At 49.5% G+C, this 1,000,296-nt stretch overlaps 18 protein-coding genes, 6 long non-coding RNA genes and 1 other non-coding gene across 106 annotated transcripts; 12 read left to right on the top strand and 13 right to left on the bottom strand.

The window, feature by feature from the left end:
* Positions 1 to 5,880: 5,880 nt before the first annotated feature.
* On the bottom strand, positions 5,881 to 7,217 carry LOC140849683 (uncharacterized). The gene is made up of 2 exons (XR_012131886.1): positions 7,020 to 7,217; positions 5,881 to 6,375 (listed from the first exon to the last, which is right to left on the bottom strand). It is a non-coding gene; the product is annotated as an uncharacterized lncRNA (long non-coding RNA).
* A 23-nt stretch (positions 7,218 to 7,240) lies between these two features.
* Positions 7,241 to 27,756, top strand: TNIP2 (TNFAIP3 interacting protein 2). Of its 2 annotated transcripts, none has more exons than XM_037027258.2 (6): positions 7,241 to 7,657; positions 22,048 to 22,335; positions 24,227 to 24,316; positions 24,752 to 25,015; positions 25,175 to 25,294; positions 26,958 to 27,756. In XM_037027258.2, exons 1-6 carry the CDS (start codon positions 7,379 to 7,381, stop codon positions 27,219 to 27,221), a joined length of 1,305 nt encoding a protein of 434 aa, XP_036883153.2. In that variant the 5' UTR covers positions 7,241 to 7,378; the 3' UTR covers positions 27,222 to 27,756. The 2 variants fall into 2 exon arrangements, with proteins under 2 accessions (XP_036883153.2, XP_073094065.1); XM_073237964.1 differs by lacking the exon at positions 7,241 to 7,657 and adding an exon at positions 10,459 to 10,478.
* Positions 18,079 to 21,854, bottom strand: LOC140849684 (uncharacterized). The gene is made up of 3 exons (XR_012131887.1): positions 21,744 to 21,854; positions 19,446 to 19,591; positions 18,079 to 18,525 (listed from the first exon to the last, which is right to left on the bottom strand). It is a non-coding gene; the product is annotated as an uncharacterized lncRNA (long non-coding RNA).
* Positions 27,757 to 33,015: 5,259 nt separating the features above from the next.
* FAM193A (family with sequence similarity 193 member A) lies at positions 33,016 to 224,963 on the bottom strand. 13 transcript variants are annotated; one of them, XR_005054171.2, is made up of 23 exons: positions 224,456 to 224,962; positions 139,512 to 139,757; positions 115,796 to 115,959; positions 115,144 to 115,311; positions 112,957 to 113,191; positions 107,368 to 107,492; positions 102,616 to 102,763; positions 92,975 to 93,052; positions 91,362 to 91,474; positions 91,007 to 91,249; positions 88,134 to 88,287; positions 87,837 to 88,016; positions 77,059 to 77,310; positions 67,726 to 67,924; positions 66,573 to 66,845; positions 64,847 to 65,165; positions 64,022 to 64,205; positions 62,831 to 63,061; positions 59,650 to 60,499; positions 52,466 to 52,547; positions 38,668 to 38,793; positions 37,785 to 37,845; positions 33,025 to 36,972 (listed from the first exon to the last, which is right to left on the bottom strand). XR_005054171.2 is itself a non-coding variant. In XM_036992149.2 (22 exons), the coding sequence occupies exons 1-21, from the start codon at positions 224,681 to 224,683 to the stop codon at positions 38,700 to 38,702; spliced, it is 4,566 nt and encodes a 1,521-aa protein (XP_036848044.2). In that variant the 5' UTR covers positions 224,684 to 224,962; the 3' UTR covers positions 33,016 to 37,845; positions 38,668 to 38,699. The 13 variants fall into 13 exon arrangements, 10 of the variants coding, with proteins under 10 accessions (XP_036848044.2, XP_073094062.1, XP_036848035.2 ...); XR_005054172.2 differs by having other exon boundaries at positions 37,785 to 37,841; XM_036992149.2 differs by having other exon boundaries at positions 33,016 to 37,845.
* LOC140849682 (uncharacterized) lies at positions 190,342 to 277,677 on the top strand. The gene is made up of 2 exons (XR_012131884.1): positions 190,342 to 204,935; positions 276,501 to 277,677. It is a non-coding gene; the product is annotated as an uncharacterized lncRNA (long non-coding RNA).
* Positions 244,297 to 285,739, bottom strand: RNF4 (ring finger protein 4). Of its 6 annotated transcripts, XM_036992137.2 has the most exons (9): positions 285,582 to 285,733; positions 261,926 to 261,999; positions 261,308 to 261,472; positions 258,365 to 258,479; positions 256,179 to 256,258; positions 248,369 to 248,378; positions 247,797 to 247,956; positions 247,061 to 247,109; positions 244,297 to 246,465 (listed from the first exon to the last, which is right to left on the bottom strand). In XM_036992137.2, the coding sequence occupies exons 3-9, from the start codon at positions 261,314 to 261,316 to the stop codon at positions 246,316 to 246,318; spliced, it is 573 nt and encodes a 190-aa protein (XP_036848032.2). In that variant the 5' UTR covers positions 261,317 to 261,472; positions 261,926 to 261,999; positions 285,582 to 285,733; the 3' UTR covers positions 244,297 to 246,315. The 6 variants fall into 6 exon arrangements, 2 of the variants coding, with proteins under 2 accessions (XP_036848032.2, XP_017507957.2); XM_017652468.3 differs by lacking the exon at positions 261,926 to 261,999 and having other exon boundaries at positions 285,582 to 285,739; XR_012131883.1 differs by lacking the exons at positions 247,061 to 247,109; positions 261,926 to 261,999 and having other exon boundaries at positions 246,328 to 246,465; positions 248,369 to 249,598; positions 285,582 to 285,739.
* Positions 285,740 to 288,999: 3,260 nt separating this feature from the next.
* CFAP99 (cilia and flagella associated protein 99) lies at positions 289,000 to 337,081 on the bottom strand. 9 transcript variants are annotated; one of them, XR_012131878.1, is made up of 17 exons: positions 336,906 to 337,081; positions 328,602 to 328,726; positions 312,362 to 312,506; positions 311,063 to 311,157; positions 308,001 to 308,113; positions 306,174 to 306,351; positions 303,500 to 303,580; positions 303,290 to 303,364; positions 302,385 to 302,486; positions 302,062 to 302,150; positions 301,327 to 301,531; positions 293,768 to 293,909; positions 293,393 to 293,544; positions 292,360 to 292,565; positions 290,629 to 290,800; positions 290,009 to 290,317; positions 289,000 to 289,910 (listed from the first exon to the last, which is right to left on the bottom strand). XR_012131878.1 is itself a non-coding variant. In XM_073237953.1 (16 exons), the coding sequence occupies exons 2-16, from the start codon at positions 328,707 to 328,709 to the stop codon at positions 290,201 to 290,203; spliced, it is 1,950 nt and encodes a 649-aa protein (XP_073094054.1). In that variant the 5' UTR covers positions 328,710 to 328,726; positions 336,906 to 337,081; the 3' UTR covers positions 289,000 to 290,200. The 9 variants fall into 9 exon arrangements, 8 of the variants coding, with proteins under 8 accessions (XP_073094054.1, XP_073094055.1, XP_073094057.1 ...); XM_073237953.1 differs by having other exon boundaries at positions 289,000 to 290,317; positions 302,385 to 302,456; XM_073237954.1 differs by lacking the exon at positions 336,906 to 337,081 and adding an exon at positions 326,664 to 326,792 and having other exon boundaries at positions 289,000 to 290,317; positions 328,602 to 328,725.
* Positions 337,082 to 337,226: 145 nt separating this feature from the next.
* Positions 337,227 to 440,059, top strand: ZFYVE28 (zinc finger FYVE-type containing 28). Of its 12 annotated transcripts, none has more exons than XM_036992028.2 (14): positions 337,253 to 337,580; positions 375,973 to 376,113; positions 385,409 to 385,546; positions 387,450 to 387,652; positions 388,815 to 388,904; positions 389,757 to 389,846; positions 392,601 to 392,741; positions 397,977 to 398,078; positions 410,483 to 411,697; positions 433,978 to 434,111; positions 435,655 to 435,771; positions 436,250 to 436,354; positions 438,322 to 438,425; positions 438,857 to 440,059. In XM_036992028.2, exons 1-14 carry the CDS (start codon positions 337,542 to 337,544, stop codon positions 438,986 to 438,988), a joined length of 2,751 nt encoding a protein of 916 aa, XP_036847923.1. In that variant the 5' UTR covers positions 337,253 to 337,541; the 3' UTR covers positions 438,989 to 440,059. The 12 variants fall into 12 exon arrangements, 6 of the variants coding, with proteins under 6 accessions (XP_036847956.1, XP_073094052.1, XP_036847923.1 ...); XM_036992025.2 differs by having other exon boundaries at positions 392,598 to 392,741; XM_073237951.1 differs by lacking the exon at positions 375,973 to 376,113 and having other exon boundaries at positions 337,249 to 337,580; positions 392,598 to 392,741.
* Positions 424,094 to 453,815, bottom strand: LOC108384634 (uncharacterized). 2 transcript variants are annotated; one of them, XR_001850097.3, is made up of 4 exons: positions 453,157 to 453,815; positions 452,107 to 452,660; positions 449,742 to 451,202; positions 424,094 to 428,756 (listed from the first exon to the last, which is right to left on the bottom strand). It is a non-coding gene; the product is annotated as an uncharacterized lncRNA (long non-coding RNA). The 2 variants fall into 2 exon arrangements; XR_001850098.3 differs by having other exon boundaries at positions 452,505 to 452,660.
* A 179-nt stretch (positions 453,816 to 453,994) lies between these two features.
* On the top strand, positions 453,995 to 468,198 carry MXD4 (MAX dimerization protein 4). Of its 2 annotated transcripts, XM_036992113.2 has the most exons (6): positions 453,995 to 454,208; positions 454,305 to 454,404; positions 457,852 to 457,881; positions 463,352 to 463,466; positions 464,351 to 464,513; positions 464,904 to 468,198. In XM_036992113.2, the coding sequence occupies exons 1-6, from the start codon at positions 454,145 to 454,147 to the stop codon at positions 465,059 to 465,061; spliced, it is 630 nt and encodes a 209-aa protein (XP_036848008.1). In that variant the 5' UTR covers positions 453,995 to 454,144; the 3' UTR covers positions 465,062 to 468,198. The 2 variants fall into 2 exon arrangements, with proteins under 2 accessions (XP_036848008.1, XP_036848014.1); XM_036992119.2 differs by lacking the exon at positions 457,852 to 457,881.
* Positions 468,199 to 472,069: 3,871 nt separating this feature from the next.
* Positions 472,070 to 499,026, top strand: HAUS3 (HAUS augmin like complex subunit 3). 2 transcript variants are annotated; one of them, XM_017641730.3, is made up of 6 exons: positions 472,070 to 472,180; positions 473,234 to 474,273; positions 475,222 to 475,661; positions 477,183 to 477,411; positions 493,669 to 495,867; positions 498,858 to 499,026. In XM_017641730.3, the coding sequence occupies exons 2-5, from the start codon at positions 473,368 to 473,370 to the stop codon at positions 493,900 to 493,902; spliced, it is 1,809 nt and encodes a 602-aa protein (XP_017497219.3). In that variant the 5' UTR covers positions 472,070 to 472,180; positions 473,234 to 473,367; the 3' UTR covers positions 493,903 to 495,867; positions 498,858 to 499,026. The 2 variants fall into 2 exon arrangements, with proteins under 2 accessions (XP_017497219.3, XP_017497209.3); XM_017641720.3 differs by lacking the exon at positions 472,070 to 472,180 and adding an exon at positions 472,661 to 472,798.
* POLN (DNA polymerase nu) lies at positions 495,729 to 649,118 on the top strand. The gene is made up of 24 exons (XM_073237950.1): positions 495,729 to 495,867; positions 506,819 to 506,898; positions 514,601 to 515,098; positions 517,303 to 517,499; positions 524,858 to 524,970; positions 532,280 to 532,437; positions 534,626 to 534,694; positions 535,949 to 536,009; positions 536,673 to 536,737; positions 542,315 to 542,398; positions 542,704 to 542,799; positions 549,762 to 549,818; positions 550,703 to 550,756; positions 551,447 to 551,512; positions 592,183 to 592,240; positions 593,255 to 593,332; positions 594,224 to 594,335; positions 619,341 to 619,423; positions 626,158 to 626,289; positions 637,222 to 637,332; positions 639,930 to 640,008; positions 645,582 to 645,649; positions 647,491 to 647,552; positions 648,762 to 649,118. Exons 1-24 carry the CDS (start codon positions 495,729 to 495,731, stop codon positions 648,870 to 648,872), a joined length of 2,631 nt encoding a protein of 876 aa, XP_073094051.1. The 3' UTR covers positions 648,873 to 649,118.
* A 1,318-nt stretch (positions 649,119 to 650,436) lies between these two features.
* Positions 650,437 to 660,770, bottom strand: NAT8L (N-acetyltransferase 8 like). Its single transcript, XM_036992016.2, has 3 exons — positions 659,503 to 660,770; positions 658,008 to 658,172; positions 650,437 to 655,606 (listed from the first exon to the last, which is right to left on the bottom strand). Exons 1-3 carry the CDS (start codon positions 659,876 to 659,878, stop codon positions 655,239 to 655,241), a joined length of 909 nt encoding a protein of 302 aa, XP_036847911.1. The 5' UTR covers positions 659,879 to 660,770; the 3' UTR covers positions 650,437 to 655,238.
* Positions 660,771 to 666,017: 5,247 nt separating this feature from the next.
* NICOL1 (NELL2 interacting cell ontogeny regulator 1) lies at positions 666,018 to 667,979 on the bottom strand. Of its 2 annotated transcripts, none has more exons than XM_017640627.3 (4): positions 667,778 to 667,979; positions 667,359 to 667,520; positions 667,085 to 667,173; positions 666,018 to 666,129 (listed from the first exon to the last, which is right to left on the bottom strand). In XM_017640627.3, the coding sequence occupies exons 2-4, from the start codon at positions 667,492 to 667,494 to the stop codon at positions 666,064 to 666,066; spliced, it is 291 nt and encodes a 96-aa protein (XP_017496116.1). In that variant the 5' UTR covers positions 667,495 to 667,520; positions 667,778 to 667,979; the 3' UTR covers positions 666,018 to 666,063. The 2 variants fall into 2 exon arrangements, with proteins under 2 accessions (XP_017496116.1, XP_017496115.1); XM_017640626.3 differs by lacking the exon at positions 667,778 to 667,979 and adding an exon at positions 667,692 to 667,747.
* LOC108383894 (uncharacterized) lies at positions 666,309 to 674,400 on the top strand. Of its 6 annotated transcripts, none has more exons than XR_012131869.1 (5): positions 667,872 to 668,178; positions 669,465 to 670,593; positions 670,859 to 670,956; positions 671,069 to 672,953; positions 673,102 to 674,400. XR_012131869.1 is itself a non-coding variant. In XM_073237949.1 (4 exons), the coding sequence occupies exons 1-4, from the start codon at positions 666,974 to 666,976 to the stop codon at positions 671,428 to 671,430; spliced, it is 684 nt and encodes a 227-aa protein (XP_073094050.1). In that variant the 5' UTR covers positions 666,309 to 666,973; the 3' UTR covers positions 671,431 to 671,567. The 6 variants fall into 6 exon arrangements, 2 of the variants coding, with proteins under 2 accessions (XP_073094050.1, XP_036847839.2); XR_012131868.1 differs by having other exon boundaries at positions 671,069 to 672,670; positions 672,796 to 673,764; XM_073237949.1 differs by lacking the exons at positions 667,872 to 668,178; positions 673,102 to 674,400 and adding an exon at positions 666,309 to 667,004 and having other exon boundaries at positions 669,465 to 669,639; positions 671,051 to 671,567.
* Positions 673,772 to 686,446, bottom strand: LOC140849679 (uncharacterized). The gene is made up of 2 exons (XR_012131871.1): positions 686,184 to 686,446; positions 673,772 to 677,431 (listed from the first exon to the last, which is right to left on the bottom strand). It is a non-coding gene; the product is annotated as an uncharacterized lncRNA (long non-coding RNA).
* A 198-nt stretch (positions 686,447 to 686,644) lies between these two features.
* NELFA (negative elongation factor complex member A) lies at positions 686,645 to 710,074 on the top strand. 5 transcript variants are annotated; one of them, XM_073237946.1, is made up of 12 exons: positions 686,645 to 687,280; positions 701,285 to 701,456; positions 702,595 to 702,756; positions 703,622 to 703,711; positions 703,954 to 704,097; positions 705,116 to 705,246; positions 705,336 to 705,405; positions 705,731 to 705,819; positions 706,587 to 706,698; positions 707,465 to 707,730; positions 707,870 to 707,969; positions 709,626 to 710,074. In XM_073237946.1, exons 1-12 carry the CDS (start codon positions 687,071 to 687,073, stop codon positions 709,826 to 709,828), a joined length of 1,749 nt encoding a protein of 582 aa, XP_073094047.1. In that variant the 5' UTR covers positions 686,645 to 687,070; the 3' UTR covers positions 709,829 to 710,074. The 5 variants fall into 5 exon arrangements, with proteins under 5 accessions (XP_073094047.1, XP_036847801.1, XP_073094048.1 ...); XM_036991906.2 differs by lacking the exon at positions 709,626 to 710,074 and adding an exon at positions 708,068 to 708,502 and having other exon boundaries at positions 686,649 to 687,280; XM_073237948.1 differs by lacking the exon at positions 686,645 to 687,280 and adding an exon at positions 687,419 to 687,703.
* NSD2 (nuclear receptor binding SET domain protein 2) lies at positions 709,206 to 809,237 on the bottom strand. 10 transcript variants are annotated; one of them, XM_073237936.1, is made up of 24 exons: positions 809,106 to 809,237; positions 808,841 to 809,014; positions 799,418 to 799,550; positions 756,195 to 756,828; positions 754,376 to 754,538; positions 750,784 to 750,950; positions 749,805 to 750,275; positions 744,329 to 744,473; positions 741,778 to 741,893; positions 740,129 to 740,210; positions 738,876 to 739,000; positions 729,396 to 729,527; positions 729,159 to 729,282; positions 727,985 to 728,185; positions 727,110 to 727,289; positions 726,641 to 726,797; positions 726,296 to 726,501; positions 725,067 to 725,170; positions 723,631 to 723,900; positions 722,637 to 722,753; positions 715,040 to 715,181; positions 714,710 to 714,816; positions 713,462 to 713,663; positions 709,206 to 712,627 (listed from the first exon to the last, which is right to left on the bottom strand). In XM_073237936.1, exons 4-24 carry the CDS (start codon positions 756,789 to 756,791, stop codon positions 712,359 to 712,361), a joined length of 4,077 nt encoding a protein of 1,358 aa, XP_073094037.1. In that variant the 5' UTR covers positions 756,792 to 756,828; positions 799,418 to 799,550; positions 808,841 to 809,014; positions 809,106 to 809,237; the 3' UTR covers positions 709,206 to 712,358. The 10 variants fall into 10 exon arrangements, with proteins under 10 accessions (XP_073094037.1, XP_073094038.1, XP_073094042.1 ...); XM_073237937.1 differs by lacking the exons at positions 799,418 to 799,550; positions 808,841 to 809,014; positions 809,106 to 809,237 and adding exons at positions 763,554 to 763,675; positions 794,632 to 794,748; XM_073237941.1 differs by lacking the exons at positions 799,418 to 799,550; positions 808,841 to 809,014; positions 809,106 to 809,237 and adding an exon at positions 799,340 to 799,357.
* Positions 715,289 to 715,416, bottom strand: LOC118967426 (small Cajal body-specific RNA 23). Its single transcript, XR_005054446.1, has one exon.
* Positions 809,136 to 854,318, top strand: LETM1 (leucine zipper and EF-hand containing transmembrane protein 1). 7 transcript variants are annotated; one of them, XR_005054023.2, is made up of 14 exons: positions 809,136 to 809,434; positions 820,505 to 820,955; positions 834,880 to 835,023; positions 835,656 to 835,793; positions 836,462 to 836,665; positions 842,280 to 842,399; positions 843,716 to 843,847; positions 844,163 to 844,306; positions 844,915 to 845,037; positions 846,818 to 846,952; positions 849,286 to 849,476; positions 850,349 to 850,487; positions 851,536 to 851,797; positions 851,889 to 854,318. XR_005054023.2 is itself a non-coding variant. In XM_036991885.2 (14 exons), the coding sequence occupies exons 1-14, from the start codon at positions 809,356 to 809,358 to the stop codon at positions 851,698 to 851,700; spliced, it is 2,223 nt and encodes a 740-aa protein (XP_036847780.2). In that variant the 5' UTR covers positions 809,214 to 809,355; the 3' UTR covers positions 851,701 to 854,318. The 7 variants fall into 7 exon arrangements, 6 of the variants coding, with proteins under 6 accessions (XP_036847775.2, XP_036847763.2, XP_036847780.2 ...); XM_036991885.2 differs by adding an exon at positions 811,890 to 811,947 and having other exon boundaries at positions 809,214 to 809,434; positions 851,536 to 854,318; XM_036991893.2 differs by adding an exon at positions 811,890 to 811,947 and having other exon boundaries at positions 809,270 to 809,434; positions 820,505 to 820,951; positions 851,536 to 854,318.
* Positions 854,319 to 857,825: 3,507 nt separating this feature from the next.
* Positions 857,826 to 873,365, bottom strand: FGFR3 (fibroblast growth factor receptor 3). Of its 10 annotated transcripts, none has more exons than XM_036991800.2 (18): positions 873,165 to 873,365; positions 872,583 to 872,792; positions 867,421 to 867,690; positions 867,131 to 867,184; positions 865,168 to 865,340; positions 864,959 to 865,082; positions 864,696 to 864,886; positions 863,548 to 863,698; positions 862,149 to 862,339; positions 861,582 to 861,730; positions 861,094 to 861,215; positions 860,902 to 861,012; positions 860,621 to 860,811; positions 860,374 to 860,496; positions 860,228 to 860,298; positions 859,890 to 860,027; positions 859,605 to 859,710; positions 857,826 to 859,514 (listed from the first exon to the last, which is right to left on the bottom strand). In XM_036991800.2, the coding sequence occupies exons 2-18, from the start codon at positions 872,689 to 872,691 to the stop codon at positions 859,368 to 859,370; spliced, it is 2,421 nt and encodes an 806-aa protein (XP_036847695.2). In that variant the 5' UTR covers positions 872,692 to 872,792; positions 873,165 to 873,365; the 3' UTR covers positions 857,826 to 859,367. The 10 variants fall into 10 exon arrangements, with proteins under 10 accessions (XP_036847695.2, XP_036847715.2, XP_036847720.2 ...); XM_036991820.2 differs by having other exon boundaries at positions 862,149 to 862,336; XM_036991825.2 differs by lacking the exon at positions 863,548 to 863,698 and adding an exon at positions 862,788 to 862,932.
* A 24,822-nt stretch (positions 873,366 to 898,187) lies between these two features.
* On the top strand, positions 898,188 to 923,560 carry LOC140849678 (uncharacterized). Of its 2 annotated transcripts, none has more exons than XR_012131864.1 (4): positions 898,188 to 898,246; positions 899,748 to 900,071; positions 906,466 to 906,679; positions 923,215 to 923,560. It is a non-coding gene; the product is annotated as an uncharacterized lncRNA (long non-coding RNA). The 2 variants fall into 2 exon arrangements; XR_012131863.1 differs by having other exon boundaries at positions 898,211 to 898,246; positions 899,748 to 899,834.
* On the bottom strand, positions 913,966 to 925,728 carry TACC3 (transforming acidic coiled-coil containing protein 3). 4 transcript variants are annotated; one of them, XM_017640673.3, is made up of 16 exons: positions 925,454 to 925,728; positions 923,828 to 924,014; positions 923,554 to 923,696; positions 921,298 to 922,236; positions 920,607 to 920,682; positions 920,312 to 920,468; positions 918,726 to 918,778; positions 918,267 to 918,370; positions 917,739 to 917,823; positions 917,500 to 917,598; positions 916,802 to 916,878; positions 916,685 to 916,728; positions 916,016 to 916,176; positions 914,538 to 914,644; positions 914,319 to 914,439; positions 913,966 to 914,186 (listed from the first exon to the last, which is right to left on the bottom strand). In XM_017640673.3, the coding sequence occupies exons 2-16, from the start codon at positions 924,011 to 924,013 to the stop codon at positions 914,121 to 914,123; spliced, it is 2,418 nt and encodes an 805-aa protein (XP_017496162.3). In that variant the 5' UTR covers position 924,014; positions 925,454 to 925,728; the 3' UTR covers positions 913,966 to 914,120. The 4 variants fall into 4 exon arrangements, with proteins under 4 accessions (XP_017496162.3, XP_017496165.3, XP_073094032.1 ...); XM_017640676.3 differs by having other exon boundaries at positions 923,852 to 924,014; XM_073237931.1 differs by lacking the exon at positions 925,454 to 925,728 and adding an exon at positions 924,711 to 924,858.
* Positions 925,729 to 925,807: 79 nt separating this feature from the next.
* On the top strand, positions 925,808 to 930,964 carry TMEM129 (transmembrane protein 129, E3 ubiquitin ligase). 4 transcript variants are annotated; one of them, XM_073237932.1, is made up of 5 exons: positions 926,136 to 926,254; positions 928,067 to 928,118; positions 928,308 to 928,782; positions 929,155 to 929,362; positions 929,466 to 930,964. In XM_073237932.1, exons 3-5 carry the CDS (start codon positions 928,322 to 928,324, stop codon positions 929,712 to 929,714), a joined length of 918 nt encoding a protein of 305 aa, XP_073094033.1. In that variant the 5' UTR covers positions 926,136 to 926,254; positions 928,067 to 928,118; positions 928,308 to 928,321; the 3' UTR covers positions 929,715 to 930,964. The 4 variants fall into 4 exon arrangements, with proteins under 4 accessions (XP_017496166.1, XP_036847674.1, XP_073094033.1 ...); XM_017640677.3 differs by lacking the exon at positions 928,067 to 928,118 and having other exon boundaries at positions 925,808 to 926,254; positions 929,203 to 929,362; XM_036991779.2 differs by lacking the exon at positions 928,067 to 928,118 and having other exon boundaries at positions 925,808 to 926,254.
* Positions 930,965 to 931,117: 153 nt separating this feature from the next.
* Positions 931,118 to 943,295, top strand: SLBP (stem-loop histone mRNA binding protein). Its single transcript, XM_036991792.2, has 7 exons — positions 931,118 to 932,148; positions 932,239 to 932,352; positions 934,571 to 934,675; positions 936,864 to 936,923; positions 937,196 to 937,483; positions 939,347 to 939,428; positions 942,390 to 943,295. The coding sequence occupies exons 1-7, from the start codon at positions 931,796 to 931,798 to the stop codon at positions 942,504 to 942,506; spliced, it is 1,119 nt and encodes a 372-aa protein (XP_036847687.2). The 5' UTR covers positions 931,118 to 931,795; the 3' UTR covers positions 942,507 to 943,295.
* Positions 943,296 to 1,000,296: the final 57,001 nt, after the last annotated feature.

Below are 1,000,296 nucleotides of genomic sequence, written 5' to 3'. Positions count from 1 at the left end.
TCTTAGGGAGAAAAGCTGGGAGGGGAGGCCGTGTGCAAGCACGTGACTCCTAGCAAAGCCTGAACACCTCCTCAGGGCCAGAGAATCTTCTAGATGGTGCCACAGGGCTGAAGGGCTGTTCTCTGCTGCCAGCTCGCATGGCCCATCGGGGAGAGCAGGTCAGGGCGCCCCTGCCTGTGAGATGGACTCGGAGATGGAGATTTTGAGGGCGGTGAGCCGGGGTGTGGGCCGGCAGGGCAGGCTGTGTGCCGGGAACTGCGGGAACAGTCGGGAGGCCGTGCGGGCCTGGGCGTGGCTGTGTTCTTGATGCCGGGGTTCTTGTTCACGGAGCCGAAGAATGAGCTTCACAAACAGTCCAGGTAGGAGAGCAAGGCACAGGCTTTGATTTAGAGAGAAAGCGAGTGGACAGGGCTCCCGGCTCCTGCCAGGAGGGGACAGAAGAGGCCGTAGTGGTGCGTTGTCGAGGGGGTTTTATAGGCAGCTGAGGATTTTCAGGACTGAGGGTAAAGGTTAGGGGTGCAGACTTGTTGAGTGGTCCCAGAATGCTCATTCTTGGTGAGTAACAGAGGAGATTTTCAGCTCTGATTCTTTCTCAGGATAGCAGTTTCCCTCTGGGAGCAAGTCAGTTAAGACGGCCTGCCCTGCCCCCAAGGTGGGCTGAGTTGTTGCCTGTTTGCTGAAGTAAGTTAAGAATCTTCTTAACTTCTTGAGCTGTTTATAGTTGGCTTGCTTACTAAATTAGTCTTTTTCCTAGGTTGCAATTACTTGGTTAGGATCAGAGAAGGAAATATAGCACATAGGTATAGTTAAAATAAGTGGTCCTTTTAGCAGGCTAAGCAGTGAAGTCACGGGTTATGCTGAGACACTTCTCTTTATCTGCAGCACACTCCAACATTCCAGGCTAAGTTGCTGCCGGCCTTTTGAGTTTTAACCGATCTCACTGAAGATGTCTATATTCCTAGTCTGGGATCTTTACCCTAGAGAATTACTGTGACTCTGACTTTGCAATGCTTATCACAGAGTTTCAATAGGGACTTCTTTGCACATTGCTACATTGTTCTGACTGTAATCGTCTTGCTCTGCTTTTTCCCCGGAGGCCCTCACCCTACTCTGCCTAATCCCATGGCCCCTGTCTCATTCTCAGGCCCTGGGGGAGCGCGACCAGGTGAAGAAGAGGCACCTGTATTTGTCTCCTTTACTGCCTCAGCCTCTGGGCCAAAAGGGAAAAAAAGGGAAAGGGTCCTGCTCAGCCTGCAGCTCTGCACACAGGCTGGTTGAGCATTCAGAGGAATTTTGCGTTTGGTTTGAGGCTTCTGCAAATAGCCCCTTACCGGAAGCTTGCACCCTGTCTGGGTGATGGGGACGACGGCCCTGGCAAAGAGTTTTAGGAACACCGGTCGGCGAGAGTCCACTAACCCGGGACGCCGAGTTTCTCAGCTCCCCTCCGACCCCTGCTCGCGCCCGGATGCGTGCCACCAACAGTCACCCCGGTGTGCTCCCCATCCAGCTCCCCCTTCCCCAGCAGCCGGTGAACAACCCTGCGTGAGGTGGGGCTTCAGGACAGGAACCTGCCATCTTCCCTTGCCCCGACACCTTGCCCTTCGACCCGGCCGGTGGCAGGAGCTCGGACACGGCAGCAGGAGGGCTTCGTGCCACTGTGGTGCCCGCCGGGCCTGTACGCGCGGGGCCGCATCGCCCCCTCGTGGCCACTCGCGGGGAGGGCTGAGCGCGTAGCCCCAGGCACCTGGGGGGTCCGGAGCCCCACCTCAAGGAGGTCACCCAGAGAGGTGCAGCCGGCCAGCCCCCCGGCACCCCGCAAGTCTCCTCCCCTCTGCTGGGCCCCTTCCTGGCGGTCTGCATCACTGAGCTCTCTGCTAAGTAGCCAAGCTGCTCTGAGGTACCGAGACCACCAAGAACTGACTATGAATCCCACAGAATTTGCATTTTGATCGCTCACTTGAGAAATGATTGTAGGGGCTGGGTCAGGGGTCGTTCCCCCGGGGGGCCCCTGGGCCCTGTGGCGAGGCAGCCAGAGGTCTGAGGGCAGGAGGGCCCCCCCGGGGCCTGCAGCCTCCCAGAGGGCTCTGGGCCGGCTGCTTCCCTGCTCTCGGGGTTCTTGGGGCTAATTCCTTGGTTTGCAGCCACAGCACTGTCTCCCATGGCCTTCTTCAGTCTTACTTTCGAAGGGCACTTGCCCTGGATTTAGGACCCACCCAGATAACCCAGATGATGTCCATTCTGAGATCCTTGAATTATATCTGCAAAGCCTTCTTTTCCAGATGAGGTCATGTTTGTACGGTCTGGGCATTAGGAGGTGGCCTTGTCTGTGGGGGGCACCCTTGAACCCCGTCGTGTCAGAGAGAGACCCATGCTCCCCAGGAAGTCCAGGCAAAGGGAGAGCCGCCACTCATGGGAGAAACACTTCAAGCTGCAAGAAGCCAGGGGGGCAAGGGCAGGGGTGGCGAGAAGTGTGATTGGTCACCAAGCAAACACACAGGGTCCAGGCCAGCCTGGCACAGGCCAGGACTAGCTGCCTGGGCTACCCCTAGACTGTCAGTCATGCCACCCAGCTGCCCAAGCCTGGTCCTCTCACCCTGCTATCTGGGGCAACCACACACACAACATAGCTGCTAGTTGTGCAGAAAGTGGCTGGACACAAACACTCCAGGCAGGGCCCGCAGGGGCAGAGCCCTGAGGCGGGGAGGACCTCGGTGGGTCTCAGGGACAAGGGGGAGCTGTCTGAGCCAGGCAGGGCACTGTCCTTGGCACCCTCAGGCTGTGGGCTGCGTGGAGGCCTGCCTGTGTCACTCTGGGATCAGAGGCTACCCTGGGCTGTGCAGATACCAGAAGGCGGTCCAGTGGTCTGCTCTGTGATGGCCTTGGACCCGTCAGTGATCCTACTTCTGGTGGTGCCATCCCTCCCTGCCTTGCCAAACCCTGCTGAAAATGGCAGCTCGGGGGCACCTGGTGCCCAGTGCCAGCTAGGGCGGGGTTGGGGTGGGTGCTGTCCTTCAGCCCACAGCTCCCCTTGTGCCCCTGGATGCTGGGGGCCCTGGGCCCACCTCACAGGTTGTGATCCTGAAAGAGGAGCTGGCTTCCACGAGGCCCGGGGGGCCCCTCAGCCATCAGAGTAAAGACCTGTGATCAGGGTCCTCAAGGCACCCTCGGATTTGGGGACTCACTGGACTCAGAACTCAGGCGAGTTGTTACACTTATGGGTACAGTCTATTACAGAAAAGGTTACAGATTAAAATCAGCAGAGGTAAAAGGCGTGTACAACAGGGGCCAGAGACACTGGGCACCAGCTTCGGCTCCGGTGCCTGTGGAGTTTGTGGACAGCACTTGCTCCTCCCAGCAGTACTGCTGGTGAACAGAGGGGGTGCTGTGACCCGGGAGCTTACGAACCACGATGTGGGCATGGAGTGCGGCCGTGACTGGCCTTGCTGATAGGCCCATGGCTCCATCACAAATCCCACTGTTAGCACAGGCCATCTGGGGTGGCCCGAGGCCTCTGGGTAAGCAAAGACACTCTTATCGGGCAGGATATTCCAGGGCTTAGGGGCTATACCCCAGGAGCTGGCCAAGGGCCAGTTGTTCCTTTGGAGTGTGCAGGGTTTGAACACCCCAGACCTGTGGAGTTGACCCTCTACTGCACAAATCGAGACACAGCGGAATTGTGCCATGTAGTCATCCCATGCTCCCTGCATCAGCTCTGGCCCAACCTTGTGCTGGGCCCTGTTGTGGAGCCAGCAGTTCTGTGTCTTTGTTAAAGGTCATCAGAGTAAGGACAGTGCATTCAGGACTTGGCATAGGAGTTCTCCTGGCCAGTGGATGAGGAGGGGGAGTGTCAGAGAAAGTGACTTGGGTAGGTGGCCAACCCCACAAAGAAGGAAAGAGGGTAGCTGGGGCTGACCGCACCCTAGAGCTGAGGGCTGTTTCCTCCACCTGACAACCTAACGCTTGTTCTACTGCCCCAGTGCACCAGAAGCTAGAACTTCATAGGAAAATAAATGGTAAACACAACCTCCAGGGGAACAACGTGGCACCTGCGCTGTGCCAGCCGGGAATGTGCAGATACACCTGGAGGCAGAGGGCTGGCGTGTTCCTCTGTTGGCCACTGTGGGCACGGCAGGACAAGACAGCGCCCCAGGGCGGGGACAGGCCATGGCGTGCCCTGAGGACCACCCCTAGCGCCCTGCTCCTGCTCTGGGTCCCACCTGACCCCTCTTCCAAGGGCCGAAGGAACATACCTGATGTGTCAGGTACCTTAAAAAAGAATTAAAAACATCTTTGTGCTACTCAGCAGCATCCCTGCTGTTAGGGGCTGAATTCTGTCCCCACCCCAGTTCACACGTGGAAGCCCTAAGCCCCATATGACTATATTTGGAGATGGGGTCTGTAAGGAATTAGTTAGAATGATGTGAGGTCACAGGGTGGGACTCAAATCCAATAGGATTTGGTATCTTTCTAAGAAGGGAGACACCAGGGATGTGCACGCAGCAAAGGCCACGTGAGGACACAGAGAACAGGAAGCCTTTGGCAAGCCATGGAGAGGAGCCCAGGAAACCAGACCTGCTGGCACCTCGAACTGCCAGCCTCCAGAACTGGAAGAAAATAGATGCCTGCTGTTGAGCCCCAGTCTGAAATTTTGTTATGGAAGCCTGAGCTGACCAGTACACTCACTCTCCTACAGCTGGCGACTCTGCACTGTGAGGACCTGTAGGATTGCAGAGGGGCCGGCCGCGGGGAGTGTGATAGCACGTGTGTGCATGTGTGGGGCTGGTTGCTGGCACAGCTGTGGCAGTGGCTGACCTCACTGGCCCCCAGGGAGATGCCCGTCCACACCAGCTGCCTCCAGAGGCTGATCACAGCAAAGGCCAGAGTCCCAGCATCCAGCCAGAAGGGGAAGGAGGCAACGAAGAGGCCACAGGCCCCAAAGGGACCTGAGGTAAGAGACCACAGGAGGCAACCAGGGGAGGAACTCAGATTTGCTAGTTTCCACTAGGGAATGAACCAGAGATGAGGAAACAGCCCATGCCCAATCTCCTCCCCCTGGGTCTGCCACCCCTCTTCCTCCAGCCATGTCCCCACAACCCATTCTCCAGGAGCACACCCGGTCACCTCCACTGGACACCCCATGGCCCCGCACTGCTCTTAGAATGAGGAGACCCAACTTCTACACAGGGCCTGAAGCTTTCTTGATCTGCACCCCCCGCCCCCTCCCACAGCCGCATTCCAGGGTGGTAGCCCCGGAACTCTCCCCAGCCCTGGACGAACATTTTCCCTCTGCTTGGGACCCACTTGCTCAATTCTGGGCCGGTTCCTTCTCAAGCTTTAGGCTGCAGCTGGAAGTCCCCTCCTTTCTGCCTGCCCTCCTGTTCCTCTTGCTTGGCCCGTTCATCTCCTTGCACAATCCCCCACCTGCCCTTCCTACACACATTTCCTTACTTTGCAATCATTCTGTTTTTGAAAGAGGTCTATCTCTACTATTGGAATGTTTGCTCTTGGATCCCAAGTGCCTGACTCAGCACCTGGATTTCAGTGGGAGGCGCAGGCATGTTGGTACTTCTGACGCTAAGTTGTTGAATCCTCATGACACCCTGGACAGCAGATGTCAGAGGTCTGCCTTCCCTCATCTATAACTCTGAAATCCAAAAAGCTTGGAAATCCAAACTATTTAAAGTCGGTGCAAAATCTGTAAACAACTGTAAGGCCTTTATGGTCTTTACTCGGCTCACTTAATTTGAACAGATAATCTGTCTTTGCAGAAATTTCAATGTATTTGGCTTTGGAGTGTTGTCCTTGCCCGGCGGGTTGCACTAAGTGATGCACTATTTGTTTTGTACGGCTGTGTGACAAACTCCCGCAGAAGTCAGCAGCTTAAACGATAAACATCTATTATCTCATGTTACAGATTGTGGGTGCGGGATTCAGAAGCAGCTTAGTCGGGTGGTTCTGGCTCGGGGGTCCCATGAGGTCACATTAAGACGTTGGCTGGGGCACTGTGTCATCTGAAAACTTGACCAGGGTCAGCGGGTGTGGTTCCCAGGTAGCTCGTCCACTGTGCCGGGCAAGGCGCTGCTGGCTATTGGCCTGAAGCTTCGGTTCCTCCACACGGACTTCTCCAGAGGGCTACCTGAGGACGCTCTGCAGACGGCGGGCGGCCTCACCCAGAGCCAGTGCCTCAAGGAGAGGACAAGGCAGTTACCGCGATGTCTTTCTAGCTGCAGAAATCACGTTCCCTCATTTCTGCAGTATGTTGCTGGTCACACCGGTCAGCCCTATTCAGTGTGTCAGGGGGTCCAATCACAAGGGTATGGATGCAGGACGTGGGGTCCTCTCTGGAGGCCGGCTACTCCAATTCCATGCACTGATCTAAAACGCAAAGATTCTGATTTCCAAAATACGTGTGCCCCTCGGGGCTGGTGCCAGACTGGGATGCCCATGCTGGAGATTACTGAGCCAGCCGCCCCTGGGCGCACACACAGCACTGACAACGAAGCCGCACCGCACCTCTGGCAGCTGTGGGGCCAGGGCCATTTCATTTTGTCCGCCACTGCCTTTGCCAGCCAGAATGTGACAGGCGTAGCCACAGCCACGTGGACTGTGGGCTTGCCTGGGCGGGCGCCCTGCACCCCATACTCCAGCCTCCCCAACACCCTGCCGGTAGGGACAGCGCCGCGGGCTGCCCTCTGCAGAGCAGGACGTGTGAGCGGGCTTCGCCTAGACACTTGTCTGAGTGGTGGACCTCCGAGTGTTTCCTCCGGCTCAGCCCAAGCTTGGCTGTGGATGACCCAAAGGGGCGAACCACCACGCCGCTCCCAGGGGAGCACGGGCGGGCGAGGGTCCGCGCGGCAGCAGGGTCTGAGGGGGCGCTGGACGCCGGCTGGCGGGCTCGCGCTTCCCTGTCGCTCCGTGCGGCCCACCCGCCTGCAGCCACGCTCAGGCTCGCCACGTGCGGTCCTCGACCCCTTCCTTCCCTTCCATCAGTAGCTGCACCGGGGCCGCTCAGCCCTCACCTGCTCCGGCCAGACTCCCTGACAACCCGCGGGAAGCGGGCGCGGCGCAGCCGGGAAGGGGTAGGAGCGGGGCGGGGCACCAGGCGGGGCGGGGCCGGGTGCCCGACAGAGGACGCGCGGGACTTCCTGCGGGAGGCGGGGCCGGGGAGACCCAGGGGGCGGGTCCTGGCGAGGACGGGGCGGGGCCTGGCGAGGACGCGCCGGGCTCTCCGAGGTGGCCGGCCTGCGTCTCTGGGGCGGGCTGAGCTTTCGGCGGCGGGCGGGGCACGCCGGGAAAGGTTCCGGGAAGGCGGGCCGCCCCCCGAGACCCGGCGCGGAAGTCGCCGGCGCCCGTGTGTCCTCCGCCCGGACCTGCCGCCATGTCGTCGGGGGACGCGGGGCCCGGCGGGCGGGAGGGGGCCCCGCGCGCGGCGGCCGCGCTCTGCGGCTTCTTCCACGAGGCCGGGCATCGGCTGAGGCGCCTGCAGGACCAGCTGGCCGCGCGGGACGCCCTTATAGAGCGCCTCCGCGCCCGCCTGGCCGCGCTCGACGGGGACACGGCGCCGTCGCTCGTGGACGCGCTGCTGGCGCAGGTGGCGCGCCTCCGGGAGCAGCTCCGGCAGCAGGAGGGCGGCGCCGCCGAGGCCGCGCTGCGCCAGGTGCCGGCGGCGGGCGGGGCGGGCGGGCGCTGCCTGCCGGGGGCGGGGCGCCGCGCAGGGCTGCGTGCCCGCGGGGCGTGAGCGGAGCGTGTCCCCGTGGGGCCCGGGGACTGGGTGCGCGCCCCGCGGCGAGGGCTATGGGCCTGCGTGCCTCCGAGGGTGGTGCGGCCCTTTGGGCGTAAAGGCCGCAGGTCCGTGTTGGTTCTGCCGCACGTAGGCCCACGTCGGGTCCGAGGAGCGTGTGTCCGGGTTGGACCCGAGGCGTATGTGCGTGTGCCGGGTTCTGCGGACGGCCCCGTGTTGGGTCAGAGGGCGTGTGCGCATCTTGGGTCTGAGGGTCGTGGGTCCGTGTTTGTTTTCCAGGCGTGTGCGCTCCCTGGCTGGGTCTGCGGATCGCGCGCTGGTGCTGCCCCGAGGGCTGTGAGTGTTGTATGCCCGGGTTGGGCCTGCCCGTGTGCTTGTCTGCGTTTCTGAAGGGTGTGTGCACCGTTTGGGTTCCGAGGGGCATGTACCAACGGGCTGTGAGGTGTGCGCGCGCGTGTCGGGTCTGAGAAGTACGTGTGCCCATGGGATCCGAGGGGGTGTGTGCTTGGGGTTGGTGAGTGTGTGCCTGTGTTGGGTCTGAGGGGCATGAGTTCTCATTGTTTCCAGGAGTGTGTGCGGGTCTGAGGGGTGTAGTGCCCGTGCCGGTTTCTGAAGGGTTTGTGCCTCCGTGCTGGGTTTGGAGCTGCGTGTGTCTCTGTTGGGTCTGGGGATGGCATGTGCCCGCGTAGGGTTTTGAGAGGTGTGTGTGTTGTTCTGAGGGGTTTGGGTGCCTGCACTGGGTCTTGGGGGTGCGTACCTGCGGTCAGGTCTAAGGCGTGTTTGTGAGTGTTGGGTCTGAGGGTTGTGTGTCCCTGTGGGTTGTGGGGTGTGTGTTCATTTGTGTTGGGTTCTGAGTTGTGTATTTGGACCTGAGAGTTTTGTGTCCATGTGGTTCTGTGGGGTGTGTTTGCCTGACTGGGGTTTTGGGTTTGTGCCTGTTTGGGGTTCTAAGGGATGTGAATGTGTGTTTGGTTCAGAGGGCTGTGTCCCTTTTGTGCCTGAGAAGTGTGTGCCCATGTTGGATCTGAGGGATGCATGTGTGCGTGTTGTTTGTATTTGGGGTGTGTGTGCACAGTACAGAAGTAAAAGGCTCCTGGTGTGTATGTGTGTTTGTGTATGTTGGGTTCTGGGCCATGTGAACCCCTCCTGTGTCCTGGGGTCCCTTCCAGCCCCAGCCATGGACTCCTCTGCTCTGCTGGGAGTGGTGACAGTGCGGCGTCTGAGAGACTGTCCGGTAACAGACTTAAATCCTTACTTTCCCTCTCCTTGCTGTTACGTCTGTCCGTACAAAACACCATCAACACCCGCACCAGGAGCAGGAGGACCAGTATCTTCCTGTAACATCTCTTTGGGCGCACCTCAAACACTTGGGTGAACGCCGGTGTCTGCTGCCCACTTGGCCCATAGCTATTTGGGTTTTCGCAGGAAAGAAACCTGACCCACAGCGGATAGTAGCCTGAAAACATGATCTTCCAGGCTTGGCCCTGAAGCCAGATTTTACAGTGAAAAAGAGACATGTCTTTTCTCCTGATTATAAAAGTAATTTTGCATATCTGAAATACAGAGGAAAGAGTAAATAATACAGTAACAGCGACTATAATTCCACAACATGGGGATGACCAGTGTTAAAGTCTTGACTGCCTCCTTCCTGTTTTTCCTTCATATGCAGGACACATGTCCATGTGGTGTGGTTAAATTCATGATGTCTGTACAGCTTTATGTAATATCATGTCAGTATTTCCTCATCTGCATAATTTTAAATGCCTCTAAAAGCCAGATGTCTCCCTCATTCTAGCTCTCTCCTCCTCCCTGGGGAAGGTGGATCGTAACGCATCAGGGCAGAAGGAAAATGTCGAAGCCACTTGGCCTGCACTGCTCATTACAGTGTCGTGGATGTCAGGAGCCATTGATGAGGGCAGAGTGGGGGACTCTGTTTGCAGTCTGTTGGCCATGGTGTTCAGCCCACGTGGGTCCCCGACATCCCGTGGTCCCACAGCCTCTAACCAGGTCCCAGACAGCCACGTCATGGTAGTAGTATCACTGGGCCTTTCACCACTGACATGGAGGTTTTGTTTTAGGATTTTTAATTATTTAAGGAGCATTTTAATGATCTGGCATCATGGGCAATTATGTATTTGTTGCTCACTCCTACATCTGTCTGGAAACAGGACTTGCAGAAGAACAGAGCAGCTTATTGGCTCCCAGAACCCCTGGGTTCGCTGAGGCAGCTGTGCAGCCTGGAGACAATGAAAGGAACTGGCTGGTTGGTCTCATCAGGGGACGTGACGGCCAGCCTCTTAGGATCAGAGACCCTGGCCTGGTAAAGACCGGGGGCTTCCACAGAGGATCTGAGACTCACAAGTGTAGACGGACTGCCAGGAGCCCAGTGCATCTGCGTCCAAGCTGTAGCCAGTGTGTGATGGGCCCAGATTACCTTAAGAATTTTGGTCCTTTTTACCACCATGGTGGGACTCAAGACCTTACCCTCATTTGTCACATGAGGCTGGATAACTTTGCAAAACTCCTCCAGTTAAGACTTTCCAGAATAATGGCCCTGATTCACCATGCAGCCTGTAACTGCTCACCCCTGTCTCATCACCACCCTGGGTCCTAGCCTCTCGGGTCCTGCCCGGTCCTGGTGGGTCAGCTTCCTCTCACTTCTGGCTTTTCTTTCCCTCTTCTGCCGTGCTCTACTGAGTGGAACAGTCTGCACCCTTCACAGGAAGCTGTGTTAGAGGTGTGTGCGTGTGTGTATGTATATGTTTTGTTTGTTTTTGTTTTAACCATCTGTCTCCATACCTCTTTAGATCTTGCAAAACTGAAACTCTATACCCCCTAAACAATAACTCCCATCTTCCATCCCAGCCCTCAGCCTGGCAACCACTGTTCTACTTTCTCTTTCTATGGTTTGACTAGAGACCTCATACAAGTGGAATCACACAGTATTTGTCCTTTGGGGACAGGTGTATTTCACTTAAAGTCCTAAGCTTCATCCATGGTGTAGCACGTGTCAGATTTTCCTTCCTTTTTAAGGCTGAATAATATTCCATTGTATGGCTTGGCTGGACTATATTCCCACCAAAAGTGCACAAAGGTTCCAGTTTCTCCACAACCTTTTCAACACTTGTTATTCTCTTTTTTTGGTGGTAACCATCCGAATGGGTACGCAGCAATTCAAGACAAAGTCATTGTCATTTTGATTTGCAGTTCCCTCATGATAATGATGTTAAGCATCATTTCGTGTGCTTATTGGCCATTTGTGTATCTCTGAAGAAATGTCACGTCCTTTGCTCATTTTTGATCTGGGTTATTTTGTTGTTAGTTTTAGGAGTACTCTTTATATTCTGGATGTTAATTCCTTATCAGATATATGATTTGCAAATATTCCATTCTGCAGGTTGCCTTTTTGCTCTGTGGTTACTATCTTTCGGTGTGCAAAATTTTGTAATTTTCGTTAAGTTCAATTTGTCTTATTTTTTCTTTTGTTTCCTGTAAACTGGGGTCACTGCCAAATCCAGTATTGTAAAGCTTTTGCCCTATGTTACTTCTTACAGTTTTATAGTTCTAGGTTTTCCATTTAAGTCTTTAATCCATTTTGATTTAATTATATGGTGTTAGATAAGGGTCCAACTTTATTCTTTGTGGGCATCCAGTTTTTCCAGCACCATATGTTGAACAGATTGTCCTTTTCCCACCAAATGGTCTTAGCACCCTTGTCAAAAGCCCAGGGTTCACTTTGTGTTCTCTATTCTGTTCCATTGGTCTCCATGTCTGTCTGTACGCCAGTTCCATGCCATTTGGATTACTGTAGTTTTTTAGTAAACTCTGAAGTCAGGGACTGTGAGTCCTCCAATTTTATTTATTTATTTTTCCTTCTAAGATTCTTTTGGCTATTTGGGGTCCCTGCAACAAAAATTAAACAATTTTGATAGGGATTGCATTGAATCTGTAGATCACTTTGGGTAGTGCTGACATCTAAACAATATTAAGTCTAACAATCCGTGAACATAGGATACCTTTCCATTTATTCATGTCATCTTTCTTTCAGTAATGTTTTGTAGTTTTCATTGTACAAATCTTCCATCTCCTCAAGTAAATCAATTTGTAAGTATTTTATTCTTTTTGATGGTACTGTAAATGGATTTTTTTTTTTTGGAAATTTCCTTTACAGATTCTTCATTGTTAATGCATAGAAATACACCTGTTTTTCATGTATTGACTTTAATTTCCTGCTACTTGCTGAATTCATTTACTATAACAGTTTGTGTGTGTGTGTAATCTTTAGTTTTCTACATAAAAGATCATATCATCTGCAAACAGATATCATTTTACTTTACTTCCTTTCCTATTAGGATGCCTCATTTCTTTTTCTTGCCTAATTGTTCTGGCTAGAACTGCTAGTACTGTGTTGAACAGAAGTGATGACAGTGGTCTTCCCAGTCTTGTTCTTGATTTTAGAGAAAAAGTTTTCAGTCTTTCATCATATGATGTTTGCTGTGAGTTTTTAATATATGGCTTTTATTATGTGGAGACAATTTTCCTCTATCCCTAGTAGTTGAGTGCTTTTATTGAGGGTATTGATTTTTGTTAAATGCTTTTTCTGTAACAGTTGATGTGACCAAGTGGCTTCCCCCCATTCTGTTAATGTGGTCTATAACATGGGCCAATTTTTTCCTTCCCTCCCTTCTTTTCTCCCTTCCTCCCTCCTTTCCTTACTTCCCTTTTCTCTTCCCCTCTCGTTTCTTCTCTTCCTTCCTTGTCGAAAGCTGTAGTGTCCATTTATTTTGAGAGTATTCCAACCAATTTTTACAAGGACTATTCCTTGTCTTGTGTGATCATTGAAGTGTCGGTTCCTTAGCTCATGCTCAGCTAACGTTTTGGCAGAGTTCCCTTGGATATCATCAGGAGCTTTCCCAGTCTTTACAGCCTGGTTCTGTGCTCCAGTCTTTAGCATTTCCTTCCTTCTGCTAGGTTTGTGTCTGTTTTGTTCTTTTTCTAGTTCCATAAGGTGTAAAGGTAGGTTGTTGACTGGAGAGCTTTCTTCTTTTTAAGTGTGTTTATAGCTATAGATTTTCTCCTTAACCACTGCTTTCATTGGATCATAAGTTTTGGTATGTTGTATTTTCATTTTCATTGTCCGTAAATATTTTCTGATTTCCTTGTGATTTCTTCCATCCATTGGTTTAAAGTGTGTTGCATAATTTCCACAATATTGTGAATTTCCCAGTTTTACTTCTGTTGTTGATTTCTAACTTCATCCTGTTGTGGATGGAGAAGATACTTTGGATGATTTCTCTTTCAGAACCTATTGAGACTTAATATGTGCCCTAACATATGGTCTATCCTGGAAAGTGTTTCATGTGCACTTGAGAAGAATGCATATTCTGTAGTTGTTGAGTAGAGTGTTCTGGACATGTCTGTTAGGTGTGGTTAGTTCACCAGGTTGTTTAAGTCCTCTGTTTCCTTATCTTCAATCTGGTTGTTCTATACATTACTGAGAGTGGGGTACTGAAGTCTCCATCTATTATTGTAGAACTATCCATTTCTCCCTTTACTTCTGGCAGTTTTTGCTTCATATATTTTGCTGGTCTGTTATTAGGCACATAAATGTTTACAATTGTTTTATCTTCTTACTGTATTAAACCTTTTGTTGATGTATGATATCGTCTCTTGTAACATTTCTTGAATTAAATCTATTTTGTCTGATATTAGTATATCTACTTGTTAAGTCCGGGGAAAGGAAATCCTGGGGCAAAATACTTTTAAAAACCGAAATCAGTCATAGGGAGAAATAAAGTTTAAAATCCATTTACTGCTTACAAACTGCAGTCCGGGGCCTTCTCTCTTTCCAGCTACAGCAGAAGCAAAACCGACCCTCCCCTCACGTCCCAGGTACAGATAAGCCCCCCTCCGTTGATACGGAGATGAACTTCTCCACACTTGAGGAAAGATGCAAATGCACTAAAGCCATACTTCTTTCCACTTCTGAATGCTGTGATATGGAGACGTACCAAAGCCAGGCAAGATATTCTGGAAATGTTACAATTTTACCCACAGGCAGCCCCTCCAGAAATCTCACCTTACAATTTATCTGTCCCCCCTCTTCCGACCAATCTAGTAACATACAATAGCAACAGCAATAAAATCTTGATAATCCTCAAGCCAGAGGATTCAGCTTATGCAAATTAAGCAAATGTACTTTACAGCACAATCTCTCACTAAGCACAAAATATGTTTCTACGCTTGTTTACTCATTCCTAACAACCATACTAGATTGCTCACAAAACTTTTACCAAACATTAGACAAAGTCAGGCCTCTCTTTAAGCATTTTTTTCTTGATAACAGCAACACAATCATGATAATTCTCAAGCCAGAGGATTCAGCTAGGTTCAAAGTCCCATGTAGATTAAGTCCAAAGCTCATCCATTCCAGCCATCACAGGGCAGCTGCAGCAGGGGGCACATCCAGGACACAAGGACGGTAGAAGCAAATAACCATGGTTGTGGGGGGTCATTTTGCTGTTATTCCAGGAATACACAGGAGGCCAGCTTCCCGGCCTTTTCCCTAAGGTGCCAGAGGAGCCAGCCATCACCGGTCCATGTGTAGAAATGTCCAGGGCCACGTCCCTTTTATTCTTAATTGCTTTACCCATCCTTGCAGTGCATGTCCAATAAAGTGGGTGCCTTGATTGCTCTCAATCACTGGCAACTGACCATAGGCTGCAAAGAGATGCTCTAGGCCCCTCTTGGTGGTTTGCTGATCTGCACAACATGTAGGGCACTCCTTCCAGGATCGGCTGACTTCTTCAAAGGTCAATGGCAAGCCCCACCGACGGGCCCACATTATGTTTTGCCCCACATGCAACAAACACTGCTGTAGCCATTCGGCCACATCAGAGGCAGGCTTTCCTTCCAGCCAGCACACCTGGGCCAATTGTCTGCTTTACCATTCCCTGGGGATGCCAAAGGCAAATGGCCAGTCACGATAGACGGCAGGTGTCTGTGCCACACCACTCCGTGGCCTTTGGGTCCAGACTCACACCCACCCTGCGATGGGAGGTGGTTATTACCTTGGTTGGAGCTGTTCCGGCGATGGGCACCATAGCCAGCAAGGCCTGGTACACCGCAGCCAGTTGCTTTTCTATGAAGGTGACGTGGACCTCTGCTCCTTTGCATAGTCGTGACTAGGCTTTGGCCAGCAGCGGCAGCAGCAGTGGCAGCAGTGGCAGAAGCAGTAGCCTTAGGCTTGGACCACAGGCTGGGGTTGGCATGGCCAGCAGCAGTGGTGGTGCCTCCATGACCACACGAGTGTAGACACATGACCCTTGGCACAGGTGCCACTTCTCCCCATCATTTTTTGGGGCGGCCCTCCTAAAGGCTGCACCCATTGTAACAGATTTCGGGTTCAGAGGAACTCTGCCAACTGTGCTAGGTGTTAGTCTGGGGAAAGGAAATCCTGGGGCAAAATACCTCTAAAATCCGAACTCAGTCAAAGGGAGGAATAAAGTTTAAAATCCGTTTATTGCTCACAAACAGCAGTCTGGGGCCGTCTCTCCTTCCTGCTGCAGCAGAAGCAAAACCGGCCCTCCCCTCCCCTCTCAGGTACAGACAAGCCCTCCTTGCCCAGGTAATTCCCCACTGATAGGGAGATGAGCTTCTCCACCCCTGAGGAAAGATGCAAATGCACTAAAGCCGTACTTCTCTCCACCTCTGAACGCCTGTTGATATGCAGATGTACCAAAGCCAGGCAAGATATTCTGGAAATGTTACAGTTTTACCCACAGCCAATCTCTTTTAGTTGAAGATTTTAATCCATTTACATTTAAACTAATTACTGATAAAAATGAACTGCTGTTATTTTGTTATTTGTTTTCTAAACGCCTTACAGCTTTGTTCCTCATTTCTTGCATTACTATCTTTTGTGTTTACTGGACTTTTGTAGTGAAATATTTAAAATCCTTTCTCATTTCCTTTTATGTATATTCTCTATTTTTTTGTGGTTATCATGGGAATTATGTTTAACATCCTAAAGTTACAAGATTCTAATTTTAGTTTATACCAGCTTAACTTCAATAACATACACAAACTCTCCTACTTTACAGCTCTGTCCCCACTCCTTTTAGTTACAGATGTCACAAAATTACATCCTTATATATTGTGTGTCCCAAACTAATCTTTCAAATGCATTAGTCTCTTAAATGATGTAGGAAATGTGGAGTTATAAACCAAAGTTACAATGATCCTAACTTTTAGACTAAGTTTTTTTTTATTAAGGTATTACTGATATACACTCTTACAAGTGTTTCACATGAAAAACAATGTGGTTACTATATTCACCCATATTATCAAGTCCCCACTCATACCACATTGCAGTCACTGTCCATCAGTGTAGTAAGATGTCAGAGTCACTACTTGTCTTCTCTGCTACACCGTCTTCCCCGTGACCCCCCACACCATGTGTACTAAACATAATACCCCTCAATACCCTTCTCCCTCCCTCACCACCCGCCCTCTCACACCCCTTCCCTTTGGTAACAGCTAGTCCCTCTTGGAGTCTGTAATTCTGCTGCTGTTTTGTTCTTTCCGTTTTGCTTCGTTGTTATACTCCACAAATGAGGGAAATCATTTGGCAATTGTCTTTCTCTGCCTGGCTTATTTCACTGAGCATAATATCCTCCAGCTCCATCCATGTTGTTGCAAATGGTAGGATTTGTTTCTTTCTTATGGCTGAATAGTATTCCATTGTTCTATATGTACATCTTTTTTATCCATTCATCTACTGATGGACACTTAAGTTGCTTCCATATCTTGGCTATTGTAAATAGTGCTGCGATAAACATAGAGGGGCATATGTCTTCTTGAGTCTGAGAACTTGTATTCTTTGGGTAAATTCCTAAGAGTGGGATTCCCAGGTCAAATAGTATTTCTATTTTGAGCTTTTTGAGGAACCTCCATACTGCTTTCCACAATGGTTGAATTAGCTAACATTCCCACTAGCAGTGTAGGAGGGTTCCCCTTTCTCTGCATCCTTGCCAACATTTGTTGTTCTTAGTCTTTTTGATGCTGCCCATCCTTACTGGTGTGAGGTGGTATCTCACTGTGGTTTTTTAAAGTCTATTAGTCTCTTAAATCATGTAGAAAACTAAAAAATGGAGTTACAAACTGTTGTTACAATACTAGTTTTTATAATTGTTCATATATTTGCCTTTCTGGAGGTCTTTGTCCATTCAGTTTCAAGTTACTGTTTACTGTCCTCTCATCTCATCTGCAGAGCTCCCTGGAGCATTTCTTTCCGGGGCAAATCTAGTGGTAACAAACTCCCTCAGCTTTTGTTTATCTGGGAATGTCCTAATTTCTCTTTCACTTTTGGAGGACAGCTTTGCTGTATGTAGGATTCTCAGTTGACAGGTTTTTTGTTTTTTTTAAATCACTTTGAATATATCAGCCCACTGCCTTCTGGCCTCCCATGTTTCTGATGAGAACTCTGCTGATCCTCCTCCTCAGGCGCCATCGTGTGTGACATGTTGCTTTGCTCTTGTTGCTTTTCAGATTGTCTCCATCTTTTGAAAGTTTGATCACAGTGTGTCTTGGTGTGGGTCTCTTTCAGTTAATCTTACTTGGAGTTCATCAAACGTACTGTATTTTTATATTCACGTCTTTCATCAAGTTTGGGAAGTTTGCAAACATTTTTTCTTCAGAGTTTTTCTGCCTTTTTCTCTTCTTCTGGAACTCCTGTGGTGTGTCTCTTGGCCCACCTGGTGATGTCCCACAGGTCCCCTAGGCTGTGTTCACTTTTAGAGAATATTTTTTCTTTCTGTTCCTCAGCTTTTACAACATCCATTGTTCCCCCTTCAAGTGTGCTGACTCTTTTGTGTGTTCATAGCTACTTTTGAATCTCTTGAGTCAATTTTTCATTTCAGTTCTTGTAGTCAAAAGCTCCATAATTTTTTAGTTTTGTTAGTGAAAAAATAAAACTGTCAGCTATTTTTTTACCAGCAAAATGGGTTTATTTCATAACAGCAGCAATACAGGGCAAACAAGCTATGGCAAAACTAGAAACCTGTCTGGAGGACAAGGGGGAGGAGGCTCTTTTATAAGGGAAAGGGGGAGGTTATTCTAAGCAGGAAGTCCATTGGAGGAAATTGGGAGGCCCATGTGTCGTGGCTGCTCATTGGCCGAGTTGGCTCTCATGGCTGTAACAGTCTCTCATGGCTGTGCTGCTGTGGTGGGCGGTGGGAGGCAGGAACTCTTCACTCCTTTTGGGTGGTAAAGTAGTCAAAATGGTGTGAGTTGTAAGGTTTTTCTCCTTTCCTTCAAGTGGTATCTGCAGCTGACCAGGAGTGGTGGGTGGGACAGCTCCCCCTTCAGGCCTCCCAGTGCCTGTCAGTGAGGCTGTCCTTTATCAGTTTCCTCACTTTTTAGATTTTCTCTTTATTCATGGTTCTATTTTGTTCTTACATAACTTTCTTGACTTTCTCCACATCTTCTTGTAGTTCTTTGAGTCCCTTTAAGATCATTTGTTTAAAGTCTTTGTCTAGAAGATCTGCCGTCAGGTCTTTATTGGGGACACTTTCTGTTTATTTACTTCTTCTCTTGGAATGGGTCATATTTTGCTGGGTCTTTGTTTGCCTTGTGATTTTTTTGTCAAAACCTGGACATTTGGATCTGACCATGTGGGAACTCTGGCAATCAGGTGCTCCCTCTTCCCAGGCTTCGCTGTTCTTGTGTGTTACTGGTCTTGTTTCCTGTGCATGTTGGAGGCTGTCTCTGTGCTGAGGATCGGCCTGCGGTGGAATGTAAGGTCTTCTCAGGTTCGCAGTTAGAGCCTGTCCCTGGGCGTGTGTGATCACTCTGAATTTCCCCTTGGATGTAGTTGCATTTGAATGTCCTAGACTTTAATATGTAGTGCCCAAAATGGGAAGAAGAGAAAAATAAAAGGGGGAAAGGGCACCAGCCGTAGAAGTCACTTCAGCTGTAGGGGGCGGGCGGGGCTTGCGCAATGGCCGCTGCCTCTGTGATCAGGAGCAGCGATCAGCTGTCAGAGCGCAGATCCCTAGTATTTGGAGGATGGGCTCTTTTCTGACCGACCTGCTTCCTGCAAACTGTGTGCAAGCTGCTCCAGAAACAGGTGTATGGCTGGCTGGGGATGGATATATTTGAAATTGATGGAAATTAACCTTAGTGTGTTAAATCCTCCTTTGGAAGCTGGAAGCATCCAACAGACTCCAGAGTTCCAAGAGAGACACATGCTGCCAGTGCAGCTCTGTTCTGGGTGGGGACTGTTTTCTGGTGCCACCTCCTGCTCCCCCATCTTCCCAGAATTCTCCAGGCTGTTAGTTTTTGTCTCTCTCTGTCTGCCTTGCTCCCTGAACTCTTCCACAAGGGAGGAAGGATGTTCTCTCCTTTCACTACTTCCCTAGGGTACATCTGAAGTGTCTGGTGCTTACATTAAAGGCTCAGTGACCTGGTCTTTCTTAAAATCCCTGATTGCTCCTGTTCTTCACAGTCCTGTCAGTTGCTGGTTAGATGGGCAGCCATGGACTGGGCTACAACCTGCACATTGGTGCCCAATAAGCTCTGTCCAGGAGGGGACAGAAAGGGGACTGGACAATGTCCCCCCAGATTTATTTCCACCTAGAACTGTGAATGTGACCTTACTTGTTGTAGGTCATGGTAAATGTAATAAATTAAAATGAGTTCATACCCTAATGCAGTGATGGGTGTCCTTACAAGGTGCCCAGGTGTAGATGGAGGCAGAGATTTGGAGTGATGTCTTCACAAGCCCAGGATTACTGGTGGCCACCAGAAGCTGGAGGAGACAAGGAAGGATTCTTCCCCAGAACATATCTCCTTGGGCAAGGGAAACAAAAGCAAAAATCGGTCTATATCAAACTCAAAACTTCTGTACAGCAAAGGATACACACCATCAGTAGAACAAAAAGGCATCCTACAGTATGGGAGAATATATTCATAAATGACAGATCCGACAAGGGGTTAACATCCAAAATATATAAAGAACTTACACACCTCAACACCCAAAAAGCAAATAACCCGATTAAAAAATGGGCAGAGGATCCGAACAGACACTTCACCAAATAAGAAATTCAGATGGCCAACAGGCACATGAAAAGATGCTCCACATGGCTAATCATCACAGAAATGCAAATTAAAACCACAATGAGGTATCACCTCACACCAGTTAGGATGGCCAACATATAAAAAAGACAAAAAAAAAACAAATGCTGGCGAGGCTGTGGAGAAAGGGGAACCCCTCCTACACTGCTGGTGGGAGTGTAAGTTAGTTCAACCATTGTGGAAATCAAAATGGAGGTTCCTCAAAAAACTAAAAATAGAAATACCATTTGACCCAGGGATTCCACTCCTAGGAATTTACCCTAAGAATGCAGGATCCCAGATTCAAAAAGAGGTATGTACCCCTATATTTATTGCAGCACTATTTACAATAACCAAGAAATAGAAGCAACCTAAGTGTCCATCAGTAGATGAATGGATAAAGAAGATGTGGTGCATATACACAATGGAATATTACTCAGCCATAAGAAAACAAATCCTACCATTTGCAACAACATGGATGGAGCTAGAGGGTATTATGCTCAGTGAAATAAGCCAGGTGGAGAAAGACAAGTACCAAATGATTTCACTCATATGTGGAGTATAAGAACAAAGAAAAAACTGAAGGAACAAAATAGCAGCAGACTCACAGAACCCAAGAATGGAGTAACAGTTACCAAAGGGAAAGGGACTGGGGAGGATGGGTGGGAAGGGAGGGATAAGGGGATTAAAGGGCATGATTTGCACACACAATGTGGGGGTGGAGGGCACGGGGAAGGCAGTATAACACAGAGAAGACAAGTAGTGACTCTATAGCATCTTAGTATGCTGATGGACAGTGACTGCAATGGGGTATGTGGGGGGGACTTGATAACGGGGAATCTAGTAACCACAATGTTGCTCATGTGAAGTCTGAGCATGAGATTGTATATCAGTGATATCTTAAAAAACAAACAAAGAAACAGGTCTCCTGCCCTGTGGAATGAGGTGAATTACTATGTTGTGGGATCCACTGTGCTCATGAACATTCTGGAAAGGCATGTGCCCAAAGAGTGTTCACAGTTGCCTCTGGAGAGAGAAGTTGCAATGGAGGGCTGGTGGGGAAGAAAGGAATTCGAATTTTCATTTCATCTCTTGTATGGATGAGCTTTTATGACCATGTATATATTTTTATCTTAGCTTCTAAGCAGCTAGGAGAACAATGATTCAGGATTCCCTTAGTAATGTGGCCCACCAGTACTTTGTTCCCCTGTGGGGGCGGCTGTGGGTTCCTGGAGTCTGCCCCTCCTCCGCACACATGTGGGGGGCCATGAGCCAGACCCCGCAGAGGCCAGGTCCTTGTCTTGCCTCTGCCCATGGGGACGGGGGCACAGCCTTGTCCCTGACTTTCTGAAGCTGTTTTTTCATTTGTGGGATGGACTGGTTCATCCTGCTTTACCCCCTTCACACAGCTGATGCTTGAGATTTCTTTGAAAATGGCAAAGCACGAGATTAAGGCCGGGTATAAAGCAAACTTTCATGTTAAGGACCTGTTTTAAAGAAACGATTGGGCTGTGTGTATTCATTTCCTGGAGCTGTTGTAATAAAGTGCCACACATGGGGCGGCTTGAAACAGTAGAACTGTGGTTTTCACAGGTTCTAGAGGCCCGAAGCCCCAAATCAAGGGGTGGAGAGGACCGGGTCCCTCTAGGCTCTGCGGGTGGGTCCTCCCTGCCCCTCTGAGCTGGTGGCTGCCTGCAGTGCGTGGTGCTCCTCGGCTTACAGGCGTGTCACCTGTTTTCACATGGTCTTCTCTGTGGCTGTGTCCTAACTTCCCTCTTCTATAAGGACACTGGTCATTGGACTAGGGTCCATTTTAGTCCAATGTGACTTCGTTTTTACTGATTACATTTGCAAAGGCCATTTCCAGAGACCAGGAATTAGGACATACCTTTGGGGCTGCTGACGACAGCAGAGTTTCTACCCTTGCTTTCAAGAAGTGTTTGGAATTGCCACACTTAGTGATTTGATGACGTAAAATCTAAAATTATGAAGTTGCTCATGAAAACAGGATTTTAGATGAAGTTTCAGATAGAACATTATAGGCTGAAAACTCCAAAGTTAATTATTAGTCCGGAAGCTGGCCTCCAAATGAGTGTGTTCCAGTGACGGGCATCTCTGCAGGGCTTTCTTTTGCTTTATGAAAGCCTGCTTCTTTCAATCAAATAAACTGTGCTTTTAAATCCTCCACTTAGGAAATCGAGAGACTTTCTGAGCAACTGGAAGAGAAAGAAAGGGAGATGCAGCAGCTGCTGGGCCAGCCAGAGCACGAGCGGGAGAAGGAAGTCGCCCTGCTGCGGAGAAGCGTCGCAGAGAAGGAGCGGGCCCAGGCTGCCAGCCACGTTCTGTGCCGCTCCCTGGCGGAGGAGACCCGGCAGCTGCGGAGGGCCCTGGCGGCCACTGCTCACATGTGCCAGCATCTGGCCAAGCGTCTGGATGAACGCCAGCATGCACAGTGTGACCCTGGGGAGAAAGGCCCTCAGGTGGGTCCTGCATGGTGTGAGCGCACCGTGGTGAGGGCTCTGTGGGGGCAGAGGGCACTGCCTGCGGATGTCACAACCCCTCGGCAGTCACGAGACTGGGGCGCCTAGAGTCCCCCTCCGTGCTCACTGACAAGTCACCTGCTGCAGCAGAGCCCGGCCTCCCAGGAGTGTCGTCCGCAATGCCGGAGTACTCGCAATGCGACGGAGAGCAGGCCAACTGCTCCTGCAGGTGGCTGCTTGTGCAGGTGGGGAGGCGGCATTCTGGGCTCATCAGCCTTGACTAAGAACAGGAAGGCAGAGCAGGGGCTGCTCTGAGCCAATGCAGTCCTGGCGTGTTGGGTGGAGGAGGGAACCACCTGCTGCGAGGCAGGGGCACCCCTGCAGGGGCCAGGCCCCAACCGCGCACAGCACCAGGAGCACCGGCAGCACTAGCCCGCTGCAGGCTGTATGCGTCCCAGTGCCGCAGGGCTGGCCTGGCCACAGGCTCCTGCAGAGCTGGAGCTGCTGTCCCCGAAGCTGGTCGTGGTTGTCTGCACCACCCCACAGCTGCCAGTTAGGATGCCTGCATGTCGTTGGGGCCCCTGCCCTTATGTGTGCTGGACACTGACCTCTAGCCGGGTGCCGGCAGGGAGAGAGCAGTGCGGAGGCTAGGTGGAAGGCGGGCCTCCAGGACAGGTCACTTCTGGGCTGTAGCTGTGTACAGGGTCTGATTGGGGGCAGGGAACGTGGGGTTCAGCAGTGGGAATCCATGACGTAAAGTCCACGGGTTGTGTACCCAGGAAATGACTTGGGGCAGCAGCGATGGGCTGAGGCTGTCCCCACCGGCCTGTGGGCGTGGTGTAGCAGTCTGCCTGCTGTGCACCTTGCCGGGGCCCACCTCACCTGTGCTGCCCCATGCGGGCCTCTCGCTTGGGTCCTTTCCAGGAGGTTCTCTGAGGTTGCGTGTCCTGTGACGCCCAGGGGTGGTCATATAGCTCCTTAGCAATGGCTTTGCCAGAGAGTCCGTCACTCACTGGGCCCGCTGGAAAACCTTGACATGAGAACCACCTGTCTCCACAGGGTAGATCCCCTGAAAAGAAAACCTCAGAAAGAACATTAGCGTCTTGCAGAAACCAGAGGTGCTGGGAGGAGGCGAGTGTGCCTCTCCCGTTTTGAGTCACTGTATCATTTCCCCCCGGGGGTTTGAAAGCAGTCACACAGGATGACTGCGTGCGGCAGGCCTGGGCCCAGTGGCAGGAGCTGGTGGCAGTAATCAGCATTACTTCTTAGCTGAGGAGTTGGTGAGTCATCGGCGCTTCCCAGTGCCTGCTGGGTGAGGACACACTTCATCATCCCAGGGGAATTCTCAAAAAGAATGTGACTGACATACAGCCCACTGCGCTAAGTGCATGGATTTCTAGGGATCAGATGGACTTGAGGTTCTCACTCAGGGCTGCCCACCATTGCCAGGACTGGTCTGTGGTGTGGCTTCCAGGTGTGAATCCCTGACCCTGGCCAAGTTCGCACTGCTGTGCACATGATCGCCAAGGTCGCCCGGCTGTCTGCAGATGTGGCGGTGGTGTGGGCTCGAAGGGAGGTGACACCTGCCCCTGGCAGGCATGGCCCCGTGTGCTCTGGAGAAGCAAAGGATTAAGCTTCCTGCCCTCCTGACTTCTGTGGTGATGGAGAATTGCAGGGTGCAGATCGGGTGTGTGGCAGGGGGAGCTGGCCAGGATGGGGGGACCCCTCCCTCACCTTCGGGGAGCCACGAGTTCTTTCCTCTCCACACCTGCCATGGTGTGGGCTTCAGTGGCCATGTGCCACCTCAGTCTCCAGGCCTGGCGTAGTGCCCTCTTGCCGCACACAACAGTCATGTTTGGTGACATGGTCCTTCGGTCCCTTTCTTATGCAGCCAGAATGTACAGCCAGGGCTGCCTCTGTCCAGGCTGCCATGGAGAAGTTACAGGAGGAAAACCAGCTGCTGACGCAGAGGGTGACTCACGTGAGTGTCTGATCCCTCGGGACCTGTCGGGGGTCCCTTCCCTGACAGAGCTTGGGGGTGTCCCACCAGGCCATTCTGGCTGAGACACATGCTCCCCAGAGACCTGGCCTGTGTGCCTAGAGATGGACAGAGTGCATGTCTTGCTCTGTCCCTCAAGTCAATTCCTGTGTCAGTGAAGGAGGTGCGAGAATTACTCTCAAGTGCTGCTGGTGAGGCAGGAAAGACGCTCCACATTCGTGTGCGGACGGTTCCTTGGGGACGTTGCCACCAGGCCTAAGGTCTGTGTGCTGGTCCCTGGGTCCCCTTGTACAAAGTGCAAAGGGGAGAACTCACTAATTATTGCAAATAACTTCCTAGTTTGGCATTGCTTTGAGAGGAAAGGTCGCAGCTGCCTTCCCTGTGGGTATGTGTGAGCTTCTCTGGTCCTCTCATCAGGTCGAAGACCTCAACGCCAGGTGGCAACGCTACGACGCCAGCAGGGAGGAGCATGTGAGGGGCCTCCATGCGCAGCTGAGGGGACTGCAGGGCCCCCGTGAGCCCACTGGACCCTCCCCTCCTGAGCTGATGAAGGAGATTTCCCGGCTCAATAGGCAGCTGGAGGACAAGATGCACGACTGTGCGTCCATGAGGCAGGAGCTGGCGGCCACGCTGAGGGCCCGGGACGGTGCACTGGAGCGCGTGCAGATGCTGGAGCAGCAGGTGGCCACCCCTTTGGTGCTGGGCAGCTGTGAGGCAGCATCTGCCTGCAGGCTGAGTGGCGGGCGCAGTGGCCCTGGGCGGAAGGCGCTGTACGGGGCTTTGTCCTTCCTCAAGCAGAAACTGTGCGGCACTCTGACGCCTGGCCTCTTGTCTTTGCAGATCCTCGCTTACAAGGATGACTTCACCTCAGAAAGGGCCGATCGGGAGAGGGCTCAGGGCAGGATTCAAGAGCTGGAGGAAAAGGTGGCCGCCTTGCAGCACCAGGCGCCCTGTGGACAGGTGCCATATGAGTGCTTTTTCCTCCTCTAGGCTTAGTGTTTTGCTCGTGTTTCATGGATTTCAAGACCTTCTGCGTCTGCCCAGACCTTCGTTTCTCTGCTGCAGGTAGAGCTGCCATGGCTGGCGCCTGGGGCTCTGACTACAGGGCCTGTTTGTGGAGGTCGGTGTGGCGCTGTGTGGTGGCAGAGGGGGTGTCAGCAGGCCTGCCCCGCCTTCTGTGCTTGCTCTCCTGGGCCGGGGCTCCCTGCTGGGTGCTCTCTCCACACATCCCCTCCCTGCTCTGAGGGGGTCCCTACCATGCAGGGTGCCCCCAGGGAGGCCTGGTGTGAATGGGAATAGGTGTGGCCTCTCACTGCAGGACTCTTGGTGCATACATGCTGCTTCCCCAGCCCTGGGCTTGCTTGGTGCGCTGCACAAGTCCCAGGGGACTTTGTTTCTTCACCCCCTTGGCCAGTACCTGGAAGAAACGCTTGGCCCCCCTCAAAGAACATCCATCCTGACACAGACTGGCTGGAGTGATGCGCCTGGGGACTGATACACCCTGATGGAGCAGGGGTGCCGAGCTCACCTAGAGCTGCTCCTCAGCAGGCCTGGGAACAGTGGGAGCCCCCTGTACCACCCCGTCCTGTGAGGTTGTGGGGCCTTGTTTATGGCTTCTGCTTACCCACTGAGAGGTGCAGGGGTGCCGCGGGGGACACCCCTTCCTCCCTTTTTGCACTAAGTCCACAGTGGTGGCCTGGACACAGACAGCTACTGCTCACGGTGGGGCAGGTGGGCCCCATGTGGGGCCCATGTCCCCCAGGTCTGCAGGCTAATGGGGAGGTGTCCGAGGGCCTTGCCAGCCCCAGCAGCCTTCCTGCCATCCATCTTGGGTTCCTAGTTTCCTAAGGCCTCCGGACTCGGTTTTGCTGGGGATCCTGCAGTACGTCCCCCATGGGGTGGGGGCGGTGTGTGTGTGTTGGGGGGAACATTCTTTGGCGCAGTGTGTGTGGGTTTCCTGGGATTTGTTTTTTCCTGTGGGTTTTGTGGCTGCAATGACTTGAGAGGATGGTCCCAGGCGGCCTCATTAGTTGTGGCTGGAGGAGTGAGCAGAACCAGCTCTGGGCCTGGTGGGGACTGGGGTGCTGGCTCTCAGTGGCCTTGTGTCCCTTCCAGCTGGGCACTGGGGGCATTTACTGCTGCTCGGTCTCTGGGTTGAGGACACTGGTGCTCTTACAGGTGTGGGCAATAAGCCATAGTCCCACAGGGGAAATCCACACTCATGCTGATGGGAACGGAGTTCTCAGGCAGGTAGCGATGGGCACTAAATGGACACTAACAGCCACAGTGCCTCCTGGCCGTCTGGAGCCCTGTGCCAGCTGTGCCAGGGCCCCTGCTGCCACTGGAGATCCTGCAGAGATGCAGAGCCGGGCTGGGGCAGTGTGCCTGGCTCCCCACCTGTCCACACCAGCGCGGGGGACATGTCTCCTAGAGCTGCCTCTGGCCCTGGGTGGGGGTGGACCCCACACAGGAGTGTCTGGTGGTCTCTCCAGCCCCCCACTGAGCTGCTCCTTGTTTGGGCTCTGGGTCACAGCAGGGGGCAGGGTGAGGGGTGGGAGTGAACCCAGGGTGCTGCCTGTGGCCTCCAGTGCGGTCCGTGTAGAGCCCCTTGCCTGTTTTCCAGGACTCCCGAGAACCAGGCTCCTGTTGGATTCATGCTGGGAGTGAGGCCCCCAGGTACCTGGAAACAGGCGCTCTGGAGTGGGCAGCAGCCAGTGGCCGGAGGCCTGAGACTGGGTCCCAGTGGCTGGAGGGTCCTGCAGAGCGCGAGCACTCCAGAGGAACACGAGAAGGCCAGGGGGACCTCCAGTGCCCCCACTGCCTGCAGTGCTTCAGCGACGAGCAGGGCGAGGACCTCTTCAGGCATGTGGCTGAGTGCTGCCAGTGAGCCCCGAGGTGGGTCCGCCCGCCCTGTGGAGCTGAGGGGGCCTGTCCTGAGGGTCAGGGTGGGTGTGTTCAGCATGACACTGAAGCTCCCAAGACTCCCCCCTAAGTTGGGGTTGCTTCTGGTCCTGCATCCTGGTCCCCTCAGGCCTTGGAGGGGACCAGGTCAGAACTTCCAGCAGTGCTAAGGCAGAGATGGGCCGGGAGTGTCTGTCCTGGGAGGCCCGGCTTTGCTGCTGGCCTGGAGTCTGGGCCTTCAAGCTGTTGGGCGAAGCTGGAGGCAGTCTGGTGCAGGACCTCCTGGGCTGCACTACAGCCCTGCCTGCACCTGGGGACGCTGCAGTGTTCTGGGAAGAGATGGCTGCCTGTGGGCCCTGGCTTGTGGGCGTGTGTGGCACCAAGCACCAGGGCTGCACAGTGTGGCCGTGTGTCTGTACTGAAATGCACTGAACTGCAAGAGTGTTTGTCACATATCTAGAAGTTAGAGCACATTTATTTCATGTTTACTTATTTTTTTAATAAATGCACTTGTTATGTGACTGCTGAGAATGTTCATTGGGGGCTGGGATGCAAAGACCTGGTGGCAGTGAAGAGGGATGGAGGCCCAGCTGGGCCTGCCCGTGGGGCGCCGGAGTGGGCACCAGCCCAGTGCTCTGTTTTTGGCCTGTTTCAGCCCCAGCTTGGGACGTGAAGTAATGGGCTGGCAATGAGGTGGTTGCTGAGAGCAGATGAGCCAGGCAGAGCGAGGCCTACTGGCTGGCATGGGGCTGGTCAGGGCATCCAGGTGGGAGACAGGAGCCGCCAGGGAGGGGGCAGTGGACACACTGCGCTGTTTGCCTGTGTTCACACTCCTGTCAGCTCTTGGCAGGACAGCATTACTGTCATCCCAAACGCAGACAGGAAGGCAGGGCACAGGGGTTAAGTCACTTTTCCAAGGTCACACAGTGGCTACATGCCAGAGCTGGGGTTTGAACCCAGGCCAGCTGGCTCCCAGACTCACGTCCTTTACTGCCCAGTGTGTATGTCCTCTGCGGGTAGCAGCTGCCATCACCAACACGAAGAGCCAGCACTGGGTGCTCATGGGCCCCTCGCCTGGGCACCTTTCCCTCTCCCTTTGGGGTCATGAGGTGTAGTTCAGCTGTCATGCCCTCTGTGGGTTCCCCAAGCACCCTCTTGCGGGAATCCGACTGGAAGTGGGCCAGTCTGTGTGGCATGGGGTAGGTGGGAAGGTAGCAGAGCCAGTGTCACTGACCAGACACCTGAGCACTGGAAACAGGAGGGGGGTGTCCCAGAGAGCAGGGAGCCATCAAACCCTTGGCTGACCCCCCAGCCCGCACACACTTAGAACGACACTCTGAGTAGAGAATGGCTGGGACACAAGAAGTGAGTGGGGCTTTAGTGGCCACCTGCTGTAGGTGACAGTTCTGGGTTTGAGTCTCTCAAGGCCACAGGGGCTTGGTAAACACTCAGGTTTTCCTTTGAAAGCCTGGATGGGTTCCAAATCCTAACAGTCCTGCTCTAAAGACATACAGGCTCCAGGCAGCTGGTAACCTGCTGCCTGGGGGAGCCGAACCCACCTCTCATCAGACAGCAGAATCCAGGAGTCTCGGTGACATTAACCACATGCACTGTGGACATAAGAAACACTGGATATAAGAAAAATGAAGGCAAAATGAAGATATTTTCATACAAATACAGGTAACAATTTGTACTGCAGTAATTAGTCTAACTGGATAAAAACAGAGGAATGAAAGTACAGGAAGGGTGAATATGAATATCACTGCTCAACACAATCGTGTTTTGATTTAAAACATGCAGATGTGGCCACAGGAGCCTGCTAGGTGAGGGGCTGGAGGTGTTTTTCCACTGATCTAAGGTGGACTGTAGGGAAGTAAGGAAGCATAATTTCATCTCTAGAGTAACCACTAAAGTAGATAATGAAAAGATGCTCCACATCTCTAGTCATCAGAGAAATGCAAATTAAAACAACATACTCATGGAGGTACGGAAGGATATTCAAGAACTCAGTAATGAATTCCGGTCAGAGATCCAATTGTTGAAGAGCACAATGGAGGGTATTAAAAGCAGATTAGATACGGTGGAGGAGATGATAAGTTGAAATAGAAACTAGAGAAGACAAATACAAAGCTGAGCCACAGAGAGAAAAAAGGATCTCTAAGAATGAAAGACTATTGAGGGAACTGTGTGACCAATCTAAACGGAACAATATTTGCATTATAAGGGTACCAGAAGAAGAAGGGAGAGAAAAAGGGATACAAAGTGTCACTGAGGAGGTAATTGCTGAAAAATTCCCCAATTTGGGGAAGGAGATAGTCTCTCAGGCCGTGGAGGTGCACATATCTCTGAATATAAGGGACCCAAGGAAGACAACACCAAGACATACAGTAATTAAAATGGCAAAGATCAAGGTTAAGGACAGACTATTAAAAGCAGCCATAGAGAGAAATAAGATCACATACAAAGGAAAGCAGATCAGGCTGTCATCAGACTTCTCAGCAGAAACCTTACAGGCCAGAAGGGAGTGGCATGATGTATTTAATGCAATGAAGCAGAAGGGCCTGGAACCAATAATACTTTATCCAACAAGATTATCACTTAAATTTGAAGGACTGATTAAAAAATTTCCAGATAAGCAAAAGCTGAGAGAATTTACCTCCAACAAACTATGTCCACACTATATTTCGGAGGGACTGCTACAGATGGAAGTGTTTGTAAGGTGTATTAGCTATTACCAGAGGTAATAAAACCACAGTATAGAAAAAAAGTAGAAGTTAATTACTAAGCAAATGCAAAATTAAATCAACTATCCCCAAAGTCAATCAAGGGATAGAAAAAGAGCACAGAATATGATACCTAATATATAAAGAATGGAGGAGGAAGAAACAGAAGGAGAAAAAAGAACCTTTAGACTATGTTTGTAAAAGCATATTAAGTGATTAAGGTTAGACTCTGAGATAGTAAGGAAGTTAACCCTGAACCTTTGGTAACCAAGGATCGAAAGCCTGCAATGGCAATAAGTACATACCTATCAATAATCACCCTAAATGTAAGTGAACTGAATGCACCAATCAAAAGACAGAGAGTCACTGAATGGATAAAAAAACAAGACCCATCTATATGCTGCCTACAAGGGACTCACTTTAAACTCAAAGACATTCACAGACTAAAAGTGAAGGGATGGTAAAAGATATTTCATGCAACTAATAGGGAGAAAAAAGCAGGACTTGCAGTACCTGTATCAGACAAAATAGACTTCAAAACAAAGAAAGTCACAAGAGACAAAGAAGCACATTACATAATGATAAAGGGGTCGGTCCAACAAGAGGATATAAACATAAATATCTATGTTCCCAACACAGGAGCACCTACATATGAGAAACAAGTATTAACAATTAAAAGGGGAAATAGAATGCAATGCATTCATTCGAGGAGACTTCAACACTCCACACGCTCTGAACGACAAACCGACCAGACAGAAAATGACACAGAGGCACTGAACAACACAATAGAACACATGGACCTAACAGACATCTGCAGAACTCTACAAGCAAAAGCAACAGGAAACACATTCTTCTCAAGTGCACATGGAACATTTTCAAGAATAGATCATATACTTGGCCACAAAAAGAGCCTTGGTAAATATAAAAAGACTGAAATTGTACCAACTAGTATCAGACAACAAAGGTATGAAACTAGAAATAAATTATGCAAAGAAACTGAAAAATCCCACAAAAACATGGAGGCTTCACAGTATGCTCCTAAATAACCAATGGATAAATGATCAAATAAAAACAGAGATCAAGCAATATATGGAGAAAAATGACAACAATAGCTCAACCCCACAAAATCTGTGGGATGCAGCGAAGGCTGTGCTAAGAGTAAAGTATATCACAATATAGACCCTACCTCAGGAAAGAAGAACAATCCCAAATGAACAGTCTAAACACACAATTAATGAAAGTAGAAAAAGAAGAACAAATGAGGCCCAAAGTCAGTTGAAGGAGGGACAAAATAAAGATTAGGGCATAAATAAAATCGAGAATAAAACAATAGAAAAAATCAATGAAAATGAGTTGGTTCTCTGAGAAAATACACAAAATAGATAAACCCCTAACCAGAATTATTAAGAGAAAAAGAGAATCTACATACATAAACAGAATCAGAAATGAGAGGAAAAATCAGGACAGACACCACAGAAATACAAAAAATTATTAGAAAATACTATGAAAAATTATATGCCAACAAACTGGATAACCTAGAAGAAATATACAACTTTCTAGAAAAATATGACCTTCCAAGGCTGAACCAGGAAGAAACAGAAAATCTGAACAGAACAGTTAACAGCAATGAAATTGAATTGGTAAAAGAAAAAAACTACCTTAGAACAAAACCCCTGACCAGATGGCTTCACTGCTGAATTTTATCAAACATTTAGTGAAGACCTAATACCCATCCTCCTTAAAGTTTTCCAAAGAGTAGAAGAGGAGGGAATACTCCCAAACTCATGCTATAAAGCCAGCATCACTCTAGTACCAAAACCAGGCAAAGACCCCACCAAAAAAGAAAACTACAGACCAATATCCTGATGAACATAGATGCAAAAATACTCAACAAAATATTAGCAAACTGAATTCAAAAATACATCAAAAGGATCATACACCATGACCAAGTGGGATTCATCCCAGGGATGCAAGGATGGTACAACACTCAAAAATCCATCAACATCATCCACCACATCAACAAAAATGACAAAAACCACATGATCATCTCCATAGATGCTGAAAAAGCATTCGACAAAATTCAACATCCATTCATGATAAAAACTCTCAACAAAATGGGTATAGAGGGAAAGTACCTCAACATAATAAAGGCCATATATGATAAACCCACAGCCAACATCATACTGAACAGCAAGAGGCTGAAAGCTTTTCTTCTGAGATCGGGAACAAGACAGGGATGCCCACTCTCCCCACTGTTATTCAACATAGTACTGGAGGTCCTAGCCACGGCAATCAGACAAAACAAAGAAATACAAGGAATCCAGATTGGTAAAGAAGAATTTAAACTGTCACTATTTGCAGATGACATGATATTGTACATAAAAAACCCTAAAGACTCCACTCCAAAACTACTAGAACTGATATCGGAATACAGCAAAGTTGCAGGATACAAAATTAACACACAGAATCTGTGGCTTTCCTATACACTAACAATGAACTAACAGAAAGAGAAATCAGGAAAACAATTCCATTCATAATAGCATCAAAAAGAATAAAATACCTAGGAATAAACCTAACCAAGGAAGTGAAAGACCTATACCCTGAAAACTATAAGACACTCTCAAGAGAAATTAAAGAGACCACTAACAAATGGAAACTCATCCCATGCTCTTGGCTAGGAAGAATTAATATCATCAAAATGGCCATCCTGCCCAAAGCAGTATAGATTCGATGCAATCCCTATCAAATTACCAACAGCATTCTTCAATGAACTGGAACAAATAGTTCAGAAATTCATATGGAACCACCAAAGGCCCCGAATAGCCAAAGCAATCCTGAGAAGGAAGAATAAAGTGGGGGGGATCTCACTCCCCAACTTCAAGCTCTACTACAAAGCCACAGTAATCCAGACAATTTGCTACTGGCACAAGAACAGAGCCACAGACCAGTGGAACAGAATAGAGAGTCCAGACATTAACCCAAACATATATGGCCAATTAATATTTGATAAAGGAGCCATGGACATACAATGGGGAAATGACAGTCTCTTCAACAGATGGTGCTGGCAAAACTGGACAGCTACATGTAGGAGAATGAAACTGGATCACTGTCTAACCCCATACACAAAAGTAAATTGGAAATGGATCAATGACCTGAATGTAAGTCCTGAAACCATAAAACTCCTAGAAAAAAACATAGGCAAAAATCTCTTGGACATAAACATGAGCAACTTCTTGATGAACATACCTCCACAGGCAGTGGAAACAAAAGCAAAAATGAACAAGTGGGACTATATCAAACTAAAAAGTTTCTGTACAGCAAAGGACACCATCAGCACAACAAAAACGCATCCTACAGTATGGGAGAATATATTCATAAATGACATATTGTATAAGGGGTTGACATCTGAAATATACAGAGAGCTCATGCACCTGAACAAACAAGAAGCAAATAATCCAATTAAAAAACGGGGAGAAGAGCTGAACAGACAGTTCTCCAAAGAAGAAATTCAGATGGCCAACAGACACATGAAAAGATGCTCCCCATCTGTAGTCATCAGAGAAATGCAAATTAAAACAACAGTGAGATATCACCTCACTCCAGTTAGGATGGCCACCATCCAAAAGACATACAACAACAAATGTTGCTGAGGATGTGGAGAAAAGGGGAACTGTCCTATACACTGCTGGTGGGAATGTAAATTAGTTCAACCATTGTGGAAAGCAGTATGGAGATAATTCAAAAAACTCAAAATAGAAATACCATTTGACCCAGGAATTCCAGTTCTAGGAATTTACCCTAAGAATGCAGCAGCCCAGTTTGAAAAAGACATAGGCACTCCTATGTTTATTGCAGTACTATTTATAATAGCCAAGAAATGGAAGCAACCTAAGTGTCCATCAGTAGATGTACCAATATAGATGTGGTACATGTACACAATGGAATATTATTCAGCCGTAAGAAGAAACAAATCCTACCATTTGAAACAACATGGAGGGAGGTAGAGGGTATTATGCTCAGTGAAATAGCCAGGCAGAGAGAGACAAGTACCAAATGATTTCACTCATCTGTGGAGCATAAGAACAAAGGAAAACTGAAGGAACAAAACAGCAGCAGACTCACAGAACCCAAGAATGGACTAACAGTTACCAATGGGAAAGGGATTGGGGAGAGTGCGTGGGAAGGGAGGGAACAAGGGAAAAGGGGCATTACGATCAGCACACATTATATGGGGGGAGGACACAGGTAGGGCAGTGTAGCACAGAGAAGACAAGTAGTGACTACAGCATCTTACTACTCTGATGGACAGTGACTGTAATGGGGTACATGGGGGGGACTTGATGGGGGGCATCTAGTAACCAGTGTTGCTCATGTAATTGTAGATTAATGATACCAAAATTAAAAAAAAGAGAATAACTTCTAAGAAAATGCTATAAAATGTGAGAAAGATACATAACTAAAAGGGGATACCATGTTCACAGACTGGGAACCCAGGCGTGTTTCGGTACTGGTTCTTCCCACGTGGATCTGTAGACCCAATACTGGCTCCATCATCTTCTCAGTAGGCTTATGACAAGCTGATGCTGAAATTTCTATTTCTTGTTGCTCTTTTATAGAAGTCCAGTTACATGTCTGTTAGATGCCCGATACTGTCTCACAGCTCATTTTATCCTGTCTTTCTTCTCCAATTTCATCATTTTGGGTAGTTTCTAGTCATATGCCATCAAGTAGTTAGATATTTTCTTCTGGAGAAGTTTGTAATCTGCTAATTCTCTCTATGGTTATTTTTTATTTTAGATTCCTTTAGTTATAAGTTTCACATGGGCATTTTTTATCTTTCATTTCTTCTTTCATCTTGTTTCATTTATATCCTTGAAGATATAAATTAGTAAGATTTACAACGGCTATTTTAAGGTTCTTGTGTGCAAATTCACCGTGTCATTTCTGAGTGTTACTATTGTTTTTCTGGTATTTCTCCTGATTATAGCTTACATTTCCCCTCTTCTCGGCATGGCCTGGTAATTTTGCCTGATTCCAACGAATTTTGCTTTGTTTAGTGTGGGATATTTCTGTATTCCTCTAGATAATGTTGGCCGTGTGTATCACAGGGTCTTTCTACCCTGGCTGGTGGAGACAAAACCCCAACCCTCCTGCTTTCTGATCCCTTGGATGGAGGAATTTTATGCCACACCTGCAGAGGTCAGTAGGTTTGAAGGGACTTGAGGCGACTCCCCACAGGTCTTTGGGGTTCTCCAGGTGCAGCCCCTGGATCCCTGCCCCATAACCCACCGCTTCAGCCTCCCCAAAGGACAATCTGTTTCCTCTGCTCAGTGATCCTGCTGGGCTGTGGAAGCTGCCTCCAGGCAGGATGCCAGGACACTCAGAGGCTCACCTTGTCATGCCCTTCATTCAGGAGCCACTGCCTCCTGCTGCCTCTGTTCCAACACCCCAAAACACTGCAAAATGCCCTTGGCTTTACAATTCCATGTGGCACGGTGACAGCTCCCAGAGCGTTCACCTCCCACGGGCGCCACTGCTGTCTAGGAATGCCTGCGCACGCTTTGGGTCAGCACAGGACCCATGCCTGTCCCTCGGCCTGGGACACTGCTGACCAGGACTCCAGAGGGCTGCCAGGACACAGGTGGGCTCGTGACACGCAGCTAGACACATCCTGAGTTCTCACTGCTGAGAGATGTCGGGGATGTCGCTGCACGCAGCCCCCACCCCTGCTGCGCTCTCATCCTTACGACTCAATAGTGGATCCAAGCAGTGACTGCAAAGACGGAACAACAAGAACCCATGTCCTTTCAGGTCTGCCACTTGGTCCAGTGACTTGGGAGGTTTAATGTTTAAAACCATGAAATTGAACTGAGGTGAAAGTTTTTCTTCTTTTAAAAGACTTATTAATGAAATCAAGTGTTAGTCCTTTCTGGTGCTATAATACCATTTTGATTTTTAATGCCTTTGTGAGCACAGCTCAGTGAAGAACATTCCATGTTTCTTACTTAGTTGCTGTCTCACCTCAGGACTACCACCACGTACAGGGGGTGATACTCAAAGTGACAGTCTGCGTGCGGCTCCCCGGGCGCTCTCCCAGGCCTGTTTCCTCAGCTGTACATGTGATGGTGGGTGTGAGAACACTGGGGGACTAAGTCACCAGGCCATGTTGTGCCCAAGGCCCGGACCTGCCTCCACAGGCCAGACCTCAGGAGGCCCCATCCCCCTCTATGCCCATCCTCTGCTACCCTCTGACTTGGTCCTAAGCTTCATAGACCCACATCCATCCTCTTCTTTGTTCCCTAGAACAGAATGGCAAAGTGACACCCCTTCAGGACTGTTTCAAGGAACAGTGTGTGTGGAGTGTCTTGCAGGATCGGGGTTGGCCTCAAGAATGGGGGAAGTGCATTCCTGGCAAGGAGAAGGCTGGGAGGTCTGAGGGGTGCAAACTGCAGACATGGAGTTAAGTACAGGCAGCAGGCCCACTTGGAAGTGCCAAGGGGCCACCTCAGAAGCTGGGGTGTGTAGGGTGGCTGTTCAGTGCTGGGCACCTATGGGTCCTCACCAGTCGTGGCCTGGACAGCTCACACCACAGATGGAACCCCAGGGCTCCTCTCGGCAGTCAGCATGGTCCCGAGGGACAGATGAAGTGAGGCTCAGAGGTGGGACTGGCTCCAACACAGTCTCAGGACTGTCCACAGGGAGAACAGGGCTGGGCAGAGGCAGGTCTTGGGCTCTAGTGGGGAGCCTTTACCTGGCGAGGCCTGGCCTCCATGAGAGCAGGCTCACTGTCCACTCTGCTGGTCCAGGCTGCCCAGTGCCCAGCCAGCCCTGGTCCTGCCTGGCCCCTGCCTCAGCCAGAGTGGACAAGGCCCCGCCCCGGGCTTGGAGCGCTGGGAGACAGCAGTGGGCTTTCCGCCCCTCGGGACGCTGTTGCCGCCATGGCCACCGCCCAGCCTGTTTCTCCTTTTGCTGGTTTGTCCCAAAACCAAAGGGACGTGGTGCTCTTGCTCCCACCTAGAAAACACAAGACGAGCAGGCCAGCCCCGTGGCCCCACACCCCCTGCTGCCGCCCCAGCTCCTGCTCCCAGGACATGCTTCCAGCCTTGTCCTCCCACAAGCTGCTTCTGTCAGGCTCCAGTGCAGAGCACCTCAGTGCTGGAGCCCAGTGGCCAGTCCCGGGCCTCCTCCTGACCACAGCGGCCTGCTCCCGCCCTCTCCCCCCTTCCTCTGTGCTCAGGTCTGAGGCTCAGACCTGCCCCATCTGCCCTCACTCCTGGGCAGCTGCACAGGCTCCTGAGTATGAGGCCTTCTGGGACCAGTTTCCTAACGCCACAGGTTGTGCCTGGGCCCCTGCCCCGGGGCAGGCAGCAGCCTGAGTCCTCCCTGCCTCCCTCTCGCTCCCCACCTGGTCTCGCCCATCTGCAGTCCTGTGGCCCCTTCTCCCCGCCCCTTCCTCTGCCAGCAGGCATGCAGGGTGGGGAGCTGGGAGCCGTCAGCTGGGGCTCCTGCGTGTCAGTGGTGAGCCTGTAGCCGGAGGCAGCTCCAGGTACTCTGCACACGCCCAGGGGACTAAGTCAGGACGCCTCTCTTACTCTCAGATAACATTCTTGTTGTTAATTTATGCCCAATTTGATATTTGTCACTTTTCATTGTTCGACTGGAGGCCACAAGTCCCCCGAGGCCATATGTGGTCATGCCCAGACCCGGCCCCTCTGCGCTGCCTCCTTCAGCACACAGGTGTGAAGCGATGTCCCCTTTGCCACCCTGTAGGGAACTTCTTGACACCCCCCACTGCCAGCCACCCTGTGTTTCTTCTTGACACTTACCGACACTTCTCACACCAAAGCCTGGATGGGTCTGGTTGGGCTGTCCTGGGCCTGGGCCTGCCTGGCACATGGAAGGCCCTGGATGAACCGCTGCACGGATGGCTACCAGGAACCCGAAGCTGCCATCTGTGGCGACCCAGGGGGTGCTCCAGGGCTGGTGACCCAGGTTCCCCTTGGGGAGCACTGTCACCCAGTGGCCCTGCCCCTGCCAAGCCCCCCATTGCCCCAGCAGAAAGCAACCAGACGAGGTCTTCTGCTGTACTAATGTATTCCATCTTTCAAAAAGAAAGACATGATTTTAATATTACTTAACAATATGTTAAAAAAGTAGCCAGGCAGGCCTCCGTGTTAATACAGTCGTACACTCTCTACAGACTTGATGGTGTGAGTACTGGGTGGGTTTTGTTTTTGAACTTTCTCATTCGGCAAGGGATCTTACGCAAGCTGGCTACAGGTCAGGGGGTCAGACACAAACAGCGCAACGTGTACACTCTTAACAGTAGATTGTGCAGAACGGAAGCGCGCCTGCCCCACCCAGCCCGCCTGGGGTGGGGGTGGGGGATGCAGGGGCACACGAGAGCTGAGTGACGGCGACACCCCGGCGGGGGCAGGTGACAGGACAGGGCCATGTGGGTGATGCAATCTCGTCTCTGGCCACGGCCCAGGCCTCCGAGGCCGAGGTGGTGAAGGACTGGCGGGAGCTACTGTTCCAAGCCGACAGCACAGAGCTACAGTCAAAGAGGTCTCACTCACAGACTACACGCACACGAGCTAACAACGCGGGTCGGGCAGCAAGTTCTCAGTCTGGGGGGTGGGGGGGTCTCAGGTGCAGCCCACCCGGCACAGCCCTGGGCAAGCACGGCAGCTCCGGGGCCTGGCCCACCTCCCGCGCGTCCCTCTCCAGGCAGTCCTCATTCAGTGGGCAGCAAAGGTGGCTTTTTTCAGGCTGAAATTGGACCAGTTGATGGACAGCCTTTGTCGGGTTTGTCTAGCGGAGTCCAAACAAAATCTGCAAGATAGAAAGTGAGAGTCACGGAAGGAAGCAGCCCCTGCCCGGCAGGCATTCACAGAGCCTGGGGCCTCCTGGGGCCCAGTCCCAAAGGTCTTCCCACCATGCCGCCTGGGTGAATTCTGAGAGGTGCAAGGCCCTGAGGAGGAGGCGCCCCGTCTTCAGATGCTGGCCAGTGCCCTGAAGGCCTTGACGCTTTGGGTCACTCTTTTCTGACTTGTTCTTCAGGGAAGGTGTGCAAGGAAGTCTCATAAGCCCCCAGGAACCCGAACCATGGCCTCTGGCCAGCCTCACCCTCGCAGCCATGTCAAGGGCATAGACACGCCCTCTGGGGCAGCCTCCAGCCTGTAGGCCGGCCCAGCTCTGGAACACAAACGAGGTGCTAACCAGGGCTTGAAAAGGGGCACACTTTGCTACCTGCTTCCCATACAGTAGGGGCTGATTTTTGTATTAAATGAAAGGAGGAACCTTTTCTTTCATGAACCTTTGCACAATTTTCTGGCTCTAAATGGGCCACAGAACTTGAATAACCCTGACCGTGACTACTGCTGTTATTCACCAGTGGCTGAAGCAAGGTGTGCTTGCTGCCGCCTGCTGACAGCCCCACCCAGGTGGGGGCTGTCCCCTATGCCAGCCCCTCAAGGGAAGGATGTGCCATCTGCCAGACTGCAAGTCCTTCCCTAGCTGGTCAAACCCGGGGTCCCTGTGATGCTGCCTTTTACGCCTTCTGGAAGCTTCCACGTAACTCTGGCAACAGACTCCCAACTGTCTCCGTAAGTTCCATGTAACTCCCTTTTCTCCAGAACAACGTAAGATCCTGTGCCAAAGCTGATCGGCGAAGAACTCCACCCAAACTGGGCAAGACTCCAAGGGGCTCTCACAGCACAGGGTGCAAAATTCGCGCCCAGCATGACCTGGCTGTGCCTCCTCCCAACACCACCTCCTCCTCTGCTTATGCCCCTACCACCACTGCCCACCGGGCTTGTAGGTGGCCGACTGCGGACTGTGTCACACACATCTGCACACAGAGAATATGTACACAGGCAATCAAAGCCTAGGCAAACACCCCCTCACTGCAAAGTCAAGAAACCCCATACTGCCAGCCCTGGGGCACCTTGCTATGGTGTCCTAGCAGGTGCCTGCAGTAATTAGTCCCCATGGCTCCCTGCGGCACCTCGGCTGCTATCCTCTTCAACAGCAGTTTGGCTGTGCTCATTTCTGCACTGATGGGGGCAGCATCCCGCTGTTTCCTTACTGCTTCCCTCGTCGCCATCATGTTTGTGTGCTTCCTCTGGGGCTAGCACTTTCACGGCCATAAGAACACATCACACCGAATGGACAGCAAGTGGGAGAAGCCACTCACAGCTCTGCCCTGGCCAGGTGTGTGGGCACCAGCATGGGGCTGCAGCCTGAGGCATGTGAGCACGGGAGCGTGGCGGGAACTCCCACTCCGCCCACCAGTCACACGAAGACCTCTGTGTAGCCTGCTGGTCACATTTTCTGTGACGTCTGATCCTGTTTGACCATTTCTCAGCAGGTTTGTCGTCATCTTACTCTTCTGCAATGTTCCTTTATAGTCTTGATACTTTGCAATGTGCTGTATCATCTCACTTTAAAGCAAATTGATTTGAATGTAGTTCATAAATCTTTTATGATTGGTTTTCTAAAGAAGTCTTTCCCTGCTCTTAAGATCAAAAAGATTTTCACACCCCCAAGTACAGTGTGAGGTAGGGATCCAGTTTCAGTCTCTCTTACATGTGCAGTAAACGTGCCCAGCTCCATTCATGACCACGCCTTCCTTTCCACGCCAGCTGCTGATCCGCCTTTTGTCACAGGTCAAAGCTGTGTTTGTGCAGGTCTGTGCCTGGGCTCCACACTCTGATCCGATAGCACAGTGTCTTGGTAACCACGGCTCCCTAAGCCGGTATCATGGGCATGGAAAGGGGCGGGGCCCTCCTTGTTCTCCCCGTTCCTCCCGAAGGATCTTAGCAACCCTTCACCACTTTTTTTTCCTTTTTTGACATATAGAAGGGCAAGTAAAACAAATGTATAATATAAAGAAAAACTATAAAGCAAATACTGTGTATCACCACAGTCTAGAGGGACACTGTCAGCCCCTGGCTGGTGCCTGCCTTTTATCTGAAGCTTCCTTCATCTCCTCAAAAGTAATTACCATCCTGGCCTTTCATGTTGATAATTTCCTTGCTTTTCTTTTAGTCTTAATACTGTATGTATTCCTGAGCAACATATGTGATTCCTTAATTACTCTGTATTGAGGTATAATTATGTACAGTAAACTGCACTTCAATGTAGAGCTTGCAGTTCTGGCACACACACAGGTTCACATCATCTCGTATCAGGAGGGTTCCCGTGAAACTCCAGCATCTGCTTGCCACCCTGGCCCTAGTGTTGCCTTCACTCTCAGTGGCTTTGCTTTCTGCTGCTCCGTGGAGATGGAGCCCTACAGCATGCATTCTGAATATGGCCTCTTGCCATAAGTTTGCTGCCTGGGGGTCCAGTAGAACGCTTCTGGCTGCCGAGCGGTGTCCACTGGATGGAGAGCAGTTTGTTCATCCGCTGTGGACATTTGAGTTGTTCCCAATTTTTGGCCATCACAAATAACATTTCTAGGACCATCCATGTACAAGTCTCTGACACCCTCCTTTCTCTTGGGCAGACACCAAGAGCGCCACTGCTGGGCTGGTGTGATAGTGTGATCAACACCATATTCTGTGTTGTCTAATCTGAACTTTATAGAAATAGGATACTGAGTGCATTCTTGTGTTCTGCTTCTGTTTAACAATGAGTTTTTAAAATGCATCCATGGCCCAGATGGCTCCAGTGTTTTTGTTACCATACAGCAGTCCATTGTATGACTGTATCACAATGTATCCATCCCGTATGTTTTACAAACACTATGTTCACTTCCACAAAAGCCTTCTTGGATTTTAACTCTTCAGATAATTTTTGGGAAACTTGGTAGTTTTATATTAACTCTTGCTAGAAATGAACACAGGATTGCTGTGACTTAGTCTTTACTGTTCTTCAGTTGTTTCACAGCCTTCTGCGTACAAGTCTTGTGCAACTTTTGTTAGATTTACCCACAGATATTTCATAGATTTTGGTGCTATCACAAACACTACCTTTATTAAACTACATTTTAAATTATTTACTTCTGCACATTAATTTTTCACAAATAACTTCTAGACACCGATCCTACAACTAGTCCCTTCCTAAATTCTTTTGTAATTTTTTGTGTAGACAATTAGATCTGCAAAATGGCATTTTATCTCCTCCTTTCCACTTCTTAAAAGCTCTCAATTTCTTTTTTTATCATGCTGCCTAGAAACTACAGCCTGAGGTTGAACAAAAGTGGTGAGAGACAGCATCTGGGTCTAGCATGTGCTTCCACATCCATCCTATTTTGGCAAGTGTTTCATGTATAATATAAAGAAAAACTATATATGGGGATAGCATCTTTTAATTTCAAAAATCTCTAGTAATTTTAAATTGTAAAATTACTAGTTCACAATTTCTCTTTCATTAATTATAAATGGGTGCTAAGATTTTATCATTTTCTGAATCTAAGGAAATATATGGCTTTTCTGTTATATGTTAATGGAGCAAATAATGTTTGTGGATTTTCTAATATTAACTATAAGATACTCTCTGTATTCATTATGGGAATAAACCAGTTTGGTCATACACTGCTTTTTAAAATACTGTTGGACTCAAAGATGGCGGCATGATAGGAGAGACAGAGGCTTCCTCCAAAAACTGGGTACAGTTAGAAAACAGAGTTGGCGCAACTAATCCTCAGAGAGCAACAGGAAAGAGGACGGCACCAGACTGCACACACCTGGAGAAAAGAGCAGACCTAACGAAACAGGGTAACGTACGAGAGCTGTGGCTCCGTGGGACCCGAGCCCCTCCCCCACCCCAGCTCATCAGTGGGAGGAAGAGAAACAGAGCAGGGAGGGAGTGGAAGGCCCGGGACTGCTGAACACCTAGCTCTGGAGAGCTGTGCTGGGAGCACAATACTACATTTCATGGTGCTTTCATGATACTCGCATGATTCTGGGTTGGAAAGCTAATACAGGCAGAATTCCTGGAGAGACTGATATGCCAGCTGCTTGTGGAAAGCAGGGATCCATATCCGGCTGCTTTGGGACAAAAGCTTATACTTGTGTGCTCGGCCCACTGATTAGGGCAGTGGAGACAGACACAGTAGCCAGGAAGCAGGGAACAGCTTTTTCCTCTACCCAGGCACCAATACCGCTCCCGTGCGACCCCCGACATTGCTTCAGGGGCTGAGCAGCTCCAGAGTAGAGCTTCTGGACACTAGAGGGCGCCATATACAAATATGAAATGCCAAAGGAACCTGGTCCAGGGTAAAATTAATACAACTCCAGAGAAAGACTTAAATAAGGTGGACCTAACGACTCTCCCTGAAAGGGAGTTCAAAGTAAAAATCATCAACATGCTAATGGAGGTACCAAAAGATATCCAAGAACTCAGGAATGAATTCAGGTCGGAGATCTAATTGCTGAAGAGCACGATGGAGGGTATTAAAAGCAGGTTGGATACAGTGGAGGAGACAATAAATGAAATAGAAACTAGAGAAGAGAAATACAAAGAAGCTGAGGCACAGAGAGAAAAAAGGATCTCTAAGAATGAAAGAATATTGAGAGAACTGTGTGACCAATCCGAAAGGAACAATATTCACATTATAGGGATACCAGAAGAAGAAGAGAGAGAGAAAGGGATAGAAAGTGTCTTTGAGAAGGTAGCTGCTGAAAACTTTCCCAGTCTGGGGAAGGAGACAGTCTCTCAGGCCATGGAGATCCACAGATCTCCCAACACAAGGGACCCAAGGAAAACAACACCAAGAAATATAGCAATAAAATTGGCAAAGATCAAGGATAAGGACAGACTATTAAAAGTAGCCAGAGAAAGAAATATGATCACACACAAAGGAAAGCCCATCAGGCTAACATCAGACTTCTCAGCAGAAACCTTACAGGCCAGAAGAGAGTCGCATGATGTATTTAATACAATGAAGCAGAAGGGCCTGGAACCAAGATTACTTTAGCCGGAAAGATTATCATTTAAATTTGATGGAGAGATTAAACAATTTCCAGATAAGCAAAAGCTGAGAGAATTTACCTCCCACAAACCATCTCGACAGTCTGTTTTGGAGGGACTGCTCTAGATGGAAGTGTTTCTAAGGTTTAACAGCTGTCACCAGAGGAAATTAAAACTACAGTAAAGAAAGTAGAACAGCTAATTACTAAGCAAATGCAAAATTAAATTAACTATCCCAAAAGTCAATCAAGGAATAGACAAAGAATACAGAATATCATACCTAATATATAAAGAATGGAGGAGGAAGAAAAAGGAGGGGAAAAAAAAAGAACCTTTAGATTGTGTTTGTAACAGCATCGTAAGTGAGTTAAGTTAGACTCTTAGATAGTAAGGAAATTAACCTTGAAACTTTGGTAACCACGGATCGAAAGCCTGCAACGGCAATAAGTACATACCTATCGATAATCACCCTAAATGTAAATGAACTGAATGCACCAATCAAAAGACATAGAGTCACAGAATGGATAAAAAAACAAGACCCATCTATATGCTGCCTGCAAGAGACTCACTTTAAACCCAAAGACATGCACAGACTAAAAGTGAAGGGATGGAAAAAGATATTTCATGCAACTAACAGAGAGAAAAAAACAGGAGTTGCAATACTTGTATCAGACAAAATAGACTTCAAAAAACAGAAAGTAACAAGAGACAAAGAAGGACATTACATAATGATAAAGGGGTCAATCCAACAAGACGATATAACCATTGTAAATATCTATGCACCCAACACAGGAGCACCCACATATGTGAAACAAATACTAACAGAATTAAAAGGGGAAATAGAATGCAATGCATTCATTCTAGGAGACTTCAACACACCACTCACTCCAAAGGACAGATCAACCAGACAGAAAATAAATAAGGAGACAGAGGCATGGAACAACACAATAGGACAGACGTACCTAACAGATATCTACATAACTCTACACTCAAAAGCAACAGAATACATATTCTTCTCAAGTGAACATGGAAATTTTCAAGAATAGATCATATACTAGGCCACAAAAAGAGCCTCAGTATATTCAAAACTATTGAAATTGTACCAACCAGTTTCTCAGATCACAAAGCTATGAAAGTAGAAATAAATTACGCAGAGAAAATGAAAAATCCCACAAACACATGGAAGCTTCACAACATGCTCCTAAATAACCAATGGACCAATGACCAAATAAAAACAGAGATCAAGCAATATATGGAGACAAATGACAACAATAATTCAACACCACAAAATCTGTGGGACACAGCCAAAGCTGTGCTAAGAGGAAAGTATATTGCAACACAGGCCTACCTCAGGAAAGAAGAACAATCCCATATAAGCAGTCTAAACTCACAATTAATGAAACTAGAAAAAGAACAACAAATGAGGCCCAAAGTCAGTATAAGGAGGGACATAATAAAGATTAGAGCAGAAATAAATAAAATTGAGAAGAATAAAACAATAGAATCAATGAAAGTAAGAGCTGGTACTTCAAGAAAATAAACAAAATAGATAAACCCCTAGCCAGACTTATCAAGAAAAAAGGAGAATCTATACACATAAACAGAATCAGAAATGAGAAAGGAAAAATCACTACGGATACCACAGAAATGCAAAGAATTATTAGAGAATACTATGAGAAATTATATGCTAACAAACTGGATAACCTAGAAGAAATGGACAACTTTCTAGAAAAATACAACCTTCCAAGTCTGACCAAGGAAGAAACAGAAAATCTGAACAGATGAATTACCAGCAACGAAACTGAACTGGTAATCAAAAACCTACCTAAGAACAAAGCCTCTGGCCCACATGGCTTCACCGCTGAATTTTATCAAATATTTAGTGAAGACCTAAAACCCATTCTACTTGAAGTTTTCCAAAAAATAGAAGAGGAGGGAATACTTCCAAACTCATTCTATGAGGCCAGCATCACTTTAATACCAAAACCAGGCAAAGGCACGACAAAAAAGAAAATTACAGACCAATATCCCCGATGAACATAGATGCAAAAATACTCAACAAAATATTAGCAAGCCGAATTCAAAAATACATCAAAAAGATCATCCATCATGATCAAGTAGGATTTATGCCAGGGATGCAAGGATGGTACAACATTTGAAAATCCATCAAAATCATCCACCACATCAACAAAAACAAGGACAGAAACCACATAATCATCTCCATAGATGCTGAAAAAGCATTTGACAAAATTCAACATCCATTCATGATAAAAACTCTCAACAAAATGGGTATAGAGGGCAAGTACCTCAACATAATAAAGGCCATATATGACAAACCCACAGCCAATATTATACTTAACGGCGAGAAGCTGAAAGGTTTTCCTTTAATATTGGGAACAAGACAAGGATGCCCACTCTCACCAGTTCTATTCAACGTAGTACTGGAGGTCCTAGCCATGGCAATCAGACAACACAAAGAAATAAAAGGCATCCAGATTGGCAAGAAAGAAGTTAAACTGTCCCTGTTTGCAGATGACATGATATTGTACATAAAAAATCTGAAGGAATCCACTCCAAAACTACTAGATCTACTATCTGAATTCAGCAAAGTTGCAGGATACAAAATTAATACACAGAAATCTGTGGCATTCCTATACACTAACAATGAACTAGCAGAGAGAGAAATCAGGAAAACAATTCCATTCACAATTGCATCAAAAAGAATAAAATACCTAGGAATAAACCTAATCAAGGAAGTGAAAGATCTATACTCTGAAAACTACAAGACACTCATGAGAGAAATTAAAGAAGATACCAATAAATGGAAACACATCCTGTGCTCTTGGCTAGGAAGAATTAATATTGTCAAAATGGCCATCCTGCCTAAAGCAATCTATAGATTCAATGCAAATTCCTATCAAAATACCAACAGCATTCTTCAAGGAACTAGAGAAAATCATCCTAAAATTCATGTGGAACCACCAAAGACCTCGAATAGCCATAGCAATCCTGAGAAGGAAGAATAAAGCAGGGATAATCACGCTCCCCAACTTCAAGCTCTACTACAAAGCCACAGTAATCAAGATAATTTGGTACTGGCACAAGAACAGACCCATAGACCAATGGAACAGACTAGAGAGCCCTGGTATAAACCCAACCATATATGATAAATTAATATATGATAAAGGAGCCACTGACATACAATAAGGAAATGACAGCCTCTTCAACAGCTGGTGTTGGCAAAGCTGGACAGCTACATGCAAGAGAATGAAACTGGATTATTGTTTAACCCCATGCACAAAAGTAAACTTGAAATGGAATAAAGACTTAAATGTAAGTCATGAAACCATAAAACTCTTAGAAAAAAACATAGGCAAGAATCTCTTGAATATAAACATGAGCAACTTCTTCCTGAACACATCTCCTTGAGAAAGGGAAGCAAAAATGAACTCATGGGACTACATCAAACTAAAAAGTTTCTGTACGGCAAAGGATATCATCAACAAAACAAAAAGGTATCCTATAGTATGGGAGAATATATTTGTAAATGACATATCTGACAAGGGGTTAATATCCAAAATATATAAAGAACTTACACACCTCTGCACTCAAAAAGCAAATAACCCGATTCACAAATGGGCAGAGGAGCTGAATAGACAGTTCTCCAAAGAAGAAACTCAGATGGCCAACAGACACATGAAAAGATGCTCCACATCACTTGTCATCAGAGAAATGCAAATTAAAACCACAATGAGATATCACCTCACACCAGTAAGGATGGCCAGCATGAAAAAGACTAAGAACAACAAATGTTGGCGAGGTTGTGGAGAAAGGGGAACCCTCCTACACTGCTGGTGGTAATGTAAATTAGTTCAACCATTGTGGAAAGCAATATGGAGGTTCTTCAAAACACTAAAAATAGAAATACCATTTGACCTGGGAATCCCACTCCTTGGAGTTTACCCAAAGAATACAACTTCTCAGATTCGAAAAGACATATGCACCCCTATGTTCATCACAGCACTTTTCACAATAGCCAAAATATGGAAGCAATCTAAGTGTCCATCTGTAGATGAATGGATAAAAAAGATGTGGTACATATATACAATGGAATACTATTCAGCCATAAGAAAGAAACAAATCCTACCATTTGCAACAACATGGATGGAGCTGGAGGACATTATGCTCAGTAATAAGCCAGGTGGAGAAAGACAAGTACCGAATGATTTCACTCATCTGTGGAGTATAACAATGAGGAAAAACTGATGGAACAAAGTGGCAGCCAACTCACAGACTCCAAGAATGAACTAGCGGTTACCAAAGGGGAGGGGGGTGTGGGAGGGATGGAGAAGGGGATTGAGGGGTATTATGTTTAGTACACATGGTGTGGGGGGGTCACAGGGAAAAAAGTGTAGCACAGAGAAGACACATAGTGACTCTGTGGCATCTTACTACACTGATGGACAGTGACTGCAGTGGGATATGGGTGGGGAATTAATAATATGGGTAAATGTAATAACCACATAATTTTTTCACGTGAAACCTTCGTAAGGTGTTTATTAAGGTGTTTCATACCTTAATAAAAAAAAAATACTGTTGGACTTGGAGTGTGAATATACTCTTGATGATTTTTACATCTAATTTTCATGAGAGAAACCAATCTAATTTTTCATTTTTTCTGGTATTGCTTTGGCAGATTTTGGTATCAAAATTTTACTTTTCTCTCTCTTGTTTCAATTACCTGGGAGAATCTGTGTAAGACTGGATAATCAGGTCTTGAAATTTGGGGAGAATAACCTGTAAAACTGCCAGAATGTAGTTTTCTCATTGGGAAAACTTACTACTGGTACTCTGATTTCTTTAACAGTTACTGTATCATTCAGATTACTTTTTTTGTCGGGGGGGGGGGCGGTGTTGATTTTGTGTTTTAAGTCTAAAAATTAACAGGAGTTAAGTTGTTCACAGTGTTCTCTGGTGACAGTTTCATCTCTGCAGGATCTGTAGTTGCATCCTCCTTGTTGCTTATATATTAAAAAAATTAAACCCTTTTTTATTATGGAAAACTTCAAAATAAACACAAAAGTAGCAGATGGTAAAATGAACACAGCCCTCATTCAATTTTGATGGTTATCAATATCCCATTTCTTCTTCCATCTAATTATGGTACCTTTTTTCTATTCTTGACCAGTGTCTCAAAGGCTTATTTATTTAGTTAATGTTTTCAAAGAATCAAGTTTTGGTTTTGTTCATCTTCTCTTTGTTTTCTGTTTCATTATTTCTTATATATCATCCTGTTTTAATTTCTTTGGGGTTTACCCTGTTCTACTACTTTCTCAAATGAAATCCTTACCTCATTAATTTTCAGGTTTTAAAAGACTAACTCCAACATTTAAGACTTTATTGAAAGATCTCTCAAGACCAAATCCCTCTCCCCTACAGGTATTCATATGCAATGTTTCTATTATCTTTGAGTTTTACATTATCTTAAAATGTCTCCTGTGGCATCTTACTTGACCCATGAGTTATTTAAATGCCTTTAGATCTCCAAATCTAAAATATTTAGGGAACTGCAAGTATTTTAGATTCTCAAATATTCAGGAATTAAAAAATTTACTAATACTGGAATCTCAAGTATGTTGTGGTCAGAGAATACAAATTATACACACTAGTTCTTTGAACGTTTGGAGCTTGCTCTCTGTGCCTCTACATACTGTTTCTGGGACTGACCCGTGTGCAAACTTGCTCTTTCTGGGATGCGAGCTGCACCTGTACTCGTGAGCCTGCACTCGGGGGCGAGCTATTTCTATGCCCCATCTCTGCGGAGGCTGGGCTGCTGCAGCCATCTGGCATGCATGCAGAGGACGTCGGCAGCTACCGGGAAGGAGGGTTTGTGTGATTCACTGTGCAGCCCAAATACTTCTGCTTTCTGTATTTTGAGGTTATTTCATTAAGTACTTACATTTAAAATTACTATTTCTTTCTAACAAATTGAACCTTTTAGCATTAGGTAGCAACCTCCATCTGCTACAATGTATTTTTGTCAAGACAATAACAGAACTAGGACAGCTTCCCTTTTCCTACTTCCACCTTTCCATCCATTATGCTTTAGGTATGTTCTTGTAAACAGTATATATACGTATATATTTAAATTTTTTAACACAATCTGACACACTATTTACTTTTATTTTTGTCTACCATCGACATTTTGATATAACTGGACTTGTGTCTCCTACCTCTTTAAATTTGTTTATTGTAATTTCTTTACATTTTCTTCTTTGAATTTTGATTTTTTCTTTCTGCTTAGCAGCTCATATACCCTATTTCTATTCTTTTAATGTTTGCTCTTGAAATGTCATGCCCATTTACCTTAAAGTCTGAACGTGAAATACCTGGACCAAAGGACTTGAGGCTACACAGCTGTTTCACACCTAACTTACACATTACCTCTGATCAACAGTGTGGTTCTTTTAGACAAAATGCCAGTTTAACATGTGTTTGTACCGACACTTATAGACTATCTTTCTGAGATCAATTTCCTTTTTTCCTGAAGTATATAATCTTAGATGTTTCCTTTCATAAAGGTCTCTCTGTAGCAAGCTCCTGAAGATTTCCTTTATTGTGGGGAAGATGAGTTTTGAGACAGTTTTGTGGACACACAATTATAGTCCAACAATTTTCTCTCAATACTGGAAATATCACTTCTGGTTTCATATGCTATGCCCAGGGATGGATTTTTTTGTTTGCTTATCCTATTAGTAAATGTTGTGCTTTTGAACTTGAAGATTCACATTTCTCAATAGTTCTGCAAAATCCTCAGGCAACATTTCTCTTTAAATATTGCTTTTCTGTAGTCTCTTCATTTACTCTTAGGGGGCTCCAGTTCAATAGATGTTGGACTTAGAAAATATGAAAGGGGAAGGAGAGACTATTTTCCTTTTATCTTGGCACATTCCAGGTACATTTTTCAGATAGACATTCCAGTTCACTTATTCCCTCTTTTCTTATTCCCAGTGACTAATCTATTTATCATCTGCTACTGAGGTCTTGATATTAATAATGACGTTTTTCATTTCTGGATGTCTTACTGTTTTCCCCAAGTCTTGGGTGTTTGATATGATAATCTTCATGAGGTCACGCATGATCCTAAAGTGTGTGAGTCCTGCAAGTCTGCCTTGGGAACACATCCCTCCAGAGTCCTGCCTATATCCAGGAAATGCCCCTAATTTTATCCCCTGCTCCCCAGAATCTACCTTCAGGTTAAACTTCTTATAATTCAAGTAATTTTCCTACAGATTCTTCTTCACTTTGTACAAATACACTCATATCTTCTGAGAATGACAATTCTATTTCTTCCTTCTAATTCTTATCCTCTTTGTTTCTTTTTATGCCTTTATAATAGAAGCTGTAATAACAGACATCCTTATTTTATTTTTTAATCTCAAGGGACAGCTTTTAATGTCTCAACATTCAGTGTGGCATATACTGTATTTTATGGAGACCTTTTTTACTATGGTGAGGTGTGCCCTTCAAGTCCTGTTAAGAGTTTTTATTATGAATGGATGCTTAACTTTAGCAAATGCTTTACTTAACCTAAGATAAAATATACACACTCATATCCTATATAATAAATATAATTTCCCAAAACATTTAGAATTTTACAGTATTTCAGACAGGAGCTGATGACTTTTTGTAAACTAACTGCTTCTTGTGTGTGCACGTACACTATTTGAAAGAAAGAGGTGAAAGAACTTCCAAAGAAAGAATGAGGAGCTTTAGAATGAAACTGTCCTAATTCACATAGTAGATGAAATATTACTGTATACAGACTCACAGACTCCAAGAAGGGACTAGCGGTTACCAAAGGGGAGGGGTGGGGGAGGGCGGGTGGGCAGGGAGGGAGAGGGGATTGAGGGGTATTATGATTAGTACACATGGTGTGTGTGGGGTCACAGGGAAGACAGTGTAGCACAGAGAAGACAAGTGGTGACTCTGTGGTGTCCTACTACACTGATGGACAGTGACTGCAATGGGTATGAGGGGGTACTTGATCATATGGGTGAATGTAGTGACCACATTGTTTTTCATGTGAAACCTTCATTAGAGTGTATATAAATGATACCTTAATAAAAAAAAATATATTATTGCATATACTATTAGAAAAGTCTGCTGGTGAAGAAAACCAAGCAAATACCTAAAATGTAACTTTTCTCCTTAAAGCATTCCATATCAATGTATTCCAATGTCAGCACACATCAGGATTGCCTGGGGGGCCTGTTAGAACAAATACAGATGTTGGCGCCCCTCACCCCTGGGTCTGATTCAGTAGAACTGGGAGAGGGGAAGAGGAGATGCTGCTGCCCAGGGACTACGGAGAGCACTGCCCTAAATCTGTCTTTGCACGTCTGGGGAGGTGAGAAATCATGAATACGAGGGTGACTGAGGTTGGTACGCGTGTGCTCGGGGCGGAGGTGGGGGTGGGGGGCACGCTATCACATGCTCAAACGTTGTGAAGCAGTCAGGCTGTGTGGGTCACGTAGGGGGACTACGAGACCATCACCACTGTGTCATACACAGTTCTAACACTTACCTTTTGAAGTATTCCACCTCCCTCTCTGTCTCATCCATGTCCACACTGTCTAGGTCAATATCTTTAGGCAGAAAGACATCATCTGTAAAATTAAAGAAAATTACAAGTTCAAGTTACAATAACAGCCACCTTATCAGTACAGAACAAATCATTTGGTTTTACTTACTTTGAACAACTTTACAAAATAAAAACTTTTTCTCAGATGGTAGTTTATAGTCAAAGGAGGCATTCAGTTAATACATGCAACATCCCAGAGACTTCATCAAAAACCTTTCAGGCTGTTTCAATCAAAGAGCAAGGCTGTGTTTCACTCTGAATTAAATAATCTCTTTGAAAACAGGCAGCCCAGCAGGGAGACCCCTGACTCTGGATCATTCCAGCTCCTAGAATCTTGGCAAGTTTGAGGGTTCTGACTTTTCTCTTCTGCTCATCCCTGTGCCCTTCCCTGCCTGGTACCTGGGGGACACCTCTGAGAGCTGGTAGACCTCCAAATAAAGGGGAGCTTCCAATTCTCTGCAGACCTTAGCATGGGATAATTTTTAGGACCTCTAACAAAAAGCTCCCTCTTTCTATCACTAGGGCATTTCCACAGCAGCATAACTAAGGCACGTTTTACCTGCATAGCAGCAGCTAGTATCTCTGACGCCTCACAGCACCGGGCGGAGTGCCTTCACATCTCTTAGCTCACAGGAATGTGCCATCACCGAGGTGTTTCCCTCTAAGGACTCCATGGCCACGCTGCTCCCTCACGGACAGCTCTCCCACACACACTCTACCAGCACCCAGAGCTCCCTCCCTGCCCTCAGTTGTCCTCCTGGCACTCCACCTCCCTTCCTCCACTGCATCCCTGTGGTTCAACCATACCTGGGTACCAACATCAAACCTCCACTCCTGCCCCGGACCACCCTCCTGAGCTCCATATCCATGAAGTCACTGTCTTGTATGTCCACCCTTCAGGCATCTGACCCCCAACACAGGCAAAACTGCTCAGCTCCACCTGCTGCCAGCTGCTGCATTTCTGACAGTGACCAAGAAATGGCCCCTGCCCTCACTTCTGTGCCATACCGTTATTCCCCACTTCCATGAAGTTCTTCCTGAACTCGGGACTCCCTGTCTCCATCCCACAGCTACTGCTTCAGTGCCAGCCTGCACTGCGCCCCGGCCAGGCTCCTCGGCCCGGCTTCTGCCCTGCTGGTCCAGCCTGCATGGAGGCATCTTCCACACAGCCACCCTGCCTCCACAGCCCAACCGTTTCCTCCCCAGCTACCGCGACTGCTCCAACTGGGCCTCTGCTGCACATCTACTCACAGACCTTGCTTGGTGCCAACTTGAAGCCCTGATGAGGGGCGAGGAGGGATGAGATGGGGCAGGAGAGTTTACAGATGTGAAGAGAGTGAAGTCTAAGGAAGCACGCTCAATAGCCCTGCCCCCAGAAGTTCCAGGAGAGCAGTGTCAGCCACAAAGCAGAGGGCACAGGCCCGCCTACTAGAAATGCTGCCCTAATAACGTGATTTCAAATACTCTTTTTTTCTGATTAGAACTAATCTGTATTGAAATCCTGGTATAAGAAAACAGTAAGACAGAACTATAACCAGATCCAATCTCAGGAAAGCATTTGTCCCAACAGAACTGTATTAACCAGAGTGGAGAGAAAGTGTGGCCTGTAATTTCGACACAGCCAGGCTGTGTGTTCATCATTGCATGAAACGGTTTGCTTCACTAGAGCTCACAGAATCCTGTGCCTGACCCCTCCCTGAGGACAGCTGGGAACACCCTAGCAGGAAGGACAGACACTGTGCGTAATTACAGACCTAAGGGTACCGTATGTTCTCACAAAGCAGAAATAATGCAGCTGAAAATGGGAGGATTCTCAAAATGGTCAGTGAGGAAAGTGGAGAGAAGGAGATGAGCCCACTATTTCACAGGCAGCGGGCGGGCATCAGAGGAGCCGCCTGAGCAGGAAGGTCAGGCGGGGGGCGGGCACGGTGCACTAGGAAGAGACCGCACACCGTCCGGAACACCCAAGATTCTGGGCCAAAAAAGAGCAAAGAAAACACATCCCAGAGATAAAGCTACAGCCAGTATAAAATGCACATAGTATGAAATAATGCTAGGGCTGAGATGGAGCATAGAGCAATAGTAAACGGGAGTGGGCTCAACCCACCTAAAAGGGGCACTCTCAGGTCCACGCTGTGTACAAGGAACAACTAAAACCAAGGCAGAAAGGCTAGAAATGAAAAGATGAGGACAAAGGTGCCCCACTGGGTAAACAGAAACAGAGGGGATGGCCATCACCATCGCAGACCAAGTGGAATTCAAACCAAAAGCACAAAACACGACAAAGAGGACTTTTTTTAGTACTAAAAGCCATAATTTACCCAGAAGATATTTCAATTAGGAGTGCCTACCAAGTAACACAGAAACCGCCTTATAAAGCAAAACTATAGGAGAAGCAAGAAAACATGGGTGGAAGCTCATTAATAATAAATAGAAGAGAGGTCAAGAGGGTGAACAAGGAAGGAAACAGAAGGCCGAAGCCCAAGCTACCAGGGTACCGTGGAGACACGTCCATTAAATTTTGTATCACGGCACTAGAGGAAAGTACATTTTTATCTCAAGTGCACATGGAGCAATCACAAAAGCAGGTCACAAAGAAAATATCAGTAAGTTACATGAAGCAGAAATACTACAAACAATTCTCTCTGATCATAACATAAAAAAATTAAAGAAAGGCTCTCCCCCCCGAAAAGTAAAAGCCACCTATTAAACTAACGGGTGAAAGGGAAAATGGAAATGATTGATTTTCTAAAAAAGGAAAGAGAAAGGGGCACACGGTCAGACACCTGAGGATGTACATAAAGGAGGGTCACAGGAAAACCCAAAGTGCCAAACGCTGGCCGGTACAAGCAGGGGGTGAGAAGCGAGTGACCTCCTGAGTCCGTGGCCACAGAGCAAATAGCAAAGGAAAAGAATGCGAAGGACAGGAAGAAAGTGAGGAGGGGAGAGGAGGGGAAAAGAAAGAAAAAGGAGCCTAATTAGAAGGCACAGTCCTGGCTTTTTGAAAATATCAAAATATCAAACTAATAACTAACTGAATCAACAGAACAGAAAGGAGCATGAACATACAAAATAAGAAATGACAGAAGAAGAGTTAAGGAATGAAAGGAAATTTTAAAAAAATTACATACTTTGCAGACATGTATGGAAGTAAGATGGAAAATAGTTGAAGGGATAATTTACTGTGGGAATACAGATCACCAACATTTGCCTCTTTAGAGACTTAAGTTACTAAATAGACCCATTTCCATAGAGGAAAGAATATTATCAAGGGAGTAGTAACCCACCACAAAGCACCAGTCCTGGGGGGCTGCACAGGAAATTTCCATAGAACCTTTAAGACCCAGATGGCCCCCAACACAGGAAGAACTGCTCTGGAACACTGAAAATGAAAAACAAACTTCCTAATTCTTTATTCTTCATAAAACATAACATTCACACTCCAAGCTAATCTAGACAGCAAGAAAAAAAAAATTACCGACTGCTATCTCCTATGAATACTGATGTGAAAATATGAAATAAAATAACGGCAAACCAAACCCGAATCAAAGAACATAATACATAAGCAAGTGGGCTTTATTCCAGGAATCCAAGGTTGGTCAAATATTAGGAAATCCAGTAATACAGTAGGTCTAAGAAAAATCATGTTTATCGCCACAGATGCTAGAAAACCTTTGACAAAAAACCCTTTCCTGATAAAAATACTGAAGAAAAGCAGAAACTGTTGGAAATTTTCTTAATATGACAAAATATACAAACCTCATCCTAAAGGCAGAATCTTACTTAATGGGAAACACCAGACATTTCTGTTAAGATCAAAAGCACTGCAATTAAACAACAGAAAAGCAATTAGAAGTCTAAGAATTGGCAGAAGTAAAACTTTCTCTATGTACAGACATGACAGAATAATCTAGGAAACCCTAGAGAATCAGTAATAAGACTCAAACAATAAATGAGTCAGTAAGGTGGACTATATAGTTAATACGCAAAAACAGTAGCCTTCATATACACAAGCAGTGAGAGTAGCGCTACCAATCAGAAATGAGATGAATCACATGCATCATTTAAGATTTTCTAGTAGGCACACTAAAAAAGTTCAAAAGGAACCGTGAAATTAATTTTAGTAATATGTATTTTATTTAATTAAACATACCCAAAAGATTATCATTCAACATGTAATCAGTATAAGAACTATACTGAGACCTTTTACATTCTTCTTTTTCATATAAGGTTTTCAAAATCCAGTGCGTATTTCACACTAACACCACCCCTCAATTTGGACTAGCCACATTTCAAGCACTCAACAGTGCCGGGTGCCCAGCGGTGACTGCGTTGGACAGACGGCGCATTGGAAGATAAAATGGTAGCGAATAACCCACTAAATTTAAAAACAAGGAAGATCACTAAATACTTCGAATACGCTCAGTAAGAAATGTGGAAAACCTATGAGAACATTTAAAACATTCCCCAAAGCCCCAAGAGTACACTTGAACGAGTGAAATAAAGCTCTTGTTCTCGGGAAGGATGATCAGCATCATAAACTCCCCTTAGTTGCATTTATGAAGTCAGTGCAAACCCAGCAGGACACCAACGGGGCTCTTTCTATGGAGCGAGGCCCATGTGCAAACAGCACACGAGAGAATAGCCAGGAAAACACTGAAGAAAAGCACGAGGAGAGAATGGCTCTCTGTCACTAAAACACAGAGAGCTTCTGAAACAACTGACTCAGTGCGTGATGGCCCCTGAAAACACAAAGAGGAAAGGGACAGCAACGCCACAGTGGACCCCAGTTCACACGGAAAGGCAGTGGAGCACCATGGTCCGCCCGGGGCACTGGGGCAAGATGAACATCTTAAAGCTGGTGCTGAGAAAACTGGTAATCAATCATGTGGAGAAAGATAAAGTTGGGCCATGCCTCACATGGTGGACAAGAGCAAACTCCCAATGTATCAAAGACCAGATGAAAAAGTGATCCCACATAAACACAGATAGGAACGTGGGTATGTTTCCTCCTGACCTCCTTGTGTGGGTAAAGCTTTCTAATGATTAAAGTCCAGAGGCAATACAAGATCAATGTACTAACTACATTAAAATGGAAAATAAAACTTCCACATGGCCAAAAAAGCATCATAAACACAATCAAAAGACAATCTTTGAACTGGGGGAATGTAAAAATGAGGAAAATATACAACTAGGAAATTCACAGAAAAGATATAGAAGCAACCCTAAAAATAGGACCTCATTGTAATCAGAGAAAAGCGGAAATGAAAACGACACTGAGGAGGGATTTCACATGATGGTGGCCCCATTACAAGGCTGGACAGAGAGGCCAAGGGAGATGCGCTGCAGGGCTTGGAGAACGTGGGACAGCAACACATGGAAACACACACGCACAAGAGCGTTTTTTACCGCAGCATCGTTTGTAACTATCTACGCGGGACACACTCTAAAGGCTTGTGCACAGAAGGGCGAATGGATGATGGACATTTTAGAGGGAGCGTGATGTGGCTGCAAACAGGAAGGAGGAGCTCCCTGAACTGCCACGTGGTGCTTTCTGGAACATGCTGAGGGGGCCCTTGTATGTTCCCTTCTGCATAAGGCAAAAGAGCAAGTGAGAAAGCACGTGGTTTTACCTACGGGAGCAGAAGGGATGAGGACAGGGAGGGGAACTGGATGCCACAGCACAAACAGCAACAGGACCTCGTGGCAGGGCCCTGCCCTCTGCCAGCCACCCCACATCCCCAGGTGGCGGGCGAGAACTGCCAGCAGACGCTGAGCAGGCTCATGAATCATGAAGTCTTTCACAGCGATCTGAGACGACCTCACCTGCCCTGGAGGGCGCACGGGTCAGCAAGTACATGGAACAGATGGGAGCCCAGGGTCTTCAACATGGGAGCTAGAGGCAGAGACTGGTCGTGCCCTGGAACCAGGGGCCCAGATGCCCTGACACTCCAATATGCCCGTCAGGGTTTCTAGGGCCCCCTGGAGACATGGCGGGTGCAGGGCCAGGATTGGGAGGGTACAAGAGTAGCCCAGCCTGCTAAGGACCAGAATCCAGAGATGGGTGCTCCCATCTGCAATGGTTGGAGTGTCAGCATCAACGGTGTAGGCAAAGGTCAGAGCCAGCAGCACAAGGAGTCCGTTGAGCGGGAGCAGCTAGCAGGTGAAACACACAGGGGAGAGGAAAGCACCCCGTAGTAGGACGCCAAGTGAGAAAGGGGCACAGGATGGTGTGAGGAAAGACTATCACTTGGTGAATGACACAGTAAAAACCATTTCAGGCACGAATCGTCAACGATGCTAAAACTAGTGGGTGAATGCCTGATAAAGAACAGGAGATTCATCTCCCCACCAGACACGTACTCGTTCGCAAGGGGCAGGCATCCCCTCGACAGTGGAGAGACAGGGCAGGCGCACCTCAGTCCCAGGACGGAGCCCTCTGGTGGCAGCCCTGATGGGCCCAGCACCTCCATGCTCTGCTGCCCCAAATCCACAATCTGAATCTGACTGAAGAAATGGCACACAAACCAAACTGAATTATTCTAAATAACAAATTATTCTAAAAAATAAATGGGCCATACTCTAGAAATGTCAAGGTCTTGAAAAACTGAGATGATCCATTAAAGGAAACTCAAGAGAGATGACATGTGACCCTGGATTGGATCCTGTGGCAGGACATCGTTTCTCTGTAAGAACATTAAAGGGACAACTGGGGAAATATGAGTAAGGTCTAGAGTGAGACAACGGTATTATGTCACTTAGTTTCTTGATTTTAACAATTGCAGTGTGATTTTATAAAGAAATACCCCTTTTTTGAGGAAATACACACTGACATATGTAGGGATAAAGGGGGTTATGTCTGAAACTATTCTCATTTGGGTCAAAGAACAGAGGCAGAGTGATACCGTGCTGATTTGGGGGCTTCGGAATTGTCTGTATTCTTTGCCCTTTCTCGGGAAGCCTAGGATTACTGAGAGTAACAGAGTGCGAGAGCGATGGCCGCCTGCCCCTCGTGGTGGGTGTGACCGAAAGCAAAGCCGGGCCACGCAAGGCGGCAGCCGGTGCACGGCACTGGGCACAGGCCTCATGGCGCTCTGAGAGCCAAAGCCGCCCTGCTCTGTATTTACCAATTGCAGAGCCGGCTCCGTCTCCTTTCTTCTTCTTACTTTTCTTGTTCCTGCTCTTGGGCTGAGGGGAGTCTGCCGGGGCCAGCTTGCTGCCCTGGGCCTGCCCGCTGGGGGAGGCGGGCTCAGGGCTGGCCAGCTGCGGCTTCTCTTCCTTGATGTGGTTCGGCTGCTTCTTGCTGCTGCTGACCCTCCTCTCCTCCCTTTTCTGCTCTGCCAGGGGCACGAGGTCCAGCACCTCCGCCTTTGGCTCAGCCTGGGACCGAGCTCGGGGGGGCTCCGAGGGCTTCCTCGCTGGCTCAGTGCTGGCCTTTCCAGTGGGCCTCAGCTTCTGTTTGCCACTCCCCTCTTTGTGCTGATGCATCATGTCGAGGAGAAAAGACAGCGGCCCCTGCTGCTTTCCGCCGGCCTCCTTCAGGAGCAGCCTGGAGTCTCTGGCATCTGTGGGGTCAGCAGCGACGCCGTCAGCCCCCCGGCCCGGCCCTGGCTCCATGTGTTGGGATGGGGCACAAGGTGAGGCTTCTGGCTCCTCGGCGAGCTCCAGGGAGCCATTGTGGATGCCTTCGGAGCCGGGTGAATACCCCACTGCTGCCCGCAAGTTCCCGGTGAGCATGTCCAGCTTGGAGCAGTCTTTACTCAGCCTCTCCTTCTTCTTCTTCTTCACGGCTCTGAGCTTCTGAAGCTCCTGCAGCCGCTGAAACTCCTCCTTGAGTCGCTCCTCCTCCTCCTCCTCCCGCCGCCGCTGCTCCTCACGGAGGTGCAGATGCTCCCGGGCCCTGGCCTCTGCTTCAAGACGAGCTTTCTCCTCTAGCTGCCGACAGGAAAAGAGAAGGTGACTTGAGATGGAAGTGTTCTAAAAATTAAGATGCACCAACAAGTTAATACGAAAAAAGAATCACAGAAGAACATAAACTCTGAAAAGGCTGCAAAAGGCCCCAAGTTTCAAACATACCTGCCTCAATTATTCCACTCTACAGGACCACTAGGTCTAACGCACCAACCAAGCACACGCTTACGTATTAGCGGGAGGGGGCTATTAACGAGAAATCCCTCACAGCCTTTGTGGTCTAGGCACATAAAGCAAGTTCCAAGCAGCCGCTAGCCCCTGGCCTGCACCAGCTCCCCAGCATGCGCGCATGGTGGTGACAACTGACAGCACAGTGGCCTGTGCAGTAGCCACATGGCTGCACACGGGCTGCCAGAACCCTCAGCAAGCACCTTTCCAGGTGAGGCTGATGCTGACGTGTTTACATGTATGAGCAGGGCATGCAGGAAACCTGTACTAAAAGAACTGAAACTCCTTTTCTCCTCCCTTGCAGATAAACAAAATTCCCAATATATTTCTAGTTGTGTGATAGAGCAAAGGACTTACTAAAATATTCAACATTACACAGCAAATAGAAAACATTTATTTCTGCTATCCAATTAATTTTCATCCAAGGGAAGACTGTATTTTATTTGTGATACATATTCCAGGAGCATAAGTGGAAACTATTCTTTCTGTTTGGAGAACAAAGGAAAGCCGTGGAGAGTAGGAAGCATGGTTCCTCTTACTGCTTAACTCTTAACACCACCAGTGATTATGAAAAACTGGCAAAAACATTTTGCATGGAAAGATGTAAAAGTCCTCCCAAGTTTTAATTATTTTTCACATTTTGGTAGTCTATATATGTATATATGTATTTTCTGGTAATATTTTTAAGAGAAAATTTACCCCTGTCTTTTGAAAAATCTAAATGATGTTAAAAATTTAATGACATATTTAAGTTTTTTTTTATTTGACAATTGAAGGAAAAAGTATTTAAAATCCTTGCTCCATCTGTTAAAAAAGAAGACTTCTTCAAGAGCAGAACCTGATAGGCAGGTCTGGAACGGCCCCGACGGCTGTCGCTTTGGGCAAATGCCCAGTGTCGAGGGAGCAGAGCGCCGCCCACAGTGCAGGTCTGCAGGTGAGCCTGTCACAGGATGGACTCTGCAGCGAATCAAAGCCTCCCACCCTCACTCCAACAACCAGCCAGAACTGAGATGCCAAGGTCTGAGTGGGGGCTGAGGATGGCCTCCAGCGGGCCCGAAGGGGCTGCGGCATCAGGCCTGGGTTCAGAGTGTCTGCAGGGACAGGGGACAGGAGCCTGGGAAGCACTTGGATGAGTGCAGATGCTTCCAGTGAATACTAGTGGGGCATGTCTGGGCCTCCCGATGCTGTGACGCTCCAGTGGGCCCAGCGAATCCAGACTTTCTGAGGCGCAGAGCAGGCTTCGCCCTCAAAGCCCCTAATTGGGCCTGACAGTCAGTGCAGACCCGTTTGGGACTGTGAGGTGCCCAGGGAGGGAACAATCACAACCATTTCAGTATCACAAGCAGCTCAGCTGGAGTCACCGCTGCAGGAGTGTCCCAACCTCTGTGGCAATGCCCTCCCCTCCTCCCATCTGGCCCAGCACTGCAGCGGCCTCAGCTCGTCTGAGGCAAACCGCCTACCGTCAGACCCTTCAGCCTTGAAGATCAGCCTGCAGAGGCCCGGCTTTTGGCAGCTGGCATCTTTAGGAGCTGAACCGCTCCAGCTCAGGAGCCCTGGGGAAAGTATCCCTAGAGACTAGGGTGGGGATGGGGGTCAGAGCAGATGCTGTGCTCATGTCACAGGAAGTTAAGAGCACAATTCTCCCTTACAGGTGGTCTCTGAGAGGCATGTTCACTAGCTAGGTCATAGGCTAGTGTTGGTGGGTATTTGCCTTTGGGACATTCCATGCCCTATGGTGAGGCGAGCACTGCCTGGGGACTGCCCACCATGGCCAGCCATCTTACCACCCCATCTCGGCATGAAAGACACATGCCCTCTTCTGGAATGGGGCTGCCTGACTCTCCTCTGCCAGGGGGTAAGATGAGGAGTGGGAGCTCAGACCTGGCCCAGCGGGTACTGCTGTGCCCAGGTCCTGTCTCAGCCTTGATCTAAGTGGCTTCTTCACCCAGGCTCCAAAAGCCCACAGTGCCCCCAATCCCTTGTTTCCTGGGGAAGAGGGCTCTTCCCAGAGAAGAAGCTGGGGGGGTCCTCTGCCGCCCCCAGGCAAGCCAGCCCCAGAAGCTGAAGGCTTGTTCTATCTCCCTTACCAAATCCACAACACACAGGGGGAGCCGTGTCCCGAGGGTACAATGTGGGGCTTTTAACGGGTCTCCAGTTCGGGCCGCTCACCTTCCTCTGCTTGTGGCGCGCCCGCTTGGCCGCCCGAGTGCTGCTCACTGGTTTGGTCTCTGAGCTGTTGATGAACTGCAGCAGATCCTCCACCCGCCGGTGGTCCACCATACTCTCCCTTTCTGAGAGCTGATCTGACTTTTTAGGCTGCTCTTCTTTCCTCTTGGTCAGTCGTAAACGAAGCTTTTCTCTCATTTCTGCATAATTTCTACTTGTTGGTGCAGCTGGAGGCTGACAATGAAATGAGAACGTAACTGCACTAAGCTCTAAGCATTTTGCATGTAACAAATTTCAGACCATATCTCTAAAAACACATCTTGCTCAAGTAATACATGTCCATAAGCAGATGGCAGGAAAAGAATCACCTGTTGCTGTCACCCAAAATGGTATATTGGCGGCAACTCATCAAGCTGTATATTCGTCAAAAAGCTGGGAAAGTGCATGTGACCATGTAACAACAGACACTTTAAATCAAAAAAGAATTACACATACTGACTAGCTTACTTCTTACGTAATAGAGTATGATTATCTCTTTATGCCAGTACACGTGTCTTTACGTCCGTCTGTAGCTTCCCCCTTCGGCACCCATAAGAAAAACCATCACCCTCAACCCCATCATCAAGGATCTGATCACAAAGAACATGTGCTTGTGTCTAGGAAGCACAGTGAGAACCAAACAGACAAAGCCGACTCCCAGCCCCCCACCTCCCTATTGCACACCCCTAGGCACTATGACTGACGTCTGCTTGTGCAGACCAAATGACTGCTCTGGAAAGATGGGCCAGCGTGTACATATATCGACACTGACATCCTTTGTGTGCACAGCCTGGAGGAGTCATGGTGTGCCTTGTGTGCACTTGACTCCCCATGGCCAGATGCTCAGGGGGTCCCCGACTTCATAACTATTTTAGAAATCATAAACAAGTGCAAAAATGAAGTGATGACTCCTTATAGCTAAACGTTTTGGCAAACAATTTTCACTATTTCTTTAGGAAAGTACAACCTTGAAGTGGAATTGCTGTTTTTAGACCACAGCTTGATTCAAAAAATAAAACTTTACAAACGACACAACTTTCTTAAAAAGGAGCTCGTCAATCCTGCAATTCTAATTTGAACTTGCAATTTACAACCACCCAGCCTACGCTATGTGTGCCCTGGCCACCCCCGCCGCCAGGCGCTGCGGGCACTTACCCCGCCGTGCCCGAAGAACTCACAGTAGCAGCAGTCACAGTACTTGCCCTCCTTCTGGTTGGTGGAGGTCGAGGTGCTGGAGCTGTGCTCGGAGCAGCTGTCCTCATCGGCGCTCTCGTCCCCATCGTCCTGCTGTGGGTCGTAGACGCCGTTTTCACAGCGGTGCCCTTCGCAGTCAGGGTCACTGCAACACCGCACACAGGCCTGTTAGTGAGCAGCCCACCCTGCAAGGGCATGAGCATGCCAGGTGGCAGATGAGGCTTGGGGCCCACCTCATAGCAGATGGGAGCATGGGGCAGGGGTATACAGCCCACACACACTCACAGGAGTCCTGGGCTGGGCAAGGCAGTGCAGCTACAGGGCACGGGACGCAGACGGTCACACCTAGAGGGGCTTATCAGGCACACACAAAGTCCCCTCACTGACCCTCATCTCACCACTTTGCCCTGGGGTGTGGGGTAGGGACGGCCTCAAACAGGCAAGCTCAAGGGTAATGAAAATTGTCTTAAAAAAAAACCAAACTGTTGAGTATCTGCTGTATTGTTCTTTGCTTGAGGTATAACAAATACAACTTAACACCCCCAAGGCCCAGCCCAATGCTGCCAGTGGTTAGGTGGTGGTTTGCACACTGACCCATGATGTCCCCTGGCTCTACAGAACTAGAGGCCAAGACCAGAGCCCTTACCTTGGCCCCTGGCCTCTGCCACCTCACCCCTTGCTGCTGCATCTCAAACGCTGGATTGTTCTGCTGCACAGGACCAGCGACCAGGGCTTCTGGAACCCAGTTCTACGGCACTCTCAGTCTTCCCCGCCTGCTGAACTCACCTGCAGACGCTGGGAGGTGCACTGGTGGAGCTGTCCGTGGTGGGGGGCGGGGGGGCCACAGGAGCAGGACAGAAGGTCTTGCGTGCGTCCACAAAGCCAGGTGATGTGGTCACAGCCTTGGGAAAGGATGGGGCTGCAAGGCTGGCAAGGTGTGGTGTGGAGGCTGGTGAGAGGGTGGCAGGAGTAAGAGTGGGCAGTGGTGCCAAGCCTGTGGGGCTGTTCCTTGGGACGGCTGGTGCCGTGTGTCTGTGATCCTCTTTGCTGACGCCATGAAAGACCTCACCTGCATTCACAGATGCAGGAGAGTCACTGCCAGCGGCTGGAGAAAGACAGGCATTCCTATTCTCTTAATTAGAACCTACCAACTCTGCCTGAAAATGTTCAAATCTACAAACACTACAAAGAATACACTCTTCACCTGGATTCATCGCTATTTAGTATTTTGTCATATTTTACTTCTGAAACACACACACTTTGTTGGCCCAGCACCTGGAAGTAACCTGTATGCACCCTTGAACACTTCAGTGTGAGCCCAAGAACACACATGCCTCCGTATCAGCACAATTCCACCGGCACACCTGGGTCGCTGACATCAACACAATACTCTCATCCCATGCACACCTCCATTTGGTTTCCAGTTTCCCACACAGGTCCTTTATAGCTTTTTCCCCCAACTCAGTCTCTTTTAAACTTTTTCCCCTTTCACAAAACAGATCTTTTTTGAGTTGAAGCCAGCACTCCACCCATAGGGATTTACAGTCCCATGTTAGATTTAGCTGAAGTGTTGTGGGCATGAATCCTACAAAGGTTATGTGGGACCCTTCCTATCTGATACCACAGGAAGCACCCAATGGCCGTCTGTTCAACGACAGAGAAGCCAGGCCCAGGCCGGCTGGCCAGACTCCTCCAATGAAAGGCCCCCGACCTCCCCTCTGCTCTGCTGGTCATCTTGGGTGCTGCTCCCAGCCAGCAGGTGTGCTGCATGCCCCACGGTGACATCCACATCCTTAATGTCTACCTATGACCCTTGGCTCGACGGGTGCCCTGCCAGCTGCAGAGTAGCCTTCTTTCTACTCCCCTCGTTCTGGCACGTGTCACAGCAGCAAGCTTTTGTCAAGAGGAGCTTCCCCACCTGCTGCCTTTTATGAGCACCCCACAGCCCCCAACTTGATGGGCCATAACCCACCCCTTACTTCATGGTGCTCACGCGTCATCCTGACCTCAGCTAGAGGGGCCCCTCTGAGCCACCCCACGTCCCTCTGACACCTGCCACTGGTCTGTGGCAGCTTCCTTGTTCTCAGGTGTCTTTCTCCCTGTGCTCAGAGTGTGACAGTGGCACCACCTGCACACCAGGGACCTGAGCGGTGGGCAGGGGCCACCCTGTAGGCTGGGGGCAACCCCATCGGCTCACTGTCCGCAAGGTCACTGCTCTCAGACAACTGAAACTTCCTCCATGCGCTCAGAAAGCAATCTCTTCCTATCGCGAGCAATAGGAGCAAGAGGGCAGGGCGAGACGCGGTGCGGCAAAGCCCCGAGAAAGCTGGTGGGACAGCAAATTCTGACCAGACCCCGAGAACGAGCTGTTTGTGACTGAGCATTCCCAGGCGTCGACACATCTACGCCACTGGCCAGGCTGGGTCAGAGACAAAGATGACAAGGGAGCATCCATACCTGCGTCAACCCCGAGGAGCCAACCCTGCAGACGCTGTGAGCATACAGGCCTTACCTCTGGAAGGGGGCCTCTGGGACGACACTTTGAACTGGCTGTTGCTTGACTGTACTGTGGTGGCCGTGCAGGACACAGAGGAAGTGGCTGACGAGGTGGCCATCACAACTTTGTTTGCTTCCATAAAAGCATCTTGGAAATTGTACAAACATTTCTTTCTTACAGCATTTTTTTTTTCTTTACTGTCCAGAACTGCAGGTGTTTCGCTGCTAGATGGAGGTGGAAGGGCTTCAGGTCTTGTTTCTGACAGTGTCGGCCCCAAAATGTCACTCCCTTCAGAGAAGAATGGGAAAATGAAGGCATCTAAAAGAAACCAGATTGAGCTAAACCCAAAGGACAGTGCTGACTAGACCCTCAGTACCTAGGCTGCTACGGAAGCAAGGGTTCCACTGGGAGGATGCTGGCCAACCAGTTTTTCCCTAAGAAAAAAATTGTATTGAGCACCTACCATGTGCCAATTCCTGTGCTAGGTGCTTCCCAAAAGTTATTTTGTTTGATGTCTTAAAACTGTTTTCTGAGCTTGGTACTATTACTCCCATCCTGCATATGAAGAAACTGACACTCAGAGAGGCTAAGCAAGTTGCCCAAGGTCACACAGCTAGAAACCCTTTCCAGGCACAGACCAGACCTGCTGTTCTGAGCATGTGCAGGGGCTCTAACACATGAAGACAGAGACAGGCGTGCGTACTGCCCCCTCCGGTACGCCCTGCCCTGCTACTGAAGTAACAGCTGTGCCTCAGCCACTGGGAAGAAAGAGCCTGTCAGAGGGGACAGAGCCCCCTCGAATGCGAGGCACAGAACTGAACTGACCATGGCACTGCCACACCGCCCCCGGGCACTGGGCTCAGGTCTGGTTGTCACCACTGCTGGAGAACCAAAAGCCCAGCCCCGAGCCCTGGAGACAAGGTGCTCAGCACAGCTCGCTGTGGGGCGGGCAGCCCCGGAGCTCGGGAGCCTGGCTCTACTCCGCTGTGCAGTGGCGCTCGACTGGTGGGAGACCCGGACACGCAGGGTGGCTGAGGGGAGGCCGCAGTTGGGCGTGGCCGCATGCCCGCCGCTCAAGGGCCCCTCCTGGGAGACTACAGGGGCGGACAGGGCACCCATGCAGCTCGGGGCATTTTAAACTTTAAGAAAGTCGTAACAAGTTCCTTACCAGAAATTGTATCTGGCAAGAAAGTGCCAGGATTCCAGTTCTTATCATTCATCACTTCTGATCCCCAAAGACTTATAAATTTAGAACTATTCCACTCTGGAGTATTCCCAAAACAGCTCGGATAAATATGGTCTTGAAGAGATGCATTGAATACCTGATGCTTATTTGTGTGATTCTGAACAGGTGCTGGCGGTAAAGCCTACAAAAAAAAATGTTCTAATCACATATCAAAATTCATATTCTGTTGACCTACGTAGTTAAACTACAGACACACAAGTCATTTCCGAAAACCGTGTGGGATCGCTTGTGAGCAGGCATCCCTGGTTGAACGCATCTCACAGAGGATTTACTTGACTCTTTATAAGGCTATAGTGGTGGGTCAGATTTGAATGAGATGAACATTTTAAAAGCAACTGATGCCTCAAAGACTATATCAAACAACCTTGAGGCAACGCACAAGCTTCTAACACCCATCCGTATTCACGTGTTAAATGTGGTCATCTGCCTAAGATCTGCTCCTGTGTTTCTCTTCTGACATTTTAATGATCACTGCTGAAAAGTCAACTTTGGGCTTCGCTGATAAAAAAAAATGGTAAAACTCTTAAACTGTTCCCTCGCACCTGGGCAAAGCACAGTGTGAGTCTGCAGAGCCGTGGACGTCACGCTCAGCTCTGAAGCGCCCTCTGGGCCCCGTGGGGGGCAGATCCCTGTGCAAGCCCCAGGAGGGATGGCTGCGTCCACAAGCTCATCAGGCGAGTAGCCGCGCTGGCTGCTTCCTACACACACCTGGGTATTCTCTGGCCCTCTGACCCCTCAGCCCCCACCTCCACCACCTGCAACCCCCACATTTGCCCGGACTCTTGCCAGCCCTCTTTCTCTCGGCAGCTACTCACAAATGCAAGGGATCTAGCAAACATGTCACTGCCCAGCTAAGATGCACTGAAGGCTTCCCAAGGCTCTTAAAGATAAAACCCCGGCCTTCAAGGGGCCTTTCCTGCCCCTGTCCTCCCTGCTCACCAAGGCCTTCCCCTGACCCTCAGACCCGAGCTCCTTGTGGACCCCCACCTTGACTCCTGCTGGGTCCCTGTTCTAGAACACCCTACCTCAGCCTGCGACCTCACCGGCTCACACTCACCTTTCAGGTCTCAGCCGCAACGCCACTTCCCCCCTCGGAGGAGCCGTGCCTGCCTCCCGTCAGACATACCCGGACCCGCGGCTTTCCCTCTCACCACAGCTACAAATCAGGACTTACTTGTGACCTCCACTGATTTAATATCTGCCTTCCTTCAAACCATGTAAGCTTCCCAAGGAATAGGCCATCGGGATCCTGGCCTGCTGCCCCAGGAACCTGCTGATGCTGGGCATAGCTCTCCAGCAGGCGTACATGCTGTTGGAATGGACGTGCGCCCAGGCCCAGGCCCTGCCTCAAGCAGCCACAGGTCTGGCACTGGGAACAAGCCGGGAGTCCCCTCCTCTGGGAACACAGAAATGAGTGCTGAATGCTGTCAACTCAAGTAGGAGAGTTGTGAAAGAAGCAGGTGGTATTTTGGAAGGACCCCAAGGGCCTGGCTGGGGCAGGGGGAGGGGAACAGAGTGCAGGAACAGACTACATCTAAGGACAACTGCGTCGTGGCCTGACAGGCTACAGGGGCCACAGCAGAGATGACTGTATGACTTCTGTCCTGAAGGGGCTGGGGAGCCACAGAGGGTTCTGAGTAGGAGGTGAGATGATCTGGTCAGTTAATCAGAAAGATGCACCTGTGACAATATGGTGAACAAACCAGTGGGGAAGGATGGCACTGGAAGAGGTGAAGGGAGGGGACATGGTGGGGTGGTGGCAGTGAAGACAGGAGTAAAGGAGGGATCTGGGGCTGGACATGGAGGCAGGAATTACTGTCCCGGGCTCCTGTCCAGGGACGACCGGATGTGAGCTCCAGGCCCTCAGCTGCACAGCCCAATGGTCTCAGGTGCCAGCCCTCCCTTTACTAGGTGTGTGACCTCAGGCAAATTGCTCAATCTTCCTGTGCTTTAGTTTCCTCATCTGTAACTTGGAAATACCTACCTCCAGGGGCTGTGCTAAGAATTAGACAATGTATGTCAAGTGTTCAGCACACTGCCTGGCCCAAAGTGAACATTTAGTGAGTGCGAGCTGCTTCACGACTGTACGACTGTGGCCCCTAGACACAAACCAACTCCCCACCCCATTACCCCTGTCCCGGCTCCAGGCTACACCACCTCTCTACAGCACAGACGGGGGGGGGGTTAGGGGTCAGTGCACTGGGGCAGCAGGGATAGCTGTGCATCTGTGGATCCTGGACAGGCTTAGGGAGGTGAAGGTGGAGGGTGAGGCTGGAGCAGACATTGAGGATTTCAAAGTGGGGGGGGTAAGGCTCATACTGAACACCCAGGGTCAAAGCAGGAGCCTGAACTAGTTGCTCCGGTAGGGGAGCCCTAGGTAGAAAAGAGTAAGGAAAACACAACTGTATTTCAACAGACACCACTTTCCACAAAGCAGTGATAAACCAGAAGCTGCTTTGCTGAGAGGGAAGTGATAAAACATGACTGTTAAGTGGGAGGTTTCTAGTCTTGAAGACCTGCTAATGGGCAGAAGCACCGGAGGGGTGGAAACCGGGCGCTGCCACGTTGCACCACATCAGCGCTGAGGGGCAGCCATGCCTTGCTAACCCAGATGGCAAATTCTGAACAGCAGAAGCACGTTCTGCTGAGGCTATGACACAGCCAGGCTGTTTGGTTTCACCTCAAGAAAGCCGGACTGAGAGCCCGGTTTCGCCCCCCACCCTCTCTGGTGTGTGTCCGGAAAGTTTCCGCTTGTCCTTCGAAACGCCACTTCAGCACTGCGCCCTCTGCAGCAACAGGCTCAAACACTTGCCCCTCTCAGTGCTTTTTCTCTGCTTTGCATCTATGATATCTAGCAACGTGTGTCATATTATCTTGATTTTTTTAATTTGATTGTGTTTTCTTCTTCTTTTTAGACTGGGAGACCCCTGACAACAGGGGCCAGGATTAAATGGTTTTTATTCTCCTAGCATGTAGCACAGGGCCTGGCACATACTGGATGTTCAATAAATATGGAACAGAGTTTAACTTAGAGGAATAAGGGAGTATAACCTGAAAACTGTAATGCTGGAAACATTAGCGGCTTTATACATTCAATTCACCCACTTTTGAAGCAGTAGGTCCAGCTGCTGAGACCAAAGGGAACCGAGACGGTCTGTACATGATGGCTTTTGCCCAAGACGCCTACTAACCTTGACAGCCATGGATTCCCTTCAGAAAAGACTGGCATCTGTCAGCCAGACCACTGGGGGGCCATGCCTCCACGGGAACACCGACGATTTAGGCACAAAATAAGCCTCCCACTATATGGTCAATGTTGAATCGGAATGCTGATTTCACTCTTTATACAAAGCCACACAGCTTCAACTAACGGAAGTTTTGAATTGTTCTCCACGTTGAGACAAAAGTGATTCACGGTATTAAAAAATTTTTTGCTTTAAATGAGAGCTCTGACACTCACACTCACAGAGGCCTTCACTGAGCACACCTTTTGAGTCTGTGCAGAAACTGGAAGACCTGGCCTGTTGTATACACCACATCTGCCCCAGACACCACGAGCACGGTGCAGAAGATGCCCACCAAGAGAGCAAAAGCACAAGTCCCTGTGTGCTCCTCTGAGAGAGGCCGCAGCACTGGCACTCGGACCAAGGGGGGTCCGGTCATATCCCTGTGAGCGAGGGGGTGGGGCTGTGTGGCTCTGGGCTGCGCTGCTTCTCACTAAGGCTCTCCAGTGCTCCTGCCAGAGAGAAAAGGGCAGCAGCTCTGTTTTGGTCTTGCTATTCTCAGGCAAGGACTGAAAACTGCCTCTGGAACAGAATACAGATTAAAGGTCACAATATGACCCCAGATTACAAGCTATGCATGTGCCTATTTTCCATTTAGCTTTTTTTCTCCCTCAGCTTCCAACCTGAACTTCTACTTGCACCATGTTTGACTTTAATCAGACATTTCTGCAGTGTTATACCTCAGTAACCTGGTGTGGGCAGTGACAGGCGTGCACGGCCCAGAGCCATGGGAGGGCCATGTCAGCAGGCTCCACTCAGTTCAGAGCTCACTGAGGGCTGGTACACGGTGACCCAGTGGAGAATTCAGGCATCTTTCTACCTTTATTACTGGGCCCTTTCCTAGCATGGTGATTGTTTCACAATGTATTTTCCATATGGAAAAGACACAGGATGTAAAATTGGAGACCCCAGGCACCAGTCAAAGCCAGACGCTGAGTCACGACGTACTGCTCCTGGGCCACATGAGACAGTGGATGAGTGCCTGCTCTGATAAGGAACAGTGAGGTGCAGCCCCATGCCCACATTTGCTCTTGTCTTTAAGGCCCTGCATTCCTCTACTTGGGCTTTGTCCAGGAGGGGGACACTTCATTCTAGATCCCAGATAACAGCCTAAAAACCTCTGTAACAAAGTGCTGAGGAACACAGATGTGAGGGAAGTCTTTCACAAACAAGTGTAAGATGGCGAGGGAGTGGCCAGGTGGAAGTGCAGGGGAGGGACATGGCTGTCCCAAGGGCACATGCTCCAGTCAGTGTGGTCCTGCAGGAGGTGGGAGGCTGCAGACTGTCAAGAGAAGCTGGTGGTCAGTGCCCCAGTGGAATCCCACATTAAGCAAATGGAAACCCTGACTTGAGGAAGCATCCCTTATACAGGGCTTTGGGGCTCTCACAGAGTAAGGTGAACAAAACATGACCTCTTAATAAAAAGTTAACTATACATATAAGGAAACAATACATCAGCAGAAACTACAACAACAGAAAGAGATTCAGATCCTCAGTGTTTCATTCAAACAGAGAACAGGTTATATGTCAAATGATTAAAGAAAGAAAAGGTGATCAAGGAACAAGGGAATATAAAAAGTTGCTATTATGTTTGAAAAATAAATTAATTAAAGCTTTGAAAGAAGAATTATGGTTGGGGTTAAAAACTCAATCTCAAGGGGCAGGTCCGGTCCCATCAGGGAATCACTTAACTGCAAGACTGACAGACAGAGGGTGAGAAATAAGAGACTGCTGCGTACAGGGAACAGAACAATCACGTCTAACGTAGATCTAACCAGAGGATCAAAGAGAGACGACAGAATGCTCAAGAGGGAAAATCAAAATAAAATGGCTGAAAATGATCACACAGGAAATTTAAAATGATTAATATTCTAAGGACTCCAACAGACAATATGCAAGAACAGATAGGTAATGGGAACAGAGACATGGAAACTCTGAGAGAATCAGAAATAAATAAAAGCCCTGTGAGAGAATGAAGGATGCCTCTGATAAGCCTCTCGGGAAGGGACGCAGCCAGAGAGACACGCCAACAGCAACTCCTGAAACGGAAATGCAAAGGGAGACAAAAATTCAAAAAACGACCACCACTGACAAAAAGAAACAGAACAAAACATCCAACAACTGTGGGACAATCACATGAGGCATAACGTAAGGGAAATGGGATGCCAGGAAGAGAAGAGAGAACAGGTAGAAATATCTGAAGTGAAATGGCTAAGAACTTCCCAAAATCAATGACAGACACCAAGCCAAGATCCAGGGAGCTCAGAGAACTCCGAATAGAAAGAATGCCCCCAAATATACACTTAGACAGAATATATTCAAACAGCAGAAAACCTACAGAAAAATCTTGAAAGAAGCCGGGGAAGGGGGGAGGGAGTAATCTCTATATCTTCAGAACAAGGCTAAGAATTGCAGAGGACATCTCATCAGAAACCATGCACACAAGAAGAGTGGACTTAAATATGTTTAAAGTGTTGAAAGAAAAAACCCCACCAACCTAGAATTCTGCATTCAGTGAAATTATCCTTCAAAAGAAGGAGAAATAAAGACTTCCTCAGACAAACAACAACTGACGGAACTCATCGCCAGCAGACTTGCCCTGCAAGAAACGTTAAAACATTTTCTTCAGGCAGAAGGAAAATAATGAAAGGCCAGAAATTTCCCTTATGTTACATCTCTTGTAATTGTCCCACATTAAAGGGAGGGAGGGCAATGGAGAAGGAATAAGTAAAAGTAAAATGAACTCTCATTGCTTATTATTAATTGATTTAAAAGATGACTTTGTCTAAAGAAATAATTGTAACAAGGTAGCGGGTGATAATATAGAGACAAATGAAAAAAACAACAGCAATGTCATAGGGAAAGAGGAAGGAACTGGGAATAATCTGTTAAAAGGGCACCTGCACTACACAACACATCAGGGCTAGCTTGAGGGGGACTTAGATTAGTTAAAATGTATACTCTAACACAACTGCTAAAACTTAAATAAGTGTAATTGATATGCTAAGAGAGATGAAATGGAATCAGAAATGCTCAATTAAAAGTGGAGAAGCTAGGAAAAGAAGCCTCAACAGTTACACACATGGCTGCTGGTCAATCTAAAACACATCAAAAATCACTTTAAATGAATGGTCAAAATACACCAATGAAAAGACAGAAATTATCAAGTACATTAAAAAAAACAGACCCAACCTTCTGTGTCTGTAAGAAATCTACTGCAGGTGTGAAGACCCCTTTAAGTTAAAAGCAAAAGGATGGAGAAAGATACGCCGTGCTAACGCTACGCGACAGCTTGAGTGCCTGTCTTAATTTCAGGCCCATCAGAATTCCGGGCAAGTAAAATGATCAGGAATGATGAAGGGCACTACATAATGTTAAAAAGGGGCAATTCTCCAGTAACACCTAACAGTCTTAAACACGTAAGCATCTAACAACAGAGCATCAAACTACCTGAGGCAAAGTGCTGTGAGGAGAAGAGAAGCCGCCACTATCATGGCTGGGAACTTCCACAGCCCTCTACCCAAAGAAGGCAGACCCAGCAGGCAGCCAGTCGGTGAGGACAGAGCTGGGCTCAACAGCACCAGCGGCTGACTGCGCATCAGGGGCACCTGCGCACAGTGTCACCCAACAGCAGAACACTTCTCCTCGGGGTGACGTGCAGCCCAGACAGACCACATTCTGGGCCACGAAGCACCCTTCAACAAACTCAAAGGCATAGAAATAATACAGTGTCTGCTCTCAAGCAATGGAATTAAAATAGAAATCAGTAACAGAAAGATAGCTAAGAAATCCCCAAATATTTGGAAATTAAACTCCATCACTTACAGTTTTAACTTTTTCTCCAGTTTTCATTACTGTATTTTCCTCATACAACTACTTTTAACTTTCAAATAACTTATATCTCAAACATATAAATGTATCATTGGTATGAAGACATTTGAAAAAAGAAAGTCTTCAAGTTTTTCTAATTTCAAGAAAACATAACTTTCATAGTATTCATCCCAAGCATTTTAGGTATTAAATATTCACCCACAATGGCCAAAGTATGAATTAAAAGAATCACAACTACAATGTCATGAAGTCTTAAAGGTAACAGCCGCCATTGCACCAGAGCAGAAACTCCTGAAGGCTCTGACAACACAGAAACCAAGCAGGTCAGTAAAGCCCCAGTGCTCAGGGCTGCCCTTCACGTTTAGCACCTGCCTTCTGTCTCCAGCTACATCTGAACAATCACACTGAACAATCTTGGGTTAAGAAACCTGCTCTGAAAAAAAAAACCAGAAAGAAAGAAACCTGCTCTGATGCAACAAACCTGGCCTAAGAAAACTGAAGGAGTCTGTGCCAGCTCATTCGTTCTCTAGAAAGTGCTTCTACCAACTCCCCTGGGTTGTGAACACAAGCGTCCAGATGCAGATGTGCCCACAGTATTCAACTCGTCTGACTGACTCAAGTAATGCAGACTAATCTTTTGCAAGACCCAGTAAGTGACAATGCAAGCTTGTTCAGACTGACAGCATTCTTCCACAAGACGCAAATGAAGTACTCTGCGACAGGCACCTCCTCACTTCTCCAAATAAAAACGGCATCCAGCTAATGAATTTACATCAGTGAACAGTCTTGATACTAGTAGCAAAGTGGCTGGAGTGAAGCTTCACTGCATGTCCTCTGTATCTGTCTTTCTACCCATGAGTCGTATCTATCTACTGGGTTAAAGTTTAACAGGAATCAAATAATTGGGTTGTAGATACAGGTGATGCTCTCCCCCAAATGTTTTTCTCCTCCTTTCTCTTCCATACACTACCTATAAAGTTCTGAGAAAAGGCTCAAAGCCAGAGGAAAAGATCAGTTTACTAGACTGTCCCAATAGCCTTCAGGAATATCAATTTCATTACTTTATTTGAAGATTTTTAAAACTAATGTTTGAATAGTTTCTATGAGCAAGAAAGCATAGCAGAGCATTCTAGGAACCCCAGGGTGGCTCCTAGGGGCTAGAAAATAGCTCTGTTCTGGTACAAACGGAGTGGACAGCTTCCCTACCCCACACCCTCACCCAGAGGGAGAGCGGCCACAGGATGGGCAGACCATGAACGCAGCCTGGTTTTGGTTATTCACCTGAACATGCTACTTAAGATCATTCTATTAATAAAGGTGCCATTTAAAGGTTCAAATTGAGCAATATTCAATCTAGCAAAATTGAAGCATAGTTTTGGGAAGTCAGCTGGTACTCAGAATAGAATATGACTAAATGACTATATTCCACTCTAAATCAGTGGTTATTAATCTTCTACCTGTGCTCCCCTTGAAGCAAACAAACCCCACTCTCGGGGAAGACAGGCAACCAATCACTCTTCTTCCAGGTCCTCACTTCTTCCCCAGCAGGCTGCCAGGCCAGCAGGTTCCTGGCAGGCCCGCTCGTGTCTGCCCTGCAGCTGCCTCTCAATAACCTGCATGGCACTGTGATTTTCTCTGCATCACATTTAGGGTTTCATCTTTAAGCTGGTACATTTCTATAGGTCCTTAGTTTACGTACTTAAAAGGCACACTCATTTTAGATCCTGTAGAGCCCAGCAAGTGTTTAAGGACGGTGCCATATTGAAATTATTTTACCCATCACATTAAGAAAAGGGCCAGGCCCCAGAAGGCCAGTGGAAAAGAGAATTGGAGCAGGGTGGGCAGAAGCCACATGAGGGGGGCATTCCTGAGTGTGACCTGCTACACCAACATCATCTGAAACTCTCTGCATTCTAGTCGGTTCTGAAAGAACCATGACTTTCATGATTTTCTTGCAACTGTAAAGGTTCAGAATTCCAACAGTTTCCAATGGTAAAAGGAAACACTTGCAGATCTTCCTATCAAGAGTGGATGCTGTCCTATACAAGGTGCCAGTTCATCGATTTTGTTGGTTTGAGTATGTACTCCTGTAGGATCTTAGTGACAGGTGAGCTTCCAGGCCCTCTTTGCCCCAACTTACCTTACTGTGTGTGAAGGGGGGTGCTGTATACAAGGTGGGGTGGATAAGAGGACGAGGCAGGTGTGGGACTGCGTGCAAAGGCACATGTCCATGGATGTGGGGGTAAAGATGCAGAGCGGGGTGTGTGGGCTTCTCAGGGCTCATGAACTGATGGCCAGGAGGGAGGGCTCCAACTGTCATTGCTGATGGTGTCAGTCCAGAAACTTCTTGTTTACAAACATGACATTCACAAGTGTTTGGAGCTTGTTCAGCCTAAGAGGAAAGAAAAAGAAAAGTAGCTGCTTATTTAGTGAAATAAAGAATAGTATGAATTAAAGTCAATCACATTCTGCCAAACAGCTACACAGAAATAAAGGAACAGGGCTTGTCCTGATACCCTGAGTTGTCCAGGGCTCCCCTTGCAAGGTAAAGAGGGGTCCTGGGAGACTGGAGCTGCAGAAACCTGGGAAAAGCTGATACGCGCACCTTGAGCCCTAGTCAGGCATCTGCCGAAGGAGCAGCCACACTGGTCTGCATCCTATGCCTGTCTGAGCAGGACAGAGAACTGATAGAGACAAAGGGTGGAGAGAGGGGGCTGGGTACAAGGACAACAAAACCCCAGCGCTCCACTAGACAGGTCTACACTGCTCGAGGAATGGTCAGACGGAGGCTCCAAAGGGCACCTGAGATGAAGCCATCGGTAACTCCTCTCCCTCGGAACAACTGTAAAACTTAACACAATTGTCAAAGGCAACCGTGTGAGGCTTTTGAAACCAACCGAAGGAAAAACAGAAATTGAGATGGCGTTTGTTCATGTCAATCTGGCAGAACTTCAGGAGTTCTCAGTGAAGAAAAGCAACCTTCTTGCTTTTCTTCCCATTCCTACCTCCTAACACCCCTTAAAAAAGCGAAATTAAGAAAGAAACAAACAAAACCAAAAGAAACACAATTAAAGAATCAATAGCAGAATTATAATGGTACACTAAAACATTTTTAATACAAAAAAAGGAAGTAAAGGAGAAATAGGAACAAAGATAATGAGACACAGAAATAAATAGCAAAATGGCAGATGTAAACATCACCAATCATTACATTAAATGTAGGAAGTATTCCAAACACAAGGCAGAGAATGAAGGACAGGATAAAATGCAAGACACAACTAAAAGATTCCAAGGCCAGTTGGAGATTCAAAGACACAGAGAGGCTGAAATTAAAAGGGAGAGAAAACATGTAACATGCAATAGTAACAAGGCCAGTTGGAGATTCAAAAACACAGAGCGACAGCACTAAACTATGTTTTCTACCTTTATCTTGCATCTACCTACCACTTCAGCATTTTATTAAAAAAAAATAATAATAATAATAAGGGAGAAATGTTGGATTCACATATAAATCAAGTATAAAAATCAAATGAATAATCATATTTGACCTGATTGTTTATAGTTCATGATGCGTGATCAAAACCGTAAGTTTCTGTGATATGACTGCCCTTGTACTGTTCCCCATGTAAGAACTTATTCACTATGTAAGAATTTGTTCACCATGTAAGAACTTGTTCTTTATGCTTCAGAAGATTGGAGACTGTTGAGAATTAAGCTTGGGGTTGATTAATGATTGTGCATTGAGTCCCCTATACAGAATTTTATTGTTGTTAACAACCATATGATCAATAAATATGAGAGATGCCCTCTCAAAAAAAAAAAAAAAGATAGAGACACTTAGGAAGACAGTTTTTGGCAGCTTCCTTCAAAGATAAACATAATCTCACCACACAACCCATCAACAGTGTTCACAGGTATTCACCCAACTGGTTTGAAAACTTATGTCCACATAAAAACCATCACAAAAATATTTAAATCAGCTCTATTTACAATGGCTCATATCTGGCCATACACAAGATGCTTTTTCATAAGTGAATGGGTAGCCAAACTTTTGTGTTTCCATGCAATGCTGTACTATTCAGAGATGAAAATAACTGAACTCTGCAGCAACACAAAGACGTAGATGATGTATATTTAAAAGTGAAAGAAGTCAGCCTGAAAAGAATACATACTGTAGGATTCCATTCATATGACATTTTAGAAAAGGGGAAACTAGAGACAAGGTAAACATATCAAGCATTTCTGGAGCAGTGAGGATTAACAGGTGAAGTATTTCATAGGATTACTTGATGGCAGATACCTGCCTTTGTGCATGTGTCAAAACCCATAAAATTTTACACCATAAACAGTAGACCATAAAGTATGCAAATAAAAACTAATTTAGGAGGTTGACGTATATAATGGAACATTTTATAGTCATGATAAAGTATGTTTATGAAGAATGTATCATAACATGAAAAATGCTTTTATGTAAGATAATTTGAGCAAGTAGGAATTATATTTTTTCACGAATAGTAATTCTAAATTGATTCAAGATTTTAAAAAATACATATGACCTCTTTATGCCCATAAATATATATTAAATTCTCAGAAATTGTTGTGCATAAATATTTAGATGGCATAACATCCTCTTAAAAAGCATAAGCATCATATCATCGTTTATTTTTGTATTCTCCCAGCTCAATAAAATCTTACCTCGTGAAGCTAAATATTTTTCTATGTTTAGTTCAACTATTGTTCCCAAGCAGTTATGCTGAAAAGATCTGTAGATATATAATGGGTCTGTGATACATACTGAATTATTACAGGAACTGCAGGTGTACATTGAGCAAATGTGGGTGAATGGCCTTGACCCTAAAGGCTGTAAGGGACTTTGTCCAGAACGCAATAGAGTGGCAACACTGCGATTGTTCTTGGAGCTCATGGTACTTGAATTTTAGTCCTGATACAGATGAGGCTTCTTAGCAGAACATTTTGTTCATTAATCTGAAGTGTGTAAAATGAATTCATGGTGGAAATCTCATTAAAGGTCAGTATAGAAAGAAAAACAAACAAACAAACAAACAAACAAAAAACACAGAGAGGCTAAAATTAAAAGGGAGAGAAAACATGTAACATGCAATAGTAACCCAAAGACAGCTGGAGTGACTGTATTATGGTCAGTCAAATATCCTTAAGATGAGAAACACTTTATAATGACAAACGGGTCAATGTATCAGACACAGATAACAGTAATACACATATACACATTCAGTAACACTGTCCCAAAACGCAGAATCTAAAGCTAGCAGATTTGAAAGTGGAACGGACAATCCAAGAGTTACTCTTGAAGGCTTCAATATGTCTCAGTAATTTTTAGAACCAAACAGAAAAATCAGTAAGGATATAGAAGACCTGAATAAAGCAATCAAGCACTTTGACCAAACATTTATTTACAGAACATCCCACCTAACAAGAGCAGAACCCAAACTATGGTCAATTGCACATGGAATGTTATCTAGGAGAGAACATCTGTTAGGCCATAAAACAAGTCTCAGTAAATTTGGAAGCTCCAAAATCAGGAAACAAAGCTTTAGAGTCAACAAGCCAGAAAAAGAAGCAAAACCAAACCCAAAGAATACAGAAAGAAATAATGAAGATCAGAACAGAAATCAATGAACTAGGGAACATAAAAACAGAAAATAAATAAAATAAAAAACTGATTATTTGCAAAAATTGATAGACCTTTAGCCAGACTGAAGGGGTTTAAAAAGGAGTAAACGAAACTACAAAAATCAGGAATTAACATCACTAAACAACCCTACAGAATTAAAAGAATTATAAAACAACACAGTAACATTATATGCTATATAATTAGACAACTTAGCGATGGATAAATTCCCTGCGCCCCCACCCCCATTGTAAAACTGTTCAATTAGTGACCTTCTACATCTGACATTTTAGAATAAGCAGACAGACACAGAGTAACGGAATGAATAAAAAAGCAAGACCCATCTATATGCTGCTTAGAAGAGACTCACTTCAAACCCAAAGGCATACACAGACTATGGAAAAAGATAGTTCATGCAAACAATAGGGAGAGAAAAGCAGGTGTTGCAGTACCTGTATCAGACAAAATAGACTTCAAAACAAAGAAAGTAACAAGAGATAAATAAGGACATTATGTAATGATAAAGGGGTCAGTCCAACAAAAGGATATAACCATTATAAATATGTATGCACCCAACACAGGAGCACTGAAATATGTGAAACAAACACTAACAGAATTAAAGGAGGAAACAGAATGCAATGCACTCATTTTAGGAGGCTTCAACACACCACTCACTCCAAAGGACAGATCCACCAGACAGAAAATAACTAAGGACACAGAGGTACTGAAAAACACACTGGAACAGATGGACCTAACAGACATCTACAGAACTCTACACTCAAAAGCAGCAGGACACACATTTTTCTCAAGTGCACATGGAACATTTTCCAGAATAGACCACATACTAGGCCACAAAAAGAGACTCAGTAAATTCAAAAAGACTGAAATTCTACCAACCAACATCTCAAATCATGAAGGTATAAAACTAGAAATAAATTGTATATAGAAAACAAAAAGGCTCACAAACACATAGAGGCTTAACATCATGCTCCTAAATAATCAATGGATCAGTGACCAAATTAAAACAGAGATCAAGCAATATATGGATACAAATGAAAACAACAGCACAGCACCTCAACTTCTGTGAAGGCAGTTTTAAGAGGAAAGTATATAGCAATCCAGGCATATTTAAAGAAGGAAGAACAATCTGGAATGAATAGTCTAAAGTCACAATTATTGAAACTGGAAAAAGAAGAACAAATGAGGCCCAAAGTCAGCAGAAGGGATATAATAAAGATCAGAGAAGAAATAAACAAAATTGAGAAGAATAAAACAATAGGAAAAAAATCAATGAAACCAAGAGCTGGTTCTTTGAGAAAATAAACAGAACAGATAAAACACCTAACCAGACTTATTAAGAGAAAAAGAGAATCTACACACATAAACAGAATCAGACACAAGAAAGGAAAAATCACAACGGACACCACAGAAATACAAAGAATTATTAGAGAATACTATGAAAGTCTATATGCTAACAAGCTGGAAAACCTAGAAGAAATGGACAATGTTCTAGAAAAATACAACCTTCCAAGACTGATCCAGGAAGAAACAGGAACTAAACAGACCAATTACAAGCAACGAAATTGAATCAGTAATCAAAACACTACTCAAGAATAAAACTTCCGGGCCTGACGGATTCACTGCTGAATTTTATCAGACATTTAGAGAAGACATAATACCCATTATCCTTAAAGTTTTTATTTTCAAAAAACAGAAGAGGACGGAATACTTCCAAACTCATTCTATGAAGCCAGCATCACTCTAATACCAAAACCAGGCAAAGATACCACAAAAAAGAAAATTAAGGACAAATATCCTTGAGCAACATAGATGCAAAAATACTCAACAAAATATCAGCAAACCAAATTCAAAAATACATCAAAAAGATCATCCATCATGATCATGTAGGATTTATGCCAGGGATGCAACGATGGTACAGCATTCGAAAATCCATCAACATCATTCACCACATCAACAAAAAGGACAAAAACCACACGATCATCTCCATAGACACTGAAAAAGCATTTGACAAAATTCAACATCCATTCATGATAAAACCTCTCAGCAAAATGAGTATAGAGGGCAAGTATCTTAACATAATAAAGGCCATATATGAAAAACCCACAGCCAACATCATACTTAACAGCGAGAAGCTGAAAGCCTTTCACCTAAGATCGGGAACAAGACAGGGATGCCCACTCTCCCCACTGTTATTCAACAGAGTACTGGAGTCCTAGCCACGGCAATCAGACAACATAAAGGAATAAAAGGCATCCAGATTTGTAAGGAAGAAGTTAAACTGTTACTGTTTGCAGATGACATGATATTGTACATAAAAAACCCTAAGGAATACACTCCTAAACTATTAGAACTAATACCTGAAATCAGCAAAGTTGCAGGATATAAAATTAATACATAGAAATGTTGCATTCCTATACACTAACCATGAATTAGCAGAAAGAGAAATCAGGAAAACAATTCCATCAAAAGGAATAAAATACCTAGGAATAAACCTAACCAAGGAAGTGAAAAACCTATACCCTGAAAACTACAAGACACTCTTAAGAGAAATTAAAGAAGAAACCAATAAATGGAAATTCATCCCATGCTCTTAGCTAGGAAGAATTAATATCATCAAAATGGTCATCCTACCTAAAGTAATATACAGATTCAATGCAATCCCTATCAAAATACCAAAAGTATTCTTCAACAAACTGGAACAAATAGTTCTAAAATTCATATGGAACCACAAAAGACCCGAAAAGCCAAAGCAACCCTGAGAAGGAAGAATAAAGCGGGGGGTATCTCACTTCACAACTTTAAGCTCTACTACAAAGCCACAGTAATCAACACAATTTGGTACTGGCACAAGAACAGACCCACAGACCAGTGGAACAGAATAGAGAGTCCAGATATTAACCCTAACATATATAGTCAATTATTATACGATTAAGGGTCCATGGATATACAATGGGGAAATGACAGCCTCTTCAACAGTTAGTATTGACAAAACTGGACAACTACATGTAACAGAGTGAAATTTGGTCATTGTCTAACTCCATACACCAAAATAAATTCGAAAATGATCAAAGACCTGAATGTAAGTCATGAAACCATAAAATTCTTAGGAAAAAACATAGGCAAAAATCTCTTGGACATAAACATGAGCAACTTCTTCATGAACGTTATCTCCTCAAGCAAGGGAAACAAAAGCAAAAATGATCAAGTCGGACTATATCAAGCTGAAAAGCTTCTGTACAGCAAAGGACAACATCAATAGAACAAAAAGGCATCTGACAGTACGGGAGAATATATTCATAAATGACATATCCAATAAACGGTTGACATCCAAAATATACAAAGACCTCACACACCTTAACAAACAAAAAGCAAATAGCGCAATTAAAAAATGAGCAGAGGAGTTGAAGAGACACTTCTCCAAAGAAGAAATTCAGATGGCCAACAGACACATGAAAAGATGCTCCACATCACTAATCATCAGAGAAATGCAAATTAAAACCATAATGAGGTATCACCTCACACCACTTAGGATGGCCACCATCCAAAAGACAAACAACAAATGTTGGTGAGGATGTGGAGAAAGGGGAACCCTCCTACACTGCTGGTGGGAATGTAAATTAGTTCAACCATTGTGGAAAGCAGTATGGAGGTTCCTCAAAGAACTAAAAATAGAAATACCATTTGACCCTGGAATCCCACTCCTAGGAATTTACCCTAAGAATGCAGCAGCCCAGTTTGAAAAAGACATATGCACCCCTATGTTTATCGCAGCACTATTTAAAATAGCCAAGAAATGGAAGCAACCTAAGTGTCCATCAGTAGATGAATGGGTAAAGAAGATGTGGTACATATACACAATGGAATATTATTCAGCCATAAGAAGAAAACAAATCCTACCACTTGCAACAAAATGGATGGAGCTAGTGGGTAGTATGCTCAGTGAAATAAGCCAGGCAAAGAAAGACAAGTATCAAATGATTTCACTCATCTGTGGAATATAACAACAAAGCAAAAACTGAAGGAACAAAACAGCAGCAGATTCACAGAACCCAAGAATGGACTAATAGTTACCAAAGGGAAAGGGACTGAGGAGGGTGGGTGGGAAGGGAGGGAACAAGGGAAAAGGGGCATTACGATTAGCACACATAACTTAGTGGGGTGGGGGGCACCGGGAAGGCAGTGTAGCACAGAGAAGACAAGTAGTGACTCTAGAGCATCTTTCTATGCTGATGGACAATGACTGTAATGGGGTATGTGGCAGGGACTTGATGATGGGGGGAGTCTAGTGACCATAATGTTGCTCATGTAATTGTACATTAATGATACCAAAAAAAAAGAAAAAAAACTATAATAAGGAAACATACAATCCACTCGACATAGATAATGGCTTTTTCAATGTTTGCTCCCAAATTAGACTGTCAGGGACTGTGGGTGTATTTACTACCCTGCCCTCTGTCCTAGAGAAGTGGTTCCTCTATCCCAGACTACAAGAGTGCAGCACCGGGCACGCTCTTTCACTGGCACTGATAAGCTGCTCCGGGATGCAAATCCAGTGCTGAGCCCTGGGAACTAGCACCCTGAGTAGACCCTCTTCTGCATTACATAGATGGATTTCAAGTGATGGCACACCAACGTGGGGAGTGCCCATACAGATAGAAACCTGGAGTGCTGTTGGGGCTGAGAGAAGGAGATATCCCAAAGCTGACACTAAGTAGGGGAGAAATTAAAAAACAAAATGAAACAAAAAAAATACCCTAATACATGTTTGTGATAAAACTCTCAATAAACTAAGAATAGAACAGAATTTCCTCAACTGGAAAAAAGGCAGCTCTGAAAAACCTAGAGCTAACATATTCACTCTCAAAGACTGAATGCTTCCCTCCTAAGACAGGGAACAAGGCAAAGATGTACCACTTCCATTCAGTGTCATATTGGAGATTACAGGTAGCTTGGTAAAGCAGGAGTTAAGAAATTAGAAGCATCCAGAGTGGATAGAGAGAGAGAAAACTGTCTTTATTCACAGACAAGATAATCTTGCATGTAAGAATCCAAAGTCATCTACCAAGAAAACTCAACCCCTCTAGAATAAACAAGTTTCACAAAGCTGCAGAATACAGGATTAATATATAAAAAATCAATTGTGTTTCTATATATTACCAACAATCAACTGAAAATCAAAATTAGGAAACAACATTTAAAATAGAGCTGAAAAATATCTAATACTTAAGAATAAATTTAAGGAAGATATTCAAGATCCATAAACTAGAAATCTTAAAAATTGCTGAATGAAATTAACGGTGATTTAAATAAATGGAAAGATATAGCATGTTCATAGATTGACAGATTCAATTTTGTTAAGATTTTATCCTCTCCAAATTGATCTATATGATCCCACAAATAAAATAGTAAGCCCAGCAAAAGCTGGTATACAATCCAAGGAGGTTTTATACGGAAACTTAGATGGAAATGCAAAGGACTTTGAACAATCTACACAATTTTGAAGAAGGCCCACCATGCTGAGGGCAGCTTTTAACCAATTTCCAAACTTATAAAGCAAGTGTCAGGTATACCACAGGCGTAAGGACACAGATCAAATGAGCAGAACAAGAGCGCAGACGTCGGCTCTTACGTTTATAGTCTACTGAATCTCGACAAATGGCCAATGCAGTTCAAGAGTGTAAAGACAGTTTTTTTAACAAATGGTGCCAGGACAACTGTACATCCACATTGCAAAAAGGATGACTTTAGACCCTAACCTCACTTCATAAGCAGAAACTGAGTGAAATGAACCACAGACTTAAGTAAAAGCTAAAACTATACATCTTTTGAAAGAAAACAGGGTTTGTATTAGGCAAAGTTTTCTTAGAATTGACATCAAAAGCATTACCCATAAAAGAAAAAGTTGATAAACCAGAATGCATCAAAATGGAAAATTCTTGCTTTTCAGAAAACACCATAAAAAAGCTAATAGCCATGTCACAGACCATGAGAAAATATTTGTAAATCACATACTAGTTGAAGGGTATAAATACATAAAGACTGCTTATAACTCAATATTAAGATAGAAAAGGAAAGGAATGGCCCTTAAAAAGATGAGGGGATGGTCAATTTTGCCCAGAAAAAAATGAAGTGAAAACTAGAACCTCAAGGGGTTGCCATTTCTTGTCTATCAGACTGGCAGAAATCCGTAAGTGACATCAACCTCTTCTGGGGACCAGGGAGCCTGCCCAGGAAAGCCACTGCTGGTGAAGAATCCGAGGGATCTGTCTGCTTATTCTAAAATGTCAGATGTAGAAGGTCACTAATTGAACAGTTTTATGATGGGGGTGGGGGCGCAGGGAAGCCAATGCGAGTGCCCATCCACAGGGGACTAGACAAATGACGAAATGGTGCTGCGTCTACAGGCGGGAATACCGAGGCCCACAGACAAGAATGAGGACATGTGCTCTGGACAGAAAAGAGGATGTCCATCAGGAGAAAGTGCCAAGAGAAAAAGCAAGGAGCATAAGCCTTTTTCATAAGAAAGGGAAGAATGAACACGTATATTTGCATAAACACACACTGAAAAGACACACAATGAAGAAGGCAACCGGCACCCCTGTGACCCGCAGGGGCTACACGGGGCAGATGGGAGGAGGTGGGGGTGAGCCGGCTCCAAGTAATGACTTTGTCATCACCCTTCCTGTCTGAACCACAGACTTACACCACCATTAAAACGACTCACTTAGTCAACACCTCGACCACCACTGGTTCTTCCTTTCATGTAAAAGCTACTTGAGCACCTACTACAAAACTCTTAAGGAAAAAAGAATAGTGTGATAACGTACCCTCACCTTTCCCCCCAGGGGAAAAAGCTCCCCTACAAAACCAACCTTTTCTGAAATTTTAACATTACACTCTTTTATTTATATATATGTGTGTACACACACATATATATAAAACACCCTCCCCTCCTTGCTTCTATACAGAAAAATCAAAACACATCCCACCTGAATACCTGGAGCTACACTGGCATACTGCAGAGTCAAGACTGTTTATTACAGATTCAGGCAATAGAAACAAGGTTAAAATGTGGTTATGAGTCATGTTGATTTATTTTGTAAGCCTGCCTTTATTCTCTCCAGTTCTAATCTTCAGAAGTTATTCAAAATAACATAATTTTGTATTCAGTAATGCTCATGTTTAGAGAAACCTTACACAGAGAAAGATAACCTTTAGCAAAACAGTTTGAAAAGATAAACCCATACCTGCTGAGCTGGGTAAGATGGGGGCGGGCTGTCCACTCTGCTTTCCTCTCTCCTGGGGCTCCCATCTCCTACAGCTCCGCCTCCCTCTGGGGCTCCTGGTGGCTCCCCACTGCTCTCTCCATCCGCCTCTTCCTCCTCAGCTTCTGAGGAACTACCACTGGCACTGCTTACCTGAGGGGACTTCAAAAACAGCCTTGTATAACTGACACTGTTCAAAACAGAAGAGCATAAAGAACTAAAACACTAGCCCACCAACTCATGCCATTTATGGTCACAATGAAAAAGTCATGCCCATACCTCATCTTTTAGAGCCATGTTTTCCCCACCACCATTCAATTCGCTGTGGATCCCATTCATGTTGGCCACCACTTCGGTATCATCGTAGTTACTCAACGGATAAATATCAGCAAATTTAGCTGACAATGGTGCAACATCTTCATCATCACTACAACTGAGACAAGCAGAGACGGTCACTGTGAGGATGCTCACCCGGGAGGGTGGGGCGAGCCCCCCTCGGAGCAGACGTTCCCTTTACAGACGCTGTTCTCACATACAGAGCGGGACACTTAGGACCACTTGCACTTAACACCTCTGAGTAACCTGAGCATGAGAGGAAAATGCCTGGAAGATTACATTTGTGCTACATGGAAGAATGGAAAACAAAACTTCAAAAGTAGAAAAAAAAACACAAAAAATTTAACCTAATTGAATGGTATTTCCACTAGACTTGAAGTGCCTTGGGGTACAACTGTTTCCTCTGCCATTTCCAAAAAGAAAGACACAATTTTTATTAAAATTAAAAGGGTGCAGAGAACAACCTTAGGATTTAGTGTTTGTTTTTATAACCACCAAAATTTCAGACACAGTTGAACAAAACTTTAAAGGCATTCATGTGACAAAATACTTAAAATTTTAAATACAAGGTCAGCTCTGGCCTAGTCAGTCATGATCTTAATTAAGTATCAGTTTTAGCAAGACATCTAATGGGCAAATGAAATATTTACTAAAAAAATGAAGCAGATTTCAAGGCTGCTGCCTGTGGAGGCGACTTAAAATGTATGCTTTTCTGTTGCACAGAAAGAGCTGGCACAGAGCTTCCATCTCAGTGCAAGTGGTTCAAGGCATGACCACGTGGACACCTCACGGTTGTATTAACATACCTTTGAGCCCATCTTTAGCCTCAGTATACAATGAGCTCAAGAAAGAAAAACCCAAAGAACTGGGGATCTTTTGGCTTTAGAAAAGAGTGGTCAGAACTGCCAAATGCAGGTCTTTTCCATTTTTAGGAAAACAAGTCAACAAACTAAAGTGTACTATAATCTGGAGCTCACCAAATAGCCCACCAGGTGAACCCGGTCAGTTGGTATGAGGCCACAACACATGAGGCCTCAATCAACTCTGATTCCCCCTCCTGAGGCATGATCATCATGACTCACAGGTGAGGAAAATTGAGGTCCCAGAGTGAAGTGAACCATTTGCTCAATGTGGTCATGGGGGGGCCTCAGTGACCCCAGGACCCAGCAAGCCCAGAGGGCACTGTAGTACAGTGACTAAAACTGCGTGATTCTAGCAAAAACACTGAGTGATGCCACCAAGAGAGAACAGACCTAGGGCAACACAAGGTTTCCAATCACAGCAGTTTATGTGTCAAAGATGCTGAGCACAAGCTGCTCAAGGCCAGATGCCCAGAGTGGCCGTGGGCAGTTCCGGCCCGAGGAACAAGACTCCGGCAGCCCCGCTATGGCACTCAGCATAGCCCAGGACCCATCCCAACCAGCAGCCATGTCCCAGGAGCAGGGTGGGTGTGGATAAAGTGAAGGTTCCTGTGCCCAGGATTCTCACCTGGCCCTGGTTGGCTAGCTCACTACACAGGTGTGGGCAATACGTTGTTACTGACTCTATATAAAGAGCTCTGCCCAGTGCTCTGGGCAAGACGGTGGCATGGCTGCAGGGCTGCAGGAGAGCAGAGCAGATGCTGGAGTGGTGGTAGCACCAAGGACAGAGACTGAAATGGTTGTGCGGATAGAGAGGCCCAGAGGCAGAGACTGGCTTGCTGCCTGCAGACTTGCTCTGAGTGGATGGGATTCTAGCGATTGGCCTGCCACTGTGGAAATAAAGTTGGGTATAACTGTTTCACCCCAAGAACGTTCTACTGTCATTTCTTTGGTCACAGGAATCCACAGTGAACTTGCCCAGGGTATAAACCCACTGGCCAGACAGTGGGCTTCCCAACATGAGCTGGTATCAGGCTCTGCACATATACCAGCAGTATGTTTCCGGAAGCTAGCTCAGGGCTGGCCAGAGAACCCTGCCCAATCCTCTGGGCCCCAGAGAGCACAGGGTTTCTAAGGCTCTGAAGCAGTTCACTGAGAAGAGCCCTTTAGAATTATTTTGTGTGATATTAAGAATTGAAAGCCCTCTCTGATGGGAAGCCTCAGTCAGCATGAAAACTTCGGACAGAGGTGGTGAGAGATCTGAGAATGGCTCAGCAGCCCAGGATGGGGCCACAACATCCTGGCAGCAACTGCCCAGTGTCAATCACCTCCCCAGGCGCTGACGCTTGCACACTCTGTGATGTACAGATGGCAAACCTAGGTTTATTCAAACACAATAAAGTAAAACACAGGCAAGCTGTCCAGAAGTCAGAGTGGGAAGCCTGGACAATGACAGGGTTGTAATTCCCAATAAGTGTGGGGCCCCTCATGTGACTACGGTGACCTGGTGAAGCCAGCACACCTTCTTGCTCCTACGGAACCTACGTCCAGATGCCACAGGGACATGCAACACAGAACCTGTCAGTCACTTGCTGAAGTGGTCATCTGAGCTCTTACCAAGACAGGGAACAAGCATGGACGCTGGACTGACCATGAAGTGGGATGGACGTCTGGCAGGCCACCCCCAACACAGACAGAATCAAGGAGACGCTTCCCTGCACTCCAACGTGGTTTTTCTTTACTGCCATTATTAATTCACCATTTTTTTTTTTTAGGTAATAAAATAGTGTCAAACTTTGCACTTACTGATTTCATGTTTTAAAAGTTGCTTAAAAAAAGGGTCTTTTCTCTTGAAAAGCACTATAATAGTATCTATACTTCTGTAGACATTACAGTCTATATTTCTCATTAATGGATTACTTAGTTTCTGAAACCTTATTACAAAGTCAAACTTACAAAGTTGGTGCAGAGCCATTGTCTGTGAGGAGGAGTCTGGGATGCTGCTGGACTGGGATGGGAGAGCTGGAGCCCGACCCTGAGCTTGCTGATGATGCACTAGGAGGGCGCATCTCAGAGAGATAGTCAGGAGCGGAGTCCACCTGGAGTGGCAGCTGGTGAATGTGGATGTCGCCAGCGGCGGGGGGGTCCATGATACCACAGGTGAGGATGTGAGAGAGGCTGCAGTCATCACAAGCGCATCTGATTGGGAATCAAGGACAGTCACCTAGAGAGCCGCCAGAGGAGGTCAGACCGTGTCTTCCCAGGGCAGTGCCGGACCTGCCCTCGGGTCAGGGAGGCCCCTTGTGCTCACCTTCTCCTATAGTTGCAGTTGGGGCAGTCGGGCATGCTCAGACGAGATGACAGCATGTGCCTCATGGCATCTGTGAAGTTGTTCTCACCAGCGGCTGCTTTCTTATTAGTTAACTAGTGGAAATCATAAAACAACAGGTAAAATTTGGAAGACACATCCCCCATCATGTTGTTCATATTATTCAATAATTATGGTAATATGTGTCACTTTCATTCAGAGAACAATGGTCACAGCTTCCTCAAGTGGGACAGGGCCAGGAAAAGGGGACAGCAGACCTGGAGTGCATACCAGCCATGGCTGAGCCACACAAAGGCCAAAGACCAGGAACCCCTAATAGCCTGCCTCACTTGCAAATGCACCCTAACACGCTTGCAGCAGACACCTAGACTTTACCCCAAATGTGCTGTGTGCTCAGTACTTGCTAAGTACCAGGAGCACAGAGCTGAATCATGTCCCCCGAGGAGTTTGGATGCTGGAAGAGGAGATACAGGCAAGAACCAAAGGGACAGGGAAGACCAGCATGTGGGAGGCACTGGCAGAGGTCTGCCCAGGGTGCTCCAGATGCAGAAAAGAGCTGGGCAGGGTGCCAGGCCTGAGGAAGACCCGTGGGGAGGCAGTGCTGCTAACTTGATCAGAGGCAAGGGAGGGAATCCAGGCAGGGGGAACAGTGTTGAGCTAGGCACCCACACAATGGCCTCCAGAAGGCCTGCTGGCCCTGCACAGAGCAGGAGGGGGCCTGAACTCAGTCTGAGGTAGGGGGCTGGGTCCCAGCTCCGCATCATGTCTGGGGGGCAGCAGGTCTGTGCCCACACGAGGGCCGCCAAGAGAAATGGAGGGCGCCTGCCCAGGCAGTTCCCAGGCAGCAGTGGCATGTGGGAGGAGCACAGCAAGGTCGGTCTAGGAGCTACCTGGAAGCACAGCTCAACTTTGAATCGACCAGGCGAGCCCCTGGGTTCCGGAGTAAAAGCGTGGAGACCAGCTCTGGCAAGAGCAACGGTGGTGGCTAGAAAGGCCATCTGCCAGAATAGGGCCCACAGCAAGGACTGGGAGGACAGTTGCCTCTTGTCTGCCTGCAGTGCCCAGAGGAGGCCACGAGGGTAAGGACACAAACACAGGTATGGGGGCCAAGGCCAGGGACCACGGGCATCTAAGGAAGCCTGAGGGGGCGATGCTGGCAACACAAAGGAAGGGCAGAAGCCAGCCCATAGCCAGGAACAGGGAGAGGCAAGTTCTCAAACACTCAAGAGCCCTGGGCACACCATGGCCAGGCACTGGCAAGCTCTGCCAGGGTGGGGGCAGCTGTCAGGGGTCTGAGCTCAGTCTGAGGTAGGGGGCTGGGTCCCAGCTCTGTGACCTCACTGTGCGTCACCCCCTGGAGCGTAAACCAGAGATGGCTCCACCCACCTAGGGGGACACTGTGGGAACCCAGCGGGGGCTGTGGCCTACAGCAGTCACTCAATAAACATGGGTTTTCCTGGAGGAATACAGAAGGTCAGGAAACAGATCCGTTCATCCAAAGGTGAAAAACGCTCTTCTGAGAGCGCTGTGCAGTGTGGCCTCGTCTCAAAACCGCTTGCTCCGCAGCCCACAGCGTTCCTCCGCCGCAGCCTCACCTGCTCTTCCGTGACTCGCCTTTGTTTGAGAAGCTCCCAGTCTTCTGTCAGCAGGCGCTGCTTGGTTCTCGCTGTCATCTAACAAGCACAGAAAAAACAAGAGGCCTTAGCACCACCAAGAGCCATCAGCACGGACATTTCAAGGGGAAATTTTTAGAAACTTCATCTACAAGAAACATCACCTGCCCACAAGGTGCAACCCTACAGATCCATTACCTGATTTCTATCTGAGCATCTTATTCAAGTTACTCCCAATCACCAAAGTACTTTTCTTACATGAAAACAGAGAAGAGTTCACATTAAAAAGAAACTAAGATTATAGCTGAATCTGTCACTACAGCAAATGAATAATCATCATTTGCTGAGTGCCCCATTATGCCCCCTGCATGTGCTAGAAAAGAAGCATGGCCCCACATGTGAACAGCTCAGGTCAGAGGAAAACCGCCTGAGGCAAGGAGAGGACAGGATACGAGTGAGAGATCAGATACAAAAGGGCAAATCCTGTGCAATCCCACCCACATGAGGCCCCAGAGGAAGGAAGCAGAGAGGCAGGTGCAGGGGCAGGGAAGGGGACCGGGGAGCTGGTGTTTTAATTGGGACAGAGTTCTAGTTTGGGAAGATGGAAAAGTCCAGACGATGCTGGTGGGGACGTCAACAACAGTGTGAATGTGCTGAATGCCCTTGACCTGTGCACTTAGAAATGTCTGCTACAGCCAATTTTTTTAAAAATTAAATTATTATTAATATAAAATCTTATGAAGGTTTCACATGAACACTGTGGTTTCAACATTCACCCATATTTAATCAAGTCCTCACCCCCCCCACCACAGTCACTGTCCATCAGTGCAGTAAGATGCCACAGAGTCATTACTCATCTTCTCTGTGCTGCACAGCCTGCCCCATGACCTACCTATATTGTGATGCAATGGCGAATTTTATGTACTATATATTTCACCACAGCTAAAAACAAAACAAAACAAAACAAAACAAAACAGGGGAACAGGGAACTAAGAATGGGTTCAGGCACTGTCTTACTTGGGAAGGAGAGGCAATGCGATGCTTAAATCTGGAATCTTGGTGTCTGTATAAATGTATTCTTGTAATTGTTAAAAACTTAAAAGAGAAAACCCCCAAAAAAAGAGTACTCCCCAAAACAATGGAAATGGGAGCTGTCTTTCAAATTATTAGAAGAAAAAAAGGGAGGAGGGTACAGTCAATCCTACAGGAAGACTATACTACCAATAAACCCTCCGAATGAATAATTTCATAAAATAAAATTCATGCATTTGACAAAAACAAACTATCAAGAAGAAATCAAAGTTGAAAGTAGTCTGTTTAGAAATAATTGGCAATGGAAGCTCCACAAATCATATTTTGTAAGATGTGCCAACATATAGAAGGAAACAGAGTTCAAGTGCATTTATGAGGGAGCGATCCAGGGCGACACAGAAGACCGAGGGGCACGTGCTCAACTGAGAAGCCAAGGGGCAGAACAAGAAACCAGCCTTAACAGGAAGGGTTTAGTTAAAGGGAAAAGCAGAAGCTGGGGAAACAAAGCATACTGATCAACAAACCCAAAAGCTAGTTCTCCAAACCAGCTGGACAAGGGGAGAAAAGGTGCAGCAGAAACAGTGGGAATGAGAGAGCACAGACCTTTCAAACCACAAGAGGAAACACCTCCGCACTTCATGCTTTTCGCATCTCAAGTGCTCCATCCAAGCAAGAGGCTTGTGGGCTGTCTTCCTATGCCTCACAGTGCTTTAGAAAAGCTGGGTCCACACTCAAAAGCTTTTGAGATTCCAGCTAACCACCAGGCTCTCTTCGCATCTCAGCAGCATGCTACGTAACAGCTGGGACGAAAAGCACACTGCCCTTGGCCGCCTAGCAGGACGGGCTGTTTCTGTTCAGTGGGCAGGGTGCTGAAGTGGGCGGGGAGACGCAGGCCCAGAGAAGGACCAGAATTCTACAGCCCCCGCTTTACCCATCTGCCCTGGGAGCACAAACTTCTAACCCTTTGTTTAAATGATGTGGATAATTTCCTAGGCAAATATCAATTTGAAAAGCTCATTCAAGAAGTAGAAAACCCAAAATAGACAAATAAATGTAAAGTCAACTGAAAAGGTGATAAAAGCTCCACAGTCCTTGTCCCCTGACCCTGCAAAAATGAAGCAGGCCCCACAACTTTACGGTGGGTGCTATCAAATCTCTTATGGTACAGAAAACTCAAACTACTCCTGAAAACTGATAAACACAGAACATTTCTCAGTTCATTCTATGAGACCTGCGTAACCTTCATACAAAACAAACCAGACCTCAAAGATGAAAATTCAATAATATTTTAGAATACAGACATAAAAATCCTAAATAAAAGATCAGCTAATTATATCATAATCTTCTAGAGGTAGGGTTTTAACCCCAGGAACGCAAGGATGTCTCAAAACTAAGAAACCTCATCTCTTAATTGTTATAGAAATACATTAACAAAAGACATACAATCAAATTCAATACCTATTCCTGTTTTTTACAAAAATTAACAACCTTAATAAACTGGAAAAATAAAGACACTTCTTTAATTTGCAAAAAAGTTTCACAAGTCTGGACAGCAAGTATCAGACTTAATGTGAAACATCCAAAAACATCCCACTGAAGTCAGAACTGAACAAGGATAAGAATGCTGCTGGCAAGACTTCCTCATCATGTTCTGCAGCTTCCAGCAGAACCCTAAAGTCACCAAGTTCCAATGAGGAAAGGGTAAAACTATTATTATTTGTTGATGATATCATGGTTTCCTAGAAAATTCAAGACAATCAACTCAAAAACTATGAGAGTTAGTAAGGTGAGATGACTGGACACAATAACTCAGCGTTCCCACGCACACCAGCAAAGCCTGCTTAGACAGCGTGCTCGCCACTGGAGATGCCATTCACAGCAGACCCTGAACGCTGCAGCACACCAAGGCACAAACTCGGTAAGAAATGTACAAACTATAAAACCGTAATACAGGATACCAAAACAACAGCCTAAAAAAACAGGTATGTACTATATTCTTAGAAGGTAAGTTTCAATATTGGTGCCAATTCTCCCTTTATATTATGTATGTCTGTACTTTGCAAAAAACATTTTTCTTTCACATGTACGGTTACTACTGCAAGTTTAAAAAAGATTTTAAATGAGGTATATATCAGGGAAGGTAGTCATTATCTCAGTACAGAGTGCAGGACAGTTGTCTGACAAGCACATTAACAGAAATTCTCCTTTGACCCTTTCCTCACATCCTCCGGGATCAATTTTTTGGAACATTTTTGGGTACCTGCAGGTTTATTATGTATGTGTCAAATAACAAAGGAAAAATTTTAAAAGCAAACAAAAACATAATTTCAAAGCTGTCATCTGTTTCCCACGTCCGTACTTACTTGTGACTACTCAATTATTTTACAGGTGCTCAACATTTTGAAACATTTCAATTATTATATAATTTCTACAATACTTATGAGAAGTGACTGATCCAGTCCAAGGATTCTAGCATAATGGCACTCTCCAGATATTACTAAACTTGCTCAACTTTCCTAATCTGTATTAATGGCATTATGGTTTCTTAATAATAGAGTGAAAATAAGAATGTATCTTTTGGTTGTTTTAGTGAGCAGGATGGTTTTCCTTTGTGAAAAAAAGACAGAAAATCCCTTTCCTTCTCCCTTTTCTTATTGTGGTAAAATACCTAACACCATTTTAGAGTTTACCAATTTAACCACTTTTAAGTGGCCAAGTTCAGTAGTATCAAATATACTCACACTGTTGCACAGCCATCACCACCATCCATCCCCAGAACTCCTTTCATCTTGTCACACTGCACCTCTATACCTGCTGAATGATAAATCCCCATTCTCCCAGCCCCTGGCAATGACCATTCTACTTTCTATGATTATGCTTACTCTAGTGGCTCATATTAGTGGGATTCTACAGTATTTGTCTTTTTGTGTTTGGCTTACTTCACTTCAAGGTTCTACCATGTTTTTAGGTCTTCCATTTATTTACATTCTTGACCCATATGGAGTTAATTTTTATATATGGGTTAGGTCGGGATCCAACATCATTCTTTAGCATATGAACATCCAGTTGTTCCAGCACCATTTGTTGAAATGACTGTCCTTTCCCCATTGAACGATCTTGGCTTCTTTGTCAAAAATCATCCGGCCCTATACGTGAAGATTTACTTCTGGGCTCTCTATCTCATTGGTCTTTGTAGTAAGTTTTGAGATCAGAAGTGTGGGTCCTCCAGCTTCTTCTTTTTCAAGATTGTTCTGGCTATCTGGGATCCCTTGAGATTTCCATATAATTTTTAGGATCATTTTCCCTGCATCTTTGGGATTTTGATGGTGCACTGAAAAATCTTTAGACACTTTGGGTAATTACTGACATCTTAATAATATTTTCTTCCAATCCATGAACATGGGGTACATTTTCATTTATTTATGTCTTCAATTTCTTTTAACAATGTTTTTATAGTTTTTATTGTACAAATCTTCCACCTCCTTAAGTAAAGTAATTCCTAATTTTAGATGCTATTGTACAAAGATTTGCATTTGTAATTTTCTTTTCAGATTGTTTATTTTATGTAGAAAAGCAACTGTTTTTGTATGCTGACTTTGCATCCTGCTACTTTGCTGAATTCATTAGTTCTGACAGCTTTTTTTTTTTTGCAGAGTCTTTAAGATATTCTACATAAAAGATCGTATCAACTGGAAACAGAGATAATTTACTTCTTCCTTTACAATTTGGGTGCCTTTTATTTCTTTTTCTTGGCTAAGAGCTCTGGCTAGAATATCTAGTACTATGGAATAGAAATGGTCAAAGTGGGCATCCTCACCTTGTTCCTGATCTCAGAGGAAAAACATTCAGTCTTTTACCACTGGGTATAATGTAAGCTGTGGGTTTGTCATATATGGGTTTTATTATGTGGAGACAGTTTCCTTCTCCTAGTTTGCTGTGTGTTTGTATCACAAAAGGTGTTGAATTTTGTCAATATCTGCATCAATGAAATGATCATGTGGGTTTTTTTCTTTCTTTGTTAATGTGGCAAGTAACATTCATCAATTTCCATTATGTTGAGCCATCATGTACTCCAGAAATAAATCCTACTTGGTCATAGTGTATAAGCCTTTTAATGTGCAGTCTGTGTGCTGGCATCTCGTTGAGGATTTCTGATGTTCATAAAGGGTACTGGCCTGCAGTTTTCTTGTGGTGTCCTTGTCTGGCTCTAGTATTCGGGCAATGCTGGCTTCACAGAATGAGTTAGAAGTGTTTCCTCCTCTTCAGTGTTTTGGAAAAGTTTGAGAAGAACTACTATTAGTTCTTTAAATGTTTGGTAGGATTCACCAGTGAAGCCACCAGCGCTAGGGCTTTTCTTTGTTGGGAGATTGATTACTGATTCAATCTCTTTACTACTTATAGGACTATTCAGATTTTCTATTTCTTCATGATTCACTGCTGATGGGTTTTGTGTTTCTAGGAATTTATTTCACCTAGGTTATCTAATTTGTTGGTCTATAGTCATTCATATCACTTTCTTATAATCCTCTTTATTTCTGTAGAATTGGTAGTAATGACCCCACTTCATTTCTGATTTGGGGAATGTTTCTCCTCTCTTCTCAGATAGCTAAAGTTTGTCAATTTTGTTGACCTTGAAGAACTGTCTTTTGGTTCCATTGATTTTCTCGTTTGTTTTTCTGTTCTTTATTTTGTTTATCTATGCTCTAATCTTTACTGTTTTCTCCCTTCTGCCAGCTTTGGGTTTAGTTTGTCTTTTTTCCTAGTTCTGTAAATTGCAAAGGAGACTGTTGACTTGAGATATTTCTTTTTAGTGTAAGCATTCATAGCTGTAAGAACATGTACTTAAAATAAATAAATTCGGTTTCAGCTTTACTTTTTAAGTGAGACTACATTTTCTTCCTAGAGAAAACATGTGTATTGTTATTTTTTATCAGAATAGCAGTGATAATGCTATGTATTATATTCCTAAATGAATAGCTGATTTCAGGCAACAGATATATTGAGAAGTTACTATTTCCAGAGGACTTCTCAGTCACAACAAAATCTCAGGAGCTGTCCTAGGGTGTTTATGTGTCCAGTCACAGTTCAACTAGAGAAGTGAAGACAGAATTTCTCTAGCTACAATTCTATCTACAGCCATTACACTTATAATGTGAAATAAGAAAGACCCCACAGGGTCCCCAGGAGGGCAGGGCATAGGCCAGTGATCCAAATCCCAGTGGGCCTCCATGGCTGAGGGGCCATGGGTGTAGCTGCTGTTAATGCAGTTATTTCACAGGATCACTATGAGCAGCAATGAGGCTGTAGGCACAGATTTCTTAGCACACCTGGCAGTGTTCAGTGCATGCTGGTTTCTTCACCTCACTCATCACTTCAGTTACACCATCTCTCTGAAATCACCTACAAGTTTGCAATTATGTCGACAAAACATGCTGGAAAAGTCAGGGACAAATCAGGATTCCCAATTCCAGTTAAGTTTCAATCCCTACAGAAGGAAATGCCAAAAGCAGGCAGAGGGCTCTGCTCAGATAAGGGACAGGCAACAGTCAGGGACAGCTAGCCTTAGCCTCCTGCTCAACATGAGGACTCACACTGCTCACATACCCACGGGCCTTCCTTTGCACCTACACTCACAGATGGTGTCTCCCCACAACGCTGCTCTGCAAACCCCTCAACTAGTACGTAGCATCAAACACAAAGTCCCAACTATCAGAGGCAGATTCACCCCTTACATGAAACTTCCAAGATGCAGGGACTCATAGGTCACTTGGTCCAACTGAATCTAAAATTCTTCTGTCAGTTCCACTCTGCACATGTCCTTTAGCAAGGAATTCGACTCCCGTATTACATGGCTCCTTCTCCTTCCAACAGCTTCAGGAATCCTTTCAAATGGCACAGAGCAATGCAGTCCCACTCGTAGTCGGGGTGCGGACTCCACTCACTGGGGCTGGTTGGGACAAGATGAATGTCTCTTTCAGCAGATTTCTGCATGGTGCAGGGGACACTGGCTGCCCCAAGTTCCTTAGGCTCCACTGCCACTTCTAGGGTGAGGGTGGCTCAACTTCAGTGCACTGGCAGGGGGGCTTCCTTTTCAGTCCATTGGAGGAGCTCATCTTCAGTCCACAGCTGCGGAGCAGGGGAAGGGGCTCATCTTCAGTCCCGTCAGGGGAGGGGCTCACCTTCAGCCACTCTGGATGGGGGCAGGGGTTCTGTGACCTGATGCAATACAACTTCCCTATAAGCTCCAGCTGGCAGGACGGGGACTGTGCAGGGGTCACCACCTCTTGTGCTCAGGACTGCTCACACACCTCCCAACAGGCAGCCTCGGGACGCCTCTGCAGGGGCTCTTCCTCTAGGCCCCTCCCAGCCACAAGGCCAGGCCAGGCCAGGCCTGCTTCTCACACCTCTCCCCCTGAGAGAGGAACACATTCCCTGTTCCTCAGAGCAAGAGCACCGGGGCAGCGTTCTTTCACCGGCTGGAGCCAAACGGCAAGAGTCAGCCAGGCAAAGAAGTTGGCAACTGGTCTTTCAGTTGCTTCCTGAGGCCTCTTCTGTACAGAGAACTGAAGATCCCAAACCCTGGGCAATCAGAGCCCTCCCCACTCCTCCCTTTACCTTTGTGCCCTAATAACCCCACCTGACACTGCCACAGGACCTTCTCTATAGGTGACCCATTAGCCACCTCACCACAGTCCAATTCAGAACACAAACAACTATTTACCGTAGTTCTTTTTAGTAATGACACACAAAGAATTTATGTAAAATTATAAAACATAAAAGGCCCAAATGAAACCAAAACATCATCTAATCTGATTTTGTCATTTCACAGGTATAAGACTAAAGCCCAGAGAGGGGAGAGGCTTGAACAAGGCTCACAATGAATTTGGGGCACAGCCCAAGGTGGACTGCCGCTCAGGTCCTCCCATGGAGTGAGCAACAGCCCCAAAGGAATGGCCAACTCCACACACCACTCAGCACTGGAGGTTTCCTGGAGAAGGTACTGCAGCTGGTCCCCACTGCCCCTGGCCCCCTGCTTCCCTCCTGGCTCCTGGTTCCTCCGCCTCCTGAACAGCAAACTCCTGAAAACTGGGTGGTGTGCATGCAGGCAGCAGAGAGGAGGACGGCTCAGGTGACTTGGGTGCTGGCTGCCGGATGTGCAAGGCCTCCTGTTGGTTGGAGGTCCAGCTCAAGGCTGCAGAGGCGTGAATGTAGCTGGGGGTGGTGGCCTGCCCTGGCCCATCAGCCTGCTACTCTTCAGGCAGGAAAAGCCACGGGAGAGGTCACAGCTTCTGACCCTGCTCCAGCATTTTCCAAACTGAAACCTGTCAAGCAACTCAGGAACAGCCCTGCTCCTACAGTGGCTGAAGCTGAGGAGTCAATGGTTGGTGACAAGCTACAGTTGGAGAATAAGTCTCTCACTTCATTGACAGATGCATGAATTAGGGACACACTCCCTCTGAAGAAAACCAGAAACAACAACTCCTCTCCACGCCCCAGCCAGCGCCATAGGACAGTAGGGAGCGTATTACAGGCACAGAGTGGCTCCTGAGGCCCAGCTCATCCTGCCATGCTGTGTGCACAGGGACTGTGAAAGAGACTGACAGCAGGTGCCAGCACAACTGCAGGGGATAAGGGACCGCACCGCCGAAGCTGGGCAGTGCTGACCTGGAAGATTTACGAAGCTGGAACTTACTCCACTGCAGCTGACCAAGGTTAGAGGTGATGCCGGCAATAAGAATAAGGCAAGAGACACCCCCAAGTTCTGAACAAGAGACCACCTATAGTTGCCATGCTGTGGCTGCAGAGTGCGGCCATGCAAAACGTCATGAGACTTCAACGACCGTGACACAGTGTCATGGGGAGCCCCAAGTTCAAGCTCACACCAGTCCCTTCTTCCCAATCTTTCACTGAGCTCAGCCAGTATTGCTGAGACTGGGCATCTCAGCCTGTGGTCAGGTGGCAGGAAGGACCCCAGCAGACACTGGGCTGGAGCATGGTTCTTGGGGCACAACACAGGGCCCTGCTGTTGCTCCCTTGCTACTCCGCCACCTCAACAGGGCCACTCCAGGGGCTTCAGGAAGGTGAGCGGGCTGGGACGGCCAGGCCAGGGTGTGAGCTGGAAGCTGTGCTCCACATCCCGCAGGGGCTCTGGCTGGCCAGCTGCGCCTGCTCTTTCGGCCCCATCCCCAACAGGAGTCCTGCCTTTTCTGTCCTCCAATCCTGTACACCACCTGCCAAACACAGCCATCTGTGCTCCCTTTCCACCAGTCAGGGGTGGACAGAGGATGGGCTCTGCAGGGCACATTCATGTGTGTGCACCCAGGCTCTGAATGAGTTTTTAGTAAATGGTTCCTGTGATCACAAGGTTCAGCAGCTCCCAGGCCCCAGAGGCTCCTGAAGGGGACACTGAGCCTCAGAGCCTGGGTGGCAGCCGGTGCAAACTACGGTGGAAGCAACCTAGCCAAGGCTGACCTGACAAACTGACCACCACCCAGTAAGCATGGCTGGGTGAGGGCCAGCCATGGTGCCCCTGGCTCTCAGGCACCTGACCCCTTTCCCCTCAGCGCATGACTCCCACGCTGTACACCCACCTGCTCATCCACGTAGGCATCAATCCTCTTCTGGCACTCCAGCCACTCCTCAGCGACCCTGCGTAGCTCCTCCTCAGAGCTCTGGTATCGCTGCAGCAAGACACTGTATGCATCCTCGTGACAGGTGTCATGTGTCGTGGTCCCCAGCCTAGGGAGAGAGGCCTTTCAATAGGGGACAGCTGCCCAAGGGCTCTGCGCCAGAGACCCCAGATGTGCTTCTGCTTATCACCTCCCCTCCCAATGCTCCCAGTGGGACACCACCACACACCATACAAGGGTGCTGTGAAAGGTTAGTCAGTACATACACAAGGTGCCCAGAACAGAATATGGCATAAAGGAGAAGCTTGAAGAATTAACAGCTCCTAAGAAATAAGATTAGCCAGCACCACTGTTCTAAAAAGACTAAGTCCTCATGTCTCAGTTGACTAAATGTAGGGCTGTGAACTATTTTTCCCTACTGAAAGACACTGACCCAGAGAAAACAAAATATTTAATGAGAAATAAAATATTTGGATCTTGTTTTCAGATTAAAAGAAATTTGGTTCAATCCAAGAAATATTAGTTATATTTATTCTATAATATTTCTTTTTAAGATGGTGAGATGGCAAGTGAGAAAATAAACAGAAAACAAAAGACACACATGTAGGTAAACACTAAGAAAAAAACACCTGAATTTCTGCAGAAGAGGCCATGTGGCAAGAGGGGGGCCAGGGAGAGCAGAGAAAGTGTGTGTGTGGCTTCTTAGCACCTGCACGGATCATGGTTTGAATCCAAAATAACTATAATAAAGATACTCTGACGAGGAATCTCAAAACCAATGGTGACATTTACCATCACAGGGGGTGATGTGCAGGCCACAGCCACCATCAATGCTGTGGCCCCTGGGTCAGCAGACACACCTGGCACCCAGGGCAGGCACTCGGGCCGGCCGGCCATTCTTACAAGCTTTATGGTCACACCTACGCATTCATGTACACATGCATATGTATGTTTTGAAATGCAACATGTTAATAAGTAAACACATGACTAAGGCAACATGTTTAAAAATGTGTCTGTGTGGGGATGACATAGGGAAAGTCTAGCGGAAGGGCCAAATTGTTTGGAAGACCTACCCGTCTTCATGATTTTCTCTATTTTCAGAATTTTATTGCAAAGATAATCTAGTGACTTACAAATAAACAATAAAGCGATTTTGCAACTAGAACCTGTCACTGGGGAGATGGCTGCTGTTCTCTTAGCTGTCTCCACCCCCGGGGGAATCCCGCCCGGACTACGGTGTGAAGGCGGAGACACTGCAAGCGAGTGCACTACTGCTGACGCTATCCGTCTACGTGTCCTATGAGGCTCACTCTGCAGAGGGAGCAGGCAGAACAGGTGTGACCAAAACTCTGAGGAAAGCCACAAAAAGCGGAGAAGCTGACACAGACACCCACACGCAGCGACTGAGGCTCTGTTAAACATTAAGGCTGTTTCTGCGCCTCAGGAAACAAAACGACGCAGAATCCAGTGACTGCTTGAGGGTCCTCTGGGCACTGCCTGACGCCTGGCGGGCCCAGGCCTGAGGACATAGTCCTCCCTCTGGCCGCACAGCAGCCCACAGAGCAGAAGTTCTCTTTCTACTCCCGCTTCTGCAACCTTGGTTGTCACAGACTGATGTCCGCTCTTCACGCACGAACCACCTTCTGTGTGACACCACCCTGCCCCTTTTGTATTCCCAGAACAGTGGGATGCCAAGGCAGCCCGACACCGGCACCCCCTTCTCTCCCCTCTCCTACTGGAAGCGAGAACTGCTCTCCTCCTCTACTGTGGCAGAGTGGCAGCTCTAATTTTGAGCCAAGTGAGAGCACAGCAGTCAGGGGTCCAGGGACGCCTTTGGTGGGGAAATTGGAGCCCAATCTGTAGGCACAGGGCTTACGTTCAAGCGAAGCTGAGCTGGACTCCAAGAGGAAAGAGAAACTATGAGATCTGAGGGAATGTCCTCAGAACCCAATGACATCCACGGTTCAGCAAACAGGTTACTATCTAAATGTTCAGTCTGCACACGGCAGCACCATGGAAAGATGCTCCTGGTGCCGCCTACCACAAATGACATGTGAGACAGTAAGTGACAAGAATGAAATGAGATCAGTACGTAATTTACAGGCCTAATTAAAACTGTCCTTAAATATTAATATTATATACAGACCAAATTGGGCTATAGCCACTAAAATCCACAACAAGCAGCAGACATAAGGAGGCTCACGTTGCACAGGGATGGAAGCTGAATCCGATGCAGCTCGGGACCCGCTACAGGCTCTCAGGCAGGACAGACACGAAGCCTACTGGGTGCCCTGCGAAACGTGCGCGCCACAGAGCCAGACAGGAGCAACAGCACAGGTTCTCCAAAGCCAAACCATAAGGGAAAATGAGGTGGGGCGGGGCTCCTGCAGGCTGCAGAACCTCAAGATAGTTGTCCGACACTGTGAATGTAATTAACGCTATGGAACTGTGCACTTAAAGACTGTGAGATTGGTGAGGTTTATGTTAAATATATATTACCCCAAGTTCCAAAACTAATAATGTAATATACTAATAGCCGTTGAATCGTCCACTTTAAATGAGCAGATCATACTGTATGTGAGCTCTCAGTTTAGTGGTTAAGAAAGAGAGAAATAACTTTCTTGAACTTAGTTCCTTCAAATGGGTCAACTTTCGGGTAGATGACTGTGTTAAAATTAACAAGAGATACATCCAGAAACAAACCAAGCAAGACTCTGGAAATGCCCACTAGGGAAATGAGAGAATGAAGAGATGGGTGAGGGTGTGACTCCCGGGCCGGCTCCGGGGCGGCATCTGTGCCTGGACGGGGCACACAGAGGGCCTCGCTCCAGGGGGCTGCCCTGGGTGGCAGCTATGGGATGTTCACCTGCTATTAATTAAGCTATACATTTCCTTATGTAGTTTTCTGTGTCTATGTTTTGCTTTATAATGAAGTTAAATACAGGCCCAGCGATATAGTGTCAACATTAAAATACAACTATGGTTTTATGTCTTACTGATGCAGTCACTACTTTAGGGCACAATATTTGTATGTAACTTTCAGCAAAAAATACGAGTGGTAAAATGGTCATCCATACCTGAGAAGCTCAAATCACAATTACTTACTGAGGCTGACAAGGGGATGTGCTAGGGAACCAAGGACCCACCCCTTCTGGGGGCACGAGCTCCCCAGGGCATGTTCTGTTTGCCTTCTCCTTGGCTTCCACCGTCTCTATGTGCCCCTCTCAGCTGCTCTTGAGAACAACACTGCAGCTTGCCCCCAGACGTAACAGTCAAGCCTGCAACACTGCCCACCTTTGCGGTCTGTCATCTTCAGTGAGTGACGAACAATCCAGGACACAGAAAAACAGCTTTATGACACACTTTGGGTTTCTACCACCCAGCCACAGTGGGTGACAGGCCCACTAAACGCACTGGCTCACCAAACCAGAAAACACAAGGCTTAAATACCCTGGAAACTTGCTGTTAAGAACCCCTCCCCTCAAGACGCATGCCTTCTTAAAGAAGTCTCTGGTAGATCTGAACATTTAACTAGGGACAAGAACATGTCACGCATTTCAAACTGATGAGTGTGAAATACCCTCCTGACTGGTTTTCTTCTGGGATGGTTGAAGTTGGGACACACAGATCTCCATGCACCCACCATGGACACTCTGAGGGTGGACACGGAAGGGGAGGGTCAGGGAGAAGGCAGGTTATGGTGACGAGGTCTCCGGCAGAGTCAGGAACCCACCGGAGCACAGGCCACACCCGCACAGACCCTGGTTCTGGTCTCTTTGTCCCTGACCCCCTTTACCTAACTGCTTTTAAGGTTATTCTTTCTCTGCAGGTGAGGGTATGAAATGGGAACAGTTAGGTCCCCTCAAGCAGGACTTACGAATATAGGAAGCAAAACTGAGTCAATATGTGGGTTTTAAGAGGAAAAAAAGTGAATGGTTGAGAATTCACATAAAATAGTAATTTATTTCATTAAAAATGATTCCCCTTCTTTGTGAATCTGGCCCAAACATGTTTCAGTAAGGGCTGTAACACACGGATGCCTACAGTCAGCTGTTGCAATGCCTCCACAGTAGGGGCACCTGTTTGCGTGCACCAGGTGGACAGGAACGGAATCACCACCCGCGGAAGGGTGTGCTGGGCCAGCGCAGCAGTGCAGCATGACAGCAAGCGCCAGGGAGTGGTCCTCTCTCTGACCGTGTCCCCAAGTGCTGTACTTGGTGCCCCCGGCTTGCTCACACAAGGGTGCCCACAGGAAGTGTACACCAGTAAGAGCCCAAGTCGTGAACAAAGATGGGGAGGGAACGTCTGTGGGGCAAGGTATGTGTGACCCCCACCCCAGAGCCTCGGAACCCCTTGGCAGCACCAGACCCATGCTCAAGCCCTGCTCCCTCCACCCACCCCGTCTTCCTGTCTCCCCTGCTCACCAGAGCGCCGTAACACAGCCACCTGGCCAGGCCTGAGTCTTAGTGAGTTAAACACTATGCTTCCCAGAGCTTCTCCGTATTTATGAGGAGCTTGTGCTAGTGAGTCTTTGCAGCATCAGTACTGGGTCTGTTAAAGTTTAATCATGTTACTCTTTGGGTTCTGAGCTTTCTGCCCAGTTGTATTTTTCCCTGGGCCTGTGGTTTTGGGCAAGAGCTTCCCTAGCAAAGCAGAGTCCAGCCACTCACGTGCCACACCACAGGAAGGGGGCCACACAGCCACACCAAATACCTGATCTGTGACACCAGTGCTGGCAAGTTGCTCTGGAGAAGAGGCTCCGAAAAGACCAGGTTTTCAAATAGGTGTTTATTATGCAGCTCCCATGTCACCTGGAACTTTGTCAAGTGTTCGTTTTCCTAGTTACAAAACAAACAGAAGACATGCTGAATTGAAGACAACCAAACGATTCCCAGAAGGAACCCCCACCCCACATCCCTCTACACGGCCCAAAGCATTCTGCTGCCAGGCGTTCTCCCAGTCCATGCGTCCATGCGCACTGCGGCCCCTGACCACGCCAATGGGACCTCACCTTGCCCCCCTTCTAGGTAACTCACACAAAACAAACACACAGATGAAGAAAGGACAGAGAAAGAAGAGAAAAAATTGCACATATGCCATGGTGATTTCTTTGCAATTATGCTTTTAAAATATATCTATCAAAAGCCTCCAGTTCAAACAACTTAAATGAATACACATTCTCTGATGCCACAAGACAGCTATTTTCTTGCCCATCTTGAGAAATCTCCCTCTAACAGATGGGACACTACTGACACTCCATGGAAGCCAGGTCTTCTGTTTCCCTAACAAACACAGGCAAACTCCTCCATCGCTGCAATCATTTGGGAGTGTCCTGGCCATCACAAGACATCCACTTGTCCTCAACACAAGGTGCCTGGGACAGGCGGTGTCATCACCTTTTCTGAATGCAGTGTTCACGCTGAACAGGTCATGATACTACCATACATGCATGAATCCATGCTTCCATCTGTAGTGTAAGGTGCACGCACACTACTTACATTAGAATCATCTTGGGTCCCTGGGTAAATGCCCCTTGTCTAAACGACTGACCACTCTGGAAACTGAGTGTCATTATGCACCAAAACTGTGGGCCCCCTCTGAATTGGATTACCACCGTGACTGCACTTAGGGGTCTGTTCCTATTTACGATTTGGCCAAAATGAGTTGAAATGATCACACCTTGAGGTGTTAAGTCAACAGCCAACACATGAAGATTCCATTGCTATCACCTGATGACTGACTGACACCGGGGCTGAGAGAACCAGTTAAAATGACTGATTCCCATTCCTGAGCACAAACCTGTGTGGGACGGAGTGACACTGCTATGCCATGTGCATGTGCCAGCTCTGCTCATTACAGTCCCCCTTCCATATCCCAGAAACATGGAGTCAGAGATGTGGCCAGGAAGGTGCAACATCTGCAGACAGCCTCAAACGTTCAGTCCTGTCAATGGCTCATGGCTTGCTCTCACGGTTTTACGAGAACACCAGCACCTCCCAGGTCTGAACTTCCTCCCTCCCATTTCACACCCAGCTTCCATCTCAGGGCTGTTACTCAATACTGGAAAACTGGGAAGGCAGATGACCAGGGTCAGGGAACCAATAAACTCAGTCTGAGCACTGGAATGAGAAGCCATTATCCCAGAATGCTTGCAATAAGGAAGATGACCACAGATAGTATCCAAAGGACACGTAGCAGACTTCAGAGACTACTCTGCACAGGCATTGTGCCAGGTGCAGGGACACAAAGACAGACACAGTCGCTCCCTGCATCCCAGGAGACAGAGTAGGCAATGGTCCAATTTATGATTTGTTCCTGTAAGAAAAAACATGCAAGAGCCAACACAGCTGCTGGAGTAGGCCCTTGGCTGGCTGAAAGATGGTCCACGGAAGTGTCCAGGGAGCCGAGGTCTGGCCTGGCCTCCCCCATAAGCCTTCAGGATAGGGTCAGTGCTCCCCACCTACCACCCCTTATGCAGCCCCAGGCACCATGCTACAGTACACGCAGGAGGTCACAGCTCCGGTTTTGTGGGTTCATATTAACTAAAGTCAACTGGGCTAAGATGGGTTCATGGCGATGATCGGCATTTTTTGTGAAATTGGAAATTATCCTTTGAGGCGAAGCATGCAAGAAGATCAGCAGACCCCAGACTAATTTTAGAACCTGAAGTCAGCCTGGGTGACAACGTGCGCTCATCATGGAGTGCTTCCTGCATGAGCTCAGTAGCACCTGCGATAACCCCAAGGGCCAGAAACAGCCTCAGAGGCCGAGCTCCTTGCCCAGGGCCTCTGGGAACCAGCTGTCTCCGCTGTGTGAGGGCAGCAGAGACTCAGCGCTGCCTGGACCAGAGGCACCCAGAAAAACTCGCAAGGACTCAAGCTCAGGCTTTTCTACCAAAATTAGTCAACTGCAAAAAGGTTTTTTTGGGGGGTTCTGGGAGAAGGAAGAGGAGGGGCTTAGAATCAAGTCTTACAGCAGACCTTGGGAAACAGCAGGATAGCCAAGATTATCTTCTGTCCTTGCGGATGGGGATCCAGATTTCATGGTTATTACAGCCTGGTAAGACATTTCCTAGATGATTGGAGGCATAACTTCGGTCCTGACTTAAAATTATTTTAATATTTAAAATACATAGAAAAAAATGTAACCCTATTGTCCTGTTTGATTCCCCAGGCAGTGTGGAATCAACTCCTGAAGTGCATTTCCCAGGCAAGTCACATTTTTTTTGAAGATACGTTTCCACCCCCAGATGTATTCCATGGGTTCTGCAGATCAGGGGAGCCAGGCATGTGCTTCCAGGAAGCCAGCGGAGTCCGCAGGGAATTGGCTGGCAGCACTCGCACAGCGGCAGGCTTGCTGCTTCAAGGGAACAACTGACCCTATTTGTAGCCAATCATAAATCTGAGGTTTTGTGCAAACATTAGGAAAATGTGCATTTGCCACTGTGGCCCTCAGGCCTCTCCACATTTAAAGCCTTGCTGACGAAGATCAGCGGGGACGTAGCACAGGCCCTCGCGTGCTGTGGCCCATGGAGTGCCCTCAGGAAGAGCTGCATAGCTCCCTCAGGGACCAGCATTTCCCAACGACCAAGCACGCACCAGTGGACCCCTCCGAGCTCGCGCTGCATCCACGGGCCGACAGTCAGTGAGATGTTTCAGATCCTTCACTGCAGCTGACTGCTAAGCAGCCCACTGGCTCTGGTGTGCTCACAGGTAGCACCCACGATATCTGAAGAGGCTGTTACATATTCCTCCCTTTTCCAGATACATGTTTGAGGCCAAAATTTTCTTCATTAACTTTAACCAAGACAACCTACAATTACTGTCTGAGCACAGAAGCTGTATGAGAACCCAGGTATCCTCTATTAAGCCAGACACGAAAGAGATGGGTATAAATGTAAACGATGCCCTTCTTCATACTACATGTTTTGTTTAGGAAAATAGTTATTTTTTATTTAAAAATATGCTTATTCTATTTTAATGGCCTCAATATTTGTAAAGTGACCTAACATTTTTAGATTTCTCCGTTTTAATTTCAATATGGTAAATACTGATAGATAAAATCCATATAAGCAAAAGCTCTACGGGGTCTTCAGTTTTTAAATTCAAAGGGCCCCAGGTCCAAACACGTTGATAACCACTAACTTCTGCCCTGAGACACTGACTTCCAGTTTACCTGCACCTGGCTTGGTCAAATCTTTCCACTGCACAGATCACCCAGCAGGCTGAAAAGGATGTCAGTATAAATCTGAGAACCTTATGGGGTCTGATTCCAACCATAAAGAGATTTCTGAGATAACTGAGACATTTTTATATGGACTGGGTGTTAGCAGATGGTAAGACATCACCGTTACTTTCTGTGGGTGTGACGATACTATGGTCACGTGAGAAGGTATCAAGCTCTCCAGAGGTGGTCTGAGTGTTGCCTGACTTTACTGGCGACCAGGGCTCCCTGTAAAGCAACTTCCAGGCCTGAGCCCATCATACCGCAGCAACAGCATCTGTCTGGACCACAAATCTACACGGCCATTTAGTCACAAAGCCTCTGGGAGGCTGCACTTCCTGTCCCCACCAACCTGGATCAGAGGGCATGTGTCCTTGCTGTCCCTCCAGTGCGGGGCTCCCTCCTGTATCTGTCCACTAAGGTGGCAACCACCTGTGGTCCCAGCCGTGGGCTGGACATAGGCTGTACCTCCTATCTCCCAGGATTAGAAGAAATCCTTGGAGTGAATGTTGGTTCTTGAGCACATGAATTTCTCAGGATTCCAGCTTTCAATTTGCTTTTCATACCTAAAACTTCTTGTCTTTCATGTCATCTCAGCAATGTATTTTGAAAGATTTTATCTTCTTGTAATTCATGTTACCTAGAAATTCAGTTGCTCCCCCTGAGGAAGGGCGAGCTCTGGGTGCCAATCTGCTATACTACAAGCCGAAGTGCAGACCGCTATGTGCACGGGAAGTAAACAGACCACACAGCTGTAGTTTGTGCTTAGAGTTTATGAGGTTTTTTTCAAACCACAAGAAAATATTTCAATGTAAATTGTTAGAAATTTGTTCCAATAAATGTGGTTCAAATTAATTTTTGTTAGTGTTAAAACCTAGTGTCCCACTCTACCTCCCTGCTGAGGGCCTGGGCGTGGCCAGTACCTTCTGGGCTCAGCAGTGCTCTCTCCAGCTGTGCACAGGTGCAGGGCGCTGGGGGACACACACTCTAGACCTTGGCCACCTCCCCTCTCCAAGTGCCATCACAGAGGAGGGGCCTTTGCTTTGGACTTCTGAGGAGCGGCAGACTTCCAGTGAGCAGAGGCTGCGGGGACGGCTGCCCAAGACGCAGGGTGAAGGGGTGGGAGCAACGGCAGGCCTGGCCCTGCTCGGTGGCAGATTCGTTAGACACAGGTCATGAAGCAGGGGTGGCTGCCCCCTCCTGCTCACCAGCTCTTTGCTCCCAGTGCACGCTCTCCTCATGCTGTGCGGAGCCGCGTGCAGGAATGGCAACATCTATTGCAGGGATGCTCAAGAAGTCCGTGAAGCCCCTGAAATTACTTGCAAATTGTGTATATATCAATGTTCATAGCGAGAAGATCTATCAGCTTTAGAGTCACACATAGACCATTATACTTTGAACCCTAAGAACCCCTGGCTGGGTACTGTATTTGTTTCAAATGTAGTTTTACTCATAAGAAAGCACCCCAAATTAGCCAATAAAGTACCACTTAATAATAAAGTGGCAGTGATGCTGAAAACTCCAGACTCTTAGTAAATGGGTGCTTCCACAGCAGGTAGGAGAGCACACGCTGGCTGTGTGGCAGGGGAGTGAGGCCCCCTCTGCCCAACAGGCACACTGACGCTGCAGAGACTGCCCACAGCTTACCTGCTTCCTTGTGACTGATTTTCCACTACATGTTTCCCTCCACATTTGTGGCACTTTACTTTCTGAGATGGTCAGAGACCCAGTGAGAACATGCTGTCTTGTCTCCTTTATTAAGATAGTGTCCATCAAATACAAGTCTCTGCCTACGCAGCCACACAGCTAGCAGCTCGACACACAACCCTCCCCGGCTTTCCCACTGACATGCCCTGGCCCTCCCCTCACATGGCTCCCAGATAGCATTTCCATGATGCCACCCAGGTGCCAACCCACCCAATGCCTTTTCCCACCAGCCAAGTCTGAAGGAAAGACAAGGAGGAACTGGGTCCCTCCACTGCCCCAACACCCCGAGGACAGGCGGGTCTGTGCCAGGTCCCACCTGCACCCACCATGTGGGGCTCCACAAAGCCCAAGGAAGGCTGCCCGCTGTCTCACCAGAGTGCCCAGGAAGGTGCTGATGGTGCGGGCTGCCTGGCACAGGGCACCGTACTCCTCAAGGAGGAGCGAGATGAACTGGTGTGCCTGCGGAGGGCCCTGCAGAGCGGCCGGCGTTCGCACTTTGGACGCAGCCGACAACTGCCGCAGGAGGCGAACCTTCATCTCCAGCACATACTCTCTGGCTTGCTGCTCCAACCGCTGGTACAGCTGGTAGGGGTCCCGCTCGCACAGCCTGTACAGGAAAGACAGCATCACAACTTGCCCTGCCTGCCCGGGTGCCCTCACAGGGCCCTTTTATATGGTAAGTATCCTCCCAGATGCACCCACTAGCAGGAACCACCCCCACATCTCCCAACAACCCGGGAGAGGGACCATCCCCCACTTGACAAGGGGACACCCAGGTGCAGTGTGTCCAGAACTCATCCAGAACTTCTCCAAAGTCATCAGTGAACTGGCAGAAAACCTGACGTTTACTGGGAGCTCACACTGCACCAGCCCCACTGTCCATACGCACTATCAGCCCAGCCATTCTGCACAGGCCGCTCCTCATGCCCCGACACGGGCAATCCTGAGCTAATTCTGTGAGCAAATGCTGCCGTGCCCAGGCAGGCTAAGCAGCTGGGACCTGCACAGCCAGCAGGCGGCAGAGCGGACACGCCTGCTTCTCAGCAGCTTGCTTGAGAGACATGTTCTCAAGTGCCAGACTATTAAAAAGTTAGGAAGACTGCTCTTTTCTAGATCTTTCTAGGAATTCAGTACACAATCCAAATGGGCTTGTGTTATTCTTACCATCAGAGGAAACACTAAAAACAGTATATACCTCATTTAAAATTATCCCAGAAAAAAAAAAAAAAACCCCAATAAAACTGTATAGAATTTGTAAGCTGAAGAGTTGGGAAAAATACTTCATGCCACCCCACCAGGCCACAACAGCAATGAACATTTTCATGGATTTCTTTCCCAACCTGGGGTAACCTACTTTTACAAACCTGTTGTACAGTGTGTGGCATTACTATGGTTAAAGTGGCCACCTCTTTCCACGGTGCACTTCCAGGGAGCCTCCAGATGGAAGCCTAGGGCCACTGAAACAGCTACCATATCCATCCACAACCCATCGCCAGAAAGAATGAACCCCTTTGAGTTCAACACTTCATTAGACTAGGAAAAACACAGTACCACAGTATACACACAGCTCAGATAGGGACGGGGGGTTTTACACAGTCAACAACCACTCCAGTGTTAGAGTAGTGCTGCTTCCCAGACCTCAGCGAGCCACCTCATCACCACGGTCCTCATCTCCTGCCATGACATGTCATCTGTAACTGTGACTTGCTGAACTTTTCTTTCAATTGTCTTTTATTGTACTTGAGCTTCTTCCTCAACATTCCTAAGCTGTGAAGCCATGGGTTTGATATTTTTTCCTATGCTCACTAGGAAACATAACCTCAGCCATCCCCTGTAACACCAGAGTTCCCAGGTCAGACTCTGAACAGATGAGCTGGATTCATCAGCTAGTTAATACAACCCATGCTGACTGCCACTCCTGTCTCCAGGATAAACGACTGGACAGCAGACAAGAGCTTATAAAACCCCCAAAGCTGCTGCATTTGAAAAGTGAGAAAAGGAAACCAAAATGAGAACAGATCCATGAAACATCTAGCTCAAATTTACTGCTTTTATTTAGGGCATTTCAAAAAAGAGAAAAAAGATGCTACAAACTTTAAGAGTAAAACATGCCCACTTCCTGTGCCGTCACTGGGCACAGCTGTCTGTTGTGTCAGCAGCTGCTCCGTGAGAAACGCCCACACAGACCGGCCTGGCTACTTGCCCTTCTTTTGCCGCCTGGCCTGTGTCCTCCCTTCGTAACGGAATCCCTGCCTTCCCTCTGGGTCGAGAGATGCACAGGTGCTCCAGGAAATGCTTAGCGCCATCCCTGGCCAAGTCTCCAAAAGGCAGTGCTACAGCCAGCCAGTCTCAACACTAGTAAATGAGAAGCACGTCGATGCATTTTTTATTATGTAGGCAGTACACATCTTATCACAATGAGAACCTGAAACTCCACCCCAAGGCCTGCTCCTGCCAGACTGTCTGCTGAAGATGACTGCAACGCTGACAAGCACAGCCACGCTCTGCCGGACCCTGGAAGCAGGTAAGGGAAGGACATGGACCCAGGGACAGTATTACCTATCCACGAGCTCCTTCACCCCCTCCTTGTCGGGCACGAGACTCTGGTCCTGGTCGTCTGCCAGTGGGGTCCCTGCCTGGCGGTAAATGCAACGGACCATGTAGCGCACTTCTGACCAACAGTTCTGCAGCTGCTGAGGCTCCCGGTCGGGCTCTGCTGCAATCTCTCTATGAGGCGGGCGGCACGGAAGCAAGGAAGTCAGGGTTAGTCAACAGCCTGCGTTGTCCCTCACCCCCAACAGTGGCCTGAGGGGACAGAGGGCGCCAGCTTGCCCCTCCCCTGGCACCCTCCTGCTCAGCCTCCAGAGGGTGCTCCCGCCTGCTGCTGGGGGATAGGCGGACTGCTGCTAGCGCGGCCCGGGTGTCTGGGTGCCCAGCTCCTGCACCGTGGTCTCCAGGAGGCCTCAGCCCCTCCTCACTTGACAGAAATGACCCCACGCCTGGGTGTGGCAGGCAGCTCTCCCTGCTTGGGCTTCTACCCCAGCCCCAGCCCCAGCCCCAGCCCCAGCCCCAGCAGATGCCCCTGGCAGGGGAGAGGGCCACACCTTATGCAGCTGACTCCTCCTCACAGGATCAGGGCCCCCGTCCCACTCTCAGGATGGGCTCACGCTTAGGGAAATACCCGCTCCCCCCACAGCTCCAGACCCGGTACCTGCGCTCGCTGCAGCTCTCACAGGCGCACGCTGCGTCCGAGGGGGCAGCGCCACCCAGCCCGGCTTGTGGCAGGGTCTGAGCGCCAAGAGCCAGCCTCCCGCTGCTGCCTGCCTCTGGCTGGGACCCACCAAGAGAGGAGTGAAGAAGAAAGTCTTGGCTCTGCTTCAAAGAGAACACAACAGACTAGTTATGTTCAAATGTGCATGGCACAAATTGGTCATTACTTTTCAGAAAAATGCGTTTTAGAAACAGTTTAAAATGCAGACACTTATTAAGAAAATATCTTAATCAGCATTTTGTAGGAAACATTCTGACACCCCAGAATTTTGTTTGGAACCAATTATTTTTGGACCTTCGGATGGTTACATGTACATAAGCACATGAGGGGAGCCAATAAATTTCTTTCATTCTTTAAAAAAGAGCAATTCTACGCTCAGCACCCTGGGCACCAGCTCCAAGTGACACACCCACAGTCACTGAGATGGCCCTCAGTGGAGACCGAGTAGTCATTCGGAGCTGAGCTGGAGGCCAGGACCGAGGCCTCTGTCCCGTGGGGCCCCACCAGATGTATGTCCTGCTCTGACTGTGGGAACAGGAGCCTGGAGACAGAACACTCTGGGTAAGGCTGGCAGGGCAAAGCAGCCTCAGACCCTCATATATCTAGCACCTGCCAAACCTAAGAGATTCCTCTGATGGCCACACGGACAGCATACACACCACGGCAGGCCTGGCCACACAAACCCTTTTCCCCTCGCCGTACTCCTGTCTCAGAACATGATCCCCCTACCCCACGCCAGCACCCTGTCCCCCAGTGGCAGGACCTGATAAGGATGCTGTCACCTGGGAGCATGGGCTCCAGCCTTAGAGATGCAGGCTCTCATATGGTGAAGGAACGGGCTAGCACCCCCACCCCGGGCTCACTAAGGGAGCCACCAGCTCCTTGATGATCCCCCCAGTAGCCTGAAGACAAGGGCAGGGTCACAGGACAGGCTCTTGCAGGGAATTCCCTGTGGAAAGAAAACGGCCTGGTCCCTCCTCCTGTTAGCCTAGGTCAGGGAGAAAGCGTGTACAGCCATCCTGTGTGCCCCGATGGGGCCTGGGCCTCACTTCCTGGCTGGGCATGGGCTCAGGTTTGTTCAGACACTGGTAGGACCACCTGGTTTGCTCCTGGACAAAGCGTGAGAAAACTCTTCCAAGGGCCTGTTGTGTGCCCTTGGGGTCTGGGTACAGGGACACCAATGTCTGACTCTGGAAAGTCGGATGGCAGAAGACTGGTTTTGTGGATGATCTGGGATGGGCTGGCCACCACATGTGGGCGTCCAGGTACTAGCAAGCTCTGTGGATGAGGCGTATGTCGTCAGGAAGGAACCCTATCCAAAAGGTTCTGTGGGGTGAGCAGACCCCGGAATTATACCAGGAGGCAGAACAGGGTTGGGGGTATCACAGAGAGTCTCCTGCAGACGGTCCAGTGCACAGTCTCAGCTGAGGTCTAGGGAAACCTAAAGAGGGGCCTCCTATAAGCAAGAGCCACCCTTGTGGGCCATCTTTTAGGACCTCGGGCCCTGGTCGCCAAAGAGAACGACAGACAGTCCGGCAAAGGATGGAGGCCCCCAAGTCCTCCTGCCCAGGACCCCCTGTGCCCCAGGAAGAGCTGGGAAGACACAAGGAGACAGGGCAGGTACCATGGCAATTTCTGATGTCACCCACTAAAGCTGAGGGAAGAAGCTCGAATGAGATGACACAGTTGGGTTTTCCTGTAACTGGATTTGAACACCTGAAGATAAGAAAACTAAGACCAAAAGGGCCCAGGAAGGCGATGGGTGGGGAAAGGCGGTCAGGCAGGTGGGTTTGAAGGCAGTGGGCAGCCAAGGTGGGTCCCTGCTGCAGCGGGTCAGCACCCTTTGTGGAAGAGAGCCCCCTGTCCTCCTCCATCCCTCTGGGCCCCATGCCAGCTGTAAGTGGTCAAAGCCACCATGACTCCTTGTCTGGGCCACAGGGTGGCGCCCTGCCGGTCCCCCTATTTCCACCTCACCCACTCGTGATTGCTCTCCAAGCAGCAGTCAGAGAGTGTGTTTAAAGCACGTGAGACACGCCACTCCCTGCACAAAGCCAGAATTCTGCACCCCTGAAGAATGAACTCTGGATCTGTTTCCAGTTTCCCCGGGTTCCAGGACAAACTTCTCACTCCACTGCACTTGTTTTCTTTGCTGGGAGTGCCCACTCAAGCTTTACAGGCTTCGGACAGACACAGGATCCTCTATCAGTCACACCTCAGCCAAAGGGTCACCTATCGGGGGTTGGGGGATGGGGGGTGGCGGTGGCTGGTGGAGGAGTTTTCACTTTTTTGTCTCATGGCTCCAAAACCACCCTTCCTGGCCCTGCTGTGCTGAGGGAGCCCACTAACGACACCCAGCCCTTCACCACTGGCAGGGTGCTTGACCCTGCCAGCAGAGGGTGCTGGAGGGTCACAGAAGAAGAAGGGGTCTCCCGCTGGGTCCACTGACAGACAGGCAGATGGGGGCTGAGTGCTGCACTCTGTCCAGTGAGCCAGCAGCCTGGCCTGCTGCTGTTCAGCAGCCTGCTATGCAGAGGATCCCAAGCACACCCTCTCCAAGGAGGGGTCTCAAGTGTGTCCTTCCTGGAGTCCTCCCTGGAAGCTGCTCCCTGGACCTACACGCCTGTATTCTTCAGTGCCCTTAACCAACCTGAGGGGTTTGATCTCCAGTTACTAATTATCCTTTGTGTTAAATTGTCCCCGTTCAAATCAGTGGTGCAGATATCCACCTCTAGACCTTCACTACCCCCGGTTAAGCTCTTATATCACAAACCACTATTTGAAATCTGGGTGTTCTCATTTCTTTGTTTTTTCACCTGTCTTCATCAGTAGAAGGTCAGTTCCACAAGAGCAGGACCCCCTCCAACCTGCTCACAGCAGCACACTGGCACCGATGCTGCTGCTTGACACACAGGACACAGCCAAGCACCTGGGAGCTAAGGGTTCCTGTAACAAGGCCTTTTAAACTAGAGTCCATGCTGACTGTGAAGTACACCCTTAAACATGTGCCCTTACGGTACTCATTTTACACAGACTCAACTTCAGTTACGTTCCGTCCACGTCAAACAGTTTTAAAGAATACAACAAAAAAATCGAGGACTTGAGTATGCAACATGTCCCACATCCACAATCCAGGGACAGAACCGAGACACGAAAATTAAACTCATCAACAGAAAGAGACCCCAAAGGAACAAATGAGGCAACCCACAGACAAGAATCTGAAGCTGGCAATCACAGGTAAGTGCCATATGTTCAAAAAAGTATAAGAAAACAAACACTAGGAGAGGGACTGAAGAAGTAAAAAATAAGCAAATGGAACTTCTAGGAATTAAAAATAAAATATCTTAAAAGGAAAAACACTGGAGAGACTTAAAAGTAGATGAGTCACAGCAGAGTATCCATAAACCTAAAGCAATAAAAATAACCCCATACACAGCCCAGCAAGCAGGATGAGCAGCATGAGCAGGGTCATTTGTGAGAAAAAACCAAGACGTCTTACAGGTAATCGTCTAGATGACGAAATAGCAGAAAATCTTCCAAATTTGATGAAACTGTAAAACGAAGTATCTTAAAAGCCCATTTAATCCCAAGCACAAATACACACGGAACAAGCGATCCATGCCAAGGCCCATCAGAGTGAAACTGCAACAGAGATGTGGGCCAAAGACTCTATTCTCACTTTTCAGGTTTTCAAAAAGATAATGAACTGTTTAAAGCAAAAATAAGAAAAATGTATTGTAAAGTTTATAAGATACATGAGAAAAATATGTGACCGCGCTAGCGCAAAAATGGTGAAGCAGAGTGTAATGTTGCGAAGTTCTTAAACTACATGTTAAAGAGATGATATTCTTTGAAAGCAGAGGCTGAGAACGTGAAGATATATACTTACGTTCCGTCCACGTCCAACAGCTTTAAAGAATACGATGTGGGGCATGTTGCAAACTCTAGAACCACAAAAATTATGGAACAAAGTGATATAGGTAATAAGCCAAGTGGAGGTAAAATAGAATCATAAAAACACCCTTCAGTCCTAAAGAAAAGCAGCAGCAAAGAGTACCTGACAGCAGACAAGAAAACAGGGAGAAAAAAAAGCAAGATGGAATTTAAACCCAAACACATCAATAGTTACATTAAATGGAAACAGTTAAATGTGCCAATTATTAGAAGAGCCTGGTCAGACTGCATTAAAAATCAAGAACCCCCATGCTTTCTACAAGAGATTATAAAGACACTGGTATGTTAAAAACAAAGGCTGGAAGCATCCTTCAATATGGGAGAATATATTTGTAAATATATCTGACAAGGGGTTAACATTCAAAATATACAAAGAACTCACATGCTTCAAAACCCAAAAGCAAATATGCCTATTAAAAAATGGACAGAGGATATGAACAGACAGTTCTCCAAAGAAGAAATTCAGATGGCCAGCAGGCATATGAAAAGATGCTCCACATCACTAATTATCAAGGAAATGTAAATTAAAACCACAATGAGCTATCAGCTCACACAGGTTAGGATGGCCAGCATTAAAAAGATTAAGAACAACAAATGCTGGTGAGGATGTGGAGAAAGGGGAACCCTCCTACACTGCTGGTGGGAATGTAAAATAGTCCAACCACTGTGGAAAGCAGTATGGAGGTTCCTCAAAGAACTAAAAATAGAAATACCATTTGACCCAGGAATTCCACTCCTAGGAATTTACCTTAAGAATGCAGCAGCCCAGTTTGAAAAAGACAGATGCACCCCTATGTTTATCACAGCACTATTTACAATAGCCAAGATATGGAAGCAACCTAAGTGTCCATCAGTAGATGAATGGATAAAGAAGACGTGGCCTCTCAGTGTCCCAGTGAAAGGAGGAGCCACACGTCTCTCACGTTAAATCAAAAGCCAGAAATGATCAATTTCTGACTGAATAAAATGGAATATTATTCAGTCATAAGAAGAAAACAAATCCTACCATTTGTAACAACATGGAAGGAGCTAGAGGGTATTATGCTCAGTGAAATAAGCCAGGCGGAGATAGACAAGTACCAAATGATTTCACTCATCTGTGGAGTATAAGAACAAAGCAAAAACTGAAGGAATTGAAGGACTGGGGAGGGAAGAACTTCCAAGGACTAGGGAGGGTGGGTGGGAAGGGAGGGATAAGGGGATTAAAGGGCATTAGAATTAGCACACATAATGAGGGGGCGGGCACAGGGAAGGCAGTTCAGCACAGGAAGACAAATGATTCTATAGCATCTTACTACGCTGATGGACAGTGACTGTAATGGGGTATGTGGTAGGGACTTGGTAATGGGGGGAGTCTAGTAACCACAATGTTGCTCATGTAATTGTACATTAATGGTACCAAAATAAAAATAATACAATAAAATAAAATAAAAAGAAGAAAGAGTAGGAAAAAATAAAGATAAAAAACAAAGGCTGGGAGACACATTCCATGCAAACACTAACCAAAAACGGCTGAGTGGCTCTCTTAATAGCAGAGAAAGTCGGCTGCAGAACAAGGTGTCTCAGCAGCAAATGAAGGACATGATGATGAAAACATATGGGACTGATTCAATTAGAAGCAGTTAACGATGTAAAATGTTACAGTAAGCACTCCAGTAAGGGAACTCAAAATACATGAAGCAGGAATTAAAAGGAGACATATACAAATCTACAATTACTTTTGTAAATTTCAAAACTCCTCTCTCTAACTGAACTAGATAAAAACATCAGAAAGGATACAGAAAATGTGAACATCACAACCAACCAATGTGACCTATGAACCACACTAAACTCTTCCCAATGCAGAATCAGATGCTTTCAAATGAACATGGGATATTAACCAAGACTGGCCATAAAACAAATGTCAACAAATTTTTAAAAATTAAATCATATAAAGTATGTTTTTTCTGATTACAACAGAATTAAGCTAATAACCAATAAAATGGGAATCAAAAGATACTAACTCCCAGTTATCAAGTAAGTCAATCATGGGGAGGTAATATACAGCATGGTGACCACAGGTAATAATACTGTATTACGTATGTGAAAGTTGTAAATAGAGTACATCTCAAAAGTTCTTATATAAGAAAGACCGCTTTTCTGTAACTATGTATGGAGAAGGATGGTAACTAGACACATTGTGGCGATCACTTTGCAACACACGCACTCCCTGTCTCACTAAGCTTCGCTTCCCTGAGCTCCATTTGCAGATACTGTGTCTTTCACAAAGATAAGGTTTGTGGCAACCCCACATCCAGCAAGCGTATTGGCACCATTTTTCCAAAAGCATTTGTTCATTCTGCGTCTCTGTGTCACATCACATTTGCTCTGGTACTGTGACCAGCGACTGTTGATGTCACCGGATCCACACGCACCTAAGACGGAGAACTTAATCGATAAATGCGTGTGTTCTGACTGCTCCACCCACCAGCCATTCCCATCTCTGTCCCTCTCCTCAGGCCTCCCTCCTCCCTACACAGCAACACTGAAACTGGGCCAGTCAATAACCCCGCAGAGGCCTCTCAGTGTCTCCAGTGAAAGGAGGAGTCACACGTCTCTCACGTTAAATCAAAAGCCAGAAATGATCAAGCTGAGTGAGGAGGCATCTCAGAAGCCAAGACGGGCTGGAAGCTGGGCCTCCGGCACCGAACAGTTCACCAGGTTGTGCATGCAAAGGAAAAGTCCTCGAGGGATGCCAAGAGTGCTCCTCGGCGACCACACGAATGATAGGAGAGCAGCCTTATCGCTGATCTGCAGGACATGAGCGTGGTCTGTGTAGATCAAGCTGGCCACACATTCCCTGAAGCCAAAGCCTCACACAGGGCAAGGCCCTAACTCCCTCCAATAGCGTGAAGGCTCAGAGAAGTGAGGAAACCACAGAAGAAAACCAGACGCTGGCAGAGGCTGGTTCATGAGGCTTGAGGAACAAAACCGTCTCCATGACAGAAAAGTGCAGGTGAGGCAGCAAGTGCTGATGCAGAGGCTGCAGCAGGTCACGCAGGAGTCCAGCTGAGATCATTAATGCAGGTGGGTGGCTACACTGAACAACAAGCACATGCTCACATGGATCCAACAGCCTACAGCTGGAGGAAGAATCCGCCCAGGACTTTCACAGCCAGAGAGGGGAAGTCAGTCCCTGTCTTCAGAGCTCCCAAGGACAGGCTGACTCTCCCGTTAGGGGCTAATGCGGCTGGCGGCTTTAGGTTGAAGCCATTGCAAAAACTCTGGGGCCCTTAACAATCATGCTCAATGTACTCGGTCCATGCTCTTCAAACAGAACAACGAACCTGGGGGACAGCACGTCTGTTCACATGACTTACTGAATATTTTAAGCCCACTGTTGAGACCCACTGCTCAGAAAAAAAATTCCTTTCAAACTACGACTGCTCATCAACAGTGCACCTGGTCACCCTAGAGCTCTGACGGAGATGTACACGAGATCAATGTTGTTTCCATGCCTGCTGACAGAATCCATTCCGCAGCCCGTGGACTGAGGAGTCACTTCAGCTTTAAAGTCTTATTATTTTAAGAAATGCATATCGTCAGGCTACAGTTGCCTTGGACGGTGACTCCTCTGATGATCTGGGCAAAGTAAACTAAACCTTCTGGAAAGGATTCACTGTTCTAGACGTTGCTAAGAACATTTGTGATCCATGGGAAGAGGTCAGAATCTCAACGTGAACAGGAGTTTGGAAGAGGTTGATTCAACCCTCATGGTGACTTTGAGGGATTCAAGACGTCAGTGGAGGAAGCCACTGCAGGTGTGGTGGAAACAGCAAGAGAACTGGAATTAGAAGTGGGTCCTGAAGATGGGACTGCACTGCTGCCTCTCATGGTAAAACCTAAACACCCGCGGAGCCACTTTTATGGGTGAGTACAGACAGTGGGCTCTTGAGAAGGAATCTACTCCTGGTGAAATGCTGTGAGGACTGTTGAAATGATAACAAAGGATGTAGAGTATTCCAGGAACTCGGCTAATAAACCAGTGGCAGGGTTTGAGAGGACTGACTCCAATTTTGAAAGTTCTACTGTGGGCAAAATGCTACTGAACAGCATCATCCTACGAAGAGATATGGTGAAAGGAAGAGTCAACCAATGCAGCAAATCTCATAGTTGTCATATATTAAGAAACAGCCACAGCCACCCCCACCTCAGCAACTAGCACCTTAATCATCAGCAGCCATCAACACTGAGGCAGGACCCGCCACCGGCAGAAATATGGTAATTCAATGAAAGCTCAGATGATGGCTAGCATTTTTTTAGCAATGAAGTGGTTTTCTACTTAAGGTATGTACAATTGTTCTTTTAGACATAATGATTACTATACACTTAATAGACTACAATATAGGTAGACCTAACTTTTATATGATAGGCACTGGGAAACAAAAAACACTCATTTGACTCACTTTATTGCAATATTTATTTTATTATTGTGTCTGGATCCAACCTCACACTATCTCCAAGATATGTCCGTACAAAGGACATCTGAGACTATAACTTGAAATTACAACTATTGAAAAAAATTTTGGGAATCCACTTGACACAAGTAAGGTCAAAGACCTGTTTGACTCATAATCAAATAGGGGTCTTGCAACATCCAATTAACAGCTTAGAAAGAGAAGTCAATTAGAGCTATACCAGTAAATTTAGAGAAGGAAAAATGTAAAAAATATCACCTAAAATAGCATAAATAAAAGTGAAATACCTATGAGCAAATCTTTTTTTAAAAAACAAATGCAAAGTGTATCAGAAAAAATATGAAACACTTATAAATGGAGAAGAATTCCATACTTATGGGATTAAAAGACTCAGTATTAGAAAAAAGTTAATTCTCCTCCTGCTGATTATATAGCGTCAATGCAATCCCAGTCAATTCTCAGTAAGATTTTTTTAATTGACAAGATAATTTTCAATATACAGACATGCAATAACTAAGATAATTTTGAAGAGTTCAAGGTAAGAGGACTTTCTGAATATGAGGTTTATGACAAAATTACAGTAATTAAGAGAGCATGCTGTTGGCACAAAGACAAATCAACCAGTGGAGTAGAAGAGACAGCCCAAAATACATGGGTCACATATGTGGACACCTGATTTATAACAAAGGTGGTTCTGAAGAGTAGGGGACACAAGGGAGTGGGGGGCAGAACAGTTATGTCAATGATTGTTTTAAGCAAACTGTATTTCCATATGTAAGTAAATTAAACTTGACCTTTACCTCACAACCTAAAAAACTTAATATCAGTTCCAAGAGGGTTGTACATCGAAATATGAAAGGCAAAACAACACAGAGGACCATGCTTCAGGATGGTAGCCCCTAGTCACATGTAGCTACTAGGCATTTGATATGTGAGTAGTCGTAAGTGATATGGGCTGAAAGTGTAAAGTATACACAGGACATTTAGGATGAAACAACAGATAACATCAGTATTTCTTACATTGAGTACAGGCTGAAATTATAGTTTGAATATATTGAAATAAAAAAAATATGATCCCGTTTCTTTTGGGTTTTTGATATGTCACAACTAAACAACTGAAAATTACCTGTGTGGCTTGCGTTTTTTTGTTCACATATTTCTTTGGACAGTGCTGACAGAAGAAAGCACACACTGAAAAATACTTTTAGGATCTCATGACGAGAAGAATCATTAATAAACAGAACTAAAGAGAGCAGAATCTACAAAGGAAAAATTTGAGAGATTTGACTAGATTAGAAATGAATTTGTGATCAAGAGACACTAAAACAGTTAAAAGGGAAGCAAAAAGAGACAGGTGGTATGTGCAATGCATGTAACTGACAACAGGCTCACATTCAGCATATTTCCAGAAGTCCCACATGTCAGTAAGATGTGACATGGGAGTCCCCCTTATTGAAGACCCCCAGAGGATGCCTGACACCATAGATGATACTGAACTGTTATTTCCTAATATACATTACCCAAGATAAAATTTAGTTCATACATTTTCACACTAATACCAAGATGCTATTTGCCTTCTTCAATGTTGACATCTGTGCTGCTGGTGCAGAGGCATCGGGGTAGGAGTGGCAGATCCTTCTTGAGAACAAAGGCTGGCACAGAGAGCAGGCCCACGGCTGCGGCGTTCCTCACTGCCACATGCTTGGCTTCTAGAACAAGGCCAGTTCCACTTAATGTCCTTGATACGATGAGATCATTAACTGTGTTAAATCTCAACCTGTAAGCACACGACTTTTGAGTACTGTGTCTGTGATGAAGAAGGGAGTGTGCATAAAGCATTTCTGCAAGGGTCCTGAGAAAAGCACTTGCGCAGTGAACTGAACGGACCACTTCGTCCACTCAACATCAGTTTACTAGAAAGAATGCCTAACAGACCAAACTACGGTTATTCAGACCTGGATATTTGTCAGACATTTTCTCAAAAAAGGAGGAAATGAGCCTATTACTTCAAGGAGAAGAGCTGACACTATTGGTAGCCTATCATAAAATATCAGCTTTCAGGCAAAAAATTACAAGTTTGGAAAAGTTGTACCCATCACTGTCCACTTGAAAAAGTTTCCACATTTAAAGACTTTACTGATGAGATCCTGTGGTGATAGGAACAACTGTGAATTTTCTATATGGAATAATGGATGGTTTTGGTATCAGGAAGATCTGCCTGACTTAGCAAACCATTACCTAACCAGTGACCATCAGTGATGCTACAAATAAATCTCAAACATAATGTTAGAATAAATCTGAAGACCTGACAAACAAACAACAAAAATCATGGATGGGTAACAGATTCACTCAGAGTATAAGGGAGGCAATGGATTTTAAGTTAATAGAGTAGGAAAAATTCAGGTTCGACACTGCAACTAACCATCAAGAACTGTTACTTGCCAAGAAAAATATCCACAATTACCTGAAAAAGCTAATAAAATATATTCTTCATATACTTCAGTCAGAATGACCTATCACAACAGATGGGAGGCAGAAGCAGATGAGAATCTAGCTGTTCTATTATCCAAAGTTAAGATTTGCAAAATAATGTATTCTACTCACTAAATTATTTTTGTTTTGGAAAACAGTTTTCTTAAAAGACACGCAGTTGTGAAGGAACAAAGCTGCATTAGACTCACAGACACTGAGAAGCGACAAGTGGTCACCAAGGGGAGGAGAGGAGGAGGAGGGCTGCTGAACCACTGTGATTTTACACTTGTAATTAAAAAATAATAAAATAAAATACATGCTGTTGATCTTAACTTGAAACCAGTTAATTACATAAATTCTGTGCCATTCAGCAATTCCTTCCCTACATGTATATACAACAGAATGTATAAATGTGTGGTCCAAGAGCAACATTTGTAACAACAAAATTCGGAAACATGTAGCATATTTAGAAAGGTGAATAGCAGGCAGCAATGAAAATGAAGAAATTACAACATTTATGAATCTCAAACATAATGTTAAAATAAATCAGACACAAAGTAATGCATACTGTACAATGTCTATAAAGTTCAAAACGCCAGGAAAACTGGACAACAGGGTCTAAGGAGAGGGGCATGGTGGCATAACCATGCAGCCCCGGACATCAGGAGTGCAGGCTCTGTGGGGGAAGGGAGGGACTGGAAGGGCCCCCGAGGGGAGTGTGGGCTAAGGGCAATGCTCCTCTCATGAGACCTACGTGGTAGCATGAAGAAGTCCAAACAGATAAGTAATCACAGTTCAGCGACAAGGAGTGATTTCACCATTAAGAAGCAGACTCACCATTAAGAAGCAAGACCAAATTGATCCTTCTCTATGCTGACTGCACAAGGCCACCTAAAACATGCTAACACCAAGAGACCAGCAGTAAGAGGAGATGAAAAGGGAAGGAAAGTAGGGCAGGAGGGCTCCCACGACTATGCAAACAGTGAGCAAGCAAAATACCCTTTAGGAAGAAGGGGCGACTGCAGATGGTTTCAGTGCAATAAAAGGAACCACACTCCATGGTGAGTGAGTGCCACATGTCTGTGACCATCAAGTCACTATGTTGTACACCTGAAACCAATATAATATTGTATTTCAACTATACTTCAATAAATAATAAAAAGGAGCAATGCACCAAGATATAATAATTTTAAACTGCATCCACCCAGCACAGCCTTAAGGCATGTAAAGCAAGACTGGAAATAATTATAAGGAAAAAAGAACAGATAATACATGCACAGCAGGAGATTTTAACTGATTTTACTCTGAAATCGATAGGCTAAGAATACAGAAGGATTTAAGAACACAATTAACAATGGGTTGATCTCACGGGTATAACAGGGTCCTCTAAACCCTGAGAAAACATCCCCAAGCACACATGAAATATTTAAGTAAAACTTACACCTTGTAGTAGTATAATTAATTGGTAAGGAATCATAATATAGACAATGGTCTCCAAATATAAGAGCATAAAATTAAAAGTCAGTATGATTAAGGGTAATTCAAGAGAGGTATGTTTAGATATTTACTAATACATCTAAAACAATTCACAGGTGAAAACAATGACAACTGGATAATACTTAAAATTGAGCCAATACAGTAACATTTCAAAATCAGAGCTGTGATCAGAGTGTTTCAGGATCTAACTGAGCAGAATAATAAGAACTGATGGAAAAGAACTCAGAAGGGAAAAGAGTAAGCACAGAGAAAGCAGAAAAACCTTGATCTGTGGTCTCCATCAGCAGGAAGTGAAGGCCCAGTGGCTCCTTGCTGCCATGTGGCAGTCAGTAAGGGGAGTGGGGCTGTTTCCCCTCCTTTCACCAAGCAGGTGGGGGAGCAAGGCTCAGGTTCCCACAAGGTGTCCAGGTGAGATCAGCACAGGAATACAGCTCACTGAAGCAGCTGGCACCCACTGAGGCTCCTGACACACTCATAAGCAGCCCTCAGATGATGCTCAAAGAATGCAAGGCACCCTACGCAGACAAGCACCCCACCTCACCATGGCACAGGGACTACTCTCCCAAAGACAAGAAACTAGGAGAACTACATGTCTCAACTTACTGGCAGGTGTCTGTAATTCAGGACACTGTGGTGTTTGCCATGCCACCTTTCAATACACAAAACAGAAAACAGAACACCTGTGGAGGCAGACAAGAATCACCAATAGTGGAAGCCTTAGGAAGATTAAGGGGATGGTGCAGAGACAGAGATTAAGAGGTTACAGGGAGACTGGCCCACACTGTTCTTGTCTGGGCACTGAAACTTCTATCACATGTACCACAGCATCTGCTAATCAAATGCACACCACATGCACACATACATATAAATCTGCGGTAGTTAATGATATAGAGATATTTTCAAGGAGAGATATTTTAAAAATTAAGAAGCTCCTCTCCGAAAATACAAAATTGACTTCTAGCAAGATTGGTTAGAAAAAGAAGAGAGAGATCAATTCAAGATGGCAGCATGAGAGGTGAGACAGAGAACTCATCCCAAAACCACATAGAGTATGAAAACAGTTAATACAGCAACAGGAAAGGCTGAACCAGACTGCATACACCTGGAGAATGGAGCCAACCTCACAAAACAGGGTAACATACCAAAACCTTGATCCGGCAGGACCCAAGCCCTTCCCCTACCCCAGCCCACTGGTGGGAGGAAGAGAAATGGAATGGGGAGGGAGCGGAGGCTTAGAACTACCCGACATCCAGCCCTAAAGGTCTGCTTTGGGGCACAAAGCTACATTGTGTGGTGCTCTGGAGGTTGGTGGGGTTGGGGAGTTGAGACAGGCGGAGTGTTTGAGAGACTGACATTCTGGCCATTTGTGGAGGATGGGAACCACATTCAGCCGCTCTGGCACAAAGGAAAGGCGGGCGGTCTGAGAGCCTTCCTAGAAGCGAGACGGCTGGTGAAGGGGTGGGGTTTGCACAGAGCTTGCTGAGCGGGAGAAGGGACAGGGGAACAAGGTTGTCTGGGTGCACTCTGGCCCGCAGGTTGGGAACTTTGAGGAGCTTCAGGAGCTCCATCCCGCTGGCTGGCTGGCTGCCCAGCTCCGAGACCCCCACTATGACACGCAGTCTTCAACGCCTTCTTCCTGCCTACCGGCACCTGCTCAAAAAACAGGCAGTCACTGCGCTGGTGTCAGGCCAGCCAGAGGGGGGCCCTGTCTAAAAGAGCTAGAGACACAAAGCACAGAGGCTCACACCTCTGTGCTCAGCCCACTGTCTCTGACACTGGAGATAGGCACGGCAGCTGGGAATCAGAAAACAGATATATCCTACCCCCAGAAACCAGGGTCACTCCCCTATGACCCCCAACCTCACTCCAGGGGCTGAGAAGCTCCAGGGACTGGAGCTACGGGGCACTAGAGGGCACAACACAGAAATATGAAACGTCAAAGAAACCTGGTTCAGACCAAAATCTCACAAACCCCAGAAAAAGGGCCAAATGAAACTGAACTCACCAACTTCCTGAAACAGAGTTCAAAATAAAAATCAAAAACATGCTCATGAAGGTACAGAAAAATATTCAAGAACTCAGGAACGAATTTAGGACGGAGATTCAATCACTAAGAAATGCCATATGTGAAATGAAACACACAATGGAAGGATTTAAAAGCAGGTTAGATGTAGTAGAAGAGACAGTAAATGGAAAAGAAAAAAGAAAAGAGGAATACAAAGAGGCTGAGGCACAGAGAGAAAAAAGGATCTCTAAGAATGAAAGAATATTGAGAGAACTGTGTGACCAATCCAAATGGAACAATACGGGTACCAGAAGAAGAAGAGAGAGAAAAAGGGATAGAAAGTGTCTTTGAGGAGGTAACTGCTGAAAACTTCCCCAATCTGGGGACAGAGACAGTCTCTCAGGCCTTGGAGGTACATAGATCTCCCAACACAAGGGATCCAAGGAAGACATCAAGACATATAATAATTAAAATGGCAAAGATCAAAGATAAAGACAGACTTCTAAAAGCAGCTAGAGAGAGAAAAAAGATCACATACAAAGGAAAATCCATCAAGCTATCATCAGGTTTCTCAACAGAAACCTTACAAGCCAGAAGGGAGTGGCATGATATATTTAATGCAATGAAGCAGAAGGGCATTGAACCAAGAATACTCTATCCGGCAAGGTTATCATTTAAATTTGACGGAAGGATTAAACAATATTCAGATAAGCAAAAGCTGAGAGAATTTACCTCCCACAAACCACCTCTACAGTGCATTTTGGAGGGGATCCTATAGATGGAAGTATTCCAAAGGCTAAACAGATGTCACCCAAGGGATATAGACAAAGGGTACAGAATATGATTCAAACATACAAAGAATCGAGGAGGAAGAAAAAGGAGGAAAAACAAAAAAGAATCTTAAGGTTGTGTTTGTAATAGCACACAAAGTGAGTTAAATTAGATTGTTAGATAGTAGGGGAATTACCCTTGAACCCTTGGTAACCACTAATCTAAACCCTGCAATGGCAATAAGTACATATCTATTGAAAATCACCCTAAATGTAAATGAACTGAATGCACCAATCAAAAGATGTAGAGTCACTGAACGGAAAACAAAACAAGACCCATTTATACGCTACCTACAAGAGACTCATGTCAAACCCAAAGACATGCACAGACTGAAAGTAAAGGGGTGGAAAAAGATATTTCACTTAACTAACAGGGAGAGAAAAGCAGGAGTTGCAGTACTTGTACAGAAAATATTGACGTCAAAACAAAGAAAGTAACAAGAGACAAAGAAGGACATTACATAATGATAAAGGGCTCAGTCCAACAAGAGGATATAAATATTATAAATATCTATGCACCAAACACAGGAGCACCAACATAAGTGAAACAAATACTAACAGAATTAAAGGAGGAAATAGAATGCAACACATTCATTTTACGAGACTTCAACACACCACTCGCTCGAAAGGACAGATCAACCAGAAAGAAAATAAGTAAGAAGACAGAGGCACTGAACAATACACTAGAACACATGGACATAACAGACATCTACAGAACTCTACACCCAAAGGCAGCACAATACACATTCTTCTCAAGTGCACAGGGATCATTTTCAAGAATAGATCATATACTAGGCCACAAAAAAGAACCTCAATAAATGAAGAAAGACTGAAATTGCACCAACCAGATTCTCAGAAGAAAAACATATGAAACTAGAAATAAATTACACAAAGAAAATGAAAAAGTCCACAAACACATGGAGGCTTGATTAACATGGTCATAAATAAACAATGGATCAATGACCAAATAAAAACAGAGATCAAGCAATAAATGGAGACAAATGACAACAACAATTCAACATGGCAAAATCTGTGGGACACAGTGAAGGCCATGCTAAGAGGGAAACATATTCCAATAGAGGCCTACCTTTGTAAAGAAGAAGAATCCCAAATGAACAGCCTAAGCACACAATTAATGAAACTAGAAAAGGAAGAACAAATGAGGCCCAAAGTCAGTAGAAGGAAGGACATATTAAAGATTAAAGCAGAAATAAATAAAATTGAGAAGAATAAAACAATAGAAAGAATCAATGAAAGCAGAGGCTGGTTCTTCGAGAAAATAAACAAAATCGATAAACCCCTAGCCAGACTTATCAAGGAAAAAAGAGAGTCTACACACATAAACAGAATCAGAAATGAGAAAGGAAAAATCACGACGGACACCACATAAATACAAAGAATTATTAGAGAATGCTATGAAAATTTATATGCTAACAAACTGGATAACCTGGAAGAAATGGACAACTTTCTAGAAAAATATGACCTTCCAAGGCTGACCCAGGAAGAAACAGAAAACCTGAACAAATCAATTACCAGCAATGAAATTGAATTGGCAATCAAAAGACTACCTAAGAACAAAAGCCCTGGACCAGATGGTTTCATTGCTGAATTTTATCAAACATTCAGTGAAGACCTAATACCCATCCTCCTTAAAGTTTTCCAAAAAGTAGAAGAGGAGGGAATACTCCCAAACTCATTCTACAAGGCAAAAATCACTCTAATACCAAAACCAGGCAAAGACACCACAAAAAAAAGAGAAAATTACAAACCAATATCCCTGATTAACATAGATGCAAAAATACACAACAAAATATTAGCAAACCGAATTCAAAAATACATCAAAAAGATCATCCATCATGATGAAGTGGGATTCATATCAGGGATGTAACAACATTCAAAATCCATCAACATTATCCACCACATCAAAAAAAAGGACAAAAAGCACACGATCATCTCCATAGATGCTGAAAAAGCATTTGACACAATTCAACATCCATTCATGATAAAAACACTCAACAAAGTGGGTATAGAGGGCAAGTACCTCAATATAATAAAGGCCATAGATGACAAACCCACAGCCAACATCATACTTAACAGCTCAAAGCTCAAAGCTTTTCCTTTAAGATCAGGAACAAAACAAGGATGCCCACTCTCCCCACTTTTATTCAACATAGTTCTGGAGGTCCTAGCCACAGCAACTAGACAACACAAAGAAATAAAAGGCATCCAGATTGGCAAGAAAGAAGTCAAACTGTCCCTGTTTGTAGATGACATGATATTGTACATAAAAAACCCTAAAAAGTCACCTCTAAAACTTGTAGATCTAATACCTGAATTCAGCAAAGATGCAGGATACAAAATTAATACACAGAAATCTACTGCGGTCCTATACACTAACGATGAATTAGCAGAAAGAGAAATCAGGAAAACAATTCCATTCACAATTGCATCAAAAAGAATAAAACACTTAGGAATAAACCTAACCAAGGAAGTGAAAGACTTATACTCTGACAATGACAAGACACTCATGAGAGAAATTAAAGAAGAAACCACATCCTGTGCTCATGGATAGGAAGAATTAATATTGTCAAAATGACCACCCTGCCTAAAGCAATCTACAAATTCAGTGCAATCCTTATCAAAATACTAACAGCATTCTTCAATGAACTAGAGCAAATAGTTCTAAAATTCATATGGAACCTCAAAAGACCCCGAATAGCCAAAGCAATCCTGAGAAGGAAGAATAAAGCAGAGGGAATTAAGCTCCCTGACTTCAAGTTCTACTACAAAGCTACAGTAATCAAGACAATTTGGTATTGGCAAAAGAACAGACCCATAGACCAATGGAACAGATTAGAGAGCCCAGATATAAACCCAAGTATATATGGTCAATTAATATACAATAAAGGAGTCATGGACATACAATGGGGAAATAACAGCCTCTTCAACAGCTGGTGTTGGCAAAACTGAACAGCTACATGTAAGAGAATGAAACTGGATCACTGTCTAACCCCAAACACAAAAATAAACTCAAAATGGATCAATGACCAGAATGTAAACCCTGAAACCATAAAACTCTTAGAAAAAGACATGGGCAAAAATCTCTTGGACATAAACATGAGCAACTTCTTTATGAACATATCTCCCCGGCAAGGGAAACAAAAGCAAAAATGAACAAGTGGGACTATATCAAACTAAAAAGTTTCTGTACAGCTAAGGACACCATCAGTAGAATAAAAAGACATCCTATAACATGGGAGAATATATTCATAAATGACATATCTGATAAGGGGTTGACATCCAAATTATATAAAGAGCTCATGCACCTCAACAAACAAAAAGCAAATAAGCTAATTAAAAAATGGGCACAGGAGTTGAACAGACAGTTCTCCAAAGAAGAAATTCACATGGCCAACAGGTACATGAAAAGATGCTCCACATTCTAATCATCAGAGAAATGCAAATTAAAACCACAATGAGATACCACTCACCTCACACCACTTAGGATGGCCACCATCCAAAAGACAAACAACAAATTTTGCCAACAGTGCAGAGAAAGGGGAACCCTCCTATACACTGCTGGTGGGAATGTAAATTAGTTCAACCATTGTGGAAAGCAGCATGGAGGTTCCTCAAAAAACTCAAAATAGAAATACCATTTGACCCAGGAATTCTACTCCCAGGAATTTACCCTAAGAGTGCAGCAGCCCAGTTTGTAAAAGACATATGCACCCCTATGTTTATCGCAGCACTATTTACAACAGTAAAAAATGGAAGCAATCTAAGTGTCCATCAGCAGATGAATGGATAAAGAAGATGTGGTACATATACACAATGGAATATTATTCAGCCATACCAAGATAACAAATTCTACCATTTACAACAACATGGATGGACCTAGAGGGTAGTATGCTCAGTGAAACAGGTGGAGAAAGGCAAGTATCAAATGATTTCACTCATTTGTAGAGAAAGGAACAAAACAGCAGCAGACTCACAGAACCCAAGAATGGACTAACAGTTACCAAAGGGAAAGGGACTGGGGAGGATGGGTGGGAAGGGAGGGATAAGCGGGGAAAGGGGCATTATGATTAGCACATATAATGTGCGGAGGGGGGGAAACAGGGAAGGCGGTATAACACAGAGAAGACAAGTCGTGATTGTATAGCATCTTACTATGCTGATGGACAGTGACTGTGAAGGGGTATGTGGTGGGGACTTGATAATAGGGGGAGTCTAGTAACCATAATGTTGCTCATGTAATTGTATATTAATGATACCAAAATGAAAGAAGAGAAAGAAAAAGAAAGGGAAAGAAAGAGAGAGAGAGAGAGAGAGTGAGAGAGAGAGAGAGAGAGAGAGAGAGAGAAAGAAAGAAAGAAAGAGAGAGAGAAAGAGAGAGAGAGAAAGAAAGAAAATGCACATGTGAGGAATAAAGCATTGTATCTACAGATGTGATGGGAATTGAAGAGGCCACCTACACACAATTTCATACCAATAACTCACAATTTCCAAGAATATAACTTACCAAGACTAACTTGAAAGGAAATAGAATAGCTGTCATTCATTAAAGAAACTGAACCACAAGTTTACAATTTACCAGAGACACAACTTCTGTGAAGACAGGAGGAAGGGTGACAAGGTCAAAGGCAGGTTACTCTGGGCCTGAGTCAGGACAGAAGAGATTTGTGATGTGGAAGAGAAAAATAATCAGCAAAGCAACACATCCGTGGAGTAGGTGGAAAGGAGAGGTGGGCACCTCCTCGGCTGTGCAGGTTTGGGAAGGGAGGAGAAAGGGAAAGTCCATGCCACCTGGCCGTGTGGTAATGAGGCCAGAGCAACCCGTTAGACGCCCTCCATGGACTGGAACACGACGTCGAGGGGAAGCAGGAAGCAGAGGCTCGTATATTTCTCCAGGAATGTTCTACCAGGTGGCGGCAGGGAGAGGCATTGAGCCAGGTCTCAGGCAACAAGAAGTTAGGGGGCTTTGCAAGACAGCAGTGACAGCATGAGTCACTCATACTATTCTGAGAACAGAAATATCAGAGGAACCCACCATGGAAATGAGATGGAGAAAGTCAGGAAGATGGTAACCGAGGACGCTCAGGCAAACAAGCTCAAGATGGGCCGCGGTTGCACCAAGTGTTTGAAATAAAAGACTTCTTAGCTACCTGCCTGGGCATGATGAGGCCTAGGAGTGGAAGGAGAGACCTGTGGAGAAACCTAAAACGTGGAGGCAGGGTGTCAGAGGACATTTCCCCAATATGCTACCACAATTTCTGATAACAGAGCTTTTACCTAGAAAGGCGCAGTTAACTTCCGCTTCAAGTGACAGTGACTCAGAGCTCTTCCCCTGACTGTGAGAAGTTGTGGGACAACCTACAACTGCATCGTCACACAGGCCACCAGAAAGTGGAAAGGACCAGAGGAACTGGACAAGTGCAGTGGGCCCCTCCAAGGACAAAGGGATACACGTACCATTTCCCCTTTGGCAGAGGAAGGAAAGCAGGTCAGAAGAAAAGAGCTGAACTTGTAACGAGTTCCTAATGGTTGAGCGTGGCCAGAGGGACCCTTTGGGGGAAGCAGAAGCCTTCCCTGCTGAGATGGCAGGCGTCCTCCGCCCTGGGAGAAAGGCTCAGGGCCTGGTCAGACACAGGCATGGGTCAGCCACCCTCAGGAGGGAGAAGCAGGGGGGTCTGTCCCACCCAAGACCCCCACAGATACAGGCAGCACCTGGCTGCCATGGGGAGGGGGCATGATCACTGGGAAAGTTGCCCCAGAGAGCCCGGGCATAGGGCTGCCCAAGGGATCCCAGACAGTGCCACGGTGGGAGGCTTGTGCTGGGCAGGAAGCGATGGGAGCCCACTGCCAAAGGGGGCCGAAGGGTAAGGGGACCCCTCCCCAGCCCACAAAAGCAGCAGGCACTGTGCGTGCGTGAGAGGAGTCTGCAAGGGGGCTGAAGCAAAACCTGGCTGACCCCAGTGCGGAACAGACTGGTCCGGTCGCACAAGCACTCATCAGGAGGCCCATTCATGAGTGGACGCTTCCTCCTCAGCCCCTTGGTCCCCTACATGCAGCACCTGGCACTCCTCCAAACAGTACGAGGCACAGAAAGCAAGACTTAGGGAAGAAGTAACCCCAACTCTACACAAACTTTTCCCGAAAAGACAAGCAGCAGGAATATATCCCTCATTTTATGAAGCCCCAAAAGACATTAAAGGTCAGGCGGGAGGCAGACATCTTTCAGGAGCACACATGCAAGTCCTTAACTGAATACCAGAAAATCACTCCAACACCAGATGAAGGGGTGTCTGCAGAAAGACCTGTGCACTTTATACAGCTCTATGCAAGAGTGCACATGTCCACCAACCAACAGCCGAGGCCTAGCCCTACAGCCTGTGTCAACGATATGGAGGAGGAGAACACTGATGCATACGATCAAGAGCATCATGCCAAGTTAAACAAAGCTGTGACACTCAGGAAAGCAAAACCATGGGGACAAACATCAGGTGAGTGGTCACAAGGGGCTGGGGAAGGGATGGAAAAAAGAAAAGCCCTAGAGCTGAACTGTAGTAGCAGTGGTTATGCAACTATATATGCTTGTCAAAACTCACTGACTACATACACTTTACACGGGTGAATTTTACTACATTCAAATTGAATCCCATTTTGTTTTAAAGACCAGTAATTTTAGCCAGCTTGAACACAAAGGACAATTTCATAAAAGTAACAGAAGGTCTAAGTCTGTAAGTACAGGGCCAGCAGTAGACCTCTGTGGTCCCTGGGGTCACTTCCCGGTGAGCAGAGCCTCATTTGACAATCCATTACCTAGGACAAACTGGGAGTTGGGAAATAAGATTCTCCCTGGCAAGACTAATTAACAGCAAATCAAAGGTATTTCCACAGGCCTCTGAAACCAGGATGAACAATAACAACCTCTTCCCAAAGGCACGGTCAAGCTAAAACAGAAGAGCAGGACTGGAGGAGGAAGAAAAGAATGAAGTTTGGAAAGCAGAGAGAATGCTTTGGCAAGGGGAAGACCCCAGAGTGTGCCTGGAAGTGAGCAGGAAGCACTTAACTTCAGGAACACCAAACAGCCTTCCATTAACAATGGCAAGAAGACCAAACAGGTTAAGTGGACACAGAAAGCAAAGTAAAATAAAAATGATAAAATAAAAGCAAGAAGGTCTTAGGGTAAAAAAAACTTGACTATGTCATCTTTGAAGTCCAATAGGGGGGGTCCCATGGTCTATCATTTCTTTGTTTATTCATTTATTTACTCATTAATTCAAATATTTGGGGTACCTAAAATAAGCCAGGCTAGCCAGTGTTCTTGGTAAGAAAATATATAAACATAGCTGCCCTCATGGAGTCCACATTCCAGTGAAGAGGACGGACTGGGTAAGTCAGAGACCCAATGAAGAGAGAAGTGCTGAGGGGAGCGCACGGCAGGGAGGCAGGGCGCACGAGGAGGCTGGGGACGAAAGCAACTTCCGCTCTGATACACAATGAGATTTCAAGGGTTGGCTATTCAAGCGCTGCCACAGAAACCGGTCCATGAGCTGGGAGTGCTGCTTGCAAGAACACCCTAGAACAGAAGTCACTGGCTCAGTAGCAGGCAGCGAGGAAACAGATGAGACCTAGCAAGGCAAAGAAGATCCATGCCACGGAGCAGAAGGATGTTCACCAAATGGTCCTGGGGACTGACCTCGACAGCAGTGCCAGGCCAGAAGGCGGAACGTGGTCATGGAGGCTGGTGTTGGAGGCCACATGCAAACAGGTACTAGAAGAAAGGTAACAGCTCTGAAAACAATCAGCTGCTTGCAAGCAGAATCAGAAGAACAGAAAAGCCCCAGAACATGGGCGGTCAAATGGTCACAAAAGCCAACTCCTTCTAGAACCCAAGGAGCAAATTTGAAAGCCCTTTCAGAACCAGGCCCACTAAGATGGAGCCTGGGCCGAAGATAAGATTAAGGGCACGGCCTGCCCACACAAGCCTCACCGCCTCAAGATCGCCTCCGCTCAGCTGAGGCAGGAAATCAAGGGGAAAAAAAGGGTGGGGGGAGTGGCACTCGACAACTTGAGAATTGCATGTGAGAGAATTTCAGGTGTAATCATCTAGAACCAAACACATGAAAAACCTCCTAGCTTTTTAGCAAACTGCTTCGCCAAAGAAATCTTGAGACCAGACTAAAAAATCACAAACACTCTCTTTGGGCCCCCAAACTCGCTGACCTAGTTGTCTGACTAAGGAGGGCAGGTCCCCTACTACCTATGGCAGATGTGAACAGGAAGACCAGGAGGAAGGCCCCAGCGGGTAGAGCAAGGGCCCAGAAGATGGTGCAGGAGGGAGTTCCTTCCAGGAAGCAGACACAAATTCACTCCTTCGCCGTAAGCCGTGAGTTATGACCAGTGCAGAGCCCGCGCTGGCTGTGCTGGGCACTCACCGCCGGCCGGTCAAGGCTGCTGTGCCTCTCCTCCTTCTCCACGGTCCGCCGGCAGTCGGGACACACCCACAGTGGCAGGCGCAGCACACTGTTGCCCTTGGGAGCCATGGAAAGGGCCAATTTGCTTGCGGTCTTAATTCCACTCTCTAAGAATGAAGAGTCTTTCCTCTCGCTTCTGCACAGAAGACAATGATCCCCAGGGGGGTAGGATGGTGTTCTATGATTCATGCCAAAATTAAAAGGAGTCTGGAATAGAAAAGATTTTCTATTTCAAAACATGATCCACAAAGCCAAGATCATTAAAAAATAATACATAGTTCTAAAATTACTATGTACATGTATGTTTATGCAAAAACACATCAAATAGGGAATTTTAAAAATAAAACTGTACCTAGTGTTCTAGAAACTCATACTTCAAATGTAACACCATAAAGAACATCTTAGTAGGAGTCAGAAAACTGTCCAATTAACCCCTTCACCCAGACTTCTATACTTCATCTCCGACATGCTAGAAAGTGTCAGTCGCAATTTTCAGACTGGGAAAGCACCAGGATTTGTTATCATCAACCAAGTTTAAAGCTACCATTCTAGAGATGTCTGCATATGAGGGTCAGGCCTAAGGTGGCAATTCTGGCTTAAGTGTGTCTGCAGATCCTCACCACCTCTGAGGTGGAGTCCACATACCAGAAAGATAAAAATCTGGGAGACTGATGGCAGCCACATGTCCAAGAATATAATATAATGAATCATAAGAAATACATATTTGGTAATATGTATTTCTCAGGTATATCTGGTCTTCATCAACAGTTCCTGAAAACATTACAGAGTCTTAAAGGTGAAATGGGTATTTTGTCACATTAATGAGAGACTTTTGGACCCCCACCCAAGGGCAGGGGCTGGAAGCTGGATCAGACAATGGCAATACTTTAGTCAATCATGACTCTGCAATGACGCCCTCACGAAAACCCATGGGAAGAGCTTTCTGCTCACTCCCTGCTCTGCCTGCTCTGCTCGGCTGGATCCTGCTTCTTGGTCGGAGAGGGCTTCTACGCCTGGGGAACCAGAGCGCCCCCACGTGCCACCCGGGCCCCAGGCTCCATGAGGACAGAGGCTCCTTCATCTGGGACCTTGCCCTCTGTCTCTCTTCATCTGGTTACTAGCTTGTATCCTTTATGGAATCCTTTATTAAACTAGTAAAGGTAAGTGTTTTCCCGAGTTCGGTTTTCCTGAGTTCTGTGAGCCACTCTAGCAAATTAATTGAACCTAAGGGGGAGGTCGGGGGAACCTCCAATCTGAAGCCTGTAGGTCAGAAGCACAGGTCACTGCCCGGGACTTGTGACCAGGTCTGTAGTTGGGGGTGGAGGGCAGTCTTGTAGGATGGAGCCCTTAGCCTGGGAATCTGGGGCTGTCTCCAGGCAGATAGCATCGGAATTGAGTTGAGTTCTCGGACACCCTGTGGGTGTTTGAGAATTGCTTGGTGTAAGTTATGTGTGGGGAGACCCCTCCCCACATATTTTCACATATTGGAATTGGGTCCAGGTACCCAAATGAAGTTATATTACTATTACTGCTATGTATAATGTTGTTACTGTTTTACGTAGGGAAAAAATACTCCATCGCATTTTGTGTCAGAGATGTTACACCCAGCCTCCTTCCAACTCAGCAGCAATTATGCTGAATTTGTCTCCAGCTACTCAATTTCAATGTCTACTTTTTTCAAATAGGCCCTACACTGTGGGGTGAGGCTGGGGTCCTCTAAGATAGGAGGAAAAGTCAAGATACTACCCTAGGTCTTCTCCAAAAGATTGTGCAGCTTTAAAAATACCCCAATAGGCTCCAAGTTACAAGATCAGCAAACAGAGACCAAGGCTTTAACCCACATCAGTGGTAGCCCAAGATGGGAACCACCCTGCAAATCCTGAAGAGAGGTTCGACGGAGGCACACCTGGGCAACACATGAGTGGGGGAGCATGGCATGGCCTTCCAGAAGCAGGGCAGCTCCGCCCAGGTTCCAAGCCAGAGCACATGTAGGAGCAAGGCAGCAGAAAGCCCCCTGGCCTCTCGCCCATCTGGAGTGCTCCTGCCATGATACGTATCAGATGGGAAGGTGGCCCAGGCCCCACGCCAAGGCTATTCGGGCTGGCACTCTGGGCATTCCACAAAGTCTCCAGTTCCACCCAAGACTCCTCCAAGGTCAACCGGCAGCCTAGAATTCCCTCAGCCCATGGCTCTCCCTGTCCTCCTGTGCCAAGGCTCACATACACTTGACAGTGCTTAACTGGACTACAAGTGTGCATCTCACAATTGGCTCCAGGGCCAACTGAGCGCTCTCCATCAGGCCCCAGGCCCCATTTCCATAACACGGAATGGCCAGCAGGTGTCAGGTGCTCACACAGGGAACTAAATGAATAAATGAAGGAGTGAGTGAGTGAATGACAGCACCACTAAGATGCAAAAGACTCGCAAGTATATTCTTACCTGCTTTTATAAGTCAGTGATGAAAACTGTTGACACCTGTCAGAGCCACAGGGTTCCACAGCCTGGGCCAAACCCAGCTCAGCAGCCATCACAACGTTTGGGGTGGGAGGGGAGAGAACCAAGTACACTCTCCCAGTGGTGGTGTAGAAAAGCTCCAGGCTGCTCAAACCACAGACTACCATGGGAGCAGACATCTTTCTCTCCCCCCAAGATCCAAGAAGTCTCACTTATGACATTTTCAAAAATCACTCATTTAACCCTATGTAAAGCCACCTCTTGCCCCAGTCCTAGAAAGCAGCCACCATCACCAACAGAACCACACAGCCTTCGGAGCTTTCTACCACCTTTCTACCCAGCAGAGATGCTGGGCTCCAAAGTCAAAGGTCCCCAAGCCAGAAATCATAATGTGAGAGCCAGAGCTGACTTGAGCCCACCCAGTTCAGCTCCCACTGATGGGTCCATCTGTCTGTCTGCCTCTCCATCCATTATTTCCTGGGAGCCTGCCAGGTGCTAGTGTAGGCACTGCGGACACAAGTGTGAATAAAATAAAATCCTTGCCCTCGGGGAGCTAATACCCTTACCAATGACAAACAGAGGGAGCAAAACGTAAGCTGGGCAGGCAGAAGCCACATATGTACCTGGGAGAGGGCCATTCCCGAGAGCAAGCACAAGCCCTGGGGCAGGAAGCCAGAGCAGGTGAGGAGGAGGCAGGGAGCCCGAAGTGGCCTGGTCTCCCCCCGCCCTGTTCTAAAAGGGTAAGGTAACGAGGCTGTGTGCAGAAGAGATGAGAGGGATTAAGAAAGGAAGGGAACAGGGGCCGGAGAAGCTCTGTGCTTTCTAGGAGTGGGGGCAGTGAGGTCGCTGCTAAAGGCTGCTAAGCAGAGGGCTCAGGAGCTTGGAGTGGGGTGAGAGGAGGAGCTGATGGCTCCCTGGGACTGGGAGGCAGGAGCAGCTCTGGGATGAGGAGGTCTCTTCCACAAATACTCGAAATACACCGTATGCCAGGCATCCTTGGAGGTCAGACAACAGGGATGCGACAGCAAGTAACATGATAGTCTTGCAGGTTCCAGAAAGTCATGAGGCAAGTGAGCACAGAGAACCTGCAGACAGCCAAGGACAGTGAGCACTCCTGCAAGAGGCGCGGCCACCAAGAATGCAGAGCAGGGGCACAGGGAGGATGTCTTCACAAGGAGAGCAGAACTAAGCTGAGACCCAACTGCTACGGAGAATAGGAAACCGAAACACAGCCACAGGAAGATGGGGAGCAGAGCCCTGGGAGAACAGCGAGTGCAAACATGGGCTTGTCCAGGGGAGAGTGGCGGCAGGGCCTGGGCTTCCAGGGCAAGCAGGTGGGACTGCCACCCAAGCTCTGGGCCCCGAGAAGAGAACGAAGGCTTCTCAGAGGGGATGCATGACCCAGTTTTCATCTTAAAAGTAAACTGTGTGAGAGAAATGGATCCTGGGGAGGTAACCATGTAAGTAAGGCTGTGCCAGGCAGTTCCAAGTGCAGTGGCCAGACTGGAGTGTTAAAAGCAGAGCCACAGGACCTGCCAATGGACCCAAGGATACAACAAGGACCCAACTGCCCAAACAGCAGGCATGGCAACGGCAGAGATGCTGGGCCAAGGAAGACAGGCTGGACAGCGACAAGAACCAAGAGCTGGCTTTGGATGTTGTATGTATGCAGTGCATGTTAAACATCCAAAGGATGTTTTTTTGTACAAGTAAGACATTTGGGGAATAAGACACAAATGGTTATATAATTTGAGTCTGCTGATATATGCGGTACGTAAAGCCATGGAGCTGAATGAGAGAATCCACGGAGACAGGGTAGACAATGTCCTGAAGGAAAGCCACATATGTTCAAGCATGGAGTCGGTCCTCTCAAAGAGAAGAAGCTCTACTAGCCACACACCTTTTTCAGACAAAGCAAGTAACAGGTCACTACAAAACACATGCATGTGCACACAACACACCTGACTAAAGTTCAGATTGACAGAGTACTGGCCAAATGACCCAGGCATTCTATTCCTTGGTATTTATGACCGAGAAGAAAAGCTTATGTACATGCCAACACCTGTACACGAACATTCATATTATTGGTAACAGCCAAACACTGGAAACAACCCACATGTCTCCAAATGGAAGAGCGGCCCCACCCTGTAGTTACTCTCCTGTCTGTGATAATGTGAGGTACATACATTAAAAATAAAGCATTTTGCAGGTGTATTAAAGTATAACTGAGGTATACAATAAACTGAAAATATTTGAAGTGTGCAATCTGAATAGTTCTGGCCTATTACACAACTGTGAAAACATCATGATAATCAAGATCACGCATGTCACTATCACCTGCCAAGCTTCCTTCTACCCCTCTGCCCCTCCCTTCCCTTACCACCTTCTTCTCCACAACCGCACCACACCCACGCGTGACGACTGACTTCTCTCTGTGCGTTATACTCTGCAATTTCAAGAACCGTACGTATATAAATGATTATCACACAATGCATACTTTTTTTTATTTGGAGATGACTCCCCTGTATGTATCAGGAGTCGCTTCCTCTCCATTACTGAGCAGTATTCCATTGGGTGGGTAAGACATAACTTGTTTATCCACTCTCCCAACTCCTGCCACCATCACCACTGCTTACCTGGCCACAGGGAGGCACTGGCCCAAGGACAACCAAACTGGAGGCTACTCAGTGACCTAAAAGAAGGACTACCACAGGTGGTGCTTGCTCTCTGCTGGCTCCCCTACTTCCCCTGACATGGAGCTGGTAATGCTGAGTCAACCTCCAGGGTTACTCCTAAAATGTTTACAGTCCAAGAAATTCACAAGGCAGGGTGAGAGGCCCAGGACTCTCATCAAAGTGCTAAAAGAGTAAGGGAACAGGGCAGGGCACAGAGGAAGGACAACAGAGATGCAGAGGCTAAGCAGGGAACGGCAGAGCTGAGACTGCAGGTGAGCCACAGGGGACCCTGGCCAGGTGAGAAGTCACCTGCCAAAACACAGCACCTGTCTCCATGGGCCTCACAACAACCAGAAGAGCAGAGGCCCCTTGCTAAAATTTTGTGGAAATTTAAATACCACCACAATGCTCAGTGCTGCAGAGAATGAGGGGAGATGGGCATACTCACTCACTGCCAGTGGTGGCATGAAGAGCTGGCAAACCTTTCTGGAAAACCACTTGGCAGCATGTTTCCACAGACTCCCAGCCATCTACCTGCCCCTGTGCCCACAGACATGCTTACCTATCACATGCCTCCCACCCTAGATGAAGTCTCTGCTTATGCCCCAGACCCTGCCATCAGCTAGGGGACTTTGTTCCATTCACTGTCCCCTTTTTCACATGATCCATTTTTCCTTTATCATTTCCATTAGGACATAAAAACCCTGCTACTCCTATGCTGATGAAACAAGACACCCTCCTCCTCCACCTCCAGCTACTGCCTATCTTTTCCGTCCTTTTCAGCAAAATCTTTTCAGATTGTCCACCCCAGCTCTAAGAGAAATATACGCAAGCCACAAATGTGAGCCATGTAATAAGTTAAGAAAAAAAAAAAACTAACAACAAAGGTAAAGATAGTAAGGAGCTACCACTCCACACCTATCAGAATGGCCAGAATCCAGAACACTGACACCACCAAATGATAGCAAGGATGTGGAGCACCAGGAGATCTGCTGGTGGGGATGCAGAAAGGAAGACAGGTTGGGGGTTTCTTACAGAACTAAACATTCTCTTCCCATTCCATTTAGCAATGCTGCTCCTTGCTATTTACCTGAATGAACCGAAAACTTACATTCACACAAAAACCTGCACACAGATGTTTACAGCAGCTTTTATTCACAGTTGCCACACTGTGAAGCAACCAAGGTATCCATGAGAAAGTAGATGGGTGAACAAACTGTGGGGCCAACCAGACAATGGAATATTATTCAGCCCTGAAAAGCAACAGGCTTTCAAGCTATGAGAAGACATGAAGGAACCTTAAACACATTATTATTAAGGGAAAGAAGCCAACCTGAAAAGGCTATAGACTATATAATTCCAACTATCTGACATGCTGGCAAGGGCAGGCTTATGAAGACAATGGAAGAATGAGGGGCTGCCAGGGGTCAGGGGTAGGGAGGGTGACAGGCGGAGCCCAGAGGATCTCCAGGCAAAGAAGCTTGTCTGTGTGATGCTGTAGTGGCAGATACATGTCACTGTGCATCTGTCCAAAGGAGAGCAGCCCTGATGGAGATGGTGGGCTCCGGTGGTGGTGATGCGGCAGTGGAGGTCCATCAACGGTAACAGTGCCCCCTTTGAAGGGAATGCTGATAGAGGGGAGGCTGGGGGCAGAGGGGGAATTTATGGGAAATCTCTACCTTCCTCTCCATTTTGTTGTGAACCTAAAAACGCTCAAAAAAATAAAGTCTATGAAACACCCACCCACCCCAAAAAACCCAGGTGAATTCTAATAACATTTTATTTAACTCAATATATCCACAACATTCTCATATCAGTATAAACTTGCAGTAAGGTATTTTATATTCTTTTTCACACTAAGTCTCCAACATGTAGGGTGCATTCCACCCTTGGAGCAAGCACATCTGGGGGCGCGATGCCCCTGTGTGGCCAGGTCCTTCAGTGCTGACAGGTGCAGGGCCGCCTCACCCTCCAACCCTCTCCTTCTGGCAGACTGTATCCCCGGCTCAACATCACACCTGCCTCCCTAAGACGCAGGGCTTGCTCCCTCCTGCTCATACCCTTTTTCCTACTGCCCCCCCCAGGCATCACGCTCCCTTGGGTTTCCTGAGAACCCACTCCGACCCCAGATGCTGGGGCTGCACGCACAGAGGGCCTCATGCGCCTCCCCAGACAAGGCCTCCTCATTCCCACTAGCTCCCACCCTCTTTCCGCGCTCTCTCTTTAGTCTGTGCCCCAGGGTCTGGCAGGGTCTTTGTTTCAGAGGAGTTATTTTCTTTCCCTCTCTGGTAGCTTTCAAGGGAGAGAAGAAAATAAAACAACTGTTCCCCTGGGCAGCCCCATAAAGAGTGCCGTGGATGCAGAAGTGGGGAGGCCAGGCCCCAGTGCCAGACAGAGGGAGTGCAGGGAGGGTGGGCCCACAGACTACTGCTTCAAGTCAGTTACCAGCGACGTTTCCACGGACAAGTATTTTATTACCATGAAAAGCAGAACTGTCCTAAAAAGGCGACTTCTGCCAGTCAGCAGCGGGAAGGAGGCCTCGAGGTGGGTGCCCCCCCGGCAGAGGGCAGTCAGACCTGGGTGGCCACTTCATGTCCTCACTCTTCCCAGTCAGAGGCCGTCCCCTCTGCCGGCTGCGAGGCCTGCCGGGCCACCAGCTACACCACAGGCACTGCGTGCTGCTGACCGGCGGGGCCGGCAGAGGGGACGGGTCCCCAGCTGTGGCGTTACCCCTCATCTGACAGACCCTGACCTGCGGCCAAGACCCAGGCCCTCTGCCTGCCAGCAGTTCCCTAGCCCATGTGGACTCCGAGCCTCTGATAACAAACTCCATCAGTTTTACCAAGAAACGATGACTAGTTACAGCCATCAGGTAAATGGGAAACAGACTACCCAGAGGCAAGAAGCTTTACTGTATCCTTATTTGATGGCAGAGGCATAGAAAATTATAATTTATAGTGAAACGTATTTAATTATTCTGTCAGAATTTCTAGATATGTACTTAATTTTATTTTCAGTGTTTTCATAACTATACTCTTATTTTGATTCAAAAACAAAGACAGTGCTTTTTTTAAAACATATGCTTAAGCGTTTTTTCTGACTTTAAATAGGGGGTATATATATGGTTACGTATAAAATCATACCTGTGAGATACGATGCTCTCTATTATATATAAAACAACAAAAAGTTTAACAAAAATCTACTCCAAAAAGCTTTTGAATTCTGTATTTTTTAACCCTGACAATCACACTTCAATTCCTAATAATAGCTTAATTCAGAAAGAGCAAAGTCATCACCTCACACTTATCAGAATGGCTAAAATCATAAAGATGGAATAACAAGCATTGGTGAGGATATGTGTGGAGAAAAGGGAGGCCCTGTGCACTGTTGGTGCAGCCACTATGTAAAACAGTATGAAAGATCTTCAAAAAATAAAAAATAAAACTACCATACAATCTAGCAGTTCTACTTCTGGGTATTTATCTAAAGAAAATGAAAAAACATCTGCACCCCGTTGTTCATTGCAACATTGTTTACAATAGCCAACACAGAGAAACAGCCCTAAGTGCCCATCAGTAAATGAATGGATAAAGGTGTGGTACATAAACAAAATGGAATATTACTCAGTCATAAAAAAGAACAAAACCTTGCCATTGTGACCAGATGGATGGACACAGAAGGTATTATGCTAAGTAAAATTAAATCAGAGAAAGACAAATACCATATGACCTCACTTACACATAGAACCTAAAACAAACAAATGAACAAATGAACAACAAAAAACCCACAAAAATCGAGCTCACAGATAGACAAAACAGACTGGTGGTTGCCAAAGGTGGGGGTTGAGGGGTGGCAGAAATGGGTGAAAGGGGTCAAAATGTACAAACTTCCAGTTATAAAATAAGTCATGAAAATGTAATTTAAGAGCATGGTAAGTATAGTTAATAATATTGCATTGCATATTTTAAAGTTGCTAAGACAGTAGATCTTAAAAATTCTCATCACAAGAAAAAAAATCCGTAACTATGTATGGTGACACATGTTAACTAGACTTACTGTGTTGATCATTTTGTGGTATATACAAATATCAAATCACTATATTATACATTGAAACTAATAATAATGTTGTATGTCGCTATACCTCAATTTAAGAAAAAAAGGCAAAGTCAAAGGAAATCTTGGATAGTTTAAGCCAATCCCCCAACAAACACAAGACTACAGTGGCACATCCAATTTGGTAGCCAGAGCCACATATGGTTACTGAGCACTTGAAACATGGTAGTCCAAACTCCAATATACCAAAGTATAAAAATACATACCAGATTTCAAAGGCAGTAGGAAAAAAGGAATGTAAACATCTCAGCAGCAGTTTTTACATTGATTCTACGTTAAAATAATATTGTGGCTACTTGAGATTTAAGTAAAACACATGGCTTCTTTTTACTTTTATAATATGGTTACTGACAATTTTACAATTATAAATGTGACTTACATTCCATCTCTCCTGGGCAATATTGGGTCTGGAGTATCACTGGTTCTCCCTTTTCCTATCTTCGATAAGTGCTAATAAAGAACAGAATATGTAATACTGGCAAAAGAAGGAAGAGAGCCAAAAGGAATAATTAATTTAACAAATAAAAAGAACAGCTAGAAAATCAGAAGTTGACTGCAGCTCACAGTAGCTTAATACACTGTGTTTGTTTTAAACCCAGTTTTTTAATCCATAAATTTAAAACTTCTGTAAAGCATAAATTAAAAAAAAAAGATACCGACCTTAGTCTGCAACACAATCTTACTACACTGATGGACAGTGACTACAATGGGGTATGCGGGGGACTCGATAATGTGGGTGAACGTAGTAACCACATGGTTTTACATGGGAAACCTTCATAAGACTGTATATCAATAACACCTTAATAAAAATATAAATAAATGAAAAAAGAAAAAAATATTTGCAATACAGAGGCAATAGGCTAATCTCCTAAATGCACAGAGCAGTTCCTAATCATCCAGCAGCCCTCTATGGCTAGTGAAATTATCATCCTCACTTCACTGAAGAGCAAACTAAGGCACAGAGCTCAAGAAACTTGTCCAAGCTGTATCAGACTAAGGATTCAAACCCAGTCAAGCTGGCTCCAGACCACTAGAGGACATGCTGGGGGAAACTATCAGGGCAAGGCCACTTCTTGGATGAGGGCAACCTTCTCAGAAAGAATGAAGCTGTGAGCTCTAAGGCTCACATCAGCCGGGGCATGGATACTCCAGCCAGGAAAGAGACGCTGGGCCTACATAGGGGACCAAAGTCAAAATACACACCCATTAGTGAAGATCAACAAAGCCAAAACTTGCTTCTTTGAAAAGAACAATAAAATGGGCATATACTACTGAGACTCACTGAGGAAGAAAAGGAGAAAGTACAAAAAAGCCACTGTCAAAAATAAAAATGACACTGTTACAGATTAGGCAATCACATAAAATAACGAGGACATTATCAACATCTTCAGGTCAAACTTCAGGTGAAAGTTTGATGAAGTGCTCAAAGAATTCCTACAAAATACAACGTACCAAAAATAGCACAACAGAAATGGGAGCGACACTATACTCATTAAGGAAACTCAAACAAATGTAACTTCAAGCCTAGATGACTTCTATCAAAAAATATTTTTTTTGTATAATTAATCTATAATTACATAAGGAACATATTGTTTACTAGACTCCACCCTTCAGCAAGTACCCCCTACAAACCTCATTAGTCACTGTCCATCAGCATAGTAAGATGCCATAAAATCACTACTTGTCTTCTCTGTGTTGAACAGCCCTCTCCATGACCACCCCACATTATACATGCTCATCATAAGGCCCGCTTTCTTCTTCCTCCCCCTTCTCCCTCCCTTCCCACCCATCCTCCCCAGTCCCTTTCCCTTTGGTAACTGTTAGTCCATTCTTGGGTTCTGTGATTCTGCTGCTGTGTTGTTCCTTCAGTTTTTTTCTTTGTTCTTATACTCCACATATGAGTGAAGTCATCTGGTACTTGTCTTTCTCCGCCTGGCTATTTCACTGAGCATAATACCCTCTAGCTCCATCTATGTTGTTGCAAATGGTAGGATTTGTTTTCTTCATATGGCCGAATACTATTCCATTATGTATATGTACCACATCTTCTCCATCCATTCACTTACTGATGGACACTTACGTTGCTTCCATTTCTTGGCTATTGTAAATAGTGCGGCGATAAACAGGGGTGCATATGTCATTTTCAAACTGGGCTGCTGTATTCTTAAGGTAAATTCCTAGAAGTGGGATTCCTGGGTCAAATGTTATTTCTATTTTGAGCTTTTTGAGGAACCTCCATACTGCTTTCCACAATGGTTAAACTAATTCAAATTCTCACCAGCAGTGTAGGAGGGTTTCCCCTTTCTCCATGACCTCAACATCTTTTTTTGTTGTTTGTCATTTGGATGGTGGCGATCCTTACTGGTGTGAGGTGATATCTCACTGTGGTTTAAATTTGCATTTCTCTGATGACAAGCGATGTGGAGCATCTTTTCATGTGTCTCTTGGCCATCTGAATTTCTTCTCTGGAGAACTGTCTGTTCAGCTCCTCTGCCCATTTTTAATTGGATTTTTTTATTTTTGCTTGTTGAGGTGTGTGAGCTCTTTATATATTTTGGATGTCAACCCTTTATTGGATCTGTCATTTATGAATATATTCTCCCATACTGTAGGATACCTTTTTGTTCTATTCGTGGTGTCCTTTGCTGTACAGAAGCTTTTCATCTTGATATAGTCATACTTGTTCATTTTTGCTTTCGTTTCCCTTGCCAGGGAGATATGTTCATAAAGAATTGCTCATGTTTATGTCCGAGAGATTTTTGTATGTTTTTTTCTAAGAGTTTTATGGTTTCATGGCCTACATTCAGGTCTTTTATCCAATTCGAATTTACTTTGGTGTATGGGGTTAGACAACGATCCAGTTTCAATCTCTTTTATGTAGCTGTCCAATTTTGCCAACATCAGCTGTTGAAAAGGCTGTCATTTCCCCATTGTATGTCCATGGCTTCTTTATCGTATATTTATTGACCAGATATGTGTGGGTTAATGTCTGGGGACTCTATTCTGTTCCACTGGTCTGTGGCTCTGTTCTTCTGCCAGTACCAAACTGTCTGGATTACTGTGGCTTTGTAGTAGAGCTTGAAGTTGGAGAGCGAGATCCCCCCCACTTTATTCTTCCTTCCCAGGATTGCTTTGGCTGTTCGGGGTCTTTGGTGGTTCCATATGAATTTTAGAACTATTGGTTCCAGTTCGTTCAAGAATGCTGGTAATTTGATAGGGATTGCATTGAATCTATAGATTGCTTTGGGCAGGATGGCCATTTGACAATATTAATTCTTCCTAGCCAAGAGCAGGGGATGAGTTCCCATTTAGTGTCCTCTTTAATTTCTCTTAAGAGTGTCTTGTAGTTTTCAGGGTACAGGTCTTTCACTTCCTTGGTTAGGTTTATTCCCAGCTATTTTATTCATTTTGATGCAATTGTGAATGGAATTGTTTTCCTGATTTCTCTTTCTATTAGTTCATTGTTAGTGTAGAGGAAAGCTACAGATTTCTGTGTATTAATTTTGTATCCTGCAACTTTGCTGTATTCCGATATTAGTTCTAGTAGTTTTGGAGTGGATTCTTTGGGGTTTTTTATGTACAATATCATGTCATCTGTGATCAGTGACAGTTTGACTTCTTTACCAATCTGGATTCCTTGTATTTCTTTGTTTTGTCTAATTGCTGTGGCTAGGACCTCCAGTACTCTGTTGAATAACAGTGGGGAGAGTGGGTATTCCTGTCTTGTTTCAGATCTTAGATGAGAAGCTTCCAGCTTCTCACTGTTCAGTATGATGTTGGCTGTGGGTTTATCATATATGGCCTTTATTATGTTGAGGTACTTGCCCTCTATACCCATTCTGTTGCGAGGTTTTATCATGAATGGATGTTGAATTTTGTCAAATGCTTTTTCAGCGTCTATGGAGATGATCATCTGATTTTTGTCCTTCTTTTTATTGATGTGGTGGATGATGTTGATGGATTTTCGAATGTTGTACCATCCTTGCATCCCTAAGATGAATCCCACTTGGTCATGGTGTATGATCCTCGTGACGTATTTTGAACTCGGTTTGCTAATATTTTGTTGAGTATTTCTGCATCTATGTTCATCAGAGATATTAGTCTGTATTTTCTTTTTTGGTGGGGTCTTTGCCTGGTTTTGGTATTAGGGTGATGTTGGCTTCATAGAATGAGATTGGGAGTATTCCCTCCTCTTCTATTTTTTGGAAAACTTCAAGGAGAATGGGTATTATGTCTTCCCTGTATGTCTGATAAAATTCCGAGGTAAATCCATCTGGCCCAGGAGTTTTGCTCTTGGGTAGTTTTTTGATTACCGCCTCAATTTTGTTGCAGGTAATTGGTATGTTTAGATTTTCTGTTTCTTCTTTGGTCTGTCTTGGAAGGTTGTATTTTTCTAGGAAGTTGTCCATTTCTTCTAGGTCTTCCAGCTTGTTAGCATATAGTTTTTTGTAGTATTTTCTCATAATTCTTTGTATTTCTGTGGGTTCTGTCATGATTTTTCCTTTCTCATTTCTGATTCTGTTGAGGTGTGCAGATTATCTTTTTCTCCTAGTAAGTCTGGCTAGGGGCTTATCGATTTGGTTTATTTTCTCAAAGAACCAGCTCTTGGTTTCATTGATTTTTTCTACTGTTTTATTCTTCTCAACTTTATTTATTTCTTCTCTGATCTTTATTGTGTCCCTCCCTCTGCTGACGTTAGGCCTCATTTGTTCTTGTTTTTCCAATTTTGATAATTGTGTCTTTAGACTACTCATTTGGGATTGTTCTTCCTTCTTTAAATATGCCTGGATTGCTATATACTTTCCTCTTAAAACTACTTTTGCTGCGTCCCACAGAAGTTGCGGCTTTGTGTGGTTGTGGTAATTTGTTTCCGTATATTGCTTCATCTCTATTTGGATTTGGTCATTGATCCACTGATTATTTAGGAGAATGTTGTTAAGCTTCCATGTGTTTGTGAGCCTTTTTGCTTTTCTTGTACAATTTATTTCTGGTTTTATACCTTTGTGGTCTGAGAAGTTGGTTGGTAGAATTTCAATCTTTTGGAATTTACTGAGGCTCTTTTTGTGGCGTAGTATGTGGTCTATTCTGGAGAATGTTCCATGTGCACTTGAGAAGAATGTGTATCCTGTTGCTTTTGGGTGTAGAGTTCTATAGATGTCTATTAGGTCCATCTGTTCTAGTGTGTTGTTCAGTGCCTCTGTGTCCTTACTTATTTTCTGTCCAGTGCATCTGTCCTTTGGAGTGAGTGGTGTGTTGAAGTCTCCTAAAATAAATGCACTACATTCTATTTCCTCCTTTAATTGTTTTAGTATTTGTTTCACATATGTTGGTGTATTCCTGTACATATGTTCCTGTATTGGGTGCATATATATTTATAATGGTTATATCCTCTTGTTGGATTGATCCCTTAATCATTATGTAATGTCCTTCTTTACATCTTGTGACTTTCTTTGTTTTGAAGTCTGTTTTGTCTGACACTAGTACTTCAACACCTGCTTTTTTTCTCCCTGTTGTTTGCATGAAATATCTTTTTCCATCCCTTGACTTTTAGTCTGTGTATGTGTTTGGGTTTGAGGTGCGTCTCTTGTAGGCAGCATACAGATGAGTCTTGCTTTTTTATCCATTCTATTACTCTGTGTCTTTTGTTTGGTGCATTCAGTCCATTTACATTTAGGGTGATTATTGAAAGATATGTACTTATTGCCATTGCAGGCTTTAGATTTGTGGTTACCAAAGGTTCAAAGGTTAGCTTCTTTACTATCTTACTGTCTAACTTAACTCGCTTGCTGAGCTATTATAAACACAGTCTAATGATTCCTTATTTCTCTCCCTTCTTATTTCTCCTCCTCCATTCTTTATATGTTAGGTGTTTTATTTTGTGCTCATTTGTTTTTCCTTTGACTGCTTTTGTGGGTAGTTGATTTTATTTTTTGCCTTTAGTTAGTATTTGGTTGGTCTGCTTTCTTTGCTGCGATTTTATATTCTCTGGTGACATCTATTTAGTCTTAGGAGTGCTTCCACCTAGAGCAGTCCCTCTACAATACCCTGTATAGGTGGTTTGTGGGAGGCAAATTCCCTCAACTTTTGCTTGTCTGGGAACTGTTTAATCCATCCTTCATATTTAAATGATAATCGTGCTGGATACAGTATTCTTGGTTCAAGGCCTTTCTGTTTCATTGCATTAAATATATGATGCCATTTTCTTCTGGCCTGTAAGGTTTCTGTTGAGAAAGAAGTCTGATGATAGCCTGATGGGTTTTCCATTGTAGGTGACCTTTTTTCTCTCTCTGGCTGCCTTTAATACTCTGTCCTTGTCCTTGATTTTTGCCATCTTAATTATTATATGTCTTGGTGTTGTCCTCCTTGGGTCCCTTGTGATGGGAGTTCTGTGTGCTTCCATGGTCTGAGCGACTATTTCCTCCCCCAGTTTGGCGAAGTTTTCAGCAGTTATTTCTTCAAATACACTTTGTATCCCTTTTTTTTCTCTCTTCTTCTGGTACCCCTATAATGCGGATATTGTTCCGTTTGGATTGGTCACACAGTTCTCTTAATATTCTTTCATTCCTGGAGATCCTTTTATCTCTCTCTGCGTCAGTTTCTCTGCGTTCCTGTTCTCTGATTTCTATTCCATCAATGGCCTCTTGCATCTTATCCATTCTGCTTTTAAGTCCTTCCAGAGATTGTTTTATTTCTGAATTCTCCCTCCTTAGTTCTTACATATTTATCTGCCTGTCCATCAGAATGGTTATGACCTTTATTTTGAATACTTTTTCAGGAAGATTGGTTAAGTTTATCTCCCCAGGTTCCCTCTCAGGGTAGGAAGTCTGTGTGATTCTGGTCTGGATCAAATTCTTCTGCCTTTTCATGGCAATAGAGGTAGTCGTGTGCATGTGGCGTGTGTGTCAGCTGGGAGAACAAAGCCTCTTCCCGCTTGCTCGTCGCCTTCCTCTCCTGGGAGAACGGTGACCACTAGCGGCTTGTGCTAGGAAGCTGCGTGCAGACGGGGTCTCTGATTCTTGCCCCGGGCTGCTGTGGAGGAAGCTCTGTGCGCCTGCTGTGAGCGTGGCCAGTCTCAGGCTTCTGCTCTGCTATGGCAGGGCCATGCTGGAGGGGGAATGGTGGGAAGCTGTTTATTGCCAGGAGGGGCCTCAGAGCTGCACTGCCACCCAGGGGTTTAGCACGCCCAGAGTTCCCCAGGATTCCCAGCTGCTGGGCTGAGTGTGCCGGGATGCTTCCATCCAGCTATGAGGCTCCTTTCCCTTTAAAACTCTAAAAAAGCACTTGTTTTTCTTTTGTCCCAGGACACTGGCTGTGGGAACATGCTCACAGATTTTACTGTTCCGTTTCCCTAGTAGCCAGCACACCACGCACTGTGGGTCTGCTGCGCTCCTGGTGCGGATGACCAGGGCTGGGTGTTTAGCAGTCCTGGGTTCCCCCACCATCCCTGCTCCGACTCCTCTCCTCCTGCCGGGAGCTGGGGTAGGGGGCGCGCTCAGGTCCCGCTGGGCCACGGCTTGTATTTTACCCACTTCGTGAGGCACTGGGTTCTCGCAGGTGTAGATGTAGACTGGCTGTTGTCCTGGACCTTCTGGTCTCTCTTTTAGGAATAATTGTATTTGTTGTATTTTCAAAAATATATATGGTTTTGGGAAGGGATTTCCACTGCCCTACTCACACCGCCATCTTGGCTCCACCCCTCACTTCCACCAAAATTTTATAACAAATCATATTTTAGACAAGCTCTCCAAGATAATAAAAGAGTAAACAGCAAAAATTAACCAAAATCTGTATACAGAAATTCAACAAAGAGAAAGGAAAATTCCAAGTTATTCTAAGTCATGAAAAGAGATGCAAAAAATCCAAAATAAATTTATGAATAAACCAAATCCAGAAACATACAGAAAAGTATATCACTATGACCAAGAGGGTTTCTTTAAGATGCAAGGTTAATTTAACACTGAACTGACTTTGCAATTACTCTATCCCATCACAGAAGAAAAGACGTGTAATTAAGTAGATGCAGAAATGGCTTTGATAAAATTGAACACCCACTCGTTAATAAAAGCATCCTTGTAAACAAGGAATATAAAGTAACTTTATTAAACTGACAAAGGTCATCTTAAAAACACAAAACCTGAGGGGAGGGGCTCAAGATGGTGGCGTGAGTAGGGTGGCGGAATTTTCCTCCGAAAACCATACATATTTTTGAAAACGTAACAAATACGACTACTCCTAAAAGATAGACGAGAGGATATCGTACAACAGCCACACTACATCTGTGAGAACTCAGCATCTCACGAAGGGTGTAAGATACAAAGGCTGTGACCCGGCAGGTCCCAAGCGCCCCACCAAACCCAGCTCACCGGCAGGAGGAAAACAGTCAGAGTGGGGAGGGAGTGGAAGCACAGGACCGCTAAACACCCAGCCCTAGTAATCTGCACCGGGAGCACAGACACACACTGCATGGTGCTCTGGATACTAGAGAAACGGAAGGTAGGGTCTGAGACAGACTGCGAGCTGGTCCCCACAGCCGGCTCCCCTGGGACAAAAGAAGAGAGGGCCCTTTTTGAAAGTCTGAAAGGGACAAGGGCTCAACAACGGAATAAAACCGTCCAAGCACACTCAGCCCAGCAGGCTGGGAATCTTGAGGAACTTTGGGCCCCCGAAGTTCTACAGAACTCTACACCCAAAAGCAGCAGGTTACACATTCTTCTCAAGTGCATATCGAATATTTTCCAGAATAGACCACATACTAGGCCACAAAAAGAGCCTCAGCAAATTCAAAAAGACTGAAATTTTACCAACCAAATTCTCAGACCACAAAGGCATAAAACTATAAATAAACTGTATAAATAAAACAAAAAAGGCTCACAAACACACGGAGGCTTAACAACATGCTCCTAAACAATCAATTGATCAATGACCAAATTAAAACAGAGATCAAGCAATACATAGAGACAAATGAAAACAACAGCACAACACCCCAACTTCGGTGGGACGCAGCGAAGGCAGGTGTAAGAGGAAAGTATATAGCAATCCAGGCCTGTTTAAAGAAGGAAGAACAATCCCAAATGAATAGTCTAAAGTTACAATTATTACAAGTGAAAAGAAGAACAAATGAGACTCAAAGTCTACAGAAGGAGGGACATAATAAGTATCAGAGAAGAAATAAATAAAATTGAGAAGAGTAAAACAATAGAAAAAAAATCAATGAAACCAAGAGCTGGTTCTTTGAGAAAATAAACAAAACAGATAAACCCCTAACCAGACTTATTAAGAGAAAAAGAGAACCTACACACATAAACAGAATCAGAAATGAGAAAGGAAAAATCACGACAGTCCCACAGAAATACAAAAATTATTAGAGAATACTATGAAAATCTATATAATAACAACGTGGACAACCTAGAAAAATGGACTTCTTAGAAAAACACAACCTTCCAAGACTGACCAAGGAAGAAACAGAAAATCTAAACAGACCAATTACCAGCAACGAAATGGAATCAGTAATCAAAAAACTACCCACAAACAAAACTCCTGGGCCAGATGAATTCACTGCTGAATTTTACCAGACATTTAGAGAAGATGTAATACACATTCTCCTTACAGTTTTCCAAAAAATAGAAGAGGAGGGAATACTTTCAAACTCATTCTATGAAGCCAGCATCACTTTAATACCAAAACCAGGCAAAGACATCAGAAAAAAAGAAAATTACACACCAATATCCTTGATGAACATACATGTAAAAATACTCAACAAAATATTAGCAAACAAATTCAAAAATACATCAAGATGATCATACACCGTGATCAAGTGGGATTCATCTCAGGGATGCAAGGATGGTACAACATTCTAAAATTCATCAACATCATCCACCTCATCAACAAAAAAAAGTATAAAAAAGTCACATGAATCATCTCCAAAGACACTGAAAAAACATTCAACAAAATTCAACATCCATTCATGATAAAAACTCTCAGCAAAATGGGTATAGAGGGCAAGTTCCTCAACATAATAAAGGCCCTATGTGACAAACCCACAGCCAACATCATACCTAACAGTGAGAATTTGAAAGCTTTTCATCTAAGATCAGGATCAAGACAGGGATGCCCACTCTCCCCACTGTTATTCAACACATAGTACTGGAGGTCCTAGCCATGGCAATTAGACAAAACAAAGAAATACAAGGAATCCAGATTGGTAAAGCAGAAGTCAAACTGTCACTATTTGCAGATGACATGATATTGTACATACAAAACCCTAAGGAATCCACTCCCAAACTACTAGAACTAATATCTGGATTCAGCAAAGTTGCAGAATATAAAATTAATACACAGAAATATGTTGCTTTCCTATAACTAACGATGAGCTAGCAGAAAGACAAATCAGGAAAACAATTCCATTCACAATTACATCAAAAAGAATAAAATACCTAGGAATAAACCTAACCAAGGAAGTGAAAGACCTATACCCTGAAAACTGCAAGACACTCCTAAGAGATATTAAAGAAGATACCAATAAATGGAAATTCATCACATGCTCTTGGGTAGGAAGAATTAATATTGTCAAAATGGCCATCCTGCCCAAAGCAATCTACAGATTCAATGCAATTCCTATCAAAACATCAACAGCATTCTTCAACGAACTGAAACAAATAGTTGTAAAATTCATATGGAAGCACAAAAGACCCCAAAGAGCCAAAGCAATCCTGAGAAGGAAAAATAAAGCAGGGGTGATCTCACTTCACAATTTCAAGTTCTACTACAAAGCCACAGTAATCAAGAAAATTTGATACTGGCACAAGAACAGACCATAGACCAGGCGGGTTAGAATAGAGTGCCCAGATATTAACTCAAACATATATGGTCAACTAATATATGATAAAGGAGCCATGGACATACAATGGGGAAATGACAGCCTCTTCAACAGCTGGTGTTGGCAAAACTGGACAGCTAGATGTAAGAGAATGAAACTGGATCACTGTCTAACCCCACACACAAAAGCAAATTCGAAATGGATCAAAGACCTGAATGTAAGTCATGAAACCATAAAACTCTTAGAAAAAAACATAGGCAAAAATCTCTTGGACATATACATGACCAACTTCTTTATGAACATACTCCCCGGGCAAGGTAAATGAAAGCAAAGATGAACAAGTGGGACTATATCAAGCTGAAAAGCTTCTGTACAGCAAAGGACATCAGCAATAGAACAAAAAGACATCCTTCAGTAAGGGAAAATATATTCATAAATGACACATCTGATAAGGGATTGACATCCAAAATATATAAAGAGCTCATGCACCTCAATAAACAAAAAGCAAACAAATCCAATTAAAAAATGGGCAGAGGATCTGAATAGAAACTTCTCCAAGGAAGAAATTCAGATGGCCAAGAGACACATGAAAAGATGCTCCACATCACTAATCATCAGAGAAATGCAAATTAAAACCACAATGAGATATCACTTCACAACAGTAAGGATGGCCACCATCCAAAAGACAACAACAACAAATGTTGCTGATGTGGAGAAAGAGGAACCCTCCTACACTGTTGGTGGGAATGTAAATTAGTTCAACCATTGTGAAAAGCAGTATGGAGGTATCTCAAAAAACTAAAAATAGAAATACTATTTGACCCAGCAGTTACACTCCTAGGAATTTATCTTAAGAATACAGCAGCCCAGTTTGAAAAAGACAGATGTACCCCTATGCTTATCGCAGCACTATTTACAATAGACAAGAAATGGAAGCCACCTAAGTGTCCATCAGTAGATGAATGGGTAAAGAAGATGTGGTACATATACGCAATGGAATATTATTCAGCCTTAAGAAGAAAACAAATCCTACCATTTGCAACAACATGGATGGAGCTAGAGGGTATTATGCTCAGTGAAATAAGCCAGGCAGAGAAAGACAAGTATCAAATGATTTCACTCATCTGTGGAGTACAACAACAAAGAAAAAACTGAAGGAACAAAACAGCAGCAGACTTAGAATGGACTAACAGTTACTAAAGGGAAAGGGACTGTGGAGGATGCGTAGAAAGGGAGGGATAAGGGGGGAAAAGGGGCATTACAATTAGCATACATAATATAGGGAAGGGGGAGGGGGAGGGTTGTACAACACAGAGAAGACAAGTAGTGATTCTACAGCACCTTACTACGCTGATGGACAGTGACTGTAATGGGGAGGACTTGATGATGGGGGGAGTCTAGTAACCATAATGTCGCTCATGTAATTGTAGATTAATGATAACAAACAAACAAACAAAAAACTATGTATGGACCCAGTATAAAGCCTCAAAATAACAAGAGTCCTGTTATCGGGGAAAAATACAAAGAAAAAGAAAAAGCCCATTAACAAGAAACACTTAAACATGGCACAGTGAAAGTCCTTCCTTTGAGATCAGAAATGAGATGAAGGTGCCTGCAACCATCATTTCTATTCTACATTATACTAGAGATCCCAGATAGTACAGTAAGACAGGAAAAAGAAATGTAAGAACTAATGATTAGGAAGTGGAAAAAGAAGAGTCACTGTTTGTAAATGACATGATCGTACATGTAGAAAATCCAAAAGGATATCAAGATAAATGAGTGGAAATTTTACAAAGGTTGATAAGTACAAAAAATTTTAATCTATTCAAGAACAGACACATAGATAATGGAACAGAACAGAGAGCCCAATTATAAACCTGAGCATATATAGTCAATTAATGTACGATAACGGAGCCATGGGCATACAATGGGGAAATGACAGCCTCTTCAGCAACTGGTGTTGGCTATTGGACCGTTACATGCAAGAGAATGAAAGTGGATTGTCTAACCCCACACACAAAAGTAAACTCGAAATGGATCAAAGACCTGAATGTAATCATGAAACCATAAATCTCTTGGAAGAAAATATAGGCAAAAATCTCTAAAAAATAAACATGAGCAACTTTTTCCAGAATCCATCTCCTCGGGCAAGGGAAACAAAAGCAAAACTGAACAAATGGGACTACATCAAACTAAAAAGTTTCTGTACAGCAAAGGACACCATCAGTAGAACAAAAAGGCATCCTACAGTATGGGAGAATATATTTGTAAATGGCATATCCGACAAGGGGTTAACATCCAAAATATATAAAGAACTCATATGCCTCAACACCCAAAAAGCAAATAACCTGATTAAAAAATGGGTGGAGGATCTCAACAGACACTTCTCCAAAGAAGAAATTCAGATGGCCAACAGGCACATGAAAAGATGCTCCACATCGCTAGTCATCAGGGAAATGCAAATTAAAACCACAATGAGGTATCACCTCACACCAGTTAGAATGGCCACCATCCAAAAGACAAACAACAACAAATGTTGGCAAGGTTGTGGAGAAAGGGGAACCCTCCTACACTGCTGGTGGGAATGTAAATTAGTTCAACCACTGTGGAAAGCAATATGGAGGTTCCTCAAATAACTAAAAATAGAAATATTATTTGACCCAGGAATTCCACTCCTAGGAATTTATCCAAAGAAAACAACTTCTCAAATTCAAAAAGATATATGTACCCCTATGTTTATCACAGCACTATTTACAATAGCCAAGATATGGAAGTAACCTAAGTGTCCATCAGTAGATGAAAGGATAAAGATGTGGTACATATACACAATGGAATATTATTCAGCAATAAGAAGAAAAGAGATTGTACCATTTGCAACAACATGGATGGAGCTGGAGGACATTATGCTCAGTGAAATAAGCCAGGCGGAAAAAGACAAGTAGCAAATGATTTCCCTCATTTGTGAAGGATAACAGTGAAGCAAAACTGAAGGAACAAAACAGCAGCAGACCCACAGACTACAAAGGGACTAGCGGTTACCCAAGGGGAGGGGTGGGAAAGGGTGGGTGGGGAGGAAGGGAGAAGGGAATTAAAGGGCATTATGATTAGCACACATAATGTAGGGGTTCATGGGAAAGTCAGTGTAGCGCAGAAAAGACAAGCAGTGATTCTAGAGCATCTTACTATGCTGATTGATGGACAGTGACTGCAATGGGGTGGTGGGGGTGTGTTGATAACATGGGTGAATGTTATAACCGCAATGTTGCTCATGTGAAACCTTCATAAGACTGTATATCTGTGATACCTTTATTAAAATTAAATAAATAAATCAAGTGTAAAAAAATATATGTTTCATGAAAGAAGACATTAAGCAAAGAGTATATGTAATATTCCTCCAATTACATAAAGTTCAGTTAGAGGCAAAAGGACAGTTTCGTGGTTACCTATAAGGACTAGCAAAGGGACTGGAATCAGGATGTAGTCTTTGGTGGGTTTTTGGAGTCCCCAAAATGTTCTATTCCTTTATCGAAATGGTGCTTACACACCAGGGGTCAAATTGAAATAATCTGCAAGGCTGTACATTCATTCAATACACTTTTGTGGGTATTTAACAATAAAAAAAGTTTTCAAAAAAAGGAATAAATGTTTGCAAAGGAACAAGGCAGTTCAGTGAGGGAAAGAAGCAGCTTCTTGTGAGATCCAATTAGACATCTGCATGGACAGTGGGGACACCTCAACCTTAGTCCTCCATATGTAAAATCAAACTTGAAGAAAACAGAGCAACCTTAGACCAGAATTAAAGTAGACAGATTTCAACCTTGGAAGAGACAGTTTTCTTGAGATTCCAAAGCACTAACCATAAAAGAAAAATCTGATAAACTGGACTTCATCAAACTTAAAAACCTCTGTTCATCCTCAACACTTAGTTGCTTCTGGCTTCTGCCCCAGCAGGGAGAGAGCTGTGGGAGCATCACTCCCACACTTAGGATGAAAACCAACTAGGCTAACTTCAAATCCGTAACTTCTTTATTCTATCGGGGAACTAAAGTTGAAGAGCAAACTGGACCAAAATCTAAGTGCTGGCAAGGCAGGTGAACACACACTCTCCTGAGGTAAATGCAACTGGACATTGGAAAGAAGAGTTCGTTGAAAAGAGATGATTACACATTGGTGAAAGCTGAGTGCAAGCTGGCAGGACAACTTCTGGGGTCACGGACACTGGGGAAACCTGCATCCCTTTGCAACCTCTTTCTGAAATCCTCTGGGTGGTCACTGAAAAGATGTGAAAGAGCCCTAGGAAGCAGCAATGGTGGTGGCAGCACACAGGAAAGGGAGCAGCCCTTGGGTGCCAGACGCAAAAAATTCCACGCAGATCCTTTTCCCTCAATTTCCACTAAGGAACAAATATTGAATCTACCCAAAGAAAGGCTTTGGCGAACACTCATTGCAACCTGGGGAAAGGAATGAGAGAGAGGGTATTGCTCCACGACAAGGGGGAGGAGAAATGAAGGGCTGTATCCCAAGATTCAGAGTTGCCATACATGCCTTGAGACTGAACCTTACCCAAAATAATGGAGAGACCACCACCCCACCACCACACATGTGCCAGTCAAAAAGCTTCAAATAACAGCCAACAGCCATTACTGCTAGGAGTGGGACAGGAGAGGAACAAGGGGGTGCAGAGACATTCCATGGGGCATGGCAAAGGGGGAAGACTTAAAACTCATAATTACAGGCACTGCTCTAGTAAACCTCCCTTATACTAGACACAGGCCATCACTATAGAAATTTGAAGACTGGGGTGCACTGACAATAACCCTATCAACAACAAAGCCTAAGCCTAGGCCACTTTTAACAAGAGTAATGGAAATTACAGCACTAATAGCCCAGAAGAAAGAAAGCTATCCATTTCCACCATAAACATAATTTACTTCAGTTTCTACTGTCCTATATAACATGTCTAAATTTAAAAAATAGTTACACAGCATACAAAAGGCATGGAAACACACACACACGCTCAAACGAGACAGAGCAGTCATCAAAACAAGACTCAGATACAAAGCAGGTACTGGAATTATCCAACAGGGAACTTAAAATAACTATGATCAATATGTTAAAGACTGTAACAGAAAGGATGGACAACATGAGATCAGATGGGTAATTTTGGCAGAGAAACAGAAAGTACAGATCAATGAACCTGAAGATAGGTCAACAGAAATCACCCAAACTGAAACACAGAGAAAAAGTGGGGTTGGGGGTGGTGAGGGTGGTGGACAGAACATCCAGAAAGTTTGAGACAACGTAAAGCATTCTCACACAGGAAACATTCTCACATATATCTAACTGGAATCTCAGGAGGAGGTGAACACAATGGTGGCATTTTTCCAAAATTAATGACAGACACCAAACCACAGATCCAAGAAGCACAGACAACATCAAGCAGGATAAATAAACAACACAAAAACCTGGTCATATCACAACCTGCTCAAAACAAAAAAGAAAATCTTCAAGGCAGCTAGGGAGAAAAGAAACACTAAACCTGGAAGGACAAAGAAATACAGCAGGCTTCTTGTGGGGGGAAAAAAAAACAGAAGGCAGTGGAATTATTTTTTAAAGTCCAGTAAAAAGCAAAAAACAAAACCTATTATCTCAAAATCATATACTCAGCAAAGGTATCTTTCAAAAATAATAGAGAAATGAAGACTTTCTCAGAAATAAATACTAAAGAAATTCATTGCCAGAAGATCTACTCTATAAGAAATGTTTAAGAAAATATTTTAGGCAGAAAGAATACTGTGTAAGACTGAAACCTGGATCTCTACAAAGAAATGAAGGGCCTGAAGATGGAATACAATGAAAGTAATATAAAATTTGTTTCTTCCCTTAAAAAAAAAACTGCACTGGAACTAGATAACTTGACTTTCAAAAGCACAACCAGAACACACTCTGTTCGCAGCATGTGTAAAAGTGAAATGAAGAGCATCGGCAGCACAAAGAGCTGGGAATACACTACGTAAGTCCTTTTACCACACTGTGAAGCAGTGCACTGCCACTTAGAGGTAAGCTCCGCATCAAGTCAAAGCGTGCACTGCTGACTGAAAGGCAACAACTGTCAAAGTATTTTGAGTATAAATAATAAGCCAGTAGAAGAGATAAAATGGAATCATAAAACATGCTACATTAAACCCAGAAGAGGCATAAAAAGAGGAAAAAGAGAACAGAATAAATTTGACAAACAGAAAACAGCTAGTAAGATGGCAGATTTAATCAAGTCCTATCCATAACCATCAATGGCTGCCTGGAGTCAGTGGAAAGAGGATGGACTGGCAAGCAGGCTTAAGGGAACTCTGTGGGACAATGTTCATTTTCTAAGTCTTAATTGGGGTTGTAGATATTTGTAAATATTCACAAAATTGTATGCTTTAACGGGCTGCATCTTACTGTGCTCAAATTACACCTCAATGAAGTTCATTTTTTCAAAGCAAAGCATGAAAAGTTGGAGAAAAACTTTGCTAATAATAGCAAAGCATGATTATGAATGCACACTGGGCCAGACCACTCAGATTCACTTACTAGTATGTGAACATGGCTGTTACCTAACCTCTCTTTGCCTCAGCTTCCTCATCTCAAAATACCTGTCTCACGTCACAGGCCTGTCATGAGTGCTTGGAGCCCCTCCCTGGCACAGAGTTAGAGATGGAGTGTTAGCTGGCATTATGACTCACGAAGAATAGCCCATGTTTCACACAGGATCACAGGTTCTGCCCCTGAAGGGACAGGCCAGTGTCTCTGCCCTAGCTGAATGAATGCCATCTGACTGTAGACTACAAGACTGAATTTTTAAAAATCACTGTGTATCAAGTAGCTCAAAGACCATCCCACCAATGCACTGTACTCTAAGTGTCTCAAGGTACCTATTTTTTTAAATTACTCACTTTGTTTTGGGCGTACATTTAAGACACATTTTACTTTTTAAAATACTCACATTATGTTTTTAGAACTGTTAACTAAAATGAGGAGCAAAGAGACTGATGAGCTGAAAGCCCTCAGAAAATGCACCTAGCTAAAGAGGCTGTGGGGCTCCCAGAACCACACACTACCTACTCAGACTCATGATTCTGGGTCTGACCCAGCTCTGGACCAGGTCCTGCTCAAGAGCAATCACAGCGGTGCAAAACAAGCTGCCAAGTAATCATCTGGTTAAAAGTGTCTGTTCTCAGCTGATGGTCTATGCAGACAGAACACATTACCAGAAACACACTGACAGAATATAATCTATTTCTCATACTTTCCTACTCCTATGTAGTTCAGTTAGTATCTACTGAAGGCCTAAAAAAGGTGCTGGAGATGGATCCAATCCCCACATGCACTCTCTGGCACTAGGGGAAATGGCATGGGAGTAGACTGTTTCAACAGAAAGAGTACTATATAAAAATATGTGCATGTTCTATAGACTCCCCGAGGAGAGATGACTCACATCAAGCTACAAAACTAAGAGCCAAGCATTGTGCTAAATGTTGTACATGTATCTGCTCCTTTAACTCTTACCCTGACTCCAAAAGTAGGCACTATCACCTTATCTTAAAATGGTGAAAACTAAGGAACAGAACCATTCAGTTGGCACCCCTAGCATCACCCAGCTAGGATCCAGATCCAGGCCCTCCATTCACACCACTTAATTAACTGCCTCTCTGCCAGTGCACCTGCCTGGAAGGGTCAGGGAGAGCTTCCTCTTCTCATTATCCACGTGGAAAATGCCCCTCATCTTTCAATACAGTTCATGTTCTTCTTCCCTTTAAGACCTGACTCATTCTACTCCCAGTCTTAGCAATTAGTAATATCCTTTTCCTGCCCCCACAGCATCCCACAGAGCTGTCTTACTATGTGAACTGATACAAGTCCTTAAGACCAGAGACTTTGTCCCCATCACGTTCCTTCTAGTAACACCTTCCATAACACCACTCACAGGGCAGGCACTGTCCACTGAATGAACAAGCAGGAGACTCTCCCGTCTCCCTGGGCTTACCATCCATCCCACTCACTGGTTTTCAAAGTGATGGCAGCAAATAGGAAAAGCCTGACTGCCTGACACAGGAACTATCTGAGCTGTCCACCAGGACAGCCTGTGCACGCAGATCTTGAAATTACATGTATACTGCACAATTAAGTTGCACTGCCACTCCTTTGAAAACTACACCTATGGGTAGTTCCCTATAACTAATAACAAAGGAAGAAGAATCTGAGTCTGTTTACAAATGGTTCTAAGTGATGTGCTGGTCCTAGCCAGCAGCAGATGGCTGCAGCATGACACTGCACTCAGAGATGGTCCTGAGGCCCCAGGGGCATGGGTAATCCAACCAGTGAGCAACAGTCTGAGAAGTGCAGCTTTACTCCTTGCCAGGAGGGAGAAGTGGCCAGAGATGCACACCTGCACTGATTCACTGACAGCAGCTGTGTATATTCTGCACAGACGACCAATAGATGGGGCTGCTTCTCCTGTGTCCAGAAAAGAAGGGTCCAAATAAGAGCGGCATTTCTCACTTATACCTAATGACCAATCCAGGAAATGTTTCCTTCCCATTCCCACAACTCTAGATTCTGACAGGTTAGAAATCTTAGTACCAAAGGAGCTAAATTCTTGCACGAGGTGATAGTAGTTTCATTAAACCAGAAGCTAGTCTGACCATCTGGGCTCCTCATGCCACTGAACAAACAGGCTTAAAAAAAAAAAGTGACCATACACAGTGATGGTCAAAAGTAAATATAACATGAACAGGTAGGGGAATCCCAAAAAAGATGTCTTTAAAAAAATACGTATTTCTAAACTCAGCTTCCTTCCAAAATGTTGTCACATCTTCCAAGAATAGCAACACTGATGTTAATAAATTTTTTCCAGCCATCTGAATTTATGTCATGAAACAAAAAAAAATGAATAAAACATTACCCCAGGACCATACATCCCTCCCCACAAAAAATTTAATCAGCTGACTGTTTTTTTATACATACACATAATTCTAAATAAAATGTGCCTAAAAAATGTATCAAACATTATTGGAATAAATTAATAGGGGCAGAATAACAGAACACTGTCATGTCTCTACCATCACCATTCACTGTCAAGGGCAGACTAAAACAAACAGATGGAACAATAGTAGCTAAAAGGAGAACTGCAGTATCTGGTATGAAGAGACTGGGACTTGGAGCCAAAATGCCTGGACTTGAGTCCCAACTCCACCTCCTAATAAGCTGCATAATCTTAAGAAGTCGCTCAACCTTTGTAGAACTCATTTTTTCTTCAGAGAAACAGAAATACCTCATAAGGTGTTTAAAAACACCAAGTTTGTCTTTTTTAAAGCAACACTGAACCTTATGGCTGTTTAGAATATATACACTTAAAACACAACAGTGGTTGAAAACTACTCACTGTTTACCCATAAGCAAGTCATTAACCTCTCTAGGCCTCAGTTTCCTTATTTGTAAGTGGAGGATCTTAAAAAAACCCACCAAGAGGGCTGGCACAGAATCAAATGAGATATTACAAGGATAGTGCTTACGAGAAAGTCTAGCACACAGTAATCATAAAGTCAAAATGGTAGCTATTATCATTAAAATGACAAAATTTTAAAGATGGGCAAAATAAAGCAGGCAAATGCAAATAAAATAGTGCATGTGTAGCAATATTAAAATCAGAAAAATATGATCAGTAACAAAGCTTACTCTGGTAACAGGAAGTACATAATTTTAATGAAGACAGGAAACTTGTGACTCAATATAAAAAACATGTTAAAAAACATAATGCAAAAACAATTAAGTCTCCAGGTAAAAATTAATGGAATTTACCAGTATCCAAACAGGGCTCCTATCAAACTTTAACAAACCAAACAGACAAAAACATAAATGGCAAATTCAAACAAGGCTTAATGTTTGGGTTTAGTCAAGATTTAAACTCCACAGAACTTGTTTTGTTAAGCTCCATGAAACCCAAAACCAGTCGAACAATATACTACCGAAAGACAAACAAAGACCTGTATGTCAAAAGGCAAAAGTTATACATGCCATATTCACTTACATACAAAAAAGTAAATGTAAGATTCATGAAAGTTGAAACCACAAATTCCAAAATCCAGTTGACTTCAATATTCAAAACCCTCTCACAAATACTGTAACAAAGAAGTACTAAATCTGTAATTACAGTACCCCCAATATTTAATACTAGAGGACAGGAATAGTCATAAAATTCCCAATATCTACCACAGTAACTAGCACACAGTATGTACTAAATGAATGTTTGCTAAGTGAAAAGATTCAGAAAAACAATAAAACTAAGAACATTATATATCAAAACTTTAGTAGGTGTCTGGCCAAAACTGTACTTAAAGTTAAGTTCATAGCTTTAACCACTAGTATTATTATGAAGGAAGGAAAAAAAAAACATTTGGCTCAAGATTAGAAATGAACTGAGAAAGCACTAAATAGGAAACAAGTTATTAATAATAAGAAAAGTCTGATGACTTAGAACTAAGAGACTGTTAAACAATAAAACTTGACAAATCTCACTGAACTGCATGCTTAAAAATGGTTAAAATGGTAAATTTTATGTTTCTTATTTATTTATCCACAATTTTTAAACAGTTTTTTAAAGGTGGGGGGAGGGGAGGCAAGGATATTGATAATAATGAGAGATTAAAAAAGAGCACAAAAACTACCTAAAGCACCAAGTCCAGCAGGAGTCCCAGCACATCAAGTCAGCATCTTTAAAATAAAAATGAAGTGAATAAAGATTTTTAAAAATTTTATTCCAGTGAATGATTAAAACTGATTCAGGCAGAAACATTAATCCTAGACCAGTGACCATGGAAAAACTGAAAAAATTAGCAGAGAATTACCTCCTTTAAAAGTCTTAGGCCTAGAAGTTTAAAGAACATTTTTCTAAAGTTCTAAAGAACAGCATATTCCAGAGCACTAACAATGTGCAGACTTCATGGGGTTAAAGATTAAATTAAGGTCTAAGACCATAAAGATCTTAGAATCATGAAAGGCACAAGGTTAACAACCAACATTTACTAAGCCCTCCTGAGATTATCACTCTCCTCACCTAACCCAAACTACCTACACATTCCCCAACTCCATGGCTTTAAGTTCATTTCTACCACTGCTTTACTATGTGATATTCTGAAGTCAGTTAATTTTGTGTAACAGACTCCTGACATTCTCAGTGGATGCATTAGGACTTCGAGAACACCTGCTACAGGTAAAACATTTAAGGAGTATGTAAAATAAAAGCAAATTCTGCCTCTATGCCCTGCACTTTCTAATATTACTGTATTAACCTTAGGAGATGGTCTCTGTTTACGGCTGCAGAAATGAGTTGGAGATGGGCAGCCATCAGCTCAGTGACTTCTGGATAAACCTAGCAACTTCACAATTTTCTTCATTCAAACTCATGCCTTTGTAAAATTGATATTAGAATGGTAATGATTTAACCAATTATATTTGAATAAAAAATAATGAAATCTGGAATAAGTAATTACATGGACTCCATAATAGTCTCAAAACTGTGAGGTTTTAGTCCTCATGCTACCTACCAACTTTAGGTGATGTTACTTTGACATCAACACCTGCATGAAAAAATCTAATAAAACTCAAGCAACCACATTAAATCCTCAAAAACACTGCGTGAACATGTATGGGAATTTCCCTCTCTACCACAAAGAGGGTCAGAGAATCAGTATGTCAACATCCTAGGCAGCTTGATACCTGTCATGATGCCCCCACCCCCTTAAACCAAAAGCACAGGTGCTGCCTGGCATCTCACTCCTCCTGAGCACCTGGCCTTTAACAAGCCTTTCTGTGCCTGCTTCCTTAACATAAGCTGGGCACAGCAGCACCTCCACTTCAGGTTACTGCAATGACAGGAAACCCCGAGGGATGGTGACAGCACCGCCTGACACACAAGTGCAACAGAAACACCTGCCAATGTTAACACATACTAATAAGTGGATTTGTGGCTGAGCTACTCAGCAATGGCTGCTTACAATGTAAATTAATGCTGAAAGAACTATACAAACTAAGTTCAGATCTCCTAGCATAGTCCCGGACAGCTGCAGGGTAACTTTCATTACTGTCCAACTCCCCTTAAACAAAGCCTGCCAAGAGCCAAAACCACTCTGTGGGACACTTCTTGCAACCATGCAAGGAAGACCCTGTCAAGCAACACACAAGATGAATGGATGTTCTGACAATGTTATAATCCCAGTATCTAGCATGTACCCCACACATTTAAAAACCTCAATAAACTTTTGATCAACCCATCTGCATTCCTTAAACTATTTCAACTTGCCTAAGCTCCTGACACCCTTTTGAGTCTCCCCCGGTCACTACACTTTCACACCCTGCCACTGACTAGATTCCACTTGCTCACTGACAACAACCCTGACTCACCTCTGAAACGTCCCAGGGCACCCTCCCCGAGGATTGTTCAGAAGAGACACTATCTTGCTCACTCCCCCTTCTGTCGGTGGAGAGCCAGTGCAGTCACTGCCCCAGGGTCCAGCCGAAGGCTGCTCCTTGGGGCTCCTTGAGGGTGGGGTGGGGCAGGGGCCACTAGAGCAGGATGGGCCAGCAGGCAGAGAGGGGAGGAACACCAGGCCTCCCTTCCCACAGGTGGATCACAGACCCAAAAGGTTGGGAAGCTTTTATTCTCCATGGGTTTTCTTGATTTCACTCAGTTTTTCAATGCTTCAATTAGGGCAGAAGGCCTACTACCTACCCAAATAACTCTGATATCCAGAACTAATTGATGAATTAGTGTTACTTCTGATTTTAGTGTTTTTTCATTAATGCAGAATGATTAACATGTATAATTTTTAAAATGCTTGCATGTACTATTTATTTAAAACTCCTCTTTCCCAAATTTAGCTAAGGCAGCTTAGAGGTAAGCATTACTACTATAAAAAAAGCCACAGCTTCTGTCAGAGGGCCCCTAGGCCCCGACCTTGGCCTCTTCTCACTCTGTGCTCTCCCCTCCACAGACCACGCCTACTACCAACAGTACACAAACAACGCCCAGGAGTTGGTTTTGGGGCTCAAAGATCTGTGGTGCAACTTCCTATTCCACAACCCCCGTCAGACATCTCCAAGCACTTCAAGCTCCATGTCCAAAACCAAACTGAGGCACCACAGCCTTGTGTGGCAGTAGCGATCAGAGCACCCGGGCACGGTCCACTGCAGAGTAACAGTGTGTGCAGACAGATGCCTCATGCAAGGAAGATCGTGTCCTGATATGACACCCATGTCCCATCCCACACATACCATACCCAGAAATCAAGGGGGCAAACCTTTGTTACTGTTAAATGCCCACCCCATGCCTGACACTAGGCCTCTTACCAGTCTTCCTGTGCCAGCCTTTGCACCTTACATCCACAAAGCATCGAAAGTAATTCTTTTAGAACTTAAGACACAGGGTATCATTCTTCTGCTCAAAATCCTCTCATGTTCCCATCTTAACATAGTAAAAAAAAAAACACTGTGAGAGTGGCCAGACAAAGGCCCTCCATACCTTTCCAGAATGGAGCCTGACATGTAGGCACTCCGCAGATGCTCATGGGATGGCAGGCACAGAAACAGGCAGGCCTCCACAAGGTGCTCCAAGAAGAGGATGAGGGCCCATGCCCACAACTTTTGGTCATAAACACACAGATACAGGCAAGGGTTTCTCTGAAAACAGGTTCGGACCTATGCACAATACACAAGCCCATAAGAGCAGGACAAATTCGGGAGGAGGGGAAGGGGAAAGAGCAAGAAGGAAGTTGGGGATAAAGGGAAGAAGGACAAGCGTGATGCTGGGCATGCCGCTGACCAAGGAGGATGAGGGCCGGCCAAGTTCTGAGACCTTGCAGGGGCCTAGCCTGTTTCTAGCCCTTCCTTTCCCAGAGGAAAGCGTTTCTAAAGTCAGACTTCTAGGAACGGTTTGACTCTCCGATATCCAACCTCCCCCGAACCATCCTCCCATGCACCTTACACACATGCCCATCTCTACCTCCATGGCCGCCATCACCTCTCACCCAGATTATAAGGAGAATTCTTTTTCCCTGTACCCACCGTACCCTCCAAACCATGACCCTCACTCCAGCCAGAGAGGTCAGCTTCTCTGCTTCTCAAAGTCTTTCAATGGTCTCCCAACTCCTCTTAAACAAAAGACCAAACGTTTTCAGTCCCACATGGGCACCCTGTCAGCGTTCTTTCTCGAGGGCCCCTTACTCCAGGCCCAAATATCAGAGCTGGGTGTGGCACCTGGCTTCCTCTTTCCAGGCCTACTCACAGACCCAACCCACTGGCAGCTGTCAGACCCACTGGCAGCCTTTAAACCTCACCTAAATGTCAGAGGAGGGCAGGAGAATCTCTCCAGGTGACACAGTGAACTCCTGGCAAGAATGGAGTAACACCCAAGTCCCCATCCAGCCAGGGCTGTGAAGCCACATCCTCAGACAATCAGGTTTCCGTTACAGGCTGGGAAGACCTTATTTAGGGAAAAAGGGTACAAAAAAACTTGAAATATTACTTTGGGCTAAACTTTCAGCTGAAACTCAGTATTGACGTACTGACTAAGACTTATAAAGATGTCAGTAAAAATGTTGGCACTACAGTTTCACACTACACATATCCCTCAAAACTCTTGAGACATTTTTTTATGGTATTATTGATATACACTCTTATGAAGGTTTCACATGAAAAACCAATCTGGTTATTACATTCAACTACATAATCGAGTCACGCCCATACCCCATTGCAGTCACTGTCTAACACTGTAATAAGATGCCACAGAGTCACTATTTGCCTTCTCTGCGCTACACTGTATTCTTTGAGACCTCCCCACACCCTGTGTACTAAACATAACAGCCCTCAATCCCCTTCTAACGTCCTCCCCCCCACCCTCCCACACACACACCCCCACACACACCACCCCCTTTGGTAACCACTAGTACCTTCTTGCAGTCTGTGAGTCTCCTGCTGTTTTGTTCCTTCAGTTTTGCTTCATTGCTATACTCCACAAATGAGGGAAATCATTTGGCATGTCTTTTTCTGCCTGGCTTATTTCACTGACAATAATATCCTCCAGCTCCATCCATGTTGTTACAAAAGGTAAGATTTTATTCTTTCTTATGGCTGAATAATATTCCATTGTGTATATGTACCATCACTTCTTTATCTATTCATCTACTGATGGAAACATAGGTTGGTTCCATATCTTGGCTATTGTAAATAGTGCTGAGATAAACATAGGAGTGCATGAGACTTTCTGAATGAGAACTTGCATTCTTTGGGTAAATTCCTAGGAGTGGAACTCCTGAGTCAAATGGTATTTCTATTTTTAGTTTTCTGAGGAACCTCCATATTGCTTTCCATAATGGTTTCACTAACTTAACATTACCACCAGCACTACAGGAGGGTTCCCCTTTCTCCACATCCTTGCCAGCATTTGTTGTTCTCACTCTTTTGGATGCTGCCATCCTAACCCTAACTGGTGAGAGGAGATATCTCATTGTGGTTTTCATTTGCATTTCCCTGATAATTAGTGATGTATAGCATCTTTTCATATGCCTGTTGGCCATCTGAATTTCTTCTTTGGAGAATTCTCTCTTCATAACCTCTGCCCATTTTTTAAAAGGGTTATTTGCTTTTCAGGTGTTGAGGCGTGCGAGTTTTTCATATATTTTGGATGTTAACGTCTTGTCGGATGTGTTGTTTACAAATATATTCTCCCATACTATAGGATGCCTTTTTGTTCTGTTGATGGTGCCCTTTGTAGTACAGAATCTTTTTAGTTTGATGTAGTCCCATGTGTTCATTTTTGCTTGTTTACCTTGCCTGAGGAGATGTGTTCAGGAAAAAGTTGCTCATGCTTATATTCCGGAAATTTTTACCTATGTTGTCTTCTGAGGGTTTTATGGTCTCATGACTTACATTAAGGTCTTTGATCCATTTTGAGTTTACCTTTGTGTATGGGGTTAGACAATAATCCAGTTTCATTATCTTGCCTGTAGCTGTCCAGTTTTGCCAACACCAGTTGTTGAAGAGGCCGTCATTTCCTCATTGTATATACAAAGCTCATTTATCATATATTAATTGACCATATATGGTTCAGTTTATATCTGGGCCCTCTAGTCTGTTCCATTGGTCTCTGGGTCTGTTCTTGTGCCAGTACAAAATTGTCTTCATTAATGTGCCTCTGTAGTAAAGCTTGAAGTTGGGGAACATAATCCCTCCAACTTTATTCTTCTTCCTCAGGACTGCTTTGGCTATTTAGGGTCTTTTATCACTCTATATGAATTTTAGAAAAATTTGCTCTAGTTCATTGAAGAATGCTGTTGGTATTTTGATAGGAATTGCACTGAATCTGTAGATTGCTTTAGGCAGGACGGCCATTTTGACAATATTAATTCTTCCTATCCATAAGCATGGGATTTGTTTCCATTTATTGGTATCTTCTTTAATTTCTCTCATGAGTGTCTTGTCATTGTCAGAGTATAGGTCTTTCACTTCCTTGGTTAGGTTTATTCCTGGGTATTTTATTCTTTTTGATGCAATTGTGAATGGAATTGTCTTCCTGATAGCTCTTTCTGTTAGTTTATGGTTAGTGTATAGGAATGCAAAAGACTTCTGTGTTTTAATTTTGTATCCCGCAACTTAGCTGAATTCAGGTATTAGATCTACAAGTTTTGGAGTGGATTCTTTAGATTTATGTACAGTATCATGTCATCTGCAAACAGTGACAATTTAAATTCTTCTTTACCTATCTGGAAGCCGTTTATTTCTTTGTGTTGTCTGATTGCCATGGCCAGGACCTTCAGTACTATGCCAGGACCTTCAGTACTATGTTGAATAAAATTGGGGAGAGTGGGCATCCTTGCCTTGTTCCTGATCTTAAAGGAAAATCTTTTATTTATTATCTATCTATCTATCTATCTATTTATTTATTTATTTATTTTAAAGGAAAACCTTTGAGCTTCTCACTGTGAAGTATGATGTTAACTGTGGGTTTGTCATATATGGCCTTTATTATGTTGAGGGACTTGCCCTCTATACCCATTGTGTTGAGAGAGTTTTTATCCTGAATGCATGTTGAATTTTGTCAAATGCTTTTTCGGCATCTATGTAGATGATCATGTGGTTTTCATTCTTCTTTTCGTTGATGTGGTGAATGATGTTGATGAATTTTCGAATGTTGTATTGTTCTTGCATCCCTGAAGTAAATCCTACTTGATCATGATGGATGATCTTTTTGATGTATTTTTGAATTCAGTTTACTAATATTTTGTTGAGTATTTTTGCATCTGTGTTCATCAGGGATATTGGTCTGTAATTTTCTTTTTTCGTGGTATCTTTGCCTGGTTTTGGTATTAGAGTGACGGTGGCCTCATAGAATGAATTTTGGAAGTATTCTCTCTTCTACTTTTTGGAAAACTTTAAGGAGGATGGGTATTAGGTCTTCTCTAAAATGTTTGATAAAATTCAGTGGTGAATGAACAGACACGTCATCAAAGAAGAAATTCAGATGGTCAACATACACATGAAAAGATGCTCCACATTACTAATCATCAGGGAAATGCAAATTAAAACCACAATGAGATATCACCTCACACCAGTTACAAAGGCCAACATCCAAAAGACAAACAACAACAAATGACGGCAAAGATGTGGAGAAAGGGGAAGCCTCCTACACTGCTGGTGGGAATGTAAACTAGATCAACCATTGTGGAAAGCAGTATGGAGGTTCCTCAAAAAACTCAAAACAGAAATACCATTTGACCCAGGAATTCCACTTCTAGGAATTTACCCTAAGAATGAAGCAGCCCACTTTGAAAAAGACAGATGCACCCCTATGTTTATCACAGCACTATTTACAATAGCCAAGAAATGGAAGCAACCTAAGTGTCCATCAGTAGATGAATGGATAAAGAAGATGTGGTACATATACACAATGGAATATTACTCAGCTATAAGAAGAAAACAATCCTACCATTTGCAACAACATGGATGGAGCTACAGGGTACTATGCTCAGTGAAATAAGCCAGGAGGAGAAAGACAAGTATGAAGTGATTTCACTCATCTGTGGAGTACAACAACAAAGAAAAAACTAAAGGAACAAAACAGCAGCAGACTCACAGAACCCAAGAATGGACTAATATTTACCAAACGGAAAGGGACTGGGGAGTATGGGTGGGAAGGGAGGGATAAGGGGGAAAATGGGGCATTACAATTGGCACACATAATGTAGGGGGTTGGGGACATGGGGAACACAGTATATACAGAAAAGACAAGTAGTGATTCTATAGCATCTTACTACGCTAATGAACAGTGACTGTAATGGGGTATGTGGGGGGGACTTGATAATAGGGGGAGTATGGTAACCATAATGTTGTTCAAGTAATTATACATTAATGATAGCAAAATAAAAAATAAAAAATAAAAGGCAAAAAAAAAACAATTAAAAAAAAATTCAATGTTGAAGCCATCTGGTCCAGGGATTATATTCTTGGGTAGTTTTTGATTACCAATTCAATTTCATTGCTGGTAATTGGTCTGTTCAGATTTTTTGTTTCTTTCTGGGTTAGCCTTAGAAGGTTGTATTTTTCTAGAAAGTTTTCCGTTTTTTCTAGGTTATCCAGTTTGTTAGCATATAAATTTTCATAGTATTCTCTAATAATTATTTGTATTTCTGTGGTGTCCACAGTGATTTTTCCTTTCTCATTTCTGATTCTGTTTGTGTGTGTAGACTCTGTTTTTCTCTTGGTAAGTCTGGCTAGGGGTTTATCTATTTTGTTTATTTTCTCAAAGAACCAGCTCCTCCTTTCATTCATTCTTTCTATTGTTTTTTTCTTCTTGATTTTAGTTATTTATGCTCTAATCTTTATTATGTCCCTCCTTCAACTGACTTTGGGCCACGATTGTTCTTCTTTTTCTAGTTTCATTAATTGTGAGTTTAGACTGTTCATATGGGAATGTTCTTTCCTGCGGTAGGCCTGTATGACAATATAGTTCCCCTTAACACAGCCTTCACTGCGTCCCACAGATTTTGCGGTGTTGAATTACCGCTGTCATTTCTCTCCATATATTGCTTGATCTGTTTTTATTTGGTCATTGATCCATTGGTTATTTAGGAGCATGTTGTGAAGCCTCCATGTGTTTGTGGGATTTTTCATTTTCTTTGTATAATTTATTTCTAGTTTCATACCTTTGTGATCTGAGAAGCTGGTTGATACAATTTCAATCTTTTTGAATTTCTGAGGCTCTTTCTGTGCCTAGAATATGATCTATTACTGAAAATGTTCCATGTGCACTTGAGAAGAATGTGTATTCTGTTGCTTTTGGGTGTAGAGTTCTGTAGATGTCTGTTAGGTCCATCTGTTCTAATGTGTTGTTCAGTGCCTCTGTATCCTTACTAAGTTTCTGTGTGGTTAATCTGTCCTTCAGAGTGAGTGGAGTATTGAAGTCTCCTAGAATGAATGCATTGCATTCTATTTCCCGTTTTAATTTTGTTAGTATTTGTTTCACATATGTAGGTGATCCTGTGTTGGGTGCAGAAATATTTATAATGGGTATATCTTCTTCTTGGATTGACTCCTTTATCATTATGTAATGTCCTTCTTTATCTCTTATGACTTTCTTTGTTTTGAAGTCTATTTTTTCTGATACAAGTACTGCAACTCCTGCTTTTTTCTCCCTATTAGTTGCATGATATATCTTTTTCCTTCCCTTCACCTTAAGTCTTTGTATTTCTTTGCGTTTGAAGTGAGTCTCTTGTAGGCAGCATATAAATGGGTCTTCTTTTTTTTATTCATTCAGTGACTATGTCTTTTGACTGGTGCATTCAGACCATTTACATTTAGGGTGATTATCGATAGGTATGTACTTATTGCCATTGCAGGCTTTAGATCCGTGGTTACCAAAGGTTCAAGGTTAACTCCCTTACTATCTCAGAGTCTAACTTGACTCAGTATGCTATTACAAACACAATCTAAGGGTTCTTTTACTTATTTTTTCTCCTTTATCTTCCTCCTTCATTCTTTATATATTAGGTATCATATTCTGTACTCTTTGTCTATCCCTTGACTGACTTTGGGGGTAGTTGATTTAATTTTGCATTTGCTTAGTAATGAATTATTCTACTTTCTTCACTGTGGTTTTATTACCCCTGGTGACAGCTGTTTAGCCTTAGGAACATTTCCTTCTACAGCAGTCCCTCCAAAATACACTGTAGAGACAGTTTGCGGGAGGTAAATTCTCTTAAATTTTACTTATCTGGAAATTGTTTAATCCCTCCTTCAAGTTTAAATGATAATCTTGCCAGACAGAGTATTCTGGTTCGAGGCTCTTCTACCTCATTGTATTAAATGTATCATGCCACACCCTTCTAGCCTGTTAAGTTTCTGCTGAGAAGTCTGATGATGATAGCCTGATGGGTTTTCCTTTGTATGTGATATTTTTTCTCTCTCTGGCTGCTTTTAATAGTCTATCCTTTTCCTTCATCTTTGCCACTTTAACTAGTATATGTCTTGGTGTTGTCTTCCTTTAGTTCCTTGTGTTGGGAGACCTGTGCACCTCCATGGCCTGAGAAACTAATCTCCTTGCCCAGATTGGGGAGGTTTTCAGAAGTTACCTCCTCAAAGACATTTTCAATCCCTTTTTCTCTCTCTTCTTTTTCTGGTACCCCTATAATATGAATATTGTTCCATTTGGATTGGTCACACAGTTCTCTCAATATTCTTTCATTTTTAGAGATGTTTTTTCTGTCTGTGCCTCAGCTTCTTTGTATTCCTTTTCTCTAATTTCTATTTCACTTGTCATCTCCTCCACCATACCTAATCTGCTTTTAAAACCCTCCACTGTATTCCTTGATGATTGGATCTCCAACTGGAATTCATTCCTGAATTCTTGCATATTTTATGTACCTCCGTGAGCATGTTTGTGAGTTTTCTTTTGAAATCTCTTTCAGGAAGATTGATGAGATCAGTTTCATTTGACTTTTTTTCTGGTGTTTGCACAATTTTGGTTTGAACCAAGTTCCTTTGAGGTTTCATATTTGTATGTGGTGCCCTCAAGTGCCCAGAAGCTCTACTCTCTGGAGCTGCTCAGCCCCTGGAGTGTTGTCCGGGATTGCAGGGGAGCGATATTGGTGCCCTGCTCCGTGAGGTCTGTTCTTTTCTCCAGGTGCATGCAGTAGGCGCACCCTTCTTTCCTGTTGCTCTTTCAGGATTGATTGTACTGATTATATTTTCGTATTATATGTGGTTTTAGGAGGAGATCTCTGTCTCAAGTCTCACACTGCCATCTTTAATCCTCTCCCTCAGGACATTTTTAAATAAAATTAGGTATTCTACCTCTGTAGCCACTCACTTAACTTGCATTACATAATGAATTTTTTACACATGGCCAAACAAAAGTGTGCTGTTCTAACAAGCATGCATCTCCAAGCTTGCCTGCAAGGTGGCCCTCACCAGGGAAAGTGCCCTCAAAGAACCCTTGCCTTGAACCCAGGCTCTGTACTTTCCATACCTCAGAATGGATGATTAACCCATGGGGAACAGGCAGCCCACCACAGCACAGCTAGAGACCCACAGTGATGCCTAGCATAGAACACAATCTTGTCCATGCTGGAGAAAGGTGAACCAATACACAAAGTGAAACCAAGCAATAGTCATTAGAGGCTGGCTGCCAGGAGGGAGACTTGGGGCTGTGGCGGGCAGAGTCACCAAGCAGTAAACCCTAGGGGCAGGCAGGCCAGCTGGAAGTGAGGCTCAGGGAGGCAGCCACACACACAGGTGGAGCCACAGGGAGGCAGGTGCAGAGCTACCTGTACTCAGCAGTGCTGAGCTAAGCAGAGCAGGCTTCTGCTTCTGGCAATCTGAAGAAGCCTGAATAGAACAAAGAGCAGGAGGGGGCTGACAGTGGCAGGAAGGAGAGGAAGAGGCACTGGTGGGCTGCACTTTGAGCTCAACTTTCATGGAGGGAACACGACCAAGACCAACTGCAATCTGCCTGAGAGCCTGAGAGGGAGGCTCTCAGCGAAGCCCTGCACTCAGAGGGTGGTCCACTCAGCCTCCTCTCAGCTGCACACAGCCTGACATCTAGATGTGGAAGGTGTACCTCCTGTGCCACCACAGGACTTCAACAATGAAGTGGAGAAAGAAGTTCAATGATCCCAGCAAAAGCGAGGGCTGGAGGGCCCTCTACTGCTGTATCACTCACCAGAGGGTAATGGTGCTATGACACCTGCAGAGAGGAGTAGTGGATGAGGTGACAGTTCATGGAATACACAGGAAAAGCTTAAAATACATGGAGAAAAATAAATGGAGACCTGATTTATTCTGATTATCTTCTGAGCAAGTCATCAGTGCTCTTTTAAGAGATGTCCAGAGCTGCTGCTTCAGCTCAGAATGGCTCTCTGAAAACTGCAAGAAACCCGAGTGACTAATCCGCCAGGGCTCACAGAATGCACCACATTCTAACAAACAGAAGATCTGAACATACTGAATTAAACCTTGCAGGGAAAAACCAAACTGACGGAATTTGCCCGAGGAAGCACAGATTCTAATTGGCCCTCACACTGAGCAGACAGCAAGCAGAGACTCCAATGACTCACTACTGCCTTACTGTCAGAACCACTAATCTTCAGGACTGCTGGCTCTGTAGTGAGGGACAGTCACAATTTCAGAAGATACTCAAAAGCCAAGATTAGAAGTCATGGCTTTAACAGAGAAGACAAGTAGTGACTCTGTGGCATCTTACTATGCTGATGGATAGTGACTGCAATGAGGTGTGGGGGGACTTGATAATATGGGTGACTGTAGTAACCACAATGTTTTTCACGTGAAACCTTTATAAGATTGTATATCGATGATACCTTAATAAATGAATAAATGAATGAATAATAAAAAAGAAGTCATGGCTTTAAGTTTCTACTATTTAAATATCAGGTGTGAAAACATGTAGGTGTCCAAATTATCCAGGATCGGACCCTAAGAGTATGGTTCCATTATCAAGAGCATCTGCATGAGATGAAATCAATTATGCTCACGATGACAGTATGTCAATCCTAAAATTTTAATGAATTTATTAACCCCAGGACTATCCAGAAATTTCTTTGTAACCAGTGTCTACGTAATATTTAGGTCCAAAAGATTATGAAACCATGTTTTATTTAGATGGAATTAGCTAAAAGAAAAACTGGGAGTTACAAGAGCTTGGCACCTGCTGCTCCCACTGTCTAGAACACTCTGTCTCCATACCTTTGCTCCCTCACTGCCTTGGGGTCTCCGCTAGTGTTAGCTTCCCAGAATAGCCTTCTCTGAGTTCCTTACCTAACACTGAAGGCATACTCTACTACATTAATGCCTCTTCTCACAGTTAAAAAAAAAAGGGTGGAGGATTTTCTCAATATGGTAGCATGAGTAGGATGACAGAAATCTCCTCCCAAAACCATATATATTTTGACAATACAGGGAATACAGTAACTATCCCTAAAAGGGTGACTGGAAGATACAGTACACAAGCCAAGCTACATCTGCAAGAGCCCAACATCTCACGGAAAAGGGTGGGATACAAAGCCGTGACCCGGCGGGACTCGACCACTCCCCCCACCCCAGCTCACCGGCAGGAGGAAGAGAGTCAGTGTGGGGAGGGGGTGGAAGCACAGGACTGCTCAATGACCAGCCCTGGTGGTTTGCCCTGGGAGCACAGACACACACTGCATGGTGCACTGGATACTGGAGGAGTGGAAAAGCGAGGTCTGAGATGGAGGGTGTGAACAGGTTCACACATCCAGCTGCCCTGGAACATAAGAAAATGGACGCTTAAAGCATGTTACAGGGACAAGAGTTTAATAGGGAACAAAATCGTCCTGGCACACTCAGCCCAGCAGGCTGGGAACTTTATGGAACTTCAGGCACCCTAAACCCTGGGTGGCAACGTAGCTCTGAACCCCCTCGCGGTGATAAGCAGCCTGCCATTCCTTCCCCCCCCTTCCCAATTACACTGTAAGCAAACTGGCTGACCCGCCATTGCTGTGGAACAGCCAGAGAGCAGACCCACCTACAGCAACCACACAGCTTAGCAGAGAGGCTTCCCCATGCATGCAGCTAACAGGCCCAGACCCAGAAGCTGCTCCCTGCATGTGTTTCACCGGCACAGACAGCAAAGACAGGCTCAGAGTCTGGAAAGCACGAAGGGGCTCTGTTCTCATAGCAGAACACGCACTGCTGGCCTGCGACCCCTGCCAGTGCCCCAGGCCACCCCAAGGGCCACCACACCCACAGCAGATCAGGGGATTAACCCTGAGGCTGCTCTCTGCATGCAGTCCACTGGCACAGACACCAAAGACAGGCACAGAGACCAGAAGGGGTTTTACTCTTGTGGCAGAAAACGGACTGCTGGCCTGAGACCCAGTCATTGCCCTAAGCCATCTAGAAGGCCACCCCACCCACAACAGCTTAGGGGATTCATCCAAAGGCTGCTCCCTGTGTGCTGTTAAACGGCACAGACAGCAGAGACAGGAAAGGCAACCGGCAAGCAGGAAGGGGCTTTGTTCTCCCAGCTGACACATGCACCACTTGCCGGTGACCACTCCCATCGCCATGAAAAGGCACAGAACTTGGTTCACTCCAAAATCTCTCAAACACCAGAGAGAGGGCTTGGTGACACTGAAATCACCGATCTTCCTGAAAAAGAATTAAAAGTAAAAGTCATAAGAATGTTGATGGACCTACAGAGAAATATTCAAGAGCTAAGGGATGAATTCAGGAGGGAGATAACAGAAATGAAACAAACAATGGAAGGATTTAAGAGCACAATGGATGAGGTGGAAGAGACTGTTAATGAAATAGAAATTAGGGAACAGGAATACAGAGAAGCTGAGGCAGAGAGAGATCAAAGAATCTCCACAAATGAAAGAATATTAAGATAACTGTGTGACCATTCCAAACAGAACAATATTCACATTATAGGGGTACCAGAAGAAGAAGAGATAAAAAGGGACAGAAAATGTCTGTGAAGTGATAATTGCTGAAAGTTTCCTGAATCTGGGGAAGGAAATAGTCTCTCAGACCATGGAAGTCTACAGATCTCCCAACACAAGGGACCCAAGGAGGACAACACCAAAACATATAATAATTAAAATGGCAAAGATCAATGACGGACAGAGAATTAAAAGCAGCCAAAAAGAGAAAAAAGATCACCTACAAAGGAAAACCATCAGACTTTCACCAGACTTCTCAACAGAAACCTTACAGGACAGAAGGAAATGGCATGATATATTCAATGCAATGACACAGCAGGGCCTCGAACCAAGAATATTGTATCTAGCACAACTATCATTAAAATTTGAAGGAGGGATTAAACAATTCCCAGATAAGCAAAAGTTGAGGGAATTTACCTTCCACAAGCATCTCTACAATGTATCTTAAAGGGACTGCTCTAGATGGAAGTATGCCTAAGGCTAAATAGCTGTCACCACAGAAAATAAAACCAAAGCAAAGAAAGAACACCAACCAAATACTAACTAAAGGCAAAATTGAATCAGCTATCCATAAAATCAATCAAGGGAAACAAAAAGAGTACACAATAGAACACCTAAAATATAAAGAATGGAGGAGGAAGAAACTCAAGGGAGAGAAATAAGGAATCATCAGATGTGTTTATAATAGCATAATAAGTAAGTTAAGTTAGATGGTTAGATAGTAAAGAAGTTACCGTTGAACCACGGTATCCACGAATCCAAAGCCTGCAATAGCAATAAGTACATATCTATCGTTAATCACCCTAAATATAAATGGACTGAATGCACCATTCAAAAGATACATAGTAACAGAGTGGATAAAAAAGCAAGACCCATCTATATGAGACTCACCTCAAACCAAAGACATATGCAGACTAAAAGTGAAGGGATAGAAAAAGATATTTCATGCAAACAATAGGGAGAAAAAAGCAGGAGTTGCAGTACTTGTATCACACAAAACAGACTTCAGAACAAAGAAATTCACAAGAGACAAAGAAGGCCAATACATAGTGATAAAGGGGTCAGTCGAACAAAAGGATATAACTGTTATAAATATCTATATGCCCAACACAGATTCACCTATATATGTGAAACAAAAAAAGAATTAAAGGGGGAAATAGAATGCAATGCATTCATTTTAGGAGACTTCAACATACCATTCACTCCAAAGGACAGATCAACCAGACAGAAAACAAGTAAGGACACAGAGGCACTGAACAATACATTACAACAGATGGATCTAACAAACTCTACAGAACTCTACACCCAAAAGCAACAGGATACAGATTCTTCTCAAGTGCACATTGAACATTTTCCAGAATAGACCACATACTAGGCCAAAAAAAGAGCCTCAGTAAATTCAGAGACTGAAATTGTACCAACCAACTTCTCAGATCACAAAGATATAAAACTAGAAATAAATTGTACAAAGAAAACAAAAAGTCTCACAAATACATGGAGGCTTAACAACATGCTCCAAAATAACCAATGAATCAATGACCAAATTAAAACAGAGATCATGCAATACATAGAGACAAATGAAAACAACAGCACAAAGCCCAAACTTCTGTGGGACGCACGGAAGGCAGTGATAAGAGGAAAGTATATAGCAATCCAGCCATATTTAAAGAAGGAAGATCCCAAATGAATAGTCTATATTCAGGACTACTGAAACTGGAAAAAGAAGAACAAATGAGGCCCCAAGTCAGCAGAACGAGGGACGTAATAAAGATCAGAGAAGAAGTAAATAAAATTGTAAACAAAACAATAGAAAAAAATCAATAAAACCAAGGTGGTTCTTTGAGAAACTGAAAGAAATAAGATAAACCTCTAGCCAGACTTGCTGAGAAAAGGATATAATCTACACACATAAACAGAATCAGAAAAGAGAAAGGAAAAAACACGAGGGACACCACAGAAACAGAAAATCTAAACAGACCAATTACCAGCAATGAAATTGAATCAGTAATAAAAAAACTATGCAAGAACAAAATCCCCAAACCAGATGGATTCACCACTGAATTTTATCAGACATTTAAAGAAAACAATACCCATTCTCCTTCAAGTTTTCCAACAAGTAGAAGAAGAGGGAATACTTCCAAACTCATTCTATGAAGCCAGCATCACTCTATTAACAAAACCAGGCAAAGACACCACAAAAAAAGAAAACTACAGACCAATATTCCTGATAAACATAGATGCAAAACTACTCAACAAAATATTAGCAAACTACATCAAGAGGATCATAAGCCATGATCAAGTGGGATTCATCCCAGGGATGCAAGGATGATACAACATTCGAAAATCCATCAAAATCATCCACCACATCAACAGAAAGAAGGAAACAATCACATGATCATCTCCATAGATGCTGAAAAAGCATTCGACAAAATTCAACATGCATTCATGATAAAAACTCACAATAAAATGGGTACAGAGGGCAAGTACTTCAACACAATAAAGGCCATATATGACAAACCCACAGCCAACATTATACTTCACAGCGAGAAGCTCAGATTTTCCTTTAAGACCGGGAACAAAACAAGGATACCCACTCGCCCCACTTTTATTCAACACAGTATTGGAAGTCCTAGCCACAGTAATCACACAACACAAAGAAATAAAAGGCATCCAGATTGGTAAGGAAAAAGTCAAATTGTCACTGTTTGCAGAGGACATGATATCGTACATTAAAAACCCTAAAGAATCCATTGCAAAACTACTAGAACTAATATCTGAATTCAGCAAAGTTGCAGGATACAAAATTAATACACAGAAATCTTTTGCATTCCTATATACTAACAATGAACTAACAGGAAGAGTTATCAGGAAAACAATTCCATTCATATAATTGCATGAAAAAGAATAAAATACCTAGAATAAACCTAACCAAGGAAGTGAAAGACCTATACCCTGAAAACCACAAGACACTTCCTAAGAGAATTTAAAGAGGACATTAATAAAATGGAAATTCATCCCATGTTCTTGGGTAGGAAGAATTAATATTGTCAGAATGGCCATCCTGCCTAAAGCAATCTACAGATTCAATGTAATCCTTAACGAGACCAACAGCATTCTTCAACAAACTGGAACAAATAGTTCTAAAATTCATATGGAACCACAAAAGACCCCAAATAGCCAAAGCAATCCTGAGAAGGAAGAATAAAACAGGGGGGATCTCACTTTCCAACTTCAAGCTCTACTACAAAGCCACAGAAATCAACACAATTTAATGGTACTGGCACAAGAACAGAGCCACAGACCAGTGGAACATATTAGAGACTCCAGACATTAACCCAAACATATATGGTAAATTAATATTCGATAAAGGAGCCATGGACATACAATGGGGAAATGACAGCCTCTTCAACAGCTGGTGTTGGCAAAACTGGACAGCTACATGTAAGAGAATGAAACTGGATTATTGTCTAACTCCATACACAAAAGTAAACTCGAAATGGATCAAAGACCTCAATGTAAGTCATGAAACTATAAACTCTTAGAAGAAAACATAGGCAAACCTCTCTTGAATATAAACATGAACAGCTTCTTCATGAACATATCTCCACGGGCAAGGGAAACAAAAGCAAAAATGAACAAGTGCAACTATATCAAGCTGAAAAGCTTCTGTACAGCAAAGGACACCATCAATAGAACAAAAAGGCATCCTACAGTACGGGAGAATATATTCATAAATGACATATTGAATAAGGGGAGGACATCCAAAATATACAAAGACCTCTGTACCTCAACAAACAAAAAGCAAATGATCCAATTAAAAAATGGGCAGAGGAGCTGCAAAGACAGTTCGCCAAAGAAGAAATTCAGATGGCCAAGAGACACATGAAAAGATGCTCCACATTGCTAGTCATCAGAGAAATGCAAATTAAAACCACAATGATATATCACCTCACACCAGTAAGGATCACCACCATCCAAAAGAGAAACAACAAATGTTGGCAAGGTTGTGGAGAAAGGGGAACCTGACAACACTGCTAGTGGGAATGTAAATTAGTTCAACCATTGTGGAAAGCAGTATGGACGTTCCTCAAAAAACTCAAAACAGAAATACCATTTGATTCAGGAATTCCACTTCCAAGAATTTACCCTAAGAATACAGCAGCCCAGTTTGAAAAGACATATACACCCCTATGTTTATCGCAGCACTATTTACAATAGCCAAGAAATGGAAGCAACGTAAGTGTCCATCAGTAGATGAATGGATAAAGAAGATGTGGTACATATACACAATGGAGTATTATTCAGCAATAGGAAGAAAACAAATCCTACCATTTGCAACAACGTGGATAGACCTAGAGGGTATTATGCTCAGTGAAATAAGCCAGGCAGAGAAAGACAAGTACCAAATGATTTCACTCATATGTAGAGTATAAGAACAAAGAAAAAACTGAAGGAACAAAACAGCAGCAGAATCACAGAACCCAAGAATGGACTAACTGTTACCAAAAGGAAAGGGACTGTGAAGGATGGGTGGGAAAGGAGGGATAAGGGGGGGAAAGAAAAGGGGCATTACGATTAGCATGTATAATGTGCGGGGAGGCACGGGGAGGGCTGTGCAACACAGAGAAGGCAAGTAGTGATTCTACGACATTTTGCTATGCTGATGGACAGTGACTGTAATGGGGTTTGTGGGGGGAATTGGTATAGGGGAGAGCCTAGTAAACATAATTTTCTTCATGTAATTGTAGATTAATGATAAGAAAAAAAGAAAGAAAAGGGGGATTACTCCCTGATAGCATAAAACTAACTGCAAATCAATGAGTAATGCATGCTTTACATATCCTTAATTTTGATATTTTAAAGGGTATCAGATGATCAGCTATGGAAGTACATTTTTGTGATAATATTCCTTTCTCTTAAAAATAAAAGAAAGCAGTTCCTGTGTGGTGATCTCCAATAGGTTCTTCACAATGGTATAAAGGTCATATCAAAGTGTGGGCAAAGGGTTTGTTTGTGTTTATACAGAGGATCAAAGCCTAATTTGGCTACACAGAAAACAAATTAAGATACGATATGAAGGAGAACTTCCAACATCAACATCCTCTGTAAGAATCATTCCAGAAGATGATCATCAAAAAACTTCAACAAAGATCCTGGGGCAGCTGCAGTTGTAGCTGCATTCATCCCACTGGTTCCTGGACTTGCCATTGGAATGAAGAAGGAGATATCTAAGCTGGCCTGTGCATACAGTAAAACAACAAATTTGACTGTATCTATACTGTTGGAACTCAACCAAGAATTAGGAGAAGTGCAAGTTGCAGTGCTCCAAAATCGTGGACCATAGACTCTCTACTGTTAAAAGAACATATGGGATGTGAACAGTTCCCAGGAATGTGTTGTTTTAATTTGTCTGATTTTTCTCAAACTATTCAAATTCAGTTAGACAATATCCATCATATCATTGATAAGTTTTCACAAATGCCTAGGGTACCTAACTGGTTTTCTTAGTTTCACTGGATATGGCTGGTAATTGTAGGTCTGCTTTTGTTATGTAGCTGTATTCCTATTATGTTAATGTGTGTGCACAATTTAATTAGTAGTTTAAAACCTATATGTGCTTATGTTACTCTACAAGAAGATATGTCAAAGAAATAATCAATCTTCCCATGTTTTTTTCCATCTGCTACTTCTATAGCTTTTCTTCTTCCTTCCTAATTACAACCCTTTAGTAGAATTCGTGCCTCATATTGAAAATTACTGAGTATCATAATTCTTCCAAGTGGTAAAGATATCTCAAGACAAATGCTGGGCATAGAAGCCACAGGGCATAAATCTGCAAAGAAGTAAAAAGCTAACCTTTTCAAACAATATTGCTTCTCTCTCACTTACCAACTTTACATTTCCCTGTATGGCCCCGGAAGATGACTGGTTAGCCAGAGACGGCTAAGATTCCTCAAGGGAGGAACAACCTAAGACAGGCACAGTCGCAGGGGGGCCATCAGGAGAGAAATTGGGGATCAACAGAAGTGAGGCTCAGAACCTCACTCCCTCTGTTTTGAGAGAAATCTTCTGAATCCATGGATGTTTTGTTGCCCTTGTCTAGCTTGGATTAATACTTAGCCTATAGGCACAGACCTGATCATCTACATTTGGCCTCTTACAGCACTAAATTATGTTTTCTACCTTTATCTTGCACCTACCTACCACTTCAGCATTTTATTAAAAAATAATAATAATAATAAGGGAGAAATGTGGGATTCACATATAAATCAAGTATAAAAATCAAACAAATAATCATATCTGACTTGATTGTTTATAGTTCATGATGCGTGATCAAAACCGAAAGTTTCTGTGATGACTGCCCTTGCACTGTTCACCATGTAAGAACTTATTCACTATGTAAGAACTTGTTCACCATGTAAGAACTTGTTCATTATGCTTCAGAAGATTGGAGACTGTTGAGAAATAGGCTTGGGGTTGATGAATGACTGTTCATTGAATCCCCTGTACAGAATTTTATTGTTGTTAACAACCATTTGACCAATAAATACAAGAGATACCCTCTAAAAAAAAAAACATACAAATGAAGAAAAGTCAAATATTTATTTTTTAATACTAAATAATTTGGTAAGGGTCATCAGTAGAATAGAAGTTTATGGGGAGAGCTTTTGAGATTCTTTGAGAAACAGTCTAGATGTAGTCATGCAAACCAAGTTTATCATGCTCTATAAGTGACAGTTTCTTCTGTCTCCTAAATGATTTCCGCACCATGAAAAACAATTCTAAACTTGGCATGATTTATTATCAATCAAATGTAGTTAAGGACAGTATTACACAAATTTTGAACTATGAGTCTCTGTTCCTCTATCAAAATATAAAATTTCTGGCTACTCAAAAAAAAAAAAAAGAAATACCATTTGACCCAGGACTTCCACTCCTAGGAATCCCTAAGAATGCAGCAGCCCTGTTTGAAAAAGGCATATGCACCCCTACGTTTATTGCAGCACTATTTATAGTAGCCATTAAATGGAAGCAACCTAAGTGTCCATCAGTAGGTGAATGGATAAAGACGTGGTACATATACACAGAGGAATATTATTCATCCATAAGAAGAAAACAAATCCTACCATTTGCAACAACATGGATGGAGCTAGAGGGTATTATGCTCAGTGAAATAAGTCAGGCAGAGAAAAACAAGTATCAAATCATTTCACTCATCTGTGGAGTATAACAACAAAGAAAAAACTGAAGGAACAAAACAGCAGCAGTTTCACAGAACCCAAGAATGGACTAATAGTAACCAACAGGAAAGGGACTGGAGAGGGTGGGTGGGAAGGGAGGGAACAAGGGAAAAGGGGACATTACAATTAACACACATAATGTAGTGCGGGACATGGGGAAGGCAGTATAGCACAGAAAAGACTAGTGATTCAATAGCATGTCACTATGCTGATGGACAGTGACTATAATGGGATATAGGGTTGGGGACTTGATAATCGGGGGAATCTACTAACCACAATGTTGCTCATGTAATTTTATAGTAATGAAACCAAAATGAATAAATAAATAAATAGAAGATTTTTTTTTAAGAGTGTAGGGGGAAGATAGTCATCTTTGTTACAGATGACATCTTCGATGCTAAGAAGAATTCCTAATACATAACAGATGCTCTAAATATTCGATGAACAAACCGGGGATTTAATAAAGCCAGATCTCAGGTATTCCCTCCCTCAATCTTCAGACAACTCTCAAAGTGTATTTCAGGATGTTAAACAGCAGAATTCTCACTGTTAAAACTGACTAATAACGCTAAACTCACATTCTACAGAATTATGCTTAAATATAATGGAATAAACTACCTTTGGACTGTGTGGATAAAACGAGAGTTCCTGTGGCCAGGATTCTCACCTGCCCCTGCTTGACTAGCTCCCTGCACACCTGTGGGCATTACATGGCTGTTGACTCTATATAAAGAGCTCCGCCCAGTGCTCTGGGCGCAACAAGGTGGCAGGGCTGCAAGGCTGCAGGAGAGCACAGCAGAGGCTGGAGTAGTGGCAGCGCAGAGGACAGAGGCCCGGAGGACGGCTGTGCAGGGCAACTGTGCAGGACGGCTATGAGGGCAGAGAGGCCCAGAGGCAGAGCCCAGCTTGCTGCCTACAGACTCGCTCTGAGTGAACGGGATTTTAGTGACTGACCTGCCACCTGGAAATAAAGTTGGGTATAGCCCTTTCACCCCAAGAACGTTTTGCTGTCATTTTCTTTGTTCACACTGAATCCATAGTAAACTTGCCTGGGGCTGAAACCCATTGGCAAGACAGACTGCTTTTGTATTGCTGCTAAATACTACCCAGTTTTTTGGAAGTTATATTCTATCACTGTTAGCAAAAGAATTTCCATTACAATTTCTCAACCCCACACATTGGTTTCTGAGGTTTCTCATCAGCTGTCCCTTTACAAGAATCTGGACAAGTAAACCCATGAGTATTCAATAAATAAATAGTGAGACAAATTGTGTGCAACTTCCAGAACAATCTAAAGACTTAATCTACTCAGTCATGAATTTCCACGCCACGGGGAAGGGAAGAAAATAGGATCCTTCTGCACTCCAGAATCAGAATTTACTAAATCTGAATCAGCTCTGCATCACAAGAAAACATTTAAGGAATTATCACCTAAGATCTAAGTTCTAATTCTCTCCCACTCCTCCTTTTTCACAGTAATGCCTCCTTTTTGCCTCTAAGATTATAGTCGCTGTGGGTAAAATTGTAGTAGTTCCAGAATACCTGGCCTGGCTTTAGTGTATTTACATATCCTCAGGGGTGGAGAGAAGTTCACCTCCATGTCAGTAGGTAGTTACCTGGGCAACCGAGGGCTTATTTGAACCTGAGTTTAGGAAGGAGGTCCTTGCTTGCTTGTTTGCTTCAGCTAGAGCAGGAGAGAGAGACGGCCCCAAACTGCAATTCATGAGCAATAAATGAGTTTTAAACTTTTATTTCTCCCTTTGACTGATTTCGGTATTTAGAGGTATTTTGCCCCAGGATTTCCTTTCCCCAGACTTACAGTCACTCTGCCTGGTAATAATACACCTCGCCATGTGAAACACTGGCCTACAATCTTGGCTATACCTTTAGTTAAGTGTGTTTGAACATGTGGACCTTATTAACTAGACTGTGTAAACTTATATAGTAGAAAATTTCTATACTGCAAATGTGATACAGAAATTTTTAGACAACTTAAAAAAAATTCCCAATTCTACATCTCACTTGATTAATTCAACAGACACTGGCTATGAACAAGGTACTATGCCTTTAAATTTTCTGCATCAATAAACTTCCAATCTAGTAAAAGACAGCAAATATTCAGGTAAATACAAACACGCTCAGTGTCATTAGAGGTAAGTACTGTAGTTAGAGGGTCAGGGTGAGCTGAATGGAGAGGCAGCATCGAGTCCAGGCGGCAGAACTAGAAGGAAGGGATGGGGAATGGAAGAAAAGAGGAAGTAAGAGAAAAAGCATTCCTGGAGAGAGCGCCAAGATCCAGAGTGGAGATGGGTGAAAGCGCAGGATACACGGACTCAGAGACAGGTCCTGCCTGGTCGCCAGCACGTGGTCCTTCTCTGTAAGGACTCCTGGTCAGGAAGACCTGAACGCACATGCCCCACACTGACAAGGCAGAATACATCTGGGGGCACGGCGGGAGAGCATGGCTTTGAGGTCGTCCTGCACTCCTTACCAGAAACACGGAAGGTGCTCAGAGGCAGCTGGTGGATGTAATTTACATATAATAAGCACACAAAACACACAGTAAGATAAAATGAAATCATATTTTTGCACATGTTTTCTAACAATACTGAACACTTCTACATAAAATTATGAGAAAAAAGTTTAAGATCTTAACAATAAAGATTGAATATACTTTACTGTATTTTTTAATCTTGGCATACTACTTTGTGTTAAAACTAGGCCTTTGGAGCACTGTAGATTCAATCATTTAGAAAGCTGGTTGTGCTGGCAGTCTTTACTGAAAAAGGTCCCTCTCCTTTAAAGATACACAGAGCTACGTGGAAGAAATATGTCATTGGCTGCACTTATTATATCATGCTCGGCAACTTTCAATCCCATCAATCAATTACGCAAGGATTTTTGTTGAAATTCAGCTAGTCAATTTTCATCTTCCTCATCAGAGTTCATTGTCCATAGACAGTAATCTGAAGAAATCACATTTTTTTCTATTTTTAATAAGTTCAAAGGGTTACAAGACACTTTTAAACAGGCTAAAAATTAATTTCCAAGTTTCAATGTAAAGATAACTATTTATATTATTTTTACCAAAAAATAATAATAATGATGGAAACAAGTGTAAACATCCACTTTCAAAAGTTCTCTTCTCTCTACATCAAGAGTTTTTTTCAAAAAGCAATTTTCTACTTACTGTTAAAATGTCACCTTTACCTTGAGGGGACAGATTTAATGTTTATTTTTCTTAAAAATATTGTATTTGCTAGTGTCTTGCCAATGGGTTTCTGCCCCAAGCAAGTTCACTACGGATTGAATGGGACCAAAGAAATGACAGTAAAACATTCTTGGGGTGAAGGAGTTGTACCCAACTTTATATTTTATTAAGGTATCATTGAAATACACTCTTATGAAGGTTTCACAAGAAAAACAATGTGATTATTCCATTCACCCTTATTATGGATCCCCCCCACACCCCATTGCAGTCACTGTCCATCAATGTAGTAAGATGCCATGGAGGGGTTGTACCCAACTTTATTTCCACGGTGGCAGGCCAATCGCTAGAATCCCGTTCAGTCAGAGCGAGTCTGCGTGCAGCAAGCCGGTCTCTGCCTCTGGGCCTCTCTACCAGGGCAGCTGTCTCAGTCCCTGTCCTCTGCTCTACTCTGCTGCAGCTTTGCAGCCATGCCACCATTGTTGCCCAAAGCACTGGGCGGAGTTCTTTACGTAGGGAGTCAATAACAACGTATTGCTCACACGTGTGTGGTAAGCAAGCTGACCAGGGCCAGGTGGGAACCATGGCCTCAGGAACCTTCACTTTATCCACAGCTAGGTAGCTTTCTACTGACAGCCAATTATTATTACAGAAAGGTCAGCAACTTTAGACCACTTGTTTATGTAAAAGAAAAACACTGAATTCACCTTCAGAATAGGCAATGCTTTTAATTTTGCCGCAAGACACTAGCAAACCAATGTGCATGCCAAGTATTTTCACAGTTAGTCCCCATCTCATTACAAAACACTATAAAGATTTACTGCTTTGTAAAGGTCTCAGGCGGATCCCTTATGTGCTTCTGGCTCTATTTTGTTGCAATAAGAACTTCTTTATGCATCAAAGTGTGAATAAATTTCACATGTGTTCTTCTTTCTGCAATTCTACCTTATTCAATCGCCTTTTTTTTTAAATCACAGTGGCTTCTCCACTGGTTATATCTAGTTTTTCCACAAAACCTTGTTTACTAAGAAATGACTTCAGAATGTAAATGCTCTAGGATATTCAGTGGCTCCCTCACACACACACCAAATACTCAATCTGAATCTAGCAAAAAGCCTAAGCTGAAACCTGTTTGGAAACACCTGTTTCCATCACTTTAGAGTAACCCCCCATCATGATTTATTCTAATATTTTCTCAAAAAATCTGCAACATACTCTACGGATACTCCAAAAGCACCTGCTGACAAAGTAATGTATTTACTCTGTTGTCATGAATTATATCAGCCTTTCTGCCTATTCCCTCACCACCCCTGGAGGTAATGATCTGTGACTATACTGTCTTTCAGTTGTCTGTAAGTGCAGCAGGGCTGCTTACTGGCTTAACCAGCTCCACGGCTCTGCACTGTACTAGTGGTCCAGAAGTCCTTCTTGGAAGCCCAACCTAGAAAGTCTGTCCCACCTGCCCTTTCCAAAATTCTATCTGCTCCTAATTCTCCATATTGAATGTCTGTCTGTGCCAATCAGCTGAAGTTGCTTCTGCAACTGAACCTTACAGAAATGTAAAACCTCAGGAGGAGTTCATCCTGAAGTTTAACACAATTTTACAAAGTACTAGATTGAGTGATGCATGACTTAAAACACTGCTACAAAATGTATAGGTGCTGTTTCTCTTCTGGATGCTTAGCTTATAAATATTCTGCTGACTGTGAAGGCTTTCCTTCCCTATCATTTTAAGACAAGATAACCACTTCGTAAATGTTCATTCTTAATAAAAGAAATGTAACTCCACATTTCAAATAATCTTTGAGAGCTGGTTCTCAATCCTGCTTAATACATCATTTTCCTAGCTTCATTACATAGCTAGTAAAGAGCTCATACAGGAAGCAGTAGTGGTGGCTATGCATCAATTTCCTGATCCTTTAGCTTTCATTACTGGCACTGTCTTCAGACCAGGGTTTCTTTGAAGACTACATGACTACTTTGTGAGAACCAGTTCAGTTAGACAGCAGAATTCACAACTGTACTTAAGAAGCGCTCACGAATAGCCATAGGCTTCAACCTGCTGTCAGTGAACAGATGTCCTCTCTGCTCTCAGGGTATCTCAGGAATCATGCAAGACCCATGACTCAAAAACAGATTGAGTAAGGGTACCAGTCCCAATCCATGAAATAAGCATTTGTAAAGTGTAGTGTCTTATTTTTATTTTTTATTATTATTACTTTTTGCTATCATTCATCTACAATTACATGAAGAACACTATGTTCACCAGGTTCCCCTCCTCAACAAGTCCCCCCATACACACACCACTACAGTCACTGTCCATCAGCATAGCAAGATGCTGTATAATAACCACCTGTCTTCTCTGTGTTGTACAGCCCTCCCCATACTCCCCCAACACTATACATGCTTATCGTAATGCCACCTTGCTTTTCCCCGCCCTTATCCCTTCCTTCCCACCCATCCACTCCAGTCCCTTTCCCTTTGGTAACTATTAGTCCATTCTTGAGTTCTGTGATTCAGCTGCTGTTCTGTTCCTTCAGTTTTTCTTTGTTCTTATACTCCACATATGAGTGAAATCATTTGGTACTTGTCTTCCTCCGCCTGGCTTATTTCACTGAGCATAATACCGTCTAGCTCCATCCATGTTGTTGCAAATGGTAGGATCTGTTCTTTTCTTATGGCTGAGTAATATTCATTGTGTATATGTACCACCTCTTATTTATCCATTCATCTACTGATGGACACTTAGGTTGCTTCCATTTCTTGGCTATTGTAAATAGTGCTGCGATAAACATAGGGGTGCATTTGTCTTTTTCAAAGTGGGCTGCTGCATTCTTAGGGTAAATTACTAGAAGTGGAATGCCTGGGTCAAATGGTATTTCTATTTTGAGCATTTGAGAAGCCTCCATACTGCTTTCCATAATGGTTGAACTAATTTACATTCCCACCAGCAGTGTAGGAAGGTTCCCCTTTTTCCACAACCTCGCCAACACTTGTTGTTTGTCTTTTGGATGGTGGCAATCCTTACTGGTGTGAGGTGATATCGCATTGTGGTTTTAATTCGCATTTCCTTGATGACAAGCGATGTGGAGCATCTTCTCATGTGTCTGTTGGCCATTTGAATTTCTACTCTAGAGATCTGTCTATTCAGCTCCTCTGCCCATTTTTTAATTGGATTATTTGCTTTTTGTTTGTTGAGGTGCGTGAGCTCTCTGTATATTTGGGATGTCGACCCTTTATCCCATCTGCCATTTATGAATATATTCTCCCATACTATAGGATACGTTTTTGTTCTATTGATGGTGTCCTTTGCTGTACAGAAGATTTTCAGGTTGATATAGTCCCACTTGTTCATTTTTGCTTTTATTTCCCTTGCCCGGGAAGATATATTCAAGAGGTCGCTCATGTTTATGTCAAAGAGACTTCTGCCTATGTTTTTTCCTAAGAGTTTTATGGTTTCATGACTTAGGTCCAAGTCTTTGATCCATTTTGAATTTACTTTTGTGTACAGGGCTAGACAGTGATCCAGTTTCATTCTCTCTTACATGTAGCTGTCCAGTTTTGCCAGCACCATCTGTTGAAGAGGCTGCCATTTCCCCATTGCACGTCCATGGCTCTTTTATCGTATATTAATTGACCATATGTGTTGGGGTTAATGTTTGGAGTCTCTACTTTGTTCCAATGGTATGTGGCTCTGTTCTTGTGCCAGTACTAAATTGTCTTGATTACTGTGGCTCTGTAGTAGAGCTTGAAGTTGGGGAGTGAGATGCCCCCCACTTTATTCTTCCTTCTCAGGATTTGGCTATTTGGGGTCTTTGGTGTTTCCATATGAATTTTTGAACTACTTCTTCCAGTTCATTAAAGAATGCTGTTGGTAATTTGATAGGGATTGCATCAAATCTGTATATTGTTTTGAGCAGGATGGCCATTTTGACAATATTAATTCTTCCTAGCCAGGAGCATGGGATGAGTTTCCATTTGTTAGTGGTCTCTTTAATTTCTCTTAAGAGTGTCTTACAGTTTTCAGGGTATAGGTCTTTCACTTCCTTGGTTAGGTTTATTCCTAGGTATTTTATTCTTTTTGATGTAATTGTGAATGGAATTGTTTTCCTGATTTCTCTATTAGTTCATTGTTAGTGTATAGGAAAGCCACAGATTTCTGTGTGTTAATTTTGTATCCTGCAACTTTGCTGAATTCCGATATTAGTTCTAGTAGTTTTGCAGTGGAGTCTTTAGGGTTTTTTATGTACAGTATCATGTCATTTACAAATAGTGACAGTTTGACTTCTGCTTTACCAATCTGGATTCCTCGTATTTCTTTGTTTTGTGTAATTGCTGTGGCTAGGATCTCCAGTACTATGTTGAATAACAGTGGGGAGAGTGGGCATCCCTGTCTTGTTTCCGATCTCAGATGAAGAGCTTTCAGCTTCTCGCTGTTCAGTATGATGTTGTCTGTGGGTTTATCATATATGGCCTTTATTATGTTGAGGTACTTGCCCTCTATGCCCATTTTGTTGAGAGTTTTTATCATGAATAGATGTTGAATTTTGTGGAATGCTTTTTCAGCATCTATGGAGAAGATTATGTGGTTTTTGTCCTCCTTTTTGTTGATGTGGTGGATGATGTTGATGGATTTTCGAATGTTGTACCATCCTTGCAGCCCTGGGATGAATCCTACTTGGTCATGGTGTATGATCCTTTTGATGTATTTTTGAATTCGGTTTGCTAATATTTTGTTGAGTATTTTTGCATCTACGTTCATCAGGGATATTGGTCTGTAGTTTTCTTTTTTGGTGGGGTCTTTGCCTGGTTTGGTATTAGGGTGATGTTGGCTTCATAGAATGAGTTTGGGAGTATTCCCTCCTCTTCTATTTTTTGGAGAACTTTAAGGAGAACGGGTATTATGTCTTCTCTGTATATCTGATAAAATTCCACAGTAAATCCATCTGGCCCGGAGGTTTTGTTCTTGGGTAGTTTTTTGATTAATGCTTCAATTTCGTTCCTGGTAATTGGTCTGTTTAGATTTTCTGTTTCTTTCTGGGTCAGTCTTGGAAGGTTGTATTTTTCTAGGAAGTTGTCCATTTCTCCTAGGTTTTGCAGCTTGTTAGCATACAGGTTTTCATAGTATTCTCTAGTAATTCTTTGTATTTCTGTGTGGTCCATCATGATTTTTCCTTTCTCGTTTCTGATTCTCTTGATGTGTGCTGATTCTCCTTTTCTCTTAGTAAGTCTGGCTAGAGGCTTATTTGTTTTGTTTATTTTCTCAAAGAACCAGCTCTTCATTTCATTAATTTTTTTTATTGTTTTATTCTTCTCAATTTTATTTATTTCTTCTCTGATCTTTATTATGTCCCTCCTTTTGCTAACCTTAGGCCTCATTTGTTCTTCTTTTTCCAATTTCAATAGTTGTGACACTAGACTATTCATTTGGGATTGTTCTTCCTTCTTTAAATATGCCTGGATTGCTATATACTTTACTCTTAAGACTGCTTTTGCTGCATCCCACAGAAGATGGGGCTTTGTGTCACTGTTGTCATTTGTTTCCATATATTGCTGGATCTCCATTTTAATTTGGTTGTTGATCCATTGATTACTTAGGAGCATGTTGTTAAGCCTCCATGTGTTTGTGAGCCATTTTGCTTTCCTTGTACAATTTATTTCTAGTTTTATACCTTTGTGGTCTGAAAAGTTGGTTGGTGGAATTTCAATCTTTTGGAATTTACTGAGGCTCTTTTTGTGGCCTAGTATGTGGTCTATTGTGGAGAATGTTCCATGTGCACTTGAGAAGAACGTGTATCCTGTTGCTTTTGGATGTAGAGTTCTATAGATGTCTATCAGGTCCATCTGTTCTAGTGTGTTGTTCAGTGCCTCTGTGTCCTTACTTATTTTCTGTCTGGTGGATCTGTCCTTTGGAGTGAGTGGTGTGTTGAAGTCTCCCAAAATGAATGCATTGCAGTCTATTTCCTCCTTTAATTCTGTTAGTATTTGTTTCACATATGTTGTTACTCCTGTATTGGGTGCATGGATGTTTATAATGGTTATATCCTCTTGTTGGACTGACCCCTTTATCATTATGTAATGTCCTTCTTTATCTCTGTTACTTTCTTTGTTTTGAAGTCTATTTTGTCTGATACTAGTACTGCAACACCTGCTTTTTTCTCCCTGTTGTTTGCATGAAATATCTTTTTCTATTCCTTGACTTTTAATCTGTGCATGTCTTTGGGTTTGAGGTGCGTCTTTTGTAAGCAGCATATAGTTGGGTCTTGCTTTTTTATCCATTCTATTACTCTGTGTCTTTTGATTGGTGCATTAATTCCATTTACATGTAGGGTGATTATTGAAAGATATGTACTTATTGCCATTGCAGGCTTTAAGTCTGTGGTTACCAAAGGTTCAAGGTTAACTTCTTTACTATCTTACTGTCTAACTTAACTCACTTATTGAGCTATTATAAACACTGTCTGATGATTCTTTATTTCTCTCCCTTCTTATTCCTCCTCCTCCATTCTTCATATGTTGGGTGTTTTGTTCTGTGCTCTTTTTAGGAGTGCTCCCATCTAGAGCAGTCCCTCTAAGATACCCTGTAGAGGTGGTTTGTGGAGGCAAATTCCCTCAACTTTTGCTTGTCTGGGAATTGTTTAATACCTCCTTCATATTTAAATGATAATCGTGCTGGATACAGTATTCTTGGTTCAAGGCCCTTCTGTTTCATTGCATTAAATATATCCTGCCATTCTCTTCTGGCCTGTAAGGTTTCTGTTGAGAAGTCTGATGATAGCCTGATGGGTTTCTTTTGTAGGTGACTTTTTTTTTCTCTCTGGCTGCCTTTAATACTCTGTCCTTGTCTTTGATCTTTGCCATTTTAATTATAATGTGTCTTGGTGTTGCCCTCCTTGGTTCCCTTGTCATGGAAGTTTGTGTGGTTCTGTGGTCTGAGAGGCCATTTCCTCCCCCAGTTTCGGGAAGTTTTCAGCAATTATTTCTTCAAAGACATTTTCTATCCCTTTTTCTCTCTTCTTCTTCTTCTAGTACTCCTATAATGCAAATATTGTTCCATTTCAATTGGTCACAGTTCTCTTAATATTGTTTCATTCCTGGAGATCCTTTTATCTCTCTCTGTGTCAGCCTCTCTGCATTCCTGTTCTCTGATTTCTAGTCCATTAATAGTCTCTCGCATCTTATCCACTGTGCTTTGCAGTCCTTCCAGATATTGTTTCATTTCTGTATTCTCCCTCCTTAGCTCTTGCATGTTTCTCTGCAAGTCCATCAGCATGGTTATGACTTTTATTTTGAATTTCTTTTCACAAAGATTGGTTAAATCTATCTTCCCAGATTCCTTCTCAGGGGAGGATGTGGAGGATGTCTGGGTTACTCTGGTCTGGATCAAATTTTTCTACCTTTTCATGTCGATACATGCAGTGGTATGATATTGACTCGTCTGTCAGCTGGGAGAGTCAAGACTCTTTCTACTTGCTCCTGGCCTTTCTTTACTGGGACAACGGTGACCCCTAGCGGCTTGTGTTGGGCAGTTGTGTGTAGACTGGGTCTCTGTTTCTTGCCTGGCCGCTATGGAGGAAGCTCCCTTGCTGTGGGCATGGCCAGCCTCAGGCTGCTGCTCTGCTATGGCAGGGCCCCGGAGGGGGAATGGGCAGGGGGCTGTTTATTGCTGTGAGGGGCCTCCGAGCTGCACTGCCGCCCAGGGGGTTAGGGCGCCCGGAGTTCCCTGGGATTCCCAGCTGCTAGGCTAAGGGTCCCAGGACACTTCCGTCCAGTGGTGGGGTCCCTGTCCCTTTAAGACTTTCAAAAGCACCCGCTTTTCTTTGTTCCCAGGGTGCCGGCTGCAGGGACCCGCTCACAGGTCTTACTGTCCCGTTTCCCTAGTATCCAGTACACCACACACTGTGTCTGCACTCTGGTGCGGATGGCTGGGGCTGGGTGTTCAGCAGTCCTGGGCTCCCTCTCCCTCCCCGTTCCGACTCCTCCTCCTGCCTGGAGCTGGGGGTAGGGGTGCTCGGGTCCTGCCGGGCCGGGGCTTGTATCTTACCCCCTTCCTGAGGTGCTGGGTTTTCGCAGGTGTGGATGTAGTCTGGCTGTTGTCCTGGACCTTCTGGTCTCTCTTTTAAGGATAGTTGTATTTGTTGTATTTTCAAAAATATGTATGTTTTGGGGAGGAGATTCCCACAGTCCTACTCACGCCGCCATCTTGGCTCCACCCATAGTGTCTTATTTGAATATACAAAAACTAACATGTTCTTCCTGCAGCACCAGGGAGAGGTCTTATCTACTTCCAGTGTGCCTTTTAAAGTCCACCACTTTAGAGACCCCTACAGGAAGTCAAAATGTGTGACCAAAGAAGTGACAATCATTGAAACACAGTTGGAAAAGGCCTTCAAGATTATCCAGCCTGATTTTCATACCTGACAGAAGAGGAAACTGTGTCCAATACACAACCATATACAGCTGGCCCAAGATCTTTAGACAAAAGCCTCTTTCAATAATGAGCTAGTAGACAAGCCAGTATTACCTAAGTACTGTATTTATGATATAGAAAGAAGAGTTTAGTCTTAATATGGCAAGTTGAGTTCACTGCCAGAACACAAGGGGTAAAAAGACCTCAATCTTTGTTCTAATAAAGACAGTACCAACAACACAGTCTAAGAGGCTTCCTGATCACCATTTGGGTTTCTAACTATCAACAGAAGTCTCTACCAACATATGCTAAAAATACCAAGCCTGAACCTGAGAGGAAGAACTGAACAAACAATCACCTGCATCAAGGTGAGTGCTGGTAAGTGTAGGAGTAAGTGAGCTTGCCAAAGCCAGGGGGTAAGCAAAAAAGCATCAGAGGACAGTACCATAAACCTATAAAGACAGGCAAACAGTTCCAGAAACACATGTATCACCACGGTCAAATGCAGCAAGCTCAAAGGATATCAGTAGTGAAGAACATCACCAGGATTTGGTAAGGACAGGACCAGTTCATGACCTCTGTAAAGGCTGATTAAAGTGGCAGATGCAAAGGGCTGGATGAGGAGCAGCACAGGAACTGAGGGTGAGAGAAGGAGCAGCATTAGCCAGTACTCTTAACCAGTGTTCAAGTCACCTGGTGGCAACGGGTAGGACCAAGTCAGGTAGAAAAGTGTTTTAAGTAGTTAAGCAAGGTCAGGAGAAGGACTGAGAGGAAGGGAAGCTTGGAAACTCACAATGATAATGGCTAATGAAAATAACTTGACAGAGGAGGAAAGGTTCAAGACACTGGAGAGAAAAGGCAGAGAGGTTCTAAAGGGCCCTGAGATGATGTACTCACACATAAATTTTGCAATGAGTTTCCATGGGCTAACAGACTCACTAAATCCATCAGTTAAGAATCCCTGGAATATAGAATTAACTTTGGAAAAAAGGACAAAAGCTTTCCTCCAAATCAGAACATGATCAGGCATCAAAGGAACACATAAGCAAGGCAACAACTCAGTCTAGGATGGTGAAGGCACGCTTCCCATGGGGACCGTGCATGACCTTCTCTTAAAGAGGCACAGCAGTTAACTGGGCAAAGATGGGAGAGGAGCACTGTGCAGAATAAGCACCAACAAAAGCACAGCGGGCAGGACATGTTCCGTTCGTGCTGGGCAGGCCGCACCACACAAGCAGAACATTGTGACTGCTACCCGGTCAGAGTAGGTGGTGACAGCAGCAGAACAACAGAGTGAAAGGAAGCTAAAGGTGACAAGGATGAGAACCTCTCCATTCAGCCAGTCAGTCTGGCAGGCAAGGCACAGTAGAAGAGCAAGTGAAGGTGCCACCCAGGAAAAGTGAAGACTTCTGGGAGCTCGGGCACATGGGCAGATATGTATCTGAAGAAAGGGTGGACAAAGGAGTTGCTGGGCGTGCTCACAAAGACAGACTAGAGAAAGAGAAAACATGCAGACTGGGTGAGAGTAGGGCAGACGAGAATCAGAGGAGGGCTTTACATCTCAGGTGATTACTGTAAAGTGATAAATGCCACCAAGAGCTGGAAGGGGCAAGAGGGGACACTAACTATGACAGTTAAGGGAATTTTTCCAACTCAACTATGGGTCTCAGTTTCCTCAGCTAGCAAATACTATTTCAGCAATAAATATCTGTTCTGTTGTTATCCCATCCGTTCAAAAGTTCTACAAGTCTAAGATTTACCAATCCCAGCATTCCACTGGTGTGGGCACCTGTAAACATGCAAAGAACCCCCAGCTTGTAGAGAGACATTTAATTGTAATGACTGGCTGACAGATCCAACCTATTATTTTTTTTAAGTGAGATATAATTGACCTGTTATTTTTTTAAAGGAAGGAAAAATACTGACTGTAGGTAGTGACTCTACAGCACCTTACTACACTGATAGACAGTGACAGCAATGGGTGCATGAGGGCTTGATAATATGGGTGAATGTTGAAACCACAATGTTGTTCACGTAAAACCTTCATAAGATTGTACATCGATGACACTTTAATAAAAAAAAACAGAAAAAATATATTGACTGTAGCTGCAATTTAAGCCAATTGATAACTAATGCTGTTTTCCATGCTTTTAAAAACAGAAAACAACATTATAAACATGGCCAAGACTTCATTTACAGGATTTCTTTATCCAAGGCAACCAAACAGCTTTGGCAAGGGGCTGGTAACTCTCTCTGGTAAGCTGTCCTGACCATCAACTAGGGATGCACCTGCACTGACAAGTCACCCCCTTCAATGGCCTCTAAAGAGGGAGGTAAACTCTCAGCAGGAACTTGCAGAGAAGGTTTCCCCTGCTGAGTTGCTTTTACCATGGTGGAATAACTGCTAAACATTTTTAGAGAAAAGAATTAGTTGTATTAGACTACTGAATAGTTGAAAATTTCACTGCACTTAAGAATAAATATAAAATTATTGCCATATTTAAACAAATATTAGATTTTGTAGGATTCCCTTGAGGCAAGGAAAACTCATGTTCCCATTTCAGAGATTAGGCAGCTAAAAAGAATAAATATTAAATTTGGCACCATGAAATGTAATGTGGAGTCCTAGATTAGATCCTGGAATAGAAATACAGTATGAGTAGAAAAATTAGCGAAATCCAAATAGTCTTGTAATACATAGTAACCACACTAGTGGGGTGTGGATTTAACAAGGTGGTTAACTGTTGAACCACTGTGTTGTATACTTGAAACCAATACAAGATTGTGTATCAACTATATTTCAATTAAAAAATAATAATCAAATAAAGTCTTTAGTTAATATTGTACCAATTTTAATTTCTTAGTTTTGATAAATATACATGTAAGATGATGACATCAGGAAAAGTTGGCTCAAGGAATATGGGACAGCTCTATACTAACCTGGCAACTTTTCTGTAAGTCTACAATTACTTCAAAATAAAAAGGTAATCTTAAAAAATCCTGGGCCATGGCAGGTTAAATTTTATTCAGTTACAAGATGTATACAATACTATATTCAAAATATTCAAGAGAAGAAATGTTCTCTGCTTTCTATAAATGTGTATGAAAAAAGGCTGATTTCCAGAGAAACTGTGGTAAATCAAGGCCACAAACATTCCTAAGGTAGATTAGAAACTAAAACTGATTTCTCAGTAAAATAAATAAATGTCTTGCAGGTCCTTGAGATACACGTTACTCAGTTTCAACTCATTACTGGTTAAACACTCTCTAAAATAAAGACAGCTGTGTCTCCCTGTCAGTGTATTCAAGCAAATGAGCACAGAAAGCCTAAAGGGTCAAAAAAGGCCAATAAAGACTACTATGTAATGTCCATACTAGTACCAAATAGATATTGAACTAGTAATTAAAACAGAAATAAATGCATTAAGTTAATAGGTATATTTCACATGTATACTTTACCCTTGAACAACACAGGTCTGAACTGTGCAGGTCCACTTATATGTAGATTATTTTCAATAAACATATTGGAAAAATATTTGGAAATCTGCAATTTCAAAAAAATTTTCTCTGCGTTACTTTTTTATAACAACATAGTACCTAACACATACAACATAAAAAATTAATGTTAACTGACTTTGTAATATTGGTAAGGCTTCCAGCCAACAGAAAGCTATTATTAGTTAAGTTTGCAGGGGTCAAAACTTATACATGGATTTTCAACAACAGGAAAATGTGGGTGGTTGGCGCCCCTGACCCCCACGTTGTTTAAAAGTGAACTGCACATTACAATTAAAGGTGAAAAGATTAAAATAAATGATTAAGGGAAATTAAGTAGCTGTAAGAAATGCACTTCAAATAAATTACATAGGTAGATTAAAAGAAAAAGTATGGAAGGATTAAAGATGGTGGCATGAGAGGAGAGACAAAGGTTTCCTCCTAAAACTGGGTACAATTAGAAAATTTAGTTGGCGCAACTAATCCTCAGAGGGCAACAGGAAAAAGGACGGTGCCAGACTGCATACACCTGGAGAAAAGAGCAGACCTCATGGAACAGGGTAATGTACCAGAGCTGTGGCTCAGCGGGACCCAAGCCCTTTCCCCACCACAGCTCACCAGAGAGAGGAAGAGAAACGGAGCAGGGAGGGAGTGGAAGGCTGGGGACTGCTGAATACCTAGCTCCGGAGATCTGCTCTGGGAGCACAAACCTGCATTTCATGGTGCTTTCATGAGACTCTTCTGATTACGGGGTTGGAAAGCTGGGACACGCGGAGTTCCTGGGGAGACTGGGATTCCGGCTGCTTCTGGAAAGCAGGGATCCATATCCAGCTGCTCTGGGACAAAAGCTTATAACTGTGCGCTCGGCCCACTGGTTTAGGCAGTGGAGACAGGCACAGCAGCCGGGAAGCGGGGAACAGCTCTTTCCTCACCACAGGCACCAATAATGCTCCCCTGCAACCCCCGACATTGCTTCAGCCTTCAATGGCTGAGCAGCTCCAGAATAGAGCTTCTGGACACTAGAGGGCGCCATGTAAAAATATGAAACGCCAAAGAAACCTAGCCCAGATTAAGATTATTGATACAACTCCCAAGAAAGATATCAATGATATGGACCTCGTGACTCTTCCTGAAAGGGAGTTCAAAATAAAAATAATCAACATCCTAATGGAGGTAAGGAAAGACATCCAAGAACTCAGGAATGAATTCAGGTCAGAGATCCAATCGTTAAAGAACACGATGGAGGGTATTAAAAGCAGGTTGGATACAGTGGAGGAGACAATAAATGAAATAGAAACTAAAGAAGAGAAATACAAAGAAGCTGAGGCACAGAGAGAAAAAAGGATCTCTAAAAATGAAAGAATATTGAGAGAACTGTGTGACCAATCCAAGCGGAACAATATTCACATTATAGGGACACCAGAAGAAGAAGAGAGAGAAAAAGGGATAGAAAGTGTCTTTGAGGAGGTAGTTGCTGAAAACTTCCCCAATCTGGGGAAGGAGATAGTCTCTCAGGTCATGGAGATCCACAGATCTCCGAACACAAGGGACCTAAGGAAGACAACACCAAGACACATAGTAATTAAAATGGAAAAGATCAAGGATAAGGACAGACTGTTAAAAGCAGCCAGAAGCAGAAATAAGATCACATACAAAGGAAAGCCCATCAGACTAACAACAGACTTCTCAGCAGAAACCTTACAGGCCAGAAGGGAGTGGCATGATGTGTTTAATGCCATGAAGCAGAAGGGCCTGGAACCAAGACTACTTTATCTGGAAAGATTAACATTTAAATCTGAAGGAGGAATTAAACAATTTCCAGATAAGCAAAGAGGGTTTACATCCCACAAACCATCTCTATAGTCTATTTTGGAGGGACTTCTATAGATGGAAGTGTTCCTAGGTCTGAAGAGCTGTCACCAGAGGTGATAAAACCACAGTAAAGAAAGTAGAACAGCTAATTACTAAGCAAATCCAAAATTAATTCAACTATTCGCAAAATCGATCAAGAATAGACAAAAAGTACAGAATATTATACCTAATATATGAAGAATGGAGGAGGAAGAAAAAGGAGGAAAACACAAAAGAACCTTTAGATTCTGTTTGTAACAGCACACTAAGTGAGTTAAGTTAGACTCTTAGACAGTAAGGAAATTAACCTTGAATCTTTGGTAACCATGAATCAAAAGCCTTCAATGGCAATAAGTACATACCTATCGATAATCACCCTAAATGTAAATGAACTGAATGCAGCAATCAAAAGACATGGAGTCACACAATGGATAAAAAAACAAGACCTACCTATATGCTTGCCTCCAAGAGACACACCTCAAACCCACAGACATGCACAGACTAAAAGTCAAGGGATGGAAAAAGATATTTCATGCAAACAGGGAGAAAAAAGCAGGAGTTGCAGTACTACTATCAGACAAAATAGACTTCAAAACAAAGAAAGTCACAAGAGATAAAGAAGGACATTACATAATGAAAAAGGGGTCAGTCCAACAAGAGGATATAACCATTATAAACATCCATGCACCCAACACAGGAGCACCAGCATATGTGAAACAAATACTAACAGAATTAAAGGAGGAAATAGAATGCAATGCATTCATTTTGGGAGACTTCAACACACCACTCCAAAGGACTGATCCACCAGATAGAAAATAAGTAAGGACACAGAGGCACTGAACAACACACTAGAACAGATGGGCTTAATCTATAGAACTCTACACCCCAAAGCAACAGGATACACATTCTTCTCAAGTGCACATGGAACATTCTCCACAATAGACCACATACTAGGCTACAAAAAGAGCCTCAGTAAATTCAAAAACACTGAAATTCTACCAACCAACTTTACAGACCACAAAGGTATAAAACTAGAAATAAATTGTACAAAGAAAGCAAAATGGCTCACAAACACATGGAGGCTTAACAACATGCTCCTAAATAATCAATGGATCAACGACCAAATTAAAATGGAGATCCAGAAATATATGGAAACAAATGACAACAACAACACAAAGCCCAAACTTCTGTGGGACGCAGCAAAAGGAGTCTAAAGAGGAAAGTACATAGCAATCCAGGTATGCTTAAAGAAGGAAGAACAATCGCAAATGAATAGTTTAACATCACAATTATCAAAATTGGAAAAAGAAGAACAAATGAGGCCAAAAGTCAGCAGGAGGGACATAATAAAGATCAGAGAAGAAATAAACAAAATTGAGAAGAATAAAACAATAGCAAAAAACAAAGAAACCAAGAGCTGGTTCTTTGAGAAAATAAACAAAATAGATAAGCCTCTAGCCAAACTTATTAAAAGAAAAAGAGAATCAACACAAATCAAAATGATCAAAGAAAGTGAAACGGTAATCAAAAAACTACCCAACAACAAAACCCCCGGTCCAGATGGACTTACCTCGGAATTTTATCAGACATACAGAGAAGACATAATACCTGTTCTCCTTAAAGTTTTCCAAAAAATAGAAGAGGAGGGAATACTCCCAAACTCATTCTATGAAGCCAACATCACCCTAATACAAAACCAGGCAAAGACCCCACCAAAAAAGAAAACTACAGACCAATATCCCTGATGAACGTAGATGCAAAAATACTCAACAAAATATAAGCAAACTGAATTCAAAAATAAATCAAGAGGATCATACACCACGACCAACTGGGATTCATCCCAGGGCTGCAAGGATGGTACAACATTTGAAAATCCATCAACATCATCCACATCAACAAAAAGAAGGACAAAAACCACATGATCATCTCCATAGATGCTGAAAAAGCATTCCACAAATTCAACATTCATTCATGATAAAAACTCAGCAAAATGGGTATAGAGGGCAAGTACCTCAACATAAAAAGGCCATATATGATAAACCCACAGCCAACATCATACTGAATAGCAAGAAGCAGACAGCTTTTCCTCTGAGATCGGGAACAGGACAGGGATACCCACTCTCCCCACTGTTATTCAACATACTACTGGAGGTCCAAGTCATGGCAATTAGACAAAACAAAGAAATACAAGGAATCCAGATTGGTAAAGAAGAAGTTAAACTGTCACTATTTGCTGATGACATGATATTGTACATAAAAAACCCAAAAGACTCCACTCCAAAATTACTAGAACTGATCTCCGAATACAGCAAAGTTGCAGGATACAAAATTAACACACAGAAATCTGTGGCTTTCCTATACACTAATAATGAACCAATAGAAAGAGAAATCACGAAAACAGTTCCATTCAGAATTGCATCAAAAAGAATAAAATTCCTAGGAATAAACTTAACCAACGAAGTGATAGACCTATACCCTGAAAACTATAAGACACTCTTAAGAGAAATTAAAGAGGACACTAACAAATGAAATCTCATCCCATGCTCTTGGCTAGGAAGAATTAATATCGTCAAAATGGCCATCCTGCCCAAAGCAATATACAGATTTGATGCAATCCCTATCAAATTACCAACAGCATTCTTCAATGAACTGGAACAAATAGTTCAAAAATTCAAATGGAAACACCAAAGACCCCAAATAGCCAAAGCAATTGTGAGAAGGAAGAATAAAGTGGAGGGGGGGGATCTCGCTTCCCAACCTCAAGCTCTAGCTACTACAAAGCCACAGTAATGAAGACAGTTTGATACTGGCACAAGAACAGACCCAGAGACCAATGGAACACACTACAGAGTTCAGATATGGTCAATTAATATATGACAATGGAGCCATGGACATACAATGGGGAAATGACAACCTCTTCAACAACTGGTGTTGTCAAAACTGGACAGATACATGCTAGAGAATGAAACTGGATTGTCTATCCCAATACAAAGTAAACTTGAAATGGATCAAAGACCTGAATGTAAGTCATGGAACCATAAAACTCTTAGAAGATAACATAGGCAAAAACCTCCTGAATATAAATATGAGCGACTTTTTTCTGAATGCATCTCCTCAAGCAAGGGAAACAACAGCAAAAGTGAACAAATGGGACTGCGTCAAACTTGAAAGCTTAATCCCTGATTCAAAAAGACATATGCACCCCTATGTTTGTTGCAGCACTATTTACAACAGCCAGGATGTGTTGTGGAACCAACAAAAGTGTCGAACAGTAGATGAATGGATAAAGAATATGTGGGACATATAACAATGGAATATTATTCATCCATAAGAAGAAAACAAATCCTACCATTTGCAACAACAAAGATGGAGCTAGAGGGTATTATGCTCAGTGAAATAGGCCAGGTGGAGAAAGACAAGTATCAAATGATTTCACTCATTTATGGAGTACAACAACAAAGCAAAACTGAAGGAACAAAACAGCAGGAAACTTACAGAATTCAAGAGACTAGTGGTTACCAAAGGGAGTGGGGATGGGGAGTGTGGGGAAAGAAAGAGAAGGGAAAAGAGGGGCACTATGATTAGCACACATAATGTAGAGGGGTCACTAGGAAGGCAAGATAGCACAGAAAAGACAAATAGTGACTCTACAGCACCTTATTACGCTGATGGACAGTGACTGCAATGGGGTGTGGAGGGAACTATCATTGATAGTATGGGTGAAGGTTGGAACCACATGTTGCTCATGTGAAACCCTCATAAGATTGCATATCAATGACACCTTGATAAAAAAATACAAAAAAGAAATAAAAGGCATCCAATTTGGTAAGGAAGAAGTTAAACCATCACTATTTGCAGATGACATGGTATTATACATAGAAACCTGTAAAGACTCCACCAAAAAAGTATTAGAACTAATAACTGAAGTCAGCAAAATTGCAGAATACAAAATTGACACGCAGAAATCTGTTCTATTCTTACATACTAACAACAAATTAGCAGAAAGGGAAATCAGGAGAACAACTCCATTTGCAACTGCAGCCAAAAGACTAAAATACCTAGGAATAAACCTAAGGAGGTGAAAGACCTATACTCTGAAAACTATAAGACACATGAGAGAAATTAAAGACACCAAATGGAAATCTATTCTGTGTTCACAGGTAGGAAGAATTAATATTGTCAAAACGGACATTCTGCCAAAGCAATTTACAGATTCAATGCAATCCCTATCAAAATACCAACAGCATTCTTCAACGAACAAGAACAAATCGTTATTAAATTCATATAGAACCAGAAGAGCCTGAATGGCCAAAGCAATCCTGAGGAAGAAAAATAAATCTGGGGGGATTATGCTACCTGACTTCAAGCTGTACCACAAAGCTACACCAATCAAAACAGTTTGATACTGGCACAAGAACAGACTCATAGTCTAATGGAACAGAACAGAGAGCCCAGATATTAACCCATGCATTATGGTCAATTAATATACAGTAAAGGAGTCATGGATATACAATGAGGAAATGACAGCCTTTTCATCAACTGGTGTTGGCAAAACTGGACAGTTACATGTAAGAGAATGAAACTGGATCATTGTCTAACCCCATACACAAAAGTAAATTCAAAATGGATCAAAGACCTGAATGAAAGTCATGACACTATAAAATCCTTAGAAGAAAATATAGGCAAAAATCTCTTGAACATAAACACAGCAACTTTTTCCTGGACACATCTCCTCAGGCAAGGGACACAAAATAAAAAATGAACAAATGGGAAAAAGATGGCAGTGTGAGAGGTGCCACAGAAGCCTCCTCCCAAAGCCACATATAATACAAAAATATAGTTAATACAACTAATCCTGAAAGGGTAACAAGAAAGAAGGCTGCACCAGACTGCATAAACCTGGAGAAAAGAACAGACCTCAGGGAACAGGGTAAAGTATCAAAGTTGTGATCCGGCAGGACCCAAACCCTTCCCCTACCCCAGCTCACTGGTGGGAGGAAGAGAAACGGAGCGCAGACAGGGTTGAGGCCTAGGACTGCTGAACACCCAGCCCCGGAGATTTGCTCTGGGAGCACGAACCAACACTGCATGGTGCTCTGGAGATTAGTGGGGTTGGAAAGAATAATTGGAGAGGCTGAGATTCCAGCTGCTTGTGGAAAACAGGGATCTACATCCAGCTGATCTGGGACAAAAGAAAGGTGAGTAGTCTGACAGACTTCCTAACAGTGAGAGGGCTGCTAAAGGGTAAAGGAATACACAGAGCTTGCTGCTCAGGAGAAAGCACAGGTGGACAAAACTGTCCAGGCTCACTCTGCCCAGCAGGTGAGGAACTTTCAGGAGCTTCAGGCGCTCCATTCCCCTGGATGGATATGCAGCTCCAACGGCCCCCACCGTGATAATCACCCTGCTGCACCTTGCTCCTAGTCTGCCGCACAGGCTAGCAAACAAGCAGGCACTGCCCTGACATCAGGCCAGCCAGAGGGAGGCCCCACCTATGGCAGCTCCAAACACAAAGCATACAGGCTGACACCTGTGCACTCAGCACACTGGTTCCGGCAGTGGAGACAGGCACAGCAGCTGGGAAGCAGGAAAAGAACTCTTTCCTCCTCCTAGGCACGAGTGCCGCTCCCTTGAAACTTCCTCCATCACTCCAGGAACTGAGCACCTTCACAGAGTGGAGCTCTGGGCACCAGAGGGCGCAATACGAATATGAAATGTCAAAGAAACCTGGTTCAAGCCAAAATCCCACAACACCAGAAAAAGGGCCAAGTGAAACTGACTTGAACTCATCAATCTTCCTGAAAGAGATTTCAAAATAAAAATCATAAACATGCTCTTGGAGCTACAGAAAAACATTCAAGAGCTCAGGACAAATTCAGGACTGAGATTCAATCATTAAGGAACACAATACCTGAAATTAACCATACAATGGAGGGATATAAAAGCAGATTGGATGTAGTAGAGGAGACAGTAAATGGAATAGAAATTAGAGAAGAGGAATACAAAGAAGCTGAGGCACAGAGAGAAAAAAAGGATCTCTAGGAATGAAAGAATATTGAGAGAACTGTGTGACCAATCCAAACAGAACAATATTCGCATTATAGGGGTACCAGAAGAAGAGAGAGAAAAAGGGATAGGAAGTGTCTTTGAGGAGGTAAGTGCTGAAAACTTCCCCAATCTTAATTAAAATGGCAAAGGTCAACAATAAGGACAAACTTCAGTCAGAGATAGAAAAAACATCACATACAATGGAAAACCATCAGGCTATCATCAGACTTCTCAGCAGAAACCTCACAGGCCAGAAGGAAGTGGCATGATATATTTAATGCAATGAAGCAGATGGACCTCAAACTAAGAATGCTGCACCTGACAAGATTTTCATTTAATTTGAAGGATGGATTGAACAATTTCCAGATAGGCAAAAGTTGAGAGAATTTACCTCCCACAAACCATCTCTACAGTGTATGCTGGAGGGACTGCTATAGATGGAAGTGTTCCTAAGACTTATAGCTGTTGCCAGAGGTAATAAAACCACAGTAAAGAAAGTAGAACAATTAATTACTAAGGTGATACAAAATCAAATCAACGACCCCCAAAGTCAGTCAAGAGACAAAGAGTACAGAATGATATCTAATATATAAAGAATGAAGAAGGAAGAAAAACAAAGAGAGAAAAAAATTTAAAGAACCTACATTATGTTTGTAATAGCATACTGAGTTAAGTTAGACTCTGAAATAGTAAGGAAGTTAACCTCGAACCTTTGGTAACCACGAATCTACAGCCTGCAATGCAATAAGTACATATCGATAATCACCCTAAATATAAATGGTGTGAATGCATCAATCAAAACACATAAAGAGTCACTGAATGGATAAAAACAAGACCCATCTATATGCTGCCTACAAGTGACTCACTTCAAAATGAAAGACATACACAGACTAAAAGTGAAGGGATGGAAAAAGATGTTTCATGCAACTAACAGGGAGAAAAAAGCAGGAGTTGCAGTACTTGTATCATACAAAATAGACTTCAAAACAAAGAAAGTCACAAGAGATAAAGAAGGACATTACATAGTGATAAAGCAGTCAGTTGAACAAGAGGATATAACCATTATAAATAGCTGCGCACAAAAAATAGTCACACCTAAGTATGTAAAACAAATACTAACAGAATTAGAAGGGGGAAATACAATGCAATGCATTCATTTTAGGAGACTTCAACACACCACTCACTCCAAAGGACAGATCAACCAGACAGAAAATAAGTAAGGACACAGAGGCACTGAACAGCACACTAGAACAGATGGACCTAACAGACATCTACAGAACTCTACACCGAAAAGCAGCAGAATACACATTCTTCTCAAGTGCACATGGAACATTTTCCAGAATAGACCACGTACTAGGCCACAAAAAGAGCCTCAGTAAATTAAAAAGATGGAAATTATACCAACCAGCTTCTCAGACCACAAAGGTATGAAACTAGAAATAAATTACGCAAACAAAATGAAAAATCCCACAAACACATAGAGGTGCAGCAACATGCTCCTAAATAATCGATGGATCAATGACCAAATAAAAAGAGGTCAAGCAATAAATGGAGACAAATGACAACAACAATTCAACACCGCAAAATCCATGGGACCCAAAAGGCCGTGCTAAGAGGGAAATATAATGCAGTACAGGCCTACCTCAGGAAAGAAGAACCATCCTATATGAACACTCTAAACTCACAAAGAATGAAACTAGAAAAAGAACAAATGAGGCCCAAAGTTAGTAGAAGGAGGGACATAATAAAGAATAGAGCAGAAATAAATAAAATCAAGAAGAATAAAACAATAGAAAGAATAAATGAAAGCAGGAGCTGGTTCTTTCAGAAAATAAACAAAACAGATAAACTCCTAGACAGACTTAGCAAGGAAAAAAGAGAGTCTGCACACATAAACAGATTCAGAAATGAGAATGGAAAAATCACAATGGACACCACAGAATACAAAGAATTATTAGAGAATACTACAAAAAACTATATGCTAACAAACTGGATAATGTAGAAGAAATGGACAGCTTTCTAGAAAAATAAACCTTCCAAGGCTGACCAAAGAAGAAACAGAAAATCTGAACAGACCAATTACCAGCAATGAAATTGAACTGGTAATCAAAAAACTACTGAAGAACAAAATCTGTGGACCAGATGGCTTCACTGATGAATTTTATCAAACACTTAGTGAAGACCTAACACCGATAATCTGCCTCAAAGTTTTCCAAAAAGTAAAAGAGGGAATACTTCCAAACTCATTCCATGAGGCCAGCATCACTCTAATAACAAAACCAAGCAAAGAAACCACAAAAAAAGAAAATTACAGATCAATACCCCTGATGAACATAGATGCAAAAATACTCTACAAAATATTAGCAAACCGAATTCAAAAATACATCAAGAGGATCATCCAATCATGATCAAGTAGGATTTATTCCAGGGATGTAAAGATGGTACAACATTCAAAAATCCATCAACATCATCCACCACATCAACAAAAAGGACAAAAACCACATGATCATCTCTATACATGCAGAAAAAGCATTTGACAAAATTCAACATCCATTCATGATAAAAATTCTCAACAAAATGGGTATAGAGGGCAAGTCCCTCAACATAATAAAGGCCATATATGACAAACCCATAGCCAACATCATACTGAACAGCGAGAAGCTCAAAGATTTTCCTTTACGATCGGTAACAAGACAAGGATGCCCACTCTCCCTACTTTTATTCAACATAGTTCTGGAGGTTCTAGCCATGGCAATCAGACAACACAAAGAAATAAAAGGCTTCCAGATTGGTAAGGAAGAAGTCAAACTGTCACTGTTTGCAGATGACATGATATTGTATATAAAAAACCCTAAAGAGCTCCACTCCAAAACTACTAGAACTAATATCTGAATTCAGCAAAGTTGCAGGATACATAATTAATACACAGATCTGTTGTATTCCTATACACTAATGATGAACTACAAGAGAAATCAGGAAAACAGTTCCATTCACAATTGCATGAAAAAGAATAAAATACCTAGGAATAAACCTAACCATGGAAGTGAAATACCTATAGCATGAAAACTACAAGACACTCATGAAAGAAATTAAAGAAGATACCAATAAATGGAAACACATCCCATCCTCATGGATAGAAAGAATTAATATTGTCAAAATTCTACAGATTCAATGCAATCCCTATCAAAATATCAACAGCATTCTTCAACAAACTAGAGCAAACAGTTCTAAAATTCATATGGAACCACAAAAGACTTGAATAGCCAAAGCAATCCTGAGCAGAAAGAATAAAGCTGGGGGGATTATGCTCCTCGACTTCAAGCTCTACTAAAAAGCCACAGTAATCAAGACAATTTGGTACTGGCACAAGAACAGATGCATAGACCAGTGGAACAGACAAGAGAGCCCAGATATAAACCCAAGCATACATGGTTAATTAATACACAATAAAGGAGCCATGGACATACAATGGAGAAATAACAGCCTCTTGGTGTTGTGAAAACTGGACAGCTACATGCAAGAGAATGAAAGTGGATTACTGTCTAATCCCATACACAAAAAAGTAAATTCAAAATGGATCAAAGACCTGAATGTAAGTCATAAAACCATAAAACTCTTATAAGAAAACATAGGCAAAAATCTCTTGAATATAAACATGAGTAACTTCTTCCTGAATGCATCTCCTTGGGCAAGGGAAACAAAAGGAAAAATGATCACATGGAACTATATCAAGGTAAAAGCCTCTGTACAGCAAAGGACACCATCAGTAGAACAAAAAGGCACATCCCACAGTATGGGATAATATATTCATAAGTGACATACGGTTAACATCCAAAATATATAAAGAACTCACACGCCTCAACAACCAAAAAGCGAATAACCTGATAAAAAAATGGGCGGAGGATATAAACAGTTCTCCAAAGAAATTCACATGGCCAACAGGCACATGAAAAGATGCTTCACATCACTATCAGCAGAGAAATGCAAATTAAAACCACAATGAGCTCTCACCTCACACCAGTTAGGATCACCACCATCCAAAAGTCAAACAACAAATGCTGCCGAGGCTGTGGAGAAAGGGGAACCCTCCTACACTGCTGGTGGGAATGTAAATTAGTTCAACCATTGTGGAAAACAGTATGGAGGTGCCTCAAAAAACTAAAAATAAAAATACCATTTGACCCAGGAATTCCACTCCTAGGAATTTACACTAAGAATGCAGCAGCCCAGTTTGAAAAAGACAGATGCACCCCTATGTTTATCGCAGCACTATATACAATAGCCAAGATATGGAAGCAACCTAAGTGTCCATCAGTAGATGAATAGATGAAGAAAAGGTGGTGCATATACACAATGGAATACTACTCAGCCATAAGAAAAAAACAGATCCTACCATTTGCAACAACATGGATGGAGCTGGAGGGTATTATGCTCAGTGAAATAAGCCAGGCGGAGAAAGACAAGAACCAAATGATTTCACTCATCTGTGGAGCATAAGAACAAAGCAAAACCAAAGGAACAAAACAGCAGCAGAATCACAGAACCCAAGAAGGGTCTAGAGGTTATCAAAGGGGAGAGGGGGCGGTGGACAGGGAGGGAGGGAGAAGGGGATTAAGGGATGTTATGATTGGCACACATGTTGTGGGGGGATCATGGGGAAGACTGTGTAGCACAGAGAAGACAAAAAGTGACTGTGGCATCTTACTACACTGATGGACAGTGACTGCAATGGGGTATAGGGGGTCTCCATAATATGGGTGAATGTAGTAACCACGCTGTTTTCATGTGAAACCTTCAAAAGAGTGTATATCAATGATACCCTAATAAAAATAAATAAATAAATACAATAAATACTATAAAAATGAACAAATGGCACTGCATCAAACTAAAAAGCTTTTGTATGGCAAAGGACACCATCAGAACAAAAAGGCATCCACAAGATGGAAGAATATATTTGTAAAGGACTCATCTGATAAGGGGTTAACTTCCAAAATATATAAAGAACTCATATGCCACAAGGGCCAAGAAACAAATAACCTCCTCTGAAAATGGGTCGAGGACCTTAACAGACCCTTCTCCAAAGAAGAAATTCAGATGGCCAACAGGCACATGAAAAGATGCTCCACATCACTAATCATCAGGGAAATGCAAATTAAAACCATGATGAGAAATCACCTCACACCAGTTAGGATGGCCAACATCCAAAAGACAAAACAACAAATGCTGGCGAGGTTGTGGAGAAAGGGGAACCCTCCTACACTGCTGGTGGGAATGTAAATTGGTGCAACCACTGTGGAAAACAGTATAGTGGTTCCTCAAAAAACTAAAAATAAAAATACTATCTGACCCAGTAATTTCACTCCTAGGAATTTACCCAAAGAAAACTAAATCCCTGATTCGAAAAGATATATGTACCTGTATGTATATCCCTACACTGTTTGCAAAAGTCAAGATACAAAAGCAACCTAAGTGTCTATCAGCAGATGAATGGATAAAGAAGATGTGGTACATATACACAATGGAATATTATTCAGCCATAGAAAGAGAGAAATTCTGCCATTTGCAGCAACATAGATTGATCTTCAGGGCATTATGCTCAGTGAAATAAGCCAGGCAAAGACAAATATCACATGATCTCACTTATTTGTGGAGTATAAAAACAAAGCAAAAACAGAAGGAACAGAGCATTAGTGTCACTGACACTGAAAAGTGAGTATTGGTTACCAAGAGGGGGGAGGGGATAAAAGGGTACAATAATTCACAATCACAACATAAATTGACCACCAGGACTGCTGCACCACTGTTATGTATGTCTGAAACAAATGTAAGATTCCATATATTAATTTAAAAAGTTAAATTTTAAAAAGTGCACAACGACAATGAAGGAGAACAAGGGGGCTTTTTAGGGTACTGGAAATAGTCTGTATATTCTACATCATTACATGGTTGTATATGTAAAATATTGAATTACACAGGTGCTCTTAACAGCTGCACCAAATTGTTAATCTTAGTTAATCTAAAGCACGTAAGATTCTAGATCTTTATTCTACCTACTCCCTCAGGTCACTCAGGCAAACGTGAATGAGAGAGAGTTACAACTGACCTTATCATCATGGCAGCAATTTCTGCAACCCAGGAGAGGCCTCTAAGCCCACCCCAATGTATCCCAAGATCCACAACCACACCACCTAAGCAGCGAATACGCTGTATAATGGCCTTTAAACATTACTAACATTCTCTCTTTCTTGCCAACCTTTTCAGCAATGCAGAAGGATTCAGGTTATTACAGTCAGATTTTTCTGACTTTAAAACTTCAGTATTGCTGTTTGAAGATGTACTTTGATCCCTATCCCCAAATGGTTTCCTTTTATAAATCTTCAGCAGCATTACAAAAATAGCCATAAATGCCCACTTGAGCCCTACATTAGTATAAATTATATGTAATTTTGATATTCTAACAGTGACAATGGGTCAATTTCCATAATAGAGGAATTTGGTTTTTGTAAATATATACATGACTTAATTTTGCACCTATTCAGAAATTAAAACTCTGATGGTGTAAATGTTTTTATTTTTTATATAATACCTAAACATGTAACTGTGAAAAGATGGAAAAAGTCAAAATTAGTTTTATTTGTAAAAGAAAAAAATGTTGGTAATAGTAAGTTTTATCATTCACCTTTTTAACTCTGTAAGTTCACTGTAGAAAAGTCTTAAAACTTGAGGCATGTGCAAAAAGGACAAAGGCATCAGAATTCCCACAAAATATTCTGATGTATATCCTATCAGACCTTCCTATGCAAATATATACATACACACAGGTATTTTACAAAAATGGGTCCATACTAAAACAGTTTCCTATTCTATAAGCTTCTTTCTTAAGACATCATGAACACTATGAAATAACATTTTAAAATAGAAATGCAAAGCAGTAAGATACATTCATGATAGCCTTCACTTACCAACTTTTCATTTTGGGGTCAACCCTTTCTAGCCACATTAGGGCAGACCACCACACAAGGCTGTCAGAGCAAGCTCTGTCCATGACCCACGTTCATATTTTAACCAGTCTCCCCATTCCACAAGTGGAAAAAGCCTGATCAACAGCATCCTAAGGCAGATGCCCTAATAAAGCCCAGCCCAGCCTCTTGGAAAATAATGATGGTGTGCAGACGCACAGAGTGTGCCATGAGGCACTCCTGAAGCACGTTCCCATGTTTAACCCTGACAGCGACGAGGAGCTGGACGAAGTTATCACCTGCAAAACTGAGCCCGTGCAAGGTTGGTATGTTGCCTAACAATGAGGAGTCTATCAAGTTTGTGTCCCCCAAACGTTGTGTGACAGAATTTTGTTGTGGACCAAAACTCTGTAAGCTAAGTTTTGTTTCTCTGCAGAAGCCCCCTTCACGCAGAAAGCCCTCTCTACCCCAGCGGACTCCTTGATGAAGATGGTTCTGGGTCTAACACTCAGTACTGTGCCCAGCACACAGGGCAGTGAAGCTGAGAACCCTCCTGAGAATCAAGACACCTCCCACTGTTTTCTCTCTGACACCCTGGTGACTGTGTAGGGAATGAAGAGGATGCAGCCCAGGAATCAATCAGAAGTCGCTCTGGGAAACACAGGGCCAGTCACTACCCAGGCTGTTAACTGTTAACAAACACTGTTTGGGGTGTCTGTGCTCCAGCAGACAAGGTTCCCCAAAGAGCTCACCATCTGTGAGGAAACAATTCAGAAGCTTCAGAATTACAATAAGAATTTCTGTGATCAGTGTTACGAACCTGTTACCGTAAGAGTATCTATTATTAACTGTTATTAACTATTATACACTATTATTAAAACACTTGTGAAGAAATTTTGAAACCAAAGACTTTAAAACTTTAATAAAAAAATGTTTTTCAAGGTGCAGGTCACAGCTCAACAGTACATGCATGGTAAAGTAACTGTGTACTACAACAAGCATTTTATTAATAATCAAGAAGTAATTATCAGAGTGTCATTTTGTAAACTTCTGTGTGTGTGGGAGCAGGCACTATGAGGCCTAATAAATTTTATTTGTTACAGTGGGTTATAGTCAAAAGCCTTGATTCATAAATCTAACAGTAACACAGCCAGGTCAAAAATAATACCAGGCATTTGGTTATGTGAGTTTGAATGGTGTGATCAGAATAATTACAATATTTTACCTAAGCAAAGTAAATGAGAATTATTAAAACCCAAAATAATGCTATAAAAAAGGCCACTGAAAGGATTTTTATCATACCACCAACCTGCCTTTATTGAATCAATAGAAATGAGTGTATTTTACATCCAATTACAGCAAAATAACCAACATTTTTGTAAAAGACTTCCGTAGGCAGACCTCCCACTCTCCCCTCACTAGCACGAACAAACACTGTCCTTAATTAACAGCCCCCAAAAATCCAACGCACAAGTCTCATCCTTGATCTGAAGAACTACACCTGTTACACTCTCCAAGGTTTTGGAAAACGGCAACCTCCGGAGACTGAAGTCCAGGGCTATGACCCAGGATGCAAAACAAATGTAGTAACAAACTAAGGAAATCTACAACGGCACTTAACTACACTGCAGAGAACTCCGGCAATACTTTAGGCTGAAGCTAACATACACACAAATATTACTGTATGTTCATGAAACAGAAGCATCAGAAAGCCATGCCATATGCAACGACTTCTTATCTGCTCTCACTGAGTTCCAGCACAATATTTGGAATCTTGCACGAAACAGTTTGTCTCATAATTTGGCAACAAATATTCCTGATGAGGCTTTTTCTTTTTTATTGCAAATGTATTTAAAATAACTTAACGTTCTAACGAGGCAACTTGTGAAAAAATCCATTATCTTTCAGAAGCTGAATGAGTGGAAATGACTATGTCAACCGCATACCCACGGACTAGCACTGTGTCTTAAGGGCTGGGACCCGAGCAGAACAGAGCACAGCAATCCACAGGTACATGCAGGGTATGCTAGGTGCTTTCATAAACAAAACAATTAGTTTTCAAATTCCTTAAGTTCAAACACTAAACACATGCCTGAGTAACCAGACCACCAATTACCCCTGAGAACTTTTTAAGGAGCAGGGGATGAAGGGCCAGGGCTGCCACCTCCGGAAGACTGGCAGGTGGCTTCCAAATGACCACACTGGAGAAGAAAAAGACAACTTCCAGGAGGCACTTGTCAATGACCATTTGCAAGGACACGGAGAAGGTGGGGGCAGTGAGACATTTCAAGGCACTCGGAAATGCGACGGGAACCCCACTCGTCACCTGACTCGTAATTGTTCTGGAATCGCACCCGAGTAATTTCAAGGACGGGCTCCGCGCGGGGCGAGTCGGCACCACCCCGGGGCCCATGACAGCGCCGCGCAGGTGGCAGGGCGCGCCGCACGCCTCACCGGGGACGCCGGCACCGGGGCGGCCTCCGTCGCAGGCTCGCCGCTCCCGCGGGAAGCCTGTCACGGCGCGAGCGCGGCCCCCACGGCCGGCCGCCCGTTACCCGCACGGAGCCCTCTCCCCGCAGGCGACGGGCCCGCCCCCGCCCCCGCCCGGCCGCCGCTTACCTCGAAGTAGCCTCCCGGGGCGGTGCCGCCCGCGCCCGGGCCGAGGGGCCCATTGGCCGCCGCCTCGCCGCCCGGGGCCGCCAGGCCCGCGGCCTGGGAGCCGCGCAGCGCAGCCGCCGGGCCGGCCTTGCCGCCGCTCGCGCTGCCGTTGCCGCCGCCCGAGCCGCCGCCACTGCCACGCTTGTTCTTCCGGCGCTTGGCCCCGCGCTTGGCGTCGGCCGGGCTCATGGCGGGCGGGCTGGCGGGCGGGGAGAGGGCGCGGAACGGGCGCGGGGCCGCAGGCGGCGGCGGAGGGCGGGGAAGGCGGGGAGGCTGAGGCGGCGGCGGGGCGCTCCGGCCGGCCGAGGGCGGGGGGCGCTGGCTGCGCGGGGAGCCTCCGGGCGGGGAGGGCCGAGCGGGCGGGAGCTGCGAGCAGGTCGCTGGGCCAGAGGAACGGCGAGTCCAGCGGGCCCGGCGCCGCCGCTGACCAGAGTTAGCGTCCAATATGGCGGACACAAGGGGAAAGGGATCCCAGTTTACGTCGGGGGAGGGGGCAGGAGCGGCGGGCAGGGGGAGGGGTGTAGGAGCCCCCCCCCCCGCCTTACTCCGCCCTCCCTGGCGCCGCTCTCCGCCCTCGCCTGCACCCCGCCGTTAACGGGCGTCGGCGCGCAGGGCACGCCGGGAGTTGAAGTCCGTAGACCCGCGCCGCCGCCAGGGGTGCCCGGGATGGGGACCACGATTCCCGTCGGGCCGCTCGCGGCCGAGCGTTCTGGCGCCTCACGGTGGGGCGGGAACATGGGGGCGCCGTGACGTCACCCCGTCCCGCCCCACCGCCCGGACCTCTGGGACTTGTAGTGGGGCGTAGGCGGCGGGCCGGGGCGGTGCGGGGGTTCCGGCTGCGGGCGAACTACCAGCCGGCGGCGCGCAGTTCCGCCTCTGACAGGCTCCAGTACCCCACGCCCGCGCCGCGGCCAGTGCTTTAGGCCGCAGCCCGGCTCTACCTTCCTATAGCGCCCGATGACCTTGGGCGGCCCCTCGCCTGAGTCCCGGTGACCCAGCAGGGACGGAAGCCGGGTATCCGACGTGGGCTCGGGCGGGGTCTGTCCGTTAGCAGGGGCCCCGCCCTGGACCGGTACCCCCAGCCCCGACCTCGCGCCCGCGCGCCCCGCTAGAGCCCTTCTCCCCGAGGCGCCTGCGCCGCAGCTGCCCAGTACCAATTGTCCTCAGCTCGGACCGGGGACCCGCTCGGCCCAGACACCAAGACAGAGGCTCGTCCTCCCCTGTTGGTGGCGGCCGTTACCGGAGCGGGGCTGCCCGTCTGCCTGCCCCGACCCCCGCCCAGCTGCGGCCGCGGCATTCCGACCCTCTGACCCTTCGTGCCACAGCCAGATGAGTTAACGTGATCGGATGAGCCCTCTGCAGAAAGGCCCTGCGAGATTGCAAGTCGGTGGAATAAAGGCGCTCCCCTCTCTGCCCCAGCCGCCGAGGGTGGAGTTTGAGGCCTCTGGCGGACACCGTCCCCACACGGGCTGGGTCAGCACTCCCTCCTCCGCGGCCCGCCAGCTTTTGTCTATCAGAGCACATCAGCTGGGATTGGGGTTCTTGGTGCTCACCAGTATCCCCAGAGAAGTCTTAAAGGACAGGGGAGGGCACGGGAGTGCATGCCTCTTGCACCTCTGAATCCCAGCCCCTGACCAACAAGGGCTGGGCACACAGTCCAGTATTTGCTGAATGAATGAATGGATGGATGAGTGAATGACATAATAATGACTTGTCAAGCAGCCATGCACAAGCCACTCTGCCTGCTGCTGTTATCTGCAGAACCACTAGCCCTATGTTACAGATGAGAAACAAGTTCATAGATCTGAAGGGGTTTGCCCAAAGTCACCCAGATTGTCAAGAGGCAGGGCCCAGATCTGGCTCAGGTGTGACTGTGTTCCAACAGAGTACAAGCTGTTGCAATCAAGGGTTCCTCTGGGGCTGAGGACAGGAGAAGCCTCTGGGAGGAGGTGAGCTGAGCCAGAGCTAGTCACCCTCAAAGCAAAGGACTTTCAGCAATGAAAGACTCTGCGGCAGAGGAAAGGTCAGCATGTCTCAGGAACCTACAAAAGCTACTGGGGCTGGAGCAAGTGAAAATAGAAACTGCAGGCCTCCATAAGGAGGGTAGGTTTTACTCCAAATGCAACTGGGAGCCATGGAGGGTTTTCAGCAGGGAGGGTAATGGAAAAATGTTTATTTTTGAGAGAACTCTGGCTGTGTTGTCGAGGGTTGATGTCAGGGGAGCAAGATTGGAGCCAGACACTCATGACAGCCTCCTAGCGGGTGGAGAGGGTGCTCTTGGCAGACAGAAGTGATGAGGCAAAGACATAAAGCAATGGTTCTCAATCTTTTTCATATCTCCCCTAAGGAAAATTAACAAGAAATCAGGGAGAAAAATTAATACTAAGGAATTAGATTTTGTCTGTTAGGGCTGAGCTTTGGAGGGCCATGAACCATTGTAGTATCTAAAATTTGTTTCTCCTCCCAAGTATCAATTTTTACCACAGAAGGATGTGTTAGTGTTCCCAGAGAAACAAAACCAATAGGAAATAGATAATAGGGAGAGAGAGGGTGAGTGGGTGCAACTGATTGATTGTAAAGAATTGGCTCACAGATAGAGGCTGACGAGTGCCAAGATCTGCAGTCAGCAAGCTGAAGACCTAAGAAAGCCAATGCTACTTCCCAGTCCAAGTCCGAAGGACAGAAAATCAGGAGAGCCAATGGTGTAGTGCCAGTCCAAAGCCAGCAGGCTCGAGACCCAGGAATAGCTGATGTTTCTTTTGAGTCCAAAGGCAGGGGGAAAAAAACAATGATCCAGCTCAGAGGTAGGCTGGCAGCAGGAGTTCCCTCTTTTTGTTCTATTTAGACCCTTTTGTTCTGTTCAGGCCTTCAACTGATTGAATGAGGCCCACCCACATTGGGGAGGACAATCTGCTTTACTTGGTCCACAAACCAAATGTTAACCTCTTACTGAAACACTCTCACAGACACACAGCCACATCCAGAATAATGTTTGACCAAATGTCTGGGTCCCCAATGGCCGAGGTTGACACATAAAATTAACCATCACAAGGGAGATGGAAGGACATAAGGACCAGAAGGGTATTGTATACTGTGTATAAAATGAAGGTTCCTGTGGCCAGGATTCTCACCTGGCCCTGGTTGGCTAGCTCACTATACATGTGGGCAATACGCTGTTATTGACTCTATAGAAAAGAGCTCTGCCGTGTGCTCTGGGTGACATGGTGACATGGCTACAAGGCTGCAGGAGAGCAGAGCCTGGAGTGGTGGCAGCGCCAAGGACAGGGGCCCAGAGGACAGCTGTGCAGGCAGAGACCTGCTTGCTGCGTGCAGTCATGCTCTGAGGGAACATGATTCTAGTGATCAATCTGCCGCCATGGGAATAAAGTTGGGTATAACCCTTTCACCCCAAGAACATTCCACTGTCATTTCCTTGGTCACATTGAATCCACAGTGAATTTGCTTGGGGCAAAACCCGTTGACAAGACATATTCTTATAGAAGTAAGAGCAGCTTGGTCTGGCAGGAGCCCAAGTGGGGTGTGGGCAGTGACCTTGAAGAAGATTTAGGCATAGAAATGGCCACTCAGAGCACTGGAAGTTTCTTAGAACTGACTTGCAGGAAAAGGATGCACATGTTGGACATTTTTGTGAAAGTGAAGTTATTACTTTCATGTGTAGTAAATTAAAATGTACTATTGAATATGTACATAACAAGACAGTTTTATGAGAAAAAGTATCTCACTATTCATAACCACTGAACATTATATAATAATGAATCATTACCAGAAATCATTACTTTCCCAAATTTCTGGTTTATTAGGTCTGCAGAAAGAACATCTGGATGCCCCTGCTGAGGCCATTTCTTTGCCCCAAGCAGAACCATGACAGGGGGCTTCTACCCCACACAGAGCACAGGGAATTCTCTGCAGGAACTATGCAGTGCAAGGACGGACATGGACATACTATTTGGGAATCCCAAAGAATTAAGCAGTTCTTGACGGTCACCCAAAACTAAAGCCTGCAGGCCAATGAGCTTTGCTACGTTGAGCTTCTAATCAGCTCTTCAAAATGTCATCTGTAAACGTGAGCCCATCAAGGATCACCAGTCATTTAAGAAACAGCTCAAGCACAGGTACAAAAAATGTGTGTGTGCAGTGGGGCAGGCCAAGAAACCGTTAATGAAAGGGATCAAAAACTTTTTAAGAAAACTAATAGTGTCAAAGATCTGTGAAAGGAATCTGGGAGAGTAAAAATACAGCCAATATTGTAAAAGAAATTCAATAGATGGGATGCAGGTTAAGGGAAGTATTCAGAAAAGTAGAACAAAAGACAAATGGAGGAAACAGGAGAGGAGTGAGACTTAAAAGTTCAGTCAGTCTGGAAGATCCAGCAACTTTCTAATAAGAAATCTAGGGAAAAAATTGAGGGAAATAACTTTTGAAATAAATCATACAATTTACCAGAAGTAAGAACTTGAGTGCCCAGACTGAAAGAGTCCCCCAAAGATAATGATTAATCGTAGAAAACCACAAATAAACAAAACAGCTGACAACACTAAGAAAAACATTTTAAAAAAGCAGAAAAATGATCTAAATGTCTTAACAGTAACATTCAATGTTAAATGGTGGAGCAGGGCCTTCAAATTTCTGAAAGAAAATAACATATAATGTAGAATTGTATAGTCAGCCAAACCATTAATCGTGTGGAGACAGAAAACAATTCCAGACATTCAAGCTATGTTTTTCAGGTAAACAGATTGTACTATACTAACAAACAAACCCTCAGGTACTAGTAGATGTATTTCTCATACGTAGTCTGAGGCTACCAAGTATGTCCCCTCGTTCTTATAACTGAGATGTGACTTCAAAGGTCACTCAATCTTGAAAGTGAGGGAGAAGGGCCTGGAAATTAAAAATAAAGCCAAAATTGTCAAAGAAATTCAGTAGGTTTGCAAGATAAAGTTAAGGAGATTATCCAGAAAGTGTAAGAAAAAGACAGAAAATAGGAGAGAAAAGAGACAAATCCTAATCAGACAACTTTCTAATAGAAGTTTGAGCAAAAAAAAAAAGTTGAAAAATAATGAACCACAAGATGAACCAGCCCAAACTGAATCAAGAGGATGGGAGAATGTGAAGCAGAAATTTGATGCATCAAGTTACCTGATACCTGGAATTAAGATAGAAGGACACATACAGAGCAGATACGGTAAACGTATCAGATTAGATTTAAGAACAACATACAGTCATAATGATGTAGAGCTGATTATTGATTTAACTAGAACAGCAATATATATCTCTATAAAATATGCAAAAAAATATGTTAAGAGAGCAACTGAAGACATAGAACCAGGGATCCAGTATTTACTCTTTTCCAGTTCTTAGGGTGCCAAGAAGTAAGGCTTTGTCTGGCAGGGGGAGATACTGGGAGGTCTTTTGGTGCTGGAGAGAGAGAACTGGACTGGACACGTGAGGCTACAGTTTCAGTGAGATGAGACGAGTAAATCACCGAGCCTGACACAGTGTTGACCTCAAGACATTGCCAAATTCTCACACTCTGTAGGCAGGAAACTAAAACAAATCAGAAAGACCCTGAAAAGCATAGTAGTAGAGATTCTGGCAATGATCCCTATCTCCTCAGGCTGAGAAGACAAGGATCACAGACCAGACTACCCAGGGAGGTGGGCTGGAAGCCGGTGTCCTAAACGTGGGGAGTGAACTAACGACAGACAGAACCTTACCAAACTGCAATGTAAGTTTAATGTGTTTAAGTTTAATGCAGTTTAATGTGCAATCAGCAATCAGATGAAAGCAATCAACATCTGTTCTATTTCCCTAGCAGAGGAAGATATCACCTGTAGCCTCTACAATTTTTTATGCACAAGTTCAGCTTTCAAAAAAAAAAATTCAGCTTTCAGTTAAAAATTTCTACGTATGTCAAGGCACTGGGACATCTGACTGAAAATATGACAAGACTACAGAAACAAGCCCATATGTGAGTCACTCCATATTGGAGTAGGCAAATACTGTGTAATAGTTACAATTAACATGTTCAAGAAAATAGAGAAAAGTGTAAAAAACAAATGAAAAGATGGAGAGTTTCACGTTGGGAACTGAAGCCTAAAAGAAAATTAACTACAACTGAAAAACAAACTAATTGAAATTAAGAATTCAATAGATTAACAACAGATTAGACGTAGCATGAGAGGATTAATGAATTGGAAGATAATTCAGTATAAAAAATCCTAACTAGCCAACAGACACACAAAAAGATGCTCCACATCACTAATCATCAGGGAAATGCAAATTAAAACCACAATGAAATATCATCTCACACCAGTTGGGATGGCCACCATCCAAAAGACAAACAAATGTTGGCGAGGCTGTGGAGAAAGGGGAACCCTCCTACACTGCTGGTGGGAATGTAAATACCATTTGACCCAGGAATTCCACTTCTAGGAATCTACCCTAAGAATGCAGCAGCCCAGTTTGAAAAAGACAGATGCACCCCTATTTTTATCGCAGCACTATTCACAATAGCCAAGAAATGGAAACAACCTAAGTGTCCATCAGTAGATGAATGGATAAAGAGGATGTGGTACATATACAGAATGGAATATTATTCACCCATAAGAAGAAAACAAATCTTACTGTTTGCAACAACATGGATGGAGTTAGAGGGTATTATGGTCAGTGAAATAAGCCAGACAGAAAGAGACAAGTATCGGGAATGATTCCACTCATCTGTGGAGTATAAGAACAAAGGAAAACTGAAGGACCAAAACAGCAGCAGAATCACAGAACCCAAGAAGGGACTAACAGTTACCAAAGGGAAAGGGACTGGGGAGGATGGGTGGGAAGGGAGGGAGAAGGGGGGAAAAAGGGACACTATGATTAGCTGACATAATATGGGGGGGCGCATGGGGAGGGTTGTACAACACAGACAAGTAGAGATTCTACAGCATCTTGCTACACTGATGGACAGTGACTGTAATGGGGGTTGTGGGGGGCGGACTTGATGATGGGGGGCATCTAGTAACCATAATGTTGCTCACAATTGCAGATTAATAATACCAAAAGAAAAAAAATTCTAACTAGCACAGACAGAAAAAAAACAATTGATAAATCAGAAAAAAAGACTAAGAACTATTTGAGACATGGCTGCAGGTCTAACATATGTGTAATTGTGGTACCAAAAGGTGAAAAGAGATTGCTACTGAAGCAGAATTCTCCAGAACTGATTAAAGAAATCTACCCATAGTTTCCAGAATCTCTGTGAACACCAAACAGGATAAATAGAACCAAAACCACACCTAAGCACATCATTATTAAACTGCTGAAACAAAGACAAAGAAACAGTTAGCCAGAGAAAATATTCACATATCTTCAAAGGCATGTGACAGCTGACTGCAACAGAAATGAAGCTGAAAACAATGGAATGACACACTAATTGAAAAAAAAAAAAACCTGTCAACTTACAATTTTTAAAAATCTTTTATTAAACACAAAATATTCAAAATACCATGATTTAAACATGTAGTCAATGTAGAAATTATTAAGGTATCCTATCCTTTTTTTTTAAATACTAAATCTTCAGAATCCTGTGTCTTACATTTCCATACTCAATCCATTTAGATTTGCCATGTTTCAAATGCTCAAAAGCCACATGTGACTGATGGCAACCATACTAGACGTAATTTTTTACTCAAACGCACACACACAAAAAAAAATTATGCAAAAATGAAGATAAAATAAGAGCATTTTCAGATGAACAAACAGAATTTATTGCCAGCAGCAATTCACTAAAATAATTACTAAAGGAAGTTCTTTTGTCAGAAAAATAATTCTAGATGGAAATGAAGGAATAAAGACCAAACATATATAAATTTACATGTGAATTTACAGATCTATCCAGATATAGATATATGAATGATAACATTACTTACACTATTGTTTCCTTTTTATTTAAAAAATTGTTATACATATGCAAAATTTACCATTTAAATCCTTTTCAAGTGTCCAGGTCACTGGCATTAGCTACAGTCACAATGTTGTTTCACCACCACCACCATCCATTTCCAGAGCATTTCATCATCCCAAACAGAAACTATATATCTATTAAGCAATACCTCCTCTTTCCTCTCAAACCCCAGCCCCTATTATCTTGTTCTACTTTGTATTAATTTGCCTATTCTAGGTACGTGACATATGTGGAATCATATGCTATCTGCACTTTTATGTCTACCTTATTGCACCTCAGCATAATGTTGCTAAGGTTTGTCCACACTGTAAATATGTACCAAATCTTCATTCCTTTGTTAGGCTGAATATTATTCCATTGCATGGATATGCCACATGTTGTTTATCCATTCACCTGTGGATGGACATTTGGGTTGTTTCCACCTTTTGACTATTGTGAATAATGCTATGAATATTGGTGTACTGTTTGAGTTTGTTTTCAATTCTTTTGGGTGTCTACCTAAGAGTGAAATTGTTGGATCATGTAGTAATTCTATATTTAATCTTTCTGAGAAACCACCAGTCTGTTTTCCCAGAGCAGCTTTACCATTTTATATTTTTATAAGCAATGCACAAGGGTTCTGATTTCTGCACATCCTTTCCTACACTTATTTTCTGTGCTTTTTAATTGAAATATGCTCAATGTACAATATTATATTGGTTTCAGGTGTATAGCATAGTAATTTGACAATTATAGACATTACTAAATGCTCACCATAGTAAATGTATTGCCATATGTCAACAAAGATTTACAATATTATTGGCTGTATTTCCTATGCTGTACTTTCATGTCTGACTAGTTGACTTTGTAATTGGATGTTTGTGCCTCTTTATCCCCTTTACCTATATCACCCATGCCCCACCCTCTCCCCTATGGTAACCACCAGTCTGCTCTCCGGAATTATGAGTCGTTTCTGTTTCAGTTGGTTGTTTTTTAGATTCCATGTGTAAGTGAAATTATTGCCTTGTGTTTTTGATATAGACATTCTAATGGGAATGAAGTGGTATCTCTTTGGTCTTGATTTACATTTCACTGACTAATGATGCTGAGTCCCTTTTCAGGTGCTTTATTGGCCACTTGTATATCTTCTTTGTGAAAATATCTATTTCAGTCCTTTGCCAATTTTTTAATTGAGTTGTCTGATTTTTTTGTTCCTGTTGCATTGTAGGAGCACTTCATCTATTATGGTTATTAGGCCCTTATCAGACAGATGACTTTCAAGTACTTTTGGCCATTCTGTGGGTTTTTTCACTCTTGATCATGTACTTTGATGCACAAATTTTTTTAATTTTAATGAAGTATTTATTTTTCATTTTGTTGCTTGTGTTTTTGGTGTCATTTAAGAAACCGTTGTCAAATCCACGGTCATGAATATTTTTGCCTGTTTTCTTCTGAGAATTCTATAAATTATAGGTCTTAAATCTAGGTCTTTGATTCTGAGTTAAATTTTGTATATGGTTTAAAGATCCGACTTCATTCTTATGTATTTGAATATCCAATATCCAAGCACTTACTAGAGAGACCTTTCTCCTCCATTGAATGGTCTTGAAACCCTGGTCATTTGACCAGAGGATTTATTTCTGGGCTCTCAATCTCATTCCATTGGTCTTTATGTCTATCCTTATGTCAGCACCACACTTTTTTGATTCCTGTACCTTTATAATAAGCTTTCAAATTGGGAAGTGAGTCTTTTTTTTCAATATTGTTTTTAGCTATCCTGGATCCCTGAAATTCCTACAAATTTTAGGATGGGTTTTTGCATTTCTGTAAGAAGTGCTTTTGGGTTTGTTAGGAATTGCATCGATTCATTATATTGCATTGGACAGTACTGCTATCTTAACAATATTGTCTTCCAGCCTATGGGGTGGTCTATTTATTTAGGTTTATTTCTTTCAGTAATGTTTTGTAGTGATGTTTCCTTCAGTGATACTTCAGTGTACAAATATTGCACCTCCTTGGTTAAATTTATTCCTATTTTTTTCTTTGTGATGCTATTGAAAATGGGTTTTTTATTGTGTATAGAATACAACTGATTCATGAATTCTGCGACTGATTTATATACTGCAACTTTGCTGAGTTCACTTAATAGCTCTAAGTTGTGTGTGTGTGTGTGTGTGTGTGTGTGTGCTTGGTTTTCTACATGTAAGATCATGTCATCTGTAAATGGGTGTTTTTTCTGTTTTTAGTTTGGATGTGTTATTTTTTTCTTCTCTAATCGTTCTGGCTGGAACTTGCAGTACTATGTCGACCAGAAGCGATGAAAGCGAGCATCCTTGCCTTGTTCCTGATCTTCGGGGGAAGCTTTGTCTTTCGCCATTGAAAGTGTCAGCTGTGAGGTCGTACACGGGCCTTTATAATGAGGAGGTACTTTCTATTCACGATTTGTTACCATCAAAGGCTGCTGATTTTGTTAAAAGCTTTTTATCCATCAGTCAAGATGGATCATGTTTTTGCATAATCATTTTTGTGCCTTATAGTATCACATAGATTGAGCCATTCTTGCATTCCTGGGGGAAAAAATCTGTCTTGCTGTATAATACCTTCAATATGCTGCTAAATTCAGTGTGCTAGCACTTTCTTGAAGCTCTCTCCACATACATCCACGAAATAGTGCCCTGCAGTTCTCTTTTCCTGCAGAGCTTTGTGCAGCTTCAGTTTGATGTGCTGACCTCATAGAATGAGTTAGGAAGTGTTTCCTCTTTAATTTCTTGGAAAAATTGGAAAGATTAGTGTTCTTTTTTTTACAAGTTTTGTAGAATTTACCAATGAAGCCAGCCAGTCTAGGGATTTCCTTTCTTGGGGTTCTGAATACTGTTTCAATCACCTCTTATAGAACTACTCATATTTTCTATCCGTTCTGGAGTCAGTTTTGGTAGTTTGTAGAAATTTGCACATTTCATCTAGGTCAATTTGTTGGCATTCGGGTGTTCTTTTATAATCCTTATTTTTGTAAAGAGTTCATTAACGTCCTCTCTTTCATTATTGATCTTAATAATGTATTTTGTTTGTGGTCAATGTAGATAAACATGTCAACTTTGTAATTAATTATCCCAAATAAACTTTAGGTGTTCTTAACTTTCTCTTTCCTAATCTCAATTTCATTTATGTTTTAATCATTGTTTTCTGTTAGCTTTGGGCTTAGTTTTTCTTCTCCTAGTTCCTTAAGACAGACAATCATTGATTTGAGCTTCTTTTCAATGTACTATTTACACCTATAAATATCCCCAGGTGCTGGAGGATCACGGGAAGATGGCGGCGTGAGTAGTTCAGAGGAAATCTCCTCCCCAAAACATATATATTTAGGAAAATACAATAAATACAACTATTCCTAAAAGAGACACCAGTGGATGCAGTACAACAGCCAGGATACATCTACATCTGTGAGAACTCATCATCACACGAAGTGGGTAAGATACAAGCTGCGGCCAGGCAGGACCCAAATGCTCCGCCACCCCAAAACCCAGTGGGAGGAAAGGAGTCAGAACGGGGAGGGAGTGAAAGCCCAGGACTGCTAAACAACCAGCTCTAGAAATCCGCACCCGGAACGCAGACACAAGGTGCACAGAGTGCTGGATATTAGAGAAACAGAAAAGCAAAACTTGCGGGCAGGTCCCCACAACTGGCGCCACTGAGACAAAAGAAAAGCAAGTTCTTTCTGCAAGTGTTAAAGAGACAGGGACCCCACAGCTGGACGAAGTTGTCCTGGCAGCTGGGAATACCGGGGGAACTTAGACACCCTAAAAGGAGGCAGTGCAGCTCTGAAGCCCCTCACAGGACTAGGCAGCCTGCCAGTCATTTCTCCAACTGGCGCGGACCCCGGCACACAGGCCCAGTAGCAGGAGAGTGGGAGCACGTGCCAGGGGTGGAAGCGCTAGAAGGAACCGAGAGCAGATCCGTGCACCACAGGGCTAGCCCGCAGCGGCGCGACCGAACAGCCCGGGCGCAGCTCGCGTGCACTGGTAGCAGTGAAGCCAGAGCCCAGTAAAAGCCTGTGCAGAAAAGCCCCACGCGTACCAGCAGTGGAGCCAGAAGGAGCAGGCGTGCTCCCAGGAGCCGACCAGATTCCCAGCCCAATGCACAGCTGCCCGGGCCAGACCCAGAGGGTGCTGCTGTCACACAGCTGCCCAGCAAGGTCGCCGCTAGCACGGAGGAGTGCACCTGGCATGCCTGCACTCCCCACAGGGCTCCATGCTGCTCTGACGGACACCCCGCCCACAGCACGTTAGGAGATTAACCCGGTGGCTGCTCCAGGAGTGCAGGTAACCGACACAGGCAGCGGAGAAGGGCAAGGTGACCAGCAAGCAGGAAAGTCTCCAAGCTGACACACCCGCAACCTGCCTACAGCCACCACTATCACCATGAAAAGGCAAAAAAATCTGGTCCAGTCCAAGATAGTTACACCTGAGAAAGGATCTGCAGAGGCAGAACTAAACAGTCTCCCTGAAAAAGAATTCAAAATAAAAATCATAAACATGCTGACAGAGCTGCAGAGAAATATACAAGAGCTAAGGGATGAAGTCCGGAGGGAGACTACAGATGTCCGGAGGGAGATCACAGAAATGAAACAATATCTGGAAGGATTTATAAGCAGAATGGATAAGATGCAAGAGGCCATTGATGAAATAGAAACCAGAGAACAGGAACCCATAGAAGCTGATGCAGAGAGAGATAAAAGGATCTCCAGGAATGAAACAATATTAAGAGAACTGTGTGACCAATCCAAAAGGAACAATATCTGCATTATAGGGGTACCAGAGGAAGAAGAGAGAGAAAAAGGGATATAAAGTGTCTTTGAAGAAATAATTGCTGAGAACTTCCCGAAACTGGGGGAGGAAATAGTTGCTCAGACTACAGAAGCACACAGAACTCCCGAGAGACAGGACTCAAAGAGGTCAACACCAAGACACATAATAATTAAAATGGCAAAGATCAAGAACAGGGACAGAGTATTAAAGGCAGCCAGAGAGAGTAAAAAGGTCACCTACAAAGGAAAACCCATCAGGCTATCATCAGACTTCTCAACAGAAACCTTACAGGCCAGAAGAGAATGGCATGATATATTTAATGCAATGAAACAGAAGGGCCTTGAACCAAGGATACTGTATCCAGCACGATTATCATTTAAATATGAAGGAGGGATTAAACAATTTCCAGACAAGCAAAAGTTGAGGGAATTTGCCTCCACAAACCACCTCCACAGGGTATCTTAGAGGGACTGCTCTAGATGGGAGCACCCCTAAAAAGAGCACAGAACAAAACACCCAACATATGAAGAATGGAGGAGGAGGAATAAGAAGGGAGAGAAATAAAGAACCATCAGACAGTGTTTATAATAGCTCAATAAGCGAGTGAGGTCAGACAGTAAGGTAGTAAACAAGCTAACCTTGAACCTTTGGTAACCACAAATCTAAAGCCTGCTATGGCGATAAGTACATAGCTTTCAATAATCACCCTAAATGTATATGGACTGAATGCACCAATGAAAAGACACAGAGTAACAGAGTGGATAAAAAAGAAAGACCCATCTACATGCTGCTTACAAAAGACTCACCTCAAACCCAAAGACATGCACAGATTAAAAGTCAAGGGTTGGAGAAAGATATTTCATGCAAACAACAGAGAGAAAAAAGCAGGTGTTGCAATACTCGTATCAGACAAAATAGACCTCAAAATAAATAAAGTAACAAGAGATAAAGGACATTACATAATGATAAAGGGCTCAGTCCAACAAGAGGATATAACCATCATAAACATATATGCACCCAATACAGGAGCACCAATATATGTGAAACAAATACTAACAGAATTAAAGGAGGAAATAGACTGCAATGCATTCATTTTAGGAGACTTCAACACACCACTCACTCCAAAGGACAGATCCACCAGACAGAAAATAAGTAAGGACACGGAGGCACTGAACAACACACTAGAACAGATGGACCTAACAGACATCTACAGAACTCTACACCCAAAAGCAGCAGAATAAACATTCTTTTCAAGTGCACATGGAACATTCTCCACAACAGACCACATACTAGGCCACAAAAAGAACCTCAGTAAATTCCAAAAGACTGAAATCCTACCAACCAACTTTTCAGACCACAAAGGTATAAAACTAGAAATAAATTGTACAAAGAAAGCAAAAAGGCACACAAACACATGGAAGCTTAACAACATACTCCTAAATAATCAATGGATCAATGACCAAATTAAAATGGAGATCCAGCAATATATGGAAACAAATGACAACAATAACACAAAGCCCCAACTTCGGTGGGACGCATCAAAAGCAGTCTTAAGAGGAAAGTATATAGCAATCCAGGCATATTTAAAGAAGAAAGAACAATCCCAAATGAATAGTCTAATGTCACAATTATTGAAATTGGAAAAAGAAGAACAAATGAGGCCTAAGGTCAGCAGACGGAGGGACATAATAAGGATCAGAGAAGAATAAATAAAATTGAGAAGAATAAAACAATAGAAAAAATCAATGAAACCAAGAGCTGGTTCTTCAAGAAAATAAACAAAATAGATAAGCCTCTAGCCAGACTTAAGAGAAAAAGAGAGTCAACACACATCAACAGAATTAGAAACGAGAAAGGAAAAATCACAACGGATCCCACAGAAATACAAAGAATTATTAGAGAATACTATGAAAACCTATATGCTAACAAACTGGAAAAACTAGGAGAAATGGACAACTTCCTAGAAAAATACAACCTTCCAAGACTGCCCAAGGAAGAAACACAAAATATAAACAGACCAATCACCAGAAAAGAAATTGAAGCAGAAATCAAAAAACTACCCAAGAACAAAACCTCCAGGTCAGATGGATTTACCTCGGAATTGTATCAGACATACAGAGAAGACATAACACCCATTCTCCTTAAAATTTTCCAAAAAATAGAAGAGGAGGGAATACTCCCAAACTCATTCTATAAAGCCAACATCACCCTAATACCAAAACCAGGTAAAGACCCCACCAAAAAAGAAAACTACAGACAAATATCCCTGATGAACGTAGATGCAAAAATACTCAATAAAATATTAGCAAACCGAATTCAAAAATAAATCAGGAGGATCATATCATACACCATGACCAAGTGGGATTCACCCCAGAGTTGCAAGGATGGTACAACATTCGAATCTCCATCAACATCACCCACCACATCAACAAAAAGGACAAAAACCACATGATCATCTCCATAGATGCTGAAAAAGCATTCAACAAAATTCAACATCCATTCATGATAAAAACTCTCAACAAAATGGGCATAGAGGGCAAGTACCTCAACATAATAAAGGCCATATATGATAAACCCACAGCCAACAACATACTGAACAGCGAGAGGCTGAAAGCTTTTCCTCTGAGATCGGGAACAAGACAGGGATGCCCACTCTCCCCACTGTTAGTCAAGGTGGTACTGGAGGTCCCGGCCACGGCAATCAGACAACACAAAGGAATACAAGGAATCCAGACTGGTTAAGAAGTTGTCAAACTGTCACTATTTGTAGATGACATGATATTGTACATAAAAAAACCTAAAGACTCCACTGCAAAACTACGAACTAGTATCAGAATTCAGCAAAGTTGCAGGATACAAAATTAACACACAGAAATCTGAGGCTTTCCTATACACTAACAATGAACTAATAGAAAGAGAAATCAGGAAAACAATTCCATTCACAATTGCATCAAAATGAATAAAATACCTGGGAATAAACCTAACCAAGGAAGTGAAAGACCTATACCCTGAAAACTACAAGTCACTCTTAAGAGAAATTAAAGAGGTCACTAACAAATGGAAACTCATCCCATGCTCCTGGCTAGGAAGAATTAATATCGTCAAAATGGCCATCCTGCCCAAAGCAATATACAGATTCAGTGCAATCCCTATCAAATTACCAACAGCATTCTTCAATGAACTGGAACAAATAGTTCAAAAATTCATATGGAACCATCAAAGACCCCAAATAGCCAATGCAATCCTGAGAAGGAAGAATAAAGTGGGGCAGGGGGATCTTGCTCCCCAACTTCAAGCTCTACTACAAAGCCATAGTAATCAAGACAATTTGGTACTGGCACAAGAACAGAGCCACAGACCAGTGGAACAGATTAGAGACTCCAGACATTAACCCAAACATATATGGCCAATTAATATTTGATAAAGGAGCCATGGACATACAATGGGGAAATGACAGTCTCTTCAACAGATGGTGCTGGCAAAACTGGACAGCCACATGTAAGAGAATGAAACTGGATCACTGTCTAACCCCACACACAAAAGTAAACTCCAAATGGATCAAAGACCTGAATGTAAGTCATGAAACCATAAAACTCTTAGAAAAAAACATAGGCAAAAATCTCATGGACATAAACATGAGTGACTTCTTCATGAACATCTCCCCAGGCAAGGGAAACAAAGGCAAAAATGAACAAGTGGGACTATATCAAGCTGAAAAGCTTCTGTACAGCAAAGGACACCATCAATAGGACAAAAAGATATCCTACAGTATGGGAGAACATATTCATAAATGACAGATCTGATAAAGGATTGACATCCAAAATATATAAAGAGCTCACACGCCTCAACAAACAAAAAGCAAATAATCCAATTAAAAAATGGGCAGAGGAGCTGAATAGACAGTTCTCCAAAGAAGAAATTCAGATGGCGAACAGGCACATGAAAAGATGCTCCATATCGCTAGTCATCAGAGAAATGCAAATTAAAACCACAATGAGATATCACCTCACACCAGTAAGGATCGCCATCATCGAAAAGACAACAACAAATGTTGGCGAGGTTGTGGAGAAAGGGAAACCCTCCTACACTGCTGGAGGGAATGTAAATTAGTTCAACCATTGTGGAAAGCAGTATGGAGGTTCCTCAGAATGCTCAAAATAGAAATACCATTTGACCCAGCAATTCCACTTCTAGGAATTTACCCTGAGGATGCAGCACTCCAGTTTGAAAAAGACAGATGCACCCCTTTATCGCTGCACTGTTTACAACAGCCAAGATATGGGAGCAACCTAAATGTCCATCATTATATGAATGGATAAAGAAGAGGTGGTACATACACACAATGGAATATTACGCAGCCGTAAGAAAAAAACAGATCCTACCATTTGCAACAACATGGAGCTAGAGGGTATTATGCTCAGTGAAATAAGCCAAGCAGAGAAGGACAAGTACCAAATGATTTCACTCATATGTGGAGTATAAGAACAAAGGAAAAGTGAAGGAACAAAACAGCAGCAGAATCACAGAACCCAAGAATGGACTAATAGTTTACCAAAGGGAAAGGGACTGGGGACGATGGGTAGGAAGGGAGGGGCAAGGGCGGGAAAAAGAAAGGGGGCATTACGATTAGCATGTATAGTGCATGGGGGACACGGGAAGGGCTGCGCAACACAGAGGAGACAAGTGGTGATTTTACAGCATCTTACTACGCAGATGCACAGTGACTGTGAAGGGGTATGTGGGAGGGACTTGGTGAAGGGGGGAACCTAGTAAACATAATGTTCTTTCTGTAATTGTAGATTAAGGATACCAAAAATATATATATCCCTAGGTGCTGCTTTCACTGCATCCCATGAGTGTTGGTGTGTGTTCTTTCATTCTTCTCAAGGTATTTTCTAATTTCCTTTCTGATTTCTTCTTTGACCCAGTGGTTGAGTGTGTTCAATTCCGTGAGTTTTTCTGAATGTTCAAACCCTAAAACCTAGTAATTTCACACTTACTTATATGCCCATTATATGAGCAAAACTGCAGAGACATGCAGAGTATTTGCTTAAATGACCCAAAGAATGGATAAATGAGGCATATTCACCTAATGAAACTATGTAGCAAGAAAAATGAATAAACTACACATGAATGAATCTCACAAATATTGAGCAGTAGGACCCCCACAAACCCCAGTACATATTGAATGATTCCATTTTTTTAACGTTCAACGAACGAACAGGCAAAACTATATGATTAGTGATTAGGGTTGTGCATTTTGGTAACCAAACTGTAATTATTGTCAAAGGACTTCTCCATAGAAGTCAGAATAGTGATTATTTGGAGAAGACAGAGTGCACTGCCTGGAAGACAAGGACCTTTGAAGGTGTTGGTAGTCATTTGTTTTATGGGCACTTGTCTTATGGTGACTCACTGAGCTGTAGTCTTGAGGGAATTCAGTGAGGTGTGCTATTTTGCGTGCTGTTTATTTCACAGTGTGAAGGAGAAACACAGTGGCCTTGAGATGGTAACAACCTTAAACGTATCACAAAAGCAAAGGTAAATACTTTCTGGAGGAACCCACCTTCAATTCAGATCTCAAAGAATTCTCAGTGTACCAAGTCACACAGGCTTGGGACGAGAGAGAAGTTCACAGCACACCCAAAGGAAGTCATCATTAGAGAGAGCCAGCAGGGAGAATCTTCAGAATCAGACCTACAGACTGTGGACACTGGAGTTAACACACACAGAATAGGAAGCCCACAAATACCTGACAAAACTGATTAAAAATTAAAGGCATAAATATTAATGATAAAAAGATGCTTGTAAGAGAATATTACAAACTTTGGTGTGCCAAAAACTTGCAGAGATGAAATGTATAAATTCCCAGAAACCTTGAGTTTAATAAAATTGGCTTTAAAATGTGAGTATTTTCATTAAAAAAAGAATCAAACCAGTATTTTACAATCCTTCCTTAATGAAAACAAAAGCTCAGAGATTTTAATGCTGAATTCTACTTACCAGTCAGGGAACAAACAATTCGAATCTAAGGTATGAAGAGAATACTCTGATCCCATTGTAGGGAACCACCCCTACTTTGGTAGGTCAGTAGAACTCCTGCACATGGACTCAAAAAACCCCTAAAACCAAATATTGGCAAAACAAGTGACAAAGCATCTTGAACAAGGCAATTGTAAGTTAAGGCTGGTGTACAATGTGAAAAATCAATGTGATATATATACTATGTTACCTCTCCTCTTGACAAGAGGTTTCGAACCTTGAGGAGTGCAGCTCAACATCTCCTCCCGCTCTCTTGGGGCTCCTGCACCTCACTTTTGCCGGCTTAGGTTTTCCACTGAACTGGGGGAACTGTCTTCCTCAAAGAATGTATACCCCAGGGCAGCCAATACCCATGAGAGCCAAGTATGGGAGCATGGCAGTTAACATAGCAGGCATTTGAAAAACCACCTTTTCTCTCTGATGGTCTCTACCAGAAGGCAGACCTACCTCTTTGGTTTAGCAGCGGAGTCTGCGGCTGAGCCCCAGGCACCCAGCCCACAAGCCTTTCTCTCCCTCTGGGAACTACGTGGTAGGAACAGGGAAGGGCAGAGATGCGCACGGCAAACCGCAGCCACCTGCTCTCTGGGAACCCCAAGCACACTCCCCTTTCCAGCCTCCCCACGGCTCCCTGGGGCCCCCACACTCCCTTCGGGAGGGCAATCCTGTGTCTGGGCAGCCAGGGCTGGGCCTGGGAGGGGGGGTGTGCGTCACTGCCAGATTCCCCGCCACTCAGAAGTCTCCTCCCGGGCTGGTACTGGCCAAACTGAACAGTCACACAGCTGACCTCACTCCTTAGGGCTTAGGGATTCCCAGGCCTGGCTGTGGTTCTGCTCCAAGAATGGCCTCTCAGCTGCTGGCTCCTGGGTCGGCAGCCAGACAACTGTCTTGCACACACACACAGACAAAAAATCATGAAACATGAGGCGCACAGGAATCACATGCTTTGAGAAGGGGAAGGAAATCTACCCCAAAGAGCATAAGAGTGGATGAAAAATATATTTGATTCAAATTAATGGTTTTATTTCCATTTGTAACACTAGCAGAGGAGCCCAAAACAGACTGACATACATGGATATAGTTTAAATGTAACAAAGCAAAATTTGAACTATGTACACTGAGGAAGGGAAAGGGATTTCTTCATATCAACCTTTTCCTGTTTTGTAGTTTCTGAATAGCAAAAACTAAACATTTTTTCCCAATTTAATTTAGTATATGAAAGAATACAACTTTTATGATCAACCATTTGCTCTTAAGCATAAAACTTAAGAGATTTTGGCTGCACGGTTGTCTTGGCTCCTGAAGTCTGGCTGCTGTGCTGTTAGAACATGGAAGTGTGTGTGAGAAGGCCAGGAGGAACTCAGCCCAACTGGAGGGCCTTCGCCCTGCGCACCACGAGAACTGACGGTCTGCCCTCTTTGACTCAAACAGAAAATGAATACTTTCACTCACACTAACTGGAAGTGAGCCAAACAGTTAAAAGTCAGAACGAAGAATAAAACAATTTTCTTTCACACAGAGGGACACTCCTTCAGCCCCGCCTACAGTGAATCCGTGCAAGTCCCTGCTCCTTCAGAAGGGTGGCCTGAAGGTCGGTTATTGCTAGCAAAGCCAGAAGAGGCCCCTTCTCCACCGTGAAGATGTCACATACCAACAGGCTGCTGGTTGGGCTTGAAGCCCTCTGAGGAAGGAGTGCGTGGAGCTGAAGGCAGGCCAGCACTGGAAGGCCTCTTCCCTGCTGGCCACCCCAAGCCCTGAGCTGTCAGGGGCAGCTTGGGCCGCCCTCTGCCTCCTCAAGGACCCGTGGGGTTGGGTGGAGGAGGGTACCATCTGGGCCTCCAGGGAAGGAGAGCCACCGTACTCTTGCCAACCAAAATCTATGCGGCAGTCACAAGCCCAGACAGCCAGAAAAGCAGTTCCTGGAATCAATGTCAGCAGGTGGGGTGGGTGAGAAGGCCGAGGCAGCGCCCCGCTATGTCAGGGGGGCCCTACTCTGAAACATGGGGTGCTGTGACCTGGGCAACAGTGTGGACATGGGCAGCTGATAAGGCCACGATTACTGCCACCTCCCCGTATCTATGCCTGAGTGGGCATCAGGCAGTGGGAACTGAGGACCGAGGGCATGTGGCAGACACACAATGGATCTGATCAGAAGAGAGGACACCTGGACACATGCCTACCCTGCTTACCCGGCGCAGCTCTGGGGCACAGGGAAGGCTCCTGAGGACAGGTTGTGAACAGGATGGGATGGGACGGGCACCGCTGCACAGGTAACAGGTGGCCTCTGAGGGACCCAACAGCACTAAACCTCCTGGGCCACCCAGCAGTGAGCAGAGAACGCCTTCCTGCATGTTGCATCCCTAGGCACCTGGGCACTGCCCCGCAGAGGCTCTGCTGATGTGCCGAAATCCCTGCATGCCACCACCGAGGTGCAGGCAGAGTCACGGGGACCTCTGACTCGGGAGCAAGAGCCGGGTGCAGCGGCTCTCTCCCGGGCTGTGCTCGCACTGGGATTCTCGGGCCAGCGGGCCGTGTCTGTCTTGGTCACTGTGGTGGGGGTGGAAGCCTGGGACAAGGTAGCGTGCCTGGGAGAACTGGGCACGCCTGCTCACTCCGGCCAGGGCCAGCCCCTCCACACCACCACCAGCAGGGAGCTGGGGCACTTTCCAAACAGGAGAAACTGTGTGACAAATGTTCAGGTTTGGCAAAGAGGCTGGAGCTACATTTTTCAATTCCAATGTGTCTGCCTCCCTCTCCTACCCTGAAACTAAAGGAGCAGAGATGCAGACCTGGCCTGGGGGCGCCCAGCTCCAGCTCCACAGCACAAAACTGGAGGTGACAAAGGGATCTAAGAGGGGGGTTGGAAACAAGAGAGCAGTTTACGTAGCAGACGTTGGTTTTGAAAGTCTTTTTGAGCTCAGGAAACTGGAGGCAGATAACTCATGTACGGCTGCGTGGAGACCCCAGCCAGGCTGTCTGTCTGTCTGCTGTCTCCCGAGCAGCTCAGAACTCCCAACACTTCATATGTAGATGGGGTGGTATCGCTTGTGGCTGATCTTCTTCCTGCAAGCTGGGCAAGTGTTAGCATTCTTAAGGGAATCGCGGAGGCACTGGCTACAGAAGACATGGCCACATTCTGTAGAGACAATGAGACGTCCGTTCTGCACAATCTAGAAAACAGAAAGAACAGCCTTCCCGTCTGCCCTTGAGCCAGAACAGCAGCCGTCCCCAGTGTCCCACCCTGCCCATCCCTGAGGACGAGTGAGAGGGCAGGCAGGCCGGGGCCACTCAGGAAAGGCAGGGTGGGGGCCGCATTCTGTCTTCTGGGTCAGGCAGTGCATGGGATGTGTCTGAGGCTGGGCAGGGCAGGAGCCAGGGTCCTGGCAGTGCAGCCCGAGGGGGCTCAAGGGTTCCAGGCACCCAGACCCTAGGCCTGATGAGGCCCTGGGCTGCTGTGAGGGCATGGCAGGGCAATGCCAGGGTTCAAGGGCCACAGTAAACACTACTAGTGCCTGCTTAGACCAGGACGGGAAACATACAGGGAAGTGCTGGGAACGCAGGGTCCACAGCTGAAGGCTGCAGAGCCCAAGGAGAGCTGGCACATTCCCCCGACACACAGACGTGTGACAAGCTGTGCACCAGCCCAGGCGTGACTGCACAATGGATGTGCCAAATCCCACCTAACGAGAAGATCCTCTCATGGAATTCTCCCACTGAAGCAGTCTGGAAACCAGAAGTGGAGAAGACACAGCTTGGTTTGCTTACCTCTGAGTACCCATCCATGCAGATCGGACAACTGACAGTACCCGAGGGCCTAAAATCACAGTGCTTCACGTCAGTCCCGCGGCAGACTCCAGTGGTCCACCACTCACTCTAAGCGGCCTCTTACGAGTGGCCCACATCCCTACAGTGCCCTCCTGTGACCCCGCCTCGGCCCAGGCACAGGGAGACTTAGGGGCAAGCCAGCTGCCCCAAGGAGGTGCAGCAGTGAGATCCTGAGAAGGGCCAACAGACAGATGGGACCACGAGAAGGTGCAGAGAGCCCAGGTCACCCTGCCTCCCCAGCTCCCAGCCTGTGCTCCCTCAGAGGCCCCCGGAGGGCAGCGGTCATACCCAGAAAGCCCAGGCTTTCCTAGTGCAGGAGGCTGGGGCAACTGGGCCTGCTCTCCCCGTCAGGGGGTAGGGTGTGCTGCCAGCCGGGGTCATTCACACCCAGCCCACCAGCGCCCAGCACACCCAGGTCACGATGGGAACAGCTGAGCCCAGCTCTGAATCCAGTCCCACCTGCACCCAGCTGGCGGGCAGCTGCCCTCGCAGGCCTTTCCCCAGCCAGGGGCTCACAGCGCTCGCTGAAGGCCCACTGTCTCTAACACCTGCCCCCTTTCCGAGAAGTGGCGAGGGAGGAAGCGGACCCCACTCCAAGGGGGCAGATGGGGCAACTGGTGGCCAGAGGCTTCCTGGTGACAGCACGGGGGCGGGAGAGCGGCAGGCATGCTGGTACCTGAGTCCTGCAGTCGCCTCCTCCCTGCCGTTTCTGGCAGCGTGGGCGGTCACAAACACGTCCCTGTCCCTGGGCAGCTCCTCCTCGTCACTGCTCACCACACAGCTGTCGGCGTGGTCCTGGGGTGGCCGTCTTGGGTTTCTCCTCGGCCGCCTCCTTTCTACAGTGTGAGTCCAGAGTTAGGGCAGGGGCCTCCCGATCCCGCCACCCCTGCTTCTGCTGAGAAGGGCCAGCCCTGGATCCCAGAGAAGAATGGCTTCCACACCCACCATGCCCAGAAGGTCCTGCCCAGCCTCGTGGAGGCCCCCCTCCTGTCTCCCCAGGGAAGCCTCCATCTGCGCCTCAAGCAGATGCCTGAGCTGTGGGGTGCCCTATGGTGGCTGGCTTCTCCAAAATCCAAGGAGGCTGTAGCTCAGCGCTCGGGGCGAGGCTTCCTCGGGCCTGGAGGACCGGCTGCAGGGGCCTTTTCCTGGCGTGCTCACGCCTAGCGGCCTAGCCAGGGCTGCCGCACCGACTCTCACCCCTGTCAGTTCCTATCCAAACCCAGCAGAGGAAGAGAGGAAACCACTCACCGTCAACAATCTTTTAAAAAGGAGAAAAACAAAAGAGAAAGACACAATCAGTTTGACATAAAATATTCCGTGCTGTTTTCAACTCTTAAATGATAAAACTGAAATATTTCTTGTTTTAAATGCCAAGTCCTCAGGCACCAGCAAAGCTCCCCCAATCCGGGGCAGGCACAGACAGAGGGCTCTGCCTCCCAGCCCACTCTCAGGGAGCTGGCTGCTGGCCGCACGGCCTGGGGAAGCTACTTACCCTCCGAAAGCCTCCAACTTCCTCCTGTGAAAGCCAGGCCCCGGCGCCCACATCTACTCCGTGCGCCCTCCTGTCCCACAGGCCAACGGCAAGATCTTACTCCATGTAGGCTATGGCCAAAGATGGAGCCTTTACCAGGAGGAGGGCATGCAGAGCTTAATACATTGTTAAAAATAATTAACTAATTAAACAAAGTGGGCCATGTAGGGACCAATGAGAGTGGCACACACCAAGGGCTGCACCAATTCAACCCGTGCTCTTGAGGTCAACAAAGTCAACAGGAACTTGGTAAGACCATCACTTGACTACTTGGAACTTAGACTGAGAGCCATTTTAGCTATGAGTTCAAACCGTGTCCCCTGGGCCCTCTCACTGGGTCAGGGTGTCAACCACACCAGAAGCACAGCCTTTCCCTCTCACTTGTTGCACACCATCAGCTTCCTCAGGGAAATGCTCGAGATGGTATGGAAGGCCCTGCTGTCCACCACTCGCTGGCCGGCACCTGTGGTGGGGGCGTGGGGCTGTCCCCATCTGGCACTTTGTCCTGCCTGCAGAATCAGGAAGCTCTAACTCTAATCTAACTCCCTCGCAGCGGGGACTCTGGACATGAATGAAGTTGCCTCGATGAGACCCACTCATGCTGCTGGGAGGCAGGAAGGCAGAGGCAACCTGAGCTGCGGGCATCGAGAGGCAGTCCTGGCAGAGGCCGCCAAGTCCTAATCTCAGGCCCTGACCTGGCAAGGGGCCGCACAGCAGTGTTTCCTTGAACCAAAGAGATGAGTGCTGGTGGTGGCTCCCACCTCCTGCCTTTCTGCTGGGGGCAGAGAGAGCAGCTCCCACGGTGGGTTGAGGCTGAGATGGTTGGAGTTATTCCTACAGACCTGCTCCTTCAGCCTTCTCAACACCATGAAGCAACTCCTCCCATGTAGTAAAATCCGTTCCTGCTTCTGAATAGGTAGGGTGGACTCGGTTTTCCAACCTGAATCCTGATGGAGATACAAGTGGCCATCCCAGAGAGGAAGATCTGAGTTCAAAGGTCCTCATGTGGCAGTGGAGAATACAAATATGACCCACACATGGAGCTACAGATGGTGCTCCCCCCACCCCCAGAAGAAGGGTGGCTATGAACCTTCATCATTGGGACTGTTTGCAGGAAGAAAAGCTTAAGGTAGCACAAGGTGTGGTCCATATGGCATCCAGAAAAGGGGGGCCTAGAATTTAGCTGGGACCAGGAGGGAATTCTGCTGGGTCAGGGGTGACCCCAGATTTCCTGGGCCCCAACACCACCTTCATCTCCCTTTGCGAGATGGACACACCTGGAAGCAACAGGATGCCTCTGGCTCCCCGGTACTGTGTGTGTGGGAACTGGCCCTCCACGGGCTCCCACGAGGCAGACACAGCTCATCCCTGGGCAGCACCAAGCTCAGGCCAGACCTGACCTGAATCCCCAGGACGGTGCCTATACTCCCTAGTCCCAAGGCCTAGGGTGTTGCTGGCACAAGCAGCTGAACCACATCAAATTCCAGAATCCCTGCAAGGTGTCTGCAAGCACTCTGGAATATCCCTTCTTTGTGGCTGCAGCCCCACAGGAAGCAGTGCTTGGCTGATACGAGACAGAGGAAAGGCAAGGGCTTCACAGCTTTAGAAACACTGACCACAGGAGTAAGCAGACGGGAACAGGTACAGATCTCTGGGTCCTCTCAACTGGCAGAGGCCTTCAAAAGAAACAAAATTCACCAGCCACCTGGTCTGAACAGCTGAGTTAGTACTGTGGCCAGCTGCCCCAGACTAGACCTGCACATTCCACCTCACTTTCATGCCTGGCCTCTCTTTCAGACTTTGGGCTAGCCAGAGCATTCAGAGACAAGTGGAGACACCTGGAGAGTGACCAGCCTGCAGCAGGCACTTGGTGCAGCTGGCTGTCACAACTGAGCACACCAACTCCTGTCAGTCACCTGGCTCCTCTGAGCTTCTGAAGCACAAGTGAGCCTTAGACCATCTGCAAGTGCTGACACCCACGTCACAGGCTCCTGGTCACTCTGCAAGGCCAAGCCATTCTACTAGTGGACAAAAGACCCAGCATTCTAGGCACCTCTCAGAGCTGCATCCGTTTGTAGGCATGAAAGACTGGGGCCCTCTATAAGCACGCTGACCACTGCCATTTCTAGAATGTTCACCTAGCTGAGAGCTCAGAGAGCCACTTGCTTTGGACTACCTTCCCACTCAGCATCGCATGTTATTCCACTGGGAAAAACAGCCATCTCCACCCACTGGGCCCACAAAAGGCTGCTCTTGAGAGCCAACAGTTGCACACACATCGTGCAATTACAGACAGCTGTTACAGCAGCACTGCCAGAGTACCAGGAAGGCTGGTGCTGACATTACCCGTCTAGTCAAGTAAGCAATCCAGGTAAGTCCATGTACAACCATCTCCTTGATTCCTGGGTGTGATGTCTGAGCTCTTTCTTTACGTATAGTTACTCACTCTCTCTGGCAGCTGCTGTGTGCCCTTGCGCTCTTTGCTACACCCAGTCAGAGATGGACAGGCTCTGTCCCTGCCTGCAAGGGACCCTTCCAATAATCTCATAAATGAAAAACCCAGAGGAGTACAGAGCATAAGACAAATACCATGATTCTTTAGTACTATGGAAACAGACCAAAAAGATCCCAGGAAAACCATGACTTTAAAAGGAATCTTTTGAAATTCAACATGGGTAAACAGTCAATGTAACACAATTTTCAAGAACCCCCTTCTCTTAAAAGTCTCAGTTTCTTAAAGCAAGTCTCTTTCCTCACTGCATCACTTCTAGCCAGCTCAGACAGGCATCCTGCAAATGCTCTGAGAAACGGTCTGAAACTTCTATTCGCCTGTTAAAGCAGAGAGGAAAGCAGCAGGATGGAAAACACACGCAGATTTCCAATAAATGACAGGCTAGTATTCCCATCAATTTTCCCACTGAAGACAACCAAAAACAAGAGAACACACATACTTTAAAATAAAGAGGTATCCAAAAAGAGTTATTTGGCCAAAGGTGAAGGGAGTACAATAATCCCGAGGAAAAAGACACAGAAGATTCTTGCAAACTTGAAGCCTACTTCTGAAAGTCACAGAGAAACCAAGGCCTAGGGAAGAGCTTTGGAAGCAGATATCCAATGAAGGCCAGCCACCCTGTGCAGGCCAGGCTCAAAGTAAATCCCAGCAGACATCAAAAAACCAGCACACAGAAGCTGTTTTCTGAACAATAATGCAAAGAACCAGTAATTTAAAAAAATAATAATAACCCCAAAAACAACCCTGTATATTTGAAGTTAAAAAATACAAATCTGATAATTACATGTTGAATCTAAAATACCAGTAAATTTGTAGGATACAGCGAAAGAAAATATATCTTAAATGCATTTACTGGAAAAGAAATAATGAAAATAAGTTAGAAAAACAGCAAAATAAACTCAAGAGAAAAGAAAATCAAGGAATAAAACAAACTTACAAGAGAAAGGATCCACAAAGCTAAAAGTTGGTTCTCTGAAAGATCTAATAAACCTTTGGTGATACTAATCTAAAAAGTCAGAAAACACAAATAACCAGTATCAGAAATGAAAAAGGAGACATCATTACAGATTCCAAGAACACAAAGACATTATAAACAAATTCATGCTAATAAAAGTGAAAATTTTAGATGAAGTCAACAAATTCCTAAAAACCATAATTACCACACCTCATCAGAACTCTACGTTAGGTACCCACACTGCAGAATTCTACCAAGTATTAAAGGAAGAACTAATTCCATTACTACAAAACCATCTGCAGAACAAGAAAAAAGGGTACCCAACCCACTTTATGAGAATACCAATACTCTGATACCAAAACCCTATGAAGAACGTGTACAAAAGAAATATTACATACAGTAGGGTGTCAAATCTTATAGAAAGATGCAGAAATTACATAAAAAATATTATCAAACTGAATCTAGCAATATATAAAAACATAGTGTCATGACCACAATGTTCAGGTGGTTCAACACTAGAGGCCAATGTAATTCTCCACTTTCAACATATGAAAAGGGAGAAATTATCATTGGATGAATCCAACACTGATGCACGATGAAGCTTTTAGCTGGACAGGCAACAGAGGAATTTCTCTGATGCGATTAAGGATACAAACAAAACCAGCAGCAGAAGCCTCACTTAATGGTAAAACTTTGGAAAGAATTCTTTCAGATTTGAGACAATGCCTGTGACTGTCACCATTTTTATTCAGCCAGGGCTAAATTTTTTTTAGCCATGGGTTAAGCCAAGGAAAAAAGGAAATAGAAAAGAACCAAAACTTGTTCTGTGTGCAAATACAGAAGATTGTCAGATTAAGAACTGCTAGACTAAAAAAACAAAACAGGTAAAATCCAATTGCATTTCTTTACATGAGCAATTAAATAAAAACAAAAAAGAAAATGAAACTTTAAAATACCATTTTTTGTAGCTGAAGTAGTATCTGAAAATATATGTCCCTAGAATAAATCTTCCAACAAGAGGCTTGCAAAGCCACTACAGGGAACATTATAAAACTTTACTGAGAGCCATTAAAGACTCTCATTTCTAACCATGCACAAGTCAACTCAATTCAAGTGGATTAGCGACCTACATGTGGACAGCAAAACTGTGAAACTTTGAGGATATAGGAACCTATTTTTATGATTTTCTTCAACAAACTGATAAATGTAACTGTATTAAGAACCTCTCTGTACATAAACCAAGAAGAGCAGAAGATACAAAACATACATAACATAACTAATGGCAGATTCATACTTAGAACTTACAAAGAATTCCCCCCAAAAAGGACAAGGAAGACAATCAAATGGAAAAATGAGTAGGAAAAAAATAAAAAAAAGAAGATTCTCTGTTTAAAAAGAAAAGTCAAAGGAGCTGCTTCAAAGTCAATTTCTTTATCTATTTATAAGGCTGTGCATACAATAGATGTTTAAAAAAAACGATTCAAAAAGACGCTTTACAAAAGAGGAAAATGAACCATGAAAAACCATGAAAAGGTGTTCAATCCCAACAGTAAACAGGAATACAAATAAAACCCCAACGGGATTCTACAAGGCAACCATCAGACCCGTGATGTGTGGGGAGGGTGCGGAACAAGAGCCCTGACATTGGTGCTGGTGTGAACTGGCACCACCACTTCGGAAACCAGTTGGCATTAACCTAGTACCCCAGGACCCTGTAGTAACAGCCTTCTCTGAGTATGCAATGCCAAAAGTGAAGGTTAATTTTGAGGTTAATCAAAGCAGAGATGTACAAAGTCCTACTGTATCTCATAGTTTTTTTTTTTCCCTCCAAATTTATTGGGGGTTTTGGATTCCTGAGAAGCTAGTTGAAAAAACACAAGTCTGCATAAAGTTTCTCATTAGGTCTTAGGTCTTAAGAGAGCTCACAAGTTCTGAAGCTGTCTGGATCCTGGTACGCAGAGACTCCTGTAATATAGACACAGAGCCACTCCTGGGCAGGGCTCTCGGAAGCCGCAGACTTAGCCTGTCCCCAGATTCTCGTGGAACTGGGAAGATCACCCCAACTTGGAGTGGATACATTTATCCATTTCACACACTCCTTAAGTCTGGGACTGAGGTCACCCTGAACTTGTAATTCATCTAACAGGACGACCTTTGTCCTGAGTTAAAACTACCCTGTTTTCCAAGTAGATTTGTTTAAGAGTCTGGGAATTTCAGCCTCAAATCACTTCTCACTGTAAAACTTAAAACCTGCATTTGAGTTTATTAAAATAAACAACAGAAGGCAGAGAATGATTACAAGGAGTGCTATTTAAGTCGAAGCAATTAGCTCATGGCTGGACACACTGAGGCCACAGCAAGGTTAAGTCCATCTGGAACCAGAACCCAGGACTCTTGCCTCTCAAGCCAGTCTTCCTATAACTGTCTGCCTCCTCTGGCCACCTGCCCACTTCCAGGGCAGTTCCCCCAACAGTCCTGTCCCGTGTCTCCCAATGACCTTATGATGAGGGAAACAGAAAGAGGGTGGAAAAACTCAGGGCAGACTACCCTGTGGTGAGGAGTGTCATCAAAACAAAACCAAGGGGGGGAAGGGGACATCATGAGGTCACTTTGTCACCCAACAGAAGCCAACCATCGCCTCCTTGAGGGCAGGAAGTGAGGTCATATGGGCAGAATCCTGGCTATCTATCTCCCCAGGGCCTGGAACACTGCAGGTGGACACAGTGTGGTGGAGAAAATAGGGACTTGGCACCATTTGTTAATGTTAATCAGCAACAGGGCTTCGGGCTTCAGCCAGCGAACGAAGCTAGTATCTTTCCAGAACCCCAGAGAGCCCACAGAGACTAGCAGCAAACCTGTATGTATGTAAGTACCCCAGAAAACACACTAACAGGCCCAGGAAGGGACAGTTTAAACTGCTAGGGGCAGTTTAAAAGTTGGCAAGAGCAGCTACTTATCCTTTGGGATGAGGATTGCACAGACGTCTGATACAACAGGACACCCCAGTTGTTTCAAACTGAGACCAGAGTCTTCACGTCTAAGTCTGTCAAGACACTCCTCTATCCTCACCCTGTTCTTCTTTTAAAGACTTGAATGAAGCTTCTCAGTACAACTTCATTCTCAAGCTCTAAGCACAGTCAGGATAACCGAGGCCAGAGGGCCCCAAGGCCAAGGGGAAGACTCCACTACAGCACAGGCCCTGGCGTCAACACTCAGTCCCCAACAGCGCCCGCCCAACCATGCCAACTGTGCTCCACACTCTGTACACTGTCTCAGAAGTGGCTGAGGTGGCACCCTTGAGAAAGGCAAACACGGCCTTAGGCTGCAAGCCGAGCCGACTCCAAGGCCCATGCCATGAGCTCCCTGCCCCATGGAGCAGGTCTGCCAGAGCTCCTTCCCAATGTCTTCAGACCAGGCCGCGTCTCCTTCCTTGAAGGCTACCCATGGGGCATTCGCACTCTATGTCAGAGGCCTTAACTGGTGCCAGGGGAAGGGAGCACAGGCAGCCTCCTCGGCTCCATCCCCTCTGAAGTCAAGAAACAACCACAGCGTGGGGAGGCAGCCGCTCCTGGAACTTAAATGAGTTTTTCCACTGGCTCCCACCCACCGCGAGGGTGTAAACTCACATTTAATGGGCATCACCCTCGGTGCTAAGCACTCAAATACAGGATCCCTCACTCCTCACAACATCCTATTGACATGGATGGCATATCCCCATTTCACAGACCAAGTGAAACAAGGCTAAGTACTGTGTCCAAGGTCACACAGATGGTATAGTGTGGAACCAGGGACTAGAGAGAGATGATGGGGGCCCCCGAGTTGTCCTCAACAGCTTCTGTGCCAGCTGCAGAAAGGTCAGGGTCACCTGGTGGACTACCCACAGGCAACAAGGCCACAACAAATGATTTTCATGAAATACTTTCAATTTTGGGCTCCAGGCACTGAATGCCTGAGTTTCCTCAGCACGAGCCACAACCTATTAGCAAGGCCTTCGGATGTCAGTGCTGGCCAGGGGCTCCCAGCCGAGGAGGAGTCGACTCTCAGATTCACTAACACTTACCACGACAGAGTCATTGTGCGTCAGGTCGACGACCACGGGCTCTAAGGATTCACAGGTGAGGTCCACTATTTCATCTCCAGCTTCAAAATAAAGCACGTTAGCCAGCATTAGGAAGAAAGTAAAGGCGTGGTGCTCAGAACTTCATCAATATGCTCACACACCGGGGTATAGGCCGAGACAAAACTCAAGGCTCTCACAGTGCAGAATCGCGGGGCATCAGGACTGATCCCTCTTTCAGGGGGCAGCTGATGCACGCCCTTCCATGGTTTCCTGTGAACGGCGGTGTATGGTTTACAAGCATAGCTCGGGATGGGGATGGGGCGTGTCTGCACACGCACACTTCCTGCTCCCCGCCGCCTCGCCTCACGCGGATACACCGCTAGGTCTCCCTGCTCCATCCTGCTCCCCCATCAGGGAGAACCAACAGCTTACCTGGGGGCCAGGCGCCTACAACAAAGAAGCAGGCAGCTGGGCTCAGGCTCTTTCTCTTTGAGGTGGGGCTGCCTGGACCTCTGCCTGCCCCCTGCGCCCTTCCCTCAGGGGTGGCTGGTAGCTGCTGCCGCCCACGGGCCTCAGTCCTGCTCGGCTGGGCACCTGCTTCAGTTACGCTTTCATCCCCTCTCAGCTCTCCAGGGCTTCCCAATGTGATTGGACAACAAGGGTGACGTATACTGGTATTTCTCTTCCCCACAGAACCCCAACACATCAAAGAAGGTCGGGCTTGTCCTGCAGCTGACCATGAGCTCTGAGGCACACGCAGTGTCTGCAAGAGCCCAGGACAAAGTGGGCCAGGACATGAGCCAAACGGCCACCTGCACTTCTGCCCGGCAGGAAGGAACGGAGAACACTTGCAAGGGTACAACTTCCACTACATAAACAGAAAAGACTTACAACTACTTGTGCGTCTACTAAGTATGAAGTAGAGTAATGAGTGTTCGAGGAAACAGACTTGTAGTATATTTAGCACATTCAAACCTATTTTCTTGTATTAAACAGTTGCACAGGAATAAAAACCACAATATATCAGAGAAATTCAATGTACTTTGTACAAAATGACCTCATTCTTTTTGAAGAATAGTCCATAGGTCGATAGCCCATGATTCACAGACCCGTTCTCCCTGGTGGGCACCACTGTGGCTCTCACAATGGCAAGCAGTCCTCCGAAAGGCAGCCTGTACCCGTGGCCTTGCACAATGGAAAGTGCTGCACTGGGAGGCACTGGGACATTCCAAGCACCCTAGGAGGCCACGGGTGTGTTCAGTACCCCGAGGGAGGTGGCTCTGGGACATCCTCTCCTGAAGGAAGGCAGGGGTCAGATGCCAGGGCACCAGCTTGGGGGTGGAGGAGGGGCAGGCCAGGGCCCCAGCCTCCGGGCTTTCAGGACTCCTGGTTAGAAGGGGAACCGAGACCATACGACTATCCTGCAAACATTGCCATGAGGGGCTCGTGAAATACATCTCAGCTGAGTTGCTTCTCTTGAAAAAATGTCAGTTTTCAGGCATGACAGTCATGAAAACTACCGTAACATACGCAAGAGCAAAAGGAAGCCTACCACTTCCCCCGGCGGGCAGCAGGGGAAGTCCAGCCTTGCCCCTGCCTACACCAAACCCTGCCGACACAGGCGGCTCTGCCTTCCTGGGCTGTTTTTTGTCTTAATAAAAAGAGAGGAGTGAAGCTGAGTACTCAGAAGGCCAAGCAAATTAGAGACACAATTTCAGAAAGGAAAGGGGGACCACCCAGGGGTCTCACCTCCCTTGCTGCACATTCCCATAACGCTGAAAGGCTGGCCCAGCTGAGTGACTGTCTCAAAGCCCCTGGAGATTTTAGGGTATACCAAAGGGGGCAGCTTTGCCCAATTAAGCTTCCAGCTGTTAGTTAACAGGCGAGGCTGAGATGGTGTAGGTCTTACAAAGACGCTGATGTGACAGAGTAAGTGTTACCTACCAAGCCCGGTTCTAAGTGTCCTACATTATTGATTCATTTCAGCTTCCGACAACTCTAGGAACCACAGTACCATCCTGTTTCCGATGAGGTACTTCTCTGCTCAGACAGGCTGTGTCACTTGCACAAGGCCCACTCGCTGGTAGGCATGCTGGGTGCCTGATGGCCCCAGTGTTTGTGCAGTACCCATGCCCGTGCATGCTACACCACCACTTCCCACAGTCCTGGGGTCCTCGCCATCTTACCACTTTCCACGAGTTCAATGGGTTCTGTTTCCAAGGCCATCTCAGGGGTGGAGGCTGCTTCCCGGGTTCGCTTCTGGGTCTGTCTAGAATTTACTGTTCCACCACGACGCTTTCTCTGAGAGTATCCCCAGGAAAAGAAACAGTCATGTGAGCCCAGCTGATGGGATTTCAGCAAGAAAACTAAAAGGTCAACACAAGAATGGTTCAACTCATTGAAGAGGACGTGGCCAGGGAGCTGACGTGAGGCTGGGATCCTTTAAAACTTGAGATTTTAGAGCACTGAATGGTTAGAAAGCAACCATCTGAAACATATGGGAATACAAATTCCATGAATCAGAACTTGTCATAGTATCAAACTAGTGGTGTGAAGAAAGGACACGACAGTCTCTACAGAAATCTCTCCTCCAGGATGGGATTTGGCTGGAAACCCCTTCTTTTAACCAAAGACCACAGGCCTACCTTCCTTGGACGTGCATTTGGCCTCAGGGAGCCATTTCTGTTCTTCAGCCCAAAGACACTCATTTCCCAAATTTCTATCCACTCGGGATAGAAAAAAAGAGGGTCTTTCTTTGGGAGATCTGGCCGCTAACCTTCAGGATACCACCACATTTGGTTTATACCTTAACAAAACTCCCCGTAGCTCAAAGAACAGAAGGCTCAGGCTCTCCATCCGCTGGCTGCAGCCCAGACCCCCTGAACCAGCCTTTCTTCCCTGTCCCTGAGCTGGTTTGCCAAGTGCTCCAGCATTTCCGATTCGGGGCCCTCTCGGGCAGGCTGAGAACACGTCCCGTGCAGCCTTCCTCAGAGGACACAGAACCTCCCAGCGGAACCTGTCGCCTCCCACCCTGTAGGGCCCTGCCACCCCGGCTCCCTGGCTTCCAGGGCTCCTCTTCCTCTTGCCCTGTTCTGTTTCCCGTGGGTGCGGGGCCTGCTGGGCTTCACCCTTGGGGACCTGGAGGAGCTACTGAACTACTGAGTCTAAACTCCCTCCCCAGCACCAGCCTCACCAAGCTGTCTGCAGGGTTTGATGACATAAAGCACGCCCAGTACTAAGCAAAGACGAAGGTGTCACTACCATTCTAACTCCTCATACGCCTCAGGGGGTGTTCTGTCCCTGGAAACCCCAGAAGGACTAAACGCTGATGAGCTGTGCACAAGAATCCAAGAGCACCCACACCCAGCTCAACCCTCACTAGGCAACAGAGGCCAGATTCTTTCTATGCTGTGCTGCTGTGCGTCAAGTGGCAGCCTGAGGGGTGCGGGAAGGCAACTGGGTTCAGTAACTCCCAGCGGCTCTAAGATGCAGAGAGCCGCGCTCGGGAGGGGCACTTCAGAACTCTCCAGTGGGGCGCTGCTCTACCCTCTGGGGCACAGATACTTAGCCTCAGCTGAGTCTGCTGCCGGGGTTTCTGGGCTTCCCTAGCAGCCCCCAGATTATTTAGGGCTGCTTAACTTTTGCCCCATTCTCCTTGAAGCTGTCCTCGTAGCTTCCTTCCTCTGGAAAGGACCACCCTTTCTTAGCAGACGCTGCTAACGCTCCATGCCCCGCCGCAGCTCCGTGTGGCTTCTGGTCCCACTGAGCAAGGCAAGCAGAAACCAGGGGCCTGGCCAGAGTCCAGGTATGGACCCTGAGCACCCATTCGTGAGCACTGTAATATGCCCCTCATTCTCCCAGGCTGACCTCAAACCCCCAGCCTCGGTGAGGCCCACTGTACTGCCACTCCAGCTGCTCCTGCTCCTGCATCTGTACTGCCCAGGGCAGGCGGGAGGGGCTGTCGGGCAGCCTGTCTCCCTGCAGGCTCTCTGCTCTCCGCCCTGTTACTCTGCTCAGGGCTCGCCCCATCTTACTAGCAGAACCCTCAGAGGCCCACAGCTTCCAGGCAAAGCTGACCATGCAATCACTGCCATCCAAGTCAGTTATACCCTCTCAAGAAATTTCAACCAACTTCTTCACACACTCATAAAAGGCTATACTGCCGCCTGTCATCTGGATGCTGCCTGAGCAGAGAGTGAGCTTCAGAGGTGTGGTGACTACTCAGGACATCAGTTTCCCTACTGGAGAGCTGCAGTGGCAGCTAAGGGACCAAGGTGGGAGGTCACCCGTCTTTTGAAAGGGTAGGTCCGAAGAAGCAAAGGACCTCTGCGTGAATTTCAACAGTGGGGCCTGGCAGTGGTCAGGAAGAGGGGAGAGGACTACGGGGAGGGGAAGGACCGGCAAACAGAATGTACAGGCTCTCCATTACTTCACCCCGGGAGCCGTCTGTTCCGCCTCACCCTGCCCCTCTGGAACCCAGAAAACATGAGGCTGTTTCACATCTGGCCCACTTGATGTAAATGCACTGTCTCAGAAAACAGCTGTTTTGAGTTTACAGATCATATGAGCAGCCTTGTCCAAAGGGCGCAAACTGGGGAAGGGGACTTTCAGGCCACCTGCTCTGGGGCTCTGGGGGCCCCGGGTGACAGCTAGGTCATGCCAAACCAGAGCTGCCACCGCACTCTGATAAAATCTGAACAGCAGTTACAGTGGCTTACCAACGCTGCTCACTGCACGTAAGCAAACTCACCAAGTGGTATTACCACTGTGCTCATGTAGGACCAAGAACTACACAGGGAAGAAACAGAAGGGAAATGGGTAATTGCATCGTAAACAATTAAATCAACCAGCGGCCACTATTTCGAGGACACTGGTAGCTGCTCTGGAAGCATAAAATGTCAAGACTCTCATTCCTCCCCAGCCTTCTGTCCTCAGGGTACCACCCAAGACACTGGACTCCAACCCAAGACAATCAAGTCAGCTTAACTCCCAGAAGGTCCCATACATACTCCTTTAAGAACGAGGGTTCCTTAGAAGCATCTTCATGGCACTCTCATTAGTGTGCCATAGGAATAAGGTAGTTACTTAGCCCTGAAATAAAATAAAAACCACAAGCCGATAAAACTCACAGTACTCATTGTGCTTTTTGTCTCCAACCTATAGGGAAGGAAGTGATCTGTATGCACCAGGTCTGTAGGGAGGCCAGATGTTTTCAAATTCTCATGCCCACCGGTAACTCATCCTATGGCTAGCACAGGAATCTGGAGCCCACAGATTTCCAGTGTCTTCAAGTCCTGAAAAACAAAGGTATCAGCTGATAAATGCTGCAACTTGCATCATCAACAAACTGAGCTTGATCACTTATTGGTCCTTTCTGTCAGATGGGTGCTTTGCTGAATACTTTATGCAATTTATGTCCTTAATCCCAATTCTCCTTAGGAAGCAAGCTTCCTTGTAGAACAGAGGACTACCTGATCCCAAAGCCTGCAACCAGAACCACCCGCCACCTCCTGCCCCTGCCTCTGACTGCTGCAACCCGTATGCCAGCAGCTGAGAAAAAGCAAGAGAACTGCAGCTGCTGCATGTGACCTCACTGACCCTGTGGAACTGTGCAGGGACAGGTGCCCAGGCCAAAGCAGACCCCAGGGCCTCTGGCTTTTCCCATGACTTCACTGCCACCCTCTGGAAGAGCTGATGATTTAGCTGAGGAGCTGAGGCACCCACCCAGATTCATCCTATGTGCCTACCTGAGACTTGTCACTGGCAACAGGTGTGTGGAGATGAACCAAGAAACTATGGATGAGAAGTAGGGCAGGAAGTTCTGGGAAGGGCAGAGAAAGCAAAAGGAGCAGTAATGGAGAACAAGGGCCCTCAGATTTCATTCAGGGCCCAGAGAGGTGACAGCTGACCCCCATCAGTTCAGTGTCAGGGATGCAGTGCACAAGGGAGCAAATGAGAAGCAACGACGTGGAGCCAGGAGCCAGGAGCCAGGAGTGCGGGCACCATCAGCGTAGGGGCCAAGACTCCAGTGTGGAGGCCCTGAGCCCGCGCAAGGCTGCGGGAGAGGCAGAAGCCCAAGAAGGGGCAGGCTCCGCAGTCCCCCAGGTCTGCGTGGCGGTGGTTTGGATGAGGACTCAAACTGGAGCCTGCACCAGGCTGACTTGCAGGGCTTGTTAAACCAGGGTTTCTAATGCAGCAGGTCTGGGATGAAGCTTAAAATTCTACATTTTTAACAAGTTCCTAGGCGTGATATAATGAATCATAAGAAATACATATTTTTGGTCATTCATATGACCAAATGTAGGTTATTTCCCAGGTATAGGTGGTCTTCATTCACAGTTCCTGAAAACACTGCAATCTTTTTTTAAATTTTTTATTAAGGTATTACTGATATACACTCTTATGAAGGTTTCACATGAAAAAACAATGTGGTTACTACCTTCACCCATATTATCATGTCTCCCCCCATACCCCATTACGGTCACTGCCCATCAGTACAGTAAGATGCCATAGTCACTGTTTGCCTTCTCTGTGCTACACTGTCTTCCCCGTGATCCCCCCACACCACGTGTGCCAATCATAATGCCCCTCAATCCCCTTCTCCCTCCCTCCCACCCCTCCCCTTTGGTAACCCTTCTTGGAGTCTGTGAGTCTGTTGCTGTTTCGTTCCTTCAGTTTTGCTTCATTGTTATACTCAACAAACGAGGGAAATCATTTGGTACTTGTCTTTCTCCGCCTGGCGTATTTCACGGAGCATAATGTTCTCCAGCTCCATCCATGTTGTTAACACTGCAGTCTTAAGGGTGAAATGGGTGCTTTGTCACGCTAATGAGACTTTTGGACCTCCAGCAGGGGCTGGAGGTTGGATCAGCCAATGACCAATAATTTAGTCAATCATAACTATGCAATGAAGCCCTTACAAAAACCCATGAGAAGGGATCTCTGTGCTCTTTGCACTCTGCTCTGGTGGATCCTGCCAGAACGCGCCCCCAACGTGCCACGGAGCCAGGCCCCAGGCTCCACGAGGATACAAGCTCCTTTATTTGGGACCTTGCCCTATGTCTCTCTTCATCTGGTTATTAACTTGTGTCCTTTAAGGTATCCTCTATTAAACTGGTCAACGTGTTTTCCTGACTTCTGTGAGCTGCTCTACCAAATCAATCGAACCTACGGGGAAGGTCGTGGGAACCTCCAGTCTGGTGCCTATAGGTCAGAAGCACAGGTAACTGCCTGGAGCCGGTGACTGGTGTCTCAAGTCAGGGGTGGAGGGCACTCTTGCAGGACAGAGCCTTTAACCTGGGAATCTGGTGCTGTCTCCACGCAGATAGCATCAGAATTGATTTGAGTTCCCGAACACCCTCTGCTGGTGTTCGAGAATTGCTTAGTGTAATAAGTATGTGTGGGAAGACCCCCTCCCACATATTTACACACTCTGGGATCCGGCCTGGGCACCCGAATGAAGTTACACTACTATCACTGTGATGTTGTTACTGTTATGCGTGTATGTGGGGAATAAATACACCCTTGCGCATTTGGTGTGGGAGATGCTGCCAGGCAGTGCTGATGGTGCTAAATCAGAGGCCACACCATGGGAACCAATGGACGAGGACAATGGCATTGGAGCTGGAGAGAAGTGGACACATCTGAATGCACTCGAGGTAGCAAAAAGACAGGACCACTTTCATGCCACCCTTTTCATCCCAGCACTCCTGCTTCCTCCTGACAGACCTCCCACCTCCTGGCACCCCTCTACCCTACTGCCAACCCATCTTTCAGAAACACACAGCTGACCACCAAGTCTTCCCATCAAGTCCTAGCTCTTAAGCATGGCCTGTAGCAGCAGCTGGCCTTACAGTTAAGAGCACATCTCCAGAGCCAGAGAGCTTGTACTGAAGTTAGGAGCCTCCAAAACCTTTCCTCGTGACCTTGTGTGAGGCACTGAACTGCTCTGTGCTGTTTCCTTACCTATAAAACAGGACAGTACCTCCTTCCGATGGCTGTGTGTGCATTATGGAAATTAATACAAAGAGCACTTGGAACAACACTGCACATTTCACGGGCTCAACAACTGTGGGCTGATCCCATGAACTCCTTCCACCAGCACCAGACTTGCAGCCTCTCCAAATGCACCGCCCACTGTACAGCTCCACCCCCTTTGCTCAAGCCCTAAAATGCTGTGTAATGCTGCACCCAGCACATCTCTCCACCTCCTTCACTCATCAATAAGGCCTCTGCCCTGGGAACACAGCAATGAATAAAGCCAGCCACAGCTCTGCGCCCAGTGGAGTGGGATGAGGGGTGTGCGTGCACACGCTGAGCCTCTCCCCGCAGGATCTGGTGGTCAGCATCGGGCTCCCCTGGTCCTGTGCTTCATCACCCGCTCTGACCCTGAGTGCTTAGGAGGGGTAAGTTCTTCACTGTGTCACTCTCTATGGGAAGACTTGTCAATGGCAGGTGGTGTGGCAGCTCTGGACAGTCCTCAGGCCAGCATACACCATTGGGCCACAGGTGCTCACTCAAGAAGGGCACCACAATGCTCCCCAAAGCCACACACCAAGCCAGTGGGCTTCAGCTGAGATGGACACTCCAGGAACAGGCTCTGGCCAGGACAAACGCTGTCCAACTGGCTTGAACAGAGGGGGGAGGTGCCCCAAAGCCCCTTAGAACTAACTCCCAGGGTCAGATCTACCACACTTCCTGGACTTAACACATGTTTCCATTTCTGATCCCGAGAAATGTCTTACATTTGGGTTAGTGAAATTCCTGTGATACAGCTTTTTTAGAGAAAAACCATCTACTTCAAGGGTATGCTTAGAATTGAGAAGAACTGGATAAAAACGTCACTGACAGAGAAAGATGGAGAGATCTATTGAGCTAACGGAAAATAATGCACATACCTTGGTTGTTTCATAAGTCTCCTGACTCTGACTTATAGTTAATTTTTAGGCTGTCAATAAGGTGGTTAGAGCTGTGTCCTCCTCGGGTCGCATGCCCTCTGCTCTCTGAAAGCTGCCTCCTACAGGCCCAGCAGAACCCTGCTGCTCCCCTGGAGCTTCCTCATTCTCCACACCCCCACAGCAAAGCGTTGCCAAATCTGTTTTTTTCTTTTGGGGAAAGTAAGGTGTTCAGAGGACACAGAAGTTGGAAGGCTGGCCTTAGGGAAATTACCAAGGGGCTGAATTTCACCCGAGAGTGGAGCTGGGAGAAGGGGGCATTCTGGGCAGACCAGTGCGGAAGGAGGTGAGAGCTCCCAGTTAGAGCTGCTGCCACCCACTGCAAAGGGTCTGCATCGTGCAGGTGACAGGATGTATGTGAGGACAATAAAACTAGCAACAGCTGGAACATAAACTGAGAGGTTACTTGAACTATGTGCAAGACACTGCACTCTCCAAACACTGCTTCAGGGCGTCCTCCTGTCACCCAGGAAGGAGGCAGGTCTGATTAGGGCCACCACTTTACACGCCAAGGATGGAAGCTAAGGATGACCGGGGGTTAAGCAACTTGCTGGAAGCTTACAACTAGTGAACATCGGATCCTGGATTTAAACCAGAACAGCCTGACACCAGAACCTACTCTCTCAAATAAATACTCTGCCAGAATCAGACACAGAAATTCTAGAAACGATTCAGAAAGTAGATAACAGAATAGGAAGGCCAGGACTTCCTAAAGCTCTAATGGGGGGAGGGGGAACAACTCAGCTGTCTGCAGGGGTGACACCACTACACTAAGCTGGAAAGGGAGGAAAAAAACAGGTGTCACGGGGAGACAGTTTCATTTTTGAAATGTTAGATGTGAGACATCCAGACAGAAGGGTCCAAGGAGAGCTGAAAAACTCAGGAGACAGAACGGGGATGGAGGCAGAGATTTTAGAACCTGCGTGAAAATTTGAGTCAGGCGGACAAAGAGCAGCAAATGAAGACTAGAAAGTCCGCAACAAGGCACGGAGACCTGGAGATACCAGCTCGACAGAAGCCGGCCTCTCATGAGGAAGCAGCAGCAAGCAGGCGGGGGCCTAACGAAGGCCGATAAAAGCCAGCCACAGGAGGCTATTATGGACCCAGCAAGTGGAGGCCCAAACTGTCCGGTGGGTTAGGCCAGGCTGCCTGGAGGAGGGCACTGAAGACGAGGCGTTACTAAAGAACGGCACTGGGCAGGTGGGGCAAGCAGACGGGAGAATGCCGGAGTCAAGTACGTGAGGCTGGCAGAGAACTGAGGGCAGCAAAGGTGACAGGCTGGATCTTAACATGCCTCCAACCCACGCCCCGAGGGTTTCAACAGAGACGCCACATTGAGAACTGCATTCAGAGATCCTGTCACCTGTGTGCTCCGAGGGGGCCAAGGCGAGGAGACTGATGAGACAGCCAGGCAAGGAGGCTGTGGGGCTGTACACCGAGGAAGGCAGAGGTGGCCGAGGGGACGGGAGGGGGAGCTGGCGCGCTCTGCGCCTGTTCTCACAGGTTTACTGATCTACCTGATCGTTCGGTTCCTCTTAGAGGTTGATTTTTTCCCATGAGGCTTTTATGGACATTTGAGACGATGACCCCCACCTCCAGCAGTGAGACCCACGTGATCATATATGTGTATGTGGGTATGTTGCTCTGTGCATGTCTACCTCCATGATGGCTAGAGACAGACCGTCAGGCAGGAAGCAGACCGCGTCACCCAGTCTCAGGCCAGGGCTTTCCCACAAGCCAAGGAAGGAAGACTGAAGTGGAAAGGGGCAGGGGGAAGAGAGGGCTGCACCAGAAACAGAAGGAAGCAGCATGCAGAGAGCCCGGGGGGGTCCAGAGATGAGCCGCTCTGCCCAGCCCGGTCCCACGGCAGACACATGGAGACCTTACACTGGGCTGGAGCAGCCACGGTGGCCGCGACCACGTGCTGAAAATCTTGAGCCCTTACCCCCCACACTGGTTCCACAACTGCCAAGCAAGCTCGGTCCTCAGGTGGCTGGCTCCTGGGTGTTTTCCTACAGGGAGGCAATGTGTGGGCGCGGTGGGCCACTCGTTCAGGCAGCGACTGTAAGGCGGCTCTCACTGCGAACTCATCCATGGCTGATCTGAGGCCTGGGCACAGTCTCCTGTGAGTCTGATGAGCTTGCCAGGGCAACCTCGTTAGGTAGTGTGGGAAGAGCAGAGAGAAGCCTAAACACCACAGAATGTCACCAGGAAAACGTCCATTTGTCAGTGATTGGATATGGGCTAGTTCAACTGCTTCATTCATGTCTCCTTTAAACCACCAACACACGACCAGCCCCATGTTACTTAAAGTATCTCCCTATAAGGAATTTCAAGAGTACCTGTGTTAAACAGCAAAAATATTCTCAAGACTGCTGTTCTGTGCTGCCTAACTGCTTTTGTAAAGAATATCAAAATTCCCCAAGGTCCCTGGCTATGGACATGCACCCAGCACAATCTGCCTCCCAGGGAGCTGGGCATGAGCGTCAAAAGTTGCCAATAACTTTCACTTCAAAGCTTCTTAACTGAAACACTGATGCTACTGTCACATCAACCACTAGGCCTTAGTGCTTAAGAAAAATACGAGCCTCTTGTTATAAAATATCAGTGCGTGGTAAATAGCAAGAACTCACGTTGCTGGCAGTGTGAACCTGGTCGCTGTGGACAGACACTTGACCTCCATGCCTCAGTCTTGCCATCATGAATGTGGGCAAAAAAAATTCCTTACCTGGCAGCTGTTCTGTGGAATGGTGATGCTGAACCAAAATGCCCTGCAGCACCAGGAGTAACCTCACCTGCTGATTAAGTCAATAAACATTCACATGCCTACTCTGGCTCAGGCACTGCTCCAGGGACTAAAAGTACCGTAAGGACAAAGCAGACACTCATGGAGCACATACTGTGTGCTAAGTGGAAACATCATCAATAAATTAAGTAATATGTATGTATTATATGTCAGAAGGGCCAGAAATCATAGCTCTTCTACAGGTGTAAGTGCTACTGGATGAGAGTAAAGTAAACCTTCACCCCTGGGAAAAACTGAAACAGAAGTGTCCGGCTCTCAGCAAGGCTTCATTTCCTGAAAAGATCTGGCAGAGTCAGCTGATCACTCCTGCCCAGAAGGCTGAAGAGCCAGCACCTAGGCTGCAGGGCAGCCCTGCCAGTTAATTATCCCAAAAGGAGGCTCAGGCACCTTGACCACTGGTCTCCCTGAGGTCTTGCAGGGAGTAGACAAATGGATGGGGCAAACAGAAAGCAGAGAACTTATTAGCAGACATATTGTAGAGGGGGGCACAGGGAGGGCTGTACAACAGAGAAGACAAGTAGTGATTCTATAGCATCTCACTATGCTGATGGACAGTGACTGTAATGGGCTATGTGGGGGGACTTGGTGATGGGGGGAGCCTACTAAACATAATGTTCCTCATGTAACTGTAGATTAATGATACCAAAAAAATAATAATAAAAAAAAGAAAGCAGAGAACTATGACTGGAGAGACAATAACTGAGTCTTTTCCAGGCTCCTCTTCTGACGATGAAGCTACCACCAGCTGTCAGCAAAGTTCCAGACACCTGAAAAAGCACCAGAGCCAAGCGGCCTGCACGTCTGCTCGGTGATTTGTCACTCAGGGGAATTCCTCTTCTCCCAACAAGGACCCACCAGGGATTGCCTTCTGCTTCTACTAGAGAAAAGGAACAGCTGACTGACTGTAAAAATGTCCTGTTTTTGTGATTCAGGCCTGAGGGGCAAGGGTGGAGAATTAAAAATGAATTTCAGAGAGGGAGCCAAGATGGCGGCGTGAGTAGAGCAGTGGAAATCTCCTCCCAAAAACACATAGAGCTATGAAAATATAACAAAGAAAAATCTTCCTAAAATAGAGACCACAGGACACGGGACAACATCCAGACCACATCCACACCTGCAAGAACCCAGTGCCTTGTGAAGGGGGTAAGATACAAGCCCCAGCCCGGCGGGACCCGAGCGCCCCTCCCCCCGGCTCCCGGCGGGTGGAGAGAAACTGGAGCAGTTTTTTTTTTTTGGAGAGCGCTTTTTGGAAGCCTTAGAGGGACGGGCCCCCGTTGCTGGGGAGGCAGGGTGGCGGGACCGGTGAGGAGGTGCCTGGGAACGGCGCCGGAGGACAAAGAATATCCCGCGTTTCTCCCTGCGAGACCTGGGGGCGGGTGCCTGAGACCAGTGCCTGAGGACGGAGGAGGTCGCGCGTTTTTCCCCTTTTTTTTTTTTCTCTTTTTGGCAAGCGCTTTTTGGAAGCCTTGAAGGGACGGGGACCCCAGTGCTAGGGAGGCACGGTGGCGGGACTGGTGATCGGGTGGCTGGGACCGGCGCCTGAGGACAAAGAATATCCCCCGTTTTTCCCTGCGGGACCGGTGGGCGGGTGCCTGAGACCGGCACTTGAGGACAGAGGAAATCGCGCGTTTTTCCCCCTTTTTTTTTTTCTCTTTTCTGCGAGTGCTTTTTGGAAGCCTAAAAGGGACAGGGACCCCGGTGCTAGGGAGGCAGGGCGGCGGGACTGGTGAGCGGGTGCCTGGGACCGGCACCTGAGGACAAAGAATATCCCGCATTTTTCCCTGTGGGACCGGTGGGTGGGTGCCTGAGACCAGCACCTGAGGACGGAAGAAATCGCGCGTTTTTCCCCTTTTTTTTTCTCTCTCTTTTTGCCAAGTGCTTTTTGGAAGCCTTGAAGGGACAGGGACCCCGGTGCTAGGGAGGCAGGGCGGCAGGACTGGTGAGCGGGTGCGTGGGACCAGTGCCTGAGGACCAAGAATATTGAGCGTTCCTTCCCTGCGGGACCGGTGGGTGGGTGCTTTTTGGAAGCCTTGAAAGGACAGGGACCCTGGTGCTAGGGAGACAGGGCAGCAGGACCAGTGCGCGGGTGCCTGGGACCGGCACCTGAGGAAAAAAAAAAAAAAAAATCGCGTGTTTTTTCTTTTTTTTTTCCTTTCTGTTCCCTCTCTCATTGTTGCTGTTGTTGTTTTGGTTTGGAGAGTGCTTTTTGGAAATCTTAAAGGGGCAGGACAGGTCACTTAGACCAGAAGCAGGGAATCTGGGGATCTCTGGGCACTCTAACCCCCTGGGCAGCAGGGAGCACAGAGGCCCCTTACGGAGATAAATAGTCTCCTGGCTGCTCCCCCTCTAACGGGGCTCCACCATTTTGGAGGAACAGCCCCAGCCAGGCCAAGCCCACAGCAACAGTGGAGATAAACCCCAAAGCAACTGGGCAGGAAGCAGAAGCCCTGTCTGCGCACAGCTGCCCAGCACAAGCCACTAGAGGTCGCTATTCTCCCAGGAAAAGGCTACAAACCAACAAGAAGGGAAGCTCTTCCAGCGGTCACTTGTACCAGCTCTGCAGACTATCTCTATCACCATGAAAAGGCAAAACTACAGGCAGACAAAGATCACAGAGACAACACCTGAGAAGGAGACAGACCTAACTAGTCCTCCTGAAAAAGAATTCAAAATAAAAATCATGAACATGCTGACAGAGATGCAGAAAAAAATGCAAGAGCAATGGGATGAGATGCAGAGAAAAATGCAAGAGCAGTGGGATGAGATGCAGAGAAAAATGCAAGAGCAGTGGGATGAAGTCCGGAAGGAGATCACAGATGTCAGGAAAGAGATCACAGAAGTGAAACAATCCCTGGAAGGATTTATAAGCAGAATGGATAAGATGCAAGAGGCCATTGAAGGAATAGAAGCCAGAGAACAGGAACGTATAGAAGCTGACATAGAGAGAGATAAAAGGATCTCCAGGAATGAAACAACACTAAGAGAAATATGTGACCAATACAAAAGGAAAAACATTCGTATTATAGGGATACCAGAAGAGGAAGAAAGAGGAAAAGGGATAGAAAGTGTCTTTGAAGAAATAATTGCTGAAAACTTCCCCAAACTGGGGGAGGAAATAATCGAACAGACCATGGAATTATACAGAACCCCCAACAGAAAGGATCCAAGGAGGACAACACCAAGACACATAATAATTAAAATGGCAAGGATCAAGGACAAGGAAAGAGTTTTAAAGGCAGCTAGAGAGAAAAAGGTCACCTATAAAGGAAAACCAATCAGGCTAACATCAGACTTCTCAACAGAAACCCTACAGGCCAGAAGAGAATGGCATGATATACTTAATGCAATGAAACAGAAGGGCCTTGAACCAAGGATACTGTATCCAGCACGACTATCATTTAAATATGATGGTGGGATCAAACAATTCCCAGATAAGCAAAAGCTGAGGGAATTTGCTTCCCACAAACCACCTCTACAGGGCATCCTACAGGGACTGCTCTAGATGGGAGCACCCCTAAAAAGAGCACAGAACAAAACACACAACATATGAAGAAGGGAGGAGGAGGAATAAGAAGGGAGAGAAGAAAAGACTCTCCAGACAGTGTATACAACAGCTCAATAAGCGAGCTAAGTTAGGCAGTAAGATACTAAAGAAGCTAACCTTGAACCTTTGGTAACCACGAATCTAAAGCCTGCAATGGCAATAAGTACATATCTTTCAATAGTCACCCTAAATGTAAATGGACTTAATGCACCAATCAAAAGACATAGAGTAATAGAATGGATAAAAAAGCAAGACCCATCTATATGCTGCTTACAAGAAACTCACCTTAAACCCAAAGATAAGCATAGACTAAAAGTCAAGGGATGGAAAAACATATTTCAGGCAAACAACAGTGAGAAGAAAGCAGGGGTTGCAGTACTAATATCAGACAAAATAGACTTCAAAACAAAGAAAGTAACAAGAGATAAAGAAGGCCACTACATAATGATAAAGGGCTTAGTCCAACAAGAGGATATAACCATTCTAAATATATATGCACCCAATACAGGAGCACCAGCATATGTGAAGCAAATACTAACAGAACTAAAGAGGGAAATAGACTGCAATGCATTCATTGTAGGAGACTTCAACACACCACTCACCCCAAAGGATAGATCCACCGGGCAGAAAATAAGTAAAGACACACAGGCACTGAACAACACACTAGAACAGATGGACCTAATAGACATCTATAGAACTTTACATCCAAAAGCAACAGGATATACATTCTTCTCAAGTGCACATGGAACATTCTCCAGAATAGACCACATACTAGCTCACAAAAAGAGCCTCAGTAAATTCCACAATATTGAAATTCTACCAACCAATTTTTCAGACCACAAAGGTATGAAAGTAGAAATAAATTCTACAAAGAAAACAAAAAGGCTCACAAACACATGGAGGCTTAACAACATGCTACTAAATAATCAATGGATCAATGAACAAATCAAAATAGAGATCAAGGAATATATAGAAACAAATGACAACAACAACACTAAGCCCCAACTTCTGTGGGATGCAGCGAAAGCAGTCTTAAGAGGAAAGTATATAGCAATCCAGGCACACTTGAAGAAGGAAGAACAATCCCAAATGAATAGTCTAACATCACAATTATTAAAACTGGAAAAAGAAGAACAAATGAGGCCTAAAGTCAGCAGAAGGAGGGACATAATAAAGATCAGAGAAGAAATAAACAAAATTGAGAAGAATAAAACAATAGCAAAAATCAACGAAACCAAGAGCTGGTTCTTTGAGAAAATAAACAAAATAGATAAGCCTCTAGCCCAACTTATTAAGAGAAAAAGAGAGTCAACACAAATCAACATAATCAGAAATGAGAATGGAAAAATCACGACAGACTCCACAGAAATACAAATAATTATTAAAGACTACTATGAAAACCTATATGCCAACAAGCTGGAAAACCTAGAAGAAATGGACAACTTCCTAGAAAAATACAACCTCCCAAGACTGACCAAGGAAGAAACACAAAAGTTAAACAAACCAATTACAAGCAAAGAAATTGAAACAGTAATCAAAAAACTACCCAAGAACAAAACCCCGGGGCCGGACGGATTTACCTCGGAATTTTATCAGACACACAGAGAAGACATAATACCCATTCTCCTTAAAGTGTTCCACAAAATAGAAGAAGAGGGAATACTCCCAAACTCATTCAATGAAGCCAACATCACCCTAATACCAAAACCAGGCAAAGACCCCACCAAAAAAGAAAATTACAGACCAATATCCCTGATGAACGTAGATGCAAAAATACTCAATAAAATATTAGCAAACAGAATTCAACAGTATATCAAAAGGATCATACACCATGACCAAGTGGGGTTCATCCCAGGGATGCAAGGATGGTACAACATTCGAAAATCCATCAACATCATCCACCACATCAACAAAAAGAAAGACAAAAACCACATGATCATCTCCATAGATGCTGAAAAAGCATTTGACAAAATTCAACATCCATTCATGATAAAAACTCTCAGCAAAATGGGAATAGAGGGCAAGTACCTCAACATAATAAAGGCCATATATGATAAACCCACAGCCAGCATTATACTGAACAGCGAGAAGCTGAAAGCATTTCCACTGAGATCGGGAACCAGACAGGGATGCCCACTCTCCCCACTGTTATTTAACATAGTACTGGAGGTCCTAGCCACGGCAATCAGACAAAACAAAGAAATACAAGGAATCCAGATTGGTAAAGAAGAAGTTAAACTGTCACTATTTGCAGATGATATGATACTGTACATAAAAAACCCTAAAGACTCCACTCCAAAACTACTAGAACTGATATCGGAATACAGCAAAGTTGCAGGATACAAAATCAACACACAGAAATCTGTAGCTTTCCTATACACTAACAACGAATCAATAGAAAGAGAAATCAGGAAAACAATTCCATTCACCATTGCATCAAAAAGAATAAAATACCTAGGAATAAACCTAACCAAGGAAGTGAAAGACTTATACTCTGAAAACTACAAGTCACTCTTAAGAGAAATTAAAGGGGACACTAATAAATGGAAACTCATCCCATGCTCATGGCTAGGAAGAATTAATATCGTCAAAATGGCCATCCTGCCGAAAGCAATATACAAATTTGATGCAATCCCTCTCAAATTACCAGCAACATTCTTCAATGAATTGGAACAAATAATTCAAAAATTCATATGGAAACACCAAAGACCCCGAATAGCCAAAGCAATCCTGAAAAAGAAGAATAAAGTAGGGGGGATCTCACTCCCCAACTTCAAGCTCTACTACAAAGCCATAGTAATCAAGACAATTTGGTACTGGCACAAGAACAGAGCCACAGACCAGTGGAACAGATTAGAGACCCCAGAAATTAACCCAAACATATATGGTCAATTAATATTTGATAAAGGAGCCATGGACATACAATGGCAAAATGACAGTCTCTTCAACAGATGGTGCTGGCAAAACTGGACAGCTACATGTAGGAGAATGAAACTGGACCATTGTCTAACCCCATATACAAAGGTAAACTCAAAATGGATCAAAGACCTGAATGTAAGTCACGAAACCATTAAACTCTTGGAAAAAAACATAGGCAAAAACCTCTTAGACATAAACATGAGTGATCTCTTCTTGAACATATCTCCCCGGGCAAGGAAAACAACAGCAAAAATGAGCAAGTGGGACTACATTAAGCTGAAAAGCTTCTGTACAGCGAAAGACACCATCAATAGAACAAAAAGGAACCCTACAGTATGGGAGAATATATTTGAAAATGACAGATCTGATAAAGGCTTGACGTCCAGAATATATAAAGAGCTCACACGCCTCAACAAACAAAAAACAAATAACCCAATTAAAAAATGGGCAGAGGAACTGAACAGAAAGTTCTCCAAAAAAGAAATACAGATGGCCAAGAGACACATGAAAAGATGCTCCACATCGCTAATTATCAGAGAAATGCAAATTAAAACTACAATGAGGTATCACCTCACACCAGTAAGGATAGCTGCCATCCAAAAGACAAACAACAACAAATGTTGGCGAGGCTGTGGAGAAAGGGGAACCCTCCTACACTGCTGGTGGGAATGTAAATTAGTTCAACCATTGTGGAAAGCAGTATGGAGGTGCATCAAAATGCTCAAAACAGACCTACCATTTGACCCAGGAATTCCACTCCTAGGAATTTACCCTAAGAACGCAGCAATCAAGTTTGAGAAAGACAGATGCACTCCTATGTTTATCGCAGCACTATTTACAATAGCCAAGAATTGGAAGCAACCTAAATGTCCATCTGTAGATGAATGGATAAAGAAGATGTGGTACATATACACAATGGAATACTACTCAGCCATAAGAAGTGGAAAAATCCAACCATTTGCAGCAACATGGATGGAGCTGGAGAGTATTATGCTCAGTGAAATAAGCCAAGCGGAGAAAGAGAAATACCAAATGATTTCACTCATCTGAGGAGTATAGGAACAAAGGAAAAACTGAAGGAACAAAACAGCAGCAGAATTACAGAACCCAAAAATGGACTAACAGGTACCAAAGGGAAAGGAACTGGGGAGGATGGGTGGGCAGGGAGGGATAAGGGGGGGGAAGAAGAAGGGGGGTATTAAGATTAGCATGCATGGGGGGGAGGGAGAAAGGGGAGGGTGGGCTGCACAACACAGAGAGGACAAGTAGTGACTCTACAACATTTTGCTAAGCTGATGGATAGTAACCGTAATGTGGTTGTTAGGGGGGACCTGATATAGGGGAGAGCATAGTAAACATAGTATTCTTCAGGTAAGTGTAGATTAAAAATTTAAAAAAAAAAAAAAAAGAAAAAAAAAAGAAAGAAAGAAAGAAAAGGGGGATTACTCCTTAACAGGATAAAACTATTGGTAAATCAAAGATCAACGCATGCTTTAAATATCCTTAATGTTGATCACTTAAAGGGTGTCAGATGATCAGCTATGGAGGTACTCTTTTCTGATAATATTCCTTTCTCTTAATTAAAAAAAAAAAAAAAAAAAAGCAGTTACTGTGTGCTGACCTCCAATGAGTTCTGCACAGTGGTATAGAGGGCATGTCAAAGTGTGGGCAAAGGGTCTGTTTGTCTCTACGCAGAAGATCAAGGCCTAGCTTGGATACCCAGAAAATGAACTAAGATACGATATGAGGAGGAGCTTCCGGCATCAGCACTCTCTGGAGGACTCGTGCCGGGGGATGATCATCAAAAAGCCTCCACAGGGATCCGGACGATGCTGCGGTTGTGGCTGCATCCAGCCCACCGTCTCCTGGACTTGCCATAAGAAGGAGGAGGGAGATGTCTAGGCTGGCATGTGCATACAGTGAGACAACGAATTTGACTGGATCTGTACTGTTGGAACTCAACCAGGAGTTGGGAGGGGTGCAAGTTGTAGCACCCCAAAATCTCATGACTATAGACTATCTATGGTTAAAAGAACATATGGGATGTGAACAGATCCCAGAAATGGGCTGCTTTAATTTGTCTGATGGTTCAAGTACAGTTGGAAAATATCCATCATATCATAGATAAATTTTCACAAATGCCTAGGGTGCCTAAATGGTTTTCTTGGCTTCACTGGAGATGGCTGGTAATTATAGATTTGCTTTGTTTATGTCACCGTATTCCTATTATGTCAATATGTGTGTGCAAATTAGTTAGTAGTTTAAAACCTATACATACTTAAGGTACTATACAAGAAGATATGTCAAAGAAATAATCAATCCTCCCAAGTTTCCTTCATATGCTACATCTATAGCTTTTCTTCTTCCTTCCTAATTACAAACTTTAAATAGAATTCGTGCCTCATATCGAATTTACCGAGTATCATAATTCCTCCAGGTGGTAAAGATACCTCGAGACAAGTGCTGGGCATAGAAGCCACAGGGCATAAATCTGCAAAGAAGTAAAAAGCTAACCTTTGCAAACAATATGGCTTCTCTCTCACTTACCAACTTTACATTTCCCTGTATGGCCCCGGAAGATGACTGGTTAGCCAGAGACGGGTAAGATTCCTCAAGGGAGGAACAACCTAAGACAGGCACAGTCGCAGGGGGGCCATCAGGTGAGAATTTGGGGATCAACAGAGGTGAGGCTCAGAACCTCACCCCCCCCTGCTTTGAGAGAAATCTTCTGCATCCGTGGATGTCTTGCTGCCCTTGTCTAGCCTGGATTAATACTTAGTCCATAGGCACACACCTGATCATCTGATCATCTACATTTGCCTTCTTACAGCACTAAACTATGTTTTCTACCTTTATCTTGCATCTACCTACCACTTCAGCATTTTATTAAAAATAAAAATAATAATAATAATAGGAGAAATGTGGGATCAACATATAAATCAAGTACAAAAATCAAATGAATATTCATATTTGACCTGATGGTTTATAGGTCATATTGCATGATCAAAACCGAAAGTTTCTGTGATGAATGCCCTTGTACTGTTCACCATGTAAGAATTTATTCACTCTGTAAGAATTCGTTCACCATGTAAGAACTTGTTCGTTATGCTTCAGAAGATTGGAGACTGACGAGAATTAGGCTTGAGATGGATTAATGATTGTACATTGAGCATTGACCCCCCTATACTGAATTTTATTGTTGTTAACAACCATTTGATCAATAAATATGAGAGATGCCCTCTCAAAAAAAAAAAAAAAAAAAAAAAAAAATTAAAAGTAGAACTACCATATAATGCAAGTATTCTACTTCTCAATATTTATCTAAAAGAAAAGAAATCAATAATTTGCAAATATATTACTAATTAGATCACTAATTTGAACTGCACACCCCCATGTTCACTGCAGCATTTTTTACAATGGCCAGGCCAAGGAACAACTTAGGTGTCCACAGATGGATAAATGGATAAAGAAGATGTGCATTATATACATAATGCAGTATTATTCAGACATAAAAAAGAAGGAAATCTTGCCAGTTGTAACAACAGGGATGGACACTGAGGGCACTATGCTAATATGAAATTAAGTCAGGCAGAGAAAGATAAATACCATCTGATCTCACTTACATGTGGAATCTAAAAAAACCAACCAAACTCATAGATTCAGAGAAGAGATTGGTGGTTGCCAGAGCACAGGGGAGGAATGGGGTGGAAGGTGGGCAAAATGGGAAGTGGTCAAAAGGTACAGATTTCCAGTTATGCAATAAGTGAATCCAGGATATGTAATGTACAGCATGGTAACAATCATTAATAATACTGTACTGTATGTTTGAAAATTGCTAAAAGATTAGATCTTAATAATTCCCATCACAAGAAATTTTTAACTGTGTGGTAATGGATGCTAACTAAATCTATTGTGTTGATCATTTTGCAATATATTGCATATTGAACATATATTGAATCACTATGTGTACATCTGAAACTAATATAATATTACATGTCAATTATATATCAATAAAAAAAAAAAAAAAAAAAAAAAAAAAAAAAAGAGGCAGCAAAGTGAAAAGGCCTGAATGAAGAATTAAAAAGGTACAGAGATTTAAAAAAAATAAAAGCAATTTCCTCCTAAAAAAAAAAAAAAAAAAAAATGAATTTCACCTTTCCAAAAATCTGTGGAAAAAATAATTATCAATAAAAATAAAACGAATATTACTGAGACAGGGACCGTGGGTGTAGTCAGAGTAGGGTGAGGACCTCTGGAAAAAGAACCCTACCAAAACTCCATGTTAAACAATTAAACAGACAGTCACATTAATTCTCTAAAGTAAAATATCAAACTAGGAATATAAGCATTCTTCAGTAAAGATTAGTTAAAACTAAAAGCCAGGAATAACCTGGCCTGGAATGTTTGAACAACCCCCAGATAAGAAAATACCTCAGCATAGCCCATGTCTTGTTTATGTCAATTAAATGAGGCTATTGTAAAACTTACTTGAGCAGCTAAAAGGCCCATCTTATCTGTAACTTTACCCAGATGCTGCTTTTCCTGCTCAGGCCCTAATCAAGTCAGTTACTCAGCTCACCTTGAAAGCAAAACAAGAAGCCTTGACTGATATGCTCCCAAACCAAGAAACTGTGCTCTTCTGAGAAAGGATCAAAGCAGTAAATTTCTTATATTAACTCAGCAAAATAGTCTGAAAAACGGGTAAGAAACTTAGTGTCTCTTTGAAAATAAACACTTAGAGACCATCTGGTGGATCCACATCCCTAAATCTTGGTCTCTCAGCTGCCTATAAATCCCCTAGACAATGCACGGCCACGAACTCTCTTGTCCCCTCCTGGTGTGAGCCAGGAGCTCTATTCTCTCACTTTATTTCTCAATAAAAGCCTGTATCTTGCTCTCCTACCTTGAGTGTTTGTGAAGCTCATTCTTTGGCTGTGTGAACAAGAACCTCAGCATCATTACCTAGTCTTAAAAGAAAACTGATACATGCTGCCACGTGGATGAGCCTTGCAGACATGATGCTGAATGATGCAAACCATAAAAGGACAAGTATCACATGATTCCTCTTTTATGAGGCACCAAATCACTGAATTCAGAGACAGAGAGGAGAATGCTGGTTGCCAGGGGTTTGGGTGGGGGGAAGAACGGGAGTTACTATTTAATGAACACAGAGTTCCTGTCTGGGAAAATGAAAGTTCTGGACATGGAAGTCAGTGATGGTTGCACAATGTGTACTTGATGTGAATGAACAACTAAAAGTGGTTCCAATGGTCTATGTTACTTATATTTTACCACAATGAAAAAATTAAAAGTAGACTTCACCTAATACCCTTTCTGTAAACATTTTAAATAGATATGGTTTGGTCAAGTATTCAGAAACGCTCTATAGCGGGCACAGCCGGAACACCTGTAAGGGGCCAGCAGCGGGATCCTCGGCCTCCCCCAGGCCAGTGAGCTCCAGGACGCACCCATGACTAAAACAGCAGAGCAGCCTGTGCGTGGCTCCACCTCAGAAAAGCTGTGCTCACAAATTTCTCTACAGCTTTCCATGCAGGATCATAAAGAATTTCTCCCAATGCTAGGTTGACCCTTTTGTTAGTGGAAGGCCTGGAGCCTAATGGCCATGCTTGATAAGGTTGTATCAGTAACTGATTTGGAGGACCTCCTCAACTGGGAGGGATTTTAAGAGTCACCAAATACAACCAGCTAAATTTGGCAGGTTAGACACGGTCTGCCTGGTCCTGTAACTTCTCCTTTACAGAAGGTTTTGTATAGGGCAGCATGGAAGCAAACCTGGGTGCTAACTTAACTTACTTTCAGTCATGGTGGCCTGGGCTCTAGAGGGCTGGTGACATAAACACAGCAATTCCTGGGGGTGAGGAGCAAGAGTAAGATAACAAAGGAAACCCACAGATCCAAGCCTGCAGGGTCTGAAGAGATGCAGGCCAAGGGGCAAATCGACCTCAAGCTCCAAGGCCATCAACAATCTCCCACTCTTTTCTTCCCTAGGGCCAAGGTCACTTTGGCCTAAAAACTCACTAAAAGCAGGCATGCTGGGCCAGTATAAATGGCTCCCCAGCAAGGGGCCTTTCAGAGAAAGCCAGCTAGGAAGCTGAGATGCTTCTACAGAATCATGAATGGGCAATCAGGTGGGATGGGGTATGTGTGTGGACTGATTCCAGAACCACTGAAAATAGCCAAGGCACAGGCACAGGCGGTGGGGCTGGGAGCCAGAGGAAGAGCCAGAAATTTACAAATGTGACTCTCTGACCTATAGCTACAGCAGAATGCAGCTGCGTGGAGGTCCGCAGTGAGAAACCCTGCATCTGCATGCTGGGGGGGGTGCTGGTCTCAAACAACCCCCAAGCCTCCTCTGTACAAAGCAGCCCTTCCACTCTAGGCAGCCGGGATGCAGGCAGTCGCCAAAAGGCTAGCCAAAGCCAACTCTCTGGAGACATTAATCTTGGCAGTGGGACTGCACGTCTAGGCTTGTGAGCAGCAGCTGAGCTGAAGCCCTAATCCAGAGCCTCCTCAACACTCCACTTAGGAAGTAAAGTACCGAGTCAGTGGCCCTTGGCCCCCAGGGGTGCTGCATACAGAACAGCAAGCACCTACCACAAAGGAAATGCTCTAAAAGAGAAGGATAAGCCAGAGAAGAGGAGTGGGAAGAACATTATGTGAGACCCAGTAAGTTAAAAGGCTTCACATGGTAGCTAAAAACAAAAACAAAAAAAACCCTGCCAAGCTCTGAAAGACCCAAGAATTTCACAAATGTTCACATATGATCACACCCATTGCCTTCATAAGCATAGCCAAGCTCCCTTCCCTAACCCACCACTAACCTGTCTGGCCTCATTACAGACATAAGTGTTCCTGAAAATCACATGATATAAAAAAAAATCTACAGGGTTTAATGGGAAAAATGGAATTAGAGGGTCAATACTCAAAAACTTTGTCAGTAACACACACACTAAAGCTAAGAACCAAACTAAAAAGCACAGTTCTATACATCAAATGGTTAAGAAATGCTTACATACTACAGCAGCTGTAGTCCCTGACCAGGCCTGCAGCTCATGAGTAACCTGGAAGCACAGTAAACGCCACCATGCTCAGACGTATGGGAGTGGCTCCCAACACAAAGGCAGTTGAGACGTTGGCTGTGTGAGGTGTGTGCATCTGGGACTCCGTTCAGCTGGGCTCAATTCTCTGTGTTCACCTAGTATTTCCCATAAATGGAATTAAACACAGCAAACTCAAAATTTCCATTATGTTCAAATCGTTCCTAATACATCAACCCCACTAGAACCAATTCACACTTCCAAAGAAGCATTTAAAGCAGAACCTGACTGCACTTTACTCCAGGGAACGATTCCAGGCTCTTTCCCATCATGGTACCATAATTTGAAACACGCTCTTCCCTTACTTGCAAGAGCCATCCATCCCACTTTGGGGAATCATACTCAGCCTCAAAGGTTACTTAAATTTCTCTTACCCCTCCTGGTCCTGCCTTAACCATTTCCTCCAGTGTACTCAGTACAATAAACACAGTTCTACAAGTTGAATACTTATCATAGCATCCCTTCCTCTTACCACAGCACCTGACACAACTATGCTGGCTAAATAATGTGTTTTTTTTTTTCATTTAAAATGAAGTTATCAAGTGTGATGTGTGAAGGAGATGGCAAATACTTAGAAGAGATAGCACAGAGTGTTTCCGAGGGAGGAAAAAAAGATGAATTTCAGAGATGAGAGAAATGGAACCTTACACTGCAAGTAAAAATACAGTCATCACCAGGAAACAAAAGGAATTTAAAAACATGATCACATTGGGAGAGCAGGAGAGAACATCTCTACCTGAGGCATTTTCAATTTGAAGGGAGAAAGAGGCAATAAAGAAAGGAAGGAAGAAAAACATAAAAGGTGCTCAGAAGGGAAGCAAATTTTAGTACTGATCTGTTACAACAAGCAGCAGAATTTAGCAACAGTTTGCCTGAGAGGTGAGATGCAACAGACAAGGAAATAAAATACCTAGGCCCCAGGACCACCTCTCAAGGCTGAGTGGGAGGAGAGGAGAGATTCACTCAATAACAGTAACGAGAACCTTCAGGAATACAATGCAATCACTGAAAATTAAGTTTCTTGAGAATATAATCAGACTCCTCCTGGATAAATGTTACTTGGGAAGAAAAAGAAACAAAAATCAAGATGATATCCCCACTTTTAAGTTTGATTTTTACTATTTGCAGCTCTTAAAAACACTGGTCTTATGCTTTCTCATCACAGAAAAACATGGATGCTATAAAGTTCAGCAAAAGAACAAAGCTGGAGCCTGAGGTTCAGAAGCTACCTCTGCTTTTTATCTGTGTGACCTTGGGCAAGTGCCTGACTTCCCTAAGCCTAGGACATGTAAAATGGAATTAACCAAAAGTACCTGGCAGAATGGATCTGTAAGAGATATGAAATGGTACAGGCCACTAAAAGGTAGGTATGATTACATCACAAACCTAGAGTAAGCCCGTGCGGACATCTAAGTCACATTCCCAACACTGGAAAGAACTGTTATTAAGATGTCAAAACAAAATGGCATTAGTAAATAATGTCATTTAGCAAACATTCCTTTACAAACATCTTAAATTTACCTATGTCAAATAAGTCTATACAGCAAGCCAATTTATTCAGTTACCTGGAGGTACATTCTGCATTTAATGTACCCTGGGTACACCACGAAACCATAAGGTTTAAAAAGAATACTCCAGGCAAGCCTTATAGTCACAATTTCTCTTTTGCACAAGAGGGCTATTGATAATACTCATTTTGAAATGTTTCCAGACCTTTCCTGGTCTGCATGGTGTGGCAGTCAATAAATTTGCAGTTTTTATGTATGCCCAGAAAAAAACACTTCCAAAGCAAATTCCAGATCCATGTGGTGGCACCCTCCATTCTAACTTCATGTTTTCTCATGCTTGACCTTGCTTGGAGTAGGGAGGAAACCTCCGAAAGCCTTGCTCTATGACTCCCAAACTCCTGCTAAGAAACAAACTCTCTTTAGAAAAGACAAATTAGAAGAGCAAATGTGAGAAGTATTGTCTCAGAAACAGTCCACCCTGTAATATCCCACAGAAGCTTTCAAAGATTCCTTGTTTGGGGACACTGAAAGATATAGGCATGTCATTTCAAAATATGACTGGGTTAACACATACACAAAGAACATACACAGAAACATTTTTATACAGCATACAAACCATTATACAGCATACAATCCAGAAATTGGTGGGGTATAAACTGCTGGATGTGGACACTGTTAACAACCTGTAAGTAAAGAGCTAGTGAGAACTGCCATGACTGGCAATTGCTGACACCAAATTCAATCCCCAGTTACCACCTGGGCCAAGCCACCCTTCTCTGTTCCTCACTGATCCTGGGGCGACTAAGTCTTGCTCACTTCTCTAAAACCAACCTTTGCATAGCACAGTGATTTTTCTAAAACACAAATCTAAGCGTGTTACTTCGCTGCTTAGAACTCAATTTAGTGATTTTCCGTTTGGCCTTAAGATAAATTCTGAATTCCTTAACTGGGGGGCAGGCCAAAGACCTTCTGTGACCTGGTTCCTGCTTCCCTCTCCAGTCCCACCCAACTCTTGTACAATCTATATTTCAATCTCAGGGGATATCTCTCATTCCCTTCACCCTCATGCCTCAGCTCTACCAGGGCCGGTACCATGTCTATTTTGTTCACTGCTGTCCCCCAAGCAAAAGCTTGGCACACAGAAGACCTCAAAAATGTGCTGACTTAGAATATTAACATATGCATTCTGAAAGATAGCTTAAAAAATATCTTTTTATGTACAAAGCATAGATATGCATACAGGATATAAAAAGGCACACAGTATAAAAAGCATTAAAATTTCATGGGGAGGACAATTAGAAAAAGAGTACCTATAAAAGCTTCTTGAGGGAGGGTAATCACTGTAAAAAAGTTTGATAAACACTGTAATAAAGCAAGATTTTAGAATGGGAATTGGAAGCTCAAGTTCAGGTAATGAAATAGCCAGCAACATATCTTTATACTTGAATGCTCCCGTTTCACCTCAAACTCCTAAGTAAAACTGGACCCAATATATCTGTCTCCCCACCCGTTCAAAAACAAACCCGAAAAAACAAAACTACTCCCTTCAGCTCTCTGCCTTTCACTGCCATAGGTGCCAAAACTCCTGGTCACTGAACTCAAAGTCCTGCAGTCAGTATAAGGAGGCTCTAACTCGCTCTGCCGTCAACTGGCTACGTGACCTTGCGCAGAGCGCCTCAGTCTCCCCAACCACTTGGGCGGTCTAAGCTGACTGGAGGACGGCGGAGCTGAGAACCTAGGTCTGGCCCCGGGAACTTGGCGCAGCAGCAGAATGAGGGTGTGAGACTGTGAGCGTGACAAAACCCAAACCCCACAAAAACGACTACCGCGGGCTCCAGCCCCTCCGCACCTCCCCACCTCGCCCAGGCTCTGAACTCTCCCCCTCTTCTTCGACGGGTCAAAAGGCGTAAAGTACTAGTCACTGAGTACTGTGTTTCAGGTCTCAGGCCTGAGGTCAACACCCTGCTTAACCTTCAGACACCTGCCCACTGACGCTCTGCATGCGAGGGACGGGGGCTCGGCCGCAGGCCTCCGCACCCCATCGTGCCACCAACCACCGGAAGCCGAGGACCCACTAAGGTCAGGCCCGAATCCCGGTCCCCACCGCCCCCAGCCCCGTCCAAGCCGAGAGGAAGCTCCGCCACGCGGTCCGGGCGGACTCGCAGGCCCATGACGGCGGGGCGGAGCGCGAACACACAAAGGCAGCGTCGGCGCAGAACAAAACCCTTGCCCAGGTTTCCCAGCACAGGCCCGCGCACGGGTCGCCCTGCCCGACTCCCAGAGCGACGCTGGGCGTGTCCCTCGTCCTCCCCTGCCTCAGTTTCCCCGGCTACTCCAGACCTAAGCATAGCGGCCGCTGCCCGTCTGGGCCGTCGAGACGCAGGACGAGGCCGCCCCACCTCCACTGCTCGCGCGGAGAGGAGCGGACGGACGGCCCGCAGACCCGAGGGAGGCCCGGCCGAGCACCGAAGCCTCTGCAGGCCGCTTAGGGGCCCGAATCCCGAGTCCTCCCGACCCTGGATTGCCGCCCCCTCCCCGCGAAGCCTGGCCTTACTTGGAGTTGTCTTGGCTCCTACAAGCGCCGCCGCCGACGCACTCGAGAAAGGAAGAACCTTCGGAAGCCGCAGAGGAGAAGCCTCCAAGCAGGACGCCGCCGCCTCAACAGCGTTCCACTTCCGCTCCGAAGGCTTCGGCTCCGCCTCCCACGCGTCCCTACTGGCTATCTTTGTCCTACTCCCGCGGTCTACCGGTCGAGGAGGTATATGTTCAATCCTATTGGATAGGAATACCATCTATTACCAATTTGAAAAGAGCCTCCTTCCGGTTACGCCCACTCTCGCGAGCTCTAGCTCCCATTTTCCCGCGATAGACGTGGTTTGCGCCCCGCGCCCGCAAGGTCTCTCGGGAGGTGTGGTCTGCGATCAGGCTGGCGGCGGCCCTCAGCCCTGGCTTCCTTGTTCCGTACAGTCCAGGTAGTAGTTCTGCAACTCGCATATCCGGGCTCGGGCTCCCCCATCCCCGCTCCAGGACTCAATTCCTTCGCCCGTTAGCGACTCCTTTGTGAGTGGCGTCCGCCGGAAACCAGGCCTGGATTTGCAGCTCCTCCGCGGCGCCCGCGACGCCGACGTCCCAGCGTCGACCCCGGGTCTGGTGACCCCGGGCTTTTTCCCAGGCTGGTGGTGGACACAGGCAGGAAGCCGCGCAACTGCGGGGACCCGGAGGAGCACTCAGCCAGGACATCTGGACTCCCGGAGGAAGCTACCTCGGATCTGGGACTCAAAGAGCTAGAAGGGAGGAGAAGGGAGCCTTAGTGGGGAGAGATGGGTTAGATGTTCGGGAAACTGAAGGCTGCCCAGTGTGCCAGGAGCACAAAGGTGGGGAGCTGTGGGGTGGAGGGAGGCAAGATGCCAGGGTAAGCCTCTGGATTATCCCGAGGGCAATGGATATCAGGAAATGAAGGACTGAACCCGTGGAGGAGCACTCTGCCCAGGTCCGGTCCTGAGGGGCATGGCCAGGCAGAGGCCTGGAGCTCTCAGGGGCCTCTGGGGAATGTGGTGCCATTCCCAGGGTCAAGAGTGCAGGCCTCACATCCCTCCTGCCTGAGCTGGAATCCCAGCTTCCTTGCTAAAGTAGGTTTCACCAGTTCCCTCCCCTACCTATCTCAGCAGAAGGTCGAGAGCTGGAGGACACAGCACACGGCACAGGTGCATGCCAGCCCTTGTGGGGGCTGCAGATCAGAATCTGATTAGAGAATCTGGTGGGAGATTCCTTGAGTTCAACTCCCAGAACTGGACTTGGGCATGGTTTGGCGACCCAAAAAGAGAGCCCAGCTTGTTCTTGTTCTGGGAAAGCACAAATCTCAGGCCATGGCCATAATCTCTGGTCCCTAGGTACCCTCAGGCAGTGAGGAGGTCACCCCAAATGCCTGGTATGGACTGTTTCTTAAGAGGGGGGTCTTTACCCTGGAAAATTGAGTCATGGAGGGAAATGACGAGATCAACACCAGGGCACTAATGTTTCTGTGTTGAGTTTACAAGCAATCTCTGATTGATATATTATGTAACTGTAAGAGAATTTGGCGTTGTAGAGTATCAGATACATCTGATTCCTGTATAAAGTATGTAGTAGCATATTTGATTTTGATAGTGGTTTTATGTTGGAAGGAATAAGGTTTCCCAAAGTTTGTGATCATAATTGGAATATTAAGAATTTACAAGTCTAAGAGAAATGCCTACTTTTGATACATCTATAGGAATTTTTAAGTACTGTACTTGAATAACTTAAGTGCTAAAAAATAAATTTAGATTCTACATGTGTAAATGCAATTTAAAATGTTTTAAGGGGATTTCAGCTTATAAATGGGGCCATACACAACTGAACAAAACAGTAGCTTAAAAATAAGGTTTATAAATAAGATGAGTAATTTGAATTTCACAGCCTAAGGAGCAGCTACGGTTTTCTATTTGTAACTTTAATATAGTGAAGATGTGATGGTGAAAAACAAAGTCACAACAAACCAGTTGTGCTCAAAAGTTGCCTTCCAGGCCTCTCTGAACCTCACTTGACACTGAACTTGTGTGAGCAACCCAGGCTTCCTCACAAATAGTGCCTCCCCTCTGGCTGTGAACATCCCCAGCTTAGAGACCAGACTGGCATCTCCGTGCTTCCAGTGCCACACAGCTAAATGCAGATTCCTGGGCCTCACATCAGCCTGAATCTGTGGATGAGGCCTGAGAATCTGCTTTTTAACTACTCCAAAGAACCAGTGTGTCCAAGCTTCAAATACTGTCAACGAGGTCTTCCGGCTACATTCTGCAAAAAATACACTTAAGCAGATTCTTAATTCCCCAGGGGGTCCAGAGAGCCTTCTCAGCATTGGCTGAACCTTACCTCCCCTGGTGGGCCCCCCATCCAGGGGCAGCCTGAGTCTCCGAGGGAGGGGGAGCCGGGAGCCACAGTGTGAACAAAAGCCCTCAGCTCTCAAGGGCATGTCAGTTAGCTGTTGGCTTTAGCATAAACCTCCTCAAAGCTCAGTGCCATAAACAAAATAGGCATTTGTTGTGCAGGAATCTACAAGTTAGTTGGGGGGTGGGGTCATGGTGGTCTGGGCTTGGCTGGCCTCACACCGGGTGGGCTGGTTTGCTGGCGGCCTCTGCTGGCTTTCTTGCGCATAGCATCTCACCCCAGCAGGCCACCCTGGACATGCACTGGGGCTGGCCCATGCCAAGAGAACAAAAGGGAGCGTCAAGGCCACTTGAGGCCCAGGCTTCAAACCAGCAAACAGCCAACACTGCTGTACCCTATTAACCAAAGCCAGCCAGCCCGAGCTCTAGAGCTGGGGAAATAAGACTGCCTCTTGTTGGGGACACAAGGCAAGGAACATGAATATAGGGAGACATCAGCCATCACTCTACCACACAAGGCCTGCTCCTACCCAGGTTTGTTATGGAGGAGAACCCTCGGGTGCTCCCAAGGCAGCTCTGAGCAGCTGCTCAGTCCAGGCTGGCAGGTAGGGACCTTGTGAACTGTCAAGCAGCTTCACTGTCAACGCTGTGAGTTTGTTAGGCCACCACCTCTGCCCTCTGCTCCAGAGGACAGTCCTGTAGATGAAAGGTAATTCCTTCTGCCGCGAACCTTATGCCATTGTAGGAACTGGCTCAGAAGAACATGTTCAATTCAGGCCTGGGACAGGAATAGATGTTCCAACAAGACTTTGAGGACAAGGAGGTTTTGTTTCTTCCCTAAGAAAGCCACTAGGAGATAGATGGCTTTTTGGGATGTGAGACTACAACTACCACCAGCTTGGAGACAGAGCTGGATCAAGCATGTCCTGAAGTTCACTCTGCTTTTGGATTACTGGTTATGGGAGCTAATAATCCTCTTTTGAAACCTTCAGAGCACCTAAGGGACTCTGGACAGATTATCATCAATGTATTCCCACTATATCAAATGAAATGTGTTTGAATCACACAACACAATATTAAGAAATGTCATGTTTATTTCTTAAAGTGAAATTTAACCTGTTCCCACCTCTAATTTGTCAAGGAGGTGAGAAATTCCTCTTTTTACCAACCTGAGTTGTGGGAAAGTCCTGGGATTCTGACAGGGCTCCGAATGTTGGGATAGAACTCTGGTCTTTAGGCTTGCCACTTCCAACATTCCTGCCTTCCTGATCTGAATGTGGCCTGAATCTGAATCAGCACGCCCTTGAGGTTCCATCTCCTCTGCAGACTCAAGAATGATGTGGGGGGAATGTCTCTTCTGGACATCTATGCCCCTGGCGGTTCCAGCCTCTCCCTTACTGCCCTCCACCCCATGGGCTTACCCATACCCTCTCCTTCCTGAGAGCTGCATCTCCCCTGTGCTTTAGTCATGCGGCTGTCATTAAACCAGCCTGCCCTCAAAGCCACTCCCTCTCCAGCCCGATGCTGGGTCCCAGGATTAAGGTGAGGGAATGAGTCCTGGTCCTGGCTGTGGGTGAGCTCCTGCCCAGTGGCCCCAACCTTTTTCCTTAGGTGATGCTGGAGAAGGCTGGGCAGAGCTGTAAAGTCACCCAGGCTCAGCTTTGTGTCCCGGCTCTCAGGACCACTGGACAAAGCACCAGTGGCCTCAACAGCAAAAAGGGCTGCAGGCAGTTCTTACACCCGCAGCCGCCTGCCGGTGCAGTAAAGTCTACTTGAGTGAGATAAGGCATGAGAAGGGCCAGTTCCTCATAGCTCAAGTATTCTGGTCACTTCTCCAACCGAACACACGCATAATCACACAACCAGTCTTGGAGATTCTCAGGTTAAGCCACCCGACTCCGGGCAGAGTGGGGACTCCAGGTTTCCACATGCAGAGGGGGCTCGGGGTACTCCAAAGAGGGGCGCCGGCAATGCTTGCGCTGGGCCATGGGGAAGAATTAGGATCCGAGTCCGAGTATCCAGGTTGAGCAAATAAAATACAAGACGCCCGGATAAATTTGAAATAAAGAGCGGATACCTTTTCAGCATAGTTTGTCCCACGAAGAACTGGACGTCCTACATTTTACCTGGCAACCCTGCTCTGGGCAGGTGTAGACTGGGGCGCGGTGGGGCCTGGAGTAGGGGTGCGGGGCGGACAGGGAAAGGCTGGAGGGGGGCGCAGGGCCGTGCACACTTTATTCCGGGAGGGGGCGGGGCGGGTCCGCCAGGCTCAGGCTGCCTCCAGGTCGCGCGCGCGCCCGCACGCCGAGCCTCTCCGGTGCCGCGCATGCAGGCTGCGCTCCCGGCTCTGCTCCAGCTCCAGCCAGTGTTGCGCCTCCAGCTGCGCCTGCGGGCGTCGGGCAGCCGGCGGGAAGGTGGGCGCGGGATAGGCCCAGCCCAGAGACACTGCGCAGCTCTTACGGCCCGACGCTCCCCGCCCCCCTTGGCCGCGCCCCTCCAAACAGCCCCTCCGCTCCGCGACCCGGAGAGGCGTGCCCTAGTCTCCCCGATCCCGACACCCCACCCGCGACCCCGCGATCCCCAGCCTTCCGGCCCCGACCCCGCACGCCGTCCAAACCATTCCCTTGACGCCTCTCCCTAGCCTCCCTGACCCAGACAGACACCGCGTTCCCGCCACACCGCCCCTCCGGGTCTCACTCTCGGCTGGGCGCGCGGGGCCCGCGGCGTCCGCGGCGCCGACACCTGCAGCAGGGGCGCCTGCCTGCGGCGCTCAGCCGCGGTCTCCTCGATCCTGCGCTGCAGCGCGAGCACGCGCTCGTCCTGGGAGCGCAGCCCCGGGGCCGCCGCCCCCGCTTTCTTCTCCTCCCACCTGGGCGGGCGACAGGGCGGACTAGGCTGGGCCCTCAACCCCGGCCTAACGGGAGGACACGGGTGCACAGCAGGCCCTCCACGGACCGCTCGGATGGCGTTCCCCAGAGCCTCTACCTATTTGCTGTTTCTACTTCACATTTTAATAAAGTATTCCGTGTGCATTAACTACATGTGTACCTGGGGTTAAAAAAAAGTGAAAGCCCCATTTTATCTTGCTTCCTTTACCGCTGTTGTCTAGAGGTAATGGCCGCTAATTCTGTGCTACCTCTGCAGATCACCGTGCTGGGCCACTTGTCCTTCTGAAATGAGATCTCATCGCGCGGACTGTTCCCTGAGGCTGTGGTTTAAGCGCACATCACAGCATCTGGGCATTTGCAGGTGCTGTTCTCTGGGATACCAACTGCACAGGGCGCTTCAGGAGCTTTATTAGTGGGGTTGGGCCCCTGGAAGCTGCCCCCCACCTACCAGACCGCACTTGGGATCCGTCAGGCTGTGCCCAGCAGCAGGGAAGAGGTGAGGTCTCCTGCCCATCCCATTGCTTGCCACATTGGCATTCTGCCAGGAGGTCAGCCATCCCTCCCTGGGCAGCCCCCTGCAGTTGTCCCTGGCCTCCTGAATCACAACAAGAGCAGCAGCCACTCAGGACCAATAGTGATGGGTTTTGTGTCTGTCCTTCCTTCTGTCCATGCTGCCATCCCATCTCACTTAGACACCATCTCTGGAGCTCTGGTTGCCAGACCCTGAGCCAGGTATACTGTGACAGGGATGGGCACCACCTCCCCTGGGGCAACCTTGTCTTTCCTGGGATGGGGCCAGGGCCCTAAGGCCAGCCTGACTCTGGGGGTGACACCGACCTGCGCCTGACTGAGTGGCCATGGAATGGCCACATGGGGCTGGAAAAGCCACCATGGTGGTCCCGAAACAAAAACCAAAAAGGGGGTGTGAGTACGTGCTCTCCACGAAGAGAGTAGAGGTGCTTGGCAATCAAATGCCTGTGTGAGTCTCAACTGGGTCCTGGTTTAAAAAGGAAAAAAGTTATATCAATAAAAAGTTATGGCAAACAGTCTTGGGACCCCTGGAGAAATGCAAACGTGGACAGGATATTTAGATGATGTTGGGAATTTTTGTTAAGTTTTCTAGTCATGTCATTGTGCTGCAGTTATGTAAGATAATGTCTTTTTTTTTTTTTCGGAAGATGCACCCTGAAGTCTTTAGGTAAGAAGCATCTGAAGCCTGCAACTACTTCCAAATGGTTCTGCAAAGACAGATCAGTTGCTAGCTAGCCAGATGAAGCACTCAGCAAAGGTCATACCCGTGACCTGGATGCAGAATGACAGCACCTCGGTCACGGGAATCTGAGCCCTGGCTGCCTGGTTTCCCACCATTCCCATAGCCTAAAAACTGTTTAATAAAAGGAGGAGGAAGGGATTAGCACAAGGGGGCTGCTTGGCAGGAGGGTGTGGGCTGTTCAGAAGAGAAGGCACCCAGGAGTGTGCCAGGGCAGGCTTGCTGATCCATGCCCCCTAGGTCCCTGCTCCTGGGTAAGCTGGTACTGACCTTAAGGCCGCAGACCTGCCCATGGCCGCCCGGCACAGTGAGATCTGCTCCACCACGTTCTGCAGTTCCTGGCTCTTGGAGCGCTTGTCCTGAATGATCTGGTCCCGCTTGTCTTCCTCTGCGCGCCGCTGGGCATCCTTGAGCAGGGCCAGCCGCTCTCGCAGCTCCACCACGGACATCTCCCCTTCCAGGCCATACCCAGGGATCTGCAGGTAGGTGGGGAGGCAAGCTGGAGCCAGGCCATGCCCAGCCTGCCCTGCCACTTCCTGCACCTGGACCTTCCTCTGCACCAGTGCTGTGCCCTTGCTAAGTCCCGTAGGCCTGACCCCTGAGCCCAGGGGGCCTCTTTCCCTCTGTCAGTAGCTCTGTGTGACATGTCTGCCATCCAGCTTCTCCATCTTGGGCTGCTCTACAGCCCTAGTCCTGTGTGGGGAATAGACATCTCTCCTGGGTGCCCTGTAGGCTCCTCCGCTGACAGGGCCCCAGTGATGCTCACCAAGCCAGCACTGTCTCTCCAAGCCAGGACCTGGGTGCTTGGGCAGAGAGCCTTCTGGACCACCCCCAGCCCCCGTGACCAGGCCAGGCCACCAGGCCCACTTCCATGGCTCTCCCAGGCCTGCTCCCCACCTCACCAGGTGCCCGCCTGGCCCCTCCTGGTGCTCCTCGTACAGGTTTCCAGGCACTGGGGCCCTCTCAGCCTTCTGCCCACCTAGCTGTGGGCTTTCCTTCCCACAGGGCTGGGGGAGTCCCAGGACCTCCCTCAACATGCAGCTTCATGAAGCCTACCTTGCCCACCCCCAGGGGCCCTGTCCCCCAGGGTTTACAGAGATCTCCCTGCAGCTATGAAACTGTGGGCCAGACCCAGGCCTCCAGCACACAGGTGCGGGGCCCACAGTGCGGCATGGGCAGCCAGGCAGACTACAGCCTGGGGTGAGACCTCCTCTGGTCTTGGTGGAAACTGTGGACATGCTTCCCATGGTGGTGCCAGGACATTGCTGGACGGGGCGTGGGCTCCAGGGAGCTGTGTCCTCACCTGGGTCAGGTCCACGAGTTTGCCCTTGCGCATGGGCTGTGTCTCCAGGGCTCGAAGCTGGGAGATGAGCTCACAGCGCCGTCTCTGCTCCTCCTTGGCTGCCTCTGCACTGCGCTGCAGTAGCTCCCGACTTTCCTCTATCACCTCCTGAACTTAGGGGCCAAGTTGGGTGCTGAAGGGGTCTGAGAGTGGTCCCACAGGTGGTGGACAGTGGGTACCTCCCCCTGGGAGAGCCTGTCCAACTCCAGCCTTCTCTCAAGGGCACCCTGGCCTTCCCAGACCATAGAGGCTCACCCTAGGCAGGATGCCAGCCTGCAGTCTGAGGTGGGGGGAATGGAGTGGGCATTGCCTTGTGACACACAGCCCCTGCCATACCTATCTGCTGGCGGCCTTTCAAGAGCCTTGTCTGCGCCACCTTGACGTTCTTCTGTGCCTCTGTCACCTGCTCCACCAGCTCCCTCATGGACCTTTCCTCCTGCAGGCGCCTCTCAGCACACTGCTGCATCAGCTCAGTCATCTGCTCAGACACCCGACCCGCATGCTCATTGCTGGAGGGGCCCCTGGAGCAGGCCTGTGCCCCCGTCCTGCACTAGCTCTGGGAGCAGACTCTGAATGCCCCTGCAGCCTAGATCTAAGCTCATCAGGTCCTGGTGGCCCCTGGAGGTCGGACCCACTGGAGAAGTTGCGTTTCACACCCCCTGCTTCCTCCACTGTGGTCATGGGGTTGTGAGCCCAGAATTATGCAACCACCTACCTAGAGCTGGTGATGAGGCTGGGGAACGCAGCCAGTGGGGTCCTGAAGAAACCTCATCAGAGCTCCTGGGTTTGCCTGGAAGCCCACCCACCCTGGACTCCAGTTAAGAGGTAAGGGCACTCATTACTTTGAAGTCACGTGGAGCTGGGTGTTCAGATACTGCCTGGATCCACACACAGGACATGCCAGCCCCCGGGAAGCCCAGGCTCCCTGTCACATGGCTCCCAGGCATATCCTGGTGGTCATCCCACACTCTTCTCATGGTGCCTCAGAAGTGTGAAGCCCTAAACAGCAGGATGTGGCTCTGCAACTGGACTGGTATAGAGTGTCCCTCTGTGCCTCGTCCAATCTTCCCAGCACTGCATTTCTTAGCCACGTTCGAGTTACTTGCCTGGATTGTAGCGGGCTTATTTTTTGTGACTGTATGTTTTAGGGAAACTATCACAACCCTTTGATTTGTTCTACTGTTGATGGACATTCAGATTATTTCCAGTTTGGTGTGATTGTGAACAATTCTGAATAATATTTTCAGTTCTCAAGATATTACAAAGGACAGCATGAGATTTAGACGCCCTGTAATGGGCCCAGCGCTGACAGAGAGCAATTGGACTCTCAGCCCAAAGTCTTGGCAACTGAGAGCTCATGTTGAAATGCATGTCATGTTGAGAATCAGCCTGCAGGCAGGTTGGACTCCAGGTTTAGAGCCTAGGCAGGAAGTAATCCTTTTGTAAAACAATTTGCTGGCATGGATCAATAATGGTTCTTGACCATCCCTTTTGATGCTGTACAATTTCATTCCAGGTTCTAAGAAAAGGAACCAGGCTCCTGGCTGGGGCAGGGAAGACCCAAGGAGACCGGGAGTGTTTTATAGTGCCACCAAGTAAGGAAGTGCTCAAAAAACAAACGGGTAGAGGGCATGACAGAGGACACAGGCACTGACCTGAAAGAGCTCCCAAGAAAGTAAGCAACGGCACAAAGGGCACAACAAACGTGCGTGCGTCCACGCGATGTAGATCAGTGACTGGACAAATGACTAGGACAAAGAGACCAGTCTCCCAGGCAGGAGAATTCCCAGTAACTGCCTGCCTCCCTGAGTGTGGGCTCCGCCCAGAGGCGGCCCTCCAAAGGGGACAGTACAGAGAGGGGGACAAGAGCAGAGGAGGAAGCTGGAAGGCACGACCTCGGCCAGGAGACCAAGGTCACCATCAACAGCAGAACGTCCATTGGCAGCGTGTGCCCTTGACAGGTCGTGGTGGCGCGGGCACCCTGCTGCTGGGGTCTTCCTCCCCACGCCACCCCAGCCTGGTCGGGAGGCCAGACACACCCCAGCAGAGGGCGTCTGCAGGGTGCCTGCCGGCCCTCCTCCCCACAGTGGAGGTCACCAGAAGCCAGGAAAGTCCCAGAGAGCCGTCTCAGTCAAGAGGCATCTGAGGCGACACCCAAGGGCCATCCATGGCTGGGCAGCCTCGTGATGGAGATGTCCGTGCTGGGCTGTGTTTTTGCTGGGTTGGCCCCAGAGGCCTGTGTGGGGCATGAGATGTCACCACAGAGGAAGCTGGCTGGGGAGCACATGGCCCTCTCTGCCACCTGTGTAACTTTTCTCTCACTCTTAAAAAACCGTCCGAAAATAAAAGGTTTATCCTAAGAAGTACTTTAGAAAACTATATAGTAAGTTAGAGAAATGCTTGTGTGGAAATGTGAGATGAGAAAAAGTGCCCCCCAAACACAGAGGGTTCCCTGCAAGCAGGTGAGCTGGGCGCTGGGACTCCGAGGACAGTGCTCTCAGCCCAGACATGTTGGTGCCACAGTGTGTCTCGCTCTCGGCAGGCTGCCCACATGACCTGGGGACTGTGGTCACCAGCTGCAGGTGGCAGGAGTGGCACTGGCATCCAGGCTCAGAGGGTGACCCAAGCGCCGGCATTCAGTTTCAGGATTGGGCTCAGGGAGGCACTGGGGTGCAAGGCCCCCCAGCTCTGCCTGGAGCAAACCCCGGCTCCATGCTGGCCAGTGTGCCTGGGCCCACACCACAGGTCCAGCTGGGTTTTTCACAGACCCCTCTTCCTCCCGCAAGGCCTCGTGGACCAGGGCCGCTCTGCCCTGGCACCAAGTGGGACAGGACTTGGCATCCTGTGTCCCTCCTAGCTGCGCGTAGTTTGGAGAGTGGGGGGCGCTGTCCACGGGCCCTTGGGCCCCACTGTGGACGAATTCAAGCAAACATGTTCATCACTGGACAGGGTCCATGGGGCAAAGACAAACGGGAAAACGCTGTGGGGCTTCCAGGCTGAACAATCTAGTTGAACACTTTGGTGAAATGCACTCAGAGAATGGTCACCCAGGACAACCAGAATGTGAAATGCTGCTCACCCAGGGGATTTCTTGATATTGGTATCGCTATTCTGGATTGATCTCACTGTGATTTTTTAAAAGTAAGTAATTTTGTTATTACTTTAACCATTTGATCAATATACCTACTTACTTATATGGTTCATCAAATTACTTTAAAAGGGGATAACATTATTTAAGTGAAAAAAATACATTCAAGTCACTTATTATAAGGTGATGTGAGAGCCATACTCATGATTTAAAAATTATATCCTTTCCCAGCCCTGTTGCTAGAGTGCCTTAATACGGGTCACCCTGGAAAAACAGAAATGCTCCTTCTCCGCGGCCCCAGCCCTGGAAATCAGTACTGGTCTCTGCAATGAGGGTCCTGGGCTTGGGAGAATAACCAGTCTATGTCTCAAGCAGAGGAAATTTAGGTGGGCCCAGAACATCTTGCCTCTCAAAAGCAAACATCTCCACAGGCGCCAGAGAGGGGCAGCAGAGCAGGGGAGGCGGGCTCCCACGGGCCAGGCTGTAGCAACAGGGCCTCTGGCCGACACCAAATTTACACTTTATGAAGCACAGCCCTAACCCTAACCCTGGCCCTTAAGATTGCAAGGCTGCAAGAGTCATCAGTCATCACATGAACTGCACAAGAAAAATTAAAATCCCTTTTGTCTTCAAATATTTACTGCCATCTAATCTGATTATATTTATAAAATGTGTTAGTCATCTAAATGCATATAGCTGGCATTCCAGGACAGGGAAAGAATTCTCTAAGCTTATAAAGGAAGGCCCAGTCAGCGTCAGCTGGACTTTGAGAGCCACAGACTGGGCTTGAGGCACTGCCCTCAGGCAGCCTAGTCATGAGGACAGTCCATCACGAGGCCAAGGGACTCACTGGCAGAGTGCCCGAGGGGGCTGGGCCACGGTGCTCTTACAGGGTGCCTTTCCCCACACTGTTCCTGGGTGGCCTTGATCCTTGGTGGTGAATAAATAATAAAATGAACTCAAAGCAAGCAGAAGGAAGGAAATGACAAAGAGAACACATCGATGACATTGAAAACAGCAAAACAATAGGAAAATCAATGAAACAAAAAGCTAAGACTTATGAAATGGACAAATCTCTAGCAAGACTTATAGAACAAAAATAAAGAGACACAAACAGTAATATAAAAATTGAAACAGGTTATATCACTACAGAGCCTATAGACATAAAGGGTGTGGTAACAGAATGTTACAAACAAAACTAAATGCATAAATTTGACAACTTAGTAAAATTCCTTAAAACACAAACTACCACAATTCACCCACTGTGAAACCGATCATTTGAATAGCCCTACAATTTTTAAGGAAACTCAATTTGTAACTTAAAAGCTTCCAAAAAAGAAATCACCAGGCTTGGATGATTTCTCTAGAGAATTCCACTAAATGTTTAAAGAATTAATATCAATTCTACACTCTCTCTCCCAGAAAATAAAAAAAGAGAATACTTCCAAATTCATGTTATGAAGCTAATATTATCCTGATACCAAAGACAGTACAAAAAAACCCACAAAAACTATAGAGCAATATCCCTTATGAAACTATATGCAGAAAAACTCAAACAAAATTAAAAGATTAGCGAGTAGAATCAGCATATATAAAAAGAATTACACAGCATAACCAAGTGGGATTTGCTGTGGCAATGCCAACCTGGTTTAATATTTGAAAATCTCTCAGGGTGATCTACCACATTAACAGGCTAAAGAAGAAAAGCCACATGATCATATCAAGTGATGCAGAAAAGCATTTGGGAGAATTCAACACCTTTTTGGGATAAAAAAACCTCAGAAAATAGGAAGGAGGGGAACTTCATCAATTTGATAAAGAGTACATCTACAAAAAGCCTACATTCAACATTTTTCTTAATAGTGAAAGACTGATTTCTCCCTAGGACCCTGAACTAGGCATGACTGTCCGCTCTCGCTCTTATCCAGCGTGGTGCTGGAAGTTCTAGCCAGTGCATTGCAGAAGAGGAAGGAAGGAGGAAGATGAGAAAGAAAGAGATAAAACTATTCTTCTTTACAGACGACATGATTGTCTACATAGAAAATGCCAAGGAATCTACAATAAAACTCCCGTGTTTGTCCTAGAAAAATAATAAGGAAGTTTGACAAGGTCACAGGATACAAGGTCAACACACCAACATCAATCGCATTTTAATATATTCAATGAACCCACGGACACCAAAATTACAAGTACAATGCCATTTACAATTACTCAAAAACAATAGAAGAAATACTTAGGAACAAATCTAACAGTACAGAAATTTAGCTGAAAACTATATGACACAGATTAAATAAATAAAAGATTTAAATAAATGAAGAGAAACACTGCATTCGCGAATTGCAAGTTCTCAGATCTCAAACCAGGAGCAAGAATCTTCAAGATGTAAAAATGAAGCCCTATAAATACTAGAAGAAAACATGAGTGAATTCCTCTATAGCATGGGTATGGGAAAAAATCTTTCTCACTATTCAAAATCCAAACACAGTTAATTAAAAGATTCATTGGTGATGACATAACAATCATGTGTGCATGGCAAAAGACATCATAAGCAAAGCCAAACGATAAATTGGAGGAAAATGTCTGCAACAATATACCATAGATAAAGGTTGCTTTCTCTAATATTTAAACAACTCTTAAAAATCAAAGAAAACAAGTTAAAAGCCCAGTAGAAAAAGGCCTTGGTAACTAATCTTTGACAAAGACCCCAAGAAAACTCAAAGGGGAAAGAATAGTCTCTTCAACAAATGATGTTGGAAAAACTGGATGTCCACATGAAAAGAATGAAGTTGGACCCTTATCTTACACAGGACACAAAAATAAACTTAAAGTGGGTTAAAGACTTTAACATAGGACCTGAAACCATAAAACTCCTAGAAGAAAACATAGGGGAAAAGCTCTTTGACATTGGTCTTAGCAATAATTTTTTTTGGATATGACATCAAAAGTACAGGCAACAAAGACACAAAGCAGACTTGTGTCTGACTACAGCTTCCACAGAGCAGAGGAAACAATTCACAAGATGAAAAGGCAACCTACGGAGTGGGAGAAAATACTGCAAACCAGATACATGATAAGAGGTTAATATCCAAAATATGCTATAACAAAAATACCCAGATAACCTGACTGAAAAATGGACAAAGGACCTGAACAGACACTTCTCCAAAGAAGACACACGAAGGCTGACAGGCACATGAGACGGCGCTCCACATCACTGACTGTCAGGGAGATGCAAGTCAAAGCCGCAGTGCCCTGCACCTCGCATGTGAGGATGGCTGTCATAAGAAAGTCGGAAGATCGGTGTTGGTGAGGATGCGGATAATGGGGAGCCCTTGTACACTGTTGGTGGGCAGGGAAATTGGTACAGCCATTGTGGAAAGCAGGTTTTTAAATCTGTCCTCATGAAATTAAAAATAGAACTGCCATATGATCCAGTGATCCCACTTCTGGGCATATATTCAAAGGAAATAAAAATCTCTATTTTGAAGAACTGTCAGCACTCCCATGTTTATCACAGAATAATTGATAGTAGCCGAGACATGGAAACAACCTAAGTGCCCAGTGACTGATGAATTATGGCACACATATACAATGGAATACTATTTAGCCTTAAAAAGGAAGGAAATCCTGCCTTTGTGGCCCCATAGATGAACCTGGAGGACATTATGCTGGGAGAAATCAGCCAGACTCAGAAAGTCGAATCCTGAGTGAGTCCAACAGTCAAATCTGTGGAAGTAGAGTGGGATGGTGGTAGCCAGGGGCTGGGGGAGGGGACATGGGGAGCTGCCGGCCAAGGGTGTAAGCTCACACGTATTAAATGAAATGCAAGTCAGAACTACACCGAGATAGCATTTCTCACCTATGAGATGGAAGCTAGTTCCTGAGTTTAGACAGTTCTCTTTGCCGGTGGGTCATGGGGATCCAGCCCCTCCAGCCGCTGGGGGAGGGAAGATGGGCCAGCCCCATGGTAGATGACGTGGCATCTCTAGGAGAGCCTTGGGCCCCAGACGACTGGGGGGGGGAGCACCCACCCTGCGCACTCGGCTGCTCTCTCCCTGGCAGTGTCCTCTGGAGGTTCGCCCCCATAGACAGGGACACCGTGTGCGCACCGCGGGTCAGGCAAGGAGGGATACTTCACGTAAGAAACGGAGTCAGAAGTGCTGTATAAACAGGTATATCATTTGCTGAGAAGGAAAGATAGAAAAGATAATCCAGAAAGTAATGAAAATAATTAGGCCCCAGACAGGTAGGTGGAAATGGGCTTATAAAGACTTAGAAGAAGTGAAACTTCTCTGAGTCTATTTTGGCTTCTATTTTTTAAAAAGTAAACTACAAAAGAAGGAAAGGCAAGTCCTGATATTAAGAACGAACAGACCAGAACAAGTCTGTCAGATGGAGCCCAGGGACCTTGGGGCTTCCTGCAGCAGCTCCCAGCTGCGTCCCCCTGAGGAGCCTGGGGGACCATGGGCTTCCCCTCAGCCAGGCCCCCAGAGGCCTATGGGAGAGGACACCATGGCAAACATGGCCTTCCAGAAGTTTCTACCAGAACCACTGGTCTTCATGTGTGGATGTATGGCCCAAACAACCCTGCTGGTGGGGGCAGGGGCCGTCTGGGCCAGACAGTCCACCCTGGCCAGCTGATCCAAAATGCCTCTGGGACCCCCGCCTGTCAAGGTGGAGACAGAGAAGTCATGGCCACTCCATGGGTCTTAGGAGGGAATGACCTGGGGTCAGCATACCAGCCAGTGACCCCGGGAGCAGCCAGGCTCGTGGCTGGCCCCAGCCCCAGCCGCCCCCGCGAGCACGTCACCTCCTCCTTCTTCTGGTCGGCCTTCTGCTTGTTCCCCCGCACGAGGTGCTGCCGGGCCAGCGCGGCCTCCTCGTGGCTGAGCTTCCCCAGGAGCCTCCGGCACTCGCCTGCTGCCAGCTGCTCCTCCCGGTCCCTTGCCTGCATCTTCTTCTGCCACTCGAGGAACTCAGAGAAGTCCCCGGCCCCGTCCACAAGCCTATCCACTCTGCGGGAGAGAGAAAGAGCAGGCCTTGAGTTCCTCCTGCAACCAGGGCTGACACTGGCTACCGGGAGGCCACTGGGGTGGAAGCCCTCACAGGCGAGGGCTGCTGTTCACCCAACACCTACTCACCTACTGTCCACCCGTCCCCATCCTATGCATCTACCCTTCTTCCCACTGCATTTTCCACTGGTCTGTCTACTTACCTGGCTGCCCCTTGGCCAACTCTCTGTCCATCTTCTCATCTGATCAGCCACCCAAACTCCTACCCACCGCCCAACTCATGGGGTGAGCACTGGAGTCTGTAGCCCGAGGGAGGTTTGGGGTAGGCCAAGTTTTGCTACACCACCTCCTACCAGTCCCCTCCCTCACTGGGATTGTCTTCCAGGCTGCCACTGCAACCCTCACACCAGCCTGCTCGAGGCACTCCTGTCCCCCCAGGACCACAGTGTCAGGTACCCCCCTCATGTTCTGCCTGTCAACCTCCTCTCCCGCACCCCCTCCTCCGGAGGGACCTGGGAACTGCTGCCTCTCACCTCTGCAGCTCTCTCTCCACCTGCCGCTGGTATAAGGCCCCTTCTCTCAGGATGGCAGCCGTATTCAGCTTGACGGGGATGTTATTAGGCTGTTGGAGAAAGGAGGCTGTGGCCTGGGGTGCGGGGCCCTAAGGGGCAGCAAGTTCCCGCTGCTCTTCACACCTGCCCTCCGGCCCTCTGCCCTTAGGGTGGGCCGTCCTCAGGGCTCCAGCTCTGGCCATCTGGGACCCCCAGGGCAGAACAGGCCAGGAGGCAGGTGCCCAGGGTAGGAGGCTTGGAACCGGCACCCTGGCCCACCCTGACTGCTCAGGAACACCCCTCACCCTGTAGAAGGTCAGCTTTGGAGTCTTGAGGATTCGGGGCATGAATCGGAGCTGAAGGTTTTTCTTGGAGCCCTGCAGGAGTCGGGGACTGGCACCTGTGCCCTGTAGGTGCCCCCAAACACACCTTGGTTGAATAATGGGCCCAGCGCCCCTGGGTGGCCCAGAACAGTCCCCTCTGTCCTGGCTCCAGCTGCTCACCCATGTGTTCTGCCCCAGCCCAACCCTGCCCACAACCCCACAGGGCAGCTCCCCTGCCCTCCACAGGCTTCCTGGGCCTTGTGGGGGTGCTGGGCCACCCAGACAGAGGTAGGGAAGGTGCAGGGCCTGGGGACTGCGGCTCCCTGTTGGGGGTCCTGAGCTCAGCTGTCAGCTGCTCCAGGGACTGGCCGCCTTCCTGGGCTGCTCCCTGAGTCTCTCTGCTCCTGGCCCAGCCTACTGCTGCTCTGCAGACACCCCCAGGCGGGCACCACAGTCATGGTGGGCAAGCAGCTGCAAAAGCCCCCTGCTCCCCACAAAGTGCTCTGCTCTGCTGGGTGCCCACTTCCCACCCTGCTTTACCTGCCTGAGGGCCACCTCATCCTTGCTGGTCTCGCCCTTTGACTTTCTCTTTATTGACAAACTTACCTTGGGCTTTTTTTTTTTTTCTTGTATAAATCCTAAGTGCTCGGTATGGAAAATCCAGAAATGCCCAGAGTGCAACTACCCCGTGGTCTTGGAGGCACGTCTGTGGCTGCCCACGTGGGCTGCACCCAGCCTGGCCGGGGAGCCCTGGGAGCCTGCCTCTTCATGGCCCGAGACAGAAAAGCTTCAAGAAGTGGCTCATCGTGCCGTGGCTGGCGTGGCATAGGGAGGACCCCTCCTGTGCGGTGAGCAAACGCCCCGGGGCGCGGAGGGCTGGGCGGTACCTGCGTGGGGGGCTCCCTGCGGGACCTGGGCACTGCGCACTGCATCTCCTCCACGTTGGCCCTCAGCAGCAGCTCCTGCGGCAGCAGCAACGGCGGCTCTGGCCCCGCAGGCGCCCGGCCAGCCACGGACCAGCTCCCGCCCCACCTCCGCCCCACCCCGCGCGCCCGCCCGGCAGGGCCTCTGGGAGGGCAGGGCCGCACGCTCCCCACCTCCGCCCTCCGGCGATTATGTCTCTTGGTCTTGTCCAGCAGGTGCTGCTCCTTGGGCTGTTGGTAGGTGCTCCTGGGGACCTGGTGGGCACGAGGGGAATCCATGGTCAGAAGCTGCTGCCTGGAGGGAGGTGCGGGGAGGGTGGGCCGGGAGCCGGGCCAGAAGCAGGGCTGAAAAGCAGGCTCTGCACTCTGACCCGGCCTGCTGGCTGCTGGCAGGGAAGGACACCAGGCCAGCAGCAGGAAGAAAGGTGGTCAAGCACAGCTCAGGCCCACCGGACACTAGGGGTACCCACAGAGGGCAACTGGTGGGTAGAGACTGAGGGAGAAGGCTGGGGCCAAGGAATTGAGCGTCAGTGAAGGGGGGCTGCAACATTAATACTGCAGAGATCAGGCGGCCTGAGGAGTGTCCATGGGGCCCAGTCTCGGGACCCCTGGGATCTGGAGGACACAGTGTCCTTGGGGAGGGGGCAGAGCTGTCCAAGAAACCCTCAACCTTCAGACTCCTGACTCCATGCACTCCCCCCTGAACATCTAAGGAGCATCAGAAACTCATCACATCCAAACCTGAAACCCACATCTTCCCCCAAACACTGCTACCTCCACCCGCCAACTCCAATTGCTGTCCATTCCTGGCCCAGATGGAGACCTCAGAGTCCTCTTGGCTCCCTCGTCAGCACCTCTTTCTCAGTTCAGCATCCATCTCAAATCCTGCCCACCGGTGTCATGGCGTCTCCATAAACCCTATCACGCTGTGCTCCGCCACCGGGTTCAGGTTGTGTCCCATTGCTCTTCTCCCTCAGCACCCCCTTCCCCTCCTCCTCTCTTCCCTTCCCCCCTGGTGCCCTTAAGCACTTGTGGGAGGGAAGGTAAGGCCCCAGGGCCTTTGCACATGCTTTGTCATCTGGAATGCTCTCTCCCAGACAAAGCAAACAGTTCACATGCTTTCTATTTCCAGTTCTTCACCCCTGGCATCTCAGGAGGCCTGTCCTGGCTGCACAATCCAGAACTGCAAGCCCTCCAACTGTAGTCCCTTTTCCCTGAATTATCTTTTCTCCTCAGCACTTATCATCAACTAATAACCCATCCATTTGACTTATCCTGTTTAATATGTGAGCCCCACGACAGAATTCACACTCCACAAAGGCACAGTGCTTGGCATGTACCAGGCATTCCCTAAGTCTTTGTTGAATGAGCAAATTGGGGTGGGCCCTAAACCCAGGGGGCAGAGAGTTCTGGGCAGACAGGGTGGAGGGAACAAGCCTGTGGTTCTAGCACAGCCACCTGCAGGCCCCAAGGGAGGTGACTGTTCACCACTGTCTCATAGCTTATGCTGAGAGAAACTTAGCTATGGGGCAGGGCAGGGCATGGTGCCAGGAGGGGTGCCAGGCAGAAAGGGAGGGAGATGCAACTGGCAGGATGACCTGAGGTCAGCACACTGAGCCCTGAGGAGCTGGGGTCAGAAATGCTCGGGCCTTACAGAGGGGCAGCTGTGGGATGCTCAGCAGCAAGGCCTCTGATCATCCATCCATCCATCCGCCCATCTGTCAGGTATTCATTGATGGTCTGCCCTGAACCAGGGCTGTGCCAGGCACTAGGGGATATGGCACAGATAGGATGGATGAGCTACGGTAAAACAGACAGGCCCGGAAACCACGAGGCAGCTATGAACTCTGACCGATGCTACAAGAAAAGGAGCAGGGGTTGGCAAGGAGAATTCAGTGAGGGCCTCATGGGAAGTCCTCTGGGAAGGCAATGAGATGAGACCCGAGGCTGGCGGAGGCAGGCTGCAGCCCTGGCCCCCAGCAACATCACTGCACCCTCTGTTCAGCCCTTCATCCTGTTGGCAAACCACACTGGTTCTGGGAAACTGAGTCCCCCACAGCTGCTTGGGGAAGAGCCCGGGACCAGTCAGAGCACTGCACCCCTGCCATCAGCTCTAGGTGGGCATGCCACCTAAGCTGGTCTAATCACACCTTCACAGAATTCTTGGCCCTAGATATCCTCTCGTGCCCCGGATGGCATAGAGTGTGGGTGAGGCATGGTTGTTTTGTTGCAATGAGGGACATTTGTCCAAAATAAAAAGTGACATGGAGAGGAGACAAGGATAGAGAGTTACAGAGAAGTATAGCTGGAATCCTGATCAAACCATGGCTGAAGCCTTTCCTACTTCAGCCGTGACGGTCAGCCAGTTCTCTACGGTCTAAAGCAGATGGAGCTGCTTTTTTCTTTGGTCTGCTCTCCGTAGCACTCTGGCAGATCTGGAGAAGTCAGGTCAGCAAGGCAGGGAGGAAGAAGGGAGAGGAAGAGGCCCTAAGGCGGGGACACACAGACAGGCATTATCGCCTGCCCATGGTCTGAAGGGTGTGGGAAAGTAGACTGTGACCCAAATATGCAGGCCAGTGCCATAGGGTTGAAAGGGGCCTCCAAGTGCCAAGTCCAGATGGGTCCGAGTGGTGTGGCCCCACAGCTTCACAGGGCACCTGCTGACCAGCCTCAGCATGTGGAAGGCCAGCGCAGGCTCGGCTGGGCTCCGCACAAAGAGGCAGGGGCCTGGGACGCTCCTGGCCTGGTCCAGGGCACACTCAGTCATGGGACGGACCCAGCCCCACTGGCCCGCATGGTCCACTCTCCCGGCCTGGCAGCCTGTGCCCAGTGCAGACACCTCACTTACTGGTCTTGGCTTGGCCACGGCAGGAACCGGCTCTGGCATGGGAATGGCACGGGATCTGGGGGTGGTCAGGTTGAACTCCTTGGGCTCTGTGACCTTAGCCTTGGTCTTTAAAAGGGGGGATTGATTGGCCAGCACCGCCTCCAGCTGTTTGATCAGCTCCTGGACCTCCGGCTGCCATCTTGAAGGCAAAGGTGGGAGCAGCTGTTTAAGGCACAGCCCTTGGGATCCAAGGATGCCCAAGTGCTTGGGTCTACATGAGGGTAGGGCTGACAACGGAACCAACAGCCACTCTTCACTGAGTGCCCACTGCTGCACAGGCACAGTGCCAGCCACACCCTGGAGCCGCACAGGCAGGTGCCCCCCAGGATAGACAAGGAAGAAGGTCCAGAGACATCACTGTCCTCGGCCACGCTGGTGGGCGGGAGTCGGGAGGACCGAGAATGCGCTGCAGGAACCCAGGGGCCTCTGATGAGCAGAGCGAAGCTGGGCCTGAGCAGATAGCTTAGGGGAAGGAGGCTGGTGATTCACAAAGGCCCCTTCTTGGGTCTCACCATTGGCAGCAGGTGGAAGGGCGCTGCAGGAGAGGGGTGGGCAGGAGCAGAGCCTCGGGGTGGGGGTGTCCTGAGCAGGGTTTGGGAGGGGTCAGGCCCCCCTTTCATGCCCCTACCCCATGCGGGCACAGCCCACCATCACCATCCTGGCCAGTGTCCCCTCCTGTGGAGGTCCCCTGGGGCAGAGAGCATGGTCCGAATCACTCCTGGCCCCACTTGAGGGTCATGGCCACCATAGGGAGGAAGGGCATGTCTGAGAGCCAACAGGGAGTGGGGTCTCAGGAAGGGCAGCACAGGGCAGACAAGGGATGTCTGTAGGCGGGGCCAGGGTGGCGGGGATGGGGCACCCTCGACCAGGCTGAGCAGCTGCCCAGAGGTAGTTCTCAGGTCCCATAGGCCCAGGCCACTTACGACAGCCCTGTGGATGGGCAGCTCACCCAGCCTGGCTGGACTGAGGACTCTGGTGAAGGGGCAACTCTGGGGACACCCTGCCTGGGCCAGGCCTCCTCTCCCACAGGAGGGGCTTCCCTGGGCCTCCAGGTCTCCTGCACACAGCTGGCCCCTAAGTGGTCTGCTTGTGCAAAAACAGTCTACCTGTCTGCATGAAGATGGGGTGGCCCCCCCAGGCCTATGTGAAGGGAAGTAACTGGGGCCCTAGCAGCTTCTTCAGAGGGGCCAAGGGCAGGGCTGAGCCCTGTGCTGGTCCTCCACTGTGGGTCCTGGCCTGCACCCACAGAACCGGCCTCTGCCTGTCACAGGAGGCAGGGAAGGACAGGCAGCCAGGGCGGCTCCGGGGTGACAGGCCCAGGAGTGGTGCTCTGGGGGGCACCAGAAAAAGATGGAGGCCTGACTCCCCCAGGAGCTGGCTGCAGGCTGCGTGGGCTCCAGCCCCACCCACCCTGCCTCCTCACTCCTGGGATCTGCAAAGGGGTCAGGACCAGAGTCCCACAGGGTCCATGCAGGGGCCCAGCAAGACTGGGGCCACTGTCACAACCCTCTGTTCTGCACATGGGCCCTCACCCACTGACCTGTCTGGCCCTAAAAACCACCTCTGGCCCTTGGCCCCTGCAGGCCACTAGCCGGCCACCTGCTGTGGGGGTGGTCCCAGGCTCTGGGTCAGACCCTGGACCGTGCCTCCTCCTCCCATGGGTCCTGGCTTCTCTGAACCTCCTCACCCCTAATGTGGAGCAGCTACCAGCCCTTGCAGGGTCCTGGAGCAAGGAGGGAGCTCTCAGAAGTGTTCTGGGAGTGGGCTGCAGAGACCCTCCTGGCCCACCTCATCAGGGGTGCAATCCAGTTCTCCTTCACGTAGGCCGCCTCATAGACGAGGCTCCACTCGTCCTTGACCCACGAGGACAGATTCAGGGGGCTGAAGAAGAACCTGAGGAACTGGCGAGAAGCAGGGCCATCAAGGTCTCGGTCAGACCCCGCGTGGCTGAGCCCCGCACCCTCAAGGGGGTCAGACCCCCACGCTGGAACAGAGGAACAGAGGAGGGTCCCGGCACCCATCCAGGGAGCTGCTTCCCACCACCAGGCTTGTGCTCACGGCATCTGGGCCCTCAGGCAGCCCTCCCCAGTCCTGGAACTCGTGCTAGTGGGGAAGGCAAGTCCCTGCTGGTGCTGGGGCCAGCTCCCCAGGACTTGGAAGGCCCACACCCCACTCCGGAGAGCCGCTGGTGGGCAAGGATAGACAGCTGCCTGTCTCCCCCACTGCCAGCCCACGGGCCCTGGAATTCCAAAAATGGGTTGCACCATTTTCTGTAGTGTTTCCCTGTACCCAGGGCAACACTAGCAGGTAGGCCCCAGGGAGGTGGCGTGTCCCTAAGCTCCTGCCGTGGGGGGCTGGCCCCGGCGCGGAGGCTGAGGCTGTCTTCCCCAGGCAGGGCTGGGTGCCGTGCCCACAGTGCAGACCCTGGTGGGCCCTTGGAACAGCCCAGATGCAGCCTGGCAGGGGCTTCCAGTGGCTGTGGGCTTCTAAAGTTGTCTTCCAGCTCCTGGCCTTTACATTGAACAGCTTTGGTTCCAGAAGACACAGGACCAGTTCAGCTCCCCGTGGAGGCCACCTTGCGGAGCTGAGGAATACTTCCACACTGGGGATGGCAGCTCCTGGGGCTGACTGAGGCCCCCGGAGGTGGCCTTCTGCACAGGGGGATGAAGCTTAGGTCCCCAGCCCTGTATGAGGGGCACCCATGCATAGGGCCCTCTGGGTGGGCTGCTCTGCGGGGAGCATCCACCAAACTGAAACCACACCCTAGCTTGAAGGGCCTTGTCTCATCAGGGGGACCACTGCAGACCACTCAAACCAGGCTCCTAGAAAATGCTGGAAGGGGTAGCCCCAGGGCTTGGGGCTGCTGTAGATTCTGTGTGGGACTCTAGCACCATGTTTAGCTAGCTTTGTGGGACACAGGAAATACGGTGCTTCCATCTGGGTCCACAAAAATGCACCCCAAACCATGCATGGGTCTAGGGAGCATGTAGTTTCCTGGGGGCAGCCCATGCAGCACACGGGAGAGAGCTGGTGTTAGTGAAGGGCTCCCTGCAGTGGATCCCTGGGCTCCGTCCCCTGGCCCCCTTCCTCGGCCTGGGCTGACTGCCCCAAGAGGGCTGGAGAAGGCCGACTCCCTACCCTCTTGGGTCGGGCGGAGGCAGCTGCATGTTGGGCAAACAGGTGGTGACTCCAGGGCCCCTGCAACTGTGCTGACTCAGAGCTGCTGAGTCGGGGGCAGCAGTGGATGAGGGCAGGGCCTCAGTGCAGCCACCACCCTGGCATGTGTGTCCTCACCTCCCACTCTGCCTCCTGCCTCCATGCCCTTCTTCACATTGCAGCTGCCAGGTGTCCTTCTAGAGCCTGCCACGCTTTCCCTCTTGGGCACGGCCCCCACCACCTCACCTCCCGTCCCAGGGCCTCTCCCCACCTTCCCTGCCCCACACAGGCTTCTCAGCCCCTTGTCCACAGCCAGTCCTGCCCCTTGCTCCCGCCCACTCCATCTTCCAGCCCTGCTACCACTTCCTGTCTGAAGGCGGCAGTCGGTCCCTGCCATTGGGCCCTGGGCTCTCCACTCCTCCTCCCAGGGCCCTGTTATTTGGGTACATCCCTCTGCCCCAAGACCCCATCCTCTCACCACATCTCAGCTGGTCTGTTGCCCCCACCCATAGACCTAGCCGGGCAACCATCCAAAATGAGGCCTTTGGTCTCACTGGAGGGGTGGGGAGGGTGGGGAGCAGGGGCAGCCCTACCAGGGAGCATGCAGGCTGGGGCTGGGGTTCTGGGAGGCCATCTGGAGCTTCCAGCATTTATATGCGGGGGCCTTGGAGCCAGCAGGATTGCTTGCCCCCCTCCACATGCCGTCCCAGGGCCACTCTCCCAAGAGCGACAGGCCACATGCAACCACACGCGGCATGGTCTGCACGGCTTGCTAGTCAGGCTGTGCACTGTGCTCACTGCCATGTCACTGCTAACCACAGCAGTGCCAGCGCCCCAGGTGTGATCTCGGGGGTCCCTGGAGAGGCCATCCTGTCCCCAGCAGCTTGCTCCCTGTCTTTGAGGCCCAGGCTGACTTCTTCTCTAGAGACCTAATGGACAGGATCGCCCAGCTGGGTATGGGTGCTGGCTGAGAAGGGAAGGCCCTGCACAGGGTGCCACCCCACCCTTGTAGCCACCAGCTCCCTTGGGAATTTGTGTGGGCGGCTTCCATGACTCTCCTCCCAGGAATGCTCCAGGGAAGTAAATGTCCAGGACCCATGCTGGCGGAGCACCTGCCCTGGGTGTGCAGGGTGGGGTCCCATGCCACCCCTCCAGGCTTTGCAGGCTCTGGAGCTCTGCCCCTGTGGGACCCAGTGCAAGCTGACATGTGGGCCCCTTGTTCAACAGTTAATAAGAATCTCAAGACTGACAGCAGAACGAAAACCAGGTGTGGTCTTGGAGCCTGGGGAGCTGGCCTGGGTCAGTCTCTAAACACCCCTCAGAAAATGCAGATGGTTATGTATCTTTCTTGTAAAAGTGAAGCCCTTGCTTAAGGTAACTGCAAGTATTTATCCATTGTGAGTTGCTTATGTTCTTATGTATGAGGAAAGCACATCATTAAATAAAAGGACTAGGAGCCGACATCCAGCCACCACCGACCCTAACAGTGAGAACAGGGTCAAACCCAGGAGACAGGCAGACGCAGCTGAGCGCAGAGAGGGCACTGTTTGCCAAACACAGAATGAACTGGGCAGAAGTTCGTTCTTTCATTAAACTGAGCCAGAAGGGTGCAAGGTCAGCACCAGATGGACAGGCCTTTGCCGGTGGGCTTAAGACGGCAACTTGCGGGGGGCTGGGGGCTGGGGGAAACTTACCTTGCACATCTTGTCTAGAGGCTGGGACTTGACGATGTCACAGAAAAGCTGAAAGCCAAGCTCCCCCAGTTGGAAAGTGGCCAAATAGCAGATCACTAAGGAGACAGGGCAGGGGCGAGTGGGAGCAAGGGTATATGGCACAGAGGGGCATCGGGGTCCCCTCCTCCGGGCCCCCTGGGGCTCCATCTTGGGGGAGTCAGCCAGTGGCTAGCGCCTGACAGGTGTGCCGCAGATGCAGCAGAAGCGCAGCCAACCCCGGCCGGGCCCGTCAGGGCGTGTAGCCAGAGGCAAGGGCTCCGTGTGGAACCAATGCACAAACACAGCGTGACACACGAGCACAGTGGCGTGGCCGCCACGAGTGGGCGCCTGTGGCATTCAAAGCACTTCCACATATATCACCTCATTTGCTAAGTTCTCAGAAATTCCAGAAGTTCTTTGGGTAAAAGAAAAATAATTTTGGATCGTAAAATGGTTTGTGAATTCTGAGAGATTCAACCATGTCAAGCCAGCTGAAACTGGAACATCCTGGGGTAGGTCCTAGAGGGCCAGTCCTCTGAGGCAAGGATGGCTGGTCCCACCGACTGGCCAGCCGGCCAGCAATGCGCTGCTGAGCTCGTGGCTTCTGCTGTGTGGTGGGGATGCAGCGACTGTGAGCCAGCCCTGGACCTGGTGGCAGGCAGCCCAGTTTGGTCTGTAAGCACCCTGACATCCCTGCCCCTCCCCTACTGGACAGGGGCTGGGGGCTGGACGGTCCGCACCCCAGCGGCACTGGCCACCCTGCCTGCAGTGGCCATCACACTCCTTGGGAGCAGATGGCCATCATAGGCCTGCAGGGAGCCAGGCAGAGACATGTCCCATTGAACCCCTTGGAGGACGGTCCGGACTGCAGCCTTGAGGCCGACCCTGCCTGAGTCCTCAAGGCTGGGGCCAGGACCTCAGCCGGGAATGAAGGCTCGTCATCTCCCCCAGGCTGCAGTCTTAGGGGCACTCTCCTCAAACAAGCTCCCTCAGAGGCTGGAGCTCCTGTCAAGGGCAGCGTGGCCTGAGTCTCCTGTAGGGAGGGCCCAGGTTTCCCACCCCTGGTGGTCGTGAGGATCAAGCCCCCGGAAAGCAAAGGTGCCACAGAGACGCCAGGAGCCGGCTGAGCTTGGAGACTGCTCGCCTGCTGCCACTTTCATTGGGTCATCATTGCTGCTGTGTTCAGAGTCTGTCTGTGGCCCTTGTTCAGGAGATAAGGGTGGCAGGCCTGCCCCGCAGGGACACATGGCTCCCTGCCTCACTGGATGGGACAGCACCTACCCTTGAAGAGGTTATAGTCAGCCCACAGGCAGAGGCGGCCATCCCGCACGTAGAAGGCGTCCACCACGGTGGTCAGCAACCTGTGGTACTCAAGGCACCCGGACAGAACCTCCAGAATGAACGCCTGCTTCTGGGAGCTCAGAGTCTGGAAGAGAAGCAGACCAAGGGGGGCTACTGGCCGGATATGGGCACTTGAGGCCCTGGAGGCTGAAAGCTCCGTGCAGGGGAGAGGCTGGGACGAGTTTGCCCTGGAAGGGCACGGTTAGCACACCCCTCAGGGCAGTTGGGTGCCCATGGCAGTCAGGAGCACACACCCTTTGGCCCAGCAGGTCAACCCCAGGAATCAGACCCACAGGTTCTTCTGGGTGGTGAGAGTGAGATGGGAGAGAGAGATGCACATGGAGGGTGACGAGGCATTAAAAAGGACAATCCCAGGATTTGATTAAAGATGGCGGCGGGAGAGGAGAAACAGAGGCTTCCTCCTAAAACTGGATACAATTAGAAAATTTAATTGGCACAACTAATCCTGAGAGAGCAACAGGAAAGAGGATGGCGTCAGACCACACATACCTGGAGAAAAGAGCAGACCTCAGCGAACGGGGTAATGTACCAGAGCTATGGCTCCGCGGGACCTGAGCCCCTAACCAACCCCAGCTCACCAGCGGGAGGAAGACAAATGGAGCAGGGAGGGAGTGGAAGGCCTGGGACTGCTGAATACCAAGCTCCGGAGAGCTGTGCTGGGAGCACAAACCTACATTTCATGGTGCTTTCATGAGACACTCATGACTACTGGGTTGGAAAGTTAATACAGGCAGAGTTCCTGGGGAGACGGGGATTCCGGTTGCTTGTGGAAAGCAGGGATCCATATCTGGCTGCTCTGGGACAAAAACTAATAACTGTGTGCCTGGCCCACTGACTCAGGCAGTAGAGACAGGCACAGCAGCCAGGAGGCGGTGAACAGTTCTTTCTTACTCCCAGGCACCAGTACTGCTCCCATGTGACCCCTGACATTGCCTCAGGGGCTCAGCAGCTCCAGAATAGAGCTTCTGGACACTAGAGGGCGCCATATACAAACATGAAACGACAAAGGAACCTTGTCCAGAGTAAAATTGTTAATACAACTGCCGAGGAAGATTTAAATGATATGGACCTCGTGACTCTTCCTGAAAGGAAGTTCAAAATAAAAATAATCAACATCCTAATGGAGGTAAGGAAAGACATCCAAGAACTCAGGAATGAATTCAGGTCAGAGATCCAATCATTAAAGAACACAATGGAGGGTATTAAAAGCAGGTTGGATACGGTGGAGGAGATAATAAATGAAATAGAAACTAGAGAAGAGGAATACAAAGAAGCTGAGGCACAGAGAGAAAAAAGGATCTCTAAAAATGAAAGAATATTGAGAGAACTGTGTGACCAATCCAAGCAGAATAATATTTGCATTATAGGGCTACCACAAGAAGAAGAGAGAGAGAAAGGGATAGAAAGTGTCTTTGAGGAAGTAGTTGCTGAAAACTTCCCCAATCTGGGGAAGGAGATAGTCTCTCAGGCCATGGAGATCCACAGATCCCCCAACACAAGGGACCCAAGGAGGACAACACCAAGACATAAAGTAATTAAAATGGGAATGATCAAGGATAAGGACAGACTGTTAAAAGCAGCCAGAGGAAGAAATAAGATCACATACAAAGTAAAGCCCATCAGACTAACAGCAGACTTCTCAGCAGAAACCTTACAGGCCAGAATGGAGTGGCATGATGTATTTAATGCCATGAAGCAGAAGGGCCTGGAACCAAGATTACTTTACCCGGTGAGATTATCATTTAAAATTGAAGGAGGGATTAAACAATTTCTAGATAAGCAAAAGCTGAGAGAGTTTACCTCCCACAAACCATCTCTGCAGTCTATTTTGGAGGGACTGCTTTAGATGGAAGTGTTCCGAGGGTTGGATAGCTGTCATCAGAGGTAGTAAAATCATGGCAGGGAGAGTGGAGCAGCTGATTGCGAGGCAAATGCAAAATTAAATTGACTATCCCCGAAGCCAATCAAGGGATAGAGAAAAAGTATAGAATCTGATACCTAATATATAAAGAATGAAGGAGGAAGAAAAAGGAGGAGAAATAGAAAAGAACCTTTAGATTGTGTTTGTAACAGCATACTAAGTGAGTTAAGTTAGACACTGAGATAGTAAGGAAAGTAACCTGGAACCTTTGGTAACCACGAATCTAAAACCTGAAATGGCAATAAGTACATACCTATCAATAATCACCCTAAATGTAAATGGACTGAATGCACCAATCAAAAGACATAGAGTCACTGAATGGATAAAAAAACAAGACCCATCTATATGCTGCTTACAAGAGACTCACCTCAAACCCAAAGACATGCACATACTAAAAGTCAAGGGATGGAAAAAGATATTTCATGCAAACAATAGGGAGAAAAAAGCAGGACTTTCAGTACTAGTATTAGAAAAAATAGACTTCAAAACAAAAAAAGTAACAAGAGATAAAGAAGGAAATTACATAATGATAAAGGGCTCAGTCCAACAAGAGGATAGAAAGTTATAAATATACATGCACCCAACACAGGAGCACCAGCATATTTGAAATAAATACTAACAGAACTAAAGGAGGAAACAGACTGCAATGCATTCATTTTAGGAAACTTCAACACACCACTCACCCCAAAGGATAGATCCACCAGACAGAAAATAAGTAAGGACACAGAGGCACGGAACAACACACTAGAACAGATGGACCTAATAGACATCTATAGAACTCTACATCCAAAAGCAACAGGATACACATTCTTCTCAAGTGCACATGGAACATTCTCCACAATAGACCACATACTAGGCCACAAAAAGAGGCTCAGGAAATTAAAAAAGATTGAAATTCTACCAACCAACTTTTCAGACCACAAAGGTATAAAACTAGAAATAAATTGTACAAATAAAGCAAAAAGGCTCACAATACACTTCTAAATAGTCAATGGACCAAAGACAAAATTAAAATGGAGATCCAGAAAAATATGGAAATAAATGAAAACAACAACACAAAGCCCCAACTTCTGTGGGATGCAGCGAAAGCAGTCTTAAGAGGACAGTATATAGCAATCCAGGCATATTTAAAGAAGGAAGAACAAACCCAAATGAATAGTCTAACGTCACAGTTATCAAAATTGGAAAAAGAAGAAGAAATGAGGCCTAAAGTCACCAGAAGGATGGACATGATAAAGATTAGAGAAGAAATAAACAAAATTGAGAAGAATAAAACAATAGAAAAAAATCAATGAAACCAAGAGCTGGTTCTTTGAGAAAATAAACAAAATAGATAAGCCTCTAGCCAGACTTATTAAGAGAAAAAGAGAATCAACACACATCAACAGAATCAGAAATGAGAAAGGAAACATCACGACGGACCCAACAGAAATACAAAGAATTATTAGAGACTACTATGAAAACCTATATGCTAAGAAGCTGGAAAACCTAGAAGAAATGGACAACTTCCTAGAAAAATACAACCTTCCAAGACTGACCAAGGAAGAAACACAAAATCTAAACAAACCAATTACCAGCAAAGAAATTGAAGCAGTAATAAAAAAACTACCCAAGAAAAAAATCCCTGAGCCAGATGTATTTACCTCGGAATTTTATCAGATATACAGAGAAGATATAATACCCATTCTCCTTAAAGTTTTCCAAAAAATGGAAGAGGAGAGAATACTCCCAAACTCATTCTATGAAGCCAGCATCACCCTAATACCAAAACCAGGCAAAGACCCCACCAAAAAAGAAAACTACAGACCAATATCCCTAATGAATGTAGATGCAAAAATACTCAATAAAATATTAGCAAACAGAATTCAACAGCATATCAAAGGGATCATACACCATGACCAAGTGGGATTCATCCCAGGGATGCAAGGATGGTACAACATTCGAAAATCCATCAACATCATCCACCACATCAACAAAAAGAAAGACAAAAACCACATGATCATCTCCATAGATGCTGAAAAAGCATTCGACAAAATTCAACATCCATTCATGATAAAAACTCTCAGCAGAATGGGAATAGAGGGCAAGTACCTCAACATAATAAAGGCCATATACGATAAACCCACAGCCCACATTATACGGAACAGTGAGAAGCTGAAAGCATTTCCTCTTAGATCGGGAACTAGACAGGGATGCCCACTCTCTCCACTGTTATTTAACATAATACTAGAGGTCCTAGCCACGGCAATCAGACAAAACAAAGAAATACAAGGAATCCAGATTGGTAAAGAAGAAGTTAAACTGTCACTATTTGCAGATGATATGATATAGTACATAAAAAACCCTAAAGACTCCACTCCAAAACTACTAGAACTGATATTGGAATACAGCAAAGTTGCAGGATACAAAATTAACACACAGAAATCTGTGGCTTTCCTATACACAAACAATGAACCAATAGAAAGAGAAATCAGGAAAACAATTCCATTCACAATTGCATCAAAAAGTCTAAAATACCTAGGAATAAGCCTAACTAAAGAAGTGAAAGACCTATACCCTGAAAACTACAAGTCACTCTTAAGAGAAATCAAAGGAGCACTAACAAATGGAAATTCATTCCATGTTCATGGCTGGGAAGAATTAATATCATCAAAATGGCCATCCTGCCCAAAGCAATATACAGATTTGATGCAATCCCTATCAAATTACCAGCAACATTCTTCAATGAACTGGAACAAATAATTCAAAAATTCATATGGAAACACCAAAGACCCTGAATAGCCAAAGCAATCCTGAGAAAGAAGAATAAAGTAGGGGGGATCTCACTCCCCAACTTCAAGCTCTACTACAAAGTCATAGTAATCAAGACAATTTGGTACTGGCACAAGAACAGAGCCACAGACCAGTGGAACAGATTAGAGACTCCAGACATTAACTCAAACATATATGGTCAATTAATATTTGATAAAGGAGCCATGGACATACAATTGTGAAATGACAGTCTCTTCAACAGATGGTGCTGGCAGAACTGGACAGCTACATGTAGGAGAATGAAACTGGACCATTGTCTAACCCCATACACAAAAGTAAATTCAAAATGGATCAAAGAACTGAATGTAAGTCATGAAACCACAAAACTCTTAGAAAAAAACATAGGCAAAAACCTTTTAGACATAAACATGAGTGACCTCTTCGTGAACATCTCTCCCTGGGCAAGGAAAACAACAGCAAAAATGAACAAGTGGGACTATATTAAGCTGAAAAGCTTCTGTAGAGCAAAAGACACCACCAATAGAACAAAAAGGAACCCTACAGTATGGGAGAATATATTTGAAAATGACAGATCCGATAAAGGCTTGATGTCCAGAATACATAAAGAGCTCACACGCCTCAACAAAAAAAAACAAATAACCCAATTAAAAAATGGGCAGAGGAACTGAACAGACAGTTCTCTAACAAAGAAATACAGATGGCCAACAGACACATGAAAAGATGCTCCACATCACTAATTATCAGAGAAATGCAAATTAAAACTACAAAGAGGTATCACCTCACACCAGTAAGGATGGCTGCCATCCAAAAGACAAACAACAAAAAATGTTGTCGAGGCTGTGGAGAAAGGGGAACCCTCCTACACTGCTGGTGGGAATGTAAATTAGTTCAACCATTGTGGAAAGCATTATGGAGGTACATCAAAATGCTCAAATCAGTCTTACCATTTGACCCAGGAATTCCACTCCTAGGAATTTACCCTAAGAACGCAGCAATCAAGTTTGAGAAAGACAGATGCACCCCTATGTTTATCGCAGCACTATTTATGATAGCCAAGAATTGGAAGCAACCTAAATGTCCATCGATAGATGAATGGATAAAGAAGATGTGGTACATATACACAATGGAATACTACTCAGCCATAAGAAAAGGGCAAGTCCTACCATTTGCAGCAACATGGATGGAGCTGGAGGGTATTATGCTCAGTGAAATAAGCTAAGCGGAGAAAGAGAAATACCAAACGATTTCACTCATCTGTGGAGTGTAAGAACAAAGGAAAAACTGAAGGAACAAAACAGCAGCAGAATCACAGAACTCAAGAATGGACTAACAGGTACCAAAGGGAAAGGGACTGGGGAGGATGGGTGGGCAGGGAGGGATAAGGGGGGAGAAGAAGAAGGGGGGTATTAAGATTAGCATGCACAGGGGGGTGGGAGAAAGGGGAGGGCTGTACAACACAGAGAAGACAAGTAGTGATTCTACAACATTTTGCTATGCTGATTGAGAGTGACTGTAAAGGGGTTTATAGGGGGGACCTGGTATAGGGGAGAGCCTAGTAAACATAATATTTGTCATGTAAGTGTAGATTAATGATAACAACAACAACAAAAAAGCAGTTCCTGTGTGGTGACCTCCAATGAGTTCTACACAATGGTATAAAGGGCATATCAAAGTGAGGGCAAAGGGTCTGTTTGTGTTTATACAGAGGGTCAAAGCCTAATTTGGCTACCCAGAAAATGAACTAAGATACGATATGAAGAAGAACTTCCAACATCAGCACTCTCTGGAAGAGTCATACCAGAAGATGATCATCAAAAAACCTCAACAAAGATCCAGGCGATGCTGCAGGTGTAGCTGCATCCATCCCACCGGTTCCTGGACTTGCCATTGGAATGAAGAAGGAGATATCTAAGCTGGCCTGTGCTTTCATTAAAGCAACAAATTTGACTGGATCTGTACTGTTGGAGCTCAACCAAGAATTAGGAGAAGTGCAAGTTGTAGCGCTCCAAAATCTTACGACTACAGACTATCTACTGTTAGAAGAACATATGGGATGTGAACAATTCCCAGGAATGGATTGTTTTAATTTGTCTGATTTCTCTCAGACTGTTCAAGTACAGTTGGACAATATCCATCATATCATAGACAAATTTTCACAAATGCCTAGGGTGCCTAACTGGTTTTCTTGGCTTCACTGGAGATGGCTGGTAATTATATATCTGCTTTGGTTATGTAACTGTATTCCTATTATGTTAATGTGTGTGCACAATTTAATTAGTAGTTAAAACCTATACATGCTTAAGTTACTCTACAAGAAGATATGTCAAAGAAATAATCAATCCTCCTATGTTTTCTTCCACCTGCTACTTCTATAGCTTTTCTTCTTCCTTCCTAATTACAACCCTTAAATAGAATTCGTGCCTCATACCGAATTTACCGAGTATCATAATTCCTCCAGGTGGTAAAGATACCTCGAGACAAGTGCTGGTCATGGAAGCCACAGGGCATAAATCTGCAAAGAAGTAAAAAGCTAACCTTTTCAAACAATATGGCTTCTCTCTCACTTACCAACTTTACATTTCCCTGTATGGCCCCAGAAGATGACTGGTTAGCCAGAGACGGCTAAGATTCCTCAAGGGAGGAACAACCTAAGACAGGCACAGTCGCAGGGGGGCCATCAGCTGAGAAAGTGGGGATCAACAGTGGTGAGGCTTAGAAACTCACCCCCTCTGTTTTAAAAGAAATCTTCTGCATCCGTGGATGTTTTAATGCCCTTGTCTAGCTTGGATTAACACATAGTCTACAAGCACACAGCTGATCATCTACAATTGCTCTCTTACAACACTAAACTATGTTTTCTACCTTTATCTTGCATCTACCTACCACTTCAGCATTTTATTAAAAATAAAAAAAATAATAATAATAAAGGGAGAAATGTGGGATCCACATATAAATCAAGTATAAAAATCAAACGAATATTCATATTTGACCTGATTGTTTATAGTTCATAATGCGTGATCAAAACCGAAAGTTTCTGTGATGAATGCCCTTGTACTGTTCACCATGTAAGAACTTATTCACTATGTAAGAATTCGTTCACCATGTAAGAACTTGTTCGTTATGCTTCAGAAGATTGGAGATTGACGAGAATTAGGCTTGAGATGGATTAATGATAGTGCATTGAGCATTGACTCCCCTATACAGAATTTTATTGTTGTTAAGAACCATTTGATCAATAAATATGAGAGATGCCCTCTCAAAAAAAAATACTTGATTAAACAAAATTTGAGAAATAGCTTTGTTGACATAACTATGATAGCCTTTTATAAGCTAATGTACACTGTGATCTTCTAAATGGGTCAATGACATGTAGAATTTTCTGTTGGTGATGGAATGTATTTTGTGTGGAATAACTTCAGTGACTTGTGTTCTTCAGATTTTTTTTCTTTCTGCTTTTTCTCCAAAAAAAATCAAATGAATAATCATATTTGACTTGATTGTTTATAGTTCATGATGCATGATAAAAACAGAAAGTTTCTGTGATGACTGCCCTTGCACTGTTCACCATGTAAGAACTTATACACTATGTAAGAACTTGTTCACCATGTAAGAACTTGTTCATTATGGTTCAGAAGATTGGAGACTGTTGAGAATTAGGCTTGGTGTTGATTAATGATTGTCCATTGAGTTCCCTATACAGGATTTTATTGTTAACAACCATTTGATCAATAAATATGAGAGATGCCCTCTCATGAAAAAAAAAGGTAAAAAAAAAAAAAATATATATATATATATAAAGAACTTACACACCTCAGCACCCAAAAAGCAAGTAACCCAATTAACAAATGGACAGAGGATATGAAGAGACAGTTCTCCAAAGTAGAAATTCAGATGTCAACAGACACATGAGAAGATGCTGCACATCACTAATCATCAGGGAAATGCAAATTAAAACCACAATGAGATATCACCTCACACCAGTAAGGATGGGCAGCATCAAAAAGACTAAGAACAACAAATGTTGGCGAGGATGCAGAGAAAGGGGAACCCTCCTACACTGCTGGTGGAAATGTAAGCTAGTTCAACCATTGTGGAACGCAATATGGAGGTTACTCAAAAAACTAAAAATAGAAATACCATTTGAGCCCAGAATCCCACTTCTTGGAATGTACCCAAAGAATACAACTTCTCAGATTCAAAAAGACATATGCACCCCTATGTTCATCGCAGCACTTTTTACAGCAGCCAAGATATGGAAGCAACCTAAGTGTCCATCAGTAGATGAATGGATAAAGATGAGGTGGTACATATACACAATGGAATACTATTCAGCCATAGGAAAGAAACAAATCCTACCATTTGCAACAACATGGATGGAGCTGGAGAACATTATGCTCATTGAAATAAGCCAGGCGGAGAAAGACAAATGCCAAATGATTTCCCACATTTGTGGAGTATAACAACGAAGCAAAACTGAAGGAAGAAAATGGCAGCAGACTCACAGACTCCAAGAAGGGACTAGCGGTTACCAAAGGGGAAGGGTGGGGAAGAGCGGGTGGGGAGGGAGGGAGAAGGGGATTGAGGGGTATTATGTTTAGTACACATGGTGTGGGGGGTCACGGGGAAAACAGTGTAGCACAGAGAAGGTAAATAGTGGATCTGTGGCATCTTGCTGCACTGATGGGCAGTGACTGCAGTGGGGTATGGCTGGGGACTTGATAATATGGGTAAATGTAGTAACCACATTGTTTTTTCATGTGAAATCTTCATAAGAGTGTATATCAGTCATACCTTAATAAAAAATTTAAAAAATATAAAGAGAGAGGCAGGATGACTGCTTACAAGCAATAAACAGGTTTCTTAAACTTAAAAAAAAAAATTGTATTTTCTATATCGTTTAATCCAGGAATCATACTTCTGGGAATCTAAGGAAACCAGCCAAAATCCAGAAAATGTCCACAAGCAAGAAGTTCAGGGCCATGTCATGTGAAGTGGGGAAAATGCTAATCCCTAAATGCAGCAAGGGGCGACATGAGGTCAGATACTCAGGGGCATGGCCGGGACTCGCAGGAGTGGGGCTGCCCGGCTGGCTGCCTGCGGCTGAGCCAAACCTGAAGCCCCTTGCCCCTTCAGGGCCTGGCCTGGCTCCTGGGCCCTTGCTGGAGGCCGGGGTGCAGGGCCCGCCCTGCCACTGCGAGGGGTCCTCACCGCACTCCCCCGGGCTACCCGCTGCTGCGCCAGGCCTCTCAGCCTCACCACGGGCCTGCAGCCCACTCCTCTGACGGTTCCTTCACTGTCCGCAGTGGCCGGGGGCCGTTCCGGGCCGTCCCTGAACTCCAGAGAGCTCCGCCGGCTCCTGCCGGCCTCCCTACTTGGACGTCTGCTGCGTGTCCCCGTGAATGTGTCCTGTCTTCCCACCTCCGTAAGTGCGACCGTCTCCCAGCTGCTCGGCCCAAACCCAGGGAGGCTTGCTGCCCCGCGCCAGCCAGCCAGGGGCCCCACTACTCCCTGCTTCTCCTCCTGTGCCTCCTCAGTCTACTTCCAGCCTGGCCTCCAAGAGATCCTTTTTTTTTTCTTTTTTGTTGATGTATCATTGATATACAATCGTGTATTGGTTTCAAATGTACAGCACAGTGCCTCAACAGTTACCCATATTATTAAACCCTTACCCCCACTAGGCAGTTACTGTCTCTCAACATAGGAAAATGTTACAGAACCGTTCGCTATACTCTCCATGCTGCACTCCTGTCCCTGTTCCCGTGACCAACTTATATTGTAATTGTGAATTTTTGTACCCCTTTATCCCCCTTCTCTTTCTCAGTCCCTCCCCCATGGTAACCACCAGTCACTTCTCAGTGTCTATGAGTCTATGAGCTTTGTTCATTTTGTTTTATTTTTATAGTCCACAAATAAGTGAAATCATATGGTATTTGTCTTTCTCTGCTTATTTCACTGAGCATAATACCCTCTAGGTCCATCGTGTTGTTGCAAATGACAGATCTGTTTTCTTCTGATGGCCAAATAATATTCCATTGTATATATGTACCACATCTTCTTTATCCATTCATCTATTGATGGGCACTTAGGTTCCAAGCCATTCTTTCAAAATGGAAGTCAGCTCATGCCCGTCCTTTCTCAGAACTTTCCAGAAGAAGACGCCTTATGACAGCCACCAAGGCCCTACATGGGCTGCCTGGCTCCCTGTGCATCCCATCCCACTAGCCTCCCTGTGCTCCTCCAACGTGCAGTGTCCCTGCAGGGCCTCCTCACTGTCTGTTCCCTCCGTCTGCAGCGCTGTTCCCTGCACTCTTGCACCCCATCCCCCTGGGTCTTTGCTCAGATGCTGCCTGCGGCCCCTCGTGGTCAGACACGGCCTAGCCCCTCTCCCACACACACTGCTCATTGCCCCTTTCTGGGCATGTCACTGGGTGCTCGTGAGTGAGGGAACAGAACACCCCGCCTCCATGGGAGGCTGTAAGGGCCTGGTGCAGAGGGGGACCCTGCCTCTGGGCGCAAAACAGATTTGGGGCTCTTTCTCAGGGTCTGCTCTGCTCTCAGCAATAAGGCTCCTGCCTCAGTTTTCTTTGACCCCTGGGCTCTGCCCACACTGGAGGGCACTAGCCCCAGCCAGGCCCCAGGCCCCCATTTAACTTACTGCATCTTGTCAAAGGAAGCCCAGGAGCTCAGAGCAGCCAGGTCAGAAAGCAGTGCGTCAGCAGGGCTGGCACGAGGCTGCCTGAGTCAGCGTGGTCTGCACTGAGGCTGCATGACTCTGTAGGATGCTCAGACAACAGTGACTCCACTTCTCATCGCTACGCCTGCATTTGGGGAATGCGAGTATGTATTTTTAATAGGGTCACAGCCTTGAGCCTTCAACTGCAGGCCCTGGTGCCACCAGCCCCCAAGCACAGAGATCAGGGAGGGGTCCTGAAGACACAGAGCCAAGTATTAAGCGGCACCCTGGCCCATGTGCCGGCCTGCGCCCATGGCCAGGTCCTTGCTGCCAGGGAAGCTCAGCGCAGCTGGTCACAGAGAGGCCCAGGGGCTACGCGGGTCAGAGGGCGCTGAGCCCCAAGCCCCAGACCATGCCTTCTGGCAGGACAAAGTGGGTTGCTGGCGCTAGGCTGGGCTGGCTCTCCCACAGAGGAGGCAGGGCAAGGCCCAAATTGCACTGAGGAAGCTCAGGTACCATTTGGTCCCTAATTCTGGGCCAGCCTCAGTCAGGGAACAGCACCCCTACCTGCCAAGGAGGATGTTAAAGTGTAGGTCCCTGGCAGGGTCTGCCGCGATCACCAGGGCCAATCCTCTCGCAATGAGAAACTGTGTTTTCTGGGGCCTGACCCTGGGCGCACCTGCCGAGGTGCAGAGGCACAAGCCAACCGTTTGTCCCATGGCAGGTTGGTGACAGTGAAAGACTGGGAGCAGCGTAAGACCCCGTCAGTAGGGTGGTCACCATGGGTGCCTGGGGTGCTGAGCCCAAGAGTGAGGGACAATCATGACACCTTACGTGAGAAAACCAAGTGCAGGGCTGTGTTACAAAGTGCTGCCATCCTGTAGACATTTAAGAAGTTATATATGAAAACTATTTGTAATTTATATGTAATCATATGTAATTTGTGCATATAAACTTCATAAAATTCAAATATATTTTTCTCTGATATCTATACGAGACGGGCCTAACAGTCTATGGAAGGAGCCACAGGACACTGGCCTCTGCTTCTCTCCTGGGAGGGCCAATGTGGGAGGGAGACCCCACTGGATACTGTTGTGAACCCATAGATTTGGGATCCTGCTTGTCAGTACATCAGGTACTTAAAAAATACATTAAAATAAAAATATTCCTGAGCCCAGGTTTTCTGTGAAACTACTGACTAGAAAAGTAAAGACAAAGCTCATGGGACCTGAGTGTTACCACGTGGCCACCCCGCAGGCAGGTATTTCCAGGCCCCCAGGTCCCACCCCAGCTTTGCTTCCCCTAACCTCTTGCACAAGCCCCTTTGCTCTTCCCCTGCCCTCCCTGACCACCAGCACTTCCCCTCTGGCTGGAGCCTGGGCCGGGGCAGAGTAGGCCTCCCCGCACTGCCTCGCCCCTGGGCTGCCCGAAGCTCCAGCTGCCGGGCTCCTCGCCTGCCAGCCCAACTCTCACCTTTTCATTCTTCTGCTCAGAACTCAGACGCCCGCTTGCCCGGCCCACGGTTTGCTGAGTGGCCCGGATCCCCCGGTCCATGGCTCAGGGTTCTGCTCACTGAAGCCCGGTTCGGCTTCCCTGCCCACACAGCGCCTGGACCGAACTCCTTCTTGGTCACAGGTCAGCCTGTGAGATCCGCAGCTCATGCAGGTCCCACTGCCTGGGATCGCCCCTTCTCCCCCTTTCACCCCACCCTCCAAGGGATCTCTTTCAAAGCCCGGCCTCAGGGACGTTCTGGATGCCCCTCCACCTCTGTCCCAGCCACCCACGTGGAGTTCCCGGATGGTCTGATTGCCCAAGCTGCCTGAGAGGGGCGCTGGCTGTGTGGGTAGAGCTCCTTTTGTGGAGACTGGCACCCGGAGAGGCCCACTTCCCCCCCTCAGTGCCCACATGGGCACAGCAGCAATGATGGAGAACATCCTCTCGGCCAATGATCTGTGGCCCAAATTCTTCTCCCAGAGGTGTTTGCTCACTGTGAAGGGCCATCTGGACACCTCCGTGGGGAGGCCCAGCAGAGGACGGAGGGAGGCTGCTCCACATGCACGTGAGGGCACAGACGTGTGCACGTGTGTGCATGTGCATGCACATTGTGTGTGTGCATGTGTGCCCCAGACCTTGCTCTGGAGGGGGAAGGTCACCACACCCTGCTCCAAATCCACAGATCCCTGGCCTCCTCCCCACCCTGTGGGCCAGGCCTCCCCTGGCCCCTCCTGGGCCCTCCTCCTACCTGGTCCCCCAACTTCTCAGCAGCGACTCTGTGTGTCCCCACCTGGCCCCTCTGTCTTGGCCTCCCCCAGGAGGCTCTTATCTGAGAAGCTTTCTGGGGCTTCCACAACAGTTAGCACAAGCTTGGCAGCTGCCAGATACATTTTCTCCAGTTCTGAGGCCAGAAGTTTGGGATTGGGGTGCCTCAGCTGGTCCCTCCTCCGGGGCCCCTCCTAGCTGCTGGGGCAGCCAGCATCCTAGGTGGCCATGGCTCGCTGCTGCACCTACAGCCTCTGCCTCTGTCCTCCAGCCTTCCTCCCGTTTGTGTCATCACACGGCATCTCCACTGTGTCTGTGTTAAAATCCCCTCTTCTTAAAAGGATGCTAGTCATTGGATTTGGGGCTCACCCCAAATCAAGGATGATCTCATTTCCAGATTCTTAACTTAATTATATCTGCGAAGGTGGTATTTTCCTACAAGGTCACATTCTAGGTTACCTGAGGTTGGGACTTCAGCATGTCTTTGGGGGATGCAGTTGAACCCACATCCCTGTCTTCCACCAGGGGCCAGTCAGTTGATGCCTCTGCTGCGTGGCAGTCCCTGCCTTAGCCTGACAAGAGGTCATTGCACTAACCTTCTGACAGCTGGAGATAAAAGTGTGTTCTCCGGACTGGGGCCATTTCCAGGACATTCTGATTTATGATCGGATCTTTTGGGAGGATCTGAAAGGGCCGGCACAGCCGAGAAGGAAGCTGCTTCCCGCCTGTTGGGGGCAGGGGCCCGTCTCAGTGACACGGCTGGCCCCTGGACTCAGGGTGCTGCCCGTTTGGGGGGCGGAGTCAGCAGGGAATAGTCATCACACCAGGAGTCACCGGGTGACAACAAGGACTCACGTGCCATTGATAATCTGTTGGTCATGGGAAATAAGTCCCCAAACTATTTGTTGTAACAAACCCAACTTTCTGCAGTAGTTATTACCAAGAACTAAAGACATCACTTCACTACTTTTGCTGAGTGAGGGGAAAGCCTTACTGGGGCTGGGGTGGGGCACAGCTGAGGACAGAGAGCGGAGCACCAAGGAGTCCTTGAAAATGGAAGGTGGGAACTGCCGGCAAGGCAGCCAGCCAGCAGAGTGGCTGGTGGCAGAGACCCCAGTGGGGAGAGAGACGGGGCTGCTGGATCCATGCCCTCGAGCCACCAGAGAGGCTGGGTGGGGGCAGTCCCAGTGGGAACGGGGATGAGCTGAGCCCCCAAGGGAATTTCTGGTCAGGGCAGGGGTGGTGTTGTAAATGGGCCTGGCCCTTGGCTATTATGGTGTCTTCCCCAAAATGCTCAGGGAAAGAGTTTGAGAGGGGCTGTAGAGGCGTAGGAGAGGGAGGTGCAACAGCGGGTGTGTCCCCACCCCAAGTCTAGGACTGAGGCTCCAGCTGGCAGGGACGCTGGTTGGGCTGGGGCCACCTGGGGGCAGGGATTGCTTCAGGGTCCCAAGTTCTCTGGGGCGAGGCGTTGCTTTCCGACACCTCCGGCCACTGTGTGCATTGTTCAGGGCCCCGGCCCCTCCCACTGGACGGAGGCCACCTCCCCCCGTCCCCCAGTCCCTGTTCTAGGTTTTCTGGCTGCTGCGCCACAAGGTGACTAGTAGACAAAGAGCCCCCATCCCACCCCAGGGGAAGGCGGGTCCCTGTGTGGCCTGGGGGCCCAGCAGAGGCTGCTCCTGAGCAGGCAGTGGGGTTGGGTCGGGGCCCTACCAAACGACAGCCACAAAGCCTGCGGAAGCAATGGAAGGCGAGCACCTGCGCCTGCGCGAACACGCTCGCGTTGCAGCGCCCCCTCCCGGCAGGTGCAGGCCTCGTCCCCCCTGGGCAGCGGAGCTTTTCCCCAGGCGGACTGGGCCTCCTCCGGGTGTGCCACCCAGTGGGGCGCAGGTGCCAAAGTCCTGAAGGCGGGCCCCCTATGATGCCTGTTCCTGCTCCCTGGGCACCTCCCTTGGGGATGGACCCGTGACCGACGAGGGGACAGAGCCCCAGATCCTAGGGGGCCTCTGAGGACGGCAGAGGCCGTGGGCAGTGCTGGAGTGAGGGCAGATCGGGGGCTGCTCCTTCTGACCATCCCAGGACCTGCAGCTCCGAGGGCTCTTTGTGCTCGAAACGGGAGAGGCTGGAGCGAGGGGGAGAGGACAGGACTACCCAGGGGCGGGGTGAGGAGCTCTGAGTAGTTGGAGGGCGGGCCCCTTATTTCTTCCAGGTGGGTGGGAAGGGCCTCTCCGCTGGAGGTGCCAGCGGACAGTGTGGGCAGCACAGGCGTGGCCAAGGCTGAGCTCCAGGCCCCAGTGCCGCCACTCGGACTCAGCCCTAGTGTGGTGTCGGTGTTTGTATTCACAAGAGGTGTCTAACGTACATTCTGGGGCCAGGAATGCCTACTAGGCTCCTGGAAGCACTGTCAGCCTCCGCTGGGCTGTGCAGCCTTCGGTAAGGGGAAGCGCGCCCCTGGCCCCTCCTTGTGTAGGAAGGAAAGCAGCTGTCAGCGATGGATTTGATGTTCCCGGCGCGCCCCCAGCCGCCGCTCTGCCTACCTGCAGGGAGGCTGACGCAGCCTCCAGGACCTGCTCAGGACTGTCCCCAGGCTTAAGTTGGTCCAGTTGTTCAATCACAGTTTCAATGCATTTTCCATAGTAGGCCATCTTTCCAGGTCAGGACCCTAAAAGCAAACCAAGTGGTCACGCCCTCCATGACCTCCAGGTTGTTAGCTGGGCAGACAGAAGCAGCCAGACAACTCTCGCCAACACTGGCAGGGAGCCCACCAGGGAGGCAGGGATCTTGCTGGGCGAGGAGCGTTGGAGGGAACTGAGGACCCTGGCTGGGGTAGGCCCTGGCCCACTGCTTGGACTGTGGCCTGGACCCCCCACTCACCCACAGCCCTGGAAGCTACAGGCTGCCCCCCCACCGTGTGTCCCCAAGCCCTACAGCGGTGCAGAGGTGGAATGACCCTGGGAGGGGCCAGGCCAGAGAGTGGAGACACCTGGTGAGCCAGCCTCTGAGGGCCCCTCAGTCCAGCTGGGGGTTGGCCCTGCCCAGAATGGGAGGGGGACCCAATTGCAAAAGGCTGTGGTGAGAAGAATCCTCGAGTCACCAGGTCCAACACCCCATTTCAAAGATTTGGGAACCAATATCCAGAGACGATGCATAGCCGGTGACTGGCCAGGCCTTGTATGAACACTGAACATTCTGGGGCACACCAGCTGGGGAGACTGGCTTTCCCAGAGCCCCTCTGGGAGACATGGGAGGAAGAAGCTTTTTGTGGTGCGCCTGGGACCCCAGGAAATGCTTCTCGGGGTGGGTGGCCAGGCCCAATCCACCCTCGTCCACTGCCCACTCTGTTCCATGCTGATGGTGCAGCACCTCTCGTGATGCTGGCCTTCCTGGGCACCAGTTCCTGGCAAACCCAGGCTGTTAGGGTCCTGGGGACAGCACGGACACTATTCTTCCACCCTCCAACAAGTTAGATGGCTCCAGATAGCAGCCCCCAGACCCAGATCCTCCAGGCTGCAGATTGGATGAAAAAACAAGAGCTACATAGACTGACACTTGGGTCCCCAGTGAGATGGCCAGTCCTAGCCAGTCATGGTCCATTGGCTGAGTCCCCCAACATCACTTTAAAGAGAATGAGGGCCAAATGCCAGCAGATACGTCAGGGATCCTCCAACACAGAACACTGAAACAGAAATCAGCGATAAAGGAAGCAGGACGGAGCAGACAAAGCAGCAGCTGGGAACGCCTGAAACCAGCAACTGTCCCACCTCGGAGAGATAAAGACATGGTACATTTGAGGAAAACAAAGAGTTCTTGGAAATTAAAACATGAGAGCAGAACTAAAGATGTAAATAGGAGAGGTGGAGATCTCCTAGAGCAGAAAAAGACGATGTAGAAAGTAGGAAAGAAGCCCCAAGAAAACCAGGGACCCACCCCACAAGGCCGAGTTCCAGTTAGCAGGGGTCCCAGAAAGAGGAGGAGCAAAAATGCACGAGAATGCCCCAGATCTGAGGCTGGGTTTCTGACGGACAGCGCCCTGCACACCCTGACCTCTCCCAAGGGAGGAAGCCGGTCACAGAGGCAGGGACATGAGGGTAGAGCAGCCTGGGCGCCAGGACAACAACCCTGGGCGAAACTTAGGCAGCTGGACGCCACGGGGGGGTGTGGGGAGACCAGTGGCCTCTGAGGAAGGCAGGCCCTGCCCTTCCCTGGGGAGTGAGCTCAGGAGGAGGCAGAGATGGGCCCAGGAAGGAGAGAACGTTCAGGAAAGTGACAGTGAGTGGCAGGCACGGGGGATGGGCTCCAAGAGGAGGGTTGTATCAGGCCCTTCCCCACCGAGCAGGCAGGGCAAGAGGCTTGGCCAGCCTCCCTTGGTCAGGGCGGAAGGAAGCTCTGCAGCGGCCTGCCCAGGAGCCCTGAGTCCCACTCCCCTGCTGGCTGCACACCTGGGCCTCCGCCCCACGGAGACAGGAGGCCTGCACGGGCTGTTCCTTCAGAGCTGCTTCAGGGCCAGGCTTTGTCTGCGTATGGACACTAAAGCCAGCAGGAGCCTCTCCTGCATGAGGCTGGGGGAGAGGCCCCTAGGAGTGGGAAGTGCGCTGACACTGGCTAAAGGCCGGGTGCCAGGACAGGCCGGGTGCCAGGACAGGCCCTGGAGATTGAGTCTGGGAGAGTCAGTGGTCTCGGAAGCAGTTCTGCAGACACCAGGGCAAACTGCACGAAGCCACGGTGAAACCCACAAAGGATTATGGTAGTGCCCAGGAGTCCCTATTTCTACATCAGTTCTTGCCTCAAAGGGTACCTGAGCCATTGGTACTGAGTAAGGGAGCTGCTGGCACAACCGGGACACTGGCACTGCCCGGGGATTGCCCCGGGCCCAGTGAGCTCAGGCCCACAAGAAAGGAAGTCAGGGGCTCCCCTGCAGGCACAGAAAGGGGATGAGCTTGGCGGCCCATTGCCCCTATTCACCCCTGTTCCTTCTTCACCAGGGTCACCCGCATTGAGGCTGATCTGTGGCCTCTAGGGTTGCAGTGGTAAGAAGGATGAGTGGGGACATGGGGCAGGTGTGTGCCAGGTGATCTGGTTTGTCCCTGCCTGTGGCCACGGGTGGTGACAGCTCTACTGACTGAGAGAACACATACCGAGCGAGGGGCTTCTCCCAGCTCTGACCTGCAGCGGGCCGCCAGGGGAGCAGGAAGCACACCATTTTCTGCAACAGGAGCAGCCCCTAGCCTGCTGGGTTGTCCCACTGGGCCCCTCATCCCTTCTGCCTGGGGCTGGCTGGACCATGGGAGCAGCCCCTACCTCTGACACAGGCAGGCAGTGAGGAGTGCGTGCCTGGGGCAGGTACAGGCGGGGGCCACTGCAGAGGCCCCTGGCTCCACTTCTGGGTCTCCTGGGTGACTGAGGACCAGAGGCTAACCTCTCTGAGCCCTGGGGGCTACAGAGGGGGCAAGACTGTGGGCAGTAAGGTATGACACCCACTCCACCCCCAGCCTGAGACCTGACCTTGCTGCCACCTCTGGCTGGTTTCGTCCTGTCCCACCCCTCCTCCTGGTGGTCTCAACCTGCCTCCCTGGCCCACCCTGGTGGTGTCACCATCTGTCTGCTGAGGGCCTGTTGCCCTGCCCTACAGGCATGGCTGTGGGGTCTCTGCTCCACTTCAGCTCAGTCCTAAGTGGAAAACAACACAGCCCCTCCAGGCATCTCTGAGCCAAATGCAGTCCTGAGGGCTGTGGGGTGGGGGCTCCGGTGAGCAGCGTCTGCCCAGGTGCCCCCTCCTAGCCACCCCTCGGGGCCTGGTCCTCAGAGGGAGAATGCTGGGCCTTGGGTGTCCTGGAGGGAGTGGAGACCCTGGGAGAAGCCCTGGAAAACACACTTGCCCCCATGGGTTGCAAGGCCCTCGCGGGACCTGGTTCTGTTCAGCCTAGTGCAGCTAATGGACAAAGGACATTTGAAAGGTCCCCACACTGACCATTCCTCCTCCCGTCAGAGGCACTGCAGGCAGGATGAGCTGGGAAGGCTCAGGGCCCGATGGGGATGAACCTGCCTGGGCTGCCTGTGGGCCCTCTGGGTGAGACCCTCACGACTGGGCACTTGTGTTCAGCCGGTCTGTTGCCCCAGGCCTCACGTCTGAGGGGCTCTCGAGGGACACCTCCAGGTGAGGCTCACCAGTCTGGCTGCGCCCTGGCCATAAATCCACTCACCAGGTCCTGGCCCCCACCTGACCCCCAGCAAGCCCTGTCCTTCCAGGAGGGTCTTCCTGACTGGACGGTGCGGTGCGGGGAAAGGCAGGAGGGCCCAGGGCCGGGTGCGGCAGGCGGGGAGGGTTTGGGGAGGCACCGTCTCGGGTCAGGGAGCGCCCTTCCACTCCATCCATCACTAACAGAACAGATCCCCCAGCCTCCAGCTGCTGCAGGACCCATGGGGCTTCCTCAGCACGTCCTACCCCAGCCCCTGAGGCCCTCGCCCTCCCTCACTCCTGCACCCAGCTCTGTCGATCTAGCTACTGACTGGCTCAGAAGCCCCTTTGCATGTCTCCGGAACCTCAAATACTCTTCTTTCTCCTCTCCCTGGGGAGCTCCTAGGCATCCCCAACACCCAATTCATGTGTCACCAGCTGCAAGGCCTGTCTTCCTCCTGCCTTGGCTTTTCCCCTCTCCGTGCCTCCCCTGACGTCATCCATACTCCCTCAACACTGCCTGAGCATCTGGTGCAAGGCCCTGCTTTATTGCCTCTGTGTCCCTGGCTCTGACACTACAGCTGGCACCCAGCAAGTGCCACAGAGATGTCAGTGGAGTGAATGACCAGCATGTAAAAATATACGGAAGGGCCAAGTGCCCTAAACAGTCTCTTGGTTTTAGTCTGAAACACAGCTCTGACATTTGGGGATAGATCTGCCCAAAGTTTATACTAATGCTTTTCTAAGCCTTTGCTTCCACGGGGCCTGTAGTTCGACAGAGTTCAGTTTTGTCGTCTCATTTAACTGGAAAATAGTAGATGTTGTAATATTTACTAAGTGAGTAAATACGGAAGAGAACAAACGCTTGCTGACCTGGGGGTAGGGGTGGCGGTGAAGCTCCCCATCCCTAATTAGGATTTTGTGCCTGTGGAAGACCCCAGGGCCCAGGCTGGGTTCTAAAGCCCTGCCGCCGCACACTCTGTCTGGTGCCTGGTAACGTCTCAGGATGAGCCATAACTTCGTGGAAGAGGCAGCACATCTAACAGGAAAGGAAAGCGACATCCACTCGTGCCAGCTCATGAGGAAAAGAATAAACCTAGGCAAAAAGTCTATTTTTATAGAAACAGTGTTAAGGATAGAGTTTTTCTTGCGTCTTCCATGGCAGTCACACTGAGGGACTGCCCCGGGATGGGCCCCAGCCCTCGATGCTGCTCTGCCTGGAGGAACCACATACATGCTGGAAAAGGGCTCCATCCTGCACCTGAGGGACAGTGCGAGTGGGGGTCTGTGCGTGTGTAGTGGCAGCTGGTCCCAGGGCAGGGTGGCTTCCCTGCCCTGCCTTCTGTCCTGGGGTTGAATGTTCTCAGGAAAGGGTGCTTTCAATCAGCTCTTTGGGGGAGCAGGAGGACCTCCCAAGCCCCTTTCCCCCACCAATCCAGAGTGGGCCTGGATGGAATGATCTGGAAGAAATGGGTGGTTGAGCCAAGCAGAGTATGTGGATGGGGAGGGGAGTGCATGCGGGCTGTAAGTGGGGAGAGGTCCTGGAGGAGCACCACTGGGCTGGCATCCGAGGGCTCCCCGGGCTGGGGCTCTGCTCCCTGGCCGGGGCAGATGCACCAAACAGTGGACATCAGGACAAGAGGCTCCTGAGTTCTGCACTCCCACTGAAACTGGCCTGAGAACTTAGTCAACATTATCACACCTTTCAGCAGGAAAGAGATATTACAGCTCATCTGATTCTGATGCATGCTTTTAGCACCTCAAATTTGGTGGTGTAAAACCAGATATGTGGGAAGTGGGATTTAATTCCCAAGCTTTAACTCCACGAGTCAGGACTTGACTGGCTCATATTTAAGGACTCTTTAAAGGCAGACTGGACGAAAGCTTCTCTTTTCTTAGCTAATCCTTTACAGACAGACATGAGATTACATGAGGAAATTTATATTCCAGCAGATGAAAACCAGTTCAACACTCTTCAGCCACTAGAGAGGCTTCACTTACATAAATCCCAGATGTGTATTAATTAAAATATTTTTTTCCTGGCTTTTAATTCTGATAAAGACAATCTCCTAAGGGTTTCTGCCAAGTCATGCTCTGATGGCTTGTGCTTAAAGCACAGACCCACGTGGCAGGCTTTGTACTTGCTTTTCAGTAGTTATTCTCCCTTTCCGCCTGAGTAACAAATCGCTGATTTTTAGTTGGGCCTATAGCTGCCCAACTGAAAGATGACATTTCCCAGTTTGCCTGGCAGCTGGGTTTGCCAAGAAGTGGAAGGGTGTGAGACTTCTGGAAAGTCTCCTCGAAAGGGATGGACATACCCTTCTCTTTTCCATCCTGCTGCCTGGACTTAGCAGGTGATGGAAGGAACTTGTGCAGCCATTCTGGGCTGTGAGGAAACTGTTAAAGATACAAAAGAGTAAGCTAGAAGAGCCCAGGTCCTTGACAGCTTTATGGGGCTGCCATGCCTCCCAGGATTGCTTCCCCAGTGGATCCAAATTAGGAAATCATTAGGGGAAGTGGTGAATATGGGAGAATATTTTTTTAAAAAGCACCATTTATTATGGCAATTAAAAATAAAAAGTGCAGTTAACTTTAATCAAGGAGCCGGGAAGAAGGTCAAGGGCCTCCTTTATGAAAACATGAACCATCTTGTTTGGGGCACTGTGACGTTGGGATTTTTTGTTACATGCAGCTGAACCTAATCCTAACTGATATACCTATTTCCTTGAGGTTGGCCTTCATGCCAGTGTTAGGGTACGTAGACAGCTAGACATAAGCAGGGAGAGGAAGGACATTGGTCAGATGCTTGCTTACATTCATTCTACACAGTCTGTACAAGCTGTTCTCTTGGGATGAGGAGTGACGTATAGATAAGAGATCAGCCAAAACTGGCTAGAAGGAGGAGTTGACCTTGACTTCACCTCCAAATATATTATACTCTCACTAACATAGTAACAATCACACCTCCCCACGCCACAACCGTTAAGAGGAGAACCAAATACAGCCAAAAAAACTGCTCGGGCCGACGTGAGGGTGGAGCAAGAACGAACTCCAGGAAGCCTCTACCTGTTCCCTGTGAAACCTAATCTCACTTGGTGAATGTTCATCCTCTTCGTATAAAAAAAGGCTCCCTATTGTTCCCCAGAATGACCCCCTCTGGGTCTGCCCACACCCTAACTCTCAGACAAGTACTGTCCTTTCTTTAAACTCTAATTCTCCAAATAAACCCTTAATGCTCACTGGCCTTTCTGCATCCGTTCTTGAACTCTTTCTTCGTGTCTGGTAACGCGAGCACAGATTCAAGCAGGGAAGCATGTGAAGGGAGCTTCTGAGAAGCAACAGCAGCTCGGCCTTAGAGTCAGCCAAGGACAGACTGACTGACAGGGAACAGTCCACCAAGTGTGTACGCTGAATTCTCCTGCTGGAAATGGTGGCTGGGGGAGGAATAGGTTTTATGGGGGAAGATCGAGAGTGCAGTTGGACACGTTGAGTTTAAGGAGATATTAGACATCCAACCGGCAAAGAATAGGTAATGGAACTTACATAGTAAAGTTCAGGCTGGAGATGTAAGTTTTTTGGAAAGGTTGGGAGAAAGGTTTATCAAACTATGTGACTGCAGGAAGTCATCCAGGTTGGGAGTGGATACAGGAGCTTCTGAGGACTGAGTCCAGGGCCTCCAGTGTTAGGATGCTGGGGAGCAGGGCAGTTGCTAGCCAACGAGACTAGGAGGGAGCAGTCAGGCGAGGAGAGGTGGAGACTGATCCGTTCCAGCCAGGTGAGGAGGGTGCATGCAGGAGGGAGCATGAAGTGCTCTGGTCACTGGATTTAGCAATGTAGGGGTCAAGGGTAACCTTGATAAAGAGTCGCGGAGGAGTTGTGTGAAAAGCTGATTGGACTGGGCTCATGGAAAGAGGAGATAAGACGCAGTCTGGTTTTGCTCTTTAGGGGCGCAGTGACTGTGTGGTAGCTACAGGGGAGCAGAGATCAATCAGTTACCCAGACATGATCGTGGATGGCAGGCCGGTACTTCTCAGGTGCTGTGAGCGCCCAGACTCACATTGACTTTAGTGGCAGACAGGGGTCAGGGAGTCCAGAACCACCTGAGCGTCAGTGACATGAGCCCCAGAGGATAAATTCTCCATCAAGGGAAGTGTTGCTGTCTCTCCCACGTCCTAAATCTGCACTGTTCAGAACACCCGGAGAAGTGGTGCTGCGTGGGGACAGGGGAAGCCTGCCCTCCCTGGGGATCCCCTCCTACCGGCAGAGCGCAGCAGCTGCTCTGCGCCGTTTCTTCAGCTGTCAATGGGAGTTTAACGTGAGGCCACATGTTTATTTCCAGCTGTCTGACTGGCACATAATAGGTTCTCAGATTTTGGTGATTGTTTTTATGGATCCAAATTAGGGCATCGTTTGGGGAAGTAGTGAATAAGGGAGAACATTAGTTAAAAAAGAACCGTTTGTTGTGGCGATTAAGAATAAAAAGCACTGTTAACTTTAATCAAGGAGCCGGGAAGAAGGTCACAAAGCCGGTGAGCGGCAGCAAGAGGATGGGAAGCAAGGATGAGAGCTCCTTTAGACCGGGGAGCTGCTGGCGAGGGGCCGCGGGCCGCGGGGGGACAGCCTTGCCTTTCTCCCTTAGAGCACACCTGCTCTCTCCCCCGCGTACCTGCCGGCCGGCTCCGGGGGCGCTCCCACCGCCGAACCTCCCTTCTATCCTTCGCCTGCCGCCAGAGCAGACGCCAGGGTCAGCAAGCTCGGGAGTTCCCAGCGTCACTCCTGATCCGCCGGGACCCCGGCAACCGCGGCAGGCGGTGACGCAGCGGTGCTGTTTGGGCGTCGTCACCTAGCAATGGGCCGTCCGCTCCGGCGCCACAGGAAGACTACAATCCCCAGAATGCACAGCGCCGCGGCCAAGGGCGCCGCTCACGGGGCCCCGTCCCCTGCAATGCCCGACGGGGCTTGTAGTTTCTCGACTCCGCAGGGGCGCCAAGACGCCCTCGGAGAATCGCGCTTCGGGCGGGGCGCAGCGCGGCGCCGGGATTGGGCGGCGGGCGACGGCAGGGGCTCGCCGCGCCTCGGCGCATGTGCGGCGCGGAGCGCGGCGGCCCGCTTGGCGCCGGCTGTCAGTGAGCATCCAGGAGCCGGTGCCCCGGGTGCCCTCCGCCCGCCCGTCCAGTGCGCTGCTCCCTCAGCGCCTCCGGCCGCGCACCTGCCCGCCGCCCGCCCGCGCCCGCCCCGCGCGCGGCCGGCCCGGGCGCAGCGCTGCGGCGGCGAGGGCCGCCGGAGCCGGGCCGGCGCGGCGATGATGAACAGGTTCCGAAAGTGGCTGTACAAACCCAAGGTGAGCGCCGCGCAGACCCCTACCCCGTGTGACCGGCCCTACCCTGGGGCCGCGACCCCTCCCTGCACCCCGCGACTCGCCTCCCCCCATTATCCCGGGGCCGGAATGCGCCTCCCCCGCGCTTTCCCCATACTCTCTCCCCGGGGTGCGGACGGGACTCTCCTTCCCGAGCCGGGACGGAGCCGCGCCGCGGCGCCCTGGCGGCCCCATCCGCGTCCCTGCCCACCGCGCGCTCTCGAGCCTGGAGGTGGCCTGACTGGCTGCGGGGCCGGGGTCGGTCGCCGCGGCGCGCCCGGTGCCTTGGCAGCTGCGCCAGTCGCACTGCGGGCGCTGTGTCCCGGCTCGTGTCCGCGGGGCTGGTGCAGCGGGAGCGCCGCCCTGGGGTGGGGTCACCGCGGCGACCTGGGGCGCGCGCGGAGCCTTCCGCCGCGTCCGGGCGCTGCTGCGGCCGCAGTGGCGCCGAGGGACCCAGGGACCCCGCTCCCCTCCCGGGGCTGACCGCTTTTCTGCAGGCCGCCCAGGGTGCGGGGTTTCCTTAGATCCGGGCCCCCTGGTGCGCCCGCTGGAGAGCCGCGGGGGCGTTTGGGGCCCGGCGCCGAGGTGCTGCGGTGAGCGCAGGGACCCGAACGGCTCGTGCTTTGTGGCCTTGGGGTCGCAGGGTTCTCTGAGCCCTGGGCTGAGGGCTTAGGATGCCTGGGGCCCCTTCTCGGCCTTGGCTTTGCCCAGAGGGATTGGGCTTCTTCGGTGTGTGGTGCAGCCACATCCCGGCTCCCGACCCCCCTGTCGGGTAAGCAGCTCCTCATTGGTGGCGGCGGCTCCGTGCGACCCTGGTGCTTCCGGGCGCGCGTGTTTGGGGCCTCCCTGTCCTTGCACAACTTTGGTCCAGCCCTCTCCTCGCTGCAGTCTCTCCAGGGCCGCCACGGTGGGGCCTTCTCTGCCCCGCAGTCGCCGTGCAGGTTGCCGGGGCAAGGTGTCAGCCTCCGCACGGGGTATCAGTACGAGGAGCGGCTTTACGTTCGCGTGACTTTTGTCCCCAGTGGAGGAAGAACCAAGTCCACTTGTCAAAGGTCGTTTTGGCGATGGGCAGCAGCATTCTTTTTTCAGTGACAAATGGCAAGGGCAGGAAGGGAACTGTATCACAGGTCAGGTGACATTCAGGTTCTCTGAAAACACCTTTGTCAGGCGTCCTCGGGCTCCTGCCTTTTTCCAGCCGTGGCTGTTTGCGGGATCGCCTGACTGTGTGTTGCCTGAAGGGAAAGAAAAGCATCTGTGGGCTCTTGTTTCATCCGCAGCTGAATAATTTCAGTGGCCCTGCCTGTTTCAGTATAGAAGAAAATCTTTAAAAGTGGAAGCCGATACTGCCTTGAAGTTGTGCCCCAGAACTGAGGATCGCATTCCTGGTTTTCCCCCTTCTTCTTGCCCTGGAGGTGAGCTCCAGGAGCTGATAGGCAAGGGCAGAGCTGGTGAATTCGCCGCCTTGGTAACGCGGCCCACAGCGCTGTGCTTTATGGGAGGGAAGGGGTTAGTGCTTCATGCAGTCCTCTCCTTTTCTTCACTGTCATCTCTTGTCATGTTGTCTGATATTTGTCCCTGACGCCTGGACTCAAGACACGTCTTCACCTGAGGGCTGTGTGTGTGATTCTTCATGCCCAGGGAGTGGTGCCCAGGGTCAGTCTGACCTAGGGTAGTCCCAGAGTTGAGATCTGTCTCTGGACTTAAGTCTTGTTTGAAGGGTTGGAGTTCTTTTAGGTCACCTAATAGCTTTTCATTTTTAAAACTAAATCTCAGATTTTTGCCTCGGATTATCAATTGAATTTCATGCTTCCCCATCCTTCTAACTTAACACATTTTAGCTTAAGTGAGCACAAAGTCAGTCCTGGGAAGATCCCAGGCTTCGAAGAGTTGAAGTGTTAAATGTTGGCTATGGGAGTTGTCTGGGGAGATTGCTGCCATCAGGGAGGGCTTGTTCAGTTTTGTATTTAATAGATAAACAATTCAAACCGAATTCTTGATATAATTCCTGCTTTGCTTTAAAAGTGAACACTGATCCAAATAAATAATTCACATTAAAAAATGGGCAAAGGACCCAAATAGACCTTTGTCCAAAAAGACAGACAGCCAACAGGTGTATGTAAAGGTGCTCACCATCACTAATCATACAATTCAAAACCACAGTGAGATAGTAATTACATCACACCATATATGACAGATAACAAGTGTTGATAAGATATAGAGAAGAGGGGATCCTTGTACACTGTTGATGGAAATGTAAATTGGTACAGCTCTTACGGAAAAATGATATGGGGCTTCCTCAAAAAATTAGAAGTAGAACTATATGCAATTCAGCAATAATACTTCTGGGCATTTGGCCAAAGAAAATGAAATCAGGATATTGAAGATAGATATAGAGGAAATTGTACCATTTACAACAACGTGGATGGACCTTGAAGGCATTATGTTGAGTGCAGTAAGCCAGACAGAGAAAGACGAACATTGTATGATCTCACTTATATGTGGAACCTAAAAAAACTGAACTCCGGGAAACAATAGAATGGGTTGGAGGGTGGGGAAAATGGGAGATGTTGGTCACAGGGTACAAACTAACAGTTAATGATGAGTATGTTTGAGGATTTAATGTACATGGTGATTATAGTTGATAACACTGTATTTATACTTGCAGTTTATGAAGAGGGTATATTTTAAGTGCTCTCATCATGAAGAAGAGAAAGGAAGAAAGAGAAAGAAAAGAAAGGAAGGAGGGAGGGAAGGAAAGAAAAAAGAATATGGTATCTCTGTGATGTGATGGATATGTTTATTAGCTTCATTGTGGTGATCATTTCACAATGTATACATATGAAAACATCAAGTTGTAAGCTAAGCCCTTTAAATAAAAACCCAGAGGCAAACACTAGACCAAATACTAATAGTCACGTCATCCCAAATGTAAAATTGTCCTGATTTCCCTGAAATGCTGACTCTGACCTTAAGCAAAATTTAAGCTTTCTTCATCTGAGTGTGACTTTGCAGCTTTCTAGCTAATCAGCTACAAATAGGTTTATGCAATGAAAAGGAATGTAAGTTTGTTGTAACAAATCACAATCAATAGAAAACAATGTACCTGTTCATGCTTTATAAACTGAGTTTTAACTACTAAGAGCTGAACTTCTTACCCATCTTTGGTTTGGAAATCTCCTTGTTCTCCAACAGTTTCTTGTTCAATAAAATATCCGCATCAAAAACAAAAAAACTGAACACTGAGCTTCTTGTTGATTACAGTGCAATGGAAAATATTCTGAAACCAAAATATTTGTTCTTTTTGCAGTTCTAGAAAGCATCTGGAAATATTTTAAAATGTTCCTAGGTGACTCTTAAACGTTTTGATATCTGAATCATTAAAAGTACCCAAGCTAAGTAAAAAATCCCAAACCCGGTGTATAATACAGTAGTTTAACATCAAAATGACATTTGTGAACTCTCCTATTTCCTTTTAATTTCTCTAAGGCAGCTTTTTAAATACTACTATGGTTTTCTTCATGTAAAGCTTTCAGAATTTGTAAGTATTATCTGGACTGTGAACCAGTGTGGAAAGGGTGGTGTTTGGGGAAGTTCATCAGTCTGTTCTTCTCTGTGGTGTTGGTCAGATACTTTTTCTGCTTTTGTTTAGAGAAAGCCTTTCCAAGAGGAGTTTACTTTTAAAAATGTGAGACATTTTGGAATAGTTGGTGTCTTCATTTGAAATAAAAATATCAACAGTTGTGTTTTCTACGGGGTTATAACTTTCTTGTTGATCCATGGTGGGTGTTAAGGGATGAAATCCGGGCCCAGGGGAGGGGATCCCGGGACCTGGCCAGGATTTCTTGGCCATCATCAAAGAGCATACTAATGATGGTACAGGAAAAATTTGTGTTTTCCATTTTTGAGGAAGAATTGATGAGCAGGTGGGTGATGCAGTACAGATGGGTGGCGGTTACCATGTAGTGGATGATCACCACGCACAGCTGTGCACCCTATGAACAGCTCTCTCATCTACACCCCAAACCACTTTTGGGGTGCAGGTCATTAACTTCCCTTGTCCCCCCTCTTTGGGGGGGACCATTCCTTGTAAATACAGTGCTTTACTGAGTGATGTTTATCTGGAAACTTTCTGGCCATATTCTGGGTTCAGATTAGCAATGAAACAGCCTGTTCAAAGAGAAGTCTGAGTAATTTGCTTTTTGAAAGAAGAACCCTTCGACCTTTGTGAAGTCTGCCTGGGTGCACACCCAGATGGGGTGTTTTGTGGAACCTCTTGCCTGTAGCTGTTGACTTAAGCCAGCCTCAGTTGGCTGGGGGTCTGTAGTTCCACCCAGGGTCCCTCCAGGTTTGCAGCGCCCTGGCTTGGGCCCCCTGACCCCCTGGCGGAGGGGGACAGCACCGCAAGTGTGGCAGCAGACAGGAGCCCTTCAGGTATTAAGCCAGGAGGTTCTGGGGCCAGGGGAAAGGCCTGGGTTTGTGTCGGCATGGCTCCCAGCATGCATAGATGATGTGCAGCCCAGTTGTCCTTTCAGGGCTCCCTACAGTGGCCGAGGGTGAGGGGTGCTAACACAAATGACAGAGACCTGGAAGAGAAACCTGGGCAGCAGAGCCTGAGGCATGGAGCACTGTGGGAAGGCTCACTGTGGCAGTGAGGAGGGGGTCCTGCTGCCCCAGGGTCTGAGAGGGCAGCCTCAGCCCGTGACTCAATATCCCCATTCTGCTTGCCTGGGAAACGAGTTCTGTCCTTATACTACTACGTCAGAGCCCCATGCCAGGGACAGACACTATTTTAGAGGCTTGGATTTTAGTAAGACCTTCTGGCCAGGCTGCTAGCTGGTTTGTTTCAGCCCATAAACCCTGAGTGCCCCGCTGCGGCTCCGGTTGACCATAGGATAGCTCATTTCTTTCCAAGGTGAGTCCAAAACCTGGCTTCACAGGCAATGCCAGGGCTGAGCACCCTCTCCCACTGGGTGCCTGGTGCAGAGCTGGGCTTGGGAGTCCTGGGGGGGATGCTCAGCAGTGCCGAGTGAGAGCAGACTTGGCTGGCCGAGCACACGCATCTCTGTCATCCCTGAATTCAGAAGGCACCAGGGCTCCTCCCTCCCTGCTGCCAGGTCCGGCCACCCTCCCGAGATGTATCAGCCCTGTGCAGCTGTGGGCAAATGAGAGCGCTCCAGAATCTCCCTGCCCCTGAAGGGGCTTTTAGAACCTTCCCTGGGTCTGCAGGGAGTGACACACAACATAGGGTGCTTATGTCTCATTTCCTAGGCCTTGTGTATTTCTGTTTGTGGTTGGGGAAAGCATGTGGGACCTCGCACACCTGGCCCTGTGCCACGGGCACTTACAGGTGCCAGGAGGGGCTGAGCAGCATCGATTCCTGTGCCAACTCTAATGTCACTGCTCAGGGTCTGTGCTTTATGATCAGAGCAGTGTGTTTATGGGAAGCATATGATACAGTTAAATGGGAGGGTCACATGCAGGGAGTCTTCAGCTTGGCCTGACTTGGTACCTGGTCTCAGTGTCCTGCCGGTGGTGGTGTGAGGGGAAGGAGCCTGGCCCCAGCTTTCATTCGACCTTAAGAAGAGGTGGGTAGTTTGAGGATGCTTTAGCACCTCTCCTAAAGCTGCCAGGAATTCCCAGAACAACAGATACATTTGTTTTTAAATGTGAAAATACACATCTAAGAGCCTGTGACTCAACGGTCATCTGCAGTTCTGACGTACAAAGTGGTTTCATCTTGTTTGATCGACAGCAGTGTGCAGTGTGCCATGCGGAGGTGAGTAACAGTGAGCTGCAGACTGCACTTCAAAGAAGAATGAACACCTTGAATGCTGTGGGTTTTAGTATTTTCCTGGTGTTTATTGTCCTCAGTCTTTGCTACTGCTGTGGCTTATGGGTGTACATATGCTGAAGCTGCAGACAGTGCAGCAGGGGCTTCGGCACCGGGGCTGGGTGGGAATCCTCAGCAGCAGGTCCCCTGAAGGTGCCTGTGCCTCAGTTTCCCTGTTTTTCATGGGTGGTGATGGGACCTGCTGTGTGAAACTTAAGGAGACCATCTCTGCCAGTGGCTCAGAGTAATGGCTCAACAAATGGGTGCTGTCGGTTCTGGCGGGACTTACAGTGGGGGAAGAGGATGTGGGATTACTGCAGAGCTGCTCTGGAGTGTCTTAGGAGTCCCCAGAGGCCACTGAGGCTTCCACTCACTGCTACTGGGTCATTTTGCGAGTGAGGATGTCTTGGCAGGTGCATCCTGCCCCCTTTTCTTTTGAGGCCTGTCAGGTACTGGGTTGCTGGGAACCTGACTCAGGACATTTCAGGTATCCCACTGGGCTCATTACCAGGTCACAGGTAATGGCAATGATGAATAATAACAACTGCTTCCTGGGCCCTCCTGGGGGCCAAGACCCTGCCATGTGCTTGTCCCCCACCACCTGGGCACTGCCTCCGAGTAAGAATCCCGGGACTGAATTTCAGCCATTGCTGGCACACAGGCCAGGGGGATGGGCACATTAAGTCTGGCCCCTAGGCCTCCTGAGCCATGCTTCTGTGGCCTGGGTCCCTTCTTCCTTGCCTGGAAGCTCAGGATCCGGAGAGGACTCCAGGGCCAAGAAGTGGTGAAGGCATGAGGGGTGGGCGTGCCTTCCACTTTCATTCAACCTAAAGAAGAGGTGTAAGCGACAGCTTGGGGTATGGATTTATATTGATCAAGACGCTGAGGTTTTGGGGGTGCTGGTTAATGCTTTGACTATCCTAACGTCCGCTTTCTTACAAGGGAGGTCTCAGAGATGAGGGGTTAGCTTGCTGGAGCCGGCACAGCCCGGAAGAGGCAGAGCTGGGATCTGAACTTGGGTTGGTCGCGTCTCAGAGCCAGAACTGCATGTTCCCTGCAGGAGGGAACTGTAGCTGTCATCAGTCTTTCCAAGAGTCACATTTGGTCAAACAGTTGTTTTTGTACTTCTCACAGTTGGATTGCAGAGAAATTTAGATACTGATGGGCAATTAAGTGTTTGAAGGAGGAAGACAGAAATGAATGGATTTTTTTAAACTGATCTGAATAGATTAGGCAGAAGTAGAATAGAACATTTCATATTATGGTAATTTATGTAGACTGGATAGTTAAGATGAATGGAATGGTTTTTCCCATCTTACAGTAAGTATTTTGAAGTTCTTCCATTTCCCATTGTTTCCATCCCGGGTGGAGGTGGGGGGGATATTGGGAGCCTTCAACTGGGGCCCCCCTTTGTGGCTGAGGCGGTCTTGGGTGCTCTGCAGGGGGCTCTGAGTCTCTGCCATGGCAGGGCTTGCTCCTGCTGACACTGTCCCCCAGTGAACACTGGGCTCTTGGGGAAAATGGATGAGCATGCCCACTGTGGGGATGGTGTCTTTAGGGCAGTAATATTTTTCTTTGGGTTTTCAGTTTTTGAGAATGTTTCCAATTATTTCTAGGGATATTGTAATTATAAAAAAGCCTAAAAGCAGCATTACTTGTTTAAATGTCAGGTGCATTTAAGAATTGTAGACCCATGTTTGTAGCACAGTATAATAGCCAGAAGACGGAAAGAGCCCAATGCCCGCCTGTGGGTGAGCGGACGGTGGTACGCCCACCCTGTGGGGCACCGTCCGGCCGTGAAGAGGAGTGAAGTATGGCTGCAGCATGGATGGGCCTTGAAAACTTCATGTGGAGTGGGAAGAGGCCAGATGCAAAAGGACACATACTGTACAGCTGCATTTACATGTGTGTCCACGGGGACAGAAAGTGGATCATTGGTTGCCAGGGGTGGGGGTTGCTGAGGGGTGACAATAATGGGCCCGGGCTTCCTGTGGGGTGATAGGAAGGTTTTAAAAATAGAGGGGGTGGCAGTTACAGACATGGTGGATGTGCTAAATGCCCCTGGATTGCACACTTTAAAGTGGTTAATTGTATGTTCTATGAATTTCAGCTCAGTGAAAAAATAATTTTATCATTTTTGACAGGTGTTTGAGAATTGTAGCATGTTTTGAGATAATCAAGGGGAGAGCTATTTTCCTGGGGAGTGAAAGATGCAGGGCCATGTTTCTTAAGGGGCTTGGTGTTCTGAGGCTCTTTGAACCTCGCTGATGGGCACCACCTCTCCTGCCCTTCATCACCTCTGGAGGTGGACCCCACGTTCCTGCTCCCAGCCTCTTCTCCTGTCCTGGGCCCCACCAGGGCCTTTGTCCTGGGGCTGCAAGAGGGCAGTGGAGAGAGTTCTGTGTGCCTGGGCTCATCCAAGTGTTAATTCTGCCAGATTTCTGACAGCAAACACCATGCCCTGGAGCTGCTCAGGCAAGTCAGCCTGGCTGTGAGCAGCTCTTGCTGTGGGCAGGGGTCTCCGCTAGAGCTCAGGGCTGTCATCACATGGTGAGGCCTCAGAGGAGCGGCTGTTGAAGGGGCGGGACTGAAGGAGAGAGGGCAGTCTGCAGAATGAGGTGGGAAGGCACTGGCATCATGCTGGCAAGCACCACTGAAATGTGGGTGCGTGCATGGAGTGTGATGCCCACAGGGCCTTGGGGGCCAGGGGCAGGAGGGGCACTGCAGATGGTGGCAGGTCATAGGCCTGATGGGAGCTGCCCTTGGATTCTCCAAGGAGGGCAGGGGGCATGGTGGGATCAGATCCCCGTTTGGGGGATCCCTGCAGGCCTTAATGGGAGAGAGTCAGCTAGAGGGGTGGGACTGGCTGCGGGGTCTGGTGATGGAGCTGTGGCAGGGACTCATGTGAGAGGTGGCAGCAGGAATTCTGGGATGGAAGGAGACCTGGCAGGGGCCTGGCCAGGTGGGAGTGCTGTTCACTAAAGGAGTTAGGGGAGGACTGGGGGCCTGGGGCCTGGGAGCCAGGTGCGGATTGTCACGTTTGAAGGGTCCCCAGATGTGCCTGTGGAGGGTGGAAGGAGAGGACAGTAGACCTGGGGGCTCCACGTGAAAACAAGTGAAGGTGGGCCTTTCCCCTGAAGGTGCCAGTGCTGTATGAAATGTACAGACTGGCTTGTAAGTCCGGAGCTGGCCAGAGAAGGGTTGCCCAGTGCCAGAAGCAGGAGGGAGTCCGAGCCAGCGCTGGGAGTGTGGCCGTGAGGAACCCCCAGAACTTAGCACTTCAAGCCATCTCACTGTTTTGTAGATGCTCCATTGCCAGCTTCGAAGATGGGGAAAAGGGCCATGGGCCAAGGACTGTGGCATGTAGGGGTTTGAAAAGGCCCAGCCCAGCCAGCCCCTCTGTGCAGTGGGATTCTGTCTTCTAGAGCTGTGTGACAATGACTGTCGTAAGCCACTGAGTTTGTTGTGATTGGCTCCAGCAGCAAAAGGAAACCAGCCCTCCCTCCTGGAGATACACGCACACACAGCCAGGGACAAGCACCATGGGCTTGCCCAGCAAAACCTGGAAGGACCGGGCACCCCTCTGAGAGGCGTGAGCGGAGGCACTGTGGGCTCCCCCTGGGGGCGGTCGAGGAAGAGTCAGCTGGGCAAAGGGCAGAGCACACAGGATGTGACGAACCACAACCCAGTCTCAAAATATCACATCTGCATGATATTTTTATAGAGCTAAAAACAACCCAAAGTCCATTTTAGGACCACATATGCCAACAGCCAGTCTATTAAAGGGTACTGCTGAATTTGGATCCAGAGCAGGTTACCTTGGTGGGGAGGGGAGCGATGGGGCTCACAGGTGGGGTTCTACCTGTGTGTCAGGTGGTGGGCTTATTGCACAATTCGAAGTAACTAGTATGCTGTTTAACTTTTGTGCGTATTTGGGAAATAGCCGTCTGCTGGGCCTGTGTGGCCCTGTGGCCTGCCTCCTTCCAGAGAATTCCCAGCTCAGGCATTTTAAATATTTCAGTGTTGTCAACAGTGTCTGTGTGACACCGGGTGCAAGCTTTTCATACTGTGGGGCTGTTTAGTTAGCAAGGGGCAGGCAGCTGTTCTGCGTGCAGGGAAGGAAAAGGCCAGTGGGGCCTTAAGGCTTGGGGCACCTGCTGACGCCTGCACTTGACGTGCCAAGGGCTACAGTGGGAATGCACACATCTCCCGGCTTTGCCCGTGGGAATGCTTGCACTCATGTCATCAGTGGGCCATCTTTGGTGTCAAGGACTTGGCCTTTGTGCCTTTTTGGGGAGCTTTGCAAATTTGCTTCCCTCCAAGATAGGAGCCAAAGATTCATTTGTCTTGCCTGTATCTGCAAAGGGGCAAAGCTGTTTCTTTTCTCGGAACTCGGGCTGATTCTACACGGACATGTTTCTCCTTATTTCTGAAATCTCCTTACAGCTGAGATGTGAGCGTGATTCTCATTAAACTCACACAGCCAGAGCTGAGCTTCTGGATGCAGTGTGGTTGGTACTGGGTATGGGAGGAAGCGGGGGTGGGAGATTGACAAAGAAACTAAGAGAACATACTGTTTCCTTTGTGTTATGTGAAGAATTAAGTGAAGGATATAAAGGATGCATTGTGATCTGTGGGATTCAGTTGTAGCTGAATAATTTTGTAAGATGTGAGGTCTGCAGGAGGAATGGGATGGCGTTATTGACTCCTGTGGTTTACCTGCGTTCCTGTAAAGGAGAAATCCATCCTGAGCTGCTTGCAAGCACTGGCTTCAAATGATCTCTTTCCCGAGTAACTCACACGGTAAACCTTGATGGAAGAAAATATGTGACGCTTAATGTACTTTCTGCAGGAGTCTTGCCTGTTTGATACCTTTTGGTCCGTTTTCCATTTTCATGGTCATTCTGTGCGTGATGCGGAGCACACTTAGGCATCAGGTTCTCCAGCCAGCCGTGAGTACTTGGCACTCCTTAACTAGGACAGAGGACCCAGGCCTGCACACGGGAGTGGGGGCCATTGATGTGGGACCTGGCCAGCTGCGGGGGGGCTCCTCCGTGGGGTGTATTGTCCCAGGGAGCTGCTTTTCTCCTTTGGGAATTCCTTTTTTTTTAATAACTAAAGTGAAATTCAGGTAATGCAAAATTCAGCAATCCGAAGGGAGCACTACAGCCACCACCGCCACCTGGTCCCCAGCATGGGGGTCACCACACCTGCCCACACGAGGCTGCCTCTCCTGCGCCCCTCCCTGAGTCCTGAGGAGGCGCCTGAGAAAGTGTACCAGGAGCAGCTTAAAATGATCATGTTTGGCTTTATGCCGACGCATCACTTAGCCCAGTTAGGGATGAGGGTGAACAGTGTGGCTGGGCTGCACCCGGCCCTACGGCACTGCCTCCAGCTATGTGACCTTGACCAGGCCCTTGGCCTCTCTGTGCCTGTCTCCTGTCTGCCAGCCCCCACACGGGGCCAGGGGAGCAGGTGAGATGCTGCTTCGGCAGTGGGATGGAGCCTGGACCCCATAGGTGCCCAGGGAATCTGGCCGGAGGAGTCCTGCTTCCCGGGGATGCGGGTAAACCAGAGGAAACACCACGCCCACCCTGACAATGTGAAACCCATAACCTGCACAGTCATGGCTGTCTTGAGCTCACTAGGGCTGAGGTCTGGGGGTGGCCTGGTTCTAAAAATGACCCCTGCATTTCCACATCCCAGTCCCTGGGCCCCATGGAGATGAGTTTCTCTCCTTTGACTGCATCTGTTGCACACTGGCCTCAGACAGGCAGTTCTCCGGGGTCTGGCTGCCTGTGGCAGCCCTCAGAGCAGGAGCTCCCTCTGGCTGGCGACAGAACAGGGTGTCTGAGGGCCGCAAAATGCAGTGCAATTTTGTGTGCTGCTGCCGCAAGCTGAGGGGCCCGTGCCGAGGAAGGCAGCAGCCCCGGGAGCTGCAGTCCCCCCACAGCCAGCAAGAAGACCTGTAGATGCAGGAGTTTCATGCCACACCCCAATGTGCCAGGAAGCAGATTTCTCCCAGACCTCTGGGCAGACTTAGCCAGGCCAGCACCTGGACTCCAGCCTGAGGCTCTGAGCAGAGGATCCTGTGTGCCTACAGAGCTGAGCGCCCGACCAGGTGCCTGTTCTGAGCTGCTCATGAGCTTGTGGTGATTGGTTTCATAGCAGAGAAAACGAATATGCAGGGCAGCAGGCATGCACCAGACCAGCCCTCCTGGGAGAGGCAGGACACACGGGCCCTTTTGTCTGCTGAATGTGGCCACTGCAGACGTGGATAACAGAATTCCAGACTGCAAAAAGCCAAATCTTGGCTGTGTGACCACTTGGAAGCCCCTAGATTCCCAGGTGGATGCCAGGAGCTCACTCTAAAGCTCTGGTGCTTCCAGGCAGATGGGCTGAAAATAGATTTTTCTTGTCTTAAATCTCTTTCAGGGAGAATTGACTTATATGAGGTCCCTAGAGTTGTCACATCCACAGAGACAGAAAGTAGGTGGTGGAAGCCAGGGTTGGGGAGGGGATGGGGAGTGAGTGTTTAATGGGGACAGGGTTTCAGTTTGGGAGGGTGGAGAGTTCTGGGGAGAGGTGGTGGGGATGGCTAACTCAAATGTACTCAATCCGCTGACCTGGGCACTTAAGAATGGTTAAGATGGTAAATTTTGTGTGTGTTGTGTATATTACCACAATACAAAAAGACAACTGACCTAAAATATAATTGACCTAAAACAGCACCATGTGTTTTGGGGGTGGTCACATACGTAGCAGTAAAAGGTTTGATGACAAACCTTGCACCTCATGTGGAGCCATCTGACATACTTGGATATGGGCCTTGGGAGCTCAGCATTGTAACCCTGAGTAGACCCTGACACGCAGAAAAGAAAGGGATAACTAATAAACCCATACGGGGGATGAAATGGGATTGCAGAAAATGCTCCATCCCAAAGGCAGAGAAAGAGAAAGGCGAGCAGTCAGCTGGGGCTATAGAGACCGAGCACAGCCTGAGGGTGTATGGCCGTTGCCCGCCTTAAGGGGGCACTCAGCCCAGGGCTGGGTGGCCCTAGGCAGGTCCTGGCACGTCCTAGGCACCACTGATGCACCTGGTATCTGCTTCCTGCCCCACAGGAGGACTGGCTGAGATGTGGCCACAGAGAGACCGTTGCTGAGTGTGCCCATCCTGGTGACCTCTAGGGGTTGATGGCTTGGGTGCCAGCATCCCGGAGAGGTCGCTTCACTGGTGCTGGGAGCACACTGTCCACCTCGCTGGAACCTCAAGGCAGCTGCCTGCCTTCCACCTTGCCAGTCTCCAGGAGGTCAGAGCCCCTCAGCAGGGTGGAGGGGAGGAGTGCTCTAGCCATCCACACACCCAGTGTCCTGGGAAGCCCTCCTCTGGGTGCTGATTGGTCAGTAGAAAGGAGTGTGGGGTCTGTCTTGCCATTTGGGCCTGGAGGGAGTGGTTGGAGGAAGCAGATGGTATTTTCTGCTTGGGACTCTGGACCGAGGGTCAAGCAGGGCAGAGTGGCAGGTGGAGGAAGCCCCGTGTTGGCCGAACTGGGCTGGGTTGAAGTTTCTTGTGGCCTCTGGAGCCTCCAACTGGCCCACACCCATCGGTGCACATCCTCGGGCTCCAGGTACCTGTGTGGCCCTGAAATGGCCTGCAGAGGGGCCAGCAGACACTGGGCTCCTGACACCAGCCAGGCACGGAGGCTGGGCCTCTGTGCACGGGGTCACCCAGGCTGTCTTGACTTTGGGAATTTCCCTAAGGACAGGGTTGGCCCGTGTGTCCTGCCAGGGGCCCACAGACTTTCCTGCTTCTCACTGGAAGCCTCTGCCTTCCTCCATGAAATTGCTGTCGGCTGTCAAGTGTCACTGCCAGATGCCCGTGTGCTCTTGACCCTTCTGGACACAGGCTGCTCACTTTGGGGGCACCTGGGTTGAGGTGGTAATCTGGACAGAGCCCTCTCCACTCTGCCCTGCTAGTGACAGGCCTTGGTTTCTTACCAAAAAAAAAGAAAAATTACTTCTGATTGTAGTAGTAATTTCTAAAAAGTAATACATGATCATCGTAAAGTAAACTTCAGACAACTGGAGAGGCCAAGTAGACTGTGCTGTTTGGTCTTTTTTCAGATCTTTCTGCTACCCGTGCTTGTCTGATTTACAGATATGGATCCCCTGTGATGTTTCTGGAGCACCGATCTGGCCAGGGTGCCTCTGCCTCACGGCTTGCCCAGTGTCTGTCAGGTTCAGGAACCCTGGGGTCCCGACATCCAGGGCCCCTCTGTCACCTGCCCACGGGTGGAGGTGCCGCGCATGAGACGAGGGCCCCCTGGTGGCCGTGCCTGCGAGTGTTTTGGGGCTGCTTCTCACACAGTGCCACAGCCAGGCCTTAAAATGATAGGAGTTGATTGTCTACCATCTGGAGGCCTGAAGTCTGGGATCAGGGTGTCGGCAGGCTGGTTCCTGGGAGCCCCGGAGTGGGAGTGTGTCCAGGCTGCTCCCCTAGGCTGTGGGCGGCTGCAGTGTTCTGGGCTTGTGGCCACATCACTCCAAGCGCCGTCTCTGTGGTCATGTGGTCTATTCTGCCTCTATAGGGGCCCTTCTTGTTGGCTTGAGGGTCCGCTCAGATGACCCTTAATTACATCTGAGAGGACCTTTCTGCCAATAAGGTCACACTCATAGGTTCAAGGTGGACCTGTCTTTTTGGGACCACTGTTCAGCCCACAAAGGCAACCACTGTGTGGGAGGAAGGTGTGCTAAGCCCTTCAGGGTACAGATGTGGGACTGGTGATGTTAAATGTGTGGCCAGGGCAGCCCTCAGCGGTGGGGGGAGGGCACGTGGTGCGTTTCCTTGCTGACAGTGGGGGGCACGTGGGCTGGTTGACTTGCTGACAGTGGTGGGGGAGACATGTGGGTGGGTTAACTTGCTGTGGGTGGGGGGAGTTAGAGAGCAGCAGCTGACTTGCTTCTCGAGTTGGTGTCTAGAACTCATGCAGAGCCGCCTCCCAGCCCTTGGGGCTGCTCTGTCCCTCTGGCGCAAGCTGCTGGAGCACCCCTGACCCAACAGCGGTGTCCTGAGGCAGGCGCCCAGCCACTGCCGCAGCGTGGGAAGGATAGGGATGCAGATGGGGGTGTGTCTGAGGTGGGGCTGCCCTTGTCAGGCACCCCAGCAAAGCCTCTGGCAGCTGCCTCTAATGCAGCAGAGGGGTCCCCAGGCCTTCATCTGTCCTGAGAGTCTCGGGAAAGCACGTGGTCTTTAGGGTCTTCTTTAAGGTCATAGGAGACTGGGGGGCTCTCTTGGGCTGAGACTCCCATGTGGTGAACACCAAGGACCTGGGAAAGGTCAGGCGGTGCACCTGAGGCAAACGGGGACGGCGCAGCCTCTGCAGTGAGAGGGTGTGGGATCCAGATGGAGCTGGGATGTCCTCCAGCTGGTGGGTGGGAAGCCCCCGGCTGGATGGTCCTCCTGGCCTATGGGCCGGAGTGGAGGTGGGCTCTGGCCATTGGGCCTGTGGGGTGCGGGGTAGGGCCGGGGTGCAAGAGCCATGCTCTCAGGGATGGGACAGTGCCAGTGGGAGGAGCGGAGTGGGGTCCCAGAGGAGGGACGGTTGGCCTCCCAGGTCACCCCAGCAGGGAGACCAGATGCGGGCAGCCGGAAGCAGAGTGGGACCTGCAGCAGCCTCTCCTCTTGGAGGCAGGGCTCCCCTCTGCTCTCAGGGCCTGTTCTAACAGGGCAAGTGCCTTTTCTTTAAGATTGGCTAGTGTTGAGCCACCTGCTCTCTGTGCCCCCCAGGGTGGTACAGCCCAGCTGGGGTCTGGGTTGGCTGGTCCCTGGCCCACTGCCCCTTGTCTGGTCAGTGTCTGGTGCCCTTGGCAGCCGTGGTGTAGCCTCACTTCACCTGTGTCTTTCTCCGGAAGGCTTTTTCTAGATCCACAACGTCTGTGGGCAGGAAGGGGTCTGTCTGGGGGCTTAGAGCTTTGGGGTGATGCCTTCCCTGGATGTCCAGGAAGTCCTCTGTGTCTTCCATCCTTGGGTGGCAGCTGGATGGGAGATTTGGGAAGTTTCCCAGGCACCCTTGGGAGCGCCCAGCTGTGGGGGTCCTGGCTTTCCCTCCACCCCAGGGTTCCCCACAGTGCTTGGGGCAGCTTGGCTGGGAGTGACCTGGAGGAGCTAACTGGGAAACTGATGTTTTGAAAATCTTTTAATTTGCCTCTCCTGAGGGGGTCTGCATTTCATACAGTTGTAATTGCCAGTTTTTATGGTCTCGATGTCTTAAATTTATGCTCTGGCTTTGAAGAAAAGTGCAGGAGTGGCCCTGTGGGATGGGGCAGGGGGCTTACACTGCAGCTGAGGCTGCTGAGGGACTGAGGGCAGGGGCCCATCCGTCAGGGGCCGTGCCTTCCAGGCCCCGACCTGGCTGTGTGGGGACAGTGGCTGTAAGTCCAGGGAGAGAAAATCCTGGGGCAAAATACCTCTAAAAACCGAAATCAGTCAAAGGGAGAAATAAAGCTCAAAACCCGTTTATTGCTCACAAACTGCAGTCTGGGGTCTTCCCTCTTTCCTGCTCCAGCAGAAGCAAAACCAGCCCTCCCCTCACCTCTCAGGTACAGATAAGCCCTCCTTGCCCTGGACATTACCCATTGATATGGAGATGAGCTTCTCTCCACCCCTGAGGAGTGATACAAATGCACTAAAGCCATACTTCTCTCCACCTCTGAACGCCTGTTGATATGCAGGTGTACTAAAGCCAGGCAAGATATTCGGGAAATATTACAATTTAACCCACAGTGGCCTCACTGTGGTCAGCTCAGACTCAGGCGGAAGAGCTGTGTCCAGGCAGCAAGTGTCCAGGGGGCCTGCTTCCTGTGGGCTCCTGGGCTCTGCTGTTCTGGAGCCTCTGTGCAGCCAAAGCCCCCAGGGCCATCCCTGGGCAGCTCATGGGGAGGCCAAGGTGATGGGGAGCCAGGGGACCTCCGATGTGCGGCCCATCGTACCGGACACTCACCATCCATTCATGTCACAGCATGTGTGGGAACTCCATCAGCCAGAGTCTCGGGGGGCCACTGCCCCAAGAGCAGAGCTCCAGAACCCCGGCTTTGCCCTGTGCAGCCCTGCATCTGGGGGTTAGTCTGAGGACGACTGGCCTACCCTCCCAGGATCCTACAGACCCACCCTCAATGAGCCTGGCGTGGACCCATGGGGCAGGCCGAGGGGGCCAGAAGGGAAGTGTCAGCAGGGGGACCCAAGATTAGGGAGGGGCCTGCAGGGGGTGGGCTGGGAGGGAAGGTGCGTGTGTGAGGTGGGGGATGGGGGTTTGAGACCGTGAGGCCAGCCCTCCTGCCTGCAGACGAGAGTGGGCTTAGTCCCGCCTCCGGTTCCCTCAGCAGAGCCGCGTCCTGCAGAGAGCCTCCTGGTGGCCTGCGCCCTGCTAAGTGACCCCTCCTACTCTCCCCATCTCTGTGGGCAGTGCCTCTGTCCACCAGATGTCATGGAGGATCGGCTGGTAGCTCAGCTCTGCTGTCTCGTGAGTCCCCCAGGGGTGTGGCCACCACTGTTTCTGTTCAGACAAGGCTGGACTTGGGGGGCTGCTCAGTGGGGGGCAGTGGGGATGGTCAGGAGTCACCTGAGGTCAGCGTGCTTGGGGAAGTGGGCATAGGGAACCAATGTAGGGAACCCACAGCTCTGCCGCCTGAGTCCAAGCTGACCACAGTGAGGCCACTGTCCCCACACAGCCAAAATGGGGCCTTCACGAGGCTGGCCCCTGATGGACAGGCCCCTGCCCTCAGTCCCTCAGTGCAGGGCTCCTATGCCCGCCTCCAGCAACCCACATCTGGGTACAAACCATAGCCCCAGAGGAAAGTCCCTTTGAGCGGAAGCCCCGTGTGGGGCCTGAGCACACAGGACAGAGGGAAGGAAACGGCTTGTGGGGATGGAAAAGCTGCGCGGGTCGGTTATCGCGTGGAGGTCAAAGTCATTTCTGGCTCTGAGCAGAGACAGAAGGAGCTCGCCTCGGGGTTTGTGGGGAGCTCTGAGCTGTGCATGTGTTGTGGGGGACCCCCAAAACTCCCCTTTTGCTGGCTCAAGACTCTCTGACAAAGCCAGATTGTGACTTCTCTTTCCCCAGGAGCCAGATGGGCCCCCTCTGGGACCCCTGCCTGTGGCTTTTAAGCATGGAGCTGGGGGCCCAGGGCCAAGGGCATCAGGTCCCCCTTTTACAAGCCTGGTGTTTGTGAGGGGAAGGGGTGTCTGCTGCATGGTGTCCTGAGGGAGGCCGCAGGAGGCCAGAGGTCATTATCCCTGCTGGAGGGGCTCAGCTGCAGGGAGTGGGTGCTGCCCTTAATGTCCCCTCATAATGGTGGGCTGCATCCTGACCAGGGCCCTTGGACACTGAGGAAGCCTGGCATTGCTGTGGGAACAGGGTGCCTGCAGCCTATGCCGGACCCCAGCCCCTGGTTCCTGCCGTTCCTGCCCAGGAGGTCAGTGGAATCAAGGTGAGTCCCAGAGTCCAGCATGGCCAGGGATTGCTGCCTAGGTCTGCCAACTGAACCCAGATCCTGGGATTATTGTTGGCAGGAGAGCATTAACTGTCATGAATCATACTTACATATTTGGAAGAAAAACAAAATTAAGTCACTGCCATGCTCCTTTAAGGAAATAAATTCTAGATAGGTTAAACATGTTGCTGTATGAAAAAAAACCATGAAGATGCTAGATGGGTGTAGACAGATGTGTGTCTACGCTGGACCAAGGCCCGTGAGCGGGGTCAGGTAGGAGGGAGGGAGGGACAGCTGCAGAGGTGAGCCTTAGTACGTGGAACCGAGGCAGACATTTTCCACAAGGCATAAAATCACCACCAAGTTAACAGACAGGTGACAGAGGGGCGAGTATTGGTAATAACAACAGGTGAATGGCTGGCTTCAGTACTACATAAAAGCTGTCACAGCACCTCACTCCCTGGAGGACAGCTGCCACAGAGGAACAGAACACTGCGGGCAAGGGTACGGGGAGGCTGGGACCGTGCACAGCTGGTGGGAACGTAAACTGTGCAGCCACTGTGGGGACAGCCCAGAGGTTCCTCAGAAAACTGAACAGAACTGCCATGCAACCCAGCGACCCCACGTCTGGGAACAAACCCCAGCCTGGGAGAGTCATCTGCACCCGTGCCCACGGCGGCAGTGTTCCTGACAGTGGAGACGTGGGGGCACCTGGTGTCCACAGAGAGACAGGTGGCCGAGCACAAGGCCGTCGCCTAGGCAGGAGCATGTTCCTCGGCCCTGACGGGGAGGCAGTTGTGGCCCGTGTCCCACACGGCGAACCTGAGGACATGATGCTTGGCAGATGAGCCCGTCACAGAGGGACCAGTCTGGCGTGACCCACTGCTGGCAGGTCTCTAGGGGGTGAAAGCAGGCGGTGGGGGCAGGGGCTGGGGGAGGCAGGGAGTGAGTGTTTAATGGGGACAGGGTTTTAGTTTGGGAGGATGGAAAGTTCTGGGGATGGATGGTGGGGACGGCTGCACAACAGTGCAAATGCACTCTATCCACTGACCTGGGCACTTCAAGATGGTTCAATTGCAAATTTTATGTTATATATATTTTAACACAATAAAATGCATGCTGAACAATTGAAAAAAACCCCATCACAAATCACTAGAAAAAGAATTGCTCCAGGGAAATACATACAAAGAACATTGCACCCATTAGGGTTAGGGTCAGTAGCTCATGAGGGGAAGCTAAAAGGTGGCCCAGGAGGCAGGCAGGCAGGTGTGGCCCCATGGTAGTCCCCAGACTGGGCCATCCTCCATCTGTGGCTTATATTTCCTGAACCATGGCGGCTACTGAGGGCCAGCCATCACATCTGCATTCCACCAACGGCAGGAGAGAGGATGGCAGGCTTACTCCCCCTGCTTATATCCCATTGGCCAGAACCCAAATCTCAAAGCCAATTCCAGCTGCAGGGGAGGCTAGGAAATGTGCTTTTTATTCCAGGGAAACATGTGAGCTGCTGAAAATTGGAGTCCTTTGCTCCAGTGGGAAGAAGGGTGGGAGGCTGGTTGTGAGGTCAAGTAGAGCACAGCCTCGGCAGGCAGGCAGGAGGAGGAGGACCAGCAGGCAGAGAAGCAGCACATTCGCCCTCGGTGGCAGTCAGGTGACAGGGAAGCAAGGCACCCTTCTTTGCCTGTCGGTGCCTGTGGGCCCAGGGCCTGTGTCCTCAGCCCCGTACCTGGCCCTTCTGGGTGGCTCTGCTGACCCTTGCAGGCTGTCTCAGGCTCCTGCATGGAGGGCTTCCAGCCAGGGTCAGCCCGTGGTTGGCTCTGCTGGGAGGCTGGGGTGGTGGGCGGGAGGAGCCAGGCACCTCTCCCTCTGGGTGTGGCCTGTGGCAGCTGCCCCCATGCTGCCGGCCTTGGTTCCAGTGCCCTCCGGTTCTCCTGGTTGTGCGCCCCCTCGCCCCCCAGCCATGTCTCTCCAGCTTGGGGCTGGCAGCGGCCACCCACTGGTGCCGATCATGTCAACTTCCAGCCCCCGTCACTCCGGTCACCAAGACTACCGCAGTCCCCTGTTTTTGTGTGGGACCCTGCTTGGCACTGGCATGAACATGCCGTGTGCAGAGATGGGCCTTGTGCAGCGATGGCCCGTAGAGCCTTTGGGAACCCAAAATTTGGAAACACAAGAAAAGACACACGTGTGTCCACTTTTATCTGAAAATTGCTCTCCTAGAAATATGCTCCAAGGAAGTGATTGTGCAGGTACAGAAAATACATGTGTGAGGCAGTTTGATGCTGTACTGTTCGTGACGGCAGAAGCCAGGCCTGGCCATGCCCTGGAAAGCTCCACCAGGCAGAGGCCGGAAAGTAAATGCTCTGCTGTGCAGTGAAGCACCACTGAGCCATGGCCGGTGTGGAGGGAGATGGCTGTTCAAAAATGGGTGTGCCATGCAGGTCTGTTGTATTAAAAATACCTATGTACATATGTGGAAAGTGGTTCAGCGGGCTGTGCCTCAGAATGCTATCTTTGTGTTCTCTGGTGGCAGTGCTTAAGGGTAAATCTTATTTTCTCTATAGTTTCCTGTGTTTTTGAAGACAATTTTAAACCAGTCATATATTACTTTTATATATGAAAATGAGAAAAAACGGTGGGAGAATTTTAGGTATTCATCTCCACCTTCAGACCTGATGGGCGGGACATTTTATCCACTGTGGCAAAGTCAGGCCCCTCCAAGGAGGCCAGCTCCTCCCCTGTGCCCACCTGGAGGGCCAACGCCCAGGTCTGGGCTCAGACCACAGCCTGGCAGATGTGGCAGGCAGCTCTCTGCCGGGACCTGCAAGGGCAGCTGCTGCCTAGGGGGACCCGCCTCCCCTGCCTCTTGTCCCATGGAAGGGGCATCGGTTTGCTCCCGAGGGCCTTGGCTGGAGGGGTGGTGGTCCTGGCAGAATGTGTCCCTGAGGAGCTCGTGCAGCCGGGATGGCATGTGTCCGGGGGCCCCGAGTCGCTCACCTGGCTGGGTTTGCACGGATGGTTTAATGCTCTGGAGGCTGAACCTGTTTTCTCCCTCAGGTGGGCATTCGGCTCCTAAATGGCTCCAGGGGCGTGAGGAGCCAGGGGAGGTGGGGGCCCCTTTGCTTCTGCTGAGTTAAAGAAAGAGCGGTAGAGCTGATGCAGTCATCCCTGTCCCCACACATCTCAGCTTGCCCTCTGCCTCCCTCGGCCCTATTCAGGGCTGTTCCTCCCCCAGCTGCCGTACACTGGGCCCATGGGGTGGGCTGCATTCCTGCTTCTGGGCCCCCAATAGCTGCTCCATCTCTGCTCTCTGCTCGGCTTCCCAGGTGTGGTCAGTGCACCTCTGCCCTCCGACTGCATTTGCCATGGTCACGGTGATGCCTCTGCCCGCCTTGCTGTCAGCCTCACCCCACGGGAGGCCAGGGAGCGGGTGGCCCTGAATGGCACTGCGCTCTGTTCACGGTCTTGGTGGGGCACCTATGTGCGTCTGACCCTCTTGGGTGCCCCTGGCTCTGTAGGGGCCAGGAGCTCTCAGATGTACTTTTCTACAAAACCAGCTTCCTCTGGCCTGATAAAGAAGGGGATTCCCTCCAGAAAGCTCCCTCCATCTTGCAGCCTGGGTTCCTCAGAGTCCCTCTGGGGACCCGTGGGGCAGGGCCTCTGTGCAGCTGACTCACTCCCAGTCCTGGCGGCCCTCTCCACCCTCTGCGTCCTCACTCCAGGAAACCACTGCCCTGTGCAGCACGCAGGCCCAGCACCCCTCCTTCCAACCTTTGTCTGACCAGTGAGGAGGGAAAACAGCGTCCTGGTGTCGGGCCTGACGTTCTGGGCTCGTCACTGAGGGATGCCTTTCGTGTGATGATGCCACCTTGCCTGTACCCCACAGAAGAGGGATTGGCTCTTGGGAGACCACATGCTCCTAGCACCCTCTGGCAGTAGCTGGAGGGAGCCTGTGCAGGCTCCACATGCAGAGAAAGGCCCTGGGCTTGTCTGTGTGTCTTAGGGATAGAATGTTGTGGATGTGAAGAGGGCCTGCTGGGGCCTCAGCAGCAGCAGCCACAAGGTGGGCTCAAGAGAATCCTGGCCATAGGAACCTTCATTTTATCCACACGTGGCTGTGGGAGAGCAGGTCTGGCCAGACCAGAGAGCACCCTTGACTCATGTGCAGAGACAGGCCACTGAGAGGAAGGTCAGCAGGAACCGAGACTTAGAAAGGGCCAAGAAGCCAATGGAAGGATGCTCAGCAGCCTCAGTCATCAGGGACACACGCGTCCAATGAGATAGCACTTTGTACCCACCAGGATGGCCAGACTCAAAAGTCAGATGGCAACAGGTGTTTGTGAGGATTTAGAGAACATCAGGCCCCTTGAACATGGCTGTTACATGACTGTTACATGGTGCAGTCACTTTGGAAAACAATCTGCTCATTCCCTAAGAACTTTACCATGGAGTCACTGTATCACCCAGGAATTTCACTTCTAGGTATATGCACAAGAGAACAGAACACCTCTGCCCACACAAGAACATGTTTATGGCAGCATTGCTTACAGGAGCCAACAGGCAGTGACCTCCCACACGTCCATCTGTTGGAGAGGGTGAACAAGTGGTCCGTTCACACAGGGGATACTATGTGGCCATAAACAGGAATGAAGTCCCGCCACATGCTATAGCGTGGAGGGCCTTGCCAGCATGCGGAGGGAAAGAAGCCAGGCACAGAAGGTACCATCTGGTCTGATTCCATTCACGTGAAATGTCCAGACCAGGCAGACCTCTAGAGTAGATTAGGGGCTGGTGGAGGGATAATGGGTAATGGATGTGAATTTCTTTTTGGGACAATGAAAATGTTCTAAAATTAGATGATGATTGCACAATTCTGTGAATATGCTAAAAGCCCCTGAATTGCATTCTTTATTCTGGGGTGTGAGTTATAGCTCAATGAAACTGTTAAAGCTGAGATGACACTAGTTAGGGGAGGAGTGTCTGGGCCCGTCGCCCGACCTATTGAGCTGTCTGTCCGCAGGCCTTCCCGAACCCGCTCACCGAGTGGCCCTGCGTGAGATGTGCTCAGAGGCTCTGGGTCTGAGGTGGCAGCGACCACCCTGGCTTTCTGAGTCCTGGGTCCCTCAGGTGGGGGCGGCCAGGAGCTGCTTGTTAACCCCACCTGCTCAGCCAGAGAGACCTCCCTCGCTGCTGGCTTCTGGGGGTGTCCTGTCACTTTGGTCCTCCCGGTGGGGACACCCCTCGGAATTCCTTGGTTCTCCCCAGCCAGTGTGTTCCCAGGGCCCAAGTGGGGTTGCCCAGCATCAGACTTCCTACAGGTGTGGGCTGGCCTCCCCCAAGCCAGTTCTTCCTGGCCCTGTGGGGCTGGTGTGCTTGGGAGTGGGGGGCGTTCAGGGAGCCCCAGGCCTGAGCCAGCAGAGCAGAGGTCAGGGATCCCCACCACCTGTCATGACCCACTTGGCCCAGAGCTGGGACCCCTGCTGGCCCTTTAACTGAGTAAATGGCTGGGCTTGGTCCATGTGCGTTCTGGTTCAGTGAGTCACCTCTAATCCTTTTTGCAGAAGAGTAGTTCATAAAAAAGGAATTCAAATTTCCATTTCCCATGAGCAGATTTCCACCCACCCAAAAGCTGGAAAGACTGCACCACCATCCCCAGCTGTCTCCTGGGCTGCTGTCAGCCTGGCAGGGCCAGGCTCAGGACTCAGTCCTGGCGGTGGAGGCACGGGAGGCACCTAATGCTCAGGGACCCTGGGACAGTGTCCTGGGGCTACCAGCATTGTGGACAGAGTTGAAGGGCACCCTAGCAAGTTTTCTATTTAATAGTCAGCTTAAAAATAGAATGTATTTTAGAGAACCTTTGAACCTCCTGAAGTTCAAAAACAAGATCTCCTGTGGTTTAAAAGCCCACCTGTGAGGTGGGCGAGGCTGTGCACAGCACTCTGGCACCTGCCGCCACCCTTCCCTCTGGAGGAGCTACTGCCAGTCAGTTCCCGTGGCTGTGCTCCCGGCCTGTCATTGTGGGTACAGTACTTGGTGGGGACTTTTGAGAATTCATTTTGCTTCTGAAAACCCTCCCCTCGATGCTCGGCTATCTCCAGGCTTGTGTCTGGTTGCATGACTGGTGCCCAGCTGATCCCCCTGGACGCAGATATCCCAGCCCACCAGGGGCACCTCATCCTCACCCAGCCGACCCAGCCTCCTCTCAGGTCAGGGGGCTGCTTCTCGGGAGGGGTGGGGTCTCTCTTCAGAAGAGACTAGAGCAAGGTCATAAAGGGGCCCCACACCATGCCCCAGGGGGCAGGGCCTCTGCCATCAGGGTTTCCCAAGTGCCCTGGGAACGGCCGGCCCTGGGGAGCTGCCCCTCCAAGCTGTTGTGGCTCCCACCGTGGGTGAGACCAACTCGGCTGGGAGCGAGAGCACCATGGGTGCAGGGCACTGTTGTGTCCCAACTGGCCCTAAAATCTAAAGCTCTCGGCACTGATGTAGTAGGTCAGCCAAGAAGCCGCTGAGACCGGGTTTGCCTCAGGTGGGCCCACGGTCAGCTTTGCGAAAGGTTCTTATACAACATCATTTTGGGTGACGCTGGTTACAGTGATAAAAGTATTTTAAAGAAAATTTAGTGAAGCTCCAAACTCCATCTCAGAATTTGCATGTGACTCTCTTGTTGGGGATGAGAGTTCATCATTTCGTTTAGCTTGAATAACTGGATCCTAGATTTAATTACACTTTGTGTCTCTGAAACCGCCAGCCTGGTGGTTGTGCCTGACCCCACCTGGGGCTGCAATGCAGGGGCGCCCTTGGTGTCCACTGCCTGGGTTCCCCAGGGCTCTGTGCAGTGAAGCCTCAGAGTCCCCACAGCAGCAGCAGGAATCCGAGCAGGGAATCCGGCAGGAATCCGGGCAGGCTGTCGGCAGAGACCGCGGGCTGCTTCCGGGGCTGGTAGTCTCAGGAGCAGCGTTGTTACTTAGCATCTGATTTCTTTGCCAGCTGCTTGCACCATGTTGTTTGTGTTTATAGTGATGGTCATGCTAGGTGAAGATGTTGGCTGCTGTGCCTGGGCAGCATGCCAGGTACTCCGTGTGCTTTAAGCCCACTTTGCAGATGAGAAACTGAGGAGCGGTTTATGTGACTTGCCTAAGGTTGCTTCCGAAAAAATGGCTGAGCCTGATTTGAGCCTGGATGCATTCTGGACCCATGCCCAGCTCGTATCCTCTAAATTCCAGGCCCACCTGGCTCCTCTTGCCATCTGGCGTACAGACGCTTCCCTATGCTGTAGATGGCCTTGGTTCCTTTAAACTCAGTATCACAATGGCTTGTTCTGTTATTATTCCACAGAGATAAAACATTTATCAGCACGAATCACTAACACCCTCAGCCTTTCCCAGGTGAGCATTTGGCAGTTCTGCTGCAAAGGGCACTGCTTTTGAGGTAGCAGGGCTCACAGTGGCCTGGCTGGTCCCACACAACTGAGGACAGGCCACCTGTGGCTCCAGGTCAAGCAGGAGGCTGTGCAAGCAGGTCCTGTGGTTCAGCAACCGTCCTTTGGTCTGCAGCCCAGGACGTGCCAGCCTCCCAGGGGATGGCCTCCCTGGGCACACAGAGCTGACATGTTGTTTCCATGTACACTGGCCCACTGTGGGCATGTGAACCTGGACCCTGAGCCACTGATCCTGAGGCTGGTGGGACCCACCAGCTCAGGCTCAGGGCCATGAGGTGCCAGCCTGAATGTCCTCTCTGTGCTGCTCTTGTTCTTATCACCCAACAGGTGCCAGGAGGGAAACTGAGTCATGGAAAAAGGTGTTCTTTCAGGTAGGCTGAGTGACAAGTGGCACTCCTTACTGGACATGGGATCCTGGGTGGATTTATGAGCCTATCTGAGCCTGAGTTCCCTCTCCACAGTTTGGGGAATAGTCCTGCCTCTTTTGGGGGTGTTGGACTGTTGGTGTCAGATGATGCACACACAGCTCTTGGAGATGATCTGTGATTAAACTGCCCCCGAGCAGCACCCACCAATACCTAAGGCCACCTGGTCTGGCCAGCCTCCCCGAGTCCCAGGAGAAAGCAGCTGGTCACATCAGGGGGCTCCCTGACCACTGCCGGGCAGGTGGAGGGCACAATGTGGGTGGTGGTGTGCCAGGGCTCAACTCTCCACCTAGGCCTGAAGGCCACAGGGAGGGTGGGTCCCTGAGAGCAGGGGTGGGGGCACTCAGCAGGAACTGTTGCCGGGGGGGGGGGACACAGCCCCTGCCAACCCCTCCTGCTGTCCAGCGTGCTATCTGCAGCCCCCTGGGTGGAGGAGGCAGGCAGTGGAGCAGGGGGTGGGTGCAGGAGTAACCAGCCGCCAGCCATTGGTAGGCTGGGCTTGGGTGCCGCACCAGGTGATGACAGGACCATGTCTGTCTGGGGCACCTGGCCTGCTGAGAGGTGGCTTGGCTGCACCCACATGGACAAGGCCAGCTCTGTGGCCATGGGTCATGGCTGCCTAGGCATGCCAGACCTCGGTGGGGCAGAAGGGCAGTGGAGACCTGAGTAGGACCTGACCAAACAACAGGCAGGGAGGGTTCTAGCCCTGGTGACCAGTTGCGAGTGGGTCTCCTTGTCAGTCCAGCATGGCCTGGGGGCTTCTGTGCACAGGGCCTGAGGATCAGCTGGCTGTGGGGGACCCCTGGCAGTGTGGGGAGCAGCTGTGTTCAAAGTGTCAGAACCTGAGGCTTTTCTCTGGTTTCTCTGCTCAGATTCCTGCTGTTGTGGTGGGGAGTCTGAGGCTTTACTGCAAAGCTGGTCCAAGACAGGCCCAGGGTCTAGGCTGGCACCTCAGCACCCAGCCCTCACCCCTGAGCTCCCCTGGTGCTGTCCAACCAGAACCTACCTGGGGACCCATGGAGATCCGGAAGGCTCTCTGCAGAGTGTTGGGGTGGTGGGGGCACGTGGAGTGGTCTGTCTTGGGAACCAGCCTTCGGAGCCCAGCCTTGGTCCTGGGGCAGCTGTTGGGGGAGGGTAGTGGGGGCAGGGCTCCCCACATGCTCCCTGGGCTGCACCACATGGCTGGGCTTACCCTGAGGGGGTGCTAGGCCTTTAGGCTTGGCCACTGACTGTCCCATAGGGGGTTTGGCTGAAACTGTGCTGCTGTCCCAGACTGAACACACCCCATCCTCCCGAGCAAACCCCACTGCAGGATTTACTCCCTGTCTGGAAAATGAGGTGTGGAAGGGGTCTTCCCTTCTCACTCTCACCCCTCCCTTTCCCCAGAGTGGGCTCCTGGCCCCTGCTGTCCAGCAGTGCTACCTTGGCCATTAGCTGACTCCACGAGCGGCAGGCTCTCCGCCGGGGTCAGTGATGTCTCATGGGCCACCTCACAGAGGCCCTGCATGACACTGGGGCTGAGGTTCACGCCACTCTCCGTCCCTGCCCAGCTGCTGCTTCCCCCAGTGCCGCCCCACGAAACAGGACTTTGAGTGAACAGCCAATTTCATCAACGTCATGGAACCAGCTCTGATTTACCGACTTGGCCCTTCGGGCCTCCCAGTCCTGCTCTGTGTGTTTTCTCCCACTTCCCTTGAGGCTGCTGTTCAGGTTCTCTACCTTCCTAAGCCACAGGCTTTCTCCATGAGTTCTATTTCCGTCACCTTGTAACAGTGAAAACTTTCACTGCTTTGAATTTATTTTGAGAAAACATTGACATAATGCACCAAAAAAGACATTCCTACTGGCTACTAATTTATTCCCTTATGATATTTTTTTATTCCAAAAGAGGGTGAGTACTTCCTATTTATATCAATTGAACCTCTTCGTCATGGATGTTTTTACTTGGGGACATTTAAATGTTTAATCTAAAATTTAATTTAAAAATGCTGTTGATACATGCTTAAGGTACTCTACAAGAAGATATGTCAAAGAAATAATCAATCCTCCCATGTTTTCTTCCATCTGCTACCTCTATAGCTTTTCTTCTTCCTTCCTAATTAAAACACTTAAATAGAATTCGTGCCTCATATTGAATTTACCGAGCATCATAATTCCTCCAGGTGGTAAAGATACCTCGAGACAAGTGCTGGGCATAGAAGCCACGGGGCATAAATCTGCAAAGAAGTAAAAAGCTAACCTTTTCAAACAATATTGCCTCTCTCTCACTTACCAACTTTACATTTCCCTGTATGGCCCCGGAAGATGACTGGTTAGCCAGAGACGGGTAAGATTCCTCAAGGGAGGAACAACCTAAGACAGGCACAGTCGCAGGGGGGCCATCAGGTGAGAAATTGGGGATCAACAGAGGTGAGGCTTAGAACCTCACCCCCCCTGTTTTGAGAGAAATCTTCTGCATCCATGGATGTTTTAATGCCCTTTTCTAGCTCGGATTAACACATAGTCTACAGGCACACAGCTGATCATCTACAATTGCTCTCTTACAACACTAAACTATGTTTTCTACCTTTATCTTGCATCTACCTACCACTTCAGCATTTTATTAAAAATAAAAATAATAATAATAATAAAGGGAGAAATGTGGGATCCACATATAAATCAAGTATAAAAATCAAATGAATATTCATATTTGACCTGATTGTTTATAATTCATAATGCATGATCAAAACCAAAAGTTTCTGTGATGACTGCCCTTGTACTGTTCACCATGTAAGAACTTATTCACTATGTAAGAATTCGTTCACCATGTAAGAACTTGTTCGTTATGCTTCAGAAGATTGGAGACTGACGAGAATTAGGCTTGAGATGGATTAATGATAGTGCATTGAGCATTGACTCCCCTATACAGAATTTTATTATTGTTAACAACTATTTGATCAATAAATATGAGAGATGCCCTCTCAAAAAAAAAATGCTGTTGAATAAGGCTGGGTGATCTGAGTCAAAGAGAGATAGCTGGTCATGTTTCTCAGCATGACCTGCTCCCTTACAGCTGACTTGGAGCCACCCTACCCTTGAGCTCGGTCACTCGGCCACCAGCAGGGGGAATGGCCTTGCTGCATGCTTAGGGAAGGGAATGGGCACCAACATTTTTCTTTTAGATTCTGTTAATCAGCACAAATCAAATTTTTTCCAGTTGTGCTAATTCATTCCTGGGACCCCTGCCTGCAACTTTTGTCTCACAAAGCGCCCGGGTCTCTGGGTGGGTACAACTGATGCCATCAGTGAAAATTTACCTCCCACTGCACGGCAGTACTGCCCGGGGACAGAGGGAACTTCTGATTCTAACATTGGAAATACCAGTCCTGAGGGGGCTGGAAAGCTGTCTCAGGATGTAACAAAAATTTTTAAATAGCATAAACCTTTTATGTTTCAGTAAAATAAACACCATTGCTAGGTTGTTGTTTTTTACCACTTCTTTTTTTTCTTAAGCTATCATTGATATACAATCACATGAGCAACATTGTGGTTACTACATTCCCCCCTATTATCAAGTCCCCACCACATACCGCATTACAGTCACTGTCCATCAGCGTAGTAAGATGCTATAGAGTCACTACTTGTCTTCTCTGTGCTATACTGCTTTCCCCGCGCCCCCACTGTATTATCTGTACTGATCATAATGCCCCTTAATCCCCTTATCCCTCCCTTCCCACCCATCCTCCCCAGTCCTTTTCCCTGGTAACTGTTACTCTATTCTTGGGTTCTGTGATTCTGCTGCTGTTTTGTTCTTTCAATTTTTGCTTTGTTCTTATACTCCACAGATGAATGAAATCATTTGGTACTTGTCTTTTTCTGCCTGGCTTATTTCACTGAGCATACTATCCTCCAGCTCCATCCATGTTATTGCAAATGGTAGGATTTGTTTTCTTCTTATGGCTGAATAGTATTCCATTGTGTATATGTACCACATCTTCTTTACCCATTCATCTACTGATGGACACTTAGGTTGCTTCCATTTCTTGGCTATTGTAAATAGTGTTGCGATAAACATAGGGGTGCATATGCCTTTTTCAATCTGGAACTGGTTTTCTTAGGATAAATTTTTAGAAATGCAATTTTTGGGTCAAATGGTATTTCTATTTTTATTTTTCTGAGGAAGCTCCATACTGCTTTCCACAGTGGTTGAACTAGCTTACATTTCCCCAGCAGTGTAGGTGGGTTCCCCTTTCTTCATATCCTTGCCAGCATTTGTTGCTGTTTGTCTTCTGGATGTTGGCCATCCTAACTGGTGTGAGGTGATATCTCATTGTGGTTTTATTTTTTCTTTTCTTTTCTTTTTTTATTTTGGTATCATTAATAGACAATCACATAAACAACATCGTGGTTACTAGATTCCCTCCATTATCAAGTACCCACCACATACCCCATTACAGTCACTGTCCATCAGCATAGGAAGATGCTATAGAATCACTACTTGTCTTCTCTGTGCTTTATTGCCTGCCCCATGCTCCCCCCCAACATTATGTGTACTAAATGTAATGCCCCTTATTTTCCTCTCCCTCCCTTCCCACCCACCCTCCCCAGTCCCTTTCCCTTTGGTAACTGTTAGTCCATTCTTGGGTTCTGTGAGGCTGCTGCTGTTTTGTTCCTTCAGTTTTTGCTTTGTTCTCATGCTCCACAGATGAGTGAAATCATTTGGTACTTGTCTTTCTCCGCCTGGCTTATTTCACTGAGCATAATACCCTCTAGATCCATCCATGTTGTTGCAAAGGGAAGGATTGGTTTTCTTCTTATGGCTGAATAATATTCCATTGTGTATATGTACCACATCTTTATCCATTCATTTACTGATGGACACTTAGGTTGCTTCCATTTCTTGGCTATTGTAAATAGAGATGTGATAAACATAGGGGTACATATGTCATTTTGAAACTGGGATCCTGCATTCTTAAGGTAAATTCCTAGAAGTGGAATTCCTGGGTCAAATGGTATTTCTATTTTTAGTTTTTTGAGGAACCTCCATACTGCTTTCCACTATGGTTGAACTAGTTTACATTCCCACCAGCAGTGTAGGAGGTTTCCCCTTTCTCTGCATCTTCGCCAGCATTTGTTGTTAAAATTTGTCTTTTCTATGTTGGCCATCCTTACTGGTGTGAGGTGATATCTCATTGTGGTTTTAATTTGCATTTCCCTGATAATTAGCGATGTAGAGCATCTTTTCATGTGCCTATTGGCCGTCTGAATTTCTTCTTTGGAGCAGTGCCTGTTTATATCCTCTGCCTATTTTTTAATAGGGTTATTTGCTTTTTGGGTGTTGAGTTGTGTGAGTTCTTTATATATTTTGGGTGTTAACCCCTTGTCAGATATGTCATTTACAAATATATTCTCCCATACTGTAGGATGCCTTTTTGTTCTGCTGATAGTGTCCTTTGCTCTACAGAAGCTTGTTAGCATGATGTAGTCTCATTTGTTCATTTTTTATTTTGTTTCCCTTGCCCAAGGAGATGCATTCAGGAAAAAGTTGCTCATGTTTATATTCAAGAGATTTTTGCCTATGTTGTCTTCTAAGAGTTTTATGGTTTCATGACTTACATTCAGGTCTTTGGTCCATTTTGAATTTACTATTGTGTTTGGGGTTAGACAATAATCCAGTTTCATTCTCTTACATGTAGCTGTCCAGTTTTGCAAACACCAGTTGCTGAAGAGGCTGTCATTTCCTCATTGTATGTCCATGGCTCCTTTACTGTGTATTAATTTACCGTGTATGCTTGGGTTTATATCTGGGCTCTCTAGTCTGTTGCATTGGTCTCTGGGTCTGTTCTTGTGTCAGTACCAAATTGTCTTGATTACTGTGGCTTTGTAGTAGAGCTTGAAGTTGGGGAGCGTAATCACTCCAGCTTTATTCTTCCTTCTCAGGATTGCTTTGGATATTCAGGGTCTTTTGTGGTTCCATATGAATTTTAGAACTATTTGTTCCAGTTCGTTGAAGAATGCTGTTGGTATTTTTATAAGGATTGGATTGAATCTGTATATTACTTTAGGGAGGATGGCCATTTTGATGATATTGATTCTTCCTACCCAGGAGCATGGGATGAATTTCCATTTATTAGTGTCCTCTTTAATTTCACTTAAGAGTGTCTTGTAGTTTTCAGGGTATAGGTCTTACAATTCCTAGGTATTTTATTCCTTCTGATGCAATTGTGAATGGAATTGTTTTCCTGATTTCTCTTTCTGCTAGTTCATCGCTAGTGTATAGGAATGCAACATTTCTGTGTATTAATTTTATATCCTGCAACTTTTCTGAATTCAGGTATTAGATCTAGTAGTAGTTTTGGAGTGGATTCTTTAGGGTTTTTTATGTGCAATATCATGTCATCTGCAAACAGTGACAGTTTAACTTCTTCTTTACCAAACTGGATGCCTTTTATTTCTTTGTGTTGTCTGATTGCTGTGGCTAGGACCTCCAGAACTATGTTGAATAAAAGTGGGGAGAGTGGGTGTCCTTATCTTTGTTACCAACTTAGAGGAAAAGCTTTCAGCTTCTCACTGTTAAGTATGATGTTGGCTGTGGGTTTGTCTATATGGTCTTTATTATGTTGAGGTACTTGCCCTCTATACCCATTTTGTTGAGAGTTTTTATCATGAATGGATGTTGAATTTTGTCAAATGCTTTTTCAGCATCTATGGAGATGATCATGTGGTTTTTGTCCTTTTTGTTATTGTGGTGGTTGATATTGGTGGAGTTTCAAATGTTGTACCATCCTTACATCCCTGGAATGAATCCTCCTTGATCACGGTGTATGATCCCCTTGATATATTTTTGAATTCAGTTTGCTAATATTTTGTTGAGTATTTTTGCATCTATGTTAATCAGGGATATTGGTCTGTAGTTTTCTTTTTATGTGGTGTCTTTGCCTGGTTTTGGTATTAGAGTGATGCTGGCTCCATAGAATGAGTTTGGAAGTATTCCCTCCTCTTCTATTTTTTCAAAAACTTTAAGGAGAATGGGCAATTTGTCCTCTCTAAATGTCTGATAAAATTCAGTGGTGAATTCATCTGGCCCAGGAGTTTTGTTTGTGGGTAGTTTTTTGATTACCGATTCCATTTCATTGCTGGTAATTGCTCTGTTTAGATTTTCTGTTTCTTTCTTGGTCAGTCTTGGAAGGTTGTATTTTTTCTAGAAAGTTGTCCATTTCTTCTAGGTTATTCAACTTATTAGCATAGTATTTTTCTTAGTATTCTCTAATAATTCTTTTTATTTCTGTGGTGTCTGTAATGATTTTTCCTTTTTTTCTGATTCTGTTTATGTGTGTACACTTTCTTTTTTTATCCATTCAGTGACTCTATGTCTTTTGATTGGTGCATTCAATCCATTTACATTTAGGGTGATTATGGATAGATAGGTACTTATTGCCATTGCAGGGTTTAGATTGATGGTTACCAAGGTTCAAGTGCAGGTTCTTTACTATCTAACAGTCTAACTTAACTTGATTATTACACTATTTCAAACACAATATTAAGGTTCTTTTTTTTTCCCTCCCTTCTTTTTCTTCCTCCTCCACTCTTTACATATTAGGTTTCATTTTCTGTACTCTTTGTGTATCCCTTGACTTTGTGTGTAGTTGATTTAATTTTGCATTTGCTTAGTAATTAATTGGTCTCCTTCCTTTACTGTGGTTTTATTTTCTCTGGTGATAGCTATTAGGCTTAGAAGCACTTCCATTTATTGCAGTCCCTCCAACATACACTGTAGAAATGGTTTGTGGGAGGTAAATTCCCTCAACTTTTGCTTATCTGGGAATTGTTTTAATCCCTGCTTCAAATGTAAATGATATCTTGCTGGGTAGAGTTTTCTTGGTTTGAGGTCCTTCTGCTTTATTGCATTAAATATATTCCACTCCCTTCTGGCCTGTAAGGTTTCTGCTGAGAGGTCTGATCATAGCCTGATGGGTTTTCCTTTGTATGTGATCTTTTTCTCTCTCTGGATGCTTTTAATACTCTGTCCTTGTCCTTGATCTTTGCCATTTTAATTATTATATGACTTGATGTTGTCCTCCTTGGGTTCCTTGTGTTAGGAGATCTGTGCACTGCCATGGCCTGAGAGACTATTTTCTTCCCCAGATTGGGAAGTTTTAAGCAATTATTTCCTCAAAGAGACTTTCTATCCCTTTTTCTCTCCTTCTTCTGGTAACCCTATAATGAAAATGTTGTTCCGTTTGTATTGGTCACACAGTCCTCTTGATATTCTTTCATTCCCAGAGATCCTTTTTTCTCTCTGTGCCTCCACTTCTTTGTATTCCTGTTCTCTAATTTCTGTTTCATTTACCATTTCCTCTACCTCATCTAATCTGCTTTTAAATTCCTCCCTTGTATGTTTCATTTCAGATACTGTATTTTTCAAAGTTTCTGTTTCTTTTTTGAAGTCCTCTCTGAGGTCTTGAATACTTTTCTATAGGTCTGTGAGCATGTTTATTATTTTTATTTTGAAATCTTTATCAAGAAGATTGGTGATTTCCATTTCACTTAGCCATCTTTCTGGTGTTGGAGGGATTTTGTTTTGTACCAGGTTCTTTTGCTGTTTCATATTGCTAATGATTACTATGGAATAATAACTTTGTGTTGGTGCACCCTCTGGTGCCCAGAAACTCTACTCCTTGGAGCTGCTCAGCTCCTGGAGCAATGGCGGGGTCACAGGTGTGTGCCAGTGGCTGCCAGGAGGAAATAGCTCTTTCCTGCTTCCCAGCTGCAGCACCTGCCTCCACTGCCAGGGCCAGTGAGCTGCGCATGCAGGGAGGAGCCTCTATGCTATGCACTTGTAGCTGCTGTAGGCGGGGCCGCACATTCATGAACCAATGCTGTCCAGGAGGAAGGAGCAGCAGGCTGCATATTGCATTGTGGGGCCTCGGTGCTCTGTTGCCAGTCAGGGGGATGGAACTCGTGAAGCTCCTGAATGTTCCGAACTTGCTGGACTAAGTGCACCAGGACAATTTTGTCCACCTGTCCTTTCTCTCGAGCAGTAAGCTCTGTGCAATCCTTGCCCCTTTAGCAGCCCTCTCACTGTTGGGAAGTCTTTCAAAGTGCCCACCTTTCTTTCATCCTGGAATGGCCGGTTGTGGATCCCTGTTTTCCAGAACTGGCTGGAATCTCATTCTTTCCAAGTATTCCACCTGTGTTTGCTTTCCAACCCCACTAATGTCCTGAGCACATCTCCAGGGCTGGGTGTTCCGCAGTCTTGGTTGCTACCCCCTCCCCGCCCTGTCTCTCATCCTCCTGCCTGTGAGCCGGGGTGGGGGAAGGGCTCGAGTCCCACCCGATCACAGCTTCGCTACTTTACCCTTTTCCGTGAGGCCTCTCTGTTCCCCCGAGGTAGGCAGTCTGTCGTAGCATTCTTTTGGGTCGCTTTCAGGATTAGTTGTATTCGCTGCATTTTCGTGTTATGTGTGGTTTTTAGAGGAGAGTTCTGCCTCACTTCTCATGCCACATCTTGTTTGATCCTTCTCAGTTCCCCTTTTTGAGTTCTCCATGTTGTTGCCGGTTGGGCCCTGAGTCCTAGCTGGGGGGTCAGAGATCAAGAGTGTACGGTCCTCTGTCCAGGCTAACTTCTCACCATCTCTCTGGCTTATGCCCAAAGCCAAGAGGAGGCTCCAGATGGGAGGCGAGCCTGAAATGGGCCCTAATGGAGGGGCGTAGGGCAGAGGGAGCTCTTGACTGCATGGGTGGTGGGGACAGTGGCAAGGGCACCATTCTGAGCGTCAGGCAGCTCCCCACCTCCCAGGCCCTTTCCCAGATTGCACATGTGTACTCACATTCTTTTACTCGTGTGCACGCTTGTAGGCATGTACACATTTATGCATGCATGCATGTACATACATGCATACACCTTTACAAATGCAGCTGTGCACACCCATGCACACACATAAATGCACCCTCACATGTGCGTTCACACAGGTGTAACACAAGGACACACTTGTAGGTGCAAATGTGTGCACACATCTGCACGTTCACTGACCTGTGTACACACGTCCACACTCACATGCACACATGCACTTACATGTGTACACAGGCATGCACATGCACACTCACACAACATAGCCACACCTGTGCATGCATGCCTGACACACACACACACTGCCCACTAGGTTCCACAGGCACACATGTTGTAGTTGTTTGTCAGCCTCTCTGGAATGCAGAGGAGGGCGTGCATGTGAGCCAAGGGCTGTGTGGGGAGCCTGTTGAGGCTCAGTCCCCTCCTAGGTCCATTGAGGGGCCGTCTGATTCTGATGGGAGCAGATGAGTGGCAGGGCTTTGTCATCCTGACAGCTGGCACCATGGCCACCGTCAGCTTTTCCCAGACCTCCCATCCTCACTGCTGCCATTGGCCATGGTTTGCACAGCCAAGAGCAGAGGGGCCTAGAACACCTGGGCCGGTGTGTGAACATTTAGATTCAAGGTCTGTTCATCTGTGGTGAGGTTTTTGGTGCCAAAGCAAAAACAGGTAGCTACTTACTCTCTGCATGGGCCTGGGCATGGCCCCTGCCATGTGCCCTCTTCCTCAGAGCAGAGACCTAGCTGCCCGGATCTGTCATCATGCATTGCCCTAGATTCAGCCCCTGGCCTATTTGCTGGGCCAAGTGGTGGGTTGGCGAGCAGCAGTCAGGGCTGCAGGAACAGACACATGTCAACCCTGAGGGCTCCAGGACAGCTCTGTGCCAGAACCTGGCACAGAGAGGTGCCTGCTGTGGGGCTGTCCTCAGTGGGCCCTGCTTCCCCTGCCCTTCCATCCCCACTGCTCTTAGGGGAGCCAGTAGGTTCGGGGCCAGCGGCTGTGGTGACTGCTGTCAACTCCTGAGCTCTCAGGCTCCCCAGGAGCAGTATCCCACACATGTCCATGGTCAGACGGTGGCCTCAGCCCCTCAGGCAGCCCCCTCCCTGAGAGGGAACGGTCCCTGTGTGGCTGGTGGTGCTGCTCATGGCACTCCGCACACCACCCAGTCGGTGAAGCAGGAAAGATGCAAAGCAGCATTCCCAACCGCCACCCCAGTCTTGCTCCTGTGTCTTCACAAGGAGTCATCCAGGCAAGTCAGCTGAGCCCATGGAGGGGACACATCAGCTCGAGCGACCAGGGAGGGCATGAGACATGGGATGCCGGGGTGGGGTCTGTGTGTATCTTGTTCCTGGTGACACCTGGCCCTGCACCCTGGCTGAGGGCTGCTTAGAGCCCACTTGCTGGGCAAGGGGGCAAGGAACTGCTCTCCTGCCCACCGCTGTCCTGAGAGAAGTCCTGGGTATGCCTCCATTGGCCTGCTTGGATCACATGGTGTCCCCAGGGTCCACTCAGCCTCTTTTGGGGTTCCTCCCCAGCCTAGATGTCTGACCAAGAGTCAGCACTGAGTGACCAAGACCCTTGAGCCAAGGAAAGGTAACCCTGGGACAGGCCACGTAAATGGGAGGGACTGTGTGCCAGAGGAAGGGGAAGAAGTGGGGAGAAAAGGGAGACAAGACTGGGAAAGTAACGTGTCCTGCAGTTATAGTGAGAGACAGGCCATGAGCAGCTGCATGCTGACTCTCAGATAGAACTGAGGTGAAGGGTACCCATTGGTTTGTCTTTCTCTGTATGACCTTGAAGATGATTCATTCTCAGGCCAGAGGAGGCAGTGCAAAGGTCCTGAGGCCGGTGTGCACTTGCTGGTGTGTGGAACACGGGGGCTGGAGCTGAGTGGGAGCAGTTGGCCAGGAGCAGGCCAGTGGCATCTGGGGGTGTGCTCTAAGTGGGTAGCTGCCCTTGAGACCTAGAACCAGGCCCCCATATATTAGCAGGATGCTCCCTGCATCGGCATTTCCTGGTGTCAGGAAACTGGGCTGTGGGCAGAGGAAGCCTGGAGTCGCAGCCTTGTATTATGCACAGCCCCTGTCTGTCCTCACTGCGGCACACCAGGTCATGTGAGTCTGGGCCACTTGTTCAGTGGCCGTCGATTGTTGCCATTTAGTTTTTTGGATAAAAATACTTTCTAAGGACTGATTCCCTTATCTTGCAGCCTCTGGACCCCACTTTCCCCTGGGGCTTGACATCTGGCTTCCCCCCAGATGCTGTCTCTTGGGGTTCTCAGCCTTGGGCCTCCCCCAACACTTCCCTGCCTCCTGCCTGAGGGCAGCTTTGCTTCCCTTCATACTCTGATGCCTCCCTCCCTGCAGAGGTCAGACCCACATCTGCTGGCCCAGTTCTACTATGCGGACGAGGAGCTGAACCAGGTGGCAGCCGAGCTGGACAGCCTGGACGGGCGCAAGGACCCGCAGCGGTGCACGCTGCTCGTCAGCCAGTTCCGCTCCTGCCAGGTGAGTGGGTGCAGTGGGGCCTTCACAGGTGAGGCTGAGCTTTCGTTCCCTGCTAGCACTCTGCAAGGACGTCTCAGTGTGGGTCCCAATGAGGTGCTGGGTGTGGTGAGCTGGGGACCTCTTGGTCCACCAGAAACTGAACCTGGAGGCAGGACGGCCTTGAGCAGGACTGTATGGGGAAAGAGCCAGGTTAGATGTAGCTAACTGCACAGGATGCCCTTGGAGAGCACACGGGGTTGGGAGCATCCGGGCCATGAAGTGCCAGGAGGCTCCAGTCAGGGAGCAGCTAGCACGGGAAAGGGGATGGGCCTGCCTGGCCCTGCTCAGAGCTAATGCCTGCTTGCCCCTTGCTACAGAATTCAGAGATGGCCCTTTAAGCAATGCTAAAAATGTCCTCTCAGTTTACTGCGTGGCCTGGAGGCTTTACCAGCACGAGGGGCATGTGGCACAACATAGTTCTGTCCAGTGACAGGGTCTTTCACAAAGTTCCAGAATGTTCTCGGTGTATTCTGCCTACAGGCTGGGAGGTGGGGGCTGGGGGTGTGCTTCCCAGGGCGGCACAGCGGGTGGGGTGCAGGGAAGCAGATTCCCACCCTGAATGTTCAGCCTCAAGTAGTTGGATAAGGACTTAAGTTCTTACAGAATTCTTCACGGGGCAGTAGGAGCAGGTCCTGGCTGGTTCTGAAGGACCAGGAGCGCCCCCCTCCCCAGGGGACTAGGGGGGCCAGGAGGGTCTCCTTTCCCAGGGAGGGCATCCTTCCTGGTGCCCGGAGAACACTGACCGCTGGCACAGGGGAGGCCCTCTCCAGCACCCTGTGTGCTCCCCCTCTGGTGCTATGGCTCCAAGACCTGCTTAGGCCAGTGCACCGGCCTTTGTAGAACCATGTTCTACAGACTGACCAAGTGGGCTGAAAATGAAGCCGAGTGCGTCGGATAGCCTTGACATGCACGGTAAATCACAGAAAGGATGCGGAGTTGAATGTGGGCCAGGCAACTTTTAAGGATCGAGAGACTAGTCACGAAAAGCTAGAGGGGTCCCACACACGTATAGTGCATGAGCATCTTTCATTACTCCCTGCTCTCTAAAGACACCTGCGTCAGGGTCCCCAGACCACCCTGCTTCTTGCTGGGGGACTCCCAGGGCTCAGAGACTCTCAAGGCTGTGGCTGGTCACAGCGACTGGGCACAAAGCAGAACCAGACAAGGGGGAAGCACGTGGGCGAAGCGCAGAGCAAACAGGCACCGGCTTCCAGCGTCCTCTCCCGTGGAGGCGCCAGGACGCACACTGGATGATATGTGGAGGGCTGCCTACCAGGGGCACCAGTTCCAACTTCCAGACCCTGGGAGGAAAGGGCCGTCCACACAACAGGTGAGGCAGAGGGAGCTACTCTTCCCAGCGAGGGTGCCGGGACCCGCCCAACATCCAGGTTCCCGGGCGCCAGCCCAGGGCCACGCTGCGCATAGGCCTTGCAAGGGAGTCAGGCCTGCTGGGGCGCTGCTTTCTGCACAACAGATAATTGTGGTGAGGCATCGTGGGTCCAGGCTCTGTATTCAGGAAAACGGAGTTAGAATTTCTGCCGAGAGGTGTCTTCCTGAACGTACTGTAATTTCATAACAGCTCACCATGGGACCATTTGTTTAACTGGCCAGGCACTGGCCTCCTTGGGTGGCTTGGGATGCCTGCTGCAGTGAACTTCTAAATGCTCAGACATTCAAGTGCGGCAGTGTTTTCATCTCTGAAAGGGGGTATTTTGTCTTTTCTGAGTTTCACAGGCTTCACCTTCTGTCTGACTGCCAGGGTGCTGGCTTGTTTGATGGTTCATCCCTCCACAGTAGTCTCTGGAAGAGGGTCTGCCTCTGCGTGGCGGGGGACAGTGTGGCAGCAGTGAGGCTGGCTCAGAGGTGGTGGGAGGGGCTGAGCAGGCAGAGCCAGTTCCCCACAGGGTGTGGGTGCCCTTGCTGAGCACCCAGAGGACTCAACTTCCCAGCACTGGGGCCGGCGGCCGGTCATGGACAGCTGGAGCCCTCCCCTACCCTCACCCACCGTCTTGTTGCCCGACCCTGGCCCGTGACAAGTCCCTGAGTCTCCTGTCTGGTCAGGCCTCCCCAGTACCGTCATACTGGCAGAGCCTCCAGCTGAGCATAGGGTTTCTTGTGGAGAGCGTGTGGCGGTACCAGCCTGGCCTGGCTCAGCTTCCCAGGGCCGCTGGAAGGCCACTGGAGGTACCTGGGGCCAGCCAGGCACCTGCATGTGCAGGCTCTCGATTGTGTTCAGGTCACCCCTTCTGGCTTGGCTGCAGGGGTGCGTTCAGGGAGCCTGTCCTGGGCTGGGAGACTTCTTGTCCTCAGTGTGGCAGCCTCACCACGTACCGCCTGCTGGAAAGTCTGACTTCTCTCACTAGAGTCCCGGGGCCAGAACGAGCCCAGTGCTCCCTGACCGTCTTCTTGCTCAGCCAGCGGTTGGCGGGGGGTGGGGCTAGTTGTCTGGCTCATGAGGGGACAGGAGGACTGGGCCACATTGTAGAGCTTCCAGGGCACTGGTGGTGTGGAAGCCAGTGGGTTTTCCCCACAGAGTGGCCCTTGGGAGTGGAGGTTGCAGCTACCGGCCACAGAGGCCCAGGTGATCTCAGGTGAACAGGTGAAGGGCAGCCAGCTCTGGGTGGGCACAGGGCTGCAAGCCCCCGAGCCTCCTCAAACCCCCTATGTCCTGCTAGTATTCTTGCCCTTCCACTGACTTCTCGTGCATTGAAGGCCTAGGCAGGCAGTGTAGCCCTGCAATAATTTATCCTTGGCCGTGGTGTCAGCCAGTCCACGCTGGGGTGTGGTATTTGGAACCCTTCCACCCCAGATGGGGCCGTTTAGATAGTCTCCAGCCTAAGGCAGGATGCACGGCAGACATTCAGTAAGCAGCCGTCACCTGTTCCCTTCTTCCAAGAACCATGCTGGGAGCAGCATGGACCCCGGTTTTCCCTGTGGCCCTGTGGAGTTGAGGCCGAGAGGGCTGAGGATCATGCGGCGGTTCAGCTTTGCTGGCCTTATATTATTTAGAAGAGATCCCAGTGAGTCGTTTTCACATAAATGACTTTTCACTTCAGGAAACACATGGATGGGAGCGCCAGTGACCATGCAGGTGGGTTTCGGGGAACATTTGCAAGTGTGTTGCTTTCTTCCTTGCTTCAGAAAACTGTAAAGGACTAAGAAATCATAGCCCAGCAGGATGAAATCAATCCTGCATTGTTGTAATGAACTGACATGTGTCCCCCAAAATCCATGTGTGGAAACCTTCACCCCTGTGCACCTTAGAATGTGACTGGTTTGGAGATGGGGCCTTTACAGGGGTGAGTAAGGTGAAATGAGGTCACTAGGTGGGTCCTGACCCAATCTGGCCTCTGTCCTTGTACGAAGGGACCAGGACACAGACACACACAGCAGGACAAACACGTGAGGATGAGGGGAGGATACGGTTGTCCACGTGCCAAGGAGAGAGGCCTCGGAGGCCCAACCCACACTTTGACCTCAGACTCACGGCCTCCAGGACTGCAGGGGAGCAAGCCACTGGCAGCCGCTGGGCTGTGGTGCTGTTCAGCTTCCCCAGGACACTGGTATGGTCCAGTTGGGATTCCATGCTGCAGGCAGGCTTGGAGCTGCTCTGGGTGGATTCTGTCGTTGGCCTATTTTTTCCTAAATCATACCCTAACTTTTTATACCAAGGGAGTATGATTTTAGGTGCTGCCATGGAGAAAATTAAGCAGCAGAATGTGCTGGTGGGCCTTGTCTCAAGTGTAGCTAGTTAACAGGGTCACAGTGGGCGTCGGTGCACATTGCTGTAGGTCTGTGATGTGATGATTTTCTGTGTCCCATGTGAGGCTGGCCACAGCTGGCGAGGGACACCCCTGACCCTCCCCATGCTGGAAGGCACTGATACCCAGGTGGGCTCTCAGGGGGCAGAAGGGTCCCCAGTGCACCCTGACTGCAGATACTAGCCTCCTGTCTGCTGCGGTCTGCACCTGGCTGTGGGTGTGACCAGATGTCTGCATTTGGCACATCAAGAGCTGTGGCCCAGGAAAGAATGAGGCTGGCAACCTGGACTGCTGACTGGCCTCTTGGTGAAGCAGGGAGGGCTCAGCACAGCAGAGGGTCTCCTTGTGTGGGAGCTTGTTGGAATAGTTGAATTGCTTATTTTCTTATTGACTGTTGAGAGTTTTTTATATATTCTGGACACCAGCCCTTGTAAGATTATGATTTGCAAATATTTTCACCCAATCTGTGTCTTGTCTTTTTATTCTCTTAGTTTTTTGAAGAGCACAAGTTTTAAATTTTTGTGAAGCCCAGTTCATCTATTTTTTCTTTTCCAAGTTGTGCTTTTGGTGCCATATTGAAGAAATATGTCCTAACTAAGGTCATCAGATTTTCTCTCCTGTGTTTTCTTTTAGAAGTTCTATAGTTTTAGGTGTTACATTTAGGTCTGCTATCCATACCAACTTAACTTTAGTGTAACAGTGTGAGGACTGGACCAACATTCTTTTTTTGCAAATGAATTTTCAGTTGTTACAGTATCATGTGTTAGAAAGACTATCCTTTCTCACTAAAAAGACTGGTCTTTCTGTGCTACACTGTTATTGACCTTTATTAAGAACCTGGTGTCCATATGTGTGGGTCTATCCCTGGGCTCTCCATTATGTTTCACTGATCTGTCTTGAGGCCAATACCACACTCTCCTGATTACTGTAGCCTTATAATAAGTCAAAGTCAGACCGCGTCAGATCTACGACTTTGTTCTTCTATTCCAAAGCTGTGGCTGTTGTAAGTTTTTTGCATTTTCATATGAAATTTAAAAACTATCTAGAGGTCTGCAGAAAATCCTGCTGGGATTTTGATTGGAATCACATTGAATCTGTAGATGAATCTGGGGGAGAGGATTCAGTTCTCACCACTGAGCACCCTGTCAGCCCTTGCGGGGGTTTCTGGGTGCCCTCTACCACCCGAGGCACCCACCTCTCCTCACAGCCTGTCTAGTGTCATCAGGAATGGATGTCATACTGCTTTCAAGTGCCAACTCCATGTCTGTTGAGATTATTGTGTGCTTTTCTTCCCTTTTGGTTTGTTGGTATGGTAAATTATATTGCTTGGATTTTCCATTAAGCATTTTCATTATCTCCTGCCCCTCAGCCAGCAGTTGCCCCAGTAACAGCTGATGCAGGAGGAGATGGGAGTAAACCATTGTAAGGCTCTTGGACCACGCACCAAGCGGCCTGGCACCTCTGCAAAGGAGACTTAAGTTGCTCTTACCATATGTTTTACATGGACTCACACTATATTGCCAGTGTTTTTGTTTAAATGGCCCATTTTTTTAAAGGACATTACATAGTAAAATGAAGATCTTGTGTATTTCCCAGGCAGCCGCCCTTCCTGGTGCTCTGTTGTTTGGTGAAGGTCTCTATTTCCATCTGCTGTCATTTTCCTTCCCAGAAGGACTTTCTTTACCATTTCTTGAAATGCAGGTCTGCTGGGCATGAATTCTTTCAGCCTTTCTTAGAATGAAAAAGTATTTTTACCTTCGAAATTGGCAGATACTTTTGCTGCCCTTAGAGCTGTCAGCTGTCGGTGACACCGCCGCCTCAGCGCATTGAGGATGTTGTTCCAGCCTTCTCGCTTGCATGGTTCCTGGTGATAAATTGAATGCCAACCTTTTATTTGTTCCGTGGCTATAACATGTCTTTTTTCTCTTTCTCCTTGTAAGGTTTTCTCTTTTTATTAGTTTTGAAAATCAGTTTGGTTTTGCGTGACTTGACATAGTTATCTTCATGTGTGTTGTGCTTAGGGTTTACTGAACTTCTTGGTCTTGAGTTTATAGTTTGTTAATAAATTTTTTTCCAAATTTGGCCATATTCCTTCAAATATTTTTTCTGTCCCATTCCCCCTCCTTTTGGGTCTTGAATTATAGATGTATTTGGTCTCTGGAAGTTGTCCAACAGCTCACTGGTCTGTTCTGTTATAATCTGTTCTATCATGATGATGATTTTCTCTCTGATTCATTTAGAGTTTCATTCGCTATGTCTCAACTTTATTGTTCCTTTCTTCTGAAATGTCTGATCTGAGGTTAATCCCATCCAACTATTTTGTTTTTTTCATCTTGGATACTGTGATTTTCATCTCTAGATCAGTTTGTGTCCTTTTTATTTCTTCTTTGTCTCCACTTAGCTTCTTGAGCACATGGAGGCCAGTCGCAGCAGCTGCCCCGAGGTCCCCTGGCCGCTCGGCCTGCTGTCTGTCTCGGGTGGGTGGATTCTGACTGGCTGCTTTTTCTTTTCATCATGTCATATTTTCTTAATTCTTTGCAAGCCTGGTAGTTTTTTATTGGATGCCTGATACTGTGAATTTTACCTTGCCGGGAGCCGAATGCTTTTGTATTCCTATAAATGTTTTGAATTTCATTTTATGATGCAGTTTGGTTACTTAGAAATAGTTTGAACCTTTTGGATCCTGTTTTTTATGATGTTGGGCGAGATTGGAGCTGTGTTTGGGCGGGAAGTGAGCATCCTGTGCCGCTGAGGCAGGACGCTTTTAGGTACTCTACCCAATGCCCCATGAGCGAGGCGCTTTCCCGTGATCCGAGCTCTGTAAGGGCTCTGCTCACTGCCTCCCGAAGCTCTTCAGGTGTTCACAGGCATGTGGTAACCAGTTCCCCGCCGAGTACTTGGGGGCCTTTCCCAGATCTCCAGGGTTGCCTCTCTGGGTTCTGGCTGCCTTGGTTTTCCTGGCCTCCTGGCTGGGAGTTGGCTGGGTGCCACCGAGTTCCCTCTCCGGGCCCTGGCCTACGGGGAGCCAGGGCTGTCATCCTCACCTGGGTTGTCTCTCTTCTCCCAGGGGCCCTTTGTTGCCAGTGATGTGCAGTGTCTCGAGAACCATTGTCTTACTTTTTCCGCTTTCCCATTACTGCTGTTATTGTTTGCAGGGGTAAATTTGTCTCCTTTAACTCCATCTGGCCTGTAATCAGAAGTCCCAGCAAATGTTCACGGAGGTACATTTGTGCTCTAGGCACAGGGAGCCATCAGTGAATAAGAAGGACCCTGTCCTCACCCTCAGGCAGCCGAGGTTCCAGCAGGCCAGACAGGAGGGGAGTGGGTCCCAGCACTGCTGCGAAGAGGTCACACAGCTGTGGGTGAGCCCTGCCACCATGCCAAGTTCAGGTCCTTGGCTCCTAATACTTGCTGACATTTGCACCATTGGAACAGCTATTATTTGTTCATTAGTTTGTTGAATCATGAGAAAGTGGCCTTCCCTCCCAGAAAACCATGTAAGAACTCACAGTGGTACTACTTGATATTGGTCGAATTTTATTTTTATTTTTTGTGTGTAGAGGCTCAATATTTTCCTTACAGAGCAGAATTTCCTTCAGAGTTTAGTGCACTGACTCTTCGCATTGGGTCGTACTTCCCACTCATGCTGATTTTTTTATCTTTCCTAAGAAAAGTGAAACTCCAGTCTCAGAGGGCAGAAGGGAGGATGCTGAGGTTTAAAATCAGCGAGGGTGAGAGTGTCGGTGCGATCTTCCTGGAAATCAGTTCGGCAGATTGACTTCAGAGCCTGTAAATAAGGTTTACACTTGACTTTGTAATTCCACTTTTGGAATTGAGTGGATCCTAGGGAAATAACTCAAAATTCGGGGTGTGGTGCACCACAGTGGTGATGGCAGCATTATTCATGGTGGAGAATCAGAAACGACATGAAATGTCCAGCAGAGGAGGCAGCGGGTTAATAGGACGGTCCCCGGGCTGGAATCTTGTGTTGCTCTGTCCCAGGATGATCTCAACTCTGATGGAAACCCGGCCCCGGAGGCCAAGAAGGAAAAGGGAATGTACCCAACCTGGAGTTTTCTCCCCAAGGACTTTCTCCCTGCTTATGTACTTTCCACTGTTTCCATTTTCTTGTGATGAATGTGCATTTATCTTTAACAAATTAAATTAAAAAACTAAGCTTTCAACATTCCTGTAATTCTACAGAATGAATGGCAGATATTTAAAGAACAGGACAATTGTAAGGAAAGAATGGAATGTGATTTAAGATGCAATAAAACAAGTACATTCCTCTCATGTATACATTTTAAACATGAAAGAATTGAGTAAAATAACTTTAAAGAGTCTTTAAAACAAAAGTTACCATGTATTGAGGCTTGCTGTGGGCCAGAGCAGAGCCAAGCATTTACAAACTAGCTCACACGGTGCTTCTAGCAGCCTGGGGGTCATGGTCTCCCTTTCATACGCAGCCCAGTGGATCAGAGAAGTTAAGCGGCCTCCCCAGGTTACCCAGCCAGAGTCAGGGTCTCTGGTGGGAGGAGCCCAGTGCTGGTACCTCTTTCCTGCAGCTGACTTACTATTGCTGTGGTTGAAGGGTTGGTTCCAGGGGATGCAGGAGGGGATGATGCCTGGAGGAGGGGCAGGGGGGCCCATGTGCTCGCCTGCTCACTCTGCAGGAGTTCTGAGGCTGCCTGGGTGCTCCGCTTCTGGAAGTCTGCTTGCCCCTGGCTCCTGCAGTCGCCCTTACTCACACGGGACGGGCCTCGGAGTCCACTCTGTGGGCAGGTTGAGGCTGCTTTTCCGTACTGTCCCTGTGGTCCCTGAGCGGTCTTGCCTCACTGTGTTGAGAACAAACCCAGAATGACACAGGCTTGTAACAGTAATAAAAGCAAACAGCAAGTTGGTAGAGAAAATCAACTTTTTGTTTGTATCTGTCAAGCTTTGTGTGTCTGTCCGCCTAGCAATTCCATATGTGGAGCTCTATCCTGAGACATTCATGTACCAATGTTCAGACAGGGAGAAGCTCAGATCAGCCACTGCGAGTGCAACCGCAGGGAGCTTGGATGTGGGTCAGCAGGCGGGGCAGGGCATGCGGTCCAGCCCAGGGTGGGGGGTGGGAGGTGCTGTCCAGCCCAGGGGGGTAAGGTGTGCGGTCAGAGGTCACAAAGGGCAAGTCCTGTGGGAGAGCAGAGCTCCCTGGGCATCACTAAGTGAGCAGAGGATACGGCAGGGCGGTGAGCAGGGGCCAGAGCTCCTGGTAAGTCTACATGAGGAGCCCTGCGAGGGTACAGGAGGCAGGGCTTTCAGCCTTACCCACACACGTCTGGAGCGTTTGTGCCTTTTGTAGGGCTTGTCCCTCAGGCACCATGTGTGACCGTATTGCTTTCAGTCTTGAGGAGCAAGAAAATGCCTCGTGTGTTCTCTGCATCTTCTGAGCGGTACCTGACAGCCACCCTCGAGAGCTGTGTTTTAGCGCACTTTCCATGTTTCTGTTTCAGGACAACGTGTTAAACGTGATTAACCAGATCATGGATGTGTGCATTCCCCAGGACCGAGCCCCACGGGATTTTTGTGTCAAGTTCCCTGAGGAGATCCGACACGACAACCTGGCCGGCCAGCTGTGGTTTGGCGCCGAGGTAGCGGACAGTTGCCTGGGTCTGGGTCGCGGTCTGGGCGCTATTCAGCCGCTTCTCTCTGACCTCACCTGTGTGCCCCTGCACATCCAAAGACTCAGTGTGTCCCCCCCGAGGGCCCCACCCCCCACAGGTTGTGGATGGCACCATTCTGAGCCCGTTAGGCCATATGCCCCCCAAACTACACTAGCAAATATAGATACGTGATATCTATTAGATTCTCAGACCCCCAGACATTAAGACCTGAAGTTGGTTCTTAATTGAAATAATACTATTAGGAGAGCACTTCCTCTCCCCCCAACAGGAATGTTCGTTCTGGCCCCAGGGCCACACGGGTGCCACCACCCGCCCCGCAGGCCCTGGTGTCCATCCCCCAGCAAGGACACCATGAGCTGGTGGGCTTCCTGAGCCCCCCGAGCCCCACCTCGGCTGTGCTCTTGGGACATGAGGGTTGTGAGGCTCTCAGCCTGATGTTGTGCCCCCATTTCACCCCCCACACCTGCTCCTCAGGACTGCCTGGGGGGCATCCTCTCCACAGCCCTGGTTGGAGTTGGGGGGCCCCATGCTTCCTGCCTCTCCTCCCAGACTTGGTGTTTGCATCTGCAAAGTGGGTCCCTGGGCAGGGGCAGCTGTGGCACCATGACATGATGCAGGTCCAGTTCCTGCTGGGGCACATGGGCACTCAGGGTGCAGGGTCCCACTGCTGGCCATCTCCTTGCCCCCATCCAAGGGGGGGCTGGGAAATGAGCAACCCTTCCCCTCTGTCCCCCAGGAAACTACTTCTAGCCCCCTTCTCTGGCTGTGAGCTGCTTGCCAGTCACGGCCCAAACCTGGTGAAACAGCTGGCCTCAGGTGGCTGGGGAGCCCCACATCACCACAGTCCCCAGTGGGGATGGCGTGTGCCACCCCTCATCCAGGAAGCAGGCCTGAGGAGCACCCCATGTTATGGGCATGAGGGACAAGCCTGGGGGACCCATGCACTCCTTGCATGCCCTGGAACTGCCTCCCAGAGCTGGGGCGGGTGTGGGTGGACTTGTGGGCATGGAGGGTCCCCCTTACCACCCAGGAGCAGGACTCTCATGCTGATGAATCTCCGTTTCAGGGGATGGGCAGGGTTCCCTAAGCAGTGACTGTGGACACGGGGTGACTTTACTTCCTGGAAGGCTTGGCAGTCTCAGGGACTGCCGACCCCACGTGCTGTGTGCCTGGAGTACGAAGGTGGCATCTGATGGGCTCTTGGGCTCCCCGCCTTCATGTGGGCTGTGCAGGGAGGTGACAGGAATTCCATGACCTGGGGTCCCTGCATGGAGTCCCCAAGCCTGAGGTCTCAGTTGGGCTCCCCCTCTCTGTCTTGGGGTCTGTGTGAGGACTACATAGAGCCCCCGAGCCACGATTGTTCTGGATCTCAGAAACCTGGAGGGAGCAGGCATGTGTCCTTAAGATGCCTGCCCCAGAGAGAGAAGACATGGTGGGGTGGGGCTCCCTGGAGAGCAGAGCTGGGGGAGGGAGCTCAGGGATGGTGCTCATGCCAGAGCATGGTCCCGGGTCTGCCTTCTGCCTTCCTGTGCCGTGTCTGACTGGCTTTGGGGATCCCCTCCTCTCATGGGGGTGGGGCCTTGCCAAGGTTGGTGAGATGTGTTCCAGTCCCTGCTCTCTGCAGTGCTGGGGATGAGCGGCCAGATGTGTGTGTGGAGCAGAGCATGGGGAGGGGGCAGATGAGCCCATGCCTGGGGAACATCATGGTCTGGGGATGTCAGGTTCCATGGGGACCATGACGCTTGGGGTTGCCAGGCTCCATAAGGACGTCAGGCTTGGAGGACCTCAGGCCCAGGGACCAGCTGTGATGCCCACATCTGTGAACTGTCCGCCTACCTGCCTCCCTTGACCGGCACTCTGATGTCCGCAGTGCCTGGCCGCCGGCTCCATCATCATGAACCGCGAGCTGGAGAGCATGGCCATGCGCCCACTGGCCAAGGAGCTGACCCGCAGCCTGGAGGATGTGCGGGGCGCCCTCCGCGACCAGGCACTGCGGGATCTGAGCACCTACACGGAGAAGATGCGGGAGGCACTGAGGCACTTCGACGTCCTGTTTGCCGAGTTCGAGCTGAGGTGACCCTGGGGCCCCACGTGTGCTCTGGGCTCTGAGGCCTTTGGCCTTTGCTGTCAGCCTGGGGGCACTTCTGCAGAGGCAGAGCCACAGCAGTTCAAGGGCCAGTGGTGTGGCTAACCCCTGGGGGACTAGAGGCAGGCGCCAGGGTAGTCGGACCCGGGAAGCTGTGCAGGGAGGGGTACAAGCAGCGGTGACCCAGGGATGAAGGAGATGTTTCTACCACCCCCACTCACCCCACGGGGGCCCCAGCTCCGCTTCTCGAAGCAGCTGTTACTTGGGGGGGCCCGCTGGGCCACCCCAGCTGTGTGGGATGAGGTGACATCCTCCCCAGGTTAGAGCAGTCGGCGTGGATCACGCAGCCACCTCACTTGCTGTCACACTCTGTGCCTGCCCCTCCGCCCCACTGCTCATCTGATGCTGCCCCTTCAAGAGGCAGAGCCTGCCCACCCCTGTGCTGTTCAGACCCTCCACCCACAGCCGCCACTCGCCAGCTGCCCCTCCAGCCTGAACTGCTGAGGACAGAGGCAGGCCCAGGGACCTGTACAGAAAGGGCCTCACTGTGGCTCAGGCTGGGGTGGGCAGGCACCCTGTGGGCTTGCAGACATGGGGATGCCAATGGTAGGCTAGAAAAGCAGAACCCGTAGTCCACTTCCCCAATGGTCCTGTTAGTAAAAATTGCCCATCTTGTGACCTGCTGAGCTCTTGTCTTTAGGACATGGTACTGTAGACAGTTGTATTTTATTTCCTCTGTCTCTTTTTCTGTCTTCCCCAGATTTGTAAATAAGCTTTCATAAAGAGAAAAAATTGGAGTTAGTGATATAGAGGAAAGAAAAGTACCCCCACCTGGGAAGTGGCTGGACACATGTCCCTGTCTCCCATCCAGTCAGCAGAGATGCTAGGGCCCCGTCCCTTGCCATGGGCCCGCAGAGGCGGGCAGCACTGGCTCCAGGGCAGGCAGGGCAGATGGGCAGGGCTGTGGGGCCTGAGGAGGCCACGGGCTAGGCGTGCCCCTGAGAGGAGCTCTGACTATAGTGGGAATGGTAATGCTGGGCATTGTGTGTTTATGAAGCTAATGTGCTTTTTCCATTTGAGATACCCCACTTTTCGCAGAGACGCACGGGTGGCCCTGGGCAGCCCTCACTTGCCTCGCTGTCTTTGCAGCTACGTGTCGGCCATGGTGCCTGTGAAGTCCCCCAGGGAGTACTACGTGCAGCAGGAAGTCATCGTGCTATTCTGTGAGACAGTGGAGAGGTGAGGCCACCCCTGACCAGCTGAACCCTCTCTACACTGGGTGAGGCAGTGCTGGGAGCAGGGGTGGCCAGGGGACCTGCCTCTTCTGGGGATGCCTGAGGCAGGAAAACACCAGCCCCCACCCCACGAGGCACCCTTCCTCCACCATCCACTGTAGGAAATCACAGAGGCTTCACTCCCCAGCCCCTCTGACCCTTTTCTCTAGGTCAAGAGGGTGGATCTTGCAGGTGAAGCTCACCAGATAGAGGAAGAGACCTTGTGATTGTTATTTTTAAAAGACAGATTATTCAGTGTGTATGCATTGAGAGATATTGCAAATCACCAAAAAACAGGATGACAGAAAGCACCCTTTATCTGGACCCAGCATGATGCCAGCAGGTCGCTCACAGAGTGTCCAGAGCCGTGTGTACAAGCTGGGGCGTGAAGATGCACCCAGGAGAGCACTGCCAGCCCCTCAGGAAAGTACTGGTTGTCTGGCGAGGCTTCTGCTCCGTGCTCACTGGCCACCTGATGTGTCTCCATTTCCTGGTCGGCCTGGGACTGATTAACTTCTGCGTTTTGTTTGCTGGACATCTCAGCGAGCACAGCTGTCCCGCACTCCCTGCTTCCTCTGTCCTGGAGGCAGGGTACAGGGAGGGCGAGCACAAGCCCCCTCTGCCTGGGCCTTCCAGAGCAGGGCACAGCAGTGGTTGATGGCAGCGGCCTTTTGCGTGTGGGAAGCTGAGGGTGGCACGTGTTGCCCTCCTGACTGGCCATGGCCCCGTGGCTGAGCACAGGTGTGGGTGAGGGTTGAGCTGGCTGCCTCCCTGGCCCCTGGCTGACTTGCCCCTTCTCACTCTCTCCCTCGGCCAGGGCCTTGGGCTTCGGATACCTGACCCAGGACATGATTGATGACTATGAGCCGGCTCTCATGTTCACCATACCCCGGTTGGCCATCGTGTGGTGAGTGTTCCTCCCGCCTGGGACAGTCATTTTGCAGAAAACGTGGCAAGATTGTCAAGTCTGGAGGTGGGTGTTGATAGGTGGCACTTGTGCCCCCGACGGGTGGCTGTTCAGCCTCCCCAGAGCAGCCACCACGCAGCCCTGCTGTCGTCCCTCTGCAGACGAGGAGCCAGGTGTTCCGAGTGCCCCCCATTCACCCTGTGGGTGATGGCGGGATCCCCCAAACAGTACGAGATGACCGGATACCCAGCACCTGCTACTGGAAAGGTGAGATCAACACTCACGTACAGTTGCAGCCCAGGGCAAGAGGGCTGCCCTCCACGCAGGGCCAAGTGGGGTGCCCACGGGAGCAGTGTGCTTGGCTGTACAGTAAGGAGGGTGGGCTGCCCCTGGGTCCCGCAGGGGAGATGGGCGCGTTGGAGACAGCCCGTGGCTGGCAGGCAGGTGAAACCGGTTAGGTGAGGACCAGGAGGGTGCAGCTGGTCTGGCTGACAGGGGCATGCCTGAGGTGGGCCTTTCACTGAGTGGGGTGCATATCTGGCCAGAGCAGAGAGCTCAGGGTTAGACCTTTGGGGTCTTGCAAGCTCAAAGATGTCAGGGTGGCACGCAGGGTTAGACTGTAAGTACACGGAGGCAGGAAGCACTTGGTCACCTGCCGTTAGGGCCAAGGTCAGAGCCTAGGCTCAGCCACGCCCCATCTCCTAGGCAAGGATTGGCCTTCCCTCCGCCAGGCGAGGGAGCCTGGCTGCGTCGGGGCAGGAGCCCTCCCCAGATGCCTGGGGCCTGCAGCCTGGGGGACCTGTGGGCTGCAGTCACGGATGGCACAGAGCACAGGACAGGAGTACTCAGGACGGGCTGGTTGTGGATGTGGACATCGTGAAGTGTCCTGGGAGTGTGTGGAGTGGACACACAGGCTGGGACTGGTCCAGCACAGACTGTGGAGAGGCCCCACAGAGGCTGCAGGAAAACCGGCTGAGGATGAATACAGGACCCCCTCCCTTGGAAGATGGGGGCACTGTGGTGGGTGTGGTGGGGGGCAGTGGGGTGCAGTAGATGGGGCCGGCTTCTGGGACAACTGCATGGAGCCGGGCACGTCAGGCTCTGCATGAGGGGGGCAGTCCAGAAGCGTCTGCCTCTGCCCCGAGGCCAGGGGCCTACGTGTCCAAGAGGCCGGTGTTGGGGAAGGTGGGGCGGTGGGCTGGGCTGAGAGGGGCCGGCCACAGCAGCACTGACCCCTGCCTGGCTCCTCCCTGCCTCACTGTATCCCCGGAGCGGCCTGCCCTGGGAGGTCTCGAGGGTGGGCTTCGGAGGGTTCCAGGCCCATTCCTTTAGTGTCCTCTCCACCCGAGGAGCTAGCTTTGTCCTAAGTTTGCAAATTTAGGGAAAATTGGGGTGGGTCATATCACACCGAGGGTCTGAGACCCTCCCTTCACCTGACAGAGGAGGTGGCGGGGGACAGATGTCCCCAGGGCCCAGCTGAGGTGACCTGGGCTAAAGGGCCCTTGGATGGGGGCCACACGATTCATTACATCGTTTTCTTTCCAGGCAAATGCCTCTCTACAGCCAACTCATCTTGAAGAAAATGATGAGCATTTTTGGTCCTTTGTTTAAAAGACAAAATAGTAAAGGCTTTGTTCAGGGCAGGCCTGGGCCAGGGGTCTGTAAGCCTTCCTGCGAGAGCCGAGCTCACCCTGCTCCTCTGTGGGATGCAGTTGGGAGGCGGAAGACCTGCCCTGGCCGGGCTTCTCTCCAGAGCTCCATGGCAGGCGCCCTGTGGCTGGCCGGTCAGCCTGAGTCTGGATGTGGCCAGGCCCATGTGACTCGGCAGCTTTCCTCGGGATAGCCCTGAAGTGCAAGGGGTGGCCGTTTGGGTGCTCGCTGCCCTGCCTGCATCACCTGCCCCCGCCGTCCCTGGGCAGGTGCTCAGCAAGCACCAGGGTGGGCCAGGCAGTGCCTGAGTCTCAGGGTGTGGGGGACTCACACCATCCTAGAGGGAAGCTGTTCTGAACCTCACGGGATGCCTGGGGGCTCTCGTAGGCAGTTTAAAATAAAGGCACACATGAGACAGACTGAGCGCAATGTTCCAGATCTTCACACTCAAGGCTGGGTCTGCTCAGTCTTACCAGCCTCCCCATGACGGTCAGCACGGGGCCTGGGTCCGGGTGGCTGCAGGACAGTGGTCTCAGCCTTTCTGACCTTAGTGAGTTGTCCTCCCAAGGCCACTTGTCCTGGGCTGGTGTCACTGTGCCGTTTGCAGACTCACCGCTGCCCCGCCAGCATCTGAACTTTGGCTCTTCCGTCCCCTTGTCTCGGGAAGGCTAGCAAGTGCCTGTGGGCAGAGCCTTTGCCCCTGCGGTTCCCTCCTGATGGCGGCACACGGGTCCCCTTGGGCTCAGGCTGGAAGGAGGGAGGCCTACAGACGGCACTGTGGGATCCCTGAGGATGTGAGGAAGGCGGGGCCTGCAGCGGCCGTGAAGAGGCAGTGGGAGCAGAGCCAGAACCCAGAGTTGGCCCCAGAGCGGCTCGGCTGGTGCAGGAGGCAGCTGCACGCAGCCAGCTGGCCAGCCTCCCTCAGAAGCAGGTCTTGGATTCGTGCCAGGCTGTGCTCAGGATCCTCCAGCCTTCTGGAAGGAGCAGTAGAGCTCAGTAGCTGTTTCCAGAGCTGCCCATCAGTGTCACCCACTGGGTCCCTGCAGGACCCCTGCCCAGGCCTGGCTGCCCACGGCTCCCTCTTCCCTCATTTGTCCACAGCAGCCACTCTGGGCCAGACAGGGTGGGTCCCGGGACCTGCTCCTTCCTGTATGCACCCACCGGGCATGTGTTGAGCACCTGCTGTGTACTTGGCCCTGTGCTTGTCCCCAGGGACCCCATGACGCCCACAAGGGAGGTGTGCAGGTAGGTAAGACAAGCAGTTGCTGTGGAATGTTCCAGATGCTTGGGGGGAAAATGGGGCTAGGTGCAGGAACCTCTGGGGTGTGCAAGACCAGAGGATGAAGGAGAGGCTCCCCAGGGCCCTGCAGCAAAACTTCTGAAGCAGAGGGGGTACCCAGGACTGTGGCATGGGGTACATTCTGGGCAGGCAGGCAGCGTGTGTAGAGGGACCGAGGCTGGGCTGAAAGCCCAGGGAATCCCTGTGCTTGTGTGGGAGTGAAGACCCCTTAGCCTGCGTTTCTTGCCTAGTAAGATCGTGTCTTTGTGACATGGGTGACCTGGGCCCCCAGGTGACACACGGGGTGCTTAGAACAGAGGATCTGGGGCCTGTCTGCTGCTCCACGCACCCCCAGGAGCTCCAGACCCTTTCCAACTGGTAAATACAATAATATAAAACAGTCGTGTGACATTAAGGGTGCTATGCCAGGCCCTGTGCTGGCGGGCAGTGGTGCCCTCCCAGGTGGCATTACCAGCCCATCACAGGTGAGGAGACAGGCTGTGGGACTGGACAGTGCAGAGCATACCACATGACTCACCCACTATGGGGCAGTTTGTCAACCCTTAATCTCCACTGTCCCCTCCACCCCCTGTAATCACCCCTCTCCAGCCCCAAGCACCCATGAATCTGTTTCTGTAGATCTTCTATTCGGAGTATTTCATGTAAATGGGATTTGTGTTATTTTCACAAATCCTTCACCAGCTATAAGCACCACGGGGCAGAATGCTGACCCCTTCAATTGCTCACAAGTCATTAGTTCAGCACAGTGAACTTTTGCAGAATTTTGTTGTATTGATCTGAGCGGTCACAAGAGTGTTTACAAAGATTTTTACTGGCATATTACTCTTAATCATCAAAATCTGGGGTAGGGGTGGATATCCAGAATTAAGGGATTGTTTAAAAACACTATGCCAGCCATTTAAATGTTGGAGAAGAATCCTAAATGCTATGGAAAACATTCCTAGTGTACTGAATACAAAAGATTGCTTCCAGAAGGTATGTCTCCACTTCACAAAATTTCTTAACATGATAGGTAAAACTTTTGTAAACAGGTATCAAAGCAATAAATGTTAATTTTTTATTATAAAATATACATAACATAAAACTTACCATTTTAGCCCTTTTTGAATGGACATCAGTGGCACTGAGTGCAGTTATATTGCTGTGCAGCTGTTCCCACAATCCCTCTGCAGAACCTTCCATCATTCTAAGCTGATACTCTGTCCCCATTTAACACCAATGTCCCATTCTTCACTCCCCCAGCCCTTGGGAACCACCATTCTACTCTCTTTGAATTTGACTATTCTAGGTCTTTCATGTAAGTGGAATCATACAATTTTGTCATTTTCTATCTGGCTTAATTCATGTAACATGTTTTCAAGATTCATTGATGTTGTAACATGTAGCAGAATTTCCTCCCTTTTTAAGGCTAACATTCCATTGTGTGTAATTAAATGTTATTTTAAAGAAGAGATTTATAATAACATTCAAAAGAATAGAGTACCTAGGAATAAATTTAACCAAAGAGGTGAAAGACCTGTACACTGAAAACTACAAGCATTCCTGAAAAAATTAAAGACCTAAATAAATGAAAAAACATCCCACGGGTAGATTGAAATACTACCCAAAGTGAATTACAGATTCAATACATTCACTGTCAAAACTCCACTGGGAAGAAAAAAACAAAAAAAAAAAAGAAAAAGAAAAAGAAAAAGAAAAAAAGAAGAACAAAACAAAACAAAACAAAACAAAAAAACTCCACTGGCTTTCTTTTGCAGAAATGGAGGAGATGACCCTCAAATTTATATGGAGATGCAGTGGACCTTGATGAGCCAAAAACAGTACTGAAAAACAAAACTGAGGACTCATACATCCTGATTTCAGAATGTACTGCAGTGCTATGGTGATCAAGTGTGGTACTATCATAAGGACAGACCAGTGGAATAAAATAAAGAGGCCAGAAATAAACCCAAATACCTATAGCCAGTTGCTTTTTAACAGGGTGCCAAGACAGGTCAATGAGGAAGGAACAGTCTCTTTTGCAAATGATGCTGGGACAACTAGAACCACATGTGGAAGAATGAAGTTGGACCTTGTGATGATTAATTTTGTGTGTCTGCCAGATATTTGGTCAGACACCTGTTTGGATGTTGCTGTTAGGCATTTTAAGGATGAGATTAACATTTAGATCAGCAGACTCTGAGTAATGTAGTTTGCTGTCCATAACATGGGTGGGTCTTATCTGATCAGTGGAAGGCTTATGAGAAAACAGACTGAGGTCCCCACGGAAGAGGGAATTCTACCTCCAGACTGTGTTTGGACTCAAGCTACAGTATCAACTCCTCCCGGGGTCTCCGGCATGCTGGCCTGCTCTGCAGATTTTAAACTTGCCAGCTCCACAGTCATGTGAGCCAGTTCCTTAAAATAAGTACCTCCTTCCTCTGCAGACAGGTAGGTAGATGTGCGCACACGCACACTTCCCCTGGGTTGTTTCTCTGGAGAACAGGAGGTAGTCTTCATCTTCTCAGACTTGGCAATGGCTTCTTAGATTCGACACCAAAAGTATGAGCAACAAGTGAAAAATAGATAAATTGGACTCTTCAAAACTAAAACTTTTGTGCATCCAGGACATTACGAAGAGAGTGAGAAGAGAACCTAAAGAATGGGAGCGGGTGCCCTGGCTTTCTCCTCCCTGTTGGGCGTACTCCCACCTGCTCACCTGGGCCAGGCCCCTCACTGTGCACTCAGCAAACTGCCACCTCCACCCCATCTATGCTGAGGTTCCCCAGGGTCCAGCCACCTGCCTGCCAGGCTCAGCTGTGGGCTGCCTTGCCCCCCTTTGGCCATGGCATGAAGAGGGCCTCTGAGCCCTGTGGCAGCACAGTGCCAGGACCCCCAGTCCTCTCAGGCAGTAGGCATGGGTGGCAGCTGCATGGGACCCAGCTGCCTCCTTTGATGGCTCCTTCCCAGGCCCTCTCACTTCCCCCAGGCACTCTGCATCAGTGCCTGCACCAGTAAGACACAGCAAATGTTTGCTGAGCCCCTGCTAGGTTGTGAAGACCAGCCTCGCCCTTGCCCTCAGGGGCTCCTGGTCATGGGGACACAGACAACATGTGTGTCCCATGGGCCTTCTCTCTGCCCCATCCTGGGTGGTCAGTGGCACTTCCCAGAGCTGCTGAGCAGGAGGGCTCGCTGGCACAGAGCACATGCTTCCCTGAGTGCCCCAGCATGCCGAGCGCCACTGGATTCTGGGACAAAGCTGGGCAAAGTCCTCAGGTCCCCTGACCTCCCACGAGGTTGGCATGGCAGCCTTGGAGGTCTGTGCCTAGAGCCCTCCTAATTAACGGATTCTTTTCTGAGACTCCAGACAAGCCACGGCCAACCACGGATACAGTGCTCACAGCACTGATGGGGCGGCTGGTGACCTTCCCAGGACCCAGGAGAGGGGCCACCGTACCTCCCTGCCTGGCTCCCTTCACTGCTTTCTGAAAGAAGAGATTGCCAGGAAGGGATTATCCACGGAGAAGGGGTTCACTAAACCTACCCCTTTCTGCCCACTTTCACTCTGCCTTTGTGCTGAGACCACCGGATCTATCCACAAAATTAAGTTTCCATCTGGGGAAATTGTGCCCCAAACACTATTAATTTAACCAGAACCATCAGCTCATGAATGATGTCTAGAGCAGACAGGACAGGACAGAAGCCTCTGCCCTTCTCCCTCATGCTGGATGCAGGCCCTTGTCGTAACCCCAACCCTCCTGCCTAGGGACCCTCAGCTACAGCTTGTGGCCTGGCCTCCCTGGGAGGCTGTGTAGCCCATGTTTTTTCCTGTGACTTTTGAAGCTTTTTGCACAAGAAACCCAACCTTTTAAAGGGAAGAATAACCCCTTCATTCAGTTTTACCAGTTTTTCCCATTGACGGTGGAGGCGTTCTTGAACTAATGGACTCTGAGTTGGATGTGGTGAGCAGACCCCAGGTCCCCATTCACTTGCAGAGACATGCAGGCAGCTCTCTGTTTCCACAGACAAACCCTCAAGGGCCTCATCTTTGCTCTGAGGGGAAGCAAGGGGACAGGTGGACATTCGCTGGGCACCCAAGGTGTGCTCAGATGGGGGTCCCAGGAGAGACACCCAGGGAAGGTCCCCTGGAAGGGTGTGCGCTCAGAGAGGCAGGTCTGGATGTGGGTGATGGTGCGTGCCTGGAGCTGGGCAAGGCTGTGTGCTGTGTGTGGTGAGATTGCCACGGGTGAATGTCGTGCTGCCTGTGGAACGGGAGATGGTCTGGAGGTGACATCTAAGCAGAGTCAGATGGGCCCAGGGCCCCAATCCAATGGAAGGAGTGCGCTCAAGGCACAGGGATGCTCCAGAGAGAGGGTCTGTCCTGCCTGGGGGTGGCAGGAGGCTGCCTCCCATCTTGAAGGATGATGGAGGGAGGGCCAGACCTCTGGGAGGGAAAGGCGGGTTTGGGGCAGCCCGGGCAAAGCCAGGAGAGCCATGAGCACATGGCTTGTGAGGGCCCCGGGATTCTGGAGTGGGCTGGGCAGGGAGGGGTGGCACTGGCTTGTCACAGTCTGCTGTGGCTCGGGGAACCAGGAGAGACAGTGGTCAGCGTGTTAGACTCGGGCAGCACCTGGACTTCAGGGAGTGGACAGGGACCTGTGTGGATGGCTCTGAGAGAACCGTGGGAGGCTGGGAGGGCAGCCTGGAGGGCACATGCATGAGAAGTCCCCCTCTTGTGCAGGGTGTCCCTGACACCCCCAGCGCCAGAGGCTCGGGGTCACCAGCGGGCAGGACACAGTTCTCACCTCTGACATCTCTCCCACTTTGGGATTTGCAGCTCTAGTTCTCACCATCCTTCACATTTGTGTTTAAACAAACCCAAATCTAGTTTTTCCATTTTCAAGGACGTAGATTTTAGTAGCAAATCATGATGCTGGTTTATCTGACTGCAGCAGGGATGTGTGCAGATACTTTTTTATGATTATTTTAAGCTCCCTCAAATGAGTGCAAGCTGATCAAGTTTGAAGATGGTGACGTCTGAGTCTGAGTAACAGTTCTCACTGTCTTAAGATTTGATCACAAGGGACAAAGCACGCGTGAGTGCTGAGCTTCACGGGGCGCAAGGTCCCTGGGCGTGGTCTGGGGTCGCCCAGGCAGCCACGGAGCCTGATGCCACGCTGGCTTTTGTGTCTTGAATGCAGTGGGCTCGTGGTCTACGCGGATGGACCTCTGAATTTGGACCGCAAGGCGGAAGACATGTCCGAGCTGTTCCGGCCTTTCCACACGCTGCTGCGGAAAATAAGGTGGGGGGCCAGCGGAGGGGAGGCCGCGGAGTCCTCGGCCGAGCCTCCTTCCCGTGGGGATGGGCGGGGCCGTTATTCACCCTCTCCTGCTCAAGTCAGCAGTGCTGGGACCTTGTCCTTGTCCTCAGTCATTGGTTTATGTCTGGAGCCCCTTTTGAAGCCCCAGCCCTTCTCTCCCCTGAACCAGGCTCTTTGCTCTTGGCCAGTAGTGTGAAGACCTTTGGCATGAGTGTCCGATATTGGGACAGCAGCTGCCCTAGCCAGGGGCCCTGCACTGGGCTCTTTGAGTCTGTGGATGGATGGGACCCGTTTCACAGGAGAGGCCAGGGAACCAGGGTGACACAGGGTATCCTCCTGGGGACACGCCATCTGCGTAGGGGGCTGTCCTCCAGGCCAGCCATCCCCACACAGGCTGAGACGGGTGCTTGCTCACAGGTGCCCCAGCTACCCCACTGGAGGTTCTTAGTAGTTCTTTGGCCAGTTCAAGGGGTGAAGTGTCATGGCCTCTTGAATGCCCCACGTCCCTGTACTGTGGCTTGTCCTGGCCCCCAGTGGTCCCTGGGCCCCATCTGTGCTGTCCCGTGGGCTTGGTGGTAGCTGCTATGGGCTCCTGTGTTCTGCCCTGAGGGGCTTCCCTTGGCCTCGAGGGGCAGGTCCTCAGGCCAGCCCTCTCCTCCTTGGGCCCTTTCCCAAACCCTACTTCACATGGTGGGGAGCCATCACTGGGTGGCCTTCTTGAGCCAGCAGGGCCCAGCTAGGCCTCCTGGGAGGGAAGAGGTGGTGGGGGGCTGTGGGTGCATGCCCTCTTGAGTACTTCCTTGGCTCTGTGGCCTCAGGCACCAAAGTCCTTTCTCTCATGGCCTCTGGTCTCTGGAAGCGCCCCTTTCTGGACGTTGATCAAGCCAGTGACTTTATAGACCCTTGTGACGCCCTTCCTGGGTCCGGCAGGACTGCCTAGCACAGGGCAGCCCCGGGCACAGACAGCCCAGGACAGACAGCCTGGGGCTGACCTCCTTTGCTGGCACCCACCCCTTCAGGCAGCCAGGAAAGCGTCCTGTTCCAAGCTGCCCTTTGCTCCGTGAGAAGCCAAAGGTGCCGTGAATCCAGACAATGAAGAGTGACCCAGTGGGGTGTCCTTGGGGAGTCAGTGGCCCTGGGGCCCTGTGATGGAGTGCTCAGTCCAGACTGCAGTTCATCTGATGGAGGGCTGCTCGGTGCTCCCTCTCGCCTGGGCCCAGCCTTGAGTGTCTTGGGTAGGATGGGACCCTGGACCCAGAGGCCATGGCCTCTGCCCTCCCTGGGAGAGGAGATATGAATGAGGACAGGTGATGGTGGATGCTGGGCCCAGGCAGGGAGGGGCAGGGTGCTGGGGGAGATGGGAATCCCTTGGGGGAGGGCCAGTGCTTGGAGTCGGGGCGGGGAGAGATGGCAGGGGCCAGAAACACGGGCAAGAGAACAGTCTAGAGCGTGAGACACGTGACACTCAAATGTCTAATGCTCAAGTTGGAGTCATACTAAAGGAATAGAGAACATGGGCAGAAGCAACATCCAAAGAGATGATGGCCAAGAACTTTCTAAAACTGAGGAAAATCTCTGCAGATACAGGAGCCTCGAGAAAACTACAAGACATACTGAAATGTGTCATTGCTGAAAACAAAGAGAAAAGCTTAGGCGTAGCCAGGGAGAAATGACATATTACTTTAAAAAGAATATAAGATTGATATCTGTCTCCTAAAACACAAACAAAAACAATGGAAGCCCGAAGGCAATGAAATGACATACATTTAAAATACTAAAGGAAAACAGCTGTCACCTAGAATTTCATAACCAGCAAAATATCCTTCAGAAATGAAGTGAAATAATGAATTATTCAGAAACATAGTGCTGAATGATTTTGTTCTCAGTAGCCTGCACATAAAACAAATTTGAGTTCTTTAGGAAAAGGACAAATATCACAGAAATGTGGAGACGCAAGAGAGAGTGAAGAACTCGATGTACATTAATATTATGGACTGTGCGGAATAATGATTGTAATGTCTTAAGGAGTTTGAAATATACATGGCGTGGCTCAACACTTGAAAATGAAGTCAGTTAACTTCCAAAAGAGAAAGAAAAACAAATCATTTTGAAATTTATAGAAAAATAATTTGAAAAATTTAACACCTTTTTAATGATGGAAACACCTCTTAACAAATTAGGAATAGAAGGACATTGCCTTAATCTGATAAAATATACATACATATACACATATGCTTGTGAACTTGGACCCTCACCTACACCATTTACGAAAATTAACTCAAAATGGATCAAGGGCCAAAATGTAAGACCTAGAACAATAAAACTCTTAGAAGATAAAACAGGACAAAAGCTTCATGACATTGCATTTGGAAATGATTTCTTGGGTATGACACCAAAGACAGAGATAACAAAAGTAAAGAGGCAATTCACAGGTTGTGTATAGTGTATCTGATAAGAGATAAATATCCATAATATATGGAGAACTCTAAAACCGAACAACAGTAAAACAACCCAATTCAAATGGGCAAAGGACTTGCATAGATAGTTCTGCGGTGAAGATGTGTGAATGGTCAAAAGCACATAAAAGGATTCTCAGTATCCCTAATTGTTAGGGAAATGCAAATCAAACCCACAATGCGATCCCATCTCACACCCATGAGTACAGCTGCCATCAAGAAAGTAGAAAATAAGTGTTGACAAGGAAGTGGGGATATTGGGACCTGTGCACTATTGCTGGGAATGTAAGATGGTGCAGCTGCTGTAGAAATAGTATTTCTTGAGGTTCCTAAAAATAAAATAGGTCCCACAATTCCACATCTGGGTACAAACCCAAAATAATGCAAAGTAGTGTTTCAAAGAGAGATTTGCAGACCCATGTTTACAGCAGCATTATTCACAACAGCTAAATTGTGGAAGCACCCCAAGTGTCCATTGTTGGGCAAAATGTCCATCCATACAATGAAATGTTATTCAGCCTTAAAAAGGAAGGAGATTCTGACACATGTTACAACCCAGATGGACCTTAAGGACATTATGCTGAGTGAAATAAGATGGACACAAAAATACAATGTGTGATTCAAATTATATGAAGTTCCTAGAATAGTCGACATCATAGAAACAGGAAGTAGATGGTGGGGGAAGGGCTGATGGAGGGGAGGATGAGGAGTGAGTGTTAAATGCGGCAGTTTCCGTTTTCTTGTAAGAGATAGTGAGAATGGTTGCATAGCAATGTGTATATATTTAATACTGCTGAATTGTCAGTTAAAAATGGCTAAGATGGTAAATTTCATATTATATGTATTGATATACATATATATTGATATACATAGTATATGATAAAAAATGTCTACAATAATGTCAGTAAATATCACCTATTTAAGCCTAAATCTGATGATGTCTGAGACCTCCACTGACAGTTGTGAAATGTTATTAACATCAAATTTTAAAGACTTAGATAGCTAGAAGCTATTCCTTATTAAGGAGTGGAAAACTTAATATTGTGAAAATACCAGTTATTCTTAAATTAATCTATGATTTCAGTGCAATCAAAATCTCTGGAGGTTTTTGTCTTTTTTTTTTGCAATAATTGATGAATTCTAAAATAGAAATGCAAGAGACCTAGAATAGCCAAGAAGATGATCACTGGAAAAAAGGAACAGAGAAGGACATGTGTACCTATTCTACCCTAGATGGGTTTTGGGTGGTTTCCCCAAATGGTGCTCGCGTCACCATGCCTGTGGATGTATATCTGCATTTGTGCTGCATGGGCTTCATGGAAAAAAAGCACAGCTGAAGACACATCCTATGGTAATGCTAGAGTAATGCTGGCAGTGCTATGTGGCAAGGATGGACTTCTGACCCACTCAGCAGAACAGAGTCTGGAAACAAACCAACACATATGTGCTTCCCTGCTTTACAACAAAGGAGACGTTGCAGAACAGTGAGGATTATTCTTTCCCAATAAGTAGGCTGAGCCAATAAATAAATACCCATGTGAGGAAAAATGTGGATACTTACCACAATCATATACAAAAATCAACTCCAGAGAGATACAAATGTTAAATGTGAAGTTATAAAGCTTTCAGAGGAGAAAGTCAAGGAGACTATCTTTGCGGTCTTGAAGCAGGCAATAAAAGCACTGACCATAAATTTAAAAATGTGATTCTTTTGAACTTTATTGAAACTAAGAACTTGGGTTCATCAAAAGATACCACTGAGAAAGTGAAAAGGTAAACCCCAGAGTCGTAGTGTGTATGCGACAGATAACTCAATCCCCAGACACGTAAAGCACTACCGATCAGTAAGAAAAAGAAATAACAATTACAAATTGGCGAAAGACTTGGAAAGTCAGTTTACAGAGAGGATGTCTAAGGGCTGATAAGCATGTAAGCTGGGTGGGACTTCATTAGTCAGCAGCTAAAGCAACTGAACATGAGAGATGCCAAATGTTAGTATGCATGTGGGGCAGACAGAACTGTCGTGATGCTGGTGGGCTGTCCGTGGGTACACACTTCTCACCGACACTCGGCAGCGCCCCTCCATGTGGGGACTTGCAAAAATGCACACATGGTCCCCAGGACAGGTGCTTAAAGATGGGGCATTGCACAGCCCAAGCCCCTCAGGAGCAGAATAGATGCATGCACGAATCGCATTTCATCCATGAGGGCTGTACAGCTGTGAGATGGTGCAGTCTGCAATGATGGGTCTCACCACATGGGGTTGCCAACTCTAGAAGAAGAAACAGCAGCATGCTCAATTAAATTTTAATTTCAGATAAACAATGAATACTTTTAATTAGTGTAAGTGTGTCCCAAATACCAAATTTGGGACATACTTGGCCTAAAATATAATTATACACTTAAAATGTATTGATGGAGGATCACGGGAAGATGGCAGCGTGAGTAGTTCAGTGGAAATCTCCTCCCAAAAACATATATATTAATACAATAAATACAACTATTCCTAAAAGAGACACCAGTGGATACAGTACAACAGCCAGGCTACATCTACATCTGCGAGAACCCAGCATCACATGCAGGGGGTAAGACACAAGCCCCGGCCCGGCGGGACCCGAGCGCCCCTCCCCCCACCCCAGAGCCCAGTGGGAAGAAAGGAGTCAGAAGGGGAGAGAGTGAAAGCCCAGGGCTGCTGAACAACCAGCTCTAGGAATCCACACCTGGAGCGCAGACACACGGTGCGCGGGGTGCTGGATACTAGAGAAACGGAAAAGCAAACCTGTGGGCAGGTCCCCGCAACTGGCGCCACTGAGACAAAAGAAAAATGAGTGCTTTTTGCAGGTCTTAAAGAGACAGGGACTCCACAGCTGGATGAAGTCATCCTGGCACACTTAGCCAGCAACTGGGAATACTGGGGAACTTTAGGTGCCCTAACTCCCTGGGTGGCAGCACAGCTCTGAAGAGCCCCTCATGGCACTAAGCAGCCTGCCAGTCATTCCCCCAACTGGCACGGACCCTGACACACCAGCCCAGTAGTGGGAGAGTGGCAGTGTGTGCCGGGGACGTCGTCATCAGAGGGGACCGGGAGTGGCTCGTGTGAGCCCACCATGGCGGTGAACAAGCAGCCTGGGAGCGCCCTGCGCGCGCTGGTGGCAGTGGCACCAGAGGAGCCCGGGAGAGGTCCACATGAGCTCGCAGCAGTGGTGACCAAGCGGCCCGCGAGTGGCCTGTGTGTGCCAGCGGTGGCAGCACCAGAGGGGCATGGGAGAGGCCCACGCACACGTGCAGCAGTGTCAGAGGGAGCAGCCACACTTCCAGCAGCCAACCGGAATCCCAGCCCAACGCACAGCCGCCTGGGCCAGACCCAAAGGCCGCTGCTGGTACACAGCTGCCCAGCAGGGGCGCTGCTATTGCGGAGGAGTGCACCTGGCATGCCTGCCACTCCCTGCAGGGCTCCGTGCTGCTCTGACAGAGACCCTGCCCACAGCAGCTCAGGGGACTAACCCAGTGGCAGCTCCAGGAGTGTGGGTAACCGACACAGGCAGCAGAGAAGGGCAAGGCGACCAGCAAGCAGGAAATGACTTTCTTCTCCCAGCTGACACACCCGCAACCTGCCTACAGCCACCACTATCACCATGAAAAGGCAAAAAAATTTCGTCCAGTCCAAGATAGTTCAGACAACACCTGAGAGAGGATCTGCAGAGACAGACCTAACCAGTCTCCCTGAAAAAGAATACAAAATAAAAATCATAAATATGCTGACAGAGCTGCAGAGAAATATATAAGAGCTAAGGGATGATGTCCAGAGGGGGATTACAGAAATAAAACAATATCTGGAAGGATTTATAAGCATATGGATAAGATGCAAGAGGGCATTGATGGAATAGAAACCAGAGAACAGAAACGCATAGAAGCTGATGCAGAGAGAGATAAAAGGATCTCCAGGAATGAAACAATATTAAGAGAACTGTGTGACCAATCCAAAAGGAACAATATCCGCATTATAGGGGTACCAAAAGAAGAAGAGAGAGAAAAAGGGATAGAAAGTGTCTTTGAAGAAATAATTTTTGAGAACTTCCCCAAACTGGGGGAGGAAATAGTTGCTCAGACTACGGAAGCACACAGAACTCCCAAGAGAAGGGACCCGAAGAGGACAACCCCAAGACACATAATAATTAAAATGGCAAAGATCAAGGACAAGGACAGAGTATTAAAGGCAGCCAGAGAGAGAAAAAGGTCACCTACAATGGAAAACCCATCAGGCTAACATCAGACTTCTCAACAGAAACCTTACAGGCCAGAAGAGAATGCCATGATATATTTAATGCAATGAAACAGAAGGGCCTTGAACCAAGGATACTGTATCCAGCATGATTCTCATTTAAATATGAAGGAGGGATTAAACAATTCCCAGACAAGCAAAAGTTGAGGGAATTTGCCTCCCACAAATCACCTCTACAGGGTATTTTACAGGGACTGCTCTAGATGGGAGCACTCCTAAAAAGAGCACAGAACAAAACACCCAACATATGAAGAATGGAGGAGGAGGAATAAGAAGGGAGAGAAATAATCATCAGACTGTGTTTATAATAGCTCAATAAGCGAGTTGAGTTAGACAGTAAGGTAGTAAAGAAGCTAACCCTGAACCTTTGGTAACCATGAATCTAAAGCTTGCAATGGCAATAAGTACATATCTTTCAATAATCACCCTAAATGTAAATAGACTGAATACACCAATCAAAAGACACAGAGTAATAGAATGGATAAAAAAGCAAGACCTATCTATATGCTGCTTACAAGAGACTCACCTCAAACCCAAAGACATGCACAGATTAAAAGTCAAGGGATGGAAAAAGATATTCATGCAAACAACAGGGAGAAAAAAGCAGGTGTTGCAATACAAGTATCAGATAAAATAGACTTCAAAACAAAGAAAGTAACAAGAGATAAAGAAGGACACTACTTAATGATAAAGGTCTCAGTCCAACAAGAGGATATAACCATTATAAACATATATGCACCCAATACAGGAGCACCAATATATGTGAAACAAATACTAACAGAATTAAAGGAGGAAATAGAATACAGTGCATTCATTTTAGGAGACTTTAACACACCACTCACTCCAAAGGACAGATCCACCAGACAGAAAATAAGTAAGGACACAGAGGCACTGAACAACACACTAGAACAGATGGACCTAATAGACATCTACAGAACTCTACACCCAAAGCAACAGGATACACATTCTTCTCAAGTGCACATGGAACATTCTCCACAATAGACCACATACTAGGCCACAAAAAGAGCCTCAGTAAATTCCAAAAGATTGAAACCCTACCAACCAACTTTTCAGACCAGAAAGGTATAAAACTAGAAATAAATTGTACAAAGGAAGCAAAAAGGCTCACAAACACATGGAGGCTTAACAACATGCTCCTAAATAATCAATGGATCAATGACCAAATTAAAATGGACATCCAGCAATATATGGAAACAAATGACAACAACAACACAAAGTCCCAACTTCTGTGGGACGCAGCAAAAGCAGTCTTAAGAGGGAAGTATACAGCAATTCAGGCATATTTAAAGAAGGTAGAACAATCCCAAATGAATAGTCTAATGTCACAATTATTGAAATTGGAAAAAGAAGAACAAATGAGGCCTAACAGCAGAAGGAGGGACATAATAAAGATCAGAGAAAAAATAAATAAAATTGAGAAGAATAAAACAATAGAAAAAAATCAATGAAACCAAGAGCTGGTTCTTTGAGAAAATAAACAAAATAGATAAGCCCCGAGCCAGACTTATTAAGAGAAAAAGAGAGTCAACACATATCAACAGAATCAGAAACGAGAAAGGAAAAGTCACGACAAACCCCACAGAAATACAAAGAATTATTAGAGAATACTATGAAAACCTATATGCTAACAAGCTGAAAAACCTAGAAGAAATGGACAACTTTCTAGAAAAATACAACCTTCCAAGACTGACCAAGGAAGAAACAGAAAATCTAAACAGACCAATTACCGGCAACGAAACTGAAGCAGTAATCAAAAAACTACCCAAGAACAAAACCCCTGGGCCAGATGGATTTACCTTGGAATTTTATCAGACATACAGAGAAGACATAATACCCATTATCCTTAAAGTTTTCCAAAAAATAGAAGAGGAGGGAATACTCCCAAACTCATTCTATGAAGCCAGCATCACCCTAATACCAAAACCAGACAAAGACCCCAACAAAAGAGAAAACTACAGACAAATATCCCTGATGAACGTAGATGCAAAAATACTCAACAATATATTAGCAAACTGAATTCAAAACTACATCAAGAGGATCATACACCACGACCAAGTGGGATTCATCCCAGGGATGCAAGGATGGTACAACATTCGAAAAGCCATCAACATCATTCACCACATCAATAAAAAGAAGGACAAAAACCACATGATCATCTCCATAGATGTTGAAAAAGCACTCAACAAAAATCAACATCCATTCATGATAAAAACTCTCAACAAAATGGGTATAGAGGGCAAGTATCTCAACATAATAAAGGCCATATATGATAAACCCACAGCCAACATCATACTGAACAGCGAGAAGCTGAAAGCTTTTCCTCTGAGATCAGGAACAAGACAGGGATGCCCACTCTCCCCACTGTTATTCAACATAGTACTGGAGGTCCTGGCCACAGCAATTAGACAAAACAAAGAAATACAAGGAATCCAGATTGGTAAAGAAGAAGTTAAACTGTCACTATTTGCAGATGACATGATATTATACATAAAAAACCCTAAAGTCTCCACTCCAAAACTACTAGAACTAATATCGGAACTCAGCAAAGTTGCAGGATACAAAATTAACACACAGAAATCTGTGGCTTTCCTATACACTAACAATGAACGAATAGAAAGAGAAATCAGGAAAACAATTCCATTCACAATAGCATCAAAAAGAATAAAATACCTAGGAATAAACCTAACCAAGGAAGTGAAAGACTTATACCCTGAACACTACAAGACACTGTTAAGATAAATTAAAGAGGACACTAACAAATGGAAACTCATCCCATGCTCCTGGCCAGGAAGAATTAATATTGTCAAAATGGACATCCTGCCCAAAACAATATACAGATTTGATGCAATCCCTATCAAATTACCAACAGCATTTTTCAATGAACTAGAACAAATAGTTCAAAAATTCGAATGGAAACAACAAAGACCCCAAATAGCTAAAGCAATCCTGAGAAGGAAGAATAAAGTGGGGGGAATCTCACTCCCCAACTTCAAGCTGTACTACAAAGCCACAGTAATCAAGACAATTTGGTACTGGCACAAGAACAGAGCTACAGACCAATGGAACAGAATAGAGACTCCAAACATTAAGCCAAACATATATGGTCAATTAATATTTGATAAAGGAGCCATGGACATACAATGGGGAAATGACAGTCTCTTCAACAGATGGTGCTGGCAAAACTGGTCAGCTACATGTAAGAGAATGAAACTGGATCACTGTCTAACCCCATACACAAAAGTAGATTCAAAATGGATCAAAGACCTGAACGTAAGTCATGAAACCATAAAACTCTTAGAAAAAAACATAGGCAAAAATCTCTTAGACATAAACATGAGTGACCTCTTCTTGAAGATGTCTCCCCGGGCAAGGGAAACAAAAGCAAAAATGAACAAGTGGGACTATATCAAGCTGAAAAGCTTCTGTACAGCAAAGGACACCATCAATAGAACGAAAAGGTACCCTACAGTATGGGAGAATATATTCATAAATGACAGATCCCATAAAGGGTTGGCATCCAAAATATATAAAGAGCTCACACGCCTCAACAAACAAAAAGCAAATAATCCCATTAAAAAATGGGCAGAGGAGCTGAATAGACAGTTCTCTAAAGAAGAAAATCAGATGGCCAACAGACACATGAGAAGATGCTCTGCATCGCTAATCATCAAAGAAATGCAAATTAAAACCACAATGAGATATCACCTCACACCAGTAAGGATGGCCACCATCCAAAAGACAAACAACAACAAATGTTGGCGAGGTTGTGGAGAAAGGGGAATCCTCCTACACTGCTGGTGGGAATGTAAATTAGTTCAACCATTGTGGAAAGCAGTATGGAGGTTCCTCAGAATGCTCAAAATAGACATACCATTTGACCCAGGAATTCCACTTCTAGGAATTTACCCTAAGGATGCAGCACTCCAGTTTGAAAAAGACAGATGCACCCCCATGTCTATTGCAGCACTATTTACAATAGCCAAGAAATGGAAGCAACCTAAGTGTCCATCAGTAGATGAATGGATAAAGATGTGGTACATATACACAATGGAATATTACTCAGCCATAAGAAAAAAACAGATCCTACCATTTGCAACAACATGGATGGAGCTAGAGGATATTATGCTCAATGAAATAAGCCAAGCAGAGAAAGACAAATACCAAATGATTTCACTCATCTGTGGAGTATAAGAACAAAGGAAAACTGAAGGAACAAAACAGCAGCAGAAACACAGAACCCAAGAACGGACTAACAGTTACCAAAGGGAAAGGGACTGTGGAGGATGGTTGGGAAGGGAGGTATAAGGGCAGGGAAAAAGAAAGGGGGCCTTACGATTAGCATGTATAGTGGGGGGGTGGGCACGGGGAGGGCTGTGCAACACAGAGAAGACAAGTAGTGATTTTACAGCATCTTACTATCCTGATGGACAGTGACTGTAATGGGGTGTGTGTGGGGAACTTGGTGAAGGGGGGAGCCTAGTAAACATAATGTTCTTCATGTAATTGTAGATTAATAATACCAAAATAAAAAAAATTAAATTAAAAATGTATTGATGGTTTATCTGAAATTCAGATTTAACTGGGCATCCTGTATTTCATCTGGCAACTTTGCACAAATATTGGGAAACAAAGCCTTCCATGGAAAAGCACAGACTGCAAATTCCCATTTATGGAGAGAATGAAGCCAGGTGAGACCACCTGTCTTTAGAAGCTGGGCTGGTGGTGGCGGCGGGGGTGCCTGGAGAGTCACATGTGGGCTCTGGGAGCCTGGACAGTGTCGTTTCTTGATCTGGATGTATCGCTCAGGTATATGCATTGTATGAAGGTCTGTATGGTCTGAAAAGTGTACTTTCCTGTATGTTGCTCCTTACTGCCCTGGAATGTTCAACCTGGGACTCACACCCCAGACAGGCCTGAACTTTTCCCATCAGAAAGCAATGAACGTGCTTCAGCCTGTAGGACCCACTCCAGGCTTACCCCTGTCCTTGCGAGATTAACCCCCCATGTCAGGTCTTTGGTTCAGTGCCCCTTCCTCCAGGGAGTCCTCCCAGACTAAGACTCTGTACCCTCCTTCTTGGGGACGTGTCCCTAATTCAATCACCATTCATACAAATATTTTACTGTCTGCAGCTCCCAAAGTAGCCCCATGGGGTGGGGACTGTGTCCATCTTCTTCCTGTATAGTGCCCAGTGCCTGATGCACAGACCATGCTCGGTAATATTTGTTGAATTGAATATTCAATGAATATTTGTTGTCTATATGTAAACCAACATATCTTTTCACTCCTAAAAGCTTTATTAACAGTTATCACATCCCTAAGAATCAGGGCTTTCTTGTTTTCATCAAGAGTTTTCAGAATATCATTTTTAAGAAACCATCCCAGAATCCCAGTCATCCATCCCGAATGGCATTGCCTGGATGTGCCACACAGAAGACCCCAGAACCCCATTTTGTGGTGCAGAAAGTATGTGCGATGTGATTCAGCTGTAAGCGATTGACACCTTGTTTTTCTGTGGGTGCAGGCTTTTAAGGGCTCACGTCTACTCTTGGTCAGGAAGCTGGTGTGGCCTGGAGGCTGGTATGGCCTTTGGGACCCTCACCCTTGGTTTTTGTCTTGACCCTTGTAGGGATTTGCTCCAGACCCTGACTGAGGAGGAGCTTCACACGCTGGAACGGAGCCTCTGCATCTCCCAGGACGTGGAGTTCCCCATCCAGGCAGACAGCCAGGTGTCCCCTGCCCTGGCGCCGGCCTTTCCTGCACCACTTCCTCCGGAGGAGCTGCTCTCAGCCAAGGCCAAAAACCCGGAGGCAGAGCTGGCCTGCTCCATGCAGTATGACGACCAGGAGCTGGAGCAGCTCAACCGCATGGTCCACAGGGCTGGGGACGAGATGTCGTCCCTCCTCTCCCCGCCCAGCGCCTGCCAGTCGCCCGCACACAGGCCAGGGGCCGAGGGCAGCCCCCGCGGGGAGGCCTCCCCCAGCAGTGCTCGGCAGCAGCCAGGCAGAGATGAGGAGGAGGGGAGGGTGTTCTTCATGGACGATGTGGATGGTGCAGCAGAGGCCCTGGGTGGCCAGGCTGGGTGGGCAGGCAGCGCTCACACCGACCCCCAGGGTGGGGGACACAGAAGGGCAGGGGTGAATGCACCCACAGTGTTGGAAGAGGGGGACTCGAGCGACAACGCCCAGGATGACAGAAAGTGGGTGCTGGGTCCCAACTCCTGCAGCTGCCTGGACCCCCCAGCACAGCCAGACGGCTGGGAGGCAGGTGTGGACAATACTGAGACAGCAGAGATGATTGCCCACCGGACAGGGGGCATGAAGCTCTCGGCCACAGTCATCTTCAATCCCAAATCACCCACCTGCTTGGACTCTGCTGGCAGCTCCCTGGATGCCCCAGGGAACGGCGCCCCCATGTCAGAGCCTGCAGCCGAGGGGACAGAAGGCGGCTCCCACGGACTCAGTGCTGCAGCCACCAACTGCCTCCTCAACTCCTGCGTGTGCTGCGGGGGCCGCGGGGGCAGCAGGGGGGACGCCACAGAGGCCCTGCGGGACAGGTGTGGCCTAGATGCCGTCAGTGCCCCCAGCATTGGCCCGACTGAGGCCAGCACCAAGGGCCCAGCTGCATGGCCAGGGGAGGCCCAGCCTGCCCCAGAGGCACTGTCCACGGGTGCCCTGGCCCCTCCACCCCCAGAAGATGCACCTGATGGGCAGGAGCCCAAATCCCCTACTTCCACATGCCTGGCACACACCTCAGGTCTCCAGGTGGACCCAGAAGACAGGCTGCAGGGAGGGGATGATGGCCCGAGTCAGCAGAAGAAGTGTGCGGCTGGACAGCAGGACAGGTGTGTAGTCTGTGTGGGGAACTGGAGGTGGGCCGTGGCTGGTGCTGGCACTGCAGGGGTAGGCAGCTTATCTCAGGCCCTGCTGGGCCTGGTCACTACATCCTGCTGAGATGTGTCCACAGTGGGTCCTTGATAGCCCTGTTTCTGGTGTTACAGGCGCCTTTCAGGTGACTAGGGCACAGCACCAAGCCCTCAGCTTGTCCCCAAGCCACCGTGGCCCATCCTGGCCCATGCAACCAGTGTGTGGGTGGGCTGGGCAGGGCCAGTGGTGTGGCTGCTCCTCTCACATGGGGCTGCGGGGAGCTGCACAGACCTTCAGCAGTGGGCACGGAGCCATGGGCTGGGGCGGGACCCTGAGAGCACCTGGGGCAGATTCTCAGGCTGCGCCCCGAGGGCTCCATGCTCTCCTTCCATGCAGACGCAGGTGACTGGGGAAGGTGGCCGGGGAAGACCTCCCTTTGCCTCTCACACCCTGGGCCTATCCAACTAGCACTGGCCTGGCACCCCCACATGCCGGCTGCACCCTCGGCACTGGGGAGAGGAGGTGCCAGGCCCAGCCTCAGCAGGTGACCGTGGCTGTGTTGTTACCGCTGTCAGTCCTCTCACCAGGCCCTGCCTTGTGGGGCCCTCTGCCTGGCTTCTGCTGTGTCCACCAGTAGGAGGTGGTCACGGGGAGAAGGGTCTCAGTCTGGAGACCGGACAAGGGTGCCCACCAGGAGCCATGGGAGTGGCCGCGCGGGACCAGTGAGGGGACAGGTGCAAGGAGCAAGAGCCTTGCCTGGGTTTCTGGCACAGGGCAGTTGCCCTCACGGGGCTGTGTGACCACTGCCTCCTCCTCCTCCCTGGCCTCATCCTGTCTGGGCAGCACACAGTGAGAGGAGCCGGCCAGGGCCTGGGGCCACTCTTCCTTCTCTCCTCACACGAGGCCCAGCCACAAAGCCCTTGTGCCCAAGAGCATTCTTCCCTGGGGGCTCTATGGTCACGCCCCACCCCTTCCCCAGCCCAGGCAGCCCCTTGTTTCCTTTCTGCCCCCATGGATTTGCCTGCCCCGGGCAGTTCATGTCACCGAAGCACACACTATGTGGCCTTCGGTGTCTGACATCTTTAGCTGAGTATGTCGTTTCCAAGGCCCATCCACGTGGTGACCAGCATCAGTGCCACATTGCTTTTCATGGCTGAGTGCTGTTCATTGCGTCAACAGACCACACAGTCCGTTTGTCTGTTCAGTTGATGGCTGTGTGTGTGTGCAGTTTCTGCTGTTGGCTGTTACGATAACGCTGCTGTGCCCATTGTGTCCCTGTGTTTGTGTGGCCATGTGTCTTCATTTCTCCTGGACATACATCTAGGTGGGGGTCAGGGGAGCATGTGCTGGCTCCCTGCTTAGCTTTTTGAGGAGCTGCCAACTGTTTTGCAAAGTGGCTGCACTCCCGCCAGTCACGTCCAAGGCTTCCAGGCCCCTGCACCCCAGCCCCAGCTACTGTCCGGGATGTTTTTAGCGGGTGTTTGTCCCGGGCACGTGCTGTGGGAGCGCACAGCCCAGTGAGCCTTTGCCTCGCTTGAGGTCGTCCTCTCCGGGCAGTTGTGGCCTTTGTTCATTTAATGTTAGATGTATAGGGCTTGTCGTGCGTGTTGAATTGTGTAATTATGGTGAATCTTTGCACAATTCCCAGTCACATCTACAGAGTAAGATGTACCCAGAGTCATCCCTTCACTTTGTTCTTTCTAAAGGTAATGGTTTCTAAATTTCTTATAGTTTATCCTTCAATTTAAAAGATACAAGCAAAGATGTACACACACACACCCCCATTCTTTGGCAAAGGGCCTCATCTTACAAACACTTCTCTATGCCTTACAGTCCTGGCCTAGCCTGGGGGCCTGTCCGTGGAAGTTTCTAGAGCTGCCCCCACTTCCGCTGCCAGCCCTGTGGGCTGTGTGGTGAGCCCACATGCACTCAGGCCCCGCTGCTGGCCTTGGGTTTTTTCCAGACTTGCTATTACAGTCAGTGCTGCCGTAAACAGCCTTGTGCAGATGTCGTCCTGTTTTTGGTGAGGCCATTTTTGAGATGCAAGCTCAGCTTCGCTGGCCTTGCCCAGTGGAACAAGTTACTGTCCACAGCCTGCTGAACAGGGCCTCTGACTCAGTGGTGCAGAGTTGATTGGTAAGTGAATTGTTTTCTGCAAGGCTGATGTGAAACCACTACCGAGTCTTGGAAGGATACGTGCATTTTTCAGTTTGTGACCTGCTCCTTTTCTGGTCCAGGGGACATGTGTCGTCTGGAACACACCCCCTGCTTTCCTGCCGTGTTCCAACTTGGACACTGCTTGCTCACCTCCGACCGTCAGCTCCCCAGCTGGGCGCACATGCTGAAGCTGAGCTGAGAAAAGAAACGAGAGCCCCTCAGGGGCCTCCAGGGAAGCTTTTCCAGGGTTTGAGGAAGGTGGAATGTGCCATGGCCAGGTAATCAGGACAGCCATGCGTGTGGGCCAGGACCTTGGACAGCAGTGTGCCCCAGTGAGCCTGGGCGTCAGTACACGGTGCCTGTCCTTACCCGGGCAGCACGCCCCAGGCACATCTGCCCTCATCTCACAAGCTGTTTCCTGGCTGGCGGAGCCATGTGCTGATGACCTAGGCAGGAACAAGACAGATGCTCCTTGAGGAGCACGACAAAGCATGGCGTGCTGGTAGAACAGGCACAGGCGGCAGGCTCACTCAGGCAGCAAGCTCACTGAAGGGCCTGCGGCAGGGTTCTAGGGACCTGTGAGAGGCCAGTGCAGATGGGGGGCCGAGACCCAGATGAGGCGACCTCGGCCGTAGCTCACAGTGCCTGGGCCTGGGTGGGGCTGCCTGCTGCTCCAGCCCGTCCTGCTGTGATGCTCTGCCCTGCAACCTCACACTCCCCCACTGGCCACGTTGTGCTGTCCTGAGTTGACCACGAGGCCCCCTCTCCAACAGGTGCCTGGGTGGCCCCTGTGACATGCAGCGTGGAGGAGTGGACAGCAGCCGTGGCCTGCGCGTGTGCATGAGTCAGGCAGGTGCAGCCTCCTACCTCCTGTGCCCCAGGTTGAGTGGGGAACCACAGGGAAATGTACAGGGCATGATGAGGGTCTGCTTGTCCCAAGGGCACCTGGAACAGCCTAGCCTCTGGGTTCAAGGGCAGAGCTGTGGGGTCTCTAAGGCTGGTGGGAGGGACAGACACAGGCGAGGAGGTGGGTCCGGGAGTGAGGGTCCAAGCTGGAAGAAGCTCCTCTGCCACAGGCCCGTTGTCCGGCCAGCACCTCCCCTGTGGGGGTGTGGCTGAGTTGTTTCCTGTGGCTTGCCACCTCCCTTCTGCCAAGGGACCATCCATGTCCTTCGCCTGTTTTCAAGTCTTTTTTTTCTGACCTGGAAATGTCCCTTCTGTGTGGTGTGTTTTCTGCAGACAGCTTTCCCTCCATAATTGCCCTTTGGTTTTATTTATCGATATCTTGGTTTACAGGTATCTGTGATTTTATTTTGTGTAATTAAATGTATAAAAATTCTAGAGACAACTTTTGGTTCCCTACCTGCCTTTTCTCCCTGGCTAACTGACCCTTCTGCACCCCAAGGCCAGAGAGGGTCCTGCCTCCTGCTAGTGTCCTGGGGTCTTTTTTTGTCGTGAAGTCTGACCCCATTCTCAGAGGTCAAGGCTCCCCCATCTCCTGAGGCCATCTCTAGCCGTCAGGGACTGTGTGACCACCAGGCTGCTGGCCATCCTCATGCCGGCAGGGTGACCCTTGGCTCTGGGCTGGGGGGCTGCATGACCCGCCCTGGAAGGCCGCTCTGCATCACTCAGGTCTTCAGCTGCATTTGTGAGCCGGGCTGGAGGGGTCCCGCCCTCTCCCATGCTCCTGGTGGGCCTCCCTGGCTGTCGCTTGGACAGAGAGAGGGGAATCTGGAAGGGCCGTCCTTGGCACAGGCTTGGGAGCATCCGCCCTAAGCGGGTGACACGCTCTGCCCACACGCTCCGTCCTAGCAGGGCATGGCCGCGGCAGAGCTGATGTGGAGGCGTCTGAGGGGACTTGCTGGCACACGGCTCCCTCACCTGTTGAGGGACGGCATCACCTGTCAGTGCAGCTGGAGGGGGGAGGAAGCTCCTGTGGATGGCTGCCAGGCGGATCCGCCTTCCCAAGCCCCATTCTGTCACCTGCAAAATGGGCTGCAACAGGCCCCAGCTCACGCGGCCCCTGGGGGACGTGGGAGACCAGCTCTGGCTCCTCGCGGTCGCCGGACTTCACATGTGATCATCACCCCGTTGCCACTCATGTTCGGACAGTGACTCAGACTCTGCCACTTGGGACTCTCACTTGTGACTGTCACTCACTGTTCGTGCCGTCTTTGCTTTTCAATCTTGGCTTAACTGCTTGTCACCCTGCCGGATTTCACTGCTTCCAGGCCTAATTTCCACTACCACTCCCACTGCCCACTGGGGGTGTGGTGACAGGCCCCCCAAGGGAGCTGTGTCCTGCGCCCACAGGCGGATGAGCAGCGGTAGGTTGAGCAGCCCTACGCTTCACCTCTGTTGTGTGATGGCTCCACCTGAGCTCCTCTGCCCTCTGCGGTGGGGGCCCTGGCTCAGCAATGTCAGGGCCCTTGGGGTGCTTAGGTCCAGCCCTAACCACTGTGGCTTCAGAGGGAGCCCAGCACCGCTTCCCTGGAACACGGCTCCCGCTCCCCAAGGGCCCCGCAGACCTTCCTGGTGTGGAGGGATCTGTTTGGGGTCTGCCTGGGGTTCCCCCAGGCCACACTATGAGCACCTGCAGACCTCTGCTGTCTCTGGTGCCCAGCCCAGGAAGGGTGGATGCAGCCAGCATAGGGCAGGACGTGGTGAGGGGTGAGTTGTCCAACAGAGGCTTGGGGCTGCCACTTCCCACGTGCCGTGCTGACACATCACCGAGTCAGCTTTCTGTCCAGCAGACAGCAAGTGCCGCCTGCTCGATGTGCTGGGTCACCTCTGCCACGGGGGGTGTTCAGTGTCTCAGGGCCACGGCAGTTCTGGAGCCTGTGCTGTCTGGGAGTATTCCTGGCTCTAAAAGGGTTAGGAAAACAGGTTGCTGTTCTTTTCTTGGCTACTCCCTGCTGAGAGGGGGAGATAAGGGGGTTTTCTGATATTTTGAAGCAGGAAGGCCATTTGGTTGTTCTTGAGTAGTTGCCCGGGAGATGGCCGCCATTCAATCTGTAAAAATCTTTGGAATAGGTTATTGAACGGGAGGAAAAGGAGGAGGAGGGTGATAAAGGTGAATGGGGCAGGGGAGGTAGAAGGTAACCGAGGGTTGTAGAAGCCGAGAGTGTAAGACTTGGACTCGGGCTGGGGAGAGAAGGGTTAGAGCCCAGTGGCTGAGAAGGTCGGAGAGGCTGTGTGAGGAGTGCACCCGTAGGGGCTGGTGGAGGGCAGTTTTTGGGCTTTGGGGATAAGGAGTGCAGCCGACGCCAGGACCTGCAAGCAGAGAGACCAGCCTTTTATCACAAGGTCGAATTGTTTGGACAAACAGGGAACAGGTTGAGGGAGTCCCCGGTTGGTTGTGCAAGTAGCCCTAATGCTTATCCCTTTTTAGAAAGAAAGGTTTGTTAGGGTCAGGTAGTCAGAGCAGGTGCCTTGAGGAGTGCTTGCTTAACGGCCCAGAAAGAAGCAGGAATTAAGCCTGTCTCTGGCACCCTTTCTTGGGGATCCCCGTGGGAGGCCTTGTAAAGGGGTTTTGCAGTGAGTGAGAAATTTGAGATCCAGAGGCTCAAATAGCTAAGAAGCCCCAGGAAGGGAAGGAGATCTCGCTTTGTGGTGGGGAAAGGGAGATTGTTAATAGCTTGTTTTCGGAAGGTGGGTGTGCAGTGGGTGGTAGGGGTGAGGTCAAGACCAAGGTAAGTGACCTTTCGCTGTACCAATTGAGCTTTGTGTTCTGAGACATGGTATCCCTTTTCCCCAGGAATCTAAGAAGGGAGATAGTGTGGGATACAGAATCATGTTTTGAGGGTCTGCAAGGCAAGAGGCCATCAACATACTGGAGCAGGCGTCTAGGGGCGAGGTCTAGGGATTGGAGGTTCTTTGTAGTACTTGTCCCGAAATCCCTGGGGAAGAACTGTCCAGTGAGTTGGGTGAACAGAGATACGGGGTCTGTCCAGGTGAAGGTGAAAAGTTGTTGGGAATCAGGACTGAGGGGAATAGTAAAGAGGGCGTCTCTGAGGTCTAGGACAGTGAGTACTGAGTACTGGGGGGATATGGGGGAGGAGGCTGTAGGGGTTGGGGACTTCTGGGTGGGTGGGAACTACAGCTTCGTGAATCTTTCAGAGATCTTGAACAAATGGGAAGGAGCCATCGGGTTTTTTTACAGTAAGGATGGGAATATTGTGGGGGGAGTGGGTAGGGATGAGGATCTGGGCCTTAAGAAGGTGGTTGATGATGGACCGGAGGCCAAGATGGCCATCAGGGCTCAGGGGCTACTGGCTAACTGACAGCTCGAGTAGGGACTCCCAGGGGCCCAGAGGGCTTGGTGGTGTGAGGCTATAGAAGGGCTTTTTGTGTCCCAAATGATAGGATCAACCTGTGATTTAATAAGCTGTACCGCCTCAGAGGGGAGGGCCTCTTTGGGGGGTATGACCGGGAGAGTGAGGGAGGGTGTAAGGCTGCCCCAAGCGGTGGAGGGTCTCCCTTCCCAGAGCGGGGTGGGGCAGTGGGGGATTACCCGAAAGGAGCGAGGGAGAGGGACACGGCCCAAGGAACAATAGAAAGGGGGGGTTGGCCTGGTGTTTCTATTCCTTTCACCTCAACAACAGGGAGAGAGGAGGGGATTAAAGGTCCCGAGTATTCAGTGGGCACAGAGAGGCTGGTCCCCGAGGGTGACCAGAAAGGAAACCCGCCTTCCAGCCACCACCACTGTTACCTGGGGATCTGGTGTCGTTGTGGAGGGGGCCTTGGGATCCAGGCCGTGTCAGTCGGTCGCTGAAGACAAGGCCATGAGGACTGCCAGGTCCTCTCTAGATGTGTCCGGTCGCCTGCAGGGGAGAGGACTCAAGGGAGGGGCTGACTTCCCTAGACGGCTGTCCACGTCCAGTGACCCCACTGTGCGCAGTGCGGACCGGCTTTGTAGGAGGCCTGGGATGGGGCAGGCTCCTGCGCCGGGGACTGACTGCCACAGTTGCCAGGCGGGTGTGGGGTGGAGCCTTTTGCAGGTTTGTCAGTGGGAGGTTGAACTAGGGAGGCCAGAATCTGATACTTAACTTTAGCCTCTTTTTCTTTCTGAGTTTTTTGTTCCTCATCCCGGTTGTTGAAAACTTTAAAGGCAAATTCTACAAGCTCTCTGCGGTGTTCGGGGTCCACTTTCTAGTTTTTGGAGCTTTTTATGAGCTGGGACATGAAGTGGAAGTGCAGGAGAACAGGCCCCCGGGGTCAGGGCTGCTGCTGCTGTGTTTGATCGCGGGGCGGTTCAGGAAGACGGCTCGGTTTTCATCTGCCCCCGGCGTAATTTCGTAGTTGACCTGTTGATTTTTATTTTTCCATCCCCGCCAGGAGGCAAGTGATCACGTGATCATTACTTGTGCCACCGCCCCCCCCAGGTCCCCCGGGTGGGGTGTCCACTCGGGCTTTGGGGCTCGACCCTGAGGACCGCTCGGCTGCAGAAGCATGGTTGGCGGTTGCCGGCGCTGCGATTCATCACCATCGTTTTCGGCCGCATGGCAAACGCGTTCCCCCTTGTCGTCCGTGCAGTGGACGGGAGGACGAGGCAAATGTCCCCCCAAGTGAGGTTGCACGTTTGAGTGACGCAGAGGAACTCTTTCCTGAATTTATCGGGGTTTTCTGAGAAGGACCCCATCTTCTGTTCAATACGCTCCAGATCATTAGCTGAAAGGGGGATGTGAGCCCGAAGGGGCCTTTCGGTGCCTGCTCCTCCCAGAGGGGCCAGGGGCGGCCTGGGGCGGTGTCGGCGGGAAGCGAGCGCGGGTCTGGGGGCAGAAGGGCGGGTCTGGAGGGGGGTGGGTCAGAGGAGGCGGGCGGCCTGCCGAAGGGGGACAGGGCGGGGTGCCGGGGAGCCAGCGGAGGGAGGGTTTGGGGGTCGCCAGCCGGGTCGATCTCATCAGCAGAGGAGGGACGAGGGGCTGTAACTCTGGGGAGATGAAATCCCGGACAAAATACCTCTAAAACCGAAATCAGTCAAAGGGAGAAACAAAGTTCAAAACCCATTTATTGCTTACCAACTGCAGCCCAGGGCCATCTCTCCTGCTCAGGCAGAATCACAACCAGCCCTGCCCTCACCTCTCAGGTTCAGATCAGCCCAGGGTAGCTCAGGTAATTGCCCATTGATACGGGGATGGCAACGCTCCCCCCCTGAGGAACTCCCATTAATATGCACACGCACTTCAGCCAGGTGAGATATTCTGGAAACATTACAGTTTTACCCACAGAGAGCAAATAGAGCAGAAAGGATGATAGAAGTAACTCAGTGCAAAAGGGACAAAGGGCCATCGGTGAGCAGGATTTGAAGAGGGCGGAGGGAGGAACAAAGGGAGGTTGCTTGGACTTTGGGAGCATGTGCCAGTCCTCTGGAGGAAGTTACTAACTCGGAGAATTCAGAAATTGAAAGTGCCCGCAGCTGGCCGTGATTGAGTTTGTAGTGGGGCCACATGGAAGTGGAAGTAAAAGACCGATTTTTTGGTTTAATGTCTCCTTTTAATCCCAGTTGGGAAAAATTCAGTAGGGGACAGCTGAGGGGGATGTCTCCCAGTGTTTCTGAGGGAGAATTGCCCGTCGCGGGAGGGCGAGGAAAGGTGGCCGAGGCTTGGGAAACAGGCTGCCAGGCCGTCTCCCACGCCTGGCTTCCCACCCGGAGCCTGTAGGCCCCCAGAGCCAGACGGGGTTTCCCTGTGCGCTGCAAGGAAGTGTCCCCCCAGTCAGAGCGCAGGAGGCTCCCTACCAGTGTTTGCAGCTGGAGAAGAGAGAGAAAGGGAAAGGGGACTGGACCATCTTCCTCCCGGCGCCAGGAGGAAGCTGATGAGGCTAGAATCTCACCCTCCAGGGAACGGCGATGGGTTAGTGTGTAGATTGCAGACTGGCAAGTGGTCCCTGGGCTGGAGTTCGCGAGGGGATGTTGGGTGAGGGAGGGAAGGGAAACAGGGCGGGACACAGGAGGCTCTCGGGATCAAGGCCTTCGCCCAGGTTGAGCTGCCACTGCCCACTGCTTCCTAAATTGCAAAACAGCTCCTGCCCTCTGCTCTCGCTTCCGGGTTTTGGCACTAGATAAAGGAAAAGAAGGGACGTGAACTCAACAGTCCAAGCAGGTTTATTGCTACACCCGAGAGGGACCCCCTCTGTTTCAGTGAGCAGAACGAAGAAGGCATCTCTTACAGGTCAAGGGTCTTTTTTTTCCCCCTTCTCCCTCCCTCCGCATCTGCCCTCTCCCACCCCTCCCCTTCAGTAACCACTAGTCCCTTCTTGGAGTCTGTGAGTCTGCTCCTATTTTGTTCATTCAGTTTTGCTTCATTGTTATGCCCCACAAATGAGGGAAATCATTTGGTACTTGTCTTTCTCCACCTGGCTTATTTCACTGAGCATAATACCCTCCAGCTCCATCCATGTTGTTGCAAATGGTAGGATCTGTTTTCTTCTTATGGCTGAGTAATATTCCATTGTGTATATGTACCACATCTTCTTTATCCATTCATCTGCTGATGGACACTAAGGTTGCTTCCATATCTTGGCTATTGTAAATAGTGCTGCGATAAACATAGGGGTGCATATGTCTTTTTGAATCTGGGATCTTGTTTTCTTTGGGTAAATTCCTAGGAGTGGAATTCCTGGGTCAAATGGTATTTCTATTTTGAGTTTTTGAGGAACCTCTATACTGCTTTCCACAATGGTTGAACTAATTTACATTCCCACCAGCAGTGTAGGAGGGTTCGTTCCCCTTTCTCCACATCCTTGCCAGCATTTGTTGTTGTTTGTCTTTTGGATGTTGGCCATTCTAACTGGTGTGAGGTGATATCTCATTGTGGTTTTAATTTGCATTTCCCTGATAACTAGCGATGTGGAGCATCTTTTCATGTGCCTGTTGGCCATCAGAATTTCTTCTTTGGAGAAGTGCCTGTTCATATTCTCTGCCAATTTTTTAATTGTATTATTTGATTTTTGGTTGTTGAGGCATGTGAGTTCTTTATATATTTTGGATATTAACCCCTTGTCGGATCTGTCATTTATGGATATATTCTCCCATACTGTAGGATGCCTTTTTGTTCTGCTGATGGTGTCCTTTGCTGTACAGAAGCTTTTTAGTTGGATGTAGTCCCATGTGTTCATTTTTGCTTCTGTTTCTCTTGCCCAAGGAGATGCGTTTACAAAAAAGCTGCTCATGTTTATATTCAATAGATTTTTGCCTATGTTTTCTTCTGAGAGTTTTATGGTTTCATAACTTACATTAAGATCTTTGATCCATTTCAAGTTTACTTTTATGTATGGGGTTAGGCCATAATCCAGTTTCATTCTCTTACATGTAGCTGTCCAGTTTTGCCAATATGAGTTGTTGAAGAGGCTGTTTTTTCCCCATCATATATCCATGGCTCCTTTATCATCTATTAATTGACCATATATGGTTGGGTTTATATCTGGGCTCTCTATTCTGTTCCATTGTTCTATGGGTCTGTTCTTGTGCCAGTACCAAATTGTCCTGATTACTGTGACTTTGTAGTAGAGCTTGAAGTTGGGAAGCGTAATCCCCCCAGTTTTATTCTTCCTTCTCAGGATTACTTCGCTAAGAGGCTGTTTATGGCCAGGTGTTTTGGTGGGCTTTTGAGGGGAGGAGTTAGGGAAAAGACGGGCTTGTGGCCTGCTGACGTGTCCTCCAGAAAATGCTTGTAGCCTCAGTAAAATGAAACCTAGGATGAAATGCTGAGATGGCGGGTAGGTTTATTCATAACAGTGATACTCCTGTCCGGGCTCTATCAGTAGAGGTCTTGCACATCTTTTGTCAGGTTTATCCTTAAACATATTATATTTTTTATGCTTTTGTAAGTGGTCTTCTGTAATTTCAATTTCCAGCTGTTCATTGCTAATACAGAGAGTTGTAAATGATTTTTGTCTACTGATCTTGTCTCCTGCAGCTTTGGTAAACCCAGTATGAGTTACAGTAGTTTTTATGAAGATTTCATCAGCTTCCTATGTAGATGATGATGCCATCTGTGAATAAAGCCAGTTTTATGTCTCCTTTCCAATTGGATGTCCTTTATTTCCGTTTCTTTCATTTGCGCACTGGAGAGGACCTCCAGTACCGTGCTGAATACAAGAGTTGGCACAGGAGATTTTTGCCTTATTCCTGATCTCAGAGGGAAAGCATTTACTGTCTACCATTAAGTATGATGTTGGCTATAGCATTTTCATAGATGCCCTTTATCAGGTTCAGGAAGTTCTCTTCAATTCTTAGTTTGCTAATAGTACTAAGAATAGATGTTGCATTTTTAAAAATACTTTTTCTGCATCTTTTGGGATAATTGTATAGGTTGTTTTTGTTGTTGATGTGATAAATTACATTGATTGATATTCAGATGTTAAGCCAACCTTGCATTCCTGAATGAACCTTATTTGATTATTAGTATTGTCCTTTTTACATACTGTTGGCTTCAATTTGCTAAAATTTTGTTAAGAATTTTGCATCTGATGTAAGGAATGTTGGGCAATAGCTTTCTTTCCTTCTAATGTGCTTTTCAGGTTTGGTTACCAGAGTAATGCTGAGATTCTAGAATGAGTTCCCACTTCTTCCGTTTTCCAGAAGAGTTTGTGTAGAATTGGTGTTATTTTTGCTTTACATATTAGGTAGAATTCACTAGTAAAGCTGTCTGGGTCCGTAGTTTCCTTTGTGGGAAGGTTTGAACTACAATTTCAATTTCTTTACCAGATGTAGGTTTGTTAAATTATCATTTATTATTCAGTGAGTATAAGGGTTTGTTTCCCTGGTCCTTAGTCCCTGTCCATCCTTCTGCCTTCCCCTCAGATAGGTGGATACCAAACAGCCGGGTGATGGTCTTCTGCATAGAACTCCCCAGGGCTCCCTGCTCTCTCCCTCTGTTGGGCCCCAGGCAAGTTGACTGAGCCACTCCCAGATAACTGGCTTCCCTCATCCTTGCCAGCACCTGCTTCCTCGATGCTCTCTGCACTCTCTTGCCTCTGGTCCTTTTTTGGGTCACCATTCCCTCCCTCTTGGACGTGACATCCCTCCCTGTCCCTGCTATATCAAGTCACCTTAATACAGCCTCGTTTGCTGCCTTAGATGAAGCCCATGGAGAACTTTCCTGTTTGGCCTCATTGAGTCCCGTGGCTGTGTTCTCACTGTCCTGCCTGCTTCACAGATTCCAGACAGAGGCTCAGAGCCCTCCCATCTGTCTGACCCAAGTTTTCAGGCCACCTGTAGGGTGCCTCCGCCCATCCCCAGGGTCTGCCCTCATGTCTTGTGCTCTGTGATGCTGTGGCCTCCCAGCCCCCACACCGCATCCCTTAGGCTCAAGGACCACTTAGGGCCCTTGGTTCGGGGAAATGCACTCTCCCTAGCTCAAGTGGAAACAAGATCTGGAAGGCAGCTGACCTCGGCAGGATGTCTCTGGAACCCGAGAGAGGAGCCAGTGGGGCTTACACCCATCTGGTCTCTCCCTTGATTCTCTCCCCTGAACTCCTGCCCTCTGGGCCATTGCCCCTCAGCCCAGTGCAGCCACAAATGCCAGGCATACTGGCAGCCATCCATCCCAGCTTCCCAGGCATGGTGCTGCTGGCCCCACTGAGGCAGGGTCCGTGTCCACAGCCCTGCTAGGACAGCTCCAAGAGAAGGCGGCTGGCAGAGTCCAGGCCTGCAGTGCTGCCCCTGTCCCAACCTCCACCACAGCCCCCTGGGCTTGTCTGTGCTCATCCTGCCCAACTCCCTGCTCTTTCACGCATCAGGGGGCTCCACAGAATGGAAGCCAGGGCCTTTGGGTGAGAGTAGAGTGCGCTTGCTTCCTTGGGACACCAGCAGGGAAAGAGGAGCAGGTTGCCTGCAGGGTGTGGCCTTGCTGCTGCCAAGAGGCTCTGGCAGCACCCTGAAGGGGTCATTGTCCTCTACCCCACGGTACCAGGAGAATTCCCATCTGAGCAGCCACTTCCCTGAAGTAAGGCGTTCCCCCCATCTTGAGGCAAAGGCAAGAGAAAACGCATTTAAATTGCTGAACGTGGCGCAGAAGGGGGTCCAGGACACATCCTTAGTCTAGTTCACCTGCTGCTCTAACCCACGAGCCTTGGGCCTTCTGTTCAGAGAAGCTCAGGAAAAGTGTGCAAGGTTTGGCGCCAGGATGGCAATGCAAGTTCCTTCTGCTCGCATCATGGCCACGTAATTTATAAAGTGCATGTGTGTGTGTGTGCTGCTGGCTTATTTGCGTTTCCTAATTCCCAACGTGCACACATGTTGCCTCTGTATTTAAGAAGTAATAATATAAGAAAACAAGATCCCAGACTCGAAAAGACAGATGCACCCCTGTTTATCGCAGCACTATTTACAATAGCCAAGATATGAGGCAACCTAAGTGTCCATCAGTAGGTGCATGGCTAAAGAAGAGGTGGTACATAAACACAACGGAATACTATTCAGCCATAAGAAGAAACAAATCGTACCATTTGCAACAACATGGATGGAGCTAGAGGGTATTATGCTCAGTGAAATAAGCCAGGCGGAGAAAGACAAGTGCCAAATTATTTCACTCATTTGTGGAGTATAAGAACAAAGAAAAACTGAAGGAACAGAACAGCAGCAGAATCACAGACTCTGAGAAGGGACTGGTAGTTACCAAAGGGGACAGACTGGGGAGGGCAGGTTGGGACGAAGGGAGAAGGGGAATAAGGGGCATTACGATTGGCACACGTGGTGGTGGGTTCATGGGGAAGGCAGTACAGCACAGAGAAGACAACTAGTGACTCTGTAGCATCTTACTACACTGATGGGCAGTGACTGCAATGGGTGGGGAGTGGACTTGGTAATATGGGTGAGTGTAATAACCACAATGTTGCTCATGTGAAACCTTTATAAGATTGTTTTTCAATGATACTTTAATAAAAAAAAGAAGTAATAATGTAAAGGTTCCCATCACCAACTATGGGACTTCTCCAGAGCCAGACTGTGTGCCCATGTCCCCAGTGGAGGCAGACCACGGTCCCACTACTCCCTGTGGCTCCGTGGCTGAGAGGAGGGTGGAGGGGTCTGTGCCTGCCCCTCGGGAGGCAGAGCGGCCGGGGCAGCATGCAGGGCCAGGGCAGCCGGGCCTCAGGGACACCGAGGCCTGTGGGTCGCTGTGGGCACCAGCAGTGACTTGGAGTACACTGGCTCTGCTGTACCTGCCCTGGTGTCCAGCTTTGGGGACACCTCCCTGTGGCCTCATAGAGGATCAAGGGCAGGCGTTCCAGGGCCTGGTGGACACCCAGGACCCTCCGTAGAGGCTGTGGTCACCACGGCAGCATGGGAGGCTGCCTGTTGGGCCAATAGTCCACTGATCACCTGGCGCCATTGCTTCAGGCCCTGGAGGACATGCACCCAATTCCTGGAGGACTGGCAGGTTTGGGGTTACTCCAGGAGGATGGACCTGGGAGCTGTGAGGCTCTCTTTGGACTCCAGTGGGACTGGCCCTGGTGACCTTCCTCCTGTGAGCACAGCCCTCCGGAGGGCTGACCTCTGACAGCGGCATTGGCGGGAGCCTGTGGCCCTGAGGACTGGCCTGGTGGCCTCAGCCTCTCAGCCACTCCCCCGACACCCATCAGCAGTCAGCCTCCCTAGGCTTTGGGGAGGCTGTGCTCAGGGCCACATATACAGAGCTGCACACCCTGCCTCTGCTGTGTGTGCCTAGGTGCGTTCCTCCCCCGGGGATCCTGTGTGGGTGGTGGCGTTTCTCCACTTTACAGACAAGTAACCTGAGGCTTTGGGAGGTTGCAGTTTCCTGCCCAGAGAGCAGGGGTGGTGATGCCCACAGGCCTTTGGCCTACAATGACTTCCCTGGGCACCCAGCCCTGGGACCCCCTCCCCACGGCAGGGCCTCCCCCTAGAGCAGCAGGCATGTAAGGGTCCCCTCAGTTCTCCCCACCAGCAGCCTGGGAGCCGAGGGTGGGCACTGCTGGTCCCCATCAGGGCCTCGTGTGCCCATCCCCTAGGTGCTCACCTGACTTCATCTGAGCCAGACCCTTCTGGTGACTCTGGCAGGGGCCAGAAAGTGGAGGCCCCTTGCCCAGGGACCACAGCTGGAGCAGGAGGCAGGCAAGCACTTCTCAGATACTGTGATGGGTGTTCTCGGGAAGAAGTGGGCCCTGAGGCTAGACCTGCCCCAAGTGCCCACCCAGGGACAGGGAGGGCATGGGAGAATGTGTGTGGAGTTGACGAGCAGCTGCATGAGGATGGGGCGCAGGGAGCAGCCAGGGCCTGGCTCCTGAGGCCATGGCAGCAGAACTGGATCAGAAGTCTGCAGGCAGCGGGCCCTGGGCGGACTGCTCAGGGCTGGGGTGTCCTAGGCACTGTGGGCCCCATGTGTCAAAGGCCAGGGTCTTTATGGACTCATGACAGGTGGGACCACATCTCATCAGGCTGTGCTGCCTCCCCTAGGAAGCCCTCAAGGAAGTGACTGTTGGTACAGCACAGGCGTCCAGATTCTGATGACTCGGAAGTGGTTCCTGCCTTCCCCCAGCGGCAGACCTGGCGGGCTGGGTGGGGCAGATGTCTGCAGGCTGCACAGAAGTGGGCAGGGCAGAGTGTTGAAGACAAAGGATGCTTGTTCCTAACTGGGCTCATCTCCCAGCGTCAGCAGAAATGCTGCCTAATTAGAGAAAATGGGAAACAGCTGATGGTCAGCGTCTTGTTTACTTTTAGTACCTGGAACCAAAATGTCTTCCCTTCCTTCAGTGACTCCCTGGACACTCTTGGAGGGCCCCTGAACCTCGCGGAAGGGGAGCAGGCAGGGTGAACAGTGGGGTGGGGCAGAGGGCACGCCGTCTCAGGCCTCACAGCACTGGTCTGTGTGCGCCACAGCGCCTTGTTCAAACACTGTTTTATTATTTTGGCGGTCACCTCACTGCTGTTCCTCTGACTCTGCAGCCTGTAGGGCCAGTGCAACAGTACTGCCGCCCACAGAACTTTATCAGAGGCCCGGAACTTTTTCAGAGTCCTGCTCTAATACATTCTCTCCAGTCCTCCCAAGGTGGATATCATCATTCCCATTTTATAGAAGAAACTGTAGAGGTCCCAGGATGGAGAGCAGTTTGCACAAGTTCTCAAAGCTGGTCAGCAGTAGAGCTGGGACTGGAAGGCTGGGCGCCCCACTGCCCCATCCACCTGGACAGGCTCTTCCTGGGGCCTCACGCTGACAGAGCATCAGCCACAGGTGCCAAGTGGTGGCCACGCTTCCTTCTGCTGCTCTGCAGGACTGGGCTGTGTGGCATCCTACACAGATGCCCATGAGCCCTCGGGAAAGGGCCTGTATGCCAGGACACCATGAGCCTCCCGAGGGGGGACCTTCAGTGTGGCATCACCGCCATGTCAGTCTGCTCTGCTCCAAGGCAGCTTTGTTTTGCTTTCACCTGAGACTCGGGATGCTGGCCTCTGCCTGGTCACTCGGTTACAATATCCTCCCAGTCGCATGAGTCAGCTATTGCTGCATAACAATTTACCCCACACTTAGTGACTTCAAACAGCGCTTATTTACTGTCTCACAGCTTCCACAAGTCAGACGTCCAGCATGGTATGGCTGGGTTCTCTGCTTAGGGTCTCCAGGCTGAAGTCTAGGTGTCGGGCTGCGTTTTCAGGAGATACTGGTGTTTCTGTTAGCTGTTCCTTGAGCAGGAAGAGACCGAAACGGAGCCCCAGTGGGGGTGGGTTATTGCTCGATTATTCCCTGGCCCCTTCTCCTTGTTCTCACTGGCTCCGTGGACTTGAGCCGTTCCGCACCATGTGGGTGGCTGCTGGGCCACGCTCTCCTTGACAGCCTGGTTATGCCCGCTCCCACAACCAACCTGCCACCCCAAGGGGCATTGTACTGGACTTGGAGCCTTCTTCCTTCAGAATGCAGATTCCTGCATAAAAGCACAAGAAAAAAAGACTTTCAAATGACTGCAGGGAAAGAAAGCAGGAAGATTCTGGCCTGTTTGGAGGAAAGCATATTTGCTGCTCAAAGATACTTGTGCTGACCCTTGCCCGGGCAGCCTGGGCCTGGCAGCCTTGTGTGTCATTTCCTAGAGCTGCTGTAACAAAGCACCAGAGCGTGAGGGAGCCGGGTGCGCAAAGACTGTCTCCCAGCTCTGGAGGCCAGAAATCCGGGGTCCAGTGCCGGCAGGGCAGATTCCTCCTTAGGCTGTGAGGGAGAATCTGTCCCAGCCTCTTCCCTGGCTTTAGGGACTTTGCGGCATCCTTGGTGTGTAGATACATCACCTGATCTCTGCCTCCATCCTCATATGGCCTGTGTGCATATCTGTGTCCAAATTTCCCCTTTTCATAGGACACCAGTTGGATAGGATTAAGACGACCTCATCTTAACCAGTTACATATGCAATGACCCTGTTTCCAAATAAGGTCACATTTTGAAGTACTGGGTGCTAAGGGCTTCACCATATAAATTTGGGGAGACAATTCAATCCATGTCAGCATGCGCATGCCTCCATGCTTAATCCTCACTGTGCTAGAATAAATGGATGGATGGAATAGGGATGGAGGGAGGAAGGAAGGATGATGAACGGATGGATGTAGAGGTGGATGAATGGATGGGTGGGTGGAAGGAAGAATGGATTTTTGGATGGATAGGAGAGAAGGAAGGATGGGAGGGTGGACAGATGGGTAGACGGTTGGGTGGGTGGATGGATGGATAGATGGATTTTGCAAGAATCAGCTAGCCTGTCACCTGCCTCAGGTACCAAGGTGGTTCATTAGAATTGGTACATGATTGTGCAAATGTCCAAGCTTTCGATTTCCCCACATTCAAGCACATCAAACCTTGTTTCTGAAGCCCGTCAGTTCCTCCTGCTACTCCTCGTTTTCCTCTTAATCAGGACTTTACAAAGGATTCCAAAGGCTCACAGGATAATCTACCTGATGCAATGACGAGAAACACCTTGAAATGCTATTAGTTTCTCCAAATTGTGCTCTCTCTTATTTTGCAGAGGCCTAAAAGTTCAAGGTAACAAAGTCTCCTTTTTTCTGTCAAAAAGTTATTTTTTCTACTCTGGCAGTGGAACCAGATCCTTCTCCTCCACGTGTGCTATTTGCAAAGTGCATTTTGGAACGTTTCTGGCAATGCCACGCCCTGACTTTGACTGTGGCTGAAGACACAGGCTGGCCAGAGCCCTTGGTACTGATGTAACCGCTTAGCTAAATTACATTGTATTTTACTCCTAGGAAATGATGGTTCCAAGTAGCTCAAACCGCTGGAGAATTGTCACAGGGAATTCGTGCTGCCTCTGTAAGGGGTGGGAAGCAGACTCCAGATGGGCTGCTGTCACATCAGGTGGCTGGCTTTTGACATCTGGGTGAACCTGCAGATTTAATGTTGGCTGACCAGGTTGGGAGTGCCTGGCGATGAGTCCAGACTTCTGGGTAAGGCGGGAGAAGCCCTTGTCAGGGGTGTGCCCCAGCCTCCAGCCTCGGCCCCTCACGGCTTGGCTCTGGCTCCCGTCCTCTGCCCTGAGCCCAGGCCACTCCTCGCCCTGTGGTCCCCGCCCTCACCATAGACATGGGCCCGCCAGGCCCCTGCTGCCCCGCCTCTCTGACTTGGTCCTGCATGTGGCCCTGGCTAGACTCTGCTCATCCTGGGACCCTCCCCCCGATCCCCAACCCCATTTGCCTAGCAATGCCTATGGAGGATCCTTCCAAAAGGCAGCCCCCCTGGTGTACAGCTCATGCCCGTGGCCCTTCGGCGGGGCTGAACCAGACAGAACCGAGCTCAGTCCCGTCCCAGGTCCCAGGTGAGACCCCAGGTTCTCCGGTGTCACATTCTTTGTTCCCCTCAGCCCTTCCCAGCCCAGAGGCACCCACTGGGTCTTCTGCCTGGGACTGGTGTCCTTGTGGAGCCCGTGGCTGTCCCTTTCATCCCCCCACCTCTGGTCAGGGGAGGACTCTTCTGGGAAAAGTGAAGTGATCTAATCCAGTCTTGACCCACTGGAGTTCCTGCTCTTTTACGCCACAGTGTAAACTCGGGCTCTGCAGCCCTTGACTTCCCAGTGACAGTGCCCTTCCCTGGGTTTCTTGGCCGATAGCTGGTGCTTGCAGCGGCAAGCCTTCTGGAAGATGTCCTAGCCTCCAGGCAGTAGAGCAGCTGGGGCTGCTGGGCTGAACCCTGGAGGCGACTTCGGCTCCCATGGCTTCCTGCCTCCACTGAGGAACGGGGTTGTGGTGCCACCTGCTGCCAGCAGGCACTTCCTCTCTCCAAATCACAGAAAGAATACTTGATCATAGAAGACTCTGTAATATAATTTATCCATAGTCCCACTATTCAAATAAATGTGATATCAATGCTTTGCCTTCACTATAGGCCCCCTAGTCTCTCTCATGTACATGTGATAACTCCCATTTTTAAAAATGCTATCCTTTTCATTTAGTATTTTAACATTTCCAGCATCATTAACCATCCTTCCACAAAGTAGAAATTGTATGCATGTGACCTAATTTATTGAGCCAACCCACAATGAAGGACATCGAGTTCATGAGCTATTTGCCCGATAGGAGTTTGCTGGATGAGCACAAGAGACATTATTTTATCGTTTAAGTGTCCAATTCAGCTGTCTTTAGTGTCTTCACAGAGTTGTGCCACCCTCACTGCTAATTCTAGAGCATTTCCATCCCCCCGGCGGAGCCCTGTCCCTGTGGGCAGTCACTCCCAATCCCCCACGTCCCGCCTCTGGCAACCACTGATCTGCTTTCTGTCCTGTGGCTTTGTCTGTTCTGGACATTTCAAGTAAATAGGGTCACATACTGTGTGACCTTTTGTGACTGGCTTGTTTCTCTTAGCCTGCTATGTTCAGATTTCATCCACGTTGGAGTGTGTGTCAGAACTTCCTCCCTTTTTAAGGCTGAATAATATTCGCCTGTCTGGATGGACCACCTGCAATCTATCCATCCATCTGCTGATGGTCATGTGCATTGTCTCCACCTTTGGCTATATCACAAATAATGCTGCTGTGAACATTAGTGTACAAGTATTTGAGTCCCAGCTTTCGTACCTTTTGGGTACAGCTGTCTGCTAAGACTGGGGGTACGGAGTGTAAGATGACACCCGGACAATGAAGTCCCCACCCCTCCTTCCTTACAGCCAGGCCCAGTCCCCCAGGCTGGAAGTCAGGGGCTTCCTCTCTGGAAACGCTGCAGCTCGTGAGGGAGAGCTGCAGGTCATCATCAGGACGCGGCAGGATGGCGAGGCTCATGGGCTGGCAGCTCGGCCCCATGCCTGCCGCCAGTGCTGCTCCACATCCCCGTGAGACGCTGAGCGGTCGAGGAGGCACATTCAGCCCATGAGAGTGTGCCAATAAAAGGCACCCCATGCACCCACTCTGACCACAGGATGGGAACCCAGGGGGCTGTGGGGCCCCTTCCAGCCCAGCCTCTCTGATCTGGAGCTGGCCGCCAGTCTCAGTCCTCGGGTGCATCTCGTTCCTGCACTTCTTAATGGGCTTACATAGCAGGGGTGTCCCTCTAAATGAGATGACGCAGCAGCTCGTCCACCATGTAAAGGGGCTCGCGCAGAGTGTCAGTCACTCGCGTCATGAGGGGCTGTGGCCGACTCACCACCCCACCGACCACTCTGCCGCCGCATGACTGCATCACTGTGGTGTGCTGTCCCGTCGCTGGCGGGCTTTGCTCAGAGGTCCAGCGCCACTGTGAAGATTCTGTCATGTCTGCGGATCATAAGGGCAGTTTTGGGGTGTGTGCTGGAGACGGCCCCCTGGGTGCTGGAGTGTGGGCGGCACCTGTTCCACACAGGTGGTGCCGAAGTATCTTCCCAAAGCCAGGGCACCAGGGCACACTATGGCACTGTGGGTGCCCGTTCCACCCACGCCAGGCGGCCTTTCAGTGCCTCCCTGGAAAGTCACAGAGACAGCCTTGGGTCCCTGTGCATTTGAGGCAAGCCTCTGGTGAGAATCAGACCAACTTCCCCAAAGGAAAACAGAATGCAGGCCACCAATGGCAACTGTAAAAACTATAATAATATTCCTAGGTAGATGGGAGATACTGTGCCCATGAAGCTGCAGTGAGAGCAGGAAATTAAAGACCTGCCAGCAGAACTCGAAATGTCAAGGGGAAAATTGACAGAAAAGATGGAGAATGTTTGTTTCCTAGAGAAAACCGGCAGAGGAGAAGGGAGATTAGCACTTTTAGCTTTGGAGGGTCAGAGGGTATACCCTGGAGATGGGCAAGGTGGACACCCTCACTTAGTCCAGGCTCGGCCAGGTCTTCTGCTTGGCTGCAGGAGGGCCCTCAATAACAAACCTCGTGAAACCTGAGCGAGGCGACTGGGAAGTGCATGGTGGCAGGGAGGGACCCGGTCTTCGTAACAAGGCACAAACTGGAGCTTAGGACAATACAGATACATTCTCTTGCAGCCTGGAGGCCAGAAATCTGAACTCTGGCAGGGCACACCCCTCCAGAGACTCCGGGAGGGTCCTTCCTGGCTCTTCCAGCTCCTGGTGGCTCCAGGCAGCCCTTGGCCTGTGGCCGCATCCCTCCACCTCTGCGTCCTGGCTGCTTAGCCGCCGCCTCTCCCCTGTGGGTCTGTGTCTCTTCTTCTGTCTCGTAAGAACACGTGTTGGATTAGGGCCACCCAATAATCCCAGATGGTGTTTTCCTCTCGAGATTTTTACCTTGATCACAGCCTCAAAGACCCCATTTCCAAATAAGGTCACCTTTGCAGGTTCCAGGGGTCAGGCCACGCACGTATCTTCTGAGGGCCAGCAGTTAGCCCAGTGCAGAGGGTGTAAGTCAGTGGCTTGAATCTTGCACAGGAGGAAGTCTGTACATGACGTTAGCTCAGGAATGCAAGAGAGAGCAGCCTGAGCTCAAGTCTATACCGATGGTCTGTGCCAGGGGTCTGCACCTGGAGATGGGGAGCCGCTGGGGACAAGGCCGGGTCGGAGGCCCTGGGGCGCATGTTTGAGGTTAGGTCACTGGGAGGGTGTACATCTGGGCGGTGCAGCCCCCACGGCCTGGGAGCCTCCCGGCAGACACGTTCATCTTCACTTGCTGGATTTCAGGCTCCAGAAGCCCCTCGTCACATGCCCGCCCCATACACCCGGTATTTCCTTCTCTGTGCAGTGGCTCCACAGCTGGCTCCTGCTCCTCAGACAAGACCCAGCTTCAGGTGGCCCCTGTGGCCACAAGAGAGAAGATTCGGTCCAGGTTCCACGGCAGCCATGACCTGATACACCGCCTGTTTGTCTGCATTTCAGGTGCCTTTTCTGGGCCTGGGGCATATGGATGTGGGGGCTGAGCTCTGGGGGCGCAGACAGTGCCGGGTAGGGACGGTGTCCGGATGGTGTCAGAGTGTGGGTAGTACCCGCTGATGGCAGTGCCAGCTGCAGGGGCTCTCTCGTGCCCGGCCTTGTCTGGGCTTCCCCACAGTGTCATTTCATTGTCCCTAAGCCCTAGATGAGGCCACGTGCCCACTGGAGAGGGGGCTAACTCCTCACCAGGTGCCTAGCTGTCCACGCAGGGGGGTTCTGTTCAGTTCGCGGCTCGGGTGTTGCTGTACATCCTGACTAATTTTCTTTTCTTCTCTTGGAACGGTTAAACAGCAGGAGGGTCGGGGGGAAATGGCTATTGTCCCTCAGGGGATTTCAGAAAGGAGGGTGAGCAAGAAGGTGTCTTTTTAACATTTTCCTCTAGTTTTGTGTGTTTTCAGTAACACGTTCATGTGGTTCAAAAGGATAAAGAGTGTCAGTGCAGCCCCCCTCCCTGGCCTTCTATCCACCCGCCCCACCAGCCATGGGAGGATCAGACAACACTTAGCCTGCGGCCTGGCTCTGCCCTGCCTGGCGTCTCCTCTGCACTCCATGCCAGGTTGCCGAGTGGCAGAAGCCAGGGCAGCCAAGGAGCAGCCTTTGGACTGGTGGTCACTACAGAATCAGGGTCATGATCCTGGGGAGGCCATTGGTACTGCTGAGGGCCCCACAGGCACAGCCCTAAGGGTGAGTGGAAGCTTCAGTTCCCTCACCTGCCAGGATGGGCAACGTGGGTTTGTTCTGACATCTAAGGAAGATCATGCCCAGCAGGTGGCATTCAAGGAATCTTCCAGAAGCATTGGCCTCAGTATGATCGCTGTGACAGGTCACTGGGCGTCTGTATGCTGGTGGGATGTGCATAGCTTTTCCCCACTTGGCTGTAAATTACCGACCAGCCTGTCCTCCAAGAGCCCGCATGGCATTAAGAAAGGCCACACGGACCTAAGTCAGGGAAGGGGAGACTGCAGCTGGTGGGGGAGGGGCACTTTCCTGCCATGGAGTGGCTGCGGGGCCAGCAGAGTGCCGGGCACTGGGCACCACCTCCAGGCAGGCTCAGCCTTGGGGCCCTGGTCACATCAAGGCTCTGTCGGGGTCCTGCAGCCAAAGCGACTTGGGGCAACACTGTTGTAGATGCCCCGCTGGCCATGACAGTGAAAGGGGCTACCATGGGGGGCACAGTTCAGAGTTCTGGGACTATCCCTCAGCGAGGGGCCAGGACCACGTGGTGGTGGTGGTTGTGACCTTCAGGACAAAACATTGAGTGGGAATGACCAGGCTCCTGTGGTGGGGCTGTCTCCCTGCCTTGCCTTGACTTCTGAGCTTTTTCTCCCTCCAGGGGGATTGTCTCCCGGGGGGCTGGGCTGCCTCTGAGCCTTGGCCAACCTGAGGACACGCTGGTCTGGGCCTGTGAGTCCCAGCAGGGTCTCACCCAGCCAGCAGCACGGAGCCCCAGGGCCTGTCCGCCTGACTGCCTGCTCGTCCCCTCCCCCAGGTGTGGCTGACCAGCTGCAGACAAATTACGCCAGTGACCTAAGAAGTATTCTTAAGACCCTTTTTGAGGTCATGGCCACCAAACCAGAGACAGATGACAAGGAAAAATTAAAGAAAGGTGAGTGCCAGCTCAGGACGTGTACCCACCTCCAGGAAGTGGGCTGTGCAGAAATCCTAGCCCTGAGCATCTGTGGCCCCACACAGCCACTTAGCTTTCACGGGACCTGCTGTGTTCTGAGGGGACCCGCCCAGCGGTGCCGGGCCCAGCAGGGCACATCCTTGTGGTGGGAGGTGCAGAGCCTGTCCCGTGTTTCCCCAGCTCTGCCTCCCAGAATGCACACTGCAAGGCCTCCTGCCACAGCTCTGCACCCAGGGACCACCCGAGGTGGGCCTGCCTCAGGGATCTCCATCCAGGGGGACCTGCCCACACACCCACTGTGCAGGGGGGGGCACTCCGAGGGGAGGGCCCCTGCCGGGTCAGCACCCAGCTTCCTCCGGCTGCAGGGTTGCAAGTGGGGTTGGGGGAGCTGAGCCCTGCTGGCCGCGCGGGGGTGGGCCCGCCAGGGACGGACCCAGCAAGGCCCTGTCTCTTCTAGTCACCCAGACGCTGCGGAGTGCGGCCTTGGACGACTGTGCTCTGTGCCAGGAGACCCTGTCATCCTCCGATCTTGCAGCCAAGACCCGAGATGGGGACTTGGAAGGTGCGTGGGGAGCTCTGGTCCAGGAGCTGATGCTCTGCCGGCTGAGCACAGTTCGGAGAGACCTGTCTGGATGTTTCTGCCTCTGCCCTGGGCCCCAGACTCAGTGAAGATAGTGCTTCTTCAGTGGGGGCCTCCCCCAGAGGCTGTCTGGGTGTGCAGCTTCCACGGGGAGACAGCCTCCCACACCGGCACCCCTCCCCCGCTCCCAGGGCGGGTGCACAGGCCCCCTTGCCGAGGCCTTGGGCTGCAGCCGAGGGTAGCTGGTCCCAGGGCACAGGCACACACCTGTCCCCATCGGCACTGCCCTGTAGGGAAGGCTGCTCCTGGCTGTGCCCAGAGAGCCTTCTTCACAGGGGGCCGCAGGCTCCTACCCCCTTAGCCTGGAGGTCTCGGTGGTCAGGGAGGGAGTGTCCAGAGCAGGTTGGGGGCCTGGGCAGTACATCTGGTGGGGTGGGGTGGGGGACAAGGCGTTCAGAAGGGGCTGGAGAGGGATAGCAGCAGAGAGGCCTGGCGGGTGTCGAACGTGAACCAGCAGAGGAGGCTGACACTGGCCCTGCGATAGGCGAGGGGGCACACCACTCCTGGTCCCTGGCCAGCTGGGCAGGCCCTCCCTTGGTGCTGTCCAGGGACCAGTGTGCATACTGGGGCCACTTTGCTGGTCCCCTAGGGTGACAGAGGCTGGGGTCAGGACCAACACAAACTTCCTGCTGCCCAAGTGCTCCCAGGTTCTGTGAAAAGTGGGTGTCATGCTCTAACGTGCCTGTTAGGGACTGGAAGCCTCTGCTCAGAGGACCCTGCAAGGACTGCGCTCTGGAGAGGCCCAGCGCACAGCCGGGGCTCACGTGTTCCCCTGGCAGCCAACCCAGCCCCACTGACACCGCATGCAGGCTGGGCCCTGGTCAGCACTCTCCCAGTCCTCCCCAGATGCGGGTCTGGCTGTGTCTGTGGGAGCTGGAGGCCCCGGCCCAGCACGGCCCACGGGGGCTGACATCCCTTCTAGGGCTTCCCTGGGGCCAGTGGGTGTCCTTGTGGGAAATAGTCTCCCCGTGCCGGGGATGATGGGGTGCGGAACAGAAGCAGGGGGAGCTGGTTAGGAGACAGTTTCCGGGCCTCTGCAGGCAGGCAGAAGGAGCCTATAGGTGAGGGAGAGTCCAGGGGGAGGCAGAGGGAACCCCAGTGTCCCGTGCCCAGCAGCCTTGCCTAGTTCCATTTGGAAGCAGTGAGGGCAGGAGGCTGGGACCCCAATGAACCTGGCCATGCAGGGCAATGCCTGCTTAGACACCCGGTCTGGGGGCAGGTGTGGCTGGACAGGAACCCCCTGAGCACAGCCCATGGCCAAGGGAGCCATCTGAGGGGCTCTCTCATCCTCCGGCGTCAGTGCTGGCCTTGGGCCCTGATAACACGCCTCCCCGATTCCAGAGCACACCTCGCCAGAGGCTCCTGCCAGTGCTTTGGGAAGTGCGCTACAGTGAGCTAGGGCGGGCAACTGCGAGCCATGAGGGCCCCTGGGAGGGGTAGGGTAGGTGGCGTGTCCACCTGGGTTCTCAGGCCCCCAGGACCTAAGAACTGCTCTGGAGCCAGGGATGGGCAGGGCTGGGGGCACCTGAGGCCCCGCTGGAGCATACCCAGCTCTGAGCTGGGCATACTTCTCAGCTCCACCTTGGCCCAGGGGCCTGCCAGGCTCGGTGCTGGCAGGGAGAGGCTGGGAGAGGGTCATCCAGTGGACACTCCCCGTCATGTCCTGAGTCAGGGGCTGGGGGTCTGCTGGACAGGCACTGCCGATGGCTGGCGGCCCTGTGACCCGTCAGTTTCCTGGCCCCACAGCCAGGAACCAGTCCAGGGCAGGACTGGAGAGGAGAGCAGGCTGCCAGCCCCCTGCCAGCCTCCAGCCCCGCCCGGCGTGCCCGCCCCCACCGTCACCGCCGCACAGCTCCCTGGCTGACGTGGCCCCCATCTCGTTGGCACAGACCCCCCCGAGTGGGTCCCAGACGAGGCCTGCGGCTTCTGCACTGCGTGCAGAGCACCCTTCACTGTCATCCGCAGGAAACACCACTGTCGCAGCTGTGGGAAGGTAGGAGGTTGTCCCACAGCCCCAGGGACCTGGGGGCTGTCCCCAGGACATCACAGCGGGCTGGAATCAGGACTGGTGCCCCCAGGCCCCTTGTGCAGAGGCCCCTGAGCCCAGGCCCTGCCCTGACTTGGCCCAGGGTGTGGACAGGGCCCAGCGCTTCAGAGCTGGGGGTGGGGAGGCACAGGGGGTTGGAGCCAGAGCCTGCATCAGCCTTGGTGTGGGCTGGGCTCCTCCGCCTCCTGGCCTCCTGGGGCCGGGGCCTGCCCTGGGGGTTCTGAAGGCCCCAGCCCCACGGAGGAGAGCCCCACTGCTCATGCCCCACTGGTCTGGGTGGGAGGGATGTGAGGAACAGTGAAGGGCCAAGGTGGGCAGGGGGGCTATTGGGGACCCCACCCGGCTCACGGCCTCGCTGCCCACTGCCCGCCTTCTAGATCTTCTGCTCACGCTGCTCTGGGCACTCGGCACCACTGCCGCGCTACGGGCAGGTGAAGCCAGTCCGTGTGTGCACGCACTGCTACGTGTTCCACGTCACACCCTTCTGCAGTGACAAGATGGGCGTCTGATGCGGCGCCCAGCACTCCCCAAACCCGCCAGGGCCAGGAAGGACCACCAGGAAGGAGGCGTGGAGTGTGGGCGCTCCCGCCTCTGTCGGGCTGCAGGCTGCTGGTGGGTTTTCACCGCATTTCATCAGCTGCTGCTGCAAGGACTGCAGGCCCCCGACGCCCAGAATGTCCAGCACCCCCGGCCTGCCCACCCTGGCCTTCCCGCCTGTGAGGATCCCGGACCAGCTACGGGGGCCAGCAGCAGCTTGAGCCAGAGGGGCACCCCAGGGTGACTGGTGGCTGCCTGGGCAGGGGTGGGCTCTCCCCTGGTGGGCTGAGCCTTGAGGTTCAGCCATAGCTGGAGGCCTGCCCAGTGCCCATTCTGCTCTGGGGAAAGTGGGGTCATTGTCTGAGCCTCAGGCAGCCTCGGCACCTGGGGCCCAACCCAGGGTACATGGTGGATACCCAGGGAGAGGGGCCAGACCTCAGCATCACTGCAGGGCTTCCAGACCGGAACAACCAGGTTGCCATGCTCTCTAGGCTGAGCCCACGGTTCCGCCCTCTGCCCGCTTCCCTCAGGACCTTGGCCAAGCAACACACGTCTCATTTCTTCTTGAAAGGAGAAAATGCAGAAGAAGCAGACCTGGGGTCCTCTCGGCAGGCAGACATGCCCCTGCCAACATCTGCCCTCCTGATGGTGAGGGGTCAGGCGGCCGCCCACCCAAGCATTGGCTCCCGCAGAGACCGAGGACCACCACGGGTTGCTCCTTGGCTGCCACTAGCCCCTTACCTCTGCCCCTGGGAGCCCAGCCCACATCCTCAGACCCCAGTGCAGCCTGGGCCCCAGCACCCACAGCTCAGGCTTCAGTCTCAGGCCTCACATCGCAGTGACGATTGCAGTTTTATTTTTAGAGATGACACACACGTATGGCTTCTTTCATAGGATGAAACCCAAGCACTGTTTAGCCGTGGACTGCGCATGCACAAAACGGCCTTTCTGGTAAAAAGTATATATTGGAGGAAATATGGATTATTTTTATTTTCTAAATGCTGTAACTCGAAACCATTTCCATAAATCTATTTAAGGATGAAGACGCTCTGGTTTCTTATGTGAGCTTGGACTTCTTTTTCTCCCTCTGAAAGCAATGGTAGTCTTGCTAGCAGGCAGCCTCCCTTAGGAAGCTGGGGGCTTCTAGACTCCTAGGACAATTGAAGGGCAGGACTTGGCCTCCTGCCAGCCCCCAGGAAAAGGGTGCCCCCCACACCACCTGTGAAATCACCATCCCATGCCTTTTGAGGGCTCTGGTCTCCCCACTGCCTGCCCACCAGCCCAGCCCTTCTCAGGTGTCCTCAGCCTCAGACCCCTGCCTGTGTGTGTGTGGGCAGGGCAGTGTGACCTGGCCTCTGGATGTGACCCCTGGATGCTGCCTGGCCCTGGGGGGCCCCCCAAACCACCCTGCCCACCTTTGTGCAGTAGAAGGAGGCAGCTCTGCAGGAAGGCCTCGGGCCATGAGAGTCCCCATAGAGGGTTACCAGCCGTTCCATTTCTTCAGGAATGAGGGGTTTCCATGGTGAACCAGGGGTGTGTGTTCACTCTACCCTCCTACAAGGCTACCTCCACCCCAAGGGCAGAGCCACCAAGTCAAGGGCTCGGCAGGAGCGCCCAGAGCCTGCTGTACCCAAGGGGGCTCAGGAGGCGGAGACTCAGGGCGGTGGGTAGGGAGAGGGGGGAGCCCCACCCAGTCCTTCCCCCTCCCCTGCTGGTCCAGCTCAGGCCAGAGACCCCCGCACACACCCTGGCCTCTGGAGATGCCCCTGCTCCTGCCACCACTTGTGGCTCATCTCTCCCCACAAATATGCCCAAGTACAGCCTGCCTGCCCTCAGGCCCGGTCCCCCCAACACCCAGCCACCCAGGTGGGCGGCCACCCACACCAGCTAGCTGTGTGGCCCTGGGTGGGGCAGGGAGAACAGGAGAGGAGAACGATTGCTAGCGTCCTGATGTTGCTGAGGGTGACAGGACACCGCTGGAGGCCGAGTGGGAGGGGCAGGGCTAAGCGCCTCCGTGTCTCCGCTGTAGCCTGTGCTGACCACCGGGGGGCGAGCCGGCCTGCTGCCTCCCGTCTCTCTGGCCGGCTGCTGGGGTCTGGGGGCAACTGAACCCTGCCTGAAGGGGTTGCCCAGCTCAGGTGCAGGCTCCAGCCCTGAGGTACATCGATCTTTTTGGAGCAAATGACCGCACCAGCAGAACCTAAAGCCTCACTTGTGTTTTTAAATCTTTGGGGAGAGATTATGTTTGAATGTCTGTTCCTTGCTGGTTTGGGACCCTCCCCTCCCCAATCACCCACTCTGTGGGTGGGTGCTCCAGGCCTCCAACAGGGCCCCTAGTGCAGCTGCACCAGGGCCAGGCCCTAGTCCTCTGGGTCCTTCAGTGGGGTGGAGGGGCCAGAAAGTGTCCTGGCCCAGCAAGGACCCCAGGCCAGGCAGACCACACCCCAAATGGCTAGGGGAACGGGAAGAGGAATCCTGCTCAGAGCCAGACACAGACCAGCAGGGCTTGGGGAGGGGGCTGACAGCACCGTGGAGGGGGCCGCTTCCCAGCCATTCTTGGCTCTTCCCGTTCCCTAGACTCTGCAGTGGGGAGGCGGGCAGGACCCAATGTGCTCAAGCCATGCCACCCCCATGACCCAGAGTCCTGGAGGTGCTGTCTCCTTCCAGGCCCACTCAGAGCCACCTCCTCCAGACAGCGGTGCTGTCCAGGCCCACCCTCACATGCATTCTCAGGGAAAAGCCTGGAGTCTCTTTACAGGAGACAGCGTGCCTCTCAGCGCCCTTCCTCCCTCCCTCTGAGATTGGGGAGGGGAGGGTCCCAAGCCAGCAAGGAGCAGTCTTTCAAACATAATATCACCCCAAAGATTTAAAAACACAAGTGAGGCTTTAGGTTCTGCTGGTGCGGTCATTTGCTCCAAAAAGATCGATGTACCTCAGGGCTGGAGCCTGCACCTGAGCTGGACAAAGATGGGCCCCCAGACTCCAAACCTGCCCTGCTTTTGGGTCTTCCGCGCTGGGGGACCGTGCGAACTGGCTAAGCCAGCTACGCATAGGCAGGGCGTCCATGGTCAACCAGGTGGCACAAACAGCCTGGAGATAGCGAGGATTGGTGGTGTTTCTGGTGGGGTGGAGGAGAGATGGGGAACAAGGCTGGGTCACCCCAGGCACTGAGCATCAGGCCCTCTCCCAGCCCATGGAAGCGTTCTGAGCAGGAGACATGGTTGGATTTGTGTTCTGAACACCATTGCTGGGACCCGAGCTCCATCAGAGGCAGTAACATGGCTTGACCATGGTCACTCTTTCTTGTCTGCGCCACCGTTCAGGACTCTGCTGAGCTGTACGGGCCAAGATCGGAGAGGCCTCTGCACCGTCAGATGTAGGCAGCTTGGGCCATAACTATTAGAACCCAACCTGCTGCCCTCCGGGTGTAAAAGCGGCTGGATGACCAGGGACCCTGGCATGGAGAGCTCGGGGGTAGATTTCCTGGGATCAGGCCTCAGGGCATCCAGTCTAAGACTAGGAGGCTTCTATCCTAGGACCATGTGTAGCAGCTAGACAGGATCTTCAGGGCCCAGGAGACTTTCTGGAGGAGGTGGGCGGCAGGTCAGGAAGGCCCAGGCCAGAGAAACCAGGGGAGGGTACTGGGGTGAGCCTCGAGGACCCCTTGTGCAGGGGAGGGAGACCTGTCTGTTAACTACAGACTCCTCCTCCCTGGGCCTCAGAAGAGAGAGGGCGCACAGAGCAGTGGAGGGCCCGGAGGGCACCAATCCGGGGACCACCTGAGCTTGGGGTGGGTCCCTGGTTGTGGAGGAGGGGGCTGGCCCTGGGCTGTCAGAGGTCCTGTGGCTTATGGAGGCCACACCTGGGACCACAGCAAGTGCCTGCATTTATCCCACATCCTCCTTCATAACTTTTTTTCCTATAAAATTATTTTAAATGAAAATTTAATTGTTTTGCTTTTGGATATTTTGGCTACAAGAAATTCATTTTATTTACAGAGGTCTAAGTTGCTCTGGGGTCATTGTGTATAGTGGGAAAACCTTGTAAAGTGAGAAAAAAATCTACCCTACAAATTGTTCACAAATATAATGAACTATTTATTTGTTTGTTTGTTAGTTTGTTTGTTTATATTTTGGTATCATTAATCTACAATTACATGAAGAGCATTATGTTTACTAGGCTTCCCCCTTCCCCAAGTCCCCCCACAAACCCCATTACAGTCACTGTCCATCAGCATAGTAAGATGCTGTAAAATCACTACTTGTCTCCTCTGTGTTGCACAGCCCTCCCCGTGTCCCCCCCCCACTATACATGCTAATCGTAATGCCTCCTTTCTTTTTCCCGCCCTTATCCCTCCCTTCCCACCCATCTTCCCCAGTCCCTTTCCCTTTGGTAACTGTTAGTCCATATTTGGGTTCTGTGCTTCTGCCGCTGTTTTGTTCCTTCAGTTTTGCTTTGTTCTTATGCTCCACAGATGAGTGAAATCATTTGGTACTTGTCTTTCTCCGCCTGGCTTATTTCACTGAGCATAATACCCTCTAGCTCCATCCATGTTGTTGCAAATGGTAGGATCTGTTTTTTTCTTATGGCTGAATAATATTCCATTGTGTATATGTACCACCTCTTCTTTACCCATTCATCTGCTGATGGACACTTAGGTTGCTTCCACATCTTGGCTATTGTAAATAGTGCAGCAATAAACATAGGGGTGCATCTGTCTTTTTCAAACTGGGCTGCTGCATTCTTAGGGTAAATTCCTAGAAGTGGAATTCCTGGGTCAAATGGTATTTCTATTTTGAGCATTTTGAGGAACCTCCATACTGCTTTCCACAATGGTTGAACTAATTTACATTCCCACCAGCAGTGTAGGAGGGTTCCCCTTTCTCCACAACCTCGCCAACATTTGTTGTTGTCTTTTCGATGACGGCCATCTTTACTGGTGTGAGGTGATATCTCATTGCGGTTTAATGTGCATTTCTCTGATGACAAGCGATGTGAAGCATCTTTTCATGTGTCTGTTGGTCATCTGAATTTCTTCTTTAGAGATCTGTCTGTTCAGCTCCTCTGCCCATTTTTTAATTGGATTATTTGCTTTTTGTTTGTTGAGGTGTGTGAGCTCTTTATATATTTTGGATGTCAACCCTTTATCAGATCTGTGATTTATGAATATATTCTCCCATACTGTAGGACGCCTTTTTGTTCTATTGATGGTGTCCTTTGCTGTACAGAAGCTTTTCAGCTTGATGTACTCCCACTTCATTTTTGCTTTTGTTTCCCTTGCCTGGGAAGATATGTTCAAGAAGAGGTTGCTCATGTTTATGTCTAAGAGATTTTTGCCTATGTTTTTTTCTAAGAGTTTTATGGTTTCATGACTTACGTTCAGGTCTTTGATCCATTTTGAATTTACTTTTGTGTGTGGGGTTAGACAGTGATCCATTTTCATTCTCTTACATGTAGCTGTCCAGTTCTGCCAGCACCATCTGTTGAAGAGGCTGTCATTTCCCCATTGTATGTCCATGGCTCCTTTATCGAGTATTAATTGACCATGTATGTTTGGGTTAATGTTTGGAGTCTCTATTCTGTTCCACTGGTCTGTGGCTCTGTTCTTGTGCCAGTACCAACTTGTCTTGATTACTGTGGCATGAACTGTTTATTTTAAATTTAAAACCGTTGAGTATGGTAGCTGGGCATTTAGTTCCATCTTCATGCATCTTGATATTACTGTCTACTTCTTGTATTCCGAAGGTAGTTTTTTTCCTGAGTGTTAAAGTTTTCAGAAGGCCCCCAAATGCTCAGAGGCCTGGCCTGAGCCAGTGACTGGTCGGCTTGGGAGGTTGCCGTTGCACCTTATGTTTGACCGTGACTCCAGGTATGACTCGGTAGGTCCTGCTGCTTTTCCCTGTGTGTAGGACTAAGAGTTACAAGGACTTGCTGACTGGGGTTCATGTTAATATTCCCACTCTTACAGAAAACCAGAAAACCTGGACTGGATCACTGACGTAAGAACCAAGCAGCACTCGGAGGTTTTGGAAGGCGGAGCTTTATTTTACACAGGCAGGCTCAGAGGAGAGTGATCTCCAAAGGTCTGAGCCCGAGTGCAGCAGGGCCACGCCTTTTATACATTTACTACAAAGCTAAGCGGAGTGTCAGCACCCAGAAACTGTTGCAGTGGGAGCTATTAGGTCACTATAGGTGTACTCAGGATGCTAGTTATATTTTAATCTATTTCTGTAAAGGTTACCCAGATACTGTATTATAAACTAATGGGCTTCCATGACTATGATTAACAAACTGTTTCATACCACTGAGTCCTCATGTGAGGGGAATACATTGCTACATTGTTTCAATCTCAAGCACCCAAGCACCTTGCGATTCCTTTATATTCTGGAAGCCTTAACAGAAATGTTGTTTCTTTGACTTTCTTAGCTTTCCTGGCTTCCTACCAAACCCTGAGGAGGGGAGGGATTTGAGAACTTTCTGTGTATTTCCTCATCATTCCCCCATCCGATGCCCCTTTAAATAATTCATTTTAGAGGGCATCATCTTGGCCTATGAATTTTCTTGATGATAGTGTAAAATTGTACAACAGTGGGTGCTCCTGTCCCAGTGCCATTTGGGCAGTTAGGCACAGCGCAAGCAGGTACAGAGGAACGTTACAGAGAAGTGCTGGGGAGAAGTTAGACAGGCTGAGGCCCGAGACTGAAGTTAAAAAAGGCAAGCAAGCCCAGCAGCACAATTTAGGATTACCCAATAAACAGTGGAAAAGGCAACTCTGTGGGGGACATTCTAATTAGAAGGGGCAGCAGCGGCGAGTCCAATCCCCAGGATGAGATCCCACACTGGCCAGCGCCAGGGTCCACGGCATGCACGTGTTCATTAGAGAGTAATCGTCGGATGCAGAGGCAGAGGGGATTCCTGAGGTCTGGCTGCTGGGCTCTTTCTTCACTGATGCATTTTTTTCGTTAAAGTGATGGGCCTTCTCCACTCTGGAATGATGGACCGATGGAGTGATGCCTGAGACCTCGAGGGCAGTAGGAATGGTTAGAACAACAATGTGGGGCCCAGTCTGTTGAGGCTTGAGGGAGTCCTTGTTTAAATATTTGACCCAGACTGAGTCCCCTACCTGGAAGGAATGCACTGGGGTCCCCAAGGAGATTGTGTATTGTTGTAACTTATTTAGGGTGGCTCCTAAGGCTTGGAGCTGTTCCCTTACTCTTTCATTTCTTATTTGGTGTAGGTTTCCTGGAGGGCTTTCTAGGCATGGGGTGGGGGCCATCCATACACTAGTTTAAAAGGGGAAAAGCCTTGTGCTACGGGTGTGCAGTGGACATGCAGGAGGGCCAAGGGTTGTAGGTCCAGCCATGGGGGGCCAGTTCTCTGACAGAAGTTGGCTAGGGTTCCCTTGAGGGTGCGACTTGTTTGCTTTACTTTCCCTGAACTCTGGGGCCTGTAGGCAGTGTGGAGTTTTCAGGTGACGTTGAGAGATTTGGTTAAAATTTGTACTCTGTATGCTACAAATACAGGCCCATTGTCACTGCGAATTGTAGATGGTAGGCCAGACTGGGGCGCAGTCGGCCTCAGGACGACTTTGGCTGCCTCTCGGCTTCGTTCTGCCCTGGTCGGGAAGGCTTCGACCCCCCAGAGTACATCCACGTCAGTATTAGGAGGTATCTGAGTCCTCGGCTTGGCTGGACATCTGTGAAGTCTGTTTCTAGGTCTTCAAAGGGGGCAACTTTGCCCTTTGGGCACCTGGCAGGGGTCGCGGGGCAGATTGAGTGTTATTCCTGGCACAAGTCATGCACCGCTCAGTTGTTGCCCAGCACAATGCTGGCAACTGGCTGGCGTAGTATTGCTTCTCGAGGAGGGCTTCCAGTGTTTACTGGCTGCTGCTTGAGCTGCTTCATCTGCCAGGTGATTTCCCTGTGTTATAGGGTCGTTTCCCTTTCAGTGTCCTTGCAAGGCAGAATTGAATTCTTGTCCCAGGGTAAGTTTGTCTGCCTTCTTAATGAGTAGAGCTGTGGCTGCCAGCACCCTGAGGCAGGGAGGCCATCCTGCTGCAACCAGGTCCAGTTTCTTTGACAGGTATGTGACCGGCCGTTGCCAGGGGCCAACAGTCTGTGTGAGAACCCCAAGGGCCACCTTTTCCTTTTCATGTATGAAGAGATTGAAGGGCTTTTTTGTATCTGGCAGGCCTAGGGCTGGTGTCTGTTCTAAAGCAGCCTTTATTTTCTGGAAAGCAGTTTTTGCCTCTTTTGTCCAGATGGGGGGCTGTCAGTCAGTCTGGCCCCCCAGGAGGCTGTAGAAGGGTTTTGCCATTGCCGAGAATCCAGGAATCCAGATTTGGCAGAACCCTGCAGCCCCCAGGAATTCTTGTAGGCTCTTCTTTGTCTGGGGCTGGGGTAAGGAGGTAAAGACGTTTTTCCTTTCCAGCCCTAGTGTCCCTCTTGCCCTGGGTGGGGAGGAAGCTTAAGTACTGGACTTGTTCCTGGCAGATTTGTGCCTTTTTCCATGAAACTCGGTATCCTGAGTCTGACAGGAGTTGCAGGAGGGTCTCTGTGCCTCTTGCACAATTTTCCTCGGTGTTGCTGGCAAAGAGGAGGTCATCTACATACTGCAGGAGGGCGCAGTGCATGGCATCCCTCGGAAAGCTGGTAAGGTCTGCGGCCAATGCCTCTCCAAAGAGAGTGGCTGAGTTCTTGAACCCTTGTGGAAGCGTGTCTATGTTAACTGCTCCTGCTGCCCCATATCCGGTTCAGTCCATTCGAAGGCAAACAAAGGCTGGCTCTGGGGGGCCAGCCGGAGGCAGAGAAAGGCATCCTTTAAGTCTAGGCAAGTGAACCATTTGGCAGACCCCGGGATCTGGCTGAGGAGGGTGTACGGGTTTGGGACTACTGGGTGCACAAAAACAGCCACCTTGTTGATGGTTCGCAGGTCTTGAACAGGCTGGTGCCCTCCTCCTGGCCTCCTGACTGGTGGAAGTGGGGTGTTCCAGGGCGACTGACACTCGGTTACAATGCCTGCCTCTCTGAGTCTGGTCAGGTGTTCCTGGATGCCTCCCTCGCCTCTTGTGAGAGGGGCACTGCCGCTGTCTCTGTGGCTGGGCCCCAGGGTCAATTCTACAATGACAGGGGCTAGGTTATGGGCCAGTCCAGGTGGGTTGTCTTCAGCCAGTACTGAGGGGAAGCAGCTCTGAATTCAGGAGGGCTATGTGAGGGGCCTGGGCACAGAACAGCCTCCGCTCCTCTTCCCTGGGTGTGGTTATTGCCACTTGGCTGAGGAGGGGAATGGAGCATTTGGGTAGGTAGGGAAATTCATGGCAGACCTTGTGGCCCCCAAGTTCACATTGATGGGCTTGGCAGAAGTGCTGCTGAACTGCCTTGACCCAGCGGCTCCTTCTGCTGAAGGGGACTACAGGGTGGGTGACCACAGTGTTCTGGCCCTGTGTCGACCATAAAAGTTAAGTTTTGTCCCCCCACCTTCATTCTGACCGTGGGCTCACGGGGCCGAGGGTGAGAGAGCCCGGTCCCCGTCAGTCTGAGTGTTCCTGCCAGGCCAGCGAGTGTCTCCCCGCGCGGCTCCTCCCGGCAGCCTCCCTCGGGGGGGACACTCATTTTTTTTCCCAATGCCCCTTCTCTTTACAGTAAGTTCCCTGGTCCCTGGCTAGGGGGGTCGTAAGCTTCCCCCCTCTTGGCAGCTGGCTTGTTCTGCCCTTTGGTCATTCTTTTCCTTTAGGGCGGCTGCCAGAATCTCTGTTAGAAGGGTTGATAGGAAGGCACAGACGGGCCCGGCTGGAGGGTCCGGTCTGCATCATGCCCCTCGGGCTCCCTCGTCTCTCATGCCAGCATCTCATGCTGCTGGTCGGGGGAGAGTGGGTCTGCTGGACACGGAGGTGGCGGGGAGGCCGACGGCGGTGGAGTGTCCGGGATCAGGGGGGCTGGGTGCTGATGGCCTTGGGGGCGCATACGGTGGGTGCAATATTGGTTCTTCCTCTGGATCTCCGGCATTTGTAGGAAGACCCTACTTTGTCCCTGCTGTTGCAAGTGCATGGCACCCAAGGGGGCAGGGTCTGGGCAACTCCTAACCAGGAATTAATATATGGGAACTGATTAGGGTGGCCTGGATCTCCAGTAATGACTCCACAGACTTGGCAAATTGTTGGGACATCTAGGGTTCCCTCAGGAGGCCACCCTACATCAAAGGTGGGCCACACTCACACAAGGTCCTTAACTTGTCAGGGGTCACATTTACTCCATAATTTCCCTGAAATCCCTTCCTGAAATTTTTGATCATGGTGCTGAGAACCGTGTGTGTGCTGTGCCCTGACCTCTGTCGTGTCCGTGGATGGTGCCGCCACGACAAGGGAGGGGCGCCTCCTCCAGAGAGGAAACCAGTCAGATGCCTGTCCATTTGCGGTCCTCGCGGAGACCCTGGTCAGCTGTGACCAAGGGGCACCCGCGTAGATCCCAGGCCAGGCAGGCCGAAGCTGAGTCATCGTCACGCGGGTGGGAGCCCACTCCGATTCTGTGGCGCAGGCCGTGGAATCACGGATTCGCCGCGAGCTGAACGGCTTCGCCGCCCTGCCCAGGTACACACCTGACCAGGGTTTAGACATGCCCCCGGGGCATCTCTCCCTGTGAGTCCTCTCTGAGGTCTCAGGGAGGTGCTCGGGCTCCCCTTACAACCCAACGGGTGGGTCTGTCTGGGTCAAGAGCTCCGGGGCCTTACCGTGATCCGAGGTCAGAACCAGGTCCTCACCTGCCAGACCTCCTCGAGTCCGGCGGGAGCAGCGGAGCAGAGCCGGGCCGAGGCGGCCAGGCGGGAGACGGCTGGGAGATCAGGCGGGGCGCGCCTTCTCCCTGGCGGGTGCCCGGTCTATCCCTGCCCCGCTGGCCGCTGGTGTCCCAAACCCGTGGGAACAATGGGCCAGCGTGGTTGGGTTTCTGGAAAACCTGGACTGGATCACTGACGGAAGAACCAAGCGCCACTCGGAGGTTTTGGAAGGCGGAGCTTTATTTTACGCCCGCGAGCTCAGAGGAGAGTGCACTCCAAAGTTCTGAGCAGGAGTGCAGCAGGGCCACGCCTTTTATACATTTACTACAAAGCTAAGCGGGGAGTCAGCACCCAGAAACTGTTGCAGTGGGAGCTATTAGGTCACTATAGGTGTACTCAGGATGCTAGTTATATTTTAATCTACTTCTGTAAAGGTTACCCAGATACTGTATTATAAACTAATGGACTTCCATGACTATGATTAACAAACTGTTTCATATGACTGAGTCCTCCTGTGAGGGGAATACATTGCTACATTGTTTCAATCTCAAGCACTCAAGCACCTTGCGATTCCTTTATATTCTGGAAGCCATTACAGAAACGTTGTTTCTTTGACTTTCTTAGCTTTCCTGGCTTCCTACCAAACCCTGAGGAGGGGAGGGATTTGAGAACTTTCTGTATATTTCCTCATCACCACCACTTCCTGGGTGGTCCTACGTGCAGCCCACTGCGGCCCAGGCTTTTGTGCAACCTTCATCACACCCCACAACCAACTCGAGAGGCAGGCACCATCAACTGTTTTACAGGTCCTGCGGTCAGACTGGAATCCAGGGCGGCTGTGGGGGAAGCACCAGTGACAGAGCCCCTCAGGACTCTGCCCTGATCCTGTGTACACTGGGCATCTCAGGGCAGGAGACTCAAGGCTTCTGGGAGGCTGTTGCACTGCTGGGCTAGACATGGCCTCCCAGCACCTGGTGACCGTAGGCTGGGCTGTCTGTCCCTGGGCCCCTCAGACCCAGAACCGGCCTGCAGGGAGCTACCTGTCCAAACCTGCCGCCCCCAGAGCGAGGCCGTGGGCCCCCAGGTGGGCAGGGCAGCCCCTCACTTGCAGCCGGAATGCTGGCGCAGGGACTTGGGTGTCAGCAGGGAGTCCACGCCAGCGCCGAGGTAAGGGAGCAGATGGGTTTGGGCTAGGTCGTCCTGAAAGTGTGAGGAGGCCCCGGATGAGAGGGGGCCCCGCAGACCTTCCCACCCCCGGACAGGGTGCTTCCATGCTGTGCTGAGAGCCGCACATCGTGTGTGGTGGTGGAGCCATCCTGGGTGCAGAGAAAGGGAACAGGGCCCTGGAAGCGCGCGAGGGGCGAGGAAGTCCTCTTCTAGACGTTTTCTAAGGGTTTTGTGTTCCCTCGGGGGATCCTGGGGTGGGGAGTGAGGATTCTCATTCAGTCCCTTTCCCCAGCCTCTGGACCAGTCGGCCTCATGCTATCCTCCAGATGCCCCAAGAGGCAGGGCTACCATTCTCATAGCCAGGGAGGTTGAGGCTGATGGGTGGGGGGCGCGGGAGAAACACATAGCCTAGGCACACCAGGCCTGCCCAAACTGGGAAGTTCCATCTGGTTCAGGCCCCACCCCTTCTAGGTGGAGCTCTGGGGTGGGCTGGGCTTCCCAAAGGCACTGAGGGAAATACGAGCTTGTCCAGGAGGGATGCAGAGGAGGGGGCCGGCCCCTTGGGGTCTGGGTGCATGGGAGAGGCTGGGAGTAGGGACTGGGAGAGGGGCGCACCTTGTCCTCCCCTCCTCAGAGATGTCTGCCTCCCTCCAGGCCAGGCGGCAGGTGGTGGGCACTGGAGAAGGGGCAGGCAGGGAAGCGAGGAGACTGCCCGCCCAGCCTGGGCTCGGGGAAGCCTCCCCAGGGGAGGTGATGTGGCCCTGCTGGAGGCTTGCCCTATAGAACCGGACCTGGGGTGGCGCTGCGCCCATGTCCTGGGCCAGCTAGCGCAGACCGCTGGGCGACCAGCCTCAGGACCGCCCGCTGCGCCTATGCCCTGCCCACCCCTGCCCCACAGCCCCAACACCTGGGTGGGGGCGCGTTGAGGCCCGTGGGGGTGGAGACTTGGCCGCCGCGAGCCAGACCAGCACCCACCGCCCTAGTGCTCGCCCAGCCCCAGCCGGCTCCGCATCCGCCCGGATCTCCCCTGGGGGCGCTGGCCGCGCCGGCCCTCCCGTAGCCGCCCGCCCCCACCCGACCGACCCGTGAGGCTCCTCCTGGGCTGCCCCCGGCCAGGGCCCGGCCCACTTCTCCCTGCACTCCCCCCGCTCACCGGCAGTGCTCTGTCGCGAAATGGCTGAGGGAGAAGTCCCCGAAAAGGCCTAAATGTAGATTCAGGCGAGGTGGGGACCACCCCCTCTCCTCTCCGGCTGGCAGGGGCCAGCAACCCACGCCTCACAGAAGGGATGGAGTGACCTTGCGAACTTCTGGCCCCCAGGTGGTGAGCCTGGGTTAGGCCTCTACCGCCGAGCCCAGAGTGCACCTGCTCCTCCCCCAAACTGAGCACCCTGCCTTCCCCTGCACAGCTCCTGCACCCGGCCCTAGGTGACTGTGGAGCAGGAGCAGGAGGGGCCGGGGTTAACGTCAGAGTGTCGTTTCAGTGTCCCTTCAGGGACGGCTGATGTTAGTATCGGAGTTCCCCACTGGGTGTTGCTACGCCGTGGCTCCTACCTCCAGCAACTCTTATCGGCCCAGGAGGTGGCTAGGTCTCCAAGCTCCCGTGTCACCAGCGCTGGGTCATGTGTGTGGGGACACTGATCTCCATTCTGCTGGGATTGCCGCTAGACCCTGGAAGTCCCTGAACCTCAGGGTTCTCAGTTTCCTCATCTGTAAATTGGGATGGGGAAATACACCAAGTGCAGGTGAAGCATTCAGGAGGTCCCAGGACTGGATGTGACGAAATGCTTGTTTTATTGGCAGCAGCCATGCTCCCCCAAACCGTTTATAACGTCTCTCAGGGGTCTAGTCACCTCCGCCCCCCGCCTCCAGCTCCAGTCCTCAGGAGCTCCTGGACCACCAGTCTCAACACCCAGGGAGAAGGAAGACCAAGGCAGACCGAGGTCAACCTTAGGGCTGCCCCCAGGCTGCCAGTCCCTGCTCTACAGAGCCAGCTTAGGCCAGAGGTCACTTAAGAGTGACAGATCCCACCGGCCAGCTGGGCCCTAGATGAGGAGGCACCTTGCTCCCCTCCCACCGAAGGCAACTCTCTTCCCTAGAATGTCTTCCGTGGCCAGAGGGGACCGCGAATGTTTTGGAATGTCCCCCCCCGCCCCACTTCAGACCGGACACAAGCACACAGCGCTCCGTTCTTGGGAGGCCCTACCGAGTGTGGCGGCAGATCATTGACCCCCTCTTTGTGGCGGCAGATCATTGACCCCCTCTTTAGGCCTTGGGCCCCTCCTTGGGCCCTGCGGTCCACTGGGCCAATCCCTTCCTGGGCCTGTTTGCCCGTTGAGATCCTCAAGGAGACCTGGCTCTTAGTCTCAGACCGTCAACGCCCTCCTCCAGACCCGGCCTTTTTGGGGTCCCTCCGTTCCGCGGGCAGGGGTGTAGCTTTGCAGCCCCATGCCAGGCTCCGACGAGACCGCGAGGTCAAGCGCTCCCGCGGAGCTAGTGTTGCAGCCGGCCGGAGGCAACAGGTTCCTACGCACAGTGCGCAGACCCAGCGGACCGCCGGGCGCATGAGGCACACCCCCGTGCTCTAGCGGGGCCCTTGCGCGTGGCACGACGGCGGGCAGCCCCACCGCGGTTGCCCCACCACGCTCCGCTTCCTCTCAGCAACGCGTCCGGCCGGTGCGCCCTCATTGGCCGCGCGCCCCCGGCCATTGGTCCGTGGTCCCTATTTTACATAGACCTCTCTGGACCAATCGGCTCGTGGTGCCTACTTAACATGCACGCCAGCCGCCATTCAGCGAGCTCGTGGGCCGGGCCACCACGTGCTGTTGCTAAGCTTGGGCTTCTAAATTGTTACTACCGCGGCGGGCCTATCGGAACCAAGCTTCTCATCTGTCAACATTCTCTGCCCGGCCGGAGGCGTTCGGCCGGTTCCCATTGGTTACGGCCAGGCCCAGAGTCCCCCCCCGGAGCCGGGGCGCCGGCCCCCATTGGCTGCACCGGCCGCCGCTCGTCCTTATGTGTCAATTTGAGGGCCTGAGGCGGAGGGTGGCGGCCGAGCGATCGGGAGGCCGCCGGAGTCGGGCAAGTAGGGCCGCTGGGCGCACGGGGCGGGCGGCGAGCGGAGCCGGCCGAAGCGGGCCGTGCAGCGGCCGCCGCCGTCCCGGAGCGCGGGGGCGGTGCGGGCAGGCAGGAGGATGGAGCTGAATTCCCTGCTGATCCTGCTGGAGGCGGCCGAGTACCTGGAGCGCAGGGACCGAGGTAGCGCCCGCGCCCCTTTGTGCGTCGGACCGCGGGCGGGCGGCGGTGGGGCCGGGGCCGGGACGGGGGCCCGCTGATCGCGTCGTCTGTCCGCAGAGGCCGAGCACGGCTACGCGTCGGTGCTGCCCTTCGACGGCGACTTCGCCAGGAAGAAAACAAAGGCTGCCGGCCTGGTGCGCAAGGCCCCGAACAACAGGTACCGCCCCCCGCGCGGCCACCGGCTCCCGCCCAGCCCGGGCCCCGGGACTCAGCTTCCGGAGAGCCCTTCCCGGGCCCCGGGCCTCTGCCCACAGCCTGGCCGCCGCTGCGCGCCCCGGTGGCCAGCCTGGAGGAGGAGGCGCGCCTGGGCCGCGGCCGCAGCCCCGCCCAGCTGGCCCCGCCCGCGCCGTCGCCATCTTCCCGCGGGCCGCGCCTCCTCGGCCTCTCGCGTAAACAGTGCCACGCGTACAGCGCCCGCCGCCCGGGGTCTCCTCCCGTTGCCGCTCCCCGCGCTGAAGTTGTTCTGGACTTTCCGGGCAGGAAGAAAGTTTGTTAGTGTACCCTGGTCGGTGCCCCGTGGGTCCGGGGACACTGAGTCTCGGCGTAGAGCTGCGTGCCGTGACTTCTCTGCACGCAGCCGAGGGTGGGGGGCCGCCTCTCCACGTGTCTCCAGCGCCAGCCCCTGCTACTGGCTGAGGACCCCTACTCGCATGGGTCAGGACAAAGAAGGCGTAGGGAGGCCCTGCCCGTCCCCCCCCCTTACCCCCGTGGTGTTGACTGCTCCTGCCCAGCCTCCTGACACAAGTGAGACTCCAGTGGCAAGTGTAGGGGCCCCTTTGAACCTTTGAACGGGAGGCTCTTCAGGGGGCGGGAAGAGGTTGCCGGCTGCAGTGGAGCAGCCTTTTTTGATGCCAGCACCCCCTCCCCCCCATTTCTCTGGCCTTGTTCCCAGGCTGTAGAAGCCTTAAAGCTGGGGTGCACATCCCCGGGCTGGGAGAGAGGCTCCTGGGCTGAGGCCTCCGCGGGCTTCCACTCTCCTGGCCGCTGCGAGGACCTCAACACACCTCGTGCTGCCCAGGGACCCACTTTGGCTGTGGACCACGCCACCAGACCGGGAGCTGTGCTTGCAGGGGGGGCTCCTAGGCCCGTTGGTGGAGGGTGCGGCTCATTCCTGTGGTCTGTTGGTTCTTGGGAAACAGGCTGGTTGGCACAAGGACCCATCTCCTGTGACATCCTGGCGCCCTGGGCCTGGCAAGGAATTGGTTGAGGCTCCATCTGCCCTGGCTGGGCATGTCTGAGTCCCAGCCTCTGGTCCCCTGCTGGGCACAGTTTGGGAAAGGACATTCATGAGAAAGGACATTCATGGCTGGGGCGCCACTGCCTCCAGCCTCCTCAGTGAGCTAGCCAGGCCCCTGCTGTTGGTGCTCAGTGTCCCAAATGCCCTGACACCCGTGGAAAACTCCGGGGATGACCTTGGACTCCCGTGGCACAGGGTATCCGGAGCTAGTAACAAGAAGAATCACAGCTAAGGTTCTCTGAGTGCTTCCTAAGTACTAAGTGGTTGGCACGCTTGCTGGTTAACACGCACCTAAGGCCACAGAGGAGGTGTTACTCTCATCTCTGTTTCAGGGCTGCGGGAACCAAGGCACAGGGTTGCCCAGGGCCACCCCCCACCTCTGGGACTCCTGGAGACAGGGACCTGGCCTTCTGTATTCTGCTGGGGTAGAGACCTTGAGGGGACGGGAAGGGACCAGGAGAGTCCCCTGGGCTGGAGGGTCCCTTCCTGCCGCTCCTTGGGGCAGAGCCTGACTCCCCAGTGCCTGAGGTGTCCCCTGAGCTCACAGAGTCTGCCCCTTGAGGCTGTCCTGGCCTGCTGGCCTCAGTCAGCCCAGAGCAGGGCCCAGAGGGCCCCACAGGCTTCTGTGCCCTGCCCAGGTGAGTGAGAAGGCCAGGCACGGCCAGGACCAGGGCAAGGTGGGGAACCCAGAAAGGGCTCTCAGGAGCAGCGGCTCCCAGAGGGACTGAGCCGGCCCCCTGGGGGCAGGTCCTACAGGAAAGTGGGCTGGAGAGTACCCGCCTCGCAGGGTGGAAGTGAGGAGCAAGCCAAGTGGTGCCAGGAACATGCTTAGCATGGCCTGGGACAGGGTGCCCTGGGATCCTTGTGACAAATCTCCCCTTAAAAGGTTCCTACAGGTGTCTGGACCCAGCAGGAGCCCCAGGAAGAGCTCTGTGCCCCTCTCCATCTCCTGGCTGCCTTAGGAGTCCCCCTCTCCTTCCAGGACGGGGCCCAGCCCAGGCTGCACGGGGGCCAGTGGGCAGCCTTTCCCGTACTGACGGACACTCAGTGACCCTTACATCTCTCACAAGTGAGCAACCTACAGACCCACACTGCTAGGCTGCTGTCCAGATGGACGAGAGCCTGAGGGCCGACCCCCTCCTGGCCCCGGCGGTAGTTCTGAGGCTCCTTGCCCAGCCCATGTGACCAGCAGACTCCTGTGGCCCCTGGAACCTGGGTCTGGGGGCTCTCCTGAGGCTGGACGCAGAGGCCCAGGAGCTGGCTGCCTCTGTGGGAGGAGGGCTGACTGCGGTGGGACCAAGAGCCGTGGCAGGTGGCAGGGGCAGGCCCATTGGCCACAGGGTGAGAACAGGAGGTGCCTGACTCTGGAAAGAGTGGGCGCAGGTAGGCAGGGGTCCACAGAAGCTCCAGTAAGCAGTGAGGGGCCTGGGCCCTCTAGTCCCATGTGAGGCAGCCTGGGAGGCCTCGGAGTTGTGGCTGGCCTTTGGGGTCCGTGCTTGGACTGGGAGGGTGGCTTGGCCCTGTTGCCTGTGCTGCTGGGGAGCACTGCAGTGCAGCCCACTGCGATTCTGGGGGCTCTGTCCCTGTCAAGTAGGCCAGGCGGGAAGGGCTTGCGGAGCGAATGGGGGAGGGGCCACAGTCCCCAGAGAAAGCAAGCTTGGGCCCAGGGTGGCCATTCCTGCCAGACCGTGGCCCCCGGGGGAAGTGGCAGGGCCGGCTTTGGTCTGCCTCTGCCCAGGAACCATCCTCGCCTCAGAAACCCTCTTGTGGGCTGATCCCTGGAGGGCTGGATCTGCTCTGTCCCAGGGTGTCCCCTTTGCTGTGGTGGGCTCTGGCCTTGCAGCTGTGAGAGCCCGACGGGGTGGGGATGGTGCTCAGGCTGATGACGTTGGGACAGGACTGCCCATGCCCTGAGGGCCTGGCCTCTGTGCTCATCTGCAGTTGGCTCTCTGTGCCAGCCCACATGGCTCCAGGGACACTGCTGGCCTCAGGGAGCGCAGAGTGGGGCAGACGGCTCAGTGCCCGACAGCCTCAGGAACTCAGGATGGGTCACTTCCGAGTCCAGTGATGGCTGCTCTTTGGGCTTCCCCCACCCCTTCTGGAAGGGGACCAGGGCCTTCTGCTGCCCAGAGCCCCACGGGCCTCCCTAGTGACCTGGGAGTTCCTGGAAAGCCCTGCATACAGCTGCACCTCTGTGTCCCGGCCTTGTCACAGCGCAAGGACCCCCTGTGCTGGTCGGCAGCTGCTTGCCTGTCCCAGACCTCCCTGCGGCCTCCCACGGGCTCCTGGGCCCCTGAGTAGCTCCTGTCCTTATGCTTTGGCGCTGGAGCGGCAGAGTGAGCCTCGTCTTTCTGTTTTTCTAAACAGGTCTTCACACAATGAGCTAGAGAAGCACAGGTAAGTGGTCCTCCTTCCCCCCCAGCCCTCCACATGAGCTGCCTGGTGTGTCCTACCCACTCTCCTGCTGAGGGGATGCTGCGGCCAGCCACTCTCGTGGCCTGCTGAGCTGCGCCCTTGTCTCGGGAGGGTGGGTCCTGAAGGGGCTGGGTTCCAGCCCTCGGAGGCTCAGCCTTGGGTCCGGGGCCTGGTAGGGAGCAGGGACCTGGGCAGGGCCCCTCATGCCGTGTGGCAGTTGGGGCCAGATCCTTGGAGGAGGAGATCCACCTGCTTTAGGGCATCTGGGCACTGCTCTTGAGCCCTCAGGATGCTAGCCTCCAGCCAGGAGGGTTTGGCCCTGTGGATCTGGGCCCTGCCTTCCAAGGAGCTCCCACTAGAGTCTCATCCATGAGTGGGAAGAGCTGCCAGTCTTGGGCCCGTGGGAGGCTCTGGCCCAGGGCAGGATCCACAGGAGCCCATTTCATGCCCACCCACCAGTTGTAGGGCCAGGTCTGCTCTGGGGCCTCTGAGGCATGGGGACTTGCTGTGAACACGCAGGGAAGGACAGCGTGGTGGGTTGGGGAGGTGCCCCCCTCCTGCCCCAGCCGGCCTGTGCCTGTGCCTTCCACCGCCCAGCGCCCCTCCTGTGGCTCGCGTGGCCTGGGTGCTCTGGCTGCAGGCCTTGCCCTGCTCATGGCGCTGCATGGCCTCAGACCTGCTCTGCAGTGGGGATGAGACAGGGCAGGCTTGGTCCTTGCAAGCAGGTGCCATGAGGACTGACCTCACAGGGCTGGTGGCGCAGCAGTGGGCACAGTCCCCAAGGGCAGGGGCCCCACTGCCAAGAGCCAGGGATGACCTCCCAAGGATGCTGGGTGTTAGCTTTCTTCTGACCTCTGCTCCCATCTGTGAAATGGGCTGGTTCTTTTCTCCCTTCTTGGGTAAGATTTGGGGTGGGGTCTGAATACAAGCTGAACCCTCTGGACCACTCTGGGAAGGTCTGGAGCCCGGCCAGTTTTCCACGGCAGCGCCAACTTCTCCCCTGGGATTCAGATCTCTGCTGGGCAGGGACTGAATGCCATGTTCTCTGGAGGAGCTGTACTTGCTGGACTGTACTTGCTGGACTGTTGAGGGGTTTCTGAGAGGCTTGGGGGCCAGGGGCAGCGGCCCAGGTAGCCAGGCAGGCTCTGCGGCTTCTCCCAGGCCAAAAGAGATGGGGACCCTAGCCTGGGCAGGCAAGCGGGAATAATTGTTGGATAACCTCCCTTATAGTGGAATCTGGGAGAACAACTTGCCAATGCAGAAAAGACAGAGAAGAGATGATGGGGCAGGTAGCAAGGGGCTGGCCTTTGACCCCTGCAATTGCCCCTTGACCCTGGCCTTGGCCTTAGTCACCTTCCAGAGCCCACCTTTAGGCAGGGCCTTGTGGCTCCCTTTTGAGGCACAGAGGTGGGGTAGGTGGCAGCCTCAGGTCTCTGTATGCCCCCAGCTCAGTGTAGGGTCCTCTCTTCTGGCTGGTGGATGGGCAGGTGTGGGCAGCCTCAGGAGCCCACAGGTATGGAGCATGGGACATTGGTCATGGCCATACTTGTGGCTGCCCAGTGCTGATGCCAGATGCCCTTGGCCACTGGTTGCAGGAAGGAAGGGAGGAAGCACCTGGCAGGTCACCCAGCTGATCCCTAGGGAAACAGGCGCTGAATATCGCATCCCTTGGAGGTGTGCCCGTGTGGGCCTTTGGGGCTTCCCCTCGTCCATAATCTGAGGCAGCCCAGTCAACCCAAGGCCCACCCAGCCTGGCTTGTGCCTGTGCCCCCATCCTCCCCTGTAGATGGCAGGGCCAGTGGGTCTGCGAAGACGAGCTCTGCCAGTGACCCCGGGGCCCTGGGGTTCATGGAGGTCATGTGTTCCCCCAGGCCCAGCTCTGGGCTTTAGCTTTTCTGTGTGGTGGGAAGGGGCCCTTAGCAGCCCCTTGTGTCGGCAGCCCAGGCCCCTCAGTCAGGCCTCTTCCCCCTTGCCTGGCGTGAGGTGGTGGCTGGGCCCAGGCGGACCCCTCCAAGGGAGGCCTGCAGCAGCTGTCCCTGTGTGCCCGAGACACCACTCACGGTCTTTGTAAACCTCACGACTACGCGCACGGGCACGAGTGGAGATGCAGCCACGCTGCAGCTCAGCGCCGTCTCTTGCCGCCTCTTCCACCAGCCAGGCCTGGAGTGGTTCAGGACGAGGCTCTGCCAGATGTCTGGGACCCTGCGCCTCAGATGCTGGGGCCTGCCCGGGGCTCGGGGTCCTCTGAGGACAGGGGCTTGCCGCGAGAAGCGGGAAGGGGCCCCTGTAAGTGCTGGGCTGTGGCCAGTCGCCAGAGACTGAGTGCTGTCACCCCCATGCTGCGGTTCTGGGTGCGCGTTCTGCCTCCTGAGTCCACATGGGGCTCTGCAGGAAGTGGTGGGCTTTGAAGGCTCCACTGGGGATAGCCCGTGGGGTGCTGGCAGAGGGCCTGGGGCCTGCAGCAGCTCCAAAGGGGGGCTTAGCGAGCCCACTGTGGCCACAGGCTGCATGGTCTTGGCATGCCCACACCCTCCAGGGAGCTCCAGGGAGGCCCCTGGGATACCCACTCCCCGCAGGGCTGGGACACGGACTCAGAAGGGCCCCACAGCTGGCCCTTGGCAGGGCCAGTTCGCACCTCATGAGGCTGCCCCAGGTCCTGGCTGAACGCTCCCCGGGGCTTGGGTGGGCATGTCGTCCCGCGGAGAGCACCGCACAGGTGTAGTCCGGTGGCCTCTCTCTGCCTCTTGAGAAGCCTCTGCTTTATAATTTCTAAAGCAGTTTGTTCATGTTCTTCTCTGATGCTCATGGACCTCCTGCCCCGCCCCTCTGCCAGGCAGCTGGGGGGCCATATCTGCCCCCTTCTCCTGCATGCAGGCACTAATTTGGATAAGAGCCAGACCTTGTTTCTGCTGGTTCCTAACTTGACCTTTCGCCTGATGCCATGTGAGCGCTGTCCACCTGTGTCTGTGCCTTCTCTGCCTCCTGGTCCCACATTGTGCCTCAGGGTTCTTAGCAACAGCCCTCTGGTAACAGGTGGTGCTGAGGTGACAATGTGACCTGGATCTTTGCATACCTGGTGGGTAGTTTCGCGGGACCAAAGTCCTAGAGGTGGAAGTGCTGGTTGAGGGTCTGTTGCTGTGATGACCCTGCACAACTGCTGGGCCCTGCTTGCTCCCGGCGCCGGAGCCAGGCCTGGCCCGCCGGCCTGCCTGGGAGCCGCCCGCGCCTTCCTGTCTAGCCTGAGCTAGAGCTCCAGTGGCTTTCAGGTCCCAGATTGCCGTGAGGCGGGGTCGATGTCGTGTCAGCTCACTGAGCTCTGCAACTTGCCTTTTTGTGTCCTCCTCCATTTCACAGAGATACTCATTTTACTTCAATGTGTATGAGCTCAAAATGTCATGAATGCTGTTTGTCTTTTATGTGTATTGCAAATATTTTTCTACTGTTGTCTTTTGGCTGTGTTTTTTTCTTTCTTGTACAAATGTGTCTTTTTCTGATTGTAAAAGTAATATGTGGTTCTTTAGTATAGAAAACCTGGAAAATAGAAAAACTAAAACAAAAAACATGAAGCCAGAAAAATAAACGTCGCCGACCGCATCGCCTGGAGAAGCAAGCTTCCTGCTCCTCTTTGTGTCCCGTCGAGTCTCTTGTGTGCGTCTGCTGGTTTCTTTTTTTTTTAAATATTGGGTGACTTGTCACTAGGTGGTTCCATGTGTTGCTTTTCTCACTGAACATTTACAATGCAAAAATGTAGAATACACTAAAATGGCAATATGATAGTCTTTGAGTGGTGGAATTCTGGGATACCTTTCAGTTTTTTCTTTCTATTGATCTGCATTTTCTAATTTTTCATAGAGATCATGCACCACTGGTATAATGAAACAGTAGCTTGTAAGAATTGCCATTTGTTACAGAACAAGTGGACTATGGACTCTGCTTGTAAATGCAATGCTGGAGGGGGATGAAGGGGCCTCTGGGGATGGGGGTGCTATTAGCTGGTGCAGCTCTGGGCCTCCTGGCTTTGTTCTCAGCAGGGAGGTGAGGTTCCCGGTTTGGTGTGCACCCTCCCAGAGCCCTGTGTCCCTGTGGGGCTGGGGGTTCATCTCTGCAGATCTCCCAGCCTTGAGGTGGAGCCTGGCCTGCCTTGCACACAGGTCCCCATGCTTAGGCTGTTCAGGTCCCAGCTCTGCGTGGTCTCATGGCCCAGCCCAGTCTTGGTCCTGTGTCCTGGAAGTTCCTCCTAAGGTCTATCTTGGGTTCACCAGGAGAAGTTCCAGGCCTCAGGGTGCATGAGGTGACAGGTGGCGAGGAAATTTGTCAGTGGGAAGGTGCTGTGTGGACATGGGGCCACAGGGTCATGATTTCTACCAGCCTGCCCTCGGATATAGGGCCACAGGATTCAAACACGGTCAGACCTCCTCCTGTAGGATGGGGCCCTTATTGCCACTCTGCACCCAGCTGCCCCTTCTCTTCCCGGGCTCCAGGCACCCCCTCAGTCCAGAGGAGGTGGCTCCCCCTACCCGCTTTCCTCCCAGGGTCTCTTAAGGCAGCAAGATGTGCTGGCATTGATGGTGGTAGGGTGGTAGAGCCCAGGTTGTCAAGACCTCACAAGAGACTCCCGCCCCTCACCCCACAGTTCCTCTCCTCAGAGCTGGGTCTAAGCAGAGCATCATGGCTGGAAACAGCCTCAGCACCCCGCATGGGCTCTGGCTCTCTGTGGAGGCTGAGGCAGTGGTCACGTGGACGTGACTGAGGCCCCCAGTCCACCACAATGGCCAGAGTGTGCTTTGGGTGAGTGTTAGCCACCCGTGGTTTCCACCAGCCTGCCCTCCCCAGAGGAGATGCCAAAAGGCAACATTTCTTCAAGGGCAGGTCCGGGTCAAAGCCATCACCCAAGGCCCCCAGGTGCATGGTGCCACTGGTCTTATGGGTCCAGTTTGTGAAGTCTGCCTTCGTCTGCATGGATGTGGGACAAAGTGGAAGGAATAACCAACTCCGGGTGGGAGGGGCTGGTCCCGGCCCTCTGAGACCTGTGTGGACAACTCGTGTTTCCGTGGTAACGGGAGTGACGGGAGAGCACCCCACCGCACTGGGCAAGGGGGGGGTGTTGGTCTTGCCTGAGGCCTCCATCTCTGGAAGCAGCCTGGCCATGGGAGGGCAGTGACAGCAGGGTGTGAGCCAGACCAAGGTAGTGCCTGGAGGGGCACCCAGGGCTCTGGGGCTGTGGTGGTCTGGCTGGCACAGGGACCCAGCCACAGGCCCTCCTCTGCTGCTGGGGCACCCAGAGGCCAGTGGGTGTAGGGCTGCTCAGGGGGCCAGGCTGGGAGGAGGGCTCTGGAAAGGAATTTGGAGAAGGACCACGCGGGCGTCCCGCCGGCTGCCTCCCGCCCTCCCCTCGGCCTCCTGTGCTCGGCTGCCTCTGCGCCCCTCACAGTTCTGTCTCTGGCTCTTTCAGACGAGCCAAACTCAGGCTGTACCTGGAACAGCTCAAGCAGTTGGTGCCCCCGGGCCCTGACAGCGCCCGCCACACCACCCTGAGCCTGCTGAAGCGTGCCAGGATGCACATCAAGGTGAGCGGCTGCACCCCCCACTGCTGAAACCAGCTCACCCCACACCTCCACAGCAGTGGCCAGGGGGCCTGAGGGTGTGGTGGGGAGCTGCTCAGCAGGTGGTTGGGGGGTGCAGACTGGGTCTTATTGTGGGGTGGGGTGGGGTCAGGTGGAGGCATGGGCTGCAGATCACCCTCTGAGGCCCTGGGCTGTGAAGCGGCAGCATTGGAAGGAGGGGTAGGGGTCCCTCTAGGGGCATTTTTGGGCAGTTAGTGGGAAGTACGTGGCCCAGTTCTGGGGCCAAGGGTGGGCACTGGTCTCAGGGGCTGGCAGTGGGGCGTGGGCTGACATAGCCTGGAGCCCTCAAGGTCTAGAGACTGAGACCTGCGGATCTGGGAGTCTTAGGACACTTGGGCCAGCCAGGATCTCAGTCCTCCCGCCAGGCCCTGAGCCTGCGTGGGTATGGGCACCCCCAGGCAGGGTGGCAGTAGCTTTGAGAGAGGCACAGCCAGTGCCCTGGAGCTCTCACAGAGCTGGCCACGTCTCAGTGTGGAGAAGGCGAGAGGTCAGGGTGCCTGCACAGGTGCAGACCACAGTGGGAGTGTGTGGGGAAGGCTGCCCTCTGGGAGGAGGCGTCAGCCCAGGGCGAGGTGCACTGCCCCTGGGCTTCAGGCCCACATGTTACTTGGTTCGGCCAGGCTGGCCAGTGCTGGGGGCCTTCTGGAGCTGCTCAGCAGGCACAGAGGACAGGGCTGGGAGGTGGCCCCCAGAGTAACCACCTGGCAGGCCACAGAGGGGTGTAACCTGTGCCCCTGGCCCAGGCAGGGGATGGGGCACCTGCCCGGCCAGGCTGCTATGTCCCAGTGTCCCTGGCTCACAGTCCCCTCTGTCCCCCTGTCCCCCAGAAACTAGAGGAGCAGGACCGCCGGGCTCTGAGCATCAAGGAGCAGCTGCAGCGGGAACACCGCTTCCTGAAGCGGCGTCTGGAGCAGCTGTCGGTGCAGAGCCTGGAGCGAGTGCGCACGGACAGCACGGGCTCCGCGGTCTCCACCGACGACTCAGAGCAAGGTGGGCATCGTGCAGCCCTTCCAGGCCCTTGAGCATGTGCTGCATACAGGCCCTGGTTGAAAAAGGGGGGCTGGTATGGGGGCAGCCTGGGGCGGGGACAGTAGCAGTGGGCAGCAGGTGTCTGTGTGATGGTGTGTCCCTGGCACTGTCCAAGCGCCCAATGTGGTGGCAGAGCTGGTGAGGCACCAAAGCCAGGTGACCTGCCCCATGAGGGCCGAGTACTTGGGGCTGTGTTCTTCACTCAGCACTGACCAGGAGCTCTCTGCTCCCCACACCCCTGCCCCAGTGTCTGCTTTCTCCAGAAAGGACAGATGCCAGCCCTAACCATGAAGGGCACTCCAGCTGGCACCCTCACAGCATACAACCTCATCCTCTCTCTCTTCTCCCCAGAAGTGGATGTAGAGGGCATGGAGTTTGGCCCCGGCGAGCTGGACAGTGTTGGTAGCAGCAGTGACGTGGATGACCACTACAGCCTGCAGAGTGGTGGCTGCAGCGACAGTGGCTATGGGCTACCCTGCCGGCGACCTGGCCACCCTGGCCTCTTGTAGGCCCGGTGCCCTCTGCTCCTTGGCCTCCCTGCCCACCTGGCCAAGTATGTTGACCCTCCAGTCCTCGCACGCCTTTCCACGGGCCTGCTGCTGTGCCATTCTGGAAGCTCCAGCTGCCCGCCTCCACCTGCCTGCTGGTCAGGGCTGCTGTGCCGCCCAACCCTCCCAGCTGGGCAGGGACCCCTGCAGGGAGGTAGGGCCCAGCTCCCTCGCCCGGAGCCCAGCATAGCCGCCCACCGTCTGTTCTCAGATTCCTAATCATTCCAGAAGTATTAAATATCATTGCTGCAAATCTCGGCGGGCGCCGTGTGAGGGGCTTAATGACCGCTGCGGGAGCTCAGACCCCACCCCTGGATCCCAGGAGAAAGGAACGGACCAAGGAAGGAAGGCATGGCTCTCCGCCCATCCGTCTGTCCATCTGTCTGTCGGTCCACGTAGGCTCCTGAGGCATGGACAGAGGGACCCGTGAAGGGCGGGACTCGGGTGAGCAGCCTGGGGCAGGGGGGGTGGAGTGGGCCTTTGCATCCTGCAGTTGTCTGGAGCCAGGGCTGGGCTTCTGGGGGCAGGCCAGGCCACCCCACACACAGCTGGGCAGCTTCTGCTCTGGGCAGCTTCTGCTCTCAGATGTACACATGCACACGTCTAGACACGCTTGCCCGCACACACATGCATACATGCAGATACACATGGTTGCCGGACCCAGAGGCGGCTGGCCTTCAGGGGTCACCTGGGCAAATGCTGACCCCGACCTGTGCCTGGCTTCCCCTCCCAACTCCAGCTCACACGCCCAGTCTGCACAGGGAAGGGGGCTTCTCCTCCCAGCAGGGGCTGAGATATGTTGGGGGCCAGCAAATTGAAGCCACTGGGTCCTTGGGCTTTCTCTTCTCCCTTTAAATAAAAAAATAGCCAAAAAAAAAAAAAAAAATGGCTGCACTGCCCAGCAGCCCAGAACAGGGCTCCCAAGAGAGGCTTTTCCCAAAATACAAGAGAGTCATTTTTAAAGAGAAAAAAGCCCTAAAGACTCCTGGCCAAGTGACGTCAGTGTGTGCCCCCTCTATTTCCTGTATGAAATTTTTGTACTCTATTTTCCTAGCTGTTGGTGCGTCCTTGTTTGCTGAGGGGTGGGAGCGACCCAGCGTCTCAGGGACTCGTCCGTCTGTCACCGTCGTCCAAGTGTGCCTTGTGTCCTGTGTCTGGCCCCACCCCAACCACACCACCAGCATCTCCCTCATGGCTCACGGGATGCCCCGGCCTGCCCAGCAGGTGCCCTCAGCTCCTCCCCACGGGGCAGCCTCTCCCAGTGGCCACAGCATCCTGGGAAAGAGAGACTGCCAGGCCAGTCAGGGCTGTGAGGGCCATGGGGCTGCTTTCTGTCACCTTGCAGGACAGGCTGTGACCTGGCCCCCCAGTGTTGGCCTCTGTAGTAACTGGCAGGGACCTGCTGTGCAGCCTGGCTGCCTGGTCGGGGGCCTGCTAACCAGAGAAAGAGGTTCTTATCCAGACCCAGCTTGAACCCTCCTTGCCCCCTGGCCTGGGAGAGGCCTCCCAATTTCAGGCACTAGCAGCTGTTGGAGACAGCCATTCACTCAGGGTGATCAGGCCTGGCCTTTAGGAGGCTGCTTCTGGCCTTTTGTTCCTGCAGTCCTTGTCCCTGGCAGCCACTCAGCAGTATTTGGATGGAGGGTAAAGGGGCTGACCCGCAGCAGTGCCTGCCTCCCTCTCTGGTGCATTATAACCAATTCCCAGAAAGTGGGGAAGAATTCATGTTGATCTTTGACCACGCCACTGGACACCCTAGGGTGTATGGCCTTCAGAGGCAGGAAAGGGTCCCTGGAAACAGCACTGGCACAAAACCTGCCCTACAGGGGCTCAGGACAACAGGTGGAAAGCAGGCCTGTAACAGGCCAGTGCACAGAGTTGGGAAGACTGGACATTTTGCTCATGGCTGCAGAAACCCAGCATCTGCTTCCAGCTCCTATGGGTGGTCCAGAGTGCCCAGAAGGGGCATCTCTTGCCTGCCTGAGCATGCGCTGAGTGGTCCTTGTGGGCACTCCAACACCCTCTGAGCAGAGCAGGAATGCCTGTGCTTGAGAGCCTGCTTCAGGGGACACCAACTGCAAGCCCCTGGGATGGACTGTTTCAAATTCCTAAAGCATGAGCCACCTCCCATCCCCCAGCAGCTGGGGGAAGGAGGCTGGGCTCCCACCTCTGGCCCGCAGAACCCTACCTGGGTGACTTCCTCAGTCCATGGCTCCCATATGGGCCTGGAAGTTGGCTACCCAGGGGTGCTGTGGCTCTAAGTGCCCCTCCCTGCCACAGCAGACGTGTGTGGGGTAGTTTTGGGGCCTGGGGGCTGGTGCTAGGAGTTGCTCACACATCCATCCCCCAATGCCTGCTCCCTTACATTTGCACAGGTTGGCCATTACTGGTGGCCACAGGGACCCAGAGGGGGCCCTGCTGAGGCCACATTGGAGACCAGAATATTGTCACGTCTGTAGAAGCAAATGAGACCAGCACAGGGCCACAGGGTGCCTGGACCCTTTCTCTGCAGGGCTCCCCCATGCCACCTGGGCACTTAGTGGCTGAGATCCTGGAACTCCAGGCCCAGCTTGGGGTCCCTGCCCTCACTGGGAGGTGGCCACCACAAGCCAGACCATCGCCACCCTGGTGCAGGCCTGGCTGGCTGGGGAAGCCGCAGGAAGGCTTCCCCTCTTCAGAGCCCTGGGTATGCTCTGCATGTGCGGTCTCTGAGGCCTGGGACCCAGGCCCACTGCCCTGGACTGATGCGGCTGTGTGCCCAACTGTGGGCCCTGCCACGCTGTCTGCTGCAGACAATCCTTGTCCGCTGGGCGCGGCAGCTCCCCCCCCATCCCCTGCCCCTCTCCGGGCCGGCCAGCCTCAGGCCCTGTCCTCACTGCTGTGGGCACAGGGATCTGACCACAGCCGCCTCCAGGGCACCAGGGCAGGTTCTGCATGGGAGGCCGGGGCTGTGCAGGGGGCCTGACTGCTGGCCAGGTGGGGCGCCCCGAGATCCTTGCTGGAGAAATACGGGCCGTGCGCCTGTCTGTTCACCGGGAGGGACTGTGCTGTACCGACCGTTCTGTCTTTGTAACATAAATACAGATTTTTATACCTCAGCCCTCTGGCTTTCGGTTCTTTCCATTGTGTTTGGCTCCCTCCCCTCGGCTTCCACGTGGAGCCTAGCCCACGGGTGGTCTCGGTGGCTCACCACCATCCTCACGGCCTCTGCTTTCTGGGAGGCCCAACAGACCGTGGTTCTCCACACCCCTGCCGAATGGCCACCACTGAGACCCCACTGTCCCTGCTGCCATCACTGGAGAGTCATACCTGGGGTTGAAGGTGTGGGTGGAGGTGGGCCCTTCCTGTGCCCACCCCACCTGTGTGCCAGCCAGGCGTTCTTGCTCTGGCCCTGGCGCTGGGGCACTGCCTTATGAGGACAGCTCAGCCCTTATGGTGGTCGGCCCTCAAGGTGAATGCCATGCTGGTCAGGAATCCTAGGCCACCTCTATGTGCCCGTGCCCTTTCCACAGAGTGGCTGCTGGCTCTCAGGAATGCACCCCAACAAACCTTCCTGGGACCTGTCCGCAGCATTGTGGACTGGCACCTGCCTTCTGCCCCCAGGACCTGTGCAGGGGTCAGTGGGGCAGGAAACGCCCACCTGTGTCCATGGGGTTCTGTGTAGCTAGAGCAGGGCTTTTCCTGAGACCCTGGAGCTGCCACACTGCACACGTGGCCACAGCACACTGGAGATTGCTAGTGAGGTGCTCAGGTGGGCTTGGGGGTCTCCCTGGGAGAGCTCCTGCAGGGACCACAGTGGGGAATCTGAGCTCCTGCCTCCTGTGAGCAGGCAGCAAGGTGGCCGCCTGAAGCTGTGTGAGTGTCCCTGGGGGGTGCCCTTAGAAACAAGGGCGATGCGGGTGGGGCCTCCAGGCAGAATTTGGGCATCAATGTCAGTGTGAACATTCGAATTCCAAATATTACTCTGACTTGAAATCACCACCCCTTTTTGCTGAGGGCTTGAGGGCTCCTGGAGCCGTGCCAAGCACTTTCCTTACTTGGAGCCCGATGTCCTCACCTGGACATCTCATAGACAGGAACTGGAGGCTTGGGCAGGGGCCCTGCCATCCCCAGGCCCACCTGCCAGACGGTGGGGGGTGGCATCCACCCTGCTCCTCGGAGCTCCTCTCACCACCAAATTACATCTTCATGTTTAAGGCCTGGATGACAGCAAGTGCGCCCCCCCCACCCCTGACTACCAAGCAGGACAGCTGGCTCATCTCTACCCTCCCTCCCTCCTCCTCCAGGCAGCCAGAATGACTTCGGGTGGCCTTGCTGTCCCCCTTACCTCCAGGGTCAAACCCAGGTGCCCACTCTCTGCCATCCGCTCCTATGACTCCAACTCAACCCATCCCCACCCTGTTTCCTACCCTTCCCATGTGCTGCTGGCCCCTCAGCTCAGAGCCCAGCTGGCTGTTCTCTGGGAAGTGGGTCCTGAAGCTGCCCCACCCTTTTCTGGCACATTTTTCCCGGGATTATGGTCACCCAGATTGGGTGCTGGTCTAATTTGGGCCAATCAGTGGTCAGTCCCTGTTTCCACCTCCCAGTCCCCAGCCAGGCCAGGTCCTCGGCACACACGGCCCCCATAGGATCCTCCCAGACTGTAAGTAGGATATGCCACATGCCCTTTTAGCTTGAAATACCTCCCAGCCCCTCCTTCCTTCAGCCCTCTCAGCCTATCCTGAGGCCTTTTATGAGAGCCCCACCCCTCTTCTCAGTCCCCTCTCTGCCCCCTTGCCCCTCAATTTCTCCCCAGCCCCTGCCAGGCCATCTTGGTGAGCTCCTAAACCCAACATGCTTCTGAGTTTGAGGACTGAGTTTTCACCTTTGTCAAAGGGATGGAAGACCTGCTCACCCTTCCTTGCCACCTCCTCCTGGCAGTACAGGTGGTGTCTTCTGCTTTCCTCTGAACAGCAGGGGCTGATGGGAGACCGGGAGGGTGCGCCCCTTCCGGCTCACTCTGACCAGGCCCAGGGTTCTGTCCTGCCGGCAGCTCTCTGCCCCTCCGATGCCCCAGGCGGCTCCTCCTCTGCTCAATGCCCAGCACCTCCGGCATGTGGTTCTTGCCACTTTTTGTTACTTTAGAATCAAGCCACCATGGCTTGAAGAATGGAATCCTGTTCACCATCACTGAAAACCACACTAAAAACCGGTATCTTCATCAGACTGCAGTTTAAACATACCTGAAAAAACACCATCCAAGACCTACAGTACTTTTTAGTATCAGTCGGAGAAAAAAAGATTCCTACGGGAAGGAGAAAAGGAGAAAAAGCAAACAGCCAAGACGCAGCTCTCCGCTCTGTGCTCAGGCCTGTGCGGCCCATTATATCCCACGGGTCTGTCTGCTCAGGGGACCGTCGTTCCTGGGCTCCCTTTATGTCTGGAGTCGGTTGATAACCCACTGAAACCCCAGATCATTTTGACTGGAGGAAAGAAATCGGTCGTCGAAGTACTATTTGCTTGCTTTAATTACCACTGCAACCCAAGTGCACAAATGCTCTGGTAAGTCAGGTCTTCAAAGAACACTGAGCTCGTGCAGGTACACCTACTGTGTTTGTCATTCGCACTCTAGGGGGCTAATACCAACTGTGATTTTTTACTTTATATTTTTATGGCTCTTTCTGGCCTCACGAACATCTTTCAACTGTGGTCGGCAATTCAGAATCACATGGAGAATTTGTGGACCCAGGAGATGAGCCGGGGGTCACCAGGGAAAGTGGGCTTCTAGAACGCCCCTGAGTACCGGCGTCTCCCTCCCGTCCCCAGGGATCTTTCTATAAAGCAGCCCCATTTCTTTCTGGCATCTTCACGTCTGTCCGCTCCGAGTTCCTCCTCACAGTCTATAAACATCCCCAGTTCTTCCCCTCTTAAAACAAAAGCCAGAGGCGTGGGGCTCTGCGCTCCCACCCCTCACCTCTCCGCACCTTTGCCCCCTCGACAGGACCTCCCGAAGGGCGGCCTCCCCGCCGGCTCTGCTCCGGCCCCGCCCCGGCCCGCCCTTCCCCGGCTCCCGCACCGGCCGGGGTCCAGCTCCCCCAGGGCCCCCAGCGGCCCATTCATTGCTCCCCGACCCAGCTGCCCGGGTTTCAGGCCCGGCACCGCTCCATGAAGTTTTCCCCCGGCACTGTTTGTTTTTCAGATAATTTCAGGCTTTATTGTATTTTAGAAGAGACGATATGAAAGTAAAACAAACGAAGAATCAGGAGGAAGGATCTTCAACCGAAGATTCGTGATACCTACCTCATAACTTTTTTTCCTGTCTTTAAAAATATTAAGAAAAATTACCCAGAGAGCCCTCCGCCCCTCCAGCGTCACACTAGACGAGGATCCCGGCTAAGGAGCCGCCGCGGGGCCGTCGGGGGAGCAGAGATGCGGTCACGACCGGCGCCCAAAGCTTGCCCGAGCAGCCGTCACCTTGAGGAAGCCTGCTAAGCCCAAAGGGGTTTTTGTCTGGCAGGGCGGCAAACGAACCCGTCCGCACAGACGGCAGCGGAAGGGCTGCTTCCCCGGACTGCCGGGCGCGAGCGGCCGGGCTCGGCGGCCTTGTTTCCGCGCGCTCTCGCCCACGCGCGGACTCCGGCCTCCTCCTCGGGACGGCGCTCCAGCCCGAGTCAGAAGCGTCTTCGACACCTGCACTCTCGGTGAGTTACACTTGCAACTTTTAAAGCTGTATTTTGAAAATGGGGTTGCTTAGTGGTCCGGGGAGGGCTCGGGAACAGCGCGCTGCAGGACTGCGGCGGCGGTCGCGGCCACCGGGCTCGCCCGTTCTCACGGCCCCGGACGGCACGGGACACCCCCGGCCGGGCCTGCCCCCCGCGCCGCCTCCGCGCGGCTCGCAGCGCCTTCCCTGCGGGCAGACAGCCGGCTCCGCCCCCGGGCCCCACCCCTTCCGACACCGCGCCTGCGCAGACGGTCCCCCGCGGTATCACCCCCGCCCCTTCGACGCCCTGCGCGCGGGCGCTCGCGGCGTTCCCGTGAGGCAGTGCGGGGCGCGGAAGACGCTGCGGCGGTTTCTGAGGGACGAGAGCGGGGGTTCCTGAGGTAAGTGGCGCGGACCTCGCGGGCCTGGGAGTCCGGGGAGTGGGACTGTGGATCAGCGCCGGCCACCCGGCTGTCTTTTCTTTCCGGGCGCCTCTGGGGACTCCTTCCAGGCCCACGAGTAACTTTTCGCCCGGCGGCGTGTTGTGGGCCTAGGCCCGAGCCGGGCGCTGGGGCGGGAGGCGACGGCTCGCGGCGCCCGGGGTCGGGGCCCCGGGGACGGGCGGTCCCGTGGCAGGGGCCCCTCGGGCGCGGGCTCCCGGGCCCCGCGCTGCCCCTGAGGCGCTGCTGGGATGCGGGCCCGCGCGCCCGATCTCCGAAAGGGCCAGCCAGCAATCGGGGTGCGGTTTGTGCAGTGTGTCTTTAAAGCTGACTTGGTGATTTTTATGTTTTTTTAATTAATAGGCATACATGCATAACTGAGTCTCACAAAACCAAACCAGAGATTGTGCCCCAAATGTGGTACGGGTACCGTTAATCTGCATTTGCCACCGTCAGTGAAGTTCGCCCGGTTCCGTCATCGTGGATGATTCACCGTTGTGTTTGTTGAAAAACAAGCATTTTTTATTCTCACGTTGAGGCTTTTTCTTAAACCCTAAGCCAGACTTTCCTCTGCACTAGGTCGGTCATATTTGGGTGTTGCTTCTGGTATGAACGGCGGGTGCTAGTGAGTCATTAAGGTGAATGTTTAGTCGACTTCAAAAATCTTACCATATTTATTTTTATTTTCTTAGGAAGGTCAGAGAAAAGAGTTTGCTTAATCACGTGATGGCTTGAGATTGTTTAGATCCGTTTACTTTTTCATTTAGAACTGAACCGCTTCGTAAAATATAATGTATTTGAGACTGCTTTATCTTTGGAAGCAGCAAGGTTTTCATGTTAGATTATTATTATCGTTGCAGTGATCTGAGTGATTGTTTTCTCTTAATCATCAAACATTTCAGCTTCAGCTACCTCTAGGTTCCAGTGGTTCCCAAATACGTGATATTTATATCATCCTTTAAAAATTATAATCACCTCATTTGTGATCTGATACTTGTTTCTTTCCACCCCCAGGAGAAATCATTGTAGGTTCTAAAAATATTTTTGCCCTTCTCTGTGGACTTAACGTAAGATTAGTTTGTATTTGGATTTTTTTGTCTAAATATCACACCGTAAACCCATATCACTTACAAAATATTCGGTAAACCATGAGCTGTGGAAAAGAGTTTGTGGAAACATTAAAAAAAATTGATTACCCAAGAGCTGATATTCTTAATGGGGAAGATTTTGACTGGTTGTTTGAGACTGTTGAAGACGAATCATTTTTGAAGTGGTTTTGTGGGAATGTGAGCGAACAGAATGTGTTATCTGAAGAAGAATTGGAAGCTTTTAGTATTGTTCAAAAATCAGGCAAGCCCATCCTAGAAGGAGCAGCATTAGATGAAGTTCTTAAAACCTGTAAAACTTCTGAATTGAAGGCAACCATCTTGGATGACAAAGAGCTAAAGAAATTACAGGATGAGGTTCAAACTCTGCAGAAACTAAAGAACCTAAAAATTCAGCGCCGTAATAAATGCCAGTTGATGGCTTCAGTGACCAGCCACAAATCTCTGAGGTTAAATGCTAAAGAAGCAGCTGCTAAAAAGCTGAAGCAGAGCCAAGGAATTCTAAATGCTGTGAGTGCGAAGATCACCAAGGACCTTCAGGCTCTTACTGGTGGAGTTGCAAGACTGATGATGTACTTCAGGCATTCTAATTTGGGTCAAGGGACAAATCCACTGGTGTTTTTATCTCAGTTTTCCTTGGAAAAGTATCTAAGCCAAGAAGAGCAAAGCACAGAAGCATTAACCTTATATACCAAAAAAAAGTTCTTCCAGGGTATATGTGAAGTAGTTGAAAGTTCAAATGAAGAAAATTTTCAAGTTTTAGATATACAAGCACCATCTATATGTGATAATCAAGAAGTCCTTGAGGAGAGACGGCTAGAGATGGCTAGGCTGCAGCTAGCATACATCTGTGCTCAACATGAATTAATTCACTTGAAAGCAAGTAATTTGAGCATGAAGGCGAGTATAAAATGGGCAGAGGAGACTCTTCATAGCCTCCCCAGCAAGGTAACGTGAGACTGGATTCCTATTTAATTATTAGGGAGGATACAGTATTGATACCAAAGTACTTTAGAACAGGGGATGTAATGTCATATCCCTGATTTCTGTTGAGTGTTTAGTTGTGATAATGTGTCAGTGTTTCAAATAAGTCCTCATGTTAGTGGAGGGCAGAAGTAGTGATTATAACCCCAACCAGTTAGCTAATGTTAAACAAAATGTGCCTTCTGAATTTGGAATTTGTGTTGGTTCAGGTGCAAACAACACTGTAATTTCCTTTTTTGTGGCTTATGGGTAAAAGAGCCTTATTGCTGTGTTGTGGTATTTTGCCTTGTTTGCTCTGACCTGAGCGTGGTGCTAATGAAGTCAGAGATCCAGTTCAGGGCACTGAAGCCCTGATTCTTTGTTGACAACGTGTAGATGTGTTACAGATAGCTGTCTACACTCTTGGAAAGCTTGCTTTCTTGGTAATGTAAACACTAGGTAGTTGAGTATCTTCTCCGAAATGGAATATCTGTAACCAAGGTAGTTAACTGTAACTAGCACAAACTTTGGAATAATGTATGGAGTTCTGTCAGTCCATAGAAGTGCTAAAATCAGCCAACACACTAGAAGAATAGCTAATTTTAAGAACAACTTAAATAGCATATATTTGCATTTAGTAAATAGTGTGCTAATGATTTTTATTGAGTAAACCAAGTATGATGAGAGATCCCTATTTTGGTAGCCATTTCTGTATATATGTGGTAGCAGTAGCATTAAAGTTTAACAATTCATACGGGCTCTACCCTTGGCTTAGTCCACATTTTTAAAACTGGTTTTCACTTTGTCTAATGTAAGATTAGTTTTTATTAATGACCATGCTATCTAATAACCTAAAATGGAAAGTGAAGATAGTTCTTTGACTATTTCAGCTTTGTACTTACAGTTTGAAATGTAATTGCTTTCTTTGTGTAGGCTCTTGGCAAAGATAATTTGGATTCTAAAATTTCTAGCTTGAATAGCGAGATTCTGAAACTCGAAGAACAGATCGCTCACATTAAAGACAAAAGTTTGCCTGCTGTGGTGAAAGAGAATGCCCAGTTACTGAATATGCCAGTGGTAAAGGGAGACTTTGATCTGCAGATTGCTAAACAAGACTATTATACAGCAAGACAAGAATTAGTTTTAAATCAGTTGATAAAGCAAAAGGCATCATTTGAACTTCTGCAGTTATCATATGAAATTGAATTGAGAAAGCATTGGGACATATATCGTCAACTTGAAAATTTGGTTCAAGAATTTAGTCAAAGTAATATGACGCTCCACCAGCGATTAGAAATGTTAAGAGACCCATCAGTGTCTCAGCAGATAAGTCCAAGGAACACCATTGATACCAAGGATTATTCTACTCATAGGTATGCTTCATTGTTTTTTTTAATAATTATTTTTCCTTTGTTTTTATAAAATACTGGAGAGAGTTTGAATGAAAATTATAGAAGTTTAAATACTTTGACCCTATTTTTGGCTCTTCTCTTGCACTTTTCTTTTATATGCCTCTCTTTTTTAATTTCTTTCTTTTTCATTCATGTTAAATCTGGAAGTAGCTATTTTAGAGCTGAGGAGGATGAGTTGGAGAAATGAATATATATGAAGTCTTATTCACCTTTAGGCATCATTATTTAGATGACTTATTTTAGATTTGGGCCAGGAGTTCAGCTACAACAGGAAGTTTGAGTACAGCTTAGTGTACAGTAGGTATTGCTGGGCAGAGAACTGATAGCATTTTGAGAAGGTGGCAGTAGAGAGGGGAGAAGACCTACTTAATTTCTGTGCCTAAGGTGAATCAGTGAGAATGGGTCTTAACTCTGAACCTTTTCTGGATGTCTGAGCAATTGATGCTAAGGGAATACCTAGATTGGAGGGCTCAAGTAGTCAAAGGCCACAAAAATCTGGATCCTACTCTTGATTTTTCTGTAAGACTAGAGGAAAATCATCTCATCCTTTGTTTTCTTATTAATGAAATGAGGGACACAGATTGGGCTGCTTCATTTAACAATTTCAGAGGGTGGCATTGACATGAGCTGTGTGAACGGTGCCCCCTGGAGTTGTGTAGTCACATCCCAATGGAACAAGATTGGCAAAATTGGACTTGAACCAGTTTTATGAAGTCTGTTGCAACTTGTTAAATTAAGGTAATAAATTTTTTTTTTTGAATTCTAAGGAAAACAGCAAACCCTTTTTGTCAGTAAGTATGGAAGATGCTGCCTCACATTTTCCCATTTGTCTCATAGGATTTTTCTGCCATTTACGTTTGTAGTGTTAAAAGTGGCTTCATAGCTTATCAAGATTATAATTTGCCTACCAAATATGGACGAGACAGGAGTAGCAAGTTTACTATTTTTATTTATATAGTTCTTATTGTTTACTTCTTTTGAACATTTTACATTGTTTATTCAATTTTTCTCTTCTAAGTCCACCACAGTTCTTTAAAATGGGTAGGTATTAAGATGTGAAAATTAAGTCTCAAGAGGTTGACTTTGACCTAGGTCTCACATAACAGCCAGGACTCAGACCTAGGTGTTCTGTGTCAAGTTCATTTCTGTTACTACTACTTCATTTTGTGAGAGAAGTGATTTCTTGGGAGATATTGCTGCAACATATTTTGTTTGAAGTAGGTTAATGGCAGTTAAAAAGAATTTCTTACCTAAACCTTGAGAGAGGTTAAAACTAGAGATTCTGATACAATAATCAGAATATGTATTTCTGTAATGAGACAGTATTTTAGCTGCAGTGTTTTCAGTTGCTTGATTTATCAGCAGATTAATATTTTTAAATTGTTATCTTGTCTCCAAAGATGCCCCAACACAGTGAATTTTAATTTTAGAAACTGTACTGACTTCAGAATATTTTCCTGTAATTTTTATTTCACATTTTAGGCTTTATCAGCTTTTAGAAGGGGAGAATAAGAAAAAGGAATTGTTTATAACCCATGGAAACCTGGAGGACATGGCTGAGAAATTAAAGCAGGATGTTTCTTTAGTACAAAGTCAGTTGGTAGTATCTGCTCAGGAACATTCTTCGTTTCTGTCCAAACTGAACAGTGACGTGGACATGCTTTGTGAAACTTTATATCAAGGAGGACATCGGCTTCTGCTCAGTGATCAGGTGGGTACTTGCTGTAGTAATAAAAAATGCTTTAAAAAGTGATGTTCATTGTTAAAGATACTGAAGAAGAATGTGAACATGAGGAAAATATTACCCCCAAATCCCATTGCCCTAATATAAAATGTTTTTTTATACCTTGAGGTTTTTGTTTTCATATAAATACATTTTTGAGATAGTTTGATCTTTGTATACAGAATTTAAAAAATTTGTAAACTATTTCAAACATAAAAGGTTCTGTAGTATTTGTTTGGCAGATAGGATGCCCCGATATTTTTAAAAAGACATACACGTAGTGTACACTTAATGATAGCATGTTCCTCCGCATAGCATACCCCCCCTTTGTCAAGGAGTAACTACTGTGCTTAATTTTATCATTTGCTTGCTTTTGTAATTCTATTACATACATATTTGTAGACTATATTGTTTAGTATTGTATGTTTCTAGATTTTATGTACATGGTAATTCATATGTTCTTCAGGAACTTGCTTCTTATGACTTTGAGACTCATCCATGTTTCAATATATATGAAGCTTTAGGTCATTTAGTTTTCTCATTTATATAGTTAGTATTCCATCCAGTGAAATTCCGCAAGTTAATATATGTTCTGTGTAGATGATTTCCTTTCTGGCTATTGGAGATCATGTCTTGTTGTGTGTCCCATAGTTGCACAAGTGCACAGACTCTCTGATGCAGGAGTGGAATTGCTGGATCACAGGCTCAGTTTCACAGGGTCCATCTAATTGTTTTCCAGAGTGGTTGTACCATATTGTACCAGCAGTGTCTAAGAGATGCTCTGTAGCTACATCATTCTCATCACATAGCATTGTCTGATTTATAAATTTCTCAACATGTGGATGTAAATTAGCATCCTGGTGAGATTGTAATTTGCATTTCCCTGATTATTTCAGAGGTTGAGTCCCTTTCAGTTTATTGGCCATTTACCTTTTTCTGGGAATTGCTTTTTCATTAAGCTCCTTTCCCCTTTCTTTAGCCTTTTCTTTTTTTAATCATCTGTAGTAGTTACATATTTCAAATGTCAGTGTTTGTCAGTTACATGTGTTCCATATATTTATTCCCTACTTGTGACTTTTCCTTTTCACTTTTTTTTGTTTGCTTGTTTTGTTTTTATTAGGATTTTGATTTTGATGCCATTTATCACTATGGTTTGTCCTTTTTATATCTTCTTTAATGTCTTGTTAAGGTTTGTTCTTAACATCATAGTGATAGTCCCTTTTACTTTATCGTAAGGTTACACTGTTCAATAGCAGGAGCTTATTTTTATGTATGACATGAGATAGAGTTTGTTTTATTTATTTTTTCCCTATGAGTAACCAAATTGTCCCATCACCATTTATTTTTTTTATAGTTTTGTGTTTTACTTTTAATCTATGTTCCATTTGAGTTATTCACTGAGATATTGTTTGGCTTGCTTTTTACACTTAACAATATCAGCATTTGATAACTGACATTACACAGTCCTCAGTTGTATTTCTTTTTTGAGAGGACATCTCTCATATTTATTGATCAAATGGTTGTTAAGAACAATAAAATTCTGTATAGGGGACTCAATGCACAGTCATTAATCAACCCCAAGCCTATATCTCAACAGTCTCCAATCTTCTGAAGCATAACAAACAAGTTCTTACATGGTGAACAAGGTCTTACATAGTGAATAAGTTCTTACATGGTGAACAGCGCAAGGGCAGTCATATCACAGAAACTTTCAGTTCTGATCACGCATCATGAACTATAAACAAGTCAGATATGATTATTCATTTGATTTTTATACTTGACTTATATGAGTCTCACATTTCTCCCTTATTATTATTATTATTATTTTTTAATAAAATGCTGAAGTGGTAGGTAGATGCAAGATAAAGGTAGATAACATAATTTACTGCTGTAAGAGGGCAAATGTAGATGATCAGGTGTGTGCCTATGGACTAAGTATTAATCCAAGCTAGACAAGGGCAACAAAACATCCACGGATGCAGAAGATTTCTCTCAAAACAGGGGGTGTGTGAGGTTCTAAGCCTCCCCTCTGTTGGTCCCCAATTTCTCACCTGATGGCCCCCCTGCGACTGTGCCTGTCTTAAGTTGTTCCTCCCTTGAGGAATCTTATCTGTCTCTGGCTAACCAGTCATCTTCCGGGGCCATACAGGGAAATGTAAAGTTGGTGAGAGAGAAGCAATATTCTTTGAAAAGGTTAGCTTTTTACTTCTTTGCAGATTTATGCCCTGTGGCTTCTATGCCCAGCATTTGTCCTGAGGTATTTTTACCACTTGGAAGAATTGTGATACTCGGTAATTTTCGATATGAGGCACTAATTCTTCTAAAGGGTTGTAATTAGGAAGGAAGAAGAAAACCTATAGAAGTAGCAGACGGAAGAAAACATGGGAAGATTGATTATTTCTTCAACATATCTTCTTGTAAAGTAACATAAGCATGTATAGGTTTTAAACTACTAATTAAATTGTGTACACACATTAACATAATAGGAATACAGCTACATAACAAAAGCAGACCTACAATTACCAGCCAGTGAAACCAAGAAAACCAGTTAGGTACCCTAGGTATTTGTAAAAACTTATCAATGATATGATGGATATTGTCTAACTGAATTTGAATAGTTTGAGAAAAATCAGACAAGTTAAAACAACACATTCCTGGGAACTGTTCACATCCCATGTGTTCTTTTAACAGTAGATAGTCTGTAGTCACACGATTTTGGAGCACTGCAACTTGCACTTCTCCTAATTCTTGGTTGAGTTCCGACAGTATAGATCCAGTCAAATTTGTTGTTTTACTGTGTACAGGCCAGCTTAGATATCTCCTTCTTCATTCCAATGCAAGTCCAGGAACTGGTGGGATGGATGCAGCTACAACTGCAGCAGCGCCAGGATCCTTGTTGAAGTTTTTTGATGATCATCTTCTGGAATGACTCTTCCAGAGGATGTTGATGTTGGAAGTTCTTCTTCATATCGTATCTTAATTCTTTTTCTGGGTAGCCAAATTAGGCTTTGATCCTCTGTATAAACACAAATAAACCCTTTGCCCACACTTTGATATGCCCCTTATACCATTGTGAAGAACCTATTGGAGATCACCACACAGGAACTGCTTTTTTTTTTTTTTAAGACAAAGGAATATTATCAGAAAAATGTACTTCCATAGCTGATCATCTGACACCCTTTAAAAGATAAAAATTAAGGATATGTAAAGCATGCATTAATCATTGATTTGCAGTTAGTTTTATCCTATCAGGGAGTAATCCCCCTTTTCTTTCTCTTTTTTGTTTTTGTTTTTTGTTATCATTAATCTACAATTACATGAAGAATATTACGTTTACTAGGCTCTCCCCTATACCAAGTCTCCCCCACAAACCCCATTAACAGTCACTGTCCATCAGCATAGCAAAATGTTGTAGAATCACTACTTGTCTTCTCTGTGTTGCCCAGCCCTCCCCTTTCTCCCACCCCGCACATTATGCATGCTAATCATAATGCCCCCCTACTTCTCTCCCCCCCCCGCTTATCCCTCCCTACCCAACCATCCTCCCCAGTCCCTTTCCCTTTGGTACCTGGTAGTCCATTCTTGGGTTCTGTGATTCTGCTGCTGTTTTGTACCTTCAGTTTTTCCTTTGTTCTTATACTCCACAGATGAGTGAAATCATTTGGTATTTCTCTTTCTCCGCTTGGCTTATTTCCCTGAGCATAATACCCTCCAGCTCCATTCATGTTGTTGCAAATGGTAGGATTTGTTTTCTTCTTCTGGCTGAATAATATTCCATTGTATATATGTACCACATCTTCTTTATCCATTCATCTACTGATGGACACTTAGATTGCTTCCATTCTTGGCTATTGTAAATAGTGCTGCAAAAAATATAGGGGTGCATCTGTCTTTTTCAAACTGGAGTGTTGCATCCTTAGGGTAAACTCCTAGAAGTGGAATTCTTGGGTCAAATGGTAAGTCGATTTTGAGCATTTAGAGGAACCTCTATACTGCTTTCCACAATGGTTGAACTAATTTTCATTCCCACCAGCAGTGTAGGAGGGTTCCCCTTTCTCCACAACCTTGCCAACATTTGTTGTTGTTTGTTTTTTGGATGGTAGCCATCCTTACTGGTGTGAGGTGATATCTCACTGTGGTTTTAATATGCATTTCTCTGATAACTAGCGATGTGGAGCATCTTTTCATGTGTCTGTTGGCCATCTGAATTTCTTTTTTGGAGAACTGTTCAGTTCCTCTGCCCATTTTTTAATAGGATTATTTGTTTTTTGTTTGTTGAGGTGGGTGAGCGCTTTATATATTTTAGATGTCAAGCTTTTATCGGATCTGTCATTTACAAATATATTCTCCCATACTGTAGGGTACCTTTTTGTTCTATTGATGGTGTCTTTTGCTGTACAGAAGCTTTTCAGCTTAATATAGTCCCACTTGTTCATTTTTGCTTTTGTTTTCCTTGCCCAGGGAGATATGTTCAAGAAGAGGTCACTCATGTTTATATCAAAAAGATTTTTGCCTATGTTTTTTTCTAATACTTTTATGGTTTCATGACTTACATTCAGGTCTTTGACCCATTTCGAGTTTAGTTTTGTGTATGGGTTAGACAGTGATCCAGTTTCATTCTGTTACATGTAGTTGTCCAGTTCTGCCAGCACCATCTGTTGAATAGACTGTCAATTCCCCATTGTATGTCCATGGTTCCTTTATCAAATATTAATTGACCATATATGTTTGGGTTAATGTCTGGAGTCTCTAATCTGTTCCACTAGTCTGTGGCTCTGTTCTTGTGCCAGTACTGAATTGTCTTTGGCTTTGTAGAAGAGCTTGAAGTTGGGGAGTGAGATCCCTCCCACTTTATTCTTCCGTCTCAGGATTGCTTTGGCTATTCAGGGTCATTGGTGTTTCCATATGAATTTTTGAACTATTTGTTCCAGTTCGTTGAAGAATGTTGCTGATGGGCATTTTGACGATATTAATTCTTCCTAGCCAAGAGCATGGGATGAGTTTCCATTTATTAGTGTCCCCTTTGATTTCTCTTAAGAGTGACTTATAGTTTTCAGGGTATAGGTCTTTCACTTCTTTGGTTAGGTTTATTCCTAGATATTTTATTCTTTTTGATGCAGTTGTGATTGGAGTTGTTTCCCTGATTTCTCTTTCTATTGGTTCATTGTTAGTGTATAGGAAAGCCACAGATTTCTGTGTGTTAATTTTGTATCCTGCAACTTTGCTGTATTCCGATATCAGTTCTAGTAGTTTTGGAGTGGAGTCTTTAAGGTTTTTTATGTACAATATCATGTCATCTGCAAATAGTGACAGTTTAACTTCTTCTTTACCAATCTGGATTCCTTGTATTTCTTTGTTTTGTCTGATTGCGGTGGCTGGGACCTCCAGTACTATGTTGAATAACAGTGGGGAGAGTGGGCATCCCTGTCTAGTTCCCTATCTCAGAGGAAAAGCTTACAGCTTCTTGCTGTTCAGTATGATGTTGGCTGTGGGTTTATGATATATGGCCTTTATTATGTTGAGATACTTGCCATCTATACCCATTTTGTTGAGAGTTTTTATCATGAATGGATATTGAATTTTGTCAAATGCTCTTTCAGCATCTATGGAGATGATCATGTGGTTTTTGTCCTTTTTGTTGGTGTGGTGGATGATGTTGATGGATTTTCGAATGTTGTACCATCCTTGCATCCCTGGGATGAATCCCACTTGGTCATGGTGTATGATCCTTTTGATGTATTTTTGAATTCGGTTTGCTAGTATTTTATTGAGTATTTTTGCATCTACATTCATCAGGGATATTGGTCTGTAGTTTTCTTTTTTGGTGGGGTCTTTGCCTGGTTTTGGTATTAGGGTGATGTTGGCTTCATAGAATGAGTTTGGGAGTATTTCCTCCTCTTCTAATTTTTGGAAAACTTTAAGGAGAATGGGTATTATGTCTTCTCTGTATGTCTGATAAAATTCCGAGGTAAATCCGTCTGGCCCGGGGGTTTTGTTCTTGGGTAGTTTTTTGATTACCGTTTCAGTTTCATTGCTGGTAATTGGTCTGTTTAGATTTTCTGTTTCTTCCTTGGTCAGTCTTGGAAGGTTGTATTTTTCTAGGAAGTTGTCCATTTCTTCTAGGTTTTGCAGCTTGTTAGCATATAGGTTTTCATAGTAGTCTTTAATAATTCTTTGTATTTCTGTGGAGTCTGTCGTGATTTTTCCATTCTCATTTCTGATTCTGTTGATGTGTGTTGATTCTCTTTTTCTTTTAATAAGTTTGGCTAGATGCTTATCTCTTTTGTTTATTTTCTCAAAGAACCAGCTCTTGTTTTCATTGATTTTTGCTATTGTTTTATTCTTCTCAATTTTGTTTATTTCTTCTCAAATTTTTATTATGTCCCTTCTGCTGACTTTAGGCCTCATTTGTTCTTCTTTTTCCAGTTTTGATAATTGTGATGTTAGACTATTCATTTGGGATTGTTCTTCCTTCTTTAAGTGTTCCTGGATTGCTATATACTTTCCTCTTAAGACTGCTTTCGCTGTGTCCCACAGAAGTTGGGGCTTTGTGTTGTTGTCATTTGTTTCCATATATTCCTTGATCTCTATTTTAATTTGTTCATTGATCCATTGATTATTTAGTAGCATGTTGTTAAGCCTCCATGTGTTTGTGAGCCTTTTTGTTTTCTTTGTAGAATTTATTTCTAGTTTTATACCTTTGTGGTCTGAAAAGTTGGTTGGTAGAATTTCAGTCTTTCGGAATTTACTGAGGCTCTTTTTGTGAACTGGTATGTGGTCTATTGTGGAGAATGTTCCATGCGCACTTGAGAAGAATGTATATCCTGTTTCTTTTGGATGTAGAGTTCCATAGATGTCTATTAGGTCCATCTCTTCTAGTGTGTTGTTCAGTGCCTCTGTGTCCTTACTTATTTTCTGCCCAATGGATCTATCCTTTGGGGTGAGTGGCATGTTGAAGTCTCCTAAAATGAATGCATTGCATTCTATTTCCTCCTTTAGTTCTGTTAGTATTTGTTTCACATATGCTGGTGCTCCTGTGTTGGGTGCAAATATATTTATAATGGTTATATCCTCTTGTTGGACTGAGCCCTTTAACATTATGTAATGTCCTTCTTTATCTCTTGTTACTTTCTTTGTTTTGAAGTCTATTTTGTCTGATACTAGTACTGCAACCCCTGCTTTCTTCTCTCTGTTGTTTGCCTGAAATATGTTTTTCCATCCCTTGACTTTTAGTCTGTGCATGTCTTTGGGTTTGAGGTGAGTTTCTTGTAAGCAGCATATAGATGGGTCTTGCTTTTTTATCCATTCTGTTACTCTGTGTCTTTTGATTGGTGCATTAAGTCCATTTACATTTAGGGTGACTATTGAAAGATATGTACTTATTGCCATTGCAGGCTTTAGATTAGTGGTTACCAAAGGTTCAAGGTTAGCTTCTTTAGTATCTTACTGCCTAACCTAGCCCGCTTATTGAGCTGCTATATATACTGTCTGGAGATTCTTTTCTGCTCTCCCTTCTTATTTGTCCTCCTCCATTCTTTATATGTTGGTTGTTTTATTCTGTGCTCTTTCATGTTTCCTTTAACTGCTTTTAGTGGGTAGTTGATTTTATTTTCGCCTTTAGTTAGTATTTGGTTGGTCTGCTTTCTTTGCTGTGATTTTATTTTCTCTGGTGACGTCTGTTTAGTCTTAGGAGTGCTCCCATCTAGAACAGTGCCTTTAAACTACCCTGTAGAGGTGTTTTGTGGGAAGCAAATTCCCTCAACTTTTGCTTGTCTGGGAATTGTTTAATCCCTCCTTCATATTTAAATGATAATCGTGCTGGATACAGTATCCTTGATTCAAGGCCCTTCTGTTTCATTGCATTAAATATATCATGCCATTCTCTTCTGGCCTGTAAGGTTTCTGTTGAGAAGTCTGATGATAGGCTGATGGGTTTTCCTTTATAGGCGACCTTTTTCTCTCTAGCTGCCTTTAAAACTCTTTCCTTGTCCTTGATCTTTGCCATTTTAATAGGTGTCTTGGTGTTGTCCTCCTTGGGTCCTTTCTGTTGGGAGTTCTGTGTATTTCTGTGGTCTGTTCGATTATTTCCTCCCCCAATTTGGGGAAGTTTTCAGCAATTATTTCTTCAAAGATACTTTCTATCCCTTTTTCTCTCTCTTCTTCTTCTGGTACCCCAATAATATGGATACTGTTCCTTTTAGATTGGTCACACAGTTCTCTTAATATTGTTTCATTCCTGGAGATCCTTTTATATCTCTCTGTGTCAGCTTGTATGCGTTCCTGTTCTCTGGTTTCTGTTCCATCAATGGCCTTTTGCATCTTATCCATTCTGCTTATAAATCCTTCCAGAGTTTGTTTCACTTCTGTAATCTCCTTCCTGGCATCTGTAATCTCCCTCCAGACTTCATCCCTTAGCTCTTGCATATTTCTCTGCATCTCTGTCAGCATGTTTATGATTTTTATTTTGAATTCTTTTTCAGGAAGACTGGTTAGGTCTGTCTCCTTCCCTGGTGTTGTCTCTATGATCTTGGGTTGCCTGTAATTTTGCCTTTTCATGGTGATAGAGATAGTTTGCCGAGCTGGGACCAGTGACGTCTGGAAGAACTTCCCTTGTTGGTTTGTGGCCTTCCTCTCCTGGGAGAACAGCGACCTCTAGTGGCTTGTGCTTAGCAGCTGTGCACAGAAAGGACTTCTGATTCTTGCCCGGCTGCTATGGAGTTTATCTCCGCTGTAGCTGTGGGTATGGCCTGCCTTGGGCTGCTGCTCCAATATGGTGGAGCCATGTTGGAGGGGGAACGGCCCGGAGGCTTTTTATCTCTGTGAGGGGCCTCCGTGCTCCCTGCTGCCCAGGGGGTTAGAGTGGCCAGAGATCCCCAGATTCCCTGCCGCTGGACTAAGTGTCCCAGGACGCTTCTGTCAGGCTGTGAGGTCCCTGTCCCTTTAAGACTTCGAAAAAGCACTCGCTTTTCTTTGTGCCAGGTGCAACGTCTGCAGGGACCTGCTCACAGGTGTTACTATCCTGTTTCCCTAGTTTCCAGCACCTCACACATGCATTGTGTCTGCGCTCTGGTGCAGATGGCTAGGGCTGGGTGTTTAGCAGTCCTGGGCTCCCTCTCTCTTCCTGGTCCACCTTCTCTCCTCCCGCTGGGAGCTGGGGTGTGGAGCGCTCGGGTTCCACCGGGCCACAGCTTGTATCTTACCCCCTTCGTGAGACACTGCCTTCTCACAGGTGTGGATGTGGTCTGGCTGTTGTCCTGTGTCTTCTGATCTCTATTTTAGGAAGAGTTTTCTGTGTTGTATTTTCAAAAATATATGTGGTTTTGGGAGGAGATTTCCGCAGCTCTACTCACGCCGCCATCTTGGCTCCGCCCCCCCAACACCATTTATTGAGGCATACAGATTTAAAATCAGAATCTGTCTGGTGAAGGGAGCCTCTTAACATGAGATAAATGATCTTTTTTTTAAATTTATAGCATTTAATATAGTCATTTCTGCTAATTCTTAAAAACATAGCATCACGTTTATAAATCAGCCGCATTATGAAATTTCTTATGCCCAAAGCATACTTTTGTTCCAGTTTATTCTATCTATACTTTTAATTTAAAAAACAATTGATGGCTGTATTGAGGTGGAAAGTGGTATCTTTGTTCTTCTGAACATAAAAGTTTTGTGAGTATACTAGTATTTGGGGAGCATTATCATTTTATGCCTTTTCTGAAAAGTATGATTAGGCATTGGATTCAGGCATGCTAAGTCTCAGTCAGGAGTAAATTTTATGGCTGTTAGGTTCCTGAAAACAGGGGTGTGTAATGAAAATTGTGACAGGCTCTTAATTATAATGATGCTACTCAATGTGGATATAATAAATATGTCGAGCTAGTTTATAAAACACCCTCATGCAGCCTAGAAACCTGTGTGTAACACGAACAGTCACCAAATGGCCATGTCCTTCGAGTCTGCTTTAAAGGCAAGTGGGAACGAAGCCTGTCTCAGATTCCACTCAGCACTGCTCCTTGACTCAGAGATCCAGGACACAGGGCCTTATGTCCCAGCAGAAAAGTAGCAGGACATCATCTCTCAGAGGCATGGAGTTGTAGCTCTGTGTTCCATTGGTCTGAAGGGAAAACTTTAGAAAAGGTTGACTGGAGTGAGCATTGGAGCAGGTAATGCTGTCTGATGGGCAGGAGTCATTGAAAACAGTAAAACCTGCTGAAAAAAGTTTGCAGAGGACCAGTTAGAAGGAAATTTGCAGTAATTCTGTTAGCAGAGTATAAAGGTCTGAGAAAATGTCAAAATATCTGAAGATAAGTGATAGAGAAGCGATCTCCATACATGTCTGTCAGGACCTCAAGAAACAAGGTAGCCTTTTGCCATTAGAGCCACATTATGGATGAGAGAGACAGCATTTACTCAAATTCAGAACAGGAGGGCTTCAAAAATCAATAGAGGTCACATTTATTTAATGGAAATAATTTAACTTTCTCAGTTGATAAGAGTGCCTAAGGTATTGGGTGGCAAATAAATAATCCTGGATGAATCTGGCAGTACAAACTCTGCTGGGCAAGTCAGTGTGCTGAGCACGCAGCAGAGGTAATGGATAGAATCACAGAATACCATGTGTTCCCAGACAGGTATCATTGAATAGTGCAGGAGGGTCACGGGCTCTGGAGTTAGGTCACTGTGCATGCTCTCTTTCTCCCTACCACTTATCATTTGCCTATGAAGAGATAAATGATCTTTTAAGTGCTTTTTATGTTCATGTCTATTTTGTTAGACAATATGGGCACTACCAGTTTTGAGATTTAAACTGGGTTGAAAGTCTGAGAGTCTTTGGAGGACACAGGTGATTCCTATTTGGGCTGTAATTCTAACCAAGGGCTCTTCCATTCTGGGCCATCCTGATTTTAAGATTGTGACCTTTGAGTCCATGCTTATCATGAAGAGGGTTTCCTGTTTGACTTCCCACTTTCTGTGGGCCTTGGACTTTGGTTTTCTCCCACTTGTCTTATGAGTCTCAAAAAAATCATATGTTTTAATTTTCCAAGTTAGGCAGTTGCCTTAAAGTAAAGCTGTTCCTGGGCTCCCTTAGCAATCTGGGTTGTTTATAGACTTCCAGTTCCTTCTTGTTGTTTCTTTGTTGCCTTTAGGAAGCTTTTATTCTTTTTGATTTTTCAAAAAAATTTCATTTAACCTTTCACATTTTTTTCTATGAGAGGATTGATTTGAATAACTAGCCTACCTTCCCTTGAACAGGATGGTTTGTGATTCGTGTTTTAAAATAATTTTTATTGTAAAGTACACAAAATAGAAAGTTTGCAGTTATAACCATTTTTAAGTGTATAATGAGTAACATTATGTACATTCACAATATTGTACAACCATGCCCATGATATATTTCCAGAACTTTTTCATCATCTCAAACAGAAACTGTGTCCGTTGAACAACAGTAACTCCCTACTCTGCCTTCCTCTCAGCCCTTTGTAACTTCTGTTGCATTTTCTGTCTTCCAATTTGCCTAGTTGAGGTTCATCTAAGTGGAATCATACATTATTTATCCTTTTTGTGTTTGGCTTATTGTCTCACTTAGCATAATGTCCTTAAGTTTCAGCCGTATTGTAAAATGTCGATTTTATTCCTTTTTTATGGCTGCATAGTATTCTGATTTATTATATACCACATTTCATTTATCTGTTCATCTGTTGGTGGACAGTTTGGTTGTTTCCACCTTTTGGTTGTTGTGAATAATGCTTTGAGTATTCCTGTGTAAGTATCTGAGTCCCTGTTTTAATTTTTTTGGTGTATACCCAGTTGAACCATGTGATAATTCTGTGTTTAACTTTTTGAGAAACTGCCTGTCTTGCCAATGGGTTTCAGCCCTAGACAAGTTCACTGTGGATTCAGTGAGACCGAAGAATGACAATGGAATATTCTTGGGGTGAAAGGGTTTATACTCAACTTTATTCCCATAGTGGCAGGTTGGTCACTAGAATCCCATCCACTCAGAGCGAGTCTGCATGCAGCAAGCCGGTCTCTGCCTCTGGGCCTCTCTGCCCCTGTAGCTGTCTCAGTTTGTGTACTTGGCACTGCCTTGCAGCCATGCAGCCATTGTGTCACCCAGAGCACTGGGCGGAACTCTCTATATAGAGTCAGTAACAACGTATTGCCTGTCACACGTGTGTAGTGAGCAAGCCGACCAGGGCCAGGTGAGAATCCTGGCCATAGGAACCTTCACTTTCTCTACACTGCCTTAACTCTTCCACAGCAATTGTACCATTTAAATTCCCACCATCAATGTGTAAGGGTTCCAGTTTCTCCATATATTCATGTATACTTGTTATTTCCCCTTTTTAAAAAAATATGTAATAACCATCTGACTTGCCTGGGGCTGAATACCATTATGTTGCTGTGGATAAAGTGAAGGTTCCCATGGCCAGGATTCTTACCTGGCCCTAGTTGACTAGCTCACTGCACATGTATGGGCAATACATTGTTACTGACTCTTTAAAGAGCTCCTCCCAGTGCTCTGGGTGACATGGTGGCATGGCTGCAGGAGAGCAGAGACAATACTGAAGTGGTGGCAGCGCCAAGGACAGAGACTGAGACGGCTGTGCGGGTAGAGATGCCCAGAGGTAGAGACCAGCTTGTTGCCTGCAGACTCTCTCTGAGTGGATGGGATTTTAGTGATTGACTTGCCACTGTGGAAATGAAGTTGGGTATAAACCCTTTCACCCTAAGAACGTTCCACTGTTATTTCTTTGGTCACATTGAATCCATAGTGACCTTGTCTGGGCTGAAACCCATTGGCAAGACACCTTGAATTCTCTTAGTAGGGGGGAAAGGGCTAACCATCTTCTTGTAACTTTTCATAGAAAGTTCTTGAATTGCTGTTAAATTTACCTGTTATTGAGCTTTTTTCCTCCCCATGACAAACACCCAGGTTTATTCTTCTGGCAGTAGATCGAGCAGTAGAATCACATCTGCAGTCTCTGCCTCCGTCTCCGCCTCCCCCTCAGAGCACTGGGCAGAGCTCTTCATGTAGTGACTCAGTCAGTAAAAGGTCACTGCCTACGGGTGTGGGAGCAGGAGCCCAGCAGCAGGCCAGTTACATCATCAAGTAGCTTAGGTTCAGGTGAGGATCCTGGCCACAGGAACTTCCGTTTTCCCACACCATCCTGATGGGTATAAAGAGATAACTGATTAGTTTTTAAAAAATCTCTTACTGATTTTTATGTTCTTGATCTATTAAATAATTATTGGAAAATCTGTGATGTGTAGTCGAACATTTCCCCTTATAGTTCTATCAGTTTTTTCTTTATATTTGAGTTTATTTTATAAGCTACTTCTGAGTTTAAAACTGGAAGTTATTATCCTCATGGATTTAAATTGCAATGAATTGTATCATTTAATTATACATAATGACTCTTCCTATTTTGCTTTTTGTCTTAATCTTTTATGTATTTTTTTGAAATAAACATTTTCACTCCCATCTTTGGTTTTTAATGTTACAGTCCTCTTGATTTAAGAATCATACCTTCTATAACCAATCCACCATTGTTGAGTATTTTGATAGTCTTCATTTTTTTCTTTTGTTTGCTCATGAATGACATCTTGTGTATCTTGTGTATATAGCTTTCTGTTTCACTCGGATGCATCTTAGAAGTAGAACTGCTGGGTTTCTTGGATATACACATTTTCTTTGCCTGTTGGTATTGCCAGACTGCTTTTCAAAGGAGTCATACTTGTTTACAATGCCACCAGCACTATTTAAGTATCCACTAGACACCACTGGTCATACGATATACCATTATTTCATGAATTGCTAAGAAACAAAAGTCTTTTTCAGTTAAAATGATATAATACATTCTTATGTAGAATTATTTCATACTTATTAGAAGTTATCTTTTAAGTATAGCTGGACATAATTTTTATTATATCACTTGAGAATACATTAAAAGGAAAAATGGTTAGGGTATTTCTGAGGCTTTACAAAGTTCTGTTCTTCTGTTACTTTTTTACTCAACAGTTGTCTTTATTTCTCCACACTATACATCAAGGATGTTGCTGATAGCAAAAAAACTAATAACCTGATAAAAAATGGGCTATGGACTTGAATAGACATTTCTCCAAAGAAGACATAAATGGCCCAGGTATATGAATAGATGCTCAGTGTCACTAATCATCAGGGAAATGCAAGTTAAACCACAGTGACCTATTACCTTATATCATGATGGCTTTTATCAAAAAACAAATGACAAGTATTGAGGATGTGGAGAAATTGGAACCCTTGTACATTGTTGATGGAAATGCAAAATGGTGCAGCTGCTATGGAAAGAAGTATGTAGATTCCTCAAAAAATTAAAAAATAGAACTTAGACCCTGTAATCCCATTTCTGGACATTTAAACAAAATAATTGAAATTAGGATCTTGACAAAATGTCAGCATTCCTACATTCATTGCAGCCAAGATGTGGAAACAGCCTACCAGTGGAGCAATGGATGAAGAAAATGTGGTTTTTACATAAAATGCAATATTATTCAGCCTTAAAAAAATTTGTGCAGTATTTCACAGTACAGATAAACCTTGAGGAAATTATGCTGAATGAAATAAGACAGTCTCAAGGACAAACAATACATGATTCCATTTAGATGAGGTATCTACCGTAGTCAAGACTCAGAAGCAGAGAGTAGAACGGTAGATGGCAGGGGCTGGGGAGGAATGGGGAGATGTTAATCAGCAAGCATGAAGTTTCATTTATGCCAGATGAGTAAGTTCTAGAGCTCTGCTGTACAGCATTGTTGCTGCAGTTAATGAAACTGTATGTACTCTTAAAGTTCTAAGAGAGGAGATTTCATTTTAAGTGTTTTTACCAGAGTAAAAAAATGTTTAATGTTGGTGACAAAGCATTCTTTATGAATGTGGCCAATAACAATTATATGATGCTCTCAATTGTAAAATACATACTGATTTTAGATATGTCAGAATGTGAAAGATTGCCTCCTAGAATCACTAAAATATGGCAGTTTCACAATAACTCACTGGGAATCATTATTTAATGTTTTCTCTAGCCCAATAAGGTATAAATGCCACCCATACCAATTTTAACTGGTGTTTTTATTATTAATAAAGTTGAATATTTTTCAGTATCTGTAAGAGTGTCATTTTAGCAACTAAGATAAAGATCTTTAGTACAAAAATTAAAGGTGAGATTGTACTTTATCACTGTATGCAAGTTTACCAAGGTTTTCTTCAAAGGGAGACCATTTAATATAGGTATTAGTTGATTTTATAAAGAATATAGTTTAAGAAGTACTGCTCTCTAGAACTGGCATTTATAAGTTTTAAACTGTCATTCTTGAACTTGCACATTAGAATCTCCAGGGAGCCTAGTGAAATGTAGCTTCCTGGCTATGTCTCAGAGTTTGAGTGACTTAGTGTGGAGTGACGTACAGGCGTCTGTATTCATAAGGAGCACCCCGGTGATCACCATGCTCATGGACCGTGCTGAGAAGCTGTGGAAGGTTGAAGTGAGCTATAGATTTTCTGAGACCCCTTTGGTAACACTGGCTGAAAATTTAAAGGGGTAGAATACTTGATTACAAACCCATGGAAACTTAATAATGGCTTTTAATATTAGGAAGCGAGGAATTTCAGTTGATTAAATGTGAAGAGTCCAGGATGTCTAGGATCTTGAGCAGAATTCCACTGAAGTCAGGATTGTTGAATGCCAGGTATATCATTCTATCCTCTGTAACAGAAAAAAGATGGAGATTTTTTCAAGGTATTTCTTTTTTATTTGTAGTTGCTTCATTTCAGGGCTTTCTCAGTATCTCTTTTGTCTACAGAAATTAGGCTACAACAAGGTTTGCTAAATTAAGCAGATTGTGAGCTCCGTGAATGAGCTTGTGTTCATGCTTAAATTCATAGTCTCTGAGACAGTGCTTGGCACATGGTACCATTCAGCAATATTTGTTCAATATATGAATATACAGAACAGTTTACATATAAGGTACTCTTCAGGGAGGAAGTTTGCTTTGAATTACTTAAACTGCCTATCAAATTTTTGGCAATTGATTTTACAGAGGATTTGTATTAAACCTACAATGGGTTTTTAATTGAGGATCATTGTTAAATTTAGGGGAATAATTATATCATTTAGATCCTTTCCATGTAAGTTACATTTTAAACCTATAATTGGTGTTATGAATAGTGCTTTTGCATTAAAAGCATTGTTCTTTTTCTTTTAGGAGTTAATGGAGCAGTTTCATCAAGTTGAATCTCAACTGAATAAGCTAAATCATCATCTTACTGATACTCTGGCTGATGTGAAGACAAAAAGAAAAATTTTAGCATCTAATAAACTGCATCAAATGGAAAGAGAATTATATGTATATTTTTTAAAAGATGAAGATTATCTGAAAGATATTGTGGAAAATTTAGAAAAACAATCAAAGATTAAGACTGTTGGTCTCGAGGATTGATATTACTAAACTGAATCTTTACTACATACACTATGTTTTAACATTTTATATATTGGGAGGAGAATATAACCAATAAACACTACTAAAATTTTGAATTTGAGGTCAATGGAACATTTCATTTAATGATTCAAGGGTTATTTTTTTTTTCCTTAGCATGTTTGTTCAGAGTGACAATGCTTTTTATGACTTGAACATTTGCTTGGTGGAACTTAATCTTGAGAGCTTTTTAATACTTAGTTATCTCTCCTTTACTATTTTTTTTAAGAAATATAAATTTTCTGCTGTTAAATGTTTTAAAAAGTTGAAGAATGTTAAGTCAGCATTGTTAAAGCTGTAGACCTTAATATATGGAATAGCCAAGTCCCTTCATATTTGATTTTAAGTATAATCCTGTAACTCAAACTATATTCCCCTGTAGTTTCCAGCCTCAGACTTTGAGAGTCTTAATGTTCCTAATTACATCGCAAAGAATGTCAAGTCTCTATTGGCCTTTGTTCATTTTAGAGGCTGAGTCCTGGGGACTCAAAAATTTCTACAGGACAAATCTTGAGCAGTGCTGACTTTTGTGTGACTTATGTATTGTAATGACTTTGAAATGTCAGTATTTGGTAAAAGTGATTGTCAAAGGATATATACTGCTATTTTAAAGAGTTCCTTTGGAGTGAGAGTGAAAATACTTAAATATTGGATTGTATTAGGTGGGATACAAGTGTAGTATTAGGAAAAATAGAAATTATTTTAAGAGTTAGAAATAATTTGAAGTAGCTTATTTATCACTTATTGCATCAAATGCTTCTTGAGTACCTGATTTATGTGGCCTGTATTGTGTGCCATGCAAGCTTTATACAGAAAAGAGAAGGTGAGGGTAATTACCTTCAAGATTATTCCTGTTCCAAGGATGTATTACCTGCTTTTATACAGAATGCAAGTCTAAAATCTACACACTTTAGGTGATCTTTATGGAGTTTTTTAACTATAACCATCAGAAAATCAGTATGCTTAGGTGACAGATGATTGAGCCACCCATCTTAGGTGACAGATGATTGGTAATTTTTGTAATTCCATTGAACAAAATTGTTTTGCCAATTATTGTCTTTTTGCATTATTTAAAATTTTATATGAACTAGATTAATATGCTTGAAAATTTTGCAGCAGTACATGGTATTTAGAATTTTGCTGTTAGCTCCTCATGGATGACTTTCCCCCCCTTTTTTCGCTATTCTACCTTGGAATAAGGAATTTACTTAGATTTTTTCTTTTCTCAGTAATGTGAAAAAATAATGTCACCTAGTTTCCTAGCTCATGGAACAGGAAGTTCAGTTTAGATCAGTGCTGAATGTGTCAGATGTATGACAAGCTACTTGATGACTTGTGCTGCCTTTTCCAGACCTTCACCCAGTCAGCTGGGGGCCCGGTATAGTAAGCCATGCAAGGGAAATGGTGTCAGGATGTGTGTGTCTCATAATTACCCAAGTCAGTTAAAAGTAATTTTTATGTTACTAAATTTGCATATTTGAAAGTTGAACAGCTGTACCAAACCTCAGAAAGTATTTGAGTAGATGCGCTTGCTTTAAAATTGTTCAACTAAAACACAGGTTCTTTACTTTGTTACCTATTTACCATAATACCCCAGTTGAGCCCATAACTGTTTTGCTTTCTTCTTAACTTTTCTGTTGTATTATGGACACAAGTGATAACCTATTTCCTGTGGTTTTTAATATAGTGATTTTTATGGAAGTCTGAGTACATAACACTTTTCAAATGTTTCTTATTTTGAAGTCTCAATTAATATATGGGCATTATGTTTATTTTATGTTTAGGATTTTATGAAAATGGAAAATTACAAGGCACCTGTAGGCTTTGATCTCTGTGCGATGCCACTCTCCAGCGTTGCTCAGAAGATTATGTCTGCTATACATTCAGGTGATTTAGTGGAGGCTAAGAACTGGAGAGAGAGTGGAAAGAGTGAGTAATTTTTATAAACCTTCCTGTCTCACTACCATGAACACTACTACCTCTTAAGACTGAAGTTTGAAAGTGAAATGTAGCAGAATTCTTCTGTAGAACTGGATAGGAAAGTTTCTGCCTCCAAAAAATGGAAGCCAGCTCCCTAACCTTTACTCTCAGTGGGGACCTAGCTGCTGCTCCCTCAATTTCACAATGCTCTTAGCCCTTATCACTTTAGAAATGTAATGCTCTCTTCCTTATTCTGTCAAGCATTCCCTTAGAATCTGGGTCTACAGTATAAGTAGCCTCTTGCTTCATTCAGCTTGAGCTCCCGGTCACTGAATCTGAGCATAGGGTTTGCTTATTGTGTATGGTGGACAACAGAATGGCTGTAACATTATGTATACTGTCCACCGCAGAGATACATAAACTTTTAAAGGTGGCAGAGATTGTTGGTCTGTGTGCATATATCTCTGACATGTGATATACTAGTAAAAACTGACACATGCTCACAAGTGCAACTAAAAAGTTTGAAACACCAGTTTTGTTTTGTTTTTTTAAATTCATTTTGTTATCATTAATCTACACTTACATGAAGAACATTATGTTTACTAGACTACCCCCTTCACCAAGTCCCCCCCACAAACCCCATTACAGTCACTGTCCATCAGCATAGTCAGATGCTGTAGAATCACTACTTCTCTGTGTTGCACAGCCGTCTCTGTGCCCCCCCCACATTATACATGCTAATCGTAAGGCCCCCTTTCTTTTTCCCTGCCCCCTTATCCCTCCCTTCCCACCCATCCTCCCCAGTCCCTTTCCCTTTGGTAACTGTTAATCCATTCTTGGGTTCTGTGATTCTGCTGCTGTTTTGTTCCTTCAGTTTTTCTTAAGAACACCAGTTTTTTTAAACCAGCAAAGTAATTTTTATTTTAAATTTGTAAGACTGGGCCAAAAACTTGTTCTTTGTTTCTTTTCTGAGCAGTAAGGTATGAGTGAGGCGTAATGGAATAATTATATTGAGATGAATGATTGAGTATTGAAGACTAGCATAATAGTTGTTACAAATGCAGTTCCTTGATAAAGATACAGAAGCGCTTAACATATCCATCATTAATAGGAAGGCATCTGTTGGCTTGTGTAGAAGTCACTAGTAAATTAACTGGTAGGAATTCTTAGGTGTAGCCTACATACCTAGCAATTGACAGTGCTTTAGGGGGAAGGGTAGCAGTGGGTGGAATAGTAAAGAAAGATAAATATTTAAACAGCAAAGAAGTTTTTCTTTATTCTGTAGACTTGCTTAGTAAAAGAGCAGTGTGTGCCTGATGGGTAGAAATATATGTCTCTTTAAAAACTGGTGCAGGCAATGAGATGTCCCTGGTAGCCATGTCAGTTTCTGTTGAGAAAAATTTATGGCAGTCACACCATCTCATGAGCTCTCTTGTTATGCTTTTAAAATACCTTGTTAAAAATCCTAGTTTCCATAAATTTATTGAGAAGATAATGGAAAAAGTTAAGGTATTTTCTGTGAGGTGTGCTTGGATTTGGAAAAAGTAGAATTTTCACATGGGCTCTGTTCTGTCTGTTGCTGCATAACTCTGTTACGGAAAACCTGGTGACTTGAAACGACACACATTTGTTACCTCACAGTTTCTGTGGGTCAGGAGCCTGGGTACAGCTTAGCTGGGGCCTTTGCTGGGCTACAGTGCAAGTGTCAGCCAGGGCTGGAGTCTCATCTGGGGCTCAGATGGGGAAGCATTTTTTTCCAAGCTCACATGGCTGTTGGCAGAAGTGAGTTCCTTGTAGGTGTTTGAACTCAGGGCCTTAGTTTCTTGCCAGGTGTTGGCTGGAAGCTGCCCTTTGTTCCTTCCCATGAGGTTCTCTCCTTGGGCAGCTTTATAAACCTGGTGACTTAAACAACACCCATTGTTATCTCACAGTTTCTGTGGGTCAGGAGCCTCCTATTTATAAATTCTGTAAATTTATAAATTACTGTAGCTTGCTTTTTCAGACCAGTAAGAGTGTCCCTAGCAAGACTGACACCACAGTCTCCTAACATAATCACAAACATCCTGTTACCTTTGCTGTATGTTGTTGGTCAGAAGTCAGTAAGTCCCATCCACACTTAGGCAGGGCATGAATGCTGGGAGGTAGGTCATGGCATCTCCTTAGAGTCTGTCTGCCATAGGGTTTTATTCTTACTTCATGTGAAGCTGCTTAAAGCTGGGTTGCTTGTGGGTTATTGATGAGTGCTGCTGGACCTAAGATCTCATTAATTCCGGAACTCATGTCACAAGCAGAACTTATTGTGTCAGATCCTTATCTAAGTAAAGTATTGTAAGTCAGTCTTTCATTTCTGAAAGACATTTCATACCAAATAAATATAAAAATAGAACTCAAGTCAGTGGAAATAAACTACAAATACTTGGTTTTACAAACACTTAAGTAAAACCAAACAGTATTAATGTTGTATGTCACTTTGGGATCTAATTTTCTGATCTGGACTGAGGTGTCTTGAGATACACATCTAGTAAGGGCTGGACTGAGTATAGGGCTGGACTTGTAGCAAGATCAGTCTTTATTTAAAAATAATTTCTGTGAAAAAAGATAGGAAAACTTAAAATACAGTTTAATGAAGTAATAGAGGCCATCCATCAAACTACCATCTGCATCGACACTTCTCCAAATTTCCTTCTCTGTTAAAACCCTCTCCCTGCCCAAAAATAACCATTATCCTGACCTCGTGGCAGCCATGTCCTCCTTCTGATCGCAGGCATTTCATATTGCTCCAAAGGTATTGTTAGCAGAGGTTACTTGTCTGCCACACCAGCGTTTGTCTTGCCCTTATGAGGCACATTGCCAGACCGCATGGCTCAGGCTGCAGTCAGGTGTGACTAAGTGGTTCCTGTCAGTGGGATGTGAGTGAGCTCAGGTGATGTGTGCAGTTTCCAGGGTAGGTCCGAAGACATTTGACTTGCTTTCTAGCCGGCCGCTTCTCTTCTCTCCAGTTGCAAGCTGAAGACCCCTTTCCAGCCTTGCAAATGATAGCGGTGTCCTGGAAGAGCAAGGTGCTGGAAGGAACTGGGTCATGAGCAGCCTCATGGAATGGCTATACCACCAGCTGAGACCACTTCCCTCAGAGCATGAGAGAAATAAACTTATGTTTGTGTTCCTTAAGTGTTAATATTGTTGGGTCTTTTGTGACTGTAGCTTAGCTTTTTAATTCATATGCTTACACTAGATTCAGAATTGGGTTCATGTGCCTTAAATTTTCATTGTCATGTTGCTCAGTGTGATGTCACTGAAAGTCTTTGGTAAACACTGTGGAAGGAGTTGTTTTTGGGGTGTTTTCAGGATTGTTGGCTGACCTGTGCCTTGTACGGGGCTATGGTTAAGTGTATATTAGAATATATCTGTTTTGTCTAAGTACCTAAGAAATCAAATAACATTTAAGTACATTTACCCACATTCTTTTATATTTTAACTTAATAGAGTTTAGAGGTGAAAGTGGTGTTTTCCAGGAAAATAAAATTTACAGATAATACATATTAATAGAAGTTTGAGACCCCTAAAGGTAAATATTTGTCAAAACTCAATTTGTTACTGGCACAAGAACAGAGCCACAGACCAGTGGAACAGAATAGAGATTCCAGACACTAACCCAAACATATATGATCAATTAATATACTCTAAAGGGGGCATGGATATACAATGGGGGAATGACAGCCTCTTCAACAGCTGGTGTTGGCAAAACTGGACAGCTACATGCAAGAGAATGAAACTGGATCACTGTCTAACCCCATACACAAAAGTAAGTTTGAAATGGATCAAAGACCTGAATGTAAGTCAAAAACCATAAAACTTTTAGAAAAAAACATAGGCAAAAATCTCTTGAACATAAACATGAGCGACTTCTTCATGAACATATCTCCCCAGGCAAGGGAAAAAAAAGCAAAAATGAACATGTGCGACTATATCACGCTGAAAAGCTTCTGTACAGCAAAGGACACCATCAATAGAACAAAAAGGCATCTGACAGTGTGGGAGAATACATTCATAAATGACAGATCCGATAAAGGGTTGACATCCAAAATATATAAAGAGTTCACACACCTCAACAAACAAAAAGCAAATAATCCAATTAAAAAATGGGTAGAGGAGCTGGACAGTTCTCCAAAGAAGAAATTCAGATGGCCAACACACATGAAAAGATGCTCCACATCACTAGTTATCAGAGAAATGCAAATTAAAACCACAATGAAATATCACCTCACACCAGTAACGATCACCACCATCCAAAGACAGACAACAACAAATGTTGGCGAGGTTGTGGAGAAAGGGGAACCCTCCTACACTGCTGGTGGGAATGTAAATTAGTTCAACCATTGTGGAAAGCAGTATGGAGGTTCCTCAAAAAGCTCAAAATAGAAATACCACTTGACACAGGAATTCCACTTCTAGGAATTTACCCTAAGAATACAGTAACAGCCCAGTTTAAAAAAGATGCACCCCTATGTTTATCACAGCACTATTTACAATAGCCAATAAATGGAAGCAACCTAAGTGTCCATCAGTAGATGAATGGATAAAGAAAAGGTGGTACATATACACAATGGAATATTATTCAGTCATAAGAAGAAAACAAATCCTACCACTTGCAACAACATGGATGGAGCTAGAGGGTATTATGCTCAGTGAAATAAGCCAGGCGGAGAAAGACAGGTACCAAATGATTTCACTCATTTGTGGAGTATAAGAACAAAGAAGACTGTAGGAACAAAACAGCAGCAGAATCACAGAACCCAAGAATGGACTAACAGTTACAAAGGGAAAGGGACTGTGGAGGGTGGGTGGGAAGGGAGGGATATGGGTGGGGAAAAAGAAAGAGGGCCTTACAATTAGCATGTATAATGTGGGGGGCGGGTGCACGGGGAGGGATGTGCAACACAGAGAAGACAATTAGTGATTCTACAGCATCTTACTATGCTGATGGACAGTGACTGTAATGGGGTTTTTGGGGGGGACTTGGTGAAGTGGGGAGCCTAGTAAACAATGTTCTTCATGTAATAGATTAATGCCAAAAAAATAACCTCAATTTGTTAATGTGAAGTGTGTCTTCATTCCTACCATCTAGTGGAAATCTTTACAATTTCCAGGTCACATAACAAAACTAAATGACAAAATAGATCTATTCTGATTATATTCATTCTATTTGAGAGTGTGTGGATAAACATTTTTATTTCTATCAAATAAACACTAAATCCTTATGCCCTGTCACTTAGCAAGCCCTGTCAGGTGTTGGGTTTCAGTTCCTACCACCCTAAATCAAGCCTTCATTCCATGTCACTTGGATTTTTGCAGTAGTTCCCTAATTGCTGTTTGCCTTCAGTTTACTGCCACTTTGTTTTTTTGTTTGTGTGCTTGCTACAAGTAGGTCTTGTCCTTGGTCTGAAAAAGTGTCTATAGAAGCACCCCCATGTTGCTTGTACAGAGCGACCCTGCCTGCTGTTTTTGTTTTGTGTACCACCACTTCTGCTCTTACTTTATGCCCCATTTATTGACTGTAACTTCTGACTTCATCCTCTCTAGCTTCTCCTTCACTCCTAGCTCTGAGTGTTGAAGTCCGCATTTTACAGGGTTAAGCCCAATACTTCTGTTACCATAATGCCTTGCTGGGAGTAAGCTGCATTTTACTCATTGCGACTGAGTTTGGAGACCTCACCGCAAAGTAGGTTGGGTATTCACGTAAAGCTTTGATTTTTGGTGTGCTTTGAGCAGGGTGAGGCTTCGCATCTCTGACTGTTACCACAGCTGGGCTGATCTGAACTGAACTACTGATGTTAAGAGCTTTCTACAAAAAACACATCTGACAAGGACTTTACTATTTAATTCAAATGTTGTAAACATTTTCCATGACATTTTTGTTTATAATACTTTAGGAAAAGAAAGTTTTGAAAACAGAAAAACCAAAAGCAGTCCATAATCCCACATTAAAAATTTTTTCACTCACAGTGAAAGGGTTCATAAGTGTTTTCTTAGTTCAGGCTTTTTCTTGGTGAACTTGTCCCCCTTATTGCTAACCCACATTAACTACTTAGTATGTACTGTTTATGTTTTTGTCCATTTGTTTCCATGACTATAATTTCCATGATTATAATTCTAGCTTGTATGTGTGTGTGTGTATGTGTGGTGATGTGGCTGTGCTGTGCCCTCCAGATCCCCCCCCCCAACTTCTCTGATGGGATTGGCTGAGGCCTTTGTTGCAACTATATCACATCTGAGCCCCTGCCCCTCAGTCCTGCTCCCCACGAGTGCTCACCTCCAACTGCCTCTGGGCAAAGTTCGGTCTGGTCGCTCAGAACCTGGTGGCTGTGGTTAGGCTGCTTTCACGTGGTGTTTGGAGCCTGGCCACCCTTAGGTGGACTGGCACTGACAGGTTCATGAGCTGTAGGTGGAATGCAGTTAGGACTTTGGCTGGGGTGGTTTGTCTGGTAAACCACTGGCCACGGCTGCCCAGGCTGCTGGGACAGTGCTGCATGTGTGAAAAGTACAGGGTAGTGGAAGACAATGGAGTTGCTGGGTGTGGCTGGTAATAGATCCTTGTGAAAATGCCAAAGGCTGAGGATGATTGATTAGCAATTAAAGACTAAGTATAATAACCAGAGGGCTTCCCTGTTCGCCTAAAAAGAGACTGCCCACAGCCACAGGCCCAGTGTATAGTCCTAAGACTTGGGCTCCAGAGAAGGTTGGATTCTTAGCCCCGGCGGGTGTGCCATCTCAAGGTCAGGGCCCTGATGAGGAAGAAGGACCAGACCCTGAGATGTGGGGTTGGTGCATGTGATGGATCTCACACCTCGCCTCTGGGATCTGTGGAAGTGTCTCGCCCTCTGTTAAGGGCTAGGCCCCAACTGTCCACCCTAGGCTGAGGACAGCACAGGAGGCTTCTGTCCGGAAAGGTAATAAGTGCTCACGCTGGGACTGCTGCCACCTGCCTTCCTGGCACTTAGATCCTGGGCCTGTTGAGGGAGTGTGAGGCTCGGATCCATCAGGTAATAGGAGCCGTACTTCTGGGCAAGGAAAGTTTAAAGCATTTTAGCCAGTAATGGGATTAGCTAGCTGCCAAGGAGTGGAGAAGGCTAACGAATACAACAGGGGTGGATGTAGGAGCAGCTACCTGAGGTAGAGAGCAGAAGAAAGGGACGGAATTGCAATGCCTGGGCCTGCTGATGTGGGCCAGCCTCTGCTGTCCTAGTACAGGTGCTTGGGTGCTTCAGTGTGGCCTAACTGCATGGCGCCCCCCCCTCCCATGGGGCTGACTTAGCCATTGCTTCTGCCATATGTCCACCCTTCAAAGGACCAGAAGCTGTCAAAAGTCCCCAGCAGTGCTGTCCTTTGAGGGTAATAATCAGTCACCTGGTGGCAAGCTGACAACACTGCTCCCCTGGGCTCCCTAAGGTGTTGTGGTTTGTTTGACTGGATTGACGTGTGTTCCAGGCATGAGTTTGTTTCGCATTTGCAGGGCCTCTGAACTCTTACTCAAGGTCACAGAGTATTTGATCCACTGATACACAAACCCATGTGGCGTTGCATTGGATATAGGGACCCACTTCACAGCAAAGGAGTCACTCATGATTATGGGCCCCATGGCTCCCATCTCAGCCACACACCCAGAAGCACCAACCTGATTGAGTGGCGGGAGGGCTGTAGCAGGTGCAGCTGGGTACCAACTTGGAGGTGATACCCTGCAATGAGCAGTGACCTCCAGGGTGCAGGGTCCCCAGTATGTATATTAGAGGGTCTGCAGACCAAAAGGGGAAGTGACTGTGGCCCTCTTGCCATCACTCCCAGTGTCCCGCTTTGAATTAATTTCTCCCCCACATTTCTAGTCTCTAGGTTTGTTCTTGAATCCCAGAGGGGAAACCCACCAGAGGCATAGGAAGAATACCATTCAGTTTTGAGCTACAGCTATTTGCCTGTCATTCCAAGTTCCTCTTGCTAAGGGGCTGGCAGGCAGGGGATGTGAACCCCATCCTGCCAGGGATGGGCTCCTGGTCATCAGGAGATAGGGCTGCTCTTCTATAATAGGAGCAGGAATCATATACTTGGCACCCAGGCGGTATGATTGTCACCTCTTGAACCCCTGCCAAATTTGTGTCAAATGCAATGGCCATGGCCTGAGAAGGCATGGTGGCCAGAGGCTCACCCCTCTCAGGGGTGAGGTTTGGTCGACTCAGCCTAAGCAACTTACACCAGCAAGATGCTCAGCTGGTGAGGGGCTCTTAGAATCTGTAGCAGGACAGAGATGAATATTTTGAGCAACTCTGAGGCTGGCGGCAGCCACTAGAAGGTGATGTTGTTCATCTCTTTAACCTTCCTTTTAAAAGTTTCCCCCAGGAAGAGGCTCACCAGAATCCGGAAGGAGCTACTCCCAGAGCACATCTGGAGCAAGTGGCAGTGAGCAGCACAGTGTAGTGACCGGCGGTGCAGGACCATCCCGATCTCCTGTGTTCCTGCTCTGCAGTTCACCACCCAGCTGCCGGGAGTGCCTCTGGCTAGCTGCTCGCAATGCAGCTCCTCCTCGTGATTGCCTCAGCTGCTAAGGGCCCCTTTGTCCAAGGTCACACCCCTTTCCTAGGGACAGCCAATCCAGTGACTGGTTGGTGCTGGGTTATAAAGGCCCACCTCCTTGACCCCTCGGGGGATAGCTAGGCTGGGCCATCCAGCTCCTGAGCAAGCCCTGGTAGTGACGGCATCTTGTCCAGTCCTTCCTTCTCGCCCCTAGGGATGGTGATCCTGAGAGCACTCACCAGTAACCTTTCCAAATGCAAACTGCCTCCAGGCTGGCCTCCCAGAGACCAGAGCTGTGCCGCTGTGCATGTGTGACATATCCGTGGGCATAAATAAATAGGGCCATTTTTCTAGAAAAAGGGATCATACATGGCTGGCCTGGCATCTTCCAGGACTAGGAGGGCAAGGATTGTGGCCTCAGAAACCTGGGTTTTCAGCTGACGTGGAGAGAGAAGACAGTGTTTGTACCCAAATAGTACAGAGTGGGTGCAGTCACCTCCAGAACTCATCACTGTTAACCCAACCTGGGCTTAGTTATGGTCATTACAAGTGGATTCCTTAATAATAAAATAATAATAGTACAGTTTCAATAAATAAAAATTAAAAATGGGATCATATTTTCACAGCTTTTTGCATGTACAGGTCAGCTGATAAAGCACTAAGTTGTTATTTTCAGTGGCTTAAGTGTTTGATGGTGTGGAAGTTACATAATTTATTGATTGACTTCTCTCTTGATTGGTGTCTGTTATGTTTTCAGTCCTATACTGCCATAAACATTTTAGTTTAAACCTATTTACTGTTGCAGATATTTGTATGAAACAGTCTGGAGTGAGGGTATGGTTAGGTGGTTTGTTTTATATGTTTTTACTGAGATTACACACATACACATGCCATGCATGCACACACACACAGCACTATATTCTAAGTTTATAGCTCAGAATATCACAAACTATAACCTTCACCCAGAGAAACAGACCTTAGTAGCAACCCAGAAGCTCCCCTTTGCTGCCTTTGGAACAGGCCTTCTCTTCCCATTTCCCAAGGGTGGTGCATATATTTTTTATTTTAATAGCATTGGTAGTTTGCTTTCCAGAAAGATTGTAACTATTCACACTTGACCAGCAATGCATGAGAGTGCCTCTCCCCCTTCTCCAGTTACGTTTTGTTTGCATTTCCCTGACTACTGGTGACTTTGGTAGTTATCATGTTTACTTGTATTTTGGATTTGCTATTTTGTGTATTATCTCTTCCTATCTTTTGCTCATTTTCATGTTGAGTTGTCTTTTTTCAATGTGTAAGAATTTGTTGTATAATACAGATAATAGCCCTTTGTCATTTTTTGTTCCAAATAGTGTGTATTATTTTCTTTCAGAAGTGGTGCTACTTGTACCATCCCTACTCATTAATCGTCCTTTTCTGCTCAGTTGAAATCCCATCTCTTTGTTGCATATCAGAGTCTGATTAAGTCCTGGGGTCAGTTTCTGGGTTGTCTGTTCTGTTCCAGAGAACTTTTTGTCTTTTCCGATGCAAACACCATATGGTTTTGATTGTAGTGGCTTTGTAGTGTGTTCTGCAATCCAGAAAGGCAACTCTTTGCTGGCAACTTACCTTTCCTGTCTTTTTTTCAGATATTTAGTATTTCATATGTACTCCAAAATTACTTTTTCTATTAAAGAGCCCTATAGGGCCTCTCACTGGAAATGCATTAAATTTACATTTGGAAGGATTAAACATTTTGTGCATATCCTGATGTTATATCTTTCCACTTGTATAGATACTGTTTTATGCCATTTTGTAAAATTTTAAGTTTTCATCAATTGCCTTGTGCATTTCCTGTTAAATTTATCCTAACTTAACTTTTTTCTATTGTAAATGAAAGATTTCCCCCATTTGTATTTCTTGGTTGTGATCATTGCTGTGGAGGGAACATACATCACAGTAGTTATGAGCAGCATCCCGAGCTATGGTGCCTGGGTTGAATCTGGGTTCCACCACTTATCATGCAGCCCAGTCTTACTAAAATTACAACAAAATTTAAATCAGAAGCTTATGTTAAATATGTTTTACTGAATCTCTAATTGTTCCATTGCAGTATTATTCAGTTTAAGAATTTCCTCAAACCTGTAATACTTTCAAGGTTTCTGCAAAATGTTGAACTTGGGTTTTCAGAATCAAGCATTCAAATGTAAATGCCAACTAATTTTAAACTCATGATTACATAGATCTGTCAATTTGAAGATACGTTACATATATGTTTATTACAATGATAGTATGCATTTTGGGTGTAAATTTTATTGCATTGTGAAGGTTAATGAGTAAACATGATTGTTAAAGGCTATTTGTGATGTTTAGCTAATTATGTGATTTACATTTCATTGTTTCTTTTTTGTGTTTCTAAAAGCTGCAGAACTGGTAAATGAATCTAGTGTTAAGTATTCGGTACTTCTGGAAGATGGGAAGACTCAGTTACTGGAGACAAAGGTAAATCATTGCAAATATGAATAATTCTATACAGGTAACTTTCACTGTTAACAACAAATACTTACTGTCTACTATATGCTATGCCCTTTGAATATAGTGGTTAGGAAAAAGGAACCCTTATTCTCCAGGGGCTTACAGTTTGCTTATAGTTTAATTGTATGAGGGGAGGGGAAGACAGGATTACAGTAGACCTCTGTCTGCAATGTGGTGCCACAGTGGAGGCAGTTCTGAGTGCTTTGAGAGCCTCTGGGCGGTAACTAACCCAGGTTTCATGCTGTTTTGTTTGCTTTTTCTGTGTGTGGGGAGAGGAGTTTGGGACATCTCTGAAGTGTAAAAATTATTTCTGAGTTGAGATCCCCAGGATAATTAGGAGCTAGTCAACCTAAAGAGCCCCACCTTTAGAGAGGGAATTTTGAGAAAAATTTTCAGGTTAAAGGAAGAGACCTTGGGACTTTGGGGCAGTGGAAACAGAAGTTCAGAAAGGAAGAGGCACCGATTTCACAGTGGATGAGTGATGTAGATTGGGTTTGAGGGGAGACATGAGTGGTCATATCACCCAAGACCTGTATGTAAAACAGCGGAGGTGTCATAGTAGTAAGAGAATGGACTGGAGCAAACTACCTCTATTTAATCCAATCTACCTTAATCTGATTTAAAATGTAGATTAGTGAAGTGGGGAGGATGATAGGACCTGGGTTGATGGGATGATTTTTTGTCCCTGCAGTGGAAGGAGAGGCATCTTCCGCAGAGATGGGAGTATGCAGTCCTTTTTAAGTGAATGGAAATTATCTCTCAGTGATACTCAAACTGTGCTCCTAGGGTCCGTAAGACAGATGTCTTCTAACCTTTTTGCTCCTTTTCTTGCAAAAGAATTTTGAAAAAGCTCTGTCTTCTGACATATTTTTAAACTGACATTTAGAATGTTTCTCACAAGTTAAAGAAGTTTCATAGGACATGATTTCTGATGTACTGATAATACTGATATCCTTCAAACTGTCATATTGTCATTTACAATATACCTACTAAAATCTAAATACTGTACTCTGGTAACTTGATATCTACAGTCATTATTTTGAAAATACGTGAGCAGTTTCTGGACTTAAGATGGTGGCATGAGAGGTGAGACAGAGAACTCTTCCCAAAACCACATATAACATGAAAATATAGTTAATAGAACTAATCCTAAAAGAGCAAAAGGAAAGAAGGCTGCACCAGACTGCATACACCTGGAGAACAGAGCAGACCTCACGAAATGGCAACAGTGCTGCTCCCCTACAACCCCCAATATCACTCCAGGGGCTGAGCAGCTCCAGAGACTAGAACTGGGCACTAGAGGGCGCCACTTACAAAAAAAGAAAAGTCAAAGGAATGCGGTTCAAACCAAAATCTCACAAACACCAGAAAAAGGCCCAAGTGAAACTGAACTCGCCTATTTTCCTGAAAGAGAGTTCAAAATAAAAATCATAAACATACTCATGGAGGTACAGAAAAATATTCAGGAGCTCAGGGATGAATTTAGGATGGAGATTCAATAAGAAAATCCATATTTGAAATGAAACAAACAGTGGAGGGATTTAAAACCAGATTAGATATAGGAGAACAGATGGAAAATGGAATAGAAATTCAAGAAAAGGAATACAAAGAAGCTGAGGCACAGAGTGAAAAAAGAATCTCTAAGAATGAAAGAATATTGAGAGAACTGTGTGACCAATCCAAACAGAACAATATTCGCATTAGAGGGGCACCAGAAGAAGAGAGAGAAAAAGGGATAGGAAGTGTTGAGGAAGTGATTGCCGAAAACATCCCCAGTCTGGGGAAGGAGATCCACTCTCAGGCCATGGAAGAGCACATATTTCCCAACACAAGGGATGCAAGGAAGACAACACCAAGACATACATATAATAATTAAAATGGCAAAGATCAAGGACAAGGACAGACTATTAAAAGCAGCCAGAGAGAGAAAAAAGATCACATACAAAGGAAAACCCATCAGACTTCTCAACAAACCTTACAGGCCCGAAGGAGTGGCAGGATGTATTTAATACAATGAAGCAGAAGGGCCTCAAACCAAGAATACGCTACCCTGCAAGATTGTCATTTAAATTTGAAGGAGGGATTAAACAATTATCAGATAAGCAAAAGCTGAGATAATTTACCTTCCACAAACAACCTCTACCATATATTTTGGAGGGACTGCTATAGATGGAAGTGTTACTAAGGTTTAATAGGTGTCTCCAGAGGAAATAAAACCACAGGAAAGAAAGTAGAACAATTAATTACCGAGCAGATGCAAAATCAAATCAACTAGCACCAAAGTCAATCAAGGGATAGACAAAATGCAGAATATGATACCTAATATATAAAGAATGGAGGAGAAAGAAACAGGAGGAAAAAAAACTTTTAGGTTGTATTTGTAATAGCATACTAGGTGAGTAAAATTATACTGTTAGGTAGGAAATTACCCTTGAACCTTTGGTAACCACAAAACTAAAGCTTGCAGTGGCAGTAAGTACATACCTAGTGACAATCACCCTAAATGTGAATGGTCTGAATGCACCAATCAAAAGACATAGAATCACTGAGTGGATAAAAAACAAGACCCATCTATATGCTGCCTACAAGAGACACACTTCAGACTGAAAGACATTCACAGACTGAAAGTAAAGGGATGGAGAAACATTTCATGCAACTAATAGGGAGAAAACAGGAGTTGCAGTACTTGTATCAGACAAAATAGACTTCAAAACAAAGAAAGTCACAAGAGGCAAAGAAGGACATTACCTAATGATAAAGGAGTCAGTCCAACAAAAGGATATAACTATTATAAATAACTATGTACCCATCAGAAGAGCACCTGCATATGTGAAACAAATACTAACAGAATTAAAGGGGGAAATAGAATGCAATGCATTCCTTTTAGGAGACTTCAACACACCACTCACTTCAAAGGACAGATCAACCAGGCAGAAAATAAGTAAAGAGATGGAGGCACTGAACAACACATTAGAACAGATGGACCTAATGGTATCTACAGAACACTCCACCCAAAAGCTACAGGATACACATTCTTCTCAAGTGCACATGGAACATTTTCAAGAATAGATAATATACTAGGCCACAAAAAGTGGCCCAGTAAATTTAAAAAGATTGAAATTGTACTAACCAGCTTCTAAGACCACAAAGGTATGAAACTAGAAGTAAATTACACAAAATGAAAAAACACAAACTCATGGAGGCTTAACAACATGCTCCTAAATAATCAATGGATTAATGACCAAATAAAAACAGATCAAGCAATATATAGAGACAAATGACAACAATAATTCAACACCACAAAAATCTGTGAGACACAGCGAAGGCCATGCTAAGAGGGAAGTATACTGCAATACAGGCCTACATCAGGTAAGAACATCCCATATGAACAGTCTAAGCTCACAATTAATGGAACTAGAAAAGGAAGAACAAATGAGGCCCGAAGTCAGTAGAAGAAGGGACGTAATAAAGATTAGAGCAGAAATAAATAAAATTAAGAATAAAACAATAGAATCAATGAAAGCAGGAACTGGTTCTTTGAGAAAATTAACAGAATAGATAATCCCCTAGTAAGACTTAATCAAGAAAAAAAGAGTCTACACACATAAAGAGAATCAGAAAGGAGAAGGGAAAAATCACTATGGAAACCACAGAAATACAAAGAATTATGAGAGAATACTATGAAAATCTATATGCTAACAAACTGGATAATATAGAAGAAATGGACAACTTTCTAGAAAAATATAACCTTCTGAGGCTCACTGAGGAAGAAACAGAAAATCTGACTAGACCAATTAACCTGCAATAAAATTGAATTGGTAATAAAAAAAACTACGTAAGAACAAATTCCCTGGACCAGATGGTTTCACTGCTGAATTTTATCAAACGTTTAGTGAAGACCTAATACCCATCCTCAAAGTTTTCCAAAAAGTAGAAGAGGAGGGAATACTCCCAAACTCATTCTTTGAGGCCAGCATCACTCTAATACCAAAACCAGACAATGACACCACAAAAAAATAAAATTACAGATCTATATCCCTGATGAACATAGATGCAAAAGTATTCCACAAAATATTAGCAAACTGAATTAAAAAATACATCAAGAAGATCATCCATCATGATCAAGTAGGATTTATTCCAGGGATGCAGGGATGGTACAATATTAGAAAATCCATCAACATCATCTACCACATCAACAAAAAGGACAAAAACCATACAATCATCTCCATAGATGCTGAAAAACATTAGACAAAATTGAACACCCATTCATGATAAAAACTCTCAACAAAATGGGCATAGAGGGCAAGTACCTCAACATAATAAAGGCCATATATGATAAACCCACAGCCAACATCATACTGAACAGCGAGAGGCTGAAAGCTTTTCCTCTGAGATCGGGAACAGGACAGGGATGCCCACTCTCCCCACTTTTATTCAACATAGTTCTGGAGGTCCTAGCCATGGCAATCAGACAACACAAAGAAATAAAAGGCTTCCAGATTGTCAAGAAAGAAGTTAAACTATCACTGTTTGCAGGTGACATGATATTGTACATAAAATACCCTGAAAAATCCACTCCAAAACTACTAGAACTGATGTCTGAATTCAGCTAAGTTGCAGGATACAAAATTAACACACAGAAATCTGTTGCATTCCTATACACTAATGATGAACTAGCAGAAAGAGAAAGCAGGAAAGCAATTCCATTCACAATGACATCAAAAAGAGTAAAATACCTAGGAATAAACCTAACCAAGGAAATGAAAGACCTACACGCTGAAAACTAGAAGACACTCATGGAAACACATCCTGTGCTCATGGATAGGAAGAATTAATATTGTCAAATGGCCATCCTGCCTAAAGCAATCTACAGATTCAGTGCAATCCCTATCAAAATACCAATGGTATTCTTCAATGAACTAGAGCAAATAGTTCTAAAATTCATGGAACCACAAAAGTCTCCTAATAGACAAAGCAATCCTGAGAAGAAAGAGTAGAGCAGGGGGGGATTACACTCCCAACTTCCAGCTCTAGTACAAATCCACGGTAATCAAGACAATTTGGTACTGGCACTAGAACAGACCCATACACCAATGCAACAGACTAGAGAGCCCAGATATAAACCCAAGCATATATGGTAAAGTAATATACGATAAAGGAGTCGTGGATGTACAATAGGGAAACGACAGCATCTTCATCAACTGGTGTTGGCAAAAGTGGACAGCTACATGCAAGTGAATGAAACGAAATATTGTCTAACCCCATACACAAAAGTAAACTCAAAATGGATCCAAGACCTGAATGTAAGTCATGAAAACATAAAACTCTTAGAAGAAAACATAGACAAAATCTCTTGAATATAAACATAAGCAACTTTTTCCTGAACACATCTCCTCGGGCAAGGGAAACAAAATAAAAAATGATCAAATGGGACTACATCAAGCTAAGAAGCTGTACAGCAAAGGGCACCATCGGCAGAACAGAACAGGCATCTACAGAATGGGAGAATATATTTGTAAATGACATATCCGACAAGGGGTTAACATCCAAAATATTTAAAGAACTCACATGCCTCAACCCCTAAAAAGTAAATAACCCTATTAAAAAATGGGTGGACAATATGAACAGACACTTCTTCAAAGAAGAAATTCAGATGGCCAACAGGCACATGAAAAGATGCTCCACATCACTAATTATCAAGGAAATGCAAATTAAAACCATAATGAGATACCACCTCACACCAGTTAGGGTGGCCAACATCAAAAAGACTAGGAACAATGTTGGCGAGGATGCGGAGAAAGGGGAGCCCTCCTACATTGCTGGTGGAAATGTAAGGTAGTTCAATCATTGTGGAAAGCAGTATGGAGGTTCCTCAGAAAACTAAAAATAGAAACACCATTTGACTTGGTAATTCCTCTACTAGGAATTTATCCAAAGAAAACAACTTCTCAGATTCAAAAAGACCTATGCACCCCTATGTTTATCGCTATACTTTTTACAATAGCCAAGGTATGGAAGCAACCTAAATGTCCATCTGTAGATGAATGAATAAAGAAGATGTGGTACATATATACAATGGAATATTATTCAGCAATAAGAAGAAAGCAAATCCTACCATTTGCAGCACCATGGATGGAGCTAGAGGGTATTATGCTCAGTGAAATAAGCCAGGCAGAGAAAGACAAGAACCAAATGCTTTCCCTCATTTGTGGAGTATGACAACAAAGCAAAACTGAAGAAACAAAATAGCAGGAGACTCACAGACTCCAAGAAGGGACTAGTGGTTACCAAAGGGGAGGGGTTGGGAGGGAGGGAGAAGGGGATTGTGGGGTATCATGATTGGTGCACATGGTGTGTTTGGGGTCACTGGGAAGACAGTGTGGCTCAGAGAAGACCAATAGGGACTTTGTAGCATCTTACTACACTGATGGACAGTGACTGCAGTGGGGTATTGGGGGGACTTGATAATGGGGGTGAATGCAATAACCACATTGTTTTTCTTGTGAAACCTTCGTAAGACCATTTATCAGTGATACCTTAATTAAAAAAAAATACATGAGCAAGAATTTGCTACATGTATTACATGTAAATACAATGAAGAATTTCAACAATCTGGATTTTTATATTTTCCTTTTTTCTTGTTCATGTATACTTTTCAATGTCACGTTATTTTGTGCTTGGAAATCTTTACTTGAAAACTATATAATTCTCTAATAAAAATATGAGTATAAATTTAAATTTTCTTTTACTGTATGACCAATTGTTAAAACATTTTCTTTCAAAATTATTTTTAAAGTACTATTAATATAGTTTTGTTCAAAACAATAAATACATAAAATCTGAAAAATATACTTAAAAAATAAAGTTTCATTATAAATCAGTCCTATAATAAACTGGATAGAGATTCTTTTTAACCCTCAATTAGTTTGTGAATCTACGAATGAATATTGCAAATTGGTAGACCAAGACAGGAAGATGATTTCTAGTAGATAAACATATTATTAAGTAGTTGTAGTGATTTCATTTCTCTGTCAATGGCTGTCTTGCCAATGGGTTTCAGCCTTGGACAAGTTTGCTATGGATTCAGTGTGACCAAAGAAAATGACAGCAAACGTTCTTTGGGGTGAAAGGGTTTATTACCCGGTTTGTTCTCCCCACAGTAGGTCGAGCACTAGTGTCTCTGCCTCTGGCCAGAGCACTGGGCCTCTCTCTCTCTCTATAGTGCAATAATAGCTTATTGCCTAAAGGTGTGGAAGTGTTATCCTGACAACAGGCCAGTTACTTCATCAGGTGGTTTAAGTTCAGTGAGGATCCTGCCACAGGAACCCCAGCTTCCCCACATGGCCATTACTTGGAAGTTATAAATTATTTATCTTCACTCTTGTATACAGCTGCAACATACTCCCATCCACTGTGTCTCTCACTATCTGTATGATTGCAGCACAGGGCTTGTGGCTGGAGACTTTTTGAAGTCCTGCCTATTCCAGTCCATGATTCAGTTATGTACTCCTACCTGGATTGAGGAGAACCACTGCTCTAGAGGACAGTGTATAGTTTCATTAGGAAATTTGGTCACAGTTAATATGAAGCTGTTTCCCTACTTTACCTTAGACATATTTTACCAGAAATTAGTTTGTTTATAGATCTGTCTTTTCCAATTTTCTTACAGACTCTTAATTCTTTTACAAGCCAGATACCAAGAGCTGCTGTCAAGCTCTGTCCTCAGTCTTCCAGTGTCAGGCCCACAGATCAGCTGCCTACTGACCAAGAGCAGATTGTCAGCTCACTGGGTCCTCCCAGTTTAGTTCCACAGTGTAATCAAGAGGTTTCAGTCCTACAAACCATGGAACACAAAGGAAAACACTTCCTGAAGGAAAAGATAACTAATGAAAAAAAAGAAAGCGTGATTCTTAAAAGAAAACATATTATATGTAGTAATTCATCAGAGAAAAGAAGTAAACCCATGGCTTTGGAAGAACATACTGATGAGGCCAAAGCTTACCTGAATTCTGGGAACTCAAGAGCATTCCAAGGCCATTTTTGTGATACTAGGTATTTGGATGACTTGGAGAAAAGCCAGCTGATTGAAATGCTTAAACAGGCAGCAGCCCTAGTGGTAACTCTGATGTATGAGGACGGTTCGACCCAGCTAATAGGAGCTGACGAGGTTAGTAAACAGTATTGGTATGTGTTTGTTTTGTTTTCTTTGGCACCATAAAGGAAACCCATAAATTAGTGTCTGATTTGATAGGAGAGCTAGAAATGAGGTTTCACACCCTCCCTTTTCCCCAGTGTTGGTGGCTGATGATGCCCAGTTCTCGTCACGTCTTTTTAAGAAATTGCCAAAGTGTTTCCTGGAGTGGCCGTGCCATTTCACGCCTGTCTGCAGTCTAGGAGGGTCCCAAAGTCTCCACCTCCTTGCCAGTACTTGTTCTTTTTTATTTCAACTGAATTTCTAGTGGCGGTGAGATAGTATTTCATAGTGGTTTTAAATTCCATTTTCCTAACAACTAATGACTTCAGTCATTTTCTTGAATGTGCTATTGGCCATTTGTACATCTTTTGTGGTGAAATGACTATTCAGATCTTTTGCTTACTTCTAAATTGGGTTACTTGTGTTATATTTTGGACTCATAAGGGTTCTTTTCATTTTCTGATACAAATCTCTTATCAGACATATGATCTGTAATTCTCCAAAGCTGTAGTTGTCTTTTTTCCAAAGCTGATGGTGGCTTTTGAAGCACAAAAAGTTTTAGTTTGATGAGCTTATCAGTTTTTTTCTCTTATTGCTTGGGCTTTTGTTGTTATATTTAAGAATGCTTTGCTATCCCAGGTCAGGAAAATTTACTCCTGTTTTCTTCTGAGAGTTTATAGTGTTAACTCTTACATTCAAATCTGTGATCCATTTTGAGTGTGGTGTGAGATAAGGGCACAAATCTACCCTTTTGTATGTTTGTACCTAGTTTTCCCAACACCAGTGGTAAAGACCCTTCCTTCCCTGTAGAATTTCCTTGGCATTTGTGTTGAAACTCAGTTGACTATAATTTTAAGGGTTTATTTCTGGATACTCAGTTCTTTCCATTGATGTGCACATCTGTCCTTCTGCCAGCACCACGCTGTCTTGATTACTTTGACTTTCTGTGTCTTCCAACTTTGTCTTTCTCAAGACTGTTGTGGGCATTCTGGTTCCTTCACATTTCCATATAAATTTCAGAATTGGCATGTCAGTTTCTTTAACCATCCAGCTAGGATTTTGATACAAATTGTGTTGAATCTATAGATTAATCTGGGGAGTTTTACCATCTTAACAGTGTTGAATTTTTTGACCCATGAACGGGGTATCCTTTCATTTATTTAAAACTTCAATTTCTTTCAGCAGCACTTTGTAGTTTTCACTGTAGTATGCAAATCTTGCCTTACCTTTCATTTTTGAAGACATTTTTGTTTGGTTGAAGAATTATATGTGGACAGTGTTTTCCTTTCAGGAGTTAAAGTATGTTACTCCGCTGTCTTCTAACTTGCTTTGTTTCCCACGAGAAACGTGCTGTCCACCTTCCCTTTGTTTCTGTCCAGGTCATGTGTCCCCCACCCCTCAGTCCTACCTCTGGCTTCTTTTAAGGTTTTCTGTGGATCACTGCTTTCAAGCAATTTGATTATGATGTGACTTTGTGTAGTTTTCTTCATGTTTCTTGTACTTGGAGTTTTTTGATCTTCTTGATTCTATTGATGAACTTGGGAGACTTCACATTCTTATGATTTTGAGTTTTCTAGTCCTTGAGCATGATATGTCTCTGTTATTTAGGGTTTCTCTAATTTCTTCCATCAGTATTTTGTAGTTTTCAGCATACAGATCCTGTACATGTGTTGTTGATCTCTAAGTATTTGATTTTTTTGGAATATTCATTATAAGTGGTAATTTCTTTTTTTAAAAATTTCATACATGTTTATTGCTAGCGTATCAATACACAATTGACTTTTGTGTTTTGGTTTTGTATTCTGGAATCTTCCTAAACTCATATATTAGTTCCAAAAGGTTTTTGTAAATTTCTTTGAATTTTCTCCATAGAAATTTGTATCATTTGTAAACAGGGACAATATAGTTCTTCTTTTTTGGATTTACATGCCTTTTATTTCCTTTTCCTGTTGTATTGCACTGGCTAAGACTTCCGTCATGCAGTTTAATATGGAGGAGACTGGATTCAGGGAGTCAGATCATGGGTTTGGCTTTTGGCCTTGATTGTCATTGAAAGAGCTGTTCATTTACAAATTTAACTTTAGGTCTTTTCTCGCTGCTTAATTATGAAACATATATCTTTCTTGAGTAAATGCTCTGTTCATGTTTAACTTTGAAACTTTATTGTGTATTCACAGGCTCTAGTTTCCTCTATTAACGGGGTCGTGATGTTACTACACAGCCACGTGGAAGAAGGCGGTGATTCCTTGGACGCCCCAGCCTCTGCCTGTGTTCCGGAGGAAGGCTTCATGTGCAGGGATCACTGTTTCTACATAAAAACAGAGCGCTCTTCCACCTGGGGCCGGGAACAAGAGGCACATAACCAGTTTGCCAGGTAAGAAGTCTTCACTCACTACCTTAAATCCCGCTGACATGCCTGCTTTATCTTAATGTGAAGTCTCCCAAACTCCAATTTTAATTAAACTTTTAGAAGTTTTGTATGGGCACATGATAATGAAATGGATCTGAATGACAGAAACCTCTACAAGCTCTGTCCTTCTGCTCCAGGATTTGCATTAACATCTCAATGAGAAGGTGGTGATGAAAACCTGAAAACCCGCTGTCACTGCCAAACCAAAACACGGTGTCCCAGAGGGTTTTTATCTACTCTTCAGTCTCTCAGCATCAGAAAATTCAGTCATTGGTGCCTTCAGACTGTGAACTGTCCTCAACACCAGCAAGCTTACCAATTTCCAAGTTCCGTTCTGTGAAGATAGGTGAGACTTGTCTCACTTGGACCTGCCTGCTCAGAGTCATAGAATTTTAGAAAAGGCAGGGATTCTTCTGTCTTTCTCAAGCCTTACAAGTCCTGTTGGGGTTGGAGCCTGTGCCCCTCATCACCATTTCTTTGCACTGTTGTCAGTGGCTCATTGGGGGGGCATCTACTTCCTGCCACCCCACCCCCTGAGGTCAAGTCACTTAGCTGTCTGGCGGAGCTCCTTGCAGCCCCTGCCCTGAAGCCTGACCCTTCCTGCCTCATCATGCGGCCTCTGTGCTGGGTGGCTGTCGGGCAGTGGTGTCAGTTCCAGCCTGTGGATGGTGATGCCCTGTTGGCTAGGAATGCCTCAGCTCTCACTGGGGCCCCCATTACTCGTACCGAGACCCACGGAGGTCCAGTGTTATGGCTGGACCAGCCCTTGTGGTTCTTACATGATCTTAGGACATGCTTCAACAAAAACTTTCAGGGAACTGAGGAACAAGGCTGTGGTGCACCTCGGAGCCACACAGCAAGGTCGCGGGTGGGGTGTCTAGGGCTTTGCAGGTTCAGTCTCTTCGGGCTAATTTAAAGTGTAAGAGTGGGAATGAGGCATGGGAGGGAGAAGTAGGGTCACCCAGCCTGTCAGTTATGTGGTCACCAAGGGACCTTCATGGGTGGGGTGGCCTGGTTCCTTATCCAGCTGTTTGCGAGTTGCCGTGCTATACAGCTGACCACATGTCCATTCAACGTGGATGTTTTTGAAGTGGGTGCCTTGGCAGTCAAAGGCTTCATGTCAGACACTCATGCTGCTGTCATTTTTGGTGAGATGTGGACAACATTTGACATATAGAGCACTCTGCTCCCAAGAAACCCATGACCAGTTTTTTACATAATTTGCTTTTGAGAGAATAATTACAAAGAATAATTATTCTGTGGGAGAACTCTGTGAGAATAGAACCCTAATACTTGGATGGCCTTTTGACTTCTGGAATCATATCCTACTCAGTGTAGGATAGTCACTTCAGCCTTAACATGCTCAAAACTGATCCCCTATCTTCCCTGAAGCCTGCCTCCCACAGCCTTGGTTGTCTTCGTTAATATCACCAATAGCCTTCCATGAGCTCAGGCCAAAAGTCTTGGCATTATCTTAACTTCTGTTTTTCTTTCATATACTATATCCCAGCTCTTGGCAAGTCCTGTTGGCTCTGCCTTCAAAATAGAGCTGGAATCTGACCTATACTCACCCTTTCTGCTGCTACCCTTGGGTGCAGGCCTTCAGCTCCTGATCGAATCGCCTCAAGAACTTCCAGACTGGCCTCTGCCTCCACCTGTCCCTCCAGCATGCTTGCAGCACAGCACTGAGAGGTCTTGTTCACACATAAGTCAGGTCACGTTGCTCACATGTTCTGACCCCTTCAGCAGCCCCTGCTTCATTCTGGAGAGAAGCTGGAGTTCCCACAATGGCCCTCCACCGTGGCCGGGACCTTGCCTCGTCTCCCAGTCCCCCTCACTGTTCCTGGCTACGGGCCGTGCACCTGCTGCTCCCTCTCCTGCAGGCTTTCCCAGGTACCTGCATGAACTCACCTCATTCCTTTATGTTTCTCTTTAAACAAACAGAAAAGCAACTTACAAAGACACAAAGGTGGAGCGAGCAGCACACTGAGCGCCAGGTACCCATACATGCAGGCCAAACAGCTGCCTGAGGCTTTTCCCCACTCCATCATCTGTCCTGTTGTGAGAAGGGCCATAGGGAGCTGGCTTTAAGGAAAATCACAGACATGGCCTTTTAGGATACCGTTCTGAAAAACATGAGCTTTATTTATTTATTTTGGTATCATTAATCTACAATTACATGAGGAACATTATGTTTACTAGACTCCCCCCTTCACCAAGTCCCCCCCACATACCCCATTAGTCACTGTCCATCAGTGTAGTGAGATGCTGTAAAATCAGTACTTGTCTTCTCTGTGTTGCGCAGCCCTCACCATGCCTCCCCCCCGCACTATACATGCTAATCGTAATGCTCCCTTTCTTCTTCCCCCACTTCTCCCACCCTTCCCACCCATCCTCCCCAGTTCCTTTCCCTTTGGTAACTGTTAGTCCATTCTTGGGTTCTGTGATTCCGCTGCTGTTTTGTTCCTTCAGTTTTTCTTTGTTCTCATACTCCACAGATGAGTGAAATCATTTGATACTTGTCTTTCTCTGCTTGGCTTATTTCACTGAGCATAAAACCCTCCAGCTCCATCCATGTTGTTGCAAATGGTAGGATTTGTTTTCTTCTTATGGCTGAATAATATTCCATTGTGTATATGTACCACATCTTCTTTATCCATTCATCTACTGATGGACACTTAGGTCGCTTCCATTTCTTGACTATTGTAAATAGTGCTGCGATAAACATAGGGGTACATCTGTCTTTTTCAAACTGGGCTGCTGTATTCTTAGGGTAAATTCCTAGAAGTGGGATTCCTGGGTCAAATGGTAATTCTATTTTGAGCATTTTGATGAACCTCCATACTGCTTTCCACAATGGTTGAACTAATTTACATTCCCACCAGCAGTGTAGGAGGGTTCCCCTTTCTCCACATCCTCGCCAACATTTGTTGTTGTTTGTCTTTTGGATGGTGGCCATCCTTACTGGTGTGAGGTGATATCTCATTGTGGTTTTAATCTGCATTTCTCTGATAACTAGTGATGTGGAGCATCTTTTCATGTGTCTGTTCGCCATCTGAATTTCTTCTTTGGAGAACTGTCTGTTCAGCTCCTCTGCCCATTTTTTAATTGGGTTATTTGCTTTTCCTTTGTTGAGGCGCATGAGCTCTTTCTATATTTTGGATGTCAACCCTTTATCGGATCTGTCATTTATGAATATGTTATCCCATACTGTAGGATACCTTTTGGTTCTATTGCTGGTGTCCTTTGACAGAAGCTTTTCAGCTTGATATAGTTCCACTTGTTCATTTTTGCTTTTGTTTCCCTTGCCCGGGAGATATGTTCATGAAGAAGTCACTCATGTTTATGTCCAAGAGATTTTTGCCTATGTTTTTTTCTAAGAGTTTTATGTTTTCATGGCTTACATTCAGGCCTTTGATCCATTTCGAATTTACTTTTGTGTATGGGGTTAGACAGTGATCCAGTTTCATTCTCTTACATGTAGCTGTCCAGTTTTGCCAACACCAGCTGTTGAAGAGGCTGTCATTTCCCCATTGTAATTTCCATGGCTCCTTTATCGTATATTAATTGACGATATATGTTTGGGTTAATGTCTGGAGACTATTCTGTTCCATTGTCTGTGGCTCTGTTCTTGTGCCAGTACCAAATTGTCTTGATTACTGTGGCTTTGTAGTAGAGCTTGAAGTTGGGGAGCAAGATCCCCCCCACTTTATTCTTCCTTCTCAAGATTGCTTTGGCTATTCAGGGTCTTTGGTGGTTCCATATGAATTTTAGAACTATTTGTTCCAGTTCATTGAAGAATGCTGTTGGTAATTTGATAGGGATTGCATCGAATCTGTAGATTGCTTTGGGCAGGATGGCCATTTTGATTATATTAATTCTTCCTAGCCAAGAGCAAGGGGTGAGTTTCCATTTGTTAGTGTCCTCTTTAATTTCTCTTAAGAGTGTGTTGTAGTTTTCGGGGTATAGGTCTTTCACTTCCTTGGTTAGGTTTATTCCTAGGTGTTTTATTCTTTTTGATGCAGTTGTGAATGGAATTGTTTTCCTGATTTCTCTTTCTATTAGTTCATTGTTAGTGTATAGGAAAGCCTCAGATTTCCGTGTATTAATTTTGTATCCTGCAACTTTGCTGTATTCCGATATTAGTTCTAGTAGTTTTGGAGTGGAGTCTAGGGTTTTTTATGTACAATATCATGTCATCTGCAAATAGTGACAGTTTGACTTCTTCTTTACAAATCTGGATTCCTTGTATTTCTTTGTTTTGTCTAATTGTTGTGGCTAGGACCTCCAGTACTATGTTAAATAACAGTGGGGAGAGTGGGCATCCCTGTCTTGTTCCCGATCTCAGAGGAAAAGCTTTCAGCTTCTCACTGTTCAGTATGATGTTGGCTGTGGGTTTTTCATATATGGACTTTATTAAAAACATGGGCTTTTTTTACACAGCCTCAATGCCTTTCTCAACCTTAACAAATTTAAACCCAGTCCAAATTTAAAGTTACCCAATTGTTTCAAAATGCCCTCGCACAGTTGATTTATGGGGATCAGGACCCACCAGGACCACATGTGACATCAGAGGTCATGTCTCATCTGCCTCTTCTAGTGAGAGCACTGCACCCCACCTGCTAAAGGCCCCCCATTCGGGCATCTCTGTCTCGTCATTGTTGGGCTCTTTACCTTGCTCTCCCTTCCTCTGTATTTTTGTAAACTAAAGCTTGGTTTTACAAGCTTGATTATTTAAGTCCAGCTTTTTCACAGGAAGCTTCCCTAGGTGGTGCTGTGTGGTTCATTCTCTATGTGTAATGTAGTTGGGTGGCCAGATTTAGCAAACAGAAATAGAGGACAGTAAATTTGAGTTTCAGATAAAGAACTGATTTTTTAGTGTAAGCGTGTCCTAAGTATTGCATGGGACATTCTTGCACTAAAATCATACATCTCTAAAAAATACCGTTTTTTTCAGATAAAAGTTGTTCACTGTTCTGAATTCCAAGTCTAGCTAGCTGCCAGGTGTTCTATCTGGCTACCCTCAGTGATGCTGAGACAGAACTGCGGGTCGGGAGGTGTCAGCGTGATCTCTCTGTTGTAAATGTGCTCACTGAACTTGCCCTTAGTGGTTTTGTCTGTTGCTGGGGGTCATCAGGTGGTGATTTTTCTAACTTTAGTATTTCTTCCACGTTGATTGGCTATGATTTTCTGGAGAGAACTTTCCTTCATCAACTGGGCTTCTTGTTCACCTCACCCTCCAGTCTTTAATCAAGTGTTTCGCCATCAGAAGCCTGCCCCACCGTCGGTGAAGTGGTACCACGCCCACGACGCCATGGCCTGCTGCCTCCCTGCCTTCTTCCCTGTTCCCGGAAGTACCACCAGGATCATCCCGTGTGTCTTACCCATTAGTTCTGCTTCCTGTATCTGCCCTAAGCTCTCTGAAGGCAGGGATTTTTAAGTTTTATTCATTTCTGTACCTCTCAGCCAAGAACAATGCTGTGAAGCATGTGCCTAGTAAATATTTATCCAATATTACTGAGTGAATGAGCATTGAGGTTTAATTTTTATTTATTTATTTTATTTTGGTATCATTAATCTACAATTACATGAGCAATATTATGGTTACTAGACTCCTCCCATCATCTGAGGTTAATTTTTTCCAGGGAATTATATGAACACATTACCCCAGGTACCATAAAATTAGAAGTAATAATCCCAATATTATGATAGTGTCTTTGAGATTCACAATGAATTTAAATAAATCACATTTAAATCAGTACATAATTTTTTTGCCCAAAACGTTTAATAACATTTACTAAACACCTGTGCATGATCTTTTTACATACATGCACTCTTTTCATCTTCATGTTAACTATATGTTAAGTTTTATTAATTCCATTTTATAGATGAGGAAACAGTCATAGATCAGCCTTGAGATTTCAGATCAAGCCTCCTTATTTTAGACTTTCAAGTCTAGCATTTTTATATTATAGCTGCCTTTCTGTTTTGCAAATATGACATAATTGACCTACATAACTGACATCAAAACATACTGCATTTTAGCCACTTTGTCTCATAAGAACCTCTTTTTGTTGTTTGTCTTATCTTGAGATAGCAATCAACTAGCCTGCATCTTCTGTTGGTAGGGGTGTTTGTTGTGCCTGCTAGATGACCTTGTTCCGGGATCCCAAGTCTGCACATAGGAACGTCAAGGTGGGAGGCAGTGCCAGTCACCCCAGCCCCCCGACCCTCTCTCCTGCACACCCCAAGACCAGCACAGCCACAACCTGAGCTGTGCTGTTGTCACTTTGTCCTCTCCTCCCTCTTGACCTCCCTCTTCAGGGGAAACCCAGGTGAGATCATACAAGAAAATGCAAAAAGCCTGAAAATATCTGTGGAGCAGGCTGAGCAAAACCTAAGTGCTTGTTGACTTAGTGTGCAGGGCTAATTGGGGTTCTGGGGAGATATATAGCGGGGGCCTGGCAGCTGTAAGACAGGGTCTTGGGCCTCAGCTTTGCCACTTACCAGTTGTGTAATGCTGGGAAATCGTTTAACCACTCCAAGCCTCAGCTCCCTTATCTGTAAAATGGATCTAGGCTTGCCTAAAAGGACTGTGAGGAGGTTTCTGTGCAATGGTCCTTGTGAATGCTTTAGCATGGTGTTCGTATGTAGGTGTTCAATAAATGCCAGCTGCATGAGTTCAGAGAGCACTTTATGTAATGGGGTAAACGTACTTTCAGGGCAAATAACAGTACAGCAGACATGGTTCTGGCTCTAGCAGATACGTGGACGAGAGTGCAGAAGGGATGTAGGGGACGGGCAGCTCCCTGCCTGAATCAGGACAGATGCCTGAAAATGGCATGTATGTAGTTTGCAGGAATCATGGGAGGAGAACCCAGCATGTGCCGAGGCCCCAAGGGGTGAGAGGCTGTGGCACAGTCTGGTGATGGAGGAAGGAGAGTTCAGTGTGGACAGAGGGTAGACTGTTTAGACGCCGTGCTGGGAGAGCAGGCTGGAGAGTCATGTGGCGGCTGGCTGCAGGAGATCTTTGGTCAGGAATTTGGGTCTTAGTCTGTAGGTAGTGGGGGTTTACCCAGGGATTGGCTTTGAACAGCTGTGTGACCTCGGGTTCATTACCAGCGTCTCTATATCTCAGCTTCATCATCTATAAGCAATACTACCTAACACAATTTGGGTTGATCTATATAAAGCTCTTAGAAGAGTGTCTGCAATGTAGTGCTTCATAAGTAATAGCTGTCAGTGAGGTAGTAACAGGATTTTTCCAAGGTCAGAAGTTCTAAATTAATGCCTAAATCAGTACATTTCTTTTCATCTCCTAGGACTGTGCTATTTCAAGCACTGAAATGTAAATGTCCTGTTATTTGTTTTAATGCTAAGGATTTTGTGAGGACGGTGCTGAAGTTTTTTGGTAATGATGACAGTTGGAAGCATGGTAAGTTTTAGTTTTTATCGTCTCTTAACTTCATCTTTCCAATAGTGATTGCTTCTGAGGATGGGAGAATGGCAGGTGGGGGGCCTGGTCATGTGGCTCTGATGAGCCCCCAGTGTGGCCCTGACTTTCCTAATTTAGGGTAGGAAAGAAGTAACACCACATGGTCAGATGTTACTAGAGACAGTTTGTAAACTCGTTAAGACCTGAAGTCCAGAGAGATTAACATCAAAACAATATGGAACACATTTTCATCTTTCGTTTAAAATTAAGTTTTTTATAATCTTTTTTTACTAGATGGACATATATGTAATAAAGCAAATACAGCAAAAATGTTCACTGTAGAGTCTCTTCACTGTACACTTTTCAAATTATCTGCATGTTGAAAAACACTCATTAATAAGATACTGGAAAAAAATCTTACTGTACAAAATTCCCAACACATACAAAAGGCCTGTGATGCAATAGGAACTACATATTTGGTGTTTGTCCCTGGTTTCCTGGCACATAACTCCTAAAAGCCTAGTAAGGTCCAGGGGAGGAGAGAGTTGTATGCTAATGAGAGGTATCTTCTTTAATTTCTCTCTTGAGTGTCTTCTAATTTTCAGGGTATAGGTCTTTCACTTCCTTGGTTAGGTTTATTCCTAGGTATTTTATTCTTTTTGATGCTATTGTGAATGGAATTGCTTTCCTGATTTCTCTTTCTGCTAGTTCATCATTAGTGTATAGGAATGTAACAGATTTCTGTGTATTAATTTTGTGTCCTGCAACTTAGCTGAATTCAGATATTAGTGCTAGTAGTTTTGGAGTGGATTCTTCAGGGTTTTTTATGTACAATATCATGTCATCTACAAGCAGTGACAGTTTAACTTCTTCCTTGACAATATGGAAGCCTTTTATTTCTTTGTGTTGTCTGATTGCTGTCGCTAGGACCTCCAGAACTATGTTGAATAAAAGTGTGGAGAGTGGGCATCCTTGTCTTGTTACCAACTGTAAAGGAAAAGCTTTCAGCTTCTCACTGTTAAGTATGATGTTGGCTGTGGGTTTGTCGTATATGGCCTTTATTATGTTGAGGTACTTGCCTTCTATACCCATTTTGTTGAGAGTTTTTATCATGAATAGGTGTTGAATTTTGTCGAATGCTTTTTCGGCATCTGTGGACATGATCATGTGGTTATTGTCCTTCTTTTTGTTGATATGGTGGATGATGTTGATGAATTTTCAAATGTTGTACCATCGTTGCATCCCTGGGATGAATGCCACTTGATCATGACGGATGATCTTTTTGATGTATTTTTTAATTTGATTTGCTAATATTTTGTTGAGTATTTTTGCATCTATATTGATCAGGATGTACTGGTCTGTAATTTTCTTTTTTTGTGGTGTCTTTGTCTGGTTTTGGTATTAGAGTGATGCTGGCCTCATGGAATGAGTTTGGAAGTATTCCCTCCTCTTCAACTTTTTGGAAAACTTTAAGGAGGATGGGTATTATGTTTTCACCATATGATACAATTCAGCAGTGAAACCATCTGGTGCAGGGGTTTTGTTCTTAGGTAGTTTTTTGATTACCAATTCAATTCCATTCCTGTTAATTGGTCTGTTCAGATTTTCTGTTTCTGGGTCAGCCTTGGAAGGTTGTATTTTTCTAGAAAGTTGTCCATTTCTTCTAGGTTATCCAGTTTGTTAGCCTGTGATTTTTCATAGTATTCTCTAATAATTCTTATATTTATGTGGTGTCCAGAGTGATTTTTCCTTTCTCATTCCTGATTCTGTTTATGTGTGTAGACTCTCTTTTTTTCTTGATAAGTCTGGCTAGGAGTTTATCTATTTTGTTAATATTCTTGAAGAACCAGCTCTTGCTTTCATTGATTCTTTCTATTGGTTTATTCTTCTTGATTTTATTAATTTCTGCTCTAATCTTTATTTTGTCCCTCCTTCTGCTGATTTTGGGCCTCATCTGTTCTTCTTTTTCTAGTTTCATTAATTGATTGTTTAGACTGTTAATATTGGATTGTTCTTCTTACCTGATGTAGGCCTGTATTGCAGTGTACTTCCCTCTTAGCACAGCCTTTGCTGCATCCCACAGATTTTGCGGTGTTAAATTATTGTTGTCATTTGTCTCTAAATATTGCTTGATCTCTCTTTTTATTTGGTCATTGATCCATAGATTATTTAGGGGCATGTTATTAAGCCTCCATGTGTTTATAGGCTCTTTAGTTTTATTTGCGTAACTTATTTCTAGTTTCATACCTTTGTGGTCTGAGAAGCTGGTTAGTACAATTTCAGTCTTTTTGAATTTACTGAGGCTCTATTTGTGGCCTAGTATATGATCTATTCTTGAAAATGTTCCATGTGCACTTGAGAAGAATGTGTATGCTGTTGCTTTTGGGTGTAGAGTTCTGTAAATGTCTGTTAGGTCCATCTGTTCTAGTGTGTTGTTTAGTGCCTCTGTGTCCTTACTTATTTTCTGTCTGGTTGATCTGTCCTTTGGAGTGAGTGGTGTGTTGAAGTCTCCTAGAATGAGTGCCTTGCATTCTATCTCCCCCTTTAATTCTGTTAGTATTTGTTTCACATATGTAGGTGCTCCTGTGTTGGCTGTATAGATACTCATAATGGTTATATTGTCTTGTTGGACTGACCCCTTTATCATTATGTAATGTCCTTCTTTGTCTCTTGTGACTTTCTTTTAAAGTCTATTTTGTCTGATACAAGTACTGCAACTCCTGCTTTTTTCTCCCTATTAGTTGCATGAAATATCTTTTTCCATCCCTTCACTTCTGGTCTGTGTATGTCTTTGGATTTGAAGTGATTCACTTGTAGGCAGCATATAGATGGGTCTTTTTTTTTATCCCTTCAGTGACTCTGTGTCTTTTGATTGCTGTATTCAGAACATTTACATTTAGGGTGATTATCAATAGGTATGTACTTATTGCCATTGCAGGCTTTAGATTTTTGGTTACCAGGGTAACTTCCTTAGTATCTAACAGTATAATTTTACTCACTTAGTATGCTATTACAAACAGTCTAAAGGTTCTTTTTTTTAATCCTTTTTGTTCCCCCTCCATTCTTTATATATTAGGTATCATATTCTGTACTCTTTGTCTATCCCTTGACTATCTTTGGGGGTAGTTGATTTGATTTTGCATCTGCTTAGTAATTAATTGTTTACTCTCTTTAGTGTGGTTTTATTTCCTCTGATGACAGCTATTTAGACTTAGAAACACTTCCATCTATAGCAGTTCCTCCAAAATACACTGTAGAGATGGTTAGTGGGAGGTAAATTCTCTCAGCTTTTGCTTATCTGGAAACTGTTTAATCCCTCCTTCAAATTTAAATGATAATCTTGCCGGGTAGAGTATTCTTGGTTTGAGGCCCTTCTGCTTCATTGCATTTAATACATCATGCCACTCCTTTCTGGTCTGTAAGGTTTCTGCTGAGAAGTCTGATGATAGCCTGATGGTTTGTCCTTTATATGTGATCTTTTTTCTCTCTCTGGTGCTTTTAATAGTCTTTCCTTATCCTTGATCTTTGTGATTTTAATAATTATATGTCTTGGTGTTGTCTTCCTTGAGTCCCTTGTTGGGAGATCTGTGCACCTCCATGGCCTGAGAGACCATCTCCCTCGAAGTTCTCAGCAGTTAGCTCCTCAAAGACACTTTCTGTCCCTTTTTCTCTCTTCTTCTTCTTCTGGTTCCCCCATAATGTGAATATTGTTTATTTGGATTGGTCACACAATTCTCTCAATATTCTTTCATTCTTAGAGATCTTTTTTTCTTTCTGAGCCTCAGCTTCTTTGTATTCCGCTTCTCTAATATCTATTTCATTTACCATGTCCTCTACTTTATCTAATCTGCTTTTAAATCCCTCCGTTGTATGTTTCATTTTAGATACTGTATTATTTAATGATTGTGTCTTGTTTCTAAATTCTTCCCTGCATTCTTGAATATTTTTCTGTACTTCCATGAGCATCTTTATGATTGTTATTTTTAAATCTCTTTCAGGAATATTGGTGAGTTCAGTTTCACTTAGGCCCTCTTTCTGGTGTTTGTGGGATTTTAGTTTGAATCAGGTTCCTTTGATGTTTCATGTTTGTATGTTTTACCCTCTAGTTCCCAGAAGCTCTTCTCTCTGGAGGTGCTCAGCCCCCAGAGGTAAGGTGGGGGTCGCAGGAGAGCAGTGCTGGTGCCTATGGGGATGAGAGAGCTGTTTTCTGCTTCCCAGCTGCAGTGCCTGTCTCTGCTGCCAGGGCTAGTTGGGTGAGCATGCAGGGAGAAGCCTCTATACTATTCTCTGGTGGCTGCCATGGGTGGGGCCTCCCTCTGCCTGGCCTGGCTCAGTGGTGGGTGCAGCCATTTTTCGAGCTGGTGCCTGCTGGGAGAAAGGCGCAGCAGGCTCTGTATCATGGTGGGGGTCCTCAGAGCTGTGTAACCAGCAATGGGGATGAAGCGTCTGAAGCTCCTGAAAGCTCCCAACCTGCTGGAGAGTGTGCATCTGGATAATTTTGTCCACCTGTCCTTTCTCCTGAGTGGCAAGCTCTGTGCAATCCTTGCCCCTTTAGCAGCGCTCTCGCTGTTAGGAAGTCTCTCAGAGTGCCCCCGTTTCTTTTGTTCCAGAGTGGCCAGATGTGGATCCCTGTTTTCCACAAGTGGCTGGAATCTCAGTCTCTCCAAGTATTCCATCTGTCTTAGCTTTCCAACCCCACTAATCTCCAGAGCACCATTAATGTAGGTTTGTAATCCCAGAGCGCATCTCCACAGCTCAGTGTTCAGCAGTCCCAGGCCTCCACCCTCTCCTGCTCTGTTTCTCTTCCTCCCGTGGGTAAGCTGGGGCGGGGGAGGGGCTCGGGTCCCGCTGGGTCAGAGCTTTGGTACATTACCCTGTTCGGTGAGATCTGTTCTTTTCTTCAGGTATATGTAGTCTGGTGCAGCCTTCTTTCCTGTTGCTCTTTCAGGGTTCATATTATATGTGGTTTTTGGGAGGGGGTTTCTGTCTTACCTCTCATGCTGCCATCTTTAATCCCACCTCAAGAGGACTCCCTTTTTAAGATGATACCATCATCATTTCCCCACAGATTAGCCATGATCTTTAATATTATGGGTATTCAGTCAGTGTTTGTACTGCCCCAGTTATCTTTAAATATTTTGGTTTGTTTTTGTTCTTTACAGTTTGTTTGAATTTGGATCCAAATAAGGGTTGGGGTAATCCCATACCTGGGATAGGTGTGATATACTTCTTAAGTCTCTTTTAATCTATATATTCTCTCCCTCTGTTCTTTCTGCTTGTAATTTTTCATCATTGTTGATGGATCCAGGCTGTTTGTCCTGTAGGATTTCCTACATTCTGCATTTTGCAGACCATACCCCCTTCTTGCCTTTGATGTGTTCTTCCCTCTCTTCTGAGAGGCTTGACTAGATTCAAGCTAGATTTGGGGAGGGCAAGACCATTCCATAACTTTTTCCTGGCCTAGACCTTGATGCTGACCTTTATCCTTACTCTGAGTGGCGGTGTGTCCTGTTAGGAGGTACATGTCTGGTGGTTTTTGTTTTTTGTGATATCTGCACTCCTATTTCATATGTTGAATCTTCTTTGTCTCTCATATTTATCACTTCATCTGGGATCTACTTTTAATCTCTTCATTTCTTTTATAGTTTAAAAAAATACCTCTTTTCCATTCTTTCTTTTTTAGTTAAGGCATCATCTGCATTTATTTGCTTTTGTTTTTATTTTTGAAATGGTTTTTTGTTTTATTTCCCTTTCCTGAATTCTTCCATTTATTGCATTCAATTTTTCTTTTTCTAAGTCACCTAATTTCTAAGTATTTTTACTCCTGTTTTATTTGTTTTTCATAACTTCTATCATTGTCTCAATTATTTCTTAACTTATTTTAAATGTTTTGTTGGTATTTCTATTTCAAGTACTGACATTTTCTCCCAGGTGTGGGTTTTTTCCTGGAAGGCTTCAGTTCGTTAGTTACAGTCATTTATAGGGACCAGCCCCCAGTCAGACCTTCCTCAAGGATCTTTAAAGATACATCTTGATAATAGCCCTTAGTTTTGGAACAGTAGGGCTTTGAAAGAGCAAGCTGAGTGAAATAGTCCTACGGGGTCCATTATCATTTCCAGACAGTGTTAGGTAAAGTCATCTCGAGCTGACATGGGGGGTCAGAAGCCAGAATGCCTGCTGACTTCCTTCCCCCAAAGTTCCAAACCTGCCAACATAAGAGACTTCTCAGACATCAGATAAAAATGTCATGATACTGGCTGCTTTGATAAATAAATATAAATCTCCCAGACTAGTATATAAAGATGCCAGAAGATAACAATATTTAGCATGATGTGATCTAAGACTACATTTTGTTTAAAGGCAAACTCCTTATTTTTGTTTAGCACAGTTCCAAATGTTAAGGTAACTTAAAGCAGTCGCTTAGGGTTCAGATTTATCTCTAATCAGCCCTCTTCCATGTCCAAAATACTCTGTTACTAAGATTTACTTAGCAAATAACTTTTTTTTAAAACAAGCAGCTTCATGTACATCTCACAAATACATACTTAAAGTCATCTTTTCTCCCAGTTTTCAGAAGAAAAAACTAACACTTAAGGGGCAGTGAGCCCCTGGGTTCACAGGGTGGCCCTGCACTGTGGTCTTTTTCACACATCTCCACACAGCCCATTGGGTGTCCTCAGGCACATGCCCAAATGCCGGGTGTCCGTGCACACACTGCCCAGTGTCCAGGATGCTGTATGCTTGGGCAGTACCTCACCCTCTCCCTGCTCGAGACCTGGCTTCCTGTGCACCCTGGTGGGGGGTCAGCATGTCCTGGGAAAGCAGGCTGGTGAGAGGCTGGGGGAGGGGAGGACCCGGAAGGAGGGATGTGTTGACATATATGATTGAAAAGCCGGATGGGGGACCGGTGCATGGGGCAGTGAGGGGCTCGGGAGCAGGGAGGGGAGAAGGATGGGGAAGAGAAGGCAGGAGGTGAGCCTGAGCCTGATTTCCACCCCTTTTACTGTATTTAAGAGATCTATTTGAGAGATTTAAATTCCTAGCGAGTTTGGACTCTCCATTTCCTTTTAGCTGTCTGGGATCAATTCCCCATGGAGACTGGCTGCGTGGGACCTGGGTGTGGAGGCCACTCTTATCAAAGGGTCAGGATTCTTTAGGCATGAAGAGCATTACGTTGGGGCTCAGCTCTGTAATTTGAGGGGATGGTAATGCTACTACTATTCATTTGAGCTTGAGAACCTTGTAAAAGCAGGAAAAAGTGCAATTGCTCATTTTCCTTAGAATGATTAAATGATGTTTTACTCTTTAGTTGCTGATTTTGTGGGGCTGGACCCCAGAATTGCTGCATGGCTTATAGATCCTAGTGATGCTGCCCCCTCTTTTGAAGATTTAGTGGCAAAATACTTGGAGAACTCCGTCTCAGTGCAAGTGAGCAGCACATACAGAAATTCCTCAAGAAATACTGTGGTGAGCTGTTTTAGGATATGCAACCCTTGTTTTTTTCCAGGAACTTTTCTATATCATAGATAGTCCATTAGTAGAGAGACTAGTGCTGGCACTTTTTTACTTACTCAGCACAAATGCTATCTCTGCCGACATTTCTGGGGGGCTTACGGAGGAAGGGTGGTGACCTCTGTCCGCCGTGGGCCCTCTCATCTGTGCCGCTCACAGTGCGGTTCTTGTATGGACCTTGTGTCAGAGAGGCAACTGCTCTGTGAGCAGTGGCCTGCTTGTTTGTGAGTTCTTGGTGCTGGTGACGCAGCCACTGCAGCCCAGGGCCAGAGGCTCCTCCTCAGCCCATGTGGGGAGAATAGAAGCTACCCAGGTGTGTCTCTCCAAGCCCCCGCCTGGAGATGCATCCAGTGGTTAGGAGCTGCTATCCAGAGAAGCGAGGGCATCTGCAACTCTGGAAGCCTCCTGGAGCCCAGCAAGAGGGAGATGTGACACAGCCCCAGCAGGCCCAGAGGAGGCGACCCGGTGGGGTCAGCAGGGTCACAGTTGGGCCAGTCTGCTCAGGTTTGCTAGCTGTAAATAGCTGTAAATTAACAGCCACACATTGAAAGCAGGACTGGAAAGCAAGCCATGTGCTGAATGGGCACAAGGAGCTGTGGAGGGGCACAGCAGGAGGCCCATGCGAGTTGCCCTGTGGCTGATGGCGTTCTTGTAGGCGCTTCACCCTACAGGCATCCTGTGCTGAGGGACCTGCATCAGACAGGGGCTTGGGTCAGAAAAACAGAAACTCACTCTCCCTTAGCTTAAAAAGAACTTGTCAAAGGAGGATGGGGCAGCTCACAGACGCGCAGACCCGGGAAGGCAGGAGCCAGGGAGCATGAGCTGGCGGGCTCTGGCCTGCAGTGAGCCTGGAGCTTGTATCTGTGTGTCACTCTTGTCTGAGATTCAGAGCTCATTCCACACTGTGCAGCATGGTTGCCCCTTGGTGAAGAAGGGCAGGGCACAGAGGTTAACAGTCATGATTCTACGCTTCCATGCTGTCCCCAGAAGCAGCTGAGGTAATGTCACCAAGAGGAGTATGCCACCTCAGTATTAGCAGCCCCTCAGTATTAGCAACCGAGGTACAGAAAGGTTCCCGGGCATGCACCTTGCCCAAGGTCGGGTTGGATCTGACTCTGTGAAGTCTAGTCTCTCTTTAGTATGCAGTGTGTAAGCTGGGAAGTGGCTGCCAGGAGTGGAGGGGCAGCCACAGAGGGTGTGTCTGCTTCTGATGAGTGGGTGAGCCCTCCCCGGCTCAGGGTGTCAGACTCCCATTCACCACGCCTGCCACTTCCCGGCCACTGCCTTACAGGTCCCCCAGGAACTTCACCCCTGGGCCGTCCCCAACGCTCTCAGCAGGATAGAGGCAGCCTCGCATGAAGAGGCCTGGGGAAGGAGGGGGAGAGAAGGCTGTGCTGCGAGCCAGGCTTGTCAGGGGCAGCCTATGGCCAGAGCTGTTCACAGAGGGCTCACATGCTCAGCTGGTCTCTAGGAGGCTCACCGGGCAGCCGTGTTCAGTCTCTCACAGTGCCTCCTCCTGTTGGAAAGCCCAGGCAGGAGGGACTGGACAGAAATGCCCAGGTGCCAGCTGGGAGCAGACAAGCTGAGTCTGACTGGTCTGGAGTCTGGGGAGGCTTTTGGCAGCGAGGTGTTCAGTGGGAGATGCTCAGGCTCCAGGTCGGGGGAGAATTAGACTGAGCGTGGGGGCAGCAGCTTGTGCCACCACCCCCTTTGTCGGTTGGACCCAGCCCCTTTGTCCCCCTCCCAGGGCCTCTGAATGTGTCACCTTGGGTGAGGAGTGTGGAATGTGGCCGTGTGGCTGCGCAGCTTGCTCGTGGAGGGTGGTGGAGCTGAATGTCTGTCTCTGTGCCACAGGCACTTAGCTTCTTTGTGACTCATGTCCTGTAAAATGAGTTAGAAACTGGGTTAGAGAGAAAATATCAGCCAACAGGTAGCTTACATTGCCCAGTAAGAAGTCTGTGTGTAGGGTGGAGACTTGTCCACTCGGAGGTGACTGGTGAGGCCACCAGATGTATGGTATTTGCCACGGAGAGACTTATGCGACGTAGCTAGTAAGCATTTTTGTGAGTTGTGTCACTTCCTAGATTGTGACGATCATGGCTGCCAAGGTTGCCTGACTTTTGATTCCTTTGCTCTCTTAAAGAATCAGAATATACGTGTGAACCTGAGGATACTCCACCGACTTACAATGGGCCTTTGTTCCCGCTTGAAGGCAAGGCATTTTGTTATAAGTCCGGCGAGTAGGCTCTCCCGCTCACTGTCCGAGAGCTTTCATCTGCTTCCATCCTCGCGGGAAGCAGTGCCTTCTGCGTCTTTCAACGTCCAGGAAACGGAACATTGGGTTCTAAGGCCAAATAAACCAACACATCACTCATAAAAGGGTAGCCAGATCGTAACACCTGAAGTTTTGCAAATATTTTCTATTGGTTGACAATTGTAACATTTTTTAAAAGCCTCTAATACAGTTGGAACATTTCTAATGGTTCAGCTAACATAAAAGCTGGGGGTTTATTTGAGTTCGTATTAGGTGAAATGGACACAGCTCCTTTCAGAGTCCCTGGGAGGCAGAGGGCATTTGAAGGAACAGTGGAGAGTTGCAGGACAGGACCACTAGGGCAGGGCAGGGGCCAGTGGGGATGGAGAAGCCTCCAGGATGGGCCCTGCCTGGAAGTTTCTCCACCCTGGGCTTGAAGGGTGAGCTGTTGCCAGGACCTGGGAGAGCTGTGGCCCTGCAGGGGCTGCTGGCTAAGTGGGTGCCAGAGCCATGGCTGCAGGCAGAAGACTGCAACCCAGGTACACGGTGGGCTGGTGGGCAGGCCCAGGTGGGAGAAAAGGAGCCCACTTCCCTCTCCTCCCACCCACCAGCGGGCAAAACCAGGCCAAGGCCAGAGAGGGGGCCGGTGATGTGGCCTGGTGGGTCTGAGGGGCAGGTGGGAACATGGGGCACAGTGGAGAACACACACAGCCGGGGACTCGCTCAGATGGCAGCAGGAAAGGGTGAGATGGGAACTCCGACAGAGAGCATGGCAGATGACTGAGCACAGGAGAGGCATTTGCTGCCCTGGGAGGAGAGGACCTCACGCAGAGGCTTCACTCTCCCACTGTAACACATAAAGTTGATGCAAAACCAGGTAAAACGCTAGTTACGTTTTTGGGAATCCAGTAAACCTATTCTGAAATTAAAACGGAGTAAAAGTCCACTAATACCTCAATCACACAAGCATGAGGACGATGAAAGAAGACTGGGGTGCTTGTCCCACTGGCCTCTCCGTCTCAGTGATAAAGTGGGGGCGTGAAGGAGAGGAGTTCTGTTAGGGGCGGCGGGAGGGACTGGCTGTCAGGCGGAAGCCAGGTAGGTCCGCTCTAGGATTGCCGGGATCAGCAAAGCAGATAGGCTCTTCGGCAGAATGCAGGTGGAAACCGTGATTTAACAGCAACACTGATAACCTTTCTTCCTGTGAAACAGGCTTATGGCTTATGGCAACTATTTTGTACTTTGGAGCTTCCTCTGATACCAATTTTGGCAGGTAAGGAACCGTCAAGGTGACACAGTCATCTTTCTAGATAATTCTTTACATCGCCGGGAATGACTGTTTCTCTCATAACTTACTTAGGGACAGATGGTTGTCACTGGGCCCTGAAGAGCAGCAAGCCCTCTCTTGCCCCTTCTGTAGCAAGTGGTGTGGACTGCGTCACCTTGTGGCCTAGAAAGACTAGGAGGTTCTGACATCCGGCCACATGGGATCTCTTCTGTGCTGACTGGCTCTGCCAGATGCCCTGGCCACGGGGCGACTGCCTGACTGATTCCCACGCTCCTGAGACTGGGGAGGAGGCCTGGGGGATGTTTTACTGTCATGTGTGTCACATGTGTGGCTGGCCCTGGCCCTGGTGTGCTGCCCTCTAGCCTCCCACTTCATGAGAACCGTGGGAGCACAGCTGCCAGCCCCTGCCTTTACCTCCTGGCCCTGCTCTGTCAGGTCCTGGGCACCTAGGAGAGGAGAGCCTCTCCAGGACTCTGCAGCCGTGCGGGCCGGGTGGCTCTCCCTCCCCAGTGTGGCTGGCCGGGGCATGGCCCCATTGCTGCTGCCACCACTGCTGGACTCAGATGCTGACCCTAAGTGACAGTGTGTCCGGTGGGAAATGACTTTGATGCAGTGCAGATGTTGTCTTCTTTGATGTCTGAATCACAGTGATGGAATGCCACAATATTCGGGTGAATGAAGAAGAAATGGAGAGGACATCAGCACTTCTTGGGGTACGTTATTAGCCAGGCCTCCTGTGCTTCTTTGTGCTGCCCTGCCTGGTAAGTCATTCCCCTCGACAGTTCTGGAGAGACTCCCCTCGCTTTTCCCTTCCTCCTCTACCTGAGACTGATGCTGGTGCCTTCCTTCTACTCTGGCTCTGGGGGTTTAAACAAGCACCACGTCTGCTCACTCCTGCCTGTGGACCTGTGTGTGACTTCATGGATCCTCAGCGACCCCCTCAGAAGTTAGGTTCTCCTTGCAAGGACATTGACCCCTGGTGTTTGGTGAGGGTGACTCATGGGTTTCTAGGATTCTTTAAAAGGCAAAAATAAAACTTTCTAACTCTGAAAAATAAAAAATACAGAGGGATACATCCATAAACATGCACGAAAAGATGCCTTACAGTGTTCCACCTAGTTATTTTAAAGGAAACTGCAATGTAACTATCACCTAGGTCTCCAGAAGCCCCACGCGCCTTCTCCCTGTCAGAACCCCCAGCCTGCTATGCAAAGTACCTGCATCCTGACTTCTGTAGTCATTGCAGTGTTGCATATGGTTGCCCACTTCAGTGCCGAAGCAGTTCAGCTCAGCTGTCCTCTGACCCGGCCTCTGCGTCTCTCCCCTCCCCGATGCCACTGTGTCACTCAGGGCTGCAGTCCTCCATTGCGCTGCTCTATCAGCTGTTGATAGGCATCTGGGTTGTTTCCAGTTTGCAGCCATTACAAATCACACTGCCCCTGTGAGCGTGTCTCTTGGGCCTGAGGGCACATGCTTCTCTGGGATACACGGCAGGGTAGGGCCCCTGGGCACAGAGATGGTATTGCTCAGCTTTAGTAAATAACACTGAATTGCTTTCGAAATCGCATTCCATCTGGGTCCTGTCATTGCACATCCTTACCTGCAAGAGTGCATCTGACTGACCAGCTGCCATTTGGGTGAGGTTATAATGATATCTCATCAGGATTTTGGTTTCTGCTTTCCTGATTATTAATGAGGTTGAACAGCTTTTCACATTATCATTGGTTATTAGAAGTTTCTCTTTGATAAAGGATCTGCTCAAGTTTTTTACCCATTTTTATATTGAGGGTTTTTGTCTTTCTCTTACCCACAGGATATCTTTATATGTTCTGGTCACAAGCCTGTTACCCATACCTCTTGTCTTACTTACCTTTTACTCTCCCAGTGGGGTCTTTTCATGACAGAAGTTCTTAATTTCTCATATAGTACAATTTATCCAACTTGTTCTTTATAGGTAGTACATTTTGAATGCTGTTTAAAAAATCTTTCCTTACTTCAAGCTCATGAAGTATTCTGTGTTATGTTTAAAAGCTGTTTTCATTATCCTTTGCATTAGGTTTATAATCTACCTGGAACAGATTTTTACTTTAGTGTGCTTTTTAATTGAGAAAGAAATTACATACAGTGAATGGTACAAATCTTTTTATTTATTGTGATAAAATACATTCAACTTAGAATTTACCATCTAAGCCATTTCTAACTACATTTCTTAATGTACAGTGGTACTAAATACATTCACATGGCTGTTCAGCCATCACCATCTTCCATCCTCATGACTGTAAAACTGAAATTCTTTCCCCATAAACAGTAACTTCTCATTCTCCCTTCCCCCCAGCCCCTGGCAACCACCATTCTATTTTCTGTCTGTATGATTTTTCACTAGTCTAAGTGCCTCATGTAAGTGGAATCATACACTATTTGTCTTTTTTGTGACTGGCTTATTTCACTCAGCATAAGGTCCTCAAGGTTCATCCATGTTGTACCATCATTTAGAATGTCCTTCCTTTGAGGCTGAATAATACCCCATTGTGTGTGTGTGTGTCTGTATACCACTTTTTGCTTATTTATCCATCTGTTGATAGATGCAATCCACTTGGGTTGCTTCCATGTTTTAGCTTTTGTGAATAATGCTGCTGTGAAAATGGGTGTATAAGTATCTTTGAGATCCTGCTTTCAGTTCTTTTCAGCATATACCCAGAAGTGAATGCTAGCTTTTTTGGTAATTCTGTTTTTAGTGTTCTGAGGCACCACCATACTTATTCTACAGCAGCTATACCATTTTTTTTTATTAAGGTATGATTGATATACACTCTTATGAAGGTTTCGCATGAAAAAACAATGTGGTTACTACATTTACCTATATTATCAAGTCCCCACCCATACCCCAATGCAGTCACTGTTCATCAGTGCAGCAAGATGCCACAGATCCACTAAGTGCCTTCTCTGTGCTACACTGTTCTCCCCATGATTCCCCTACACAATGTGTACTAAACATAATACCCCTCAATCCCCTTCTCCCTCTCTCCCCCCACACCTTTCCCCCCACTCCCCTTTGGCAACCGCTAGTTCATTCTTGGAAGCAGCTACACCATTTTATATTCCCACCAACAGTGCACGAGGGTTCCCATTTCTCCACATCCTCACCAGCATGTGTGGTTTTCACAGTTCTGTCAGTCTTTTCCCTTTAGCCATTCTGGTGGGTCTGTAGTATCTCATTGTGGATTTAATTTGCATTTCCCTGATAAGTAATACTATTGAGAACACTTTCATATACTTAATGGTATTTTAGATATATTCTTTTGCTATCCAATTGTCAAAGACTTCTCCCATTTTAAAATTTATGTTAACTGACTTCTTATTGATTTGTAGTTCTTTATATATTCTGTATTCAAATTCTTTGTAATATATATTGAGAATACTTTCTTGCAGTAAAGGGTTTGGCAAACAATGGTCTGTGGGCCAGATCCATCCTGTAGCCTGTTTTCATCTGGCCTGCAAATGAAGAATGGTCGTTAAATAATTTTTTAAAACACAGACAAACAAATTAAAGTAGAAAAGATGTGACAGAGACCATATGTGGCCCACAAAGCTGAAAATATTTACCATCTGGCCCAGTCTATGTGTATGGCTTGTCTTTTCACTCCCTTTATAGTGGTGTCTTTTGATGAACTGATTCTCTTCACTTTAATGAAGTCCGCTGAATAATTTTAAAAGTTTTTAAGAATTTTGTGTGCTAAGATCTCCTTGTCTACCTCCAGTAAAGATATTCTTTGTTTTTTCCATAAGCAGTATTATTTTAAACCTATCATCCATTTCAAATTAATTTTTCTATATGATATAAAGTACAGTTAAGATCTTTTTCTAAATGTATTTCCATTTATTTCTTTTAATTTATTAAAAGTACCATTGCTTCCTCACTCACAGTAGTGTCTATACGATAAGTCAGGTCACTAATATAAAAATTTCAGGGGAAAAAAAGGAAAACCAATGAACCAATACAGTAGTAGTTAGTAAAAGTGTATTATGCACATGCCAGACAGTTTCCAAACTGGGCACATTCCAGCCAAAACATGGAAGGAGGCTCAGCGGTTTGTTTTATATTAAAGCAGCTTCTGTAGTGTGGAGGCAGTGACTACTTACTCTTCACAGTGAGTGGTACGGTATTAGTATTTTCTTAAATGAAAGGGAATTGGTTGGTGGGTACCTGTTAGTGGGTAGCAGTTTGGGGAACAGTTTAAATTTCACTTATGATTTTTCAGAAGCATAAGCAAGTGACCCAGTAAGGGGCTCATGCTGGCTTTGTGGCCTCATGGATACAGATTTGCACATCTTCCATTAGATTTAGTTAAAATATTCAGACTATTTAAAAAACTGTGCTATTTAAAAAATAGGCATCCTCTATGTAGTGAGCATATGAGTGCTTTGTCATACAAGCCTCACTTGTCTTGCAAAATAAGCAAGGTAAGTTTTGCTTAAATGACTAAACTGGTTCTGTCTGCTCAGGGTATTTTTCAGTCTGGTCTCTGTTTGTGAGGGATTTAACACTGTATAAGTGGAGTCTTTTCCCGGGCCCCATTCTGTCTCGCTGGTCTGTCTGTCTGTGCTTGTGCTCATACCCCCTGCCCTGGCTTAGTGATAGTATCCTTAGAATACATCTTGATGCCCTACTGTATGTCTTCCACCTTGTTTCCCGTGTGGTATTGACTATTCTAGGTTCTTTGCATTTCCATATAAAATGCTACTGTCTGCATTTAAAAAACCCTGGTGGGAGTTTGATTGTATTTTCAAGGCATATGACAAAGCACTCATATGCAGACTGCATAGAGAATGCCTACTTTAAAAAAAGCACTGTTTTTTAAATAGTCTGGATATTTTAACTAAATCTAATGGAAGATGTGCAAGTCTGTATCCATGAGGCCACAAGGCCAGCACGAGCCCCTTGCTGGACATCACCGAATTTCTGGCCCACAGAACGGGAACTGTTATGCTAGCTGTTGGCTAGTTTGTTACGTGGCAGTGACTGACCAGTGCAGCCTGGCCCCACATCCTGCGGAAGGGCACTCGCTCAGTGGCTACTGGCCTGGCTGCTGGCCCTGGCACCCCGCTGGCCTTGGCCTCAGCTCTGCCCACTGCTCCATAGTTCTCATATTTCTGCTTAGAAGAGATGTGTGTGCTTTGCTTGTTTGAAACTGTCTTTTTTGTTTTTTCTGTTCATATTTACCCATTACTATTGTGTGCTTAAGCTCAGGGCATGCAGTAATTTGCAGATTTGCTGTGCCATTTTAACTGAAGCTCATGTTTTCTCTTAATTCTTTGAGATCAGGTAGCTTGTTGCTGAACTTGCTTCCTGAGGTCTGATGCTTTCCTGAGCAGACGCAGCGCCAGCCTATTAGTGCCCTGTTGCTTTTCCTCCTCCCAGTTCTTGGCTGCAGAGTTCCGCACACTTTGACCCAGGCACTGTTGCTGGTGGCTCTTTTTGCCTAAACACTATTTTTATGTATTCTTGTCCCGCTTCTAGTTTCTCTGACCTGATCTGTAAACTTTCGGGATTCCAGCCTAAAGGTAGTTATCATCTGATAAACGGCAGAATGCGGATGCTGTTTCACAGGGTTGATTGATTCACACTCTGCTGTCTTTCCTTTGTAGTTATTGTGTTAAAGCCCTGGCCGCCTACTTTTCTCCTAACCAGAATGGTGAGGGGACACGGGGCTGATAAGCCAGGATATCCACTGCTCTGCGCCACTCAGCGCTGTGTTTGGCAGCTGTTGCACAAGGCATGTTCGGTCTTTTCGCCTGGACCATCCTTGCCTCCCAGCCCACAGACCCCGAGGCCCAGTTTGGGTTCACTGTGGTTGTTGAGGCACTGCAGCTGCTTCCCCTGCCACTGCTGTCTGTCAGGAGGGAAAGCCCAACATCGTCCCCACTGGGGTTTCCCAGAATGCTTTGGCCCTCATTCTCCTGCCTCAGGGTGCTTGAGATGTTCTGAAGTCAGGCTGTGAGGTCAGACCCCTTTCCGAGGCAGTGTTGCTGGAGTCACCCGTGCCCCCCTTGTTTTGGAGTCCTGTTCACTGTTCTCGCTGCCTTCGGTTCTGCTTCCTGTGGCTGGGGTGGTGATTCCAGAGCCTGAGTTTCCGCCATGAGTTGAAATAGGAATTTTTAAAATTCTATTTTGGTAAATTGTAGGTTACTGTTTATTATTATTAGAGCTTTTGTCAGGAATTGTTTGATGAACAAATTAAATCACCTTAAATTGTGAAAACTATTCACAAAATTGTCTATCACATTCATAGTCTCGCCTCAAGGAACTGGAGCACGAAGCCCACTTTGTCGCAGGGGAACAGTTTCTTATAACCAGTAGTAATAGGCTCCAGGAGGTAAGGCTGGCTTAGCACTTCTATAAAATGTATTTCTTATTTGGAGTCAAAGGGAGATTTAATCCAAATTTATAAATATTATTTTATTTTAATCATCTGAATAGTATGTAAGTTGTTCATGTTGCACATTGAGATTCAATACTTAAAAGCTCTAAATCAGAGAGAAGTCCTAAGTCAGAATCTAATCATTGTGCAATGTAATTGGGTCTGTCTTCTCTAGCTGGTGTCTTTAACTCTGCTGTAGTGCTGTTCACTTTCTCTCAAATCTGGGACCCTCTCATCCTGTGGAATTGCTCTTGTTGAAGGTCCTTTTTGGGAAGCTAAAGCTGCACCTGCTGTGTCCAAGGGAGACTCTTCCCAAAACGGGGCTGCGGAGATACCCATCCACATCAGAATCTGTGGTAAGGTCCAAAGTCCCACTATTTTTGAAACGGTAGCATGTCAACACCGCGTGTGAGTGGACTCTAGACCCAGTAATTCCTGCGGGGGACAGGCTGGCAGCAGGCACCCCAGAGCAGCTGGATTCAACCATTTCCTTTTTACAGCTGCCTTCCTACCTATGAGCCAAGGAAAAAGAGGTACACAGGACAGTTTTCCAGAAAAATCCAAAAATTGGCTTGATTTCCTGCAAAGGACAGTTGGGTGGAATTTCATTCTGAAAACCAAATTCTGGCCAATCCAGCCATAATCTTTGTTATATGCCCCTGCCAGGGGCTGGGGTAGGAAAGGTCAGCAGTCTTTTCCTTCCCAAAATTTATTTCAGAAAATTTTAGCTACCCTTCCCTTGAGAGGAATACATTTTTTAAAAGACAGGGTTGTAGTGAAGTTGTTCTCTGTTAGAATGGCAGAGTATAACTAGACGTTCAGAATCCAGTCAGTAATGTCCTGGGAAGCATGCAGAATGGAGGTGAGGAAATAAATGGGTCCAGTTCCCTGTGGTGTGAGGCTGCGCAGGCCCTGGGTGACCTTCTGAGTCGTGTCCAGTGTCTGGCTTGGCAGCAGAGGGGTGTCCTGCGGACTGCTCGGTGCATTCTGCCTCTCCAGCACCACACTGTCTGCTCCAGCACCACTGTCTGCCTCACTTGCTGACTGTCTGCACACCTGGCCCTCCGTTCTGAGTGAGTGTGGACACCTGTGGAGCGGTGTTCTGCTGCAGGGAGGTGACTCGCCTCGCCCCCGGCCTCCCTGCCTTACACCTGTTCTGCTGTGGGAGGGGAGCTGGCGGTGGGTGGAGCAAGGTAGCAGTTTCAGACTTGGGCCACGTCACCTGGCTGACCTGTGCCTGTTTCCTGATCTGTGGAAAGTAATAGAATGTCCTCTGGAGTCTTGTGAGGATTCAACAAGTGTGTATGAGTGTGTATGCATGGTTTTGAGGCCCATGCCTGACAAATGAGCTCGAAAGTCAGTAAGTATTGGCTGTTATTATTAGCTGCTTCATTTGGACACCTATGAGCCATCTTTGATTTCCTTTCAACCTCACCCCACAGCAAATCCTACAATTTCCCTACAAAAATAAGTCTTGAGTTTGCCGACTTCCCTCCTTCTTCACGTCTACACCTCAGCCTCTTCCCATCAAGGCCCCTCCAGAGCACCCTAAGAAGTCTCCCGGCTTATGCTCTCGCCCTGGCTATGTCCTCATCAGATCCAGGCAGCGATCTTTTTTTTAAAAAATTTTTTATTAAGGTATGATTGATATACACTCTTATGAAGGTTTCACATGAAAAAACAAGGTGGTTACTACATTCACCCACATTATCAAGTCCCCACCCATGCCCAATGCAGTCACTGTCCATCAGTGCAGCAAGTTGCCACAGATCCACTATGTGCCTTCTCTGTGCTACACTGTTCTCCCCGTGATCCCCACACCATGTGTACTAAACATAATACCCCTCAATCCCCTCTCCCTCCCTCCCCACCCCCCCACACCCCTCCCCTTTGGTAACCACTAGTTCATTCTTGGCGTCTCTGAGTCTGCTCAGGCAGCAATCTTTTAAAACATGAGAAAAATCATATTACTACCGACTTGAATTTCCAGTGGCATCCCATACACTTAGAATGAAATCCTCTCCAGCACATCCCCAGGCCTGTGTTCCCTGCCCTTCTTTGGCCTTGACACTCACAGTCCCCCACTGAGCATGCTGCTGCCTCATGGGTTTCTGCATCAGCTCCAGACTCCACTGGGGGGACTTGCTAAAGATTTTTCATGACTGTCTTCTGATTGACATCTCACATATTGCTTTCACAAAGATCTCCTTTGTTTACACGAGTAAGGCTTCCTGTCACTATCTATTTCTTCACCTTGGTTTGATTCATGCACACACCTCTCCATTACCTGAAGTCACCTTAGTTAGTCATTTGCTCAGTTAGCTAGGATATAGGTTGCACAGATCAAAGACCATCTGACTTGCTCACTGCATCTCAAGAACCAAACAGCCTAGAACTAGCATGTGGTGAGGCTAAACTATATAGGTGTCTGTTGTTTGTTCATAGAGCACTAGGATGGCAGAGAATAGGACCCATCTTGCTGGAGAGACTGGCATGGATTTCAGCACCCTCATGGCAGATTCAGGCAGTATGCCCTGAACTTCCTGCAGGGACAGTAGCTGGGAAAGCCGGGTTTCCCTTCCAGCTGCCCCTTGGCTGAGAGTCACTGCTGATTTAGTCACCATCCTGCCTAGTGGGCAGCATGCCCTGCTCTCTGCTGTTCCTTAGTTCTTCCCGACAACCTAGAGCCTGAGCGAGGGAGCACAGCCCTCTTCTGACACTGATGTGCTTTCCACGGAGGCGTGGTCGACACAGATCCTGTTAGCCCGACTCTGAGTTAGCTGAGCAAGTCATACTATTCTGTGCATTTAAAGATCAACTCTTACTAAGCAGAGCATGTGCATAGTTGTCAATTTAGAATCGAGACTCCATCTGTCTACTTCCCTCCCCGTGTTGCCCTCCCTGTGAAGCGGGATGTAGACTTCAGGTGAAATGGGCAGCCTGGAACAGTTCAAGTAAGGGTGCAACTATGATCTAGATACAGGTTTATTAGACTTCATTTTTTAGAGTACTTTTGGGTTCTCAGAAAAATTGAGCAAAAGGGACACACAAGTCTAGCATACCTTCCTCAGATAGCCTCCCCCATATCTATATTCCTCCCCTGCCTCAGAGGGGACATTTTTTACTAGTGATGGACCTCCAGTTTGGACAAATGCATGGCAACACATATCTGCCATTACAGCATCACACAGAGTAGCTTCTATGTCCTGGAAAGGCTCTGGGCTCCTCCTGTCCACCCCCCGCCACCCCAGCCCCTGGCAGCCCCTGATCCTTCCACTGTCTCCGCAGTCCTACCATTTCCAGAACGTCATATTGTTGGGGTCACACAGCTTGGAGGCTTCTCAGGTTGCCTTCTTCCCCTTAGTGATATGCATTTAAGATTCCTCCATGTCTTTTCCTGGTTTGATTGCCCATTGCTTTTTAGGGCTGAATATTCCATTGCCTGGATGGCCCACAGTCTATTTACTCATCACCTGCTGAAGGACACCTTGGCTGCTTCCTAGTGTGGGCACTTGTGGATAAAGCTGCTGTAAACATCCATGTTGTCTTGCCAGTGGATTTTATCCCTGGGCAAGTTCGCTATGGATTCAGTGTGACCAAAGAAATGACAGCAAAACATTCTTGGGGTGAAAGGGTTTATTACCCGGCTTGTTCTCCCCGCGGTAGGTCGAGCACTAGCGTCTCTGCCTCCGCCCAGAGCACTGGGCCGCGCTCTCTATATAGCACAATAATAGCTTATTGCCTAAAGGTGTGGAAGCGGTAGCCTAGCAACAGGCCAGTTACATCGTCAGGTGGTTTAAGTTCAGTGAGGATCCTGGCCATATGAACCCCAGCTTCTCCAAACGTGTGCAGGTTTTTGTGTGGATGTAAGTTTTCAACAATACCAAGGAGCAGGATTGTTGGTTTGAATGCTAAGAGTGTGTTGATTTTTTTAGGAAACTGCCAAATTGCCTTCCCACGTGGCTGTACCATTCTGCATTCCCACCAGTAGAGAGTGAGAGCTCCTGTTGCTCCATATCTTGCCAGCGTTTGGTGCTGCTTTGGGTTTTGGCCATTCTAACAGGTGTTAGCTGTGTTTTAAAAAGACTGCCATTGTAGCTGGTTGGAGAATTGAGGGGTCTAGTTAATAGGCTGTTGTTGTGGTGTGGGGGCCACATCCCAGCAATTTTTAGTCCAAGGGACGGCGATGAAGATGGAGCAAAGCAGACGGATTTTTAGAACAGAAAGGGACTTCTGTGTGAGTTCATGCAAGTGAGAACAGAGGTCAGGGATTCAGGGTGATTCCTAGTTGTCTTAGTTGTGCACTGAGCAAATGGAGATGGCTGCTACTCAGAAGCTGGGGGAGTTACAGCTTATTGGGTGGAGGTTAAGCTTTCAATCCTGGACATGTCGGGACAGAAGTGTTCACCAGACGTTAACACATGAGCATTTGGGTCTGTGAGGAGAAGTCTTGTGCTGGAGATGTACACTTGGACATGGCCAGCCGATTTTTAAGTCACCCTAGGATGGTGGTCCTCTGCCGCAGCAGGAGCTTTGGAAAAACCCTCATCTCCAGGCCCACGACTGAGCCACAGAATCAGAGTCTGTGGGTGGGCAGTCCAGTCACGTGCATGTTTTTAAGCTCCCCAACTGATTCCAGTAAAGCAGCCAATATTGATAATCACAGAAATGTACTCTGAGAAACCGACATTTAGAGGTCAAAGAGAGGTGCCAACAAGAGGCCACAGAGTGAAGGGGGATGGGAAGAAGTGGTGTCAGGACCTAGAGCAGGGAGTGTTGACAAAGTGCTCAAGTGCTCGAGTGGCCAGCAGCCACGACTCTGCCTCTGATCACTAACAGTGCATCAGTGCTGGTAGCGCTTTGTTTGGTGTTTTATGAGATCAAATACTTAATTCTTTCAAGTGCTCTTAGGTGGCTCAAGTGGAGATATGCAGGGAGACCATGGTCGGAAAGTCACTTTGTGAGTGAGGCCAGGATAAGGAGCCACTGATCTTGAGCAGTTTGTTTGGCTAAATGTTCCCATGTACTCTCATCCCTTAGAGATGGCTTTTCCAAGAGAACTGCAATTCTGGATTATAGTGAGTCTGGACTCTCAACTCCCACCCTGGCCTGGCAGTGCTTGCCTTTGAGGACACCAGCCGTGTGGCTGTCCTGCTTACATCCCCATGGCTGGCCAAGACTCTGTCCTCACTCTAGTCAAAGAATGATAGAATTCTGTGCTCTGCACTATTACATTAAAGTTACATCATCAGTTCTCCCCAAAGTTGATATACAGATTCAAAATGATCTTCATTAAAAGCCTAGCAGGTGTTTGTTTTTTTAACATTGGCAAGCTGATTCCCAAATTTACATGGAAATGCAAAAAATGAAAAGAGCTGATAGAATCTTGGGAAGGACTGTTGGGCACCAGGACTAGTCCTGAAGCAATAAGAGACACTGGGAATGAGTGGTTCAGTGCAGCACTAGTCCACGGACAGGCAGTGGGCTGGGGCAGGAGCCCACACACCCACCCACACGTGTGTGTAAAAGACATCTCTCAGAAGGGTGGTGCTCTCCTGAGTAAGCAGTGAGTAAGGAGGGCTCTGTACAGAAATGATAGGGGGCTCGTGCATCTTGACCCCTATTTTACACCATATACAAAATTAAATTTCAAGTGAATTGTATCTAAATATGAAAAACAAAGCAATAAAGATTATAGAGGGTACCATAAGAGATTATCTTCCAGACTTTGTGGTCAGTAAACATTAAACAGCACACACAATGCCTCAACCATAAAGGAAAAGGCTGGTAAATTAGACAACAATAAAATTAAGAATTTCTGTTTGTGGGTGCTCCTCTCTCTGAGGTCGCCCACACTTTTCATAAGTAACTTGAAATAAAACTTTTACTCTTTTTCAAAAAAAAAGAATCTTGGTTTGTGAAGAGATACCATTAAGCAAATAAAAAGCAAGTCACCAGCGGGTAGAAGCCAGCACATGTAATTGGCTAAAGAAAACATGTCCATAATAATGAATTCCTATAAATCAAGAAAAAAAAGACACACAAATCAAGTTTTTAAATGGGTAAAAGACATAAACAGGGTTTAATTAAAGAAAATTACATTTAGTTAATAAATACATGAATACTGTCCAGCCTCATTAGTCACGGGGAAAACAGATGTTGGAACCGTGCTAAAAATTAATTTTAATTTTTAGTGAGTTGGTGTTGAAGGGGAGCTACATGGCAGCATCTCTGTTAACAGAAACCCATAACCCCTGAAGCGGCCCTGACTGTGTCCAGAAGGGAATATGGCCCTTTGCCTGGAGCAGAACGGCTGAGACAGCCTCGGGTGATGGGCGCCAGCAGGGAGGTGGGGTGGGTGGGCTGCCCGTGGTGCTGTGGGTGTCACGGGGCACATTCACTTGGCAGGACCACCTGATGTTGTGTCACTGCAGCTGACCCAGTGACTTCACTGTTAATGTATATATTCAACAGGACACACATTAATGCATGGACTTGTGTTAACCAATCTGTATACCAGCGTGTTCACCACAGCACTGTTCATAATGGCCCTACAGCGGAAGCCACCATTGCAGTGCCAGGGGTGGGATGGGTAACACTCTACCTTCAAGCAATGGGGTAAAGCACAAGGAAATGAAAGGCTGCTTTTTGCAACATGTATGGATCCTAAATCCATTATGTTGAATAAAAGAAGCGACCCACAAAGAGCACCTGTCCTATTTCACTGATATGGTGTTCAGAAACTAGAAGGGGTGGCCTGTGGCAGGGGTCAGGGTAGTGGTCAGGGGCCTGCCGGGGACCTGGAATGTCCCATCTGGTGGCAGGCAGCACCAGGTGTGTCCGTTTCATGATAATGTACCAAACCATTTTACAGTCTTGTATTGTCAGATGTAACAGCCTGACTTTCTAAAATTCAAAACCTACAATTATATTCCACTATTACCTCCCTGAACATTATGCCCAGATAACTGTAATATGTTACATGTTTCTAAACCATTGAGTTACACATCTGTCAGCATTTTCTTACGTTACTCTCCTGTGTGGTGTTTTACATGACCTGGATTTGGATTTCACCAATTTAAATCTCAAGAAGAATCTTATTTCCACACTCGTGTGAAATGCTTTTAGCTTTCCTATGCACAACAATGGTTTTGTAAGGGAGGGATCAAGGTTAAGACATTCAATAAACTGGGTTTGTTGACTTTTCGTTTTGGAACATATGCTCAATATACACCATTTATTGTTAGGACTGAAACGAGTATTTGAAATGTTAAAATTAAATGAGGATGAATTATATTGGTGATACTCTCATTTTTAGTTAAATGCCCTCCAAGACCTTCATCCACTACCCAAGATAATTTTGGAATATCGGCAGGTAGGTTAATTTTAATTTTAATTTTAATTTTTAGTGAGTTGGTGTTGAAGGGGAGCTACATGGCAGCATCTCTGTTAACAGAAACCCATAACCCCTGAAGCGGCCCTGACTGTGTCCAGAAGGGAATATGGCCCGAGCAGGCCTTGTATCAGCCTCACACCCTAATGTGATTCCACCCAGGTCTACAGTCAGCCCTGCTCAGGCTGTGAATCAAAGGTGTCCTCAGTAGAAGAGGGCTAATCAAAACTTGGAAGGAAATACTTGGTGTGTCATTACTCAGTGTGAGTGACGTCTCTTGGGGCTGAGTTCAGAGGCCTCTCACAAGGGCCCTTGTCCCATCTCTAGGCTGGTGGCATTGCTCGCCATCAGGGTGTCAGCATCTCGCATTAACATGCACTGACTTGCTGGCATGCCCTCCTCTCCTGGCCCCTCATGTTTTCTGTCATGTCCATGCCTCCTTAGTTCTCTCTTGCTGGTGGACCACTTTTATAACTTGTGCCATTGCTCACACCATCAGTGTCTTGTGCACTGAACTTGTGGCCTGCTATCTTTGTTAGGATTTGGCAGCTATTAGCACAATGGTAGCAAATGACTCGTTCCCCTTGAAGGAGGAGCAGGGACACTGGGAACTCTGGAACTCACCATTTATCTTTGCAGCTTTTCTGCAAAAAGAGAATAAAAGATGTATTTTAAAAAGGGCAGGAAGACATCTTTCTCTGTGGGTCCTTGTTATTTAACTCCAGGTACACATGTGGCCATTTCAGGGCCTCCTGGTGTCTCCTGACAACAGCAGCCAGTGTCCAGCTCTCTTTGAAACTCTGCTTTGACACTTGTTCTTATTTAAATAATTAAACAAAGTGGTCATTTTTGTCTTTGTAATCTAGGTTCACAAGATCAAGTCAGCCTTTGTGGATGGAGTACTAGCGTGCATAAATAAGGTAAGTGGACCTGAACAAAGGTTGTGATTAGAAGATGATTTACACCTGAGTTCAGATATATGGAGAATTTCTCTAGATTTTCATTAATGATGAAATAATCTAATATCCTTAACACTATAAACCATGACTTTGTTATTGGTCAGGTCCCTTTGTGGCATAAAGTGACATCACACGGAGTGTCAGCCCCCATGTGCTTGGGGAAGCTGCTGGCCGCCATTCCTCCAGTTAGTTCATCTCTCCCTGCAGTCGTGTGAGGGAGGTGATGGTGCTGTAGTTTTTACAGGAGCAGCTGGCCGTCAGAGGGGTTCTGTGGCTTGTCTGACACCACACAGCTAGTGATACCCCTGTGGATGCTCGGTCCCAACTCAGTCCCTGCTGAGTTCCCCACTGCTCACCAGCCCCCTCCGCAAGCACAGGCTGGCGTAAGTGACACAAGGACCTACAAGTCCTACTGCAGCCTCTGCCTGGGTTGGGGGAGAAACCTCCCTTGCTGCCTACCCTGATCACACGTCAGAAGTTTTCTAGCACACAGAGATATTTCTGGGTCTGAGTTTAGAGCCATCAGCTCATGGTCCCCTGGAGGGGAGCAGTGACCTTGTGTGCTGTAGGCCAAGAGGCCGAGGGGCCCAGCATGTGCTTGATTTCTTGTTGCATCATCAGAGCTTAACCTGTTCTCTTCAACCGATCAAGGGCTGTGTCTCCTCTACGTGGAATCAGACTGGAACTGTGACTGGAAGACTTTCAGCCAAGCATCCGGTAAGTTAGCCTCTTTGTTAGAGGCTGGTTTCCACGCCTTGGAACTCAAGTTTTGCCTAGAGGTGTTTGCCTGTACATTTTCTGTTTCTAAATGGGGACCCAATACCGATGGGTTGTGTTTTATCCTGTTTACTCACTCAGATATTTATTTAGCACCTACTATGTTTTGGGGATCTAGTGGAGGAAGAAAACCTGTTGTGCCAACTGTGTTAAATAGGTGAGGGGGTTCTTCTGGTCCAGAGAGTCATGTGCTCTGGGGCTAAGGGGAAAAGGGACACCCTGTTCCCACTCCTCTTTGTTTTTAATTTGTACTGGACGATTTCCAGAAATGAGTTGAAATAACTGATGCTGTGATGACCACCTCCATTTCTTGTTGTTATTCAAGACCAACTCTGATGGAAAAAGTTATAAATGTCCTTGAATTTATGCAGCTTTAATAACATGTAAAGCAATTAGCTTTTTAAATGGCTGTATGTTTTTGAATTAAAGATGATTTATTACTAATTTCTCATTATAGAACAGTTCTGTAAGTACAGAAAAGAAATGTAAAAAATCTAATGAAAGTCACCTGTTATTCCACCATGCAGAATTGACTGTGGGTAACATTTTGGTGTATATCTTTCCAGATTTTTTGCTAAGCGCATGTGTTTATAAAATACTATTTTTCTACAAAAATAAAATTAGGCTCATTTTATGCTTTTTAATTTTAAGAAGTCTTAATAATATATATCAACATTGACCTGAATCTATATTTAGATGAAGTATCTAAATTATTTAAACATATGAATTAAGTATGTGAATTATTTAAACGTGCACCTAAAAATACACATACACAAGTTTGACAGACACTTCACCAAAGAACGTGGATGACAAATAAGCACATGAAAAGGTGCCCCATATCCTGTGTCATTAGGAAACCACTGGGATGCCATTGTGGAAATCCCCAAACTGGGAAGCCCAGTGCTGACCAGGATGTGGAACAAAAGAAGCCCTCACCCACTGCTGGCAGCAACATGGAACAGCCCGGCCTCTGTGGAAGGTGGAGGTTTGTTATAAAACTAAACACAGACGCACCACTGAGGCTCTTCTAGCTATTTACACAGATTATTTGAAAACTTATATGTTTGCACAGAAACCTACATGAAGATGTTTATAACAGAACACCCCTAAAGTGTGAGTGTGATAGTGACTTCTTTCCAAAGACTACCATGCGGAAGGATAGAAAGGGAGGAAGTAAAAAGGGAACTTCCCGGCAGGTACCCTGGCTGCCCGACCTCAGCCAGGTGCTGAAGGGTGACATCGCCCATGATGATCTAGTGGGTATCCTATGCCCTTGATATGTGAGTTGAGATGGCGCTTCATCTCTGCGGTTTCTTCTCCCAAACTCACTGCCCCAATCAACCAAACTCAAACTGAGAGACAGTCTACAATACAGCTGAGCAGTACTGCTCCACGTGTCAAGGTCATCAGAAACAAGGAACGCCTGACCAACTGTCACAGCCGAGGAGCCTGAAGGAGACTGACTGGGACTTAACCCAATGTGGTGCCTTGACGGAATCCTGGAAGAGAAAAGAAAAAGAAAACTGCTGAAATCCAAATAAAATGTGGAGTTAATAATGTAAAAAAAAAAAATACACATACACAGGAATATATTTTCCTCCAGACTTTTAATAAAACCTTAAACATACACATGCATATCCATACATATGTACACAGACATGTGATGACTTTGTCATTATTTGTTTTACAGAACTAGCATTCTGTTTTCCTGCCTCTTGTTTGTCTCTCGGCAACAGCTTGTGCAGTCCCTGCAGAGCCCCATTTCCCTCTCATCAGTGTGTATTCTGCTGTTCCTCAGGCAGGCCTATGCCGGGGCACACGTGTTTCACATTCATTTCTTGCCCTCTCAGAGTGAAGCTGCAATAAGCATCATGCACATAGGTCCTCGTGTGTTGGTACTTGTATTTTTCTGGGGTAGATTATCAGGTGTGGAATTCCTGGGTCAAGGATATTACATTTTTACCTTTAATAGCTATTGTTAAGATTGCCTTCCAAAATGGTTTAGCTCTCAACATCGCCACAAGCAATGTGTGGCAGTATTTTCTCCACTATCTATGGCAACTTTTCTCTCTATTGTAGTGTCATCTTAGCAAGGCTTTTCTCAGCTCCAAGATTACTTAAATATTTACCTCTGTTTTCTTAAAGAACTTTTGTTCTATCATTTTATTCACATGTGGAACTTGAATCCAGCTGCACATTGTTTAACCACAGATTATGTAGGCTACATGATAGTGCCATAAAGTGGTAGAGCTTGAATTACATTTTTTTATTGAAAGCATACAAAATATGCTTAATAATTTAATAAGTCAGATTATAACTGTTTTTGAACATTTCTAGAAAGCTAATTTCTCACACATACACTCTTCAAAAAGAAAGATACTGTTATCAGTTGACTCATCACCACCCACTTTTGTGTTCTGCTTCATGGTTATTTCTAATAATAGAAAAGTGTGAAATGTTTTTATCTTTTGGTTGACCTTTATTTGACTTTTTAATGATTTTGAGATTCTACCAGGTTGTTCTGTATTTAAACAATTCATTCCATTTTATTGCTGTGTGGTACATGTTGTATATGTGTCCCGCAATCAGTTTGTAAACTCACCTATTGATCAATATTTGGGCTGTTTACAGTTTTGGGATATTATCCAGTTTGGGTTATTACAATGCACCTTTGTGCACAGTCCTTTTATGGACATATAGTTTGTTTTCACTTGGGTAAATACCGCAGAGAGGGACAGCTCAGTCACGTGGTAGGTGTGTGTTCCACTGCTCAAGAACCTGCCAAACGGCTTCCCAGAGTCATTGTACCACTTGCCATCCACAGTACCGGATGAGAGCTCCATTTCCTTCACAGCCCATAGTACTTATGGTCAGTCTTTTTAATTTTAGCCATTCTAATAGGTGTGCAGTGGTACATCATTGTGTTTTTGATTACATTGGCTTAATCACTAATGATTATTTGCCATCCAGTTCTCTTATTCAGTGAGGCATGTAGTCAAATCTTCTGTACATTTTCATTGATTGTTTTCTTATCACTGAGTTTTGAGAGTTCTTTCTATGTTCCAGATATAAGTCCTTTCTCAGATGTATACTTTGTAAGTATTTTCTTCCAGTCTGTGGTTTGTCTTTTCATTCATTTGATTCCGTCTTTTGAAAGACTGAAATTTAAAATTTTAATGAATTCCAATTTATCAATGTGTTCTTATATGGATCATGCTTTGGTGTTGCATCTCAGAAAGCTTTGCCTAAACCAAGATCACAAAGGATTATCTTGTTTTCTTCTAGAAGTTTTATAGCTTCTGATTTTACATTTAGGTCTATGGTCCCTTTTGAGTTGATTTCTGTATATGGTATGAAGCAAGTGTCTAACTTTATCCCTGTGTAAGTGGATACCAATTGTCCCAACACTACTTGTTGAAAAGACTGACCTTCCCCCCATTTAAATACTTCAGCTCCTTTGTCAAAAAATGACATCACCATAAATATAAGGGTTTACTTCTGTTTTCTTAGATCTGTGCAATTGATCTGTATATCTCCCATACCAGTAATGCAGTGTCCTGATTATCGTAGCTTTCTAGTGAGTATTTAATTTGGGTTATGTAACTCCTTCAACATTGTTTTTGTTTTTTTCAAATGAAGGGATGTGTTTGCCATTCTGTAATGCATTTAGAGAAGTATTTAAAAACATCTATATTGACAGTGGTTATATGAGTGTTCTGTACAAGCTGCTTTGAGAACAGTGTTATTGCAGGGAATGGATATGGTAGCTTTTCTGAAATGCACTTAGAGAAGTGTTTAAAAACATGTAATAAAGATGTTTATAAATAGGAGCTCTACGTGTGTGATACTTTGGAAAGAGGTTAACATCAGGGAATGGACGTGTCGGCTCTTCTCTGATACATTTAGAGAGTGTTTATAAACACTTGTGATAGCGATGTTGGTGAGCATGACACTGCTTGCTAGAAGAGAACATTTATTTAATTGAGATATAATTCATGTATATTATATTAGTTTGAAGTGTATAGCTTAGTGATTTGATGTATACATACATTATGAAATGATCACTGGAGAAGTGTGGTTAACATCCCTCACAACATGGAGTTGCAATGTTTTTTCTTGTGATGAGAACTTTTAAGATCTCTTGGCAACTTTCATATATACAGCACAGTACAATTTATTCCAGTCACCATGCTATGTATTACATCCCCTGGACTTATTTTATTTTGACTAGGAGTGTGGAACCCCTCTAACATTGTTCTTTTTAAAAGTAATTTGGTTATTCTGGGCCCTTTGTGTTCTGATATCAGTGTTATAATCAGCTTGTTAATTCCTACAAAAAGTGCTGAGATTTGCATTAGCATTACACTGAATCTTCAATTTGATTTAGGGAGATGAACATCTTAATATTTAGTCTTCCATCTTTTGAATATTAATTTCTCCTGGCAAAACCAAGTATGGGTCTGTCTAAATATTTTGTCAGATTTATCTCTTAAGTACTTTATATTTTTGATAGGGTTGTAAATTGTATTGTTTCACCTCTCAGTTGTTCATTGCTTGTTTATAGAAATACAGTTGATTTCTATATTTTGATTTTGCATCCTACAACCTTAGGTCCAGTAAATTTTATTCTGCACATTTCATCTGATTTTTCTATATAGATGATCATGTCATGTGAATAAAGTTTTCTTTCTTCCTCTCCAATATGGATTCCTTTTAATTTTTTTTCTTGCCTGATTGCACTAACCACAACACACTGTACCATGTTGAATAGAAGTGTGGAGAGCAGACATCTTGTCTTGTTCCATATCTTAGGAGACGCTCTCACTTTTGTCAGTAAGAATGCTGTCAGCTGTGTGTTTTACCTAAGTACCCTTGACAAACTTGAGAAAGTTCCCTTCAAATAATAGTTTGCTGAGAGTTTTTATCTGGATATTGGATTTTGTCAGACTCTTTTTTGCATCTGTTAAGGTGACCATATGGTTTTTCTTTTTTAATTTATTAATATGATGAATTACATTGACAAACGTTCAAATGTTAAACCAACTCTGCATTCCTGGAATAAAGCCCGGTTGATCTTGATGTATTATCCCTTTTTTATATTGTTGGATTAGATTTGCCAAATTTTTGTTTAGAATCTTTGCATTCTCATTTAATGATGTATGTTAGCAGTTTTCTTTTATACTAATATCTTTGCCTGGTCTTGGTATTAGGGTAATGTTAACTTCAAATAATGAATTGAGAAGTATGTCCTCCCCTTCAAGTTTCTGGGAGAATTTATGTAGAATTGTTTTCATTTTCTCTCAACTGTTTGATAGAATTCAATAGGGAAGGCATCTGGGCCTGGAGGTTTTGTAGGAAAGTACTTAACTACAAATTCAATTTACTTAATAGATATATTATGTGTTAATTATCTATTTCTTCTTGAGTGAGCCTTGATAGTTGGTGTCTTTCAAGGAATTTATCCACTTCATCTGAATTGTTTAATTTATTGGCACTGAGTTCTTCATAAAATTCTCTCCTTTTAATATATGTAGTATCTGTGATGTCGCCTTTCTCATTTGTGACATTGGCAATTTGTGTATTACTCTTTTCCCCATCATCAGTTTTTGGCTTCATTAATTTTATTGTTTTTGTTTTCTATTTCATTGATTATATTTTTGATGCTTACTTTGAGTTTGATTTGCTCTCCCTTTTCTACTTTCTTAAAGTAGAATCTGAGTTTATTGATTTAAAACGTTCTTCTTTAGTGATACAGGCATTCAATACTATAAATTTTCCCCCAGGTACTGCTTTCTGACAGCTAATAAATTCTGATATGTTGTGTTTTCATTTTCATTCAATTAAAAATTTTTTCTAGTAACTCTTTCCATGTCTCCTTTGACCCATGAATTATTTAGAAGTTTGTTATTTAATTTCCAAATATGTGGTGATTTTCCAAATATTTTTCTGTTTCTGATTTTAATTTAATTCCACTGTGGTTAAAGGATATATTTTGTGTGACTTGAATCCTTTTAAATTTATTCAGACCTGTTTTTTTAAATACAATTTTATTATTAAGGTATTATTGATATATACTCTTATGAAGGTTTCACATGAAAAACAACATGGTTACTACATTCACACATACTATCCAGTCCCCCCACATACCCCAGTGCAGTCACTGTCCATCAGTGTAGTAAGATGCTACAGAGTCACTGCTTGTCTTCTCTGTGCTACACTGTCTTCCCCATGATCTCCCCCACACCATGTGTACTAATCATAATACCCCTCAATCCCCTTCTCCCTCCCTCCCGTCCGCCCTCCAACAACCCTCCCCTTTAGTAACCACTAGTCCCTTTTTGGAGTCTGTGAGTCTGCTGCTGTTTTGTTCCTTCAGTTATGCTTCGTTGTTATACTCCACAAATAAGGGAAATCATTTTTGATACTTATCTTTCTCTGCCTGGCTTATTTCACTGAGCATAATATCCTCTAGCTCCATCCATGTTGTTGCAAATGGTAGGATTTGTTTTCTTCTTATGGCTGAATAATATTCCATTGTGTATATGCACCACCTCTTCTTTATCCATTCATCTGCTGATGGACACTTAGGTTGCTTCCATGTCTTGGCTATTGTAAATAGTGCTGCGATAAACATAGGGGTGCATCTGTCTTTTTGAATCTCAGAACTTGTATTCTTTGGGTAAATTCCTAGGAGTGGAATTCCCAGGTCAAATTGTACTTCTATTTCTAGTTTTTTGAGGAACCTCCATATTGCTTTCCACAATGGATGAACTGGTTTACATTCCCACCAGCAGTGTAAGAGGGTTCCCCTTTCTCCACATCCTTGTCAGCATTTGTTGTTCTTAGTCTTTTCGATGCTGCCCATCCTAACTGGTGTGAGGTGATATCTCATTGTGATTTGAATTTGCATTTCCCTGATAATTAGTGATGTGGAGCATCTTTTCATGTGCCTGTTGGCCATCTTAATTTCTTCTTTGGAGAATTCTCTGTTCATATCCTCCACCCATTTTTTAATCAAGTCATTTGCTTTTTGGTTGCTGAGGCTGTCAGTTCTTTATATATTTTGGATGTTAACCCCTTGTCAGATATGTCATTTACAAATATATTCTCCCATACTGTAGGATGCCTTTTGTTCTGCTGATGGTGTCCTTTGCTCTACAGAAGCTTTTTAGTTTGATGTAGTCCCATTTGTTCATTTTTTATGTTGTTTCCCTTGCCCAAGGAGATGCATTCAGGAAAAAGTTGCTCATGTTTATATTCAGGAAATTTTTGCCTATGTTGTCTTCTAAGAGTTTTATGGTTTCATGACTTACATTCAGGTCTTTGATCCATTTAGAGTTTACTTTTGTGTGTGGGGTTAGACAATAATCCAGTTTCATTCTCTTGTATGTAGCTGTCCAGTTTTGCCAACACCAGCTTTAGAAGAGGCTGTCATATCCCCATTGTGTGTCCATGGCTCCTTTATTGTATATTAATTCACCATATATGCTTGGGTTTATATCTGGACTCTCTAGTCTGTTTCTTTGGTCTATGGGTCTGTTCTTGTGCCAGTACCAAATAGTCTTGGTTACTGTGGCTTTGCAGTAGAGCTTGAAGTTGGGGAGTGTAAACCTCCCATCTTTATTCTTCCTTCTCAGGATTGCTTTGGCTATTCAAGGTCTTTTGTGGTGCCATATGAATTTGCTCTAGTTTGTTGAAGAATGCTGTTGGTATTTTTATAGGGATTGCATTGAATCTGTATATTGACTTAGGCAGAATGGCCATTTTGACAATATTAATTCTTCCTATCCATGAGCATGGGATGTATTTCCATTTATTGGTATCTTCTTTAATTTCCTTCATAAGTGTATTGTAGTTTCCAGGGTATAGGTCTTGGTTAGGTTTATTCCCAACTATTTTATTCTTTTTGATGCAATTGTGAATGGAATTGTTTTCCTGATTTGTCTTTCTGCTAGTTCATCATTAGTGTATAGCAATGTAACAGCTTTCTGTGTATTAGTTTTGTATCCTGCAACTTTGCTGAATTTAGATATGAGCTCTAGTAGTTTTGGAGTGGATTCTTTATGATATTTCATGTACAGTGTCATGTCATCTGCAAACAGTGATGGTTTAACTTCTTCTTTACCAATCTGGATGCCTTTTATTTCTTTGTGTTGTCTGCTTGCCTTGGCTAGGACCTCCAGAACTATGTTGAATAAAAGTGGGGAGAGTGGGCATCCTTTTCGTGTTCCCGATCATAAAGGAAAAGCTTTCAACTTCTTGCTGTAAAGTATGATGTTGGCTGTGGGTTTGTCATATATGGCCATTGTTATGTTGAGGTACTTGCCCTCTACACCCATTTTGTTGAGAGTTTTTATCATGAATGGATATTCAATTTTGTTCTAATGTTTTTCAGCATCTATGGAGATGATTGTATGGTTTTTGTCCTTTTTGTTGATGTGGTGGATGATGTTGATGGATTTTCTAAAATTGTACCATCCCTGCATCCCTAGAATAAATCCTACTTGATCATGATGGATGATCTTCTTGATGTATTTTTAAATTTAGTTTGCTAATATTTTGTTGAATATTTTTGCATCTATGTTCATCAGGGATATAGATCTGTAATTTTCTTTTTTTGTGGTGTCATTGTCTGGTTTTGGTGTTAGAGTGATGCTGGCCTCATGGAATGAGTTTGGAAGTATTCCCTCCTCTTCTACTTTTTGGAAAACTTTAAGGAGGATGGGTATTAGGTCTTCACTAAATGTTTGACAGAATTCAGCGGTGAAGCCATCTAGATAGGGGTTTTGTTCTTAGGTAGTTTTTTGATAACCAATTCAATTTTGTTGCTGGTAATTAGTCTGTTAAGATTTTGTGTTTCTTCCTGGGTCAGCCTTGGAAGGTTGTATTTTTCTAGAAAGTTGTCCATTTCTTCTAGTTTATCCAGTTTGTTAGCATATAATTTTTCATAGCATTCTCTAATAATTCTTTGTATTTTTGTGGTGTCCATAGTGATTTTTCCTTTCTCATTTCTGATTCTGTTTATGTGTGTAGATTATCCTTTTTTCTTGGTAAGTCTGGCTAGGGGTTTATCTATTTTGTAGATTTTCTCAAAAAACCAGCTCCTGCTTTCATTGATTCTTTCTATTGTTTTATTCTTCTTAATTTTATTTATTTCTGCTCTAATCTTCATTATGTCCCTCCTTCTACTGACTTTGGGCCTCATCTGTTCTTCCTTTTCTAGTTTCGTTAATTGTGAGTTTAGACTGTTCATATGGAATTGTTCTTCTTTCCTGAGGTAGGCCTATATTGCAGTATACTTCCCTCTTAGCATGGCCTTTGCTGCGTCCCACAGATTTCGGGGTGTTGAATTATTGTCTTTTGTCTCCATATATTGCTTGATCTCTTTTTATTTGGTCATTGATTCATTGCTTATTTAGGAGCATGTTGTGAAGCCTCCATGTGTTTGTGGGCTCTTTTGTTTTCTTTGCATAGTTTATTTGTAGTTTCATACCTTTGTGATCTGAGAAGCTGGTTGATACAATTTCAATCTTTTTGAATTCACTGAGGCTCTTTTTGTAGGCTAGTATATGATCTATTCTTGAAAATGTTCCATGTGCACTTGAGAAGAATGTGTATGCTACTGTTTCTGGGTGAAGTGTTCTGTGGATGTCTGTTAAGTCCATCTGTTCTAATGTGTTGTTCAGTGCCTCTGTCTTCTTACTTGTTTTCTGTCTCCTTAATCTGTCCTTTGGAGTGAGTGGTGTGTTGAAGCCTCCTAAAATGAATGCATTATATTCTGTTTCCCTCCTAAATCTGTTTGTATTCATTTCACATATGTATGTGCTCCTCTTTTTGGTGCATAGATATTTATAATGGTTATATCCTCTTGTTGGACTGACCCCTTTATCATTATGTAATGTTTTTCTTTGTCTCTTGTGACTTTCTTTGTTTTGAAGTCTATTTTATCTGATACAAGCACTCTAGCTCCTGCTTTTTTCACCCTATTTGTTGTGTGAAATATCTTTTTCCATCCCTTCACTTTTAGTCTCTGTATGTGTTTAGGTTTGAAGTGAGTTTCTTGTAGGCAGCATATAGACGGGTCTTGTTTTTTTATCCATTCAGTGACTCTGTGTCTTTTGATTGGTGCATTCAGACCATTTACATTTAGGGTGATTATTGATAGGTATATACTTATTGCCATTGCAGGCTTCAGATTTGTGGTACCAAAGGGTCAACGGTAACTTCCTTTCTATATAACAGTCTATTTTAACTCAGTTTGTGTGCTGTTACAAACACAACCTAAAGCTTCTTCTTTTTTCTTCCTCCTTTTTCTTCCTCTTCCAGTCTTTATATATTAAGTATCATTCTGTACTCTTTGTCTATCCATTGATTGATTTTGGGGGTAGTTGATTTGATTTTGCATCTGCTTAGTAATTAATTGTTTACTTTCTTTGCTGTGGTTTTATTTCCCCTGGTGACAGATATTTAGCCTTAGAAGCACTTCCATCTATGGCAGTCGCTCAAAAATGCACTGTAGAGGTGGTTTGTGGGAGGTAAGTTCTCTCAGCTTTTGCTTATCTAAAAATTGTTCAATCCCTCTTTCAAATTTAAATAATAATCTTGCAGGGTAGAGCATTCTTGGTGCAAGGCCCTTCTGCTTCATTGCGTTAAATATATTATGCCACTCCCTTCCAGCCTGTAAGGTTTCTTTTGAGAAGTTTGATGATAGCCTGATGGGTTTTCCTTTGTATGTGATCTTTTTTTCTCTATCTAGCTGCTTTTAAAAGTCTGTCCTTATCCTGAATCTTTGCCATTTTAATTATTACATGCCTTGGTGTTGTCTTCCCTGGGTCCCTTGTGTTGGGAGATCTCTGCACCTCCATGGCCTGAGAGACTATCTCCTTCCCGAGATTGGGGAAGTTCTCAGCAGTTACCTCCTCAAAGACACTTTCTATTCCTTTTTCTCTCTCTTATTCTGGTCCCCCTATAATGTGAATATTGTTCCATTTGGATTGGTCACAGAGCTCTCTCAATATTCTTTCATTCTTAGAGATCCTTTTTTCTCTCTGTGCCTCAGCTTCTTTGTATTCCTCTTTTCTAGTTTCCTTTTGATTTACCATCTCTTCTGCTGCATCTAAATCCCTCTATTGTATGTTACATTTCAGATATGGAATTTCTTAATGATTGAATCTCCATCATCCTAAATTCATCCCTGATTTCTTAAATATTTTTCTGTACCTCCAGGAGCATGTTTATGATTTTTATTTTAAAACTGTCTTTTAGGAAGATTGGTGAGTTCAGTTTCATTTAGCCCTTTTTCTGGTGTTTGTGAGTTTTTTGCTTGAACCAGGTTCCTTTGATGTTTTTTATTTGTATGTGGCACCCACTAGTGCCCAGAAGCTCTAGTCTCTAGCTGCTCAGCCCCTGGAGTGAGGTTGGGGATTGCAGGGGCGTGGCTGAGGGGAGGAGATAGCTGTTTCCTGCCTCCTGGCTGCAGTGCCTCTCTCCACTGTCAAAACCAGTGGGCCAATCACACAGATGTAAGCCTCTGTGCTTTGTGTCTCTAGCTGCCATGGGCATTACCTCCCTCTGAGTGGCCTGACACCAGGGCAGGGTCTGCCAGTTTGTGAGCCAGTGCCAGCTGGCCAGGAGGAAGGCACAGCTGGCTGCATATCACAGTGGGGGGCCTCAGAGCTGAGAAGCCAGCCAGGACACTGGAGTGCCTGAAGCTCCTGAAAGTTCCCAACCTGCTGGGCAGAGCGCGCCCAGAGAACCTTGTCCACCTATCTCCTCTCCCACACAGCAAGCTCTGTGCAAACCCCACCCCTTCAGCAGCAGCCGTCTCCCTGCTAGGAAGCCTCTCAGACTACCCACCCTTTCTTTGCCCCCAAGCAGCTGGATGTGGATCCCTGTCCTCCACAAATGGCTGGAATCTCAGTCTCTCTGAGTATTCTCCCTGTCTTAGCTTTCCAACCCCATGAATCTCCAGAGCACCATGCAATGTAGGTTTGTGCTCCCAAAGCAGGCCTCCAGGGCTGGGTGTTCAGCAGTCCCAGGCCTCCACCCCATCCCTGCTCTGTTTCTTTTCCTCCCACCAGTAAGCTGGGGTGGGGGAAGGGCTTGGGCCTGCCAGATCAAGGCTTTGGTACATTACCCTTTTTCATGAGGTCTGCTCTGTTCTCCAGGTGTATGCAGTCTGGTGCAGCCCTCTTTCCTGTTGCTCTTTTAGGATTATCTCTATTAACTAAATTCTCATATTATATGTGCTTTTGAGAGTTCTCTGTCTCACCTCTCAAGCTGCCATCTTCAATCACTCTATGTCATTTATATTTGAAGGAGGGATTAAATAATTTCCAGGTAAGTAAAGCTGAGAGAATTTACCTTCCGCAGACCATCTCTACAGTATATTCTGGAGGGACTGCTATAGATGTAAGTGTTCCTAAGGCTAAATAACTGTCACCAGAGGAAAAAAAACCTCAGTAATTATTTACTAAGCAGATGCAAAATTAAATCAACTAACCCCAAAGTCAGTCAAGGGATAGACACAGAGTACAGAATATGATACCTAATATATAAAAAATAGAGGAGGAAGAAAAAGGAGGGGGAAAAAAAGAACCTTTAGATTGTGTTTGTAATAGCATACTAAGTGAGTTAAGTTAGACTGTTATATAGAAAGGAAGTTACCCTTGAACCTTTATTAACCACCAATCTAAAGCCTGCAGTGGCAATAAGTACATACCTATTGATATTTATCATAAATGTAAATGGTCTGAATGCACCAATCAAAAGACACAGAGTCACTGAATGGATAAAAAAACAAGACCCGGCCACCATCCAAAAGACAAACAACAACAAATGTTGGCGAGGCTGTGGAGAAAGGGGAACCCTCCTACACTGCTGGTGGGAATGTAAATTAGTTCAACTATTGTGGAAAAGCAGTATGGAGGTTCCTCAAAAAGCTCATAATAGAAATACCATTTGACCCAGGAATTCCACTTCTAGGAATTTACCCTAAGAATACAGCAGCCCAGTTTGAAAAAGACAGATGCACTCCTGTGTTTATCACTGCACTATTTACAATAGCCAATAAATGGAAGCAACCTAAGTGTCCATCAGTAGATGAATGGATAAAGAAGCTGTGGTACATATGCACAATGAAATATTATTCAGCCATAAGAAGAAAACAAATCCTACCATTTGCAACAACATGGATGGAGCTGGAGGGTATTATGCTCAGTGAAATTAGCCAGGCAGAGAAAGACAAGTATCAGGAATGATTTCACTCATCTGTGGAGTATAAGAACAAAGCAAAAACTGAAGGAACAAAACAGCAGCAGACTCACAGAACCCAAAAATGGACTAACAGCTACCAAAGGGAAAGGGACTGGGGAGGATGGGTGGGAAGGGAGGGATAAGGGGGGTGAAGAAATGGGCCATTCAGATTAGCATGTGTAATATCGGAGGAGGCACAGGGAGGGCTGTACAACACAGAGAAGACAGGTAGTGACTCTACAGCATCTTACTATGCTGATGGACAGTGACTGTAATGGGGTTTGTGGAGGGAACTTGGTGAAGGGGGGAGTCTAGTAAACATAATGTTCCTCATGTAATTTTAGATTAATGACAACAACAACAACAAAAAAAAAAAACAAGACCCGTCTATATGCTGCCTATAAGAGACCTACTTCAAACTCAATGACCAACACAGACTGAAAGTAAAGGGATGGAAAAAGATATTTCATGCGACGAATAGGGAGAAAAAAGCAGGAGTTGCAGTACTTCTATCAAACAAAATAAACTTCAAAACAAAGAAAGTAACAAGAGACAAAGAAGGACATTACATAATGATAAAGGGATCAGTCCAACAAGCTGATATAACCATTATAAATATCTGTGCACCCAACACAGGAGCACCGACATATGTGAAACAAACACTAACAATTAAAGGAGGAAGTAGAATGCAATGCATTCATTTTAGGAGACATCAACACACCACTCACTCCAAAGGACAGATCAACGAGACCGAAAACAAGTAAGGACACAGAGGCACTGAACAACACACTAGAACAAATGGACTTAACGGACATCTACAGAACTGTACACCCAAAAGTCCATATAGAGCATTTCCCAGAATAGACCACATACAAGGCCACAAAAAGAGCCTCAGTAAATTCAAAAAGATTAAATTCTACCAACCAACTTCTCAGATCACAAAGGTATAAAACTAGAAATAAATTGTACAAAGAAAACAAAAAGCCCAAAAACACATGGAGGCTTAACAACCTGCTCCTAAATAATCAATGGATCAATGACCAAATTAAAACAGAGATCAAGCAATATATGGAAACAAATGACAACAACAGCACAATGCCCCAAATTCTGTGGGATGCAGTGAAGGCAGTTCAAAGAGGAAAGTATATAGCAATCCAGGCCTATTTAAAGAAGGAAGAACAATCCCAACTGAATAGTCTAAATTCATAATTAACGACACTAGACAAAGAAGAACAAATGAGGCCCAAAGTCAGTAGAAGGAGAGACATAATAAAGATTAGAGCAGAAATAAATAAAATTGAGAAGAATAAAACAATAGAAATAATCAATGAAAGCAGGAGCTGGTTCTTCAAGAAAATAAACAAAATAGATAAACCCCTAGCCAGACTTATCAAGAGAAAAAGAGAACTACACACATAAACAGAATCAGAAATGGAGAAAGGAAACATAACTATGGACACCACAGAAATACAAAGAATTATGAGAGAATACTATGAAAAATTATATGCTAACAAACTGGATAACCTAGAAGAAATGGACAACTTTCTAGAAAAATACAACTTTCCAAGGCTGACCCAAGAAGAAACAGGAAATCTGAATAGACCAATTACCAGCAAGAAAATTGAATCAGTAATCAAAAAACTACCTAAGAACAAAACTCCTGTACCAGATGGTTTCACTGCTGAATTTTATCAAACATTTCATGAACACCTAATACCCATCCTCCTTAAAGTTTTCCAAACAGTAAAAGAGGAGGGAATACTCCCAACTCACTCTACGAGGCCAGCATCACTCTAATACCAAAACCAGACAAAGACACCACAAAAATAGAAAATTACAGACCAATACACCTGATGAACATAGATGCAAAAGTACTCAACAAAATATTCACAAACCAAATTCAGAAATACATCAAGAGGATCATATACCATGAGCAAGTGGAATTCATCTCAGGGATTCAAGGATGGGACAACATTCTAAAATCCATCAACATCATCCACCACATCAATAAAAAGGACAAAAACCACATGATAATCTCCAGTGATGCTGAAAAAGCATTCAACAAAATCCCAACACCCACTCATGATAAATACTCACAACAAAATGGGTATAGAGGGCAAGTACCTCAACATAACAATGGCCATATATGAGAAACCCACAGCCAACATCATACTTAACAGCGAGAAGCTGAAAGCTTTTCACCTAAGATTGGGAACAAGACAAGGATGCCCACTCTCCCTGCTTTGATTCAACATAGTACTGGATGTACTAGCCATGGCAATCAGACAAAACAAAGAAATACAAGGCATCCAGATTAGTAAAGAAGAAGTCAAACTGTCACTATTTGCAGATGACATGATAGTGTACATAAAACACCCTAAAGACTCCACTCCAAAACTACTAGAACTAATATCTGAATTCAGCTAAGTTTCAGGATACAAAATTAATACACAGAAATATGTTGCATTCCTAAACACTAATGATGAACTAGCAGAAAGAGAAATTAGGAAAACAATTCTATTCACAGTTGCATCAAAAAGAATAAAATAGAAGAGAACCAAGATGGTGGCGTGAGTAGAGCAGCGGAAATCTCCTCCCAAAACCATATGTATTTTTGAAAATACAACAAATACAACTAATCCTAAAATAGAGACCAGAATACACAGGACAGCAGTCAGACCACATCCACACCTGCGAGAACCCAGTGCCTCGCGAAGGGGGTAAGATACAAGCCGCAGCCCAGCAGGACCCGAGGCCCTGCACCCCAGCTCCCGGCCGGAGGAGAGGAGTCGGAGCAGGGAGGGAGAGGGAGCCCAGGACTGCTAACCATCCAGCCCTAGTCATCCGGACTGGAGCGCAGACACAGGGCATGCATGGGGTGCTGGGAACTAGGGAAACAGGACAGTAAGACCTGTGAGTGGGTCCCCGCAACCGGCGCACCCGGGACAAAGAAAAGCAAGTGCTTTTTGAAAGTCTTAAAGGGACAGTGACCCCACAGCTGGATGGAGGTGTTCCGGGACACTCAGCTCAACAGCTGGGAACCTGGGGAACTCTGGGCACCCGAACCCCCGCAGCGCAGCTCGGAGGCCCTTCACCATGATAAACAGCCTCCCATCTGTTCCCCCTCCAATGTGGCTCTGCCATATTGGAGCAGCAGCCTGAGGCAGGCTATGCCCACAGCAACTGCAGAGCTAAATAAACTCCATAGCGGCCGGGCAAGATTAGAAGCCCCATCTGTGCACAGCTGCCCAGCATAAGCCGCTAGAGGCCACTGTTGTCCCAGGAGAGGAAGGCCACAAACTGGCAAGAAGGGACTTTCTCTTACCCAACACATGCGCCAGCTCCCCACAAATATATCTATCGCCATGAAAAGGCAGAAGAAATTGATACAGACCAAGATCACAGAGGCAAACCCTGAGAAGGAGATAGACCTAACCAGTCTTCCTGAAAAAGAATTAAAAATAAAGCTCATAAGCATGCTGATGGAGCTGCAGAGAAATATGCAAGAGCTAAGGGATGACGTCCAGAGGGAGATTACAGAAACGAAACAATCTCTGGAAGAATTTATAAACTGAATGGATAAGATGCAAGAGGCCATTAATGGAATAGAAACCAGAGAACAGGAATTCATAGAAGCTGACAGAGAGAGATAAAAGGATCTCCAGGAATGAAAGAATATAAAGAGAACTGTGTGACCAATCCAAAAGAAACAATATCCGCATTATAGGGGTACCAGAAGAAGAAGAGGGAGAAAAAGGAATAGAAAGAGTATTTGAAGAAATAATTGCTGAAAACTTCCCCAAACTGGGGGAGGAAATAATCGATCAGACTACGGAAGTACACAGAACTCCCAACAGAAGGGACCCAAGGAGGACAACACCAAGACACATAATAATTAAAATGGCAAAGATCAAGGACAAGGACAGAGTATTAAAGGCAGCTAGAGAGGAAAAAGGTCACCTACAAAGGAAAACCCATCAGGCTATCATAAGACTTCTCAACAGAAGCCTTACAGGCCAGAAGAGAATGGCAGGATATATTTAATACAATGAAAGAGAAGGGCCTTGAACCAAGAATACTGTATCCAGTACGACTATCATTTAAATATGAAGGAGGGATTAAACAATTCCCAGATAAACAAAAGTTGAGGGAATTTGCCTCCCACAAACCACCTTTACAGGGTATTTAGGAGGGACTGCTCTAGATGGGAGCACTTCTAAGACTAAATAGATGTCACCAGTGAAAATAAAATCACAGCTAAGAAAGCAGACCAATCAAATACTAACTAAAGGCAAAAAATAAAATCAACTACCCACAAAAGCAGTTAAAGGAAGCACAAAAGAGCACAGAATAAAACAACCAACATATAGAGAATGGAGGAGGAGGAATAAGAAGGAAGAAAAATAAAGAATGACCAGACAGTGTTTAAAATAGCTCAATAAGTGAGTTAAGTTAGACAGTAAGATACTAAAGAAGCTAACCTTGAACCTTTGGCAACCACGAATCTAAAGCCCGCAATGGCAATAAGTACATATCTTTAAATAATCACCCTAAATGTAAATGGACTGAATGCACCAATCAAAAGACACAGAATAATAGAATGGATAAAAAAGCAAGACCCATGTCTATGCTGCTTACAAGAGACTCACCTCAAACCCAAAGACTATAGGAACAAAGAAAGATTGAAGGAACAAAGCAGCAGCTGAGTCGTAGAGCCTAGAAATGGACTGGCAGTTGCCAGGGGGAGGGGGACTGGGGAGAGGGGGAGGTAGGGGAGGGATAAGGGTTGGGAAAAAGAGAGGAGACATTACGATTGGCATGTATAGTGGGGGGGGCATGGGGAGGGCTGTGCAGCCAGGGAGGACAAGTGGTGATCTACAGCATCTTGCTACACTGATGGACAGTACTGTGATGGGGCTTGTGGGGGAAATTTGGTGAGGGGGAGACCCTGGTGAGCATAATATTCTTCATGTAATTGTAGATTAATGACAACAAAATTAATTAATTAATTAATTAATTAATTAATTAAAAGAATAAAATACTTAGGAATAAACCTAACCAAGGGAGTGAAAGACCTATAGTCTGAAAACTACAAGACACTCATGAGAGAAATTAAGGAGGACACTAACAAATGGAAACTCATCCCAAGCTCTTGGGTAGGAAGAATTAATATTGTCAAAATGGCCATCCTGCCTAAAACAATCTACAGATTCAATGAAATCCCCATCAAAATACCAATACCATTCTTCAACGAACTGGAACAAATAGTTCTAAAATTCATATGGAACCACAAAAGACCCCTAATAGCCAAAGCAATCCTGAGAAGAAAGAATAAAGCTGGGGGGATCTCACTTACCAACTTCAAGCTCTACTACAAAGGCACAGTAATCAAGATAATTTGGTACTGGCACAAGAACAGACCCACAAAGCAGTGGAACACAATAGAGAGTCCAGATATTAACCCAAATATATATAGTCAATTAATATATGATAAAGGAGCCATGGATATACAATGGGGAAATGACAGCCTCTTCAACAACTGGTGTTGGCAAAATTGGACAGCTACATGTAAGAGATTGAAACTGGATCATTGTCTAACCCTGAAATTCTCTAACACACAAAAGTAAATTCAAAATGGATCAAAAACCTGAATGTAAATCATGAAACCATAAAACTCTTAGAAAAAAAAACATTGGCAAAAGTCTCTTGGACATAAACACGAGCAACTTCTTCATGAATATATCTCCCGGGCAAGGGAACCAAAAGCAAAAATGAACAAGTGGTACTATATCAAGCTGAGAAGCTTCGGTACAGCAAAGGACACCATCAATAGAACAAAAAGGTATCCTACAGTATGGGAGAATATATTCATAAATGACATATCTGATAAAGGGCTGACATCCAAAATATATAAAGAGCACATGCACCTCAACAAACAAAAAGCAAATAATCCAATTAAAAAATGGGCAGAGGATTTGAACAGACACTTCTCCAATGAAGAAAGTCAGATGGCCAACAGACACATGAAAAGATGCTCCACATGGCTAATCATCAGACAAATGCAAATCAAAACCACAATGAGATATCATCCCACACCAGTTAGGATGGTCAACATAGAAAAGACTAGTAACAACAAATGCTGGCGAGGATGTGGAGAAAGGGAACCCTCCTACACTGCTAGTGGGAATGTAAACTAGTTCAGCCATTGTGGAAAGCAGTATGGAGATTCCTCAAAAAACTAAAAATAGAAATACTATTTGACCGAGGAATTCCACTCCTAGGAATTTACCCTAAGAATGCAGGATCCCAGTTTCAAAGAGACATATGCCCCTCTATGTTTATCACAGCACTATTTACAATAGCCAAGATATGGAAGCAACCTAAGTGTCCATCAGTAGATGAATGGATAAAGATGTGGTACATATACACAATGGACTATTATTCAGTCGTAAGTAGAAAACAAATCCTCCCATTTGCAACAACATGGATGGAGCTAGAGGGTATTATGCTCAGTGAAATAAGCCAGGCGGAGAAAGACAAGTACCAAATGATTTCACTCATCTGTGGAGTGTAAGAACAAAGCAAAAACTGAAGGAGCAAAACAGCAGCAGATTCACAGAACCCAAGAATGGACTAACAGTTATCAAAGGGAAAGGGACTGGGGAGGAGGGGTGGGAAGGGAGGGACAAGGGGGGAAAAGGGACACTACGAATAGCACACATTACATAGGGGATAGGCACAGGGAAAGCAGTATAGCACAGAGAAGACAAGTACTGACTCTATAGCATCTTAGTACACTGGTGGACAGTGACTGCAATGGGATATGTGGTGGGGACTTGGTAATGGGGGGAATCTAGTAACCACATGTTCCTCGTGTGATTGTATATTAATGATACCAAAAAAAAAAGCAAATTCCAGGGGCAACGTAAGAAGCAATACTCTAAAGGTATTGAAAGAGAATTAGAGTATCTCTATGATCACTGTATAAGGAAAGATTCCTTAAATGACACAAAAAGCATGAACCATAAAGAAAAGACTACAAATTTGACTACATTTAAACAGAAAATTTCTGTAACTTGAAGACATAGAATACAACATTAAAAACAAAAATGAGAACTCAAACATAGACAAAGGGAAGATATTTGTATAACTGAACAAAAGACTAGTACCCATAATATATAAAGAATTTCTACAAATTAATAAGGAAAAGACAAACTACTATACTGAAAATGGGCAAAGGAGATAAACAGGCACATCACTGAAGAAACTCAATGACCAACAAAGATGAAAATATACTCACCCTCATTACTAATTGAAGAAATAAAAATTAAACCACAACAAGATCCTAGTTAACACTCACCAGACTGGCGAGAAGTAAGGAGTATGGGAATACAAATAGCAGGGAATGTATAGAGCAAAGAGATGTCTCCCATGGTGCTGGCAAGAGAGCCAGGCAGTGCGGCCCCTTTGGGGATGTCAGGAAAGCTGGGCACTAGCACACCCAGAGACCAGGCAGTACTGGTGATATGCTGGAGAAACCATTGCACATGTTGAAGAATATTCATCATAGTATTTTTTTCTTGTAGCATTGTTTCTAATAATGGAAAATTGTAAAATATAGTTTATTGATACAGTGAAATACTAATAGTAGATGAGATAAATGAACTAGAGCTACTTCTGTCAAAATGGATAAATCTCAAAAACATAATGTTAAATGAAAACAGCAAGCTGTTTGAGGATAAGTACAATATGGCAGCATTTATATAAAGTTAAAAATGGTTTAAAAATCATCTATTATTTAAGGATATATGTATATGTGTGTATGTATGTATATCTATTACTTTAGTGTGTATGTATATACATATATATGCACTCATATATATTTACTACACAAATATATGTAAATGCATTAACATGGGATGGTAAACACTAAATTTAGGATACAAAGGGGAACCAATGTGGGAAGAACAGACTTGGGAAAGATAAACTGGGGCTTTAAATGTACCCAAGTAATGTTTAAGCTCTTAAGCTGGATAATAGACACACACACAGATGTTTGTAATACTGTCTCGGTACATTTTTCATAGGAAAAGCTGAGCTTTGGGAGAAGAAGATTGGGGAAGGAGAGTGTGAAAGAAGCCTTCCTGACTGACATGTTCCCTGAGTTAAACCCAAAGAACTAACAGGTAGTAACCAGGCAAAGAAGGCTGGGCTGGAGGAGGGTGTATTCAGGAATCTAGAGACAGAAACGGTGTCTAAACAGAGGTAATAAGAGCAATGGCTTGAAGACAGAGGAAAGCAAGAGGGTCAAGGAATCATAAGTTCTGTCAAAGCATTAACCGTAATATGACAAAATCTTAATTTGTTTCCAGCTCAGTTAGATACCAAAAAGCTAGGACAAACATGCTAACAAAATACTGGACATGAAGCTAGAAAGATAGAGAAAACTAAGGGGAAAAGGATTCACAAAGGAATCAAAGCAAAGATACAGCTAAATAATTCCTGGATTTTAACATTTCCAATCAATACATTTTAAAACAGTAACACTTTTAAAAAAAATCTAAATACTAACCTAGAAGAAGAATGAAGACTCAGATACTAAAGAATTCATAAAAATACAATGTCAAAGGTCAGATATTTTAAATTACAAAATGTTGATAAATTCTGAGCCAGTATCATGAGTGTTACTGCAGTGAAATGAGGACATTGACAAAAACTGGCTTTGTTGATGTAGAAACATTAGAAGGGATATCTAAAGCTACCTCTGATAAGGAGGTATTAGATGATGAAGAAATGGTAAGAATGTGGCTCCTGGCAAGTGCATTAAGAACAAAGGTCCTCACCACCTTCCCAGGAGAAGGTCTTTGTAAAAAATATGGTAGTTCTAAAGGGACATTCAAAATAAAGATTGACAGGTATGAACCCTACAGTATCTGAGTCAGGATGAAGATAATTTAGACAAACAAAATACCTCATGACCAACTTGAGCCTAGGGTGAAGAGCATGAAAGTCCAGCGTGGGGAAGAGGTTTGGCCACACTGACAACATGCTGAATCTTGTTGATGACCCCAAACCAAATGACTTTCAGAGGCTGGGGACAACTTACGAGTGGGTCACACAACCAGTTTTTCATTCAGTAAATATTCAGTCCCTACTATGTATGTTCCATGTATAGAGCCAAGCCTGGGGATATGTTAATAAAACAGGCAGTAAAGGCCCTGTTCTCATGAAATTTACAATACAGTGTGGTAAACAGAAGTCAGCAGGCAGTTAGAACACAATGTAGTAGGTATCTCAATAGGGAAAGGACCCAGAATATCTGGGGAGGACACTAGACTGAGGTTCTTAAACAGCAAGTACCGATTAATGAACTATCCATGCTAAGAAAACAAAGAATGCAGCATCTTAGGTGCATTAAAAATTACCAGATGGGAGCTTCTACTTCCATTTAGGGCATATGTAGTTGAAAAGGCATGCTCCCACCCTAACATTAACGATAAGACAGGCCATCTATAAAATCATCTCTTTCTTAAGCCTAGCAGAGTTGAGTATTCAGCAGAGACTTGATCAGTGCATGCATGTGAGAAAACTACCAAAGCCTGAGGCAAAGCATCAAAGGGAAAAGGAAACAGTGCACAGCGCCCACACGTGGCCCAGAATAGCTCCTGTTCCCACCACTGATTCTTGGAAAACTCATAATTCACGGGACAAAAAGGAGACCACTCAGAAATGCCTTTCATCAGGAGTGGGGAAAAGTTAGCCTTCAGTGAAGCACTTCTCAGGACATGCCCAACAAATCATAAAAGCAAGATCAGAAATGAACAAACTTGTTCCAAGTAACTTAACTCTCTCAGAACAAACCTCAGGAATATTTACATGACTGTGGAAAGGCCTATCACCCAGCAATATGAAGTTCACAATGCCTGGCATCCAAAGATCACCAGGCATACAAAGAAGCAGGAAAATAGACTCCTGAAGAGAATAATCATTTACTGAAACTAATGGACAAAAAGTTGAAATTACAGACATTAAAACACTTATCACCATTCTTACCTAATATACTGAAAAAAATAGGTAGGGACATGAGTAGCATAAAAAAGAATGAAATGAATTTTTAGAAATTAAAACTATAATGTTTAATATGAAAAATATACTCAATGGGATTAACAACAAATTTGACATGACACAAGAAAAGATAAAGTGAACTACAGGGCATAGTAATACAAACTATCCAGATTGAAACAGGGAAAAAACAAATGAAAAGAAGAAAATGAGTTGCAGTGAGCTGTGGAACAAATTCAAAAGGCTTGATATATGTGATTGTCGGTGGAGTACCCAAGAAAAGGAGAGAGGGGGAACATAAAAAGTATGCGAACAAATAATCAACAATATTTTCCAAATTTGATAAAAACTATAAACACGCATATCCAAGAAACTCAGTGAACCTCCAACAGAGAAACATGAAAAAATTGCACCGAGGTACATCATAATCAAATTTCTCATAACTAGTGGTTAAGAAAAAAAGCTAAAAACAAGAAAAAAAGGCATAGTATGTGTAGAGAAACAAATGATGACAAATTTTCTGTGAGAAACAGAATAAAGTAACATCCTTAAAGCATTGAATGAAAAAACTTTCAAGTGAGAATTTTATACATCACAAAAATAACATTCAAATGTAAAGATGAAATAAAGATATTTTCAGACCTAAAAAAACGGAAAGAATTCATCAACAGCAGATGCACACTGCAAGAAATGTTAAAGGGTGTCCTTGAAGAAGAAGTCAAATGACACCAGATAGAAATCTAGATGTACATAAGGAAATGAAGACCACTGGAAATGGTAATTACATGGGTAAAAATTCAAGGTTTTTCTTTTTCTTTTTTTACTGAGGTACATACAGAAATGTAGAGATCTCAGTGTGCAGCTCAATGAATTTCGACGTGTGTATACAAACATTAAACCATCACCCACATCAAGATAACAATCTCACTAATTTCTTTCCCTTTCACCTGTTTAGCTCATCCTCTAAACTGTGGCAATCACAAGTATGTTCACTGTGTCTGTGTGTCTATTTATATTTTGTTTGATGTTCATTATTGTTTTTTTAGATGCATATACAAGTGAAATCGCATGGTATTTGTCTTTGTCTGACTTACTTCACTGAACATAATACCCTCTAGGTCCATCCACGTTGTCACCAGTGGCAAGATGTCATTCTTTCTTATGACTGAATAATATTCCAATGTGTGTGTGTGTGTGTGTGTGTGTGTGTGTATACCACATCTCCTTTATCCGTTCATGTAACAGTGAATAAATAGATTGCATCCATATTTTGTCTGTTGTAAATAATCCGGCAAAAATCATAGGAGTGAATATATCTTTTTCAGTTAGGGATTTTATTTTCTTCAGGTAAATTCCCAGAAGTGTAATTGCTGGGTTATGTGGCACTCCTATTTTTAGTTTCTTGAGAAACCCCCTTGCTGCTCCCCACATGGTCCATGCCAGTTTACAATCCCGTTAGCAGTGTAGGAGGCTCCCTTTCCTCCACATCCTCATCCGAACTTTTTCTTGTCTTGTTGATATTAGCCACTCGGACTGGTGCAAGGGCGGTATCTCCTTTAGTTTTTGATTGGCATTTCCCTGATTAGTGATGCTAAGCATCTTTCAATGTGTCTGTTAATCTTTTAATGTTGGCCATCTGTATGTCTTCTTCAGAAAAATGACTATTCAGGTCCTCTGCTTATTTGTTTTTCAGGGATTGAGTTGTATGAGTTCTTTATGTACTTTGGATATTAGCCCCTTATCAGATACACCATTTGAAAATATATCCTCCCACACAGTAGGCTGCCTTTTCATTTTATTGATGGTGTCCTTTGATGTGCAGAAGCTTTTTAGTTTGATGTAGTCCCACATGTTTCTTTTTACTTTTGTTTCCCTTGCCTGGGCAGGCATATCCAAAACATACCATTCAGACCAGTGTCCAGGAGTTTACTACCTATGTTTTTTTTTAGGATTTGCATTTAGGTTTTTAAACCATTTCAAGTATATGGTATAAAAAGGTTATCCAATGTCATTCTTCTCCATGTAGCTGTCCCGTTTCCCCAACAGCAGTTACTGAAGAGACTGTCTCTTCCTCATTGTAGATTCTGGCCTCCTATGTCATATATCAATTGACCACATAGGCATGGCGTTGTTCCTGGTATCTGCATTCTGTCCCATCGATCTATGTGTCTGCTCTTGTACCAGCACCATCCGGTTTTGGTTACTGTAGCTTCATATCTAGTTTGGAATCAGGGAGCGTGATACCTCCAACTTTGTTCTTCCATGTCAAGATTGCTTGGACTCCTCGGGGTCTTTTGTGGTTCCATAGAAAGTTTTGGATTATTTGCTCTAGTTCTGTGAAAAATGTCATTGGTATTTTGATAGGGATTTGTAGATCGCTTTGGGCAATATGGCCATTTTAACCATATTAATTCTTCCTATCCATGAGTGTGGAATATCTTTACATTTATTTGTCTCATCTTTCATTTCCTTCATCAGTGTCTTGCAGTTTTCAGAGTACAGGTCTTTCACCTTTTTGGTTAGATTTACTCCTTTTTGATATTTTATTCTTCTTGATGCAGTTGTGAGTGGGACTGGTATCTTCATTTCTCTTCCTGTTTGTTATTTGTATCTAGAAATGCAACAGATTTCTGTAAATTAATTTTGTATCCTGCAACTTCACTGAACTCATTTATTAATTCAAATAGATTTTTGGTGGAGTCCTCAGGGTTTTCTATATATAGTATCATGTCATCTGCAAATAGTGACAGTTTTACTCCTTCCTTGCCAATTTGGATGTCTTTTATTTCTCTTTCTTGTCTGATTGCTGTGGGGAAGACTTCTAGTGCTACGCTGAATAAGAGTGGCGAGAGTGAGCATCCTTGTCTTGTTTCTGATCTTAGAGAAAAGGCTTTCAGCTTTTCACCATTGAGTATAATTGAACTGTGGGTTTGTCATGTATTGCTTTCATTACATCGAGGTGTGTTGAGCTCTATCCCAGCTTTGTTGAGAGTTTCCATCATGAATGGATGTTGAATTTTCTCAAATGCTTTTTCAGCATCTATTGAGATGATCATGTGGTTTTTAATCCTTCCTTTTGTTAATGTGGTGTAGCATGTGCCACATTGATTGATTTGTGGATACGGAACCATCCTTACATCCCTGGAATAAATCCCAGTTGGTCATGGTGAATGATTCTTTTAGCATACTTTTAAATTCTCTTTACCAACATTTTGTTGAGGATTTTTGTATCTATGATTTTTGGGGATACTGGCATCTGATTTTCTTTTTCTGCAGTGCTTTGTCTGGTTTTGGTATCATGATGATGCTGGCCTTGTTGAATGAATTTGGAAGTTTTCCTTTGTCTTCAATTTTTTGGAATAGTTTTAGAAGAGTATTAACTCTTCTTAAATGCTTGGTAGAAATCTCCTGTGAAGCCACCTGGTGCTGGACTTATGTTTGTTGGGAGTTTTAAAATTACTGATTCAATTTCATTACAACTAATTGGCCTGGTCATATTTTCTGTTTCTTCCTTGTTCAATTCTGGAAGATTGCATGATTTTCTAGGAATTTATCTATTTCTGCTAGGTTGTCCCATTTGTCAGCATATAATTTTTTATAGCAATCTCTTACAATCATTTGTATTTCTGTGGTGTCAGTTGTAACTTCTCTTTCATCTCTGATTTTATTTAAGTCCTTTCTCTTTTTTTGTGTGATGAGTCCAACTAATGGTTTATCAGTTTTATTTACCTTTATGAAGAGCCAAGTCTTGGTTTCATTGCTTTTTGGTATTTTTTTAATTCTCCATTTCAATTATTTCCACTCTTATCTTTATTACTTCCTTCTATTAACTTTGGGCTTTGTTTGTTCTTTCTAGTTCCTTTAGGTGTAGGTTTAGATTATGTGGTATTTTTCTTATTTCTTGGGGGTAGACTTATATTGCTATAAACTTCCCTCTTAGAACTGCTTTTGCTGTATCCCAAAGTAAAATCTCCACAGATTTTGAGCTGTTGTGTTTCTGGTTTTCGTTATTCTCCAAGTACTTTTTACTTCCTCTTTGATTTCTTCTTTGACCCCTTGGTTGTTTAGCAGCATGCTGTGTAACCTCCACATGTTTGTGGGGTTTTTTTCCCTGTAATTGATTTCCAGTTTCATACTGTTGCTTTTGGAAAAGGAGCTTGATTTGTTTTCAGTCTTCTTAAATTTATTGAAACTTGTTTCGTGCCGTAACATGTGATATATCCTGGCAAGTGTTCCATGTGCACTTGAAAAGAATGTGTGTTCTGCTCTCTGGGGATGGAGTGTACTGTATTTATCTGCTAAGTCCATCTGGTCTAATGTGTTGCTGAAAGCCACTGTTTTCCTTATTGATTTTTCATCTGGGTGATCTACCCATTGATGTAAGTGGGGTGTTCACGTTCTGTGCTATTTGGTATCACTGTCAATTCATCCCTTTATGTCTGTTAACATTTGTTTTTATGTATTTAGGTGCTCCTCTGTTGGGTGTTGTATCTGCTTGCTGGACTGAACCCTCAATCATTATAAAATGTCCTTCTTTGACTCTTGTTACAGTCTTTGTTTTAAAGTCTATTTGTCTGATACAAGTATAAGTATTGCTACCTCAGCTTTTTTTGTTTCCATTTGCATGGAATATCTTTTTCCACCCCTTCACTGTCCGTCTGTATGTGTCTTTGCATCTGAAGTGAATCTTCTGTAGACAGTGTGTAGTCGGATTTTGATTTTATCCATCAGTACCCTATGTTCACTGACATTTAAAGTAGTTATTGATAGGTATGTACTCATTGCCATTTCGTTAATTGTTTTCTGGTTGTTTTTGTAGATCCTGTCTGTTCCTTTCATCTTCTTTTGCTCCCTTCCCTTGTGACTTGATGACTTTCTTTAATATTATGCTGGGATTCCTTTCTCTTAAGTCTTTGTGTATCTATTACAGGTTTTTGGTTTGTAGTGACCATGAGGTTCATATATAACACTGTATGTGTATACCATCTGTTTTAAGTTTATGGTCACTTAAGTTTGGACACATTCTAAAAGCACATTTCTAATTGGACACATTTCTACTCCCTATCCTCCGTATTTTTCGTATCTGCCAACATATTTTACATCTTTTATTTTGTTTTTGCATTAACTAATTAGTATACATACAGTGGATTTTACTCCTTTCATCTTTTAATCTTCATACTGCTTATAAGTGACTGATCTACTACCATTACTCTGTATTTTCTTTTACCAGTGAATTTTTTTTCTTTCCTAATTTTCTTCCTTCTGGTTTTCTTTTCCACTTAAAAGTCCCTTCAGCATTCCTTGTAAGGCTGGTTTAGTGGTGATATGCTCCTTTAACTTTTATTTGCGTGAGAAACTCTCTCTGTCCTCAACTCTGAAAGGTAACCTTGCTGAGTAGAGTATTCTTGGTTTTAAGTTTTTCCCTTTAAGCACTTCGAATATATCCTGCCACTCTCTTCTAGCCTGCAAAATTTCTGCTGAAATAATCAACTGATAGTCTTATGGGTGTTCTCTTGCACATAACTCGGTTTTCTTTCACTGCTTTAAGATTCTATCTATATTGTTTTGACATTTTAACTGTGTGTTGGTGTGGGCCTCCTTGGGTTCATCTTTTTTGGGGCTCTTGGTGCTTCCTGGGCCTTGATCTTTTTCCCTCCACAGGTTAGGGAAATTTTCACCTATATTTCTTCAAATATTTTCCCCCTTTTTCTCTCTCTCTTTCCCTTCTTGTATAATGCAAATGTTAGTTTGCTTAACATTGTCCCAGAAGTCCCTTACCCTATCTTCATTTTAAAAGTTGGTTTCTTTTTTGCTATTCAGCTTGAACACTTTCTGTTCCTCTGTATCCCAGGTCACTCATCCGTAATTCTGCAGATTCTAATCTGCTGTTGATTCCCTTTAGTGTAGTTTTCATTTTAGTTACTGTAGTCTTCATCTCTGGTTGGTTCTTTTTTATATTTTCTACCTCTTTGCTGAATTTCTCACTCTGTTTATCATCTATTTTTCTCCCAGGTCTAGTGAGCATTGTTATGTCCATTACTTTGATCTCTTTATCAGGTAAAATGCTTACCTGCACTTAGTTTAGTTCTTTTTCTGAGGTTTGTCTTGGCCATTCTTTGGGAACATAATCCTCTGCCTCCTCATTTGGCCTCACTCTCTGTGTTGATTTCTGTGTATTAAGTAGGTCAGTTATGTCTTGTGGTCCTGAAGGTAGTAATCTTTGGTAAGATGTTCTGTGGGGCCAGAAGTGTAATCCCTCCTAACCACCAGAACCAGGCACTCTGGATCTGTCTGCTGTGTGCTTTCCTGTTGGAATTGAGTCATGACTGCTGCAGGTGCACTGGTGGGTGGGGCTGGCTCTTGACTGGTCTGGCTGCAATCGCCTGCTGTGGCCCTTAATGCCAAGCCAAAACTATTGTGGGTATACTGGTGGGGCAGGATAGGTCTGGACCCCACCCTCCCCAGGGCTGGAGTTGCTTTGGAGAGAAGGGTACCAGTGTTGGACAAGACTTCCTGCCAGTTGTAGAGGGGCAGTAGCCACTTTGAGGGAGTGCTGGTCCTGGCCAAGGCTGCCCACAAGGTGTGGTGTGCAGGCAGGTTGTGTGGAGCAAGCCTGCAGTGAGACACTGGGACATTGAGAGTGGTGCTAGCAAGGTAGAGAATGTCCATACTGGTATCTGCCAGCATCAGGCCAGGTAGGCTGAAGGAGGGCAAGAAAAATGGTGCCTACCCATTCTTCTGTTTCAGGAAACAATCTATAAATCTCTGTCCCTCCAGCACATGCCCTAAAATTCGTCAACAGATTTCCTTTACGAGTGGCCCAGGGGCCTTTCAAACTATAGCCTCTGTGCTGGGTCTTAGAGCTAGTGAGTTTGTGTGCAGGCCAGTTTAAGCATGTAGTGTCAGTTTCCTGTAGGCCTCTGGTTCTCCCAGAGTTAATCCCCACTGATTTTCAAAGCCAGGTTTTATGGGGGCTCTCATCTTCTTGGTGTAGATACCCAGGGCAGGGGATACCCAGTGTGGGTCCTCAGGGAGGACCTCTGTACTTGTGACATCCCTCCCACTTATGGGTCTCCACAGCAGGGCTTGGTTCCCACACAGCCTGTATCTCTGTCCCTCCTGCCATTCTCACTGTGGCTTTTCCTTTATATTTTTAGTCCTTCAAGTGTTCAGGTCATTCTCAGAGAGAGTCGCTCCACATATACTTGCAGTGTTGGTGTGTCAGTGGAGGAGGTGAGCTCGGGATCCTCTTACCCCACCATCTTCCCTGTGTCCGTCTCCTATCCTTTTGATAGCAGTTTGTAGTGATGTTCCCTGTTTCATTCTGATATTGGTATTTGTGTCCTCTCTGTTTTTGTCAATCTACATAATGTTTTATCAATAATACTGATCTTTTCAGTGATGCAGCAATTTGTTTCATTCTCTGTTTTCAATCTTACTGATTTCTGTTGTTTATTTAATTTCCTTGCCTCTGTTTGATTTGGGTTTATTTTGCTTTTTTTTTCTCTTTTCTTGAAGTGTATCCCTCCCACTTATGGGTCTCCACAGCAGGACTTTGGTTCCCAGACCAAAATTTCTAATTTTGATGTGGGGTCTTAGATAGCATTTGGGGACTTTTCCTTTTTTCTCATCTGTGCTTTTTAGGCCTTTAAATTTTCCCTCTCAGCACTGCTGTAGCTATATCCTATAAGTTTTGGTATGTTGTGTTTTATCAAAGAAAAATTGCACCAGGTAAAGTTAGACAAGGAAGAGTTTATTCAAGACTACTGTAATAGAGGAGAGAGGTTGACCTTGACTCCAAATACAGCAAGGGCAGCTGGGGATTCACAGCCAATAGGGGCATTGGGTGGAAAATTACTGGGGAACGTGGTGAGGTATGAAGGGTGGGGGCAGTCTTGCTAAAGTGTTTGCTAAACTTGCTAAACTCAGCCAATTTTTTTGTAGTGTTTGACTGGAGTAGTATGGTTATTATCTAAAAGTTTTCTGTATTGCTAGGCTGCCCCTTTCCTGTCGTTGACTGAAGAAAGAAGGCTTTTGGTGGGGCTTTTTTTGATCCGTGGCCGTTAGCATTTGTAGGTTACTGGCTTCTCCAGCACCCAGTCTGGGGCATAAGGGGCAAAGGAAATCCAGAGACCTCACCTTTATGTAATTCTTTCAGTTCTATGGTCCCTAGCCAATCTGCCTTATTCTCTCCTCCTTCAGAGCCATCTTATACTTTTTAAAAATATAATGTCCAGGGCTTTTAGCTGTATCTAGTGGGAGGAGTAGGGAGAGTATGTCTGTGCCCTCTTGCCAAAAGCAGTAGGTTCCTTATCGGCAGCTTTAAGTGAACAAAATACCTGGATGCACAAGGATAGTTTTGAAACATCATCTGATGCGTAGTTCATTCCCCGCACTTCTTGCACACTGAGGCTTCCCACCCTTTGGATGTGAGGCTTCTGTTTCTGTAGGGGATACAGGGATGCAGGTGAGAACAAAGAGGTCCATGCTCAGCTCTGGCTCTCAGTGCAGAACTTGTGAAACAGCAAGAAAAAGCAGGAGTGAAGATCAAAAGGTGGGTTTTCTTTGAGTTTTGAATTCTAGAAGCTTGCGTCCTACATTAAAACTCAGAGACTTGTATTTTCAAGAGCTTCCATTATAAAGGAAGCCACTGAGTGGAGAGAATGCAGGATATGCTGTGCGGGCAGTTCCACTTTGCAGGAAGACAGGGGAGCTGCTTGCGTACTTGGGAGGAGTGCTGAGAAGGCAGTGTGAGGGCAGGACACAAGAGGCAGGCACCATGAGGATCTCCGCCTGGCCCTCTGAGGTTGAGACGCAGAGGAGGAGAGTACGCCCACAGGCTATAACCACGATGCCCAGGCTTTGTCTCTAGCCTAGAGGCCTGCATGGAGGTGGTCCTTCCAGGATCTCCAAGCCAACACAGAACCTGGGTATGTGGGCAAAGAGCATCTGAAGTAGTCCTCATGCCAAGGGGCATGAGTAAGCTGGAAAGTTCCCCTGGTCCCTTGGTCCTGTGGTCCTCTGGCATGAAAATTCAGGACCACCACGTCTCTCTGATCCTGACTGGGCCACAGAGGGGAGCTGTGAGGTGGGCAGTCCACGGCAGAGTGCACGTGGAGGAGGCACGTGAGCTGCAGCAGACCAGCAGTTCCAGCCACAGCCAGGATCGGGGCCAAGTCAGCAGAGGGAGAGCCGTCGCATGCTGGCTGCAGGTGCATCATGGACCCTCACCAGCAGAAGCCAAGAAGGCGGTCGGCCCCATGCAGGTGACACAGGCCCCTCCTCGTCCTGCTGCCAGGACTATGTAGGCTTCGCCCCCAAGATGCTACCTTGAGAAGGAGAAGTATGAGCAGGGGGCAGTGGTCGAGAGGGCAGGAAGTTCAGGTGTTGAGGACAATGAATCCTATCCTGAAAGCATCTATACCAGGCGATTGAAATGTTCTTGATTCAAGTATTCATTCAAAGAATTTCAGCAACAAATAACAGAAAATCAAACTCACACTGATGTAAACAATTAGGGCATTCCTCAGCTTACCTGCCTTAGAAGTCCAAGAAGAGTTACCTTCAGGCAAGGTTTGATCTGGCAGCTTAAGTTACATGGACTGGCCTAGCTTCTGCCCTCCATTTCTTCCTCAGCATCTCAGGCCCTGGGGATACCTGCTTAGTTTCTCTGTGTTGGAGATAAACAATGTCTCTCTCCATGGCTTCCATGAAAGTCAGAATAATCATCTCTGGCAGATGCCGTCATGAGCATTTCCTGTGTCTGCCTAGAATAATCACAGGCCATCCTTGAACTGATTTCTGTTACCAGAAGATGGGCTGTGCTGGCTGCCAGTGGGACCGTTCATGAAAATCTGAGTGCCATTTCCTAAAGAAAAAGGAAGAGTGAGTGCTTTGACCCAAAATAACTGGTATCCTCCACAAGTGGCAAGATTATGGTCCATGTTCTCCCTAGTGGTCTGGCCCATCTGCCCTGCTCTGCCATCTCCACCCTGCCCACACCAGCATTGCCTGGTCCTTCCATGTCCCCAGTGTCCCCTGCTCTCTATTGGGTCAGCAACCTTGGGGGCGCTGTGGCCCTTCCAGGCTCCCTTCTTGCTCCTCTCTCCTCTGAGCCCACTGTACACACTCGCCCTGCCCCAGCTGCTTCACCTCCCACTGGGTGTTCAGCACTCACATCTCCCTCTTGATTCAGCTTTCCTGCAGGCCTCTCAAAAACAGAAAAAATAGAAGTGACAGTGATTTCATCATTTAGACCAAATGTATCTCAGTTCTCTTGGCCATTCAGGGTGGTGACCCTGACCCTCTTAGCAGGTCCCTGAGTCCCGGGCATCGCCCTTCGCTGCCCTTCTTCTCCCATGTGCCTTGGCCACCTTGGCCTCCCCCTCTCAGGTCTCTGCTCTCCAGACAGCCCACCAGCCTCCGACCCAGGGGCCAGAATACTGCTCAGATGGCAGCCTGACTCTGGACTTCTCACAGCCTACAGTCACTTCCCGAGCTCTCAGACTCCTAACCTAGTCCACCCCTGCTTCCTTCTCCAGCCCCATTTTCTGTGACTCCCCATTCATTCAGCAGACATTTACGGCACACTTGCTGTGTGCCAGGCTGTTCAAGGTTGTGCTGATGTACCGAAGCCTCTACCCTCATGGGGGCTGAGAGCTGGGGGACTGAGACAGCTCTCAGGCTGTGTAAGTCATGATGTGGAGGGTGATAAACGCTGTGGAATATGCAGGGCCAGGGGACGGTGCAAAAGCACAGGGGGATCAGCTGAACGCGCACAGAGGTGGCAATGCGACAAAAGCTTTGGGGTGGTGAAGGAAGGGGCCATGCGGATGTATGGGTGGGGCGTCCCGAAGGGGCCGCCGTGACGCATGAGGCCACTGACCGCTCGCATCTCCACGGGTCGGGCCTCGCCGGCTGGAGCTGCAAGCCAGGCTGTTGCAGGAGCGTTAGCCCAGTGCCAGCTGACATCTCGGGCATGCCCATGTGGCCTCACCCTGTTCTATGCACCAGTTGTCCCCTCTCTGTTATTATTGCCTTGGTTTTCCCTTGTTTTTTCCCCTTGTATTCTGAAGAAAAGTTACTCCAGGAAACCTCCAGTGCTCACAGACCTCCGCAAGCAGCAGCGTGCTGGTTTGGGCAGATTTGGGCCCAAGCTCTGGCAAGTTATTTAACTTCAGTGTATACATCCTCAGTTTTCACATCCATGAAATGATAGAAATCATACCTTTTTTGCCGAGTTACTGTGAAAATTATCTTTTCTGTTTTCTTCATTCAATGTATCTGTGGATTGTTCCTGTGAGCTAGTTCACAGGTACTGAGGACACAGGGGCAACACCACAGGCACGGCCCTGGCCTTGGACGGCTGTGTGCTGGGAGAACATAGTTTGTTCATTGTTCCCGACGGCCTGTCAAAACCAGACATCAGGACACACAAGGAAACTATGCCTTTCTGAGGAAGAAGATGGAAATGGTAACTACTTGCAGGCATTGTGCTGCCAGACGAGGCTGGACTCCCCACTGGACTCCCCAGGCGAGGAGGCGGCCACCCACGCTGACATCGCATGGTGACGCCTGAGTGTCCCCGTGTGTGAAGACCACAGAGCGCTCGGGAGGCGCTGCTGCCACGAGAGACGTGGACAAAGGGAAGCCGGATACCCAGGGCTGGCTGTGAGCCTGGGGAGCGTCTGCTGTAGGATTCCATCCCAGAGGTGCCAAGGACACATGGAAAGGGTGGGGCTGCTATCACTGTTTCTGTATTTCAGCCACTTCTGTGGGTTGCATCTTTGGTTTGGAAACTGTGGTCAGTCACCGGACTGGTGACAGTGCCCAGGGCCGCAGTGCCTGAGCAGAAAGGCCATGGGATGGCACAGCTTGGGGAGCCACCTCCTCCCTCAGTGGCTAAATCTGTTCCTTGCTCGGCATTTTCACTTACAACTACTGACATCTTAACAAATGGCAAATCGTAAACTTAAAACATCACCTCTGCACCTTGCCTTTTGTAGAAATGTGAAACAAGGGTGTTAACATTGAATTTTTCTAGGATCAGTTCTCATTTTCTTATGAACACACTCAAGTTCACCATGAGAACAAATGGTCAGAGGGTACCCAGTCTTTCTAACTAGTGTCTTTTCTCTGCAGCCACTGTTGGGAGCCTCGCGCTGCACAGAGGGGTCAGTGAAGCTGAGGAAAAGGGAAGCAGGCAGAGCGCGGGGCATCCCCCACAGGGGTCTCGATGCCCTGGAGAGCCTGCTGTGTTCATTCACACAAGGGGTCTGGAAGTTGTGTATACCTTTCCATGTTCTCCCTAACAGCAGAAAAATTTAGAGATAGACCCTAGAGAATACAGCTGCCCCAATTTGCTTTCAATTCGAGTTTGGGAATCTTAAAACAGTCCTCTGATACATGGCCACACTGCAGTGTGCTCGCTCCAGAAGGTTCAAGATTTTCAGAGACATGGTCCAGCCCATCGCACGCTGACATTCACTGAACACTATATCCAAAGACATGAGTGAGTCGGCAGGCTCTTGACTCTGCCATTCTGGAAGTGCCTCTCATTGCTGAGTTTTTAAAGAGTTCTTTGTATTTTTTGAATTCAGTGTGATTTGCAAAAACTTCCCCCCAGATTGAGGCTTGCTCTTCATTCCCTTGACAGTGTCCTTCAAAAACCAAAGGTTTTTAAGAGTTTGATGGAGCTAAATTTTTCAATTGTTTTCTTTTATGGATCATACTTTTGTTGTGTATCTAAGAATTCTTTTGTCTAACCCAAACTCACAAAGATTTTCTCTTAAGTGCTCTCCTAGTAGTTTTAGAGTTTATATTTTTTCATTTAAATCTATGATCCTTGAATTATAGAATCAGCTTATTGATAGTTATGAAAAATCCTGCTGGAATTTTAGTCAAGATTGTGTTGAATTTATAGATCAATCTGGGGTCATTGGTATATTAATACTGAGTATTCTAATGCTTGAACATGGTATTTCTTTCCATTTATTTAAGGCTTCTTTGATTTCTTTAATCAGGATTTGTAGTTTTCAGTATACAGATTTCTACCTAGATATTTTGGGGTGCTATTATAAATGGCATTATTATTTAATTTCAGTGTTCAGTTGTTCATTAGTAATATATAGACATACAATTAATTTTTGTATATTGACATTTTATCCTGATAAAGCCTTGGTTAACTCATTAATTATTCCTAGGAAGCTTTTTTTGTAGTTTCCAAGGGATATTCTTTACAATAATGTCTTCAGTGAATAATGACCATTTTATTTCTTGCTTTGTACTGTATGCTTCTGATTTGCTTTTCTTGTCTTACTCTGCTGGCTAAGACTTATGTTATGTTGAAAGGAAGTCTGGGGAGTAGACATCCTTGCCCTGTTCTTGATCTTAAGGGGAAAATGTTGACTATTTCACCATTTAGGATGATGTTAGCTTTAGGTTTTGACACAGATTCTCTTTATTATGTTAGAGGATTCCCTTTTATTCCTAATTTGCTGAGAGTAGTTTTATCATGAATGGATATTTAATTCTGTCAAATGCTTTTTCTGCATCTATTGAGATAATCATGTGATTTTTCTTCTTTATTAATATAACATTGATAGATTTTTTAAATGTTGAACCAGCCACAGCTGGGATTTGTGAGATTAATCCCACTTGGTCGTGATGGATGGTCCTGTTGCTGGATTTTATAATACTTGGCTAATACTTTGTTTAGGATTTTTTGTGTCTATATTCATGAAGGATATTGGTTTATAGTTTTCTTTAAATGTCTGTCTGATTTTGCCATCAGAATATTATTAGCTTCAATGGGCTAGGAAGTGGTCCCTCTTTTATTTTCTGGTAGAGGTCATGTAGAATTGGTACTATTTATTCCTTAAATATTTGGTAGAATTCAGCAAATGTCTGGGCCTGGAGTTTTCTTTCAGAGAAAGTTCCTAACTACAAAGTTACATTTTTGTAATAGAGGTAGGTTATTCAGATTTTATATATCTTCTTGAGTGAATTTTGATAGTTTGTGTCATTCAAATAATTGGCCCCCTTCATCTAAGTTGTTGAATTTATGGGCATATTGTGGCTCCTAGTGTTTCTTTATTGTCCTTAGTGTCCGCATGATCTGTAGTGATGTTCCTCCTTTCATTCCTGAAATTGATCATTTTTACCTTACTTTGTCTTTCTTGAACAGTTTGGGTGGATTTTATTGGCCTTTTTCAAGAACCAACTGTGGAAGTCATTGGTTTTTCTCTATTGATTTTCTGTTTTCAAGTTCATTAATTTCAGCTTTTTATTATTTTTCTTTACTTTCATTGGCATTAACTTGCTCTTCTTTTTCTAGTTTATTTCAGGTAGAAGCTTAGATTACTGATTTGAGATGTTTCTTCTTTTCCAAAATAAATATTTAATTCTATAAATTTCCCTCTAAGTACTGCTTTAGCTATATCCTGTAAATTTTGATACCATGTGTTTTCTTTTTCATTTCATTCAACATATTTTCTAAATTCCCTTGAGACTTCACTTTGACTCCTGGCTTATTAAGATGTTGTTTAATGTCCAAATATTTGGGAATTTTCTAGGTGTCTTTCTGTTACTGATTTCTAGTTTATTATGGTAAGAGAACATATTTCAAAGGATTTCAATTCTTTTAAATTTGCTAAGGCTTGTTTTATGACCTATGGTATGGTCTATCTTGAACAGCATTCCATGTGTCCTTGAAAAGAACGTGTATTCTGCTGTCTTTGGATATAGTGCTCAGTGAATGTCAGGCAGGTCAAGCTGGTGGACAGTGTTGCTCAGCTCTTCTGTGTCCCTGCTGATGCTACCTCTGCATTTCTACAGATCACTGACAGAGGAGAATCTAAGTCTCTAAGAGTAATTGTGTATTTGTCTATTTTGTGTTATAACTCTTGCTTTGTGTATTTTTAAGTTCAGTTTTTAGATGTCTACACATTTAGGATTATTACATTTTCTTTATAAATTTACCTTTTTGTCATTATGTAATATTCTCTTTATACATGGTATGTTCCCTTCTTCTGAATTCTTCTTTGTCTTGTGTTCATATAGCCCACTCCATGTTTCTTTTAATCAGTGTTTATATGACACAGCTTTTCTCATCCATTTACTTTAAATTTACCTAAATCATATTTAAAGTGTATTTCTTATTGACAGCATATAGTTGGGTCTTATATTTGTGCAATCTAACAAACTGTGTCTTTTAATTGGTGTGTTTAAAGTATTTAAATTCAATGTGATTATTGATATGGTTGGATTTGAGTCAACCATTTTATTTTTTTGTTTGTTTCTTCTGTTTTTTGTTTCTCTGTTCCCTCTTTCCCATTTTCCTTTCAACTGTTGAGCAATTTCTAGTATTCAATTTCAATTTATATATTGGATTTTTGGCTACATATCTTTGTATAAATTTTTTTAGTGAATGATACTATTCATAGCAACTTTTAGTATATTTTTAGATTTAATATTTTACCACTTGATAATATTTTATCAAGTAAGCTGTAAAAGACTTTCATTGAAGTTTCTTTACTTTCTCCACTTCCTATTAAATATTGTCATATGCATTATATCTATATACATCATAAATACCCCCAGAAAGTGTTACAATTTTTGCTTTCAATACTTTTAAATATTTTAATGAACTTGAAAAAATAGTCTATGATGCTTATTCAGATATAGATCATTCACTTGCTCATCCTTCATTCCTGAAGTTCCAGGTTTCCCTTTGGAGACATTTCCTGTCAGCCTCAAGAACTTTCTTTAGCACTTCCTTTAGAGCAGGTCTACTGCTGACAAATCTCTTCATTTTTATTCACCTGAGAATGTCTTCAGTTCACCTTCATTCCTGGCAGATACAGTTTGCTGAAGAGAGAGTTCTAAGTTGGCAGTTCTTGCAGCACTTGAGATCTGCTGTCCCACTGCCCGTGGTCTGCGTGGTTCCTGATGAGAAATCTGCAGCAGCGGACTGTTTTCGCCTACATGTGCTGGGTTGTTTTGCTCTGGCTGCTTTTAAGATTGTTTCTATCTTTGGTTTTCAGCAGTTTGATTATGATGTTTCCGGGCCTGATTTTCTTTTAATTGATACTGTGTAGGGTTGTTCAGCTTCTCTAATCTGGAAAACATGTCTTTCACTAAATTTGGGAAATTTTTAACCATTGTCTCTTTAAGCATTTTTTTTTTTCTGTACAAATCTCTTTTTTCTCTCTCAGGGACGAAAATTACACAATGATTTTGTACTCCCAGTATTACCCATAGGTCCCGGAAGTTCTGTTCATTTCTGTCCCCAATACTTTTCTTCTCTCTTTTATGCCGGATAGTTTCTGATGATCTATCATCAAGTTCACTGGCTCTTTTTTTCTGTCATCTGTATTCTATTACTGAGCTTATCATGTGAATAGTTGGTATTTTTGTGAAGTGTTATGTGATCGTGTTGTACAGAAATCTTGAGAGCCAGTAGCTTCATTTTGCCAAGTTAAAAACTGAGAAGGAGGATGCCTGCCTTGCCCCCGAGGTTGCTGAGGCTCTGGAGTGTGTTGCCTGAGAAGCTCAGCAGTTTGCACTGCTGTGCAATTCGTCAGGTCTAGTCAGAGAGTCGAGACCAACTAACATCCAAGGAAATCATTACCAAGCAAAGCAGAAGATCATTGTTCAAGGTACTTCCAAGCATCAAAAGGATATTGTAACAGAAATTCTTATGACTTGAATGTGGATACACACTAGATGCCAGCCGGCCATTCAGTGCGTAGCTGTGACCCAGCACTGTCGCCCCATGTTGCAAAACTGTGAAGGTGCCTGACAGACAGACCTAGAGGATTTCCGGGAGATGCAGATGCATTTTCCACCAGCCGAAGGCTGCAAATTCTAAGACTGAGGCTGGTGCCAAATGCCAAGAGCACTAGAAGAGGGGAAATGATCCAAGTGGAGAGACCAGAATGTTCATCTTAAAATATATCTTAAAGGAAAGCATAACATTCAACTGTATGGGGGGGTTGGCACCCCTAACTTCCATGTTTAAGGGGTCAACTGTAATTATGATAAGGGTCACACAGACTAAAGTAAAAAGAATTGTTCTCATATTTGCTGATTATACTTTTTGGTGTATACCCACCAAAATTATATTTCAGTATCACACAGTTGTATTAAGTAGTAATATGCTTATGCATACTACAGTGGATTAGCCATTTTGCTAATGGTTAATAATAAGATGTAATGCATTTAAATACCCTTAAATGGCAAAGATTAACTTGAGAGTAGATGTTTCAGATAAAACTATTCTTTTTTATTAACAGAATATCCAAGGTATCTCCAGACACCCAATTCAAATTACTAAGCCTCAGAATTTCAAAGGTAACACACTTGTTTCTACTTTGCTAATGTCTTGTGTAGCATTTTTTTTAAACCTACAAATGTTTGTAGCTGCTTTTGTGTATAACTAATGGTTTGCTCTCCTGAAGCTCTCCTCTGTGTTTGCATGGCCAGGATTAAAATATACTTTGAAAAATAAAGCACAGTTAAAGTGATACGGTACCTCCCTTTTGGGAGTTTACAAGTTAAAATAGATAATAATTACACAAGGAAAGTAGCTCCCCTCCTACCATCTCTCCCCCACTGACTTCCCAATAAGGAAAAAACAAACAAACATACAATAGAACTGGCTGAAGTTCTATTAAAGTCTGAAAATTACTGGAAATGTTTATAAAAGCATACTAACACTCTCCTTTCTTTTAAGCTATTCCTCTGAAATACTGATGGTTACATGTTTAAAAAAGAAAAAGGTCAAATCTGAGCAGAGAAGTTCTGCAGCCCATCCCCAGCAAACCACTGCATCCCCAGGGGTGGGACTCCAGCCTCCTTGGCTTGGGGAGCCGATTCTGGAAGGTTATGGCAAAACAATGGAGCATTGAGCAGTTCATTTTAAAATACACATAATTATATTTAAATAGGACCCATGGAAGGTGATATAAGCAACTTTGTCTCCTACTACCCTTTAAAATGTGTTCAGTAGGAAAATCTTAGAGTTTGTGTTTCCCCAAAGTTGGTCTTCTGGTCATTGGGACTCAGAGAATCTCTAGATTGCTCTTATTTGAAAAATTCAAGTCTCAATATCTGGGCTTTTCTTCATTAAGAATTCTAGGCAGAACAGAAGATTTTAACAACAAAAAATCTAGTTTACTTTCAGTAGTAATATGTTACTTTTAGATTACAGTGATTTAAAAAAATAAAAAATCAGACATCTAGATTCTTGACTTTAGAATCATGTTAAAATAACTTTCTACGAAGAAAAAAAAAACTTTGTATGAGGAATAGCTGTGAATCAGCTTGCAACCAGAATCACCAAGTGCTCTTGCCATGATGATTCAGGTCAGGAAGGCGAAATCCTCGCCGTATCCCCAAGGACCATGTTTGTCTCATCCAAAGGCTGCACCTTCCTAGCGGCAGGTACGTGATGGTAGAGGCGCTATAGCTCACCTTCTGTGTTTCATACAGTTCAAGTATTTAAAAATAGAATAATTCAAAGGTACTTGCAGAACTCATTCTTTAAAATAAATCCTAAAGCAAATACTTATATGAAGCAAAGATTTCTTATGCACCGTAACTGAGGACAGCCCTGCTCCAGGCCCTCGTCTTGCCCCGGATAGACCCGCGTGGTCCCGCGGAGGCCACTCCTCATTCTCCCCGGTGCCCTCAGCACACGCAGTGCTCTGCCCTGCTCGCTGGCTGCGGCCATGCTGGCTGCTCTGCTGCCCTCCCGCAGCTGCCAGTTCCACCAGGCCCTGCATGGGACCCTGTGCCCCAGATGGCAGCTCGCTCTTCCCTTCACCACCCCATGCCTTTGATCGAATGCCATGTTCCTGAGGAGGTGTGCTCTGGCTACACTACTTATAATAGCATCCCTGCACACACACACTCACCCTCGTGTCTCACCTTCTGACATACCAAATAATTCGCTCAAATTGTCTCCCTCTCCTAGAATGTAAACTCCACAAGGAAAGAGATTGTTGTCTGTTTCGTTCACTAATGTATCCCAAACACACAGCCTGGCACACATCAGGCCCTTTATAAAATTCTGATGTGCAGAATGAACAGATGAATGAGTAGAGCCCACCCTGGAGGCACTGCCAGCTTCACAGAGGGCAGAAAAGGTCTTTTGGGCTTGCAGGCACAGGGATGTCCAGAGGCCCTATGGCCAAGGACCCTGGCGGATAGGAGGTGGGGACGCTGGCCTTGACAGCACAGTGCAGACGGAAGGCAGGGGTGGGCTGGGGTGGGTAGCAACGATGAGGGGCATTGTTGGTAGATTCTGAATTAATGCAGAGCCATATCTGACAGACTTTTCACAGATTGAATTGCGCATTCTTGCACACTTATCTGGGGATCCAGAACTTCTGAAGTTATTCCAGGAATCTGAAAGAGATGTGTTTTCTACCCTGACTTCGCAGTGGTAAGATATATGATCTCACAATAGTATCAGATCTGCGGAATGCTGACATGATTTTAAAAGCCTGAAGTTATTCCAAGGCTATTTTCATAAGGAAGATATTACAGTTTCTCTAATAGTTAATCATTTTTAAAAGGAGAGTATATAATGAGGATGCCAAGAGTTTCTTAATCATGAAAGACCTGAGAGCTCTTAAAAAGAAGTCAATTGATAGAGAATGTTACAGAAATATAAAAAAAAATTAAAAGTGCCAGTCATGCATTCCCTCCAGATGTCAACGGAAGATGCCTTGGGACGAAGTTGGGCTTAAAGTGTGGCCTTGGAAATTATGTTCATGATGGCGGTGGCAGGGGAGGGGGCAAGAACCAAGGAGCGACGGAAGATCATCCCAGCAGAGGGGGCGACCTGGGTGGGGATAGTGAGCACCAGCCTCTAAGGAAAGAAGTAGGGGCCAGGGCCAGCCCCTGAGCATTTGCCTGGAGTCCTGGCCACCTGCCTTTGACCAGGGACCCTTGTCATTACCCTCCCACCCCCCAACCCGCTACCTGCTCTGTCCATGGTGCCTGGCCCTTCCCCCTCACATGGTGCCAGTCATCCCACTGCCTTTCGATGCACGCGACCTCACCCTGACCCACTCAGCCCTCACCCTCATTGTACCCTCTGCTTTCTCATGCCTAGATCTCACGGAGGTGTGGCCTGGGCTCCTCTCTGACCCCGAGCTCCTCACCCTGACTCTGTTGTCACTGGCCTTGCTGCCACCCTCTGAGTGCACTCCAGCCCACACTTCCTTCCCTCAGCACACCACATGGTGATTGTTCCACACTGACATGCAGTTTCTTCTGCTTCTGTCACATCCTGGGTGCTCAGTAAGGGCCTGCTGGATGGATCCCTAGGCAAACGAGGATGTGGTGAAGCCCCTGGCCTTTCCATTCAGCCCCATCAGCCTCCCGCTTAGGAGTTGGTACCCCCTTGGTTTCTCCCCAGTCTGATGTATGTTTCTAGCCCTGAGTGATCCCCAACATCTGCTTTCTCCTCTCTCACCTCCAGGGTGCTAAAGAAAGCCACAGAGTGGTGGTAAGTGGGTGCATTGTAAATGCGGGTCATCTGACCTAAGGGGACCCTCAATGGGCTCTACTTATTATCTCATCAGCTACTACAAACTATTTTTGACTTGAAATGTCGACTCTTCTCTCTCCATCTTGAAGAGAACATTCCCTTTTACTTGAATGATAAGTAGAGGGCCTCAGACAGGAGCCCCTGTGTTGCTGCCCTGAAGCCCCTGACATGCCTCCATGTGCCACTGTATGTCTTCCTCTCAGTCTTAAAGGTTCCTTTCTCAGAGGAAGCAGCATCCTCTATTGCCAGGAGCAACCGTGCATTGCATCTGTAAGTGTGCCACACTTTAGACATTAGTGTGAATGGCACCTCCTAGAGTTGTGCAGTGCACAATGAGCACAACCATACATGGCAGTCCTCATCCAGAATCCCTCTATTTTCCATTTTTACTCTCATGCTGTTAAAATCCCCTTGTTGAATTCCACCTTCCCCTCTACTGAAAAAACAACAACTATCTAGGTTTACCTGTAGGAAATCCTATCTTTCACCCCACTGAAGCCCTTATTTATTATTTAGGAAACAAAAAGAGTCTACACTTACTCCCTATTTTTCTCACTGCAGGCTCATTCTTGCTTTTCTGAACAGTCTTTCATTTTACCTTCTTAAGCTTTTCTTCTTTCAGTTTGAAGCCTGGAACTCCTCTCATCTATGTCAATGATTTCCTTTCTTAAGGGTGCAATTGGCAGAGGTCCAGAGCCAACACGAGCAGGCTCAGACCCTGCCCACCCCACCCCCAGCCCCAGAGCTCTGCAGTGGTCTGTGTTGATGGCAGCACTGCTGACCGTGGGCCACCTTCAAGTCCCAGAGGCACCTCCAGGACCTCTGCTCCTGGAGAAATGCTGTTCTCCTTGGTTTGCACCACTTCTTCTTTTTAAAATTGAGATATAATTTATATACCATAAGATTCTCCTTTTTAAAGTGCAGTTCAGTGATGTTTCCTACATTCACAGGGCTGCACAGCCATCACCACTCATTTCAGAGCATTTCCATCACCCCATAGAGACAAAGCACCCGTCAGCCATCACTCCCCGTTCTTCCCTCCCCAGGAAAGCCACCAGTCTCCTTTCGGTCTCTGCGCAGCTGTCTGTCCCGCACATTCTAGATTAATGGGATCATACAATGTGTCCTTCTGTGTCTGGCTTCTTTCACTAAGCGGTGTTCTCAAGGTCCATCCATGCTGTGATGTGTATCAATACCTCATTCCTTTTTATGGCTGAATAATACTCCATTGTGTGTAATAATATTTCAGTATAAACAAGCAAATAGTATTCCGTTTGTTTATCCATTCATTAGTTGATGGAATTTGGGTTGTTTCTACCTTTGGATGTTATGAATAAAACTGCTATAATATCCATCTACAAGTTTTTGTGTGGACATACATCATTCATTTCTCCCAGGAATATACCTAGGAGTAGACCTGCTGGATCATATAGTAATTCTATGTTTAACTTTGGTGTGTGTGTGATAAAATAGCATAGCATAAAAATTGCCATCTTAACCATTTAAAAGTGTACAATTCAGTAGCAACTATATTTAATTTTTTGAGGAATTGTCAAACTAGTTTACAAAATAGCTACAATATCCCACTGCTGTCAGCAGTGTATGGGGTTCCAGTTTATCCACATTCTCATCAACTCTTTGTACTGTCTTTTTCTCCAGCCGGCCTGGCGGTGAGAGGCAGTGGCTCACTGTGGCTCTGACTCGGTGCTTCCTGAGAGCCTACGGCGCTAAGCCTCTTTCTTGTGCCTGCCGCTTGCCCCTCCCTTCTTCTCTTTTCCCTGGTCTGCACCTAGGGCACAAGTGTTCCACCCGCCCAGCTTCCTCTGTGTGCTTCCTCCCAGGGGGTGCTCTTTCCTCTGTTTACTCTTCTTCCAATTAGGATATAAGATAATACAGAATTTTCAAAGCATGTAATAGATTTAATAACACCCCTGTCCTCTCTCCAGATGTATGGAAAGCAAGAAGAAAGGGAATAATAAAAAAAGAGAAGAAATCAATGAAATTGTAAGTGGAAAGCAGTGGAGAAATCAATGCAACAAAAAGATGATTCTTTGAAAAATGAATAGAATTAATAAAATGACAAAAACAGAAATAGAGAAGACAAAAATAATATCAGGAGTGGAACAGAAGATAATTAATACAGACCTGCAAACATCAAAAGGATAATACGGGAATAATATAACAATTTTATGCTAAAAAATCCAACAACTCAGATGAAATGGATCAATTTCTTAAAAACCACAAACTACCAAACCTCAACTAAGATGAAATACAGAACCTGAATAGTCATATAACCGTTAAGGAAATTGAATTTGTAATTTAAAAGTTCCTGAAAAAGAAATCCCTTAACCAATGGCTTTCCTGGAGTATTTTACCAAACACTTAAAGAAGAATTAATACCAATTGCGTACAGTGTCTTCTGGAGAATAGAAGACAAGGGAACACGTCCCAGTTCATTTTGTGAAGCCAGTACTACCCTGATACCCAAACCAGACAGAGTCAAAACAATATAAAACTCACTACAGACCAGTATCACTCATGAACTTAAAGCAGAAATCCTCAGCAAAATATTAGCAAAATGAATCCAGCCATACCTAAAAATAATTGTGTACCATGTCCAAGTAGGGTTTATTCCAGATGTGCAAGGCTAAACATCTGATATCAATGTAATCCACTATTCAGTCAAGCTAAAGAATAAAGGTAATATACCCAGATGAAGCATTTGACAAAATCCAGCACCTATTCGTAATAAAAAGTCTCGTGAAGTTAGGAGAAGCTCCTCAACTTGGCAAAGAGTGTCTGCAAAAGTCCACAGCAGAACAGCACCCCTAACGGAGAAAGGCTGAGCGCCTTACCCCTAAGACCAGGAACAACTCATTCGTATTAAATGTTAAAGTCCTAGCTACTGAGGAAGGCAAGAAAAAGAAATTAAGTGTATACAAATGGGAAAGGAAGAAATAAAACCAGCTCTATTTGTAAATGACCTGATTGTCTATGTAGAAAGTCCCAAAGAATATGGAAAAAAAAGTTTTTGAACTCCTAGAACTAATAAGTGAATTCAGCAAGGTTGTAAGACAGTATCAACACACAGAAATTAGTTGCATTTCTGTAAACAGACAGCAAATGTGCAGAAATTTAAATATAAAATGCAATACCATTTACAGTCACTCTAAGGATAATAAAATACTTAAGTACTCAGCTAACAAAATATGTACAGGATCTGTATGTCTAAAATAGCAAATGCTGCTGAAATAAATAAGATCACACTGTGTTCAAAGAATGGAAGACTACAGCACAGTAATGTCAGTTTCCCTAACTTGATCCATAGGTTTAATGCAATCCCTATTAAAACCCAAGCAAGTTTTTTATAGACATAGACAATCTTATTCTAAAATTCATATGAGGAGGCCCTAGAAGAGCTGGGAACAATCCTGACAAAGAATGAAAGGGAGGAATCGTTACCTGATATTCAGACTTAATACATAGTAATCAAGAGAGTGTGGTGTCGGTGGGGGCACAGACACGTGGACCAGTGGGACAGAGAAGTCAGAAATAGATGCACACAAACATGCTCAGCTGATCTTTGGAAAAGATACAAAGTATCAGGCAAAAAATAATTATCTTTAGATTCATGTTCAGCCGGTCACTCATACAGCCAACTTGAGAAGTTCATATCTGCATTGGATACTGTAATGCCTTTCCTGCATTTTATTAGCTTGTGTTAGTTCTTGGGAGATCTTCAAAAATAAGAAGCTTTTAATATTTGCCTGGTGATTGCTTCTAATGCCCCACCAACAGTAGCAATTCAACACTGGTGACTTAAACTGTAATTAGTTGCTGTGGAAATGATTTTTATGTTCCAAACACAGGACTAGAATAGCACATGGCAAAAAGGCTACAAGATCAAATATACTTATAAAAATGTTTGTGTAAATGCCATGTTTGAAACCAAAAAAAGGAAAAAGGCAATTTAATGTTATGTTCTGAAACATTTGGTAACATTTTCAAAGAATAATTTCCTTGAAAAATCTTTAAGAATATATGGATTATATATGAACATGGAGACTTGGAAGAAGTCTGAGAAATTGCTGGACAGCTGTGATTTGATTGGGAAAACCTGAGGCCCAGAGAGCGGGGTGTGGAGCCACTGCCTGCAGCTCAGCATTGGCAGCACGCAAAGGCACAGCTGCTCTGCACTGTCTGGGGGCAGGGTCTGAGGCCCCTGAGCCCTCTCGCTTATGGTACCTATTACATATTTGTCTGGTTAGGTGCTTTCCTAAAAGTTTTACAAAATGCAGGTAAAAAACATTCCTTATGGGCTGTGCATTCAACTCAACATTTTCAGATTGAAACTTAAAAGGGAATTTTTCACAGCAGGATATATTCGTTTTCCTCTGCTTATGACTTTCTTAGGGTGATTTTCTGAGATACTCTCTTGAAAGGCACCAGTGGCAGGTAGTACGGAGGCCTCTGTGGGGGAAGATGGTGTATCTCTGTGCAGCAGAGTCACATTTGCGCATGTGGCTTACTCCAGCTGATAAAATGTAAGCAAAAGCAACATGTGTGACCCTGAAGCTGAGGCTTTAAGAAACTACATGATTCCACTTGATCTCTTTTCTATTACCACAGCTGGCAGAATTGATAAGGCCACTCCATTATCTCGCATTATAGATGCTGGGCCAACCTGTGGCAGAAATGCAGTGAAGATGAGGAATCAACTAATTTTGCTGTAGGCAGTAAGATTTGGGAAGTGATTTATTATGACAGAATGACTTGGCCTATCACAGTATCTACAGAACTTGGTGCACTAAGAGGCTGCTGTAATGAATGCATCGTAAAACATGTGGCAATAGATTTGGGGAGAGGTGGCAGGTACTGAGGGGAGGTTTGTGAGTGCTGGAGGATGGCACTTAGTAAATTCTGTGGCAGTTGGTAAAACTGTCACCTTGTGAAACAGATGATATCCTGATGAGCTGTGGCTCAGGGGAATGGGCCGGTAGGGTGCTAAAGCACACCTTTTGGTTGCTACTGTCTGCATGAGACAAGGTGCTGTAAGAAACAAACTCAGAAAAGAATTGGCCAGTGTCCAGTGTAGGAATGAAAGGGAATAAAGAGATTCCAGAAAATCAGTCCAACACATTGAATACAGAAATGGTTCTCATCTGCAACCTGTAAAAAGAGATGAATCTGAAAAGGTCTTTGAGCAACAAGGGCCAACTAAAACACTGCCTTTAACTAACTAAAGGTGTGGATTTAATGCCACAGTTAACATCTCTGGAAGAATTAAGATGGATCCTTGGACATAAACATGAGCAACTTCTTCATGAACATTTCTCCTCAGGCAAGGGAAACAAAAGCAAAAATGAACAAGTGCAACTATATCAAAGTAAAAAGCTTCTATACAGCAAAGGATACCATCAATAGAACAAAAAGGCATCCTACAGTATGGGAGAATATATTCATAAATGACAGATCCGATAAAGGGTTGACATCCAAATTATATAAAGAGCTCACGCACCTTAACAAACAAAAAGCAAATAAGCCAATCAAAAAATGGGCAAAGGAGCTGAACAGACAGTTCTCCAAAGAAGAAATTCAGATGGCAAACAGCACATGAAAAGATGCTCTGCATCACTAATCATCAGAGAAATGCAAATTAAAACCACAAGGAGATATCACCTCACACCAGTTAGGATGGCCACCATCCAAAAGACAACAACAAATGTTGGTGAGGATGCGGAGAAAGGGGATCCCCCCTACCCTGCTCGTGGGAATGTAAATTAGTTCAGCCATTGTGGAAAGCAGTATGGAGGCTCCTCAAAATGCTCAAAATAGAAATACCATTAGACCCAGGAATTCCACTTCTAGGAATTTACCCTAAGAATACAGCAGCCCAGTTTGAAAAAGACATATGCACCCCTATGTTTATCGCAGCACTATTTACAGTAGCCAAGAAATGGAAGCAACCTAAATGTCCATCAGTAGATGAATGGATAAAGAAGATGTGGTACATATACACAATGGAATATTATTCAGCCATAAGAAGAAAACAAATCCTACCATTTGCAACAACATGGATGGAGCTAGAGGGTATTATGCTCAGTGAAATAAGCCAAGCAGAGAAGGACAAGTACCAAATGATTTCACTCATATGTGGAGTATAAGAACAAAGGAAAAACTGAAAGAACAAACCAGCAGCAGAATCACAGAACCCAAGAATGGAGTAACAGTTACCAAAGGGAAAGGGACTGGGGAGGATGGGTGGGAAGGGAGGGATAAGGGGGAAAAGGAGTATTACAATTAGCAGACATAATGTGGGATGGGGGAACACAGGGAAGGCAGTATATACAGAGAAGACAAGCAGTGATTCTATAGCATCTTACTATGCTGATGGACAGTGACTGTAATGGGGTATGTGGTGGGGACTTGATAATGGGTGGAGTCTAGTAACCATAATGTTGCTCATGTAATTGTAGATTAATAATACCAAAATTAAAAAATTAAAAGAATAAAGAATTAAGATGGATCCATAAATCCTTACAGTTAGACAACATGGGTCTGGAAACGAGATTACAGTGGCTTTTCCCACCAATTTCTGTTAAACTCAAGGTGCCTGCAGTGGGGTCTGGAGAGGCCATGTCTCTAAGTGAGCTGTGGGTGTGTCTGTTGGCACATGGATCTGAATGACGTCAAATGGAACTGATGGTGTTTCTGAGAGTTGTACTTCCCAAAGAACTACCAATCTGGGTTAAAAGAGACTGTTTTAGACTCAGAACAACCCTTGGACCCCACACCTTCTATAGGCGTGAAGCAGTCTGGGAAATGTAGTTATCTCCCAAGATAAGAAGATTCCTCAATACCCTGTTACATGTAGCCAAGAAACATAAGGGAAAAAGAAGTCCCAGGAAGTGGAGGAAACGCTGTGGAGAACAGTGGAAAAAGAGTATCCTCCCAGGGAGCAGATTCAGGGCCTAATCAAGAATGCTGGTTCACCCCTAGAGAAGGGCCCTCCACATCCACCTGTGGACCAGTGACTGAAAGGTGGCATGACTTCCATCACCCCTTTCTCCTGACGTACACCTTACCCTGTACTGGACTAGATGTCCTGAAACACAGCTATTTGGTTTTTAAAAAAATCATAATTCATGAGAATATTAAAGGATGAATTTCTAGTTAATATACAAGAAATCATAAGAGTCTATTGCTCTAACGCTAACAAAGTGTGTGTCTCATGCTCTCCCTCTTTGCAAATGGGAGTGTTTGTTGTAGCAATCCTGTCCCTGCCCCACCGCTGCATGGCACATTTGTGGAATGAAAGATAGATTTGACCGCTCAGCCTATTGGCCTCCCTATCAAGGGCAGCTGCATCGAAGCCTGACATCCTGATCACACGGAGCTTTAGATGGTCACCCTTTGGAAGCGGGAGGAAAGCGAATGTGTGTGGTCAGAAGGGTGGACTGGGACAGAATGTATTATTATTAAAAAATATTTGTCGGAGAGGGTTAAAGATGGCAGCGTGAGAGGTAAGACAGAGGCCTCCTCCTAAGACCACATATAATATGAAAGTATAATTAATACAACTAATCCTGAGAGAGCAACAGGAAAGTGGACGGCACCAGACTGCACACACCTGGAGAAAAGAGCAGACCTCACCGAACGGGGTAACGTACCAAAGCTGTGGCTCAGTGGGACCCAAGCCCTTCCCCCACCCCAGCTCACCAGCAGCCGGTGAAAGAGAAACTGAGCAGGGAGGGAGTGGAGGCCTGGGACTGCTGAATACGTAACTCCAGAGATCTGCTCTGGGAGCACAGGCAGAATTCCTGGAGAGACTGAGATTCCAGCCACTTGTGGAAAGCACGGATCCATATCCAGCTGCTCTGGGACAAAAGCTTATACCTGTGTGCTCAGCTCACTATTTCAGGCAGCGGAGACAGGCACAGCAGCCAGGAGGCGGGGAACAGCTCTTTCCTTCCCCCAGGTACCAATCCCACTCCCCTGAGACCCCCAACATTGCTTCAGGGGCTGAACAGCTCCAAAGAGTAGAGCTTCTGGACACTAGAGGGCGCCATATACAAATATGAAATGCCAAAGGAACCTGGTCCAAAGTAGAATTATTAATACAACTCCCGAAAAAGATTTAGATGACATAGACCTCATGACTCTTCCTGAAAGGGAGTTCAAAATGAAAATCATTAACATGCTCATGGAGGTACGGCAAGATATTCAAGAACTCAGGAATGAACTCCGGTTGGAGATCCAATCATTGAAGAGCACAATGGAGGATATTAAAACCAGATTAGACACGGTGGAGGAGATGATTAATGAAATAGAAACTAGAGAAGAGGAATACAAAGAATCTGAGGCACAGAGAGAAAAAAGGATCTCCAAGAAGGAAAGAATATTGAGAGAACTGTGTGACCAATCCAAATGGAACAATATTTGCATTATAGGGATGCCAGAAGAAGAGAGAGAGAGACAGGGATAGCAAGTGTCTTTCAGGTGGTAATTGCTGAAAACTTCCCCAATCTTGGGAAGGAGATATTCAGGCCATGGAGATCCACAGATCTCCTAAAATAAGGGACCCAAGGAAGACAACACCAAGACACAGGAATTAAAATGGCAAAGATCAAGGATAAGCACAGACTGTTAAAAGCAGCCAGAGAGAGAAATAAGATCACATACAAAGGAAAGCCAAACAGGCTATCATCAGACTTCTCAGCAGAAACCTTATAGGCCAGAAGGGAGTAGCATGATGTATTTAGTGCAATGAAGCAGAAGGGCCTGGAACCAAGATTATTTTATCTGGCAAGATTATCATTTAAATTTGAAGGAGTGATTAAACAATTTCCAGATAAACAAAAGCTGAGAGAATTTACCTCCCACAAACTATCTCTACAGTCTATTTTGGAGGGACTGCTATAGATGGAAGTATACCTAGGGTTTAATAGCTGTCACCAGAGGTAATAAAACCACAGTAAAGAAAGTAGAACAGCTAATTACTAAGCAAATGCAAAATTACATTAACTATCCCCAAAGTAAATCAAGGGATAGACAAACAGTACAGAATATGATAGATACCTAACATATAAAGAATGGAGGAAGAAGAAAAAGGAGAAGAAAAAGAAAAGAAACTTTATATTGTGCTTGTAATAGCATATTAAGTGAGTTAAGTTAGACTCTTAGATAGTAAGGAAGTTAACCTTGAACCTTTGGTAACCACGAATCTATAGTCTGTGATGGCAATAAGTACATACCTATCAATAATCATCCTAAATGTAAATGGACTGAATGGACCAATCAAAAGACATAGAGTCATTGAATGGATAAAAAAAACAACACCCATCTATATGCTGCCTACAAGAGACTCACTTTAAACCCAAAGACATACACAGACTAAAAGTGAAGGGATGGAAAAAATATTTCATGCAACTAATAGAGAGAAAAAAGCAGGAGTTGCAGTACTTGTATCAGACAAAATAGACTTCAAAACAAAGAAAATCACAAGAGACAAAGAAGGACATTACATTATGATAAAGGTGTCAATCCAATAAGAAGGTATAAACATTATAAATATCTATGCTGCCAGCACAGGAGCACCTACATATGTGAAACAAATACTAACTGAATTAAAAGGGGAAATAGAATGCAATGCATTCATTCTAGGAGACTTCAACACTCCACTCACTCTGAAGGACAGATCAACTAGACAGAAAATAAGTAAGGAGACAGAGGCACTGAACAACACATTAGAACAGATGGACCTAACAGACATCTACAAAACTCTAAACCCAAACGTAGCAGAATACACATTCTTCTCAAGTACACATGGAATATTTTCAAGAATAGATCATATATTAGGCCACAAAAAGAGCCTCAGTAAATTCAAAAAGATTGAAATTGTACCAACCAGTTTCTCAGACCACAAGGGTATGAAACTAGAAATAAATTATGCAAAGAAAATGAAAAATCCCACAAACACATGGAGGCTTCACTACATGCTCCTAAATAACCAATGGATCAATGACCAAATAAAAACTGAGATAAAGCAATATATGGAGACAAATGATAACAATAATTCAACACTACAAAATCTGTGGGATGCAGCCAAGGCCGTGCTAAGAGGAAAGTATATTGCAATACACGCCTACCTCAGGAAATAAGAACAATCCCATATAAGCAGTCTAAACTCACAATTAATGAAACTAGAAAAAGAGGAACAAATGAGGCCCAAAGTCAGTAGAAGGAGGGACATAATAAAGATTAGAGCAGAAATAAATAAAATCGAGAAGAATAAAACAATAGAAAAAATCAATGAAAGCAAGAGCTGGTACTTCAAGAAAATAAAATAGACAAGCCCCTAGCCAGACTTATCAAGAAAAAAGAGACTCTACACACATAAACAGAATCAGAAATGAGAAAGGGAAAATCACTACAGACACCACAGAAATAAAAAGAATTACTAGAGAATACTATGAAAAATTATATGCTAACAAACTGGATAACCTAGAAGAAATGGACAACTTTCTGGAAAAATACAACCTTCCAAGGCTGACCAAGGAAGAAACAGAAAATCTTAACAGACCAATTACCAGCAATGAAATTAAACTGGTAATAAAAAAACTACCCAAGAACAAAAGCCCTGGACCAGATGGCTTCACTGCTGAATTTTATCAAACATTTGGTGAAGACCTAATACCCATCCTCCTTATGGTTCTATGGTCATTCTATGAGGTCAGCATCACTCTAATACCAAAACCAGGCAAAGACACCACAAAAATAGAAAATTACAGACCAATATCCCTGATGAACATAGATGCAAAAATACTCAGCAAAATATCAGCAAACTGAATTCAAAAATACATCAAAAAGATCATCCATCGTGATCAAGTAGGATTTATTCCAGGGATGCAAGGATGGTACAACATTTGAAAATCCATCAACATCATCCACCACATCAACAAAAAGGACAAAAACCACATGATCATCTCCATAGATGCTGAAAAAGCATTCGGCAAAATTCAACATCCATTCATGATAAAACCTATCAACAAAATGGGTATAGAGGGCAGGTACCTCAACATAATAAAGGCCATATATGATAAACCCACAGCCAACATCATACTGAACAGTGAGAAGCTGAAAGCTTTTCCTCTGAGATCGGGAACAAGACAGGGATGCCCACTCTCCCCACTGTTATTTAACATAGTACTGGAGGTCCCAGCCACAGCAATTAGACAAAACAAAGAAATACAAGGAATCCTGATTGGTAAAGAAGAAGTTAAACTGTCCCTGTTTGCAGATTACATGATATTGTACATAAAAAACCCTAAAGAATCCACTCCAAAACTACTAGATCTAATATCTGAATTCAAAGTTTCAGGATACAAAATGAATACACAGAAATCTGTGGCATTCCTATACACTAACAATGAACTAGCAGAGAAAGAAATCAGGAAAACAATTCCATTAACAGTTGCATCAAAAAGAATAAAATACCTAAGAATAAACCTAACCAAGGAAGTGAAAGACCTGTACCCTGTAAACTACAAAACACTCTTAAGATAAATTAAAGAAGATACCAATAAATGGAAACACATCCCATGCTCATGGATAGGAAGAATTAATATTGTCAAAATGGCCATCCTGCCTAAAGCAATCTATAGATTCAATGCAATTCCTATAAAAATACCAATAGCATTCTTCAATGAACTAGAGAGAATCATTCTAAAATTCATATGGCACCACAAAAGACCTTGAATAGCCATAGCAATTCTGAGAAGGAAGAATACAGCTGGGGGCATTATGCTCCCCAAATTCAAGCTCTACTACAAAGCCACAGTAATCAAGATAATTTGGTACTGGCACAAGAACAGACCCATAGACCAATGGAACAGACCAGAGATCCCTGATATAAACCCAACTATATATGGTCAATTAATATACGATAAAGGAGCCATGGACATACAATGGGGAAATGACAGCCTCTTCAACAGCTGGTGTTGGCAAAACTGGACAGCTACATGCAAGAGAATGAAACTGGGTTATTGTTTAACCCCATACACAAAAGTAAGCTTGAAATGGATCAAAGACTTGAATGTAAGTCATGAAACCATAAAACTCTTAGAAGACAACATAGGCAAACATCTCCTGAATATAAACATGAGCAACTTCTTCCTGAACGCATCTCCTCGAGAAAGGGAAACCAAAGCAAAAATGAACTCATGGGCCTACATCAAACTAAAAAGTTTCTGTACAGCAAAGGACACCATCAGCAGAACAAAAAGGCCTCCTACAGTATGGGAGAATATATTTGTAAATGACATATCTGACAAGGGGTTAACATCCAAAATATATAAAGAACTTATACGCCTCAACACCCAAAAGCAAATAACCCGATTAAAAAATGGGCAGAGGATATGAAGAGACAGTTCTCCAAAGAAGAAATTCAGATGGCCAACAGACACATGAAAAGATGCTCCTCATCACTAATCATCAGGGAAATGCAAATTAAAACCACAATGAGATACCACCTCACACCAGTTAGGATGGCCAGCATAGAAAAGGCTAAGAACAACAAATGCTGTCAAGGATGTGGAGAAAGGGGAACCCTCCTACACTGCTGGTGGGAATGTAAATTAGTTCAACCATTGTGGAAAGCAATATGGAGGTTCCTCAAAAAACTAAAAATAGAAATACCATTTGACCCAGGAATCCCACTCCTTAGAATTTACCCAAAGAATACAACTTCTCAGATTCAAAAAGACATATGCACCCCTATGTTTATTGCAGCACTTTTTACAGTAGCCAAGATATGGAAGCAACCTGAGAGTCCATCAGTAGATGAATAGATGAAGAAAAGGTGGTGCATATACACAATGAAATATTATTCAGCCATAAGAAGAATACAAATCCTACCATTTGCAACAACATGGATGGAGCTGGAGGACATTATGCTCAGTGAAGTAAGCGATGTGGAGAAAGACACATGCCATATGATTTCCCTCATTTGTGGAGTATAACAATGAAGCAAAACTGAAGGAACAAGACAGCAGCAGACTCACAGAACCCAAGAAGGGACTAGTGGTTATGAAAGGGGAGGGGTGGGGGAGGGCGGGTGGGGAGGGAGGGAGAAGGATAGTGGATCTGTGGCATCTTACTACACTGATGGGCAGTGACAGCATTGGGGTATGGGGGGGACTCGATAAAATGAGTAAATGTAGTGACCACATTGTTTTTTCATGTGAAACCTTCATAAGAGTGTATATCAATCATACCTTAATAAAAAATTTAAAAAATATATATTTGTCATTCCTCCCTAAGGAAAAGTGTACTTTCTTGCACACTGACCCGGGCTTAGCCATGTGACCTGCTTTTAGCCGGTGATTTACAAATGGAAATGTCCGTCATTGCTGGGCACACATTTTAAGAGCTAACACATGGTTCTCCATATTTTCTTCTTCCTCTTCCATGATGACCATCAATGTTCCAAATGTAGTTTGGGCCAAACTCCTGAATCACAGAAGGCAGATTACCTGGAGCAGAACCTCAGCTGATCCATGATGGATATGTTGAATGAACAGGAAATATGCCTTTGTTTGCTTGTATAAGCCTCTGAGCATAACCTAGCCTGTCCTTACTGTATAGCAGAGGTACCGCCATTTGCTTTGTCAATATTTGGGTCTGTCTCTGTTAAAAATGAAGTTAAATCCCATATCCTCTTTGCTTCACTAATGAGTCGTGCTAGGGTTCAGTGATCTCTGAGTGAACAGAGCAGTGTTACAGAGGATCATATTAGTGCCCCTAGTGTTCTAGGCTGACTTTTCGGGACTGCCTGAGATGTCCTCTGACTGGAAGGCCGAGAACGACCAGGGCAGTGCTCTATCGTATCGCCGCTAACAGTGCTGAAGGGCCTCCTTGCGGCCTTGTGCCTCATTGTCCCGGGTCGCACTGCCGTGTGGTGGAGGAGCCAAGTTCATAGGCCACATTCCCTTCGGTGTTAGTGTGACCCCCACTGCACCTTTCTCCTGATGCACACCTTATCCTGCACTGGACTGATGTTCTGAAACAAGGCTATTTTCATTTTCTAAAACTGTGTAATTTATGGGAAAATTAAAGGATGAATTTCTAGTTAAGACAAAAAAAATCAGAAGAGACTGTTGCTCTGACCCTAACAATCAAACCAAGATAAATAAACTACAGGTTTTCTAAGCTGACCAAAGAGCTGAGGATACAGCTAAGTTAACAGCTCCAGAAAGTGATGAGCCCTTTACAGAAAAGAAGAAACCTGTGGCTTCTCTCATGCCCGGTGAAGTGGCAGGAGGAGGAGGAATCTTCCCAAGAGGGAGGGCAAAGAGACCTCCTAAGCCTTGACTGCATGTGGGCTGGCGTGACAGAACCCTCATGAGCCCCAGCTGGGAGCCCACCATCCACCTCTCCCCCGGGAGTCTCTGGGGGTGTCCGGGGGCAGACGTCACAGTGGGGCAGGGCAGGACAACTAAGAGGAATTAACCCAGGGCATTCCAGACCTTCCACTGCCAAGGGCTGGGGTAGGGCAGAAGACAGAGAAACCCCCCGAGCTTTCTGCTGAAGGAGAGATCTCCCAAGGTGCCGAGAGCTGGGAAGGAACCAGAGGGCAAAGTGAAGTTCCGAGCAAGCCGAAGAGGGAGCCGGTTCATAACGCAAGGACAGACCCCCTACAGTCTGAAAAACTAGCAGTTCAACTATAAAGCTAAGGAAACCTGGCAATTGTGCCAGTTGTCAGACTCCAGACCCCATGGAAGGGAAATATCTGATCCCACTATCGGAACATTTCAAGCCAACAGTGAATGGAATGAAACTAAAGTTACAATCAAGTCCAGACCGAGCCCAACCACAGATCAAATTGACTTTGCTCCCAACTCTTGTGACCAGACAAAAGAAATGATGTGTCCTTTTTAGGAAGGACATTTTTGCTCAGTTCCTACTGTCCTTTTATATGAAGTGTAGAGCAAATAATATATATAAAAAAATTTTTAAGACCTAACAAGTAAGAAAATGTGACCTATGACCAAGAGAGAACACAACCAATAGAACGTACCAAAGAGCTGGCCCAGGTGCTGGGACTGCTGGAAGAGGCTTTTAAAATGATGATAAAAACACTAAAGTATCTAAATGAACAGGTAGAGGATATGTGTTAAGAAATGGTTAATTTTAATAAAAATGCAAAAACTATAGAAAGGACTCAAAATTGTACAAGGTGAAATATAATGACTGAAGAATCCATTAGATCATCTTCATAGCAGACTTGGACTCAGCATAGGAAAGAATCTACACACTTGAAGACAGGACAATGAAAGTGTCCAAAATTAAATATGAAGAGAAGAAAAGTGAAAAACCAGAGAGTGGAAGATCTGTGGGACAATATCAGATGGCCTAACCTATGTATGTATATTTGGCATCTCACAAGGAGAACAGAGAATGAGGTAAAAAAAATATTTGTAGTTTTAATGGCTGAGAATGTTCCAGAATTCATTAAAGATATCAATCTACATATGCAAAAAGCTCCACAAACCCCAAAGGAGTTAAACACAAAGAAAACCACACTGTAGGCACCTTAAAGTCAACCTCATGAAATCCAAAGAGAGAAAAACCTTGGAAGGCACCAGAAGAAAAAAGACACACTATATACAAAGAACAATATAAATTACATCTTTTTACCAGAAACAGTGAAGACCAGAGACAATGGAATAATGTCCTTCCAGTGCTGAAGGAAACAATCTAGATGTCTATATCCAGAAAATTATCTTGTGAAAATTAAGGCAAAATAAAGACAATTTCATATTTACAAAAACCGAAATAATCTTAGTAGACCTGCACTACAAGAAATGCTAAAAGAAGTTCTTCAGGCTGCAGAGAATGATTCAACATGACACTCTGTATTTTCAGAAGGAGTAAAGAACACCAGAATAGGTAAATATCAGGGTACATATTTTTATTTTATTTTACATATTTATTTTAGATATATTATTATATCTATATGTAGTTTATATATGGTTAGACTGTTAACAGGGTTGTTTTTTTTTACTTTAAAGCATGAAAGTTAAAATACAAGGCACAGAAAGTTAAAAGGGTAGGAAGAGAAGTAAGTGTACTTATACTATTGCAAGGTTCTTACACTATTTGTGAAGTATTATAATATTAAAGGGAAGATTATGGTGACTTACAGAAGCACATTGAAAATCTAGGGCAGCTTCTAAAACAGGACCAAAAGAAGTATAGCCAAAAAAGTCAATGGAGGAGATAAATGGGATATTAAAAATATATGGTTCACAAAATATGTGGTTCACCTAAAAGGATTCAAGAAAAAAGGGACAGAGAACAAAATGCAAATGGAATAAATAATCAAATACCAAGATGGGAAGCTTAAACTACAACACAAATTGTTACTAGAAATAAAGAGGGACATATCATAATGATAAAAGACCAGTTCAAGAAGATACAACAATCTCAAATTTGAATGTCCCTAATGAAAGAACTTCAAACAAAATACTTGAAGCAAAAGGAGACAGAACTAAAGAAAGAAATACAATTCACATTTTATTAATTACTTGAAAAAGTTTTACTACTTTTCCCAAAAGGGAAACTTATTTTTTTTTAATTAAGGTATCACTGATATACACTCTTACGAAGGTCTCACATGAGCAACATTGTGGTTTCAACATCACCCATATTATCAAGTCCCCCCCACACCCATTGCAGTCACTGTCCATCAGTGTGGTAAGAAAGATGCTATAGAATTATTACTCCTCTTTTCCGGGCTGTACTGCCTTCCCTGTGATCTCCCTATATTCTGGTTGCTTATTATAATGCCCCTTAATCCCCTTCTCCCTCCCTCCCCACCCACCCTCTGTGACCCCTCCCCTTTGGTAACCGCTAGTTCCTTCTTGGGTTCTGTGAGTCTGCTGCTGTTTTGTTCCTTCAGTTTTGCTTTGTTCTTATACTCCACAAATCAGGAAAATCATTTGGCATTTGTCTTTCTCCGCCTGGCTTATTTCACTGAGCACAATACCCTCTAGCTCCACCCATGTTGTTGCAAATGGTAGGATTTGTTTTCTTATGGCTGAAGGAAAACTTATTTTTAAATGAAGTCTAATAAATATATAATTAGTATCTCATGTTTATCATTAGGATTATTTCTCTTTCAGGATACACTTTATGGCACTGATTTCAAGATCCTCTGTAGTGCCTCCCTAAGAAGGTTCTGTGTGATGATTAAATATAGCAAAATACTTCTCTCATGATTAGTTCTGCTTCAGACGTTTCTTTCTCATCCAGTCATTTCCTCCTAAATGTTATTGCTTATCTTCCTGATTTGTCTTAAAAAGTTGATCAGCTCTCTGGCACACTTAATGCCTTCCAGCACTCCTACAAGCATTGGTAATCCAAGACAATTCCGTGTGTTTTCTGCTCAGAGCTTCTCAGAGTGTTGTGTCTTCCCCACAGCTGCACAGGAGTGACAGGCACAGAGTGGCAGGCAAAGCGGCACCTCCTGCTCCTGGGGGCTCCTGGGAACAGGCAGAGTCGCCACCCCCAGGGGGAAAGGGATATGACGATCTCTTGTCAGGGGAAAGTGGCTTTACACCCCTCCTGCCCATGGGCATTTTGCTGTTTCCACAGGGAGGTCCTGAAGACCAGTGTGGCATATGGAGGGGGCACCAGCAGGGAGGGGTAAACGTCAGCCACATACCTCTGGCCCCCCCAGGGCTGGCTCTGCTCGGCCAAAGCTGACTTCCAGAGTTTGAGCAACACACAGTGTCTGCATGCCCTGCAGGGAGAAAACTAGGAGGAAAGAATTGGGACAAAAAATCACCTCAAGAGTATTCTTAAATTTTAACAGACTTTGAAACATGTAATGCAATGAATAACTAGCAGAATTTATATCTGTATTCTGACTGCCTGGGCACTTTCTTCCTTCTGTGCCCAGGAGCTTCTCTTCCTCTTCTGCGCTTTGTATCCTTCCAACAGTACAAAGAACGAATACTTCTGAGTCTTAGTCTGTGCCTTGCATTGTTGTAAGCACATCTCATTTAGTACCAACAAAGGCCTGTGATGCTGTTATTCCCTCATCTGTTGGATAAACTGATGTGGGTTGTTTAACTCACCCAGATGGCTCAGTTGCTACCTAAGCACAGCAATCTGTATCCAGAGGGTTTGATTCTAGAGCTGTGGCTCCTATACTTGGGGTCATAGGGTGTCTGTACCCCACATCTCTTTCTTAGCTGCCTTCTTTTGGAATTATGATAAAGCCTCAGCTGGGATTTCCAGTTCAAAGAGGGGACCCTTTGCAGAGACGTGGCCAAGCAAAGAGTGCACAGGAGGGCAAAAACGGAGCCCCAGCCCCCAGTGGGAGCACTTGGAGGAGCACGTTCCTGGAGCCTGGGGAGTGCATGAGTCTGCAAGGTCACAGTGCTGTTAGGGTGGCAGCTCCTACCAGAGGGGCAGGAACACCCAGACCCTCCTTCTCACCCTGCTGTTGGCAAAGCCAGAGGGCCCTGGAGCCATATGTGGAGTCCAGGACATGGGACAGTGCAAGGCTTTAGGGAGGTGAGAGGGAGATGGCATGCAGGAACCCGCCGAGCAGGGCCCCAGGGGAGTGGGGTCCCAACGCCACCGGCTCTATCTGGATGAAGCTGATTGGAAAGTGCAGCTTGCACAGTGGTCAGATGGACTGCTCCTACCTGCCCCTAAATTGGGTCTAACCCCATATTGCAGAAGTTGCCTTGCAAGGGCAAAGCTCACTGCATGGAGGGCCAGACAGTGCATCTGAACTGCAGCTGAGCAGACTGTGCTTCCAGAACTCACCGGTCAACCAGCGCACTCCTCCTGCTGGGAAAAGAGAGCCGGTTCTCAGAAGCCCTCTGCCTCCCAGTGAAGGGATTCCCAAGGCTTTGCTTACCTGAGGCCCTCTTTGTGTTGTCTTTGTGCTCCCAAGACGCCCTCCTCCCTCCTCGGGTCCCACCTGGGCTCCAAGTCAAGCTGTGCCATTGACCTCAGATTTTTTCATTTATAAAATGGGAAAATATAATAATGAGCATCCTCCCAATGATTATCCATTCATCTACTCAACAAATAAACATCAATCATGTGTTGTTGATACAGCCGTGAAAAGATAGGATGCTGTTGTCAGTGGGGAAGATGGACTTACACAACATGACTGAATATTTCACTGCAATTTCTAAAACGCCATAGAGGAGAAGTACAGGTGCTGAAAGGGCCCTGGGCAGTGCTGTCCATGCCTGGGGTTGGGTCGGATTCCTTGAAAAGAGAGGCTGGACTGAGCTCTCGGGAGCCAGGAGAACTGCCGCAGGGGAAGGGAGGGTGGCTTACGAGGCAGGGGGAGCAACGGGAAAGGCGCTCGGGTGCAGAGCATCGGGTCTGGGGCATGGAAGGCGAGACCAGGTGAGAAGTGTGTCCCCCCAGAGCACAGAGACCTCAGGAAGTGCAGTGGTGGTGCGAGGGCCATCTGTTCACGGCACCTCTGTCCTGAGCTCCAGGCCCACAGCCCTAGGTCTCAGTGGTGGCTTCCCTGGCCGTCCTATGGACTCTTCAAACTAAATGGTCTGGAGGGAGTTCGGCACTGGGGCCCAGTCCTTTCGGGTCCTGATCTGACCCCTCGCATCCTTTCTCCCCCAGGTCCATCGGGGCCATGGTCCCTCTTACCCTGGGGCTTATTCCCTCAGTTCAGGCCTTCCTCCCCACCAATGCACTGTTGTAACAACTTCCCCTTGGCATCCATCCCCTTTGGCCCCCACCTCATCTCACTGAGATGTGGTCAGATCATGTGACCCTCTAGGCCTTCCCTGGCTGATAAGACCCACTGGCAGTCAACAATCGCAGCAAGCTCAGGCATGGCCGCCCAGCCGGGGAGGGTCAGGAGCAAGGCAAGCCGCTGTGCCACTGCTGTTTACAACAGCTCTGGTTGACATCATAGAGAAGCTGACAGCTGGAGAGGAAGGGGCAAAGGGGTCGCTCTGGGACGACGGCGTGATTGCCTGCCTAAGACACCAAGGGCATCAATATGGACAACATGACTGCTGCGATCTGGGGACGTAGGTGCAAAGGAGTAGACGTGAATTGCCTCCCTAAATATAAACAACTAGTTAGAAATGTAATGGAAGAAAAGATGCAGGAAAAAGATACAATGCCTACAACAAGCTTATTTGTAAAATGTGCAAGATCAGGATGAAAGTTAAAAGTAGAGAAGCACAGAAAAGAAGATAAGAAATTTCAATTTTAGGAAGATCTACTTCTCCTTACAGTAACATATAAATATAGAAATGCACTGGGAAATATGCCAAAAAATACCCATAGGATTTTTTTAATGGAAATGTCCTAAGAAGTATGCCAAAAATGTCAATAGGAGTTACTTTAGTAACAAGCTAAGCTGCAATTTATGATGCAAAAATAATCCACGATAATCATGAAAAAAAATTTAAATGGCGATAAGGAAGACTGAGTCTTACCAGATATTAAGATATATTATAAAGCTGCAATTACAAAAACGCTATGTATGGACACAGAATAGATCAGTAGAAAAAGTCAGAAATCAGACACACACACACATATGTAAATTAATATATGATAAAGGATATAATAATTTAAATTTTAAAAGTCTCTCAAATGATTTGTTAAATAACCATCTGACAGAGCTATGGGTGTTTATTTAACCAGCACTGTGTGTATTGTAAGAGTAGAGTAGACTGCAAGTAACATTTTTATTTAACAGCCAAGTCTCATGAGTATTTATATGGATTAGGAATGCAGATATGCCGACTTTAGTGTTATTACCAGGGCAAAAAAATTATCAAGTTAAGGCCGCTTGTCACAGCTGCAGGAGCCCTGTGAGATGATTCCCACAGGACAGGGCAACAGTTTCTGAAATCTGGGAGCCCTGTGAGACTCCAAGGGAAACTCATAGGGAAGAGGGAAGGTTGTAGCAGTGAAGGACATTCACACCAGTTCTCATATTTCACAGGAAACCAGGAAGGATATTCATGTGAAATTCCCTGTTTAACATCTTTTCAAACTGTTGTTTCTTCCTCCACAGCTTCGGGGAAAAGGGACGTCTTCATTCCTTTCTTACACTTCCCCTTTTTTTAAATTACGGAAATTGTATTTCTTATTTTTCATTGAAGTATCATCGATACACAATCTTACAGTGTTTCAAGTATACAACACAGTGGCCAACATCACCCTTATTACTGAGCGCTCACCCCTCTAGTGCGGCTACTGTCTGTCAGCACAGGAGGATGTTGCAGAGCCGTTGGCTGCATTCTCCATGCTGCGCTTCCATCCCCGGGACCGACTTCTATTATGATTGAGAATTTTTGTGCCCTTTATCTGATTCACCCCCTCTGCCCCAGCCCCTCCCCCATGGTAACCACCAGTCACTTCTTGGTGTCTATGAGTCTAGTCTACTGCTGTTTTGTTCATTTTGTTTTGTTTTGTTTTTAGATTCCATAAATAAGTGAAATCAAATGGTATTTGCCCTTCTCTGCCTGGCTTATTTCACTTAGTGTAATATCTCAAATGGCAGGATTTCTTTCTTTGTTATGGCTGAATAATACTCCATTGTGTATATGTACCATATCTTCTTTATCCATTCATCTGCTGATGGACACTTAGGTCGCTTCCATGTCGTGGCTATTGTAAATAATGTGGCAATAAACATGGGGGTGCATATACACTTTCCAATAAGGGATTTTGTTTCCTTCGGATAAATTCCTAGAAGTGGGGTTACTGAGTCATATGGTATTTGTATTTTTCGCTTTTTGTGGAACCTCCATACTGCTTTCCACAGTGGCTGCACCAACTGACATCCCACCAGCAGTGTAGGAGGGCTCCCATTTCTCCACATCCTCGCCAGCACTCGTTTCTTGTTTTGGATGGTGGCCATTCTGGCTGCTGTGAGGCGATACCCCATTGTGAAAAACGTCTGTTCAGATCCTCCACCCACTTTTTAATCAGGTTATTTGTATTTTTGTATGTTGAGGCATATGAGTTGTTTATGTATTCTGGATGTTAACCCCTTATTGAGTAAATCATTTATGAATATATTCTCCCATACTGTAGGATGCCTTTTTGTTCTGCTGATGGTGTCCTTTGCTGTACAAAAGCTTTTTAGTTTGATGTAGTCCCACGTGCTCATTTTTAATTTTGTTTCCCTTGCCCAAGGAGATGTGTCTAAGAGAAATTTGCTCATGCTTATGCTCAAGAGATTTTTTTGCCTGTGTTTTCTTCTAGGAGTTTTATGGTTTCATATCTTACATTTAGGTCTTTGATTCATTTTGAGTTCACTTTTGTAACTTGAAATGGAGTTAGACAATAATCCAGGTTCATTTTCTTGCATGTAGCTGTCCAGTTTTCCTGACACCAGTTATTGAAGAGGCTGTCTTTTCCCAATTGTGTATTCATGGCTCCTTATCATATACCAGTTGACAAGTATATGGGTTTGTTTCTAGGCCCTCTAGTCTGTTCCAATGGTCTATGGGTCTGTTCTTATGCCAATACCATACTGTTTTGATTACTGTAGCTTTGTAGAATAGCTTGAAAGACTTTAATTTTTAAGACCAGACTCTGGGATTTCTTTAGTTAGCACTAAAAGCAAACAACAGACCCACAGAAATGACTTTTATAAGAATATTAAAGGAAAACCTAAGGAGTTTACACAATATGAGTGAAATGAGCCACATGTAATGTGTTTTCTTCTTGTAGGAACTTCCAAGCAAGCTAGGACTGTGGGTCATGGCCAGATTTTGCAGTGTGAGGGTTGATGGTAGGAGGGCTGGTCAGGACCAGCTTCAGAGGAGTGGTGGGGTCAGAACTTGGGTTTCCTAACCCAACCCTAACCCTAACCCTAACCCATGGCTATCTGGTGATGGAAGATGGGCCAGACATTGATGAGAACTCTTAGCTCAATGATCTGAAATTGCTGGCCTCTAGACCTCACTTTGGAATGGTCAGGCTCTTGGGCATAGCATATGGGAACCCCCAGGCACCCAACATAGAGGCCACTTTTCCAGGGCTATCAGTTTCTGTAGCAATCCTCTGGTTCATTCATTCACCATCACCATCATCTGTCTGAGAGAGCAGACCCTGGCCCAGCTCACATTGAGTATGGTGGGCTGGGGGTAAGGGGTAGGGGTCAGGCAGCACTTGGCCATTCTGCACACACGCGTTGGATTCACACCCCTGCCCACCTCCAGCCCCACCCTCCCTCCCACCTTGGGCCACCCCTGGTGCTTCCCAGCCCCAGGGCCTTCCACGGCTCTGCTGAGCCAGCAGTGGCCCTTCTGGCTGCCAGCTGCTCAGATGCAGCGGTGACAGCCTTCACCTGCCAGGCCCTCCCATCCTTCCAGAAGGTGCTGAAATCTCTGGCCTCCTGATAGTCCCTGTCCCATTGTCTTCTTTGTTGTAGATTTACACCTTTCCATTCCTCTGCTTTATGTTAGTGGCATCTCAGGAAGGAGCAGAGGTAGACATGTTTGGCTAGTCTGCGTGTCTTTAACCAGAAGCCTATCAGCTGGTTTTCAGCAAGGAGACCTTCGCATTCACAGTGGCTGCCGAGCAGTGTTCGGGTTGTAGAGTGAGAGGCTGGGGGGTCATGTGTCATCCGGGTGCCAGGTGTGCGGCTCGATCAGAAGTCAGGAGAGGTGGCGGAGCCAGCATGTGGTCAGTGGGGGGGCAGGGGGTCTAGAGTGTGCAGCAGGGTGGGCGATCTGCTTTGAATGTGTCCCTGGCCCATAGGACAACCTGATTTTGAAGCAGTTCAGAACCTCCAAGGAAGGAACTGTCAGGGTGGTTTGGACTCAAAGCATGCAGATGTGCCTGACAACGTGCCGTGTCTCAACACAGGAAGGACGTTCCCCCAGAGTGTGTGACGCATGCGGAGAGAGAGCAGACCAAGAAGGTGGTGTACTCGGCAGTCTACGGAGCAGGTAGGCTGCAGGCCCAGAGCCAAAGTCTTGGTGTCAGACGGAGTCCGCCCTTGTGAGGCAACTGTGATTAAATACAGCTGTGCCTCAGAGAAACCATCTCGGCCTGTGGAGCTCATTTTGTGAGTCCCTGGATATCGTTTACACAAACACTGATGACAGCGCGCCAGACACCCGCAAGGCTGCCGACTCAGGCTGCTGATCCGCTCGCTGCTCACACCAGCCTTTCAGATGAAAAGAAGGAGACACAGAAGTCAGTGCCCACAAAAGCTGCCTAGCTGGGAGGTGTAACGCAAGGCTCAGGCAGGCCGCATGGCCCCACGCCTCTGTCACACAGGCCAGGGCTCTTCCTGTGCTTCGGGATACTCACGGAGCCCCTCCCGCGGATCCTGGCCCCCTCCCCCTCCCCCTCCCCCTCCTCCCCTCCCCCTCCTCCCCTCCTTGTTCCTCTCTTCCTCCCCACCCCCCTCTCCACCCTCCCCACCTCTCATTCCCCAGTCCCAGGAGCCCAGGCAGAGCAGCCCTTCTGGGTCCTGTCCACTCTCCCTCTCCTCTCCCTTCAACCTCCTGAGCAAGGGCCGTCTGGGCTTTTTGAACTTCTCTCCCTCCAGGTCATGCCGAATCAGTGGGGCTTAATGTGCCCTCCGGAGAGCAAGGGAGAGGGGAGAGGCTATGGGCCAGCCAGTCCCTCCTTAAGGAAGGGCCTGTCTGGCCACTGGCCAGGCCCAGGTGGCCTCTTTCGCACTTGGACAAGTTCTACTTCAAGCCACAGGGCTTGTGCATAAACGCTAAGAGAATTCATCTCCCTACCACGGAAACCCTTTGTGCATTCAAGCAAAAGCCACAAAACTGAACAAGCCACCAGGGTAAGACTGTCTGGGCAAACACACAGCCACTACATGGAGGAGCCTCCAGTGTGACTGCAGAGCCAGGCCTCTAAGAGACTTGTGTGGGATGGGCCTGGAGCCCACTCAGACTGGCCAGGCCAGCTCCGCTGAAGCTCTGCCCTTGCTGTCCCCTCTGCCCTTGCCCACATCCACAGAGTTCGCCCCTCACGCCTGTGCTCACTGCCTTTTCTCAGCCTCCTCGACCACAGTGCTGGCTATCAGTTCTGTGTCACACATTTACGATCGGTGTCGGTGGGCCAGGGCCTGGGCACAGCTCGGCTGGTCCTCAGCAAGGCTGCAGCCAGGTGCTGGCAGGGTTGCGGTCTCATCTGAGGCCGTGCAGGCTTCAGCGGACTTCTCACTGGCTGGCTGCTCTAAGAGGCAGCCCTCAGTTCTCACCGCGTGGGCCTCCCAACATTCTCCAGTACCAGCATGGGAAGGGGAGACGCAGCAAGACCGGTGCCACACTGCCATGTGAGTCATGAGGGTGGCAGGTCTGTGCATGCTCCACAGGGGAGGGTCACAGAGGGCGTGAAGACCAGAGGCAGGACTGTAGAGGCTACTGTGAAGTCTGCCGGCCACACCACATGCCCCTTCTTAAGCCCTGGTCTTCCCCACCCTCCGTGCGCACTTCCTTCCCCGGCACACTGGCCAGCTCTGCATGCTCGTCTGTTGCTGTCCTGTGCTCCCAGCCTGTGAGCACCACGAAGCAGGAGCTTCTGCCGGCTCTGCCCGCTACCTGGCACAGAGCAGGCACGTGATAAATACTCTCTGAACAAATTAATGAACTTGGCTGTCTTTTGATCCCACTTCTGAAAACATTTTGTGTCCACAGTTTATGGGAAACAGACTAAGAAACTTTGAAGAGCTGAACTTGGTGGTGGTGGGATGACACTGGCCGGCGCTCCTCAGACTCGCTCTCCCGTCTCTCCCCTCGGCCTCGAGTCTGTGCTCCTGACCTCCCGGGCTCTCTGCCTGCGGGGAGGGCGGCACTCCAGCAGGGTGTATCAGCTTCCGGCGCCTGGTGTCCTTGCTCAAGAATCACGCCACAGACCTGTCACTAGCTTCACTCTGTGGGCAGAATGTTGCTTCTGCTTCCCCAGCTCGGCAGCCTAGGCTGGCACTGTGACTCTGTGCCCTCTTGGCCGTGGGACCTTCTGTCAGGCCCTCTGCTTTCTCTGCTCCATTGCCTCCTCGGTTATGTGGAGGTCGGGTTCCTGGAGCTCCCGGCACCAGCGAACACATCCTTAGCATGTGCCACCATGCCGGGGCTCTCCTGTTCAGCGGTGTGCCAGTGCGCACTGTCGAGGCACCGGGCAGCCGTGTGGGATGGGCCACCTCCTCAGGCCCTGCTGGTAGAGAGGGACAGAGGGTGAGTGTGCTGTGGGGCTTCCCAGGGAAGGAGGGGGCGCCCTTCCCCCGCTACTCCCAGGTGCGCCCGAAGGACATGTGCCCACCACCACTGCCTTGGCATCCTCTGCTGTAACCAACTGATTTCTTTTTTGGAGAAGAAAAGAGCTTCACTTTGTAACTGAGCAGTGAGTCATTACCATGATGTTGGTGAAAAGGGTAATTTGGCTGCTTTTAGCCCTGTTGGTGACAGGGTTCCCACCCCAAACCTCCGTTCTGCTGTTCCTGGTGTCACTGTCCAGCCTGACAGCCCGATTACTGTGTGTCTGCCACCGGTGGCCCAGGTCCACATCTGTCCTCGCTGTGAGATAAGAGCCTAGTCAAGTGCGCATGCTGGGTCTCCTGGGTTGTCAGGGCCCCGTGGAATTTCAGCAGAGGGGATTTTAGCCACACAGCGATGTGCTTTCACGTGCATATGCCACTGAGGGGTCGGAAGCTGCTGCTTGAAATGCTGGGGACCCATGGCAGAGGCATAGATTTGGTTAGCATGGCCATGGTGAGGGCCGTAAGGGAAGCACTCAATGGTGAAACAGGACTGTGAGATGGAAGAGAAGGTGCTTGAAAGGGCCAGGCCCATGTGTGCAGTCCCCCTGCAGTCCAAGGGTCAGCCTAGTCCCCACTTGTGGGACTCGGCGTTTGCGAGCTGCCAGGCCTCTGCCAGGGAAGAGCTGCCCCTGTTGAGATGGAAGTCACCGCACCGAGCTGGAGCCCTGGGGCCCATGACCAAGGGCTGGCCCGCAGGCTCGCGGCCGACTTCAGCCACCTGCCCGCCGGCAGCACAGCCCCAGCCCCCAGTTCTGCTGACGGCCCCTTCTGAGCCCATCAGCAGTCATGTCCTCGCTCTGAGCTCCTGGCACTCCTACTTACTTCTTCGCAAATTGTTTAATGCTTCTAAAGTTTGCCTCCACATCCAGTCACGAGATCAGGCATCACCGAGTGGGTTCCCAGTCCCGGGCTCCGCACTGCACACCAGAAGGATCACAGAAGGCACAGTGTCTGCTCCCAAAGGGCTGACGCTTGTCAGAAGAGACACATGAACGGACCTGCAAATGCAACATCGAATGACTAATGCATGTACAGGAGAGCTGCTGGTGCTAGGGGAGCCCAGAGGCGGGCCCCTAGCCAGGCAAGGTGGGAAAATCCAGGCAGACTGCTCGGAGCAGCAACACCTGGGCTGGGCTTTGAAGCTCGCATTGGAGTTAGGTCTATTCCAGTTAGACCCCCCAGCACTCCAGGAGGCCCATTATGTACCAGGCACTCACTAGGCCCTAGAGCTATAAAAAGGAGTGGGAAACTGTTGGCAGTAATGTGTGGAGCAAAAGAGCGCTTGAAGAGAAGGGAGTGAAGATTGTCTTCGTAGAGTTGAAATTGTAACACACACACACACAGAAGATGTAATTAACCATCTGTGGAAAAGTCAGATTGTGTGTTCATGCAGGATTAAGAGATGAGGACTCCTGTTCGCACAGATGCTCTCCAGGGGACAGGCCTGCCTCCCGAGTAGTGGTGACGACTTAGACCGCAAGAGCCTCATCAGTCGAACCGAAGTTTGGAGGAAAGCTGTGTGAAAAGAAGGAGCAGGTCGACATGAAGCCCTCACAGGGCCAAAAGTCATCCTGCTGGGGTGAGGGTGGTGACAGCAGCCTTCGGGTGAGACAGACCCTCTTGCAGGGGTGTGGGGAGCAGGGGTGTGGGGAGCAGGGATTCGGGGCCTGGGGACCTGACTGCACCCTCATCTCCACCTCAGTCTCTGTCTCTTCTTCGTTTGGAGTTCCCACATCCATTTGCTCCTCTGGCAAACAGGCTTTCTTTACATAAAGAAACACTGGCCAGCCTCTGCCTTTCAGATGTCCTAACAGCTGTCCAGAAGAATGGAGAGGGATTCTTTCTCAGCCATGTTGACAAGTGTGACCTCTGGTAATGGCCAAGTGGTCCCAGCGACCACCCTCCCACAGATACCATCTACAAAGTATGAGGGAAAATAAAACAACTACCTAGAGGTACTGACGCATGACCAAAGGCCGACAGAAGCCAGAGGTGGGTTGAGGCTTGGAGGTCAGGAATGGTGTAAGGTGAGTTCCCATTTTACAGCTCTTCCCCTGAAGGCACTGCTCAGACAGGGCTATGGGTGGCTCGAACGGACAGAAACCTTCAGTGGTACTAGCTTGAAGAACTAGGACAGAGTTTGGGGCAACCGGATAACTGGAAAGGAAGGAGAAATCTCAGAAAGGAGAGAGCACACCGCATCCCAGGAGGAGCCCCACCCAGATCCCTGGTCAAGCCCTGGCTGTGCTCTAGTGGAGCAGACTTCAGACAGCCCAGCCAGGGCTGCAAGGGTGGACCTGAGACTTCAGCTGCTGCCTGCTGCAGGGAAACAAAGTTTAAAGTTTGACTTTAGCCAAATTAACTGCCGCCTTTTAAAAAACTCAATACTCCTGAGAAAAATGTAACAGAACCCAGAGGGTCCACAACACATTCACAGCGTCCAGGGCATAGCCCTGAATCACCGCACGTATGGGGAAACGGGGCGACTTGATCAGATGCAAGAGAAAAGGTGATCATAGAAGCAGATCCCAAGATGGCCCAGATGTCAGAATCAGCAGACGAGGATTTTAAAGCCACTATCATGATGTACTGAAGGATTGTAAAGGAAAATATGCTCACAATGAATGAAAAAGGAATTCTCAGAAAATAAAAAGAACCAAATAGAAATTCTAAAACTGAGAACTGCAATATCAGAAATAAAAAACTCACTAACTGGGTATAACAGCAGATTAGTCACGAGAAAGGAGTTGGCTGAGAAGACTCAGTGCCCCAACCCAGCCAGACTCGCCTCAAGTGTCTAGCCACTGTTCAAGTCCCTTCTGAAAGCCAGTGGAATTTCCCATTGGAATTCCACAGCTGAGAGGCAGTGATTGGAATGTCAGAGAAAGAAAGAGCTCCAGATGGATCATTTCAGTATGGCATATTCATGAAGCTATCACGTGGTCTTAATTAGGGCCTAAAAGGGAAAATGGCATTTTCTTATTTCCAGCTATATGATATGGAATAGTGGAAAGACTGAGGGCTCAAAGAGCTCTGCTTCTAGGAGAACTTTGGGGAGCACAAGGCTCCCCAGCCTTCCCCACTCTTGCTGGCCAAGCAATGGAAGCAAACATCTGCCCTTTACTCTCCCAAGGTGTGCATGCTGTCCGTCCAGAACCGTGGAATGCATGCACTGGCGGGGCTGGGAGCAGCCCTGTGAGCAGAGCGCCTATGTCTGGGAGGTCGGGCAGCCCACTCCTGCGGAGGTCTCTCCTCTGGTCTCCACAGACCCCTCATCTCCACTCCCTATGCCATGGTTTCTGGGCCATGTCGTCTGAAGGCCCCTCAGGGTGCTCTAGTGTGGCCCAGAGCTGACCCAATGCATAGGACTGCAAGCTCACTCCCGGACCTGCTCATGCTCCCCAGAACTCAGGTCTCCAGCCCCTTGGGTCTCAGGGGTCCCCCACAGCGATACAGTCCCTCACAGTACAAGGCTTTGCCTGTGGTCTTGTGTCCAGCAAGGCTCTCATACGTGTCCTCATGGGCTCGGCTCTTCATTCTTTATTAAAATTCTTCTTTTCTGGAGGAAAAGGGAGAGAGCAGCTCCATATTGAGTATCACACAGGAGCCAGACTCTGCGCGCTGCTCTTCCTCTCAGCTCATGGGGTGCCCTTAACAACCCTTGGGACTGAGGAGTAGGGTTCCTGATTCATAGGTGAAGAAATGGGGCTGACTGCAGGTCAGGGAACTTCCCCAAGGCCACACGGAGCCCCCAGAGGGGGACAGAGTGGACTCAGACCCACATCTGTGTGGCCCCAGCAGCCACACCCGGCAAGTTGTGCTGGGACTCACCCAGGACGCCGTCCAACCGGAGACCTTGCCGTAAGAAGCCTCACGAGAACACCTGCGTCCTCTAGGAACCAGATTTGGTGAACAAAATCAGAAGTGTCTGCCTCTCAAAATAAAAATCCCAGTGATGGGAGCTCCTGAGTACCATTGTTATAGTTTGGCACTGCACCTTTCCCTCCCCCTTTTCGCCATTCCCCTCCAGCTCCCCCATCTGGAGTCAGGTCTCCCCCTGGACAGACTGACAGCAGAGGCTACATCTGCTCCCTTCCCAGCTTCATCTGCACACCTGCCAGGCACTCAGCCAGTGTTGCTGAGTGAATAAATGTTTAACAGGCCAGTCTCGCTTGACCAGAACCTAGCGTCAGATGTAAAGCCAAAAGCCACCACCACCCTGACCAATCAGGAGAGACCAGTGGTGCCAACGGGGCCTTGGCTCACCAAGTCTTCCGAGAGCCTGCCTGCTGGCTCACTCCCGTGCGTGGCGGTGCCTGCCTGGGGGCTCGAGCTCTCGGTGCCCCTGGGTGTGTTAGGTCCTGCCTGTGACCTTGGCTGTTTCTGCTCTTACAGGGAAGGAGGGCCTTGCTGCTTGCCTTGGAGTTACGGTCCAGGAAGCTGCCCGGTTTTTGGAGAGTTTTTTGCAGAAGTATAAGAAAATCAAGACCTTTGCTCGAGCAACCATTGCCCGGTGTCACCAGACAGGTAAGCCGGCTGCTGCCGCCCTCCCCATCCCACCGTGACCGGCAGCGGCCAGAGCGCCTTCCAGGCCCCGCCCCTCCAGTGGCCGCGGACGGACAGACACGGGAGGGTGGGGGGCTGGTGAATGGGATGAGCGTCCAGCCCCTGAGGGATAAACGGGGCCAGAGGCTCCGTGGGAAGAGGGTCCAAAGCTCTGCTTGAGGCGACAAAGTCAACAAGATCAAGTCAGAGGATGACAGATAGAGATCAGATTCTGCACCGGCAAGGGGAGAACGTGTTCCTGTGAAAAGTATGTGGTGTACTTAAAAGTTCACTAAAGATCGGTCAAAAATTTCAAAACATCGAATAGAAACATGTTCTATGACCCCAGTGGAATATAAAGGTAATTTCAATTCTATAGATGTGGCCATCCATTCATGTATTTGGAGATTTATTGTGCTCCTATGTGATTTATGATTAAAAAAGAAGTCCCAAGAAAAATTACAAACATTCTAGAAATAAGTGACAGTGAAAATATCTCATGTGAAAACCTATGGGACCTGGCCAAGCTGGCATGTCACTTGGAGGTGAGTAATGCTGTGAAACGGTGTTTTAAAAAGAAAGAAGTTCGTGAACGTAATGGGTTGCATTCAACCCAAGACCTTTGGAAGAGAGCAACAGAGTAAATTAGAAGAGGAAGGAAACCAGTGTAGCAGCAGAAATCCATGAAATCGCCACCAGAGAAGAGGGTCAGCAGCACAGAGAATGCAGCGACCTCAGCATACACTCAAGACAAAAAATGGGACCAGTGGAGAAGCAGCCACAGGGCCCAGCCTTCCTAAATGGGTCTAGAATGTTCGCGTAGGGGCCAGGCTCTGCTGGACTCTCCCAGCGGCTTGCTGATGACTTCCTCTCTGGAGCCCTTGCGTCCCAGGGTGGCCCCTCCACAAGCTCTTCCTGGGCCTGACCGGGCATCCAGGCACTAGCCCATGTGGAGTTCCTGGCTCCCTGCAGCCTCGGTGTTGGGCATGAGAAAGCCAGCAACCTGTTTCCATCTGCCAGCGAGCGTCTAACAGGCCTAGAACCCCCTGGGCCTGGAGGTGCATCCCATGGAGGCCTAAGTGGCCCCCGCCTCCACCTGTGACCACCGCATCCTCCCAAAACCCCACAGGCCCTGGCCATTCCCGGGCCCAGGAGCCCCATGCCTGGGAAAAATGAAGTATTGCCAGTTTTGAAATGTTAAAATAGTAACAGAACCCAGTGCTGATAAGAGTGTGCAGAGCCCAGGTTACTGTGGACGGAAATACAGTGACAGTCACTCGCAAAGCACCAGCCGCAGACTGGCATGATTTCAGAGGCTCCTCATAACTGACCCTACAAAACCCTCACTGCAACTCTAAAGTGGGTAGTACCCTTACCCCCACTGTCCAGATGAGGAGAATGATCACCGAGAGGTTCATTATCTTCTAAGTTTATGCAGCTAACAGGTGGTGCTGGGCTGGGACCCCGGCTGGGACCCGCCCCTGCCCCCGGCGTCTCCCCTCCCCTGCACCTGGCTGTGCCCCTCTTCCTTGTACTCAATCCCCCTGAAGGGCCATGGGTAGCAGGTATGCAGACATGAAGTGCGCATTCCCTTTGACCCAGCAGTCATACGTCTGTAAAACATACTCGGACCACCATCAGACTCTTCCCCACATGGGTTGAGTGCCGACCCCATGTTTGGCACCGTGCTGGTGCCCAGGACACAAGCTCCAGTTCCCCTGCAGCTCCAGCCCCGGGGAGACAGGTGACCTGCCAGAGAGCGAGTGCATTCAGAGGGTGTCTGCAGGACGGGTGCCTGGGTGTAAAGGGGCCAAACGGGACGCCCAGGCAGAGAGTGATGGGAGCTGGAGGATGCCGCCACCAGCCGTGGCCTTGCAAGGGGCGAGGCCTGGGCAGAGATACAAAAGGCCAGGGAGAGCCAGGAGCGGTGCCAGGGTGGGCAGGTGCGGAGGCAGGGAAGAGGCAGAGTGAGTGCACCCCATGTGGCGCTTCACATGCCACAGAAAGAACCTGGGTTCCACTTTTCAGTGCAGCAGTGTGGAAAAGGATTGGCAGTGGAGGTGGAATCAGAGCCGACACTGGGGAGCAATCTAGAAATAACGGGTGCTCTCTCAGAGACCAAAGGTGGGATGGAGGGAAGAGATGCCCCAGAGGCCGCATGGACAGCTGGAGTGGACGGTGCGGTCAGGCCCTGGGTGTCAGCACACGCACCCCACGCAGGCACACCTGATCTGCTGGTGGCTGAAAGAGGGACGAGACAGGTTCACCAAGGCGCTGACAAAGCCAAAGGTCCGGAGTCCTGAGAGAGGCCCGGCAGTGTGTTCACGTGGTCACATCTTTTTTTCTCCTTATGTGATTTTTTTTTTGGTATCATTAAACTACAATTACGAGGAACATTATGTTTACCAGACTACCCCCATCACAAAGTCCCCTCCAGAAACCCCATTACAGTCACTGTCCATCAGCATAGTGAGATGCTGTAGAATCACTACTTGTCTTCTCTGTGTTGCACATCCCTCCCCGTGCCCCCCCCACATTATACATGCTAATCGTAAGGCCCCCTTTCTTTTTCCCCCCTCTTATCCCTCCCTTCCCACCCATCCTCCCAGTCCCTTTCCCTTTGGTAACTGTTAGTCCATTCTTGGGTTCTGTGATTCTGCTGCTGTTTTGTTCCTTCAGTTTTTCCTTTGTTCTTATACTCCACAGGTGAGTGAAATCATTTGGTACTTGTCTTTCTCCACCTGGCTTATTTCACTGAGCATAATACCCTCTAGCTCCATCCATGTTGTTGCAAAAGTAGGATTTGTTTTCTTCTTAATGGCTGAATAATATTCCATTGTGTATATGTACCATCTCTTCTTTATCCATTCATCTACTGATGGACACTTAGGTTGCTTCCATTTCTTGGCTATTGTAAATAGTGCTGTGATAATTATGCCCAGTGAAATAAGCCAGGCGGAGAAAGACAAGTACCAAATGATTTCACTCATATGTGGAGTATAAGAACAAAAGAAAACTGAAGGAACAAAACAGCAGCTGACTCACAGAACCCAAGAATGGACTAACAGTTACCAAAGGGAAAGGGACTGGGGAGGATGGGTGGGAAGGGAGGGATAAGGGTGGGAAAAAAGATGTAATTGTAGATTAATGATACCAAAATAAAATTTTAAAAAATAGTGCTGTGATAAATATAGGTGTCCATATGTCTTTTTCAAACTGGGCTGCTGCATTCTTAGGGTAAATTCCTAGAAGTGGAATTCCTGGGTCTAATGGTATTTCTATTTTGAGCATTTTGATGAACCTCCATACTGCTTTCCACAATGGTTGAACTAGTTTACATTCCTACCAGCAGTGTAGGAGGGTTCCCCTTTCTCTGCATCATTGCCAACATTTGTTGTTGTTTGTATTTTGGATGGTGGTGATCCTTACTGGTGTGAGGTGATATCTCATTGTGGTTTTAATGTGCATTTCTCTGATAACTAGTGATGTGGAGCATCTTTTCATGTGTCTGTTGGCCATCTCAATTTCTTTTTTGGAGAACTGTTCAGCTCCTCTGCCCATTTTTTAATTGGATTATTTGCTTTTTTGTTTGCTTAGCTGTGTGAACTCTTTATATATTTTGGATGTCAACCCTTTGTTGGATCTGACATTTATGAATATATTCTCACATACTGTAGGATACGTTTTTGTTCTATTGATGGTGTCCTTTGCTGTACAGAAGCTTTTCAGCTTGATATAGTCCCACTTGTTCATTTTTGCTTTTGTTTCCCTTGCCTGGGGAGATATGTTCATGAAGACGTTGTTCATGTTTATGTCCATGAGATTTTTGCCTATTTTTTTTCTAAGAGTTTTATGGTTTCATGACTTACATTCAAGTCTTTGATCCATTTAGAGTTTACTTTTGTGTGTGGGGTTAGACAGTGATCCGGTTTCATTCTCTTGCATGTAGTTGTCCAGTTTTGCCAGCACCAGCTGTTGAAGAGACTGTCATTTCCCCATTGTATGTCCATGGCTCCTTTATCATATATTAATTGACCATATATGTTTGGGTTAATGTCTGGAGTTTCTATTCTGTTCCACTGGTCTGTGGCTCTGTTCTTGTTCCGGTAACAAATTGTCTTGATTACTGTGGCTTTGTAGTAGAGCTTGAAGTTGGGGAGTGAGATGCCCCCTGCTTTATTCTTATTTCTCAGGATTTCTTTGGCTGTTCGGGGTCTTTTGTGGTTCCATATGAATTTTAAAATTATTTGTTTCAGTTCATTGAAGAATGTTGTTGGTATTTTGATAGGCATTGCATTGAATCTGTAGATTGTTTTAGGCAGGATGGCCATTTTGACAATATTAATTCTTCCTAGCCAGGAGCATGGGATGAGTTTCCATTTGTTAGTGTTCTCTTTAATTTCCCTTAGGAGTGTCTTGTAGTTTTCAGGGTATAGGTCTTTCACTCCCTTGGTTAAGTTTATTCCTAGGTATTTTATTCTTTTTGATGCAATTGTGAATGGAATTGTCTTCCTTATTTCTCTTTCTTTTAATTCGTCATTAGTGTATAGGAAGGTAACAGATATCTGTGTGTTAATTTTGTATCCTGCAACTTTGCTGAATTCCGATATTCTAGTAGTTTTGGAGTGGAGTCTTTAGGGTTTTTTATGTACAATATCATGTCATCTGCAAATAGTGACAGTTTGACTTCCTCTTTACTGATCTGGATTCCTTGTATTTCTTTGTTTTGTCTAATTGCCATGGCTAGGACCTCCAGTACTATGTTGAATAACAGTGGGGAGAGTGGGCATTCCTGTCTTGTTCCCGATCTTAGAGGAAAGGCTTTTAGCTTCTTGCTGTTAAGTATGATGTTGGCTGTGGGTTTGTCATATATGGCCTTTATTATGTTGAGGTACCTGCCCTCTATACCCATTTTGTTGAGAGTTTTTATCATGAATGGATGTTGAATTTTGTCAAATGCTTTTTCAGCATCTATGGAGATGATCATGTGGTTTTTGTCCTTCTTTTTGTTTATGTGGTGGATGATGTTGATGGATTTTCAGATTTCATCCTTGCATCCCTGGGGTGAAACCCACTTGGTCATGGTATATGATCCTCTTGATGTAGTTTTGAATTCGGTTTGCTAATATTTTGTTGAGTATTTTTGCATCTATGTTAATCAGGGATATTGGTCTGTAATTTTCTTTTTTCATGGAGTCTTTGCCTGGTTTTGGTATAAGAGTGATACTGGCTTCGTAGAATGAGTTGGAAGTATTCCCTCCCCTTCTTTTTTTTGGAAAACTTTAAGGAGAATGGATATTATGTCTTCTCTATATGTCTGATAAAATTCAGCAATGAATCCATCTGGTCCAGGGGTTTGTTCTTGGGTAGTTTTTTGATTACCAATTCAATTTCTTTGCTGGTAATTGGTTTGTTTGATTTTCTGTTTCTTTCTGGGTCAGTCTAGGAAGGTTGCATTTTTCTAGGATGTTGTCCATTTCTTCTAGGTTTTGCAGCTTGTTTGCATATAGATTTTTGTAGTATTCTCTAATAATGTTTTGTATTTCTGTGGGGTCCATCGTGATTTTTCCTTTCTCATTTCTGATTCTGTTTATGTGTGTAGATTCTCTTTTTCTCTTAATAAGTCTGGCTAGGGACTTATCTATTTTATTTATTTTTTCAAAGAACCAGCTCTTGGTTTCATTGATTTTTTCTATTGTTTTATTGTTCTCAATTTTATTTATTTCTTCACTGATCTTTATTATTTCCCTCCTTCTGTTGACTTTGGGCCTCATTTGTTCTTTTTCCAGTTTCAATAATTGTGACTTTAGACTATTCATTTGGGAATGTTCTTCCTTCTTTAGATAGGCCTGGATTGCTATATACTTTCCTCTTAAGACTACTTTCGCTGCGTCCCACAGAAGTTGGGGCTTTGTGTTGTTGTTGTCATTTGTTTCCATATATTGCTGGATCTCCATTTTAATTTGTTCGTTGATCCATTGACTATTTAGGAGCGTGTTGTTAAGCCTCCATGTGTTTGTGAGCCTTTTTGCTTTCTTTGTACAATTTATTTCTAGTTTTATACCTTTGTGGTCTGAAAAGTTGATTGGTAGAATTTCAATCTTTTTGAATTTCCTGAGGCTCTTTTTGTGGCCTAGTATGTGGACTATTCTGGAGAATGTTCCATGTGCACTTGAGAAGAATGTGTATCCTGTTGCTTTTGGCTGTAGAGTTCTATAGATGTCAATTAGGTCCATCTGTTCTAGTGTGTTGTTCAGTGCCTCCGTGTCCTTACTTATTTTCTGTCCGGTGCATCTGTCCTTTGGGGTGAGTGGTGTGTTGAAGTCTCCTAAAATGAATGCATTGCATTCTATTTCCTCCTTTAGTTCTGTTAGTATTTGTTTCACATATGCTGGTGCTCCTGTGTTGGGTGCATATATATTTAGAATGGTTATATCCTCTTGTTGGACTGAGCCCTTTATCATTATGTAATGTCCTTCTTTATCTCTTGTTACTTTCTTTGTTCTGAAGTCTATTTTGTCTGATACCATTACTGCTACAGCTGCTTTTTTCTCCCTATTGTTTGCATGAAATATGTTTTTCCATCCCTTGACTCTTAGTCTGCGTATGTCTTTGGGTTTGTGGTGAGTCTCTTGTAAGCAGCATACAGATGGGTCTTGCTCTTTTATCCATTCTGTTACTCTGTGTCTTTTTTTTTTTTAAGTAACAGTTTTTAATTCAACTTTTAAGTCTGTATTATTAAGGACACAACAAGGTCTCTTTCTTATGTTCATCTCCTTAGTAATGTATTAGATCAACAACTTTTTTGGCAATACATTTTTTCAGAATGCTACAATATTTGACAACATTAACTTTCACACTGAAACACTCCCTTCCTTTTTCTGTTTTCCACTGACTTTCTGGGTTACTCCTTTCTACTCAATGGCCACTTTTTCTGCAGGTTATTTGCTGTTTTATCCTCCTCTACTTATGGATTTTAATAATTCTCCAAGGCTTAGGTTGGGCATCTGTTCTTTATGCTTTCTTTCCATTTTCTAACTCATCATCTCTAACAGATTAAACTACTACTTGATGATCCTTAAATGCATATTTTCGGGTTCTTTTTTTTTTTTTGAGAGGGCATCTCTCATATTTATTGATCAAATGGTTGTTAACAACAATAAAATTCTGTATAGGGGACTCAATGCTCAATGCACAATCATTAATCCATCTCAAGCCTAATTCTCGTCAGTCTCCAATCTTCTGAACTACTCTGTCTTTTGATTGGTGCATTCAGTCCATTTACATTTAGGGTGATTATTGAAAGATATGTACTTATTGCCATTGCAGGCTTTTGATTCATGGTTACCAAAGGTTCAAGGTTAGGTTCTTTACTGTCTAACTTAACTTGCTTATTAAGCTTTTATAAGCACAGTCTGATAGATTCTTTATTTCTCTCTGTTCTTATTCCTCCTCCTCCATTCTTTATATGTTAGGTGTTTTATTCTGTGCTCTTTTGTGTTTCCTTTGACTGCTTTTGTGGGTAGTTGATTTTATTTTTTGCCTTTAGTTTGTATTTGGTTGGTCTGCTTTCTTTGCTGTGATTTTATTTTCTCTGGTGACATCTGTTTAGCCTTAGGAGTACTCCCGTCTAGAGCAGTCCCTCCTAAATACCCTGTACAGGTGGTTTGTGGGAGGAAACCACTTGTCTGGGAATTGTTTAATCTCTCCTTAATATTTAAATGATAATCGTGCTGGATACAATATTCTTGGTTCGAGGCCCTTCTGTTTCATTGAATTAAGTATATCATGCCATTCTCTTCTGGCCTGTAAGGTTTCTGTTGAGAAGTCTGATGATAGCCTGATGGGTTTTCCTTTGTAGGTGACCTTTTTTCTCTCTCTGGCTGCCATTAATATTCTGTCCTTGTCCTTGATCTTTGCCATTTTAATTATTATATGTCTTGGTGTTGTCCTCCTTGGGTCTCTTATGTTGGGAGTTCTGTGGGCCTCCATGGTCTGAGAGACTATTTCCTCCCCCATTTGGGGGAAGTTTTCAGCAATTATTTCTTCAAAGACACTTTCTATCCCTTTTCCTCTCTCTTCTTCTTCTGGTACCCCTATAATGTGGAAATTGTTCCGTTTGGATTGGTCACACAGTTCTCTTAATATCCTTTCATTCCTGGAGATCCTTTTCTCTCTCTCTGCGTCAGCTTCTCTGCGTTCCTGTTCTCTGGTTTCTATTCCATTAACGGCCTCTTGCACCTCATCCAGTCTGCCCTGAAGTCCTTCTGGAGATTGTTTTATTTCTGTGTTCTCCCTCCCAGCTTTATCCCTTAGCTCTTGCATATTTCTCTGCAGCTCTATCAGCATGGTAATGACCTTCATTTTGAATTCTTTTTTGGGGAGATTGGTTAAATCTATCTCTCCAGGCCCTCTCTTGCAGGTGGTCTGGGTAATTTTGGACTGGACCAAATTCTTCTGCCTTTTCACGGTGACAGAGGTGGCTGTAGGCAGGTAGCACGTGTGTCCGCTGGGAGAACAAAGTCCTTTCCTGCTTGCTGGTCACCTTGCCCTTCTCCACTGCCTGTGTCGGTTACCTGCACTCCTGGAGCTGCCACCGGGTCAATCCCCTAAGCTGCTGTGGGCGGGGTCTCGGTCAGGGTAGCGCAGAGCCCTGCAGGGAGTGGCAGGCATGCTGGGTGTGCTCTCCTGTGAAAGTGGTGCTCCCGCCAGGCAGCTGCATGCTGGCGGTGGCCTTTGGGTTTGGCTCAGGCAACTGTGCACTGGGAGGAGATTCTGGGCAGCTGCTGGGGGCATGGCTGCTCCTGGGCAGCTTGGCCACCGCTGCAGGCTCATGCAGGCTGCTCCTGCGCCTTTTGCTTGGCTGCCACCACTGCTGCCAGCTCGCGCAGGCCATTCGCTCGGCTGCCGCCGCCGGCTCACACATGATCACATCTTTTATAAAATTGGCCACAGCAAGGTATTTTAACTGCCATGGACTGAGACTGCTGCCCCTTCCTCTCCCAATTTCTCCATTCTGCTCCTTTCCATGCCAGGTGGCACTGGAGTGGCCACAGCCATTTTGGGAATCCAGTGAAGGAAAAGTTGAGTTGGTGGCTCATTTAACTCAGATTTCAGTTTAGCTATTCCTGTGGTTTATTGCTACTTTGTGAGTAGTTGAAGAATGCTATCCTTGCTGGCATACAAATGGCTCCCAGGACATTATTCCCACTCATGACTCACTTCTGAAGCACAGTGACATGAAGATGCAGGCCTGGAGATCATTTCACCCTTGAGCAGGAACTACAGTTGCCAGCACTGTGAGCTTTGGGTGGAGGAAACGCAAGAGTTGAAATGTCTGGAAGCAAAGGCCACATTCCACTTCACACCACAAGGGGTAACTGGATTCAGACCTCCCTCCTACCTAAACAACTAGAAATTGGGAAAATATATAAAGTGATTGTTTTCAGACCCTGGATCATGGGCAGTGTACCTCTGGTCTCTGAGAGAAGAGAAACCAAGGAGGTGAGCCCTCTGAGCACCACATGTCTGGATCACAGACCACAATACAGGAGGGAACCTGAGCAGATTACAATGGTCTTGCTAAACTGAGGAGACAAGGATTAGGACTAGGGAGGCAGAGGCAGCGGGTTTTGCAAGGCAGAGTATCAGAGGGGAGGGAGCCACGCAAAGAAGGTGCTCCGTAGATCTCCAGAGGGTTCCCCTCCGTGTTTTTGAATACTAGGCCACACATGCAGAGAGTGAAACCCCATAGGACTAAGCAAAGTAGTTTCTGGGAGGAGCAGGCTGAACAATTCCAGAGTTCAACAGGGCTAAAAGATGTGTGAGTTCTGCCCATCATAGTGGGGAGTCCTCACTGGACACCTGGGACACTGAATAGAGACCCCAGAAGGGTCACCCCTTGGCAGTAGATCCAAACTAGACCAGCCCAAATTAAAGGCTACTCTAAATCCATCCTAACATAAGGATGGGTCTCCAAGGGATCAGGAGATCTGCAGGTAACTTAGGCCTGTCTAACACTCTTGAAAGGATGAACCCAACCCCAGCACGCAACATCATCAAGTGCACGATATCCAGTATCTAATCAGAAATCACCAGACAGGCAAAGAGGCGGGCTGAGTGTGCCCAGTTGGAAACGCAGGCACCCCAGTTCCCTGCCAGTCACTATTAGACTTTAATTATACATTGCCTGGCATATGGCAGGTGCTCAATGCACTGACAGTTTGATAATTATGATATATGTGAGAAATCATTCCAGTCCTCAGACATGTAAAATACTAAGTGGAGGCTTTAGTTCTTGCCAACACATAGTACAATGGAAGCCCTCACTAGTGAGGACTATACTCAGCCAACACAGTTTGTCTGTGTTCATTTTCTTAAAGAGGAATTATGAAAAATTCAAAAATTCAAATTTATAAAGGCTTCAGGCCCAAAAAACTTGAACCTGCCTGGGTGTATAGCTATGTGGCCTCCAACTCAGGCCATCAACCTTGAGTGGAATATGGATTAATGTCTCTCCCCCATTCAGCTGCCACCCAGTGCAGAACTGTCTCTGTACCCAAGTCCCACAAGTGGCTGTTAACAGCCTTTGTAGTGTAAAAACTGACCTCCCTTGTCCTCCATCACATGTCAGGGCAGCTGGAAGTCAGAAAGGAGTGCAAAAAGGTGCTCCCAGGCAAGCAGGGCCACCTGTTGCTGCCCCTGCTTCCCCAGCACAGAACCCACTTGCCCTACAGATAGCCCCAGAGGCCTCCAGGCAGAGCTCCCTCGGGCCCCGACTCGGTGACGCAGCGCAGAGGGCCTGCTGGGGCCTGAGCCGGGGAAGCCGCACCGGCGAAGGCAGGGTGTCCTCCAGGGCGCTGTGTGGCCTGCTTACCTCTGCCTCTCGTCCTGCTTTTCCTGCATGTAACCCAGGCTATGTGGTGTCCATCATGGGCAGGAGGAGACTGCTGCCAGGGATCCGTGCGCGAGACCACCGGCTCCGGGCACAGGCAGAGCGGCAGGCAGTGAACTTCGTGGTGCAAGGTACCCAGAGCCCTCACCTTACCTGCTGTGTTCATTTACTTCTCTGATTTTGAGCAGCTGCAGGGCCAGTATGCCCCCCCTCCCCCAGTATGCCCTGGTATGTCCTACCCTGTCTTCCCTGGCAGTTGCTGTCAGAAGGTGCCAGGGAGATAACACCTGGAACATGGTGGCTGCTCAGCACATGTTGTCTGTGTAATCATGACGCTTGCCCCTGAGGACTGGCGGAAGCCGTGCCATCCCTCCTCTGCAATAGGAACAGAGGCTTAGCCAGCCCTGGGCCAGACTGGAGCTCAGGCCCTGGTACAGCCTGGGGCTCTCTGTGATGCCCCTCAGGCCTGGTGGGTGTGGGGCTTGAGCACCTCCAGAGCCTAGCGTGTCCCCCAGTGTCCTGACGCCCTCAGCAGGGGGCAGCTGGGGGAGGGATGGCATGTCATTCACCTCCAGTTAGGGAAACTCTTGAATCTTCTTCAGCCATGGCTCTCAAATAGCCCAGGTCTTTGCACAGAGGTGGAGAGCTGTAACCATGGGCTCCACATGTCATGTCATGAGCGCCCCATGAGGCATCAGGGTAGCCAGGGCATTAGGCACTGCCCCCTCCTGAGACCCAAAGGTCACAGCTGGGGAATTGAGGCCTGCAGGGCCCAGAGAAGAAGCCTGGATGAAGGATCCCAGCCCCAGGTGCCTGGCAGGCCTGCCCACAGAGGGGTGGGCTGTCGCAGGAGGGTGGCCAGGGGCCCCAGGAGACAAGGAGTGGGGCTCAGCGAAGGACAAAGTTCCAGTCCACAGTCTGCTGTGTACCCTGCGGAGAGGTGGGTGGTGCTGTCCGGCTCAGGCCCAGCCTCCGTGTCTTCCCTGGAGACCAGGGGAGATGCAGTGGCCGAGAGGGTGGTTGCTAGGATTCAGTCTGGGCTCAGTGTGGAGTCTCCCCAAGCCTCAGTCCCCAGCATGACGGCCTCCAGGTTCTGGGACGGCCGATTCTAAGGGGCTCTCCCATGTGAGGAAGTTGCTCTGCCTGCCAGGTGAGCGCCAGATGGTGTTGGAGCTATTTTAGAGAGCCCTTCCAGAAAAGACTGAACATGAGATACCTTCATGTGGGAAGCTGACCAGGGGCCGTGGCTGCGGACCTGAGCTGCCATGAACACTGCCTGCCTGCCTGCACACCTGTGCTTCTGAACAGCGACCTGCTGGTCATCTGCTTAGCAAACATCTGTTTGCTGAACTAATTAGCTGAACAAATGAGGTGCCAGGGCAAAGCAGTGGCAGAGCCAGCAAGGAAGTTCTGCCTCCACATGGGCAGACGTGTCAGCTGACAAGGCCAGCCGTTGGACCCCTGGCCTCCCTGGTCACCCCCTTACCCACCGTCCGCACCCCTCCACCCCGACTCCCTCCTTGCTCCTGCGGCTCTTGCACTTTTCCTAAAGCAGCCAGCATCCTAACATCCCACCCCCAGGAGAGGGTTCCCATGGCCCCAAAACCCCTCACGGCCAGCACGTTGGCCTCAGAGACCAGACTCCCATGTTCAGCATTCCCCCCATGCTTGTAAGGAAAAAGCAAATAGCCGTCCTGGGGCCGTGGCTGGGGCCGTGGCCGTGCACGGGGGGAAGGCAGTGGATTGACAGAGGACTTTAACTTCTTCGTTACCCCAGGGACTACGAACAGCTAATGCAGTTTAGAACCAGCTGTCTCCGTGGGCAGACAGCCCTCTCTGCCTAGCCCTGGTACAGGCATATCCCCACCCAGCCTCCCAGGGTCCTGACACGCTGGCTGAATAAATGCCTGCCTGGCGATGTAATTTATCCCCACTGAGCCAGAGCCCCTTCTACCCACGTAAAGCTGAGGGTCAACGAGATTAAAAGGCCACACAGCTGGAGGCAGTGGGCACTGGGGCTGAGCCATATCCATTCGCTGGTGCAGAGGGCAGCACTCTAGATTCTGCATCCTGTGTGCACACCCCATATGTGGGCAGAGCCCATGAATATGATGGGATGTCCCTGCTGTGGCTACATCATGCTACATGCCAAAGGGGTTTGCAGATATAAGGTCCCTAATCAGTTGACTGAGTTATACAAAGGGCGATTATCTCAGGTGGGCCTGACCTCATCAAGTGGGCCCTGGAAAGAAGGTTTAAGGGTCAGACAGAGTCAGCGATTCCCAGCAGCAGATACCCTCCAGCTGGCCACGAAGGAACAAACTGCATGTTGGAGGGTGGGCCCCTGGCGAGGACCCAAGGGCAGCCTCCAGGTGCTGAGCCACCCACAGCCAGCAGCCGGCAGGAGCCTCAGCCATTCCCTGCGGGAAGCAAACTCTGCCGACAGCCCTGGGTCATCGGGGAGTGGGTCTCTGGTAGAGCTTCCAGACGAGGACGCGCTTGGGTGGGATCCTGATCTCAGCCTATGAGGCCCTGAGCAGGGGATCCAGCCGCCCGTGTTGCAAGAACTGGGGGGTGGCAGGTCCGGTGGGGGGGGGGGGTCATACATCACACAGTGCAGAAAACTAAGACGGCTGGCCGAGGCCAGCAGTGCTGGGCAGCCCCTGCTAGCCGAGTCCCTGCTGCGAGCCCTTGGACCCCACACCGAAACAACCTTTGTGCCCCACAGGCTCGGCTGCAGACCTCTGTAAAATGGCCATGATCCGCATCTTCGCTGCAGTGGCCACTTCCCCCACCCTGACAGCCAGGTCAGTGCGTGAGTGGCCCGCCTGCCTGGGGCCTGGCCCAGCACAGGGACCTGCCTGTCCCGGGGCTCAGGTGGGGGGCCTGCTGTTCCGTTGCGCCTCTGTGCTGGCTGTCACACACTCACCACCCAGGGGCAAGGCAGTGTGTACCAGCCTCCTAGGAGGGCTCTTTCCCTCCTGACCTGGGCTGAGCAAGGGGCCTGGGGCCTGTGCACAGCAGCATGCGGTACCATCAGGCCATTCAACTCGGGACAGGATGAGGTCTCCTGAGGTTCACGTGGTCCAGAAATGCATCTTCCTAGACCCCTCCTCTCGGTGCATCTGATCCACCTTCAGCCCCAGCCCATGGGGCACCAGAGGTGAATGAACCCCACAGCCCCCAGGACAGGACACAGACTCCAAACTGTCCCCACTCCCACCCTGCTAGCGCCACCCTCCCCAGTCAGCTGCTACCCCTGCCCCCAGGCTCAGATGCACCTGCAAAGTGGGGCTCCACTGTAGTTGCCCCCAGCCACAGCTATCTCTGCCTCAGCCACTTTCCCTGGGGTGCACACCCCGAGCATCTGGGTGGCTGGGTGACGAAGAGCCCCCGCCCAGCCTCTGCTGGCCCTGTGCCACCCTCCTGGCCACCAGGAGTCCTGGCCAGGGAGCAGGTGGCAGTGGGTGGGTTCTCCGGACTCCCAGCACCCCTTCTGGCAGCTAACCAGAAGTCCCCTAGAGAAGTGAGTGGCCCCCCTAGAGGCCTGGCTCCCTGCCTCTTCCATCCCCAGGCACACTTGCCCATGTTTGCTGTAGCCTCCAGCAGGCCAGCACGAGCCTGTCCCTCAGAGGTGCCCTTCCAGGGGGACAGAGGCCGGCTGGACTCCTCCCCTGATCTTTGAGACACAGGGACCTGCTTGCCTAAAGCCACTCTTCCATCTGAGCTTACAGTTTTCTCTTGGCTTCTGATATGTATATTCTCAGACATGACTTTTCTTTATCTAAGACCTTTGAACTTTCTTTAAAACTTCATATCCTATATTTCTTCAGATATTTCTTGATTGTTTTGGCTTCTGAGCCTGTGTTCCTTTGGTGGTTTCCCCAGTTTGGTGCCAAGTCAGGCCAGGGCCCGCCCCAGGGACTGTAGGGTGGCACCATAGTAAAGAAGAGCAGAGAAGACTGTTCCCAAGCCCCACAGAAGCACTGTCGCCCGCCCCCTTGCCGCCCCTGCACGAGACGCTTCCTCTGGTCCACGGGTCACCTTACAGCCCTGGGGAGAAGCCACCTGGGGAAGAGGCCATACCCTGGTCTGTCATCCCATGAGCCTGGGGTAAGGGGTGGAGGGCCCAGTGCCTGAGACCCCAGCAGACACCTGCTGGCACCTGCGCCGGGTCTGCACTACCATCTGATCTCTGCAGTGACGGGGGAGCCGAGGGCCGAGAGCAGAGCTTACAGGGCTTTCCTCTTGCTAGTCCTGCTGCCTGTCTCGCCGTCTGCTCCCCACAGCCAGCACATACACCCAAAACCACAGGCGTCCAGTCATCCCAGGGTCCCCTCATGTTTTCCTGACTAGCTCCTGACCCACAAACCCTGCTCACTCGGGGGGTTTCTGCGGGGTAGATCTGGGAGGGCAGGAGCACCCTGTGCTCGCACACCGTCTTGGCAGGGACAAAAGCCGAGTGGTTGCTCGGAGCCCTGACATCATACGTCTAAAAGAGCCTGATCATTTCTGGGGTTTGTGGGATGGACAAAGGAAGTTGGTATATGAGGATGTGGAGTCATTTTTGGTGACAAAGCCCAGAGCTGAGCATGAACAGTTCTTACCCAGGAACCTGACAGCCCAGCTAGTTGCCTCTCTGCCACCGGCCCTGCACTGTCCTCAGGAAGTGCTGTTCCTGAGCCAAGCAGAGTGCTGGGCAGTACTGGGCATTTCACACTCAGTGCTTCGTCAGCTTGATTCGTTCTTCCCAGTCACAGAAGAGGGTTCGGATCATGTCTGGAAGGGCAGATGTGGGCCATGGGTGAGCTCGTGTTGGCCCAAAGCGCTGTGAGCGCGGCATGTCACCAGGAGGCTCCGGGCAGCTCAAGGGGAGCAGGTGCCCATAGACACCTCCAGCCATGACCGCCCGTGGGCTGGAGCTGTGGGATGGCCCACGCCCGAGGCCCGCCTTTGCCTTGGTTGCTGGAGAGCTCACTCAGCCTCTGTGCCAGCGGTCGGTGGAGCCGGGCAACGAGCCCCACCTCGGCCTCTGACCACACAGGACCCCTGTGAAAAGGCCTTTCCAGGCTTCAGAACATGTCGGAGCTGGAAAGAAGCTTAAAGAGACTGTTGACTCCCACACCTGCGTGTGGAGAAGGGGAAATGGCTCAGAGCAGGGTGCAGCACGTCCAGGTCACGCAGGGCTGGCCAGCACCCGGCCTCCCCCCAGGCAGCAGCTTTTCCCACCCTGCGCCTCTGCCCTGCCACAGCCCCAGCTGATCGCCCACTGGACCCAGCAGCGGCCTCAGGGAGACACCTGCTCCTTTTCCTGTGGGTACAAGGAGGTCAGGGCAACTGCAGGGGCATCTGTGGAAGATGGGGTCATCTGCTTGCCAGCGGGCCAGCCCTCTGACCACCTCACAATGCAGCAGCCACCTGAGGGCACCGTGTGGCCAGGCCTGGTATGGTGTGTAGGGCACTCACTCTTGGCTTCAGAAGGGGTCAGAGAAGGTGCGTAGGGCCCACGGGAGGCTAGAGGAGTAGGCAGCGGCCTCAGTGAACTGTGATGGGTGGCAGAGCTGGGCTTCCAAGACTAGAGGCTCAGCTGCTTCTGAGTCCTGGCCCTGGGGGCAGACAGGAGCCGCGGCAGGAGGTCTCAGGGTGCTTCCTGGACCTGACCGTGATGGGCGCAGGGCCACTGTGCGGCCAGGAGGGAGCTGCCCCAGGCAAGCCACACCAAGGAGAGCAAGAGACCGGCCAGGCCCCTCTGGTGTGCTCCTCAGGGGGCGCTGGTCCCTGCGGCCTGCCTAGTCCCAGTGCCAAGGCATGGGCAGGCACCTCTCCTCAGTGCGGGGACCTGATGCCTGTACCCATCTGCCTCAGTGGGGAGCCTCCATTTCTCCTTTCTGTGCCCCAATTCCCAGTTAGAGATAGGGTGATGTGGTCGTCAGCTGGGAGGGTGATGGGAAGGCGACTGACAGTGCGGGCCTATTCTTAGGCGACTGCCACACAGCAGCTCCAAATTCACAGTATAATTTCAGGAAGTGTGAAAACTGTTTCTGCTAAATCTGGACAGATGTACAGTGCCTGTTCTGAGGCTTCTGCCCATTTGAAGACTAAGGCCCCTGGGAAGCTGAAGACCCCACCAGAGGTTTTGAAGTTAGAGAAACCCAATGTGGCCGGCCGGTCTAACTTCAGAAGGGGGTTGTCGCCAGCCTGGCCCGAGGCTCCATTCAGAACTCAGGTGCACATCCCTGGGGGCAGCCACAGGGGCCGGCAGCCTGCCCGCGCCTGCAAACGCACTGAGGTCTGGGCCCAGAACCATGTCCTGTGCATCCTCTCCAGGACATTGTGCACTTACTCACCAGTGATAGGAACACAGGCCCAGCTGTAAGGCTCAGACTCCAAAAGGTGGATTTTTCTCCCATGAGATGTCCAGAGGCCACAGTTGCTGACTGGTTCAGAGGTTCAGGGCAGCAAGACCAAGGACCCACTGGATTGATGGCCGTTGGCCTTTTGGAGCCATGATGGAGGTGTCTGCTCCAGCCATCACAGTGCCTTGCAGGCAAAAGTAGTGATGGTCAAAAGGTACCTAACCCCGGCCAAGTCAGCTCTTCAAAGAGCCTTCCAGAAAGTTGGAGGGTGTACACTTCAGGGGCCACTCCATCTGGGAGAGAGCCTGGAAGATGCTTGTAGCTATGGACACAGCCCCACCTCCACCCCACCCAATGACAAAGAGGAAGAGTAGAGTGGGGTGGACCCTGGTAATCTCTGCTGGGCACCTCAGACTGAACGTGCACTACAAGCCATCTCTGCACTGAGGGACTGGGGTTGAAGAGCTGCTCCCCGCCCACACCCAGAGCTTGCAACACAGGACTGCTGCCCTGGGCTCACACCTGCCCTGTACGGCCCAGGCTTCTTGGTGCCTCTGGGCCCACGGCTCCACCACATGCGGCGGCCTGCCCACAGCCCCTTCCCTCATGCACTGTGCCTGCCACGCACTGCAGTAAGCTGACAAGGACTGGACTGGCCCCTGCCCTTAAAAGCCCAGTCCCAGAGACAGAGACCAAGTCACACAAAGACAGAGCATATGGGAACCCCTGATACACCCATCCTTCCCAGAGGGCGGCTGGCCCTCGAGACCATTTGGTGGATCACGGGCACCAAGCCCCACCCCCAGCCCCAGCAGTACAGAGAGAGCCACCGTCGCCCACCCTGGGGGCAGGGCTGGCACCAGTTCTGGGGCCACAGCCCGAGGCAGGTGTCATCTGCCCGAGGCACACAGCCAACCCAGATCCTGCCTTCTGAAGAGCCTGTTAAGCCTGGCATGCACTTGCTGTGTCCAGCTACAGCCATGTTCTGTGTGACAACAAAGAGCTTCAAGAGCTGATCACTGGGTGTGGTTCTCAGTCCGTCCCCTCCCCACGCACACCTCTGCATCTGCTGACCTGTCACTGAGTGTCAGCCCTCCCAAGGCCCTGCCCCGCCACCCTCACCATCCTTCCCTACAGCGCCCACTTCGCCACCTCCCACTTCCTCTCCCTTCTGAGGCAGGTAGGGACAGGTGCCCCCCGAGAGGGTGCTTGAGGGGCTGCTGACGGCGAGGGGGCGGCCCCGGTGCAGGGGCTCACCCAGCGGAGGAAGCCGGAGGAGCAGCAAGCTGCCCCAGGCCTGTGGGGTCTGTGAGGCTCAGCCCCAGCGGGGGCCTGCAGGGGCAGGCGCAGACCGGGGCGGGCTGCAGCGAGGGGCCCGGCCCCCGGGCAGTGCGGCCTTGGCCCGTGAGAGGAAGTGCAGGTGGAGCCCCGGCCCCAGCGCCCCTGTGAAGCCGGGCGGCTGGAGCTGGGGGACTGAGAGATTTTTGTTTTGCACTTTGGACTCTGGAACATGCTTTCCGAACTTAAAAGAGTTTCTTTGACTCAGTAGTAACTTTTTAAAAAAACACTGTCTGGCCCATCACCTTCTCTTAAGCTAGTATTCAAAGTGAGGGTGTTCCCCACTCCTCTAGGGACCCCACATTCTAGGTTCACCTTCACTGCTCACAGCAGGCCCCACGCCCTGGTCAGCAGAGATTTCCCCCTAAATCTGAGTCAGACTTCCACCCCTGCTGGGACTTGCAGAGCATGACCCTTGGCCCCACCACTCGCTGTGGGCTCCTGGGGGTGGCAGGGTCACCTAGCCCCCCTTCCAATGCTGTCAGCCACTTGCGGCCTGGGCTCGCACCTCCCCGGACTGTCCTGGTGCTGATGCTGCCCAGAAGCTGTCCTGGCTGGGTCTTTCCACTCCCCACAGCCTTGGGACCCCTGTGTGGACCGCAGCCCTCTCCGTGGCAGCCCATGCCCACCCAGCCACTCCCACCTGCCACGCAGACCGAGCAACACCTCCCCGCCATGTGTTCCAGGTTGGTCGCACAAATTCACGACGAGCTGCTGTTCGAGGTGGGAGATGCACAGGTTCCTGAGTTCGCAGGTGAGCCCAGGGTAGCACAGGCTGCTTTTATTCCATAACCGGCTGAGTGTCTCCCCTGTGTTTCTGGGCTTTGCCTGGTGGGCTCAGAGGCCCTTCCCTGCCTCCTGCTGCCAGGCACCTGGACTGTGCTGGCAGAAGAGCTGATCTGGTGGGAGGCTTTTCAAAGGCCCATCGGGGCTGCACAACTGCTCTACTTTGGGGGCCGTGCCTCAGTTGCACCAGGGCCGCCCAGGCCGGAGGGTACCCAGCTGAGGAGCCAGTGGGGCCTTGGTCCTGGGAGATCCGTGCGGCTCAGGCCCTGGCTCAGCAGGGACTCCAAGCACGGGTCCTGCTCAGCCCTCTCTGAGCGGCTTCACTACCGGCTGTTAGCCCTTAGGACTTCTTGAAGCCAGGGATCACCTGTCCCTGCACTGGGCCCTCAGGGATGGCCAGGACCTCCCCGAGCTAACACAGTGGCTGGGGGCTCCCCTTCTGGCCTCACTGGCCTTGTGGGAGAAAACAGGAGCCCCCTAGATCCCATGCCCCTCGCTACACTGGCAGGGTCTGTGACAGTGCATGTGGGGCTGGGAGGGACTGCGGTGAGAAGCATGGCCGTGGCCCCTGGTGGACGTGACGTCCTGCAGCTTGCCGGCAGCTCCAGGGGCAGGACTGCAGGACCAGTGAGCTGTGTACCAGGTGGTACCAAGGCTGGGTGGTCAGGACACATACCAAGGCTGGGTGGGCAGGACACGCCGCTGGCTGCCCATGGTGCAGACATCAGGCTGAAGGCCCCACAGCTCCCCAGACCTGGGACCACTGCCCGGCCATCCCTGTGGAGCCACCATCGGAGGCAGCCCTGCCTGACCCTGGGGCCACATGGTGGAAGCCAGAGCGAGTCCGGGGCTGCGGGTCACGCCTCTCTGCCCAGCGGTTGCCTGGCGTTAGTCACTCAGTGGGGCAAAGGCAGGGACACACAAGGACCGGCAGGGTGAGGGGCTGAGGTAGAAAGCATGTAGACACCCCTGCAGCTCCCCAAGTGCTCCACAGACCAGAGGGGTTGGGGCCATGCTGCCCACCTACTGCCCCACAGCCCTACCTGCAGCCAGCGACCAGCTCCCTACCCTCCGACCACTAGCAGTGCCCTCTGCATAGCTCCAAGAATGGAATGAGGCTGAGCTCAGGGCACACAGCCCTGGGTGCCTGCCGGCCCAGCTCCACACACCTGGGCCCAGTGCCCCAGGGACCCGGCCAGGTGACTCTGGGTGTGCAGGACAGAGAAAAGGCAGCAGCGCCCAACCTGGGCCCTTGCAGTGCTGTCTTCACACTGGAGGTCAGGTAACTCAGCACGGAGTTCGGGGTTTGTCGAAGGGGCAGGAGAGTGCAGAGCAAACAGAGCCAGCAGCCCCCTCACCCCCAACGCCCACACTGCTTCCTTCCCAGGCTGAGCGCCGCTGCCCCACCACCACGGCGACCAGGCTGCCCCAGGGACCAGGGCCCCAGGCGGGGCCAACCCGCTGGCAGAGGCACACATCCTCCTACCCACGTGGCCCCGTGGGGGTGGCCTGTTCCTCCCTCCCGCAGGCCCCAGGGCCTCGGGACGGAGAGCTGGAGGCCCACCCACGTGGCAGGGAAGAGGGCCCGCTGCGGAGGAACAGGAGGTGGGGTCCCGGCCCTGCTCTGAGGCCTGGAGGCCCTCCCCACCTCCAGGGGCCACAGGTGGGGCAATTAAGGTGCCTTCAGGTGACCATGTGGGCCCAAGAGACAGCCGGCAGCTTGGAGCAGGGCAGGGCTGGGCCAGGGCATCCTCATGGCCAGCCCTGCCCAGGCAGCTTGGGGATGCCCCTCTCTCCCCTCTGCTCTAGCTCTTGTCAGGGGAGCCATGGAATCGGCGGGGCGCGTGCAGGCTCTGGAGCCGCAGCTACAGGTGAGGGGCAGGTGGGGGGCGGGGTGGGTCGGCCCAGCCTTCTAGGCCTCCCCCAGCTCCCCCTGGCAGGAGAGCCAGGACCAGGGGCTCAACTCCAGCCCTGCCCGTGGCCCCTGAGCTCCCAGAATGCCCTCCCCTCCCCTCCTGCCCTGCTTAGGAGCCAAGTCACCCCAGCTGATCAGGGGTGGCTGGTCTGCCTCTGTGTCAGTGAGCAGGTGCAGACGTCCCACCGGCCCAGGTGCTCCCCAGGACATGTCTAGTCCCAGCCCCAGTCCCGGCTGGTCACCCTCAGAGGGGCCTCCAGGTCCTTGTGCGGCACGGGTCTCGGTCCAGGCTCCCCAAGGCAGTAGAGAAGATGGAGGGGTAACAAGGAGGTGGGGTTCCTGAAGCCTGTGCCAACACCCTAGGCAGGGTCAGAGACATCCCTGTCACCCAAAACAGGCACTCCAGCCTAAAAGGCCCCCCAGAACCCCTGGGAAAGCTGGCTCTGCTCTCCTGGGAAAGGCTTTCCCCTCCCTCCCAGCTCTTCCCTCCCAGGGGTCGTGGCCAGGCTCTGTGCCCTGGGGCCCCTGCATACCATCCCTCCCTTAACTTTGCCAAGGGCATCACTCACCTTGCTCTACAGGTGGCAGCTTGGCAGGGTCAGGGGGCATCTGTGCAGGCCCAGCCAGAATGGGGACCCCTGGGCTCTGGAGTAATCCCTGCTTGCTCCTGTGGGGGCAGAGGGGCCCTGAGGGCCCCTGGAAGCCCCACTCCACTGCAGTCCTGCAGGCTGCAGTGTGGCTGTGGGCGTGGGCAGAGCCGCTGAGCGGGGGTCTGGGGCCTTGGGCAAGGACCCTCAGGATCAGGGTCCCAGAGGGCTCTCAGGCCCCCCAGCACCCCTTAGAGCTGACCAGTTCCCTGGGCGCAGGACCCCACGGTGGCGAGCACAGGTGGGGCACATTGACCCCAGCAGGCCTGCCCACTGGCACAGAGGCCCTGGCAGGTCGGACGTGGGACTCAGCCGAGGTCTCAGGACCGGGGGATGGCATGGAGTGGCCTTGGCAGCACGCATCCGTAGCAGCGTTGCTGTGGCTGCATGTAACCAGAGCTAATTTGGGCAAGTGCCTGCTGGTCACTGCAGGCACCTGTCCACCTGCACTGGGCCTGGGAGGTGGTCAAGGACTGGCCCAGGCCCGGTGCCTACCTCTGCCTGCCTACCGCCTGCAGGTGCCCCTGAAGGTGAGCCTGAGTGCCGGCCGCTCGTGGGGACACCTGGTGCCACTGCAGGAGGCCTCGGGGCCTTGGCCCCACCCCTGTCCCACAGTCTCCAAGCAGTAACCCAGCCGGCCTCCCAGCCAGGCCCCGCATCAGCACCAACCCCTGGCAGCACGGGCATTTCTCGCCTTCGTTTTGTCTGTAGCCCCAGGCAGCAGTGGGCGGAGAGAACTGGCTCCCACCAGTCATTGTGTGGCCTTCCCCAAGGACAGCGGTGGGCGCTTTGTGCCAGCTCCGTGGCTAGAGCGGAACCAGCAAGGGCCACATTCACCCTCTGGGTCGGGCCCTGGAGTAAACACCTCACCCGAAGCTGTCCTGCTCCCGTGAATTCTTCCTAGGGCTCAAATGCCTTGTCCACAGCCCCACTTGGCGAGAGCGGGGCTGAGCACCCCAAATGGGAGGAGTGTGCACCCCCAGCCTCTCTTCCACGGACCCCAAGGGGCTGCCACAGGCTCCAAGGCACCCAGGTCTCTTCACCATCGGGCACCTGCTGCCAGACCAGCCCCGCGGGCACCACTGTGCTGGGATGGAGAGAACGCGGTGCCATGTGTCGGGAGAGTGTTCCTGAGTGACTCCTCCACAGGGCCTGGCGGTGAGGGGATGGAGGTGGCTTTCAGGGGTGCTGATGTATCTGAGGCCCAGCCAGGCTGTTTAGGCCTCTGGAGTCACAAGCCCCCTGCAGGCCAGTGACCAGGACAAGGCCCTCCACCAAGAGTCTTACTTTCAAAGCAGTTCTCACAGATCCCACCCTTGCTGAGGGGCCGGGCCCAGCCTGTGCACCCCAACATCCTCACAGCAGCCTGTGACAGAGACACAAGCATGATTCCTCCTCTACAGCAGGGAAACCGAAGCACAGAACCGTCATCACCTGGACCAGCACATATGGCTTAATAGGCACATCAGCTGGGGTTGCATTACAGGCCTGTGCCACGCACCCCTGCTCTGCTGCCCCCATCACAGCCCCTGGGAAAGGGGCTCCCCTTTCCAGATCACCCTGACCCCTAGGGGCCCTCAGTGCCCCTGGCTCACCTCCTAGTCTGGGTCTGGGCTCCACCTGTCACCTTCTAGTGAGGCACCGGGTCCCCATGGCCCATGTGGGGCTGGGTGACTCCAGGGCTGTGCCAGGCTGCTCGTCTCAGCGGCGGCTGGGTTCCAGCGCTGCCTTCTTTGTGAATCCCGCCAGACGCACATTGTCTTTTCTGGGTGACACGGACTCCAGTCCCATTTTTCTCATGGCTTCAAGATATTATCACAGGCTTCCTGGGGTAGGCAGGACATGGCCCAGGCCCGACAGTCTTCCAGCATCTGGACAGCTGGCCCAGCCACCGAGGGGCCCTCCCTGCCAGCTGCCTGTCTGCTGTGTCCCCATGTGGAGTGGATGTGTGGCTCCATCTCCAGCGGCTCGCCTTTACCTGCCATCTCACAGGCATGACCACTGCTGGGCTTCACAGGGAATGTGTCCCTCAAATGCCTAGCCTTGGGGACAGACTCCAAGCACACCTGTGTCCTCGTGGGGCCAGCATGGACTGGGCAGGTCATGCACACAGGGAAGAAGCCCTGGGGCCTGTAGGCTTCCAGGCCCATAGATGCTGCCTTCCACTTACATGTTCCCCAAGAAGGGGGCAACACCCCTTGCCCACACAAGGCTGAGGTGGCAGACACTGCCTCGGAAGGAATGTGCCAGTCTGTGCCAGCAGTTCCTCCCAGGAGGGCAGAGAAGCAGAAGGCACACAGCCAGTGGCAGCGAGCTGTCCTGGCTGCACCGGCTCGGGCTCCTGGGAGCAAGGGCAGGCGTGTGTCCATGCTGACCCTCGCCATCCGGCCCCTCCAAGCCCTACTCCCCAGCCTGGTTCCCCAACCCCAGCTCACATTGTCATCCTCCCTTCCAGACACTAGGGTCCCACCACCCCTCCTAGGTGGGCCTGATGCCAGCTGCCTGGGTCCCACACCTCACACCACTGCCCGGAGTAGAGCTGCTCCTCAGAGGTGTCAAGGGGAACAGTGATCCCCAGGCTGCAGCGGAGCCCCCGCAGGGGCTGCCAGCACAAGGACAGGGGCCTCTCAGCCCCACAGGTCACCCCAGGCACTTGCTCCAGCCCCCTGGAGGAGAAGCCCTTCCTGGCGAAGCACCAGGCAGGGGGTGTCTCAAGAAAGCACGGGAGCCCACTTCCATCAACTCTGGTTTTATTGAAAAACAGCAGCATTGGGGGCCATGCAGGCAGAGGGGCCACACTGCTCCTCTTCCTCCAGCAGCTCACACACCCACAGGAAGCCTGGGACCCCCCCCCCCCACATCCCTGGCCCCACAGCCTGTCTCCACTGGAACTCGGCTTGCCACCCTCTCTGGGGCTGTTTTGGCACATCCTGGGGTCTCGGGACAGTTGCCAGTCATGGGCTCACGCACAGTGAACCACAGCAAGTGAAACCAGCCGCTGTGACATGCTCTGGGCTCACCCAAAGACACAGCGTCCACAGCAGCCGTGGCCTGACAGCCCGACCCGGTGACTCCTGTCACCAAAGCTGATCCCGGCCAGTCTGGCTGTGTTGCCACCCCTGCTGCCCTCCTAACACACCCAGAGACCCAGGCAAAGACTCATGCAGGGTCCACCCCTTCATGCAGGCCCATCCAGTGCCCTCCACCAGCGGGGAAGGAGCATGGCATTCAGGGTCTGCTGGGCCCAGGGCACGCGTGGGAGAAGGCCAGGCAGTTTTGCAGCAGAGCTCAGAGCACGGCTACCCTCATGACCCTGCTGCTCAGCACAGGACTGTGGGGTTGCCTGTCCCTGTCAAGATCTCCTGGGCTGGAGCAGAAGGCCTTGGGCCACCAGGTTCCCTCCCTGTCACCACACACATGCACATACACACAGGCACGCAGACGCGCACACGCAGGCATGCAGACGCTCACACACTGCATGTACACGCAGATACACAGATGTGCGCACACATGCACACCGGCAGGCAAACACAGGCACACACCTTCTTCAAAATGGCTAATTATTGCTGTTAAAAAAAAATACATCCAACTGTAGTGGGTTGGGGCTCATCGTGCCACACACACCCCAGGCCCAGGGAAGCTTGTTATCAGCACCAAGAAGCTGACACGTCCAGGATCAGCCCAGAGCTCAAAGCCAAACACCGCAGCCAAAGGGCCACCAGCACAGGAGCATGAACCTGTGGCCAAAGCCAACTCACAGACAGAGCAGTAGAACTGCCACCCGCCTGGCTGGAGAGAGGCAGCAAGCTCCCAAGGCTCCTCGTGCCCTGGACACTGACGGGAAGGGGCCCCAACCTGGCCCTGGAGCCACGTGTGCCAGCTGCCCTGCAGCAGGCAGGGACAGGCGCCCGCACCACCTGTGACTGAGACCAGAGCCAGGCCCTATGGCCCAGAGAGGCTCCCAGGCGCTTGCCAAAGGAGCCACAAGGGACACCACTGCCCTGTCCCCTCTGAGGGCCTTCTCCAAGAAAAGACACCCAGTACAGGATGGGGGCCACCTTCGGACATCATGGCCTCAGGCCAGCTGCCCATAGGCCCCCAGCCCAAGCCCTCCCTCAATGCCAGCCCCAACCTTGCAGGGCAGGCTGGCCCCATCCGGTCAAGGACAGCAATGGGAGGCAGGGATGGACCTTGGTGGGCGGTGCCACCACAGGCCTTCCTGAGGCCAGACCACATGCAGACCACCTACCCTCAGGGGCCAGCCATCTGCACAGCCTGTGTCTGGGTGGTGGGGGCTGCCCTGGGGTGGCCTGCCAGCCACTGCCAGGTCTCTGGACCTGGGCTAGAGCTCTCAGCTGCCACAGATCCCACTGTCTATCAGTCTGTGTTCCAGACTCAGCTAAGGCATTCTGGAACACTCCACCTCCCACCTACCACTCCAAAAACAGAAGCTTCCAAGCAGACAACTAGTCCTGGGAGCCCAGAGCACAGGTGCCAGGCCCAGGGCTGGTTTTCTCTGGGCCTTGCCAAGTGGCCACTGGGGAGGGGCCTAGGTCCTGCCAATCCAGAGAAGCTGCCCAGACACAACTCTGAGCAGGACCCCAGAAGGATGCTTCACAGAGGTAGAAGTAATGTCAGAATTCTACAAATGTATAAAATTCACATCTCAGTGCATGTTTGTGGAGCAATAAGCTCCCAGGATGGAGGGAGGCAACCAGCAGGGGCCTCTCAGGGGCATGCTGGCCAAGGGCCCCAAGCCAGCTGCAGCCCTCGCCAGACACGCAGCCACCCTGCCACCCCTCCTGGCACCTCTCCGGGGCCTGGCAGCACAGAAGGGTGATAAGAAAGGTCGAGAGTCCAGTCAGTGTCCCGCCCCCAGGCTGTCCCACCAGGGGAGACGTGGCAGCCCACCCCACCTGCAGACCCCACGTGGACAGAGAGGCACCAGCAGGACGGGAGGTGGCCACACCACCGCCGGGACCAGCACCAGCGACTGCTGTGACCAACTGCAACCAGACTGGCGGCCCCGGAGCTGGGCTCCGTCCTGGCCTCGGGGGGGCGCCACCCCCGCGCCTGCCCCAGGACCAGCAGCTCCAAAGGCACAGGATCGAAGGAAGCAGGCAGCGTCCGCAGCTACCACCTGACAAGACATGACCCCTCCTGCCGACCCCGGTGCCCTTCCTGCCCAGCCAGCCTCAGACCAGCTGCAGCCCCCAACATGCCCCACACCACTAAGGCCGCCCCAAGCCAAAACCAAACCGAACCGAAAGAGGAAAAAGGCACAACTGTTTTCCATTTTGCTAAAACACTTTACGTCTGTCTGTATGATCCAGATTAACAAAATCTGAGAGCAGCAAGAAAATAGGGTGCCAATTTCTGTACAGTCTACAAAACTCCCATCCCCGAGTAGGGACCGGGCGCCTCCAGGGAGAATGTACAAGGGAGACTGGGGTCTGTACAGTGTTCTGCAAGTACCTCCGTTGCTGACCACACAAAGGGCCCCTCAGGAAACCGGGCTTGTTTCATTCATTTGCAAACTTCCAAAGTGCCTTTTTAAGAAATCCTTTCCGTGGACCCACACTCAGAAGCCAGCTCAGGGGCCCACTGCACCTGCCATTCCCCACCAAACCCCAAATAAAGGGGTCTCCACAGGCATTTATTCCTCTCTGGCTGAGGCAGCCAGGCCAGGCTCACGGCTGGGTGTGCGAGCGCTGCGGAGCAGCCCTTCCCCCTCGGCCTCCAAGCCACCCCACACCGTGCCTGCCTCCAGCCTCCAGAGCACAGGGCAACCGCCTGTCCCCCACTGGGAGCTACAGGGAACTTGCTCCCTTCCAGATGGGGGTGGCCCGGAGCCTCCTCACAAACCAGGAATGCTCTTTGGGGGGAACTTAGGCTAAATCAGGGTCTCCCTCCAGATTTCAACCTCCACCCACCCGGCCACCCACTCCCACCAAACTGGGCCAGAAATAGTGCATATTCTAGACCACACAGATGTGTGTGTGTGTTAAGGTATAAACTACCGTTTTGTCCCAAGAAAGTCATGCAGAGTGCTATTCTGTCTAAATAACTTATTAAAAAATAGGTTGGTTCCAGGCTGGGAAAAGCGGTAGGCTCAGTGGTATAGGCAGCAGCCTGCGTCAGTAAGACTCACAGGGCAGAGCCCATCAGCCGTGGGTGGGGAGGTCTGGCTGCTGGGGGAGCTGTGGCCCGGCAGCTGTCGCCCCACCCCTGCTCTCCAGAAGGGCCCTGACCACAGCTGGGCAACAGGCCGCTCTGGGAACCACACCTGGCAATATGCCGATCAACAAAGCCCGGACGGTGGGGCGGGGACCAATGGGAAAAGGGGACAGATGTCAAAGCAGAGCTGAACCGGGTGAGGCAAGGGGTGGCGTGAGGCGATCAGGCCCTCCAGAATGCAGGCAGGCCACCGGTGGCGAGCGCAGGGCCGGAGCAGGGCAGGGGTGCTGACAGTCCGGGGCAGCCGACGGGAGCTGAGGGCATGCGGCATGCTGCAGCCAGGCCACATCCTCAGCATGCACACAGCAAAGCAGGGCCCACGGCCAGCTCAGCACCCCACGAGGCAGTGGCCGGCCAGCCCAGCACACCACGCCTCCCAGGGACCAGTGGCTGAGCCGTAGCCTGGCTGGCTAGTGGCCAGGGGCCTGCCAGGCGGGGGCCTCACAGCAGAGCTTCTGTGCTTGGTGGGCAAGGCTGGGCCTGCCCCAGAAGCAGTGGGCCAGAGGGGGTCCCTCCAGCCAGGGCTGGGCAGCCGGGTGGGTACGCGGTGGTCCATGCTGTCACTCTTCAGGCCGTGGCCCTAGCAGGCCGGGCAGAGTGAGGTGCTGTGGCTGTGAACAACCCACCCTGCGAAGTGGCACGGATAAGCGACAGCCCCACTGCCCGAGAACCAGCCAGAGAACCACGTGATGTTGAAAAGGAAAAACCCAACACAGACACCAAGGCGAGCGTCTGAAAGCGGCCTGGGCAGCGGGCAGTCACTCCTCACGCAGCTGTAGGCGGTAACGGTGGTAACGGACCTGGAAGAAGAGGCGTTCAGCCAGCGAGAGGGTCATGCCGGGCAGCACGTAGTGGTCGCTGGAGCCCATGTGTCTGAAGCCCAGCGACTCGTACAGCTTGTGGGCGGCCACCTTGACGGCTGTCGTGCCCAATACCACCGCAGAGTAGTCGTGCGCCAGAGCAAACTCCAGCACCTTGCGGCCCAGTGCCTTGGCGATGCCCTTGCCGCGGAAGCGTGAGTCCACAGACATGCGCAGCAACTCCACCGTGTTGTCCGCCTCGTGGGCCCGCGCCGCCACGATGCCCACCACGCTGCCATCCAGCACAGCCACCCAGAAGCAGGAGCCTGTGGGAACAGGGTGGTCAGGGCTCTGGTGCTGCCACGTGGCAGCTGCTCCCCGCCACACAGAACCCACAGCAGCCCTGGGGTGGCCCGACGCTGGGCCCCTCCCGCAGGAACCAAGAGCTGGGCAGGCCTCAGCCAAGCAGGCCCGGCTACCCCAGGCCAAACGCCTGGATAGCCATGACAACCTGGCACAGGCCACAGGTGCAGCGGCCTGCCCTGGCTCTTGTCACCCCCTTGTCACTTGTGTCCACACCAGGGATCTGGGGACAGAGGTGGATGCCATGATGAAGCATCCAGAAGGACCCCTACAACGAAGGCTGATGGCTGGGCCAGGGCCCCCTCTGAGAGCCACAATGCCAGGAGCCTCACAGGCGCCTCAGCAGCCTCTGGCTCTGTCGGCCTGTGGCCTCCACTCTCCTGGTCAGGGGCTGCAGGGCCTGTGACCCTTGTGGCCTGTGTGTCAGGACACAGAGGGGGCCCCTGGAAGGCTTGGGGGAAGTCTGTATAGAGAACATTTCAGAAAACCAAGTGGGGACCCCAGGACGGCAGTGGGCACCACTACACACCCCTCTAACTCTGGCCTCTCCTGGGCAGCCAGCCTGGTGGCCAGGCAGCCTGGTGGCCACCAACCACAGCCCGGGCAGGGCAGGAGGAGCTGCGGGAAGACCACAGGGGAGGGAGGGGAGAGGCCTGTGGGCACAGGCCAAGGGGAGAGCCCACTACCAGGGGCCCGCTCCGCGCACACCCTGCCTGCAGCTGCCCCAACCCCATGGCCGCAGCCTCGCACCAGCCAGCCCCCATGCCGCGCACCCAGGCCTCCCTCGTGAGCAGCCACTGTCCCTCCCAGAAGACAGTCCTCACACGCTGCCCGGCCTGTCTGTCTGCCTTCTGCCTGCATAAGCGCCATGTGCCCCGAGAGCTGGCATGTGGCCACAGGGGCGCGAGGCCTCTGCCCCTGACAGCTCCCCGCCACCAGCTGGCCTGCCTGCCTGCCGGGAGGGGGCCCTGGCTCTCCCCACCCACCAGGGCCACCCAGTTTCTCCACTGCCTGAGCAGCCCCATCAGCAGCTGCCCAGCCTCTCTGCCACTGTGGGGTCCCCCTGCAGATCCAGCAGCTGCCCCAGGAGGGGCAAGCAGGGTCCCCACCCCCACCTCACACCCAGGGAGACTGCAGCCCAGCGAGCCACCAGCAGGGGCCTTGTGCCACACCCAGCCCACTCCCTATGTTACGGCAGCCAGGTTGCAACACCACCCAGGTGGCCTCACCCTTTTGGCCCCTACTGTCCCAGGCAAGGCCAGGCTGAAGCTCCGGCTCCACGGAGGCTATAAGATGCTGTGTTCAGGCTCAGAAAAAGGTTGAGGAGAGCCAAAGGTGCCCAGTGCCGGCCAGGCAGCTGTTGGGGGACAGAGTGAGGGTGGGGGCAGGACTGGCCACCAAGAGGAGAAGCTGGCGTGGCTGGATCAGGTGGCACAGGAGCTGTCAGTACCAGCATGGGTCACCCTTGCCCTGGGACCCCTCACCTCTTGTCCCCTGCTCTCTTCCCTGGCACTCACCAGGTTCCTGCTAGACCCAAAACAAACATTCAGGCCCACCCTGTCCCCTCTCCTCGGCCTGGGGACCCTCTAGCATCTGGGAGACCTTGCATCCTACAGGCTTCCTCCTCTGCCTCTGGGCATGGAGAAAACCACATGTCCCTGCCTCCCAGGACCTAGCCTGCCTGGGGGCCAGCCTGGAGGACAGAGCACAGCTTCTCCGGACCAGATCCCCTTCTACTACGGAAGGACAGGAGGCTGCAGAGAGCTCCCTCCAGCTAAGTGGTCCAAAGACCAGAAGTGTAGGCCAAGACACAAGACATTTGCTCCCCTAGGGTTCTCATCTCCCCAGTGACCTCTGCCCTTCCCCGAGTCCTCTCCCGACCACGGGGTTCTCTCCTCTGGCACACAGGCCTCCTCCACAGGGCTCTGGCACTCCAGGCCAGCCCCGCATCCAGCAAGTCACCCCAGGCAGGGCCAACAAGACGCAAAGAAGGCCCCTGCCCCTCTGGAGGGCCAGGAAAGGGCGTGGTCAGCACAAAGAGCAGGGCCAGGACACCACTGCCCAGGGCTGCTCAGGTCACTCAGCACTCCACACTCAGGGAGAGCAGGACAGAGGCCCAGACCCAGGCGGGGGGCCTTGCGTCAGCCCCAAGGACCTGGCGCTGCCTCTCCTTATCCTTGCCAGCCCACTGCACCCCCACCCTTTCCCAGAGCCCTGTCACCCAGAAGGCTGGGACCACAGGGTGCCCTCCCCCAGGCCTGCCCTGAGGATGTTGGAGTGACCCCAGCTGCCGGAGGAGGCTGGAGAGAGGACAGAAGGGACAAAGGGGAGGAGAGGAAGAGGCTGCAGACCCCAGGGACTCACCAGGGGGCTTCATGTAGTACTGCTCGATGTCAGCCATGTCTGTGTGCAATGCGCAGTCCAGGTAGGCGAGGACCACCTTGCGGCTGTAGTAGTAACGCAGGCCCAGCAGCCCGGCAGGCACCAGGCAGGTGAGCAGCAGCGAGCGGGTCAGGGCAAAGCAGAGCACTGCGGGAGAGGGGCACCGTAAGCCAGCGCCCCCGGCAGGCCCTCCGCAGACTGGGTGCAGGACCCCCAGGACACCGGGAGGGGGCCACACGGAGCCCCACACCCTGCCCGTAATGAGCCGCTCAGGGTCACGTGCAGAGGAGGGGCCTGTTGGGCCGCCGCGGCTGCCCCCTGCCGCTTTCCCTGTGGTCAAACTTCCTGCCACCAGGACTGCTACCTCTACGGCCTGAACAGCGGATTTCTGCCTCCGAGGGCAATAGTGGCCTCTGGGCAGGCTGCGCGTCAGCAGGACCAGCCCCAGGCGGGGCTCCTGGGGGATGACCCAAGCCACCACCCCTGTGGTCCCTCAGCTGGGGAAGGGGCTTTGTCCACTCCAGCCTGGGGTCGGGAGCCAAGGAGCTGCGCGGGCAGGCCCTCCCTTAGGAAGTGGGGGACCCTAGGTGGGACACTGCCTGGGCCGGCCCCTGGAAGTTGTTGGACAGGGACAAGGAGGGAGGTCCAAGACTGCCCCAGACACACCTGGGGCCGCCCGGGACGCAGACCCTGGCCTCGGCTGCGTGACCTTGGGAAAAACGCGCCCCTCCCCCCTCCTCACTCCATCTGTGAAATGGGGAGAACCGCCTTCCCGCGGGGGCTTCGGAGTAAAGGTCTGAAACCCCTGCGGGGGCTGCCTGCCCTAAGAGCCGGCTGCCCCCTCGGCCCCCTGGCTCTGCGTCCTCCGTGCACACCTCCCCCGGCACCCCGGGCAGCTGGCTGCGTCCCCTCATAAATTAGCACTTGGAGCCGCGAAGCAGCCTCCCCCGCCCCGAGATTATATATAGTTCCACGCGCCAGGCGCCGAGCCCCAGCCGCGGGCGCTACCTGCCGCCACCCCGCCCCCACTCGCCACGGCCGGGAGGGGCCCCGAGAGGTGGGGCGGCCGGAGAGGGGACGCAGGTGGAGACCCTGGTTCTCCCCGCCCGCGGCGCCGACCCTCGGCCCGCGCTCGTTCCCACGCCCCCGCAGCGCGCCCTGGCCCGTGGCCCGCGCCGGCCCCCCTGCTGGTGGCCTCCTCGCCCGGGGCCGCCGCGGAAATTGGTGGGCGCACGGGTGCGTGTCCGTGCGAGGGGCGTGTGGGGCTTCTCTTCTTTCCCCAGCGGAGTCCCGCTCAGGGACAGGAGCGCAGCCCCAGCCCGGCCCCGAGGTGGAGCCAGCGGGACGGAGGGACCCGAGCGTTTGTCCCCAGAGGGGCGGCGGGCGAGGACTGCGGCAGGCGGAGCGCGGGGAATCCGCGGGCTGCGCCCGGCCCGGCCGCGAGTCCCCGTCCCCCACGGGGTCCCCGCGCACTGACCGGCCAGCAGGGCGTAGAGCAGCTGCGTGCGCGGGTGCTGCCGCAGGCCGCGGAAGGCCGTGTTGGGGATGCGCTCCATGATGCCGTCGTAGAAGATGCGGCGCGCCGCATCCTGCTCGGCCGCGCGGAACTCGCGGATGTACACGCCGCGCCCCCCCGGAGGCTCCGCGCCCCCAGCTCCGCCGCAGGGCTGGGGGCCGGGCGCGGGCGGGGGCGCGGAGGGCGCCGCGGCCGGCCCGGGCGCGGCTGGCAGCGGGGGCCACATGGCGCCGGCAGCGGCGAGAAGCGCGTCCTTCTTGGCCCCTGGCAGCGCCTCATGGTCCTCGGCGGCCACGATCTTCGTCTCGCAGACCATGTCTGGAGGCCCACAATGCATGCACCCGGCCGCGCGGCGCAGCGCAGGGACGCGGGCCGGGCTGCGGGCGGGCACAGCCCGGGCCCAAGACAAGGGCGCGGCGCCCTCGGACCGGCGGCGGCGGCGGCGGCGGCGGCTCAGGGGCGCGGGGCGGAGGCGGCGGGCGGCCGGGGCGCGCGCTGGGAGCTGCGCCGCATTTTGGAGAAGTATTTATAATGCAGCGGCGCCGGTGCAGTCGCGGCGCCTGGGGTCCCGCAGGGTCCTAGCGTCCACTGCATTGGCTGCCGAGGGTCACCATGTGATCTCGGGGGTGGGAGCAGACGCCGCCTCCTTGCCAGCCCGATGGCACACTAGGGTGCTGCGACAAGGCCGGCGCGGGCTGCTGGCGGGAGTGCGCTCGGGCGGGGGCGGCCCAGGGCGCGACGGGATGACCGAGCCCAGCGAGGTGGCCGAGGCCCGGAGATCGCGCGGTCGGGGCTCCTGGCCCAGAAGGGGCGCTCCGTGGGGCTCGGAGCAGGGCGCCTCCCGCCCGGTCCCTGCACCCCCGCCTCTCAGCGCGGGTCTCGGAGCGCTGGGCTGGGGCCGGGCCGCCGGAACCCGCAGCGCGCGTCCTTCTCTTTGGCCGCCGGGCGCAGTCACGGAAGCATCTCCATACCTATCTCCGTCTCCCGCCCCTTTGTCTGAAAGCAGGGCCCGGCCGGGGCCCTTGGGGAGGGGGCGTCGCGGGTTCCTGGCCGGCGCCCCTGGGAACCTGAGCGCGGGGTCGCGGTCTGAGCCGGCTCTGATGCCCACGTCGCTCGCAGCCTGCTGCGTCCTGGCGCACCGCGGCGACCCCCAGCTGCCTGGATCCCCTCTGACCGCACGCGGGATGTGGGGCCCACAGGACCCCTCCCGGCCTGGTCCGCGCCCCCGCCCTCCGCGGCCCGCGCATGCGCCCCACTATCTCGGTGCAGGTGCAGGGGGTGCTCTCTCCGCGTCCTCCCGATTCCTCCCGATCCCCGCGAACCCAACCTGCAGACGCCGCAGGCCGGGGACCTGGATGGGGAGGTGGGGAGGAGGTGAGAGGACCGGTTTGTCCCAGACCCTGCCCCCAGCACTGTTGGAATCCAGCCCCCTGCAGCTCTGCACCTCCTTCCCCACATCACCCCCCATTCCCCTTGGATGACCCCGCAGGGCAGCCTGGCGCTGAGCTCATCATGCCCCTGCGGGTGGGACCGGGCCTAGGGGACCAGGCCCAAGGATCCTCAGCCCTTGTTGAGGCCCAGGGTCACCTGGAGGCCAGGAAGGGGACTTCCCTCCGCTGGCGTCACACTAAGGCACCCAGGTGGAGTGGAGAGAAGGGAGGGCTGCAGTCCCATGAGCTGACCTGCTGCACAGCCAGAGCCGCCAGTGACAGGGCCGTGGGGAGAGGGGCAGCGAAGCTGGGAAGTCACACCGTGTTGGTCTGTGGCCTGGCTGTGACCTTCCAAGGGAGCGAAGTGGAAACAAGGAACATCCTGGAGAAACTCAGGTCCATTCAGAACCCCTTCCGCCTGTTGCCTGAGTACTGCAGAGGCCCCTGACCAGCCACAGGGAGACCAGCCTCCCCAGCGTCCTGAGGGTGGCCAGGGGGATGGCAGGAGCCTCCCAGCAAAGCCAACATGCAAGGCAGCCATGCAGAAAAAAACAGGAATAGGGGGCCCGGGGTAGGGGGATGGCTTGCCTGGAGGAGTCAAGGGGCTTCAGAAGTAGGGAAGGCCGGGCTTTGAATGTAAGCCTTGAACAGAGCCCCAAATCAGGGATTTGGGGAACAATTTATCATGCCCAGTGACGGGGGCCAGGAAAGAGGAGAACCAGGCCCACTGTCCAGGAGCTCTTGGGCAGTGTCCTGACCCCTGGCCACAGACTTGGTGTGAAGGGGCCCCTCAGAGCAAGTGGCCTAGTCCACACAGGGCCACAGCCTCTGCTGGCTACTACCCACCCACATCACTACCCAAACCCTGGAACAGCCAGGCCCAGGGATGGAGGCAGAGGCCTTGGTGAGCCTGAGGTTCTCCATCTGCAGAGGTCTCTCCCTCGAGGTCGCCTGACCTCATGCTGCAGCCCCCACCAGCCCTGGGCCCATGAGGGCCTGGCTAGCCCAGGGCTCCAGCATGGGTGCAGAGGGGCCTGGACAGTGCCAGGGAGAGTGTGGAGGGGCAGGGCTGGACCCAGGGACAACCACCTGGAAGGTCTTGTGACATCAGGGCCTGGGCTTTAATGCACAGGGAGTCACGGCAGCCTGGAAGGGGGAGGCTGGTCAGGCAGCAGGGCAGTCCCAGGCCCTGCCGTCCGGCCTGTTCCCCCCTGGGTGCCCCCCTCAGCCACACCAACCCCGCCTGACCACCAAGTCCAAGTCCTGCCCACTCCCTGGCTTCTGCTGCCCCAGTTCCCCCGCTGTTCCCTCCTAGCCCCAACACCACAGCCTGCACTTGCGGGGCCCAGAGGAGGGGGTGTGCTCAGAGAGAGACCCCTCCCAGATTCCAGAGGCCAGAGTGGGCAGGGGGTGTGGGGAGGGTGGTTCACTAGCAGCACAGACCCCACCCCAGGTGTAGAAGGACCCACAGGCCCACCCAGGGATCCTCACGGGGTCTCCTCTGAGACTGTGGGTGGGGGCGGCCTATCCCCGATGGAGGAACCGGAGAAACGGGCAACTGAGCGCCGAGCTGCAAGGGTCAGGGTGATGGGACTGGGTAGGACGACAGAGGCGGGTGGGGACTGCGGGACAAAGTCTGAGAGTCTCCCGAGTGAAACAAATGGCCAGGAGATGGGAAAAAGAGAAGCAAGCAGATGAGAGGCTCTGTGTATGACACAGGAGCCCCTCGAAGGGGAAAGGAGGGCCAATGACCGGGTAAGAGTGACTTCTGGTGCCGTTTCCCCAAGCCGAAGGCCAGGCTGGACCCAAGGGCAGAAGGGTGAGAAGCTCCTGGCCGACGGCTGCCAGCAGCAGAGGCACTTCCCCTGAGCCCACCACCCGGCACCACCTGCCGCTGCACAAGGCCGGGTGAGTGCCCTCTTTTGCCCTGAGGAGAGAGAACTCAGCTCTGCTGTCCGGGAGCTTCACAGTCCCACAGCAGGAGGGACACAGGAAATGAACTAACGCACCAGCTACTCTAGTGTCCCTTAGGGACAAAGGAAAGGAAGGTGGCATGACAGGCTGAAGAGGGAGGCAGGGGGTGAAAGAGGCCAAGTGGGTAGGAGAGGGGACAGCATGTGCAAAGGCCCTGAGGTGGACGGGGTGGCGGGGGAGGCTATGAACAGAATGTGCCAGCAAAAGATACTTTCAGACAGGCCAGCTCAGAAAGTTTACATGCCACACTGTTTTCTAGGAAGCGACTTGCAGACATGCAACAGGGAGATGGCATGGGGTCTAGGAGCCAGGGGCTCCCCACTGGAAGAGTGAAGGGTGGACAGTGGGCGATGGGAATCCCGCTGGCTGGGGAGGGGAGAACTAGGCCCCTGCAGGGGATATGGGGGGAGTAGCCTGACTGCTGGAGAGTATGAGGATGTGCTAAAGGCAGGCAGCATGGAGAAGGCAAATGTGAAGTCCAGGTGCAGCAAAAGCTGTCCTAAAGGCCATGACTTCCTAGCTCAGCGCTTAGCCCAGCAGGGAATTGTTACATGGAGTCATGAGAGATCCGCTGGGCTGAATCAGCCCACAGGCCGGCAGGAAAGCAGAACCCCAGCTCCAGGACAGAACCTGAAGCCGCTGCCTTGACCAAATGCAAACACAAGGCTCATCTGCTCACAAGAGCTCTCCACACCTCTGCTCTGCACCCATGAGCCCCATTCATGCCTTCCCCACCCCCAGCTCACCTGCTCCACCAAATCCAATGGTCCAGTCTTGGCCCCTGCTTGCCATCAGCAGCGAGTGACACACTGATGGATCCCTTCCTCCCAAAGCCCTCTCAGCCCACTTCTCCCCGTGCCCTGTGGCTGCCCCACCTCACCTGGGGGGCCAACACGCCCTGCCCCTCGGCACTTGTCTGCACTCCGGTGGGCCCAGGCCCCCAGCCCCCTTTCCATGTGTACGTGTCTAGTCGCCTCCTGGACCTCTGCCCAGACATCTAGAGCACACCTCAAGACTGGTGTGGCACTGACCTGTCCTTCCCTCTTCCCAACTCCGTCCCCTCCTCCCATCCTCTCAAAACCCACCCACAAGGGGCAATCCCTGCTGGCTCCACTTTCAAACACACTGGAATCCAGTTGCTTCTCACCTACCACGCCCCCCAGCACCCCCTCAGCTCTGAGGGCTGCATCACTTCCTCACCACCCTGGTTATGTCCTTGCCCTCCCAGAACGCAGCCTCACCCAGCAGCCAGGGTCCTATTCAGACCTTAGACCGGCCCTGCCTGCTCAGAATCCTCAAGGCTTCCACCGGGGCCCTCTCAATCGCTGTCCCCACGCCCAAGACCGCACACCATGCCCCATGGCCGCAGGGCCACTACCGGGGACCAGGCACAGCAGCCGCCACCCTGGCCCTCAGCCTGCTGCTCCACACCCTGCCCGCTGGGCTGTGTCCTCCCTTGCAAAGGGCACTTCCTGCAGAGGCTACGACAAGCACTCAGGTGGCCTCACCTGTTACAGTAACAGAAACCCCAACTGCACCAGGGCTCATGGCGGCCCAGTACAGGGTGCCAAAATTTAAATTTTGGACAAACAAGTAATCTTTAGTTTAAACATGTGCTTATATTGCAGGGGACTTAATACTAAAATGTACTAAAGCTACTTGTACACTGTATACTATGCACTGGCCCTCTATCTGTATTTGCTAAATCTGGCAACCTAAGCCCAGAACACAGGCTGTATCCCTTGCCACTGGAATAGCCATGTGACTGAGGCCGACCAATGGGACCAATGCTTACGCCCTCTGGGCCATGCTCCTAGTGGGAAGGCACCTGCGCCCACACCTCTGGGCTCCTTTCTGGGGCCCCAGGCCAGAATTCTGGTCCTTGCCACTGCACCCCACCCCTTCCCAGGCCCAAGGCCAGCCTAGGCTGCCATGGCTTCAGCAACCTCCCCACCTCTCTGTGGCCTTTTGAGCTCACAGCCATCACTGCCTCCAGTATCTAGCTCAGCCTCCCACCACAACCAAGATAGGACTCTGGTTTGTGCACGGAGGCCCTTACACCTGATGGACACATGCAAGCTGGCACATCTGGGCAGAAAAGCATTGAGGACAGGACAGGTCAATGTTGGTGGGCTAGTGGGAGTGGTGGCAGGTCCTGCAGAGCTCAGGAGCCTGGAGCAGCAGCTGAGTAGGTATCTGCGTACATTTCACAAAGGCTTGGGGACAGTCCATGATGGGGATTGTGAGCTCAGCTTGGGGCAGCAGACCGGAAGTGCGGGGGAACCAGGCCACCCGCTGAGGCAGCCACACTAGGAGCTCAAGCCCCCGGGGCCTAAAGGCCCTCCAGCAGGCACTCACAGTCGCAGTCCTACTGTGTTCCTGGGTGTTACAAAGCTTTGCTTTGGTTAATAACATCCATGGAATAAGAAAGGAGGGAGGAAAGATTGCCTGCTTCACCTGCAGGCACTGTGCACACACATGTGGATGTGACTGTGGCTGCCCGCTGGCGTGATGCCTGCCTTCAGGCCCAGGTCCCCACCCAGGAGTCCCTGGTGCCCAGGAGGGAGCCAACAGGCAGAGCAGAGGTCCTGGTCCTTGCCCTGCCTTCCCTGGGCTGCCCTCCTGCCACCTCCTCCCTTCCTCTCTGGCAGCCTGGGGCTCCTCAACCATAGCAGGCTCAGCTTTGTGGGGTCCACCGGCTGGGCCTCCATGGAGTCCCCCACCACAGGCCTCCCCACTGCAGTGCAGAGGAGCCTGGGGGCATTCAGCGCTGGAGCAGCTGCTCCATTGGATTAGACCAGCTTTTACATTCCCTCAACCTCAAAACAAGGGCAGGCGAGCAAGAGAACAGGTCCCTGGGTCCACAGACCCAGTGCCTGTGGGTCCAGGTCCACACATGTGGCTGGACACACCTATGTTCTTAGCAATGGTGCGGGCGTGGAACATGTGCCAGAGGGTCTCAGCCCATAAGACAGCTGGGAAAACCAAGGCCCAGACAGGGCCCCAACCAGGATCTCCTGGGGATGACACACATGGGCTCCAGTGGCCAGAGCAGGGAGACAGGACACAGGCTTCGGGGCCGGGTTTTTATTGATGAGGGAGTGTTGGCTGAGGGTTCTCAGCGCCCAGGGGGCCAGCAGGCACACAGAGCCCGGCGTTCTGCCTGCAGCAGGAGGGTCTCCGTCTGCAAAGCAACAAGGAGCCATGAGGGGCCATGAGCGACCCCCATCCCCCCAGGCACTCCATTTCCTGGGTTACCCCAAAACCTACTGGCAGGCTCCTGAGACCCTGTGATAACCTAGCCCCAGTGCCCAAGCACAGGCCACCCTCTGCAGCCCAGGCCCCTCCCCTCCTGCCCACCCGCCCACTCCTGGCTGGAATAGGCCCCCACCACCACCAGGGCAGTTCTACTTTGGGGTCCCATGCTGATCCCCACTCTGCTGCTGTGCCCCTCTCAAGGCCCTCTCCGCCCTCTAACACTACACCCTAATCCCCAGGGGTGGCTGGGAGCTGTTCTTCTTAGGGCCCGGCTCCTCAATGAGATTAAGGCCCCTCAGCCCTCTATCTGAGCCCTTCAAAATTGGCCAGAAAAGGGGAACCGGTTGGGGTATCCCCTTCCTTCCATTTCTGGGAATTCTCTCCCTTTTCCAGAAGGAATACACATCTCTGTCGTAAGTGAAAATCCCCTTGGCTGGGACACAGAAAGGGTGTTGGGGGGATCAATGTTCATTCCCTATTTGGGGGAATGCCCCTGGCCCATGCCATGCATCCAGCCCTCCCAAGGGACTGCCCTTCCCAAGCTGACCTTCCCTGCCCCACACTCCTTCCTGACCCAGAGAAAAGGAGCAGCTCTCCCCCCTCCCTCAGTTTCCTTTCTGCCTGCTGGACCTTATCATCCCACGTGGGTACTGCTGGATTGGGACTGGCATCCTCAGGGCCAGGCTGGGGGTCACAGGGAAGCGTCCAACGAGAAGGGGTTTGGAAACAGTGAGCAGGGCATTTGAAGGGGGTACTCAAGGCCGAGACGTATGCGGGAATGTCCGTCGTATAACAAGCCAGGTAAGGGCGGCAGGATGCCAGTGCTGGGCATGGGGAGACTGGCTGGTCCCTCCCCCCACCCACCTGGGGCGGGGGCTCACCCGCGCGTCCAGGCTGTAGGCCGTCTTCCGCAGGTCCTGCAGGGCGCGCTGCATGAACTCGAACGCGTGACAGTCCACGCACGGGCGGCCTGCGGGGGCGCGGATCGGGCTGTTGGGGGCGCGCACAGCCCCGCCTCACCCAGCACCACCCAGCGAGGGGACTGCCTGGGAGTCAGGCTGCGGGAGGGATGCGGGACCGCCTAGGAACAAAGGGGGCGCGGTCCTCCAGCACGCCGGGTGGGCGCAGGGCCCCGCAACCCTCGGCGACACGTACTCTGCGCGGGGACGGCTCTCCCGGCGGCGGGCTCTGCGCGGGTCTGGGCGCCCAGCAGCGCGACGCTCAGCAGCAGCAGAACTGGCAGCAGCCGCGGCGGCCTCCTCGGGGGCCTGCACGGCGGCGGGGGCGCCATGGCCGAGCGGAGGGAGCCGGGCCGCCCTGCAGCGAGCCGCGGGGTTCAGCGGCGCCGGACCCCGCCCGGCCCCGGCCCCGCAACCATCCGCCGCGCCTCGGGACCTGCACCCCCCGCCCGGGCCCGCGATGATCCCCCTCAGCCGCGGGCCCTCGAGCCCCCCAATACGCCCCCGGGTCCCCAAACCCCCAACCCACCCCTGGATCCGCGAATCCCCAAAACCGTCCCCGGCCCACGAACTCCCACCCGACCCCGGGCCCCACGAACCCCACCCCGCCCTCACCGCGGTTCAGGAGCCCCGCGACAGCCGCGCGCGCGATTCGGGAAGACGTGCTGCGTGCCGCACGCACTGCGCATGCGCCCCGGCCGGACCTCGCCCGGATCCCCCATCCGAAGTAGTCGTCATGGAAACCCCGAGACCGCGCGAGCCTCCAGTTTAAAGGGACCGAGGGGGCTCCAAGACTCCGTGTGTCTAGCCCGGCACAGTCCAGGACAACGGGCGATGGAGGCGGGAGGACTGCCCGAAGGAGGCGGTGTCTGGGCGGAACCTCTAGAGCCGCTGCGGGCGGGAGTAAAGCAATACTCGGCTAGAGCCTCGTGGCGCTGGGGCCTGGGGTGGCCCTGGGCGGATCCGCAGGCTGCGGTCGATGCACGCGAGGGGCTGGGAGGCTACTGAAAGCGAAGGTACGGTCCCCGCACGCCCCTGGCCGGCGGGGTCCAGGCAGGTGGGCTCCCGGCGGAGGTCTGCCCCCCTCTGCTCCGCAGGCTGGCCGGGCCTTGTCCTGGCCTCAGGCGAGAGGGGCCGGGAGATTCCCACCCGCCTGCCCGGCCTCTCTCTCCGCCCCTCTCCGCCCCCCGCACCCCAGCCTAGAGGTCCCCGCTCTGTGACTTCGGGGGGAGAGCTTGGCTTCTCTGTGCCCCTTGCCCAGTTCGGCCTCCCGTGAACGAACAGGGTTGTTGGAAATAACCTAGTGGGCGCCGGAGGCGCGCGGATGCCGGGTCACCTTTGGGCCCAGCCCACGCGGCGGGGAGGCCCCCTCATCTTAGAAGAATGGTCGCTCTTGGCGTCTGCTTGGTCTCTACGAGGCCCGGAGCCCACGCAGAGGCCGCGACCTGCGGGGCAGCGCCAGGTTCCCCTCCTGGCGGGCGGTGCCGAGCCCAGCCCCTCCGGCCCAGCCCCGGACCTGGGGCCGGGTGCCGCCCAGGCACGGGACGCGGATGTCCGCGGCCCCGGCCGGACGCGGGTTTCCTGACCCAGAGAAGGCGGCGGCGCTCGTGGCCGCCACTCTGGTTCAGGCAGACGCCGGGCCGAGCGTCCGGCCCAGCCTCGGGCCCTCGCGGACAGGGCCGCACTGCAGCCCCGGCCTGGGCGGGGAGGGGGGTCCAGAGGTGCGCGCAGGCCCCGAGGGGTTAGGTGCCTGCGGGCCGGGTTCCCGGACGTGCGCATTTCCGCGCCCTTTACCCGGAGCCCCACGCCCAGGGCTCGCGGTCACGGCCACAGGTGGAGCGGGGAGCGGAGCCAGCCGGCCTGGCGCCCGCAGCGCAGCAGGCAGAGCCCTGCGGCCACTTGGTCGGGACGCGCGCTCCCGAGACGCCACAAGACACTGGCTTTTTTTCTGCTTGCCGGTTCCATGCCGCCCCAAGCTAGTGACCGGCGCCCGTGCCTCGCTCCCCGCCCGCCCGCGCCGCCTCGTCCTTGTGCGGATGGGGAACCGGCCCATCCCAGAAGTAAGGCCCCGGCTAGACCTCAGGCGGCCGGTACTGTGCAGCCGCGCTTCTTCCCCCCGACCCCGCAGCGCTGCAGACCCAAGTGCGTCCTGATAGGAAGTGGCCGCTGGTCCGCTGCGTCTCCGAGGTCCGGAGAGCACCCGGCTGGTGCCCCCCTGGCACCCCCGGTCCATCAGCGCGCCCCTTCTCCCACTTGCCCCGCGCCCCGGGATCCTCTCCTTACGGCTCATGTCGTCCCACAGGCCAAGCTGACCATCCCTGCCCTCCACACACCCTCGAGCCCCTGGCCGCGCCCTCGCCACGACCGTGCGCCCTACCGAGGGGACCGCGCCGCCGCCGCCGCCGCGGAGCCGCTGGATGTCGCGGGAGGGCGCTGGGCGGTCACGGGGCTGTCGGGGTCCTGCGTGCGGGAGCCAGGTGCCCCCCGCCCCACCGCCGGGGCTGGTGTCCCCCCGCCCCGGCCCGCCTTCCTCCGCTTCCCGGGCGCCCAGGATTTTCCCTCTCCCGTGGTCCTTCTCTTCGGCAAACGGGCTGGTTTCTTTCACACCCAAACGAAACGGACTTCCGCGCCCGCAGCCCCGCACCTCCCCTCGCTGTCCAGTTCCTTTGATATGCACCACATCTTTATCCATTCATCCATCCATGGGCATTTAGGTTGCTTCCATGTCTTGCTATTGTGAATAATGCTGCAGTGAACATGGGGGTTCAGATCTCTTTCCGAGATAGTGGTTTAGTTTCCCCCCACCGAGCCCGCTCCTGCCCCGCCGCGCCCTTGAGCTGCCCTGGCCCACCCGCAGACCCCAGGGACCAGTCCACAGACCTCCCACGTGCCATCAGCGGCGCGAGGTCCCCCCCCTCCGCGCTGCACGGTGCCCCTTCGCGGCGCTGCCAGGCAGGCCTCTGCGCCCGCCTCTGCAGGGCCACGTCTTGGGCCTCTTCTCCACCTACACCCCATCCTTTGTGACTGAACTCAACTGCGGTTGTGAAGGCCAGCCGTGTAGCTCCAGGTTCGCGTGTCCAGCTGCCCGCACATCTCCACTAGGAGAAGAGGCCTCAAAGACAGGCAGCCCAACACGGAGCTAACGTCACCCTCCACTGCCGCCGCTCCCCCGGAAAACTCAGCGCTGCCCACAGCTTTACCCCTCTCGGCGGAGGGCCGTGCATCCCTGCAGATGCTCAGAGGAAACCCACGTTCACCCCCTCGGAAATCCTGGCTGCTCACACTCAGAGCCACCAGCATCTCTCTCCCGCGCCTGCTGCCCTCACCCGGGTCCTCCACCGTGCAGTCTCCCTGCTGCCTGCCTCGTGGTGGTCCAGTCTCCAGAAGAAAACCAGAAGGACCTTTTTTATAACCCGTTTTGAATTGTAAAAGTAGGCACAATACAAAATATGCCATTTTAACCATTCCTAAATGCCCAGGTCAGTGGGTTGAGCGCACATCCCCACCATCATCTCCAGGATTTCTCATCTTCCAGCTGAAACTGCCCCAGTTAAACACCAGCTCTCCAGCCCCTCCCACCCGGTCCTTGATTCCCACCCTCTGCTCTGTGTCTCTGACGACCCCCCTAGGGCATCGTATGAGTGGCACCTACAGTACATATCGCAGCCTGGCTTATCTCAGCTTTGTGTCCACCAGGTTCCCCGTGTGGGACGTGCCCGCAATGCCCTCCTCTTCAAGACTGAGTAATATTCCCATCTGGGTGGACGACCTCGTGCTCAGCCACTCCTCTGCAGGTAGACACCTGTGTTGCTTCCATGTTTTAGCCCTTATAATACTGCTGTTATGACAGTGATTTGAAAAAGGGACCTTTTAAATCATCACGTGCAGTCCTCTCTCTGCTCACAGCCCTCCACAGACCCCACCGCACCTGCGACCATCAAGCCCTAACGCGGCAGGGATGCAGAGCACCTGCGACTTCCCCACCCAGCCACACCAGCCCCGAACCCTCCTGCCGCGGACCCTCTGCCACTCCTGCCCCAGGGCCTTCGCTCAAGCCGGGCCCCACGGACAGCCGCGGGCTTCTCCCTCCCTGCTTTGCCTCTCCGGGAAAGCCGGCCCACCCGCCCAGCAAGGCGGCTGCCGGCCTGCCTCATCTGTGCCTGTGTCAGTCGGCTCCGGCTCCGGCTGCTGCAACAAAATCCCACAGACCTGGGGGCTTCAAGGCTGTGAGACTGCAGTCAGGTCTGAGCCGGTTTGGCCTCTGGTGACAGCCAGCCTCTGAGTGTCCTCGCAGGGCTTTTCCTTAGGGGGTGCACCCTGGTGTGGGGAGGCGTGTTTTCTGGTGTCTCTTTCCTTTTTTTTATTCAATTTACTTTAAATTAAAAAGATTGTCCGTTTTCCCTTCCCCTTCCTCCCTCCTCTGGAAGGGAAACAGCATTTTCTCTGTACCTCTGACCTTGGCTTTCTTTTAGGTCCCACATATTAGTGGGATCATATGGTGTTGTCTCAGCTTCATACCCTCTAGGGCCATCCGTGCTGTCACAGATGGGAAGATTTCATTCTTTTTCATGGCTGAGTAATATTCCATTTTGATATGCACCACATCTTTATCCATTCATCCATCCATGGGCATTTAGGTTGCTTCCATGTCTTGCTATTGTGAATAATGCTGCAGTGAACATGGGGGTTCAGATCTCTTTCCGAGATAGTGGTTTAGTTTCCTCTGGATAGGTACCCAGAAGTGGAATTACTGAATCATATGGTACTTTTATTTTTGATTTTTTGAGGAACCTCACACTGCCTTCCATAGTGGCTGCAGCAATAAGCATTCCCACCAACAGTGTAGGAGGGTTCCCTTTCTCCATGTCCTCCCCAACACGTGTTATTTATCATCACTCTGATAACAGCCATTCATCAGGTATGAGGTGGTATCTCATGGTGGTGGTGCCTCTTCTCTAAGGACACTAATCCTGTCATTTAACTTTCATTTCTCCCTTAGAGGCCCATCTGCAGATACAGCAACATGGGGTGGTGGGGTGTTACAGCCTCAGCATCTGAACTTGGGGGCACAATTCAGGGCACAGTACCCTGCCTCCACAGCCCCGTGACCCTGCCTGTACTTATTTTTTCCCTACACTTCCCACCTTCACACTCACTGTATAGAATGTGTCAATTGTCCATTGTGTCCAGGGTTCAGGTGGGTGGCAATTTTGCCCTCAGACACATTTAGAAATATCTGTACCTGGAGACATTTTGGGTTGTCATGGATGGCATCAAGGTGCTACCGAATCTAGTGGGCAGAGGCTTGGGGTGCTGCCCAACACCCTGCAGTGCACAGGAATGGCGCACCCCAAATGGCTGACACACCGTGGGTGAGAAAGCCCCATCGGCACCTTCCCGCTGGGATGCCAGGCCCTTGGGGCAGCAGCCTGCATCTCTTCTGCTCTCCGCAGCATCTGGCTCCACCCTGGGACCAGAAGTTGGGCGGAGTGAAAGCAGGAGGCCCAGGTGAGCAGGACCAGCCTGTGCAGGCTCAGGGGCATGGGCCGCATGGCCAGGCCTGGGAGGAGCTGCCTTCAACAGGGCTCGGGAGAGGTGGGACAGGGGGTCACTTCATCAGGAAGCCACTGCAGCCCCCAGGAGGCCGGAGGCAGATGGCAGCAGAAACAGAGCTGGCTGGTGACTGGACATGCCCGTGGCTGCGTGGAAGGAAGAGCCAACAGATGTGGAACCACTTTCAGAGATGAGGAACAGGTGCAGGGAGTGGTGGCCGATTCTGTCAGAAATGGAGGTGAGAGGCGTGGGATCCCCAGGCCCAGGCTCAGAGCCAAGGTCCCGCTGGTGGTTGAAGTGAGGGCATTGCCGGCGTTACATACGGACTGTATACTGACACCAGGAACCTCTAAGTTCATGCCTCAGTGCTCACACCCACTTTCCAGGGCCCTCACCCCTGGCCAACCACTCCAGCTGCTGCCTGTCTGGGACCAAGCTGTGGGGCTGGGGTGCTAAACGCCATCTCAAGGGTCTGGGAGATGCCGGATCTGCTGTCTCACACTGGCCTTGGGCTCGGCCTGGGTGGTGTCTCGGAGCCTTCTCCTTCCAGAGCAGGTGTCTTCGCCCTCACTGACCACCCCCCTTACCCCTTGTTCACCTCACCAGAGGTACGGGGAGGCGGAGCCCATAACAATCACAGAGGGACACAGGTCTGAGGGAAGGAAGGAGGCCAAGGAGACGTCAAGTCTGACAGGAGGGTGGGGGGATTTGGGGGCATGGGCCCAAGGGGCAGTGGCAGAATTTGGTCTTGGTCATGTCTGGGTGACCCAGATGAGACTTCGACAGTAGAAAAGGGCTGGGAGAGGAAGTGAGAGCCTGGGCTGTGCGGCTTCACTGTTTAGCTAGTTAGGCTCTGGAATCTAGTGCACACACAGCACACATTTAGCAGGACAGGGAGACCTAGTCCACCAAATCCTAACCCACAGGCCTAAGCTGATATGTGTGTTGCAGGGGGAAGGGGGAGAGAAAACCCACCCCTAACTGGCTTGTAAGTCCAGGGGGAGGAAATCCTGGGGCAAAATACCTCTAAAAACTGAAATCAGTCAAAGGGAGAAATAAAGTTTATAACCTGTTTATTGCTTACAAACTGCGGCTCTCTCCCCTGCTCCTGAAGAAGCAAGGAGGCCAGCAGGACAGCCCCTCCCCTTAACCTCTCAGGTTCAGACACACCCTCGGTTGCCCAGGTAATCACTCACTGACATGGAGATGAGCTTCTCTCCACCCCTGAGGATATGCAGATGCACTAAAGCCCAGGGAGATATTCTAGAACTGTTACAATTTTCCCCACAGGCCACCCCTCCAGAAATCTTGCCTTCAATCTACTCGTTTCCCTTCTTCCGCAGTGGTCCCTGGGCGAGAAAACTGGAGCTTTGTGGCCCAACTAATGACATAACAATAGCAACAGCAATAAAATTGACAATCCTCAAGCTGGAGGATTCAGCTAGGTTCAAAGTGCCATGCAGATTCAGTCCATAGCCCGTCCATTCCCCAGGCAGGCAGGAGGACTGTAGGAGAAAATAACCGTAAGGGTGATAAGATACATGTTTTAATGACACCAGCATAGGCAAATCTTGTCCATCGGGTAGGATACATGCAGGAGAGGGGTCCTGTGATAGGACAGTGGCAGGAATGGGATCTCGTCCTGGCCTAGTTACCAGACTTTCACCCGCCTCCCCATGGGAGTTACAGATGGGTCGATACACAGGGCTACGGGAGGTGCATGCACTGGCTGTAAAGATAAAACAAAACTTCCCCGCAAGATGCTCTGACCTCCTGGACGTTTTGGGTACACTACCGTGACCTTTGGGGGCCATTCAGCTGATATTCCAGGAATACACAGGAGGCCGTGACCTTTGGGGGCCATTCAGCTGATATTCCAGGAATACACAGGAGGCCGTGACCTTTGGGGGCCATTCAGCTGATATTCCAGGAATACACAGGAGGCCGGCTTCCAGGCCTTTCCCCCAAGGTGCCAGAAGGGCCAGCCATCACTGCTCTGTGTATCGAAATGTCCACAGCCAGGTCCACTCAACAGTGTGTCCAGGGCTTAATGCAGTTGGGGCTGGCAGCAGGGTGTTGCTCTGCTGGCCGTATCCTGGCTTCAATAGCTCTTGTTTGGTTTGGACGTACAGCTGTACGGGAGAGGCGGCCCGGTGCGTGAGCACACCCACAGGGCTCGGAGCTCCTTCACGGGGCTTCTCATTCGAATGCCACAGCACTGTCCACAGGCGACCTGACCAACCCCGTAGACTATGGGTGTCCGACTTCAGGCCAGATTTCAACAAACCATTGTACCTCTCTATCATGCCTGCCCCAGTAGGATTACATGGTACATGAAATTTCCATTTTATTCCTAATTGCTGCACCCATTCTTGTAACGCATGTCCAGTAAAGTGGGTGCCTTGCTCGCTCTGTCACCTGCAGCCACAGGCTGCACAGAAATGCTCCAGGCCTCTCTTGTCATTTGCTAATCTGCACGATGTGCAAGAAAAGCAACCAACAGTCCAGTAGCCGTGTCCACACAAGTCATGGCATGCCAATATCCTTCTGATGCCGGCAGAGGCCCAATATAGTCTATATGCCACCTGACAAGGGGTATTGGCCCCCTTACTCTGGTCCCATGTTGCTGTGGGACGCGGTGTAAGTCCCTCTTCGAGCACACAAGGCATTCCTTCCGGGCTCTGCTGACTTCTTCCAAGGTCAATTGCAAGCCCCACCAACAGGCTGCAGCCTACATTGTCTTTTGCAGTGCATAGAGGGAAATTTATAGCATTTTTAAAATGCCTATATTACAACAGAAGAAATATCTATAGCCAATAATCTAAGCTTCTACCTTAGGTGACTATAAAAGAAGAGCAATTTAAATCCAAACAAAAAATTCGAGCAGAAATTAATGAAATTCTGGAAATTTTTGATGAAATCAAGGGAGAAAATAAATGAAAGTAAAAACTGGTTCTTTGAAAAGATCAATAAAATTGATAGGTGTCTAGGCTAACCAAGAAATAAAGAGGATAATATATACAAATATCAATCATTGTTGTACAACTGAAACTAATGTAATGCTGTATGTCATTATACCTAAGTAATAATAAATAAAAGAAAGATAAGGGAGAGGATACAAATTACTAAAAACAGAAACACAATTGGGACATCAGTATTGGTCCAGTAAACATTAAGAAGGATAATAGGATTCCTCAAAAAAACTAAAAATAGAAATACCACTTGACCCAATAATTCCACTCCTAGGAATTTACCCAAAGAAAACAAGAACCCTGATTTGAAAAGACATATGCACCCCTGTTTACTGCAGCACTATTTACAATAGCCAAGATATGGAAGCAACTTAAGTGTCCATCAACAGATGAATGGATAAAAAAATAAGTGGTACATATACACAATGGAATATTATTCAGCCATAAAAAGAAAAGAAATCCTGCCATTTGCAACAACATGGATGGAGCTAGAGGGTATTATGCTCAGTGAAATAAGCCAGGCGGACAAACAAGTACCAAATGATTTCACTCATTTGTGGAGTATAAGAATAAAGCAAAACAGAAGGGACAAAACAGGATTCGACTCATAGACTAAGAAAGAAGTAGCGGTTACCAAGGGGGTGGGGAGGAGGGGGAGGGGATGAAAGGTCACAATAATTCACAATCATAATATAAGTTGATCACAGGGACTGTTGAACCACTGTGATATACATTTGAAAACAAGAAGATTTAATATTAACAATACTTTAATAAAAAATAATATAATAAGTAAATACTGTAACTATAAAAAAGGATAAAAAATGAATGTGTACTATGAGCTCTATGTACAGTTTTTGTCTAAATTGACAAATGATTCTAAAATGTACATGGAAAGGCAGAGGACTGTGAAAATTAATAAAGGGAAATGTCACTAAGGTGGAGTCGGGGTGATGGGAGCCACACCGCTGCACCTCATCCTCAGGGAGAACTGTCAACTGCAGACCCCAGCATGACTTCCACAGGCCACATTTGTTCTTCTCAGTTCTTGTCATCCCAAAGCAAAGAATTCAGTCGAGAGACCGATGGGGAGTCAGAGCCTCAGGGGGCCATATTCTGCACACCTTGGTGGGGGAGCAGCAACCCGAGTCACGGCACCAAGTATGTTGTGGGCCGTGTTTGCTCTCCTCGGTCCTTGAACCATAATGCACACGGAAAAGCCCACAGGAGAGCAAAACTGCAATGGAGTTTTACTTTAATGAGATTAAGATGAGGGATGGTTTGGGTGGTTCTTTGTTTTGTGCCATCAGGTTGGGACTGGGTTGGCCAGATTCTGAGAGGCAAGGAAGTTATCTCCCTGGAAAGCCTCTGCTGTCTTCATGTGGGACCCCTACCTGGGCAGATTTTCCTTGAACCTTATCTTCCCCTTCCCTGGCTGCTCATGTCTGTCTACCTATCATTTCCCCCTCAAGCAGTTGGAGCCCAATTCTTTGGGCACTGGGGCAACGACTGCTCTAGCTGCTTCCTGCTGACGGAGGGGCAGTGGATATGCACTGGGTCCCAATGCTTGCTCTCTTAATCAGGATTTGGGGTTTATGACTGGTTGGCTAAGTCCTGTGGGGCCTGGGATGTGGGACATCATGCCTGGATGAAGGTTCTGGTCGATCCAGGGGTCCCATAGAGATGGGGTCAAGCACGTCAGAACTGGGTGACAGCTGTCTTGAATCACCGTTTGTAGATGCAGAGCCTGATGCCAGCAAGAGAGACATTGAATAAAGAGGTCACATAAAGGCGGTCAGCAGCAAGGGCTATGATCAGTAAAATGAGGAGAGGTACCAAGGGTGACATTTAGCCAGGATTTCCAGCTTGGGGCTGCCATGCCCAAAGCTCAAGTCTTATCCACAGAGTCTAGGACCTCTTGGTGTCATCCTGTTCTCGGCCTGATTGACTGACGTAGAACATCATTCTCCCCTCAGACACAGGCAGGCCCCCCCTCCCTCACAGCAGGGAGTCCAGCGCCCTGCAGTTTGAAGAGCCGCCCCAGCAAGGGAGTCTAGTCGGCTCTGAAGCCCTGTCAAGGCAGCAGCTGCTTGCCAGAAATTCTCAGCTACTTCCTGAGATAACTGGAATCGAGTCCCTAGGAAGGAGCCTCCAGTGGCTCCCCCACAGTTCCCAGGAGACCCGGGGGCCCCGTGGCTGGTGAGAGAAGGGGTCCCATCCATTTGGCCAACTCTGACTGGTGATGCACTGGATGAAGGAAGGATGTATCGGCCGCAGCCAAGGACATGTCTGCTACTGTAGAACCCAAAGAGCAGCCCCCAGTCCACCAGGTAGGGAGCCTAAAACAGGCTCTACGTCTGCACACCCAGCATAGGCCCAAACAGGGGCACGGGTGGTGAAAGGTGATGAACAGGGAAGTTAAGATGCTGGCACTTCCTGTCCATTTGGAAATTTCTGCCCTTGAAGTTGAGTACTCTGGGCAGCTAAATTGGCTGCTATGAGGGGAGAAACAACTGGGTGGTGGGTATGGTTTGATTAGGGTGGCACACTGGTCTGGAAGAGAGGGGGCCTCAGGCTGGGTTCCAGAGTGGCTGGTGCCCTGTTCTCATGAACAAGACGGAGCAGTCAGTGGATGACTGATTTAAGGGCAGACCAACGAATGCGTGGGCAGTGGGCTTCCCTTTACAAAGATCACTCTGGTCGATGGGAACTTAACAGGATCCTGCAGTTCAGCTGTCACAGGGCGGCTGTGATAGCTCCCCCAGGGAGATCGTGCTCCCAGATGTTAGGGTGAACAGCATTCTCCCAGGTCTCTGGGCTCTGTCCCAGATTCTCCTTTTCAGTCAGCACAGCATTTGTAGAGAAGTCTGATGGGAGGGCCATTCTCACGATTCCCAGTTTTTGTAGAATATCTCAGCCTAACAGGCTGGGACATTCAGGCATTAGAAGGAAGCTGTGGGAAAAAGCACGGCCTTCCGGCAGACAGTGCAATGGGGGAGTAAGTGGAAGACAAGGTGGCTTACAGGTGAGTCCCAAGCAGTGCAGGCTCTTGAGGGATTCAGAGAAGGAAGTCAGAAAAGAGTAGGTGACTCCAGTATCCAAAGGGAAAGTTACCGTCCCACCTGCTACACACATTGGTACCCTGGGCTGCAGGCCAGTGGCAGTGATATCCTGTGGTGGGGCTGACTAGAGAGGGCATCCATGCTCACTGGGCAGCAGCAGGCCTGGTGCTGCCTCAGACCCCCAATCCCTAAAGTTCAAGGGGACCAAAGGCAGCCCAGTGCCCTGCCTTTCCACATTTTGGGCAGGCAGTGACAGGTGGCCTATCCCTTTGGGAACATTCTTTGGCCCAATGTCCTGCTTGACAACAGATACAGCACCTTGTGGAGCCACCCTGGGGTGTGGATTGGGTGCCAGTGGGCTGCCCACAGCCCTGGAGGCCGCTGCCATCTGGGTGTGCCCGGCCTCACTTTTCTGCTCCTCCTCCTGGTGCCTCGCCTCTCCTCCTTTCCTTCTCCTGAGCCCTGGCCTCCACGACCTGCTCTCAGCGGCAAAACACCAAGGTTGCTATGGTAAGTATGTTACCCACCATGGCCTCCGAGTCCTGAGCTACCTTTTGGAGTTTCCTCCTAATGTCCGCTGCTGACTGGGTCAGAAATCTGTCTGGGTCAGAAATCTGTCTCTCGGGATGACCCTGCCCTCATATGAGTCCAGGTCCACTTTGGTATGTTTAATGAGTGCCTCTTTAAGCCTTTCTAGAAAGGTGGCTGGGTTCTCAGCGGGCCCTTGGGTCACAGCAGGAACTTTCACATAGCTGATAACCTTCTGCCTGCTGGCCTTAAGCCCAGCCTTTATACGTATCAAATAATGGTCCCCAAACCTGCATAGGTCAGACTTATTATATCCCATCTGGAATCCATGGGGGTGGATAGCTGTGTGTCCTATGGGATAATGAGGATCTGTCAGGCGTGGGCGTCACTCTCCCCAGTTCCGGGTCTGTAGGGCCTGAGTCAGGATGGCCAGGGTCTCCCCAAGCCAGGTCACAGGTGACTGTCACATGTTGGAAACTCTGTATCACCACCAGAATTGTCAGTGTAGCTTCCCAAGGCTGTTTTAAGTTGTTAAGGTTCAGTGGGAGAGGAGGGCTTGTGCACCAGCTGGGGTTTGAATTCCCCTGCTGCCTCCACAAGGGGACAGATGCTCTGTGGAGGTAATGGTTGCTGACTCATACTGGGTGGCTTTTCAGATTAGGGAGACATCTGGGGACATCAGAAGGACTTGGGATATGGGAGGATTTGGGAGTAGCAGGGTGTTTGGAGGGCTGAAGTCCCCAGGGGGTTGCAGTCTGGTGGAGGGGGCCCAGGGTGAGGGGGCAAAGTAGATAGGTTTCTCCAAGGGTATTGGCTTGTTTGGACCCCTGCCCTCTGCATAAGTCTTAGGTTCTGGGGTGTCACCCTCATGGAGGGCACTGGCTTGTTTAGACCTACATGCTCCATGTAAGGGATAGGTTCTGGGGGTCAAAGCATTCCCATTGTCAGAGGATGCAACCCAATGGGCTAGCACAGGGACCTGAGCGTTAGTTCCCCGTCTAGAATTAACGGCAAGGACCAGTGAATAAAAGATCCCAACATCTCAAGGTTACTACCCAGCAGCCTAGTATGTGGTCTAGTGCCAAACAGTGCTCCAGACAGACGTCTCCACCCAGTGCGGTCATGACAGCCAATGATATGGTACCTTTTCACTTCCATCAGTTCCCGTATATTTAAATCCAGCCTGTGGGGGAGTCCTAGCACTCGATTAGGGTAAGGCTCAGTGATCAAAGACGAGGCCAGGCGGCACCTCTAGGACACTCTGCAGGGCGACCCTTGAAAGAACCTGGCATACTCTTCCCCCGGCAATCTGCTGGAGGGACAGCATGCCCAGGGGGCAACATTCCTGGCTCCAGGACTCCCCAGTGACCTCACGCATTAGGTGGCGGCATTGCACCGAGTGGTGGTACCCATGACTGTTTGGCCTTGCTGGAAGGGGCAGGGGTGGGGCCGTTCGATCACACAGAGGAAATGGGAGAGTAGGATTCTAGGGGCGTGATCCTCGAGATGACTCTGGTCTGATACCTGCTGGGTCTCCACCGGCCTGAATCAAGGTCTGGAACCAGAGGGACCACCAAATTCGTTGGGAAAGATCATCTTGGGTTGCCCAATGGGCTAAGGCAGATGCGAGAAAAAAAGTTGCCGGGATCGGGGAGAGGTTCTGGCCAAGGACTTTGTTGCTCCCGCAGATGTGCGCCTGTGTGCGCCAGCCGGAGAGGCGGGTTTGTGAGGGGCAGCGGGTGAGAGTGAACATCTCTGTTCTCCTCTAAATGGAAAATAGGGCAAACACAACAACAGAAAGAACTCTGAGTGCAAAAGAGACAAAGGGTCATAGAATCTAGGCAAGTGAGAAGGCTCTTAGCTCGTGTGGGGAGCCACTGGTGAAAAGAGTAAAGGGAGAAATCTCAGGCTGCCCTGGGTGACATTCCCGAGGACCCAATCCTGACCTGCTTCCCAGGGAGGGGTTCCTGCAAGATGAGTCCAAGTGGGTACTTCCTCCAGCCAGGTCCAGGGGACATCTCACAGCTGAGGGATCATGAGACAAGGGTCTCCAGGGGATCACCCCAGACCAGGTCCGAGGGAAGCCTCTCATGGGAGTCTTAAGATTGGCGCTGTCCTACTGACTTTGAACTGGCTCTCCTGTGTCCGAGCGTTTATGGTTAGGGTCTGATTAGCTAACCCGCAGATAGCACAGAAAGCGAAGAGGAAGGGAAGAAAAGAAATGCAGCAAGGAGGAGAAATTCGAGAACACAGAAAAGGAAGTCTGTGCGTGGGCATATTAAACACTGCCTGCAGACCTGCAGCAGGGTTGGAAGTGGGTGTTTACAGGGTGTACGGGTGTTGTCTTGCATTCAGCAGGGTGCCTAATGCAATCTTCCCCAGTCTGCAACCAACTTATCCTGTCACAGCTGTAGTGAGCACCCTAACAGCATTTAAGTACTCCACCCATGCCTGCAGGTTGTGGCTGTTTTTGTCCGTGAGAGACGGAGGAGGGGAAGGGCCCCCTGAGGATAGGTAAGTAGTGCCTCCAACAGGGGGGCGTGTGTGTGTGTGTGTGTGTGCGCGCGCGCGCGCGCGAGTGGCTCTGAATAGCGATCCAAGTCACGGAACCAAATATGTTGTGGGTCACATCTGCTCTCCTGCTCTCCTTGGTTCTTGTTTAAAATGCACACAGCAAAGCCCACAGGGGAGCAAAACTGCAGTGGAAATTTTATTTTAATGAGATTATGATGAGGTGAGGTTTGAGCGGTTCTTTCCCCAAACCTTATCTACCCACTCCCCTGCTGCTCAAGTCTATCTTTCTACCTAACAGAAGAATCCTCAACAGGAAGGAATCATCAATTACAGGCCCCAAATGGGAAAAAAGTACATTGCATCTCCTGCAAGAAACTCAGCCAATGAGACCTTCATCATCCAAACTCTTGCTTTTCTTCAATGACTTTCATTCAAAACAACCAGTCCCAACTTCCTCCTTTTCCACAAAATAAAGGTCCTCTGTTTTGTTTGTTGGGTATGCCTATGGTTTTTCCATATCTGTGTGTCCCGAATTGCAATTCTCTGCTGTTCCTGAGTAAACCCATTCTGCTGGTAAAATAATTGACTCTTTCTTTCTTTCTTTTTTTCAGGTTAACAAGACCTAAAATAGGCAAAATAACTTTGCAAAAGAAAAAGTTGGAGAACAAACATGACCTGATTTGAAGAATGATTATAATAATCAGTAGTCAAGAGTATGGTAGTAGTGCAGAAACAGATGATTAAATCAGGACAAAAAAAGAGTTCAGAAATGTACCTCACACACAGACAACAGATTTTTAGAAAAGGTTCAAAGGCAGTTCATTTGAGAAATGATAATCTTTTCAAAAAATGGTGTTGGGACAACTGGCTATCAATATATATTTTTTCATTTGTTATCATTAATATACATTCACATGAGCAACACTGTGGTTACTAGATTCCTCCCATTATCAAGTCCCCCCCACATACCCCATCACACTGTCCATGAGTGTAGTAAGATGCTTTAGAATCACTATTTGTCTTCCTGTGCTATACAGCCTTCCCCGTGGCCCCCTGTCCACGTTGTGTGTGCTAATCCTAATGCCCATTTCCCCCCTTATCCCTCCCTTCCCACCCATCCTCCCCAGTCCCCTTCCCTTTGGTAACTGTTAGTCCATTCTTGGGTTCTGTGATTCTGCTGCCATTTTGTCCCTTCAGTTTTTGCTTTGTTCTTATGCTCCACAGATGAGTGAAATCATTTGGCACTTGTCCTTCTCTGCCTGGCTTATTTCACTGAGCATACTACCCTCTAGCTCCATCCATGCTGTTGCAAATGGTAGGATTTGTTTTCTACTTATGGCTGAATAGTATTCCATTGTGTATATGTACCACATCTTTTTTATATATTCATCTACTGATGAACACTTAGGTTGCTTCCATTTCTTGGCTATTGTAAATAGTGTTGCAATAAACAAGGGATGCATCTGTCTTTTTTAAACTGGGATCCTGCATTCTTAGGGTAAATTCCTAGGAGTGGAATTCCTGGGTCAAATGGTGTTTCTATTTTTAGTTTTTTGAGGAACCTCCATACTGCTTTCCACAATGGCTGAATTAGTTTACATTCCCACCAGCAGTATAGGAGGGTTCCCCTATCTCCGCATCCTTGCCAGCACTTGCTGTTGCTAGTCTTTTCTATGTTGGCCACCACCCTAACTGGTGTAAGGTAGTATCTCATTGTGGTTTTAATTTGCATTTCCCTGATAATTAGCAATGTGGAGCAACTTTTCATGTGCCTGTTGGCCATCTGAATTTCTTCTTTGGAGAAGTGTCTGTTCATATCCTCCGCCCATTTTTTAATAGGGTTATTTGCTTTTTGTGTTGACACATGTGAGCTCTTTATATATTTTAGATGTTAACCCTTTATCAGATCTCTCATTTACAAATATATTCTCTCATACTGTAGGATGCCTTTTTGTTCTGCTGATGGTGTCTTTTGCTGCACAGAAGCTTTTTAGCATGATGTAGTCCCATTTGTTCATTTTTTATTTTCTTTCCCTTGCCTGAGGAGATGCGCTCAGGAAAAAGTTTCTCATGTTTATATTCAGGAGATTTTTGCCTATGTTGTCTTCTAAGTGTTTTATGTTTTCATGGCTTACATTCAGGCCTTTGATCCATTTCGAATCTACTTTTGTGTGTGGGGATAGACAATAATCCAGTTTCATCCTCTTGCATGTAGCTGTCCAGTTTTGCCAACACCAATTGTTGAAGAGGCTGTCATTTCCCCGTTGTATATCCATGGCTTCTTTATTGTATATTAATTGTGGCTATTGATATTTAAAAACAAAAACTTTAACTTTCTAGCCTTGCAATCTAATGGTATCTTGTTATATTATTTTGGCTTTTTCAGGTTACTGGTAAATTGAGTATCTCTTTGTATGCTTCTCAAGTACGTGGGTTTCTCTTCTGCCTATTCTTTTGCCCATTTGTCTACTGAATTTTCTCTTTTCTTTCTCATTGATTTATAGACATTCCTTTTCATTTTAAATTAATCCATTTGCTCTTTGACATTGCAAATATTTCCTCCTAGTGGTCTGTCTCCTCCCTTTGTTAACTAGAATTTTTTCTGGTGATCCAGAATTAGTTTCAAGGACATAAAACTGAGGACTCATATACCAAATACCACACATTCTATAGAAAACTACAAACGATCAGAGTTATTCAGATTGTCTCAAGTTTTTGGCTAGTATGAATAAAGCTGCCATGAATATTTGCACACAGTTTACATACAGTGAATGAAGAGTTTCATTTCAGCTGACCAATGGTTAAGATTCAATCATTCATTATTTGACAGTATTACATTCCAATCTATTCTTTTCCCAACAAATGTATTTATCATTAAATTTCATATGTGATCAACTAAAACTATTTCTCTCTCAAAGAGATTATAGTTATTAAACTGAAACTTTTGTTTAGCTTCAGCACCACTTATTTGAGAACTGCACCCATTAGTCAGTGGCACAAGGGACTTCAGCCTTAGACACAAGGGACCTCTCTGCTCAAGTAGGTAAGTTTTTGAATACTGGAGGAAATACTGCCTCAGTATACTGAATGTGCTATTCACAATGTAATGACTACAGACACAACACACTTTTACATTTAATCTTCTCAGGATTTTCTCTGTCATTCCCATAAGTCTAGACAATCAACAAAACAACCAATCAAGCCCTGATTTGCAGCATCTGCCAATATCCATGGTGTAAATACTTCTGCTATTGCTGCTGCCAGGGGGACATCAATGCAGGTGGGTGGGATGAGGTGAGCGAGCAGCAATGCGATGTTACACGGCGTCCCCACTGTTCAGATATAAGTAACGTCTACAGTGGGTAACTGAAAGGAGTCAAATGTCTTGTAAAAGGTAAAATAGTAAAATTAATACAATGAAGTTTAGCTTTTCAGTAATGGCTGTGGTTAATGACAACCTTGTAAAATTCCTGAAAATTTAAGAATTGTCTCTTGAAAGACTGTGAGCTGGCTGTGGCACACCACTGTGGGAGGGTAACTGGTGCAGTCACCTGCAGAGGCTCTAAGTTTACCAGGGCGCTCTTTGGTCACTATCCCTCTTTGGAGCAGGTGCCTCCTAGACACTCACACACAGTCCTGCAGGGACTCATGCAAGGGTCCCCACTGCAGATTATCTATGGGGTGGGCAAGTGGAAGCAATGTGAGGGTTTAATCCTAGGGGAATGGAAAGCATTTATTATGGTGCACACAAGATCTGGCACAATTTCCTCCTTGTCTGCTGAACATACACACACACACATAACAACACTTTGTCAAAGACACTTGAGGACATATTCCAAACACACTATATAGTAGTGAGGTACTTGGCGAGAGAAGTGAGCTGTAGGATTTGATCTGGGGTCACTTGACCTCTCCATAGCCCAGGTGCAGAAAGGTGAGGCAGTGGGTACTCCTGCCACCCAGCGGTCCCCATGACTGGAAGGAAGGAGGCTTCAGGCTCTGTGGGCAGAGGGGTAGGTCTGAAGGGGAGATCTGGGCCCAGAAACTCTCAGGAGGATGAGGTCCAGGCTGTGACGGGGGAGGGTCAGAGGCACGCGTTGGAAAGGCGAGGAAAGGGGAGTTACCCTCCTGAGACACTAAGGTGCCCCCTGTGCCTGCGGCCTCTTTCACCTCGGCTCAGTGTCCCCTCCTCGGAGAGGTTCCCCTGGCAGTGTCATGGCAGATAAGTTCCCACTCTTCTGGGCTTATGGCCATGCTCGGGAGTGCCTCTGAGTTTGCTGTCTCTGTCCGCCAGAAACCTGTTCCTGGCTCTGGCGTTGCGACAGGGACCGTCGGAGGCGGGCCAGAAAGCTGGCCTGGAGGAAAGGAGGGGGGCCGGGGCCAGAGAGAACTCACCTTTTGGCTGAAGCCCAGATTTGGGGCATTCCTTTAGTATGCCCAGGGCTGGCTGGAGCCCGGGGGTGATGAGAACCCCTCCCAGGCAGGACTGGCTTCCTTTCAAAGTGAGCCGACCGCTGATACCCCCTCTGCGTCTGGAAAGGGCAGGCTGAAGCCTGGCAGGTGTGGGTGTCAAGACAGGGCCCAGGAAGCCCCGCTACGCCGCCCGAGGTCGTGGAGCAGCTGCAGGCAGAGCCACGCAGCCCTTCCTTGAGTCTGCCGCCGGGCAAGCCGCCAGCGCTGGGCGCCGGTTTGGCCACAGGTCGGCGGGCCGGGTTCGAGGACGCCTGCCCAGTGCCCTTCGGGCCTGCCAGGCTTCGACAGCCCGCACCGCCCTCCAGCGCGCGGCTCCTCCCCTGCGCGGCCCCGGCCCGGCCCACGCGCAGGCCGGAAGCGCGGCTTGGGTCTGATGCGCTCCAGACTGGATCCCCAGCACCCGGGACGGGGCCGGACGCCCACTAGAGCTCGGTGCGCGCACGGGAGCCGAGCGAGTGACTGAGAGCCTGACCCCGCTCGGAGCGCCCCTAAGTGGGCCGGTGTCTGCGCGGCGCCCTCGGAAGCAGACGGGAAGCCGCATGAGGGGGGCCGGCAGCCCCCACACCGACGGCCCCGCGACGAGCGCGCCGCGCCTCAAACGTCATCTTCCGAAGCCGCCTCTGCGACGTGACGGCGGCCGGAGCGGCCTCCTGGGGTTAGCCACGAAGCGCCTCGCCGAGGCCCCGCCCCTCGGGTGACGTCACCTCGGCCCGCCGGGCGGGCGCCGCCATGTTGGGGGTCCTCGCCGCGGACGCGTAGCTGTCCTCATAAGATGCCGGCTCTGCGGCTCCCGGCTTTCTCCCCCCAAGATGGCGTCCATGCGGGAGAGCGACACGGGTCTATGGCTGCACAACAAGCTCGGCGCCACGGACGAGCTGTGGGCGCCGCCCAGCATCGCGTCCCTGCTCACGGCAGCGGTCATCGACAACATCCGCCTCTGCTTCCACGGCCTCTCGTCGGCCGTGAAGCTCAAGCTGCTGCTCGGGACCCTGCACCTCCCGCGCCGCACGGTGGACGAGGTGAGGCAGCGGCGGGCGGCGGTGCGGGCGCAGGCCGGCCGCGCCCCTCGGGCTGCTTCCCTGTGAGCCGAGCCCCGGCCCCCCGCCCCCGCCCCACGGCGCTCCCCCGACCGTCCCGGCCCCCGCTCCGCCCGCACGCGTCTCCCCGCTTCCCTCCGCACCCCTCGCCCCGTTCCTGCCGAGGAAGGCGGGGCGCCGCCGGGGGCAGGTCGGGAAGCGGGCGGCGCGGCGGCGGGCGCCTGGGGCTCGGGGGCGCGGGGGGCCCGAGGGCCACGCTGGCTCCTCGGCCGGCTCGTCCCAGGCTGGGGTGGCTCCCCGGCCGCTGCGCCCCGGGCCTTGCAGCCCTGATCGACGGCCGTCTGCCCGCCTCGGCCACCCTGCTCTTCGGTCTTCTCTGCACGCTGAGGTTTTTATATCTTTCTGGTTAGTGGTTATGTGAGATTGGTTTTCTTTTTTTTTTTTCAGTAGAGGTATGTTGTGTTTCCTTGCAAAGTAAACAGTAGTTTTTCAAAATACTAAGCGCCATAGTTAAACATTCCCCAACTACTGTTGCAGCTGCTGTTACTATAATGATAATTTTTTATTGTGAGATATGTACAACACCGCACAGTTGTTCATTTCAATGAAAAATAAAGCAAGGCGACCCACGTCTGCAATCCCGACGGCGCTAGGCCCGCAGGGGCGGCCGCCCCCCACCGCCTTCGCGCCCCTCTCCCCGCCTTGGGGTCGTTTCATGGCCGATCTTGTAGCTCATCAGCTCCGCGGGCATTGCCCAGCGGGTTTTGGTACCCGGTGCGAGGCTGACGCCTCGTTGCTGTGGCGTGTCCGCCCTGGCGGACACCCTGGCAGCGGCTCCCCCTCTCCGCGGGCTGCCGGGCGCCGTCCGGCCGAGCGCGCAGCGGTCTCCGTGCGCTCGCGGCGCCGCAGCTGGGTTGTGGCCGGCCTTTGGCTGCGGTGCAGGGTGCTGCCGCCGCCGCCACCGTGTGTGTGATGGGGTGTCTGTAAGCGCACATTTCTCTAGGGTGTGCTATCTAGGAGTGGAACTGTGGGGGTCATGGCATTACCCCAAATTGTTTTTCAAAATGGTTGTATCAAATTAAACACGTCTCCAAAACCCGCCAGCCGGGTGGGCGTGTAGAGCTCTTGGAGGGTTTTTGTTTCCAAAGTACCTGCACCCTTTTTGTTTTATTAGGATACAGTTGATATACAACATAATATTAGTTTCAGATGACCAGCATGATTCAACATTTTACATATTGTCAAGTGATCACTACAGTAAAGTCCAGTTAATATCCGTCACCACATAGAGCTACAAAATTCTTTTTCTTGTGATGAGAACTTTTTTTTTTTTTTGAGAGGGCATCTCTCATATTGTTGTAACAACAGGGGACTCAATGCACAATCATTAATCAACCCCAAGCCTAATTCTGATGAGAACTTTTAAAACTTACTCCTAGCAACTTTTAAATATGCAATGCAGTATTACTAACGATAGTCACTATGCAATACATTATTCCAATGATGTTAAGTGGTTTTAATTTGTATTTGCCTCAGTAACTAACGTGGGTGAATGTCTTTTCATGTGGTATTCACTACTTGATTTTCTTTTTTGTAACTGTCCAATTTTTTTTTTTCATTGCTTGTTAGGATATTTAAAAAAATAAGTGCTGGAGAGCAGTCCTTTTTCAGTTGTATATGTTACAAATACCTTCCAGTTATGGCTTGATTTGGCTTTCTTCGTGGAGTCCTTGACGCCTAGAAGCTCTTCGCTGTGACTAGACCGCTGCTCTCATCTCACCCGCCCCTCCGGCGGGGCTGAGGGTGTCTCGTTTGGGACCTGCCCTCCTGCCTTAGTGGGGTGGGGCGCTACCTGTCGTCTTGGCAGAGGAGTACAGCTTCTGCTTTAACGTTTGACTCCTCAGTCTACCTGGAATTAATAATTGTGTGAAGCTGGGAGTCCAGTTATTTTCCATATGAATGTCCAGTTAGTCCAGCACCATTTAGTGAAACTGTTGTCTTTTCCCACTGATGAGCGCTGTCATTTCCACTATGGTTTTGTCCTGGCTTCTGTGCTGTTTTTGTTTCCAAAGTACCTGCACCCTTTCAAAGTACCTAGTTCCATCAGGCTATCAGTGTATCGCTGTGCCAGTGACCCGCGGAGCCCTAGCGTTACACGTAATGAGCCTTGGCAGCCAGCAGAGCCGAGCCCCTTGTTCTGCAGGGGTGCGTGTGTTTGGCTATTCTTGGCCCTTTGCACTTCCATGTGCGCCTCATCTTCACTTCTCAGGTCACACAGACGCAGCCTACATTCAGTGCGGTTGTGATGAAGACTGAGTTGAATTTTAGTTTATTCTGGGGTGAAGTCATCTTAATAGTATTGAATCTTGTAAGTTGTTAAATACAGGTGTCTCTATTTAGATCTTTAATATTTGTTACAAAGTTTTATGATTTTCTCCATAGAGGCGTTTCATCTTCTGTCAGATACATTCTTAAGTATTTTGTATTTTTTTGTGTTGTAGTAATATGTTAAAATTTTATTTTCTTTTTAGAATAGTTTGTGAATAGTATCTGTGCTAATTAATGTCTTACAAATTGCAGTAATTTTCCTGTAGACTATTTTTCTGTGTACTTATTGTTTTGTTTCTCTTCCCAATTACCTTTTTTTTCTTGCCTTACTACACTCAGCAAGGTACATTGTGTTGTTTCTGATCACATAGAGAAAACTTTTAATATTTTGCCAGTAAGTATTGTTTCCTGTTATTTCTGATAGATACCTTGTATTTGGTTAAGGAAATTCTCTTCTAGTCCTAGATTTTTAAAAATTTATTTTAATTATGAATGAGTTTTGTTAACTCATTCAGCTGTATTTAGATATAATTTACATACCATCCAATTCACTCATTTAAAATTCAGTGGTTTTTCATATATTTGGAGTTATGTAGCCATCATCCTAGTCAATTTTAGAACATTTTCATCAGCCCAAAAATAAACCCAGTACCCATTAGCATCCGCCACATCCCTGCTCAGCCCCCTAGGCAACCACTTATCTACTTTCTGAGTCTAAGGATTTACCTCTTCAGGACAGTCCTTATAAATGAAATCGAACAATATGTGATCTTTTGTGACTGTCTCACTTAGTGTCATAGTTTCAAGGTTCATCCATGTTATAGCATGTGTCAGAATGCTATGCCATTATATTGATAGACCACATTTTATTCACCGATTATTCATCAGTTGATTGGCATTTGGGTTGTTTCCATTTTTTTAGCTATTGTGAATAATGCTGCTGTGAAGATTCATGACAAGTTTTTTATGGACACATTTTCTATGTGGACATAAGTTTTCACTTCCAGGTATATACTAGGAGAGGAATATACTTGGGTCATATTGGACTCTTTAATATTTTGAGGAACTGACAAACTTTTCTGCAGGGGCTGCAACAGTTTACATTTTACACCAGTGATTTTTGAGTACTCCAGTTTCTCACATCCATGCCAACCCTTTATTATCTTTTTGATACAGCCATCCTAGAAGGTGTGAACATGAATGAATTTTGAACTTTAGTAAATGCTTAAAATACCTATTGATATATAGTTTGCCATATCAATAGAATAGCATTAGTTGTACACCAAGCTTGAGTCCCTGAGGTAAGCTTAACTTGGTCATTTTATATTATTGGACTGTATTGTCCTACTATTTTGTATAGGAATTTTGTATCTACGTTCATGAGTGAGATTTATCTCTAATTTTGCTTTTCCAAACTGTCTTTATCAAATCTTAGTATTGAAGTTATGCTACCCTTATATAAGGTGTTGTAGCACGTCCTCTACTTTTCCTATTCTTTGGAAAGTTTAATAATAGAATTGTTTCTTCCTATGTTTAGTAGAACTTAGTAATGAAGCCATTTGGGGGACCTAGATTTTCTTTGTCTGAGGATTTTTTAGTAATTTTGTTTTTTATGTTCTTAAAATAAAGATGTTACATTTTTCTAAGGATTTGGCCATTTCTACTAGAATTTCAAATTTATTAGCATAAAGTTGTTAATTATACCTGTTTTTAAGCATCAGAAGCATATGCAGTGATGTTCCTTTTTCCTTTTTCTTTTTCTTGATCATCTTACCAGGTGTTTGTCAGTCTTATAAGACTTTTCAAAGTAACAACTTTTGGCTGTGTTGATATTCTCCATTATGTGTTTGTTTTCTGTTTCATTCATTTTTGCATGTTCATTATTTTCCTCCTACTTTCTTTGTGTTTGTTTTGTTGCTTTTTTCCTAATCTCTTAAGATGGGTGCCAACCTCATTTTTCAGCCTTCTTTTCTAAAATATACATATAAAGTCATAAGTTTTCTCCTGATCACAGCTCTAGCTGACTCATATAAGTTCTGATAGTATTTTCACGACCCAGTAATAATATTTCTAGTTTCATTGATGATTTCCTCACTGACCCCTGTGTAATTTAGAAATGTTTCTTAATTTCTATACATTGGAAGGGGAAAGGCTTTAGTTACATTTTTATTAATGATTTCTAGCTGTGCTGTTTGTCAGAGAATATAGTCTATATTATTCCAGTCATTTGAAATTAAAGATTTGCTTAATGGCAAAGTATATGGTCAGTTTTTTGTAAACATTTTGAGAGTGAACTTGAAAAGCACATTTGTTGTCTGGTTTTGAGATCCATTGCCCAATATGTTTACTAGGCAAATTGTTTAACCATGTTATGCAGGACTACACATCAAAAATAAATAAAATAAAAAACTTTTATCAGTGACTGAAAGAAGGGGGCATGTTGATCTCTATTATGATTATTGATTTGTCTATTCCTTATAGTTTAATCAACTTTGTTTTATATGTTTTGAGACTGTGTTATTAGATGTATGCAAGTTTATACTGTTACAGTTGCCTGGTGAACTGAACCATAGTTTTATATAGTGATCTCTGTATCTGGTAATGTTTTGCCCTTAAAGTCTGTTTTTGTTTACCCTAGGGTAGGTATACCAGCTTTCTGTTTTTTTTTAAACATACATGTTTTTGGAATTTGCCCATATTACAAGAAATTATAATAAGGGATTCACTTAGCTACATTGCAAAAGGACTAGGCCATTCTGGGAAGTTCACTTTTTTTGTTTATTATCTTGGTATTAAAAAAAAAACTTTCCAAACATCCTAATTCGCTTAGGTATCTTAGTTATCTTTTTTTTAGTTATTTAAAGTCTGATAACTTAGGAATATCATTTTGGAGATTAATCTTTTCTAGGTAGAACCATAGCTACAGGAAGCTAGGTGACTGACTGGGCTAGATGTGTTCCATGTGGTGTTAGACAGGGTTCTCCAGAGAAACAGAACCACTAGGGTTTATGTGTACTTTACATATCTGTGCATGACGTGTATGATGCATAAACATACACGTACATATATATAGGGCGTGGGGGTGGGAGAGAGAGAGATTGGCTTTTATTAAAAGGAATTGGCACAAATGATTATGGAATCTGAGAAGTCCCAACGTCTGCAGCCTGCTTTGGCCTGGGAGACCTAGGAGAGCTGATGGGTAGTTCCAATCTGAAGGGCAGCAGGCTGGAGACCCAAAAAAGAGCTGATATTTCAGGCCAGATCTAAAGACTGGCAAAGACCAGTGTCCCCCCTTGCCCAGTCAGGAAGCTCTGCCTTGTTTAGCCTGTTTGTTCAGGTCTTCAGCTGATTGGATGGGGCCCACCCTCATGGGGAAGGGCAATCTGCTTTACGCACTCTACAAATTCAAATGTTGATCTAACCCAGAAATACCCAGAATTATGTTTGACTAGATGTCTGTGGCCCAGTCAGGTTGACACAAATTAACTGTTATATATAGTATCTGCTACAGCTTGTGTTTCTCTTACGAGCTAAATAAACAGCAGTTCTTAACTTATACCAGGGAGGAGGGACAGAGTCTTAAACAGTTCACTATTGTAGTTTATTCAGTGAGGGGTACAGAAGAAAGTTAAGACTCCTTCTCTCTTAAGAATTTATCTGGTAAATAAGATTGATGTCTTGAAAATGAAGGTAAGTGATTTCAGGAAACAAACATGAGGTGTTTTCCTAACTGCACAGTGTCATAAAATGTGAAGACTGACATCATGATGGCTTAGCTAAATTGGAAAGGGCTCTGAGGGAATAAAGCCACATTGGCCTTTACCCTGGCACTGAAGGAAGATTCAGGGAGGGCAGAAGTGACCGAGATAGCTGTTTAAATATGTGAAGTCAGCCAACCCGGAAGCTTCCATAGGCAGCCTCGGGGGTCCCAATAGCCAGTGGCTGGGGTAGCTGTAGATTTACCACCTGAAATACCAGACCGAGAAGCCCAGCTGCAGAGTGAGGGGGAAGCGCTTTCTCCCGAGGACACCTCGCAGCTGTGAAGTGTCAGGACAAGCCCTGTGGTCACTCTGACAGTCTTGTTCTCTGAGAAACTGTTGTCTAAAATCACAGCTCTTGGAAATCTGAAGTTGTATCTGTAAGAATGCACCAGCCTGCCTTTGCTCTCAGGACCTAAGATACTCTCCCAGACCTCTGCTGTCACAGGGGGCACGACCTGATGCCAGAGCTGGGCCTGTTGTGACAGTCTGTGGCCTGCTGGCCAGGACGTGGCTTCATTGTGTAGTTCTGCAGTTCCCTATGACATGTTTCAGTGCAAAAAATTTTAATGTATCCTACAAAATTTGTTGGGCTTCCTGAAATTGTGATTACCTTTCATTCACTCTAGAATAATCTCAGCAGTTACCTCTTCAAAAACCATTTTTGTCCCTGTCTGTCTCTTCCCTTTCTCTCTTGAGTCCCCAGTTAGGTGTGTGTGAGCCTTCCCTCTGTTTTCTGCGTAGCCTCTTCCCGTCTGTACTGTTTCCCTCTTTCACAGGCTGGATGGGGTCTCATTTGTCATCCCATCCTTTCCCTCCTGCAGAGAGTCTCCTCTTACTTACCTCTTATCCCCACATCCTACTCCCACTTCCCTCCAAGGTGGCAATTCTGTTTAATATGTATCTGTAAAGATGTATATGCTTTTAGGGTTTTGTTTGTGTTAGGCGTAACTGACATAAACTACCCATACTTAAAAAGTGTACAATGTGATGTGCACACTTGTAAAACTAGTACCATGAAGGTAACAGGCAGCTCACACCGTGTCTCCCCGCCACCCCGTCCCTTTCCCGTTTCCTGTGCTGAGGTAACCACTGAGCAACTTTCTATCACTGGATTCGTGCACTTCTAGAGTAAGGAACCCTAGGGGCCTTTTCGCTGGGCTTCTTTCAGCATCTTTATTTTGAGACTCACCAGTGTTGGGTGTATTGAGAATGCATGACTCACTGTTGAGGAAAGCGCCGAGCCTGCCGCGCGCATGGATGTGCCCTTGTGTAGACTGCTGTCGTTTCCAGGGGAGACCCAGGAGGCGGGTGCCAGGTCCTCTGCCAGACTGTTTGACTTTTAGAGAAACTTCCGTACTGCTCCGCACGGGGCTTGTATTGTCCCGCCTCCCACCAGGAGTAGGTGAGGCTCTGATGGTCCTTGTCAGCACTTCGTAGTTCAAGCCCAGACATCCTAGTGGCTGTCAGTGCACATTTCCCCAAGCGTCTTCTCTTGCCTGTCCTGCATCCTAGTCTTTGGTCAAGTATCTGTTCAAATCTTTCGGGGTGTGTTTTGAATTGATTTAAATTATATTGTCTTACATAGCTCAGTCAGCTTTTTTAAACAAAGCATACTATTTCCAGTGCTCACCCATGTTGCTGGTCATCTAATCCAAGGGTTGGCAAACAGGCCCAGGATCTGTTTGTAACATCTGTGAGCAAAGAGTATTTTGTACATTATTAAAGGGTTGTTAAAGTCTGTCTCATTTCTGTTTGTTTAAGTGGCCCACAAGCCCTCAAACAGTCATTCTCTGGCCCTCCACAGAAAAGTGTGCTGACCCCTGCCCTGCTCTCTTGTGCCCCCACCATTGCTGTCCCTGTGGGTGTCCCTCCCCAGCGCTGGGTAGCAGGCTGCCTCCAGCTTGGCTGCCACAAGTTGTGCTGTGACACGAAGCTTCTAGCCCATAGAATAACATGATTTATTTGAATGACAGAATGTATCTGTTCAAGTGTGACATCGTGTATCCACACGCTGACCTGCAGTGACCGGGGGTGCCTGTACCCCCCACCCCACATCCTGGCATGTGGCTTTGCCTCTTTGCTGTTTCTGGAGATCAGATGGTTGGAAAGTGCCACCTTGTGTTCATCTGGGGCTCTGTCCTGTGTTCCTTTCCTTCTCAGATTTCCGCTTTGTACATTGCCTGTCATAGCATCTGCCCCTGTTTGTGGTTGCTACCCTTTTGTTGATTTGCAGAGGCTCTTTGTATATTTTGGATATAAAACACTTCTGGCTTTGAACATCACAGATTGTACCTGCCACTCTGTTACCTGCCTGTTAACTTTTTCCATTTGCTTTACTGAACAGAAATCTTCATTTTAATGCCTAGGAGCACATTCTTTGGCTTCTGGTGGTTTTGTTGAAGTCATTAGATGTGCTTCTTGTTTCTCTTCACCTCATAGCCTCCCGCACACAGGCCAAGGAGGCCGCCTCACCTTTCTGTGTCCTGAGCCCAGGTTCTGTCCCCACCTGTTCGCTGAGGTGGAACCAGCTGTCCCCCCCACAGATAGCAGTGCCGCGTGTGAGTGTCCGGCAGCTTTTTGGCAAGAACTGGAAGCTCCTCACTCGCATCTGTCTCCTCCCGGAGACACACTAAGAGAGTGGGAGCATGGCAGAAGGCAGGACCCTCGTGGGAGGTTCTGTTCAGTCTAAAGGTGCCGCCTTGGTGTCCGAGGCCGGGCCGTGCAGGCATCGTTTTCTGCCTGCTCTGGGGGCTGGGAGGGCCACGGCTGTGGCTCTGGCCGGCGTATTGCGGGAGCCTTCCTCGAGGCTCGCAGCCAGTGGCTTCCTCGTCTGGTGCGCTCGCCACCAGAGCTCTGGGGCGCCCTTCGCACGCTGCTCCTCCTCACGAGGCACCAGGCAATAGGGGTTCAGCATGTGATTTGAGGGAACACGGGCAGTCCCTAACAGTGGTCTTTTTGTCTTTAACCTTCCTTCCTGCCTTTTTTCCCTTAACATCTGTAAAATACCGTCCATCTGCCTCATGTTGTGCTAGTTCATGAGGGCCGCTGTAACAAGGGACCACACGTTGGGTGGCTCCGGCCCCAGCAGTGTGCTGCCTCGCAGCTGTGGGAGGCCAGAAGCCAGGTCGCCTCTCCTCGCCTCCAGCGGCTCGGCGCCCTCTGGCTGGCAGGCCATCCCATCCTCCGTTCACGCTGCTGTCCTCCCTCGTGTCTCACAGTGTCGCCCCTCCTGCCCCTTTTGCATGATCACCAGTGGTTGGATTAGGACCTGCCCTGATGACCTCATTTGACCTGATCACCTTTGTAAAGGCTCTAATTCCAAATAAGATCAGATTCTGCAGTATTGGGGTTAGGACTCCAACATTTCTTTTTGGAGGGGCACAGTTCAGCCTATAATGGTAGGCTTTTGTGAATACAAGTGAATTCTCAGTTTCTTTTGTTTGTCTGTGAGCTTCTCTGAGACCAGGTCCTGCGTCTTGCTCGTCCAGGTGTTGCTGATGCCCCTGCGTGGCCCGGCCTCAGTGGGGGCTCAGTGTCTGTGGTATGGATGACTTCCTTGCCTTAGTGTAGCTCTGTCTCGGTGATACCTCCATATCTGTGCCCTTGCGGTAGCCTCTGTCTGTCTGCTGCCTCTCAGCATGTGTGTCGTTTTGTACAGATGTGCACAATGGCTAGTGAATAAATTCTTGGATGCGCCAATTAGGCGAAAAGCACAGGTGTTATATATACATCGTGATGAACGTTGCAACCTTTGTAGAGGTCATGACGTTTTAAGTCAGGGTGTGGTCACCTGCTTGGTGGAAAGATCGGCAGCTGCTGCCCTGCTCCAGGCGCTGCCCCTCAGGATGGTGTGCAGGTGGCCACTGTGACCTTACTGACAGAGGGGACAGGCATGGGGGGTGTGCCCACGCTGTCCTGGGGAGCCGTGGCGAGTGCCGGATTTGGCCCCAGGTGGCTGGACTCGGGAGGGCATCCCGTGAAGTGCCCCGCCACCCTGCCAGCTCCTCCAGACAGGCTGACAGTGGTCGCCCAGATGTACCCACCAGTCTTTGCTCGTCCTGGTATTGCTGACACCTGGAGATTGGATTAGGACCTGCCCTAATGACCTACAGGGAATTATGTCTCATTCTGGTTTTATTTGTATTTCTCTTAATGTTGAATGAGGCTCAGTATCCTTTGCATTTTTAAGAGTTTTGAATCATTTTTCTAATGATAACCTTTTTCCTATTGACTTGCAGAATCCCGTGTGTGTGTGTGTGTGTGTGTGTGTGTGTGTGTGTGTGTAAATTGTCTGTGGTAGGAGTTGCAGGTATTTTTTTCCCCAGTTTGTCATTTAAAAATTTTTCATTTGTAGGGTTTGGAGTTCCTCGTGTTTTCCATGCAAAAAAACGTGTGTAGTAAAAGCCAGATTCTTTTCTTTTATGGTCCTTGGTTTAGAATCATACTTCCAAGGCCTTTCTCACTTAACAATCATAAGATAAAGATTTCTTATGGTTTCTTCTAGTAGTTTCATGGCCTTATTTTTCAAATTGAAATCTGATCTATATATAAAGTTTATTTGGGAATAAAGTGAGAGTTAGGGAAGGCATCTAATCATAAGCACTTATAGTACATCTTAACATTTGGCAAAATTAGTCTCTTGTCTTTTTAAAAAATGTGTTTTTTTTCTCCTAAGAGAAATGTTCTTAAACAATCTTATAAGAAGTTTAGAATTCCGTTGCTCAGTTATCTGAAGATAGTCTTTCTGGAAGCTGAGTAGAGTCACCCTGGACCTCCAGATGTGCTGGGGAGAATGCCCATCTTCGTGGGCCGAGGGCGCTGCACACAGCGCCATATCCCAGCCTTCGTGGGTTCCTTGTCACTGCAGCATGTGTTTCCAGGCCTGGTCTTACCTGCTGTTTCTGTCGCCTCCTGCCAGCTTCCTGGATCTCGAGCTCATTTCTCTGCTTTTGTCCTTGTTTTGGAGTTTCAAAAGCTCCTGGCCATGTAACCAGTCAGAGCGGCGTGCGCTCCGCAGAAGCGTCCATCCAATGAACGGTGGCTTTCGCTCTTTGATCTCTCTTGTTCCTCTTCTGGTTCCTTCTAGGGTTGTAGCTCGTTTTGACCGAAGCAGGTACTTTCTGCCCTGGCTGTTCTAAGGAGCTTCACGTCAAGGAGGGCCGGAGCCATTTCCGGGCGACAGCGACTGTCCCTTGGACACAGGCCTTCCTTTGCCCCTGCCCTGCCCAGGTTGGCTTAGCAGGGCTGTGCCTGTGCAGGCCCCGTTCTTGCCGACTTGCTGCCAGGCCTCCTCCAGAGCAAGCTCAGCTGTGGTTCTTGGGCACTCGGACTTCTGACCTCTGGGAACGCTGTGCCCACCCGGGGCCAAGGATCCTCCCACCTGCGCTGTGGGTGCCAGCAGGGGCCCAGGTGTGATGCAGACTCTGGAGGGGCCGTGGGCTCTGCTGGGGTGTGCCTAGGATGCCCTCTTGGCACTCCCCACCCCTCCATTTTTCCCCTCAAAATATTTCACATTGATATATTCACATGGGATTTGTTCTTTCAAAGTGTACAGTTGAGTGGTTTTGGTATATTTATGTGATGCAGTCGTCACTCCAGTGCAAGAACATCTTTGTCGCTCTGTAACCTGCCTCCGTGAGCAGTCGCCCTCCCCACCCCCAGCTCCCAGAAGCCATCCTCCGCCTCCTGCATCTGTGGAGTTTTCCATTCCACACGTCCTGTGTGGTGCGGTGGCCCATCCACTCTGTGTTCTTCTGTGACCAGCTCCTACAGAGCCTCCCATCGTCTCAGTCTCTCCGGACGGACGAGGCCTCTGTCAGGACTTTGGATGGAGCACGCCTTGTGCGTCACTCAGCAGGGGATGGCCTCGGGCTGTTAGGCATCAGGCCATTCACATACAAGTATTTGGGTGGACCGGTGTTTTCAGTTCTTTTGGGACTGCACGTAAAGTGGGCTTGCTGGTCATGTGGTTTGTCTTTCTGCTGAGGTGCCTGCCTGGGCGGCCGAACCAGTTTACCTGCACATCAACAGTGCCTGGAGCTGGAGCCAGGGCTTCAGTTTCTTCCCCCACTTAGCCAACACAGCCCACCTTTGTGATTCTGGTCTCCTGAGGCAAGTGGGGTGCACTGGCCCTGTTTGGGCCCCATTGTGTTTGCAGCCTCTCTGATCTGCGCTGCCATCAGGGTGAGGCGTCTGTGTCCTCAGGCAGTGTCTCTCTCTCCATGGGTGTTGTTCCCAATGCTTTGGGGTGGTTGTCGAGGGTGGAACCTGCTATCTTTACTGAGCCACATTTTTGCCACTAATTCATTGTAGAGTAAATGACAGATAAAATTAATTTTTCGTTCTGTGCCTTTGTAATGTAGAACAGAGCTTATGCTTAGCTGAGTAGAAGGGGAGGCTGAGACAGGACCTTCTATAACAACAGTAAAAAGCTCCCAGCACTAGTGTTAAAAAGTAAAAGTTTTCCATTTTTGCCACATATCAAAACAACATACTTCTCCCTATTTGCAGGGGTGGCCTTTCTGAATTGGGGCCACCGGCTGGGCACAGGGCATGGTGTGGGTGTGGTGGGCTACAGCTGGCGGAGAGGGGCCCATCCCGGCAGGGCCCACACCCCCCCATGCCTGGCCAGCTCTGGCCCGATCCTGAGAGGGGGTGGCAGGCCAAAGTGGCAGCCAGCGTGGCCTCTTCAGGCCAGCTGGGGATCCCTGCCTCCTGAGGGCAGTGCAGAGCCCAAATGGGGTCCAGTCTGTGTTCCTGCAAGCGCTCTCCTGCTGCAGCCGCAGTGGAGCCCCCTGGGCAGGGCTGGAGGTACCAGTTTGTAGGGGATAGGTGGCTGTGCACAGGACCTCTTAGGACAGAGCTTGGGCAGCAGGGGCAGAGGTCAGAGGGCTTGTTGGGGGTTCAGCCTGGACACACAGTGGTCATAGCCCCAGTGGCTCAGGCTTGACAGTGGTGGCTGCCCACGCTGCTTGCACCTGTCAGAGGAGCGGGCAAACACTGGTATTGAGGTGCCATGGGTGGAGTGCCAGCTCCCTTGCCCATGTCACCCTGGTCCTCTAGGGTACTGGTCCCTGCAGCTTCTACCCTGTACCCAGGAGAGAGTGACAGGAGCTGCTGCTCTTTGGGGAGCATGAGGCCCTGGCCGCCTCGCCTTCTACCAGCTTGAGTCCCAGCCTGCTGATGCCAGCCCCCCAGGCAGATGCAGGGCTGGTGAGTCACAGGGCGGGATCAGGCTCTTTGCTGCCCCCCCAGATGGCTGAGACCCCAGTCCTTAGCTGAGCACATCGGGGCCACCTGCATGCCTGTCTCGGGGCTCCCCATTACCACCCTGGACCCAGCTCTCCATGCCCCAGGGGCCCCTTCATCAGATCTCCTAAATGGAGGCTGTGGCAGTCTGGCAGCATGCATCCAGAGAAGGAGGGGGCTGGGCTGTGTGGCCGGTTTGGATGGCCTTCCCTGGCCTGTGGGATCCACATGCAAGGAGGCTGAGTGCTGCCTGTCGCCGTCTGGGAGGCTGTGGGGAGGTGTGGTTGCCCCTGCAGAGGGTGGGCAACAGGCTGAGGCAGGGTGCTGGATGCAGTGGGCATGGCGACCTGAAGAAGTGGAATAGCCTGGAGGTGGGGTCGCTGAGGATGAGGAAGCCCACAGCCCCTGTGAAGGTGGGTGGGGTGGGGTGCGGGGACACTGGCTGCAGAGGTTGGACACTGTTATGTGTCCCCAGAAGCTCGGACAGGGTGGGCAGGGGCTCCCTCTGCACAGTTCCACTCGCGCTCAGAGGCGAGGTGGCTGAGTAGGTCATTCTCAGGCGATGGGCTCCCATGGGGGGCAGGGTGGGGCTGGGGCAGTGGGGCAGCTGGCACCCCACTCAGGGCCGCCGTCCCTCCGTTCTTGGCAGATGAAGGGCGCCCTGGCAGAGATCATCCAGCTGGCCGCCCTGGACTCGGACCCCTGGGTTCTCATGGTCGCTGACATCCTGAAGTCCTTTCCTGACACAGGCTCGCTTAACCTTGATCTTGAAGAGCAGAATCCCAACGTTCAAGATATTTTAGGAGAACTTAGAGAAAAGGGTATGTCGCGCACATCTGGTTGTGCTGGGAGGAGGGAAGAGGCCTTCCTTTCAGGCGTCTCCTCGAGGAGGAGTCTGACCCGACTGTGGATCTGCACTGTGCAGTGTGCTTAGCCACAGTGCCATCGCCCTGTCCTCAGCTCGTCAGCCGCTGTCCGGCCTGCTGACCGCAGCACCGAGGCCCCTCTTCACTGCCCCTGCTTTATCTGAAATGTGTTCCTTACTTTCACGATCAGCACTGTCCCCCACTCAGCTTCACGAGGGCAGGGGCTCTGCCTCCAGGTTGCATCTCCAGAGCCTAGAAAGTTGCCTGGCACAGTCGATGCTCAGAGATGTGTGTTGAAAATATCGGCAGTTCAGTTGTTTAGAACGTGAGCTGGGTCTAGATTCCTCTAGTTTGGAGGATGGGAACGGCAGGCAGAGCCTGTGCCCTGTCCTGCAGGCCTGGTGGCCTGGCCGTCCCCCTGGTGGCTCCCAACATCTTTTCGCCTAGGAGGTGACTAATGAGTCTCACTCGATTTGTAGCTGCCCACGCACTACACAGATGCTTTCAGAGCACTTGGAAACAGACCTGCAGTGTCTGTCCTGGGGGTTAGCTTAAAGAGGGTCCACACCCACTGGGTGACATCTCTTGGGCAGAGGGCTGCCCTGCCTTCCCCACGCGGGCCCAGGTGCCTAGCCCGAGGGCAGTGGGTGTGCCTTCCCCAGGGCTTTCCCGAGTCTGACTGCTGGGCGGAGAGGCGGACCTGTTTGGGGCGAGTCCACAAAGTCGTCTGGTGCTCTGAACGCATGAGACACCTCCACACGTAGCTGCCCTGACGTCCCCTTGGTGCCTGAGGCTCCCAGACCACAGCCCAGCTGAGGCCAGGATGGGACTCAGGGGTCCTGTGAGCCCGCCCCACAGTTGGGCTGCCCGTCCTTGGCCCCCGCCCACGTCTTGATGGCTGGGTGGTGGCAGAGCTGAGACACTGGGCACCATGCTCGTGGGTCTCGCTTCTGATTTGAACGCGAAGCAGAAGGTTCGGGACTCTGGTAGGAAGCTGCCTTTTGGGTCCTCTTTGCATATTTGCCGTGAAGATCGCGGCCTGGGAAAGGGGCACCTCCTGACGCGCTTGCTGCGTTGGTTCTGAACCGAGCAGTGGGCGAGTGCGAGGCATCGGCCATGCTGCCGCTGGAGTGCCGGTACCTGAACAAGAGCGCCCTGACGACCCTCGCCGGGCCCCTCGCGCCTCCCGCGAAGCACTTCCAGCTGAAGAGGAAGCCCAAGAGTGCCACCCTGCGGGCCGAGCTGCTGCAGAAGTGTGAGTGCGCCCTGCGCGCCGCCCCGTGCCCCCTCCCCTTCTGCAGCCTTTACAGTGCCAGTTGTCTAGAGTGTCTGGTACAGAACCTGCCTTCCCAAGACTAGGTTCTACACAAAGTTTGGTTTTTTTTTTTCTGAAATGTATTTATTGTTATGCTAAACTGTGTCCTAAAAATCTGCTTTAGAAACCTGAGAACTTTCAGGGCAAAATGTCTGTAATTTGTTAAAAAAAGTGAAGCAAAACTCAGGATCACTGAGTCAGGCTGTGACGCGCGGTGGCCTTGAGGCTTTGAAAGGTTGGGTCCTTGCTCAGGGGCTCCGGTTTGGCTGTGAGGAGTTTTGGTCCTTTCACTTAACGTTTTCTCAGATAGTGGCACTTAAACGTGTGGGAGAGATTTTTAGGAAAGGCAAGGAAATAGATTCCTTCAACCAAATACTAACAATTTCAGGGAACTGTTTTATTTTGAATGGTCATGAAATTGTTGTTAATAACAAGCATAACATCCTGTTTTCAAAGACTGAACAAAACTCAGTAGGCATCGTGCTTCTTGGTTCAAAATGGACAGTGTTCTGGGGCCAGTGGCTGCTCGGAGCCAGCAGGACTCAGACTGGGCTTCAGGCCCCTCTGTGCCATCCTTCCGCCTGCTACTGCCAGTCCTCACCAGGCCCTGGCAGGGAACTCTCCTTCCTTTCGTCATGTTTATACGTCTGTGATGGGGGCTGCGCTGCGCTATGACCACAGACGAGGATGCGCCGCCACACTCACAGCTCATGCTTCTGTGGAAGTTGGGCTAGTTGCAGAATTCACATGCAGTCCAAGGCGCCCTGTCATTGTGCTGACTGACCAGGCAGCCTTCTGCTTACAGCCACCGAGACAGCCCAGCAGCTGAAGAGGAGTGCAGGGGTGCCCTTCCACGCCAAGGGCCGGGGACTGCTCCGCAAGATGGACACCACAAGTAAGGCTGTGCCCACTGCCCCAGGTCCCCGCTGGAGAGCGGGCGTGCCATGCCGCAGGGCTCCTCACCAGCTGCATAGGGCTTAGCACTGCTGCACTTTGTAGCAGGCTCTGGAGGTCCTTCCAGCCCCTTAGTAAGCGTGTGTGAAATGGAAAGTGTCTGCTTAGAGAGACCTGGACTGTGCTGAGGTGAAAGCCAGAATTTGAGGAAAATACTAGTTTTTGTCCCTCTCCTGCCTGCAGCGGCCTGGGGTGGCCACACCTACTCCAGTCCTCCTGCCCTTGGTCCTGTCCAGCCCACAGCCCCCTGCATCCCCCACGTTCCCCCTGTGCTCCCAGCTGCAGCTCCTCGTGAGCCTCGGTACCTGTTTGATGGGACTGCCCACCGTAAGCAGAACGGGTATTTATGATGGGGAAAAGGGTTGCCCTGGAGGTTGTTTCCGAGGGCACTGGGCAAGCAGCGCAGAGAACAGGACACAGTCCACCCAAGTTCCATTTCCCTGCCCTTCTACCACACTGCTTACTGCCGAGGCCCAGGACCCACTAGATGGCAGGGGGCAGGTTACCTGGAAAAACAGATGTCGTGCCCCTTGGAGCCAAGGGTCAGCCATATGGGGTCCCCATGTGGGGCCCAGCTGCCAGTTTGCCTGCCATGGTCACATGCCGATCCACAGCCCTGCGCACTCGGCGTTGGCCGGCTCATCACTGCGCAGGCCCAGACTGTCCCCTGGGTGGCCTCAGACACACATCAGGTTGACATGGGCCCCCCTTTGCCCCTTGCCTCCCACCCTGAGTGCTCCTTCTCCCAAACGCTTCTCCCCCCAGCTCTCCACTGGCCAGTGAGGCACCCTGAGGGGCGGGAAGTAACTGTGCCCTTGACCCAGCAACCAGCCTAGCACTCCAGGGTGCTTCTCCGTCCACGGTGGCCTTGCCACAGAGGGACTGTGTGCACCCAGGCCAGTGTGTGAGGCCAGGGTGATCCGCCTGGGGAGGGGCCAGGCCCTGCACAGGAGGAGCCGTCATCCCTGGGTGTCAGGCGACTCTGACGGACTCGGGACCGGGCCTTTGGGGAGGGCGATGGCGATGCTGGCCACAGGGCAGGGCATCTGGCTAATAACAAACCCGTTCTCACCGAGGGATGTGAGAGGAAGCAGAGGCTGAGGCTGTCAGTGCTGATGGAAGACTTGACATGCTGGGAGGACGGTTGCAGACGTGACGCCATTTTTTGTTCAGGCTTTCTTGCAAAAATATCATGGGTTGGCTATGACACCATCACTTCCTGTGGCCGTTCCGTCCAGTCAGTGCCCAAGTGCTTGGCCGCAGGGAGGTGGGGTCGTGGGTTCTCGGTGGCTGCCTCCCCATGTGCTGCCGAGGCAGCCCCTGACGGCCACTGTCCTCCCGGCAGCCCCACTCAGAGGCATCCCGAAGCAGGCGCCCTTCAGAAGTCCCACCGCCCCCAGTGTCTTCAGCCCTGCCGGGAACCGGACCCCCATCCCACCTTCAAGGACACCCCTGCGGAAGGAGAGGGGAGTGAAGGTGGGCGTGCCATCCACATCACCCCTGCAGGGCTGGCCTCAGCACGTCTCATGCTGTGGCTGACGCCAGCCTTGTGTCTGTCCTGGCAGCTGCTGGACATCTCTGAGCTGGACATGGTTGGCGCTGGCCGAGAGGCGAAGAGGAGAAGGAAGACCCTGGGTGCGTGTCTGGACCTGCCCTCAGGGCCTGCGCAGGGGGTGGCTTTGGGCTTGGGCCCAGCACCCCCAGGCTCCTGGCCTGTGGAGGCGGCCTCCTGACTGGCTCTTGTCTCAAAGGAAGAGCAGGGGCCCCACGTGGCAGCCCTTTTCCTAAGGGCTCTTTTTCTTGGCCTGGAGACCATGTGTGAAGTACATGCTGGTGTCATGCTTCTGGACTGTGGCTGAGTCCTGGGGGGTGACGCGCACCTTCCAGGGGGCTGTCTGTCAGACCTACTCATGGGGTGGGCCGAAGCCAGGAGTGGACGAGGATCCTGCTGTGTTAACAGATGCAGAAGTGGTGGAAAAGCCAGCCAAGGAAGAGACAGTCATCGAGAACGCCACCCCAGACTACGCAGCTGGCCTGGTGTCCACACAGGTAGGACGTTAGCATGGCCCGCATGTGCACTCTCATGTTCCAACAGGCAGCCACTAAAAAGGCGCTGTCTCGGAGAATACATGCGAGTGTATATGTGCGTGTGTGCGGATGGATGGATGGATGCACATGGTTGTGAGGTGGCGCTGCCCTTGGCCCTGAGCCAGCCATTCACTGGGGTTCAGAATGCGTGTGCACACCAGCGCTTCCGGAAGGGAATTGTGGCTGCTCTCCCCTGCTATTCTGGGGCTCCCCTCTGCCCAGAAGGGATGGTGCTGCTGGCTGTGCAGGCCCGAGGGCAGGCGGGCTGTGACTGTCAGATGTGGTACTTCACCAGTGAGGTGCCCGTTGCTGCTCAAGACCTGTGTGTTGGGGGGGCAGGCGGCATAGGCAGCTCATGGTGGCATGTTGGCTGGCAGGGCCTGACCTGCCGTTTCTGGGGGACAGGTCACTTTCCTCCTGTTCTTCTCATTTTCTCCTACTGAGCACGTCTTCCTTTTGTGTTTTTGTGGTAAGAAAATAAGTTCTTGGACTTTCTTTCCTTAAACAGCTGGTTTGGGAGGTTCCTTAACCAAACAGGAGCAGCCCGGCTCCCTCCTCTGCTGAGGCAGCTCCAGGCAGGGTGCAGGGCCTGCCACCAGGTTTCCAGCCACTGGGCACGGGGCGTGTGCGGCCTGGAGAGGCCCCTTTCCTGGCCGTTGGGAGAGGAGAGCACAGCTCAGCGTCGGGGGGAGCCTCTTCTGGGAGGGACCGTAAACCCTGTCTTCTAGAAACTCGGGGCTTTGAACAACGAGCCTGCACTGCCTTCTACGAGCTACCTGCCTGCTACACCCAGCGTGGTGCCTGCCTCCTCGTACATCCCCAGCTCCGAGACTCCGCCAGGTGAGCCGTGGCAGTGGCTGGAGTCTGCCCAAGGCTCTTCCCCAGTGCCCACCAGGATTGCTCCTGCCTGTGGGGAGGGATAGCACCTCCCCTGGACTCACCCGCATGGCACTTCCTCAGGGGTCAGGACACCTCTCCTGTCTTCTCTGGCCAGCACAAGTTTCAGGAAATGAGTCCCAGTTTCTGCCTGCTTTGCCCTCCTGGGGGGAGCCCCACTTTGGAAGCAGTTGGCAGTTGCTGAGGTGGCAGGACCTCAGTGTGCAGGGGTTCCTGCAGTCCCAGAATTTTGGGAAGAAGGTATCTGAAGAAAGGATAGACTAGTTAGTGGATTCTGCTCTGAGGCTTCTATTCCCTTGGGCTCGGCTTTGCCTGCAAGGAGCTTGGCCCCAGGGAGGATGCAGCCAAAGGGACTCTCCTGGGCTGGGGAGGCAGATTTCCTTGCTTCTCCCCAGTGTCCCGGGGTGGGGAACCGGCCCCCAGGCCAGGCATCCTGTCTTGACAGTCTGGAAAGGCCAGAGACATTTGACTATGGTGGGGATCTCAGAGGGCTGTGCCCACCACCCAGCTACACGTTGTCCATTGGTCCTGCCCCTGGGAGCACAGAGCCACGGCCTGAGGGCACATGGGCTCATGGGTGCCAGTGGTGGGTGGGCCCCAGGGCAGGGCCAGGTTGGTAGTCAGCGCCTGGCATGTGGCATGGGGGGGGAGGGGGCCGAGGGGGCCCCCTGACTCTGCCGGCCCCCCATCATCCTCCCTGTGCCTGCAGCCCCATCTTCCCGGGAAGCCAGCCTGCAGGCCAGCCGGCCACCTGAGGAGCCCCAAGCCCCAAGCCCTGCGCTGCCGTCGCAGTTCAAGCAGAGGGCGCCCATGTACAACAGCGGCCCTGCTGCGCCTGCACCTCCTGCCTCGCCCCTAACGCCCACCACACCCCCGGCTGCTGCCCTCCCCACGCAGACGCCCCCTGTGGCCATGGTGGCCCCACAAGCCCAGCCACCCGCCCAGCCACAGCCCAAGAAGAACCTGTCCCTAACGGTAGGTGGGGCCAAGGGGGGCACAGGTAGGTGTCACGGCCACGCCTGCAGTGGGGGCCAGCTGTCTCTGCTGTGGGCCTCCAGGTGGAAGCGGGATCTGCCAGTGGTCCCCACACCCACACTGGCTCTCCCACCTGCAGAGGGAGCAGATGTTCGCTGCCCAGGAGATGTTCAAGACAGCCAACAAAGTCACACGGCCTGAGAAGGCCCTCATCCTGGGCTTCATGGCGGGCTCCCGAGGTGGGTCTGTGTGGGCCCGGTGGGTGGGGATGCTGGCCCTGCGGGGAGGGGGCTCCTTGGCCCCAGGCGCCCTGCCTAGCAGCCCCTGCCCTCTGCAGAGAACCCGTGCCAGGAGCAGGGTGACGTGATCCAGATCAAGCTCAGCGAGCACACAGAGGACCTGCCCAAGTCAGACGGCCAGGGCAGCACCACCATGCTGGTGGACACAGTGTTCGAGATGAACTACGCCACGGGCCAGTGGACACGCTTCAAGAAGTACAAGCCCATGGCCAACGTGTCCTAGGCGCCACCTGCCGTGCCCCTGGCAGCCTGCCCTGGGCCCCGAGGGACTCCACTCCGCTGGCCTCCTGGGCGACCAGCTCCAGTGTGGCTCAGCCCTGCTCACTTAAGCTTCAGATGCTTTTCTCTGGGGTGGTTTGGACTTATTTTTACATTTTAACATGGGTTCCCTTTTGTGTGATTTAAGATACTTTTGGATTCAATATTACATTTTTCAATGTTACCAAAAAAGAAGTAACTTCTGAGTTTTAGCAGCTCCGCCTGTTAGACTGTTATCTTTATTTTTTCTTGCATCCCACTGACCGTGAGGTGGGCCCTCCTCTGCTAGTGCAGTGCTCGCTGACTGATGTGGAGGGGGCCGGGGTGGCCCCCGGGATAGCTGGGTGCAGGGCGGCCGCCCGCCAGGGCCCCGGCGCGGCAGACGCCAGGAACACTCACCGCCCATGGGTCTCCGAGTTGCCTTTTGTGCAGCTGTGAGCATTTCAGACTTTGGGCACCTGTTTTCATTGTAAGAAATGAATTAAAGTCCAGCTTTTCTAAAGAAAGCCCAGAGCTGTGTTTTGAGCCAGCTCATCCTCCACTCCACAGCCACAGCCCTCAGGGCAGGGCACCTGGTCCGGGGTTGCACTGGAGGCGGAGGAGGGTGGGCGCTCAGCTACATGCAGGGCTGGGAACAGCCATCAGCCCCCCTCCTGACCACTTCACCTTCCATGGGGATTTGGGAGCCAGATACTCTGAAAACTTCCAAAATCAGAACTATACTTAATATTTCCGGTACCTATTATATGTATACTTCCGGTGGCCACTAGCCTCTCCCAGTAAGTCCAAAGCCTAATGGGGTCTAAGGACAGGAGCCCTGACCCAAAGGGGGGTGGTGAAATTCAGAGTACCTGGAAAAGTAGAAAGAAGCCCAAAATTTCAAAGTGCAATCCCAAACAAAACAAGTTTACGAAAAAAAGCCTTTAAGATGTTTTTAATACAAAAATACTCATACACAATTTTCCAAACACAACTTCCTGCTTTAAATGCTACTTTGCCCCAGCTGGCAATTCTCCAATCTACATTTCAGCATCTCTGCCCCAAAGTGGGTTCCAAGTCTTTGTAGGTCTGTCAGAGCTGCTGAGTGCCCAGTATTCCAGGCAGGAGCCTGGCTGCACGCTGTGTGAGGTTCAGGCACCAATAGGCATGGTCATGGCTCATTTATGACAGGCATCTCACACCTGCTCGGGGTATAGTGGACACTGGGACACCCATGGGCATCACTCTCCTAACATTTGTGAGAGACTGTGCTTCTCTCAGGGTTAAGAATCTGGCAACTGACAGGTGTTTCCATTAACTTTCATTAAAACAGGCTTGTCTTTAATTCCTGACAATCAGGTAGCTCTGGAAGATGGGCGCTGCACACATTACGGTTTCTATGTCAAGATAAATACTTCGAAGGTGCCAGAAGCGCAGCCCTGAGTGTGTGGGGCCCGGGAACCAGGCGCGGCTGGGTGCCCACACAGCTCCTTGGAGGACAGGACAAACGTGCTTTCTGTGCGCGTGGGTGCCAGGCCTCCCCCTGCAGCGGTCGCACTTGAGGACCGCCAAGCTGGACACATCCTATGACCTGCACAGTATGAGCGGCGCCCACATCCCCAGAGGTCAGTGCTGGCGCGGGTGCAGTTTTTGGTGCAGGCCCTGGTCTGTCCCGATGCCGAGAAGTCCTGGGGTTGTTTTGTGTCTGCTTCCTGGAGACAAAGGACTGAGCTGATGGCCACAGAGGCCAGGCCCTGAGGCAGCTGACACTGCAGCCTCCCCATCAAGGCCACAGGCAGGGCTGTGCCCCAGGGTTGCAGAAGGCCCTTCAAGCTCAGCTGCTGTTCCAAAGGCTTGTCCTGCACAGATTCATAAATGGGCTTTTTAGAGGTTCTCAAGTTAGTGTTGTTTGCTCATTAGTCCAACAGGTTTTGGAAAGAGGGCATCCTCATTTAAAGTAATTTTTCCAGTATTTGCTTCAGAAAGATAGCAAAGGAATTTGGAAATATCAAAGTAACTCAAAAATCACAAGATTTTCCTATTGTCAAACACAAAAGTAAGTTAATCTGCTCCCCAAAGTGCACTGCAAAGCCAGTCTGATGTCTGACTGATGGACACACTCCTCAGCTGGTAGGAGAGGACAAGCAGCAGCACCAGCCTATGCCGGGGCCCTTGGCCCCAAAGAGCAGGGCCACAGCCATGGCAGCACACCTCTGCCAGGCCTTGGCTGCCCCTTAGCCCAGCCCCAAACCGGGTAGTTGTAGGGTGCTTCCCAGCCTCTGCAGGCCCATTACCAGAACAGCTTTGCAAACTTAGGGCCCAGGAGCATGAATCTGCAAATCAGTCGAGCATTTTCTTAACTTGAGAGAAATCAGAGTTCCAGATACTCCATAGTTCCTGTGTCTTATCCAGCAGGTGTGTCTCCACAGATAACTAAGCCCCTTAACGCATGAGCTGTCAGCAGGTGACGAGCCTCTTGTCCTTCCATTTGGTGCTAGGTGTGGTCACTGTTTCCAGGGTCCTGATGGGATGGCCACAGGCAGGGAGCGCTCCAAGAGTGCTTGGCCACAAAGCCAAGGAGGAGCAGGGTGGGAGGAGGGCCTCAGGTCCGTGCACACCCAGCAGTTCTACCAGGCGATGGCAGTGACACCGAGGACAGGCTGAGGACCGTGTCTGTGAATGGCCGTGAGCATGCTTTGCGCAGCAGGGGCACTACTCAAATCCTGCTAGGGAGCAGCTGAGAAGGTGCGCCCAGTCCTCTGCACTCCCTCCCTGTGTGCCTGGGCGCCTGGGCGCCTGGCTGGTGCGCTCCATTTTTCTCAGGTGCTCCCAACTCCCCAGGCTGAAGAGAATTCCCAAAGAGAAGATCTAGTTCCATAGAGCTCAACCTTTCCCAGAAGTGTGGCATGAGACCAGAGCCTACAGACGTCTTTGGCCAGGTTTCCGTGGACAGACCCACAAAGCAGGATGAAGTGGCAGAAGTTCTAACTTGGAGTCTCTCTCCAACCCTTGAAAAGGACATTTTCTGGGAAAGCACATTTCCCACGTGCTCTGGGTCTAGGCCCCAAGGGGAACCTGGCAGTGCCCTGCTGGCCTATCTCTCAGGTGTGCAGGGCAGCACATGACTTAAAACCATTGTTCCCAAGTGACCACCTCCAGGGGCACCCCACGGGGCCACGCCCCCTCCCAGGCTCCTCCTCTTCTGTGTGAACTCAGGGTCGCATCGGTGAGTACACTGCAGCCAGTGGTAATTTGTAAAACAAGTTAAGCAAAAAATATATTGAGGATAAAAGTGAGAAACTGGTAAAGAAAAACCAAGTGAAAAAAATATACAGTCTTCCCCCAAATGCTGGTATAAGAACCTAGTGCTCAGGAGATAGGCCCAGGTGAGAAGTGGCCAGCTTCAGAGGGAAAGGTGGCTCAGCGCGACCGTCCATGTGCAAGGCCAGCCTGCCAGCACTTAGTTCAGATCCATCCCGAGAGGGACTATGGGGGAAGTTCCCACCACTCTTACCGTCATGGTTCCTGGGGCCGGCCTCTCACCAGACAGGAAGGAGCATTGTGAGAAAGGATTTCACATTAGCACAGAAAGTAGACAACTGTTTCTTAAGAGTGAAATAATGGTCAAAATCATGGTCTCCAAGGAATCCAGGTCTGAGTCTTGCCCAGACCCTACCCTGGGCTCTCCTGAGTGACAACAGGTAAGCAGGCCGAGTAACATAGTTAAGGGTAAAGAGAGAATAGTGATCCTTCAGCAAAACTACTACTTCCTACATTTCAGGTGACATAAAAACATTTCATATGCCAATTTTCAAGCATAATTAACCTAAAAAAAATAGAGCAGGAGGGAGCCTTGACATTCGTAGAAATTCAAGTGTAGCGGTAATGCTGTGTAGTAAGGCTTGTTTGTCCTGGAACCTTCCGAGCCACGTGGCTCAGATGGCTGTCAGTGCAGACGCAGCAGGGCTGCTGAGGTGGCTCAGTGGGGGGAGGCGCTCACCCAGGGAGGCCTCCTCTGACGTGCGGCTTCCAGCTGGGTCCTCCAGGCGGCCCATGCAGTAGGCTGGCTTGTGGCCAGGCCAGTGCCTGGCGCTATTTGCCTTCCATGACCCGCCGACGCCGCCGACGCCGACGCCGCCTCCCCTTCAGCTCCAGGGGCTCCAGGCACTTCTCAGTACTGGCGCTGCGGACGGGCTCTGCCCCTGGGTCATGCTCGCAGCAGTACCAACGCCCATCCTGGGTGGAGCCGAAGGCTGTCCCGTCTTGGTGCTCCTTGCAAAACGAATTGGGGCAAAAGTGGCAAAATGAAGTGGATGGCCTGCCACACACATCGCAGTGATGCCATGGACACTCCCACTTCCCTGCAAGGAGACAGAATGTGAGCAGCAGCAGGTGGCAGACAGCTGCTACCATCTCGTGGCTAAAACATCCTAAAGCCGTCCAGTCAGGTAGACACGAATGGACATGAGACTGCTGTCCATCCACCCATCCAAACCTCTCGAGAAGGACTGGGCATGGGCGGCATGCTGGGCGTCTGCTGCACCGGTCCCTCTGCTGACCTGGCTGCAGCCTGGACTGTCTGCTGGGCGCTGGCATCCAGCGGGAGGTTAGGGGAACTAACACCCACTCTAAGCATTTTATTTATTTTTTAACATTGGTGAAACCTTGCTTTGTCACCTTTTACCATAGGAAATGTATTTTTTTTTTTTTAAGTTAAACATCTATACCTTTTCAGTTTGCCTTTCAGTAGGAACTTCTTAAGTTTTTCTTCAGAGATATTACATTTATATAATTCGTAAATAACGTTTGTAGTTAACTTCCCACAAATGCCCGCCCGCCCTCTGAAATGAGGTGCTAGCAGGCAGAGCCCACGCCCCCATCTTCTGAGACAGAAGTAGCGCTGCTGAGGACAGCGCCCGGCCCCTCCCAGGGTCTGAGCAGTGAGTGGGCCGGTAAAGGTCCACTCTGAGCCACCCCCTCTCCCGCACCACAAGCCCTGCCTGGCTTCTGGGGCTCAGCCCTGGCCAGGCATTGGCTTGCGGACAGGTCCCCCAGGCCCGGGGCTGCTGTCAGAGACCCTCTGGCCGGTGCAGCCGGCTCCTCAGCAGCAGCCACTGAACTGCACCCCCTGCCAACGCCGGCACCGGATCTGCGCGGGGGGTTTGTGGCCAGGCCCGGCCAGCCTGAGCACCCACCGAAGGGCCGCTTGCCCAGGCCCAGGCATGCCAGGTGGTAGGCCTTGGTGCACAGCCTGCGGTCGCACAGCACCAGCTGGCCACCATCGCCGCACCGGAAGCACTCATCCTCCGACCTCCTCCCGTCGCCCCTGGCTCTGCGCCTCCTGGGCTTCTTCCTGGTCTTCCTGGCCTTCTCCTCGGAGGAAGGCACTGTCGAGGTCTAGAATGAAGCGTTAGAAACATCACTGTGAGGACTGCGTGGACCGAAGCAGCAACGAAAGAGCCCAAGTGAAAACGGTACAGGAACCGTAGAATTTTTGGAGAGGCCCTGACATGAGAAGCAAGGGAGTAGCCAGTGCGCACGGGGATGGGAAAGGGCCCAGCAGGATCGCTCTGCAGACATGCTGCTGTTCTACTGAACCTAAGAAAACTGGATGTTGAAAATGAAACAGGTTTTGCTGAGAGCCTCCTGCAACAATGCCTCCAGCTGCGGCCATCCACGTGGGCCTGCACATGTGCTAATTGGGCATATGGCCAGTGAGCAGTTCCCGCACTATGGGGTGCACCCTCAGTCCTTTCTGCTTGGATTTCCTCCAATGTCAGGACCAACACAACTGGTTCTGTGAAGTTATTCTCAGGGTCAGAGCAGTGACACTGCAGATGCTCCTGCTGCTCTGAGGTCTGTGGCACCTGCTGTTTTCAGGCCTGGGTTCCAGGAAGCACAGGGAGGCGGTAAGTGTAGTCCTGGGGAACAGGGTGACTTCCTGTCCATCCCAGAAACTTGGGATGCAGCCTAATTTGTAAACGACTGCAACAGATGCAATTAAGCAGATGCAGTTAAGATGAGGTCCCACCGAAGCAGGGTGAGCCCTTAATCCAACATGACAGGTGCTTACGAGGAGACACTGACAGACATGAGAAGCCATGTGGCGGGGGCAGAGCCTGGAGCGGCCAGGACAGCCGACAACCTGAGGCAGGAGGAAGCCAAGGAGCCTGCCCGAGAGCCTTCAGAGGGGGCACACCCTAACGACAGTGATCTTGGGTCTCTTGTTCATGCCCACATGTGGCCTTCCCACACACAAGAAAGGCCTGCTGCAGTGGGTGGGGCCTGGCTTCCTGCCCCCTCTGCCACCCTTACCCATGCCCTGCAGAGCCCCAACTCTCGCCTCTCACGGCAGCTCAGGGGCACCTCTCCTCACTGGAGGGACACGTTCACAGCTGTCGAGTGCAGACATGAGCTTGGAGGTGCAGGAGTGGTGGCCTTACCTTTGGCCTGTCCCCAAGGAACCCGCTGCAATTGGAGGCCCCGCACCGACAGACTGTTTTCTCATTACCCAGACAGTCGAGATTGTAGTTAAAGGTCAGCTCTGTCCCTGGGGGAGGAGACAAACCACGCTGGAAACACCGGCCTTTCCATAAAGCCATGGAACTTTGGCAGGCCCACAAAATGGACTGCTGTTTCCGCATCTGGACTTCTATCACCACTGTCTAGTTTCACTTTGTGAAATACATGTTCAAACAACATTCGCACATCACCACCTGCCTCCACCCATAGCCTCTGGGGCAGCCTGCACAGAAGGCACCAAGGTGACATACCTGCAGGAATGTCACACACCGCAAACAGGCCCACCCGTGTGTCGCCGTTCACCGTCCACTTGAGTGTCTCACAGTTGGGCTGGCAGCTGTGATTCATGAATCGGGAGTAGTTTCCTTTGGGGCCAGCATCAATTATACGGTCCTGTAAGGCACAGCTCACGTTTCAAGCTGCATTTCAATGTGTGGTCAACTCTTACCCTCACTTCTTACAGGGAATCCCCACCATCATGAGACACACCAGACAACCTGTGTTGTACTGAAAACCGTGGTCTCCTTCGTCCACTCGGACAGGACACCCCCAAACCAGTCCTGTTTCTCTCGCTCTTGGAGGGCAGGTCAGGTCCACATGGAGGGCAGGACCAAGCCCGGGGGAGCACTCCCCAGCACCACCTATCAGATGACAGATGAGGGACTGGAGCAAACAGGAGGCCCGGATGCTGAAGGCCAGCACCAGCGGCTGGCAGCCCCCCTGGCAGACGAGCTATGCAAGCCCAAGTCCAAAATGAGCAAGGGACGCAAACCATCCCCACAGGTCAAGTCCCGACGGGCAAGGTAGGGGAAGATGCACAAATTCTTAAGTAGTTGAGGAAAAGCAGATTAAACGACCATGAAATCTGACTTTGACATGACTGTTGGCCAAGAGGGGAGGGGCTGGCCCCGTGGCGGCAACATGGCTAAAAGTAATCTGGGATGGCAGTGGGAGTCACGAGTGTGGGCACATGGGGGCCCACCTTTGTGTGCCAGAACCAGCTGCTGACCTGCAACACCCCTGGGCATGAGGAGACTCACAGCTGTTTTGGCACAGTGGCCCAGCAACACAAGAACTGGGAGCCCAAAAGCCTCCAGACCACATGTGTGACTGGAGAGGTCCCAGCTCCATGAGGGGAGCAGCCAATGTGAGACGTGCATGGGGTGGTGCAGTGCTGGGGATTGGGCACGCAGGTGTCAGTCACGGGCTAGTGCAAAGCTGTGTCCCAGAGGACACAGACACGTGTGAGCACAGAGTCCTGGGACGTGTCTCTCCTGGGTCCTCGAGCAGTGCAGCTGCAGCCCCAAGCCTGAGCTGCCAGCCAGGCTGCCTGCCTGTGGGTGGTGCCCTGCTCTGCGACCCAGCCCCCAGGGTGCCTCCTGCCCAGGACAGGCCATCTCCAATGCATCCTTTTACACGCTCCCCTTTCATTAAAATAGAAATGGCATCTGAATGTGCTTTTGTCTTAACTATATAAGTGTAATGACCTAACTTTGTTCCTGTTAACTGCTGCATGTTATCCCTTAATAGACCTAGTGATGCTCACTGGCCCCACTATGGACGTTTAAGCTGTTGCCCCCTTTTCCTGTGGCAGTGCTGCAGTCCGTCGTCTGAGCCTCCTCAGGGCTCACAGATTCCCTTCCTGAGCATGCCTGGGACGAACAGTGGGACCACAGGTCCTTGCCACCTCCAGCACCATCACGCTTCCCGGGTGGCAAGTAAGGCAGCCCCCTCCTCTGCCATGTGCCCTTTTCAGCTGTGGATGCCCTGTCTCCTCACTGTCTTACTGATGGTTTTCCCACTGGTTTGCAGATGACACACATTACCAGACTCTTGATAACTGTGTGTCAAGCCTTTCTCATAGGGTAACACTAGAATTTTAGCTTCATAGTAACTCTTTCTCACTCAGAAGTCTTTCACACCACCCTGGCTTCCCTGGGCTCATGAGTCAACCTTGAATATGTGTCCTTGAAAAATACATGGCGCCGCTTCGTGTGTTTGTAAAAACATGGCATTATTAGTTGTACATAACTGCTGAATGTCCACTTTGTCTTTAATTCCATCCTGGTTGGTCCTGCTGCGCTCCCTAGTCAGGGCTTAGTTTGTGCTTTGTCCATGGTCTCCACCTGTGGCTGTGAGAGGCCCACGCACAGTGGCCCTTCCTGGCCTCTCCCACACCTGTCTGGCTTCTTGCTGCAGGAGGAACCCTGCAGACACTGTCTGTGTGGGGTCCATTTGCACTGTAAGGCCTCTTGGGTCCCTGAATGTGGTAGGGCTGGAATTCTAGCTTGTCTGAGAGAAAACGTAACTGTAGAAAATGACTTCATCTGGTACACCTTTGCACATGATTTTATTTTAAACCTTTCAGAGTCACTTTGTTTCTTACATACAACAGAGAATTAGGTTTTGCTTTATGAAGCAGTCTGGAAATCTTCAACAGGTGAATTAATCCAATTCCTTTTTACAGATATGACTGGTAGATTGGGCACGATTCTATTATTGTTTATATGGGTTTTAAGCCTTTCACTCTGAGGTTAGTTTTCCTGTTATGTTGGGAACTTTTTACGTTTCTACTGGTTGCTTTTTTTTTTTTTCCCCAAAAGATAATTTACTTGCCTAAGACAGTAACATTTCATTTAACCATTTGGTACTAATACTGGTTGCTTTTTATAGACCCGCCCTAGATTTACACGTGCCTCCCCTTCCCTGTCTCTTCCAGGAGTACCCCCGGCCACCGTCACTGCCAACCATGCCATCAGCCAGGCCCCTCGCCCCTGCCCCCACCATTACAACCCAGTTTTCCCAGGCATCACCTCCCGGCTTACCTTCATGCTTTGGTGTGCCTGAGCTACTCTCTGACTTGTCAGCTCTGACTCTCAGACATCAGAGATGAGCTGGTCCCATGCTGCTCTCTTCCCACCTGGTCTGTCAGAAAGGGCATCTGGGCATGTCTGCTCCTGTCCTCATCCCTGCCTCTTGCTTCGCACTCACCACAGGTCCCCCTGCTGGGGCTTCTCTGCCCTCTGACTGTCTGAAACACGTCCTTTAGCCATTTTCCCTGGAAGGACTGGCTCCTCCCGGCCCCTTCTATTCCCTTGTGTTCAGACCAGGTACCACCGCTGTCCCACCTGAAGAGCCCCCCAGCTGACCGTTCAGTCTTGTTCACCGTCAGCACTGCACCTGTGCTCAGGCACCAGGGGCTGCCATGAGCACTCGAGCCAGCCTCATCCTCTTCCCTGCAGAAGCAGTCAGTTTGTGGGTCCGGCTGGCCGAAGGGTTCTTATGTCCAATCATTGTATTAAGGTCTTACGCTGCCACGCTGAGTGGATCTCCCCGAAGTACAGTGTGTTCTGTCAGTACCCAGACTTGCCTTTTGTGGTCCAGAACCCCAGCCGGGTGACCCCCTGCCTGTTTGCACAGACGCTCCCAGCCTGCCCCCCGCCCCCCAGGCTCTGCTCCTGCCTCCCAGGTCCTTCACTCCTCTCCACGGCACCTCGTTCAGCCCTCAGGTCCCCTGGGCTTTGTGTCCCCAGGTACTCCTGGTGTGTGCTTTGCTTTGGAAGCCACCGTCTTTTCCTACCGTATCAGTCCCAAGCCCTCCAAGTCCCTAGTTCAGCCTTGCCGGCTCTAATTCCTCACATCTTAAAAAATCATGTGGAAGACTGGGGCATAATTTTCATCTGCTCTGTGGCACTATTTCCTCAGCACCTTTTCTCCACCCACAGGGAAGTCCTGCTGCTCTTTGCCAGGGTTTTCATCATCCTTCTGGAATCCTTGGAGTTCTTGGAGCAGTTGGGGTGGACAGGGTGGTTTCCAGGTTCCCTGTCTCAGGCCTTCTCTGCAGCCCAGGGAGCCCTGTCTCCATCTCATTCTCGGAAGATGTCCCTTTCCAAGCTCAATCACAGCTTCACCAGGACCCCTCCTGGCCCTTCTGATGCTCCCGGTTCTACTGAGAGCAGTCTCTGTAGGGGTGGGCGCTTGCCTAAGGGTGCCAAGCTCTGCCCCGTGGGCCGTCCACACACTGTTCTCAGCGGGCTCTCGGGTCGCCTGGGGAGGACCTTTCAGGCTGATGGGTCTGTGTGTCCCCCTGAGTTCCACTGAGGACGTGCTCTTTGTACTGTTATGTGTAGCTTTGGAAGTGAGCAGGCACCATCTTCTCCTAGAATATTGTTTATAGGTTTTTAGTTTTATAGATGAGGTGTTACTGCACTATGGCCCCCTCACCCCCATAGTGCTTTTCTTTGAACTACTAGTAACATCTTTCCAAGCTGTGGGCTCACACTCGGCGCTGTCTCCCCAGGTCTCCTCCATCCCTGCAACTGAAGCCCATGAAGAGGGGTTGGCAGGACCCACCCAGGCCCCTGCCCTGGTGCTGAGGACTAGGGAGCCTCACCTTCACCACAGTGACGCTCAGCCGCCCAGTGACACTATTCCTAGTGTCCGTCTGACCAGTAGTGTACAGCCAATAACATCCTTCCTTGGATCAGGATTTGCTAAGTTTCTAACTTTTTAATACTCTTACTTACAACCTGGTTTATTTTTATTATGTAAGTTACTGAGCTTCCAGTTGGATTCCTGTGTTTTAGCCAATCTACATCTTAGTCTTAGAAACTAAGCTGTTTACATTTACTGTGATCACTGACAATATGTACTTTTCACATCTCACCCTATGCTTTCCAAGTGCTTTTTTCTTTTCATCCCACTTACTTCACGTCCACTGGGGTGACTGATGTTTCTTCATGCCCTTTAATGATATGGAAGTTAGACCTTCCATTTCTCTGTTTAGTAACGTTCCATGTAGTTTAACATGCATACTTGACAAACCATGAAGTTCAGGAAACCTCCCCCTCGATCCCCACAAAGCTCACCCTGGTCCTCCCACCACCTGCTGGCCTCTGTGACCATCTCATCCAGCGCCCTTCCTGCCCACGCACCTGCCAAGCCACCATCTGCTCCACAAGTGGTGGGAGAAGCTCACAACAGTGCCTTGTTTACATAAGCCCACAGATCTGCAGGCTCATCGCATACCTGGCCTTCTGGCACATTTGACTTACCTTCTGAAATTCAGCTTTCTTCTTCCTGAAGCGCCACCACCATTTCCTTCAGGCAAGTCATGCTGGCGGGCCAGACGGGCCATCTCTCCATCTGTCAGAAGTGCTGGTGTGGCGGGGCACTCAAGCAAGGCCGAGGGCCACTTCTCAGAGCCCCCTGCCGTGTCTGCTGGCTCCTACACACCAAGGAGCTGCACTCTTCTAATAGCTGCTCCCTGGAATGTGCTACTTTTCTCTCTGTTACTTTTCATATTCATAGTCTTTGGTAGCCCACAGGTTTGGGTTTTTTTTAAAACGACATATTAGGTGTGGATTTGTTTTTATTTATCCCACTCAAAACTTGGTCAGTTTCTTCATCAAGATGATACATGTCACACATTCCAGAAGACTCTTGTCACGCATCCTCTCCCTGTGTCCTCCTGCCTCTCCTGGAACACCCACTGAACATTCTGTCGTCCCTCAGCTGCTCACACGGGGTCCCCATCTCTCTGCAGCAGCGTGGCAGTCGCTTCGATGCTCTTCTCGGTGGCCTCCAGGTCTGACCAACTGCTGAGTTCACCTCAATGACTACAGGGTACCTCCCAGTGTTAAGGCTCAGACCTGCCAGAGAGCCCCTCAAAGTCTTACTACCCTCTTGTGATCCCTAAACCTGCTTCTATGACTTTAACCATTTCTAATATGCTTACAAAATATTTTCTTTCAGAGTCGGTCTTCCTGCTTCAGGTTCTCAACAGAAGCTAAGGCTCCTGTTTGAAGGGCCCACTCACTCACGGAGATCTTCTGCTGTGCTTTCTGGACATTTAGGTGGGACTTACATTTGTTTTGTTTTTACAGGAAATGTGTGAGGTATGAATTGTGTACGTGTCCCTCATGTATCATGGGCTTTATCTTGGCTTTAACCAGGTGCCCCAAGTGAATTTCCATTTCAGGAGCCAACTTAATATGTTAAATGATCAGCTTGGCATTTTTTTAAAGCACATGAATAGTTTAAATTAAGACTCTAAAACATAGCAAGGCATAGACCTAAGGTTTCAATTTCTATTAAGATAACTTCTCTCACCACTCCACCCAAAACAGGAGCAGGATGACAGGAGCAGGATGGCTGAGGGAAGGTACATTTGACCTCTGGGAGCTAAAGCCCTCTGAGGGGTCTCCACAGGCACCTTAGCTCCAACTGCCCACCACCCAGGCCTCTGAGCGGGCTTGTGGGGGTCCCCACACAGATTTGAACTCAAGCCCCTACCTTCTCCATGTCCCACACCCCTGGGGACCTGCGTGTACCTGCTACTGTGGCTGTGGAGTTGGCCATGGTGTGGCAGAGTTGTCTGCCCCCTTCCCTGCCGTCCTGCTCAGAGTCACAAGACCCTGCGGTGGCCTGGTGGCCAGTTCTCCTTCCTTCACACTCAGGTCTTCCTGGTTTCCCTTTCATTCTGCAGCGCAGGGTCCCTGCTTGTCTGCCCACTGGGTGTGCCAGGCCCCACCTCCTGCAGAGGAGCTGTGTGGCCAGGGTCCAAGAGCAACGTGCTGGTGGCTTGGCCCTGACAAGGCCCAGAGGAGGAAGAGCTGCCCACATCTAGTCCAGGACCACACCTTTCTAACCAGTGCTTTCGTTTTTAAAAGTCTCACACCTACAGGTCAAAGTGGAGCACAGCCACAGCGAGCATCAGTACACCTTTCACCCAGATACACCAACTGGCAACACCTGCCGTTCCCTTCCTCTCTACTGCCTGTTACGTATGCGCACATGTCACACGTACACATGCGTGTAGGTGCGCACATGCCCCCGGTCCTCTGGAAGTGGGCTTCCACATCGATGCCTGAGCACAGCGTTCCCTCCACCAGGATCTCCAGCCTCAGCACCCTCACCATATCCAGCTGAGAGCCCCTCACTGTCTCAGAGACGCCCTGCCGGCTCCCAGCCATGACACGACAATTCAGCATCTCGTCAGGAGGCTCAGCGCCTCTGTTATCTTCACCGACCAGACTGGGCCCCACGACCAGTCAGCTGGCAGTGACTGGGAGCCCCTGCTTGTCTGGCAGGCTTCCCTGGGGCTGGCCTCTCTGGGACCACCCCACGGGCCTCTAGCACCACCCTTCTTCCATGACAGCCTTCTTTCTCGGGATTCTCACACCTGGGTTCTGCCTTCCAGGAGTCACTTGGATTTCCTGGTCTGTGATCACTTTCTACCTTGTTTACAAGCACTATGATTGATTTACTCTTAAAAATAGCCACATTTTTTCTGCTAAATTGAGATAAAAAGCAAGCAGAAGCATGCACTGTCTGCCCTCCCCTTGAACCACACTCAGGCACCAGAGAGACTATGTCCTGGGGTCAGACTGCCCACTGTGTGGCTGGGAATCAAGGACGCCTGCCCTCCAGGAGCCACCACAAAACAGACGGCATACCAGACGTGCCTGCCTTTGTCCACGGCCCCATACACAAGCCACCTCACCCGTCCTTCCTCAGTGCTGGCCCCTCCAGCAGACCTGTGTTCTGCACGGCACACAGATCCGGACTCCAGACAGGCAGTGAGCAACCAGAAACTCCACGATGTAACCAGGAAGGTGTGCAACTCCCCTGGTCTGTGCCTCCCCTCCTTTCACCGACCCTTGGTGTGCATGTGTGGGTCGGGGACACATGAGGCTCCCAGGGTGCTCTTGTGCCCAGGGGCTCTGGCCTTCAGGCAACTGCCATTAGACACTGGGCTTCAGAGGAGAGGCAGAGGCGTCTGAAAGGGATGAGGGAGAAGGCCTCAGCAGGTCCTGTGCTGCGGGCAGCCCTCAGGGCTCTCATTACCTTGTCTATGGTGAGCATGTAGAAGTGCGTGATGTCGTTCTCATGGGCGTGTTTGATCCTCGCCATGCACTCCTCCTCATCAATCAGCTCCCCGACGTACTCGTTCACAAACTCACCCTGCAAGGCAGAGAGCGCCATGGAGCTGGCCTGAGGCCACTGCCCAGGACTAGAGCCCCGCACCACTGGGGCCGGGCTGCGCCTTACCAAGTCCCTGAAAGTGGAAGTAAATTCAGACGCCTTTACGCTGTGTGGTACAGATGGTTGAGGAGCCCCTCCAGGTGCTCCCCCTAAAACAACAGGATTCTGACCCTTGCTTCCTGCAGCGCCTTGTCTCTGGGGACACTGGCGTTATACCCTCCAAGCTCCCGCATGACTCACCCTAGCAGGTCAGTTTCCCAGAAGAGAGAAGGGTCAGGAAGAATCTGACAGGTGGTGCGGCAAGCAGAGGGGCGAGGCTGCTGGAGTCGTGCGCACTTCCAATCAGCCTATCCTCCACTGCCTGCTGGGGACCAGCCCGCGACAGACCTGGGGTCTGAGCCACTGCCCAAGGCCACAGCCAAGCACAGCTAGGCTACAAGATAAGCACTTTCCCTCGGTCCCTGTACGAGGGGGCCATGCAGGGGGGTTTGCCTCAGGACAGAGGCAGGCTGCGCCCATCTCATGGACCACGTGGCTCCCAACAGCTCAGTCCTACTGTCCCAAGCCCTCCTGAGCACCCTGGCTGTATACTGGAGGAAAGTGGCCCCTTTACAAATCTTTCACATCCTAAAAGCAACATCAAGATTCTGTCTGAACGTGCATTTAGGGGAGTTAATGAGTTTCACTTTGATGGATGTCTCTGTTGTCAGGTTTTACAATATTTAGTTCCAGTAACTCAGAAATCATTTTGCAAAACCATTCTAACATCACTCAGGATGTTAGAGCACACTCAGGAAATCTAAGTGAGCCACTGTACCACGGTCTCTGAAAAGCAGGACGGGGGCATGGTGCACACCTTCCTGATGTCCCGCTTGGCGACCAGGCCCCATCCTTTGCCATCGGTCCTGATGATCTTGGTCTCGGGGTACTGGCGCTTGGTGAAGCACTGGTTCTGGCAGAACTCTCCTGCAGGGCACACTTGCGGGTGGCACTCGAACATCAGCATCCTGTTCAGACACTCCGAATCGAAGCCACAGGGGTTCTCGTCCGTGGGCTTACAGTTGCACTTGGGGATTTCAGAAATATCAGCTGTATAGATCTGGACTTTCCCATAAGGCTTATTCACCTGCAGGGGAATGGGAGGGTGACTCAGACCACATAGGGGGTTTCCGACCCCTGCATGCTGCCCAGTGCCTCACAGGCACCTTGCCCAGATCTCAGCAGTGGCTCCTTGTAGCAGAGGCTGCAGATGGGACACCCCTGAGCTGGGAGCTCTAGGAGGTGGGCTCAGCGCAGCCCCTACCCCCACACTATTTTCTGTCGCTGTTTGTCGGGGAGAGCCAAAGCTTGTCCAGCCAGGCTGCTGCAAGAGCAACCTGCTCTCTTCTGGGGCTGCACCTGCACCAAGCCCCACAAGTGAGCACAGGGCCCCGCCTCTGCCCACGTGGACTTGAACTTTATTAATGGAACAAGAGCAACTACACAATAAAACACCAGAGAGCACTAAAAAGCCAAGGGAGTAACAAGTAATTCAAGGGAAACCACGGTGAAAGACAACCTTTCCTGCTGTGGTGTTAGGCTGTACAGTGCTGCAGAACAGTCTGGAAACACTGAGAACCTGAAATTGTCCTTTTTGTCCCAGTTCCAGAAACTCCACTCCTGGGCACTTATCCCAAAGATAATACTAAATACAGACTAATACAGAGAATGCTTCCTTTGTGCACCCCAATACAGCAGCCCAGATTCCAGAAGCAAAGGCAGAGCCCTCGAGCAGCTGGAAGGCAGCCCGCACACGTGTGTCAAGGGACCGCCAGGGCCTGGGCACCAGGCTGTGAGAGGCGCCAGTGGTGGCCCAGCTACCCTTCCCACACCCGGAGGCCTGTGGACATGGGCTTCCCACCAGGGCCCCTGAGTTCCCAGGAGTAAACATGGCACTGTATTCAAGAATGCCGACATCCGTCTTTCCCGCCGCAGGTGAGGAAGATCATCCTGCCTCGGACTTGGGCTAAGCACTAGACCGGAATGGCCTCTTCTTCCAGCTTGTCACTGGCACTTGGTGACAGGGTGGCCCAGGAGGTGGGCTCATCCCCAGGCAGCCTGGCTAGGGCTGTGCCTCCAGCCCTGCACTGGCTACCAGCTGAGCCTTACACCCTAAGCAAACCGTGACCTCCCATACAGAACCCCGTGCTCAGTCGGACACATGCTTGATGATGACAGTGTCTGCTGCCCGCCTTGGACTCCTCCCCCCCCACCTGGCCTCAGTCCTCCCATTCACTGCGCCCCACATGCCACCTTGATGTGCTTGTAAGGCGGGGGCTTGCGCTCGCTCTCCTGCGTCTCTCGGGCTTCCCTTTGAAGTTTGACTTCACGAAAACGAGCTTCAGCTTCCTGCAGTGCTAAAGCAGTGAAACAGGAGTAAGAGATGTTAGTAAATGGCACATCCACCCTGTCAGCTCTGAGCTTTCATGTCATTACTTAGCATACTTTCCAGTTTCCATAGAACTGGAGGTCATGGGAAGCCATCAAAGGGCAGGTGTTTGTAAGCTGCAAAACATCCTGAATGGAGGAGCGCCTGGCGGGCCAGAGAGCCCAGGCTGCTTAGCCATCTCCCTGCAGGGGGCCCAGGGACCCGGCGGACTTCCGCCAGCTCCCCAACACACATGACCTCATGGCTAAGGGCCAGGCGGCAACATGCAGACTCACTTTCCTAACGCTGAAAACGCACCCTGTTCTGTCGGGGAGGGAAAGCACTGAAGAAAGAACAGAGCTCTGTCCTGGGAGACATCTCCCGCACTGCCTGGGCGGCTGCGCTTCCTCGGGCCTCTGGTGCAGGGTCAGGACATCCTGCTTTGACGGCCTCCCCGATGACTGACACTGAACACATTAAGCTGCCTCTCTATTTTAACATCTCTCTTAAAAATTTTCATCTTTTGATGCCTGCCCTCTCTTAGACCCAAGTGCCTCCTGCATGCTGAGGGTTGGCCCTGCTGCAGCCTGCCCTCAAGTGCGGCCACTGGGGCCCAAGTGAGACATGCCTCTGCTGGCCCCAAGCCTGAGGAAGTGCATCTCCTCCAGCCAGAGGGCCCATCCCGCCCCTCTGGCCGCCCACACTGCCATTCCTCTCACCCTGGACCATGGAGTCTGGGGGGTGCCCTGTCTGCTGCCCACACCTGGCCCTTCATGGGCCACCTGACACCCAGCGCCTGCTAATGAGGTGAGCCACTGCCAGCCTGTGCACAAGGCCTAGACAGCAGAAAGCTTCCTCCATGTCCCCGTCTGACTAAGGCAAGCTGTAAAGGATTTCTTTAAGTCAGTACTAAAAATAACTTAATAGTAGCTGTAAAAAAGTTAAGTGAAATTCGTCACAAACCAATGTGACAAGATCTGCCAAACAGTGCCTCTCACCCCACGCTCCGCCTACAAACCTTCCTACGTGAGGTGCTGCAGGAGCACCGACGCCAAACCAGGCTTAACAAAGGCAGAGATCAGGGTCAGCAAAGGGCACCCGCAAACCTCCGTACCGTTTTTGAAGACTCTTCCGATCCCTCTGACCCCCTGGTAGCGGCTGCCCCGGTCCCCCTCCATGTACGGGAACACTCGCGCCTGATGCGTCCAGTAATAATCTTTAGACCCAAAGAAAAACACAGGGAATTCTCCAATCTCGTGCTTCATTTTCTGAATATTTGGGGGAACATTTTTGGGATGGCAAACTTCTGCCGGCCACCATCTATTATAAATATTAAAAACAGGATTCACAGACTCTTCAGAGAGAGTGACAATCATTTCAATACTGTCAGTACTATAAAGTAAACACAACACATTTGAACAAGGAGAGACACAGACGCACGGAATTCTGGTTCTCACACCTGTAGTTCCCAAGTTTAACCCAAATAATGTCTTGGAAGTGAAGCTTCTTGCCCGCCCGGCAATCGTTGCAGAACCAGCTCCCATCAGGCATCTCGATGTTGAGGCAGTCGGGGTGGAAGGCCGCCGGGCAGGACTCACAGCACAGAAGGCTTCCCCCTGCAACAGGCAGCAGGCCACTCAGCCAAGGCAGACGCAGCTCAGCCCACACTGGCCGCTTCAACAGATAGCAGTGCGCACCTAAGCCTTAGACATCAGTTCAAAAACAGTAATCTGGGCTTAAACACATAAGCAAATCCTATTTTCACCACTCTCAGTTTCCCACGAGTCTGTGACGGGATCATGGGTAACAGAAGTACCAAGCATGCTCCTCCGCGTAAAGACTCACAGACATCATGGGGACCAAGGCCAGAGCTGCCTAAGCTCGAAGCTCGCCTGGCGCCCAGGTCCCCGGGGACCCCCGGCCCTCACCTTTGGAGCACACGAAGCACCAGCTCACGTTGACATGGGCATGATGCCGCTTCCCCTTCCGGGCAGTGAAGTGGGCTGTACAGATGATGCTGTTGGAGGCGATCACTGAGCAGCCCGCCGCCAGACAAGTGTCCCCTCCGTGATAGGCAACGGGGCAGCGGATGCAGCGCATCATTTTCCCTGAAGGCAGAGACAGGCTGAGGAGTGACACTGTGCAGGGTGGAGAGAAGGGGCTGCACCAGCACAGGAGGGAGAGCTGGCATGGAAGCACAAGGGGTGTGTGATGGGGAATAACCAGGATGGGGGAAACAGGTTCCTCAAGGCAAAGATGCTTCAAAACAATGTTGAAAGGAAGTGGTTGAGTGTTTAAAATGCTGTATTCTAAAATAGGATTAACCAGGGTTTCTAGCCTGGGCACTACTGGCATGGGGGCATGCGGAGGACTGTGTCTGGCCTCTGCCCACTAGATGTCCATCGGTGCCGCCTCAGCATCCACAGACATGGCCAAATGGCCCCTGGCTAAGAAACACAGTGCCACGTATGGATAACCTGCCACCCTCAATCTCACGCTGTAACATGACATAAGGCAGATACAACTTGATTTTAGGATACTTTTCTCATATATGAAGGACCATTAAACCCAGATCAAATAGAATGTATCACAATGGTTCCAAGGCTCCCCACCCTGAAATTAAGTATCTGTAAGATGACCATCAGGGCAGGAAGAAGGAAAGATGGTCCTTCATGAAGAAAACCCAAAACCCAACCTCTGTGAAGTAAGTAACAGGACAACTGTCACTGAAAAGAAAAATGACAGGTGAAGGTGACACACCGCCCTCCATGTGCCCGTGTGACACGCCAGACAGCTGCCGTACCTTTTGAGGGTCTTGGGTGGGAAGGGTTGGAAGCATGGCAGCTCACGCAGCTGTGGAGGGGGCAGCGGAAGCCGCGGCTCTCAAACACGGTCAGGGGGAACCTCCTCACACATGTGTCGTGGTAAAACTTCCCACACTGTGATACGACACAGCGCTTAACGTCTGCCTTGCTCTCCTTACACACGAAACATGAGTGAACCCCTAACAGACAGTTAAAGGAAGGGACAGAGGACAGGAGAGGAGTGAACAGCACAGTTACACTGTAGTTCTCAAGCCACTGGGTCAAGCAACTCTGTTGGGCAGCCCATGGGGCCGAGGCCTCTGGCTCTCCTTGCAGCCTTGCCAACCAGCCCAGGCGTGCTTCAGAAAGCCTCCCCGCCACCAAGGGCTGCTCTGCTGCGATCTGGGGCCAGCTTCACATGGGGGCAAGAGAGTCTGCTCAGCAGCCCAGGTGGGACACCCATGCCAGGTGGCCCAAGGTTTGGAGGGGGGGCCCCTCTGAACAAAGGCTTTCACTCTCCTCCTTGAGAACAGTTAACCAACTGTGATGAAAGATGACTGATAATCACAGGCACACAGGCCCCCAGAAACGTGGCAGCGTTCCCTGGACAGCCCTGGTGCGAGGGAACTCTATGGAAGATGCCAGGTTTCTCCCCAACCTAGGACATGCTCTGGCCCAGCCAGGAGACAGCAGGGGCCACGGGGCAGCTGCCTTCCCATCGACCCCAGGTCATGCGGTGGTGGTGAACCCGAAGCACTGCAACAAGCAGCGACCCTCGGCCACATACAGAGGTGTTCATGCATGGAGCCTGAAGCTCAGGTCACACTGCATCTCACTGAAGAGCTCCACAGGTGACCTGTCCTGGTCATGCTGTACCCTCTGCAGTCACGGTGCCCCACCACGGCCACCTCACGGGCAGAGCAAGGCTCATGCAGGCGCACTGCCTATTCCCCAAGCACTCCACCAGTCACCTGACACCCAACTAAATTTTCAGCAACACACTCATCAAGCATCACGGGAGGTGCCAAGCAGATGGAAGCCAGGGAGCTCTGGGGGGCTGGGTGGGCAGGCAGGCAGGGCCGCTTCCCTGGAAGGCGGGCCAGGGCACAGTTGAGGAGGCAACCTGGGAGGGGATTCAGGGCTGGAGGGGATGCCCAGCTGCCACAAACTTACCTGAAGCACATTCACTGCAGGAGAACCTCCCTTCTGGTCTCCGGGAGAGGCCGAGGCAGGAGAGGTGGAAGGCTCCACAGCAGGGCCCTTCGCAGAACACCAGGCTGCCGGTCTGCTCGCACACCTGCGGGGAGAAGGGGTGGTGGGGCTGCAGCCAGGGCAGGAGCACACCTGGCATGAGGGAGAGACCAGAAGGCCCCCTGTGGCCACGGCAGGCAGGAACCCCGCCGCCCTCACCTGACACACATGCTCCTTCTTGGCGGCTGCGCCACGCTCCGACCTCTTAGACGACACGGACACCTCGGTCTGGGTTTCATCTGCGCTTTCATATGGGGACTCCAAGGGCTCGTCTCCTGGGCCGTCCGAGACCTGGAGATGAAGGAGGTGGCAACAGTTCACTAGAGCAGAGGGCAGCGGGCGGTCACAGGGCGTCAGAATCATGCCCACTGGGGCTCACCTCCCACCGTGCATGCACACGCCCTCCCCTGGAAATAGGGTGTCAGGCTGTGCGGAAATTCAGAAATGGACTTTACCCTGCTTAATGTTCATTATGTATGCATGCAAGAGCACAAGACTCTACACTCTTAGTAACACTCAGAAATGAAGTAATTCCTGTAAAAATCCAGTTTGCTCTGATAGGCTTTGGGGCCGAGACTCTGCACCTTTCTTACCCAGTCTGCTGAAGTGCATTAATGCCAAATAAGGTTTTAAAAGAACAAAAGTACAGTGTCAAAACATGAGCCTCGTGCCGTGACCTTCCTGCTCATACTGTTGTGGTGGAGACCACGCTGTTCCAGAAGCACGCTCACATGCTACAGGGCTAATCCCGAGGCCAGAAAACCGTGTCCCGGATGGTCACACCACTGCCCATTTCCCTGCCAGTGGGGGAAGCTGGGACGGCAAGGTAGGGCCTGCCACTCTGTGAACACCGAGTCCAGAAGGCCCAGGAGGAAGGGGGGGCATCTTTGAGAGGATGAAACAACTCACAGGTTGTACTTCGTCTCTCAGAGACCATCAAGAAGAGCCTGAGCCCATCCCTCATCACTGAGCACAGCGTTTTGCCCTCACTTGACCTTTAAGGATACATCTTTAGATAGAAATTAGTAAATTTTTAATTAGAAAACTCTTATATTACCAAACTCAGATTTTTTAAAAAACAGAGCAACACAGTTAGTGCTAATTTGATGTGAGGCAGGTGTTGAAAACTGAACTTCCCAGCAGAGCAAAGGCACACTGCGTGGCCCGCCTCCGTGCTGACAACGTGAACTGTGATGCAGGCTGCTTGCTGGTGACACAGAGCTGGACTGGAAACTGGACCACATTGAAAACCACCTGCCAGGCAGTCCACCCAGTCCTACAGCAGACCTGCTCAGCCTTTTCCCGATTGAGCTCGGTGTGCTCAGGGCCCTGCTGACTAAGGTCAGTGTCAGGGGTAGGCTCTGTCTGCAGAGTCCTGGGCTCCAGCTGGTGCCCATGCAGGGGTGCGGCTCGCCGGTCCGGCCTAGCTGCTCTCCTCAGTTTGCCACATCCCGGTAACAGTCTCAAGAGAAAGAAAGCTGCCTTTAAACTCAACTTCCTCGCCTTTTCCAGGACAATGGAAATAGCAGCATGAATGATCCCTAAATTACAAGCCTCGTCCTTTGAGGCTGTCACAAGGCCCAGAGCCCCCTTCAGCTCACCTCCTTTATGGTAACGTCCAGAAAGGCAGCTCCAAGGCGTGCTCTGAGCTCAGACCCAGCCTGAACACGCCCTGGGGGTCAGCTCTGGGGTCACGGGGGCTGGGCACTGGGCCCGAGGCCACATCGCCTAAGGGAGGAACTGAGGCCGAAGGCAAGGGCCTTCGACAGGGGCTAGTGGGATGAGGGCCCTGTGCCCTACCCCCCGACCCATGTTCTTTCCTCAACTTGGCTGGAGAGCAAATTTAAAAGCAAAAAAAAAAAAAAAAAAAAATGCATGGAGAGAAAGACAGAAAACACAGACCAGTCCTGGGTCAAAGGAAGGAACAGCACCTTTTATTTAAGATTTACAGAGAAAGTTACCACGTTTCCACTTGGAGATATTTCCTAAATTAACAATGTTTTGAGGAGATAAAACACTGGGTACACATTTTAAATGGAAATAAAAGTGTTTGAGACACACATGAGGCTTGTTTCCTGATCAGGGTCTAAGATACACATACAGAACACAGACCTTACAACATTACAGTCCATGACACAGGTCGCAAGAGAGGCCAACTCTCACCCCAGGACCTTCCCAGCAGCTGAGCAGACAACCAGCACACAGCCAGGGTCCAACAGCCCGCAAGAAGGGCTGTGCGGGCGCCCCACCGGCACGTGCGCCAGGGGACAGTACTTACTCGGAGACGCCGTATGTGACAGCGACATTCGCCCGTAGGGGCCCAACAGGCCCAAACCTCAGTCTACGGCATCTACAGGCTAGTCCGTATCCAACAGGGTGCATTTGGAAAAAGAAACACGTGGTGACTGAACGGACACAGACTCCGTCAAGAACTCCCCCGATGCTTCCCGAGTCCACCACCACCACGCTTGGGCCCTGACCCCCAGCAGCTTGTTCCTGATCGCTCGGGGTCTCAGTCGGGAGACGCCCCCTCTACTCTAGTCAGCACGTGACAGTACCAGATGGACTGTGTGTGTGAGAAATGCATTACTCCAGGGGCTGGGAACGTGCGGCCTCCTTAGTGTGTTGACGGAGGACGAACAGGTGTGACCCAGGGGACATATGTGAGCCAAATTCTGGGAACGGTGTGGCCACACAGGTGACTCAGGCAGATCCGAGTCCTCTGTGCCAGGACTGGAAGGTCCCTGCGCCTCCCCCAGTGTTACACATAGTGAACTTTTAAGTTTTTTTGACAAAGCAAATCCCTTCACAAGTTGAATACTACATTTTTTGAAGTACAATTACAGACCTTAAACAAGAAATATTTCTATGAACCAACATTATTTTTATGTTTAAGTTAACACGTTAGTAAAGGAAAAAACAGATGGTGACCAGGAGAACTCTCATGCGGTATCTCCGATTCTCAGATGACAACGATCCTATGCTCTGCGAATCAAATGGGCCTAAAGTCAAAAGATTAGCCTCCAACAGGTCTTGTAGGGTAAAAGCACAGTGAAAAATTAGAGTGGAATTAAAGTGATCTTTCATCTAGTCATTTATCACCTGAAATACTACAGTTCACCTTGACTTTTATTAAGCGACCCTTCTAGGTGGCACAGACAGGAACCTTGCTAGCTGCCCCTAAATGCTAGGGCTGAGCTGAGTCACCAAGGACACACAGCCAGCTCACACACCCTCACTGCGCACCACGCCACCTCTAGCCTAGGTGTCTCCTGTGTCATCCGACAGCCCAGAGGAGCTACGGGGTGGCTGCCACACAGTCAGGTCTTGTCGCTGCTGCTCCAGATTGAGGCCAGCCCTTGTCACAGCTAAAACTGAGTCTCTGAAATGTCCTATCAAGCCCAGCTTTGTCCCAGCTGTGCCCTCTGCAATGGTATACCTTGGAGAGTGGGCCGCAGAGGGGCCTGGGCCAGCCAGCTGCAAACTTTTAACAGGCTGTGCCCTGCCTGTGGTGGACTTGAAAACCAGCAAAGCTCTAGTTGTGGCTTCAGTGGCTTCCATTAGCTCCTGCAGCTGGGCCACCCCCACCACCCCGATCAGTCCTCAAAGAGACAACATGCCTGGTTAGCACACTGCACAGTAAGTATCTGCCAGAGAACTGTATGTGAAGCCCCATGGCTACATGTAGGGCGGAGAACAGCTCTCCCTGTAGAGTTAACACAGAACCCGCAGTTAGCAGGCATCTCTCAAGACAAGGGCAATGTGCCCCTCACCCGTCGGCTGTGGGGCAGGATGAACACACGTAACGGTATCCCTGGATGACAGTCGGTTCTCCATTGCAGGCGAACCAATTAATGGTGGTTTCTAATATTCTAGGTTAGATAGCGAAATTACAGCATTAAAGTCAGTCTCACTGACCAAAAACCCTAAAATGTATACGAATCGGATTTCTGAAAACAAAACCTTAAAAGCCAATAAGAAGCCAGTAACAGCTCAGTGAGCATGTTGAGAAAACTCTTCTGACAAGAGTGGTATTTGAATTCTTTTGGGAAAAGACTATGGATTCAAAATCTAAAAGGAAAACAGAGGTTACATTCTCTGTTTTATAAATTTTTAAAAACTGAGATGAAACTCTTGACTTTAAAAGCAAGAAGCACTAGTTTTGCAGGCAGTCAGTCAGTAAAAACTGCCACGTAAACGTCTCCCTGGCTGGCGCCACCTTACACACGAGTGACTTAAAGGGGCCAGAGGATGGAGCAGGCCTGCTGAGAAGTGAAGCGAGACAGAAGCTGTGGGAGCGCACCCAAGGCAGGCTCCTCACGTGCCCTTCAGACCGGAGCCCTGGCCTCGCCCCCTCGGCCACACACGCGGTGTCACCAAGCCCTCTCCTCCTCCTACAGGACCACAGGCAAGGTTTCCTTACAAGCGCTCGCGCTGCTGCGCAGGAAAAGCCACAGCTCTGGGGTGGCCACACCCCACATCCACTCACATTGGACTTCGGGCCGAGAAATGGCTGGAGGAGGTTCTCTAGTTCATACCCACAGAGGCACGCTCTCCACACTGGGACGAGACCACTCGTTTACAATCTTCTTTCCTTTGCAGAACGTTTCTCAGACAGGCTCTTTGTTGCTGTCGGCATTGCGCACCGTCAGGCAAATGCCAGCTCTGCCTGCCCTCCTCATACACCTTTGGTCACAAACTTGGGAGAGCAGGTCAGGGCCAAAGAGGCCAAGAGTAATGGACTGTATGGACGGTTTCGGCCAGTTTTCTCCATCCTTTCCTCTGGTGTATCCAGATGCTCCCCAACTGCAGCCTCTGGAAATGCCTGTCTCCCTGTCCCTAATCCCTGAGCAGTCTGTTTAAACCTCCCCATGCTTCTCCATGAATTTTCTGAGAAAACCAGAGTCAGACACCTCTCAAGCCAGGACCGTCACAGATATCCTCTGGAAGCAGGCCCACCTCCCTTGAGGGGGGTACACACAGTGCAGAGACACCCTTTGCCTTGAGCTCCTGGAACTCTGCTCAGGCTTCTTATTGGCTTTTAGGAACACCCTCTCTCTTAAGAGCACGGGGTTATTTTCAGTTGGGAGGTGTATAAAATACGACATATAGCAAGCATGTTGAGATGCAACTATGCCCAAGGTCCTTCTCCCAAGCGCAGACAGATAGCTAGAGGCTTATGAAGTGGAGGCCCCCCAGGAGGCAGAGAGCCCTGCTCCCCGCCCTGCTCCAAGCTGCTCTGTTTTGGTGGCGAACTTTCACTCTTAGCACAGCTATGACCTAAGCTTTCATACCCTTAGGTACAGCTACCTCCCTCACCAGCACAAACGTGGTATGTGCAGGATGGTTCTGAAGCCAGCAGATGGGGCAATGGCGCCATGTGCAGCATAAACGAAGTGCATCGCAATGGGCGGTTCAAATGTCATGACCCCAGAATGCATCCGTGTGACTTTGATCCCTTTAGGAAATGAAGGTTTCCATGTTAAATTAGTAGCTTGTGCTCTCAGCAAACTCCTGCTTGTCCCTAAGCTCTTTCAGAACAGGTGCCTTTCCCACTCACCTTCCAGAAGCCGCAGTGGCCCTCTGACCACACTTCTCAGCCAGACTACTCCTGGGTTTGGAGCAGAGGGTCCTGCCCTCCCACGTGGGACTATGCTCTCCGCAGGACGCCCAGTAGGCCACCTGCCAACACCCCAGGGGACAACGCCTCTGAGGCGAGGAACACATATGACCTAAGAACCTGTCCACCTGACTGGCCTCGGCTGCTGCTGCCCATGGGCATGGCATTCAGTCACTTTGACAGCTGTCCCCTTCTTTATGGAAAGGAATGCACCAAGCACATGCTGGAAGCCGGCTGACCACTCACTGAAATTCATCTGCAACAATCTCAAATAAAGTCTCAATTCTTGTCCAAAGTCAGGCTGAAGTCTTTACTTTGGGTGGCTGTTCCCTGCACTGGAGCCATGTTTATACTGCCTTTTGATTTAATTAGTGGTTTTCTTTGAGCCCTAGTTTAGTCCTGAGCATCCCGGAACCGAGGACTAGGCCTGCCTGTGAGACCATGTGCCCACTACACTCAGGCAGGGCTGCCCAGCCAGCCCTCAGCCTCAGGCCTGTACCTGAGCGTCACTCAAACCAGCCCAGCATCTGCCACTTCTATGTTTATTTTATCCCCATGTGCATAGTGCAGTCAAGAGGACCACTTTTCATGCCAAAGCAAAATCTATATTTTTAGATAAAAATGGAATGATGGTGATTTTATTACTTTTATTGTTATAACCATTACTGTCACAACAGCGAACCACCGAGTCCTTGCAAGGCGCCAGGCACCTAAGTGTTTTACATGCGTCACATACTTCATGGTTTAGAACACAAGTACTAGTCATAAACTTCCATTAAAGGTAAAACACATCTGAAGCATCTGCTGGGAAGGAGCCGAGCACTGCCCGCAGGTAAGGTGACCAGCGCCTGCCTCTGCCCCCAAGGTCAGGAGGGTGCACAAGGCCTCTCCTCACCGCGCAGACATATGGACCTGGGGCACGGTGCCAGGTAGGACCCAAGATTGAGACACTGAATACGATGGCTGATGTCCTACAAACGCAACTGATGAGGCAGTTGGTGTAGATAACCAACTACGGTGTCCCCAGCACAGGTCAGAGTCAAGAATTAAATGCTCACAATGGTCTCATAAATGGGATTTGCCCTACAAAGTTACCATAGCTAGTGTCATAGTAAAACTGCTTAGTAAAAAAGACAGAATCCAGACTCTTCCTGCCTTTTGTGTTGGAAATTGGTCTCCTGTCTATAGCACTGAAGACATCCCGGCAGTGAGCGTTGCTGGCGAGCCTCCATTAATGTGCCACTTGCTCTTTGTTTCTGGAGGTGCAGAAGGTGGCATCTCAGTAAGTTACGAGCCAGAGGAGGACGAAGCCCTTGGTGTGGCACTGTCGCAGGTCCGGGACAGCCCCCAGCTGAAGGGCGTCCTTCCGACAGGAGTCTACACTGAGCACTGGAATATGAATGTGTTTCTATTATGAGATGGATGTGGCTGGTTAAATGGCCTTGTTTAGGTATCTTACCTTGGTCTTAAAATTTGTTATGTTTTCTCCATTGTGTGTGTCTATTAATAGCAGTGCAAACAGACTACGCGTGTCCTCCACAGAGCGGCCGCGACGGCGCCGTCATCGGTGTGCCATTGCGCCGCCGCGACGGGCCTCGCGGAGCATCCCACCACGCTAAGCGCGGTGCAGGGCAGCTGAGCTCAAGTCCAGCGTGACTGATGTGGGCTCCCATAAAAGCTGTTACCAGTGAAGGCGAAAAAGTAAGAATTTGCTCTACTGAGGGAACAAGAAACGAAGTTACAAAACACTTAAATCATACCGATTCCCTCACACGCCTCCATCATGCAGATGTGTGGCTGTCACCAATTCTCCTCACTGGTGGTAGAGGGCTAATGTAGTAAGTGATTATCACATAGAATTTAAACTACAACTTGACCTAAGGTGTCTTGAACACCAACCCTATGAAAATCCCTGCGGCACAAACACGCAAAGGTCACGGGGCTGGCTAAGTGCCCGCCAGCCCGACGGCATCCCCGCGATCATTAGCTCCCCGAGAACTGCACCAGCACCACCCTCAGCCTCACGCGCTGTCAGGCAGTCACCATGCTGTGTGCCATACATGCTGTAGCTGGGTGGTGCTTATGTGTGACAGCTAAGCCTTTCTGTTCACCCGAGTGGTTTCAGTGAGCAGCAACCCATGTGATTACAGCCTATAAAAATAAACTCTAATGGCAGATTTATACAAGCCACGCAGAAGTGGCCTGAGAGAAAAGAATAGCTGCAGTGTTTGCATACAAGGAGCTGAACGCACACTACGGAATCTGTGTATCACCTAAGAATGCAGGAAGGTGTGTAGGATTTTAATGCACTCAGTATATACCATTAGTGTATTTAGTAACCTGTCCATTGCTGAGCTTCTAAAGAATTAAAAATCAATTAAGTCTAACAATTGTAAAATGTTTCATCCAAGTCTTCCCAAGTTCAGAGCAAAAGTGAAAGTCAGAGGACTGAACTCACCCTGGTCAAGATGAATGCCAGACCACCAGGCAGGCCTAAGACTGTGCTCACCTCCAGCCAGCCCACCAGCCCCCTGGCACGCTGCTCTGAACCCAAGCCTTCACCACACATCAGGAGTGACTGACAAGATATCAGTGGCCTGTGTGTTATTCTTTCTATTTTATCTGACAACAGTATGAAAGCTCAACTTAAATATGATGCAAGAAAAGCTCATTAAATATTTGAACAAAAAAGCCGACTTAAGTGAAAGGGCCTATGGGACAGAAACTTTATTGTAGTATTCTTCGTTAGAGTTGCAGACCACCTTCCATTTGTTTGGATACTAATATGAACTTGGACAAGAAAAAAACGGAAAAGGAAAAATATTTTGTATAGACTTTGCCTTTCCTTCCATATTTCAATGAGCTCCTAGAAGTTCAGTGAGGAATTCTCGCTGCATTTTCTCGACTGTGCCCAAATGCAGGCAATGTTTCAGTGCCTACACGTACCCAACTACACGAAGGCCCAGCCCTGCGCACGGGCAGCTCCTCACCGGCTGGGCTGCCTCGAGTCCCTGAGCAGGGCCCCACTCAGTTAAGCCGAGTGGTGGAGACGCCGCTCTGCAGGGAGCCCACCCCAAAGGCAGAGGGGCAGGAGGACCCGCCTCCTTCTGACCCACCAGGGTGCGGGTGCTACACACCCCTGCCTTACCACCCGTTCCAAAAAAGCCCCCGTTTAACATCTCCTCATAAAGAGTCTAAAAGCAGGACTCAGGTCTATGATGAGAAGAAGAAAATCACAGGGAACAAAAGAGCAAGAAATTAAAACATGGAAATAAGCCCCTCGGGTAGGTCACTGACATGGGGAACCCGAAACTCCCTCTGGACGGAACAGGGTCAGGCCCGCATTCTGAGGCTGTTTTCATCTTGTTTTAGCAATGGCAAAGACAGCCTTGATGATGAAGCCAATGTCACGAGGCAATGGTGGTAAGAGCCACAGACGGCTATTCTGCTATGCAAGTCTTGCAAACCCAGAAAATTGGACTTGTATTACATGGCAGTTCTGACTCACCTCAACAGTGAAGTATCTAAGAATATGCCAGAATCTGAAGGACCCAGCCGTGGGCCCAAAGCCATAGAAGGCACGAGGGCATTCCTCCACGAGCCAGGGCCAGAGAGCCACAGAAACCCGGCACAGTGTGTGAACTGTCCCTCGCCCCAGCCGGGTCAGTGCAGCGGCCAGAGGCAGCCCCACTGACGCACTGTGTCGCCAGGCCTGGAGCACACTCACGGCCACGGGGGATCCCAGGGCGAGGGCTTTATGGAACACAACATTTTAGAGACAGAGTTCAAGGACAAGTAAACTGTATCAGTACTGAAGGATATCCACATGCATTTATATGTACACTGTGTGTGTGTGCATTTATATTTGAAGTGCTCAAATAGACTAAAATTTATTGACTTATACATAGTTTAGAGAACCTAAAACTCACCCACATTTGTGGAGAATACCACTTTTACTCACACCCCAACTTAGGTGACTAGAGGCCCTCACAGCAACGCCAAGGTCATTATCACTTTACCTCATTCTCAGTTAAAGATGCAGAAGGAGATGAGCTTTTGCTAAACCCAAGAGTGGACGACGCTGCTGTGGATGCCCGATTCCGCTTCTTCAGTGGCTTGCATGCATCGGACAGATGTTTCGTTGCTGTAAAACAATTTTGGTTTATAAAGTTTGAAATCTTAAACCCTCAATCTCTTCACTGCTTTAAAATTACCCCTCTAATAAATGAAGTTCTAAAAAAGAATCTTCTGGGCTCCTTTGTTATACTAAGGGCTTAACTTTTTACTGTGGAAAACCTGAGCGTAAAAGAAGGCAGATAAACCGTACAATGAACCCCAAAGCCACCCTACCTGGTCCCCAGAGCCAATGACCTGGGGCCAGCACAGCTCCATCCTCACCTTGCTCCACATACCCCTGGCCAGGCCCTTCTGGAGCACATCCCCAACTTAGCATTTCACTCATAAAAAGTGTTTAGTACATATCTCTGAAACATATGGTTTCAGGTATAACCATAATATCATTACAAGGAACAATCCCTTTGTATCATCAAATATCCACTCAGTGCTCAAACTGCTCACAAATGTCTTTATTTTTAATAGTCTGTTCAAATGATTTTTAAAAACCAGTACAGCACCTTCTGCTAAACAAGGGAAACAACCATTTCCAATATTCACTTACTTTTTCCCTTAAATTTTGTTTTCCTTTCAAATTAAGAGTTGGAGATGGTAAACTGTCTTTATTTAATAAACAATCAGACAGACATGTCAAAAAAAAAAAAAAGAAAGAAAGGTAAAAAGTAGCTTGGTTCCCCTTCATTGTTTCAACAGTTATTTTGCACAAATGCTTGAAGCTAGTTTCTTCAACATTTGAAATAGAAATAACTAGTCATTACTTTTACTTTTAGCTAATACACATGCAGATCAGATGTTGAAAAGTGGGGAAATTTACAACAATAATTGGCATCAAGAGAGAAGCCTGGACATCCCTGGCTTAAATCATTTTAGTGTAATTTTAAATTGAAAACAATAAAGCCAAGAATCTGTAGAAAGGTAACTTCAATAAAATTTAACTGAATCCCTAAAACAACTACTTTGAAACGGTTTACTTTGCACAAGCCCCTCCTTCCCACCTTATCCTCCAGGTCTTAGCTTGACTGTGGATCCCTCTGAGGCCCCGGGCCCCTCCCGGCCCAGCCTCCCAACCCCACTGGAGGCCTGTCCCCCAGCTCAGCCCCGCCTGGAAGGTCCCACAAGGACAGCCCACCAACATTACCTGCCTGGCCCTTGGGCAAGGAGGCCGGCTCTGCTGCCTTGCAGGAGCTCATTCGGGCCATTCTGTCTGGGATCGACTCTCTCTGTTGTTAGAAACAAGGAAAAGGAAGACAAAGGAAATGAAGGGGAACCGACTGTGTGAACTCAAACAGGTTGCCCAAAGGCTGAGTTGCCACACAGCCTGCGCTCTTCCCACCTGCAGAAGCCAGTGGCGTTCCTGGGGCCTGGCTCTCACCCGGCCAAGGCTCCCCAGGCAAGTCACCAGCAAGTCATGATGCAGAAGACACTGCAAACGAGCCATGTCCAATATGCTTCCCAAGCTCCCGCTGAATGCAAAGTGGAAAGTGACCTGGAGGAAATCACCCCTGCTGCCTGAGAGGTTGCCAGTCAACTCAGAGTGGCCCTCGTCACATCTGCCACCATCCCCCGTCACTGTACTGAGGGTTTCCAGCTGGGAGGTGCACCTTGGGTATGCCTCACAAGCAAAGGCTATTGATAAAGCACACTTCACAGATGAGAAAGAATGAACACTGTCTGGTACTCAGAATCTGAGCAATGCGTCTGGAGGTGACCTCTCTCCAGTGCTCTGGGGCGGTACTGCCTTAGGGCCAACTGCCACCCCAGAGGCTGAGTTCTCAGACTCACCCCCGACCTGCATGGGACCATTAGGATGGTCACAGGCCTGAGGACAAGGTGAGAGGTACACAGCACACAGAAAGGTTATGGTCCCTGGCAGAGTAGTCAAAGCGTATCAGCAATCACACACACTACGGCTCATTTAAGTTTATAAAAACCAAACCAGGGGAGACGCCGCTTCCCTTTTTATCCTAAGCTACTGGTTAGTAAAAAACATGTTTACCCAGCTACCAAATGGGAATTTTGCTATTTCCAATGTCCAAGGACATTGAAATTTAAATTACTTATTTTAGGTAAATCATTCATACAAGTATTTCAAAGCAACCAGTGTCAGTATGGCTGCCAGCAAAGAGCTGCTCAAACAGCAGGGGCCACAGAGGCTGCTCCCAGGTGGCTGCAGGTAACCCAAGGTGAGGTCGCCAACCTCACTGCTAGACACCAGCCCACTAGCGACCTTGCCAGACAGATGCCCAGGAACTATGCTCTGCAGGCCAGATCACGGGGTAGGTGGGCCATGCCTGCTCGTGGGAACTGTAAACAGGGCTTTCGAGAAATAAGACATACGATTTCAGTGTCCACATATTTACACTTCAGCAATATATGTGATTTATTTTCCATTCTTCAAAATAAAACAAGAAAAAGACCAATTTCTTAATTTAGATCAGTAAAAGACAGCAGGAAGCTTTACTCAAAATCAAAAATATACAACTACTCTGTGCAAACTCTTATAATACAATAATAAATATAAACTCAAAATCTGTTTCAACTCTCAGCTGACAGTATCAGCAGTTTGCACTGAAGTCCCGACAGGTAGGAACATGCTCCCACCTGCAGCCTCCTCCAGGGGTCCTAGGAGGAAAGCAGCCTCACTGCGTCCAGAAGGACACCCCCTAAGCACCACCCGGGGAGAACTGAGAGGCAAGCCTCCCGTATCCCATCTGCAGCCATTAGGGAGACAAGGCCACTGGGGTCACACAGCATCACCCCTCTGGCCAGACGAGCCTGGACAGTTACCTGCCGACCACGCTTGCCGGTCCTGAGCCTTTTCCGGGGTGTGTCCTCTGCCTCAGTGTCCTCTGTTGGGCCCTGTGTCCTCTTGCTGTGGCTTCTTCTCTTCCCACTTAAGTCACCTTGGAATGGAGGAATGGGGCATCACAAATGAAAACCAGGCCAACAAGCAACTCCCAAGTGCTGAGCACGAGCCACAGCGTTCCGTGTGCAAATCCAGCCCATGTGGGTCTCCCCCATCCTGTGCATTTCCTAGGCCTAAGGATGACAGATCAAATTTCTTTGCATTTTACAAATTGCAAAGGAGCATTACCTGTAACATCAAATAGTGGAAAATCCTTACTTAACGTGGAGATTATTATATTGGTATTTATTACATTTTAAGGTATAATAGCATTAACTTTAAATATACCCCATTCAACATACTAACATTCAAAGACTAGTGGAATTTAAGTGCACTTTAAAAATTATATACCTTGCTACTTTTTATACATTTCCTTAGAGAAAGTAGCACATTACACATTGGTACCTGAAATTAAGGGCTTTCTGCACATTTGCTTAACTGTGCCATGTGTTAGATGCACCCAGGAGCCGCCAACTAATCCAAGACTTAAGGTGTCCATGTAAGGTAACAGTGTAAATTCTAAAGAGATGATTCACTGAACATGCCAATGTTTATTTCAAGTACAAATCCAGCATTTTCATCTGCATGGCTGCTCTACAAGGTTCAGGAACTTATTTCTGGAATGTCCATTGAGCATCATGTAGGAGGGCAATGTCATTTTCTAGCCTCCCTGCCAGGTGGGGTGGAGTCAGGCACGATGTGTCCCTCAGAAGGTGTCACCCGGCCCGGGCTGACACACCCAATCAGGGCCTTGCCTCAGGTTGAGGCTGACACTAGGGAAGAGCTGAGCTGCCAGTTACAGACTGATCTGAGGCGGCCAGCCAGCAACCTTGCCTGAGCTCCGGCTTCTGGCCACAGCACTGTCAGCTGGCTGCAAGGGACACCAGGAAGTGGCCTGCAGAGCAAGGGCAGCAGGATCTGCCCAGTGACAGCTGCCTGACTCGCCAGGACCTCAGTCGGGGTGCCCCTCATTGGCACAGGTTCACTAAGCTACAGATGCCTGTGACAGTCCCCCAGTGCCTCATCCCCCCACAGGTGAGACGAAGTCATGGTCTTCCACATTAAGGGACACCACAGCAGAACAAGACGGAAGTCTTCTCACCACAAATAAGCAACATGGCATATGCATCTGAATCCCTAACGCAGACGATGGGACAGCAGACACCACAGACATGGCCCGCCATCTTGGCTGGTAGCACAGGGGCCCTGGGAGAGAGGGGTAAAGGCCCGGAGGCAAGCACACACCTGACTCACATCCACCCTGTCATCCTCCTGCCCACTAACCGTTCGGCGGCAGCAGTCCAAGCTGACAAAATGCGATACGATGACAGACCACTTATTTTTTTAGGGAAACCAGCTCGCTTGTAAATAAGCTTGGCATTGAAAAGGGCCACTTTTCTAGATTTGGTATACTGGTGAAGCCTCTGGCAAACTTCTGCCTTTTAAGAAAACACACTGGTTCTAAACATCCTCACTCACTACTCAAGATCATAGTGTTTCCAACAAATAATGAGCAAAGCAGACAGAATTCAGTATTAATATGACTAGAAGGCTCATGTGGAGACCTGGATGGCCCTGAATCAAGATGAAAAAATGGAGAACAAAACAGAGAGGCCAGGCAGAAGGCACTCCGAGCCACGCAGTGCTGCCCTAGAAGCACACACCACCGCACAGGGCTTGGTGAGCACCCGGGGCCTTGGCCATCCCTGAGTCTTGACACACTTTACATTTGGCCTCTGTAAACATTCTTTTGACGGACCTTGGGAGACACAGAATCCTTTTGTGTTTTAAACTGGCACCCAAATATGCCACCCTTATTTTTCCATTAAGAAAGTCAGTTTCCTACAACGTGTGCTGAGCATGCACAGAGGACAAACACGACCGCTGTCCCAGTTCCCTCCAATGCTTCAGTGTTAAGTATCCTCCTCTCACCAATACCCAGAGCAAAACAGCCCTTCCCAGGATGACACTCAGGTCAGTTCATGGTCTCCTTCTTCACCCAGTCGGTGCTGGAGCAAACTAGCCAAGAATGGGCACCTGGGGCCGTAGCCCCACTCCAGAGCTGAGCCCTGGGAGGAGCTGGTGCAGCCCTGGCTGGGGGGCAACCTCATGAGGGACACAGGCCTGATGTCTGACCCTACCATGTCCCATAAGCCTGGATCCAGAGACCACCCAGCCCCTCTTCATGTCCTCCCTCACGCCACCCACCAGCTGCAAAGGTTAGAGGGCTGTTGCCCACGGGGCTGGCAGACCAGAGAGGCACCAAATACTCAGGACGAGTGAGGAGACGCAGATGGCAGCACTGCTTTATATAACCACATGCACTCTGGCTGCTGGCCCACCCCGAGTCAGAGCTGGGAAGGGCAGATGCTTCAGGATTCTGTCTGTGCACGGGCTGCCTAGCAGAGCACCCTAACACGGATGCATGTTTACCAGTGTCTTCTTCAGCCTGTGAAGAGGCCACGAGGGCAAACTTCGTGTGGTAGCGCGCTCTCTGCTTCTCGCTGAGCATGCTCCACTGGGATCCAAGCAGTTCCTCGATCTCCTCGCCTGAGGCATCTGGGTGCTCGGCAACTACCTGCAAACACAGGAAGGGTGTGATGAGAGGGCCGATGCCTGAAGCTCCTTTGGGTTTTTGTTTTGTTTTGCACAAAATTTAGAACTTGGCCCTTGAGAACTTGCCCATGGCATTTTCATTCATGTCATGGACACAGTCTATAGAGGCATCAAAGAAAACTAATGCTTAATAGATGCCACAGCTCACTGAAAACTCATGAAGGAAAACACTGCTAACTGTATTTGTGTAAATGCAGAAAATGATAAACAGCTTCCCAGGAATTATTAGTGAGCTCCAAGTGTCTAGGCACCCTTGCAAACCAGCAGCAGGAGCCCAATGGAAACACCCACCACAGACGTTGGGGTGAAGCCATGGCTCAGCCTTCCACCAGCCATGCACCTCTCTTCATCCTCCACATCCGCACCCTGGATGCTGGTAAGTAGAGGTGGTATGCCAGGGAGCCTGCCCTCAACTGTCAGAGCCCAGGCCAGCACACCGGACAGCCATACTGCACGGCCAAAACAGAGAACCTCCCTGTGGCCCTCCTACCCCATGGGGCTGCCAGCGTAGGGACCAGGAGCGTGCTGGGAATACAGAGTCCAGGCACAGGCCACCAGGGCATTCCGGGCACACTGAAGTGCTCGGCCTTGACTGTGCACTGTCATAACCTGGGGAGCTCTGAATCCTATGGCGCTCAAGTCCCACCCAAGATCACCCCAACTCAGCAAGCCTGGCATCAGTATTTCAAAGATTTCCCATGAGTTTCCGATGTGAACCAAGTTGAGGGTCATCCAGAGGCAGCTGACTGTGGCTCTCAGGCCGCTCTCACCCGCCACCTGTCTGTCCAGCCTGTGAACTACAATTGATTTTACATTTTTAAATGGTTGAGGGAAAATAACAGTGTCTCATAGCACATAAAAGCTATAGGAGATTCAAGTATCAAGGTCCATAGCATTTTACTGGAAGTTAGCCATCGGCGTCCATTCACATGTTTTCTATGGCTGTTTTCACGCTCTCACAGCAGAGCTGAGTAACTGCACAAGACCCCACTGCCGTCAGGCCTTTCAAAGAAGGCTGATTTGGAGCACCAGCCAGCACTTCTGTGGCCAGGCCTCAGGGTGAAACGCGGCTCTTCTGCTTAGCGCCTTTGTGAGCTTGGGTGAATGGAGGTGTGGTCTCCATTTCCCTGGTGGCACGGGGTGTTGCCTTCACCTGGTGGTGGTAAGGAATCAGTGGGTTAATGCTGGCTGGTTCCTATTACCACCTAAATCTACCACCTGCCTGCCAACACAGGTAATGACTTGCCTGCAAATGCAGACAGACAGCTTTCCAGACAAGGTAAGGCCACCCCACAGAAAGCCCTGGTCCCACTGTGAGCTCATCCCAGGGACACCCTCTGCAGTACCATCCAGTGGGTGCTCTCACAGCCCCTCGTTGTCACTGTGTCCACTCCGTGCCTGCCTGGGCATCTCCAGCCCTGTGCATGCCAGCTCCCTCCTCTCAGCCTGGGGTGTCCACCCACTTCCACAAGGGGCTAGCTCGCTGGCCCCCAATACCCAAACGTCAGGGGTCATGGGCCTTTGCGTGGCACCACTTCCTGTGCAGAGCTTCAGAGTCACAGGGCCCTGCCTTCTGGAACCATCTACCTGGAGACTCCTCGATTAGCAGATTCACTGAAGGACCTGCCACCCCCTCAGTCACCCGTCCCAGACTACAATGTCCTCCATCGGCATCAATTGTAACAAGATTCCCAACCTCATCGTCGGGCCAGACACCCAGATATCCCAGGGACCTCTGGTCCCCCGACTCCGAAACTCAAGCCAGTCTGTCCAGCTCCCCTCCCAGATGGGCTTGTGCCCACCTTCTCCATCCAGATTGCTCCATCCTGCCCAGCCACCTCTCCTGGCCACACTGCCACTTGGCGGTGCCCTCCTTAGCCCCAACCCAGCAACCACTCCTCCTCCACCTCCATCACTCCTTTGGTAACGCCGCGCCTGAGCTCCACAATGGGCAGTCCCTGTGGGCCGAGGACGGGGACAGCTCAGCCTCCTCCCCAAGGCTGGCCGGCGGGCCTCCTTGGAAGCTGCGGCCACAGTGTTGTTTTCATGTTCCTGTTCCCTGTGCCACAGGCAGGAAGTAAAGCTAACAGAAGCGCCATGCCGCCCTGCGCCTACCCTCTTGGGGGGTCTCCTGTTCATTTTCACCCCCCCATATAATATGTGCTCCAGTGGGGGCAAGAAAGTACCTTCCAGCATCTTAAGCCAACAAATCAATGACCGCTCCTTAAAGTCTCTGGGCTGCATAACGGAACAGGACAACAGCTCCAAATCCCAAATGCACACACGTGTGCATCGCACATGCAAAGTTAGGGTCAGGTCCCCCTTCTACTTGCTTGTATCACCTCGCTGGTAAAGGAGAGTGACTTACATCTCAGATCAGTTTAGTCATATATAAGACACAGAGAAATTTATGCCAACCCCAAAAGGGTTTTATAAAAACTGAACACAATTTTTCACAATAACATACCGACAATGTATCTGATGTGCTGATCAGCACTCAACAGTGGCTAGTTCTGCATTTTTAATAAACTATTTCAAATGTACAAAAACACACAGGGAACCAAATACCACAAGCCCAAACAGCTGACTAAAACAGTACCCATACAGAGACCCTCTATCCCTCAGAAAACACGCCCTTCCCTGATGCACGCACATTTTTTGAAGCTTCGTGCCACCCTTTAGACTTCAGGAAGAATGCTGGGGTGCCCAGCTAAGAGGGCCCCCTCGTACTTGTGCCTCGCTGCTGAACAGTGCTGGCCAGGGTAGCTGACACAGTGTGTGAACGGCAGCACATGACTCCCAAGTCTAAGACTTATGTAAAAGGCATCGCCAGGGAGGCCGCTGTGGGCAAGCAGGGCATGGTCCCTAACAAAGAACGGGCTCTTTACTGCCCTGTTTGGTTGCTGCGTTCAGCAGGCCCTCAGGGGCAGCATGGTGCAGTGGACCCCGGAGGGGCACACGGAGCCCCTGAGAGCTGTGCTGGGAGCCTCTGGGGCTGTGGGGTGGCGGCCTGCCTTCAGCACTGTGTCAGCAGCCTCTGGAGTGACAGGCTTCTCCTTATTCTTGGCACATTTCTTAGTGCTGGAAGGGCCATCTGAGAGCAACTGGAGGCCCCCAAAGCAAAAACAGTGGTCTTTGGAAATACCCACTCTTTCTTAATTTCAAATGAGTGGAGAGACCACAGAGAGACAGACTAGAAGCAGGCTGGTATGTGGCTAGGGGGCCCTCATCAGTCAGGGCCCAGGCCTGCCTCCAAAGGTGACAGCTGCTGCTGCTCAGCAAGTGCAACGGAGGTCTGGCTGCCCCCACCGGCAGGCCCCATGCAGCCCTGCTCAGTGCCCTGGACCACCTCAAAGCCAGTGGTGGCCCAGGTACCCCACCGTGTCAGCACCCACACCTGCACAGCCACAGTTCCTCTTTCTGGATGGATGTAGGTGGACAGGTGGGTAAGACTGAAGAGTGGGAGTGCTGCCCTTTCCAGACTTCATGTGCACCGCAGTACATGCACACACTCAACAACATGTCCCCCTGGGCCTCCAGCGAGCCCACTGTGCCTGCTGTCCAAGGCACACCACAGCCTGTCACTCCGTTGCTGGCCTTTCAGCTCTGAGCATCGTGCAGCCTCCTGGGCCACGAGGGGAAATACCTAGGAGGGACCTAACACAACGAAAAGGTAGTATATGGCTTCTATCTCACCAGGTATTGCCAAATTTCTCTGGAAACCCAGTGTAAGAAATGGCCCCCCACCAGCCCAGATGGGGCTCCCCACCAACACTCATAGCCTTGAGCCCCAGGCACTGGGGCCAGACCTGGAGACCACAGAGCACTGAGTGCCACACACCCAGGGTGGCCTGGGGCCCACCCAGCTGGTCTGCAGCCTTTTCCCTATGCCTCCGCGCCTGGGGGTCTGCTCCTGGGTGCTGTCACTACCTGGAACACCCCCAACACAAATGGCTCCATTTTCAAGAACAGAACTTCCTATGTGCTGAGGCAAGTTCTCAGGCTGAGCTTCTCTTCAAACGGGATTGCTAGTGTTCACTACAAAGAGCAAAGAAATCCCTGTTGGGGGTTTATTAGAGTTATACTGAATTTATGGTTTACTATGGGGGAACGGACAACTTCAACTTCAGAATACTGAGCCTCCCTGCATATGAACATATTGTCCTTACTTAGGTCCTGCTAGAACACCAATTACTTTTCTCCAGTATGATTGTTATATTTACTCCTCAGTTCCTACTACTTTTATTGTTACCATAAATGGTATCTTTTTCAGTATTATCCCCTCTTTGTTGCTGCTTCTGTATATTGATCTTATAATTGCCAGTCCCAGTGAACTCTTATTACTTCTAAAGATCTTCTGTAGATTCCCTTGAGTTTTCTACATAGCCCTCCACAAACAATGACAACTGTATTTTTTTCCTTTATGATTATGTCTTTTTTATTTGTTTTTCTTATCTTACTGCACTGGTTAGTATTTTCACTATAACGTTCAATATAAGTAGTGACAGAAAGGCAGCCTCTCTTCATCATTGTTTTAACGAGAATGCTTCTACAGTTGCATTAATAAGTATGATGCTTGCAGGAAGTTTCTGTCAGACATAACAGATTAAGGAAATTTCCTTCTATTCTTGGCTGGGTAATGTATCAAATGCCTTCTCTCCATCTACAGAGATGATCATTTAATCTGTGACAGAGTGAATCACAACAGATTTTCTAATGTCACACCACCCTTACGTTCCTGAGAAAAGCCCCCTCGCTTCAAGTAATAGTGAACACAACCAAAACTGAGAGCCAAACCCCTTCAGTTCTTAACAACAGAATCAAGCCTTTAAAATGTGCTAACAGACTATGGATTCTATGAAAACAAGAAAATTACTCAAATGTTTTCATCACTGACATATTACTCTTTTAAACATCATGGAAATAAGTGCTTAATGCATTCAGTGCTGTAGACACAGGTTTTGAATGTGTGTATGCCCCATCCTGGCATCTACAGAACAGGGCCATAGAAAGATGCTAAGCCAGGCTGGATTTTAAGAGTATGGCCGAGTTTCTCACAAAGGGCAGCCCCATGAAGCCCACTCCCATCTGCACTGGGAGTAATGTCTTAGCAACCCAGAGCGCACAGGTAAGTGCCATTCCCTAACAACACATACTTATGAGATCTAAAACCCACATGAGGCGCACTGCAGCCTGCTGAGAAACAGCTGATTTCTGCACTGCAGGCTGTCCCTCAAATTCAGGAACTCCCCAGCATCTCAACGCCACAGCCAAGGACCTGCTGGGTACCCACCTCGTCCCTGTGCTTTTGACAGAAGACCAGAAACCGGGATGCCGCATCCCCTTTTCTGCTTCGAGGGGTGGAGGCTGTGGCCTTCTTCCTCCCAGGAGGAGACGTTAGCCCTCTCTTGGGTTCAGCCTCTGCCATCTTTTGAGGACAAGTCCCAGGGTCACCTTCTCGGTTTTCAGCAACACTACACAGCTTGGCTCTCCTCCTCCTCTTGATGGGAACGACCTCTTCCCTCATGGACTTGGGGTCACCAGAAGCTTCTTCAGTGGCTCCTGAGGACCCCACTTCTCCCAGAGACTCCGCAGCGATGCCTGCCTCCTGAGCTGCACGAGGGTTGAGATGAAGCTGGTCGCCCACATAGAGGAAGGTGAACTTGGCTTTCCGCTCCTCCACCGGCAGGCTTGAGGCTTCTTCCGCCTGAGTGAGGCCCATCCTCCACTGGGCCCTCAGTCTCCCTGAAATAGGTTTCAACAGCTGAAAAGAAAAACATAGGACATTATAAGTTTAATTATACAAATTTTAAAAGCCCACTTTAAAGAAGGATACTTTTAGAATTGTTAATTTAGCAATCAAAATTATCAAAGCCAATTAACTTGAAAGTTTTAGACAGAATTTAGCCCAATATAATAACTGTTTCTTTAAACTAGAAATTGATTCCAGTCACATTTAACTAATGTCATATACATATGTAATGTATGGCATATTTATATATTAATATTATATACTACTTATATATATAAAGGAAGATTAAAATTATAAGACAAATGATTTCTGGGAGTCAGCAAATGAGTAAAAAGAAACAGTATGTCTCTAAAGACGCTTGTCCTATTTACAAAACAGCATACTTGGGTAAAAGCACACAGTGACAGACATTAGCAGCCATTGCAATAGTTCAAGCAACCATCAAGTTTAACACAAAATAATTAAGAATAAAAAAAATTAAAGTTTTTGTATAAAATTGTACATAAGGAACATAGATCACCTTAATTTTCTCAGCTTTCGTGGGTGCCTGCTTGGCACTTTCTTGGCATAGCTTTTCAAACTGTCCTTCTCCCTCAAAAGCTACAAGGCTCTTCTCGAATATCCATGCTCTTTCCGGGGCATCACCAAAGAACTGCACGTGATACTGGCGTGCACTCTTTTTCTGACCTAATTTTTAAAATAAAACATTTAAACTTTAAAGTTGAAGTTGGGATGGAATCAGACAAATCTATTAATAATTACTGGTAGGGAGCTGGGGCTGCTTTTAAGTTGTTTTACTTGGTGCTGTTTGAGTCTGTTAACCTCAGAATAAATCCTACCACTTTCATCCCCACTACACCCCACGCCAGAGGGAAGCGTGCATGACAGACTCAGGTTAGGTTCCAGGCCAGTGGGAAAGTAGGCTGACCAAATGCACTCCTTCCTCCCCTCCCTTCCAAGATCCACCTAAAAAGGCACCAAACTAAGATGAGAGAGGCCATCAGCAAAAGGACCGTCCAAGAGCTAGGGGACGAAGCAGCAGTGCAGGGGAATCCTGGTGTCAGATGGCCCAGGTTCTGATCCCAGCCCCACCACAGACCAGCTGGGTGACCTTGTGCTGGTAACTCACCCCCAGTGCTCAGAGTGGGGCTAGGGACACTGACGACCTCTGGGTCAATAACCCAAGAAATGAGAAAGCCAGATTACCTGTCATGTTTTTAGAAAATGCTGGGATTTAGAAATAAAGTAATGAGGGTTGGGTTCCCTTTTATAATTTAGAAAAAGTGACAACAAAAGTTGATTACTAGTGAAAGTGATTACTAGAAAAGACTAGCAGGATCCAGGTGTGCCAGGGAAATGGTAAAGCTCCCAGATACAACAGAATCCAGCTTTCTTCATAGTATTATGTCTCAAATGCACATTTATCTCCCATTTCCAACTTAAAGTGTCAGGCCTCAAAGCTGCTAGTCCATCTGGGTGCCCTGGTAGACAGTAGCTAAGTTCTTCTGCTATGTCACAAAAATGCTTACATTAAGACTTTCATTAACTTAGATTTTCAAAGGAAATTTGAACTTTCAAAAGAAATCTAGATTGAGCTGCAGTTTATGAGTTGTGCTCCCTTCTGAACATATATTATACTTCAATTTTAATGTAAGTGCATTACTAAAATCCAGGTTCAAGCACATCTACAAATCCCAAGCTTGAACATAAAAAGAAGTACACATACCCAAAACTAAAGAAAGAGAACTTGGGTAGGAATCAGGTTAGGGTGAAAGTTCCATCTTATGGGGAAAAAAGGTGCCTGCTTCACAGACCTCACGCTCAGCCAGCTCCATCTGAGAAGCAATCCTTTCTTTATGGCTATCCTTCCCCAGCCAGGAGGCCGAAGCCCCCAGGAATGCCCACCCTCACCGCCTCATCCCCATCAAGGGAATGTCACACGCCAAGTGCTGGGGAGTCATGAATGGACCAGGAGCACCACCTGGACCAGGTCTCAGCACTGCCTGGAGCCTGCCTCATACTCCCAGTGAGTTCTCCATCTCCCACAGCAGACGGAGACACCCACATCTGGGCTTCCACACGGCATTCTCTACTGAAAAGATGTAGGATTCCTCCAAGAAATGGCTGATTTCAGGACTGAAGCAAACAAGGCCCAAAACGGGCCTGGAGTATCTGGCTGGGCCACCTGTGAGGAACTGCTCCAAGGCTAATGGAGCTATGTCAAAAGAACACATCAAGCTGGAGACGATTTGAGCATTAAAGAGCACGGACTAGAATAAAAAACTAGTTTTTAGGAGCTAATGTCCACAGAGAAATACCAGCTACTTAAACACAGGAAGTGTGGTAACAGTGGATAGTTACCATTTCACAAGCCAGTGGGTCATCATGAAGTGCCACCACCAGCACTGGTTGTCAGGGAACTGGTGTCCGAGCATGGCCCCATGCCACTCACTAGTGCCAAAAAGGGACCATGTCTTCACTGGGACATGGGGCAGCCGACATCAGGAGCCCCTGATGTGCTCCGCTGTCACCCCGGCTTCTCGTAAGCTCCTCTGGCCCGTAGCTTCTCAAAGGCCGTCCGAGGGCCTTTCCTGCTTGAGGAGCACACCCTGCCTCTCTTCCTGCTGCAGCATTTCAAACACATTGTCATCATCTTCTAAAGCTGATCTGCCTGTGATTGCAAGGGCTCCCTCCCCTGCACCCCAAACCAGTTCCCAGGAAGGACATGGTGGTCACTGCACCTCTTCTTCCTGCAAGGTCTTCAGTGAGGAGCCCAGTCCGAGCCGCTTCCCACACGGACACCTGCCTGATACTCCTGCCTGGCTCCGGGCCTGATCCCGAGAGACCGGAGCACTTGAGAATGGGGCTGGGGGCAGGGAGGGCTGCTCTAGATCGCGGGGAACTCCAAGGGCATGAGGGTCCCGAAGCGCCGGAGGTAATCAGAGTGGGACGTGGCAGGCATGAGGGAGACACCAGCGGCCACTGGGAGAATCTCCACAAGGACCACTATGACGGAAAACTCCCAGAGTGTGGCTGGGAAGCGGTCAATAAGGAAGCTGTCCTTCCTCTTAGAGGATCCCAATGGGCACTAAGTTGCTCAGATGCAACTCTGTGCTCACCTTCCTCAAATTAAATTCAAACTTGAGAACAATTTTCCAGGAGAATCTCAAACCAACAGGTGTCTTGAATTTTTTCCTCCAGAATACAAGTTTTTATTTGTTTTATTAGTTATCCAATTATTCTTTAAATTAGCATCTGCTCTAATCTGTATTTCCAGCATATTACATTCTTAAAATGTTCTTCAACTCTTCAATGTACCAATTTATATTCCCAAGTTTCATGACACCAAAGATAAATCCAGTATGTTTCCTTTTTCCCACAGGCCTAAAAAATAAGCTGGGACATTTTTGTAATTCAAAAGTTAGTATAAAATACTATTTCTGAAAATTATGTTGAGATAAGCAATCAAATGTATATCTAAATAATAAAAATTATATATCATAAAACCTGAAAAGCAATACAAGGCAAAGACCATTTCTCCTTTAATACTAATTCTATCAAATAAAGTATGTATCTGTGTTGGATAAAAAAACAAATGGCAATGTGTCACATCTGAATCAATTACTAAGTTCAGGTTAAGTGGGAAAAATGAACCACAGTAAACTCAACAACAAAGTAACAAACTCGATTCAAAAACAGGCAAAGGACTTGAATAGATGTTTCTCCAGAGCAAACATGAAAGGATGCTCAGAACTGATCATCTGGGAAATGCACACCAAGGCCACAGAAAGGAGACAGGCAGTCATCAGTGGGGACCAGGAACAGGGGACAAGCGGAGAGTGTTTAGGGGGACATTTAGATTCACAAGATGAGCACATCTGAGGAGGGGTGGGAGGATGGCTGCACAGCAATCAATGTCAATGTGCTGGACACCTGTGACCGGTGCACCTAGAAACAGCTAAGATGGTCAATTATATGTGTATTTTACCACAATAAAAAGAGGAAAAAAGGACCCATAGTAGGATTATTTAAGGAAGAAGAGTAAGAAAGAAATTGGGGAATTAAGAAAGATAAAGTGTGGAAGAGATGGGAACAGCCCAGAAGCGCAGTACCTTTAAGTTTGGTGTGGCTGTGGAGGAGAGGGTCAGCAGAGACCATGCATGGCCACCAAGGGTAGCCAGACACTTTGGACCACACCAGATCGCCAACACTGTACTTCAGCAGGTGGTCTTTGTCTCGGTTGGAATTTGGACAGGACTCTTTCTTAGCTGGAATCTGAAAATGAACAACAAAAGACATACACATAAGTGTCCATCACTAGATGAACGGATAAAGAAGATGTGGTACATATACACAATGGAATATTATTCAGCCATAAGAAGAAAAAAATCCTACCATTTGCAACAACATGGATGGAGCTAGAGGGTATTATGCTCAGTGAAATAAGCCAGGTGGAGAAAGACAAGTACTAAATGATTTCACTCATATGTGGAGTATAACAACAAAGAAAAAACTGAAGGAACAAAACAGCAGCAGAATCACAGAACCCAAGAATGGACTAACAGTTACCAAAGGGAAAGGGACTGGGGAGGATGGGTGGGAAGGGAGAGATAAGGGCAGGGAAAAAGAAAGGGGGCATTAGGGTTAGCATGTATAATGTGGGAGGGGGGGCACAGGGAGGGCTGTACAACACAGAGAAGACAAGTAGTGATTCTACAGCATCTCACTACGCTGACGGACAGTGACTGTAATGGGGTTTGTCGGGGGGACTTGGTGATGGGGGGAGTCTAGTAAACATAATGTTCCTCATGTAATTGTAGATTAATTATATCAAAATAAAAAATAATTAATTTAAAGAAGACATACACAAACACACCCAACGGGCACCCCTAGGCTGACCTCCTGAAGACCTCACCGTCATGAATGTGGTGGCAAGAGATACCCGAAAAAAATTTTTAAACCCTTAAAATCTTCACTATTTTAACAATTTCAAGGGAATTCCGGCCGTTTCCCCTGTCAATGGAAATTGTAAATGAAAATCCCCAACTACAGTTTTAAACTAAATATTCCAAACGCAGTCATGATACCAACCCAAACTGGTTTCAGTGCCCTTCCCAACTCAGGCAGTGGGCCTGAGCTTCCACTCAAGACCGGAGGACACCTTCTGGACCCTGCTGGCCTAGACTGTCAGGACCTGGGTGGACAGAGGGCTGCACAGTGCCCCAAGCACCTCCTCCCAAGGCTAGTCCTCCCTGGTGTGTTACAAAGCTTGCACTCATCTAAGCAGTGGGCCATGCTGAGTGTCACTTTAAGACATGGTGACACAAACCACCACGTTCCTTCCTCGTAAACTAGGGTTCTCCACCCTGCGTTCAGTGAGTACACACTTGTTCACATGTATGCAGGTGCTGGGCTCTGTGCTAGGAAGCAAGAATGGGAAGGTGGGAACCACAGCTCCATTCCCCCCAGAGGCGGACCACCTGCTGGGCCACCTGGCGAGGGGGTGGTGAGGGGCCTGCACACTCTGCGGGAAGGGCCTGCGCCACACCACACTGCCTCCCACCAAGATCCTAGTGCACCTCCATTGAGCATAATCAAGCTAAAGATGGCTTTGCAGAGGGGATCCCTGAGGGTTAAAGGCTGGGCTCTGGAACTGGCTGGGCCTAGGTTCAGAGGCCAGTTTTACCTTCACAAGAACCTCCTTCAGCCATTTAAGTCCTGAGCTCTTAGCCTCTCTGGCCTCACGGCTGGCTCTCAGGCCAAGCTGGGGCTCCCCATCAGTGTGCCCAGGCCCAGGTGGAGAGCAGAGGCCCAGTGGCCCATCCCACCTTCCAGCCGCCCCATGCCCCACACCGGAAAGTGTCCTCACTGGGGTCCCGTGCTCAGGAGCTGCCACTTTGCCCTGCCCGACCCGACAGAATCCTCAGATACCTTCCTGTCTTCGGGACTGGAGATCTGGGACACCAGAGCCGCTTCAACAAGGCCCTGCTCCAAAAGGGAGTCGTACTTTATGCTTCTCTTCCTGCTCCTCCTCGCCTTGTTTGCTGGTGTTTGCGCATTTTCTCCATGCTGGGACATGGCAGCAGCACCATCACCGCAAATGGAAGACTCAAAGAGAGGCTTTCCATTCATGTACGTTTTGGTGATCTTCAGCTTAATTTCCGGAGAGCCATTTTTGATAGGGGTGGTGTTAGGTGGCGTCCCAATTCCTTTCATTTCCTGGGACTCAAAACGCAATTTGGCATCATGAGCACCGGGTTCTCCGTTAAATACACGGGAGGTTAGATCTTTCAGCCTCTCAGCAGGGATAAAGGGAAGCGCGTCATGGCCATTAAATTTCTGCATGACCCCCTCCTGCAGACTGGTAGAAAGCTGGGCCTTACTGAGGAACACAGAACATTCGCGATTCACTTCACAGTTCTGAGTCTTTCCATTTGTACTGCCAAGGATTTCTGGTGCCTGCTTCATCTTTATGCACTTTACAACTTTCTGAACAGAAACAGGACTTTTTTTGAAGCTAAATTCCATTCAGCCTGGATGCTTCTGTTCTTAGAACACTACAGTACTAGAGAAAAAAAAGAAACATATTAGATTCAAGTATGCCAACACCCCTACAGCTTTGCATGTTTTGTGGGGATTTTTTTTAGACAATTTATGATGTTTTCTTTAAGGATTAGGTCCTATTAGAAAGAGACAGTTCTAATATCACTACACAACAGAGTCACAGAATGATAAAGCTGAAAGGAAAGGGACAGGAATCCTTCTTCAGGGGAAAGCTAAATCACACATACCTGACTCAGAGTGCCACCTGTGCACGTGCCCAAGGCAGCTGACAAAGCCAGGCCTTGCGGGAAAAGGCCAAGGGAAAGGGTTCAGAAACAAAGCCAGCAGCCATTCCTGTCACAGCTGAGGACTACCAGGCAGAAGGTCAGCAACATGCCCAAGGTCATTGGTCAGCAAAGCTTAAAACCTGATCTTCCAATGCCTGCCACCGCATTAGTTCCAGAATGATGGAGGGAGGAGTGGCAAAAAGCTGAGTCAGAACATGCAGGCACCCCGAGGTGGCTCTGGTCCATGCTGGGGCTGACACGGTCCCCCACACCCACCCTCCTCCCAGGCTCAGGTGAAACGCATACAGCCAGGAGCGCTGCAGTAGCTGCTGTCACCTGCAGACTGCCTGGCAGAGAGGCATGGCTGAGCCACAGCGCATACTGGCAGCATGCCACGCTGGTCCCGTGAGGCCCAGGTGTAGAGGGAGCAGTTTTAGGAAGTTTCACCCTCTGGCTGCATGTGGCAATTGGGGTCTACAGTCCCCAGCTCAGGACACCCAGAAAAGCACCAGAACCCCAAGGGGCAGCTAGGAACAAGGTCCAGGCAGGCACCAAGAGTGCACCTGCCCACCCCCAGTGAGACTGAGAAGAGCAGCCAACAGCATCAGGGGAGGAGCTGAGAACAAGGAGCAGAGATGCCCACAAGGCCCAGCAGCTCCCAAATGGGGCCATTCTGCTCCACGGGGGCACTGAGCACCATCTGGGAACCTGATGGCCACCACTAAGGGGCTGCTGACATCTACTGCACAGGGTCAAGGTGGCCAACTGAACACCCCTCAATGCACAGGATAGGCCTCCCAACAAATGCCAAAAGTGTCCAGGTGGAAAAGCCTGAAGTGCAGCCACAGGGGTGCTAGGGTCTGCGATCCAAAGCTCCTCGGGGAGCAAGGGATGGAAAAGGGCAAATCTAATACCCAAGTCCCAGCTGGGCTTCATTTGCCCTGGACTGCCTTTCAATACTGGATCACACATAAAAACATTTTGTGTGACTCATACAGTATTTTTTAAAGGTAAATCACAATAGGCTCCTATTCCAACTTACGTCAGACTACTGGACAAAAATATAAAACACTAGCCGGTGGCACTGAGACCAGAAGCCAAGAGGAAAGGGAGGAAGAGCACCGGACAGACATTTGGGTCTTAGGTTTGTGACTGACGGAAGTCTGAGGCAACCGCAACAGCTTACAGGGAGAACTTCAAACCAAAGAGCCACGGGCGAGGAGCCCCAAAGTCTGCACACAGACTCCAGGCTGCACACCTATGTATGGAGCACAGTCCAAACAGCCTAGCTTATAACATAGCAAACAAGAGTCCAACTGCCAGACAAGAAAACAAACCAAAACGCCACTCTTAAGCAAAATCACACTCGGATCCCACCTGACCCCCAGGAGGATGGCTCCGCAGTGCAGGCGAGGGTGCAGGGAGGCTGGGACTGTGCACAGCGGATGGGAACAAAAAACGGTGCAGCAGCTGTGGGGACAGCACAGAGGTTCCTCAGAAAACTAAACAGAACCGCCACACGACCCAGCGACCCCTCATCCGGGAACAAACCCCAGCCTGGGAGAGTCATCTGCACTCATGCCCACGGGGGCAGTGTTCCCGACAGCGGAGACGTGGGGGCAGCCGGTGTCCACGGAGGGACAGGTGGCTGAGCACAAGGCCATCTGCCCAGGCAGGGCCATGTTCCTTGGCCCCGACGAGGAGGCAGTTGTGGCCCATGTCCCACACAGCAAACCTGAGGACGTGATGCTCGGCAGACGAACCCGTCATGGAGGGACCAGTCCAGCGTGAACCAGTGCTGGCAGGCCTAACATAACCAAGCCACAGAGGCGAGGGAGGGAGGTGGGCTGGGGGAGGGGAGACACCATCAGCAGGTACAAGATGCATGAGACGGGAGGAGCTCTGGGGTGACGGGCATGTGACTGTCCTGACCTGCGTGCTGAGGAACAGCCGTCAGGGTGACGTCTATGTTTTGCCTATTTTAATATTAATTGAAAATAAAAGGCCACTCTTAAGGGGAACATAACAGGACCCAGCGTCTCATTCACAATATCCAGGATACAACCCCAATTGCTAAACATATGAAGAAATAAGGAAACAAATGAAACAAACCCAACATGGCCCAAATATTGAAATTCAACATACAAGAATTTCAGAGTATATATTTTAACCATGCTCAGGAACATAAAGGAAAATATACTCATAGTAAAATAACAAATTAGATAGTAACAGAGAAACAAAAACTATGAAAGAGAGCCAAATGGAAATTCTATAACTGAGAAATACTATATCTGAAATTTAAAAAATCATTGGATGGTCTTAATAGCATATTAAAGAGTCAAGAAACTTGAAAATGCATCAGTAAAAATTATCTTGTCGAAAAAAACAAACTTTTATTTAAACGATTAAACAGGGAACAGAGCCTTAGTCATTGCAGAACAATATCAAGACGTCTGGGAGATTCAAGATTGGTGACCTGAGAGGTGAGACAGAGGATTCCTCCCAAAACCACAAATAGTATGAAAATATAGTTAATTGCTACAACTAACCCTAAAACAGCAACAAGAAAGAAGGCTGAACCAGACTGCATGCAGACCTCATGAACAGAGCAGACCTCACGAAACAGGGTAACGTACCAAAGCCTTTATCAGGCGGGACCCAAGCCCTCCCCCACCCCACCTCACCAGTGGAGGAAGAGAAACGGGGCGGGGAGGGGGTGGAAGCCTGGGACTGCTGAACACCCAGCCCTGGAGGTCTGTCTGCTTGGTGAGCAAAGACCTACACTGTGTGGTGCTCTGGACGTTGGGGAGCTCAGAAAGGTGGAGCGCTTGAGAGACAGATTGCAGCCATTTGTGGAGGAGGGGACCCACACCCGGCCGCTCTGGGACAAGGGAGAGGCAGGCGGTTAGAGAAGCTTCCTAGCAGCGAGAGGGCGGCTGAAGGAGCGGGGTTTGCAAGGAGCTTGCTGCACAGGGGAGGGGAGAGCTGGACGAGGTTGTCTGGGTGCGCTCTGCCCAGCTGGTTGGGAGCCGTGAGGAGCTTCAGGCGCCGAATCCCCCTGGCTGCCTGCCCAGCTCCGAGGTCCTCCACTGTGACACGCAGCCTGCTGCGCCTCCCTCCTACCTGCCGGCACAGGCTCGCAAACCGGCAGTCACTGCGCAGGTGTCAGGCCAGGCAGAGGGAGGCCCCGCCTACAACAGCTAGAGATGCCAAGCACAGAGGCTCACACCTGGGTGCTCGGCCCACTGGCTCTGACACCTGAGAAGGCACCACAGACGGGAATCAGGAATCAGATCTGTCCTTTCCCCAGGTACCAGCTCTGCTCCCCTACAACCCCCAACCTCACTCTAGGGGCTGAGCAGCTCCAGAGACTGGAGCTTCTGGGCACTAGTGGGCACCACACAGAAATATGAAACGTCAAAAGAACATGGTTCAGACAAAAATCTCACAAACCCCAGAAAAAGGGCCAAATGAAACTGAACTCACCAATCTGCCTGAAAGTTCAAAATAAAAATCATAAACATGCTTATGGAGGTACACAGAAATACTCAAGAACTCAGGAACAAATTTAAGTCAGAGATTCAATCATTAAGAAATTCCATATCTGAAATGAAACATACAATGGAGGAATTTAAAAACAGATTAGATGTAGTAGAAGAGACAGTAAATGGAATAGAAATTAGAGAAGAGGAATACAAAGAAGCTGAAGCACAGAGAGAAAAAAGAATCTAAGAATGAAAGAATATTGAGAGAACTGTGTGACCAATGCAAACGGAACAATATTCTTATTATAGGGGTATCAGAAGAAGAGAGAAAAAGGGATAGAAAGTGTCATTGAGGAGGTAACTGCTGAAAACTTCCCCAATCTGGGGAAGGAGATAGTCTCTCAGGCCATGGAGGTGCACAGATCTCCCAACACAAGGGACCCAAGAAGACAACATCAAGACATATAATAATTAAAATGGCAAAGATCAAGGATAAAGACAGACTTTTAAAAGCAGCCAAAGATCACATACAAAGGAAAACCCATCAGGCTATCATCAGACTTCTCAACAGAAGCCTTACAGGCCAGAAAGGAGTGGCATGATATATTTAATGCAATGAAGCAGAAGGGCCTTGAACCAAGAATACTATATCCGGCAAGGTTATCATTTAAATTTGAAGGAGGGATTAAACAATTTTCAGATAAGAAAAAGGTGAGAGAATTTACCTCCCAAAAACCACTTCTACAGTGCATTTTGGAGGGACTCCTATAGATGGAAGTATTCTTAAGGCTAAATAGATGTCACCCAAGGGATAGACAAAGAGCACAGAATATGATTCATAACACCCAAAGAATAGAGGAGGAAGAAAAAGGAGGGAGGAAAAAAAAAAGAACCTTTAGGTTGTGTTTGTAATAGCACACAAAGTGAGTTAAATTAGACTGTTAGATAGTAAGGGAATTACCCTTGAACCTTTGGTAACCACATATTAAGACATCTGGATCCCTCCCACAATGGGGGGATGAGGGAAAAAGTGAGACAGAAAAAACATTTGGGAGAAAACCAGCCAAGAAAACTTCCTAGATTTGGTAAGACATAAATTTACAGATTCAAGAAGCTCAGAAAATCCTAACAGGATAAATATAAAAGAACCCACACCCAGGTGCACATCAGCTAAGAGGCTGAAAAACAAAGATAGAGGAACTCCTTAAAGCAGTCAGAGGGGAAAAAGCCATACAAAACAATCATATGGATAATCACTTACTTCTCATGAGAAACAGAGGCCAGAAGACAATGGAAGGCCATGCTTTAAGATTGGGGAAAAGACAATGACTGTTCCCCCAGAACCTGACATCCAGGAAAAGTATCCTTGGAGAAAGAAGGCAAAATCCATTTCCAGGGAAAAATAAGCTGGAAAGTTGTGACCAGTACCCTACACTGGAAGAAATGCTAAAGAAAGTTCTTCAGGTTCAAGAGAAATGAGACCAGACTGAAACTTGGGTCTTTAGGAAGAAATGAAGGCACCAGAAATGGTGAATATACAAGTAAACATAAAACACCATTTGTTCCTTTTAGTTTAAAATTTGTGTAACTAAAGCAAGATTTATAACACTGTAGGGCATATAACTTAACAGGCACATAACAGCTGACATTACCTCCTCAGAGTTGAGATCCACATAGAACTTTTTAACAGAAGCCTCACTAATAACATAAACAGTTGTAAAATAAAAACATAACATACTTTATATATGTATTATATACTGTGTTCTCACAATAAACTAGAGAAAAGAAAATGTTTTTTCACATTGTCTCAACTCTTAAAAAAGTTTTCCAATATAGTTATTGAAAAGGATCTGCATACAAATGGATCTGCAGTTCAAACCTGTGTTGTTCATATGACCACCAGGAGGGAGTAAACAAATGGAGACAGTTGTGAGGCTTGTTTTACATGAGTATCGCTGTAACTGTATGTAGACTGATGCAAAGCGCAGTCCTAGCTAGATCAACTACTGAGAAAATTAATGCCAAGCAGGGCTGACAGGTAACAATTTACCTGCCAACGCTTCAGGTTTGGGATATCTTCACAAAAGTTCAGGTTTCTGGCTTTTCTTATAACGCACCAAGGGCCACAAGGCTAGGAAGTCACACAATCAGAATTCAACTCCAAGCCTAGGCCCATGTCAGCCACCACCTGTGTGTGAACAACCCTTCAAGCCTGCTCACAGTGTTGGTATCTTGAAGTTTAAGTCCATGAATGTACTGAACATAACTTCTAAGTATCTGGACTTGGCAAGTGGCCTTTTACTGTTGCTTTTATTTTCACTCAAGCTCCTTGTTCTTATGTGTCTTGCCACATTTCTTCCTGATCTGACTCAGCTGTTTACTTCCCAGAACTCTGCCCGTGAGAACTCCTGAAGGCACGGCCCCCCCAGAGGAAATCAGCCTTTATACTCCATGACACTGCACACCCCTAACAGCTTAGTGTCATCTTTCTAGGAGTTTTTGCTTTTTACCCAAGTTACACCAATAAATCAGAAAATCTTCACTCTGTCTAGCATTTCAAGAAAACCCAACCAGGAAAAAAAAAAAAACAAAAAAAATACCCCACCAGGAGGTACAGGACCTCAAGAGCCCGAGAGTCACGCCAGCGGGCCCACTGCCCCTCAGCGGGCAGCCGGTCTTAGGGTGGGGGGTAAACTTCTAAAAGTAGAAAGTACAAGGACTTATAGGACAGACTCCAGAAAGGCAGTTTTCAGCACTTTGCCGCATTTGCTTCAAGTCTTTTTCATATAAAAGAAAAAAGAGCTCTGGCTCATGGCGACAGCAGACGGTGCAGGAAGCTTGCCCTGCGGTGCTCCCCCGCACCCCAGAGCTAGCGCAGGTGACGGATGCAGCCCCTTAGGGTTCCAGACCGCCTGCCACCATGGGCACGCCTGAGCAGCATGCCAGGCCTGGTGAGGAGGGTGCCAGTGCTTCACCTCATGGGCCCAGGGACCATGGCACCAAGTCGTACGGTCAGAAGGTGGAGGGCAGCAGGCCAGCACACGCAGTCTAGCCCTGGGTACTGGCTCCCCGCAGGTCTGTGCCGAGGAGCAAACAACTAAAAAGAGATAAAACCACCATCAGGGCATAGAAGGCACAGGGAATAAATCTGCAAAGAAGTAAAAAGCTAACCTTTTCAAACAATATGGCTTCTCTCTCACTTACCAACTTTACACCTCCCTGTATGGCCCTGGAAAATGGCTGGTTAGCCAGAGACGGGTAAGATTCCTCAAGGGAGGAACAACCTAAGACAGGCACAGTCGCAGGGGGCCCATCAGGTGAGAAACTGGGGATCAACAGTGGTGAGGCTTAGAACCTCACCCCCCGTTTTGAGAGAAATCTGCATCCGTGGATGTTTTGTTGCCCTTGTCTAGCTTGGATTAACACATAGTCTACAGGCACACACCTGATCATCTACAATTGCTCTCTTACAACACTAAACTATGTTTTCTACCTTTATCTTGCATCTACCTACCACTTCAGCATTTTATTAAAGATAAAAATAATAATAATAATAAAGGGAGAAATGTGGGATCCACATATAAATCAAGTATAAAAATCAAATGAATATTCATATTTGACCTGATTGTTTATAGTTCATAAGGTGGGATCAAAACTGAAAGTTTCTGTGATGACTGCCCTTGTACTGTTCCCCATGTAAGAACTTATTCACTATGTAAGAATTTGTTCACCATGTAAGAACTTGTTCGTTATGCTTCAGAAGATTGGAGACTGATGAGAATTAGGCTTGAGATGGATTAATGATTGTGCATTGAGCATTGACTCCCCTATACAGAATTTTATTGTTGTTAACAACCATTTGATCAATAAATATGAGAGATGCCCTCTCAAAAAAAAAAAAAAAAAAAAAGAAGCCAATCCAAAAAGGCTACCTACTGTATGATTCAAACTATATGACATTCTGGAAATGATAAAATTATGAAGAGAATAATGGAGAACAGCTGTTGCAAGGGGGTGGGACTGGGGAGGGATAAATAGGCAGAGCACAGAGGATTTTTTTTAGGACAGTGAAAATACTCTGTATGATACCATAATGATACATATAGGTTGTTACTCATTTGTCCAAACCCACAGAAGTATGACACCAAGAGTGAACCATAATGTAAACCATGGACTTCAGGTGATTATGATTTGTCAATGTAGGTTCATCAGTGGTAACAAATGTACCACTCCGGTGGGGGATGTTGATAACTTTAGGGGCAGGGAATATGTGGGAAATTTCTACACTTTCCCTCAATTTTGCTGTGAACCTTAAACTGCTCTGAAAATATAAAGTCAATTAAAAAAAAAACCCACCATCAACAAGGGTAAGTGCCAACTACTATCCCCTGCAAGCATCCCCATCACCAATTCTCTTAAGAGTCCTTCCAGCCCGCTGTCCACATCCATTAGCACAGAGCTGCAGCACAGGAGGTACATGTCTATAAAGGCTGTCAGATCGTACCTTTGCTCTGCGACTCAGTCAGTCAACACACCGTTATGTCCCCATACTGACATATACAAGTCTGGCTCGCTCTTTGTGATCACTGTGTGCCATTCATCATGTAAAAACATCAATTCCTATTGTTTTAATTATTCCATAACATAGAAAATGATGGGAAGTTTCCCGAAATATACAAGGCTGGCATAACTCACATGCCAAAACAAGAAAAATAAGTGCAAAAAAGAGCTACAGACCAAGATCAGTTGAGTATGATCGTAAAAAAAATTACAAGATAGACGTAAATCAAACTGCACAGAGTCATTACTGTATTAAACAGGATACCACGGCCATAGAGGATTTATCCAAAAATGATGATTCAACATCAGGAACTCTCATTAACATTATATCATCACGTTAACACATTACGAGATTTCTGGTGAAAGTACCCAAATTATTTTTTTAAAGAAAGAAGTTAACTCAAAGGAGGAAATCTCCAGGTCAGAAATGAAGATGGGAAAGCAATCAGCCTTAAAGAACACAGGGTGCCCAGGGCAGGACCCTACAATTTGAGAGCTGGGCTGGGCAGCCGGAACACACAGCAGAGATGCAGTGGCCTGGAGCAACGTGGGGCTGCCACGAGGCTGGAATCCCCACCTACTGCTTACACCTGTGGCGAGTGACTGCGGCCTCTCACCTGCACTCCAGGTCCTGGGGACAGAGGGCCAGCCCCCTGTGGGCAGTTCTAAGGACTGAGGAGAAAGAAGAGCAGGCATCACCAAGAGCAGAGCAGGGTTCCTGCCGTCACGGGGCCGTCATCACCTGAGCCTCCCCTGTGGCTGACCCAGGGCTGGGCCCTCACCAAACAGCACCAGAGGCCCCTGAGGCAGGCAAAACCACCCTCGAATCCTCAACTAAGAAACACATGTAGAAATGGGTTTAGAATGAGCCAACTGGTGGGGCTGAAAAGGCAGCTTAGAAACTGCTCAGGGGACGTCTGGGAGGCCTCCCTGCTGGGGCAGCCTAAAGACAGAGGTCACAGAGCCCGCAAACCCATCCCCACCAGGTGGGGAGCTCAGTGAGAGCAATGTGGAAGGTCCTCCTCAGAATAAAATTAGGAAATCGTTTTTCTCATAACTTACAGATTTGGAAAAAGAATATAGGCACTGAAATAAAAACACAGCAGACTGAGCACAGCTAGACATGTAATAGGTAGTAAATTAGCTTAACAAGGCACCAAAACACACTGCTGATAAGGAAATGAGAAATATACAAGAGGGATCAAGAGACAAAACATTCATGTCACATTCTTCCAAAAATGTACAGAGTGCCTACGATGTGCCAGACACTGAATTTTAGTGGTTATAGCACTGAACAAAAGGATAAAAATATTCTGCAGTCCTAGCTAATGCAACAAGACAAGAAAAGGAAATAAAAAATACAGATTAGGAAGAAGACATATATGTCTTTCGTCGACAGATGACATGACCATCTATGTAAAAAATCCAAAAGAATAAAAAAAGTTTCTGGAATGAATAAGCGATTATAGCCAAGGTTACAGCATACAAGGCTAATGTACAAAAGTAAACCACTTCCCTATACACCAGCAATGAACAAGTGGGAGTCTAAGATCAAAAACACCATTTACATTAGTACCCAGAAAAATGAAATACTTATGAATAAGTCTAACAAAATATATACAAGACACATATGAGGAAAACTATAAAACTCTGATGAATAAAATCAAAGAACTAAATAAATGAAAAGATAACCCATGTTCATGGAGGAGTCAATATTGTCAAGATGTCAGTTCTTCCCACCTTAACCTGTAAGTTAAATCCAATCCCAATCAAAGTCCCAGAAAGTTATTTTGTGGATATCAACAAACTGATTCTAAGGTTTATATGGGGAAGCAAAAGACCCAGAATAGCCAACACAATATTTAAGGAGAAGAACAAAGTTGGAGGACTGACACCTACCTGACTTCCAGACTTCCTATGAAGGTACAGTAATTAAGGCAGTGTCATATTGGCAAAATAACAGACAAACAGATCAGTGGGAAGGTACAGAGAGCCCAGAGACAGACTCTCATAAACATAGTCAACTGGTCTTTGACAAGGAGCAAATGCGACTAAGTGAAGCTAAGATGGGCTCTTCAGCAAATGCTGCTGGAATGATGGGTCAGGTACATGCATCTACACACGGACCTTATACTCTTCATAAAAATTAACTCAAAATGGTCACAGACATAAATGAAAGACAAGAAATTTATATAACTTCTAGAAGATAACGAGAAACAACCTAGGTGATCTTGGCTTTGTGGTGATATTTTAGACACAACAGCAAAGGCACAGTCCATGAAAGTGATCGCTGATATGTTTGACTTCCCTAATTAAAAAACCACTTCTGGGATTCTCAAGATGGCAACATGAGTAGGGTGGCGGAAATCTCCTCCCAAAACCATATATATTTTGAAAATACACCAAATACAACTATTCCTAAAAGAGTGACCATAAGATACAGTACATGAGCCAGGCTACATCTGCGAGAGCCCAACATCTCATGGAAAAGAGTAGGATACAAAGTTGTGACCAGGCAGGACCCAAGCACCCCACCCCAGCTCACCAGCGGGAGGAAGGGAAACAGAGTGGGGAGGTAGTGGAAGCACAGGACTGCTAAATAACCAGCCCTGGTGGTCTGCCCCAGGAGCACAGACACACAATGCATGGTACACTGGATATTGGAGGAGCAGAAAAGCAAGGTCCGAGACTGAGACTGCAAACAGGTTTCCATAGCCGGCTGCCCCAGGACAAAAGAAAAGCAGGCGCTTTAAAAGTCTTAAAGGTACAAAGATTTAACAGGCGGACAAAATCATCCTGGTACACTCGGCCCAGCAGGCTGGGAATTTTAAGGAACTTCAGGCACCCAAACCCCCTGGGTGGCAGCTCAGCTCCAAACCCTCTCATGGCGATAAGCAGCCTGTCGTTCCTTCCCGGCCACCAGCACTGCAAGCAAACCGGCTGACCTGACATTGCTGCGGAACAGTCAGGGAGCAGCCCCACTTACAGCAACCACACAGCTTAGTACAGAGGCTTCTCCTGGACTTGGCTAACTGGCCCAGATCCAGAGGCTGCTCCCGGCATGTGGTTGACCAGCACAGACAGTGGAGACTGGTGCATAGTCTGGGAGACACAAAGGGGCTTTGTTCTCACGGCAGACCACGCACCACTGGCCCACGACCCCCCCCCCACCCCGAGTGCCCTAGGCCATCTCAGAGGCTGCTCCGCCCACAGCAGTTTAGGGGATTAACACAGAGGCTGCTCTCTGTGCGTGGTTCACCAACACAGACAGCGGATACTGGGAAGTACAAAGGGGCTTTGCTCTTGCAGCAGAAAATGCGCTGGGGACCTGCAACCCCCGCCATTGCCCTAGGCCATCTCAAAGGCCACTCTGCTCATGGCAGTTTAGGAGATTAATCCAGAGGCTCCTCCCTGTGTTTGGTTAACTGACACAGGCAGCAGGGACGGGCAAGGTGACCAGCAAGCAGGAAGGTACTTTGTTCTCCCAGCTGACACACGTGCCACTTGCTGGCAACCACGCCCAACACCATGAAAAGTCAGAAGAACCTTGTTCAGTCCAAAATCTCTCAAACACCAGAGAGAGAGCCTGGTGAAACTGAAATCACCAATCTACCTAAAAAAGAATTCAAAATAAAAGTCATAACCATGCTGATGGAGCTAAAGAGAAATATTCAAGAGCTAAGGGATGAAGTCTAGAGGGAGATAACAGAAATGAAACAAACAATGGAAGGATTTAAGAGCAGACTGGATGAGGTGGAAGAGACTGTTAATGGAATAGAAATCAGAGAACAGGAATGCAGAGAAGCTGAGGCAGAGAGAGATAAAAAGATCTCTAGGAATGGAAGAATATTAAGAGAACTTGACCAATCCAAACAGAATGATATTCGCATTACAGGGATACCAGAAGAAGACAGAGAAAAAGGTACAGAAAGCATCTTTGAAGAAATAATTGCTGAAAACTTCCCCAATCTGGGCAAGGAAATAGTCTCTCAGACCATGGAAGTCCACAAATCTCTGAACACAAGGAACCCAAGGAGGACAACACCAACACATACAATAATTGAAATGGCAAAGATCAAAGACAAGGACAGAGTATTAAAAGCAGCCAGAGAGAGAAAAAAGATCACCTACAAAGGAAAACCCATCAGGCTATCATTGGACTTTTCAGAAGAAACCTTACAGGCCAGAAGGGAATAGCATGATATATATTCAGTGCAATGAAACAGAAGTGCCTCGAACCAAAAATACTGTATCCAGCAAGATTATTATTTAAATTTGAAGGAGGGATTAAACAATTCCCAGATAAGCAAAAGTTGAAAGAATTTACCACCCACAAACCATCTCTGCAATGGATTTTAAAGGGACTGCTCTAGATGGAAGTACAACTAAGGCTAAATAGCTGTCACCAGAGAAAATAAAGCCACACCAAAGAAAGTACACCAACCAAATACTAACTAAAGGCAAAATAAAACCAGCTATCCACAAAATCAGTCAAAGGAAACACAAAGAATACGGAATAAAACAGCTAACATATAAAGAGTAAAGGAGAAAGAATAAGAAGGGAGAGAAATAAAGAATCATCAGACTGTGTAAAAAGTGAGTTAAAGTTAGATGGTTAGATAGTAAAGAAGCTGCCCTTGAACCTTTGGTAACCACGAATCCAAAGCCTGCAATGGCAATAAGTACATATCTATCAATAATCACCCTAAATGTAAATGGACTGAATGCACCAGTCAAAAGACACAGAGTAATAGAGTGGATAAAAAAGCAAGACCCATCTATATGCTGCTTACAAGAGACTCACCTCAAACCCAAAGACATACACAGACTAAAAGTGGAGGGATGGAAAAAGATATTTCATGCAAACAATAGGAACAAGAAACCAGGTGTTGCAGTACTTGTATCAGACAAAACATACTTCAAAACAAAGAAAGTAACAAGAGATAAAGAAGGACATTACATAATGATAAAGGGGTCAGTCCAACAAGATGATATAACCATTATAAATATCTATGCACCCAACACAGGAGCACCAGCATTTGTGAAAAAAATACTAACAGAACTGAAGAGGGAAATAGAATGCAATGCATTCATTTTAGGAGACTTTAACACACCACTCACTCCAAAGGACAGATCAACCAGACAGAAAATAAGTAAGGACACAGAGGCACTGAACAAAACATTAGAACAGATGGACCTAACAGACATCTACAGAACTCTACACCCAAAAGCAGCAGAATATACATTCTTCCTAAATGCATACGGAACATTTTCCAGAATAGACCACATACTAGGCCACAAAAAGAGCCTCAGTAAATTCAGAAAGATTGAAATTCTACCAACCAACTTCTCAGATCACAAAGGTATAAAACTAGAAATAAACTGCACAAAGAAAACAAAAAGGCTCACAAACACATGGAGGCTTAACAACAAGCTCCTAAATAATCAATGGATCAATGACCAAATTAAAACAGAGATCAAGCAATATATGGAGACAAATGAAAATAACAGCACAAAGCCCCAACTTCTGTGGAATGCAGAGAAAGCAGTTCTAAGAGGAAAGTATACAGCAATCCAGGCATATTTAAAGAATGAAGAACAATCCCAAATGAACAGCCTAGTCACAATTATTGAAACTGGAAAAAGAAGACCAAATGAGGCCCAAAGTCAGCAGAAAGAGGGACACAATAAAGATCAGAGAAGAAATAAATAAAATTGAGAAGATTAAAACAATAGAAAAAAATCAATGAAACCAAGAGCTGGTTCTTTGAGAAAATAAACAAAATAGATAAACCCCTAGCCAGAATTATTAAGAGAAAAAGAGAATCTACACACATCAACAGAATCAGAAATGAAAAAGGAAAAATTATGACAAGCACCACAGAAATACAAAGAATTATTAGAGAATACTATGAAAATCTATACAAACTGGATAACCTAGAAGAAATGGACAACTTTCTAGAAAAATGCAACCTGCTAAGAATGACCCAGGAAGAAACAAAATTTAAACAAACCAATTACTGGCAACAAAACTGAATTGGTAGTAAAAAAATTACCCAAGAACAAAACCCCCAGGCCAGATGGATTTACCTCGGAATTTTATCAGACATACAGAGAAGACATAATACCCATTCTCCTTAAAGTGTTCCAAAAAATAGAAGAGGAGGGAATACTCCCAAACTCATTCTATGAAGCCAACATCACCCTAATACGAAAACCAGGCAAAGACACCACCAAAAAAGAAAATTACAGACCAATATCCCTGATGAACATAGATGCAAAAATACTCAACAAAATATTAGCAAACCAAATTCAAAAATACATCAAGAGGATCATACATCATGACCACGTGGGATTCATCCCAGGGATGCAAGGATGGTACAACATTCGAAAATCCATCATCGTCATCCACCACATCAACAAAAAGAAGGACAGAAACCACATGATTATCTCCATAGATGCTGAAAAAGCATTCAACAAAATTCAATATCCATTCATGATAAAACTCTCAACAAAATGGATATAGAGGGCAAGTACCTCAACATAACAAAGGCCATATTTGACAAACCCACAGCCAACATCATACTTATCAGCGAGAAGCTGAAAGCTTTTCACCTAAGATCGGGAACAAGACAGGGATGCCCACTCTCCCCACTGTTACTCAACATAGTTCTGGAGGTCCTAGCCATGGCAATCAGACAACACAAAGAAATAAAAGGTATCCAGATTGGTAAGGAAGAAGTTAAACTGTCACTGCTTGTAGATGACATGATGTTGCAAATAAAAAACCCTAAAGGATCTACTCCAAAACTACTAGAACTAATATGTGAATTCAGCTAAGTTGTTGGATACAAAATTAATACACAGAAATCTGTTGCATTCCTATACACTAACAATGAACTAGCAGAAAAAGAAATCATGTAAACAATCACATTCACAACTGCATCAAAAAGAATAAAATACCTAGGAATAAACCTAACCAAGGAAGTAAAAGACCTATACTCTGAAAACTGCAAGACACTCATGAGAGAAATTAAAGATGATACCAATAAATGGAAACACATCCCGGGCTCATGGCTAGGAAGAATTAATATGGTCAAAATGGCCATCCTGCCCAAAGCAATCTACAGATTCAGTGCAATCCCTATCAAAATACCAACAGCATTCTTCAACGAACTGGAACAAATAGTTCAAAAATTCATATGGAAACACCAAAGACCCTGAATAGCCAAAGCAATCCTGAGAAAGAAGAATAAAGTGGCGGGGATCTCACTCCCCAACTTTAAGCTCTACTACAAAGCCATAGTAATCAAGACAATTTGGAACTGGCACAAGAACAGAGCCACAGACCAGTGGAACAGACATTAACCCAAACATATATGGTCAATTAGTATTCGATAAAGGAGCCATGGACATACAATGGGGAAATAACAGTGTCTTCAATAGATGGTGCTGGCAAAACTGGACAGCTACATGTAAGAGAATGAAACTGGATCACTGTCCAACCCCATACACTAAAGTAAATTCAAAATGGAACAAAGACCTGAATGTAAGTCATGAAACCATAAAACCAAAAACATAGGCAAAAATCTCTTGGACATAAACATGAGTGACTTCTTCATGAATATATCTCCCCGGGCAAGGAAAACAAAAGCAAAAATGAACAAGTGGGACTATATCAAGCTGAAAAGCTTCTGTACAGTAAAGGACACCATCAATAGAACAAAAAGGTATCCTACAGTATGGGAGAATATATTCGTAAATGACAGATCCAATAAAGGCTTGACATCCAAAATATATAAAGAGGTCATGCACCTCAACAAAAAGCAAATAATCCAATTAAAAAATGGGCAGAGGAGCTGAACAGACAGTTCTCCAAAGAAGAAATTCTGATGGCCAACAGACACATGAAAAGATGCTCCACATCGCTAGTTATCAGAGAAATGCAAATTAAAACCACAATGAGATATCTCACCTCACACCAGTAAGGATTGCTACCATCCAAAAGACAAAACAACAACAAATGTTGGCGAGGTTGTGGAGAAAGGGGAACCCTCCTACACTGCTGGTGGGAATGTAAATTAGTTCAACCATTGTGGAAAGCGATATGGAGGTCCCTCAAAATGCTCAAAATAGACTTACGATTTGACCCAGGAATTCCACTTCTAGGAATTTACCCTCAGGATGCAGCACTCCGGTTTGAAAAAGACAGATGCACCCCTATGTTTATCACAGCACTATTTACAATAGCCAAGAAATGGAAGTAACCTAAGTGTCCATCAGTAGATGAATGGATAAAGAAGATGTGGTATATATACACAATGGAATATTATTCAGCCATAAGAAGAAAACAAATCCTACCATTTGCAACAACATGGATGGAGCTAGAGGGTATTATGCTCAGTGAAATAAGCGAAGTGGAGAAAGATAAATACCAAATGATTTCACTCATCTGTGGAGTATAAGAACAAAAGAAAAACTGAAGGAACAAAACAGCACCAGAATCACAGAACCCAAGAATGGACTAACAGTTACCAAATGGAAAGAGATTGGGGAGAATGGGAGGGTAGGAAGGGATAAGGGTGGGGAAGAAAGGGCGTATTATGATTAGCATGTATAATGTGGGGGTGGGAGAAAGGGGAGGGCTTTGCAACACAGAAGACAAGTAGTGATTCTACAACATGTTTCTATGCTGATGGACAGTGACTGTAATGGGGTTTGTGTGGGGGACTTGGGGTACGGGAGAGCCTAATAAACATAATGTTCTTCATGTAATTGTAGATTAATGATAACAAAATATATATATAATTCATATGGAACCACAAATGACCCCAAGTAGCCAAAGCAATCCTGAGAAGTAAGAATAAAGCTGAGGGGATTATGCTCCCCAACTTTAAGCTCTACTACAAAGCCACAGTAATCAAGACAATTTGGTACTGGCACAAGAACAGACCCATAGACCAACACAACAGACTAGAGAGCACAGATATAAACCCAAGCATATATGGTGAATTAATATACAATAAAGGAGCCATGGATATACAATGGGGAAATGACAGCCTCTTCAACAACTGGTGTTGGCAAAACTGGACAGCTACATACAAGAGAATGAAACTGGATTATTGTCTAACCCCATACACAAAAGTAAACTCTAAATGGATCAAAGACTTGAATGTAAGTCATGAAACCATAAAACTCTTAGAAGAAAACATAGGCAAAAGTCTCTTGAATATAAACATGAGCAACTTTTTCCTGAACGCCATCTCCTCGGGCAAGGGAAACAACATAAAAAATGAACAAATGGGACTACATCAAGCTAAAAAGTTTCTGTACAGCAAAGGACACCATCAGCAGAACAGAAAGGCATCCTACAGTATGGGAGAATATATTTGTAAATGAGATACCTGACAAGGGGTTAATATCCAAAAAATGTAAAGAACTCACACACTTCAACACCCAAAAAGCAAATAACCCTATTAAAAAATGGTGGAAGAGATGAACAGACACTTCTCCAAAGAAGAAATTCAGATGGCCAACAGGCACATGAAAAGATGCTCCACATCACTAATTATCAAGGAAATGCAAATTAAAACCACAATGAGCTCTCACCTCACACCAGTTAGGATGGCCAGCATCGAAAAGACTAAGAACAACAAATGCTGTCTAGGATGTGGAGAAAGGGGAGCTCTCCTACACTGCTGGTGGGAATGTAAACTAGTTCAACCACTGTGGAAAGAAATATGGAGGTTCCTCAGAAAATTAAAAATAGAAATACCATTTGACCCAGGAATTCCACTCCTAGGAATTTACCCAAAGAAAGCAAAATAGATTCAAAAAGTCATATGCACCCCTATGTTTATCGCAGCACTATTTACAATAGCCAAGATATGGAAGCAACCTAAGTGTCCATCAGTAGATGAATGGATAAAGAAGATGTGGTACATATACCCAACAGAATACTATTCAGCCATAAGAAAGAAACAAATCCTACCATTTTCAACAACATGGACGGAGCTAGAGGGTATTATGCTCAGTGAAATAAGTCAGGCAGAGAAAGACAAATACCAAATGATTTCCCTCATTTGTGGAGTATAACAGCGAAGCAAAACTGAAGGAACAAAATAGCAGGAGACTCACAGACTCCAAGAAGGGACTAGTGGTTATCAAAGGGGAGGGGTGGGGAGGGAGGGAGAAGGGGATTGTGGGGTATCATGATTGGTGCACATGGTGTGTGTGGAGTCATGAGGAAGACAGTGTAGCTCAGAGAAGATAAATAGGGACTCTGTGGGATCTTACTACAATGATGGACAGTGACTGCAATGGGGTATTGGGGGGACTAGATAATAAGAGTGAATGTAATAACCACATTGTTTTTCTTGTGAAACCTTCATAAGAGTGTATATCAATGCCTTAATTAAAAAAATAATAAAAAAACTACAGTGAGACACCACCACACCCATTAGAATGGCCAAAAATCCAAAACATTGACGACAGCAAAGGATGGTGTGACTGCAGAGCAGCATGAACACTCGCTCATGGTGGCGGGAATGCAGACAGTGTGGCCGCACAGGAAGGTGGTTTGTCAACTTCTTACAAAACTGAATATATTTTTCCTACCCAATCCATCCATCCATCCAGCTCCTTGGTGTTTAGTCAGAGTTGAGAACTTACATTCACACAAAAACCTGCTCAGCTGTTCAACAGCAGCTTTACTCATAACCACCAGAAATTGGGAGCAACCAAGGTGTCCTTCAGCACATGCTGGACAGACAGACTGTGGGCCATCCAGACAATGGAATACTATTCAGCTCTAAAAAGCGATGGGCGAGCAAACCAAGAAAAGACATGGAGGAACCTTAAATGCATATCACTAAGGGAAAGAAGCCTCCAAGCTGTGTGACCCCAACAATATGACGTTCTGGAAATGGCAGGACTGCGGAGACAGTGGAAGGATAAGGGGGAGGGAAGGATGAACAGGTGCCACATATATGATTCTGTTTATGGGAAATGTCCAGAATAGGCAAATCCAGAGGGACAAGAAGTAGGCTGTTGGCTGCCAGGAGCTAGGGGAGGCAGGGGAGCAGGGAGTGGCTGCTCAGTATTAGGGGCTTCTTCCTGGGATGATGAGAATATTTAGGAATTAAAGGTGATGACTGCATGACACAGAGAATATGCTGAAAACACACTGAATTATATGCTTTAGAATGTTTTAAATGTGAAATTTTATGTTGTGTGAATTTTGTTTCAATTTTTAAAATACCAAATCTCTTGTTGAATGAGAAAGGTAGTAAACATTAAAGTCGTATCTCTCATATGTCTGTAAAACATTTTCCTATTTTCCCTCTAAAACATACTTAAAGTATAGTTAGTGAAAATTCACTACATATTGCTGGAGCATCTGCTGCAAAAACTGAGCCCTATGTCTAAAGAATTGGCTCTGAGTCCACATAAAGGGCAGTCACAGACTGGCCCTGCCCTAAATGGAGAAAGACTGGAGTTCAGCTGAGGGGCAGCATACATCAGAGGGGTCTCAACTGACGTGGGAGGGGTGCTCAAAGCAGCAGGGTCATGAGAAAGTCCAGCCAGAGGACACCTGCCAGGACCCAGAGGACTCCTGTGATACTGACCGCGGGGTCACAACCAGCTGGCCCCCAGTGAAGCACACTGCCCCTGCCAGAGACCTTCCATTAGCTCCTGGACCTCCCATCTTAACAGTGGACCTTCCGTTAGGCCTTACTATGAGAGACAAGAATTTAAAAGCAAAAAGAAAACTAGGAACTCAGAGGAATACACAACACAGAGAATGGGAGAAAATACACTGACACATGCCTTTAAGAGGCACTCACATACATCTTCTTCAGTGCACTCTATCCAGCCCTGGCTACACTGCTGCTTCTGGGAGGTGAATCAGGTGGCAGAAGGGGGTACTATAGAGATTTTCACACCATACCTTTTCATTCTAAACCATGTGAATATATTATATAGTTAAAGGGGTATCTTTTTTGGATTTTTAAAGGAACATTACAGAAATGTAAAAATAGATCCAAAATAATTAAAAACTACGGCACTTTCTGTAACAGCACTCCACAACTGTAAGGGGACAAAAAGAGACAATCAGATATTGTACATCTCCTTACAGACTTGTCAAAGGAGAGGAAGACAAAGGAGGAAAAGGAAGAGGGGAGCTGGAGAGAAAAGGCAGGAGGAACGAGGAAGAGAAAATAAGTTGAAGGCTACGTGAGAAGATTTAAAAACTTACGAAAGACACCCAAGCAGACATCTTTCCAAAGAAGACACACAGGCCAGCAGGTACATGAAAGGGGCTCAACATCTCTTATCACCAAGGAAACGCAAACCAAAACCACAGTGAGCTATCTCGCCTCTCACCTGTCAGGGTGGCTGTCACCAAAAAAAGCATGCTCACTGCAGCACAGTTTATGACGGCTGATTGGAATGACCTACGTGTCCACTGATGGGCAAGTGGATAAAGATGTGATACACATATGTACAGACACACACACACATACATGTATATATGTGCACACACATGATGAGGGCTACTCAACTATAAAAAATAAGGAAATCTTGGCATTTGTGACATGAGTGAACACAGATGATACTATTCTAAGTGAAATAAGCCAAAGAAAGGCAAATACTGTATGATCTCACTGGTATGTGGAATCTAAAAAAAAAGTCAAGCTCACAAAAAAACAGAGCAGAATGGTGGTTGTGAGGGGCTGGGGAAGGGGAAATGGGGAGATGTTGCTCAAAGGGTACAAATTTTCATTTTTAAGTCCCAAAAATATAATATGTAGTTTGGTGACTATAGCTAATAATTCTGTATTATATACTTGAAATTTGCTAAGAGCAAATCTTAAATGAACTCACCACACACACAAAAAGCTAACTGTGAGGTGATGGATGCTTTAATGTGATTATGGGAATCATTCACAATGCATACATATATCAAATCATCACACTGTACACTTTAAATATGCATTTTTATTACTCTATTATACTTCAAAAAAACTGAGGAAAAATGTAAATAAATGGAGTCAAGATTTTTTTAATTATGAACAAAATAGTTCAAGATGTCCCAGAATCGAAAGGTTGAAAAGTGTCCAGCATAATGAACACAAAAGACCCACATGGTATGGAGGAGGGACAGGTCACACACACGAGAGATCAGAGACCCCCAACAGTGTCAGGTTTCTTAATAAAAGAAACTAACCTGGGAAGCCCAAAAATAATGAAGTCGTGCTGCCAAACTTCGGAGAGGTTATTTCCAGTCGAAATTATACATCCAGCCAAATTACCAGGAAGTGTAAGCATGGCAGAGATCACTTTGACACTCAGGTCTCAGAGGGCCTGTACCACGGAGGATGCAGGCCCAGGAAACAGGCAGATCTCAGAAGGTAAGAGGTGTAGCTGGGTGCAAGCCTACACAGGGGTTGGGCCAGCAGGAGACCAGCAGCCCCTGGAGGAAGGCCACCAGGAGAACCATGGGGCTGGCAGATCAGGTGTGACTGACCTTCATCAGAGATTTTCCTGAGGTTCACTGGGAACACCCAGGGCTGAATTAGTAATTGACAAATGGAAAACTAAGCAAACAGAAAAACAACATAATTATTTCCAATTGGAAAACAAAATGCTACCCAAGAAAGTAAATATTATCAACCACAGTGTACAGTTTAGCAGAACAATGTAAGGATTGATAAATACTCATTTAAACTAAAAATTGTCATAAAACTGTGGATTAAAGATGGCCAAAAATTCTTTGTCACTCTGGCCACCAAGAAATAACATCTATTTCTCCACACCCTTGAGCCTGGCCTGGGCCTGTGATAGCGTTAACCCACAGAACATGGCCAAAGCGAGGCATGTCTGTGCAAGCCCCTGCCTTTGAAAGGACTGGCAGGTGTCCCTTCATCCTCCGTGGAGCCAGCCACCATGCTGTGAGGAGGCCCAAGCAGCCTTGTAGGAAGGCCCAATACAGAGAGAACTGAGGGCCCTTTCCATCCAACACCCAATACCAACATGCCAGCCACATGAATGAAACACAATACCACCTAGGGCAGAGACAAGCTAACCCTGGCACACAAGGTCAAAATTGAAAACCTGTAGAGAAATAAACGCTGCTGTGTTTTCAGCCACTACATTCTGGAATAGTTGATCATGCAGGAATAGAAAACCAAAACATCACAACATAGAGAAGATGTGGGCAAGGGGAAGTGGGAGGCCAGGGAATCAGAAAACTAAGTCACCCCCACAGACAAGACTTGACATAACATATAAAACTGCAAATTCTCAGCTCAGCAAAACAAGCAAGCCATTTTACATATGATAATAGGACTATCTACCTGTTTTAGTCTACCTTGTGGCAAATAACCACAAGAAACAGCTGAAAGAGAAGAGCAGCTGCCTCGGTGAAATGGGAGGCAGAGTGACACAGAGGCCTGTCGCCCTTCGCTGTGATCTTCACAAAAAAAACTGGCTTTAGGGTACAGGGTTTGGTTAGATAAAGGAAAAGTTGGAAATATACCTAAACAGGTGGGTGAGATTTTAGCTATGTTTCCGTCCATTTGTCCATATCATACAAGTTTTTCATAAAATGTATTTTCTGACTATAAAGGTAAGAATAATTAAGCTTTGTATTTTGCCTTGGTGTGTCAAGAAATTGCATATCCCAAATAAGGTTCCTATAAAGTCTAGGCTGGAGCCCAGAACTCAGTTTCTGCCACATGGTGCACTCCGCACCTCATTCCTGTGCCAGGAGCTCACAAAGGGAGGGAGAGGTGAGGTGGAGGTGGCACCAGGACATGGCGGCTGCAGAGAGCCGCCTCCGAGACCTCGGGCCAAGAGCAGACGAAAGAGAGGCAGCTGGTGGGGGCCATGAGGACACAGCCAAGAACAGGGGCCGAGCTCAAGGGGCCAGCAGTGTCTCCCCAGCACCCAGTGCTCGCCCTTCTCATGCCACTGTCACGGATGTTCTTTGGGATCCTGGAGAGGCAGAAATGGGACTAAAAGCAAGGTCCTATAAAAATGCATTTTCAGGAGCCAAGATGGCAGCATGAGTAGGGCAGCAGAAATCTCCTCCCAAAACCATATATATTTTTGAAAATACAACAAATACAACTCTTCCTAAAAGAGAGACCAGAAGACACAGGACAACAGCCAGACTACTTCCACACCTGCGAGAACCCAGCACCTTGCGAAGGGGGTAAGATACAAGCTGTGACCCAGCAGGACCCGAGCGCCCCACACCCCAGCTCCCAGCAGGAGGAGAGGAGTCGGAGTGGGGATGGAGAGGTAGCCCAGGACTGTTAAACACCCAGCCCCAGCCATCTGCACCAGAGCGCAGACACACAGTGCGTGCGTGGGGTGTGCGTCCCTGGAAACTAGGGAAACAGGACAGTAAGACCTGTGAGCGGGTCCCTGCAGCCGGCGCCCCAGGACAAAGAAAAGCAAGTGCTTTTTGAAAGTCTTAAAGCGACAGGGACCCCACAGCTGGACGGAAGCATCCAGGGACACTTAGCCCAGCAGGTGGGAATCCCAGGGAACTCCGGGCACCCTAACCCCCTGGGCAGCAGCGCATCTCGGAGGCCCCTCACTGAGATAAACAGCCTCCCGGTCATTTCCCCTCCGATGCGGCTCTGCCATATCGGAGCAGCAGCCCGAGGCAGGGCACGCCCACAGCAACCATGGAGCTAAACTCCATAGAGGCCAGGCAAAAATCAGAAGCCCCGTCTGCACGCAGCTGCCCAGCACAAGCCGCTAGAGGTCGCTGTTCTCCCAGGAGAGGAAGGCCACAAACCAGCAAGAAGGGACTTTCTCCCAGACATCACACGTGCCAGCTCCACAAACTATCTTTATCGCCATGAAAAGGCAGAAGAATTTGATACAGACCAAAATCACAGAGTCAACCCCTGAGAAGGAGATAGACCTAATCAGTCTTCCTGAAAAGAATTCAAAATAAAGATCATAACCATGCTGATGGAGCTGCAGAGAAATAAACAAGAGCTAGGGATGACGTCCAGAGGGAGATTACAGAAGTGAAACAATCTCTGGAAGGATTTATAAGCAGAATGGATAAGACGTAAGAGGGCATTGATGGAATAGAAACCAGAGAACAGGAACGCATAGAAGCTGACGCAGAGAGAGAGAAAAGGATCTTCAGGAATGAAATAATATTAAGAGAACTGTGTGACCAATCCAAAAGGAACAATATCCACATTATAGGGGTACCAGAAGAAGAAGAGAGAGAAAAAGGGATAGAAACTGTCTTTGAAGAAATAATTGCTGAAAATTTCCCCAAACTGGGGAAGGAAATAATCGATCAGACTACGGAAGTACACAGAACTCACAACAGAAGGGACCCAAGGAGGACAACACCAAGACACATAATAATTAAAATGGCAAAGATCAAGGACAAGAATAGAGTTTTAAAGGCAGCTAGAGAGGAAAAAGGTCACCTACAAAGGAAAACCCATCAGGCTATCATTAGACTTCTCAACAGAAACCTTACAGGCCAGAAGAGAATGGCAGGATATATTTAATGCAATGAAACAGAAGGGCCTTGAACCAAGGATACTGTACCCAGCACGATTATCATTTAAATATGAAGGAGGGATTAAACAACTCCCAGACAAGCAAAAGTTGAGGGAATTTGCCCCCCACAAACCACTTCTATAGGGTATTTTCGAGGGACTGTTCTAGACGGGAGCACTCCTAAGACTAAATAGACGTCACCAGAGAAAATAAAATCACTGCAAAGAAAGCAGACCAACCAAATACTAATTAAAGGCAAAAAGTAAAATCAACTACCCACAAAAGCAGTTAAAGGAAACACAAAAGAGCACAGAATAAAACAACCAACATATAAAGAATGGAGGAGGACGAATAAGAAGGGAGAGAAATAAAGAATCACCAGACAGTGTTTATAACAGCTTAATAAGCGAGTTAAGTTAGACAGAAAGATACTAAAGAAGCTAACCTTGAACCTTTGGTAACCACGAATCTAAAGCCTGCAATGGTAATAAGTACGTATCTTTCAATAATCACCCTAAATGTAAATGGACTGAATGCACCAATCAAAAGACACAGAGTAATAGAATGGATAAAAAAGCAAGACCCATCTATATGCTGCTTACAAGAGACTCACCTCAAACCCAAAGACATGCACAGACTAAAAGTCAAGGGATGGAAAAAGATATTTCATGCAAACAACAGAGAGAAAAAAGCAGGTGTTGCAGTACTAGTATCAGACAAAACAGACTTCAAAACAAAGAAAGTAACAAGAGATAAAGAAGAACATTACATAATGATAAAGGGCTCAGTCCAACAAGAGGATACAACCATTCTAAATATATATGCACCCAACACAGGAGCACCAGCATATGTGAAACAAATACTAACAGAACTAAAGGAGGAAATAGAATGCAATGCATTCATTTTAGGAGACTTCAACACACCACTCACCCCAAAGGACAGATGCACTGGACAGAAAATAAGTAAGGACACGGAGGCACTGAACAACACACTAGAACAGATGGACCTAATTGACATCTATAGAACTCTACAGCCAAAAGCAACAGGATACACATTCTTCTCAAGTGCACAAGGAACATTCTCCAGAAGAGACCACATACTAGGACACAAAAAGAGCCTCTGTAAATTCCAAAAGATTGAAATTCTACCAACCAACTTTTCAGACCACAAAGGTATAAACCTACAAATAAACTGTACAAAGAAAACAAAAAGGCTCACAAACACATGGAGGCTTAACAACATGCTCCTAAATAATAATGGATCAATGAACAAATTAAAATAGAGATCAAAGAATATATGGATACAAATGACAACAACAACACAAAGCCCCAACTTCTGTGGTATGCAGCGAAAGCAGTCTTAAGAGGAAAGTATATAGCAATCTAGGTATACTTAAAGAAGGAAGAACCATCCTAAATGAATAGTCTAACATCACAATTATCGAAACTAGAAAAACAAATGAGGCCTAAAGTCAGCAGAAGGAGGGACATAATAAAGATCAAAGAAGAAATAAATAAAATTGAGAAGAATAAAACAATAGAAAAAATCAATGAAACCAACAGCTGGTTCTTTGAGAAAATTAACAAAATAGATAAGCCTCTAGCCAAACTTATTAAGAGAAAAAGAGAATCAACACACATCAACAGAATCAGAAACGAGAATGGAAAAATCACGACAGACTCCATAGAAATACAAAGAATTATTAAAGACTACTATGAAAACCTATATGCCAACAAGTTGGAAAACCTAGAAGCAATGGACAACTTCCTAGAAAAATACAACCTTCCAAGACTGACCAAGGAAGAAACACAAAAGTTAAACAAACCAATTACGAGTAAGGAATTGAAGTGGTAATCAAAAAACTACCCAAGAACAAAACCCCCGGGCCAGATGGATTTACCTTGGAATTTTATCAGACATACAGAGAAGACATAATACCCATTCTCCTTAAAGTTTTCCAGAAAATAGAAGAGGAGGGAATACTCCCAAACTCATTCTATGAAGCCAACATCACCCTAATACCAAAACCAGGTAAAGACCCCACCAAAAAGTAAAATTACAGACCAATATCCCTGATGAACATAGACGCAAAAATACTCAAACAATAGAAAACCAAATTCAAAAATACATCAAAAGGATCATACACCATGACCAAGTGGGATTCATCCCAGGGACGCAAGGATGGTACAACATTCGAAAATCCATCAACATCATCCACCACATCAACAAAAAGAAGGACAGAAACCACATGATCATCTCCATACATGATGAAAAAGCATTCGACAAAATTCGACATCCATTCATGATAAAAACTCTCAGCAAAATGGGTAAAGAGGGCAAGTACCTCAACATAATAAAGGCCATATATGATAAACCCACAGCCAGCATTATACTGAACAGAGAGAAGCTGAAAGCATTTCCTCTGAGATCGGGAACAAGACAGGGATGCCCACTCTCCCCACTGTTATTTAACATAGTACTGGAGGTCCCAGCCACGGCAATTAGACAAAACAAAGAAATACAAGGAATCCAGAAGTTAAACTGCCACTATTTGCAGATGACATGATACTGTACATAAAAATCTATAAAGACTCCACTCCAAAACTACTAGAACTGATACCGGAATACAGCAAAGTTGCAGGATACAAAATTAACACACAGAAATCTGTGGCTTTCCTATACACTAACAATGAACCAATAGAAAGAGAAATCAGGAAAACAATTCCATTCACAATTGCATCAAAAAGAATAAAATACCTAGAAATAAACTTAACCAAAGAAGTGAAAGACCTATACCCTGAAAACTACAAGACACTCTTAAGAGAAATTAAAGAGGACACTAACAAATGGAAACTCATCCCATGCTCCTGGCTAGGAAGAATTAATATTGTCAAAATGGCCATCCTGCCCAAAGCAATCTACAGATTTGATGCAATCCTTATCAAATTGCCAACAACATTCTTCAACGAACTGGAACATATAGTTCAAAAATTCATATGAAACCACCAAAGACCCCGAATAGCCAAAGCAATCCTGAGAAAGAAGAATAAAGTGGGGGGGATCTCACTCACCTACTTCAAGCTCTACTACAAAGCCACAGTAATCAAGACAATTTGGTACTGGCACAAGAACAGAGCCACAGACCAGTGGAACAGAATAGAGACTCCAGATATTAACCCAAACATATATGGTCAATTAATATTTGATAAAGGAGCCATGTACATACAATGGGGAAATGACAGCCTCTTCAACAGATGGTGTTGGCAAAACTGGACAGCCACTTGAAAGAGAATGAAAGTGGATCACTGTCTAACCCCATACACAAAAGTAAATTCAAAATGGATCAAATACCTGAATGTAAGTCATGAAACCATAAAACTCTTAGAAAAAAACATAGGCATAAATCTCTTGGACATAAACATGAACAACTTCTTCATGAACATATCTCCCAGACAAGGAAAACAAAAGCAAAAATGAACAAATGGGACTATATCAAGCTGAAAAGCTTCTGTACAGCAAAGGACACCACCAATAGAACAAAAAGGTACCCTACACTATGGGAGAATATATTCATAAATGACAGATCCAATAAAGGCTTGACATCCAAAATATATAAAGAGCTCACGCACCTCAACAAACAAAAACCAAATAAGCCAATTAAAAAATAGGCAGAGGAGCTGAACAGACAGTTCTCCAAAGAAGAAATTCTGATGGCCAACAGACACATAAAAAGGTGCTCCACATTGCTAGTTATCAGAGAAATGCAAATTAAAACCACAACGATATCACCTCACACCAGTAAGGATGGCTACCATCCAAAAGACAGACAACAACAAATGTTGGCGAGGTTGTGGAGAAAGGGGAACCCTCCTACACTGCTGGTGGGAATGTAAATTAGTTCAGCCATTGTGGAAAGCAGTATGGAGGTTCCTCAAAATGCTCAAAATAGAGTTACCATTTGACCCAGGAATTCCACTTCTAGGAATTTACCCTAAGAATGCAGCAGCCCAGTTTGAAAAAGACAGATGCACCCCTATGTTTATCGCAGCACTATTTACAATAGCCAAGAAATGAAAGCAACCCAAGTGTCCATCAGTAGATGAATGGATAAAGAAGATGTGGCACATATACACAATGGATTATTTAGCCATAAGAAGAAAAAAATCCTACCATTTGCAACAACATGGATGGAGCTAGAGGGTATTATGCTCAGTGAAATAAGCCAGGCAGAGAAAGACAAGAACCAAATGATTTCACTCATCTGTGGAGTATAAGAACAAAGGAAAACGAAGGAACAAAACAGCAGCAGAATCACAGAACCCAAGAAGGGACTAACAGTTACCAAAGGCAAAAGGACTCGGGAGAATGGGAGGGTAGGGAGGGATAAGGGCAGGGGAAAAAGAAAGGGGGCATTATGATTAGCATGTATAATGTGGGGGAGGCACGAGGAGGGCTGTGCAACAGGGAGAAGACAAGTAGTGATTCTACAACATCTTACTATGCTGATGGACAATGACTGTAATGGGGTTTGTGGGGGGGACTTGGTGAAGGGGAGAGCCTAGTAAACATAATGTTCTTCATGTAATTGGAGATTAATGATAACAAAATAAAAATAAAATAAAATAAAATAAAATAATTGCATTTTCACCTGTAATGGGCCATCAAGACACAGATGTCCTCTATCTCAGAAGTTGACCAGCCTACAAAAATAACCAGGGCCCCTCTCTACAGGAAGAGAGGGCAATGGCCTGTGATTTGTTCTGTTACTATTTCTTCTGAGCCAGTAGACGGTCCTCGGTAACACTCCTCGACCATGGCAGGGACCTGAGAGCAGGGCACCGGGGCCACCCATCTCTGCCCTTCACTGCGATGATCTGCTAATTCAGACAGCCCCCCACAGCCAGGAGCGGACCAGTATCTGAGAAATGCACACATGCTCAGCTTCCAAAGGGAGATATTGGACAAACCATTATTTTTTCAGAGTTTTAAGCAGTTGAATTTTAAAGAAACACTGTTTTATACAGACTTTAGAACTCAGCAGAAATGAGTCCAATAAACTGTTCATGCAACGCATGATCCCAGCTCATCTTGCGCCAATACAGAGCACAGATACAGAACCAAGGGGAAAGAGCCCAGCACGCAAGATCCTCAGTAGGCTCACTGGGAGGCTTCTGTGCAGGCAGACCTGCTTCTGAGGAAGAGCAGGCTGCCTATAGGTCCCCCCTAGACCAGCTCACACCTTCCTCTCCACCAATGGGAGAAGAACCGGATATGTGAGAAGCTGGGGTCTTGTCACCCACCCACCAGACAGTGCTCAGCAACACCCAGGTCACATGCAGATGGAACCGAGGGCAGTAAGCTGGCCGCATTCCCTCTCTGTCACCTTGAGTCCGAGGCACGCTGCCTGCCCCCTGCTCTGGCCACAGCGACATCGTGCACACTGAGAGCCTGTGGCACAGCCTGGCCCTCAGGGTACAGACGAGAGCCAGAAAGCAGGCCTACGTCCACCAGCTCTGCTCAGGTGTGCAGGACAGGACAGGCAGGTAAACTGGGTGATGAGTGCTGTGGAGAACAGCAAGCAGCCAGAGAGAACAGGACGGCAGAGAGGGCCCCACTTCAACTGGAGGGTCAGTGTGGGCTTCACTGAGAAACTGAACTCTCAGCCAAAAACTCAACAGAATTTTTTGAAGTTCCTTAACAGGCTTTTCCTTGTTTCTGAACCCTGAAAATGAAGTGAGTGTAAATGCTTGTCTAGAGATGAACGGCACTCCCACCCTCCTGGCTCTGTCAGACAGACACCTGGGGCCATTGTGACTCTGCCCCTGCCCAACCTCCCCAGTTTTACCCCAGAACCTCCTGTTTTACTCCAGAACACTTCCCCACTGAGACTGTCTACTTCTCCCCACACCTGAGCTCCGTGCTGGCCCGCCACCACCTTGCACCAGGACCAACACCACAATCTCCTAACCACCTCACCAGGCACCAGCTCTCCGCATGGAGGGCCCCATTCCAGAGCTGGGAATGAGCATCTGCATTTCTAAGGATCCCAAGCGACTGATGCTGCCGGTCTGGGGACCAGACCTCGAGAACCACTGGACTAGGTCATGGCCGGGAACAAGCCCGGAACAAGCCTCAAAGCAACCACTCATTACTTGGCTCCACCCAAAGGTTTCCTTCTTACTTGCAGCACCTATCTGTGTGTCTCAATCATAAGAGATGGAAAAAGGGGCCATGACGAAGCACATGCCTTAGAACGTCCAGTCAGAAGCCACCCTTCACTTCTCACTGTCCCAAGCATATCACACGGTCACACCAAACTTCAAGGGGATGGGTCTGTTCAGTGCTACAGGGCTCCCAAAGCAGGGATGATGGGAAGGATTCTAACACAGACAGTAATCTCAGCTTGGTCTATGGCCCCTCTCCCCTAACCCTCCTGCCACCAACTCCACGGGGACTCAGGAACACTTTCCAAAGAAAACAGGTTCCCATCACACGCATGCCCGGCGCCATCCCTGCTTAAAGCCCTCCAAGGGCCTCACATTGCTCCTAGGATGAAAATTCTTGACACAGCCCAAAGGAACCACCCCGCCCCTGCAGCCCTGGTCTGCACACACTTCTCCTCACCCTCTGTTCCTCCCACACTAGCCTTCTTGTCACTCTGACCCTAAGGCCTTTGCACCAGCTGACCCCTCATCTGAATGCTCACATCTGCCCCTACCAGGCCCTCCCCCACCCCTCTTCAGGTCTCTGCCCTGGGATCAATCCCACCAGGACGTCTTCCCTGACACCCGGGCCCCAGTTAGGTATAATCTCCCTGCAGATGCTCCTAGATGTACCAATGTTTCCTTCATGACTTTCTTTTTGTTATGGAGAATTCTGAATACATATAAAGACAGACAGAATCAGTAGAGTCCCACGTATCTACACCACCATCAACCTAGGCCAGTCCAACCCAGCCACAGACGCACCACACCCTCTTCAGAGTTGTGAAGCAAACCCCAGGTGCTATATCATTTCATTGGAAACCATCTGTTTGCCTATCTAAAAGGTATAAATTCTGTTCTCAAACCCAACAAAACCACTACAACTAATAAGAATTTCTTAATAATAAATCTAGCCAGTGATCCAATCTCTAGTTGCCCCAAATACTGCAAGTGGTGTTATTTCTGTGTCTAACAGCCTGTCCTGGATGCACATAAGCCCCACATGGTATGAAGAATTGATGTGGCTCCAATCTATCACCCACAACCCCTCCTTTTTCCCTTGTTGCAGACACCAGACTTCTGGTCTCGTGGGTCCCCACAGTCTGAGGTCTGCTCGTGGCACTCCTGTGGGGCTGCTGTTGCTGAAAGTGTCCTTTCACCCATGTTTCCTCTAAGGGGATTGTCAGATGCTGAGTCTTCATCAGATTCAAGTTCACTTATTTGGCAGGACTGCTTCCCAGGCTTTTCAAAGATGTGCTCATCTGTCCACTGTCCCTCCAGTCTGGTCCCCTCACAGGTCTGTCAACTCCATGGGCCCAGAGACACGAAGCTGGGCTGATCACTGGCACACCGCTGGTACACAGTGAGTGAAGAAATGTAGGACACGAGTACCCTGCCACACTAACAAAACAATAATGGCCCATCCTCCTACCCACCTACAGCGAGCCCCATAGTCAAACAGAACAGCGAGCTCCCAGAGCACAGAGGCAGGGAGCAGGCCTTGCAGAGTGCACGCCACTGGCAGCCTGGACTCCGGGCGACTCTGCACCTCTGGTGATTTCTCCCTGCTGTGAGGACTCAGTGAGATGATGGAAAGAGGTGATGTTCCAAGCTGCACGGGGAGCAGCTCCACAGATGGCATGGACTTCCAACCTTCTGGGGCTTGCAGCACAGAAGCCACTGTTTCTAATGAATTTTAATTTTTAAAAACCTCGGAATTCCCATTTTTATGAAATAAAATCCTTTAGGAAAGCAAGACTCAAAAGCTATGTCCACTCACAACTGAGTACCCTTGGGCACTGCCCCAAGCCCAGAAGACGAGTCAGGGGGCCCGCACCTCAAAAAACTCACACTCCAGAGAAGATGGAGCAAGAGCCCACATGATGTGCCGTCACGACAGGGCCTAGCACTCACAAACAGGATGGACCTGGGAGCAAAAGTAACCCAAATGTGCTTAGTGTCATGGGTGCAGGGCTGGCAACACTGGAGCGAGCGCTGAAGCTGGGCTGAAAGAGCACAGTAGTGCCAACTGGGACAGCGTATGAAGAGGGCAATGGAACACACAGCCGTGAGGCAGAGCACAGCTTGTCACTGGCACTGCAGCAGAGGACAGTGAGTGCCCGGGACAGCCCAGGGACTGGCCAGGAAGGGGGCCACACACCAACATCTAGGGAGCTCCCACTTCCGGGTGAGCACTAAAGCACCAGGACACATTTTTGCCTGGGAGGTAAGATAGGGGCTTCTTTTTGGAAGGAACAGAGGTTGATCAAAAACTAGGCCCACCTTCTTTTGACCAATTCACAATGCAATAAAAATGGTGCCACATCCACCCAATCTTTTTCATTGTGAATACCAGAATCACAGGGGCAAGCTCTCTCAAATCTTGAGCCCTGTGCTGTGCCCCAGCCCATCCATGCCCCTTCGATCCCCTCTCTAGCATCTGTTCACCCCTCCCACCCTGCCTCCAGTGCCCTGGGACTGTTCTCTAATTCTGGTGCACAAGCCTCCTCTCTGGCCTCAGCCACCTGTCCATGGCCCTCCACCATTCCAACTTCACACACGGCAGGCATGCTCACACCACCACCCTCATCTAAGCCACTTCCTGAGGCCTCTTATATGATGGACATTGTACAAGGGGCTGAGGGTCCATCCACTCAAGAAGTCACTGAATGACTGCCAGTCACTCAGATACCGTTCTAGGCACTGGGGGTATGACAGTAATCAAAGTCAAAAGGAGAAAAATTCCCACCCTTACTGACATCTCAATGTAGTCAGAAGACAGACAAATAAGTAAACACAGAATGTCAGAGGCTAAGTACTATGGGGAAAAAGCTAAGACAGATGAGGAGTGCCAGACAGCAATGGGTGTTTTATAAACCAGTGGGCAGAAAAGGTGCCTGTGAAGGGGAAGTTTGAGCAAAGACCTAAAGGCAGACAAGGAGCATGCCATACAGGTGTCTGGGGAAGACCATTCTAGAAAGAAGGAAGAGCAAGTGCAACAGCCTGAGGCCAAGTGTGGCTTGAGGGGCTCAAAGCAGAGCAAGAATGGAGAGCGAGCCAAAAGCACAGAACATTCGAGGTGTGCCTACGAGGGCTCTGGGCAGCAGGCAAGGCACTCGAGGTGGCTGTCTGGGAGGGAGGTCCAGGCTGACAGCAAACAGAGGAAACATAGGAAAAGCCGAGCTGGGCCCACACAGTCACAGCGGGTGGCAGGGGAGAGTTGGGGCCCTGCAAAGAGGCCCAAGGGAAAAGCGCAGCTACCAGAGACCAGCAGAGAGACCAGGTGAGGGCAAAACGAGAAATGCAGTTAGCAGCAAAGGCCAGCGAGACTGGTCTTGAACCCCAAAGGACAACGGAGAGCCATAAGAAGTGGGGCCTCTATTGACCATGTTCATTTTAGAAAGACCAGGCAGGGTGCAGAGAGCTGACTGGGGTTGGAAACTGGAGTCAGATCATACTTTCTGATGAGTTGGCCTCCACAGACAGCAGCAAAACACACCTGAAAAATTAATCAAAATGTGGAAACACTGCTGATATAGAAATATACTCTTTAACAGCAAAATAAACTTAATTCACAGTGACTCTTTCAGTGGCAACCCAGTCAACTTAAACTTTGAGATCCCAACCCCTTCCAGTAAGAGAAAACATTGTTTCCCTGCATACCCACCAGGGAAGTTTCACTATAGAGGGTTCTGAGCTACAGGCCAACACTCAGCTCAATGGACACTTTGCAATTTCTGTACTCCTTTCTTTTGTTGAAACCATTATATATTACAGAAATTAAGATAACTTGAAAAAACTCATCTGTGGCTATTTGCTTTCTGGAGGACAGACAAGAGCAGAACTAATTTGAGGGCTGTCTTGATTTCATAACTAGCAAACCAAATGTCATCAAATCAACTCCCTCAAAAAGCTATATTGCAAACGACAGACAGATGCAAAATGCTGATGAGTTCCTGGGAAGCCAACTTTCCTCCCCAAAGTGCTTACTATAAATAGCCATTCCTATAGCAAAATTAACAAATCACATAAGGATAGTTTGTAAAGTATGAGCCTCATGCTCTAGAACTTCCATGTCACCTCTTGCTTTTTATTTTGTACTTTCTTTTCACCTTGTTGGTGATACACAGAGCTACAGCAGACATATCACTGCTTCATCTTGGGGGTAAGTACAGGTCTGTTCTATACTTGTTGTACTTACATGCTTGCACTGTTGCATAATTTTTATTTAACACTAGAGTTAGCTATGATGAGAAAAGGAAAGGAAACAGGCCTGCCTGGCAAACACAGTCTTGGCTCATTAATTAAGGCAGAGTAACTTTAGGCCAGTCCCTTAACTCTCCATATTCAGCTTTTTCCAGAGGGTCCTTTCCTGCTCCAGCATGGCTTATAAAAAAGAGAGGCAAACAGGCCAAATGCTGGCATTAAAATGGTTGGTTGTTTCTCCTAAGTCATATGCCCATTTATTCAGCATTTACTGAGTGCGAGCCATGAGGAGGCACCAGCAGAAGTTAGGCTGCCCAGGCTGTGAGATTCCTAACTCCAAGAGCTCACCCAACTGGGGAGAAAGGACACACATGGCCATTAAAAGGCTAGGTACTCTGCACTAGACAGGACAAGTGGTGGTCCACACCCAACAGGAGTCCACAAAGAGGCCTGCAGTCAGGACAGGGCACCACATATTCAAAGAATAAGGACATATTTACTGAAGTCCAGCAAAAAAGAACAGTGAAGCACAGGAGACTATGATGCTTATCTGAAACTGCATACATTCCACATCCAAGCAGTCCACCAAAACAAAGAGAACCCCTGTATAGCAGAACAAGTGAGGATGAAGCCTTGTATCTTCAGTTTCCACTGATTAATTAAAATGTCCACTTAGAAAGGTTATCTGTCTGGATTAAAGAAGGCAGGGCAGAATAAATCCAGATCATGAGCTTCAGCATCATCTTAGCACATCCTTTTATGTGCCCGGTGACAAGAACTCCCCATCTGGCATAGAGCACGTTTTATGACAGTGTTTTCTATCGTCATATCAGCACTTCTTAAGTCTAATTCCCCTTACGTGTACTTGTTTTAATAACTGAAACATCAACCCACAAAAATCGAAGTAATTAACTAGTTTATATTCTGCCGTATAAGTAAACCTTTTAAAAGCTGGACTACTTGTAGGAGGGGAAGCCCTCTGAATAGGAGGAAGGTTCTACCCACTCTTCCTTAAGGAGGACAGGGTCTCTAATATCTGGCTTCAAATGCTGCGGTTCTCACTTCCTCTCTACTCGGGTCCTCATGTTCAAGCAGGTCCTATTTGATGGCTCTGTATAGCTTGGCTGCATAAAAACCATAAGCCTAGTTGCCACACTGGTAGCTTGTTTACCTTGTTTTCCTGTGTGTTTCCACAAACTTCATGTGATTATTTATGGGCACACACAAGAATAAACTGCCCATCATTCTTCAAAACTCATGAAGTTACTTATCTGATACTCTTAAATAGGAATGTTTACTGCTGGAATCACAGACCAGTCTAATTAGTAATAATGGAGTCAGGAGGAGAGGATTTTTATATTGAATAGATCAGAGTTGTTCACAAAAGCTTATGCAAACTCACAACTGTATATAGCAAGACCTCCCTTTACCAAACATCAGCCCCAAACTGAAGGCTGTGGGGCGTCTGAGAAAATGGAAGAAAAGGAAAGGAAATGACTCAAAGTAATCGTGCTTAAGGCATGAGTCCTCTTCACTTCCAGCAGGCAGTTTAGATTTGAACTATGGGCGGGTGCGGGGTGCAGGAGCGCACATTAAGTACAGGAGGAGAGCTGTGCTCACTGGACTTGCCTCATTGTTGCTCGGATCTGCGCTTTTTTAGTACTGATGCTCTCATCACATTTAAATATGTAAGACATTTAAAACATTTGGAAAAATAAAAGACTTAAAGTCCCAGCTGCGGAGATGGTGTGGCTTCTAACATCTTCCATTATGTGGAAATAACGTACTTAAAAACACATAAAATAGAGTCAACCTAATCGATGCGTGGTACCCACTTGAGGTATCTAAGTTGTTTAGTGATTAAGGAACACGTATCTTGCTGCTTAACTCCTTTAAAAGTCAAGGCCTTCAAAGTCCCAGCGTGGGTCCCGAAGAACTTCCCTGCCCCCAGCCGAATTCACGCCCTCTCCGACCAGCCCTTGCCTCGCGGGGTCCGGCAGCGCCCGCCCCGCAGTCCTCCCCTCTGCCTACTGATTCCCGTCCGCAGGGCGGGTGTGATACTAACTTTCAACTTGAATGTCAAACCTGTGACTTCCCGCTCTGAGCACACAGGGAGAGAAGCCGGGCGCTGCGGCGGTACACGCTTTCCACCCACACTCAGCACCAGCCTCTCCCGCACGCCCGGCTGGAAGGCGCCCGGCAGCGCGGCGCAGCCGCCCGCCAGACGCACCCCGCGCGCCCAGGCCTCCGCGCGCCCGGGCCCGAGCCTCCACCTGCCAAGGCCCGACGCCCGCGCCGCCAACGGCCGGGGCCGCGGAGCCACCCGCCCGCGCTTCACAAAGGCGGCCGGCCCGCCGGCGCCCCGCGAACAAAGGCCGCGGGCGGCCGGCACAGGTGCAGCCGCCGGGCCCAACATGGCTGCCCGTCGCCCCGTTAGCCGCCGCCGCCCGCCCGGCCCCCGACCGCCCCGCCCCCGCCCCTCGCCCCGGCCCTGGCCCCGGCCCGCCGCGGCGGCCAGGCCGGCGGCACCAGTGACCTGTTGTGCGTCGCATCCTCCGGCGGCGGCGGCGGCGGCGGCGGCTCTCCGGGCGCGGCGGCTCCGGCGGCGGCCGGGGCGGGGGCCGGGACGCGGGCAGGGAAGGCCGCGGGCGCGGAGGGGGCGGCGGCGGCGGCGGCGGCGGCGGGCGCAGCGCGGCCAGGCCGAGGCTCTCCGCGCGCGGCGCCGACCCCGCCCCCGCGCCTCCCGCCCGCCGCCGCCGCCGCCGCCGGGCCGCCGCCGCCTCGCAGAAGCCGCGGGAAAGTGCGCGCCGCTGATTGGCTACCGCGCTCGCGGGGCCGCGGCCGGGCTTTTCAAATCGGCGCGGGGCGGGGCCGGCGAGGGGGTGGCGGGCGCGCACGGGCGGGCGCCGTGGGACCCCGGGACCCCGGGCTCGAGAGTCGCGTCAAACAGCGGCGAGCGCGCACGCTGCTCCCGCTCCTCGTCCGGGCGCGCGCTGGCGGCGGTGAGGCGAAAGTCCAGAGCTGGGAGCGCGAGGCCGGAGCGAGCGGCGCGTGCTGACGTCACGGCCGCGCTCCCAGGCGCTGAGCGCGAGCCCGCCGCGCGCGGCCACCCCCGCCGGCGCGCGGACGTGGGCCCCCGGCGTCCACAGCCCTCGCCGCCGGGCGCCCGCTCGCGCCCCGCGGCCTGTGCCGGCTGGTCCCAGGCCCGGCACCCAAGGCCCCTTCGCGGCCCTGCCTCGCGGGTAGGAGGAAAGCGCCCGGGTCAGGCAGCGCGGCGGCGGGGGCCTGGTCAGGCCACCCGGCTCTGGGAGGCGGAGATCAAGTTCCAAATGCCCCTGCAAGCGAAACCCAGTAGGAACTCGTAGGGGAGCACTGTGGTGGGCGCGCCGGGATTGCAGAGAAGGGCGCAAAAGTCCCCACCCGTGCCTGCGCTCCTATAGACTCAGCAACTACAGGGGACGGGGAAAAGAGGCCGGAGAGGGACTGGCCTGCACGGTGGCTTAGTGGTCTTCCTACAGAATATCTGCAGAGCGTGGGGTCAACCGATCCCCCCTCCTCCCAGGCAGATGCAGGACTTAACACAGTCCCTGAAACTGCGGGGGGATGTGCCATTCTAGTGAGGCTGCGAGGCAGGGAGTGCCAGCCAGTGGTCACAGTCTAGCTCTGGAAAGATCACTCTGGCTGTGGTGAGGACAGTGGGGTGGGGTGATGGCCACGAAGTGGTGCCACTAGGGTCTCCTTTCAGAGAGGGCCTTCCTGCCCAGCCTCCAGCTGCCAGCTCCTACAGAGTCTGCCTCAGCTGCAGAAAACCACCTTACTGCAGGTCTTGGCCTTCCTGGTGGCTGAGGGCATGGGGTCCAAAGGCCTGGTCAGCTCTGCTAGTGCAGGACTCTGGTAGGAAACTGTCACTTCAGAGAAGCTCACACTTCATACTCCCTACCTCAACCAGATACCAGCTTCATCTGCTAGCACCAAAGCAGGTACTGGCCTAGGGCAAGCTGGGGTGGGCAGACGCCCTCCCTACTGTTTCAGCTGAAAGGGATTACAGAATTATTCACCCGCTGTCCAAGGACTGTTGGTGAAGTCCTGCTCTGTGTTTAACCCTTGCAGGGTTCTGGGGATCCTAAGCAACCAGCAGAGACACCAGCGGTCACTGCCAGGACTTGCCTCTGGCCACGAGAAGCCCCAGGAGGTGTCTAGCTGGATGGAGGCCTGTTCATATTTGCATTTTGCTGTATCCTTCTGGCTTTGAGTAGAACAGGTACCTTCTTGCAGGTCTTATATCCCTCTGGGGCACAAGCCTGAAAACTTCCTGCCTCCCCAGCACCTTTTAAATCCTTCCAGTACAAGACAAATACCACCCCATCTCATTTGATTTCCAAGATTTGGAATTAAGGTTCTTCCAAAAATACCCTGCATTTAGAATAGTGCAACCAGTATGTAAATTTATTCAAACATGCAAGTGTGTTTGGATTTTCTTGAAGAAAGTTATTTGGGGTTGGCTGGTCTTTTCCTGCCCAGTGTACGTCTCCCTGGGCCGCCTGGCTGTCTCGTGAAGGTCCTGAACCCTTTTCAGTGAGTCTAGCCAGCTAGACAGCCCCTAGTCCTGCACATATCTGGGGCCTTGCCCCATGGAGAGCAAGTGACCTGCTGTCCATCAACGCAAAGAAGAAAGAGGCCCTCACAGGACTTCGGAAGCCCCCAACAGGTAGATTCCAGGGCAAGGAGGCCCTCATCAACATGTGAGGCTCCCACGTGTGGGCAGTACTTTGGGGCCAACTCTTTGGGCACACATACAGCTTGGAAGTTCTAAGGGCCTGGGTAGCTTCCCCTGCACTGCAGGCGGAGAGAATAGGTGTTCTTGGACAGAAGGCCTCAGACAGGTGGGCAAGGGCTAGGAGGCAAAGCCCTATGCCTAGGGGTGTGCAGGACACTCAAGGACAGCAGCAGATTGGGCCAAACCTTGTTCTGGTCTCTCTGAGATAATTGTCACTTCTCTTAACGAAAATCCCATACTCAGGGGAGATGACTGCAGACAATGCAGGGCTACCTTGCCCAGGATTGTGGGGGTTCAGCTGTCCATCTGGGCTCCCATCTGCTGCTCTGCCTCACCCTTTTGGGCCAGGACCAACCTGGGCAAGGCATTTAGGACCAGGGGACCCCAGGCCTGCCTGCTGACCATGGGACCAGCACCAGAGCCCAGAACAAGGAGTCAAACAGAATGGAGGTTCCCCTGGCCACCTCTGACTGCCTGTTATCCATCCATGGCCATTAACCACCCACTCCAGGCATACAACTACTGGATGCACAGTCCACTCCCCTCCACATTCTCTGTGTGGCCCTGGTTGAAACCCACTCTGTCTCCCTGCACTTCATCACCCTAGGCCCTGCAGCTCATGACCTGTACCTCCCTATAAGAGCTGCTGCCAAAGGCAAGGCCCAGGCCCCTTAGCTGAAGGAGCCCCTTCCCCCATCAGGACCAGGGTCCCCAAGGGGCCAGGCTCACTGCTGTTTCCATGGGGATGCATGCACTCTGACCCCAGCCTTTCTCCATCCCTGGCCAAATAAAGAAGGCTTCCAAGTGGAAACTGGCAGTCTCAAGCCATCCCTCCTCCCATGCCCCAGGTGGCCCCTGCCTCCAAGGAAGAGAGGGAACGAAGGCCCCTCCCCCAGCCCAGAGCAGGCCCAGAACCCAAGCAAAGCAGTGGCAGGGGCCTCTCACCCCCAGACCTTCCCAGCAGCCCCTTCCCAATACTGCCCACTCTGCTCTCCAGGCTGGAAGTTTGCCTTTCCCAAGGCCTGGTTTTACCTCAGCTCCTGCTCAGCCCTAGGACTACTTCAGTTCTCTGAACAGCCCACAGGATCAGCAGCTGTAGCCACCAGGAGCGAGTGGGCAGCACTGCCAGCTCCTCAGGGTCCTGAAGGCCAACCCTTCTTGAGAGTGGAGATCCCTGTCAGACAAGGGAGATGGCATAGAGACAGAAACCTGTCTAAGAAGCCCCCCTGCCCAAGTCCCGGCTGAGAGGCCTGAACAGAAGGCCTCCTCACCCTGTCTGCCCACCCCTCTCTCTGACTGCCCTGGGGCTGACCTATGGGAGCACCAGAGGTGCTTGTCATTAGAGTCTCAGTGGTCACCTCCACAAACCACAGCCCAGGGCCAGGTTTGGGTTCAGTCCTGGGGCAACTGCAGACCAACCTTCCCCTACAAAGGCTGCTTCCAGGAGAGTCCACTCATCTCCGCCCCATCCCTCCCAGGGATTCTGCTTCCTAAACCCCTCTCCTGTTAAACGTTCTGCCCCCTGCCCACCAGGGCCTTGGTTCAGCTTCCTACTTGGAATTAGGAGGCAGCTTTCTCCTCACTGGTTCCCCCCACCCGCTTTCCCCACCTCCAGTCCATTCTCTGCACTAAGCCAGGAGTCAAGCAGAGTGGGTGTTTTCTTAACCACAAACTGACCATGTCACCCTACCCGCTTAAAATCCTACTATGGCTTCCCAGTGCCCCTCACATGAAACCCATTCCCCAGCCAGCCTTGTGTTGGACTTTCAAGAGATGGGAGGACATCCAGCTCTATCTCCAGCCCAGCACTCTCCCCAAAGCCCCCAGGCTAAGCTGAACCTCATTGGATATGATCCCTTAGCTGCACACATGCACTCTGAGCAAGCCCTGGCCAGAACTTCTCCCCTCTTCATGTCAGATCTTAGCAGGGATACCACTTCCTCCAGAAGCCTGCCTTAATGCCCTGCCAGGCTGACTGAGTCCCACTGGAGAGAACTTAGAGCCCCATGTTTATCTCCAGGTGGCAATGCTGCCTAGAGCTGGACTGCCAGGCTTCCAGTGCTGGTTCCCTTCGAGTGTGTCCATTCCTTAGGGCCACGGTGGTAAAAGTACCACAAAACAATACAAAGTTACTTCTACACAGTCCTGGAGGCCAGAAGCCTGAAACCAAGGTGTATATAGGGCCATGCTCCCTCCCAGGCTCGGGGGAGAATCTTTCCCTGCCTCTCCCTGGCTCCGTAGTGGGCAGGCCTTGGTGCCCTTTGGCTTTGTGGGCGTCACTCCACTCCCTCCACACAGCCTTCTCCCTGTGTCCACCTGTCTTATCCTAAGGACACCAGCCACTGGATTAGGCCCACCTAATGACCTGTCTTAACTCCGTTACATCTGCAAGACACTATTTCCAAAAGGTCGCATCCTTGCACAGTTAGGACATGACAGATCTTTTGGGAGACACCATTCAACTCACACCATCTCTTTTACTAGTTGTTCGATCCTGGGCAGGGTTTGAGGCCCGTGTAAGATGTGATGGCAGAGCGGTACCCACTTCAGAGAACAGCAGCGAGGAAGGGATGGCTGTAGCAGGTCAGGGCCTCCTCCAGGTCTGCTTCCACGTGCCGCGCAGCCCTCCCTCCAGAAGCCAGGGGCCCCGTAGTGCGGGGCAGGCCAACGCGCACATCCTGGCGGAGAGACAGGAAGCTGACCCAGCCCTGGGGCCAAGGGGTTAGAGACCTGCCGGGCCCGCGGGCCCGCGGCCTCCGCCGCCCCGCCCCGCCTCGCCCAATTGGCCGCGCGCCTCCGGGTCCCGCCCCCCTGCTCTGGCCCCTCCCTCCGGGGCCGCGCCGGTTTTGCGTCTTACTCCTGACACTACGCGGCCGCCTGCCCTGCCGCTCGGTTGTGGCCACTCCGGGCTGCAGACAACCGACGGCAGTGGTGGGAAGACTGGCGGCCATCGCCGTGCCGCTCCGCCCCGCGCGCGGGGAGCCCTCCCTTAGGCTTTGGGTGAGGAAACATTGTTTTGTGCTAAGGCAGCCCTTCTCTTTCTAATTATGAAAATTGTGGTAAGTTAAACCCAGAACAGCAGAAATAAGAGAGTACTTTCTGAGCCCTGGGCCTGCAGGGAGATGTTGGTAACAGTTTGGGGGGCTCCTAGGGCTTCTGTTTTGGACTGATGCTCACCTCACTGGCCTGAGTAGGGCACTCAGAGCCGGCCTTGGGCAGCCACACAGGACACGGAGCCTGCACTCTCCTCCCCTCCAGTCCCACCACCTGAAGTATCCTTTTCCTTTCTTTTTTATTGGAATAATTTTACATTTACAGAAAAGCTGCTAAGATAATATAGAATCTACCCACCTGTTCCCCTAGTGTTAACAACTTATATTTGCATGGTAACTTTGTCAAAACTAGGGAACCTTGGTCCATGACCATTAGCTAAATTCAAGACTTGATTCAGAGCTCACCAGTTTTCCCGCAAATGTAGAAAAGATCTCTTAAAGCAAATCTGTTTGAGACTTCCACTGTGGGCTGAACAGAGATTCCTCTACCAGAGTGGCCCTCTCACTGGAAACCAGCTAACATGGATGAAACAGATGAGGCATTTGTTTTCAGGTGTGGGTAACAGGATGGCAGGACTGCAGTGAAGTGCATGAGGAACACCTGGATCACCCGGCTCTCTGGCAGGCTCCCACCATAGCATAGGGGGTTGGAGTCCAGCCAGGGCACGCTGCTGCACTGAGCTGAGGGGCAGTGGCGCAGCTGGAATCCAGCGGCAGAGCTCTGGAGGAGTGGCAGGTGTGCAGGGGAGAGTCTGAGATGTCCCACTGTCCCTGGCCGCACATGCTTAGGGTGAGGCCCCTGGACTTAGCAGAGAACAACTGCAATGGAAGTTCTGAGCAGGCCAGGGTGCAAACCCCAGCCAAGCCCCATGTACCATGTCTCTTGGGCAGCTGAGACCCCAGGGCCAATGGCCAGGATCTGCACTAGGGCTGCACCTTAGAGCAGCACATTCTCTAGGCATGGCTGTTCCAGTCACCTATTGCTGAGGATCCTATCACCCCAAAACTCAGTGCTTCAAGACGACAGTAAACATTGATTATCACGTTAAGTTTCTCTGGTCAGGAATTCAGGAGTGGGTGATCTGGATAGTTCTGGTTGCCCAGGGCTTCTGTCATCTAGAGGCTCCACAGAGGCCACAGATGGGCTGCCAAGATAGCTTAGTCCAGCGTTGCTGCTCATTGGCAGGGGGCCTTGGTTGTTCCTCAGGTGGGCCTCTCCCCAGGCTGACTGAGTGTCCTTCTAACCCAAAGGCGGCCTTTCCACCAGAGGGAATCCAAAGGGGAAGAAGGCAGTAGCTGCAGTCTTCTGGGGTTTGGCCTTGGAAAGCACACATTGTCCTTTTCAGGGGAAGATGACAGAATCTAGAGATGCTGCAACAGCCAATATAAAATAAAAAGTCATTAAACATGCAAAGAAAAGAGAAAATGTGGCCATAATCAAGGAAAAAGGCAATCAGTAGAAATCAACCCTGAGCCTAGTGTTAGTTTTGACAAAGAAAGACTTTCAAGAAATTGTATTAAGATACTCAACAATTCAAGGAAAAGAGAGCCTGTGAGTGAAAAGGAATTCCAACAAAAAAATGGAAAATGTTAAAAAGAACCAAATGACAATGGTAGAGATGAAAAGTATGTAACTGACATGAGAAAATCACTCTGGATGGGACTGGCAGATGAAGGTGACAGAAGAAAGATTAAGTAAACTTAAAGACAGACCAGTAGGAATTGTCTAGTCTGAAGAATGGAGAGGAAAATGCTGGCAGAGACAGTGCTCGTACCTGATGGGCAATATTGATGGTTTAACATATGTGTGCTGGAGCCTGATAAGGAGGAAAAGGTATAGAAATGGGACAGAAAAAAATATTTGCTAAAATAATGGCCCAAAATTTTCCAAAATTGACAAAAATATTGACTCACACATCCAAGAAGCTCATCAAGCCCCAAGCAGGATTCAGCCTGCTGGGCTACAAGCCACGCAAACACACTTCCTAACCAAACCAGAGGGGCGGGTGGTGAGGAGAGAGACAGTGGTCAAAATACTGCATTTTTGTAGTCTTTGACAAAAAAAAAAAAAAAAAAAGCTGTAGTGGTACAGATCACCAATGAGAGAGAAGGGAAGAGAAGAGCCCAAAAACAGAGTCCTACATGACAGACCCATGATATATGACAGAGGAGCACGGCAAATTAGGGGACAGGAGAGTAGTCAATGAGGAGACCTGGGAAAGCGCTGTGTTATCTGCAGGGTGAAAAAGTGAGATTGGGCTTTTATCTCCCACCACACGCAAAAATGCCTGAAAACTCCGGATGGATCAAGGTCTTAACTAGTAAAAGAAAACCTTTAAATCTTTTAAATACCCTTATGACCTTTGGTCAAGGAAGATTTCTCTAAAAGGACAGGGGAGAAAACCCATTATTTCTCAGAGGACAAGGGAAAGATCAGGCTTGACTGCACAAGCAATCATCGAAGGACATCAAGAGCATCCACAGCGAGCCTGAAGGACAGGAGCAAGCTGGGGACCTGAGAGCACCACATGCCAGGACGAGGTGGAGAACTACAGCGATTGCAACTACTTGGTATGGACTCCGATTGAAACAAAAATACCAAACAAGAGACTAGAATCCCAACACGGCCACCTGATTTACAACAAACAGTGGCATATATTAGCCCTTTGCTTTTGCAACAAGTTCTCATGAACTTCGTGGCTTTAAATAACACAAATTTATGATCTTAAAGTTCGGTAAGCCAGAAATCTGATGTCAAGCCATGAAATTCCTTGACTCAAGCAAGTCTCACTGGGCTAACATTAAGTTGTTGTCAGGGCTGCGTTCCTCTCTGGAAGCTCTAGGGGAGAATTCATTTTCTTGCCTTTTCCAACTTCTAAAGGTAGCTGCATTCCTTGACTCAAGGCCCCTTCCTTCATTTTTGAAGCCAGCAATGGCTGCTCCAGACCTCGACACGCTGCATCACGCTGACGTCCTCCTCTGTAGTGGAATCTCCCTCTGCTGCTCATTTCTGCCTCCTTCCACCTTTTCTAACAATGCTTATGATTACATTGGGCCCAGCTAGATTATCTAGAATAATCTCCCATCTCAGGATACAGTCACTTCTGCAAAATCCCTTTTTCCGTGTAAGGTAACATAGTAATAAATTCTGGAATTAGAATGGGATACAGACATCGCTGGGGGCCACTGCTCTCTTGCTGAAGGGGGAACGTGGTCTTTCCAATAAATGGTGCTGGATCTGTTTTGTACCCACAGGGGGAAAATAATCCTTGGTATCTGCTTCACAGTATACAAGACAAACACCAGTTCCAAATGATCATACGCCTAAGTGTGAAAGATGGCGAACAATTAAATTTCTAGGATAAAGTATAATAAAATGTCTTCATGACCTTAGGGTAGATTTCTTCAATCACAGAAAGTACTCACCAAAAAAGAGATTAAATCATTAAAAAAAACTTGTATTCATCAAAACACACCATGAAGAGTTGAAAATGTAAATCCACTGAATGGGAGAGAATGCAATATATACATCTAACTAAGGACCCATATCCAAAACGTACAAAGAACTCATCCACATCAGTAACAAAAAGGCATATGATCCACAGAGAAATGGACAAAAAGCTAGCCTTACACAGGCACTTCATAGAAGAAGTCCAAATGAAAAATAATATTAAAAAGTACCTCAAAATTCTTAATCATGAAAGGAATGTAAAATGAAACCACAGCATGCCTCACACCATCCAGGATGATCAAGATCCCAATGACCCCCAAAGCAAGGATCAACGGGGATGTGGGTGATTGCTCGCTCCTGCTCTGCTGCTGGTGTGGGAAGCTGGTAGAACCACTTTGGGAAACTGTGTCTGCTAATGTTGACCTTTAGCATATCCTGGCCAGCAATTCCACTCCTATCAAAGGCCTGTGTATGTGCAACAAAGGCCATGTTTGAGAATGTTGATGGCAACATTATTCATGATGGCCCAAAGTTCAGGGCCCATCAAACAGCACTGATAAGCAATCTGCGGTAAATTCATATTCTTCTAATCTCTGAGAAGCATTGCTGTTAGAGGGGCAGCTTCTGCTGTGGCTGGAGCTTGGAGTGGGAGCTGCATGGGTGTACACACGATGGGAAAATGCCTCCACTTCCATGCAGCTCTGTTAAAAAGCAAAAGTTAGTTTTAATTTAAAAATTAAAGCCTTTAAAATTAAACCTTTAATTTTAATTTTAAAGGTTTACAAAAATATACATTTGCAGATATGGTAATCCAATAGCCCAGCTTCCAGGGATCTGTTCGTGAATCTGTTACAGTTACCTGCAGTTTATATATAGAAATCCTTCCAATAAAGGTGGATAAGAAAGATGTTTCCTCACTCTTATGCAAAACCACCCGAGGTCAGCAGTCCAGTACCGTTTCCTTCCATCCATCACCCACACTCCCAGGCAGGTAGAAGGAAGCAGAAGGGCCGAGGAGACACATTTCCTCGAAAGACCTTTCCGCTGAACTCCCAGTTCCAACTTCATGGGATGCCGGCGAATGGTGTTTCCCACTAAACCCAGTAATCCCAGGTCTCCTCTCTGAAGAGGCAGGAGAGGACAGGTGCTGCTGGGTGAGCCAGGAGTCCCAACCTGAGCCCCACAGACAACATTCTCAGGTTCTTGAGACCCAGCACATGCCCTTTCCATCTCCCCAACCCAGGGCTACTCCTTTAGTTGTCCGGTTGTTCCGACTGGGAGAGACGAGGCTGGAGGCCAGCACCTGCCCCCACTACTCTGTGGGCCCAGCTGTGGGTGCTTCCAGCTGGAGGAAAGCATGCCTTTCCCCATGGGGCTCAAAGGCACCCTGACCCTCTTCCCCAAGGACTGCGCCCTCTAGCCTCGCCTCTGGCTCTTCTGGGATCATATCCCAGTCTTTGCCATGGCCAGTAGTGCAAGCCACATACCACCCAGTTGTGAGCAGCCCTCCATTGCCAGCTTGCTCCCTCTGGTGCCCAACTCCAAACCCCCTTTAGGCCTAGCAGCCCCACAGGCCACTGATTCTGTCACCCTCCACTGTCCTGAGCACCTCCAACACCTCCCCTCCTTCCCTGTCAAGCCTTACAGCCACTCTCCTGCACACAGCTGGGACCCCACTGTCCCTCTCTTTCTTCATCACACTTGCAGGCAAACACTTGCCTGACCACGCCGGTCAAATCCAACTCTTCCTGCTCAGCACCTGAGTGTGGCCAGTGAACAGCGCACAGCCCTGCAGACTCACCCTCTGGTGCCCTAATAGCTAACCTGATTCCCTGACCTGATCTCTAACACAACCCCTAACTCCATCCCTAACCTCATCCTTAACCTGATTCTAACTCCTTAACTGGGTTGTTACTGTTGCCTGGACATCACACCCCATTTCTCTCAATTTTTGTCACTGTGTAAACACGAAGTGACTACGGAAGGCTATGTATGATAGGTGAGGAACATAGGGAAGAAAAGGACCCCCCCCTTCAAATGAGAGAAGAGAGAAAGAAAAAGGCAAAAAGAGTTAAAACGAATCATCTGTGCCAGGATTCTGCACACTTGGACTGTCTCATGAAGAGACCATCCACCTGGCATTAACGGTGTGCGTGGCAAGCTGGTGGGATGTCAGACTCCGACTTATTTCCTTATATTAACTTTTTATCAACTTGTTGTTGGTCACAACAAGCACATGTTCTTTAGCTAATCAGAAAACCCAATAGTTACTGTGGAAAAATGAATTTCTCTAAACTCCACCCTGCCTGGGCTGTAGAGAGCATCACAGATGGTGCCCAGAAGAAAGACACACCCCTCCACACCCCTCTATGGAGACCCTATTTTTTTTAGGGGGGGACAGTGGGAAGGCCTTTTTAAAAATGTGATATTTAAAACATACAAATATTTTTTTTATTTTGGTATTATTAATCTACAATTACATGAAGAACATTATGGTTACTAGACACCCCCCCATCACCAAGTCCCCCCACAACTCCCATTACAGTCACTGTCTGTCAGTGTAGCAAGATGCTGTAGAATCACTACTTGTCTTCTCTGTGTTGAACAGCCCTCCCTGTGCCTCCCCCCCCATATTATACATTCTAATCATAATGCCCCCTTTCTCCCCCCCGCCACCTTATCCCTCCCTTCCCACCCATCCTCCCCAGTCCATTTCCCTTTGGTAACTGTTAGTCCATTCTTGGGTTCTGTGCTTCTGCTGCTGTTTTACTCCTTCAGGTTTTTTTTTGTTCTTATACTCCACAGATGAGTGAAATCATTTGATACTTGAATTTCTTCGCCTGGCTTATTTCACTGAGCATAATACCCTCTAGCTCCATCCATGTTGTTGCAAATGGTAGGATTTTTTTCTTCTTATGGCTGAATAATATTCCATTGTGTATATGTACCACATCTTCTTTATCTGTTCATCTACTGGTGAACAATTAGGTTGCTTCCATTTCTTGGCTATTGTAAATAGTGCTGCGATAAACATAGGGGTGCATATGTCTTTTTCAAACTGGGCTGCTGCATTCTTAGGGTAAATTCCTAGGAGTGGAATTCCTGGGTCAAATGGTATTTCTATTTTTAGTTTTTTGAGGAACCTCCATACTGCTTTCCACAATGGTTGAACTAATTTACATTCCCACCAGCAGTGTAGGAGGTCCCCCCTTTTTCCACAACCTTGCCAACATTTGTTGTTTGTCCTTAGGATGGTGGTCATCCTTACTGGTGTGAGGTGATATCTCATTGTGGTTTTAATTTGCATTTCTCTGATGACTATCGATGTGGAGCATCTTTTCATGTGTCTGTTGGCCATCTGAATTTCTTTTTTGGAGAACTGTCTGTTCAGCTCCTCTGCCCATTTTTAAATTGGATTATTTGCTTTTTGTTTGTAAAGGCGTGGAGACCCTATTTTTGGCATCTCTTTCCCCCACCCCATCTAGCTGGGGAGGAGTCATCCCAAGCAAGGGCAGGTGAACAGCATTGCTGCATTCCCACATCTGCTACCTCCAGCAACACAGAGGCAGGTTGGGCCTACCCTCCTTCCCTCCAGTGTCCTGTGAGGTCCTGCAAACAGATGCTGGTGCCTACTTCAGTGGTCATTGACTCCCACTTAGCCCTGCTTTGAGTCAGCTAGCCCCTGCATCATCTCAGGGACCAACTTTGATTCCCACCCACTGTGCAGGGCCACCCTCTGTGCCCCTGGACAGCTTTTGAACAGAGCCTGGGGAGCTCAGGGCCAATGTCAGCTACCAGCACTGGGACAAGTGTGCCTCCACACTTTTGGCATTCCAAAGCCAGCCCTATCAAACAGGCCCTATGTGCCCTGGCTCAGACCTGACTAGGCTGGGGAAGAAGAGCTGTCCTTCCTGTCCCTCCTTTGCCTCTGGAGGATGGGTAGAACAGGGGATTGGCCTTATGCCTTATTGGCAGTGGAGGCCTCTGTCTGGGGCACTTGTGTGCTTACAGTGATATCTACAGTGCTCCTTGCCCAGCGCCAACACAGGCACTTCGGGTCATTTTCACATTGCTCCATCTGAGATGGGGACACCAGGCCCACCCCAGGCCAGCACCGGATAGTTCTGGATCAGGAAAACTACTACAGACAGGTTACTTCTTTCAGATGGTGAGGGCGAGTGCTGCGGGACTCCCCCTGGGGAGACATGCCAACTAAGTGTGGTCAGAGCTGGGTTCTTGGTCTTGTGGCGAGAAAGATGTCAAGGACGGCCGCAAAAGCAGCTGAGCTTGTTTATGGGACGATAAGAGTTTAAAGAAAGGCGAAAGAAAGCATACGCTCTAGAGTTGAGCACAGACTGGAAAGTGAATTGCCGTGAGGATACAATCCGGAGCTCTTTTATGAAAAGGAAAATGAATACCTAATAAGTGGGAAGAGGCTGCACAGAGAACAGGCGGAGTCTTCAGAGCTGGGCTTGCTCCAGCCTCACGGGGCCGGGGCGGTTGCCCGTATTTGGTCCTCACAGAACTGTCAGGGAAGTCGTCCCACCAGGGACTTATGGGCATGGGGTGCAGTGTCCTGCGCGGTTAAGTTTGCGTTCACCTCTCCTCACTGGAACCAGCAGGCTTCCCCGGTCACCTATGTTCTCCACATTCCGCGAAGCTGTGCTGGCCCCGTTCCGCCTCCCTGCTCTCATCTGCCTACCTATCTACTGACATTACCGGTCTCTGAAGACTGGAGAGCCTGCTCTCTGCATCCAGAGCAGGTGTGCCCTCCAGGGCCCTCACTGGGCGGCACCCGAGTGTCACCAGTGAACGCGGCAGGCGGATGGGGCGATGTGGGGAAGTTGGGGTTCCTGTGGCCAGGATCCTCACTGAACTTTAATCACCTGATGGTGTAACTGGCCTGTTGCTAGGATACCGCTTCCACACCTCTAGGCAATAAACTATTATTGCACTGTATGGAGAGCTGGCCCAGTGCTCGACCTACCGCCGGGAAAACAAGTCGGATAATAAACCTTTTCACCCCGAAGAACGTTTTGCTGTCAATTTCTTTGGTCACATTTAATCCATAGCGAACTTACTCGGGGCTGAAACCCATTGGCAAGACAGGCGACAAGGACGGAAAAGCCCTTCTAGGCTGAGGACCTGAGAAGAGCAAAGGCTGGGCGGTGGGGAGCAGTGAGCAAGCCCCGGGAAAGAGGCTGGCTGGAGAAGCCTGAGGGAAAACCTGCTTCCCGGGGCCGGGCGCCGCCGACCCACCTCCCCCAGCCCCAGGCCCCGCTCAGGAAAGGGAAGGCGGTCCCGAAGGTCAGGGCGGCCCGGCCTCGCCCTCCCCGCCCTGCTCTCTGCAGAGCCTAGGCACCGCTGGCGGGAGACCTGGGGTCCCGGCGCGGGCGAGGGCGCCGCAGGCTGTGCTGGGCGCGACAGGGCTTGGCCCTATCGGCTCCGCGGCCGACGTTCCCACCTCCACGTCCCGGAGCGGCGGCCGCGCGCCGTGGAGGGTTCTCGGACTGCTGCACTCCAGCTCCCGGTCCGCCTCCGCCTCCGAAGGGCCAGGACGCAAGCGCCGCAGCGGCCGCCTGCCGAGAGCCAGAATGCAGCGCGCCTGCGGGGCGGGCCTCCCGATGCACGCCGGGACCTATAGTTCAGGGCGGTGCAAGGCCGAAGGGTGAGGCCACCGCGGGGCACGCCGGGACCGGAGTCCGAGGCGGCGCGAGCCCGCCCCTCACCTGGCCGGCAGTGGGCGCCCGCGAGGCCCAATGGGAGCAGCGGCCCGGGGCCCCGCCCCGCGCCGCCCGACGCCTGTGGCAGGACCGGGCCGCTGCCGGTGCCGGTTCCTTGAGTTGAGCGCCAGCCGCCCGGAGCCAGCCGCCGCCCGCAGCGGTCCGCGCGCGGGGGTGCCGAGGCGCCGCCGGGCCGGCGAGGAGAGGAGCGGGCAGCAGCAAGGAGGCCGGAGCGAGCGGCCGCCGCGGCTGGCACATGGCGTCCATCTTGCTGCGGAGCTGCCGCGGCCCGGGCCCCGCTCGTCTCCCGCCGCCCCGCGCCGCCGCCCGGAGGGGTAAGCGGCCGGCCCCGAAGCCGAGGAGGGCCGCGGGCCTGGCGCCCCGGTGGGTGGGCGCGCCAGGGCCTCGGGGGCCTCGCTTCTCCGCCCCGGTCGCCGGTCGCCGGTTGCCGGGCGCGGTGAGCGCCGGGCGCGCGGGGTGGCGGGTGGTGACTCACTGGCGCCGTGACCTTAGTCGCCCTGCCGCTGGCCGCCGAGTCGCGAGCAGGTTAGAGAAGGGCCCAGAAGGGAGGCGCCGACGGTGTGGGCGCACTCCGCCGGTGCTTAAGTCCAGTGTAACGTGGCGTCCACCCACGAGGGCGGTTGTGCCCGGGGGCCACGCCAAGAGCCCCCGACAGGCGACGGCCGGGGGCTGGCAGACACTGGCAGACATTTGCGAGCAACACCCAGGCCTTGCTGTGCATGACCTCGGGTGAGGTCCTCTTGTACCCCGAGACTTAGCGGCCCTAGCTGTGACGTGGAGATAACGCTAACCTAGGGCTCTTAGGGGTCCATGCCTAGGGCGTCGGCAGTCGCCCTCACCCATCTCCATCTCTTTTTACATTAATTCCTCTGAGTTTGTTCCTTATTTGTAAGATTGGAGTAAACACTAAATTTGCTTTATGAAATAGAGAATACCCAAGTAAAGTTATGTATTTCAAGGTGCTTTACGGCATACAAAGGAACCCCGAGAAACTCGGTTGTGTAATTTTTAACAGAAATGGCTGGTTGGCTGCCTTGGAGCCCTGGGAAGGGCACTGAAGAGTGAGGTTTCAGTCCAGCTCGTAGTGTTCCCCTCTGCCCTCAGAGCACCCTATCTTGCCTGTTGCTTATTCTGGTGTCTTTTTTGGTTTACAAACTTTCTCCTTATTCTGCACAAATTCTATTTGTTAAGTGCATTTCCTCTGTTCTTCACATACTTTATTCTGATTCCTTTTTTTGGTCCTAGAACTCTGTCCAGGCCACCACATTACCTTTAGTCACCTTTTCTCTTTAGTCTCTTCTTGGCTGGTAAGTTTCTCAGACTTATCTTGACAGTTCTGTGTGGACTGGTGAAAATATTTAGGATGCACCGCTATTGGGATTTGTTTGCTGTTTTTTTTTTTTTCATCCAAGTGAGTTAACGGGTTTTTGGGCAAGAAGACTGCAGGGGTTAAAGTGTCCTCATCACATCCTAACAAGGGCACCTGCTAGCAGTATGACTTAGTGAGCTCAGTGCTGACCTCGATCACTGGGCTGAGGTGGTGTATGTTAGGTCTCTCTCCTCTGGAGTTATTCTTTCCCCCTTGCCACACCGTGTTCTTTGGGAGGAAGTTGCTATGTGGGGCCTGTACTTGGGAGGGGTCTGGGGCCCCGTAAAGGTGGGCTGCCTGGATTCGCCAGGCACTGGGTGTGAGAGCAGCAAGGGCCAGTCTTTGGCCATTATTGAAACGGGAGGATTCGGGGAAGGTGCAGGCTGGGGAAGCTGGGAGTTGTTCTTGGAGCTGTTGGTGTGAGATGCCCATTGGATGTCTGGGTCTCACTACCCGCAGGTCTGCAGGCACTGTGTGCCTGAGGAGGAGGAGCTGGAGGTAGGGTGGAAAGGATCCTTCCTGGAGCAGCTGGAGGGGAGAACCCAGAAAATGCAGTTTCCTGGAAGCCAGGGGAAGGAAGGTGTGGAATCTGCAGAAATACATTTGGTGTCTGTCCTCCATCTGGGTCTCTAGCCCAGCTCCTTACAGCTTTGTTATTTCCTGAGAGAGGATGTCTTTGTTATTCATAGTGAGCTGCTTTTTCCTCACCCCTGAGTTTATGCTAATGAGGTACCTGGGATTAGAGGGTTGGACCTTCTTGCCACATTCCCCACCTCCAGGGAGGGGGTGTGGAGATCGAGTTCAGTCGTCAGAGGCCGAGGATGTAATCAATCCCACCTAGGTAATGCAGATGAAGACTTGAGCAGGGAGGCTTGGGGGGCTTCTGGGTTGATGGTGCATGTTGACCCCACAAGGCCTCTTCCAGCCCTCACACTCCATTCCTCTCCATCAGGCTGCTTGCAGGTGCCCTTTAAAACAAACTGTGATAGTCAGTAGAGCACTTCCTTGACTTCTGTGCCATTCTAGCCGACTGGCAAAACTGAGGGGGTCGTGGGAAACTCTGAGTTTGTAGTTGGCAGAAGTGTGGGTGGCCTGAGGACCCACCCGACTTGCCACTGGCATGTGAAATGAGGGCAGTCTTGTGGAACTGAGGCCTTAGCTGCAGGTCTACTGCACTCCAGGTCCCCATCTTCCTGAGGGCTACCCCAAGACACTGTGTTCCCAGCTGGGGTAGACCCTTCACTTTACAAACACTCTGAAACGTTCTAACACCAAAACCAGCCTTCCAGAAACTTATTCTGCCAAAGAGAGCCATAGTCTTTTCATGCCCTCAAAGGCAGTGTCAGTGTAAAGCGCCTGGCCTGAGACTGACTTTCTTATTTCCCTCGTGTCTGTTGCAGCTAGCCTGGGGGATTGGTGCCTCGGTTGTGCTGGCGTCGCAAGGATGATGAGCCACAGGTAAGTGAATGTCACTTTTCACCTCTTTGAAAGGGGTAGCTGGAAAATGCACGAGTGGCATGTGGCTCTCAACTTGGGAGATGATATACCCTGCATTCCTGTCCTTAGTTGTTGTTTCTTTTATCCTTTCATTTTGAAATATGTAACCACATACCTTAGTGAATCTTTGAAAAATAAATGAACACTTTTAATCCTGGTCAGAATCTCTTACAAGTATCACTAGCATTTTGGTGTATTTTATCCAGTCTTTTATGTGCATTTTTGAAAACACACAGTAGTAACCACAGTGTGCATACTATTGTGTACACACCTGTTCCATGCCTACATGATGCCACTTTCATGGCTTTTCATGTATTTGCACAGAAAGACATTGGTCATGCCAGGCAGTTTTGTGGGTGTCAGGCCCCGTCTGAACACACACAGACTCTCCCTCGCAACACATGTAGTGCTTCAGAGGAGCAGTATTTGAGCGAGTGCTGGCCCCATGGAGCATGCCCCTGCCTGGTTCTGGGCACGAATGGAAGACGTAGTCGTTCCCTTCGGTGGGAGGTCTGCGGTACTGCTCTGAGGCTGGAGGGCGTCCTGGAGGGAGTGGCATCCACACTTTCCTGTCCACTTGCACACCGGCTTGAATTTCCCTCAAGGCTGTTGAGCTCTCCCATCTGCCGTCCCCTGTGCCCAGTATCCCAAGGAGGTCTCCCTTCTCGCCCCCTTGCCTGTGTGGTGGGAAGTGCAGAGCTCTCCTGGCACCAGGCCCTTGGCCACATCCCTGCACGTCCAGTGCAGAGCTCGTCTCTCTCCGCAGCCATGATTCCTCCTGCTCCAGGGCCCAGGACTGCCCTCCCATGCTGTCTGTCTGGCCCCTCACCCTTGGAGCTGTGGGGTCTTTTGGGTTTTTCTACACATTTGAGCTTGTTAGTTTGCCACCTCATGGCTGTAAAGCTTTCCTGGAGGATGCTTCCTGGGACAGGTTTAATTCCCTAAAAGACATACTGCACAAGTCATACATGGAAACTTGGTTGTTGTTAAAGCAGTTATGCTTAAGCATATTTTCCGTTTTATGGCGTTTGTAAAGTGCTAACATGAGCAGCCAGCTAACATGAAAAGCCATGTGGCTTTTCTCGCATGCATACATCTCTGTGGAGTGATATCGGCCCATGAGCAGCATTTGGTGGGGACACAACAAAGGCTGCTTAAAAGCCCCTCCCAGCCGCAGCACCCCCTGCTTGCTACCAGAGCACTGCCACCCGGCTCTTGGCTTTGATTTGAATTAGGTTTTTTCTCTTCTGATAATCATAAGACTTTGTTGTTATGAAATCTTTCTTTTTATGATGTGGAGTCATTAACGTACAAGCAAGGAACATCCTTACTCTTGAAATGTGCTTTTCTAGACTCCGTCCTAGAGTAAACTCTAATCTGAGATAGTGTTTCAGAAGCCTGGGGCCTGGAGGGGGGTTAGAAATGGTGGCCAGTAACCTGGCAGCACATGGTTGTCCTGAAGGGTGTGGCCCCACAGGGCCAGCCCTTTAGGCTGGGGGACAGCCTGGGGGAGGGGTGTTTGAAAGTAAGCCAGAAGACTGGGTTTTGGTGTGAAGGCTCTCATTTTAAAGTGCAGACAACTAGCACGAGTTAGAGGACCGCTGTATGGATCAGCCCCTGCCCTGTGTGGATGGGGTCTACCTGCAGTGACCCAGCAGGTTGCAGGCTGGCCATGCCTGCCCCATGTCCACGGAGTGCCTGTCATTCCTTGGTGGCCTGTACCTGTGTGTCTTACCAATGGGTTTCAGCCCCGGGCAAGGTCACTATGGATTCAGTGAGACTAAAGAAAGGACAGAACATTCTTGGGGTGAAAGGGTTCATACCCAACTTTATTTCCATGGTGGCAGGTCAATCACTAGAATCCTGTCCACTCAGAGCAAGTCTGCATGCAGCAAGCTGGTCTCTATCTCTGGGCCTCTCTACCAACTCAGCCATCTCAGTCTCTGTCCTCAGTGCTGCCACCACTCCAGCCTCTGCTCTCCTGTAGCCTTGCAGCCGTGCCACCGTGTCACCCAGAGCACTGGGCGGAGTTCTTATATAGAGTCAATAGCAACACATTGCCCACAGGTGTGCAGTGAGCTAGCTGACCAGGGCCAGGTGAGAATCCTGGCCACAGGAACCTTCACTTTATCCACAGCCTGTCAGCTTACCTTAGCGAGTGTTCTAGCTGCTTTCACTTGCAGGAGACCAGGCCTCGCATGCCTCCTTTCTGAACAGTTCTACTAGGTGTGCTTTTGAGTTCTTTTCAGTTCTAAAATGGCCTTCTTGGGATTGTAACTTGAAATGTCATTAGACCCAGAGAATCACTTGGGAATATGAACTTTTGAGATCACATGGAGTCTTTCCAGGTGTAAGTTTTCTTCAATAGGGCCTTTTCCCTCTTTAAGAAAAAGGTTTGCAGTTTTCTTTCCCACGGGTGTTACCTTTAAGACAGTTCCCAGATATATCCTGTTTGGTGGTGTTAGTGGACCTCCATTTTCATTATCATTTCTAAGTAATTAGTGCTGGCATATAAGTTAACTTGTGTCTGCCTCTTCACACAGCCTTTTTATTACTTTTAGCTCACGTTGTAGCACATTTTGAACTTAATGGGGTTTTGTCTCCTTTCCAGTGCACATGTTTCTGTTGTGGTTTCCATCCTTACTCAGTAGCCAGCCTGGTTACTGGGATGCTGTAGTCTTTCATGTATTCACCACAGCAAAGAATGTAGTATGTAGTGGTTTACTCTATGACCTTAGCTTTTGTTTTTCAGTACTGGCTGCCATTTCTGCTCGTTTTTAACTTAAAGCATTTTTACTAGGAATGGGTATTAAATCTGTGAAGCACCTTTTTAAGGTTCAAATGCATCTGCGTTTAAGATTTATATTAAAACGAAGAAGCTATGCTTTATTCATGTAAATTTTTTGTAAGTTCCGAATTTCTGGAAGGTTAAACACTGTTTCAGAAGTTAAGCAATGAGAACTGTAAAGCTTTTCTGCTGAACTCAGAATTTTAAGTTAAGTATTACAGACAAGAAAGCCTTATGTTAGTCTTAGCTTCCAAAAAATTTTATTTGGGGACTAACAGTTACCAAAGGGAAAGGGACTAAGGAGGATGGGTGGGAAGGGAGGGATAAGGGTGGGGAAAAAAAGGGGGGGGCATTACAATTAGCATGTATAGTGTGTCAGGGGCACAGGGAGGGCTGTGCAACACAGAGAAGACAAGTAGTGAGTCTACAGCATCTTACTACGCTGATGGACAGTGACTGTAATGGGGTGTGGGGGGGGGACTTGGTGAAGGGGGGAGCCTAGTAAACAATGTTCTTCATGTAATTGTAGATGAATGATAACAAGAAAGTTTTTTTTATTTGGATCTTCCAAATATGAGAAATATTGAGTCACATGGATAAGTAGTTGCAGGTGATAACTGTTTGTATTATTAGTTTCTTAACAGATATTTTGCAATCTCAGTCTTCAGTTAAAAGGGTCAGGACCTCTCAGAGGGTGAGTAGGTGGAGAGTTTCTGATCCAAAACATTATCTGGCTGCTCTTGACCTGCTTTATCATACAAATAAAGGCAGAGAGAAAGTGGGCAGGGCCTGAAACACTGAAAGCACTGAAATTCATGGGAAACCTAAACTGATGTAAGCAGCTTTCATTCCTAGATGTCAGTGTTGGCAACCGCCAGACCTGCAGAGACACTGACGTGCTGGTGACAGGTGCCGCCCTGGGTCCCAGGGCCCTTCCTGCATGCAGGGAGCCCTAGGGCTCTGACTGGTTGTGGGCAGCTGTGGGTAAAATGAAGGTTCCTGTGGCCAGGATTCTCACCTGGCCCTGGTCAGCTAGCTCACTACACGTGTCAGCAATATGTCGTTATTGACTCTATATAAAGAGCTCCACCCAGTGCTCTGGGCAACATGGTGGCTACACAGGGCTGCAAGGCTGCAGGAGAGCAGAGCAGAGGCTGGAGTGGTGGCAGCCCTGAGGACAGAGACTGAGGCAGCTGCCAGGGGCAGAAAGGCCCAGAGGCAGAGACTGGCTTGCTGCTTGCAGACTCGCTCTGAGTGGGCGGAATTCTAGTGATCAACCTGCCACCATGGGAATAAAGTTGGGTATAACCCTTTCACCCCAAGAATGTTCTACTGTCACAGTCAATCCACAGTGAACTTGCCCAGAGCAGAGACCCATCGTCAAGACAGCAGCGCTCTCTGGTTCCCCATGTCTGGCAGGAGAACATGGTTTTGCCTCTTATCCCTGGGCAGATAGGTGTCCTGTACTTTTGCAGTCATCCCTCTTGGTCATGGTGCCTGCTGCTCCGTTGTATGTCCCTTTTTGCTGCTGGCATCCCTTTGCCTCTGCAGGTGTCATGTTCCTGAAGAGGTGGCACACTGAGGGTTGTCATCGTCCCTGGCCCCGCCTCAGGCTATTAGCTTGGCAAGCTTTCTCCTGGCAAGGGGCCGTGTTCCCACCAGCGTTGTGCCTGTGGCATTTTCTTGAAATCACAGTGATTTTCAAGAGTTGAAGTGCTGTGACAGAGCAGGTCTGGCTCCGTGGGCCTGCCTCCCTGTGCCTGCCGTTGGGTGGTGCTGGTGTCGCCGGCACGCTGAAGTTGCGGGGGGTGCTTGAACCTGTGCGTGTTCTTCCCTGGCCCACTGCTTAGCTTTTCTCCTCTTGAAGGTGATGGCAGGATGTCCTCATTGAGATGGGCATGGGAGTTAGTGTCCTGGCGTACAGGGAGCGACTCTGCAGAAACTCCTGGGCTTTGTAATGTGAATGGACAGGCTTCCTCTGGGGACCACGTGTTTCTTATTGAAATATTGCTTTTGCCCAGTGTTTTATCCCTCTGTGAAGTTGATATTCCCATATATATATTTTTTTACTTTTAAAAACACTTTATTGAATCAAAATGCTACTGAGTATACATATTTCTTAAAAATCTGTGTTTACTTATTTAACCATAAGTCATATTATGTTGATACAAATTAAATGATTATGGGCCAATGTGTCAAACAACTCAGAGTATTAATGTAAATTGTTCAATAATTTAGCAGTGGTCAAGGATTGACAGAACTTAACGAAATACCCTCTCTTCAAGTTAACAGCCATGGAATACCATACTTATAAAATTATTTTTTTTCCAGAGAAATAACATAGATAATCATTTTAGGAGACAAAACCTTATTGTCAAACTTAATAATTCAACTAATTATAAAAATAGCTTGAAATGACTAACGGGAAAAGGAAAAAAATTAAGGATGTGATTTGGTCACAGCAGAACATTGATCCCTATGTATGTATGTGTGTAACTTAATCAAATTAGAACCAAACACATTTTTATGTAAATAATCAGTTTTCTGCCTCCTTTACTGTATAAACCTCAATTTATATGGACTCTGATGAAAAAGATTTATAAAACTAGTCTCCATAACAGTGGGTGGGCATGACCTGCCAACTCCCTCTTCTGCCAGGTGATCCATTAGAGCTTCACTCCTTTGCATCTTAAATGGATTTATGGTCTTGTGTCCACTTTTTTTTTTTTTTTTGAGAGGGCATCTCTCATATTTATTGATCAAATGGTTGTTAACAACAATAAAATTCTGTATAGGGGACTCAATGCACAATCATTAATCAACCTCAAGCCTAATTCTCAACAGTCTCCAATCTTCTGAAGCATAACAAACAAGTTCTTACATGGTGAACAAGGTCTTACATAGTGAATGAGTTCTTACATGGTGAACAGTGCAAGGACAGTCACCATAGCAACTTTCAGTTTTGATCATGCATCATGAACTATAAACAATCAGGTCAAATATGATTATTCGTTTGATTTTTATACTTGATTTATATGTGAATCCCACATTTCTCCCTTATTTTTATTATTATTATTTTTTAATAAAATGCTGAAGTGGTAGGTAGATGCAAGATAAAGGTAGAAAACATAATTTAGTGCTGTAAGAGGGCAAATGTCAGGTCTGTGCCCAGAGACTAAGTATTAATCCAAGCTAGACAAGGGCAATAAAACATCCACGGATGCAGAAGATTTCTCTCAAAACAGGGTGGGGGGGTGAGGTTCTAAGCCTCCCCTCTGTTGGTCCCCAGTTTCTCTCCTGATGGCCCCCCTGCGACTGTGCCTGTCTTAGGTTGTTCCTCCCTTGAGGAATCTTACCCGTCTCTGGCTAACCAGTCATCTTCCGGGGCCATACAGGGAAATGTAAAGTTGGTAAGTGAGAGAGAAGCCACATTGTTTGCAAAGGTTAGCTTTTTACTTCTTTGCAGATTTATGCCCTGTGGCTTCTATGCCCAGCATTTGTCTTGAGGTATCTTTACCACTTGGAAGAATTATGATACTTGGTAATTTTCTATATGAGGCACTAATTCTACTAAAGGGTTGTAATTATAAGGTGATATATTTTTTAAAAAATGAAGGAAAAGCAGCAGCAGGAGGTCAGGTAGCTGGTGCTGGGAAGCTGGCCCTGGCCTGCTCAGGTGAGGGCGGGTGTGTCTCTGAGCAGTGCCAACACTGGGTGCTGGTAGGTTTGGGAGAGCAGGGCTGGCCTTCTGTCCCAGCTACCTTGGGAAAGCAGCAGTGCCCAGATTACTTTTATGTGGACAAATTTTTTAAATTATAAATTAGGCAATTTTTTGCTTTTTGAAATTACCTAAGCTTTCTGGCTTGATCATTAGTAATAACAGTCTCTCTAATGTGCTTGAAGGCAGCCAAGTCTCAGAACCTGGCAGGCCCTCCCTGGAAACGCCAGGTGCTTCTCTGCTTGGTTTGTTTTCATGTGTCTCTGCTTTTCCTGATGACTGCTGACATCACACCTTCTTGGGAAGCCACTTGCTTCCTTGCTAGTTGAGGGTTGGGAAATTAGTTGGTTATGCTTGATGAAGCCAGGAGGTAACCTTCACTTCTGTGTGGGGCGAGCCAGGGCGCACAAGGCATGGCTAGCCTGCCGGTGACAGAGCCTTGCAGCTGTAGGTCGCAGTAGCTCTGCTGTGCTCTGTGCAACCTGGCCCTTGGTGACCGAGTCAGGGTAGTGTGGGCTGAGAGGCTCCCCACAGGGCTGGCCTTGTCCTTCGAAGGCAGGAGCAGGGGCTTCAGACACAAGAGAGGCCAGTGGGGGATCGGCTGGCAGTACCGACAGTGTTCTGCTCCAGCTGTACCTGCTCACTACTTGCTGCGAGCACAGGCGGGCTAGCCCCTGCTTTCTCCTGCTTCAGTGTCCCAGTCACAGAAGGAGCAGCTGGACTAGACACCTCGGTCCCCTGCCCTGCCCATGGCTTCTCAGTCGCTTTAGTGGATGGTAATAATTGCCACTTTTATGGTGGGTGTGGCTTGCTCCAGACACTGTGCTAAGCACTTACTTGGTCGCATATATTAGCATATAAGTTCACGAAAGATGCCCCTGCAGCATGGAGAGGTTAAGTTACTTGCCCAGGGTCACATGGAAATAAGTAGTGGAGGTGGACGGAGAAGACAAGCAGTGATTCTATAGCATCTCACTCCACAGACAGACAGTGGCTGCATTAGGCGGGTGAGGACTTGGTAACATACTAGCATCTCACTACACTGACAGACAGTGGCTGCAGTAGGGGGGCGAGAACTTGGTAAGGGTGAATGTTGATACCACAGTGTTATTCATGTGAAACCTTCATAAGGTTATATATCAATGATACTTTAATAAAAATAAATAAGAAGTGCAGCTGGAATTTACATTGGGAAGTCTGTTGCAGAGATCAACTTCTCATTGTTGCACCAGGCCAGGTGCAGAGAGATGCTGGGACAGGTGGAGGAGGCTGGGGGTGCCTCTGAAGTCAGTTAGAGCCAGCAGCCACCCAGAGAAAAATTTGTGTGTGAGGGTGGGAAGGGGTCCTGCTTTGCTTGGAGAGATAAAGAGAAGGTTGTGTGACAGGAAAAGAATTAATTGTTCCAATATTGGGTTATAAATGAGGCTTTGCATTAGGGACCTGCCGGCAGGCACACCTGGGTGAGGAGGCCAGCACCAGAGTAGCCATAGAAAATGGGCTTTGGGTTTTTTTTGTTGGGTTTTTGCCGTTTTGCACAAATGCCTTTGGTCAGCTGATACATGGGTCTGGGTTGCCATTGACTCCTGCATCCTTGCTGACTTTCAGGACTTGCTCAAGAATGGTAGGTCTTTGTAGAAAGCCAGCTGTTAGGGAGAGGCCCTCCCTGTCCCCCTCCCCAAATTCCCTAAGTCTGTGGGAGCCATTCTGGGAGACCCTGCTAGAGACTGGGTCTGTTTGGTGCAGAGATCAGGACTTTGCTGGTTGTGTTTGTGTGCAGTTGTCCCTTTGAGCCTCCGATTCCTGCCTGGGCTCCTCGTGCCCTGGCACTGTCCCTGGATGCTCTAGTGTTCTCCGGCTGTTGGAAAGGGCTCCCCAAGTGTGTTTGGGGGTCTTATCTACAGGGGAAGTCGGGTGTGTCAGGCTGATTTGGCAATGGTCTATGTCACTTTTGCTGGCGTTTGGTGCTGCGCAGTCCTAGAAAGTAGCCCCTCATGCTGTTTTCCTTTTTCCAGGAATGTCCCATTTGGCTGCTGCACTCCTGTCCACTCCGTGTTTCTTCCCTTCAGAGGTGATCCCCTCTGTCGTCGGACTCTGAGGCCTGAGTGCACGTGCACGGTGGCTCGAGCAGCATGGGCCCCCGCCTCAGCAGGTCTGCTTGTCACGGGGCTGCAGTACTTTCCCACGCGCTGCTGGCACTCATCACCCGCACTGCGCGAAGACTCCATGGTGGAGAAGTCCCTCAAGTCCTTAAAGGACAAGAACAAGAAGCTGGAAGAGGGCGGCCCGGTGTACAGCCCCCGCACGGAGGTGGCAGTGAAGAAGTCCCTGGGGCAGAGGGTCCTGGACGAGCTGAGGCACTACTACCACGGCTTCCGGCTGCTCTGGATCGACACCAAGATCGCGGCGCGCATGCTCTGGCAGGTCCTCAATGGCCACAGCCTGACCCGCCGCGAGCGCAGGCAGGTAATGGGCTCTCCAGGTCCCAGTTGGTTCACCTTGCAGTTGCTTAAAATGCTTCTAGGGCTTTTTTCCTGCACTTGTGATTAGAAAAAAATCAGAGAAACCTATTAAAACGTGAACTTCCCTTTGAGGCCACCACTGAAGTGCACCACCGCGAACATGTCTCCCCTGCCAGAGGTCGTTCATGTGCACATGCTGTTTTCCCTCCACGCTGTGATGTCGTCCTGCTCTCTTCCGGCTTCTCCTTTCCTTGTTGAGAGGTCTGAGTCTGACCCGCTGTGTTTATTCTCAGGTGAACTGCGTTTTCTGTCTCACTATGCAGACCTCTGTCTTCAGAGCTGTGTGTTCCCTTCCTTGAGGGTTTGTTGTTTGTCATTTGGGGTCTGAGCTCCTGAGCCGGTGGTGTCACAGCTGTGTCACCAGTTCTAGAAGCTGCCCCCACACCTACTCTAGGCTGTCGGGGCCTCTGCTTAGGCATCTGGTGCACCACTGTGTTGTCGTCTGCAGCTCTTAGAGAAAGACTTGGTTTTCCAGGAGCTCAGACTTTCTGGGACTGTCTTATTTTGTCCATGAAGTAATTGATAGTTACACTGTCAGCTGCTTTTTCTTCTTTTCTTGGTCTTTTCTCTCTTGGTGCATCCCAAGAGTACAAGGTTAGCTTCAAGCTCTCAGCCCAGGACCCCCAGGAAGGGCTCAGAACGGTCCCTTCTCTTGAAGGTTGACTACCAGAAGATTCCTTAGGGAGAAAACAAGGACTTTATTTTAATGCCTCTGGGAAATTAGCTGTTACGTGTGAGAGCGATTCTGGCTTCTCAGTATACTTGCGCTCATGAACTTCGTTGAGAATATAGGTTGTTTTTGTTTAACTGGTTGGAATTTTTCCTGGGAATGCTTTTTTAGAAGGGAACAGATTGATAATTTGAAGAAGGAACAGTGGTACTTGCATTTCAGAATCATCCTGTGGCATTTGTTGGGCATTGATTACAACACACATTGTAGCTTAGATAATTACAAATTCACACTGGAGACCCGAATTCCCTTCTGCTCCTCCCCAACCCCATTCTGCTCTGCAAGTTACAAGTTACATGTTTGCTACTTCGTGGAAGATTATGAGGCTTTAAGGGGAAAAAAAGAGTTGGAGCAGATGAGTTAAGTCCCAGGGAGAGGTCCCAGCATGGATGTGGGGTTGGCAGTGGGGCCAGATCCCTACTGTCAGCATTAAGAAGGGGGCTGTAGAGCTATGCTGTTTTTCCCTTGCTTTAGGGCCTCATAAATAATTTGCATTTGAACAAAATGTTTGAGGTCCTGCTAATTATAGAAAAGTGACCCTTAAAATTATATTTACAAAGACAAAGAAAAGCCATGTAAAAAATTATAAAATAAGTAAATAAAATTTGTACAAGCATTGTTTAAGTGGAAGGTACATTTGAAATTTGGATTTAGTTCATATAACTGTTGAGTGTTTGCTAATAATGTTAGATGGAGAGTGACAAACCTGTCTGAGCACTGCCGTGGAAGACGCATTTGGAAAGCAGCTTTGTGATCTGGCTTCAGGCTCTATGGGCCTGAAGTATTCGGTGGGAGTGTTTCTGCCTCCAAATGCCCACCTCTGCACAGGAGGCCTGGCTTACCTGGGGAAGGGCTTTACGGTGACGAACAGCAGACACGGTCACACCCTGACACAGTGTGTGTGAGCTGTACTAACAGATGTGGGCAGTGGCTGTGCACAGACTGTGTGCCCTGGAGCCTGAGATCTTGGCAAGTTCCCCAAGTTTGCCTCAGTGCCCTTCTGGCTGGGGCAGTGTGTGGCAGACAGTTGATGGTGCAGCAAAGCTGCGGCCCGCTGCATTGGCGGGCCCCTAGGGCTCTGGGGACTTAATCTCTGCCCCTCCATGTGCTCATGGCTCCTCCGTCTGGAGCTTTCCCCTGAGTGCTTGCTTAAAGTGGAGCCTTGGAAGGGCTGACGCCCTTACCACCCCATGATTCTCTTAGGATGATTAAGCTACTTGTCTGTCCTTTCGTGCCAAGCACTTTGCTGAAAGTTCCCGAGTTCTCTTTACGAGGCCTCATAAGTGAGTTTCATCGTGTGACTTTGTCTCTGGCTTTTTGAATTGCCCTCGTCCTGCCCCCAGGCCCTCCTGTGGTCGGGCCTCTTGCTCCCTCTCAGTCTGAGGGCCTGCCCAGCGGCCACAACTCCCTGGTAGCAGTGAGTACACCTGGCGCAAGCCTGGGCTCCTGACTGACCTACTCAGAGGAGCCAGGGCTCCCTGGGATGCAGCTGCTTCGAAGACAGGGACAGCAGGGGTCAGAAAAGCAGAAAAGGCTCAAACATGAACAATGGGTGCAATTCTAAGGGTGGGCAGTGGGGAATAAAACAGAGCTTTTATCATTTCTCCGAGCAATAGAGGATAGTTCATACTTTTTGATGCTATTATAAATGGAATTTTTTGTGTGTAGTAAAATTCACAACCTAAAACTGAACATTTTAGCCGATTTTAAGTATACAGTACTGTGACACACTGATGTGCACCCATTACCACTGTCCTTCTCCTGAACAATTCATCTTTCCAAACTGAAACAGCACCCATGACACAATAGAGGCAGACCTTGGGGGTAGTGGACTTTGAGACCACCTCAGTAAAGCAAGTGTCACAATAAAGCGAGTCAGGTGAATTTTTTGGTTTTCCAGAGCTTTTATTTAAGTTATGTTTACCTAAGCTGTACTAAGTGTGTAATTACTATCTCTGTGTCATATTTTGGTAAGTCTTGCAGTATTTCAAACTACTTTATTGTCATTGCATTTGCAATAGCATTATGTCTAAAAAAAAGTACATAGCTTGATTAAAACTTTACTTTATTGCTAAAAATGCTAACCATCATCTGGACTTTCAGTGGGTCCTGAGCTTTTTGCTGGTGGGGGCTCTGCCTCAGTGTTGATGGCTGCTGATGATCAGGGTCATGGCTGCTTAAGGTTGGGGTGGTTGTCGCCATTTTGTAAAAGAAGACAATAAATAAGGTTTGTTGCATCAATTGACACTTCCTTTCATAGACGTTTTTCGGGATGAATTCTGTTCAATAGCATTTTGCCCACAGCAGAACTCTCAGAATTGGAGTCAGTCCTCTCAAACCCTGCCACTGGTTTATTAGCCGAGTTCCTGGAATACTCTACATCCTTTGTTGTCATTTCAACAGTCCTCACAGCATTTCACCAGGAGTAGATTCCTTCTCAAGAGCCCACTGTCTGTACTCACCCGAAGAAGCAGCTCCGCAGGTGTTCAGGTTTTACCATGAGAGGCAGCAGTGCAGTCCCATCTTCAGGACCCACTTCTAATTCCAATTCTCTCACTGTTTCCACCACATCTGGCTTCCTCTGCTGATGTCTTGAACCCCTCAAAGTCACCATGAGGGTTGAATCAACCTCTTCCAAACTCCTGTTCACGTTGAGATTCTGACCTCTTCCCATGGATCACAAATGTTCTTAGCAGCGTCTAGAACGGTGAATCCTTTCCAGAAGGTTTAGTTTACTTTGCCCAGATCATCAGAGGAATCACCATCCAAGGCAACTGTAGCCTGACGATATGCATTTCTTAAAATAATAAGACTTGAAAGCTGAAGTGACTCCTCAGCCCACGGGCTGCGGAATGGATTCTGTCAGCAGGCATGGAAACAACATTGATCTCGTGTACATCTCCGTCAGAGCTCTAGGGTGACCAGGTGCACTGTTGATGAGCAGTCGTAGTTTGAAAGGAATTTTTTTCCTGAGCAGTGGGTCTCAACAGTGGGCTTAAAATATTCAGTAAGTCATGTGAACAGACGTGCTGTCCCCCAGGCTTCGTTGTTCTGTTTAAAGAGCATGGACCGAGTACATTGAGCATGATTCTTAAGGGCCCCAGGGTTTTTGCAATGGCTCCAACCTAAAGCCGCCAGCCGCATTAGCCCCTAACAGGAGAGTCAGCCTGTCCTTGGGAGCTCTGAAGACAGGGACTGACTTCCCCTCTCTGGCTGTGAAAGTCCTGGGCGGATTCTTCCTCCAGCTGTAGGCTGTTGGATCCATGTGAGCATGTGCTTGTTGTTCAGTGTAGCCACCCACCTGCATTAATGATCTCAGCTGAACTCCTGCGTGACCTGCTGCAGCCTCTGCATCAGCACTTGCTGCCTCACCTGCACTTTTCTGTCATGGAGACGGTTTTGTTCCTCAAGCCTCATGAACCAGCCTCTGCCAGCGTCTGGTTTTCTTCTGTGGTTTCCTCACTTCTCTGAGCCTTTACACTATTGGAGGGAGTTAGGGCCTTGCCCTGGGTGAGGCTTTGGCTTCAGGGAATATGTGGCCAGCTTGATCTACACAGACCACGCTCATGTCCTGCAGATCAGCGATAAGGCTGCTCTCCTATCATTCGTGTGGTTGCCGAGGAGCACTCTCGGCATCCCTCAAGGACTTTTCCTTTGCATGCACAACCTGGTGAACTGTTTGGTGCCAGAGGCCCAGCTTCCAGCCCGTCTTGGCTTCTGAGATGCCTCCTCCTCACTCAGCTTGATCATTTCTGGCTTTTGATTTAACGTGAGAGACGTGTGGGCCCTCCTTTCACTGGAGACACTGAGAGGCCTCTGCGGGGTTATTGACTGGCCCAGTTTCAGTGTTGCTGTGTAGGGAGGAGGGAGGCCTGAGGAGAGGGACAGAGATGGGAATGGCTGGTGGGTGGAGCAGTCAGAACACACGCATTTATCAATTAAGTTCTCCGTCTTAGGTGCGTGTGGATCTGCTGACATCAACTATTGCTGGTTATAGCACCAGAGCAAATATCATGTGACGCAGAGATGCAGAATGAACAAATGCTTTTGGAAAAATAGTGCCGATAGGCTTGCTGGATGTGGGGCTGCCACAAATCTTCAGTTTGTGAAAGGCACAGTATCGGTGAACACAATGAAGTGAAGTGCAATAAAATGCGGTGTGCCGGTACCTCCCTCCCGCCCCTCCCCCAGCGCCCAGTACCCACTGCTCCGCTTCGTGTATTCATGAACGTGACTCCTCTGGGGACCTCGTGTTAGGGGCATCATACATGGTTGACCTTTTGTGACTGGCTTATTTCACTTAGCATATGGGAACATGTGCCCAAATTCCCTTTTTAAGGCTGAATAATATTCTGTTGTTTGGGTAGACCACATTGTGCTTATTAATCTGTCAGTGGACACTTGGATTGCTTCCCCTTTTTGGCTATTGTAGGTAAATGGAATTTTTAAAATTTCAATTTCCATTTGTTGCTAATTGTTAATATATAGAAATACAATTGATTTTTATAAATTGCTCATTTGTATCTTGCAGACAGACAAAATCAGTTATCAGTTCTAGTATCTTTTTTATAAATTCCATCAGGTTTTATGAGGAACATATTTTGGATTTTGTCAAGTGCTTTGTCTGCATCTGTTTAGACAACCATATGGTTTTCCATTTTTTAATTTTATTAAGTGTTGAAATTGTCAGGTCAGATAAAAAGCAAGTTCTGACTATATGTACTCTACAAGAAACACACCTTAAATGTAAAGACACAAATAGATAAAAGTTCCAGAATGGCAAATATAAGTGGTGCTAACACCAGATGAAAGGAAGCTGGCATGGTCACACAAACAGCAGACAGAGTAGGTCTCAGAGCAGAGACAATCAGGGACATGGAGGCTCACCTCGGCATGATAGGGTGGCCCGATCATCAGAAGGACGTGCCACTCCTAGGCATTCATGCACCTGACAGTGAAGCCAGACACCAAAGGACATATTAAATGTTCCATGCATGGGAAATATCCAGAAAAAGCAAATATACAGAAACATCAAATTACTGATCATCTAGGGCTGAGAGTGGTAATGAAGGTTAACTGAAAATGGACACAATGAAAATTTGTGGCATGACAAAATATCCAAAAGCTGGATTTTAGTGATTGTTTCACAATCTATAAACTTAGCAGAAATCGTTGAATTATACACTTACAATGGGTGAATGTTATGGTATGTAAATTAAACCCTGCTAGAACTGCTAAAAATTCTTCTTTTAATGGAGGAATGTCAAAAAAACACAGGCACCAACTTGAAGGGTCTTTTCTGTGGCCAAATCTGGAACCATTTGAACATAAAAATGAAAAGAGACATGAAAAGATGTTCCTAGTATTATTAGCTCAACTTTTATAAAACTGTCTCTCTCCAGCATTTATTTTTATTTTTTTTCATTGTGATATTTTAGCAAACATGTTATTTGTTTTAAATAAAAATAGTAATGAGAGATTTCTGAGGATGGTGGAGTGAGTAGGGCAGTGGAAATCTCCTTCCAAAACCAGATATATTTTGAAAGTACAGCAAATACAACTATTCCTGAAAGAGAGACCAGAAGATAACAGTACAACAGCCAGGCTACATCTACATCTGCGAGAACTCAGCATCTCACAAAAAGGGTAAGATACAAAGCCACGACCCAGTGGGACCCAAGCGTTCCCCCCACCCCAGCTCACCAGTGGGAGGAAAAGGAGTCAGAGTGGGGAGGGAGTGGAAGAACAGGACTGCTAAATAACCAGCCCTAGTAATCTGCACTGGGAGCACAGACACACATTGCATGGTGTACTGAATATTAAAGAAACGGAAAAGTAAAATCTGAGACTGATACTGCAAACAGGTCCCCACAGCCAGCTCCCCTGGGACAAAAGAAAAGCGGGCGCTTTAAGTCTTAAAGGCACAAAGATTTAACAGGTAGACAAAATCGTCCTGGCACACTCAGCCCAGCTGGCTGGGAATTTTAAGGAACTTCAGGCCCCCTAAACCCCTGGGTGGCAACGCAGCTCTGAAGCCCCCCCATGATGATAAGCAGCCTGCCGTTCATTCCCACCCGCTGGCACTGCAAGCAAACTGGCTGACCCACCGTTGCTGCAGACCAGCCGGGGAGCAGCCCCACCCACAGCAACCACACAGACTCTTTTCCCAGCACACAGCTAACCAGGCCAGACCCAGAGGCTGTCCCCTGCATGCAGCTGCCCAGCACAGGCAGAGGAAGCCAGCGCAAAGTCCAGAAGGTATGAAGGGGTGCTGTTCTCACAGGAGAACACACGCTGCTCATCTGTGACCCCTGCCAGTGCCCTAGGCTATCCCAAGGGCTGCCCCTCCCATGGCAGCTCAGGGGATTAACCCAGAGACTGCTCCCTGTGTGTGGTTAACTGGCACAGTCAGTGGAGAAGAGCAAAGTGACCAGTAAGCAAGAAGAGACTTTGTTCTCCCAGCTGACACATGCACCCCTCGCTGACGATCACTTCTATCGCCATGAAAAGGCAGAAAAACCTGGTCCAGTCCAAAATCACTCAAACACCAGAGAGAGGGCCTAGTGAGATCGATATAACCAATCTTCCTGAAAAAGAATTCAAAATAAACCATGCTGATGGAGCTGCAGAGAAATATGTAAAAGTTAAGGGATGAAGTCTGGAGGGAGAAAACAGAAATAAAAAACAAACAATGGAAGGGCTTAAGAGCAGTCTGGATGAGGTGCAAGAGACTGTTAATGGAATACAAATCAGACAACAGGAATACAGAGAAGCTGAGGTAGAGAGACATAAAAGGATGTCTATGAATGAAAGATTAAGAGAACTCTGTGACCAGTCCAAAGAGAACAATATTCACATAATAGGGGTACCAGAAGAAGAAGAGAGAGAGAAAGGAATAGAAAGTGTCTTTGAAGAAATAATTGCTGAAAACTTCCCCAAGCTGGGGAAGGAAATAGTCTCTCAGACCATGGAAGTCCACAGATCTCCCAACACAAGGGACCCAAAGAGGACAACACCAAGATGTATAATAATTAAAATGGCAAAGACCAAAGACAATGACAGGCTATTAAAGGCAGCCAGAGAGAGAAAAAAGATCACCTACAAAGGAAAACTCATCAGGCTATCATCAGACTTCTCAACAGAAACCTTACAGGCCAGAAGAGAATGGCATGATATATTTAACGCAATGAAACAGAAGGGCTGTGAACCAAGAATACTGTATCCAGCAAGTTTATCATTTAAATTTGAGGAGGGATTAAGCAATTTCCAGATAAGCAAACACTGAGTGAATTTGCCTCCCACAAACCACCTCTACAGGATATTTTACAGGGACTGCTCTAGATGGAAGTACTCCTAAGGCTAAATAGATGTCACCAGAGAAAATAAAATCACAGCAAAGAAAGCAGACCAACTAAATACTAACTAAAGGCAAAAAATAAAATCAGCTATCCACAAAAGCAGTCAAGGGAAACACAAAAGAGTACAGAATAAAACACCTAACATATAAAGGGTGGAGGAGGAAGAATAAGAGAGAGAAATAAAGATTCATCAGACTGTGTTTATAATAGCGTAATAAGTGAGTTAAAGTTAGACAGTAAAAAAGCTACCGTTGAACCTTTGGTAACCACGAATCCAAAGCCTGCAATGGCAGTAAGTACATCTCTATCAATAATCACCCTAAATGTAAATGGACTGAATACACCAATCAAAAGACACAGAGTAATAGAATGGATAAAAAAGCAAGACCCATCTATATACTGTCTACAAGAGACTCACCTCAAACCCAAAGACATACACAGACTAAAAGTGAAGGGATGGAAAAAGATATTTCATGCAAACAATAGGGAGAAAAAAGCAGGTGTTGCAGTACCTGTATCAGACAAAATAGACTTCAAAACAAAGAAAGTAACAAGAGACAAAGAAGGGTATTAAATAATGATAAAGGGATCAGTCCAACAAGACAATATAACCATTATAAATATCTCTGCACCCAACAGAGGAGCACCAACATATGTGAAACAAATACTAACAGAATTAAAGGAGGAAATAGAATGCAATGCACTCATTCTAGGAGACTTCAACACACCACTCACTCGAAAGGGCAGATCCACCAGACAGAAAATAAGTAAGGACACAGAGGCACTGAACAACACACTAGAACAGATGGACCTAATAGACACCTACAGAACTCTACATCTGAAAGCAGCCTGATACACACTCTTCTCAAGTGCACACGGAACATTTTCCAGAATAGACCACATACGAGGCCACAAAAAGAGCCTCAGTAAATTCAGAAAGATTGAAATTCTACCAACCAACTTCTCAGATCACAAAGGTATAAAACTAGAAATAAATTATACAAAGAAAACAAAAAGGCTCACAAACACATGGAGGCTTAACAACATGCTCCTAAATAATCAATGGATCAATAGTCAAATTAAAACAGAGATCAAGCAATAGATTGAGACAAGTGAAAACAACTGCATAACGCCTCAACTTCTGTGGGACGCAGCGAAGGCAGTTCTAAGAGGAAAGTATATAGCAATCCAGGCATATTTAAAGAAGGAAGAACAATCCCAAATGAATAGTCTGAAGTCACAATTAGTGAAACTGGAAAAAGAAGAACAAATGAGGCCCATAGCAGAAGGAGGGCCATAATAAAGATCAGAGAAGAAATAAATAAAATTGAGATAAAACAATAGAAAAAAATTCAATGAAACCAAGAGCTGGTTCTTTGAAAAAAAAAAAAAAACAAAATATATGAACTCCTAGCCAGACTTATTAAGAGAAAAAGAGAATCTACACACATAAACAATCAGAAACGAGGAAGGAAAAATCACGATGGACCCCACAGAAATACAAAGAATTATTAGAGAATACTATGAAAATCTATATGCTAACAAACTGGATAACCTAGAAGAAATGGACAACTTTCTAGAAAAATACAAGCTTCCAAGAATGACCCAGGAAGAAACAAAATTTAAACAGACCAATTACTGGCAACGAAATTGAATTGGTAATCAAAAAACTACCCAAGAACAAAACACCTGGCCCAGATGGACTCACTGCTGAATTTTATCAGACATATAGAGAAGACATAATATCCATTCTCCTTAAAGTTTCCAAAAAAATAGAAGAGGAGGGAATACTTCCAAACTCATTCTATGAAGCCAGCATCACTCTAATGCCAAAACCAGGCAAGGACACCACAAAAAAATTAAATTACAGACCAATATCCCTGATTAACATAGATGCAAAAGTACTCAACAAAATATTAGCAAATAGAATTCAAAAATACATCAAGAGAGTCATATACCATGATCAAGTGGGCTTAATCCCAGGGATGCAAGAATGTACAACATTCGAAAATCCATCAACATCATCCACCACATAAACAAAAAGAAGGACAAAAACCACACTATCATCTCCATAGATGCTAAAAAAAGCATTCAACAAAATTCAACATCCATTCATAATAAAAACTCTCAACAAATGGGTATAGAGGGCAAGTACCTCAACATAATAAAGGCCATATATGACAAACCCACAGCCAACATCACACTTATCAGCGAGAAGCTGAAAGCTTTTCACCTAAGGTCAGGAAAAAGACAGAGATGCCCACTCTCCCCATTTTTATTCGGCATAGTACTGGAGGTCCTAGCCATGACAATCAGACAACACAAAGAAATAAAAGGCATCCAAATTGGTAAAGAAGAAGTGAAACTGTCACTATTTGCAGATGACATGATATTGTACATAAAAAAAAACTAAAGAATCCACTCCAAAACTACTAGAACTAATATTTGAATGCTGCAAAGTTGTAGGATACAAAATTAATACCCAGAAATCTGTTGCATTCCTATACACTAATTACAAACTAGCAGAAAGAGAAATCAGGAAAATAATTCCATTCACAATTGCATCAAAAAGAACAAAATACCTAGGAATAAACCTAACCAAGGAAGTGAAAGACCTATACCCTGAAAACTACAAGACACTCCTAAGGGAAATTAAAGAGGACACTAATAAATGGAAATTCATCCCATGCTCTTGGGTGGAAAGAATTAATGTTGTCAAAATAGCCATCCTGCCTAAAGCAATCTACAGATTCAGTGCAATCCCTATCAAAATACCAACAGCATTCTTCAATGAACTGGAACAAATAGTTCTAAAATTCATATGGAACGACAAAAGACCCCAAATAGCCAAAGCAATCCTGAGAAGAAAGAATAAAGCAAGGGGGATCTTGCTTCCCAACTTTAAGCTCTACTACAAAGCCACAGTAATCAAGACAATTTGATACTGGCACAAGAACAAACCCACAGACCAGTGGAACAGAATAGAGAGTCCAGATATAAACCCAAACATATATGGTCAATTAATATACGATCAAAGAGCCATGGACATACAATGGGGAAATGATAGCCTCTTCAACAACTGGTGTTGGCAAAACTGGACAGCTACATGTAAGAGAATGAAATTGGAGCATTGTCTAACGCGATACACAAAAGTAAGCTCGAAATGGATCAAAGACCTGAACGTAAGTCATGAAGCCATAAAACTCTTAGAAAAAAAAACATAGGCAAAACTCTCTTGCACATAAACATGAGCAACTTCTTCATGCACATATCTCCCCTGGCAAGGGAAACAAAAGCAAAAATGAACAAGTGGGGCTATATCAAGCTGAAAAGCTTCTGTACAGCAAAGGACACCATCAATAGAATAAAAACGTATCCTACAGTATGAGAGAATATATTCATAAATGACAGATCCGATAAAGGGTTGACATCCAAAATATATAAAGAGTTCACACAGCTCAACAAACAAAAAAGCAAATAATCCAATTAAAAATGGGCAGAGGATCTGAACAGACACTTCTCCAAAGAAAAAATTCAGATGGCCAACAGGCACACTAAAAGATGCTCCACATCGCTAGTCATCAGAGAAATGCAAATTAAAACCACAATGAGATATCACCTCACACCAGTAAGGATCACCACCATCCAAAAGACAAACAACAACAAATGTTGGCGAGGATGTGGAGAAAGGGGAACCCTCCTACACTGCTGGTGGGAATGTAAATTAGTTCAACCAGTGTGGAAAGCAGTATGGAGGCTCCTCAAAAAACTAAAAATAGAAATACCATTAGACCCAGGAATTCCACTCTTAGGAATTTACCCTAAGAATGCAGCAGCCCAGTTTGAAAAAGACAGATGCACCCCTATGTTTATCACAGCACTCTTTACAATAGCCAAGAAATGGAAGCAACCCAAGTGTCCATCAGTAGATGAATGGATAAAGAGGATGTGGTACATATACAAAATGGAATATTACTCAGCCATAAGAAGAAAACAAGTCCTACCATTTGTTACAGTACTGATGGAACTGGAGGGTATTATGCTCAGTGAAATCAACCAGGCGGAGAAAGACAAGCCCCAGATGATTTCACTCATCTGTGGAGCATGAGAACAAAGCAAAAACTGAAGGGACAAAATGGCAGCAGACTCACAGAACCCGGGAATGGACTAACAGTTACCAAAGGGAAGGGGACTGGAGAGGATGGGTGGGAAGAAGGGGGATAAGGGGGGAAAGGGGCATTATGATTAGCAGACATAATATAGTGGGGTGCATGGGGAGGGCTGTGCAACACAGAGAAGACAAGTAGTGTTTCTATAGCATCTCACTATGCTGATGGACAGTAACTGTAATGGGGTATGTGGTGGGGACTTGATAATGGGGGGAGTCTAGTAATCGGAATATTGCTCATGTAATTGTGCATTAATGATGCCAAAATTAAAAAAATAAAAGGAATGAAGTCCTGACACATGCTACAATATGAATGAAACCTTGAAACATTGTGCTAAGAGAAAGAAGCCAGGCACGAAAGACTGTATGTTATATGATTCCATCTATATGTAATGTGAATAATAGACAAATTTATAGAGAGAGTAGATTAGTGCTTGTCCAGGGCTGAAGTTGGGGGTGGGAATAGGAAGTGACTAGTATTAGGCATGAAATTTCTTTTTTGGGGATGATGGAAATGTTCTAAAATGGATTGTGGTAATTGTACAACTTTAGGAATATAATAAAAACTGTTGAATTGTACACTTAAAAAAATAGTAATGAATTGTAAACAACTGAAAAATAAAAGACTCCATGAATCCATTTTGATTGTAAATAGAGAAGTGAGAGAAAACACAGTTGGTAAATGGTGGAAATGGTGGGGGAACCCAGGTTGTGAGTGTCCCGAGTAGAGGCTGGCTTGGGAAGAACTGTGATTGTATGCTGTCTGGGAGAAAGGTGCATATTTGCATGGTTTTGGAATGTCTCCTTATAGGTTACTTATCTGTCACAAGTGGAAGAACAAGCTGGTCCTGGAAACCGGGGTGGTGGCGCTACAGTGCCCTGGATCAGTTGGCCCAGCAGGGAGAGGCACCCTACAAGCCCTGAGCCAGCCTGTCTGGGAATGGCGTCTCTCTTGCCAAGAATGTCTAAGTAGTGGTGGGGCTGCAGTGGCGCCGTGGAGGGGAGCGCAGTCTCCGTGGGCTCCTGTAGCAGAGTAGGCCCGTGCTAAGCACAAACTGATGAACAGGAAGGTGGCTGGCTGGGGACCCAGCAGCGGCTGTTCTCTGTTCTCAGGATTTTTGCTAATTGCAAGTCGCATGTTTCTTTAATGGTATTTTTAGTAGTTCATTTATGTCAAGGAAGCACTTGATTTTCCTAATCTTGCTATGTACTGTAGCCCTGCGTCCAACCTTCTCAGGAAGCCTGAGATGCACAGCCAGCGCTGTCCTTTCTGTGGAGCATTTGGGGCTTGTGGTGGGGTCTCAGCCTGTCACTTCTGTCCTGCTGGCCTCCAAGCGAAGCTGGTAGCGCCATGTCTGTCTCTGCAGAGCAGGACCCCTGCAAGCATCTCTGGGGAGTGGAGTCACGGGTAGCACCAGTGATGGGCGTAGCTCCACCCACGCAGCAGCCCCTACCCAGTGTTCCTGAGGCTTGTGGACATGTGGTTTGGACATTCACGGGAATGGCCTTCAGGAACTGTCTGCTGGTCCCTGTGAGGCATTGCCTGTGTGCCTCTCAACCGTTGTGTGTCACATGCTTATGTCACCCTCTGACCCTGTTCCCCACTTTCTAGTTTCTCCGGATCTGTGCTGACCTCTTCCGCCTGGTCCCTTTCCTGGTCTTTGTGGTGGTGCCATTCATGGAGTTCCTGCTGCCTGTGGCTGTGAAGCTCTTCCCCAACATGCTGCCGTCCACATTCGAGACACAGTCTAGCAAGGTGATGGGGCAGAGCACATCCAAGAGGAGTTAGGGCGGCTGCATTGTTAGCTGGCATTTCAGGTGTTAGATGTTTTTGAAGTTTTATGTTTTCTTCATAACTGAGTCATGCTGTGCTGAGATTGCTTAATACATGCCAGGTTTTGGATTTGTTTCTCTTACATGTGTTTTAAAGTAGGGTTTCTCTATACCAGGGCTCTTTAAGTCAGGGTCAGCTGACTAGCCCCTGGGCCCTGCTGGCCCCACCCACTTTGAGTAGGAAGATGCTTTGGGGACATGCTTGTGTACTGTGGCTCCACAGCTCTTGTGCTGCCTTAGAAGTTAAGGGGTTGTTTCAAACCACATGGCCCATGAAGCCTGAAACACCTACTGTCAGGGCCTTTAGGGAAAAAGTTTGCTGGCTCTGCGCCAGAGGGCCACACAAATATATTTTAACATCATAAAATAGAAGAGAAAGTTCCAGAATACACAACACCTGGGCTGGTTTGGAAGGTGTTTATGTGGGCAGTGCTTGGGGGTGGTGTAAATGCAGTAGTGCTGGGGTCCCGGTCAGAGGAGCAAGCCTCTATGCCAGTCCCCCAGTCCTGGGATGCAGTGGCCCAGGAGGGCAGCGCCCTCTCTTTGACCTTGCAGGAGGAGAGGCTGAAGAAGGAGCTGCGGGTCAAACTGGAGCTGGCCAAGTTCCTTCAGGACACCATAGAGGAGATGGCCTTGAAGAACAAGGCAGCCAAGGGGAACGCCACCAAGGACTTCTCTGTGTTTTTCCAGAAGGTGCTGTGATGCTTCTGAGCACTGTGGCTTCAGCACATTGGTCCTGAGTGCTGGTGGAGCCTCGGGCCACTCTGCCCTATGTGGGAACATTCCTCCTGTCCTCCTGCCCTTCCCTCACTATACCTGACAAGGGCCAAGTGCCCCAAGCAGGCTTTTAGCCCAGAGGCCCCATGCCCAGTGCGGCCAGGCCTGCTGTCCTGAGGGCTTGAGCCTTGCTGACGCTCATGATTGCTTGCCTGTGTCTCTGGACTTCACAGCAGCAGCCCAGGGAGGCAGAGTTTGGCAGATGAGAGGCCTGAGATTCCACCATCTGGGGGTCCGGGCTGAGGGAGGAGATGCTGCTCACAGCCCTGCTGCAGCGTGGAGAGGGTGTCAAGGCTCCTATTCAGCCTTGAGAGGCCTTTGGGCCTTGCCCGGCCAGCAGCCTTGGCTCTGCCAGCTTGGGTAGGACAGGCCTGGAGCCAGACACTGTGCTCAGGGAGTGCCACTTGCAGGGGCCAGTGCAGGCTGCATGGTGTTTGAGTCTTTGAGAGGCAGCCCCCAGTGGGAGTATAGTACCCTGAGGGAGGGTGAGGGGGTTGGGGCCAGTGAGGGTGAGCCAGTCCTGCAGCGAGATGGCTGGGAAATGTGCACTCTGCCCTGGGTCATGCTGATAATTGCTCCTGCAGATCCGGGAGACGGGTGAGAGACCGAGCAATGAGGAGATCATGCGGTTTTCCAAGTTGTTTGAGGATGAGCTGACCCTGGACAACCTCACGCGGCCGCAGCTTGTGGCACTATGCAAGCTGCTGGAGCTCCAGTCCATCGGCACCAACAACTTCCTGCGCTTCCAGCTCACCATGCGGCTGCGCTCCATCAAGGCAGATGACAAGGTGAGGCACGCGGGCGGTCCTGCATGAGAGGGGCGGATCACTGACCTGTCCTGATGATGCTGTCCTCAGCTTGTACCCCCCATATCCCCTGCATACCCTGAGAGTGCTAAGAGTCGGAATCGTCCAGCCTGCAGTTTTCCAGCTGGCGTGACATTAGGCGGTCTTCTGTTCCTGAGTGTTCACTGAAAAGAGGAATTTTAATAAACACCCCATGTTTTGTTACATGAATGCATCGTAATCTGTTAACATTTTTGCTCCCCTGAACAACACTGTAATAAATATCTTTGAATGTGGTGTTTTGCCCCAGATCTTTGATAATATCCATAAAAATAGTGACATAGATTTGGGGCTCCTGAGTAAAAGGAAGGAAGTCAAAACAAGTCCTGGCGCATGACCAGATGCCTCCCGGGGCCATGCTGACCGCTGTGTCCTCCTGCCTGGCCTGCCCACAGCCGAGCGGCTGCTCTGTTCACAAGTGTGCTTTTGTTAAAGAGCTCATGAAATGTCTCTCTTTTTTCTAGTAATGCTTTTTGCCTTAAAGTCTTTGATGTCTGCTATTCCAGTAGCCATGCCAGCTTTTTTCATAGCAAGCCTTTTACTTTCAAGGTGCCTAGTCCTTAGTTTATGTGTGTGTTACTCTTAGGTCCAACAGTCTCATCTTGTTGTATTTAGTCTCAATTGTTGTATTTAGTCCACTCCTTTTCATTTGTCCCCTGCTTTATGCTCCACTTACTCTCCCTATTTGTCTTGTGGCTTAATCAAGTGTTTACTCCATCCCCTCGATGGGCAGGTCGCTGTCTCAGACGCCCTCGTGCTCTGGGGTACATTAGTCTGATCGTGCGGAGGGCTTCTGCCCCAGCAGGGCTGACTGCGACCTGAATCCTTTGCTGCCCCCAGCCGACGTGTGGGTGCCACGCCGGCCCGCTCACTGCCACTCCTTGGGCTCCTGCCGTCGTGAAGTGCCGCCCCTCCTGCTGCCTGCTGGACCCCCAGGTGCCCCTCCTTCTCCCGGCACTTTACTGCGTCCCTACCTCACAGATACCCTTTGCTGCACCTCATCCTCGTGTACATTTGTTTCCTGATTCTTTCTTCCCAGTCTAGTTACGCTTAAGCACATCTTTTGAGTTACTAATTTCAACACTGGAAATTCTGTTTTGGTTTTTGGTTTTTGTCAAGATTTTGGTTCTCAGGTAAAACTGCCCGTCCTGCCCTCTCTTCTGTTGAACATGCTACTCGTAGTTCATTCCAGTCACAGCACAATCTGTTGGCGCTTTCTGTTTTCCTGCTTGGTTTTGTTTGTAGTGTTCAGTTTTCTCAAGTGCAAATACTGTCTGTGAAAAATTTCAGAGGTTGTAGGGGGTGTGGCTCCCTCCGAGAGGGGCCCACTGGCTGGCCCCCCATCCTGGGGGGCGGCCCCTTCCTCAGGGCACTGCCTCCACACCGCCGCCCAGGGGCCCTGCTGTGCGTCAGGGAGGCTTCCTGCTCTTGCTCCTCCCCGCGGGGGGGGCTTGATGCCTGTCTGCCGAGCAGCCCCTTGAGTTGAGCTGTGGTCTTAGCTTGGCAGGTGTCTCTGCCTCTTAGCTGAGGCTGTCAGAGGTTGGCAGATGCCCCAGCGGCTCCCAGATGGGCAGCGCCCACCCCCATGGCTGCCTGGTCCATCCTGGCCCACAGCAGTCTGTCCCACTGCCCCAGCACTGCCTGTCTAAGCTTTCCGATGCCACCAGGAGCACTTGTTTAGTTTCACCTGGGCTTCCCAGCCCTCAGCAGGGGCGTGGGTCTGACGAACACGACTCCTCATTGTGTCTAGATGTGACGGGTTATCACTGCATTTCTGAAGGAGAGAGGACCCCTGACACATTGTGAGTTGTGTCGTTTGGGGGGCTCAGGACGCTGCTCTGCTGGAGGGCATGTGGCTGGCGTGGGCTGCCCCTGATGTGCTGCCTCTTGGCGAGGGCTTGGCTGCCTCGGCTCTCACCTGCCATGTTGGGACAGGCAGCTCGAAGCCGGTGTCCTGGGGCTGAATGCTGGCTGCTCACAGCTTTGTGACCTTGGGCAGACCACCGCACGGCTCGGTGCCTCGGATTTCTGCGAAGTGGGATAGCAGCCAGACCCCGTGGTCAAGGTGGAGAGTGCATACTTTATCCTGGATGCTAAGTGAAAAACAGACATAGAAAGACTCTGAAAAGTGGGGAGAAGACAACTCTGGGACCCCAGGGACAGCATTGTGGGTTTTGTTTGTGCCTCAGATCCCAGCCTTGGGGACAGAGGAAGCAGCAACACAAAATGTTGGGTGCAGACTGTGGGGACCCCAGCAGAAGTCTGCTCTCTGGCCCAGGGACAGGGAAGGGGCTACCTCGCAGAGCCGAAGGCATCAGACGATAACTGTTCCACTCTGGCCAGGCACCACAGAACACAGTGCCTTGCAACACACATGCAGGGACCTCAGCCTCAGCGGGTGGGACGCTAAGGGGGGCTGGCTCCTTCGTCCCTCGTAGGTGCAGTAAGCTGCCCACCTCCATGGTGCCAGTAGACCACTGGGGCATCCCGGCCCTCCACCCCAGCCTGACAGGCATCCCCTCTAGGGTGGTGCTAGCTCAGCAGGAGCCAGGTAGGGCCAGGAATGAGGGCTGGGGGTGTTGAGTGGGGAGCTAGGACTCTACCCTCCCAGCAGAAACAGGAGCACCTCTATCTTGTGGCTCAGTGGAGGCTGAATGGAGAGGTCACCCTACCTGTTTCCAAGTGGGCCTGGAATGTAATCTGTGGCTGTGACTGAGTGGTGGCACGAGAGGTCAGTGCCACTGAAAGGAGTTTGTTACTTAGTGGTTCCCCTTGGAAGGGGTACAGCACCCGCTGAGGGCCACATCAGACCGTGGAGTGCCCAGGGACCAGGACAGGGGAGTGAGGGAGGGCCTAGAGCTCAGCCTTTATTCCCAGTGTGTTGGGAGTGGCAAGAAGTGACACGGGGTCAGGGTAGTGGCTGGGGATGTTTGTGTGCCTGAGGAAGCCGGGCCACTGGGGAGATGTGAACTGCTTTGGTATTTGTCTGGGTTCGTAGGTGCCAGCTGACCAGTTGCATCATGAAGGTTGGTCAGTTCACCGCCCTCAGCCCCTTGCTAGGTCAGTGTCAGAGGAGCGGCCAAAGCAGGACACTGGGGTGAGACCCAGGGTCTCTCAATGTATCTAGTACCCAAAATGTCCAGGTTTCAGTCAAAACCACCCCTTATGCCTAGAACCAGAAGGACGTCAGAGTGAATGAAGAGAGGTGGCTGTGGATGCCAGCACAGGTACGGAGCTAGAGAGACTGACAGTGCTCCGCGTCAGCTCTGCTGAGTGGCCTCAGCGCGCTTACAAAGTGAGCCACATGGACACGCGGTCTCAGCAAAGAGAGAGAAGGCCTGAGGCAGAGCCAAGTGGGAATTGAGGAGTGAGAAATGTGGTCCAGAATAACCACGCCATGGGTGGGCTCTGGAGCAGAAAGGAGAGGCCAGAGGCAGAGCCCAGGAGCTTAAGGCAGAACACAAGTCATCTGAACTGAATGACTGCGGGACAGGTGACAGCCTCAGGGAACTGTGGGGCTGCAGCAAAGTGTCCGGCACATGCCTTCGGGGCTCCAGAGGGAGAGGAGAGAGGTGGAGCTGCAAAAGGGCTGCAGGAAATAATGGCTGAACACTTCCCAAAGCCAGTGAAAGACAGAAAGCAACAAATTTTAGGAAACTGAGTGAACCTCAGACAGGACAGACCCAAAGAAATCCACGCCAAGGCTCATCCCAGTCAGACAATTGAACGCTAAGGATAAAGAAGTGACTTTGAAAGCTGTGAGAGAGAATGGCATCTTACGTACAGGAACAATTCGATCGACAGTAGGTTTTTCATCAGAAGCCATGGAGGCAAAAAGGAAATGAGACAATATTTATCATGTGGTGACAAAAAAGAACTGTCCACCCAGAATCCTCTGCCCCATGAAAATACCGTGTAGAAATGAGGGGGAAGTGACTTTCAAAGATGAAAGGAAGCCAGGAGACCCACCCTGAAAGAGCCTGAGGAGGCACTCCAAACAGGAACTAGTGGGAGGACCCTGGGCCACTAGGAAGGATGAGCCGGGCATGCAAGGGCCCAGAAAGGCAGTGGGCTCCCCTCCTCCTCACATGGCTTCTGAATTGAGTGTGACAGTTGAAGCAAAAGTGACAGCACTGTGATGCTTACCCCCCAAAACAAGTGTGCAGGGCGGGAGGACCTACATGCGTGTGGAGTGTCTCGTTCTGGGTGGCAGCTGATGTCTGCAGGTGGGCTGGGCTGGAACAGTGACAACACACGAGGGCTGGTACCCTGTGTGTCTCTCTGCCCACAGAGCGGCCACTGAAATGCTATGAAAGGAGATGCGTCAGATGCTCTGGAGGTGAGTCCAGATGGTGTTCTTGGGGCCCACAGGAAGATGGGGGCAAGCAAATGGACAAAAGGCAGCTGTTTCATAAAAACAAAACCTGAAACAACCCAAATATCCTTTGGTGGGTGAATGGGTGAGCCAGGACACCGATTCTGGGCAGTACTGCTTAGCGGTGAAAAAGGTCCTAACAGGAATAGGTTCAACAACCACGTGGCTCTTCAAGGGATCCCAAAACTTAAACTGCATGTCCCCGTTGGTATAACATGCTACCAATGACAGAGCTGTAAGAACAAAGCGCAGAGGAGTGAGTGGGCTTGGGGCCGGTGTGTCCGGGAAGGCGCAGCCTGTGGCTCGCATGGCAATGGGGATGTTTCCGGCTTTGACTGGCCGGGTGTCTGGTGTCAGTCGGCGTCTGGTTGTGACCTCGTGCTGTAGTCTGAGATGCTGCCATTGGGAGAAACCTAGGATCTCTGTGTTGCTCACTTCTGGGTGTTGATCTACAGTTTCCTCAAAATAAAAAGCTTAAGACAATAGGAATGACACTACCGTCTGCCTCCCAAGATTGGTGTGAGGTTCAGTGGGGTCAAGTCAAATGGCAGGTGTGGCCCCCGCCTGGCCCAGACAAGGCCCCGCTGCTGCTCTTTGTCTCAAGTGCTCCTTGTAGGGTCACCCACACACTGTGCTCTATGGCCTCTGTCTCTGGGACTCGTTTGCTTTTCCCACTTGGGTCACTGTGACTTCAGGCCAAGGCAGGGAGAAGGTCTTTGGCTGCAGCCAAGAGGCACATTTGGAGGGTTAGGATTGCCCCATGCTCTCCATCCTTCCTCTTCTGTCCTGTGAACACCAAGAATGTTTGGGTTGGTAGCGGGCTGTGGGGATCAGGGAGGAAAGCAGGGGTGCGGGCAGCCAGCTGTGGTCGCCAAATGCCTTCCCTGACTACAAGGAGCAGGTGGGGCCAGGGTAGAAAGCATGGGATTTGTGCAGAGGTGGGCTGCCTCGCATCCTGGGGCTGGTCCTTGCTCGTGTGTGCTGCCCCAGGGTCCCCACCCTCTGTCAGGTGGTTCGGGTCACTGCACACCCTGAGCTGGGGCCTGGGTGCTGGCAATTTGTCTTGTGCTTGGCAAAGTATAATAGGCAAGTGGCTAACACTTGGCTCCTGTGTGTGATAAGCGAACACCATGAACCTCCAATGACCTTTCAGCCCTTGATCACGTTGACTTTGTTTTACAGCTGATTGCCACGGAGGGGGTGGACAGCTTGAACGTCAAGGAATTGCAGTCGGCATGCCGGGCTCGGGGCATGCGGGCCCTGGGCGTCACGGAAGACCGCCTGAGGGACCAGCTGAAACAGGTGTGGGCACCATGGCTCCCAGTTTCAGGGGCCGCCTTCCATCTGACCCGCATAGATAGGCTCGTGGGCAGAGAACTTTCCACAAGCCCAGGGCCTGCAACCAGGCCTTCAGCTCCCACATGGTCAGGGGCCTGGGCAAGGCTGTGTGGTGACCTGGTTCTGCTGCACACTTACCACACATGTTCTCACCTTCGGAGTAATACCTGCTCTCAGTTGGTGTTCACGAGCTCACTCACTCTCCTTTTCCTGGTCACTTCCCTTGAAGTTTCTGTATGGCTTTAATTGAGGCCAAGGGTATTTGGGTCAGTAGGGCCCAGGCCTGCCCATCCTCCAGGACCCCTGCTGTCAGCTACTCGGGCTTTAGTGTGCCACCTTCCCCAGCAGCTGCGAGGGCCTCGGGCAAGTCCCAAAGGCCAGCTGCAGCGCCACCTGCCAGCACAGCTGGCAGCGTCAGTTTGGGAAGAGGAGATGTTGGATTGGCCAGAGTCACAGCAATTCAGCGGAGGTACAGTGTGCCTGCTGGCCCCGCCCTAGATGTGGACAAAGACCGTCGGCACCTAGGTCCTCCTCTGACACACGGGGCTCAGTGTGCAACGCGCTCTCACCCCTTGCCTTGCTGACTGCAGCTCTCCTATCCTGCATCTGCCTGGGCGTGCCGGCATGCTGGGCACGTGTGACTGGGGCAGGCTTCCTCCAGGACGTTGGCATCAGGGCATCTCGTTTAAGGGCCCCATGTCTTCTCTCTGGAAAATTTTTACTCTGGCTCAACATTTTCTCCTCATACTTAGGGAGAAACATTGTCATGGGTTTTTTTGTCTGTTTGAACATGTGTGTCATTGATAACCTAAACTAGTGCCTGGCCCGTGGCAGTGTGCGGAGCCTTGCATGTTGAATGAATTTGCAGATGCCACTTTTGGAGCTTTGGTGCCACTTTTAAGCAGAGAACTTTGGTCACAGAGAATCTGGGGGTCTTGCTCGGTGTTTTCCCAGCCCCAGTAGCCTCCCCGCAGGGCTGCTAAGTAACCACCCTTTGGGTGTCTTGGCATAGCTGACCAAGGTGGACACAGATTATAAAATGCAGCGGTACACAGAGCTTTTAGAAATGAGACCCTTGGGAGGTTCGCTCCTGGCCTGGTGGCTCTGGCTGCTCAGCTCCTGCTGTGGTGTCATCTGTCTCCTCAACCCCCTCCCCACCCAGCCCGACCAGAACAGGAAAGTTCCAGGACCAAAAGCCCCGGCCAGGTCACGGTAGACGTGGGTGGGAGGTGGGACGAGGCCGGCAGGTGAGTCTGGGTCTTGAACTCCCTCCCATCCAGTGGCTGGAGCTGCATCTGCATCAGGAGATCCCCACGTCACTGCTGATCCTGTCACGGGCCATGTATCTTCCAGACACCCTCTCGCCTGAGGACCAGCTCACGTCCACGTTGCAGACCCTCCCAGACATTGTGGTGCGTGCTGCCCTTCGCTGGCTCACTCTGTAAAGGGGCCGTTTGCTTAGTGGGGGAGATCTACCTCCTCAGCTCAGGGCCCTTAAATCACCCACCGACTCACTTAGCTGTCCCTTCTCCACATGTCAGGTGCCCTCAGTGCTTTGTGGCATTGCCAATAGCCAGGGGCCCCAGGGTGCATTCTCTTCCCTCTGGAGGACCAGGTGGCACCTGCACTTAGCTGTGGGGTGGGCACAGGGTCTTACATGGGCCCCTGGCTGTGCTTTGGTGAGCACTCGGGCATCCAGCCCACTCACAGGTGTCCCCTCTCTGAAGGCGAAGGAAGCCCAAGTGAAAGTGGCTGAGGTGGAGGGCGAGCAGGTGGACAACAGGGCGAAGCTGGAAGCCACACTGCAGGAGGAGGCAGCCATCCAGCAGGAGCACCGGGAGAAGCAGCTGCAGAGGCTGACGGAGGCAGCGGTGAGTGGCCGGCGGCTCGGCCTGCTCTGTGGAGTGGGTGCCTTGCAGAGGTGGCACACACCAAAGGCCACCCCAGTCCAGCTGCTCTGGAAACGGCCCTGTGGGATTGTATCCTCTCCTCCTTCCGGGATGGTTGGGGTGGCGCCCCAGAGGCAGGTGGGGGCTGGTCAGGGCAGGGGGCCAAGCCAGCCACAGGCAGAGAGGGTCACTGCAGTGCCCCAGGGCTCTCGGGTTCCCCTTGGCCGGGTCGTGGGGCACCCTGTCCCCCTGGCACACAAGTTCTGGAGGTGTTTGTCCATGGGACAGCTTCGTGGAGTCATCAGGAGAGGGCTGAAGATGAAGTCAGATGCTGTGACTGCCTCCTCGTTGGGCTCAGACAACCCAGTTTGCATCAGTGCATGTCCCCATGAGTCGTGGAAAAGCGTCTGGTCACACACTAAAGACGCCCTTGTGGAGAGTCCTGAGCTGAGACCCAGGGAAGGCAGGGCACCACTGCTCTGGGCATGTGCCAGGCCTATGCAGTGTGCCTGCCGACCAGGGCCCCCTGTGCTGCTCTGGATGCCCAGGAAGGCTGTGGGGCACTGAACCCATGCGGCCTTGCATTTCAGAAGGAAGCAGAGCTGGAAGTAGCAGAAGGGAGGCCTGTGGTTGAGCTGCACCCTGCAGCGCCTGACGTAGTCCTGCCCTCAGAGGCCCTGCAGGACCCTGCCCCTGTCCTGGAAGGCTTGAAGGTAACACTGGGAGGGAGGGAGTGTCAGCAGGGAACTGGGGTGGAGGCAGGGGTGGGTGCTCCTGAGGAGGCCAGGGCCTGGCTCAAGGGAAGAGTGGATGGTGGTGGGGCCAGGGGCTGGGATGAAGCCTGGCTGGGCCCACTCAGTGGGTCCTGGGAGAAGGGGGCCCCTATCAGTAAATGGGTCCAGGACAGTTGGCTGTCTTGGAAAGAGGAGTGTCACATTTCTAGTGAATTAAAGACTTAGATGCCAAAAGATGTTTAGAACCCTCGGGAGAAGTTACCACCTAAGGATTGCCAAGGGTTTCTTAACAAGAAGCATCAAGTTTAAAAACTTACAATGAAGAACTTGTATTCATTGAAAACATAACAAAGAGTGGGAGAGACAAGTACCCTTGTCCCCTTTTTGGTGCAGACCTGGGTTCATCGGTATTGACCATTCTCAGGCCCATCCTGAGGGCCAGGGCAGGAGGGGGAACTGGAATAGCTCTACCTCCATGGAAGCTGAATCTTACCTGGAAACCTTTGCGCAGAGAACGCCCCAGGCCTGTGTGGTCCCCAGGGCACTGGCTGGTGGGTCCAGACACACAAGGAAGAGACCCTGCCAGCGGTGTACAGACCCTGCAGAAAGCTGGAGAGAAGGGGGTGTGCCCCAGCTCATTATGATAGCTGGGTTACCTGATACCCAAACTGGACAGATGGGAGAGAACCACAGACTGGTGTTTTTTGTGAACACAAAAGTAAAAATTCTTGACAAACTTTTAGCAAGTCAGGTGTAGCTCTTCTATAAAAAGGATAATACATCATGGCCTTGTGGGATTTGTCCAGGACACAGGCAGGCAGTGTATTGACCATGTTAACAGACTTGAGGGAAACCACGTCTGGTCATCTGAACAGACGCAGAAAGAGCACATGATGGAAACCAGCCCTGTTGATGATGACAGGAGCCCCTTGGCAGAGGGGGTGTCCTCAGCCCCACGAGTGGCCTGCAGAAACACCTGCAGCTGGCATGGTCCCCTCGGCAGTGCACTGAGGGCAGCAGGTGGATGCAGAATAAAACCCTGTAGACCAGAAAGCTGGAGGCAAAACTATCTTTATTCACAAGTGATGGGAGCATCGAAAAATCAGTTCTACTTCTCTGTTCTGGTAATGACAGTCAGAAATTAAAAATTTTTTAAGTATATCATTTACAAAAGTATAAAAAAAACGAACTTGGGGAAAAACTTGAAAATAGATATGCAAGGCCTGTGCGGTGAGTGCCAGGAAGTGATGCCACCACATAGGTTGGAGACCTGTGCAGATCTCGGGGCTTGCTGTGCCGTGGCCGTGCAGCGGTGTCAGTGAGGCTAGTCCCTCTGACTGCTCTGCAGACTCAAGGCCGTGAACGGGGCAGCAGACTTCTTTGTTGGTATTGACAGACTGGTTCTAAAACGTACATGGCTGTTCACAGGACCTAGGATAGCCAAGATGCTGCCGTGAGCAAGAGAACCGGGCCAAGTGGCACTGTGGAAATGCCCCTGCCAGGGAGTCCTTGGTGTTGAGCTCCAGATGGAGCCAGCCTGGCTTGGGGCTGGGAGGGAGGGGTCATGGGCTCAAGGCAGCCTTTGGGGTGACGGCTTCTGTCTCGGGGAGATGGCCTTGTGCACGTCCATGCATGTTGGATATGCCCCTACAAAAGCCACTCAGGTGCCGCTCGAGCCCGAGATGCTGCAAGGCCATTGTGCTTCCCCGTGCTTTCCCCTGCCAGGGGTGTTTGCTCTGCTGGCTTGCTTTCTTCCCAGGAAGAGGAAATAACGAAGGAGGAAATTGACATACTCAGTGACGCCTGTTCGAAACTGAAGGAGCAGAAGACGCCCCTGATGAAGGAGAAGGAGGAGCTGGAGCTGCTGAAGGAGGACGTGCAAGACTACAGTGAGGTGAGTGCCCACATGCCTGCCTCTGTGGGCTCCCCACCCCTGCCTGGCTGGGTGGCTTCCCTCCCAGAAGGCTGGCTGGCTGCCCCGGTCCGCCCTTGCGTGTGAACCTCTGAAGGTACTAGATGAATAGTCTGCTTACTTAAAAGATGAGATCTTTTTTTATTTTTAGTTTTATTTTGGTATCATTAATCTACAATTACATGAAGGACATTATGTTTACTAGGCTCCCCCCTTCACCAATCCCCCCCACATCCCCGTTCACAGTCACTGTCCATGAACATAGTAAGGTGCTGTAAAATCACTACTTGTCTTCTCTGTGTTGCACAGCCCTCCCGGTGTCCCCCCAACACTATACATGCTAATCGTAATGCCCTCTTTCTTTTCCCTGCCCTTATCCCTCCCTTCCCACCCATCATCCCAGTCCCTTTCCCTTTGGTACCTGTTAGTCCATTCTTGGGTTCTGTGATTCTGCTGCTGTTTTGTTCCTTCAGTTTTCTTGTGTTCTTATACTCCACAGATGAGTGAAATCATTTGGTATTTGTCTTTCTCCGCCTGGCTTATTTCACTGAGCGTAATACCCTCTAGCTCCATCCATGTTGTTGCAAATGGTAGGATCTGTTTTTTTCTTATAGCTGAGTAATATTCCATGTGTATATGTACCACATCTTTATCCATTCATCTACTGATGGACACTTAGGTTGCTTCCATTTCTTGGCTATTGTAAATAGTGCAGCGATAAACATAGGGGTGAATCTGTCTTTTTCAAACTGGAGTGCTGCATTCTTGGGGTAAATTCCTAGAAGTGGAATTCCTGGGTCAAATGGTATCTCTATTTTGAGCATTTTGAGGAACCTCCATACTGCTTTCCACAATGGTTGAACTAATTTACATTCCCACCAGCAGTGTAGGAGGGTTCCCCTTTTCTCCACAACCTCACCAACATTTGTTTGTTGTTTGTCTTTTGGATGGCAGCCATCCTTACTGGTGTGAGGTGATACCATTGTTGTTTTAATTTGCATTTCTCTTATGACAAGCGATGTGCAGCATCTTTTCATGTGTCTGTTGGCCATCTGAATTTCTTCTTTGGAGAAGTGTCTGTTCAGCTCCTCTGCCCATTTTTTAATTGGATTATTTGCTTTTTGTTTGTTGAGGTGGGTGAGCTCTTTATATATTTTGGGTGTCAACCCTTTATGGGATCTGTCATTTATGAATATATTCTCCCATACTGTAGGATACCTTTTTGTCCTATTGATGGTGTCCTTTGCTGTACAGAAGCTTTTCAGCTGGATATAGTCCCACTTGTTCATTTTTGCATTTCTTTCCCTTGCCCGGGAGATATGTTCAAGAAGAAGTCACTCATGTTTATGTCCATGAGATTTTTGCCTATGTTTTTTTCAAAGAGTTTTATGGTTTCCTGACTTACATTCAAGTCTTTGATCCATTTCGAATTTACTTTTGTGTGTGGGGTTAGACAGTGATCCAGTTTCATTCTCTCACATGTAGCTGTCCAGTTCTGCCAACACCAGCTGTTGAAGAGACTGTCATTTCCGCATTGTATGTCCATGGCCCCTTTATCGAATATTAGTTGACCATATATGTTTGGATTAATGTTTGGAGTCTCTATTCTGTTCCATTGGTCTGTGGCTCTAAAAGATGAGATCTTATTCTCACTTAGGATTCCCTGAAAGAGACTTGTATCTGACACACTAGTGTTTTTTGTTTTTTTTTAAAGGAAAGTATGTCCTTTGGATTTACAAATATTACTTCCTAATCTGATTTAAAACAACTGCATTTTCATAGTTCTGTTAGGAAAAGATGACTAATTATGAGTTTGATAAAAATAATTTGCCGTTTTCTGAATTTTCTCATAGCAACCCTCTTGCAGTGTGGGCCTCCCTTGGAAATCAGGTGTTCACCAGAAACCCTCAGCCTTCCCTTCCTTCCTACCCCACCTCCCATTCTTCTCAGTAATGTTTATTCCTGGGGAAAATCATGACTTGGAATTTAAGACGACACCATTCCTTGATTCTTTCATTCGTTTAGCTACTCTTTTAACAAATATGAAGAAAATTGAGGTTCAGAACAGATTGCATTTCCTTTGCTACAAAAACAATATTTGGGTTTTTAAAAATAAAAACAGGTTTGCATGATAGATACAAATAAGACTTTGCAACTCTGTGGTTTGAATTAATAGGTTTCTGCTTTGTGCGCAGCCTAGAACTTTGTACCTTCATTCTGGGTTGGATTAATTTAATCACATTTACAGGGTAAACTTAATTGTAAGGTTCCTTTTTTTTCCTAAGCCATCTTTTACAACTAAATAACTTTATTAGGATTTGCAAGAGATCAAGAAGGAGCTTTCAAAGGCGGGCAGAGAGATGCATGTGGAGGAGTCCAAAGCCAGCCAGAGGCTGAGCAAGCGCGTGCAGCAGATGATCGGGCAGATGGACAGCCTGCTCGCGCAGCTGGAGCCGGGTCCTGAGACTGGCGGGCTGGGCCAGGCCCCTCAGGGTGTGCCTGCAAGGTGAGTGCGGGCGCCTCTCTTCCTATCTACCCTGCGCATGTGTGCACACACATGCCCTCCTCCCCTGCTTCCAGGTATTGGCTGGAGGGTGATGGCTCTGTCCTGGCTGGTCTCCAGGGCCCACTTTTGCCCACCCTTTGTCCAGGCTGTCTTCAGGCTGGGCCGGGGCTGCCCTGGGTCCCGCGGCCCTGACCCCCATTCCCTCTGGCCTCAGCGCCCTCGGTTCCTGGTTCCTCGGATTGTCAGGCTCTTTGCTGCCGCCTCCCTCTTCCTGAACCCCCCTTACACAGGCACTCAGTAATGAGCCCCCACTTGGGGGCGGGGGGCTGCCTCTGCACCAGGGTGTCCTAAATGTCTGGGGCAGTGGCCCACAGGGACCAACAGTGTCCAAGTAGCTCTTAGGCCAATGAACGAGCCCACTAGGCCATAGGAGCTGACATTCAGCACTCCTTGGGCCAGGTGCTGTGCTCTCCAAGGGGGCAGGTGGGCTGGCTGCAGGGCCCTCCTGTCCTTGGGCTGGGGGCCCTTTACCCCCCGATGAGGTCAGTGTCCCTCCTGGGTTGACATGCTGCCCTGTGTGGCAGAAAGCAGCATGGCCATACTCGGCTCCCCCTGCCCCCTCCGACCTCCAACCATGGCGTAGACAGGCCTGAGGCATGCCATAGTGGCTGTGGGGCTCTGTCCTCACCACCAGTGGAGAGGCAGAACTTGCCGGGTGCCTGTACAGGAGTCCCAGACCGAGTGGTGTTTCCTGCTTGTGTGTCCAAGTTGGCTGGGCATTTCCACAGGCAAGGCAAGGGAGTTCTGGCGGGAGGGGCCGCCCGGGCTGGTGCTGCCCTGGTGAGGCTGAGTACAGCCAGCTCCCCCTTTAGGGAGACTGTCATTAGCATCGCTGAGCTCATCGCAGCCATGAAGCAGATCAAGGACATTCCAGAAAACAAGCTTATCAGCCTGGCCTCTGCGCTGGATGAGAACAAGGATGGCAAGGTTGACATCAACGATCTGGTCAAGGTGGGTGCTGGGGACAGGCCAGGCCGCCTAGCCAGCCAGGCCCTGGGAGGCTTCTGGGAGTCTCCCCAGCAACATTTTCTGTGGCATCTCCAGAGCCCCCCTGGGTCTGGTCCCAGCCCTCACTCAACGCCTGGCTTATACTTCACCCAGAGGTAGTCTCTCTGGAGCAAGCCACCTATTTCTGACCAGACACTTGGCCTCTCCTGACCCCTCCTAGCCTCCAGGGGGACCCCGGCTGGGCCTAGGAAGCATGGTAGTGGGGTAATGGCGTGCAGACCCCTGAAGGAGGAGGTGTGCAGGTGACCCTTAGAGCTGGGGTACCCCTGGTGGCAAACTGGTGGGCATGGAGGCTGCCTAAGGCCTGAGAGGTGACCCAAGGGTGCCACTTGGGTCCCTGGTGCCAGGAGATGTGGAATGGGATTACGCGTTCATAAGGAGGTCTGCAAGCTCTGGCATTTCTTTGCAGGAGGTACCAATGGCCCCTAGTTTTCCCAGCCAGTTAGGGATTTTCACTCACTTACCTGGAATACTGGCTAACTTTTAGTTCAGTTAGAAAGCAAGGTGTTACCAGATGCACATGTTGACGTTGTCAGCTCCCAGGGCAAAGGCTGTGAGGGTCGAGCCCACATCAGCTGCCCCTTGCCTGGGGCCCTCCTTGGCATGGATGGCAGCTTGGATGTCCACACTGTGCGTGCATCTGCACTCCTTGCTGGCGGAGCCTCTGTCCAAGCCTGGTCCCATGGCCCCGAGCAGGAAGCCTGCCTGGCAGCCTCACTGGGCTCCTTCCTGCAGCCCCCAGCCTACGGGAGGCACACATACCCCATGCCTCCTGTTCTCCAACCCTTCTCCCTGCTGGCTTGTACACTGGCCTGGGGCTTTGGAGCCTGCAGGACCTGGGGACCCCTGGCAGGGCACGGCAGCATATGCACCTGGTAGCTGGGGAGGTGGCTGGGCAGAGGAGCTGTATCCCTCCTGTCCCTGTTCTGAGGGTAAGGCGCGGGATAGGGCTAGAGCCACCCTGAGGGCTTGTCCCTTCCCTCTGTTGTAGGTGATTGAGCTGGTGGACAAAGAAGATATTCACATCTCCACCGGCCAGGTGGCCGAGATCGTGGCAGTGCTGGAGAAAGAGGGAAAGGTAGAGGAGAAGGAGAAGGCCAAGGAGAAGGTGGCCAAGGAGGAGGCCTCAGAGGAGGCTGTGGAGGTGAAGAATTAGGGCCCATCTGCTCTCGGGCACCTGGGGGCCCTGGCGGGTCTGCCTCCATCCCACTGCACGGCTGCTGTGTGCCCACTGTGATAGTGATTGCTTTGAGGTGATTCTTGGTAACAAATCTAATATTTTGTCTGGAATAAATCAGAAACTTCCATAATCAAGTAATTTTTAATTTTCATCATTCCATGAAGATGCAGTCTGGAATCCCAGAGCCCCTCCAGGAAATCATATCTGGATTCCTGCAGTGGCCCCAGCCACAGTGGCCAAGCACCCAGCTTGCAGGTGGCCAGGTTGGGGTCATGGCCGGGCACAGGCCCCCTGGTTCCTGCAGCAGGCGTGGGCCAGACTGGGGCGGGAAGGCACCTCCTGGCCTCTGCTGCCCTGGTGGTGTCTGTTCCAGGAGAAGAGAGGAGCAGCCACACGCACTCCCCAGCCATGGAGCCTGACACTGCATGGGAATTACATTTTAACAAACACAGCCCTCCTCAGCTCTAGAGAAGACACTTCCGTTAATCTGTGGACTTGGACTCCTGAATATCTGTGTGAATAGGATTGATTCATGCACACGTCCAAAGTCATCTTTTAGAAACAATTGAGAGAACAGGTCCGTTCATCTCTCCGTGGCCTCCGGAAAGATCACAGTCCTGGCAGGAACATCGGCATTCGAGTGGATGACCTGTTATGTGTATCAGGGCTCACTTTCAGTTTATCTTTCATTTCCACCCTCTCCTTTAACCAGTTAACTAGGACAGGGTTTTCACACGTGACAGTCTGCCTAATGTGTGAGTAATGTCTAAGTTAAATCATGCTGTGAGAGGTACTAACAAAACCCTTGAAAGCATAGCATTTCGTGTCTGAGTAGTTTACTGTGCTGTGTGGCTTTTAGAGCGCCCTGATTTGGGTTGTTAGCACCTCCTTGCCCCGGTGGGTGATGACAGATTCCACTGTGCAGCCAGCCATGGGCCGGGCCTCTGAACTCATGTGCCCCATCATGGTTCTTCTGCCCCTCAGGGCCTCCACATGCTCCTGAAACTGATTTCCTTGGCCCCTGACACCTTTGGAACTATCAGGCCGGTGGCCATGCTCCTGGTCACCTGGTGGGGTAGACCCCAGTGGGGCCTGTGCAGCTTGCGGGCTGTGTGGAAAGCGTAGGGCTTGCTCAGGCTGCTCTGGGTGGAGTGGGGTGGCCTCCATTGGCTCTGCATCCAGCCCTATCATTTGCCAGGCCGCCTCCACCTGGCAGCTCAGGTGGAACATGTCCCCGGGGTGGCGGGGCAGGGCCACCTGTGGCCTCAGCTTGGTCTCACTAGTCCTTCAAAGGCTGGGTCTGTTCCTAGCAAGTATCCTCGTTCAGGGAGAGCCAAAGGAGTTGAAAGGCATAATAGGACTAGTGGGACAGATTTCACCAGGAGAGGAGGGAGATTTGGAAAACAGCTGCCAATTACTAGAAACACTTTTTTCAGCCGCTAAAAGAAGAAACGTGACAAAATAGGATTAAGCTTATATGTTCTCAAATGTGAGTCTTTGTAGTGACAGTTGTGTTCCTAAGGTATTTTATTCCAGTTTTATTCAAGAAAGAAGTATGTCTTAGATGCTGGATCCGTGTCTGTGAATCGTGTCACACCGTGTTAGTGAGCTGGCAGGTGGGCATTGTGGCCGGCAGCACCCTTGGGTGGTGGGTGTCTTTCCTGGGAGTGGTACAGGCCCAGTCAGCCGTGCCCACCCTCGCTGTCTTTGGTAGGTGCCCTGGACATCCTCACCACCGCTGTGCCACCACAGGACAGGGGCTGCCACGGGCACTCACTCCAGCCATCCCCCTGCTCTGAAATTGTCCCCCAGTTGTCTGCATCTTGGAGAAGAAACCGCTTGCCCCTCAGTGCTGCAGGGGCTCAATGCACACATGTGGGCACAGGTGCCAGTCTGTTTTTGTAATGTTGGCCATGGTCTGCTACTGGCTTTTCCATTTGCTTTTACTATCCTCAACGTGATGACAGAGCTGAGATTAGCGTCCAGGGCAGTTGTAACAGATGGTGGATCTAGAAATGAAGGAGTTTCATATAGTAAGGTTTTTGAGAAGTGGCTGTTTCACCCATTTGCTGTATGACTGCCGGTGCCGGTGCTTCTGGCCCTCCTGAGCCTTCTCAGGAGGGTGCTGGTGTGTTTTCAGGAGCCCACACAGTCTACTCCTGCATGAAAGTGAGTCAGGAATTCTTAGCATGTGTTTCCTCCTTTACTCCGTCTAAATGGCCACATTTTTAGTACAGATACAGCAAATTGATATGTGGCTTCCAGAGTCATTTTGGAATATAAAAATCCAGACTTTTAAAAAATGAAGGGCACCTTGTACTTTCTGAAGAATAACTTCAAAGGTAGTGGTTCTCACAGTGGGGCCCTGGGGCCGGCAAAGCTGCACCACGTGGGCGTGCGGGGCTGTCTCTGTCACCATGTCCTCCGGGGCTCCTGAGGCCAGCTCCACCTGAGAGCCTCACTCCAGGGCTGTGTATAAACACCTTTTTTAGAAATAGCATTTTTATTAAAATATCAAATTAATGTTCCTGTAAAGCTTAACGTAATTTCTAAACCATGTGATGCATCAGAAGTAAAGGTGGAAAATGTTAGAATTGTCTGGTGTCTGCCTTTGTGATGGGCGTGTGGCCCGGGCTCTGGTTTTGGCCTTGTAGCTGAAGATTGGCAAGTGGACCGCGGGTGTGGGCGTGCTGTGTGAGGCCAGGTGACGGCTCCCAGGGCACAAGCCCTGTCCTCGGTGTCCCCGTGCTCTGTGATGGCATGCCCTGCCTATCCTGTCGGGCTGCACCCAGACTGACCCTGTGCTGGGGACTGGACATTCACCTTGATGTAAGGGGAAGGGTTAGTAAAGTGTGGCCTCAACACCTGTCTGTGTAGAGATGGCCTGTCCAGGTTGCTAAGAGGGCTGCTGCCCAACTGGGCCCTCCCAGTTGCCCCCACCCTCAGTGGGTAACATAGCCAGGGGTTCCCAGGAAGAGCCAGTTTCCTGGGCATGCAGGGCTGGGATCCTGGCTGAAGGATCGCTAGGAGAGGGCAGGTCCATTCTGAAAAACTCTGCAGGCCCCCGGGAGTGGGGACAGCACTTCTTAAGGGCCATGCCTTCTCCTATCTGAAGGGCCCTAGAGGAGGCAGGGGCTCTCCCCGCACTGCAGCCTGCTCCCCAATGCCTGGCAGGGCCCAGAAGCCTAAGGGGTACATGGGTAAAGGGGCTAGCTCATAGCCTCCACTTCACCCACATCCACGACAGGACTGTCCCTCCCCTTTCCCAGCCCAAGTTGCTGGGCTCCAGCAGGGTTGCCCTGTCCCAGGTGGACAGCTGAGGCGTGACTTGGAGTATGGGCAGGGAAGCCCCAGAGGGCTACCAGGCAGAGAGGGTACCAGAAGCAGGACAGGCACAATGCCTTGCTTCCCCACCCTGAGCCCAGGACACCAGCCTGTTTGCAGGTGGCCTCACCTCTGCAGGCACACCAGGCTCTGGGGGCGGCTGTATGGGTGGTTTCCACTCTGCTGAGGCCCAGCACCCTGCCCTTGCCTGCATCCACTCTTGCCCTGCAGCTGGCCTTGGCCATGGCTCCTGACGCTGTTTCTGTAGGTGCAGCACTGGCAGGGGGCTCTTGGGCATGAGTCCTTGCCCTCCCCATGCTTGGCTCCTGGACCCACTGTCCCCATCCAGGTTCATCGCAGGACCTGGGCAGGTAACCAGACCCCGTGTGCTGCAGACTGCATGTGGTCCCTCTGGTTTCAGGTCAGGCCAGGAGTAGGTGAAGGACCAGGGCTGTGTGAACCCCTCAGTGTGGGCGGCAGGGTTCTGAACTGGGCCACAGCAGGTGCACAGACACGGGGCCTGGCTGGAGCCTGTTTCCTGCCTCCCCAGTTCAGAAGGCCAAGTAAGGGCACCAGGCCTCTGAGAAGGTGGACCCAGGGTGGGGTTGGGGGTGCTCACCGAGGTGGGGCTGACGTCCTGGATGCAGCAGCTAGCCACAGCTGCCCCTCCCTGAGGGCCATGGCAGATGGAGGGAGGGCAGGCCCCTCGGACTAGGCACTGAGGAGGGGCAGCTGGCAGGGGCGACTGGCACGTGCCCTGGGCATAATGCGCACGTTTCTCCGCTACCCGGTGACTCTGTCTGACCTGGGCCCGATGTCCAAGACTTTTCAGCGCCTCCTGGAGAGGGCGTGCCGGCCGGGGGTCCACAGGATACAAGCCCGTGAGCCACCCAGGCCGTCAGGAGAGAATGCAGGGCGAGGCAGGGCCTGGGGGTCCAGGAACGGGGCCCCAGGACCCTCGGCAGGCAGTCGACGGTCGGCGCTCTGCTCCTGCAGTTAATCCCGGGCCGGAGGCGAACCCCACGGCCTCTGGGACTCAAGGCTGGGGAGACTACGCCCGGCGCTGCGGGAGGTGAAGCGGGAGGGGCGGGGCTGCGGGAGATGGGGCGAGGCCTGGTCGAGGGGGCGGACTTGGGGCTGGTGTAAGGGACGGGGCTCGGGCTGCAGGATGGGGGCCAGGCGGGCTGGAGCAGGGAAGCTGCCGGCCCGGGAGAGGGCGTTGTTGCCGGTGCCCAGCCGATCTGTGCGTCCTGGATGCAGCAGCCAGCCACAGCTGCCCCTCCCGGAGGGCCACGGCAGATGGAGGGAGGGCAGGCCCCTCGGACTAGGCACTGAGGAGGGGCAGCTGGCAGAGGCGACTGGCACGTGCCCTGGGCATAATGCGCACGTTTCTCCGCTACCCGGTGACCCTGTCTGACCTGGGTCCCGTGTCCAAGACTTTTCAGCGTCTCCTGTCTGTCTGCCTAGGACCATCACTCTTCCCAGGCCCCGCTGTCCTGGGCAATGCAGACGAGCGGAGAGGGGCGGGGAGGCCGCCGGCAGCGCTTAGGGGGCGCCCCGCCTGCGCCTGTCGGTCCCTCCTCCCTGCTCCACCTCGAACCTTGGCCCTGCCGGCTGCTTCCAGGCTCCTTTCCCACCTTGGCCTCCCTGGGCGCGCCCCTCACAGTAGCCGCGTCCCCAGCTTGCTGGCCACAAATGCGGGGCCGGGCAGGCTGGAGGGGTGGGGGTCGCGGTTTGGGGCGCGGTGCCGGGGGCCTTCCCCAAGTGGGGCTAAGGCTTTGGCAGCCCGTTGAAGGAACAGACCCTGGCGGCCTCGCCTGCCCCAAGAGCAGAAGGCCCTCACGTAGGTGAGTTGAACACAGCAAAAGCCAGGTGAGTTTCTGAGGAGAGTAACGTGTACACCGTCCAGCGGCTGGCTAACCAGCTGGTTCCCCGAGACCCAGAGACCAGAGGAGGGACAGGGGAAGGAGGGGCAAGTCAGGGAGTGACAGCCAGCCCTGGGCAGCGTAGGGTTCCGGGGGAACCTGTGCAGGTCTGCATGGCTGCCTGCCCGGATCCACCCTGGTCTCCCCACTTGTCCTGGGCACTGCCACAGCCTCCAGGAAGCCCTCCCAGATGTATTCTCCACCGCTCTGAGCACCCAGCTGGAACAGAGGGGGCCAGATCCTGTCAGTCCTCTACTCCAACTAGCTGAGGGTCAGCATCTGCCTGGTTAGAGGCAGAATACCAGCGCACTGGTGGGTCCTCAGGCAGGGGGCACTCTTCTTGCATCCGGCTCAAACGGAGTGAGGCTTTGCTTACCTGAGGCTCTGTGGGGAGACTCACCTAGAAGCCTCCCCACCCCAGTTGACTGGGTAGGCAGGTGCGAGCAGGTGGGGTGAGGCGGCGGCCTCAACTGGCTACAGGCACCTGGACTCCGTGAGCTAGGGCAGGCAGGGGCCTGAGCAGGCCCAGAGCCCTTCGTCCTTGCACCAAATCCCTCTCCATTATAGGGGTCCCATCAGCCCCTCCCATGAATACCATGTCCCCTACATTCCCCTGCCCTGGGGGACCCCAGCCTAAGGTAATGAAGTTCAGTACTGGGCCACCATGCAGCTGGACGCACGGGGCCACCCTCACCCTGGCTTCATCCAGGCCTCGTCCTGGACTGAGACCTTTAGAATGTGTGACCCCAGCAGCCAGTCCCACTCTGTCCCAGCGTCTAGCTGTGACCCCTCCCAGGGTAGACCCTGTCTGTCCCAGGTGGAGGGCAGGGGACAAGAAAACAGGAGCAGATGTGAACCAGTCATCTGTTTTATTTTTTGGAAAGCACATCTGCCATTTGGGCTGACACCTTTGGCTCCCGAAAGGCTGGGGACCCTAGAACAGAGTGCCCTGAGCCACTGCCCCGTGGGCCAGCTGATGAGCAGAGACCAGCCACCCGAAATCGGGGTAGTAACAGTATGTAACAAAACTGAATTCACGGCTTTCTCTCTGAAGCTTTGAAAGGTAGCAGTCTGGGCTATTGAAGTCTAGAAGCATTGCATAAGTGTTAAATCTACAGCAAACACATCTTGTAAAAACTCAATAAGTTTTATATATATATATATATATATATATATATATATATATATATAAAAACTTGTAACATCTAGTAACTTGGGAACCTGCATGCAGGGCTGGCCCCTGCTGGAAACTGTCTTCCCTCGTGGAACACATGGCAATTGTAACTTCATGGAAATGTCAGCTTGCGTGAAGTCCAAAAAATAAGTCTCCTAAAGAAAAATCCTATAGAAATCTAAATCTCCTGCAAAGATGATAAAATACCCTCCCTGGGACAACCTCCAACTATTTATGGTCCTTTGGGGTACAAGGAGGCTGGTTCTGGCCTTTGGGTGTGGGCTGGGCACACCCTCAACCATTCCCCTAAACCAAGTGGGACCCTCTCTGCCATGCAGCTGCTGAACACTGAGTCCTGAGGCCCAGGGATGGAGACAGGGGTTCTAGGGTCGATAAATAGCTTTACAAATATACAAGTCCAGGTACAATTTTTAAAACAAAACTGTGGTGCTGGGAAAGCCCCTCCATCCTCCGCTGGTATCTGCATTTGTCTCAACAGCAAGTCCCCCAGGGCCCCCCACCAGGGCCCCCACATCGCCAGGGTCCCACGGCCTCAGCTGTACCGGCCTTTCTTCCTCCATATAGACTTTTTAAATATATGTATGTGTAATATCATACACACAGCATCTATTTATATAAATGTACACACATTTCTGGAATAAACCTTTCAGAGAGAAGTTAAAGGCTCCTGCCTTCAGGTACCCGTAATTTCAGTCTCCGAGGGGCAGGGTGGGAAGTGGGGAGGCTGGGGAGTGAGGGCTGTGTGCTAACACAGGTGCAAGGGGCCACTCGGGTGGGAGTTGTGCCACAGGGGGGATTCCCTGCAGGCTCAGTTTGGGCACTTGGAGGGGCCTTGGCCTGTCCTGAACTCTGGAGTCTGGCCACCACCCCCAAAGTCCCTGTTGGGGGCAGGGGGGAGCAAGGGAGCCTGGGGAGGGGGTGCCCTGCGAGCAGCCCCCTTACATTCTACACTCAGTGCCCCTGGTGCTGCCAGCACAGGTGGCCAGGAGGTCACTATATAGCAGGGTGGGCACCCAGGGGGCTCGAGGCCTGCGCGCACACACACACACACACAGACACGCGCGCGCTGTCCTTCCATCCATCCACACCAGGTCTCGTGCCTGGGCTGACGGGCGCATGGGCGGCCGCACAGCAGCAGCAGCACAGTGGTTGGGCTCCGCCCTCACATCACTGGGCTCAGCCTGCAGGCCAGAGGCCCTTCACGTCCGCAGGCCCCCGCCGCTGGGTGAGGCTGGGGGCAGCAGGTCATGGGCGAACACGGAGTCGTCCCCTGAGGAGCTGGAGCTGGGGGTGTCCTGGCCACCTGGTGAGTACTGCTCAAAGGGCACTGACAGGTCCAGGTACTCCTGCAGGTGGGCGGCCAGGCGGCCGAGCAGCAGTCAGAGCAGTGCCCTCCCCATGCCACTCTGCCCCCACCCAGCTGAGCCTTCACTCACGTCAGTGGAGGTCACGGTGAGAATGCGGTCCAGGTCCTCCACCAGCTGCTTGAAGGTGGGTCTCTGCGAGGGCACTGCATGCCAGCACTCTCTCATGATCATGTACCTGGGGGGGCGCTCAGGTCCAGCTCCCGCCTGGGGCCTACTCCCTGCCTCCCTCAGGAATGGCCTGGAGCGGCCTCTCTCCCACCCTGGGGCTGAGGCCACAGAGACCAGGGCACTAAGTCCCTGGGAGCCCCCCTGTGGACAGGTGCGGGCAGGGCGGTGGACAGTGAGTGTGCTCACAGGTCGTGCGTGCAGTTGGCCGGCTTGTCCATGCGGTGGCCCTCCTTCAGCAGCTTGAAGAGCTCCTCCACAGGGACTCCAGGGTACGGCGAGCCCCCCAGAGTGAAGATCTCCCAGAGCAGGACCCCAAAGGACCAGCTGGGGGAGGCCCAGAACTGTTAGCTGCTCTGCCACCCAAGCCCGCAGCAGCCCACCTGCCCCAGAATGGACTTCACTGGGGCTTGGAGAAATGGGCCAGGGCCCAGGGCATATGGCTTGCCAGGCCGTGGGGGCTACTATGGGGGTCCTCCACCCCTGCAGCTCACTCCCACCGGCGCCCCCCACCCTGGGCCACATACACATCACTCTGGTGGGTGTAGACACGGTCAAACAAGGCCTCGGGTGCCATCCACTTCACAGGCAGCCGGCCCTGGGAGAAGGCGAGGGACATGTTGGTGGCCAGGTCTTCCCCTGGCTCAGAGCCCCTGCCCTGGGCCAAGCTCACATTTGTGGTCTTCTTATAGTAGTCCAGGTTGTGCACATCACGGGCCAGACCAAAGTCCGCGATCTTCATCACATTGTCCTCGGTCACTAGCACATTGCGGGCTGCCAAGTCCCTGTGAATGCACTGGGCGGGTGCAGGGGGCAAGGCTGAGGCCCTTCCCTGGCCCACCTCCCAGAGCCCTGGCAGGCCCAGAGACCTGCCGTGGCATGATGGCAGCCTGGTGCCCCTCCCCACCGCCCCCACTCACCTTCTGCGAGGAGAGGTACTCCATGCCCCGTGCCACCTGGTAGGCGCAGGACACCAGGTCCTTGAAGGTGAGCTGCTCCTCAGGCAGCTTGCAGGTGTCGAAAGAGTAGTCCATGCCAGGTGGCCGCCGCGCCCTCAGGTACTCCCTCAGGTTGCCCTTGGCGGCATACTCCACCAGCACGTACAGGGGCCCTGCCGGCACAGGTGCCTCAGCAGGGACACCAGGCCCCCAGGCCCGCCCTGCGGCCCTGCATGCAGGCCCTCTGCCCACCACGCACTCACCACCCTGTGTGCAGGCCCCCAGCAGGTTGATGATGTTCTTGTGTTTGCCGATCATCTTCATCATCTCCATCTCCGACACCAGGTCTGAGAGGTCCTTGTCTGTGGCATCGTCTGCACGGGCAGAGGGGCATGTCAGGCATGGCCGACCCAGCCAGGCCCAGCCCCCCAGCACTGGCCCTGGCTCCCCCTCACCTTTCAGCATTTTCACGGCCACGGTGATGGGCTTGGCGGCCCGGTCCTTGTCGATGCCAATAGCCTCTGCCATAACCACCTGGCCGAAGCAGCCCTCCCCCAGAGGCTTGCCCAGGGTCAGCCTGGCAGCACAGCAGAAAAGCAGAGAGCCTTTGAAGCCAGCACCACCACCTCCAGGGAGCACGCCCACTCGCCTGAGACCCTGCTCACCAGGATGAAGGATGTTGCCCTCTGGCCCCTTGCCCTGTGCCACACCATCCAGACCCAGCACTTTGTGGGAGGACACCGCCACCCAGGGTGCTCACCTCAGGGGCCTCTGACCCAGCCCAGGCTCCTCTACCCCGCCACCCCCAGCAGAGGCCACACCAACAGCCTTGATTTCTCCCTGACCCAATGTGAACCTGGTCAGGTCTCTCTCCTTCCCCACACAGGGCTCCACCCTGCTTGTGCCCCCAGCCCCGGCACACCACCCCACTGCCACCACTGACCGGGCTCGGGACAGCTCCCACTTGGGGTCAGCAGGCAGCTCAAGCTCTGACACGTTGGCCAGCACTGGGCCCTCCCCTGAGGACAGCCGGGCAATTCGCACCAGTGGCGTGGTGGAGTTCATAGACGAGTCGGACTCCAGGGACACCTGCTTGGGTCAGGAGGGCGGGCTGGTGCCCGGGCTATACAGGGCAGGGGGTGCGGCCCCGGGGACACCTGCTTGGGTCGGGCTGGCAGGCTGGCATCCGGCTGTATGGGGCAGGGCCGCAAGGCAAGGCCTTGGCTTGCCTGAGCAGGCAGGTCTGATCGGGTGAGCGCGGGGCATGGGAGCAGGTGCTAAGTGAAGATTTAATGTTTACAGTCCAAAGTAACCCTGGCCCACGCAGGGATCACAAGGACACAGAGTTTGGCTCACATACTGCAGACTGGGGTCCCTGGGTGGACCCCAGCTCTCTGCTGCCACAGGGTGGCCCTGCACGCTGGGACCCAGGGGAGTGGGCTGACGGGTGGTACTAGAAATTGGGATGGGTGGATGGGTGGCTCCGAACCTGGCAGCTACTTTCTGTTACCTGCCGCTTGAGCGGGAAGCGGGAGACCTTGTGCACGGTGGGCGAGCCTAGGCCCTTCTTCGGGGGGCTGCGCAGGCGGCAGAGCGTCACCGCCACCACTACGAGGACGAAGAGCAGGAAGCCCACCCCGTAGCTCAGGACGCCTGCGTACACGCCGCCGGCCTCGCCGGCCTCCGCCAGCTCCTCCTCTGCTGCAAAGACACTGGCATTGGGGACCCGGCCCAGCCTCCTGGGAGCCCCCATGGGCAGCCTGCAGCCAGAGCCACCAGCACGGGGGCAACAGAGGGGGCTCAGCACCCAGTTGGGGATGCTGAGGCCTCAAGGCCCCACTTGTTGAGGGTCCTACAGTCAGAAATGCCTGAGTCAGGAGGGGAAGACCCGGGAGCGGAGCCCAGCGGAGCCAGCAGCACCCACACCCGCCGCCCAGGGAGACACCAGAGCTGCCACCGAGGCGATGGGGACCTGGCCAGCAGCGTGTGGCTTTGTTCCCGTACCAGGCACAGGAGGGCCTGGTGCAGGGTCTGTGGGGCAGGCGGCCATGAGCTGCGGGTTCCCTGCCTGTCCCTGGCGGCTTTGGTGTGCCCCGAGCCAGCGACCCGTGAGGACAGGTGCAGAGCGAGCAGCTGCAGGAGCCGGTACCTGGCAGCACCACCAGCCACGCAGAGTGATGGGAAAACCCGATAGAATTGCCCGCCAGGCAGGTGTACTCCCCCGCATCCTCAAAGGTGACATTGCGTAAGGACAGAACCTCTAGCTCCTTGTCGGTAGTGTTAGCGCCCGCCGTCTACAAAGAGAGAACAGAGTGCGATAGGCGAGCGCCAGCACCTCCCACGGGCACCACAGCCAGGTCCACATGGTGACGATCCAGCCAGGCTGCAAGAGAAATGCCGCCACCACCACGCCCACGGTGGCCGAGGGTCCTCTGCCTCGTGCGTCCACACCGAGCCCGAAGCCAGTCCCTCCACCGGCGAGTCCTCTGTCCCAGGTGAGCGCCAGGCGTGCAGCCAGCAGCGTGCTACTGAATGCAGCATGTGGGTTAGCGTGAACACGGGAGGGTACAGGCAGGGGTACGGATGGACAGACTGACAGGAGGTGAGCAGCAGTGGAGCCGGGCAAGAGAGAGGCAGAAGCGGACGCTCAGGAACCGAGGGCATAGCCCCTGCCACGGTGAGGACCTTGGGGGGCATGGGGTGCAAGCAGGGTTCGCACAGGCCACAGGGGCCTGAAGCAGGTGGCTGCAGCAGAGGCCAGAGGCGCCAGCACTGCAGAGATGGCCACGTCGAAGCAAGTGCGAGCCACGGGGGCAGGAGCGAGCAGGACGGGGCGTGCAGGTGGGCACACGGCCAGGGCGCTGGAGCTGGAGCTCGGCGTGCCGGCAGGCGTGGGACAGAGTTGTTACCTGCTTGGGGCCCGTGAACACGCAGCCAAAAGGCCTTCTCAGCCACGCCTATGAAATTGGAGGCTCGACAGAGGTACTCGCCCCCGTCGCGCTCGGACACATTGGCCAGGCGGAGGCGCGCGTCGGCCTCCACACTCTCACTGATCCAGGACTGCGGGGATAAGAGACCCCCGCTCAGGCGCGCCCGCGGCCGCTGGCCAGGCAGAGCAGCGTGCAGGGAGCAGGCCCGGTGCAGACCCTGCCACGAGGACAGGCCGGATCCCAAGGCTCCGAGGCAGGAAATGGGAGACCCCCGAGGAATGGATGGGAGTTGGGCTGGGCCAGCCGGAAGGCTGCCTGGGGGAGGTACAGAGGCACCTCCTCATGGTTGTGGTTCAACAGGATGTGCCCTCTGTGTCCACCCTCCATGACCTCTCAGAGAGGCCTCCCAGGCTGAGGCTGGGCCTGTTCACCCCTGGGGTCCAGGCTGGACCCGCTGCGGTGCCGCTGGGCTAACAGTGGAAGTGCTGGCCAGGGCACAGAGCCACCACCCCACAGGGTTCACAGAGGCCTCTCCAATTAGGCCTGGACCCCCACCCTTGGCCGGTGTGCCGGCTCCCAGCCCCATCAGCCTGTCTGGTCTCTACAGAGAGATGTTTCTCTTTGCGCTAAGAGTGCCACAGCCACTCCGACTCGGATGGCTCCCAGCCCTGCAGCCTGGGGCAAAGCAGAGGCTGCCCTGCCCCGAGGGCAGCAGGCGGGGTGCTGGCTGCTCTGTGCTGCTGGCCACACCCGGTGGGGCCAGCCCAAGGAGCAGCTCCAGCCTCTCAGGTGCAGAGGGTGCTGGGAGGAGACTTGGGCCCCAGGCTCTGGAACTGGCTCGCCCTGCAGGCGGCCTCCCAGACTGAGGCCCACTGAGCAGAGGAGGCAGAGGGCTCACTGCAGGGCGCTGCTGTTGACTCAACCCACCCTGCCAGCCAGCCCCACCCCCCACCGCTTCTTCCCTGAAGGTCCAATGCCCACGCCCCAGCCTGGGCCCCAAACACCACCCCTTTAACTCAACGGGCCTCCCAGTCCCTGGGCAAGGGGCCCGGTAGGGCCAGGCCCACGGGCTCACAAACAGGGAGCCCCTAGCCCGCTGCTTGTGGCCAGCCAGTGGCGGCGCCCACCTTGAGCACAGTGACGTAGGGTGTGCCATCCGGCCCTACTCTGCTGCCGTTCACCTCCACATGCTTCAGCCACTGAATGTGGGGCTGCGCGTCGCTGTACACCTTGCAGTGGAACTCCACGTCACTGCCCAGCACTGCCGTCTGGTTGGCCGGCAGCCCCGCCTGCAGGATGGGCCGGTGCGGGGAGCGCTCTGTGGGGCAGGCAGCGCTCAGGGGCTGCTCTGGTTGTACCCGCCCATCCCCACTCCCGGCCCAGGCCTCACCCAGCACATCCAGGGTGTATGTCTGCCGGATGCTGCCGAACTTGTTCTGCACCACACATGTGTAGTTGCCGCGGTCGGAGGGCACCACACTCTCCATGACCAGGCTCCATTGCTGGTGGCGCAGCTGTGGGCAGACACAGTGAGCGGCAGTGGGCAGAAGACCCTTTGCCATGGCCAGGCCCGGTGCCACCCACCTGCTGCAGGCCCACCTTGATGCCCCCGATGCGATGCTCGCCTCTGAACTCCTTGCCATTCTTCAGCCAGGAGATGGAAGGAGTGGGGTTGCCGGCGGCCGGGCAGCGGAAACGGACAGTGTTGGCGGCTGGTACAGCCAGAAGCTTCTTGTCCATCCGCTCAGGCCGTGTCCAGTAAGGGGCCCCTGCTGGTGGAGAAGCACGTGAAGTCCATACCAGGATGGGTGGAGGCCCACCTGCCCCCTCTCTGAAAGCTGCTCCCCAGCTTCCCCTACTGGGTAGGAATACTGGCCTTTCAAGGGCCCCTGCCCAGGCCGGTTGAGGCTCCCAGGTGCCTTGGCACCACCACCAGCACTCTCAGAGCCGGGCCCGCAGTGCCTCCTTCCCTGTCCATTTCCCCTAGTGCCGACTCCAGCCCAGAGGACCCAGGGCACTGCACCCTGGCCCAGGACCCTTCAGGTCACCAGGGCACCCCCTGGAAAACACCCACCCACCCAGGAAGGCACACTGGGGGCAAGCCCACTGAGAGGGAGACCTAGTTGGCAGGGGGACCAGTCATCCAGGTCACCAAGCCCTGTCGGACGGACGAGCAGGGTCAGGTCTTGGGACACTTTCCCAGGAGGCCAGGCCCAGCTGCCCCCTGGAGACCCTGAGCCACCCTCTGCAGTGCCCCAGGGCCTGATGGACCAGGAGTGGGGACATGGCAACATGGAAAGGACATGACGTCAGGGAGACCCCACCCCACCCCACCCTCACAGCCCAACTGGTCTTCCTCCTTTGAGCCTCGAGTTCCCAGGAGGGAGGCAGCAAAGGCCTGGACAGGGGGAGGCAGCGCCTCTCCATGACTTCGCTGTTGTCCACAGAGCCATCTTGCCAGACAGTGAGCATGCTGGGGCCTGGGGTGGAAGTAGTATGGACAGACACTGGGAAGAGACACCTGGCCATCCACCCAGGCCTTTGGAGGCTGGGGAAGGGACCCCAGGGATGACAAGGGCCAGCAGGCTGTGGCAGGGGCTGTGCCCTGGGACTGGGGGACATCAGTTACTCAACAACAGAGCACACCTTCTGGGTGGCAGCCCTGCCAGTGACCCTCAGGGTCCCGGCTCACTTGGGTGGAACCACCACACACCAGGCTGAGGTGGCCAGGGCACAGGGACCAACAGGAGCTGAAGGGGTGGCCTAGTCAGGAGAGGGGTGGGGAGGGCAGCCAGGCTGGGACTTTGGCTCTGAACTTCCTGGCAGCCCAAGGGAAAAGGGAGAAGGGAAGAAATACAGCAGCACCTCAGGCAGGGTGGCCACACAAGCCCCTGGAGCCTGGTCCTCCCCCAGGCTCCCCTCTGCCCAGGACCCCTCCTCTCTCTGGTTTCTATCCAGCTCTGTCTCCCTGGCGGGTTCCCCTTGCCTTCCTGCCTGCTACATCCAAGGCCCCCCCAGGCCCCATCTCTTGGCATCTCAAACTCAGCTCTTCCACCACCAAATGCTCTTCACAGTTTCAGACCAAAATACCTGCATATTGTCACTCAGCTGGTCTCCCATACCCACAGCCTGTCACCAGGAAACACTGTCAGCACCCCCTCTACACAGCCAGACTCAGTGCCCCTGGTGCCATGGCCAACGTCCTCTCCCAATGCCCGAACCCCTCAACCCCACAGCTGGCCCTGCAGCAGCCCACCCACACAGGGGAGGGGGCACCTCGCCCACTGGCCCCACTGCCCATCCTGGGCCCAGCTACTCTGTGCAGCTCAGTGTCCCCTGCCAGCCCCAGCCTGCCACCCAGAGCTCAAGGCCACCTCACACCGAGGGGACCCCACACCTGGTGTGACCCTGGGGACTTGGTCCGAGGCCTCCATCTCTCACCTTCCTGATGAGCAGGAGGCCCCATACCTGGGGATGGCGGAGGCTTGGCAGGTGGGGAGCAGCCCCACCTGCTGGGAAGACAGGTACCCAACCCCGAGCTGTGCGCTAAACCTGGTCTCACCTGTGTCTTCAGCCTCATCCTCCCCATCTTCGTCGTCACCAGAGGATGGAGCATCTGCAATGCCGGGAAGGGCGCGTGTGAGCAGCTGGTGAGGGGCAAGGGCTCAGCACCCACATCCCGATGCTGACACTTCTCAGCTGTGAAGTGGCATGCTTCCCTCACGGCCTGCCTCTACCTGCCCGACTGGAGCCCCCCACTCATACATTGCCTCCTTGGGGGTGTTCTCCTTTCCACCAGTGGCCACCCTGTCCCTCAGGGCAGAGTGCTGCCTGGCAGCCACAGGCACTCACCTGCCACACGCACACTGAAGTAGCACAGAGCTTGCTGGGTGAGCCGCTGTCGGCAGCTGTAGGACCCAGCGTCCTCGTGGGAGGCATTCAGCACCCGCAGATGCTGGGGCCCCACCAGGATCCGGTCCGAGGGCAACAGCCCCACACCGTCCTTGGCCCAGATGGTGGGCCCCATGGGACCACCCACAGGCGAGGGGCAGCTCAGCTCCACGGTGTCCCCGCTGCCAAAGACCAGCTGCTCCTGCCGGCTAGGCTCAGGTCCTGGGGCCTCTGTGGGTGAGACAGCGGACTGCGAGGCAGGTACCCCCAACCAAGCACAGCGGGCACTCCACCCTCCTGAGAAGCACCACAGCACCCCCACTTCACAGACATGCTGGCAGAGGCTGCAGCAGGGGGGCATCTGGGGCCTGGCAGGCTGGGCAGGGGTGAAGAGCCCACACCCAGAGTCCACAAAGGGCTGGCGGAAAGTCTCAGCCTTGCCAACAGGTCTCCGTCCCCAGGACAGCTCTGCTGCTGTAGTGCTGACACAGACAATGCGGAGACAAGCAGTCACTGCAGGCTGTCACCCGAGGCCAACACGGGCTGGGCCCAGCCTGGGGTAGGGCTTTTGGGGCACAGGACACTCTGTGCCTTGACTTAGAAGGGAGCCCCTGCCACCTGCACCTTAGCAGCACCATGGCATAAATACATGCTGAGCAGAGGATCAGAAATACAAATAGATGGGATACCAGGTCTGGCCAGAGGGGTCCTCTAGGCCACTGGGGAAAGGGCCCTGGGAACCCGTTTACAGATGACAGGATGATGCCCAGAGCAGGACCCTTAGAACTGGGCTGAGGAACTGACAGGTGCTGAGAAGTTGGGGTGGAGGGTGCTCGCCGAGGATGCATGTCTACCAGTGACCCCCTGGGCTCCTCCTCTGCCCAATGGTTGCCCAAGGGGCTAAGAAGGCCCGAGACCCAGGGACACCCACTGGCAGGGCTGAGCCTCACTCCCAGGCCTCCCTGCCAGGGCCAGACAATGCCCAGTGCAGGCAAGCAGCCTGGGCTCAGGGCCCGGGACAGGGGTGGGTGATCCTACTGCGCCAGCCTCCCTCCCCAGACCCAGCTGGGGCGGCTGCGCCATTACTTGTCATTCTACCGATGTGTGGCCTATATCCGAGGGCCCAGCTGTCCATTCTGGCCACACCAGCCTGTGGCTCCCAGGACAGGCCCAATTCCGTTCACCCACCTCTGCAGTCCCACCAGCCCCATGCCCTCCAGAAGCGTCTCCCAAGTGTCCATGGAGTCTGTGTCCCTAGGGACCACACAGTGGGGCTCCTGGCCTGACCTCTGCATACCCCCAGTCCTGGCCACTGTGGGGACCACCCAGCACCAGGAGCCTCGAGGCCCCCCAGAAGGCAGAGAACAGGCTGGCACAGCGGCCTCAGCACCAGGCCCTGGCCCAAGGGCAACAGCGGTTCATTCCGGTTTGGTCCCGGTAGTGATGGCAGGCCAAGCCATCCACACAAGTATTTGCTTCAACCTGGTCCAGCAGGGGACCAGGGGGACACAGAACAGCCCCCAACTAGCCATGCCTGGCAGCTATCTGCTGGGGAGGAGGGGGCAGGGCCCTGCACTCAGCCAAGGGCCGACCCCTATCCTGACCATCTCCCTACCCAACTAGGTGCCTGCAAGGCTAGGGACCCACCAGACCAGGGCTGAGACGAGCTGCAGGGTCTCTGGTCCTGCAGGCCTACCCAGGGCCACAGGGACCCTATGGGAGCCCAGCAATGGGTGTGTGGGCAGTGCCAGGCTACAGGATGCTGAGTGTGGGCAGAGCCCAAGGTGATGGGCAGACTGGGGCTCTCCCTGGGGAGCAATGGGGCACAAGCAGGGGGCTCCTCAGTCCTCAGGCAGCTCCAGAAAGGAGTCTTTTTTGGTCAACAAAAAGGGGCTCACCGACCCCACACAGCACCGGAGCCTAAACATGGGAGGAAAGACTGTGTGTGCCAAGGCGGGTGCCCACGTGCCACATGGTGAGCTTGACCAGGGCTGCACGTCCAGAGTAGCCCGTCTGTACAGCCCAAGGGCTACTATGCCCCTGTGGGACCAAGCTGAGCCTGCGGGCAGAGTTCCCCTGACTCACTGGCCCTGTGCCTCAGTTTTCCCTGCTGTAGTACAGGGTAAAAAACCCAGCCACCAGCCAGCCAGAGGCCACCATGTGATTAAAGTGCTGGTGGGGACGAGAGACCTTCCCTGACCGGGCTACTGCATGGACCGACACCCCCCAGGCCATGGGTGGAGCTAGCCTGTCCAGGGGGCTGCCCACCCCACCAGGGCTATTGTTCCCATTTGGGGTCACTACAGTTAAGGCCCCCCCAGTGCATGGTGGTGCACAGGGATTGGACAACACCATCAGAAGGGCCTTGGGGTGACCCCAGAGAACAAACGTCAGTCTGACGATTCAGAGGGACCCACTGGAGGTGGCCACCCCAAAGGATGTGGGCTCTTGAGTGGGATGAAGTGTCCTGGCTCTGGGCATGTGGGGAGCTCTCTGCTGCAGGGGGAGCGGCCGCCCAGCAAGCTCCCTGCATGGTGGGGGTCCGGTCCAGGCCCCTCAGAAGTTTGGGCTATGCAACAGGTACATGCTTTAAAAGAGCTCAAGAGAGGAGGGCATCCCAAAGGGACCTGATGTCATGGGGGAAGATACGGCCTTCCTGCTTCCGCATCCAGAACATTCTGAAAAAGTTTGTAACAGAACAAACAGGCTGGGACTGGGAGGTCAGGCAGCTTAATGTGGGCACAGAGGCTCATCCAGCCCAGCCTTCCCAGAACCCTGCAGTTACTGGTCCTCACAGACAGGAGGACAGGTGAGGGGACGGGGGCCCGTGGTGGCACTCAACACCTCAACAAGCAGGGCATGGGGCTGGGAGCCCCTACCAGAAGAGGGCCCACCTGCTGCCTGCTCACTTGTTAATCACTCAGGCCTGTTGCCCTGCCCCTCCCAAACCTGTGCCTGGGGCCCCTTGTTCCCCTCTAGGCTCAACAGGGAAACGGGGTGCACGAGGCCCGAGGTGGGGCCTCAATTAGAATCGGAGGCTCTGGAGGTGAGGGTATGCCTTGGCTGAGTTGCAGGGGCTTAGAGGCCAGAAGTCCAGCCTTGGGCTCAGCCAGGTTAATGAACCACCTAGAGGATCCTGGGGCTCAAAGTCCAGCCCCAACCAGCAAGGGTGGGGGAGGCTGAGGCCTGAGCCTTCCCAGGACATGCCCTGCAGCCCCCAGAAACCCCTCCTAGCCGGGTGGGGTCAGCCTGCAGGGGGAGCGCCAGCCCACGGAGCTCACGGTGGGGACTCCCGACCAGGCCCCTCCGCCCTCAGCACGAGCCCATGTGGGAATGCAGGCTGCCCTGCTCAGGCCTTGGGTGGCCAGGGCAGTCCAGCGGCCCTTGGCCCCAGCCAGCTCCAGCTCCTTAATTTACAGTCTCCAGGGAAGTGGCAGCCGGGCCTCTGTATTTCACCGACAGGCCCATCTCCTTAAGGAACCAGATTAGGTTTATTGACCTGTGGCACCAGCTCTACTGCAGGGGGCAGGGGGCAGCCACGCTCCGGCTGAGGGAGAAGGCCCTGGACCCTGGAGGTCCTCCTTCGCCCTTTGCCCCAGGCCAGCCCTTGGTCGGGGCACCGCAAGCTCCGCCCCCAGGCCTGGCGGTGCGAGCCGCTGGGATGGAGGGGATCGCTGCCCCGGAGCCGCAGGAGGTCCAGGGGAGGGCCTGGAGCCCCGCCCGCGCCCCCTCCCCCGGGGCTAGTTGACATTCCCTGGCCGTAGGGAGTAATATCTTTATCTGAATGCGAATGCTAATGCCGGGCTCCCCCCACGACAGCCTATTCGGCTTTCTGGAAGCGGGGGCCGCCAGATCAGGCGCTAAAAGCGCGCGCTGACCTCCCGACGGCCTCTGTCACGCCGCTGAATGACACGCGCATTCAAGCGCCGGGCCCACTTCATTCATAAAAAAATGACATTGTTCCGGGAGGCTGCAGCCGCCGCGGGAGAATGGGGCGCGGGGGCGCAGGGAGGGGCGGGCGGCCATCTGCCTCCATCCTGCGCGGCCGCCGCCCCCCTGGCACGGCGCGCCCGCCGCCTCGGCTCACACCTCCCCGCGAGGCCGCCATCAATGCGCGGTCTGTGGCCGCGCCGAGGTACAAAGGGGCGGCTGTTCGGGTCTCGCCCGGGTGGGGCGCGAGCTCACCGGCGAAGGCCTCCCTGCGTGCGGCCCCGCCCGCGCCCCGAGCCGGCGGTCCCCGGGGGCGGACGCCCCTCTCGCCCAGCCTGGAGCCTGGCCGCGCGCGTGCGGGTGGCGGCTTCGGGGCGCTCTGCCGGGCCGGCGGGGGGCCGTGCGCGCTGCTCCTCAAAGGCCGCGGCGCGTGTGCGGAGCGGGTCCGGCGCACAGACGCGCCCCCGCCCTTCTCCTGTGCTCTCCCCGCGGGCCCCCTCGCATACCTCCGACGTCCGGCCGAACCCTGACCGCCAGCCAGGGCCGCGGTCCGCGACCCTCCGACACCCTCCCTCTCACCTCCCGGCGCCCCGCCTGGAGTTCGGCGCGCACCCTTCGCCCACAGGGCAGAAGAGCAGGGTGGAGGGTAGGGAAGCGGAGGCGCGAGGAGGTGTCACCTCGTCCTGCAGGGGGCAGGGGTCGGGCCGCGGGCTGATGCGTCCCCCACGCTCCTCCAAAGTCCGGGCCCCTGCTCTGGCCGAAGCTGGCCATACACTGGGGAGCGAAGCGGGGTGGAAAGGGCGCCCAACAACGAAACTTTCCGCGGTCAGCGCAGAACTCGCAGAACAACAATGGGAATCGTGGAAACGCAGCCGCTGCGTCCTTCCAGCGGCGCCCGGAGCCCGCTGCGCTCCACTGGGGAGCCGCGGGGGGCGGGGACGGCTGAAGCCGCTTGGGTGGTAGCCTTGCGGCTCCAGACGCCCCACAATCTGCCGCCTCAGCTCTGGCCGCGATCCCCGGGTAGGGAGGGCGGCAAAAGCCCGGCCCCAGGCCCTGCGGTGCCAGCCCGGGCGCGCCCTCGGGCCCGCTCAGATCCCGCGGCAGCCCCCCCGCGAGCGCCCGCTCCCCGCCCTAACGCCTCCGCCGGCTGCAGCCCCGGGCCCCTCCCGCGGACATTTCGGATGTTTCCTTACCTGCCGCTCTCCGCACCGCGCGCTGCTCCGTGCCCTGGGGCCCCGAGGCGACGCCGGTCACGACAGCCACTGCCACGCAGAACGCGACGGCGCAAGTCGGGGCTCCCATAGCGGGGCCGGGGTCACGGCGTCCTCAGGCGGCACACACTGGCATGCTGCCCCCCATGGCCCGGCTCTGGCACCGGCGGGAGGAGAGCGCAGCTCGGCAGCCTGCCGGAGGAGGAGGGCAGCTCGTTACCCTGGTGGGCCGGGGCGCGCAGGGGAGGGAACAGCGGCGGCCCAGCTCCCGCGCCTCGGCGCGTCCGGTCCCCGGCCGCCCGCCCGCCGCCCTCGCCCTAGGCTCCCGGGCCGCCAGGCGCCGGCCGCCTCCCGCCGCGGTCCCTCCCTTCCCCCCTTCCCTCCCTGGCTGCCGCAGAGCCCTCCCAGGGCGGCGGCGGCGGCGGCAAACTTTCCAGAGCGGGAAGCCTGCGCCGCGCCAGGCCCGGCCGCGGAGACCGCTGGGGCTGCGAGCCCGCCCCGCGCTCTAGCCCCGCGGTGCGCCCGCCTCGACCCCTCCGCGCCCTCCCGGCTCCACGCACCGACCTGGCGGCCACCGGCGCCCAACTCGCTGCGTGCGGCTCTTACGCCGGCTCGTTATCCGCCGGCCCAGCGCCTGCACCCCTTCCTCCAGTCGTCAGCTCTCCGGTGCGGCGGGTGGAGCAGGACCGCGGAGCACCGGCTGCCCGCGCCCCCTCCGCCGCCTCCGCCGCCGCCGCCGCCGCCGCCGCGCACTGAGCCTTGGCGGCCGGGCGCGCGGCAGCCAGGGGGGGCCGGTCCGCGCCCACCACGCCCCCTTCCACGCCCCCTTCCACGCCACGCCCCGACTCTCTGGGGCGCGGGGACACGCCTCTCCCCTGGGGCGGCCCGGGGGCGGGGCCGCCGCTAGCCTGGCCAGCTGACGAGCCGATTAGAAGGGGCGGGACCGGGCGGGGGCGCCGGGCGGTCTCGGAGGGCGTGGGAGTCGGGGCAGCGCCGGCCAGGCCCCCTATGTCTCCACTGGGCCTGGCGGGCGCACAGAGAGGCCGCTCGCTACCTTCTGCTTGCCCAGCGCGCAGTCCCAGTTACCAACCGGCCGCAGATCAAGGGCTCAGACCCGGAAACGCGGAGACGCCGAGAGGGGTGGTCTCAGTGAGCGAAGCATGGCAGAGGGGCTTCACTGAGAAGGGTTAGAGCAGCGGGTCCTCAGGTGGAGGAGCAGAGGACTGCACCCGGGCAGGGGCGCGGCTGGGTGAGCGAAGGCCAGGGGAAGAAAGGCGGCTCTGCCTGTCCGCCCGGGGCTGGAGCTCCGCGTGAGCTTTGGGCTCACTGATGGGTTTACTAAGCGCCTGGGGCAGGTTTGGAGGGTGGGTGCTTGCCAGGCATCAGACTGGAGAACAGGGGCTGGAGGGCCCATGGTGACTGGCTGATGTGCCCATCTTCACAAGGAAAGGGGCTCTTTTCCCACTTTCAGGAAAGCCAAAGGCGTGCTAGGGACCTACGAAAGTCAAGAGGGTGGCACCTGGTGTGAGTCTAGTCTGTCTCAGACAAGTGTCTCTGACCCACCTTGTGGCTCCTGGGACTTGGTTCACTCATCAGGAAAATGGACAATGAAAGTACCCCTGTACTTACCTGAACAGATCAGCCCCTCTGTCGTATGCTGCCTTCTTTGCCTGGTTAAGCCTGTGTGCCCCAGACAGACCCGAGACCCCCTGAACCCCAGGGGGCTGTCCAGACCCCTCCAGTGCACAGCCCTAGGCCACCCCATCTAGGTCCTCTCCCAGGATACCGTCCAGGGGCCACAGCAGCACATTCTGTTCTTATCTATTAACCAGTTGCTTCATCAGTTACATCATATGCCTGGGTCTGGGTGGATGGCTGGCCCCTCAGCCCCCTTTCTCTGGGGATGCTCATTATTTGGGTCTGTATTCCAGAATCCTTTGTGGAAGTCAGCCTGGGGCAGGGCAGGGATAAGGGGCCATCTGCTGGTACCAGAGGGATGGCCTCCCAAGGGGCACTTCTGAGGCCCAGGAAGGGCCTCTGCATTGTGCCCTGTGGGCCCTCTCCAGGACTTTCCTTGTACCCCCAAGCACAGCATCCTGCCTCCCCTGCCCCTGAGAGGGAACACTGTCCATCTTTGTGTCCCCAGGACGGTCTCCTTGTCAGAGATGCCCACAGGAGCAGTGGGCCTGTCTTGGCTGCTCTCCATTCTCCATGTACCACCTGTCTCTTCTCCTGTCCATCTCTGTGAGCTTGCCGCATCACCCCAGCATCTCAGTTCCCTTGCCCTCCAGCTTCTGCGTGGGTTTGGCCAGTGGGTAGTACTAGCAGGAGAGAGAGGTGGAGATGGGCACCCCCACTTCTGCTCTGTTCCCCCTCTCTCAGCCTGCAGGCTGGGGGCCATGCTGCCCTTACCTGGCACAAACCTGGGTGACCCCAGGTACTTCACAGCCAGCCTTCCTTTCCTAGGGCTGCTGTGACAAATTGCCACCAACTGGCTGAAATTTAGCCCTCCCAGCTCTGGGGGCCAGCAGGCTGAGGTCCAGGCGGGCAGGGTCAGCTCCCTCTGCAAGCTCCAGGGGAGGCTCCTGCTTGCCTCTAGCTGCCCCAAGGGCTCCAGACATCCCTTGGCTTGTGGCTGCATCCCTCCAGTTTCTGCCTCTGCAGCCACATGGCCTTCTACTCTTCCATGTCTTCTGAGGACACCTTTCATTGGATGTAGGGCTCCCCAGAGAAGCCATGACTTCATCTCAAGAGCTTAATTTATGACACCCACAAAGACCCTTTTCCCAAATAAAGTCGTGGTCCCAGGCTGCGGGGTCCAGGTGTGGGCCTGTCTCTTGGGGGCCCCCACACACCTGTGGCAGATGCTTCCTCTGGTGCTGCCTGCAGCCTCGCTGCTACTGCGGTGGCCCTGTCAGGGGCATTTAGCTCAAGGAATTGGAGCGTCTTCGTGGCTCTTAGCTGATTCTGCCAAATTGTTCCCAGGGTGTCTGAGCATTGCCTGTTGTCAATGCCAAAGGAGTGGCAGCCCACTTGGCCCCACACTTGCCACCAGGGGAGGGCATCGCTTGAAGGCATTTTTATTGACAACACAATTGTATCGTCCACTGTGACGGTTTCCAAGCCAGCGTGTTCAGGTGGAGCACCTTGTTTCTCGGGGCCTTCCCTTGGCGTCAGGGCGAGGCCTGCTGTATGCGGCGCCATCGGCCCCATGTTCCCTAGCTTGCGGCAATGCCATCTCTAAGCTAGCCATTAGTAATCACTATTTTGTTGTAGACCCTGTGATGGAGCATTTCCCATAGACCCCTGCAGCATTACCTGGCTCAGGCCTCGGGCACCCAGTGAGGTAGGCACTCCTTGGGCCCACTGAACAGGGGGCGAGTGCGCGGGGCTGGAAAGCCTCTGCTTCAGTGTTCATGGCTCCCTGTCCCCTCCCCCCACATGCCCACCCCGTCTCCCAAGGCCCATACCCAGAAGGGCCCCTGTGGAGGTGAAGGTGAGGGTGGGAGGCTGAAGGCAGGGCTAGAGTCAGGGGCTGACGGGCAGCCCAGCCCAGCCCGTCCTGGTCGGTGACTCAGAGTGGGGCAGCTGGCTTGCTGGGGCCTGTGTGGTGAGAGTGAAGCAGGGTGCAGTGGGAGGGGTGCCTACTGCTGTATGCCTGGGTGCAGGGACCCTGGCAGGCTGCCCACAGCCAGTCCTGCTTCCACCCTGCCTGCCTCCCCCACCAGGCCCAGGCTGATGCTGGGGACATGGCAGGGAGGTATGCTCAGCAGTGAGAATGCCCCTGGTGTGGACCTGTATCCACATCCTGCCAGCTATCCACAGCACTCCTGGCAGGATGTGGCCGCCATCGTACCTGATAGGTGCCCATCAAGGCCAGTGCCAGACCTGAAATCCAGGGCAGCGGGAGCCCCTGGCTGAAGCCTTGTGCTCAGCTCCGCCTCCCAGAAGGAGGCCTGGCTCAGAGATGGGGCTGCCGCTGGGAGTTTCTCTCTGCCCTGCCGCAAGGCTGAGCAGAGGGATGGGGGACCTGAGGGAGCTTCAGGAGCTTTCTGGGAGCTTGAGGGGGCTGCTCATCTTCCTGTGGGAGCTCCCCACCTCCCAGCACACACCCCACCATCTCTGGAAACATTGCTGGCAAGGGTACAGTGGTGCCAGGAAGCGGTGCCACACGGTGAAGGAAGAGGGCCCCTTGATGGTCATACTGAGTTGGGCTGGGCTGGCCCCCTCCCCACAAAGAAGAAAGGGCAGGTTTTAGAGAAGCCATGGCTGTTGTGGGTCATTGGCTATTTCTTTTTAATTTATTCTCAAAAAATTTGAGGAGGATTTTTAAGAAAAGAATAACTGATTTGCTCATTCTATGAAAATGGAGTTTTAAAGAACATGGAGAAGAGAAAATATTCCAAACTCCATTGGCCAACAGTAGCTACTGTATGAGATCCTCAATTAGCTCTGAGCTTCCTGGCAGGCTGTGCAAAAAGGGCAACACCATGAATCATATGCTGTTGGGTGGCTGGCTGTCTTCCTGGATGTGCTATGATAGCCCCAGTCCAAACATTTTGACCTTTCTGCCCCTTGGTTCATTCAGACCACTAGACCTCAAGTCCTGACTTTAAGTTTGGAGAATGTGGTTGCTCCGGGATGAGCAAAACCAGGAGCGAGAGAGAGGTGGCCATCAGGGCAGGGGGGACACACGAGAGAGGTGGTGGGGTGGCAGGGGGTTGTGGGGGATGCGAGAGAGAGGTGGGGGGGACATGAGAGAAAGAGGTGGGGTGGTGGGGTGGGGGGCGGGGGACACGCGCGAGAGAAATGGCAGGGGGCTCGGGGGATGTGCGAGAGGGGTTGGGGGTGGGGGGAATGAAGGCTCTGGCTCCTCTGGGCTCTAACCCAGGTTGAGGGTGAGGGGCCCCCAGCTCCCAACACGGAACCTGGCACAGAGGGCCCCTCCACAGGGCAGAGGGGAGGAGGTAGCTGGCAGTGGGGAGAGTCTGGCTGGGGAGGGCCAGCCAGGGTGTGAGGAAGGCCCTCGGAGGGATGGGCCTGGAGACGAGGGCAGTGGAGAGGTGGCCGGCCGGGGAGGGGTTAAGGCCGCCCTAGCTCCTGGGGTTGGCGAGGGCCAGGCCGGTAGCTGCTGAGCAGCTCAGAAATCTATTTTCCTAAGCACTTGGCATTTGTCTGAAACCTCAAGTGTATTTTCCCTAAGTTTTATTTTTTCTTTGACCCCAAACTCTGGTAAATTTAAGGGAAATTTAATTATGGTGTTATGGGTCCATTTACACTTAAACCTTCTCAGCGTTTTTTCCAAGACCCTTTCGGAGTTCAGCATGTCTTGGGAGCCTTCTAAATGAGCGTTTTTATTTTATTTTATTTTGGAAAAGGCTCCACTCTCCGCCACCCCCCAGCACCCGCCTTCCCGCTAAGAACAAACAAGGCCTGGCTCCACAGGCTCCAGCCAAAGTGGGAATTCAGGCCTCAGCCACCAGGCCACCCCCTCACCACACCCTCCCTCCAGCAGGCAGCCCCCACCCTCTTCAGATGCCCCTTCCTCTGGGTCCTGCCAGCCCTTCCCAGGGGGTGTCACCTGCCCTGGGAAGCCCCTGTGAGCTCTGCCTTCAGGGCCTCAGTCCGGGCCTCTGCCCCTTCTGGTCCTGGCACAGGTGGCCCAGGGACAAACCTCAGCCACGCTTCCAGCCACAGCCGGTGAGTTCAGAGTGGCCATCCGGGTCCAGCAGGTAGTGGGGACCTCAGCCTTTGCAGGCGGGAGGTACTGTCCAGGCCAGGCCAGGGCCAGGGGATCCCTCCTGAGCCCCAGGTTGGGACAACCCATGTCCTGTGAGGCTGGGAACCATGAGGCCTGACAATGCACCCCCCAGGCTGGTCCTCACACCGGCCCCATATCAGCTGTGTTTTACAGGCAGGGAAGCTGAGGCACTGGACCTCAGGAGACATGGCCGTTCAGGTGCCCTGGGGAGGTTTCTGCTGTGCTTGGCAAGGGTGGGGTGTTTTCTGTTGTATTTAGGGAGCCTAGAGAGCAGGCTAGATCCTCAGCCTCAGGCAGGAGCCTAGCAGTGGAGGGATGGCCAGGCCCGCCCCCACGCAGGGTCAGCTGGTGATAGAGGATGCAGCTGTTTGCAGAGTGAACTTGAGCAGAGGCCCCTGGCTTGCCCAGCAGCTGCTACAGGGAGCCCCGTTCTCCAGGTGCACCCCCCAGCCAGGCCAGCCTTGAGCCATGACTTCCCCACCCCCCTGCCCCCCGCCTTTCCCACTCACTGGCCAGGCTCTCTGCCCAGGAGAATATGGCATGGGGGACATGGTCCCCACTCCAGGCTGCCCCCACAGCCGGCTCAGCCCATGTGCCCTGGCTGGTACCAGTGACACTGTGGGCAGTCTGCTAGAGGCTGTAACAGTGCTTGGCCTGGGGTGGGCTGGGAGTGAAAAGTCAAAGCCTGGGTCTGGGACAGCCCTGGATTGGCCCAGTGCCACTGTGGCACAACATGGCTGCTCATGCAGGGCTTTGGTCTCCCAGCTATGCAGGGGGTCTGACAGCATCCACTTGGAGGCGGGTTGGGAGGAAGGAGGCAGCTTGGGGAAGTGCTTAGGAGGGCATGAGGAGGTCTAGGGCTTCCCAGAGAAAGGGGCCTGTCTGAGCATTCCAGGGGAGGCCTTGGCTGGGCTCTCTGGCCCAGGACTCCAGGCACCCCGTCACCCACCCTCTCCAGCCCCAGGAAGGAGAGGTGGGCAGTGACCGGCCCATGGGGGCCTCTCCCAAGGCCATCTGTAGAGCTTACAGTTCATGTGGGGTCTTGCCAACCCCTGTCTTGCTTGCCCAGGTTGGGTAGTAGGGAGCCTGCTCTGCTCCCATTCTCCCAGGAAGCCTGGGGGCAGGAGTGAGTGTGCTGTCCTGACGTTCCAGCTCAGCTTGGGCACACAGTGGGCACCTGCCGAGAGATGTCTATTTAAGCCAGAGTTGTCCACCTTGTTCAGCATTGCATCGTTTTACAGATGCGGAAACTGAAGCATGGTGTGGCGAGGCACCTCTCAAGGGGTCTGTACCACCAAGTGTTTCCTGAGGGTCTGTGCGGGGACAGGGCATGGTGGGGTCCAGGGCACGCCCACCCAGAGGGAGACTCAGGGTGCTGGTGCCCCACTACCTCCTTGCCACACAGCTCCCAGCCTGCTTGCTCCTTGGCCCGGTGGCCCTGCCCTCTGCGGGCCCTGATGGACGGTGCGCCTCCTGCCTGCTCTGAGCCCGAGAGCACCCTTGCCAATGCCAGCCCACCCCTCCCAGCCCTCAGGGGCCCCGAGGCTGGGCATGGTCTACAGCCCCCTAATAGAGATGTCTTCTCAGGGCTGCCCAAAGCCTCCCTCCCCTCCACGCCTGCCTGACTTCCCCATGGCCTGAGGCCACTGACAGCTTCATTGTCTGGTTGGCCCGCCCTGCAGGGAACCAAGGGTGCTGTTGGGTAGCACCCTGGCGCATGGGGGATGTGGATCACCACCCAGGCAGAGGGCAAATGTCATGGAAAGGGTGCCCACACCTCTGTCCACACTGGTCTACCATCCGGAGTGGACAGAGCTACCCAATGGGCCGCAGCCAGGGCACAGCCTCACGGGGAACCTCAGGCTTAGGGTGAAAGTGGGGGGAGCCAGGCAGCGGGCTGGATAGTGAGGCTGGGCTGGGGACAGCCTTGTGGACCAGGTGAGGACCCGGCAGTTCCCTGGGGGTGGGGACACACCAGGCCCCCATGCTGCCAGGGTCACTGTGCTCTGTGGGGGCCCTGCTGGGTCTTGGTCAGGTGGATCCAGCTGATCCTGCCCCAAGGACCAGTCGCCCTCTGGGCCAGGGTCTGCCCAGGGCTGGAGTGGGTGGGGGCAGGGTGCCCTGGGGAGGGGCCTTGGGCTGGAGCCCAGCTCCCAGGCCCAGCTTTCCTCGGGACGTGGTCTGTGTTGCCTCAGTGCGGATCAAAGGAGCTTATCAGGCCAGGGCTCCTTCCCATGGCATCCTGCCTGCCCACTTCCCGGCAGTCCTTGCCCTGGAAGTGCCCCTGAGGCCCCCGCCCATCTGGACCTTCCCTCCTGATCCTCGTCTGGGGCATTTATTGAGGCCTTCCCAGCCCTGCTCTGTGACCCCGTCCTGCCTGGCTCCCGTGCACGGCCTCCAGAATGGCGCAATAGGAAGCCCCCCACCAGGCCAGTGGTGGAGGGCCGCACGACTTGGTCTCTGGACAGTGAGTTAGCTCATCCTGAGGCAGAGCAGCAGAGGGGACAGTCCGTGGCCTGTGCTGAAGGCAGAGACAGGCAAGGGCAGGACAGTGGGCCCAGCGGCAGCCGAGTCCTGGAAGGGGCAACCACTGCCAGCCTGGACCCCTCAGAGGGAGCACACGGGGACACACCTCCCAGCACACACAAGGACACTCACACAGCCCATGTCTGTGTGCGCATGTGTGAGTGTGTACGCTGGCCTCGCGTGTCCCCACAGAGCAGCCTGTGCCCCAGTTCTCCACTCACCAGGCCAGCCTGGCACCCCCAGTGAGTGGCTACGGGCCCAGGGCGCCAGTGCTGCTGAGCCCTGTGCCCCCCTACCTCTAATGCCACCTGCCGCCCAGGCAGGAGGGCCTGGCCTGGGAAAATGGGTCAGGGCAAGGCTGGGCAGGTTCCCCGTGCTGCCACAGCACATGCCCAGCAAGGGCAAGGGCCTCAGGTCCCAGCACACCCCAGGTCCAGGTCAAGCCTGGGCTCACGTGTCCACATGTGTGCATGTGCTCGTGCGTGCCTGTCGGGGGCTATGACGAGGGTTGGTTTCATCCAACAGCTTCCGCTCTGGCTCTGGGGTGTCCTGGCCCCACAGGGACTGACCTGGCTGAGGGCAACCTGTGGCCAGTGCAGACTCCAGGCTACCCTAGCTTCCAGGATAGCTCATGTAAGCTGAGTAGCTCCTGCACCCTGGCCAGTCCTGGCCAGCTCAGGAAAGGGCTCCTTCCCCAGCCCCTGGGTCTTTGGGACTAAGGAGATGAATAAGCTCAGGTAGACCAATGAGGCATCTACCTTGATTCAGAGAAGGCTGCGACCTGCCCTAGGGCACACAGCAAATCCAGAAGGACCAGTCCTGTCTGGATGCCTGAGGCCATGCCTTTCTGGAGCCTGAATGTCCTCATCAGCTGCTCTCCCAGGCACCCCGGCCCTGACTTGCACCCCCCATGTCCCTCTCAGGACACTGCTGTCCCTTCCAAGGCACCTCTGAGAAGTCTCCAGGGGTTGGAGAGGCCTGTCCCCCAATGTCCCACCCCTCGGGGCTCATCAGTGCTGATGGCTTACCCTCCAGGCGCTGGGGCCTGCAGCTGCGGTGTCACAGGCCCCTCAGGCCAGACGTCCAAGCCCCCCACCCTGGGGCCCAGACAGGTGGAGAGAGCAGCCCAGCCCAGTACAGGCTGTGCACACGGAAGGTGGCGGCACAGGGCCAAGGGTACAGCTGCCCCCACCGGGCCACCTTCTAGCCCCATAGCCCGGTGTCCTGGGTGTGGTCTTCACCAGCTGGCCAGAAGGGCAGGGCCATCCACATGCAGTGGTGCTTGGGGCAGCCCCGAGTCCTACTTTCATTCCCTCTTGCCGCGTCATCCTGCTGAAGGGTGGGGGAAGAGCTGGTGGGGCCTTAAAGACCCCCTCATTCCCACGTACTGCATGCCTGTCCTGACCCAGCCCTGCCCCTGACCGTCCACCCACACTGTCCCCAAGACAGGTGGCCCTGCTGGGATCGCTGGCTGGTGGCAGGTCTGCCTCCCGCCCAGTCCAGCTCGCAGGCTCCCTGTGACTTTGCAGCCCCCAGCCCCGGGTGCTGCTGTGCTGGCCCACATGGCAGGGACTGGGGGCCTCAGAGTGGCCCTCCCACTCTCTCCTCCAATTGTGCTTGAACACACGCACACACATACACTTGCATGCACATGCACACACATGGATGTACACATGTACACACACGCACACACACGCACCCACAACTCTGACACCGTGTTCTCCTTGTTAAAAGCTTAAAGGATCCAGGCTGTTTGCTACTGTTGAGCTCACAGAACTGGTTGCGCCAGAAATCTGGCTGGTTGGGCAGGTGGAGACTCGATGGGCGCCAACCCACCCTCAGGGCCTCTCGGTCCAGGTTCTCCCTAGCCTGTCCCACTCCCCATCCCTGAAGATAACCAGGGGGGGGGAGGGGTGCCAGGCCCCAGCCCTGCAGACCCCTCCACTCTCTGCGCCTCTGGACGTCTTGGTGCCCCAGCCCTGTCCCAGGGCCTCAGCGCCATCTGCCCCGGCTGCCCACGGCTCCTGTCCAGTCCAAGCCCAGAAGGCCCTGGCAGTAGGGGTTCCAGCTTTGCTGGCACTTGCTGAGTGGTCTCAAGCATGTTTGTAGAATGGAGACCGAGCAGGTGCCACTGGGAGGACCAGGTGGCTGGAGGCTGGGCCGGCAGCGAAGTGTCCGGCTCCTGCAGGACATGGACTGGCTTCAGGCCCTGCCCAAACCCCCTGCAGTTCAGCCCTGGGGGACCACCCCATGAGGTCAGACCCCGCCCACTGTCCTTGGCCAGAGATCCCGACTGGGGCCACTGCCTGACGTCCCCCAGCCCAGGGCCAGCTCACTCAGGATAAGGGGGGGTCTCCACCAGCTGCTCTGCTGACTCAGACCTGGTCAGGGCCCCAGGGCTGGGGTCTTTGAGGTGCCAGGTGTGTGTGTGAAGCTAGAGGGTTAACACTAGGAGGTCGGAAACCTCAGAATGGCAGCTATGGCATGTGTGCCGCCATGTGCCAGCCAGCCCCGGCAGACATCACTGGGCAGCTGCAGCACCATGGCTGGGGTCTTGGCCTCGGAACCCTTATCCACACAGCCGCCCTTACCCATGGACTGGGAGCCTGTGGCCAAATCTGGGTCTGTTTCTTCAGTTTCACCAAGGCCAGCCCTGGAAAAGGGTCTGTCAGGTATGGGGGTCTCAGCCAGCTCTGCCCCCCCTACCCCCTGGCCCCCTACCCCACCCCCAGGTCTCTGGTGCTGCTCTTCAGTCCCAGACCACTGAGCCCCCTTATCTGCGGAGGGTACCTAGGGTGCTGGGGGACCAAGGGAACTTGCTGAGCCTGTGGGCTCCTGCCCAGCCATGCATCTGTGGAGGTGCTCCAGGGCTGGCGGAAAGGGACAGGAGCCATGGGAGGAGGACTGACCGCCAAGAGTCAGGACCTGCACCCCCAGGGACAGACAACGGCTGCTTGTCCTCCCACCCACTGAGGCAGGAGTGCGGCCCTGGGACAGCCGACTGTGAGCAGGGGTGGCAGAGCGCAGGGCTTGCTCTCTACCCAGGTTGGGGCTCCCAGAGTCCCCAGGATGCACCAGTGGCCCTGGCCAAGGCACCCCACATCCAGACTGTGCACAGCCCCCAGCTGCTGCTGGCTGGAGCCAGGGCCTGGCAGCAGGGACACATCTCTCCTGGCAGGGTTAGTGGCCCTCGGGTAGCACATGGCCTATTGACAGTGGTCTGAGCACAGCCATCTTCACTGGGATGCCTGCCGGGCCCTGGGCCCTGGAAGCCCCCAGCTGGCTTCCCAGACCCAGGGCCCTGCCCTTCAGCAGCACCCAGCAGGGCAGCCTAGGACTAGGTGTCAGGGCCTCGGCCCCTTGCCCTCCCCTGCTGGTGCACGACACTTAGCAGAGCTCAGCGCTCCCAGGGCAGCTCTGCCAAGGTACTGGACACCGGGGCTCCTTGGCTTGACCCCTTCCAGGACAGGACACTCACCCTGCTCAGGACACCCCTTCTGTCTGGGGCAGCTCGGGGCTCCAGTAAGTCCCAAAGTCCTGTGCAGACAGGTGACCTGTGCATTTGTGTGTGCTGATACCCCCGAGGACAGGACAGGATCTGGGGCTTCCTGGGTCATGAGAACCAGCTTTGAATAAACCACACAGGCCAGGCTCAGGCGGCCCAAGCCCAGCCCAGCTTTCAGTGTCCATCTGGATCAGGGCCAGTGCTGCAGGTCCAGGCGGTATCCCTGCTGGGGCCTTGGGGCCAGGACGGAAGGCAAATGGGCCCTGGGGAAGTGGGCATCAGACACTCCTGCCAAGCAGGTTTGGCTTTTAATAAATACAGCTTTTGCACACTGGATTTATTTGGCCAAGAGAAATACTCCAGAACCTGGGGAGGGGAGTTATTGCTCTGAGCCCTTGGTTTAATCCTGAGCTCCCTGGCAGCCAGGGCAAAGAGAGAGAGAGAGAGGCTGCAGCTGTGGCTGTCATCCACTCATCCCACAGCTGCCCCTGATTACCTCCTGCATGCCTCCTGTGATTAGCTCCTTTGAATGACATGGACCATGGCTGGCCTTCCGGGGCTGGGCTGGTCTTTGCGGGGAGACAGACGGTGTGGCAGTTGTAAGATGAACCCCTTGACGTGAGGAGTGTGGGACTCAGACTGCAGCGCGCAGGGAAGGAGGCCACACTATGCTGACCATGGACACACACAGATGAGGCGGGGCTATAGGCAGAGGGGCCAAAGGCAGGGCCAGGGACCACGGGGCAGGGGAGGGCAGGGCGGTGGCAGCCTGTGAGAAGACAGCCCAAGAGGGGCTGCTTTGACTGAGGACCTCAGGGCGAGGGCAGAAGCTGGAGGCCAGAGGGGCTTCTCGGGTGCGGGCAGTGCAGGCGGCAAGCGTCTGAGTTCTGGGTGCTTCCAGATCAGGTTCTGAGGGTGAGGGTGGCATGGTCAGAGTGCTCTAGGGAGCCCCCCGCTGGGGGTCTATGTGGTCAGCATGGCTAGGGCCTGCAGGGGTGCCTGACTGCAGCCCCCACCCCTGTACATCTCTGGGGGCTCCCGCAAAGCCCAGAGCCTCGTGCCTCACTCAGTCTGGGGTCCCCACCACCTGTTGGTGCAGTAGGCCATGGAGCCTGCTGGAGATGCCTGTCAGACCTGGCCGGCTGCCCACCCCAGCCAGGGATGCCTCCCTCAACTGTCTCCCTCCCCTCAGCCAGCTCCCCCAACCCCAGTGCCCCCAGGAGGCAGCAGACTCATCTTCCCAAGCATAGGGGCACTGCCAGCCCGAGGGGGCCCTGGCAGCCAGGGCTTTGTGCCTCCTGGTCACCCACCACCGCCACCCCCTGGGCTTAGGGTTCCTGGCATCCTGCTGCCCTGGCTTGAGACAAGGTAACTTACATGGTCTTGGGGACAGAGTGGGCTGTGCCCATCCCCAGAGGGCAGTGACGCTCGGGGACCTGTCCAGCTGGGGAGGGATGCTGATGAGCAGGCCACTTGGGCCGAAGGTAGATCCAGGGGGGAAGTGGGATCGGGGTCTTGTGGCCCCTGGTTGCTTCACAGGATCTGTCTCAGTTCTCAGGACCCAAGCGGGGCCAGGACAAGGGCTGCCCCCTGCCACCTTCATCCTCCCTTCCGAGGGGACTGCGGGGGCCTGTGCCCTGCCTGGGTCCTGGCCACGCTGCGCTGCTGCTCGTTTGCATTGACATTTGGTTCTTCGCATACCTGTGGAGGCTCCTGAGAGCCAGGCCCAGGGACAGGTGCTGGGACAGGGAGCCGGGTCCTGCTTCTCTGGGGCTGACAGCACTGGGGTGTTGGGAAGGTAGCCCCAGGGCGAGCGAGGCACAGTGGACCAGCACAGGGGCAGCGTGGGCCATGGGGAAGGCCTCCTGGAGCCACAGGGCAGGGGACAGCTGGTGGTTCACCAGCTGACCCTGCTTGCCAGGGGAGCACTGCCTTCAATTCCTGTGGGCCCTGGGCCGTCCCTGAGGGCTCCAGGCGGCAGTGTGCTGTGATCGGTTGAGATTAGGTGTCTGTGGTGGAGAGGGGTGAGAGGGCAGGGGCCTGGCAGTCAGTGAGTCAGCAGAGGGGACCCAGGCCCTGCCCTGCTCTGGGACCTGGTGGGCAAGAGCAGGTCCCTCAAGCCGCTGACATTGGTGACGCAGGGAGGGTGTGCGTTGGAGGAGGGATCCCAATGGAGGGGCTCTGACGGCTCAATCCAGCCCGTCACCACTCAATGGGCCCTTGTCCCAGGCCATTGAGCACTGCATTCCCGGCCCCCTGGCGACGGCCCTGCCACGGCCATCTCCGGGGAGGCAGGAATGTGGTGGGCGGGGCTCTAGCCCGGGGTGAGGGCTACGGGTTCTCACGCCCGGGGCCACTCAGGCTGACTCAATTGGAATTTAAATGCTGGCCATTGTTGTCCTTAGAATGGCCAGGAGTCAGCACTGCCCTGGGGCTGGACCTGCATGGACTGGAACTGCAGCCCTGGCAGTGGGTCAGCCCCTTCTCTCCTATAGCCCTTTCCTTTACCCCCTCTTCCAGGCAGCCTTCCTGGGTCCCTTCAGAACTCTGTACTTGTTGTCTAGCTTTGGTTCTGTCTGTCCTGGAGGGCAGGACAGCAGGACACCCAACAGGGCCCTGCCAGGGCTGGGAGCCTCACCCATAGCCTGCTGCCTCCCAGCCTGGTAGGCCAGGCCCCTCTGTGGAATGCAGCCCTGACCTTCCTGGGTCCCCACTCCAGAGGCACCATGGGGCCCTGGCGGGAGGGTGCAGGCATTCAGGGCCACGCTCTTGGGGCCTGATGAAGGCTTCTGTGCCCCCACGGAATCCGTAGTAGTAGCAGAGGAAGCTGGGGTGGGAGGCAGGGCCAACCTCTGTGGGGTCCTCAGGCCCAGGTCAGGAGCAGCACAGGGCTCTCAGGGAGGCTGGTGTTCTGGAGCGTGGTCACATGTCGCCTGAGCTCTGGGTCCATGGAGAGGAGGTCCCAGGATCAGCACGTGGGGGCCACCAACTCTCTCCTGTCTGTCATGGAGAGCAGATCTGTTGGGAGGGTCCCTGCTCTGGGCTAAGTGTTGTCTCTGGATCCAAGCTGGGACCCCAGGAAGTTTCATAGTCAAGAGTGGCACTTGGCTTGTGGGGATACACAGGGCACCAAATGCAGGCCTGCCACCCTCCATCACCTGGGCCTCGGGCCCCGATACGCCCCACCCAGAGCCCCCAGGGTGGGTTACAGGGCCCATCAAACTCCAGCCAAGCCAGCCCCTTGCCTTTGTGGGAGCCTTTATGTGTGACACCCCCTTCCTGGGCCTCATACCCCCAAGCCCTCCCAAATATAGCTCCAGGCCTCCAGGCTTGGCGGGCACATTGCCTGGTAACCCTGGCCATCCTTTCTGTTCAGAGCCCAGCAAACTGATGCCACCCCCTGCCCCAGCCCCCGCCCAGCCCCTTCCCACCACCTCTTCTTCCACCAAGACTTCATTCATTTATTTATTTGCTGAACCTCTGACGTCCCTGAAAGGGGCCTTTGTCTGCGCAGACAATCAATGGCACAAATGGAAATGGAGTTGTGTTTGCGGAAAGTGTGCGCGTCTGTGGGGGTGGGAACAGTGGTCCAGGCCGGAGGTGGGGCGCACAGCCAGTGCGGAGCCCACGGGGAACTCAAGCGTTCTCACCCCAGGCCCAACCATGAGCCCTCTGGGGGAGACAGACCCCTGTGCACAGGGGACATGGACCCTGTAAGCCCCATGGGGTCAAGGAGAGCAAAGTCCCAGCACCTCAGCTGCTGTGCTCATGTGGCCAGCCAGGCTCACTGACTGCAGGGGAGCTGGGGCTCAGGAGGGCAACACTGAGCAGGGCCCGAGGCCTGGTTCTGACCACAAGACACAAGGCTCTGATGTTCAGGGAACAGAGCTCCAGGCCCAGAAACAAGGACTGTGAGGCTGGGCCCCACTGGCAAGTGTGAGGAAGAGAGGGAATGCATGGAGGCCAGTGCTGAGCAGCTGGGGGGCAGCCCACTGGTCACTAGACTTTTATTGGGGTGAGCTAGGAGCCCTGGGACACCAGGTAGGATATGACCTGATTAAGTTTTTCAACAGACTGTGTGTTGGGGAAGCTGCGAGGCCAGGGAGGTGAGTGAGCACAGGGTCCTGGCCAGGGGGTCTGGAGGCCCAGGCCAGGCAGGGGCTGGGGACGGACAGCAGGGTCAGACTTCTGCTAAGTGAAGATAAACCAGGTGCGTTTGCTGACAGCTTGGCTGCGGGTGTGAGAGAGACGGGCGGTGTGTTTAGGCAAAGGCAGGATTTGGGTTTAGGCCTGCAGACCCCCACCCCGCTGGCCCCTCAACCACCCCATGCGATGAAGTCCCTTGAGGTCAGGACCCCCCCCCTCACTGTAACTGCTCACACTGAGGGCTGATGTTGGATGAGGGCCTTGGAGGCCACGGGACAGAGCTGGGACACAGGCTGTCATCTTCCCAGAGGGCTTTCTGGTGGAGGCATCTTTGGCTGGAGGGAGGAGCAGGCAGAGAAGTAGGCTGACAGTCCTCCCAGGCACGGCCCCAGGTGGGAGAGGCTTCCGCCTGCCTTGGGGGAGTGAACGGTGCTGGCCCTGCACGGCCACCTCATCCTGGTGCTGCTCCCACCCGTGCCGCCCCAGGTGCAAACATGGCCCGTGCACGGAAGAGGCTGGGAGGCAGAGGCATCGGCACCCGCTGGCTGGCCCGGCAGAGCACGATGGCAGCAGTACTGACCAGCATGCACTTGTAGTCTTGTCCACATCAGGCTGGCTGTGACCTCAGCTGCTGTGGCTGCTCTGCAGCCCAGATGGGGAGGCCGGGCAGGAAGCTGTGGGAAGAGGAAGGCTGAGGACATGGAAAGGGCCCTGCCACCCAGGGCAGGAGTGCGGCGGACAGGGGACCCCAGGCTGCACATGCCCCTCTAGAGGTGACCTTTCAGGGGGTGCTGATCAGACCCCTGGGCTGGCCTGCTGGTGGTTAGAAGCTCCCAATTAAGTCCCAAAGGTCAGCTCCTCTGGGTCACCACACTGAGGCTGAGGCTGATGGACTCATCCAAGGAGCTCAGTGGGGTGAGCCTGAGACTGTGGGGGCCTCACTCAGCCCCTGTTGTGCCACTGTCCCCTGGACCTGAGTGTCCATCAGCCTGCACCCTCTTGGAGGATACCTGCCTTAATGTGATGTGTTGACATGCGTGCAGCAGCTCTGGGCTCCAGGCCCCATCCAGCGGATGGGTGAGACGCGGTCTCAGCCCCCAGGCTGCAGAAGCTATAGGGTCAGGGAGGTGCTGTCTCTTGGAGACCCACATGGTGTCCCCACAGCCCCACCCTGTGGTGGCCACTACTGCCCACCTCACAGCCCCATGACCCTGCAGCCCCACCCTGACACTCCCCGGGGGCCGCAGCCCATGCTCTGCCTTAGCTCAGCGGGTGCCTTCAGAAAACCCAAGCTGTGTGGCTTTGGTGTGCTCAGGCCAGCATCTGGGACAGATCCCAAGGAGGATGTGGCTCTTGGGGATGCTGGAGCTTCACTGTGGGCCATGGGAACCCCACTGCCCCTTTTCTGGTCTCATTCTGGGACCTAGGTGCCCCCTGGGCTTGGAAATGGCCAACAACAGCCAGTGGGACCCACAGTGTGGACTCAACAGATGTGAAGCTGCGCTGAGTCCAGGGGAGCAGGTCTGGGAGAGCTGGCTAAGCCCAGGAGGGGCCTTGGGTCAGCCTGGGGGGCAGCGTCCATACAGGCCCCAGTGTATCTGGTCTGGGTTGGGGAGATGAGTGGATGGCCCAGGGCTTCCGGAAAAATCCCCAAGATGTGGTGGGCAGGCAGAAGAGGCATGGGAGAGCCTCCTAAGCAGAAAGCATGGCTGGAGCAGAGGCCAGAGAGGGCCTGGGCCAGGGCTGCACGATGGCAGCTGGGGTGCGGCCCCAGAGAGGGCTTCCACAGAGGCCATTGGCAGCTGAGGCTGAGCAGCCTGGCAGACGCAGAGGTGCTGTCCTGGCGACCAGCATAGTGGAGATGCCTGGAGGCCAGCGGCAGGGTACGGATGCAGGGTGAGCTGAGAGCCTTGGCTGCCTGGTTCCTGGGGGGCTGTGCTGAGGGCCGGGGTGGAGAACAGGCTAAGCTCAGGTCCTCTCCTGCCTACCTCATGGCATCCCCAGGGCCCACTTTGGCCACAGGGGTCTCTGGGCCACGACACACAAAGGCATGCAGGGCACACTGAGGTGGGGCCTCTCTGGGGGTCCCATCACAGGCAGTGAGGGATGGGAGGCCGAGCCTCCAGGCAGGAGCTCCAGAGGGTTTTCCCAGAGGAGGCCACAGTCCCAGAGGAGGGCCAGAGTCCGGGCATAGAGGCCTCGTGTGGCCAATGAAGGGGCACTGCCTGGATGGGAGTTGGGGAGATGAGCCTCTGGGGGCTGCCAGTGGGGGCCACCGCAAGGCGGAGTCCTGGCGGGTAGTGTGTGAGCTGGCCCTTCGTGATCACCCCCTGGGGACAGGCAGGTGTGAGAGCAGTAAGCCCACACCGGCCTGCACCTCTTGTCCCAGCCCCATCCTGACCCAGATCTCGCTACTATCTGAGCAGGAAGGGAACTGGGATCTGAGATTGGGCCTCCGCCCCAACCCCACTGCCGACTGGAGCACCGAGAGTGTGGGCCCTGTGTGCAAATGGCAGTCCGAGCCCCGAGGCCCTGCCCCCACCCAGCTCCCCCTGGAACTGGTTCCACGTCCCCTGGGCCCAGGCCCTTCATGTATCTGGGACAGACTGACCTGGGAGGGGCCAGGATGAGGGTCCTGCTAATCTGCAGTCCCGGGGGGACAGTCTGCCAGGTTTGCAGCAGGTGGGGGCTGGCAGGTGGGGTTGGGTTTCCAGTTGGCCCCTTCCCAGGCGCCGACACCTGCCCTGGGTGCGACAGGCCCAGTCCAGGACTGTCACAGATATAGCGCCTTCACCGCTCACCGGCTGTCCAGGGAACAAGGGCTGGCACTGGGCTTTGGTGGAGCAGGGATGTGGGCATGGAGGGCCAGGGCCCAAGGGAGACGCGGTTGGAAGTGAGAAGCCGGCCCTCTTCCCAGCAGCCTCTCTCAGGGGCCGCTCCTGGGATGAGAGGTGAGAACGGAGCAGACTTGGGAGTCCAGGAGGGTCCCCTTTCCAGAACACAGCTGCCCCTGCATCCGAACCCCAGGTCAGATGAAGTGGCTGGTGGGGAGGAGGTGGGGAGGCCACTGCGGGACTGCCTTCAAGGGCACAGGTCAGCCCCGGCCCACAGTCCAGTCTGGCCCTGCTACCCAGCCTGGCTCTCAGGGCCCCTGACTGGAGTCTGTGAGCACATTTCAGTGGCTGTGATACCCCCCCACCCTCCCACCACCTCATCAGTATCCCGCTGTGTAAGATGGGCCGGCCTGTCCCTGGGTCCCCTGCCATCACTGGGGCTTTGATGGCTGTGTCTAGGTGCTCGTGCTTCTGGACGGCCTGAAGCCAGCTTTGGCCAGTCTCCTGTGCACTGGCCCATCCTGGGCCCCCTGCCTGGTTCTGGCTTGCCCAGGGACTGGGCCACCGCCAACCTCCAGATCTGCCTCACAAACTCCCAGCCTCGTCAGCGCCACACACCACAAATACTCATCTAGCCCTGACCCTGTGGTGGGTCAGGCCCAGCGTCCAGTGGCCATGTGCTCGCATGTGTGCCCCACGTCCACATGCATGTGCATGCGTGTGGTCTGCATGTCTGTGCAGGGAGGGGCCACGCTAGAGTCCTTGGTAGGACTTGCTGATCAGGCCCTGGGCCCCCTGGCTCCCTGGTCAGCTTGGCAGGATCCCCACATGCACTGCCAGCAGGAAGCCAGGGCCCGTACTCCAGGCCAACCTGCCACACGCTGCCTGTCGCCCCTCCCTGGGCGTCTGTGGGCTGAGATGGGGCCTCTGCCTGCCAAGGCCCCTGTCCACCCCCCTTCAAAGGTTGGGGCCCCACAGGCGCAGTCCCTAACTGGAGCGGGAGGGGGGCTGCACCACAAGCCAGACCCAGAGGCCTCAGCAAAGCCACGAGTTCCCAGCACTGAGAGCCCCCGACCTGGCAGGCTGGGGGTGAGGGGTGGGCTCCCAGCCTACAGTCCCAGCCCCTCAGGGTTCCCACATATACAGCCTGGCCTCCAGAGAGCGGTGGCCCCTCCTAGGTTGCACACAGACTGGAGGCACTCCTAATAGTGACACCCTGACCTCAACACCCCCCTAGCCATCCTTCAAGGCCCACCAGCACCCGGTCTGCTAGGTACCCTCCCGTCACCCCCATAGAGCAGGCCTCAGCTCGAGCCAGGACGCTGCTCCGGCCACAGCAACCAGTGGTCTGAAGCTCTGAGTCGGGGAAGTTTACAAAACCCACAGAGCCCCCCCAGGCAACACCCAGTCTGAGCAGGGCACCCCAGGTTGGCCTCAGAAGTTTCTAGCAAATTCCCTTGGTCCTGCTGCTGGCCCCCTCTAGCTACGCAGGGCTGCAGATCCCCTCCAGCCCCTCACCTCTGATCCCCAGGCCCCAGGCCGCCCCTCTGAGCGACATGCCAAGAGGCGACCCCCCTAGGGTCTACCACAAAGTGTTAAGCTCCAGCTGGACAGCAGGACATGCACAGGGCCACTGTCCAGGTGAGGGAGCCCAGCTGGGTGCGGGGGTGGCCTGGCCAGGCCAGCAGCCTCACCACTAACCCTCATGGACACCACCACTACCCCTCTGGCCCCCAGCCACTGCCCCGCATGGGAGCATCCCGACTCCTGGTGTTTCCTGCAGGCGGTTGGGGGGCTTTGCACTGGGAGGGGCCTTTCCACAGTCAAGTGTTTCTTCTTCATGAGGAGGGTGGGGTCACACAGCTCCACTTGGGGGTGGGCACAGACAGGGGTAGTCCCTTGGGCCTGTCCTCAGGAGTGGTCCCAAATCACCTCGTCAAGCCAACCCCATCCCGACTCCTCCCGCAGCCCCCTGGCTCGGAGCCCAGCGGCCCACAGAGCTCATTAGCACAGCAGCAGCCCTGCCGAGCTCACTTTAATTGGGGCCGGTGGGACGTGAGAACCCCGGGACCCTATGCCCGGGCCTGGGGGGGGCACCCGCTTGAGCTGCCCGCGGCGGGCCCCGATTAGCACAGCTCAATGGACCCGAGAGTGGTAATTAAAGCTGTCTGCCCTGGCTGGGCCTGCAGTAGGTGCCCTGTGCCCACAAGCCCTTAAGGGCCACATCAGCATGCTGACCATCCTGCCACACTCTGAGGCCTGCCTCAGTTTCCCCTTCTGAAAGTTGGGCTGATGTGCCAGTCACATGGTGGTGGGTAAAGTGGCTCATGAGTGGATTCTGGCTTCTGAGTGGGGTTTAGGTGTGGCCAGCCACTCTAGGACCCTTGGGCACCCAGGACCTCGGGCCGGCTTCCGCCTCCAGCCTCCCAGAGCTGCCCAAGGCCTGGAGAGGACACCAGGCCCTAAGAGACAAGCCGCGTGTGTGGGTTCCTGTGCACGTCCGCAGGCTGAGCTCACGGGGGCTGGCAGCTGTAGGACGCCTGCCACCCTGAGTTCTCTGTGGTCCCAGGCCCTCACCTTGGAGCCCGGGGGCCTGGTGGCAGCTCAGAGCTCAGACAGAGGGGCCAGACTAGCCAAAGAGGGTCAGGGGACATTGAAGGGGCACAGCTCCCCCTCAGCCTGATGCCCCCCGGGTGCACTCCGGTAGAGCAGCCCCAGAGTTCCAGGAGTTTCCTGGAGAGGCCCCGGTATGGGCTGGCTGAGGGGCCTAGGGAGTCAGGCGAGTGTGCAGGGCCCTGGCGGCTGGCTTCTGGCATCTGCTGTCCAGCAGGGAGCAGGGGGCATGGTCGTCCTCTGCCGCTGACAGGCCTGCGGTGGCGCTCCCTCAGCCCGTCACCCCTGCTCCAACCCTATCATTACTTGATCGGGTTTCCCGCTGCAAACCCCAGGCTCCATGTGGTTTCCCTGGAGTCACGGGATCCGACCAGGCCTGTCCTTGTCCTGGCCGGGGGGCTGGGGCCCAGGGGGCCGGGGCCTGCCTCGCCTCTTCCTTTCCAGAGGTGAAGGGGTCAGAGTTAGCCAACCCCCACCCCCAACCCCGCAGCCAGCACAGGGAAAGCTCTGGGCTTGGCCTTGTCCCAGCGGGGCCGGGGACCAGGGTCCTCTGTCTTGGGCCTCCCACAAGCTCCATGCCTGTCTGCAGCTAGTCCTGAGCCTTCTGGGGCACAGGGTAGGGGCGTACGTGTCAGAGCTGTGGTCCCACAAGCGGGGCAGCCTGATGTCCTCTCAGGCAAGAACCCAGAGGCAGATGGGGCAGCCCTAGAGGCCCCACAGGCCCCAAGGGTCCCTCCCTGGGGGGGTGGGGGGACTTAGATCAGCCCACCTGCACACACACTAATGCTCCTCATTGGCCGTACCTGCCATGCCCGCAGGCCTGCCCGGCCCCCAGCTGCCCCATAGACCTGTCTATGTGGGTGCCAGGCCTGTGGAGAGGGGCTGTCAATGTTTTACCACCAAGCTTGAGAGGCCATCGTGATTCCAGGGTGGTGGCACAGGAGTGGGGCCCATAGGCTGCCTGGTCTGGTCTGGCCACATTTTTTCCCTCAGGAGCCAGGCCTGTTGTTTCCTCTGGTGAAGATGTTTACTCATCCTGGGGAGTGGGTGGGGGGATGCTTGCTGCGGTAGTGTGCATGTGTGTGCATGAGTGTGCATGCATGAGCTTGTGTGTGCGAGTACAAGGTTTGCAGGTGGCAGGTGTGGTTGAGCTAGAAGGGAGGCTCAGAGAGGGGCGACCCGGTGTAGGTAGAGACTCCCTGCCTCAGGGGCCTGTCATGCTGGGGACATGTGGAAGGTCCCCTGGGAGTGCCCCCGCACAGTGGGTGGCTGGTGAGAGCCAGAGCCAGAGAGGAGACCCCAGGGATGGAAGGCAAGGTCATGCTGACGGTGTGACCCTGCGCTGCTTCCCCGCCCTGTACTTCAGTTTCCCCATCTGTAGAGTGGGAGTAATAGAAACACCTTCCTATAATTTAATCTGAGTTGGGTGCCTGGGATAGGGTCCAACAGGCGCTCAACAGCGGAGTCACCCCTGAGTTCCAACAGGGGACAGTGTCCTCCCTCTCTGGCCCCCGCGGGAGTCACTGGTCTCAGAGCCCAAGAATTATTTTGGGAGAAGAGGGTGAGATCCATGGGCCTGGCACCCATGTGGGCACGGTGCTGAGGGAGGGATGCTGACCTGCTCCTGCGATCTTGCAGCCTGGGGTAGCAGGAGGAGGAGGAGGCTTCAGGGACCCAGGGGCCTGGAGCTGAGCTTGGGGAAATCCAGGCAGGCTGCTAGGGAGGAGGCAATGTTTGTGTGGGTAGGAGGTTGGGAGCAAGCGAGGGCCTGGAGGTGGGCCTGGCAATACCCGAGCAATAGCTCCCTGTGCTGGGCTGAATGGGGACTGCGGCCCTGGCCAGCTGGCCTAGTGGGCAGCAGCCCCTCCTCCCATCTGGAGACCACCTCGCGCTAGAAGGAGGCTGGGGCTCTCTGGACGCCATGGAGGTTAAGGGGGTTTGGGCCACCCCAGCTGTGTGTCCGGGAGGCAGTTCTGTGGGGTGGCCTCTCTGCTCACCGCTGCTGGGCTCCCAGTGAGGCCACAGCCCTGACCCGAGGCGCGACACTTGAGGACTCCTGGCCGCAGGCCTGGCGGGCGGAGGGCGGGGGCGGAAGGGGCGCCCCGGGTGTGCTCAAAGGGCTGCTAATGTGCACTAATCCCGGCCTTTCAGGGGCCGCTGGGCTGTTGGCCCAACAACAGGAGCCTGAAAGGGGAGCGTGGGCGGGGGCACTGCCTACCCCGCCCCGGCTCCATGCCCGGCCCCCTGCCTGGGCTGCAGGACGCGGAGCAGGTGCCCGGGAAACTGAGGCCCCGAGGCGGGCGGGGCGGAGCTGGGGGGTGGCAGGCCTGGGCCGGGTAGCTGCCCTCCGGCTGCGCTGCAGTTCCCAGGCAGAGGGGCGCGGGCCCCTCACATGCAGACAGGCTGGGCCCCTCTGGAGCGTGACCCCGGCTTTCAGACGCCCCTGGCCCGGCCCCAGAGCCTCGTTAGGGATTTAATTAAGGAGTCTCTGGGGATTTGCATAATCTCCGAGCTGGGCTGGGAAGCCCCTGATGGGCTGGGCGGGGGAGGAGCTGGCTGAGCAACTATTTAGGCTGGGGTCTCCTGACGGAAGGGGCCTGGAGGAGGTGAGCTGACAGGCCAGAGGAAGCCTTTTGTGTCAAGGCCAGCACTGGAATTCCCCGTCAAGCCATAGAATCTCACTACCTCACTACCTCCCCAGCTGAATCGAGCTGTGGACTCAGCTGGGCCTGGGCCCCTGGGCTCTGGGAGGAGCCCCCCAGGAGGGGCCTTGGGCACCTCTCAGGCAAACAGCGAATGTAAACATTCCAGCCCCAGCCAGCCCTGCAGCAATGGTCCCTGTCCCTGCCCACAGGCTCTGGGGAGTCTGCTCCCTCCACTGGTGGCAGCTGGGGCCGGGCTGTCAGGCGTCCCCAGACAGAGCGCAGTGATGGCAGGGGCTGCCCGCTCTCCCGGGCTCGGGCATTCCCGAAGAGGGCAGGGCAGGCTCAGCACCCTTGTTCTGGCTGGAGGTCTTGCTGATCACTAAGAGGTGGTGGTGGCCCCGAGAGGGGCCCCCAAGGGCCTGCCTTCTCCTGGGCCCTTAGGCTCGGTGAAGCTGTCACTACCTGGACCCTGTCTCTACTGGCAGCCCCGATGGGGAGACTGAGGCCTGGTCAGAAGGCCTGCTCTTGGCGACTGGGCCAAAGGGGGGTGCATCCTGCCCCCTCACTGTCCACGGGCATTTCAGCATTTCAGGTGGGGCAAGGGCATGACGGTGTGGCCTTGGGAGGACAGCCAGGGCTCAGCCAAGGGGCAGCCTTGGCATAGGCCTGGCCCATGGGCATTCCCACACCTTCAAAGGGTGATGTGGGGCTGTCACAGGGCAGGGCCTTCTGCCTCCTGGGGGCCTGCTGGTGGCTGATGGTCCCTGGGGCACAGCACCTCCCAGGCCTGCATCCTGGCACCTAGAAGGACCTGGCACTCCAGGCCAGCCTGGGCTCTGCCATTGGACCAGGGAGGAACCCCAGGCTGGGGGCAGGATGGGAGGGTGGGAATCGGCAGCACCTAGCCCAGGGCCCGTGTACGTGGGCACAGAACCTGCCAGCCACTGATCCACTCAGCCCCCGGCTCCCCCGCAGGGCCTGTGTTGCCCTCCTGCCGCCCTGCCTGCCCTGTCCACATGCCAGGCTTCACTGTAGTGGTTCCTGTGTCACAGCCAAAGGCCTCATTATGCCCACAAGGCTGGAGTTCCAGTGCCCTGGACCTGGTAGCCCCAGTTCCTACCTCCCCCCGGCTACTTGTGCTGGGCTCCTGGGCCACCGGGTACCCCACAACTCAGAGGCACTCTGGCCTATCTCTTTCAGATCATTCAGGTCTCAACCCAGGAGCACCTGCCGCAAGGCAGCCCCGACCTGTCCCTCCTGGGGTGCTCCACACTCTGTCACCGTGTGAACCCCATGCTGGGTCTTTTTCACTCACAGTCTGTCCCCACTGGGAGGCCAGCCTGTCCTGGCCAGTCTAGTTCTTGGGCCCCTGCCCCAAGTTGGAAGACAGATATGAGTCATAGGTGCCCATGGGCTTGGCATCTGCAAATGACTGTGTGACCCCCGGGGATCCCATTTCTTCATCTGGGGAGCCTGGTTTCTGAATCCCCACAGGGAATAAATGGAGGCTGGTGGGGCCTGATGCACAGCACATGCTCAGACCAGCCCAGGCATGCATGGAGCAGGGCTGCAGTGCGGGGCCCACACCCAGGCCTCCCGTGGGATCTGCCTTTAAGGTAGGTGCCCTCTGCCCTCTCTCTGAGGGCAGAGGTCAGTGTGAGCCATGGGGCTCTGCTCTGGCCTGGTCAAGTTGAGTGGCCGAGTGGGGGGTTTCCTCTGGTCTGGATGTGAGTGATGGCAGAGGAGGCGGTGGTGGCATGAACTGGGCCAAGCAGATGGGCCTGGGCTTTGGGACTCCAGATTGCCCCTGGAGCTTTGCCAGCCTGGGGACCATGGGGACAAGTAGATGCTTGGGCACATCATGCTTTGGTCCTGGCAGCCCCCTCCTTCCACTGGCTCCAGCTTCAGTCAGCCCCTGTGCCCCTGGAACTTCCACTCACCTGAGAGCCAGGGCTGGGAGACAGGAGGGCCCGGCTGCCAGCACCTGAGGGAGCAGGAAAGCCAGACGGGCCAGGAGTAGGGCAGCCCTGGACCAGGCCTGGGGCATGGAGCGTGGGCTTCTCTTTGCGGCCTGGGAGGGAGGGAGGGCGGGGGCAAGGGCTTGGAGAGCTGCACTCAGCCCCCAGTGAAGCCCAGAGGGAGCCCAGCCCTGACTATCAGGCCCTGTTTTCAGCTGACATGTCTGGGAAACCAGTAGGCATGAGACGCACATTGGGCGGAGAAGCCAGACAACTTCCGGGCCTAAAAGTCCTCGCCTCCCTGACTCCGTCAGCGAGGTCCCACTAGCAGGCACCGTTCCTGTTGGGCGACCCTTTCTCCAGCAGGGGGCAGAGAGGAGGGAGGGAGGGAGGGAAGGTGGTTGTGGGGCTGGGAGTGCTCCAAGGGGAGGCTCCAGAGGAGGCTAGGCCCCAGAAGGTGGGGGGCAGAGGACGTCACTCAGGGGGAGTCCTTGCAGAGACAGGGCTGTGGGCCTCCTTGCAGTGGGGGTGGGAGGGTGACATGTGGCCGGAGGAGGTTCCCGGAGTCTCCACCCACCCATCACACAGGGTCTGCAGGGCCCCAGAGCCCTCCTGGCTGTATGAGGGGTGGAGATAAGCCCCTTATTTCCATTCATTTCCACTTAAATTGTCTAAATATTATCCCAGGCAGCTCCCAAAGGCCCTTGGCCTCTCCCGCCCAGGAGCCGGGGCGGCCAGGAGGGAGTGGGGGGGGGGCTGCCCCCGAGGGCCAGCCTGCGCTGTGGCCCCACAGCAGGGTGTCCCTCCTCTCCCCCCACCCCTGCCCCTGGCCCAGCCCAGACTCTGAAGGGCAGATACGGCTCTTGGGGTGTCCACTGCTCTGGGCTGGGCGCAGGCTGGCTCAGGGGCCCCATAGGCGTCTGGGGGGCAAGGCTAGGCTGCCTAGAGAGTGCGCAGCAGTGGCCGGCCTGGCAGGGCGCGGGGCCAGCCCCTGGCCCCCTGGCTGAGCCCATCACCCCTGAAGGGGCCTTTCTCTGTGGCCAGGGTGTGGCGGGAGCCCCCAGCCTGCCCAGTGCCCAGCCCGACTGTTGGCGCCTCCCAGCCGGGCGGCCACAACCCTGATGTTGCTTTAATAAAACAAAGTTTTTCTTTCGTGTAGGGCCTCCAGTGGTGAAAGGACCGATTTACAGAGCCCCCCACGCCCCCCTCCTGGCGCCCTGCCCACACCGTGGTGGCGCTGGTCGAGGTGGGTAATTTATAGCTTCAACTTAGCACACTCACGCCGGGCCAGGCCGCCGGCATGACTGGGGCCTTTATCCCGTGGCCGCTGTAGAGCACGGCCTTTCTTCGGTGCTCACAGGCACCATTCACGGCTGGCCACCGCACTCCCTCCGGGCCACGTTCCTTATTAAGATGTTGGAAGCCTGTGGAGCCGGCTGGGTGAAAACAGAGGGCGTTTGCGCCCTGCAGCACACGGCCACAGGTGAGTGGCCTGGGCAGCGCTGTGGGCATAATTTCATTTCTTTGTTTTTTGGTTTAGCCCGACGCAGGTCTCCACCCGGGTAGATTGCCCTGGGCTTAGACTCCAGAGGTCACCCACATCTTTGCTCAGAGGCTCTTGGGTTTGTGCCTACCTGCCGGAGGCTGAGAAAGGCCTTCATCACGGTGTGTGATTGAGTGACCAGTGTGTGCAGGGTCCCCCCATCCCAGGACCTACTTCAAGGAGGAAGGGGTTAGGGTACTAGGGCCAGGCCTCCTGGGAGAGAAATTGGGAGCCCCGAAGACAGGCATACTGGGGTGGGCAGAGCTCAGGGGCTCCTGGAGAGGACCAGCTGCTGGGTGTGTGACTCACGGGCACACAGTGAATGCCTTAACATCAGCACCCCCCACACGGAGTCTTGGTGGTAGCTTTTTGGGGCCCAGGCCCAGCTCTGGGAGGGCACACATAGGCCATGGGCATGCGTGCATAGCGTGCGCATAGAGGGACACACTTGTGTGCTGTCTGCTAGGTGTCTGCACTTGGACCCAGCTAACTGGGCATCTTGACTGGGCGTCCTGAACTTGACAGGGCCACACCCTGCTTCTGACTCCCAGTGTCTGCCCGGCTCCTTGCCTGACCCAGCTCTCAGGCCTGAGCCCTGGAGTCCTCTGAGTCTGTCTGCCCTCTCACCAGGAGAGCACCTGCCGGATCACACTGTCCCGGGCCACCCCAGGTGCCTCTCACTGTGTCCCTGTGTGCACAGGGCCTCACAGTCTGTTCAGTGGAGCAGTCCTGGGGAGATGTGTGTGGGCCACACAGTCCTGATTGCCTGGCTGTATGGTGGCACTGGGGTCCTGAGAGCAGAGGTGGTCCTGCAGGGAACCCTGGCCTCTGCCTGCTGCCCGGCTGCCTTGGGCCAGCCCCCACCTGAACTCGCCTCAAGAAGTGGCCCACAGTGCCAGCAGGAGCCTACCATGCTGCCCCCTGTGCTCTGTGAGGGTGGCCCCACACTCCACCCCAGCCCATTCCCTGCCCAGGGCAGGAAGCAGAGGGCCACCCCCTCAGGGTGGGCTCAGGTTAAGGGTGCAGCGTCCCCCCACTGGGAACTGGTGCCTGGCGGGAGGCTTGCCCTGTTTGGTTCAGGCCGTAGGGGCTGCAGGGAGCTGCACTGGGGGGTCTCCCAGGCAGGAGGAGGAGCAGGTTCCCGTGCTGCAGGTGGCACTGGTCAGTTCAGCTCCTGGTCCTGGTCAGGAGCAGGTGGATGGCAGGTTCAGAGGGGCGGTGATGGCAGATGGGGCCCCACTTGGTCTGGCCATGTCCCAGGTTGTCTTACCCGATGCCTCTGGCAGGGGACTGGGGCAGGTTGCCTGGGTCTGGGCACTGGGGAGCCTGGACCCCTGGCCCTCTCTTTGGAGACGGGATTTTCCCTTCGTTCCCAGAATCATGGGGTAAGTGAAGGATAGTCCGGCCTGGGGTGGGGGGGAGGCCCCAAGGCAAGGCCCTGACAGGGTTAACAAGCCGCTTCCACCCCTACCGTTATGGCGGGTCATTAAAGCCCTATCTCCTGCCTGTGTCCTGGCCCTCCCGGGGCCTCCTGGGCCTTTGTCTCTCTTTCTAAGGCTCTGACAGGATCAGTGGGGGGTGGGGGGGGCCCAGGAAGAGGGGGGGCTGCAGCATACAAAGCCCCACCCCCAGCCCTGGCGCCTCTTCTGCCAGGATGCCAGCCCAGGGCCACTCCCATCCTAAGCTTGGGGGTGGGGAGGGGCACTGGCATGGGCCAGGCTGGGCAGGCGTCCCCCAAGCCCAGCCTGGGACGCATCCGCCCTGGCCACACCCGCGGCCACCCCTGCGCTGTTCCCAGGCCCTGGGGCGGAGAGTCCCCAGCCCTCCTCATTTGCCCATGCTTGGCTGCAGGTTGCTAGGAGCTGGGTGGGGGGGTGGGGGCGTGCTGCCGGCGGCAAGGCGGGTGGAGGATCCGGGTAAGGGCACGGGTGCCTGGGGACAAAGCCCTCCTGTGATTAAGTCATCTGCCCGGTGGCGCCATGCATGCCCCCCAGGCAACCGAGGGCCACGCCTGCCTACACCCAAGCGGCCCAGGCGGCCCAGCCGTCCTCCTATCCTGGGTCCAGGTGCACTGCCCTCCTCCGTAGTCAGGGCTGTCTGCCTCAGCACACCCGCCTGCCCGGCTGCCCATGACACCTGCCCAGCTCTGCCGCTGACCTGCAGGTGACCGCAGCCAAGACCTCTTTACCCCAGGGTACCGGTCTGTTCTGCAGGCTGGCTGAGCCTGGAAGGTCCCAGTGCCAGGGTGACCCTGTGCCCACACACCCCAGGTGCCTGATCCTCTTCCCTGACCCCACCCTCATGCCCTGTGGCCTTTCCCATCCTAAGCTTGGGTCTTAACTGGGAGTTGGTGAGGGGATGAAGGGGGGTTTCCAGAACTGGCTGGGGTGGGTGGGTGGACCACCTTGTTCAAGGGTGCACATGGGGAGGTCCCCAGAACCCCAGGCCTGGGTGGGCTGGTCTCGGCCTGTCTTGGTTCTCTGCACAACTCCCCACCATTTCAAAGGGAGACTTCAGTCTGCTGGGGACCCTGGGGCAATGGATTTGGGGATGAGACACCACAAATCAGTTTCCTCACTGAGCTCTCACTGAGGGCCCCTGCTGGCTCCGGCGGGCATTGAGGGGCCCTGGCCCAACCACAGCAAGGCCTGGGACCCCATCCTTGGCCTTTGTTTTAGGGCAGATGGGTGAGGAGGGCCGGTGGGGGTGTGTCAGCCCCCCAGACCTCAGTCATCTCACTGCCGAGGTGGGTGAGGAAGGCTCGATGCCTGGGCGGGCAATCTGGACATGGCAGTGGCAGGGCCCCTGGGGCCAGGCCTGCGCCGGATGGGTAGGATCATCGCTGGAGCCGTGCCCCAGATGGGGTTTCAGGATGGGGCGGGAACTTCCTGGGATTTACCTTAATCAGGGCCTGGACGGCAAAGTTTATCTCTGCCTCAGTCACACTTATCTCTGTCCTGGGAAGGGGGCAGGGTGGCGTCCCAGCTGGGGTGGCGCCCTGGGGCCAAGCCCAGAGGAGGCCTGGTGGCAGGGCAGGGGCCACCAAGAGCCTTGGTCGGGGCCTGGATGGGCCCTCCCGTGGTAGACCCTGCAGCAGTCCCTGGAGGATCCGCCAGGCAGAGGGTGGTGGTCAGCTCCCTGGGGCGCCCACAGAGGGTCCTGGGGGCCCGTTCTCTCCAGGGAGCCGCTCTGTGGCCTGGGGGCACACATGGGCATGAACAAGGTGCCCAGAGAGGGGGCGAGAGAGGGAGGGGCCTTCCTGCTGGAGGAAGGGCAGGAGGGGGATGGGAGCGGGCTTCAGCTGGACCCTGGTTCTTGCCATGTTCCCCCCTCCCACTGCAACTCCCCACTCGTCTGCCGTACTAGGACCTTGGCCGAGTCCCAGCTCCAGCAGAGGTTGCATACTTGAGACGCCTTCGCTCTGAACCTCTTTTCCTGCTCCATCTCTGCTGGGCCCAGGGCTGGGGGCTACAGGACGGCCAAAGAGAAACCCTTGTCCCCACCTCTGCCGAGAGCCCCACAGGTACCTGCTTAGCTGCCACCAGCGTACCTCCCAAGCTCGGGAATCGGCAGCTGCAGCCTGGAGTCCATCTGCATGCCTCGGGATTCCTAGCTCTGCCTGGCCCAGCCCCTGCTGCCCCATCTTTCCATGCCCTGCATCAGCTCACTTGCCAGCCAAGCATGTACGCCCCATTTCCTCTGGTCTCTACGTGGTAGATACCTATTGGTCCTCCAGTGCCCTGCACAGAGGCACCAATTTGGGGGCCTTCACCTTGGCTCACCCCACACCCAGGAAGCTTTAACTGTGGCTCTCAGGGCCCAGTGCCATTGGTCCCCTGCACTGAGGGCCGATGAGGGCTTCGTCCCCATGTTCTTGGGTGTGAAGGGGGTCAACACTCCACCCACGCAGGCCAGTCCCATTCCTCCCAAAAAAACAGCTGGGGCCTTCCGTGAGCTGCGGGGACCCCCGGACAGAGAGGAACCCAGAGTCCCATTGCTCGCCCCAGACCTAGCTGTCCCACGGGGCCCTTGGCTTCTTCCTTGGGGTCCCGGACTCTCCTGGTTTACAGCAGGAGCTCACCAGGTCTGTCCTGGGACTGTCTCTTGCACTGCTTCCCCCTCATGCCTCCTGCCTGCACCTGTCCCCTCCCGAGCCCACCCTGTCACATCACAGCCATGGGAGCAGGTGGCCATTTGCATGCTGACAGTCTCCCCTAGCCAGGGAGGAAGCTCCATAGAGCTTGGCCTTGTCCCAACAGTGCCTGCGACTGTGCTCAGTGACGGATGGTGGGACAGGGAAATCGTCGATGAGTGACCAGTCCGGTGTTCCTAGGTGGGAGGGAGGATGCACAGTGGTGGCCAGAGGAGTGGACATAGGTGCCTGAGGGTCTACAGGTCTGTGGATGGCCATGTGGTGTGCAGATGGCTGAGCGCATGCCTCGGGGTGCAGAGATGGGCATGGCTGGTGGGTCTGTGGGGGCTCAGACAAGTGGAGGAGGGCTGAGTAGGTGTAGGGGTGTCTATGGAGGATGGAGGTGTGGCAGGCGGCTGGAGGGAGCATATGGAGAATGCAGAATGGAAATGGAGGTCAGCATCTTCTGGGGTCCTGGGAGCTGGCACCCAGAGTGTGTGTGGTTTTCTGAGCTGTCAGGAAGGTGGTGAAGCCTCAAACAGGCTTGGCCCATTCAATCCCATGTGTCAGATACTGTGGCTTGTCGGGCCAGCGTGTGCCGGGTGGGCCTCCGGCTGGGAGGTGGCTGTCGGTACTAGCAGTGCGGGGACCCTGGGGAAGCACCAGGAGGCTGGAGTCCCACCAGGGTCTGGCTGGAGAATTCTGGCCACAGTGGGGCACGCTTTGCCTCCCCTTTGGTGAGCAGGGCCATTGGTGGCATGGGTGGGCAGGGGTGAGTCTCAGTGGTGGGAGCCTGGGCAGATGGGTGCCACCTGCCTCGGGGGGCCCAGCGAGAGCCCCCACGGCTCTCCCCGTGGGCACGAGGCCACAGCATGATGCTATGTCTGCCACGGGGGCATCACAGGCCAGTCCCCACCCACCTTGGTCCTGCTGGGCTAAGCCCGCTCAGGGCCACCCTGACTGGGGTCACTGAGCACGCAGAACACTGGGAGGAAGGAGCTGTCCCCCGCACACCCTGGCCGGCCTTTCTGGGTCTCCTGGCTTCTCCTGCCTTGTTACTGGGCTGTGGCAGCCTGGCTCTGGCGGGGGTCAGCCTGGGTCACCTTGGGGGCATTGGCTGTGGGAGAAGATGAGGGTCCTGGTTGGGCCTCCCCTGAGACCAGAGCCAGGAGAGGCAGAGGCAGCTGCCCGGATGCCAGGCTCCCACAGGACACAGCCAGCCTCATGCCTTCCGGACCCTCCACTCTGTGCCATTCACAGATGGGGCACCAAGGCTGGGCAGCGGGAGGGCCAAAAATGGCAGTGGTCCTGGCTGCAGAGCCCCAGACGGGCTGGGCTGGTGCACCCTGCCCGCCCAAGCTGCTGAGCTGGGGTGGCCATGCAGCCGGGCAGCAGGAACAAGGGTCCAGGCAAATCTGATCAGCCAGCCGACCCCCGAAGCTCCGTCGCTGCCCACCCAGCAACCTTCCTCCTCTCTGCCCGCCCTGCGTGCGCCCTGCCCCTGGAGGCCGGTCCCCTTCAGCAGGTAGAAGCAGGGCCCCAGCTCCCTGTCAGTGCTCTGGTCAGGTGGTGGCCACCCTGGTCCTTGCCCTGCCCCTGGTCTGGTGCCCTGTGCTAGTTTCAGGGCACTTCCCTGTGTGGAGGGAGCTGAAGGGGTGTGTGGGAGGCCCGTCCAGCTGCAGGTTCCATGCAGAAGCCCCGGAAGCATCCCACACATACCTGGAGCCTGGACGGAGTCACCATTTGGCAGCCAGTGGGTCTTGGCCTACCCCCCATGGAGATGACGCCCCTGGGCAGCGTGGGCCAGGCCCTCTCCCCGCCTGTCCCTGACACCCTGGGCTCCTGCTGGCCCTTGTTCCAGGGTCTGGGCTGGTCTACTCCAGGGAGCCCTGAGCTGGGAGTCCGGGTACTAACCCTGCTTCAGGCTGTGCATCCCAGTAAGCGTAAGCCTCAGTTTCTCCATCTGTAAAATGGAGATCATGACCAGTACCTGCCACTCCTGGCCAGGCAGGGAGCTGGGCAGTGGGCCCTGTGCCACGGGGGCCACTGTCACCCCAAAGGGGGCCCGGCGTCCCCGCTCCCTCTTTCTGCCCCAGGCCCAGGGCAGCATGGCTGTCAACAGGGTTTTCCTCTGGAAGCAGTTGTGCTCATGGCCCTCAAAGATGTAATTAAAGCATATTGGGTTTTTATGCTCCTGCCTAGGCTGGGGTGGAATCCAGGCTGGCCATGAAACTGGGCTGGGCTGACATCCAGTATCGGCGCATCGCCCCCTGCCCGCCTGCCCTCCCCGCCTCCATCAAAGCCTCCAGCCGGGGGCCTCTGCGGTCCGACAGACAAGGGCTTGCTGTGCCCACAGCCTCTTGGCCCCGACGGCTCCTGTTCACGTGAAGGCATCTTCTGCACCAACTGCTCCCAGGTAAGGGCAAGGGGCTTGCCCCACGCCCGTCAGGGGCGCTGCCCAAGTAGTGGGCAACCAGACCCTCAGCTTTGTCCTGCTGCTCCCTCTCCCCGTTCTTTATCTTCCAGGGTGGGCTTGGGGCATGAGGGGGCCTCGGAGGGGTGCCTGCCTGGCCTCCCACACCCTGTGGGGCTCCAGTGCTGATGAGAACTGTCTGCCAAAGCCTTGGGGACCAGTGGCCCGAGGGGCAGGAGCAGGGTGGGCACTGGGTGGGCACCTCCTCCAGGGAAGCCTTCCTGCCCTTCCCTGAGCCTGCAGTGCTTGGCCCCTCAGTGCACCTTGAGCTCAGGTTCCCCAAGGGACCCAAGGTAGCCACAGACCCTGGAACATCGCAGCCTCAGGCAGCCACCCTCGTGACCCTCAGTTCAGCCCCCCAGGCCTGGGCACTGGTGGCTGGGGTTGAGGGCGATCCTGAGAGTGCCAGGAGTGTCCTGCTCAAAACAGCTGCCCTGCCCTGGAACCACCTGCCCTCTGAGGTTTGGGGCTGGGGGCAGCATGCCCGGCTGTGGGGCCACATCACCTCACCCCTACCCAGAGTGTGTGGGGGCCCAGAGCCCCCAGTCACTGGTGGCAGTCACTCCCCCAGGGCTCTAGCTGCTGCTGCACTGTGACCATGTCACTTCCAACCTGGTACCCGTGCCACCCCAACCCCGACTCTGCCACTGTCTAACCCATCCCCTACCGTGAAACTTCCCCCCTCACTGGCCCTCTGTGGGCTTGTGTGCCCAGGCCAGGGACTGGCCCTGAGCCGCACACATTGGGTTCCAGTCCCCTGAGCCTCGGTCTGGTCTGTAGTCAGGGGACAGTGCCTGTCCTGGGCTGCGGGGGGAAGTCCAGGGCCCATGAGCAGGAAGCGCTTGGAGGGGCACCCCAGGGCCCTGTGAGGATTGAGATGGAGCCCTGGCCACGCCTGCTGAGCAGGGCTCAGTGGGAGGTGGGCACAGGCCCTTCGTGGACAGGCTGCAGGCAGAAGCCGGGGACACAGCAGGAGTGCTTCACAGGCTCTTGTGCCTGTCAGCACGCTGGTCTGCGGTGACTGTCTGTCCCCTCGAAGGGTGAGATCTGGTGCCTGGACTTTGGGGTCTGTGAACTTCAGTGTGAAGACAGGGTCCAGAGCCTGGCCATGAAGGAGGGGACAGCTAGAGAGCGGGGTTGCTGGAAAGCCCTGTCACCTGGTCCCTGTCTTTCTGTTCCCTCCTTTGCCTGAACCAAGCCCCTGCACAGAGTGATTGCCCAATAGCCTCCCTCCTGGCCAGGTGTCCAGCGAGGCCCTGGGCACTTCTCCTGGGAAGCTAGCATCACCTGCTGTCCCCGGCCAGGGGAGGGGCATGTCAGGCTGGGCCCACTGGGGCACCGGGGCCAGACAAGCCTGGGCTGGGGCCCCGGCACATTCCTGCCCTGTGAGTGTGTGAGGAGGGGGTTCCCAGAAGCGCCAGGAGGCCTGGCCCGGGGCCGCGGGAGCTGCCGGCACTTCCTGCTTGGTGCTCAAGTGCCAGAGCTCAAGAGAAACAGTCAATGAGGGCCTCAACCACCCGTCTCTCAGAGCCCTCCCACCACCCAGGGCCCTGGAGGCCTGCCCTCCCAGGGGTCCTGACCAGGCAGGGCCCAGGCCCTGTCGCTGCATCCTCTGGTGCCACCGAGCCTGTGCTGTGCCCTTGCCCGCTGTGCCCTTGCCCGCCGTGCCAGCCAGCTGCGGGCTGTCCTCGGCTCCCTGGTCAGAGCCCTGCCCTGGGCTGTCGCCATCTGTGCGAGGACACACAGGTTTGGGAGCCCTGGGGGCATTCCAAGAAGCAGAGGGAGGTGGGTAGATGATCAGGGCAAGGTGGGACCTGGGCAAGTCACAAGCTTTGCTGGTGGGGTGGGGTACCACTGCAGCCCCCACCCGCCCTGCTGAGGGGATAAGTGAGATCATGCTCCTGGCAGGCAAGCAGCACCTGGCGTGCAGGGTGCGCCCCTGAGGGAAGGCTGAGCACGTTGGGGCCGGCACAGACCCGGCTGTTTCTGCCTGGCTCCAGTGGCCCTTGGGTGGGGTGGGGCCTCCCTAGCAGGACACAGAGACCTCCTGAGCAGCTGAGAGGCTGGCCAGCTTGTCAGGCACCTTCTCCAGGAAGCCCTTCAACGCTGGGCTGGCCCACAGTGGTCCCCCAATGGAGAGGAGGGGTGAGAAGCGCAGTCCAGGCCCGAGGCTGGGGCCCCGGCCGCTGTGTTGGGTGACAGGACCTGCCTAGTGCCTGCTGCTGTGGAGGTGGGCTGAGGGTCAGCACCCCTTGCTGCTCATAATCTGGTGCCTGCCAAGAAAGGAGTCCCCAGAACCGCACTGGGGTCTTGTGCGGCCCAGTTGCTTGTGCCACTGGGGGAGGAGGGTTCTTTGGTTCCCTCCTTAAAGCCTGGAGGCCCAGGGCCTCCAGTGCCAGGCCTGTGGGCAGCCCTGACCCTCAGCTCTCAAGGCACACCCTCCCCTGTGGAGGCCGGGGGAAGGTGGGAGCCTCTAGGTGGGGGAAGAAAGTGAGCTGAGGGGCTGAGACTGGATGGTGCGCTCCTGGCAGAGGCCAGCGCCCCAGGGCAGAAAGGCTCTGCAGAGCCCTGCCATCTGGCCCCGCCCTGGCTCGCTCTGCGTGTGAGCTGCCTGAGGGCCGGGGCACAGGGACGCTGGCTGGCTTGGCATGTGCTCCTCATTCCTAGAGGCCTCCCCAGCGTGGTGCTTGTGCGGGAGGCCACCCCACCTCAGGCCCACCCAGTGCCCCGGATGCCTCGCCCTGGCCTGGTGCAAGACAACCCACCCAGCAGCCCCAGCCCATCGGGGGGAGGCAGGGCTGGTCCCTGGTGGGAGCTGCCCTCCAGGTCCACAGGGGCCTGAGGGTCGTTGGCCCCCAACCTCGATGCAGCGCAGAGGGTGAGGGGGCCTCCTGGGGTCCCAGAGCAGGGGCTAGAGCTGGGCCAGCGGAACCACTGGTCTCCAGAACAGAGGCTGCCCCCCACACTGCCCACCAGTTGCGGGTGGGGGCTGCCTGCACCCTTGCGAATGCTGGGCCTTACCAGGTGTGGGGACCAAACCCCCTCTGGGCAGACTGAGACCGTTGTGGTCCCTCTCCCGTGTCCCCTGCTGCCCTAGCCTTGGGTGCGGCAGGGACTCTGGGAGGAGCCTCTGGGAGTGAGCCCCTAGCCCAGGAAGCTTACGGGGGCTGGTGAACCTCCACGGTGTGTGTGGGGTGGGGCAGGGATCCTGTGGAGAGGCGACCAGACATTGCTGGCTGGAGGGCGCCCTGGGGGCCTCCCAGGGATGACCTGTGCCCCCCTTCCCTCTGCCCCACGGCACTGCTGCTCCCGGCATGCTCTGTATTTGCTTGTTGGGTCCTCTGCTGTCTGCTCCCCCACCCCCCACAAGGCCAACCCCACAGCGGTGCCCCGGGGCCTGGAGCAGTGTTGGAACAGAGATGGCACTCGGCGCTTTTGTCCTGTGAATAAAGGAGTGACTGAGTGTGTGACAGTCCTGGTCTGGGGGGGCCCCATCCTGCCAGTGGGCGCTCACAGTTCAGCTGGACACACTGTCCTCGCGGGCCCCTGTCACTGCCGAGCTCCGCCGACAGCGCATATGGGGGAAGAGCGCCCCCTGGCGGGACCCCTGGGGCTCACTGGAACCCCAGCTCTCTGCCAGGCCCCCTGCTCTCCCAGGGTATGGGAAGCCCAGCTCTGTCCCGAAGACCAGGATTCTGTCCCACAGTGGCTACTGCCAGAACTGCCCCTGGGCAGACCCGGCCCCTACGGGTGGACAGGCACCATGCTTCGGGAGCTGCAGCAGGCAGACGGCAGGCCCGGGCCAGCAGTGTCCTTTCTCCGGAGTCCCAGAGCTCCCGGACTGGCTGCCTCACACATACTCCTGCCAGGAAGGTACACAGACGCCCGCCTCGCCCGCCCGTCCCCATCTTTGCCCCCGCTCAGGGTCTGCAAGGCAGAGGGAAGGCGTGGGAGGGCAGAGCCACCGGGAGGTGGCCCCACTGTGTTCCAGAGAGCGGATCCGGGAGGCCCAGGTGAGGGAGCCTGGATCGCTCCCCACGTGCTCTCTGCCCGCTGGAGGCTCAGGCTGGTTTGGCCGTGCTCGCTGCAGGCCATGCAGCCTAGCGGCTCCCTCTCAACCACAGCAGCCCGCTGGGGAGTGTCGGGGTCCCTGCCCTGCGTGTCAGGAGAGCTGGAGCCAGGGGGGCCCAGATGTCCTGGGGTCTGGGGTCTGGGGAGCGGAGGCTGATTCCCCACGCCAGGCGGACAGGCACACACTCCCGCTCATGGACACGCCACAGCGCAGCCCCCAAAGAGCCTTGGCTGAGCTGGGACCCCACTTCTCCAGCCTCATCCAGCCTTAGCAGTGAGGCAACGAGCTAGTTGTCCCCCTGCAGACTGTTTCCTGAGTGGCCTGGTGGCCTGCTGGGCCCTCCACTCTGAGACCCTGACAGTATACAGGAGACATGAGCCCAGAGCACCCGGGGCAGACGAGGGGCAGGAAGGAGCTCAGAGCCTGGGTGCTCATGCCCAGGTAGCACGGGCATGTGGGCACAGCCATCACCAGTGGGTCCTTCCCTGGGTGGGGTGGCCAACCCAAGGAGGGCCCTCCGGGGCACCCTCTCCGCCACGCAGCAACCCTCCTTCCCTTGTACTCTGAGGGGCCGAAGGGCTTTGAGCTTCTTGCCCAGGCTGGGGACAGCTGTGAGTAGAGGCTGTACCAGTCAGGGGTGGCAGTGGCCAAAGAGAGTGGGGGTGATCTGCACGTGGGCTAATGGGGCTAGGCAGGTGTTGTGGGCAGCCCCGTGGGGTCAGTGAGGGCTGTGTGAAGAAAAACACCTGTTGGGGCCCCAGCCGAACCCTCTCAGAGGCGGGGGTTGGGGGTGGGGAGCACCTGGCCGGGTGGCCTGCAGGGGGTGCCATTGGGCCAGCCTGAGCTTCCAGCAGGAGCCTCCAGCGAATCCAGCCAGGCTGTGGACGGCCGCAACTGCAGGGACAGGTGGGCAGTGGGTAGCAAGCAGCCCAGCCTTGGGCTGCGGTGACAGAGAGCTGCGCACTGGAGCCTTAAACAGACGCTTATTCCTCAGTCCTGGCGGCTGGGTATCTGAGTCCTGGCTGCTTCGGGGTGAGGGCCCACTTCCTGGCCTGCAGACGGCCGCCTGATCACCATGTCCTCATGCAGTGGAGAGAGGACACTGACTCCACGGGACCCCCACCCCTGTCCTCACCTAAGCCTGGTCACCTGGTGCCCTCCGCCGGGGACGCGCACACTCAGTCCGTAACAGTGCGTTGCCCCTACGGGCTGGGGGACCCAGGCCCAGGGCCACGCACCAGGGGGAGGGGCTGGTGACCCTCACCTCCTATGCCCTGGCAGGAGGGGCAGCCTTCTACCTGGGGACAGTCCTGGGGGTGCTCGGGCCACACGGCCTCCACGGCCACTGCTGCCACCTGGCTGGTATTTCCTCCCTCCTGCTCAGCAATGGGGACCCAGAGGTGGCCCCCAGGTCTTTCCCCACATCCCCATCCTGACAGGATGCCCTGTGGCACTGATGGTATTGATGTGCAGAGACTATAGGGGTGCGGAAGTCCAGACCTGTGGCCGCATGCCTGGCTGTGGCCATGTTTACCCATGGAAGACAGTGCCAGGGCCCGCCCAGCCTCACAGCCTGAGGCCCTGGGCTCCAGGATAAACACGCATTCAACCGTACAAGGCTTCTTTGTCCTGGAGAGAGGCTCCCAGCCCAGGGTACTGCCCAGCGGCCTGTGTCCTCAGTGTGGCCAGCTGCCTTGCGTGGCCTCCTCTGGGTTACCTCCTGGCTTGGCTTCAGTGGCCTCAGCAGGGCACAGGGCCCTGGGCAGCTTTGGAGTTGGCTAGGCAGGCTGAGCTGGGCGAGGAGGAGGCCCTGCAGCCTCGGCAGGGCAGCTCCGACATCACAAGGGAAAGGGGGAGCCCTGTGGCCACGTGGCCGCTGCTGACTCTGGGCAGAAGGGGGGCTGCCTACACGCTGCTCCTGCGCCCCGCCACCAGCCCATGACCTCTGGTCCTCGTCTGTGCAGTGGGCCATGGTGGGGTCCTGAAGCCCCTCAGCTTCTAAGTCCTCCTGGTGGGTAGTGAGCCCCATTTTGGGCAGGGTGAGATGTGGGGTCTGTGTGTGAGGGAGTGGGTGGCAAGGGGGTCCCTGTGTAGGGGGGCAGGGGGAAAGGGGTCCCTGTGTGGGGAGGTGGGGAGAGGGTCCCTGCGCAAGGTAAAAAGGGTCCCCAGTGGGGGTGAGGGGTGGGATGGGAGTCCTGTGTGGGGAGGGGGAAGGGGAGAAGGGGTCCCTGGGCAGGGGGTTGGGATGGGGGGTCCCTGTGTAGGGAGGGTGTCTCTGTGCAGGGCACAGGGGAGTGGGGTGGGGGCTCCTGTCCCTGAAGAGGGGAGGGTTTCCTCTGCAGGAGAGAAAGGAATCTTGTGCAGGGGCAGATGGTAGAGGTGCCAGAGCCAGGGGCAGGGCTGACTTAGGGTGGTGACAGGGAGGGATACCAGCTCTGGTGTGAGCTGGAGACACATGTGCCGGGCAGGAGATATTCCTCCTGGAAGGGTCCTGAGCTGTTCTGTGCAGGATTTGCAGTGTCTGGTGTGGCCAGGTGGCCCCATGTCCCTGGCCACACACCCCCTGGCAGCTGTATTGAGCATGGGACCTGGTGGGGGTGGTCCAAGGATGGGGAGGTGCTGGCACTGGAGCACAGGTGGGTGGTGGGGCACAGGGACAGAGGTGGGGATGTTCAGGGGCCAGGTGGCCCCAGCCTGGCCTTTTGACCTGTACCAGGCACTTTCCTCTGGATACCCTGTGAACCAATGTGCCCTCTGCCAGTGGGGCCCTGGGTACCCCTCTGGCCAGGGCCCCCAGTGCCTCCTGAGCAAGGACAGCACGCTGGTCACACCCCTGGGCCATGGCCCACGGCCAGCAGTGACCCTTGGTGACAGCTGGATGTGTCACTGCTGCCTGAAGCAGGCCAGCCCTGGAGCCGGCTGCTCGGGGGCAGGGGACCACACTCTCACGGGGGATGCCCGGAGGCCCACTGCCGGGCAGGCCGCAGCCTGGATGCCTGTGTGGGGACCCCTGCTCCCGGCTGACGAGAAAGCACTCCTTTGCGGGTGGCTCTAGGCCTGGGCATGAGCAACTCATCTGCGGCTTCGTGCGTTTCCTTGGCTGTGACAGTGAGCTGCCAGGTGCCGCTGCGGCCAAGACCCTCACTTTGGTCAAGACCAGGACAGCCCAGAGTTTCAACTTGAGGGAAACTTTATTTAGTCTTGTTAAAGTAATCTAGTTTAAAAACAGGTTGAGGGTAACAGAAAAAAGAACATGGAACCTTCCACAGATAGGTGGGTGGACGGCGGCAGCGCAGGCAGGCTGGGCCCGCGTCAGATCTTCTCCATCTTGGAAATGAGGTCGTCACAGATCCGTGTCAGTTCATCATTCTCTTTAGTCTGAAGGAGAAATATCAAGTCCCTGGGTTTCCTGCCACTCATGTACGGCAGCAACAGGCCCAGCCTGGGCGCGGGGCTCCAGGGACCAGGAGGGCACCCCCACCACTGGCAGTGGGCCTGACCCCTGCCCACCTTCTGCTCCACAGCCGTCTCCAGTGAGTGGATGCGCGTCTGCTCCTTCCGCAGGCTTGCCTGGAAGGCCAGGGCCTCTGCCTGGGCCTTGCTCCGGACCTGGGCGATCTCCTCATTGGCCCTGGGGAGTAGGGTGGGGGTGAGCCCACCAGCCCAGCCCTAGGGGAGCCCCGCCCTGCTGCAGGCTTGTTGAGGGTGCCCTTCTCCGCCCCAACTCACAGCCTGAGTTTCTCCTCCGCGTGGGCTTTCAGCGCCTGGTACCTCTGGCCTTCCTTTTCAATCCTGACTATGTAGTCCTGGACACACTTCTTCAGCGATTCTTCGTTCTTTAAGGAACCAGCAGACATCAACTGCTAACACTGTTTTCTGCTCAAGACTAACCCAGCTTGGCTTTGGGGACCCCAGGGCAAGACGGGACAGTCGGCCCGTGGAGGCTCTCTGGGATTCTAACGGAACAGCAGCCCGGATGAGGAAGGCCACAAAGAAATAGCATTTCCTGTTTTCCTTTTGAAAAAGGCCCCTCTACATGCACCCCTGGCCATCCTCCTCAGCTCGCCTGGCACACACAGCCTACTGTGCCTCTGCCCAGGCACTGCTGAGGTTAGCAGGCCCGGCATTGGGTTCAAGGAGCAGCCTATAGCTGCCATGCCCCGGCAACGGCAGGAGCATTTGGACATACATAGCTGAGACCTTGTACCCCTGGGGGCACCTCTGCACCCAGATACAACACACAAGTTCAGCCACATGCGTCACCCGTGGGGCAGGCCCGCGTGTGGCCCTGGTCACCTTCCTCTCTGTTGAACCCTAGCGCTGGGGCGGCTTGAGCTCCATTTACCCGGCTCAGGAGTCCTGCCAAGCCCTGCGGGCTCTGAGGCCTAGACTGCCATGACACTTTTGGGTATAGAAAGCAGTTATGTTTGGAAGATCATGTTAGAAGGAACTTCAGGCACAATCTCCTCTTCCGCGGAGTGACCCTCAGACTTGCTTCTGCCATGCAGCTGGGGGCAGCTGCTGACCGCCCTGAGGCCCAGGCTGAGACCGCGCGGGCCCAGCTTGTCCTGACTCCAGGGCCAGGGTCTCCACCTCTCAGTGGCACCCTTTGGCACTTCTCCCTTGGCAGGAGGGCTGGGGTCCAGTATGCCCGCACCTGGAGGCTTGGCTGGGCTGCCTGCAGCTCCACCATGGCCTCCCAGTGATAGCCATGCGTGACGGGCACTGCCCCACCATGTGTGCAGCCCCCTGCATCTCCGGGAGGTGACTGGCTCCTTCACCTATCTCCCCTTGCTGAGGTGCTGGCCTGATGCCAAGGAAGGAGGGGGCTGCAGCCAGGGTCAGCTGTGGGGCTGGGGAACCCCGCCCAAGCCTTGTGCCCACAGTGCCCAGCCTTTGCCGGGCAGCCCTGCATGTGTTCTGAGTCCCAGGTGCCCCCCAGCACAGGCCCCCCTTGGAAGGCAGCTGCTGCGCCAGGGGCCGCTGAACACCTTGGCACACCCCTGGCCCTGCAGTCCCCCTGCTCCCTCCCCTCCCCTGGCAGACAGCACCTTGGCCTCCAGCAGGACTGGCCTTGCAGCCTCGGGTGCTGAGCTGTGCTGTCCCACAAGGGATGGCAGTCCCTGACCTCAACAAGGTGAGGGCATGAGGAAGCTCGGCTCAGCCACTGCCCGCTGCCCACCGACCTGGACTGCCTGACCACCCACCGCACGGTAGCCTTCGATCGCCTCCTTCTGCTTCTCAAACCGCTTGAAAAGGTCAGAGAACGACTTCTCCATGGAACTCAGGTCTGTGGCCAGTTGGTCTTTTTCTTTCAGAACCTTCTGGATCTCGGCTTTGGAGAGCTCCTTCTGTTTCTGAGCCTCCTCTTGAGAAGACAAACACAGGCACTAAGAGTCAGAGCAGCAGCCAGCTGCTGGTGCGCGGGAGGCCGTGTGGCAGTGCCCCTCTCCACCCAGCTGTTCTGGAGCTTGAGGCCCAGAAGACGGCTGTTTCCTCAACACACCAGCTCTGGCCCGAACCTGAGGGCATGCAGGGAACCCAGGCCCTGACTGCAGAGGTCTGAGGAAGGGATGGTGCTGAGACCCACAGGCCTGTAACCACCCCGCAGGAACACCTGAGGGGACTCTGCAGTCAATCCCCGCTGTTGGGGGCCCCTGGGAACCGAGTCCCTGACCAGGCCCAGCCCCCCACCTGGACACACCCACCCAGGGCCCGGGACCCAGAAGATGCAGCTCAGACACACGGCCACCTAGCAGTGCGGGGACAGACCAGGCGCAGCACCCATGGAAGGGATTCCGTCTGATCCCTGCTGTGACCTCAGATGCCAGCTCAGGATCAGGCCAGCTTTAAGACCATGAGTGCCCGGAACTCACCCATCGCCTGGTACACGATCCCCTCAAACCCGTCCATGATCTTCCTGTGGGAAGGAGACCCATCTGAGTGTGCGCGGTAGGCGGCCCCAAGGCAGAGCCACGCTGCGCGGGCCTTACCCCATCTCCAGGTTCTTGGCGTGCAGGGCCTCACACTGGCTCCGCAGCAGCAGGTTCTCCTTCTGAACTGCCTCCACCTGTACGCACCACATGCCATGTTGGTCTGGGCAGCTTGCCAGCTGGCACCCAACAAGAGCACTGCTGCCCGCCCCAGGCACTGTCAGGGCCCAGCAGGCTCCCTTCTGTGGCAGTTGTGCACAGGGGTCCCATGGGCCTCCAGAAGGCCTTGTTTGTGTGCAGGGGATCTGGGAGAGCAGCCTACTGAGGAGAGGGGCCCAGCAGCCAAGACCATAGCAGGACACAGCTGTGGGCAGAAGTGGCCGGGGTACATTGGGTCACGTGTCACAGGCCCCCTCAGCCCTCCTCAGGAGGGGCTTGGCTGGATCCCTCTCTGGGGGTTTCTGGGGCAGAGGGACTGGGGGCTGAAGGTGCAGCCTGCTGGCTGTCTAGGCCAGGGTGCATGGACAGCAGATCAGACCCACCACACAGACGGGTTCTCTCGGTGAGGCGCTGGGCAGAAACACAGGACTTGGCTAACTGGGTGGCAGGGGCTGTTGGGGAACCAGGGAGCAGATGCCCGAGGTTCTATGCCGGTAGCAGCTGGGGGAAGGCCGGCACAGAGCTGCCACCCTCAGCTCTCAGTGAAGGGCAGCTGGGGCGGTGCACTGGGAAGCCACCCTCCCCTGCCTCATCCTCACTGCCGCATCCAGGTCCCTCTGGCTGTACTGCAGCATGTCCACGATGGGGCCCAGGGGTGGCTGCAGGGGCCCGAGAACACACAGAGGAGGGCACAGCACCTGTGTGGGTGACAGACCAGCTAGGCCACAACTCCTCTGGCACCCTCCCCACCCGTCGCCTGGCATCCTGAAGCCTCCAGATCTCAGGGATGTAAACCTGGGCCCTTCAAATGGCATGCCCAGACAGGCACAGCACTTACGGGGACACCTGCAGCTCCCGGGGAGTCAAGTTCCACCAGCTTCACTTCAGGACCTTCCAAAGAAGGTGCGTCTGCCACCTGCATGCTGAGGCCACAAAACAGAACATAAATGTGCCCACTTTTCTTCCAGAGCAGGGGTCAGCCCAAGTTTTTCCCAAAGGCTCAGAGAATAAACATTTTAGGATTTAAGGGCCACATAGCCCAACTGCTAACATATTGTGATGGCAGCCATATAGATACAGAGCAGGACGGCCGTGGCCATGCCAGGGAACCTCATGTGCACAGCCGGCCAGGGGGCACACCTGACCCAGGCCTACAGGTCTGGCTTATGGCCTGCGTCCTGTGCCCGGCTGCCTGTGCTGCCCACTGTCACAAGGATGGCCACCATTCTGGCTCAGCTCTGCACTGACTGCTCCAGTTCCCCAGGGTCGGCCTGTCAGAGGGTGTCTAGCAGTCTCTGGTTGATGGTGCGCCTGGCCGTGGCCGGCCTCTGGCCCACCCCATGAGCCCAGCATAAGGGGGTTGTACCTGCTGCTCTTGGGGGCTGCAGCTGCCGGCCTCTGAGGGCTGTCCTTCAGAAGTGGGTCAAATTTGAGGTACAAGGACTGCTTCCGCAGGGCTGACTCCTTGAACTGAAGGGGATGGGAAGGTCAGCTTTGCCATTGTCCCTGATGGGTGATGGCCCTGAAGAGGCCCATGGGGGTCTTCTCACTGGACAAAGGTCCCAGCAGAGATCACAACACATCAGGGGACACCTCCCAGGGTGTGACTGCGCCTGGCCACAGAGCAGTGCCTCTAGCAGAGCACCCAGGATAGGACTCCCTGGGACCACAGGGCACTGCTTAGACAGGTGGCTGTGGGCAGACATACACACAGCTGACATGCGGGTAGAAGTGGCATGATTGCTGAGGGATGACCGTGGCATGGGACTATCTAGAAAAAGTCAATTTTTGAGACATATACTTCAGGGAAGGCTGTCTTACTTACTGAGGACATCCCAAACTGCTCCAGGTAATCCACCTCGGCCCCCGTGCCTAAAACTGAGAGGGAGCGTGTCAGCACTGTGGTCACCCCACTGGGATGCGCTCTGGCTTGGTGAGATAGATGGTTACTGTGCAGGGCACTCCAGAGCCTGACTATGCTGTGTGGACAGCGAGCTGCACCCCCTCCCCACTTGTCCTAGGCACCCCTTGCTTAAAAGTGGGGTCTTGGCCCCGGCACCAGCGGCCCTCGGGCTGGCTCACTCTGTGGGGCCGTCTGCCTGCAGTCTGAGTTATCCGTCCCCTTCAGAGTGACAACCAAGTGTCCCTCACAGAGCTGAAGTGCTCAAATTGAGAACTGCTAAAGCTGCCCCAGAAAATTCTTCCTGAAAACATAACCTTTGCTTAAAAAAGCTAAGGGTGCCTCATGCCATTAGGCCAAAGACTTAACGTAAGACCCAAAACTATGAAATTCTTGAGAAAACATAGGGGTTTCACAATATTGGACTTGACAGTGATGTCTTACATTTGATGTGAAAAGCACATGACAAAAGAAAAAATGGACAAACTGGACATCTGCAGACCATGCACCCGATGGAGGATTCTTCTCTGGGCCACACTAGAAACCCTCACAACTCAACCAGTGCGAGGGGCAAAGGTGAGAGTAGCCGTTTCCCCATATACGAGGAGCTTGGTGCGCTCAGCTGTCAGGTGGCAGCTTGGGCACAGCGGGATGGCTGTATCTGAAGGCCAGAGAGCAGGGAGTGCTGGTGGGGGCTGACATGCTGGGCCCTCCCACGTTGCTGTAGGGGAAGTAAAGGTGTGCAGCTGTGGAACAGTTAACAGGTGCCATGTGACTCTCACAGGCACACGCAGACCTGAGAGAAATGAGGACCACAGATCCACAGGAAAACGCACACACGACCACCCAGAGCAGCCTTGCTCCAACAGTGGAAAGGTGGAGGCCCGCCCAAAGGTCCACCTGCTGATGGCTGACCCGAGCTGGCTCCGCCCACAGAGGGGAATAGCGGTTGGCCATAAAGAGGAACAGAGTCCTGCTACCCGCTGTAGCAGGGAGGAACCTCAGACACGTTCTGCTCAGTGAAAAGGGGACCAAACCCCAGAGGTCGTGCGGCTCCTGGGTCCCTGTGGGGTGGCAGGGCTACCATGGCAGAGCCCAGCCAGGGGATCTGGTCACCCTGCATGCCCCATGCTCCCCACCCTGGCAGCTCAGCAGCCACGGCTGAGGCCCTACAGGTCGCCAGCTGCCCTTCACAGCAGTCCCACCCTGAGCTGTCACTGACGGCAGCTCAGCTGAGCGACTGCGCCACCTCCAGTGGGGCAGGCACCCCACTGCTTCCCGTGCATCTGTGCACAGCCTCCTTCCGGTCTTTTGCCATTTTCCTGAGTCCATGATTTGCATTTCTACAAGACCTTTTTACTAAAGGTATTTCATCAGTATACCCCTTTTGGGTAAACTAGAAGTTTCTACATGGAGTGCTTAAAGTCAGGGGACAGTTAGGCCTGTGGGACAACCCCCCACAAATGCCGCCAGGCACAGGGCAGACAAGGGGTGACCCGGGGGCGGCATACCCTCGGCCGGGTCTCGGAAGCGCTCCTCCTCTGGGTCCGTGGTGGGCTCTGGCCCCCGCTGAGGAGCAGGGCATGCTGGAGCAGCAGGCAGGGCAGAGGGCTCGCTGCCTGGGCTGTTGGAGGGAGCCAGTGCACCCGGAGAATCCGCGGTCCCCTCCTGGAAGGACAGGTCGTCACCTGGGCAGCTGTTTGGGCATCTCATGCAGTCCCACCCCAACAGTGTGTCCCGCCCAGTCACCAGGGCCTCTGTTCTGACATACGCCCGTGGTGGTATGTGTGCAAACCCACTCCGTACCTCACCCGTCGCTTCTCTGGTCCCTGCTGAGGTTGTCACCAGGGGCATGCCATCCACTGAGGCTTCTGGCACCTGCCTGAGGAGATGGGGTCAGCAGGCCCCCCGCCCCCAGCATGGAGCCGCCACCCACCTTGTGAATGACCCTGAGAAAGCCAGGATGGAGGCAACGCTGGGGCCCCAGCAGAGCCAGCTCCCCCAGCCCCAACCCCCACCCGCTGAGGACCACAAGCCTTGGAGATTGGCAGGAAGTGTGAGGGGTTCAACTCAACACTAGGCAAAGGGGCTAGTCACCCTTCCTGCTGGCAACCAGGCCAGCAGGCTCTGGGCACCCCATGTTCCCAGAGCGGGGAATGCTAAGGGCACAACAGAGCTGGCTGCTGCACCACAGGCCTCAGGAGCTCCCCTCTGCTGGGCATCTTCCCAGGCCTCCCAGGCTTGTTACAGGTAAGACTCTTGAAGCCCGAGGACAGTGCCCTGGAGAGGGCAGGACAGGTGGGGGAAACTCCTTTCCTGCTGTTTTCCACCTGCTCTGCTGGCTGCCCATACCCTCTTCAGCCTCAGGACTGGGTGGCAATAGCCTGTGGTCTGTGCCACCGAGGCCCCTCCTCGGGCACATAAGGGACTTCTCTGGCCCAGGCTCTCCAGCACACTCTACTAAGCAGATACCCCAACATTGCCACCCTGTACTCACTGGCTCAAAGGCAAGTCCTCTGTGGCCATGGGGCCAACGCTCAGCTGCTTGGCCACAGGCCTGGCTGATCTGCTCTTGGGCTGCTGCGAGGGCCAGGCCTCCCCACCACCTCTGGACAGGTCGAAGCTTGGGTCATCCAGCTTGTCCCAGTCCAGGATGTGAGATCCCCAAGGAGGCAGAACGGGACCCTTGCCTGCCTCTGTGAGGGCCTCTTCCTGCCCTGCTTCTGGCCCTCTCAAAGGGGCTTTGAGGCCAGGTCTCTTCCCCAGGGTCCCTGGTGGGGGTGACCTTTCGCTGGAGGTCTGGTCAGAGAAGTCAAATTCTAGCCTCGCAGGCCCGCCTGGCGAGGGGTCGGCCCTCCGGCCGCTGGCCCCTTCCGCCTGAGAACGTGGAGACATGGCGCCCTCGGCCTCCTGAGGGCTAGCTGGGGCGGTGTTCTCGGGGCCAGAAGCATCCTCAGGGCGGGCTGGGGCTTCGCCAGGCAGGCCTGCGAGGGGCCCTTCTCTGCGTGCCCCCTGAGGGTGAGCACCGTGTGGCAAGGTGGGTGAGGAAGCAGAGATGCAGCCCCCGCCTCCTCCGGCGGCTCTGGGGGTGTCCTCCGGTCTATCCTGGGGTGCCGTTCCAGGAGGGTCTTCCAGGACGTCAGAGGCAGACGTGACGCTCCACTCTGAGGAGGAGGAGTGAGCACTTTCCTCGGAGGATCGTCCAAGGCTCCCAGACATCTGTGCTGGGGATGCCGCTTGGTGTTGAGGACTTCCCAGCATCTGGGAAGAGCCGGAGGGACCCAGGCTAGTCAGGGGAGCTGAGGTGGGTCTGCTGGAACACCTGTCTTCAGAGGCTGGTCTCAAGTGCCCTGGAGGTGGGTTGGCATCAGCCACTGCTGGTTTCTGTTGAATTCCATTGGTTGTTTTGGTGTCCACTTCCTTAGCAAACTGTTGGCTTTTTAGAAAAACAGTTAATGATAAGAAACCTACAGTTTCAATTACATTTTAGTTCACATGATATCATTAGCTAAACACAGGGAAAAACGTTGTGGTGGCTCTTTTCTCAGGGTGACTACCCCAAGTGGGTCCCCAAAAGTCAAAGCCTGGTGGGCCACCTGGGCACAAAGACTTCTGGGGAGACAGAGCAAAAGCCTGACAAATGATCAGTTAGGGTTGTCTGCCCTTTCCCTTGGGGACCACCCTACATGGTCAGGGCCCATCAGAGCACGAGGGTCAAGCCTTTCACTGGAGAGAGAAAGGCAAGGGTGAGAACACTGCCTTTAGACAGAGCAGGGCCCTCCCAGCCTCCTGCCCCCGCTCAGCTGCCCTGGGGGTGGGAAGCTTCCTGGCCCTCAAAGTATGTTGGACCTTGGCGGCCCGGAGACAGGGCTGAGTGAACAAGTTTCCCTTCCTCTTGCGGCTGTTAGGAAACAGTGATCGACTCTACTCTTGTTGAGATGAATTTCAAAAAGTACAAAAGTGAAGCTGGAAAGTAGTAGCAAGGAAGCTGGGAGGAGGGGCAGATCCAGGTTCCAGGCACTGCCCCTGGGGCATGGGGATGCAGACCCAAGGACGTTTTACTTAAGTGAAGGGCATTTTGGTGGTATTTTGCTTTTACATAGCTTCTCTGCTCATCTGATATCTGTTCAAAACAAAAGGCAAGTCTTATACAATTTAAATCAGTAAAAACCAGAACAAAAATGTGGTAATGAGGCCATTTCCCACTCTGGATAGAGAGGGTCCCTGGAGACCCCAGATGGGTTAGTGCAGCCTAATCTAGGGAGAAGGATCCTCCTTGCCAGACCAAAGTGGGAAAAGGTCAAAGCCAAGTGTTTAAAAATCGAATCCCATAGCCTCTCTCATTCTGCCTAGATTATACAAGACAGTTTCTGTGCCTCTAAAAGTAAGATCTATCTGCAAATTTCCTCCACAGCTTGATGTTGACAATGCAAAGCTGACTTGCAAACAGAAGGGAGACGCCACTGGAATTAAAAAAAACAAAAACAAGACCAGAGAATCCTTCCTCAGAGATGTGGTCAGGACATTTCACGGAACTAGAGGAACAAAAACCAAGACCAATTTGTTGGCGAAGAAAAGGAGTAAGAAACCTCAGCTTCCAAAGCGTTTGATGTGGTGCGCTGGCCTGTGCACTGCTCCAGCTGAGCAGAGACCAGGAGAAACCCAGCCGGATGCAGCAGATAATGAAACAGAACCGTCCTCCACATCTCCACAGATGTCACAAACTGCAGTTTGCACACAGTGCCCCACTTACTTCTCTTTCTGGGTCCAGATTTGATGGGAGTTTTCTAATCCAATGGTGTCATCCAGAGCAAAACAAAGCTCAAATTGGCTGCTCATGCTAGGACTTAAAATCCGGTGTGTCTGTGGGTCCCTCAGAGGTGTCTGAAAAGTTACCTGTTGGGGAGAGGGGAGCACCTGTTCAATGATTCAGGTCTCAACTGCCATCCATGCTGGCAGGCTGCGCCCTGCTACCTCAGTAAGTCACCAGGCACGCAGACCCAGGGTGACCTGACAGACACACAGACCTTCCCCAGGCACAACACGCTTGCCTTCATTGCTTTGGCAGTGCTCTTGGGTGGCACATTTTCTTTCTGTGACAGACGCAGAACAGTAGATCTTCCGGTAAGTTCCGGTGGTAAAAACAGGAAGTCACAGTTTTCTGTACTTTTGTCACCAGTGACATTTTTGTCATTGAAGATCTGCAGACTCATTCTGGAAAGGCAAGCAGAAGGGAGACCCCCCCCTAGAATTAAAAAAAAACAAAAACAAAACCACAGAGCATCCTTTCTCAGCGTGAGGACTGGGTTGTCCAGACACACAGACATGACAGGAGTCAGTGCTGCAGAACTGCAGAATGCCCCCTTCGCACACAGGGTCACCGCTCAAGCAGCCTGTCCTCCTCCAGACCGTCCCAATCCTGCTTCGGGGGAGCACAATCTACCAGGTCTAAGAGCTAGAAGGGTCTTTGGCCTGAAGGGCAAAGAGGAAGAATAGTACCCTCAAAACAACTTGAACTTTGTGGGCAAAACTCCTTCAGGAGACAGGTGACAGCCAGTCTGTTAGAAGGCTGGAAGAGACAGCCCAGGTCTCCGCACAGGCCTCTGCTCAAGGCCCTAGAGCTGGAGCAGGCTGCCCTTAGCAGAGAAAAGGGAAGCAGAATGGTGCCATGGCCTACTCTTACCCTCAGGGCTGGGAAATGGGGACCAGAGTAGGACATCAGGAGGGTGGAGGGACACCTAGGGGCATAACAACCCCTTGGGGAATGGAGATGCTTCTACACTGGGGCTTGGAATCTAGAAACACACCAGGGGTCTCCGGTGAGGCCCAGAGCTTCTAGAACAGCCCCACTCCTCTTTCCCAAGGTCTTCATGATGGTTACCAACCTGACATTCCCAATCTAGGAATCACCTGCTCAAGGGGGTCCCCAGGTACTTGCTGGTGGTAGTGTTCCTAGGGGCTACAGTGTGAAGAGGAGCAAAGTGTGGGTGGCTGGGATAGAGGGAGCAAGGGCAGCCTGGAAAGTAAAGGAGCTCTTGGAAGGCATCGGGGTGGGGGGGGACGCTGCTATGCAGGACAAGGAGGGGGCCAGGGAGCAGTAGGCAGATGGGAGGCCCTACAACGGCCTGCCAGCACTCAGCCCTGCTTGACCAGCAGGCCCAAACTGTGCGCACGTAAGAGAGGGAAACAGAAGGCAAGGGCGAGTCTTAGGTTCTACCTCAGCAAGTGGGTAAAACGGGGGGCTGGGTGGCTGCGGGACGTGTGAGGGGGGCCTAGGGGACCTATCTGGCAGTGCCTCAACGGGGGAGGCGCGAGAGCAGCCGGGGCTGGAAGGCTGGGAAGGGCCCCCAGCAGGTGCGGCCAGGGTCGCGGATGGCCCCCAGGTGGGGAGCAGAGGAAGCGGCACGAAGCTGCCTGGGGCGCAGGGGCGGCGCGGCGCGGCGGGGCGGGGCTAGAGGCGAGCGTTCCGAGCCAGGGTCACCGGCGGCGCTTTCAGCTGCATGGAGTCACAGGGGAGGCTCTGACGCGAACCTCCGGTGCCAGAGGGCGGCACAGAGCCAGTCAGGGTGCAGCCGTCCAGGTATCCGTGTCCCGCCTGCGGCGGCCGGGGCGGTCCGAGGGATGAGGGACAGGCGGGCTTCCCCGCCGCCTACCTGCAGGCCGCTGCAAGGAGCCGAAGGTGCGGAAGCGCCGAGTCCGGGAGTGAGACCGCCCGCCGCCGATTCAAATACCGACGGTTTGCGCCGCGGCCAATCAGCGCGCGGCAGGGGATGTGACGCACGGGACGCTGGCGGCCAATGGGAGGCCTTGCCTCTTGGCCACGTCCCCACGCGCCTGCTGTTCTGCTTCCGGGGCGATGGGCCCGCTGGGCGCGGGGGGCACTGGGAGTGCCGGGGAGCCGCGGCTCGCTGAACTGGCGGAGGGGAGGGGCTGCTTGTTGGCAGGTGGTGTTTACAGGGCTCGTGGTTGCCCTGTGATCTCCGGCTCTGCTGCGGACGCGACAGGGCCGCACGGGAAGACGCTTGAATCGCAGATTCCCCAGCTGTAAAATGGGACCAGGTGCAGTGCCGCCCCCAAGGCGGGTTGTGAGGAGCCGAACTCTCGCGAGAATTGTGGTGGCCGCTCACTATCTCTGCTCGTGCGGGGCACAGGGACTGCAGCTCCCAGAACCCCCAGCGCCCTCCGGACCTGGACGCCCGGGCCTGTTCTCCGCGTCGGGGCGGCGGACCTCGCCGGCGGCGGTGGCTCGATGGACAGCCCCGAGGTCACCTTCACGCTGGCTTACCTGGTGTTTGCCGTGTGCTTCGTGTTCACGCCCACCGAGTTCCACTCGGCCGGGCTCACGGTGCAGAACCTGCTGTCGGGCTGGCTGGGCAGCGAGGACGCCGCCTTCGTGCCCTACCACCTGCGCCGCACGGCCGCCACGCTGCTGTGCCACTCGCTGCTGCCGCTCGGTGAGCGGCCGGGTCCTTGCCCGGAGTCCTGGGATCCTCCCGTCCTGCTGCTTCCTGGGCGGGCGGAGGCGTCCTGGCGGGGTCGGGGGCTTGCGGCCGAGCTTCGGGACCCCAGAGGTGGCTGGGCCTAGGGTCCCCTCCCTCTGGGGAAGAGGCTGGGAGGGCCGACCAGCATTCCTGGAGAGAAACGACAGAACCGAGAGGCAAAGCTGCGGGCTGTACGCCGTGTGCCCCTGATCGGGGGAGAGGAGGTGCTGAATCGGGCCTCGCGTCCGCTGCCTGGCTGCTCCCAAAAGTGGGAAGGAGGTTGATGGCGTCAGGTCCCACGCAGATTGGAGAAACGCAGGCTCAGAACCCTGGAGGGACGCTTCGCCTAGCCGGGGCAGAGCGTGAACTCTCACGGGGGTAGTGCCCACGAGAGGGGCAGGAGTTAACTGATTTCAACAAAGGGCGCAGAGGGGCCTTCGGAAGGATGTGGCCTTGCCCCAGGCCTTGGAAGGTCGGTGTGGGAGAGACTAGCCGAGGTGAATGATACCCGGTGGGGGTATCATAGGTGCAGGGGCCAGTGAAGGCCTGTGTGTGGCCAGGATGCTCAGATGTTGCCTGACACAGGTATTAGCTGGTCTCTGGGAGGCTGGTTTGTTAGCTGGTTGGATGGGAGATTGCTGAAGAGTGGGGTACGAGGTGGGGGGATCTTTAGTGCACAGGGAACAAAAGCAGAGAGGGCAGGTGGCAGATGTGGAGTTCTGTGGATACAGGGAGGGGTTTGCAGCTGCCAGCAGGGCATTGCAGCTTGGGCTGGTGAGGGGGCTGCCTGCTTCTTGGGAGAAGGCAAGCAGAGGGGAGTCCACGCCAGGATGGAGACGGGGCTGGTGGCCTTGTTGCTTTGGCCAAGCAGTTGCTCTGCCTGGCACTGGGGTAATCATGTAGCTCCCTCCGCCTGAGGACCCAGCACCTGTGTGGGGCCCCAGATGAGGAAAGTGCCGCGTAGAGCCTGGGCTCACATGAGGGTGTGTGCTGGGCTTCTGCCCAGGGAACTAAGGATCCCCACAGCTTTTGGGAGCTCCTCCAACTGTACCCGCCCAGCAGCCTGAGAGAGGCTGGGCCACCATCATCCTACCACAAGCAGGGAAACCAGAAATGAGGCAGCCAGTGACTCACCAAGGCCACATCCAGAGGAGATGGTGGAGTCTGGCCTAGTGGCCAGACACTGGGCATTTCCCCCCCCCGCCCCCCCGACTTGGTTGGGAAAGCTTTGAAACCTTAGGAACATGTTATTTATTGTTATGTAACAAATTATCTCAAAGCACAGTGATTCGATCAATAGCAGCACATGTTTACTATTTTGCAACTTCAGCTCTGCCTCATGGTCCCTCTCTAGTACATTCACTATGATGGGCAGAGTGGTCCCGTGTGGCCAGTAGGGGCCCTGGAGCAGTACCTGCAGTGGGGCTGGGGGGTTGTGGCTGCCTAAGTCAACACTGAGTTCTGACAGATTGACAAGTGTGCCACAGGGGCACCAAGTGCCATGTGATTGTGACAGACACGTGGGTGATGGAGGAGCCAGTGACAATGCACTGTGCCCCTGTCATTCTTTATTATTTGGTACACAATATTGGAGTTCTGGGATGGGCCATGCTTTGGAGGCCAAGGAGCCAATATCTGGCCTGGGGAGGCCAGTGGGCAACTCTGCATTGGGTGACGTCAGATTCTTGTATTCATGTTTGCCTTTCCAGGTTTTTCTAGTTTTTTGGGTACTCTCATAGTATTTGTGTAAACTAATAGAGTAGATTAAAAACTTTTTCTCTTCAGTATTGTGTTGCTGCCGTGGCCAAAAGTTGAGCTGGGCTGGCCACAGAGGCAGGTGAGGTGCACCTGCCCTGGGGTACTACAACCTTGGCGTGGGGGCTGACTAGGGCAGAAGGGGCCAGGCTTAGGGCTGGGGACAAGAGGAAGTGCCCCTCTCTGAGGCACAGGGGCAGCTCTGTGGTCCTTGAAGGGCACTAATGGGGAGGACAGTGATCTCTGCTGAGGCTCACCCTATCCCTTGTAGGCTACTACGTGGGCATGTGCTTTGCAGCTTCTGAAAAGCGGCTCTACTCCCCCAGCCAGGCCCCAGATGCCTGGTGGCTCTTCCTTCTGCTGGCAGTAACCGTGCCCACAATTGCCTGCACCCTGATCTACTACTGGTCCTGGGACCGGTGGGCCCACCACCCTCTGGCCCGCACTCTGGCGCTCTATGCCCTCCCTCAGTCGGGCTGGCAAGCTGTTGCTGCTTCTGTCAACACTGAGTTCCGGCGGATTGACAAGTTTGCTACAGGGGCACCAGGTGCCCGTGTGATTGTGACAGACACGTGGGTGATGAAGGTGACCACATACCATGTGCACGTGGCCCAGCAGCAGGACGTGCATCTGACGGTGACAGAGTCGCAGCAGCACGAGCTCTCACCTGACTCACACCTGCCTGTGCAACTCCTCACCATCCGAGTAGCCAGTGCCAGCCCTACTGTGCAGGCCTTTAACATCCGGTAGGTGTGCCCAGGGAGGAGCTCATCAGAGGGCACGTGCCCAGCCAGCACCCAGGTTCCAGTCCTGTGCCCGTCTGGCAGGTGGCGAAGGGCACGTGCCAGCTGGCCTGCCTGGGCCACGCCTGGGGCCTGAACCTGCTGCGGGCCAGGGGATCTGTGTCTCAGCTTTCATCCTGTCCTCCCTGAGTCCCATCGGGGTGGGTGGGTGGTGCTGAGCCTGTGGGCTCTGGCCTCAGGGCCATCTTTGCTAGCTGGTCTTGTCAGGCAGCTCAGCTGTGCCCAAGCCCACATTCTGTATGGTTGTGGAGGCATGGCCACCCTCGGGGTGCAGCCTGGGCATCCCCACTGGGAATAAGCAGCCCTGTCCTGCAGAAGGGTGTCACCTGGTGGCCCTGGTGCAGCAGCCCCCGCCTCATGCAGGCTGAACTCCACGGAGTATGGCGAGCTGTGTGAGAAGCTTCGTGCACCCATCCGCAGTGCAGCCAGCGTGGTCATCCTCCAGAGCCTCGGCGACCTGTTCCTGGAGACGTTTGCTTCTTTGGTGGAGGCCAACCCGGCCTACTCAGTCCCCAGCAGCCAGGTGGGGGCTGGCAGCTTCCCACAACTGAGCCTCCATGGTGTCCAGGGTCGGGGAGGTGGGCGGCACAGCTGGCCTCCCTGTGACCCTCTGGGCCTGCCCACAGGAGCTGGAGGTGTGCATCGGCTGTATGCAGACGCCTGCCAGTGTGAAGCTGGTGAAGACCTGCCAGGAGGCGGCCGAGGGCGAGTGCCAGCAGTGTTACTGCCGCCCCATGTGGTGTCTCACCTGCATGGGCAAGTGGTTTGCCAGCCGCCAGGACCCACAGCACCCCGACACCTGGCTGGCCAGCCGTGTGCCCTGCCCCACCTGTCGTGCACTCTTTTGCATCCTGGATGTGTGCGCTGTGCGCTGAGGGCTAGTCCTGCTGGGCAGGGTGAGGGAGTGGCCCTGAGTCCCCACCAGCCCTGCCAAGGACCCCACAGCCACTTGGGGAGCAGTCTGCCTCCAGGCTCTGGGAGGGGCTGTCAGCCAGGCCTCTTCACCAGCTTGATGAGACTTGGGAGGGGGAGGGCCTTTGTTTAGGAAGGAATCTCTGCTGAAGTTCCTGCGGAAAGGGTCTTCAGCACCTCTGTTGTGTCTGCGCCCCATTCATCCCCTTAGGGGTGTGTGCTGGACGAGGAGAACACATTGGTCCCATCTCCAGAGCATTCCAGGGGCTCCTGAGCTGTTCTGGAAGACTTTGGTCTGCCCCAGATGGTCCTATTCTGGGCTATTTGCCTTAATTTTATGGAGCACACCTGTCCCTTAGTTACACCCAGACCCAGGTTCACCTAAAAGTGGCTGTGGACTGTCTGCCCCCATCCTTAAGATACTGCCCCTCCACCCCCCAGCTGCTCTGAGACTCCAGGGCTGCCAGTCCAGGGTGTTCCTGGGTGGGGTGGTCTCTGCCTTCTACCTCCCTACCTGGGGAGACCCTGGGCTTCCCATCAGGCAGGGTGAGGGGCTGGCTGCTCCCAGCGTCTGTTCCTTTAGTTCTGTGCTTGGGGCCACCCACTCCTCTGGAGGGGCACCCATGTTCCTTTTGCTGCCTCTCTAAGTCCAAGGAGGGGCAAGCCTCAGACTCTCGGGGTGTGTGTGACGGGGACTGAGCTGAAGACACAGTGACATCCTACCTACAGACAAGCCTATCAGTGCAGCACACAGCTGACTACAGTCCCATAAGGGAGCCTGTCCAGGGGTCAAGGTGGTGATGGATGTCTTCCCAGTGCCTGGTGCACAGGTAGGAGGGGAGTGTCAGGGCCCAGAGCCCAGTTGTGACGTGGCTGCTGGAGGAGGGTTGTCTCTCGGAGCCCTTGAACCCGTGGCCCTATGCCCCCTAAGCCTGGCCATTTTAAGCAGGGTGACGGATTCAGTCAGCCCAACTTTCCCAAGGCCACACCAAATCCCAGGGATTTGTGATTGGAAGAGACCTGGCTTTGAGGGCTCTTGGGGCACTCGGAGATAAAGGCCATTAGAGGGGTACCAGAAGCCACACCTGGAGTTTAGTGTACTGCCAAGGGAGGGCCAGTCTGGAGTTATTTTTACTAATAACCCAGTTTTACTAAAAAAGTTTTGTAAAAATCTATTGTAGCTGAGTGACACATTAAAACGTTAGTTTGGTTACATACTTTTAAAAAAATGGGATGTTTTTTTTTCCTGGTGCTCAGGCTTCAGTTAACAGTCGGGGAGAAGCCTTTCTAGAGGTGGCAGTGTTGTGCCCACTGTTTTTGTTCAGAACGGGAAGGGAGACGCGCTGCGGGAGCCTTTCCGCGATGCCTGCTGCAGGACTGCGGTCCCGGGGGTCCGTGCCCTCCGCGCGGTGCTCGCAGCCGCATCCCGGGAGTGTGGGCGGGACTCGCGGGGGCGGGGCCGAGCACGGGCCGCTGGGGGCGCCCGGCACCGCCCCTCCTGGTCCGGCCAGCCTGAGCGCCCGCCTGGCGCGCGTCCGAATCTCCCGCCGACGCCCAGTCGTCCCCGAGGCGCGGCCAATCATCGTCCAAGAGACCTCGGCGGCCCGGCCGCCCCGATACCGGGGGCGGGGGGAGCCCTTCCCTCGGGCCCCTCATCAGTAAAGCCGAGGCGGTGTCGTGGCTGACACAGCGTCGCTCGTCCCCAAACCAGTGCTCTCCTGCCGGCCTGCCTAGGGCCTCGCGAACCCTCCCGACGCCCTGCTGACGGTCTCGCCCCGCCCCTAGCCAATGGCCTGCCGACGGTCTGTCATCCACCCCCCACGCCGGCCTGCCGATGGTATCCACTGCTCCCTATCGACTTCGGATGGTCTCGCCCATCCTTCCCACCCACCTTCACCTCCCTGCAGGCCTGCAGACGGTAGTGCCGTCCTGCCGATGGTCTTATCTATCCCCCCCGACGCCGTCCCGCCGATGGTCTCGCTCACAACGGCCCCCGACGCCGGCCTGCTGATGGTTTGTTGTCCACCCCCTCGTCGGCCTGCCGATGGTCTCGTCCATCCTTCCCATCCACGTTCACCGTCCTGCCGATGGTCTTATCTGTCCCGCTCACGCCGTCCCGCCGATGGTCTCGCCCACCCCTCCCCCCGGCCCGCGACGCCGGCCTGCTGATGGTCTGCGTTCCACCCCCACGTCGGCCTGCCGATGGTCTCGCCCTCTCCCCCCCGTCATTGGTCTCTTCCGGCGCGGCGCTGGAGCGCGGGGCGGGGCGGTGCCGGGGGCGGTTGGGCGCGCAGTCTGCACGGAGAGGACCGCTTCGGCCCGGGGACCCGCCGCGCTCGCCATGGACAGCCGGCCGCGAAGCCCCGCGGGTCGTGGGAGCCGCGACGCCGACGCCAGGTGAGGCCGTTCGCGCGCGCGGGGGGGAGGGCGGGGTCCGGGCAGCGGGGTATCGCGGCCGGGCCCGCCCTGACAGGCCTCTCTTCGCAGCTCGCCGCCCGCGCGCTGGAGCCTCGGCCGGAAGCGGAGAGCCGACGGGAGGCGCCGCCAGCCCGAGGATGCCGAGGGCCCAGCCGAGCGGGCGGGCGACCGCAGGCCCGACAGGTGGGCCGCGGGGCCGCCCCGGGACGTGGTTAGGGCGCCTGAGCCGCCCGCGCCGACTGCACCCCATCGGTCCGGGGTCCCGTTGTGTTCCGGGGGTGGCGGCCGGGCTCCCCGAGCTGTGTGGGTGGTTCCAGCACCGCCGGTCAGGCAGCCCCGGAGAGGACCGGTTCGGAGTGAGGGGCCGACCGCGTGGCAGGAGGTGCCCGCCAGGTGCGAGCCGAGCTCTGGGCGCCAGACGGGCCTCCCCCGAGCCGCGTACGCGGCCTTCTTGCTGCCAGGCTGTCCGGCCCGAGGCCGCGCGCCGCTCGGGAGCCCGTGGCTAGGGAGGCCCTCTCGGGTCGGGATGAGGCGGGGGCGGTGGAGGGTCCGTTCGGGCGGGCTTCCAAGGCCTGAGCCCTGCTACCTGCTGGCAGGGCGGAGGTGCAGCGGAGTCGGACGCGTGGCGCCCGTGACGGCGTTTGCTTGGCCGGGGAGGGCGGGCGTGGAGCAGCAGACCCGGCATGGGGGGCAGTTGGGGGTTGGGCTTGGAAGCTGCTTTGCTGAGCAGATGCCCGAAGGCCATGGCATCTGGGAGCCTGGGTGAGGCTGCCCATCCTGGGGACTTGCAGATTTGGGGTACGAGGGGGAGAGGTAGGATGGAGAGAGTGGGAGAGGCCCCGCAGAGAAGACAGGCGTGTGTTGTCGCTGAGCTGAGCTGACGGGAGCGTTAAACCCTTCCAGCCCCTTCAAAGCCCTTTGTGGCTTGGCACCCTAGCTCACCAGCCGGCTGTGTACACCGTTCCTGCTCTAGCAGGGCAGGAGCCCTCTTTTCCTGGGCCCTGGGCACCTGCCCTTGCTTTGTGCACAGTCCCGTGTGGTGACGAGGGGATGCATCCGGCCATTGAGGGCGGCTGGGCTTCAGAAGGCCTCGTTTTCCATTTGGGCATTTGCCCAGTATTCTTGTCCTGGGGTAGGGTGAGCTGGTGAATGGGATCTGCGTGATTCAGGGAACGAGTTTCTGTTCCACAACGGGATTCTCCCTCAACCTACCAGAATATGTTTGGTAGGGCAAGGTCGTTCCTGAGCACTTTTTAAAGTTAGGAGTTGATCATGGCCCAGGTCGTTCCTGAGCACTTTTTAAAGTTAGGAGTTGATCATGGCCCAGGAGACTCAGACCTGAACCTCTCTGTAAACTAGTGAGGGTGGTGTTGCCCAACTTTGGACAAGCCTCCATTTGCTCCTTTGACACAGGTTTTGAGTCAACTCAACTTTTGGTCATCAATTTAAGACCCTGCCAACCATTTTTAGACTCTGGAAATGAACTCTTAGAAATCCAGTTTTAGTTCCTCTGGGTGAAGTAAGTAGAAGGGAAGAAATTCTAATTATATGAAGGAATTATCTACTTTATATAATGTCACAGTTGCATTTTCAAAGTTTGCTATAATGTTTCAGTTGCATTTTCAAAATTTGCCATTGGTTTGCAGCTATGACACAGTAAGGTTGCTTGTAGCTGCAGTTGAAGTTAGTGTAGTTCTGATAGAACAATACTGGCCAATAGAAAATGGAGGAATAATAAAAATGTAAGTTTATATCTAATCTGTGAAAAACAGACACACCAGCAATTCTAACTGCCAGAATTCTTGGCCTGAAGCCTTAGGTTTTCAAATTGCCGGATCCTGACTAAAAACTTCCTCAAGCTCTGGATATTACTGAGCTACTAGATCAAATCTAACCCAGCTCTAGGGGCTACCTTTTCCAGTAGACTAATCCTAATGCAGCAAGGACCCCAGTTTTAGTTACGATATAATACATTCTTCTGAATCCTTGATTATGTGCATCTAAAAGTAAGTGGTCACTATTTACTAGGCACTTTTATGTGCCCGGCACAAAGCGTGTGTTAATCTTTAAACTCCTGAAAGAACAACTCCTCATTTTGCAAATAAAAGAACACGTTGTATCAGATGCCCTTCAGGTGTTGAGGCCCTGCTGACTTTGTCTTCCTCCCACTGGTGGGCTGTGGATTTAGCCAACATAGGCTCATGCTGGGTGCACAGTTTAGCAAACGGAGCCCGGAGCAGCTTTTAGCCCTTGCACAGACTTAGTGAGCTGGTAGGTCAGAGAGCAGAGGTCATGTGGAGCCCATTCCTTCAGCACTCTCCAGGCCCAGCCCTGGACGTTTCCGGAGGTGTGCTCTGCAGGCATTGTAGTAGTCCCAATGTGCCTTTGTGCTTCATTCCAGCTTCACCACTCCTGAAGGCCCCCAGCCCCATACTAGATGTTCAGACTGGGCAAGTGCGGTTGAAGAAGACGAAATGAGGACCAGAGTTAACAAAGAAATTGCAAGGTATTCAATGTCATCGGTGGTGTTGTAATGACATGTTACATATGTGTGTAACTTACATGTGTAATTACATGTGGATGTGATGTAGGTGTATGGTCTAAACCATGTAGCTTTACATGTGTATTAAATTGGAAGCATGTTTTAGAGTGGAGGGTCTTCAAAGTCTGGTCACTGTACTGGCAACTTGGCCCAGCCATGTCTTCAGAAACCCTCCAGGTAAGTCTGCTCACTGGCGTTTGAGGACTATTGCCTTAGTGGCTGTCCTTCTGAGATGGCAGCAGGTAGGAGGTGGCACTGCTGGCCTGCAGGGGACTTCCATGATATTCCCTGACCTACCACCTGTGCACTGCCACACCAGCGAATCATGGAGGTGCCCCTTGCAGATTTGGAGCGCGCTTTTGACTGACAACTGGCTCATGTAATGCTCAGAAAGGACAGAACACAGGGAGGGGCCCCTAACGTATCGTCTGTGAGCCCCTTGCATTTGTACCCAAGTCCTTGTAAATCCAAGCCATTTCCTCGCAATGATGCATCCTTACCACCTCCCTTGATTATCCTCTCACTAATATTTTTGGGCCTTTCTCCCCTTTGATAGAGTCATCCAGCCCAGCTGAATGAACTTTGAGTTAAAACATGGCTCGTAATTGGCCGAGCATGTTGGTTCAGGATTCTGATGAGAAAAACGTGCCTTCAGTGTTGGCCAGGAAGAAGGGCAGCCTCCTGCTCCACCTCTGCAGTGCTTTGTGGCACTCCTTTCTGCTGCCTCTGGAAAGGCACAGGCCACGTGCAGGTCGGCTGACTGTGCAAGGGGCCCTGCGTTTCTTCTGGGTGTCAGTGTGCGTGTGTGTGGTTCGAAAAAGTGCATGGGAGTCCACAGACATGGACTCCAGTGTTTTGAGTGAGTTGTTTTATTTGTATTTGTATGGATTTTGATTTTCTCAACTGTTGAGTTAGGGTGTTTGACTTTGTCTCTGCAGTTTCTGTGTTTTGTTCACAAGACTTTAACAACTCTTGTGAAATACCCGTGTGTCCTGGCCCCGCTCTTTCCTTTGCCAGGGACTGTCTGCAGCACTGAGGTCATGCAGGGAGACCCCTGACTATCAGTGGAGTCCTCTGTTCCTCAGTTGTCTTCTCAGGTCTGTCTCTGAAAAATTGTCCTACTTTGCAGATCAGACCTGCTCTGTTTGAGGCCTTCTGTTAACACCCTTCCTGATGGAAAGCCACTGCTTTCAGTAAAAAGTTGACCTGCTGATGATAGCAGTCTGTGTTACTCCCCACCAGGAAGGGTCCCTGTGCCTTGTGGGGGATTACACGCACCGCATGCCAGCCATCTGAGAATTTGAAGATGGGTGTTGGCCATACCTGAGCTTGGTTGTTTTCAACTGGGGCCCAGAAAGAATGAAACCCTACAGATAGGCGTGAGGGCCCAGCTTCTTTATTCTCATGGGGTGACACACAGCACCTTTCTAGGCTCATGGGATAAACTAGTCATTGCCTTCTGGTGTCCAGACTGCACTGGGAAGCCTCAGCAAACTTCAGGCGGGGTGGGAGTTAAGTTTTGGAAGGAGATACAGTGTTCATGCCATGGTGTAGGTGCTCGCGTGGACCTGCAGCTGGATGCCCATGGTCTGGGGGCCACGGTGCACCCTGCTCCTTAGGTGACCTGCTTGCAGAGATGCTCGCACAGCTGCTGTGACAGAAAGCAGATACCTCCTGAAACCAGGAACAGGGTGGTGTGATGGTGATCCCTCTCTCTGGTCAGGGGAAGGCGAGCAGAGCCTAGCAGGCACACATCCCCTTGGTAGGAAATTGTGTATTATAAAACTTTTATTTCAAGTTGTATTTGTTTTTTCAAAAGGCCGTAGGGCTTTGGGGATGCAGGTTTCTGTGCTGTTTGGATTTCACTTACCTGAAGTTGTTGGGTGTTTCTTTTGGCCTAGAGAAGTGGGGCCTGAGGGCATTGGGGCGTTGCCAGGTGCCTTCTAGCCTTTCATGTGACCTTGGCAAGTAACCATGATTTTCCTACTAGAGAAGGCAGTTGAGGGAGGTTGAAAATAAAGTAAACACTGTTGTTCTGACCCAGTCTTGCCACTCAGGCAGAAGTCCTTGTTCCTGGCAGCTCTTTTAGCTCAAAGTATCGTGTAAGTTAATTTCTATACCTTTTAAAAAGCAACATTTATTTTGCCCCCAGATATAAAAGGAAACTCCTCATAAATGACTTTGGAAGAGAGAGAAAAGCATCATCTGGAAGGTAAGTGCTGTGTGAATGTTTCCCAGTTCCATAGATCTGAAACCCGCCCCTGAAGAGTTGATGTGAGGCGCGATTGTCTTGGCAGCACTTGCTGGCCATTGGCTCTTCCTGATGTGAAGTGCTGTCTCGTGCACTAAACTCCCATATGTATGAGACTTTGCACTGCTGTGGGGTCACTGTCATTTGGAATCCAGGGGGCAAATGCACCATTATTTGTTGCATCGTGGTCTTAACTGTGAGGTGAGTCATGTTACAGATTCCATCTTTCTCAGTTCTGACTCGAGGGAGTCTGCGTCTGCCGTGCCAGCCGACCTGGAGACTGATGAGAGCGTCCTGATGAGACGGCAGAAGCAGATCAACTATGGGAAGAACACCATTGCCTATGACCGCTACACCAGGGAGGTCCCGAGACATCTTCGACAACCTGGCATTCATCCCAAGACACCCAACAAATTCAAGAAGTACAGTCGGCGATCGTGGGACCAGCAGATCAAGCTCTGGAAGGTGGCTCTGCACTTCTGGGATCCTCCAGCTGAAGAAGGATGTGACTTGCAAGAAATGTATGTCTTTGTTGCATCTTTGTCCTCTGTCTCTGTGGTCCGTGCAGTAACTGAAACAGCTCCCTTGCTTGAGTGGCAGGTTATTAGATGGGCCAGCAGTGCCAGCAGTGGTATTAGTCCCCTGGAAGGTCCAAGGGGGCAGAGCAGCCAGTTGTCATAGCTTCATGTATGTTCTCTGTACACGAGTGTGTAAAGCTGGGTGGGTGGGCTTGGGGATGCTGGAGGGAGGGACATACTTCCTGGATTGTAGCTAGAGAAAACAGCTTAGTAAATCTAGAAATACATGGGTTTTGTTTGTTTTTTAGATAGATTCTAACAAGTGTTTGAGTACGTTATATTGGACTATGAATGTATCTCAAGGGCTTGTATCTTTTCCCTGTTTTTTTTTTTTGAGAGGGCATCTCTCGTATTTATTGATCAAATGGTTGTTAACAACAATAAAATTCTGTATAGGGGACTCAATGCACAATCATTAATCAACCCCAAGCCTAATTCTCAACAGTCTCCAGTCTTCTGAAGCATAACGAACAAGTTCTTACATGGTGAACAAATTCTTACATAGTGAGTAAGTTCTTACATGGTGAGCAGTGCAAGGGCAGTCATCACAGAAACTTTCGGTTTTGATCACGCATCATGAACTATAAACAGTCAGGTCAAATATGAATATTCGTTTGATTTTTATACTTGAGTTATATGTGAATCCCACATTTCTCATTATTATTATTATTTTTTAATGAAATGTTGAAGTGGTAGGTAGATGCAAGGTAAAGGTAGAAAACATAGTTTAGTGCTGTAAGAGGGCAAATGTAGATGATCAGGTGTGTGCCTGTAGACTACGTGTTAATCCAAGCTAGACAAGGGCAACAAAACATCCATGAATGCAGAAGATTTCTCTCAAAACAGGGGGTGAGATTCTGAGCCTCACCTCTGTTGATCCCCAATTTCTCTCCTGATGGCCCCCCTGCGACTGTGCCTGTCTTAGGTTGTTCCTCCCTTGAGGAATCTTACCCGTCTCTGGCTAACCAGTCATCTTCCGCTTTTCCCCGTTTTTAAACTTGTGCCTCTTTGGAACTGTCTCGGCTGAAGTTCTGCCTCATGGTTGGGATGCTGACTGAGCAGGGAGGCAGAGAGGAGTCCCTCTGTGCTGTCTTCTCAGCTCCCCTCTTGACCTGAGCCTCTTGCTCCCTCAGAAACACACTTATTCACTCAACAAATATTTGGGTTTCTACTTTGCGCTGGGGACATTGACTAGAAGCTGTCATTTTTTTTTTAGACATCAAAACAAACCCCTTTATTTTATGGGGGACGGGTTTGCAGATAGATCCAAACTAAGTGTTTGGAAAAAAATCGGTAAATGGCCTTTTATGACCACTTTCACTCTTTTAGAAGCTGTCATTTTGAAATGGTTTTTAACGTGGCCTTAAGAATTGGGCTCCACAGATGCCATAGCACCACTGTGGCACTCATGTCCCGTTCTCTCTCCAAGTAGATTGGAGAAGTGGGTGTGTAGTATGGGTCTGTCGCAGTGTTCATCCCCCAGTTGGGTCTCTGCTTGCAGGGGTGCCTGTGGGTGCACAGGACTAGCTCCACCATGGTGGGGAACAGGCAGATGGTGGTGCGTTGGCCAGGTGGGTGTCCAGCACACAGTAGCTGCCGCCCACTCTCCTCTGCAAGTGACTAGGTTAAGCCTGGCACATGGGGGTCGCCAAAAGCTGCTGGGCTCTGTGGAGCAGAGGAGGTGCTCGGTGTCCCCAGGTGGGAGGGTGAGGGGGCAGTGTGGCCACGGGACGTGAAAGCTGTTCTGCCTCACGAGGGCCCTGGCTTGGTGAGGCAGTGACTGACTCTCATTTGGTGTCACTTCAGCCATCCTGTGGACCTCGGGGAAATGGAGACGGAATCTGCAGAGAGCAGCTCTGAGTCCCAGACGAGCTTTCAGGACAACTCCGTGAGTACCTGTCCTTGGCTCTGTCTCCTGGCATGGGCATTTCAGGTTAATGTGCTGGCATGTGCTGCTTAGTACACTCAACTTTAAGCTGAAGTTTGATTCTGGTGCTTATGAAAAAGGGGCTCCTTACCCCTTTCTATGACATTGTCAAACTAAGATTGGATGGGGTCCTAGGTAATGACCTTAATTTGGACTTTGGCTGATTCAACTAGTCAGTTCTGCCATTTTCATTTAAAAGTAAAAGACTCTTCCTCTCTGGTTCTAGTGTCTACACGTGTGTCATCACTGGTGTTAGTTTTAGGCTGTAAAGTTTGTGCTCATGAATTGTTAGATATGAACCAACTACTGATTGTTACTAAATAAAGGAATGCTTTGGGCCTAGGGGGTTTTCTCTACATTTACCAATTGTAAAAAATTACATGTTTTCAAGGAAAAAACTTTGTAAGATTAGAATCAGTGCCTCATCTAACACTAGTTATTGGCTGGGTGTGCGTTTTAGACTTTTTGCATGGGTACAAGCAAATCCACATCAACATTTATAATAAAGGGCACCCTTGATGTTGGTGTGTGGAGGCAGCCAGTGGATCAGGTGAGAGAATAGGCTGAATGCCAGAAAACAGGTATTGTTGTGAAACACTCAGGCCTTACATAAGGGCAGGCCAGAGGCACAGAAAGTAAAGGGGTGGACTTGTGTTCTCCTGCCTCTCTTCCTTGGTGTCGCCCTGGTAAGATGGTTGTGTGTCCCTCAGTCTTGCCATGTGCACATCACGCCTTCTGTCACTGTGTGACATGTCCAGCAGTAGCAGGATGGCATTATGGCTACGTCCTGAGGAATATAGCTGTTGGAGATCGTTCTGAAGACTAGTGATAGGGAAGTTGTGGAGATGAGTGAAAACGGTATTGAACAATATGATGATCCAAGTTTATGGATCTTTACACATAGGCAGGACTAAAAAGAAACCCATAGAGAGCTCAGCAGGGGCCTTCCTTCCTTTGGACTAAGCTCAAGAAACAGATTCTGAGCATGCCACTGGCCTCAGAAGCTGAAGAGCCACAGGCGTGAGTGGCCAGGGGCAGTGAGCCAGATTGAAGTCAGAGGCAGGCGGGTGTCCAAGGAAAGGGGCCCAGAGACGTGGGTATGCAGAAGCGAGGAGGGCAGGTTGGGCGAGAATAGACGCTGACTTGATGCTATGAACACCCAGGTAATGGTCTACCTGCCTGTGTGCTCCTCAGCCGCTCTGGCTTCAGGGTAACTTCAGGGACTGTCACCACTAAATGCTAGACACAACCATGGTGTAGCTACTGTGCTCAAAGAACAAGACATTGGTGAAATGCTGCCTAGTAAACTGTGTATCCAGTGTGTATCCCAGTTGTCCTGATAATGTCCCTTTCAAGGTCGGTCTTTCTTTTTTGATCTGGTGTTTTGCCAATGGGTTTCAGCCCTGGGCAAGTTCACTATGGATTCATTGTGACCGAAGAAATGACAGTAGAACGTTCTTGGGGTGAAAGGGTTGTACTCAAATTTATTTCCGTGGTGGCAGGTCAGTCTATACAATCCCATCCACTCAGAGCAAGTCTGTGTGTAGCAAGCTGGTCTCTGGTCTTTGCCTCTGGGCCTCTTTGCCCACACAGCCGTCCTCTGGGCCTCTGTCCTCGGCGCTGCCACCACTCCAGCCTCTGCTCTGCTCTCCTGCAGCCGAGCAGCCCTGCCACCGTGTCGCCCAGAACACTGGGTGGACCTCTTTATATAGAGTCAATAGCAATGTATTACCCACGTGTGTAGTGAGCTAGTCAACCAGGGCCAGGTGAGAATCCTGGCCACAGGAACTTTAATTTTATCCACATCTGGAATTTAGCAAAGGATTACAAGTTTAAGTTGCCATGTCTCTTGAATTTTCTTTAACTTTTACATTTTCTTTTAACTCCCTGACTTTCCTCTCATGACACTTGATTTTTTTTTGAGGAGTTCAAAGCGGTATGTCGCTCAACTGGGAGGTGTTATTTGCTAAGGCTTGGGTTCAGGGCGAACACTTGGGGCCGGAGTGTGACAGTTTGTTCCATTAGTGGTGATGTTTTTATAAAGTGGTTCAGATTTCTGCATTGTAAAAAAGGGACTGTTTTTTTAACATTGACTTAAAGCTTTGGTTTTAGTTGGTATAAACATTGGGCTTCAACTTCTTTAAATTCTCTAAATTGTTAAGCTCTAACAGTTGAATGTGTAGCCTTCCAAGAGACTTTTTTAATGAAAAGAGCAAAACCTCTCCATCAGAGCAGTCCACAAGCATTTGAACCTGTCACCTGTCTCGAGGGCCCCTGCTCAACCGGCTGCCCTTTGACATTCACTCTAACACTGGGGTGCGTGCAGTGTGTTAAGCTGTGTGTGTACCCAGCGCCTTGTTCAGCGGTGCGTGCACCCTGGCCGCAGCCCTCATGAGTATCAGCAGGTACAGAGCCTTGGCAGGTGTTCCCACATGATGCCTGGAAGTTGTGGGGATAGGAAGTGGCTCATGTTCTGGGGTGAGATGGGCTCTGGAAGGTGCTGTCCTCTGCCCCAGCCCAGAGTGGAGGCAGACCCTCCTTGGCAGGTGAGGGGTGCTCAGCAGTGTGACGCGACACTGCCTTCCAGGTCACAGCGGTGATGCAGCACAGCATGGAGCTGAGTGCCTGTGGCCCAGGCCTGAAAGAGTCAGTGGCTTCTGGCTGGGGTGGGGGAATGGGTGTTGCTGGATAGGAATTTGACGCATCCAGCTAACAAAGGTTGATACTTTCTGTGGATTTAAATTAGCTTTTCATTTTGAATTCTCCGGAGAGCGCCCAGCGCTCATAGGCTGTGACTGGCCTTAGTCCTGTAGCCCTGTGGGCCTGGGAAGAGGCTTTCCCTTCCTGGGTAGGGGTCAGCAGCCACTGGCTCTGTGTCCCATGCCTGAGGAACCAGCTGTCACCCGTTATTCTGTTTTCTAGGATGTGTACTCTGGTACACCCACCAAAGTTAGACACGTGGACTGCCAAGTGGAGGATGAGTTTGACCTGGAAGCCTGTTTAACTGAGCCTTTGAAAGACTTCTCGGCCATGAGCTAACTGGTACCCCCAGAGGCCCATGGGAGTGAGGTTGGGGGCCAGCCACGCATGCCTCACGCATCTATAACTGGATGGTGTGTTAATAGTTCATTATCTCATGGTGAATTGTTATTCTTGCCTTATTTGCTTAAGAAACCTTGATTTTATGAATAGTGAGTGTATTCTGCATGTTTTGCTAAATCCAAGGGAAATTGAACTCAAGCAGCTTTGCAGCAAACTCAGTCTCTCACTCCCTACCCCTGTCCAGGCTCCCCTGACAGGGATACTTCAGTGGTTTCCCCACAGCACTTCAGACCTGAAGTTGCCACTTGTCAGGCAGCTGGTTGGGTATAACCTATACTCATGGGGACAGTCTAGCACTGGCTTTCTTTACTAGTACCTAAGGAGTCTTGGAACCGTGGACCAAGTCTTTATGGAAACTAAATTTCTGGCCTTTTGTCAATATGTCAGGATTGTTTTTTTTCTCATACGGAACACTCAAGAGTCAAAGATAGTGAATTGAGCTAAGCTGATAGATTTTATGTAAGTTATACAGTCTTAATTTGGTACTTGTAAATAGCGCCAGGTAGGCCTTCTACCTGTAATACTCCAAGAGTTTCGGCAGCAGAAGGATTTAGAAAGAACGTTTTTTACAGTCAGTTAATTTACCATGTGAAATTGCTGTAAATGATAATGTGTACAGATTTTCTGTTCAAATATTCATTTATAAGCCTCTTGTTAAGACTGTTGTGTTTCTATTGTTTTTGTATGGAATGACGTTGCAAAAATAAAAGAACTTCCTTTAACTGATTTATCACACTGCCAGCTGGTAACTGCCAAAGTGATTGTGTTCATCCTTCCCACATGGCACTGGGGAGGACGGCACACAGTGGCAAAGAAGCGTGGCCCAGGTTTGCTAAACCCCAGCCAGTGAGGTGGACATTTGATGGGTCTGGGACTGTGATATGGGATGCGGTTGGGCTAAAGCGCACCAGATCTTGAGTCAGCGAGGGCCTGGGCGCACCAGGGTTGCTGTCCTGACCCCGTGTTTCCGGTTGGAGGAAGTGTGCATAGGATGCCAAGGACCTAGGTCTGATGCTCTTGCAGTGTCTTCTGAGACAGATCTGGCTGTGTATTGACCCTGGCAGCTCCGCCTGCAGAGTGGGCGCCTCCACAGGCATGGCCGCCTGCCCCAAGGACACAGCCTTACAGTGAGGCTGTACTTGCGTCTGGCAAGGGGTGGGCTTTGGCAACTTTGTTCAAGGTGTTTCAGGAGGGCAAAGGCCCCTCCTTGTTTACTTAGCCCGTTTGTGGAGCCCACACAGCTGGGCAGTGCTAGGGAGACACTGGGACATGTAGGAGTTGGTACACTTGCTCTGATATGGGCAGTGCCAGGGAGAGGGTAAGCAGTAGAGAAGGGTAGGGTGTGGGCAGTGACTGGGTGCTTAGGAGATGCCTAATAAGGGCGTTTGAGCAGAGAGATGCTGTTAAAAAGGCCCGAGGTGGGAGTGTGGTGTACAGGCTGGCAACATATCCTCAGGTGTGGGGGACCAGTGGAGCAGTAGGCAGGAGCTGAAGGGCCTTGGGGAGCCTGTGAAAGCTGGTGAAATGGGAGATGCACCTCGTGTCTTTGGGAGGCTGCCAGTGAGGGTCGGTGGGAAGGGGTGGGCCTGCTGGTACCTGGAGCAACGTGGCAGAGAGCTCAGCAGCTTGTTGCCTGCAGTGTGGCAGTGTGTGACAGGATCATGGCTGATGTACTGAAGGTTCCTTGGCCTCCTGCTGCTTAAGCTAAAGGAAGGAGAGGGGCCTTCCAGGTGGCTAACCCTGAGATGGCTTCTGATCAGGTCAGATCCAGAGGACAGCCAGGAGGACACTATGCTGAAGCGGAGGCTGTGGCTGCACAGTGCTAAGACTGGAAGGCTGGGAACCTCCCCCCAAACTTTAGGGCTTCCCAGGAGTTGTGAGCTTAACCCTCAGCAGGACCAAGATGGTCCTTTTGTGACCTGTGCATTTGGCTTTTGTCTAATGCACCTCAATAGGAGTCACAGGCAACCCAAAGGCTTTTCAAAGAATTACATTGGCAAAAACACTGCCAGTTTGGATGGGAAGGGACTGGCGGTATGGAATGAAAAGAGGCTTGTTGGACCCTCCAGGTTCCACTGGCAGGAAGCAGGCTGAGTAAACCACACAACTGCAAACACAGGCTGCCCTTCATAGAGAAGTGGAGCCAGGAGTCCAGACACAGAGACAACAAGCATGGAGAATCCCTAATGGGCAGGCCTGAGCCCTAATCAGAGCTGCATGACCAGTGGCTCTGTCCCTGCCCATCTCGACCAGGAGTGCCTAAGGTCATGACCCTATGTCTGGCCCAGCACACACTGGGGTGTGGTGGGGGCAGGAGACTTGAGCTCTCTATATTCAGAAGTCTCAGGCTGAGGGGAACTCTATACCAGAAGGTGGGCTCAGCGGTGAGGTCCCAGACCCTGGCTTTACCTGCCTGAGCTGGGCAGCCAGGGAGCCCTTGGGAACACGAGTCTAACTCAGTGTCTGGGAGAGTCATTCTGGCCACTGGCTTTTACTTCACATTTAAATTCTTGGAATGCGTTTACGCACCAAGGAAATTAATCTTCAGATTTTTAGTTCTTGCCTGTTCATGCTGTTAACATAATCTAGTGTTTTTGTATGAGTGTTGAGAGTAGCCAATAGGCTAGTATTGAGTTGTCTTTATTCTGGGCTCATCTACATTGAACCAAGAAATGTCAAACTAAATTAAGTTTGTCTGGTATGAAAAATTCCTCACAATTCCAGGCCGATTGCTATCTTGTTCCCACTGGCGATTTGTTCTATCTTGCCATGTATGGACATGGTCAGCTTATCAGGGCTGCCCTCCCACACCCCCAGATTACTTTTTTCATGCACTGTGAAGCCCTCCTTGTTTCTGGCTGGTCCATCAGGATCCCATCCCTTTGTTGGGAAGCTGGCAAGGGAGCCTCAGGTGAGTCAGCAGCCTCTGCCTGAATCAAAGGGCTGCACTATTGGCTTCCTGGACCTGTGGGTGGTCTCCTGATTAATGGAGGGGTTGCAGGGCCCTTCCACCCCCACCAACACCCCCTGTAGGCAAATTGAAAGGTCTGCTAGGTAGAGTCATGTAATGGTCTCAGCCAACTGAAATACGTTGCAAATTAACCAGCTTAACTGTCTTTTGAACCTGGCTTGGCTCTGTGGTTGGGGGGTGTATGCCTTTTTGACCAAGTCTGTGTATTAATCTTATGTTTAAGAATCTTGAGGGTTTTGTTGTTGTGGTGGTGGTTGCTGTTGTTCTGTTTGACTGGACCTAAGTTACTTCGTGAGACTCACACCTCAGAGGGACGTATGAAGATTCCAGAAAAATACCCCCTCAGTTAGGGGTGTGGGGCACTGTAGTCCTGCAGACATTATCTTGGGGGGCATTTTCATGCATGAAAACTTCCCTGAAGTCCCAAAGGTTTGAAACCACATATTGAAAGAGCATACCACGTTTCTGAATATACTGACCTAGAATGTCCAACACCAAGACATACTCTAGGAAAATTACTGAACTTCAAAGAAAAAGAAATCAAGTTCATTATTTTATAAGGGAGAGCATGTTAGATCGTCAGCCTCCTGGGCAGAGCACTTTGTGCCAGGAGACGATGGGGTAATATGTGTAAGATGTTCAGGAAAGCCTGCACCAGCTGCATCCAGGTTTTATACCCAAAAAATTCACCTTCCAGTATAGGGGCCGTAGAAACACTGCTGTCCACATGGGGGAACTCAAGAATTCTGGAACCCTATGAGCCCTTCTGCACACGTGGGCCATGGAGCCCAGATGGGGAGGTGGAGCGTGTGGTCACCGTGCTGGGTGGGCAACTATTTAAAAGGGCAGGCAGATGGGCAAATTTAGACACACATGCTTCATTTGTAGTAATCATGTTGGTGTTATATGGCCACTCTGGTACCGTGGGAAACCCAGTGAGTAACTATGGGCGCTTCCAATCCTCACATCTCCCTATCCTCCCCTGCAGTGGAAAGAAAATACATTTCCTAAGTAGAAAAGAGCTTCCGGAACAGCGCTCTGGTCTCAAATCGGCATGGTATCAGGAAGTGCTGTCTCCAGGCCAACAGCCAAACTGGGTCGGCCCAGATGCCTCCAGCAGGTGAAAGGTTAAACCCTTGGGGCACCAGCAGACCACAGAACCTTACTCTGCCACAAGTAGGGACCAGCTCCCCAAGCATGCAGGCAGGCCCTGAGGAGACTCCAGAGACTGCACTGGGCAAACAGCCAGTGTGGACATGTGTGCTGCCTGACCCCCTTCACATAGTGTTGCTGAAAAGGCAAGATGACAGTCATGTGCTGGCTCACGGTTGCCAGGGATGCTGCATCTGTATATACATTGTGTGTCGCTGTGTCTGTGTATCTAAGGGGCTTACCTACACCTAGTCCCTGTCTAGTCCATATCTAATCTAGTCTGTGTCATCTTCATGTCCCCTCTAGCTCTGCAGAAAAGGTCTAGGTACACTGACCACCCCAGTCCCATACTGTGGTCTTGAAACACCATTTCAAGGACCTTGTGGAGAAATGGCTGATTGCGGATGTGGGGCAGGGAATGTTCATGATGGGCCTGGTGGAGGCATCATGCCAGGTGGTCCCAGTCTTGAAGTTCAGCAGGGTCTTGTCCAAAGAACTCAGCAGTGACCTGAAGAGACCGTGTACTGGCTAAAACCGGGACAAGTTAACACAGAGACAAGAAACACAACAGATTAAAACCCATTGAAATGCTTAAATTTTTGAGTTCCTGATGTTTTAGGAAAGGGATCTCTCCACTTGTGGAGAATCATGGGAGGGCCATAGTTGGGGGGTCACCACCCTTTCTCTCCCCTCTGCTCCCCCGCCTTTGCCCTGCTGACCTCACTGAGCTGGCACAGTGGTGAGATGAGCAAAGTGGGTGGGGTGGCCAGGGAGCTTTAGAATTCTGGCCCCCAGGTGAAAATCAGGGTTTTGCTGAGGCAGAACTTCGCTGAAGCTATGCTGGATCTAAAAAGCCTGGTCCTTCTTCCTAAGAACATGATGTCTGCCATATGAAGGCTAATGCCCCATACCTGTTAGTGGGGAGGGCGTTGTGTATTTTCCTCAGTCCTTGTTGCCGCCACAAGAAAGAAAGAGCAGAAACACAGTAATGAAGCAGAGTAAAAGTTTTATTTAAAGTTACTTAAAGAGAGAAAAAGTGTGGACCACCTCAGGGAAGAGAGGCGCCCTGAAAGGTTTCAGTTCTATTTAAGAAAGCAAGTGCACACTTGGAGAAAGGGGAGTGTGAGCTGCCTCACAGAAGAGGCGCCCTGAAAGGGCGAGAGAAATTTTTAAGGCTACACACTTAGAAAGTGCGGGCGACCTCGGAGAGGCGCACTGAAGGGTTTAGGGTCTGGGGTTTTACAGGCAGTTGAGGGTTTTCAGGAATGTGACATGGGGCCCAGAATGTTCATCTTTGATAAGATGTTAAGTTTCTTCTTTTTTTTTTTTTTTAACTCAACACAAGAAATATACTGCTTTAATTGCTTTCCAGGATATCAGCTTCTGTCTGGAAGTATATCAGTCAAGACTGTCTGCCTCACCTCCAATGTGGGCTGAGCCACTGTCTGTTTGATTAAAATGCAAACTTAGCTTTAAGATAGAATTCTTCCTGAATAAGCTGGGTCTTTTAGCAGGTGCTAAAGTAAATCTTACAATAGTATGTTCTAATTGACACCGTGAAGACATAGGCTGTGCCGAAATACTTTTCCTTATCTGGGGAGTATTCAAACTTCTAGGCCAAGTTGCTCTTGGCTTTCTTTGAGCTTTAACTCATTAACGCTGGGTCTTTTTTAGTGGGCTTTCCTGGCTGCCTTCTCTTTCCACCCTGCTCATATCTATTTTCCTGCCTAACATACCTCCTGAATGTAATTCAGTAATCATAAGCAGGAGAAATAGAAGCCTCCCCAGAAGTCACATAATTTCTTACTACATAAATATTAAAAATAATGTCCAACCATATGACTGTCTGGAAAAGACAGGACTGTGGAGACTGGAAGGATCGGGCTGCTAAGGGTCAGGGGGAGGGAGGGAGAACAGGCGGAGCCCAGAGGATCTCCAGGCAGAGAAGCTTCTCCGCGTGATGCTGTAATGGTGGATACATGTCACTGTGCATCTGTCCAGACGGCGGACTGTGCCCCACAGAGCGGTCCTGATGGAGACCGTGGGCTCCAGTGGGGATGACGAGTCAGTGGATGTCCATCAGAGGTGACAGTGACCCCTTGGGGGTCTTGGTGGGGGAGGCCGTGCGTGGGAGGAGGGGCACGTGGGAAATCTCTGCCTTCGTCCCAATTTCGCTGTGAACTTAAAACTGCTCCAAATAAAGTAAAAAAAAATCAAGTGAAAAATTGAACATGGAGAGAGAGACGCCATTGGAAACCCAGACGGTGGCCTAGAGAACACTGCAGACACGCCCAGAGCCCGCTATGTCCTCCAAGCACTGTGCTGGCTGCTCATGAACAAGTCGTGGGAGGAACCCAGGCCGCCGGCCACCGGGGCTCCAGGGGTGGAGTGGTCACCCTGCCCGCGGCCGCGGTCTCATGGCACCACTTGCCCTCTGGTTGGCAAACATCGGGAGGCGGCAGAGCTGGGCCCCTTGCGCGGTGGCGGTGGTGCGGCCTGGAGGGCCCCGTGTCAGCAGGGCGGTCCCCGATCCCCTGCGGGCCCGCGGCCGGATGGAGAGGAATGGCAGCAAACTACTGTAGAGGCAGGCGGTGCCCGCCCGCCTGGGCCTGAGCGCTTCAGCGAGCGTGTCCTAGGAGCCACCTAATGCCCGGTCCGTCACCACAGCCAGGAAACGCGACCTTCGTGCCTTAAAAAAATGTCCCCATGATGTCGCCGCCTTGGGTGGCCACGGCTGAGTGGGTGACCTGCCCCGGGCCGGCACGGGCCCTGGCTCCCTAGAGCTGCCCAGGTCCTGTCCTGCACGGGTCCTGTCCTGCCCAGGCTGCCGGCCCTCCTATCGCCCTGGCCCGGGGCGCTGCTGCTCTGGAGGAAGGGCCTGTGCCCTGGGCACTACCCCTCAGTCCCGGTCTTGAGTGCCTGTGTCCATTTCCCTACCAAGCACAGGACACATAAAACTAGGGTCACACAAAAGGCTTGGAGCCCAAAGCGCCGAGGGGCGCAGGCTGGGCAGGGCCGCCGCGGACCCACGCTGGCCTCGCCCGAGCCCTCCCTGCGTCCTGAGGACCGCGCGCTTCCCAGCCCCCATGGTGCCTTCCAGGCTGGGCCCGGGCCCAGGCCGGCGCTGAGGGTCGGTTTTCTGGGCTCGCCTCTGGTACAAGAGTTGCCGCCCTGCTGGCTGCTTTCTCAGCCGTAAAATGGGAGCCCGGCGTGGCCAGGACACCGAGCCCAGGCGCTAAGGCGAGCGGCCCGGTGTCGGCCCCCACCCTCCCGTCAGAAAGGCTGGAGGGGGCGGCCTCAGTGCAGGCCTAACACGGCCTCAGGGGGCCTGCTCCTTCGCCGTGTCCCTGGAGACAGCCGGTCTGGGGCGCCGGTGTGAGGGGCTCTCTGGGTGGCCCTGAGCACCTTCTCAGGAGTGGGCAGCCGAGTACCAGGTGGGCTGGGTTCAGGGAGTGAGGGGTGGGAGGCACCTGGGATTGCAGGAGGGGGTGGCTGGGCCTGAGTTGACTCGGCCCGGCTCACCATCATGACCCCAGACTGCAGTCCCTTAGTGTGGATAAAATTGTAACATTTCCAGAATATCTCGCCTGGCTTTAGTACACCTGCATATCAATAGGCGTTCAGAGGTGGAGAGAAGTAAGGCTTTAGTGCATTTGCATCATTCCTCAGGGGTGGAGAGTTCATTTCCATATCAATGGGTAATGAACTGGGCAAGGGGGGCTTATTTGTTTGGGGAGGGGAGGGGGAGGGCTGGTTTTGCTGCTGCTGGAGCAGGAGAGAGAGAAGTGCCCGGACTGCAGTTTGTGAGCAATAAACAGATTTAAATTTTATTTCTCTCTTTGACTGATTTCGGTTTTTAGAGGTATTTTGCCCCGTGATTTCCTCTCCCCGGACTTAACACCTAGTAAAGGTGAAGCCTGCTGAGGTGATGTCCTTGAAGCATGGGGATAGTGAGGAGCAGGACAGGTAGCCACAGACTGGAGGGCGCCCAGAGGGTGGGTGGGAGCCAGGATCTGGGCAGGAGCTGCCCTGGGTGAAGGAACCCAGTGGCTGGGGAGCCCCCAGCCATGCTTCCACTCATTCATTTGCTCCGTGTTGTATGCCTACTGCAGGCCAGCTTCTGCCACTCTTTTATGTGGGTCCTCTTCTGGCTGGCTACAGGTCCCAGGCCCCCAAGGATGGCACAGAGCGGACATCCCCACTCCACTCTGTCCCAGTGTCCCTGCCCCCTTAGGGCCAATGGACAGCTCCATTCCCTCCTCCTGGAAGGCTCCCCAGCCCCAGCAAATAGGTCACCTCTAGTGCCTGCGCGAGCGTCCTCTGCTGGCCACTCTTTTTGGGGTTATGGGGGTGCTTGTCTCCTCCCTAACAAGTCTAGGGGCAGGGAGCATATCCCCATAGGGCCTTGGGAAGTCCTGACCCACGGAGGGCAGCACCTGGAGCTGTGCCACTGGCAATTCGCTGTTCCCTGGGTGGGACATGCCTGGCTCTGAGCCTCAGCTTCATCTGTAAGGCGGTAACTAACGCCATCCCAGGGGACTAATGCACAGCAGGAGACCGACAACCGGCTTGTGGTGACAGCACCCAGCCTTGTGGGCTGAGCCCCTCACATGCCCACCTGGTGGAACACGTATGTGTCCCAGCACATTCTACATGAAACGGCCCCGATCCCACCCTCCCACACGTGAGCGCTGGGACCCAGTGAAGGGCTCTGGTCCGCACCTCCATTCCACCACTTGGTCCTTGGCTGCAGGACGGTTTCCAGCTGCCTGTGGGTTTTGCGAGACCATCAAACGCAGAGACATTGATTCAGCAGGCTGGCTCCAGTAACTATCCAAACAGCTGAGAGGTGCAGACGAGTGTGCCTTACTCAGTGACCAGGCTTTCGAAAACACAAAGGGAAACTTGGTGGCCTGAGGTGGCTGTCACGCCGCGATGGAGAACCCAGCTCCCCTCCCTGGTGTCTTGAGTCCTCCTGGGGCCTGGGAACAGCCACTCGCCCTGGGGAATCGGCCAGGACCAGCCGCCCCTGGAGCGGATCGACGGAGGCGAAGCAGACCGCTGTGGCCACGGCAGGCTCCCTGCGCCAGCCACGCGGGGCTCCTGCCCGCACAGCTCCAAGGCCTTCACGGGGTCCGCCTCGCCAGGCCCAGAACCTGCGCGGAGACTCTGGAGGCATCTGGGGCCGCCCCCGAGGCCCTCGCCCCCGCCCCCGCCCCGGGGCTGCGGGTCTCCTCCAGAGCGCCACTCCCCCTTCTACCCGGACAGCCCCGGGACGAGGAGCGGTACTCGGGGGCTGGGCCCTCTCCCGCCCGACGCGAAGCGCAGGCCCCACGCCTCAAAAGGGCCCTCCGGCCACAGGGCCCGAAGGCCGCGCGAGCAGCCAGCTCCCGCCCGCCGCCTCAGCGCGAACCGCGTGATCCCTGACGCCTACACCCCTCCGCGGCCCGGGTGACGTCACGTCGTACGTGCGTGTCCGGGGCGGGGCCAGCGTGGCGCACGCCCGCTCCGGGCGGGGCCGGCGGCGGCGGGCGGGGCCGTGAGCGTGGTGCCCCGCCCCCGACGGAACAGGTTCGGCTCCCGCCGCGCGTACTGCCCCTTGACCCACCCAGGCTCCGGAGCCCCTGCGCCTGGTTACCCCACGCACTGAGACCCCTGCGCCTTGAAGCATCCGCACACCGCGAGACCCCTGCGCCCAGGGGTTCCCCAGTACCACCCCAGGTGGTCCGTGCACCCCGGGGGCCCACGCATCCCGGCCCAGCCGGACAGCGCCTCCCAGACCTGCGGAGGTTGGGGATTCAGGAGCAGAAGGGCTGAGGGTTTCCTGCTGGTTTTGACCAAATTAAGCTTGTTCGTTGAGATTTGTGATTCTTTGGGGGAGTTTGGGGGCAGAAACTGGGTATGAGAAAATGGCTGGACTAGTATCTTGAGGAACAGACTATTTCTAGGGACATAATAATGCCAGTGGTGACAGTGTGGTTCGCGTGGCTGTTTGGGAGGTGGGGCTTTGGTGTAGGGATGTGTTGACAGAATTCCCTGATGGTCTCCAAAAGTCAGTAGAGAAGGTGTCAGGGAAAATTAAGGAAGACTGTGAATGCGTTGTTGACGGGACTAAATACCGCGGAGCTGAGCGGTGGGCATGCCCATGGCGGGCGGTGGTGCAGGTCCTCGGCCTGTCCTGGGGCCTGGTATTGGGTTTTGAAGAGCACATACATGCTGCCGTGAGAGGACTCACGTGACTGCTTATAGGCTGAACTGTGCCCCCTGGAGATTCCTGTATTGAATCCCTGACCCCAGCGCATCGGCCCCTGTCCTTACTTGGAAACAGGACTGCTGCACATGTAATGAGTGAGGATGGACCGGTGCTGGAGCAGGGTAGGCCCTAGTCCAAGGTGACTGGGGTCCTTATGAAAAAGGGTCTGGACGCAGGCGAGAGGGTGCTTTTGGCGAAGGTGGGAGAGCGTCCGCCGGAAGCAGAAGCTGACGGAAGCCGGGTGAGGCGCCGGCCTCTGGAGCCACGACGACGCAGCAATCTGCTGACGCCTGGCCTGCCTGCGGGGCTTGGTTCCAAAGGCCCGGTACACTCACACATCGCCTTACAAATGCTGCATCTGACTGTCAATAAACTGAAAAAAAAAAAAAACTAAAAACTCACTTTGGTGCCTTTTTGGAGGTAGATTCCCAGAGAATGAGAGTGGCTGGAGCCCCAGCAGGTAGGGTCCTGTGGCCGTCGAGTCCAGGGCCTCTGAACCCCCGTTTTGTCGGTGCTGCAAGGGGCTTCTCCCTTGGAGGGCCGACCGGTGGGCGCAGGGAAGGCAGGCAGAAGGCCAGTCCCGGGCCTGTGGGCCATGCAGGGAGTTCCCAGGGTAGGAACCCTGCTGTCCTTTCTGCCCAGGCCGAGTTGGCTGAGAAGGGACGGCTCAGGCCGCTCAGCTGCCCCGGCTCTCATAGATGGTGCTGAGCCGGGCTGAGCCTGGTGCGGCACGGGGGGTGGGCCAAGTGTCATGAAGGACCAGCGCCTCTGGGGCGAAGATGGTGAGCTTGAACTTCTGATTGTAGGAAGAAGAGGTGAGTCGTTAGTGCTTCCTCTGGAGTGTGTGCACTGGACACGGGCAGAGGGCATCCCGGGACTCGGTGCACTGTGGTTTCATGCATGGGTCATGGGACAACTTCCTGGGCAGGGCCTGGGGTGTCGGAGGTGGCCCTTCTTCCTAAGGTGCCGAGGAGGCCCAGCCACCTGCGCCCTGCCATCCTTGCTGTGCTTGTGGGGTGGAGCCCTGTCCGCACTCCCCAGCTCCCGGATGGTGCACTGCCCTGGGCACTAGCGTCAGCCCAGGCCCTTCGTGCTGACCATCTGGGGGGACCTGCTGTGCACTGTGCTTTGTGACCATGACGTCCTGTCCAGATGATCCAATTGCCCTTGCAGGGCTCTGGCTTGGTGTTGCTGGGTCAGCTGTGCCTCCCAGACAGATAGGTTTGGGTCCTACCCCCCAGGACTTGTGAATGGGACCTTATTTGGAAACAGGTCTTTGCAGATGTAGTTAGGATCTAAATTAAGATGAGGTCATCTGGATTATGGTGACCCCAATCCAGTCATCAGTGTCCTTATAGAAAGAGTTGCAGAGATATAGGACATCAAGGGGAAAGACATGGGATGGAGGCAGAGAACGCAGCGATGCGCATGCCAGCCCAGGGGCAAGGACGGTGGGGAGTCACCCTCACTGGGCAGAGCATGGACGGTCCCCCTCAGAGTCCTGGAAGGAACCTATCCTCACCTTGGCTCAGCCTCTGGCCTCCAGATCTGAGAGGAAATAAATCTGTTGCTTGGAGACCCCCATTTGGTGGCAAGTAGCGATGGCAGCCAATGTGCTTGAACTCGAATGAGGAGTGGGTGGTGCTGGGTGACACGCATTCCTCCTCCCTGAGAAAGTTGGGGTGTTGTCCTCAAGGGTCTGCTCTCTTCTGCCCAGCACGCAACCCCATCTGCTCATCTTCCCGAAGGAGGCTGCTGCTGGAGGCTGGCTAGGGTCCCTTCCAGGGGACCCTGCCTCTGCGGGTGTGTGCCGTGCGCTGGGTGCGGGACCCTCCACTTGCCCAGTTCAAGTGTCAAGCTCCTGGTGAGCCCCTGTGGACAGAGCATGCTTTCTTTATTTTGTTTTCCTAAATTGCTATGTGTTGTGACAGGGTCCACATCTGACATGAGCACAGTACAAGGATATGCCCCGGACAGTGCGGGTGGCCATGCTGGTGCCTGGTGCCTGCTTTCTCAGAGTCCGGGAAGCGCCCCCCGAGTCCAGTGTCGGGTCCTGCCCCGAGCCATGGTGTCGCCCTCGTGTCCTTGTCTGGACCGTGACCCTTTCCAAGAGCTGATGGGTGTTCCGCACAGTCCCCCTCATGTGGGTTTGTCTTGTCTCCTACTAAGTCCAGGGCCTGCGGTTCTGGCGGGGTCCTGGCTGCAGGGTCAGTGGTGTCCTGATCACTGTGTGGGTGTTGGGGATGGGCGGGTGGGCGTGCGCTGGGCCTCCTCCTGCCCAGTGATGATTTCCCCTTTGCAGTTAGTTTCTTGTAGGGTGAGGCTGCATGCCTGTGCTGACTCCTACCCACCGATTTTCGCATTTGTCAGTCATTCTTGCTTGAAACATTACGGGATGTTTGTCAAGTGGTGACTTAAAAATCAATTCCACCCTTGTGTGTACATTTCTTGGTTGGCATTCCACCGAAAGGAAGAGCATTCGGCCCATTCACATACGTTTTCTGTTACTCACATCGGTGAGGTCATGTCTTCTTCTGCAGCCAGGGTGTGTGGCCTGCGCCCCTCAGGTGCCCTGAAGCCTGTCACCATGCTCTGTGCACATCCAGACTTTCTGGCACCCCAGCCCCACTGTGTCCCTGCCCCAGACCTGGAAATCAGCGTCCTCTCCCAGGACTGGGTGGCCTGTCTTTAAAGTAAAATACTAGTATTGTGCCATTTTTCAGGTTTTGTGGTGGCTGCTGGACCCTTCTAGGGTTGTGGGTGTCAGCAGGAGGATGTGAGGCTTCCAAGCAGTGGGTGCAAGGGCAGAGGAGGGAGCGTGGATCCCTTGTGGGCTGGCGGCTGGCCTCTGCACATTAGTTGGAGGGCCCTCATCCAGGCAGGGCCTGGGTGCACTTCCAGGCATAGGCAGCAGGGCATACAAATTGCAGGCACTGTTCTGCGGCTCAGTGGGTCCTGCCCAGGTGGCTGTGGGCCAGTAGAGCACCTGTTTTGAAACATGTTTGGGGAGGGCTACTCCCAGGTCAGAGAGGCGCTCCCCTGGGGAACCAGCTGACCCTGGCCCTGGCAGAACGCACCCCCATCTGAGCCTTGGGTCTCCCACTGTGCTAGAGAAGGTGGCCATTTCCACCTAGATGGGGGGAACCCAGGGAGCTGTCAGCACTGGGCATTCCTGCTGGTGGCCTGGAGGGTAGGATGTCAGCCTGGGGTGTGTGACCATGAGCAGGGCTGACAAGGAGCACCTCTCTGGCCTGGGACAAGCTTCCTGGGGTGGGCAGGCTTTTGTTAGGGCATGCTCCCAAACTCGAGGTTCCCTGGGCCTGGAGAGCCCCGTCCACAGGCTTCTGCTGTGTGTGGGGTCCTGGAGGCCTGGGCAGACTCCTGCGTCCAGCCCCACCTTGGCTGGACGCCTGTTTCCTCCTCTGAGGGGCTGGCTTTGGGCCTGGTATGTTGGAGGTGCAAGGAGGCTGGGTGATGCCTGGAGGGCGCACACACGCGTGCAGAGGGGGCCTTGCGGGCATGGATTGGGCATCACGGGAGCATCCACATGGCTTCCTTGGACTGCCCGTGCCCTGCCTGCATGTCATGAGGCTGAGTGCTCCCTATGTCAGTGTGGCCCCCAGTGTGGCCCCCGTTGCCCATGGGGTGTGCTCACGCACTGAGGTCTGGGGCAGACACTGATGCTGCCTGGAGTGACCTGCTCGGCTTGTGGTGGGGCCCCTGCCAGCGGTTGGCCTGCTGGGCACCGGGTGGCTCTGGGATTGGGGAGCGTGAGGGGGTGGTTAGTGTGGGTAAAATGGAACATTTCCAGAGTATCTGGGGGTGAGGGGGGGGCTTTGGTACATTTACATATCCTCAGGGGTGGAGAGAAGTTCATCTCCATGTCAGTGGGTAATTACCTGGGCAACCGAGGGTGTGTCTGAACCTAGGAGGTTAAGGGGAGGGGCTGCCTTGCTGGCTTCTTCAGGAGCAAAGGAGAGAGACAGCGCTGGACTGCAGTTTGTGAGCAATAAATGGGTTTTAAACTTTATTTCTTCCTTTGACTGATTTTGGTTTTTAGAGGTGTTTTGCCCCGGGATTTCCTCTCCCCAGACTTACATCTGGTGGCAGTCGGCAGGGTGCCTCTGAACCCGAAATCTGTCATAATGGGTATGACCTTTGGGAGGGCTGCTCCTGTGGATGGTGGGGAGGCCCCAGCGGATGCATCGGCAGAGGGTGCCCATTCACCTGTTATTATCCCCCCAGCTGTGGGGCTTCCAGGTTGGGAACCCCTAGTGGAGAAGTGGTCTAGGGTAAAGTACCTCCTAGAGGGGTGGGGCCTTCCCCAGAACTGGGGAAGGGTGGAAACACCGGAAGCCTCAGAATTAGCCCTCTGTGAGTTGGAAGACTGCTTGGAGACTTTAGGGGGTCGTGTAGCGGTTGGCACTGTAGGGTCTCTTTTCATCCAGATAGTGGAAAAGGTTATACAGGAGAGAGGGACTTAGGCGGGAGACAGACACACTCCAGCATCACTTGGAGGAGCTGGGCGATAACCTATGGGATGCTGTTAAAGAAGAGACGTTACTGAAAAGGCAGGTCACGCTCCTAGAAGATTCCTTAGCAGCAGTGAGGGGGGAGACGGCAGGAAAAGCGTGTTGCAGGAGGCCGTGGGGAACAGGGAGAAAGGAGTGGTGCCTTCAGCCCCGGAAATGGAGAAGGAGCCACTGGTGGAGGAGCCCGAGGCAGAAGAGGAGGAGGCGGGGCCATGGGCGGATCTGCTACCCCAGCCACCACCGGAGGTACCATCTTCTGTTTAAAAGGAGAAGAATTAAGAAAATAGAAACGAAAGAACCGCGGGCTCCTCAGGGGGAGGAGCAGCCCCCTCCCCAGGTTGTGGAGCCCTCAAAGCACCACCCCTACAACCAGGATGAGCTGGTGGACTTGAGCTTCCGGTATAGGCAGAGGCCATCGGAATCTCTGCCTACATGGCTTTTACGTCTCTGGGATATGGGGGTGGAGAACACTGTTGTGTCCGGTACTGAGATGAGTAGAATGGCTTCCCTGAAGACTCACCCTTCCCTCCAGCAGCGGTTGCAAAATGCCCGTCACACCTCAGGGAATCAGACACACCTGGAATGGCTGACAGCTGCCATCAGGATAGTTTGGTCTAATCAGGGTGTTTTACCATATTTTCCCAGTAGTTGGAAAACGTATGCAGAGCTCCAACAGGTACTGCAGGAATTGGGCATGAAAAATATCATCTATAATATGGACCCCCAGGACCCTGATGAGGAGGTGTTCTCTATAGGAATGAGAAACCTGGTGCTGCATACAGCTCCCCCATCTCTCTTTGGGTCCCTAGTGAATACTCGTCCCCCACCTTGGGGCAACCCTTAAGTGAGGGTACTCATACTTTAGCAGATCTGGGGGGGTTGAAACAATAAGGGCACTGAAAGGAGAAGTGCAGAAGGCCCCATGAAGGTCTCGAGGACACAGACGTGGGTTGATTTGATAAAGGCCTGGGTAGTGAAAGAAAAACTCGATGGGCAGCCCAATAGAATATTGTTAGAACTGTGGCACCAATTAAAGCCAGAGCAGCAGTTCCAGCCACTGAGATCCAGGACACAGAAACCAGAATCAAGGCCTCATGCCCTGCCTGTGTCCCTGCAAAACTTCATGGAAGACAGTACTCAGTATTCGCCTGGCCCTCACCCCACAGGAGGATGACTGGGCATCACAGTTTGACTGGGGGGGGGTCAAAGTCCCCACCTTGGGGGACATGGTGGGGACCGGAGGCCACAGGTAGAATTAGCAATTCATTGGTCCCCTGTGAATGTACAACATGTCCTGACGCTGGTGGACACAGGAGCTGAATCTTCTCTGATTCATGCCAACCCTGAGCATTTTCCTGGGCCCCCTGCTGTGATAGGTGGCTATGGGGGAAAGACAATTAGAGTGAAGGAAGCCCAGATCCCATTGGGGATAGGGCGTTTACCCCCAGAGGAGTATACTGTGTACATTTCTCCCATCCCTGAATATATTTTGGGGGTGGACATCCTGCAGGGCCTGTGGTTACAGACCACTGCAGGTGAGTTCAGACTGGGTACGCGTGATAAAGGCAGTTCTGAGGGGACATGCTAAGCCCCTGCCTGTAGCTCTGCTTGTACCTCGGCAGGTGACAAATATTAAGCAGTATAAATTGCCTGGGGGTCACAAGGAAACTGGAGAAACTCTCCAGGAGTTGGAGAGGGTGGGCATCATAAAGCCCGCTCATAGTCCCTTTAATTCCTCAGTGTGGCCAGTGAGAAAGCCAGACGGCTCCTGGCGTATGACTGTAGAGTACAGGGAATTGAATAAATTCACACCCCCTTTGCACGCTGCCGTCCCCTCTACAGCAGACATTCTGGACACCCTCAGCCATGAGCTGGGAGTGTATCATTATGTAGTAGGCCTCGCTAATGCTTTCTTCTCCATTGACATAGCACAGGAAAGCCAGGAACAGTTTGCCTTCACGTGGGAAGGCCGACAGTGGACATTCACTGTCCTTCCACAGGGACATCTCCACGGTCCCACCATCTGTCATGGACTTGCAGCCCAGGACTTGGCCACGTGGAAGAAACCGCAAACAGTGCTGTCGTATCACTACATTGATGATATTTTGCTCACATCTGATTCTCTTTCAGATTTAGAAGGGGCAGTTCCTAGACTGCTGCAACATCTACAGGAAAAAGGACGGGCTGTGAACAGCACCAAGGTTCAGGGACCCTGTTTGTCTGTGAAATTCTTGGGGTTGTCTGGTCGGGTAAAACTAAAGTTGTTCCTGAAGCAGTTATTGACAAGGTCCAGGCTTTCCCCACACCTACCACTGTGGCAGTATTACAAGAGTTTTTGGGTCTTTTGGGCTACTGGAGAGTGTTTATCCTGCACTTGGCACAAATTCTGAAGTCCTTATACCAGGTGATATGAAAGGGCATCAGGTGGGACTGGGATGAGACATGTGCAGCTGCTTTTACTGCTGCCAAGCGGGCAGTCAAGGCCATACAGGCCTCGAATGTGATGGACTCATCAAGGCCCTGTGAACTAGATGTTCATGTAACCGAAGATGGTTATGGATGGGGTCTTTGGCAGTGGCTTGAGTGGACATGCCAACCTATTGGATTCTGGTCACAACTATGGAAAGGAGCAGAGATCCAGTACACCTCGACAGAGAAGCAACTGGCTGCTGTGTATCACGCCTTGCTGGCTATGGAGCCCCTCACAGGAACAGCTCCGACCAAGGTAATAACCACCTATCCCATCACAGGGTGGGTGCGAGACTGGACCCAAAGGCCACGGAGTGCCGTGGCACAGACACCTACACTGGCCAAATGGGGCATGTATTTACAGCAGTGCAGCACCCTCTCTTCTAGCCCCTTAAGTGGAGGACTCCAACGCTTATTGGGGCCAGTGACCTACACCAGTGGAAAGCAGGAAGAACTTGCTTTTCAGCCCTTGGTAGCTGGGCTGAAAATCCCTCCTTGGTAGGAGGGAAAATCCCCTATACCTGAAGATGCTTGGTACACTGATGGCTCCAGTCGTGGGCAGCCCCCAAAGTGGAGGGCTGTGGCTTTCCATCCTAAGACTGAGACAGTATGGAAGGAGGTTGGAGAGGGGAAGACCAGTCAGTGGGCTGAGTTGCGGGCGGTATGGCTCATGATCACACAGGAGTTGTCTGTACTGACAGCTGGGCATTCTATTGGGGTTTGACCCTGTGCCTACTGACATGGTATCATGCCAACTGATGGTTGGTCACTGGCCCCTTTGGGGGCAAGAGTTGTGGCAAGACCTGTGGGCCTCTGGTCAGACTAAGACTGTATGTATATCATGTGACTGGCCATTTGCCTTTGGCGTCCCCAGGGAGTGAAGAGGCAGACACGTTGGCCCAGGTGCGCTGGGTAGAAGGAAAGCCTGCCTCTGACGTGGCCCAGTGGTTGCACAGTTGTCAGCTCCCCCTGCCTCTGACCTGCAGATTTGGAGGGAATGCGACGGAATGCTGGAGATCTGAGAGGCCAGCCAGGGGACTCAAGGTGTCACAGCGCAAGAGTAATGTCGAAAAGGCACTCCTCGTATTTATTGAGCAAATGAACTTAAACATCAAAAGAATTCTGAGTAGGGGCTTCAACACACGATCATTATCTGACGTTGAGTCCAGCCCAAGGGTGTGACGCTCCTCAAGGACAGCAACACCACGTGAGGGCGGTCATGAGCTGTTCTGGCTCTCATCCTGTTTTTGATCACGCATCAAGAGTTGTAGGAAAAATAATCAAGTCATATGTATTTGTACATTTGATTTATGTATTAATCCCAATAATCCCACATTTCCCCCTTTTAAGAAGTAGATAGAGATAATAAAGAATATAGCAAGTAGACAGTTTCTAACAGAAGACTTTTAACAGTTTACTTTTCTATATTCTACAGTATGAAATAAAAGTCTATTTCTTGAATTTACTTGATGTAAAATAAAGATAGAAAGTAGACTTAGTGCAATTAGAAGGTGATTGCAGGTGATGAGGTCTATGCCTATAGACTGGGTTCTGACCTGAGCTGGGCAAGGGCAACAAAACAGCCCTGGGTGCAGAAGCTTTCTCTCAAAACTGGGGGTATGAGGTTCTAAGCCTCACCTCTGTTGACCCCCAATTTCTCTCCTGATGGCCCCTCTGCCACTGTGCCTGTCTTAGGTTGTTCCTCCCTTGAGGAATCTTACCCGTCTCTGGCTAGCCAGCCATCTTCTGGGGCCATACAGGGAAATGTAAAGTTGGTAAGTGAGAGAAAGGTAGTATTCCTTGAAGAGGTTAGTTTTCTGCCTTTTTGAAGATTTATGCTTCATGGCTACTATGCCCAGCACTTGTCTTGAGTTATCTTCATTAGCTGGAAAGGCTTTGATGCACTACAATTCCATGTATGAGACACAAAATCTAGAAAAAGGGTTGTATTCAGGAAGGGAGAAGAAAAGATATAGAAATAGCAAATGGAAGAAAAATATGAGAAGATTGATTATTGCTATGACATAACTTATAGAGTAGTATAAGCCTGTATAAGTTTTAACACAATTAAATTATGTACACACATTAACAGAACCGGAATACGGATACGTAACGAAAGCAGACTTAACAATTAAGGGCCATATCCAACGAAACCAGTTAAGTAACCTAGGCATTTGTGAAAACTTAATAATATTGTGAATACTGTCTAGTTGATTTTGAATGGTTTGAGAGAATCAGACAAATTAAAACAACACATTCCTGGAAATTGTTCACATCCCATAGTTCTTTTAACAGCAGATGGTCAATAGTAGCACGATTTTGAAGCACTGCAATTCATACTTCTCCTAGCTCTTGATTCTCTTGATTGAGTTCAGATAATACGGGAGCAGTCAAATTGGTTGTCTTGCTGTATGCACAGGCCAGCTTAGGTATTTCCTTTGCATTCCACCAAGCCCAGGAACCGGCAGGATGAACGCAGCTGCAACTGCAACAGAGGCGGGATCTGAAGGCTTCAAGTTGTCGTCGCAGTCAGACGGCAGAGCTCGGAGAAATCTTTCATGACTATTTCTGGGATAATCTATTAGAACAGGAAGGATGTGTCCCACACCGCATATACCCTGATGATGTGAAGAGAGGGCCTAGGGTGTGGACTTGTACCACCTGCCCTGCCCCTAAGGTGGGCTGGGTGGTTGTCTGATTGCCAGGGCTGTTTGCAGTGAAGTCACGGGTTGTGCTGAGATAGCCTCCTTCATCTGCAGCACACTCAGACATTCCAGGCCAAGTTGCTCCTGGCCTTTTGAGCTTTAACTGATCTCACTGAAGATGTCTATATTCCTAGTCTGGTATTTTACCCTAGAGAATTAGTGTGACCTTGACTTTGTATAATGTTGAACACAGAGTTTCGATAGGGACTTTACATTGTTACATTGCTCTGACTGTAAATATCCTGCCTTGCTTTTTCCGGAGGCCCTCACCCTACTCTGACCACACCCACAGTCCCTGTCTCATTCCCCCCTCTACAGATGGAGACCCTAGCTCTTGCTAGGGAAAGGGGGCGACGACCACTCTGACTGCTTCATGCTGAGATGGGGCGCAGTGAGGGGTGCAGCTAGGTCTCCATCACTGGTGGGTCGAGAGGCCGTGGGAAATGGGCACTTCCATCTTGGGTTCCATTTTTATTACTATTTGCAGTTTTATGGCTTCTAGGCAAGATAGAACAAGTCGTGTTATTAGGTTAAGTAGCAACATCTAGAGTTGGATTTTCCATTTTGGATCAACTAGAGATTAAGAATGCATGGCTGAATATGAGGACTAGAAATAGTAAAACTTTAATTGAAGTGATAAGAAAACTAAAACATCTGGAGAATTCATAGCCAGATATTTTGGGGAAACTAGAATTCTGGATTTAATCTATGTCCCATCGACTAGTATTAGGATTCAGTATAGACAAGGCTGTGTTATTGAAATACTTTTCTCTAAAATCACCTTCATTTTAATGGGAGACTAACCTGAATCTCAGGTTGGTCTGATTGCAAAGATCATACTTATCAGCATGACTTTCTATAGCCTACACGAGTCCTTGACTTTATTAAATTGCTGGCATGAGTTAGTATATTGTGGTTCATTCACTCTATGTTTATGTCTTATCACAATTTTCCTAGAATAGTTTGGTTCTGGTAGATATACCTGTGTACCAAGCATGGATTAAAAAATCTTAAATTATTAAAAAAAAATCACCTTCATTTTTTTAGAAGTAACCAGATTGAGGAAATAATTAACACTTGGCTTGATTATTTGCATAAATGCAGCAAGAAGAGCAATTGATTACATAGGCTCTTTTAAATGTAATTTGCTGGAACTTTTTATAAGGAATTTCAGATTGGACTTTTGAAGGCCTCTCGAGAAGCCAAGCCAGACTTGCCATCAGGTTTTGCCTGCGGTACCTGTAGATTTGGGTGAATTCCTCTCTTCTTGAGGTCCCCAAGACATTCATTCCCTTGCAGGAAGTGACCTTCCTTAGTTTACTTAATCCTATGTAACCAATACCTGTTCTGCTGAAATCTAGTTCTTTACTAGTTTAGGAGTAATAAAACAGAGACTATAAATTACAAATGACAATAGCTAAAGATCTGATGAGAGTTTACCATAAGACAGTTGACATAAGGAAATTTGGATATTTCTCTAACACAAAACATTTAGTAACAAAGTTTGGCATCATTCTGTTTGACAGTGCTTTCCAGGTAATTAAGCAGGTAATTATATATTAGATAAATAAGACAAATTAGGCAAATACTTCCCCCAATGAGAAAAAATTCCTCTGACATGTTCCAGGGGCCGTCTGAAAATATCAGAATTGACTAGAGGTAGAAGCACATTTTTAAATTTGATTTTGGGAAGTTGTCAGAAGAAAGTTTCTTTGGCACTTGCTTAAATAAGATTATCGGTTGCCATGAAGCAATACTTACCCATTTAACCAGAATGACAACAAAATACCTCAAAGGCAAGTACAGAAGGTTACACAGTTCGCAAAGTTTAGCTTTTAGTCCTATTTTAATATTAAGATCTCATTTTCTTAAATACTCAGACAACTCATTGAGACTTTAACCATGAGAAACTTATAAAACAATTGGAAAACCTTTTGCAATTTTTCAACATTAAGAGCAGACTAACAGCTCAGGAGCAGGGCTCTGGGAGCTCTGAGCCCGGGACGGATCAAAGACCACACATCGCCTCAGCACATCTAGAAAACCTGGTTTCCAATGTACAGTGAGTGGAGGAGGCAGTGTTCCAGCCAGCGAGATGGCTGAGTGGTGAGGCCTGGCAGCTCTCTGCTGTTCTGGGTAGGACCAGTGGCAGCTTCTCTGGAGCGCAGCGTGCCATGGCCTCAGCAAGCAGGCAGAGCAGGTGCCTGTGTGTGGTCAGTGTGCAGACACAAGGGAGGGATAGTCTAAAGACATGTGGGCGCTCCGGGAACCTCAGGTGCCAAGCCGCGGGGTGGGGGGCCAGGCGCACGTCTGCAGAGCAGCTCCTGGTGCCCGTGGGAGCCGCCACTGGCCCCTGCGTGGATCCTGGACCGGTGCAGAAGCATCAGGGTTGAGTTGACAGGAGTTACGGAGCCCCTGGTCCTCCCTCAGCTGGCTGGGGCTGGCCACTGGGCTCTGTGGATGGCTGGGCCAGAGGACCCAGCCATCGCCAGCGGTGTGTGCCGGATGCCCCTACCCACCCTGGGGGCCCAGGGGAGGTGCTGTCCAGGAGGCGTCCCCTCTGGGGGGGTGTGGCTTGCTGGTGAGTTCGCAGGTCAAACTGGAGACCCCGCATGTTTTCTCGACAACCTTAGGGCGGGCACCTGCAGGACGTGACGGGAGATGCTCAGAGAGAGCAGACTGTGGCGGGTCACGGCAGCTGCGTGGGCCTGGCTCCATCTGTCCAGGGTGTGAGGGATGGCGGGGTTTGTCACTTTACATGCAAGATATGGGGTGACAGCCTCTGTCCCCCATGTCAGTGTTTGCTGCCGGGGTGGGGTCTTGGCGGCCCCAGCCCTGTGCTCCCTGATATCAGGGCACCCATTTTGTGCCTTGACTTGAGACAGGGGAGGGCAGAGGTCTTGGCTGAAGGCCTGGACATGGTGAGCTGGCAGCAGTGTGAGCCCAGGGCAGAGAGTGGCTGTGTCCATGTGGCCCGCACTGTCACGTCACTGTGTCCGTGCTCTGCAGTGGCTCTGAACTTCCAGGTGACGTGTGTCTGGGTGTGTGGATGTGGCCCCGGAGAGGAGCCTGATCTGACCCCCACACCAGAGGTCACGCCTGGACAGGTGGGGCCAGGTGGGAGATTGTTGCAGCAGGGGTGTGTGCCCAGGGTGGATGAAGATGCAGGACCAGGAGTTCAGGACCAAGAGGGGCCTGCCACTGGGGAAAGGGGCCCTTGTTGTGCCAAGGGGGCTGTGGCCATATGTAGCCTGGGTGTGGACTGTGGCCAAGGGGCTGGAGGTGAGGGGGCCAGCGTGCACCCCTGCTGCACGGCCTGGGTTAGGACCCCTAGGGTGGGTTGGGGTGTCCTGCCGGGTCTCAGAGGTCAGCCAAGGAGAGGTGCTGTCCCACCCGAGGGGCCTGGGGGTGCCATCACCCAGGCTGAGCCTGGGGCCTGGCCATGGGGAGTGGAGGGAGCCCCCCAGAGAGCCAGGTCTCTGTGGAAGAGCATCCTGAAACAGTCCCTGAGGCCCAAAGCAGTGGAATGCCTGCTTGGTGGAGGGAGGTGGCAGTTGGTGGGGGCCCTTCAGTGTCACAGAAGGCCCCTTGGCATGTGTGTCTTAGGTATTTTAAGGTGGGAAAGATTTAAGCATGTTTATATTTGAAGAAAAAGAACCACTGGAGGAGGAGGGCTAAGGAGAGAGAAGCTGGGAAGCGGGGCTAGGTGGCTCCCTGGACACAGGAGGAGGGGCCAGGGGCTTCCACCGGAGGGCCTTGAGGTGGCGGTGGGTGGGAGCTGTTGTTGGGAGTGGACCCAGGACCTCCCAGCCTGTTGCTTCCCAGCTCCACATGTGGGTGTCAGGTGACCATCATCCAGCTTGTTGGGTCTGGGTGGGTCCAGGGCATGGGTGTCCCTGGGCACTGGCCACAGCTACAGGCCTTCTTGGCCACCTGGAAAAGCCAGGGACGTGGGCATGCAGGGCTCAAGAAGGCAGCCCCGAGGGATGGCATGTGGCTGACCCCAGGTCCCAGGATGCTTTTACCCACCTGCTTTCAGGTTGGCAGGACTCTGGGAAATACTCTAAGCCTTTGCTCCCTCGATTATGAAGATGAGGGTGAGGATGACACCTGGGTGAAGACAGCTGTGTCCACCCCCCACCGTGACCCACGTGGCCTCACTGGCGTTGGCCCAGCCCACCCAGCCCGCACCCGAGACCATGGGTCACTGAGCGACTGGGACAGCCTGGGGAGGAGCGTGCTTTCTGTCCGATGGGCAGCTGGACCAGGAGCAGATGGAGAACAGCTACGTCCAACTGCGGGCAGGGTGTGGGTGGCCTAGTGTTTTCCTGGGCAGAGGGAGCCAGTCAATCTTCCCTAAAGAAGAATTTTGCATTTTTAAGGCTTTTACAGTTCTGGAGAAAGCTGCTCTATTTTTAAGTGAATTTTCAGAAGGGCATTTGATTAAACGGGTGTCTGTGTGCAGGTCCCAGTGTATGTTTCTGTTCCTTTGAAAATGCCTGCTGTGAAGGGCATTGTGCTTGGGCAGGGGGTTTGGGGCCTGTGATTCTGTCCCCAGCGGCCTTGGTCATCTGTGTGTGTTGAACCGTCAGCCTGCCGTGAAGGCAGCAGCTCTGGCACTGCCTAGTATGTGACTTCTGTGTAGTGACCCTCATTTCACCTCCACGACAGTGCTCCAGGACACTTGAGTCCTCCAGGACAGACCATGGGACTCCTACTGCCATTCTTGATTTAATAAACTATAGGATATCTGCGTAAGATGTTATTGACCCAAGGTTTTGGGTGAGAGGAACACTTTGTGAAAACAAAGGGGAAACAATAATCTTTGGAGAAATTTGATATTCTCCCCCCAGGGAAAGGAAGCAGCCTTTTTATCTGGTTTGCCTAAAGATCAAACTGGACAGAGGTGGGGAGCGGTTTCTTTCTGGGTTGGACTTCTTGAGTCTAAGACCCATGGCAGGCTCTCTGGCGTCCGCCCTCCCCTGCCCTTGTCCTGCAAGGTGGCGGGCTCAGTGTTGCGAACACCACCTCCCACCCCAGGGTCAGGCGGTCCCCTCCCAAGCCACACCTACCCTGCACAGTGCTGACCTGTTGCACATAGCTAAGATTCAATAGCACCTGGTCTGACATACTTATTTGCAGACCTCTGAAATGGCCACATGGTCTCTCTTCTGATTAATGTCCAAGAACATTTTCCTCCTAAAATTGAGGCTGTAGTCTGTTGTTTCCATAGGTGCACAGCTCGAATTTCTGTGGAGGCAGGCACTCATCCGTGCAGGGGGCAGAGCAGACATGACATGCCCTGGACCTTGGAGCCGATGCAGGGGGCCTCCTGTGCTTTGTTCTCCAACAATCTACCTGCCCAGTCAGTGGCTTTCAGCCAATAGGGAGTTCAAACAAACACTGGTACCCTGGCCCATCCAGGGTGTCACCTGGACAGTGGGGTTTTAGAAACTGCCCGGGTTTAGTTTAAAGAGGAAAGATGAAAACTAAGTTGCTGAGAGCACCCCGGAGAGCAGAGCCATGTGCTCTGGGACAGGGACCTGTCCCTTGTCCTCAGCAGGCCCTGTGTGGTGATGTTCTGAGTGGGAGGAGCCAGTGCTGCCCAACACCCAGGTCTTGGCACCTTCGGCCAAGTTCAGGTCTTGAGTGGGACAGGTCAGCAGTTGCCTGAAATGCAGAGAGGCCTCCAGGGTGCTGCTAGCACCACCCCAGAGCCTCCACCTGGCCTTAAGTAAGCTGGAGGGGCTCGAAAGAGCCTTGGGAACCTTCCAGCAGGCCCTTGGTGAGGGGCTGGGTGATCCTGGGACCCCAGTGTTGGACTTCCAGCATAACTGCCAGGTTCTGTACTGGGTTAAAATTCTGGAGATAGGGATTAAAGACAGAAGTGAGACAGAAACATCCTCCCAAAACCACATTTAATATGAAAACACAAATACAACTAATCCTGAAAGAGCAACAGGAAAGAAGGCTGTGACAGAGAAGGTCTCACAGAAAGGGGTAAAGCAGCAAAGCCATGATTTGGTGGGACCCAAGCCCTTCCCCAACCCCAGCTCACCGGCAGGAGGAAGAGAAACAGAGTGGGGAAGGGGTGGAGGTCAAGTTGAACACCGAGCCCTGGAGATCTGCTCTGGGAGCACAAACTTAAGTTACATGATGCTCTGGAGATACAGAGGGGTTGGAAAGCTAAGACAGGCAGAATACTAGGAAAGACTGAGATTCCAGCCACTTGTGGAAACAGGTACCCACAACTGGCTGCTCTGGGACAAAAGAAGGTGGGCAATCTGAGAGACTTCCTAACAGCAAGAGGGCTGCTAAAGGAGCAAGGATTGCACAGAGCTTGCTGCTCAGGAGAAAGGACAAGTGGACAAAATTGTCCAGGCGCACTCTGCCCAGCAGGTTGGGAACTTTCAGGAGCTTCAGGTGCTCCATCCTCTTGGCTGGCAATGCAGCCCTGAGGCTCCCCTCCCTGCAATATGCAGCCTGCCATTCCTTCCTCCTGTTGGCACTGGCTCGCAAACGTGCTGCTCCTGCCATTGCATCAGGCCAGCCAGAGAGCAGCCCCACCTAGGCAGCTACAGGGGCATAGCATACAGGTTCCTCCCTGAGCGCTCAGCCCACTGGCCATGGCAGTGGAAGCAGGCACAGCAGGGAAGCAGGAAAGAGCTCTTTCCTCCCAACAGGCACCAGCACTGCTCACCTGTGACCCCCACCATCTCTCCAGGGGCTGAGCAGCTCCAGAGAGTAGAGCTTCTGGGCACTAGAGGGTGTCACCTACACAAAGTTATTATTCCATATTATTCATTACAGATATGAAATGTCCAAGGAACCTGGTACAAACCAAAATGCCACAAACACCAGAAAGAGGGCCAAGTGAAACTGAGGTCACTAATCTTCCTGAGAAATATTTCAAAATAAAAATCATAAACATGCTCATGGACCTACAGAAAAATATTCAAGACCTCAGGGAGGAATTCAAGACTAAGATACAAACTTTGAAAAATACAATATACAAAATGAAACATACATTGGAGGGATTTAAAAGCAGATTAATGAGGTACAGGAGACATCAAATGGAATAGAAATTAGAGAACAGGAATACAAAGAAGCTGAGGCAGAGAGGAAAAAGGATCTTTAGGAGTGAAAGGATATTGAGAGAACTGTGTGACCAATTCAAATTGAACAATATTATCATTACAGGGGTACCAGAAGAAGAAGAGAGAGAAAAAGGAATAGAAAGTGTCTTTGAGGAGGTAATTGCTGAGAACTTACCGAATCTGGGGAAGGAGATAGTCTCTCAGGCCATGGAGGTGCACAGACCTCCCAACACAAGGGACCCAAGGAAGAAACATCAAGACATATAATAATTAAAATGGTAGAGATCAAGGATAAGGACAGAGTATTAAAAGCAGCCAGAGAGAGAAAAAAAGACCACATACAAAGGAAAACCCATCAGGCTATCAGATTTCTCAACAGAAACCTTACAGGCCAGAAGGGAGTGGCATGGTATATTTGATGCAATGAAACAGAAGGGTCTCCCACCAAGAATGCTCTACCTGGCAAGAGTATCATTTAAATTTGAAGTAGGGATTAAACAGTTTCCAGATAAGCAAGAGTTGAGAGACTTTACCTCCCACAAACTGTCTCTACAGTGTATTTTCAAGGGACTGCTATAGATGGAAGGGCTCCTAGGGCTAAATAGCTGTCACCAGAGAAAATGAAACCACAGTAAAGGAAATAGACCAATTAATTACTAAGAAAATGTAAAATTAAATCAACTACCCCCCAAATCAGTCAAGGGATAGACAAAGAGTACCCAATATAATACCTAATACATAGAGAATGGAGGGGGAAGAAAAAGGAGGAAAAAAAAGAGAGAACTCTTAGATTGTGTTTATAATAGCATACTAAGTGAGTTAAGTTAGACTGTTAGATAGTAAGGAAGTTACCCTTGAACCTTTGATAACCACAAATCTAAAGCCTGCAATGGCAATAAATACATATCTATCGATAATCACCCTAAATGTAAATGGTCTGAATGCATCAATCAAAAGACATAGAGTGGATAAAAAAACAAGACCCATCTATATGCTGCCTACAAGAGACTCACTTCAAACCCAAAGACATGCACAGACTAAAAGTGAAGTGATGGAAAAATATATTTCATGCAACTAATAGAAAAAAGCAGCAATTATAGTACCTGTATCAGACAAACTAGACTTCAAAACAAAGAAAGTAACAAGAGACAAAGAAGGACATTATACAATGATAAAGGGATCAGTTCAACAAGAGGATATAACCATTAGAAATATCTATGCACCCAACACAGGAGCACTGACATATATGAAACAAATACAGAATTAAAGGGGGAAATAGAATGTAATGCATTCATTTTAGGAGACTTCAACACACCACTCACTCCAGAGATCAACCAGACAGAAAATAAGTAAGGACACAGAGGCACTGAACAATGTATTAGAACAGATGGACCTAAGAGACATTTACAGAACTCTACACCCAAAAGCAGCAGGATACACATTCCTCTCAAGTGCACATGGAACATTTTCCAGAATTGACCACATACTAGGCCATAAAAAGAGCCTCAGTAAATTCAGAAGGATTGAAATTGTACCAACCAGCTTCTCAGACCACAAAGGTATAAAACTAGAAATAAATTATGCAAAGAAAACAAAAAGGCTCACAAACACATGGAGGCTTAACAACATGCTCCTAAATAATAGATCAATGACCAGATAAAAACAGATATCAAGTAATACATGGAGACAAATGAAAATAATAACACTGCAAAAATCTGTGGGATGTAGCAAAGGCAGTTCTAAGAGGGAAGTATATTGCAATACAGGCTTACCTCAGGAAAGAAGAACAATCCCAAATGAACAGTCTAAACTCACAATTAATGAAACTAGAAAAAGAACAAATGAGGCCCAATGTGAGTAGAAGGAGGAACATAATAAAGATCAGAGCAGAAATAAATAAAATGGAGAAGATTAAAACAATAGAAAGAATCAATGAAAACAGGAGCTGGTTCTTTGAGAAAATAAACAAAATAGACAAAACCCTAGCCAGACTTAATCAAGAAAAAAAGAGAGTCTACACACATAAACAGAATCAGAAATGAGAAAGGGGAAGTCACTATAGATACCACAGAAATACAAAGAATTATTAGAGAATACTATGAAAAATTCTATGCTAACAAATTGGATAACCTAGAACAAATGGACAACTTTCTAGAAGAAATCAACCTTCCAAGACTGACCAGGAAGAAACAGAAAATCTGAGCAAACCAATTACCAGCAAGGAAAATGAATTGCTAATAAAAAAACTACCCAAGAACAAAACCCCTGGACCAGATGGCTTCACTGCTAAATTTTATCAAACATTTAGTGAAGACCTAATACCCATCCTCAAAATTTTCCAAAAAGTAGAAGAGGAGGGGATACTTCCAGACTCATTCTACAAGGCCAGCATCACTCTAATACCAAAACCAGGCAAAGACACCACAAAAAAAGAAAATTGCAGACCAGTATCCCTGACAAACATAGATACAAAAATACTCAACAAAATATTAGGAAAATTGAATACAAAAACACATCAGAAAAGTCATCCATCATGATCAAGTAGGATTTATTCCATGGATGCAAGGATGGTACAATATTCGAAAATCCATCAACATCATACACCACATGAACAAAAAGGACAAAAATCACATGATCATCTCCATAGATGCTGAAAAAGCATTTGGCAAAGTTCAACATCCATTCATGATAAAAACTCTCAACAAAATGGGTATAGAGGGCAAGTACCTCAACATAATAAAGGCCATATATGACTATGACAGACAGACAACCTCATGCTTAACAGCAAGAAGCTGAAAGCTTTTCCTCTAAGATCAGGAACAAGACAAGGATGCCCACTCTCTCCACTTTTATTCAACATAGTTCTGGAGGTCCGAGCCACGGCAATCAGACAACACAAAGAAATAAAAGGCATCCAGATGGGTAAGGAAAAGTTAAACTGTCACTGTTTGCAGATGACATGATATTGTACATAAAAAACCTAAAGAATCCACCCCAAAACTACTAGAATGAATAATTGGATTCAGCAAAGTTGCAGGATACAAAATTAATATACATAAATATGTTGCATTCCTATATACTAATGAGGAACTAGCAGAAAGACAAATCAGGAAAACAATTCCATTCACAATTGCATCAAAAAGAATAAAATACCTTGGAATAAACCTAACCAAGGAGGTGAAAGACCTATACCCTGAAAACTACAAGACACTCATGAGAGAAATTAAAGAAGGCACCAATAAATGGAAATACATCCCATGCTCATGGATAGGAAGAATTAATATTGTCAAAATGGCCATCCTGCCTTAAAGCAATCTATAGATTCAGTACAATCCCTATCAAAATACCAACAGCATTCTTCAATGAACTAGAAAAAATAGTTCTGAAATTCATATGGAACATATAAAACCCCAAATAGCCAAAGCAATCCTGTGAGGGAAGAATAAAGTGGTGGGGGAGGGATGATGCTCCCCAACTTCAAGCTCTATTACAAAGCCACAATAATCAAGACAATTTAATACTGGCACAAGAACAGACCCATAAATCAATGGAACAGAGTAGAAAGCCCAGATATAAACCCAAGCAGATATGGTCAATTAATATATGGTAAAGGAGCCATGGATATACAATGGGTAAATGACAGCCTCTTCAACAGCTGGTGTTGGCAAAACTGGACAGCTACATGTAAGAGAATGAAACTGGGTTATTATCTAACTCCATACACATAAGTAAACTTGAAATGGATCAAAGACTTGAATGTAAGTCATGAAACCATAAAACTCTTAGAAGAAAACCTAGGCAAAAATCTCTTGAATATATACATGAGCAACTTTTTCCTGAACATATCTCCACAGGCAAGGGAAACAAAAGCAAAAATAAACAAATGGGACTACATCAAACTAAAAAACTTCTGTACAGCAAAGGACATCATCAGTAGAACAAAAAGGCATCCTACAGTATGAGAGAATATATTTGTAAATGACATATCTGACAAGGGGTTAACATCCAAAATTTATAAAGAACTCACATGCCTCAACACCCAAAAAGCAAATAACCTGATTAAAAAATGGGCAGAGGATATGAAGAGACACTTCTCCAAAGAAGAAATTCAGATGGCCAACAGGCACATGAAAAGATGCTCCACGTCGCTAATTATCAGGGAAATGCAAATTAAAACCACAATGAGATATCATCTCACACCAGTTAGGATGGCCAACATCCAAAAGACAAACAACAGCAAATGGTGGTGAGGATGTGAAGAAAGGGGAACCCTCCTACACTGCTGGTGGGAATGTAAATTAGTTCAACCAGTGTGGAAAGCAGTATGGAGGTTTCTCAAAAAACTAAAAATAGAAATACCATATGACCCAGGAATTCTCCAAGGAGTTTACCCTAAGAAAACAGGATCACAGATTTAAAAAGACATAAGCACCCCTGTGTTTATCACAGCACTATTTACAATAGCCAAGATATGGAAGCAACCTAAGTGTCCATCAGCAGATGAATGGATAAAGATGTGGTACATATACACAATGGAATATTATTCAGCCATAGGAAGAAAACAAATCCTACCATTTGCAACAACATGGATGGGGCTGGAGGATATTATGCTCAGTGAAATAAGCCAGGTGGAGAAAGACAAGTACCAGATGATTTCCCTCATTTGTGGAGTATAACAACAAAGCAAAAATGAAAGAACAAAACAGCAGCAGACTCACAGAACCCAAGAATGGACTAGCAGTTACCAAAGGGGAGGGATGGGGGACAGTGGGTAGAGAGGGAGGGAGAAGGAGATTGATAATGTAGGAGGGTCACGGGGAAAACAGTGTAGCACAGAGAAGACAAGTAGTGACTCTATATCATCTTATGCTGATGGACAGTGACTGTAATGGGGTGTGGGGAGGACTTGATAATACAGGTAAATGTTGAAACCACAATGTTGCTCATGTGAAACTTTCATAAGAATGTATATCAGTGATACCTTAATAAAAAAAAAAAACTGGAGATAGGCTATATGTAGTCACCTGCATAAAGTCAATGGTCACCACTGGGCAGTTTTCTCTGTGGTTGACCTGCGAGTCTGCTGCTCCAGGTTTGGGGCCAGAGCTGTGGGGTTGCTGGGCACTGGCCACCTGGGGCCACTGGGGACACCATGGTGACAATGCAGGGCCGCTGAAGAGCCTTCCTGGGGCGGCTCCTTGGCAGCAACTGTAGGGGACCCCCTCCTGGCTAGGTCGGCTGCAGGCCCCAGACAGGAAGGGCTAGGAGAGGGTCAGAGAAGGAAGGGGCGCGCACTGTGGGCAGTACCCAGCCCCAGGGCCCCCAGGCCTGGGGGCTCCGGATAGGCAGCAGGAGGTCCTCCAGTCCAAGCATGTCTGAGTCACCGTGGAACTGCTTGGGGTCAATTGTGCAGGGCCCCCCAGCCTTGCCCTGGGATGGATAGCCTAGGAAAGGGCCTTTGGGGAGCCCAGGTGAGAACTGCTGGGCTGTCTCCTCACTCACCAAGGTGGGTGCCTCAGACCCCCCAGGCTGGGCACCCCAAGGTGGGCCCAACTGCTTTCCTTTTCCCTAGACCTGGACGCCCCAGATCCTGGCCTGGGACCCTCTGCACACTCCCCTTACTGCCAGGCAAGCCTCTGTTGGGTGGGCAGGGGATGCTGAGGGAGGGCCCTGGTCCAGGGCAGGGGCTGTGTCAGGCCAGGCTGCGTAGTGACAGCATTGTGGACGCTGCAGGGGAGTGGCGGCCAAGAACACAGAGGACACCTGAGTCCCCCCCAAGGAGGCCGCCTGCTGTCTCTAGTGGTGACTCTCCAGGGACACAACTCTGTCCGGTGTCCCCTCCTGCCGCGTGGTGGGCTGCAGCAGATCCTCTCGCCACAGAGGCCCCCGGCGCCAGCTCAGTCCCCTAGAAGCAGCCCCTCACCTGGGGACCAGAGGAAGGTAGTGGTGGCCCTGTTCTGTGTCCATGCCCCAGGGCAGGCCTGCTGTCCCCACGGGCCCAGCCCTGAGTCGGGCCGTGGAAGGTGTGGGTGCGGGGCTGGGCCCTGGGCGTGGCAGGATCTCTGCCTGCGGAATGGAAGCTGCCTCCCTCCCTTCCACCGTTAGACAGCTTAGGTGCTCGGGTGGACGAGGTCCAGCCCACAGTGGCTGTGGTCCCCACGGCTTCCCCGCCCACCCTGGTCCAGCGCCCAGCCCCCGCCGCCGCCTCTGGGCCTCTCCCCTCACCCCCGGGCCCCGCCCCCTTTCCCACTCCCCGCAGCGGTGCTCAGGGTGGCGAAGTGGGTCTGCAGCGCCACCTGGTGTTCTTGTGTCCTCCGCTGTCCCCCGTCTCTCTGGGGCAGCCCCCACGCCCGGCCTCCAAGGCAGGGGCTCCCCTGGCTCCGGAGAGGGAGGGACTGAGGCGGGGACAGAGGCGGCTCTCACCCCAGCTCCCCGGACCCGTATTTCAGGCCTGCACCCATCACCCCGACCCTAAATACCAGGCCTTGGGCAGGCGGCCCCGGCACCTCTCTCTGCCGCCATGAGTGCCAGGCCACCCTGGCTGCTGCCCTGGCCAGTCACGCGCCTGCTGCTCCCTCCCTCCCCAGGCAGCCTGGGCGTCTCTGGGGGGACCGCCGTGGGGAGGCCGGGGCCGGCAGGGACAGCCTCCCCCTGCCCAGGACCCCCTGTCCCCTTTCCCTTCTCCTCGGGGTTTCCACGGCTTCTCAGTCCTGCGCCCTGGGTGAGGTGGGGGCATGCAGTCAGGAAGGCAGAGGTGGGACCTTCCTGCCTGGCCCTTGCAACCCGAGGCGGGAGCTGCCCGGGTGCTTGAGGGCAGCAGGGAGGGGGCCTTGGCATGGAGTGGGGAGCAGGGCGCGCCCAAGTAAGCCGCGCAGGGGTCGAGGGTGTAGGCGAGTGAATACGGACTCAAGTGCCCCACGAGTGAAGGGCACACCTACGGATTTAACCATTTCCAGAAATTCCGTGCTACAGCAAAACCTGACAAAATTATAAGCAGAAATTCACATATCCACTATCTTCGTCGGACATTTTTTGGTAACCCTCTCTTAATAGTTAATTGGTCAATAGACCCCAGAGGAAGCAATATGGCTGTAGGAGATCAGACGGTTGGCTGGTGGACGTCTGTGAAACGCAGCTCCTAAAAATTAGGGAATTCATTCATTTCAGGCATGCATGGAAGGGGTCAGAACCAACCACTCACAGGCCAGAAGGAGAATGTTGGTGTCTGAGGAGTCGCGTGTTCAGATCGCATTCTCTCGCCGCTCAATTAGCAAAAGCTCACACACTTAGCAAATAAAAAGTGCAAGAAGAAATCATAATACGAGTTAGAAAGTACTTAGAACTGAATAGTAATGAAAATGGTACATATTAAAACTTGCCAAGTATTTCTCAAGTTCTAAATAGAAGGGAATTTATAACCCCAAATAATTACTAGAAAAACAATGAAAGTGAAAATTGAGGAGCTGAGCATTCACTTTAGGAAACCAGGCGGAAGTCTGCGGACTGTGCTGGAAAGGGCCAGACAGCAAACACCCGGACTCCAAGGTGCCCGCGGCCCCTGCCAGACACTCTCCTTCCACCCTGTCCCCTCCCCTCAGCCCCTTGGAAGGGAGGAGCCGCCGGAGCCCCCGCAGACTGGCTGGGCATGGCTCAGGGCACAGCTGCGGCTCGCTGCCCCTGAATCTGGGGAATGAAGCCCCGGAAAGTAGGAGCAGGTGCAGGCGTGAGCGGGGGACAGGCACAATGCCCCCAGGCCTGCCTTTGTCCCGAAGGCCTCTGTGACTGTGTGGGGGCCGCGGGAAGAGGAGGGCGGACCTGACAGGTGGCAGAGACTGAAGGGACAGCAGACGCCATCCTGGAAGAGTATGGCCGCAAGCTGGCGGAGGAAGACGGGTGGCAGGGAGCCTGGGCTAGTCCTATAACTGTTAAATGAAGTGCAACAGTGGCTTACACCTTTCCGCAAAGCACCAGCCCCCGGTGACTTTTTAGGCAAGTTCTACAAAATGTACAAGTGTAACTTTGACATGAGATCCAGACATGGACAGGTGCCGGAGATGGCTGCTGGCCGGCCGCGGACCGCTGTGCGTGCAGAGGTTAGGAGCCCTCAGGTCAGCCTCTGTGAGCCTCCCCTCCTGCACCCCATCTATCTGGGCAGTGTGGAGGGGGCTGGGGGGCAGGGATAGAGCCCAGAGGGTAACCAGGAGTCCCTGTTCGGCTCAGCTGGGCAGTGGGCCCCATGGCCACTGCCCCCCACCTCTCCATCTGACCACCACACGAGAGGGTCCTGTTCGCATGAAGAAGCTCAGGGCACCCCCACTGTACCTCAAGGTCAGAGGCATGTCCAGCAGGGTCTGGATCCTCCAGTGTCCAGCCCTCCAGACAGTGGGGGAGAAGGCCTGGGTCTCCTCATGGGTCACCAGCATAGGCACAAAGCCCTTCACTCCCTCTTTGGGGCCCCAGCCTAGCCAAGTCCCATGCTGAGCTGGGCCAGCCCTCGTGCTGGTCCCTGAAGCCTCCGGGCCCCCTGCAGCCACTGCCCGTCACTCCCGACTGTGGGCTTCAGCCAGCGTGCAGAATGGGGAGCCAGTCTCTGTAGCCTGACCCCCGACCACACACCTTTCCCTGTTCCTCTGCAGCTCTGGGCATAGCTTCTTCAGACCTCGTTAAGTTAATTTTGTTAACTTATAGGGCCTTAGAAAATTGTGGATTTCATTGGCACCATCAAATGTCCCACATTTAATCCTGCCAGGCCCCTCCTCGCCCCCGCTCCATGGTCTCTGGCTCTCTGGTTGATGAGACTGCCCAGGGGTTGGTTGGTTTATTTATTTATTTTGAGGAACTGGCCTTTGGATTTACTGATGAGTTCTCCCATTTTTCTTGTTTCCAATTCATTAATTCGCCTTTATCTCTACCCCCTCCTGCCTCCTGCAGGTTTACTTTATTGTTCTATTTTCCCTCCTTGTGTCGAATGTTTAGTTCATTTATTTTCAGTCTCTCTTGCTCGGTAATAAAAGCATTTAAGGTTGTGAATTCTCTGCCAACTCCTCCTGAAGCTGGCTCCACAGACGTGCACTTTCTCTTTCCGTAAAGTCGTAAAATTGTCACAGCAACTTTTATTGACTCTGACCTGGGAGTTGTTTAGGAGGGCATCTGACTTTCCAAGTTGTCCAGCTTCTTTAGGTCCTTTCATTAATTTCTAGGTTCATTGCATTGGTTTAAATAATGAGGCCTGTAAATGTTTTGCCGTTTGGAATGTACTGATATATGTGGTGTATGCATGTGCGTGTGCCTACGTACATGCAAACACATGAGTGCACACTGTGTGCCCACATGTGCACCTACATGTGCACCCGTGTGCCCGCCTGTGTGTGTCTAAGCACACTTATATAATATGTATGCACACACATGTGCATGCACTGTGCAGGTATGTGTGTGCATGTGTGTGCAGCTGTGCCTGTGTGCATGCACCATGTGCATGTATGTGTGTGTGACATGTTCTGTGGTTTCTGACTAGGGCGAGTGCTGCCCAGTTCGTGAAAGGGCTCATTCAAGTTTTGCCCCCTGGTCCCGGTCTCTGGGGGAGGTCCAGGCACCCAGGGTGGTCTGCAGACCTGCCTTCTCACTGTGCAGCGGGGCTCCCAGGTCTGTGGGAGTGGACATCCCCGATCTTGCTTTGGGTCTGGGTGGCCGGGCTCCTTGACAGGGCCCAGAGGTGGCTCACAGGCCCACCAGGGGGCGGGAGGGCTGGTGGGAGGATTCCTGGGTGGGGAGGGGATGGTGTCGCCCACGAAGGCTGCAGTAGAGTGGGAAGGCCCCAGCCTTCAGCAGCGGCCCAGGCAGATACGCAGTGGGGCTGGGGAGCCCCCAGGACATTTTCAAACAGGAAGTTCAATTTTATTCCTAGTTTGCTAATTATAAAAATCATGAATGGATGTTGCCTTTTAGTATTTTCATTCATCTACTGAAATGGCCATAAGGTATTTCTCTTTTGACCTGTGCATTAGTTTTCTAGGGCCACTGTAACAAACACCGTGACCAGGTGGCTTGACCCACAGGCGCTTGTTCCTCCGCATCCTGGAGGCTGGGTGTCCCAGATCCAACTTTGGGCGGGGCTGGTCCTCCTGAGCCTCCGTCCTTGGCGTGTGGACGGCTCTCTGCTCCCTGTGTCTTCACATGGTCTTCCTCTGTGTGTGTCTGTGTCCTAATCCCCTCTTATAAGGACACCAGTCACACTGGATTAGGGCCCACCCTAGTGATCTCATTTCAACTTAATTTACCCCTTTAAAGACACTATCTTCAGTTTTTTATTATGCTAAAATACACAGAACATAAAATTTACCATCTTAACCATCTTTAAGTGCCCAGGTCAGTGGCATGAAGCACTTTCACACTGCCGTGCAGCCGCCCCACCATTCCTCCTGGAACTTGCCATCCTCCCAAACAGAAACTCTGTTCCCGTTGAACACTCACTCCCCATATTTAGTTTTCTGAGGAGCCTCTGCTCTGTCCCCACAGTTACTGCACCACTTTACACTCCCACTGGCCTTGCACGGTCCCAGCTTCCTCGCGCCCTTGCCCGCACTGTTGTGCTCTGTGGAGCTGTCCTCCCGAAGGTGACGTGGTGCCTGTGGAGGGGGGGGCTTTCTCTTGTTTTGCCCCTGATACCTAACTTACCTGCACTATAGTAGGAAACTTGTTGAAACTTTATGGCCCAACATGTTGCCAACTTTTATAAATATTCCACCTATGCCTAAAATGGATATATATTCTGAAGATGTTTGTAGCATTCTATATATGTCTGTAAGGTCTAGATTTATTATACAAATCTTGTACATCCTTATTGAATATTTTTTCTCTACCTGATATATCAGTTATTGATAGCTGTGTTTGATTCTAGGATGGCTGATTTGTTCTATTTCTCCTTTCAAGGAGAAATTTTAGAAATTTTAGAAATTTTAGCATTCAAGTTTAGAATTACGTATTTCTGTTGAATGGAACCTTTTATAATTACAGACTGTATTCTCTTTGTCTCTAGTGATAATTTTTGCTTATATTCTATTCTCCCTAATATCAGTGTAGATACAGATCTTTCTTTTTGTTATCATATTTACCATTTTCCTTCATTCCTTCTAGTAGGTCTGCTTTTCCATTGAGGATCATTTGTCTTCTTTCTAAAACACTTTATCATTATTGTAATTGGGCATGATGGCTCAGCTTTTTATTTGTCTGACAATATCTTCATCTTGCCTTAACTGTGGGACGATTAAACTAGAATTCTAGTTTGTCTTTTGTACTTGAAAGACATGGTTCCATTGTCTCCTGGCTTGCATAGTTTTTGATGAGAAGTCAGAAGTCCTTTTATTGTTTTCCTGTATGTATCTTCTATTTATTTCCCCCCTTGGAAGCTTTTAAGGTTTTCTCTTTAGTTTCGGTTCTCAGTAAGTTGGCCATGGCACATCTAGGAATGTTTTCTCTTTGTATTTATCTTGCATGGTTGTTATTTTAACTAGCCTCTTAAATTGGTGGGTTGCTAGATTTTTTCCTGTAGCATTCTCCCTTCTGCCCCAGGACTCTGGTTTCACATGTCAGACTACTTGATAGTCCATATGATTGGCCATGCCCGGCTCCTGCTCCCCAGTCCTGGCAGTCTGTCCTCTTCTATGCAGAGTACTGTACGTGGTGTGGAACCTGCTAGCAAGGTGCTGCCTGCTAGGAAAGGTTTGTTCTTGTCCAGAACTTGGTCCTTCAGGCCTTCATGCTTTGTTCTCCACTGGTCCTCTAGTGAAGCAGGGCTTTAGCTTCGATGAGTCTTGTCATTACCGCAGGAGCCAAGGTCTTCAGCATTTAACTGGAAGGGGAAGTCACCAGGCGCATGTTGTTACATCCTTACATGTTCAGTCTCTCTGTAGGCTCATATGTTAGGTCTTTGGTGAACAGCCTGGAGCTGTTTTCTCAATCCCACCCTCAGCCATTACCTGGAATGTTTAGTGTGTTTTCATGTTATAATTGTTTCTATCACCTGCTTCTGGGCCTTTTGTCTCCATCTCCTATTTGTGATGCTATAAATTCTATCTCTAGTCTCTGAGTGGGTACGCCAGAAATTGTGATGAGCATCCTTACCTTATAAAGTCTAAAGCTCATCTGGGTCCTTACCCTCTTCCTGGACAGAACTGGAACCTTGGGTCACTTTAACTCTAGCCACTTCCCTCTTGGTGTCACTGGCTTGTTGGTGTGTCTCGGGCAGTTTTGTGTTTCAGCTCTGCATGTTGTCAGTCCTGGCGTGTACTCTCAGCAGCCTTTGGTCACCCCCCGGGATCGCCTGCTCTAACTGCTGTTCTTTGCCCTTTGCACTGTGAACATTTTCTCTGGGGTCACCCGTGGTTCCTTGCCACATGGTCCTCTCCACAGGGAGGGCTGGCTGGCCAGCAGGCAGGACTGCACCCACAAAGGAAGCCAGTCTGTGTAGCCTGACCTTGGGACTGACTCCTGTCCCCTCCCTTCAGCCCCTGGCAACCACTGATCTTCTCTGTTCTGGACATTTCCTAGAGATGGGCTCCTACAACAGGACCCTTTGTGTCTGAGTGAGTCCGGCTGTAGTGGGTGGAAGCCTCAGTGGGTTCAGGTTCTGGGTAGAGCGTGGCCTGGGGGATGTGTTTCTTGTTTCTTTAAACCTTGTTCCTGCTGTGTGTCCACACACAGGACCACAAGGTGGGCAACCTGTGGCCCTTGTGCCAAAGTCAGCCTGCTGCTGTTTCTGTAAGAAGGGTTCATCAGGATGCCATCACGCCCACTCATTTACTCCTCTGGGGCTCAATGCAGAGGCCCACAGAGTGAAAATATTGACTCAGCCCTTTACAGAAGTTTGCTGACCCTGCTCTTAATACCTTGGCTTTCCAGTCACCCAACCTCTACCACCAACAGGCCCAGCTGCCTCCCCAGGCATGTGAGCCTCCTGCTGGCTTGGCCGTGGTGCTGGCCAGCTACAGAAGGCCACAGGTGCTGGATCAGGGTCGGGAGGCCAGGGCAGTGATCTGGCTCTGCTTGTGACCTCGTGTGAGCCCCAGTTCCTTTGGGACCCAGTGTGGGATTGTCCAGTGGGGATGGACAGCTCTTCTCCAAGCCTCCTGATCTTGGTACTGCTCTCAGGGACGTCCTGCCTTCCAGGTCTTATCTCTGCTGCGTAGGGGACAGTCAAAGCAGCCCCAGCAGGGGCTCAGGGTTTGGGCCAGGCCTTCTGCTGGGTCCTCCTTCCCAAGGGCTGCTCGGGCCTGAGACACTCGCTTTGGGAGCTCCCAAATATGCCTCACTAAAGCCTGCATGGGCAGAGCCCTCCTTGAGCATGTGGCTCCTGTCTGCCGAAGACCCGTTATATGCCAAGCCCCTGGCAGCTGCCCCATACTGGCCAAAAGCCATGCTTTGGGGCCATGGGTGAGGTTGGAGCTGGGTGCCAGCCAGTGTCAGGTCCCTTGGACAGAGGGGCCACTCAGGTATGGGATGCATGGCCCTGGAGTGGCTTGAGGGATGTGCTGCAGGCCTTGAATGTTGGGCTTTGTCCCTTTGGGGGCCAGGGAGGGAGGGGCCGGGCCACGCTGGACTCTGCACCTTGAGCTCCCTGCCCTGTGCCACCCACCCAGTGCTGCCCTGCAGCACCGGGCTGAGAGATCCCAGCCTGGACGGAGGGACTGGAAGGAAGGATTGCCCAGCACCCTCTCAGGCTACAGAGGTCTGAGCTGCCACCGTGAGGCCCCTCTCAGCTGAATGAGGGCCCCACAGAGCTCACCAGGTGGCCAGCGGGCATCCTGGCCCCTCAGGCCAGCATCCCAGGCAGGGCCTGGCAGGGAGCACCTCCCTTTCCCATCCTTGTTCTGGGGATTCACTGGGCAGATGAAGTCCCTGAGGTGCGGATTCAGATCTGGGGTGGAGGTGCTGTGGCCCAGCCCACACAGGCTGGGGTATGGGGGGCTTGCCGCTCTGAAACCCTGGCCCGCCATACTGGGGGCCTCCGTGTCTCACAACTGGGGGGTCCGCCGTGTGTCACACCTGAGCATATGTGACTCGGGATGTGCTCCCAGAGATGTGGGGGCAGAGGTCCAGACCCCCCGGACCTCAGTCCTGGGCTCAGGGTGGCCGGAACACATGTGTAGGAATCCAAGGATGGGTGGGTGGGCAGCAGGGGCTCTCCTGGTAGAGACAGGATGGCCCCATCCTGAGGCCGTGACCACAGTGGTCCTGGGACAGTGGCTTCTTGCTTGCCCAGAACTGAACTGACCCCTCTTGGCCCGCAGCTGCCCTCTGGCTGGGCCTCAGGGGTGCACAGTCCAGGCCCAGGGTGGGCCTCAAGGCTTGGCTCCCTGCTTTTGCTAGCAGGTCCCCTGGCTCCTGGCCCCCACCCCGTGGTTGGGGTTGGCCTTGCAGTGGCTTTGGGTGTGTCCGTGCTGCCCCTGGAGGCCGCTGGGTGGCAGCAAAGATCGCCCCTGGCAGTGGCTTCAGCCTCAGCGGCCCGTGTGGGCCCAGCCTGCGGGTCCCGGAGCCATGTGGGTGGGGGCGAAGATTCTCTAGGGCCCAAAGAACGGTGGCAACAGGGTTCCCTCACCAGTCCTGGCCACTCCAGTGCCCCCAGATCCTCTGCTGGCTCCTACTTCCCAGCCAGGGCTGGGGTCCCTAAGGGGATCCAGGCCCAGCCCCCAGGAGAGTACTGGACATTGTGGGGAGATGTGGACCTTCACCCCAGGGAAGCCCAGCCATCCAGGTGGCTTGTCAAGAGTGTGGCAGCCCAGGGTGAGGTGGGGCTGGGTGAGCTGTGGGTGGGGCCCAGGTGGCTTACGGAATCTGTCACCTGGGGTCCTGAGGCCAGAGGGGTGTGGGGACTCGCCCCAGTCTACAGAGTGCACAGCCGTGCTGGGATCTCCTGGGTCGGTGGGGAACCGCAGAAGCCCAGGAGGATTGGGGCTCAGGTCCCAGGCCCCCACCAGCATGCTGCAGGGCCCTGGGAGGACCCCTCCACCGAGTGGAGGCCTGGAGAAGGGCGGCCCCTCCAGGTGGCCCCTTGGACGCTGTCTCTGACGGAGTTTGGTGCTGGCAGCAGGAGGGAAGGTAGGAACAGCCCAGACCCTGTGGGGCTGGACTTGGGGGGCAGTATGCTGGGTGGGCCCCGGAGGCTCCCCGAGACTGGTCCCCTGGTGCCACTGGTCCTGAGGACACTGGAGAAGCAGCCGAGGCACATGAGGGGCCTGGGGAACACTCCCACCCACAGGCAGTTCAAGGCTGAGCCCACTGTTCTCCGAGGGTGAGAGCTGGTCAGTACTGCCCACTGAGCGGCCACCTATGGGCTTGGCAGGGTGGGCCTGGCAGACCAGATGCTGTGCCCTGGGGTCAGAGGGTGGAAGTGTGTACCCCCACCTGATGGGCCGGGTGGGGCTGTGCCTCCCCAGCACTCCGCCTGCAGGAGGCTTCTGGGGGCACAAGGCCATCCTGGGGGGGGTTTCCTGGGTGGCACTGAGCGAGGAGCCCCGCAGCCCTGGCCAAAGCCAGAGGCAGTGCCCAAGGGGGTATCCTCAGGGCTCTGGGCCCAAGAACTCCTGGGCAAATGAGACCCCCATGTCTGCCCCAGACCCCAGGGCCTCTGCGTGCCCTTCCTGCCCCTCCCTGCACCCTGGCCTGGGCACTGGGCCTGGTACAGGCGGTGGGCCTTCCCCTTGGAAGATGCGTTGGGTGGAGGAGACTGCTCAGGGCCTTCCTGTGGCCTGGGTCCAACTGTACCTGCAGCCTCAGGGCTGACCCCCAAACCCAGCCCAGCCCCTCCCCACACCCTCGGTGCCACATGCCAATCTCAGAGTGTCCTGATCAAACCCCACTCACAGTTGTAAAGGACGGGTGGGCCCTCCGAGCCTACTGGTGCCCCAACACCTCACCCTGTCTCCCTCCCCCCTGCCTCCCTCCCCCCTGCCCTCCTGTAACTCACAGAACTTGCTGCTGATGAGGTCAGGGACCTGGGGCCCCTCCTTCCGTCCCCCAAGCCCCAAACTGGGGCTGCCCACATCCTGATTCTGGCCGCAGGACTGGGAGATGGAGGGAGACAAGCAGCGCGGGGAGCAGGAGCTGCCTGGATTGTCACCTGCTAACCCTGTTCCTCCCACAGCCTTGGACAGGTCTCGCTTTGGGGGCATTTGGGGGTCACTCCGTGCCAAGCCTCTGGTGCCATCTGGCCTGCAGTGCCTGCCCTTGGGCAGCCTGTCCGCCTGGAGGTGCCCAGAGGCCCATCCCTGCCTGAAGCTCAGTTAGCATCAGTTGGATGAACAGCCACTGAGGTCAGGCCCTGCCGAGGCTAAGCTGCTCCATGTCTTTGATGGGTCCTCATGGCAGCCCCCCCGGGTCCTGTGATGGCCTCTGGGACCTTGCACTGGTCAGGTCTCTGTCCCAGTGCTGCAGAGTGACAGGTGCTCACACCTTAGGGCTGACGGTAAGTGTTTATTGGTCTCCCTCGGAACTGCGTTCGGTCCGGCCCACCGCCTCGTTCTGGGCCAGCAGCTCCCAGTTCTTCTCCTGACATGTGCAGAGCTCGAGAGGAGGCTTGCCGTGCACTTGGTGTCCTCGCGTGCTGTTGGTCCAGCCAAGTCCTGTGGCCAAGCCATCAGTGGCTGAGGAGGACACTGACCTGCCTCCCGAGGCTCTGCAGGATGCCTGCCAGGCACATGGTGTGCAACCCTATCATCGGCACAGGCATTGGACAAGACCCGACCCCAGGCTGCCCCTGAGGCCCCTACATCGCCCCGGATGCCTGGACACCTTCTCACCCTGATGCTGGCCAGGTGCTGGGCATTTGGTGCCTCTCGGGGAGGGTGATTGAGTAAGTGAGTGGTTCTCTGGGAAGGGGCCAGGGGTGTTTTCACTGTGGTCTGACGTGAGTGGCAGCTTCACCTGGACTGAATTGGGCTCCTCCTCCCTAGGAAGACCCGAGGCCTGACCCTTGTCCTGAAGTGGCCAGGGCCGGGGGCCTGCCCACTGTCCTCTCTCCTTGGCTGTGCATGTAGGAGTCTGTTATTGCATTTGACGGGTCAGCCGTCTCCCGGTGGCCTGGGGTGTGAGCCTGTTTGGGGGTTATGCCTAGGACCCTGGCCCCCACCTGCGGGCTACGCCTGGCCAGCCAGGGTCATCGCACCTGGGACTCAGAAGGGTCACACTGCTGCCTCTGAAGCTCTGTTTCTTCTTTGTGCAGCAGGCTGCCCGCTCTGTCACCCAGGGCCGTGGAAGCTTTTCCCCAGCACCACACAGCATTCAGGGACACTGGATATCCTCGGGCCTCACCAAGGCTGGCGTCCACATGACTCTCGGTCTCTCTCTCTCTGCACATTGAAGACAGTTTGCTGGCCCTCCCGAGGGTCCCGAAGGGCACCTAACCTTGGCAGCCACTGTGTGGGCCCTACCGTGGCCCTGGCACCCACCCGCAGCATCCTGGTGGTGGTCCCTCCCTCACGGACAAGGGCATGAGGTCCGGCAGCATGGGCAGGCGTCGGGAGGGGCCTGGCGGGAGACGGCCAGCTGTCCTTGCATGTGCCCAGGACGGGCAGTCGGGTGGGCTGTCCACTGCTGTCTGGGGGCTGCCAAGGCAGGCAGGCTGGGCCCTGAGCCCCATCCCAGGCAGATATCCTGGGGTCCCTGGGGAGCTTTGCCCCACTCACCTCTGGGGCTGGGGGCTGTGCCCAGTTGGGCAGTGAGCTTCTCACGCCTGCCAGGATAGTCGTCAACCTGCACCCTCGACTTTTTTCTCCTCCCCAATTAATTAATTTAAATTGACCATTAAGTCAGCCACGGTTTTGATTGATATTTTCATTAGCAGCCCTGTCCGACGCCCCAGGAATGTATGGTAATGTCCAATCTGCGGGCGGCCGCGCTCCTCCCGCCGCGGCTGAGTTATGGCTGGCACCGCCGCGCGTCTCCCAGGGTAATTTGAATTCAGATGAGCTGCCGCAGTGTTCCGGAGCCTGGCGGCCGGCCGCTGACGGATGGCACTCGGGTTATCACAAGGTCACCGGTGCAGCCGCCACCTGCCGCGGGAGGGGCCGCTGGCCTCGGGTGCTGGGAGGTGGGCCGCCGAGTGGACTCGGGGGAAGCCGCCGGCGCCGGAAGGGAGCAGCCCGCCAGAGAGCCTAGGCAGGCCCTCTCCTTCCCTGGCCGTGTGCCTTTCCTGTGGCCTGAGCCTCAGGCCTCTGTCCTGGGGGACTGGTGGCCCAACGTGCTTCCTGCGCATGGCAGCCACCATAGCGGGTGCTGAGGTCCCGCCCCAGGAACGCACTGGGCAGCAGGGAGTCCTCGAGAGTGGCGCTGGCCCTGGGGGCTGGCAGTGCAAGAGGCGGGATCCGCCTGAGCCGAGCGTCCTGTCAAGGAGTGGTGGTGCCGGGGGCCTGGTGAGGTCGGCACCACTCACAGGCCTGCCCCGCCCCATGCTTCTTGGAGTGCAGCTAGGACACGGGCGCCAGTCGCCATGCGAGGCAGTGCAGCGGCAGGACCATGGTGGCTATTTTAGTGCTCTGTGCCTCGGTTTCCACATCTGTACAATGGGTGATGTGGTGCCTCCCCTTTGGTTTAGGATGGGGGGTAAGGGAGCCAGCACAAAGCATGAGGTCCTCTCGGGGCACTTCTGAACCCCTGAGTGGGGCCTCTCCTGGCTGTGCTGACCAGGCCCCTCTGTTCGCTGCTGCTGGTCTACAGGGGAACTAGGGGGGACCAGAGCATGGCCTGTGCTGGCCTCGGCCTGGACAAGGGCTGCAGGGAACCCTCGGGCTCTTGGGAATGTGGTGCCCGCCATGCAGCCCAGAGTAGCTGGAGGTGGACCATGGCCTGGCCCCAAGGAGCCACAGCAGGTGCAGGCCTTGGGATGGCCTGGGGGTCTATCTGTCCTGGTTCTGAGTGTTCCCTTTATGGAGCATTCAGGTCATCGTTTAGATAACAGCTGTCACAGTTCCCACCATCAGCATTTTACCAGTTTGCGTGAAGGGTGCATTGGCCAGTCACAAGGTGACTGGGTGAGTTCCCCTGAGCTGGGCCAGAATGAGGCAAGAGCGTGGGTGGTTGGGATCTGGTTGGGTGGCCCAGGGGCCCAGGGATGGGGGGGCAAGGCTCTGGGGGTGTGTGAGGAGGCCCTGGGGCACCCCCCCTTGGAGGGCCCAGCTGGGAGCCTGAGGAGCCCAGAAAGAGCCCCCTCACTGTAGGGGTCCACTCCAGCCATGTCTGTCTCCTGCCTGTGTCCTGGCCTGAGCTTTGGTTGTCACATGGGCTGGGCCTGTGTCCTGAGCCGACTTCGGGGCTCCGAACTACGGGCACCATGACAGGGGCTTGGGAAGACCAGCCGTTTGCCCTGATCTGTGGCCTGCTGGGATGGCAAAACTGGAGAGGGTGGAAACTTGGGATAGCCAGGGGGAGCCCGTGGGGGTCCACCCAAGTCTGGCAGGGACTCTCTGGGGCTCATCACGGCCCCTGTCCTCACTTTCTGCCAGGTGGGGGCAGGCCTGCCCCACAGGCCCCCACCCCAGCTGCTGGGCCCTTGCTTGTCCAGACAGCTTCCTGGACCTATTTGCTAATTTTCCTTGCAACTGGGTATGGCCATGTAACTAAGCTCTGGCCGACAATATATGAGTAGGTGTTGGGCAGAATGACTGGGAAGTCCCCTCAAAAGTAGCTGACTCGCCTGATGAAAGCACCCCTGTCTTTTGCATTTCTTCTTTCCTGGTTCCTGAACAGAGGTGTGATGACTGGGGCTCTGGCAGCCATTTGAACCATAAGGCAACCTAGAGGCAGGAAGCCATGTGTGAAGAGAAAGCCAGAGGTGCCGGGGTCTCTGACGACCGGTTTAACCGCCTCCAACCTTTCTCTCATGAGGGAGAAATGAACTTCTGGACTCACTGAAGCCACTTTCACTGGTGTATGCAGCCAGCATTCTTCTGGCAGAGACAGGAGCCCGGGAGAGTCCAGCCTGTGTGGAAGCAGCTCCCTGGAGCACCTCCCTCATTCCAGCGCAGAGTGAGGGGAGAGGGCTCAGGGGGCTTCTGTCGGACATGTGGTGAAAGTAGGGTCCCTTCCCTCAGCGGTGGTGGGTCATGGGAACAGAATGACGTTTCCCAAGGCGATGGCTTGTGTTGAATAGAACGTCAGGAAATGTGGAGGCCTGAAGAGGTGAGATGGGGGGAAGTAAAGAGGAGCCCGCCCACCTTTCCGGCTGAGAGGAAAGGACCCCATGCCTACCCCTTCCCGCTGCTCCAGAGCCACTGCGGCCTCCTCACCAGCTTGCCTGGGTGGGGGGTCCTTGGGCTCCGGGAGCCCGGGCCAGAGACTGTCCAAGGGCCTGGGGCACCGTGGCGGGGATCAGCCAGGCTCTGCGAGGCCGTGCCCACCTTCATTCGGCCCACTCCACATGCCTCACCCCATGCCCTCTGGTGGTGATGGGGCCCCGGCCCTGCGGGTCTGCCACCTGCCCAGCGGTCCCAGCCCCTCTGTGTGGCTCTCTGCCTGCCCTTATTCTGTTTGCACAGCCCAGGGGCCCAGGGTAGAGCCCTGGGTGGGTGCTGCCTCTGTGGCCTGTTCTGTGCCTGGACAAGATCCTCTCAGCTGCTTGTCCTCCCAATTTGCTAGTGCTCATGAGCCACGCGTCCAGACAGTGCCAGGCAGGGGACGCTGACCTCGAGGGAGCATGAGGAGCACAGGACCCTGTGTACTCGGACGTTCTGCCTGCAGGCCCGAGCAGGACCCGAGGTCTCCCATCTCTGGGGTGCCCTGCTGTACCCCTTGTTCAGCTCAGATCTGGGTGTCTTGGGTTGACGGTAGCAATCTGTCTGCTTGAACTAATTAGGGGTACACTTGAGGCTGCTGCAGATGGACCCTGAGCCCTGGGGGTCTCCACAGCCCGAGATCCTGAGGCTATGCTAGGGTGTCCCCGCAGGGCACATGCAAGTGTGCATGGCTGATCTGGACTGGGCCAGTCATTCGGCCATGTCTCCTGTCCACACCTCACTGCTGGGCCACCCCATGCCGAGGTCGAGGCGAGGGATTTGGTGACCCTTAGCAGCTGCCACAGTCCACCCCAAAGTCCCCAGATAGCCTTTCCTCCCATCTTCTGGCACGCCGAGCCCTCTCCTTGCCCACAGGGCCAGCCCTCCAGGTTCACAACTGGGGGCCCATCTGGAGTGGGCACTGGGGCGGGCAGCATTCCCAGCCCACCACAGCTTTAGATGTCTGGGGCATGAAACCAAGGCTCTGGGGCCCCTTTAGCCCCTCAGCCCACTCTGGGGATGTAGGCCCACCTGCCTGCCACCTCCAGGTCAGCCTGCTCGCGCTGGGGGAATGCCCTATATGTGCCCACTCCAGGAGCCTTTGTCACTGAATACTGCGCCTGCGGTCAGTCCTCCCGGGCAGCCCACAGGTCTCGAGCCTGCCCTGCTCCGTCCTCTTGCACCTGAGTCCGCAGTGGCAGCGTGGCCTCCAGGCTGGCCTCCCCATTCAGTCTGCGCCTCGTCTGCCTTCCGCCATCACATGGGACCTGATCACCAGGGGGTTCACTGTCGCACAGCCCGGCCCCCGTCTTCCTGGCTGGCCCCACTCTGTGCTCAGCAGGGGCGGCTCTAGTTAGGTGTGGGACCCCATTGTCATTTCCCTGTGGGTCATGGTGGCATTGGCCAGTCGCAGGGTGACTGGGTGAGTTCCCCATGGGCCCCTCTCCTTCCCGGGCCGTGTGCCTTTCCTGTGGCCCAGAATTTGTATCTTCAGGATGACGGGGAGATATGTTCCCAAAGGAAAACTGAGCGAAGTTTGAAGTTTATGCCAGGTCCTGGTGGAGGAGCACAGACCCTAACATGGACCCACGTGGGTCCTGGTGCATGTAAAGACTGTCACAGCCCACATAGCGAGGTCAGGTTTGCACCCTTCACGCAAACTGGTAAAATGCCGATGGTGGGAACTGTGACAGCTGTTATCTAAACGATGACCTGAATGCTCCATAAAGGGAACACTCAGAACCACGACAGATAGACCGCCAGGCCGTCCCGAGGCCTGCACCTGCTGTGGCTCCTTGGGGCCGGGCCATGGTCCGCCTCCAGCTACTCTGGGCTGTGCTGGGAAGTGGGGGCCGAGTTCCATTTCTCCTCACATACTGCTGTCCCATTTTTGGAAAAGACTTTCCCTTTAATGAACACTTGAACGAGCCCGTCAAACATAAACGGTCCATGTGCACACACGGGTCTATTCTGGATTCTCTCTTCTGTCCCGCTGGCCTGCTGGCCTGTCCACCTTCCACTGTTGCGCTGCCTCAGTCATTGTGGCTCAGAGTGAGTCTGGAAACAGGTGGTATAAGGCCTCCAGTTCTTTTCTTGCTTTCAAAATATTTTAGGCCTTTCTAGACTTTCTGCATTTCCATACAGCTCACCAAGTTTTATAAAAAAAGGCTGTTTGTATTTTTCTTGGGAGCAAATGTATATACCAGCTCAGGGGACAGCTTCCGTCTCGATGCAGTTGGGTTTTCCACTCTGTGCCCGTGGCTGGAGTCTGCTTATTCATCCTTAATTTCTCTCATTTGTCCATTTAGAGGGCTTGCACTTGTTTTGTAAAATTTATCACCTTGTATTTTACTTTTGTGCTAATTCAGATTTTTAAAAACTCATTTTCTAAAAAAAACCAAAAAAAACAAAACTCATTTTCTAATGGTTCACTCTTAGCTTATAAAAATGAAGTGGAATTTTGTATATTGACCTTGTATCTTGTCATCTCACTAAATCCATCTGTTAGTCCTAATAGTCATTTTATGGATCCCTGAATATATCAGTTATCTATCTCTGCATAACAAATTACCCCCAAAAGTTATTTTCTTAAAACAGCAGCTACTTGTGACTTCAGCCCCTCAGGTCGGCGTCTGTGGGCAAGCTGGTTTCTCAAGGTCGTGGCCAGACTATTGGCTAGGGCTGCGGTCTCATCTGATGACACCACTGGGGTCTCCATAAAGGGACCCACTTATAAACTCGCCTGCCTGAGACTCTCCCCTGGGCCACCTTTTGGCAGGGTAGGTGTTCCCCTGGGTGAGGCACCCAAGTCAGAGTGGAGGGGAGAGAGGGAGTGCCCCAGGACAGAAGCCACGGTCAGTCTTTTATGGCCTGATCTCAGAAGTGATGTCCACTCTACTCTGTTCTGTTCATTAGAAGTGAGTCGCCCAATCCAGCCCACACCGAAGGGGAGATGACAAGGTGGGGTGAGCATCTGGGACCACCTTTGAGGCTTCCTCCCAGGTTAGGGCTTGCCACATAACCAATGATTTCATCAATGAATAAGCTAAAAGATTTTGAAACAAGATTATGATGCAATCATTCTATGCAGGGCTGTTGTCCATAAGGTATAAAGAAATGGAAGCACACCCTTCAATGTGAAAGGGCTCCAAGAATGTCCCCCGTGGTGTCCTTCCCAGATATTCTCCTAGGAGATGAATCAAATAAGAATAAGTGATAAATCAAGAAATTGAGTTTAAGTGCATGTTTTTTATGCAAACATAACTAATATGTAATGTTAATGTACAGGGTGCATGTTTACTTTTAAAGTTACTCATGAGAAGAAAGCAGGAAAAACATAATTCTTGAGACAAAGACAGAAGCAGAAAGATCAGGAAGCAAGTGTAAAAAATGCATAAAAGAATACACAGAAATGTGCTAACAATGAACTAATAGAAAGAGAAATCAGGAAAACAATTCCATTGACAATTGCATCAAAAAGAATAAAATACCTAGGAATAAACCTAACCAAGGAAGTGAAAAACTTATACCCTGAAAACAACAAGACACTCAAGAGAAATTAAAGAGGTCACTAACAAATGGAAACTCATCCCATGCTCTTGGGTAGGAAGAATTAATATTGTCAAAATGGCCATCCTGCCCAAAGCAGTCTACAGATTTGATGCAATCCCTATCAAATTACCAACAGCATTCTTCAACGAACTGGAACAAATAGTTAAAAAATTCATATGGAACCACCTAAGACCCCGAATAGCAAAAGCAATCCTGAGAAAGAAGAATAAAGTGGGGGGGATCTCACTCCCCAACTTCAAGCTCTACTACAAAACCACAGTAATCAAGACAATTTGGTACTGGCACAAGAACAGAGCCACAGACCAGTGGAACAGATTAGACTCCAGACATTAACCCAAACATATATGGTCAATTAATATTTGATAAGGGAGCCATGGACATACAATGGGGAAATGACTGTCTCTTCAACAGATGGTGCTGGCAAAACTGGACAGCCACATGTAAGAGAATGAAACTGGATCACTGTCTAACCCCATACACAAAAGTAAACTCCAAATGGATCAAAGACCTGAATGTAAGTCATGAAACCATAAAACTCTTAGAAAAAAACATAGGCAAAATCTCTTGGACATAAACATGAGCAACTTCTTCATGAACATATGTTCCCAGGCAAGGGAAAAAAAAGCAAAAATGAACAAATGGGACTATATCAAGCTGGAAACTTCTGTACAGCAAAGGACACCATCAATAGAACAAAAAGGTATCCTACAGTATGGGAGAATATATTCATAAATGACAGATCCAATAAAGGGCTGACATCCAAAATATATAAAGAGCTCATGCACCTCAACAAACAAAAAGCAAATAATCCAATTAAAAAATGGACAGAGGAAATCCTGAGAAGGAAGAATAAAGTGGGGGGATCTCGCTCCCCAACTTCAAGCTCTACTACAAAGCCACAGTAATCAAGACAATTTGGTACTGGCACAAGAACAGAGCCACAGACCAGTGGAACAGAATAGAGACTCCAGATATTAACCCAAGCATATACAGTCAATTAATATATGATAAAGGAGCCATGGACATACAATGGGGTAATGACAGTCTCTTCAACAGATGGTGCTGGCAAAACTGGACAGCTACATGTAAGAGAATGAAACTGGACCTTTGTCTAACCCCATACACTAAAGTAAATTCAAAATGGATCAAAGACCTGAACGTAAGTCATGAAACCATAAAACTCCTAGAAAAAAACATAGGCAAAAATCTCTTGGACATAAACATGAGCAACTTCTTCATGAACATATCTCCCTGGTCAAGGGAAAAAAAAGCAAAAATGAACAAGTGGAACTATATCAAGCTGAAAAGCTTCTGTACAGCAAAGGATACCATCAATAGAACAAAAAGGCATCCTACAGCATGGGAGAATATATTCATAAATGACAAATCTGATAAAGGGCTGACATCCAAAATATATAAAGAGCTCACGCACCTCAACAAACAAAAAGCAAATAATCCAATTAAAACATGGGCAGAGGAGCTGAACAGACAGTTTTCCAAAGAAGAAATTCAGATGGCCAACAGACACATGAAAAGATGCTCCACATTGCTAGTCATCAGAGAAATGCAAATTAAAACCACAATGAGATATCACCTCACACCAGTAAGGATGGCCAGCATCCAAAAGACAAACAACAACAAATGTTGGCGAGGTTGTGGAGAAAGGGGAACCCTCCTACACTGCTGGTGGGAATGTAAATTAGTTCAACCATTGCGGAAAGCAATACTGAGGTTCCTCAAAAAGCTCAAAATAGAAATACCATTTGACCCAGGAATTCCACTTCTAGGAATTTACCCTAAGAATGCAGCAGCCCAGTTTGAAAAAGACAGATGCAGCCCTATGTTTATCGCAGCACTGCTTACAATAGCCAAGAAATAGAAGCAACCTAAGTGTCCATCAGTAGATGAATGGATAAAGAGGTGGTACATATACACAATGGAATATTATTCAGCCATAAGAAGAAAACAAATCCTACTATTTGCAACAACATGGATGGAGCTAGAGGGTATTATGCTCAGTGAAATAAGCCAGGCAGAGAAAGACAAGTACCAAATGATTTCACTCATATGTGGAGTATAAGAACAAAGAAAAAACTAAAGGAACAAAACAGCAGCAGAATCACAGAACCCAAGAATGGACTAACAGTTACCAAAGGGAAAGGGACTGGGGAATATGGGTGGGAAGGGAGGGATAAGGGGGCAGGGAAAGAAAGGGGCATTACTATTAGCATGTATAGTGTGGGTGGGGCATGGTGAGGGCTGTGCAACACAGAGAAGACAAGTAGTGATTCTGTAGCATCTCACTATGCTGATGGACAGTGACTGTAATGGGGTTTTTGGGGGGGACTTGGTGAAAGGGGGAGCCTAGTAAACATAATGTTCTTCATGTAATTGTAGGTTAATGATACCAAAAAAAAAAGACACTACAACTATTAAAAAAATGCATAAAAGGATATTGTAGGAGTGAGAGCAAATATATGCCAGGACAATAAGTGTAAACAAGTCCTGTCAAATCATAGTGGCCACTGGCTTCCAGAGTCTGGCTGTCTCCCACACAGGGCACAGCCTGCACAGGCGGCCCGGTGCCCGCCCGCCCTGCTCGGCCAGAGGCACCAAACGCCCAGCACCCGGTCAGCATCAGGGTGAGAGGGTGTCCAGGCATCCTGCTGTCTGGTTCAGCCCTCACTGCGCTTCTGGGAATGCCCCTCATTCCCACTCTCTCCGGAGTACTCGGGTTGCCATCTGCTTCCTGCTGGAATCCAGACATTTGCACAGAAAAACTAGAATTACGCTGAGAGGTTAGAAATAAAGGAGGGTGGAAATATGTTGTGTAAGTGCTGAGCCACAAAGGGGAGTGAGATAAGAATGTTATCAAACTGAATTAGTTATCCTCTGCTTTGTGATAAATCACCCGAAAGTTTGCAGCTTAAGAAACGGACACTGCTTGCATCACAGTCTCTGCTGGTCAGGAACTTGGGAGCAGCCTTGCTGGGTGGCTCTGGCTCAGGGTCTCACATGAGGTCATGGTCAAGCTGAAGGCTCAGCAGGTGTGGGAGGGGGGCGCCTCCCAGGACACCTTGTTCACATGTCAGCTCTCTCTGCAGGCATCTCCGGGCAGGAAGCCCCTGTGCCCATGTGGCCTCTGAGGTCAGACACTGGCGCATCGCCTCTGCTCTGCTAGAAGCTGGTCGCTGTGGAGGGGAACTAGGCACCACATCTCAGATGGGAGAGTATCGGCATCTGTGGGATTTAGGAGCATCCACAGACCAAGTATAATTAAAAGTAGGAAGCATTGCCATGGAGAAAAAGTAAATTTATATTCATAAGAGGTAAAATCCACAAGAAGAGATCAGAAGTATAAACTTGTATGTGATGAACAATATAGCATTAAAGTATTTTAAAGAAAAATTCTTATCACAGCAAAGAAAACAGTCACAGGGACACAACTGTAGAGGCCTTGGCCAGACTGGGCGTATGGAAATTCATGTGTATATGGGGCTTGAATTAAATCATTTAGAGATAATTTAACACATATCAAACTTTGTACTACATTCAAGACACCCTTGTTTTAAGCTTTTCTTTTATTTAGGGAACATTTGTTGTAAAGATATGTTTAATGGTCCACGAAGAAAATCTCACTAAGTTCCTCAAACAGAAGCCACACCATTTGTGTTCTCTGGCCACCGTGCAGTCCGCGAGCAGCAGAAGCACCTAAGCACCCTCACAACCAGTTTAAAATTTAATCTCTTTCTTCCTCAAATAACCATTGATTCAAAGAGGAAACAAAAGCCCAACCATTAAGGGCGATTTAGGAAAGTGACATAGAGAATATCACACATCAAAGCTCCCAGCTCTGGCGTTCAATTTGGATATTAAATTAAACAAGAAGGGGAATGAAGAACGGCCTTCGAGCCGCCCCCCGTGGGCCTGCCGCCCACCATGCCAGCCACCCGTCCCCCGGCCACGAAACCCCAGGACACAGTCTGGGCGCGGGCGAGGAGCTGCCTGACTTCCTCAGTGCAAGGCGGTCTGTTTACAACTTCCAGTTTTATTTCACTTTGTCTTGTTCCCTGATACTCATTTTGTCATCCTCCCCTGAGAGAAGAGGACACCCGCAGGTTGAATGTGGCCGTTTGGGGCCATACGCCTGAGCTTGGCCGTGGGCTGTGGGTGCATGTGAGATGTGTAACTGAGTTTCTCCTCCTTTTTGGGGGCTGGTTGGGAGCCCAGGCCCAGTGCCAGGGAGGGTGTGTGGCAGGGCTGGGAGGCTGGGCCTGATGGCCAGTGGCACCCTGCAGACCGTGTCCATGGCCCGTCACCACCCGCACCCCCTCCTGGCTCCTCCGCCCCCCCCGCCCCGGTGGGTGTGGCCAGTCCATCTGGCTGAATACGTGGCTTTTCTGCACGTGTGGTCAGTCTTCGTTCTCCATGGCCCTGTATTTGCAAATTCACCTGCTGGCTAACACGTATCTGTAACCCCACCCCCTGCACTCGCGGCATCTTCGTGCTCATGCGGGCACGTGCGCTGAGCGGTGAGGAATGTGAGTGGCTGCACGCACATCCCGGGCTAAGGGGACCGAGGTGACCCTCCCTCCTCTTCCAGCTCTCATTGCAAACAAGTGACTTTTCTGCCGAGTGCTCAGGGCCATGTTTTCTGCATTTTTGCTTTTCCTTGGCAATGTCGCTGCTCAAAATGGCCTGAACCTGGTGCTGAAGTTCCGTCTAGTATTCCTGGCGCAACAGGCGGCAATGCGCCCTGTGGAGAATGTTGTGTCCGCGAGCTTCGTTCAGGCTGAGGCCCAGCTGCTGCATGAATTCCATGTTAATGAGCCGACAACGGACTAAATACACTGTCTTTAAGCAGAACCGACATGGAACGATGTTCTGTGTTGATGCCTTGATGTAAATGTGCCCAGAGGCTCACAGCAACCTGCCCATCTCCCAGGCGCCCTGGTGCCATGCCGCTGATTCCGTGCTTCCGGGTTGGCAGTGACTTCATGGTGGGTAACAACTGAGCCACTGACTGCCTACGCTTGCAGCTTACATGGTGTTGGTCACACTTTCCAACTTTCCTATAACCTGCAAGGTTGAGAGCTGCGTACAGCAACGTGTCCCCCTCGGGGCACATCTTTGGCCTCCGTAGTCCTGCCCCTGATGGCAGATCCCAGCAGCCCTGAGTCCACAGGTGAGGAGCCTGTCTATGGCCGGCCTATGGGGTCTGCACACACCCCGTTTCCAGGCCTCTGGATTGATGTGTGGGGCCGTGTGCCACCAGCACGGCTCCTGTGGGCCCGCCTCTCTGTGAGCAGGGCAGCACATTGGCTATGTCCCCCGATTCCTGCTCACTTATTCTGTCGGCTCCTCCAACTTCTTTGTATCAATTTCCAAAACCTCCTGATGTGGCCTCAACCCTGGATCTTGGTGTCTGGCCTGAGCCAGGAATGCAGCCCTGGTTTCTCCACATGATCACCCAGCCCTTCTAATTCCGTTTGGAGAGGGCGCAAATGTAAAAAGTAGATGCTGAGCCTCACCAAGTACTTCCTGCATCTTTTGAAATAGTCATGTGGTTTTTCTCCTTTAGGCCATGGGTGGGGCTGAATCACACTGGCCATTTCCTGAACTTCACCCTGGCTGCCTGCCTCCTTGGCCACGGGTGTCATAGACAAGCTGTTGGGTCCAGCCAGCAGCATTTCATTTAAAATGTGTGCATCCGTGTGATACAGACAGAGATGCCTATGTGTGCATGCTCACATGTACACACACGTGTCTACACATCTTCCACGTTGAGTTCCTCTCTGTGCTGCCAGCAGGGCTTGGTTCTGGCAGCTGGGTCCTCTCTACCTGGTGATCCGAGGTGGGCAGTCCCTCTTCTGTCTTCTGGGAGCCTCAAGTGGGTGGGGGAATCGGAGGCAGGAGGAGCCTGTGTTGTACTTTTCAACACACCCATTTTGGTGCATTTTCTGGATGTGTTCTGAGCACTTGCTCTGGCTGCTGTGGAGCAGACGTGGAAGGCCAGATGGGCAAGTGGCTGTGCTGAGCAGTAGGAAGGGTGAGCGGGAAGTGGGGACAGTCAGGAGGCCGGGCTGGGCTCAGCCCGAGCAGGCTTGGGGCAGAGAACCAAGGTGCGTTGGGTTGGGGGTGCTGGCTAGCTGTGGTCACGGGTCTGGGGCAGCGGGCTGCATGCACCCAAACGCTGTGGGGCTGATGACAAGGGCCTGGGGGTGGGGAACACTGATGCCTGAGTCCCTGGGGAGGCCGAGGATGGAGGAAGAGATGTTCCCATTGGCCTGGAACCCCTTGTTGGCTCCCAAGCCAGAGCAGGGGACCCTGCTCATCCCTGGGATCAGGGCTAGCATCACCCCTGCCAGGAAGCCTTCCTGGGTGCCTGCTGAGTCTCCAAAGACTTGGAGCTTCCTGGTGCAGGGCCTCGCTATTCCCTGGGGCAAGTTGGTGGGGGGAAAGTGAGGCTATCGGGAGCTGAGGTCACTTGTATGTAGGTCCTGCCTGGCCTGGGAAGTTGCGGAGGGGTCTCTCAGGCCCCAGAAGCCCAGGCCTGGTGGAGGTGGAGCCCACAGTGCGAGAAGGTTGGCCTGGCGTGGAGAGAGCCCAGCAGGGCCCTGCTCCGCTGCTGCATGAGCCCTTGGTTCCTGGGGGAGCCTCTAAATGAGTGTGTCTGTGCACATGTGTGCAAGCATGTGTGTGCGTACATTCCTG

The sequence above is a fragment of the Manis javanica genome, chromosome 5 (assembly GCF_040802235.1).
Source record: "Manis javanica isolate MJ-LG chromosome 5, MJ_LKY, whole genome shotgun sequence".
Classification (NCBI taxonomy): Eukaryota; Metazoa; Chordata; class Mammalia; order Pholidota; family Manidae; genus Manis; species Manis javanica.
This window is presented reverse-complemented; position numbering and strand designations above follow the sequence as displayed.

Excerpts from the sequence above, each read along its gene's own strand:
- TNIP2 (XM_037027258.2), top strand. The coding sequence starts at position 7,379 with ATGTCGTCGGGGGACGCGGGGCCCGGCGGGCGGGAGGGGGCCCCGCGC. Across the intron at positions 22,336-24,226 it reads CTGGGGAGAAAGGCCCTCAG|CCAGAATGTACAGCCAGGGC; the intron begins GTGGGTCCTGCA and ends TTTCTTATGCAG. Across the intron at positions 25,016-25,174 it reads TGCAGATGCTGGAGCAGCAG|ATCCTCGCTTACAAGGATGA; the intron begins GTGGCCACCCCT and ends TTGTCTTTGCAG.
- FAM193A (XM_036992149.2), bottom strand. The coding sequence starts at position 224,683 with ATGAGCCCGGCCGACGCCAAGCGCGGGGCCAAGCGCCGGAAGAACAAG. Across the intron at positions 64,206-64,846 it reads GCACCTCCCAGCGTCTGCAG|TGACCCTGACTGCGAAGGGC; the intron begins GTGAGTTCAGCA and ends GCGGTGTTGCAG. Across the intron at positions 60,500-62,830 it reads CGCGCCACAAGCAGAGGAAG|AACACTTCCATCTCAAGTCA; the intron begins GTGAGCGGCCCG and ends CTTAATTTTTAG.
- RNF4 (XM_017652468.3), bottom strand. Across the intron at positions 256,259-258,364 it reads CATTGAACTCGTGGAAAGTG|CTGGAGATGAAATAGTGGAC; the intron begins GTAAGATGGCGA and ends TTTATTTTGAAG. Across the intron at positions 247,110-247,796 it reads GAGGCGACTGCAGGACTCAG|GCCCTCGGGTACTGTCAGTT; the intron begins GTACCAGCATGC and ends CTGTGATTTTAG.
- CFAP99 (XM_073237952.1), bottom strand. The coding sequence starts at position 328,709 with ATGGCCTACTATGGAAAATGCATTGAAACTGTGATTGAACAACTGGAC. Across the intron at positions 312,507-328,601 it reads CTGCGTCAGCCTCCCTGCAG|ACTCTGAGCTCCCAGAAGCA; the intron begins GTAGGCAGAGCG and ends CTTCTCTTCCAG. Across the intron at positions 293,545-293,767 it reads GAAAGGCCGCCAGCAGATAG|TTCAGGAGGTGATAGAGGAA; the intron begins GTATGGCAGGGG and ends TTGGCCCCTAAG.
- ZFYVE28 (XM_036992025.2), top strand. The coding sequence starts at position 337,542 with ATGATGAACAGGTTCCGAAAGTGGCTGTACAAACCCAAG. Across the intron at positions 411,698-433,977 it reads GCGGCTGGACAGCAGGACAG|TGGCTCCACAGCTGGCTCCT; the intron begins GTGTGTAGTCTG and ends TTCTCTGTGCAG. Across the intron at positions 436,355-438,321 it reads CCGAGATGGGGACTTGGAAG|ACCCCCCCGAGTGGGTCCCA; the intron begins GTGCGTGGGGAG and ends TCGTTGGCACAG.
- MXD4 (XM_036992113.2), top strand. The coding sequence starts at position 454,145 with ATGGAGCTGAATTCCCTGCTGATCCTGCTGGAGGCGGCCGAGTACCTG. Across the intron at positions 454,209-454,304 it reads CCTGGAGCGCAGGGACCGAG|AGGCCGAGCACGGCTACGCG; the intron begins GTAGCGCCCGCG and ends GTCTGTCCGCAG. Across the intron at positions 464,514-464,903 it reads CACCGACGACTCAGAGCAAG|AAGTGGATGTAGAGGGCATG; the intron begins GTGGGCATCGTG and ends TCTTCTCCCCAG.
- HAUS3 (XM_017641730.3), top strand. The coding sequence starts at position 473,368 with ATGAGCTGTGGAAAAGAGTTTGTGGAAACATTAAAAAAAATTGATTAC. Across the intron at positions 475,662-477,182 it reads AAGGATTATTCTACTCATAG|GCTTTATCAGCTTTTAGAAG; the intron begins GTATGCTTCATT and ends TTCACATTTTAG. Across the intron at positions 477,412-493,668 it reads GGCTTCTGCTCAGTGATCAG|GAGTTAATGGAGCAGTTTCA; the intron begins GTGGGTACTTGC and ends TTTTTCTTTTAG.
- POLN (XM_073237950.1), top strand. The coding sequence starts at position 495,729 with ATGAAAATGGAAAATTACAAGGCACCTGTAGGCTTTGATCTCTGTGCG. Across the intron at positions 495,868-506,818 it reads CTGGAGAGAGAGTGGAAAGA|CTGCAGAACTGGTAAATGAA; the intron begins GTGAGTAATTTT and ends TGTTTCTAAAAG. Across the intron at positions 626,290-637,221 it reads TGCCCGGTGTCACCAGACAG|GCTATGTGGTGTCCATCATG; the intron begins GTAAGCCGGCTG and ends CATGTAACCCAG.
- NAT8L (XM_036992016.2), bottom strand. The coding sequence starts at position 659,878 with ATGCATTGTGGGCCTCCAGACATGGTCTGCGAGACGAAGATCGTGGCC. Across the intron at positions 658,173-659,502 it reads GCTCTACGCCCTGCTGGCCG|TGCTCTGCTTTGCCCTGACC; the intron begins GTCAGTGCGCGG and ends CCTCTCCCGCAG. Across the intron at positions 655,607-658,007 it reads GTACTACATGAAGCCCCCTG|GCTCCTGCTTCTGGGTGGCT; the intron begins GTGAGTCCCTGG and ends CTGTTCCCACAG.
- NICOL1 (XM_017640627.3), bottom strand. The coding sequence starts at position 667,494 with ATGGCGCCCCCGCCGCCGTGCAGGCCCCCGAGGAGGCCGCCGCGGCTG. Across the intron at positions 667,174-667,358 it reads GAGAGCCGTCCCCGCGCAGA|GCCGCCCGTGCGTGGACTGT; the intron begins GTACGTGTCGCC and ends GCGCCCCCGCAG. Across the intron at positions 666,130-667,084 it reads CCTACAGCCTGGACGCGCGG|ACGGAGACCCTCCTGCTGCA; the intron begins GTGAGCCCCCGC and ends GTTGCTTTGCAG.
- LOC108383894 (XM_036991944.2), top strand. The coding sequence starts at position 669,126 with ATGCCGCCCCAAGCTAGTGACCGGCGCCCGTGCCTCGCTCCCCGCCCG. Across the intron at positions 669,223-669,464 it reads GGAACCGGCCCATCCCAGAA|GCCAAGCTGACCATCCCTGC; the intron begins GTAAGGCCCCGG and ends GTCGTCCCACAG. Across the intron at positions 669,640-670,858 it reads GTCCTGCGTGCGGGAGCCAG|GTTCCCCGTGTGGGACGTGC; the intron begins GTGCCCCCCGCC and ends TGTGTCCACCAG.
- NELFA (XM_073237946.1), top strand. The coding sequence starts at position 687,071 with ATGGCGTCCATGCGGGAGAGCGACACGGGTCTATGGCTGCACAACAAG. Across the intron at positions 701,457-702,594 it reads AGGAGAACTTAGAGAAAAGG|TGGGCGAGTGCGAGGCATCG; the intron begins GTATGTCGCGCA and ends TGAACCGAGCAG. Across the intron at positions 702,757-703,621 it reads GGCCGAGCTGCTGCAGAAGT|CCACCGAGACAGCCCAGCAG; the intron begins GTGAGTGCGCCC and ends TTCTGCTTACAG.
- NSD2 (XM_073237936.1), bottom strand. The coding sequence starts at position 756,791 with ATGGAATTTAGCTTCAAAAAAAGTCCTGTTTCTGTTCAGAAAGTTGTA. Across the intron at positions 726,798-727,109 it reads GTGCTTCGTGTGCTCCAAAG|GGGGAAGCCTTCTGTGCTGT; the intron begins GTGAGGGCCGGG and ends TGCCTGTTGCAG. Across the intron at positions 713,664-714,709 it reads TCCTTGGGGACAGGCCAAAG|ACCTCGACAGTGCCTTCCTC; the intron begins GTAAGGCCACCA and ends GCTTCATTCTAG.
- LETM1 (XM_036991868.2), top strand. The coding sequence starts at position 809,136 with ATGGGAGCAGCGGCCCGGGGCCCCGCCCCGCGCCGCCCGACGCCTGTG. Across the intron at positions 820,956-834,879 it reads CCCGCCGCGAGCGCAGGCAG|TTTCTCCGGATCTGTGCTGA; the intron begins GTAATGGGCTCT and ends CCCACTTTCTAG. Across the intron at positions 844,307-844,914 it reads AGAGGCTGACGGAGGCAGCG|AAGGAAGCAGAGCTGGAAGT; the intron begins GTGAGTGGCCGG and ends CTTGCATTTCAG.
- FGFR3 (XM_036991800.2), bottom strand. The coding sequence starts at position 872,691 with ATGGGAGCCCCGACTTGCGCCGTCGCGTTCTGCGTGGCAGTGGCTGTC. Across the intron at positions 867,185-867,420 it reads CTTCAGTGTGCGTGTGGCAG|ATGCTCCATCCTCTGGTGAC; the intron begins GTGAGTGCCTGT and ends CCGGCATTGCAG. Across the intron at positions 860,812-860,901 it reads GGGGGCCTGCACACAGGGTG|GGCCCCTGTACGTGCTGGTG; the intron begins GTGAGTGCGTGG and ends CTGTGCCGGCAG.
- TACC3 (XM_017640673.3), bottom strand. The coding sequence starts at position 924,013 with ATGAGTCTGCAGATCTTCAATGACAAAAATGTCACTGGTGACAAAAGT. Across the intron at positions 922,237-923,553 it reads ATCTGGACCCAGAAAGAGAA|CCAACAGTTTGCTAAGGAAG; the intron begins GTAAGTGGGGCA and ends TTTTCTAAAAAG. Across the intron at positions 917,824-918,266 it reads GCAGCCCCCAAGAGCAGCAG|CATGCAGGTGGCAGACGCAC; the intron begins GTACAACCCCCT and ends TTGTGGCCTCAG.
- TMEM129 (XM_036991779.2), top strand. The coding sequence starts at position 926,050 with ATGGACAGCCCCGAGGTCACCTTCACGCTGGCTTACCTGGTGTTTGCC. Across the intron at positions 926,255-928,307 it reads CCACTCGCTGCTGCCGCTCG|GCTACTACGTGGGCATGTGC; the intron begins GTGAGCGGCCGG and ends TATCCCTTGTAG. Across the intron at positions 929,363-929,465 it reads ACTCAGTCCCCAGCAGCCAG|GAGCTGGAGGTGTGCATCGG; the intron begins GTGGGGGCTGGC and ends GCCTGCCCACAG.
- SLBP (XM_036991792.2), top strand. The coding sequence starts at position 931,796 with ATGGTCTCGTCCATCCTTCCCATCCACGTTCACCGTCCTGCCGATGGT. Across the intron at positions 934,676-936,863 it reads GTTAACAAAGAAATTGCAAG|ATATAAAAGGAAACTCCTCA; the intron begins GTATTCAATGTC and ends TTTTGCCCCCAG. Across the intron at positions 936,924-937,195 it reads AGAAAAGCATCATCTGGAAG|TTCTGACTCGAGGGAGTCTG; the intron begins GTAAGTGCTGTG and ends CATCTTTCTCAG.